This window comes from Culex pipiens, chromosome 1 (assembly GCF_016801865.2).
Source record: "Culex pipiens pallens isolate TS chromosome 1, TS_CPP_V2, whole genome shotgun sequence".
Lineage (NCBI taxonomy): Eukaryota > Metazoa > Arthropoda > Insecta > Diptera > Culicidae > Culex > Culex pipiens.
The window spans coordinates 114,985,145-116,138,577 of NC_068937.1; the positions used below are offsets into that span (position 1 = coordinate 114,985,145).

General features: G+C 38.3%; 43 protein-coding genes, 5 long non-coding RNA genes, 26 other non-coding genes and 1 pseudogene across 98 annotated transcripts; 29 read left to right on the top strand and 46 right to left on the bottom strand.

The window, feature by feature from the left end:
- Positions 1–1,254: 1,254 nt before the first annotated feature.
- On the bottom strand, positions 1,255–46,371 carry LOC120416533 (uncharacterized). The gene is made up of 4 exons (XM_052709929.1): positions 46,284–46,371; positions 18,991–19,110; positions 13,569–13,757; positions 1,255–1,681 (listed from the first exon to the last, which is right to left on the bottom strand). Exons 2-4 carry the CDS (start codon positions 19,100–19,102, stop codon positions 1,467–1,469), a joined length of 516 nt encoding a protein of 171 aa, XP_052565889.1. The 5' UTR covers positions 19,103–19,110; positions 46,284–46,371; the 3' UTR covers positions 1,255–1,466.
- On the top strand, positions 43,906–46,145 carry LOC120415941 (uncharacterized). The gene is made up of 3 exons (XR_008212437.1): positions 43,906–44,045; positions 44,111–44,197; positions 44,282–46,145. It is a non-coding gene; the product is annotated as an uncharacterized LOC120415941 (long non-coding RNA).
- An 8,156-nt stretch (positions 46,372–54,527) lies between the features above and the next one.
- LOC120416595 (uncharacterized) lies at positions 54,528–57,768 on the top strand. 2 transcript variants are annotated; one of them, XM_039578353.2, is made up of 3 exons: positions 54,528–54,809; positions 54,901–55,079; positions 57,116–57,768. In XM_039578353.2, exons 2-3 carry the CDS (start codon positions 54,956–54,958, stop codon positions 57,424–57,426), a joined length of 435 nt encoding a protein of 144 aa, XP_039434287.1. In that variant the 5' UTR covers positions 54,528–54,809; positions 54,901–54,955; the 3' UTR covers positions 57,427–57,768. The 2 variants fall into 2 exon arrangements, with proteins under 2 accessions (XP_039434287.1, XP_039434298.1); XM_039578364.2 differs by having other exon boundaries at positions 54,534–55,079.
- A 410-nt stretch (positions 57,769–58,178) lies between these two features.
- Positions 58,179–60,105, bottom strand: LOC120416966 (uncharacterized). The gene is made up of 3 exons (XM_039578888.2): positions 59,595–60,105; positions 59,274–59,513; positions 58,179–59,208 (listed from the first exon to the last, which is right to left on the bottom strand). Exons 2-3 carry the CDS (start codon positions 59,466–59,468, stop codon positions 58,957–58,959), a joined length of 447 nt encoding a protein of 148 aa, XP_039434822.1. The 5' UTR covers positions 59,469–59,513; positions 59,595–60,105; the 3' UTR covers positions 58,179–58,956.
- A 5,696-nt stretch (positions 60,106–65,801) lies between these two features.
- LOC120416961 (sodium-independent sulfate anion transporter-like) lies at positions 65,802–68,364 on the top strand. The gene is made up of 3 exons (XM_039578876.2): positions 65,802–66,044; positions 66,115–66,767; positions 66,824–68,364. The coding sequence occupies exons 1-3, from the start codon at positions 65,990–65,992 to the stop codon at positions 67,925–67,927; spliced, it is 1,812 nt and encodes a 603-aa protein (XP_039434810.1). The 5' UTR covers positions 65,802–65,989; the 3' UTR covers positions 67,928–68,364.
- Positions 68,365–69,474: 1,110 nt separating this feature from the next.
- Positions 69,475–70,942, top strand: LOC120416438 (zinc finger protein 8-like). The gene is made up of 2 exons (XM_039578195.2): positions 69,475–69,694; positions 69,817–70,942. The coding sequence occupies exons 1-2, from the start codon at positions 69,630–69,632 to the stop codon at positions 70,880–70,882; spliced, it is 1,131 nt and encodes a 376-aa protein (XP_039434129.1). The 5' UTR covers positions 69,475–69,629; the 3' UTR covers positions 70,883–70,942.
- Positions 70,943–71,107: 165 nt separating this feature from the next.
- LOC120416419 (uncharacterized) lies at positions 71,108–73,781 on the bottom strand. The gene is made up of 7 exons (XM_039578173.1): positions 73,625–73,781; positions 73,348–73,571; positions 73,135–73,290; positions 72,990–73,080; positions 72,801–72,891; positions 72,531–72,743; positions 71,108–72,374 (listed from the first exon to the last, which is right to left on the bottom strand). The coding sequence occupies exons 1-7, from the start codon at positions 73,639–73,641 to the stop codon at positions 71,196–71,198; spliced, it is 1,971 nt and encodes a 656-aa protein (XP_039434107.1). The 5' UTR covers positions 73,642–73,781; the 3' UTR covers positions 71,108–71,195.
- On the bottom strand, positions 73,712–77,090 carry LOC120415930 (uncharacterized). Its single transcript, XM_039577579.1, has 3 exons — positions 76,770–77,090; positions 73,840–74,172; positions 73,712–73,723 (listed from the first exon to the last, which is right to left on the bottom strand). The coding sequence occupies exons 1-3, from the start codon at positions 77,088–77,090 to the stop codon at positions 73,712–73,714; spliced, it is 666 nt and encodes a 221-aa protein (XP_039433513.1).
- Positions 77,091–77,094: 4 nt separating this feature from the next.
- Positions 77,095–88,963, top strand: LOC120415919 (uncharacterized). The gene is made up of 5 exons (XM_039577568.2): positions 77,095–77,555; positions 77,627–78,474; positions 86,016–86,057; positions 86,113–87,152; positions 87,817–88,963. Exons 1-5 carry the CDS (start codon positions 77,349–77,351, stop codon positions 88,044–88,046), a joined length of 2,367 nt encoding a protein of 788 aa, XP_039433502.1. The 5' UTR covers positions 77,095–77,348; the 3' UTR covers positions 88,047–88,963.
- LOC120416407 (titin-like) lies at positions 78,818–82,157 on the bottom strand. Its single transcript, XM_039578162.2, has 3 exons — positions 81,772–82,157; positions 81,129–81,620; positions 78,818–81,070 (listed from the first exon to the last, which is right to left on the bottom strand). The coding sequence occupies exons 1-3, from the start codon at positions 82,054–82,056 to the stop codon at positions 78,938–78,940; spliced, it is 2,910 nt and encodes a 969-aa protein (XP_039434096.1). The 5' UTR covers positions 82,057–82,157; the 3' UTR covers positions 78,818–78,937.
- LOC120416428 (transcriptional regulator ovo-like) lies at positions 88,773–96,482 on the top strand. Its single transcript, XM_039578185.2, has 3 exons — positions 88,773–89,113; positions 89,332–90,300; positions 95,488–96,482. The coding sequence occupies exons 1-3, from the start codon at positions 88,976–88,978 to the stop codon at positions 96,193–96,195; spliced, it is 1,815 nt and encodes a 604-aa protein (XP_039434119.1). The 5' UTR covers positions 88,773–88,975; the 3' UTR covers positions 96,196–96,482.
- Positions 96,483–98,818: 2,336 nt separating this feature from the next.
- On the bottom strand, positions 98,819–99,375 carry LOC120416292 (uncharacterized). The gene is made up of 2 exons (XR_005605321.2): positions 99,121–99,375; positions 98,819–99,065 (listed from the first exon to the last, which is right to left on the bottom strand). It is a non-coding gene; the product is annotated as an uncharacterized LOC120416292 (long non-coding RNA).
- Positions 99,376–104,369: 4,994 nt separating this feature from the next.
- LOC120416285 (zinc finger and BTB domain-containing protein 42-like) lies at positions 104,370–106,248 on the top strand. The gene is made up of 2 exons (XM_039578001.2): positions 104,370–104,596; positions 104,657–106,248. Exons 1-2 carry the CDS (start codon positions 104,580–104,582, stop codon positions 105,741–105,743), a joined length of 1,104 nt encoding a protein of 367 aa, XP_039433935.1. The 5' UTR covers positions 104,370–104,579; the 3' UTR covers positions 105,744–106,248.
- Positions 106,249–108,979: 2,731 nt separating this feature from the next.
- LOC120415909 (piggyBac transposable element-derived protein 3-like) lies at positions 108,980–110,904 on the top strand. The gene is made up of 3 exons (XM_039577558.1): positions 108,980–109,092; positions 109,150–109,721; positions 109,913–110,904. The coding sequence occupies exons 1-3, from the start codon at positions 108,980–108,982 to the stop codon at positions 110,902–110,904; spliced, it is 1,677 nt and encodes a 558-aa protein (XP_039433492.1).
- A 665-nt stretch (positions 110,905–111,569) lies between these two features.
- On the bottom strand, positions 111,570–113,619 carry LOC120416271 (ovochymase-1-like). Its single transcript, XM_039577977.2, has 2 exons — positions 113,279–113,619; positions 111,570–113,210 (listed from the first exon to the last, which is right to left on the bottom strand). The coding sequence occupies exons 1-2, from the start codon at positions 113,520–113,522 to the stop codon at positions 111,715–111,717; spliced, it is 1,740 nt and encodes a 579-aa protein (XP_039433911.1). The 5' UTR covers positions 113,523–113,619; the 3' UTR covers positions 111,570–111,714.
- Positions 113,620–126,296: 12,677 nt separating this feature from the next.
- Positions 126,297–127,161, top strand: LOC120416297 (uncharacterized). Its single transcript, XR_005605322.2, has 2 exons — positions 126,297–127,003; positions 127,071–127,161. It is a non-coding gene; the product is annotated as an uncharacterized LOC120416297 (long non-coding RNA).
- A 5,234-nt stretch (positions 127,162–132,395) lies between these two features.
- Positions 132,396–133,785, top strand: LOC120416276 (odorant receptor 49b-like). Its single transcript, XM_039577992.2, has one exon. The coding sequence runs from the start codon at positions 132,477–132,479 to the stop codon at positions 133,695–133,697; it is 1,221 nt and encodes a 406-aa protein (XP_039433926.1). The 5' UTR covers positions 132,396–132,476; the 3' UTR covers positions 133,698–133,785.
- Positions 133,786–142,721: 8,936 nt separating this feature from the next.
- Trnaq-cug (transfer RNA glutamine (anticodon CUG)) lies at positions 142,722–142,793 on the top strand. Its single transcript has one exon. It is a non-coding gene; the product is annotated as a tRNA-Gln (tRNA).
- Positions 142,794–143,089: 296 nt separating this feature from the next.
- Trnag-ucc (transfer RNA glycine (anticodon UCC)) lies at positions 143,090–143,161 on the bottom strand. Its single transcript has one exon. It is a non-coding gene; the product is annotated as a tRNA-Gly (tRNA).
- Positions 143,162–151,048: 7,887 nt separating this feature from the next.
- Positions 151,049–151,151, bottom strand: Trnay-gua (transfer RNA tyrosine (anticodon GUA)). The gene is made up of 2 exons: positions 151,115–151,151; positions 151,049–151,084 (listed from the first exon to the last, which is right to left on the bottom strand). It is a non-coding gene; the product is annotated as a tRNA-Tyr (tRNA).
- A 10,438-nt stretch (positions 151,152–161,589) lies between these two features.
- On the bottom strand, positions 161,590–161,661 carry Trnaw-cca (transfer RNA tryptophan (anticodon CCA)). The gene has a single exon. It is a non-coding gene; the product is annotated as a tRNA-Trp (tRNA).
- A 7,084-nt stretch (positions 161,662–168,745) lies between these two features.
- Trnay-gua (transfer RNA tyrosine (anticodon GUA)) lies at positions 168,746–168,842 on the top strand. The gene is made up of 2 exons: positions 168,746–168,782; positions 168,807–168,842. It is a non-coding gene; the product is annotated as a tRNA-Tyr (tRNA).
- A 718-nt stretch (positions 168,843–169,560) lies between these two features.
- Trnaw-cca (transfer RNA tryptophan (anticodon CCA)) lies at positions 169,561–169,632 on the bottom strand. The gene has a single exon. It is a non-coding gene; the product is annotated as a tRNA-Trp (tRNA).
- Positions 169,633–169,729: 97 nt separating this feature from the next.
- On the top strand, positions 169,730–169,803 carry Trnai-aau (transfer RNA isoleucine (anticodon AAU)). The gene has a single exon. It is a non-coding gene; the product is annotated as a tRNA-Ile (tRNA).
- A 142-nt stretch (positions 169,804–169,945) lies between these two features.
- On the bottom strand, positions 169,946–170,017 carry Trnaw-cca (transfer RNA tryptophan (anticodon CCA)). The gene has a single exon. It is a non-coding gene; the product is annotated as a tRNA-Trp (tRNA).
- Positions 170,018–170,124: 107 nt separating this feature from the next.
- Positions 170,125–170,198, top strand: Trnai-aau (transfer RNA isoleucine (anticodon AAU)). The gene has a single exon. It is a non-coding gene; the product is annotated as a tRNA-Ile (tRNA).
- Positions 170,199–172,296: 2,098 nt separating this feature from the next.
- On the bottom strand, positions 172,297–172,370 carry Trnai-aau (transfer RNA isoleucine (anticodon AAU)). The gene has a single exon. It is a non-coding gene; the product is annotated as a tRNA-Ile (tRNA).
- A 145-nt stretch (positions 172,371–172,515) lies between these two features.
- On the top strand, positions 172,516–172,587 carry Trnaw-cca (transfer RNA tryptophan (anticodon CCA)). The gene has a single exon. It is a non-coding gene; the product is annotated as a tRNA-Trp (tRNA).
- A 2,390-nt stretch (positions 172,588–174,977) lies between these two features.
- Trnai-aau (transfer RNA isoleucine (anticodon AAU)) lies at positions 174,978–175,051 on the bottom strand. Its single transcript has one exon. It is a non-coding gene; the product is annotated as a tRNA-Ile (tRNA).
- Positions 175,052–201,757: 26,706 nt separating this feature from the next.
- On the top strand, positions 201,758–201,829 carry Trnaq-cug (transfer RNA glutamine (anticodon CUG)). Its single transcript has one exon. It is a non-coding gene; the product is annotated as a tRNA-Gln (tRNA).
- Positions 201,830–213,031: 11,202 nt separating this feature from the next.
- Positions 213,032–213,103, bottom strand: Trnaq-cug (transfer RNA glutamine (anticodon CUG)). Its single transcript has one exon. It is a non-coding gene; the product is annotated as a tRNA-Gln (tRNA).
- Positions 213,104–221,641: 8,538 nt separating this feature from the next.
- Trnag-ucc (transfer RNA glycine (anticodon UCC)) lies at positions 221,642–221,713 on the bottom strand. Its single transcript has one exon. It is a non-coding gene; the product is annotated as a tRNA-Gly (tRNA).
- A 6,746-nt stretch (positions 221,714–228,459) lies between these two features.
- Trnag-ucc (transfer RNA glycine (anticodon UCC)) lies at positions 228,460–228,531 on the top strand. Its single transcript has one exon. It is a non-coding gene; the product is annotated as a tRNA-Gly (tRNA).
- A 143-nt stretch (positions 228,532–228,674) lies between these two features.
- Trnaw-cca (transfer RNA tryptophan (anticodon CCA)) lies at positions 228,675–228,746 on the bottom strand. The gene has a single exon. It is a non-coding gene; the product is annotated as a tRNA-Trp (tRNA).
- A 711-nt stretch (positions 228,747–229,457) lies between these two features.
- Positions 229,458–229,531, bottom strand: Trnai-aau (transfer RNA isoleucine (anticodon AAU)). The gene has a single exon. It is a non-coding gene; the product is annotated as a tRNA-Ile (tRNA).
- Positions 229,532–230,248: 717 nt separating this feature from the next.
- Positions 230,249–230,376, top strand: Trnal-caa (transfer RNA leucine (anticodon CAA)). Its single transcript has 2 exons — positions 230,249–230,286; positions 230,332–230,376. It is a non-coding gene; the product is annotated as a tRNA-Leu (tRNA).
- An 88-nt stretch (positions 230,377–230,464) lies between these two features.
- On the bottom strand, positions 230,465–230,537 carry Trnak-uuu (transfer RNA lysine (anticodon UUU)). The gene has a single exon. It is a non-coding gene; the product is annotated as a tRNA-Lys (tRNA).
- Positions 230,538–261,698: 31,161 nt separating this feature from the next.
- On the bottom strand, positions 261,699–322,375 carry LOC128092359 (uncharacterized; annotated as a pseudogene).
- On the bottom strand, positions 263,868–263,941 carry Trnai-aau (transfer RNA isoleucine (anticodon AAU)). The gene has a single exon. It is a non-coding gene; the product is annotated as a tRNA-Ile (tRNA).
- Positions 264,850–264,923, bottom strand: Trnai-aau (transfer RNA isoleucine (anticodon AAU)). The gene has a single exon. It is a non-coding gene; the product is annotated as a tRNA-Ile (tRNA).
- LOC128092307 (uncharacterized) lies at positions 266,259–435,949 on the top strand. Its single transcript, XM_052706208.1, has 6 exons — positions 266,259–266,886; positions 289,905–290,625; positions 330,336–330,512; positions 351,112–351,207; positions 389,458–389,478; positions 432,713–435,949. Exons 3-6 carry the CDS (start codon positions 330,483–330,485, stop codon positions 432,872–432,874), a joined length of 309 nt encoding a protein of 102 aa, XP_052562168.1. The 5' UTR covers positions 266,259–266,886; positions 289,905–290,625; positions 330,336–330,482; the 3' UTR covers positions 432,875–435,949.
- On the top strand, positions 418,727–743,730 carry LOC120416206 (polypyrimidine tract-binding protein 2). Of its 7 annotated transcripts, none has more exons than XM_052706202.1 (12): positions 418,727–422,172; positions 516,626–516,682; positions 573,521–573,647; positions 584,203–584,474; positions 584,542–584,805; positions 585,061–585,346; positions 585,427–585,656; positions 589,889–589,922; positions 605,824–605,916; positions 611,491–611,707; positions 617,626–617,703; positions 621,034–622,548. In XM_052706202.1, the coding sequence occupies exons 1-12, from the start codon at positions 422,170–422,172 to the stop codon at positions 621,164–621,166; spliced, it is 1,794 nt and encodes a 597-aa protein (XP_052562162.1). In that variant the 5' UTR covers positions 418,727–422,169; the 3' UTR covers positions 621,167–622,548. The 7 variants fall into 7 exon arrangements, 6 of the variants coding, with proteins under 6 accessions (XP_052562162.1, XP_039433901.1, XP_039433834.1 ...); XR_008211763.1 differs by lacking the exon at positions 418,727–422,172 and adding an exon at positions 743,718–743,730 and having other exon boundaries at positions 516,647–516,682; positions 621,034–621,281; XM_039577967.2 differs by lacking the exon at positions 516,626–516,682.
- LOC128092429 (uncharacterized) lies at positions 486,039–489,034 on the bottom strand. Its single transcript, XR_008211766.1, has 2 exons — positions 488,756–489,034; positions 486,039–488,655 (listed from the first exon to the last, which is right to left on the bottom strand). It is a non-coding gene; the product is annotated as an uncharacterized LOC128092429 (long non-coding RNA).
- On the bottom strand, positions 643,884–740,573 carry LOC120416050 (rho GTPase-activating protein 100F). 5 transcript variants are annotated; one of them, XM_039577723.2, is made up of 14 exons: positions 740,052–740,571; positions 734,141–734,774; positions 664,806–665,099; positions 662,785–662,907; positions 662,547–662,684; positions 655,978–657,643; positions 655,578–655,921; positions 655,242–655,516; positions 655,018–655,172; positions 654,877–654,956; positions 654,573–654,810; positions 651,544–651,920; positions 651,078–651,189; positions 643,884–650,935 (listed from the first exon to the last, which is right to left on the bottom strand). In XM_039577723.2, exons 2-14 carry the CDS (start codon positions 734,225–734,227, stop codon positions 649,284–649,286), a joined length of 5,541 nt encoding a protein of 1,846 aa, XP_039433657.1. In that variant the 5' UTR covers positions 734,228–734,774; positions 740,052–740,571; the 3' UTR covers positions 643,884–649,283. The 5 variants fall into 5 exon arrangements, with proteins under 5 accessions (XP_039433657.1, XP_039433648.1, XP_039433662.1 ...); XM_039577714.2 differs by having other exon boundaries at positions 655,015–655,172; XM_052706198.1 differs by having other exon boundaries at positions 650,824–650,935; positions 651,544–651,924; positions 740,052–740,573.
- Positions 743,731–753,501: 9,771 nt separating the features above from the next.
- On the bottom strand, positions 753,502–755,699 carry LOC120416658 (DNA-dependent metalloprotease SPRTN). Its single transcript, XM_039578470.2, has 2 exons — positions 755,192–755,699; positions 753,502–755,132 (listed from the first exon to the last, which is right to left on the bottom strand). Exons 1-2 carry the CDS (start codon positions 755,591–755,593, stop codon positions 753,606–753,608), a joined length of 1,929 nt encoding a protein of 642 aa, XP_039434404.1. The 5' UTR covers positions 755,594–755,699; the 3' UTR covers positions 753,502–753,605.
- A 677-nt stretch (positions 755,700–756,376) lies between these two features.
- On the bottom strand, positions 756,377–765,751 carry LOC120416876 (uncharacterized). 2 transcript variants are annotated; one of them, XR_008211764.1, is made up of 8 exons: positions 765,357–765,751; positions 759,732–760,015; positions 758,982–759,666; positions 758,571–758,916; positions 757,862–758,207; positions 757,451–757,796; positions 756,814–757,385; positions 756,377–756,748 (listed from the first exon to the last, which is right to left on the bottom strand). It is a non-coding gene; the product is annotated as an uncharacterized LOC120416876 (long non-coding RNA). The 2 variants fall into 2 exon arrangements; XR_008211765.1 differs by lacking the exon at positions 765,357–765,751 and adding an exon at positions 760,143–760,274 and having other exon boundaries at positions 759,732–760,077.
- A 5,725-nt stretch (positions 765,752–771,476) lies between these two features.
- On the top strand, positions 771,477–887,623 carry LOC120415538 (SKI family transcriptional corepressor 2-like). 5 transcript variants are annotated; one of them, XM_039577107.2, is made up of 4 exons: positions 869,889–870,246; positions 870,639–871,802; positions 880,729–880,837; positions 887,454–887,623. In XM_039577107.2, the coding sequence occupies exons 1-4, from the start codon at positions 870,193–870,195 to the stop codon at positions 887,621–887,623; spliced, it is 1,497 nt and encodes a 498-aa protein (XP_039433041.1). In that variant the 5' UTR covers positions 869,889–870,192. The 5 variants fall into 5 exon arrangements, with proteins under 5 accessions (XP_052562166.1, XP_052562165.1, XP_052562164.1 ...); XM_052706206.1 differs by lacking the exons at positions 869,889–870,246; positions 880,729–880,837; positions 887,454–887,623 and adding exons at positions 771,477–771,728; positions 773,936–774,214 and having other exon boundaries at positions 870,639–872,021; XM_052706205.1 differs by lacking the exons at positions 869,889–870,246; positions 880,729–880,837; positions 887,454–887,623 and adding exons at positions 771,484–771,901; positions 773,936–774,214 and having other exon boundaries at positions 870,639–872,021.
- On the bottom strand, positions 887,249–887,320 carry Trnaq-cug (transfer RNA glutamine (anticodon CUG)). The gene has a single exon. It is a non-coding gene; the product is annotated as a tRNA-Gln (tRNA).
- Positions 887,624–892,939: 5,316 nt separating the features above from the next.
- Positions 892,940–893,011, bottom strand: Trnag-ucc (transfer RNA glycine (anticodon UCC)). Its single transcript has one exon. It is a non-coding gene; the product is annotated as a tRNA-Gly (tRNA).
- A 2,612-nt stretch (positions 893,012–895,623) lies between these two features.
- Trnan-guu (transfer RNA asparagine (anticodon GUU)) lies at positions 895,624–895,697 on the top strand. The gene has a single exon. It is a non-coding gene; the product is annotated as a tRNA-Asn (tRNA).
- A 2,229-nt stretch (positions 895,698–897,926) lies between these two features.
- On the top strand, positions 897,927–899,520 carry LOC120416953 (UPF0415 protein C7orf25 homolog). Its single transcript, XM_039578862.2, has 2 exons — positions 897,927–898,192; positions 898,271–899,520. The coding sequence occupies exons 1-2, from the start codon at positions 898,040–898,042 to the stop codon at positions 899,228–899,230; spliced, it is 1,113 nt and encodes a 370-aa protein (XP_039434796.1). The 5' UTR covers positions 897,927–898,039; the 3' UTR covers positions 899,231–899,520.
- A 12,898-nt stretch (positions 899,521–912,418) lies between these two features.
- Positions 912,419–933,858, top strand: LOC120415639 (exportin-7). Of its 4 annotated transcripts, none has more exons than XM_039577248.2 (11): positions 912,419–912,874; positions 912,941–914,884; positions 923,662–923,945; positions 924,013–924,203; positions 924,264–924,475; positions 924,532–924,670; positions 924,729–924,806; positions 927,141–927,363; positions 927,431–927,550; positions 927,617–927,710; positions 933,158–933,858. In XM_039577248.2, the coding sequence occupies exons 1-11, from the start codon at positions 912,872–912,874 to the stop codon at positions 933,164–933,166; spliced, it is 3,297 nt and encodes a 1,098-aa protein (XP_039433182.1). In that variant the 5' UTR covers positions 912,419–912,871; the 3' UTR covers positions 933,167–933,858. The 4 variants fall into 4 exon arrangements, with proteins under 4 accessions (XP_039433182.1, XP_039433175.1, XP_039433176.1 ...); XM_039577241.2 differs by having other exon boundaries at positions 933,397–933,858; XM_039577242.2 differs by lacking the exon at positions 933,158–933,858 and adding an exon at positions 928,064–928,356.
- Positions 924,954–925,025, bottom strand: Trnaq-cug (transfer RNA glutamine (anticodon CUG)). Its single transcript has one exon. It is a non-coding gene; the product is annotated as a tRNA-Gln (tRNA).
- Positions 933,859–943,947: 10,089 nt separating the features above from the next.
- LOC120416911 (cathepsin B-like cysteine proteinase 3) lies at positions 943,948–945,049 on the bottom strand. Its single transcript, XM_039578813.2, is given in 2 exon segments — positions 943,948–944,909; positions 944,912–945,049. Coding segments are annotated over 2 exon segments (1,002 nt in total). The 5' UTR covers positions 944,979–945,049; the 3' UTR covers positions 943,948–943,974.
- A 122-nt stretch (positions 945,050–945,171) lies between these two features.
- LOC120416563 (luciferin sulfotransferase-like) lies at positions 945,172–952,710 on the bottom strand. The gene is made up of 6 exons (XM_039578299.2): positions 952,481–952,710; positions 952,311–952,423; positions 952,133–952,254; positions 951,882–952,077; positions 951,691–951,817; positions 945,172–945,639 (listed from the first exon to the last, which is right to left on the bottom strand). Exons 1-6 carry the CDS (start codon positions 952,575–952,577, stop codon positions 945,248–945,250), a joined length of 1,047 nt encoding a protein of 348 aa, XP_039434233.1. The 5' UTR covers positions 952,578–952,710; the 3' UTR covers positions 945,172–945,247.
- Positions 952,711–957,277: 4,567 nt separating this feature from the next.
- LOC128092297 (cathepsin B-like) lies at positions 957,278–958,284 on the bottom strand. Its single transcript, XM_039578098.2, has one exon. It carries the CDS (start codon positions 958,282–958,284, stop codon positions 957,283–957,285), a length of 1,002 nt encoding a protein of 333 aa, XP_039434032.2. The 3' UTR covers positions 957,278–957,282.
- A 2,141-nt stretch (positions 958,285–960,425) lies between these two features.
- LOC120416356 (cathepsin B) lies at positions 960,426–961,639 on the bottom strand. Its single transcript, XM_039578093.2, has one exon. The coding sequence runs from the start codon at positions 961,595–961,597 to the stop codon at positions 960,593–960,595; it is 1,005 nt and encodes a 334-aa protein (XP_039434027.1). The 5' UTR covers positions 961,598–961,639; the 3' UTR covers positions 960,426–960,592.
- A 6,926-nt stretch (positions 961,640–968,565) lies between these two features.
- Positions 968,566–969,676, top strand: LOC120415891 (very-long-chain 3-oxoacyl-CoA reductase-like). Its single transcript, XM_039577535.2, has 4 exons — positions 968,566–968,710; positions 968,772–968,824; positions 968,893–968,968; positions 969,027–969,676. The coding sequence occupies exons 1-4, from the start codon at positions 968,566–968,568 to the stop codon at positions 969,674–969,676; spliced, it is 924 nt and encodes a 307-aa protein (XP_039433469.2).
- Positions 969,677–974,091: 4,415 nt separating this feature from the next.
- Positions 974,092–987,652, bottom strand: LOC120416109 (very-long-chain 3-oxoacyl-CoA reductase). 2 transcript variants are annotated; one of them, XM_039577798.2, is made up of 4 exons: positions 987,494–987,652; positions 985,979–986,173; positions 980,135–980,181; positions 974,092–975,125 (listed from the first exon to the last, which is right to left on the bottom strand). In XM_039577798.2, exons 2-4 carry the CDS (start codon positions 986,130–986,132, stop codon positions 974,367–974,369), a joined length of 960 nt encoding a protein of 319 aa, XP_039433732.1. In that variant the 5' UTR covers positions 986,133–986,173; positions 987,494–987,652; the 3' UTR covers positions 974,092–974,366. The 2 variants fall into 2 exon arrangements, with proteins under 2 accessions (XP_039433732.1, XP_039433729.1); XM_039577795.2 differs by lacking the exon at positions 987,494–987,652 and having other exon boundaries at positions 985,979–986,629.
- A 6,256-nt stretch (positions 987,653–993,908) lies between these two features.
- On the bottom strand, positions 993,909–995,028 carry LOC120416309 (uncharacterized). Its single transcript, XM_039578034.2, has 2 exons — positions 994,869–995,028; positions 993,909–994,813 (listed from the first exon to the last, which is right to left on the bottom strand). Exons 1-2 carry the CDS (start codon positions 994,929–994,931, stop codon positions 993,965–993,967), a joined length of 912 nt encoding a protein of 303 aa, XP_039433968.1. The 5' UTR covers positions 994,932–995,028; the 3' UTR covers positions 993,909–993,964.
- Positions 995,029–995,246: 218 nt separating this feature from the next.
- Positions 995,247–1,051,948, bottom strand: LOC120416132 (leucine zipper putative tumor suppressor 2 homolog). 5 transcript variants are annotated; one of them, XM_039577820.2, is made up of 9 exons: positions 1,051,424–1,051,948; positions 1,040,379–1,040,412; positions 1,007,698–1,007,787; positions 999,116–999,689; positions 998,596–999,038; positions 998,353–998,524; positions 997,705–998,064; positions 997,546–997,638; positions 995,247–996,319 (listed from the first exon to the last, which is right to left on the bottom strand). In XM_039577820.2, exons 4-9 carry the CDS (start codon positions 999,677–999,679, stop codon positions 995,450–995,452), a joined length of 2,502 nt encoding a protein of 833 aa, XP_039433754.1. In that variant the 5' UTR covers positions 999,680–999,689; positions 1,007,698–1,007,787; positions 1,040,379–1,040,412; positions 1,051,424–1,051,948; the 3' UTR covers positions 995,247–995,449. The 5 variants fall into 5 exon arrangements, with proteins under 5 accessions (XP_039433754.1, XP_039433738.1, XP_039433761.1 ...); XM_039577804.2 differs by having other exon boundaries at positions 998,353–998,527; positions 1,051,424–1,051,946; XM_039577827.2 differs by having other exon boundaries at positions 998,374–998,527; positions 1,051,424–1,051,945.
- LOC120416172 (cathepsin B-like) lies at positions 999,701–1,000,791 on the bottom strand. The gene has a single exon (XM_039577860.2). The coding sequence runs from the start codon at positions 1,000,664–1,000,666 to the stop codon at positions 999,794–999,796; it is 873 nt and encodes a 290-aa protein (XP_039433794.1). The 5' UTR covers positions 1,000,667–1,000,791; the 3' UTR covers positions 999,701–999,793.
- On the top strand, positions 1,000,839–1,002,156 carry LOC120416165 (cathepsin B-like). The gene has a single exon (XM_039577850.2). The coding sequence runs from the start codon at positions 1,001,130–1,001,132 to the stop codon at positions 1,002,012–1,002,014; it is 885 nt and encodes a 294-aa protein (XP_039433784.1). The 5' UTR covers positions 1,000,839–1,001,129; the 3' UTR covers positions 1,002,015–1,002,156.
- LOC120416156 (cathepsin B-like) lies at positions 1,002,670–1,003,845 on the bottom strand. The gene has a single exon (XM_039577838.2). It carries the CDS (start codon positions 1,003,641–1,003,643, stop codon positions 1,002,729–1,002,731), a length of 915 nt encoding a protein of 304 aa, XP_039433772.1. The 5' UTR covers positions 1,003,644–1,003,845; the 3' UTR covers positions 1,002,670–1,002,728.
- Positions 1,004,747–1,005,878, top strand: LOC120416183 (cathepsin B-like). Its single transcript, XM_039577869.2, has one exon. It carries the CDS (start codon positions 1,004,931–1,004,933, stop codon positions 1,005,708–1,005,710), a length of 780 nt encoding a protein of 259 aa, XP_039433803.1. The 5' UTR covers positions 1,004,747–1,004,930; the 3' UTR covers positions 1,005,711–1,005,878.
- A 2,258-nt stretch (positions 1,051,949–1,054,206) lies between the features above and the next one.
- Positions 1,054,207–1,055,014, bottom strand: LOC120415882 (cathepsin B-like). Its single transcript, XM_039577523.2, has one exon. The coding sequence runs from the start codon at positions 1,054,985–1,054,987 to the stop codon at positions 1,054,217–1,054,219; it is 771 nt and encodes a 256-aa protein (XP_039433457.1). The 5' UTR covers positions 1,054,988–1,055,014; the 3' UTR covers positions 1,054,207–1,054,216.
- A 16,122-nt stretch (positions 1,055,015–1,071,136) lies between these two features.
- Positions 1,071,137–1,072,073, bottom strand: LOC120416666 (uncharacterized). The gene is made up of 2 exons (XM_039578483.2): positions 1,071,349–1,072,073; positions 1,071,137–1,071,293 (listed from the first exon to the last, which is right to left on the bottom strand). The coding sequence occupies exons 1-2, from the start codon at positions 1,071,975–1,071,977 to the stop codon at positions 1,071,203–1,071,205; spliced, it is 720 nt and encodes a 239-aa protein (XP_039434417.1). The 5' UTR covers positions 1,071,978–1,072,073; the 3' UTR covers positions 1,071,137–1,071,202.
- A 118-nt stretch (positions 1,072,074–1,072,191) lies between these two features.
- Positions 1,072,192–1,073,156, bottom strand: LOC120416077 (uncharacterized). Its single transcript, XM_039577751.2, has 3 exons — positions 1,072,739–1,073,156; positions 1,072,401–1,072,678; positions 1,072,192–1,072,345 (listed from the first exon to the last, which is right to left on the bottom strand). The coding sequence occupies exons 1-3, from the start codon at positions 1,073,084–1,073,086 to the stop codon at positions 1,072,255–1,072,257; spliced, it is 717 nt and encodes a 238-aa protein (XP_039433685.1). The 5' UTR covers positions 1,073,087–1,073,156; the 3' UTR covers positions 1,072,192–1,072,254.
- A 76-nt stretch (positions 1,073,157–1,073,232) lies between these two features.
- LOC120416082 (uncharacterized) lies at positions 1,073,233–1,074,211 on the bottom strand. The gene is made up of 3 exons (XM_039577765.2): positions 1,073,761–1,074,211; positions 1,073,428–1,073,705; positions 1,073,233–1,073,368 (listed from the first exon to the last, which is right to left on the bottom strand). Exons 1-3 carry the CDS (start codon positions 1,074,103–1,074,105, stop codon positions 1,073,278–1,073,280), a joined length of 714 nt encoding a protein of 237 aa, XP_039433699.1. The 5' UTR covers positions 1,074,106–1,074,211; the 3' UTR covers positions 1,073,233–1,073,277.
- A 123-nt stretch (positions 1,074,212–1,074,334) lies between these two features.
- LOC120415872 (uncharacterized) lies at positions 1,074,335–1,085,096 on the bottom strand. Its single transcript, XM_052706027.1, has 6 exons — positions 1,084,241–1,085,096; positions 1,082,714–1,082,904; positions 1,076,154–1,076,314; positions 1,075,757–1,076,064; positions 1,074,768–1,075,182; positions 1,074,335–1,074,706 (listed from the first exon to the last, which is right to left on the bottom strand). The coding sequence occupies exons 1-6, from the start codon at positions 1,084,960–1,084,962 to the stop codon at positions 1,074,338–1,074,340; spliced, it is 2,166 nt and encodes a 721-aa protein (XP_052561987.1). The 5' UTR covers positions 1,084,963–1,085,096; the 3' UTR covers positions 1,074,335–1,074,337.
- Positions 1,075,428–1,083,125, bottom strand: LOC120416068 (uncharacterized). The gene is made up of 3 exons (XM_039577739.2): positions 1,082,714–1,083,125; positions 1,076,154–1,076,314; positions 1,075,428–1,076,064 (listed from the first exon to the last, which is right to left on the bottom strand). The coding sequence occupies exons 1-3, from the start codon at positions 1,082,898–1,082,900 to the stop codon at positions 1,075,696–1,075,698; spliced, it is 717 nt and encodes a 238-aa protein (XP_039433673.1). The 5' UTR covers positions 1,082,901–1,083,125; the 3' UTR covers positions 1,075,428–1,075,695.
- Positions 1,085,097–1,091,881: 6,785 nt separating the features above from the next.
- LOC120417073 (uncharacterized) lies at positions 1,091,882–1,092,764 on the top strand. Its single transcript, XM_039579042.2, has 2 exons — positions 1,091,882–1,092,325; positions 1,092,402–1,092,764. The coding sequence occupies exons 1-2, from the start codon at positions 1,091,975–1,091,977 to the stop codon at positions 1,092,762–1,092,764; spliced, it is 714 nt and encodes a 237-aa protein (XP_039434976.1). The 5' UTR covers positions 1,091,882–1,091,974.
- A 35-nt stretch (positions 1,092,765–1,092,799) lies between these two features.
- On the bottom strand, positions 1,092,800–1,093,765 carry LOC120417068 (N-acylneuraminate cytidylyltransferase A). The gene is made up of 2 exons (XM_039579029.2): positions 1,093,571–1,093,765; positions 1,092,800–1,093,511 (listed from the first exon to the last, which is right to left on the bottom strand). The coding sequence occupies exons 1-2, from the start codon at positions 1,093,639–1,093,641 to the stop codon at positions 1,092,800–1,092,802; spliced, it is 783 nt and encodes a 260-aa protein (XP_039434963.1). The 5' UTR covers positions 1,093,642–1,093,765.
- Positions 1,093,766–1,093,856: 91 nt separating this feature from the next.
- LOC120416938 (delta-latroinsectotoxin-Lt1a) lies at positions 1,093,857–1,095,372 on the bottom strand. Its single transcript, XM_039578858.2, has 2 exons — positions 1,094,362–1,095,372; positions 1,093,857–1,094,302 (listed from the first exon to the last, which is right to left on the bottom strand). Exons 1-2 carry the CDS (start codon positions 1,095,064–1,095,066, stop codon positions 1,093,940–1,093,942), a joined length of 1,068 nt encoding a protein of 355 aa, XP_039434792.1. The 5' UTR covers positions 1,095,067–1,095,372; the 3' UTR covers positions 1,093,857–1,093,939.
- A 47,114-nt stretch (positions 1,095,373–1,142,486) lies between these two features.
- Positions 1,142,487–1,144,532, top strand: LOC120415863 (uncharacterized). Its single transcript, XM_039577501.1, has one exon. The coding sequence runs from the start codon at positions 1,142,487–1,142,489 to the stop codon at positions 1,144,530–1,144,532; it is 2,046 nt and encodes a 681-aa protein (XP_039433435.1).
- The last annotated feature ends 8,901 nt before the right edge of the window (positions 1,144,533–1,153,433 follow it).

Consider the following 1,153,433-nt stretch of genomic DNA (forward strand, 5'->3'; position numbering starts at 1 on the left):
AGACACCCGAGGAACAGATTGATGTGATCGCACACTTGTTGACACATGGCGCGGGAAAATGATCATCTTCTTCAGTAACGTTTTTTTTTTTTTTTATTATTATTTTTGTACCATTGACCCTCGGTCCTAACCTGGTCACAGCACCTAAAAGGACCTAATAAAAATAAGTTACGAAAAAAAATACTTGGCCACTCCGGAACCTGATAAGCATTTGGCGAACAGTTATATCGTTCCATGAATTGTTGTACAATTGTTTGGATTATTGGGACTTAAGAGTTTTTCGCTGAACTTCAAGTTGGAAATACTACGTCGGCTATGGTACCCTTATGTTTTAACAATAGCTGTTCCGAAAAATCCTTACCATATGGCGAAAAGTTATACTTCTCCATGAATTGTTGAACAACTGTTTGAATCATTTGGAACTTAAGAAATTTTTCGCTAAAATTCATTTGTGGCTCAATCATACAAAAACTGTTCGAAATAATACCAAACATATGAGGAATAATTATATCGTACCGTATTACGAATAGATACCGTTCCTAGTACCGTTCATTAAATTGTAGGAAAAAAAATCAACCATTCGAATATGTCGCGTTAAGTGTAACTATTCGGTAAATACCATTTTAATTTTGTTATACGGTCGTGAAACTTAAACAAATAATTTGTACATATTTTTTTTTTTGTCACAAATAACCAACAAACACTAAGACTATGTCCTGCATGATAATAAAGATGTCCTGAATGATAAAACACAAAATAAACAATAACAACAATAGGCAATCAAACGTCAAAATTACCCCCCACTAGAGGGCGCTGAAACTTGGGGTGATGTTTTCATTAAAACCTACAGCGAGTAAATTGGTTTGAAATTTGAAATTGTTTTATTTGATCATAAAATCGACATTAATAGCCAATTATACCATTTTCAGGTAAGAAATAAGTAGCTTAATTGATATAAACACAAATATTTTTGTGATGGCCGATTTAACCTGTTCATTATCTGATTCAAAATATAGGAATGTTTCAATCAACCAAAACCTAACTAATCAATTGAGAATGTAGATTATTCAAGCGGACAAATATTTTTTAAAGTCACTTCTACCATAGAAGCAAAGCTCTGCTTGAAAAATGGTAATTGGAATGATTTTCAAAATTAGCAATCTAACCTCATTCTCGAGTTTTCAATCCGGATCTCAGAATTTTCAATGAAAATGGCAACTTAGAAAAAAAAATCAAAAAGTCAATCGATAGAACTTTTAATTTCTTACCTCCTGTTAACTTTATTATATTCGAAAAGATCAATTTTCTTTTAAAAAACCTTAAAATTGTTTTCACTTCCCTTTGCACTAATCACGCAAAAACGTAAACGTAACCTTGCACCATAGTTCTCCTACTCGAATGTAGGTGGCGAATCGAGTTTTTAGCTTTGGTTTTGGGGGCCTATAAATTCACGCTACACCGACAATCTACCGCAATTGCATTTTCGCCCGCAGCAACGCTTCCAACAGGTCCAAAAACATCTCGATCGAATTCCGCAACGGTGTCCGCGTCGACAACATCCCCCGCAACTCCTTCTGTTCTTCCAACATACTCCACACCTCATGTGGAGTTGCTACTTGTCTTTCCACGATTTTCTGCATGTTGGCCCTCAGTCGCCGTAACGCTGACATCAAAGCAATATCTGAAGAAGAAAGAAAAAAAGAAATCAATATAAAAAAAACATACACATTTTCCGTTCTACGCATAATGACCCCATGTACGTTGATATTATTTTTTATGCAGTACAACATTTTATTTAAAAAATCAAAGATGTATTATTTATTAGTGTGTGGAGTGATAAACCCTGTTGCGGTGTTAGTGAACGCACTCCATTGAATCTAGTCCAATAGAGTTATCTACGTGCGCATGTATTGCGTGTACGTACACGAAAAAAAGTGAGGTTAAATTTTGTACCAGCCAGCAAAACAAATGGTGTGCTAGTGTGTGTGAGATCGGGCTTAGATAGCTCTATAGGCCCCTCGTACGCAGGGCTTGACGCAGCCATGCGCTGACAACGCATGGACGCAGCCACACACACGGGTCAGTGACAACTGGCAAAGCAGGTCCAGCTGTCAGCCTCTTTCCTCGTGTGACGTTCGGCCGGTTCGGATGCAAGTCCGCACTGGCCATCCTAGGCAGACGATTTCCTAGACGGAATCGGATTCCACACAATTAGGTAACTAGAAAGTTATATATGCATAGGAAGAACTTAATATTAGAAACAACTCAATTTTTTTACATTAGGTAAACAATTTTACAACTGAGAGAGGCAGGTGCGTTTAACAAATATGAATGAATGAATAAAGAAAGAATAATTCTCATACCCGCCGGCGGCTTGAAGGCAGGTGCGTTTAACAAATATGTTTAAAAAAACAAACAAAGGTTTTATATAGAAGGGATCAAAACCACATGATTTAATTGCAGAATGTTTGAAAGATTATTCATAATAACATAAATAAATTATGACTGGATGTCACATGAAAGAACAACGGTGAGGCAGCAAAATTGACAAATTAAAAAAAAATAATCATTTTTTTTAAACACTTAAATTCAGAAATCTGTATATTAAATAAAAAGTCCATAATTTAAAATATACAAAAAAACTAATATTTTCAAATTGAGAAACTTTCAAAAAACATAAATCAGATATTTGAGAAATTTAAAAATTCAAATAATTATATCAAAAAATAAAAACAAAATAAAAATCACAACTTCAAAGCTTTAAATTCAAATTATTTAGAAACTAAATATCTCAAAATGTTTAACATTTCAAAAGAATCTTAATTTCAAAATTCAAAATAAAAAAATAAAGGTTGAAAAAAATCGAAATAAAAAAACCAATGTTTAAATATTTATGAGTTCAGAACACCAACAATTCAAAAGCTACAGTTGAAAATAATAAGATAGAAAATTAAAGAAATTATAATTCCAAAATTAAGTAAAAATAAAAAATTCTGTAAATCAAAAATTTAAAAACTCAAACATAAATAAAATAGAAACAGCCCTAATTTCCAATCTCTAGATCCTCTGAATTTATGTTTCTAACCTAAAATATGACTCCAAAATGTGTGTTTTTATGATTCAAGATGGCGAAGAATTAAACAATTTGAGAATTTAGGAACTTACAGGTTTGTTACGGGAAAGTCGAAAAAAATCCGCGCCAAATCCGCGCCGACCTAGTGCGTCCATCCCGGGAATTCCCGGGGCAAAAATCCCGGGATTTTTCCAAAACCGTGATTTCCCGAATCCCGGGATTTTTAATAATTTGTCCCGGGAATTCCCGCAATAGAAAAAAAAAAACGATTTTTTTATTCTGGAAATTCAGACTTGGTTGTGGAAACAGATAACAAGTTCAGGGTTGTTACGGAAAAGTTGAAAAAAAATCCGCGCCAGATCCGCGCCGAAGCAAAACCCAATCCGCGCGAAATTCGCGCCATATAAAAAAAGAAATTCGCGACAAACATAGAAGAGAGTAAAATAATGACTATTTTTTTAAAACAAAAAAGAATAACTTAGAAAGCATTTGGATCAGTGCCGTTGATCAGTTGTGGATTCAAATCCCACCTGCGCCAACCTTTTTCGCCATTTCTGAAAGATTACTAGCAGTTGATGTAACAATTTAAATATCATTGCTTTGAAAACAAATTCAAGAGAAAAGTAAAATTTTAAATTCAAAAACTAAAGACCAATAAAATATAAAAACCGCAAAATTTAAAAATCTAATGATGTTGTACTCGATAATTCTCGCCAAAATTTTACTACGGAAAATCGAAAAACGAAATTACTATTATTTTCTTTTCTAAAATTTTCTGACTAAAATATGACTCCGAAAATGATCCAAACTAAGAAGATGGCAAAAATGGTGGTATTTAATAATTTAATGATTTAATAATTTAATAATTTAATAATTTAATAATTTAATAATTTAATAATTTAATAATTTAATAATTTAATAATTTAATAATTTAATAATTTAATAATTTAATAATTTAATAATTTAATAATTTAATAATTTAATAATTTAATAATTTAATAATTTAATAATTTAATAATTTAATAATTTAATAATTTAATAATTTAATAATTTAATAATTTAATAATTTAATAATTTAATAATTTAATAATTTAATAATTTAATAATTTAATAATTTAATAATTTAATAATTTAATAATTTAATAATTTAATAATTTAATAATTTAATAATTTAATAATTTAATAATTTAAGAATTTAATAATTTAATAATTTAATAATTTAATAATTTAATAATTTAATAATTTAATAATTTAATAATTTAATAATTTAATAATTTAATAATTTAATAATTTAATAATTTAATAATTTAATAATTAAATAATTTAATAATTTAATAATTTAATAATTGAATAATTGAATAATTTAATAATTTAATAATTTAATAATTTAATAATTTAATAATTTAATAATTTAATAATTTAATAATTTAATAATTTAATAATTTAATAATTTAATAATTTAATAATTTAATAATTTAATAATTTAATAATTTAATAATTTAATAATTTAATAATTTAATAATTTAATAATTTAATAATTTAATAATTTAATAATTTAATAATTTAATAATTTAATAATTTAATAATTTAATAATTTAATAATTTAATAATTTAATAATTTAATAATTTAATAATTTAATAATTTAATAATTTAATAATTTAATAATTTAATAATTTAATAATTTAATAATTTAATAATTTAATAATTTAATAATTTAATAATTTAATAATTTAATAATTTAATAATTTAATAATTTAATAATTTAATAATTTAATAATTGAATAATTGAATAATTTAATAATTTAATAATTTAATAATTTAATAATTTAATAATTTAATAATTTAATAATTTAATAATTTAATAATTTAATAATTTAATAATTTAATAATTTAATAATTTAATAATTTAATAATTTAATAATTTAATAATTTAATAATTTAATAATTTAATAATTTAATAATTTAATAATTTAATAATTTAATAATTTAATAATTTAATAATTTAATAATTTAATAATTTAATAATTTAATAATTTAATAATTTAATAATTTAATAATTTAATAATTTAATAATATAATAATTTAATAATTTAATAATTTAATAATTTAATAATTTAATAATTTAATAATTTAATAATTTAATAATTAAATAATTTAATAATTTAATAATTTAATAATATAATAATTTAATAATTTAATAATTTAATAATTTAATAATTTAATAATTTAATAATTTAATAATTTAAATATTTAATAATTTAATAATTTAATAATTTAATAATTAAATAATTAAATAATTCAATAATTTAATAATTTAATAATTTAATAATTTAATAATTTAATAATTTAATAATTTAATAATTTAATAATTTAATAATTTAATAATTTAATAATTTAATAATTTAATAATTTAATAATTTAATAATTTAATAATTTAATAATTTAATAATTTAATAATTTAATAATTTAATAATTTAATAATTTAATAATTTAAAAATTTAATAATTTAATAATTTAATAATTTAATAATTTAATAATTTAATAATTTAATAATTTCATAATTTCATAATTTCATAATTTAATAATTTAATAATTTAATAATTTAATAATTTAATAATTTAATAATTTAATAATTTAATAATTTAATAATTTAATAATTTAATAATTTAATAATTTAATAATTTAATAATTTAATAATTTAATAATTTAATAATTTAATAATTTAATAATTTAATAATTTAATAATTTAATAATTTAATAATTTAATAATTTAATAATTTAATAATTTAATAATTTAATAATTTAATAATTTAATAATTTAATAATTTAATAATTTAATAATTTAATAATTTAATAATTTAATAATTTAATAATTTAATAATTTAATAATTTAATAATTTAATAATTTAATAATTTAATAATTTAATAATTTAATAATTTAATAATTTAATAATTTAATAATTTAATAATTTAATAATTTAATAATTTAATAATTAAATAATTAAATAATTTAATAATTTAATAATTTAATAATATAATAATTTAATAATTTAATAATTTAATAATTTAATAATTTAATAATTTAATAATTTAATAATTTAATAATTTAATAATTTAATAATTTAATAATTTAATAATTAAATAATTAAATAATTCAATAATTTAATAATTTAATAATTTAATAATTTAATAATTTAATAATTTAATAATTTAATAATTTAATAATTTAATAATTTAATAATTTAAAAATTTAATAATTTAATAATTTAATAATTTAATAATTTAATAATTTAATAATTTAATAATTTAATAATTTAATAATTTAATAATTTAATAATTTAATAATTTAATAATTTAATAATTTAATAATTTAATAATTTAATAATTTAATAATTTAATAATTTAATAATTTAATAATTTAATAATTTAATAATTTAATAATTTAATAATTTAATAATTTAATAATTAAATAATTTAATAATTAAATAATTAAATAATTTAATAATTTAATAATTTAATAATTTAATAATTTAATAATTTAATAATTTAATAATTTAATAATTTAATAATTTAATAATTTAATAATTTAAAAATTTAATAATTTAATAATTTAATAATTTAATAATTAAATAATTTAATAATTCAATAATTTAATAATTTAATAATTTAATAATTTAATAATTTAATAATTTAATAATTTAATAATTTAATAATTTAATAATTTAATAATTTAATAATTTAATAATTTAATAATTTAATAATTTAATAATTTAATAATTTAATAATTTAATAATTTAATAATTTAATAATTTAATAATTTAATAATTTAATAATTTAATAATTTAATAATTTAATAATTTAATAATTTAATAATTTAATAATTTAATAATTTAATAATTTAATAATTTAATAATTTAATAATTTAATAATTAAATAATTTAATAATTAAATAATTAAATAATTTAATAATTTAATAATTTAATAATATAATAATTTAATAATTTAATAATTTAATAATTTAATAATTTAATAATTTAATAATTTAATAATTTAATAATTTAATAATTTAATAATTTAATAATTTAATAATTTAATAATTAAATAATTCAATAATTTAATAATTTAATAATTTAATAATTTAATAATTTAATAATTTAATAATTTAATAATTTAATAATTTAATAATTTAATAATTTAATAATTTAATAATTTAATAATTTAATAATTTAATAATTTAATAATTTAATAATTTAATAATTTAATAATTTAATAATTTAATAATTTAATAATTTAATAATTTAATAATTTAATAATTTAATAATTTAATAATTTAATAATTTAATAATTTAATAATTTAATAATTTAATAATTTAATAATTTAATAATTTAATAATTTAATAATTTAATAATTTAATAATTTAATAATTTAATAATTTAATAATTTAATAATTTAATAATTTAATAATTTAATAATTTAATAATTTAATAATTTAATAATTTAATAATTTAATAATTTAATAATTTAATAATTTAATAATTTAATAATTTAAAAGTTTAATAATTTAATAATTCAATAATTTAATAATTACAGAATTTAGGTACATTCTTAAAAAATTAAGGATTTAAAGAATTAAAAAAATATTGCTTCCAATGTTTTTTTTTTCGTAATTTTTCAATAAGCTAGTTCGTCTTTCTTTTTGCGTTTTTGAGTCTGTAAGTTTTGGCCATTTCTAATTATGAATTCTATTCTTTGTATATTTGAATATGTAAATTCTGAAATTTTCAAATTGTTGAACTTCAGATTTCTATTTTTTTAATTTTAAAATTATGTTTCGCTTTTAGACGGAAATATAAATTTTAGATTAAAAAAAATTAAAAAAAACTAAAAAGTTTCATAGCTTAAAATTTTTCAAATGCTGTAATTTTGGAATTTTGTAATTTTGATTTTAATAAACTGGTTATTTATATGATCTCTCAATATTTATTGTTTGTTATATTTAAAAAAATGCATTGGAACCTTTGGCAGCCTGTACTGAGCTTAAAAAAAAAATTCTAAGTGTTAAATCCGATCCGGAACATACCTTAACAATCATTTATGTTCATCCTTACGTTTATATTTTTGAAAAAAGTTTAAAATATGATTATGAAGATAAAAAATTGAATGTATCCTGTGAATAATAATATAAAAATATTTAAACCACGTAAGCAAATGTTTAAAAAATAATGTAAAATTTATATAAGATATTACGATACATTGCACAGTGGGAGAAATGGAACCCAAAATCGGACTTAATTGAACGCGGCTGGTTCCCTGTTATGAATAATAGTGTTTCTTATGTAAAAAAATCCGGGGAATCGATTGGTGATGGTTTCATCCACCGCACGAAACGGCAAAGGGTCCATTTTGCCCCAATTCCCAATTTTTTAACATTTTTTCTTGAAAATCGGTCTGTATTTAGAGCGGAGGCTTTATGCGGCCTTCCAAAATGCACTTAACTTATGTGAAAATGTCCCAGGAATCCAGTAAAAATAACCACTTGCACCGCAAAAATCATCTAGGGTCCATTTAACCCCAATTCCGCTATAAAAGCATTTTTGGCCGTTTTCAAATGTTAGGTCAGATTTTAAAAATCTGAAAATATTTTTATCGTAAAGATCAGACAATTTTACATAAGAATGACGATTTGCACTTGATAGTTTGACACATTTATGTTGATCAAAATAAAAATTATGTAAAAGGCAGTTTATGCTGCGTTTGAGAAAATTGGCCCAAAACTAATTCTTCAATCTTTTTATTTAGTTTAATTTCTATATCAACATAAATGTGTCAAACTATCAAGTGCAAATCGTCATTCTTATGTAAAATTGTCTGATCTTTACGATAAAAATATTTTCAGATTTTTAAAATCTGACCTAACATTTGAAAACGGCCAAAAATGCTTTTATAGCGGAATTGGGGTTAAATGGACCCTAGATGATTTTTGCGGTGCAAGTGGTTATTTTTACTGGATTCCTGGGACATTTTCACATAAGTTAAGTGCATTTTGGAAGGCCGCATAAAGCCTCCGCTCTAAATACAGACCGATTTTCAAGAAAAAATGTTAAAAAATGGGGAATTGGGGCAAAATGGACCCTTTGCCGTTTCGTGCGGTGGATGAAACCATCACCAATCGATTCCCCGGATTTTTTTACATAAGAAACACTATTTTTCATAACAGGGAACCAGCCGCGTTCAATTAAGTCCGATTTTGGGTTCCATTTCGCCCACTGTGCATTGTTTTAAAAATAAACGCGCCTTGAAGATTATTTCGAAGTTTCGTATTTTGTATTTTTACAATCAATAATTTTCAGAAGAAAATTTACTTCATTACTTCTTAGAAATTGATGTTTTTGCACTCAACGAAAAAGATTCAATTTATTGAATTGGTAATAATATTTTTTATAACTTGAAAGAAATTATATCGTTCTCAATTATTTTATTTATTAAAATTGCTATCCGCGCGAAATCCGCGCCTGAACAAAATTTGCCAGCAAATTCGCGCCAGATCCGGGCGATACGCGCCATCCGCGCCATCCGCGCGATCCGCGCCGTCCGTAACAACCCTGCAAGTTTATTACTTAGTAATCGATAAGAATTTTAAAGCATTAAAATTTTTACTCTGCATATATCAGCATTCATTTGGCTTATTAGGGAAAATTGTTAAAATTTTGAATATTTTCTATTTAATTCTATTTTATTCACGTATTTAACGTATATTTATGATTTTGAATTTGAAAAAAAAATATAACAATATTTTTCATCGAATTAAGGAAGCTGTTGATGCATTTTTTTCCATAATGTTTTGATTGACTTCATTAAAACAGGAACAGAACAATCAGTACACCGATTTCCAAATTTATTTCTTTAAAATGTCCTGTAACTATTCTGAGTTTAGTGTCGATTTTCCCCAGCTGGCAGAAGTAACTCAAAGATATCTTTTTAAATACATTTGAAATAAAACATGAAATTTAATCTAAAATTTGCATTAACCGGTATTATTTTATTTGTTTCTGCTTCTAGTTTTTTTTTTATTAAATTTTCAAAGAATTTTTTCTGGCTTTTCTAGTCATTTCATATATTTTCTTTTTACAAATCTATTTCTTTTATTTATTTTTGTATATCTACAAAAATAAATAAAAGAAATAGATTTACAAAAAGAAATTCAAATTCAATTTGATTCACAATGTACCGTCATCAGGGGTGACATTAGGTCTAGGGGTGAGATTGGGTCATACAAAATAGCTGAAGTTTGTATGACCCCATCTCACCCCCCAAACCCAATGTCACACCTAATGACGGTATTTAAAATTGTGGTTATTTTATAATCCATAATGTTATGTACATAAAAAAAATTAAAATTCCTTTTAAACTATCTAATAATTGCTGTCCTTGTTTCGATTGAAGTGTTAATTATCATCAATTATTATTATTGAGCTTATTCTATAATTTTAAGCTTGAGAACATAATCAATATAATGAAAACATAGATTTTATGACTGTTTCAAACATTTCCCGGGATCCCGGGAATTCCCGGGATTTAAAAAATATTTTTCCCGTTTCCCGGGAAATTCAAAACCCGGGAAAATTGGACGCCCTACGCCGACCCAAAACTCAATATGCGCGAAATCCGAGCCATATAAAAAAAATCGCGACCAACATTCAAGAAATATTGTTTCTAAAAAAAATAATTGGGGAGAGTGGGGAGACTTGATCCCCGGGGACACTTGATCCCAAGCCTGTATCTCGTCAGCATGTGGGTAACATAATTAGCTTTGTTCTAGCACCAACCAAAAAAGAAAACCAATTGAGGAGCACAAGAACAAAAAGGCCGAAATTCATACATAATTTGATACATCTCATGTTTCTGATGTTTATTACTTTTATGTCAATTGGGTCCTAAAATAAAGCTTAGATTGCTGATATTATTGTTTATAGCGATAAAGCTTATTTTTCTGAGTAAAATGACCCTTTGTACGACCACAAAGAGTTTAAAATGGATTTTTAAATCAATTTCGAAAAATTAACCTCGCGGTACTTCTTGACAGAAAAGCTCCTACTTGACAGCTCGTTCCAAGGGGACCATAGTTGATCCATCGAAAAAATGTTGTCTTGTCAAAAAAAAAATTGCATTAAAATGAAAAAAAGTGATCAGAAATGGTTTTTAATCGTGTTTTTTACCGTTGTACATAAAAATTTACATAGGGCTTTAGTACCCAATTGTTTGAACGAATCATTTATCAATAGTTAATTATAATAATAATAATTTTGTATTCAACGCATAATTGCGGGAGCAAGTATCGAGCGTAGCAAGAGAAAAAAATGAGAGAGCGCGCAAGCCATAGTATTACTAATCTGTCTTGCGCGCTCTCTCGTTTCTCTTCTCTCGCTATGCTCGTTACCTGCACTCGTTGCAGGCAGGCGCAGCCGCACAGGCAAAAACAGTCTGAAGTGAAACGTTTGTGTGGCTGGTCGTTGTTTAAGTTTTGTGCGCAGGTATAATTCTAAAACAAATCATTTGATTTACCGGATACTTTGTTTACATTTTTCTTGTTGATCATTTCAGCGCCGTGGAGAACTTGAAACAACGGAACAGCTGGTGCTGGAGGATTCGATCGCAATCAAACGAGATCTTGGCGGCAACCGACCGACAAAACAAAATCGAAGCGAACGCACGATTGGCATTAATCAAGGAAATTATTCGAATCATCAGATAAGTACATGATATTTGAATGTTACATTCTACTAGATACTTTGTGATTTTTTTTCTTTTTTTTCAGGTTTGGACAAATTGATTGTAGCCGTATGAATGTCCTATGTCACAAAAGTTTTTGCATAAACATTGGACAGTTATACAAAAACGGACAGGGCAAAAAAAACCGAAAAGCTACGATATCTTACATATTGTAGGAAACATCGGTAGACAAGCTACTACAAAATGAGTATATGTCGAGCCACAAAATATATGCGCCAGCATTCTCGCGCCAGTATTCGAAGCTCAACTTGACAACTTGGCGACAAAGCGTCGAAAATCGATGCAGTGTGATGTTTTTTTGCGATTTTTCCGATTAAAATTCATGCTGAATCGACATATTTACGAAGATGGAAATGACGTCCAGCCTTAAAGTAAAACCTATACCTTTCTTTAGTAAGAAAGGCAAAACGTAAATCGTTCTAAAAATTGATGTCAAATTTATTTCAGATGCTCACTCATGGTCTGTACTATGAATGTAGAAAGAAATTTCGAATAAAATCGGAAACGAAAAATGTTGGCGAAGGTCACCAGGTGGGCTTTTACCTTTTTTTAGGGATTTTTTTTTGTTTATGGTAGGTTAATCAAACGGCTCCAACTCGAGAACCAAATTATGAATCGGGATGAAAATTTGGGAGGTTGTAGAGCTCGAAAAATGCAATTTTTGAGATAAATAAAAGATATGAAAATGAAAAAAGTTGACCATACTTTCATTTGAAAACTGTGTATTTAGTTGAAAAGTCTGGCCACATCCGAAAACAGATGGATATTTCGAAATCTGCGCGGCAACTCGCCCAGCATTTAGAAGAATCGAAATCGGATATATGGGAGCTGAGAACGGCGCCACACAAAATTTTGCAAAATTTTACCACATACGAACATCACTCGACTTCCACGGAATTTATTTTCTCAAAATTCGAGGGTTGGAGATAGGCGAGTTCTGTCAAGGTGAATCGATAGAGCGTCACAAATCGATGCAGTGTGATTTTTTGACGATTTTTCCGATGAACATTCATGCTGAATCGTAATATTGTCGAAGATGAAAATGACGTCCAGCCATAAAGTAAAACCTATACCTTTCTTTAGTAAGAAAGGCAAAAAGTAGTACATTTGTATGATAAACTTTAATTTACCATCTGAAAACTATTTCTGAATTAGTAAAACTGGGAAAAAATGTAGGATAAACCTTAAATAACCATATGAAAACTATTTCCAAAATAGTAGCGCTAGGTAAAAATTGCAAGAAAAACCCTAAAAAACCATTTACAAACCATTTCTAAAAAAGTAGACTCAAGGTTAAAAATTATAAGAAAAACCTTAAAGTACTATTTCAAAACCATTTCTCAAACATTAAAAACAGGGTCGCTTTTTCGCGAAAATTGACTTTATTTTTACCATTACACAAATGGTAATTTGACGAAACGTTGTTCGAGGATTTTTAAGGTTACCGTTGCTAACCACCCTCATCTCAGATGGTCGAACTTTATGAAAACTGGTAGGGTACCATTTCCGAAATGGTATTTTAAAGGTTTTCCTACCATTTTTCAAATAGTGGTTACGATCTCTGAAATGGTGAGTAAACCATTTAACAAAAAGTTTTTTTAAGGTTCTCGTTTATGCGGGCCATTGCATATGCAATCAAAGACAAGAGTTCAGGAGTTATGGAAGACCACTGCATTATAAGTGATTTTGCTTAGGACACTTACCCGGATTGCTTTGTGCATCTACCGACGGCTCGGCGGGTACATCAGCGCCGGGTTGCCTCCCATGTGCGCCTCCGGCCCGAGGTTGGTATTGAAGCGGTTTCCTGATTTTCTTAGCAGGAGTCGCCGCCTTACCCGACAACTTTTCCATCGTCGCCATTCCAGCGGACAAACGCTCTTTTAGCGTAGCACCTACAAACGTAATAGAAAGCACAATATGTTATCGAGTTATTTTCCACAATTTAAAACTCGCATATAAAAAACAGTTCGCACTCTACTATCAATAAACCCCGTCAAAATTTCCAATCACCAAATCCTCTAGATTAGAGTGAAAAAAGTGGTTGATTTTTTGCCGATTTTCAAGTGCTTTTTGGCCAATCGCAATTTTTCTCATAGTTTTTCGATTTTTGTATGTCATTCCATCTGAAGTGGAACAGCATTTGAAAATTACCCTCTCCGATCCTGCTCAAATTTGGCAGAGCTGTTGATACTATCAAAACATGCAAGAATCCCGAATTTCATCCAAATCGGACCACCCCCTCCATTTTTGTACCTCCCCAAAAAATCGACTTTTTGACGATTTTTGACCAAACCTCCTAGTTTGAAACGACGATAACTCAGGAACCACAAATCTTAGAGGGTCGGTCTTAGACTCAATTTTGAAGGAAATTGGACGTAGAATCCATTTCCGTGATCAAAATTTAGATTAATTTATTTTTCTACCTGTATTGCGCAATTGAAAACTTTAAACGGCCGTATCTCAAAACACCTCAACTTATTTTTTTGATTTGACCTCACCATCGTGTTCCCCGGCCAATTTTACATAAGAATCACTTATCGACAGAAATAAATATGTTTTGTTCCAGAGATATCGAATTTTAAAGTTTTGTGTTTTCGAGATTACCTACATTAGCTTCATTCGCCGCATCTGCTAGAAGCACACAGGCAGGCTGATCAATAACTGCTACCTGGTCATTTATTGAAATAATATTTCATCATAAATAATCTTTATCAAATTGGGCAAAAATTAACTGTATAACACTGTAGGAAACTGGAGTTTAATCGCGAATGTTTATCTGTTAAAAACAATGAATGAAGTGAATTTCTGTGCTAACCCACAGGACAGAGCAATAACGACACACAGTAAAGGGCAGAATTGGATTCCGATGCAAAATGCAATTAATCTTGTTAGTAACACTGAACAATAAGTGCACGATACATTATTGAGTTAAAAATATGAATTAAAATGAATAAAATTTATTGATTTGTTGTACTCTTGTGAAGGACGATCACAAGGAGTAGGAAAAGGATTTCTGTAAAGTATAAAACTGAAAAAATGTAAGAAAATCACAAAGTTTGATCTGCTGCAAAGCGGCTAATTCCCCAAATTTTGTTGCGATGATTTCGACATCGTCCGAACAACAGTGTTTTTTTCTTCTGTCATTCTTGGATTCTTGGAACACAATACGGCTGCTGTCCTCACGTATAAAGGATTTTTTTTAAATAAAATGTACCTTGACCAAAATCATCTTTTAATCAAATGGAGCTGGCTCACAATATAAAAATTGATTTAATATGATCAATCTTTTAACCCATAAATGAGATTTGCCAAATTATGGTAAAGTGTCAATAATAAACTATAATAATAATAATAATAAAGCAGGTTTTGGGGTTTTTGCTGAATGGTACTATTTTGCTACCGCCCATGATAAAGGCCCTAGTCATGGCCTCGGAGGTTCTCTAAAACGGTTAGCAACACGTAAATAAACGGTGCATTCAAAATAACCCAATAAATATTTTTTTCACAAAAATATATTGATCAAGGTAGGGGAACAGCATCTAATTCCAGCGTTCTTATAATGTTGCCATATCAGCGCTTTGGCATTCAATTACAGCTGATTAAAAGCGTTTTCAACTGAAATCGAGTGATAAATAGCTCAATAAGAAAGAAGTGAACAAGCAAGTTTCTATCAAAAGTTTTGCAAAATTTGTTGTTTAAATAGTGAAAATCTCGGGTGAGTTTTCAAAAAGCCGTAAGAGCCACCGTGACCTCCGACACTAATATTTGTTTTTCTCCCAATTGTAACAAAATTTCATTTTTTTCAGTTTGGGGCACTTGAGAGACGAGTTGATGAACAATCTTAAGCATTTTTGAAATTTGTTTTTTCGTAAGTAGGTCGGATACCGATGCAAAATAGGCTTTGTTTACCATTGGCAATTACGGCTTTTTGACTTAACCTGCCAAACATACTAGAATTTCCCCTATTAGCCATTTGAATGAATATTTGCGTAAAATTATAAAAAGATAAATTAAATTAACTATCTCCCAGAACACCAGGTAGCAGTTATTGATCAGCCCGCCTGTGTGCTTCTAGCAGATGCGGCGAATGAAGCTAATGTAGGTAATCTCGAAAACACAAAACTTTAAAATTCGATATCTCTGGAACAAAACATATTCATTTCTGTCGATAAGTGATTCTTATGTAAAATTGGCCGGGGAACACGATGGTGAGGTCAAATAAAAAAAATAAGTTGAGGTGTTTTGAGATACGGCCGTTTAAAGTTTTCAATTGCGCAATACAGGTAGAAAAATAAATTAATCTAAATTTTGATCACGGAAATGGATTCTACGTCCAATTTCCTTCAAAATTGAGTCTAAGACCGACCCTCTAAGATTTGTGGTTCCTGAGCTATCGCCGTTTGAAACTAGGAGGTTTGGTCAAAAATCGCCAAAAAGTCGATTTTTTGGGGAGGTACAAAAATGGAGGGGGTGGTCCGATTTGGATGAAATTCGGGATTCTTGCATGTTTTGATAGTATCAACAGCTCTGCCAAATTTGAGCAGGATCGGAGAGGGTAATTTTCAAATTTGCACTTTTTCGTGCACAGTTGAGATGGAATGACCCATAAGAAACATTTTACAACGTTTGTTTTTTGCCCTGTATGCTAATATAGTTTCACTATTTGGTTAAGATTTTGTCATATTCAGAATCCTCGGAAAATTTCCATTATGTTAAAAGTATTGGAGTTGTAAAAAGATGTTAAGGTTTTACAAAAATCCATCTTTAACAGTAAACCAATCCCTGGATGTCTATGGCACATTTTAAGGTGCTTTAAAAGACCTTTCGAATGCATCTCAGAGAATTGGAATTGATGAAGTTTTACGGAAATGCGAGCAATTTTAAGATTTTTCATGTTTTTTGGACCTCAAACTTCAAAGCCCGTTTTACCCCACTTCCCTTTGTCGTAGAGGGCTCATATTTGGCATGAGTTCATCTCATGTATAGACAAACAAACGCTGAAAGTTTCATCCAATTCGGAGCACTCATAGGTGAAAAGCTCACTCTTAACGGAATAACAACAACCAAGGCCGTGACCGACGTTTTACTTCCCCATCCGGTGTAAGGTTGGAGCAGATGTGAATCGAACCCATGATCATCCGCTCGCAAAGCGGACAGCGTAACCATTCGGCTAAGCATAATGCACGTATGAGTTAATTGTAACTGAGTTCATTGAAACGAAATTTATTACTTTTCATTAGCTACTACTGGCATAGTACAAAAAAAATCCCGGACGCCTAGAAAGGAGCAGAAACTTGCAACGGACACCACAAAAGACCCGGGGGTCGTTAATGTGGATTGCTTCGCTTTTTCCCGCATAATCAAAAACCATCGGGGGAGCAGTCCAAACTATATCACTTTTAACAGAGAGATCCCGGCCCGGATAAACGAAAACTATATGAATTCTAGTGAGGACCTTAAAACAACCTTATGAGTTATGGTCACCATTTGTAATAATGTTATTTGGCGGACCTTGATAACTATTTGTCAAATGGTTACCATTAGTAATAGAGTTATTTGAATGTGTGTAATGGTCAACTATTTGAGGATGTTTACTCAAATGGTTACCCTAAATCATAAGGTGGTTTTTATGTTCAAATGGTTCATATTGATTCACGATTACCATATAGAAACACTAAATACCCATTTGAAAAATAGTTAGAATTTGCAAAAAGCGTTTACCAAATTTGACTAAGTTTTGTTTTCAAATGAAAGAATCAAACTTTTTTGTCTGTAGCTTCATAAGGGGTTGGGTTTGTGCTGGAGTCGGATTTGGGCAACTTCCGGAACAAGATTTTGTCTGACTAAGTTGCCGGAAAAGTGTACGATCTACTCAACGATGGTGGGGCTGATAAAAGCGAAGAATTACAACTTTGGCAGAGAGTTTGTGAACCATACGGTAAAGGCATCAAGTTAGGTGGACATCGTTTGGCTTACTTGGCCCTGGATTTTACCCACATTTGAGCTGCCAAAGAAAGCCAATCCGAAGTTTACCAATTTCAATTGACAGAAACTATATCAAACAAAAAAGAAAACCAATTGAGGAGCACAAGAACAAAAAGGCTCGAAAATGTCGGTTTCTTTTGATGCGATCTCTGAAGTGGTGAGTAAACCGTTTAACAAAAAGTTTTTTTAAGGTTCTCGTTTATGCGGGAAATCAACCAAAACTATTTGAAGGATGGAATTAATGGTTTTATATATTGAACATATATTAGGGTGGGTACGTTTTTCAAAAAGTTCTCGGATCAAGTTTTAGTATGGTTCCCCTTGTAGGGCATGCCCATAGGGACTTTCATGCATGTTTTTTGTACAAACGCTCCTACAGCTCTGAGAAAATCACGCGCCAACTTCTGGTATGGTCAGGCCTATGGGGAACGGTCCGGAGAACACTTTTCCCGAAGAGAGCATATGGATTCGTTGTCCCTAGACCTGGCGCATCGGCAAACAATACGATGTCTCCGGAATCAACGGTTTTCCCTGAAAAAGCATCAAATTTTCCCTAGCATGCTATGAAAGCTTGATGGACACCGCGACGCCATACGTCAGGCAGCTACCACGTGGGTGAGAAACGCCTGGTATATTTAATTGCAAACCTTCTTTTAACTAGAAAATGATCATTTCGAATAATCGTGATGTTATTTAGTCGAATTCAACATCTTTGCATAGCGAATTTGTATTTTTTTTGCAAATATTTCAACCACGTGGTAGCTGCCTGACGTATGGCGTCGCGGTGTCCATCAAGCTTTCATAGCATGCTAGGGAAAATTTGATGCTTTTTCAGGGAAAACCGTTGATTTCGGAGACATCGTATTGTTTGCCGATGCGCCAGGTCTAGGGACAACGAATCCAGGCCTGACCATACCAGAAGTTGGCGCGTGATTTTCTCAGACCTGTAGGAGCGTTTGTACAAAAACATGCGTGAAAGTCCCTATGGGCATGCCCTACAAGGGGAACCATACTAAAACTTGATCCGAGAACTTTTTGAAAAACGTACCCACCCTAACATATATAGTTGAATGAATTCAACTCTCGATTTCCGTGAAATTGAAAATGTTTAGAATCGTCACCCTCCGAATGACAACTTACCGCTGCTGGGTGCTGGTATTTTCACGTTCAGTGGAACGTCTTCCTGCGAATATGGAGCTAGCAACGTTTCCTCATCTCGCGGCGTGTTCTCTGGCGCGTAGCGGCGTTTCATGTTAACACCTACATGGGGAAAATGATGGAGCATTTTCAATTAGGTACTATTCATAATGGGGTCGTGCATAAACACGTGGCCTCCTTTAGGGGGGGGGAGGGGGTCCGAAATCCGACCGAAAAAAAAACATGAATAGCCATGGGGGGGGGAAGCGGGAAGGGAGGGGGGGGGGTTTACGGCTGACCACATGGCCTTTTAAAAAATATTTCCTATAAAAAACATAACAAATGCTTATTAAGTTTACTTATATGGATACATTATTTTGTTAAACTTTAAAACCATACAATTATTGTGTTCAGAGTTATCACTTATATTTCAATGTCACCACATTTTCCATTTCACTATTTAATTTGATCTTTCTGGTCCTCGTCCCGTTCGTACACACCTTTTTTTTCGCGAAAAAATGCCGGCTTCCACGGTTTGTCTCTGCACGGGCACCACACAATGCGGTTGTCGTCGTCGTCACGGTGTGTTGGTCCTTCCTGCCTCGTGTGGTCACTTGTTCCGTTTCCGGAGTGCGTCTTCTGTAATCGCACACACACACACTCACACTTTCACGCGCGTATTACCAAACGAAATGGAAAAATAGGAAAACTTTTCTTGGCGTAATGTGTTTTTTTACAAAGCACTGTTAGTAGATAGCACTAAATGAATTTCTTCCGCTCAAGGTAGGCTTCGTCAAGATTCCGGCCGACTCGTCCAAGTGACTGTGAAGAACTGACCGATGCTTCAAAACCGACGTAGGTGAGAGAAAGATCTGAAAACTTTGGCTGTGTTGGTGAGAGAGATGAAAGAAACACTAGAGAGGAAAACAGGCACACATGCTTACTTTCCACACACGCACGCGACGCGAAAGGGACTTCCGGGGGGAACGTTAAATGACGTAGTGAATAAATTCTTTGTGGTTTGCGATTTTTAAAAAAAATATTATTTGTCTGCAGGGTCCACGGCGCCCTTGGCGAAGCATCAATTTGGCGCCCCTCCAAATTTTTCATCATTTTGATATGTTTACTTAAATTTTCAGCGATTGCTTCAAAGAGTTTTAATAATATAATGGTAATTAATTGAATAAATATAACAGCTAAAAAATCCAACCACAATTTAATTCTTTGAAGAATATTCAAATTAATGTTTTATTATTTTTAAACCATTTCAATCGATTTATATCTTTCCAATACAGATAGGTTGTAACGAAAAGGTGCTTTAGGATTAATGTTGACTGAAAATAGCAGAGTGTTGTTTTGTCGTTTTAAATAGAATTTGATCTGAATTTCATTGTATCAGCATTTTCCTGCATTCCTGAAAAAAATAGTTTAACTGATTAGAAAATGGACTCCTTTTCAAACTTGTTTTTTCCTTTTGAAACTATTTTTTTTTTCAATTTATTTTTGAAAACAATATTTCTCTTCTCTGTGAATGTGTTTTTTGATTGATATAAAATTCCTAAAATTTGTTTTTTGAAAATTCATAGCTTCAAACAAAGGCAATTAGTTTTTACCTTTTTAACACATTGAAATTTTTTGTGTTTATTTTTCGACATCTAAAGTTTCTTAAAATTTTGTATAAAAACCATTACACTCAAATAGAGGGTGACGAGCGTGAATTCCCGGGAAATCGACCATTTTTGGACCTCTCGATTCCCGGGAAATTTGTTCGAAGCAAAATTATATAAACAAATAAAAAAAATTGAAATTATGTAGCGTTTGTAAAAATAATGTTGTGATTCGATTAAATAACTCCCATAAAAATATGTTAAACCGTTTAAGAGTTAAGAAGCTTACCCAAAAATAAGTTCCCTTCCCCAAACCAAACCTCACCCTCGCGAGCAAATTCGTCTCACCAATACATCGGCGTTATTTCCGGTCCACCGGAGAGCTTGGGAGAGGAGTGCTCGCGAAAGTGAAGAGGAGGGAGAGAGCGCATCTGAGAAAGAGAGAGAGCACGGGTTGACGGACGGTCAAACGGAGTTGCTCGGGAAGTCGTGTTTGGACAGCAGCGAGAACAAGTCGCGTTTTTTGGTTTCTCGCACCGGCAAAAAAGTTCACGGTCGACGTCGAAAGAACGCGAACGGGAAGAAGTGGTCTTCGGCAAGCGCGAAACTTCTTGGAGGGTCTTCAGGAATCGGTGCCTGTTTTTGGCCAGCAAATCTCGGCGGCGGCGTCCGACGCGCGGAATCGCCTTCTTCCGCTGAACCGGCACAACCGCTTCGAACCCGGAGCACCACGTGCGGCGGGAGGCCGCGGAAAGCAAGGCCGCGAGGCGGCGCGAAGGAGATCTGCGGTGCAAGGGAACCGGCGGACACGCCGAACGATTCGCCAGGTTCCGGGAAGCAGGATGCGGTGTCTTTTCGGTCGCGGAGTGGCCAAGAACGAGGCCGTGGAGCGGTGGGGAACAAGCAAGAAGGAGAAGAGGGTGAGGAGAAGAAGGGCCAGGGTGATGAAGAGGAAGTAGGCCTTGAGAAAGGAACGATTTGTGAGCGGTGGAAAAAATAAAGTGTCAAAACTCATTTCTTAGTGTTTGGTCTGATTTTGCCTTGAGAGAACTTTTTTTTCTTCTACAATTACTATAATTGGGAAAACTTAAAATAATGTGGACCCCAAAATTAACCTTAAAGCATACTTAGCAGTTAGCCACAAGAAGAAAGTCTATTTTTTTATATTTTTAAAATATATCTTTTATATTTTTAAATTATATCTTAGAAAAAAAAAAACTCTGGAAATCTTTGTAAAGTCCGCCAAATGTGAACATTCGGGTTTTCCGGATCACTATTAAAATATTAAAATTGTTGTTTTGAGTCGCTATTTATTATATTGTAAAAATCCCGATACTGGGAAATTATATATTAGCTATTTTGTTATTTCACAAAAATCTAATAACAAGTTCAATAATTAACAAGTTGTATTGCAGATTCAGAAAAAAATCAAGAAGTAGATCATAGTTCCCAAAAATAATGAGGCTACTAATTAGCGTTTCATTAAATAAGCATGAATAAATCGTAACTGAATTCATTGAAAAGAAACACATTTATAACTTTTCTTTATACATTACTGGCACTATTGGCATAGTTATAAACACTACCAGGTCCCGGGAATTCTCAGGAAATTTCCAAATTCAACTCTCGATTCCCGGGAAATTGAAAATCTCGAGAATAGTCACCCTCTACACACAAAGCTTTTAGAACCGTTTGTGTAAATGTGAAAATTTAGGCGAAATTACACTGGATAGCCCAACACATGGAATCCATGAAATAAAAAAAAAGTATGTGAACGATAAGCAACTTTATCCATTCCATTAAAACATAACAAAACAAAAATTTTCAAGGAAAATGTTACTAACATTCTTCAAATTATTAACCCTAGAAGCAAAATTAAGTGGAACTTTGTGTTTTCCCAAAAAATATTGCTGTTTTTGGAGTTGGAATTTTGCTTTGGTTTAAATTCTAATGGGTCCGCGATAATGGTGTTTCTGCAAATCAAAATTATACAAGAAATTGTATAATATTTTACTTTTACGACTAAAAAGTTGGTGGACATGCCAATCTATGCAAATTTGTCGAAGACACTCAAATTTTACTTTTTCACTCTTGCTACAAGCAATTGAATACAAGCAGCAGAATATAATATATTTAGAGCAATTTATGTGCTCTTAAAAACCAACATTTTTATGTTGAAAAAAAAAATATTTTGCTAGAAATTTAACAAAAGTCAAAGCATTTTTTGTGTTAGAAATATTCAATTTAAACACTTCAGTATTTCGAAAACGTAGGCCAATCTCAACGCACAAGTTTGCATTTAAAACGATAAAAATATCTCAAATGCCATTTTCTTTAAACTTGAAATATCTTATTCTTTTTATTTCAGATTTTCAATAGAAATGTGTAAATTTCAATTAAATAGCTGATTATATAAAAAAAATACTTCAAAACATAAAAAAGCTTGATGGTTCCTGATGCTGGAAAAATGGTGAAATTTAAATTGAATTTTATATACTGTAGTTGGAATATAAAATCTCTAGCTATTTCAAAGAATTGTTATAAAACCCTGAAATTTTTGCCACTTGAGCGCCCCCTTTGATAAATGAATTGAGAGAATTTAATTTTAAATTTAATTCTGGTACAATTATTGAAATAGTTGATTTTGGCGCCCCAAGTGTTATAAGTAATATTTGTAATATTCCGACCAAGATTATCGAGTTATTTTGTAGTCCTACTTTAAAATTTAGCGCCCCTTTTGTTCTGAATACCTTTCTAGGATTTTATAATAACATGACAAATTTGTACAATCATCGTTTTCGGCGCCCCTCAAGGGCTGCGCCAACCCCTAGGTACGGCGCTGTTTGTCTGTAATTTTAGGATTTCGATAGAAAGAGAGCTCCATGGACGTAACAATTAATTTTCAAAGTTTGTGTCGTTAAAGTCTGTTTAAAAGAGAAATCCTTGAGGGAAAACCAAGGGTGGCCAGTTCAGGTTTCGGGTGCGGTTCTGGCCCAGCCAGCCATGCCAGATATACAGATAAATCTGTATTTTACAGATTTTTCGATCCCAAAAATCGGTATATTCAGATTTTATAAAATGATTATAATAAAAAATTACAACAGTTTAGTAATTGAATTATACTTTAATTTGATTACAAAGCTTAAACCCGCTGTTAAAAAAATAGAAATGTCTTCTATGCTAGCATAGAGCTTTTAAATAAGGACCTCGTCTTCTCCCAAAAAGAGCATGTCACAACAATTAATGGTACGATATAATTATTCCTCATATGTTTGGTATTATTTGAAACAGTTTTTGTATGATTGAGCCAAAAATGAATTTTGGCGAAAATTTCCTTAAGTCCCAATGATTCAAACAATTGTTCAACAATTCATGGAACGATATAACTTTTCGCCATATGATAAGGATTTTTCGGAACAGCTATTGTTAAAACATAAGGGTGCCATAGCCGACGTAGTATTTCCAACTTGAAGTTCAGCGAAAAACTCTTAAGTCCCAATAATCCAAACAATTGTACAACAATTCATGGAACGATATAACTGTTCGCCAAATGGTTAGGTTATTTGAAACAGGTATTGTATGATTGAGCCAAATGAACTACAGCAAAAAAAAATCTTAAGTCCGAATAATTCAAATAATATTTCAACAATTCATGGAGCGATATACCTGAATTATGGCGAAAAATTTCCTAATTCTCAACAATTCAAACCATTGTTCAACAATTCATGGAACGATATACCTGAACTTGAGGGGAAATTTTCCTAAGTCCCAACAATTCAAACCATTGTTCAACAATTCATGGAACGATATATCTATATGCCATATAGTTTGTATGTAAAGCTAATTTGTTTTCGTGATAATTTTAATAAGTCCAAATAATTTAAACAATTGACTGCCCATTATCAGAACGATAACTGTTCACCATGTGATTGGTCTATGATTTTTTTGTATGGTTCTACCATACATATTACGATATATTTACGATAAATTTTGAGGTCACATTTCATAATAACATGCATTTTAAACCGCCAAACGTAATGTAACTGAGATAGCTCAATTAGATAAGGCGGCAGCACCACGGAAGAATCAACAGGAGACATCATCATCAAGCGGTAACAAATCCCGGACATAACAAAAAAAACGCTAACCATTAATATTCATATACTTACCATTCCCGTTAAATCCACAGTTCCCAGAACATTTGTAAAATTTATTGTTTTGCTCCTCCCTTTTCAATTGGTGTCGGTAAGTGTCGGTAAAGAAGTTCACCATTTAAAATCATATATATTTCCCTCTTGGCAAATTTCCCCTCTTTTTGGTGCACGCTGGTTGGTTGAACAAACGTTTCCCAATCAGTCAATATAGAGACGTGAGATTGATGTATCTAAAATCACCCCCACTCTACCTCATAATTTTCGGATCGTCGACGCGGCAAAAAACGAATAAGAGGAGAATGGGTGCAAAAAGGCGGGGCATACGTCCCCGATCTAAATTAACAAAACGCGGCTCGGTCGGTCCCGAAAATTCATTCTGTTGCTGGCCGTCGACGAGAACACATCAGGAGCAGATGGCCTGGTGGCCCGTTTGTAGACGGCCTGGAGGCCCGGGAGCAGATAGCCTGGAGGCATGGACACGCCAAGACATGCCAGCCGGCATGAGCGGGAATTGGAATTGGCCACCACTTGGAGTGGCCGGAGTCCCCGGCGGGTGTTCCGATAGGGTGACTTATCCCGAACCATAAGAGTTGGGGCAATATGGGTATCAAACTTAAGGGTTTTTGATACTGGACATGAAATTTGACATTTCGGCAGTAGTGGCCACCACCTTGAGTGGCCGGAGGCCCCGCGGATGTTCCGATGGAGGGACATTTGCCGAACCGTAAAAGTTGGGGCAATATAGGTATTAAATCTCTGAAATCTGTTTCTTTACAAATCAAACAGCCTGTTTCAGAGACACGAAATAGTCCACAAAAGAGTTGTCTTGTGTAATTATAAGAAAATCATGAGGAAATTTGGACCGGACGTTCTAATCGAAAATTTAAACAATCATCTAGCAAAGTTCTTTGTCATACTGGTCATGTGTAATATAACCACCTGCACCTTTTTTATACACTCAACAAACCTTTCACCACATAGTTGCATGAAATTTCCGGTAGCAGCCAATTTTTGGTCCCAAACATCATTTCACATGAGTCATGCAACTATCACAATGCATTCACGTCAATCTTACTTGCTTCCAACGCAGCCTACACTAACACAACTAAATTTTACGTGAAAATCTTGCCTGAAAATTGGAGGCGTGGCTTGCATGTCAGCTGATTTTGGTTTGCATGAAATTCATGCCACATTCGCAAGCAAAGTAATATGGAAAATATCCACTTACCATTTCATGCAACATTGTGGTGAAAAGTGACGACGACGACCAGAGATCGAAGGCTGCATGATTTTCCTGCAGGACATTCAGACATGTCTGAAAATTTTGAGCCAGCCTGCAAGTCTGAGGACAATTAGTCTGCTGGTGATTCTCAACAGCTGAACATGGTTTCAGTTTTTCGTCTGTCTCGGTGGATTATCGACACCGAAAAAATCTGCATTCTTTCTCCATTTCTGGAGTTAGATTTATGCGAGCAACTATAAGTATTTTTCTCATCATTTTAGCCAATTTTTGAATTAATGTATTATGTTCTTATTGTCTAGGCCATGGAACCAGAAATTTGCGCAAAAGGTTTGCAAGGAGGTGCGCAAGGTTTAACATCGTCAAGGGAGCAAAACAGGCTGCGAAGAAGGCGCTGGCCGCGAAAAAAAGAAGGAAAAGCAGCCAATCTGTCCCACAAGCCGCAAGTGAAGAGCCGGAAACGCAGACCAGTCGCGTGTGTGAAAAAAACTTGCTGATATTGGACAATTTAAAGCAAATGAAAATATTATGTATATTGTGCCAAGAGTGTAAAAGTGTGTTGTGACTTAATTAACAATGTGTAATGTGTGTTAGTATCAGTGAAAATAGTCAAATTATGAAAATAAAATGTGAAAATAACAAGCCCTTTTTTTAAATTCTTCAGAAATCCCAGACAACAAAAAAAGCAAAAAAAAAACCATCCCCCCAGCGCCCCGTACTTTTAAGTCCACTAGAAAATCATGAGATGGTAACATTCCCAGAACGTAGAACCTGCGTGAATTTGTTGCAACTTTGACGTGAAATTCTTGTGATGGGGCATATGGTTGTATTGGTTCGCTTGGAAATTGATGGAGCTTAGTCACCTGAGTTTCACGAAGATTTGACATGAACATACAGATGGAAAAAAATCACCTATATTTTCATGCAACACTGTGGTGAACAATATTTTGAGTGTAATGGAGCACTTCCATTCGAGCAGTTTTTGCTTTTTTCTATAATGTATTGTACCAATTGTATTACCATTCGAGCAGCTTTTGCTTTATTCTATAATGTATTGTACCAATTGTATTACCATTCGAGCAGCTTTTGCTTTATTCTATCATGTATAGAGTTATCTACGTACGCATGTATTGCGTGTACGTACAGGAAAAAGATTGAGGTTAAATTTTGTACCGGCCAGCAAAACAAATGGCGTGCTAGTGTGCGTGAGATCGGGCTTAGATAACTCTATTGTACCAATTGTATTACCATTGGTATGTGTGTGCTCCTTTCCCTTTCGCAAACCGACAACCGAGTGCGCAACGTGGCTGGATCGCGGGCAGCTTCAGGTTTTTTTTTCTCTGCGTACAGCTTACCGGAACGGATCCGGTTCACAAAAATGGACAAAACCGCGAAACGCCATCGGGTGCCTCCGGATTCAACGAGGTGAGTTTCATTTTAGTGGCTTTTTTCTAGGGAAAACCCAAATATATGTTTTTCCATGTAATTTTGCCCGCTGAATCTGAATCTGCCCTCACGATTGGCCCAAACTGTCGAAAAATGAAAAAGATTTTTGGTCGTATTTTGGGTTTCCATGTCAAATTATCATTATCTTTCCTGAAGACACAAAAGCTCCAAAACTTCATCATTTTACGGAAAATCAATTTTCTACTTAATTTTGCGATCTGCACCACTGTGCACTGTATTTAAGCATCCTCGTGGCGCAGTGGTTAGCGGCTTCGACTGCTATGGGGCGCGAGTTAAATTCCCGCCTTATACTCCTGGCCTTCTATCGGATGGGGAAGTAAAACGTTGGTCCATTTGCGTAAAAGAGGTTTTGGGTGACTCACCACACATTAACCTTCGGACGCCTAGAAATGAGCAGAAACTTGCAACACCCGTGGGTCGTTAATGTGGATTGCTTTGCTTTTTTTGTATTCAAGCAAATGTTTATCTTAAAATCATACAATCAATTTTATTGCATATTTTTTTCCAATTTAGAGTATACATAAAGCTGTTTCCATGTTTAAAGTACCAAAAATGCTGAAGCCGTAACAATTTATAATTAATCAAAACTTTAGTCAATTGTACTTAACAGAAGCATCATAAATGCAGTTTGAAATGATATTTTACACTCAAAAAAATGAGTTCGCGTAAACGTGAACAGCGTTCATGCCAACGGGAACCAGGAAGGAAATTGTTCACTTTCATGGTGCAATGCACTATAAAAGTTGAACAGTTTTCTTCCTGGTTCCCGGTGGCATGAACGCTGTTCACGTTTACGCGACTGTAAACAAATGTATTGTTTTGTTTCAGTCAACTACTTCTGTAATTAGGTTCTATCCTATTCCCCAGAAACTCATTCCCCAGAATGACCCAGTTTCCAGAAAAGTTTTATTTTAATTATGAATGTTAGGGTGGGTACGTTTTTCAAAAAGTTCTCGGATCAAGTTTTAGTATGGTTCCCCTTGTAGGGCATGCCCATAGGGACTTTCATGTCAAATATCAGATCATTTGGTTGTAAACTGGCTGCGCGCATCAGGGTTAAAGTTTATATGGGAATTACTATGGGAAATTGGAACTTTTTGTTCAAACGCTCCTACAGGTCTGGGAAAATCGCGCGCCAACTTCTGGTATGGTCAGGCCTATGGGGAATGGTCTGGAGAACACTTTTCCCGAAGAGAGCATATGGATTCGTTGTCCCTAGACCTGGCGCATCGGCAAACAATCCGATGTCTCCGGAATCAACGGTTTTCCCTCAAAAAGCATCAAATTTTTCTTAGCATGCTATGAAAACTCGACGAACACCGCGACGCCATACGTCAGGCAGCTACCACGTGGTTGAAATATTTGCAAAAAAATACAATTTTACCATGCAAAGATTCTGAATTCGACTAAATAATATCAGGATTACTCGAAATGATCATTTTCTACCTAAAAGAAGGTTTGCAATTAAATATTCCAGCCGTTTCTCACCCACGTGGTAGCTGTCTGACATATGGCGTCGCGGTGTTCATCAAGCTTTCATAGCATGCTAAGAAAAATTTGATGCTTTTTGAGGGAAAACCGTTGATTCCGGAGACATCGGATTGTTTGCCGATGCGCCAGGTCTAGGGACAACGAATCCATATGCTCTCTTCGGGAAAAGTGTTCTCCAGACCATTCCCCATAGGCCTGACCATACCAGAAGTTGGCGCGCGATTTTCCCAGACCTGTAGGAGCGTTTGAACAAAAAGTTCCAATTTCCCATAGTAATTCCCATGTAAACTTTAACCCTGATGCGCGCAGCCAGTTTACAACCAAATGAGCTGATATTTGGCATGAAAGTCCCTATGGGCATGCCCTACAAGGGGAACCATACTAAAACTTGATCCGAGAACTTTTTGAAAAACGTACCCACCCTAATGAATGTACTTCATTTCAAAAAGTGAACAGTTTAAAAGTGTGAAGTGTTCGGATTTCGCCTTGATTGTGAAAACTGCTAACAAAAGTTGGATGTTTCCTTCTTCAAAGAAAGGATATACACAGCAAAAAATCCGATGGTAAAATCGCATGCAACATCAATCCGGCGAGAGTCATATCAAGATTACCAAGTCCGCGCCCCAACCCACTCGCCTATTTCGCCGCTATGACAATAGTCGGATCAATGCCAATATAACAGTAGGTTTTCCTGGGGAACCTACAGCTACATCGGTGAAGATCCAACTATTTTCTTAGCGACGAGATAGGCGAGTGGGTTGGGGCGCGGACTTGGTAATCTTAATATGACTCTCGCCGGATTGATGTTATTTTTGGGGTGAGCAGACCTGATTTTTTTTCTTCGGTACATGCTTTTTGTGTACACGTTTTCTCATTCAATATTACATGCTTTTTCTCACAAAGGTGATGTGCATGCTTTTGCATGCGATTTTACCATCGGATTTTTTGCTGTCTACTCTCTTGACTTGTGATAATTGCTGACAAATGTTGAATATTCCCTTTAAAGTTGATTTTTTTTTTCCTTTAAAGAAGGGAAATCTCACTTGTCTGTGAGTAGGGTAGGGTATCGATCGATCCGATCTCTACAGTCAGAGCTATCCAACTGTCAAATTGTAGACGCACTTGGCAGGAACAATGAGACAGGTGGGGAACAATGAGACACTCTACGAAAATCAATACTTTTCTTGTAAAACATCATGTTTTGGTATTGTTCCATTGCAGGTGACTTGCCTTGAACATTTTGAAGCAATTTTGCCAACTTGAAACTTCAAGTAACAAAAGTTTTAGTAAAAAGTATTTAAATTTAGTATAATCCATTTATTTATGCCAAATAACTTTATATTTTTGGCTAAATGAAGTCAAAACTCAATAAATATGCCAAAAATCACTTCCAATTCATGTTTCGAAGAATTTCCCTAGATTTTGAAAATTCTAATGAAGAAAAATCAAAGTGTCTCATTGTAACCCATGGACTGAAAAGAGTGGAGAACAATGAGACAGCCCTAGATTCTGGGTATATTCTTAATTGTGGTCAAATCTAATGAAAGGTCATTGTAGCCAACTCATGCCCTATGAAATGAAGAAAGAAATTTGGAGCAATATTATTTTTTGTTGTATTGGCAGCCTATGAGCGAAAATGTAATTTTCAGTCATAATTTACTTTTACACCCCAGAATCAAACATTTATGAATAACTTTGCAAGGGAGCGTCCATAACCAACTATTATGGCAGACGTGTATCTAGTAGACACACCTTTCCTCCAAATATGAGCCTGATTGGTTGAAACTACGTCTTGTGAGAGCCATTTTATCATTGTTCCCCGTGTCTCATTGATGACTACTCTACCCTACTGCTGAAAAAAGTTTTAACTTCTTTAAAGAAGGGAGAACTCTCCGGTATGGCAGTACTGTTGCCAAAGGTTAAATTCTCCTTTGAAGTAGAATTTACCCTTCTTTACAGAAGGGAAAACTCTCTTGACAGTCTTGCTGCGGGCAAAAGTTGATATTTCCCTTAAAAGTTGAATTTAGCCTTCTTTGAAGAAGGGAAAACTATCTTAACTGTCATAACTGCGGACAAAAGTTGAAATTTCCCTTTAAAATTTAATTTCGCCTTCTTTAAAGAAGGAACAACTCCCTTGACTTGCGATAACTGCAGCATGCTGACACAAGTGGAATTTTCCTTTAGGAGTTATCCCTAGTAAAGAGAGCTTTTTCTTTTTAAAAAAATGAAAAAAAAAAACAATTAGTGTCAGCAGTTATCACAAGTCACGATGTCTTCGCGATTCTAATATTGAATTAATGTTGAAAAATTAATATCATTATGCCAATTGACCATCATGCATCATTATGCCCATAATGCCAAACGGCGTTAAGCTCAATGGCATTATACCATGTTGCGTACGCAATTAGGATATTCACCCTAGATTTAGTTCTGCACACGATCCCAAAGCTAGCTGATCTTCAAGGCTATTTCTAATCCCCATTTCTGTGCACGCGGCACCAACAATTGGTCTTTTGTTGATCCTCATGGTAGTTCGTAGCCCCTATTGTATTAGATCTTTAGTTTGACCTTGCCACCGCCTATAAAAAGGCTCCCGGAACTGTAATCCCCAACGGAGTCTTACAGTCCACTCCCTGTCCTGCTGAGGACAATCCCGGCTGTCGAGGAGGTGTCTTGGCGCAGACACCAAATATGAAAAAAAAAACATGTTATGCAAGTTCCTAAATACTTCTGGGGAATGGGTCAAAAGTAATACTTTTCAACATTATTTTGATTTAAATGGTGGATTCATTAAACACCTGTACATTTTACTTACAATTCCGTTCAAAGAGTGTTTTTCGGAACTGCAAAAAATATTGGGTGGAACTTGTTGCAAAACGTGTTTTTTTGCCAAATTTTTCTTTAAGCCACTTGTTGCATAAACTGCAATTTTAATAATGTTTATGTTAACAGCAGTCAGAGCCGTACCTAGGGTCCACGGCGCCCTTGGCGAAGCATCAATTTGGCGCCCCTCCAAATTTTTCATCATTTTGATATGTTTACTTAAATTTTCAGCGATTGCTTCAAAGAGTTTTAATAATATAATGGTAATTAATTGAATAAATATAACAGCTAAAAAATCCAACCACAATTTAATTCTTTGAAGAATATTCAAATTAATGTTTTATTATTTTTAAACCATTTCAATCGATTTATATCTTTCCAATACAGATAGGTTGTAACGAAAAGGTGCTTTAGGATTAATGTTGACTGAAAATAGCAGAGTGTTGTTTTGTCGTTTTAAATAGAATTTGATCTGACCTAGCTTAAATTTCATTGTATCAGCATTTTCCTGCATTCCTGAAAAAATAGTTGAAATGATTAGAAAATGGACTCCTTTTCAAACTTTTTTTTGTATGGATTCCTTTTGAAACTATTTTTTTTTTTTCAATTTATTTTTGAAAACAATATTTCTCTTCTCTGTGACTGTGTTTTTTGATTGATATAAAATTCCTAAAATTTGTTTTTTGAAAATTCATAGCTTCAAACAAAGGCAATTAGTTTTTACCTTTTTAACACATTGAAATTTTTTGTGTTTATTTTTCGACATCTAAAGTTTCTTAAAATTTTGTATAAAAACCATTACACTCAAATAGAGGGTGACGAACGGGAATTCCCGGGAAATCGACCATTTTTGGACCTCTCGATTCCCGGGAAATTTAGTCGAAGCAAAATTATATAAACAAATAAAAAAAAATTGAAAATTCGAAATTGTTCAGAACATTGGGTGTTCAATGTAAGATGTTCAAGTTCGAATGAACCAATGCTTCTCTTATCTTCTAATTCAGAAAGTGTAAATTTTAACTTATTAAAAATTCCAATAACTATAATAGGAAAACTTAAAATAAAGTGGACCCCAAAATTAACCTTAAAGCATACTTAGCAGTTAGCCACAAGAAGAAAGTCTATTTTTTTTATATTTTTGTTTATTATTTCTAAGAGTATAATTTTCATATCCTCTTTCAAGCAAAGCAATTCTTATAATCCATTTTTTTATTCTTATTATTTTAATTTCGCTGTATCAAGGTAATTTCCTTTTTTGATGTCATGGAGTAGTTTTGTGTTTCGCTTAAACCTCAATATTAAATTATATCTTAGAAAAAAAACTCTGAAAATCTTTGTAAAGTCCGCCAAATGTGAACATTCGGGTTTTCCGGATCACTATTTCTTCAATGCATATTTACAGTTTTAAAAAAGAAAAAAAAAATATTAAAATTGTTGTTTTGAGTCGCTATTTATTATATTGTAAAAATCCCGATACTGGGAAATTATATATTAGCCATTTTGTTATTTCACAAAAATCTAATAACCAGTTCATACAACAAGTTGTATTGCAGATTCAGAAAATAATCAAGAGGTAGATCATAGTTCCCAAAAATAATGAGGCTACTAATTAACGTTTCATTAAATAAGCATGAATAAATCGTAACTGAATTCATTGAAAAGAAACACATTAATAACTTTTCTTTATACATTACTGGCACTATTGGCATAGTTATAAACACTACCAGGTCCCGGGAATTCCCGGGAAATTTCCAAATTCAACTCTCAATTCCCGGGAAATTGAAAATCTCGAGAATAGTCACCCTCTACACACAAAGCTTTTAGAACCGTTTGTGTAAATGTGAAAATTTAGGCGAAATTACACTGGATAGCCCAACACATGGAATCCATGAAATAAAAAAAAATGTATGTGAAAGATAAGCAACTTTATCCATTCCATTAAAACATAACAAAACAAAAATTTTCAAGGAAAATGTTACTAACATTCTTCAAATTATTGACCCTAGAAGCAAAATTAAGTGGAACTTTGTGTTTTCCCAAAAAAATATTGCTGTTTTTTGAGTTGGAATTTTGCTTTGGTTTAAATTCTAATGGGTCCGCGATAATGGTGTTTCTGCAAATCAAAATTATAAAAGAAATTGTATAATATTTTACTTTTACGACTAAAAAGTTGGTGGACATGCCAATCTATGCAACTTTGTCGAAGACACCCAAATTTTACTTTTTCACTCTTGCTACAAGCAATTGAATACAAGCAGCAGAATATAATATATTTAGAGCAATTTATGTGCTCTTAAAAAACCAACATTTTTATGTTGAAAAAAAAAATATTTTGCTAGAAATTTAACAAAAGTCAAAGCATTTTTTGTGTTAGAAATATTCCATTTAAACACTTCAGTATTTCGAAAACGTAGGACAATCTCAACGCACAAGTTTGCATTTAAAACGATAAAAATATCTCAAATGCCATTTTCTTTAAACTTGAAATATCTTATTCTTTTTATTTCAGATTTTCAATAGAAATGTGTTTATTTCAATTAAATAGTTGGTTATATAAAAAAATACTTCATAACATAAAAAAGCTTGATGGTTCCTGATGCTGGAAAAAATGGTGAAATTTAAATTGAATTTTATATACTGTAGTTGAAATATAAAATCTCTAGCTATTTAAAAGAATTGTTATAAAACCCTGAAATTTTTGCCACTTGAGCGCCCCCTTTGATAAATGAATTGAGAGAATTTAATTTTAAATTTAATTCTGGTACAATTATTGAAATAGTTGATTTTGGCTCCCCAAGTGTTATAAGTAATATTTGTAATATTCCGACCAAGATTATCGAGTTATTTTGTAGTCCTATTTAAAATTTGGCGCCCCTTTTGTTCTGAATACCTTTCTAGGATTTTATAATAACATGACAAATTTATACAATCATCGTTTTCGGCGCCCCCCAAGGGCTGGCGCCCTTGGCGGTCGCCAACTGCGCCAACCCCTAGGTACGGCGCTGACAGCAGTTTTTGATAAGTTTTCTCTAAATATTTCCGGTAATAAATGTGTGTACATGTTTGTTAGGGTTTTGTTGTTGTTTTAAGCCAAAATTGAATAACAAAACATATGTGTTATTTAATGATAAGTGAGCGAAATCAATCTTTTATTGCAGGCCAAGGATTGATACCTAAGAGCATGTAATGGCACTGACCTTGTTGCGTGCTCTTCGGTTGACGTCCACGTAAGGAACATCCTGGAAGGAGCGTAACTAACTACATCCGTAGTTCTGTTAGATCATCCGAATTATCTTGATCAGAACAGTATAGCTCTGGTTCCTTGCGAGTGTCCTATTTTCTTACCTCCACGTTGGCTTGGTTTTCATGATGACCTAGCTGGTGGCCTGTGGAAACGGATCGTAAACCTTTGACCACCGCGGGTCAGAGTCGAGACGGCTAGAAGAAAGGGGCGCGCCAATGTGGGACAGGGAAGTAATTTGTGATTGTAGACGGTATTGTTTTGATTCGCAGTATGTTGAGTCAACTGCTGTGGATGTAGCTGAAACATCGCACAACGGGGTTTCTCTTCTCTTCATTCTCAGCTACCACCTATCTTCTGTTTATTTTGTTTCACTGATTTTCTAACGCGGCTTCTGTTTACTATCCTCCATTTGATTTCGATTTTACTCATTTGATTCTCTTATTTCTCAATGCTTTTCCACTCTATTTTATCAATTGATGCTGCTGTAACAAACTGTCTGCATTCCCTTAATTTGGCAGCGATGTCAATTTTGTTTATCATGTGCCTTTTCTTTATTTATCTATTTGAATAATTTCTCATCTTCCCTGTAAATGGCCCTCAATATAATCTAAGCTTGTTTGTTTCCTCTATTTATTAATTATTGTTAATTTCTTTATCTACTTCATAAATTACAATCTTTCTTTTACTATTGATTCTTTACATAGTATATTTCCTTCACTGTCCATTGTTTTGAAACTTCACCTTTTTCTTAAGCAAGTGAGGTTCGAGCCCTTACTCAATTTATGGAACGGTTAAAGGATTAACACAAATATTACTATTGTATTTTTGGTAAACTTTTATAACATGCTTAGGTCCAAAAATTGTAACAAAACACCGCGACAAAAGAAATAGCAACATATAAACACGACTCAACACTAGGAAATACTTTAGGAGAAAACAATACACAGTAAAATAACAATTAGTTTTTGAATTCAAACTAAAAATAAAACAGTTTTTGCTTTAATGAAAGTTGATAGGCACACTATAAACGGTTAGGCGCTTATACTTACATCAAACCCTACTTAATGTACCACCCCCGGCCGAGTTAAAATGCGTAACCGGAAAAGAAGGTGAGCATGCCTGGCACGAACACTCAAAGCGTGTTCTAGCGTGCTGCTCGTACTGACTCAGAGCAAGGGTGAGATGTAGGTGTAAGGGCAGTGCGTGTTCATCGGGAACCTAGTGCATAAGATCGGTCAAGGCCCGTTCTTACACTGAAAATTGCGAATTGCGAATTGCGAAGTGAGCGAAATCAATCTTTTATTAATTCTATCTCTCAATAGGTCTATTGACACCATGCATAAACCCATCAAATTTCGGTTAAAATTTGGTGTAAAAATAACAGTTTTCTTATAGTGGAACCCGGTACACAATCGGATTATTTTTTTTCTTCAATTTTTCAAAAGACTTGAGATTTCACTACGGATCTGATCTCCTTCACATTGACTTTCTCAGTTTTTCTAACCAACTACTCAATAACTTGCGCCAGCTCTGAACCAAGCAAACTTAATTATTCACACACGTCTGCCCTGGGCAAGCTGCCAGACTGTTTTGTGAAATGTGTATTATACTATAATAGTGATTTTAATCAACAGTTCATGTCGTTCTAAACACATCATTCTTCTTTTTTTTTTTCAGCTCGCAGCAATGCATTGAACAACCCAATTTGTAAGTTTACCAATAACACGGATGCACTGACGTGCCACCAGGGGAATGCTAAAAGCATCACTCTTGGGGTTTGATATCGATACCGACGGCAAACTACGCACAGTAAAACACGTTCGACAGCCTAGCTCGGATCTTGCACACGCTACCAGGAAGTGATCAGATCGATGTTCGGTCCTCTGTACGACGTCCTCTGGACGTCCATCACGTCCGAGGAGTGTCGACCATCCACAAAACGTGATCGATTTGTGTGCACGATTCGCCATTCGGGTGGCGCCAGGTGTGCTTCCGAATCTTCACGTCGTGTCTTGGGCACTCTCCATAGGTCTTGTCGAGACGCTCGTAGAAAGCGTCTTTATCGTCATCGGTTGTCGTTCGTCGGCGTGTAGATGTTGATCTAGAAATTGATTGATTCTCAACACGCAGATCCGGTCATTCACCATTCCACTTGATGACTCGGTTCTTTTGATCCCCAATCACTACACAGCAAAAATTACGATGGTAAAATCGCATGCAAAAGCATGTACATCACCTCCGTCAAAAAAGACACTTAATATTACACGCTGCATGTACAATTTTTCTTAGATCTAGGGTTTTTTCTCAAAAAATATTTTCCCTTAAAGAACACCCAGTTAGCAAAATCTAAACGTAGAAATATGTATCCTCCCTGCAAAGGCTTATGAATTGATTTCAGTTGAAAGGTTCTCCAAATCTCTGAATTGCAAATGTAACATCCTGGAGCAGAACTGTTAAATTCTAATAAAAACACAATTGAAATTGAAATGTACAGATTTTGCAAACACAACAAAAAAGTTGCAACCGACGGGACTCAAACCCAGCACCTACAGCAAGGACTGGCGCCTTAGCCCGCTCGGCCATCAGACCGATGAAAATCTGAAAGGATAAACGCATATATGAGCTTGACATTTTGGTCAAGTAGGTTTCCCATACTAATGGGCTACACATTTCAGGGTGTAACATCACATAAAAATGCATAAAATAATGCAATATTTATTTTACACCCAGGCCTTTTACACGCAGCTGAATTACTACTTTTTTAGCTATGTACGAACCCGACTCCGTGCATCGCCTTTTCGCCGCCACTGTAGTAGATGTGGTACTTGAAAGAGGTGTTGACGATGCACTATGGTACATTGGGTGGCCAAGTTTCAAAAAAGTTACCTTCTCCAAATATTTTTTGGTATTTTTTTCTCGAATGTAAACATTCTAACTAAGAAAAATCCAAATTTTCAAAGCTCTAAGTTTGTTTATTACGGAGATACGCAAGCTGAAAGTCAAAAAATTGAGTAAAAAACTAGCGTTTGTCGTAAAAAAGGCTGATTGTTTAATTTTAACATAAATCAGCCATTTCAAATATTTTATTAGGACAATTATACATCGTTGGAAAGGTAATGAGATAAGCTTTGAAACTATTAATAGATAAAATGTTGTTTCCAAACCAAAAACTGAAGTTTTCATCGAATAACTGAAGCATTTTTTGACAAAACTTATTTTCTTGTGTTTGTTAATCGAGTCCTTTTTTTGCTAACCGATGCTAAACATGAAACTAAGATCACTTGAAAGATTGGATCATAATCTAACATTGCTGAAATTTCCAGCCTGCGATTTTTTGCGTTTTCGGAGATATGCCATTTTGAACATTTACGTTTTATCAAAATTTGATGCAATCTACATATGCGCCCGTTTATTTCACTTGCTTTGCTACCTACTTCGTGGGCATCGTCGCTTCAAAAATCAATACCTGGTTTCAAGAAGTTCGAAATGACTTTATTGGAATTTTCTGTTGCCTACATTTAAAATTGAGTACCTTAGGCAAAATAAAGTATTCGTACCGAAGTTTCTCAAGTGAAACAGGAGAATCTCAGTTTGATACCGAAAAAAGTATTCAGCAAAATATTGACTTAGCATGATGAATTTCTGTGATCAATCTATGAAACTGATCCACATCTAAGTTCTATGTTGGTTAGTACAAAACATCATAAAAAGTACCTACCTTAACATATCCTGAAGAGTTTCTGACATCAAATGAATTTTCATGAACAAGAACATTAGGATTAGTTAGTAATTTTGAATAAAATTAATTTTTCTGTTATTTGATTTTAACAATTAAAATTTTCGCAATTTTTGCCCATAAGGGTGGAGGAAGGGGGGGGGGGGGGGGTCTCAAGTTATATGACATGGACTCACAAAAAGAAACACACAGCAGTAAATAATAAATATTTGACTTAAAATGAATTTATTACGCTTAACAAAATTTTGTTAGAGGGGAGGAGGGGAGGGGGGGGGGGGTGAAAGAAATAGGAGGGAGGGGTTGTGTCCTTAAAGTGGGGATGTATTAGCTTATCCATAATTTAATAATATAAACTTGCAATACAATATATACGCAATTCTGTTGCATTTGCAAATGTATGAAAAGACTATTTATTATAAACAATCAACTATTGAAAGACATGAAAAGTCATAAAACTGGACGTATATCGTTTCAATACCATACAATTACCCAAATTTTTATGAAAAAACATTTAAAAAGCAAAAAAATAATTTGGCCGCCTGTTTGTATGGAGATGGCCCATAGTGCGATGGGGTCCACCGCCGTGAATTCTCGCTCTCTAGGGCCGGGCCATCGAACTTCCTGGATGGCGGCCACATACACGTTCAGCTTGTGCAGCTCCCGGGCAAGAAGGCCAGCACGTGCAGGATCTTGGAGAGTTCGAACGTTCCAAGTACCGAGTTTCCAATCGTTGTCCTTTTTACATCGCCTGGTCTGATGCCGATTAATCCGTCATGAATTTCTTGTACTGTTTCTGTACTACCAAAGTTTCCACCGGGAGTTGGTTACCGACCTCTGCAATGGTATCCCGGCCAGCCACGCGGGGAGGCCAGGGTATCGGAGTTACAGGACAAGAGGCTAAAGGACCACTTGGTGGGTCTATTTTATACCTACGGTACAGGATGTACCTACGGTACGCGGACATTTATCCGGCTAAAATCAAATTGTTTCCCATGTGCTCCTAACAGTTGCGTATTTCAACGGTATAACACACTATTCCTTTGTTTTCTTTTTTTCTAACAGAAGCATTAACGACCTTGTGGAGGTGACGAAACAGTCGACGGGCGTAGCGGAAGGGGCGGTGGAGATGATCCACAAAATCACAGCCACCGTCATAAAAGTCCGCATCGGGGGAGACTTGGTAGCTGTACCGCCATCTAACTTGGCATTGTACCATGCGACCAAGTCCCTCCTGATGCACGGGACCTCTACCCGCTACCCGGGCTACAGGGAATGCGAGCGGTGCCGCTGCGTGCTCGAGAACCCCAGGTTATACACAAACCACATACGCAAGTACAACCTCCTGGACTGCGCCCTGCTGCCACTGTGCGCAGGGTGCCTCAAAGAGCAGACGGGAAACTCAAGTCATGGGAATTTCTGCGACAACATCGGGTTTAGCAGGCTAAACCGGGTTTGTTTTTTGTGTAACAAAAAGCTAACAGAAAGGACAAACCTACACCGGCATACCGGCACACGACATCGAGCGTAACACGCTCCGATACAAAGCCTTTATTGCTGTGGATCGTGGTGTGGCGTCGGTTCTCCAATACCTGGACTCGTACCCAAATAAAGGTTAGTGTAGGGGGGGGGGGGGAGGAGAGATTGAATCAAAGTGATTTTTAAGGATTTTACAATTTCTCAGGTTCAGGTTTGCAAATCTCCACTTCAAACATTGTAGCATGTCAATACGATTCCCTCGAACAAGAAACACTATGGGATGACTTGTTTTTACCATATCGTTCTATTTGAGCATCATTTTAATTTCATTTGACCCAATGACACCCCATTTTTTAAGGGTACTCGGAGTATGTTTTCACCTGATTAGGCGGTGTTCAAAAAAAAATCAGCCAAAAATTAAAACATTGAAATCGTTTATTTATTAAATAAAAATTGCATTTTCCGAGCCTAAAGAAATGTATAGGGTTTGGTTTTGGCTCCGACTCCAAATCAAGCTTCGTAATACAATCATTTCTCTAGAAATATTCATTCGAAAATCTGCCAAAAATCATGGACTATTGATTTTTTAACGATTTGGAGCAAGACACAATTTTTTGTTCTCGTTAATGATGAGCTAATTCTCTGCCTCGCAAATAATTTGGTTTATGATTTAAAAAATCGAAAATGCTTGTGTGCGAGTACAGCTTACACTCGGACATGGCGAGTTGGGCAAAAAACAGCGCTTTTCAGTTATATAAATAAATCAGGCTTGTTTTTGAATTGATTCATTAATGTACCAATCTTTATTTAGCTGTTTTTTTTTTTTTTAAAAAACATTCAACTGCCGTTTTCTTCCTTGCGTATTCCCGATTTTTTTAGATTCTCTTCTCTCTGAACGTATTCGTTTGTGACTCGGGTCGACGGACAGAGCACGCTAAGAAATTCACGAATTATTTGTGTCGCTGGTAGAAGCGATTGAGCAAATCGCTGGTAGCGCTGGTGTCGTGTTCGCTCGCGAATGGTTGCGAGCTCCAGTCGGCAAAGATTCGCTCGGCGATAGTGAGTGATTTCTGATCTTTGAACCGACAATCAGGACCCTTGAAATAAAATATCATTTCAACTTTGCCTTACTCTACAACTTCAAACATTTCTTTTACTTATTTTCAGATCTATACGAGATGCTGGACATCAAAAACCAATGTGGAGACGTGGAAGCAATCCCCGGACGTGTGTATACCAAAATACAGGAGCACTTCCGTGCAAGATTTCCGGCAGAGCTCCGCCCACGAACCAGAACAGCGCTGATGAAGGTAACATACATGCATTTCCCCTACCCTTTCAACAAGTCTAAACCTAAAACAGAACCAAAAATTGATGCGCCTGACCATGAATGTCAGGCTCCAATTTTTAGATGCTTAAGGGGTTACATACATGTAGAAAATCACAAAATTTCATATTAGGCCGATGCAAATATTTAAAAAAGTTTTTGTCCCTCGGCCCTGGCCGAATAAAAATTTAAATAACAAGACATATTTTTCACATTTAAATGAAAAAAAGTGTTTTAAAATGCATTTCACACTAGTTCAATTGCTTTTCAATCAGTAGTTTTCAAAAAATCTAAGATCTGACAAAAACAAAAATTGTATCGAAAAAAAGATTTTGCATCGAGCAATTCCAGCCCAAAACAGGAATTTTTTAGATACTTTTTTCTTGACCCTCTCCGATTTCAATGAAACTTTTTAGACATGTTATCCTAGGCATATATAAGCCATTTTGTGTATATGGAGCCAGTTACACTCGATAATGACATTTGAGAAGGGCGTAAGTGTTTTAAATATTTTTGTATTTCGTAATTTAATTATTTCTGTATCTCGAAGGCGTTGCATCGTATAAAAATGTGGTCAAAGACAAACTTGTAGGAAATTTGACGGGCTTTCCGAAAAAAATACACTGAAAGAAAAATACACGCCACTTTTATGAGATTTTTTGATTTTCATGTTTAAAAGTCAAATTTGAAGGTGAGCCCACGATTTTTTTTTCGTTCAAAATTTTTGTGAAAATAGCCTAAGATGTTACAAAAAGACTCACGAAAAATGCAGGATGGAGCAGCTCACCTAAAAATATACAAAAATCATTTACTGAAACTGTTTTTTTGAAAAGTGCTCTAAACATCAAAATTTTCAAAAACCGAACATGAGAGTCGATTCTCCAGACAATTTTATATAAAAGTCTCCATATTGACCATTGTCCTAAGTCGAATCCTTGTGAAGTTACAGCGATTTTAAAAATAAAAATGTTGAAAAAATAGGTTTTTTGATGGTTTTTGGCAATTTCTATACGACAGACTTGATTTTTCAGTCACGAAAGTATTTTTACCGGAAAGCTCATCCAATTTCCCATAAGTTTGTCTTTGACCACATTTGAAATGGATGAATGGGCTTACAGATATAAGCTAATTAACTATCCAGGTTACTATACTACACTGAAAAAATATTATGTTTTCAGTTATGAGCAATGTAATCCACTTTCTTCTTCTTGAGTGGCTCTTGCAACTTGTCAAAATCTTTGACAGAGAAGCAGGTCACCTTGGTTCCAAATCGGGTTAGTTTGTAAATCGGTTTGAAACCTAATTTACAACTTTCCACTATCGCCACGAGCTTGTAAAAATCCGTGGTGTTCTTCACCACCAAAGGTGGTTGCTTTTGTTTACCTGCCGACTGGCCGGGTGGTGGAACCGCCGGGGCGTCCCCTCCTCCTGCTGGGCTGGCATTGTTGTTGTTTTTGTTATCCGCTAGCGGGCTGAACTTGTTGTTGCTGAGCAGGGTCTTCTCAACTTTTTCTCCTTCGATGCCGATTCCAGTGACCTCGCTGGACTTCTTCCGCTTCCGATCCCCGCGGACGGGACGAAAATCTTCCTCCTCGGAGGATTCCTCCACCTCCATTTGTCAAAAACTTCCAAGCACGCGAGATGACAACACGAGCAAAACACGTCTTAACTTGTCGCTGGCTGGCGACTGAGTGTTCTTTTGAGAGTTCGGAAGAGATATTCTTCGTCGCGCCTTAGTTTCATCGTGAAGTAATAGAACCAGGAAGGTGCTGTGTCCTATCCCGCGCCTAGACCAGACCAAAATCCATGATAAAGCTGGAGTTGTTGTGTTTTGCGCGGATCAAAAGTGCTAACGGCTAACGGACAGTCCACTTGTCCGGCATTCGGAAAATGTTTGCGACGAGCTAATTCGTTTTTTTTTTTCTCAATTATTTCTTCTCGTTACTCTCCACAGCGACTACAACTGCAGCAACGAGCAGCAACATGCCTCCGGCAGCTTCCAGAGAAGGACGCGGCCGGCCGAGCACGACCACGCCGCGCGGAATTCCGCTTGTACCGGACCCGCCCCTTGCGGACCCTCCGGGTAAGAGAAGATTATTTTTTAGAATGTTTTTTAGGATGGATTTTTAAAAAAGGATTCTTAATTATTTATTGATTTGATGTTTCATTATTCAAACAAGTTGCAATATCAGTGCTGTATACGAATAATAGTAATATTAATTTTTTTTTTTTCAGCATCTGCCTTGCGCTGTCGCTATTGCGGCAAAACTTTAGCCACAATGTCCAGCTTCACAAAGCATGTAAAAACCCAACACCTACAGCCGCCGTCTCTGGAAGTATGCAGCATATGCGCTGCAACATTTCCGGACAAGAAAAAGTTGCGCGACCATGTAACGCAGGACCATCCGACAGTTAACAAGTGCCGATACTGCGGCTTCGTGTACCGTTACTGTGGCAATCTGACCAGGCACGAAGCTAGCTGCAGCATGCGTGGTGAGTTTGTCATTTATTTTTTAATTTATTTAAGTACATTTCTTAACTTCATAATATTACCTAAGGGAATTACAGGACACCAAGAACTTCGGATCGAACTGGAATCCTCGTGATTAATTGATGGAGATAATAACCACTAGGCCACCCCAAAAGTAAAAAGTTGATTGACATACCTCAATCAAAACACAAAAACTTCACATTTTTAATATATATTATTTTCTCTTTTTCTTGTACAGATCTCGAGATGGACGACCAGCAAGCTTAGCCTAAGAATCTTAGGTCATTATTCCTATATTTTTTTTCGCTAATACAAACCAATTATTGCTAATATTTGAATTAACATGGATCGACTTTTTCGGTAATTCGGTAATTTTGGAATACACCCTTCCGGCAGCAGCTGAAGATTCATGCAGTCCCACGTCGCATGTTCGGGTGTAGACCTACGGAAGACCTTGCCGCGAGGATAGGTGAGTAAGACTATACGAGCCATCTACGGCATAATTCCTCGGGCTCCCCAGGTCAACCATAAGCTACCCCAGGTTCTCCGTGCAGGACACATTGGGGGTAGAAAGCGGATAGAATAAGCAAAAGATCAAAGCAGGCCGCGAGGCATACTTTTGAAGTGGTTTGTATCTGCAAAGGAATTTGTATTAACAAAAGGATCAAACATAAAAAGGCGATACTAATTAATACTTCCCTGCGACCTTGGAGGTCTCTCGGTTGGATATCTAGCCGTGGACACCAAACTTAGTAGCAATCCTCGTCAGCCGGTGTGGTATTGATCACTGCTGGTGTTTTTTTGCCCCTCTATCGTCTGTTGTATCCTGCGGCTGCGTAGCAAGTCAGATGCTCGCTCATTCAGTTTGAAACGAAAAGAACAAAAGAGAACACAAGAAAACATTAGATTCTGACAGTGAGTTTCCACTCAGATGTAAAGTGTAATATTTTATTAAATATAAATAATTAAAATAATATTTTCACTTCATGATTCTTTATAGACACTTTATTTTGCTTTCACTATCACTTTCACTATTTCTTCGGGTCGTCTAATTTTCGTCGTGTTCCCGTACTTGGATAATTCCGCATAACTAATCACTGCTGGTTTGTAGTGTCATGTCGAACATGTTACAAGCTAACACAACAGTGAAACAGAAACAGAACTTCACAAGCACGGGAATTTCCGCACGACCTCCCAGTGAATTAATACCGAGCTTTAACTATTTTCATACTACTATTACCTAAAATGTCCAAAGCAGCTCGGTAAAACTCACTGGGAGCGTTCCACAATTTAGCCCCATCCGGGGGAAGCTTATCCCTTTGTACCCTCGTGTTTGTTTCCTTTGATCAGTAGTCTAGGTAGTCCAACAATGTTCAGCACAAGTTTGAATCGAAAGCAATTGCTTCAACAGCTGAACGGATCAAACTATTGCTTCCCTTGCTGAACTAACTATTCTCCTGTTACTAAGGAAACAAAAGGATAATACATCATGATTTGATGTTCTAACAGGTACGTTCAACTAGCCAGCTGCGAGACCCATCAGCCCGGCCGGGAACCAGTCCATATCTGTCGAGTACAGCATACGGTGTGGTTCACAAAATATCAAATACAGTGAACACAACACTAAGGCTATACATATGAACTAGCGGGATGGAAGCACGTGGACACCTCCCCCCAACATGGATCGACTTTTTAGTTCAATAATGAGGAGCGGCCATGGCTTACTGGTCACGGTGTTCGCTTTGAAGTTCTAAATAACGTTTGAACCCGATTGGTGCAAACGTTCTTCAGGGCGAGGCTTGTCGATAAAGCTGAAGTACCTCGCGCTCGGCTAGCCAGCGTAGAAATGGGTTACCGAAGCTCGGCAGAGCTAACACCTTCCAAATGCCTATGCGAGTTATTTGCATGTATAGAATGTAGATCTAAAAATACATGGAAACAACTCAATTTGTAAGAAGCGACCGCGTGGCCCCGTTTGGTTGGTTGCACACACACACACACACATCGACTTTTTACTTCAATAATTTCACATTAAGGGGAAAGTCACATTTACGGGAAAGTGCGACACCAGGGAAATTGTCCCTAGCAAAAAGTTTGTCAGAAATATTCCCAAGAAATATTCTTAAAAACATATTCTTAAGAAACTGTTCCCCAGAAACTGTTCCCAAGAAACTATTCCCCAGAAACTGTTCCCCATAAATTTTCCTTCTTCTCACATGGGAGCACACACGGGTCACTACCGTTCGCGAAACTTTCCTCGAACGCGGAACACACGTGGCTTTTGACCACACTCGTGCACGTTGGTGCGCGGACATGCACTTGCTTAGGCTGATCGCAGCAGACTCAATGCTCTCGCCGACTTCCCGTTTGCTCTTGCGGTCGCGCAGTTTTCTCTCACGCTTTTGCTTGGGTTGTGGTGAGTTTCTTGGTGAGCGCCAACTGACAGCGGCCGAGGGGTGATGCGGGGAATTTCGCGCAGACTTTTCACAGTTTCGGTACAAACTAGGACTAATAATTACATTTTCGCTACCAATTAAGTCTAATCGTAATAAATTATCTAAAATTAGCCAACTAAGTTTTAATTAAAGTTGAGTTTATGTAAATTTAGTATAATTTAGGTAAATTAAGTTAAATTTATGCAAGCTTGTTCAAAACAAGAACAAAATGTTATTTTTGCCTTTCTTACAAAAGAAAGGTTTAAGGTTTTCTTTTGGAAAAACGCTTTTCTCAGAAATCTTAAAAAATTCGTGCACGGCGAGGATTCGTCCCAGGAAAAAATCCTATTACTAAATGTAAGGTTAGGATGCGCTCTTTCGATTGAATTTTGTCCCGAAACCCGGAACTCAAAGTCTGATTTTTGAGAGCTCTTTTTCTGAAATACATGAGCGATGTCTGTATCCGCTCTTAAAAATTTGTGTCTTCCATCACTGGAAAACCGCTCGTAAAACCCACAATTTTTATAGGCAATCAAACGTCATAATTAGGGTAGAGTAGTCATCAATGAGACACGGGGAACAATGATAAAATGGCTTTCACAAATCGTAGTTTCATCCAATCAGGCTCATATTTGGGGGAAAGGTGTATCTACTGGATACACGTCTGCCATAATAGTGGCTTTGGTTATGGACGCTCCCTTACAAAGTTATTCATAAATGTTTGATTCTAGGGTGTTAAAGTAAATTTTGGACAAAAAATACTTTTTCGCTCGTATGCTGCCATTTACACCAAAACTAATATTTCTTCAAATTTCTTTCGACGTTCCATAGGGATTGAGTTGGGCTATAATTTCCTTTCATTAATTTTGGCCAAAATTAAGAATATACCCAGAATCCAGGGCTGTCTCATTGTTCGCCACTCATTTCAGCCCATGGGTAACAATTAGACACTTCGATTTTTCTTCATAAACCTTTTCAAAATCTATGGAAATCTTCCAAAACATGAATTGAAAGTGATTTTTGGCATATTTATAGAGTTTTAACCTCATTTAACCAAAAATACAAAGTTGTTTGGTATAAATATATGGATTTTACAAAATCTAAATACTATTTAATATAACTTTTGTTAATTAAAGTTTCATGTTGGGGGGGGGGGGGGGCAAAAAAATAAATAACATTTAAATGAAAAAAAAGTGTTTTAAAATGCATTTCACACTAGTTCAATTGCTTTTCAATCAGTAGTTTTCAAAAAAATCTAAGATCTGACAAAAACAAAAATTGTATCGAAAAAAAGATTTTGCATCGAGCAATTCCAGCCCAAAACAGGAATTTTTTAGATACTTTTTTCTTGACCCTCTCCGATTTCAATGAAACTTTTTAGACATGTTATCCTAGGCATATATAAGCCATTTTTGTTTATATGGAGCCAGTTACACTCGATAATGACATTTGAGAAGGGCGTACGTGTTTTAAATATTTTTGTATTTCGTAATTTAAATATTTCTGTATCTCGAAGGCGTTGCATCGTATAAAAATGTGGTCAAAGACAAACTTGTAGGAAATTTGACGGGCTTTCCGAAAAAAATACACAGAAAGAAAAATACACGCCACTTTTATGAGATTTTTTGATTTTCATGTTTAAAAGTCAAATTTGAAGGTGAGCCCACGATTTTTTTTCGTTCAAAATTTTTGTGAAAATAGCCTAAGATGTTACAAAAAGACTCACGAAAAATGCAGGATGGAGCAGCTCACCTAAAAAAATACAAAAATCATTTACTGAAACTGTTTTTTTGAAAAGTGCTCTAAACATCAAAATTTTCAAAAACCGAACATGAAAGTCGATTCTCCAGACAATTTTATATAAAAGTCTCCATATTGACCATTGTCCTAAGTCGAATCCTTGTGAAGTTACAGCGATTTTAAAAATAAAAATGTTGAAAAAATAGGTTTTTTGATGGTTTTTGGCAATTTCTATACGACAGACTTGATTTTTCAGTCACGAAAGTATTTTTACCGGAAAGCTCATCCAATTTCCCATAAGTTTGTCTTTGACCACATTTGAAATGGATGAATGGGCTTACAGATATAAGCTAATTAACTATCCAGGTTACTATACTACACTGAAAAAATATTATGTTTTCAGTTATGAGCAATGTAATCCACTTTCTTCTTCTTGAGTGGCTCTTGCAACTTGTCAAAATCTTTGACAGAGAAGCAGGTCACCTTGGTTCCAAATCGGGTTAGTTTGTAAATCGGTTTGAAACCTAATTTACAACTTTCCACTATCGCCACGAGCTTGTAAAAATCCGTGGTGTTCTTCACCACCAAAGGTGGTTGCTTTTGTTTACCTGCCGACTGGCCGGGTGGTGGAACCGCCGGGGCGTCCCCTCCTCCTGCTGGGCTGGCATTGTTGTTGTTTTTGTTATCCGCTAGCGGGCTGAACTTGTTGTTGCTGAGCAGGGTCTTCTCAACTTTTTCTCCTTCGATGCCGATTCCAGTGACCTCGCTGGACTTCTTCCGCTTCCGATCCTCGCGGACGGGACGAAAATCTTCCTCCTCGGAGGATTCCTCCACCTCCATTTGTCAAAAACTTCCAAGCACGCGAGATGACAACACGAGCAAAACACGTCTTAACTTGTCGCTGGCTGGCGACTGAGTGTTCTTTTGAGAGTTCGGAAGAGATATTCTTCGTCGCGCCTTAGTTTCATCGTGAAGTAATAGAACCAGGAAGGTGCTGTGTCCTATCCCGCGCCTAGACCAGACCAAAATCCATGATAAAGCTGGAGTTGTTGTGTTTTGCGCGGATCAAAAGTGCTAACGGCTAACGGACAGTCCACTTGTCCGGCATTCGGAAAATGTTTCCGACGAGCTAATTCGTTTTTTTTTTTTATTTTTTTTTCTCAATTATTTCTTCTCGTTACTCTCCACAGCTACAACTGCAGCAACGAGCAGCAACATGCCTCCGGCAGCTTCCAGAGAAGGACGCGGCCGGCCGAGCACGACCACGCCGCGCGGAATTCCGCTTGTACCGGACCCGCCCCTTGCGGACCATCCGGGTAAGAGAAGATTATTTTTTAGAATGTTTTTTAGGATGGATTTAAAAAAAAGGATTCTTAATTATTTATTGATTTGATGTTTCATTATTCAAACAAGTTACAATATCAGTGCTGTATACGAATAATAGTAATATTAATTTTTTTTTCAGCATCTGCCTTGCCCTGTCGCTATTGCGGCAAAACTTTAGCCACAATGTCCAGCTTCACAAAGCATGTAAAAACCCAACACCTACAGCCGCCGTCTCTGGAAGTATGCAGCATATGCGCTGCAACATTTCCGGACAAGAAAAAGTTGCGCGACCATGTAACGCAGGACCATCCGACAGTTAACAAGTGCCGATACTGCGGCTTCGTGTACCGTTACTGTGGCAATCTGACCAGGCACGAAGCTAGCTGCAGCATGCGTGGTGAGTTTGTCATTTATTTTTTAATTTATTTAAGTACATTTCTTAACTTCATAATATTACCTTAGGGAATTACAGGACACCAAGAACTTCGGATCGAACTGGAATCCTCGTGATTAATTGATGGAGATAATAACCACTAGGCCACCCCAAAAGTAAAAAGTTGATTGACATACCTCAATCAAAACACAAAAACTTCACATTTTTAATATATATTATTTTCTCTTTTTCTTGTACAGATCTCGAGATGGACGACCAGCAAGCTTAGCCTAAGAATCTTAGGTCATTATTCCTATATTTTTTTTCGCTAATACAAACCAATTATTGCTAATATTTGAATTAACATGGATCGACTTTTTCGGTAATTCGGTAATTTTGGAATACACCCTTCCGGCAGCAGCTGAAGATTCATGCAGTCCCACGTCGCATGTTCGGGTGTAGACCTACGGAAGACCTTGCCGCGAGGATAGGTGAGTAAGACTATACGAGCCATCTACGGCATAATTCCTCGGGCTCCCCAGGTCAACCATAAGCTACCCCAGGTTCTCCGTGCAGGACACATTGGGGGTAGAAAGCGGATAGAATAAGCAAAAGATCAAAGCAGGCCGCGAGGCATACTTTTGAAGTGGTTTGTATCTGCAAAGGAATTTGTATTAACAAAAGGATCAAACATAAAAAGGCGATACTAATTAATACTTCCCTGCGACCTTGGAGGTCTCTCGGTTGGATATCTAGCCGTGGACACCAAGCTTGGTAGCAATCCTCGTCAGTCGGTGTGGTATTGATCACTGCTGGTGTTTTTTTGCCCCTCTATCGTCTGTTGTATCCTGCGGCTGCGTAGCAAGTCAGATGCTCGCTCATTCAGTTTGAAACGAAAAGAACAAAAGAGAACACAAGAAAACATTAGATTCTGACAGTGAGTTTCCACTCAGATGTAAAGTGTAATATAATATTAAATATAAATAATTAAAATAATATTTTCACTTCATGATTCTTTATAGACACTTTATTTATTTTGCTTTCACTATCACTTTCACTATTTCTTCGGGTCGTCTAATTTTCGTCGTGTTCCCGTACTTGGAGAATTCCGCATAACTAATCACTGCTGGTTTGTAGTGTCATGTCGAACATGTTACAAGCTAACACAACAGTGACACAGAAACAGAACTTCACAAGCACGGGAATTTCCGCACGACCTCCCAGTGAATTAATACCGAGCTTTAACTATTTTCATACTACTATTACCTAAAATGTCCAAAGCAGCTCGGTAAAACTCACTGGGAGCGTTCCACAATTTAGCCCCATCCGGGGGGAGCTTATCCCTTTGTACCCTCGTGTTTGTTTCCTTTGATCAGTAGTCTAGGTAGTCCAACAATGTTCAGCACAAGTTTGAATCGAAAGCAATTGCTTCAACAGCTGAACGGATCAAACTATTGCTTCCCTTGCTGAACTAACTATTCTCCTGTTACTAAGGAAACAAAAGGATAACACATCATGATTTGATGTTCTAACAGGTACGTTCAACTAGCCAGCTGCGAGACCCATCAGCCCGGCCGGGAACCAGTCCATATCTGTCGAGTACAGCATACGGTGTGGTTCACAAAATATCAAATACAGTGAACACAACACTAAGGCTATACATATGAACTGGCGATCGACATTTTAGTTCAATAATGAGGAGCGGCCATGGCTTACTGGTCACGGTGTTCGCTTTGTAAGCGAATGGTCCTGGGTTCGATTCCCATCTGCTCCCAACGAGAAAAGTATAGGAAATATAAATCTTGAAACTCTGAACATGAACGAAAAATCAAAGTCGCTCGAGTTGGGGTTCGATCCCCCGTCCTTTGGATTGGTAAGCAAAAATGCTAACCACTAGGCCATCGCGACTTGGTGAGCTATAACTGGAATTAGGAATACTGTTGCTATCAACTATATACGCGCTGGGTCCTTGTCCATTTGATAAGGGTTCGGAAGTTCTAAATAACGTTTGAACCCGATTGGTGCAAACGTTCTTCAGGGCGAGGCTTGTCGATAAAGCTGAAGTACCTCGCGCTCGGCTAGCCAGCGTAGAAATGGGTTACCGAAGCTCGGCAGAGCTAACACCTTCCAAATGCCTATGCGAGTTATTTGCATGTATAGAATGTAGATCTAAAAATACATGGAAACAACTCAATTTGTAAGAAGCGACCGCGTGGTCCCGTTTGGTTGGTTGCACACACACACACACACATCGACTTTTTACTTCAATAATTTCACATTAAGGGGAAAGTCACATTTACGGGAAAGTGCGACACCAGGGAAATTGTCCCTAGCAAAAAGTTTGTCAGAAATATTCTTAAAAACATATTCTTAAGAAACTGTTCCCCAGAAACTGTTCCCAAGAAACTATTCGCAAGAAATATTCCCCAGAAACTGTTCCCCATAAATTTTCCTCAGAAATATTCCCCAGAAATTTTCCTCAGAAATATTCCCAAGAAATATTCTTAAAACATATTCCCCAGAAACTATTCCCCAGAAACTATTCCCCAGAAACTGTTCCCCAGAAATTTTCCCCATAAATTTTCCTCAGAAATATTCCCCATAAATTTTCCTCAGAAATATTCCCAAGAAATATTCTTAAAACATATTCCCCAGAAACTATTCCCCAGAAACTGTTCCCCAGAAACTATAATAGCATAGCATTGGTGTCTACCCGTAGCTGCTGCCCATGCACTCGTACAGCGACTCAAAAGAGACGGAAAATAACACGAAAAAACAGGACTGAGCGTCCACACAGGCACAGGCACTACTGATGCCATTATTTAATTATAATGACCAATCACTAGGCTTAGTGATTTTTCACGCTCGAAAATAGCAAATTTCACGGGGACCTCAATTTCAAAACACCCAATTTCACGCAAATTTCGCGGAACGTGAAAAATGTTAAAATAAATCTGAAAATCTTATGTTTAAATCACAGAAACTACTTTTTATGCTTTACTATATATTATTCTTCAATAAACTGACGTGAACGTGACAAAAAAAGTCTCCTAATTATATAAAAAAAACTAAATGTAAGGCATGCGTATTCTCATTTATTGGATTGCATTTTTAATATCCAACTACAAAAGGTTTGAAAGATTTCGCTGATTTGCTTCTGTTTTATCAGTTTAAATTTTATTGAATTTCATATCAAAGCAAGATTCAACAATCTTGACCATCCAAAATATGTAAAATATTTTAAATTTTCTTCAACATTTAGACAATTCAAAATAATTTTTAAGGTTTTCATCTCTCTTTTTAAAAAACTAAATTTAAAATCCATAGGCAGAAATATTATAAATTGTTACGAAATCGAAATTTTTATTATATTATATTTTAAGGGTGCACAGCATCCAAGGAAGCTGTTGTCTTCTTATTCCAAATTTGTCAAACTTACGGACCCAATCCTGCAAGAATCTGACTGTAAAAATAGTCAAACCTTGTTGTAAATAACTACGAAGACAGTAATTCAGGGGATGAATAAAAAAATATATCAATAGTTCCCGTAGTTTTGAAGATACTAAAATGTCTGTAACAGAAATCTGGGTGCAAAAGCTATGGTTGATGTGTACCGTTAAGAACAGAAAACAAAAAAAATGTATTTTTTAACTTTCAAGGGAATTATTCACACAAATAATAAAATATTTTTGTAATAAAACAGGACTCAGAAGAAAATCTGAAATGTTTTAAAAAGGGGATTTCAAAGATTAAAAATACTCTTCATTTTATTTTAAATAAAACAAAGCTTGATTTTTTTAATTTCTTTTGAAATCATACATTTTAAATAAAATAGCAGTAAAATTTGTACTACAGCGAATTAAAATATTAGTAAATTTAGTTAGTTTCTATAGAAACTGAAAATTTTAATAATTCTTTAAATGGTTCATATCAAGCTTATCAAACGAAGACTAATAAAATTTACTTAAATAGTCTTTATGGTTGAAATATTTATTATGAAGTCATTTGGCAAAAAAGTGATTTGAGAAAATTAATAAATTTCAAGAATCCGGAATCGCGGAATCGTCAAAATTCACTAACCCTATATATATAATATAGTGATTGAACATAAAATTTCACGGGATTTTGCGGAAAAAGCCAAATTTCGCGAATTTCACGCTGTCCGCGAAATCGTGAAATTTCACTAACTCTACCAATCACCCCATGCACTCGTACAGCGACTCAAAAGAGACGGAAAATAACACCAAAAAACAGGACTGAGCGTCCACACAGGCACCGCACTACTCTAGAGAGAGGTCCCTACACTACTCAAACTGTTCCCCAGAAACTGTTCCCCAGAAATTTTTCTCAGAAATTTTCCTCAGAAATATTCCCACGAAATATTCTTAAAACATATTCCCCAGAAACTGTTCCCCATAAATTTTCCTTCTTCTCACATGGGAGCACACACGGGTCACTACCGTTCGCGAAACTTTCCTCGGACGCGGAACACACGTGGCTTTTGACCACACTCGTGCACGTTGGTGCGCGGACATGCACTTGCTTAGGCTGATCGCAGCAGACTCGATGCTCTCGCCGACTTCCCGTTTGCTCTTGCGGTCGCCCAGTTTCCCTGTTTGAAAAATGTCGCACGTCGTACGAGTTGTCGCACGGTTTTGATTTTACCGTTTCGATATCGATTAGTCGAAAGGACGACAAACGTGCGACAAACATTCGACATGCTCGACATTGTTTTTTTTTTCCATCGATTTACCTTCAATTCGACGTCGATTATCGTCGACGCAAACAGTTTGACAGTTCTCTTCAGTTGATCTTGTTCGGACTTGATTGCAACCGAGTCGAACCAGTTGTTGTTAATTTTAGGCTTTGGGAGGATTTTGGACAGTTTAAAGGTAAGTTGTGTTCTAGGTTGAATTACTTTTTCTGCCGGAAAGTTCCGGCCGGAGTGGGCAAGCGACCGAATCAAAGTGTTTTGTATTCCAGATTCCGGTCTTTGTGGCGGTATAGGAGGAAGAGGAGGAGGAGGAGGACGGGAAATATGGTATACTCGGCGGGCATTCCGGAAGACGGGACAAGAAGGAACCAGTTTGCGATCGAGGAACTGGTTGGTGTTTGTTGTTTTACTTTCCGCGGGAGGATGCGATGCATATCTAATGAAACTGGTGAGTCATGTTTATGAAACGATGGAGAAGGTGTGCTGGAATTGCGATTTTACGGTTGAAATTAAAAATAGGATGAATGGAACACCACAAATTCTTAACTTTTCAATCCAATCATTCCAAACTGAAAAATAAAAAAAAATCTAAAATACTAAAGCTTAAAAAAACATCAACGCTGATTTGATTTGATACCGAGCTCCTCGCAAAGATGGAGCTCTGGGTCCCGCCGTGTTATTTGTATTTTGTTACTCATGTATTTATGTTTTGGATTATATGTTAACAAAAAGAAGTCGATTTTTGGTGCCACTGCTTTGGTGGCTTTTCCTGCCTCAAAAAATTAAAAATAAATTCAATTGTAAAATTAAATTATAAAGTTTTTCATTCTTACTTCAAAATTCTAGCATTCCAGAACATAAGAATGAAAGAATTTAAAATTCTCAAAGTCTTCCAATATTTTTTTTTAAATTTTGAAATTTCGAAATATGAAAAAAACGGAATCGACGTAACACCTTATAATGTGGCCCTCTTAAACCTTGCGGTTTCGTCAACGGATCCACAGGCGTGTATCGTTCTTTTTGCGACAAGACTCCGCCTCCCGGGTCTCCTAAGTGTGAAGGTATGGGCACGGGGAGAGGGCACCGAATACCTATATTTACACTTAGAATTTTTTGCGTCCGCCCCGGGATTCGAACCAGCGTCCTCTGGATTGTGAGTCCAGTGCGCGGTCCGATTGATCCACACAGGCAGACTCAAATATTAAAATTTTGAAATTGACAAACATTTAAATACTAAAATTCCCTAATTCTTAAATACTAAAATTCTTCAATTCATTATTACTAAAAGTCTAACATTATAAAGTTCTTAAATTCCCGAAAACGTTAGTCGCACGAGTTGGAATTTGGAATTCTAAAATTCTAAAAATTATAAGTTTTTAAATTCCAGAATTATAAATTCTAAAAATCTAAATATAAATTCAAATAATTTATATTTTTAAATAAAAAATCAAAAATTCATTTTTTTAATCCCTACGTATTTTAAAAATTAATAAGTTTCTTAAAATTCTAAACATTAAAAAATATCTCAATTTTTATTTTTTTTGCAGATTTTAAACTTTAAAATTTTAAATAAAATTCAAATTTTGAAAAATCTAAAAATTGAAAAAAAATACAAAAAAATATACAAAATTAAAAATATTTTTTTTTCTTTTAAATAATTAATATTTAAAAAAAATCTAAAAATTCATAAATTTTAAAATTTTAAATTGGAAAAAAATCTTAAATCTATTAGATAACTTTGAAAAAATTTCAAGGATTTTACAATGTAAAATCTACAAAAAAATGGTCTAAATAAAAATAAATTTTCGAATTTTAGAATTTTAAAATTTTAGAATTTTAGAATTTTAGAATTTTAGAATTTTAGAATTTTAGAATTTTAGAATTTTAGAATTTTAGAATTTTAGTATTTTAGAATTTTAGAATTTTAGAATTTTAGAATTTTTATTACATTTTTAATGTTTTGATATTTGTTAACTTTAAGAGTTTTTGAATATTTTGAAAATTCGTAATATTTGATATTTTCTAAAATTTTAACATTCTGTAATCCTTAAAAATTAAAGTTTTATAGTTCCATTGGGTGTGGGGTGTGAGATTGGGTCATACAAATTTCAGCATTTTTGTGCGACCCAATCTCACCCCTGATGACAGAATGTCACCTCTGATGACGGTTCATAAAATATTTCAAAGAATTTTGAATTTCAAAAAAATTAAAATCTTGAAATTCAAGCATAAGAACATTAATTTTATTAGCATTTTTAAATTTCTTCAAATTTTTAAACACGTTTTATGCATTTTAAAATTATAAGATTCATTCATTTTCATTTTTTTTTATAGATGTTTAAACTTTTTAAAAGTCATGGAATTTTTATTTTTTAAGGATTTTTTTGAAATTTAGTATCTTGAAATTTTCATGTTATTATTATTCAAATCTGAAAATTATTTTTAAAATGCTTGCCAATTTATGATTGACGCATCTTTTTTCAGGCAACAAACGTATTCCAATCAGATCCTGCCGTCCACGTGTGGTCCCGCGTTGCATCCGTAGAACCCACGGAAGCAGCCACGTTGTTTCGTACGCATACTCCACAAACCCACATTGTCTCGTACTCCGGTGGCCATCAATCCGTCGGAGATCCAAGATTGGCTTCGCATCCCTGTACAACTTTGATCAGCTCGTCGGGGATCAAAAGTCCAGCATGACCAAAATGCTGCCAGGAGAACACCAATCCAAGCCCGAAGCTGCGGTCAAGGAAAATCATGGAATTTTGAGAAGAATCTGCGATCCGAAAGTTTAATTGAGTAAAAAGGCTAATATTATTGTGAAATTTTGTGCGTCTGAATAAAAAAAATAAATAAAAACAAAACCACATGTTTTTAACTGCAACATAACCTAAAAATTAGAATTGACAGCACACGACAATGGCACGACATCCTAAATAACAAAACCGTGCGACGTCGGTCGAATGTCGTACGACAATGTCGTACAATTTCGATTATCGATCGCACGACAAATACGACATTTTGGTGCAAAAACGTATGACATTTGCGCGACAGTCGCACGACATTGTCGTGCGACGTCGTACGAATGCACGGACGACAAACGACGGACGTCCGACGGACTTTTCAGTCAGGGTTTCTCTCACGCTTTTGCTTGGGTTGTGGTGAGTTTCTTGGTGAGCGCCAACTGACAGCGGCCGAGGGGTGATGCGGGGAATTTCACGCAGACTTTTCACAGTTTCGGTACAAACTAGGACTAATACCCTGACTGAAAAGTCCGTCGGACGTCCGTCGTTTGTCGTCCGTGCAATCGTACGACGTCGCACGACAATGTCGCGCGACTATCGCACGAATGTCATACGTTTTTGCACCAAAATGTCGTATTTGTCGTGCGATCGATAATCGAAATTGTAAGACATTGTCGTACGACATTCGACCGATGTCGCACGGTTTTGTTATTTAGAATGTCGTGCCTTTGTCGTGTGCTGTCATTTGTTATTTTTAGGCTTTTTTTTTAAAGAAAAACTCAAGTTTTTTATTATTATATAGGATTGTTATTATTTTTTGTAATTTAACATGATACTGGAATAACCTTCCGAACATTTTCAATATCACTGCACTTAATTTCACTGTTTTCAAAATAACTGAGATAGATCCTGGTTCTGAGGCCATTGGCCATCCCATAGATTCTGGTTCTGATGCCGTTGGCCATCCCACGACGACCGAGTTCGATTCCGTGGGTCGTTCGTCCACCCCCATCGTCTTCTCCCGGATGTCTTTGAGCATCTGGGACCTGCGATACACATCCGGAACCATGCTGGGATTGTTTGTTTGACTGTGATCCGAACTGGCCGCTGTTGCCCTGCTAAGACGGTCGTTTTGGAATGTATCGTTGTCTCATATGGCTCATGTTGCCATCGACTCCTCTTCCTCCGCCACCAGTAGCAGGCCTGGCAGCAGCATCTCGGAAATAATTTTGCAATCTTTGATGAACGGTGGCAGAAGCATCTCGGAGATGCTCGTTCATGCCCTTTTCGTTTGGACCACGCACGAGTAGTTCTCCAAGACGTTCTCCAATCTGTTGTGCAGATTCGCGTTTTTTTGTTTTGCATGCCGTTGCCGTATTCTTGAGCTGCATCAGCTGATCGCGCGAGTATTTCTGCTTTCTGGATGGATTGTCCGGAACCCACTGTTCCGCGTCGTTCTCGATGAGGTTAAGCTAGCACGACTTTTTGGCAGGAATCATCGATGCGGTGGCGGCCTTCGCTGGCCTGTCGGTGGCGTAAATTCCGTCGATTCTTGCGTTTGAACCGCTCCGGCACTTCCGCTTATATTGGGTGACTTCTTGCTTCATTTCCGCGGGGCTCGGATGGTGCGGGAGATGCTGCTGGGTGTTGAAATGATAAGAGAACATAGAGGTTCTCTAGTCCGCAGCGGTGATCGTGCGGGGACATTTGCATCTGTGGCATCTGCGGCGGTCCGTGTTGGTGAACGTGTGGCGGCGGATGGCGGAGATGTGTTGGTGGTTTATGATGCATCGGTCCCATGCCGGCGGGAGGTCCGCTCAGTTCAGGAGTAGCCTGGTGAGGATGATGTGAGGTGTTTATTATTGTCTGGTTCAACGGCTGGGTACAGTGGAACTTACATTACATTCGGAGGAGTTGTGTTGTAGGTCGGAGTTGACGGCAGGTTGAGGCTGTTGTGTGAAGCCTGCTGTTGTTGTTGTTGAGCTCCGGATCCGGCTGTAGATGTCAAAGAGGAGGTAGGAAAAGCCAAATCGTTGCATGTACGTCCTCATGTATTTTAGGATTGATGATGGAAATGGCTCGCCACGCTTCATTATGGTTTGGGGGGGTAGCGAATTGGGCAACGGAAACTACTGCATCTGCGGAGTAGGATCAAGTGGATTAGTGGCACTGTTCGTAAGAGAGGCGACAGGATGATGAAAGAATTTGGTGGTATTTACATTGAAGAGACCGCCTTTACCACCAGCCGGATGGTGTTGGCCTTGGGCCAGGATCGGTGCTGACTGTGGGGAGGCCAATGCCATGCCCGGCTTCGAACCATATTTCCACGGGTGGCTCGGTATCCGGCTGTACTGCATCTGAATACACGAGGTAAAGAACGGTTCCCAATAAATATTCACAGAAATAGAAAGTAACTAACTACCTCTAACTACTTAAACCAACTTACCAACCAACTTTTTGCTCCGATTTGGTTTTGCACACTACATTTTCAACCTCAATTTTTAGCTTTTGTTCAATCCAGTCTGAACAAGTTTTTGCTTGATGTAAACTGTCAAAGTTTTTTCGCCGACGCCGCCGAAACGTCAATCTGTCAGAAAATCGATGCAAAAAACGATGTCATGCATGTCGATTGTTTGTCGTCCATTTGTCGTCCTTTCGACCAATCGATATCGAAACGGTAAAATCAAATCCGTGCGACATCTCGTACGACGTGCGACATTTTTCAAACAGGGTAATTACATTTTCGCTACCAATTAAGTCTAATCGTTATAAATTATCCAAAATTAGCCAACTTAGTTTTAATTAAAGTTGAGTTTATGTAAATTTAGTATAATTTAGGTAAATTAAGTTAAATTTATGCAAGCTTGTTCAAAACAAGAACAAAATGTTATTTTTGCCTTTCTTACAAAAGAAAGGTTTAAGGTTTTCTTTTAGAAAAACGCTTTTCTCAGAAATCTTAAAAAATTCGTGCACGGCGAGGATTCGTCCCAGGAAAAAATCCTATTACTAAATGTAAGGTTAGGATGCGCTCTTTCGATTGAATTTTGTCCCGAAACCCGGAACTCAAGCTCTGCTTGAAAAATGGTAATTGGAATGATTTTCAAAATTTGAAATCTAACCTCATTCTCGCGTTTTCAATCCGGATCTCAGAATTTTCAATGAAAAAGGCAACTTAGCAAAAAAATCAAAAAGTCAACCGATAGAACTTTTTATTTCTTACCACCTGTTAACTTTATTTTATTCCAAAAGAACAATTTTCTTTTAAAAAACATTAAAATAGTTTTCACTCGCCTTTGCACTTATCGCGCAAAAACGTAAACGTAGGGTAGAGTAGTCATCAATGAGACACGGGGAACAATGATAAAATGGCTCTCACAAGTCGTAGTTTCAACCAATCAGGCTCATATTTGGGGGAAAGGTGTGTCTACTGGATACACGTCTGCCATTATAGTGGCTTTGGTTATGGAAGCTCCCTTGAAAAGTTATTCATAAATGTTTGATTCTGGGGTGTAAAAGTAAATTATGGACAAAAATTACTTTTTCGCTCGTAGGCTGCCATTAACACCAAAACTAATATTTCTTCAAATTTCTTTCGACGTTCCATAGGAATTGAGTTGGGCTACAAAGTCCTTTCATTAGGTTTGGCCAAAATTTAGAATATACCCAGTATCCAGGACTGTCTCATTGTTCCCCACTCATTTCAGCCCATGGGTAACAATGAGACACTTTGATTTTTTTTCATTAAACTTTTCAAAATCTATGAAATTCTTTGAAAACATGAATTAAAAGTGATTTTTGGCATATTTATAGAGTTTTAACTTCATTTAACCAAAAATACAAAGTTATTTGGTATAAATATACGAATTTTACAAAATTTAAATACTTTTTAGTATAACTTTTGTTAGTTAAAGTTTCATGATGGCAAAATTGCTCTAAAATGTTCAAGGTAAGTTACCTCCAATGGAACAATACAAAAACATGATGTTTTACTAGAAAAATCTTGATTTTCGTAGTGTGTCTCATTGTTCCCCAGCTGTCTCATTGTTCCTGCCAAGTGCGTCTACAATGAGACAGTTAAATAACTCTGGCTGTAGATGTCGGATCGATCTCATATTTTGGTCAATGTTAGAACACATTAAAAGAAAGAAAATGCAACAAAAAGCTCATTAAAACATGCTGATGAAAAAATTAGAAAAATCTTTGAAAGTTGAAAACCAAAAGTGTCTCATTGATGACTACCCTACCCTAACCTTGAACTAAAGTTCTCCTACTCGGATGTAGGTGGCGAATCGAGTTTTTAGCTTTGGTTTTGGGGGCCTATATTTCAGATCTGGAGCCGTGGGGTCGGAGACGAACATTTTATTTTTCGATTCACAATTTTCGACCAGTAAATGTGATCAAAGCCATTTTTAGAGGTATTTTTTGGACTATTTAACAGATACATGGTGTCGATCCAAATCCCAAAATAAAATTCCCTGACTTTTCCCTGACCTCTCCAGACCACCAATTATTTTTTATTTTCAATTTTTTACTAATATATTGTTTGGAGCGTTTTTATGGTTTCATGCATTTTCCTTTTTGAATATTAGAAATTTAAGATATTGAAAAAAATCAATGACTTTTTTATTTTATTATTTTAATGGTGGATTCTGCAAAAACTTAAATACTTTTTTTATTTTGATAATCTTTTTTTTTCTAATCGAACATCCAAAATGAGCAACCATAAAATTGTCCTATGTTTTTTTATATGATGATGCCATTTTAAATGTTGCCTTTTACCAAAAAATCTAGAGTTTTTTTAATGGGTCCTATAAACATATGAAACACAATAGAGGAAAAAGCAAAAACAAACATTTTGGTAAAAAAATAAAAAATGTCAACATTTAGAAATTCAGATCTAAAAACTGAATGAAATCTTAATAAAAAAAATAATAAAATTTAAAAATTATAATAAATTGTCGATCTTGAGATTTTAAATTTAAGATACAGTTCATACTCGATGATCTTACCAAAGCGTCACTTAGAAAAATCGAAGCAAATTTTCCTACATCTTCTTCTCAAAATTTCTCTAACCGAAAAAAAACTCAAAAAATACTTCAAATTTTATCAGGTCTTCTATAATCTAAGATGGTAACAAAAACGGCAGCAATCAAGAACCTAGGAATTTAAGAATTTAAGAATTTAAGAATTTAAGAATTTAAGAATTTAAAAATTTAAGAATTTAAGAATTTCAGAATTTAAGAATTTAAAAATTTAAGAATTTAAGAATTTGAAAATAATATTCTTTTTGTTCTCTTGATTGTTAATTTTAATTTTTTTTAATTTTTTATTTTAATTAATTTTTAATTTTTTATTTTTGAAAATTGATATCTTTGATTTTTGTTTTCGGATTTTTTTAATTTTTGATTTAAAAAATTTGGATCTTTTAATTTCTTTTTTAATATGAATTTTTTTTGGGTTTTCAAAGGCGGAGAAGCTTCTGTTACGTCCAATCATGCTTATATTTGGGATAAAAGCACAGTACACCCACTGGAACATGTCCAATAATAATTTTTGTGACATCCAAATGTCTGTATCTTCAGGAAAAGTTTGAAATATGATTAAGATTCACAATAATAAAATTCAATGTATCCAGTATAAAAGAACAATAAATAAGGATAAAAAACATTACTCAAAAATTTAAAGAAATTAACTATTCAGAGTCAGTATGTTTAAAAATGAGTTGAGTGTAGTCCGTAACAACCTGTTTATTCCATAAATTTTTGGTTTTATTTCTTTAATTCTTGAATTCAATTCTTTAATTTTGAATTCCATTTCACCATCACTATTTTGCTAACATTTTGAGAAAAATAAAAATTTAGATAACGAATACTTAAGTAAAATTTTGGAAAATTTTCTAACCTTGCATTTTTTTTAGAATTTTAGAATAAGAATTTAAAAAATTGAAAAATCAACAATTCCAAAATATCAGAAATTCAAAATTTAAAAAAAATTTAATCTTTATGCTTAAGAATTTTAGATTTTTTTTAATTTTTGATTGATTCGATTGATCGAAATTTTAACTTTTGATTTTTTAAATCATTCAATTTTTCTGACAAAATGTATGATTTTCTCTATGGTCCCTATATGCTAAGCAAACGACCAATTTTAGAACAAATCTCTGAGGATGGTGGGGCAACTGCCTCATATTGTCCCACCCTGTGTGCGCTAGTAATTTGTAATTTTCAGTTGAACGGAAATCCAAATCAAATCCAAATTATTTGATTTTTAAACCTAAACATATTGCAAACAAGCTAGGCGCTTTTCATCGTGACCCTTTTTTAAGCATTTTTTATATGGAGTTCTGCGTTCCTTCCGGACTGACCAATATAAAAAATAAATATTATCAATGTTGCAAAGTTTGGCCTGGAAGACATTCAAATACATCATCAAGGGCGAATTTTCAAAAAGAAATGAAATTTTGTAGTAATATTTTTAAGATCATCGAAATTCCCTGACCCAGCTTAAAATTCCCTGACTTTCCCTGACTTTTCCAGGTCAAATAAAATTCCCTGACAATTCCAGGTTTTCCCTGACTTTTCCAGAAATCGACACCATGAGATAACACTATCAAATTAAAAGAATTCAGTTTCAAACAAAAAGCCATTCGAAAACATGCGCCATAAACTGCTTGGGCCCAAAATTTGAAGATTTTCCAAAATGAATTTCCACAGATATAGCCATTTTAGTGTTTTTCGTCTTATTTTTACCCTATTTTTTCCTATAATTTTTTTGGATTTATACAAAATCATATACTGAACATCAAATTCAAAGTCCCAGCCCATTCTCGATCGAAAGCATTTGGTATGAATTGTATTCGAGTAAATTTTGGCTTTGATCGGACTGTTGGTTCAAAAGTTAGAGCTGTATGATTTTTCTTTATATACAGAGTAAATTTCTCAAAAAAGGTAAGAAGTTATTCGGAATCATTCTCCCCAATCACTCAAATTTATCTTTCTAACTGAGTGTTCACGACTCGATCAAACTTCTCAACAAATTTTACATTGATTGGATTCCACACTTTTAATAAAAAAAAAAATAGTTAACATTCCAACGCCCAAGGCTCCAAAAATGTTGGAACGGTAATTTCAACTCAATGGTTCTCGGGCATAACTCAACCAATCAAGATGGTTCTTCTTTCAAGTGATTTGTTAGGATGTCTAGATGATTTTAGAACTTTGTAAATAGAACTTAATTTGATCAAACCTGTAATTTTTGCGACCAAAAACATCGTTCCAACATTTTTTTTTTTCTCGTGTAAAAAATAATTCGCCAAAAATTCCGCGGGGGCAGTCGTTTTAAAAAAGGTGGAACGATGTTTTCGGTCGCAGAAATTACAGATTTGTTCAAATCAAGTTCTGCAAAATTTAGGATCATCTAGACATTCTTACAAATCACTGGAAACAAGAATCGTCCTGATTGGTTGAGTTATGCCCTAGAACCAGCGAGTTGAAGTTACCGTTCCACCTTTTTTGGGAGGCTTGGGCGTCCGCGTACGTTGGACATGCGTTGAGCGTTCCAGTGTTAAATTTAGTTCAATTTGCAAAGCCTCCCAAAAAAGGTGGAACGAGGGGGGGGGGGAGTTGGATTTCCAAAAAGTGTCCACGTGGTTTATGAATGGTCCCTAAAATCTAGTCAAAATTATTAAAATTTATTAAATCAAGTTGAATTTCATTAAAATTTGTTTAAAGTATTGCTTTATTTGAGTTAAATTTGGTTAAGATTAGCTACAAATAAATTAATAAATTAGATTGGTTGAAAATAGTTAACATCAGTAAAATTCAGTTCAAATTTGGTCATATAAGTTCAATTTGGTTTAACTCAGTTTAAATTTTCAAAAATTGGTTTAAATTTCACAATTTTTTTCATTTAGCAATTAGCGAATTTGGAATCGCTCATTCGACTGCAGTTCCATTTTAACTAGCGAATCCGCTCTGTTATAAAACGTTTAATCAGTCGATCAATGTTATGCGTTGATTTGTAAAAGGTTTGTTATCCTCCTTATCACATAAAAAAACAGCTTAATGGCCCACCTATTAACCATCTGGCTTCTATTTCAAACACCCAATTGCCTAAAATTGACAGTGACAGTGCGATAAATGCATAAATTTTAATGAATCATAAGCTCGGCCGTTTAGGTGTTAACAGAATTGATAAGCAGCTATTAAGTTCTTGTTAAGTTGTTATCTACGCTATCACACTCCAATTACGATAAAGCTCAGCTTTCTTACAAACGCTCAAACTACTCTAAAAACCACACCACGTGGATGAACTCTACCGTGTTTACCACTCTCTTTCTCTCTAATTTCAACTTCTCTCGTCGTTATTGACAATGAATGCATGCTTATCTCTTGGTCTGGTGACGCGATCAATCAGTCTCAGTCAGCCGGCAGCAACGGTCACGTCCCGTTTAGAGCCCTTCAAAAGTGCAGTATCATATCATAACCAGCCACAACTTTGTCTACCGTGGCGACGACGTTTTTTTTTTTTTTTTTTGTTTTCGTGCACTTATCAGCAATTTGTTTGTCCATAAAACAAGTCAAGTCAAAACAGTGCGCGCTCGTTTTTGGTTGCAATGATAATCCGAAACGGCGGTGCAGATCGCCTACCGAGCGAGAATCCCAGCAGTGGTACGTACATTATCCAGCGATCGCGCTACTAGCGTTAACGAGATGATTGATGCTGAACTTTCTCTGGCAGATGATCGCGACGACCTTGACTACCGGGAACGGCTGCCGCGGGTGCGGGTCGTGCCAAGGATACGATCGCTGTGCAGTTTGGGCACGGTTCGTCGCCGGGTGCACGTGCTCCAGTGGTTGCCCAAATATCGCGTTCAGTATCTGTTGTCGGACGTGATCGCTGGAGTTACGGTCACGCTGACTGCCATTCCGCAGAGCATTGCGTACGGAATTTTGGCGAATTTGGAGCCTCAGGATGGGATTTACTCCAACCTGGTCGGTTGCTTCATGTATTTTCTGTTTGGAAGTGTCAAAGACGTGACCGTTGCGCCGACATCGATCATGGCGATCATGGTTCAGGGAGTGGTGCTAAGGCTGGGACCTGGAGCTGCCCTGCTGACCTTGCTGGCCGGTGCCGTCACGTTCCTGTTTGGAGTGCTCAACTTGGGCTTCCTGGTGAGGTTTATCTCGATGCCGGTCATTACGGGGTTTACAACGGCTGCGTGCTTGACCATTGGCAGTGCCCAGCTGCGATCGCTGTTCGGGATTAGTAGTAAGGGCAAGGGCAGTGACTTTATCGACGCGTGGGAAAACGTTATTCACAACATTGGCCAGACGCGACTTTGGGACACGCTGCTGGGCTTCAGCTCGATCGCGTTTTTGGTGATCTTCCGGGTAGGGTGTGATCACTTTGAAATTTACTTCTTAATTTAACGTAACTTCTTTTGTAGCTCACCAAAGATTGCGGTCGAGGCAAATGGAAGGTCTTCTTCAAGTATCTGTCGCTACTTCGCAACGCGCTGGTCGTGATCATTGGAGCGTCACTGGCCTACGCATTCTCGCTCGAAGGGATTGAACCCTTCAAGCTAACCGGCCACGTCGAACCGGGCGTTCCACCATTCCACGTCCCACCCTTCTCCATCACCAACAACGGGACGCACTACGCGTTCGGCGACATGATCTCAGTAATGGGAACGTCGATCATCACGATCCCACTGGTTTCGATCCTGGAGATCATCTCCATCGGTAAAGCCTTCTCCAAAGAGAAAATCGTCGACGCCACCCAAGAGATGATCGCGCTGGGCATGTGCAACATGGCGGTAGCCTTCACTTCCCCACTTCCGGTAGCCGGATCGTTCACCCGAACCGCCATCAACAACAGCAGCGGCGTCCGGACCTCACTAGGTTGCGCGGTCACCTCGAGCATGCTACTCCTCGCGTTAGCCCTTCTCACCGACGCCTTCTACTTCATCCCCAAAGCCACCCTAGCGTCCGTAGTGATCTCCGCCATGATCTTCATGGTCGACTACCGAGGAATCGCCGAAATCTGGCGCGTCAAAAAGCTGGACGTGATCCCATTGGTCGGAACCGTGATCGCCTGCCTTCTTCTAGGCCTGGACTACGGCATCCTCATCGGAACGGCCATCAACTGCTGCTTCCTGCTCTACCTCATCTCCGCCCCAACCATCACGATGGAAACAATCCTCCTGGACAGTAGCTGCCACACCCTGCTCGTCCGGCCCGCATCCGATCTGACCTTTTCGTCGGCGGAATACCTGCGCGATCGGATCACCCGGGTCGTGGCGGAGGCTTACGAAGCCCCCATAGACGTGGTGGTGCTCGACGGCGCCGGGGTCAACTTTGTGGACACGACGGTCGCGAAGAATTTGCTCTGCGTCGAGACGGATCTACGGGCGAAGGAGGTCGGGCTGGTGCTGTGGCGATGGAGCCGCGCTACGGCGGGGGCTTTGGTGCGGCTGGATAGGAACTTTTTGCCCCTTTTAAGGGATGACAAAGAGCTTGGGGAGGTCGTGAGAGGTTGGAGGGAGGTTTGAAGGTTTTCTGCCAGCTCATTTTTAAGTTAAGAATAGATGAGGAAATGCTGACACATGGTGATTTGTTAACGATTAATTTTGGTACGTAATTTTGTTTTGACTGCAAATCATCAAGTCTGGAGCTTTTTTTTTGAAAAGGTCCAATAAACCAAATTTCTTGTCTTTGCCTTTTGGGTGTTTTTGAAACCGCCTTTAGTCAAGAGTATAAAAATTTGGCTTATTGGACCGTTAAAAAAACTCCAGAAGTGTAGTTTCAAGGCCAAAGTAAATTTTTAGTTCTCCGGAGCGTTATTCCCGAGGTTATTTCAATTGATCGTGTAATTCTATATCGATTAGATATTATGTAACTATAGGTTATAAGCTAGTAAAATTCGTCATGAAAAAAAACTTTAAGCAATGTCTATAATAATATGAATAAAAATAAACTGCTGGTTTATCTCAGTCTTGTTTTGTTATGAAAATAAATCAAATTATTCGCTCTAAAGCATTGCCTTGGCGTTCTCGATTGCGAGATTCCTACTCAAAACTAGGTGTCCAAAGACTTGATTGTTGAGACAATTGCAAACCTCTTTTTAACACCTAATCTTCCATCCTTTGGATTACGAGTCCAACTACCTACAAGCGACTCCATCGAGGCAGGACCCAGGGAGACGACTCCTACACCTGGATTGAGCTAACGACCCTAACCTCTATGTTAGACAGGTGCCAACATTTACTTCCCCGTCCGACGGAAGGCGTGATCAGACAAATCTCGAAAAATGCCGATCATTGGTTCACTCACAGAAGTCTCCATACAATTTTGTCAGCTGTTCATACAAAAATGGTATTCGAAAATTTGTAACGTTAGAAGGATCGATTTGGTGTCTTCAACAATGTTGTAGGACTATTCAGAAGTTTAAAGAAAAGAAGATTTTTTTCAAACGTGCATTAGAGACATTAAAGACTGGATTCTTGGTTGCTGAAATACAGTGAATAAAAGAAACATTTTCTTATGCCTATCTCAGCAACTAGTGGTCTAATTTTCAATGTTGAAAATTAAGACATTGTTAAATTTTACGATTTTTTCGAAAAAAGAAAAATATTTTGAGAATTGGGTCCTAAAATGAAGCTTAGATTGCTGATATTATTGTTTACAGCGATAAAGCTTATTTTTCTGAGTACAATGACCCTTTGTACGACCACAAAGAGTTTAAAATGGATTTTTAAATCAATTTTGAAAAATTAACCTCGCGGTCCTTCTTGACAGAAAAGTTCCTACTTGACAGCTCGTTCCAAGGGGACCATAGTTGATCCATCGAAAAAATGTTGTCTTGTCAAAAAAAAAATTTGCATTAAAATGAAAAAAAGTGATCAGAAATTGTTTTTAATCGTGTTTTTTATCGTTGTACATAAAAATTGACATAGGGCTTTAGTACCCAATTTTGGAATCAAGACATCCAATATCACGCCCGCTGATACGATTTAATTATCAAACTCACCACACAACAAACAACCATGTTCACCACGCAGCTGTCAGTTCTGACGGTTCTGACAGTGCGCCACCCGTTGACAGCTCGCGCGGGGTAAATAAACGCGCATTGGGTGTAAACAAAGCTCCGTGTCTGCGCGCGGGGAGTTGCTTAAAAAAAGTTTAGTTTTCAGCGTAATTTGAGTGAAAATTGTCTACTTTCTGCGGAAAAATTTCAACCCGCACAACCTTGCGATGGACGTGGACGCGACCCTGCAGGACTCGGCCAGCGGCGGAGGGCCGGATTTTCGGGACGACGTGTAAGTCCGCGCGCGAGAGTGTCCTCCTCCCCGCTGAACGGGGAGAGGTGATTTGTTTTGGTTTTGGTGAAAAGTGAAAATTTTCTCTTGTTTGTTTTTTTTTCTTCCTTCTCTTGCCGCAGTCCAAACGACAATCCCGAGACGTACTGTCGGCTGTGTTTTTCGGAGCAGGGTGTGAATTCGCTGTTTCCGCCGGACGGGGGCTACATCCGGGAGCTGACGGAGAAGATTCGGCACTGCGCGGGCGTGCGGATTTCGTTGCGGGACGACTACCCGGCGGGGATCTGCAGTGCGTGTGTGTCCTTTCTGGACGAGGTGCACCAGTTTCAGAAGCGCAGCAAACACTGCGACGAGGTGATTCGGACGAAGCGGAGCTTGCTGGAGTCGATCCAGGTGAAGGTTGAGCTGAGGGAGGAGGAGCGGCCGGCGGGCGGTTCGGCGACGGCGATGGCGGCCGCCGCGCAGGATGGGGAAGGGGATGAGTACGGGGCGGATGATTGTCTGACCGAGAGCAGTATTATTGCGGATGCCATTACTAGCTTAAACGGGATCGGGGAGTTGATGGGGACGTTCCAGGGTGCGGCCGGGGGTGAGAACCATGTGTTTCCGCGGATGGAACCGTCGGTGGCCGCCAGCGCCAACAAGGAGCATCGTTGTATGGTATGCGCCAAGATGTTCCCGGATCGGGAGTCCTGGATGGTGCATTTGGGTGATCACGCGGAGGAACGTCCGTACCAGTGTTTGGAGTGCTTTGCCCAGTTCCGTGAGAAGCGATCTCTAGCGCGGCACTTGAAGGCCGTCCACGAGGAGGTTCGGGACCGGAAGTGTCCGTACTGTCCGAAATCGTTCAAGTACAGCCACCATCTGCGCTATCACATACGAACGCACACGGGGGAGCGGCCGTACGTGTGTGAAATCTGCCAGGACAGCTTTTCGCAGCACATCCAGTGGAAGCGGCACCAGGCCAAGCACCAGCAGCGGCCGGATCAGATCCACGTGTCACGACAGGTCGTCGGCGGCGTCGTGTCCAGCGAGGACTCCACCATCAAGTGCGAGTTCTGCCCGAGGGTGTTCTCGCGGCTGCAGGACTACCGGCGGCACGCGCCCAGTCACAACGCGGACAATCTGAACTTGGACCGGTTGGCCGAGCATCAGATCGCCACGCTGCACACGCTACACCAGCGTTAGGTGCGCCGGCCGGCTAGTTCTCTTTTGGAATCTTAAATAAATTTGGACCGTTTTTCTTTACGAGCGTTGTTTTACTCTCTTAGTGTGCCCCAGTCACGTTGTCCTTGCAGGTTCCAGTCTAGCGCTTCTCGGCAGATCTCATAACGTGCTCTTCCTCACAGTACCAGCGTGAATAGTAATCGATCTATCTTTAAACTTCCAATCCCACCAAGAAAAACAATAGAATTGCGTTCACTTGTCAATCTATTATCAGGACTGTGATATACTTACACGGCCAACAAAACCCCGCCTACTTACTCATTTCCACATCTGTTTATTCGATCTCCACCACCTCCACGCTTCCGTCGTCCATCCGGGGTCGCTTGGCCGGCACCACCATTACCTTCCTCCCAGGTCCACTGACCGCTCGCTTCGCCATCATCTCCAGCATGTTCGTGTTCAGCTCGTCCAGCTCCAACCGGTCACGAATGCTGGCCACACCCTCCTGGTGGGCCTGCAGCAGATGCTTCGCACACTCAAACTTGAACGGGAAGTTCTGCTCGCAGTACCAACACTTCCAGCTTTCATCCTCGACGGCGTTGGAAACCACCGCCGGTTCCGCCGGGTGACTTTCGACGCGCATTTTGAGCGTTGACGGCGGCGGCGGAGGTGCCGTCTGCTTGAGCGGTTTTGGCATGACGAGGGCGTTTCCGGAATCGCCGACACCTTCGAGCGGGTCGTCGAACTCGGTTTTGATCTCGTCCGGAAGATCCATGGCGGTTTCGTCGATGGGACGGGTTTGTGGGGGAGGAACGCCGATGGAGACGGCTCCGGGTTTGGCGTAGACGATTCGTTTCACGATGACCGGAGCGTTCGGGGCTCGTGTTAGCGTTGGGAGTCTCGGCGTTCCGACGTTCTGGAGCGGTTGTGGAGTCCTGACCGGAGTGGTGGCTCGTGCATTCATGAAAGCTGCTTTGCTTACTGGTGTGAGAATGATTTTCTTGGGAGCGGGTCCCCGGACGACGTGGGACTGGGAGAGAACGCTGGACACGGTCGTTCCCACCAGCGGTGGCATTGATTCGCAGGAGGCGAATTCCGGAGGGTTCTGGCCTTTCAGCTGCTCGAGCAGCGCCCGATTGTTGCTGCAAATCTGTTGGCGGAACGTGCTGAAGTTGTTGATCAAAGCGGCACATGGAACGCAGACGTAGACGGACTCTTTGGGGCGGGCAATAATCAACACCCCGGTGCAGACGTAGATCTTCTCGAGTAACTCGTCGCGGACAACGATCACGCCGGAACAGAGCGGCTCCAGCTGCTGGTTGGTGAAGCAAAGCCTGCAGTAATCTGGAGAACCGGGCGGTGGAACCGGTCTTGCTGTCGGTTGCAAACCCGGATTGCCCGACTGGATCGCCTTGCAGGTGCGGTTCGCGATCGATACTGGCCGCTTCGGAATGGGCTGAGACGCCATCTGAGCCGCGCGAGACGGTCGCGGCCGATTTTCCGATCCTTTACCCTGAAAAGCAATAGAAAAAAAGCTTTGTTATTAGACCGCCATCTATATTTTAAAGCAAACATCTCCAAACTTGAACGCAAGATTGTATGCAATTTAATCAAAACATATACAGAGTTTCGCCTCCAGAACCCAATCTCCGTATATTTTCACACTAACCCACAGTATCTTTTCACCGGTGATGTAGCGATCGTCCACATCGACGCTCGATGCATGCAACTCCGCAGGATCCAGCTCCTCCTCCTCCTGTTCGACGGAATCACTCAGCGGTGGAGTCTTCAAGCGCGTCATCGCATCGTGCATTTTGCTGTAGTGCACCCACTCTTCCGCCGGATAGTAGTCCAGCTTCGGGTCCCGTGGACCCGTGATGCGCTACCAGGAAAAAAACGGTCATTTAGCGTACTGAAAAACCTACAAAAATTCTCAAACCTGATAGAGCCGCAACAGTTTGGTCCACTTGAGCTCCATATGCTCAACGGTGAAGCAGTTGAGCACTGGCGAGCAGCTGCGCTGAACCGATCTGGGAAAATGACAAAAAGTAAGTTCTGAAACACGCCACCAGGAGCGCTGCAATCTTGACGGAGAAAAACTGCCAACAGAACAAAGCCAATCACTTACTTCCAAGCGTTTTCTCGATTGGCCGTGTAACGAAACATGTGCCGGTACTTTACGCGGCCCTCGATGAGGGCGTAAACTTCGTAGTTGGTCACTGAAATTAATGGGAGGTTAGGTTAAGCCATAGATTGAAATATAAACGACTAACTTCTTCTATTGGTTTGCTTTGTTGGCATCTCTTCAACTGGTTTCCTGGCAGGATGAGGTAGTTCCGTACGTTTCGGCTGATTTTCCTCCGAAGGTTCCAAATTGAGCGACGGCACCCAATCCGGATCACTGGAGTCTGTGATGCGCGCCTTTTTTCCTGCGAAATCGATCAAACTGGCATCACTGCTTGTTTTGTGTCAAGTGCCGCACTAACCTTTGATAAAGTGCCGGCTGCAAATCCACAGATTTTTGACGCTCATGTCCACCACCTTTCCGAGGGCCGTTTCCCACAGGGCTCGCTGGCGGGCCTTCAAATTCGCCAGCAGATCCACGGTACCGGTTTTGCCGGCATCAAGCTTGGGGACTTGCGAGAACGTAACTCCGTCATCCACTTTAGCCCCACAGTGCTGCACGGCGCAACGGTTGTTGTAGCTTGATCTTGAAAACAAACATTTGTACAAAAATCTAAATAAGTTATAAACTTTACTTACTTTTTCTCAGTTTCCATTTTTTTATAAAACACCAAACAACGCAAACGGCAACCACACTTTTCCAATCCCGTCAAAGTAATGACAGTACTACCGCGAAAACTGACAGCGGAACCAACATAAACAACCTGCTCAACTGTCACTATCGGTACCGTGGTGAATATGAAACGCACAAAAACAACACCACGGTGACATCCCCGTGTCGAATATAAAATTACCTTTCGGATGACCGCCGTAGTTCGCGCGCCCGTATCAAACGGCAGCGGGGCCTCCAGCTTGAACACACACGGAACGGCGTCCCGCTCGAGAAGCCGCGGGCCACCATCCCGCCCCGTGTACTGTTCCGGCAGGAAGTGGGCCGAGCAAATCCGGGCCGACGAATTGCTTAGCATTCGCCGGTCAAACTCGTGGCCACAGGTTTGCAGGCCCGCCATAATGGCCCGGATCCAGCGTGACCGACGCGGCTCATTCTTGGGAATCCGGTGGCCCGATAGGGCGTTTGACGGATGGTCCAACAGGCTCAGAACGTTGCTGCAAAATTTGAGCGCACACTTCATCGCGATTGGAGGGAAAGAAACATTCACAACACTGAATAATTTTGTTTATGTTTTGAAAATAGGGGGAGTTGGCCATCATTTTGCATTGCTCTTTTTGGATCCGAAACACAGTAAAAAATCTATTCTACTGTAAAAAAAAATAATAACAAGACAACATTTTATGATGGATCATGATTCAGTCAAGGAAAACCACGAAGTTTTTTTTTTTAATTGGTATAAAAATCAATTTTAAATCCTTTGCGGATGTACAAAAGAACATTGGTACACATGATCATAAGCTTAAAGCGGTATACGCACTTCGGAAGAAACCGGTCAAGAAAAAATCAAATGGGCAGCAGCAGCAGCGCAAGCGAGTCAGAGAGGGTGAAGAAAAGCCCCAAGAAATTGCTCCCTCTCCTTTGTTCTGCTATTCGTAAAGCTGTTTCTTGACCCCTTTCCTTCCGATCTGCATACTAGCCTTAAACGTTGTAAACAATAATATCGCAAATTTAAGCTTAATTTTAGGACTCAATTATCCTGATTGAAATTTTGGCGAGGGCACATAGTCGAGACAACGAACTGCATTCAAATTACTCAAGTCGCTAGATATTTAAATTTGCGAATTTTTAAGATTTTAGTTAAATACTTAATACACTCAACCCCCGGTGGTTGGTCACTTTTTCGTTTGACACTTTTTTAGTTTGTACCCCGTTGGTTGGTCAAAGTCAAACTAAAAAGTGACGAACTGTCACTTTTTACACGGCGCTCACGCACATTATCAAAACAAACGTTTGGTAGTGTGTGCGAACTCCGTGTAGAAGGGGTGTCAAACTAAAAAGTGACCCCGTTCGTTTGACAACAGTTGGTGTCAAACCATCGGGGTTTGAGTGTATAGTCGAGACTAAGCCTCAATTATCCAAATTCGAATAATTTTCCGAAGGTTTGTATTTCGTATAGGACTTCAGATTTACGAGCAGATATCTTTCGATAATTCTATTCCAGTGCTTGAGGGTATCCTTAAATCTTACTCGACTTCCGACCCTTCGTTGCTGAGATATTGCCATGCAATGGTTTAAAAACAGGAAAATTGCAAGGGGTTGGAAACTCTTAGAGCTATAATTATTATGTTAACCAGTATATCAAAATATATGTTAGTATACTTATTATTTCCTTTACATATCGCCAGTATACTTACCAATATACTGAGAGTATCTTAATATACTAACATTTTATTTCTTTTCGGTTAGTATACTAACAAGAATACTGGAATATCGTTAGTATACTTAGTATTCCTAAGTAATATTAGAGTTTCCAGCCCCTTGGAAAATTGATATTTTTTAAGTCCCACCCAAACAACACACCATTTTCTAATGTCGATATCTCAGCAACTAATGGTCCGATTTTCAATGTTAAACTATGAAACATTCGTGAAATTTTCCGATCTTTTCGAAAAAACTATTTTCAAATATTTTTAACCAAGACTAACATTTTAAAAGGGCGTAATATTGAATGTTTGAAATTTCACAAATGTTTCATAGTTTAACATTGAAAATCGGACCATTAGTTGCTGAGATATCGACATTAGAAAATAGTGTTTGGGTGGGACTTAGAAAACATAAATTTTCCTGTTTTTATACCTTTGCATGGCAATATCTCAGCAACTAAGGGTCGTATCAACAATGTTCAAAAGTGCAAAATATAGAGAATATAGAGAAGCTTTTCAAAAATATTGTTTTCAAAAGTGGGCAAACATGTGCACTAATTTAAAAAAAAATAAAAACTTCGACTATTTTCAAAAAAGTCACCTAAAAATGGATGTAACTTGAAAACGGTGCACTTTATCAAAATTTAACTGAAGTACTTTTTGATTGCAAATTTGATTTTACATCGAAAAATGAAGTTGAAAATTTTTGGCGACAAATTTTCCGATTTGTTGAAAAAATCAGTATTGATTCAAAAATTCATAGCTCGCTCAAAGATTTTTTGCACAACCTGGAAATTTCTGAAAAGTTGGCATTCAATTTTGGTGTCCTCTAAAACATCAAAAAATTAAAAAAAAATTAAAAATAGTGTATTTTTTGCAAATCAAGTTTTAGTGAAAAAAAGTTAAATAAAAATCACCAAATTTTTTTTACCGTGTATCATTTTTTTTCCAGTGTAGTCCATATCCATACCTACAACTATGCCGAAGACACCAAAACAATCAAAAAATTCCTTCAAAAGATACAGATTTTAGAATTTGTATACATCATTTTTGTCAGGTCAGCTGCTAAATTTGTATGGAAAATTATATGGACAAACTAATAATGCAAAATGGCTTCTTTGGGTATACCGAAGGCACCAAAAAAGTTTCAGTCGGATTAAAAAATACAAAAAAAAATCGAATGACCGAAATCTGAGAGAACTGCTCAATTTGCTTTAAACATTATTTTCAAACTAAAAGAGACTGATTTTGAGAAAAAAATAATTAAAGTGCTAAAATTTTGCAAATAAAAAACATCACAAAAACTGGACAAAGTCCCCTAACATGTCTGTTTACCAACAAAGCATAATCGTATGCTGTGGTGAATATGCTGCAATTGTGGTGAGTAAGCATGGTCCGTTCGGCGTACCTTGTTGGTCTTCGGCAACGGCGGTGCCACATCCGGCGGGAAGATAATCGGATAGGCATCCTTTTTCAACCATCGATTCTCGTTCTCAACGTTGTACTGTTCCGGTAGAAAGTGGGCCGAACAGATGCGGGGATCTTTAACGCGCAGATGTTCCTGCACGCGGTCCACGTCGTACTGGAGTCCTCCGCTGCGGCGGACACCCTCGATGACGGCGTCGATCCACTGCTGCCGACGAGGTTCCTTTTTCGGTATACGGTGTACCACCAGGTCGGAATCTTCCGCCCGGATGTCCTGCTCGCAGGTCGACACAATGCATCGCATTTTGGCACCGGGGTAATTTACCAATTACGAACAGAATCACTATTTTTAAACTGTCAATCGAAAGGAAGGCACAAAATCAACAAAACTACGCTAATGTCACTCGAAAGAATGCAAGAACTGTCAAAGCTTGATGACGCGCGTCAAACAAAACGTCAAAACTGTCACAAACGTCAGAACAGTTGACAGAGCTGTCATCATAGGTAAATAAAAGCGCAAACAAGCTCTCGAAATCACTTTTAAACTGAAAAATCAATAACCATGGCGGACCAACGGAACCTGCCCGCGGCAAACATGGTGAAGCAGTGCAGCGCCTGTGGCCACAACTCGACCTCGTACAAGGGAAGCTTCATCCGGGTGCCCCGCGAGGAAGACAAACGCCGGATGTGGCTAGTCAGGCTGGGGATCGTCGAAGATGATGAACCACTTCCGATCCGGACGTTTTTCGTGTGCCAGGACCACTTTGACGTAAGTTTCTTTTGGTGGAATGGACCATTTCCGGTTTGAGATTTAAACGGCATTTTGTAATTTTGTTTTAGATGAAGAGGGATTTCAAACCTGTTGGCGGCGGAATACGGCTCCGTTCAGGGACACTACCGTGGCGCAATTTGGCCAACGGAGAGCACTCCTACCACGGGTTGGATGCCCAACCATCGGCAGGAAAGAGCAGTGCGGAATGTGTTTGCCGGTGCTGTCTCAAGCGGAAGATTCGATCGTTCATGGGTCCTGAAAGTCGGCCAGCGTTCAGCCAAACCAACGACTTTGACCTGTGTTCGGCGCCAACCATCCGGAAGTTACCTGTCGGTGCGTTCCTGTGCTGGTTTTGTCGGGGAACCAGCGGGCTGAAGGCGCTCTTTTCCGGTGGCAGTGCACTGTTTCCTGTTTTGCTGGACCAAATCTACACCGTGACGGGAATTCTGCTAAATTCCGCCAAAAATGAGGACGCGCTCATCTGCAAGGGATGTCAGCTGCAGGTCGAGCAGAGCTGGGCCTTCCGGTTGCGTGCCAGGGCTTGCTTCGGACCGGACGGAATGTTTATTAGTTCGAAGAAGGACCACACTAAACGGGAAACTGCGCAGCCAGCTCGGGTGGTGCCAGAAACGGTCGCGAATGTGTCAAATCCGATACCAATGAGGAACGTTTCGAAACGGGTTGCGCTGCCAAAGGCAGTTCTTACGGCAAAGGTAGTCCAGAAAGCAGTTCGCAGTGTTCCCAAGCCGGTACGAACTGTCTCAAAGCAATTGGCTGTCCAAGAACCGGAACACTTTCTCTTCGAGGTGGAACCGCTGGACGAACCGGAAGTTAAGCGCATCAAGCTGGAACCACCGAGTGAGGAGTACGAACCCTTGCATTTCAAAACGGAACCCGTGCTTGTCAAGATCGAAAAATGAGCAAACATGCTGACGCAGTACATAACCTAGAATCCAACACCAAAGCATGTTTTGTTTTTGAAGGAAAGAAACGTCCCTGCCCTTTGCGAGTGACATCGCAGTAGACTGAACGGCGTGGCATGCAAATGTCATTTCGTGCAGATTAGCTGGTCGGGTAAGTTTAATTCGTTCGATTCTCTAACCAACTGAGCTATGGAGCAAAATCATAAAACTAAAATTCGGTGGAAGAGCTTCGTCCCGCGCGATTCTCTAACCAACTGAGCTATGGAGCAATAACGAATGCAGCCGCGCAGAACGATTCCGGGGTTATTTCGGATTGAAGACAACAGTCCGCCAGGGTTCGAGTGGTCAAGCTTAAACCGATAGTGCATTTATTTAAAGTTCAAAGAAGAAACAGCTTATAAACCTCAAGTTAAAATATAGTACAAAAACAACAATAAGTCTTCCGGAACCTTCCGCTCACCAGTTTCCGCCGTAGATCGCTAACCGCTGTCTCACCGTTGCATAGTCCATGCCGTGCCTCTTCCGCAGGTGCTTGACCAGCGCTTTCTTCTCGTCGAACGTTCGATTCGAGCAGAAAGGACAGGCGGAGGCTCGTGGCGCCGGAGTCGCTACGGGTGCAGCAGGTGAAGTTTTCGCCGGTGCGCTTTGTCGGGAACCATTCGGTTTGGAAACTTTCGGTGGCGCCGTTTCCAAGCTAGCGCGCTTCGTCCGTGGTGATTCCTTCGCGTCAGGAATGGATTTCCGCTTGGTTGAACGTGTCGGAGGCTCTTCCGGCGGTGCCTCCTTCGATGGACGCCCCCGCATGACTTTTTCTTTGACGGCGATCTGTACCTTTGAAGATTTCTTCTCGACTTCCTTGGGTTTTGACGGTGGGACCGGCGCCGACTTCGCAACGCTTTTCACGGGTTCCTTGGACTTTAAAACCGGAGTAACCGTCTTTTTCTCCACTTCCTTCACCTTGACGGCTTGAACTTTTTTCTCAGGTTCCTTCGTTATCACCGGCGTTTGCGTCTTCCCAGCGGAAAGGCGCGTTTTTGGAATGGCCTCGGCAGGCTTACCCGCGGAATGCCGTGCTCTGGCATCCTGGACGCGCACTCGTAGTTCCGGCAGCTCGGATGCGGATTTAACCTCCGGAAGTTTCGCTCGCGGCGTCTCATCGTCCTTTGATGGGGTATCCGGATCTGGCTTGATCACAATTATGGGCATCGGAAAGCCGACCGTGTCCTGGAATTTGGCGGGAATTTTGCGTGCTCGAGCCGAACGGGGCGAAGCTACTTCCGGTACGGTGGAGGTTTCGGATTGTGGACTTTCCAGAATGTCGTTCTCCTTCTGCTTAGGTTTCGGTCGGGTTGGTTCATTCTCTTTCTGCTTCGGTTTCGTCGATGAAAGCAACTTCGGTTTCGGTCGGATTGGCGCTTTCGGAGATTCCTCTGGAACTTTAACCTCTTTGAGAACCTGCGCTGTTGGTGTCGGAGCTTTCGGCTTGGGTTGCGGTGCAGGTTTCTGCTTCTCTGGAACTGACGATTCCGGCTTGGGACTTTCAACGGGTTTCGGGCTGACTACAGCTTTGAATTTTGTCAGTTCCGGACTGGCAGTGCTTTTCAGTGACTTTGCCGGTTTCCGAACTCCGGAAAACAGCGTAGTAAGCGTGCCCGGAAACTTGACGGCTCGTACGACTTTGGGAACGGTACTGAACTTGGGCGTGTCCTTAACCTTCGAAAGGGTGGAAACCGGGCTTAACCGTTTCGTTGGGACAGGCGCCTTTCGCAGGAAAATCTTGGGAGCGTTTCGCTGCTTGACCACTTCCTGCGCAACAGCTGATGGAATCAGCTCAACCGCTTGCAGAACTTCCGGTTCCGTCTCGGTTGCAGATTTGCGGGCATTTTCCAGTAGCTGTTCGAGCGGTTTCGGTTGCAGGAAGTTTCGTCGAGAGTTGTCCTCTGCAGGTTGCGTCTGTTCAGGTTCATTTGGGACTTCAACGACTTCGTCGTCCTCCTCTTCTTCCTCTTCCCGTTCCGGTTGAACCCGGATCAGTGTAACAGGCACCACGCGATCGGCCATTTGAACACCTTCCTGCTGGTTGTCCCATCCTGCGACGGAACTTTCTTCAACGTTTGCGAACGGATCAATGTCAGCAGCATTCCCGGAAGTGTCTTTAGATTGATCCAATGGCAGCTTCCGGATTATCGTACGCTGCGGTGCGTACACTCGAGGACGCTGTGATGCCGGCTGTTGCTGAACGGTCTGTGACTTTGGCAGGCTCCAGGGTGCCAACGGGACGATTCCGGGACACTGCGGAGAAGCCAACGAGGCGCGAACCGGTGCGGAAGCTGTTGGAACTGGTCGCATCGGTGTCACTTTGCCAATGGTTTTGGTTCGAGCCGGCACGGCTGTGACCGCGGCGGGTGAAGAACTAGTCGGTGCCGGAAGTGGTGGACATGGGGCCGGCTTAAATGTTCCGATGGTGGCCGCTGTCGATCGGAGCGATTGATCGTTCTTCTGAACGGACCGGCGGAACGTGATGAAGTGTTGTACGTTCTGGTAGCAGTTGGTGCAGATCGAGGACGGAAAGTCATTTTCTATGGTGATCTGGAATTGAAGGACTTTTATAAAACCTGGTCATAAAAAAACAGTGCTGCCAACATACCAAAATTTGCGTGCATCCGTAAATTTTATCAATCAAATCGGGCTCAATGAGCGTCTGATCACCGGTGAATATCGGTTCCAAATCCTGCCGTTGAAGGCACAATCTGCAATACTGCAAACTAGCTTGCATCTTGCGTTGTCCGCTCGAGAAGACCGTTTCCGTCTGAACGGCCTTTACGGCACGCTTAACCGGACTGGCCTGTGGATTAGTGCAAGCCACTGATCTGTTGTTACTAGCGACCGACGTTTCGGCCGGACCCTGAAGATGACCCCCGCCAAACATCTCGGAAACCCTTGCCTGTCGAATTTGATCCGTTTCCGTCATCCCGACCGGCAGGGTCAACTGCCAATGGTCGTTCAACGGCGGCAGACCGGGAATATTTAATGGGGGCATGTTGAAGTGGGGCACGACACCCCTCTTCACCATAAGCTGACGCTTGTAACCAGGCGGAGCCGTAATGAACTCGTGAAAGTCCTTAAAGTCTTCTGGTACCTAAAAAAGGTAAAAGAAAATCCCGATCAAAACCTCAGCCCGACGTCTGCTCGACATTGGTGCGACTTTTACAATAAATGACCCCGATGGCGGCCATCTTGAATTGTCGAAAAAAAAAATCCCAATCTGTCAACTGCTAGGGTAAACGTACCGCAAAGTGGCGCGAGCAGACGTAGCTCCGCTTCTTGTCCCGAATGGCCTGCATCAGCGTAAGCCACACGAACCGCCGCTCCGGTGCATTTTGTCCCGGAACGGCCACAAACAGCAGCTCCGGATTGCGCAAACTGTTCGAGTTGCACCCGCGTACGTCGCAGTTCTTTGATCGAATACGCCCCGCCGAGGGGCCTGCCGATGAAGCTAGTGGTGGTGGCGGTGCCGACGGTTGCGACGGCATCACCTCGAGCAGATCCGCATCCTCCTCGGGTTTCGGGTCCATTTCCGCGACGCACTAAATCCACTAATTACCGACGAACCCGTTATCGACACATCCGCTGTGGAAAAATGCTACTCCAACACTGCGACGGTGGCTTGCTTTGTAGGAAAAATGTCGCAAATGACAGCTTGGGTACGAGTGGGGAATATAACTGTCACGGTGTGCGTGCGAGTGGTGAATATCGCGGGGTGACAGATTTGGCGAGTGATCCAAAGAAAGGCGTATCGGTACGGTTTGATAATTTGTATGGAACATGAGATGTTTTATTGCTCTTCATAGGTTGGGGTTAATAAGGACAATTGCTAGCTGCTCCAGCTCTGTAAGAACTCTGCTAGATTCCTGCTAGAACGTCGTGACTGGGTCTAGTCGAAATTTAAGTATTTTGTCGACATTTTTCGAAGAAATCTCAGTTTTTGTTATGTTTTAGAGTTAGAAAATTAAATTTTGATAAATATGAATATAAACTTCTCAAGTTTTTTATTCGTATTCCTTTGTTTTGTGTTTAAATATCGAAAAACTATCGAAAATCTACTTTTTATAGAAACAGCTTTATCGACTATTCAAAACTAACTCAAAAAAACTTGTTCCCAAAAAAAGCTGTTAAAACCTGTATCATACGAGGTATCATATTACTTCTGAAGTTCTTCAACGAGTTACAGTCCAGACGACGTCGGTCCAGACTCGATTATCCGAAGCATCGATTATCCGAAGGTTTGTATGGGACTTCGGATAATCAAATCATGAACAAAAAAAAACTTTTTTCGTATTTTTCTTTTTTCTTACTTTTAATTTGAATTTGACTTCTGCGACCCCGTTTTAGTCAAATTTGTATTGTTGAAATTAAAAATTCCAAATGCATTTTTCAATATTTCATCACCGTCATCTTGGCCGTCTTGGATTTAAATTATCTAAACCTTTTTAGAGTAGTTTAGGGATCATACTTAAGGTGAAGCCGTTGATCATTTTCGAAGAAAATTGATGATCACTATAAAATATTCTCTATTAAATTCAATTTAATGAATTTCAGCACCAAAAGGAATCAGCATGTGCCGGTTGTTGCCTTCTTGAAGCCACTGAAGGAATTTTTGATCTAAATCAAATGTGTTTCAAAATTTATATAATTTTGTGGTACAATCATTGACGTCCTAGTTGGCAATCATTGATTAATGACGATTTCCATAACATTACAAGGAATGGGATAATCGTTACCAAAAGGAATCAGCATGTGTAGGGCACTATTCTAAACAACTTGTTGAAGGAATTTTGTCAAAATATTGAAAGTGACGCAAAATTTATATGTTTGAACGAAAAATCACGACAATGATGGAAGTCTTCACGTTAAGCTCGACAATAAAAAAATAAGACATAAAAAGTCGTGATTCGATTATCCGAAGTGATTTTTTTTCCGAGGCCTTCCGATAATTGGGTCCTAAAATGAAGCTTAGGTTGCTGATATTATTGTTTACAGCGATAAAGCTTATTTTTCTGAGTACAATGACCCTTTGTACGACCACAAAGAGTTTAAAATGGATTTTTAAATCAATTTTGAAAAATTATCCTCGCGGTCCTTCTTGACAGAAAAGTTCCTACTTGACAGCTCGTTCCAAGGGGACCATAGTTGATCCATCGAAAAAATGTTGTCTAGTCAAAAAAAAAAAATTGCATTAAAATGAAAAAAAGTGATCAGAAATTGTTTTTAATCGTGTTATTTACCGTTGTACATAAAAATTGACAAAGGGCTTTAGCTGGGTGTTGAATAGTGGTTCGCAAAACGGCCTCAATTTTGAACTGTCAAAGTGGAACCAATTTACTGTTCGCCAAAAGTATAGAGTATTGTTATCGATCATTAAAATTGTTTTTTTTTTTTTTGCTGGAATAAAAAATGTGTGTCTTTTTAGGACCTGGAGTTAAAGTCAAGAAATCTTAAGAAAGTTGAAGACGAGGTCGTAATTTTTTTAATAATTATGAATGGAAGTTGTTTATGGAGTCGCTGTAGTTGTATCCATCGAGAAACTGTCTTTATTGTTTGATTCCGTTTGAATTCGGTTTAGTGAAAAGCTTCTCTATTTGTTGGATCAGCTTCGCTAGAATTAGCGAAATTTTTTCGCTGGATCAGGAAGAGTTGCTAGATTCCAAAATATTACAGAATGACACTCTCGCCGCAGTTTTCAATCACCCATAAAAAAGAAAGAAAAAACCTGTTCAAACCGATCAAAACTTGAAAACACACACAATTTTCCAGCAAAAAATAACAAGACAATATAAAACACATAATTCTGATTATAAAACAGCTCATTTACCAGTAAGAAAAAAGTCATGCTTGTGCTTGAACAGCCTTCTACTTTGTAGATGTAAACAATGTGGGATCATTCGAAAATCACGTTACGCATTCTCTCTATTCATCACCCAGGGCTTTAGTACCCAATTGAGTCAGACAGATTTTAGTCCCGATTCGACCTTGTTGACGATTTTGATCAAGTGTTTTTATTTGTTTTTATTTAAATTGTCGCTTTTGACGTTTTTACATTTTCTGAGCTGATTTGTTCGATTTTCATCTTAGATTTTTTAAATCAATAAATAATAAAACTTAAATATGAGAATGAATTTAACTGAGTACGTAACCCAACAACATTTATCTCACGTGTATACAATACACAGACGCGAATCTATACATATAAAGAGAACTTGTTTCAGCTACTGCATTATACTCACCAATAGCATTCTACGTACTCACTCTGTACCTTGCTCTGTACAGTACAGTGAGCTCGAAGGAATCAATTTTCTTACACTAACGTTTGCTAGCCATTCGTTTCCGACATCAAGCGCACTCATACCAATGCCGATATCTTGGCTGGGAACGAAATTGTATCTGTTGTCCTATATCCAAACAATTTTCACTGCTTGATGAGTTTTCATTGATAAGTTTGAAATCTCAATAATTTTTGAAGAACGTTATGCAATTTCTGATGATTATTTTTAAATTAGTTGAACTTTCTTAGAAATGACAAGTTTATTGTTTTAATACTGGTTTAAAAGAATTTCTCAATATTTTTTTTACGACCTGAAAAAAAAACAGAAGGTAGAATATTATATGTAAAAGTTCATGATTTGTTCTATATTTTAAAATCAGCTCATATAAACAAATACGAGAGGTTCGTCAATAATTGGTGCATCCCACCTTGTGATAAATATTTTATGACGTCCGTTTTAATGAGATTTGTCTTGTTTTAGTGCATTTAATAAAAGTTTAGATGGTTAAAATCGGGTTTTGTTGATGGCCCAATGGTGCTCATTGACATTTGGTTAATCATAAATGACTCGATTAACGATCGAAAACATGCTCGAAATAGGCATTGTCTTCAAATAACACTGGTAAATGTTAAAAAAGTACGGTTGTATTGCTTATTGCGAGATAAAATCACGTTTCTCCATCGCTGTGAGTGACAAGAGATTATTGCCGCCTAACTACCGCAGTGTAAAAATCAGCAAGTTGAACTGAAATTCTGCGTTGATTTGGCTGTCTACTTGGTTTGTTTTGAATATTTCCCAAAAAGACAGCTGAAAACCCAAGGCAACCTTTGACAACAGCGAAAAATTTGTTCTGCGGTTGTCATGCGACCATTATCTTGAACTCTAATTATTAACACCCGCAGTAATATTAAAGTTAACCAAAATAAACGTTAATCTAGCTAATGTTTGCATGTTTTTTGTGCAATAAAAAATCAATTAAATTTTTTCAATAATATTTTCACCTCACGCGAACGATGACCATTCCCATTCGTGGTGAGATTCTAACGTCCAATCCCCCTCGGTTGAAGCGATGACGTTTCCACCATGGTGAATTTCTACCTATCTGTTTTACTTTTATTTTAACTGTCAAAAATTAGCATCGAAGTTGTTTATTTATGTTTGAGTTTGATTCGAAATCCGGATTTTTAACTGATTTTGATTTGCCGGCCCAGTTTCCGACATCCGCGCACGATGACCGAGATTGAGGAACTAACGTAAGTTGCAACTGGTCTTAAAATTCCTTCAATTTTCATCAATTTCCTCCCGCAGCCGGTGCCGGTTGTGCTTCTCGCCGAACAACCTGACGGACGCGGTATTTCCCGCCACGGGCGATCCCAACGAGGAGCTGATGGGGATGATTTACGCGTGCACCTCGGTCCGGATCAGCTTCGAGCGGGACTTTCCGTGCGCCGTGTGCAGCAGCTGCGTCCGCATCGTGAACCAGTTTTACGCGTTCCGGCGCAAGTGCCGCAGCAACGACCGGGAGCTGAAACGGACGCGCGGGGAGAAGGGTTTCGACGAGGGGAGTGAGGAGGAGGATGACGAGGGGAACGATCCTTTGGGGAGCGGAAGGATGAAGTGGGAAGCTGGAGGAGATGATCGGTTCTATGGGAAGATGAAGCAACAGATTCAGAGTTATCTGAAGAAGCAGGTTGCCGAGCTTGAGAAGAGGGCGTTGGCCATGGTTCGAGAGGGACTAAAGAATACGAATGGAGGAGACGTTTCCGGAGTTCAAGCCAGCGCATTACAAATGACTGTTGAGGGTGCTTTTGGAGGAAATGACATGATGGAACAGAACGATTCTACCGGATACGATGCATTCCAAGACTACGATGGAGATGATGAACCACTAGAAGACGATAAACCTAAAGATGACAGCAAAAACAGTCTGTTGACCGACGGAACGGACTGGAAGACGAAATACGAGACACTGCAGAAGAATAATGACCTGCTTCAGAAAGCATTCCGGGATCAGCGCAGCAAACTGAAGGACACCGAGCAGCTGCTGAAAACTGTCAAACGGCAGAAATCTTCCGGAAATTTCACGGATACGTCCAACGCTCCCGAGGGCGTTGGTTTCAAGACACATCCGGCCATTCCGGAAGTATCGCTGCAGTTCCTGCAGGACCTGAACTACAAATCTGGCCCCGGGGAAAAGGGTGATCGATGCTTTATCAGCAAGCTTGCGGTGGCCGTGTTTGGGGTTGACACGCTGGTGAACTCCAGCGTTACTGGACGGCCGTCGAACGCACACCGGGACCTGCCACCGAAGCCATCGCTGTGTCCGCAGAAAATGGCCGCCATTGGACGTAAGTATCGATTCTCTGACCAACTGAGCTATGGAGCAAATACTGACTAGCATACATGAACTAGAATCAAGACTTGAACAAACTCTAACAAACTGAGCTATGGAGTAAATACTGACTAGAACTCTAGAACCAGAATCAAGACTAGACCGTTGAACGATCCTCTAACGAACTGAGCTATGGAGCAAATACCGACTAGAATTCTAGAACTAGAATCAAGACTTGACCGTTGAACCTCTAACCAACTGAGGTATGGAGCAAATACTGACTAGAATAACAGAACTACAATCAAGATCGTTGAGCGATCATCTAACCAATTGAGCTATGGAGCAAATACCGACTAGAACTCTAGAACCAGAATCAAGACTAGACCGTTGAACGATCCTCTAACGAACTGAGCTATGGAGCAAATACCGACTAGAATTCTAGAACTAGAATCAAGACTTGACCGTTGAACCTCTAACCAACTGAGGTATGGAGCAAATACTGACTAGAATAACAGAACTACAATCAAGATCGTTGAGCGATCCTCTAACCAAATAAGCTATGGAGCAAATACTGACTAGAACTCTAAAACTAGAATCAAGACTCAACCGTTGAACGATCCTCTAACCAACTGAGCTACCGAGTTCCCGATTGACGCCAAACGTGTGTGTGTCATTTGCAGTGAAGCTCTTCGAGCGTGTCCAGCTGGAGGTGGGCGTCGCAAACCAGGAGGAGCTGCTGGCCCGAACGACGGACCGGCTCGTGCGGCTGACCGTGTGCCAAAAGTCGATGAATCTGCGCAAGCAGTTTTTCAAGCACAACGGCAGTAGCAGCGCCGACGGAACGGGCACCGGGATGGACGAGGAGTATCTGGAGGAGCAAGTGCCTGCGACGAAGAAGCGTCGGCGTTAGCAGTTAAACATGCGTATTGGGCGAATGTAAAGTTTTTTTTTTTGTTGAGAAGAGAGAAAATCCCTTTTTGCATTCGGTTTCACGTGCACATCAACTGATTCAATATCATGACGTCAATCTACTAAGCGTGCTCGATTCGAGCAGTGCAGTCTCAATCCTCTGTCAACGGTTTCCACTAGCAGCAAGCGCCGCGAGAAGAGAAAGCAAAACCTCATGCGGTGCGCGCTCGGCGAGAGGTCGTCGACCTACCCGGGACGTGCATCTCGCTCTGCCTGCCGCGGTGGCCTTCAGCGTCGCGCTCTCGCCTACTGCTGTTGGAGGCCATGTTTGTGCTGTGCGGGTAGCCGAGCGGCGGCCTACTAATCGAGAAGAGTGTGTTGTGCGAAATGTGCAGCTGATTCATGCATACAGACGCGTGCCGTCTCGTTCGCGCACTCGCACAGCAGCGGCAACCTTCAAGCGCGGTGACGGCTGTTTGCGGGTACCTCCCCATGCGCCTACCATACAGTCGCGTACCCCGCCCCGCGTAGCTGAACGGCGAGGGACAACCCAGTGGCACCGAACGCTGCCATGGTGAATAAATTTGACATTTATTTGTTATTGACCTCGCGCTTAGCTTGGGTGGAGTGAGCGAGACGGGTGCCGTGTGCGAGGGAACGGCCAGTGAGCGATTCGATAGGTATCTGTCTTCGTGGAAGCAATTTCAAGCAGCAGCTTCAACGGGAGTGTGAAGGAAAAAGAAAAGTACAAGCAGAAAAATATAGTGGCTGGCGAAAAAAGTGCACTTCTGGTCGCAAATTGGCCATTTTTTGGGCCTTGCTGTCCGCTGGGTGTAGTGGAGTGCGCACCGGAAGTCGGTAGGCTTCAGGAAGATCACATAGTCACGTAAGGGGATGGTATGGTGACGAGTTGGAAGGGTTCGCAACAAAATGGAACAGTCAGCAGCGGTCGAAAGTCGCTGTCGTCTATGCTTCTCCGCGGACGACCTTACCTGCCCTCTCTTCCACTCCGAAGGCGACCCGAGTCGCGAGATGATCGACATCATTCTGGAGTGTACCTCGATACAGGTAAGTCTCGGCACCATGCTGCTGGGCCCATGGCCATAGCTGACCGTGTCCTCGGCGCCGATGATGGTCACTTATGGCGCATTAACTTATGTCTACGACGTCGTAGCTTGTTTTTGTTTTGCCTCACGCCGTGTCTCTCTCTCTCTCCTTGCATGTGTCTATCTCTCGTCTTACCGTCAACCTCGATTCAACTTTCCGCGGGGCGCGCGCGCTCGCAGATAACCTTGGAGGATGACTACCCGTCGAGGGTTTGCGAAAAATGCGTCGAAACGCTGGACAAGTTCCATCACTACCGCCGGCGCTGCCTGGAGAACGACCGAATACTGAAATCTCAGCGCTCGAACTCGTCCCGCGTTCGCGTGAAACAGGAGCCAGAGCAGCTGGACGATGAACCCGGCAGTCCACCAACCGAACAACGGCACGACCAACCGGCTCAGCAGGTCAAACAGGAAGACTCCGGAGGTTCCTCCATCCTGCGAAGCATTCTGCTCCAGGTTCGTGAAGCTGGACGAGCGGCTTCCACCGCGTCCGCCGAGCTGGAACCCGAGCAGGACGTCCCGGAAACCCCCGAACCCAAACAGGAAGAACCCCCGGTCGACGAAGTCGACGCCGCCGTCGCTCCGTCATCCCTTCTCCAGCAAATGCTGCTCCAGCAACAGACCTTCTCCCGCGAACTGAACCAATCGCCAGCTCAAGCCGGCCCCAGCCATCCGGGCCCGTCCCCCTCGCTCCTAAAGCGTATGCTCCTCGAGGGGGGCGGCGCCCCCTCCCCCCTGGAAGGCCCCAGCCACCGTCATGACGATCAAAACCAGGCGACACAGTCGCCGCAGCAACCTCCACCAACCAATCACCACCACCAGCAGCACGACGAGAACCACAACGAAGAACATTCCGAGACGCCGCTGGCCTCGCAACTGCGAGCGATCCTGCTCCAGCATCGGGCGGCGGCGGCTGCAGCTGCGGCCGGCAGTGCGGCGTCCGCCTCGACCGGGGCGGCCACCCCAGGTGAAAAGCCGGAGGTGTCCTACCTGCGGAGTCTGTTCCTGCGGAACGACTCCGATGGGAACGAGGACAGCGATAGCGAGTCGGCCGTTGCGGCGGCGACGGCGGCGGCTGCAGCTGCGGCCGACGAGCCGAGCCGGGAGCTGTTGTTCAGCATGTTCCAGGAACTGCGGGCCAGGAATGAGGTAAAGGCACTTGTCCGTAGAAAATTTACATGATTTTAGCTTGTAGGGCCGACGATACATTAAATAAGCTCGATGGAATGTTTGTAACTGGGAGATTTTTTTTTGCGCTGTGAGAAGCTTAATGTTAAGCACTCGCTTAACTTATTTTGTTAAACTTTTGATAGAAACTTGCTTGCTTACTTCCTATTTAGCTATTTATCACTCGACTTCAGCTGAAAACGCTTTTTATAAGCTTTAATTTTAAAAACGTCAAAGTGCTGATATGCAAAAATACGATGCTGTTCCCCGCCTGTATAATTTTTTAAACAATTATTTCAACATCAGTCTAACAACCACCACAACCAAAAATCAAAAACTAACTTAATCCACCTATGTGATTGATGCCTTCCTCACTTTTTACCAAAAATGGGTATATGAGTGGTTTCATCATTTTTTTAGATCCAGAAAAAAAGAACACAATGTATAACTTATGTGATCATAACTCGAGACAGGGTTGCCAGATCTTCAATGTTTTGGACTCTTTGGAAAGGCCTTTCAATTACCTAACCAAGGATGGGTCGGATGATGGATCCGGACATCGTTTACATACATTTAAGTGAGATCCGGCTTCAAAAAAGTACATAAATATCACTTAAGTGGTCATAACTCGAGACAGGGTTGCCAGATCTTCAATATTTTGTACTCATTGGAAAGGCCTTTCAATTACCTAACCAACGATGGGTCGGATGATGGATCCGGACATAGTTTGCATACATTTAAGTGAGATCCAGCTTCAAAAAAGTACATAAATATCACTTAAGTGGTCATAACTCGAGACAGGGTTGCCAGATCTTCAATGTTTTGTACTCATTGGAAAGGCCTTTTAATTACATAACCAACGATGGGTCGGATGATGGATTCGGACATAGTTTACATACATTTAAGTGAGATCCGGCTTCAAAAATGTACATAAATATCACTTAAGTGGTCATAACTCGAGACAGGGTTGCCAGATCTTCAATGTTTTGTACTCGTTGGAAAGGCCTTTCAATTACCTTACCAACGATGGGTCGGATGATGGATCCGGACATAGTTTGCATACATTTAAGTGAGATCCAGCTTCAAAAAAGTACATAAATATCACTTAAGTGGTCATAACTCGAGACAGGGTTGCCAGATCTTCAATGTTTTGTACTCATTGGAAAGGCCTTTTAATTACATAACCAACGATGGGTCGGATGATGGATTCGGACATAGTTTACATACATTTAAGTGAGATCCGGCTTCAAAAATGTACATAAATATCACTTAAGTGGTCATAACTCGAGACAGGGTTGCCAGATCTTCAATGTTTTGTACTCGTTGGAAAGGCCTTTCAATTACCTAACCAACGATGGGTCGGATGATGGATCCGGACATAGTTTGCATACATTTAAGTGAGATCCAGCTTCAAAAAAGTACATAAATATCACTTAAGTGGTCATAACTCGAGACAGGGTTGCCAGATCTTCAATGTTTTGTACTCATTGGAAAGGCCTTTTAATTACATAACCAACGATGGGTCGGATGATGGATTCGGACATAGTTTACATACATTTAAGTGAGATCCGGCTTCAAAAAAGTACATAAATATCACTTAAGTGATCATAACTCGAGACAGGGTTGCCAGATCTTCAATGTCTCATTGGAAAGGCCTTTCAATTACCTAATCAACGATGGGTCGGATGATGGATCCGGACATCGTTTACATGCATATAATTGAGATCCGGGTATTTGTGAAAACACATTTTTATACATAACTTTTGAACTACTTATCGAAACTTCAAACAATTCAATAGCGATGTATGGGACCCTAAACCAAGTCGAATGCAACTGGTTCGATCAAAATCGGTTCAGCCAGTGCTGAGAAAACTCAGTGAGAATTTTGGTCACATACATACATACACACACACATACACATACACAGACATTTGTTCAGTTTTCGATTCTGAGTTGATATGTATACATGAAGGTGGGTCTAGGAGCTTTTAATAGAAAGTTCATTTTTAGAGCAGGATTATAGCCTTATCTCAGTGAGGAAGGCAAAATCAAATTATTCGCTCTACAGCTTTGCCTTGGCGTTCTCGATTGCGAGATTCCTACTCAAAACTAGGTGTCCGAAGGCTTGATTGTTGAGGCAATTGCAAACCTCTTTTTACACCTTAGCTTCCATCCACCCCGGGATTCTAACTAACGACCTTTGGATTGTGAGTCCAACTGCCTACCAGCGAATCCACCGAGGCAGGACCCAGGGAGACGACTCCTACACCTGGACTGAGCTAACGACCTAACACCTCTAGGTTAGACCGGGGCCAACATTTACTTCCCCATCCGACGGAAGGCGTGATCAGACAAATCTCGTCTCAAAATTTGCCACCGAGACCTTCTGGGATCGAACCCAGGCCGACTGGGTGAGAGGCAACCACGCTTAACCCTACACCACGGTCCCGGCTACCACAACCATAAATTTGATTTTAAAAACTAAAAAAATAGAGGTAGATTTGTGTTTTTTGAGCAAGAAACCGACTTGACTTTATTTGTCAATGGATAAAAACAAGGCACTCATGGTATCAAGGTAGGCTTGAACATTTGCACCAGAGCAGAGGTTCAACACTGGGACGGGACGGCTGGATAAGGTCTTCTTTTTGAGTGTTTACGTTTGTGTTCTTCTTCTGTTTTTTTGCAAGAAAATTCGTGTTTGAATAAAAATATCAAGCAATCTGTGATTCAGATAGCTTGACAATTCAAATTTTCTTGATGATGTTTTTCAACTCAGTGCTCAAGCATGTGGATGACTTTTTCTTTGGTTGAAATTTTGTTTAGATTTTGCCCGCAGATTTTTTGAATTGGGCTGTTAAAATTTGCAGTTGGACGTGAGAGGAGAATCCTGAGTTTATGTTCCATCGTTTTACGGCGGATCCGTTCATAAGGAGCTGCCGGATACAAATCACTAAAATTATTGGCAAATCAAAAAATGACTCAAGGTCACGCTCGAAGTAAATGATATGTTAATAATGATCAGTTTTTTTTCAATGAAAATGCTGATAAGTCAACATTCGGTGTACGATAAAAATAAATGCCTCTCAATTTTTTTTTTTAAATCAATCTATTGATGCAATTTACAATTATTTGTGGAATTGATTAAAAAAAATATATTTTTTTTTCAACTCAAATAACAATACTTTCCATTTTCTCCTCATAAGAAAGGACTGGTTTAGGTTGACAGAAGCGGCCATGTTAAAAGTGGTTTAGTTTGACAATAGGTTTTTTTTCTCTTTGTTTATTCCATCCCAGGTTCAACATGGTTCAACTGTCATTTTCCAGTTTTATTTTGGTAGTTTTTCGAGAAATTTTCATGAAATGATATTAAAGGATGTTAGCTTCAAGTTAAGTTAATTTGAACGACATCACTTGTAATCAAATTCTGAGCAAAATTTACAAAATTAAATTTGACATGAAGACTGTGCTTGTGTGCATTGGCCTTTTTAAATTCTTGTTGTCTGATACTTATGGTACGTTCGTTTGATGGCTAGTTCGGCACTGAGTGCCGCACTCAGAGCTGTAAGAGTTTTTTTTTTTGAAGAAACTCGCGCTAGTTCCGTACGAGTTTCGCCGCCATCTTGGAACTGAAACTCTTGCATGCCAAGGATTGATACCTAAGAGCATGCAATGGCACTGACCTTGTTGCGTGCTCTTCGGTTGACGTCCACGTAAGGAACATCCTGGAAGGAGCGTAACTAACTACATCTGTAGTCCTGTTAGATCATCCGAATTATCTTGATCAGAACAGTATAGCACTGGTTCCTTGCGAGTGTCTTATTTTCTTACCTCCACGTTGGCTTGGTTTTCATGATGACCTAGCTGGTGGCCTGTGGAAACGGATCGTAATCCTTTGACCACCGCGGGTCAGAGTCGAGACGGCTAAAAGAAAGGGGCGCGACAATGTGGGAAAGGGAAGTAATTTGTGATTGTAGACGGTATTGTTTTGATTCGCAGTATGTTGAGTCAACTGCTGTGAATGTACCTGAAACATCGCACAACGGGGTTTCTCTTCTCTTCATTCTCAGCTTCCACCTATCTCCTATTTTTATTTTGCTCTTCCGATTCCCAATTCTTCACTGATTCTTCTATTTAATATCCAACATTTGATTTTAATTTTACTAACTTTTGATTCTCTTATCTCTCAAAGCTTTTTCACTCTTTTCTATCAATTGATACTGCTTTAACAAACTTTGTTTTAACAATATACTTTTCCTTAATGTACTATTTATCATTCGCCTAATCTTTTTTGATTTTATTGCGAATTTATTTATTTGAATAATTCTTTATCTGTCCTATAAATTATCATTACTATAATCTAAGCTTGTTTTGTATCTCTATTTATTAACTATTGTCTAATTTTACATCTAATACATCTAGCTTCTCATTTTTACTCTTCAAAATACGCTCATCATTCTCTTACTATTGATACTTGATTTTTATAAAATAAATTCTCTTTTACTGTCTATTGTTTTCAATTTTCACCTTTTTTTTCAAACAAGTGAGGTTTGAGCCCTTACTCAATTTATGGAATGGTTAAAGGATTAACACAAATATTATTGTGAAGGCAGACAAAAATCAAAATACGAGCGCAACCTGTCAAAGCCTGTTGCGCCACGGGCTGATGTACACGCTTACGACAAACCACCCAATTTTTGTATGGCGCAACAGATTTTTTGCGCAACAGAAGAGATGCGCACTTCGGTTTGGTGGTGCGCGGATAATACTATTGTATTTTTGGTAAACTTTTAAAACATGCTTAGGACCAAAAATTGTAACAAAACACCGCGACAAAATAAATCGAATAAATCAAAACTGGCACCGACTCAGTGCCGCACTTGCTGTTCAAACGAACGTACCATTAGTCAGTTGAATTGAATTCGAATTCTTTACGGAATTCAATTCAAATCGTATACGAATTCCGTTTCAAACTCAACAACCGATTCGAACACGGAACCAGTTGTTGCGTTAGAAACGGAATTCGTGTACGATTTGAATCGAATTCCGTTTTAGAATTCGAATTGATCAGACTAGGTGACGGCCAGGCCTACAGTGTAATGTTTACCGAAGCGAAATTCGTTTGAAATAAACAAACATCAAATCTCTTCACCCTCTCTTCTCTTTCGTCAGCTCAACTCCGACGATACGGATGACTCGGCGGAGGACCGTGCCTTTGACTATCGTATTCCGGCGGTACGGCGGCGCAGCTCGGAATCGACGACGACGACGAACGCAGAGTCTCGCAAGCGCCGCCGGCTCGATTTTACGTGTTTGCTGTGCGGCCGGCCGTTCCTGAACCGGTCCAAGCTGGTGCTCCACATGCGGACCCACATCGCTCCGCCCTCGGAGTCGGTGGCTGGTGCTAGTGGAAGTGGCAGTAGCGGGTCGGTCACTGCTGCAGCAGCCGTAATGGCCGCAGCGGCTGCAGCCGCCGCGGGTGAGCGGCAGGCCGAAAACAACGAGGACGACGAGGAGAGCCGCCAGATTGAGCTGCTCGAGCGGCGCTCGTACGCGTGCTACATTTGCGGTGCCGACCAGAACAATCTGCAGCAGCTGAAGGAACACCTGTTACTCGCCCATCAGGACCGGATCCGGTCGCGGGGTCGCGCAAAGGAGCGCCCGAAGCCACTGATCAGTTGCAACTTTTGCAGCCGCCAGTTCCGGAGCCAGTTCGCGTACGGCGAGCACCTTCGAACCCACACCGGCGAGCGGCCCTTTCCGTGCGATCAGTGTGATAAGCGGTTCCCGCGGCGCTTCCAGTTGCTCGGCCATCTGTACAACGTCCACAAGCAGTCCTGGGTCGCGGACGAGTCCAAGGCGAAGTTCGTGAAGAAGTAGGATTGATGATAACACTAAACACCCCTTTGATGATGACAAGTGGATGAAGAAGTAGAAGACGATGATGATGACACAGGAAATGCTGCCTTCTCGGGATGACCACGGTGCCAGGGAACGGAACGGAAAACCAGGTGGTCCAATCAACTACGGAGAGACGACCGGGAAGACTGCGCAGTTTGTTGAAAAATCTTCCGTTTTAATTTTTTATTTTTGATACATTTATAACAAAATGGAAATTATACCTTTTATTATCTGTTGAGAAGTATAGCATACAATTTTATACCGAATTTTGTCTTGTATTTTTGTTTTGTTTTTGTCTAAAACGCCGAAATATCCTTTTGAAAGCTTTTGACTTATTACAATTACAAATACTTGAAATTTACCGCATTTTTGTGGTTGGAAGATCACGAAACGGGGTTTGTCACAATTGGGTCCTAAAATGAAGCTTTTTTTTCCGAGTACAATGACCCTTTGTACGACCGCAAAGATTTTGAAATGGATTTTCAAATCAATTTTAAAAAAATAGCATCGCGGACCTTCTTGACAGAAAAAACTCTATTAATAGACAGCTATAAATTTGACAGCTCATTTCGAGGGGACCATAGCTGATCCATTAAAAAAATGTTTATAATAGAATTTAATAATTTTTTTTTTGCATCAAAATGAAAAAAAAAAGATCGGAAATGGTTTTTAATCGGAGTTTTTTTTTACCGTTGTACATAAAAATTTACATTACTATTTCCATTCGACTGGATTCAGGAGCGTTCTTTTATAACGTACCTCGACAAATGAATGCTAGGACCCCCTTTCCTCCTCCTCGTAACATAATTTCCATACAAATTATAAAAAAATTGTATGAAACGTAACAGGCACAGAGTAGTTACTCTGTGTAACAGGCGTGTTAAGACGGTCTTCGACCTCCCTTCCCCCTAAACTTCGTTACGTAATAAAAGAACGCTCCCTTTGTTTCCGTCCAGAAAAAAAAACCTTTCTGTGATGTGAGTAAAATTTTCAGTGTGTGGTGAATACAGTCTGAAAAAGTGGTGAACTTTAAAAACGCGTTTCAAAATTTCGATCGCGTCGCGGCGGACTGTCGTGTTTTTCGCATTGTTAAAAAGATCGGTGAAAAAATAATTTTTCGTGCTTCAGTGAAAAATCGTGATGGAATAACGAAAGAAAATTTGTTCGATTATTTGGCCGGTAGATTGATGTGCGACTATCGTTGAAATCTAACATATCGTGAGTGAAAAAACAAGCCGGGTGAAAAAAGCGTTCTTCATTTGAAAGTGAAAGTTAAGTTTCTTAAAAGCAGATTTAGTGGTGCAAAATCCGACAAGAGATGAATTTCCCAGGTTCGATTAACACAGGCTTGATGAAATCTTCCGGCAAACGCAACCGGAAGAGTCATCCGTACCAACTCATCGACAGCAACAGGTTAGCACAGACTTATCAGACGTATTGATGCTGAGTGGGTCTCTATAGAGGAAAGTGGGGCAAGTGTAACAAGCTAAGGAAATGCTCGTTATAACCCATTAAAAAGTTGAAAAAATCTGTCGGATTTTATTATAATCATATTTTTCTAGATCTTGACTAAGACTTTAACAGAACAAAAAAAAAAAATGATTTTAAAATTTTTGATTTTCCGTGCGTTCTACTCAACTAGTGGGGCAAGACGAACAACCTATTCTTCATGTAAACTAATGTCAAAAACATAAACAATGACTTTTAAATCCCGCCGTTTGGCAGGCATGATTTTTAAAACCCGCCAAACAAATCGCAGCAAACTCTGGGTTGCGAAGCGAAAACTTTGTAATTTCAATTTTGTTTTTGACGGAAGTGGTGGAGTATTTTTCGGAGAATTTGTTTTTGGGCAAATGGGAACATGATCGGGTTCTGGAGTGGATTCTGCGGCCTGGAGGCCAGTGTCGTAGCGTTAAAGTTAGGTGAGAGAGTTTTTAGATTTTTATATTTTTAACAACTTGCTCATTTTGTCCACAGGCCGGCAAAAATCCGATACGCAGAATAACCTGGTGCTAAATTTTAAAATGCAGTGCTTAAATATGATTAGTTTTGGCTGTCCAGATGGGAGACCATTTGCATTCGAAAAATGTTAACCGGATACCGGATAATTTATATAAAATATAAAACAAAAATTCTACATACTATTAAAATTGTTGTTTTAATGAAGATCTGCTGTGTAAAAGCGTCGGCGTCTTTGAATCGCAAAAAAAAAACTTAAATCTTAAATCCCGTAGAAAACCCTGAGAAGAATCGCTTTCGAGTTTTCAGAAAATCGCCCGTATGTATTTTTGATTTGAAGCCTGATTTGACTGATTGACATCAGTTTTTAAGAAGCCTGAATTATTTTCCATTTATTTGATACAAATTACCAAATATCTGCACCAAAATCAATCATTTTGTGTTACAATAATTGATTAAAGACAATTTGTATAACGTTTTCGTCACGTTCCTTTTTTGTGTGGCCGCAGCCCAATAGAGTTATCTACGTGCGCATGTATTGCGTGTACGTACACGAAAAAGATTGAGGTTAAATTTTGTACCGGCCAGCAAAACAAATGGCGTGCTAGTGTGCGTGAGATCGGCCTTAGATAACTCTATAAAAGACATTGAACAGTATTTTTTTTTATTTTTCGAGCATTTGCAACAAAGTTTTAAAATTCTTGTACACAAGTCAGTAAGTAAGAAAAATCACTGTTCAGCAACACAGCCATTTTGCATCGCGAGCGAAATTCATTCATGGCATGTGAAAAGATCCTGCGCCTCTTAGCCCCGAACCAATCATCTTGTGGGACAAACCTTCATTTTACAATTTAGCACCAGGTTATTCTGCGTATCGGATTTTTGCCGGCCTGTGGTCAAAATGAGCAAGTTGTTAAAAATATAAAAATCTAAAAACTCTCTCACCTAACTTTAACGCTACGACACTGGCCTCCAGGCCGCAGAATCCACTCCAGAACCCGATCATGTTTCCATTTGCCCAAAAACAAATTCTCCGAAAAATACTCCACCACTTCCGTCAAAAACAAAATTGAAATTACAAAGTTTTCGCTTCGCAACCCAGAGTTTGCTGCGATTTGTTTGGCGGGTTTTAAAAATCATGCCTGCCAAACGGCGGGATTTAAAAGTCATTGTTTATGTTTTTGACATTAGTTTACATGAAGAATTGGGGCAAGAGGAACAATGCATGAAAAAACATGTTAATTTGCTAACAATTGCACTGTTATCACCGAGGCTATCACTTAGATACATCAAATTAGAATGTATTTGAAAGGTTTCTTTCATTTTTAGATTAAATAATAATATCTTACTTAAATCTTACTTTTCCTTTTACGAAAAAAATATTACTAAGATGATTAATAGTAATTTTTCATAATATCTCTGTATTTTGTATGGACAATTTTTTTATTGCTTTATAAATTTTTAAGTACTTTCATGTATTTATTTCCCAATAAAATATGTTGTTGCAGCAATTCGTATTTTTTTACATACTAAAAATCCATATGGTACACTTGCCCCACCTGAACAGTCAAGATTTTTTAAAAGCAAAAATAACCAAAAGTTAAATCATACTTTTTAATAGGTAGAAACGAACCCTAAGCCTTATTTTGTAGTTTACAAATATTATAAGAAAACAAAGGTTTTGAAAAAAACTTCAATAAATCTTATGCCCGTGGCGTTTACGTCGTTTTGGCGGTTATGTGGTAGTAGAATCCGCTAATTGCAATGCTAGCAACAATTCCTCATACTGGAAATAATCAAAATTGTAAAAATTACGGCCGTACGAGCGATTGTTCCTCTTGTCCCATATGGTCGTCTTGCCCCACCTTCCCCTACACACTCAGATCAGGAGTTTTTGATTTATTGAACATATTCAAAAAAAAAAAAAAAAAAAACTCCAGAGATGTTTTTTTCCGAAATCTCAACAGCCGATTGCTCGGTAATCAGCTCAGTAAAATCTGTTGTAATCGCGGGCTCAGTAAACGAAAATTAAATAAAAAAAAACACATATTTAGTCTAAAAAAAACTAAAAAAATCAGCAAATTGGACGGAGTAAGAAGAGAGTGTTAAACCAGCCAAACATACGAGAATTTCCCTTAGACAAAAATAACACTGAAACGCTCGGGTAGTCATTTGACCCCTATTTTTTCTTATAAATCTCATAACTTTTGGTAGAATTGACGAATTTGGATGCTTCCGATTGCAAAAGATTCAGATACGTCTATATTTTTAACTGTCAGATGGGGTACAAACACAGAGTAATCCAGAGGGAGCAGTGGCATTTGATTTATGGTTGCGTTACGCGGTACATCGTGGTACATCCCCCCTTCAGCAAAAACATTGCTTTTCGTTAGGTCTCGGGGCAAACTGACGTTTGAGGCGTTACTTATTTATCACAGCAACCAGGTGCATTTTTCATGTTGTCAATTTTTCCCATTTTCTGTGTACATTCTGGTAGCTTTACTTTCAAATGTAAAGAATGCCCGTGAAGATTATAGAAAATTGAGATTTCTCTTCAATAAAAGTGTGCGTTTTTGTGAATGTACGTTGCAGTTTTGGTTTACCGGCCTATTGAAGTCGGAACTAACCATTTACATGTGTGACCGGACCAGTGTTGAAAATCTGACGACTATGATTAATTTTGCGATTAATCGCTGTCTTTAACACCTCACGAATAAGACTGCTGAGAATAATTTTAACTCTCAAATTGCCACGACTAGCTGTCATTCGTCGAGTGTACCACCGCTGATTATAACAACCCATGACTGCTGGTGTTAAATGGGGAAAATTATAATCAGATCGCAGCAAGTTGACGACTAAACCCAATCATTCAAATTTTTATTCGTCTCTGCCACAGCCAGCGATCAAGTGCTAGTCGGAAAAGAAGTGATCAAAGCATACTCAGAGGGCCTTTCTTCAGGCAATCGTTATTCGCTCGAAGTGATTTTTTTTCAACCTTGGACAGCAAGTTAATTAGTTCAACAGCTAAAATTGACCTTTGCCTGCTGATCAATGAAAAACAGAACATCGACAGCATATGCACACCACTAGACGAGCAAATGAAGCATCTTGTCTCCATTGCGGGGAACTAGCTGAAACGTTTTTAATTTAGTACATGTCCTAGCGTTGCAACCGTGTGAATTCAGCAATGATGTTCTGAAATCAGATCTACACAACATAGGACCATCAAGGAGGAGGAAATTTCTTAAGTTGATCAATGGCTACGTCATTTAAACAGTTAATGAAAAAATTGATGTGAACGCCGATGTTAATGCTCTTGATTTTCACTCAAATTGCGAAGTTTGAATAATTATGTAGATAATTATTTAAACTACAAAACAATAAAATTATAATTCTCACAAAAAATCGCTTCAGCAATGACATAACTTGTCAAAACAAACAAATCTAAAAAAAAATCCTGAGTTTACTTTGATGAAATTTGATCTCGTAACGCTTCAAACATAACGCCTGAAGGCACTGCAATTCCAAAGGGTATAATAGTAACGGAGCCACAAAATTCGATGACTTTTGTTTGGACTGCGTCCTCTGGATTACTCTGTGGTACAAATATTGTCCATTTTTACCGGAGATATTCCGAATTCCGTGGGGGTACCTCGGCTCTTCTATATGGGTTTTGCATAATTCCTTGAAGTTTTGCATAATTCTCGGCATTGTTCTGTGAAATAGTTTTTGTTATTTTGACCGAAAACCCATATGCAGGCCAAGGGCGAATGATGCTGATGATACCTCTTCAGTTGACGCTTAGGCGAGGAACATCCTGGAAGGAGCGTCACTGACTACGTCCGTAGTCCTGTTAGATCATTTTTGATCAAGACAGTTCCTTGCAAGTGTCCTATTTTCTTACCTCCACGTTGGCTTGGTTTTCATGATGACCTAGCTGGTGGCCTGTGGAAACGGATCGTAAACCTTTGACCACCGCGGGTCAAAGTCGAGACGGCTAAAAGAAAGGGGCGCGACAATGTGGGAAAGGGAAGTAATTTGTGATTGTAGACGGTATTGTTTTGATTTGCAGTATGTTGAGTCAACTGCTGTGGATGTACCTGAAACATCGCACAACGGGGTTTCCCTTCTTTCCATTTCAGCTACCACCTATCTTCTGTTTATTTTGTTTCACTGATTTTTTAACGCGGCTTCTGTTTACTATCCTCTATTTGATTTCGATTTTACTCATTTGATTCACTTATTTCTCAACGTTTTTCCACTCTATTTTATCAATTGATGCTGCTGCAACAAACTGTCTGTTTTCCCTTAATTTGGCAGCGATGTCAATTTTGTTTATCTTTATTTATCTATTTGAATATTTTTTCATCTGCCCTATAAATTGCACTTAATACAATCTAAGCTTGTTTGTTACCTCTATTTATTAACTATTGTAAATTTCTTTATCTACTTCATAAATTACTATCTTTCTTTCACTATTGATTCTTCAAATAGTATATTTCTTTCACTGTCCATTGTTTTCAATCTTCACCCTTTTCTTCAAACAAATGAGGTTCCAGCCCTTACTCAATTTTGGGAAAGATCAAAGAATTAACACAAATATTACTATTGTACTTTTGAAAAACTTTTATAAAATGCTTAGGACCAAAAATTGTAACAAAACACCGCGACAAAAGAAATAGCAACATATAAACACGACTCAACACTAGGAAAGCTTTCAGTAGAAAACAAAACACAGTAAATAACAATTAGTTTTTGAATTCAAACTAAAAATAAAACAGTTTTTGCTTTAATGAAATTTGTTAGGCATACTTTAAATGGTTAGGCGCTTATACTTACATCAAACCCTACGTAATGTACCACCCCCGGCCGAGTTAAAATGCGTAACCGGAAAAGAAGGTGTGCATGCCTGGCACGAACACTCAAAGCGTGTTCTAGCGTGTTGCTCGTACTGACTCAGAGCAAGGGTGAGATGTAGGTGTAAGGGCAGTGCGTGTTCGTCGGGAACCTAGTGCATAAGATTGGTCAAGGCCCGTTCTTACACTGAAAATTGCGAATTGCGAATTGACCGAAAACCCATATAGAAGAGCCGAGGTACCCCAACGGAATCCGAAATATCTCCGGTAAAAATGGACAATATTTGTGACAGTTAAAAATATAGACAAATCTGGATCTTTTACAACCAGAAGCATCCAAATTGATCAATTCTACCAAAAGTTATGAGATTTTTAAGAAAAAATAGGGGTCAAATGACCACCAGAGCGTTTGAGTGTTATTTGTTCCTAGGAGAAATTCTGAAATGTTTCTGTTTATAAACCGAAAACCCATATAGGAGGGCCGAGGTACCCTAACGGAATCCGGAATATCTCCGGTAAAAATAGACCATATTTGTCCCCCATCTGACAGTTCAAAATATAGACGTATCTGGATCTTTTGCAACCGGAAGCATCCAAATTGATCAACTCTACCGAAATTTATGAGATTTTTAAGAAAAAATAGGGTCAAATTAATACCCGAGCGTTTGAGTGATAATATAACCTGAAAACGGTACATTCTTCCAAAATAATGATAATAATGGTAAGATACTTGTCTATTGCAAATTGTGTCCTAATATCAAGCTTAAATTTGTGGTATTATTGTTCACAACGATAAAGCTTACTTGTCTGCGTACAATGAATCTTTGCACGACCACAAAGGGTTTAAAGTCCTTGGTCAAATTTCACTATAGATAATTATTCGAATCAATTCTTATTTTGGGTTGTTGAGCTCAATCAAATGAGGAGTCTCAACGACTCAAATTTCGCTGAACTTGATTTTGATTATAGAAATAAAACAATAGAAACAACATTTTTGTGGTTCGATTATCAGAAGTTTCTTTAAAAACATAAAAACTCAAACAGAAGATTTGTTCACAGCTTCCAAAAACGACTTTGGCGAAAAACGTAGCGCAAACAAAATCGCGAATCAAATGCGCCAACTGTGGAGGTAATCTTAGTACATAGTAGCGTGGTCAGACTCATCTAGAATGAGATGGTGGTAAATTACTAGTAATTTGAATTAAATATACAAAATTGTCACCATCGGCCTTTCAGTGCTTTCTCACCACAATCCTTAACTTCACCACTAACATTACAAAAACAACAACATCGCGACGCGAAAAAAGTCACCCTCTCCGCCAGCTGTCAAAACAACGTTCAGCTTGTAAACAGCCAACCCCAACAACAACAACGACCACCAGTGCAAAGGTTGCCTTTCTTCTCTGCTTTGGAGAGGGGGATGCGTTGGTGTCATCTTCTCGTCCCGTCATAGCAGCATCCGCGGAGACAAAAAAAAAGGACGAAGAAAAATTTCGTGTTTTGTGTGGTAAAGTTTGAAAAGTGGACCCGTCGGGATCACCGTGAACCATGGAGCAGGACGAGTTGTGAGTTGCGATTGGAGTTTGTTTTGTGGTGGGTTTTGTACGGATTACTTTGTCTTGCAGCACACTGGAGTACTTTTGCAGATTGTGCGCGGCGGAGGCCGCCCTCGGGGTCATGTTGCACCCGTTGTTTCCGCCGGGGGACGATGACCCGAAGGACGAGCTGGTTCGGATGATCGATGTGTTGACGTCGGTGACGCTGAACCGCACGCAGGACTCGGCGGCGGTCATCTGCGACAAGTGTCTGCAGATGTTGGATTTGTTCTGTCAGTTTCGGGAGGAGTGCTTACGGCAGGACGTGATGATTCGGACGAGGCGAGAGTTGGACAAGGAAAGACGACAGGAGGAAGCGGCTGCTGCGGCTGCGGCTTCGGCTGTGTGCGTTGAAATCAAGGAGGAACCCGAGCAGGACGAGCCACCGACGATAGTGATAGACGACTGCAAGGATGAACCACCGGGGGAGGAAGAGGAAGATGACGACGAGGACGATGAGGACCGGGGGGTGCAACCGTGCGCAAACCAGATGGCACAACAGCTGCTGGCATCTAGTCTCGTAACCAACAACAGTAGCAATAACAGTAGTAGTAGCTTCATGACCCCGGCGGAGATTTCTCTCTACTCTCAAACTAGTAGTCTGTCGATTTCGGTGCAGGTCAACCAGATTTCCCTCGACAACATGGGCACGGCCGCCCTGGTGGCCGTTCCAGTGATTGCACCAATCTCAGATCAAAATCAACTCCTACCGGAACAACCCCCACCGACCACAACAGGTTCATCAACCTCCTCCTCCACCACATTCCGCAAGGGCAAGCTCGACCCCAACAAACCCCCACCGGACTGCGAACTGTGCCAGGAGAGTTTCTCCACCCACTACGACTACGAGCAGCACCTGGACCAGGTGCACGCCTGGGACCGCGGAACGCGCTGTTCCCTCGCGTGTGACCCCTGCCAGATGCGGTTCACCAAGTCGTACAACCTGAAGCGGCACATGTACGAGGTGCACGGTGAACTCGCGCCCGGCCTCACGGTGACGGCGTGCGAGTACTGCGGCCTCAAGTTCCTCCGGGGGTACACGCTGAACCGGCACGTGGCCAAGATGCACAGCAAGCGGGCCAAGGCCAAGAAGATGATGATCCTGAAGAGCAAATGAGGACGAAAGACGGCGGCGGCGGGAAAGTTTGTCCGGAACGGAGTGGCCATACATCGCAAGTAGTTCCAGTTAAGATGAGAGATAGGAAGGTGGTAAGTGTTTTTTTTTTGAAAGAAGGAAGTTCTGGAAATTGTAAAGTATTATCTACCGAACTGACCATTGTATCCCTACTTGCATTTATAAGCCATTCAGATTTCAACCAAACAGAAATTCCTTCTTAAAAGTCAAACAAGCACTTACATGCCGTCCAAATCCTCTACAGTACGCATTTTATTTGAGACAAAACAAATTGGTTCCACAACAAACTACTTTAATCTTCGTAACGCAGTGGTATATTTATTTCTTAATCAGTATTAAGTTTTACTACCCTCTAATGTATTCTGTCGCGCTGTAGCTATTGGTATGAATATACTTATTAAATATATTTTAGTGCTTAGTGGATATGAAAATAAGGAATAATGGTCCTTGAAACAAATAAAGCAAAACATATGAAAAACACAACAAATTCCAATTTTTACTCGTTTTAGGCCTTGCTGCGAGGTCCTTTTTTTGAAAATACCGTGGAGATTTTCCCTTTTCCTTTTTAAAAAAGTGGAGCATCAACATTTCCCGTCCTCCATATCCCTTTCCTTGTTGTTGGTGCCCGGTGGAGCTGGTTTTATTCCCAATAGAGTTATCTAAGCTCGATCTCACGCACACTAGCTTACCATTTGTTTTGCTGGCGACCACAAATTTTAACCTAAAAATCCAACGTGTACGTACGCACAATACATGCGCACGTAGATAGCTCTATTATCTTTTCCTAGGCAACCTGTTTTGGAAAACCATCATACATACATAGCGAAATCCAGTCTGCAATCCGCTAAAATCACCGTCTCCAAGCGAACAGAATTAAAGCTGCTCGATTAAAGCTCCAAAATAACTGTTCAGGCAATAAGCTAACCAGCAATAGTTCCGCCTCGAGTAAGCACATAAATTTATGCCATGTACCTATTGGCCAACAAGATCAAATTTAGAGCACTTTTGATCCAAATCCAACTATCGACAATCAAGTCTCTTGCACATACTTTACCTATTCACGTAAAAAATTCCCTGAGTCACTTGACGTTTTACCTATTTTCGTCGAAGACTGTCGAAAACCGAACGAAAAGCGAAGGCAAATAAAGAACAAAGCTGGAGTTTTTTTTTTGAAAGGTCCAATAAACCAAATTTTCAGTTTTTGCTTTTTGGGTGTTTTTCAATACCCCTGACTCAAGGCAGTTTCAAAAACACCCAAAAAGCAAAAACTGGAAATTTGGTTTGTTGGACCTTTTCAAAAAAAAAAAAAAACTCCAGAAAGGAGCTAGGCTATACCCTTTCTCAGCCTATTTCTATTATCGGGCTATCAGCAATTTGATCATGAATTAAAGCGTAAATAAAGTGTTTTTGACTGTTCCAAAGTAATAAATAGCTCAAATCAAAGTGAGCAAGCAACTCTCCCAACTCTCCATTGTTGATACATCTGAAAATGTTGATTTAATAGCGGAAAACGGCAAAAGTGATGAGAATTGGTCGAACGGCTTAGTGTGATTAAACTGGGTATATTTCTCCTACTTTTTGATAGTTTAACCTAAATGTTTGTTTCATATAACAACAGGATATCTATGTCAGACGAGAATCCAGGTTTTTAAGCAAAGATGGCGTTCGAATATGGTGAACGTCCGAAATGTCAAAATCGCGCAGTAGTACCAACATTAGAAAAAAAATGTGGTGGTCATGCCATGGCACACTTTTTTCGCAATGTTGGTACCACTGTGCGATTATGACATTTCGGGCGTTCACCATTCGAACGCCATCTTCGCTTAAAAACCTGGATAGGGATTGGTTTTGGTAAGGGCCGGTATGCTCTTCAAAAGAAAGGGGGTCAAGAAACAGCTTTACGAACCGAAGAACAAAAGAGAGGGAACGTTTTTTTTGGGGCTTTTCTTCACCCTCTCTGGTTTGCTTTCGCAATCGCTGCTTCCCATTTGAATTTAACAAATTAACCCGTAAAGACCCAGGACGTTTTGTGTTTAGTAAAATCGATGTATCTCAGTCCGTTTTCGACCGATTTGAATAATTCAAGTTGCAAAATTAAGGGGATTAGTTGCGCTATCAAATGTCATGAGACCCACCCCCTTGGCCCCTCCCCCCTTTCAGGGGAGGAAAAATTAGCTGTCTTTTTTGTCAAATATGTAAAAAAATTACCACAAAAAAGACAAAAACGCATAAAAAATAGTCTTTTTGAAAAATAGGTATCTTCTGACCCCGCCAGATAAACTTCCGGTCACATGGAACCTTTTTCGGATGTTCCGGATACCGGTTCCAGATCCGGAGGTGTTTTGTTCCTAGATCCATCTAAAATGGTCAAGCGACATACCAAACATCGTGGATTCAGTGAGATATTTACTGCAGAATCTCTTTCATGCAACCACCAAAGAAATTGGACCAGATATGGCCATTCCGGATGTTCCGGGTACCGGTTCCCGAAGGGTCATTTTCAAAAAATATCTAAATTGTTCATGCAACGTTCCAAACAACTCGGAATCAGTCAGATATTTACCGTAGAATCATTTTCATGTAACCAACACAGAAATTGGACCAGATATGGCCATTCCGGATGTTCCGGGTACCGGTTCCCGAAGGGTCATTTTCAAAAAATATCTAAATTGTTCATGCAACGCTCCAAACAACTCGGAATCAGTCAGATATTTACCGTAGAATCATTTTTATGCAACCAACAAAGAAATTGGGCCTGATATGGCCGTTCCGGATGTTCCGGGTACCGGTTCCCGAAGGGTCATTTTCAAAAAATATCTAAAGTGTTCATGCAACGTACCAAACAACTCGGAATCAGTCAGATATTTACCGTAGAATCATTTTCATGCAACCACCAAAGAAATTGGACCAGATATGGCCATTGCGGATGTTCCGGTTACCGGTTCCAGATCCGGAGGTGTTTTTTCCTAGATCCATCTAAAATGGTCAAGCGACATACCAAACATACCAAACGCAATGAGTAGTGCAGTAGTGTGAGTGAATGAAACGTAATGATGCTCTTTTAGTGTGCGTTTTAGCATTCATTCAAAGCGTGATAATGATGATGATTATTTGTCAAAAGCTGTTCAACCATCAGACAGGTGCGATCACGAGTGACTTGAGCGACCGGTTGTGTGTTTTTTAAAGTTTTTTTTTACATTTTGTCGATCAGTTCAAACATGAAAGTGGGTGATTTGGAGTTTGAGTTCAGCGACGAAGAAGACGACAACGTGTCGGATGGAACCGTCTCCGATATCGAGAGCGAAAGCGACTCGGACGACGATTTTGCAAGGTTGAAGTTGATTTTGAAAAAAAAGTGTTCGCAAATTGATACAAAATATTTTTATAGCTCGGAAGCGTTCGTTGGAAAGAACGGCAAACGATGGAGCACGAAGCCACCAGCTGATGTCGACATGGCTCCACCGATAAAAGATTTCGATGCTAGCAATGTTGGCCCAGCTCCACATTGCCGGAAGTTTCGAACTGCTAAGGAGGCATTCCTCGCCTTTTTGTCGTCAGACATCATCGACGAGATCGTCGAATGCACACATTTGTACGGGCGTCGCAAGCGAGAATCAAGCTGGAAGGATGTGACCAAGAATGAAGTTCTTAGCTTCATTGCGGTTTTGATCGCTGCCGGTCGGAATCACCAAAACCATGTGCATATCAACGAGATGTGGACAGCGAACAAGACCTGGCGAATTGATTTTTACCGCTTCGCTCTGGGCAAAAACCGGTTTAAAGAATTGTTTGTGTGTCTACGAACCGACAACGTGCTCGACCGTAACGATCGGTACATGAAGTCGCACGATAAACTGGAACCCATCCGAAAAATTTTGGACATCTTCGTCAGTAACTGCCAGCGGAATTACGTCCCACCGAAGGTTTTGACCTTGGACGAGCGGCTGTGCCTTTTCAGAGGTGAGTGTGACAACTAATTTCTAATTGTGAATATGAAAAAGGTTCAGAGATCATGCGCATGTATAGCAGTTACGTAATCGTAATCGTATATCTCTATAAGATCATTACTAAAATATAAACACAACCACTGGCGGTTTTAGGCCAGGTCATAGAGGGGAACTGAAAATAATTAACAATTTTATAACAAACAGGTCGTGTTTCCTTCCGGGTTTATATCAAGAGCAAACCCGGAAAGTACGGTATCAAAATCTGGGTGTGCGCCACGGAGACCGGCTACGTTGTGGTGTTGCAGATTTATACCGGAAAAGGAAAGGACGGACCGGAAAAGGGCCAAGGAATGCGGGTGGTCAAAGACCTCGTTGCGCCCTTCTTGAACGAAGGGAGAGAGGTAACCGCTGACAATCTTTTTACCAGTGTGGAGTTGGTGCAGTTTCTTCGTACCATGGAAACGGCTTACACGGGAACGATGCGGGCCAACAAGGCCGATATTCCGCCGGCATTTCTGGAGAAGAAGAATCGTCTGCCTGGCTCTTTCCTGGAAGGGTTCGACCGGACAATGACCCTTACGTCCTACTTCGAACGGAAGGGAAAGAAGCCGGTTGTGATGCTTTCGTCCAAACAGTTCGAGGCCGCTCCGGCAGGAAGTAAGCCTTCTGTAGTGGAGTTCTATAACAAGACCAAGGGTTTCGTCGATATGGGCGATCAGCAGACGCGGCACACGACCGTTTTTCGCCGGAGCTGCCAGTGGCCGAAGAAGGTGCTTTTTGAGCTGATCGACATCGCTACGCTGAACTCCCATATCATCCATAAGGAGCTCCACCCAGAATTCAAGGGAAGCCGAAGCGACTTTCTCCAAGATCTTTCTAAAGAGCTGGCGATCGATCACATGAGGGATCGGCTACGTGGAGGACATCTGCCGGAGGAGTTGACCAGTGCTTTGACGGAGTTTGTGGCCGAGTTCGACAGGAAGTTGATGTGTGCTGATTGTGTGCGGAAGGCGAAGACTGCTTGCTCAGCCTGCAACAGGCCATTGTGTGAATCGCACGGTGAGGAATCGGAGATTGTTGTTTGCAAGCCTTGCAACCAGGTGAACAAGATTTCAGCGAAGCACTGTGAGCTGATAAAAAGTAAACAATGCACTAAGTGCTCGAACGATGCACTAAGTGCTCGAAACGGCGACTAAACACCTCAAAATTACAAAAAAATGATTCCGAGTTGTTTGTTGCGTCCCATGAACACTTTAGATATTTTTTGAAAATGATTCTACGGTAAATATTTGACTGATTCCAAGTTGTTTGGCGCATTGCATGAACACTTTAGATAATTCTTGGAAATGACCCTTCGGGAACCGGTACCCGGAACATCCGGAATGGCCATATCTGGTCCAATTTCTTTGGTGGTTGCATGAAAGAGATTCTGCAGTAAATATCTCACTGAATCCACGATGTTTGGTATGTCGCTTGACCATTTTAGATGGATCTAGGAACAAAACACCTCCGGATCTGGAACCGGTACCCGGAACATCCGAAAAAGGTTCCATGTGACCGGAAGTTTATCTGGCGGGGTCAGAAGATACCTATTTGTCAAAAGACTATTTTTTATGCGTTTTTGTCTTTTTTGTGGTAATTTTTTTACATATTTGACAAAAAAGACAGCTAATTTTTCCTCCCCTGAAAGGGGGGAGGGGCCAAGGGGGGTGGGTCTCATGACATTTGATAGCGCAACTAATCCCCTTGATTTTGCAACTTGAATTATTCAAATCGGTCGAAAACTGACTGAGATACATCGATTTTACTAAACACAAAACGTCCTGGGTCTTTACGGGTTAAACTGAAATGGTCATAAAAATGTGCTCTACTGATTTTAATAAATTTCAAGGAACACCCTGGATTATCGAGCATCATTCAGACACAATCGTTGGACAATCAGCGCTAAAATACGTTGTTGTAATTTGTTTAAAAACAAAATCGCAATTTTGTGACATTCTGCGCATTCAATCCTGCACGTTATCCAGTATCCACGGCAGGTACGTCCCCACGTTGGTGTACACGTCCGGGTAGTTCAAGCTGCACTTGTTCGGCCCAAACGAGAGCAGTCCGTGTAGCACGTACCGTGGACTTCCGTCTACCGTTTGTACGGCCTGGAGTGGCGCCGCCGAAACGTCAAAAATGCACTTTCCTCCGGCCACGGTCGCCCCGTCCCGTTCGACGCAAATCTGGCGGAAGGTTTTCTCCAGCGGGATGCGATGTTCGGTGTAGAGTCGCTGGCACTGGACCGACTCCATGACGGTCGCCTCCGAGCGCTGGATCCGGGTTTGACTGTTGCTGTACTTCCAGCCGGATCGGGTAAAGTGGGACGGTTTGAAGGATCGGAGGGTTTTGGTGAACGGTAGACAGATGGGCTTGACGTTGTCCTCGGAGATGTCCACTGACTGACGGACTCTGATCAAAGCGATGTCGTTGGCGAAGCGGGGTTTGTTGTACTGCTGGTGGATCACGATGGTTTCGATGTTCAGGGTTTGGGTTGGGGGCGAGCAGACCTGTTGGCCGTCCAGCTGATCGCAGTCTTGGGAAGTGGAGGTGTCGTAATCTCCGAGGCGGATGGCCGTTGGACGAAGGTTCTTGGTGTTGTAGACACACTGGGCAGCTGTTACGAGGTAGCGCGAGCTGATGAGGATCGCGTGGCAGAGGGTCTTCTTCTCGCGGACTCCATCCTGGGAGTACTCGATGAGTCCTACCCACGGATACGTTAAAAACACCGGCTTGTCTTGCTCTTTGTCGAATGGGTACGGATTGGCTCCGCAAATGTCTTGGCTTAGCAGCCGTAATTTGGGATGTACGTCAACGGGAGGAACCGGTTCCACGAACGTCGAGTTCAACTGCTGAGCAATCCAGCTGATGTAACGAGCCACGTCTGTGAACACCACGTACTCCAGAGGATCACAGCGTCCCGTACCTTCTAAGGTCGGTGAGAAGGAAACGATACCTCGGACGTACCAACGATCTCCGGACAGAAAGAAAAGTCCTCCTCCGCTGTCTCCGTTGCATGCGTTCACACCGTCTCTTCGTCCAGCGCAAAACATATTACTGGTCAGCGTTTGCCCAAGCACTTCTCGTTTGCTGTCGATGCAAACCTGGTTGTCTACCACCGGGAGCCGAGCTTCGTTCAGAACCTCCGAAAACCCAGCACTCGCTGTCGCTCCGAATCCCACGATGGTCCCCTCCTGATCGCGAATCAACAGCCGATCATCACCCTTGTCCCACAAGCAAACCGGTTGGACATAGTCCGTAAAACGAAGGTCCGTTGCCAGCTTGATCAGCGCGATATCGTGCTGCACACTGTCCGTCCGAAAGTCCTTATGTACCAATATCCGGTCCGCTTCATGCTCCTGGGCGCGATCATCCGCTACCCTTAGCCTATTTCGTCCAACCTGCACCGACAGTCGCTCACTCGCGATGATCCCGTTCGACAGACGAACGCAATGGGCAGCTTTAAAACATAAAAAAAAACAAGTTTAAACCACATCAACATTCCATTAAACTCACCCAACTCCTTACCCGTTAGGATCGTGTTCTTGTCCAGGATCGTTCCGCCGCACTTGTACTCAAAAGTACCACCCTCGCGGTGAAAGATGGCCGTGTGCCAGGGCCAATTCCCAACCCGTGCCGCCTGTCCGCCAATGATCAGCTGGGTGATCTTCAGCTTTCGCTGGCCACAGTCAGCGGGAAAACCCGCGTGGATCACACCGATGGCGATCGCAAGAAGCAAGAATATCGCCCCGAACACTGCAGGTCGGGTCATCTTCTTCGCGGTATTGATAAGGAACCACCGGACGATAGTTACGATTACGGAACGCAAGCTCTACCGACTCGCGCGAAGGTCTAGGACAGACTGAAACGACGATCGCAGAAAACTGGTCGAACGCGAACAGTGAGTCATGGGATGGGAGAGGGAGAAATAAAAGTGGGTAATTCCCGGCGTTCATGTTTTGATACTGTTTCGGATTGGTGGTGATCGGAGAGGGAGAGAATTGAATCAAACATAAAACAATATTGTTATGGACTCGATGCTCTCGTTAATTGTTGCTATTTGGAAATTTTGATCCTGATCCTGATCAGGATGTTTCAACGAAAATGTTGAATGATTTAGAAAATTTGTTAAACTTTCGACCACCTTTTGTTCCTATGTATGTATGTATGTACGATCTCCATATCCGCAGGCAACTTGGTTCTGGAATCGAATGTGAGCGCTTGTAATCTGTACGCCCACGTGCATATCTGGAGTTTTTTTTGAAAAGGTCCAATTAACCAAATTTCCAGTTTTTGCTTTTTGGGTGTTTTTAGAACCGCCTTGAGTCAGAAGTATTGAAAAACACCCAAAAAGCAAAAACTGAAAATTTGGTTTGTTGGTCCTTTTTTTTTAAAAAAAAAACTCCAGATATGTTTTTTTGCACGAATTTTAGTGCTACAAATACCGGTGCCAAGAATAAAAATAATCCCCTCTCCTCAGGAAATTTGTATTGGGTGTAGAGACACTTTGTATAGACGCCCTTGCTCCCATCACGTCACTAAAGGTATGGAGCGACGAGAAATTAATAAGCATGCCTCCCCAGCCGAACCTTCAGAAGAGAAGAAGGTTATCCACAACTCACAGCAGCGACTGAGGGAACACCCTACCACGTATATTATAAGGTTGGCGTAGTTGTCTTCATTGAATGTTGAATTTGTGTGTGTAAATGTAAGTGTTCTTTTGAAAAAGAATGCTCTCACCAAATGACAAATTCTTGATGGGCATCTCTATCTTGAAGTTAAGTTTTTTTTTTCAATTCCATCTTTGAAAATCAATGAAAAATCATTGACCGGCTTCATTCTTGAGGTTCCTCTGTTTCTCGATCTTCTGTTCCTGGCACTGTTTCCACCGTTTTTCACAGGCGTAATTTTGCATGTTTGACAGCTTCCGTTGGGTTTTCTTATAGATCTGGACGTTCAATCTTCACGCGGCGGACACCAACACTCATCCGATTGATGATCTTTTCACGAACACGTACGACTCAATGGCCGGAGGTTTGAACATCTCCTCTCCCGTTGTGGATGAATCAATTTTCTTCAATTTCACCAGGCGAACAACAAGTTCTGGAACATTCACATACCATCAGAATTACTTTGTCTACTGCCCAAATTTTGTTTTTGATTTCTTTTTATTTTTTCGTGTTCAGGTGGTCATTTTTAGTAAAATTTACTTCTCTTGTTTAATGTTTTTCTTGTTTAATTTTTAGTATTTTAATTTGCATTTATCTTGTTTAGTTTATGTTTGTTTTTGGTAGTATTTGGCCTATTCTACCACCTCCAATCATTGCATTTTGCCTATCTCAGTTTTTCAGGTATTTACAGTATTTTTTAAATTTTTTGCTTGTTTTTCACATTTTTTGGCACCATTATCATTTGATTTGTAAAAAAATGCGTAGAGGAATAATCTGAGACACTAGCCCTACATTTCAAAAGGGCACATAACTTTTGTAAACAATAGTGTATCCCTTTCACACATATCGACGTCGTCGTGCTATCTTGTCGCACCCGCCATTTCGACGTTCCGAGAAAAACGCGTTTTAATGTTTGACCTTGAATATACAAAAACGAGAGCACGCAATGTAAACAATAATAAACACGTTTTGTTTGGCTGACCATTCTGTGCATTGTCCCAAAGTTCGGTTGAAGTTGGTTGCTGGAGTCCCAAGTTATAATTACAAAAAATGTTTACGGTAGTCTAGCTTGTACGTGCGACAAACGCATCCTGACTTTCCTGGCCTGAAATCCCTTTGGCCTTTTGTCGCACTTACATCAATTTTCATGGAGTGACAAGATAGCACGACAAGATTGAAACTACTTTCATATATAAAGTGACAAAAATGCACGGAGTTTTTTTCGGTTTTTGTTGAATATCTCAGGATTGAAATCGAATTTTGGGGATCTGTGACGGTCAAAAGGTGAGGCATTGTGAGTTGCACAAAATGGCGTTCTTAACTCAATTTGGCCCAAAATGCACGTACGACAAGTTAGCACGATGGCGACGATATGACAGTTTACATAAGGTGTGAAAGGGACACACTCTTGGTTAAAAAGTTATGTGCCCTAATGAAATGGCAAGCACGATTTTTAAAAACATTGGCAAAGTCACATAAAACAAGTTAAACTTCCAAAAATAAAATTTTCTAAAATTTTAAGAGTTCTTCTTTCCAATGCTTTTTAAAGATTTATTGGTTGAAAAATGTTTGTTGGCGATTTTTAAATCAAAGCCCGTCTAAAGGCGGGGTTGGGTTGAAGAGGGTTAACTCAACACACAAAAAATACTTCCGAATGTTACATCATTTATGATGTAACACTTTTGCACGTCATTAAACATTCAAAGTTAAATGCAATTTGATGCCAATTTGCAACAAATTATACGTAAAAACATGATTTTGCGTGTGATTCAACCGTTTACGTCGAATCTCAAGTTTACATCAACTGAGTTTACATGTGATTCATTTTTTCCGTGTCGAGTAAATTCACATATATTTTTCTGTGAAACACAAAAAAGGTTGGAAAACTCCAGAAAAATTACAAAAGCAGACTAATTTGCGTCCGACCTGCCTCGCAACCTACTTCGATCCATCAACTTTCGATCACGTTCCTCTGCAAAAAAAAAAATATAATAATTCCACATTGCTTAAAAAAAAAAACCATTTCAATAATTGTTATTGTTATTTTTACACACAAATAAATACTTCCAAATGTTATATCATTTATGATGTAATACTTTTGCACGTCATTAAACATTTGAATTTAAATGCAATTTGATGTACATTTGCAACAAATTATACGTAAAAACATGATTTTTCGTCAAGTTCACATCAACTGCGTTTACATGTGATTAATTTTTTCCGTGTCGAGTAAATTCACATTTTTTTTCTGTGTATCATTACATTTTGTCTATCTATTTTTCATGTTTTTACAGTCACTTTTTAATTTTTCGCTTGTTTTTCACATTTTCTGCTATAAATGGCACCATTATCATTTAAACTGTTTAAAAATTCGTAAAGGCATAGTCTGGGACACTAGAAAAATTAATGCATTCTTCTTTTCACTTATAATATAGGAAATGTTAGTAAAACACAGCCAAAGTTGACCCCTTAACCCTCTACAACCCAACCCCGCCTTTAGACGGGCTTCGATTTAAAAAATCGCCAAAATTCAATTTTTCAACCAATTTTTGATCTTTAAAAAACATTGGAAAGAAGAACTTATAAAATTTTAGAAAATTGAAAGGTTGGAAGTTTTACTTGTTTTTATGTGACTTTGCCAATGTTTTCAAAAATGTCATTTTTTTAGGTGTCATCTTTGGCTGTATTTTTACTAACTTTTCCTATATTTGAAATAAAAAGAAGTAAGCATTAATTTTTCTAGTGTCTTAGACTATGCCTCTACGCATTTGTGTACAATTTAAATGATAATGGCGCCATTTTACAGCAGAAAATGTGAAAAACAAGCAAAAAATTGAAAAAGTGGCAATAAAACATGAAAAAATAGATAGGCAAAATGTAATGATAGTAGGTGGTAGAATAGGCCAAATACTACCCAAAACAAACATAAACTAAACAAGATAAATGCAAATTAAAATATTAAAAATGAAACAAGAAAAACATAAAACAAGAGAAGTAATGTTTTTCGTAGAACAAAAGTTGCTCAAAATGACCTCCTGAACACGGGAAAAATAAAAATTTTCGAAAAAAAAATTTGGGCAGTAGAGGGTTAAAATGGACATTTTTAAAAGCAAAGTCACAAAAAAAAACAATTGAAACTTCCAACCTAAATTTTCTAAAATTGTAAGAGTTGTTCTTTCCAATGCTTTTTAAAGGTCAAAAATTGCTTGAAAATTTTTTTTGGCGATTTTTTTAAATCAAAGCCCGTCTAAAGGCGGGTTTGGGTTGTAGAGGGTTGAATAAAATGTTTTTGACTGTTCCAAAGTAACAAATAGCTCAAATAAAAGTGAACAAGCTTCATTGTTGATACATCTGAAAATGTTGATTTAATAGCGGAAAACGGCAAAAGTGATGAGAATTGGTGTGATTAAAATGGGTATATTTCCCCTATGAAAAACTCATAGCAACAATTTATTATCTTTATTTTTGCGTTTAAATATTTTTGCCTTTTAATATCACTGAAATTTAAATGTTTTGCCTTCCTCACCTCACTGAGGAAAGGCTATAAAATCACTCGAAAACTGAACTTCTTAAATAGGCCTCGTAGACCCACCTTCACGTATACCTATCGACTCAGAATCAAATTCTGAGCAAATGTCTGTGTGTGTGGATGGACGTAGATTTTTTTTTCTCACTCACTTTTCTCGAAACTGGCTTGACCGATTTTGTCCGGATCTGTGTTTTTAGATCCGTCTACAGGTCCCATAGGTCATATTTTCATACCATTATGTTTAGTAAAGTACTTCAAAAGTTATGCTAAAAAACGATTTTGACTAAAGTTCGCAAGATTGTAAAAAGGGTGGTTTTTGTAAGAAAGGCCGTAATGCTATACATTTTTAGAAAGGTATTTGAAAGACCTTTCTAACGAGTCCAAAACACTAAAGATCTGATAACCCTATAAAAAGTTATTAGCACTTAAGTGTTATTTATGCACTTTTTGGAGGTGGGATCTCAGATATATTGATGAAAACGAAAAACACCGCCCTTTTGTGTCTATTTTGGTTAGCACCCTTTAAATTTGAGGAAGGCACCATCCACCTAAGGGTGGATTAAGTAATGTTTTTATGTTTTAGAAATATGTTGTTGACTTTGAACTGTGAATGAGGAAAATAGCCTGTTTTCAATGACAGGATGGATAAAAAATCTTCATGTAATTATCTTATCGCAACGAATTTATTTTACATTTCGTCGTTTGTGTGCTACCTTCTGACACGTCTGCTGTAAAAAGGTAGGACGTGTCACAAGATAGCCCACAACGACGATTTTCAAACCATAACCTTGAATTTGAAACCTTTTCGTTTATGGACACTGGACAGTCAACATTAGAACATAAATAGAAAAGAATGATTTTGTTAGTGTGGGTTATACAAAAAAAATAAAGATGAAAAATCTAGATTGCAGAAAGCAACATAAAAAATAGACACAAACCAAAAGGGACGTGAAATATTACAAAGGAAAAGCAAGCAAAATGTGTGACTTTCCAAGTGGAATTTACATGCATTCTCCTGTGGTTTAGTGCATGCCGGAAAAGCAAACCAGAAGTATGCACAATGAAATATGAATTCACAATGACTTTGACAAAGAAAGCGAGACAAAACTTTGTACGCGTGTGTGGTGACGACGACGAAGCCAACCGACATGTTCTGTCGCCCGGAATTGCATATTAATCTGATTTTAATTTGATGTGCACTTGGGAGGTGCACTACGGGTGTCGCACACGTGCCCAACTGACTTCCGTGAGCGGGTGAGATCTTCAAGGGGAAAGCTTTATTTTTAATTTGTTTTTAATGGGATCTTATTAAATGAGGATTTTAGTTGAAACCGGACTTTCACTAATTGTTGACTAATGAAAAGTGAGGCTTTTTTTCTTTTCTTTTAAAAGTGCCATCTAGTAGCATTAGCATGCCATTTAAATGACAATAAAACTCCCACTTGAACCCATTGTTAAGCGTAGTAGGTTCGGATGCTCTTATCCACAGGGTGCCGGAAAAGTGAGCAGTTGCCCCTTTCAAAGTAAGTTTGTCCCATATGGGACTCGAGGACAAGTTTCCGGCAAGAAGTGAACCACCAAAGTGGGAGGTGGGATTTGAAGCTTTTGTCCTGTCATCCGGGCCCTCCGGAAGGGACTCGACGTTTGTCGAAATTCGTTTGTTGGGCTGGCAAAGGTCTCCCTCCGGCAAGGGAGGATTTCCACAAGAAAGGGAAACGGGTTGAGGTTTAGAATACATTGGAATGGAATGTGGGCTATTCGTTGAATGAATTGTTTTTATTTTATTAGTTTTCCATTAGTCTTAAACCAACATGTAAATAATTGTAGATACTAAATCTTTGCGTGATACATACTTCTTTCATCAGTTTTTAAGGTACGAGGTTTGCACATCTGATTTGTTTTCTCTACAATTTTAACTTTTCAAACCACTCCTTAAAACCATTACCTTCCAACCGGAAAATCAGCTTAATTTTTTTTCCAACGGCAATCAGTCAAATCAAGCGTGACTTCCTCAAGTCGCATCACCGAACGTTCCAAGTTTCAATAGTTGATCTCCCCTTCTCTTCCTTCCTTTGCCAACTGTTGAAACTAGACAGTTTTCAGGTGTCGGCGCCTGCAAGGTAGGCAACCCGCATCGAAGTGTGAGAGTGCCTTGTGTGACCACAAAGCTGAACTAATAGCCAAACTTGTCCCCTCTTGAAATATAGAGGTGGAACAGGGGTAAAACGGGACACGCGGTGCCGCAATCAAAAACCGCGAACCATTTGTGTAGCGAAGTGTGTGTGTGCGTTCAGGCTCACTGATGGGAGATGGATATGGTTCGATTCGCTCGAAAGTCTCGATTTTCCTGACGACAGGAAACCGCAAATGCGTCAGGGCAGATGATGGCGTCGTCGTCTGTCAAAAAGGAAATCCATTAGAGGTGGATCGGGATCAGCTCCCACCCGGAACACGCGGAACGGCAGGATATGGGACTACACGGCAGATCGCGATACGTTGAGAGCCAGCGCTAAAGATTGGTTTGTTTAATGCGAGCAAAGGGGTTACTCGCTACACTTGGTTGCAAATGTTGTAAGAACATAGAACTTTAAAAAAATTATTGCAAGAATAAAAAAGCAGAACGTTTCACCAAATGTTGTCTTATTTTCATAATTTGCATGTTACAATCACACAAAAAAATATTTCCGAATGTTACATCATTTATGATGTAAAACTTTTGCACGTCATTAAACATTTAAATTTAAATGCAATTTGATGTAAATTAGCAACAAACCATACGTAAAAACATGATTTTACGTGTGATTCAACCGTTTACATCGAATCTCAATTTTACATCAACTGAGTTTACATGTGATTCATCTTTTCCGTGTCGAGGAAATTCACATTTTGTTTCTGTGTAGAGTTAAGCACTCTAAAATTATCTGATCACAAATAACTCAAAAGTTAATTCAGACAAATTTGTATCTAAAATTCGTTTTAGAAAAAGCTCTTTTTACAAATCAGTTTTTGAACAGTTATATTTCTGCAGAGTGTAATGCTTCAGGTTTAACCGTGACGAGAGGTGTGACGAATTGGCTTACATCGCTTAAAATGTACAAATATTTAGAATAGGTGTGAATGTTTTGCTGTTCTTCCGCCATCCGTTTGTCACCGGTTTTGAGTGAATGCCTAAAAGGAATGCTAATCGCAGTTTCAAAAAGCCGTTTTACTACAGTGCTATTTCGTTTTTGTGTATTTTAATGAAAGAACTACTTTAAATTTGTGTGGGAACATCCATAAACAACGTAAACCCTTCAGAATGATGGGGTAGTTTTAAGTGACCAGTCATAAATTACACAATATACGAAATAGATTACATTTTAATCAGCTATTCTCCACCAAAATCGGAAATGGATTTTATTTATATTTTTTGTTTTGTTTCAAACTTTGCGGGGTCCTTCCCGAGCAGACGGAAATAACTTGGAAAGGTCAGTTTTTGATATTGTGAGAAGATCGAAATATGTTATTGGGATGATCGGATTAGTTGTTAAAATAACAAAAATCAATAACAAGGATTTGTTCGAAGAATAACTTAAACTGTTATTATGTTGTTATTGCAATAACAAACCAATAAAACACAGAAGGAATCATGAAGGAATAACAAGATTTGTTATTTTGTGCGGAGAGGTGGAGCAGCATAATAACAAAAAATGTTATTGAACTGGTATGTCTCCATAACAAAACAAGTTATTGTTTTGGTTTATTTGTAATTTGCAAATAAACCTGCATTTGCCATAACTCCTCCGTACTAGTCAGGGCTGCAGAGTCGGGTACCTCCAAGCGACTTTGAATCCATACTTTGAAGACAACTCCGACTCTGGATGCAGGATATGACGTCAACGACGACTTCAGCTCTCCAAAAATACCCGACTTCACAGATTCCGACTCCAAGTCAAAGTTGCTGAAAATTTGCTGAATCCGATGCAGTCTCCGAGGTCTCACTCCAGCTCGAACTTCAACGTCAGCTTCGACTTCCTGGCTCTGTGAAAATAATAACAGTTTTTGTTATTCACACTTCAAAAATTCTCAATAAATAAATCAATTCCTTTAGGGAATATGACAAATTTAAAAAAAATGAACTCTAAAAAGTTAATTTTATCGGAATAATTTTAGCTTGAAACCCCATTTCATGGTGAGATAAATGACCCCGATGAAATTGGTCAAAATTATTTCTAGTCAATTTTAGTAAAATCCCTTAGGGGGTAAATCAAATAATTAAAAAAATCAACTTTAAAAATTTCAACTTTTTAGAATAATTTTAGCTTACAAGGCTCCATACAATTTAATATTCGAAAATCTGTAACTTTTTAAGGAAATTTCTGATCGATTGGTTGTCCTCGGCAAAGTTGTAGGTATTGATGAGCACTAAACAGAATAAAATAGGTACACGGAAATTGCAGATTTTTAAATTATTACTTTTTTGCACAAAAAATCAACTTCCCAAAATCCATATTTTTATATTTTTGAAATATTTTGTTATAATAAGTATGGATAACAGTTTTGCCGCCAAATTATAGTTAAAAAAAATAGTTTTGGAAAAATTGAAACATTTGTGAAATTTTATAAACTTTTCGAAAAAATATTTTGAGAATTTTGGAATCACGGCTGACATTTCAAAGGATAATTTTCAGTATTACACCAATTTAAGTGTTTTAATGAATACAACGAAAAATGGCTTTAAAATTCACAGTTAAAAAAGTAAAACATACAACAAGTTGAAAATTGTAAAGTGTGCAAGATATAAAAATTTAATTTTTTAGAAAATTGAAATTACAGGCCACGGTCTTAACATCTGTTTTGCAATCATAACTTTCCAAAATTTCTAAGATATAAACTTTGAAAAATATTGGCAAGGGTCTTATTTTAGAAAAATGAAGTAGGTACCTTCATGTTTCCAACTCGTCGTATTTTTTTTAACTGTGCACAGTGGTTCACAAGGCTGTTTTGGCGAACTTAATTGATTAGAGCTAAAAGTAAAAGCCTGCTGTGTATGAGCATTTTGAAAAACAAATTTCACTGAAAATACTCCAAGACAACTCTGAACAAAGTTGTAGAACATGTCAAAGCAAGAAAATGCTTACTTTTAGCTCTTATCAATTAAGTTCCCCGAGCAGACGGAAATAACTTGAGAAGGTCAGTTTTTGATATTGTGAGAAGATCAAAATCCGTTATTGGGATGATCGGATTAGTTGTTAAAATAACAAATTTCCATAACAAAGATTTGTTCGAAAAATAACTCAAATTGTTATTGCTCTGTTATTGCAATAACGTACTAATAACATAGAAACCAGAACAATAGAATAACGAGGTTAGTTATTCTGAGCGATGATGGGGAGCACCCAAATAACAAAAACTGTTATTTATATGGATTGATTGCATAACAAAAAGTGTTATTATTTTTGATAAACTAAAACCCCCATTCCTGGTCCTTTTTGAAGGGTGCGTGGGAAGGGGAGGGGGGGGGGGTTTAGCATATACTGGGATTAATCGTTCAATGGAGAAGCGTTATTTGGGAGTTTTAGCGTAAATCGGGAGGTGAAAGACGGAGGACCGTATACAGTAGTTGTTCGTCTGTCGTCTGTCTGCTTTTTAACTGGGATACGGCCCAGTTATCGAGCGCCCAGTTAAAAAGCAGCCCAGTTAAACAACGCCCAGTTACCGAACAACTACTGTACTAAGAGAGCATAAACGGGTTTTTTAGTGAACTTCTTTTGACAGCCCAAACTGATAAGACTTACCGGACATTTTGAATGAATTAATCTTAACTTTGGAGTTAACCTCAAACATCTTACTTTTATTCCAATTAGAACTGCTCTTTTCGTTGTTGTTGATCGTAGTTGAGTTTCTACCTAAAATGTAAAAAAATATCACAAAGTGTCTAATACTTTTAAGGATAAAAAATCAAACACTTATCTGAGGCTGATCGTGCAGGTGATATTTATCTCCACAGTAAAAATTACTGATGATAAATGGAACTTGGTGTAGACAATCCTCTTGATGATCACCTTTCTGAAAAAATAAATAGAACATTTGAATTTTCATAAATATTTTTTTAGCAAGCCAGTTATATACAAATAGTTTAAAAAACAAATAGCAATACCATGTAATTCATAGAATTTTTGGTCATGGTCTGTGAAAAGATAAAATATTTAACAGCTATCGAAGTTAACTATAAATTCGATCAATTCTAGAGCAAACATTTTGACAAATTGATTTATTTTTCTAATTGTCATGTTTTAGGTAACTTTTTTTTATTATCAAAAACATATTGTTAAAAAATTCCTACCATTCAACATCGAGATATTAGTTAACTTTCGGGAAGTCGCGTGTTTTCGCCTTTCTTACAAGTGCCCTTACAAACTGTGTACAAAGTACACGTACGCGACCTCCGGTGGGTTAAATAGTAGATTTTTGTCTCGGAATGTCAGCTGTCACAATATCCCGCTTTTGTAGTGTTGGTCAAGAATGTGCAATTATATTCAAATTAAAAAATACCTGCATATTCCCATTTCAACAAGTTGAAAAAAACTTTATTACTCGATTAATAAAATAAGTAATAATCTATAGAAAAAAGTGATAATTTCACTAAAATTTTTATTTATTCTGGAATACTTTGGCAATCAATAATCATCGCAAAATTCAACTAACATGTTCACAGTTGTGTTACGGTACTTAAAGTCAGGTGATTCATCTTAAAAGAAAAAATAATGTTGAAAATAATAGTTGAATATGTTAAGTAAATGGGGAAGGAACGTTCAACTTAAATGTCTGTCGCTCATTTTAAATGATAAAAATGATGAAGAAAATATGGGTGACGAGAAGAAGGAAGAGGAAAAGAAGAAGAAGAAAAAAGTAAGATAAGGAGAATTAGGAAAAGGAGAAACCCAGTAGGAAGTGGTGGAGGAGCTCATCATCTTCAAACCGCATCCAAAGCATTTTTAAATATTAATGTATGGTGGCTAAACCCTCCCCTTACGCTTAAATTTACAAAAAAAAAAAAACTTATCTAATTGACCTCACCTGCTGTTGCTGAAGCCCTCCTTGCAAAGCAACATCAATTTTCCTACGGTTGTCCCCTTCCTGGCCATGTGAAACAAGTTCATAGTAGACGACGGCCTCGGGATAAGGAAGCGCACATCTTGACCTTCATGAGGATCCGCAGTTAGTACTTGTAGACTGCTGCCGTCCATCGTGTCCCGATATCCCCGATTTCCTTACAGAAACCGAGAGATTTCACCAGATCTGAAAAAAAGATTCCCGTTAAGGCGGGTTTGTTTACAAGGACAATAACATCAACTGGCATACCTTTTCGATCCACGTTTCGATCACATCTCGTCGCAAATTGTCTCCAGTTCGTTCCCCTTTCGCTGCACGGAGCGTCAGCTGGGAATCTGCAAAGCCCAGGCAGGTTAATCCTCGTCAATCCTTCTAGATTCTCCGCACTTTTTGCTCGCTCCATAAAAACTTTTCCACAAATAGCACCGACCTCTCCGAAACACACAATCACCAACTCTCAAAAAGCCGCACCGCTTTTTACTGTGTCCGGGGAATAGTTTTCGATGGGACATCCCCGAAACTCATCGTAATCCGAGGATTCACTCGCGAACCGGTCCAGAAAAACAAACGCGATTGGCAGCGCGCAGCACAAAACAATAAACAAACGCAAAGCTCAGCCTGCATTGACGTTTCTCGCGCACTGTTGGAGAGGGGCGTTCACAAACAACGTTCGAACAAAATTTGCAGTAAAGTTTTAATATTTTGAAATTGATTAATTATTTAACTCGATTGATTAATAGTAATCATGACATTTGACGCAGTAAAAAAATAAAAATAAAAAACAAAACAAACAATGTGCAATATGTTAGGCAAAACAATGAAAAAGGGCTAATGCCAATGTGTAACCAAACTATCTTGCTCGTTAGTAATGTAAACACAAACTGAAGTGAACAGCTTGTTTACAGGTCAAAATTGACAATGTTTTGCTAGATTTTAAAATAAAGTTATTTACGTGTATTGTGTACGTACGTTTCTCAATATATAATTTTTAATAATTAATTATTATCCTTATGTTTACGCAAAAGTGGGTAAACTAGTAACTGTTTTTTTCTTCTAAATCTAGCAGACTGTAATTCCAGAGTTTTTTTTTGAAAAGGACCAATAAACTATTGTCTTTCATATGTTTATAGGACCTTATCAAAAAAAAAACTCTAGAATTGATCTGTATACCTAATCCTAAAATATCTTTAAGAAAGTTTCAACTCATCCCTTTTGCCGGCCCTGTTTTGAAAATAAATATCTGTCAAATTTTGAAAACAGTTAAGCCGACGACGCTGACCTGGGAAAACGGGGAAAAATTAACTTTTTGCGGCTTTCGGCCTGCACCGGGCCACGTCCGGCCGGGAATCGTTCGTGTGGTCAAGGCCGCCCGCCCGTCCTTTTACCGGTGGCCAACCTACGTCAGCGGTGAGCCACTGGTCATCTCGACGGCAGACACCATCACGGTAAATAAATTGCCGCGTTGTGAAATAGCTGAAGTTCTTCGCCTCCCGAGGCGGAACGAGTGTGTGATAGGCATCGGAAGATTATCTACGGCGGAGAGGCCGCCGGGTTTCCGTGATTGGCCATTATAGAGAACGAGAACTTTGGGGACGCCGAAGATAGTACGGCCCCGCATCTGGGACATGTCGGAAAATACGACGAAACCGATCCAGCTGGTTCTGCTGCATTTGATCCAGAAGGGTGCGACTGAGGAACCGCGACGGAACACTGCTGGCCACCGGATCATATGACAGAGGCAAGCACCCTTGGCCAGCTCAAGGGACCGATTTTTGCACCCAAGTGCAACAAATGGGGCAACTACATTCTGTTCACGGGTGTGGACAAAACGAACTTCTCTGCAACGCGGTCACCGGCCACGCAGTAGTTTAGCTCCCATTCGGCGCCGGGTTTACCAGCTGCAGCACAGATCAGTGCATTCACAAGGACACGCCGATCAAGTCGTTCCAGGGACACACGGTTTGTGCCAAGAGTGGAACATGCCCGAGTGCCAAACCAACACTTAATTTTGATTTAACTTTTTTAGATCGAAGTCAACGCCATCTAGTAGGATCGGCATCAAAATCGTGGTTGCGTGCAAACATCCGGCGTGGGGGCAACTGAACGGCTGCAGCAGTTTCCCAAATCAAAAGCTGTACCTTCCGGTGGGCTCGCCGGTGTAGCTTGCTGCGAAGGGATCAAACGAGGGAGAAACTGCCGTAGCTCAGGAAAAAATCTGGCAGAGTGGCAGCAGTAGAACCCGAGATGAAGAGTCCAACGGAGCCAAAGGCAGTACAAGAAAGAGGAAGAAGAAGCAAATAGAGTAGTAAAGAAAATTAACAAGATTTCTAGAGATTTGTTTAAACTCAAACTATGGGTTTTCTAAGACACACACATTGAATTGATATTATACATTGTAATATCAAACAAATGGGCTTTTAATTTGTGCTTGAAGAAGAACTAGAGTCTTTTTTTTGTAAAATTACATAAATAAATCACATTCATTCAAAAACCATTCCATCTTTATTGCATTTGGCCGTATTCCAATGAAATACGAGAGTCGTGATCTCTTTTCAGTCCACTTGCACTGTGCAGTAGTTAACATTTACATTTGAAAACCAAAAAAACATGACTGAGCCGTTTCTAGGAAAAGATTTCTGGTTGTGGGACAGCAATTATTGTAAAAATAAAGGTTCGCAAGAGTGGAAAAGTCAAAACAATTCGGCCGTTGCAAACATTTTTCAAAGTTTATGTCGCCTCCTTCAAAATCGGCTTGATAAATTAGGGGGGCGAAAGATTTTAGTGGAAAATAGTGCAGTTTACTGAACACGGTTTCAAAATTTCCTACGTTGATAATCATATTTTGCATGTTAAACTTGTTTAAAAAATAATTAGATTTTTTGTAAAATCCCCATGTACCTACTACAGGACTGCAAAATAAATTATTGGCGAAAAACATTTCATTAATACTAAGATTTTTTTTAAACTAATAATTGCAAAAACACTGGACTAATAGAAAATGTTTTTGAAACAGTTTTTGCATTAAAATGTACAAACCATGGTTTCTAATTTTATTTTTTATATGTTTTGCCCTTCCCTTGATTTTGGTGAGAGTCGAGTGACTTGAACTTAAAAAAATATTTGCAGCTGCCTAAGGAAATAAAATGGCATTTAAAAAAAATCGACTAAGTTCATGAACATCATAAAAATTACGAAATATGATTTTGATTAAAACTAACAACTGAAGAATATATTTTGATACTTCCCAAATTTTATATTCTCAATTTAACAGATTATGTAATTATTTTGAAACAAAAAACTAAATGTTTTATTTTTTTTTGTTACGGTTCTGTTACGACCTTCTGCTCGGGCGGGTTTGAAAAACATAACTTAAAATCTTATTTTCGTCTTATTCATCATTCCCAATAGAATATCAAACCAATAACAGTTCCTGTTATTATACAATAAAATGGAAAAACATAACTTAAACTGTTATTATCATCTTATTTCACATTTCGAATGGAATATCAAACCAATAACGATTCATGTTATTATACAATGAAATGGAAAAACATAACTTAAACTGTTATTATTATCTTATTCCACATTTTCAATTTAATATCATTCCAATAACATTGTTTGTTAAAATAACAGAAATTGTTATTATTATTTCTTCAAAAATTTATTTGCAAGAATATTCAATAACAGTTTACGTTATTTTAACAAAATCTGTTATTGAAAAGACATGAATTTTGTTATTACCGTCTGCCCGGGTCTCCAAAAAAGCCTTTTGAACTAGCTGTGCTGTGGAAGTAATAGTACAGATTTTTTACATCTGAAGGTTGGCAGCCCTAACCTTTCTCGATCAGTAGGGTGGTCCAAATCTGGGCTTACTCGGTGCTAATAACTTCATGGGGAAAATCTTAAAAATATGGTGATGGGGAGCAGTCGTGGCTGAATTGTTACGATGTTTACTTTATAAGCGAATGGTCCTGGGTTCAATGCTCCCAACAAGAATGTTCTGGACTTATCAAAATTTGGAATTAATAAAAAATATGGCTCATGGATGGACAAGAATACAAATTGAATACAAGATGGATTTCAGAACTAAACAAGATTGCAGGCGCTTGAAATTTAATCTAAATAACCTCAGTTAAAAATAGCCTGGGGGACTTCATCCAATAAGGATGAGAAGAATTGAAAGCTTTCCCATTAAAAATGAGAACACACGAAGATTTCCAAACAACAATGAAAACAGTCGTTCTCACTCACCTAGGATGGCTCCTTACACCATTCACCTTCCTAAAAACCGTCCAACTCAAAGCGAAACTTACTTGAGGATACCGTGGAGATTTTCCCTTAGTACTCTGGAAAAAGTGGAGCATCAACACTTCCCTTCTTCCGAATCCCTTTCCTTGGCCCTGGTGCGCAGAGAAGATGGGAGCGGTCGGCAATGGACAGCTGCCATGATGGTGAGAATCTGGTTCAGGTGGAATTGGTTCTATTCCCAATCTTCGATCCTATATATAGACAACTTGGGCTTAGACAATCATCACATCACATGGCGAAATCCAGTCTGCAATCCTCTAAAATCACCGTCTTAGAAAACTACCGTCTCCACAGGAAAAAAACTAAAAAAACTCTGAAACCAAAATTAACGTGGAAAATGATGTTTTCCACGATAATGTGTCAACAAAATAGTGTCCTTATATTTGCATAATCAATTAATAATATTCAGATGATGATTCAGAGAAACTATTTGACTGATTTTCAATATCAAAGATTGATTTTTTTTTACAAAAATAATTCGGTCAATTTTGACAACATCTTCGACTCAGCATTTCCTTATTAGTTTCTATTCAAGTTCAATTTTTCGTCATTGAGCAATTCTCTACGGAATCGGTATTTTTTCTTCAATTTTAATTTTTGTATTTTTTAATCCGACTGAAACTTTTTTGGTGCCTTCGGTATGCCCAAAGAAGCCATTTTGCATCATTAATTTGTCCATATAATTTTCCATACAATTTTGGCGGCTGTCCATACAAAAATGATGTATGAAAATTTAAAAATCTGTATCTTTTGAAGGAATTTTTTGATCGATTTGGTGTCTTCGGCAAAGTTGTAGGTATGGATACGGACTACACTGGAAAAAAATAATACACGGTAAAAAAAATTGGTGATTTTTTTATTTAACTTTTTATCACTAAAACTTTATTTGCAAAAAAACACTATTTTTATCTTTTTTTATTTTTTTTATATGTTTTAGAGGACATAAAATGCCAACTTTTCAGAAATTTCCAGGTTGTGCAAAAAAACATTGACCGAGTTATGAATTTATTAATCAATACTGTTTTTTTCAAAAAATCGAAATTTTAATCGCAAAACTTTTTCAACTTCATTTTCGATGTAAAATCAAATTTGCAATCAAAAAGTACTTTATTGAAATTTTGATAAAGTGCACCGTTTTCAAGTTAAATCCATATTTAGGTGCCTTTTTGGAAAATAGTCGCAGTTTTTCATTTTTTTAAATTAGTGCACATGTTTGCCCACTTTTGTCAAAAATATTTTTGAAAAGTTGAGAAAATTCTCTATATTTTGCTTATTCGGACTTTGTTGATACGACCTTTAATTGCTGAGATATTGCAATGCAAAGGTTTAAAAACAGGAAAATTGTTGTTTTCTAAGTCTCACCCTAACAGCCCACCATTTTTCAATGTCGATATCTCAGCAACTAATGGTCCGATTTTCAATGTTAAAATATGAAATATTTGTGACATTTTCCGATCTTTTCGAAAACAATATTTTCAAAATTTTCAAATCAAAACTAACATTTTAAAAGGGCGTAATATTGAATGTTTGGCCCTTTTGAAATGTTAGTCTTGATTTGAAAATTTTAAAAATATTGTTTTCGAAAAGATCGGAAAATTTCACAAATATTTCATATTTTAACATTGAAAATCGGACCATTAGTTGCTGAGATATCGACATTGAGAAATGGTGAGCTGTTTGGGTGAGACTTAGAAAACATCATTTTTCTGTTTTTATTAAATCTTTGCATTGCAATATCTCAGCAATTAAAGCTCATATCAACAAAGTCCGAATAAGCAAAATATAGAGAATTTTCTCGGCTTTTCAAAAAAAAATTTTTTTTCAAGAGTGGGCAAACATGTGCATAAATTTAAAAAAAATGAAAAACTTTGACTATTTTCTAAAAAGTCAGCTAAATATGCCCATTGAGAATTTTGGCTCGAGCTTCGAGTCGATCTGGCTCGAGATCGAGTCTGAATCGAGTCGAGGCTCGAGCCAAAATTCTCAGTGGGTGGATTTAACTTAAAAACGGTGCACTTTATCAAAATTTCAGTAAAGTACTTTTTGATTGCAAATTTGATTTTACATCGAAAAATGAAGTTGAAAAAGTTTTGCGACCAAAATTTCGATTTTTTGAAAAAATCAGTATTGATTAAAAAAATCATAACTCGGTCAATGATTTTTTGCACAACCTGAAAATTTCTGAAAAGTTGGCATTTTATGTCCTCTAAAACATATCAAAAAAAAAATAATTAAAAATAGTGTTTTTTTGCAAATCAAGTTTTAGTGATAAAAAGTTACATTCACGGCACGCTCACTTCAACTGTTCGAGACTAATATTTGAACCTGGCGTATCTCTAAACAAGTTTTTTAATAAAACTACTTAGTTTGTCGTTTCAAACCGAAACATGGAAAAAACTATATTTATTCAAACAATTAGCCATTTTCAAAAGTTTGGCTAGATAATATCGAAGGCCGCCATCTTAGGCCCACTGGGCCCACAAAAAGAGGTACGCTCAGTTTGTATGGAAGCTGTCAAAATGTTCCCGGGCTGGGGAGAACTGCTCCATTGCAAGTAGAGAAAAAAACGTATTTACCAAGTATTTACGCTGTATTGATTGAACTTTATTGCAACTTCTTTTTTCCTTCTGTAAACAAATTACCGCTCAACTTTTGCAACCTTGGGCACGCCGCGTGCTATTTTTCACAAGATATAATTAAAATAATGGATCGTTTTGCTTAAACTAGGAAATTATTTCATCGAAAAAAAAATCGACATTTTTTTTTATAATTGAACGTTTGGTCCTGTCGATCCAAGGCCCATCTACACAATCTATTGTTTTACTTGTGTGGTAAATTATCGGAAACCCTTTGCACATGTTTGTTCTGAGCACGATTGTTTTTTTTTTGGAATCAGCATTTTAAATTCACTGGGTAAATTTCAATTCTCATGCTGTAAATCTGAAAAAAGACTAGGCTTAAAGTGTAGCATGTTATTAATTTTTCATTCCCTTAAAAAACTAGACGTCCTCGGTAAACGGTACACGTGGACGAATTTTTGGGGGATACTTCATTCTACAAGTTCGCTAAACCGATTTCGGACGCTTTTTGGTGAGTTGTGATATCCGTCGACAGTGTCAAAACGATGGCGTTTCGCGAGCAGCAGTACCTCGACCGAAACTTTGACTATATCTGTCGAATGCTCGATCTGCTCGGGCAAAACGTTCTCGAACCCAACTATCGTCCCAACTGGCGAACCGCGTACATCACTTCGATCGTCGTGATCGTCATGAGTGAGTTGGTGTATCTGCTGTGGACGGAACGATCGGATCTGTTTGCGTTTCTGCAGGTTCTACCGACGCTTCTATTTTCATGCATAGGCGTACAGAACGTTCTTGTTTGCGCCTTACGGTCTGAAAAGGTTCTTGCCCTGCGGACCAAACTGACCGAGATTCTGAAAATCATGGCTGAAACGGAAGGGAACGGTCCGATTCTCTGTAAAGGTCTGCAGCTATCTCGACTGTTGCAAAAGTGTTTGATGGTTCTTTATGCGTTAGCGGCAGTCGCCGGTATAATTGTGCCACTTATTATATGGGCAGCGTGGGGCAAAAAGATTCTTTTGTTTACGCCTTTTGTCCCAAAGGCTGACCCAAGTACTGCCGTGGGATTCGTAGAAACCTTAGTGTTCCAGGGCTACATACTGTTGGGAGCTGGTACAATGTACACGGCCCACGAATGTATGTTTATTGCATTCATCATGCCTTACGCAGCATACGTAAACGCATTCTGCAACGAGATCAAAGAGCTGAACTCGATGTTGGTGGCCCTTCCGGAAAGTGACGATTCCACGATCCAAAACCAACTACATCGGATCGAAAAGCTGCACCAACTGTTGATCGAGTACGTATCCATGCTGCAAGATCTGTACAACTCCTATATGCTAAGCAAAGTAGCTTTAATTTATCTGGGAGTAATCAGTGCGATCCTCGTGATATTGACATTTGCCGATCCAATGTCCTGCATTTTTCTGGCACTTTTATTCGAAAAACTAACCAAAAGCTGTCTGATGGGAACGATCATCACGGTAAAGGTAGGCCTGTTTCCCTGGATCTTGATCTCTAACCTCAACATCAATGTGAATTGCGTCTTGTTCCAGAACGAACAAATCATGGACCACATCTACGACATCAACTGGTTCCGGCTGTCCGCGGATCAGGCAAAGCAGGTCGGCTTTATGCTGCACATGTCGCAGAATCCCACCAGCATCACCATCGGCAACTTGGCACCGCTCAACGTCGAAAGCTACATGAGTTTGGTCAAGTCGATCTATTCGTACGTGATGGTTTTGATTACCTTTTTGGAGTAAATCCGGTTTAGGTAAAAATAAGTAACTGTGCAAATTTTGAACCAAATCGCTTTTTATCGTTGAAGTTTGTATGGGAAAACAGCAACAATGTACATTAGGGTGGGTACGTTTTTCAAAAAGTTCTCAGATCAAGTTTTAGTATGGTTCCCCTTGTAGGGCATGCCCATAGGGACTTTCATGCCAAATATCAGCTCATTTGGTTGTAAACTGCCCGAGCAGGGGTAAATAACACGGGAATACCAAATTTTGGTATTACTTGGGCAAATAACAGCGACCAAAATGTGCCCTTGGTTGCCCAGTAATAGATGGTAAAATACCATGAAATCATACCAAAAGCTTGTATGTGGAAGGGCACAACAATACCATACCATGTTATTCCAAAGGTAAAATAATACCACAAAATAAAATCATTTCAATACCAAGTTGAGGTCTTCTGGATTTTTGAACATTGCTTGAATACCAAAACTTGGTATTGTCATGGTTTAAATTTTAGGTATTCCCGCGCCCTTGGAAAATCATATTTTGGTATTCCTGTGGTCTTCCACAAACATGATATTGGTTTGATTTCATGGTATTTTACCATCTATTACTGGGCAACCAAGAGCACATTTTGGTCGCTGGTATTTGCAGAAGAAATACCTAAATTTGGTATTTTCATACCATTTTTAGTGCAGCAGTTGCAGTTAGAGAAAAAAAACGTAAATGATCCTTATGCAACAACCAAATCTACTCACCTGATGATTCCATGTTGTATTTAGTGATATTCTTCACCACACCGAATGATTTGTCATTGATGAACGGCTGTACTTGAAGTTCTTGAAGCTTCTGAAAAATAACAAGATTGAAAAATAAGTATTATTAAAATGAAACTGGATTGAAATTCACCAAAATTCAATAATCTGTTGATTGACTCGTTTTTCAAAGTATTTGGTTATCCCGACTTAGAAAAATTTCAACGTTTTTGAAAAAAATATTAGTGGGTATATCACAAAAAAAATTTAAATCAGCTTTAACATTTTTGGGTTTCAAGTCATTTTAGCGCAAAATTAATTATCACGTCAAAAGTTTAAAAAAAATCCATAGTTTCAGAGAAAATTGATGAAACCTTTCAATACCAAAATAATACCAAAATAGTCCATCCTGACTTAGAAAATTTTCCACAATTTCAAGTCATTTCTGTAGGGGGTATATCAAAAATGTTTAAAATCAAGTTTGAAATTTCCGGTTTTCAATGAAAGCATTCGCTTTGAGACCTCGTTTTAGCGCAAAATTAATTATTTTGTCAAAATTGGTCAAAATTTGCCCATAGTTTCAGAGGAATTTGATAAAACACTTTAATACCAAAATAATAACAAAATGTGCCATCCTGACTTAGATAATTTTCCACAATTTCAAGTCATTTCTGTAGGGGGTATATCAAAAATGTTTAAAATCAAGTTTGAAATTTCCGGTTTTCAATGAAAGCATTCGCTTTGAGACCTCGTTTTAGCGCAAAATTAATTATTTTGTCAAAATTGGTCAAAATTTGCCCATAGTTTCAGAGGAATTTGATAAAACACTTTAATACCAAAATAATAACAAAATGTGCCATCCTGACTTAGATAATTTTCCACAATTTCAAGTCATTTCTGTAGGGGGTATATCAAAAATGTTTAAAATCAAGTTTGAAATTTCCGGTTTTCAATGAAAGCATTCGCTTTGAGACCTCGTTTTAGCGCAAAATTAATTATTTTGTCAAAATTGGTCAAAATTTTCCCATAGTTTCAGAGGAATTTGATAAAACACTTTAATACCAAAATAATACCAAAATGTGCCATCCTGACTTAGAAAATTTTCCACAATTTTAAGTCATTTCTGTAGGGGGTATATCAAAAATGTTTAAAATCAAGTTTGAAATTTCCGGTTTTCAATGAAAGCATTCGCTTTGAGACATCATTTTAGCGCAAAATTAATTATTTTGTCAAAATTGGTCAAAATTTTCCCATAGTTTCAGAGGAATTTGGTAAAACACTTTAATACCAAAATAATACTAAAATGTGGTGTTCGACCATTGACAAATTCTGCAATTTTGCAATATCAAAACAATACCTTAAATTGGTATGATACCACATTTTGCTCTTGCATAATCCTTAAGACAAATTTTTAAGGGTCCAGGAATACCAAAATTTGGTATTGATACCAGAGAAAGGTATTATTACGCATTTCCCTTGTTATTTACCCATGCTCGGGTGGCTGCGCGCATCAGGGTTAAAGTTTACATGGGAATTCCTATGGGAAATTGAAACTTTTTGTTCAAACGCTCCTACAGGTCTGGGAAAATCACGCGCCAACTTCTGGTATGGTCAGGCCTATGGGGAACGGTCTGTAGAACACTTTTCCCGAAGAGAGCATATGGATTCGTTGTCCCTAGACCTGGCGCATCGGCAAACAATCTGATGTCTCCGGAATCAACGGTTTTCGCTCAAAAAGCATCAAATTTTCCTTAGCATGCTATGAAAGCTTCATGAACACCGCGACGCCATACGTCAGACAGCTACCACGTGGGTGAGAAATGGCTGGAATATTTAATTGCAAACCTTCTTTTAACTATACAGTTAACATTTCGAGTAATCCTGATATTATTTAGTCGAATTCAAAATCTTTGCATAGCAAATTTGTATTTTTTTGAAAATATTTCAACCACGTGGTAGCTGTCTGACATATGGCGTCGCGGTGTTCATCAAGCTTTCATAGCATGCTAAGGAAAATTTGATGCTTTTTGAGCGAAAACCGTTGATTCCGGAGACATCAGATTGTTTGCCGATGCGCCAGGTCTAGGGACAACGAATCCATATGCTCTCTTCGGGAAAAGTGTTCTCCAGACCATTCCCCATAGGCCTGACCATACCAGAAGTTGGCGCGTGATTTTCCCAGACCTGTAGGAGCGTTCGAACAAAAAGTTCCAATTTCCCATAGTAATTCCCATGTAAACTTTAACCCTGATGCGCGCAGCCAGTTTACAACCAAATGAGCTGATATTTGGCATGGAAGTCCCTATGGGCATGCCCTACAAGGGGAACCATACTAAAACTTGACCTGAGAACTTTTTAAAAAACGTACCCACCCTAATGTACATGGGTCATCATTCCAGGTCAACTGAGTACACTTTTGGACTCGACCTTCACCGATTTGGACCAAACTTGGAGGGAACGTTCATCTATCGATAGTTATCATAAATCCCAAGTTGGGAGCTGATTGGACCATCCGTTTATTTTTGGCTCCAGCCTCTTTTTTAAGATTTTCTATTTTTTTTTTAATTTTAATCATAACTTTGCAACTATTTGAGCAAAAGACTTTCTACAGGTTGCATTTTAAAGAAAATTGTCCAAGGAATTCGATAAAAATAAAACTTGAATCCTTAAATGCCCCCTTACATTATATTTTACGTTTGCGCAAAATCGAACTTTTTTCAGTAAAATCGCTGTTTCTCGACTATAGTTCATTTTAGTTTGAGGTTTACATTGATTATTATGTAAAATTTTCCGGGGAACACAATGGTAATAAAATTTAAAAAAAATAAAATATAAGGAATTGGCCAAGAGTGAATTTTTAAACATAAAACGTTAAAATATAATATTGGGGGGCATTTAAGGGTTTAAATTTTATTTTTATCGAATTTCTTGGACAATTTTCTATAAAATGCAACCTGTAGAAAGTCTTTTGCTCAAATAGTTGCAAAGTTCTGATTATTTTTTAGAAAATCTTCAAAAAAGAGGGTGGTGCCAAAAATAGAGGGATGGTCCAATCAGCTCCTAACTTGGGATTTCTGATAACTATCGATAGATGGACGTTCCCTCCAAGTTTGGTCCAAATCGGTGAAGGTCGAGTCCAAAAGTGTACTCAGTTTACCTGGAATGACCCATTAGGGTGGAATCTAGTTATATGAGAAAATTGAAAATGATGAAAATCAAAACAGCAACACATTTTTTGGATCCCTTTTAGGGTCCCAAACAACCTCCCAAAATTTGAGAGCGATTGGTTAACCCCACGATTGGCGCAAAGCGAATTAAATTTGTATGGAAATTACTATGGGGAATCTTGCATTTTCACATTTTTTTAATTTACAAAATTCATGTTTAGTTATTTTATGAAACTAAATGTATAGCCCTGGATGTCCTGAACAACTCTCCCGAAGGCACTATGGTGCTGAAGTGCGTAAAAAAAAGATACAGAGTTTTCAAAAGTTGTGTATTGAAACTATCAGTGAAACTAACATTTTCTGCCAACATTGCCAAAGGAACCATGAAAAACAAAACAAACATAATTGTTCTTATATTATGATGAACCTTGCGTAAAATCGTTATGAAACAATGTTCAGAATACTTTATTTAGTTAAATTACACCACAATTCCTCAAATATATTCTAGTTAGCGAAAGTTTCCGCTTGACTTGGCAGTGTTGGCAAAAAGTATAATTTTTACCGAGTATTTCGAAATGTCTCTCTTAAACGCTCTGTAACTTTCGTTAAAAGCAATTTAGCACCATACTGCCTTTGGGAGAGTTGTTCAGGACATCCAGGGCTATACTTTTACCGTGTTAGTTTCATAAAATAATTAAACATGAATTTTGTAAATAAAAAAATGTGAAAATGCAAGATTCCCCATATTAATTTTCATACAAATTTTATTCGCTTTGCGCCAATCGTGGGCTTAACCAATCGCTCCCAAATTTTGGGAGGTTGTTTGGGATCCTAAAAGGGACCCAAAAAATGTGTTGCTGAAAAAAATCAATTTTCGATTCCTCTCATTCTATAGAAGCAAAATTACCTACTCATCATTACAAAAATTAATGTTGTATGGAACTCGTTGTAAAACTCGATATATTCAGAACTCATCATGTTTGTCCAACTCAGAAAAGCCTCGTTCTCTACTAATCGTTCTAGAAAATCTTTGCAACGAGTTGATTACAAAATATTATGTATTTCGGAGATTTTTTTTGAATGTTAAACTTTTCAAGACATAATCTTGCTGTAAATAACTTTTCAAAACTGTTATTTTTGGTGATCACCATTCCGTCACTATAGAATGATAAGAAAAGTATGTGTTTTCAATACTAGTTGCAAAAATACATGTTAACACAGCCTTTACGCTTTAAAAAATAAATTAGCAAATTCCTCAATTTTATATCGTTAACCCTTTTTAACTGCAAATTATCATTAGGCATACAATGTTTTTTAATGTTTAAAAGGATCTAGTTTTACAGCAAGTAGTAAATTAGTTGATCAAATTTTATACTCATTAAAAATACGAACACATTTGATAGCAATTGTTTAGTAAGTAGAACAATTATATAAAATAGAATAATGAAGTTTGTTAAAATTTTCGATGGTGATAGAATTTTTATTAGTCATGACAACTTCAAAAATAAAGCTAGAAATTTACCTGTTCGTTGTTTTACTATGATACATTGTTTCAATACGTTAAACACTTTATTAAAAATTCAGCAATTTTAGAAGGAATGCTACAAGTTGTACACCATTTCAACTGTTTACTTTTTTTTTTTTAATCAATCTGAATAAAGCAACCAAATTTGTCGCATCGTTAATTTTTTTTATTTAGTTTTAATAATCCTTGACTAAAAAAGGGTTAATTTAGGTATCTTTATTGCCGAAATTATATTATAAATTGTTTTTTTTTCGAAAGCCATCGAATCTTCATAATCTGACAAGGGTTTTGCTGCATAAATGCCTTCAAAAAGATTAGGCAACTTTAGTTTTCCACGTGCCCGGCCAAAAAGAGCAATTTTCATATTGGAGCAGTTCTCTACGAAATCGGTTTTTTTCTTAAATTTTAATTTTTGTAATTTTTAATTCGACTGAAACTTTTTTGGTGCCTTTGGTATGCCCAAAGAAGCCATTTTGCATCATTAGTTTGTTCATATAATTTTCCATACAAATTTGGCAGTTGGCCATACAAAAATGATGTATAAAAATTCAAAAATCTGTATCTTTTGAAGTAATTTTTGATCGATTTGGTGTCTTCGGCAAAGTTGTAGGTATGGATATGGACTATACTGAAAAAAAAAAATGATACATGGTAAAATTTATTTTGGCGATTTTTTATTTAATTTTTTGTCACTAAAACTTGATTTGCAAAAAAACACTATTTTTATTTTTTTTATTTTTTGATATGTTTTAGAGAACATCAAATGCCAACTTTTCAGAAATTTCCAGGTTGTGCAAAAAATCCTTGAGCGAGTTAGGAATTTTTGAATCAATACTGATTTTTTCGAAAAATTGAAAAATTGGTCGCAAACATTTTTTGACTTCATTTTTCGATGTAAAATGAAATTTGCAATCAAAAAGTACTTTAGTGAAATTTTGATAAAGTGCACCGTTTTCAAGTTAAATCCATTTTTAGGTGACTTTTTTGAAAAAAGTCGAAGTATTTAATTTTTTTAAATTAGTGCACATGTTTGCTCACTTTTGAAAAAAAAGCTGAGAAAATTCTCAATATTTTGCACTTTTGTACTTTGTTGATACGACCCTAAGTTGCTGAAATATTGCCATGCAAAGGTTTAAAAACAGGAAAATTGATGTTTTCTAAGTCCCACCCAAACAACACACCATTTTCTAATGTCGATATCTCAGCAACTAATGGTCCGATTTTCAATGTTAAACTATGAAACATTCGTGAAATTTTACGATCTTTCGAAAAAAATATTTAAAAAAATTTTAAACCAAGACTAATATTTTAAAAGGGTGATATATTGGATGTTTGGCCCTTTTGAAATGTTAGTCTTGGTTTAAAAAAAATTGAAAATTATTTTTTCGAAAAGATCGAAAAATTTCACGAATGTTTCATATTTTAAGGTTGAAAATCGGACCATTTGTTGCTGAGATATCGACATTAGAAAATGGTGTGTTGTTTGGGTGGGACTTAGAAAACATCAATTTTCCTGTTTTTAAACCTTTGCATGGCAATATTTCATCAACTAAGGGTCGTATCAACAAAGTACAAAAGTGCAAAATATTGAGAATTTTCTCAGCTTTTTTTTTCAAAAGTGAGCAAACATGTGCACTAATTTTAAAAAATTAAATACTTCGACTTTTTTCAAAAAAGTCACCTAAAAATGGATTTAACTTGAAAACGGTGCACTTTATCAAAATTTCACTAAAGTACTTTTTGATAGCAAATTGGATTTTACATCGAAAAATGAAGTTGAAAAATTTTTGCGACCAATTTTTCGATTTTTTGGAAAAATCAGTATTGATTCAAAAATTCATAACTCGCTCAAAGATTTTTTGCACAACCTGGAAATTTCTGAAAAGTTGGCATTTGATGTCCTCTAAAACATATAAAAAAATAGTGTTTTTTTGCAAATCAAGTTTTAGTGACAAAAAGTTAAATAAAAAATCACCAATTTTTTTTTACCGTGTATCATTTGTTTCAGTGTAGTCCATATCCATACCTACAACTTTGCCGAAGACACCAAATCGATCAAAAAATTCCTTCAAAAGATACAGATTTTTGAATTTTCATAAATCATTTTTGTATGGCCAGCTGCCAAATTTGTATGGAAAATTATATGGACAAATTAATGATGCAAAATGGCTTCTTTGGGCATATCGAAGGCACCAAAAAAGTTTCAGTCGGATTAAAAAATACAAAAAAAAAAAATCGAATCACCGAAATCGGAGAGATCTGCTCATTGTCATTATTAAACTATACAAACAAGCTCTGTGTATCGACTTTGTCATCATCATTTTTCATAGCAATTGTTTCTTGGCATGCTCAAGACCCGGCCCAAGAGGTGGCATCCATTTTACTTCCATCAAACGCAGCAGAAAAGCGCATGAATAAACTTTCTCGACGAAAACGGTGTATGAACAATGGATGACGATGACATTATCGTTTTCGGCTCAACCCTGGTGCTAATCGCTTAATTTTTATTTTTTAATTTAAATGATTTTTTTTTCAAAGTCAGTTATTTATATTCCAAATTAAAGCGTTTTGAATTCCAATCAATATTTAAGCATAATACGTTTTTAGTACTTCGCGTGAATATATAATAACGTAACGTCGATTGCACTCTCATTCTAGCGTTTGAGGTGATAAAAGAGCATTTTCCACCCCCTTTCGAAGGCGATGACGAAGGGTACCGATGCTGAAAATTGCCCACGATTCTTCTGGATGACAAACGACCCTATTTTCATAAATCACAATGTTCTCTCACCTCTGGTGATTATGATAGTGTTCTATTTTTTTGCAAGTGAATCCCACTTGTTATAAGGCCTACAAATACTATTACGAGTTGGCGGGAACTTTTTCGGAGCTTTGAAATTTTCAGGTAATGGATGCGCCAAAGTTGCAAGGTTGTCACAACGAGGTTCATTTGCTGCTTTTTGGATTGTTTGTAAAACGATTTACAGTGCAGTGTTCATATGTTGAGACAGATTTTATATTATTAAATTCAAAGTGTTAAGAAGTTTAAAAATGCCATTAGCTCAAAATGATGTTAAACTACTAAAATAAAAGAAGGTTCTATTCAACCTTGATGTGTCCAAATATGTTGATTTAGTCCTTTGAAACAACGAGTTTGAAAAAAAAAAATCCAAACGAGAAGCATAAAATTTAGAGACAAACTCTGAGCTTCCTCCCGAAAACAAAAACCAAACAAATATGAGTTGTTTATTTTGTGCAGGATATTTCTACCTTTTTGCCTCATTTATGCCCAGCTGTGCCACGACCGGTGCCGGGATTGTTTTGCAAGGGAGTTTTCCATCTGTGGCCGAGGGAAAAGTTTTCGAGTTATGAACCTCCTCATTGAGCACAATTAAGTGAAGTGGGTGTGTGAGAGCGAAATATATTTGGTTTGTTAGTTATGGGACCTTCTTTACACTGCCGTAATCTGATGTGTAAATTGAAGCTTGTTCGTATTTGTTTGAAAACATCTGCTTTGTTTTATTTATGTTGAAAGTTAATTTTTATGTTTAATTTATTCAATCTTGGTGAAAATTAGCAAACTAATTTTCCGTTTTCATATGGTTCTATGGTGTAATGGTTAGCACTTTGGACTCTGAATCCAACGATCCGAGTTCAAATCTCGGTAGAACCTAATGGGAATAATTTTTGTAGGTTGGTTACATTTTTGCGAAAATCTAAATTGCTCTCACCGGATTTACATAAATTTTTGCACTGTCTTCTGGAAACACTAAATTTACACATACATTTTCACTATCCATCGAAATCTGCGTTGTAGTCTTGAAGGCAAACTTACAGGAACAATCTGTTTTTGCTTTTTATTATTTGTTATTTTTAGGTAACTTTGCTTTCAGTTCAACGAATCAATGACCATCGATTGTATCTGTCCTGCCAAAATCGTGGTATAATAGTAAACAAAAAAAAGTATCCTGCGTCGGCCGGGAATCGAACCCGGATCAACTGCTTGGAAGGCAACTATGCTGACCATTACACCACCGACGCTGTTGATGGAACGAGTGCTCTTTAGTCACAAGCTCACACTAACCAGCTCATGTTAGTACTATGGAGTGTAATTAATAAACCCTCTGTTTGAATTTGAGGCCAAGTTAAGTCATTGCCAGCTGTCTCCGCTTTAAAAGGGGCAAAACTTTTCGAATGAAATTAATTTGGTGTGGAAAATTGATATGGGTAACTAAACGCTTTTAACTGCAAACTTTTCCTGGAAAGTTATTTCATGCTAGGTGAAATTAGGTATGTCAGAGCAGTCCATGTGTGTGCGTGCTTGTGTTTTTATCAGTTATTAGCTCGCCTGAATCTATGCGCAATACAATTACACCCCTACATACACAAAAGTGAGTTTAAATTAACTCCTCAAGCAAGGGTTCATCGCAGAGAACAGCACATCAAACAGCTCCGGGCGAGGAAAAGTCCCCACAACCTGTGGATGAATTCCAGCAAACGGGAACCGTGTGCGCGTGAAAACTTTTTCTACATACACACATACACGCACGGGGTAGGACTTGGTCAAAACACCGCAGGGCGTCGTGTGCGGAAAAGTGAGCGATTTTCCGGAGAAAACTGCGAACGGAAAAGTTTCATAATTAAATTAAAACGAATTCAATTTGATCTAGTTTTCAATGTTTGCATTGTGGCGGGAACGAGTGGTGGTTATGGGTGGTGTATTGTTGAAGAAGTGTGTGAGTGATCCTATTGAGGACTAATTTTGTTGTTATTTAGGTGGTATATTTCCCTTTTTTTAATTGCTTTAAAAAAATACCTGGGATCCCAATATTATTACCAAACTTAGAAATAAGGAATTAACAACAACAACACTAAATTTGTACAATTTCTATTTAATTTTATTACATTTCATTGAAAAAAGATATTCTGTGTAATGAGTTTTAAACCGCCCTCTCCTTTCTGGACAATTGTCCACTAGTACGGCTCGAGATGGTCGTTTTTTTTGTATGGGAACTAGTAAGGAAAAACTCTCTTTTTAACATTTTGATTTTTATCATTTTTATTTTCCACTAAATTTGTCAAACCAACACAATAGCGTAAAAATTGAGAAAATTCTCTAAAACATTCCCGAAGAAAGTATTGTGCTATTTTGCTCCTGTCAAAAGATACAGCGTGCTCAAAACTGGTCTAAAACGTGATTTCCGAGCAAAACACACGTTTTAGACCAGTTTGGAGAACGCTGTATCTTTTGATAGGAGAAAGATAGCACAATACTTTCTTCGGGAAAGTTTTAGAGAATTTTCTCAATTTTTACGCTATTGTGTTGGTTTGACAAATTTATTGGAAAAAATGATAAAAATCAAAATGTAAAAAAGAGGGTTTTTTCATACTAAATCCCATACAAAGTTGAAATGCAATGCGCAAAGTGTGGACGCAACCAATCGCTCCCAAATTTTAGGGGGTTATTTTGAGAAATAAAATTTGAATTGATGTTTTTTTTTAATTTTCCATATAACGACGAGCCAGTCTATTGTCCACATTCCAACGTAGAGTTCATCGAATTTCTCTCGCCTCGACTCTGGCCAAAGTTAAGGGGAACAAAAAAATAACAAATTCTAAAATTTTAATTTTACGCTACGATATTTCGTCGCTTGTGTGCTATTTTGTGACACAATTGCTGTAAAAAGATGGGACTTGTCACAAGATAGCACACAAGCGACGATTTGAAAAAAATGAGATTGTTTTTTGAACTTTTAAAAAACATTTAATTTAGGATTAGGTCGACATTATTTTAAAATTAAAAATATACTTTTTTTTTTATCTGATGTTTACCCTAAAACAGCTATTTAATATTTTTCTAAATTCTGAAGTGCTTTTTTTCAATATGCATGAATCCAGACTAACATTTCAAAAAAGCGTTATATTGAATATTTGGCCCTAATGAACGGTTAGTCTTGATAGAAAAATGTTCAATTTGTTTTCGAAGACATCACAAAATTTCTCAAATGTTTTATTAGGACCATTAACTAATGAGCAAGGGTCCTGATTGCTCAAAATCAACCACTCCATTCGCGAGCAAAAATAGCAGGCGACGCGATACTGCCCTGATGAATTCCTACCGTTTGTCACTTTCACACCATTCGCTCCCGAACACTCTCTCTTCTACTCTCCTTCTCTTTCTGATCGGCTCAGTCTCCGAATGGCTCAGGCAGGCCGATCGTCACTGATCACTCTGAACTGAAAACATTTTTTCTCTGATGCGTTGCGTTATACTAATTGATTTGGGTTGCCTAAAATCATTGTTATCAATTAAATTGTACATTTATTTTGATTTCATAACATGCACCATTCACCATTCAAAGAAACTTCCACCAAGAAAAAATCAAATTGATGGAAAACTGAGGGCGTGAAGACAAAAAAACTGCCGCATTGGCATTTTGTGAGAATGGCTCATCGCTGAGCATGTTAGTGTATGAGTGTCGTCGAGCGACGGAGTAGGCAAATATTTTCATGATGTATTTGTTTGCTCGGTGAACAGTTCGGGGCCACTCGCTGGCTGCTTGCGAGTCTCATTCGCTCATGATGGCTAGCGGGCAAGGGTCCTGATTGCTCAAAATCAACCACTCCATTCGCGAGCACAAATAGCAGGCGACGCGATACTGCCCTGATGAATTCCTACCGTTTGTCACTTTCACACCATTCGCTCCCGAACACTCTCTTTTCTACTCTCCGTCTCTCTCTGATCGGCTCAGTCTCCGAACGGCTCCGGCAGGCCGATCGTCTCCGATCACTCTTAACTGAAAACATTTTTTCTCTGATGTATAACACTCATTGATTTGGGTTGCTTAAAATCAATGTTATCAATTAAATTTTGTATTTATTTTGATTTTATAACATTATAGACACCATTCAAAGAAATTTACATCAAGAAAAAATCAATTGATGACAAACTGAGGGCGTGAAGTCAAAAAGACTGCCACTATGGAATTTTGTGAGAATGGCTCTTCGCTGAGCATGGTAGTGTGTGAGTGTCGTCGAGCGACGGAGTAGGCAAATATTTTCACGATGTATTTGTTCGCTGAGTGAACAGTTCGGGCCACTCGCTGGCTGCTTGTGAGTATCATTCGCTCATGAATGCTAGCGGGTTGGAATAGGCGACGAATGGATAGGCGATGAGTGAGTGGTTTCTGTTCATTGAACCGAAAATCAGGACCCTTGCTAATGAGATATTGGCATCTTGAGTACCTAGGGGAAATTCTTGTATGTTTGGCAGGTTAAGCACTCGCTCCTAACTCCATCTTATTTGCTGATTTTAACTATTTAAACAGCTAATTTGGCAAACTTTTGATAGACACTTGCTTGCTCACTTCTTATTGAGCTATTTATCGCTCGATTTCCGTTGAAAACGCTTTTAATGAGCTGTAATTGAATGTCAAAGTGCTGATATGGCAACATGAGAGGCACGCTGAAATTAGAGGCTGATCCCCTTTATCTCGGACGCTGCATTTATTTACTGATTTTTGCTTCATTTTTTCATTTTTTGTCACAAACCCCAACCCACCCACCGCACTCCCTCCCCCTATCCATGAACGTAATTTTTGAACGAACCCTTAGGGTGAAAAGAAAAAAAATACAAAATGTTAAGAGATACCCCCTGATTTGATTCTTGCATTTTTTTTTGCCAGATCGGTTAAGGTATAAGGGTCGCTTTTTATCGTTGAAGTTTTCATGGAAAATAAAACCCTTCGCTTACAATTTTCACTGTTACTTTTTTGCCTATTTTTTGGGTAACTCTATTGCATATCAACATACGGTTGTATGGAAAAAATAAAGTAGTCCAAATTTAGTGAGCACAACAACTTTTCAGTTCCTTTTAGGGTCCTAAACATCTTCCTAAAGTTTGAAACCTGTCTCGTAATTTAAATTACCTATTTTATTACTTAAATTAGACATTATTAGAGGTATCAAGTGCTTTTTTGCTGAATTGTGCGAGAATTTATTTATCAAGATTACTCTAATGTTACCTTCTACCTTGACACCTTTCCAGGTGGTTTGTCGCTAAGGTCGCGCTCCAGAGATGAAAGTGAATATTAAATACACCGCCTCATAAAATCCCAATGAATAAAAAGCCATCTCCTGAAGCTGAGGGACGTCACGCGAGTGACGCAATCAAAAGTACCTCTCGCAAGTAGCACTTATTTGCATAATGTTAATGCTGTGACAGCGTTCGCACTTTCGGGTCCTCTCCGGGGTGCTAATTACATTGCAAACAAATCGGGGCTCTCAAGCCCTCTCCTTAAATCACCCACCCAGCATCCTCTTTTCCTCGCGCGTGGGACTTCTAGATTTTCCGGTTGGAAGGAAAAACGGAAGGATTTGTCCGTTGCTCCCCGTTTTCGCTCTAGATGTGGCTAATTAATCATTCATGGGTGAGAGCTTCTTCGGTTTCTTTGAAGATTTGCCAAATGAATCTCCGGGATCAGAGCTGGGTGAGTTTATGGGGGTGGTGACTCTGATTAACTCCAATCCGTTTTTAAGTAGATTTTCAGCAGTTGGGGTTCATTAGTTTTCTCTATGTACACTATTTTTACAGCTTTTCTTTAAATTATTTAACCAAGCATCAACAAAGCACAACTTATTAGATCTTCAATTAACAAGTAACTCAATTTTTTTTGCCGAAAAAAAACACCCGCTGGCAAGTTGTTACCTTTCTGGTAAATAATTGTTATTAATCTTTCAGCGCCCCCCCAGAAGCAGCATTTGAGTCAACATTTGGGCGGTGGATGTGAATGTTCTTTTCATTTTCGGAGTTGTTTATTTGTGGTGGTACCACCCACATGTTACCCAAACGCACGACGCACGTAGCAAGGATCAGGCTAGGAAAAAGTTGTTTTAATCTTTCTTGTTTTTCCCCTCCGAGCCGCAAAATTGCCCACAGCAGGAAGGATGTGAGTTTAAGGCAGCGTCGCAATATGGTGCTCATTTTGTTTTTGAGAATCGCTTCCACAAAGTTTTCTTTAGCACTTAACAATCTTTTGAAGAAATGAGCTGTTGTCCTTTCCTAATTGAAATTGTATTAGGCAAGCAGTACGATGGGAAAAATGAAAAAAAGGAAAAAATAAACTTTTTCCACTAAAACTGCGATACCTCTAAAATTTCAGTGATGACCTATTCTTTGCTGGGTATTAACATTTCCGCAATTAAAGGCCAACAAATCGCCTTTCGTTTGCGTCCAATAGAGCTCAAATCGACGAAAATAGAATTTTTGCAATTCCGTCGTGAAACTACTTACTTTTCCTGTCATTCTTGAACGACGAAATAGCCTACTTTTCTGTACCAAAAATAACAGAATCGAATAGCAACACTTTTCAAAATAAATGCTGAAAAGTTCTACTTTTCAGCACTCAAATGGGTGCTGAAAAGTTGAACTTTTCAGCACTTGTTTCGAAAAGTAACACTTTTCAACTTTTTTTTTGATTTAAACGATTTATTGACAAAATACATAAAAATTTGACATAAAATTTCACTCAGTGTGTGTTTTATGGAATTGCAAAAAATGTTGTATGGAACTCGTTGCAAAACTTGATTTTTTCAGCACTCTTCGTATTTATCCAACTCGGTAAACCTCGTTGGATAAATGTACGACTCGTGCTGAAAAAATCCTCTTTTTGCAACTTGTTGCATAAACTACTATTTTAAACCACCCTAACAGGTTTATTAGGTGACACTTGGTGAAACTCATTTTCTTCGAATCGATTTTTGTGTGAGGAAAAATCAGAAATTAACAACTCGATTTTCAAAGTTCCAGAGAGAAAATTGTTGGGAATGTTCGCTCCTTTTCTTTTCATTTGATGATTTTTTTGTAAACTTAATATACCTTTTAAAAAATCGAGAATGTATACCTAAAAAAAGCTACAACTTGAAAACGGTACATTGTTTAAAAAAAGTAAGGTACTTATGGATTATTGGATTTTGCTTTAAAAAGATTTTCAATATGTTTTCAGTTTTTCGATATTGCAAAAGAAAACCCCCAAACAGTTTTAGTATCATCACGCATTATGGATGAAAAGATGTACTTTGTTGTTGCCCTATAACAAATAGGACAAAACATAACATTTTAAAAATACTTATTTTGTGAATTGAACTTCTAGTAATAAAAAGAAGAAATGTGTTTTTCATGTACCTATTTTCTCCGAAAAGTCTTAATCAGAACAAGAAACTTTGTTGAAGACACCAAATCGATTAGAAAATCCCTTCTCAAAATTCAGGATTTCAGACATTTATAAACCCATTTTGTATGTCCAGTCCCTAAAATTGTATGGCGAGTGCCAAGGAAAATTAATGATGCAAATAACCCGAGCAGACGGAAATAACTTGGAAATAACATTTTTTGATATTTGAAAATACTAGGCCAATTACATTTTATGTTATTTATAAAGAGATTTGTTATTCGTCGTTATGATTTTTTTGTTATTGGATCGTTATTGTGATAACAGACTAATAACATTTTTAGTTATTCTTCGAACAAATCTTTGTTATTATTTTTTGTTATTTTAACAACTAATCCGATCATCCCAATAACAGTTGGAGTTATTCTTCTAGAACAAAAAATGTAATTCCAAAGTTGTTTTGGCTCTCATCCAATATCAGACCAATAACAAATTTTGTTATGATAACATAAACTGTTATTAAACTCTTATGCAAAAATAGAGATTGCAGGAAAATTCCATAACACTTTTTGTTATTTTAACAGCATTTGTTATTGAAATGGCATGAATTTTGTTATTACCGTCTGCCCGGGAAATTCTTTCGACATAGGGCAAAAAGTTTCATCCAAATAAAAAAATATAAATTAAAAATCGTAAAAATGCAAATTTGTAGAAAACTACTTAGTATTAAAATAAATTTGAAATATTTATTGGGTTTGATAAATTAAATCACCACAAAGGCTCACTGATTTCAGTTTCTTGTTTTGTCAGCATTTAAAAAATTCTTGAGAATTGCCTACATGCGCAAAAATGTGTCTCACTAAAATTTAAGAATGTACAAAAGTGCATAATGTTTTAAATTAAAAAAACATAAATAAATAATTAAAATAAAATAATTAAAAGAAATCAAAATTTAGATAGTTTACTTTTTCGATCAAACCTTTTTAAAGTCCTCTTTTAAAAGTTTAAGAGAGATGTGAAACACATTTAAAAAAATCCATGTTATGCTTCAGAGCAAACATATTTATATTTGATAATCCTTTGATATTGGTGGGAAAAGATTTAAAGGATTTAATTTAAATTTTTCATTTTTGAGTAGCTTTTACGCAGAAGAGCAGAAAAATCAAAAAAATAAAATCAATTGCTTTAGTTTTTCGAAGATACCAACATGTTATTTATTTAGTTTAATTTGAATATTTATTATTTATATATATATAATTTATTCAAATTAGATAAAAAAAAACTCACGCCCTTATACATGATTCGCTCCCTTCGCTTTCTAATTTCAAATTAATTTATGTTTAAGTAAAAAGCTTTCCCAAAAACCGTCCCAGCTCTCTCGTCATCATCATCATCATTACCATTATCCTCGTCAGAAGTTACAGTAGCAGATCTCGGGCATCATGAATTATTTTCCATCAAATGCAAGCATAAATTTCCACATCGTGTCCTGCTCCCCTCCCCTTTTATCCCCTCACCACTCAAATAATAACGGAATACTGCGTGTTTTGTTATACGCTTTCCGAAGGATGTTATGCTTTCCCGGGAACGGCACCACCCACTCACACTCTGACGGGGAAAGGTTGTGACACCCGAGGGTCTAAATTGAATCAAATTAATTTGCCTTTCTCATTCAGAGTGGCGAACCCTAGGGGATTGAAATGGGAATTTTGAAGCACCTTCGTGAAGCTGAAGGTATCACACGCAAACAAAAAATCTATCCTTCGAGCCGGATTTGAACCAGCGACCTATGGATTACTACTCTGGTGTGACTCACACTCAAACTCTACAGTCCACCGCTCTACCAACTGAGCTATCGAAGGTTGGCGAGAGAGGACACTGAGAGTCACACGAAAGTTTACCCCGAGCTAATCAGTGCAAATTTGAATAGCGCGTCGTTCCGGTCCGGTAATGGCATTTTGAACCGAGCTAATCGGTCGACCTTATGGGAGCTCAGGGGTCATCCATAGATAAGGCTACAACACGTGGTCATGGAAAATGTGGACGGTGTCTTATTCGCGATGGTTATTGCACTGGCCAATTTCTTCGATTGTCAGTCACATTGACAGTCAGCGAGTGAGCGAGGCGAGTAAATGAGTGAATGCATGTGTGAGTGAGTGAGTCGGTGATTGAGTAGGTGAGTGAGTGAGTAGGTTAATGAATGAGTTACTCATGAATGAGTAGGTAGGTCAGTGAGTGAGGGACTAATGGATGAATGAGTGAGTGAGTAATGAATTAGTGAGTGAGTCAATAATGAATTAGTGAGTGAGTAAGTGAGTAATAAGTGATTAAGTTTTCATCTGAACCAATTTCGTGCTTAAAAATCACGGAATTTCAAAATGACCCCTCCAAGAGGCAGCTTCAGTTGATGAAGACTCATTTAAATTCACAACACATTCCGCGTCGATTTTGTGGCAAGAAAGCCACTTTGTGCAGAGTGTGACTCTCTCGCTCTAAATGCAATGCCCACTTCACAAATCCTGTGCAGTGAGGTCCTGGCAGCACAGAATTTCATTTAGTCACACTCAGTTTGGCCTTGCTGGCCTGCAATTGTGCCACAAAGCTGGCATGATTCAATTCATTAAAAGTAATTGAACAATTCCAGGCTTAAGCTGTCTCTCTATCTCTCGGTTGAGTTTGGGGTTTGATGGCAACGATTATCTACCCTGGCTCAGATCCGACCGGGTCGACTGTGTCAACATCCCAGCAAGCTGAATGTGAGGTTAGGAACTGAACTGGTTACCGATTTTCTGGAAGCTGTCATCGTTGCCAGATGATGATGGTAACATAATATTGTTATGTTTAAATGAATTTATTCTCTTCATCGGGTCTGGACTAGAAGTGTGTGCACTGATGATTCTATTCTCTTGGTACTGGAGAACAACTTCCAAGTGCCAAATTGCCTGTGGGAAACGGGTCCTCGGGGTGTCGTACTCCGACGGTCCAACACACTCTTGATTTATTCTGTACGATTTATGCCAAATGCATTGCACCTGCCTTGGGTTCTAAGGAATCAGCATAATTTCAATTGATTTGTGTTACCAAAAGTCATTTACTGTCTTTTTATTTTGGTTTTGTTCCGAATTAATGTTTGTGCATTAACCGTTTTTCGGACAGCTTAGTTGGTGTTTGTTTATTGATGTTGTTTTGTGCAATGCATTCAAAATCCCTCGAATTTAATTTATTAATGAACTCTTTCGTCGAAAAAAGCGAAATATTAAACTTCAGTTTGAAATATCAACATTCGATTGTGGGCTCTTTTCCAAACAACACAGGATTAAAATTTAAACTGTAAAAATATTTCCACATTGTTGCGATGCGTAAGCAGCTAAAGTGAAAACCCATTGCGATTATAAAAAATCGCTTTCAGCAACCAAAAAAATTACCTGACAGCTTCATGGTTATTTAAAAAAAAAGTATTGCGGCCTCCCCGCGGTCGGTGGTGTTTGTTATAATAACTTTGTCATTTAAATAATTAAAAGCCCAACATTATTCGCGTTCCCCAGACCGGCAGCCTCCACATTCCCGCCAGTGCTGCCAGCGCGGTTGCATCCTTTGTTTAACGGTAGCCAATGGTAAGCTGATTAAAAATAATTACCGGGCAATTCGAGCATTTTTTTTTGCTGCTTCAATTTCTTGCTATTGTTGTTGTTAAAATATAAACACACTCGCTGTTACAGATTGGATCGTTCACCTAGCAAACAAATTTGTGCGCTTTCATCGTAATGGAGGCAATAATGATGAAAATGATTGTCGGCAGTGTTTGGAGGGAAAATCGCATCAACAATTTACGGGAGAGATTTTTTTTTGCTGGAAAATAATTTCCCTTGTTATTTCGATGGATGCCATATGTTGAATAAATTGTGTTCGAACGATTATTTTCAAACAGCTAGTACACACAAAAAGCTTGAATAATTTACACCTGCTGAAATTTGCGGTCAAAATTGAGCTATAAAACTAATCCAAACAAATCACCAAGATTCGTCCCTCGTCTCCTTTGACTAAGAGAAAGCTGTCAGGTTCTGTTGAAAAGCTAATCCCCACCCGGAATATACAAGTTCTGTCCACTCTTACCCCCTTTGCACCGTGGGATTTTGCATTTCAGAAACAAAATTCAAGATTGGTTTTGATGACCAAAAATATTATTTTTTTCAGTTGATGACTTTTTCGAAAACATCGAAAATATAAATTAATAAATAATGTTTCAATTCATGTTGAGATGTAAATTATAAATCGAATCGTTTGGTACGGTATGTCCCCGCATCCTTTCTTCTCTGTAGATTCTGTGAATGTGATCCGTTCTTATAATCTTCTCTGCGTAAACGCAATGCAGTGAGGCTGGCCTTATTTTTTGCAGTATGCTTTTATCGAACAGGATGCGTTCAAATTCATATTTTGATAAGGAATAGATTTTTCAATCATAAAAACATACTTTTTTCGAAAGATCGTCAAGTTTCTTAAAAACGGAATTCAACATTCCAGAAATGCAAATTTTAAAGGTAATCCCGAGCAGGGGTTAATAACACGGGAATACCAAATTTTGGTATTACTTGGGCAAATAACAGGGACCAAAATGTGCCCTTGGTTGCCCAGTAATAGATGGTAAAATACCATGAAATCAAACCAAAGTCTTGTATGTGGAAGGGCACAACAATACCAAACCATGTTATTCCAAGGGTAAAATAATACCTCAAAATAAAACCATTTCAATACCAAGTTGAGGTCTTCTGGATTTTTGAACATTGCTTGAATACCAACACTTGGTATTGCCATGGTTTTATTTTGAGGTATTCCCGCGCCCTTGGAAAATCAGATTTTGGTATTCCTGTGGTCTTCTACATACATGATTTTGGTATGATTTCATGGTATTTCTCGAGCAGACGGAAATAACTTGGGAAGGTCAGTTTTTGATATTGTGAGAAGATCGAAATATGTTATTGGGATGATCGGATTAGTTGTTAAAATAACAAAAATCAATAACAAATATTTGTTCGAAAAATAACTTAAACTGTTATTATGTTGTTATTGCAATAACAAACCAATAACACAGAAGGAATCATGAAGGAATAACAAGATTTGTTATTTTGTGCGGAGAGGTGGAGCAGCATAATAACAAAAAATGTTATTGAACTGGTATGTCTCCATAACAAAAAAAGTTATTGTTTTGGTTTATTTGTAATTTGCAAATAAACCTGCAGTTGCCATAACTCATCTGTACTAGTCAGGGCTGCAGAGTCGGGTACCTCCAAGCGACTTTGAATCCATACTTTGAAGACAACTCCGACTCTGGATGCAGGATATGACGTTCAGCTCTCCAAAAATACCCGACTTGACCGATTCCGACTCCAAGTAAAATTTGATTAAAATTTGATGAATCCGATGCAGTCTCCGAGGTCTCACTCCAGCTCGAACTTCAACGTCAGCTCCGACTTCCTGGCTCTGTGAAAATAATAACAGTTTTTGTTATTCACACTTCAAAAATTCTCTATAAATAAATCAATTCCTTTAGGGAATATAACAAAATAAAAAAAAAATGAACTCTCAAAAGTTAATTTTATCGGATTAATTTTAGCTTGAAACCCCATTTTATGGTGAAATAAATGACCCCGATGAAATTGGTCAAATTTTTTTCATAGTTTTAGCCAATTTTAGTAAAATCCCTTAGGGGGTATATCAAATAATTAAAAGAATCAACTTTGAAAATTTCAACTTTTTAGAATAATTTTAGCTTAAGGACCCCATTTCATGGCCAAAATAATGACCCCGACGAAATTGGTCAAAATTATCCCATAGTTCTAGCCAATTTTAGCAATGTCCCTTACGGGGTATATCAAATAAATAAAAAAAATCAACTTCCAAAATTTCAACTTTTTAGAATAATTTTAGCTTAAGGACCCCATTTCATGGCCAAAATAATGACCCTGAAGAAGTTGGTCAAAATTATCCCATATTTCTAGCCAATTTTAGCAAAGTCCCTTAGGGGGTATATCAAATAATTAAAAGAATCAACTTTGAAAATTTCAACTTTTTAGAATAATTTTAGCTTAAGGACTCCATTTCATGGCCAAAATAATGACCCCGACGAAATTGGTCAAAATTATCCCATAGTTCTAGCCAATTTTAGCAATGTCCCTTACGGGGTATATCAAATAAATAAAAAAAATCAACTTCCAAAATTTCAACTTTTTAGAATAATTTTAGCTTAAGGACCCCATTTCATGGCCAAAATAATGACCCCGACGAAATTGTTCAAAATTATCCCATAGTTCTAGCCAATTTTAGCTAAGTCCCTTACGGGGTATATCAAATAAATAAAAAAAATCAACTTCCAAAATTTCAACTTTTTAGAATAATTTTAGCTTAAGGACCCCATTTCATGGCCAAAATAATGACCCTGAAGAAGTTGGTCAAAATTATCCCATATTTCTAGCCAATTTTAGCAAAGTCCCTTAGGGGGTATATCAAATAATTAAAAAAATCAACTTCCAAAATTTCAACTTTTTAGAATAATTTTAGCTTAAGGACCCCATTTCATGGCCAAAATAATGACCCTGATGAAATTGGTCAAAATTATCCCATAGTTCTAACCATTTTAAACAAAGTCCTTTAGGGGGTATATCAAATAATTAAAAAAAATCAACTTTCAAAATTTTAACTTTTCAGAATAATTTGAGCTTAAGGACCCCATTTCGTGGCCAAAATAATGACCCTGACGAAATTGGTCAAAATTATCCCATAGTTCTAACCATTTTAAACAAATCCCTTTAGGGGGTATATCAAATAATTAAAAAAATAAACTTTCAAAATTTTAACTTTTCAGAATAATTTTAGCTTAAGGACCCCATTTCATGGCCAAAATAATGACCCTGAAGAAATTGGTCAAAATTATCCCATATTTCTAGCCAATTTTAGCAAAGTCCCTTAGGGGGTATATCAAATAATTAAGAAAATCAACTTCCAAAATTTCAACTTTTTAGAATAATTTTAGCTTAAGGACCCCATTTCATGGCCAAAATAATGGCCCCGATGAAATTAGACAAAATTATCCCAAAGATCTTAACATATTTAACAAAAGAAAAAATAATAACAGATTGTGTTATGGACACTTAGAATTTTTTCCATTTGTGCGATTTATGGTAATTTTAGTTCTAAGTCAGTATACCGAACGAATAACAAATTTTGTTATAAGGCGAGATTTTGAAATGTATAACATTTCCTCTTATTAGCGTGTTATTAAACATTTTCAATATAATATCACTTCAATACCAAATTTTGTTATTTTATCAGAAACTGTTATTATTTTTTCTTCTTGAAGTTGAACTTTAGGATAAAATAATAACACTTTTTGTTATTTTAACAGGATTTGTTATTGAAATATTATTAATTTTGTTATTACCGTCTGCCCGGGTTCACCATCTTTTACTGGGCAACCAAGAGTACATTTTGGTCGCTGGTATTTGCACAAGTAATACCAAAATTTGGCATTTCCATACCATTTTTGAGTGCAGCAGTTGCAGTTAGTGAAAAAAAACGGAAATGATCCATATGCAACAGCCAAATCTACTCACCTGATGATTTCATGTTGATTTTAGTGATATTCTTCACCACATCGAATGCATTTGTCATTGATGAACGGCCGGTGCTTGAAGTTCTTGAAGCTTCTGAAAAATAACAAGATTGAAAAATAAGTGTTATTGAAATGAAACTGGATTGAAATTCACCAAAATTCAATAATCTGTCGATTAACTCGATTTTCAAAGTATTTGGTTATCCCAACTTAGAGAAATTTCAACGTTTAAAAAAAAATCTTAGTGCGTATATAAAAAAAATTGAAAATCAGCTTAAACATTTTTGGGTTTCAGGTCATTTTAGCGCAAAATTAATTATTTTGTCAAAATTGGTCAAAATTTTCCCATAGTTACAGAGGAATTTGATAAAACACCTTATTACTAAAATAATACCAAAATGTGCCATCCTGACATAGAAAATTTTCCACAATTTCAAGTCATTTCTTTAGGGGGTATATCAAAAATGTTTAACATCAAGTTTGAAATTTCCGGTTTTCAATAATAGCATTCGCTTCGAGACATCATTTTAGCGCAAAATCAATTATGTTGTCAAAATTGGTCAACATTTTCCCATAGTTTCAGAGGAATTTGATAAAACGCTTCAATAAGAAAATAATACCAAAATGTGCCATCCTGACTTAGAAAATTTTCCACAATTTTAAATCATTTCATTAGGGGGTATATCAAAAATGTTTAAAATCAAGTTTGAAATTTCCGATTTTCAATGAAAGCATTCGCTTTAAGACATCATTATACCGCAAAATTAATTATTTTGTCAAAATTGGTCAAAATTTTCCCATAGTTTCAGAGGAATTTGATAAAATACTTTAATACCAAAAGAATACCAAATTGTGGTGTTCGACCATTGACAAATTCTGCAATTTTGCAATATCAAAACAATACCTTAAATTGGTATGATAGCACATTTTGCTCTTGCATAATCCTTAAGAGAAATTTTAAAGGGTCCAGGAATACCAAAATTTGGTATTGATACCAGAGAAAGGTATTATTACGCATTTCCCTTGTTATTTACCTCGGGATAAGTCATTAGGTGTTTTGCATTGGCACCAATATAAACCAATATTATTCTAATCTAATCTAATCTAACCCTATCGCAGCCAACCTTTCGGAAGCAAACTGGAGAATGTCGGGGTGCTTACTTCCAACATCCTTCTTTTCTAAACGGTCAGGCCAACTGCGTAAAATTAACCGCAAAGATGATTCGTTGAAGTGGAATCTACATCTGAGTTCTAGCTTGAAAAAGTGCATAAAAAACACTTAATTACTCAAAATTTTTGATAGGGTTACCAGTTCTTCGATGTTTTGGGTGTTCTTGGAAAGGTCTTTCAAATACCTTGGGGTCCCACAAGACGAATCGAGTGAGACCGGTGCACAGATCCACATCCAAATACACATACACAAAGACATTTGTTCAGTTTTTGATTCTGAGTCGATATGGATACGTGAAGGTGAAGGTTGAGCTCGTATTATGAAGTCCATTTTTCGAGTGATTTTATAGCCCAGTGATGGAATTCGAGCGAGAAGATGGAAAGCATTTCTCGCTCGCGAACGAGGGAGAGAACTTGTAGTACTTTTCTCGTCTCGCTCGCGCTCGCATTTTCGTTCGCGTTCTCGCTCTCGCCGCGAGCGCTCGCGAGTGCCTAGTGCTAGCCGTTCGTCCCAAGCTAGCAATTTGTTTATCAGGCTTATTAATGCGAACCAGGCGATGGTATAGAGGTACAACTTCAATCGCTATGTTGGTTTTTTGTTCGTTTCTAACACGTTCAACTTCTCGCGAACGGGCAATTCTGGCTCGCGAGAAAGCTCGTTCGCGAGCGGAGGAGAGCACGGGCAATCGGTGAGTTTCTCTCGGCAGCTCGAGACTCGTGGCGAGAACTCGAGAGAGAGGAATTTTTCTCGCGATAGCGCGAAAACCCAAGTAACCACAAGCACTTAATTGAAGTATTAATTCAGTACTAAATCAGCACTGGAATGTTTTGAAGTAGTAAATAAGCTTTGCGAATGCCTCAAAGTACCAAGACTTTGCAGTATTACAACTGGCATTAAATCACCATTTACGACCTTGAAAATGTGCTTCAAAGCATTTGATGTTTATCATCAAAGTAACCCATCGATACGGGAAACATTTCAGCCTGGCACGGTTTTATTGACTTTTATCCATCCCCTGTCATACCGTTCCAGTAAGCGTGCGGGCTAAGGCGCAATTCCCCCAGAGTGCATCAGTTTTATTTTTGAGTGAACTGGGTTCAATTCCCGCTGATTGAAGTGTTTTTTTTTTTGTGGAAAACTGCAGCCTGTAATGAAGCTATTTTTTTCAAAACATATGCCCATAGTATAAAGGACATTATCAAAAGTTCTCTGGTAAATTGAATGACTTTTCTCGCAAGTAAAAAGCGGCTTTCCTGAATTCTGATACACTTTGCGAAATTTTGCCAACCGTGGACCAAGCACTCCTCGGAAAAAAAGTTCCAGTTAGCTGTTAGCCAGTACTTGTCCCTAATAACCTCAAGCTTTCCGTAATTGATTGCACTGCATTTACTGGCTGGCCGCAATTTGAGTGACTCGTAAATAATTTCCGTTCAACGAAATGACAACGGGTTTTTGAACCAGAACCATGAACCAGAATCCCTCAACAGCAGAAAGAAAGTCTTCATTAATGTTCGATGCATCAACCACATCGATTAAAAAATTCTAAACAAACACTCATTTCAGAATACATCAGTTGGCTGGCGCGCATCCTGGAGATCAACGAGAAAAATGCAAGAATAACATCAAAGTGTCACACTCACACATGAAACGCAACAGGAGAAAGAAAAAAAAACAAAGGAGGCCCACCACGAAGTGTGTGGAGCAGCTGTTCTTTTTTTCCCCAGCCTTGACGTCGATAAAGCAGTTTATTTTTGTTCGAGCTTTCGTTGAAGTACTAAATCAGCATCACTGTGCGCCACTTGAAATATTTCTCAAGGGAAAAGTGCTGATTAAATGTTTTGAAGCATTATTTGCTGGTATTAAATGCCAATATAATGCTGATTTAATGCCGCTATTTAGTGCTTCGCGGTTACTTGGGAATACCAACACTGCTTTCCTCAGTAAGGTGAGGAAGGCCAATCGGTATCAATATTTGGAATCATTCAATCTCGGCCGACAAATAGCGTAAAAAAGCCTTTTCTACTTTGGTCGAAAAAAAAAACATTTGTCTCTGTGTCAATAAATAAACGTTGTATTTGGTATTGTAAACATACGAGAAAATCACTCTCGAAAACTTTCTAAAACCAATTTGAATCAAATTCATCGAGGCTAGTGCAAAACAAGCACCCAATTTGCGAAGCTTACGAGGCATTACCAATTGAAAAAGTTTTCGTCTGAAAAGCGGCCCGCTGCGTAGATTTTTTTGTCGGTCGAAATCTCCACCCAGCTTGTCGGGCGACGAACCAGTTGTGTACTTCTCGTACACGCTAAATGCAAACTGCATACATAAATAAATAAACAAATACAAGCGAAACCCTTCAACACCGAGGCCCACGTTCGATGCAACAAACACCAACAAACCTCGGCTGGTTTGCCGTCGTGGACACACACCGTGTTCGCAAATCCTCTTAGCAGAGTGTGAATTAATTTGCCATTGTTTTCTACCAGTTAGTTGGGTGTTTTAGTTACTGCGTTCGCCGTGTGGCGGCGCAACAACTGTCAAAATTGTCCCGAATGTTGAATTTGTATATTTTACCGCCAGCTTATGGGGGGAGGGTTAAACTAGGCATCTGGTTGAATATTAATTACCAAAAGATTTGCAAACGGTTTATGAAACTTTATTATGCATTAAGGGTGACATCTGGTTGTCAGACGAGGTATGGGGCGGGGGAGTCCCCAGTTGCGAAAAACAATGGCCTCGCCGCTTAATGGGAAAAGTTTGCCGTTGCTCGGAATCTGCTGACCGAGAGGTTTCCCCTTAATCTTTTGATTAACGAAGAAAAAACTATTATTTTTCAATATTTACCAATTAAAATTATCCTCTCCGTAAGAGGCAGTGCTTGCTGGAGGGTCTATTATTTCCCGATTTGTGGTGGTTTAAGCAGTGTTGCCAACTAAACAGGGAAAGGGGAAAAAACTTATGTCTTAATCTGTTTTGCAAAAGGAGGACAGGGAGGGAAAGGCGTTGTAAAAAGGACGAGTTAATTAAAATTTAGCGGATCTGTGGAAGTAGGAGGAGGAACAATTCGCGGACGTTAATTAGAACCTGGCGGTGGATCTTTGGCTCGGCTAAGATTATTTCCACTTGAGTGATGTGTTGGAGAGGGGTAAAACCTCGAAAGCTAGCGATCAAAGTGTGCCAGGATAAAAGGGGACCGATTGCGGTAAGAGTAGCTGGAGGACACTGGGTCAAACATATATACCAATACCTATTGATTTTTTATTATTTTTGTTGTTTTCAATTTAAAAATTAGCATTTTTTTTATGTTATTATGGTTCACAAATTAAACAATCATATCAGAAATCAATTAAAATCGTCTTGGTCTGTTTTTTCATTGTTTCAGAACCTTTAAATAAAAACACTAAAACGCTGGATTTATTTATATTTCAAAATTCTGCCAATCTTCGCTTGTGTACTATCTTGTGATACGTCCTATCTTTTTCAGCAAACGTGTCACAATGCTAAATAAAAAACTACCAAAGATGACCCCGACGTGATTTGAACACGCAACCTTCTGATCTGGAGTCAGACGCGCTACCGTTGCGCCACGGAGTCACATGTTTTGTATTGAAACATTGTAAAAAATTTGAACGTAATTTATAAAAAAAAAATAGAAATGAAACGTCACTGTGCTTAAAATATTGTGGCAGACATTATGTAGCCAAATTGATTAAAAAATAATATTTTTCTAGCAATTGAACAATTCGCTATGTTTTTTTTCAGCCTCATACAAATATTCCTAAAATTTGTGCTATCCATGGAAATGTGCTTAAGGAGTCTATGACAATCAGTGTACTCTTTCGTGGTTTGTGATTTTCAGATTAATTTACGTCCTCGGCAAAGTTGTATGAGTTATTTGATTTTTTTTTGCATAAATTACATATGAAAAATGCATATTTTCAGAAAATTTTATGGAAAACATATTGTTGTTAGCAAAATTGGATATTTTAGCTGTAATTTTTAATGTAATTTGAAAATGGTCTTTAAGCCCATCCATTTAACATATTTTTTCTTCTGTTGAATTTCAAAAGTATTTATTTCAACATTACGCCCTTTCGAAATGCCATGATTCCAAAATTTTAGTTAAAATCCAACAGGCAAATTACATTTTTGCATTAAAACCTGTAATTAAAATTTGTTTTGGGAAAGATTTAAATTTTCCCAAAGCACAAACTTCCCAAAACATATAACTTGGCGTCATTTTTTTCCCGTACTTCGGTATGGGACCATCCACGTGAACACTTTTTTGGGAATTTGTTACCTCCCTCCCCCCCCGTCTTGGACAATTGTCCATACAAAAAAAAACTTTTTTGTATGGATCGTGGACAATTGCCCACGTGGTTTATGAATGGTCCCTTTGTCTCAAAAGTCGCGGAATTGTGTCCCCTAAAACAATAAAAAAAAATCAAATTATTTATTGGAACTGAAATTTTTGCAAGGCCTTCGGATAATCGAGTCTTAAAAAAATAGGTACACGGAAAAATTGCGCCTTTTTAATTTATTATTAAAATCCCAAAATCCGTTTTTTGTTATTTTTTATATTATTATGCTATATTAACAACCCGTAAGTGATTAAGATATTTAAAATCCAAGATGGTGGCCAAAATTGTGCTGATGAAACATTGAAAATTTGCATTTGGTAACTAAATAGGCAAACAACCACTCAGTTCTGACTAAAATAAGATCAAAAATCTCGAATTTGTTATTAAAAGCAGGAAAAAAAAGACACAAAAACGCTTGAACGATCAACGTGATTTTTTAGTACAGAGCAGTTCTCTCAGATTTCGGTCATTCGTTTTTTTTGTATTTTTTAATCCGACTGAAACTTTTTTGGTGCCTACGGTATGCCCAAAGAAGCCATTTGGCATCATTAGTTTGTCCATATAATTTTCCATACAAATTTGGCAGCTGTCCATACAAAAACGATGTATGAAAATTAAAAAATCTGTATCTTTTGAAGGAATTTTTTGATCGATTTTGTGTCTTCGGCAAAGTTGTAGGTATGGATATGGACTACACTGAAAAAAAATGATACACGGTAAATTTTTTTTTGCAATTCCGTCGTGAAACTATTTACTTTTCCTGTCATTCTTGAACGACGAAATAGTCTCACAAAATATCAATTTGAATACTATCGGGTGGAATTTCGGATCCACTACAGTCCAGGCTCGATTTTCCGAAGTTCTCGCAAAAATATCTCTCGATTCGATTTTTTAAATCTTCGGATACACTGCTGGAGTAACATTTGAATTGAATTGGCGCATAAGAATTTTGAGGAAGAGGTGTGTGAGCGTTTGCCGCGTTTGGTTCGTTGCTCTCCGCGTCAGTTTGGTTTTGATTTCTAAAGTGTTTTTTCGGAGTATACGGTCCATATTTTGGTTTATTCGGCCCGGGTTTTTCCAGGGAACCAGGAGATCTGTTGGTCTTGAGTGTTCTCTAACGTGTTTCCGTAAAAAATCCGGATTTTCGATACCGGTTGTGCTCCGTCGGTTGTTTGCACTGGTATTTGTGTTGAGGGCGGCCTCTCTCTCTTAATGTGTGTGCGTTGTATCGTCGTGTTTTTTCGTTCTATGCGAGCAGTGTTGGGGTGATGACTGGTCGAGTGCGCTGGCGGGTGGATCATCAAATGAAGAAATGGCTGCGCTAGGCTCCTGAGAATTGACCGTGGTGAGGCGGCATTGCACCAGGCCATGCTGGGCCGTTTTTTCGCCATGCTTCCGATGGCGCGCGGACCAGAGGAGCTGCAGGAAGCCCATTCGGAACTGACATATTTGGTGAGCCCGTTCTGATTGCGTGCGTGTGTGGTAGTGTGTGTGTGTTGTACTGTGGCAGAGAATGAATCATGTATGCGTGTGCGTTTTAAAAATTGACAGTTTGGATCAGGGTGGGTCTGCTGTTTCAAGGTAGGCTTACTTAACCCTCTAATGTCCATGGTTGCTAATATTAACAGATATTAACTGAGCGTTGTTTGTTACAACTTTGCGATTTTCTCTCTTTCTGTGGAATGCTTTAATTTAGAAAGTCGACGGCACAGGATCACTTTAAACTGCCTATGATATCAGAAATCATACAACTTTTCGTTTATTAAATTTTGATCAATTAGCAAACTGTTATGTATATTTTAAATGATTTTAACTATGGCCACAATCATCTATTTTAATAAATATTTTTTAGTATGTCATAAAATATCTCATGTTTCTATGATCTGATGTTTGATTAACTATTTTTAAAGTATATAAGTTTACTGGTATAATAAGTTGTGTGTAAGAGTTGGTATGAATGAGCTTGATATATATTAATCAATTTATTTCCAGGTTTTTCAGATTAACTTCATAATTAGTGATAAAAATACGCGAACAAATTCTTCGTAATTGTGTTTTTTTTTAAATCAGTTGCGTCTTTCATGTATTAAGATTACATTAATTGTTTTGTGATTTTAAAAGCCCTTCCTACATCATCGTTGATCAGAAGGTACGGCGTCGGGTAAATTGTGCAATTATTTTTCAAACAATGTGTTAAATTTTCACGGTAAAAAAAACTCATTTCTATAGAATCGTTATCGAAAGACACGCTAACATTTATGATAGACAATTAGCGCGCGTTTTTGAATTTTTTGATTCGATTGTGAGTAGCGGGACCTCGCGGTTACACGGCAACGTGTTTTTCGGAGCCTTTTATACAACGTGTATTTGATACACAGCACAGCCGGGTATCTTTGTTCTATGATTTGCAATTGTTTCACGGGAAGATTCGTTTTAAATTGCGTTAGCAAAATATAAATTATCATGCAATTCGACCATTCGTTTCCCGCGAATCGTGGCGACAAATATTGTTTCAACGCGATTGTTTAAGTCCTTCAGATAACATCATAACTCATCAGTCATTAATTGGTCGCTCATCTTATAATAATTTAAAAGTATAAATAGTCTCAGGTCAACTCTACGTAAATATGTAACGCTGAGTTTAATATTTCACCTTTTAAACACACATAATTTTGATTCTATCTTTCCACAGCCGGCTGTCTAAGATTGAATCATTTATGCTAAACTCAACACCAAATAACCGGGAATGGTCTCATCCGCATCATCCGATTGTTTGCCTTGAGAATACATAATACACCCTATTCAACAAAATTATTGATTATTGGGCCACATCATCATCCTCTATGATGAATCCTGGCCATTACCCTTCCCCACTAACAAAATCCCAAGTAGAAGTAGTTTTCCGGCACACGCGGGGGTGTGGATATCGTATAGAACCCACCCTTGGTAGCAGCCTGTGCTAACTAACATTCCCGTCCCAATCCCCCGAGATCTACAAACTGACATGGCGGGCGCCGTTGGTGGCCAACGACTGTTTCCTATTCGCATCGGCTCTAGTTTTGATGATCGTGATGTTTTATCTTTTCAGCGCATTCATGCATGCTGTTGATAAGGGAAACATCATTTGATCGTTGAAGCGTGTGACCGGTTGTGCTGATGGGATATTACGGTCCTGTTCAGCAAAGGAGAAGGACAACCATGGGTGGTCTCTCATGCTCATGCTCATGCTCATGCTCATTCTTGAACGACGAAATAGCCTACTTTTCTGTACCAAAAATAAAGAATCGAATAGCAACACTTTTCAAAATAAATGCTGAAAAGTTATACTTTTCAGCACTCAAATGGGTGCTGAAAAGTTGAACTTTTCAGCACTTGTTTCGAAAAGTACCACTTTTCAACATTTTTTTGATTTAAACGATTTATTGACAAAATACATGAAAATTTGACAAAAAATTTCACTCAGTGTGTGTATTTTGGAATTGCAAAAAATGTTGTATGGAACTCGTTGCAAAACTTGATTTTTCAGCACTCTTCGTATTTATCCAACTCGGTGAACCTCGTTGGATAAATGTACGACTCGTGCTGAAAAAATCCTCTTTTTGCAACTTGTTGCATAAAATACTATTTTGGTGATTTTGCCTTCCTCACTGAGGTAAGGCTATAATCCTGCTCTAAAAATGAACTTCGTATAAAAACGTCGTAGACCCACCTTCATGTATACATATCGACTCAGAATCGAAAACTGAACAAATGTCTGTGTGTATGTGTGTGTGTATGTGTGTGTGTATGTGTGTGTGTGTGTATGTGTGTGTTTATGTATGTATGTGACCAACAAACTAGCTCATGTTTCTCGGCACTGGCTGAACCGATTTGATCCGAACTTGTTGCATTCGACTTGGTTTAGGGTCCCATAGATCGAGTTTTATACAGATTGAAGTTTCGATAAGTAGTTCAAAAGTTATGTATAAAAATGTGTTTTCACATATATTTGGATCTCACTTAACTGTATGTAAACTATGTCCGGGTCCATCATCCGACCCATCGTTGGTTAGGTTATCAAAAGACCTTTCCAACGAGTCTAAAACATTGAAGATCTGGCAACCCTGTCTCGAGATATGGCCACTTAAGTGATATTGATGTACTTTTTTGAAGCCGGATCTCACTTAAATGTATGTAAACTATGTCCGGGTCCATCATCCGACCCATCGTTGGTTGGGTTATCAAAAGACCTTTCCAACGAGTCCAAAACATTGAAGATCTGGCAACCCTGTCTCGAGATATGGTCACTTAAGTGATATTGATATACTTTTTTGAAGCCGGATCTCACTTAAATGTATGTAAACTATGTCCGGCTCCACTATCCGACCCGACGTTGGTTAGGTTATCAAAATACCTTTCCAACGAGTCTAAAACATTGAAAATCTGGCAACCCTGTCTCGAGATATGGCCACTTAAGTGATATTGATGTACTTTTTTGAAGCCGGATCTCACTTAAATGTATGTAAACTATGTCCGGATCCACCATCCGACCCATTGTTGGTTAGGTTATCAAAAGACCTTTCCAACGAGTGCAAAACATTGAATATCTGGCAACCCTGTCTCGAGATATGGCCACTTAAGTGAAATTGATGTACTTTTTTGAAGCCGGATCTCACTTAAATGTATGTAAACTATGTCCGGAACCACCATCCGACCCATTGTTGGTTAGGTTATCAAAAGACCTTTCCAACGAGTGCAAAACATTGAAGATCTGGCAACCCTGTCTCGAGATATGGCCACTTAAGTGAAATTGATGTACTTTTTGGATGCCGGATCTCACTTAGATGTATGTAAACTATGTCCGGATCCACCATCCAACCCATTGTTGGTTAGGTTATCAAAAGACCTTTCCAACGAGTGCAAAACATTGAAGATCTGGCAACCCTGTCTCGAGATATGGCCACTTAAGTGATATCGATGTACTTTTTGGAAGCCGGATCTAAAAAATAGATGAAACTTGTGTACAGCCATTGTTGTGAGGAAGGCTCCAACCACATAGGTGGATTAAGTTAGTTTTTTATTTAACTTTTTGTCACTAAAACTTGATTTACAAAAAAACACTATTTTATTTTTTTTAATTTTTTTTATGTTTTAAAGGACATAAAATGCCAAATTTTCAGAAATTTCCTGGTTGTGCAAAAAAAAATTTTTTTTTTTAATCAATACTGATTTTTTCAAAAAATCGAAATATCGGTCGCAAAAATTTTTCAACTTCATTTTTCGATGTAAAATTTGCAATCAAAAAGTACATTAGTGAAATTTTGATAAAGTGCACCGTTTTCAAGTTAAAGCCATTTTTAAGTAACTTTTTTGAAATAGTTGCAGTTTTTCATTATTTTAAATTAGTGCACATATTTGCCCACTTTTGAAAAAAAATATTTTTGAAAAGCTGAGAAAATTCTCTATATTTTGCGATTTTGAAATTTGCTGATACGACCCTTAGTTGCTGAGATATTGCCATGCAAAGGTTTAAAAACATGTAAATTGATGTTTTCTAAGTCTCACCCAAGCAACCCACCGTTTTCCGTTTTTTTAATTTCAAAATTTTTAAACCAAAACTAACATTTTAAAAGAGCGTAATATTAAATATTTGGCCCTTTTGAAATGTTAGTCTTGATTTAAAAAAAATGAATTCTAAAAAAATACCGATTTCGTAGAGAATTGCTCTACAGGTTAAAAAAATAATGCAATTTGTTTATGAATTTAACTCGAATCAAATATTTTGTATAGCAAACTCTAAATATTTAGTTGCGGTCATTTGGCAGTTCAAATAATATTTTTTTCGTTTAATACTAAATTTATTGATGACTTTGAAAGTATGATATTTCTCTCCTATTTCTGTATGTTGTGCCCAGTGTTTTTCTTGCGCAGTTCCAACGACATCGCCAGGGTTCAGATGACAAGGGCAAAATCAACAGCAAACCAGATCGACCAGTACAATCGTTGTTTTCGCTTAATTTAGTCGGTGGTTTACCATTCACTTCAACTTTCGAGCCAACGTCTTTTGTTGGATTTTAACCACAGTCTTCCGCTGTATTGTCAAGTTGTCCAATTTTCTTCATATTTACTTCTTGAGTCTGTTTCTGCATCCTAACAGATAAGAGAATCACAAAATGCCACTACCAAATACAATTAACAAACACTTGAAGGACGATAAAAAGAGGGCTGAAAATGTGAAAGGATATGTGCTCTAATAAGATTATAATAATGCATGGTTAAAATTACTTTTCATCAAAAGTGGGTCATCTTTGTTATAAGAAAAACGCTTATTGTATCAACCTTCGATAGCTCAGTTGGTAGAGCGGTGGACTGTAGAGGTGACGCTGTCAGCAAATAGTAATCCATAGGTCGCTGGTTCAAATCCGGCTCGAAGGAAGTTGTAAATGTTTTTTTTTCGCTCAGAAAATTATTCAATTGAAAGCTCATTTTCGCGCCAAAAGCTCATCGAGCTTAACTGTCATCATCAGCATTTTTAATCAAATTACCAGCTCACTCACGGTAGATTAAGCTCTCCTCGTCGGTACTGACGTACCGGCGCCCGTTGCAAGTCGCACCGAATTAACGCTTAATTTTTCATTTTCCTTTAATCCGGGTGGGGGTTTTAAATTTTTCATTACCGCCCGGGCGAAAAACGGAACTGATTAATTTCCCATTAATGTGCGCGTCACTCTTTTTTTTCTGTTGCTCTCTGCACTGCACTTGACGAGTTAAGGGGAGTAGTTTAAATTAAGGATTGTGGAAAATGCTGTTTGAAAAAAAAACTTTGTGGTCCCAGCTCAGTAGGATACGGCCGCAAATCCCGCAGGGATGGGATTAGGTTAAACTTTTGCCTGTTGTTTTTTTTGTCTACACGCTTCACCATTTTGTCAGGTAACTCTCGCTCCAAAAACATGTCCCTTTTTGTGACATCTTTATTCTTCAAACAGCAAAAGTTGACCATCATCAAGCAGTCATGGTTTGGAGCTACCTTTTTTTCGTCAGAATTCTGTATTTGTTGTTGCTGCGGGGAATGTCGATTCTGTAAAAATTGTGAGAATATATTTTTACTTGACATCAATTGGAATGTTTTGGACCAAAAAAGAGGTTAGTATATTGACCCCGACGTGATTTGAACACGCAACCTTCTGATCTGGAGTCAGACGCGCTACCGTTGCGCCACGGAGTCTATACGAAAAAATGAGCTAATTTGCGGTTTTAATATCATATTATTCGTTAATAACTCTTTGGTTGCCGTGGGTAAAAAATCGAGGGAATTTGCCGCTGGCCCCATAGCTCAGTTGGTTAGAGCGTCGTGCTAATAACGCGAAGGTCGTGAGTTCGATCCTCTCTGGAGCCAAGTTTTTTTTTTTAAATTCGGTTTAGAGATGGATGTGTGACACTTCATTAAAATTATTTTTCTGTTTAAGGATCAAATATCAAAACAACAAATTCTGTTGCTTTTCGGTAAAGTAGACGTCGTTTAAAAAAAAACTTAAGGTTGACCCCGACGTGATTTGAACACGCAACCTTCTGATCTGGAGTCAGACGCGCTACCGTTGCGCCACGGAGTCTGTTGTTGTTTTCGCCGGAAATTTTCGTCTCAAATATTTTTTTTCCAATAAAAGTCTACACTTTTGAAAAACCCAAATTTGTATCACCTAAATTGTTTTAGACGGATGGCCCCATAGCTCAGCTGGTTAGAGCGTCGTGCTAATAACGCGAAGGTCGTGAGTTCGATCCTCTCTGGAGCCATATATGTTTTTTTTTAAAGATTTGAGTGCAGCAAGCTGCATTGGTGGTGCACCCATCGGTTGTTGGTTGCTGCATCCGCCTGCAGGTCTACCACGAATTTTAATTAAAAGTGCAACAAAATTTAATCAAACGTTGTTATGTGTGGTTGTGCTCGCAAGAGACCCCTGATCAGTTGATTTTTGCCTGTAAGCCCCCGGTGGTACAGTTTTACGCCAATAACAACTTTTGTGAGGATAAACTGAAGGAACATGCGAGTAGCAGCAGTGAACGGGGCCCACTCTCACGTTCAAGGGGAAACTTTTAATTGAATTTTCTTCATTGTAAATTTTGCATTTTTTATTGTTGCCCTTGCTCATCTCTCTTCACTTTATTGGAAGCTGGGTCCGACTTAAAACGTACTCTTGGCTGTTAACTAACTGTGGCACTACTAATTAAAAATAGACGAAAATCCGGAGCTTGCTGGATTCATTTTTGTCGAATGATGATGTCTCGATGGAGAATTTCAAGAAGTTTCTTTCAAAAATGTTAGAATCTCGTTCCTTTCGAATGACTTCCGATGCTGGAAAGCTGAAGAGGTGGAACCGGATGCAGCTAAGCGCGTAAAATTTCCGATCGGCAGTCGTTGAATTATTCAGGTGCTTTCTCCGTTTCCTTCGGAACGTGTAACATACTTGCCGTCAGTCAGGGGCCGTTGGAAAATTCTAACCATTGGTCTTGGGGAGCGTCGGAAGTAGACATTATTTGCGCCTGTTTGCACACTAATCGCTTACACGCTACGTGGAGGCATCATCGTCAGCTCAAGGGGCAGCAGCAGCAGCAATTAATAATTCAAAATCATAATTTCCGCTTCAGTGTTCATGGGAGATGAACGAATGAGGAGGTTGGATGCGAAGAGAGCTTCCAGTTGGATGACTTTGATACGGCATACGAGAGATCAACACATGTTCTGGAACGGTTTAAAAATCGCTAAGCCTTACTTTGGCAATGTGATGTTGACTTATCAAAATGAGAGCTCATTTCGCGGTTAATGCCTCTGTGTATTTTTCTTGATATGAATATTGAATGACAATTGATGGACAATGATAAATTTGTTGCAGATTCACCACTTAACGGCTGTGGTCATATATAGGATAGATCAAATTCTCATCAATACAAACATGAACGTTGCATCAAGTAAAACTGTGAATCAATTCTCATGGAATCGCGACACCGAAGGTCAGCCAAAAATCACCAATTCAACCGTAATTACTCCCTAGTCCATTCATCGCGCCATCTTTTGTTCAATTTGGCAGCAAAGCTGCAGCAATTTAGGCGTAATAATCCTTCCCAGCCAAAAACCCAACCATCTCGCACACCGTTTATGAATACGAGTTTAGTTCTCCGAACTTCTCTTCCTGGAGTGCCCAGGCAGGGGGAGGAAAATCAATTTTGGAAATTACACACTTCTTGCCACTGTGATCCGTAGCGGCAAGGTGCAAAGAAGTGGCCAACCGATCCCTAATCGCTTCGCCATTCAGAGCGGACACGGTTTTAATCCGCATCGAGGCTGGAGTGCATCACAAGAGAAAAAAAAAGTCCTGAAAGATCCACTGTGACCATTGACAGATGTGCCAATTGGACCCCAATAGAGTGGCTTTTCCCAACTTTTTTTTTTCTCCTCTGTAAGTGTGGGATGAAGGATGTGTTTTGTTTCTTTCCCGGGATCCTGCTGGAGGCTTCGAGAAGACACACAGATATAGACAGGGGAGGGAGTTTACGATGTTTAATTAACTTTGAACAAAGAGAGCAGGCTCTTTCGTTGATTGCCCCCGTACGAGGCGTCGCCGTTAGCGTGATGTTTCCATTTGCGTCATAAGGCGAAAAAATAATAGCTCCAACGGGGGAGGGGGGAGGGGAGACGATTAGCGAAATGTGCGACAGTGTTTGTCCATTTGCATTTGAAGAAAGAAGCAACGAGCGAATAATTATGACTTCTTAATACTTATTTGGTTTCCATGTTTTGTTGAACGTAAATAGGTGGAAAAGAAGCTTATCTCGTAATGGAAAACCGCTGAAATTAATGAGTGCTGCCCTAAGTGTTTTGGGTGTTGTAAAAAAGTGGCTCCAGAGAGGATCGAACTCACGACCTTCGCGTTATTAGCACGACGTTCTAACCAACTGAGCTATGGGGCCAGCTGTTTCAACATTGTTGTTTCAATTCAGTGATTGTACAACATTTTCAACGATGCAACATGCACACGGAGATATTTGGCAAGTTTTTTTGTGCATTGATAAACTTATTTTAACTCTAAATCGTGAAAAATCTTCTTTTTAACAAGACTCCGTGGCGCAACGGTAGCGCGTGTGACTCCAGATCAGAAGGTTGCGTGTTCAAATCACGTCGGGGTCACAGACCTTAAACTGTTTTTTGCTGTAATTATACCGACATATAAAATAACAATTTCTACGCAGGCTCAGCTCTAATTCAGGGCAGTTCGTCGTTGTTGCATAGAAGCAAAAATTGCATACAAACAACTTTGGAGAAAAACCATTCGGCGGTTTTGAAACATTTTTGAAAAAATCAAAATGCACGTGTTTCTGGGGACCTCAAACTTCATGCTTCCCTTTGAGTTGTGCCTGCGCAGTCAGTTTTGTCAATTTTCGTAGGTCAGTGTTATCATTTTGATTAATCGTTAAATTGAAAAAAATGTGCTGCTCGATAATATTATTTTTGGAACTGAGCAATTCTCCACGAAATCGGTCTTTTTTCTTCAATTTTAATTTTTGTATTTTTTAATCCGACTGATACTGTTTTGGTGCCTTCGGTATGCCCAAAGAAGCCATTTTGCATCATTATTTTGTCCATATAATTTTCCATACAAATTTCGCAGCTGTCCATACAAAAATGATGTATGAAAATTAAAAAATCTGTATTTTTTGAAGGAATTTTTTGATCGATTTGGTGTCTTCGGCAAAGTTGTGGGTATGGATACGGACTACACTGAAAAAAAATGATACACGGTAAAAAAAAATTGGTGATTTTTTTATTTAACTTTTTATCACTAAAACTTGATTTGCAAAAAAAAACACTATTTTTATTTTTTTTTTTTTATGTTTTAGAGGACATAAAATGGCAACTTTTCAGAAATTTCCAGGTTGTGCAAAAAATCATTGACCGAGTTATGAATTTTTGAATCAATACTGATTTGAATTTATGAATTTTTGAATCAATACTGATTTAAAAAAAAAAATCGAAATATTGGTCGCAAAATTTTTTCAACTTAATTTTTCGATGTAAAATCAAATTTGCAATCAAAAAGTACTTCAGTAAAATTTTGATAAAGTGCACCGTTTTTAAGTTAAATCCATATTTAGGTGACTTTTTTGAAAATAGTCGCAGTTTTTCATTTTTTTATTAGTGCACATGTTTGCACACTTTTGGAAAAAATATTTTTGAAAAGCTGAGAAAATCCTCTATATTTTGCTTTTTCGGACTTTGTTGATACGACGATTGACGAGTTGATACGATGGTCCGATTTTCAATGTTAATATATGAAACATTTGTGAAATTTTCCGATCTTTTCGAAAACATTATTTTCAAAATTTTCAAATCAAGACTAACATTTTAAAAGGGCGTAATATTGAATGTTTGGCTCTTTTGAAATGTTAGTCTTGATTTGAAAATTTTGAAAATAATGTTTTCGAAAAGATCGGAAAATTTCACAAATGTTTCATATATTAACATTGAAAATCGGACCATTAGTTGCTGAGATATCGACATTAAAAAATGGTGGGCTGTTTGGGTGAGACTTAGAAAACATCAATTTTCCTGTTTTTAAACCTTTGCATTGCAATATCTCAGCAACTAAAGGTCGTATCAACAAAGTCCGAAGAAGCAAAATATAGAGAATTTTCTCAGCTTTTCAAAAATATGTTTTCCAAAAGTGTGCAAACATGTGCACTAATAAAAAAATGAAAAACTGCGACTATTTTCAAAAAAGTCACCTAAATATGGATTAAACTTGAAAACGGTGCACTTTATCAAAATTTTACTAAAGTACTTTTTGATTGCAAATTTGATTTTACATTGAAAAATAAAGTTGAAAAAATTTTGCGACCAATATTTCGATTTTTTGAAAAAAATAGTATTGATTAAAAAATTCATATCTCGGTCAATGATTTTTTGCACAACCTGGAAATTTCTGAAAAGTTGCTATTTAATGTCCTCTAAAACATATCAAAAAATAAAAAAAATAAAAATAGTGTTTTTTTGCAAATCAAGTTTTAGTGATAAAAAGTTAAATAAAAAAATCACCAATTTTTTTTTACCGTGTATCATTTTTTCCAGTGTAGTCCGTATCCATACCTACAACTTTGCCGAAGATACCAAATCGATCAAAAAATTCCTTCAAAAGATACAGATTTTTGAATTTTCATACATCATTTTTGTATGGAAAGCTGCGAAATTTGTATGGAAAATTATATGGACAAAAGAATGATGCAAAATGGCTTCTTTGGGCATACCGAAGGCACCAAAAAAGTTTCAGTCTTATTAAAAAATACAAAATAATCGAATGACCGAAATCCTAGAGAACTGCTCAACTATAGAATGCACACTTCCCCGTTCGAGCATTTTTCTACTTTGTATTGCTGTAATTTGTACGACTCGAAGTGGGTACTTCATTTGATTTAATTTTTCAAGTAAATAACGCGTTTTTCATTCGTAAAATCCACCAATATTTGCATTGCACCTTCCCTCTCATAATTTGCATACGTTGTTTAACCGTTGAATAAAAACTGTGGCTCCAGAGAGGATCGAACTCACGGCCTTCGCGTTATTAGCACGACGCTCTAACCAACTGAGCTATGGGGCCATTTGTATGGCTGGTGTTCAGCGATGCATGCAGTGATTATTGATGAATCTCAAACTTCAAATTTAATATGGTTCTATTAAAATAAATGTTTGTTGTCTTTTTTATCGGTTCATTTTTCACATCGTAATAATTTATAGTAAAAAAACAATCTCATTAAACATCAGAAATATTAGATTAGATTAGATTAATTAAAAATCAGAAATAGATTATGAGATGTTAACAATAAATACAAGACTATTACTAATTATTACGCACCATGCGTCTCCTCTGTCTTGCTCTTTCATTCGAGCAAACCTTTTTACGCTTCTCCTACTTTCCACCAGGAGCGCTGTTATCAACATAAGATATATCAACCCGTGAGAGAGTTCTCCCAACAAAACGAAACAAAAAGTGAGAGCGCACCACGTGCTCATTTTCCAGCCGAGACACCTCTTTCGAGCAGTAGCTGCTCGAACGGAGGAGGGTTGCTTTTCCACCGCGGCTGACGTCACACGACACTAACACAGTTTTCGATTTTCCCGTATTCGTGCAGGGAACGTGATCAAAACAACAACACTTCTTGCTCGACTGCGAGTTAGTGTGCGTGTGTGCAAACAAATTCCTCCAACGGGGGTTGTTTGTAGAGGGTGTATGCGTGTCACACAGTAGGATTTAGTGAGGGTGCAAGGAACGCGAGTTTCCTGTCAAAAAGTTCCCAAAGTGTCGAATACTAGGCTTTTTGTGTAGTTTGTGAGGTAGTAACCTGCGGTAGACGACGTTTCTAGCGGTCGGTTAAGGTGGAACAGGAAAGGTTTGAGGATATCGCTGAACCGGAAGCTGGTTCCGGACTAGCCAAGTAGGCTTCGAGGGGTTGTGACGAGCCTTGCCTGGTTGGTTGACATTGAAAGTTGTCTAAACGCTTTCTAATCTTCATTGGCGACTGATTCCATGCGGAAAGGAGTGTATAAAGTTTGCAATTGTTTGGAAATCTGTTTAAAAACATTGTAGATTAGACGTCGAGGGTGGAAAATCAACCCCCACCGCATCCTTACGGCCAGTGTGTTTTTCTTTTTGTGAGTCTGAATAGTTTCTGCAGCTGTGTTAGTGCCATCCGCCTAATTAGACACGTCTGTAGTTGTGTGCGTGACTTTCCATCGTAGCAGTCCTGTGAGCTGTCAATCAACAGGATAGTGAAGAGCAGTTTTTCCAGGAGATCCCAGCTAGCCGTGTTTTTTTGTTATCCATAAGGCTACCGTCACCATATTGTCGGTTGTAAACAAAAACAATTCTCCGGTGGTTCAAACGCGCTTTGTGACGTCATTGTGTTCATAGTAGAACAATTCAAACAAAAGAGAGAGTGCGCGCATACGAGTGTTGGTAAGACTCATTAATCGGATCGGCCCCCAAAAATCAATCAGCCACTTGTTGGGTTGAATTTTTTTTGCAGCCCCGTTTTTCCTCCTCATTCCAACGATTTTTTTCCCTCTGTGTGCAAAAGGGAAAGCCAAAGAAAACTGCGAGCCAGTTGACAGCCTATCACTCACCTGTCACGCTCACATTGAAACGGAGGAAAAAACAACAAATAAAAAAAAAGACACTATCCTTGCAAGAAAAGCCTGCTGGGATCATCGTAGTGTGCGCTGGTATTGGTGCATTTGAGGAGGCCTGCCGTTTTTGACACAAGCAACAAGCGGCGACTATTTTCCAGCGCCTACTAACACCACCCCCGCGCATTTCTTCCCGTTTCACCCGTTCGAGGAAAATTGCCCTACAGAAAGTGTGTGTTTCCAAGTCCGTGGTCCAGTGTGACAGTTGTTTAGCAGTTAGATCAAAGTAGACGTACACCTAAAGGCCACTCTAAGGCTACTAAGCCAAAAAGAAGTGAAGACAGATCGAAAATCTCCGAGATATCCCCGCAATCCTGCAAATAAAACCTTTTTGCAAAACTTGCTGTAATTTCCCGCGTGTCTGTGTTGGTGCGAAAGTGAATTGTTTTCCTTCCGGTGTGTGTAAGTGTGACGCTGCCGAAGCAACAAGAAGTGAAAGCGTGTCGCGCGAACAGAGACGCAACAATTTTCTTCCTTTTTTCCTCGGTGGTGTGTGGAAATTGTTCGAAACAAAAGGACTCGCAACAAAGGAGAGGAGGCAGCTTTTCGCGATAATCAACCGCGTGCTTGCGTTTGTGTTGGTGAGTTTAAAGGGTTATTAATTTTGCATGCGAAATTCCGGCAAGCCAGGTGAAAATTTCCCATCAATAATAGACGAGAGGAGCCCTCGAATGACAGTTCCGCAGAGTTCCGAAAAACGATCAGACAAAACCTGGAACCGCGCGTGTCTGTGTTGGTGTGGAAACAATTTTCCTTTTCATCGCCAGCATCACGATGCGCGTGTGTATTGGTGATGATTCACGTTTTTTGTTGTTGTTGCAAATGTTCACGAGATAAAATCGACAAACTAGGAAGGGGTTGCTGTTTCCCTTTTCCTGACGACCGTCCTGGCTCGACCCCCGTCGAGGCTCCGATGTGGTATTGGTGGACTTTTTGTGTTGTGACTCTCTGATCTCTGACGGGGGTGGCTTAGCACTTTGTTGGTGTTGTGTTTTTGTTTGCACAAAGCTTTCACTTGCTGGCTGGCTGGCTGACTAGCCTGGGCTGTCAGGCGCCAAGAATTTGCTAGGGATACGCTGGGTTATTATAGGTTAGATTAAAGGAAAATCTAAATTGGAAGCTGCAATTTTTTTTTTAAGTAAATCGTCCAGTGATTGATTAGCATCTGCCTAACATATTTTCCTTGATTGTCAAAAGTTGTCTTAAGATTTTAGATGAACCAACCAAACGGAACTACGCAGTCTCTTCTTACAAATTGAGTTGTTACCATGTCTTTTAGATTAATATTCTATACATGCAAATTACTCGCATAGGCATTTGAAGGGTGATAGCTCTGTCGAGCTTCGGTGACCCATTTCTACGTAGGCTAGCCGTATGCGAGGTACCTCAGCTTGAACCGACAAGCCCCGCCCTAAAGAACGTTTGCATCAATCGGATTCAAACGTTCTTTAGAACTTCCGATTTTTTATCCGTGGACAAGAAATCAACGCGTATTTAGTGAGCAGTTTTTTTTAAATTTATTTGTTTGTTTTGGAAGGTTCTCACCAAATTCCAGCTAAAATCCTGATGATCATAGTGACAGACCCAACGACCTGCTGGCGTGTTGTCTCGCTCGCTGTTGTGTCACTAGATCACTGTCGTATGCAACTGCACTAAAACAGTTGACCTTCAACAGTTTGCGTCAAAGCATACGTTTTGAAAGCTTTCCCAATAGAATAATGTTGCACTCCAAAACTGCAACTTTTTAAATCTTCTTGTCCCAACTTTCTTCGACTCTTCACACACTTATATTAGCACTAGATCTGCATCTCTCAAAGGTAAATTTATCATAAAATTAAATTTCACTACTATTGCTCTTGAATGTGTACCGTTTTCATATAACGGAACTTTTAATCAAATTGCCATTTCCACACAGGTTCGTTCAGCTATTTCTCTCCGATTTTATGTATTTTCGGGTAATCTGATAAAATATACTTTTAGACATACTCTGTAACCAAGATACAATCGAAACTGCTTTTATCTGAAAAACAGCTCTAATGAGCTCGGGGGAGGATCGCAGCAACCGTGCGCGAAGTCGGAAGCGAAAATTTTTAGCTGTCGTTTTTTCACCCATTTTTTTGTGAAAAAAAGTATTTTAACATTATGAAGATCAACGCAAAATTTCTGATGATGCACAGAAAAAAATCAATTCTCGTAATCGTGAATTGAGTTCACGAATGTGAGAACCACGAACAGGGCCGTAGCCAGGATTTTTGTTCGGGGGGGGCTTGGGTTCAAAAATTCAAAGGATATGGAAATCAGCAAATCAGAAATACCATTTGTTTAAATTCACCTGATGAACGGTATAATTATTGAGACGAATTATAAAACTGTAAAATAATGTATGCAAAAAAGATTTAAAAAAGCTTCATCCATGTTTAAAAAAATTAAATTGAAGAAAATGCTTCATCAAAAATCCAGAAGAGAAGAAAGTGATTTTCTTACGTTTTCTTGGATTGTTGAAATTTCAACGAATTTCAAGAAAAACTGTCCGCTAGCAAGTAATCGTTAAATTTTAAATATACCCTGAATAAATTATTAATAAAAAATGCCCAATGAATGTTAAATTATCTCACTTATGTATAATTTCGTTTTTCTACAAATCTGGATGAAAAACTTATGATCAAATTGGTAAATTTATACTATCTTATTTCAAACCGTCTAGATTTAAATTTTTAGCTGTGTGTATATTTTGATGACAAATTTTATAAATAAAGACTTTGAATTTAAAAAAAAAAGTAGCACGATTTTTAAACAAAATAAAACTCATAACTTAACTTTTCTTGAAATTTTCTTTAAAAAACATAAACACTGTTTTATTTAAATTGATTTAAGGCTATTGAGGCTTTTAATTATTTTGTTAAGCTAATGCAACCTCTCCCAACCAAAAAAGTTTAATTATTGGTTGAATTAAATGTATAAAGAGATATAAAGAAATGCTAAAAAAAATATAAACGTCACAATATTTACTGAAAAAAAATGTATTTATTGAAAGCAAGCTTAAATCATAGTTTGATTTTCTCGATTAAATCAAACAAAAGAATTGCTGAAAAATTGCTCCAGAATTTTGAGCATTGATGAAATTTTGCAAATTGTTAAAAAAATATAAATCAGATCCTTTCTAAAAGTTTTTTTATAGCAAACAAGCCTTACCCGACAAACTTCGTCTTGTAATTTTTTCGCTTCTTGACGTTTTTAGCTTGTTTGCTTATTCAGCCTCCTGTGATCAAAATTTGATTTTACACAACTTTTCCCATACAATCTGCAAATCTTCCGGAATCGGTTCCGGAGTGGCCAAAGTTGTCACTCTTTAGCGTAAGAACCTTCCTTGGGCTTATACGAGGTATGCTAGAGTATATATTTGTAATAATCTATGAATTCATAAAAAAAAATTATTTAGAAAAAATACGTCTTTTCCGATTTTCGACAAAAAATCCTAAATTCACAGTAATCTTTAAAGAGCACTATTTCATTAAAAAAGCTAAAATAAACACTATCCAATGTATTGAAAATAGTGTACAAACAATTACGCAAAGTTCTCAAATGAGAATTTGATTTAAAGATTTGTCTACTCGTTCCTGAGACACAGCTTCTTGAATTTTAAAATAAAATTGTACGATGAAAAATATAAATAAATATAATTACGATTAACACATTGAAATCTTCAATTACTTTTATTGCTCTCCGAACTGTTTTTTAATCTGAAATGAGTTTTGATAGAAAATATGATTTTACATGAAAATAGGAGAAATATGAATGTTTTACTAAACTGTTGGTAAACATGGCTGTGTTGGTTCTAGGAACGGCTAATGCTCTCCTCTTAATCTTTTTTAGCAAAATAAAAAAAATACATATCATAATATTTTTTTCATTTCCCTCATTTAACTAATAAAAATGATGTAAAATTATATAATATCGTGACTCTGGAAACGAAATCCTACAATTTTTAAGATTTAGAAATTGTTTATTTACGAAATCTAATTCAATGAAAAGTCAAGAAAACTTGACATAAGAATGTTTAAAACAATGAGATATTTCCTGTAAATCTAATCTACGTCTGACATTTTGCTACTAGAACCATATTTAACATTCAAAAGGAAATAAACAAAAAAAGTTGCCCTATCATGCTAGTACGAAACACGGAAATAACGTAAAATTGCATATAAAAAACGCTCAAGCAATGGACAACGAAAGGGTCACGAAAATATTTTTGTCAGGCGGTAAGCAGCTGAAAGGGAACATAATCAAAACGTGGCATTTGACGATTCTTCGCGCGCTAATTGTGTGCAATATTTTTTGATGAAAAAAATCAAATAACTTGAGTTTGTTTATTTGAATGCGACTGAAAATTAGAAACGTTTGAAAAATGTTGTATATGTTAAAAAAAAAACTATGAAAAATACATAATTTCCTAAAAACGCAGGGTCGAACATTTAAAGGATAGAGTTTGATTTTTACTGAGAGTGAAGTTAAAAATTAGGGAAAGCCATTACAATAATCATTTAATTTTCGGGAAAAAACTAAAAAACTCAACAATTTATAAATTGTAGAATAAAATAATAAAAATATAGTCAATTTAAAATATTTAGGAATGCAAAATTTTTAGAATTAGGAAATTTTAAAACCAAAAACAATAAAAAACGCAAAATTTTAAAAAAATAGAAAATTTAAAATGTAATTTAAGAACAAGGTAAAAACACTTTGAAATAAATAAAATGAATTCTAAAATTATTTAAATCGGGAAATTTTCAAATTTAAAATAAGACCGCTGCGAATAGTTTTGATTAAATTTATATCTCTCGATTCTGGCCAAGGTGGGGGGGGGGGTCGGGGCAAAAGCATTTTTCGGACGAGTTGGAGGAGCGACAGCAATATGAAATAAAAAAATATATTTAGAATTGAAAACAGAAAAGTATAAAAAAAATATTTATCAGAAATTAAATAATGAGAAAATTCAAAAAATCACTTAAAAAACTCTCCAAATATAAACTTTATAATAAATTCAAGAATTTAAAAAAATATTCAACATAATAGAAACAATATTTTGGGAATTTTTAGTTTGAATTTAATATTTTTTTCCATTTTGAATATTTTAATCATTTAATTTTTTTTTCCCTCAAGCTGATACGTATTTCGTTGTTATTAACACGGACAGAAATCCTGCAAGCTAATCCGGAACTCTAAGTTGTTGAATTTGTCAACATTGAAATGTTTTTGATTTTGAATAACAATCTTGTCAGTATTGAAAAAATTTACAGCGAAATCGAAAAAATGATGTAGATTTTGGAAAAATGTCAATGTTGGCAAAATCAGCAATTTAGAATAACAGGATTTCTTTCTGTGAAGGCTTCACTTAAAAAAATGTGACCAAAAGACCGCTTTTTGGTTTCAGAAATACTCTTTCACAAGAAGGTAAACATTAAAAAATACACAGACATCTCTCAAGCATTTCACTCGAAGGCCTTAGATATAAAACTCACCAAAAATTAAAAAAAAACTTTAAACATGAAAATTGGGACGGTATTTCTGATTATAGTCTAAATTTAATAAAATGTTCCTCATATCAAATGCTCAAGATTTCCAACATTTTGATTTGAATATTAGATCCGAATATTTGTGAAAAATAAGGTATATTTTGAAAAATGTAGCAAACAAACCTTTTGAAAATATACTGAAGGTCCCCAAAAGAAGTCTCGATTATCGATTCTAGATAATCGAATCATGAAAAAATAAAAATGGTATTTTTATTTACTTGATGTCAAAATCAAATTCGGCTTCTGCCACCTCATTTCAGTCAAATTCAATATTTCATCGCCGCCATTATGACCGCTTTCTCAAAATCACTTTAGAAAAGTGCCGTACTTAAGCTCGAAAATCAAAAATAACACACATTTTTTTTCGTGTTTCGATTTTTCGAAGTTAAATTATTGCAAGTTCTGCGGGAAATCGAGTCTGGGCTGAACATTATTTGACCTAGGCGCTCTTTTAGACACTTGTTCTTCTTTCTTCTTTGAAAGAAAGCCCAGCGTCTCAGTGTAGGATAGATTTTGCACCAAAGTTAAACGATGTTCAAATATGCAGCTCAATTGTTAAATATTGGATCTATATTCCACACAGTTTTTGCCCGGCAATGGACGCAAAATTTACATAGTTTGATCAATGTATTCTAGATTCTCTATCTAAAAATCTATATCTGAGAGAATGAAAGAGAACACAAAATCATCGATTTTAGATTATTTGTTTTCGATAGTACATAATAAAAAAAATATGGGAAAAATTTCGGGGGGGGCTGCAGCCCGGTAGCCCCCCCCCTGGCTACGGGCCTGACCACGAAGGAATTTATTCATGAGCATGGTGCATTTGCACCATAAACGTGAATATATTCCTTCGTGGTTCTCGCATTCGTGAATTTAATTCACGATTTCGAGAATTGGGTTTTTTCAGTGTGACCAGTAAAAGTTTTGGAAGCGGAGCTTTCGCGATTATCTGGACCAGCTCAATTCCTCAAGTGTCGTCGTCGGATGAAATGGCAGTTTTGGCCAGATGAGGTCTGCGGTCCGGGCCCCCCTAGCTGCAGCCGTTGTTGGAGTGGAGATATTCGGAGTTAAGGAACACTTCCACTTCATTCGATCGGCCTGTTTTTTTCATCAAGAATTTGGGATCTGACGATCGAGACCCCACCCACCTGGCTGTGTCTTTTGAAGATTTGCTGTTCCTTGGTGAGAGCTTTCCATCATTATTTGCTATTTGACTATATTCCCCTTTATTATAATATAATATTATAAATTCAATAACCCTCCCTATCCCTTTCTCACTTTCCCATTCCCCAATCCCAATTTCCCCAACCCCAATTTTCCCATTTCCACTTCCCCCCTTAAAATATAAATAATTGCCAATTTACACTTACACACCACATCCAACTTATTCGGAGCGTTTGGTACGGTATGTCCACGCATCCTTCCTCCCCTGATGATTCTGTGAAATGTGGTCCGTTCACAGAATCTGTCTCTGATGTTAATGCAACGCAGTAGGCCTGGCCGCTTTAATTTTTGCAATACATTTTCGGGGTAACTAGGATGTACTGCAATTATTACTATTGACAAGAAAGAACTTGGGGCGTAATCTAACCACAAGTTCTTCCAGGATGCTTTCTTCGGACTGGCTGCGCTTGTGTTCGATTAGATTAGATTAGATTAGATTAGAAAACAGCTCTAATGAGCTCGACTTAGCTAAATTTGTGCAAATATCAGGAATTAGATTTCACCTGGAGAAAACATTGTTTTGTTTTCTTTACAAGTGTTCAAATAGTTGAGAAAAAAAGGCATCGATCTAAACTTTTACCAAAAATCTATTTTTCATCCAATGTTTGTAATGTAATTTTTTTCGTAATTCTTTGATAAAAATAAGAATTGTGAACTGGAGTGACATTGATAGATATTATATATCACAAGTTTGATCATGAAGTGTTTTTGACTATTGACAAAGTAAATAGCTCAAATAAAAGTTATCAAGCCACTTTAGGACGTTTAATGCGGCTCGTGTGTTGCTTAAAATTAGGGGTTTTTTTTTCTAAAATACAGAAATAAACCATGCTCACATGCTCATGCTCATGCTTTGTTCAAACCAGATTTTGCGGTTCTTACAAAAATATAGTTTTTATTTAAAAAAAACACACACACACACTCGCATCCTAGCAATTTACGAGCCACAACAACCGTTCAAAGGGTAATTGTTATGCAAAATTTGCTGAACTTTCCGAAAAAAATACTTTCAAAATTCTGATAACACGAGAAGAATAAATGGAATATCACACGTAATTTTGAAATGATTTTTTTTTGTTTTGAGTGAAAACAAAATAAATAAATAATGTTCTGTTTGGTATATTGCAGATTTGAAAAAATCATCAAATTGACCTATAAAATTACATGTCTCTCAATTTTGAAAGTTGAGTACCGAGAAATGGCAGTGATTTTAAAACTATTTTTAACTTTTTTTTAATGTTTTGAAAAAAAAAATGATGTTTATCTCTTAGTTGGTTTTTAATAAAGTAAAAATCATGTTAAATTGGACGTGGAAAAGCTGTGTTTTTATATGAAGAAATATTTTTAAAGTCACCCCTGATAACACGAGAAGAATAAATGGAATATCACACGTAATTTTGAAATGATTTTTTTTGTTTTGAGTGAAAACAAAATAAATAAATAATGTTCTGTTTGGTATATTGCAGATTTGAAAAAATCATCAAATTGACCTATAAAATTACATGTCTCTCAATTTTGAAAGTTGAGTACCGAGAAATGGCAGTGATTTTAAAACTATTTTTAACTTTTTTTTAATGTTTTGAAAAAAAAATGATGTTTATCTTTTAGTTGGTTTTTAATAAAGTAAAAATCATGTTAAATTGGACGTGGAAAAGCTGTGTTTTTATATGAAGAAATATTTTTAAAGTCACCCAGCAATAAATGACTAAACTCCTATTATAATACATATTCGTCCCTCTCTTTTACTTCAAAACCCTTATTTTGCAAAAAAAAAAAACAAATTCCACTCAAAATCAATGTTCACCAAACTTGTTTCTCTTCCGTTTGACTCGAAAGAGGATGTTGCTTTCTTTCGCTTGAACCCAACGAAGTACGCATCCTGCCCTCCTTCAAACTTTCGACATGATGCATAATTAATGCAATCTTGCTTGGAAGTCGCTTCCCTTTCATTTTTACGCAAGACCACCCTAACCAAACTCCATCATTTTTAACGGAGAACAAGAGCATGCAAACGCGCAGTTACACGTGGTACACATCACCTCTGCTCTGCTGCCAAAGCGAGATTTATTAAGGTGAAATTGTAGGACCGGCTTTTTTTTTGTCGGTTTGAGCAAACCAAGCAAGAAAAATAAGAAAATTTGCTGGAATTTTGAAAAAATAATGAGCGCTGCAAAGTTTGTCGAGACTTGCTTCAAATTTGTTGAAAGCTTGAACACTAACGCACATGTTCGCTCCAGAGGGAGGGAGTTCCTTACCGCGTCCAAATGTGTGCACGTGCGATATCTAGCCTTATAACTAGTGCGCGCGCGAAATCGTCTCTAGTTAAAACAAGCTAACAAGCTAAGGGTAATTTTTTAAATGCCGAGTGGAACAAAAACACGAAAAAGATAAACAAGCTGACAGGCACGTTCGTGGCCGGCTTATAAGAGTGAGCTCACTTGCGCCACCGTGCGGTGAATTTGTGTGTCTTTAAATTGGCAATTGTTTGTGACCAATTGTACAAGATAGTTTTTTGATGCGAGTAATTTGGCGTAAAACCGAGCGCGTTGACATCGGTTGACATTTCAGCACGCATCGTGTCAACTCTTGCTACTGAAGGGTTAGCTCCAAATTGATTTCTTATCACAATTTCAGTGACAACCGCACTTCAGGAACCTAGAAAACTCCAACCCTATCAGTTTTATTGATTAGATTTCGGTGTCAAAGTGACACTTGCCTTACCTCACCCTGCATAATTCATCGATCCATTTTTTGCATCCACATAACACGTGGACATCTTTTTTCACCACCCTCGTTGAGGACAAATTTTCATACAAACGCCTTTCCCTTTTTACTCCTGAATTGTTACCGTGGTTTGGGAATGGCCCCGAGAGATTTAAGGTATTAACTAACACAGGAAAAAAAATGTGAATCTTTTTCAAGAAATTGTTTACAACATTGTGCAAAATGTATCTTTCTAAAACAAAAAAAATAAAACACAGAGAACGTCTTACATTTTTGCAAAAAACAGGAAAGGTTTTGTTTTGTTTGAAAAATATTGTATAGCCCATGAATAATTTTGTAATATCTTGTCAAATTTTCAAGTCAGTTGTGCTCAATTCTTTTTGATCACTTAACTTAACAGGTTCTATTTTATTCTATTTGGGAATGAAAAGACTATTTAAGCAATTACAAATCCTTATATCCCGTAGGAATCTCTATAACTTTTTTATGAAAATTGACAAAATACGTAGATAAAAATAGATTTCTATTGAAGTAAAAAATAAATAAAAATATCAAAGCAGGTTTCGTTTAAATTTTGCATTTGTTTTTTTTTTTTCAATTTCGAAAAATAATGAAATTGTTAAACTGACAAAGTAATTTCAAGAAATCTTGAATTAATGTTTCTAAAAAGCTGCTCTACTGGTTGTTGTACTTCATGGAAAACTCCAGATTATCCAGCATCATTCAAACACGACCGCTTATTAGGCTTCGAATGGGTACATTTCTCCTAATTCATATTTTCTAACCTTTTTCTCAAAATGAGATTCTTTTGAAACTGTTATTTCGTTAAAAAAGAAATAAATAAAAAAGGGCATGAACGATTTGTCTGTTGAAAATCCACAATAATAAACGCTTCGATATTATACATTTTTTTAGAAAAGAATTGTTTTTTTTTTTTTAAATAAATGGAACCCTTTAGACGAGCACATACAATATTAAAAAAAAATTATATCAAGATTAAATTTAAAAACGGCGTAATATTGAATGTTTAGGCCTTTTGAAATGTCAGTCTTGACATAATTTTTTTAAATATTTTTTTCGAAAAGATCGAAACACATGTTTCATATTTTAACATTGAAAATCGGACCATTAGTTGCTGAGATATCGACATTAGAAAAAGGTGGGTTGTTTGGGTGAGTTAGAAAACATCAATTTTCTTGTTTTTAAGCACTTGCATGCCAATATCTCAGCAACTATGGGTCATATCAACAAAGTTATAGAGAATTTTCTCAGCTTTTCAAAAATATTTATTTTTTGTAGTTGGGCAAACATGTGCACTAATTAAAAAAAAAATGAAAAACTTCGAATATTTTCAAAAAAGTTACCTAAAAGTTTCACTGAAGTACTTTCTGATAGCAAATTTGATTTTGCATCGAAAAATGAAGTTGAAAAATTTTAGAGATCAATATTTCGATTTTTTGAAAAAATCAGTATTGATTTAAAAATTCATAACTTGGTCAAAGATTTTTTGCACAACCTGGAAATTTCTGAAAAGTTGGCATTTTATGTCCTTTAAAACACTGCAAAAAATAAAAAAAATAAGCGTTTTTTTTGCAATTTTTTTACCGTGTATAATTTTTTTTCAGTGTATAAAAAAAAGTTCAAAATTGAAATTACAGTCCAAGGTTTCAACATTTTAATGAATAAATTGTTTTAAAATGTATTATACACCTGTCCAGTTGTTTTGCAATCATATGTATCCAAAATTTCAAAGCATTAACGAAAATTTTATTTTTGCGAGAAAAAAAAAATTGTGGTGCTGAACATTGTAATTTCAAAAAAGTTCTTTTTTTTTCAAAACAAGCCCAAATAAGTTAAATAATGGCGTTTTAGATTGTTTTGAGTTGATTAGACTTCTATTTCCTTTAAAATTTTTCAGTTTTATAAAAACAAATATTTTTTTGCCTGATTTTTCAAACCAATTTTGGAACATAAACATTGCAAAATATATACAACGGCCTTACCCAGAAATCAAAAATACCTCTGAGGACAGTTTCAAGTTCAGCGAGCAAAATGGCATAAAAAACGTATAGTTGGACAATTTTCGAATTTTGTTATGTTGATCCCATAGACTTTTCTCTAGAAAATTCGACATATTCAAAGATAAATTTCTCGAGTCTAACGAAAAATAATTCTGATTTTTTTTATCAGCGTATACTATAATAGTGCTACTTCTCCCTTTTCGAAGATATTTGAGCTTTAAAATTGCATCTTCTTGACATTAAAATGGCTGTAGGGGGTTCCACAGAGGACAATTCAATATTTTTAGACAGACAGACAGCCTCTGATGTGTATTTTAGTTTTTGTAACGGTTAATTGATGTCCGTTACAAAAACTAAAATACACATCAGAGGCTGTAAATTTCCACATTGTACTTCAAGGCTACGCCCTTACAAATCCAATTTTTAAAGGGTGTGGGTGATACTTACCAAACACATCCAAGCTTTAGTAGTAGCTGTTAGTTATATTACTTTTCTCACATTTTAAGCCTGACCTAAAAAAATCCAAAAAGTTTGCAACCTTTTTTTTGTGTGTGTCTATAAGTCAGTGTGAATAAAACATACAACCAGGTTAAAAAGCATCCCTGATCCCTAACCATCATCAAACAAAGGATGCACCACAAACAAGTTTAGTCGTCCCTCGTCCTTTGCCATTGAATCTGCCCGATGTCCCCGCCGGTCTGACCGGTGATCCTCGGTGATGAGTGGATATCGATTCGATTAGCAGCAGGTTTGACCGCTCAAGCCAGAATCCCTATTTTGGTCATGCTTTTTTGCCGTCAACCAGCATCTCCCCCCATGGATTGTGTGTCATCGTGCAACGAGGTGTAAAATATCGGACCGGGGGTTTTCATCAACATAAAAAGGGGAAAATCAACAGCAAAGTTTGTGCCCAGGACGAAAGTGGGACGATGGTTTGACACGAGCTTGACGACATGTGTGACATTTGGCTTAGTTTTTAGATGTGATGGGTCGGAATTTGAATGGAATTCATCGCAAATTAAAGTTGTTTTTATACTGCAAATGACATTTCAGTTGGTTAGAAGTTAACTTATAAAAAAATAAATAATTTTAAGAATTACAAAAAAAAAGTCACACTACAGTTCAGTGTGAATGCGCTCCTAGTTCTACCTTTCATTCTTATTTCTCTTCCAGGTAAGCATCTGGCGGTATTTAATCAGTGCAGTGATTGCTCATCTTCCAAATGTATGTTTGTGTTATCCGCGGCGAAACATTCCCCGCAAACACACGGACGTGCTGATTTTTTTCCTGCCCTCAGGTGAAATCACAAAGAAAAAGGAAATCACATTCCCCGAAAAGCACACATCAACAGTAAGAAAATTAGATCAAGCCCCCGCGGAAAAGCGGAAAATGTATTACTTTCATCACTCGAAACGCTGCCCCACCACATTCTGGGTATGGCCGTTGTGGGGGGAGGCAAAAAATAATACAAGACCAAAGCTGGTAAACCGAAACTCTCAGCTTGTTTTTGCCTCTCCTATTCTCAGTGTTGTGTTCTTAACATACCTCTGAAATTACACAAAGAGATTGTGCTTTTCTTACCGCCACTACCACACTGTGTTGCTGCATGCATCGCTAGCCTTTTTTCTGTGTGTGTGTGTGTGGTGGGAGCTTTTTTGCCGCTTCAAACAGTCGGAAAATAAACTTATCAAATGCTTCTGAGGGGTGGTTGGGGAGAAAAAACAAAACTCGAAATGAATGAAACAATGACGAAAAGGTATGGTTTTACTTTCAGCTCCTTTGCTGTTGTGTTTTATTTTTGTTACTCGGTACCAATTGCTAGATGGGTGCATACGTGATGATGTGATGAAGATTCATTTCATAGCTTTTGCCGGTTTTCCACTCTTTTTTTGCCCCCCTTAGGAATTCTATCATGTTCAGTATTTTGTTGAGGGAGAAAAAACTACAAATTGAAATATCAGTTGATTTGGTTTTGGTAGAAAGACACCTGCTGTATCTGAGCAATTTTCCGAAGAATGAGTAAATTTGTTTGATTTTTTTTTATTTTTTTTCCATGATCAAAGAAAACCCTTTCTGACTATCAGTTCTTCCAAACAAGTATCATTTTACATTTTTTACAGCTGTCCATACGAGAAAACCATTAAAATATTCACAAGATCTGTACCTTAAGAACGAGTTTTCTAATCGATTTAAAGTCTTCGACAAAGTTGTATGAATTGTTGCGATACAGATTTTGTAGGCTTGTATGAATGAACTAGTGTTGCAAAAAGGAAACATTTTGCATCATTAGTAATAGCAAAAAGTACAAAAAAAGTTGAAAGGTGAACAGTTGGCTTTTCAAAGAAAAATAGTTAGATTACTAAAAAATCCATTCTAACAATTGAATAGTTTGAACATTATTTTCTAACTTTTGAAATTTTATGTAATATTATGTACACTTTTCAAATTCAAAAAGTTTGTCAGAAACCTAGTACTACTTGTTTGTTCGGAAACTATTATTGTCGTTAGAGGTTTCGTCAAAAAAAAGTGCGAGCCGCTCAAAGAGCCGGTTCACTGAAAAGAGCGAAAGAACCGTGGCTCACAAAAAAAGAACCGCGGTTCTTTTTTAAACATCGGTCTTTGAAAGAATCGGCTGTAGACGGCATAATTTTGTTACAAATATAATTTATCGAATTTCCAAAAAAATGTAGGATTAATTTTTTTTTGAAAATTGAAAATACAATTTCAAATATTTGAATGCTTATGAAAATTAATCCCAAAAGTAAATGATTTTTTTAAACAACATCAACAATACATTTCACTTTACAACTGATTGAGCATGAGCATGAGCATGAGCATGGTTGACTGCCAATGAGCTGCTACTCCGTTATTGACAGATCAGCTGAAGTTAAACAATGAATCAAAAATGATCAGTGGGAGCCAACCATCCGTTCACTGTTTAACCTCTGAAGATCTCTACTTTATTAGTCAATACCGGCGCCCTCCCAAGAAGCCTGCAGTTCAACAAAAGGGAGGAATGTTAGTCCGATAGTTGAAGTTGCAGACTCGCTTGAGACCGTTGAATCCACAGCATCTCCTTCAAGCATCACGTGATTAATATTTTTTTTTGGGTTAGTAGGATAAGGTATTGGCTTTTCGATGCCTCCCGAGCTACGACGCTATGGGGAGGACTTTCATAACAGACCCGTCGGCGAGCCTTCCGAGCAACGATGGGAAGGTCTTTCTGGTTAACACACAAACTCACTCACACACAGTTATTTTGCTCCACTTTTAACTCAACGATCCAAATTGTCAGTGCGTCTTTCGTTCATTATATAGAAATGGCTTTTTCACCGCAAAAAAATAAAACCTTATTCGAAAAATTTAAACACAATCCACCCGACGCCGTGCCTTCCGATCAACGATGATATAGGAAGGGCTTTGAAAATCACAAAAGAAATCACTTTTCACTCCGAATATTTTTTACGACCACGCGCTCCCTTTGCCAATTATGCACCAATGACGCTGCAATTTCAGAGGGCAATCCTCTCCTCGCAGCACACAATACACGACAAAAATGTGAAACAAAAGACACACACAAAAAAAAATCACTTTTCACTCCGAATATTTTTTACGACCACGCGCTCCCTTTGTCAATTATGCACTAATGACACTGCATTCTCAGAGAGCAATCTTCTCCTCGCAGCACACAATACACGACAAAAATGTGAAACAAAAGACACACACACACATTTCACTTTACAACTGGTTGTACACCTAGAACTGAGCATCGGCATACGAGAGAATAAAGAGCACGATTCGGTAGTAAAATGGTACTGTGTGCGGACGGAGAGGATAAATCCTGAAATTACCGAGAGTACTTTACTCATGGTTCATTTTCCAAAAAAGTTCATCTTTAAAAAAAAAGTACCGGTACCGAGACTCGAACCCAAGACCTTCGGCATATTGAACCGTGCCTTTGCCGTATGGGCCACCATGGTTCGGTGACTAAGTGGCGGTCGTTTGTCCATGTAAGCCACTCATAGGATGAACTGTCCCAATGAACGAATGAACACGCGAGAGGACTATACTCTCGCAATATAGCACTTTCCTCACGTTTCTTTTCGTGAGGACTATCCCCTCGTTCTTTAACTTTGGGTGTACATTAAAGTATTACCGGAATACAAATTTGAGCATTTCGAATAGCATAATTTGTAAAATATTACCAAAAATCTACTGAATATAGGTATCTTGGAAAAAAATCCTTTTGTCCGATAAAACTTTAGCGTTTATAGACTTAATCGATTAAATCATAATGTAGAAAAGAGTTCACAGAATGTTTTCTCCAATTAAAATATCAGAACTAATTCAATTCTCGCCGAAATAAACGCAATTTTAAAATCAATAGAATTTTTTTCAGCATCCTAGATTTAAGTTTGGTTGCCATTCAATTACTCGAATGTTTAGGGTCGAGTAGAAATCTTTTTGTAGGAACCGCCAAGACCTATGGTTTTCAAGGGCATCTTCTCGTTTTCAGTTTCAATTTTTTATCAAATAATTTGTAAAAGTCCAATGTGTAATAACTTGTAAAATCACACGATTCTTAAAAAAAACCTTTTCATCCTAATTTTGAAAAAGAGCGAAAGAGCCTCTCTCTCTTTTAAATGAGCGAACGAAAATGAGCGGCTCCTAAAAAAGAGCGGTTTTGCCCACCTCTACTTGTCGTGAATTTGAAAATAGGATTTGAGTCGCCTTGGGGCGTACTGAGCCCAAATCCCAAATATGAGCATGATTTTGCGTAACAGGAGCTGGCGCTTTGCATTTGGATTTTAAATTGGATTTAACCCGTAAAAAGACATTTCTTTAAAAAAAATAATGAAAAATGTTTGAAGTACTTCGGCCACTAATACGTTTACTTTCAACATCGCAAGCCCCTGAATGCACAGAAAAAATAACTCTGAATGTTACATCATTAATGATGTAACACTTTTGCACGTGATAAATCATTTGAATTTGAATACGATAAGGTGTAAATTTGCTACAAATCATATCAAAATATCATTAGATTATCTCTGCACCGAAAACATCTGAGAGTATAGTGACCGTCACTATAGCTTGTGAGATTTCTTCTTGTGTCTCGTGATGGCAATTCACTCCTCTCCTTTCTCTCGACTATGCGCTGTCACCGCTGAGTCTCTCAATCTCTGGCGATTGGGAGCCGACCACGCATGATGTCCCGTTAAACTGCGCTTGCAAAATTCGTTTTGTGGCGGCTTATGTGGTTGAACGCTGTTGCGGTTGGATGATCGTGAAAGCGGGAATGAGAGAGAAAAGAAAAATGCGAGTGTGTAAACACAAAAACGTGTTCGGCTTTTTTCCGCACAAAGGATATCAATACGGAGAGAAGAGCAGTTGTATTTGGGGCATGGGTATTCAGGATTGAGCATTGTAGTTGCTCAGAGCTGATAAATTGATATTTTAACAACACTGCGTGAGATACAGACAATTAGATCGAATCTTAAGTTTACATCAACCGAGTTTACATGTGATTCATAATTTCCGTGTCGGGTAAATTTACACTTTTTTTCTGTGTAGTGGAAAATGCTCACTTATTTCATTCAAATGTTGAAACTATAGCTTGTTATTTCAATGTTTATATGCTTAGTAAAATTTAAAATATTGACAGTTTAACCAACTGCAAAGTTATGAAATTGTAGGAAATGATATAATAATGCGATTTAATTACAATATTTATGATAAACCACCAGAAAAAGCCACGCCAGATATATGTGGGGTTTATTTTCTTTCCGGAAGCAGTCCAGAAGAGATATCCTTTGAAAAGGAATTTTCAACCGGTCCCAGTTGGTCGGTCCATTCCATTAGTTTGACAAGCAAAATAGATGTTTTTTTCACTGGACTTCTTCTGCTTGTTCCCGAACCGTCCGAATGCACGTGCTGGAATCGGTTTTCCCGGTTTTAACCAGCCATCAATTGAAGAGTCCCCCTCCCCTCCTAGACAGAGCGTGTGCAAAAACAGAAGAGGGAAATTACTGTAGATTTATCTTCCTTAGCTTCATCTTGGATATCATTTTTTCTCGTTTTATTGCCCTGGAGACTCCGAACCGGGTCTGGCCGGAAGCCGAAACGGGTGAACTTTTGCCGGAACATGCCCAGCTCACACAAGAACCACCTGATGAAGGTGATATTTTATGGTAAATTACCGTTATTTTCGTCGTCACGACACGGGCGATGCCAGGAACACGACCGACGGACGGCGGTCCCTGGAGAGAGGACCTCGCCTCGAAAGGTGCCGGCCGCCACTGACACGCGATAATTTCGCTATTTTTTAACCATCATCTATTGAGGTGTCGTTCCGGGGGCTCACTCTTCTTTCTCTCTTTTTGTTATAGGGGAGCTCAGTGATGGGGAATTCACGATACAAATGAAACTGTTTTACTTATTGTTTACGTTAAAAATATTTCACAGTAAAAATGATGCTATTATTATATCCTGGAATGCCGGGGATCTGTAAGAACAGATTACGTGTTTCAAAAATGTGTAAATTTACATTTACTAGGTGTAATTTTACATCATAGGACGTGCGATTTCAGATTACCAGATTCTAAAATAGATGATTGGCTCTAAAGTTAGCTTTTTGATTCAACAAAAAGTGTGTGTTTTAAATTTGGCTGAAAATTAAGTATTTTTCCATAACTGTCACACGCACCTCCACAGAAAACACAGTTTTGGCCTGTCGCAGGACCTCCAGCGAAACACATTCATGTGCAAAAGGTGGCATAATTTTCTTCCTGTTTCCGCCATGCACTTGTACCTCTTCCAGGGCTGCCGGGCCGTCGTCCACCCCCGTTGACCAGAACCACCCTTTTGTACGTGACTTGGTCGTCGAAAAAGTTCTCCGGATAAATTTTGCTTTGCAAAATACCGTTACGAGGCTGAGCGGCGGAGGGAGGGGACTAAATGCCAGAAAATCAATCAGCGAAATATTTTGCATACATGACCTCCGAGCGCGACATCAGCCGTGGTCACTTTTTCACGGGAAAAGGGTCAACTGTCATAATCTGTGTGCGTCCCGCGAGCAGTGTCGATTGCATCGTGAGATATTCGGAGAGTTCCGGAACTATGGAGTAACGATAAGAATTTCAATTAAGCTAAGCCATTTTTTATTGCAATTTTCTATCAACAGTATGCGCTTTATGCAAAAGTGTGTCCCTAAAAATTAACAATCAGTGCTTTTTGTACGACTTTAAATGCATTCTCGTCTCTTTTTTTGGTGGAAAGTTCAACACAGCGTAGATTGTGCAACATAACTCTGACTTAAATTCCAAGAATACGTCCTTCAATCGCAAACTATGTAGCTAGTACACCAGCTTCAAGTCCGAACACATTCAACCGGTCAACATCGGTCCAGGATAATCCCGAGTCGTGTTGTGCATTATCCGTCGTCCAGTCACTCCGGGTGTTTACCGTGAATCGCCATCCTGTCCGGGCCACTGAATTCCAGCTATTCTCCCGGAAAAGCATATCACAATTCAACGCTCTACAATGGAACTGAATTACCATTTCTAACGTTCCGGTGTGCCCTTCTTCGAGGGCCAAATGGAGGAAGAAAAATATTGAAAATAGATGAAATATTTATGAATTGTATATGTACACTGTACAGTACACACAGCACTCACGGTACATGGGCGTTGCGCATTTTGTATTCTTTTTGGTGTTTTGAAAGGAGCTCCACTCCAGTCGCACTTTTTATTCATTTATTTATGAAGAGAAGGATATGTGTGTGCCGGTGGCAGATCCAGCCGGCAACAGCAGCAGCCCCAGAAACGAAATGGTTTTATTTTTCTAACAATAACACAGAATCCAAGATGAGTTAGCCATGCTCCGTTGAGGACTCTCAGACACAACACGCGTGGCAGTTAATATTCAAAGTGGGAAAAAAAGGTCGACACGCCGAACAGTGTTGGGCAAATACACGCACACACAGAGTTGACTGGCTGGCTTGGACACGTGTCTCAGAAAAAAACTAACTTAATCCATCTATGTGGTTGAGGCCTTCCTCTTTCATTACCAGCAATGGCTGTGCACAAATTTCATCCATTTTTTAGATCCAGAATAAAAAAGTACATAAATATCCTTTAGGTGGCCATATCTCGAGACAGGGTTGCCAGATCTTTTATGTTTTAGACTCGTTGGAAAGGTCTTTTGATAACCTAACCAATGATGGGTCGGATATTGGATCTGGACATAGTTTACCTACATTTAATTGAGATTCGGCTTCCAAAAAGTACGTCAATGTCACTTAAGGGGCCATATCTCGAGACAGGGTTTCCATATTTTTTTATGTTTTAGACTCGTTGGAAAGGTCTTTTAATAAACTAACCAACGATGGGTCGGATGATGGACCCGGGCAAAACCAATTTCATGCCAAATTTCCTAAATAATAATGCACATAAAGTGTTCATCGTGTTCATAGTTTTTCACACATCGATTTCTCTTTGCCAAAAGAAACCATTTTGCTCCATTCGTTTTTCCAGACAATTTTGCGGGCTGGTCATAAGGCTTTGTACGCCCGATGAAAAAAATATAATTTAACCCAAAAATTACGAATTCCTCGTCACAGTTTCCTGATGCAAACAATGATCGAGGTCGAGCTGTCACAGCCCTACGAAATATGTTGGCTGAAAAATCGGGCGGTCAGTCGAAAAACCTAGCTAGAAATCGCCTGACAAATAACTTTTGCTAGAAAGAAACAGGAGATCTGATGCAAACAATCTCCCAGCAGCCTTGTAAACATACTTCGAATGTGTTGGTAAATTTCTGCCTAGAAAGCTTTATACAAAATACGCATGTCATTCAAAAATGCAGAGTGATTTGGTGTCTTCGACATAGCTGTGGATCATGATTATTGAGAATTGAAAGAAGTAAAATAAAGTTACCGTCAGTGGGGGTGACATTGGGTCTGGGGGGTGAGATTGGGCCAAAGTGATTTTTTACGGATTTTACTATTTCTCGGGTTCTTCTCATTGAAACTGAATTCTGTTAAAAGGGTTGTGTAGGGGACATCTTAAGATGACTTCGCTGAAAAAATCTCGTTCCTAGAACAAATCCTGTTATTTTGGCAGCTGTCTAAAGTTGAGGTACGTTTTTGGCCAAAAATGACCTCTCGAAAAATCATTTTTCTAATACTTTTGTTAGAATTGCTCGAAAACTACCCAAATGTTTGAAATTCTCCACTTCAAACATTGTAGCATGTCAATACGATTCCCTCGAACAAGAAACACTGTTGGATGACTTGTTTTTACCATATCGTTGTATTTGAGCATCATTTTAGTTTCATTTGACCTAATGTCACCCCCTCTAAGGGGTGAGATTGGGTCAATTTTCAAACTATTGGCATTCAAGGTAGTGTTCTTCAAAATCCACCATATTTTGGGAAAATGTCAGTAAACTATCTAACAACAAATCTACGTTGAAAGATTTTCGATGTTGTTTAAATTGTTTTTGTTATCAAGAAATTACGAGATGTGTATTGTTTTTTGACCCATAGTCACCCCCACTGACGGTACCTTGCACATTTCCACTGCATCATCTCTTCAACATGTCAATAAATACTGGAAAATTCCCACAAACATGGAAAAAGTCTTTTTTGGTGCCTATTTTCAAGTCAGGCCCAAAATCAGACATACGTAATTATCGCGGAATTGCCCTTTTGTCTTGCATTCCAAAACTTTTCGAATCTATTATCAATGAAAAAATCTTTCAGCAAGTAAAAAACCGCATCACATGTAAACAGAATGGCTTTTTTAAAGGCCGCTCTACTAGCACCAACTTTTTAGAATTTGTAAATTTTACACTGAAAGCAATGCATAATCGCAATTTCGTAGAAGCAATTTACACAGACTTTAGTAAGGCATTTGAGCAACTCTCTACGAAATCGGCCGATTTCGACCATTTTTATTCTTTGTATTTTTTGATTTGACTTAAACTTTGTAGGGGCCTTCCCTATGATTAAATAATCTATTTTGCGTCATTGGTTCACCCATACAAGTCTCCATACAATTATGGCTGCTGTCCATACAAAAATGGTATGTAAATATTCAAACAGCTGTAACTTTTGAGTTAATATTCTGATCAATTTGGTGTCTTCGGCAAAGTTGTAGGTATTGTTGAGGACTTTTGAGAAAAAAAATAGGTACACGGAAAAAAAATTGCAGATTTTTTTTTATCAATTTTCTTTTTCACTAAAACTCAATTTCCCAAAATATGTATTTTTTGATTTTCGAGATTTTTTGATATGTTTTAGGGGACAAAAATCCGCAACTTTTGAGCCATAACCAGTAATTTTTGGAAAAAATCAAAGTTTCATGCAAAAACAAGTTAGACATTATTTTTAAATGCAAAATTGAATTTGCAATCGAAAAGTATTCTACAGATTTTTTGATAAAGGGCTCCGATTTCAAGATATAGCCACCGAAAGTTTGATTTTAGTGAAATATTTGCAGTGACCATAAGTGACAATTTCTAAAAATATTTTTTTTGAGAAGTTTAGAAAATTTGCTATAAAATTGTCAAAGAGACATTGAAGATTGGACCTCGGGTTGCTGAGATAGAACCGCTTTAAGAAAAAGAAACACGAAAATTGAAGTTTTCATAACCTCACCAAAATAACCCACCATTTTCTAATGACGATATCTCAGCAACTAATGGTCCAATTATCAATGTTAATACATAAAACATTCGTGAAATTTTCCGATCTTTTCGAAAAAAATTAGAAACGGTCACTCATGGTCACTATTTTTAAAAATTGAAAAACTGCAAATATTTCGGTAAAATCAAACTTTCGGTGGCTATATCTTGAAAACGGAGCCCTTTATCAAAAAATCTGTAGAGTACTTTTCGATTGCAAATTCAATTTTGCATTGAAATATAATGTCAAACTTGTTTTTGCATGAAACTTCGACTTTTTCCAAAAATCACAATTTTTTCAAAAAATTCATAACTCGGCAGCAGATTTTTTGACCATGTTTCTCTATAGCTCAAAAGTTGCGGATTTTTGTCCCCTAACACTTATCAAAAAATCTCGAAAATCAAAAGATACGTATTTTGGGAAATTGAGTTTTAATGAAAAAAAAGTTGATAAAAAATCTGCAAATTTTTTTTCCGTGTACCTATTTTTTTCTCAAAAATCCTCAACAATACCTACAACTTTGCCGAAGACACCAAATTGATCAGACAATTCACTCAAAAGTTACAGCTGTTTGAATATTTACATACCATTTTTGTATGGACAGCAGCCAGACTTATATGGATGAACCAATCACACAAAATAGTTTATTTGGTCATAGGGAAGGCCCCCACAAAGTTTGAGCCAAATCAAAAAATACAAATAAAATCCATTTCCGGTTTTGGTAGAGAATTGCTCATTTGACAGAATCGATATACCATTATTAATCTCCAAACTGCAGAAAATTGGAATTCAACCGAACCTTTTGGAATGGCTTAAGTCATATTTGACTTAACAAATTGTTCGCTTCCAAAATGTACTGTCGGAATCAATTCACGTCACCTTAGAAACTTTTTACTTTGGATAATCTAGTCTTCGGATTCGAATCACAAAAAAAATAATTTTTTTTTCGCTGTCTTATTTTTGATTGTTGAGCTGAAGTAAACAACGCCAACGTGATTTAGAATTTTTAAATCCAAAATGGGGGCCAAAATGGCGGCGATAACATTTTGAGAAGATGTATTTTGCAATTTAATAGGAAATCAACAATTCAGATTTGGTTGAATTGGGTCGCATAACTTGAATCTGTTGTTAAAAGAAAAAAAAATCAAACAAAAATTTGTTTTCTGATTCGATTATCCAAAGTGTCTCATACAAACCTTCGGATAATCAAACTTCGGAAAATCGAGTCTGTTTTCAATCAACTCATATTTGTGAAATTGGCTCATATCCTAAATCAAGTACTTCGAGAAAATCCCGTTTCACAAATAGAAAATGATTTTTCTTTATTTGATCCCTTTCGGACCACACTGAACCGACACGGAAATCCATACGAGGACATACGCCAGTAGATCTTCAGGAGCATTCAGTATGCAGCCCAGACCCAGAACAAAAACCGCAAATTAACAACAATTATACCGACGGAATAATTTGTAATCAACCGTGGCAGCACCACCGGCACCAGTTCGATGTGGTCCAATCCTCGCTATAGGTCGAAACCATCCATTTCCACCAGGGGAGTAAAGCCTATCGAACCAGCGAGCAATTGGTCGCGAATAAATATAAATCTGAATAAAATTAACCTCCGAAAGCATCGGTACGAGGAGTCCAACACGTGAACGATCAACGTTTATGCGTACAAAAAGTGCCGGTCGTCGTCGTCGTAGTCGCTGTCGTTTCCGGGACATTCCGGGAAGGCTAGGGCTTCCGGGGTGGGTAATCGAATTAAATGACAAATAATTACCCTGGCGATAGGTGAGGTGCGCTCGAGCAGAGTGGGGAAGAGGGGCAGGTTGGGGCGTAAATCGTTATTTAGAGGTGGACGGAATCGATTCTGGCGGAACGTCGTGTGTGTGTGTGTCGGTTTTTGAAGAAGCGGAAAAGTATTGTGTTTGTTTTATCAAGTCAAGTTTAAACTCAAATTAAAATAACGAAACGTGAATATAACGTGTTAATTTATCAGTCACTTGATTTTCTCCAAAAAACCACAACAATAACAATAATTTGTCTTGCATTTCAACGATATCTCGCGAAAGAGAGAAGACTTGTTTTCATTCGATCAGATAGAGCAACTACAACTGAAACTAACACAATGTTTATCTTTCCGTGTTTCGTCCAGCTAGTTGAATCACTCTCGTAGTTCCGCCCCGCTAAACTAGGATCAACAGGTTCGATTCGCCTAGGCCAGCGATAGGTTGGAACTTCACCGACGGTAGCGCACCCAACGCAGCGTAACGATTCTTCCACGCGATAAGCTCAAGTCCCCGCTGGGTCCCTCCTCCCCACCCAAAAACCCACTTCCAACAGTGTCGTAGATCTTTATCAGCGCTATTTCGTCCCCGACTTCTGGACCTGGTTGACTCTGTAATTCCGTTTTCCTGGCTCCCTCCTCCGCCCAACTACCGTTAAATTTATAGTCCCTTTGAAGGAAATGTGTAATTGTCGTTAAGGGGGTGTGCGTGTATGTGTGTAGTTGTGCACATCTACTAGAATTATTGATGAGGCTGTTTCGTCGTTGGCGAGGTAGAATTCCGAGATATTTACCTTTTGACAGGCCACCAACACTGACCGTCTACTGTTCAGTTCTACAGAACGCTGAGCTGAGTCGAGTTCAACTCTCCGAACTGGGCCAAGCATGCGACGAAAGATTAATGAGACTATAATTGATTCTGCCGTCTTGAGACGACGACGACGACCGGCCAAAGGGGAAAATCGCTATGTGACCGACCTGCTCGAGGCCGGGCCCGAGTTTCCCGAGATGGATTTGTTATTTATACCCGGCGGGAAAAGCTTGTTTTGCTAGAGACAGGGTGGAAATTTTTGAAAAGGAAAGAAAAGTAACGTCGTCAAGCGGTTCTATGGTGTAATGGTTAGCACTTTGGACTCTGAATCCAACGATCCGAGTTCAAATCTCGGTAGAACCTGATGGGAATCTTTTTTTTTAATGGTAAAATGATTCCGTCAAAATTAACTAAAATTTTAGTCTAACAAGGATTGTGCTAGTTCTGACTGTTATGAACAAATAGAGATATTTTAATCATTTAACTTCAAAGGGCATTCCTGATTTTAAAATTTGAAATTATTTTTATTGAAAAGATCAGATTTTTTTTTCAAAGGGTTCATTTTCTTCTGAATCGAACCGGTAGTTTCCGAGATATCGTAAGTTGAAAAATACAAGCTAGTTTGATGACACTAAAAAATAGTTTTCATTGATTCGAATCTCTGATTCTAATTATCCAATAAGTTTATTCTGACAGAGAAAATTGTAGGAAATTTTCTCAGCTCTTCGAAAACATTTTTTCGAAGAAAACTTTTTTCATAAAGTATTTAAAAAATAAAAAAAAATATTTTTTTTGAAAATTATTACCTAAAAGTGACTTATACTTCAAAACGGTGTACTTTATCATAAGCTCAGTGTGAAGTGCTTTTCGATAGCAAACTTGATCTAGTTTTGACCACATTTTCGATATTTTTCTATTTTTTTTCTTCAAAACTTCATTTTTTCTGGAACCAGATTTTGCCCAACTCACATAGTGCACTATGCATTATGACTCAAAAGATGTCTTTTCCAATTTCAAATGTTATCTGAAGTTTGTTTGAAAGGTTCAATAAACAAAATTCTTTCTTTTTTGCTTTTTGGGTGAATGAAACATTTTGTAAGATCTAAAAAAAAAAAATCTGTTGAATCCGAAATTTCGAAAATTGGAAATACTAATTTTTGGTATCCAGCTTTCAGTGAAATTAAGTAATGGATTATTAATTAGTTTGTATAACTTTTTCTGAATAGCCCTGAGTATAATCATTAAAATAATTTTCATAAAAGGGTACACGTGATTTATTGGTCGTTCCCAGTTCAAATTACACAATTTTAGATTTTCAACAGAAAAAAAATTGCATTTCTGCAAAAACAAGAAAACTTCAATCAGAAATTGAAAATAACTTTTGGATTTTTTTTTAATGAAAATAGAGGCAAATCAACTTAAAACAATCTAAAACGCATTTTTCTGCATTTATAATCATATTTAGCATGTTTGGGCTGGATTCAAAGTATTTTGAATTTTTGATGAAATTCTAATGTACAGCACCGCAAAAACTTTTTTTTTGCAAAAAAAAATCATTTATACTTAGGTATTTTGGAAACTAATGAACAACTGGGCAGGTGTAAAATGCATTTTTAAACACCTAGTTCATTCAAATGTGGAAACCATGGCTCGTAAATTCAATGTTTAAACATTTTTATTTTTTTATGGAATTAACTCTGGCGACAATTTTTTTTTATACTAGTTTTTAGAAAAAAATTCTTAAAAATTTCACGCCAGTTCAAACTTTAACATGAAAACTTCCTGGATCATTTTGAATGTTTTAGAACAAAATAAGATATTTTCCATGAAAATAGACAATTTTTAAGTGAATCGCAAATCGCGTGTTCAAAATAGTTTCTCTGAATTTTTAGTTGAAATTCAGGTGAGCCCAAATGATCCAAAAACGCCGTGTCTGGGTAGTATTCATCCTAGTTCTAAATAAAAGAAAGAAAGTAGTCATTGGTACTAGATATAGTAAACTTTGTTTTCGTTATTCCTAGTCCAGCCTTGAAACAATATCTTCTCTGTTCTTTTTTAAATTGTGATATGGCTTCCCTAATAATGAAAATGAGAGTGGGGGGGGGGGGGGGGGGGGAAAACACTGGCACCCAATAAGTTCTCATTTTTCAATTGACGCTATCTTGGAACAAACGATCCGTTTTCATCGTAAAAAAATTATTTGAATTTTTTTAATTCTTTTGAAAAAATAATTTTAGAATGTTAAAAAAACGATTATCATTCGAAAAGGGCCCAAATCGCAGAATTTAGTTCAGTTTGACTTTTTCATATCAAAATATTGTTTGAAATGAATTTTCTAGATTTTAGTATTTTTTTTCGTCGCTTATTACATTGTTAATTTTTACTGTTTAAATTACAGTTGAAATTAACAATATCATAAACGACGAAAAAAAAAATACTAAAATCCTGAAATAAATTTCAGGCATTATTATAACATAAAAAAGTCTATTTCCGAAGCTAACTGTACGTAGCGTCTTGTCTCAAATTTCAATATCGAACAACTTCCATTGAGTCCGTATTTGCTTTAGACCCAAACTTTGTCATAATTGATCCAGATCGTGTTCGTAGTGCTATCTCCACCCCTTCCACAAATGATGAAATGTTTGGCACGTGTCCAATTATAGCCTCATCCCCAGTTTAGCGGTGAACAAAGTTTTGCTCATTTTTCCTCGGGCTTTCACTCTTTTCATGCTTTATATTGTATAAATTCTATTTTTGCTGCCTTTTTTTTATCCCTTTTCCCAAAAAAAGCAACAAGTTCCATTGTTATTTCATTTGTTCCAATTTTGCAAAAGTTCTTCTACCCTGTTGCCTCAGCACCAATGAACGTCAGAAATCAGAAACAAAACTTTAGCACGTTTCTATTTTTTCAGCACACACACACACATTCAAAACTTCACCTTCCCCAGTTCCTCCCGGAAACCCCGGTTAGAATGTTTGATTTTCAAGCTCTATTTGGCTTTGGATCAACTTTTTCCCCCGGTGTAAAGTCGACCGAAAGCAACAACCCCTTTTTGTGCGGCAGTAGACCGGTTGGGGGGTGGGAAAAGTGGCCAAACTTGCTCATCTCTCAAACCTTGTATGTGTGTGTGTGTTTGTTTGTCTAACCGTAGGCTTAAATTCAATCAAACTTCAAGACTCATCAATACCCCCGAGGTGGTGAACCTTTGTTCCAAAGGATAAACCATGGCGGTTTCACCAGAAACCAGAACAACCTCCGCAACAAACAACGGTAAAAGCCTGGAAAACAACGCTGGAAAGAGCCTCTTTGATCCTAGAGTCCAGTGCGAAGCCAAATTTGCCAATAAACCACACGGTTCATCTCAGGGGAAGTGGAGGGTTGGTGGGTTGGTTGGCCCAAAAACACCCTTTCCAACCGTGATGGACACGTGTGTGTGTGTGTGTCGGCAAGTGTGTTTTTGTTTGATGTGGGAAGGCTTTATTAATAATTATACAAAGTTTGAAATTTAACCACCATTGAACAATTCTTCTTGTGAGTAGTATGTGTTAAAATAAATTTCTGGAGTTTTACTTAGCATTTATAAAAAATGGAGAAATTTTCATCTTTTCTGTGTAACTTCACATTTTTATTTACTATTTTAGGTAGAATTACTTAAAACGGTAGATATATTCCTTCGGATTGTTAACTAGCAGTTTTCCAACATTTTATACTGCATCGGTGGAAAACTCGTCATAGCATAATTAGCATTGTTTTTCAACAAATTTTAAAAGGAACTTTAAGATAGTTAGCAATTCAAATCAAAAAACGAACAGCAACCAGATTTTCCCCAAAGTGCATGTACACTAAGTTGTAAAATGAGGCACTTGCAAGTGTAGTAGTGATAAAGACTAGTATTTTTGATGTTTTAAGCTAATTTACTATCCAGGTTACTACCATCCACTGAACTACAATGAAAAAAAAAAAATTCTGTTTTCAGTTGTGAGCAATGAAATAAGCTTATACATATCCCAATACCTATACATAAACCCATACTTCCAATTGAAATGTGGTCAACGACAATCTTATGGGAAATTGGACGAGCTTTCCGGTAATTTTTTTACGAGACTGAAAATTCAAGTCTGTCTTATAGAAATTGTCAAAAACCATCAAAAACCCAATTTTTTCATCATTTTTACCTTCCTCACCTCAATGAGGAAAGACTATAAAATCACTCGAAAAATTGACTTCTTTATTTGACCTCGTAGACCCACCTTCACGTATACCTATCGACTCAGAATCAAATTCTGAACGAATGTCTGTGCGTGTGTATGTCTGTAAGTCCGTGCACCGAAAAATATGCACACGATTATCTCCGGACCGGCTGAACCGATTTGGACCGTTTTGGTCTTATTCGATCCATCTTGAGGTCCCACAGGACCCTAGTTAATATTATGAAGTTTAGGAAAGTACTTCATAAGTTATGCTAAAAAAACGATTTGGCTAGAGTTTGAAATATTGTAAAAAAGTGTGGTTTTTGTAAGAAAACCCGTTATGCTATATATTGTTAGAAAGGTATTTGAAAGACCTTTCCAACGCGTTCAAAAGATTCAAGATCTGACAACCCCATCAAAAGTTATGAGCACTTAACTGCCGTTTTACGGCGATATGATGTTTACGCCATTGAGGTGATTTTGCTGTAGACACGATTTTCTGTATTTGTTCATTTTTTCTATTTAAAATGACTAATTTAAGGTCTGCTCTGTAGAAACTGTTAAAAAGTACAATAAAAATGTGGCCCCTACAAAATTTCTTGTTTTTTCCTATTCTCTACGATTTTAAACCACAAACATCATTTGGCCGAAAAAATAGCAATAAAAAATCACTACTTTTCCTGCCCAATGATGTATGTATACATTGCTCGATCAAAGCTGGCTTTATTATTTGTGCCAGTTATTTTGATAGCTGTGCGGATCCCGTAATGCATTGTCCACGTGGATACTTTAAGGGGGGGAGGGTATTAGGGAGCGTTCTTTTATTACGTAACGCAGTTGAGGAGGGGGGGTTCGGAGGCCGTGTTACGCTCCATACAAAATTTTTAAAATTTGTTTGGAAATTTTGTTACGAGGGGGGGGGGGGGTCTAAAATCCGATTTTTTGCGTTACGTAATAAAAGAACGTTCCCTTAGCGATTGTCTACGCTCCATAAACACATTTTTTGCATGAACAATTGTCCGCAAGAGAGGTGGGTGGGTCTAGAATTTTCAAAAAAGTGTCTACGTGGATGTGGATAAGGTGTCATCCATTAAGTACGTCACATTAAAATCAGCCAAAATTTACTCCACCCCCTTTGTCACGATTTCCCTATGCTTTTAACACACAACGTCACGCTTGCTCAAAACCCCCCTCTTCCCCAGGCTTGCCACAAATACAGATTTTTTTGGCACATACCAAACACTCAATCGAGTATAACTTTAAAGAATAATATTCTTACCAAAAACTGAACATGCCAAAAGATGCTAACAATGTTTATCTTTTTGGCCAATTTAACAAAAACTGCTCAAATTTATTCGGACTGTAAAAAAAAATTCGTTTGTGTTTCGGGCCTGTGCTGAAAAATCTGTATTTGTGGCAAGCCTGCTCTTCCCTCAGAACGTGACGTACTTTATGGATGACGCCTAATGGACGTCCCCTTAAGAATCAAATCGAAATAATGTAATAAAATATTGCCCAGTCTTGATTTGGTCCCAAAACCTCAAATCAACATTCAAACAGTATTGAATTTGACTTCTATCAATTCTCAATGTATACATAGGGGAGATGGGGGTAAGACGGCCACCCTAAGGGAGAAGTCTCATAAAATTAACACTACAGATTATTTTGATCTCAAATCAGGTACATATTGTTCTACTAATAGTCCATTATAGAAATGACATAAATTAGTTGGTCTAAAAACCAATTTTCAATACTTTTCAGCAATTTTAAAAAAAATAATTGAAAACGGATATATATGAAACACGCGGGGTAAGACGGCCACCCATGTGGGGTAAGACGGTCAGTGCTATAAATTAACTTGATAACTTTGCTAAATCCACCCAAATACCTACATGATTGGTTGAACAGACTTCTCTGAAAATCATGACTACTTTGGTTGAAAAAAACAAGTTTCAATTGTGAAGAAAAATGTTATTCAACAAATTTGATATTTTAACAAATTTTATATTTACTTTTATTAAAAGTTTGAATGGATTTTAACTATTCGATGAATTTTGCTATATCACAGTAAGGAATATTGACGAACCGGCAGTTAACAGCATTTTGATAAAAAATTGATAGTTTTATCGAAAGTATGTCAAATATGTCTTAAATATGCCTTAACAGTCAAAAATCCTTCAAAAATGCAACCTTTATCAAACCAAATTTACAAATAACGGGTGGCCGTCTTACCCCCCGTGGAGGTGGCCGTCTTGCCCCCAAATTATTTATTTAAAAAAATATTTTTTGCAAATCCCTCAACGCATTTTTTAAACTTTTTCGAGGGACATAATCTAGGGAAAACTTCAATTTAACATGAAATAGTAGTTTATGCAACAAGTTGCAAAAAGAGGATTTTTTCAGCACGAGTCGTACATTTAACCAACGAGGTTCACCGAGTTGGATAAATACGAAGAGTGCTGAAAAAATCAAGTTTTGCAACGAGTTCCATACAACATTTTTTGCAATTCCAAAAAACACACACTGTGTGAAATTTTATTTCAAATTTTCATGTATTTTGTCAATAAATCGTTTAAATCAAAAAAAATGTTGAAACGTGTTACTTTTCGAAACAAGTGCTGAAAAGTTCAGCTTTTCAGTACCCATTTGAGTGCTGAAAAGTTGAACTTTTCAGCATTTATTTTGAAAAGTGTTGCTATTCAATTCTGTTATTTTTGGTACAGAAAAGTAGGCTATTTCGTCGTTCAAGAATACCAGGAAAAGTAAGTAGTTTCACGACGGAATTGCAAAAAAATATTTAAAGAAAGTATTGCATATTGTTACCTAATCAAAATGCCTAAGTTGTAAATCATAAAAATTACATCCAGTTTCAAGTAGAAAAAATATTTGTTTATTTTGAGCTATTTTTATACTATTTCAAACAATAGGTTTGGCAAAGGTGACTCCATATGCATTATTTAGCATGAGGAACAGTATTGCTTAACATTTTAGTAATATACTTTAGTATACTTAGTATACTTAGTAAAACAGTGGGGTGGCCGTCTTACCCCGCCTGGCCGTCTTACCCCCAGCTCCCCTACATCATGACGAGTAAAATTGGCGTATACATCATAGTTTGTTTGCTTAATAAAATGGGCCCCAGAGCAATTTTTTGAAAAAATCTTTCGTCAGGAGGTAGCTTTTAAGATTCTTTATCAGACTGTGCAATAAAATTGAAAATGTCCAAAATGGCGTATACATCATATCGCCGTAAAACGGCAGATTAAGTGGTACGTATACACTTTTTTGATGCCGGATCTCAAATATTTTGATGAAAAAGTTGTCCGGATCTATCATGCAACCCATCGTAAGATAGGTAATCAAAAGACCTTTCCAACAAGCCCAAAAGATTGAAGTTGAAAAACAAAAATATTTAAAACACTTGCGCCCTTCCCAAATGTCACTATCGAGTAAAATTGGCTCCATATACACAAATATGGCTTACATAAGCGTATTATAACATGTCTACAAAGTTTCATTGAAATCGGAGTGGGTCCGGTACAATCGATTCTCTATTTGACATGGAATTGCTCTCCATGAATGCGGCCAAAATGCCGGTGATGATATATTGAGAAAATGCTTTTGGAATTATAGTATAGGGTCGCAGAACTCGAAAAAGAGGTAATACAGAAAAAATTCGTTTTACGCGGTGGCGTTACGCTTTTTATTTCGTTGATTTCTCTTAAACCATACAATATTTTTGCATGCCCCAAAAAGCGTTTTGTAGGTCTGAACAAATGCTACAAACTGCTTTTAGAAGATTGCAAAAATGTTGCGTCATTCTAGAGAAATCGACAAATTAGAAAAACGTAATGCATCGCGTAAAAAGAGGTTTCACTGTATTCAACCATCAGTTTTTCAACCTTCCAAAATCCACCTTTTTTTCACTGTGAGGACTTTGATGCAAACCCGCTATATCGGAGATTCTGCAGTCCATTTTTATTCACCTTATCCTCCAACAGCTAGAACAATTTCACCGGTTCATTAATTTGATTTTGGCAGTTTTTCCATTACCACCCCCGCAGGAAATGTGGTCATTCCGAACCTGAGTGTGTACCACTCAATTGAAATCGTTCCATTGCTGCTGCTGTCGTTACGAATTGGCCCACAACTATAACTCCTGCCAGAAGCACTAAGCACAAGTGGTTATAGTTTCTTGGGGTTGTTTTTTTCTGTTGCTCTCTGTGTAACGATACAATCCTTACAAATACAAACGTGTAGCAACGCACCCACACAGACCCCAAACAGAGAGAGCGTGGGTAAAACATTTATATTCCCATGAATTTCTAATCGTGTTCTGCGGATATTCCCTTAAAGCGATAAATTATTAACCGGTTCATTTCTCAAACCAAACGCCGGTTCCGTGCTGTTAGTTGCTTCTCGGACTTTCGGAGGGATTATTCCGGCGGCAGCATCTTGGCCCCTGACCACTTCTTGCGGTCCAAACGGAGCGCTGCGGTTTTGCTGCGAAATCGAAAACGAAAACAGTCCTACTGAAGAGGGAAACAATGTAACTCTGTGTGGGTGAGTGGTGTGTTTGTGTGTGTGTGTGTAATGGCTTTCATTACGCTGATAAAAAATGCACGAACGACAAAAACCCATTGGCTTTGGGAAGGATAAAGTGAGTTCGAGCACAGGGTGACTACTCATCATAAACTTTAAAGCAAAAAAACCATTTCGGCTTAGTTTCTTGTTTCTTGTTTCTTGTTTCTTGTTTCTTGTTTCTTGTTTCTTGTTTCTTGTTTCTTGTTTCTTGTTTCTTGTTTCTTGTTTCTTGTTTCTTGTTTCTTGTTTCTTGTTTCTTGTTTCTTGTTTCTTGTTTCTTGTTTCTTGTTTCTTGTTTCTTGTTTCTTGTTTCTTGTTTCTTGTTTCTTGTTTCTTGTTTCTTGTTTCTTGTTTCTTGTTTCTTGTTTCTTGTTTCTTGTTTCTTGTTCCTTGTTTCTTGTTTCTTGTTTCTTGTTTCTTGTTTCTTGTTTCTTGTTTCTTGTTTCTTGTTTCTTGTTTCTTGTTTCTTGTTTCTTGTTTCTTGTTTCTTGTTTCTTGTTTCTTGTTTCTTGTTTCTTGTTTCTTGTTTCTTGTTTCTTGTTTCTTGTTTCTTGTTTCTTGTTTCTTGTTTCTTGTTTCTTGTTTCTTGTTTCTTGTTTCTTGTTTCTTGTTTCTTGTCTCATGTTCATAGTCTCAAATAGTCCTGAAAAAAAAATGGAAATCCCACATTCGATTTTATTTTCTTCTGAGTCGCCACCACCACCCTCGAAAAGGTGTAAATCTTAAGTCCATCTTCAGCAGCACCATCTTGCCGAATGAGGTTTCTCCCACCTTCTTCGAGTTTCCGTTTGAAGTAGTTTTAAATCCTTTCGCCGCCACCGTTGTGGTGTGGAAATTCAAAGTGACTTTTCGTGTTTGTGTGTGCCATACAGGTAAGAAAAACCTTGACCGCAGCCCAGCAAAGTGAAAATCCCGCTTTGAAATAGGTAAATTCTTTCGACTTTTGCTGTTCTAATATTTTTTCGTTTGTGGTCAGCCACTTTCTCCCAAGTTGGAAATGAATTTTTCAAGCATTGTTCCGAACTGTGTTCCGGGGAAAGCAATTATGCTTAAAAGGTGGCTTACTCTGGCCATTTTGACGCTCTCGGACAGTAGCAGCCGGTGACTGAAGAGGGTCCGAGTTAATTTTGGTGCCTCGTTAATCCGGAATGGAGTGAGCGCAAGTGGGTACTTGGCTCGGGAGTGAAAAGATTAAAAGTGGACCCACTTCAAACAAGATTGAATTAAGTTTGTGTCCTGCGGTTCAAAAGGGCTTTCGTTTTGGAGTTTGGAGTTTGTAGTTCGTTTTTTAGTTTTTTTAGTTGTTTTGATGTCCTCTTGTTCAAACTTCCACACGTTTTTTCCAAATTAAGCTGTAACAGATATGAACGAGTCATTTATTTGGAAAACAGCCTACCACAAGAAGACAACATCGAACCGATCCACCCCTTAACTAGATTTGCGGCATCCGTAAAATTTTACAATCACAACGCCAAAATGAGTCCTCATTTGAAATCCCCTTTCCCCGGATCCCTTGTAAAAATAGTTTCAAATGTACGACGAACGTGGCATGTCATCACATCATCATCGCCGTCGTCTCCGGGAAAAGCCGACAAACGATGCTGATGGAAAAGCTGTGGGAAAACTGTGCTCCCCAGTGCGGAGCACACCCCATCGCCGATTTGCACGACGACTGTTGTAAAACTCCAGCCCACAACAACATGGGCGGCGACGACGACGACGACGACGAGATCGTTGAGCAGGGGATAATGTAATCACTATACCAGTAGTGTGTAACACACCATTGTTATGCTCATTATCCTTATCAAAAAGCTGTGGAGAATCATCCTGCTCGTCGGCAGCCGAAAAACTGGTCCCCCGTTTGGGGATTTGCTGATGGGGCACTGTTTGAGCCGGTTGTTTGGGAACTTTGTTGTCAGGAGGGGAGCCAAATGTAGCAGGGATGAAATTCGGAGCTAACTTCTGCGATTTAAATTTTTGTTTCGTGAAAATCGTTGCTTTGATTTCTCCGGCACAAATGATGAAGTTTGACACGTCGCACGGCCAATTTCGACGTTGGAACCCGTGTTCACCGGTGGCCGTTCCGTGACCGGGAACCACAATCCGGAACAACCGGGGTTCAACAAAAAAAACCAAAACTTGTCCTGCGACGTGTTAAACTTCGTGAAATTTTGACCCCATTATAGAGCCACACCTTGGAACCGGTCATTACGGAACGGTTCCGGAGCGACATTACTACCAACGTGTTGAGTCAAACCCCCCTTTACCAACCAACGGCCCGTAACGATATGATAATTTTCAAACAAACCCTGCCCCGTGGCACGACCTATGGCGCCCGATTCCTCGTCACAGCGCCCGAGAGGAGGAACCGAAACATGTGTTCCACGTCAACCGTCCTTGTTCTATTGGGTAGAGAAGGAGGCAAAGATCAGCGATTTTCACCAATCATCATGGCGTAACGGCGGCGGGGTAAGGACTCTATTTGCATACATCGTCGCAACGGCGAAGGCACGTTTGCGCGCCAAAAAGGTGGCCCCTTCCCAAAATAGAGCACCCGGGACTTTTGTCTATAACAATAACAATAATAGTGATTCTAGTCGATGTTGTTTGGTGTGGTGGTCGTTTGTGCTTCGAAAAGCTGAACGAGATGAACTCTACACAATGAAGTGATTTTGTTGAACGAGTTTGATAAAGTAATTAATTAATTATAATTAGGATTTTCAATTATTCATGGCTGGAGGTTCTCTGAACGAGGTCATGCTCGGTACTGCATAAAAAAATCTACCTTGCAGGTTCTACCGAGATTTGAACTCGGATCGTTGGATTCAGAGTCCAAAGTGCTAACCATTACACCATAGAACCAGGTTGTTGACAGTTCAATCTAATTTGTCAGCTGTTTCATTTCATTTTGCTTATCCCAATAGGACAAATGGAAAGATTAGCAAAAATCTAATCTGAAATCAAGATATTGAAACAACCTTCCTCAGTTGTAGATGACCACTCAAGATCTGTAATCACCTTGAGGTGAGCCCCAACTTCCAACCGAATCTGATTGACAGAATTACAATCGCATAACCGTCGACCATAATTCGATTTCATACTGTGAGCGGTCATCCCCCAACTCGACTCGTACATTTCGCCGAACTGAATGGATCCTGTGGATGATGAGCAGGGATTCACGGCAGGGATTTTTGGCTGGGGCCTGTGGACGAATTAATTTCGCGTTGTTGCTTGTTGTAACGGTCTACGTGGGCATGTTTCGAATTTACCTGGGAGCGATTCGGGCACTAATTGGAACCCAACAAGGTGGACTGGTCCAATTGGAACGTAAATTACCGCTATCCAGTTGGATGGACAAAAATAGAGCAATGGAAAGCTGTTTGTTCGGTTAGTTAGCAGGAATTATCGTTATTTCTACATATTAGATTTGAAATAGCAATAGCATAAAGCCAAAAATAGAAAGCAATAAACTTTGCTGTTGTATTAACTCTAGTTCTATAAATGAATTATTATTTGAAATCATTTGTATTCATTGAAGCATGAGATTTGAGTTGTCACCCTGGACTTCTGTTAGGTAGTGCTCAAACTCAATCCTACCGAATCATCCACGCGGTTAACTTCACGCAGTAGGCCTGACCATTTTAAAGCAGAATGCTTGAGAAAGATCGTTTAAATTTTGTATGAAAATCAAATTTAAAAAAAAACAACTAATCACAACCATCGTTTTTCCTTTCGTTCCAGTTCATCCTACCAGTTTTCCAGCGGTCGAGCTGAGGTAAGTAAGCTTAACGTTACTTCACTCAGACCACTCTGCCAAATCAGACCAAATCTTCACATCGCAAACTTTTCAACTTGTTTTTTACAACTTTAAACCATCTTTCGCAAATCTCTTGATGTGTGTGTGTGTGTGTGTTTGCCTATCCTAAAAGTGCCTTGGAAGTCCATCTATCTATATCTAGTGCATACTAAACTACGAACTACACACACCCCAACCTATCGAAGATGATCTAAACACCCACTCTAGCAGATTAGTTTTGGCTTGATTCATGCATCGCACGTTATTTGTCATTATCAGCAGTTCTGTAGCCTGGTGAATGCCGGGGGGTTTGGTGTGCTGAAAGCTGCACTGACTTGGAAAATTTCGATTCTCATCAATCTTGTATCTAATAACTAGGGTTAGTGAATTTTCACGATTTCACGGACAGCGTGAAATTCGTGAAATTTGAAGATTTCCGTGAAATCCCGTGAAATTTATCAATTTTTCTCAGACCAATTCTTTAAAATAATAATATAATCAAAATTTCATTCATAAAAGACTTAAATTTTATTGGATTTCAATTGAAAAATGTGACATGAAAAAATAATAATATAATCAAAATTTCATTCATAAAAGACTTAAATTTTATTGGTTTTCAATTGAAAAATGTGACATGAAAAAATAATAATATAATCAAAATTTCATTCATAAAAGACTTAAATTTTATTAGTTTTCAATTGAAATATGTGATATGAACCATTTAAAAAAATGTTAGCAAAACCAAAATTAACATGAAATTGATACAACATTTACTAAGAAGTGAATGCTGCGAAAACTTAAACGATGTTAACAAAAATCAGTCAAAGAAAAAAAATATTCACGTATTTTTTACAAACTCTGTCTTTTTCAACCGAAACATGTTAAATTCGATTAAACAAGTGAATTGTGATATTTTTTTTAAAGATTGCACAGTTTTTTCTTTAAATTTTATTGATTTTTTTGAAATCAATTAAAAGCAAACAATTTATTTTAAAGTAGCATTCAGTGAAAGAAGTCGTCTTTCCCTTTTCCTCCGGTCAATGAGTATACGGAGGAGCAAAAAAAAACAGATAGAAAAATTCTAATTCATCAGAGCAAAGAAACATATTTAGAAAATAGATTGCTCTTTATTTGATGCTCTAAAAAATATTTCATAAATTTTACTTAGGAAACTTAATTAATTTAGCAATATTTTCATTAATTTTGAAAGATGTTAAAAGATTCATGCTAGGTTATTCAACATTAAATAAATATTTATTAGTTGTTTTTTTTCTCTATTCGGTTTTTTTTATCTTTAAAGTCACCTTTAAGAAAATTTCACCTGTTTAATTTTCACGATATTTAAATACTTCGGTGGATGGCTCCCGTGGAAATTTAAAAAAAATGTTTGTTTTCTGTTCGGATTTTGAAGATTTCGTTACAGATTAAATTACTTTTGCCTATCGATTTTAAATTTAGTTTTTGAAAAGTGATGAAAACTCTAAAAATATGTTCAACTGGGCAAAATGCCATAAAAAAAAGTTAAAGTTGTTTTGTTGAATTTGGCTTTGATATGAATTTCAATAAAATGTAAAGGATAAAAAAGTAGCAAATCAGCGAAAACTGTTTAGCTATATTAGTCGAACATTAAAAAAGCAGCTCAATTAATGATAATTTGCATGCCCTACATTTTAGTTTCAAAGTAGATAGAGAGCCCAACCATAAACCAAGTGGATTTTTTTAAATTACTAAAAGTTTTTTTTTAGTGCCACGTTGAACGTTAGGAACTTTTATTTTTATTGAAAACAATGTATAATTAAGCAAAAAATGTAGTTTCTGTATGTTTAACATAAGATTTTGATAGTTATTTTAACATTTTTCACGTTCCGCGAAATTTCCGTGAAATTTGGTGTTTTAAAATTAAGGTCCCCGTGAAATTTGCAATTTTTTAGCGTGAAAAATCACTAAGCCTACTAATAACCCTCTCTACTCGACTTCATACGGAGCTACTTCCCGGACTTTTTTTGCACTCTAAGGTTTCCTTCCTGTACACTAGATTTGACTCTTTTTTTCTGTTCTCGCAACACCCTTTTCTTGCCAGCTCACCTAGTGCCTGATTCTAAATTTTAATTTTCTTGAAAGCTTACTCTCCTTAGACGGCCGTTGATCCGCACTATTTAGAGGGGATTTGAACGTATTTCGGTTCTATTTTCAATCAATTGATCTGTAAAAATTGTATGATTTTGCAATAAATTTCACATGCAAGTTTTTAAACTCTATCAACAATAGGACACCGTACCCTACAAATTTCCTGGTGATGGCGTAGAAAAGGCGCGGGTGATGAAAATGAGAACATGAAAATTCAATCTCTCATCAGGGCGAAATTGAGAATGAGAAAATGCATGCACTCTTGCCTGCTTCTGACGAAAACTGCAATAAGCTGCTGAACATTATTAGTGGAAAATCAGGACTCGTCAGCCTGCTCTTTGTTCTCGGCCACCACCTGAGGAATGCATGTCATGAACACATTTTCTTTTTTTTTTTCGGTGAGTGGGAAAACCGCTGGTTAAGGAGGTGGGCTGAACTAGACACGGAAGGCTTCTGAATTTCCATTTAAAACTCAAAATTAGGGTTTTCTATAGTACTTTTTTGAGTCATTCGTTTTATGTTTATTTTTTTTTAAATAGTTTTCAGAGAGGAATTTGTAATATTTTTTTAAATATGATTTTTGAAATTCCGTCGTGAAACTATTTACTTTTCCTGTAATTCTTGAACGACGAAATGGCCTACTTTTCTGTTTCAAAAATAACGAATAGCAACACTTTTCAAAATAAATGTTAAAAAATTCTAGTTTTCAGCACTGAAATGGGTGCTGGAAAGTTGAACTTTTTAGTATTTTTTTTTATCGAAAAGTAATACTTTTTAACCCTCTACTGCCCAAATTTTTTTTGAATTTTTTTTATTTTTCCCGTGTTCAGGAGGTCATTTTGAGCAACTTTTGTTCTACGAAAAACTTTACTTCTCTTGTTTTATATTTTTCTTGTATCATTTTTAGTATTTTAATTTGCATTTATCTTGTTTAGTTTACATTTTGCCTATCTAATTTTTTCATGTTTTCATTTTTTTGCATGTTTTTCACATTTTCTGCTATGAAGTGGAACCATTATCATTTAAATTGTAAATAAATGCGTAGAGGCATAGTCTGGGGCACTAGAAAAATTACTGCATACTTCTTTTTACTTAAAATATAGGAAATGTTAGTAAAAAACACAGCCAAAGTTGACCCCTAAAAAAATTCATTTTTAAAAACATTGGCAAAGTCACATAAAACAAGTCAAACTTCCAACCCCAAAATTTTCCAAAAATTTTAAAGTTCTTCTTTCCAATGCTTTTTGAAGATCAAAATTTGGTTGAAAAATTGATTTTTGGCGATTTTTTAAATCGAAGCCCGTCTAGAAGCGGGGTTGGGTTGTAGAGGGTTAATATTTTTTTGATTTGAACGATTTATTGACAAAATACATGAACATTTGACTTATAATTTCACTTTTCGGAGTTGCAAAAAATGTTGTATGGAACTAGCTGCAGAACTTGTTTTTTTTTAGCACTCGCAAAACTTGATTTTTTCAGCACTCGTCGTATTTATCCAACTCGGTGAACCTCGTTGGATAAATGTACATCTCGTGCTAAAAAAATCATCTTTTTGCAACTTTTTGTATAAACTACTATTTTAAACTCCAATATGTTGGCAAATTGACAGCTTCTTGGATTATTTTAAATACATAACAATATTGGTGGGACCCTATTATTAAAAACGAAATAAGGAGTAATTTGATCTCATTTTTTTTGGCAAAATAAGAAATTGTCGATGCCGTGCTAACTTGCCGTACGTGCATTTTGGGTCAAATTGAGTTAAGAACGCCATTTTGTGCAGCTCACAATGCCTCACCGTTAGACCTTCACAGATCCTCAAAATTCAATTTCAATCCTGAGATATTCAATAAAAAAAACTCTGTGCATTGATGTCGCTCCTCATATGCAAAAAGTTTCAATCTTGTCATGCTAACTTGACACACCCTGAAAATTGATGTAGGTGCGACAACTGGCCAAAGGGATTTCAGATCAGAACGCGTTTGACACACGTACAAGCTTGACTGCCGTAAACAATTGTAATTATAACTCGAGACCTAGGCAATCAAAATAAACCAAACTTTGGGGAAAAAGCACGTAATGGTCAACCAAACAAAACGTGTTTGTTATTGTTATTGTGAGGGTCAACAATTAAAACGCGTTTTTCTCGAAACGTCTAAAAGCGACAAACGACAAGATAGCACGATAGCGACCATATGTTCTGTAAAAACAGGCCGTTTTTCAGTTTATTGCAAATTGCGAGATATGAACGATTTTTTTTTTCAGAATTTTTCGTTGCTTGAAAACATTGTTTCAGAGGGTTCTCGCAGTATCGCGTTTTTTGGGACATCCTTGTCAGCCATTTTTTTTATCATAATGTTTTATAATTACAGTTCAGACTCGATTATCCGAAGCCTCGATTATCTGAAGTTTCGATTTTCCGAAGATTTGTATGGGACATCGGATAATCGAATGATCAAAAAAAAAAAAAAAACAAAACAAAAAAAAGTGTTTTCTTTCTTTAAACATCAAATACGCGTTCTGCGACCCCATTTTAATCAAATTTGAATAGTTTAGTGCCCATTTAAAAATATAATAAAAATATTTTTTTCAATATTTTATCACCATCATTTTGGCCGCCATCATGAATTTCAAAATTTGAGATCACTTTAGAGTAGTTCAATCTAAAATAAGACAACGATTTTTTTTGTGATTCCACCATCCGAAGTGCAATTTTGGTAAGACCTTTGGATAATCAAGTCGGGACTGTACTCAAAATATATGCAATATTATGATCTTAAATGTGTCAAAGTGTAAATGCTTCAATTAAAAAAAAATAAATATCCAAAGCCTCGATTATCCGAAGTTTCGATTTTCCGAAGGTTTGTATGGGTAATCGGATAATCGAATGATCAAAAAAAAAAAAAAAACAAAAAAAGTGTTTTCTTGCTTTAATCATCAAATTCGAGTTCTGCGACCCCATTTTAGTCAAATTTGAATAGTTTATTGCCCATTAAAAATTAAAAAAAACGTTTTTTTTTAAATTTTATCATCATCATTTTGGCCGCCATCATGAATTTCAAAATTTGAGATCACTTTAGAGTAGTTAAATCAAAAAATAAGACAATGATTTTTTTTTGTGATTCCACCATCCGAAGTGAAATTTTGGTAAGGCCTTTGGATAATCGAGTCTGGACTGTACTCAAAATATATGCAATATTATCATCCTAAATGTGTCAAAGTGTATATGCTTCAATTAAAAAAATACCAATTTATGGTCTTAAAGAATGCCTGGTATATGAACAAACAAAATTTCAAGTAAATTAACCCTTTCAGGCCTGATGGGTCTTTAGGGTGTAATATCAAAATCGATTTTTCAGCACAGCATTATTTCAGTTCCTTTTGGTGTCCTAAACAACTCCCCAAAGTTTGAGAATGATTGGTTTAGTCCTCACTTTGCGTAAAGCGATTAAATTTTCTATACAAATTTGTATGGGAAAAATCATTTTTATGAATTTTGATATTAAAAAAAAACAATTTTCACGCTATACTAAAACCGGATTCATATTTGGTTGCTCGAAGAGAGTATGGTGCTAACTTGCTCCTGAAAGAAGATACAGCGTCCTCAAAACTCGTCTAAAACGTGACGTTTTAGACGAGTTTTGAACACGCTGTATCTTTTTATAGGAGCAAGTTAGCACCATACTCTCTTCGGGAAAGTTGTAGAGCACATTCCAGAGCATCTGAATACGAATCCGGTTTTGATATAGCGTGAAACGTGGATTTTTTAAATATCAAAATTCAAAAAAATGATTTTTCCCATACAAATTTGTATGGGAAATTGAATCGCTTTGTGCAAAGTGGGGACTTAACCAATCGTTATCAAACTTTGGGGAGTTGTTAAGGACCCTATAAGGAACCAAAAAGTTGCTGTGCTAGCTAAATTTGGACAACTTTATTTTTTTCCATACAATCATATTACACCCTAATGGGTCATATATGACCCAAAAATGAAAATTTTCAAAATTACCCTATAATATTCATATGGTCATAACAATCATTTTCCCATAATTAACTCAAAAAATATTTTTGTCAAAATTCAGGCTTAAAAGGGTTAAACAAAACAAAGCAAAATACAATTAACAAGTACAGCTCAGGTCGATATCTTGCAAATCAATAAATTTAATAAAAATAACTGATAGTTGGTTTATAAAAATGTTATTCTTGTTTTAAAAATACAATTATTATTAATGTTTTTATGATATTTAGAGGATTTATTCCTATTCTTAATATACGATCTTTTTCAAATACTTTTGTAATTTTGCAGTGTTATTAATTAATATTAGTTGTTAATTAATTTTTGAAACAGCCTTAAAAGACGCCTTTTGAGAGCTGTAATTTAATGCAAAAGTGCTGATAGGCTGAAAATTAAATGGGAATAAATAGATATATTCCAATAAGCTAAATGTTGCTCTAGTATGAATAAAAAAGAACCCGAAAAAAGTTTTGAAATAATTCAATATTGAAATTATTAGTTTAAAAAAAGTCAATTAAAAATATTTTTTTTAGGAAAAAAAGCTTTCCGTGTACTGTTAAAGCTTTAAAAAAATCATTTCAAGCGGCCTATCCAAGAATCTCAAGTAGTGGTATTAGTTGCGGTGAAATCTTTTATAGTTTTCTCCCCCCCCAGGCGGGGTGGCGAACGGTTGAAAACAGCATTCCCGTCCAGAAAGCGTAAAAAGGCCAGCCAGCACATCCGCATTCTAATACACTTTCGGGTTGGATTTCCTGGAGGGCTTGCTAGCGGGGTAAGGAAGGTAGAGGGGGGAGAGGGATAGGAAAACCACTTTATCCTGTCCAGGTGAGAGAACGGCACCACGGCGGAAAGTTAATTAAGCGATGAGGGTGTTTTTTTTTCTGCGCTTCTTTCGGTAATGAATTTTCTTTTTCGGAGAGGGGTTGAAAAATCTTGTGCTAATAAATTCGTTTGATGCTGGAAAATCTTCGCGCTGCCGTCATTGCCACTTAACCGGGAACATTCTTTTTCCTATTTCTGTTTGGGAAAGTTAGTTTTGGCTGGCGTTGGAAAGGAATCTAATGAGATCGTTTAACTAGAATCTTTTTTTTACCCTGTTGCTTCAGTATAAATTTTCCAACAGGATTTGTTTTAAATGGTATTTGTCAAAATATCCAATGAAATCTCTGAAATACACAGCAAAAAAAGTTCAGTTTTGGAATGTTGAAAATATGGTAGATTGAATATTAACTCTTTTTTGGGTAATATTACCGAAAAAATGTGATGAAAATGATGAAAATTCAACATTTTCTGGTGTAAGATTACACCTTTTTTGACACAAAATATGTCACCATTTCCTGATGAATATTACCATCATTTTTTTCTGTGTACCTATTATTTTAAGTTTCGATCAAATTTCTTTTTTCAATGTGAGAATATCTTCTCAGTTGGAAACTTTTGCCTCCTTCATCCAAAAATATCCTGCGTCGGCCGGGAATCGAACCCGGATCAACTGCTTGGAAGGCAACTATGCTGACCATTACACCACCGACGCCATATATTTCTGCATTTTGCTGAAGAATTGTTTCCAGCAGTACGACGCCAAACAGCGTCTGCCAACTCCAAACGTTCTCCATGTTCAGAATTGGCGCGCCACAATCGGTCCACCTCGGCGCCCGCTCTCTCACGGAATTAAAATCAAATAAAACCAATTCCGGTGTGGTTGGCTTTTGCTGTGCTGCCGCGGCACGTTCCCGGAGGGATCGGTTCCTTGTTCAAACTCACCAGCTCTACCACCGAAATGAAAAAAAATCTCGTGCTTTTTCCCCGGTACAAGTTTGAAGCCCGTAAAACAATGAGTAAAAGTAAATACTCCAAGCAAATTTTGCAAAGTTGCGGTGCGCGTGGGAGAAAAAAAAAGAAACATTCAAACATTAGGTAATAAAGCATTGGATGTGATGTGTGGGAGTATGTGAGTGACTGGAGAACATTGGCTATAGAATGTAATCCGTTTCAATCAGAACCTGAAAAATTAGGTACTTTCATACTTGAAACAATTGAACCAAACCAGAAATTTAAAGAAGAAGAACCATAAAGAATATTTGTGAATATGAAATTTGACCAAATTTACATAGAATTTACTGTAGCAAACTGTCCAGTATCGATCATTAAAAGTTTCAATTATCCGAAGTTCGATTACTTTGTTGCATCTTCTATTAAACTGAAAAAAAAAATGATTTCTGTTAAATAACGCTTAAAACTTGTAACCTAGAAGATATTCAATTTAAGCTATTATCAATACAGTCCGTTTTTTCGAACTCATTTTCATTGAGAAAAATATGACGCTTTGAGAAGAGTATTTAGAGTGTTCGTTAGATAACTTTTGAAATTTTTCAAAATGTGTTAAAATCTACTTCTTGAGGTACTTTGATAATTTCTGTACCATGCTCAGTATGATTCCATATTATTCCGTTTGAATTTAATTCGCATTTTCATTTTGCAAAAAACATCTTCAAACTAGTAAAAAAAAAACAATAAATAAAGAGACGTTTTCCAATTCATGACTATTGAAAAATATCGAACATAAACTCGAAACAGTTGATAACCTATTTAAATTTACTCACGTAAACACGACTGGATTTGAAAATCTAGCAGCACTTTTATATAGGAAAACTATGTTTGCAATCATTTTTGCCTTCCTCACCTTACTGAAGAGAGGCTATAATATCACTCGAAAATGAACTTTTTAATACGAGCTTCTAGACCAACCTTCACGTCTACATATCGACGCAGAATCAAAAACTGAACAAAAGTCTGTGTGTGTGTTTGGATGTGGATGTGTGCACCGAAATATTCTCACTCAATTATCTCAGCACTGGCTGAACCGATTTTGAAAATGATTAAGTTTAGTAATTTACTTAACCCTTTCAGGCCTGAATTTTTCTGAGCTGTGTTCATCTACAATTTTGGTACCAGTAGTTCATTTTTTCCATGAGTAAACAGAAACAGGCAAAAAAAAAGTTACATTTCATTATTGGACGTTCTGGGTCCTCCAAAGTGTCCTGGAATATAGATCTTGGAGTCTACCACCGTAACAACACGATTCTACCAAGATTCCGATTATGGTTCATATTCAGTGATGTCCCTGGGACCCGTTGGCAACAATATGAGCTATGTGGATCACTTTTGGGATGTTCTGGGTCCTCCAAAGTGTCCTAGAATACAGATCTTGGAGTCTACCGCCGTAACAACACGATTCTACCAAGTTTCCGATTATGGTTCGTATTCAGTGATGTCCCTGGAACCCTTTGGCAACACTATGAGCTATGTGGATCACTTTTGGGATGATCTGGGTCCTCCAAAGTGTCCTGGAATACAGATCTTGGAGTTTACCGCCGTAACAACACGATTCTACCAAGTTTCCAATTATGGTTCATATTCAGTGATGTCCCTGGGACCTATTGGAAACACTATGAGCTATGTGGATCACTTTTGGGATGATCTGGGTCCTCCAAAGTGTCCTGGAATACAGTTCTTGGAGTCTAGTAATGCTAAAGGGTGCCAGCTCCTGGCGGGTTTCGCTTTGTAAGCGAAAGGATGGCTTGAATCCCATGTGTTGAGGCAAAAGGGGTAGGTGGCGGTCTAGGGAGGATTTTGACTGCAGCGTTAGTTGAATTTGTTCAAGTCATAAACCTCCCAAAACCCAACACATTCAATCTCTCGAACGATCTGTGGGCGGCTGAATCTGAGCATTGAAAAACTCTGTAGCAATACACGGAGAAATGCCTCAACTGCAACTTTCTTCTCGCTTACATAGTCTCAGGCAAAATTCGAGCTGAAAATTGGGCTATATGATCGGTATCAAACTATAACGTCATGATTCGAAATCCGGACACTTAGTAGCATATCATTTTTGTTATAGCTGGCAAAAAATCATGAAATAAGATGGAAATGTAGAAATATCATCAGGATGTAGTATAAACAGTCAGTTTCAAGAAAATGCATGCAAAATATGTCTTTTCAAACAATTTTTCATCAGAATTTCAAAATTAAGATGACTTGTTGTGCTTCGAATCCCGGACACTGATAAAAGCTGATTCGAAATCCGGACACTTTTGCTTCGAATTCCGGACACTCGATTTTACTTATGAATCGCACAAATTTGTACTGAAATGTTAATGAATGGCATTCTTTAGGTCTCAAATAAGCTGATAACATCAAAACAATCGATAGTTTATATAAACATTTGCTAGAATTTAAGGAAATCGTAACCATAAATTTCTGCTTTGCCTTCCCGGTGCTTCGAACGCCTATGAAATATTTCAAGTGAAATGTTTCGCATTTTTGGTAAACTTATAATTTTATTGTATTTAATTGTTTTGGCATTAACTACAGCGTTCAAACAAACTTTAAATGAAAGTTGATGTTGGAGTTCATCAAATAACACAGTTTTGGCATTCATAATGCGTACTTATATTCAAATAATTGATAAAACAAAATGAAGTGTCCGGGTTTCGAAGCGTCCGGGAATTCGAATCATGACGTTATATGGGTCAAAAATATACGAGGTTTCCCCTCAATCTCACTTATCTCCACGTCCGCGGATTGGTTTCTCGTGTTCGTCAAAGGGTCTCAGGGACATCACTGAATATGAACCATAATCGGAAACTTGGTAGAATCATGTTGTTACGGTGAAAAAATCCAAGATCTGTATTCCAGGACACTTTGGAGGACCCAGAACATCCCAAAAGTGATCCACATAGCTCCGAGTGTTGCCAAAGGGTCCCAGGGACATCTCTGAATACGAACCATAATCGGAAACTTGGTAGAATCGTGTTGTTACGGCGGTAGACTCCAAGATCTGTATTCCAGGACACTTTGGAGGACTCAGAACATCCCAAAAGTGATCCACATAGCTCATAGTGTTGCCAAAGGGTCCCAGGGACATCACTGAATATGAACCATAATCGGAAACTTGGTAGAATCGTGTTGTTACGGCGGTAGACTCCAAGATCTGTATTTCAGGACACTTTGGAGGACCCAGATCATCCCAAAAGTGACCCACATAGCTCAGAGGGTTGCCAAAGGGTCCCAGGGACATCACTGAATATGAACCATAATCGGAAACTTGGTAGAATCGTGTTGTTACGGCGGTAGACTCCAAGATCTGTATTCCAGGACACTTTGGAGGACCCAGAACATCCCAAAAGTGATCCAAATAGCTCCGAGTGTTGCCAAAGGGTCACAGGGACATCACTGAATACGAACCATAATCGGAAACTTGGTAGAATCGTGTTGTTACGGCGGTAGACTCCAAGATCTGTATTCCAGGACACTTTGGAGGACCCAGAACATCCCAAAAGTGATCCACATAGCTCATAGTGTTGCCAAAGGGTCACAGGGACATCACTGAATACGAACCATAATCGGAAACTTGGTAGAATCGTGTTGTTACGGCGGTAGACTCCAAGATCTGTATTCCAGGACACTTTGGAGGACCCAGAACATCCCAAAAGTGATTCACATAGCTCATAGTGTTGCCAAAGGGTCCCAGGGACATCACTGAATATGAACCATAATCGGAAACTTGGTAGAATCCTGTTGTTACGGCGGTAGACTCCAAGATCTGTATTTCAGGACACTTTGGAGGACCCAGATCATCCCAAAAGTGACCCACATAGCTCATAGTGTTGCCAAAGGGTCCCAGGGACATCACTGAATATGAACCATAATCGGAAACTTGGTAGAATCGTGTTGTTACGGCGGTAGACTCCAAGATCTGTATTCCAGGACACTTTGGAGGACCTAGATCATCCCAAAAGAGATCCAAAGGGATCGAAGTGGTCCCAAATGGTCGTGAGGATGTGACTGGTAATAACTAAACTTCATTTGCCTTGAAAAATCGTTGTAAACCTGAATTATCTTCAACATTTTCTGAAGTTTCCAAATTTCAGGTTTTCAGGATGTTCTAGGTCGTCAAAAAGGCCATTAACAACCACTCAAACATTTTTTCCTAGGTAGAGAAACTCATAAATTACAACTTTGCTGAACAATGTTATATGTTTTGAGCACTGTGTGATTTTATACAACCGAATTTTGGTATGGGTCATATATGACCCATCAGGCCTGAAAGGGTTAAAAAGTAATGATAAAAATTTTTTTTTGAAGAATGTCCGGAAGATCGTAAAAAGGTTGGGTTTTGTTAGAAAACCCGTCATTTTTAGAAAGGTATTTAAGACCTTTCCAACGAGCCAAAAAAAAACATCGAAGATCTGATTACCCTATCAAAAGTTTTTAGCACTTAAGTGTTATTTCTGGAGCAACATTTGAAAGGGGCGGTACGAAATTGCTCTTACGGCCTTTCGTCCCATTTAAACGCGTGTAAGAGCAATGTCGTACCGCCCCTTTCAAATGTTGCTCTGGATTTATACACCTTTTTTAGGCCGAATCTCAGATATTTTCATGAAAATCTTGTCCGTTGGATAGGTAATCAAAAGACCTTTCCAACGAGTCTAAAATATCGATTATCTGATAACCTTATCAAAAGTTATGAGCACTTAAGTGTTATTCATTCACATTTTACACTTTTTTAAATGAATTTTCAAAAATTTTAAAAATATTATTCATGATTGTGTAATTTTACCTGAATTAATTTGTAAAAAGTTAAACGATGAATATTTCACCGGTTTCTGGTATACAATTTAATATAATTTTCCAAATTTTATGGAGTGGATCGATCTCTTGAACATATTTGTAAAAGCAGATTTGTTGAGAAATTTCTCACCTTAAAAATCTGCTGAATGTTTCAAAATACGTTTTGATTGTCAAAAGCTAGTCCACACCGCGCAGCCCAAGGTATTCAAAGCATGCTGTAATAGTAGTTTATGCAACATGTTGCAAAAAGAGGATTTTTTCAGCACGAGTCGTACATTTATCCAACGAGGTTCACCGAGTTGGATAAACACGACGAGTGCAGAAAAAATCAAGTTTTGCAACGAGTTCCATACAACATTTTTTGCAATTCCGGAAAACACCCATTGAGTGAAATTTTAAGTCAAATTTTCATGTATTTTGTCAATAAATCGTTTAAATCAAAATAATTTTGAAAAGTGTTACTTTTCAAAACAAGTGCTGAAAAGTTCAACTTTTCAGCACTTATTTCAGTGCTGAAAAGTAGAACTTTTCAGCATTTATTTTGAAAAGTATTGGTATTCGATTCTTTTATTTTTGGTACAGAAAAGTAGGCTATTTCGTCGTTCAAGAATGACAGGAAAAGTGAGTAGTTTCACGACGGAATTGCAAAATAGTAGTTTATGTAACAAGTTGCAATAAGAGGATTTTTTCAGCACGAGTCGTACATTTATCCAACGAGGTTCACCGAGTTGGATAAATACGACGAGTGCTGAAAAAATCAAGTTTTGCAACGAGTTCCATACAACATTTTTTGCAATTCCGAAAAACACCTATTGAGTCAAATTTTCATGTATTATAGACAAAATACAAAAACGTTTAAATCAAAAAAATGTTGAAAAGTGTTACTTTTCGAAACAAGTGCTGAAAAGTTCAACTTTTCAGCACTCATTTCAGTGCTGAAAAGTAGAACTTTTCAGCATTTATTTTGAAAAGTGTTGCTATTCGATTCTGTTATTTTTGGTACAGAAAAGTAGGCTATTTCGTCGTTCAAGAATGACAGGAAAAGTAAGTAGTTTCACGACGGAATTGCAAAAATGATTTTTATTGAATGCAAATATGTCTTGCTTTTGTCAGTAATTTCGACGTTCTCATCCTTGTTTTCAGCCCAATATCAAAAGGTTTTACTGAAACTGAAAGTGGGAGTGAGAAAAAAAACCTCCGTTTTCTGACAAATATTTACCTCCAAAAAACAGCTTTCATCCTTCCAGTGACTCGTGGGTGAGCGTGTGGTGTGCACGTGGTTTGCTGCTGACATATGTGTGTTTATGTGTGCTTGTATGTTATGGAAAAATGAAGGATTTTTAATTCAATTTTACCTGTCGAGAAAATAAATACATCACAACAACGTTGGACGCGTCGCTCTGGGGTAATTCGACGGTTTTTTTTGCGGCGTTCGGGGAGACTTGGCAAACAATGTTGTTATTCAGATTGGTTCGCGAGTTTGTGCCGGGTTTACTTGTTTTCATTCTTTTATTTACCAAGTATGAATCCCTTTCTCTGAAGAGTGTGTAATTGAATCTAAACAGATGTATTATTTGAACTGATAACAACCATAATCGGAGAGGGAAAAATGGTTCAGCTGGAACGGGTATAATTTCTCCAGCAGGGGCGTCGGTGGTGTAATGGTCAGCATAGTTGCCTTCCAAGCAGTTGATCCGGGTTCGATTCCCGGCCGACGCAGGATTCTTTTTTTGTCTTTCACGTCGGTTATATTTCTTCGTAGAACCTTACCATTTGAACTTTTAGCTAAAATATAATAAGAGATGTGACAACACTGGCTAAAGATTGTGTAAATCACATAAAAAAAAAGATTTCCTTTCAATTGACCCCGACGTGATTTGAACACGCAACCTTCTGATCTGGAGTCAGACGCGCTACCGTTGCGCCACGGAGTCAGGTGGTGTTTGTTGAATACACGTTTCCAAACGCACTCTCTGCTTTACGTTTTGAAATAAACTTCTAATCTAATCACTAGCGAAGAAAGCAAACACTAACAAGCTCTGATAAAAAGTACTCGAGCTCACACCACACACTAATAACCACTCAACCGACACACACACAAGTGGGTTGTACTGGTGGTTATTTAGCTTTATTGGTAGCTCGACTAACGTTTGAAAGTGATGTAACTGTTAGTTTGAAGCTTTTTACGTTTTAATGTTGTTTCCAGTGTTTGTTTTTTATCGAATAAAAAAAAAACACTATCAGAGTCAATCAATCAATTTCGATTCTCACATCATCCAGCTGCATTCATGTATCAGAGCAAGAGTATGATGTTGGTGTCACCACCACCACCACCACTACTTCAATGATGGGGATGGTCATTGTTGTTGTCATCGACAAAACGGGGTTGAAAGCAGAGCAAATGTTTACCAAGAACTCAAAATTGGTTGTCGTTTTGGGCAGTCGAGACTGCTACAACTCTCTGGTATCAGAGAAAACTCTGACCACAGGGTAAATTTTTGCCCTTGTAGCTGATGATGATGGTGATATTCATGCTGCCATGAACAGAAAAGTGATAGTTGTGGCATTTTGGGTGGTTCATCAGCTACAGAATAGAACACTTTTCAAAGTGATGAAAAATCCACTAGCTGCACAAAAAAGTGCATTGGCTCCAGAGAGGATCGAACTCACGACCTTCGCGTTATTAGCACGACGCTCTAACCAGCTGAGCTATGGGGCCGCTTGTTTCGATTTGTTTCATAAAACAAACAAAGCTCCGTCAATCGAATCGTTGATTACTGCTAAAACTGTCACTTTCAATTTCCATCGCTTATGCTCCACGGGCCATGCTTCACTAATTAAGGTTTCCTTAGCAGACGCGAAACCTTTAAACATAATGACGAAAATTGACTTCGATAATACCTTCGCCAAAGTCAGCCCGTTGATGTAGGTAAACCGGTCAAGGTGAACATGTCGGCTACTTGCTGCCTGCCTGCACGACATCTGCGACGGAATCTTCTTCCATTCCGGCTCAAGTTGGCCTTTGACACCTCATTACCACATCCATTCATTCTCTCGCTCGCCAGCTCGCCGCCAAGTCTACTGCGCATGTCATTTTTGCTTTATTATTATCAGAGCGTCCCCACTTGTACCGCATTATACGGTCGCTCTATCGCTAGAATAGGGGGATGGCGTCGCTATTTTTAGACCACGTTTTCCACTTTTTCTCATCGAAACCGACTACTTTATCGACTTAATTTTGCTGGGCGAGATAGGACGCCGTCTATTTTTAGACGATGACTCAGCACTTTTCCACTCTTGCGCTTAAAAAAACCAGGTGGCAGCACGATGTAACGCCATGTCCCTATAAGTGACTCATTCAAGTGGCTCGTTGAAATACACACACTCAGTAAGCAGAGTTAACTTTCGCCACTGTGACCGACCGACATTCACACATGTCAGGATGGCCGAGCGGTCTAAGGCGCCAGACTCAAGAGTAAAATCTTGCCGGGGTTCTACCCTCCGGTTCGACAGTGAGCGTTCTGGTCCTCTCTGAGGGCGTGGGTTCGAATCCCACTTCTGACAGATTTTTTTTGCTCGCTCTACGTTACCATCAAGCAGCTATTTTGATTACTTAAACAAACTACTTGATGACTCCACAAAAAAAATCACCCGCCCGAATAGGGACTTGAACCCTAGACCGTTGGATTAAAAGTCCAACGCTCTACCGACTGAGCTACCCGGGCTTGACGACGGTGGGCGCGCTCACAGTGCTACCGCTTTGAAAGGGGTGCCGTTCTAGAGAGATCGTTAGAACGCGATCCATTACCGGAGGCAAAGCAGGAAAGCAAAATTGAACACGTCGTGACGTGTTTTGCAGTTATACCGTCTCGTCGTCGTCGTCGTCGGATGGTTGCTGTGTGGGGAGAACGAAACGAAATAAACTTGTGCTCGCTGTGCTGTGTTTTGAGTTGAGAATATCGTGAGGAAGCTACTCTGAGAAAGGAATGGGAGAGCAAGTGGGGAGGAAGCTTCCTTGCATGGATGAATAAGGAGGTGCTTGCGATAAGTTTAGAAAAAGTCGAAAACCATTCGAAATTGTAAAAATAATATCTTTAATCAAGCTAAAGCATTTCAAGCATTATACTTTTAAAATTTATGTTTCGAAAATAAGGCTTGTTAAGGTCGTAGATGGTGTCTTTCACTTTTGGGGCAATGACTGTCAATGATGGTTCTGAATTTAGGATTCAGAAATAGTACATTGAATTGCCTTAACATTTAGATGTTTTTGCCCTCCTTCAATATCGACCAGAGCAGAGAGACAAACACTTTTAATACAATTTGCAAAAGCCCACTGCCTAATGCCTTCCAAACATCAATCTTCTCATATCTGGAGCAATATTTGAAAAGGGTGCAAAAACATTTTGACAGCTGCAACTATTTTGCAATTTCCCAGGCAATAGGCAAATATTTTACAAAACCTATTGTGTTAAACGGAAGCTGGGAAGGCCATCTTTTGTTTCAAACTTTGAATTTTGAAAAAAAAAAAATCACCTGAGGCTTGAGAAATAGCAAAATAGTTCAAACTGTCAAAATGCTTATCCTCCCTTTTCTCGTGTTGCTCCAGATATGTAATAAAGTCTCAAAAAATGTTTAGTTTTCAAATCTTAGTTGTTTTAGACAATCAATTTTTACAATTTTCAATATCGATTGTGTCACGTTCCCCAGAAAACCATTCCCCCAGAATGTACCATTTCCCAGAAAACTATTCCCCAGAAAAGTTTCTTTCTCGAAAAATCAAAGTAGTTTCAAATATTAGTTTGTTTGAAATTTCTTAGAAAATATAAAAATTGGACAAGGTTATTTTATCGATGCCAAGAAATTTTTCTTTTTTTTGACAGCAATTCTTGAGAAAATAACAGAAAATGTTAATTCGGCTTATGACTCGTTCTATTATTCTAAGAAATTTTCCCTTCTTTTTCATTCTTGTTAAATTTGTTTTACAAATGCCGAATAAATTGCATTTTCTTTTTATTTCTTGTTTTCCGTGAATGCTATTTTTATTTTGCAAAGAAGAAAAATGTTTGTTAAAATTAAAATATGATTATGGGTGTCATTTTTATAATTCCATTTGACATATTGGACCTTTGGCATATTGCTCATTTTGCATGATTATTTAAATTTTCTAAATTTGATTTAAAGTGACAAAATTTAATTAATCATTTTTGGAAGAAGAAAACTCTCTTGACTTACAATAACTGATTAATTTTTCTTTCTTTTAAGGTCTCCTCACACAAGTTTAATTTCACCTTCTTTAAAGTTGAATTTTCGCTTTAAAGGATTTTTTTTTCTTGTATTCTTTCTTGTTTCCATAAGGAAAAACTCTCTTGACTAGTGATAACAAATTTAAAAAGTTGTGTAAGTGGTCAAGTATTTTTTCTTTTACTTAAAAAAGGAAAAATTAAACCCGTGTCGCAGTTATAATAACAAGGCTATACATTTTTCCCCTCCTTACAGAAGGGAAAACTCTCCTCCTCCCTTTTAAATGTAAAATTCAACTTGTATCAGTCAGTTAAGTTTTCCTTTCTTTAAAGACGGGAAACCTTTCTAGCCTTATAATAACTGCTGACACAAGTTAACGTGGTGATTATTGCACTCGAGCGTAATATTTCAATCTTTATTTCTCGCATCACGATCGAGATTTTTCGATCTAAATATTACGATCATAATTTGTTAATGGTAAGTCAAAAAAAACCAAAGCTTCGAAAATGTCATAAATTAAAAACATTTTCAAAATTCTCCAAAAAATCAAAAAGTTTAAAATTCAAAAATCAGAATTAAATAGAAAAAAAAAATTAAAATATAAAAAAAATCAAATATTATGACTTTTTTTAGTTTTTTGAAAATTTGAAATTAGGGAAATTTTGATTTTTTTTAAATTTTTGAAATTTTGAAAATTATGGAAATTTTGGAAATTTTGAAAATTTTGGAAATTTTAGAAATTTTGAAAATTTTGGAAATTTTGGAAATTTTGGAAATTTTGGAAATTTTGTAAATTTTGTAAATTTTGTAAATTTTGTAAATTTTGTAAATTTTGTAAATTTTGTAAATTTTGTAAATTTTGTAAATTTTGTAAATTTTGTAAATTTTGTAAATTTTGTAAATTTTGTAAATTTTGTAAATTTTGTAAATTTTGTAAATTTTGTAAATTTTGTAAATTTTGTAAATTTTGTAAATTTTGTAAATTTTGTAAATTTCAGAAAATTTGAAAATTTTGGAAATTTTGGAAATTTTGGAAATTTTGGAAATTTTGGAAATTTTGGAAATTTTGGAAATTTTGGAAATTTTGGAAATTTTGGAAATTTTGGAAATTTCGGGAATTTTGGAAATTTTGAAAATTTTGAAAATTTTGGAAATTTTGGAAATTTTGGAAATTTTGGAAATTTTGGAAATTTTGGAAATTTTGGAAATTTTGGAAATTTTGGAAATTTTGGAAAATTTGGAAAATTTGGAAAATTTGGAAAATTTGAAAAATTTTGAAAACATTCAGAAATTTTGGAAATTTGGAAAATTTGAAAAATTTTGAAAACATTCAGAAATTTTGAAAATTTTGGATTTTTTTCTGAAATTTTGGAAATAATTATAATCACCACGATAAATATTTCTGGGGAACGGTACATTCTGGGGAATGGTTTTCTGGGGAACGGTTCATTCTGGGGAATGGATTTCTGGGGAATGGATTTCTGGGGAATGGTTTTCTGGGGAACGTGACACAATCTCAATATCTTGCCAAATTTTTAGCACATATTCAAACCGTTAATGTGAGCCATTGTCTACGAAATCTATTTTTTTATTTTATTTTTTGTATTTTTTAATCCAGCTGAAACTTTTTGGTGCATACACAAATGGCATGTAAAAATTGAAAAATCTGTATCTTTTGAGGGCTTTTTTATTGATTTGGTGGCTTCGGTAAAGTTGAGAAGTACACTGCAAAAAAATTAAACATGGAATTTGTTTTTGCTGCTTTTTGGTCATTTAAAGTTGGTTTTGAAGAGACAAATAAGATTTTCAAAACGGTGCAATATTTAATATTGATCATGATTTCTAAATTTTCAAGAGAATTTTTTCGAAAGGATCAACTGAGTTTTGGATAATTTCACAAATAATTAATTATTTAAAGTTGAAAATCGGACCAATCGGTCTTTTTGCGTTTCCCTTTGTTTCGTAGTCCGTGTTTTTCGCGGGTGATGATTAACGGCCATGATCGACGACGACCAAGTTTTTCAAAACTTTTTTCTCGCAAAACTTTTTTTTTCGTAATGGTACCAAAACAAACGTTTAGTAGTGTGTGTGAACTACGTGTAAAAGGGGTGTCAAACTAAAAAGTGACCCCGTTCGTTTGACAATAGATGGTGTCGAACCATCGGGGTTTGAGTGTATATCAAATTTTTTAAAATTGTCTAACCTACAACTTTGTAGAATACTGTTACACTCTAAAAAATAACCCTGCAATGTTAGAAAAACACGACATTTTAAAATGAAAAATTTTGTTCTGAATGAAAAAATACCCTTCTGGGTCAATGAAATAATGAATAATGGCAGAATTTTAAAAACTTTTTTAGTGTTTGTTCGATGAAAAATAAGTTTTTTTTTTCCGAAATTTTGAGTACGCCATCAATTTGGGCATCCAATTTTACATATTAGTCACTTTGACACCAAATTTCCATCATTACCATTTCAGGCTGCAAATTATTGAAAAACATGTCTTTTTTTCATGTTCAAAAATGGAAGGGGTCGTACCGCTCCTCCGTCACGAAACAGTAAAAAGTTTGAAGATCTAGCAACTCTGCCAAGATATTGTCACTTAAGTGAAATTGTTGTATTTTTATGGTCGAATATTAATTGAACTAAGTTGATTTCATTTCAATATCCGAGTCTGTTGCGCACTTGTTTTGCATAGAGTTTATAATTTTGATGATTTTTTTTACGGATCTTTTGAGGGACCCAATTTTTAAATTATTTAAATATGCAACAACCAAATCCAACAAAAAATGGCACCACCATATCGGTCATGTAATAGCACTTGTTCACAAAAAATAAGGACTTGCTTTATTGCGTTTTGTTTACTATCACCACTGGCTCAGTCAGCCGGGGGCTTCCACCGAAAAACCATGAACCGCGCTCGTACGGCGTTGTTGCAACAAGCCAAAATCAGTGGCTTGTTATTTTGGAGCTAGCTTGCGGGGGGAGGCCAACAAAGCAACGAGGTGGGAAAGGGGAAAATCAAATTTAAGTAATTAATTGGTTCGTCCATCGTCAACGGTTATCACCACGAGCACTCCTCTAGGCTAGAGTGTGACCCTTAGCGGACAAAAGTTTTTGTTTTGTTTATTGTTTGTTGCAATGTTAATTTTTTTTTTGAAATTGCTTTCGATGTGTTTTGCTATCTTCATTTTAGTTACAAAAAATTGTTCATTTGGTATTTTGTATTTATTTAACTATTCAACCGAATAAACTCAAAAACCTTAACACTAGAATCACAAAGAGTCACAGGCAGCACCGTGACACACGATCGTTGACTTTCGCACTCATATTTCGAGGGGGCAATTTTGGTCTTGTTTTAACCCCTCCCCTCCCTCCATCCCTCCCTCATCCGAACCCACAACTCAATGTGGAACCAACAACACAACAAAAAATAAATAGGTAAACCTGGAGGTTGATTTTCCCATCAACCTTGTGTTGTCGCTCTGTTTGTTCGCTCGTGGTGCATGTCGATGGTTGATGAATTTTCCACCGGAAGGGGAACAACCACCAAAACCCCCCTTGAAAGTTGGGGGGATGGAAATTCGCGCGCTCGGGAACGTCCCCGTGATTGAAAATAAACATAATCAAATTACGTACGCTAATGTGAGTCGGCGGGGTGGGGGGTGGGAGGGAGGTGGGGAAACCCCGCTAAACGCACCCTTGCGCGAACAATTTTGGGCGCATCAATTTGTGTGGTCTTTCTCTGGCCTAATAGGATGGATGGAATGTTGTTTGTTTGCGGTGAACGCAAACTACACTGGAACTGGTTGTGTGTAAATTTGGCTAACCTGGCAAAAACGGGTTTCCCGTCATTTTTGGAGGTTGGTAGCTATTTTGGCATAAGGGTTTGGTTTGGAGTGTAATTGTTTATTTTTTGTCTCGCCATTACTATTTGGTATAAATTGTTTGATAGCAAGCCTTAAATGATGAAATATTTGCGAAATTTTATATTTTTTCTGATTTGCTGGTTTTGAAATTTATTTTATTTTTGGATTATTCTTTTTGGATTTGCATGATTCGAGCTGAATAATATTTCTTTCTGTAGCTTGTTGCATAAACTACTATTTTAAAAATCAATTTATATCTCATGAGTCATGACCATTAAGGACAAGAAATATTTAAAAAAATGTTTCGGTGAAAATCAAGAAAAATATAAATTGTCGTTACGAGCTGTCGAAAAAGAACTTCGGATTCGATATCACGGAACAAATTTAAAAAAAATATAAATAAACTAGATTTCAGCGATTTTCCACATTTTCAAACGAACAATAGGGGAAATATACCCATTTCCATCACACTAAGCTTTTCGACATAATATCGTAACTTTTGCAGTTTGTCGCTAATCAAACAGCATTTAGGATAGATACATCAACAATATAGAGCTGTTTGCTAACTTTTCTTTGAGCTATGATCATACATAATTTATGTAATTCTCCGACGATCCCTCTTCGATTTCCTTGAAACAGTGCTCTCAGAGGTAATTTTGGTCCCATGATCACGAATCCGAGGTCATTTTTCTATATGTCGTGACGGAGGGGTGGTACAACCCTTTGCGTTTTTCTGGATTTTTACGTTTTTCAATGATTAGTAACTCGAAACTTCGAAGGAATAGAAGTTTGAAGTCAAAGAGACTGTGAAATCGGACGCCTGATTTGATGGCGTACTCATATTATCGATTCGAATACCAATTCGTGATCAAAGTTGTGATAAGCCGACTCGATTATCCGAAGTTTCAATTAATCGAATTAAGGACATTTTTTATTCTATTTTCCTTTTTCTTGTTTTTAACATCAAATTCGAGTTCTGCGACCATAAAAAAAAAATCATATCAAATTATTCGCTCTACAACATTGCCTTGGCGTTCTCGATTGCGAGATTCCTACTCGAAACAAGGTGTCCGAAGGCTTGATTGTTGAGGCAATTGCAAACCTCCACCCCGGGATTCGAACTGACGAAAAATTGGCCCCAGCAAAATCAAATGGCGTCTCGGGTGTTGCGAGGTGCGACGCATATCTTTTTTGCTCGGGACGATTTTTCGAAAAATGCCAAACTTTGATGGCCTTTACCGAGTTCTAGGATGCTCAAAACTTCAAAGTTGTATATACACCAAAAGATGCGCAAGGATCTTACCTACACGCATTGGTGACCAAAGTTCCTCAAAAATAGACATTTTTCATTTTTTTTTTCAAAATTGAAGCTCATATTTGGGATTTGGGTTCAGTAAGCCCACCGAAACCAGCCCCTGAATGCCCACCAAAAAGTCATTTCTGTTACATCGTATTGCCTGTTAAATAAATGCATTTTTTTTTTCAATATTTCGAAACCGCCATATTGGCCGCCATCTTGAATTTAAAAATTCTTAATACTTCAGCGTAGTTTTGGGGGATTTTTTTTCGTGTTTTGAGTATCCGAAGTTTTGATTATCCGTTGTGAAATTTTTCTTAGGCTTTCGGATAATCGAGTCTGGACTGTAATAGAAGTAGGCCGAGAAATTGTATACTTTTCGTACAGCAAAATGCATAATATTTTTTTTAACAGGTGACCGGCCCGTGGCTTAACATTCCAAAGCCCAAGGCTCCAAAAAAGTTGGAACGGTAACTTCAACTCAATGGTTCTCGGACCTAACTCAACCAATCAAGATGATTCTTCTTTCCAGTGATTTGCTAGGATGTCGAGATGATTCTAGAACTTTGCAGAACTTAATTTGATCAAATCTGTAATTTTTGCGATCAAAAACATCGTTCCAACTTTTTTTTTCGCGTGTAAAAAAAATCAGAGTAGATTCCGCGGAGGCGGACAACAATCCCTTTCCCAACGATTCCCCTACACACACCACACACCATATTCTATAAATAACTCGAAGTGGTTGGTACGGTATGTCCCCACTTCTTCTTCTTCCCCTGATGATTCCATGAAATTCGGGTTCCGTTCATAGAATCTGTCTTTTGCGGTTAATGCAACGCAGTACACAGCAAAAAATCCGATGGTAAAATCGCATGCAAAAGCATGCACATCACCTTCGTCAAAATAAACACTTAATATTACACACTGCATGTACATTTTTTGCAAACACAAAAAAAAGTTGCAACCGATGGGATTCAAACCCAGCACCAACAGTAAGGACTGGCGCCTTAGCCCGGTCGGCCATCAGACCGATGAAAATCTGTAAGGATAAACGCATATATGAGCTTGACATTTCGGTCAAGTAGGTTTCCCATACAGATGAGCTACATATTTCAGGGTGTAAAATCACATAAAATTGCATAAAATAATGCAACATTTATTTTACACCCGTGCCTTTTACACGCAGCTGGATTACTACTTTATTTGCTGTGTAGGCCGGGCCGCAAATTTGCAGTACTTTAAAGTATTTTTTTGCGATAAATTTATTTAAAAAGGGTTTAAAATTTAATACTAAGCTACTTTAAATTTTAGTCTTGGTTTAAAAACTTTCCTTGGTTTCGGAGATAACGGCATTTGAAAATTCGCTGTTTGGTGCACTAAGAATATTTCAATTTCATTGTTTCTTTCTATTTGAGTGGTGTATTTGTTTCTTTATATTTGAGTGGTGTATTTACCACACCTAACTGATTCGGAGCGTTTGTTACGGTATGTCCACGCATCCTTCCTCCCCTATAGATTCTGTGAAATGTGATCCGTTCACAGAATCCTCTCTGCAGTAAACACAACGCAGTAGGGCTGGCCGCTTTAATTTTTGTATTAATTTTCGGGTATTCTTGGATGTACTGCAATTATTAATATTGACAAGAAAAGTGCTTGGGGCGTAATCTAATCACAAGACTTTCCAGCATGCTTTCATCGGTCTGGCTGCGTTTGTGTTAGATTAGATTGGATTAGATTAGATTTGAATGGTGTATTTACGAACATATAAACCTATCTGTATTGCTTATTAGACGAAAGTAAAGAACATTTTCTCACCTTCTTAAATAACATATTTGCAGAGTTGGGCACTTAGGCTGGTACAAATATTTTTAAAAGTTTTTGTCACCCCCCCCTTCAAAATTGGCCCGAAAAATCAGGGGGCAAAAAAAAATATTTTTACAATAAACTTCAAAATTTCAATGAAAATTCAAGTGCAACCAGCTGAAATCAAATTAAAATACATTCTCCTGCGTTTAAAATTATATTTAGCATGTTTGGGTTTATTAAAAAATCTTATGATTTTTTGAAAATTTTCGATGCAAAATCTTTTTTTTCGATACAATTTTTGTTTTTGTCAGATCTTAGATTTTTTGAAAACTAATGATTGCAAAACAACTGAACTAGTGTAAAATGCATTTTAAAACACTTTTTTCATTGAAATGTGAAGACTATGGCTTGTTATTTAAATTTTTATTTTTTTTTATTTTTTGCCCCCCCCCACCATTTTTAAAAAATTGAGAAATTATTGATTTTTTTTTCTCAAAATTTAACTTAAGGTGGCTATAATTCGAAAAAAATGCACTTGTTTGAAAAATGGAGAATGTAGGGGATTTTCTCATATGTTCTATTATTCCATCAAAATTGCCGATTTTCACTAAAAAAAACATGTTATGTGACAGAATTTTTGAGAGAAACCTTCTAGCTCACTTCCCATTAGGTGATAAAGACAGGAAGGTGCTGTGTCCTATTCCTCGCCTAGAACAGATCAAAATCCATGATAAAGCTGTCAGACCAAATCTGTCAGACCAAGACTGTCAGACCAAAGAGCAAAAAGTAAGCAATCTTGGTCTTCGACGTAAGTGCACACAAATCAAGAAAAGAAAATTTGAAAAAGAATTTTATTTTTCCAATTTAATGACTGGTTTTGGACTGAAAATTGAATGCCCTGTACATCGACAATTAAATGAGCAGTTAAAAGCCTTATTATTCCACTTTAATTTTTGATCGCGTTTTCGGTTTACACCTGAACAATCTTGGAATTATTTATGCGGATTTGTGATTCCTCTCGTCCCATCATTCCCTTGGATAAAGAGCTTTAATTGAACGTCTAAGTGTTGAAATGCCAACTCCCCTACTTTTCGATTTGAAATGAAAATTAATTTAAAAATATTTTTAAATTTGTTCATATTTTTCTATGACTCAAACTTTTTTTTAAAACTTTTTCTAAAATGATTTAGGGGAAAATCATTTTAGAAAAAGTTTAAAAAAAAAAAGTTTTTTTTTGCGGAATTAAGCTTTCAAAGTCAAAATATATTTCGAATAATCACGAGATTCAGATTTTTGAGTATTTTCGTACCATTTTTGTATGGGCAACCAATGATGCAACATAACATCTTTAGTCATATGGAAGCCCTCGAAAATGTTTTAGTCAAATTAAAAAAAATACTTATGAAATTTCGAATTTGACGGAGAATTGCTCACCCACATCTAAGAAATCATCAAGCGTTGATTGTAATGGGAAATTTACATTAGTTTTCATGGACCTATCTAAAACTTCTCCGGCCGACGCCATCCTTCCCCCTCTCTCTCTAGGGATGGCACTGCGTAGGTGTCAAAACAAATGAAACTTGTCAAAGTGGCCATCACACGTTATTCACGCGCTCCCCCTCGGGGGAGTTCACTAAACACACACACACACTCACGAAAAAGAAGAAACGTGACTCAAGAAGAAGAGACAAAATTTAGTAAATGATGATTTGACAGGTCGGCCCGGACCAAATTCTACATGATGGATGGCGCACTTTTCCCGGAGGCCGTCCACGAATGCCGTGACGGAGTGTTGTTTGCATAGTGATGAAAATGGGTCGTTTTCGACGGATTGTTGTCGTTGCGAGAGGGTTATAACTTTCAATGTCATAAATTTGGGTGACGAGTGAGACACGTCTCTGGTGATCCCAAGTTTCTGTGAAATAGATCGGGTTTTGTTGCCGTTTGACGACGATGCAGTGTGTCAGGGCGAGAGGAAATTGGTTTGTTGCAGAAAGTGAGAAGTATGGGAGAAAAAAAAACGCTTTTGGGTAACCGAATATGCGCCAAATGAATTAGATGAATGGGACTATTTTAAGAGGAGCATCCTAGAGCGAGCGAGCAAATGTTAAATTGGGTGTAATTGAGCAGCTGTCGGTCGTGTTTTGGGAAGGAGAGTGCTTTATGGAGGGGCCTCTCAAAGTCAATGGCTTTGAAGTGGTGATTGTAATAAATGTTTCGAAAAATAAAGTCGCTCGGACTTGATTGAGTGGGTGTAAAAAATAAAAATTAGGGAGCAATTATAGCGTTACTTGGGAATTAATCGTGAATAATTAATTTCAGCTAAGGAAGAAACTGCAACCAAAATAGGCCATTTTATCATTCAGTAGGATTTTTTATTTTGCTTTTTAAAATTATTTCGATTAAATGTTGCTGTCTTTCCGCTTCTTAACGTCTCTGACATGAGAAAACTGTGTCAGGGACGTGAAGAAGTGCAAAAACTGCACAAGTTTCATCAAAATTGTCCATCAAAAGAGCAGCTGTCCCGGCACTCATCAGGTTGTTCCCGAGCAATGAGCGGGGAGGGTGCCAAAAACAACACTGAACCAATTTAGAGCGACACAAACGAGCAACGACAAAAAGTGAATTTTCTCGTCCAACTGGCAGACGACTCTATTTTCCTTCCCCACCCTCTTCCCGACCCCACCACCATCAGCATGCACCTTCTGACGGGGAAGATTATTATATCAGGAATAATATTTTCAAATTATGTTCTTCGAAGGTGTGTTTTCTTTGCTTTCGCGGGTTCCGCGAACAATTCTCATGTTTGTAGGAAGAAGAAGAGAAAAATTTTGCCGGACTGAAAATAATACGACACGCCGGCAAATGTTTGGCCGCGGCGGCGTGGGAAGAAAAATGGATCTATTTTTGCGGTTCCTGGCCTGGCCAGCAGCAGGCGCCCTCCTGTAATGCTAGAGTCGCACCCGGCACGAGATGTGTGAACAGAAACGTTTGTGACTTTTCTTTTTAAGAATATTTACGGCCAGCGAGTTCGAGGTAGGATAGTGGAACAGGTTGGTTCTGATTTATTGAGAGAAAATTGTTTGTGAAAATTGCTGCTGGATTTTAGGCGATTTTTGTTGGTTGTTTGATTTTCCGACTTTTTTGTTTTTTTTTTTTTTCTCATGATGAAAACGTTTATGTATTTATAATTTCCAAAACTTTTTTTTTAATTGTTTTCAATAAATATGGGATCGTTTCAAAGTGCTACAGCCCTCTGTCACTGCCGCCATGTTTATGAAACCAAAATATTCGATGACGAACACCAAGAAAACAAAGAGGAAAACGAAGGTGTCTTTTGACAGATTTTGAAAAATAAACAAAGTGGGTCGATCCTCGGTCCCCGATTTTCCCGGTCGATTCGGATTTTCCTTTAATATGTTTTATCCTCCATTGCTATCGTTGAAGGTTCTTTACTTACTCCACGATTCAGAGCAGCTTTCGCTCGGATTCTTGCTCCGAAAAAAACAGGAACCCGGCCGGTACCGGTTTTCAGAAGAGGTAAAATTTTACTCTGCTTCTCCAGCTGCAGCCAACCAGCCGGCCGATTCAAGAGCTCCTTGGTTTCCGGCCTCATACTCACACGATAAACGTCCGGAAATATGCCCAAGATACACATGACCACTCGCGTGACCACTTTAATCTAATTTTGTAATAATTTTATCACAAAATTATTATCTTTGATTAAGCGCGCCATTTCCCTATTTTTAGGTAAACAATCAGAAGACACCAATACTACTTCATCCAAAGCTTTGTTTATGGTGAGCTCTTCACATATACTGATGCTCAAACTCTATCCAATGCATTGTTTATGGTGGGCTCTTAACACATACTAATGCGTGGGCTCTTTGAGGTTTTGGTAACTGTCAAACGTTCTAGGCATTTACAGTGGTGCCAGGGGGCTGAAGTGCTACGAACATTTTTTGTGTGGCTTGACATTAGTATTGTCAATATGACCTACAATTTATAAAATTTAAACCAAAAGAGTTCGTTTGTGATAGCTAAGCAATTATTCCAGAAATCAGTATTTTCTTGAATTCCGTGTTGGTAAGCTTTGTTGATATTTCCCCATCAACAAACCTTATCTAGGTTTAATTTGAAGCTGGCATAAAATAAAACCTGGAAAAACAAACCAAAGTCAAACCATTTGAATGAAAAAAAATGCTTTAACCCTTTCAAGCCTGAATTTTGAAAAAAAAAAAAATTTGAGTTAATTATGGGAAAATGATTGTTATGACCATACGAAAATTATAGGCTACTTTTAAAAATTTTCATTTTTGGGTCATATATGACCAATCAGGCCTGAAAGGGTAAAAATGCATTTTACAGTAGTTCAGTTGTTTGGCAATAATAAGTTAAAAAAAAAAGATTTGATGAAAACTTAAATTTAAGCGAAAAAATGTTCTTTACGGTACTATATAGGTAATTATCAAAGATTCAATAGATTTTTGAATAAACCCAAACATGCTAAAATTGATTCTAAAAGCAGGGGAATGCTTTTTAAATTGATTTTTTAAAACAAAACTATCACATTATAAGTTGTATATTTAAACAGTCGTGCCACTTTAATTTTTTTTTCAAGATAACAATTAATTTATGATAATATTATTTTTCCTAAAATTTTGCGTCTATTGTTGGTGTGTGGTCCCAAAATTCAAAATTTGTTATTTGTAATTTTGAGTTATTGTTGCAGTTTAAAATAGTGTGCTCTTTCAGAAATAAAAAATCACAATATCTAGTACATTATGCTAGGAATCTAGAGAAAATGCTGTTTTTCGTGACCTAACACGTAACTTTATGTGTGGGGCCAACTTGCCTTACGTTTTTCTGAGATTGCTGTTTTTTTGCATATCGTCGCTTGTGTGCTATTTTGTGACCCGTGTGCTGTAAAAAGATAGGACGTGTCCCAAGAGAGCAACTCTCTACGAAATCGGCCGATTTCGACCATTTTTATTTTTTGTATTTTTTTATTTGACTTAAACTTTGTGGGGGCCTTCCCTATGACCAAATAAGCTATTTTGCGTCATTGGTTCACCCATACACGTCTCCATACAATTTTGGCTGCTGTCCATACAAAAATTGTATGTAAATATTCAAACAGCTGTAATTTTTGATAGAATTTTCTGATCAATTTGGTGTCTTTGGCAATGTTGTAGGTATTCTTGAGGACTTTTGAGAAAAAATAGGTACACGGAAAATTTTTTTGCAGATTCTTTTATCAACTTTTATTTTACTAAAACTCAATTTCCCAAAATACATATTTTTTGATTTTCGAGATTTTTTGATATGTTTTAGGGGACAAAAATCCGCAACTTTTGTGCCATAGAGAAACATGGTCAAAACATCTGCCGCCGAGTTATGAATTTTTGAAAAAATAGTGATTTTTAGACAAAATCGAAGTTTCATGCAAAAACAAGTTTGACATTATTTTCTAATGCAAAATTGAATTTTCAATCGAAAAGTACTTTACAGATTTTTTGATAAAGGGCTCCGTTTTCAAGATATAGCCACCGAAAGTTTGATTTTAGCGAAATATTTGCAGTTTTTCAATTTTTAAAAAAGATGACCATTTCTAAAAATATTTTTTTTGAAAAGATCAGAAAATTTGCTATAAAATTGTCTAAGAGACATTGAAGATTGGACCTCGGGTTTCTGAGATAGACCCGCTTAAAAAAAAAGAAACACGAAAATAGAAGTTTTCTTAATCTTACCAAAATAGCCCACCATTTTCTAATGACGATATCTCAGCAACTAATGGTCCAATTATCAATGTTAATACATGACACATTCGTGAAATTTTCCTATCTTTTCGAAAAAAATATTTTGAATTTTTTTAAATCAAGACAAGCATTTTAAATGGGCGTAATATTCAATGTTTAGCCCTTTTAAAATGTTAGTTTTGATTTAAAAAATTTCAAAGTATTTTTTCGAAAAGATCGGAAAATTTCACGAATGTTTCTTGTATTTACATTGATAATCGGACCATTAGTTGCTGAGATATCGTCATTAGAAAATGGTGGGTTATTTTGGTAAGATTAAGAAAACTTCAATTTTCGTGTTTCTTTTTTTTTAAAGCGGCTCTATCTTAGAATCCCGAGGTCCAATCTTCAATGTCTCTTAGACAATTTTATAGCAAATTTAAAAAAAAAAATATTTTTAGAAATGGTCACTTATGGTCACTTTTTTAAAAAATTGAAAAACTGCAAATATTTCGCTAAAATCAAACTTTCGGTGGCTATATCTTGAAAACGGAGCCCTTTATCAAAAAATCTGGAAAGTACTTTTGGATTGCAAATTCAATTTTGCATTAAAAAATAATGGCAAACTTGTTTTTGCATGAAACTTCGATTTTTTTTTCCAAAAATCACTATTTTTTTCAAAAATTCATAACTCGGCGGCAGATTTTTTGACCATGTTTCTCTATGGCTCAAAAGTTGCGGATTTCTGTCCCCTAAAACATATCAAAAAATCTCGAAAATCAAAAAATACGTATTTTGGGAAATTGAGTTTTAATGAAAACAAAGTTGATAAAAAAATCTGCAATTTTTTTTCCGTGTACCTATTTTTTTCTCAAAAGTCCTCAACAATACCTACAACTTTGCCGAAGACACCTAATTGATCAGAAAATTAGCATAAGCATAGCATAAGCATAGGTGCCCACCCGCAGTTGCTACTCCGTTATTGACCAGGACCTCCAGAAGTTACATCCACGAGCCGTGGAAGATAAGTGGGTGCTATCTTTCCTCGCTTCGCAACTTCTCAAAGGCCCCTATCATGCTGATCAATACCGGCGCCGGCCACGACCAGTGGTAGGGTCACGGGGAAGTGGATGGGAATGTTAGTCCGATACTTGAGTGATAGAGACCGCCCAATCGACTGCTTCTCCGACAAAGTATCACATGAGTTTTGAGGGGGTTAGTAGATGGGTATGAGGTCAGGATTCACGAGTGGCAGTGATGTGACCATGAGCATTTTGTTTATCGGTTGAAATTTTAAATCTTAGGCAGCCGGCTGCGGAAAGATAAATAATTGATTATTTAAAAAGTTTGTTTTAATCGAACGCGTGCCAACCGAGCGGTAGTGCTATGGGCTGGACTTATCAGTATATTTTTACTGTTGGTACAATTAAGATAACGCGAGCAAATGTCAAAAATAGTAGATGAGTTAATACTAAAGCTGCCAGTTGGAATAAATTATTACGATCAACGAATATAAACGAAAAGAAAACAGGACACCACGTAACCGATTGTAATGAAATTAAAACAATAACTTAAACGAACTTAACCGGCGGCGTGCCTTCCTATCAACGATGATAAAAGAAGGACTTATAAATTTAAAATATAAAAAGACTCCAAAAAATACGTTGCATAGTAACCGCGAAGTCCCGCTACTCACAATCGAATCCGATAGCTATCTAGAATTTTAAATATAGTATTAATTCGACCGCGATCCTCCAGAAATTCTTCGTCGGCGTGCCTTCCGATCAACGGTGATGTAAGAAGGGCTTTATTCATTAAAATGATTTTATATCATAAGCCTTAAAACATATTCGTCGGCGTGCCTTCCGATCATCGATGATATAGAAAGGACTTAATCCAGCAATACGACTTGCTTGTCTCGAAAAAAAAAAAGAATTCGGATCGTTTCTATCGAAAACTATGTAAAGAGAACAAAAATAAACTCATTGGCCAACGAACGCGCGAACTAAAAATAAAGAAAAAAGAAGAAGAAGAAGAAGAAGAAGACCAATCACCCCATGCACACAAACAACGACACAAAAGAGATGAAAACAACATGAATCAGAAGAAATCCAATCACCCCATGTACACAAATAGCGACACAAAAAAGATGGAAAATAACACGAAAAAACAGGACTGCGCGTCCACACAGGCACCGCACTACTGATGCCATTATTTAATTATAATGACCAATCACCCCATGCACTCGAACAGCGACATAAAAGAGACGGAAAATAACACGAAAAAACAGGACTGCGCGTCCACACAGGCACCGCACTACTGATGCCATTATTTAATTATAATGACCAATCACCCCATGCACTCGAACAGCGACACAAAAGAGACGGAAAATAACACGAAAAAACAGGACTGAGCGTCCACACAGGCACCGCACTACTGAACACCTAATTGATCAGAAAATTCACTCAAAAGTTACAGCTGTTTGAATATTTACATACCATTTTTGTATGGACAGCAGCCGAAATTGTATGGAGACTTGTATGGGTGAACCAATGACGCAAAATAGCTTATTTGGTCATAGGGAAGGCCCCCACAAAGTTTGAGCCAAATTAAAAAATACAAATAAAATCCATTTCCGGTTTTGGTAGAAAATTGCTCAAGATAGCACACAAGCGACGATATGGAACATCTATGTGAGCATAAGCAGTAAATTGGTTTTAATTATTTTTAGACGACAGACAAACAGGAAGAGTTTTAATACTTATTGGAATATCAAATTTAAAACAATTTAAACACGTAAATGTACGAATTCCCATATCAATTCTAACACAAATCAACGGAAAGCCAAGACATTTCGGCACACAATTTGATGCTTTTTATGAGGTATTTTTGACACTTTTGTTCTGTATGTCGTTTATCATAATATGGATAGAAAACAGATTTACAAAAAGTGTTTAAACAATTTGTACTTTTCAGATTAATTTTATTTTCATAAATATATAATCGCATGAATTTATTTACTGAACATTTTTTCAAATTACAATTTAATTAATAATTAAGTTGCATTAACAAGGAAGCACGTTGGTTTCAAAATTCATTCTTCAAGCATAAATCTCCAACTCCAATTTTCATTAATAAAGCGACCAAAACATCACAAAAATAACTGCCCACACCAAACCTTGAGCAATCGTTTTCTCCAACAATGATTTAATGTGCCAACCGTGGAGAGCAGAGCCCTTCGTTTTGTGTGTCTATGTCTAGGAAACTATTCCACCCACGCGCGAAATCACGAAATGCGAGGTAAACAATAATCCCGCGGTGCGGTTCCACATCGTAAAACATTTTCGTGAAAAGCCCGTGACGAAACGTGTAAATCATGCCGGAGGAAATATTTACACGTGAAAACTAAACAGCACATTTCCAGACCAGCTAGAGACATTTGGCACGAGAACAAAGCCAGCGGACATTAAAATTGGGAAATGCTTTGGTGTAGTTACTATCTCAAGATGATGTGGGAGTTTTACGTCAAGCTTGTCAGTTTTGAAGGCTGCGTTGAATTTATTTTTTGTAATTATTATAACCTTCCTAAAAAACCCTGTTGTTTCTCATTCGACAAAATTGTGTGAAAAGTATAAATCTCCACATCTTAAGCGTCAAAAATTCGCAACACTTCTCCTTCACGTCTCAATTCACTCCCCATAACCCATCGTTGATAACAACGGCAATTTATTTCTCAAGAAAACGTCACACTGAAACGAAAAATCTTGTATTTCTCTGTGCTGTCTGATGTCGGATTAGGCAACTGCTGGTCCTCGCACTCTCTCGCAAAGTCCTGTCTAATCCGGCCCACCACCACCACCTACAACACTTAATCCTTCTCAAAGTCGCGAGACATTTTGAAACATTTTTAATGGCGAACATTACGCAGAACAAGGCGGGCGAAAGGGGGTTGGAGCTGAACAAACGTGACATGACCCATAAACCCCATCCATCCGCATCGGTTCTGTGGCCGTTGAGGGGTACGGGTTATTCCGCGGGACAAACCGCGGACGGTCCGTTTGGATGGGCAGTTGAGCTGGGGACGCACTCCGGTAATTGGTGCGAATTAACCCTTTGCGGACTTATTCGACAAAAAAAAACATCAATTTTGCACTTATCAAAAAAAAAAAAATCTTTAAAATTCTGTTACTGACCCACTTTTTTTTTTTTTTTTTTTTAATTTATATTTATTCAAATTTTTTTTTTTCCATGTACATTCATTCAGTTAAAATATTATTGAGTGTCCAATCACAAACGATGACTTTTCACCTCAATTTTAAATACTAGCAACTTTCATTTATTCATGAAATATTGTAGCTTTCGCAATTCAGTGATTTCAAATGTAGGAGGTCCTACATGTACAAAAGGGAAAAGGGATACCTTAAAACTAACTTATAAACTATATAAAGAGCGGATCAATGCAGCTGAAGACTGCAATGATTTTTGTCGAAATGCATCAATTATCTTATTGGACATAACGTCCAAAGTGTCAACTTCGGCTAATTGATGAAGTTCACTGGTGCTGAACCAGGGAGGAAGTTTCAGAATCATTTTCAGAATTTTGTTCTGAATCCTCTGAAGTTTTTTCTTCCTGGTTAAGCAACAGCTTGTCCAGATCGGCACAGCATAAAGCATGGCAGGTCTGAAAATTTGTTTATAAATTAACAGTTTATTCTTGAGACAAAGTCTAGAATTCCTGTTTATTAGTTGATACAAACATTTAATATATTTGTTACATTTAACCTGGATACTTTCAATGTGATCCTTGTAGGTAAGGTTTTTGTCAAAACCAAGTCCAAGATATTTCACTTGATCCTCCCACTTTAAATTTACCTCATTCATCTTTATAATGTGATGACTTTTTGGTTTAAGAAAATCAGCCCTTGGTTTGTGAGGGAAAATAATAAGTTGAGTTTTTGCAGCATTTGGAGTAATTTTCCATTCTTTCAAATAAGAATTGAAAATATCCAAGCTTTTTTGTAATCTTCTTGTGATGACACGAAGGCTTCTGCCTTTGGCGGAGATGCTTGTGTCATCAGCAAAAAGTGATTTCTGACATCCTGGGGGCAAATCAGGCAAGTCAGAAGTAAAAATATTGTATAAAATTGGACCCAAAATGCTTCCTTGAGGGACGCCAGCACGTACAGGTAGTTGATCAGATTTGCTATTCTGATAACATACCTGCAGAGTACGATCCGTCAAATAATTTTGAATAATTTTCACGATATAAATCGGAAAATTAAACCTTTTCAATTTCGCAATCAAACCTTTATGCCAAACACTGTCAAATGCTTTTTCTATGTCTAGAAGAGCAGCGCCAGTAGAATAGCCCTCAGATTTGTTGCTTCGAATTAAATTTGAAACTCTCAACAACTGATGAGTAGTTGAATGCCCAAGGTGAAATCCAAACTGCTCATCAGCGAAAATTGAATTTTCATTAATGTGCGTCATCATTCTATTAAGAATTATTCTTTCGAATAATTTACTAATAGATGAAAGCAAACTAATGGGCCGATAGCTTGAGGCTTCAGCAGGATTTTTATCCGGTTTCAAAATCGGAATTACTTTGGCATTTTTCCAACTACTGGGAAAATATGCCAAATCAAAACATTTGTTGAAAATTTTGACCAAGCAACTTAAAGTTGCTTCTGGTAATTTTTTAATTAAAATGTAAAAAATGCCATCCTCACCAGGGGCTTTCATATTTTTAAATTTTTTGATAATAGATTTTATTTCATTCAGATCCGTATTAAAAACTTCATCTGATGAAAATTCTTGTTCAACAATATTCTGAAATTCTATTGAAATTTGATTTTCAATAGGACTCAAAACATTAAAGTTGAAATTATGAGCACTCTCAAACTGCTGAGCAAGTTTTTGAGCTTTTTCCCCATTAGTTAATAGAATATTATCACCATCTTTTAAAGAAGGGATGGGTTTTTGAGGTTTATTAAGAACCTTTGAAAGTTTCCAAAAAGGTTTGGAATAAGGTTTAATTTGTTCGACATCTCTTGCGAACTTTTCATTTCGCAGGAGAGTGAATCTGTGGTCAATAACCTTTTGCAAATCTTTTTGAATTCGCTTCAGTGCAGGATCACGAGAACGTTGATACTGTCTTCGGCGAACATTTTTCAGACGAATCAGAAGCTGAAGATCGTCATCAATAATGGGAGAATCAAATTTGACTTGGACTTTTGGAATAGCAATATTCCTAGCATTCAAAATTGCATTAGTTAAAGATTCCAAGGCTGAATCAATATCAGCTTTGGTTTCTAAAACAAAATCATGATTTAAATTATTCTCAATATGATGCTGATACCTGTCCCAATTAGCTTTGTGGTAATTAAACACAGAACTATTGGGTCTGGTAACTGCTTCATGAGAAAGTGAAAAAGTTACTGGAAGATGATCAGAATCAAAATCAGCATGAGTCACTAAAGGACCACAATACTGACTTTGATTTGTCAAAACCAAATCAATTGTTGATGGATTTCTAACAGAAGAGAAGCAAGTTGGCCCATTCGGGTATAAAACCGAATAAAGACCAGAAGTGCAATCTCTGAACAGAATTTTACCATTGGAATTTACTTTTGAATTATTCCAAGATTTGTGTTTGGCATTAAAATCACCGATGATCAAAAATCGAGATCTATGCCGAGTAAGTTTATTCAAATCCCCTTTGAAATAATTTTTATTTTCCCCAGTGCATTGGAATGGCAAATATGCAGCTGCAATCATAATTTTCCCAAAGGAAGTTTCAAGTTCAATGCCCAAACTTTCAATAACTTTTAACTTAAAGTCACGTAACGTGCTATAAGTCATACTACGGTGGATAACTATTGCAACTCCACCGCCATTTCGATTCATTCGGTTATTAGTTATAACTTTATAATCTGGATCACTTTTCAAATAAGTGCCAGTTTTTAAAAATGTTTCGGTTATAACAGCAACATGCACGTTATGAACTCGTAAAAAGTTGAAAAATTCATTTTCTTTCGCTTTTAAAGAGCGAGCATTAAAATTCATAATATTGATGGAATTACTTAGATCCATGATTAAACTTCAGGGTAAGAACAACATCATTCGCAAATTTTAATCCAATCTGGATTGCTTCCATCATGGATGTAGCATTACTCATTGTTTGAATCAAACCAAACAGTGAGTTTTGCAAAAAAGTCATTTTTTCAAACGTAACATCGCCGAGATCAGAAGATCCCAAAGCGTTGCCAGCAGAAAAATTTTCAAATGAAATTTGAGGTACCTGGCCAATTTCAGGAAGAATTGCAGAGGATTTGAAATTTTTGGATGTACCTGAAACAGCGGCAGCATAGGAAATACCGTTGCCTGTTTCAATGGTAGAAGTATTTTTTCTAGCTCTCTCATTAGAGGGAGATAGCAAAAACGTTTGGTTTAAAGTTTCAGGTACAACCTGACTTTGAGAAAATTTCGGTTTGGATTTCGGCTGATGCTTAGCACGAGAATCCAAAACCTTTTTTCTGATGGGGCAATCCCAAAAATTTGATTTGTGATTTCCACCACAATTTGCACATTTAAATTGGGTGACTTCTTTCACGGGACAATTGTCCTTGTCGTGAGAAGAATCCCCGCAAACCATGCATTTTGGAACCATGGCGCAATGATCAGTACCGTGACCGAATGCCTGGCAACGCCGGCACTGGGTCAGATTCTGGCCATTACCGCCATGTTTCTTAAAATGCTCCCACTTTACCCGTACATGGAACAAAAACTGAACTTTGTCCAAAAGTTTCAAATTGTTGATTTCATTTCTGTTGAAATGAATCAGATAAAATTGTGAAGTCAAACCAAAGCTAGAAATATTCCCGTTTGATTTTTTCTTCATCGGTATTACTTGGGATGGGGCAAAGCCAAGCAACACCTTAAGTTCGTTTTTGATCTCATCCACCGACAAGTCGTTGGAGAGACCTTTCAAGACCGCCTTGAATGGCCGAGCATTCTTGGTCTCATACGTGTAGAAATTGTGTTTGTGGTTTTTCAAATAACCAACAAAAGTTTGGTGATCTTGTAAAGATTCCGTCAACAAGCGACATTCTCCTCTTCGACCAAGCTGGAACGAAACTTTCAAATTGCAAGTTTCCTTGCAATTCTTCAGTTGCGTTCGAAAGCTGGCCAAATCGGAGACGGAAGTCACTACAATTGGCGGAGCCTTTACTCGTTTCTCGACGGCAGAAGGCTCAGTACGAGGAGAAGGTTCCTTGTCATCAGTTTCGGATAAAACACCGAAACTGTTTGTCAATGGAATTGGAGGATTGACCTCACATTCAGAATCAGAATCAGACCTCAGAAGAGGCTGTTTTCTTTTTCTGCTTCCGTTAGCCGGTTTAGCGTTCAAACGCTTCACCGACGTAACGACCAAATCTTCAGAAGATTTGCGTTTACCTTTGTTTTGACGCATTTTGCAAGCAAAGTTCTCTTAAAAAGATGGCTTCGTTTGTAAAATACAACAAAATTTCAGGCGGGGTTAGTCTTGAAAAGACTGTTTAGAATTTTGGAAAATAACTCAGGTAGTCTTTAAAAAGACTGTGAATTTTGTTTTGAAATAACTCTGAGCTTAGGTAGTAAAAAATACCGCAGCTCTAGTGTCCGTTCACCACGAAGGTTCGCAAGACACTGGAGTTACTGACCCACTCTAAAACAGTTCTGGACGAGGAACTTTTCGATACAAGTGCTGAAAAATTGAACTTTTCAGCACTCAAATGGATGCTAAACAGTACTTTTTGGTGGTGCAATTTTTGTGAGTAGTTTAACAACGGAATTGAAAAAAAAATCAACAGGTTTGTAATTAATGAAAAGTTTTCCAAATAGTTACGATGAGCATACAAAAATGCCCCCAAAAATCAAGCCAACAGAGGGTTAATTTATGTTTAATGCCGATGATCTAAATTGAACATTTGGTGCCGGCCGTTCTGCCTAGGTTATGCACAAACAGTAGTTTGAAATGAGGAATGTTTACATTTTTATTACCTTTCTTCTGTTTTAGTGTCGGCAAGTGTCACCCGTTGCTATGCCAAGTATTTACGGCCAAGACTAATTGAACTCGAAAGTGTTTTTTGTTGCTGTTGTCTTGCCGGTCGTCGGTCCGGCTAATCTCTACTAAGATGAGGGAGATGACAACGGTTGATGATTTTACAGCCGCTCTGATTTTGTTTTATGACCGGCCATTTCTCTCCCAGCAGATGATCGATTTGATCCACTGTTTTATAAACATCGCCAAACTGTCAAACAATGCCGGGCTGGGTTTGTTCTGTGCTGCTTGCAGCAGACAGGCGACATCATTCGAAACTCAAAGGTTTTAATTTTGAGCGCAGCGTGAGGCAGGCCCCAGAGAACTTAATTAAATCAGTCGGTACTTTCCATACATAAGTGCCAGTCTTTGGTGTGGAGTTCCGGAACCGGGTCTAGGGACGATCCCAGTTTTCCAATAAATTTCAGCTCATTTCCCGCACAGTTTCCCCGCTGTTGTTGAATGGGGCCGGACGCACACACATACAATGCACACGCACACGTGCATGTTGGGTGATACTGGGGAAAATTCTGTGTGTCATTTGTTGAATAGGTGTACTTTGCACACCTGCGTCTTCTGTGTGGAGTCTGGGTTTGAAAATCTGTTCAACAGGATGAAATTCAGAATGCAGATTTCAAGCTTGTCTTTCTCATTTACATTTTGCACTTTTTTCAAAGATGCTGAAAACAAATTTCGTGTACAATTGATGATTTCTGTTATCTTTTCTACAAAAATACTTGCATTTTGGATTTTCCTTAGGGGAATGAGGATGCAATAAAAATCATTTTTTTTTAATTTTGAATAAAATAATATTATCAATTTTTTTTTATTTAATCAATTTATTTTTACCAATTATTGTTTCTTTTTGTTAAAAAGCGATTTTTGCCTTCCTCACATTACTGAGGAAAGACTGTTAAATCACTTGAAAAATGAACTTCCTTATTTGATCTCCTCCCCCCTTCATGTAAACATCGTTGAATGGGTAATCAAAAGACCTTTTGAAATTTGTTCAACTTAATTATGTTTTCCTATCTGGAGAAAGTCATAGAATCATTCGACGAATGAATAGCTTTATTAGACTCACCTTTCAAGTATACATAATTTGGAGTGTAAAAAATCACTAAACTTCCAAAGCTCAGCAGCAAGCGTTTTCACAATTATGCACAGAACACAAAACAAATTATGGTAATATTCATCGGGAAATGGTGCTGCTTTGCGTAAAAAAAAAAACAACATTTTTTAGGAAAAAATACTAATAAAAGAGGTAAAATTTAATCAAGCAAATGTCCAATATCAGAAATTGCTACTTTTTTTCTCTGTGTTTAAATCGCTCCGTATTTTACGACAAACCATAAAAAAAGTTTTGTTAAAAATCGATAAAAATCTCGCTGAACATTTTTGCTTTTTGTTAATTTAGCTTTCGCCATACCAGGTCTAAGACAGGCATTTTACTAAAATATAAATCTTCATGAAGCCCCATTTTTATCACAGCATCTCTAAATAAAAACACGTAAGAATATTGCTCTCATGATTCGGTTTTTGGGTTCTATGCACAGTACAAAAAATCATAGTTATGTTAGTTTTACTTTTTTTCTTTTATGTCAGAAAGTGTGTAATTTGCCATCTAAAAATATGTAAATTTACCACTTTTCTGATATAATGCCACTTTTCCAGTCTTAATTGAGGTAATATTACATCATAACTAAGGTAATATTAATCCTTCCAGTTATACACCTTGAGCATGAGCATGAGCAATTATACACCTTACAAATTTACAGTTTTTTTATAAACTGTATGGACAACTACAGAATTTGTAAACATTGTGTAATAATCTACAGAATTTGTAAACATTGTATAATAATCGAGAACATCTTTTTGTTCCGTTTTCGAGAAAAAAGCTTGCCATATTTAGGGGAGAGTGGGGAGACTTGATCCCCGGGGACACTTGATCCCAAGCCTGTACCTCGTCAGCATGTCAGAAATTTAGTAAAACTCATTGTAGAAAACAAAGAAAAAAATATAAAATGTTTAGATTGAGTTCCACTAGTTTTTTTTTCTAAAAAGTGCTGCAAAAAACTTCCAAGAGATCTTTTTTCTTTGTATTAATAAGTATAGAAAACACTGAAAAATTATTCAAAAAAATATTTTTTATACCTGAATTGTTTGATAAACATATCAACTCCAAAATCCTTAGGGCATTTGACGTTAAATTTATCGTCATACTATTTTTACAATCAATTGTTTAAAAAAGTGCGTTTAGGGAGACTTGATCCCTGCATTTTTACAGACACTGGAATCAGCCTCAAGATTAAATATAATTGGGCTGGGTTTTCGTACATAGTTTCCTTTAGTATAGTTATTGAAGGAGCGCTAGGCCCGGCTCCAGGAGGGCTTGATGATTGTCCAACCTTTCCACTGTGTTGCAGGGAATTCCGTGGCACAACACAGCTTCAAGGCGACAATCGGCGAGTGGACTGTATTCACAACCTTTTCCTTCAGTGGACTCCTTTGGCCAGGATGCAAGAAAACAGCTTGTTTCACGATCTTTACTGCTATATTTACAAGCTTAAACTGACTTACGGACTAACAAATTCATTTAGTTTTAAAGCATACATTTTCGGCCAAATTTGCCGAATCTTCTTCTTGCAACAAAATTATTCTTCTTCTTTAATCTCCTCTCGGGTGCGCAATCCTTTTTCCCTAAACCATGTACACGCGACTTCTTCTTTCCATTCATTTACTTCGTTCATCCCTACTCCCTGTTCTCCTATTGGTCTGTTTGCGCAAGCTGCCTGTTCAGACGCGCGCTGCGCGTCCGTGAGCCTATTGTGTGCTGTGAAATACATGAATGAAACATGTGTGAAAGGGAAAGGACACGAATGGTGAGTTGGTCTGCGGTTATTTACATGCTATTGTTTCTTTTCTTCTTCAATGTGTGGCGTGTATGTGCGGGTACATTTGTGTTGTGCTATGTGTTTGAAACAATGGAAGGATTAACTGACACTGTGGAAATGGATGGATTATTCTTGCAAATTTACTATACCTGACACTGTTAAAAAATCATATCGGTTGGAAACTATATCTTCTGAGCTGAAAATTGGGCAAATTAAATCTACTTTGGCGTTGGCGCCAACATACTCCCGCCGGGCAGAGATGGAATCTCTGTGACCTTAACCAAATTTGCATTATCAATGATTGGCAGAACAGCAATCTTATGGATCGCCCGCTTGTAAACTAATGTACCGATCTGTACTTCGACCGTACGCACCAAATCATCTTTCTCGGGGAAGGTTTTGTGATTTTTCCCAACTTCCAAACCTGCACGGGCGCATCTTTTTCTTCTAGCAAGACAATCATACCTGGTTTGATGTTGGTGGACTTGACTCGATTCTTACCGCGGGGTTGAAGGGTTTGCAAATAATCGCGATGCCACTTTCTCCAAAACTCATCGCGCAATCGCTGCATGAACGGCAGAGCTTGGTTGACACGATATGCAGGAAGATTTCCCATCAACTGACTAGCGACCTTCGGGCGAGCCTGAAAACACGTGACGCAACGATGAGTGATTCTGCGAACTGACGACCTTCCATCGATTAGCCAAAATCTTGTCCTCAAAGCAGCGATCAGACTCTTGGGACCAACATGCAAATTTTCTTCATGATAAGCGCGAATCAAAAGGTCAACTACAGGGTGTTTCGGCAAAATGTAGGGATGTTTGGAGTGAAACAACAGCGAGGATTGCTGAAGCCGACCTCCAACTCTCAAGACACCGTCCTGGTAGAACGGGTGCAAACCTGCAATCTTCTAGCACGGTTCGTCATTCTGAACACGGTGGATTTCGTCACTGAGTGCTTCGTGCTGAATAATCTTTACGATCAGTTCCAGCGAAGCGCGCAACTCAGGGATCGTTGGGTGAATCATGAACACTCGACAAGACGGATCTTTCTGACGACAATTTTGGATGAAACGCTGCACGTATGCCATCACACGCTGCAGCTTTCTGAACGAACTGAACCTTGTAAACACCGGAAGCTGGTCTTCATTGAACACTGGGGTTGCAATGATCGGACCAAGCTTCAACTCGGGGAGTTCATCATCTGGAATTTCTGGGGGGATTTCCTCATCATACACTTCGATTCTCAGGAAGAATGGGCCTTCCCAGAACTCGGACTTCGACATTAGAGCCTCAGGAAGCATGCCTCTGGAAACAATATCAGCGGGGTTGTCCTTTGACCTGACATATTTCCAAATAAATCCTGCGGTGAGCTCAAGAATCTTGGCAACTCTGTTTCGGACGAACACATCGAGCTTCGCCAAGGACTTCTTAAGCCACGCGAGGACAACCTGACTGTCAGTCCAAAGTACGACTTGGCTTACCTTAAACTTGACAGTCTCGAGAACTCTAACCATCATGCGAGCCAACAGTTCACACGCCATCAACTCTTTGCGGTGAATGTTGAGATCTTTCTTGGGCGAACAAACTCTTGATTTGCTGCAGAGGAGGCGAAGTTGAGCTCTGCCGTCGGACAAGATGCATCGGACGTAAATGTTTGCACCGTAAGCAACAACGGAAGCGTCTGAAAATCCATGAAGCTCAATCGCGACAGTCGACGGGCTGATAACATAGCGTGGAATCCGAATTTCACTAACCTTGGGGAGGGCTCTACGAAAACACAACCACGTCGCTAGAAGATCTCCTTCGACCTTAGCGTCCCATGCCAACTCAATCAACCACAACTTCTGCATGTAAAGCTTCGCAACAACAATCACGGGGGATAGAAATCCGATGGGATCAAACAACCTGCCGATTTCAGAGAAAATACTTCGCTTGGTGAATTCGGTGACATCTTTTGGAAGACGCACCACGAACATAAATTCGTCAGACTGGGGACACCATGTCAGACCCAGTGCCTTGACGACCTCGTTTCCTTGATCGAGACACACAAGTTTCTCGCGATCAGATTCGGGAACACTACTCAACACTTCCTGGCAATTCGAGCTCCATTTGTGGACACGAAAACCTCCAGACTCAAGCATCTTTCGAATCTGCCGCTGGACGACTACAGCTTCGTCAGCGGAACTAGCACCGGAAAGGATATCATCGACATAACAATCATCACGAACCACCTCGGCTGCTAGCGGAAACTTCTCTCTTTCATCTTGACACAACTGAACTAGACATCTGGTCGAGAGGAACGGCGCAGCTGCTGTACCGTAAGTTACCGTCTGTAACTCCAGCACGCGAATCGGCTTTGAAGAGTCACTCCTCCACAGAATTCTCTGGAACCTCGTCTGAGACGAGTCGATAAGCACTTGCCGATACATTTTTTCAATATCGGCAGTGAATGCAATGGGGTTTTTACGAAATCTGAGGAGGATACTGAACAAATCACTTTGGACCGGCTTTCCAACGTGGAGAACCTCGTTGAGCGACTTCGCCGTAGAACCTTGCTTGGCCGACGCGTCGAACACTACTCGCAGTTTCGTGGTCGAGCTCGTCGGCCTCAGGACGGCGTGGTGGGGCATGTAGTACCGATGCTGGTCTACATCCTGGGACTCATCAACCTCACGACAATGACCAAGGGTTTCATACTCATCAATGAACTTAGCATACTGCTGCTTCAGACTTGGTTCTCTGTTGAGACGGCGCTCCAACAGCAGGAACCGACGAAGAGCGAGCGAACGGTTGTCTGGCAACCCTGAAACATCTTCACGAAAAGGTAATCTAACAACAAATCGACCTGACGGCAAACGACTATGCGTTTCCACGAACAACGTCTCACATTCATCAACATCAGAGGGTGGGGGCGTTGGATCGGCAAGATCCTCGACCTCCCAAAACTTAGAAATCGTTTGATTCAGCACATCCAACGAAGCGTTGTTCGCGATGTGTGAATGGTTCACAGAATTCTCGATTTCACCGGAAAATACCCAGCCGAAATGAGTTTCGCGCAACTCTGGCAGACCGTCTACCAGGTGCAGCTGTCCTGACTTAAGCAGGCTGAAAAACATGGAGGCACCAATCAACATATCAATTCTCTCGGGGACATTGAACTCTGGATCCGCAAGTTGGATTCCCACTGGGATCGGCCAGGAGGAAACATCAATCTTCGATCCGGGGATGATTCCAGTCACCTTTGGAACCACCAGACATGCGATACTGGCGGCGAAGGCCGAGTATCTCGAACGAACGGTAACCCTGACTTTCTCCCTAGCATACATCTTTGACCCACCTACACCAGCGATCGGAACGTACAGCGACTCACGAGGGGCCTTCAACTTGTCGGCAATCCGCTCGGAGAGAAAGTTCACTTGCGAACCACTATCAAGAAGCGCACGGCAAGGAACGGGATCTCCATCATTCTCGATCAGGACAAGAGCCGTCAGCAACATCACAGTTTTCAAACTCTGGGAATGGTTGGATGAACATGAAGAGTTGAGAGGGGTTTGCTGCTGCAGGTTCTGACTCAGTGTAGTGGACGTGGGAAGGTTGGGAGATTCAGACTGAGGTGTTGTAGGGTTCGTTACTTGGAGGCTTGGGGTTGGTCTTACGCTTTGAGCTTTGGAGAAAGAGTCGTTATGGAGCAAGGTGTGGTGTTTCTTGTGGCAAGTCTGACATTTCAGGTTGCTGGAGCAACTAGAAAGTCGATGACCAGCTCGGAGGCAGTTAAAACATAACTTCAACTCACTAACTTTGGCATTGCGCTCCGGAACTGTCATCGCCAGCAACTTCGAACATTCAAAGTGACGATGATCCGCCCCACAAACCAGACATGATTTGGCGACCTTTGCAGATGTGGCAGTATGGGATTTTGGGGTTGGTTTGGGGCAAGATGGCTTGGTATTGCTTTGCTCCTTTGCTGAGCTCAAGACGCGCGAATTTTGGGAACGTTCAAGGACTTGGCACTCGGTTTTCAAAAATTGCAATGTTTGGTTAAAGTCTGGCAACTCACCTTGTTTCTGCGTCCTTTCCCACTGCTGTCTAGTACTATCATCTAAGCACCCTACCACTAGCTTGTTAATGATAAGTCCTGACAGCTTGTCGACGACGAGTCCTTGGTACTGCAATCCGGCGACGTGGCGATCACAGGCTTTGGTAAGCGCCTGCAAGTCCTTGTAGCTTCCCTTGGTGATTGGCTTGAGCTGCAACAATCCATCGATGTGCGTATCCACGATGACACGTTGGTTCTCGAACTGCTCGCTGATCTCCTTCCAAACTTGCTCGTAGTTGTTGTCTTGAATCATCTTCGCGGTGATCAACCCAGCTGCATCACCGACCAGGGCTTTGTCGAGGTGATGCAGCTTCATGGCGTCGGAATCGCGGGTGCGACCGACGAGGTCTTCGAACATGGCCTTGAACTTTGGCCAATTCTCTGTCTGCCCGTCGAAGCTCGGTATCGGTGCTCGAAGAGGTTGCTGTTGCACGATCACTTGAGGCGCCACTCCGTTGGCACCGACTTGAAAGGGGCCAGCGACCGGCTGGTTGAACATCTCCATCAGCTCTTCGACCAGCACCAGCGTTTCGGTGTGAAGCTGGTCAAACACGTCGAGCACATCATCTTGTTCCTCCTTCTTGTCAACTGCTTCGATCACTTCACGATGGCGCAACACGTACTCCTGGTAGTGCGCTTCCAGCTTCTTCTCGTACACTTTCAGCGTCGCCTTGGTTATCCTCTGCGGGTTCTTCTTTGCTTCGTCAAGGGCACTCTTAATTCTCGTCACTTTTCCCTTGACCTGTCCCCGCTGATGAATCAGCGACTTCACTTCATCTGGATTCACGGGCTGCTTCATTGGCGTGTGCAACACCATTTTGGCGCTCTCACTTCACTTCACTTGTGTCTCAAAGTTTGAGTTCACTTTGCAACCTTTTGCTTGTTGCACTTTTTGTCCACGGCGTGGACGCACTTTGCCAACTTCTTGGCACACGAGTTTTTGGTTCGCAAAACACTTAGGCTGTGCTTCACTTTGGTCTCTTTAGACCCACTTGTCAGTTCTTCCTCGCATCCGCTAGAGGCCACTTTCACATGTCCGGGTTGACGGATCACTTTTACTTCCGGTTGGCGACTCTCATTGAACGTTCACAGAATAACGGGTTGAAGGACCACGAAGATCCGCACTTTTCGCACAATTCCGGTCTGAAGGTCCGAACACTTCACACAAATCCGGTTTGAAGGACCATGTAGGAGCGCTAGGCCCGGCTCCAGGAGGGCTTTTTGATTGTCCAACCTTTCCACTGTGTTGCAGGGAATTCCGTGGCACAACACAGCTTCAAGGCGACAATCGGCGAGTGGACTGTATTCACAACTTTTTCCTTCAGTGGACTCCTTTGGCCAGGATGCAAGAAAACAGCTTGTTTCACGATCTTTACTGCTATATTTACAAGCTTAAACTGACTTACGGACTAACAAATTCATTTAGTTTTAAAGCATACATTTTCGGCCAAATTTGCCGAATCTTCTTCTTGCAACAAAATTATTCTTCTTCTTTAATCTCCTCTCGGGTGCGCAATCCTTTTTCCCTAAACCATGTACACGCGACTTCTTCTTTCCATTCATTTACTTCGTTCATCCCTACTCCCTGTTCTCCTATTGGTCTGTTTGCGCAAGCTGCCTGTTCAGACGCGCGCTGCGCGTCCGTGAGCCTATTGTGTGCTGTGAAATACATGAATGAAACATGTGTGAAAGGGAAAGGACACGAATGGTGAGTTGGTCTGCGGTTATTTACATGCTATTGTTTCTTTTCTTCTTCAATGTGTGGCGTGTATGTGCGGGTACATTTGTGTTGTGCTATGTGTTTGAAACAATGGAAGGATTAACTGACACTGTGGAAATGGATGGATTATTCTTGCAAATTTACTATACCTGACACTGTTAAAAAATCATATCGGTTGGAAACTATATCTTCTGAGCTGAAAATTGGGCAAATTAAATCTACTTTGGCGTTGGCGCCAACAGTTATACATAACTTACTGCAGTTTGAACCATTTTTCAAAAGTTTTGTAAACAAAAATTACCAGCTTTTGTAAACATGCCCATTTTTTGTCTAAAAAAGAAAATTTTAAGTTTTTAAATATTTTGCATGCTAAACTTGTTATATTTTGAACACAAACGTACATGTTTAATGTGAAATTGCTGTAACTTAAAGAAAATTAAAAGTTTGGATGAATAAGAAAAATTTTGCTTAAGATTTCTTCAAAATATTGAAAGGGGGATCAAATTACCCTCAACATTTTGAAAATGCCGGTTCATTTTTTTTAAACGCTTGGCATGATTCGAAGAGTTTTTCTGATGAAATACCCTTATCAGCCAAACATAGTTGAATGTCTAAACTTTCAATTCATGCAAAAAGTTCATAGTTCTGTGAGAAATTGACAGAGTTATGTGCGATAAAAAAAAGAGGATCAAGTCTCCCCATTCTCCCCTAATAGTATTAAAAACGTGAATTTTTAAAACAGAGACTTGATTTCAAACCACCTACGAACGCGTGCCTCCACAGGACACCAATCGTCGTCCACCCACCAAGGGGTTAAATTATTTTAAACTATTTTCCCTGCACACTAACTTTTATTCGTCGATTAATTTTTATAGCTCCACCGGCAATGGGAGGGAGGAGAAAGTATTAGCTATCGAACACTGTTTCCCACCGTGGGAGGGTTCTAAATTCCATCGTTTTCTAAACATTCATTGACTCTACGCTCCACCGGTTGAATGGCGAATTGCCTGGGGGGATTTAACGACCGGACACGTGGCGCTTTGGTGACGATTAATGACGATGACAGCTGCTCCCGATTCGAGCCGTAAACGGTGATAAGTATCGGCACTTTGATGTTGTGTCCCGAAGCAAGCGGAATTGAGATCAATCAATCGGCACTGAGCGTAATTTATGAAAGCTTGCTTTAACGACCCGTTGAGATAAGCCCTTATGACAGGAGCTCAATTCGAGCGGACGTAATGGACTTATTTCAATTGATGTTTACAACGTTTGAGTTAATTGAAAAGCAGAAAGGATCAAAGCAAAAAGAGTGGCTCCAGAGAGGATCGAACTCACGACCTTCGCGTTATTAGCACGACGCTCTAACCAACTGAGCTATGGGGCCTCACATCTTTATCTGAAAAAGCATTTAATTTTAAATTCTAGCAGTAGAAAGAAAATAAATCCACTTTAATTATAAACTACTTGAATTGCATCATACTTACTTATTTCTATAAAATAAACAAATTTCTTGTTCTGACAAATGCATTAATTTATATTTCTCAAGTATTTTTAATGTGCTTTTCACGGTATGTAGTTTTTTCAAATAAGATTTTCCGTCATTCTAAATCCAACACTGACGTCATTCTAAAGAGAACCTTTTGAATAAAATTCTAACGAGAAAGAGAGAGGTTCATAGCATCTTCTCTCGTGTCGATCATCCCTGTATTCCCCACAGTTGTGGAAGTATGCGATCAACAGACGAAAATAGATATCCAGCTACTGCCCCCTTCCTCAGCTGGCAACACTTCTCTCTCGCCAACACGAGGTCAAGTTGCACCGCATGGATGAGTTTTGCTTGCTTTTTTTTACCACCACCACTACAACAGAGTACAGGTGTTTTGTATGGCTTAGTGACACTGCTGGTGATCGTGGAAAAGAAAACAAAAAATGCAAATTCTGATGGATTTCGCGCAACGACCTGAAGCAACACACTTCCTCTACGGCTTTGTTCGATTGGATTCGCGCACTAAACTCACACTTTTAAAAAGTGGGGTTCTGCGCATGTTTGAATTGCTTATCCGCAGAATTTCTACCACTGGATAGGGTTATGTAGTTTTGAGTTTGGGTTTTTGATGCGGATAAAACAAATCACGCAAGTGGCGTATGTTTAAAAAATTATCTTCGAAAAATTGATTTTCTTTTATAAAAGTTACGTCTACAGCATTAAAAAGGAAAATTTGGCCTTCCAAAATTAATTTATAAATATCAAACTAGATTTTTTCATCATTGTAAGCACTAAAATAAAATGTATGGCTCCAGAGAGGATCGAACTCACGACCTTCGCGTTATTAGCACGACGCTCTAACCAACTGAGCTATGGGGCCAGTTGATAAAATAATTGCCACAATAAAAGCTTGAAATCTGACCATTCTATCGAATGTCATAAGCAACCAAGTAATATTTATACACATTTAAACTGAATAATTTTGATTGAAATAAAATAAATATTGAGCCATACAGTTTCAGAAATTGACAACGAACCGCTTCGCCCTTGTGGACAATTGCCAATATTTTGTTTTGTTGGACCGTGAACAATCTAGTCCAGTTTGTTTACCAAACTTTATTGTTATGATCAGCGATGGAAGAATCTTCATCAAAAGATATTCTTTGGATACTCACTAAGAGATTCATTTGAAAGAGAACCTGTCTCAAGTCTCTCACAAAATATCAATTTGAATACTATCGGGTGGAATTTCGGATCCGCTACAGTCCAGGCTCGATTTTCTGAAGTTCTCGCAAAAATATCTCTCGATTCGATTTTTTAAATCTTCGGATACACTGCTGGAGTAACATTTGAAAATGGCGCATAAGAATTTTGACAACTGAGACGATTTTGCAAATTCCGGCACTACGGTTACTATTTTACCAATCCCGCAGTGCTTAAATTTAGCTATTGTTTAACAATTCTAATTTTATGTTACACATGACCACTATGACAAAGAACTTTGCTAAAAGATCTTAAAGTTAATTCCGTTCAATATGTATTTCTGGAGTTTTTTTTAAAAGGTCCAATAAACCAAATTTTCAAGTTAAGCTTTTTGGGTGTTTTGAAACCGCCTTGAGTCAGGTGTATTAAAAACACCCAAAAAGCAAAAATTGAAAATTTGTTTTATTGGACCTTTTCAAAAAAAAAACTCCAGATTTGAATTTTGTACACCCAACCATTCGGGCCTCTCTCTCTCTCTTCATCCACGCCGATATATCCAATCCACCGGAGTGTTCGCGCAGCACTCACACACACTCGCGGCGCACGCACACACCTGTGATCGTCACGCCGCCGTCGCCGCTCACACATCCTCAGCTGACTCAAGCTGCATCTTCACACACCGCGTCCGCCCGTCGATATACCTGCCTTCCACGAGGGATAAAAGATGCGCAACGACTCACACCAATACACACATACACTGAGCTTGCTTTGATGACTCGAACGCATGGGGCGTTTTAGGGGTGTTGTGCAAGCGCGCGCGCGTGTGTATATGCGTCAATGTTTACTGCGATCGACCGCGCGCTCGCGGCATTCTTTGATTGTGTCGCCGCCGATATTATAGATATCGAAGTGTGTGTGTTTTTGTCTCCTGAACGGCGTGAGAGTAAGAGTGCTGGGTTGGTTTTTTTTGTTGTTGTTTTCGGCAACAACACTTTTTCATGTGTGCGACCGACGACGGTGACGGACGACTGCGACGACGACTTACCAGCCGACCGTCCGAAGTCAGTCAGCTAGCAGAAGCCCCCGAGAACGACGATTTGTGTATACCCGCGTTAGTTTCGGAAGTAAGCAAACGTTTTCGGATTTTTTGAGCAACTCACGCGCGCGATCGTCGCCCGAGAATTCTAAACAATAGGAGAGCGAATCAAAGGAGCCCTTTGTTCTCCAAGCGCGCCTGCGAGTGAGTGAGAATTTTTTGAGTCGATTCGAAGAATTTTGGGTGAGAGAATCTCGAGCAAGTGGCTTATGAAAATTGATTTCCGGAGATCCGGTTCCGGTTGAGTGGGTGTGCGCAATTAGTTGGCAAAGAATTGTGCAAAGAGGAAAATAATAGCGCACCAGGTGAAGTTCTGTGTGCAATTTGTGTAAGAGGGTGTGCGATAGTGAGTGTGTGTACACTCGAAAGAATCTTCAAGTGAGAGAGAAAGAGAGTTTTGTGATAAAAACGAAACAAAAGAATATACCGGCAGAAAGATAATTAATTAGTGTGTCCCCGGCAGGTTCCAGGCGGAGCGAAAGAGAGAGGGTCCAGAACAAAAAGAACAGATAAAAGTTCTAGAAACAAACCTGAACAATTTTGTGTAAGTTTTTATATCCCATCTTTTTTCCAGCGTGACAACTTCCACTCGCGCTCACAAACTAGTTATTTTTGCTCATTTATCATTGGGAAAACTTTGCCCATTTTAGAATTAAGTCACTCTTTCTCTATTTGCGCTTCGCGCCACTTCTCACATAATTATTTCTCATTTTTCAAATTTCAATTTAAAAATCATTTCCCTGTTGTCCACTTGCAACTCCCCCTTAACTATGCTTTTTCTCTTTTGTTATTAATGCTTATGAAGCAACTTTTCATCAACAAGCAAAAAGTCTGACTCAAAACTTGTTGAGGTTGGATTACCTGTTTCCAGAACCCTTTTAATCCTCGTTCTAAAAAATGAAATAAAAAACAAAACCTTCCCCCTTATGTCGCATCGTAGTGTGCGTGCGATCGCTCAGGATTTTATAATGCAATTTCCTTTCAATTTTTTTGTGTGTTCTGGCTGCACAAACCAGCAACAACAACAAAAAACCATTCCCAAAGAACCTTAACCCCTCGGCGCGTCAGAATATAAACACTCCGTCATCCCACGCACACATACACACACGCGCGTAAACGAGTAGCGCGCACACCTCGATCAAAGTAGGCGCACTTCACAAATACACAAGCGAACTCGATATCCCCCTTTTGTTTTTATTCGCAAACGTACCAACACATGCGTGTTGGGTTTTCCTCGTGCGTGTGAGCATGTGTGCGTGTATCTTCTTCCTTTATGACACCACACAACTCGGCCGGGCTATCCAGCGCGAGGAAAACTCGTTACCACGTGGAGTGAAGCGTCTCGCTCGCGCACACTCTACTCGCTCGCTCGCTCTCTTTCACTATTGCTCTCCAACGCGGATAATTTTCATCAATGACATAAGGAAAGACGACTGAAAGGTTGTGAGAGGGGGGATGACGTGGGGGTGGTAGTACCAACAGGTGGCGCTGGCTGGTTTTTTTCACTTTTCCTTTCTTTTGTGGTGTAGAGGAATGTTTTTGAATGTTTTTTTTTTTCTCATTTGACGAGATATTTTTGAGATTTTGAGGAAATGATGTTCATGATCATTACACCTCATGTTAATGTGTTTTGGAGTGATCGTCAAATTTTAACATTTGGCGCATTCAAAGTAATAAAATACACAGATTTGAGTTTTGCCTTTCTCCCTGAGGAAAGTCATAAAATCACTCGAAAAATTTACTTTTTAATAAAAAAGATATGAAACCAAATAGTTTGTAGGACTTTTCAACAAATCTAATCTAATCCCCCAATTATTAAAAACTCTGGATTTATAAATACAGAAGTAGAATAAAATTCTGAGCAAATTTATGTGAATATCAACAATTAAACTGAATTTTCTCGGCTATGACTGAACGATTTTTCCCAGATTTGTTCCGAAATACCTTCCAAACGATTCCAAAAGTTTTAAGATCTAGCAACAATATCTTAAGTTATGGCCACTCAAGTTGTACAAGCTGGATCTCGATTATTTGTATGAAAACTATGTCCGGATTAATTCGAAAAACCTTCCTAACGAATCAAAAAATTTTAGATCTTGCAACCCTGTCCCAAGTTAATACTACTGAAGTGGTATTTGTGTACTTCTTTGAAGCAGGGGGGATAGTATACAATCGTTGGATGGGTAATCGAAAGACCTTTCCAGATATTCTAAGAAACTGAAGATATTTGAGGATTAATACGGAGTGAGTAAGGCATCAACAGTGTGGCCAGTCAAGTCGGGAAACTAGGAAAGTCGGGAATTCGCTAAAATTGAACTTAATAAATTTGATCTTTGCAAATATTGTTTTCATTTTTTTTTTAAATTATGGTTTAAATAATGCAGATATAGGTTGATTGCGTTTTTATGCCTCTCTTACAAACGGCGGCGATTGCCGAAAGGTTAACTGTCTAATCAAATCCAAACGTGATTCATGCCAAATGGAGTTTTTTTACATTTTACTTTTCAAAAGTATGAAAAAATATGAACAAAAAACTGCAAAATTTACAAAATTGATTCAAATGTTTTGTATCTTCGAAAATTACAGTCATCCCACATATTCGGAACACCCACAAATTCGGAACACTTTTGTGATAATTTGTCAATAACATGCCAAAAGTAGCTTTTCTGTCAACCTTACTATTTTTAGAACCTTCATTTGGACATTATCTTGCTATTTCACTAGTAAAAGTAGTACTTTTTGAACAAAAAACTTCATTCCAAGACTATTTTGTGCAGAGCAGCAAAACACTGCCTCCAAATGGATTGTTTCATAATTGTGGGATGTTATTGTGCCTCCCACAATTGTGGAACACCTGAATTTAACTGATATTTTCACAAAAAAAAGTTATCATACCATGTATAAAACATCACTAAGCTTGAGTTTTATTGGTTTCAGTGTGTGAAGTCATTATTTGGTAATAAATATGTACTCCTGGAGAGATCCAAAGTTTTTTTACATTCGTAAGAAAAAAGTGTTCCGAATTTGTGGATTTCAAGGGTCAAAGTAATTCTTCAAAAACTTCATACAAAAGTTAAAATTTGCAGATGTTAGATACAGCATTCGAAAGATCGCAAGAAAAGCTTTCAAATGAAGGTAAAAGCGAATCATTAAGTTCAATTATCGATATGCTATGATTTTCTGAACATTGGCCGATCTGGAAACCGTTCCGAATATGTGGGATGACTGTACGCCTTAAATGAGAGATGTTCTGGATTTTTCATTGAAATAAAGTTGAAAACATTTAAATAGTAACAACTTGACAAATCAACATTAAATTTTAGAATAATTGATAGTTTTCACAAAAATTAAAGGAAACTTGAAAAAGGATTTTATATCGTATGAGTTAGATAATTTGAATGTGATTTGAAAGAAAAAGCGTTCATATAAATTGAAAATGTTTTTTTGCTTTTTCCAACAAAAACTCATGTTATGTTTGACTTTTTTTATATAGTATGATTATTTTTAACTTAATTTTATTGGTTTTATTATTTTTTTCTCTGAATCAAAATTGAGTGCTTCAATTTTTCACGTATTTTGCATTACTTAAATTTCCAATAGTTTGACAGTTTTCGATTTGCATTCATTTTTCTGCTAAGAAATTTCTAGAGATTCTAGAAAAAATCGGGGAAAACTCGGGAACTCCTTAATGGATTGTGAGGTGGATTAATCTAGTATTATGTTTTAGATTATTTTTGAATGGCTTAGCATATTTAATACATTTTTTCTGATATGAAATGTTTAGCATGAAAGTTTTATTGTTATCCCCAATATTCTCGTATGTTGTTGTTTCATTGTTAAATCGATTCACGATCCAATAAAATAATTTAAAAATCGTGCAATTTCGTCAATTAGAGAAAGCGAAAAAACTAAACTTGGTTTACGTAATTTTCGCATGTTCTCCGCCTTGTTTACAACACTTTATCCGAACCTTTCCCAACTGACCTGCACCAAACCCAAATCAACCGTAACGGGGCATCAATAAACTTTCCCGCCATTACCGGACGATTCGGCACAATGTGCCAAAAGCCCCCACAGCAGATCTGTGGCATAAAAACAAGCAAACAAATCGAATGTGGCAATAAGGTGCAATTGAGTCTCAATTTGTCCACTTCCCAGAGTTGGCAAGCAGCAAGAAACGCCGTGCCGTTGCCATTGTGTTGCGAAACGTCTCCGAACCGTTCGACAAATCAAAGTCGTCTCGAACCGGTTGGGACGGTAATCGAGTCCGACACGCGCTCCGACGATAATTGCTTTGGAAGAACCTGTCGCAGAGAGTTCAAAACGCGGCCGGAGAACGGACGGAGAATTTTCTAAAATTAAAACTCTTTCAACCGATTCGAACAATTAATAAATTTTCCGCTGCCGCCCACACCGCGCGCTCAGCACACCAAACTGTCAAAGTGGTGTGCCTCCATGTGTTCGGCAGATCTCGAGACACCGGGCCAGCATGTGACAGTTTGGCGCGGTGCAGCATGCGCGCGCGCTCGATATTAATAGAACCTGAAGTTTCGACGATGCAGAACCGCCCCGGAACGGGGCTCCAATCGGCGGGAAAATAGCTGCAAGTGAGTCGTCGCAGCCGGCTGATGAGGCGTTGGGAGCAGAAATTCGGCATAACCGGTTCAGAACCGGTTCGACCGGTTGAACCGGTTATGGGCGCAAATCGAACCCTGGCCCAGCTGGAGCTCTGGGCGCACTCAAAAGTCAAACGATCTTGGCCCGGTGCCAACCGGGATCGCGGTTTTTGGCGAAATTTTCATTCATCACGCGTGAAAATCACACAAAGTTGTCGGTGTCGCCGCGGCGGCTGAAATTTTCGATATTTACGCTTCTTTTTTCATGATGGGCAATTGCATGTGTCGTCTTGGTTGGTTTTGGCCGCGAGGCGATTATGATTATTGCATCAAAGTTACTTGAAGGTAGTGTGTGCGTGAACGCCAGTTTGAGGTGGTAAGAAGAAGATAATCAAACATTTATATAGACGCAGCTCGTCGGTTGACGAAATTTGTGGCCCATTCATTATCGGGCACGTCACTTGCATGACTAATTTTCGGTTTGACTTTGGGGTGTGAAGAGGGAGCGTTTGAAGTGTTGTTACTCGAAATTGGTGGCCGCCTTTATTGACTGACACTGCAAAGATGGAATTGGGGAAGACACTTCCCGGTTTAATGAAGATGTGGAAGGTAATTTTTGAAATTCTGATTCACCCCAAAAGATATTTCTTTATGTCTTTAAACGATAGTTAGTAGAATATAGAAGAAGTTTAAAAAGTTCAATTTTCCCAATATTAAGCTATTTTTGATGTTTGTTGCTCGAGCAATAAGCTGTACAGTTTCCTTCGCAGTTGAAACACTTTATGTGTGGTTTTTGCGGATCAACCGCATTCCGGGACACATATTCCCGTAAACATCATTTCGCATTACGGTACTTCCTTTGACCCGGTGTCAAAACAAACAGAAATTTTCCATTTCCAACCGGAGAACCTGGCCCTAGAACGTCACAAAACGAGGTCATAGTCGTCTCTAATTGGTGGCGGCATCGGCTCAGTTTACATCAATTTAATAACACAAACATCGCACAATTTCTAGAACAATTCCGCGTCAATTTCCCGCCCGAAAAACTCCACAGCCCCGGGGGTAATTATAACTTTAATTTCCTCTACAGACCAGAGGGTGAGTGTTGACGGGACTGGCGGATGGAAGGCGCGACGCCGCACAGGTTCCATTTGGGAACAAAAACAGACGCACAGGTTGCCGCGCTGCGAGATTTGTTTGGCGTCCCGCGAGCTGACTCTAATGTAAACTCCTGTCCCGTGCGCGTGAGTTGAAACATTTCCTCGGCGGATGGTTCCACAGGAGAACTCCGATGGTTTGACAGTACCTAGACTGCTTGCGACAGTGTTGTTATGTTCAATTTTGATCTATTTCCCCAACTTGAAAGTTCGATTTGTTTTTGTTTCTGATAGTTTGCTGCGCAGCTTCCCTTGCAGTTGGCACACTTCGTGTGCGACATTGCCAAACAAGATTCTCAAAGTATCGGCGTTCCACTGTACGATATGATGTAATGCCAGTTGAATCTTTTGGCAAACGCCGTCTTCTTTTCTCTCTGGTCCAACTTCTAAGATGTGTCAGCCCCAGGTGTTTGCGCGTGGAATGTCCATAAAGCAGCATCGCCAGAACAACAGAAGGTACGGAATACCGATTTTTTTTTTTCGTTGTAAATAAATGTGTTTTAACGTCGTCGGATACCGTCATCGAGCCACAGAGTCAGTGGCGGCATTCTCTCTAAATATTTACTTTAATCAGCGATATTTTTATTTATTGACAAACGGCGAAGGCAGTCGCGCCGAAGGCGGCAGTGTTGCCATCTTCCCGCCAGTTATATATCGGTATTGGGTGACTGCATCGAGTCGGTGGTGGTTTGTTTGCAGTTTGCTTGCAATATTTGATATCTGCTGACATTCGCAGCCAGCAGTGTCACATTGCACTGTAAACACATGCCGACCAGCAATTGCGATGCAGCCGAGAGACAGAGAGGGGGGCGAGTTCTTGGAATTTGATGGAAGACTCAAGGAATTGTGGGGCCAGAGGTCAACGAAGAATTTTAACCGTTGTCGAAAGATGGATGATTGTTGGCAGGTGCCATTCTCTTTTTTTTCGGGTTATGTTTTGCGTGCTGGCGATGATGACACCATTCGGTTGCGATATGTGTTTGTTTTTGAATACCTTTGTCATACACAACCAGACGTTAATCTTTATGAAATTCCAACGATCGATAATTTGACGGTCTATTTGAATGATCAGAAACACCACAGCTACTTTGAATTCACCACTGACAGCTCTTTTAAAGTGAAACGGAACGCTAATTCTTGGAAAACTTCTGTTCAACCTAAATCTATTGAGTTTTCTAGAACATTGTTGTTCACGTGATTTATGGATGGTCCCGTTGTTTAAACATCTACCTAAGTAATATCTCGTTAGAAACATAAAATGATTCCAACTTTTATTGTTTCTTTAATGCAGTCAAGTTTTACTTTTTTTTATTGCACTTTACCCAATCAATGCAACAAACATACAGAAAATCTGCTGAAAATAATTGAACAAAACATACTATCTCTTTCAAACGGCTTATCTTAAACGCCTATTTTTGAAATTACGACGGTTTATCATCCATTTCGATAGCCGCCATTCAGTAGACAGCAGCTTCATTCAGTAAAACCCCGCGATTAAGAAATTATCTACCTCCCCCTTCCTTTCACCTCACCGAAGAAAACAATAATCGACGACACACACCCATTTAATTTTACGACATGATCCCCCTCAAACAAGCCGTGGCCGAAACTTATCAATATTCCTAACTCTACGCTGTCTTCTGATTTTCGGTTTGGGTGTTGCTGTTGTTGTGTGTCACAGATAAAAATAAAACACTACAACCGAAGCAATTGTACGATGACACTGGCAAATGTTGTTTAGCGAGAAAAAAGGAGAAAGAAGTGATCAAAATAGAGAATAAATGTGTCTTTTTTTATGAACGGTAAGGAATAAATGACCCGCTGATGACGACTGTGTCAAACTTTTTCAGCAGTCGGTGGTTGACGTGGGACTATGCTTTCGATACATTCATTACATTAAATGTGAAAAATTTCGGTGAAATGGCTCTACAAACGAAGGATAACGCCAAACAACTGATAATGCGATTGCTCTCATCAAATGTAATTTCGGTGAAATGGTTTTTCAATTCATCAAAGAACTAAAAATTAGACATGAGCAATTCTCTACGAAATCGGTCTTTTTTCTTCAATTTTAATTTTTGTATTTTTTTATCCGACTGAAACTTTTTTGGTGCCTTCGGTATGCCCAAAGAAGCCATTTTGCATCACAAATTTGGCAGCTGTCAATACAAAAATGATGTATGAAAATTCAAAAATCAGTATCTTTTGAAGGAATTTTTTGATCGATTTGGTGTCTTCGGCAAAGTTGTAGGTATGGATACGGACTACACTAGAAAAAAATGATACACGGTAAAAAAAATTTGGTGATTTTTTTATTTAACTTTTTATTACTAAAACTTGATTTGCAAAAAAAACTATTTCTTAATTTTTTTTTATTTTTTGATATGTTTTAGAAGACATAAAATGCCAACTTTTCAGAAATTTCCAGGTTGTGCAAAAAACCATTGACCGAGTTATGAATTTTTTAATCAATACTGATTTTTGGGTAATTCTCTACCAACTCACACGAAATCGGGAAAAGTTGCCCCGACCCCTCTTCGATTTGCGTGAAACTTTGTCCTAAGGGGTAACTTTTGTCCCTGATCACGAATCCGAGGTCCGTTTTTTGATATCTCGTGACGGAGGGGCGGTACGACCCCTTCCATTTTTGAACATGCGAAAAAAGAGGTGTTTTTCAATAATTTGGAGCCTGAAACGGTGATGAGATAGAAATTTGGTGTCAAAGGGACTTTTATGTAAAATTAGACGCCCGATTTGATGGCGTACTCAGAATTCCGAAAAAACGTATTTTTCATCGAAAAAAACACTAAAAAAGTTTTAAAAATTCTCCCATTTTCCGTTACTCGACTGTAAAAAATTTTGGAACATGTCATTTTATGGGAAATTTAATGTACTTTTCGAATCTACATTGTCCCAGAAGGGTCATTTTTTCATTTAGAACAAAATTTTTTATTTTAAAATTTCGTGTTTTTTCTAACTTTGCAGGGTTGTTTTTTAGAGTGTAACAATGTTGTACAAAGTTGTAGAGCAGACAATTACAAAAATTTTGATATATAGACATAAGGGTTTTGCTTATAAACATCACAAGTTATCGCGATTTTACGAAAAAAAGTTTTGAAAAAGTTACTTTTTGCGTTTCTCTTTGTTTCGTCGTCCGTGTCTGTCGCGGGTGACCATGAACGGCCATGATCGATGACGACCAACTTTTTTAAAACTTTTTTTCGTAAAATCGTGATAACTTGTGATGTTTATAAGCAAACCCCTTATGTATATATATCAAAAATTTTGTAATTGTCTGCTCTACAACTTTGTAGAACATTGTTACACTCTAAAAAATAACCCTACAAAGTTAGAAAAAACACGAAATTTTAAAATGAAAAATTTTGTTCTAAATGAAAAAATGACCCTTCTGGGACAATGTAGATTCGAAAAGTACATTAAATTTCCCATAAAATGACATGTTCCAAAATTTTTTACAGTCGAGTAACGGAAAATGGGAGAATTTTTAAAACTTTTTTAGTGTTTTTTTCGATGAAAAATACGTTTTTTCGGAATTCTGAGTACGCCATCAAATCGGGCGTCTAATTTTACATAAAAGTCCCTTTGACACCAAATTTCTATCTCATCACCGTTTCAGGCTGCAAATTATTGAAAAACACCTCTTTTTTCGCATGTTCAAAAATGGAAGGGGTCGTACCGCCCCTCCGTCACGAGATATCAAAAAACGGACCTCGGATTCGTGATCAGGGACAAAAGTTACCCCTTAGGACAAAGTTTCACGCAAATCGAAGTGGGGTCGGGGCAACTGCTGTGTGAGTTGGCGGAGAATTACCCTTTTTCAAAACATCAAAATTTTGGTCGCAAAAATCGTCGCAGTTTTTCATTTTTTTTAAATAAGTGCACATGTTTGTCCACTTTTGAAAAAAATATTTTTGAAAAGCTGAGAAAATTCTCTATATTTTGCTTCTTCGGACTTTGTTGATACTACCTTTAGTTACTGAGATATTGCAATGCAAAGGTTTAAAAACAGGAAAATTGAAGTTTTCTAAGTCTCACCCAAACAGCCCACCATTTTTCAATGTCGATATCTCAGCAACTAATGGTCCGATTTTCAATGTTAAAAAATGAAACAGTTGTGAAATTTTCCGATCTTTTCGAAAATAATATTTTCAAAATTTTTAAATCAAGACTATTTTTAGAAAATAACTCGAATGTTTCGGTGAAATGACCATAACTGCATAGTCCCCACGTCAAACCTTTCGGGGTGGCGCCGTCCTGCTCGTTGCGGGCCACCCATCCGTCCCACCTTTTTTTTACGGTGTCATTTCCCAGTCGAACATGTCTGCAGAAGTAGCAGCGACCGTTTTGACAACCGACCGTCGATCGTGAAGAGCTAGCTAATTGTTTGTTTGGCTTGTAAATTAGCGCGCGATTCTCGGCGCCCAATAAACGTTCTCCGCGTGACAGCTATTGACGGGTTTAGAATGTTTCAAGCTCTCGAAATTCTTGTTCTTTTTTGAAGATTTCAAAATTTAAAGTTGGTATTTCATTCTTAACTTTTAAACTTCCATATCAGCGAGCTTTGAAGAATCAAAATTTGATCGGGGTCATAACTCTTCTCTATCGTTTTGAGTTTGAGCTTTTTTTCGCAGAATATTTGCCAATTCTGATCACGTTAACCCTTAACTCAACAAAAAATATGTAAATGCCGGACTTCTAGTAAGTTTGTTTGGTTCACATAAAGCTCTCTTTTAGAAATCACATTCAATTCACAATTTAAAAAAAAAAAACAAAAGTTTCAATAATTTCGACATTCAAGGGTTAGTCCGCACGCGTGTGCAAACATTAAAATGCGCGAAAGTGCCAATGAACTTAGGCTCCCCAAAATGCGATCGCCACTCAGCAAACAGAACACACGACGAAGTGGTGGTATTTTGTATCGGGCAAACCCCTGGCTAAACCCAGCCTGACTGGTTGTTTGGTTGGTTGAGTTGAGTTGGTTCTGGTCAGGGAATGGTGCCTTTGAACCGTGGAATCGGTAGCCCGCAAGAACGCAAAAAGAACCAACAAAGTGGAAACCGGCCGCGAAACTTTTCGATCAATCATTGATGGGGTGATGATGATTCGCGGTTTGTGCAAATTGGTGGGCAAAGGGTTGCCAATTTTCTAAAAAGAATCATCATGTTTTTATCACTAATTTAAAAAATCTTTGTTATTATTTTGTTAACTAACACCGCATTTTTTTTTGAATTTTTTTGGAATGTTGACAGATAATGATTTCGGACTGTACAAATCTTCTTCTTTTTATATGTTATTTCACATATTTCCTCAAGTTGAGGTAAATTTACAACAGAAATAAAGTAATTTTCTTGGTGAAGACTTCGACTTTTGGTTTAATCAAGAGATATCAAAATTCCCTCTTTTTAATCTTTTTTTTTAGATCACAAATCGCAAAAAAAAATACTTGAGAAAAATGTTTATTTGGTGTCATACATTCACTGATATTTTGCAATTTTAAAGAGAAGTATAACTAAAATAGTGATTCAAACATTTAGCTCTGAAATTTTTCAGAGCAGGGCTTAACATTTGAAAAATGAACAGAATTTTATACAACTCAGTGCGTTAAGAGTAGGAGGTACTGAGCATGAGCATGAGCATGAGCATGAGAGACCACCCATGGTTGTCCTTCTCCGTTGCTGAACAGAACCGTAATATCCTTTCAGCACTACTGATCATAGGCTTCGACTATCAAGTGGTATTTCCCTTATCAACAGCATATATGAATGCGCTGAAAAGATAAAACACCATGATTTCCAGAACAAGATCAGTAACAGTCATTGGCCACCAACGGCGCCCGCCATGTCAGTTTGTAGATCTCGATTTTAAGGGACGGGAATGTTAGTTAGCGCAGGTTGCTACTAGGGCAGCTGATTTACTCTGTGCTTACACCCCACAAGCGCCAGGAACCTGAAAATTGGTTAGTAGGATAGGGTGTTTGGTCAGGATTCATCATAGAAGATGATGATGCGACCCAAAGTCATAGTGTTTGTTGAAAGGTATTATATTTTATTCTCAAGGCAAACAATCGGTTGCTGCGGATGAGACATTTCCCGTTTAACTGTTGTTAAATTTTTAATGAAAAGCTGCAATGATAGCGTAGTCTGATTTTTAATTATATAATCATTTAGTTCATGAATTTGTTACGGAATAGACGCGACGAACTCAATCATCAAGTGCCTTCGGATCTTCTTTCTGTTAGCTAGATAAGGTATTGATTTTCGTTGCCTCTCGAGCTACGATGCTATGGAGAGGGCTTAACACACAAACAACCGACGTCGAGCCCTCCGAGCTACGGAGCTATGGGAAGGTCTTTTCAACACAAAAAAAAACTCGCGCACCACACGACGTTCTTGATGAATCAAAATAATTTTGTTACGCGATAAACCTGACGAACTCGGATCACTTTTAACGAAAACTATATCACAATTCACGACAAAATGCGAAACAAAACGCACACACAAAAAAAATCACTTTTCACTCAGAATATTTTTTTCCGACCACGCGCTCCCTTTGCCAATTATGCACTGATGACGCTGCATTGTCAAAGGGTAATCTTTTCCTCGCAGCGCACAATTCGCGACAAAAATGCGAAACAAAAGGCACACACAAAAACAAATCACTTTTCACTCAGAATATTTTTTTTACGACCACGCGCTCCCTTTGCCAATTATGCACTCTCAGTGCGCTAAGAGTAGGAGGTACTGAATTATCAAAATTAAGCCTTATTTAAAAACCCGATTTAATCCCACCAGGGGTGAGATAGAGCCTTTATTACTAAAGAATATAACTTCTTTCAATTCATAACATCGACTTGATACAAAAAATCTTATGATGTAAGCAAAGTATTATTAATGATGTGTTTTCCAAAAGAAATTGAAAACGCAATTTTCACCAGTAGAATATTTTTAACCGTACAAATTCTTAATCAAACAAGCGTTTATGACAAACGCAAGCATGGCAAGCTTCACATGCGCCAGTGACGACGCACACCGCGGTTTTGGTTTTCTAGTTTTGGTACGAGCCCAAAAACCGAACAAAGCAAGCGCAAAGCAAAACCGAGTTAACCGCACAGTGGTAAGCTTGCCATTCAGCATCTAGAGGAACTATATCCTTTTTCAGCCTATTTCTATTATCAGCCTATCAGCACTTTGATCATGTATTCCAGCTTTCATAAAGTTTTTTTTGACTGTTCCAAAATAATGAATAGCTCAAATAAAAGTGAGCAAGCAACTCTCCATTGTTGATATATCTGAAAATATTGATTAAATAGCGGAAAACGGCGAAAGTGATGAGAATTGGTCGAACGGCTTAGAGTGATTAAAATGGGTATATTTCCCCTACGGAAGTGAGAGAGTCAGAGATAGCTATTTTTACAACCGCATCACTACACACTCAATCGCAGTACCTTAGGTAGATAGCCATTGGCGTCGCGAAAACTTTGAAAATGGGTAATTCTCTACCAACTCACACGAAATCGGGAAAAGTTGCCCCGACCCCTCTTCGATTTGCGTGAAACTTTGTCCTAAGGGGTAACTTTTGTCCCTGATCACGAATCCGAGGTCCGTTTTTTGATATCTCGTGACGGAGGGGCGGTACGACCCCTTCCATTTTTGAACATGCGAAAAAAGAGGTGTTTTTCAACAATTTGCAGCCTGAAACGGTGATGAGATAGAAATTTGGTGTCAAAGGGACTTTTATGTAAAATTAGACGCCCGATTTGATGGCGTACTCAGAATTCCGAATAAACGTATTTTTCATCGAAAAAAACACTTAAAAAGTTTTAAAAATTCTCCCATTTTCCGTTACTTGACTGTAAAAAATTTTGGAACATGTCATTTTATGGGAAATTTAATGTACTTTTCGAATCTACATTGTCCCAGAAGGGTCATTTTTTCATTTAGAACAAAATTTTTCATTTTAAAATTTCGTGTTTTTTCTAACTTTGCAGGGTTATTTTTTAGAGTGTAACAATGTTGTACAAAGTTGTAGAGCAGACAATTACAAAAATTTTGATATATAGACAAAAGGGGTTTGCTTATAAACATCACGAGTTATCGCGATTTTACGAAAAAAAGTTTTGAAAAAGTTACTTTTTGCGTTTCTCTTTGTTTCGTCGTCCGTGTCTGTCGCGAGTGACCATGAATGGCCATGATCGATGACGACCAACTTTTTCAAAACCTTTTTTTCGTAAAATCGCGATAACTCGTGATGTTTACAAGCAAACCCCTTATGTCTATATATCAAAATTTTTGTAATTGTCTGCTCTACAACTTTGTAGAACATTGTTACACTCTAAAAAATAACCCTGCAAAGTTAGAAAAAACACGAAATTTTAAAATGAAAAATTTTGTTCTAAATGAAAAAATGACCCTTCTGGGACAATGTAGATTCGAAAAGTACATTAAATTTCCCATAAAATGACATGTTCCAAAATTTTTTACAGTCGAGTAACGGAAAATGGGAGAATTTTTAAAACTTTTTTAGTGTTTTTTTCGATGAAAAATACGTTTATTCGGAATTCTGAGTACGCCATCAAATCGGGCGTCTAATTTTACACAATAGTCCCTTCGACACCAAATTTCTATCTCATCACCGTTTCAGGCTGCAAATTATTGAAAAACACCTCTTTTTTCACATGTTCAAAAATGGAAGGGGTCGTACCGCCCCTCCGTCACGAGATATCAAAAAACGGGCCTCGGATTCGTGATCAGGGACAAAAGTTACCCCTTAGGACAAAGTTTCACGCAAATCGAAGAGGGGTCGGGGCAACTGCTGTGTGAGTTGGCGGAGAATTACCCAAATGATATAAAGCTTAGAAGCATCGGAAGCTCCTATTGGAATCCAATGAACTCTGTTAAATAAACTTACGAAATCACGACAAAATGAAGCCTACCTAAAGGTGATTTTAGGAGCACACGGGAAACAAATTGTTTGTACCCGGATGAATGTCCTATGTCACAAAAGTTTTTGCATAAACATTGGACAGTTATGCAAAAACGGACAGAGCAAAAGAAACCGAAAAGCTACGATATCTTACATGTTGAAGGAAACATCGGTAGACAAGCTACTACAAACGAGTATAAGTCGAGCCAAAACATATATGCGCCAGCATTCTCGCGCCAGTATTCGAAGCTCAACTTGACAACTTGGCGACGAAGCGTCGAAAATCAATGCAGTGTGATTTTTTGGCGATTTTTCCGATTAATATTCATGCTGTATCGTCTTATTTACGAAGATGAAAATGACGTCCAGCCATAAAGTAAAACCTATACCTTTCTTTAGTAAGAAAGGCAAAAACGTAGTTACCATTCAAAAAAGTTTATAATCTTTGCGAACTTGAAGTGAAAAGCATGATATATTGAGACAAGTCCTTTAAAACTGTCAACCCTGGGCTTTGTCATAATGAGTATCATAGGTTTGATGCTTATTTGGCAAGGAGTATGATTTGATCCGATGTGGAATTAAAATCGAAGTTTTTAGTATATTGCTGAGGCTTCCATTTTTACACATGGACACCACTTCATGCTACGAGAACCCACTTTGACGCAGTCTCAGGGCTTAATCGATGACCGGTAAGCTGTCATCGAGACAAGGAGGTTCTCCGATAGTGGAAATATCACATTTGTACAATGAACCGCTACATATGTGATTTTTCCCTATCTTAATGTGGGTGTCAGGTTAGGATACAGGTTTTTAAAAAATCAGTTTTTGTAGAATTTAGGATTTTAACTATAAATATCAACTGTTTATACTTTGTATTTAGTTATTTAGGGACAAAAATAGTAATAGTGAATTTAATAATTCTATCAGAATCGGTGATTTTCATTCAAGTTGCATAAAAACCATTCTGATTTGTCAAAATTTCCATAGAGTCTCGATCAATCAATAGTGAAATGATATCGGACTAAATTCGTTGATCTGTTGAACTAACGACTGTCGGATTATGATTGTATCGACCATTGTTGCGAATCAAGGATCTACTGGAATTCTGACGATCAAATGGTCGTCTCTTTTTCAATTCACGACTTGAAATGTTAATCTATTTTTTTTAAGAAGCCAGACAGGTTTTAAAAGAAACGTTCTAGATTTTTTTGGCTATTAATTAAAATGTCGGGGATTTGAGATAAGAGTAGCTTTCGGATATGTTACTTAAAATCTCAATTTTATTCAATTCAAGTTAGGTAGTTATCCGCAAATGAATATTTGGACTTATATGAATAATTGAACATTTTGGACTTATGAATAACACACAACTGTGCATTTATTCTAGAGTCAGATCCATACAGCGTCAGTGTTTATTTGGTCGAAGTGTACTAATTCATTGGCAGATCTGGTTCTAGTTGTAATGTACGACAAGACTACTGACGGACGTGACAGGACGAGGGCCCAGTTTAGAGGTTTCAACATCAACGATGTGCGGCTGGATCACCCTCCCAAAAAAAAAAGTCCTTTAAAACTGTCAACCCTTTCGATGGGCAAGCCATCAACCACATTTCGAATCTATCTCGCTGTTTACACAAAGAACTTCCAACGCCGTCCAGGTTCACGCAGAAAAATATTTTGTAGAATCAGCCTGTACGAGGTTTGATTCAACAAAATTTTTGTTGAATATAATCAACGCCAATTTTGCGTTGAAACAAACCATGATTTTCTTAATTCCACAAAAATCTTTTGTTGTTTTGAAAAAGTTGCTTTGACGTTTAGCGTTGATTCAACAAAAATCTTGATTTTCAAATCAACAAAACGTTTTGTTGGTTCAAATATGCCTTATTTTTCTGCGTGTTGCTTCTACATCGACAGTTTGTCGTACGTGTGATACACGTCGCTAAATAAATATTGAACATATTTTGATATGTGTGCTCAAAACCGCGAAATCCGACGACTCCACCACCACCATCAGCCCACTCTCGCCGCCGTCCTTAACCCTTCCGGAACAAATTTCGACAAAGTCGTCGTCACTTCACGGCGCGGATTGCCACAATCCTCGACATTCGGCCTCGAGGCTGCTCGATTCCGTCGTCGCTCAGCCAAAAAAGTGGGCCAACCAAATGGCTAATTTGACAGAATTTTGGCTGGAGAAGTGTGAGCGCGCGGGGACGAGGTGGAATTGTTAATCGTTTTCGGTATTGTTCCTAGCCCAGGCAACGCCACCACAACTACAAACCACCACACAATAAGTTATTAGCTTGTGACGAGGGGGCGGTTCGGTAACAGCGCCGAGACGCGCGACGGCGAAGACAAACATCACACATTCGGCTGGCTGACTGGGTGGAAATTGGATGTTCAGCGGACCGAGCGAGTGACACCGCACCGCCAGTGTTGCCGGAAAAAAAGAACTCGAACAAACAAAATTACTCTTTTTGAGGATTTTAAAAACGATCTCTGGAATTAGTTTCTTATCAATTTTATTACACTCAGAGAAATCAAAATTATTTGGGGACACTGTGGAGATTTTCCCTTGTCTCCTTAAAAAAGGGGAGCTTCAACACTTCTCGTCTTCTGAATCCTTTTCCTGGTGCATGGTGGAGATGGGAACGGCAATGTACGACATTCTTGGTGTTGAGGATCCGAACTTTGAGAGGATTTCAATAAAAATCATCCAGGTGGATTGCAACCAGTCAGCATTTTTTAATCTTAAAAATTTCATATTGTGCCAAAAAGCATCACTACAATGTATGAGTGTTTGGAGAAAAAATACTACTGAAACACCCATCGACTCGCAGTTCACACTCTCGCATTTCATACGGAACCAACCTCAATCCCGGGATATAGAGAGCACCACCACGGGAAACGGGAGGCTAGTTTATTTAAAACATTTTGATAATAATCTGCTGAACTTGTCAAAACTCGTCTGTGGTTTGGCGAGAGGAGGTTAGGAGCGTAAAACCGACGTTATGAATTATTCAGCAAATTATTATTTTATTATTTGAACGTGTTTCCTTCCTTCAACCTCAACGATCCACCCCCATTCAACCCTACGACCCTTCAACACATAATTCGTCAAAAAAGTGAGACGAGTTTAGTGTGATGACTGTTCTGAGCACACACACACACACATACTCGTCTGTATCAGGAAGCACCAAATGCCGTAACATCACGTGTGTGTTGGTTTGAATGTGTTTCATCGCGCTTGAATAATGGCAGGCAGCAGAACTAATGTCAATAAAAGTTTTTCCAGGACTAAACAAACTAGTCGAGCAGTGTGTGTGTGTGTGTTGCCACTTGCACGCACGCACGCACGCTCCCCCACATGCACATATGCTTAATTAGCTCTACATTTGAGAACAGTTGTGGTGGAGAAATCGATAACATTATGGTTTGCTCGTTCTAGTTCCAGGAAACGACAATGTTTAGTCTGCTGTGGGATTAAAATGTTTTAAATTTATTTTAAGAGATTTTAAAGTTGTTTGCAAAAAGTACGTGAAGTTACGTGATTGTTATTTACCAAACTTTTTTCCAGTAGATTCACAAAATTACCTTTATCTAAAAATATCTTGTTTTGTCATTATTGCGTTTTCACAAAACAAAAGAAAAACTAATTTATTAAAATCTGCCATTTGAAGAAATGGCTATTAGGGGAACAACATCTAATTCCAACGTGCCTCTAATGTTGGCAGGTCAGAACTTTGACATTCAGTTGAAGCTAATTGAAAGCGTTTTCAACTGAAATCGAGTGATAAATGGCTCAATAAGAAGTGAGCAAGCAAGTTTCTATCAAAAGTTTTGCAAAATTAGTTGTTTTTAGGGGGAGAGGGGGTAATATGCACCCCCTAAGGGAAAACTCAACCATTACAGCATTACTGTGGAAGAATTTTGTTCGATGTTCTAAACCAACTATTATTCTTCGTCATCTCCCGAGCAGGGGTAAATAACACGGGAATACCAAATTTTGGTATTACTTGAGTTAATAACAGGGACCAAAATGTGCCCTTGGTTGCCCAGTAATAGATGGTAAAATACCATGAAATCATACCAAAGTCTTGTATGTGGAAGGGCACAACAATACCAAACCATGTTATTCCAAGGGTAAAATAATGAAATTTGCTTTAGACGAAAAAGTGAATTTGAATCGAAAATTACTAAACATTTAAAAAGTATTTGAAAGTAGACATTACAGACAACTTCCGCTGAAAATTTCAAAAGATTTTATTGAAACTCGAACGAATGTCAGCTAATTAAATTTTGAGTAAGGTAGAAGGAATCGTCCAATGCGATAAACTTTAAAGCTGTACTGTTAGTCTAAAAACTGAAAAATCTGATTTTTAATTTTTTTTACCGTGTACCATGTTCCGCATTCACCGGTTCCAGGTGGCTAAAGTTTACGGATGGCCTCGGACACTCTATTGAATGGTAGCAATTACCTTCCCAGAGCCAGTAAATGTATTTTGACATATAATTACACATAAGATTTATTTTTCACTGTGGACCATATTTCAAAGTATACGGATTGCTTTGGACAGTCTTTTGAGTAATCAACACAACACATTTCTTCTTTTTATTACTAGAAGTTTAATTCGCAAACTTGACCGAGCCACATAGCCCAGTGGTAACGCTTCCGCCTCGTAAGCGGTAGATCGGGGTTCAAATCCCGGCTCGGACCTACACAACTGGATTCGATTACTTAGTAAACACAGCTAAAAAAGTAGTAATCCAGCTGCGTGTAAAAGACCTGGGTGTAAAATAAATATTGCATTATTTTATGCAATTTTATGTGATTTTACATCCTGAAATATGTAGCCCATCAGTATAGGAAACCTACTTGACCGAAATGTCAAGCTTATATATGCGTTTATCCATGCACCTTTACATCGGTCTGATGGCCGAGTGGGCTAAGGCGCCAGTCCTTACTGTTGGTGCTGGGTTTGAATCCCGTCGGTTGCAACATTTTTTTGTGTGTTGCAAAAATTGTACATGCAGTGTGTAATAATAAGTGTTTATTTTGACGAAGGTGATGTGCATGCTTTTGCATGCGATTTTACCATCGGATTTTTTGCTGTGAAGGGAAGGTAGTGTATCGTCACAAACTGGACCTTACCACGACACCTTAGGAAGACAACCTATGGAATTGTTAACATTAACCTTAACATGGTAACATTAAGTTGATTAGTAAACTGTCACTGAATCCGCTTTGTAAATGCCGGCCCCGATACTCTTCACGGGTGTTCCCCTCAGGAACAGGGAAAGATTTACTTTACTTTTACGCTTTTACGATAGAACTACGAAACCGCCTCCGGAGGTCCCTGTGCCATCTTCAGGGGACGTTATGTGTGGTAAAGGCAAAGGAGAATTGATTTATACATATATTTTTTTTAATTTTACGCTTAAACTTAATACTGTTGTAGTAAAATATTGAGTAACCATAAAGTGACCCCACTGGACAAAACAAAGATACTCCAAGGGATTCTACGAATCCGGAATCCGGGCCCAACTAGACAAAACTAGACAAGTGGACCTCTTTTAAAAAGTTGTATTTCCGTATTTTTTTATTCTAAACATGCAAGAATGAAGCTGTTAAAAAAGTGGATCATGTTGTACAAATCAGTATTACCTACAAATTTCAAAACAAAAACACGGTTTCCAAAGGAGAATGGGCAAATTTGGTCCAAGGATGTACACGAACGGGACCAACTTTTTTCGAAAGATCTCACCGAGACATGAAAAAAAGTCTTTTGGACCAACTCTCTAAACCCCGGGGTTCAAAAGTTACAAGTTGTTGAAGTTTGAGAATTTTGGGTTAAAATGTACAAAAAATCGTATTTTTGCTATTTCTAAAATCATTTATAAAATCTCTGTTTCATTATGGATTTTGATTTTCTTGACTTCATTCGACGCGTATCAGTAAAAACTATGAGTTCTGATATTTCTTAGCATGATTGAAACATGATTTCTCTTTTTTTTATCCGTTCGAACCGTTTGTGCAAGAGGCATCCCATTGAAACAAGTCGAAACTTCAAGGTTTTGAAACCGGATCCGACCCAGACTGCTTCAGTGAGTATGGAAGGCTTCAGTGCAATGTTGTAACAACTTATTGGGATGGTCTGAGTCATCCGAGAACTCCTTGGAGTTGAGACCGGTGAGTCTACCGCCGTAACAAGCAAGATGTCGGCGGTTTTTGACAATGGATCATACCCGCATGGCTTCAGTGAGTATGGTAGACTACTATGCTGATGTGTTGGAGTGTCCTGGGTTCTCCTATGACTCCCTGAAGTTAAGATCTGTGGGTCTACTACCGTAATAATCCAAATGTCGACCGGTTTTGACAACGGAACATACCCGCATAGCTTCAGTGAGTGTGGTAGACTACTTTGCTTATCTGTTAGGATGTCTTGGGTCATCCAAGGACTTCCTGGAGTTATGATCTGTAGGTCTACGGCTGTTAAAGGACTCCCTGGAATGGTCCAGAACACCCCAACCTAACAGCAATACAGTCTGCCATACTCACTGAATCTTTGCGGTTATGATGCGCGGTTAAAAATCATCGACCTTTTTCTTGTTACAGTGACCCAAATATCTAAACTCCAGGGAGTCCTAGGATGACCAAAGACATCCCAACACATCAAAAAAGCAGTCTACCATACTGTCTGAAGCTATGCGTGTATATTCCGGGGTCAAAAATCGTCGACCTCTTGCTTGTTACGGCTGTAGCTCCACAGATCATAACTCCAGGGAGTCCTTGATGACCCAAGACATCCTAACAGATAAGCAAAGTAGTCTACCACACTCACTGAAGCTATGCGGGTATGTTCCGTTGTCAAAACCGGTCGACATTTGGATTGTTACGGTAGTAGACCCACAGATCTTAACTTCAGGGAGTCCTAGGAGAACCCAGGACACTCCAACACATCAGCATAGTAGTCTACCATACTCACTAAAGCCATGCGGGTATGATCCGTTGTCAAAAACCGCCGACATCTTGCTTGTTACGGCGGTAGACTCACCGGTCTCAACTCCAAGGAGTTCTCGGATGACTCAGACCATCCCAATAAGTTGTTACAACATTGCACTGAAGCCTTCCATACTCACTGAAGCAGTCTGGGTCGGATCCGGTTTCAAAACCTTGAAATTTTGACTTGTTTCAATGGGATGCCTCTTGCACAAACGGTTCAAACGGATAAAAACAAGAGAAATCATGTTTCAATCATGCTAAGACATATCAGAACTCATAGTTTTTGCTGATACGCGTCGAATGAAGTCAAGAAAATTAAAATCCATAATGAAACAGAGATTTTATAAATGATTTTAGAAATAGCAAAAATACGATTTTTGTACATTTTAACCCAAAATGCTCAAACTTCAACAACTTGTAACTTTTGAACCCCGGGGTTTAGAGAGTTGGTCCAGAAGACTTTTTTTCATGTCTCGGCGAGATCTTTCGAAAAAAGTTGGTCCCGTTCGTGTACATCCTTGGACCAGCTCCCATACAAATTTGCCCATTCTCCTTTAATCTTTGATGGATTTAGTTTAGCCATTTTACTAGAGCAATTTCATTTCATTTCATCTATTTGGTGGTTTTGACAAAAAGCATCAGTGCAGTAATTAACCTAAGCTGAGATATGGGGTACCTTTCAATAGCTTACTAATAACCATCGAAATAGATTTGTTAGAGTGGTACTTTATCAATATCGATTGACAAATTTCATTTGCTTATTCTCATCATAACTACCTTAAAATAGGGTTGATCTATTTGAAACAACTCTGTTAGCACCTGTACGACGTAATGATTACCTCTTTATTTTTGTTTTGTGGCTTTGAGCAACGCTTTTTGTATTGTTTTCCCATTCTGTCTTAATCCCAACCGTAAATACAAGTGCCATTACAGTAAGTATTAGACCTAAGCACATTGATTTCTTTCTCCTTTCTATGCTTTTAAACAAACCAGTACAGATTCTTAGGCACTTTTGCCATTTCTTCTTACCTGTTTATTATACAATCTATGAACGTATCTAAATGTTTACACACACACGTTTTTTGCATCTCTCTCTTAAAACCTCTCTCTTTCTCTACTTCTCTTTTCCGCTCTTTACAAAACTTATTCCCTTTTCTCTCACACACAATCTCTACCTGTCCGCCTGTCTCTCTGCGTGCGTCTCTCTTTTTAGCCTCCCTATGTGTCTGTCTGTCTCTCTACCCCGTTGTGCAAAAGAAATCGAACCGCTTCTTTAACCTTGACTTATCTTCTCTCTACCTCTCCTCTTCTTTTACCACACCAACTATAATCGCTCCATCATCCTCAAGTGTTTCTTCTTCTTCCGTTTCGCTTCCTCGCAAAGTCGTCCTCACCTGAGCCGTCTGCGCAAAAAAAAGATTGGAAAAGAAAACGAACAATAATAATCGAAAAGTGCTGACCTCCACTTTACCCTGGCTTTGTGTATGTGTTTCCTTCTCTTCTGCTAATTCCTTCTCTCTCTCACACTCAAATACTCTACACCCTTCGGGGTTGCACTTCCTTCCTTCGTTCTTGCTCTTGTTCTGTCTGTTCTTCTCGCGTTTCTCTTTCCTGCAACTTCTCTCTTCTGTGCTGCAACAACAACAATCAACTCAGTTCTTCTCGGCGCTTCCTTCCTTCTTCTTTCTCAGCCTCAAAGCAAGCAAAAAAAAGCAATTCCACTTCCATCTTCACCACCACCACTACCGAAAAAAATAACAAAAAAAGAGAATAAAAAATCGGCTGCAGTTTCGTTTGATGATGTTTCTCCAATGTTGTCCAATTTTTTCTCTTCTACTTCCAGCAGCCAGTTCTAAGTGTGCCTTCGGAAAAGCGAGTTCACCCCCCGAAAAAAACTGTCAGCGGGAGCGAAACTGGTCGCATTCGTATTTTTGTTTGTTGTTTTGTCTCCTCGTGTCCCTTGTTGTCCTCGGCTAAGGAAAAGTGTGCACGTGGTTTTTCCTCCTCCACAGCGAAGGAAAGTGCAAGTCCGTGACGTCACAAGAACGCGTAATCGTGGGGAAAACACAGCCAAAGAAGTAAAGAGAAAGAGAGCGGTGGTTGAAACAAAAGAAACGTGAGAGAGAAAAGAGAGAAAGAGATAAACGTGTGGCGTGACAACCGATTTTTGTGCAATTGTTACGTTTGAGAAAGGAAAACTGAAAGTTTTCCGTTAAGTTTAAATCAATAAAAAAGCGATTAAATCAATCAAATGAAATAAAAGTGTGATAATCTGCGAAATAGTTCAAATATTTCTGTAGTGTGATTTCAAATCAAAGTAGCCAGAGCTTCTACACTAGCGAAAGAAAAGGAGAAAGAAAACAAGTGTGTGTAGTTCATCAAACTCTCTCTCGAGTTGCTCAAGAGGGAAAACAACTGCCAGCACAACAACAACAACAACTAGCGCGAGATTCTTCTTTCGACACAGCTCCTCTTAATAGACAATCTTTGGATTTCATCTGAAATAGGCGAATAGTATTGCTTCTGCGATCGGCACATATATGTGCAATTTTTCATAACTTTGGGTAAGCTTCAATGTACTAAAAAGTTCTATTCAAGACTAAACTGACGCTTGACAGACTGTTTCAAAGTTAGGATATCACAATTTGTAGCACGAGTGCGTATCACATTTTTGGAGTCTCTTGTTTCGATTTGTTTAGTTGATTCGGATTTGAAATATCACCATTTTAAACCAAACAATGTCAATGCGCAAAAAATGCAACGCAACGAGAACGTGCATCCTGCTCACGTCAAAATGCACTGCCTGCCACTGCCATTTCGTATTTCGTTTTTATGGGTAGCAAACTTCAACAAATTTCGTCAGAATTTTCGGGAATGTTCTTTGACTTTTTGGTCATGTCAATAACATAACCGCTTATATCATTTTAGTTGAGTTTTTTTTTTGCAAAATGGCAGAAAAAATGTAATAAACAGGTATCAATTTAAGGCTTGATTCTGCTCCTGCTCCTCCTTCATGTACCCGACTCAACATCGAATACTGTTTCGATAAGTAGTTCAAAAGTTATGTATATAAATATGTATTCGCACAAATCCGAATGTTAAATAAACGGTCGGAAATGTGTCAAAAACCATCATGTTGTATATCGTTTGATAGGTAATCGCGACCTTTCAAATGAGTTAAAAATTTTGAAGATCTGGCCACTCTGCCTCAAATTATGACCACCTAAGTGGTATTTATGCCCTCTTTTAAAGCCGGACAAACTATTTGTACTTCATCCCGTAGATGTGCCAAATGATCAAACAATTGGTAATTTCGTTTCACTTGTCGTGCAGTCATCATTGTCACAATTGATTGTTGTCCCTCTCGGTTGAAATGTAAACAAAGGGTCATAGCCTGAGACCATCAAACTGACTGTTGCTGGGACTCACCAGGAAAAGTGTCCTGTAGATTTGATCAACACAGCAGAAGGCTCTGCTAAGCTTTGAAGAGCGCTAGGGCCATGCTGAATCTGATGCATTTGACGGACTTTGCAGTAATCATGTTGACGTTCAGAGTTGCTCACAAGAACAATGACAACTGTGATTGTTGAATATGTAGGGCTACTTGTATGCTTTAAAAATGTTTAAAACTTCGACTCAAACAATGATTTTGTGTGAGTTTTGAAGAAGATCCTACTGAGTCCCTATTTTCGTTTTGGGTCGAAATTTTTGTCACATCTTGTCGAAAATTGTACCACCCTTTTGTCAAAACAGGATCCCGAAGCCGTATTCCAAATTCATCAACATTGGGCCCCAGCATCAATAGAGTACGTTTGCTCAAGCTTTATTGAAGAGCCCCGGAGTGCTGACTGTTCGTTTCGAAGGTTTCGCTCGCCGCGCAAGGTTCTTGGAAACTTGACATTGTTGGACTCTCGAAACGGGCCGACGTCGCCGTCGTTGACCGTAACTTATTTATTGTTCAATTGACTCTAATAAACTGTGACGAGCGAGAGTCGACTCCTCCTGCCGTGATGGCCGAACCCGAGAGGGAGAGTGAGTTCGCTTGTTTGTTGTTATTACTGCTTTAGGAGAGGTGGACCTATTTTCGTCCTATTGTAATCTATTTTCGTCCTTCTGCAGTTCAAAAGATATTTATCACTTAAAAATTGTTGTTACAACTTCCTGCAACGAAAATACGTTAAAAATCATTAGGTCGAACTCAGGTACAGATGGGTCGAAATTGGATACATTCACCCTGAAAACTGCAGCTCTGGCTGCTGGTTGGCACTGTCGACCTCTACGGTGGAGAGCATCCCAGTTTGAACTGCCCTGTGTAGTCTTTGGTGACAATCGGGTCCCCTCCTGCTGGTAGTGGTAGTGTTTATGAACCTCTACCACCACCACCATACGGGTGAGACTGTATGTTAATTAAGGCAATTGATTGTGATCGCTTGCCAAGTTTGTCGGAGCCGGCCCTCGCTACAGATTCTAACATTTGGCAGCAGCAGCGCCAGAATCTGAAACTAGATGATGAATATTGAACGCGAATGGTAATTTGTAGACCATGGTTTGACGGATGGATGTTCGGGAGACACAGGAAGATGACCTGTGGGATGGTCAAGGAGAGGTGCATATCCAAGTTATGTAGATATTTTTGAGATTTTTGGGAATATTCAACAGAATCGGTTTGACCTGATGAGGTCAGAATATTAAGACTTCTCTCATCTCAAATGGGATCTCACCGTGTTTCCTTCACCGGAAATCGTTCCGTCATCCGTACCGCGACGCCAACTTCCTGCGGCCGATTTTCAATGCAGTTTTTGTTCAATCCATCAACCGCCCGGCGCGGAAACGCAGCTTCCCTACTTTTGAAACCACGCAGAACCTGAGCGACTAATGCGTGACAAAATTCCGGCGGGGCCAAAATTGAAATTTTATTAGCCGTTCCGTCAAAAAGCCCCGCCGTCAACATTTGGTACGAATTATGGACGTCGTCGTGGTCGGGGACAGTTGAGCGATTGGCCCCTGGCCAAGTGCACTTCCACACTGGGCGAGGTTCTGACCGGTGCACCTTCTTCATCATCATCATAAAACAGCACTTTTTCATAAAGTGCAACACTGCAGCCTCTCCCTCTCGAAGGTGGTAGTTATATTGCCATTTAAATTTTTGCAGCTCGCGTGTCGAAAAGTCAATTAGAGTCTGCGGTCCATTTTGGTTTCGCGGAGGGGAACTCTTGGCATTCGATTCAACGACACGGGCCACATTTTGGTAAACTTACGACCTGGCGGTCGTTAACTGTAAAATAATTCTAAGTGAATGAAAAGTGTTGTCCTAAAATTGTGATTTTTGGGAGAAATTTTGTAAGCTTTTGTGACTAAAGTCACATGACTTTAACCTAAACGGTCATTTGGTTCCATGGTGTAATGGTTAGCCTTCTGGACTCTGAATCCTACGATCCGAGTTCAAATCTTAAGAGTAGGTTTTCCGAGACATTTTGATTCCTTGTAGGATCTTTCTTGAATATAATTTACTATTTTTGAATAATAATAAAATGCTTTTGATAAAATCAGAAATATTTCTTAAATATTATTTCCGTGTTTAAATGCAAATAATTGCTTTACAAAGTTCTAATTTTCTAAATTTTAAAGAGCAAAAAAGTTAAGAAAGAAAATTAGATTTAAATTTAAAAAAAATAAGATTGTTAAGATAAGAAAAAAAAATCAAAGTGCTGCAGTCGGGAAAAGTTGGGAATTTAAGATTTTTTGACACAAAAAATGGGAAGAGTCGGAAATCCCATGCATACTCGCTTGAAAAATATGGTGAATATTCGCTCCACAACCCAATGGTCTTGACGGTCTCTATTTTAAAATAATATGTTCCAACCAGCCATGCCAGATATACAGATAAATCTGTATTATACAGATTTTTCGATCCCAAAAATCACAAAAATCAGCGATACAGATTTTTTTTAAATCATTTTATTTAAAATTTCAACAAGTCAGTAATTGAATTATGCTTTAATAAGATTGAAAAGCTTCAATCTGTTGTTAAAAGTCTTAAAAAATCTTCTATGGCTTCGAATTTGACAAAATACAGATTTTTTTAAAGCAAATACAGATCTCCTATAAAATAATCTGGCATCGTTGGTTCCAACTCTTAAATATTTTGATTTTTTTAAAATAATAACCGTCATCAGTTTAAATTGCCAATGGACAAAAAATAAAATTAATAACATAATTAAAAAAATTATTTTTTTTATTTTTTTTCAATTTTCTATTTTTGCTAAAACTGTCAATTTGTGTCATAAACAGCTTTTAATATTTTTTTGAAAATGGAAATCCTTATTTGAAGTTATGTTAAAGTCGGGAATTCGAAAATGGAATTTGATTGGTCACTCTGCTGTCAGTGATATTTTTTCTGATCAAAAAAATTGATTTAAATGTTATGTTTTATTAATATTCAAATGCTGATAACACTAAAAAAAAACAAAATAACACTTAAAATCTCTTTTTTGCAATTCCGTCGTGAAACTACTTACTTTTCCTGTCATTCTTGAACGACGAAATAGCCTACTTTTCTGTACCAAAAATAACAGAATCGAATAGCAACACTTTTCAAAATAAATGCTGAAAAGTTCTACTTTTCAGCACTCAAATGGGTGCTGAAAAGTTGAACTTTTCAGCACTTGTTTCGAAAAGTAACACTTTTCAACATTTTTTTTTGATTTAAACGATTTATTGACAAAATACATGAAAATTTGACATAGAATTTCACTCAGTGTGTGTTTTTTGGAATTGCAAAAAATGTTGAATGGAACTCGTTGCAAAACTTGATTTTTTCAGAACTCTTCGTATTTTTATTTTTATTTTTACCTCGTTGGATAAATGTACGACTCGTGCTGAAAAAATCCTCTTTTTGCAATTTGTTGCATAAACTACTATTTTAGCCGAACAAAAATTTCAAGAAAATGATAAGATCGACTCATATTTAAATGCAATAAAAATTTCAGTTCACTTTACTATTTTTAGAAATACTTATAAATTAGAGTCTTAATCAAATGATGACATACAATCTTTTTTTGATTTCTTTTTTAAAATCTTTTCTTAATTACAAAATTTGATCAGTATTTTTTAAAAAGCAAACATTATGAAAAAGTAGTATTCTGAAAAAAATAAAACTGCTTTCTTTTCTAAGCATTTTGTATGTTTTGTGAACATCTTCAAATCGCTTGAAGGCTTGCAGTTGATACAAAAACAAAGTTCAAAATAAGGTCATTCACCGTTGTTTTATTCTGTTGTAAAAACATTCGAACCGTATAAAGAGGATAATCACTATAATGGTTAAAATGCCTGAAATAAAATAAAATAGGATGAAACAATAATGTTTCAGAAGAATGCAAAGAACAAATTTTGACTAAGAAACGCTTCACAAGTTGTCGAAAATATAAAAAGAATGAGCAATTCCAGCTCAAATCAGGAAATTTTCTGATACTTTTGTACCCGACCCTCTCCGATTTCAATGAAACTTTGTAGACATGTTATCCTAGGCCTATATAAGCCACTTTTGTGCACATGGAGCAAATAGTACTCGAGAATAACATATTTTTGTATTCTGTAATTTAAAAATTACTGTATCTCGAAGCCGTTGCGTCGTATCAAAAAGTGGTCAAAGACAAACTTCTAGGAAATTGGACGGGCTTTCTAAAAAAAATACACTGAAACAAAAATACACGCCACATCTATGAGATTTTTTGATTTTTAAGTTTAAAACTTAAACTTGAAGGTGATGTCACGATATTTTTCGTTCAAAATTTTTGAGGAAGTAGCCTAAAATGTTACTAAAAGACACAAAAATCATTTACTAAAACTGTTTATTTGAAAAGTGGTCTAAACGTCAAAATTTTTGAAAACCGGTAGTGGGAATCGATTTACAGACAATTTTACATAAAAGTCTCCGTATTGACCATTGTCCTATGTCCAATCCTTGGGAAGATACAGCGGTTTTAAAAATAAAAATGTTGAAAAAACGGGATTTTTGGTGGTTTTTGACAATTTCTGTATGACAGACTTGGTTTTTCAGTCTCGTAAATATTTTTAACGGAAAGCTCGTCCAATTTCCCATAAGTTTGCCTTTTTATTTCACAACCTTCTAAAATCCTACCCCTCCTTCCTTCCTTGTAGAAAGGACTTTGTTCGAAAAAAAGGGCCAAAAATCAATTGTAGAATAAACCTTCGAATTACAAAAAGTATGGGAAGAAGTTTTCTTATGCTTGTTTGGTGTTTTTATTTGTTTATGAGATTTTTTTGAAAAATGTCATTTGTCAGGGTTTAACTTTGGCCGTCTTTATGACAATTCCTTATATTTTTAATCAGAATAAGCTTGCAGTCATTTTTTTGATATCTCAGACTATGTGTTGACTTTGGTAAGATTAAAAGCTAAATCGATTAAAAGTTTCTAAAAATAATCACTTTTAATCAAATTTTGTATTCTCAACCTTCTACAATCCAAGCCCGCTTCTGGACGGACTATAATTAGATAAATGCCAAAAATTAATAGTTTTCGAAAGAAAAACTCTTGCATTTGTAGACAATTGAAGATTTTCCAAAACATTTTGCCAATGTTTTGAAAACACAATCCTCAAATTTGGGCAGTTGAGGGTTTAAGGCATTAAATTTCAACGGTCGGCGGAAAAATGCCACTAAAATCGAGCTAGTTTTGTCGTCGGTTTCAATAACAAAGAAGAGGAAGTCGACTTCCTTACCGTCTCTCAAAAATCATCATAAAATTGTGGCACTTTGAAATCCACCACCATTGACTAACCCAATTCTTGGACGGTTAACCTTGGCAAAAAAAGAATTTGATGTCAGTTAGCCACACGAAATGGGTTTTAATTACGGTCTCTAACCTTCCTCACGGGGCTGCGGGTGTAATCGTCGTGGTACACAAACGGACGGGTAACCTTAAATAATTTGGCGAAACAAGATCTTAACAAACGAAATAGCAAATAAGCAACAACAAAAAGTGTTAATATTGGTCCCCATGGAATCGTCTTCGCCAGCGAGGTTTATTATTGTTTACCGTCTGGAGGTTTTTGTGGTTCCACTTCTTCGGATGTCATAATGGACAACAGAACGGAGTTTGAGGTGGGACTACTTCATTCGAAACAAAAATAGCTTAAATTTTAAACAATTTTATTTTTTCTAACATGTAATTTACACTTTTCATGGAATTAAATTTTACTAAAATTTTAAGTCATTTTCGCTAACCGTGTTGGTCAACAAATTTCAAATTCCAATTGTTAGCCCCGTCAAGGTCAGTGGGGCTTTTTCATGGTTCCCAGCCCATAATTGCCCCCTCCCCTCACCAAATTTGTGTCGTCGCAAACGTTTTTTATTACCTCACCCAGCTAAGCTGCCGGCACAGCTAATGGCTGGAAATTTGACCAATTTGCTCACAGCATGCTGGTGGGGCCCGTTGAGTTCCTACTTCAAAAACAAAAAAAAAACGAGAAACGTGTTGATCACGAAATGACATCACTTTAATTTTGATGGCCCTGTTGATGCAGTATAAAAAAGAGGGATGGTGTGAAGACTTCAAACGAAAACCAAGCAGAATGTTAGACGATTTTGACGGGGAATCGAAATTCAAACGAATCTATGAAAGTTTAAAAGTATTTTGGTGTTCGGTTACATGTTTTCAAATTTAATATTTTTATGAATAGATTTTTTTTCTATTTAGGCCGTTGCAAATATTTTTCGAAGTTTATGGGGGCAAAAAATCCATAAAACTGGAAAATTGCAATGGAAATAGAAAACAATCTAAAACGCCTTTTTCTGCATTGATAATCATTTTTAGCTTATTTGTTAGCTGAAAATTGAAATATCATAGAAGATTCAATGAGTATGATTTTTGAAACCATTATTTTTTACTTAGTTAAACAGGTATTTGCTTCTAATGGTTTTGCATTCAGCAAAACTGGCAACCCTGACAGAATTAAAATTTTAGAAAAAATTCCTTGTAAATGTCAGAAAAACCTTCATGTTATTTAAAGTTGACAGTTGTGGAGAAAAAGATGATATAAATTGTGGGCTGAAAACAGAATACTGAAACCTTTTGTTACACAACCAAAGAAATTGTATCGATATCTCTCGTTGTTTTGAAGATCTGGTTGATGTGCGCCCTTAAAATTGAAATTTGAAACAATTCTAGAGTTTTTTTTTGAAAAAGTTCTATAAGCTATTGTGTTTGATATGTTTATAGGACCTATTTAAAAAAAAAAACGTTAGAATTTTTGATTGTAAGAAAAAGTTAACTGTGCAACTTTAAGATCTTCAGTGTAAAGTTTCAACGAAAACCGTTCCTTCCTCGAAGTCACGTCTGGGCCGAGTGCCTTCTACGTACACCAAACGGGCTGACCTTGTCCAAAGACTTCTCCACACTTCTCATCCGACTCTGCAAAGTCAGCCAGCCGCGCGAGGGTGAGTGTCAAGTTCAAGGGGGCCACTCTGGTGGCCAACTCCAGCGAGCTTTCTATAAGGACTCACCGTTGGTAGTCGTTGACTCATTTGTCTGAAAATTTCTGCGCGATGCGGCAACTGCGGAGCCAAGTTATGCGTGAAGTACCGAACCACGGCGGCTTGACGAAGTCTCGCCGACGACGAGGAAGAAGAAGCCGACTTTCAAGGTTAACCACTTCTTCGCCAGCCACGAAGATCGTGGCGGTGTTGGTGTCCGTGTGCACAGCTTAACACGCACACAACGTGCGCGATCGATTACGATCGCGAAGCTCGCGAGTCCCGAAAGTTAGCCAATACTCGCGGTCGGATCTTGATCGCGTACTGTGCACACTCGTGGCCGGTAATTGCGTCCGAGACGACGAAGTCAGGGTTCCTTGAGCTCGCAGAAAGGTCGGCCGTGTCCGCGAGCCATGTGAACGTTGGTGATCTGTCGCAGCTGACGACGCAGACGCACTCCTAATCGGGTAGACCTTCGAAGATCGTCAAGAAAGGGTGAAACGTCCGTATGCCACATGGGGTAATGTTGCAATTTTTTTTGTTTCAAAAACAATTCAAATGCTGTATAAGTAGCACCAACTTACTCAAGAATAAGCACCCACAAGCTATTCTTGCAGTACACTTGTTACTATAATCTTCTGTGTATAATGTTAGCTGTGGGTAACACCCACCAGTTCTGGAGCGTTGTACCCACAAGTATATTCAGCAATATTTTGGCTAGATTTTGGGTAGACCTGTTTGAATAGTTTAAGTTTCAACTTTCAAGCACTAGCAAAGCCAGTGGGTTCTACCCACTGCTGCTCAAATCGCTAATGATCACCTCACCCAACCGAAAGTGTCACTAATGCGACGATTAAGTCGTTCAGCTAGTCCCATTAGACTGACAGTACAGCTGCTGCTCGGTGCTCCCCTCAGTCAGTCAGACAGCAAAAACCGCAACAATTGCAAACAATCGTCGCACACACCAGATCAAAGTTTGTCCTGGTGGGGACAGATTGACGAACTGCCGTCGTCGTCTGCGGCGTCGTCCTATGTCAGCGCAACAAGGCCGGGACAGAATGAACGTAGAGAGTGCACAGGGAGCGCAAATAATAATTCAATTTAGATACAATTTGCTTTCATTACGGTGACGAAACGACACTTTGCGCGATGTGAAACGGTGTTTTTTGCCTTCGTTTGTTTGTTTGGGGTTTTGATTCTCCTTTTTTTTTGGTGGCAGTTTGTGGTTGTGTTTTAGCTGAAGGGAGTTCGATGTTGGCTGTGATGAATAGGGCAACACTAAAGGAAAATATTTATGGGGAATTTTGAAAAGTAAGATTTTTTATATCATACGCCGTTTTAAAATGTAAGTCGTTATTTTGAAATTCTGGAATTATGTTGTTTAATAAATATGAAATAATATCAATTTGGTTTAATTTTTTGACATTGAGAAGCATTGTTTAACCCTTTCACGACTGAATTTTTACAAAAAATAGGTAATGATGACAAAATTATAACCAATAATAACAGAATCGAATAGCAACACTTTTCAAAATAAATGCTGAAAAGTTCTACTTTTCAGCACTGAAATGGGTGCTGAAAAGTTGAACTTTTCAGCACTTGTTTCGAAAAGTAACACTTTTCAACATTTTTTTGATTTAAACGTTTTATAGACAAAACACATGAAAATTTGACTTAAAATATCACTCAATAGGTGTTTTTCGGAATTGCAAAAAATGTTGTATGGAACTCGTTGCAAAACTTGATTTTTTCAGCACTCGTCGTATTTATCCAACTCGGTGAACCTCGTTGGATAAATGTACGACTCGTGCTGAAAAAATCCTCTTTTTACAACTTGTTGCCTAAACTACTATTTTGCAATTCCGTCGTGAAACTATTTACTTTTGCTGTCATGTTCGAGTGACAAAACGGCCTACTTTTCTATACTAAAAATAACAGAAAGGAAAGTTGATACCTTTCAATACCAGTGCTGTAATGTTCTACTTTTCGGGATCGAAATGGGTGCTGTAAAGTTGATCTTTTCAGCACTTGTTTCGAAATATTAGTTTATGCAACAAGTTGCAAAAAGAGGATTCAGCACGAGCCGTACATTTATCCAACGAGGTTCACCGAAAGTTCAACTTTTCAGCATTTATTTTGAAAAGTGTTGCTATTCGATTCTGTTATTTTTGGTACAGAAAAGTAGACTATTTCGTCGTTCAAGAATGACTGGAAAAGTGAGTAGTTTCACGACGGAATTGCAAAAAGTAACATTTTTTAATATTTTTTGTTTTGAACGGTGTATTTATTCAACACATGGATATTTGACACAAAATTCCATTCAAAAGCGTTTTACGGAATTGCAAAAAAAAAATGTTGTAAGCAACTCGTTTCAAAACTTTATTTTTTCAGCACTCATCGTATTTGTCCAACTCGGTAAACTTGGTTGGATAAATTTACAACTCGTGCTGAAAAAAATCTTCTTTTTGTAACTTGTTGCATAAACTACTTCTTATGCAAAAAACAATTTCCCTGTCATTCTCGAATGATAAATCGGCCTACTTTTTTCTTCATGAAAAATTACAGAAGCGAAAAGAAATTTCGATACAAGGTCTACTTTACAGCAGTGCTTTTCAGCACTTGTATGAAAAAGTAATGCTTTTTCCAATTAGTTTTGACTGACTGAACAAATTCGCAATTTTTCATGTAATTTTGTTTTTAATGAAGATTTTATGTTCGTTTTTTATGTTCGATTTTTTTTATATATGGATAATTCTCTACCAACTCACATGAAATCGGGAAAAGTTGCCCCGACCCCTCTTCGATTTGCGTGAACATTTGTCCCAAGGGGTAACTTTTGTCCCTGATCATGAATCCGAGGTCCGTTTTTTGATATCTCGTGACGGAGGGGCGGTACGACCCCTTTCATTTTCGCACATGTGAAAAAAGAGGTGTTTTTCAATAATTTTCAATGAGATAGAAATTTAGTATCAAAAGGGACTTTTAGGCGTCATCCATAAAGTATGTCACGCTAAAATCGGCCAAAATTAACCCCCCCTCCCCCCTATGTCACACTTTGTCACGCTGGCTCCAACCCCCCTTCGAAAAGTACGTCACATTCTGTTGAACCCCCTCCCCCCTTCATATTGATTTTTGAATAATTGTTACATGATTTATAAATATGATTATTTATAAATTCGGAGTTCAATCGAGAAAGTTTTTAATTTTTACAGGTTGTGTTTAATTTTTTTTTTGTTGAATGTTGTAGTGATAGAAATCACCATCAACAGTTTTTTTTTTGAAAATCTAATAATTTAAGCATATTAAATCTATCATCGGAAACTCAGTTTCTTAAAGCCTTGTGTCGTGTTTGATTTATGAGTAAATTTTATCTAAAAAAAACTTTTTTTAGATATATTCTTTGACTGAATTTTCAGTATTCAGGAAATATTCTAGCGTGACGTCACGGTATCACGGACCCCCCCTCTCCCCCTTGTCACACTTTGTCACACTTGCGACAACCCCCCCTCCCCCCCTAGAGCGTGACGTACTTTATGGATGATGCCTTATGTAAAATTAGAAACGTACTCAAAATTAAAAAAAAAACGTATTTTTTCATAAAAAAAAAATTACTCAAAAAAATTTAAAAACTGTGCCATTTTCCATTACTCGACTGTAAATTTTTTTCAAACATGTCATTTAAGGGAAATTTAATGTACTTTTCGAATCTTCATTGACTCAGAAGGGTCATTTTTTCATCTAGAACAAAAATTTTCATTTTAAAATTTCGTGTTTTTTTCTAACTTTGCAGGGTTATTTTTTTTGAGTGTAACAATGTTCTACAAAGATATAGAGCAGACTATTACAAAAATTTTGATATATGAACATAAGGGGTTTGCTTATAAACATCACGAGTTATCGCGATTTTACGAAAAAAAAGTTTTGGAAAAGTTACATTTTGCTTGTGATGTTTATAAGCAAACCCCTCATGTTTATATATCAATTTTTTTGTAATAGTCTGCTCTAAAGCTTTGTAGATAATTGTCACACTCTAAAAACTAACCCTGCAAAGTTAGAAAAAAAGATGAAATTTTAAAATGAAAATTTTTGTTTTAGATGAAAAAATGACCCTTCTAGGTCAATGTAGATTCGAAAAGTATATTAAATTTCCCATAATCAGTCTCAATTTACAGTTGAGTAACGGAAAATTGCAGAGTTTTTTTTTCGATAAAAAATATGTTTTTCGGAATTCTGAGTACGCTATCAAATCGGGCGTCCAATTTTACTTAAAAGTCCCTTTAACATAAAATTTCTATTTCATCACCGTTTCAGACTGCAAATTATTGATCAAAAAAACGGACCTCGAATTCGTGATCAGGGACAAAAGCTACCCCTAAGGACAAAGTTTCACGCAAATCGAAGAGGGGTCGGGGCAACTGCTGTGTGAGTTGGCGGAGAATTACCCATATGTTTTAGGAGGCTTAAAAATACAGTTTTTGAACCATAGTGTGTGATGGTGCAAAATAACCAGATAGATCCAAAAACCACTTTAAAATATGCTGAAAATATAGGAAATTTTCTCAGTTAACATTTGTTTCAGGGATGCTTTTCTTCGAAAAAAAGTTTTTTGGACTCAAAGACCATAAAGTACTCAAAACATCATACATGAAAGTAGCTATAAGATCAAAACGGAACATTTTAGGCCGATGCAAATATTTTTCAAAGTTTTTGTGCCTCGGGTCAAAAACATGATAAAATCAATAACAAGCAATAAGTTATTTTTTATTGCATTGTTGTTTGAGTTTCGTATGTTACTTTTTAGTTTTCAAATAACTATTTCTCTCAGTGCTGTTCCTTGCTATTTTCCCTTCAAACTTTGAAACAAGCAAAAAAAAAAACACACACACAAAATACCCATCCAACCTCGCTGTCTGCACCGCAATCTGGCCTGACGCATCACATTATATTGCCAAAAACTGTGTCGGGTGTCTGTTAGTGACACACACACATACACTCATCCAAACATGTCCGTGTACGTGTGCACGTATGTATGTGTGCAGCTCCAACCAATGCAAATTGCGGCTGCTGCCTACTTCTGTTGGTGACCGTGAGGCCGTGGAGTCGACCTACCTCCTCCTTGTCCCCCTCCCTGGTTGAACACCATAAAACACTTGTTGAACGCCAATTTGGTCACAGTCGGTGGAGTTTGCCACAGAGTCGTTCAACGTCCAGCGGAGGGCGGGCTGGTGATGGAAGGGAGCGTTTCTCTCTATTTCGGGGTCTGTTTCACTTTTTTTTTCGGTTGAACTTTTTGGGTTGATACTTTGGAGGAGTTGGGTATTGAGTTTGTATATTTCGAAAAAAAATCAGCTGTTGTCTAGATAGACTTTGAGAATAACATGAAGACAGAATTTCAAATAACTAAGTCTTATCTTTTTAAAACATGAAAAATAACTTCAAATACAAATGGACATAGTTGTTGACAATAGACAACTCAGCTTCAAAATTTCTAGGTGGATTAACTTCTTTTTATTCTAGTGTTGGTATCCGATTTGGCCACCGTTTGACCCAGACCAAATGTTGACAGCCGACCGCGTGTGTTGGCTGTGGTGTCAGTTGTGCGGTATAATAAACTTCACCAGCCCCAGCACCGATTCTGGCTGAGGCCTGGCAGGGGCCAGTGCACAGATTTTTCTCCGGTGCCACAATCGGCGTTTGTTTTACGATTTTTTATTTGTATTTTTGCACATTTTTATCCGGATGCTTTTCGCATTGCCCGTGAAATAATGGGTTATTTTTATGAAAAGAATCTTTATTGAAATTCATTGCAATTTTGTGCTTGTGTGTGGTTGTATGTTTGTGCGGAGTGGACGTTCTGGGTTTCTCACAATCTGTGGCCTTTGGCCATCCGGGTATTCTGTTTCTGGAGTATCATGTTTTGTGCCAATGCTCAGAAGTTTGTCGTTCAACAAGTGTTTTTTTAGCAGAGCAATTCTCTACGAAATCGGTCTTTTTTCTTCAATTTTAATTTTTATATTTTTTAATCTTGCTGAAACTTTTTTGGTGCCTTCGGTATGCCCAAAGAAGCCATTTTGCATCATTAGTTTGTCCATAAAATTTTCCATACAAAGTTGGCAGCTGTCCATACAAAAATGATGCATGAAAATTCAAAAATCTGTATCTTCTGAAGGAATTTTTTGATCGATTTGGTGTCTCGGCAAAGTTGTAGGTATGGATTTTGACTACACTGAAAAAAAAAATGATACATTGTAAAAAAATTTGGTGATTTTTTTATTTAACTTTTTATCACTAAAACTTGATTTGCAAAAAAAAAAAACACTATTTTTAATTTTTTTTTATTTTTTGATATGTTTTAGAGGACATCAAATGCCAACTTTTCAGAAATTTCCAGGTTGAGCAAAAAATCTTTGACCGAGCTATGATTTTTTTAATAAATAAAGATTTTTTTCAAAAAATCGAAATATTGGTCGCAAAAATTTTTCAACTTCATTTTTCGATGTAAAATCAAATTTGCAATCAAAAAGTACTCAAGTGAAATTTTGATAAAGTGCACCGTTTTCAAGTTAATTCCATATTTAGGTGACTTTTTTGAAATTAGTCGCAATTTTTCATTTTTTTAAATTAGTGCACATGTTTGCAATTTTTTGAAAAAGATATTTTTGAAAAGCTGAGAAAATTCTCTATATTTTGCTTCTTGGGACTTTGTTGATACGACCTTTAGTTGCTGAGATATTGCAATGCAATGGTTTAAAAACAGGAAAATTGATGTTTTCTAAGTCTCACCCAAACAACCCACCATTTTTCAATGTCGATATCTCAGCAAGTAATGGTCCGATTTTCAATGTTGAAAGATGAAACAGATATGAAATTTTCTGATCTTTTCGAAAACAATATTTTCAAAATTTTCAAATCAAGACTAACATTTCAAAAGGGCCAAACATTCAATATTACGCCCTTTTAAAATGTTAGTCTTGGTTTAAAATTTTTGAAAGTATTGTTTTCGAAATGATCGGAAAATATCACAAATGTTTCATATATTAACATTGAAAATCGGACCAATACTTGCTGAGATATCGACAATTAAAAATGGTGGGCTGTTTGGGTGAGACTTAGAAAACATCAATTTTCCTGTTTTTAAACCTTTGCATTTCAATATCTCAGCAGTCGTATCAACTAAGTCCCAAGAAGCAAAATATAGAGAATTTTCTCAGCTTTTCAAAAATATTTTTTCTAAAAGTGGGCAAACATGTGCACTAATTTAAAAAAATGAAAAACTGCGACTATTTTGAAAAAAGTCACCTAAATATGGATTTAACTTGAAAACGGTGCACTTTATCAAAATTTCACTTGAGTACTTTTTGATCGCAAATTTGATTTTACATCGAAAAACGAAGTTGAAAAATTTTTGCAACCAATATTTCGATTTTTTGAAAAAAACAGTATTAATTCAAAAATTCATAACTCGCTCAAAGATTTTTTTGCAAAACCTGGAAATTTCTGAAAAGTAGGCTTTTTATGTCCGGGTAATTCTCTACCAACTCACACGAAATCGGGAAAAGTTGCCCCGACCCCTCTTCGATTTGCGTGAAACTTTGTCCTAAGGGGTAACTTTTGTCCCTGATCACGAATCCGAGGTCCGTTTTTTGATATCTCGTGACGGAGGGGCGGTACGACCCCTTCCATTTTTGAACATGCGAAAAAAGAGGTGTTTTTCAATAATTTGCAGCCTGAAACGGTGATGAGATAGAAATTTGGTGTCAAAGGGACTTTTATGTAAAATTAGACGCCCGATTTGATGGCGTACTCAGAATTCCGAAAAAACGTATTTTTCATCGAAAAAAACATTAAAAAAGTTTTAAAAATTCTCCCATTTTCCGTTACTCGACTGTAAAAAATTTTGGAACATGTCATTTTATGGGAAATTTAATGTACTTTTCGAATCTACATTGTCCCAGAAGGGTCATTTTTTCATTTAGAACAAAATTTTTCATTTTAAAATTTCGTGTTTTTTCTAACTTTGCAGGGTTATTTTTTAGAGTGTAACAATGTTCAACAAAGTTGTAGAGCAGACAATTACAAAAATTTTAATATATATACATAAGGGGTTTGCTTATAAACATCACAAGTTATCGCGATTTTACGAAAAAAAGTTTTGAAAAAGTTACTTTTTGCGTTTTTCTTTGTTTCGTCGTCCGTGTCTGTCGCGGGTGACCATGAACGGCCATGATCGATGACGACCAACTTTTTTAAAACTTTTTTTCGTAAAATCGTGATAACTTGTGATGTTTATAAGCAAAACCCTTATGTATATATATTAAAATTTTTGTAATTGTCTGCTCTACAACTTTGTAGAACATTGTTACACTCTAAAGAATAACCCTGCAAAGTTAGAAAAAACACGAAATTTTAAAATGAAAAATTTTGTTCTAAATGAAAAATTGACCCTTCTGGGACAATGTAGATTCGAAAAGTACATTAAATTTCCCATAAAATGACATGTTCCAAAATTTTTTACAGTCGAGTAACGGAAAATGGGAGAATTTTTAAAACTTTTTTAGTGTTTTTTTCGATGAAAAATACGTTTTTTCGGAATTCTGAGTACGCCATCAAATCGGGCGTCTAATTTTACATAAAAGTCCCTTTGACACCAAATTTCTATCTCATCACCGTTTCAGGCTGCAAATTATTGAAAAACACCTCTTTTTTCGCATGTTCAAAAATGGAAGGGGTCGTACCGCCCCTCCGTCACGAGATATCAAAAAACGGACCTCGGATTCGTGATCAGGGACAAAAGTTACCCCTTAGGACAAAGTTTCACGCAAATCGAAGAGGGGTCGGGGCAACTGCTGTGTGAGTTGGCGGAGAATTACCCGTCCTCTAAAACATATAAAAAAAATAAATAAAAATAGTGTTTTTTTTGTAAATCGAGTTTTAGTGATAAAAAGTTAAATAAAAAAATCACCAAATTTTTTTACCGTGTATCATTTTTTTCAGTGTAGTCTATATCCATACTTACAACTTTGCCGAAGACACCAACTCGATCAAAAAATTCCTCCAAAAGATACAGATTTTTGAATTTTCACATATCATTTTTGTATGAACAGCTGCCAAATTTGTATGGAAAATTTTATGGACAAACTAATGATGCAAAATGGCTTCTTTGGGCATACCGAAGGCACCAAAAAAATTTCAGCCGGATTAAAAAATACAAAAAAAATCGAATGACCGAAATCCTAGAGAACTGCTCAGCAGCTAATGCATGCTTAAAATAATGACATAACTCATTGTAGTGATTTTTTTTTAAATAAAGCTTGTAAATTTGAACTCCTTGTATAAAACCATAAAATTTAGAAAAAAATCTGTCAAAGATTGACCTTCAACCTATTGATGTAGTATTGTTCAAATAGCTAAACCAAATATTCCAAAATTTAAAAAAAGTTTGTTAATAATAATATTTTTGCTTTAAAACGAAAAAAAAATCTGAGAACTACGCAACTATATGGAAATTTTATTCTCAAAATTCAAGGGTTGAAGATAGACGAGTTCTGTCTTTATAAATCAATAGAGCGTCAAATATCGATTTAATGTGATTTTTTTTTGCGATTTTTTAAAAAGAAATTTCAAGATGAAATGTAAACTTACAAAGAAAGAAATGATGTCCAGCAATAAAGTTAATTCTTTACCCATTTAAAAAAAATGCAAAACGACTGAAATTTTAATATAAAGAATCTGATATGCCAAATTTTGATTGATTCTTCTCCAGTTGCACAACAAAACTAATTGTCCAGCCATGTGATCATCCTGGCTATAACTTTTCCTCCACCTCTGACGCCGCTTCATCTTCTTAGCTCAAAAAAATCCTCCCACATTTCAACCCGTCGTCCTGGCAGAGAAGGTCCTCGCTCTGGTACTTGTTCAACCGACGACGACGACGAATGCAACCATCTGTCCAAACTGCAGCCCATAAGTCTTCGTTTTCAACAAGTAGAAGGCGTTCGCCATCTCAACCCCCTCCATCTTCAACTCCCTCCAGTAGTAGAACACAAAAGGCTCCTCCTTGGTCAGTCCGAGGAAATTGAAAATGAGCAAACGGAACCAACCCGTGGCCATTCCCCGGGGGTGTTTAAATAAATTTCCTTTTTAGCGCCACTTCCCCTAGCTCTCACCATCCCCACCCTCAACTGGCTTTTCTTTTGCCAACAATTGACCAAAGAAGAATTGACTTTCTTGCGGGAGGTTTGCTGAAGAAAGGAAAGAACCGTTCGGAGGAGGTCGGGGGGTGGTCAAGATAAATTACGTTTCTAGAATTGAAACTTCTTGACTGAGGGCGAACCCGACAAAGAAGTCGGCGAAAAACGCCCACCCACAAGAAGTTGGTGTGTCCTCCGGGGCAGGTCGGTTTCAACAGGTCCTACCGGATGTGTGGTCCCGTGGAAAGAACACCGAGAGGGGTCCTTCAAGCGGGTCGTTTTTTGTTGTGATAAGATGGACTGTCAAGCCTTTTCAGGTTTCTTTTGTGCAATCGCCAGATTGGATGCACTTTCCGCTACCTTTGGGGGGGAAGCCAATTTTTCTCATCAATTTCAATCATCGCGTGACCCCTCGGCTTTCGGGCCAGCAATCTGTTGACGGTGAAGAGTTGTTCTCTATCAAATTGGCATCGGCAGATTATGCCTATGCTAATTTTGGTAAATATCAAAAATATCATGAGTTTTATTTGCGGACTAAAAGATGATCGAATTGTTCACCTAGCTCTCAAATTCGATTCCAGGACCAAGTTGCTTGTGGGTATCGAGATCATACAGTACTGAAAAGTTCAACCGTTGAGCACCCATTTCAGTTTCAGTCGTTTCGTCGTTCAAGAGTGACAGGAAAAGTAGGGGAAATATACCCTTTGTAATCAAACACCTATCTTCGTCATATGGAGAGTATGATGCTCGATTACAGCTCCAAAAATACTATTTAGGCTATAAACTTACCAGCAACAGCACCGCCTTGAGTAAGCACGCAAATTTAGACCATTTCTCATCATTTTGGTGGCACACACATCCACACGCAAAATCAGAGGTTAACTGCTTAACGAAAGTCGCCATCAGTAGCTTTTCACTTGCGCTAACGATTTCAAAGCGCTTAAGATATAAAATTGCTTCCAACTACCGGCAACATGTTCTTTTGCACATTAGTTAGTCACTCAGTTGAAAAATAATCCCGAAACATGTAAATAAATAGCAAGCGCCATCCAAAAAACAAACGCGCCAAGTCTTTTGACGTTTGACTACCCATTCCAATCAAAAGCTGAAGAAAACCGAGCGGGAAGCGAAGGCAATCAAAGAACAAAGGGTGGCCACCAACACCACCAACATGCTGGTGCAGCGCCTGTTGGAGTGAGCAAGTGCTGCCAGGAAACTTTCGCTATAAATGCTACTTTTCGTGAGTGTTCACTTAAAATTTCATCAATTTTGGTAGCACTAAGCAGCCCCAAAAGAGCGCTGGAAGAAAAAAAGAACTAAGCTGAAAATAGAAAATGGGCGTGGCCCAATGCTCTCGACTGATTAGAATGCATTTTTGAAATATTTTTTTTAAATGCTTGTAAAAGGCATAGCATAACTTTTAATAATAGTGAAAATAAACAGAATTGTTTTCACAAAAAGTTGCTCTACTCGTTAGTGTACTTGGTTTTAGTGAATTTCAAGGAACAATCCAGATTATCCAGCATCATTCAAACACGACCGCTTATTAGGCTTAAAATGGGCATATTTCCCCTTTTGCAAAAAGAACTTTAAAATTCAATGATAACTAAGCATTTGTAGTTATCTTTGACTGTGATGTTGACTAACATTTTCATTTGGGACCATCCATAAACCACGTCGACACTTTTTTGTAATCTCAGACACGAGAATTTTTCGCAAAATGAAGATTAGAAATTAAATAAGTACGGAATGGTATAAAATCATACCGACCGTGGTAGAGAAGTGTTCAAAGTACTATTAGAAGAAGTTTTCATAAAGTTTCGAAAAGTTTAATAAGTTAAATAATAAAGAAAATGTTGATAAATAGCATCATTTTAATATTCTCAAAGTGTCATGATTTTCACAATAAACATGAATTCAAATCGGAAAACGGAATGCATTTTTGGATTCTCTGGACAATTTTACACTAGGAGAAGGTGAAATAAGTTTAATTTTGTATGCATTATCAGTAGAACAAATTTCATATAAAATGTGAAAACTTTTGATTCGTGCTTTGAATTCAGTTTGAAATGCAATAGAGCAATTCCAGCTCAAATCAGGAATTTTTCTGGTACTTTTGTACCCGACCCTCTCCGATTTCAATGAAAGTTTTTAGACATGTTATCCTAGGCCTATATAAGCCATTTTTGTGTATATGGAGCCAATAGTACTCGAAAATAACATTTGAGAAGGGCGTAAGGTATTTAAATATTTTTGTATTTTGCAATTTAAAAATTACTGTGTCTCGAAGCCATTGCGTCGTATCAAAAAGTGGTCCAAGACAAACTTGTAGGAAATTGGATGGGCTTTCTGAAAAAAATACACTGAAACAAAAATACACGCCACTTCTATGAGATTTTTTGATTTTTAAGTCTAAAACTTAAATTTAAAGGTGTTGTCACGATTTTTTTTCGTTCAAAATTTTTGAGGAAATAGCCTAAGATGTTACCAAAAGACTGACGAAAAATGCAGGATGGTATGTCTCTCCTAAAAAAATACAAAAATCATTTACTAAAACTGTTTTTTTGAAAAGTGGTCTAAACGTCAAAATTTAAAAAAAAAACCCATAGTGGGAATCGGTTCCCCAGACAATTTTACATAAAAGTCTCCATATTGACCATTGTCCTATGTCCAATCCTTGGGAAGATACAGCGGTTTTAAAAATAAAAATGATGAAAAAATGGGTTTTTTGGTGGTTTTTGGCAATTTCTATATGACAGACTTGGTTTTTCAGTCTCGTAAATATTTTTACCGGAAAGCTCGTCCAATTTCCCATAAGTTTGCCTTTGACAGCATTTCAATTGGATGTAAGGGCTTACAGTTATAAGCTTAATTACATTGTTAATAACTGAAAAGAGAATATTTTTTTCAGTGTGGTAGAAACCTGGATAATAAATTAGCTTACGTAAATATCAAAACGAGTCAAATCAAAAAGCTGTCAAAGGCAAACTTATGGGAAATTGGACGAGCTTTCCGGTAAAAATATTTACGAGACTGAAAAACCAAGTCTGTCATATAGAAATTGCCAAAAACCACCAAAAAACCCATTTTTTCATCATTTTTATTTTTAAAACCGCTGTATCTTCCCAAGGATTGGACATAGGACAATGGTCAATATGGAGACTTTTATGTAAAATTGTCTGGGGAACCGATTCCCACTATGGGTTTTTTTTTAAATTTTGACGTTTAGACCACTTTTCAAAAAAACAGTTTTAGTAAATGATTTTTGTATTTTTTTAGGAGAGACATACCATCCTGCATTTTTCGTCAGTCTTTTGGTAACATCTTAGGCTATTTCCTCAAAAATTTTGAACGAAAAAAAATCAAAAAATCTCATAGAAGTGGCGTGTATTTTTGTTTCAGTGTATTTTTTTCAGAAAGCCCATCCAATTTCCTACAAGTTTGTCTTGGACCACTTTTTGATACGACGCAATGGCTTCGAGACACAGTAATTTTTAAATTGCAAAATACAAAAATATTTAAATACCTTACGCCCTTCTCAAATGTTATTTTCGAGTACTATTGGCTCCATATACACAAAAATGGCTTATATAGTCCTAGGATAACATGTCTAAAAACTTTCATTGAAATCGGAGAGGGTCGGGTACAAAAGTACCAGAAAAATTCCTGATTTGAGCTGGAATTGCTAAATATAATATGATATTTGTATAAACAAAACTAGTTTCAACGAATTTCAGGAATAATTACGACTTTTTAATCATTTTACCTTAAATTTAAATGTATTTTGTTGAAAAGCTTATAAATTAAGTTAACTAAACATAAACATCGATTTATTTTCTTAAAAACTATATCAGCATATTTTTGATTGCACATTTCAGGTAAACATAAAATTTGAACACTTTATAACTTATTTTAATAAGAAAAATTATGACTATCAAAGTCACCCCAGAATTCAAAATAAGAATTTTTCATTTTCATATTGCATGGACCTTGTGTGGCCTAGCCCAGCGCATGTTTTAAAAATAATAGTCTTGAGGAAAATCTTTCCAGTAGGAAAATATTCTTAAAATAAATTCAAATCTTTCAATGTCATCCCGGTTTGGAACAGCCAAAAACACTTTATGAAAGCTGTAATTCATGATCAAAGTGCTGATAGGCCGATAATAGAAATAAGCTGAAAAAGGGTATAGTTCCCTTATTTCATATTTTCTGTTAATTGTTTCCAAAAAACTATCTCAAATAGGATAATAACACAGAAAAAAAACAATGATGGTAAGGGTCCATCCATAAACCACGTGGACACTTTTTTTTAAATCTCAGATCCCCCCTCTCCCTTGTGGACAATTTAATACAAAACAAATCTTTTTTGTATGGAGCGTAGACAATCTCGCGTGATAGGTAAATTCTGCAACTGCAAGCTTAAAAAATCGTTATCTCAATAGATTTCAATTCACCTAACATTTGAAAAATTGATTCTTATGTAAAATCTGCTGGGGAATTTAAAATCAAAATTTAACCGCATGTACATTGAATACCATTGAATATTCGACATTTTCCTGATTAATATATAACTCCCAAGTTTTTTTTACGGTTTTCACAGGTTTTTATTCCGAGGCGACCAACCTTAATAAGAAAAAAAATGCAATTCCTACCACACTTTTTTATATTTATTTTAAATTTAATTAATATTGAAAAAAATTACATTAAATTTGTTTTTAATTCCAAATTTATATTTTTGTGTTTAAAAAACTGTGTAATGTGTATTATGACATCACATTTTTTTTAAAATACTATTTTTTTCCAAGAGAATCCCCGCAGTAATCCTTTAAACTGTGGCAATTCACAAAGGAAGTTTCGTTCGTGTCTTGGGTGCCGGGCGGACACACCACCGTGTACTTCCTATCAGTTTTGCGACGTGCTCTTCCGGGCCGCCGCGTGCTGCTCCAAACGACTAACGAGCGTTTCTTTGGAACGCCTGTTGCCTACTTTGCGGCGGTCCCCTTTTTTTCTCCTGTTGCTTTCAACGATGCAACTCCGGTGGAGAGGGGGTCGCTCTATTATATTAGCACTGTGGAAAGCCTGTTGCTGCTTTTGTTCCACTGTGTGTGTGTGTGTGTGTGTGTACAGATTGTATGTGTGATACACGGCAAGTGGCAGCAAAATGAAACGTTTATCATCGGCCGCAGTGGCGGGTCTTTTTTTCCTGTCTTTCTCCTTCGGTATACCTGCCCCCAAATGTAGGCTCGATTGAGCACGGGGGAGGCCGCATATGTGGCGTGGAAAAACTATTGTTAAGGTGTGAGGGTGTGTGTTTGTGTGCTCGATTGCAACTAGTCGAGGGATTGTGGGAAATTGTACCGTGCAGTGATGCCAGATTGAGTCAGTTTTTGTAAAGTGAAAAAAATGTAATAAATAATATTCAAGTATTTTCAGCTTAAATTTTCAATCCCCCCAATCCACGGTTCTTCTCCACTCATAAAACATCCAACAAGTGGGGGGACATAATCAGCCTTGCCTTGCCTTGTGTAACTATCCTCGTTGGAGAGTTTCCCATTTTCCAGTGCCGGGAACCGGCGCTGCCAACCCTCAAACACACAAAACCACTCCGTGGAGACACGGCGCAGAAGGAAATTGCAATCATAATGTCTCCGTTTTCGCCCGCTTTGGTGCCTTTTTGCCAAACCGTCCTCCCCTTCCCCCTCTTTTTTTTCCTTTCCAGCTTTAGTACCCTGGAGTAGCATAAAATTACATTCAACAGCTAAAATGAGGTTTTTGTCTCCATGGGAGGAGGGAAAATGGAATCTGGCTGGAGCTGGAGCTGGGAAAACGCTTATGAATTTATCTAAGAAAATGAGGTACAATTTATTTTTTTGCCCATTACTATAGTTATGATTATTATTGTTGCGCTTTGGTTTGTTTGGTTTTTGCCGAGCTCATTTTTGCTTTCTTCTGCGGCGATATGAAGGAGGAGAGGAAGCACCTGCCCCAAACCAATTTCGACTTGAAATGCGCCTCCTCTTCTGGCCGAGCTGTCTGCCACCATTTTTTTGTCGCAGTGCAAAATAAAGGTACTCAGCATGGCCAAGCTGACAGGCAATAAATGAGTGCTACACTGTTAAGTTGAAGTTTGTTGTAAATAAAATGTAAAAAAAAAACAAATGTTTTCGATCGAACAATAATTTTGCATTTAAAAACTAATTAAAAATTTATTAGCGATTTAATATTCGATCTTAAGCTTTTACCAAGTTAAACAAACGTAACGTGAAAATATGTGAAGTTTAAAAATAGTAAAACAAAATTATTTGTTAAATTTATAAATGAATTTCTAAGTTCAACATGAAAAGAAACAAAAAAGCAATTTACTGAAAACAAAAATGGAAAAGATCAAAAAATAATCAAATACATCGATAAACAGTTAAATTAAATAAACTCAAAACATGTTTATAAACTCTTAGTTGGTCATGCTCTATACATTTGTTGTTCAAAAAATTGTCCTCAAAGAGGAGGAGGACCTCAAGGAAAGAAGGGGGTTTATTGGGTTTTGAATTTAAAATAGTTTATGCAACAAGTTGCAAAAAGAGGATTTTTTCAGCACGAGTCGTACATTTATCCAACGAGGTTCACCGAGTTCGATGAATACGAAGAGTGCTGAAAAAATCAAGTTTTGCAACGAGTTCCATACAACATTTTTTGCAATTCCGAAAACACCCATTAAGTACAATTTTAAGTAAAATTTTCATGTATTTCGTCAATAAATCGTTTAAATCAAAAAAATGCTGAAAAGTGTTACTTTTCGAAACAAGTGCTGAAAAGTTCAACTTTTCAGCACCCATTTGAGTGCTGAAAAGTAGAACTTTTCAGCATTTATTTTGAAAAGTGTTGCTATTCGATTTTGTTATTTTTGGTACAGAAAAGTAGGCTATTTCGTCGTTCAAGAATGACAGGAAAAGTAAGTAGTTTAACGACGGAATTGCAAAAAAAAATATAAAGCATCTTTTATTCAATAAAATTTAGACTATGCCTTGTCGTTTTTTTCTATTTTTTTTTTTTCGTTAGAAAACATAAACTTTAATATTTAGCTAATATTTGAAATTTTGTAACAAAATGTTCGCCAAGATTTCGCAAATCAACTTTTCTTTGTGTTTTTATAATTGGATGAACTTAGTCCATACATTATCCTATGTCAATCTTTAGAAAGGACTTTCTGATCGATTTGGTGTCTTCGGCAAAGTTGTAGGACTTTTTAGGAAAAAAATTTTAGGTACACGGAAAAAATCCCATTTTGTTAACTTTGGAAAATATCGAAAATCTGGATAAAAATGATGAAAAAAGCAAAGAGCAATTCTCTACGAAATCGGTCTTTTTTCTCAAATTTTGATTATTGTATTTTTTAATCCGACTGAAACTTTTTTGGTGCCTTCGGTATGCCCAAAGAAGCCATTTTGCATCATTAGTTTGTCCATATAATTTTCCATACAAATTTGGCAACTGGCCATACAAAAATGATGTATGAAAATTCAAAAACCTGTATCTTTTGAAGGAATTTTTTGATCGATTTGGTGTCTTCGGCAAAGTTGTAGGTATGGATATGGACTATACTGAAAGAAATTTATACACGGTAAAAAAATTTGGCGATTTTTATTTTAACTTTTTGTCCCAAAAGCTTGATTTGCAAAAAAAAAACTATTTTTATTTTTTTTATTTTTTGATATGTTTTAGAGGACATCAAATGCCAACTTTTCAGAAATTTCCAGGTTGTGCAAAAAATCTTTGTGCGAGTTATGAATTTTTGAATCAAAACTGAATTTAAAAAAATCGAAAAGTTGGTTGCAAAAATGTTTCAACTTCATTATTCGATGTAAAATAAAATTTGCAATCAAAAAGTACTTCGTTGATTTTTTGATAAAGTACACCGTTTTCAAGTTAATTCTATTTTTAGGTGACTTTTTTGAAAATAGTCGCAGTTTTTCATTTTTTTTAATTAGTGCACATGTTTGCTCACCTTTGAAAAAAATCTTTTTGAAAAGCTGAGGAAATTCTCTATATTTTGCATTTTTGAACTTTGTTGATACGACCCTTAGTTGCTGAGATATTGCCATGCAAAGGTTTTAAAACCGGAAAATTGTTGTTTTCTAAGTCCCACCAAAACAACACACAATTTTGTAATGTCGATATCTCAGCAACTTATGGTCCGATTTTCAATGTTAAAATATGAAACATTCGTGAAATTTTCCGATCTTTTCGAAAAAAATATTTTCAAAATTTTTAACCGAGACTAACATTTTAAAAGGGCGTACTTTTTTTGTGACCAATTTTTCGATTTTTTGAAAAAATCAGTATTGATTCAAAAATTTATAACTCTCTCAAAGATTTTTTGCACAACCTGGATATTTCTGAAAAGTTGGCATTTGATGTCCTCTAAAACATATGAAAAAAAATAGTGTTTTTTTGCAAATCAAGTTTTAGTGACAAAAAATTAAATAAAAAATCACCAAATTTTTTTTTACCGTGTATCATTTTTTACCAGTGTAGTCCATATCCATACCTACAACTTTGCCGAAGACACCAAATCGATCAAAAAATTCCTTCAAAAGATACAGATTTAGAATTTTCATACATCATTTTTGTATGGCCAGCTGCCAAATTTGTATGGAAAATTATATGGACAAACTAATGATGCAAAATGGCTTCTTTGGGCATACCGAAGGCACCAAAAAAGTTTCAGTCGGATTAAAAAATACAAAAAAAAATATCGAATGTCCGAAATCTGAGAGAACTGCTCCATAGCAAATCGAATTTGCTATCGAAAAGCACTTGATTTTTTTTAAATAAAGTGCTACTTTCAGGTAAAAATTTTCAATTTTCTATATTTTTAAAGTTTAAAAGTTAATTCCAGAAAGAAAAGCACCCCTAAAAAATATTTTGAAAACCATCCAAAATTTCTTATAATTTTCTCTCTGGAGTTTTGAAAATCGGACAATTCTCAGATTTTTTTCACAGAGAATTTGAATCGATGAAAATGAAGTGTTGCCTACATAATTAGATTGCAATTTTCAACTGACGATATTTCGGAAACTATTAAGGGAGCAGATTTCTTCGAGATTTCCAAAAAAGTGTCCACGTGGTTTATGGATGGTCCCTAACCGAATTTTAACATCAAAATTTAATCTTCTGTGAAATTTTCTGCTCTTTACAATAACGTTTTCTTAAAGGAAATTTATGATTTAGAACCTGATTTCGGAGACATACTGAATACATAAATATTATGGAATATTTATGTTCCATTTGGCCTTAGACAATTTATTTTTATTTTCATGCTAGAGTTATAGCAAGCACTAAAAAGTTAGCTTAAATTTACATTTTTAAATCTTAAACTAACGAAACAAGTGAAGTGAATTAGCTATCTTATCAATAAAAATAAGTGACCAATTCGACTTCACGGTGCACCTATCCTCTTTTAGGTGGTAATCTGAACACGATTTTCATTACGTTGAGATAACAGATTTGCAGTGCTTTTAACTTTTTCTTTTCGTTTTCCTTCTCTTGCTTCGAGTTCTGACTTTGAGTTCATCGCAGCAACACCGACGGCAAACAATAATTGGACACTATTTTTCACTTTAGAATCTGCGTTGTCTGTTCTTCTTTTTCGCTTCTTTAGCAAACTTCTAATTGTTTTTCATTTTCTCTTTTTCTCCGTTTTCTTTCCGAACCAACTTTCAATTTTCCTCACACCCCAGAACATGTCCCACATGTATTAAGCTGTCAGCTTTTGCGGGGTTTTCCGTTTTGCTGGTACAATTTCCACACACCCACACGAACACACGTAGCGATAATTTTTCTTTAATTTAGCCGAGGGGTGGAAAACTACGGGGGAGGTATTGTGGAGGGAAAAAATGTAAACAAACCACGAGAGGCTGATGGTGGGAGGGGAGACCGCCCACGCTTGTTTGGGAAATTTTTGGGTGTGATTTGACACAATGCGACTCGCGCCAGAATTGTGGGGGAATTCACGCTAGACAATTATTTATTTTTGTCCGCGTACGTGGAGACTAAATTTGGAATTTTGGTTTTGTGTAAGTTAATTTTTCTCAAATAGATATCAAGCCTGAATGCTTTCAATTACCACAAAAAATAGTACAAAGAAACATTTTTTTGCCTTTTAATTTTTCAATTTAAACTTCCAACAAACCACTATCGTGGATTCAATTTACCCCCAATTTGCGTAAATAAACTTCGATACTCACCAATTTTCGTTCACCTCCTCCGTCACATCCTTCATATTCCTGCCACGGCCGCTAAAACAATACTAATAAATTCCAATTAATTACCCGCACCGATTAATCGAGTGGAAAGCGTAAATTCACTTAGCTAATTAATTTATTCTCCCGCGCAAAAGTTTTCCTCTCTCTCTGAGATTTCGTCGTCTTTGGTTACGAATTTCCCTTCCCCACAAGTCATTTTCCAGACGTAGAGAACATTTGGAGGGAAAAGGAATATTAGATAAGTTTGAAGTCAGCTGTTGCCAGAGAATTTTTCTTCTTCAAACTGTTACTTTATGTGGAGAAATTTGATGGCATGATATTACTTGTTTTTTTAAATATCACTTGAAAGAATTCAAAACTGAACTGAACAAAAAAGCACGAAACCTGTTTGCTGAATCCAAACGTCAATACTCGTTGCAAATTCATAACAAAACATAACCATTTCGCCGCCCTCCCCCGTTCTATTAGTGTTAGGGATTTTGCAATTGAAAATAACAAACAAAAATACACGCACCGTAATGATCATCAAGCTTTACGATAATAGGGACGGTTTATTTTTATGAGATGCTGTCGATTTTTTTTTCTTTTACCTTTTTTCGTTATCCTGGAAATCGATTTTTTATCCAGGTCAACAAAGAGGTAGAATATGCCTAAAAAAAAGAACGATTTAAGGTGGGAAAAGGGGAAATTTATTTAGAAAAATTCAAAAAAAATAAATAAATAAAAGTAAAGTAAAATATAAGTTGAGGCCACTTACTTACAGATCATCAAACTTTATGATTACACAGAAAAAAAAGTTGAATTTTGGAATGTTGAAAATTTGGTAGGTTTTTATATTACCTCTTTTTTTGAGTAATATTACATAAAAAATGTGTAAAAATATGAACCTGATGAATATTCATCAAAAACTGATGAAAATTCATCATTTTCTGGGGTAAAATTTATCATTCTTTTTGCCACAAAATCTGTCACCATTTCCTGATGAATATTACCATCATTTTTTTTTCATTTTTTTATCTGTGAATCTGATTGTAAAAATATACAAATTTTATTGTAAATCACTTAGAAGATCGTATTTTAGGGGATGAATAAAAAATCATATAGATAGTTCCCGTAGTTTTGAAGATAATAAAATACCTGTAACAAAAATCTTGGTGCAAAAGCTCTGGTTGATGTGCACCGTTAAACATGTTTTGTTTTTCAAACATATTTTTTCTGGATGGCCGTACACAGAAAAAAAATGATGGTAATATTTATCAGGAAATGGTGAATTTTTAGCGTCAAAAAAATGATTAATTTTACCCCAGAAAATTATGAATTTTTATCAGTTTTTGATGAATATTCATCAGGATTGCATTTTTACACATTTTTTATGTAATATTACTCAAAAAAGAAGTAATATTAAACCTACCAAATTTTCAACATTCCAAAATTAAACTTTTTTTCTGTGTATGCTCAAATAAGTGTCAAGTCAAGTGCATCATCACTTTGTCCATATTTTTCTACACAAAATTGCCAGCTATCCATGCAAAAATGGTTTTTTAAATTCATAAATACCGTCAGTGGGGGTGACATTGGGTCTGGTGGGTGAGATTGGGTCAAAGTATTTTTTTACGGATTTTACCATTTCTCAGGTACTTCTCAATGAAACTGAATTCTGTTAAAAGGGTTGTGCAAGGGACTCCTTAAGATGACCTTGCTGAAAAAATTTCGTTCCTAGAACAAATCCTGTCATTTTAGCAGCTGTCTAAAGTTCAGGTACGTTTTTGGCCAAAAATGGCCTCTCGAAAAAACAACTTTTTAATTTTTTGTTGGGATTGATCAAAAGTACCCAGATGTTTGAAAAGCTCTACTTCAAACATTTTAGCATTTCAATACGATTCCATCGAATAAGAATCACTGTTGGAAGACTTGTTTTTACCATATCTTTGTATTTGAGCATCATTTGAGAATAGTGATGGCTCGATAGTTCTCACATTCCAACTTGTCCCCCTTCTTGTAGATCGGGCATATTACTCCCTCTTTCCACTCCTCCGGAAGCTGTTCTGTGTCCCAGAGCTTGGCTATCAGCCGGTGTAGACAGGCCGCCAGCTTGTCCGGGCCCATCTTGATGAGTTCAGCATCGATACCATCCTTACCCGCTGCTTTGTTGTTCTTCAGCTTCTTGATGGCATCCTTAACCTCCCTCATCGTGGGTGCTGGCTCGTCATCGCCGTTCACAATACCGCTGACGTTGTTTCCCCCGTCGCCCTGGTACTCCGCCTCTGGGCCGTTCAGGTGCTCGTCGAAGTGCTGCTTCCACCTTTCGATCACCTCACGCTCGTCCGTCAAGATGCCTCCGTCCTTATCCCGGCACATTTCGGCTCGCGGCATGAAGCCGGTCCGGGATTGACTGAGTTTCTTGTAGAACTTACGCGTTTCGTTGGAGCGATACAGCTGTTCCATGTCCTGGCACTCCAACTCTTCCAGGCGGCGCTTCTTGTCCCGAAAGAGATGGGTTTGCTGTCTTCGCAACTGTTTGTACGACTCCTTGTTCCCTCGGGTGTTGTGCAGCAGCCACTTGTCCCGCGCTGCTTTCTTCTCGTCCCAAATCGCCTGACATTCCTCGTCGAACCAGCCGTTCCGTCGAACTCGGTCCACGTACCCGATGGCGCTCGATGCCGCTGCGTTGATGGCTGCTTCCATGTGGCTCCAGCAGGCCTCCAGAGGGGCTTCGGCAAGCTCACCCTCGTCAGGCAACGCAGCTTCGAGTTCCCGCGCGTACTGGGTAGCGACCTCATGGTCCTTGAGCCGCTCCAGATTATACCGCTGCGGGCGACGGTACCGGATCTTGTTGACCTCAGACAGGCGTTGGCGCAGCTTAGCCACCACCAGGTAGTGGTCCGAGTCGATGTCCGCGCCACGGTAGGTTCTGACGTCGATAATGTCCGAGAAGTGCCGACCATCAATGAGAACATGGTCGATTTGCGTCTCCGTGTCGTTTGGTGATCTCCAGGTGTACTTGAATAGGGAGGTGTGCTGGAAGAAGGTACTACGTATGGCCATGTTTCGGGAGGTAGCGAAATCGATGAGTCGTAGGCCGTTCTCGTTCGTCTGCTGGTGGGCGCTGAACCTCCCAATAACCGGTTTAAACTCCTCCTCCTGGCCAACTTGAGCGTTCAAGTCGCCGATGACAATCTTGACGTCGTGTTTGGACACTTCCTGTACTGGCGGTCAAGAAGCTCGTAGAAAGCGTCCTTGTCATCGGCGTCGCTTCCCATGTGTGGGCTGTGCACGTTGATGATGCTCAGGTTGAAGAATCGGCCCTTGATTCTCAACCGGCACATTCTGTCGTTGACTGGCCACCACCCAATCACGCGCTTCGCCATTTCACCCAGCACGATGAAAGCTGTCCCCAGCTCGTGTGTATCGCCGCCGCTCCAATACATAGTATACCCACCGAGCTCTCGGTGGTCCTTCCCCGTCCAGCACAACTCCTGCAGCGCCACGACTTCGAGACCGCGGACCCGAAATTCGTTGTGAAGAATGCGGTCGCTCCCATCGAAGTTGAGAGACCTGCAGTTCCACGTCCCGAGTTTCCAATCCCTGGATAATTGGGTCCTAAAATGAAGCTTAGATTGCTGATATTATTGTTTACAGCGATATAGCTTATTTTTCTGAGTACAATGACCCTTTGTACGACCACAAAGTGTTTAAAATGGATTTTTAAATCAATTTTGGAAAATTAACCTCGCGGTCCTTCTTGACAGAAAAGCTCCTACTTGACAGCTCGTTCCAAGGGGACCGTAGTTGATCCATCGAAAAAATGTTGTCCTGTCAAAAAAAAATTTTGCATTAAAATGAAAAAAAGTGACGAGAAATGGTTTTTAATCGTGTTTTTTACCGTTGTACTTAAAAATTGACATAGGGCTTTAGTACCCAATTACCTATCCTGAAAGATATGAAAAACATTATTTCGGCTGTCAATTTAATTCAAATTACAAGTTATAAGTGGGTCTCGTGGCGCAGGGGTAGCGGCTTCGGCTGCCGATCCCGATGATGCTATGAGACGCGGGTTCGATTCCCGCCTTATCCACTGAGCTTCTATCGGATGGTGAAGTAAAACGTCGGTCCCGGTTTCTCCTGTCTCGTCAGAGGCGCTGGAGCAGAAATCCCACGTTAGAGGAAGGCCATGCCCCGGGGGGCGTAGTGCCAATAGTTTCGTTTTTAAGTAAACTTCAAGTGTTCTATAGATTTAACACAAGTGCTCAAAATTTCAAGCATTCGGAATGCCAAATCACTAATTATACCTTGACAATGATTTACATAACAACAGTTGGCATTCTAATTCATGACATTTGACTTTGCCATTTTCTGTAAACTTCACTTGAGTACCCATAACTTTTAACAGTGTTGCTAGATTTTCAAAGAGAACGTTTAATCGTAAATCAAATCTAACACAGGCGCAGCCAGTCCGATGGAAGCGTGCCGCAAGTCTTGGGGTCAGATTACGCCCAAAAGCACTTTTGTTGTAAATATGACTTAAATCTAGCGAAAATGCATGACAAAAATTAAAGCGGTCAGCCCTACCGTGTTTTGTTTAGCGCAGAGAGAATTCTGAGAGCTAATGTTTCAAAAAATCCTGAAGGGTGAAAGGATGCGTGGAAAAACGCTCCGAGTTATGATTGTTGGGTAAGTGTTGTAAGAAAGTAATTGGAAGTTGACTTTGATTAATTGAAAATTTGCCTTCACAATTACTGCACTTAAAATGCCATGACTAGCTTAAAATGCAAAAATCTAATATAACAAGCATGTAACACAAACTGAAACGGACTTGACTGTTAAAAACCTGATTTTTGCAAGGTCTGACAGTGACAAAATTTGAGTGACATGACTTGACTACAACAAGAGTTGACTGCGACAAGCCTGACAGTTTCAAGACTTGAGTGTGACAAAACTTTTATAAGTTGAAATAAATTTGTTGTAGCTCGTAAGGTTGGATTACGATTTCCTGATTAGAAAATATTTAAAAACGATTTGTTTCCCAAAATGTATCATTAATTTGCCCATTAAATCTCGCATTCCTCCCCCTTGCCACCCCGCCCAAGTTCAAATGATTTACCGCCGGCCAGATCTAGTTCGATGTCGAGTTCAGCTTGCTGGAGAAGCACATTCGCTGCTCCTCGATCTTTAATGATGATCACTTGATCACGATCGGCTCTTTCGTGCTGGCGCACGGGGAGAGCCGGAGGTTCGAGGTGATGATGACACGCGATGTGCCGGGTGGTGGGGGGTTGGGGCTAGAAAAGCAAATTGGTGTTAATTTGATTTACGGTGGCGAATCGCGGTTGGAGTGATCCGCTGGAAGCGCTATTTATTTTTCATGTTTCTGGAGAATTAAGTTGTGTGAGTTAATTAGTTTTTATTTGGGTGTCACGGGCACACACACACGAATTCCTGTCAATCAGGAGGGACCATTTTCCGACTTGGGAGGAAGGAGTGGGGTGATGGCGCATCTATTTGAGACATTGACGCCCGCCGCCGACGGCGGCTGCTGTCTTTTCTTGGCCGGTGACAGACATGTTCACCTTTGGGCGGCAAACGTAGCGTCGATGTCGGTGACAGTTGGGTTCTAAATATGGATTTGTGTAATTGGCCCCGCGGCGCTGTTGTCGTTGGTGGGTGGCGTGGGAGTGTGGAAATTTATCACCTTTCACGTGGTAATCGGAGTCAGTTTTTAAGGATTCTAATTATTTTTCAAGTCTATAGATTACCTTTACCATCAAAGGAACAAAAACCCAACAATCGTAACGAAAACGTTTACCTAACTTCTCCACAAACTCCACTCTCAGACACACTTTCAATCCATTTCAAGTGCCACTCTGTTTGCGTCTCTTTCGAGGTTTGATGCCAAGCAGCATCCAGATCACAAGTGGACACTCGTGTAGAAAGGACATACATTCCGGGCAATCCGGTAACCATCTCACGTACGCCGTCGTCGTCGCGCAAACTATCAGAGCGCAAAAAGAAAACTTCAACCCCTCCGTACTTCAACCCTCTCCACAGAACGGCAAAGGTAACTTTCCGTCGACGACGTGACCATCATCGATTTCAGGGTCGGGGAGAAAGAATTCCGGCACGTCCCGGCGCCTTAATCGAATAGCGATTTAATCCCCCGTGGAACGCTAGGCAAACAAAACAAACCAACGACGCCACCTCCAAAGAAGGTGCAGATATTAAATTTAAGAACGCCATTCTCGTGTGACGAACGAACTCCGCCAGCAACAAGTCCCAGTAGAAGTCGTCACCAGAACAAGCTTGCTCGAACTGCAAAACTACAAACAGCTGTTGGTGCTGGCAGATCGTCAAGAAATGCTCTCGGACTGATTAATGGTCCGAGCATGTGTGACGACGACGACGACGACGATGAGTTTCGGACTTGGTGGCGGTGGTGACTCAGTGGCCAAGTTAAGGTACCCGGTTGATGACAGCGTGTAATCAACGCGGTCAAAGTGCATGCATGGGAGAGTGAAAGGTAAAGGTAAAATTAGCCGGGCCGGATTAGATTTTGAGTCACGGAGCGAAAGGGGGATTACTTAGTGCTACAAGTTTAAGTTGGGGTGATTGACGAATGTTGGCAGGTGAATGCGATTTAATGTCAGATATAAACATTTGGATGAAGTCAAAAAACTGATGTAAATTCTGTTGGCATGATTTTTAGCCATTTAAAAAGGTTCAAATGCAAATTAAAATTGAGGGATTTTTTTTTCTATAAAAAAAAACACGGAATAACAAAGCGATTACCCTCTCCCAATTTTTTTTCGTAAAATGCATTTTATGAGTTTGCGTTAAAGCATCTATTCAGCAGAAAACTGTTTAAAAATTTGTCTTAAAATATATTTCAAACTTCAGGCACAGTTTAAGGATCTGTTTCTTTCTGAAACATCTGATCTGAATCATTTCTTTTAAAAAAACATCAAATTTTTTTTATGAAAATAGAAGTCTTATCAGCTACAACCTTACCCCGCCTTTAGATGGGCTTCGATCTAAAAAATCGCCAAAAATCAATTTTCCAACCGATTTTGATCTTTACAAAGCATTAGAAAGAAGAACTTTTAAAATTTTAGAAAATTTCAGGGTTGTTTAACTTGTTTTATGTGACTTTGCCAATGTTTTTAAAAATGTAATTTTTTAGGGGTCAACTTTGGCTGTGTTTTTTACCAACACTAACTATATTTTCAGTAAAATGAAGTATTCAGTAATTTTTGTAGTGTCCCAGACTAGGCCTCTACGCATTTTTTGCAATTTAAATGATGATGAAAAAGTGCCTTAAAACGTGAAAAAATTAGATAGGCAAAATGTAATTATATTAAGTGGTAGAATAGGCCAAATACTATCAAAAACCAACATAAATTAAACAAGATAAATGTAAATTAAAATACTTCAAAATAAAACAAGAAAAACATAAAACAAGAGAAGTAAAGTTTTTCGTAGAACAAAAGTTGCTCAAAATGACCTCCTGAACACGGGAAAAATGAATATTTTCGAAAAAAACAATTTGGGCAGTAGAGGGTTAAATCAAATTTCCTCCAGTGAATCATCCGATTTTAATGTGTTCAGGCTCGTTAAAAAATATTTTAAATTGCAAAATAACTGAAACAACAAACAGAACTTTTTTTTCTGACATTTGAAATGGACGTCATATTAAATTTTTGATCCTTTTGAAATGTTAGCCTTGAATCCAAAATTTTCAAAATATTTTTTCCAAGCCCCGCACAAAGTTTCAGCAAAATCAAACAATACGTTGTTTATGGATGGTCCACAAAGAACAAAAAAATAAAAAACAGAAGCCAAAATATTCTAGCAATGATAGAATTTGTCTAAGTAAGCAACGTTAGTAAGTTTCTAATGCATCGGAACAATTTGAAACATTTTTGGAGTTGGTATGTAATTCGAAAATTGAAAGAGAATCGATTGAAAAACGGCGTTGTTTATAAAGCGGAATCGATAATGCGATGTTCGATTACAGATCATAAACGTTACTTAATCCACCTTAAGGTGGTTGGTGCCTCTTCTCATTCATGTTGTATTTTAGGTTGTATTTTCAAATTAATTTAAGAGTTATTTTAATTCTTTTTATTTCTTTTTCATAATTATTGTTTTTACCAGAACAGCAATTTTCAATTCTTTTTTAACCAAAACTCCAAAATAAAGGAGACAGGGGGGGGGGGGACTGTAATTGAATTTAAAAGTGCTGATATGCCAACATTAGGTGCACGATGGAATTGCATGCTGTCCCCCTAGTCTTAGTAAACAATGTCTTATGAGTTGTAAATTTCAGTAAAAAGTTCGTGTGAATCTTTGTCGAGACAAAATCATGTATTCAGCAACATAATTAATACAGACCTTTTCCATAAGAGACGCAGACACTGCTTAAACAATATGGCAACAATATGGCCGACTTTGAGGTTAGACAAAAATCACCCGGTTTTAGTAGCTTCAAACAATTTTTTTCATGGCATAACATTAAGAGTACTTCACTAAACAGAATAAAATTTGATAGGGTCTTAGGGGACCCCAAAAGGAACAGAATAAGGCGGATCCGTCCAAAATCGGTTTAGTCAGTTCTGAGATATTAGTGTGGAAAAAAATCATTTCTACACACATCCCCACAGACATTTGTTCAGAATTTGATTTTGAGTCGATAGGTATACGTGAAGGTATATCTGAGAGGTGTATTTAAGAAGTTCATTTTTCGAGTGATTTTATAACCTTGCCTCAGTAAGGTGAGGAAGGCAAAAAGCGTTTTCAACTGAAATTAGCTCAATAGGATAAATAGCTCAATAGGAAGTGAGCAATCAAGTTTCTTTGAACAGTTTTACAAAATAAGTTGATTGAATAGTGAAAATCAGCAAATTGGATGGAGTTAGGAGCGAGTTCTTAACCTGCCAAACATACGAGAAATTCCCCTTCTATATCCCATTTTTTATGAAAATCATTTCGGCATAGGAATGTAAATTTTTAAAACGAACTAGAGATGGGCTTATTTGAGCGAACCGTTCTTATGAACCGGCTCAAGCTAAAGAACGAATGAGCGACCGCTCAGAAAAAATGAGCGGCGGTTCATTTTGTGAACCGGTTCTTTTCAAAGAACCGTCAAATCAAAGAGCGAGTCGAAGAACGAACCGAACGAGAGCTAATGAGCGAGAGCGAATGAACGGAAAGAACGAACGGAACGCTTGATTAGCGTCGCTCGCGCCGTCGTCGACGTCGTCGAACGGCGTCGTTTTCGTTCACTCTTTCGTTATTTCGCTCTCGCTCATTCGTTCTCACTCATTCGCTCTCGTTCGGTTCGTTCTTCCACGTGCTGGCTGTGACGGTGCTGTGGAGAAAAGAGGGGGAACTAGGTTCTCACCGGTCGCCTCATGTCCCAACATTATGGCGCACTTTATGCTTGTTGCTAGCCCGTGTCGGGGCGCCTGTGATTTTGAATCAGCTGACTGTCGCCCGATGTTGCATGATCTCATTATGAAAATATCGATACATTTCTCAAATGTTATGTACATGAAGTTGTTACACGCATTCGAACATAGTTCGTATGCTAGTTTGCGGTTTTAATCCATGTATTGGACCGTTTATGATTTAAAATGTAATTTACCACAGCACATCACACAAACTTGGTACTCTTTTGTGGTAACTGTTCAATAGTTTTCTTAATACATTTTTTTCTGATATCCTTTTTTAACGCTTGTTTTGATCCTTCATTTGCTGTCATTAATAAAAGTTGTTCTTATTAAACAAAAAACTGCATTTCAAGACTATTTTATCAAGTGCAGCAAAAGGCTACCTCAAATATGCCTGTTACTGAACACCAACTTAAATCTATTGTTTCACAAAATAATGGAAAGATAATTATCAAAACGATAATTCAGCTTACTTTTCATAACTTTTAACGATTGAAAGCAATAATTTGGTTGAAAATATTCACTTTTGAAGAAAACTCAAGTTTGTTAAACAAACAAACTTTGTTTACCTCTCTATGAAAAAAGTTTTCGATATTTGTGGATTTCAGAGATCAATGTTTTTCTTGTTGTTGTCATATAAAACGTTTATATTTGAAATGCTTTCCAAAAAAGGATAAATCAAATCGACGATTTACTATGTTTTATGGCGTTCTCCAATCTGTTCAGAATAAGTGCGATGAAAACATATATTTTTTTAATTATCAATCAACAAAAATCATACGAAGCGTGACACTCATGGACACTCCATTGGTCATTTCAGTCTACTTTCTGACTTTGAGCGAAATGAGCGGATGAGCCGTTCAAAAGAGCCGCTCATTTAAATGAGCGAACGAAAATGAGCGGCTCACAGAAATGAGCGGTTTTGCCCACCACTAAAACGAACCCACTAGAACTAAACGCTCTCATAGTGTAAGTATTAAACCGATCATTCAGTGTTCATTAAATCGCATTGTCACTTTCTGCAACACATCTGTTGCAGCTGGAATTTTAAACTTTAATCTTCCTGACACCATCTTCCCTGCCTTCACCCCACATGCAACTTGACTGTCTGTCAAAAGCAGAAAGCTGCCCGGCAAAAAGAAAATTGTAAAATTTCGCCCAACATAACTATTGAACTGTAATGTACCCACCGGAGCAGACACGTTCATCCGTCGGGAAAAGCAACAAGCAGCAGCAGGTTTTCCCTGAATTTTTCTTCATTTCCACCTCACTCTGCACGCTGAGAGTGGTGCTTCTTAATCCTGGGACTGCAGCGCACTTCGCTTGACTTGAGCCATTTCTTCCCGGCTGCACATCAATCTCCCTCCTCCGGGGCGGGTCATGCTCACCGTTTGGAAATAATATAAATGTTACCGTTCTCACTGATTTGAATATTTTAAAACCTTCAGCTCGACTCTGACAAGCTTTTGCCCTGCAGTTTTTTTTCCTTTTGCCCCAACATTGCTGCAACCGGATGGATCGCATATCCGCCCCCTTCCCCCGCTCCGCCATTCCTTTATATGTACATTTATTATCCATAATTTATACCATTTGCATAACATATACTTGCATTTTTGATGCTCCTCCGGGTCCAATAAACTGCACTTTTGCGCTCCATTTGTAATACTTTGCCTCCTTCGGCCACCCACGATTTCCCAGCAAAGGAAGCTGATTTATTTCGAGCGCGACTTCCTGGTAGCCGCTGCTTTTCCGACGACTTCCGACCAAAACCGTACGAAAATTGGAAGACATTTGTACGGTTTCCCCGTTCGGGGTGACGCGCTAGCGATGGATAAGCTTCAATTTCTAACCTTTTTTTTCTCTCTCTCTCTCTTTCTCGTTTCAGGTAAGAATTGCTTGTGATCTATCTTGCGTGGTAGTGTGTTCCATTTATTTTTTGTTGCGCTGGGGGCTCGATGAAAAAGAGGCTGCCCAAGGAAACGGATAACCCGCTGTAATTGAATAGTGTTTTTCTTTCTTTGGGATATCCAGCATGAAGACCGAGTACGGCACGATGACGGATGTAAGTACCAGGAAAGAGACCATCACAGTCTCAATGCTGAATTGGTGGAGGACATTTTCAAGAATTTTGTCAATCTGAGTTATAACTAGTTTAGCTAGTCGTTCGAAGATGTCGCTAGTGAATAAATAATAACTTGCTTGCAAGTCGTTTGACCTCAGATCGGGTCCAACTAGAGAGCCTGGATCTTATTAGAGAACGGACATCTCAAACCAAAAGTACCAATCGAAGCACGAGAACTGTCAAACGGAGGTACCAATCGAGCAAAATCCTTTGTGTTATGCTCGATTGGTACCTCCGTTTGACAGTTCTCGTGCTTCGATTGGTACTTTTGGTTTGAGATGTCCGTTCTCTAATAAGATCCAGGCTCTCTAGGTCCAACGCACAACAGATTTGCACACAAGTTTAGTTGAATTGATGAAAAGTTACTTGCATGCAAGTAGCTGACTTTCATTAAGCACCATCTATCACCGACTAGCGAAGTTGAAATCGTTGCGTTGACTTCCACAGCCCAGTGGATGCCGTAATCATCCTGCAAATAAGCGATTCATTCATTCTGCCTGTTTGCCGATGTTTACACTCACCTCAACCGGAATCAATGACCGGTTGTCACCTGTCACAGCCGGGTCGTCATCGTTTATTCTAAGCTTATTTGCATTTCCACGGATGCATCGCCCGTTCAATTACTTGTTGGGTGAAATCGCATTTGATTGGCAGTGAAAAATTCAAATCTTCTGCATTGAACACTGAAGTAATGTAAATTCATGCAAAATTTTACATGTAGTTTTGTGTAAGAATCATTTTTAATGTCCAATTAGAACTATTGTGAAAATAAATATATTTTTTTAACAGTACACATCCAAATGAGCTTCCGAATGCCGGTCACGAGTCACGATCGGAATCTCATTCATTCGCTGCTGCTTCAGTAGTATCATCTACCGGGAAGTGAATACCTTTTAGAGATGTTTACATGTATTTTTAAACCCCGGCACACAATGACTTGAGGACTCACTCCAGCGCTGAGGTCAGAGGATGGCTTACAACCTTGAGAGAGAGAGAGCTGGTCCTTAAAAGATTACTTTCTCGTTAAAATGGTAATCGGACCAAGAGCCAAACCAACAATCGAGCTGTCTTTGCCGGAAGGGGTATTTCGGTGAATTTAATTAAAAATTGATTTCCACTCAAGAATCGGCGACGTCGACGAAACAATTAAATTGAACAATCTCCAGCACGCGCTCCCAGCAAAGGGTTAAACTAGTGGCCACACGGGTTTGTCTCGCCCTGGTCTGATTGTAATTATGCATAATTTGATTAAACCGGGATTTCGAAGGGGAGAACGCGAGGAGGAATGTCGTAATAGTTCAGCTACGAAAACTTTTGCTTGGATGCTGGAAGTTCTGATTGAGTTCACTCGCGGCTACGCGGATTGGCGAAAAGGGTTTTTAGCATTTTAAATTGACTTTTGGACTGCGAGCAATCAGCGGGACCTGCTTTGCATCGATGAAAGGGATGAAATGTTGAGGGTCTTGGAAAACTAAAAACTACACAAACAATTAAGACAATAGGACACTAAGAACAGCAAAACAAAAAGAATACAAAATTTCAAGACAGGCTTGTTGCCAACATGAACAAGGCAACACAACAAGACAACAAGACAACAAGACAACAAGACAACAAGACAACAAGACAACAAGAAAACAAGACAACAAGACAACAAGACAACAAGACAACAAGACAACAAGACAACAAGACAACAAGACAACAAGACAACAAGACAACAAGACAACAAGACAACAAGACAACAAGACAACAAGACAACAAGACAACAAGACAACAAGACAACAAGACATCAAGGCACTAGACAGTAAGACAACAAGACAGTAAGACGGTAAGACAACAAGACGGTAAGACAACAAGACAGTAAGACAACAAGACAGTAAGACAACAAGACAGTAAGACAACAAGACAGTAAGACAACAAGACAGTAAGACAATAAGACAACAAGACAGTAAGACAACAAGACAGTAAGACAACAAGACAGTAAGACAACAAGACAGTCAGACAACACGACAGTAAGACAACAAGACAGTAAGACAACACGATAGTAAGACAACAAGACAGTAAGACATAAATACAACAAGATCACAAGACAACAGGACAACAAGACAGTTTAATCCAGTGAAATAAAAGATCCTTCCAAAGTGGTAATTTCATGCACAAATCCTCAAAAAGACCGTCTTTAATCCACACCGAAAAAAACCGTTTAAGGCTCGACACGCCAAAAATCGCCGCCGGAGCGCCGGCTACCCGCCGGGCCCACCAACAAGCACGATGCCGTGGCAGAAAATTGATTTAAATTTTCTAAATTTATTATTCCAATTATTGTTATTACTTTTCGTGTGCCACCGCCTTTGGGAGGGCTTCCGTCCTTTCCGCTGGGCTTTTTTCGAAAACGAAAAAAGGACACAAAACTTGGGCTATTTATTCTTTAATTTCTCTCTCTCATACTTTGGAATAAATTTGCTGCCGCAGCCGGAGGCTGCCTTTAAACATTCACTCCCGAAGCAGCAGCTAAAAGTTTCCTATTAATTTCCATTTGTTTTTCGGGTGTGCCTATTTTCGGCCCCCTTCCCCACCTTGAAAATCCTAGAAGTGTATGTGACAAAATATTACAAAAATTGCCGAAAAGTAAATTTACACAAGATAACTCATGCACTTGGCGTGGGACCGTCGGGGGTGGAAAAACAAACTTTTCCGACCAATTTTTCGCGCCACTTTTCTAGCTTTTCGCGAGTTGGCCAAGAAGCTGCTCAAAATCTCATTTACATAATTTAATATAACTGGTCGCCCCCCCTTCATCTTGACTATTTTTTTTTTCGTCGGTATCCTTCCTCATTCAACTAAGAAAAGGTGCCATAAACCTTTCCCGATGGTCAGGACTTGTGCGACACAAAATATGATGTTTTCAGCTCGAAGTTTGAGGAGAGAAAAAAAAGGTACGTGGATAAATTTTCATTAAGTCTTTGGCCAAATATTTGCTGGATCCGAAAGGGGATGTAGCGAAATTCTCGGTACAACATTTTTGATAACCGTCGTCCTGTCCTGTGCTGTGTGTTTCGTAAAAAGGGAAAACTTTTTCTTGGAGGATCGAAAAAATAACAACAGAAGGTATCGTTCACAAGTCGGAAAAACAAAAAGGTAACACGGCAAAAGTGAACTTGTGTTGGCGACTCGTGTCGATTTTTCGGGGAGGTTTTGAGGAATTTTGGGATTCGACAGGGTAGAAAGGTACACAACATGGATCCCATGTTGGTTGATATATTGTTGTAAGGTACACGACATTTGTGGGTTGACATTGTTGAGCTTAATGATTGTGGAAGTTAAGAGAATGTTAATTAATGAAAAAATAAGTTGCTTCGATATTTAAAAAAAATCCATAATGTAAATTAAACTTGAGTTTTGCTTTGTGTCCTCCTTTATTTTTTTACTAACCTCGAACCAATAAATCACTACATTGAGAAAACAATTTCTCAACAGTTTTTTAATCTCTCTTTGACTTTTTTTAAGCAGTAGTGTTCAATGTGTTTTTTGTTCATAAAAACAATATATATTTTGTTTATATAAAAAAACTAAATAACGTTTATAGACAGAAAAAAATAAATCGAATACTGAAATCAAGAGAGCAATTCTCTACCAAAACCGGAAATGGATTTTATTTGTATTTTTTGATTTGGCTCAAACTTAGTGGGGGCCTTCCCTATGACCAAAGAAGCTATTTTGTATCATTGGTTCATCCATACAAGTCTCCATACAATGATGGCTGCTGTCCATACAAAAATGGTATGTAAATATTCATACAGCTGTAACTTTTGAGTGAATTTTCTGATCAATTTGGTGTCTTCGGCAAAGTTGTAGGTATTGTTGAGGACTTTTGAGAAAAAATAGGTACACGGAAAAAAAATGCACATTTTTAATCGACTTTTTTTCACTAAAACTCAATTTCCCAAAATATGTATTTTTTTATTTTCGAGATTTTTTGATATGTTTTAGGGGACAAAAATCCACATTATCCTTAGAGAAACATGGTCAAAAAATCTGCCGCAGAGTTATGAATTTTTGAAAAAAAAGTGATTTTTGGAAAAATAGAAGTTTCATGCAAAAACAAGTTTGACATTATTTTTTAATGCAAAATTGAATTTGCAATCGAAAAGTACTTTACAGATTTTTTGATAAAGGGCTCCGTTTTCAAGATATAGCTACCGAAAGTTTGATTTTTGCGAAATATTTGCAATTTTTCAATTTTATAAAATAGTGATCATGAGTGACCATTTCTAAATATATTTTTTTGAAAAGTTCAGAAAATTTGCTATAAAATTGTCTAAGAGACATTGAAGATTGGACCTCGGGTTGCTGAGATAGAGCCGCTTTAAGAAAAAGAAACACGAAAATTGAAGTTTTCTTAATCTCACCAAAACAACCCACCATTTTCTAATGACCATATCTCAGCAAATAATGGTCCGATTTTCAATGTTAATACATGAAAAATTCGTGAAATTTTCCGATCTTTTCGAAAAAAATATTTTGAAAATTTTAAATCAAGACTAGCATTTTAAATGGGCGTAATATTCAATGTTTGGCCCTTTTAAAATGTTAGTCTTGATTTAAAAAAATAATAATAATAATAAAAATAAAAAAAGTATGCAAATTTTAATAACGAGACTGTTTTCAACTTTTTAATAAAAAGAAGCTGCTTGATATGATGACGTTTTCAGTTGATTGAGTTTCTTTTTTGGTCCACTCACTTTTTGGATTAATGTTTAAGGGTGGGGAGCCAACACCAACTTTGAATATTTGCTACGGTTGACCCTTTCAGGCCTGATGGGTCATATAAGTCCCAAAACGTGTCCCTCGGTTCTGGCCGCGGTGTACCAGCCTAATAAAAAAACAAATTAAATTAATTTAAGGCTGTTTTTTTAATGTATCAAGGCATCGTTCAGAAAGTACGTCACGTAAAATCATCCAAGTTTTACCCCCTCTTCCCCCTCTCCCTTTCTCATGCTTTTCCAATACTTTAAACATGTTATGTCACGCTTGCTCAGACCTCTTTCACTGCTCAGTGTTGTTTCATCAAATACTTTTAAAAAATCTATTTATTCCATATTTAAAATATTATTGAAAAGCGGAAGTTTCAAACAAATTCCATTTTTTCAAACCCCGTGCCCATGTAATCTCCGGACATGACTATCAACAAAACGACAAAAACGTCACACTTTTGTTCTCATGTTACTGCTTGCACAATACGCAGTCAGCGTACAACTCAGTTCATTATTAGTTTTTCCCCCGCCCGCCAGAGCAGCTCTTATTTGCATTTCCTGCTGCTGCCGTCATCGCGGCTGCAACTCCAGTGTTGTGCTTCATCGACCTATTTTAATCGACGAATATAAATTTTATTTCGAAAAAAAGCGAGCTCCAATCTCCGCAGGCTTTCAATAGGCCGCCACCCCCGGAAGGTAGGCAACCTGTCAAATTAAAATCGCAAAGGCAGCCGGGAAAAGCGAAGAATTGGTCCCCACGGGGAGTGCCAATTTCGCGCGATATTCTTATTGAGCTCTGAATAGACTCAGTTTGCGTTATTATCAGCTGCTTTGTGATCGTAAGGTGAGAAGGAAGTGAGATATTCGCCATTTTTCATATTTGCTTCATCAAATTGAGCTCAGTGGGATTTCTTTGTGCAAATTGATTGAAAAGAAGCAATTGAATGTGCAAAATTAAGTGAACATTTCAGCTTTCATAGTGAGCCATAGACAAACGGCTACTAGATTGAATAAATCATTTCCCTCCGTGCTCCGGCGGCTTAAACTTGATCTTGAAACAACTCGCCAGCTATCGGATCATCTCGGCCATAACTAGTTTCTCTCATTCCAAAGTCTCTCTCTCTCGCTAGCTCTCGGCTAAACCAGCTGATCAATGGCGATGATGACAAGTTCACGTAATGCAATAGTGTGTGTGGCTTAGCCGGAGCGGAAAACCTAACCTCACCGCGCACGTTTGTACCCCTATTATCTAACACCTGACGATCGCTACCCGACTGAAACATGATGACATCATTCCAATTACAAGCTGAACCGTAGAGTTCAGCTGGGTTAAGGTTGGGGAAAGGTTTCTTGTTTTTTCGTAAACTTCTGTGTCATGTTCAACTTGTAGCTCTTTCGGAACTCGCGGGCTTGGTTAATTAAAAAATATCAAACTCTCCACGTGCACGAGCGTTCGCTCGAAGGTTGATGGAAGAAAAATAATCATCAATTTGTGAAAGCCCGCTGGAAAAAGTTACCCGGGAGAATTTCCCAGGAACAACTCCGAAGCAGAACAAGCGAGTTCTCAACTAGGGTGACTGCAGGCATGTTGGTTCTGAGTTCAAAATTCGAGAAACGAGAAACGAGTTACGACTTGGCGATTCTGACAGTGAGCAAAACAGTAAATCTCTCTTCTCTGATTAACGCTCGTGGAAACGGGAGAACAAATTTTGTTGCTCTTTGTCTTCCGGCGAGAGCTAAGAGGGTTGAGCAGCTGTCACTTTTTAATACTGAGTAGGTCTACCTTTGCTTCATCTGCTTTAGCAGAACTTCTCCAGCTACAAGTGTGTAATTCGCAATTTTTTCCTCATTTCTCGACGACGTTAAAACAACAACAAGAGATCCAGAGAGAGAGCGAGAACTCGAGCAACTGTCACTCTGTGTGCACGCTTCGCGTGGAGGAAAATTTCGAAACAAACTACGCGAGGGGTCCATCGCCGGTAGTCGCCTGGAGCAAGTGTCATGCCTTCTTCTGCTCTCTGTTGCTGTTCAGTTTCATTCCGGAATGTCACAGCTGCGGAAGGGTAGTCAGAGCTGTTGAAAAAAAAAAGCAATGAAGCAAAATCACAACTTGGGTTGAGCTGAGCTGCAACTGACAAGAGTAACAACAACCGTCACGGCTCTGTTGTGACGAGGGGAGTTCTCCTGTTGCAGAATGATAAGTTTGGATGACATTTTTTCAATTTTGAGCTCGGTGTAATTTTTGTACCGCGGAAAATTTGCGGTACCTTGAGGGCATGGTGTGGAATTGTTGTTTTTTAAACGGTGCTGTCCCATTTTATATGAGATGTTCTTGTTTTGGAAATTGAGAGTGTTATTTGCTTGTTTGGACGTGATGGACAACGATTTAATTTAACGGCCAGTTCGAATGATTGCGCAGTTATCAAGGAAATTTTTTGAACTGCGGTTTCTTTAACAAATTCATCCTAAATCCAAGTCATATTTTGACGCGATTTCCTTTCCCGTCAAAATTCATCGTCACCCAAAATCTTCCGTTCTTCTCAAAGACACACACACATTCGTCTCACCGGATAGCTGCTAGCATGATTCTTCCAAATCATCGTGCAACGATTCGCTTCCGCTCGAGAAACTCATTAAATTGACCTCCTGTCCGTCGGCGGCGGCGGCCGGCGATCACACAAGAGTTGGCCTCGGTCACTCTAGCAAAGAAACCAAAAGAGAAAAAATAGAAGACAATAATTTACGAGCCATAAAACTATTTGCTCGAGCTGATCGACGACGCCGACTACCGCACAAGAACCAGACCCAGTACGTTGACCTAGACCATCACCACCACCAACACTACCGGTTCTACCGGCAACTAGCTCCATCTATCGGAATCGAACGCCCAGTCCGATAGTCTCGCTCGAGCCGATCAATTAGTGATCGCCACTTGTGCGAATTGCTCCGCCAGAAGAGAAACTCTACAAATGTCTTGCGGCGGCATGTTAACCTTGAAAACCGACCACCGCACACCCGGAATACACTTAACCCGAAAGCCGAAGTCCAGGCCGGCTCATCGTTCGGCTTAAGACGACCGCGAGAGAGCGCGAGAATGAGAGATTGAGTGAGTGAGTCACTCATCACTCCGCGCTCACTAAGCGCGCAACGCCGTCGGCTACCTTTTGTTGATTGTTGTGGCTTTTTTTTTGCGCGTGTTCGGATCAAACAAAGCTTGAGTGAGTGTGAGTGTGTATTAAGTCATCGGAGCGTGGCGATTCGCGAGCGATGATGGATGGCACGAAACGCACCAACACCTGCAAAGAGAGAGTCAAGTATCTGGTCGGACGTGCTGCCGGCGCACATCAAGTGGTTCTTTGGGCCGGTATTACGTGGACCGTGGATCTGCGATCGGGAGACAGGGACGCGTTCCCCGCGTTCGTGGTGTATGTGTGGTGAATAATATTCCGGTCAATGGCAAAACAGTTTTAGCGAATTGACTGACCAGCAAGCTGGTATAAGAAGAGGGGATAAAAAGATAGGAGATAGGATTGGGCAGGAGAGAGAGGAGTTGAAAAGTACAGGTTGTGGCAGGGTTTTACTGTAGTATTTTTTAAATAAACTAAAATCAAATAATAATTTAAAGCCAAGTGTTTCAATGTTTTGAGACAGACTGTAACGATTTTTGCAGTTTCTCAGATTATTACAGCGTATCCTGAACCTTATACCATCCAAAGCCAAGCGAGGCTTATGTGGGGATACCGTGGAGATTTTCCTTCAACACCTTGAAAAAGTGGATTACATACAAAAATCACTTCCAACATGGAATCAAACAGTGCACTTCAGTGGAAAGAAAAAAAGACTTTTGAAAATTGTTCTTACATTTTTCGTCGAATATAACAAATTTCACCAGTGAAAGCTTGCAATAATTGATGAATGTATACAAATATAAATATAAGGCCATTGCAAATTTTTTTTTCGGTAATGAGACAACTGCAATTATTTTTCAAGATTATGCCTTTCGACTCTGACCAAAGTCTCTGTTATTTGAAAAAAAATATTTAAATTTGAATTAACCAACGCAAAGTAAAAATATATATTTTGTGTAACACCTTAAGTATTTTTAATGTTAAATATAACTACTTTTACTAAAAATGTGAGCTTATACAGAAAGTGATTAAAATTATTGATGTCAAATTAGACATTTTTTACGGAAAATCTATGTTTATGAAACACTTTAATTTAGGTTAAAAAGAAGTTACCGGTTGTGATATTTGCAAATCGGTTCATAATTTAATTTTTTAATTTAACTTTTTTTAAAACATTTCTTAAGTTACAGTGATAAGCACGGAAATAGTTATAGTATGGTCTCTTTTTTAATCGTTTTTGCACAATACTATTTTTTATACATGCATTTAGTTTTGTATACAGTCCAGACTCGATCATCCGAAGTTTCGATTATCCGAAGTTCGATTATCCGAAGGTTTGAATGGGACTTCGTATAATCCAATCATGAGCAAAACCCTTTATGTTTATATATCATTTTTGTAATTGTCTGCTCTACAACTTTTGTAGAATATTGTTATACTCTAAAAAATAACCCTGCAAAGTTAGAAAAACACGAAATTTTAAAATGAAAAAAATTGTTCTAAATGAAAAAATACCCTTCTGGGTCAATGTAGATTCGAAAAGATCATTAAATTACCCTTAAAGTTTAGAAAAGTTTTAAAGAGAGTTTAAAAAAAATCAGTGATTTTTTCGATGAAAAATACGTTTTTTTCGAAATTTTGAGTAAGCCATCAAATTGGGCGTCCAATTTTACAAAAAGTCCCTTTGACAACGAATTTCTATTTCATCACCATTGCAGGCTGCAAATTATTGAAAAACACTTCTTTTTTTGCATGTTCAAAAATTAAAAGATTCGTGACAAAATTTACCTATTAGGACTAAGTTTCACACAAATCGAAGAGGGGTCGGGGCAACTTTTCCCGATTTTGTGTGAGTTGGTAGAGAATTACCCAATTATAAAAAAAGCATAGTATCTCATGGAAAAAATGCAAAAAAAAGAAATTCTTATCCTGTCACCACACCCAGTCGCTACAATTCGCAGGAATTTCAACAATTTTAATGAACATACACAGCTCATAAAAATCGGGCTTTTCCTCCTGATTCCTCCTCCACAACCACCCTCTTCCCTTCCACCAAAAAAAGTTGTATCCCGGAATGATGATGAAACCCAAAGAATCATGTCCCGTTTCGGGGTGGACAACACACAGTCACACATGCACACATTTACCACACGCGAAAGACAGGGACCACACATCCATTCAAATATTGGCGAAAGCAAATAAAAATTCCTGATCGCTCGCTGTTTTTTTTTTGTACTGCTGCCTCGCCAGCGAAAAGAACTCAATCCGAGGAAAATTGCATAACCTCAAAACGTGCGGAAAAAGGTGGGTGTGGCACTGACACCGACACAAACCGAAAGCACACATTTAAATTAATTAATTCATTCGAAAGTGAACCATAATTTGAGTTTTTTTTTTGTTTTTTCCTCGTACGGATTTACTACAGCGGAGTAAAAGCAAATAAAAACAAATAAATCATGATTAATGTTCGCAAATTGGTGGAAAACTTTCTCAAACAGAAGCAACAAAAAAATTCAAATTAAATTTCCATTAAAACTGTCACAACAATTGAGCTGTGAACGATTAATGGAGCACGTTCGCAGAGACGTTGACGGTCACCGGCGGGCTTCAAGGAACATCGGCAGGAAAGGGGATCGCCCAGAAACGAGGTGTGGTCTTCCTCTCTTTCCAATAGCTTCCCACAACTTTCCGCCACAACCCACCGTGAGGTGAGTAAAATTATTTAATGTTGCAAAACCGGTTTGCTTCTTTTAGCACTTTTGCGCAGACTTTCTGCCTCTTGCTTAACTCTTCTCTTTTCTTCGCTTCTCTCTGTGTCAGTGTCAGGAGTTCTTTCATCTTCTTTTTTCGCATGTTGATCTTTTGTTTTCTTTTTTTCTTTTTTCCGCCAAGCTCAAGTGTTTCGCTCTTTTTTTTGTGTGCAATTTGTTTGTATGTTTTTTTTTTTACTTTGCTTGATTTTTGGTTGTTCATTTTCTGCGTTGAATCCAGTCTGTGAGGAATTTGCCGATTTGGTTGGATTCTTTGCGGTGGCGTGCATTGTTGTTCTTTTCGTGTTATTTTTTGTGTTTACTTTTTCTTCCTCTTTTCATTGCCAACTCGGAACTCATCACAGCGAAGGCTATTGTGTAAGTGTTTGCGTTAATGCGTTTCCATGAATTCATGATTGAACACTTTCCATAAAGCTCGGGACATCTTGTTGAGTAAGGGTTAGACTAGGAAACCATGTTTTTGATAGATTTACTGGTTTGTCCTTGCTATAAAGACAAACAATACATCAAACCAAGCTCTGGTGGAATCGCTGGTGACGGTTGGACTCGCAATCTCAAAGGTCGTCTGTTCGAACCTTGGGGTGGAAGTTTCCTTGGAGTAGAAAGAGGTTTGGGTGCTCTCCCCAATTAAGCTTTCGTAGTTCGTGCAGAAACTTGCAATAGTGACCACAAAAGACCTGGGGGTCGTTAATGTTGATGATTTGATTTTTTGTCTTCCTCACCTTACTGAGAAAAGGCTATAAAATCACTCGAAAAAACGAAATTCTTTATTTGACCTCCTAGACCCACCTTCATGCATACATATCGACTCAGAATCAAATTCTGAGCAAATGTCTGTGTGTGTGGTGGGATGTTGATGAAAACAATTTGCATTGGATTATCTCGGCACTGGCTGAACCGATTTGGACCGTTTTGGTCTCATTCGATCCGTCTTGGGGTCCCATAAGTCGCTATTGAAATTTATAAAGTTTAGTTAAGTACTTCAAAAGTTATGCTAAAAAACAATTTTATTAAAAGCCCGGAAGATTTAAAAAGGGTGGTTTTTGCAAGAAACTCTGTCATATTATACATTTTAAGAAAGGTATTGAAAATACCTTTCCAACAAAAAGATTGAAGATCTGACGACCCTATCAAAAGTTATAAGCACCTAAGTGTTATTTATGAACTTTTTAGAGGCCGGATCTCAGTTATTTTGATGAAAATGTTTTCCGGATCTATCATGCGACCTGTCGTTGGATAGGTGATCAAAATACCTTTGCAACGAGTTCAAAAGATTGAAGATCTGATAATTCTATCAAAAGTTATACGCACTTGAGTGTAATTGATGCACTTTTTAAGTTATTTTTATGAAAACGTTATCCGGATGGTATGAATAATAAATCAAGTTGATAGAACACTGAAAGGTCCGCTCTTTTGTATCTATTTTGGATAGCATTACCCTCTAAATGTGAGGAAGGCACCAACCACCTAAGGGTGGATTAAGTAACGTTTTTTATTATTTTCAATTATAACCGTAAATCGCCTCTAGACGGGCTTTGATTGAAAAATTAGTCATATATCCATTTTTTGAATCTTTTCAATTAAAAAAAGGTAGAACTCTTTAATTTTAAGTTTTTCTGGGGTTCAAGTTTAACCGTTTTCCAAACTAATATTTCCTATTTTTTCAAAATCGTTTGTATGGAATATTTTTTGCAATATAATGTTTTGTTCGTATTCAGTTTTAGTACACTTTGTTGCGACTTAAAAACTAATTGATTAAATTTATATAAAATTAAAAAAAATTAAACAAAATTTAAAAGTAAAAAGAACAACTGCAAAGTAAGGCGTCTAATTTTCCCGGGTTTTGAATTTCCCGGGAAACAGTATTTAAATCTATGTTTTCATTATATTTGCATGTTTTTTAAGCTTTAAATCATAGAATTAGCTCAATACTATTCATTGGTGGTAATCTACACTTCAATCTAAACAAGGATAGCAGTTTTAGATAGCTTGAAAGCATTTTTTGTTCTTTGTTGAGCTTTGGTATTTTATCTTGTATCTTATCCAATGTGATTCAAATTAAATAAGTATCTTATAAAAACATATTTTTTATTTGTCATGACTAGAAAAGCTTCTTTTTAAATGTCTAAAATAAAAAATAAAAAGACAACAAACAAAATTATACCAGCTAAATTTTGGATAAGTTAAGTCGTATATAAAAAATATTATTCAAGTTTTCTTAAGGTCATTACCGTCAACTAGGGAAAATCGGGACTACAGTCTAATTAGCTACAGGAGATTTTAGAGCAGTTCATTTGGAGATCGGTGTATTAATTGTTTTGCTCTGTTCTTGTTTTAACTGAAATCAATCAAAATAATTAAAACAAAATGATATTATTTTTTAAATTTAAAATCATAAATATACGTAGTCTTTCAAAAAATATATAACATTTGATGAAATATTTTTAGAGCGCTAGGCAATTTACGGATCGGTGTTTTTTTACAAGTTTGCTCCAAATTAATGCTGATACCTAGTTTGAATAGGTCCTATAAACTTATGAAAACACAAAAGCTTGTAGGACCTTTTTAAAAAAAAAAACCTGGATATATGCTTAATATTTCATTTTTTCATCGTTGTTCATCTATTTCAACAACAAAACCTAAATTTCCAGACAAAAATTTTATATTTTTCCAATTTCGGGAATTCCTGGGACAAAATACAAAAAAATCCCGGAATTCAGGAATTCCCGGTTTTGGAAAAATCCCGGGAATTTCCAGGATGGACGCACTACTGCAAAGGAAGGTTTTTAGAAAATTAATTACCAATTGAAAACAAAGATTAAAAGAGATGAATCGATGTTTAAATTACCAAAAAAAAAAATAAAGAAAAACATAAAAGAATTTCTAGAAAAAATTAAAAAAAAAAAATGAAGAAATACATTAAACAAGCGAAGTAAAGTTTTTCGTAGACCATAAATGATTAGGTACTGAACAAGGAAACAAAGTTGAAATAATAATTTGCACAGCTGATTAACGGCCTAAGATAAAACAAGTACCAAACAATGCATAAATTGAAAATGCACAATATTTTAGTAAGGTACACAGCAGTATTTAAATTTGAACAATCGATTTAAACTGCACAATTTTTCGGCACATGCTTAATATCTTTATTGTGGCTTTGGTTATTAAACATTAATTAATTTGAATTGGATTGATAATTCACCAGCATTTTTTGAGTGCATGTTTGATATTGTTATTTTTTCACTTAAACCGTTCTTCAATTTCCATTCATAATAATCCAAATTCAAGATTTTTTATTCTTTTTTTCAACTGCTTCAAGTTGTAAATCATTGGAGTATTTTTGCATTTGAATTTAGCTTCAAATCGGTCCTTTTCCTGCAAATACATTCTTCATGAATTAGTCATTTTACGAGCTGATGTCGTTGTCGCTCTACCTCCTCACCAAATAAGTAACAAATGAGCAGCCATTAACCAATCCCCAAAACAAATGTCTGAGAGCCGCTTTCGTCTCCCCCCGGCCATTTGCGACCCACAAAATTGCAAATTTATTCATCGAAATGACTCCATTCTACCCAGAGCAGTGTCAGGTGCACCTGTTCAAATCACAGTATTTCTTCTTCTTCTTCTTGTTCTTCGTCTTTCACAGCACCCTTTCAGATAATAGCAACCAAAGACCACTTATCCTGTTCACATACGGCTACATGCCCTCTCACCTACTACCCTTAAAGCCTAATCTAAATACCCCACCCTACGGCGGTCTTCTTCTCTTCCGGTCCATTTGCGTCTACCACACTTGTTTTCCCTCTGACTAAGAAAAGCCTGGAAATTGGGTGAAAAAGGAAAAGCCACAAGACCCATCATCCCCCCTTCTTCACTGGATCTTGTTACGGATTTTGGGAACTTGGGCGAACTTGGGCCACTTTTCTTGAGGATGACCAGACCACTCAGCAACCGACCGACGACCCTCCTGCTAAGTGAGGTCGTAATTCTTGACGTTTTGCATTTAGGTGATTTCGGTGAGTGGAGCGAGTTGAACCGGGGGTTGCGCGGGGTGAAGTTTCTATTTAGGGGGAAAGTGTTTCTTTCCGGTAGACTAATGTGATATTTCCGGGGAGGTTTCCCGGGGAACAGCAAGTGGCTTAAAGGTGATTCGATTTTTAAATTATGTAGTCAGAACTGTTTTTATGGTTTCCGCGAATTTCAGTCATTTTTAAATGGATTGTGCTGGATTTTTTTTACCTTGAAAATCTGCATCTGAAATTATTTTTGAAATCCAGCAGAACCATGCGTTGACACAAATGTTTCCCGCCCGAGCTAATTGAGTCGTCCCTTGAGTTCACCCACACAGCACCCGGGGATATCCACAATGTATGTGTAACAATTAATTAACATGTCATCGAAAGGAACCCGCTCTCGGCTCCCGCCCGGCACACACTTCTGTGAAGTTCTTTTGATGTCCCTCAAAGGGATGATTGGTGGTCTTGCTATAGTTCCTTTGCTGGAAGCAACAGTTTCCGAACCAGGAGGACATTCACAAAGGACGTCCTCAACAGGTCGGAGTTTGCTACCTCAAGCTTGTGGGGACGTCGCTTAAGGCTAGCCCCGCCAGCTCCCTGTCAATTGATTAAGTGGACGTGAAATTCCACCACCACCCTGGGTGAAGCCACCGTCATCCTACAGCAAGCTATAAGAACCGTGCGATAATGATTAATAGGCTATTGATTAAGGGTGAGCACCGGCCCGGTATCAAACACAAAAGACCGTATCCTCTTGAGCTTTGGAGAGCACTCTCAGCCTCCCTCCTTCTCCAAAATGGCTTCCACCGAGGACGAAACTTTTGAAGTTGTTGTCAAGAGCGTGGAAAAGCGCCCGTTTTAGTCAGGTCCTTGTGATCCCCGAACGGTGTGGCCGTGCTCTTGAGTTAATTAGTCATTGTTGGTTTTATGGGTGGCCGCTGTTCAGCTTGAGTGTTGCTCTAGAAGAGGTGGTTCTTTTAGTTGCTTCAGGAAGGTTGATAAATGTCGTGGATAATGAGATTAGCAGGTACTTAATTTGGGAGAACCCTGGAATTGACCTTTAATTATGTCATGCAAGATTCTCCCTATCATCTTAAATAGAAAGATTATCAAAATCTGACCTTTCACATCCGCATGATGCACCCTGTCGTTGAAAGTTCTACCCGCAGGGGCTTCTTCGAAGCACTTTGATTCGGTTCGCGCCCGTTTAAATTATCAAGTTTGTGTGCACCGTGTTGAGAACGTCAGCCGAAACAGGATATCCAATTAATGCATCTGAGCACATATTTCGTCCTCACCTTAACTTTGAGCAACGTTTGCTGCACGTGGCCTCGCGAGAGCTCCACCACCACCGTCATCATCATCGCCAAGTGTGCGATATGTTAATAACTTGCAGATAATTGTTGTTCGTAATTTTCCCTGGTTGCTCGCTGTTGATGGGCGATTCTCTGGAAGGTCGAAGTATATATATGTTTCAAAAAGGTTTTTTTTATACTTAAGAACAAGCTGTAGTAAAAAAAGTTCCAGGCGCAATTCAGATTTAACGAAATAAGGGCAATATTATCCGAAGCGTACGGTATGTCCACGTATCCATCCTTCCCTGTAGATTTTGTGAAATGTGATCCGGTCACAGAATCCAGTCTACGGTTAATGCAACGCTGTAGGCCTGGCCGCTTCAACGTGTGTAACTGGACCATCCATAAATCACGTGTTTTTTTTTGGAAATCACAATCTCTTTTGTATGGAGCGTAGACTATCGTAAAATATGTACTGCCACCTTGAAAAAATGACTATACCCGAGCATGGGTAAATAACAAGGGAAATGCGTAATAATACCTTTCTCTGGTATCAATACCAAATTTTGGTATTCCTGGACCCTTTAAAATTTGTCTTAAGGATTATGCAAGAGCAAAATGTGCTATCATACCAATTTAAGGTATTGTTTTGATATTGCAAAATTGCAGAATTTGTCAATGATCGAACACCACATTTTGGTATTCTTTTGGTATTACAGTATTTTATCAAATTCCTCTGCAACTATGGGAAAATTTAGACCAATTTTGACAAAATAATTAATTTTGCGCTAAAATGATGTCTCAAAGCGAATGCTTTCATTCAAAACCGGAAATTTCAAACTTTATTTTAAACATTTTTGATATACCCCCTATAGAAATGACTTGAAATTGTGGAAAATTTTCTAAGTCAGGATGGCACATTTTGGTATTATTTTGGTATTTAAGTGTTTTATCAAATTCCTCTGAAACTATGGGAAAACTTAGACCAATTTTGACAAAATAATTAATTTTGCGCTAAAATGATGCCTCAAAGCGAATGCTTTTATTCAAAACCGGAAATTTCAAACTTGATTTTAAACATTTTTGATATACTACAGAATGACTTGAAATGACTTGAAATTGTGGAAAATTTTCTAAGTCAGGATGGCACATTTTGGTATTATTTGAATATTGAAAGGTTTCATCAATTTGCTCTGAAACTAAGGGAAATTTGTTAAAAAAAATTTACGAGTTAATTAATTTTGCGCTAAAATGACTTGAAACCCAAAAATGTTAAAGATGATTTTAAAAATTAGTGTGATATACCCACTAATATTTTTTTCAAAAACGTTGAAATATCTCTAAGTCGGGATAACCAAATACTTTGAAAAACGAGTCAATCGACAGATTAATGAATTTTGGTGAATTTCAATTCAGTTTCATTTTAATAATACTTATTTTTCAATCTTGTTATTTTTCAGAAGCTTCAAGAACTTCAAGCACAGGCCGTTCATCAATGACAAATGCATTCGGTGTGGTGAAGAATATCACTAATAACAACATGGAATCATCAGGTGAGTAGATTTTTGCTGTTGCATATGAATAATTTCCGTGTTTTCACTAACTGCAACTGCTGCACTAAAAATGGTATGAAAATACCAAATTTTGGCATTACTTGTTCAAATACCAGCGACCATAATGTGCTCTTGGTTGCCCAGTAATAGATGGTAAAATACCATGAAATCATACCAAAATGATGTATGTGAAAGACCACAGAAATACCAAAATATGATTTTCCAAGGGCGCGGGAATATCTAAAAATAAAACCATGGCAATACCTAGTTTTGGTATTCAAGCAATGTTCAAAAATCCAGAAGACCTCAACTTGGTATTGAAATGGTTTTATTTTGAGGTATTATTTTACCCTTGGAATAACATGGTTTGGTATTGTTGTGCCCTTCCACATACTAGACTTTGGTATGATTTCATGGTATTTTACCATCTATTACTGGGCAACCAAGGGTACATTTTGGTCGCTGTTATTTGCCCAAGTAATACCAAAATTTGGTATTCCCGTGTTATTTACCCCTGCTCGGGTAGAGCAATTCCAGCTCAAATAAGGAATTTTTCTGGTACTTTTGTGCCCGACCCTCTCCGATTTCAATGAAACTTTGTAGACATGTTATCCTAGGCCTTTATAAGCCATTTTTGTGTATATGGAGCCAATAGTACTCGAAAATAACATTTGAGAAGGGCGTAAGGTATTTAAATATTTTTGTAATTTGTAATTTAAAAATTACTGTATCTCGAAGCCGTTGCGTCGTATCAAAAAGTGGTCAAAGACAAACTTGTAGGAAATTGGACGGGCTTTCTGAAAAAAATACACTGAAACAAAAATACAAGCCACATCTATGAGATTTTTTGACTTTTAAGTCTAAAACTTAAATTTAAGGGTGATGTCACGATTTTTTTTCGTTCAAAATTTTGAGGAAATAGCCTAAAATATATCCAAAAGACTGACGAAAAATGCAGGATGGTATGTCTCTTCTAAAAAAATACAAAAATCATTTTCCAAAACTGTTTTTTTGAAAAGTGGTTCAAACGTCAAAATTTTTGAAAACCGGTAGTGACCTCTTTCTACTCCAAGGAACCTTCCACCCCAGTGTTTGAACTGACGACCTTCGGACTGCGAGTCCAACCGCCGCCAGCGATTCCACCGGAGTAGGCTTGGTTTGGTGTGTTGTTTGTACTAATGGCATGGAGACGACTGCTACACCTAAACGGCCTAACAACCAAGGCCGGGACCGACATTTTACTTCCTCATCCGATGGAAGGTTGCAGCAGATGGGAATCGAACCCAGAATCATCCGCTTACAAAGCGGACAGCGTAACCATTCGGCCACGCACTGCCACTTTTGATTTATGTCGTATTTATATTTACGTAATCAAATTTAGTATCCTGGTTTCTACCACACTGAAAAAAATATTCTACACAGAAAAAATATGTGAATTTACTCGACACGGAAAAAATGAATCACATGTAAACTCAGTTGATGTAAACTTGAGATTCGACGTAAACGGTTGAATCACACGTAAAATCACGTTTTTACGTATAATTTGTTGCAAATTTACATCAAATTGCATTTAAATTTAAATGTTTAATGACGTGCAAAAGTGGTACATCATAAATGATGTAACATTCGGAAATATTTTTTTGTGTGTATTTTCAGTTATAAGCAATGTAATTAAGCTTATATCTGTAAGCCCTTACATCCAATTGAAATGCTGTCAAAGGCAAACTTATGGGAAATTAGACGATCTTTTCGGTAAAAATATTTACGAGACTGAAAAACCAAGTCTGTCATATAGAAATTGCCAAAAACCACAAAAAAACCGTTTTTTTTACATTTTTATTTTTAAAACCGCTGTATCTTCCCAAGAATTGGACAAAGGACGATGGTCAATATGGAGACTTTTATGTAAAATTGTCTGGAGAATCGATTCCCACTACCGATTTTCAAAAATTTTGACGTTTAGACCACTTTTCAAAAAAAAAAAACAGTTTTAGTAAATGATTTTTGAATTTTTTAAAAGAGACATACCATCCTGCATTTTTCGTCAGTCTTTTGGTTATATTTTAGGCAATTTTCTCAAAAATTTTGAACGAAAAAAAATCGTTACATCACCCTTAAATTTAAGTTTTAGACTTAAAAATCAAAAAATCTCATATGTGTGGCGTGTGTCTTTGTTTCAGTGTCATTTTTTCAGAAAGCCCGTCCAATTTCATAAAAGTTTGTCTTTGACCACTTTTTGATACGACGTAACGGCTTCGAGATACAGTTATTTTTAAATTACAAAGTACAAAAATATTTAAATACCTTACGCCCTTCTCAAATGTTATTTTCGAGTACTAATGGCTCCATATACACAAAAATGGCTTATATAGGCCTAGGATAACATGTCTACAAAGTTTCATTGAAATCGGAGAGAGTCGGGTACAAAAGTACCAGAAAAATTCCTGATTTGAGCTGGAATTGCTCTAAAGAGATGCATGAAATTAAATTTGTTTTATGTTTTTCACTAAAATTACAAATTTTGTTTCACCAATTTTTGTTCCTATAACTAAATAAAAACTTAAAGTTTTAAATTCGATGGTAGGTAACAAATTGCAATTTGATCAATTTCTTAAAGAACTGAAGTCGTAGTTGCAACTCCCGGCGGGAACATCACTCACCACCTAACATCGCAGCAGCAGCCCCACCTTGGCTGGCAAAATGGGACTTAAATTTTCGGTTCAGCATGATGAAGTTTTGCAGGAGCTAGGGATAGGGAGACCAGAGAGCCGTAACATAAGAAGCTCCTGTCCGGATTATGTTCCGCCGGCCAACCAACCGAACCAACAACAGTGCGGCGCAACAACTAGTTGCGCGCAAGGTTGGATGCTTTTTGGTGCATCGACCCACGCCAACCAAACCCCCGCTCATAATTACGCGGCGGGACGACTAAGCTACAGCTGCTGCAGCTCTTATCAATATTTACTTGATATACCAAGTTCTAACCCTCTTCTTCTTGTTTTCTTCTTCTTCTTCCTCCTTACAGGTAGCGGCCATGATGTCCTGCCCCCTTCCGTTACCATTACCACTACTTCCACCAGCGTTGCACGCAGATTTCCCTCCGGTCCACATCGGAGTTAAGGTGAGTGTATATCTGAACGCTGATTAACCGAAGCTGAATGACTGATACTGGATGGGTTTTGCAGCAGTCGTTGATTGATTGATATGTTTGGGGATTAACTGTGGGCAATGGATGATGGGCTTTGTTCGAATGGATTATCATGGCAAAAAGTTTGAAGCGTGTTGTCGTGTTGAGTATTAAGACCGATTAGATGCGACGCATAAATTTTCAAAATTAAGATTTTTACTTTAATAGTACTTTATGCAACAAGTTGCAAAAATAGGGTTTTTTCAGCACGAGTCGTACATTTATCCAACGAGGTTCACCGAGTTGGATGAATATGACGAGTGCTGAAAAAATCAAGTTTTGCAACGAGTTCCATACAACATTTTTTGCAATTCCGAAAAACACCCATTGAGTGAAATTTTAAGTCAAATTTTCATGTATTTAGTCAATAAATCGTTTAAATAAAAAAAAAAGAAAAATGTTACTTTTCGAAACAAGTGCTGAAAAGTTCAATTTTTCAGCACCCATTTCAGTGCTGAAAAGTAGAACTTTTCAGCATTTATTTTGAAAAGTGTTGCTATTCGATTCTGTTATTTTTGGTACAGAAAAGTAGGCTATTTCGTCGTTCAAGAATGACAGGAATAGTAAGTAGTTTCACAACGGGCGGAAAAGCCTGAACTACCTCGATTAATAAAAATAGGTCCAAAATAGGTACTAGGTCCAAAATAGGGTCATATACCCTATATGCCTAAAAACACAACCGAACGATGGTTTAAAGCAACCGAAAATTTAGCAATTTGCAACTGCATCTCAGTTGATTTAGCAGAAATTCAGTTGTGATAAAGCCGAACGAGGCAAACACGATTCACTGTGTAATTATTCAACAGGAAACCCACAAAAGATGCATAATAGTAGTTTATGCAACAAGTTGCAAAAAGAGGATTTTTTCAGCACGATTCGTACATTTATCCAACGAGGTTCACCGAGTTGCTGAGTGCTGAAAAAATCAAGTTTTGCAACGAGTTCCATACAACATTTTTTGCAATTCCAAAGAACACACACTGAGTGAAATTTTATGTCAAGTTTTCATGTATTTTGTCAATAAACCGTTTAAATCAAAAAAATGTTGAAAAGTGTTACTTTTCAAAATAAATGCTGAAAAGTTCAACTTTTCAGCACCCATTTGAGTGCTGAAAAGTAGAACTTTTCAGCATTTTGAAAAGTGTTGCTATTCGATTCTGTTATTTTTGATACAGAAAAGTAGGCTATTTCGTCGTTCAAGAATGACAGGAATAGTAAGTAGTTTCACAACGGAATTTTTGCTTTTTTGCAATTCCGTCGTGAAACTACTTACTATTCCTGTCATTCTTGAACGACGAAATAGCCTACTTTTCTGTATCAAAAATAACAGAATCGAATAGCAACACTTTTCAAAATGCTGAAAAGTTCTACTTTTCAGCACTCAAATGGGTGCTGAAAAGTTGAACTTTTCAGCATTTATTTTGAAAAGTAACACTTTTCAACATTTTTTTGATTTAAACGGTTTATTGACAAAATACATGAAAACTTGACATAAAATTTCACTCAGTGTGTGTTCTTTGGAATTGCAAAAAATGTTGTATGGAACTCGTTGCAAAACTTGATTTTTTCAGCACTCAGCAACTCGGTGAACCTCGTTGGATAAATGTACGAATCGTGCTGAAAAAATCCTCTTTTTGCAACTTGTTGCATAAACTACTATTATGCATCTTTTGTGGGTTTCCTGTTGAATAATTACACAGTGAATCGTGTTTGCCTCGTTCGGCTTTATCACAACTGAATTTCTGCTAAATCAACTGAGATGCAGTTGCAAATTGCTAAATTTTCGGTTGCTTTAAACCATCGTTCGGTTGTGTTTTTAGGCATATAGGGTATATGACCCTATTTTGGACCTAGTACCTATTTTGGACCTATTTTTATTAATCGAGGTAGTTCAGGCTTTTAAAGTACGAATTCACTGAATCCAACCAACAGAAAGTGTAAGCAGGATCGTTTTGTAGCTTACCTCTTCCAAAAATGTTAACATTTTTGATTATTTCCGCTTTTTCAGCCACTTTTTCCAATGCCATTCGTATTTCCTACCATTTTCCTAGCACATAGATTAGGTCCAAAAATTCCAGCCTCGTTGCTTATCAGATTTGGCTCGCGACACCTTGATGATTTTTTCTGTTTTGCACTGACACAAAGCTATTTCGTCCGGTTTCCGAGCCATGTAACTGTTATTTATTCAATTCTTTTATGTTTTTCATCACTAAACCATTGAAATAATTATTCTATTATCGAAAAAAACTCAATTCAAAATATTTTTTCAAATCAGTCGCGTTGGATCAGTTTTTGGACCTACTTTGCCGTCAATTCAAGGCTATCACCAACACATGTATAACAAGGTGTTGCCAGTTTAGTTTATCAATTTATTTCGATATTTCATTGAAATTAATTGATAATTTTTAATTTAATATTTTGAATTGAATTTCTTTACTGTAATTATTTGAAAGAAATCTAAGTTTTAAAAAGCAAATGATTAACAGCAACAACGAAAATATGTTTTTTAAACGATAAAATTGCAAATTGATGATAGAGATTTAGATGATTGTTAGGACCGATTGCAAAATATCTCAAAATTTAAACTGATGTTGATTTATTTTTGTCTTAACATCATTATCACCAATTTAGCTGCCTATATTTTTAATTGTTGCTTCAAAAAATGCTACCCTGTTGGAATTGAAGGGGAAACGATTGGAAAACCTAAAGGGTCTAGTTCATTTAATCGTCAGCTGTCACCGTGACAGGAGCTGTCAACATTGCTTACGAGTGGTTTTTGAAAAAGTCGTATGAATTAAATTTAAAAAATCTTGAGTTAGTTTTGAAAAGATCCTAAGCGCTAGTTATAAACAAATCAATTTTTCGATCAGTTCTCGATCAATTTACGAATTATAAATAAAAAATGCTTTGAATTGTCATCTGCACGTCTTTTAAATGCTCTTTACTGGAAAACAAACAAAATTTGGTTTGATTCAGAGAAAAAAAATCAAATATGTGTCGGAGATCGTGATGGCTGTTACGATGTATTGCAAACTAATCAAAAAAATATTCATATGGAAAAAAAATTACCGTGTCAATCATGTTAGATACACAATTAAACCAACTAGAAAAATAAAAATCATCGAAAAAAAATTGCAAAAGAGGTGCGATGTTAACTTAATGAATTTAGTTAGTTAACTATAATTAATAAAATATTGATAAATAGCATTATTTTAATCTTCTCAAATTGTCATGATTTTCTCAATGAACATAATTTTGAATCATAAAACGGAATGCATTTTCGTATACTTCAGACAATCTTCTACTAGGAAAAGGTAAAATAAGTTTGTGAATAATAAGTCTTATTAAATATTATTTGTTTTTGAAACATAATTTAAAAAAGTCTCCTAATTCAAAGTCATTTTCAATAAAACAAATTTCATATAAAATGTGAAGACTTTTGATTCGTTCTTTGAATTCAGTTAAATATGTAATATAAATCTATAATTTAATAAACAAAACTCGTTTCAACGAATTTCAGGCAAAGTTCTGAATTTTCAACAATTTTACCTTAAACTTAGCTAAAACTTAGTTAACTAATTATTGACATAAACGATTTTCTTAAAAATTATATCAGCAATCTAAGTGATGGTAAGTTCGAAGTAAAAATAATATTTGAACACCTCAAATCTGCTTTCAACAAAACAAACTATGAATATCAAAGGCACCCTGGTATTCAAACTAAGATTTTTTTTCAAATATTACATTGTTTTTAAAAGTGCAACATGTAGTTAAACTTTTTGTCAAGCAACTGTAAAGTTTAACATGACAGATGAGAAAGTTTCACACCAAGTTACAAGCTATTATCTCCCTTTAAAATTTCTTGATTGTTTAATAATATTTGAACTTAAGCTCTGTGTAAAATTTAGAACCTTTTTTCATTGTACCTTGTTATGTATTGTGAATGTATCTCTGTCATTCTTTTAATTTTAAGTCAAGGTGTTTTTATTTCGACTTATAACGGGTTGTCTTTTATGTTCTAATGCTTGAACAATTAGGTCGTAAGAATACGCAAATTGTAAATAGGACAGAGACCTGCTAAAGATGCGCGAGTTTCCATTCAATATAATTAAAACACGTTTTCAAATTCAAATCCATTGTTTTATCATAATTATTTAATTTTTGAAGTAAATATTTTCCAATTTATAATCGTGGATAGGCCCTTTGGTTTATCAAACCGAGTTTCTGTAAGTGTGTGTGTTGCCGCCGCACGCCGCAATTCGAGTTGTCCAAATTTCAACCAATCAGAGTGTAGGTCCAAAATAGGTTCAGCGATGTCTCCAAAATACATTCAATAAGTCCAAAAAGCATCCAAAAAATGTTTTACTTGAAATGCTTATTACAATGAAATGGTTAAATTATTTCCAAATTTCAATAGTACACTTTGTTAAGCATAAATTAAGGCACAAAACAATCCTGAAACGAGCCAAATTAGTTAGACTGTTCCTGAGAACAATGCGAAATATGTTGACGCTTTGCATAGTAGGTCCAAAATAGGGCCATATACCCTACAATGAAATACACTGATACAAGTATTGAAAATAGCTACTTTCTGCCAAATCGATCAGAAAATTCCATCTCAAGGTATTGATTCTCGAACTTTTTTGTATAGACAGCTCCCACGTTTAAATTGAGCCTTGTTTGGACGTTTGAAATCGATAAGCAAATCCAATTCCTCCAAATCAAATACAAGATTTAAAATCGGAATAAAAGTCAGAGAAATTCTCATCTACTCAATATTTCACTTTTTTGATGTTTGTTGATTTATTTCATTCATTAATCTGATTTGTTTGCCTAGTTTTTGAGACGCAAATCTTAGTAGTTAAAAATAATATTTACTGATTTAGGAATGTTTTGTTTATAACAAACATAACATAAAACATATAACATAAGTAACACTTTAAGTTCAAACCCGTTGAAGGGACTCCTCGTGCCGTGTCGTGTTCCACCATTTCAATAATTCTTCACCTTTCGGTTCATAAATCGTGTGACTCTCGGCCAGCGCTTCGCGTGCTCCCGTTGAAATATTTATGAGATTGCTCGACCTGGTCACGGGTGTCTATTTTCTGCAAAGAAATGTGCGTGATGTGAACGAGTGAGTGAGTGGGGGAAGATGTTCGTGCAAATTGTGTGCGCTGCCCCCCTTGGGATGAGACACACTTTACGAAAAGTGGGGTTTAAACTTTTATTTATTTTGTTAATATTATCATTCTGAAAAAAAAACAAGTTTCTCCCCAAATCATTTGTCTGGTTGTCTGTGACTTCAAGAAAAACTTAGAGAAGTGCAAAATCGGGGGACATTTTTCACATTTCATCGCTTTTCCAGCACACTTTAGAGGACGCATGGTAGAGATCCTATCGTGCAAGAATTCGTTCGTGGCTGCCGTGTGAATGAGTTCTGGTCGCGGTAATTGTGGTATTTTTATTGCTCTCCGGACTTCACACTGGTGACGGAGGGCTGGACACAAAGTCTCCAAAATAGCGTGAAATTAAATCAACTTGGCACACACAATGTGGCCCCGGGAGGTTCGTGATATTTGAAGAGGTTGTGAGGTGTGCTATTGTTGAAAAATTAATTTCAGCTTCGAGGAGGGATCGTAAATCTGTGACACCTTTTGAAACTATGCGAAAGATTGAGGCTGACACAATCTCTGGACTCGAGAAGGTTCAACAATTGCTACTAATTACTACAAGGGTGCCAAGTGTCCCTGATTCCGGTCAACTCCGCAGTCGGAATCTCTAAAAGGACGAATTAAATTAATTTAATAGCTCCCTTTGGGTGCTGGACCGTCCGGGTTGAAATGGAATGGTTGGGTTTCCAACTCTCCTCAGTACTAATCGTCGTAATGAGAGGTTTTATATTCAACCAGTGCGCGCACCGTGGCATGTCCTGCACAAAACCTACACTAATTAGGCGTAATTTTTTCCCCTCATCTAAGTTGTGACCAACTACCTGCTAATGAGTCCATTTAATGCTCTAAAGATCCGAGATCTGGCGGTCGTCAGGCTTCAATAGTTTCAATTATCCAACACGACATCTCCCACATCCCACGGAGGGTTGTTGGCTTTCCCAACACCACATCGCGTTACGGCCCATTGAAGAAGATGAAATTTTCACCACAAGCATTGACACATCTCGCTCATACAGACGGAGAAACGGATCAATTTTACGCTTCCCGGCAGATTATAATTGCGATATCATCGCCAGCTCGCTCGCAGCTCAAGGATGAAGATCTTTGACAGCTCACCCGTCGATGATTTTACGCCGGGGAGGGTTGTTCACGGATTGGTGGGCACGACGTGAGGAAACCAGGACGAGATATTATTGGTTTGTTTGAGTTGAATATTGGAAAATTTAAGAACGATGGCGATTGGGGCTAGGAGTTTAAATTGGGGAAATTACAGGAATTTTGCGCCAGAAACTGAAACTACGAGAACAATCAATACAATGTTTGATTCATTTTCTGAAGTACACAGTAAAAAAATGTGTAAATTTCGAAGCAGTAATTTTGGAAGTTTGAATATTACCTCTGTTATGATGTAATTTTACCTCAATTTAGACTGAAAAAGCGTCATTACACCAGAATAGTGGTAAAATTGCACATTTTCAGAGGTAAAACTACACATTTTTCTGACATAAAAGATGTACCCCTTCCCATTTGTAATATTACCATGATTTTTTTTCTGTGTATTGTGTAAAAAATACAATCAAATTGGTTCTGGCTTTGATGCGACAATTTTGGAAAAAGAAGGCAACCCTCTGTGTCCCCCTAACTCAGATTTTATTTGATCTAATCTAATCTAATCTAATCAGACCCTAGCGCAGCCAATCTTTCGAAGGGATCCTGGAGAGTGCCTTAGGTTAGATGACGCCTAGAACTCTTCTTGTCATTTATTAACATTTGTAGTGCGCCATTGCATCGGAATGCATTGAAACATCACAAGCTTTAAAGCGGCCAGGCCTACTGCGTAAAGCCGTATCGCAGAGATGACTCGTAATTGGGTTGAGTTTGAGCACTGAGTGTTCGAACAAAAACACAATTCTGAATCGACAGGGGAGGAAGAAGCGTGGGGACACACCACCATACGCTGGTTGTATTCGTTGGGAGCACCATGCTAAGACGGTTTGGTACTCCGGGACCCTCTGGGATGGGACATTGTATTTCCACGAATGCCCTGGACACTATTTGCCGTGGTTATAGCGCCACAACTCGCTCTCTGTAACAGTATTCCTAATTCCAGTCCACGCTCACCAAGTCGTCATGGCCTAGTGGTTAGCATTTTTGCTTACTAATCCAAAGGACGGGGGATCGAACCCTGCCTCGAGCGACTTTGATTTTTCGTTCATATTCATCGTTTCAAATTTATGTGTTCTTAACTTTCTCGTTGGGAGCAGATGGGCATCGAACCCAGAACCATTCGCTTACAAAGCGAACACCGTAACCAGTCAGCCACGGCCGCTCCCTAACCCCTAACTCAGATTTTATTTGAGATATTTTATTATCCTTTAATTATTGTGTAATTATTTCGCAAAATTTATAACTTGGTATTTATTCTGGTTTATTTGTAATAAGTTAATTTGAATATCGGAGATCAAAAATAAAACATCAATTGACATGTTCTTTGAGTTTTCCCTCAAGTTCCCAGTGACTAACCCTCCACTTTGCCTACATCCGAACCCACTTCGAATCACTTTCCAACAAACATATTCAAGCATCGAGGAGGGTCGTAAATCTCAACTCCAAGGACCAATAGCGCGCAACCGACGACAAACGTCTCTCAAATAATCGTACGCGATCCATTATAAAATTTCCATCTTTTTACGGCCAATAAAAATTCACCTTTTACGACAGGCCCACTCTTTCTCGATTCTCGAGACCTTTGGATTTGTGGATCCACCAACGCAGTCGGATCGACTCTTCGTTCCGGAGAAAAAAAAACGCTAAGAAGCTGGAAAAATAGGATTTACAAACATGTCACGGGAAAAGTGTCACTGACAAACGCGATAAGACCGGCGGCTGCTTCGTGTTCTTCTTCGCCTAGTTCCGTTTCCGTCCCTTACGATTCGATTTTGCCTCACGGAAAGACAACAGCAAGTCAGTGCTCGAACGGGAGATTGTCAATCCAATTCATATTTAATTGATTGGAAGTAATTTCTGATGTATGGATTGATTGGATTACCTTTAATCGCTGCAGCCAGGTGGGGTCGTTTCTCAACTCCATTTTCCGTCAGTTTCCGGTAGGGTTGGCAGCGATTTGCGTGTTTGCTTAACGATTGAGTCAAATTCTAACAAAAGTATTGACGTGATTTGTAGATGGCCCCTAACCTGCGTTTGTTGTTTTTTGAAATTATTGCAATAATGGTGATAGATAAAAACAGCACAGTTCTTAAAAGTCGCGGGATGAAAAAACAGATATTTCCCAAAAAGCTACCACAACCTTAATTCATATTATATTTTTAGAGATATTTAAAAAAATTATAAATGTTTTAAGAAACCACTTATTAACTTTAAATCAAACCGCATGGATTTGTATTAGTAATATTCTTCAAGTTTTGCATGAGATTATTATTGTTTACAAGAACTTCTTGCAACGTTCTTTGTCATGACAGTCATGCTTGCAGCATAATTACCAGTTCTTGTATAAAAAAAAAGTTGATAATATTTCACAGCATTGAAAATGGATCTAAAGTTTCCAAGTTATCTTCGATAGCAAATGGGGTTAAGCAGTTTTTACTCCAAATTTGAATTCTTAATAATTAATTGTCAAAGTCAAAAAGAAAAAATCTCACTTACCCTATCCAAAGATCTTATCAGCATAGGAATCCATGGCGCATAGGACCTTTCTAAAAAAAACTGCAGAATTCTGGATAGGATTTGATCTTTTAGAATTTCTGAGATTCACGTAGATGAATATTTTGTTGTTAAATTTAAACTAAAAAGTGATGTTACTCGAAAACAGAGCATTTTATAAAAACAAACTACAAAGGGAGCGTTGTTTTATTACGTAACGCAAAAAAAAAAGATTTTTGAAGCCCTTCCCTCCCCCATTTCAAAATTTCCATACTAATTTTAAAAATTTTGTATGGAGCGTAACAAGGACTTCGGCCCCCTCCCCCTACTGCGTTACGTAATAAAAGAACGCTCCCCAAAATAATTATTCGATTGACATTTCACATCAAAACAACATCATTCCCAAGTAACATTTTAGGCTTTATCAAAGCTGTCACAACCGCTATAAAACCAAACAGCTAGAACCAACATTAAAACCACTAAGTCGTAACAGCCTCCTCAGAACCCCGATAAACCTGTGTTAAAACCCAAAAGGACCTCCGCAAAAGGTTGTCACGGTCTATTTATAAAACCTACATAGGAGTTCAAGGCTTTACAACTGAATCCTAACAACATTCTCAAAGCCTTGATAAAACCTTCGTTAAAACCTAGTCAGGAGTTAAGGAAAAATGACATTTCATACGTCTTCATACGTCTTATGCCAAAAAGGTTCTATTTTGGCAAAAAATAAGTCTTTGTCTTGCCACATGGTAAAATGGAGATGGTTTGCAAAAATGGCGATGATAAATAATAGATATTGGAGGTAATCAAAATAATTTGAAAGCTTATTTCTCACAATGGGTGGCTAAAATTCAGCTGCGGTTGAAATTTTATTGATAAATGTTTTTGTAATCATGGTTTTCAATGTTAAAAAATATTTTATTGCAATTCTTGGAATAAAAATGTTCAAATTATTTACAAACATTCATTGAACTTTTAATTATATCACAAATTCAGCATAAGTGAGTGTTTTCGTCAAATTTAAATCAAATTTCTCAGTTCTCTATTTTTCAACCAAAATGGCGGTCAATCACATTCAATCAGAACTCGCGTTTAGCGCCATATTTACGCACTGCTAATTAGCCGCGTTAAAAGCTTATTCAGGAGCTTTTAAATTTAAATAAGCTTTTTGCATGCCTAATGGTACTTGACAGCTAAAACACCCTTGGTTTTAAAGAAGCATGCGATAAAACCGTTTGGCATGACATTGCCATTGGCTCTTCAAGATTCTCTTAAAACTTTCATAAAACCTTATTTAAAGCCATATAGCTTTTATTGTCACAAGGTTTTACGTCCGAGGTATAAAACCCTGTTAAAACCTATTGATTAGCTCTCGCTTATTGGTTGCGGTGAATGCCCAAATTAAACTATTCAGCAATCAAGATGCTACCATAAAACCTTAATAAAACTAGGTGATGGCTAGTTGGTTTAAAAATATTACTTGGGTTGAATGATGTTTTAGAAAAAAATATGGGTATTTTTGCGTTTTTTTTTAAATTCTTAATTCTTTTTTAGAATGGCAATATATAGTGACAAAATGGCCTACTTATCATCACTGAAAAACGAAAACATCGTTATAGCACATACTTGAGTGTTGAAAATGTCAACTTTTGAGCACTTTTATCAAAATATTATACTTTTTGACATACACAGCAAAAAATCCGATGGTAAAATCGCATGCAAAAGCATGCACATCACCTTCGTCAAAATAAGCACTTAATATTACACACTGCATGTACAATTTTTGCCAACACAAAAAAAAGTTGCAACCGACAGGATTCAAACCCAGCACCAAAAGTAAGGACTGGCGCGTTAGCCCACTCGGCCATCAGACCGATGAAAAATGGAAAGGATAAACGCATATATGAGTTTGACATTTCGGTCAAGTAGGTTTCCCATACTGATGGGCTACATATTTCAGTGTGTAAAATCACATTAAATTGCATAAAATAATGCAATATTTATTGCAAGGACACCAATCTAAAGGGAATTGCATTGCTTCATTGAAAAATAATTATATTATAAAAAATATTCTAAAACATGTAAAAAATAAATTAAAATTAAACCACCTTTTGTGATTATGTCATTAGAGGACAGGCATCATCCATAAAGTATGTCACGCTACATTTTTAGAGTTATGATTTTCATACAATATTTGATATTTGAAATATTTGATAATTTTTGTATCAAGTAAATGAAACTCAAAATCTTTTATATTTCGAACCAAGTATCAGAAGAAAGTCCAACCCAAGACAATCAATACCGTTATTCAGATCCAATAGTTGCAAATCCGAACAACCCCTCAAGGCATCGTTTTAAAAATTCAAATCACCTTTCAATTTATCCCTCAACCTTCAATACCATACTGTTCGAAAGAACATCACCCCCTCCCAAGGAAGAACGTCCCAATCAACGGGGACCCATTATCGGGTTGTAAGCTCGTATGGTCACTCACACTCATTGTGCTTGCTGCTGGGTTGTCAAATTTTATTAGGGGGCTAACCTCACTCCGCTTACCCCCCGGTCCGGTCAACGGTCACCCTACGGGCATAAACTTCCGAGAGCTGTGTTCCGAATTTTGGTTCGTCCTTCCACGAAGGGGTGGGTAATAGCCCCAGGTCTCGTACGCCCTGTGTGTGACAAGTCTCGAGAAAAGGAGGAGAGTGAAAGGAGTAATGTTTTTATTTAATTTCATTTTTATGAGGAATCAAACTGTGAGGGTTCTGGTTCTTAGGACCATGTCAGGGCCTGGGACGACCGACCTCCCTTCTCCGCTTTGATATCCTTTGAAACAAGAAAACCATGTGCCATATAGTAGAGAAAAGACGAGCATCTCCGAGGGGTTGGGGTGGGGGCTGAGTGTGTGTCCTTGGAAATATCATGAAAAATTTACACCACATTTAGGTAGTTTTACCGGCGATGGATGGAAAAGTGTCCGAGAGAGTCTGGGGAAAATGGCTGTGAAACACAAGAACAGGAAACCATTTGAAGGAATGTACCACCGGCTTTGTGTCATAAACATTACATTTTGGGTGGAAAAATTGATAGCAGAATCAGAGCTGGAAAATGGGCAAAGGAGAGCAGGGTTGCCGGTGCCAATTTGTAATTGGACATAAAGAGATCTTCACAAAATGATACATCTTCGAAAAAGGCAAACTTTTCGAACAAATAGTTTGCAAAGTAAACAAATCTGGCAACACTTCCCAAACACATTTATAATCACAATCTGAACATACCTTTTGAGCAACCGTTGTCGTTTTGCCTTTTTCTTCCGGTTTCGTGAACACCTTGCTTTCCGTTCAACCCTTTCGAGAGCTTTCAAAAAGATGGCAAAAAAATGCTTCAGCCCTATTGCCAGCCAAGCTCTCCAAAATAAAACTTCCGCCGTGGTGCCAGTACGAAAACAGCTTACTCACTCTCTGGTGGGACCAGTACTTAGTAAATATGTTACACTAAAACCCCCGATTACGCTCAGGCGTTACGCTTTGTATTTCGTCGATTTCTCTGAAACGACGCAACATTTATGCAATCTTTTTAAAGCAATTTATACGTCTTGTGCAGATCTACAAATTGATTTCAAAAGATTGTAGAAACATTACACTGTTTTCGAGAAATCAACCTAACAAAAAGCGTAACGCCTGAGCGTAATCGGGGGTTTTAGTGTATGAGGACACACTCGCACACACACACACCCACATTGGCCCGAACAACAATGCTCGTTACGACTGTTGATACGATTTTTTTCTTGTGTCCCCGTCCGAGACCCCCGGCCACCTTCAGCACGACGTCGTCGTGCTATCTTGTCGCACCCGCCATTTTGACGTTTCGAGAAAAACGCGTTTTAATGTTTGACCTTGAATATTCAAAAACGAGAGCACGCAATGTAAACAATAACAAACACGTTTTGTTTGGCTCACCATTCTGTGCATTGTCCCAAAGTTTGGTTGAAGTTGGTTGCTGGAGTCTCGAGTTATAATTACAAATGTTTACGGTAGTCTAGCTTGTACGTGCGACAAACGCATCCTGACTTTCCTGGCCTGAAATCCCTTTGGCCTTTTGTCGCACTTACATCAATTTTCATGGAGTGACAAGATAGCACGACAAGATTGAAACTACTTTCATATGTAAAGTGACAAAAATGCACGGAGTTTTTTCGGTTTTTGTTGAATATCTCAGGATTGAAATCGAATTTTGGGGATCTGTGAAGGTCAAAAGGTGAGGCATTGTGAGCTGCACAAAATGGCGTTCTTAACTCAATTTGGCCCAAAATGCACGTACGACAAGTTAGCACGATGGCGACGAGCAGCTTTTAGTTACTTCATCCGGGAGTGTCTCTGGACGGGCACAGGACACCAGAACCAAAGCATCAACATTTTCAGCTTCCTTTCCGTCGCCGCCGCTGCCGGAATTTGAATCTTTTATTGGCGTGACATGTGTGGATGGGGCACGGAGGGAAAATTTTCAGTAATTTTGACTGATTTTTTTTTTTAATTGACTAATGGCTATGCTCGACTTACTTCGAATAGTGTGTAACAAATCAACCAAAAAATCAAAACCTCCATAGCAGCGTGCCTCGGATGGCACCGTCGCTGCTGAACAAGCTTGAATTTTTCCCCTCCGTGCACCTGCATCGAAACGAAGCGTATTTACATGGGCTCCTTCCTGGTCGTTCGACCTGTCTTCCTCCTCTCCCCCATACACACACACACACAGGTGAAACATGGTGTGTCCCATCGGAGGGCGAACCGGCACAGTCAGAATGCGCTCCGCTTCCGGACCACGTACCATGGCAAAAGTTGACACAGGAAGACAGCAGCAGGACCACACTTTTCAACGTATTTTATCTCTTCCCCTCGGTTGGAAGCTTTGTAAGCCAGCCCCACCACTTTCCTGTAGGGGTGGTGATTGTTGGTTCCTTCTTCTAGGGAGAGTAGTTGTGACCTTTTCTCTGGCCCGATTGAAATGGGTAATGATTTTATTTCCGGAACAATTGCCAAGCTAATTGGTGGTTTTGGGGCAGAAGGTATTCTGTGGCCGAGAGATATTCAAAAGGAACTGCGGTTGCAGGGATTAGTGATTAGGAGCAGTTCTTATGAGTCGTTGTTTTTGGACACTTAGCCACTTTTTTGTGTACAATTACATACATACATACATACCTAAAATTTTCATTACTACACCCAAACGGAGGTCGCATGATTGTGATGCATGGCGGCATGAAAGTATATCAAAATCTGCATGAAATCTGTCCTCATGCATTTTTTGCGATATAGGGGTATGACATTTTTTCCCGTTACCGACAATTATCGACATTACCGACGGCTGAATGATTGTAATGCAAAAAAATCCTAACAAAACGAGGATTGAACCATCAACTTCTTGGTTATTGATCCGACACGCTACCACCGCGCCATGGACGCTTGATGAATTGAGTGGGACCGAGCACCAACATATATTTCTCTCTGGAGTGTTGCTCGGAGACGCGCCAGCTTTATATGTGTTGGTGAGAACTGCAGATCACTGACATGCTTACGCGCGGGCAAAAATGAGCTTGCTGCAAAAACTGTTATAAAATGTCAGAGTCATAACCGAAAGAATAAGGACAGCTAGGGCCCTTCACCTAAGTGATCAACACCGCAGGACTCTATAATGCTCATCATTTTAACCTTAATGTCCAATTGATGGTCCAACATAGGAATCTTTACTCTTTTCCAACTATAGGGTTGTTTACACCAGGCTTTTACCAGTTCAACTCTAAGAGCCTTTTAACCCGATTATCCCAAAATGATGGGTCCTATTCCCATTAGCTACCTAAAACTCGATTGTGAAAAAGGCAAAAACTGTTTCAATCAAATTCTGAAAAAAAAATTGTTTGTAAAACTAACAAAACTACAAACCGTAAAATATTGCCTCCTGACATAAAAATTTCACTTCACTTCACCTTCAATGAAATTTTGTTTAAAAAATAAATTTACCAGCAAATTTTTCAGTAAAATCTTGCTACTTTTTAAATTATATTCCGATTAATAATATTCAAATATCAGAATAATAACCAAAAAGCATCTTTAACAACATAAATATTTCTAAAATAGCAATCTTGATTTTCAAAATTTAGAAGCTAAAAGTAAGTAATTATCACAAAATGCTTTGTTTGCTTTACTGTCGCAAAACTTAAAATAAAAAGTCTTGTTTTGATTGAAAAAGGAAATAAACAGAGTTTTCTACATATGCTGCATATTTTGCAATGCTTTTCATGGAAAATTCAGTTTTAGTAAGTATTTTTTGTGCTCTGTATTTTTGTGTAAATTTCAATCCGAATATAATCTATGAATCTTATTTATGCATTTAAAATCAGATTAAGGCTCTTTCTACAAATTATGAATTTTGAGACAGCAGAAAGTAGCATAATTGTAATGATGTACTTTTTGTGGAGGTGCGACAAAAGGTCGAAGGACATAAAGTCGAATGGATGAAAGGTCGAATTCTAAAAGGTTTATTCGATCGTTGCGTCTAAAAATTACAAAAATTTTGATATCCAAACATCTATACTGCCCATGTTCGCATAAATGTCCCATATGCAAAAACAGCAAGCTGAGAAAAACGCATTTGAAGTTTGTCCCATAAACAAGGCTACGTGTTAAGTTTTCGCGAAAAAACTGGATTTCCTTCTGAATGCTATGCAATGCTATGCTATGCTAAAAACTGGATTTCCTCCTGAATTCTAGAAAAAAGTACTGGATGTTATAGGCTCTTTCGTAAGAGCACACAATTTTGAACCAAACTGCATCAATAACTCGAAATCGATGAAAATGCATTTGGGACATTTATGCGATCAGGGGCAGTATAGGTCATCGCTGAAATTTTGAAGTTATCGCAGTTTTAGTGAAAAAAGTTGTTTTTTTGCCGATTTCGTCATTTTTCCGTTTTTGCGCGTGGCGCGTCGAAAAACTCAGTTTTTATTTTTAAAAAATCATATCTCCGCAACGTACGGTTCGACATCGCCAATTTTTTGATAAGTTATGTGAAATTTTCCGAGGAATCAGACATAGGTACTTTGGTCCAGACACGGTCAAAACGCCATTTTAAGTTTTCATGCGACTTTTTCAAATATTAAGCTTGATTTTTAAAACATCTTACTGTTTTCCCAAATAGCCAAACTCATCACCTTTCTTTTGAGTGTAAGACAGCTAAAATTGGATGAAATGGCGTGGAGATATGATTTTTTGAAAAAGAGGTTTTTGCGAAACATGACGAAAATTGCCATTTTTCGAACCACCCTAGCACGATGTAGGTTACCAAAAAATGACGAAAAATGACGAATAGGTTGCCATGTAGGGTTCCTTGGCCGAAATAATTAGACCCGTATTTTTTTTTGCATGGCCATTAGCGTGACCTACGCCGTGTTAAGGTGGTCCAAAAAATGTCAATTCTCGTCGTTTTTCTCTAGTTTTTTTTTTTTTTTTCAAGAAAACATATCTCTGCGCCATTTTATCCGATGTTAGCTGTCTTAGGCGAAAAAGAAAGGTGATTAGTTTGGCTATTTGGGAAAAATAGCAATGCTGTTTTGAAGGTCTCGGGACCAAAAAGCCTATGTCTGAAAATATTTTTTATCAGATTCCTCGGAAAGTTTTACATGACAAATCAAAAAATGGTGAAGTTATGTTTTCAATACTCTGAGATACGATTTTTAGAAAATAAAAACTGGGTTTTTCGACGCGCCACTCGCAGAAATGGAAAAATTATGAAAACAGGAAAAAATCGATTTTTTTCACAAAAACTGCGATAACTTCAAAATTTCAGCGATGACCTATACATGTTAGTGTACCAAAAGTTGCGTATTTCAATTACGAAAATTTTGGTACCCTAACATGTATTGAGGTTTTGCAGCGCGACTGTGTTTCAAATGTAGGTGGCGCCAAAACGAGGTTACTTGCTAAAAATCGTATTCCTTTCTGCTGGATTGAAGAACAAAATCGCTCGTTTCTCCTGATTCCCTGCATCAATCTTAATGAAACTGGTTGCAAAAGACGAGAAAAACTTTTTGCTTTAAAATTATGAACATCAATTGTTGGGCGCGCAAAAATTTGTGAACTTTTTCTTCAAAAACATGTTTTGGAACACGAAAAAATGAGTTTCCCCGTATATATCAATGAAATAAACAGTTATATAGTTGATAACAGATGTGTTTACGTATATTCAACAATTTTTATTGATTTTTGACAGACTTTCTTGGCAAATAGTCCAAATTACTATCTTTTTCTAAATTTACAGTTATCTCATAGAAAAATCAAACAAATATTGGAAAGTAGTACACCAAATTGTTGGAAATAATTTTTCTCATCCGAATCCGACATAAGTTTTATAAAAATGTTGATTTTGGAGGTAAAAACACATTTTTACAAAAAATCATAGGTTTCTTCACAAACTACAGGACTCCTTAACCTAATTACCAACACTATGTCCTTGCAATTTTTGTGTTCAATAGTAGAGCCCTTTACCATTTATGGTTGAATATTAGTCCTGTTCCTACGATTCATCACTAGAATTCTTTAAGCTTTTTGTGAATATTAAGGCGCTCTACCCTAAAGCACAACAACAGAGTAAATTACCCTAATCTAAAGTATTTGTCGTTCCTTAGTTGTGACGTGACAAACACAAATCAATCTTTTATTTTTGAAGAATTTATGTTGGCACATTTTTTTAACTTTCCGTTCAAAGTTTTAAGCTTTTACGCAATCTATCAACTCCCAGTCGTATTCACCTGTCAAAATGTTCTATTTCCACCCTGCGCTGATCCCAAATCCCGATATGGTGAAAGCCTATAAATCGCTGTGCTGATAGGACAGCGTCATCGTTTTTCTATCTCCCGCCGCTAAAGACTATCGATATCAATCAACTGGTGACGCTTTCATAACGATTTTCTCCCCCTCTGGAACCCCTCGTCCTCCCCGTCACAGGGTTTTGCTACTCAGTATTCATAGAAAAATGGCAAATCAAATTGCATCACTCATCTAGTTTTTTTTCCAAGTATCTCCCACAATGGAGTCGCTTTCGCGCGGGATTCAAAATCAATCACTTTACAAAACATCATTATTATGAAGGGGTGGTGTTATTTTTTTTTTCACCCTGTCCCTGGGAGGATGGTAGAAAAAATTGAATATGGAAATCGGTGGCGATGATGAAGCGGCCTGCGGAGTGTATCCTCTCCTTGGCTGGTGGGATCGTTACTTTTTTTAAAGAAAGATGTGGGTTTTAGGCGCTCTTTAGAACTAATGCATCGTTGGGTTCAAGATCGGGGGTTCTTACAGCAGGTCATAATTTGATTTAAATAAAAATGAAACTTTGAACAAAATATTAACAACAAATTTTTCAAAGTTTATGGCTCATAAAATTTTTAGATGATTTCATGCAACATTACGGATTTTCCGACGCTTTCTTCGTAATTTATCGAACCCCTGATCCCCCACATTCCGAGGACCACAAATCGCAGTCTAGTCACGCGCCCTGGGCCTAAAGCGAACAAAATCATCGCGTTGATGCCGCATCCCATGGTCCTGAGGCCGAGGTGCCGTCATCGATAAGAGCTTTCTTTCCGGCCGCGCGCCGAGTCATGAAAATCGATAAACCCCATCAACAACACCCGATGAAAAGCTGGCCGTGGCCAGTCAGAACAGAACCGTATACAGATTCGTTCGTTCAGCCGACCAGAACATTATGTTTGCGGAGGGGGAGCCTAACAGGTGTGTGCTCATAGTAGGGTAGGGTAGCTGGGAACGTTTTGGACCTGTCTCTTTTTGGAAAATTTTGTTATTTGCTTCGAGAAGGCAAACTCTGCGAAAGTTCGAATCAGATTCACGTACCTTAGATATTGAGATTGTGCAGAGCACCATTCTGACTGCTCAGGAAGAGAGATGATAATCTGTCGACGGTGAGGCAGTGAGGCAGAACACGTGGCTAAATCTTGCCTCGTATAAAGCCCATCGACATCGAACCGGAACCAACTGGGTGCACACACAAACTAGCATACCACATCGGGTAATAACGATAATGCTGGTAATACAAAGTAAGCTCTTTTTATGGCCTATCTGAGCGCAGTGTCGTCGTCGTCCTTCCAGGACCGACCTCGTCCTCGTCCAGAGATTCGAAGGAAAGTTTGAGCCCAGCCGTGTTGCGCTTCCGGTGGTACACACGTTCGGGACTTTTGTGTCCAGATCGGCGGACCCGTGTATTGGCCTCGGGGGCCCTAGAACTCCACTCTGGTTGTTCTGTCTGTCTGTGCGGCTTTGTCTTTTCTCGAAAAACTGATGGAGAGGGGGTTCTTTTTTTTGCGCTGATGTGAGCATATTTTTGTAGCAGATTCTCCCCGACTATGTTGTGGACGACAAGAAAGGTTCTGGTATTGATGAGCCCGCGGGTTACGGATTGATTAACGACAGGTGAGTTTCCTGTAAATCACAACGATGTGATGAACTTTGAGAACTGAGGCTTCGGCCTTCGCACAAAAAAAAACTTGTTTTTGGAAAACAACTTCCGTGCAAGCAAACCTAAAATTTGAAAATAAAAGTTCAAATTTTTGTTGCCGGGTCAAAATTTGAAAAAAAAATCTGGAAAAATCTCACAAACGAAAATCTAATAAATATGAGTGGAGAAGGGGAGAATGTTCATGAATTAATTCAAAAGTTTGTAAAATTCTAACGTTTGAATTGATTTTTGGCCTTAAAAAAGTTGAATTTAAATGTGCATTCATATTTACTAAAAATAATAATTTTTGATGGAACTTACCGAATTTCATATTTCTGCGATAATGATCATTTTTAGCATTTTGGGCTCATTTAAAAATATATTTTTTTCCAGAAATTTAAGTGTGCTTAGATTCTTTGAAAACTAATGATTGCGAAATCATGGTACTGGTGTGTTATTCATAACAAAAATTCATGCGGGCGCTTCTTTATTCATTTTTTTTTCTTTTGACCACTGGCCAGAGTCGAGGGACATAAATATTGAACAATATTAGCAACATTCAAAATGGGTATGATAATATGTTCAGACTATTGTAGTTTTTAAGTTGTTTTAAAAATAAATTAATTCTTTAATTAATCACAGAATTCTAAAAAAAGTGTTGTTGTTTATTCAAATTATCTATATTTTTTTATTATTTTCAGAATGACTTACTTACTTTACTTACTTTTATTGGCGCTACACCATTAGCTTGGCCTGCTGCACGATTCTCCGCCAACAAGCTCGGTCCATGGCTGCATTTCTCCAATTTCGCGGCGCACCCACACTTTCTAAATCGCTCTCCACTTGGTCCACCCACCTCGCACGTTGCACCCCCCTACGTCTTGTTCCTACCGGCTCCGACACAAACACCAACTTCGCAGGATTGATCTTCTGGTTCCGTTGGCTCAAGTGGTCGGCTCGTTCCGGCATCCTTGCAACATGACCCGCCCACTGCAACCGTCCAGCCTTCGCGACTTTCCGGATGCTTGGTTCGTTGTAGAGTTGTGCAAGTTCGTGGTTCATTCTCCGCCGCCATCCGTCGTTCTCATATACGCCGCCAAAGATGGTCCTTAGCACTCGACGTTCGAAAACGCTTAGCGCTCGTAAGTCCTCTTCGAGCATTGTCCACGTCTCGTGCCCGTAGAGGACGACCGGTCTTATCAGCGACTTGTAGATGGAACACTTCGTATGTAGGGAGAATTTCCGGGACCTTAGGCTCTTGTGAAGACCGAAATAGGCACGACTTCCAGCGATGATGCGCCTCCGAATTTCCCTGCTGCAGCTGTTGTCCGACGTTACCAACGATCGGAGGTATACAAACTCCTCCACTACCTCGAATTCGTCCCCGTCGATTGTAACGCTTGGTCCAATGCGAGCCCTAAGGGACTCGGTTCCTCCTGCCAGCAGGTACTTTGTCTTCGCCACATTCACCCTTAGCCCAACCTTCTCTGCTTCCCGCTTCAAGTCGGTGTACGCATCCGCAACCGCCTTGAACGTTCTGCCAACAATGTCCATGTCGTCGGCGAAGCAGATGAACTGGTTGGACTTGCTGAAGATCGTGCCCCGCATATTGAAGCCCGCTCGTCTCATAACACCTTCTAGCACGACATTGAAACAAAGACAAGAGATCCCATCGCCTTGCCGAAGCCCCCCAAGTGAAGTAAACGAGTCCGATTCCGCACCCGATATCTTCACACAACACCTAGCCCCATCCATCGTCATCTTGATCAGTCTGATCAGCTTCCCGGGAAAACCGTTCTCGTCCATAATTTTCCATAGCTCTTCGCGATCGACTGATTCGTACGCGGCTTTGAAGTCGATGAAAAGGTGGTGCGTGGGAACTTGGTACTCGCGACACTTTTGGAGGATTTGTCGCACAGTGAAGATTTGGTCGGTTGTTGATCTCCCCATGACGAATCCGGCTTGATAACTTCCAACAAAACCTTCCGCTATTGGCGATAGGCGGCTGAAGAGGATCTGGGAGAACACTTTGTAGGCCGCGTTGAGGATTGTGATGGCACGGTAGTTCTCACAATCTAACTTGTCCCCCTTCTTGTAGATCGGGCATATTACTCCCTCTTTCCACTCCTCCGGTAGCTGTTCTGACTCCCAGACCCTGACTATCAGTCGGTGCAGACAGGACGCCAGCTTCTCCGGGCCCATCTTGATGAGTTCAGCACCGATACCATCCTTACCCGCTGCTTTGTTGTTCTTCAGCTTCTTGATGGCATCCTTAACTTCCCTCATCGTGGGAACTGGCTCCTCTCCTTCTCCCGCTGTACCGATGAAGTCCTCTCTCCTGCCGCCTTGGACCCCTGCCTCTGCTTCTGCGCTATTCAGGTGTTCATCGAAGTGCTGCTTCCACCTGTCAGAATGACAAGTTCTTTTAAAATAATTCATAAAAAATGGGTCTGAATTCTTTTCGAACATGACCAGATCTTTGAAAATAAATTGCTCAAAAAAATTTGTGAATTAAACATTGCGTCACACATAAGCCAGGTTTTAAAAGTCATTTGTTTAAAACAAGTTTCTGTGTTTCTATGATTATTTTTGAAAATAATTTGGTTTTACATGGAAAGTGTTTTTTTTAACAACTAGTTTATTTTCGTGAAAAAAACCTGGAACATAAACAGTTTTGTGTATAACTATAATAAATGGTTTTATTTATGTATTTTTGAATGTTTCTGCACGACTTGTTTTTTTTTAAAGGCAACTTATACACATTTTTGCAATATTTCTTTTTTAGTTTTTTCATTCATAAAACACGGGCAGCTCTTGAAAAATATATTGACTCGATATTATTGAAAGATTTTTTATCTAAATATTCATGTTTTTGCATTGTTGTTAAAGTGTTTCTACATTATTTTCATCCATTAATTTTTATAATTTTCATTTATTTTCGTTGGTTTTATTTTGAATACTAAAGAGACTTTATGCAGTTTAAATAAGGCCGATGCAAATATTTAAAAAAGTTTTTGTCCCTCGGCCCTGGCCAAGGTCAAGGGGGGGGGAGGGGCAAAAAAATAAAAAAATATAAAAATTTAAATAACAAGCCATAGTCTTCACATTTCAATGAAAAAATTGTTTTAAAATGCATTTTACACTAGTTCAGTTGTTTTGCAATCATTAGTTTTCAAAAAATCTAAGATCTGACAAAAACAAAAATTGTATCGAAAAAAAAGATTTTGCATCGAAAATTTTCAAAAAATCTTAAGATTTTTTAACAAACCCAATCATGCTAAAAATGATTTTAAACGCAGGAGAATGTTTTTTAATTTGATTTCAGCTGGTTGCACTTGAATTTTCATTGAAATTTTGAAGTTTATTGTAAAAATATTTTTTTTGCCCCCTGATTTTTCGGGCCAATTTTGAAGGGGGGGGGGTGACAAAAACTTTTAAAAATATTTGTACCAGCCTAAGTAGCAAAAATAAAATGGTCATGAAGTTTCTGACAAAATTAAATACAGTGCAATGTTATACCAACGATTAAAAAAAACTAACTTAATCCACCCATGTGGTTGGGCTTTCCTCACTCATTACTAATAATGGCTGTACACAAATTTAATCTTTTTAGATCCAGAATAAAAAACTACTTAAATATCCCTTAAGTAACAATATCTCGATATAGAGTTGCCAGATCTTCAATGATTTGCACTCGTTGGAAAGGTCTTTTGATAACCTAACCAATGATGGGTCGGATAGCGGATCCAGACAAAGTTTACCTACATTTAAGTGAGATCCGGCGTCCAAAAAGTATATCAATATCACTTAAGTGGCCATATCTCGAGACAGGGTTGCCAGATCTTCAATGTTTTGGAGTCGTTGAAAAGGTCTTCTGATAACTTAACCAACAATGGGTCGGAACATTCGTAAAAAAGGCTTTTTTAATTTTATTTGGCAATTTTGTAATTCTTTCTCAATAAAAAATATCGTTATGCAGTCAAAAATGAGTTGTTAAGCCGGAAACGTATATTTGGTAAGGCTGTTTATACCAGAAAAAAAGTTATCATTCATATTTCCATGCCTTTTTTTTGGTACCATCACAATGTTTCGCCTTTGAAAAACATATTTTTTTAAATTTTAGAAAGAGATGCTTTTCAAAATATTTACGAAAAAGGCGAATAATATGATATATCACCAACGACAAATCGTAGAAGGTCAAAATACGCTCTAAAAAAAATCAAAATTTTATGCGATTGAAAAAAATATAACTGGGATGTATAGTTCTGCAATCATTATAGAACATAAACATTCAGCGAAAAGTCCCATTTGGTGAAACAAACATCGGCAATATGTACCAGATCCGATACTGAGACCAGGCTAGTTCATAGCTTCTGTTCCACGTGTCCTTAACGTGGCCCACTCCGGAGCTTGACTTCTTGTTTCTAACCTTTATCGCCACATCATTCCGATGCACTTTGCGTGCTGCCGAGGTTTTATGACTCGTCACACCACCACGTTCGAAAGTCAACGTGCCGTAAAATTGTTCTCCCCTTCGCCTCCGGAAGTACCACCTCCTAGACAAGTGCGTTTTTGAGCGATATCCTTCCAGAACTTCAGTGCCGAGAACGACTGCTTCCACTTTGATTTACATCGGCCTGTTTCATCACTCTGTGTTCTAGGAAGTTGATAAGAAGGAAGTGACCTCAAACGAGAGCAAGCTTCCGACTCCTTCACACAGGTTCCTCACTCTTCGTAATCCTTACAGGCATTTCCTGGAGGCCTTTGATCTGCCTTCGGCAACGCGGGCGCTGTACAGCTATTGAACAGGTTGACATCAACCGACTACGACAACGTGCATTATTGATGACAAGCTAAAAGGGGTTCGGTCTACGATGACGACGTTGACGACGGGGCAATAAAAATCCAAAGCTAGAGAGTTTAAGGATCAATCATAAAATTCCTTTTAATGCACGGCTTCGGCAATGGCTTCTGCGGGTACGACCTCGGGTTGAGACTTGAGACAATGCTGATGGAATTTCTATTTGGGCCTATGATAAATTTTGCAAAGATAAAAATGGGGTTTTTGCTTCTGTACAAAAGGGAGGAAAGCAACAATACCTAGCGAAAGGTGTAACTTTCCAAGAAGTACCCCGGTTTGATGGCATTTCGGGAGGATCAATCGGCCATTTGGGAATGGGACGGGGACATAAAAGAAAGGGATTCGCTTCAAGGCGTTTGCCATGAATTTTGGATAATTTTTTTTGTGGAATTTGTCCATAGAAGATATTTTGATAATTTTGCAAGGACTTTGATCCGTCTCAAAAATTTGCAAAAAACATCGTTGAATAGTTCTCCTGAGGTAGAATTTCTCATGGTTTATTCCGGGAACCCCTCGAATGCTCGAACATTTTTGCATAAAAATGACTCAATACCAGCGAGGCGCTCCAATCTTTGCTAATTTCCTGCCTGCGATTTGAATTAGTTACAACCCAAGTAGCACTCATAACTTGTCGTCTGTTGAATAATAGTTAGACAGCTGTTTTTGATCAACATACGAGAAATAATTTCAACGTTATTTAAATAACAGTTTGTTTCACTACTTGTATAACTGACTTATGTAACTCTTGAGATTTGTGTCACACAAGTGTTAAAACACAGTCAACTTCACTCTTTTCCAACTTTAACACACAACATAGGGAATATGCACTCGCTCCTAACGCCATGCAATTTGCTGATTTTCACTATTTAAACAATTTATTTTGAAACTCTTTTGATAGTAACTTGCTTGCTCACTTCCTATTGAGCTATTTATCACTTTATTTCACTTGAAAACACTTTTGAAGAGCTGTAATTGAACGTCAAAATGCTGATATGCCAAGATGCTGTTCCCTCATCTGCAATGTTTTATTCGACAGTTAGTTTGTTGAATAAAATACAATATTGCACTGATTGTTTCACTGCTTATCTAACATTGTCATGTGATGGCATCTTCTAAAAAATGGGCGTGGCCAACCATTCTATAAATAACCTTAGGTTTTCTCGCTTTGTTACACAAATGTTATCGGAGAATAGATTATATAACTGATGCTCAACATACATATTCAACTTGACATTGCGTGTAGTTAGGTGGTGTAAATTTGTACATGCGGGATTTAGAGTTTCAAAAATGTTTATTTATTGAAGATTGCAATAGTTTTGATTGTTGACCGATTAATTTGTAAAAAAAATCGCTGGTAAAAGCTACAAAAATTATCATCTTATGGAGTTTATGATAGAGAAAACAACAAATCAAAATCATACCGATTTCCAATATTACTCCGTGGTACGGTAATCGAAATGACAGTTGAAACGGTTTGTTATAACAAAGTTATATAGTGGAGTTATAAAAACTGATTTGAAACAAATTTGTATAACTTCAATTCCAATGACAGCCTTCGTTGGAGTTAAGTTCTTTAACTAACAAAACAGACAGCAGCCTTCTTATTGACGCTTGGGCCAGCTTGTTTACTATGAAGCCCCGTGGAGAGATGTGGAAGCGCGCCTGGACCTGCCGTGGAGATGACAACAAATCGTCGAAGTCATCGGATCGAATCTTGGGACAGAGGAAGTTCATCAAAAAAGGAAAATCTAAAAGTTCGCCATGCAGGGAATTTCACACGAATCACATGCGCGCCATGATTGTTTTCTTTTTTTTAATTTAATTTCTAATTAAATGAATCTTGCAGAAACAAGCGTTTTTTTATTTGCTTCGTCGTTGATTGAAATTCTAATAAGAAACGTTTGTTTACATGTAAGTTAGTCGACGGTTAGATAGCTGTTTTCAATCTAACTTTCCTTTCCAGTGTGCGCTTTGATTTGACAGCACAGCCGTAAACCACGCCCCCTTTTTTTCGTCGAATCTCTTGTTAGATAGCACAGTGTTGTCAAATACATTTGTACAACTTACTCTGATAACTTGCATCTTTTTTCTGGCAAGTAATACAACAAAAAAAAGTGCGCTTTTTCCAGTTCACAGGAGTTGTAGAACAAGTTGTGGTAACGAGGTGGATTGGTTATACAACCAGATGGGAAATACGTTTATCTGACAAAGTGTGTTGCTTGGGAACACCGCGGCACCGTTTTTGCTCATACCCCGATGGCCAAACCCGACCAGCTGGCCAGCTTCCCATCGTGGCCTGAAGCTCTGCACACGAATTTTTGGTCGCGGCGATGGTCGGAAATGGAAATTTTATTGCATATCCTGGCACAGTGATTTTCGCGGGGACATCGCACGTTCGCGGTGCATCCTGGTGACACCAGCTGGTGCTGGTAAGCATAGGTCGAATTGCATTTTTATGAGGTCCCTGGGGTCGATTTGGTGACGGTTCTGGGAATGGAGGTTGCTGTGGACTTGGAGCATTGTAGTCGAATGGTTTTTTTTAACTAAAATATCGGAAATTCGAGTCTTTCGGGGCAGTATCTTAGAGTCAGAGCAACCACTTGGAGTCCTATAAATCTTTTGGAATCTCAAGAATCTCACAAATTCACAAATTCAAATTCATTCAAAATCTATCCAAATCCCAGTGACATCATCTTTTGGAGTATTGTTAAAATTTATTAATTTTCTTGGATGCTTAGAATCTCCTTTGCGTAAATTCTTGTAGTTTTATGAATCTTTCCTTGGAATCCAGTAATTTATATAGGCTCGAAACCCCTAACGAAATTACTTTCATTTATTTTCTATTGAATCTCATGGATTCTTACACGGAGAAAAAAGTGTTCCCAAAATTGTGAACAAGCGTTCATGAAAATGGGAACCACAAACAAAGTGTTCAAATCCCACGGTACGTTTTTGGAAATCGTACCATGGGATTTGAACACTTTGTTCGTGGTTTCCTTTTTCATTAACGCTTGTTCACGATTTTGGGAACTCTTTTTTCTCCGTGTATGTACGGGTTCAACCCAGGAATGTCTTGGATTCCAAGTATTCTTTTGAATTCTAAGAACTCTAAAGAATCTCTTGGATTCTAATAAATCCCTTGAATTCTCAAAAATCTATGAATCCCTTGGAGTCATATGAAACTTTTGGATTCATAGAAATATCATGGATTCCAAAATTTTTCTCAGAGTTCTAAAAATCTCTTACGCAATTTCTTGGATTCAAAAAATCTTCATGGATTCCGAAATATCTCGTGGAGTCCAGAAATTTCGAACGCAACGGGTTGATTTAAGGAATCTAATGAAATCTTAGTAATCTCGTGATGTATCTTGTATCTACCAAAAATCTAATGCACTATTCTTCACCAATCACGCCACGTCCCAAGTGCCACGCGTGTCACGTACCCCTCATTAGAAAGTAGTACATAAATCCTCAATTTCCCAAACTCGCACTCACGTGCACCGCACTGGATTCCGGTACCACCCCGAAACCCTTTGGCCTAACCGACAACAACAACCACGCTGTTGGTGGCGTATGAATAAATGATACCATTTCGGTCCGGTTTTGCAGGTCCAAGTTCTGCCAAAAGCCCGGGGACACAAAACAAAGACAAAACTTTGGTAATAAGTTTAAAGAGGATTCCCTCGACTCGACTCGTACGTGGCGTTCGTTCCCCACGCTTCGCACGTGGTCTTGGAAATTGAAACAGGTTTTTCGCTCTAAACCCCCCAACCCGTTTCCTTTTTGAGTCTGTTTACTTATAAGCTTGCCGATGCTGAGGACTTCTTCTGGGTTCGACCCTCTGGGTGCAAGAGTGTAAAGTTTCTTCGCCGGGAAGAAGATGGTCTGGTCGTCCACACACATTCTTCACCCAAAGCTCTCCGTGTCCGAAAGAGTTGAGTGCCGTCGTCGTCGGAGCAAAAGCAACAAATGGATATAAATAACATTTATTTGAAGGTGACGCCGTACGACGACACACAGGGAACGAGAGTTGGGAAGAAATCTATTAAGCATATTTGCTTGTCCCTCCTCGAACAGCTTCGATAGTTGGCTTCTGGACAGGACTTGGGCGCGCAGGGGGGAAAAAAACTTTTGTTTCGGCGAACTTTGGTCAATATTGAATCTGTGTATCGGAAAAGTGATGCCACGTGGAGGAAGGTGTTCAAATATTGGATGAGAGCTAGATATGATAGTGGGTAAGGGTTCGAAGCCGATCGGATCTTCGATGGTGGAAATTGATGTTTGGGGAGGATCGAGGATTTGGGATTTGGACAAAGTTTCAGGTGTGTTTGCATTTGGCTGAAGTTGATCCGAACTACACTCAGAACTGCTTACAAATTCTGTTACAGTTGTATCATTTGAGTTATAACCTTAGAATACTTCGAATCTTGGAGTTGGAAGAATGTTAGAGTCCGTCGATAATAGTTGAATTTCTAAGAGTCCGTCTAATCTCCAACAGTCATTCGAACCTCTTAAATTTGTTAGATCATGCGGTGCGTTGATACTTGGAGTCCGTCCTATCTCCAAGAGCTTATTGAGTCAGTCCAACAAATCTAAGATTCAGTTGAATATAAAAAAAAGTTGTCGAATCTCCGTAAGTTTGCCGAAAACTGCCAGATTTTTTTGAATCTCGGAGGGTCCATTGTGCAATTGTAAGAATTCGTCGTTAGTCAGATTCCGTCGTATCTCCAAGAGTCTATCGAATCTCGAAGAGTCAATCGAAAATCTTTGATCAATCTGAATACATTTAAGGCCGTCAAATCTCTGTATGTTTGCCTAAAAATCTAAGATTTCGTTAAATCTTTGAAAGTCCGTTGTATCTTTAAGAGTTCATCTAATATCAAAAAGTTCGTCGGGTTATCGAATATCAAAGAGTCGAATCCGTCGAACCTTCAAGAGTCCGTCGTATCTCGAAAAGTCCATCGATTGTCTAATGGTCAGTTGAAAATTGAAGTTATAGCTGAATATCTATAATCTACAAGAGTTTTTTTTTAATCTTCAAGAGTCCGTTGAATCTATGAAAGAATCCGTTGAATCTGTAAAAGTCCGTCTGATCTCTGAGAGTTCGTCAAAAACGAAAAAAATCGTTAAATATCAAAGATATCAACCCGACAATTTCATTGAAGTCAAATAGTAGAGATTTCGTCAAAACTCAACTTCCAAGGAACGTCAAAATCGGTTAAACACTCAACCCATATCCAAGAGCCCAGGCATTTCTTGCAAAAATCTTTACATATAAACACACTACCAAACCGTTACAGAAATAGCCAGTGGTCAGGGATTATAACTTTTATCCCTAAAGTTCTGCAACGCAGTGTTTGTTCAAGATATTGCAACGCAGCAGCAGCACCGGGACGACGCGATTATATCTTGGACTGATTTGGACAAATACGACGAAGGGGACCGACACTCGGTCGGTTTGTTGTGGTGTGAAACTTTCCGACCTCCTCCGGTCGTCGTGATAAGAGGGACGGCGAAAGGATTACAAACTTTGACAGCAAGTTGGATCAATTTGAGCGCGGAACAGCAGCTTGCCGTCATGCAAATCGAGAGATAACGATTTGTGTGTACGGGTCGGAGGTGATTTGACAGGTTTTAGGGACAGATGGTGCCCCTTATCAGTGGGTTGCGTTACAGGCTGCTCCAAACTGCTTGCGAGTTGTTGATTCCACGTGAGTTCTACTCAAGCCGTTCACAGTCCGTAACGCTGCACACATAGCTCTCCGGTTCGCGTGCTCCGAAGGCATCTGGCGAGGCAATTCCTGTACGCCACGGACTTCATATTTCAAAGGAATCTCCCTTCCAGCGGTTCTGAACACAAATTAGAGCAGCCAGACTCAAATAGCCCGAGGCATCTCAAGGTATCAGCGCACAAACAAAAAAAAAGCACGCAGGTAGCACCTTCTACACAGGCTTTCCCAACAATGAACATCAGAAGCGCCTTCACGTACAGACACGCTCCTCTAGTCAAATATCTTCCCCGTGGCCGTTGTTGTTTTTGTTTGCTCTCTTCTGCCGAGTTTTCTTCCATTACTTTTTTTTCGTGTACGAAGAAGTGATCGGTGCGTGCGATATCCGAGTGCCTGTTCTCGTGTTCACCCGCTCACTCGAGTCCTTTCATGTGTGAAAATCCGACTCTGACTGACTTCCCTTGGCTAATTATTGCTGCCTACTCCTGCCCCTCCCAAACTCTACTTTTCAACGCAAATGCAAACACCAAAGCGAAACAAAAAAGGGAAAAAACGCAACAACACGACTAGGGCGTTCCACGTACTACCGGGGCAGCAAGAAAATGAGGGTGAGGGTTAATTAGACACGTGGAAGGATTGCAGGTTGATGGTGCGTCTTCTGTCTTGTTTTTGTTAGTCAGGCGCGTACTCCGACTGCGATTTTGCTCCCTTTGTTGGTCCCGTAAGGTGGAGGTGGGTCTAGGATAACATGGCTTTGCCGAAGTTGAGCTGAAGGCTTTAATTACGCGTCCCGGTAAGCGGAGATCTTACTTTGCTTTTTCTGAATTCGTTGTGCATTTTTTTCAGTTTTTTGTGAGCTTTGTAGCATATGAAACCTAAGATTCCTCCTCCAACATTTTTCAACCTCAATTGTTATCCAGGTTCAAAGCTTCTTTGATTTCTGAATTCTTCAAGCTCTATGATTTCTCGGCCTAAAGATTCCTCGGGTTGAACGAGTCTTCGATTTTAAGCTCAACGATTCTTCGGACTCAAAGCTGCTTTTAGTTGTAAGATTCCTAGAGCTCAGAACTCCTAGAATCTCCTAGAATCTTCAAACTCACGGAACTTAAACAAAACCGCACACACACAACACATCAAAACTGAAAAGGAGCATTTGGTACGGTATGTCCACGCATCCATCCTCCCCTGTTGATTCTGTGAAATGTGATCCGTTCACAGAATCCTCTCTGCGGGTAATGCAACGCAGTAGGCCTGGCCGGGGATGCTCGTGTGTACCACAATAATATTTACAAGTACAAAATAGGACGTAAACTAATCACATGCTCTTCCAGGATGATTTCTTCGAATTGGCAGCGATTTTGTTTAATTAGATAAAAAGATTTCTTTGAAACTTTGATTTCTGGTACTCTTAAAACTTGAAAACTTGAAAACTCGAACACGCCACCTATTTCTGATGAGATAACCTCGCCAAATTTACGACTTTACAATTGCTCTAAAATCAGTCTGCCAAATGTTCACCATTCGCAACCCATTACTCATGCCAATTTTTTCGCTTTCTTTTTTTTCTTGCAGGTATGTTGACGCTACACAGGTCACCGTTGAAGAACGAACGCGACTGCGATGTCGGCCACCTTCCTTCTCTCATTAAGTACACATTAATCAAATTTAAACTTTCAATTTTTCATTCGTAAATTTTCCTTTCCGTTGGCTGACTTTGTCACCACGTCTCTCTCTCTCTGTTCTGTCTGCTTACTCGAGTTTATTTTTCCTTACTCTTCTTCAAATTCTAACAAACTTTTTGCTCCTTTGTAGAAAGTGTAGCATTTTAAATGGTCGTGCGGGAAACGTTTCTTAATTAGATTGATTAATTGGTCAAATTTTGCACCTATAAACCCGCTACTATCTTATTACAAAAAAGTCCGGTCATTACGAAATCCTTAAATAAAGTAAAATTACGAATCCCCGAAAAAAAAGGTCAACAAATCCCCCTTTCGTGACGGCTTTGCATATTCTATTTCCATTGTTGGAATTCGAGCGAGAAGAAGGAAAGCATTTCTCGCTCGCGAACGAGGGAGAGAACTTGTAGATTCTTCTCTCTTCTCGCTCGCGCTCGCATTTTCGTTCGCGTTCTCGCTCTCGCCGCGAGCGCTCGCGAGCGCCTCGTGATAGCCGTTCGTCCCAAGCTAGCAATTTGTTTATCAGGCTTATGAATACGAACCAGGCGATGGTATAGAGGTGTAACTTCAATCGCTGTGTTGTTTTTTGTTCGTTTCTAACACGTTCAACTTCTCGCGAACGGGCAATTCTGGCTCGCGAGAAAGCCCGTTCGCGAGCGGAGGAGAGCACGGGCAATCGGTGAGTTTCTCTCGGCAGCTCGAGACTCGCGGCGAGAACTCGAGAGAGAGAAAATTTTCTCGCGAGAGCGCGATAATACCAACACTGTCTATTTCAAATGGCCATTATGATGGACTCGCAGAAAAAAAACGCCTGGAATCCAGCGTACAAAATCGCATCAGAAATAATGACTGTGTCCGAGGTAAAAAAAAAAAGCGAAGGCCCCGAAAATTATAATGACCTATTATTATCATCTCTCGTTCTAGAGCGGACGAGCGAAAAAAAATCGCATCAAATTTTAGAGCGCGAGATGACAAATTGGGATTCACAGTTAATTTCTGATTGCATGAAGCAAAAAAAATATCTCAATTTAAACAGTGACCCTCACTTTGCAGTGAAAACCAACCGTTGTTGAAAGGCAAATAATCATAACTCTATTTGATCCTAATCGGGGAGAGAGGCCAACAATTATTGCAAATGGGCGGAAAATTGGCTGCCCGTATCGCGCGGAAAATGGTGGATTTCTCTCCCTTGCAGATAAGGTCCCCTCCGATTTGTCCAATAGAGCGAGTTAAATGTGAATTTGAGTGGCTTCTGGTCAATCACTCGCCGACAGTGAGTCAAAGTAAACATTGTGGTGTTGAGAAAGTTTGTTTTAATTAATTTAGAGCCATTACTAAAAAAAAATCTAAGTTTTTGTCATTCTTATTGGCTCCAATATCGGCTCGAAAAAACAGTGAAATGAAATGAATTGTAAAACTTCATTTTTATCTGGTTTATCTGGAGCAATGTTTTTCCAAATTAATGCCTTTTAAACAAACTTGTAAGGCAATTTCTGATCATCTCGAAAACAAAATAGGAGGATTGTATACTGGTTCATTACTAAAATAAAAAAGTCACGTTTTTAACAAAAAGTTAATTTTAAGTGGTAATATTTTGAAATTTTTTATGTAAAGTTCTATTTGATTTTACATATAAAAATTAAGTCGAAAATGTTTGTAGACTTAAATATATTAAGGTAGGTATTTCGAGGAATTGGCAACACTTTCCAAAATATTTTATTAATTTTTTTATTTTGCATTTTTTTTTGAGCAAAAAGACAAATCGAAAAAAAAAACGATAAATTATTTTAAGATTATACTTTTTGTTCTGAGATGTCCTAAGCAATACCTACAATTTTTTCGAAAATAGAAAAGGTACAGACAAAGTTTCATCCAAATAACAAAAAAATAATTATTGTAAAATTTGGTGTAATCTGGCTCACTTTCAAGGTCCACTGGCATCCCATTAACATTTGGTATTACAATCGTTTTCTGTACATATTGAAAAAAGTTATTGAAAAATATTAAAAAAAGATGTTAACTTTTAATTTCTTTATCAAAATAATAAAAAATAGTATCTTCTTAGAATAAATGAAACAACGTTTAAGTTCAACTATTAATTACAACTATTAATTACAAAAAAAAAATAGTGGAAATAAATATTCAAACAGCTGTAACTGATCTGATCAATTTGGTTTTTTCGGCAAAGTTGTAGGTATTGTTGAGGACTGTTGAGAAACAATAGGTACACGGAAAAAATGCAGATTTTTTTATAAGCTTTTTTCACAAAAACTCAATTTCCCAAAATACGTATTTTTTTTGTTTTTCGAGAATTTTCGAGGAGACAAAAACCCGCAACTTTTGAGCCATAGAAAAACATGGTCAAAAAATCTGCCGCCGAGTTATAAATTTTTCAAAAGTGGTGATTTTTGGAAAAAGCGAAATTTCATGCAAAAACAAATTTGACGTAATTTTTTAATGTAAAATTGAATTTCAGCTCCCTCCGTGTACGCACGAGAGCATGCAGCTAGTGCTCAGTGCTCCATCGTTTTTTCGATTTTTTTCGCCGTAATTGATTGTGGTTACCCGCGAGTTTGCTTCTCCAGCATGCCAAAGGCCGGCCGTGGCCGTGGCAGTTCGAGTGCGGCCTCGAAAAACCCGCGAAGTTCGTCTACCGGCCGTGTGCAAAAAGGTAAACAAACCAACGCCGTGTCGGCCGCCATCGCGCAGGGGAGCGTCAGCGCAGATGGAATCGATAAAAAGTTACTACATCCCGGATATGTTCCGAGATCACCAGTGCGAACCCGTTCCGGTACTTCCGTTGCCACGACCAGTGGCACATCAACATCCGCCAACATCCCCATCAGGAACGAGTTCCAGATGCTGAGCGACGACGAAGAAAATAACAACTCTGACGGTAGCAGCACTACCGACGACGACGACGACGATGATGGTCGTGCACGGAAAAAAGTGCCGACGTCAAAAAAGAACAACACTCCAGCGGAACGTAGACCACCTCCAATTTTTGTTTTGGACACGTTAGCGGACGATGTTGACGAGTTGCTGGAAGGCCTCGGATATTGTCTGAAAATCGGTAAGTCGGCAGTGCAAGTGATCACACTGACCAAAAAGAATTTCGACCTGGTGTTTGAAGAATTGAAGCGTAGCAACTTCAACTTCTACACATTCAACCCCGAGAAGCCCCCTGTTAAGGTCGTCTTGCAGGGTTATCAAGACCGTCCGATCTCCGACCTGAAGGGTCACCTTTCGGACGCCGGAATAAAACCGCGGGAGATTAAAGTGCTCTCGCGAAAGACAACGGTAACAGGTACACACACACTGTACCTGTTGTACTTCGACCGCGGCACCGTCAAGATCCAAGACCTGCGGCGGACTAAAACGTTGGACGGTTTTTGGGTAAACTGGCGGTTTTACACCAAGAACCCGACGGACGTAGCGCAATGCCACCGTTGCCAGAAATTCGGCCACGGCTCGCGGAACTGCAACCTCCGGCCCCGCTGCGTGAAGTGCGGTGAGTCACACCTCTCGGAGGCGTGCGCACTGCCACGAAAGGCGGACTTGGGGGACAAGGCAGACCAAACCAAGCCGCGCGTAAAGTGCGCGAACTGTGACGGCAACCATACCGGCAATTACCGCGGATGCGTCGCGCGCAAGGCCTACCTCGAGGAGCAGGAAAAGAGGAAGAAAAAAGCAGCAGCGTCCCACCCTCCTCAGCGAAGTACGAGCGCAGCCGTTCCTGCAGCTGGACAGCGTACGGTTCCAGCAGAAAACTCAGCGTTCCCTCCTGGTTGGGGGCGTTCGTTCGCCAGCGTGGTCGCTGCCGGTAGCGGCAGTACGGCCCAGCAAGAAGTCACCGGGGAAGATCTCTTCACCCTGCCGGAGTTCTTTGCTCTCGCGGGGGAGATGATGACGCGGTTTCGGAGCTGCCGGAACAAGGCAGAACAATTCCTGGCCCTTGGGGAACTGATGATCAAACACATCTACAAAGGATAAAAAACCTGTGATCTAGATATAAGCTTTCTCTTCCTCTATCCCCTTTCCTTTGCAATTTCTGTAAGTTTTTTTATAGTTTTTTCTTACTCTTGCTAGTGCCTTAGTTAAAGAAATAATTGTTCCTAAATGGATTATGATGCAACACACAGCTGTAAGGAACTCCAAAACTCTGTTATGCACTTCAAAATAACTCATTGTATCTTGATTATTCACCAATAAAACCGAATTGAATTGAAAAATTGAATTTCCAATCGAAAAGTACTTCATAGATTTTTTGATAAAGGGCTCTGTTTGCAAGATATAGCCACCGAATGTTTGATTTTAGCTAAATATTTGCAGTTTTTCTATTTTTAAAAATAGTGACCATGAGTGACCATTTCTAAAAAATAGTATTTTTTTTTTGAGAAAAAAAACACTTTTTTAATGGGCAAAACATTGGATATTACGTCCATTTAAAATGCTAGTCTTGATTTAATTTTTATCAAAATATTTTTTCGAAAAGATCGGAAAATTTCACGGATGTTTCATGTTTTAACATTGAAAATCGGACCATTAGTTGCTGAGATATCGACATTAGAAAATGGTGAGTTGTTTAGGTGAAACTAAGAAAACTTCAATTTTCGTGTTTCTTTTACTTAAAGTGGCAACCGGAGGTCCTATCTTCAATGCCTCTTTTCTTTTCAAAAAAATATTTTCAAAAATGGTCACTCATGATCACTATTTTTTAAAATAGAAAAACTGCAAATATTTAGCTAAAATCAAACTTTCGGGGGCTATATCTTGAAAACAGAGCTCTTTATCAAAAAATCTGTAAAGTACTTTTCGATTGTAAATACAATTTTACACTTAAAAAAATGCGTCAAATTTGTTTTTGCATGAAATTTAGATTTTTCCAAAAATCACTATTTTTTCAAAAATGTATAACTCATCGGCAGATGTTTTGACCATGTTTCTCTATGGCTCAAAAATTGCGGGTTTTTGTCCTCTAAAACATATCCAAAAATCTCGAAAATCAAAAAATACATATTTTGGGAAATTGATTTTTTGTAAAAAAAAGTTTATAAAAAAATCCGAAAATTTTATTTTCCGTGTATCTATTTTTTCTCAATGGTCCTCAACAATACCTACAACTTTGCCAAAGTCACCAAATTGATCAGAAAATTCACTCAAAAGTTACAGCTGTTTGAATATGTACGTTCCATTTTTGTATGGACAGCTACCAAAATTGTATGGAGACTTGTATGGTTGAACCAATGACACAAAATAGCTTCTTTGGTCATATGGAAGCTTCTCACAAAGTTTGAGCCAAATCAAAAAATACAAAAAATAAAAATGGTCGAAATCGGCCGATTTTGTAGAGTGTTACTCAGGAATCTTATTAAGTAAATAAAAATGTAATAATATTATTCAAGTTACAAGAAATCGTTGAATTCAATAAGTAAAATTGGATTGAAATGAAAACCATCGTAAATTGTGGTTATTTTATCCAATGTGTTGCGACTATCAGAAACGAGAAGCAGATCAATTTCCCGTTGAATGCACCTTGTCATAGGTACACACACAATTACACAAATACAACCGCTCACCATCAGGACATATGCACACAAAAGAATGAAATGTTGTATTGCATCAAATCAAAATCAGTTTTGTCATCATGATCATCAACCTCGTGGACCTCGTCATCATCTGTGTCCCCTGTCCTGTTTCCAGCTATCCCAGACAAACCTAGGTAGAGAGAGATTCGGGACACGGTCACAACATTTGTACATCGATGTCATGGTTCTGCCGGTACAAAAGCTAACCCGCGGCGATATGGGTTGCGGACACGGAAAAAAATGTTTTCTGAATTTTTTTGTAATTTGTATGTGTTTTTTCTGATTCTCTGAAATAATGAAACATACTGTAATTTTGATTTACATGATTGAGGGTTTTTAGTTTTGTTTTTCTTCTTGTTTATTTCCGTCCCTCCAATACCGATTTTTGCCCGTCCCCGTGTGACGTTTTGCGGACGGTAATTTTAGCATCAGATTACAGAGACGGAACCCCGTGGTCTGTCACTGGCAACGCAAATCTCGGCCTCGGTTTTGCTGAATCACCCACATTTGATGGGAGGACTGTGCGCGGCCCTGAATGCATGCTACCGGAGTCCTAGGATCTAGCCTAATGACGACCAGATTCACTCCAGAAACGATGACGACAATTGGACGGTTAGGGGAGGGGGGGAATCCTCATTAAATTGACCCCCTGCTGAAGTTGGTCGACACTGTTCCGGCCGACTAATGGTTGCCGCAGATGAATTGGCTGGAAAATTTGGTGGGATTTGCTGATGTATTGCGACGTTTTTCAAACTATTACAACCAGTAGACTAGCTAACCTCTCTATCTATCTTTCAGTAGCCACTAAACAATGCTTCCTAGCTCTTTCCTTAAAACTTCCTCAAAGTCTTTCTACTCCAAACTGTCGGACACACTCGTCTTCTTCTTCTTCTGCAAAACCTTCCGCGGATTGTGAAAAGCAAGTTGAGAAAAAGTTTGAATAATGCAAAGAGCCAACTAAGCCAACCATACCGTATTTTTTTTCTCTCCGTTTCGTTCCAGCGAGGACTCAGTTTTTTCGAGGTAAGCTGGCGGCACTGTTACGGTGCAGTTTTTAATGATTTTTGCTTTAAAAAGAAGTTTTTAACGTGAAAATTGTAATGATGACGTAAATCATGCTGAACAACAGTATGACAAAACATAAAAGCGTTTTAAGGCATATTTCCATACATAGCCATTTAACCAAAAAAAAAAAAACCGGCTTCGTGGCTTAATGGTTAAGGCTTCTGTCTCACAAGCAGAAGGTTCAGGGATCAAATCCCGGTCGGTACCTTTGATTTGGAATCAGGAATTTGAACTTTAAATATGAACAAAACGAAATTGAATTAGGTGGGATTCGAACTCACACCTCTGGATTGGTGGTCTGGGACAGTCGGCCATCAGAAGGTTTACACTCTAGTAGTGAATTGATCCGTAGCGTTGCAACAAGTTATCTTCTTATATTAAATACGCGTTGATCCCAGATTTGCCTGAGGGGATTGGAAGTCTCAATAAAGATCGAGTTTCCTTCAGATGCTTGCTTCTATGTTTAGGCGGGGCCAAACAATGCCCAGCGACCTTGGAATTGGACCGCAAGGAGCTCTGTCATTCTGAAACGGGCAGCGCGAGAGCTATCACCACCTAATACCCGGGACTGAGATAAGCTGTATCAGCATTCGGCATATACAAAATCTGATACAAATTATACTTTCCCATAATATCGCTACCGGTTAGCGGGTAATGGATTGGACCACACACACAAAAAAAAACGCAGAATTTTTTCTCAAGTATTGTAAGATCAGTTCATAACTGGTCTTGATCGTTGAAAACGACCGTCGGCTCTACGACCGACGAAATAGGGACGTGGCGTTACACCGTGCTGCCATCTGTTTTTTTAGTGCAAGAGTGGAAAAGTGCTGAGTCATCGTCTAAAAATAGACGGCGTCCTTTCTCGCCCATCAAAATGGAGTCGATAAAGTAGTCGGTTTATAAAGGCGGCGGGCCAGATGCGGGCATAAAAATGTCAAAACCACTCCCCCCTCACTTCGTCTCACCATCCAGCTGCAGTTTGTTGACAAACAAACGGAGCACGCGATCGCATGATTGCGGCATCGAGCCAGAATTAGGGGTGGCCATGTGGTTAATAATGAAACTGTTTTTCAAGAAAATAATATTTTTTCGACTGAATAAAAAAATGCGACCATGTTCAAACAATTATTCCTGATGTCAGAGAAGCGGTTAAAAATTAAAATTTTATTCCGTAATTTTTCTATAAATTGAACTTTTTAACACCAATTGGGAATCCCTATCCACGACCGTTTCCAATGACCGTGAGAAGATGTCAGAAAATCCAGCTTCCAGCTAAATCCACAATAGTATTTACATTTAAATCATTAAATATTTTTGGTATATGTTATAAATCCAAAAAATCAAAATACAAGTGCAATAAAAAATAATGTTTTGTTAAGGAAAATTATCTATTTTTAGATCAACATTTTAAAATTTTAAATTAATTTTTATTTTGCAAAAGTCTAAATTGTTAACATTGAAAATCGGAACAATAGTTTCCGGATAACGTCGGTTAAAATGCAGGCTAATTAGGTGACACTTAGATAAATTCATTTTCATCGATTCGATTTTTTTCTGAGACTACATCTCAGGAATTAATTGTCCGATTTTTAAATTTTCAGAGAAAAAATTGTATTAAATTTTCACAGCCTTAAAAAAAATATTTCAGAGCTGCTCAAGAACTTATTTTAGTAGCAATAACTCAAAATGGGACATTTTATCAAAATTAATATGAAGTTCTTTTTTTAATAAGAAATCAATTTCAATCAATCAATCATCACGCACGGTCACGGTCAAAAGTTTCCTTTTTAGTCTCCTGAAACATATAAAAAAAAATCGAAAATAGTATTTTGGGAAAAATAGTCATAAAAAGTTAAATAATCTGAAAGTTTTTTCCAGATATTTTTTTCTTAAAAGTCCATATCATAACTTACAACCTTTTCCAAGACGCCAAATTGATCAGGAAATCCCGTCTCAAGAATTTCATACATTTACGTACACATTTTGTATGACTCCCAGAATTGTGTGGAGATTTTTATGAAACAAAACTAATGAGGTAAAATGACTTCTTTTGACACCGGAAAAGAATGGACAAAGTTTCATTAAAATAAAGCAACACTAAAATAAGTCGATTTGCGAAATCGTAGAGAATCAATAATCTTACCAAAATGTCACTATAAATTTTTCGATTGTTCACGTTTATTTAATGTCAAGATTGTTTCGAAAAGTTGGCAACACTGCCAAATTTATTTTGGCATTTTTTTGTCATTTAAAACATTAAAAGCTAGATTTTTTAAAAAATGTTATTTTGCGCATTTTTTTCGTATAACTTTGCCCAAGATACTCAATCGATCAGAAAATCCGTTGCATCAATATTTTAATAGCCTTTTTATATGGAAAGTTGCCAAAATTGTATGAATACTTGTGTGGGCGAACAGATGATGCACAAGGATTTCTTTGGTCATAGAAAAAGTGCGCACAATGTTTCGTTCAAATCAAGAGTTACAGTCATCCCTCATATTCGGAACAGTTTACAGATCGGCCAATGTTCAACAAATCATATAAAATCGATAATTGAACATAATGATTTGCTTTTACCTTCATTTGAAAGCTTTTCTTGCGATCTTTCGATTGATGTATAGACCGGCTGTACATTTTTACGTTTTATATCAAGTTTTCAAAGAAAAACATTGACCCTTGAAATCCACAAATTCGGAACACTTTTTTCTTACGATGTAAACAAACTTTTTTTTCTCTCCAGGAGTACATTTTTTTTACAAAATAATGACTTTGCACTCTGAAACCAATAAAACTCATGCTTAGTAATGTTTTATGAATGGTCTACTAACTTTTTTGTGAAAATATCAGTTGAATTCAGGTGTTCCACAATTGTGGGAGACACAATAACATCCCACAATCATGGAACAGGCAATTTGGAGGCAGTGTTTTGGTGCTCTAGATAAAATAGTCTGGAAATGCAGTTTTTGTTTAAAAAGTATTACTTTTACTGGTGAAATAGCAAGAGAGTGTCCAAATAAAGGCCCTAAAAATAGCAGGGTCGGCAGGAAAGTTGCATTTTGCATTCTATTGACAAATTACGACAAAAGTGTTCCGAATTTGTGGGTGTTCCGAATATGTGGGATGACTGTAATAAATTAATTTTAAAAAAGATCATTTTGGAAGAATTGATCATATGAAAATATTTTCAAACATATTATGAAATTATATTTTAGGCAAACATTTAAATTATGAAATTTGGAATAAAAAGTTCTTATTTCTAAATTTGATTACATTTCTTCGAATTTTCATGAAAATCAAGACAATTGATTCCACTGTAAATCTTCTTGCATTCAAGCCAATAGCCCTTCTTCCAAGGCCCTTCAATCGCACACAGTCGCTCCACCCAAAACTGCCATCACTAAACCGATACAAACAATCAATTTGACACGATTTAGATCAACTTTGACGATTGCTCAAAATGGGCCCATTTCCAATCAATTTCACTTCCCTTTCCTGCACAAATTGAGGGTAGTTGGAGCGACCGGATCACGTGTGGTATCAGTCAAAACAAACAGGAATTCCCCTTCCATGTGTGCGAGAAAGCACGAGTGTAAAAAAAGCATTTCCACGTCGATTTGTGTTGGAACAAAAAGTGACATCGCTACCGCGTGTGTGTGTGCATGTGACACGTGGGTTATGGGCGTCTTGGGAAAAAGTGAAAAGTGAGTGAGAGAGGGGGTGGGCGGGAAATGACGACACGCGAGCAATAAAATAAAATTAACACTTTTATTCGTTTTTTTTTTTGGTTGTGTTAGCGGCGATACAAATCGCTATCATGAGATTTTGCGAGCGGTGAAATTCACACTTTCAGGTTTGACAGGAATGGCGAGGGGGATTTCTCGTCAAGCTTGAATTTCAAACAGATAGGCTGAAAAGAGTAAATTTGCATCAGGGTGCGTTCTTTAACTCTGTTTTTGCATTCTCTTTTGTGTCGTCATTCGTAACGGATGAACGTGTCTCTTGGTTTGATTTTCTCATTTTGATAAGACAATGTAAAAAGGAGAGTGAGAGAAGAGAGCTTTGAGTTCAAACGAAGAGAGGAGATCGAGGAAATGAAAGAGAGCAAAATAACTGGTTGAAATAGGGTGATGTTACAAATATTTTCTGTCAGAATTAAATTACAAAAATCCATTGATTTCACACAGCGATAAAAAAACTCACTCTGCGATTACGTTAAATTATGCATTCCAAATTTCCACGATATTTCCACTACCTTTCATAAATTCATTTTTTTATTCCACCGGCTCTCCAGATTTGCTCAGACGCAGATTAAAAAAATACGACTTGGTAGTCTCGCGAAGGAAACAAGTGCGTAACTTTTTGTTTTTTTCTGTTTCACTTTCCGAGTGTTTGAGCGCGAGTACCAAATCAAATTTGATGAATAAATAATCCATAATCCAAGGTGCGTCGGGCTGGAACGCGTAGTTCTAAATTTTCCAGCAGGTTCAAAGGTTGGGGCGAAGTTCTTCAAACCATTTGAACCGTATGCTTCTTATGGTTTCATTTAGTATTTTCTACTCCAACCTCTAACCCTCACTCAGATCAAGAATGTTTTTGGGCGTGAAAACAAGCAGCAGGTAAAATATATTGGCAATCTGATTTAAATATTCGACGGGTTTCGCCACCCCAACCCCCAGCAAGTAGAATTTATTGGAAGCTGTCTCGCACAACTTGCTGTCGAAGTTGTACGCAACGCGTCCATTTGAGACATGAAAGTTTGGTCGTAATGTGATAGGTTTGGCCCTGGGTGTAAGCGCGCCTCCAAAAGAGTCGCAAATCAGCCTGGCAGCTTGACTTGATGAACTGGGGCGAAGTTTTCCCGCCTCCCTTGAACAGGTGGTACCAACAGGAAAGATATTCGGAAAACCGCAGCGAAAAGTGATAAATACTCACTTTGTTAGCTGGCAGGCCGGGTTGCCAGCTGGTGTGGTGAGGTTCATCTACTTGAGATTGTTCGAAACATTTGTGGAAATCGGTGAGTTTATTTAACTATTCAAAAGGTTTTAATAAAAGCAGCTTGTGGTTTTCTTCGAATTGAAAAAAAAATTCCGATCACGAATACGAGCTTCTTTTGCTGATATCTCGTGACGGAGAGGCGGTACGACTCCTGTCATTTGAAACATTCGAAAAAATGACTTGCTAACAATTATTTCCTGCTTCAAAAATCTTGTTTTATAGGACAAAAAAAACAACTTTTGAGCCATAGATAAACATGGACAAAAATTTGGCCGCCAAGTTATGATCTTTAGAAAAAATGCGTTTGCTGTAAAAAATAGTAAAAAAATATACTTCTGCTTTTAATATAAATCATTCAAAGTACTTTGCAGCATTTTTGATAAAGTACATCGTTTTTAAGATAAAGCCCCTCAATGTTTAATTTTAATTCGAAAAATCCCGTTTTTTCGATTTTTTTTATTTCTAAATATATATTTTTTGGTAAGTTCCCACATTTTCTAATGCCAATATCTCAGCAACTAATTTGTCAAATTTCCAATGTTGGTAATAAAATTAAGCTCAAATGTTCTGGTTTGTTGTCTCCAGGGTGGCCACTCAAGTCGGGAAATCGGGAAAAAGTCGGGAATTCACCAAAATCCGCCAAAAATCGGGAAAAAGTCGGGAATTTATGATTTTTTGTCAAAAAGTCGGGAAAAGTCGGGAATTATAAGCATGCTTGATTGAAAATTATTTTTGTAACTCTTGAATATTTTTTTAATATTTTGTACAATTCTCAAATTGAATTCACTCAATTCTGCTTTAATAACTTACTTTAAATTAAAAGGTTCTTTCTACTATTTCAATATATTTGAGTATGGAAAAGCTGTTTAGGACATTCAAAATCTTAATTAATATTGGAGTCTTTGACACAGATTTTCATAATATTTTTCATGAATCATATGCTCTCTATAAATTTTTGTTTATCATACAAGAGGTAAAGTTAATGAAAAACTTATATAAAAATAGAGCCTAATGGCCAGCTTAGAGTTATGATTCTATTTCATTTTGTCACATAGATTGAATATTTGAAAACAGATTCCAACTTGAGTTTGGCAATGGTTTTTTGGTAAATATTTTTAATTGTTTAACTAAATTCTTTAAGTAGTTAAAATATGTTTTTTTAATGTTGCCGTTAAACTTTTTTTGTGAGTATGGTTAAATTACTACTATACATAAAGCTTGATTTTCAGTTTTCGGAAAACTTACATATCGAATAAAATCCAAAATTTAAAAACTTTTTTACGTTTTGAAAACATAAAGAAAATTTTGAAATTGCAAAAAAATAATCCAATAAATTTGGAGTTATTGCAAAACTGTTTAAAAAATTGTCTCTTCAAACATGTTGCTTAAAATAAGTGGTAAAACATAAAATCATATCTAACTGAATGTTCATTGAAAAAAAAAAAAACAGTTAAATACTGACCACTAGATAAATTAACATTGATTTAAAAGAAATATCAAAAATTACAAAATAACAGGCACATTTTTTATGAATTTCTTGACATTTTTTGAATCCTTTGAATGAATAATTTCAGCAATTATGTTTTAATCATTTTTTTTCATAAAATTATTTTTATTAGGTCCTTTTCGGTACTGGGACCTGGTTAGGACCGAGTCGGCTTTTGTAATTACATTTGACTTAATAATTACAGAGGATCTTGTGTGTAAATGTTAGTGGGAGTGTTTTAATCATTCTTTGATTTAAAATGATGATAAAGTTTTAAAAAAAATAGGAACGAAATTTTAAGTTCAGTTATCTTTAACTTTTTGTCATTTCCAGTTGAAACGAAGTATCAAAAACTATACTTTTGTCAATTTAAAAAATAACATGAAGACTAATTGTTTGTGTTTCTACTCTTAATCATTATAATGAAGTTCCATTTGTGAAGTTTTTTTTTTCAATTGTTGTTTAGTTTCTGTATTTACAAAAAATGCCTATATTTGGATTATTTTTAAATTCATTTAATTTTTTTTCGGTGGTTAATATTGACTTTTGTTATAGAAAGTTTTTTATTTGAAATCATTCTTTAGATAAGAAATGCGTATTATTTGAGCATTCTGGAAAAGTCTGGAAAAAGTCGGGAAAAAGTCGGAAATTTGAAAATGGGATTTGAGTGGTCACCCTGTGTCTCCTAAAACACATCAAAATATTTATAAAGATGAATGAGGTAAATTTAAAGTGGGAGGATCAAGTGAAATATCTTGGACTTGGTTTTGACAAAAACCTTACTTACAAGGATCACATTGAAAGTATCCAAGTTAAATGTAACAAATATATTAAATGTTTGTATCCACTTATAAACAGGAATTCTAGACTTTGTCTCAAGAATAAACTGTTAATTTATAAACAAATTTTCAGACCTGCCATGCTTTATGCTGTGCCGATCTGGACAAGCTGTTGCTTAACCAGGAAGAAAAAACTTCAGAGGATTCAGAACAAAATTCTGAAAATGATTCTGAAACTTCCTCCCTGGTTCAGCACCAGTGAACTTCATCGATTAGCCGAAGTTGACACTTTGGATGTTATGTCCAATAAGATAATTGATGCATTTCGACAAAAATCATTGCAGTCTTCAGCTGCATTGATCCGCTCTTTATATAGTTTATAAGTTAGTTTTAAGGTATCCCTTTTCCCTTTTGTACATGTAGGACCTCCTACATTTGAAATCACTGAATAGCGAAAGCTACAATATTTCATGAATAAATGAAAGTTGCTAGTATTTAAAATTGAGGTGAAAAGTCATCGTTTGTGATTGGACACTCAATAATATTTTAACTGAATGAATGTACATGGAAAAGAAATTAGAAAAAAAAATAAAAAAAAACATCAAAATATTTCAAAACAAAAAAAATGGATTGTTAAAAATTAATTTAAATTTTATTATTAAAATCAAATGAACAAAATGGCTTCTTTGGTCATAGGGAAAGACTCCACAAAAAAAATCGCTCTACAGCATTGCCTAACCCTAACCCTCTAGGTTAGATCGGGGCCAACATTTATTTCCCAGTCCGACGGAATCGTGATCACACAAATCTCGTCTCAAAATTTGCCAACTGGACCTGCTGAGATCGCTGCAGCAAAAAAAAAAAAAATCGGCCACACCACGCCTAACTGATTCGGAGCGTATGGTACGGTATGTCCACGCTTCCTTCCTCCCTTGATGATTCTGTGAAATTTGATCCGTTCACAGAATCTCTCTCTGCGGTTAATGCAACGCAGTAGGCCTGGCCGCTTTAATTTTTGCCATGCACTATCGGGGCAACTCGGATGTACTGCTGTTATTAATATTGACAAAAAAGGACTTGGGTCGTAATCTAACCGAAAGTTCTTCCAGGATGCTTTCTTCGGACTGGCTGCGCTGGTGTTCGATTAGATTAGATTAGATTAGATTTACAAAAAAAAGTCGGCCGATTTTGTAGAGAATTGCTCATGGTGATGATTTGAAAATTTGGTGTCAAAGTTTTTTTTAAGTTTTAAAACCTCTAACATTTTTCATTACTCAACTGTAGACAAACTGTGTTTTTCGAATCTGTAATACGTAACTCAGAGAGAGTAGTTTTTCATTTAGAATTATAAAATCAGTTTTTAGACCTTTGGTGGACTCTGAAGCGTCATTGAAAATGGAAAGGAAGAATTTTTGGCTTGATTGGAAATAAGATTTTTTTTCTCTTCTAGCAAGGTGATCAGAATTTAGTTTATATTTTATCTTTAAATTGTCATCAATTTTACTCGATTTTCTTGAGCACCGATTAATAACCAAACAAGAAAGTGCTACGGACAGAACTCAGCTGCATCTGGAGTCGATGCAAAACGCACAAACTCAACATTTCATTAAGACGAAGAAACTGAAAGAATAGTTGTAATTTCTCTTCTCTGACCGGCAGCAACACCGGCAGTACCAGCTGTCATTCTGCGGTGCGAACCCCCCGGCGGGGAGGACTCCATTGTTGGACAACTAGTGTCCCTCCCCCCCAGAGTTGCCTTTCCTTATCAATTAAAATGAGAAATTATTCTCCTCTGTCAAATCAAACCGCGCGCTGGCTGTCGCTGTCGTGGTGGCCTTCACCGGCCGCGGGGCGGCGCTTGCAAGCGTTTGAGGGTGAATCCAAGATGGCGGCGGGATTGCTTCAAGTTGCATTGTTCTATCCGAAGGAGTATGATTAAGGTCGATGATTGATTGAACGGATTTGCTTTCGAGAGTGCTGTGCTCGAAAGGAAAATGCTTCGTTTTGAAGTATTCGACCAATGTTTGGCAAAAAGGCCTGTAAAATTAAATTCACTCGAAAGCTCACTTCTCTGCCCTGCTTGTTGTGCCGATTGAAACGAAATCCTCTTACACATATTAACCCTGTTATGTTGTTGGCTTAAGCATTCGAGCCAGGAACTTTCAATAAAATAAAAATAGAAGAGGTGCTATTGTTTGTTTGCTGTGTGATATGGTGCTTCGGGTAAGGATTCGGTGAAGATTTGATCGAATTTTAGCCTTCTCGAGACGTCGTCGTCGTCTTTCTGGCCAGAAACAGAACCCGGTAAACAGAGCTTCAGAATAAAAGGAAACTGGGACTTTGGACTGGGAGACCAAATCGACTTAAATATTCAAATTTTTCTGCCTTTTTGGTAGGGAAACGAGAAGTCTTCTGCACTGAAGTCGGTACAAGTAAGACGTATTCAACCGTACGGGTTTTATCGGGATGCTGGAACTGGAAGAATTCATGGGGGTGAACGTAAATGTATGTTAAAATAATCGAAGCATAAGTATAATACAGAGATATAAATGTGTTGTTTGCATAGAAATAGATCTCCTGTTCTACACTTTCTTCTGGTTCGACTTCGTTGACTTTGCAAAAGTGGGACGATGCGGGACACTCTGTGTGCGTCCCGAGTAGACAGACATTTTCAAATAAGTTTGAAATAATTTTATTTAAAAAAAAGTTATAACTGAATACGTGAGTTTTTTCACTACAATTTTGCTTGGTTCTTAAGGATTTGCAGGATTTATTATATGTTATGTTCCGCTATTTCCTCACTCTCGGGAAGCGATTTTTCGTTGCTCTTTCACCAAATACGACAAGGCAACCGGTTAAGGAGGATTTCGTCCTGTCGGTACAAAAATTAGGCACCACACCGATGTGCACAGCCGCCTAGCTCAGAACTTCCGCCAAGCCGTTTTCCGCTATGCGCCCACAAGTAGGCAAAACTCCTTCTCCAACGACGACGACGAGAAAAGCAATATCACAATTCAAACATTTGTTTGATGGAAAAGTTATGTGAGTGTGTGTATGCATACTTTTACCCCCACTCCGCTTTTCCTTCTCTTCACCTTGAAGGAAAGTTGATCCTACGAATGCTGCTGGTCCCCCCTGCTCTTCTTTTCTTGGACTTGCAGGTAAATCGGGGCATTACACAGCTATGGGTTGGTTCCATAGAACTGGAGCACCGAGCTATCGAATTCCCCTTAAACAAACGCTTTCTTTTGTGGACTTGAACTAGAACTAGGGTTTAAACTAGAAAAAAACACCCAGGAATAGCTAAGAAATCTATGCAAATGAATTGCTATAATTTGAATTAAATCCGATCATAAATCTATAATCAGCGGCAGTAATTGACCCAATCAACCGAGAAGAAGAGAAGAAAAATGAAATCAGTCCTAATCGGTCAAGCGATCCCGATGCAATGAAGTCTGAAAATAGAAAAAAGGCAAAAAATATGGATTTCCATAACCGCAAGGCTTCCGCTTTCCGGTTCCGGTGCGGTTACCGCTAATTGCACTCGGTTGTGGTTACGGATCGATTTTCTCTTGAGAGAAGGGGGTGTGATATTTTATCTTGCGTTTTGCACGTGATTATGGTTGGACTTGAGTAAAGTTACGGTATCAGACTAGTTTTACTACTAGATGTCGCTAGCTTGTGGTAGGTAGCTTGCATGCAAGATTTTCTTGTTTTCATGTTCTATTGCACATTGCATGCAAGCTGTTTGAATCTTTACATAGAAAGAATGTAATTTGGTGGTCCATAACGTAAGGTTGGACTACAAACTAACCTCCATCATTGCATGAAAATTTAATCAACTGCGATAATTCCACCAAACTCCAAAACCTAACCTCATTTCATCTCTCTCGGTCATCATTCCGCTCGCTCAAACTTTGCACTTCATTGTTTTATTTCCCGGGCTCGTTTCGGTCGGACACCAAAAGTCAGTAATACCCTACCTTTTGTGTAACGGCTAACTGTGTGTGGACGGCGTCCTCATATGAAGTGAAAATATTTTTCCACCCAACCCCCTAATTCTCACACCCCTTTTTCCAGCACACAGACTCGCAGTCGACGACTCTGTGAAATTGGAAAGCAAATAAAAGCTGAAAGAAAATGACGTCTGAGAGGAGCGAACTCCTGCCTTTTTTCTACCCCGTTTTTGTAACGCCATCATTTCACCAAAGGATAATAAAAATGTTTCTCCATTACGTGAAGGGGGGAGAAGGTCCTGGACACAGGACATGTGGAATCCTCGTCTCTGTTCCCGATTTTTTTTCTCTCTTTTCTGTTTGTTTCCGACTACAAAGAGCTCAGGATTTAACGTGTCACTCCGAATTTGTATGTCCGAATCCTTCAAAAGCCCCCAGCCCCCTACTCCCTCTTTCAGTTCTGTTTTGGCTCCGCTCTGATGGTGATCTGAAAAGTGGAACTGAGGCACGGAGGAAAATTTGGGTTTATGAAAAATAAATTGGTTGAGATGAATTGAAGGATTACGGCGGTGTGACATCGGCACAATTGGGACCTCTGACCGGCTTTCTCGCAAAAAATGATCCAATTTTCCCACTGTGCAACGCAATTTTACAGCAAATTCGACCGAAACATCTCGCCCTCCATCTTTCGTAGATTCTCGTTTCAGACGATGCGCTGCCTACCTTTGGGCGTTAACAGCCCGTCATCCTTACAAAAAGATAGGTTTCGTCATTGTTTAAGGTGGTAACTCGTCACCTTTTGTCGGGATGTGCGGTGGCGATGTTTGTTCTACAAACGAGTTCTAGCAGAGACGCTGATAACTGCAAGTTCGTCTGTTTGGGCACAAATAAAGGGACTCGCACATCTTCACCCTCATGTTGGACAGCGAGTGAACTGTGTAACAAGGCGATTCGGGTTGTGAAATGTGTAAGTCCTGCAGCGATGATAAAACTGCAATGCTGGTTGAGAGGGCAAAAAACCGCCGGACAGGACTAATACGGAAGGTTTTTGGATGGTCTTTGCTCCCGAAATTAGGCACACGGTGGATAGAAGAGAAAAGAAGCGTAAGAGTATACAGAAGAGGAAATGTGATGGCTGTGATTTGGAAAGTAAAACTTCCTGGAAGCAGGCTTGAATTTAAAATTTTATAAATATTTATTCTGATAAGAATATCACGAATAAATATTATTGTCATAGTCATATGTTAGGTAGTTAATCTTAAATTTGATCCTTTACATGCTGTTAATTGGTCTGAGAATATGTAATCCAAGATTGTGGGGTCAATATGGTGAATAAAAAATATAGAAAATATTCATTTGGTCATGTAACATGCAACTATCCACTCAAATCTGACTAAATTAGCTATTGGCTGACTAAATAAAACTAACAATTCAAATGTGCGTAATATTGAATGTTTGACCCTTTTGAAATGATCATAAAATTTCACAAATGTATAATTTTGTAACATTAAACATTGAAAATTTCGATTTTCTTGTTCCTTTTTTCAACCAGAAGTCTAATCTTCATTGTCACTTAGGCTATTTTATTGGAAATTTTTTGATGTTTCCGAAAAAAATATTTGATAAACAATCGGGAATTTTTCGGATCAAATGAAACTTTATGTGGCTGTACCTTAATTACTTTTCGACCGAAAATTTGATTTTACTTTAAAAAGTCAAAAAATGTGTTTTACAAAAATTTCTATTTTTCCCATTATACATCACAAACACACATTACAAAAAATTTTTGGTCCGTACTTCTCTGTGCCTCAAGAGTTGTGGTTTTTGTACCCTTCAAAAATAAAAAAAATGATTTTGATAAATTTATTTCAAGTTTTTTAGTTAATTTAAAAATCGGCAAAAATATTTTTTCCTTGTTCATGTTTTTCTGAATAGTCCTCATCAATGCCAACAATTCCCGAAGACAATGCTTTGAAAAGATACAGATTTAGAAAATTTACGTAGCATTTTTATATTAACAGCTGAGCAATTCTCTGAGATTTCGGTCAATCGATTTTTTTTTGTATTTTTTAATCCGGCTGAAACTTTTTTGGTGCCTTCGGTATGCCCAAAGAAGCCATTTTCCATCATTAGTTTGTCCATATAAATTTTCATACAAATTTGGCAGCTGTCCATACAAAAATGATGTATGAAAATTCAAAAATCTGTATCTTTTGAAGGAATTTTTGATCGATTTGGTGTCTTCGGCAAAGTTGTAGGTATGGATACGGACTACACTGAAAAAAAATGATACACGGTAAAAAAATGGTGATTTTTATTTTAACTTTTTGTCACTAAAACTTGATTTGTAAAAAAAAAACACTATTTTTATTTTTTTATTTTTGATATGTTTTAGGGGATATAAAATGTCAAATTATCAGAAATTTCCAGGTTGTGCATAAAATCTTTTCAAATCAAGACGAACATTTCAAAAGGGCCAAACATTCAGTATTACGCCTTTTTGAAATGTTAGTCTTGATTTAAAAAAAATGAAAAAAAAAATCGTACAGATCGGAAAATTTCACGAATTTTTCATATTTTAACATTGAAAATCGGGCCATTAATTGCTGAGATATCGACGTTAGAAAATGGTGGGTGTTTGGGTGAGACTTAGAAAACATCAATTTTAGAGTAGTGCGGTGCTTGTGGGACGCGCAGTCCTGTTTTTTCGTGTTATTTTCCGTCTCTTTTGTGTCGCTGTTCGAGTGCAGAGTGCATAATTGGCAAAGGGAGCGCGTGGTCGTAAAACATATTCGGAGTGAAAAGTGATTTTTTTTTGTGTGCCTTTTGTTTCGCATTTTTATCGTGTATTGTGTGCTGCGAGGAGAAGATTACCTTCGGAAAATGCAGCGTCATCAGTGCATAATTGACAAAGGGAACGCGTGGTCGTAAAAAATATTCGGAGTGAAAAGTGTTTTTTTTGTGTGTGCCTTTTGTTTGTGTGCTGCGAGGAGAAGATTACCCTCTGAAAATGCAGCGTCATCAGTGCATAATTGGCAAAGGGAGCGCGTGGTTGTAAAAAATATGCGTAGTGAAAAGTGATTTCTTTTGCGGTTTTCAAAGCCCTTCCTATATCATCGTTGATCGGAAGGCACGGCGTCGGGTGGATTGTGTTTAAATTTTTAGAATAAGGTTAATTTTTTTTTTGCAGTGAAAAAGCCAATTCTATATAATGAACGCAAGACGCACTGACAATTTGGATCGTTGAGTTAATAGTGGATTAACTGTGTGTGAGTGATTTTGTGTGTTAACCAGAAAGACCTTCCCATAGCATCGTTGCTCGGAAGGCTCGCCGACGGGTCTGTTATGAAAGTCCTCCCCATAGCGTCGTAGCTCGGGAGGCATCGCAAAGCCAATACCTTATCCCACTAACCCAAAAAAAATTAATCACGTGATGCTTGAAGGAGATGCTGTGGATTCAACGGTCTCAAGCGGTATCAACAAGTATATAGCGAAAAACTATGTGCTTGATGAGTCTGCAACTTCAACTATCGGACTAACATTCCTCCCTTTCGTTGAACTGCAGGCTTCTTGGGAGGGCGCCGGTATTGACTAATAAAGACTTAGAAAACATCAATTTTACTGCTTTTTAAACCTTTGCATGGCAATATCTCAGCAACTAAAGGTCGTATCAACAAAGTTCAAAAAAGCAGAACATAGAGAATTTTCTCAACCTTTCAAAAATATTTTTTCAGAGGTGGGCAAACATGTGCACTAATTTAAAAAAATGGAAAACTTAAATTTAAAAAAAAAGTTAAATTAAAAATCACCAAATTTTTTTTTACCTTGTATCATTTTTTTCAGTGTAGTCCTTATCCATACCTACAACTTTGCCGTTGGTGTCTTCGATCGATCAAAAAATGTCTTCAAAAGATACAGATTTTTGAATTTTAATATGTCATTTTTGTATGGACAGCTGCCAAATTTGTATGGAAATTTATACACAGCAAAAAATCCGATGGTAAAATCGCATGCAAAAGCATGTACATCACCTTCGTCAAAAAGACACTTAGTATTGCACGAGGCATGTACAATTTTTGTAAACACAAAAAATGCAAACGACGGGACTCAAACCCAGCACCTACAGTAAGGACTGGCGCCTTAGCCCGCTTGGCCATCAGACCGATGAAAAATGGAAAGGATAAACGTATATGAGAGCTTGACATTTCGGTCAAGTAGGTTTCCCATACTGATGGGCTACATATTTCAGGGTGTAATATTACATAGAATTTCATAAAATAATGCAAAATCTATTTTACACACAGGCCTTTTACATGTAGCTGGATTACTACTTTATTTGCTGTGTATGGACAAACTAGTGATGCAAAATGGCTTCTTTGGGAACCGCAAAAGCCCCTTTTAGTCATCATCTCGGCTTGATTCGACTCGAGCTGCTCCCGAGGAAAAGTTTCAGCCTGATAAAAAATACAAAAATTAAAATTAAAAAAAAGATCGATTTCGTAGAGAACTGCTCATATTCATCAAATCACCACATTTCGTTGAATTTCATAGTCTGTTGCCCGATCTCACATTTGAGGATGGTTTCTGTGAATGCAAAAGTTTCATTGTGTTCGTGTCATGTGGAACGAAAGGTTATCCGCGTCTTTTCATCAAAATAAAAAAAAAACACCAAATCGAGTTCGTCTCCATCATTTTCCACCGAAACTACCTCCTATTTGGTAATGGAGTCCGGTTTGTGCTGTCATCGAGTGCGGGTCGTTGTGCTTCGCGTGTGCGGTTTTTTGTGTTTTTAGGCTGTTTTGGGAAGTGTTTGTTCCAAATTTTGTGTGATTCGGCCCATGTTTGTGCTGGGATTGGTTTTGCGGTCGAGTTTTTGATGGTTTTGTGTTTGATTCCCGTTAAATTCAATTTTTCTCTTAGATTTTTCAATCCATATTGATGGTTTGCGCGGCGTCGGTTCGATGCGTGCTTGTGTATTAGTGTCGTCGAAAAGAAAAAGGAACGAATTTGGTTGTCTGTATGCGTGCGTTGTTCAGCGATGACACGAGGTTACAGCGGGTTACAGCGTATGTTGTAGCGCGGGTTGCGTTGGTGTAAGTGAGCTGTAATGTGAATGCGGTAACAGAACTCTGGACGAAAGGAAAAGGGCGAAGGAGACATGCAGCAAACATGAATTTGAGAGAGCAGAGCGGCAGCCGAGCCAAGGTTTTGTGACAAATTCTTTGGTCGTGCCTTGGGTCTGGTGTTGAGTTTTCGGCGGGAACAGCCGTAGAAACTGGTGAGGAAATTCCAATAGGAACCTAGAGCGAGAGAGTGCCAAAGCATGTATGCGTGCGTGCATGTGATTGTTCAGATCAGGGTTGCCGGATTGTCTATTTTTTATTGTTACAACCAATTTTTTTAACGATTAATTAAAAGATGAACCTATTCACGTTTCTTTTATTTTGCTATTCTCTGGCGCTAAAATGCATCAAAAGATAAAATGAATTGATGTTCAAGGATATGTCTGCGTCTGGTTCAATGGGTTAGTTTTTTATTTCTTTTGTGTCTCTATTTGTGTGCCTCAAACAGTAATTTAAATTAATAAGTTTTTGTGTGATTGGCTGGTTGAATGAATGAATGAAAGAGTATGGAAATTACTAATGAAAGATTTGGTTTCAGGGAAAGCTTACTGCTGATATAAAAACGAACGGGTAGCGTTTTTCGGTAGTCGTGTGATCGATTCTAATATAATGTTCAAGAAATAAATAAACAAATTTAGTTCGATAGTTAAGTCGGAGCAACGCGTCGGGTCAGTTTTGTTTTGCACGTTCGTCGCCGTGTTTGATAAATGATATTGCAGTTTTTCCTTGTATTATTTCTACGACTTAAAAATATGTGTTTTGTAGGTGCGCTGCGAGGTAGAAATTTAAAATTCGAAAAGACGTTTCCCGTACAACGCGTGAAATAAAACTCTCAGCATTATAGCCCGAAGAGCACGATAACGAGTATTTCTCCTACGCGATTGCCAAGCCCTTCTTGTATCTTCGTAACTCATCAGTTATCGGTCGCTATTCTTATAACTATTCAAAAGTTGAAATCGTCTATGATCCACTCGAACTAAACACTTTACGTAGAGTTTAATATCTTACCTGTTATATACATTCTTTGTGGTTTTATCTTTCCACAGCCGGCTGTCTAAGATAATCCACCTAAACCTAAATAAATCACAAATAAACGGGAAAAGTCTCAACAGCAGCATCCGATTGCTTGCCTTGGGAATAATAGATCACCCCATTAAACAAAACTTTTCGATTATTTGGGTCACATCATCATCTTCAATGATGAATCCTGACCATTACCTTCCCTACTAACAAAATCCCAAGTAGAAGTAGTTTTCCGGCACACGCGGGGGTGTGGATATCGTATAGAACCCACCCTTGGTAGCAGCCTGTGCTAACTAACATTCCCGTCCCAATCCCTCGAGATCTACAAACTGACATGGCGGGCGCCGTTGGTGGCCAACGACTGTTACCTATCTGCAGCAGTTCTAGTTTTTATGATCTTGATGTTTTATCTTTTCTACGCATTCATGCATGCTGTTGATAAGAGAAACATCACCAGATCGTTGAAGCGTATGATCAGTTGTGCTGATAGGTTATTACGGTCCTGTTCAGCAACGGAGAAGGACAACCATGGGTGGTCTCTCATGCTCATGCTCATGCTCAAACTACCTCCTATTTGGTAAAATGAAATTCGAAACCATGATCATATTTTTAGTCTACTTTAGGGCGAAGCTTGCACAGAAAAAGATAATGTAAATTTGGAAGCTTTAATTTTGGAAGATTGAATATTACCTCTTTTTTGATGTAATTTTACCTCAATTTAGACTGAAAAAGTGACATTACACCTGAAAAGTGGTAAAATTACACATTTCCAGAGGTAAAATTACACCTTTTTTCTGACATAAAAGATGTACCCCTTCCCAGATGTAATATTACCATGATTTTTTTTTCTGTGTGGTTCTAACTTTACACTTTGCCCATCTAGTTGGTATTACGTTCAAAATTTTCTAAATCTGATCTGAAACTGCCCGGGATGATTCGTGTGATTTTTGCCTTTTCGAGCACACCTCACCGCAAAAGCCCCTTTTAGTCATCATCTCGGCTTGGTTCGACTCGAGCTGCTCCCGAGGAAAAGGCTAATGGACAGCTTCTCCACCGAGAATCGGGGCCCCGGCTTTTTGTGTAGGTTTGAATTTCCACTTTGGCCCCGGGACTTAAGGAAAGAGGGGGTAAGCTCTTACCCATGTTTTTTACCCAGGTCCAGCGTGACGGATGGATCATCCCTGCTTAGGTTGGATTCATCTGACTTTTTCTTAGGTGTTGTGGATAGAATTATGATTTAAAAATTTGTTTAAAATATTATCAGCTTTGAAAATTTTGAAAAATTGCAGGTCAGGTCCTTAAAAAGTAAAAGTAAAAACAAAAATTACAAAAATGCAAAAGACCATGGATATTCCCCCGCGAAAGTGGCTTCCTTTCAAGAGGAAATGAGCTGCGAATCTGTACTGTATCCCTCATGCAAAAGTTACACATACATCGTGTGTGGCTTGGATTGCGTTGGTTGCCTACTTCAAGGAACAAGGGTTAACATTTAACATTAATATGATGGAGATTTGTGCTTTTTATGGCGTTGCGATCACGAATTATATTTCGTCTGGGGGTAAACTGAATGGAAACTGACAACTTTGTTGTAGTTAAGTAGATAAAGATGTTTGAATAGATAAAAAGTTTGAAAAAAAGTTAAAAAAAAACTATTTTGTCAATAATCCCAATATTTCTATTAAGCTCTCGAGCTGAAAATTTGCAGGTGTAAATTAGTTTTTTTTTAATTACATGCACAGCAAAAAGTTGTCTAAATTTCGAAGGTGTTAAATTCGATGGTTTAAAATTGCCTCTTTTATATCGTAAAATTACATCAATTTGGGTTAACCCTCTACAACTCAACCCCGCCTCTAGGCGGGCTTCGATCCAAAATTTTACTTAAAAATCAATTTTGCAACCAATTTTCTGAAAAAAGCCTAGTTTTAGGTCTTTAGTCTTTTTTAACTTTGGCTGTATTTTTCACTAACATTTCCTATATTTTATGTGATAACGAGTAGTTTTCGTTATGTCCCAGACTATGCCTCAACGCATTTTGAATGACAATCGTATCGATCTAAAGCAGCACATGTGAAAAAAAGCAAAAAAAAAAAAATAATGAAAAAGTGGCTGTAAAACCTTGAAAATACCAATAAGTAGGGTTAGTGAAATTTCACGATTGCGCGGACAGCGTGAAATCCGTGAAGTTTGGCTTTTTCCGCGAAATCCCGTGAAATTTTATGTTTGTTTGAAACTGTAACGATTTTTCTCAAAATGATTTACTAAGCTCAAATAGAAATAAACATAATCTTATGAACTTCTGTAGAATTAAGCGGATGAATACCCTTGTTTAATGACGCGGATGCGTTGTTTAGTATTAGTGATTTTTGACGATTTTGTGGACGGTGTGAAATTCGTGAAATTTATCATTTTTTTCTTTTTTTTTCAACAGACTATTTGAGTAAATTTTATTATTTTTTAATTGAAAAGCTTGATATGAACCATTTCTAATCTAATCTAATCTAATCAGACCCTAGCGCAGCCAATCTTTCGAAGGGATCCTGGAGAGTGCCTTAGGTTAGATGACGCCTAGCACTCTTCTTGTCATTTATTAACATTTGTAGTGCGCCATTGCATCGGAATGCATTGAAACAACACAAGCGTTAAAGCGGCCAGGCCTACTGCGTAAAGCCGTATCGCAGAGATGACTCGTAATTGGGTTGAGTTTGAGCACTGAGTGTTCGAACAACAACACAATTCTGAATCGACAGGGGAGGAAGAAGCGTGGGGACACACCACCATACGCTCCGAGATTTTGGTTGTATTCGTTGGGAGCACCATGCTAAGAAGGTTTGGTACTCCGGGACCCTCTGGGATGGGACATTGTATTTCCACAAATGCCCTGGACACTATTTGCCGTGGTTATAGCGCCACAACTCGCTCTCTGTAACAGTATTCCTAATTCCAGTCCACACTCATCAAGTCCTCATGGCTTAGTGGTCAGCATTTTTGCTTACCAATCCAAAGGACGGGGGATCGAACCCCGCCTCGAGCGACTTTGATTTTTCGTTCATATTCATCATTTCAAATTTATGTGTTCTTAACTTTCACGTTGGGAGCAGATGGGAATCGAACCCAGAACCATTCGCTTACAAAGCGAACACCGTAACCAGTCAGCCACGGCCGCTCCCATAAAAGCTTGATATGAACCATTTGAAGAATTTTTCAGATTTTTCCTTGAATTTTTCAGTTTTTCTAGATATTAAGTTAAGCAATATTATCATTCGATGTTATAAAAAATTTACAGCTATTTTATTTGAAAGGTATAGTTTCAAAAGAAATTAAAAAAATCAAACTTTGTTTTATTCAAAATAAAATGAAAGCTTTGAAATTAACTTTTACAAACATTACAGATTTTTTCTCAGTCCTGTTTAGTTTTAAGAGATTTTTAATTTATTTGGGTGGACGATTCCCGTGAAAGATAAAATACAACTTTTTGTTTTGTTTTTATCTTGAGTTAAAATGTCGATTTCGTTACAAATTATATTATTTTTGCCTTTTAATTTAAATTTTACATTTTGTAAAGGGATATAAAAACCTTTAAAAAATATTAACGTGTCAAATGTCGCAAAAAATTCAAATCATTTCACTCATTTTTTGCTGGACAAGATTGTTAAATCTTGCTTTGATATGAAATTAAATAAAATAAAGCAAAGCAGCGAAAACGCTATTTTAAATTTTATTAGTTAAATATTTCAAAAAGCAGTTCAATAAATAAAAATATGCATGCCCTGCATTTTATTAAAAATATTTATAGAGCCCTTCCATAAACTAGGTGGAATCTCTTTTGAAAATTAGGAGATTTTTTTTTGTGTCACGTTCAAATTTATTAAAGTTTTTTTTAGTTTATTGAAGAATAATATATAATGAAGCATAAAAAGTAGTTTCTGTGATTTGAACGTAAGATTTTCAGAGTAATTTTAACATTTTTATCGTTCCGCGTAATTTACGTGAAATTTGGTGTTTTGAAATTTAGGTCCCCGTGAAATTTACAATATTCGAGCGTGAAAAATCACGAAGCCTTCCAATAAGGTAACGGGAGTGAATTACCCATAGGGTTAAAGTTCCTCAATAAAATCAACAGCAACAACAACCAATAAAGTAAATGATAATAATATTAGATGGTAGGAATCTCTTCACAAAAAATTGTGCATTAGAGGGCTAAAAAAGTGAAATTACAATGAAACAGAAGTAAACTTACGTATTTTAGATTTAAATTACACAATTTTTTGACATAAAAGGTTTTCCCATTCCCACATGCAATTCTACCATATTTTTTTGCTGTGTAGAAAAGTATGAACCATTTCTCCAGTTTCTAATGCAAAATAACACAAAATGGTTAAAAACTTTATCAAATACTGAGTTAAGATACGTTGGAAAGGTGATTTTTTTGATATCATTTATTTAGCAGGTGCAAACATATAAGTTGCGCTCAAACATTGCTATATATATCAACATATCAAAACGACATAATTTGACCCTTTACAGAAATTTTGATCCTAGTTTCAGGTTCATTAAAATGCCGGGAATGCGAAAACGACGAAGTTGACTTTATAGCTGTCGGCCACCATTGCTAGTACCAACCACTAGTGTCTTCCTTTTATCTACTAGGACTTCGCCGTCCTGGGCTCCTAAGTGTATGAAAGTATGGCACGGAGCGACGGCGCCGAATACCCATATTTACACAAAGAATTTTAGAGCGCCCGCAGCGGGATTCGAACCAGCGACCTCTGGAGTGTGAGTCCAGCGCGCGGTCCGATTGATCCACACGGGCGGGACTGCCGGGAATGCATATCTTGGAAAATTTTACAGATATTTACTTTTTTGCGATAAAATCGATTGATTTACTTGGAATTTTCATTTAAAATAATTAATCATAATTTTATAAACTACCTTGCGTTTCCATCATCTTATCATCGCATCAACTGCACCTGTTTCGGTCACTTCTACCCCCGAAAGTTTCCCCAAATCTCCACAAACCTGTTGCCATCCCATTCACTCGGTGGGTAGCTTTTCCCCTCCATGCGAACAAAAAGTGAAAGCTTGCGCCACCGAGGGGATCCTCAACAGGTCCTTTTACAGCGACCTGTTGGCAAAGCTCACCGTTACGTCGTCCATGACCGAACCCCCGAACGTGAGGAGGGGTGTTTGGAGGGAAGGTAAGGCCATCCGGTCGTCTCTTTCGCCCCCACGTGGGGGCCATTGTTTTCCCGAGGGGAGGAAATGCTATGTACTGCAGGACCTCTTTCTCCTCTTTGGAGTGGTGGAGAAATTTGGGTGGGGAGAAGGACTCTCACCAAGCAGGATCGGAGCTTTTCCCGCGTTGGAGGGGAAACAGGTGATGATGTAATAGTTGATGGAAAAATTCCGACAAGTGGCTGTTACGGAAAGCTTTTTCGTGTGGGAAAAAATTTCCCCTGCGAGGAAGCTTGGAAAGCTTTCGTATGGAGAGATGGGGATGCTGGTGAATTTGCCAGGGGAATTTTGTGGAGAAGTCGGATGTTCCCCTTTTTTGAGATAAAAATTTCGCTCTGCGACTTTTGCTGGAGAGAAGGAGTGACCGAGTCTTACATAATTTAGTTTTATGACGCACATATAAATTTTGCTGCGAGTGACATCAATTTGATGCAAGTTAATTCAATTGTTTAAATAATAGGACTTCTAAGCTTATTTAAGTATTTGTCATTGTAAATTAACTTTTTTAGGATCTTCAAAATACATTGACTCATTAGTTCTCAAATATTCAAAATAATGTACAAAAAAAAAAAAAATGAAAAAATACAATATTATCATATTTTCATCTTTTATCTGTACATTAGAAAATAAGCGTTGTTTCAAATTTTCCCGCCAAAACCGAAAAGCCGAAAACCTAACCTAAAATTTGTGATCCGGTTGATAGGAAACACTCGGTAAAAAAAGTTAAACCGTAACTTTTTCTATCAAAAGGTCATCCATATCAGTTGAAGAAGAAAAAAGTGGTTGTGATTCAGCATCTTTGCTGAATTTTGATAATTCAGTTCGAAGTATTAAAATTCCAAAAAGTTAAAATCATTACGCAATAATACGTTATGTTTCATCGAAGGAACTTGAAAAGTCAAAAGTTCAAAAACTCGTTCTAGTTTCCCAACTCGTGGCTCCAAATTTTAACGACCAGGAAATTGCACCCAATTCAACTTCTTCAATCTTGATTCAAGGGGCTCGGCCATGCCATCAGCCGCACACGAGCGAGGGAGGGGAGCAAACCTTTTCGCAACTTTCTTCTACATCTTCTAAATATCCCGTTTTTCGAAAACTAGAATTTCGCGTGCCAACGACGACGTGGCCCCAAGAATTTGCCCACCGTCAAGTTCGCAATAACTGCGGAGCTGTCATCGTCACCACCGAAAGAAGGAAATTAAACCCGTCTCTCTTGTTTTCAACTTTTGCGTGCGTATGTGTGCATGCGTGTTTGTGTGTATGTGCGTCTCACTAATAGCTGCCACAGCAGCTTGATGGCTTAATGATGCGTGGAATTCTTGACACATTTCTCACGCAGACGACTGCGCGCCCGTGTAGACAGCGCCGGAGAGTCAACCGAGAATCCAAGTCACGTCCGAGACACCCAAACAGGTCCCCACAGGGAAACTGAAATTGGTGTAACTCCACTCCTCCCGTGCTCGTCAAACGTGTTTTGCGACGTCTTGCGATGGTGGGGCCAAGATTTGGAACCGCACCCCAGACGGAAGTTTGGTCTTGGTTGGATTACTATCAGAAAATGAGACACTCATTTGGAAATAAGTTTGGTGTAACTTTTGCTCCATCAGGAGATGTTCTTCTAAAGTTATTTTTTTTTAGAAGTTCTCTAGTGTTTTTAATACACTTCTTAAAAGCTGAATCTCGATTATTTTGATGAAATTTATCTCCGGAAGTTCCATGTGAATATAAAAATATTTGTTTTGTATGAAAATTTTCCTGAGATTTCAACAAGGTCACCACGTGGTTTATGGATGGTTCCTATTAATAGGGTTAGTGAATTTTCCCAAATTTTGGATTTCGCGTGAAATACGTGAAATTTGATATTTTTTTGAAGTAAATGCTTAAATATCACAAGATGTAAAAAAAATCATGAATATTCTTCAATTTTCTTTTTAACTCAAATGCTTAAAATAAACTGTTCAATAATAATTGAAAAAAAAACAATTAATAAAAAAACAACACCCAGAACTGGGCATCGGCATACGAGAGGATAAAGAGCACGATTCGGTAGTAAAATGGTACTGTGTGCGGACGGAGAGGATAAATCCCGAAATTACCGAGAGTGCTTTACTCATGGTTCATTTTCCAAAAAAGTTCATCTATCAAAAAAAAAAGTACCGGTACCGAGACTCGAACCCAAGACCTTCGGCATATTGAACCGTGCCTTTGCCGTATGGGCCACCATGGTTCGGTGACTAAGTGGCGGTCGTTTGTCCATATAAACCACTCATAGGATGAACTGTTCCAATGAACGAATGAACACACGAGAGGATTATACTCTCGCAATATAGCACTTTCCTCACGTTTCTTTTCGTGAGGACTATCCCCTCGTTCTTTAACTTTGGGTGAATAGTTATACCAAAAATTCAAAAAAACAAATCATTCGCTCTACAGCATTGCCCTGGCGTTCTCGATTGCGAGATTCCTACTCGGAACTAGGTGTCCGAAAGGCTTGATTGTTGAGGCAATTGCAAACCTCTTTTTACACCTTAGCTTCCATCCACCCCGGGATTCATACTGACGACCTTTGGAGTGTCAGTCCAACTGTCTACCAGCGACTCCACCGGGACAGGACCCAATGAGACGATTCCTACACCTGGACTGAGCTATCGACCTAACCTCTAGGTTAGACCGGAATAACATTTACTTCCCCGTCCGACGGAAGGCGTGATCAGATAAATCTCGTCTCGAAAAATGCCACCTTCTGGGATCGAACCCAGCCCGACTGGATGAGAGGCAATCACGCTTACCTCTACACCACGGGCCCCGAATAGTTATATCATTAACTTTTATATAATACCTAAGTAATGTTTTAAATTATCATTCAAATCTGGAAACAAAAATTAATTTGAATTTTCTGATTATTATTATCAGTAATTCTTTTTCCAATGATAATTAAATTTTTTAAGAGTTTTGCTTTTTGTTGTGGACCCTTTGTTATTCTTTGTGTATATATAGATACACATGAATTTTCAATGATCAAATTAAAGCTCACTTTTGTTTGACTTTTCAGATCATCGACAGTAAACTATCGATTGTCTTCGAAAACTTGGACAATGAAATCATACTTTCATTTTATGAAATAATAATTTGACTATCATTTTATTTAAAAGGTGAGATTCTGAGATAAATTCTAATATTCTATGTAAATAAGTAATAGTTTGATCTAAAAGGCCTTTTCAGCGATTTTTTTTTCTGAGTTCCGTGAAATTTTTCCAATGATGGTCTCCGCGAAATCGGATTTAAAAAAAAAATTAAGCCTTATTATTATGTTATGTTTCTGCCAAAATTAAGCAAAACTTCTTTTTCTTCTTAAATTTATTTTAGTTTTCTGAGTTGAGTGAATAACATTTGAGCAGTTCTCTACGGAATCGGTCTTTTTTCTTTAATTTTAATTTTTGTATTTTTTAATCCGGCTGAAAATTTTTTGGTGCTTTCGGTATGCCCAAAAAAGCCATTTTGCATCATTAGTTTGTCTATATAATTTTCCATACAAATTTGGCAGCTGTCCATACAAAAATGATGTATGAAAATTCAAAAATCTGTATCTTTTGATGGATTTTTTTGATCGATTTGGTGTCTTCGGCAAAGTTGTAGGTATGAATGAGGACTACACTGAAAAAAAATGATACACGGTAAAAAAAATTGATAATTTTTTATTTAATTTTTTATCACTAAAACTTGATTTGCGAAAAAACACTATTTTTATTTTTTTTTTATTTTTTTATATGTTTTAAAGGACATAAAATGCCAACTTTTCAGAAATTTCCAGGTTGTGCAAAAAATCGTTGACCGAGTTATTAATTTTTTAATCAATACTGATTTTTTCAAAAAATCGAAATTTTGGTCACAAAAATTTTTCAACTTTATTTTTCGATGTAAAATCAAATTTGCAATCAAAAAGTACTTTAGTGACATTTTGATAAACTGCCCCGTTTTCAAGTTAAATCCATATTTAAGTGACCTTTTTGAAAATAGTCGTAGTTTTTCATTTTTTAAAATTAGTGCACATGTTTGTCCACTTTTGAAAAAAATATTTTTGAAAAGCTGAGAAAAGCTTTAAAGGGCGTTATATTGAATGTTTGGCCCTTTTGAAATGTTAGTCTTGATTTAAAAATTTTGAAAATATTGTTTTCGAAAAGATCGGAAAATTTCACAAATGTTTCATATTTTAGCATTGAAAATCGGACCATTAGTTGCTGAGACTTAGAAAACATCAATTTTCCTGTTTTTAAACCTTTGCATTGCAATACCTCAGCAACTAAAGGTCGTATCAACAAAGTCCGAAGAAGCAAAATATAGAGAATTTCTCAGCTTTTCAAAAATATTTTTTTCTAAAAGTGGGCAAACATGTGCACTAATTTTAAAAAATGAAAAACTGCGACTTTTATTAAAAAATCACTTAAATATGGATTTACCTTGAAAACGGTGCATTTTATCAAAATTTCACTAAAGTACTTTTTGATTGCAAATTTAATTTTACATCGAAAAATGAAGTTGAAAAATTTTTGTGACCAAAATTTCGATTTTTTTGAAAAAATCAGTATTGATTAAAAAATTCATAACTCGGTCAATGATTTTTTGCACAACCTGGAAATTTCTCAAAAGTTTGCATTTTATGTCCTCTAAAACATATCAAAAAATAAAAAAAATCAAAAATAGTGTTTTTTGCAATTCCGTCGTGAAATTACTTACTTTTCCTGTCATTCTTGAACGACGAAATGGCCTACTTTTCTGTACCAAAAATAACAGAATCGAAGTGTTGCACTTTTCAAAATAAATGCTGAAAAGTTCTACTTTTCAGCACTGAAATGGGTGCTGAAAAGTTGAACTTTTCAGCACTTGTTTCGAAAAGTAACACTTTTCAACATTTTTTTGATTTAAACGATTTATTGACAAAATACATGAAAATTTGACTTAAAATTTCACTCAATGGGTATTTTTCGGAATTGCAAAAAATGTTGTATGGAACTTGTTGCAAAACTTGATTTTTTCAGCACTCTTCGTATTTATCCAACTCGGTGAACCTCGTTGGATAAATGTACGACTCGTGCTGAAAAAATCCTCTTTTTGCAACTTGTTGCATAAACTACTATTTTTGTAAATCAAGTTTTAGTGGTAAAAAGTTAAATAAAAAATCACCAAATTTTTTTAAACGTGTATCATTTTTTCCAGTGTAGTCCGTATCCATACCTACAACTTTGCCGAAGACACCAAATCGATCAAAAAATTCCTTCAAAAGATACAGATTTTTGAATTTTCGTACATCATTTTTGTATGGACAGCTGCAAAATTTGTATGGAAAATTATATGGACAAACTAATGATGTAAAATGGCTTCTTTGGGCATACCGAAGGCACCAAAAATGTTTCAGTTGGATTAGAAAATACAAAAAAAAAATCGAATGACCAAAATCCAAGAGAACTGCTCATTTTGTAAATTTGTTGAAGTTTAAAATGCTTAAAATATTGATTTATGTATTTTTTATTGTTCTAAATTTATTATTTTAAATTTAATTGTTAAAATTACCATTTTCAATTATTATGGAATATGTTACTGTTTAATAACTAAAATCCAAAGCTTACGGAAAAGTCGTAAATCCTATTCTAATTTTTACCTTTTTCGCCAGCTTGAGAGTTCAGGTGTAAATATGATTTACATTCAACATTTGTTGGGTGAAATCATCACATCACTTCTCCTCATTCCATAAAAACCACCGAAACCCAAACAACTTAAGCCTCGATTAGCAATCAATTCGCACAAGTTGACCACCATTAACCGCCGGTCGCTTACATTAACAATTCTTCCTCACACAAACACACGAAGGCACTCACACGCACGCACCTTTACCACCGCTCACTCACCTACATATCTCTCCCTCCCTCTTTGAGCAGCAGCAAAGAATAGCTCACCTGAATCAATAAAATTAGCTCGATTCTTGAACCTGCTTCTTCTTTCCGACACCAGTTCCACAGAACTCTCATTCTCGCACTCACCCCGCGCGGAGTCACGAAGGGTCACTCACGCGCGCTCCAGTGCGCGCAACCAGTGGTGTAATTAACTTTCATTTCCGTTTTCGTCGTCGTGTCGAGCCGAAGAACCCACGAAGAGCAGCAGAAGAATGGGGTTCGCACCTGTGCGCGCGTCGCAGCATGCCACGCAACACGAAGTGAAGACGAGTGGTGTGTGAGTGCCCGCGAGAGAGTGAGTGCGGAGGAGAAGAAGCTGCGCAGAGACAATACATAGAAGGGATAAGAAGCGACGGGACAGACAATGGAGAGAAGGAGTGAGCGAGAATGTGGCCGGGGGTTCGGAGTGCGCAAGACAAGTGTACGAGCGCGGTCCTGCTCGCGCTAGCGTCGGTTCTTGGGAGCTTCTTCGTGGGAGTCTTGGTCTTTTTGAATGGTAGAAGAAGCACCTTTATACATGTTGTATGGTACGGTTGCGGCGCAGGTTTATGTATGTGGGAGCGCGCTGTTGGGTCTCCCGGGTTGCGTTCCGCCACACGGAGAGTGCCCGCTGCAGCAAAGCGCGCCCTCTGAGCGACCGGTGGCCACCGTCAGCAGTTTTGTTGTAACCCGTGTCGGAGGAACCAGCCGTGTCGCGCGTTCTCGGAGCGTTTTTTTCTCCAGCAGTCTGTGCTATCCGTCTTCAAGTCTTGCTTTGCTTTGCGACCTACTACGCCCCTAGTTCTGTTTTCTACCTGTACCCACTGTGTGCACGTTTCCGGTTTCCACCGTACTGAGGCGGTCGTTAGTGTTCCCTTTATCTGTTCTGGAAGTGATCGATCGAGGTTCCTGTAATTGAAAATTAGTGAACCAAAGTGTACGGTCTCTGCAAAAGGTTCCCAGGAAGAGCTTGTCGTGTAAGCCGAAGTCACCGGTCACTCACCTGGCATACCTTTCCCGAAGTTCCGAGCGCTATCGTGTGAGTTCCGAGCGGTGTGGGTGCCCCCGATTGCGCTCGCTGGTGTGAGTGAGAGCGGCCGATTCGGCAGGTCGGTGCGAACAAACGAGCGCGGACGATCCTGGACGGCGAATCCGAAGTTACGCCATCCGATTGTGTGCACGTATTGTGTGTATCCGAAGAGTGTGCTCCCGCAAGAGTTCAGAATCTTCTGCAGAGCAGGACGTCGTCCGCATCGTCGCTGGTACGCTCGGTTCAGTCGATAACGCGATTTTCCCGCAAAACGTTCTCTCTGTACGCCGTCTGCGCTCGCCGATTATCAATTCAATCAATTCAATATTCATCATATCCCACATACATCAACCACCATATATCCGTTTTTTCCTCTGTGAAAGTACCGCCGCGCCGTGAACGTCAAAAGTTCCGACAACTAAGGTTCTCACACACGTTTCCATTCTCCAAACCGCGCGCGTCAATCCGGCCGAATTTCATCTGGAAAAAACACCTCGAAGAGAGAACCAGCACGAAACACACATCCATCAATCAATCGCGCGTATCGTACCTAGAGTGTTTGCAAGAAGAGTAAGAAGACCGTGTGTGTGTGCAAGCGTTTGTCAACAACGAGTTCGATCGCCAGCGATAAGTGAGTGAGTTCAGCGTCGCAACCTGCACCAGATCTTCAGGAAGAGCAGGAAGAGTGTGTGGTGGTTCTGCGAACGCGCCCCGCGCCCAGCAGTTGGCAAGAAGTAGTAGAAGAGTGATCCCCGACCAGTTCCTCCGCCTCCTACCGAGAGAATATCCCTGCCCCCCTGAGGAAGGCACGCGCGAAGCGAACCGAAACGTCGGGAGACAAGCTGCGAAGAGGCTAAGCGCGCTAGATTGTTGTGCAATTTTTGTTGAGAGGTCGCGTAAGTTTTAAGATCGCGGGCAAAGAAGTATACCTGAGCATATTTTGTTGAGATTTGTTTTTGTTTTTAAGTTTTTGTCTTGTAAGGAGATTTGAGATTATCGTAAGCGCTTCGCGCAGTTGCTCAACAGTTGACGAATAAGAGAGAGAGATTACGTATTAAGCTGAACCGGGAAAATATTTTGAGAGAGCGTTTTAACCAAAGATTTTTCCACAACTCTTGTACTCGGTGTTTTTGTGCAATATTGAGCGAGGAGAACCCAACATTACCCAGTAGTACTTAGTGACACGCACGCAGAGTAAGAGAGAGACAATCAACATATCAATCGAACGGTTCACGGCATCATAAAAGAAACGAGTTTAGCCCCCCCGGTTTTCTTCTTCAAAACCCCAAAGTCTCGACCAGGTCGCCCAAAAGTCGAAGCGAGTTCGAAAATAATAACACAAGAGATTTGTGCAAGATCAGGGAGAGATAGAACGAGCGAGAGGTAGCCAGCAGAAGTCAGAGGAAACCTAGCAGAACAAGTCCAAGCAGAAGAAGCAATTGTTTACACCACATCATTGAGGCTTGAGCGAAGAGTTCACCGACGACGACGACGACGACGAGTCGGCTCAGATCAGGTTTTTCTCCGATTCCTTTTCTTTCTCGAAATTCTTACCTCGTCCAGAGACCCGTTTCTCCGCGGCCAAGGGAAGAATCCTCCTCAAAACGTCCGGGAGAAGGAAGGGAAGCGAGCAAAACCGGTTATATATAATCAAAAATAATTACAATAAATATATTTCTCGATCCAGCTCGAGTCTGCGTGTGTCGTGGTTTTGAACTCTTGCGTTCCACGGGGAAGAGCGTAGAGGAACCTTAAAACTCTAGGTACTTATTAGACGAACCTGCTGGAGAAGAAGAACAGGCTACGGAGAGATAGTACAGAAAGCGGGGTACGTTCAGGCAGTTTGGAAGAAGTCAAAGTCAATATACAACAAACACACACACAGTCTTATACAAACCGAGCGATTGTGTGTGGATAAAGAAAAGAAAAGACGGTGGTATTTTTAGAAGCTAGATTTCCAAACAATCCAGCAAATTCGAGCGATCGAGCGCGAGGTTCAACACACACAAAAAAAAAAACAGAACAGAGGAAATAATTAAAATTAAGTGAGTTTTTGCGCGAGCGGACGAGTGAGTAAGCGTGTGTGCGTCTGTGCAGGGTTAAAGTTTACTAGAATTTTTTACGTGTTAGTGTGCGCAAGCAACAGAATCGGTAGGGTTAAGACAATCTTAGCATAGTAAGGAGAAAGCGTTTTGACAATCAATTCAATCGCTATATCAGACCAATCAGGTGTACTAATCGCACCGAATCGTGTCGTGTTTCCAAACCTTGACAATCTATCAGAAAACAATCAAATTTACACTTACACATATCTCTGTGTCTAGAGGCCGCATCTGCATTAGGTGGATCGTAGTAGAATCTTTGAGACAATCTCTTACACGAAACTTCTAGGACAATCCTTTTCTATACATTTCCGCCACACTTTAAAGGCAAAAATTAGCGAATAACGATAGCAAGTAAGGATCTAGACGTTTAAGGGTGTTATAGCAAAGAGTTCAATTATCAAGACAAATCAAACTAGTTAAAGAAAATACTTAGGTGATCAAAGCGAGCAAAAGCGAATCTCACCGTCAACGCTCGTACCGCATCTTAAAATTCACGTCACCACGTATTTCCGACCGGGTCCGATCTTTTGTCCCCCCTTTATACCGCCGCCGTTGCCTCCGCAGCAACAGCAGCAGCACCAGCTCCCGCAGTCTCCCGTAGTAGGTCCTCAGCCGATCGGTTCGAGTCCGCCACCTCCGCAGTCCATCCCCGTCTATCCGACACCTTCCCAGTATCCTCCGGCCTGCACCCTGTACCCGAGTTCCCTCGTGTCCTCTCCGTCGTCGTACACCACTCCGGCTACGGCAGCAGCAGCAGCAGTCACCTCCACCATCAACGGGTGTAACGCCGCCCAGCAGCTGTGCTACTGCGGCCACTGTAACTACCACCACCAACCGACCTACTACGCACCGACACCCACGACGGCCGCGCTCCTCAGCCGGTACACCGCCGAGATCAACCTGAACGGCCAACACAACTCCCTGAGCGGTAGCGACCCTAGCCTCGCGTCCACCACCTCATCCGGCATCATTCCTACCGGCAAAGAGACAATGGTAAGATTAACAAGCGACATTCTACCATCCTCGTTACACGCCCATCACCACAACCAAGTCCACCTCCAATATCCGATGTACGCCACCGCGCCGCTACTTCCCGCTAGCTACGGATTCTACCCGGCAACGCCGGACTTCTTCAGCGCGCCGCCGCCCGCGCTGCCCTTCTCGGACTGTACCGTCTCGTCGACGTCTTCGTCCTCTTCGCCGCCCACCCCGAACCATCCTCACTCCCCGCCTCACTTCAACAAACAGTCACTTTCACCTACTACTGCTAACGCTAACGCTACCACAACACCACTGCGGTATCCGGCACACCACGCCGCTGGTGCCTTCTACTACGCCTCTACCACTTCTACTACTGCTCTTTCCAATATTACTACTACTGTTTCCACTACTAGCACTTCTTGTAAAAACAAGGTACTAATTGTGTGTGCGTGTGTGTTTGCGTGTTTTGTGTTGTAGCTAGTAACCTTATTCTTAAGTTTCTATTTATTCTAGCGTTCCACCACAAAACAATTAGTTACTTAACATATTAACTTGACAGATTGACAGCGTTAATTTAAAAAGTTCAAAAAGGACTTACCAAATTCATTTTCCGTCAGGAACGTATAATACTTACTCAGTTCAGACTCGAACAAGACTAGCTCTTCAACCACGTTGAAGAGTTACTCCCTCAACTTTGAAGTCCGTTTTCGAGATGCGCGTCAAATCTCCGCAAGACTTGTCGATAATCGTCATGTACTGTGAGTTTTGCGGAAAATTGGAATTTCAATTTTAAAAAGATTTCAAACCGGCTTGTTCATGAGCTAATAAGGTTCGCTTAACTTTTTGTTTTCCAACAATTCAAATTTGAGTTACTCTTTGTGCTCGCAATTACCAGTTCATATTATCCAAACATTGTACCTAGTCAGCAACAGCCGCTGGGATGTTCCGGCCCGTGTATAAACACCAAAACGCAAACTGATCTTTTAATTGTTGGTTTACTTTGTTCGCGAGCCATAATTACATGCGCGCCTGCAGCTCTGCATTGTCCGCGCCCCCCAATTCACCCAACAAACCACACTAACCAGCTATTTTATAGTGGGCCCACAGGTAGGTTTGCATTAATAAGCTAAGCCAAACAGGGCTGGACCACAATTGGCTGGCTGAGGAAAAACCAATTATGCACATCCCCGGCCATATCCGGGGACTCATCCCGAAATTGGCCCCCCTCGTCCAGCTTTCAAAAAAGGTGATCGGCGATCAATTTTAATTAAAATAAACTGGACTTTTAAACGCACATATGCGTAACCGAAAAATATTTATTACTGATTTGGGCTGGAATGTGGGCACTGAATAAAATTTTAGTATAATTTATGTTAGTTTTGAGAAATTTACAGAACTTTGACAGATTGACAGAGTTAGTTTAAGAACGAACGAAGCACTAAATACTTACTCAGAAAAATGTCACTCTTACATAGTTTCCAAAAGGGACTCCCTTGACTTTGAAATCCGTAATCGAACACAAAATTTACACCAGTGCACTTTTCGCACTCGCACGTTTACAGGTGAAAATTATATTCCGCCCATCCGTTTTTCCTTTGACCACACCTCCGGGCACCAATATTGAATTAATCAAACTAATTTACACAAAGGGCACCAACCCGCTGGGGACGAAAAAACAGAGTTTTCCACGGGGTCGGCTTCCGGGTAGAGGCCAAAATTCCCAACTGAGATTACACGCCACCATTTTTGTTTTGTTTATTAAATTGTTTTTCAATTAAACACCGGACGGAAGTGCATGCCCCAGAGGCCATCCGGTACGTTTAAGCAGATTTATCCATGAAAAATTCTTTACTTGCTTCAATTGGCATCGATGTAATTTACATTATTTTCTCCAATTTTTGGAAACTCGAACCGTGAATTACTTCCAGTTGATTCGCCGTTCGGCGACGGGACCTAATTAAAACGGATTTTCCTCGATTCGTTGGTCACTCATCTGGGAACGCAACCAGCTGTGTCAAAGTTGACCAGGCTGCAGTTCTCTCAGTCTTTTTCCACCAATGTTGCGCTCGACAAGCCGAGGAAATGTGCCATGAATTTTAACATGCTGAAAAATTTGGAAAATTATTCCGTAATCGATGCGCTTCCATTCGATTGGCTCACAGTTTGTGAGAGTTTCCAGTCTGTTGTAACTAATTGGACAAGTTCCCTAAACTTGTGTACCAATTAGCCTTACCTTCGGAGTGCACAAGTCCTTCCAGTAATTGAAAGACTTGTAGCGAAGATAAAAAAAAACCACACACTTCTTGCAATAAACAACAAACTTGCAAGAAGATTAGGTTTCTTTTCAGATTGCAAGACATCGGCAAGGGAAGGCTGAATGTCGCGCGAAAGAGAAGAGAAGAGAGAGATCAGTGTGTAACTGAAACAGCTTAACCAATTATCCTTAATTAAGAGGAGCTGCTGCACGCTGCAAGGATTGCATTCAGGACGACCATTCACGTGACCACATAGAAGCGAACTGTGGTGCACAAGTTAATGTCGGTTCGGTCGGATAACCCTGAGCTGGATTGGGCGCAATCTAGTTGGATATCATGTTGCAGGCGCTCTGCACTGATAGTCTTTTGAGGGTTGCAAGGCTGAAGAGTATCAGATTTGCAGTCGATTAGTTCGGTACTTCTGGTTACTCACTAATAAAGGGTCAAGCGTAAACCAGGGAGCGAACACACATACTAGCGCAAATTACTCCCGTGATTGGTAAATAATTAATTGAAATTGATTAGTGATGCATGAGTAGGTTGTACGTGTGGGAGCTACGCATACCGACATGTACGAATCCTTGTTTAATTAAGAGCCTATGTTTCCAGTGCTAGTTAGTTTTGACATATTGACTGAATTGTGACAGTTTGACAAAGGGTTAGTTAGAATATTCAAAATGTACTTACCAAACGCCAAACTGCACTCGGGATCCACTAAATACTTACTCAGTTAATACCAAACTTACCCCATTAAATGCGCGAACTCTCTAGACTAGACATTTTCGAAATAGTATCGAAATACTATCTCTTTCAGATACCCCCTTGGCGTTCACGTCCGTGATTGGGAACTCCCTCGTATCGTCCCCAGGTCATTTGCACGCCGCCCCGCCTATTTGCACCGGAAATTGTAGCAAACTTCCCAACATGTCCACCCACACCAAGTCAACCCATGTGTGCGTTTTGTGTAACACTTTGTTGTCGAGGTGTAACGCTCATCACGCCCGATTCCGGTCAGAGATTGAAAAATTAATGTCCCAATTTCCCGTTGGTTCACACCGTGCCCGGGTTTTCTGGGTCGTTCCGGTCGCTTTTAAAGTTGAAATTTTAATCCTATTTCGGGCCCTGTATTTGTGGGGACACAAACGAATGTATGTGAGTCTATGCAAATATGTGGACTTCCCGGAGCCTAGGTCACACATAATGAAATTTAGTAATGCCTCCACGTAAACACCCCTTTTCTAACCCCCCCGGACCAACTCTTCATGTTCCAGGTTATTAGCTCATAATGGGTCGCAGCTCCTAAATTGCGAGTGAGCCCCCCTAGTTCGGCTTCGAAAATGAATTTAATTAACTCTATGAAAGATTAAAATTTCATTTAATTAATTATTTGTGTTAGGTTTTGGCGCCCCGAAGTGATGGAATTCCGCCAGCTTTTGAGGGATGGAGAGTCCCTCGGGAAATTCAACTCTTACATGGCCACATATGAGCCAAAACTTTGTGGATTGGTGGAAATAGTTTTCCCAGGGGGGTGGCGGAAGGATTAAAAGCACATCATCCGCTGGTCGTGTTACCGTGGTCAGCAGTGTTCATAATTATTTTGAAAATTTTAATAATATAGTGGTGGAGTTGCAAAAAGTTGGCCGAGAAATTCCTAGGTAGAGTGTTGCGCGTGTATGAAGAGTTGGAAAGTTGAATTTAAAACAAAAATGTTATTTTATTGACAGTTTGACTGATTTGCAAACTAACATAGGTGCATTAGCGATGTCTAATCCTGGTGAACGTTACAAATGTTCCTCATTTTAAGGAGATTCAAACTTGACCACTTGACTAGAATCTAAATTTAAAGCTGCCAAAATCCTTAAACGCCTTACTTCCAACCACTTTCATCGTCCAATTAAAAAAAGCATCCCTTCTTGGTTTCCTCAAAACACTCTAACCTTTCCAGGGGGATAGCGAGGTCACGGAAACGCGTCTAATCGCTCTCATCTCGACACAGATGTTGATTCTCCCCGGCAGACAGCAGTGTCCTGCCCTCTTGCCCCTTGGATGCTGGACACGGAGGGATGAAAAGTCACATTCTCGTTAACGAGAAATGGCCGTCGCCGAAACGGGGACACCCTAATTACCTTTCATGTACTTTTTTTTTCTCTGCCTCTTGTTCCGACTTCTGAGTGGGAGGGTCGTCCTCCCCCGGAGAGATAATTTGTCGGTAATGTTTGTTTAAAGTAGCCCCGGCACGGTGTCACTAGCCGGGCCGTGTTCGTGTCCTGGCGGAGGTTGACATTCTTCTTCAGGAGGTTCGTTTGTTCAGAAGAGAAAGGTCATGAATTACTGTACATTTGTTCAGGTCACGGTACGGTAGCGATACCGAACTCTGATAAACATTGCAAATGTTTTCTTAAGCCTTTTCGTTCTGTATAACCTCAAGAAAGAGCGATGCTTCAATCAACTGAATTAATTCATTTGAACACCACAAGCTTAATAGTTGAGATGAGTTTTATTTAACAAAATGAACAATTCTTATCAATCACTAACAAAACATGAAGTACCCTGATAAAAAAGCCTTTTTACTTTCCGCTAGGTAGATAGCTCTCCTTCCTTGAAAAGCCACAAAAACGAAACTTTCTTCTCCCCTAAGCTCCCCCCCTTAAGTGGATCCTTAAGCAGCCTCCTCCAGAGCACCTGCTTTCCCTGCCAAGAAACCCACAGCCGTGGAAGAAAAACGGAAATTTATGACGTGTGTACCCATGACGACTAGTCCGGGAGCCGCTCCGGAACGTGCTCAGGGCCGGAATGGCCCGCGGCTAACCTGGAGAGAGCCCGGGCGCCGCAGATTTGAGGTCTCGTTAATTATTACACGGGGGACTACTGGCGCCAGGTAGTTCATGACTTCCGAAGCTCTCTCCTCGTCGGGTTGAGCTTCCGGAGCTCGTGGTGGTTTTCCGGCGGAGCGGATCCCGTTGGGATTGCTGAAGTGGGGAGAGCAATGGGGGGAGGCGAGATAGAAAGGTAGTTTGCCAGTAAAATTTATGTTTAACACTCGTAAAATAGACGACGCTCGGTTACGTGATGTATAGTTGCTGATGGTGAGAGGATGTGGCCTCTTAGGCTTTGCCGGTAGAACATTATAAATGTTGGTTGGAACAGAGTGGGTCTTTTAACCAACCTAAGGGTAAAGGTTACGACTAGACGCTTGATATTACTAAAGGATTGTGATTTGTACAGAGTGTGATCGTGTAGGAGTCGTCTCCCTAGGCCTACCTCGGTGGAGTCGCTGGTAGGCAGTTGGACTAACAATCCAAAGGTCGTCAGTTCGAATCCCTTCGGACACTTAGTTTCAAGAAGAAATCTCGCAATCCAGAACGCCAAGGCAATGCTGTAGAGCGAATAACTCATAAACTCTAATCTTCCAAAATGTTAATCTAAGTAGTTACTAGAAGATGCTCCAGCTTTTGACTTTCAAGTCAGTTATAATTGACAGGTTGACAGAGTTAGCTTAAATGTAAAATGTACATACCAAATCTCGCATCTACAACATGGATCAACTGATCACTTACCTTGAATATGTCAACTACTCACTGAATATCGTAGGAATTCTCTCAACTTGGAAGTCCGTATTTGAGAAGCATTTTTTGAACTCCCTAGATGAAGATGTCATGCTGATGCATGCTCCAAGCTCATTGATATTGATCGTGTTCAATATCCAACTTTCAGCTGTCTTCAGCTGCAACGTTCCTAGCACGATAAGACGCGCACAACTCGATGCACCTTTCGCAACGAGGTCCGACCCTTTTCACCTTGACGGGCTCGCAAATAAGGTGCAATCATAATGTATGAGATCGCCACTTGGAGTAGCCGCGAAGGAGCAGGGTGCGGTGCAAGAAGGGTCCATTAATTTGCACGAAGCTTGACCATGCCATTTCCGGTTCTAGACTGTTGCACAACCTAACCTGGATGAGAGAGTGAGATGCAACGATTAATTGAAGTTGCGCGCGGAAAAGGGAGCTGAGCCTTAACTCATAAATGTGGATCACCTGGGGGATGGGGAAGGAGCAGTTATGTTGGGAGTTTTTCGGTTCGCTGGTGCCCGACGCCTTTTTCTTGAGCTCATTTTGTGCAGAAATTCTCCATTATGGGCTTCGTGCTAAAGTGGCAATTACTGCAATCATGGCTCGGCAATTATGGTTTATAGGTGTGAGGGGCGAGAGTCTACTTTGAAGGTTGGGATCGCCCCCCCCCCGAAGATTGGCCTTGCAGAGAACTAGCGCGATGGTTAAGCCGTTAAGATTTGCGTCGTTACTCTGAACTCGATCAATATCGCGAACGATTACGGTGAGAACAATAGATATGCTTTCAGAACCTTTATGGAGGTTTCTTGACATTTCTAATACAAAGTTACATTCACTACCGTCATCAGCGGTCTACTTTGGGGACCAATTACTGCACTGCCCACCATTGAAAAAAACGGCTAATATCCACTTTTGGCAAAAACGAGATATTAGCACCAGGTGGTAGAGGACGTTCCAACGCATCTTCTGGAACTTGAATTTTACTGAAATAGTGTCTAGACTTGGCTGCCGATACGAAAAACCAAACGGCTAATATGCCACTCTTATGGGAAATTGCCTTGACGGAGATTTTGTGTCAAACACTAAAACGCGTTTTTCTCGGAATACTTGATTTGGCATAATAGCCGAATTTTCAATTATGGGCAGTGCATTAAGACCCACAAAGTCTACTACACAAGCAGGTACCGGAAAAATCGATGTCCCAAACATGTCATACAACTGCCTGAAGATCCTAGAAAATCCGTCCAAAACACATACTCAACCTTCTCTGTTATTGATCGAGTTCAAAATTGTAATCCTACATATCTCGCAACCAAACATCCCTCCAGCCTCAACTGGAGCATAAAGCACGGTTTTCCCCCCACTTTCTGCATCGCAGATTTTCCTGGCATGCACCGGATTCTCAAACAACTTGTCGAAAGGTGCTGTTTGTTTACGCTTGCCTGAACCGCTGCTGCTGATGCGCTGCTCTACACACACTTCTAGGCACTGACTGCGGTTACTTCGCGAGTCAGTCTGTCTGCCCGTCAGTCAGTCAATCGAGTCATCCTCGACGAAAGTCTTGTTTTTCTTGGCCCGTGCCCGGGCGCGTACTTTTCCGCGCCAACATCTGAACATCAGACTTTGCCAACTAATTACATTTTGGACTGGGACTTGACGTGGGACAACGCGCGGAGCGCGCGCATTTTCCCGTTCAACTCGAAGCGTAGTCCCACGTCGAAGCGAACGTGCTCAAATTATGTTTCGCTATTAATTTATTTATCTTTGGTAGTTTTCCCGTGAAGAATCCATTTCTTGGCGCGGGACTTGAAGTCTTTGCGCTCCGGATGCAGTTGGATGCGTTTTGGGGGGAACGAACATTGCGCGAAAGGTTTGCGTGTCGGCGGATTGCACTTGAGTGAGTCCTGTTTTTTTTTTCGTTGCGGTTTGCTTTTCCAGAAACGATAAAGTAATTAGGAAAGTGGAAGCTTTGAAAACTATTAAAACACGATTTGCGGTGCTACGTGGTAAGAATCGTTACAACTTATTATTATTTCAACTTTTTTGTCACTAGCTTTAAATATGCATTTTGTTACTTTAAACTATAACTATAAAGAATAAGATTGATGAGAAAGTTTTCCTTGCGATATTATATTATATTTATTATATTTTTGCATCTTATCACCATTTATATTTTGCATGTGAATTTATCTTTATAATATACATATTCAATAACACCAATTGAAAATATACAATTTGATATTTTTATTTTTAATTCCTAATTTTGAATTCTGTTAAGACAAAAAAATAGAGTAAACTTCTACTGCTCAAATTATTATTTTTGGATAATTGGAGAGCGACGATATTCGAAAGAAACAAGGACTGTTGGTAACGTCATGATTCGAATTCCCGGACGCTTCGAAACCCGGACACTTCAACTTGTTTTATCAATTATTTGGATATAAGTTCGCATTATGAATGTCAAAACTGTGTTATTTGATGAATTCTAACATCAACTTTCATTTAATGTTTGTTTGAACGCTGTAGTTAATGCCAAAACAATTAAATAAAATAAAATTATAAGTTTACCAAAAATGCGAAACATTTCAACGGAAATATTTCATAGGCGTCCGAAGCACCGGGAAGGCAAAGCAGAAATTTATGTTTTTGATTTCCTTAAATTCTAGCAAATTTTTATATAAACTATCGATTGTTTTGATGTTAACAGCTTATTTGTGACCTAAAGAATGCCATTCACTAACATTTCAGTCCAAATTTGTGAGATTCATAAACAAAATCGAGTGTCCGGAATTCGAAGCAAAAGTGTCCGGATTTCGAATCAGCTTTTAACAGTGTCCGGGATTCGAAGCACAACAAGTCATTTTAATTTTCAAATTCTGATGAAAAATTGTTAGAAAATACATATTTTGCATGAATTCTCTTAAAACTGACTGTTTATACTAAATCCTGATGATGTTTCTACATTTCCAACTCATTACATAATTTTTTGGCAGCTATAACAAAAATATTATGGTACTAAGTGTCCGGATTTCGAATCATGACGTTATCCAAATGATCCACGAGGCAAAAAAATCTCCGGGCTCCAGGCGGGTCTTGAACCCGCAACCTCCTCATTGTTACTGAGACGCACTGCCAATTTTACCACTGAGGCCCTGATGTCTCAAGCCATCATAGTGCTTAGTGCCTGTTTTTTTATTCTAAATATTTCATAACATACAACTTTTCACTGCTTTTCTGAAATAATTGGATCGTATAAAATATCAAAGTAGCGTTGCTTGAATGATTTTTTTTTCTTATGGGACACTTTTTCTTAAAAATTTTGAAAATATAAAAAAAAAACAGAAAAACATACCATTTTTTGATTGAGAGTGAATATTGCTAATTATTATTTATGAAAAAAACATGTAACCGAATTGATTCTTTGGGATTCAAACACAATATTGCGATGAAAGTATTTGTCTGCAAAAAAAAACAAGAATCTAGCAAATGAGCAACTCTCTACGAAATCGGCCGATTTCGACCACTTTTATTTTTTGTATTTTTTGATTTGACTTAAACTTTGTGGGGGCTTTCCTTATGACCAAATAAGCTATTTTTAAAAATTGAAAAACTGCAAATATTTCGCTAAAATCAAACTTTCGGTGGCTATATCTTGAAAAAGGAGCCCTTTATCAAAAAATCTGTAAAGTACTTCTATATTGCAAATTCAATTTTGCATTAAAAAATAATGTTAAACTTCATGAAACTTCGATTTTTTCCAAAAATCCCTATTTTTCAAAAATTCATAACTCGGCAGCAGATTTTTTGACCATGTTTCTCTATGGCTCAAAAGTTGCGGATTTTCGTCCCGTAAAACATATCAAAAAATCTCGAAAATCAAAAGATACGTATTTTGGGAAATTGAGTTTTTGTGAAAAAAAAGTTGATAAAAAAATCTTAATTTTTTTTCCGTGTACCTATTTTTTTCTCAAAAGTCCTCAACAATACTTACAACTTTGCCGAAGACATTTTTGTATGGACAGCAGCCAAAATTGTATGGAGACTTGTATGGATGAACTAATCACACAAAATAGTTTATTTGGTCATAGGGAAGGCCCCCACAAAGTTTGCGCAACATTCGAGAACACCCAAAAATGCATTTAAAAAAATGGCCAGCCCTACTGCGCTGTGTTTACCGCAGAGAGGATTCTGAGAACGAATCACATTTTACAGAGTCTACAGGGGAGGAAGGATGCGTGGACATACCGTACTCAACGCTTACAGAAAATGGAGGAATTTGTATAGTTGAAATTTTATGAATTGGCTGTAATTTTATAATTTTGACATACAACTTTGATAATAATCTTTAAAAACTAATTTATAAATAATCTTTGCACTCCGAAATTGCTTTTCACTTTACAAGAATGAAATAAAAACTTTTAAATGCATGCATGCATCAAGAAAAACTTTTAAGTTAAGTATGCCGAGTTCTGGAGAACTATGAAATCAAATGAAGCAAAACAATGTTAATTGCTTCAGCATTACACTAGAAAACCATATAATTTATTATTCATGGCGTGAATCTGATTTCTTCTTCAAACATATTTTATAAATAATAAAATTTAGTTTTTTCCTGCATAATTAAGTGTAGTAGAGTAAACCTACTTAGTTTCTCCTTTTTGTTTTCCCGTCAAACCCTCCTCCAACATGTACTAATCCAATTTTTTTCTTCTTTCTTTCTCCTTGCAGGTAAGCCTCTCACCTTGGAACCCACTTTCCCGCAACCCATATTCACGTGGATTTTCGTCGGTAATTATAACCCTGGATGCCTGGCCATGGCCACACACATCCGGGGGAACTGTATTTTTATTTTCTGTTCCGCCTGTTTGCTTGCTACCTTATTCAGTCTAGTTCCCTCCAAAGAGTACCGAGAACCGCGTACCTACATGCAAAAGTATGTAGTAACATACAACAGTCGAACGCCCGCAAACACCGACGTGGAGGTTTGCTCCGTAGTGCGCACGAGCCTCATCAACAATTCATGATCCTGCCTGACTGCCTGCTTTTGTCTGTGCGGGATCCTGGCCCAGAAACTAAAAAAAAAAAATGGTTGTGCAAAAAGAGCTCCCCACAAGTTACACGGGGACTTCTTGCAGACCATTTTGCACTGCTCTCGCAAGGTGAACCGGTTATCCACCTCCGTGTTCGGTAGGTAATCTGTTTTTGTGCTCAACCGGAATGGTCCGGCGGTCTGATAGCAGCAGCAAGAACAGTCATGCAACATTGGCCAAGGTTTAGCCTAGGCAAGCAGAAATTATAAAAATTTATTAAAATCATAATTTATGCTTCCATGTTTATTTATTCATGGAGCAGAAAAGCAACAGGAAGAGCCGGGCAAAAAAAAGCGTCAGTAAAGCAGTTGAGGAGCTCGTGTTGAACGCCCCAGAACTCCGTGCGGGTTCAGCAGGGAACAATAATGTTCGGATTCAGCGGTTAGCTTAATGATTGCCGTTCAGGGGCGTACAGGATGAAATGTTTCGCGCTCCTCTCTCCCTCACTTGTAGGTAAATATTTAATTGAATTAATTACCGGTCGCGACCCCCAGATCCTTCGGAGAGTTGAGCGCGGTTTGACGGCCGCAGACCGGAACTACGGGAAGAGCACCCACCGTTCAGGAGTAAGGGTTGAAAGCTGCTCGTTACGGATCTGTTTCGATTTTTTTCCGTTTTACAGTCGAGGCCAAACACTCCCGATTTGGATTGAGAGGAGTTCCTCTCAAGCAAAGAGGAAATCGCTCTAGAGTTATCAATCCACGTGTCAATCACAAACCCAATCTTACGATATCTCAATCAATTTATACATACTGCTTGTCATATCGTGGCGTTCAACTGGGTTCAATTGGGAGGAAAGCGCACCTGATTTGGGAGCAATTTACTCTTATCTGATAGTGACTTTTCATGACCGGGGTTCAACCAAACTATATTCAGCTTGAGAGGAAAACGCTCTCGATGAGCAAATTCCTCTCAAATTTGATCGTGCTGCTTTTAAGTTGCCATGTACTTTTTAAACATTGCTCCATTTGTAAAATAAGACGATTCAAGGTAACTGTTGCTTTCAGTCAACACTTCTCTGGAAATCGATATTTACTTTCCAACATGGTTCCAACTGCAGGGCCGGAAGCTGCCCGTGTGATAACGAGCATCCAACAGACGTCGTTGGCCCCCTTTACAGGGAGAAAGCAAGCACAAGTCTATTGTTATTTAGCAGTTAACCATTATGAAGTCCTTCGTAATGCCCGGGCACCACCACGGTGAAGTGGTCTCCCCAACCAGCGAACGGAAGTGAAATGAGCTCGGAATAAATCCGTGCGCCTGGCCGCCGGGTAATGGGACATCTAATGGGACTACCAGCTACCGGTTAAGTACTCAATTATCGCGGGCGGAGTGCCATTTCCCCCCGGTACCTCTTTTCTAGCTTTTACTTTTTATTTGCTGCGAGAAAAGGCGAATCTCGGGCGCAACATTGTCTCTTTAAATGTAGTGCGGGTGGCTTGAACTAGGGAGTCCCTTAGAATGGCCAAGGTGGAATGTCACAAAGTAGGAGCAGGTTGAAGGGAAAATTTCAGATGATCAGGCTGGTGAAACTTGATGATTCAGGCTTTACGTGCTGGAAGAGCTTCAACTTGAGCTTGATTATTTAAAGCTGCTTAGGTTATAATATTGTAATATAGAGCAATTCCAGCTCAAATCAGGATTTTTCTGGTACTTTTGTACCTAGAGGGTGACGAGCGGGAATTCCCGGGAAATCGACCATTTTTGGACTTCTCGATTCCCGGGAATTTCGGTCGAGACTCCTGGGAAATTTCAAACTTATAAACATCGAAGCAAAATTATATAACCTAATCAGAAAAAAAACATTTGAAAAACTCAAAATTGTTTAGAACATTGAATGTTCAATGTTTGATGTTCAAGTTCGAATAAACCAATGCTTCTCTTACCTTCTTATTCAGAAAGTGTAAATTTTAATTTGTCAAAAATTCCAATAACTTTTATTGAGAGAAGCCAAAAAAAAGGGAGCCCAAAATTTACCTTAAAAATATTAAGCGGTTGCACCCAGAAATGATATCAAATATTTTATTTTCAAATATAATTTTTTAAAGTTTTTTCTAAGAGGGACAAGCTTTTTCAAGTTAACTTCGATTTCCATATCATCTCTCGAGAATATCAATCCTCATAATCTATTTTTTGTGAATATTTGGGTTTTCCTGATAACTGAAATATTTCTTCAATGAATATTTCGGTTACCCTTAAAAATTACAAAAAAAAACAGTTTAATTTGTTGTTTTGAGTCGCTGTTATCATATTGCTGAATTCCCGGTACTAGGAAATGAAATGTAAGCTGTATAAGTTGTATTAGTTATTTTTTTTTTACAAAAATCTAATAACGAGTTTGTGCAAATTTTGAAAAATCATTAGTTCGAATTAAGATTCGTAAATATTTTAAACTACAATTTCGAGCCTTAAAATGCTCAAGAAACGATTTTTTATTTGCAGATTCAGAAAAAAATCAAAAGGTTTTATAAAGTTCCTCAAAATAATGATGCTACTTAAATTAACGTTTTATAGAATTAGTATGAATTAATTGTAATTGAATTCATTGAAAACAAACAAATTTATTACTTTTCATTTTGAATTTTTGGCACTATTGGCATAGTCAAAAAAAACTCCCGGGTCCCGGGAATTCCCGGGAAATGTCCAAACTCTACTCTCGATTCCCGGGAAATTGAAATCTCGAGAATCGTCACCCTCAATTTGTACCCGACCCTCTCCGATTTCAATGAAACATTGTAGACATGTTATCCTAGGCCTATATAAGACATTTTTGTGTATATGAAGCCAATAGTACTCGAAAATAACATTTGAGAAGGGCGTAATGTATTTAAATATTTTTGTATTTTGCAATTTAAAAATTACGGTATCTCGAAGCCGTTGCATCGTATAAAAAAGTGGTCAAAGACAAACTTGTAGGAAATTCGACGGGCTTTCTGAAAAAAAAACACTGAAAAATACACGCTACTTCTATGAGATTTTCAGATTTTTTAGTCTAAAACTAAAATTTAAAGGTGATGTAACGATTTTTATTCGTTCAAAATTTTTAAGGAAATAGCCTAAGATGTTACAAAAAGAATAAAGAAAAATGCAGGATGGTATGTCTCTCCTTAAAAAATACAAAAATCATTTACTAAAATTGTTTTTTTGAAAAGTGGTCTAAACGTCAAAATTTTTAAAAGCCGGTAGTGGGAATCGATTCCCCAGACAATTTTACATAAAAGTCTCCATATTGACCATTGTCCTATGTCCAATCCTTGGGAAGATACAGCGGTTTTAAAAATAAAAATGTTGAAAAAATGGGTTTTTTGGTGGTTTTTAGCAATTTCTATATGACAGTCTTGGGTTTTCAGTCTCGTATATATTTTTACCGGAAAGCTCGTCCAATTTCCCATGATTTTGTCTTTGAGAGCATTTCAATTGGATGTAAGGGCTTACAGAAATCAAAACGAGTCAAATTGAAAAGCTGTCATAGGCAAACTCATGGGAAATTGGACGAGCTTTCCGGTAAAAATATTTACGAGAAACCAAGTCTGTCATATAAAAATTGCTAAAAACCACCAAAAAACCCATTTTTTTTTAATTTTTATTTTTAATACCGCTGTATCTTCCCAAGGATTGGACATAGGACAATCGTCAATATGGAAACTGGGGAATCGATTCCTACTACCGGCTTTTAAAAATTTTGGCGTTTAGTAAATGATTTTTGTATTTTTTTTAGGAGAGACATACCATCCTGCATTTTTCGTTAATCTTTTTGTAACATCTTAGGCTATTTCCTCAAAAATTTTGGACGAAAAAAAAGTGACATCACTTTGTAATTTCAGTTTTAGACTTAAAAATCAGAAAATCTCATAGAAGTGGCGTGTATTTTTGTTTCAGTGTATTTTTTTTCAGAAAGTCCGTACAATTTCCTACAAGTTTGTCTTTGACCACTTTTTGATACGACGCAACGGCTTCGAGATACAGTAATTTTGAAATTGCAAAATAAAAAAAATATTTTAATACCTTACGCCCTTTTCAAATGTTATTTTCGAGTACTAGTATCAATATTTTTTTCGAAAAGATCGGGAAATTTCACGAATGTTTTATATTTTAACATTGTATATCGGACCATTAGTTGCTGAGATATCGACATTAGATACTGGTGGGTTGTTTGGGTGAGACTTAGAAAACATCAATTTTCTTGTTTTTAAACCTTTGCATGGCAATATCTCAGCAACTAAGCGTCGTATCGACAAAGTCCGAAAAAGCAAAATATAGAGAATTTTCTCAGCTTTTCAAAAATGATTTTTTCAAAAGTGGGCAAAAAGGGGCACTATTTTTAAAAAATCAATAACTGCGACTATTTTGAAAAAAAGTGACATAAAAATGGCTATAACTTGAAAACGGTGCCTTTTATCAAAATTTCACTAAGGTGCTTTTTGATTGCAAATTCAATTTTACATCCAAAAAATGAAATTTAAAAATTTTTGCGACCAATTTTTCGATTTTTTGAAATGAAATTTGATGTCCTCTAAAACATATCAAAAAATAAAAGAAATTAAAAATAGTGTTTTTTTGCAAATCAAGTTTTAGTGACAAACAGTTAAATAAAAAATCACCATTTTTTTTACCGTGTATCATTTTTTTCAGTGTAGTACATATCCATACCTACAACTTTGCCCAAGACACCAAATCGATCAAAAAATTACTTCAAAAGATACAGATTTTTGAATTTTCACATATCATTTTTATATGGACAGCTGCCAAATTTGTATGGAAAATTATATGGACAAACTAATGATGCAAAATGGCTTCTTTGAGCACACCGAAGGCACCAAAAAGGTTTCAGCCGGATTAAAAAATACAGACAAAATCGAATGACCGAAATCTCAGAGAATTGCTCCATAGAAAAAGCTGTTTTCTATGAAGCGTAATCAACCGGCAAACCTCTTTCCCTTTCTCTAAAGTAGTATTAATCTTTTGACCATTTTCGTAAATTTTCTGATTTATCGAGTTATTTTTTAAATTTAAAAATATACCTTTCAAAAGATCAATTTATAAATTGACAATTACAGATAGTATAAATCCGAACTTAAACAAATTGCAAAATTCTTGGATGTTTTTAATCACTTGCCTTTAAGATCAACATCAAGATAACAAAAATGTTCGTAAAATTCTGCTTTGTACAAAACCATTTTGTGTTAAATTCGACTATTTATATGAAAGCTGTATTCTGTAGCATGTCTGAGAAAAATACAATTGCTGTGTCTTGTAAAAATCTGAAAGAGTTTGTCTCAGTTTTCTTGCTCTTTTAATGCTAGAGAAAAGTTAACTGAGTTTTCCTGGATTTTTGATCAAAAGACAAAAGAAAAATCCTTTAAAAATTTGGAGCAAATAAAGTTTTTAGCAATCAAACATTTTCCCAAGATCGCCGTAAAACCAAATTTTCGATTTTTGATTAATCACCGAAATCCCTTGCGTATCCAAATTTCTCCTCCAAACAACAAACAATTAACAACCAGGGTGGCCACGTGCCGCCACCCACACTGTGGGGGGAGGGGCCACCAACTTTTATTTCCCACACAAACCCACAGTTTCGGTTCGGTGCAAATTATTCGGTTAATTTTCGGTAGGCCAAAACTTTGGCACTCCTTTCGGCAAATTTTTCACCAAAAACAGGAAGGAGGGTCGAAAATCTTTCAAGCTATGTTAGCCACGCCACCCTACCCCTCCTCAAAAACAAACAGAAATGTTTTCGCCCCGTTTCGACCGCCGAAGGAATTTATTGCGCGTGGAAAAAGGATTCGATCCCCGGTTGAGGGAAAAACTTTCGCAAATGATGTTTTTCTTTCGAGCGGCTTTTCCGAAATTTTTGGGAGGTTGGAACAAAATAAACGTAAAATCTCACCGTTTCAGCCAAAAATGTAAACATGGCATGATTTATTCACTCCGGCTTTTACCGGTGTGTGTGTTTGTGTGCTGATGGGAGGGCGAAAAAACTTTTAATCAGAAATCCGTTTAAGTTACCGACTCGCTTGGGCAATTCTGAACCTGGCGGCGCCAGGAGCTATCTTTTAACCACATTTTGCCCTGGCCTTCGGGAAAGTAGCGTGAAAAACGTTGAAATTTTCCCTAGATGGGGTGGAGTAGTTCATCTGCTGATGGGCAGCGATGCACGGCCCTTTGAGGTTAAACTAAACATAAAATTTTAATGATTGTAACTCGTGCACGTGCTTTGAACTTGTTTTTTTTTACTCGCTTCTGCTGCAAACATGCACGCATGCTGGATTTTCTGAGTGAGGAAGTTTTGGAAAAGTGCAAGTAGGAAGAGAGAAATGTCAGAGTGAACTACTTTTTCGCTGAGAACTAGTTTTCGTTTCATCCGTAGATGGGTTGAGAGGAAAATTTAACATTTCTTTTCAAGTTTCCTATGCTTATTTGTTTTTAGTCCTGGATATAGGTTCATCTAATATGTAACTAGACTTTTTTTTCAATTGTCAAACCCCTCAAATTTGTTCTGAATGAAAATCCCTGCCCACGCCACACATCGTCAAACTAATTTTCCCCAACATTTCAACAATCGTGTGGGCACTCCACACACTTTCACAGCCAAGCAACCAGCCAGAGTCACTCTGTTGGAAAAGTAATGCACTTTTAAATTGTCTTCCCCGCTCACGTTAACCCCTGCAGTTCTGCAACACCCTCTATTGCCTCCGGCAGCTGGGGGCCAAAATTGCAGTTCAAGTGTTTGCGCCCGTCGTCTGGTCCAAGTCCAAGTTTTTCCCCGAAATTACGACTTGTTGAAGGCAGTAACAGCACAGGAATTCAGATTTGCGGTTTTGTGGTCCACTCGCACACAGACGGACTGGTCCAGCTGATGTGGGGCCACCAGTTGGAATCTATTTTCGGCACCAGCGACAACAACCACGACGACGACTCTCAGTGTTCCGTCGGAGATTTTTCATGGATTTTTGCGTGGAAAATTGTTTTCCCCTATTCTTTTGTTTGCGTTTTTTGTCGGCAAAGGGGGAGGTGAAAATTTAATGCATGTGTGCTGTTATTTTCCACCCAAATATGTGTGCGTTTTTCTTTTTCGTCTTCTCTGGTCTGGTTTTCCCTCGTGTGGTGGTTGGGTGGAAAATCTTGTGTGTCCAGGGAGGAGGGCAGGTTCGTTACGGACTGAATAAAACATGTGTCCGAATTTTGGTGAGTGTATGTTTACACATTTTAACACCTTCGGAGTTCAACCACGACGACGACGACGATGTCGAAGGTTGGCGCTGGAACTTGGGGCATGAATATTTCAGAACGTTATCTGAAACTAATTTCTTGGGTTTGTCGGGGGACGACCACGAAACTGGAAATAAAATCGTAAGGTTTAGATTCAGAGTAGTCGGCGCTCTGTAATAAAAAGTGCCTTGCCTGTATTTAAATCTATCGTTGGATGCCATGGGGAATTGACACATTAAGATCGGGATAAAATGGCTTGAACTTATGTTTAGGAAGAAGGTTGAGCGACTTCGACTTTGTATTTAAAATAAATAATAATACTTTTTTTCGATTCGACATACATTTTTGAAGATTTTGCAGCCCTATCTTAAGATGTGAGTACAGTCCAGACACGATTATTTAAAAAATTGGAAGACATCTGTATTTTAATCACAGAAAACATGTTTTATGCTTCATACATAATGAAGCGTAAAAATAAACTAAAAAATCTTCACCAGGTGGAAACTTTTTTGAAAATTGAGAGATTTTTTTGTGTCACGTTCAAACACAATTTTCAAAAAAGTTTCCACCTGGTTGTTGGATGGGCTCTATCTATATCACAGATCAACAAAAAATCAAATGTTTCTTGTCTCTGAGACGAGAATATGTGTTCCTAGTAGATTTTTGCCTGCTGAATCCGAATCCGGGTCCAGAATTGCTCCAAATGGTCCCAATTTTGAGATTCACCCGTTTGAATTGTTAGTTTAGGCAAAAATTAGCTACTTTGTTGACTATTTTACAAAACCAAACAAATAAACAAATAAACCAATACATGTATCTTAAAGTTCACGTTCTCTTCTTTCTGAAACACCCCTGGTTTTTAAATTTTGATTGTTTCTACGCATATTTATAGCCATTTTAAAATTAGAATTTGACTTGCATGCAAGTTGGAAAAACTTGAATGAGAACCAACTGAAAATATAATTTTAAAATGGCTATAAATATGCGTAGAAACAATCAAATTTAAAAAAACCAGGGGTGTTTCAAAAAGGGGAAAACTTTAAGATACATGTATTGGTTTATTTGTTTATTCAATAGTTCTTTTGTAAAATAGTCAACAAAGTAGCTATTTTTGGCCTTAACTAACATTTCAAACGGGTGTATCTCAAAATTTGGACCATTTGGAGCAATTCTGGACCCAGATTCGGATTCAGCAGGCAAAATTCTACTAGGAACACATATACTCGTCTCAGAGACAAAATCTTGTTGGACTGTGTATTTTGAAACAAAATGTAGGGCATGCGTATTCTCATTTAATGAACTGCTTTTTTAATATTCGACTAATAAAGCTTAAAAGTTTTCCCTAACTTGCTTCTGTTTTACCAGTTTTAATTTTATTGAATAAAACAAAGCTTGATTCTTTTAATTTCTTTTGAAATTATACCTTTCAAATAAAAAAGTAATAAATGTTTTATAACAGCGAATGAAAATATTATTAAATTTAGTTACTTTCTAAAAAAAACTGAAAAATCTCATTGTTATCCGAGCATTCGTTGGTGAAGGTTGTCTGAATCAACATGACTCGTCGCGTCCCGGCGCAAAACGCCGGCAATATTGCCCTACCTGCGGCTCAAGCAGGCAAAAAAGTGGGAATTTCCAAAAGGAAGGTTGAGGCCTCAACTGATGGCCAAAAACCGGGAATTTCCAAAAGGAAGGTGCTTTTGGAAGTGACATCGAACAGCAAAAAGACGAAAAAGAGCGACGGTACTGTACCGATGGATGAGGAGGAGGAGAACTCTTCATCGCACGAGGAGCAGCTATTGAAGAACAACAAGTTTGCTGGACTGCCTGACGAGGACCAGGTAGCGGAAGCAAAGGAGAATGAAGTGAAACAGCGAAAGGAGAAACTGCCTCCTTTTTATGTGCGGCAATCAGCAGCAACGATCGACTTTCGAGCGGGGCTGGTTGAACTCATCAAGTCTGGGAAAGTCCAAGGCAACATTCGTCTGTGTCAAGACGGATTTAAGGTGCTGGTGCAATCCAGGCAGCACTATCAACTGGTCAAGGATTACTTGACCGAAAACGAGGCGGAGTACTTTACCCATGATGTCGTCATGGATAAGCCGTACAAAATCGTCGTCAGAGGTCTGTACGACATGCCAGTGGAGGAATTAGCTGCCGAGCTAAAAGTTTTGAAACTGGATGTGTTGGCCGTGCACAAAATGAGCCGACGCAACAAAGACATCAAGTACCGTGACCAGCTCTACCTGCTGCATTTGGCTAAGGGATCGACGACGCTTCCTGAGCTGAAGGCAATTCGAGCGGTTTTCAACATCATCGTGTCGTGGGAGCGATACCGACCAGTGCATCGTGACGTCACACAATGCTTCAACTGCCTGGGTTTCGGGCACGGAGGTAAGAACTGCCACCTGAAGCGTCGTTGCGCCAAATGTGGTACCGATGCGCACATCACATCCCAGTGCATCCAAGATTCGCTGGTGAAGTGCCTCAACTGCAACGGTGAGCACTCGTCAACCGACCGAAAGTGCCCCAAGAGAGCTGAGTTCGTGAAAATTCGGCAGCAAGCATCGACGAAGAATCAGCCTCAGCGTCGTAGAACTCCTCCAGCCCTGGTGGAGCAAAATTTTCCACCTCTTCAACCGCGACGCCAGGTCCCGAACTTGGCACCGTTGCCGTTGGATCCCAGGAAGAGAGCTGAGATGAATCATCCCCGGCCGGGTTCCAGCCAGGAGCCGAGACCGCCACCACCGGGCTTCAGCCAGGAGCCAAGACCAACCCAAGAACCAGCAGTTGAGGAAAATGGTAATGATCTTTACACCTCAACCGAACTCCTCAATATTTTCAAACAGATGTCCGCTGCACTGCGTGGATGCAAAACCAAGACCCAGCAGATTGAAGTGCTGACCTCGTTCGTCATCCAGTATGGATCGTAGGTCCCTCAAGCTGCTGAATTGGAACGCTTGCTCCATTAGGAGGAAGAACTTAGAGCTGGTGGATTTTCTTCGCGAGAAGGAGATCGACGTAGCTGCCATCACGGAAACTCATCTGAAGCCCGGTGAAAAAGTTTATCTGCAAAACTACAAGATTGCGACGCAGCTCGACAGGACCACGTCTGGAGGAGGAGGTGTGCTTGTCGCTGTTCATCGTGATCTCAAGCCACGCCGGCTGCCACACTTTAAGCTGGACATCATCGAGGCCGTTGGAGTGGAAATTTCCACTTCGGTTGGCCCAGTACTCTTCATTGCTGCATACTGCCCACGTCAGGTGAATGCCAGAGATGGTTCAGCAGCAAAACTGAAGAGCGATATCCAGAAGCTGACACGGCGGAGCGCAAAGTACATCATCGCTGGTGACCTCAACGCGAAGCATGAAGTTTGGGGCAACAGCAGGAGGAATCGGAACGGAGTGATTCTGCACAACGATCTGCAAAACGGATACTACAACGTTGTGAGTCCGGATCGTCCAACGAGGGTGGCTCGGTCTGGGAATCACTCAATCATCGACTTCTTCATTACCAATATGGCTGAGAACGTGGCTCATCCTGAGGTGTTTGAAGAGTTGAGTTCTGATCACTATCCGGTGGTTGTGGAGGTTGGAGCTTCCGTTACTCCGCAGCGGCAACCAACCCGGAAAGATTACCACAACGTTGACTGGCAGCAGTTTCAGCAAGTGGTCGACAGCAACATCGACTATGATCAACACCCGGAAACTTCTGCTGATATTGATTGTTCGCTGGAAATGATCCAGCAGGCTATCAACCAAGCAGAGGCTGCCAACGTTCGGGAGGTTCCTGTTAATATTAAGGTAACTGATATTGACGTAGATACTAAACACTTAATTAGACTTAGGAATGTTTATAGGAGACAATATCAACGGACTGGGGACTATGACAAAAAGATTTCAGTTAACAATTTAAACAAAATCATACAAGACCGACTTGACAATATCAGAAATCAAGAATTTTCAAAACATGTAAGCCAGCTTGGGAATTATTCAAAACCATTTTGGAAACTTTCAAAAGTTCTAAAAAACAAACCAAAGCCTATTCCTCCTCTTATTATTGAGGATTCTCCTTTGATTACATCCGAGGAAAAGGCAAATGCACTTGGGCTTCATTTTGTTAGTTCACATAATCTTGGCGCTTCCATGACCAGTCGTAAAGAAACATCAGTTGCCAATAGTATTTCAACAATCAATGACTCTACCTTTGAATTTCCTGCAGATTCCCATGTTTCTGGTGAGGAAGTCAAAGTTGCAGTAAAACAAATGAAAAATATGAAAGCTCCTGGCTTTGATAACATTTTTAATCTGGTGTTGAAAAAACAGAGTGATCAGTTCTTTCAACATCTAGCCAATATTTTCAATAAATGTTTGCAACTTGGTTACTTCCCCACCAATTGGAAGCTGGGCAAAGTCATACCAATTTTGAAGCCTCAAAAAGATCCAACATCGCCAACAAGTTATCGTCCCATTAGTCTTTTGAGTAGTCTGTCCAAACTCTTTGAGAAGGTCATCTATTCAAGGCTTTTGGATTTTACCAACGATAATAATATAATTTTGAATGAACAGTTTTGCTTCCGAAAGGGACATAATACTGCTCATCAGCTTACGAGAGTAACTAAAATCATCAAGCAGAACAAGCTTGAGTCTAAATCAACTGCTATGGCTTTGTTGGATGTTGAGAAGGCTTTTGACAATGTTTGGCATGATGGTTTGATACATAAACTGTATTTATACGGTTTTCCAATGTATCTTATCAAAATTATCCAGCACTATCTTTCGGAGAGATCGTTCAGGGTTTTTCTGAATGGGATTGCTTCTGGATTATTCAACATTGATGCTGGGGTTCCCCAAGGAAGTATTCTTGGCCCACTTCTGTACAATATTTTTACATCTGATTTGCCTACTCTTCCTGGTAATGGTGTGTTGTCACTTTTTGCTGATGACACTGCCGTTATTTATAAGGGTAAAATAACCAGATATTTAGTTGGCCGTCTTCAGAAGGGTCTTGACGTTCTTTCCGAATACTTTGGCGACTGGAAAATTCGCATAAATGCAGCCAAAACTCAAACCATCATTTTCCCACTTTCCAAATCGGCCAGATTTGCCCCAAAGGATGATGTTTTGATTAAAATGAATGATGTTTCAATACCCTGGTCAAAGGAAGTTGTCTATTTAGGTCTCATACTTGACTCGAAACTATTGTTTCGGCAGCATGTAGATAAAATATTGAACAAGTGCAGCATTCTCATCAGGTGTTTGTATCCTTTAATTAACAGAAAATCAAAACTATCTTTGAAAAATAAGCTAGCAGTTTACAAACAAATAATTTACCCCGTTATTGAGTATGCAGTACCTGTTTGGGAGTGTTGCGCTAGAACTCATAAATTGAAGCTCCAGCGTGTCCAAAACAAGGTACTCAAAATGGTTTTGAATGTTCCTGGCTGGACAAGATCAAGTGAGGTTCATGAATTAGCAGAAGTAAAAATGTTGGATCAGAAGATTCAAGAAAAATGTTTGAAATTCAGGGAAAAATGTGCTATTTCTGAATACCCCTTGATTCAAGGATTGGTTTAGTTTATTGTAAGTTAAAGTTAGTTTTAGGTTAGGTTATGTTTTCTTAACATTTTTTTTCCTCATTGTACCTAGTGTTACAAAAATGATAAATCATATACTTTTAAAGTTAAGAAAATGAACAGTGTTTAAATCACGAAAAGCAAACTAAAGCTGAAGAGCCACAGCTGACCACTTATTATGTAAACCAAATGTAATTATTATAAGAAAGATTCAATAAAGTATATTTAATTCAAAAAAAAAAATACTGAAAAATCTGAACAATTCTTCAAATGGTTCAAATCAAGCTTTTCAATTGAATACTAATGAAATTTACTTAAAAAGTCTTTATGGATGAGAGGTTAAGAGAAAATTTGTAAATTTCAAGCTTTTCATGAAATCGTCAAAATTTACTAACCCTATATTAGTAATATAGGGTTCACTCGCTTAATTCTACAGTAGTTCTTAAGATTATTTTTATCCCTATTCAAATTTGATAAAAAATTTTGAGAATAATCATTACAGTTTCACTCAAACATAAAATTTCACGGGATTTCGCGGAAAAAGCCAAATTTCGCGGATTTCACGCTGTCCGCGAAATCGTGAAATTTCACTTACACTAACAATAACCTATAGGACCTTTAAAAAAACTCTAGAATTGATCCTTGGTATAATTACATGTTGTTTTCAAGTTCTTAAGCCCAAATATGCCCCCAACTAGTCCAAAGTGATAGGACTTTGCCAACTACTGCACAAAAACAACAAAAACTACTGCATTCTTATTTAAAAATAAAATAGAGCAATTCCAGCTCAAATCAGGATTTTTTCTGGTACTTTTGTACCCGACCCTCTCCGATTTCAATGAAACTTTTTAGACATGTTATCCTAGGCCTATATAAGCCAATAGTACTCGAAAATAACATTTGAGAAGGGCGTAAGGTATTTAAATATTTTTGTATTTTGTAATTCAAAAATTACTGTATCTCGAAGCCGTTGCGTCGCATCAAAAAGTGGTCAAAGACAAACTTGTAGGAAATTGAACGGGCCTTCTGAAAAAAATACACTGAAACAAAAATACACGCCACATCTATGAGATTTTTTGATTATTAAGTCTAAAACTTAAATTTAAAGGTGATGTCACGATTTTTTTTTGTTCAAAATTTTTGAGGAAATAGCCTAAAATATAACCAAAAGACTGACGAAACATGCAGGATGGTATGTGTCTCCTAAAAAAATACAAAAATCATTTACTAAAACTATTTTTTTGAAACGTGGTCTAAGGGAGCGTTCTTTTATTACGTAACGCGAAAAATCGGACTTTTAGACCCCCTCCCCCCCCCCCTCGTAATAAAATTTCCATACAAATTTTAAAAATTTTGTATGGAGCGTAACACGGCCTCCGACCCCCCTCCCCTCCCCCCCTACTGCGTTACGTAATAAAAGAACGCTCTCTAAACGTCCAAATTTTTGAAAACCGGTAGTAGGAATCAATTCTCCAGACAATTTTACATAAAAGTCTGCATATTGACCATTGTCCTATGTCTAATCCTTGGGAAGATACAGCAGCTTTAAAAATAAAAATGCTGAAAAAACGGGTTTTTTGGTAGTTTTTGGCAATTTCTATATGACAGACTTGGTGTTTCAGTCTCGTAAATATTTTTACCGGAAAGCTCGTCCAATTTCCCTTAAGTTTGCCTTTGACAGCTTTTTGATTTATATCGTTTTTATATTTACGTAATCAAATTTACTATCCTGGTTTCTACCACACTGAAAAAAATATTCTATTTTCAGTTATAAGCAATGTAATTAACACTCAAACGCTCGGGTAGTCATTTGACCCCTATTTTTTTTCTTAGAAATCCAATAACTTTTGATAGAATTGACCAATTTGGATGCTTTCGGTTGCAAAAGATCCAGATTTGTCTATATTTTGAACTGCCAGATGGGGGACAAATGTGGTCCATTTTTACCGGAGATATTTCGGATTCTGTTGGGGTACCTCGGCCATCCTATATGGGTATTTGGCCAATATAATAAAAACTTTTCAACAGAAAAATTTCGGAAATCATGCAAAACTACAAGGCATCATCCTAATACATCATCCTGCAAAAATAATTGACATGGTTAAGTCCTACGGGGCAGCGGAGCCGGTTCCAGTTGGGCAACAATTGACATCAGCTCAGTGAACCGTTTCCGGATAGAACCTATTCCGGTGCCCGAAGGTCTTCAGCATGTCATGTATCTATGCAGGATGATGTATTAGGATGATTCCTTGAAGTTTTGCATCATTTCCGATTTTATTCTGTTGAAAAGTTTTTATTATATTGGCCAAATATCCATTTAGGAGGGCCGAGGTACCCCAACAGAATCCGGAATATCTCCGGTAAAAATGGACCACATTTGTCCTCCGTCTGACAGTTGAAAATATAGACAAATCTGGATCTTTTGCACCCGGAAGCATCCAAATTGGTCAATTCTATCAAAAGTTATGAGATTTTTAAGAAAAAAAATAGGGGTCAAATGACTACCCGAGCGTTTGAGTGTTAAGCTTATATCTGTAAGCCCTATTCATCCAATTGAAATGCTGTCAAAGGCAAACTTATGGGAAATTAGACGAGCTTTTCGGTAAAAATATTTACGAGACTGGAAAACTAAGTCTGTCATATAGAAATCGCCAAAAACCACCAAAAAAACCCGTTTTTCATTTTTAAATCCGCTGTATCTTCCCAAGGATTGGACAAAAAACAATGGTCAATATGTTATTTTCGAGTACTATTGGCTCCATATACACAAAAATGGCTTATATAGGCCTGGGATAACATGTCTACAAAGTTTCATTGAAATCGGAGAGGATCGGGTACAAAAGTACCAGAAAAATTCCTGATTTGAGCTGGAATTGCTCAATATAAAAAAATGTTAGTTTAAACACAGCCAAAGTTGACCCAGAAAAAATACATTTTTAAAGCATAAACAAGAAAAACTTTCAAGCCTATTTTTTTAAAGAAAAAAAAACTGATTAAAACAAGGTTCGAGATTGCTCGAACTTGATGTTGAAAATAAGAAAACATTTAATTATAGTCCAGATTCGATTATCCAAAGGTTTGGATTATCGAAACACGGATATTTATAAAATTAGAGCCATTTTTGGTAAAAAAATGTCATTTTATCCAAAGTTTCATTTCCAAACTTAGTGCAATTTTGAAGACATATTTAGGCTAAAAGACCCAAAAAGCAACAAAAATGCTTTTTTTGTGATACGAATATCCGAGGTGAATGTTTTGTAAGAATTTAGGACAATCGGAGCTCAGAGAGGATTCTGTGAATGGAACCCATTTAAAAACAAAAAAATCTACTGGGGAGCAAGGACGCGTGCACATACCGTACCAAACCAAGTTGTTGGACGAATGTTTTCGATTATGATTTGCTATTAATCAGAACCTAAATACATGCTAGATTGAACTGATTTCAAAATGCTCTGCAATATCAGAAATGCCTTTGACTTACGTTCACCGAAGTGTACCATCGTGAGACGCTTATTCCCCTCGATTAGTCCCCCGTCTGGTTGACAACATTTACCAACCTCTATCTCTCCTCGCCGTAAATGCCATAAACGAGCCAAATTGAAATCAATGATACTCTGGTCGTAGTTCGAGCATTTACATTGTAGTCCAATCCCCACAGCTTAAATCTTCTCGGTAAACAAATTATCCTAACAGAGAGATAGATACAAATCTGCACAGCATTCCAGCAGGTCGTTCCGTAACCTCAAAGCTGTTCCAGGACGAAGTATCAGAAAGTAATAATTTGATTGAATTTTGATTATGTCAGCTTTTGTGCTTGCTTGCCGGAGAGTGAAACTCCCTGGTGCCTTCGAGATTCCGGCAAATCGGACCGAAATTATCACCATCAAACAAAGTTGGGTTGTGAAGGGCGAGGGGGTCAGATCCGGATTAAAAGGGACGTAATATTTGCCTTTATGCTTATGACCACCTCCTTGTGTCCTTGCTGCATGACTTCCCTCGCCCTCCTCCTAGCAATCCTTTCATTAACTGCTGCTTGCCCAGCAGACTCGACGTTTCGAGTTTGTTTGGGAGGATGTTTTATTTACTTAGTTATTTATTCATTTTATCATCACAACTATCCGGTACGGGGACAGTTGTCTTCCGGAATGGGCCTCACGGAAGAAACACATTTACACATCCCCCTTCCCAGCTGTCATCAACGAACGTCTCCGGCAACCACAACCCGGTGCCATTCAGGGGGGAGCAAATTTCCGAAAAAGCTCCTGCCCCTGCCCACAGAAACTTGCCCGGTTATGAATAATGTCAGTTGGTAATCAAAAGCTGGTTACGAATTTACGACAAAGAACCGGAGAAATTACTTCTTGAACCGGTTTTTCCGGGACCAGGGTTTGGGGACGGTATGAGAAGGTAGCCCAAGGAAATGGTGCATTTAATATCCTTTTCTCCGTAGATACAAAAAAGAAGCAGCAGGATGACGTCGGCGATGGACAGATGAAAGACACCGAACTCCGGACGTCCATCGTGAATAGTACAGGGTGAGAGAGAAGGAAAAACAACCTGCCCCGAAGGAACTTACGGATTTTTAAACAGCTAGAGTGAAAGGACTTAATCCAGGGCGCTTTTGGTTCTTAATTACGGAATCCCTTGTACAATTCGACCTTTTCGTGTTGTTTGTTGACAGTGTGAAAGGTATTACACTTGGTGAGATTTAGACTTTCAACTGTAGGATTTGTTTAAATTTTGTCCTCGCCTAATAATATTCACTCGATTTTCACGACCAATTTTGTCCGATTTTGTTCAGATCAGTGTCATTCGATTCGTCTTAAGATTGCATAGGAGCAACTCTCTACGAAATCGGCCGATTTCGACCATTTTTATTTTTTGTATTTTTTTTATTTGACTCAAACTTTGTGGGGGCCTTCCCTACGACCAAATAAGCTATTTTGCGTCATTGGTTCACCCATACAAGTCTCCATGGCTGCTGTCCATACAAAAATGGTATGTAAATATTCAAACAGCTGTAACTTTTTAGTGCATTTTCTGATCAATTTGGTGTCTTCGGCAAAGTTGTAGGTATTGTTGAGGACTTTTGAGAAAAATAGATACACGGAAAAAAAAATTGCAGATTTTTTTATCAACATTTTTTTACTAAAACTCAATTTCCCAAAATACGTATTTTTTGATTTTCGAGATTTTTTGATAAGTTTTAGGGGACAAAAATCCGCAACTTTTGAGCCATAGAGAAACATGGTCAAACAATCTGCCGCTGAGTTATGAATTTTTGAAAAAATAGTGATTTTTGGAAAAAAATTAAGTTTCATGCAAAAACAAGTTTGACATTACTTTTAAATGCAAAATTTAATTTGCAATCGAAAAGTACTTTACAGATTTTTGATAAAGGGCTCCGTTTTCAAGATATAGCCACCGAAAGTTTGATTTTAGCGAAATATTTGCAGTTTTTCAATTTTTAAAAATAGTGACTATGAGTGACCATTTCTAAAAATATTTTTTTTGAAAAGTTCAGAAAATTTGCTATAAAATTGTCTAAGATACATTGAAGATTGGACCTCGGGTTGCTGAGATAGAGCCGCTTTAAGAAAAAGAAACACGAAAATTGAAGTTTTCTTAATCTCACCATAACAACCCACCTTTTTCTAATGACGATATCTCAGCAATTAATGGTCCGATTTTCAATGTTAACACATGAAACATTCGTGAAATTTTTCGATCTTTTCGAAAAAAATATTTTGAAAATTTTTAAATCAAGACTCACATTTTAAAATGGCCAAATATTGAATATTACGCCCATTTAAAATGCTAGTCTTAATTAAAAAAAAAAACTAACTTAATCCACCTATGTGGTTGGTGCCTTCCTCACCCTTTTCCAACAATGGGTGATATGTGATATGATGGGTTTGGACACAATTTTCGTCTGATTTCGTTAAGTTCCGGAATACAAAAAACACACATGTCACTCAAGGGCTCATAAGTCGCATCTTAAGTGGTCATAGCATGAGACAGGGTTGCCAGATCTTCAATGTTTTAGACTCGTTGGAAGGGTCTTTCGATTACTTAACCAACGATGGGTCGGATGATGGATCCGGACATTGTTTACATACATTTAAGTGAGATCCGGCTACAAAAAAAGTACATAAATATCACTTAAGTGGTCAGAACTCGAGACAGGGTTGCCAGATCTGCAATGTTTTAGACTCGTTGGAAAGGTCTTTCGATTACCTAACTAACGATGGGTCAGATGGTGGATCCGGACATTGTTTATATGTATTTAAGTGAGTTCCGGCTACAAAAAAGTACATAAATATCACTTAAGTGGTTATAACTCGAGACAGGGTTGCCAGATCTTCAATGTTTTAGACTCGTTGGAAAGGTCTTTTGATTACCTAACTAACGATGGGTCGGATGATGGATCCGGACATTGTTTACATGCATTTAAGTGAGATCCGGCTACAAAAAAGTACATAAATATCACTTAAGTGGGTATAACTCGAGACAGGGTTGCCAGATTATCAATGTTTTGGACTCGTTGGAAAGGTCTTTCGATTACCTAACCAACGATGGGTCAGATGGTGGATCCAGACATTGTTTACATGCATTTAAGTGAGTTCCGGCTACAAAAAAAGTACATAAATATCACTTAAGTGGTTATAACTCGAGACAGGGTTGCCAGATCTTCAATGTTTTGGACTCGTTGGAAAGGTCTTTCAATTACCTAACTAACGATGTATAACATGATGATGTTTGGTTCAGTTTACTGCCATTTATTCAACTTCCGAAAATATGCGAAAACTCATTTTTATACATAACTTTTGAACTACTTATCGAAACTTCAAACAATTCAATAGCACCGTATGGGACCCTAAACCAAGTCGAATGCGACTGGTTTGGTCAAAATCGGTTCAGCCAGTGCTGAGAAAACTGCGTGACATTATTGGTCACATACACACACACATACACACACACATACACACAGACATTTGTTCAGTTTTCGATTCTGAGTCGATATGTATACATCAAGGTGGGTTTTCGAGCTTTAAATAAAAAGTTCAATTTTAGAGCAGGATTATAGCCTTACCTCAGTGAGGAAGGCAAAAATCGAAAAGATCGGAAAATTTCACGAATGTTTTATATATTAACATTGAAAATAGGAGCATTAATTGCTGAGATATCGTCATTAGAAAAAGGTGGGTTGTTTTGGTGAGATTTAGAAAACTTCAATTTTCGTGTTTCTTTTTCTTAAAGCGGCTCTATCTCAGCAACCCGAGGTTCAATCTTCAATGTATCTTAGACAATTTTATAGCAAATTTTCTGAACTTTTCAAAAACAAAAAATTTTAGAAATGGTCACTCATGGTCACTATTTTTAAAAATTGAAAAACTGCAAATATTTCGCTAAAATCAAACTTTCGGTGGCTATATCTTGAAAACGGAGCCCTTTATCAAAAAATCAGTAAAGTACTTTTCGATTGCAAATTCAATTTAGCATTAAAAAGTAATGTCAAACTTGTTTTTTCATAAAACTTCGATTTTTTCCAAAAATCACTATTTTTTCAAAAATTCATAACTCGGCGGCAGATTTTTTGACCATGTTTCTCTATGGCTCAAAAGTTGCGGATTTTTGTCCCCTAAAACATATCAATAAATCTCGAAAATCAAAAACTACGTATTTTGGGAAATTGAGTCTTAGTAAAAAAAAAGTTGATAAAAAAATATGCAAAATTTTTTTCAGTGTACCTATTTTTTCTCAAAAGTCCTCAACAATACCTACAACTTTGCCCAAGACACCTAATTGATCAGAAAATTCACTCAAAAGTTACAACTGTTTGAATATTTACATACCATTTTTGTATGGACAGCAGCCAAAATTGTATGGAGACTTGTATGGGTGAACCAATGACGCAAAATAGCTTATTTGGTCATAGGGAAGGCCCCCACAAAGTTTGAGCCAAATCAAAAAATACAAATAAAATCCATTTCCGGTTTTGGTAGACAATTGCTCATAGGTCTTATTAGAAAACCATTAAGTTTGATGAAGTTCTTCAATAGCAACGTTAACAAACAAGTTAAGTGAATGCAAACGGGGTTCATATTCCAATTTGACGATTTTATGTTTGGAAAAAAACTTATATTGCAAAACTTTTAATTTAGGAGCCCCCACTCCTTTGAATACTTTTCTCTCAATTTCAAAATATGTCTGTATTGAAAATTGCTGTAAACTCGTTTAATATGAAAATTCAAAATGCCAACCCACTAGTTGAATTAGTCCTCGTCACTTAAAAAACGGTCCTCATTGCTGTCCTTCTTCCCTGGACCTCAAGGTGCAACAAACCCCAGCAAAATCTTCATTATCCGCAAAATTTTCCACAGTTTCAAGTCTCATTTGGAGGAGCCCCACGCTTCATGTCGATTTTCCCGAGCTGCGCGGGAGTTTCCCGGAAAAAAACAACAACAACCCAATGACGACGACGTAGCAAATAATCCTATTATCCGTACTTTACCAACAATCTTGCGAGCTCTGTGTTCGAAGAACGTCGCAGGAGGGCGCCACAAAACTAACCTTTTCCGAGGGCGTCTTTTTCCTTTAATTTTCCACCCGGCTTTTTCGAGCAACGGGAAGGGTTGCGGTGCGGTCGGGTCAAACAAATGAAAAGGATTTGTGGTCGATTTTGTTTCGTTTTTCCCCACTTTTCTACCAAGAATTCTCGACATTCAACTAGTGTGTGAGAGAGCGTCGTTTGTATGAATGAAAGTGATACCCAACTGCTTCGCAGGAGGTGGAAAAGCAGGGGGGAAAAACTTTCTAAATTTAATTAGCACTTTCCGGCGGCACAGGGTTTGGCCTTTCTTCAACCGAGCGCGCTTGTTGCTTGCTTGCTCGAAGTGAGGTCTGGGAAAGTTTGCTTGCGATTGTGACTCGCTTTCTCGGTTGATTTTCCGGAAAAGTTTATCCCTTTTTCCCTTTTTTTTTGGGTGTGTTGAAACACAAAGTGGTGTGGAACGTGCCCCCCTTTTACGTCTGCTAGCCGGGGATCAACATGTGAGTTGAAAGTTCGTTGTTTGACGAGCTACGAACTATAGTTTAGTGAGACGTTGGAATTTTAAAGTTGGTCGGTGGGGATGTGATGAGAACAAGTATTTTCAAATTAGCTCAGAACGAGGGTGTGTTTATCAATGAGTGATAAATGGAATAATTTCAAGTTTCAGATAAATTTAAATAACTATTTTAAATGTTTTTTGTTACTATTTATATTGAAGATTTGAAAACTTTTTTGAATTTTCTCTGTATTACGTGCTAGAGATGCGGGTTCGGATATCCGGATAATTTTTCGATTGATTATAACAACAGAAATATAGGATTCAAAATAAACAAAATAGCAGGGTATACTTAGCAATGCTAAACTGCCACAATCGTCAATTAAATATTCTAAGACAATTTGAGTGTTGTCCGGTATAATCAAAAATATTTGCGAAAGTACATTTCCACATTGTGCTTCAAGGCTACGCCCGGAACTATGGGGTTTTAGAGGCGATTGCTCGATATAAATATTCCTTATTGTGAGAAAACAAACTTCAGCAGCATGATAATAGTTTCAGAAAACAAAAAGTAATAAATCCAGGTAAATACTAGCTAAAGTCCTGGAATTCCCACCTTCTTCGTGCCACAGCTAAAGCTGTCAGGCCCAATCTTAACTTCTAACCAACCTAACCATCCGGTGACACAAGTCACAGAGCAGCCAATCACACAGACCAAACAAGACCAAGACAACAACAATACATTTCAAACCTAACCTGCAGCTTCCGCAACTAAACAGAACCTGCAACTCTTTCCTTCGGGGCTTGTCCTCTCCGCACACACACACACACTTACAAACAGTCGCACGCGTCAGGTGCAAGGTGGTTACCCCTCCGCTACCCCCAGAACTCTTACCAGTGTGTAAGCTTGTGTAAGCCTAGTCTCTAATATCATTGGGATTTCTTTCATTTTTATTCCTTTAGCACAGAACGACACCATTTTCACTTTAACTCCAAAATATGTATTCTTAGATTTTTCTTAATCTTATTTTAACATTTTTCACTATGCCCCGTGGCATTTTGGTTGAATCTGTGCATCGTAGCACTTACACCGAATAATCAACTCCAACTCCCAACTGCAACTCTCAACTCCCACTCTTAACTCTTTTCCTAATTTCAACTACCCTGATTCTAAATCTAACTTAGGCTTTTATACTCTGAAGCGTTTTTAGTCAAGACGCATGCGCAATATTCATCTCTACGGGAGTAGCTCAGCCACGTGCGTTTTGACTACACCGCGTTGATCTTGAAATCTTTCTGCTCGAAAATTCTCAGCAGGGATCCTGGCAGAGTTCATGACCCTTCTGTTTTCGCTTTGTGCTTTTCCTTCCATCCTCCTACTGTGTTTATTTATATCTTAACCTACGTGCTCCTAGAAATATGACACTTGACTCGTGTCAACATGTGTTAATGTGTGCATCTGAAGATCTTGCACTTCGACTAATTGTAAAGACCAATGTACTTCTGACAAATTCTTCCCTGTTGGTCGAACTAAAAATCTAAAATTATATTCTGATTAACTGAGGGTCGCTACATACCCTTACACTACCCAGCTAGATGTTTGTCTGCTAAGATAATCATCTACTGTAAGCCTAACGCTGGTTCTTGATAAGCGTTGATTTTGAAAAATATGTTTTTGTATATCTGAGTACTAAATATAATTGTTGTTCACGTTCTGTTGTCTCCTCTGCGTTGATATAATTGATAAAATAGCTGGCTTGATAATTCGTCGATGTTGTTCTCCACTTGACTTTTGGTTTGAAACTTGAAAACATTCAATAAACCACATAGATTGAGACATTTGACTTTGTTGATTTGACTATAGTGGATCAATTCTGCCAAACATTATTTGATACATTTTCCTTCTTGTCCTTTCCTTGATGCTTTTTTCTTATTGCATAGAGATCTGCGTTAGTCCTTCTTTGTGTTCTGCAGTCGATAAAATTTTCGTGGACCTCAATCGAAACTTTTCATTCCATTCCATAAGATCTGAGTGTAGTGTACAGATCATGTTTCATCATTTTGCCATACTTTTTCCTTTCCATTAGATCCGAGAATTGTATTTGGATCTCTTGCCTTAATTGTCAGTCTCTGATATATTTTTCCGGTTGAGAAGTTTCTGCTTCTGACTGAACAAACAAAAACTATTCCATGTAATATAATTTAGCATCATCATCATTCTTTGTATTGTATCATATATTTCACTCCATCAATGTTATGTTCCACAATTTTTTTTATACAACTCATCTCCTGTCTCAATTTTCTGCAATTTATGAATGCATAACTGTTCCAATAATTTGTTGATGCCAAATGTGCTGTTCTTAATGTTCTGGTTGATGTTGCTGCTGACGCTGTATCCGAATGTTAACGTTTGATGATATGTGTTCGTGTAGGTGAGATTTTACATATTTGTGTAGTGTCGTGTTACAGATTTGTTTTTTTGAATAATTTCCTAAGTGCCTATCAATTTAACAATTCTTTGTTTAAAGTTAATATTAATTATTGTAGCAAAGTATATTATAATCATAATTTCCTAAGCCTATCCTGCATCTTCTGCTCATTGTTTTTTTTTTTAGTTTAAAATTTATTTGGATGCTTTTTTTTTACTCTAATAATATTAAATCTACTTTGGCATTGGCTAAAAAGTTTTTCAAAATATTAGATACTTACTCCACTTTCTCAATTGAAAATCTTCAACTTCATTTTTCGATAAAATTTGTCTTTTTGTAAACTTTTATTTCACATTTCCATGAATCTTTTTTTTTTTCAATCGATAGGGTGCGTAGTGAATAAATTTCGTCTGCGAAATTACCTTCCCCTTTCCTTTCCCAGGTAAAAATAGGTTGGTTGCCGCTGGTCCTAAAATTCTAAAAGTAGAAAACTTGACACAACTGTTAGAGAATTCCATCAAACATTACATTTATCTCGACCCATACACATATCACACTCTCATACATTGCGGGTAATTACTCCTCATCCCATCATTAATTTTCAATATTTTGTTTTAAAGTTTAATAATTGTTTAACATTTGTATGTCGTTATCTTAAAACATATTTCATTTTGAAAAGTTGTCGACGTCACTAAAAATTTATTTTAAATTTTGATATTTGTTTTTTTCTGTATACCGAATCTACTAAATTTACCAATTATGATATTCCTCATTCTTCTTCTTCTTTTTCTTACTCTTCTTCCTCTCTTAATACCAAACATTGATTCATCGTCCCTTTGTCTTGCATTATGTCTTCTACACAAAAATTTAATTTACCAGCAAGCAAATATAAAAAATGCAAAATGTGACACATTATGCACACAAACTCCCCCCTATCGTTGCACCATCTAAGATATTTAAAAGTTTTCCATTTAGATAATTGTCTTCTGCTTGAATGATTTGTTTTAAATCTGAAACCTTGATAATTTGGTTGATTACATTTTTAAACCTTATGTTATATTGTTGACGCTACTCTCATATCTTCTTGTTCATTAACCATATTTCTCATTTTAGAAATAATATCTATTCCATAAACTCCATTGTTAATTTAATTTGGTAGCGATATACAATTACAATTTGTGAAAAGGACAAACTTAATTTGTTTGGTTCCGATATTTGATAAACATGATTTTTCCAACCAACTTCAGATTCCTGACACTGCCTCGATAAAATCCGATTTTGTTCCATGAATATTAAAGCAACTTTGATCAGTGAGTAAATGATTTGTTCAAGAGTTATAAGTCTCTTAGGTAAATTTCACTATTTTTTTTATAAGTTTCTTTTGTAATTTTCACTAAACAATGAATAATTGTCCAGTTTGTTCTTCGTATTTTACGCCTCTAACGATTTTTCCCATCTTTTCCTTGATAATGCTTTTACGATTTGTATTTAGTTTGCTTATGCTTATTTAAAAAATCCATTTTGTTTTGTTATTTCTTCTTCAGCTCTCGAGACGTTTTTTAGTGATAATTAATAATTTTCTCTGAAAGCTACAAATTGTTAATAAAGTTGCAATAATAAATACACTGTCGACTCAAATTTATTTGTTGCATACGAAAAAATCAACAATATAAAATAACCCACTTTAAGAATGAGATTCCATATTCATAAAAGGAATTACAGTTATAAAAACACACGAAAATTATACTTCTTTTCTCCTTCTTCATTATTTGTTTTTGTGACTCTTTTTGGTGCACTTTTTATTCATGAGCTTTCTCAGCATTTCATATAATTTGGTATATTCACCATTTCTTCGATATAGATTCCCTTTGATCGTGCTTAAAGTGCTAGTAACTTTTTAGTTATTTTCACACCATCCCTATATTATAATTTTCATCGACAGTTCTTCACTATCAAAACTTTAAATTTCAATTGTCATTTCAGCTCGTTTTCCAAAGAGTGGAACGAAAAATTAATCAATTTTGGTTGCTAATACACATGTTTATATTAAAAGTCATAAAAACAATGCAAAAAGTATATCATTTACTCATGTTGCGATTAATTATTATTTCTATTGAATGAATACAGAATAGTTCATTCTAAATGTGATCAATAATTCAAGTTTGTGAATGCTCCTCGTGGGGGTGCAAATCTTATCGATCTTTTTCTGATTTTAAATTTGTTTGATTATTTATAGAAAAATACTGGATAAATCGAGTTGTGTCATTCAAATTTAAAAACAAAGCCTGCATTTTGTGTACTTCTCTAACTTGAATTGTCAGATTAACGATGGATTGGATTGTTAGTTCAGTTCTGGACTCCTGAATTTATTTTTCTTCATCAATGGATATCAATAAATCGTACTTAAGTTCAAAATATTAGATATTTTTTAATTACTTGTCTGACAAAAAGTCGTCAAATTTAAATAACGCTTACTGCCAGTTTCATTCTCTTACCTTGAAAATCATATTAATTTTTTTAAAGTAAATGTTATTCAGTTTTTTTTTTCATTTATTTTAATGTTTTTATATGGCGTGTTAGCTTTCTGGGTTCAAACAAGAATTCCTTATTATGAAATTTTCATAGCAAAATCACACCTTTTCCTCCTTTTTAACAACATTCTGCCTGGCGTTTTCATGATACATTGGCTAAATATGTCAAATATTTTCATTTTTGAATCTTTTAATAATCGCAAGATTTATTTATTTTATAAAACTAAAAAATCAATGATTTTTTTTTAAATTGATAGTTTTGACAAAAACGCAAATAAAATCATGACGTATTTATGAAAAAATATTTAATTTTCCAAAGTTGAAATTGATGCACGACTGTTTTTATTTTTTTCAAAGTTAAAAAAAATTATTGGATTTAAGAATATGATGTCTTACATACAACTGCACTAATTCACTCAAAAGAATAAAATTTAATTGAACTTACCACAATATTTCCATGATCGTAACTGTCATGTTCTCGCATTACAATTAGTTTCCAGAACCCATATCTCTTGGCTGGCTTTTTGGCTGGGATGTTCTCCATTGCTGTGGCTGGCGTTTCGACACATTTTTTTTTTTTCAATAATCATGGCTTTGGCCTGTTAACTTCACTCTTCACAAAATGTACCCATTTCCTTGGCTGGCGGTTCGATAATTTTTTTTCGATGATCGTTATTTTTAAGCTTCACAAAACTTCAGTTGCTTTCCATGGTTTTGGCTGGCGGTTTGACACATTTTTTGAATCATCATGGCTGGCGTTTGAACTGCCATCTTCACTCGTCACTAAAAGTTTCCTTTGGCATTGGCTAGCGGTTCGACACTGGTTTTTTCACTTGTCCGAAAATAACGTTCCTGTTTCAATTGAAACTTTTACGCTGTCACCACATGTGTAAGCTTGTGTAAGCCTAGTCTCTACTATCATTGGGATTTCTTTCATTTTTATTCCTTTAGCACAGAACGACACCATTTTCACTTTAACTCCAAAATATGTATTCTTAGATTTTTCTTAATCTTATTTTAACATTTTTCACTATGCCCCGTGGCATTTTGGTTGAATCTGTGCATCGTAGCACTTACACCGAATAATCAACTCCAACTCCCAACTGCAACTCTCAACTCCCACTCTTAACTCTTTTCCTAATTTCAACTACCCTGATTCTAAATCTAACTTAGGCTTTTATACTCTGAAGCGTTTTTAGTCAAGACGCATGCGCAATATTCATCTCTACGGGAGTAGCTCAGCCACGTGCGTTTTGACTACACCGCGTTGATCTTGAAATCTTTCTGCTCGAAAATTCTCAGCAGGGATCCTGGCAGAGTTCATGACCCTTCTGTTTTCGCTTTGTGCTTTTCCTTCCATCCTCCTACTGTGTTTATTTATATCTTAACCTACGTGCTCCTAGAAATATGACACTTGACTCGTGTCAACATGTGTTAATGTGTGCATCTGAAGATCTTGCACTTCGACTAATTGTAAAGACCAATGTACTTCTGACAAATTCTTCCCTGTTGGTCGAACTAAAAATCTAAAATTATATTCTGATTAACTGAGGGTCGCTACACCAGGAAGACTATTTATTAAGTTGGCAAAATGAAACACACGTACACACCGGGAAGGACATTCTCGAATGCGACATTCGAGCTAGAATACTCGAGTATTGAATCGAACCTTGGATTGTGCGAGGAGGACGGGACACATGTCCAGGAAGATCCGGTTATCAAAAGGAAAATGTTGGTGTATTGTCTTTTGCTGCACATAGATATGTGAGAGCGAGTGTGTTCGTAACGAAATCAATGGAGGCCAGGCCTGTTCAGGGCCTTATTCCACCCCCGCTGTGATGGCTCCATTGTTTCCGATTTGTGAATGCATCCGAATTCCGGCAGTGACAAGCGGGTGACACACCGGCATGGAATTTCAAGCTTTTCAATTTTAAAGCTTTTCTGGGAATCAGATCAAAGGCTTTCTGCGTGGTTGAATGGTAATTTGTATAAACAGAGGCTTTCCAATGTTGCCTGTACGACGGCATTTTGAGAGAGATGTTAAGATATTAGGTGCGAGGGTGGGGAATTGAACGAACGCCTGAAGCGAGATAATTCACTTATAGCTACCGTCAGCTGGTGGCAAAGGAATCAATTTCCCAAGATTATAACTCTAATTGCAAGGTAGGAGGTGTATTGGCAAACCTTCAAGCTTGAGATCTAACCGGGTTCTACATCCGACTCAACTAAAAATCTTCTCTATAAACGATATAATGAAGTTCTTGCTATCCTAGAATTGGTTGCAGATCACTGAACCTTTACGGGTATTATCGATTCATTAGTTGGATTAATTTGTGCAATACGATAGTGATCAGGATAAAACCATTTATACTAATTCCAGGTAAGCATCTGTTCTTCAAATTCCAGTAAACAAATTTTCGTAAGTTTTTGAAAGGTAGAGATTTTTGTTGATGTTGGTGATTTAGTGAAAAAAATATACTACGTGACGTGTATTCAAAAAAAAAACATTTTCAATAATCAATTAGTTTATACATTTAAAGCATTACCATAAATTTTACACGAAAAGGTTTTTGGATCTTCAACATAAAATGTCATTTTATAATCATTTTCGTGCTATGTAAAACTTTGAATAGGGTAGAGGACCCAGAAATCGCCCACTTTATAGTGGCAATCTAGGAAATTTGATGAGAATTTGATGACAATTTATGGTTTTTGGTTCTATTTGTTGTAGTTGTTTTCCCTCATTTACATTATTACCCGCTGTAGTCTAAATTGACAAAAATATGGCGGCTGCAGTAAGGCTTTTTTGAAAAGCTTATAAAAACTTAATAAACAATAGAAATTCATTAGGAAAGTTTCAATTAGTACTAGAAATGAATGAATATGTAAACCTGCATAATAAATTCAACCAAAAAACGGTATGAGTTTGCTAAATACAGATTAAATCCAGTAGGTGGGCGAACTGGAGCAGGGCGAAAACTGGGTCCTCTACCCTATTTTCTTTTATATGTTTACAGCACCTATTAAAAAAACTCTAGATTTGTATTGAGAAAAGTGCACCGTTTTTTTTTTTTATTCATTGTTATGTTTCTTGAAAACAGTTAATCTTGTTTTCGATTCATAAGTATGTTTATCGTTTTAAATATTTTTATACTTATCACATTTTAAAAGTATGCACGGCGTGTTTTCTGGGCAACCTTAAGGAGAAAAAATAGTCATCGCTACTGTCAAATGTGTCTTATAGGAAATTTTCTCAGCTTTCAATGCTTCTAAGAGCGAAATGTTTCATCGGGAAATTTCTAAGATATCTAATTTTTAAGTTTTTTGTTCTTAATCCCTTTATTTTTTATTGGAAACTTTATAATGACTATTCTGGAAACTTGTCAAATTATGTTTTTCATGTGTCATTTACTCATCAAAATGTGCAAAATAAGGCAAAAAACAACTTTGGAGAAGGTTGCAAATCGCTAAACATTTTTAAAATTAAGTTTAACCGAGTTTTTTTAATATACGGGATTTATTAAAAAATGAAAATCATAAAACCGTCTTAAAAATATTATTTACAAGGATTAAAAGATAATTACACAATTTTTGTGTACAAATATCACGCGTCTGCTCTTATTGAGCTGATACAATCGATTTTTTGCAGGCTTGAGATTGTTAAGTTTATTAATGGAATTTCAAGAATAAATATGATACTTCTTAAAGCATACATGAACCGGGAACATGGATCCAAAAGATGATTTAAAATTGAAAATGTAGTACCAATTACTGTTGCAAGGTTCAAAAGTCATATTCTCATGTGTATGAAATAACGAGAAAAAAAAATTACTGATGAAAATGCATTTAAATGTTGGAGTAAAATTTGTGTGTTTAACTCTGAAGGTTGAAAACACTGCCACATACATTTTTTGGTTTAAACAAAAATAAAATATTATTTAACAGAAAAAATCAAACAAAATAAAATAATAAAAAATAAAGGAATTTAGAACATAAAACTTTCAAACTATTTAAACAAAAATCAAAGTATTTTTAAAACGTTTTAAAAAGATAAGATAAGACTTCTATAATATTGCTGATTCCTTGATTATTTCATACAAAATAAAAATTATAATAGTAGTTTATGCAACAAGTTACAAAAAGAGGATTTTTTCAGCACGAGTCGTACATTTATCCAACGAGGTTCACCGAGTTGGATAAATACGAAGAGTGCTGAAAAAATCAAGTTTTGCAACGAGTTCCATACAACATTTTTTGCAATTCCAAAAGACACATACTGAGTGAAATTTTATGTCAAATTTTCATGTATTTTGTCAATAAATCGTTTAAATCAAAAAAATGTTGAAAAGTGTAGTAAACAAACAAGTGCTGAAAAGTTCAACTTTTCAGCACCCATTTGAGTGCTGAAAAGTAGAACTTTTCAGCATTTATTTTGAAAAGTGTTGCTATTCGATTCTGTTATTTTTGGTACAGAAAAGTAGGCTATTTCGTCATTCAAGAATGACAGGAAAAGTGAATAGTTTCACGACGGAATTGCAAAAAAATCATTTCATACTCATGAAAAGTTTTTCTCCTGAAGCTCGCCACAGTAATTTATAGTTCAATTATGAGTATATAACATATTTTGTATCCATGCAATTGATTAATGTTTGGTTAAGGAAATATGATTTTTTTCATAAAAATCTAGTGATATCCTAACTAATCTCAAACTTGCAACAAAAAATCGGTTTTATCAGCTTAATTCAAGCTAAATCCGAGCATAAACGTGATATTCGTAAACAAAAATTATGTTATTATCTTTTAATTATTGCAAAAAAATATTTTTATACGGTTTTATGATTTTCATTTCTGAATAAATTTCATTCATGTATTCAAAAACTCGGTTAAACTTAATTTTAAAAATATTTAGTGATTTGCAACCTTCTACAAAGTTGTTTCTTGCCTTATTTTGCACATTTTGATGAGTAAATGACACATGAAAAACATCATTTCACAAGTTTCCAGAATAGGTATAACAAAGTTTAAAATAAATAATACAGGAATTTAAAACAAAAAACTTAAAAAATAGATATCTCAGAAATTTCCCGATGAAACATTTCGCTCTCAGAAGCATTGGAAAGCTGAGAAAATTTCCTATAAGACACATTTGACAGTAATGATGACTATTTTCTCTTGAAATGCTTGTTCTAGAAAACACGCCGTGTATGGCTTGTTTTCGTTTACTATTATAACACATACTCTTAATAATTGACCTTTAAATGACTTTGAACAACTTCAGTTGGGAAGATAACAAAATTGTGAGTTTCCTCCTGAGTTTCATCATTTTAAGTACTGCCAAACATGTTTAGGTTGAAAAAAAATGAAAAAAAAAATCGATATCGCCACAATCTATTTTACAATAGCTGTCCAAATAAATTAAAATTGCCTTATCACAATCCCAAAAAAAAGATCAATTATTAAGAGTATGTGTTATAATAGTAAACGAAAACAAGCCAAAGCTAAAGTCACTCACCCTCTTGTAATGACATTCTCGCTCACCAAAATCCAAAGTTTAATGAACGACTAACTAACGCACCGCCGTCGTCGCGGAGTCCGGAAAAACTGCCGGCAGCATCCTTCCTTCTTCTTCGGACGTGATAAACAGTGCCTCTTTTCCAACGGTTTTCCTCTGGCCACCTTATGGTTTCGCTCCGCTCAGCTAGTGAAACCTATTAAATTATTCAAACAACTCATTTAAAATTTATTTCCGTGTTTCGTTTACTCCACCACCGCCTTCTTCACCTCCCCCAGAAAATGGCAGCCAGTCGGGTGAATATTAAAGTAAATAATAAAGTTTCACGTGCGAGCCCCGCCAAGTCGCCCTTTATTAATGGGTGATCATTTTTTTTTTGTCCGCGTCTCAGACTCTCTGGTTGGACGTACCAACACCCCCGTCCGTCGGAGGTCCTTCCCTCCGTAGAAAGATGCCGAGGGGCGCTTCACTCTGCTTGATTTGAAGCTTCAGACGAGACCGAGTCGTGCTGGAGATTTGTGTTTACTTTTAGAAGTTCTTTTTTTTCATTTTTCGCAAAACGGTTCTTGAATGGACAAAACAAATGTGAAATTGAGAATGGAGCGGGTGGTGGTGGTCTGACGGTGGAGAAATTGCATTTCTTCGTCACACGAAGTTGCCAACGGTGACGGGCGAGCACAGATTATATTGCATCTGCACACACACACAGTAGTTTAAACTCGGCTGCACCTGAGCGCCACGGCGATATCAATCTTGTCCGGGCGAAAGTTCATTTAAGAAGTCCAGATTGATGCAACTGACTCCGTGAGACGAGGGGGGAGGGGAGGGGGTCAGTTGAAGGTTGAAACTGATTTAGAACGATCGGTATCAACCTTGGAAAGTTGATTTGGAGAAGAAAAACTGCGCTAGTCTACCTCTTTGGAATTCTTTTACAAAGTTAGCTGAGCAGTTCTCTAGGATTTCGGTCATTCGATTTTTTTTGTATTTTTTAATCCGACTGAAACTTTTTTGGTGCCTTCGGTATGCCCAAAGAAGCCATTTTGCATCATTAGTTTGTCCATATAATTTTCCATACAAATTCGGCAGCTGTCCATACAAAAATGATGTATGAAAATTCAAAAATCTGTATCTTTTGAAGGAATTTTTTGATCGATTTGGTGTCTTCGGCAAAGTTGTAGGTATGGATACGGACTACACTGGAAAAAAATAATACACGGTAAAAAAAATTTGGTGATTTTTTTATTTAACTTTTTATCACTAAAACTTGATTTACAAAAAAACACTATTTTTAATTTTTTTTATTTTTTGATATGTTTTAGAAGGCATAAAATGCCAACTTTTCAGAAATTTCCAGGTTGTGCAAAAAATCACTGACCGAGTTATGAATTTTTTAATCAATACTGATTTTTTCAAAAAATCGAAATTTTGGTCGTAAAAATTTTTCAACTTCATTTTTCGATGTAAAATCAAATTTGCAATCAAAAAGTACTTTACTGAAATTTTGATAAAGTGCACCGTTTTCAAGTTATAGCCATATTTAAGTGACTTTTTTGAAAATAGTCGCAGTTTTTCATTTTTTTAAATTAGTGCACATGTTTGCCCAGTTTTGAAAAAAATATTTTTGAAAAGCTGAGAAAATTCTCTATATTTTGCTTATTTGGACTTTGTTGATACGACCTTTAGTTGCTGAGATATTGCAATGCAAAGGTTTAAAAACAGGAAAATTGATGTTTTCTAGGTTTCACCCAAACAACCCACCATTTTCTATCGTCAATATCTCAGCAACTAATGGTCCGATTTTCAATGTTAATATATGAAACATTTGTGAAATTTTCCGATCTCTTCGAAAAAAATATTTTTGGAATTTTCAAATCAAGACTAACATTTCACAAAGGCCAAACATTCAATATTACGCCCTTTTAAAATGTTTGTCTTGATTTGAAAATTCCAAAAATATTTTTTTCGAAAAGATCGGAAAATTTCACAATTGTTTCATATATTAACATTGAAAATCGGACCATTAGTTGCTGAGATATTGACGATAGAAAATGGTGGGTTGTTTGGGTGAAACTTAGAAAACATCAATTTTCCTGTTTTTAAACCTTTGCATTGCAATATCTCAGCAACTAAAGGTCGTATCAACATAGTCCGAATAAGCAAAATATAGAGAATTTTCTCAGCTTTTCAAAAATATTTTTTTCAAAACTGGGCAAACATGTGCACTAATTTAAAAAAATGAAAAACTGCGACTATTTTCAAAAAAGTCACTTAAATATGGCTATAACTTGAAAACGGTGCACTTTATCAAAATTTTAGTAAAGTACTTTTTGATTGCAAATTTGATTTTACATCGAAAAATGAAGTTGAAAAATTTTTACGACCAAAATTTCGATTTTTTGAAAAAATCAGTATTGATTAAAAAATTCATAACTCGGTCAGTGATTTTTTGCACAACCTGGAAATTTCTGAAAAGTTGGCATTTTATGTCTTCTAAAACATATCAAAAAATAAAAAAAATTAAAAATAGTGTTTTTTTGTAAATCAAGTTTTAGTGATAAAAAGTTAAATAAAAAAATCACCAAATTTTTTTTTACCGTGTATTATTTTTTCCAGTGTAGTCCGTATCCATACCTACAACTTTGCCGAAGACACCAAATCGATCAAAAAATTCCTTCAAAAGATACAGATTTTTGAATTTTCATACATCATTTTTGTATGGACAGCTGCCGAATTTGTATGGAAAATTATATGGACAAACTAATGATGCAAAATGGCTTCTTTGGGCATACCGAAGGCACCAAAAAAGTTTCAGCCGGATTAAAAAATACAAAAATTAAAATTGAAGAAAAAAGACCGATTTCGTAGAGAATTGCTCAGCTTAACTCATAAATTTCTGATAAATGTTGTTCAAATACTTTATATTTTAAAAATAATGACATCAAAATGTACATCTAGTCAAACTCTATCAACTGGAATGACTTAAGTAATACTTTCAATCAAATCTCTTCTTTTAAAATACAAAAAGAAATAAGCGCATTCTTATGGTGAAATTTAAACAAATTAAATGTTTCAAATATTAAACTGAATACTACAAAAATGTTTACTGAAAATCGAAGCATTCGTATCTACATAAAACAGAAGTTTTTGATGATTAGATAATGTCGTAAATTTATGGTAAATATAATTACGTTAAATTATATTTGCAAAATGTTCATGCCTTCTCTTGTACATTATCAATCTCCTTGAGCTGAAATAACTTAAGTAATAAACTTCATCCATTCTACTCCCAACAAACAGTTTATCCGTTTACTCGGGGGATAATGCATGCTTCACCCGAGCTATCATACAAAGCAATTAAGAGTTAGTCTAACAAGCTCAAATCGCTCAATTCACCCAAATTAGATCTGTTGCGGCTTCGTACCCAAAACCAATTTCAACTCAAATTAAGCGAAAAAGACACCGCCACCACCAACGGTGGGTACCTCGCACGACAAGAGAAATGAGTATCATTTAATTTTACCTTCAACCTAGCTTAAAACACAAAACTTTGTGAAAACTCTGCCTTCATATAAGTGTGTGTGTGTGTGTGTGTGTGTGTGTGCGAGGGAGTATGTATTCAACGCGCAACAGATAGGGAAAGCGGATGTCACTTTTCACTTCCGTTTCGCACACACAGAAATACTGACACCAAACTCACTCCCGCTGTGATTAATAATAAAAGTGCAGCACCCCCTGGTGCCGCGCACTGTCTATGTATTTGTTCAAAAGAGTCGAGGCGGTTGGAATTTTCTCCTCATTTTCACGGCACACGGTGTGTGTGTGTTTGTGTTTTGTTTTTGATATATTTCATTTGCCTACCCCTCCACGTTAGCCGGGCCCAGTTTTCAGGCGACATTGTTTGAAATTTGCAGTGCACTGTCGGAATTTATTTTTGAAGGGAATTGTAAATTTACATGAAACTGAAGTAAATTTAAAAGTATCAATTATTTTTTACTTGAAAACAGTATAATAGGTTACATAAAGTAAATATTTATCGTCTAAAACGTCTGTATTTAAGTTTAGGTGAAAAATATGTAAATTTACATCAAATTGAAGCAAAAATTTACGTGCATGAAATAACATGTAAAGTTGAAAATCTACGCAATTGTAGCTTTTATTGCAAATTCTTACAGTGCATTCTTTGTCACACGGAAAAAGGGCACCAAGGACAGCTCCCCGTGCTTCTTTTCGCTGAAATTTTACTCCTTCCTTCGAAAATGAAGTGAGTGAAAGTATAAAGTTTAAAACTCACTTATCTTAACGTCGCGTATCCTTCCTGGGCCCGGCGTCTGACTCGACAGGATAGTCGACGACGCCAGCAAGCTGCAGGGATCAAGTTTTTCACGCCGTACCTACCGTGAAAAGACTGCTCACGTGGCATCTGTTTTGTTTTATTTTCACTACTCTGAGTCGGGTTTAAGTATATAGTTATAAAAGTTTGACGCTTGTTTATTTGCATTTAATTGGGTGCTGCTCGGCGCGAATATAGCGTGTTGATGAAATTGCTTTATTTTAGTGGTAGCTTGAGGTACGAAATCGGTTTTTGACAAGTTTGAGATTTTTTGGTTCGGGTTGGAAGTTTGAAGCATGTTTTACTAAACCATTTTGTTGTGGATTTAAAAAAAATGAAGATCAAACAAGAGTAGTTTAATTTTTCAAATCTAAAAAAAAACAATCGAATTAAGAAACAAAAATTGAGTGAGTTACTCTTAAAAATGGAAAATCATTTTACTCATATAAAAAAATCCTAGCAATTAAGACTAACTTTCGAACCATTTTTTTATCATAAAATTATGAGAAAGTTTTTAAAGTGAATTTCCGAGTATTTTGACAAAACCTGTCATAATTTTCAAAACATCAATCCTCTTTTCGCCTTGCCATCATTTCAAACAGTTGGAAGACTATTTTCAAGTTTGAACGAGTTACCCTTACTCGTAAATTTATGTTAAATGTGCTCAAATTACATTATATTTTAACAATTATCCAGTCAAGTTGTACTTCTCAGTTTACTTTACCTAATGATATGACTTAAGTAGTACTTTTGACCAACTTCAGTCGCAAAAAAATGATCAAACATTTTGAAAGCATATTTCTGGAGACTTTAATCAAATACAAACTTACCAGAAAGTCCACTAAACCGCTTCGGCTTTTGAAACATTGTTGGCACTTCGTCAAATAAGAGGTTGAATACTTTTTTGAAGTATGGGTGAGTTACCCTTACTCATAAATTTATGATAAATGTGCTCAAATCACATTATATTAAAACAAATCTTCAGTCAAATTGTAAAAATCGATTTTCTATACCTGTTAACATGACTTAAGTAGTACTTCTGACCAACTTTACATGCAAAAAAGAGATCATACGTTTTTTAACTTTTTTCGAAACATTCATCGATTGCAATCCTACAGGAAAGCCCACTACACTGTTCCGGCATTCCAAACATAATTGCCACTTCGCTAAACATGAGATTGTATACTTTTTGGAAGTATGAACGAGTTACCCTTACAGGTAAATTTATGATAAATATGCTAAAATTACATGATATTTTGACAATAACCAAATTAATTTGTACGTCACATTCAATTCTACCGAATGGCATGACTTAAGTATTACCTCCAACCATCGCTAGACGCAGAAAACTGCACAAAAACTTTAAAGGCTCGTATTTTTCAAGTCTTTCATCAGCTGCAACCTTCCCGACAGGTCCACCCAACCGTTGCGGCATACTTTACATAATCGCCACCTCGTAGAAAAAGGAGACCAGAACCCCCAGAACTAGAACAGAAGCCAACCAACCAACAATGAGTGCAACGACATACACTGCTTCGCCCCGCGTTGGAATCTGCTCCCATTGTCAACGCCGTCGTCGTCGTCATTGTCACTCACACAAAGTTGCAGCAGCTTTTCGTTGTGCAATGTTGCCATTTTTATGCAACCGTATTCTTGCGGTTTTTCATGGGGGGCGCTTCAGGGTTGGTCTTTTTTTTGTTTGAGGGGGTGGGAAAAGCGCACAAAAATAGCACACAACTCGGGAGATGCTTCCCTTTCGGGTTGTCATGCTCCACGTGAGCCTTGCCAGGTTGTTGTGACTGCGTTGTGGTTTTGTGAACACCAACGGCGACGTCATCATCGGTGTAATAATAATCTAGCCTGGGGGGGTGCCGAGGAGGGGCAGGGTGAGTTGTGAGGGGCGCTACTGGAGCAATATTTGAATATGAATTGCTCTCACCGGGGAAGGTTTTATTTGGGTATTTTCGAAGGACAGATGCTCTGAAGTGTGTGACCGATTTTGGATAGTTGTGCACGACGGAGCTCACGTTTGGGGCGGTTGATTGGAATCGATGAGTGGTTCAATATGTGTGGAGTTACGCAATATCGGAAGTATTTTGGCGATACTATGTTGAAGAGGTGGGTTTGAGTTCAAAATAAACATAGAGAATTGGGTGGGCCATTGGATATTTAATATAAAATTGTAAATTGACCTTGTTTCTACTGTTTGAGCCAAAGCGTTCCCTAATAGCGGCTTTTACTTTCGCTCAACTAATTTAATTTCAAAAAATCAAATTTCATTAAAACATGGTTCAAATTTGGATGCTTAAACCAAACCCAAGAAGCCATCGAAGCAACGATGCCAGATTATTTTATTATAGATCTGTATTTTCTTAAGAATAAATCTGTATTTTATCTGTATCATGTCGAGTTCAAAGCCATAGAAGACATGTTTAAATTTTTAACAGTAGATTTAAGCATTTTGAACATATTCAAGCAAAATGAAATCACTAAATTGCTGAAATTTTTAAGTATAATCATTTTAAAAAAATCTGTATTTACAGATTTTTGTGATTTTTAGGATCGAAAAATCTGTCAAATACAGATTTATCTGTATATCTGGAATGGCTGCCTCGAAGTATTCCAACTGGTGCCTACGAAAATGACTTTCGTTAAAGCATTTTTTAATTTTAATCCAAGCGTCCTTTAGCACATTTTCATATGTTTTCGTATGACTCCTCTGAAATAATATTAAAAAATTCTTACCGACGCCCGAGAAATAATAACTCAGTGTGCCCTCAAAATGAACACAACGCTCCCAAAAAAAAAGTGGATTTTTGACTACCTACAAATGAAATAAAAAGTTTTCATTTATTTTTTGTCAAGTTTTGTTAATTTCAGTAACACTATACAGTACGAAGCGCATTGATTAATTCTCATTCTAATAATGCCCTCTAATTAGAAAGTGGAATTTACAGTAAACCTAACCCTAAATTGCCCGCCCGTGTGGTTCAATCGGACCGCGCACTGGACTCACAATCCAGAGGTTGCTGGTTCGAATCCCGTGAAAATTCTTTGTTTAAATATGGGTTTTCGGCGCCGTCGCTCCGTGCCTTACTCAAACACTTAGAAGCCAAGGGCGGCGAAGTCCTTGTCAATTTTTTTTTTGCAATAGTGACTGACAGCTATAAAATCAACTTCGTTTTTTTTAACCCAAAATTGCCCAATTTTTTATTCAAATACTTTGAGATGTGCATCCTTGGCGCATTTTAGTCCGCTTTAAATTCTAGTATTTGTAAAAGTTTCACCAGATGCGCCCTCTAAAAAGCTCAAACCCCTCCATGAACTTCTCAAAGCCACCAAATCATCAAGGGAAATCACCCTCGCAAGTCTGAAAACCTACAAAAGCCACGTTAAAGCTTCCACTTTTCGCGAACATGACCACAAAGCGCGCCCTCTTGGCCGTGGACTCTGATTGACTGCATTCTTCTACTTTGCTTTTTTTTGTTGGGCTGGTGGGCGGACGCCCCGTGAAAGGCAAAGTAAATTTTTATTAAAAAAGTTCTAAACAAGAGTTTACTTTTATTTCACACCCGTCCCTCCCGCGCCATTCATCTTTGTCTGGGTGCTGCTGTTATTGTAGAGTAAAATGGTGGTCAGAAAAGCGAGGAATATTGAATTTTAAGTAAGCGACTTTTAGCGACGTCATAAAACGACATTTATGATTATTGATTCAATGTTGGAGGGGAGTCTTCCCTCATTTCCTTTTCTTTTCTGGCGAAACAGGAAACAGGAAGTACCATTCTGTGCAATTTGGCAATTAAGTGACCAGCTTGCGGGCACAATGAAAACTGAGGGGGAGGTGGAAATCGGAAATTATCGCCTTTTTTGCGCACCTCGTTAAAAGCTAGCTCTTAGTTTTGATGTCCTGGAGGTGAGCATAAGGAAAAATGTTTTTTTTTTCTGTTTTGAACTCAATTTTTGCTGGAAAATCTCAGGGTTAGCTTACAAAAAAAAAATGCTAGCCATACTGCGGTCTACGCAGAGAGAATTCTGAGAAAAGATTGCATTTCACAGAATGTGCAGGGTAGGAAGGATACGTGGACATACCGTACCAAACGCTTCAGTTTTTGTTCTATCATTTTTAGATTTGAATTAGATTCTTGAAAAATCCTGAAGATTTCTCAGCTTTATTTAAATTCTGGATTTTGTCATGCGCATAGTTTTAATTGTTTTAAATTAGTTTTTCATTGTTTTTATTATTTTGGTTTTCCCTTTTTCTATAAAAAATATGTTCATTTTGTATTAAGTTGTTTCAGTAATTTCTAATGTTGCTCTTTACATATTTTTTTATTTTTTTTTTATTCGTAATTTTAAACTTTCAGATTTTCTGTTAAGTAGTTAAATTTTATTTGCAAATTATTTTGTTTTTCACTTTAAGTTAGTAGTAAACACTTTTAGCTGATTGATTCAAATAAAACCTTACTCAGTACTGTTCTTTCATTCTCCATCCCGGATTATCTGAACCACTAGAGCAACCCGACAACGACGATCCAGAGGAAAAATTAAAAATTACTGCTATTACCAGCCGCGCCCCCCAAAGAAGGGCCGATGATTAGGAAAAACGATGAAACCTCAAATTTTCCCCGCGACGTCCTTGCTGTTTTCCCTCCAGGGTGGCAATTTTCTTTTCCGATTCGTTTTTCCCTGCCAAAAAAAAAATGGCCAAAATAGGTAGGGCGCTAGGAATGTTTTTCTTTTTTCCTGTGTCATAAAAGATTGTGGTTTGCGGGAAATTGAAATCAACAGGACGTTTTGGAGGTGCAAAGTGGCGGCGCGCCTCCCCCGGCAGTGGAATAATTATGAATAAGAACGGTGGGAAATGATGAAAAATGAAAATCACTAGATTTGCTAGGTGAAAGGGCGTCACGTGGGGATTGTTGGAGCAGGAGGTACTAAATGTCTATTTTGGTGTTTTTTTTCGGTTGGAAGAAATCATGATTTGGGGATTGCTAAAAGCATGGTTTGTGAGGATTTGGGGACTTATCCCTTCTCGGATCATAATTTGGACTGGAAATTGTAGGTTATGTACCTGTAAAACCCAGAATGTTTATTAAATTTGATGACCTCGTTTGGAATTTGAAAGAAATGTCGTTTTGTAATTTTTTTTGTTGAGATATTCGAAGAAATTCTTGAAGTTTTAAATGCTACCACTACCCCGACTCAACCTGGTTCAACGTCTCCTAATGGTGGACTAGCCTCTAATCTGCTCTCCTTCACACCATGAACACCACCTTTAATCACCACTTCTCGCACTTGCGCCATCTTAATACTAATTGAAGTCCTGAAAAGGGGGCGGGCGACATCGAGCGCTCAGTAGCGTTAAGAGCATTATTACCTTCCGTCCAAGAATCCCAAAGCCGCTCCGCTTGGTACAAGAGAACGACCAAGGGATCAGAAGTGTTCGCCACCGGAACATATTAGCCAAACCTAACCTCAAAGTTTGGCACAGCAGCAAGAAAGTGCGGCAAATTTACGGCTGCCCCAAAATTTGCTTCTTTCGAGAAGAAGCACACGAGCGAGGCTTCAATCTCCGGGTCCGGCAAGTGGAAGCCCCGAAAGCGTTTCCCAGGCTATGGCTTTAATCTTGAAGACGTCAGAAGTGTGTGTGTACGGACGTACCCCGTGTCTAATGCCGTACCGTTGAACCTGCTTTAAGAGAAAACTCCGGCTACAATACCCTGAACACACCAACACTCTCGCACAGATGTGGCCGGAGTGCATCCAGGTAGGATGAGGGAGAGTGCGAAGAAGAAGAAGTGTGGTTATAATCCTAGCTACTTGGAAATGGCAACAAGCGACTGTGTGTATGTTTGGTGCAGATGTGAGGGGGTAAAAATCCTTTCTGGTAACATTTTCCAACCAACACCACTCCCAGGAAGGAGGGACAGGGAGTGAAGTCCTGGCGGAAAAGAATGGAAACTGCACAAGGACCTTGGCTTCGTGCTGCGAAGGGAGCACCTAGACCGAGAGAGCAGTACACAATGCTTGCAATTAGTAGGATTTTAAGTAGATTCATGTACACTTGCTGACTTTTAAAAAGGGAACTTAACTTGGGGGAGGAGGGAAGATTCGAGAAGAAACGGACCGGAATGACGCAGGAGGTACTCAGGTGAAAATGAAAATTGAGCGCTGCAGACGCTGTAAAATGGATGCGATAGGGAGAGGTGACAGGAGAAGTTGACCGATGTTGAAGGAAACCGGCTTTGAACACGTTCAATATCGGCGATTATTGCCCCTTGGGTGATTGGTAGATTCTGAGGACATTACTGGGGCTCTCAAACCAATCAATGTCAAATCGATACTGAAAGCACCAAAAACTCGCATAACCTCGCCCAGTTCAACCAACGCAACCTTCTCCGGTATTGATCCTTTCGAAGACAGCACCCCCTCTTGCAAAAACCAACGCTTTCTGGTCGACCTACATGGCTCCCCACGCTGCAAATGTAAACCAAAGTTCTTTGTCATTGTGTGGCGGAGGGGGGGGGGGGGGTCTCCAAAAAATGTTCCCCCGAAGCCCAGCCCATTACGAAACACGGTGGGTAAGAAAGGGATTATTATGCAACTTGCATGCACCTCGGAAATTCCTTCTGGAGGTTGTTGGGGGGACTATTCTGAGTCAGAAAAATCAATTCCCAAAATATTCTGTCGGTGAAAACTGGTTTTATCTCGACTTGAAGTTAAAAAACCTAATATATCACCTAAAACCTCAAAAATACGTCTAAAATCACGGTCTAACTCTGGACAAAGATGCACATTTTTATCAAGATATCAATTCTTAGTTCCCAAAATATATTCCTGACATAGTACACCTCAAATCGATCCATTACTTGAGTCCCAGCGTCATCAGGAGGTGTAAAATAGTGATATTTCTAAAACAATATTTTCAATTTGCTCTGGTAAATAAACTGTCATGTCTGAATTCAAAAATTAATGTTGTAGCATTGTTGCAAACAAAATGAAGAACAATTTTGCAGAAAAAAGAATGAAATTTTATCCATTTTCAGTTAAGTTATGTCTATTTTAGTGGGAAAATTGCTGCCAATTTTCAAAATTCTCGATATTTAACTCATTTCTGTTATTAACAGCTACTGCGATCATACTCAGTAGGATGTAACAGAAATTACATTTTGGCGGACATTCTGGGGCTTGTTACGGAGGGCATACTGAACTGAAATCCCAAATATGAGCTTGATTGAACTCTACAGGAGCATGCTTTTTGCACTTGAATTTTTAATAAGATTCAACCCGTAAATTTCTTGTTTTATCAAAAATGTAGATTTTTTAGTCATTCTGGTCACTGAAGCGTTTATTTTCAACATCATTGGCGTGTAGGACAGATCCTTGCGCATGTTTTGGTATAGATAATATTGAATTGAAGTACTCTGAAGCTCTGTACAGGTGTTCAGAGTTTTGAAATTTTTCTAAAAAAAAACGTTCCAGCAGAAAAGATAGGCGTTGCGAAATTTCTTTTTGCTCAAAACTTCAATGTTATATATACCAAAACATGCGCAAGGATCTGTCCTACACGCCAATGATGTTGAAAATAAACGCTTCAGTGACCAGAATGACTAAAAAATCTACATTTTTGATAAAACAAGAAATTTACGGGATGAATCTTATTAAAAATTCAAGCGCAAAAAGCATGCTCCTGTTGAGTTCAATCAAGCACATATTTGGGATTTCAGCTCAGTATGCCCTCCGTAACAAGCCCCAGAATGACCGCCAAAATGTAATTTTTGTTACATCCTACTGAGTATGATCGCAGTAGCTGTCAATAACAGAAATGAGTTAAATATCGAGAATTTTGAAAATTGGCAGCAATTTTCCCACTAAAATAGACATAACTTAACTGAAAATGGATAAAATTTCATTCTTTTTTCTGCAAAATTGTTCTTCATTTTGTTTGCAACAATGCTACAACATTAATTTTTGAATTCAGACATGACAGTTTATTTACCAGAGCAAATTGAAAATATTGTTTTAGAAATATCACTATTTTACACCTCCTGATGACGCTGGGACTCAAGTAATGGATCGATTTGAGGTGTACTATGTCAGGAATATATTTTGGGAACTAAGAATTGATATCTTGATAAAAATGTGCATCTTTGTCCAGAGTTAGACCGTGATTTTAGACGTATTTTTGAGGTTTTAGGTGATATATTAGGTTTTTTAACTTCAAGTCGAGATAAAACCAGTTTTCACCGACAGAATATTTTGGGAATTGATTTTTCTGACTCAGAATAGTCCCCCCAACAACCTCCAGAAGGAATTTCCGAGGTGCATGCAAGTTGCATAATAATCCCCTTCTTACCCACCGTGCGAAATCCTCCGTCAGCCGTGAAAACCGCCCTCACCACCCCCGGGGCTTCAGACCGGCCTCGGCGCTTTGTTTTCGCATCCAACGTTTGTTTTTGTTTACATTTCAACGCTGCTGTGTGACTGCAGTAAAGTCTGGTCGAGTTTTTACTCTTAAAAACCTGACGTAAAAAGATGGGGGGTGGGGAGGAGTTGTTACGCCATTATTACACGAGGCGCGCATCCTTCTGAGTTGATGGGTTTTTGTTCCGAGGAGAAATCCTTACCGCTCGGCTCATGGCTGAACAATGACTTTTCACACTTGCCGAGTACGTCATTGTCGTTATTGTTTAGAGGGGAGGAGGGGGACTTGGGAAAGGGTTTCCGTTAAAAGGGAGGGAGGTCTAATCGATTGTTGATTGCGACGAATACCTTCAGTGAGGTGTTTTGAAGGGTGGAGTGTTGAAATTATTGGAAAACTTTGCATTTGGAACAAGTTGGACAGGCCTGTTGCTCAGATATTCAAGGTTTTCAAGTCTTCAAATCTCCTAAAGTCGCTTCTAATTATTAAATTGATGGCTTACAAACTTCAGTATAATCTTCCTTCTTGATTGATGCCCGAGCGACAACCCTTCAATATCTTGAACCCAGAAGGTCCGGTGTCCGTCAACCGCAACAATTTTCGCCTGTTGATGGCACCCATTAGCCTCAGCGTCCCTCTTGGCGCTTCCTGCAACTGTAGGAATCGAAAACCATTCCATTCCGCCCGACTTGAACAGTCTTGCTGCAACCCCTCAAATAAGCGACTTCCGTTGGCGTTCAAATGAAGCAATTGCCTCAAATTGCTGTCATACACCACACACACGCCACCACGTTGGCACACGATTTTTCTTTCCTCTTTCGTGGGAAATATGTTCCTTCTGGGAGGGTGAACCCCCAACCGAGCGCGCGCGGTCCTTTTTTCATCGAAATGTTGAACTGGAGTGACTGTTGTTGTGATTGGAAGGACCGACTGGCGGTGAAAAGACATTTCGCAATGGTGACGTTCAGTCGATAAAAGTGTCACTCATTGTGGTTAAGGGGTGCGAACTTTAGCTCCTGCCAACAGGTCGACGGCCCGCCCCAGGTAGCTCCATTACAATCAATCTTGCGACCCTCTGGGGGCGAGAATTGAAGCAATCGGGGATGGCTTGAAGGTGAGAACGCTGGACGATTGTGGGGTGAAGACTTGAAACCGGAAAATGAAGACTGATGTTTGGAGAATTGAAGACTGAAGACGGAAGACTGAAGACTGAAGACTGAAGACTGAAGACTGAAGACTGAAGACTGAAGACTGAAGACTCAAGACTCAAGACTCAAGACTGAAGACTGATGACTGAAGACTGATGACTGAAGACTGAATACTGAAGACTGAATACTGAAGACTGAAGACTGAAGACTGAAGACTGAAGACTGAAGACTGAAGACTGAAGACTGAAGACTGAAGACTGAAGACTGAAGACTGAAGACTGAAGACTGAAGACTGAAGACTGAAGACTGATGACTGAAGACTGATGACTGAAGACTGAATACTGAAGACTGAATACTGAAGACTGAAGACTGAAGACTGAAGACTGATGACTGAAGACTGATGACTGAAGACTGAATACTGAAGACTGAATACTGAAGACTGAAGATTGAAGACTGAAGACTGAAGACTGAAGACTGAAGACTGAAGACTGAAGACTGAAGACTGAATACTGAATACTGAAGACTGAAGACTGAAGACTGAAGACGGAAGACGGAAGACGGAAGACGGAAGACGGAAGACGGAAGACGGAAGACTGAAGACTGAAGACTGAAGATTGAAGAGTGAAGAGTGAAGACTGATGACTGAAAACTGAAGACTGAAGACGGAAGACGGAAGACTGAAGACTGAATACGGAAGACGGAAGACGGAAGACTGAAGACTGAAGACTGAGGACTCAAGATTGGAGACCGGAGGCTGAAAAATTCAAATTGAAGACTGAAGATGGCTGAATTTGATACAATGCATGGAGCTCGTAACCTTCTTCCCAACCAATCTCCGCTTGATTTACCGTATTAATTTATCTCAAATCAATTTCTCGTCAAACACCGTGGCGTCACGTCATCTCTAATAGAGTCGTTATTACGAGCTTCTTCGCGCTCCGCCGAGACCATAAACGGAAAATCTATTTAGTGAAAACACGAGAATTCACTCCCGAGTTTTCCCCGGCGGCCTCGATCTTCTCGGCAGTCTTTACGACGTAGTTCGCGCTCGACGAGCCTTCGCTGCCAGCCCTGGCCTTCAATAATTCATTGCATTTTATTACCTTCGGTGAACCTCCGGACATTCACGCACCTGCCCCCTCCTCCCCTTCTACCTTTAATCAAAGCACATGATTTATGACTCGGGCCGACTTTCACCTGATTCTTGCTTGCTGCTCTTTTTTCCTCCGTCCGGAAGCTGACCGACCTGCTCCTCCCACCACCCGCATAAATCCCGCATCCTTACGTGTCCACCGGGGCCTTCTGTGCGGGATCGATTTACGGCCGTGCGGGCGGATGTCCTCGCCGAGGGCAAAGAAATCCCCGGCATCAGACATTTATGGCCGCCGGACGAAATCGACCGGCAAATCAAGCCCATTCGACGACTCTGGAGGGGTGGACGCCGAGTGCGGAATGTTTATGGCTTATCAATCCCATATCAATTTGTTTCCTGAAGTCCCGGAGGGGGTGGTAGCTCGGAACTTGTTGCTCGGATTTCGAGACCCCTCGAGGGGGATGCACGGTTATCGATAGTCGCTCGGAGACTGGAGGCCAACAGATTGGGGCTGACACTTTGTGGCACAGCCTGGAGGGCAGTGGGAATTTCCCGATTGAATAACATCGTCAGACAACCGGGCGCACGGCGGTTGTGTGAATCAAAGGACTTCATTGTCGTCGAGGGGGAAAAGGTTGACACAGGATTGCGACAGGAAGCGTATCGTTGACGTTTGATTTCTATAGAGCTGAACTTTAAACTGAAAGGAGACATTGTACATTGAAGCGTTTATAGACTTGGGCTTCAAAGGTTTGGCATCAGGCCCAAGCAAGCTTTAAAATTCAGCAGACAAAATCAATATCTACCCAAATGCAAAAAAAAACCAGCGATGACTTGGTCAAACTTCCATTCACCTTATCTTTCAATTAAAAAAAAAATGAAGAGCATTGAAACAAGCTCAAAAGAAACCTCATTAATTGATCCCGTCTGCTGTCCCTCCGTCTGTGGAAAACAGAAGGACCAGACAAGCGCTTCAAATTACAACGGAAATCTCTGAAACGCAGGGAAGTGAAGAAAAAAAAAGCTGCCATCTCATTTTCCTCTTGTTTCAATTGAAAGGTGGAAAATCCCCCCCTCCACAAACCCCACCACCCCATTTAGTCAAGGGTGCGATAATTCCCGACCCATAATTGAACCCAAAAAAACATCTCTTTTAATTTTTGTTTTGGTATTTAATTTTCGCCCCGCCGATTTCCGCGTCCGAAATCGACCGATTCTTGACCTCTTCCCCCTTCAGCTTGTGGAATGCCATGTGGCGAAGGTTGCCTACGTTCTGGCGCCCATGAATAAGCAGAAAATGAAATTAAAAATTGAACAACAACCTAGCCTTTGGCCAGGGCAGAAAAAAAAACAGGCAAGCAAGCGGGGAAGAGTTCTAACGGTGCGAATCTCTGAATACCTGTAATCAGGATCCTTTTTTACACTGCCACACTGGATCCAGGTGCAGCCCCAGTTGCAAAAAGGCTACCATTATGAGTGCCCGGGAGACTGGGAGGGGAAAAAAACACACAACCGTGTTTATAATGATCCCCTTCAGGGCGCACCTCGGTTCCCGTAACCCGACCTTTCTTTTTGTTCGGGAGCAGCAGCAGCAGCCCCCTCGGGGAAGGAAAAAAAACTGAAAATAGATAAAGGATTATTCAATTAAACAGCTAAACCCATTGAGGCAGGTGGAAAGGTCACCGGGAGCGGCAGCGCACTGACTGTTATGGTATTTTTTTTACAAGCTGGAAAATCCTGAATAGCGGCGACTCCACCACCGGCTTTCCTTTGTGCGGGGAAACTGAGATTTTCCTTTGACTTTTTACACGTCTAAACAGCGAGCGATGAGGTCGCACCATTGAGTGAACGCTGAACGAATGTCTAGTAACTGTGCTTAAAGAGACGCAACACCGTAAAACACAAGCCGCGCGTCAAGTGTGCAAATTGCGAGGGAAGCTGCACAGCTAACTAGGGGAGCACAAACAGTTTTTTTTGAAAGAAGGGTGACTTCAAACCGGATACTTGAGTTTTGATACTTTAGGTTGGAGACTGTTCGGAGATTTTTGGTTGTAGACTAGTGTTTGGAAACTTCAAGTTGCAGACTTAGTGTATGAAGCTCGATTTTGGAGACTTAAGCCTCGAGCCCTAAGTTTAAGACCTGTATTTTGAGACTTGAGGCTGGAGATATTTTTCCGTAATTCAGGCTTCAATTGAGCAACAGTCGTTCAAAGTCTCGCCGCTTACCAACTCTTGAGCAACTGCTCCATTACAAATGTCTTTTCCGGTTGCCAGGACCCAAACGCCCCTTCAACTTTGTCCTGTTGCAAGCTTTCAGCGGGTCCGTTCTAATTGCAGTTTGATTGATTTAATGCTATGCCTTTCAGCGCGGAGTTTATCCTGGGCGTCAATCGAAGGAATCAATCCGTCAATTATCCAGGTCCGACCGCGCCATCATCATCATTCCGCTCGGTGTTGATGGGCCCATCCGAAGGGTGCCATTATATTCAAATTACAATTCCGATGTCCCGACTCCTTGCCGCAGTAAATAATCCCTCCTTCCCTTCTCGCACAAGGAACTGCCCTTTTCCGACCTCCCTTGCGACCAAATTGCCATCAATTTGACGGAAATCAATTATTTAGAAACGTTCGTGTGCATTCCGTTCGATGTCCTGCCGCAAACACCCACCCCCAGGTGGCACGCGCAACAGTTTGGAGAGGGGGAAAAATTGCATCATTGCCTACCTTCGGGCGTTAAAAGTTGATTTCTTTTTTTCTGTGCTATTGTTGACCAACCAAATGCGTCGATATTAAAGTGTGTGATTGCCATCGCTCGGGCCGGCTGCATATGTCGTCCAAATGTCAACAGATCGATCCGATTTCCGCTCGCGGTGAGGACACAGGGTGATAAGATTGAGTGAGCTTTTAACGGAATGACAGCTTGCATCATCATCATCATCATCAGTTGGTGGCAGCGATAGGGCCAACGGGCGCCGTGTCATAACGGCTCCGGAGGGCGATTTCAAACATGATGAATTGTGTGCTGATGACAAGTTCAGTCAAATCGTGACCGACTGTTTGACTAGAAGGAGGGCGGTGGCGGGGCAGGTTGGAGGCAAATTGTGTAAAGGTGTCATGATTTGCTACTGGCAAATAGTAATAAGATAATGGTTTACATTGTTATCCGAGCATTCGTTGGTGAAGGTTGTCTGAATCAACATGACTCGTCGCGTCCCGGCGCAAAACGCCGGCAATATTGCCCTACCTGCGGCTCAAGCAGGCAAAAAAGTGGGAATTTCCAAAAGGAAGGTTGAGGCCTCAACTGATGGCCAAAAACCGGGGATTTCCAAAAGGAAGGTGCTTTTGGAAGTGACATCGAACAGCAAAAAGACGAAAAAGAGCGACGGTACTGTACCGATGGATGAGGAGGAGGAGAACTCTTCGTCGCACGAGGAGCAGCTATTGAAGAACAACAAGTTCGCTGGACTGCCTGACGAGGACCAGGTAGCAGAAGCAAAGGAGAATGAAGTGAAACAGCGAAAGGAGAAACTGCCTCCTTTTTATGTGAGGCAATCAGCAGCAACGATCGACTTTCGAGCGGGGCTGGTTGAACTCATCAAGTCTGGGAAAGTCCTAGGCAACATTCGTCTGTGTCAGGACGGATTTAAGGTGCTGGTGCAATCCAGGCAGCACTATCAACTGGTCAAGGATTACTTGACCGAAAACGAGGCGGAGTACTTTACCCATGATGTCGTCATGGATAAGCCGTACAAAATCGTCGTCAGAGGTCTGTACGACATGCCAGTGGAGGAATTAGCTGCCGAGCTAAAAGTTTTGAAACTGGATGTGTTGGCCGTGCACAAAATGAGCCGACGCAACAAAGACATCAAGTACCGTGACCAGCTCTACCTGCTGCATTTGGCTAAGGGATCGACGACGCTTCCTGAGCTGAAGGCAATCCGAGCGGTTTTCAACATTATCGTGTCGTGGGAGCGATACCGACCAGTGCATCGTGACGTCACACAATGCTTCAACTGCCTGGGCTTCGGGCACGGAGGTAAGAACTGCCACCTGAAGCGTCGTTTCGCCAAATGTGGTACCGATGCGCACATCACATCCCAGTGCATCCAAGATTCGCTGGTGAAGTGCCTCAACTGCAACGGTGAGCATTCGTCAACCGACCGAAAGTGCCCCAAGAGAGCTGAGTTCGTGAAAATTCGGCAGCAAGCATCGACGAAGAATCAGCCTCAGCGTCGTAGAACTCCTCCAGCCCTGGTGGAGCAAAATTTCCCACCTCTTCAACCGCGACGCCAGGTCCCGAACTTGGCACCGTTGCCGTTGGATCCCAGGAAGAGAGCTGAGATGAATCATCCACGGCCGGGTTCCAGCCAGGAGCCGAGACCGCCACCACCGGGCTTCAGCCAGGAGCCAAGACCAACCCAAGAACCAGCAGTTGAGGAAAATGGTAATGATCTTTACACCTCAACCGAACTCCTCAATATTTTCAAACAGATGTCCGCTGCACTGCGTGGATGCAAAACCAAGACCCAGCAGATTGAAGTGCTGACCTCGTTCGTCATCCAGTATGGATCGTAGGTCCCTCAAGCTGCTGAATTGGAACGCTTGCTCCATTAGGAGGAAGAATTTAGAGCTGGTGGATTTTCTTCGCGAGAAGGAGATCGACGTAGCTGCCATCACGGAAACTCATCTGAAGCCCGGTGAAAAAGTTTATCTGCAAAACTACAAGATCGCGACGCAGCTCGACAGGACCACCTCTGGAGGAGGAGGTGTGCTTGTCGCTGTTCATCGTGATCTCAAGCCACGCCGGCTGCCACACTTTAAGCTGGACATCATCGAGGCCGTTGGGGTAGAAATTCCCACTTCGGTTGGCCCAGTACTCTTCATTGCTGCATACTGCCCACGTCAGGTGAATGCCAGAGATGGTTCAGCAGCAAAACTGAAGAGCGATATCCAGAAGCTGACACGGCGGAGCGCAAAGTACATCATCGCTGGTGACCTCAACGCGAAGCATGAAGTTTGGGGCAACAGCAGGAGGAATCGGAACGGAGTGATTCTGCACAACGATCTGCAAAACGGATACTACAACGTTGTGAGTCCGGATCGTCCAACGAGGGTGGCTCGGTCTGGGAATCACTCAATCATCGACTTCTTCATTACCAATATGGCTGAGAACGTGGCTCATCCTGAGGTGTTTGAAGAGTTGAGTTCTGATCACTATCCGGTGGTTGTGGAGGTTGGAGCTTCCGTTACTCCGCAGCGGCAACCAACCCGGAAAGATTACCACAACGTTGACTGGCAGCAGTTTCAGCAAGTGGTAGACGGCAACATCGACTATGATCAACACCCGGAAACTTCTGCCGATATTGATCGTTCGCTGGAGGTGATCCAGCAGGCTATCAACCAAGCAGAGGCTGCCAACGTTCGGGAGGTTCCTGTTAATTTTAAGGTAACTGATATTGACGTAGATACTAAACACTTGATTAGACTTAGGAATGTTTATAGGAGACAATATCAACGGACTGGGGACTATGACAAAAAGATTTCTGTGAACAATTTGAACAAAATCATACAAGACCGACTTGACACTATCAGAAATCAAGAATTTTCAAAACATGTAAGCCAGCTTGGGAATTATTCAAAACCATTTTGGAAACTTTCAAAAGTTCTTAAAAACAAACCAAAGCCTATTCCTCCTCTTATTGTTGAGGATTCTCCTTTGATTACATCTGAGGAAAAGGCAAATGCACTTGGGCTTCATTTTGTTAGTTCTCATAATCTTGGCGCTTCCATGACCAGCCGTAAAGAAACATCAGTTGCCAATAGTATTTCAACAATTAATAACTCTACCTTTGAATTTCCAGCAGATTCCCATGTTTCTGGTGAGGAAGTCAAAGTTGCAGTAAAACAAATGCAAAATATGAAAGCTCCTGGCTTTGATAACATTTTTAATCTGGTGTTGAAAAAACAGAGTGATCAGTTCTTTCAACATCTAGCCAATATTTTCAATAAATGTTTGCAACTTGGTTACTTCCCTACCAATTGGAAGCTGGGCAAAGTCATACCAATTTTGAAGCCTCAAAAAGATCCAACGTCGCCAACAAGTTATCGTCCCATTAGTCTTTTGAGTAGTCTTTCCAAACTCTTTGAGAAGGTCATCTATTCAAGGCTTTTGGATTTTACCAACGATAATAATATAATTTTGAATGAGCAGTTTGGCTTCCGCAAGGGACATAATACTGCTCATCAGCTTACGAGAGTAACTAAAATAATCAAGCAGAACAAGCTTGAGTCTAAATCAACTGCTATGGCTTTGTTGGATGTTGAGAAGGCTTTTGACAATGTCTGGCATGATGGTTTGATACATAAACTGTATTTATACGGTTTTCCAATGTATCTTATCAAAATTATCCAGCACTATCTTTCGGAGAGATCGTTCAGGGTTTTTCTGAATGGGATTGCTTCTGGATTATTCAACATTGATGCGGGGGTTCCCCAAGGAAGTATTCTTGGACCACTTCTGTACAATATTTTTACATCTGATTTGCCTACTCTTCCTGGTAATGGTGTGTTGTCACTTTTTGCTGATGACACTGCCGTTATTTATAAGGGTAAAATAACCAGATATTTAGTTGGCCGTCTTCAGAAGGGTCTTGACGTTCTTTCCGAATACTTTGGCGACTGGAAAATTCGCATAAATGCAGCCAAAACTCAAACCATCATTTTTCCACTTTCCAAATCAGCCAGATTTGTCCCAAAGGATGATGTTTTGATTAAAATGAATGATGTTTCGATACCCTGGTCAAAGGAAGTTGTCTATTTAGGTCTCATACTTGACTCGAAACTTTTGTTTCGGCAGCATGTAGATAAAATATTGAACAAGTGCAGCATTCTCATCAGGTGTTTGTATCCTTTAATTAACAGAAAATCAAAGCTATCTTTGAAAAATAAGTTAGCAGTTTACAAACAAATAATTTACCCCGTTATTGAGTATGCAGTACCTGTTTGGGAGTGTTGCGCTAGAACTCATAAATTGAAGCTCCAGCGTGTCCAAAATAAGGTACTCAAAATGGTTTTGAATGTTCCTGGCTGGACAAGATCAAGTGAGGTTCATGAATTAGCAGAAGTTAAAATGTTGGATCAGAAGATTCAAGAAAAATGTTTGAAATTCAGGGAAAAATGTGCTATATCTGAATACCCCTTGATTCAAGGATTGGTTTAGTTTATGGTAAGATTATGTTAGTTTTAGGTTAGGTTATGTTTTCTTGACATTTTTTTTTCCTCATTGTACCTAGTGTTACAAAAATGATAAATCATATACTTTTAAAGTTATGAAAATAAACAGTGTTTAAATCACGAAAAGCAAACTAAAGCTGAAGAGCCACAGCTGACCACTTATTATGTAAACCAAATGTAATTATTATAAGAAAGATTCAATAAAGTATATTTAATTAAAAAAAAAAAAAAAAAAAGATAATGGTTTGATGGATTTTCCGGGAAATTTGAAGGGAATTACAACATTGATTTGTGTTGAAATTGTGAAGATCCTGGGTTTGAGCTCCTGGACTCATTGAGTTTTGAAATGAATTAAAAACATGAAGCTCACAGCGGAGTTCATTCCCTGTCCTTTGGAGGACATAATCTGGTATACACGCAAACCAGACTTCGGTCAAATCTACCGAAATTCTCCGTTTATTTATCAGAAATTCTCTGATAGAGCGTCTCTATCAGAGAATTCTCCGTCAAATCTTTATCAGAAATCTCCGTCAAAATCAGTCAAATTCATTCGACCCAGTTTTGACGTTTCTCTCTATGTATTGTGCACTCCCGTTCGCCGTGTTTCTTGATTGTGTTAGTGTACGTGCAGAATGAACTTTAGTTCCAAATCCCACCGCTTGGACAGCGCTGTCGTCGGCTCTTTTGCATTCGTACCGGCTTGCACGGTCATTTCAAATAATTTGTTCAAACCAACACGCACATTTCAAAAATCAAAACAGCAACATTTAATTTGTTTTAAAAATCAAAACAACACTAAATTCACAATTTAAAATAATGACAGCAAACGGCCATCGTCCAAGCTTGCTTTTTCGATCCATGCCCATCCAGAATAAACGAGTTCCCGCGAGAACAGTTGTGATCCGGCGCTATCACTATTTGGATTTGGACCTGCTTGCTTTTCTCCAACAGTCCTCCTGATTCCTGAGATGGTTGTTCGTCTTTCGCCGCCTTTCCGGAAAACTGGAACATCTAGGGCTGGGGAGGGTCATCGTCCGGCCATAACCTACGGAAGAAGAAAAAAGAACATTCACAAATCATCCTTTAAATGGTTTGTTTTCGAAACATGGGCATAAGCTTTCAATATTTTTTTTTTTGTTACTTACCTGTTCATAGAAATTTTTGTATCCTATTTTGGTCAAATAATGCACGAAAACCTAATTGAAATCCATTTTTGTCATAATTATCTACGAAACCACACCATCACAAACGATCTTCTAAGGCCGATGACAGTTTCTAGCTAGGGGCCGTACACATATGACGGACATATGTTATCAAGGATTGGGTCAATCATATACAACGCGCCCATAAATGTTTTTTTTAAATAAAACTAATCCGAGAAATGTCAAAATGTCAAAATGTCAAAATGTCAAAATGTCAAAATGTCAAAATGTCAAAATGTCAAAATGTCAAAATGTCAAAATGTCAAAATGTCAAAATGTCAAAATGTCAAAATGTCAAAATGTCAAAATGTCAAAATGTCAAAATGTCAAAATGTCAAAATGTCAAAATGTCAAAATGTCAAAATGTCAAAATGTCAAAATGTCAAAATGTCAAAATGTCAAAATGTCAAAATGTCAAAATGTCAAAATGTCAAAATGTCAAAATGTCAAAATGTCAAAATGTCAAAATGTCAAAATGTCAAAATGTCAAAATGTCAAAATGTCAAAATGTCAAAATGTCAAAATGTCAAAATGTCAAAATGTCAAAATGTCAAAATGACTAAATGTCAAAATGTCAAAATGTCAAAATGTCAAAATGTCAAAATGTCAAAATGTCAAAATGTCAAAATGACTAAATGTCAAAATGTCAAAATGTCAAAATGTCAAAATGTCAAAATGTCAAAATGTCAAAATGTCAAAATGTCAAAATGTCAAAATGTCAAAATGTCAAAATGACTAAATGTCAAAATGTCAAAATGTCAAAATGTCAAAATGTCAAAATGTCAAAATGTCAAAATGTCAAAATGTCAAAATGTCAAAATGTCAAAATGTCAAAATGTCAAAATGTCAAAATGTCAAAATTAAATTTTCAAAAAGTCCTACCTGCATAGGAATGTCAATTTGACAATTTGACAATTTTACAATTTGACAAATAAGCAACTATTTGACTACTAAGAAAATAAACTATTTTAAAACAATTAGACTATTTTAAAACAATTAAACTACTTTTAAACTACTTTAAAACAATTTTTCGAAATTTATCGAAATTTATTAATTGGGTAGCGTAGTTTTTGTATGCCCCATTTCACATAATCGCTGAATGCTCCCCGTCTGAGATGACGGCTTATGCCGATAACCGCCACTTGGGGCGCAACGATCTTTGGATGAATTAGGAGTGAATTCTCGTGTACGATACAATGTTGTGCTCATGTGTGCGTTAAAGTTGTTTACTTGGATGAACTCAATCCAAAAAGTTTATCAGAGAATCTCTGATAGACGATTATCAGAGATCTGTCTGATAAGCGCCAGGTTTGCGTGTAGTTGAATGCGAACTGTCGTTATCACTAGATCATTCAACTTCCCAAAAACCGTCTAACTCCAAGCGTAACTTACTTGAGGATGCAGTGGAAATTTTCCCTCATCCTGTTGAAAAAGTCGACCATCAAAAAATACCGTATTCCAAATCCCCTACCCTTGGTCTGCGGTTGAGATGCGAGAGGCCGGAATGGACGGTTGCCATGGTGTTGAGAATCTGGTTCAAGTGGAGTTCTATTCCCCAATTATCAATTCCTAGGCAATTTGAACCTGGATAACCAACACCAAACCTAGTCTGCAAACCGCTGAAATCACCGTCTCCACGTGAAGTACAACTATTCTAAACTAATCACTCAGCTTATACAGTATTTTTTAAATGTTTCAAATGACTGTACAGATAACACCTTATTTCCGTACCCTTGATGATGCAAAGTCTCTCTCCGTTTTCAGTCTTGCCAGCACTAATCATGAGAATGTCCCAACTGTGAAAGACTCTATGTACCTCTTTCCTCCCAACTATCCAGGCAGCTCCAACTGTCCTTCAACACTGTCACTGCACTGTATCATTTTCCGGCCGCTCCCGCTGATCCCCGTGGGACTTTAATTTCCGACTCCAACCCTCTCCCCATGTGTGTGTGTTTGTGTTTGCAGCACTCAACATCGCGTCACCGATACCGATCGAAATGACATTGTTGCAATGTGAGTAAAGAGAGCGAAATACATGTATGTCGAGGAAAAAAAAGCTAGAAAATATACGTTACAAACAAATACACGGGTATAGAGATATCAATCCCGCGGGTGTCGCGAACCGGGGGGGGGCACCGGCACAGGGTGTCATCGTAAATTTCAGCCCATAAATATGTAAATTAGTACGTTTGGCGATGAATAAATAATGATTGATTTATTGATTCGATAGAAAACGCACCGCACCGGTTGCAACTATTAGCGCGGAGACTAGTGTGACAGTTGCAAAATGTGTCACCAACAGCTGGTGTGTGTTCCCCAGGTTCTCTCCGGGGAGACAGGTTGCCAGGAATTTCCGATAAGCCGCGTTGGGTTGGTGAACTTCAAAGGGTGCGGTAGGTTCTCGGGAACTGGGAAACGTTCGATGGGTTCCAGAAAGTGTGCAGTTTGAACTGCTGGTACAGTGTAGATCGTGGAAAGGGTTCAATGAGCTGGTAGCTTTGTCGCTTTCCAACTACATTTTTTTTCTTTCTTTTGTTTGATTTCCAGACACGTAGGATAGAACCGTCAAACCGTGGGGAATTTCCCTTGTCCTCTCAAAAAGAAGACAAGAGAAATTCTCCAACGCATCACCAAATAAGTTTGTACCTAAAACAGTACTATCATTACGTTTGTAGATTGACATTGCAGATTGATGGTATGGTTAGTTTAAAATTGATTTGGTGTGATGTTTTGGTTGACGGGTGTTACGGTTCGTTTAAATTTGATTCAGTTTCGTGAATTGCCGGTACAGTTGGTTAAAAGCGATATTTCATAATTAAACATTCCAAATTCCACATCCATCAACTTAGACTACTTAGGTTACGCCAATCAAGCATAACGATGTAACGCAAACATTCCACGCTTCTAATTCATAACCGGGCTAAAACCCGGTGAAAAATTTCACTTTTGACAGTCGGAAAAATTCCATAACTTTACAACTGCGCACGGGCCCATGTCGCATGTTCGCGCCAAATTAAATTCATCACATTACTGTCGTGTTGCGTTCTGTCAAATATCAAAACGATACTCTGCAAAGCACCCCTTTACAAGTTAGTTTGAACAAATTCCTGCCCTCCTTCCCCGCTTCAAAACGTGGAGTTATTATTTTGATAGACATGCTTTAACGCAAAATTAATGTTCGCGGATCGCGGATGGAAAAAGTATTCCAAACCTGCCCCATCTTCTGTGCACCGTACACAGACAGAACTTACTCCCGAAGTCAACATTTTCCACCGCCAAGACAAATATATACAACCAGCAGCACATGTACGCCCGAGATGTGATTGCGCGCCGTTGTCTCCCTGGCTTGCGCGAAAAGTATTTTAATATTTCAAAAATACAATTTCAAATTAAATTTTCCTGGGAGGCGGCGGCAAAACTTTCTCATCTCGGCGTGTTTGTTTCAGGGGGGGAAGATTATGTGGAAAACAATTTTCACCAAGAGCACCAAGTCTTCTAATCGGCAAAAATCTAGACTGGCTGGCACGCGGCGTTCGGGGGGTGTGCACCCTCGGAAAAATAAAAGTCCATATCTCAAAGGAAGAAAAAAAAGTGTGCCAAAAAAAAGCAACAACCCCTCTTGTAAATTATTATTAACGCGTTTTTTTCCTTTCTTTGCAGGTAAGCGAGCTTGAAAGAGTGTCCTCCTTTATTCCGGTAAGAAGGGAGAAAAAAAACATCAACAAAGCCATGAGGCTGGTAACTTTATCAAAGAAAGAAGACGTTTTGAGGGGGTGGGGACAAGATATTGAAATTTAAAAGGGGCGCTAGCACGTTGTGAGTACTTAATAAATTTTGTTTAGACGGTATCCGTGCGGACGATTTTAATGGATTAAGAAATCGCCTGTCTGGGAAGGAATCTCAGCCAGCAATAGAGAATAGAGTAGAAAATAAATCCATCACGATTACTACTGCACAATTCGTGCTTGCCATTTCATTAGGGCACATAACTTTTTTAAGCAAGAGTGTGTCCCTTTAGGGTGTAATATCAAAATCGATTTTCCAGCACAGCATTATTTTAGTTCCTTTTGGGGTTCTAAACAACTCCCCAAAGTTTGGGAACGATTGGTTTAGTCCTCACTTTGCGCAAAGCGATTTAATTTTCCATACAAATTTGCATGGAAATTTTTTTTTGAATTTTGATGTTTAAAAAATGCAAGTTTCACGCTATACTAAAACCGGTTTTGATATAGCGCAAACCGTGGATTTTTTAAATATCTTAACTCAAAAACAAGATTTTTCCCATACAAATTTGTATGGAAAATTGAATCGCTTTGCGCAAAGTGGGGACTTAACCAATCGTTACCAATCTTTGAGGAGTTGTTAAGGACCCTATAAGGAACCAAAAAGTTGCTGTGCTAGCTAAATTTGGACAACTTTATTTTTTTTCTTATTTTATTTATTTTTTTTTGAAAGGGATACACTATCGTTCACAAAAGTTATGTGCCCTTTTGAAATGTTAGGCTCGAATTGTAAATGTAAAGCGGTGCAGTTAAAAATTAACTTAGTTTTTACCTACCTTTTCGAAAAAAAACATCATCATTGGGTCGTCCTTACAAGTCTCTAATTTAAATTTACAAAAATTTGTATCTTGAGAATGGATGACTCTTCAGCCAAGTTGTAGGTATTTCTTAGAAAATTTTAAAAAAATATTTACAATCTAAAAAACACTTAAAAAATTAAGTGTTACTTTTCACAAACAAAATTGAATTGCAGAGAAAGTAAGCAAAGCAACCATTTTTAAAATATGTTATATATTTTTGCAATGATGCCAATATTTCGAAATAAAACGTGGGTTTTGCAAACGTCTAAAAATTTCGAAATTTAATTTGACTTTATGTTTAGATTGAATAGCAAATTTACAAACAAAAAGTTCTTTTCAAAAATTGTTTTTTTTTATATTGTAGTTGCATTGCTAATTTGATTTTGGTTAGCTGCGGTAAATTTTCTTGAAATGTTTTGAACTAAATCGACATTTCGACGCCAACGAATTATTCCAAGAAAATTTACCACGGTTAACCAAAATCAAATTAATAATGCAACTCGAGACTTTTTTACCAAGCTTGGCCATCTTCCAATTTTTTTTTCATTTATTGGACCATTTCTAATGTAAGAGCTGGATTTGCAAAGATTAAAAGTATTTTAAAAATTCGAGAGATTGGAAAATACAATACAATTTTGTTAGGATGCAAAATGACTTCTTTAGTCATAGAAAAAGTAAACACAAAATTTCATCCAAAATAAAAAAAAATGCCAAAAATAGCTGTTGTTCAAAGTCACAGAGAATTGTTCTCCTACCCTGTTGGGAAAGTGAAATAATTCCATGAAATTGTTTTCCTGTTTCAATGCGTGATTCACTGACAATTTGAAGGTTTACATTTAAATCATGTAATTTTACATAAATTATTGTGTAAAAATTAAATGAACTGAAAAGAAATTCTAATTTTGCAACCCATTTCAGACAAATTTGAACAATTGATTGCCTGTTAAATTACAAAATGCGTTTTTTTTTAATATTTTATCGTCACCATTTTGGACTTTAAAAATTCTCAATCTTTTTAGCGTAGTTTAAAGGTCATACTTATGCTCGAAAATCATAAATAAGCCAACGAAAAAAAAAATATGGTTCCATTATCTGAAGTGAAATCCAAAGCCTTCGGATGATCAAAAAAGATAATAAGATTAAATCTTCAGAAGTTTCTGATTAAATATTGCAATTTTGATGACAAAAAAACCTGTCCAAAATGTGCGATTTTACATGAGAAACTAGGAAAAAATTCATCAGCGAGACGATATTTTTGGTCTAATTTATGTGATTTTTTTAACATATTAATTCAGGTAAAACTATATGAAAAAGATCGAAATTTACAACTTAAAATTTTAAGCATGTTGTGTGTTTTTACTTTGGTAATAATGTGTTGCACTTTAAAAAAATAAATTATTTGAAAATTAACTTTTTTTTTGTGCAAAAAGGTACATTTTTTTTGGTATAGAATCTAAGTGATACTTCCATTACAGAACATCCTAGAAGATCCGCTCTTTATATAGTTTATCAGTTAGTTTGAAGGTATCCCTTTCCCCTTTTTTATGATTCGACGGAAAATAACACGGTGAAATGTAATCTTTTGGATTTGTGATAAAAACTATCCAAGAAAAGTATTCTTTTTAGAATGTCGTGCAGTTAAAGTTCAAGAAATCTGTTGTCTGGGTATAAACCACAATCAAGAACACAGAACAAAATGAGAGTACGAATCACTTCAACTACGATTGTTTCCTTGCAGCATGGAACTGTTTAAGAATATGCGTTTCTCTAAATCACGAGGTTTAGAAATTATTAACTTCTGGGAAAGTATTTGTTAAACCATTGTAACAACCATGTAATATAAGGCACGTGCCTTTTATTTCATTACATTGTGGCGGGACTTCACTTAGTAAAGGAGTAATTCAATTTCACCTAACTTAATTTTCTCAAATTTACTACACATTTTCTCAAATGTATCACTGATTCGGGTTGTTGAGTTCGGCCAGAAGTTTGCGCTTGAAACAAGGTATAAACATACTTGTTTTGAAATTTGAAGGTAAAAGATTCCAGGTTGAAATGCCTCTAACAAATAATGATTGACTATAATATTATTGAATTATAAACATGGAATTGTACCAAAAAGTGACAAAATCCCAATTATACTGCATTACATCTTTAAAACTTTTACGCAGTTAATTTCGAGAGCATCATCGTTTCAGCATTGATATCCTAACCTCAAAATTGAGTTATAAAATAACACGTTCAAAAATCAAAATTCCCATCACGCTGGGCTATCAATCTAGATTATTTCCCACAGCAAATTAATGATTCAAAAGGGCTCATAATTGGTTTTACAACTTGCTCACATAAATACACACACACATATTAGAGCCCGTATCCTAATTAGATGTCTCCAAGTTTCAGGTCTTTATCTCACCCTGTCGCTTCACCTCGAAGAAAAGATGCCGACTTTGGCTTAATTTTTAATCGTTCCATCTTCCTGCCGAAAAAGGGTTCGTCCTTAACCCGAGAAACTCTCGTGTCTTGACAGGCCATGCTCACATGTGGGGAGTCGTAAAAAAAGTTTTACTATGGCAACCCTCGTTTTGGGGCTACGCCAAATTTCACCTGTGTGTGTGTGTGTGTGTCTGGTGCGATGCGGACAGCCTACCTCGCAGGCGGAGAGTGAATTATTGAATTTAACGACCCCGGGCGGTTTGACACTCGATCGCACAGCCGAATAAAAGGTAGCCTGTTCTGGGTTTTATGAAAAGCGATTTTTAAAAGCCTATAAAAAGTGAGGTTAGAAACGAAGTGTGTGGCCACAATAACACACTTGAAGGAAGGTTTTTTTTCTCTTCAGGCAATGCATTTTAAAGTGACAGCCTTGTGGGTTTCTTTGTTGGGTTGTGGGCAAGGGGGAGGGAGGCGCACACGCGATAATCACAAACATAATTTTAAATTTAATTATTTATACGCGGGTGGGAGCGAACGTCATAAACAAGGTAAACATCGTAATCTCTCTGGTAGCAGCGCGCTTATACACAGGGATGATGTTGCTCTGGGAAGAAGCTTTTTAAGTAGTGTGCCACAGCTGTGGATGATGCTGTGGATGCAGCTGGTCGTCCGAAAGGGTTTTGCTGAACCAACGGACTACATTGTAGGTTTGAGGGTACTAAAACTGGAACGATAAAACGTCTCGTGTTGGAGGTTAAACAAGCTGCTTTTTGCCATGGTAAGCACTTGTAAAGTGCCGGGGTCGGTTTTGTTGAGGTTGGCAAGAATTAGGGTTAAATTTGTTGTGACCAGACGTCATTTGAAACTTGGTGCCCAAATGGTGTCTTATCGCTGGATCAAGTGGTACAGTTGGGCAGAGTAATCGGAGCTGTGGTACAGTTACAACTTTTGACAGCTGACATTGTATAAAATTTTGAATAGTACAATTTGGCAAGTCTCAAAAGTATGTATCTAAAATTCTAGTGGTATGCAATTCAATTCAACTTAGAACAAACCCCTATTTTTCCAAGAATATCCTTCTAAAACCAGCATTTTCTCGAATCCACATCGTGTCCCACTAATTAAACCACACCGCAAAAGCCTCGTAGTACAACCGTGCCGCCTCTACCACCATGTAGTTACAAATTAAATTGAATCCCGCTCCCAAAGTGCTCAACATACCTTCAGGCGCGTAGAACCACACAAAAAAAACTCGTCGTCGGGACCATTTCTTGCGCGCGCCTTTAATGACAACTACAACCCCTTTCGGCGCGACGCCACCATCCTGGGTTATAATGTCGTGATTAAATGTAATTAGCACCAAACAGCACACTTGCACACGCGCACACATACAGCAGCGCGCCCCCATAATGGCTGGGGGCCTTTTTGGTAAAAAACTGGGAAACAGGGAGAGCAGCGCGCTTTTGAAGTTTAATTTCGTAACGCTAACTAGATTTAATTTAAAATGTAAACCGAGAAGTGTTTTTGTTGTGTTTCTGGGTTGTGTAACAAAATGTAGTGGAACGCGTGACGCTTTAAGATCGTCGAGACGTTGTTTGCCCTTGTTTACGGTGACTGGAGTGGTATTGATCAAGCCTAAAATCGCGGTATTGCGGAAGCAAAACATTCCTGGTTAAGAATATGTTCGATTCAAAATGTTCTATCGGTGAAAATTGCGTTTTTCAGATTTTGCCTTTCTTACAAAAGAAAGGTTTAAGGTTTGCTTTTGGAAAAACGCTTTTCTCAGAAATCTTTAAAAAATCGTAGACGGCGAGGATTCGTCCCAGGAAAAAATCCAATTACTAAATTGAAGGTTTAGATGCGCTCTTTCGCCCGAAACCCGGAACTCAAAGTCTGATTTTTGAGAGCTCTTTTACTGAAATACATGAGCGATGTCTGTATCCGCTCTTAAACATTTGATCTGTAGCCGTGGGGTCGGAGACGAACATTTAATTTTTCGATTCACAATTTTCGACCAGTAAATGTGGTCAAAGCCATTTTTAGAGGTATTTTTTTTGACTATTTTACAGATAACACTGTCAAATTAAAAGAATTCAGTTTCAAACAAAAAGACATTCGAAAACATGCGCCATAAACTGCTTGGGCCCAAAATTTGAAGCTTTTCCAAAATGTATTTCCAGAGATATAGCCATATTAGTTTTTTTCGTCTTACTTTTACCCTGGGTGATGAATAGAGAGAATGCGTAACGTGATTTTCGAATGATCCCACTTTGTTTACATCTACAAAGTAGCAGGCTGTTCAAGCACAAGCATGACTTTTTTCTGATTTTTTAAATGAGCTGTTTTAAAATCAGCAGTAAGTGTTTTATTTTGTCTAGTTTTTGACATTTTTTGCTGGAAAATTGTGTGTGTTTTCAAGTTTCGATCGGTTTTAAGGACATTTTCTTTTTTACGGGTGACGAAAAACTGCGGCAAGTGTGTCATTCTGTGATGTTGCAGATAAATTCCCTGGCTGATTTTGGAATCTTGCAGCTCTTCTAGCGCTAATCTAGCGAAGCTGATCCAAGAAACAGAGAAGATTTTCACTAAACCATTAGATTTTCAAACGGAATCGAACAATAAAGACAGCTTCTGGATGGATACAACCGCTTCGACTTCATAATCAACTTCCATTCATAATTATAAAAAAATGACGATCTAGCTTTCAACTTTCTTAAGGTTTCTTGACTTAAACTCCAGTTTCCAAAAGCCACACATTTTCATTTTTTAATGATCGACAACAATACTCTCTACTTTTGGCGAACAAGAAATTGGTTCCACTTTGACAGTTCAAAATTGAGGCCGTTTTGCAAACCACTATTCAGCACCCAGCTTTTACCCTATTTTTTGCCATTAAATTTTTGGTTTTATACAGAATCATATACTGAACATCAAATTCGAAGTCCCGGCCCATTCTCGCTCGAAAGACCGACAAGTCGTCAAGTCGAAGCATAAACGCCAGCACATTTACGCTAACGCGTGAAAATGTTCTTTCTGGCTTCTCATAATTGGTCGACAAAGTGCAATAGCGATACATATTTTTTAAGTTAACCATAGACTAAAATTTAAGACTGAGTACCCTTTATTTTTTTCTAATAAGGCTGGTACAAATATTTTTAAAAGTTTTTGTCACCCCCCCCTTCAAAATTGGCCCGAAAAATCAGGGGGCAAAAAAAATATTTTTACAATAAACTTCAAAATTTCAATGAAAATTCAAGTGCAACCAGCTGAAATCAAATTAAAATACATTCTTCTGCGTTTAAAATCATTTTTAGCATGTTTGGGTTTATTAAAAAATCTTAAGATTTTTTGAAAATTTTCGATGCAAAATCTTTTTTTTCGATACAATTTTTGTTTTTGTCAGATCTTAGATTTTTTGAAAACTAATGATTGCAAAACAACTGAACTAGTGTAAAATGCCTTTTAAAACACTTTTTTCATTTAAATGTGAAGACTATGGCTTGTTATTTAAATTTTTATATTTTTTTATTTTTTTGCCCCCCCCCTTGACCTCGGCCAGGGCCGAGGGACAAAAACTTTTTTAAATATTTGCATCGGCCTAATGTCAATCCAATATGTTTTTCTTAATTAAATTTAAATATCTTGTGATCCATAATGTACCTCTGAAATTAAAAAAAAATGGAATTTGAGGTTTAGCCTAAAAATATTTGAAGCTTTAGGTCAAATTCTCACTGGGTGGTATCATTTTGTTTCTGAAAAAAATAATTGCACCAATATATTTGTCGGAGTTTCATCATTTTGTAAGAAAGGCTGTATTTCACCTCTGGTGATATAAAATCGTTTTATTTTTCGTGATAATGGAAACGCCTGATACTATTTTTTTAAGATGATTAAAAAATACTTTTTTCGAAAGTTTATTCTAAACAAAGGTAAAATAAATGTAAAACATTTTGAAACAGGACTTATTTACATATTATTAGAATTTACTTGTGCCACCATGGGGCCCATGGTACTTTATATGAGAAAACACTTTTTTTTTTCTTAAAAACGCAATCCACCGGATGAATATTTTGAATTGATCATATTTTTTAATGAAATGAAATAAAATTATCTTTTCCCGATTAAATAATCGGATTTGAAAATATAAATAGAACTGGACTTTACTGAACTCGTTGGATTGACTAGACATGACAGGGTACAAATTTTAACCTAAAAACCCTTCGTCTACGTACACGCAATACATGCGCACCAAGATAACTCTATTGTCTTAACTGGATTATAATGGAATTGACTATCATAGACTGGACTGGACTTGACCAGGATTTGACTGTACTAGAATTGTACTGGACTACACTGAATTGACTAGACTTGGATTTGACTTTGATTTGACTGGACTTGACTAGGATTTGACTGAACTGACAGACTGACTGGACTTGAATTTGATTTGGATGTGGAGAGGACTTGACTGGACTTTACTGAATTTACTTGAATTATCTTGACATGACTGGACTGAATTAAAGCGGAATTTACTGCCCTTGTTCGCATAACTGTCCCATATGCAAGCTGAGAAAACCGCATTTGAAGTTTGTCCCGTACATAAGGCTTCGTGTAAAGTTTTCCCGAAAAAACTGGATTTCTTCCTGATTTCTAGAACAAAGTACTGGATGTTGTAGGCTCTTTTGAAAGAGCACATGATTTCGAACATTTATGCGATCAGGGGCAGTTTACAAGAGATAAATGTACTGGAATTTACTAGACATGATAGGACTGGCTTGACTTAACCTGACTTGACTGGACAGAACTTGACTGGACTTAACTGAACTTGACTTGAATTTGTCTAGATTTGACAAAACTTGAGTTGAATTTGACTGCACTTCACTGAATTGACTTATCTCAACTGGTCTTGACTGGGCTTGACTTGGCTTGACTTGGCTGGACTTGACCTGTATTTGATTGGACTTGACTAGGATTTGACTGAACTTAACAGAAGTTGATTTTGGATCTAACTAAACATTACTGGATCTAAAAAATTAATTAGAGTCATCCAAACCGCTGTAATTACTCTCTTCACTCGATCCCAATATCTCGCCATTTGTCTCTGGCAAAAAGGTAGCAAGTCCTAAAAGCTGATGTTATGGTTGAAAGGGTGTGCTATAGGAGGAAATAAGGGGAGAGGCCAAATCCAAAAATCCGAAAACTGATACGGCTAGCTATGGGTTCTTCCCGGAATAGTTGAGTTGATTGAAAAAAAAAAATGTTTCAGCTTCACAGCTTATTCAGAAAGTTGGTATTAAATTAAATCATTATTCTGAAATATTTTTTACCGTTTGAAAATTGTAGTTTATGCAACAAGTTGCAAAAAGAAGACTTTTGTCAGAACGAGTCGTACACTTATCCAACAAGGTTCACCGAGTTAGCTTAACACGAGGCGTGTGGAAAAAATCATGTTTTGCAACGATTTCCATACAACATTTGTTTTGCAATTGAAAAAACCTTTAAATGGAATTATAAGTGAAATGTCCATGTCCACAATCCACCGTTTAAATTGAAACAATTTTGGAAAGTATTGCTTTTCAAAATAAGTGCTGAAAAGTTCAACTTTTCAGGATCCATTCATAATGGAATCCATTAAACATTTGTTTGTAAAGATTTCTTGTTGACAATATTTTACGCGGTTTGTAAAACCTCAATTTAATGTACCAACAAAAAACAGTTACTTCAAGGAAGGAACCATCCTTGAAAAACAGCTTGAAATCGATACTTGCCTTTGGTTGCTGATAATATCGATATTTTACCACAAACCCCGCAAGACAACCTTTTCGACCTACCTGATCGAAATAAAATATTTAAGAAACTGACCCTTTCCGCCTTTCCACAAGCACTGGAAGCTACTTCCCACCAGCGATGGTGGGTTTGAATTGCCTCAAAATTGACTTTAATGAAACCGAACCACCCCCGCCCAGAATCGAAGAATCGACGACGACGCGCCGTCCTGACCTATCAAGGAGCTTTTTCTGCCAGGGGAAAAAAGGATCAAACTCTCAAACATTTACCTTCGAGCAAAGTCTCTCCGCGTGGAAACTCGACGAATAAAAAAAAGGATCCAATTTCTAATTGCATTATTTCATTACTCTAATTAAATTTCCCACCATCAAAAGCGCGCGCGGAAAGTTTTTTTTTTTTCACAGCTCGATTGGTTTGTTTGGCTTGGTGGCCAATTAAAACGGAAGTGCACCTTTCAGAAACTCGTTCTCGAGGCGGAAAAAATGCCACGTTTTAATTGGAACCATTTTTTCTAGGTCGCGAAACGCACTTTTTGTGTTGTTTTGTTAAGCTCTGATATTCCAACTAAAAGTTAATCAGCTGCAAATAACAATCCTAATTTTGCGGGTGGCAACCGTTGGCAATTGACCTGGTTTGGCCTGGGAGTGGCATCGAGCCTTCCGCGAAAAGCAGGTGTTGATTGAGTTTTATGAAGGGTGAAATTTCCGGATATTCTTGTAAGGAATTGCGTTGATTTTGTAGACTTTTCACACAGATATTTTGTCCAATTACGCGATCGAGTCCCTTTCGTAACGTTGTCGCTTGGGAGGCACATCGAAGGACTCGTGAGGGTTTTCAGAAGTTCATGTTGAGTTCTAGACATTATCGAAAAGGCGCGATCGAAACAGTTCGTTTCATAGCATTGCTGCTCGGAAGGCACGTCGACGGTTGCGCCTGTATACCTTCTGAGCTGCAGTGTTGAAAAGAACATACATTCGAAAATTGTATTTTCATAAAACTGCAGCTTGGAAGGCACGTCGTCAGGTATTCTGTCAAACCATGTTGCGTGCATTCCAAGCTCAAATGCTTAACGTCCTCTAAGTCTCAACCAACTTTTTGGCATGTGACTATTCAAGAATTCTGTAATTAAATTGCTCACCCGGTTATGACACCTCACCAAAATCGATGCCACAACCGTGCTCACGCCAATTTGCGCACACATTCTTCGCAGCCATCAATTTAATTGCAATCAAAGCTCGTTTACTCGTCAAATTAGGCACTAATTGCCAATCAGGGTACCGCCCCGCCCTCCTCCTCCCAAGATTTCCTCCACTCAATTGTGTCGCAGCAAATCCCACTTTCTTCTCCAAGAATCGTGCAAGGTGTGAGCTGCTTAAATTCAAAATACTTGTAACTTTTACCGCGCAATTGCCTCGAGAGGGTGGTGGAAGAAAGCCGGAAAAGCACTTTGTCAAAATGTAAATTGCAATTAAATTTCACTCAGATTAGCACTTGCTCAACCCAGTCCCCGCCCTCCGCCCTCATCATCTTCACGTGAAAAGATTTGATCCTCTCTGGTTCGAAACTTTTCGAGCAGCTCTTGCCAGCAGACGAGAAGAACAAGTCGCTTCTCTTATCGTCCTGACTGACTGACGAAAGTGAGCTGATTTCCCCCACCCCATCCGCGCTCGTGTCAGCCTTGTTTGTACCACAAACCCCGAAAAGCACCCGCAACCGACGATAATGATAGGATAAATTGAAAATTTGACACAACCGCACTCGGGGAAGGGGCGCTTTGGGGGGCGAATCGGGGCGGGATGAAGAAACAGCCGGAGAAAGCGTAAACATTTCACATTACACATTCATGATTTTTCGCACCTCCCCGGCAGTGGTCCCTCTCGCCCTCACCCCCCTTCTTAAGTCAAGCGCCCCCCAAAGTTCGGGCAAAGGCGTAAAAAATTCTTGGTGAGGCGCTACTGCCGCAACGGAACTTGATTTGAATGTGTAAATATTTCCGCCCCCTCCCAACCTTCCTCCGATTTTCGGAGAGCAAATAAAGGATTGCCTTAAGGTGGGAGAAGACCGGGTAGGGGTTTGCGACCGACGAAACGCATACATTTGCAGTTGCGAAAATGGGGGCGCTTAAAGGGGGCGGGTGTCAGTGTGAATTTTTCACGGGGTTTTTTTTTCGGGGGGTTTCCTCCGAAAGAAACGAGGAGTGTATGCATTATTCATAAATCAATTTAAAGGTTTCGACGCAGCCCTGGAGGGGCGGCATGTGTGGAAAAATTCGCACTCGTTTCCCAAGAAGTGGCGTGCCAGAAGTTGTGGAAAACAATCAAACTGGCGAATAAATAAAATATTAGCGTGTTAAGGTGCGAACAGTTTTGAGGACTTTTCGGGATGTTAAATTGAGTTTTTGTTTTGTTTTGTTTTTAGGAATGTCTTTTGTGTTGAAAAAAATCGTTTTAAAAACTTAAACTTAAACGATTGAAAAGGTCGCTGTTTATTGTAATTTGATTTTTCTGCTTCGATTTTTCTCCTGTAGATTTTTAGGTTTTTTAAAGCGTTTAACGTTTTGCAAATCTGGTGTGAGAAATTAGTTTTAGAAGTACAATTGATTCGAAATTTTAACTGATGCGCCCTTTCTTGGGACTGATTGGTTAAAATAAGCAAACGCGAAAAAAAAATTAAAACTATTTATGAATCGCCCTTCAAAGGGCGGTTCCCACATTGTTTTTGTTACGTCGGAAAAGGGCGTAGTTTTTTAATGTCGATCTCGATAATTTCAGTCGATTGAACGGTAGTTGACATATCAAGTTCAAGAACTTTTTTGATTTTTTTTGTAGTTTGAATGATTGATTAATTATTTTGGAAGGAAATTGTTTGTGTCCTTTGAAATGTTCTCAAAGGGGCTTATTAAATCGTTGAAGAAAATTCCAAAAGTAAAATTTTATGGTTTGTCGACCCTCATAATACTGTTTTTTTTTCGAATTGAGAATGGTTTTTTTTAAAATAATCATTATCGTAAATAGTATTTGAAAATATTTATGAAACGCCCTTCTAAGGGCGTTTTCCCAATATGTTTACGTTGTTCCCAAAATTTTACTCGATTCAATTGGAGTTGAAAACAGCTTCAACTTTGACTGTGTTGAATACAAAAACTAAATTTCATGCGCCCTTTTTCTTTAATATCAGAAACGTTGAAAAAAGCTTTTCTTTAGTTTGATAGAGTTGAATTGATAAATTATTTTGGAAAGAAATTATTTAACGAATTCATAAATTTCTGCTTGTTTTCTTTAAACGCCCATAAAAGGGCATTTTGAACCATTGAGGCATATGCCAAAACTAGTATTTTATGCTTTATACGCCCCTCATTGCCAAAAAGCGGAGCACAGTATTTGAAACTATTGTTGAAACGTCACTCAAAGGGCGTTTCCCAATATGGTTTTGTTGTTTTCGATAAAGTTGTAATGTTTTTATGTCAAAACCGATATTTTTATTCAATTGAATGACATATCAGTTAACATATCAGCTTCAACTTTAGCTGTGTAAAATAAAACAAAGATCAGATGCGCCCTTTTAAGTATTAAAATCTTTCAAAAAACTTTTCGATTTTTTTTGTTTTGAAACTCCCTTAAAAGGGCTATTGGTTTATTAAGACAAATTCAAAAAGCAGTATTTTATTAGAAATTTTCAAATTGGGACTGATTGTTTAAAATGAACATAATAGTTGACAGTATTTGAAACTATTTATGAAACGTCCTTCCAAGGGCGTTTCCGAATATGTTTATGTTGTTTCCAAAAAAGTTGTATTTTTTAAATGACAATTTGATAATTTTGATAATCACATTTTTTTGTTATCTAGCACACTAAAATAAAAAATGGAGGTTAGACCAGATGCGCCCTTTTTGTTCTTTTAGTATCAGAATCATTGAAAAACATTTTTGCACTTTTTTAGTTTGAGAAGGTTAAATTGATGATTTAATTTTAAAAGGAAACTGTAAATAAATTTTTGTTGCATTTTTTTAACACTCTCATAAGGATTTTTAAGATTTTTTAAGTAGTTTCTAATGAAATATTTTTGTATTTGAAATTCTGAGAACTAGATTTTCTTTAAATTATGCAATGGCTTTGAAGAATGTCTGGACAAATTCTCATTGTATCGACTTCTTCAAAAACGTTTAATCAGCTTTCGTGACAAATCCCAATAAATCGCTCCATATCTCAAGCCAAGTAACTCACAGCAATAGCAAACCCATTAAAACTAGTGTTGCTTCTAATCGTGTGCATTCTTGACAACTCGTCGCAAAAAGTGTTACTTCGTCAGGTTGAGGAAAAACGTCTCACCCAAACTGGTCAACAACATTTAAATTGCAGCATGTTTTCCCGATAAACTGTCGAGTCGGGTTTTTATTTTCCGGACTCACGACCACGTCCAGTTTCCATGTTGTTTAATCGTGTACCCCCCCGAAAAAAAGATCCGCCCTCGTAATTTTTGCGTTTCGTGTCGGGACTCCATTGAAGAAGCCGTCCGAACATGTGAGAAAAGTTAGTTTCCAGTAGTTTTCCCGGCGACGATGCAGTTTTGGGGGTGACGATGCACGCGCCAGGGCTTCTTTTTAGTTTTTCCCTTTTCTCCTTTGAGGTCTCGAGATGTTTACGATAATAGGAAAATAACGTCGGGCTATTAAAGTGACGAGTAAACCGTTGGTGTAATAAATAGTAGCATATTTTTCGAGAATTTTCCCGGACACGTGCGCGCGCGGGAGATGAACGGTTGAAAAACATGTTTTATTTTGTGGAAAACTTTGTTTTTTCAAGCGAACTGGTGTACATGAGAGAATTGCAGAGAATAATAAGTTTGCTCTTTAGCAAATTTCAGTTGCAATATAGCTAGTAAATCGACCGTTCATGACGTCGTGAAAATCCTTCTTCTGCTGCGCTTTAATTGAATTAAAATCATGACGAGCTGGAATTGTAGCAATTAGGGGGCATTGTTTGCAAGAAAGCTGTGAGGACATTGAAATTTTTAGATGAGAAACGATCTTAAAGCTGCGATTTATTCTACTCACCACAAGGTGTCGCTACTAAATTGGAAGCAACTTGCATGCAATTGTTGCATCCAATTAGATCGTTGAAATCGATTTACGTTAAAAATTCATTGTCGTTTCTACTTTATCAACTACAAATTTCACAAAATCCATCTCATAACTTCAAGCTACACCTCTTTCATCGTCTTTTTTCCCAAAAAAAACACATTCTACGACCCCCCGGAGAGCTGAATTTATCTGCTCGTGTAGCAACAGCTTTTCCCTTACAGAAGCCAAAAGGAAAAGTTGGATATCTTCAGCCTCACAGAAAAAAACCCTAATGCATACGTTATGAGAAGGAAAAGTGGTGGAAACCCCCGTATGTTAGTGTAATATTCGAAAAGTTAAGCGCGCGCGCGCTGCTCTCAAGGAGTGAGATCGATGGCTTTAAAAACAGAACCAGCGCGGAACGTCCTTCGGGATATTACTGCAAACAGACAGCCTGGATGTGGACCGACTGGACGGATATTGATTCTGCGGTGAGGCGAAAAACAGCCTCGACAGCCGGCGCCGCGCCCAGGGTCGATTTGCGTACGTACCCTCCTTTGCTGGCAATCTCCGAATGAAGATGTGAAGGATTTGGATGGGGTTTTTATGTTGTTGGTTTTTGGATCTTTTTTTCTGCACTCTTTTTTTTTGGGAAATAAGTTTTACAGGTTTATCGAAGCGAGCCGGGATAATATGGGAAATGGTTTGTTTTTCCCTGGGTTGTGGGCGAAAGAAGGTTATTGATTTTAATGGATTTGCTGCACGCGGGGTTGAGAGGAAAAATATTTGGTTAGGGCTTTAAGCTGTTGTTAAGTGATGATGTTTGACTTTTATTCTGGGTGGGAAATTTGAATGTTTGTACAGGTGCTTTGTATCAAAATTAACATAATTCAAACTTATGAAAATAAATAAAAAATGATTACGTTCGAGAGTATTTTTTTTCCTGTTCAACGATAGATGTCGCTTGGAATTGGTATCTGGATTGCATGCAAGTTTTAGTTTGAATGATCAATTGAGGTTTTGCAGCGCGCCTGTGTTTCAAATGTAGGTGGCGCCAAAATGAGGTTACTTGCCAAAAATCGTATTCCTTTCTGCTGGATTGAAGAACAAAATCGCTTATTTCTCATGATTCCCTGCATCAATCTTAATGAAACTGGTTGCAAAAGACGAGACATATTTTTTGCTTTAGAATAATGAACATCAATTTTTGGGCGCGCAAAAATTTGTGAACTTTTTTTTTTTAAACATGTTTCAGAACACGAAAAAATTAGTTTCCTCATATACATCAATAAAATAAACAGTGATATAGTTGATAACAGATGTGTTAACGAATATTCAACATTTTTTTTTTATTTTTGACAGACTTTGTTGCCAAAAAGTTCGAATTACTGTCTTATACTAAATTTACAATTTTCTTATAGAAAAATCAAACGAATATTGGAAAGTTGCACACCAAATTGTTGGAAATAATTTTTCTCATCCGAATCCGGCATAAGTTTAATAAAAATGTTGATTTTGAAGAAAAAAAAACACATTTTTTCGAAAAATCATAGGTTTACGCTATTTGTTCATAGGTGGCGATAAGTGTCTTTTAGCTTTGCTGCAAATTCTCTATACATTCTTGCTACTCATAAAAAAATGTCGCTCAAACTGCGAAAAGCCAAACATCACCCAAAACCAATTGAAACTGCCAATTTTCATCATCCCCCCCGACAAACTTTAAATTTCCACCAATTTTCCTCTCCAGTTTCCCGAAGCGCACAAAACTGCACTTTCCAATATGTTTGTCGGAAAAGTGCCGTGAAAGTGGAAACGGTGCAGAATAAAAATCCGAAACTCCTCACTTGGTCGTCGAGCGTCTGGCACAATAGTTTTGCAAACAACAACTTTATCGACGAGGGAGGGACGGGAATGAGGTGCAAGCCATAGTTTTTCCACTCAAATCACTGTAGAAAAGCAGAGAGTTAAATAGAAGAAACAAAAAAACGAAGTAATACCCACTGGGTGAAAGTTTTCCTTCTGCTTCGCCGGACCGGGTTCGGTAAGTCATTCTGCAGTAATTTTTTCAACTGTTGAACAGGGGGGAGGGTGTTTGAGGGGTCCACCCTCGAGAATTCCTTTAACCACTTTAAATAAATATTGAATGGAGTCAGTTTTCTTCGCAATCAAATGTTTCAAACGAGTCAGCGTTGGAAATTGGCGGTTGGTGGGTAAAAGTTATGATCGGTAGGGTGGGTGCAAGTGTCACTGAACGCTGGGAAACAATGGAAGGGGGGTGGGTGTCCCTGAATGTGGGAAAAACTTTTCTTTGAGTGACAACAAAGAACGGCGTCGAAGGAGATTATCAATTGTTGTACCTGTCTATGTGGGAGAGTGAGTGGGTTGTACTTCACGTGAGTGGGTGGGTACAACTTTGCCATGTGTCGCATTGTAAGTGTCGTTGCATATTTAATGGGTCCCCGCACCCGTTCCGTCGTCGCGACTTTTCCGTGCAAATTTCCACATGAAGAAATGCACGAAAAGTCGCGAGAATTTTGCCTTTTGTTTAAAAAATGGAGCGAAGCGATGCGGTGGGTAGAAGACGGTGGGTAATGGAAGGGTTTCTGCCTTTCAGCGATAAAGTAACTTTTACTGTTGTGTCATTATCGATCTGTCAGAACGCTCTGTGGAGGGTTTTGTGTCGGCAAAGTTTTCTGAAGCTGGTGGTTTTTGAAAGTTATGATTTTGGTGGGAGTGATTGATACAGAATTTCCCAGTGGGGAAATTAAACGTCAAGATTGATGCTATTCTTTTTGGTTTAACCATCAAATCAGGTTACCTTGGACTTATGTTACTCATTATCTATAGAGTGGCCTAGTTCAATCAATTCGTGCATCTTGATCTACTATTTCATTGAAAGATCCTTCTTAAAATTCTTAAAATCATCCGACGACTTTCCTGCTAATTTGCCATGATTGAAAAAAAAAACTATATGTGACTCAATAACGTTGCTGAATTGTTTAAATTGTTTAGAATCGCTCAGAATTACTGAGAATTGTATAGAATTATTGTTAAGAGTTGCTTAGAATTGCTTAAAGTGGTTTAGAACCGTTGAGGTAGTCAAGCCAGTTTTCGGTGTGAGCAAACCTGCTGACAGGACACTACCCACTAGCCTATTTTATGACCCGGGACGCTTCAACGAGGCCAGCGCGGTCAAAGGGTACAGCATGCCGCTCAAACCTGTGTTGTGCAAACATAAATACCCATTTATGTATGAATCTGATCCCTATGCACCCCCTCCTAAAACCACAGTTCCGGGTGGGGGCACTTCTAAGCAAATAAAATACCAGAGGACCGCGGCCGTGCGTTGTGAAACGTGAGTCGACTGGAAAAATAGCGATAAAAGCGCTTGGGCCGCTTTTCCGCGCCGGACTGCTCGTCGGTTTTTCACGCGAACGCTTTGTTTGCTGCCCCGAAAATAAAAAAAAAGAGCAGAAGTTGGAGGCCAAGGGACTCCACGTAATTTAATACCGGCGGTCCATCGTGTGGCCTATTGTTTGGTCAATTTGGCAGGTCAAATTTGTCGGCGGTATCAAATTTGACGGCAGCAAATTGAGGTTCTGCGCTGCCTACCCCCCGGAACAGGGAGCAGTTTTGTGGTGAAATTGAACTTAATTGCGTCATCCGATATGATAAGCAATCGGCGTTCTATTGTTGGCAGGTGGATGTTCTGGTTTGAGCTGATTCAGGGTGAAAACTGCTTGGAATGCAAACGTTACTTAATCCACCCTAAGGGTGTTGGTGCCTTTCTCACATTTAAAGGGTAATGCTATCCAAAATAGACACAACAGGGAGTTCTTCAGTTGACTGTACATGATTGCTTAAAACTGTTTAGAAATGTTTAGAATTACTTAGAATTTGTAGGGGAGAGTGGGGAGACTTGATCCCCCGGGACACTTGATCCCAAGCCTGTATCTTGTCAGCATGAGGGTAAAACAATCAGCTTTGTTCTAGAAAGTTGTGCGAAATTGAGTAAAACTCATTGTAGAAAACGAAGAAAAAAAATTAAAAAAAATGTTTAGATTGAGTAACACACATTTTTCTTAAAAGAGCTGCAAGAAACTTCCAAGAGATCTTTTTTCTTTGTTTTGATAAGTACAGAAAACACTCAAAAATTATTCAAAAAATAATTTTTATACATGAATTGTTTTATAAACATATCAACTCCAAAACCCTTACGCATTTGACGTTAAATTTATCATCATACTATTTTTACAATCAATTGTTAAAAAAGGGCGTTTAGGGAGACTTGATCCCTGCATTTTTACAGTCACTGGAATCAGCCTCAAGATTAAATAATTGGGCTGGGTTTTCGTACATAGTTTCATTTAGTATAGTTGTACAAAACTTACTGCATTTTGAACTATTTTTCAAAAGTTTTGTTAACAAAAATTACCAGCTTTTGTAAACATGCCCAATTTTCCTCTAAAAAAGAAAATTTTAAGTTTTTAAATATTTTGCATGCTAAACTTGTTATATTTTGAACACAAACGTACACGTTTAATGTGAAATTGCTGTAACTTATGGAAAAAAAAAGTTTGGATGGATAAGAAACATTTTGCATGAGATTTCTTCAAAATGTTGCAAGGGGGATCAAATTGCCCCCAACATTTTGAAAATGCTGGTTTAAAAAATTTTTAAACCGCTTGGCATGATTCGAAGAGTTTTTCTGATGAAATACCCTTATCAGCCAAACATAGTAGAATGTTTAAGCTTTCAATTCATGCAAAAAGTTCATAGTTTTGTGAGAAATTGACAGAGTTATGTGCGATAAAAGTCTCCCCACTCTCCCCTAAAGGGTTACCAGGTTCAGCTCAGTTTTGAACAGATGCAGGATAATACTAATTCAAATGCAACGATTTTAATGATACTTTTTGGAAGTATCATGGTGTAAAATTGATTAATTTGTACAATTTTAGATTTTTTAATGACCAGAATTGCTAAGAATTGTTTAGAAATGTTTTAAATTATTTAGAATTTTTTAGAACTGTTGTATCATGTTCTGATTGGAAGATTTAATTTTTTTTTAGTTAGTGATGTATTGAAGGACCTTCTCAGCATGACAAAAGGCCATCCCAGAATTGCTTCCAGCCAAGATATCAAACTGAATTTTCGAAAAGCCCTACCACAAAGACTTCCAGGAGCCAGCAAATAAATTTCGCAATAATCCCGTCCCGTCGTCGCCTGGTTTTTGGGTTCATCCTTCCAAAAAATTAAGGATTAATCCACCGCCCGTGTTCGGAACTCTGGCAGCCATGATGGCACAGGGATTAAAAACCCAGCTTTAGTCGATGTAACGTACAAACAACTCTCACAAGCGACCAGGTCGACCAGGCTAGGAGTTTGGGTAGTTTCCCGCATCATGCAATCCTGGCCATGGCCCAGGATCAAAGCTGCCAAAAATATTCCCAGCACTCTGTCTTTCATACACTACCTAGTCGGCGCTGGTACCAGTTAGTAGTTTTTTTTTTCGCTGTAAACCTTTCCGGAAAAAAACCTTCCTATGATGTGGGCTCTGGTTTCCCTACACTCATACTCAAACACACCCAGGTTGGTGCGAGGTTTTCCACCTGAGGGGCGGCTGGCTGGTGGTTTGAACGAAATTTAATTAAATTTTTAGCAGAAAAGTACTCCCAGCTGGTTGCAATCTTCGACGGCGACGACGTCCGGAAACTGTTTGTATAACTAACTACCCCAATGGGGGAGAAGGGCGAACCTAGACAAACTTCCCGGTTAACTCCTGTAACGTGGTGGGGACGCCCGGTGATTTGTTAATTAAATTTATGAGGCGCCAACGACGGGGGGTTAGTTGGAGGAACGTTTTGTACACTTTATTAAATTTGAATAGAAGAAGAATTGGAGCTAAATTCAGTGCGCTTCAAGCGCCCTCAATTATCGTAACAAACTATGGCAATTCACGCGTCAAAATGGCGCACAAAACTCAAAAGATGATTGAATTACATTATTTTCCACCCCATTGCACGTGGCGCCCTCCTTCCACCTAACCCCTCATATGTACCCACACGTACGCACCCGATCGACTGGGGCATGTCGCGCGGAAAACCGGGACTAATTACCAGAATCTAAATTAAACTCAGCAGAGCCCCAGTTGTTAGCCGGCGACGTAACGCAGGTGCAGGTTCCAGGTTGGTCCCTTAAGGGGGGGGAGCGCCCTGGAAAAGGAGGGGGTGTGACGCCCTCCCACGCGTTATTATGCATAAATTTAGGAGGTTGTCGAATGACGTGAGACTTGCGGGTGTGAGGAGTGCTTGTTTTTATTTTTCAGGGGTGACACTGTAAAAAAAATATTTTAAATAGTAAGAAATAAGATATTTGCTAATGAGAGCATGAATCCCTCAAGCCCTCAGCAAAAATTAATTGTTTGGGGGCGTTTTAAAAAAAATAGAAAAAAGGAAACTTTATCTGATAAAAAACTGAACCAGGCCGTTAACAAAGAAATGGGCGCTAGTTAAAAAAAGGGTGCTAAAAAAGAAAAGGGCGTTGTAAAAAAGGCGCTAGCTAGAAAAGGGCGCATGCAAATAAAGGGAGTTACCTATGAAAAAGGTACTAAAAAGGGAAAGGGCGTTATAAAAAGATTTTGCCTAAAAATAACTTTAAAAATAATATTATATAAGGGCACTTTTTTTGTATTTTTTTTTTTGTATAAGGGCACTAGCTATGAAAAGGGCGCTTGCTATGTGCCTAGATCTATGTGCCTAAAAAGAAAAAAAAAAACAAAAAATGCGCTTGTTATAAAAGAACGCCAAGAACTTGCTTTAACCCTTTCAGGTCACTTAAAAAAAGGGAACCAGCAAGAAAAGGGCATTTGCAAAGAAAACGAATCTAGCTGAGCAAAAGGACCTTAACGAAAAAAAGGGTGCTTCAAAAAATGTTATTGCTGAAAAAGGACGCTACAAAAAAGCGCCAGGCACTTGCTTTAAAAGGGCGCTAGCACAGAAAAGGCCATTTACCAAAAAGGGCGCTAGCAAAGAAAGGGGATTTAGCTTAGAAAAGGGTACTTAAAAATGAAAAGGGCGCTTCAAAAAAACTCTTATTTTCAAATGGACGCTAGCAAACAAAAAATAGTGCACTAGCCAGGGTTGTTAAAATATCAAAATATCAGCTCTCAGCAACTACAATTATCCCGCCTGAATATTCATGCCTCAAATACAACTGTTCTTCTCTCCTTATTGAAACTCTCAGCGCCGAACATAGCCGAACACGTTTTCGTGTTTACACACTCGCGATTGACATTTTCCTTTTCTCTCTAATTCCCGCTTGCACGATCATCCTACCGCAACAGCGTTTAACCAAAAAAGCCGCCGCAAAACCAATTTCGCGAACGCAGTTTAACGGGACGTCATGCGTGGTCGGCTCCTAATCGCCATCTCACGTTCTCTCATTGCAGTTTTCAGAGAGATTGAAAGACTCAGCGGTGAGAGCGCATAGTCGAGGAAAAGGGGAGGAATGATAGAGAGAGAAAGACATCGCTTAGAATCACGAGACACAAGAAGAGATCTCACAAGCTATAGTCACGGCCGCTATACTCTCGGATGATTTTGGTGCGGAGATAATCATTTGATAGTTTTTTTATCACTCATTTGCAACACTGGCACTAGCTAAGAAAAAGGCTTGCTTAAAAAGGGCACTAGCTCAGGAAAAGGCATTTTCAAAAAAGGGCGCTAGCTACGAAAAAGGGGCAATAGCAAGCAAAGGGCGCTTTAAAGGAAAAAATATCTACTTAAAAAAGAAAAGAGCACTTCTGCAGTTTTATTTTCGTTTTTTGAAAAGGTCCAACAAACCAAATTTTGAGTTTTTTCTTTTTTGGGTCTTTTTTAACATCCCTAACTTAAAACGGTTTCAAAAACACCCAAAAACCAAAAAACTGCAAATTTTGTTTATTGGACCTTTTCAAAAGAAACTCCAGACTTGCAATAAAAACAAGTCTAACATACCAAAGGAAAAGGGTGGGTGCGCTTTGAAGAAAGGGCGTTTGCGAATTCAGTTTGAGGGCGCATTTTGAAAATGGCTTTTGTTTTGATAGGACAATATCAGAACCAAGGGCGTTAGAAAACCTTTAATAAATAAACTAAAATTAAGAAAAGGGCTCTGTTAATAAAAATGACACCAGTCAGTCCAGTTGCTGTTTTCTAATAATCAGATTAAGCCTAAAACAACACTTTTTTTTTTCTCTGTGCGTCCTTCGACAGCCCGCCAGCGGAAATCGTGTGGAAGTAATTCATTTACAACTGTGAACAAAGCTAGTTTTTGGAACCGTAGACACACAAATCAGTTAGCCGAGTTAGGGGCTTCCCGGCACACGGCGAAGAAACGCACTGATACCACAGACAAACAGACATGAAAGTTAGAACAAATTTTTGTTCAGAAAGTGGGACCAGTTTAAATTTGAATTTGGTTTGCTCACTAACGACATCTATCTACGATTCCTAGAATCACTCTCTCCCAAATGACAGCTGAACATGTGTATCTATGTATGAGTAATCATGACAGATAACCAAAAGCGTGCATCAAAGGCAATCACAACAAAACGTTGAAAAGGCATTGTAAAGAAAAATTGTTTGCTTTCAATACAAGAGAGACGACGTTCCGTTTCGACGGAAATTCCACATGTCACTGTTCAGACGACCAAAGGAAAATTGAGGCTGAAAGGACAGTTTATTTCTCCCGGCCAAGTAAAGTCTCACAATGCCAGCGATTGCCGTGCAGCTGACCAACAAAACGGTCGCCAAAACATCTTCTTCTGCCGGTTGAAAAGGAGGAGTAGAAGAATTAGTCAATAATCGGTTCCTAGCTAAAAAACGATGGGTCGGAGTAGATTGGCGGTGGAAGGCTCCACCCAGCTCGAAGTCATGATTTGGAGCCGGACATTTTTTCAAAGCGTTGGCCATTCTATTCACCGATAGACGAGTTTGGTCTTCCACCAAGTCAACACAAACTTGGCAACAAACGCGCCGAAAAGATAGTGGCTGTGCATGTTCCGCTTTTAAAGCGATTTTTAACTGCATCGATGTAACCATCTGCCCAGGCAAACCAGCACTCCGCATAAAAAATCGCAGCTTAATCCACCGGAGCAACAGGTTCTGAAAGTGGCCGGACGGAACCACCTCCGAGTTCTGTTCATTCGGCGGAATCAAGTCTCCGTAATAATCGACCCTACTCCAAAACACGACTTAGAGCCACGTGTTGTCGGTAACCAAAACAAAATAAAAATGAAAGCTCAAAGCTGTCATTTGAAAAAAACTGTTGCTGAGCACAAGGGCGCCTCTGGCGGTGAATCCGAGAGGTATTGACCATGCTTTTAGATTTTTGAAAAATGACCGTTACATTTTTGGGACAAGTTAGTGACCTCGACTTTCATGTCTGTTTGTCTGTGCTGATACTAGAGTCCTGTGGACTGAGCTACGTGGTGGAAGAGACCACGCAGTCCTATAATTATCGAATAATTTGTCGGATTCCAACTCAGACTAATTGAAGGGTTAATTTCAGATTCAGGGTGGGTGCAGTTGCTCGTGGGAGGGCGGACTTCGTCCCACTTCTTCACCATCCCAACCAGCATCAACAAGTGCACGACACGCGAGCAACAGATTTGAATTTATTGCCTGCGCTCGTAAAATGCCGCAACAGTCGGAGGTGCATTCGCGGGAAAATGGGGGTGAAGTTTTTCCCGTTTTTTTGCTGCTCAACTGCCACTTGTTGTTGCCAAGCACATGTGTTACATTTAGTAGTTCTGGTGAATTCTTGATGTTATTGGATTTTATTGCTAGCTTGAAATGTGTAGCTGTTATGATGCAATCAAATCAAGAGTGTTGTTGTGAAGGCTATTTCTAATATTTGATTAATTTCAATTTTAACAAACTTTATCTAATTTGATTTATTTCTCTTTCATTCCAGGTGAGTCCATCGAACGAAGTACAGAACATTCCCGAGGCGGCACTCCCACAGTCCTCGGTAAGACAACTAGAACTCATATTTCTTTCGGATTTGCATACTTTCAATGTCCCAGACGTCACATAACCTCAAATTACTCATCCCCCCACCTCGAGTCACCGGACAACTATCGGAATAGTGTGAAGGACGATCCGCCCCCTCGAGGGAATCATAAATTCCCCTCACTTGGGGGAAAAGTTTTTGAAATATGGTCGATCCAGCAGCAGCAATGTTTCACAATCAGAAAAGTTCAATCGTACGTCAAATTAGTTCAGCGGCTTCGGGGCGGACACGAAAAATGAATCTGCCTCGAAGAGATGTTTCTTTTTTTTGTTGCGATGCAATCGGTTCTCGGGGTGACACGTCAATCCTTTCAAAGGTGACCGGTTCTGGGAAATCTCGCAAACAGGGTTGAATTTATTTATTTTTTTTTGTAATTTTTAGTTGCACTACAACTTTTAAAGTTTTTTTCAGTTAGAGCTCCTTTCAAATGGAGCCTTTCTCGAGTAGAGCCTTTTCGATTAGTGCCCCATTTTGAATAGAACACTTCTCAAATAGAGCCCTTTTCGATTAGTGCCCCTTGCAAGTAGACCCTCTTTTCGATTAGTGCCCCATGTAAAATTCGTTTCGAATAGAACTCGTATCAAGTAGAGCTCTTTTCAATAGAGCTCTTCTCAAGTAATGCCTTTTTCGAATTGAGCACTTTTCAATTTGAGCCCTTCTGAAGTAGAACTCTTTAAAAAAGTGAAAAACATTAAAAAATAATATTTTCAAGAAGTGCCCTTTTCAAGAAAAAATAATTTTAATTATTTTTTGAGTCTTAAACTAAGCATTTCAATTAAATGAAATCCGTAATTCTTGGACACACTTGACCACGTTTACAACTCAAATTAAGTGTCCCGTTTTCGATTTTATTGATTTTGACGCGCCCCTGGACGTTGGGACTCATCCTCTAGTCGCTCCCAACTGTTTACTTTCCATAGAGTGGAATGTGTACCACTCCCGTCTGCTGCATCCGAATGCAAATTTCAACGTCACTCGATTTAAAGGCAACAGCCCGGACCAAATTTGCGGTGGCCAACGTCCCTTCCTCCCTCCCTGTTGGTGTGACGGGCTTCACCCGAAAAGATAATACAATAACAGACAGCATTTTGTGGTCCGTTCTGCGGTTTGTTTGGTTTACTTTGTGAGCACCCGAAGCCTGCTCTCTACTCATCGGACAAATCGAAAGTCAATGCAGTGCAGGCTTTTGCGCCGACTTCACGCCTTCATCGGATTGACACGATGAACGTAACAGGTTGGTTCCACCCCATCCTCCCCCAAAACGCCCCAAATTCAATTGAAGTGTTTGATTTTGAACGACTGACGCGTCTTCCCTTTCTCTCATCGTGTCTATCTTGTGGTCGTCGCTTGGCTTCAGATTATCGGTCCGGATTGTCAGCTGCAGCCTTGCCGGCCGTCCTGCCTGCAGGTCTAGAGGGTTTCGATCTAATTAGTGTCATCGGCTTAATCTCTGGCTTGGGCGCCCCTCTTTTCGTCAGAGCGCCCCCTCCCCCAACTCTTCAAACGTCTATTGTGGCAATTTCCCACAAAACCCACAAATCCCTCGCACACACACACTGACATTCCCGGACCGTGGCCGTTTCCCGTGTCGTCCAGATTTCGGATCTGTCTGACCGCCCTCGGACTCCACCTCCGTGTAACCATTCAATTGGAACGCTATTGTCACTTGCATGAAGGGTCCCCGCCCTCCTCACCTCTCTGGGCTGGGGGCGCTACTGTCAGTTAACCTCTGGTCTGCTGGACGCAGGAGAGGCAGGTGAACCGACGACGGGAGATTAGCACGACGACGCCCTTTACAAGCGGGCAGTGTCGTGCTGTGCGGACGCTCGTCGAGTTGATCTGCAAACCGCAGGTTCAATCCCGTCCTAGCTGGAAGGTGGACGGCACAGGGATGGGCACAATTCATTGGCGCCCCCTTTTGTGGGCCGTTTCGTCGAAAGGATTCGTTAAGGTGTTGGCGTAGTCTTTTGCTAAAAGTAATGAAGGTATCGTTGAAACATGGGCCATTTCATCGAAAACGCATTCGGTTGCAATTTGGACTTTAACTATCGGATAGCTTGTAGAAGTTAGTCGTTTGGAAATATTTAATTAGTACACCGTACCATCTAAATTCAACTGTGAAAAATGATGAGTCATTTCACCGAAAACGCCTTAAATAAAAAACAGACTAATTTGGACACCACTTCATTTTTTCATTTATACATTTTTATAGGCCACTTCACCGAAAAGGTCGTTTGGTCGAAATTTTATTTAGCGAATTTTGCTCAAGAATTGTTTCAGTGCAAAAAAATTGCTCATTTCATCAAATGTGTCGTTTTACCGAAAGTTTTAGAAATTAGTCATTTCACGAAAAAAACTTATTTTTCATGAAATGAATCATTACAGCGGAACCCAATGAAGCTGAATTTAATAGGCCATTACACCGAAAATTCATTTCATCGAATGAGTCGTTTCACCAAAGATTCCATAAATTAGCCATTTCACCGAAAATCACTCTAAATTGATAGAACTAGCAAACGTGACCCGTCACTGCGCCTGTACCCTCGTCGCTCAGTGACAGTAAAGTTGCAAACCTCGCCCTTAACGTCCGGAGAAGGTGCACCAACCCCGAAGTGGGTGCATTTACATTTTATGCTAATCTGTTAATGGATTTTACTTTAATTTCAATATACGTTACGGCGCCACGCCACCGCCCTCTGTTTCACGCAGACACACACAAACAAAACCACTTCAATCTAATACCGACTCTGGTTCTGATGACTGACGAAGAGGGTGGAGGGACTCCAGGTGATCCCTTTAATTCAGTGTGTATCCGTCCATCGGAGCGGGGCGGGGATACAAGTTTGTTGTTTTTGATAACGCTTTTCGGAGCGACGATGAAACCACTTGTTTTGGATGGAAATTGGTGGGGGAGGGGGCGAGGGGCACTTTTCATTCTGAAAGTTTTGTAAAAAGTTGGGAAAAGGGGCGGGGTTATATTGTGGCCATACCGGGTAGTGGTGTGTTATCTTCATAATATCCATTAGCTGTTTTTATTGAATACAAGCAAAAGTTTGCCGTCAGGATTTTGTGCAGCAGCTGGTGGTGGTAAGGTTGGTCAGGAAGAGGGGGTATATGAAATGCATACCACTTTAAAGTTTGTCCCTTTGTGTGTATAATTAGGAAATTTTAATATTTTTTTACTTGACTTTTCGGTGAAATGACCTACTTATCATAATTATTTTTTTTTAATTTGTTCAATTTCATCCAGTTTATTATCGTGCCTTTAATTTGCATAACATCAATTTTAGAGAAAGCAGAATCAAGTTTTTCTCTTAATTAGCTCATCACTATGACTTTTCGGTGAAATGGCCCACTAAACATTATTTGAAATATCAAATTTGTGGAATTTGTCTATTAGTTAGTTATATAATGACAATATTCTGTTTTTGCTCCTCATTTAAACGAATAACAGAAGGGATATTCACAAATATTTCTTCTTCTAGCCCATCGGCAAGACTTTTCGGTGAAATGACCAATTGATAACTATAAGATTTTTACCTTTGTCTTACATTCTAGGAATGACTCTTTTTGCTTTTCTTGTTTGACATTTTAATCGAGACTCAGGCAATTTTTGTTTTCTATGTTTTCTATGGCCTATGCAATTGACTTTTCGGTGAAATGACCAATTTGATTTTATTGCAGAATTTTGATTTTATCCTGCAATGACTTCGCCACATTTTGCTCCATAGTTTAAAGAAATCAGAAACAAGTTATTGCTTCAACAAGATCATCAATACAACTTTTCGGTGAAATGGCCCACTAAAATTATTAGACTTTTCAAAATTATAGAACTTTCTCCCGGTTATAGAATGACATCTTACTGATTCGTGCTCCTCATTCTTACGAAAATCGTAAGTGATACTAACAGATAATTCCTCTTTGAGCCCATGAGCATGACTTTCGGTGAAAAGACCTACTCAACGAATGCGTTAAAACATTACACAGCAGTCGATAAGTTAACTTTTCAACTCCCATCATCATTACTTTGATCTAAGTCGATTTGCGTCAGAAAAGCACTTCTCACTTCACGTGCGTGTCAAAGCCATCAAAAACTGCCTTCAAGTATCAATTTTAACGACCCTTAAAAATTGTGCAACACCCGCCTCAATTTGCCTGGCTGTTGCTTCTGCCTTCGCGCAAGTAATTGCATATTGCTTCCTGCAAGCTGCTCCACGATGCTCTCTAGGAGTCGCGCGCGTGACTCCCATCATAATCACCGTAAATCAGCCTAGTTGGGGCCTGATGCTGGTGAAGAGCCCTCTCAAATATTAACCCTAATGGCACCGGGAAACGACACGGAGCTGGGCCCATAACAATTCGAAAGCCTCATTTCGATTATAAATCCTGATCCTTTCGGGGGAAAGAGAGTGGAGTGCTCGCTCCGAAAAGGATATTAAACTAATATCCTTTTTAGTCTTGTGTTTCTACACTTTTTTTTTTTTGCTGCTCCACAGAGGTAACAGATATCTCCTCCGGGAGTTGTTCGTCCTCGTCGTTTCGCTAGGTTGTCCTGAGGAGGTAAAATGGAGCATACAAGATAATAATCGTATGTTTTTTGCGAGACAAGACGGCGAGCCCGTAACTACTACAAGAAGAGAGCTTTTCTGTGCCAAAAGCGGGCGTTAAGCAGAGGGGCGGGGGGCGAGGAGTAAAAAACATCTCCAGAACGTTCAACCTCGACGCTCTTCAGGACGAGATGAGATGAAAATAGGGTGGACCTTGAAGTCTGGCTCAGATTCATTTGAAGCATTTTAACGCTTCAAAAAAAACGGAATCGACGTAACACCTTATAATGTGGCCCTCTTAAACCTTGCGGTTTCGTCAACGGATCCACAGGCGTGTATCGTTCTTTTTGCGACAAGACTCCGCCTCCCGGGTCTCCTAAGTGTGAAGGTATGGGCACGGGGAGAGGGCACCGAATACCTATATTTACACTTAGAATTTTTTGCGTCCGCCCCGGGATTCGAACCGGCGACCTCTGGATTGTGAGTCCAGTGCGCGGTCCGATTGATCCACACAGGCAGATAACGCTTCAAAGGGGCGCTTTGACTAGTGTAATCTATGACCTATGAGAAATTTTCTCATCTATTTATTAGAGAATTTTTTTTCGGGCGTTTCAGACGAGTTTCTCCGGATGCGCCCCTGATTTATTAACTAGAAATTAAATTTTTGGTGTTACTTGATTTTTTTTGGGTAAATCTTAAAACATGTACACATTTTGTTCAATAAACTAATAGCACGTCAAAGGGATGCCTTGACCTCATGCGCCCTTTTTTATAACTTCCATCAAAAATCGAAAGTTTGGTTCCTTCACGTTACTACGGCCTTTCTGAAATTAACGCACCTTTTCATCATAATATGCCAATGAAAATTCTTGTTTGTGTGCGCCCCTGAAATAATAGGATATCAAAAATTTAAGCTGCGTTACTTCACTGACCTACATTTAACTTGTTTAAATACATTCAAATCCAAATTTAAACATTTTTAAAGCGCATTAAAAACTAAAATATGATAAGCGCCCCTTCAGTATCTTTCAATATTGAGGCGCTATTGAAACTATGTTGGCAGGAGTTTTCATTTGGAAAATTTGTGCTTCAAATTGTAATTCAGTAAAACCTGTTGTCACCCACCCTAATGTCACCCCACGAAAGCAAGTACAAAGAAGCGCACCAGTGCCGCCCAAAAGGACTTACGTGTTCGTGTTTCCCACCGCCCCCGTTTACGAACACACCCTCAAAACCTTAAGCTACCACCACTAGTGTTACGTGATGTGTACCGTGAGACCGTGTTGTGTAAATATTTATATTCAATTTAGACTCATCTGCCTGGCTGGTCCGCCCTCTTGGTGACAGTCGGTAGGGGCGTCTCGTCGGGGTAGAACCGCTGAGTTGGTTGGGACCAAAATTTGACCAAAAATCGGCTTGATAATAAGGTTCAACAGTGTCATCCTCAGCACACGGGGGTGTCCCATCATTAGTGGACACCCAACTCCGAATGCTGGACAAGTTAGTTATCACATTTTTCCCAAGCGCCCCTTTGCTAAACTCTCCGGAACGAGGTCAACTCCGAGAATAGACTAGCCGGTCCCAGCACGGTGCCAATTTTCTTGTCGTCAGCCGGAAATATGCTGAAAATCGTTTCCTTCCGGTCATCGACGAGCAGACACACATCTCACACGTGGTGGGGCTCCGGGATGACTTGGCGGAAAAAAGGGCCATGTTCGGTGTGAAAAAGGATGTTTTCGTGTCCCTCCGGCCGACCTCAACGTGGAGACTCCGGGCTGGTAGGTGTCCAAAATTCGCCCAGAAAAGGGAATTGTAACATTTGAATAAACAAATAGCCCAAAAGTCCGGACGGAGACCGACAAACTAGTGTCACCCGTTCAGGAGGATGGTGATGATGATGACGATTGTGTGCACCCCCTTTCTCTCGGGTAGCGCCTCTTCATTTTCCATCATGACAGGGCGCAAACCCGGAGATTCCGGAAAAACCTGCTTTTTACCTCTTCTCGCCCTTGTGTGTGACGAGCGAGCGCTCTCCGGCACAGACACAGAAGGTGGAAGTTTATTTAAATTATACGTCGTCGCCCGAAGTTGTGCCCCGCTTTTCCTTTTTTTTTTTGTTAGGTTAGGATTGTTTGTGTCCGGGAGTCACTAAAAATAGTCCGTTTTGCCGAGGTCGTTTGGACGAGAGCTGCAGAGTGTTCCCTGAGGGTCAACCTCGTGCACGGTTTGGTTTAAAGTTGGCTACAAATTGCGACATTACCAAGGTGTTCTGCACGGTTCTTGTTTTTCAAGGGCTGGCTGGAACGACGACGACGGCAACAATGTTGATTGGAATGACTTCCGGGGTAAAGGGCGCATCTGGCGAATTTACTCCGTTTACGCCCCTATACTTGGCGTGAGTTAGAGTGAGGGCGAATCAAGAGAAGAGTGACTTTGAATGACCTTTTGATGTGATGTTTGTTTTCTTCAATCCGCCCTGATAGGGGCGTTTCCAATTGATTGAATAATTTTTTAATTTGCCTCTTCTGTTTGATGTTAAATAATCAGAGTTCGTTCAACGTGATGTCGATGGTACGTGTTTAGTTCAATTCGACTTGCTTTTGTAAGCGCCCTCACAATATTGTTTTTAAGCCGTTTGAAACAGAGGGCGCTTATCGCAAAACACTGAATTTGAGTAGCTTATCACTTCAGAGAGCGCTTATTACTTTTTTTAAACATGTTTGTGATTATTTTCTATTTTGTTTTCCACTAAAATTAAGTCAACATCTACTCATGGTCGGAATGAGCATTTACAGCCCTCTTAACATTTTTTTTTGTCATAGCCTTAGAATTCGTGTCAAGCCACTTGTCGGGGCGTTTTTGAATGCGTTTAGATTTTTTTTTGTTCTAGAAAAAAACAAGTTTTGTTTGACACTATATGAATAATTGTTTTTAAATCATTAACTGTTCATTAAGGGCGTTCAAATTGCTCTTTTTATTGTTCTCAACACACTGCAACAATTCGAAACTGTCTCCAAATTCTAAGTTGATTCGTGCTACTCATGGAAGTCTGGAAATCGGCATCAAATGAAGCGTTTCTAGCCTTATTCAGATTGTGCCTAAAAAAATAATTTTGGAAAAGTCCTCAGAGGAAGTTCCAACAAATTAATCTAATAACGTAATGCGTTTTGAAATTGAAAAAAAAAATGTTTTGATATTAGATCGCACTTCAAAGGCCTTTTTGATGAACTCTTATCCAGAAATCTTTTGCAGCTTTGCAAAGTTTGTGGCTTTGCACATGCAGCGCTTTGTTTAGTGTGCAAAACCACTAATCCTTTCAACTATTCATCACAAAACCATCAGTAAATTTGACTCGATTCGCGAGTAGCTGCAGCGCCCGCATTCCATTCACTTTGTGGTGTGCCCCTCCACTAGCGTGGTTCACGTTTCTATGAAAAAGACAAAAGTTGTTATTTTGTCTTGCATCAACCGGAATTTCGTTCTTTTATGTCCCCAGAAGCACTCCTGAAAATTTGAGCCCATTTGGTAAGGTCTAGGAGCTCCAGTTTTAATTTGAAATTTATATGGGATTTTGATTTATTTTCCATGGGAAACTATCTTTTTTTACATGGTATTAGGATTTTTTTTTAATAAATCGATGAAATGACTTGATTCTTATAGTAGGAGATAGGTTTTGAACTGGGGAACAACTTTGTAGAACATACCAACATGCTAGGAAGTGACCCTTTAAAGATACAGATACTTTTAGATGGTGGCTGGCCCCTTCAAAAGCCACCATCTAAAAGTATCTGTATCTTTAAAGGGTCACTTTCTAGCATGTTGGTATGTTCTACAAAGTTGTTCCCCAGTTCAAAACCTATCTCCTACTATAAGAATCAAGTCATTTCATCGATTTATAAAAAAAAATCCTAATACCATGTAAAAAAAGATAGTTTCCCATGGAAAATAAATCAAAATCCCATATAAATTTCAAATTAAAACTGGAGCTCCTAGACCTTACCAAATGGGCTCAAATTTTCAGGAGTGCTTCTGGGGACATAAAAGAACGAAATTCCGGTTGATGCAAGACAAAATAACAACTTTTGTCTTTTTCATAGAAACGTGAACCACGCTACCCCCCCCCCCCCCCCCCCCCCCCCCCTCGTGGGCATCACATTCCCACGCCAAACCAAAAATTTGAGTGTAACCATTAATACTAATTAGTTTCCCTGGGAAATGGCAAAACTTTGCCCTGGTGCTGGAGCACCAGATTTACGTACACAGATCGAAAGTGGAAATTCACACGTTACGTGGAATCGCACGTAAAGTTACAGTGTTGCTTCCTACTGTGTGTGTGTGTATGTACGCCGAACTAAATCGACGTTCCATGTCGCACTCCAAAACACTACTCCAAACATTCAACAGAGTCTGGTTGGCTTCTGGGAAAAGCTGGAATCAACAGGGCGGGGAGCGCACGGATGAGTTGAGCACCCCTTTTATCCTTAAATCCGGAAATAGACGGATCCAATTCCGACCCATTCCGCTTCTTTGAACCACAAATACTGGGGTTGGGATTCGGGTTGGGGCCGAGGATGATGAATATATAAATCAAAATTCATAATGGCAAAAAGTTTTACATGCATTAAAAGTCAACCAGGATTTGGCAGCTGGACGAACTGGACGGAACCCCTATTTCGACATGGAACGAACTGAATGACACAGATTCGACGTTTGCGAAGCCACTTGTTCCGGCCCGTTTCGGGGTCGGATGATTACGATTTCGGGAATGGTAATGATGATTATTCAAAATTTTATTAAAGCCCCAGTTCGGACTGACGATGTCAGCAAAAGAGTGGACTAACTTTTGGACGATTGGGAGTTTTAATCTCCATACGAGGGGAGTAATGGGAGCGTTTGGACAGGATTGCCTTTGAAGCGCCCCTCAGTTGAAACGGTAATGAAAGCTTTAGGTCAGCACTGAGCGTGTTTTTCACTTAACGACCTGAGAGAAGCGAACTTTATGAGGCGGTAGAAAAAGTTCTCAGACTGACAATGTTGACTAAAGTTGAATGTTGAAACCCCATCTGCTAAAATATGAGTTCAGGTATAATTCCTCTAAAACTATACAAACAAAATATTTGCAGAAAAAAACATGGTTATTGTTTGGATCTCCTATTCCCAGCAGCTCGTTTTGATGAAATTTAATCAAGAGTCAGCCATCAAAAACCGAAATCATGCGACTTTGTACACATTAACTCTCAATATTTCTTCCTTGCAAGGGAGCTGATTTTCAGTTCAAAGATCAGAAATCACTCACTCATCACCGAACGAACCATCACCGACTGGAGCGCGCAACCATTCGCGAGCGAACACGACACGCTTGCTGCCAGCGGTTTGCTCAGTATTTGTTTCACTCAGCGAAACAAATACTTCGTGACTTTCTTTTCCTTCTCCGTCCGTCAACCCGAATCACACACGAATTTGCTCAGAGAGGAGAGAGCCTAAAAAAATACTAACGTGTCGCTCACTTGGCCTGCGCTACAATACACAAACGGTTGGAGCGAGAGGGAGAGCAAAGAGAGAGAGTTTTCAGTAGCGATTGGTGTGGAAGTGACGAACGGTAGGAATACATCAGAGCAGTTTTTCGTTGCGCTAGATTTGTACTTACGAGTGATTGAGTCTTTTTGGAGCAATCAGGACCCTTGCTTGCTTGCAATTGTATTTCCAAGATATTCCAGGTAGCTTTTGAAATCACAACAGTATACGTATATAACAGTATACAGTGTGCCTTTTTTTCAACCATATCGTGCTCTTTGTTTTGTTATGGTTGTTCTATACTGATTACTTACTAAATTATTTGGAAGTTCTATCAGATGTGATTCTCATGAATCCCCCCCCCCCATGTCCGGTCCAACTATTAGAATCATAAAGGGTACGTAATCGTTTGAGATCCATTCAAAACCTGACCTACTCTGTCACACAAATATTTTTAAGGTCAATTGAATCTTGAAAAAAAAAACATGTCAGGATCTGAAGTAAACTAGTTCCTGACTGATATTCTGAGCAAACAAATAATAACAAATAATCAGGATCGTTAAGAGATTATTCTTTGATGTCATGTCATCAAAATCCCGATCAATCCTGAATAGAGACTAAAACTATTTGAAAGACCCACTCACAAACGCCCCTCTTCCTGTGCGTGTGAGTGTGTTAGCAAAGTTATGACGTTAATGAAAAAGAATTAATTTCAATGCAACCCCTGTTCATTGAACCGCAGCGCAAGCGTCCCTTTCGAAGACGATGCGGGGGACGGCAGTGCCGCCACTCTATTCCTCTGCCCATAATTCATTAATTACAGTCAATTTCGCGCATCGAACCAAAAACGGTCACCGTGGGACTCCGAACCAGTCGCAGCAGCAACAGCTCTTCCAACCGCCCCTGGAACCGGAAATGTGGAAAACTCGAACCCAGATAGTAAACTTTTCCCCGGCCAAGTAATGATTCATGGCTGGCTGGAGGTACACCAGAGCAAACCGACCGGCTTAACGGTAGACAAATGGTGCGCTCCATCCTATGCCCGTTTCGCTTCTTCCAAAAATTGCCAGCCTTCGATATTGGGTCCGGGAAGGAGAGATTTATCTACCCCCGGAGTTGTATCGAGTACACGTACGAGAACCAGTTATTCCCCGAACGACGACCACACAATACACGCCGCCGCCGACATTCGGTTATTATTATGTCTACCGATATCCGCTTATTGGGAAGAACAACTGGTTCGACGATCCGTACAATATGGCGCACAGCGCCACCCGTTTCCGCACTCCCGCGGGAGACCGTTACGCCCTGACTGCAAGTTCGCACGGCATCGTGTGTCCTAAATCAAACCGGAATGGATGATGATTCTCGGAACTGCTTCATCTGCTTCTTGTTCATCCGTCAGCCGGAAGGGACTTGAAGTTGTATCCCTTATTTGGGATCCAAACTACCCGGAATTGTACGGTTCTCCGGAAGAGATTTGGATAGCTTAGCAATTCGAGCTGCTGGAATTGGTTGATCAATCCGGCGCCGATTTCTTCTAGAATCTATCACCGAAAACACTATTTGTTTTCTCCGGGAGCTGCAGGTAATGCACCCGTAATCTCTACCCGGTTCGCACTCAATTGTCAACGAAACCACGAAAACAAAATCCGTCTTCGTCAGCTGGGTGAAGCACACAACAACAGTTCAGTTCGGCGCTGTACCTTTGGAGAACGTCTTCGCTCGTCATCAATAATGTAGTAGACCGTCCCGGGCGAAGCATCCATCAACTGCAAGGAGCAACCACCAGAATGCACACACAAACAATTTTTCACCTCCGAGAATCCGAATGGGATTGAGCTGAGGTATGTGACGCAAGGGTGTAGAAGTTTGCAGAACCTGGTTTGGAAAATTTGAAAATTCAATTTTGAGATTTTTTACAAAATCATCGATTTTTTCAGCACTTTCCGTATTTATCCAACTCGGTAGAGCCTCTTTGGATAAATACGAGTGTGCTAACAGTAGTTTATGCAACAAGTTGCAAAAAGAGGATTTTTTTCAGCACGAGTCGTACATTTATCCAACGAGGTTCACCGAGTTGGATAAATACGAAGAGTGCTGAAAAAATCAAGTTTTGCAACGAGTTCCATACAACATTTTTTGCAATTCCAAAAAACACACACGGAGTTAAATTTTATGTCAAATTTTCATGTATTTTGTCAATAAATCGTTTAAATCAAAAAAATGTTGAAAAGTGTTACTTTTCGAAACAAGTGCTGAAAAGTTCAACTTTTCAGCACCCATTTGAGTGCTGAAAAGTAAAACTTTTCAGCATTTATTTTGAAAAGTGTTGCTATTCGATTCTGTTATTTTTGGTACAGAAAAGTAGGCTATTTCGTCGTTCGAGAATGACAGGAAAAGTGAGTAGTTTCACGACGGAATTGCATAAAGTTCAATTTTACCAAAAAGGTACCTTCTACGCCCATGACCCTCACGTTGGCAGCTGCGTACGCTCGTCGTCTGAATTCTAGGGGGTCGTTCCTCACATTCCCGTCCAACTCTCGCCGAGCACAACAAAATCGCATGCACAAGTGGTTACAGTTTCAACGTACGTACCGTGCCTGCAGCCAAGAGTGCTACTCCTACTTCTCTGGCTACTGACGCTGCTGGTTCTGCTTGCAAATGGAATTCAAAAAACTCTCACTCTCTCTCTCTTCCTCGGAACGACTCCCGGAATGGAGTCCCACTTCAGAAAGGTACAACGGCGGAAAAACAGACCGTCAAGGAAAAGGACCTCTCTCACACTCTTCAGACATTCCATTTATTTTAGTCCCGCGCGCGCGATACAACCTTTGCCCACCCAGGTTCTCTTTTCCCGTTGAATAGAGTTATTTACTGCAACCTTTGCGTCAAGTTGCTGCCGCAGCTACTACACAGCGACCTGAAGGACGACTGCCGAGGTCTGACCTTTTTTTTTGTCATGCCGAAGATCAAATGCAGCTTGCTTTCTTGAGAGATTTTCCCTTTCTGAAAAGGGAGTGAGAAGACACCGGAGAAATCACTGTGACCAGGTTTGTTTCTGTAGATTTTTTTGAAATGGGGGATCTTGGACTTTTAAAGTTTATAGCTTGATGCATTTTTGCTACCAAACATCTTAAATTAAAGTTGCAAACATTCCAACTTGATAGAAATGGTTTGCGTTGGTTTTGCTTACATTTGAGATAGTTGAGACACATGAGTCAGGATAGCTAAAGAATGGTCGATTTTGACAATTAAGACATTTTTGGGACGATTGAGACACTTGAGCAACTCGAATTGAGTTGGTTCAGAGAATTGGTACAATTAAGACCAATTGGACATTCGAGACAATTGGACCACTTGAGAATCTAGAGTCGGTTGAGTTTGTTCAAAAAGTTGAGACAATTGAGACCATTCGGACATTTAGGACATTCGGGACACGGTTGAGACAGTAGTACTACAAATGGGACAGTTATGACAGTATGAGACATTAGAAACACTAAGGAAAGCTGAGACAGTCAAAAGAATATAAAACTGCAACCAGAGAAGAATCATTTAAAGATTCGAAGAACACCCAAGTAACCGCGAGGCACTAAATAGCGGCATTAAATCAGCATTATATTGGCATTTAATACCAGCAAATAATGCTTCAAAACATTAAATCAGCACTTTTCCCTTGAGAAATATTTCAAGTGGCGCACAGTGATGCCGATTTAATGCCTCACCGAAAGCTCGAACAAAAAAAACTGCTTTATCGACGTCAAGGCTGGGGGAAAAAAAGGACAGCTAGCTGCTCCACACACTTGGTGGTGGGCCTCCTTTGTTTTTTTTCACCTGTTGCGTTTCATGTGTGAGTGTGACACTTTGATGTTATTCTTGCATTTTTCTCGTCGATCTCCAGGATGTGCGCCAGCCAACTGATGTATTCTGAAATGAGTGTTTGTTTTGAAAGTTTTAATCGATGTGGTTGATGCATCGAACATTAAGGAAGACTTTCTTTCTGCCGTTTCGAGTTTCTGGTTCATGAGAAAAACCTGTTGTCATTTTGTTGGACGAAAATTATTGACGAGTCACTCAGCAAATTGCGGCCATCCAGTCAAGTACAGTACAATCAATTACGGAAGGCTTGGGGTTAATAGGGACAAGTAATGGCTAACGGCTAACCTAAACTGTTTTTCCGAGGAGTGCTTGGTCCACGGTTGGCAAAATTTCACAAAGTGTATCAGACTTCCGGAAAGCAGCTTTTTGCTTGCGAGAAAAGTCATTCAATTTACCAGAGAACTTTTGATAATGTCCTTTGTGCATGGGCATATGTTTTGAAAAATTTGGCTTAATTACAGGCTGCAGTTTTCTACAAAAAAAATAAACAAAAAAACACTTCAGTCTGCGGGAATTGAACCCAGTTCACGCAAAAATAAAACTGTTGCACATTGGGGGAAATGCGCCTTAGCCCGCACGCTTATTGGAACAGTATAACGGGAGAAGGATAAAAGTCAATAAGAGCGTGACTGGCTGAAATGTTTCCCGTATGGATGGGTTACTTTGTTGATAAACATCAAATGCTTTGAAGCACATTTTCAAGGTCGTAAATGGTGATTTAATGCCAGTTGTAATGCTGCAAAGTTTTGGTACTTTGAGGCATTCGCAAAGCTTATTTACTACTTCAAAGCATTCGAGTGCTGATTTAGTACTGAATAAATACTTCAATTAAGTGCTTGTGGTTACTTGGGCAGTCCCTATTCTGTTTGCCTTCTGCAATACCTTAAATTTACCGACACCTCGCCTGAACGCCTTCATTTTCCATCCGTTAAAGCCCCCCAAAATCCCTCTCAAACACCTGCTGTAATCAAAGACACTCCACCAGCCACACGTGTTCCCGCAATCAACCACGTGCGCGCTCCCAGGTGGGACAACCTGCACCCTTATAAGAGATTCCATTTCCGCTTCCGCAATCAAGCGTGCTCTTCCTTTTGTCGTCTTCCGAAGAGGCCTTCCCCCTAACTTCTGAAGAGCCGATCGATTTACTGAACCAACTAACCAAAACCAATCGAAAACTGGAGACATCCCCTCGACTTGGGTGGGTGGTGTCCCACTAGACCTCCAACCTGTCTCGAATTTGACGGCGGTGCTGTTTCGAAATAATCCGCCAGAGTGCGCGCGTCGCGCAACGCAACCGATATGTCTCGTATGACGGGTTCCGCTGCGGGCTTTTGAAGTTTTTGGGGATTTTTAAAGTACCCTTAAACATGGGTGAGTTGGCAGGGTGGGACGGACGGCTGGTAGAAAAAAAAGTGATGGGAAGCCGAATCCGATTGATGGGGATTCGTTGCGGTTCGGTTGGCGGAATGTGGTTTGGAACGATTCGCTTTTTCGCGAGTGAATTCGTTTGAACTAAGATAAATGGTAACGGTGAATTTTGAGCCATTTTATACTACACAGAAAAAAATATGTAAATTTACACAGCACGTAATTACTGCTTCTTATGTAAACTCACTCAATGTAATGTTGAAATATGATGTAAAGAGTAAAAAGTCATGGAAATTACTTCAATGTAAATCTAAATCTAATGTAAATCATGAATCTAATGGAAACGTTGAGCATGGAAACTCAAATCTGCTGAATTTCTACCCGTGTTCGGCTTCCTGTAAATTCCTACTTAATGTAAATCATATATCCAATGTATTTCTGCCAAACGTTGACTTCAAAACTACCCGAACTAAAAATAGTAATATTTGGTTCTCTTTCTATCGCTCTCATACTTCGCTGGCCCACTGCCTGAGACTCGCCCTGAACAAGTTGATGCTTTAGCCGCTCGTTTATAAAATGCGAAGATAGCTCAGTCGGCAGCGAGTAGCAGCAGTAACACCGAACATATTCTACCCGTCGTCCGTTCGATTCCAGTCCAGCGTTATTCCACTTGGCCGTCGACGAGAAAGCGTCCCCTACCTGTGAAACAACTTTTTAAAATCATAATTTCCTTTTGCTGCCCGCTTCACTCATTTTAAAATAGAACATAGGCCACACCCTTTTCCTACTGCAATCCAAGTCGAGCTTCTCATTCCCATTGGCCAATCAGAATTTGTTGATTTGAACTAATGTAAATTTCAAAACTAATGTAAATTCCAAAACTAATGTAAATTTTCAAAACTAATGTAAATTTCCAATGAATCAAATGTAAATTTCCAATAAACCAAATGTTAATATACATCATTTATCATGATACCTTTTGGTACATGATAAATAATGTAAATTTACAGAAATATTTTTTTCTGTGTAGTTGAGACACTTTTTTTTACAATAGAAAATATAAAGACAGCTGGGACAGAAGTGAGCTGATTTAATCGTAAGTTGTTGAGGCAATTGAGACCACTAAGATAGTTGGGATATCAGACGTCTCATGAACATATTGAGTTTGCGACTATAATAGCCAATATTGGCCGTTGTACGAAGTGGTTTGTTTACCTTTTTTTGGTCTCTCCGCAAACGTCAAACCATACAAAATTGCTGCCGGATCTTTTCCAGGAAAGATCCGCAAAAATCCGACAGCAATTTGTATTGATTTGACGTTTGCTGAGGGTGCGGAAAAGTTAGGTTATGTTCTGCTTGCAAAAGACAATACATATTCGAGATAAATGAGATAGTTGAGACAGAGACATTCGAGACAGATGAGACAATCAAGACAGATGTGACAGATAATGATAATTCAAATAGTAATAATAGTTGAGAAGGTTTTAGACATATGAGACATTTAAGACCACTGATACAGTTGTCTCAAAACTTGACAAAAATTCCCACAAATCCTCAATTGACTCCACATTAAATCGTTCACATACAGTCAGCTTTTCCAACAAGAAAGGACAATGATGAATGGTCCTTTCTTGTTTTCTCTCTCACCCCAAAAACGAGCCTAACGTAAAGCCTAAAAATACACACATTCTAACGACGTTCAACAATTTACCAAGTCAATTATTTCCGCTCGTTTATAAGTGTGTTTTTTCTCCGTCGTCGCCGCCGCCACCGCCTAAAATTCCGGAATTTCCACCGCCTCCCCATCGGAATTCTGTCTCAGAAAAAAGTACACACGACAAAAATTCCCACAAAAAAATGTTTTCTCCTCCGAGCAAAGACGAGGTTTTTCCAAGACGCGCCTAAAGGCCCGGAAAAGCCCAACCTCGCGTAGCGTAAGGAGGGGGTGGTCTCTTCGCCAAATTTTCCCTTTTGAGTCTTTTGGATGGAAGTTGCTTCTTGTTTCGCTTCCTGAGTTTTTCTGGGGGACCCAGGACGCGAGAAATGCGAACGGAAAACATTTTAATGTATTTACTTAAAATTGTGTTATTCGATAATTGCGTTTTTGTTTCGGCGACGCTGTCGCGACGACTTTTCGGACGGGACTAAAACATCAAATGAAGTAGCTGGGGGAGGGCTGTAGGAGTTTTGGTAGTGGCAACGACTTGTAACCTTAATTACAGGTAAATTTGTCAGATTTGAAGAGCTTTTTTGACATTTCTGAGAAAATATTAAATTTTAAACGTTTCATAATAATTTAAAAGTCTAATTTTTCAACAAAATAATGTTTCCAAAAACGATCTACTCAACTTTACTTTATTTTAATCTTCCAGCATATACACAGCAAAAAAATCCGATGGTAAAATCGCATGCAAAATCATGCACATCATCTTTGTGAGAAAAAGCATGTAATATTGTATGAGAAAACATGTACACAAAAAGCATGTAACGAAGAAAAAAATCAGGGCTGCTCTCCCCAAAAATAACATCAATGCGGTGAGGGTCATATTCAGATTAACAAATCCGCGCCCTAACCCTCTCGGCTATCTCGCCGCTTTGAAAATGATCAAAGCGGCGGTTATGATCTTCACCGATGTAGCTGTGGGCAGGGTTGCGAATGAGCGAGCGCTCACGGAAAGCGTGCTCGCTCCAGCTGGAGCGTGAGTTTTTATCAGGTAGCTCGTGCTCGCTCACGCTCACCGGAGCGTTTTGCGCTCACGTGAGCTGGTGAGCCAAAGTAGGTAGTTGTTTTTCCCTGTTGAAGCATCTGCCTGTTTGAAACGAAGTTTCTAGAACTATCTCAGCACAGGCAGCAAAAACAAACAAGAAAGTGGTCAAACAAACAAAAGTAAGCAATAAAATGGATGTAGTCGGCGAACCCAAATATACGTTCTATTTAAATTCAGAATTAGCCACGGGGTAGAATGATTTACTCTTGAGTGTGCTAACAAAGAGCTAACTCATTCTTAATGTGAAAAATCATTGACGTGAAGAGATGCACTGATATGTATAAAAAATTGAATTAATTGACAAATGTTTATTTTAAGTTGTTAGAATCCGGAGTTTTGACTCAAGGTGGTTTTAAAAACACCAAAAAAATAAAATTTGTTTTATTGAACCTTTATAAAAAACAGCAGTGAGCTTTATAAAAGTTATAATCATCCCTCATATTCGGATCATTTTAGAGAATGTCCACATTCAAAAAATCATTAATTGAATCTGTAATTGAATATTTTCAGAGGCTTGGTAGCGGAAGTGTTAGATATAATTTACTTGACGGAAGAGGAACCACCCTTTATGTGCTAAAACGTAACAATGACAATTTATATTATTTCATTCAAATGGGTTATTTCAAACACTAGCAATTTGGAGGCTTTTTGTAAAAAGATAAATGTTTCAACAATTTTACCCTATTTTCTAGAATGAGAAAGATTAACTTAATAAAAATGATCATCCGATTCCAATCACTGAACGATTTATTAAATGGAATGACTTTTGTTTAATGGTTGCTCATTCTGATCCGCACGCTGGAATGGTAGCCAACAAACTGTTTAGGTACATAAAACAGTTTAATTTTATATTTTAATCAACCAAGCATATAACATAGAATCGAACTTACCCCAGCATAAATCTTCTTGAATTATTTCATTGTTTTTTAAGTTTTTCTAAGGATTACAGTCCTTTTTGTTCACGCGCTCATACCCTTCCTTGGTTTCCACTGACATGCTGCGCCTTAAGTACAAAATCTAACTTAGATTGAAAAACAAAAAAACTGTCTCAAAAAGTAAAACGATTCGCGATACTTCCAAAGTGAGCGCTCCGTGAGCGAAAAATGAGCGCGAGCGTGGGGCAAACGCGAGCTGAAAAAATCGGAGCAAACGTGAGCGCGGGCAAACGTGAGCTAGCTCGCGCAGCGCTCCTCCTCACGAATGAGCGAAAGGTGAGCGCTCACGAGCGCGTGAGCGCGTGAGGAACGCAACACTGGCTGTGGGTTCCCCATACATCGTATGCAGTTAACACAGTATACGACGTACGGAAAATGTACTATTACATTGGCATTAATCCGTCTATTCTCATAGCGGCGAGATAGCCGAGTGGGTTGGGGCGCGGACTTGTTAATCTGAATATGACTCTCACCGCATTGATGTTATTTTTGGGGTAAGCAGCCCTGATTTTTTTCTTCGTTACATCCCAAGTAACATTTTTTTCCAGGAGTTCTACAAGAGCTCTTCAAGATAGCTACAGCATAGCAGTTTGGACCGCGGTAGGATAAAATTCTCTTCAAAACTAATTCAGGAGTTTGGAAGAGTACTTGAAGAGAGTTTTATCCTATTGCGGTCCAAACTGCTATGCTGTAGCTATCTTGAAGAGCTCTTGTAGTACTCCTGGAAAAAAATGTTACTTGGGATGCTTTTTGTGTACATGTTTTCTCATACAATATTACATGCTTTTTCTCACAAAGGTGATGTGCATGCTTTTGCATGCAATTTTACACAGAATTTTTTTGCTGTGTATCCTTTTCCAGCAGCACTTGAATCATTGTTTTAAAAATATCGAAGAATTACGACAAGCAGCCCCGTTCATTTTTGAGCAATATTGATTCAAATGGTCGTATCGGTTGCTCAGAGCGAATCCTAGTTTTTCCTAAATTTATATCCTAATAAACTTGTAACAACTGTTTTGCAAAAAAGATGACTTATATTTTTAGCAAGTTTTTGGTTTTCCCATAAAAAGCCACTTCAAATTCCGTCCTTCCTGAAAGACATCCCAAACCATTCCCGCCACTAACTTCCCCTAATCAATATTCCAGGATAATCGCCAGCACAGATTGGCCCATTACCGATTACCTGCAAATCGAGTCTGCAATTGATGCTTGTCGATGTTTACCTTGTACGACCATCTTGTTCCTCCTTGCTCCAGCTTGGTATGATGTTTCCAATCTGTGCCAATTGGCAAACAATCTTGTGCTTTTTTTCTGCCTTCTGCCTTCTTTCTGCTGCTTAGCCTCATCCACTTTGGTTCAGCTCGTCCTGCTGAACACGAAACTGTTATCGAGACAGCACCCTCTCCACTGGAGTCCTGGAGCAGCAAGGAGAGCAAATCAATTCAATTTTCCTAATGAACTAGATGCAATAAAATTCTCTCGCTCGCTTCGTTTCAGTTGTGTTCGGTTCTTCGATTCTCGCAAGTTTTCATAGAGCCGCCTTCCGGCCAGACGATGAACCACACCACAATCATTTTCTAATAAATATCAATTTAACGTCTCTGTACTCACACAGCACGGCCCCCACCTTCTGTGTTGGAAGTACCGGGGGCTAGGCAGCAAGTGTCTATGGGAAAAGCCAACAAGCGACCCCACTTGAGAGGCCCTGCTCGATTCCCCTGTTGCGCGCGAGGTTTTCCCTTGTCCTGGTGGGGCACGGAAAAAGCGTTGAACTTGAGCGGTGGAAATTTTATGACGAAACAAACGGTCACAACGCTTGCTTAAAGCGTATCCTAGACCTTCCCGAAAACCGTCTAACTCCAAGCGAAACAAATTTGGAGATACCGTGGAGATTTTCCCTTATCCCCTTAAAAAGTGATTGATGCTCGCCCTTTTAAGGGGACAAGGGAAAGTCTTCAGAGTCGGCTGGCAATGGTCGGTTATCATGGTGCTAAGAATCTGGTTCAGGTGAAATAGGTTTTATTTTCGATAGGCAACCTGTTTGAAAAATCATGTATACATGGCGAAATCTAGTCTGCAAGCTTCACATTTTTTAATACAAAGATTAAAGGCTGAAAAAAATGTTAAGAATAATATTTAAAATTTTATATTACTCTTAAAACAATGATCGGTGGCATCGCTTGCTAAGGGTGAATCCGAAAACACTTTCCATTTTTTTAAATGAACTAAAATCCAACACAGTTCAAACTTTTCCGTGCATCCCAACCCGACAACAACAGGTCCGTTCGAGTTGTTGTTTGTGTCCCTTCCATGCCCTTTTTTGCCGGGCCTACTCCAGGAGTGCTCTCGATATTATCGCTTTTTTGTTGTTGCTGCCGCTGGTTCTGTTGGCGTTGGAGGGGGCGTGAAAGATTGATGGTGTGCCGCCGAGGGGAGGGGGAAAAATCAAGAGGGAGCTTTTCCTTCTTGGCTTTTCACGTCGTCGTCGACGGCGTTGTTGGTTGAGGTCAGTGGTTGCTGAAGGAGGGGAGGGTTCTGGGTAAACACAGTTGAAGCAGAGATTACGATGTTCTGAACGACGGAGAGGGGGGTGGTTGGTTTTGTTTTTTGATCGATCGGTAATAAATCACTCAAAAGGTTTATTTGAAAAGTACGGCATTTGTGGATATCAGCTGAGTTCGACCCATGGTTTTAATTTTGTTTAAATTTAAATTTTGTTAAGAATAGATTTTGCCGGTAGCTCCATTTTAATCACATTTAGACACTTTGCCGACATCAGCTGATGTTTTCAACCTTACGATGATTGATCCCCTTTCAGAGAAATAGTTTCAGTCCTCATCGTTGACAGCCCTCTCAACGAAACAATCTGCCTGAAAGGCCTGGGTTACAAAAATTCCCAGACAGTCAATATAGTGTGCTGCTCCACACACGTGGGAGAGCCCGTCTCGATGGTAGATTCGATGGTTTCGCAAACATCTGCTCCCGCCAAATTCTGCCAACTTGATGATGATATGTTCTGAGGCGCTCACTTTTGACGTCGAAAGTCCCTCTCCACCAGGATGGCAGGTTGAACGCCGAACCACTTCTACACATCACCGAGATACGCATCCATCCATCGTAGCTCTGGGAGCAGCACCTGATGTTGTACCTGATGTACATTTTAATAAAGCTGTTGCTCATTGATTCTGCATACTTGGGCGCCGAAGAGGCATCCCATCATCATCAGCAACTCGACAAGGTCGAGATGTGGGAAAAGTCGAACGACTTTGAGAAGGAAACGGGTTGAAGCAGTACGTATCTTTTCCATCAATCGACGTTCTGTCGATCTCTCGAACCACCCCCAAACCACACGAATAGCTTCACTTTGATACATGTAGCAAATTGTTATAGATACCGGAGTGACGACGAGGGACGAGTCGGGAGTACAACAGGTCCCGTATTCTTGTTCTTCTGCTCGGCACAAATGGATAGATGGATGGGTAGACCGAACTTCGTCTAGGATGTTGTTTGCGGCGAGAAAAGTGATTCCCTCAGATCAGGCCTCAGATTCTTGTAGGGAGGGAGGAGATTGAACGCGTGTTCAGCAGATTATCGAGTGGGAGAAGATTTTCCGACTCATCTCGTTTGCGAGGGCTGTTGAGGGTGGCAGAGGATTTCTGTTCTGGCTTCTTTTGTAAGCCGAAGCGTAAGGATTTTAATGACTATGCGCTTGGGGAGAAATGCAATAAAACGAAAACTGCAAGTCTCGGTTGTTGGAAGTTATGCAAATAGTGTTCGATTGTTCGATGCAGTAGTTATTTTTGAACATTCTTCAGTTATGAATTGCACAGCTCTTCAAATTGAAAGTCAATTTTGAGAACGTCTCGTTTTTGAATTCCGGTGGTCCATAGATGACCCAGGACATCCCAACATACCAACAAGGTAGTCTACCATACTCAGTGAAGATATTCCAGTGTGATCGGAGGTCAACACCCGATGAATTCATGCTCGATACGGCAATAGATCATCTAGAACACCAAAACAGAAAAAAATGAGGCTACCGTAATTACTGAAGTTATGCGAGCATGATTGATGATCATAATCCGACAACTTTTAGCTTTTTACTGCGGAAAACTCACAGGTCTTAAGTCCATGGAGTCCTTGGATGATCCAAGACATCCTAACAAACCAACAAAGTAGTCTACCATATTTACTGATACTAATCCATATCTAGAGTCGACAGTCTTTTGCTGGTTACATAGATAGACAGAAAAGACTCTACCTAGTAGAGTTTTTGAAAAATCTAAGACAGCTCAATATGATAACATAAAATTTAAAATAGTGGTTCTATGAAACACAACAAAGGTAATCAATAGGTGTTCATACAATTTAAGCTAATTCTTTGAGATTATTCCCGTTTCGTTCCGACCCAGTTTAGCATTCCACAACAATAGTGTTCTCCAATCCGGATCCAACCATCCTTGTCCGGTATTTTTCGCCCCACAAAAGTATGCTCCACATATTGATTCACTCGCCAACAAGTATATTCATAAACTGCCGCAACTCAATATCGGTATGCCGGGTTGTTCCGTACCGGTAAGCCAAGCTCTAAAAATCCTTTAACCCTTCGTTCATTCCCCCATCAGTTGCGCCCTACATGCAACAGTTATTCCATCGCACCCACTAATACGCGCCCGCTCTGACTGAGGAAATTGAAATTCCTGTACGCCAGGACGACGACGACCGGGGCTCTGCTGGAATCGTTTCGATGATGATTATCATTCGAACTGCCAGCAGCCGCTACATTATTGAACAGTTGTTGTTACCTCTTCATAACCCGGAGGCCGCTGCGTAGGGAGAAAATTTTCCATTAGCATCACAGTCTGCCGACCCAGGGATTCCGTAATCCTACACTCCGTCCCGCGCGCGTTGCCTACCTTCTGGAGAGGCACTTTGTAACGCGCAACTATGTTGTGCAGAATGCGAATGAACCCCTCAGCCCACCCGTTGAGGTTCGGTGGCGGATCGGAAACTATTTCCTGTACCTGACTTGCGAGAATCGGTCGAGAATCGAATCGAGAATACCGATGGTAGTTATCGACTTGTTCCGCCCCCTGGATTCTCGAGGGCCGGAAAAATGCCTCACTAATGAAATTTCTGTAGGGCTTCAAGCCAATCGATGCACGGAATGTAGGCTCGCCCGCGTGGCGAAGATTGTGGTAGACGGGGTGGACGGTACATTAGATGCGCCCTTTGAGGCTAATCTTGAACACTTTTTGTATACAAAGAGCCCTCTGAAATGTCAGTATTCGTTAATTCCTGAAATATTTGCTAGAGTCGCCCATTGTGAACACTACGCCCCCTAAATATGGTAAACGCCCCTTAAATATGGAATGCGCCCCATAAATATTGAAAAACTCCTCTGAAAAACGAGAAGATCCCATAGAAACTGTGTGTCCTCTGAAGTTTTTGAAACGCCCTTTGAAGTATGTAGTTTTTAATATTCTAAAAAGTTTAACAGAATTATGGAAGCACCCCTGCAGTTTAACTGATAGCACTCATAAAATATGCACTATTTCATATGAAGCATTTATCTTATGTGATGTATTTAAAATATTCTTTTGTAAGTAGCCACCCTGCTTCTCGGATCACGATATCATCTTTCACTAGCTAAACTTCCGGAAGTGGCCCACAGCTCGTTAAAGAGTTCACCAAGAGTTCGCTAATGGGATGCGCTACAACCCTCAACCCAAGCCAACGGGAGTCCATTAGTGCAAGGGCCTCACCTCCGCCCTCGAGGACCTTTGTTCGAAAGAACAAAGACCCGGACTCCAAATGTCCGGAAAATCGTCCGGAAGAAGAATGAAAAATTACGCGCGAGAATGTCACGATGCGGAGGACAAAAAAGCTTGGCGGGGACATTATGTAAACATTATAATCTGCACATGCGGAGTTCGGCGTTGAGTTGTGCCGGGGTTGTTGAAAAACGATTACCCAGCTCGCCGCTGCGAGCCGGCTACGACCAGACCGAACTCTGACGGAAGGACTTTTCCGGTATTAGTGCGATGATGGCGTGTTGCTGATGAGGAGGATGCTCTTGACCAAACTGACCAAGAGCGAAAGCGAAAGATCCTCTGCACACAACCGCATGTCAGCATCGTCCTCCGGTCAGCAGTCCAGCCCAGTCAACGGTGTGAAATGTGAGAATATGCTTAAAAGTGAGATAAACACGTGAGGGTGTGTGTTTGTGTGGGAGGGGGAAGCTGTCCAACGCCAGACCAGAGGACCTCCTGTGGAGCGCCCCCTTGCATAATTGTGCCAGAACCAGCGGGAAAAACTCTTCCATTGTTGTTATTGTTGACACAGGTGTCCCGGCACCGTCCAGCCAGGGATGAAAGGGAATTTTATGAGCTTTCACACCTAACGTGTGAGGTGGAATTCTTCTTCTTTTTTTTTTTCTTCAGGGCTCCCATTGTCACAACCTTGGCTACCGGAAAAACGACACGAGGGCTGGAGTGGTTCTTTTGTGTTCGGCTTTCGGAAGACTTTGTTGCAATTAACTTGTCCCCCGCGCGTTGGACGTACCGTAAGCGGAATCAGGTGTGGACATCAACCTCTCGGAGCTATTTTTGCAGGTCAGACATGTATGTTTGTGTGACGGGCTCTGTGGACAGAAGTGTGACATTGATGATAAGCTGTGAAGTGCCATGTGGAGGGCACTCTACAAGTCCTGCATTGTATGTTGTTTCAACCCCACACAAAAGTAACTTCGAATATGCTCAATTTATCTCAAATGTGTATGTTAAAAATGACTTAAACTGTCTTTGAATTCATAAAATGTCTTCTAAAGTTTTGATTGACCTACAATGTCGTCAAATGTATTTAAAAGTCCTGATATGTCTTCTAATGTCCTCCATTCCCCAAACTGTCTTCAAACGCCATTGAATGTTGTAATGACCTCAAAGATATTTGAGCCTACAACTGTCTTCAAATGTCCTCGACTATCTTGAATGCCCTCAAATGTCTTCAGCTGTCTTAAAACACCTTTCAATGTATTTTTACCCAAGCATATTCCACTCAAAGCCTTCAATGTTCAAAATGTTCGGACCAAACATTCAATATTACGCCCATTTGAAATGTTAGTCTCGATTTAAATTTTTTGAAAATAGTTTTTTCGAAAAGACCGGCAAATTTCACGAATGTTTCATGTTTTAACATTGTAAATCGGACCTATAGTTGCTGAGATATCGACATTAGAAAATGGTGGGTTGGTTGGGTGAGACCAGGGGGTAGCGAAGAAGACGCCATCTTGGAAGTTCAGAAAACAAACACTGTCAATCAGTCTTATACATATGACTATGGTTACACGAAGTGTGTTATCCTGGTTGAACTCAAAAGTCCCATGCAAATGTGTAAAAGCAAACTGGAAAATGAGTAATGCCAATTCTGAGTGTACGGGCGCACTGTTTTGTCGACCAAAAGAAAAAAAGCAAAAAAAGGTAAACAGAAAAATCACTTTTTTCGATATGAATTTTCAGCCAATATTGGGATGGAATCTACAAGAATATGACAAAATTTGTCATCAGCAACACAATTCACGTGTTTTTTCTGGAATTTATCGTTTAAATTGTAAAAAAAATTAAAATCAAAAACCCAAACAATAATTTGTTATGGGCTACCATTTGACAGCTAGTGCTTCTGTTGTGGGCTCTCATTTGACAACCGTGCTAATATCGACTGTTGTCAGTTTGCTTTGGTCGGAATAGGGTTGCCATCCCCCCGGGTGAGACTTAGAAAACATCAATTTTCCTGTTTTTTAACCTTTGCATGGCAATATCTCAGCAACTAAGGGTCGTATCAACAAAGTCCGAAAAAGCAAAATATAGAGAATTTTCTCAGCTTTTCATAAATATTTTTTCAATAGTGGGCAAACATGGGCACTATTTTAAAAAAATGAAAAACTGCGACTTTTTTCAAAAAAGTTACCTAAAAATGGTTATAACTTGGAAACGGTGCACTTTATCAAAAATTTACTTAAGTACTTTTTGATTGCAAATTCGATTTTACATCTAAAAATGCAGTTGAAAAATTTTTGCGACCAATACTTCGATTTTTTGAAAAACTCTGTATTGATTCAAAAAGTCATAACTCGGTCAAAGATTTTTTGCCCATTCTGGAAATTTCTGAAAAGTTGGCATTTTATGTCCTCTAAAACATATCAAAAAATAAAAAAAAATAAAAATAGTGTTTTTTTGCAAATCAAGTTTTAGTGACAAAAAGATAAATTAAAAATCACCAATTTTTTTTACCGTGTATCATTTTTTTCAGTGTAGTCCATATCCATACCTACAACTTTGCCAAAGACACCAAATCGATCAAACAATTCCTTCAAAAGATACCGATTTTTGAATTTTCACATATCATTTTTGTATGGACAGCTGCCAAATTTGTATGGAAAATTATATGGACAAACTAATGATGCAAAATGGCTTCTTTGGGCATACCGAAGGCACCAAAAAAGTTTCAGCCGGATTAAAAAATACAAAAAAAATCGAATGACCGAAATCTCAGAGAATTGCTTAACTCTAAAAGATTGTAAATCATAGAAAGTAATGCTCTTTAAAAAAAATCGGTTCGTTTCAAAACTCTTTCCCCGACTGAATCCCCAAACTGTTTCATCCCGCTCCAATCCAATCATGCCAGCGCCGAAAATGTAATTCAAATTCAAAGACAATATTTACTTATCTCGTTTTCCATTTGCTTCTCTCTTTTTGCAGGTAAGCATCCACCAGAAGGACCAAGAATCGGCCAGGTCAGGTCACAAGCGCTACAGGTATCGCAAGGCAAATTGACTTTTGCGGTCATCACCGTTGAGCTTCGCGGTTTGTCCTCCATCGACGACCGATGAAGAGCGGACAAATGTTTACCTTGCCCCCCTACCAAAAGATGCGGTTTGTTTTGATTGGGTTTTACGGGGACAAGCTTTTGGTTTTTCTGTGTGGGAATTTTTGGAAAGAGAGTCAATTAACTATGATTATTTTCTTTGGAGAAAGTGAAAAGTGGAAAATACTTTCACTCAAAGTTAAATTTTCCACAAAATTCACCAGAATCCAGCACATTCTTCAAATTTTCCATCCGTCTGACTACCGGACCAAGTGGAATAATGATGTGTCTACGATGGCAAAAAAGCAACTCCGCTTTTCCACTCGAATCTACCGCGCCTATTCAGAGCGCTGGTGGTCCATGTGCGAGAAACGAACGCGCCCTAACTAGGCCCTTCCTCGACCCTTGAAGGCCGGGTTGCCATCCTGCCCTCATTTAATCTGCAATTCAAAGGGACGGAACCATTGCAACGCGCGCGAGTGCATCCTCTGCTGTTGGAGCTTCCGCCGACGGGATTATGTGACGGACACGGAAAAAGTTAGTTTTGTTAGATTCCAAAAAATCGTGTTTACTTTTTGGAATGTCTTTTTTTTATTTTAGCTTGAAATGGTTTGTCTGTCTAGCACGACAGCCAATTGCGAACTCCGGTTGTATTTTTTTTTTGAATTTGTTTTTCGTTTCCAGTGCCAGCTCACCTAAGTCCCTCATCGTGTCGAGGGGTTGAAACACACACGAGTATAATGAGCGATTGTGTAGTTCGCTCAATGTAACAACTCTCGAGTGTCAAACCTAGCAGAAGCGTTAATTTTATTCTGGGGTAGAAACTTTTCAAAAGGCCGGAAAAACATCTTGACTCTTGCTCGCTTTCAATAGCGTCTTGAAGTGTTGCCAGGTCGTTAGGAGCTTCGAGGCCTTGAAGTTGGCATTTTCGCTCGGGATTATCACTAGCAGTACGAATCGTCCCGGGATTAAGGAGTAACTAAAGTTAACCTTTAACCTAAGTTGGTGCGATGACCTGCAGCTTAAGCGCTCACGTACTGTCCAGAAATATCACTTCTTGGCCGTAATCACTCGAGGTAAACACACTTTCTTGGCCAGTCACCGGTAACGAGACTGGGCTGCGGAAAAGTTAAACGAGTTTTCCACCTCGTCTCAGCCTTCTTGGCGCGCGCGCGACAACAAGTTGACCAAGATCTTCTAATGAAAACGTTGCGTCTTCTTCATCATCCTTATCATCGATGGTGAAGGGAAAAGTTTTCCCCCTACCCCGAACTCCCCCTTCCAGCTCTAATTCTGGACGAACTGCCTCTCGTCCACCGTCGAATGATAAAAACAGTACCGAGAGTTCTGTCTGCGCCGACCAAGGACACGGTTGACTCCCACGCGCCCTGGCGCCGAGTAGCGGCGAGAGTAGTGATTGGAAAGTTTTTTACTCACCCCGCTCGAAGTCGTCGGAAGTTCTGCGAGGGGGAAAAGTTTCTGCCGCCGCACTCCTCCTTGGAGACTAATTAAGATATTTCGCGCAAAAGTTGGACGACGGCGACGAGTCCTCTTCATTTGATGAGTTTGTGTTTGACTTTTGGTGGTGGTGGGCGACAAGTTTGGGGGTAAATATTTGAAGTTTGTCGCGGTTTAGTGACTTAGATAGTGGAGCGCTGGGAGGGAGTTCAGGGTGGGTTTTGGTGGAGGAATATGAGCATTTAGGTATTTAAATTGCTTGGGAAATGCGGTTGAGTTGGAGTATGGTTTGAAGTGAGCCGGAAAAGTGACGTAAAGCTGTTAATACAATCGATATGAAATATGGTTGAGAAGAATTTGTACCATCAACAGAATAAAATCTTACCTTTTAAGATGTAATGCCAATTGTCGTAACGCTTGCTTAGGGCGTATCCCAGACCTAACACCTTTCCAAAAACTGTCCAACTCCAAACGAAACTTACTTCGGGATACCGTGGAGATTTTCCCTTATCCCCTTTAAAAAAGTGGAGCATCAACATTCCTCGTTTTCCAAATGTCCTGCTGCTCGGTGGAGATGGTTTTGGAATTTTCCCAATCGTCTATTTCTAGGCAACTTGGGCTTAGACAATCATTACATTACATGGTGAAATCCAGTCTGCAATCCACTAAAATCATCGTCTCCACGATCTTGTTTTAGGTGTAAGGCATATTCACATTAAAATATTCCTCCGGCCTCCTGGATAGCTTGCCCCATGATTCAACCTTGGTCGTGTGAGCAACTTTTTTTTGGTTTTCAATGATAAAAAGAAGATTTAAATACTATAACATGCAAGCCATTTTTGCAAATTCCATTTACTTTGCCCGTCTGAAGAAGACTCGTTTCGCACCAGTTCTAATGGAAAGCACTTGCGACTCAACTTTATTAGGCTCCCCACCGTCGCATAATTCATATCTGTGCACAAAGCCCGCGCACTCTTGCAAATAATGATCCGCCGTTTTTCTCCATAATTTGTACCACATGTGCCCTCCCCCATTAAAACCGGTACAGGGAAAGCGTTCTCCAAGAGGATGATTAAAGGACTTGTCCCATCCCAAAATGACAATTTGTCAAACTTCAGTGCCTATTTAAGGACCCCCAAAATTTGGCATATGCCACTTACGCTGGCTGCGATTTTATTACACAAACCGTACCTTCTCGCATCCCCCTCCCCGAAAACCTCTCATCAACGCTCACAGCCAGCGCGAGTCCTCATTATCCTGGAGGAAAAATAACATCCCCGAAAAAAAAAGTGTATAAAAACGCGCGCCCCTCTTAAGACGCCACCCAACTCTTGGAAAGTCTTTTCGGCAGAAGAGCAGCCAGTAGAAATTAAACAGGCATTAAGGTAATTGAATCCGGGTAGGGTGGTGGGACGGCCGGGGGCCCGACCCCTCTTGAGTAATGACAATGTCATTGAGCTTATTTTTCATTCCGTGCGCTCGGTGCGATTTTTCCGCCGAGGGGTGAATCCAAGATTCGGATCAGCGATAATGATGTCGAATTAAATGTTGCCGAAAATAATGGTGCCGGCAGATTTAGGAAGATGGGACGGGGTAGAGGAAGGGTGAAAGGGATTTGTCGTGTTGGTGGGACAGGATTAATTTGAGTCAGCTTCTGAGGGGAAAGGATAAATCTTGTTTTGTCAGTTTTTGATACTGTTAAGCTTTGATTTGATACTATAAAACAAGTTGTCCAGATAACAATCTTGTCCCATGTTTAACCAGCCTTATGAAACATCTAAACTGACAAATTTGTGCCAAAAATTACCCAAGTGGCTCAGCCTCAGCTGTCCCACTTGTTACAATAGCCAAGCGATAAAATTGTTCCGCAATTCAAGTAACATTTGGATAACTTGGCCCACTTGTTATTATATTTAAGAAATGGAATTGTCCCACCATTCGAGTATTGCTTTGTTCCTTTCTCCATGACAATTTGGTTACCTTGTCTCACTATTCATTTATGACGATTTAAAGAACTTGTCCCACTTATTTTTTATGGTCAAGCGAAGAAATTTTTTGTTCGGAACAGTTTGGTTAACTTGTCTCACTATTCATTCATGACCATTTAAAGAACTTGTCTCACTCGTTTTTTGGGTCAGGTCAAAGAATTGTCCCACAGTTCGAGTATTGTCATGTTTTTTGTCCATTACAATTTGGTCAACTTGTCTCACTACTCTTTTATGCCATGAAAAGAATTTGTCCCACTTGTTTTGATGATCAAGTGAAGAAATTGTTCCATAACTCAAATATTGTTGTTGTTGCTTTGTCCATGGCAGTTTGGTGGACTTGTCTCACTCCTCGTTAATGACCATTCAAAGAACTTGTCCCACTTGTTTTATGGTCAAGTAAGGAAATTGTCCCTCAGTTCGAGTATTGCTTTGATACTATGCCCAGTTGCCAGAAATAATGAAATAACAAAACAAGATGACAGTTTGGTTAACTTGTCTCACTTCTTATTCATGACCATTTATCCCACTTGTCATGAATTTGTCCCACTTGTTTTTTTATTGTAAAACGAAGGAATTGTCTCACAGTTTGAGTATTCCTTTTTACCTTTGTGCATGACAGTTTGATTATCTTGTCTCACTTCTGATTCATGATCATTGATTGAACTTTTCCACTTGTTTTTTTTTTGTGTGGTAAAGTGGAGAAGTTGTCCCACAATTTGAGTATTGCTTTCAAATACATTTGTCTTTCTTTATCCATTTGAAGAACTTTTCCCACCAATCACTTGCAGTCAACTGTAGAGTTCAATGAACAAATCTGACCAAAAATCTTTTGCAGCCTTCTAAAGAGGTTGTCCCACCTTTCATTCACAGTTTGCAACACTCCACCCAATCGAGTGGTCCCATAAATTTCACTAGCATTTTAATTGCACTTAATCACAGTGCCGTTGAGCTCCTGGAAGCCAGCTTCAATTTCACTTTCGCCTTCGCCGCCGTCGGTAGGACGTCTGGTCTTGACTTTTCTCCCTCTGGACACCATGCCCCGAGGCCATTTGCCTCTCACAACGACAAGCGGGCAGTCCAAGAGAGGCGACAAGGCGAAATGTATCCATCAACAATCGTATTAATAATTAAAACCAATTATAAACTTTGTTCATTATGAGGGAGAGTGGGTGGCGGGCGAGACTAGTTTCTGGAACTAGTTGCACCGTAGAGACTCCGAGATTTCACGCTTCAGCGAGTGCTCCCAGGGCAGCTCTTTAAGCGTGACAGTCGTTGCGATAATGAGCACGTCCCGGAATCGATAACGATTTTGTCACCCTCCCGGAACTCATCCTCTTAGCGGGGTGTTCCCTTTGAAGCCGTCGCATCCTCTTCTGTGACGGATCAATCACACCCCAGCGATTGAGCGTCGTTCAAGAATCGTCTTGCTCGGAAATCTTTTCTTCCGTTCTTCGCTGTTCGTGCCGCGGGACCGGGAACGCTTTTTAGCGCTAATTGCGCCTATTTTCGCCAGATTTGGCCCGGAAAGATGGTGACGGCGCAGCGTTAATTCCGACTGATTGGGCATCAAGTGGAGGGCAATAATTTGATGGGGATTTGTGTCTTCTCGGGAAGACAACTTTTGTGCCCTGTGTCGCCAACTTCAAGAAGGCAGTTCTACATTTTCCTAGGAATTCAATGGAAAACACTGTTGTTCCTGTCATTCTAACGTGACTTAAGGCCTCCCCCAAAGGGGACTTCAACAGGTATCGAGCACCTGTTTACCTTTAACCGAAGTTCTAACGCCGTCATCATCGCCGTGTGTGTTCCCAGGGGTAACATAGCTTCTAATTATGCTTCTCATGGTACCACCGTTTGCACTCACTTGCGTGTATTTGTGCTTCCGTCACACGTGTGCCAATAGTGTGTCCGGCGCGCGTGGGTTTTTGCAATCGATACCCGTCACGCAAGCCGGGACTGTACCGGCGGGACAGCACGCTCCGAATTGGTGATGACCAACAATAACTAGTGGTCTGAACTAGTACTGAGTACAAAGGTACAGAAACACACGCAGACAGATGTATACACTTCATCAACATGTGATTTATCGCCGGCAAGCCAAACGAACAGCTTGAACAACGGTTGCCCTTTTGTCGGGGGCGGCGCAGCTGGACACAGGAGTAGTGCGTGTTGCCCACCTCGCAGGCGGTGGTGACACAGTGGGGTTAGAGATTAAAGTTTTGCCCTTAAACCGTCTTTCGGGTTTGATTGTCCATTAAATCATGAACAAAAATTGAAAAAAAAGGAATAATAAAAATATAAAATCGATTGAGGAAAAGACTGCAGATCTGGCAACCCTGGTAAAAGTTATGACCATTTTTTCAAGGCTAATACCTGAATTTTTCGTAACAATGCGTTTAGGATTTCATTTAAAAACAACAAAAAGAAGGCATATATTGAAGATCTGACCCTCTCTAAGGTCATGCTAATTTCACTGAATTTTTATCATAAGGAGAATATTGAAAAACAGGATTTTTGTGTAGAAACATGGATAAAAACTAACTTAATCCACCTATGTGGTTGGTGCCTTCCTCACTCTTTTCCAACAATGGGTGATATGTGATATGATGGGTTTGGACACAAATTTCGTCTAATTTCGTTAAGTTCCGGAATACAAAAAACACACATATCACTCGAGGCCTCAAAAGTGGTCAAAGCTTGAGACAGGGTTGCCAGATCTTCAATGTTTTAGATTCGTTGGAAAGGTCTTCCGATAACCTTACCAACGATGGGTCGGATGATGGATCTGGACATTGTTAACATACATTTAAGTGAGATCCGGCTACAAAAAATTACATAAATATCACTTTAGTGGTTATAACTTGAGACAGGGTTGCCAAATTATCAATGTTTTAAACTCGTTGGAAAGGTCTTTCAATTACCTAACTAACGATGTATAACATGATGATGTTTGGTTCAGTTTACTGCCATTTATTCAACTTGCGAAAATATGCGAAAACACATTTTTATACAGAACTTTTGAACTACTTATCGAAACTTCAAACAATTCAATAGCACCGTATGTGACCCTAAACCAAGTCGAATGGGACTGGTTTGGTCAAAATCGGTTCAGTCAGCATACTGAATGACATTATTGGTCAAATACACACACACATACACACACATACACACAGCCATTTGTTCAGTTTTCGATTCTGAGTCGATATGTATACATCAAGGTGGGTTTTCGAGCTTTAAATAAAAAGTTCATTTTTAGAGCAGGATTATAGCTTTACCTCAGTGAGCAAGGCAAAAGTTACCTTCAGCATCCATTTTAACAAAAAAAAAAAAAAAAAAATAACATTGGAATGCTGGCAACCGTGCCTTAGGTTATCAATACTAAAGTTATTGTTTTTATTAATTTCTCATGGCTACCGTAGTTGGGCAGTAATGACCTCAGGGATCCGCATCAAATACATTGAAGTAGAGGAAAAATTAGGATCATTAAAAAATGTTAATATTTTTAAAGGATTTTTCTGACAAATCAAAAAGAAATCTTTGAAGATCTGGCAACTCTTGTTAAAGTTATGACCACTTCAGTAATTTGTAATCGTTCAAGACTTACAACTATTTTTTTGGTAATAATGAAGTCGGGATTAAGGTTCCGCATCTCATACATAAAAATAGATGGAAAAATTCTGAGGATCTGGCTACCTTGTCTTAAGCTAAGGATTTTTGTCATTATTAATAATTGCAATACTTCCGAAGACAACCGAAAATGAATTACTAAATTTAAAGCGGCCAGCCCTACTGCTTTGTGTTACCGCAAAGAAGATTCTGTGAATGGATCACATTTCCCATAATCTACTGGGGAGGTGGGATGCGTGGACATACCTTATCAAACTTCTTGAAATTAGTGTAAAAAAAAACAATAAATGGCAAATGTGAAGAAGAAAAAAATTTCAACCTCACCTTTCAGCCGATTCTCCGCGAGTGCAACCAGGTTTTGTTTGCAAACCCAAAGCATTGTCCAGTCTGTGCTTTTTTGTTCCTCCCAATGAATTGTATTTCATCACGCTGTTAGTGTGTGGTCACCACGCGCGATTGAGAGTCCTCTTCAGACCAAACCATGGAAACCAGCCACGTGTTCAAGGGTGTTTCTGTTTGTGTGCACTTTCACAGGTTATTGGAACTGGTTTGCAGTTTTAGTATTGTTTTTTTATGATTTTTCATCAACCCTGTCTAGCCTAGGTTGTAAGCACAAAAAGTTAGACTTTACATTGGAAAAGTGATGTAATTTTCCGAGCCCCCGGACCATTGCGGAAAGCTTCTGGTCTTTGTTCATTTTTTGGATTCGCTTTTTCTCTGTTTGTTTATTTGTGTATTCCTGCACGTGTTTTTCCATCGCTTGGCTCTCAATGAATTATTGATTCAACAGGGGCACGATAAATTTGCTATGAATAAAAACATCCGCACGAGCCGCCGCGCGGCCATTTCGGCACATGGTCAATGTCCCAGCCTCCCTGGTGGGTAAAAATGTGGAATCGTTTAAAATTGCATGATGGTGACGTTCCCCGCTAGGTTAACAAAAAAAGGCTTCTTGAAATTTGGAGTTTCCTCTCAATTTCACACGATGACCGCAGGGGGGTAGAGTTATACACGGTAAAAAACACATGATTTGTTGAAACCCCTAACAATTTTTAGTTTTATTAAGATTTTACTTGAAATTACTTGTAAATTTTCATGTATTCAAAATACATGTAAAAATTGCATGTAGTTGCACGCAAATCCATGCCAAAATTGCATGTGGTTTTACTGTTATTTTTAACTTTTTTTAAACAAATATTTAAAATTCAACCAAAAATTACCTTTTGAGTTATTTGCATAATCTTCCATGTAAATTTTCGTACCGTGCAAAAATTTACCGTCGCTGACGTTGCACCCAATGTATGCGTGATGGAAATAATAATCAATTTGTGCTCTCGATTGGTTCGATCAAAGCGAATAAAAACAAAACAAAAGGGTTTATTGAAAAGTGTGTGTGTGTCGGTGGTTTTCCGATCAAAAGGTTAAATAGCTGACGCTTTTGTCAAGTCGCGGGTGGAAAAACGCAACTTTATTGACTTAATTAAGAGTGAAAATGCAATTCCAATAACAGGCACCGAACAATAATATTTGTTGATTAATTAGTTCGCACTCACACCCCTCTCACCTAGGTAGTGTGTGAAATGTGTCAAGCGAGGTGATGATGTTCAAGGGGTCATCCAAGTGTTGAACAAACGTTATCACTTGAAATTTTCATGGGAAAACAATAACACCACACACACGTTTTACGCATAAAAACACAGGGAGGGGGTGAAACGAAATTGGCTTCCGATATTTAAATAATTAAAGCTGAATGGAAGCAGAGTGCCGATATTATCGCAATTGACACTGATTTAACTTGATCGCTTTCGTTTTCTGCCAGTGAAAGTTACTAAAATAATTGATATATAAATTTATTTACAAAATTACAAAATTATTTCAAATAATGTATTTATGATCAATCCAACAAATTGAACAAATTGAACAAATTTAACAAATTGAACAAATTGAACAAATTGAACAAATTGAACAAATTGAGCAAATTGAACAAATTGAACAAATTGAACAAATTAAACAAATTGAACAAAATGAACAAAATGAACAAATTGAACAAATTGAACAAATTGAACAAATCGAACAAATTGAACAAATTGAACAAATTGAACAAATTGAACAAATTGAACAAATTGAACAAATTGAACAAATTGTGCAAATTGAACAAATTGAACAAATTGAACAAATTGAACAAATTGAACAAATTCAACAAACTGAACAAATTGAAAAAAAATAACAAATCGAACAAATTGAACAAATCGAACAAATTGAACAAATCGAACAAATTGAAAAAATTGAGCAAATTGAACAAATTGAACAAATGGAACAAATGTAACAAATTGAACAAATTGAAAAATTTAACAAATTGAACAAATCGAACAAATTTAACAAATTGAACAAATTTAACAAATTTAACAAATTTAACAAATTGAAAAATTTCACAAATTGAACAAATCGAACAAATTTAACAAATTTAACAAATTTAACAAATTTAACAAATTGAACTAGTTGAACAAATTGAACTAGTTGAACAAATTGAACTAGTTGAACAAGTTGAACAAATTGAACAAATTGAACAAATTGAACAAATTGAACAAATTGAACAAATTGAACAAATTGAACAAATTGAACAAATTGAACAAATTGAACAAATTTAACAAATTGAAAAATTTTACAAATTGAACAAATCGAACAAATTTAACAAATTTAACAAATTGAACTAGTTGAACAAATTGAACTAGTTGAACTAGTTGAACAAATTGAACAAATTGAACAAATTGAACAAATTGAACAAATTGAACAAATTGAACAAATTGAACAAATTGAACAAATTGAACAAATTGAACAAATTGAACAAATTGAACAAATTGAACAAATTGAACAAATTGAACAAATTGAACAAATTGAACAAATTGAACAAATTGAACAAATTGAACAAATTGAACAAATTGAACAAATTGAACAAATTGAACAAATTGAACAAACTGAACAAACTGAACAAATTGTACAAATTGAACAAATTGAACAAATTGAACTTATTAAATATATTAAACTACTTAAACAAATTGAGCAAATTAAAAAAAAAAACAAATAAAAGAAAATTACAAGTTGAACAAATTTAACAAACTGGACAAAAAGAAAAAACAAAAAAGTAGAAAAAATAGTAAAATATAGAGCAAAAAGGTTACAAATAGAACAAATATAACATACAGAAAACACAAAAATATGAGTAAAGCAAAGAGAACAAATCGAAAAAAATTAAAATTTAAATTGCGTAAACAAGGTTAAAAAAAAGTAACAAACTTTGAAACATAATCGATCTGCCTTTCTAACAGCTTGTTTCAAAGACAGGTAGTCACATTAGTCATAATAAGCATAATAAAATCTTCAAAAGCACTTCCAAAATGCTTCCATTAAATTTTGCATAAATCCAAGCTACAATTGAATGCTCTCATTCCAAATTTTAGAGCTCAAAATTACAACCATTTCTCCCGTAAGCGCCCTTCAATCTGCTCTTCGACGACCGTCAAAAGAGTCCCCCTTCTGCTTCCTCCTCGTGACACGACTCAAATCACGACGGAGCTCATCATCCTTACACACCTCCCTGGCAGGCAGACGACGACTACGACGACGACGACAGGATAAGGATAATGTTTTCGTTCTCACTCTTGTCGTCGCAGGAGCTCCGTCGACTTCATTTCTCATCAGCATAATTCCGCATCATTCCGTTCCATCATGCTCGTGCTTAGTAGACGCACGAACTCGGGAATTCCAGGACTCCAGGTCCTGGCCGGGAAGCCAAGTTGCAGGCGCGCGCGAGCGCGGTGAAGGGATTAAATAATATTTATTATTATTGTTTGTCGTTTTACTGCCTCGGTTGTCTTCTTGTGTTGCTCTGCCGCCACGTGGCTGGAGATTCCTGATCCCTGCCGCACGCACGTGGAGGAATGTCTCGCCTAGTTCATCTTCCAGGGCGGTCCATGATTGATGTGTCGAATCCGGAGCTTATTTCACGCAAGACTCCGGTTTGGCTCCCCCTCGATTGGTGCTGCGGAAAGCCCGGAATTGCTTGGCTATTAATTTCCATTTGGGTTATTGTGTGGTGGATGGAAGGATACATCCCGGAATCGATTTCCAGCTTGTTGGCTTCGCAGTTGGCAAGTGGGTTTAGAACAGGTTGAGGCTGACTTTAAAGTCTTTTGAACAACTCTTAAAACCGCAGTTAGGTTTTGCCACTTGACGATGTGCCATCCAAGCTACGATGCCATAGGATGGACTCGATACAGTTTAAACCATTTGGCAGGGCTTGATACACTTAAACACATATTTTCAAATAATTTGGAGTCTAACCAAAGCACTTTTGTTAAACCAGAATTTTTATGTGGAATTGCTGTTTTTTTCCTTCTCGACGTTGTGCCATCCGAGCTAAAATGCTATTGAAGGGGCTTTATATAAGTTTTAGCTGCCGTTTTTCCACTGCACATAAAAAGATTATAAACCATGCTTAAATAAAATCCAGTTTTGCCAACCGACGACGTGCCTTCCGAGCTAAGATGCTAGGAAAAGAGTAAAAGATTCCCTCTTTCCACAAAATTGCTCATAATTTCAACGCGTTCCCTTAAATTCTCTGCCAGATTTGACAAGCCAGCTTTATCGCACGTATTTCACCTCAGCCAACCTGGTTCAATTTTTCAACCGCGCGTCCAGAAAGACTGTGCTGCGAATCCATTTTTCCGTCCCTAAATTGTTCTCATTTTTCTTGCTGGCAGCAAAAATACCATCCCCTCCCATTCCCTTCCGAAAATCGTTTGTGGAAAAAAAGTCCGGTGGAAAATTCCTCCGCGCCGATTCGCCGGCCCAAATGTTGGAGCAAAACAATGCGCGTTGTTATTTTCGGGGTCTCGAAAAGTGATGAAAAATGAAAATATTTAATCTAGATGGTTTAAATATTTATGATTGTGCTGGCTTGTTGGGGTGCCAACGTCCCGACGATTTGACATTTGAGGACTTAATTTCGTCAAGATTTTCCTTTTGGTAATTTGCATTCAAGAGCTGCTGGCGGAAAGTAGCTTCTACTTTAAGCAAATTTAGCCACCTGAGAACCGGCCACGTATTGATTACATGCTGCATTATTAATAGTGTTATCTTATCTGGGCCCAAACTTTGCCTTGGTGGCAAACTTTTTACACACACATTGTGTGGCCGGCATCAGCTTTTCTCTTTCTATCTCTGAAACCGAAAACGAGCCCTTTAATGGTCTAAGCTACGGGGAGAGTTTGGTTTACTTTAATGTTCACCCTGGGCTCCCCTAAAGGGGGGCTTCGATTTGGTAAGCTGGGCTTAGCCCGGACTAGTGTAAATATTGGATGAGAGATAAGTAGATGTGGGTTCCCTCCGAGCAGTGTGAGCTTTTTGTTCTCGGCAGCTAGTTGACAATCTTGCCACAGCAAAAAGAACATTGTAAACATATTTTTGCTACAGATTGTGGTGTAGATTTTGTGTAGCAGATTTTGTAGATCTTATCAATTTCCATTTGTTAATTTATGTCTTTTCCTCAGTTGTTTAATTTGGTCAACTTGTTGCTTTAATTATTCAATTTGAGTTATTTTTATTATATTTTAAAGTTTTTCTGTTAATTTCACTGAGTCTTAGTCACAATGATTGCAATCTTTCAATAAAACTTTCCCAAATTTTCTTTCCCAGAAAGTCATCCCCGATCATAAAACATAACCTCACTCGAAAGAAAAGCCGACCTCGCCGCGGTGGCCCCCCATTAAATCTCCATTAAAGATTAGTGCGGCTACTGCTGTTCCTCGGAACTCATACTTTTTGCGCTCCGTTCAACAATTCCCATCAAGATGACTGTGTTGTCCTTCCACGGAAAAATGCCCCAAACGAACCCTCGTCATTAGAGTGGCGGCGGTGGCACGCATGTTGTCCTTCCAAATAAAAGTCATTTGTTTAAGCCCACCGAAAAAAAAACAGAAAATAATTGTCCAAAACTGGCAATTTCCCTCTTGTCGAGAGTGCGCCACCCTTAAGTTTTTCTTGTTTTTTTTTTTGTGTCAACCTCCCTGACAAGGCAGGGAAAACAACAAAATAATAAAGCCTTAAAACATGAAGACGGCGAACAACGCCGAAGAAAAAAAGAACAACCGCTTAAAGTGAAGATAATACCGCGGTAAGCTGGAGGATTTTTCTTTATTTTCCCTCATTTTCCGACAAGCAGAGGGGAGGGCGGGAAGCCCTCTCGAAACGACGCGGAAAATTTTAAAGCCTGTTGCCGCTCGGAAAAGCTTCCGTTTCTTTTATTTTGGGAGGAAGCCAAAAGCGTTGAGCTTTTTTTCTGGCGAGACTCGAAGTGTTCAAAATGTTGAACGAGAGGGATTAGAAGTTTGTTTGTTTTTTTCGACAATTGTTTGGAAGTTTTTCGAGGTAGAGACTTAAACGAGCGAAAATGATTCCAATTGGGAAAAAAGAGCAATGTCATAGACAAAGTAGCAAGACATTCTTCAAAGTTTTACTCAGTACAAATGATCAACAATGTCCAAAAATCTCCACTTCCCATTGCTCAAACCCGTAAAACCAACCAAACCAACCACTTCTCATTCATCACCTGCCAGCAAACCCGTCCGTTTAAAGAGCTCGCCGACAAAACCAGGTACTCGAGACTCCAAAATTCCGCGCGCGCGCTCCCCCCAACCATGAATGACAAATGAAGTTGGAAGTGTATCACCACCAGAACCACCGCCGACGGCACTCTATGCTAATGCTCTTTTCAACCCCCCCCCACCCCCATGCTAACCCCTTTTTAAAGGGGTGGTGGTGGTGGAAAACACATGTCTCCACACAATTCTTGTAAAACAAGACACGGGATGCTGTTTTCCGGGGCGAGATCCCCAGTCTTTGTCGACAACGAGACGAATCATGCAAAGTGCTGAAGTAGCGAGCTTCCATTTCAGCGGGTTTCGTCTTTCTTGTGAGGGGTTTGAAACCGTTCGTTTGAAGCGTTTGAAAAGTGTTGTAACTGTGGTGAAGTCGAAACGGATATCAAAAACTTTAAAAGATGCAATTTTCAACGAAATCGCCCAATTTCAAGCATTTTTATCGATATTATTTTTTGATTTAGTATTCTTTTTAATTTTGTGTCGTTGGTTACCCAAGTTTCCAAATTGTTTTGGCAGATTGTCAAATTTTGTCAAAATATGACAACCTTCCAAATGTTATGCTTGATTCAAAAAACATTTAATTATTTTTATTGAAAAGATCAAAAAATTTCGCACGGCTAGGGTTAGTTTAGACAGATCAGAAAACTTCGCAAAAGTTACGATTATTTACATTGAAAATCGGACAATTGGATTCCGAGATATCGTCAGTTCTAAGTTGTCGTGTTATTTTGTCGCAAGCGTTTTTGACGTTCCATGAAATGTAAACAATAACAAAAACGTTTTTTTTTTGGCTGACCGTTCGGTGCCACGGAGTTTGGTTGAATTTGAGTTCGAGAATTACTAATGTTTACATTAAGGTGAAGCCGTTGATCATTTTCGAAGAAAATTGATCATCACTCTAAAATTCTCTGTATTGAATTCAGTTTAACGAATTTCGCCACCAAAATGAATCAGCATGTGCCGGTTGTTGCCTTCTTGAAGCCACTGAAAAAAAATTTGGTCTAAATCAGGGGTGACCAAAGTATGGCCCGAGGGCCAAATGTGGCCCGCGAGGTGATTTTTTGTGACCCGCGAACCCATTTTGAGTGATCGTGTAAAATGGCCCTTTGGGCAACCTGTAAAGTGATTTTATAATTCTTAAAAGTAAGGTTTAGTGAACATTTATAGTTCTGTTACTACAAACTCTATACTTTGATCCTGAATATGGGTAATTCTCTACCAACTCACACGAAATCGGGAAAAGTTGCCCCGACCCCTCTTCGATTTGCGTGAAACTTTGTCCTAAGGGGTAACTTTTGTCCCTGATCACGAATCCGAGGTCCGTTTTTTGATATCTCGTGACGGAGGGGCGGTACGACCCCTTCCATTTTTGAACATGCGAAAAAGGAGGTGTTTTTCAATAATTTGCAGCCTGAAACGGTGATGAGATAGAAATTTGGTGTCAAAGGGACTTTTATGTAAAATTAGACGCCCGATTTGATGGCGTACTCAGAATTCCGAAAAAACGTATTTTTCATCGAAAAAAAACACTAAAAAAGTTTTAAAAATTCTCCCATTTTCCGTTACTCGACTGTAAAAAATTTTGGAACATGTCATTTTATGGGAAATTTAATGTACTTTTCGAATCTACATTGTCCCAGAAGGGTCATTTTTTCATTTAGAACAAAATTTTTCATTTTAAAATTTCGTGTTTTTTCTAACTTTGCAGGGTTATTTTTTAGAGTGTAACAATGTTCTACAAAGTTGTAGAGCAGACAATTACAAAAATTTTGATATATAGACATAAGGGGTTTGCTTATAAACATCACGAGTTATCGCGATTTTACGAAAAAAAGTTTTGAAAAAGTTACTTTTTGCGTTTCTCTTTGTTTCGTCGTCCGTGTCTGTCGCGGGTGACCATGAACGGCCATGATCGATGACGACCAACTTTTTCAAAACTTTTTTTCGTAAAATCGCGATAACTCGTGATGTTTATCAGCAAACCCCTTATGTCTATATATCAAAATTTTTGTAATTGTCTGGTCTACAACTTTGTAGAACATTGTTACACTCTAAAAAATAACCCTGCAAAGTTAGAAAAAACACGAAATTTTAAAATGAAAAATTTTGTTCTAAATGAAAAAATGACCCTTCTGGGACAATGTAGATTCGAAAAGTACATTAAATTTCCCATAAAATGACATGTTCCAAAATTTTTTACAGTCGAGTAACGGAAAATGGGAGAATTTTTAAAACTTTTTTAGTGTTTTTTTCGATGAAAAATACGTTTTTTCGGAATTCTGAGTACGCCATCAAATCGGGCGTCTAATTTTACATAAAAGCCCCTTTGACACCAAATTTCTATCTCATCACCGTTTCAGGCTGCAAATTATTGAAAAACACCTCTTTTTTCGCATGTTCAAAAATGGAAGGGGTCGTACCGCCCCTCCGTCACGAGATATCAAAAAACGGACCTCGGATTCGTGATCAGGGACAAAAGTTACCCCTTAGGACAAAGTTTCACGCAAATCGAAGAGGGGTCGGGGCAACTGCTGTGTGAGTTGGCGGAGAATTACCCATATACCAAAGAGATATTTTGTTTTAATGTCTATTTTATTGAAACAATTGAATTATTTATTTAAATTATGTCGAAAACATCATCAAACATTTTTGAAAATGTTACAACAATTGTAAAGACAGCAAAAAATTAGGTATATCATATTAATTGAAGAGTCATGATGCAAAATCATAAACTTCCCTCCTCAGGATTCGAACCCATGACATTTGGGTTACAAATTGAATACGTAACATCTGATTGAGGTTGATCAAAATCAATTGAAATGTTATTGAAACTGAAGGAATGATAGGAATATCTTTGCAACGATTTGTTATTTAAGCCGTTGCAAATATTTTCAAAGTTTATGTCACCCCCTCCCCCCCTCTTTAAAATTAGTTCTAGAATTAAAGCGCCAAAAAAAATTTTTTTTTTTTCATAACTCTGAAATTTTTTACTAAAAACAGAAGTCTAATCAACTCAAAACAATCTAAAATGCATTTTTCTGCATTGATAATCATATTTAGCATGTTTGGGCCCGTTTAAAATATCTTGAACTTTTTTTATGAAATTACTATATTCAGCACCGAAAAATCTTTTTTTTTCACAATGATATAATTTTCGTCAGTACTTTGAAATTTTGGAAACATATAGTTGCAATACAACTAGACAGGTGTATACTGCATTTTAAACAATTATCCACCAACCTAGACCAGACCGTGTAATATATTTTATTTACAAAATTGTTATATAATGTGATATGTTGGTTAAGGCATAAAATTGCAATATTTTGTTTTTTTTCAGTTTTTTTTTTAATTTAAGATAAAATAACCAATTGAATAAAACTGTTGGAAAAAATGTTTGATCTCTAATATTTAAATTAATGACTGAAATGTCTAAAAAAATCAGTTTCAAAAAACTGCAGCTGGTGGATGAATTTTGTAATTTTACAGTTTTAAACCATTTTTTTACATAGCCTTTTTCCACATTTGGCCCTCAAGCTGATGTGAGCTTCAAAATTTGGCCCGGAATTCAAAAACTTTGAGCACCCCTGGTCTAAATCAAATGTGTTTCAAATTTTATATAATTTTGTGGTACAACCATTGGCAATCATTTATTAATGACGATTTGAATAACTTAGCAAGGAATGAGACAATCGTTACCAAAAGGAATCAGCATGTGTAGGGCACTATTCTAAACACCTTGTAGAAGGAATTTTGTCAAAATATTGATAGCGACGCAAAAATTATATCTTTGAACGAAAAATCATGGCAATGATGGAAGTCTTCACGTTAACCGGGCATGTACGAGTGTCAAACGCGTTCATGGCCGTTCGTGGTCACCCGCGACAGACAAGGACGACGAAACAAAGAGAAACGCAAAAAGTAACTTTTTCAAAACTTTTTTTTCGTAAAATCGCGATAACTCGTGATATTTATCAGCAAACCCCTTATGTCTATATATCAACATTTTTGTAATTGTCTGCTCACAACTTTATAGAACATTGTTACACTCTAAAAAATAACCCTGCAAAGTTAGAAAAAACACGAAATTTTAAAATGAAAATTTTTGTTCTAAATGAAAAAATGACCCTTCTGGGTCAATGTAGATTCAAAAAGTACATTAAATTTCCCATAAAATGACATGTTCCAAAAAATTTTACAGTCAAGTAACGGAGAATGGGAGAATTTTTAAAAGTTTTTTAGTGTTTTTTTCGATGAAAAATACGTTTTTTTCGGAATTCTGAGTACGCCATCAAATCGGGCGTCTAATTTTACATAAAAGTCTCTTTGACAACAAAATTTCTATCTCATCACCGTTTCAGGCTGCAAATTATTGAAAAACACCTCTTTTTTCGCATGTTCATAAATGGAAGGGGTCGTACCGCCCCTCCGTCACGAGATATCAAAAAACGGACCTCGGATTCGTGATCAGGAACAAAAGTTACCCCTTAGGACAAAGTTTCACGCAAATCGAAGAGGGGTTGGGGCAACTTTTCCCGATTTCGTGTGAGTTGGTAGAGAATTACCCATTGAATACTGAATACTTGATACAAGGGACTGCAGATTTGTCAAAATATTATATTCTGGATATCTGGATTAAATATGAAAGATTGAAACTGAACACTGAACAAACTCAACATCAAAAACTGAAGGGCTCAAACTGAACAATATCGAATAGGTGGATTAAACCCTGCTTTTTTATCCCATCCTAAGAAGCAAAAGGATCAGCCCCCTCGCCCTCCGCCCCCACATAACCAGCAAGAATGTAATATTTCTGTCAGAAAGAAGTGTGCCAAAGTGAGCGCACAAATGTGTTTCGTCCTCCACGAGTCGTCATCACAACCCCCGACATACTGACTGACTGACTGAGCACGATTTGCGATGACTAGGCTCCATTCGTTCCGTTTTTATTCGGCAGCAGCTGTCGTCCTCTGCTCCCGGCGAACGGTTCTCATTCGGTGAGTTACACCGCGGTCACCCATTTGCCTTCACTGATGGGAGGGGAGCTTGTATGAGGACATACGGCGCTGTCTGACGAGCGCGCGCGATGAAAATCGATACGCAAAACGACCAAGTGCTGCTGTAAAGTGACAGCTGGACAGCTTGATATCGTCGCGGTTACGGTGGTCAGATGGTTGGGGCTTTTGATTGAAATTCGGGTTGAACATCTCGCAAAACTTCTTTAAAGGTGATCAACTCGCCGGAGCAACCCCGTACTTTGCTGATCCGACCAAGCCCAAGAATTCCAATTCCGCAAGCTCCTGACGGCTGGTGGTGTCTGGTGCGGTTAGAGGCTTCATTTGCCACAAGACAGCACCCCTGGGAACCGCGCTGACTTGCTGCTGCTCGCCAGGATCAGTGTTAATGAATAGTAAAAGAAGACCAGGTCGTCGCCAGAAGCTCCTCTCTGCCAGTCAGAGGCATTACTGTCGGAAAACGGTTTCGTGCAGTATCACGCAGGTGGGAATTTCATCCTGCTGCTTGGGGTGGGAGATGCGGAGCGAACATTAAAAGGCTTGTTTGGAAACGATGGTACAACTAGCTGCGAGCTACCGGAACTACCTGATGTGGGGCCGCAATGGAGACGCACGGTAGAGCTCAGCTGCAACATCTGCCTTGTCTAAACAAGATTCGAAATTGGTTCGGGGAATTTGGCTGCATTTGGAGCTTAGATTGCTTTGTGGAAGTCGGTTAGAAATTGAAGAGAACTCTAATGGAGAAATTAAAGGCATTGCATTAAAAGTTGTAGACGTTAGACGTTAGACATTTGACGTTTCGACGGACTAAATAATATTTCTCACAATTTATTGTTATTTTTGCGAATTTCACAATGCCAGCTTACATTCACAGACGAATTTTCACCGTAGCATTCATTGTTATCGTAGAAAAAGCCTTGAAAACATCTTTTGTGAGAGACACTCTTCTAAGAACGAAACAAAATTTCCACCATTCAAAGAGGCTTAGTTTTAGGAAAAAACGTCCGCATGTTCCAAATCTGCCGAATGTTTTCCACCCAGTTTTCCGAAAAACCGGAGGCCCTCACAAATCCCACTCGTCATCACATTTTCCCTCTCGTCAGTTTTCCCAGCCCAAAATTTCACGGCGCACCCTTTTCTCATCAGTCAATCCTTTCAGCAGCCCTGTTGTGTTCAGCTTATTTCGCTCGCAGGCACTTTCCACTGTGTATGCTGCTTTGTAATGTTTCATCCCTGAATGGCAGAACCACCCTGCCTCCCTCTCCTCCAACACCACCCACCACAATCAGGTACACATTCAGGTTCTATTTTAAGCCTGCGCCAGCAACTCCACCCCAATCTCCCAACAATGAAATGTATTTACCTTTATGTTATTACCATTATCATGTAAAAGCAGCAAACTTTTAATCTTTTGTTGTGTGTGCGTATTCTCGTGTAAGTTGCCGAAAAAAGCCAAACAAAGACGAGGTGAGGACGACTCCGCACTTCATCACGTTCCTCTCGTCTACGAGCTGCAAAGACAATAGAAGCAGGACTCCCTGCTGACAAACTGAACGGAATTCATCATTGGAAATCTCAAGAATTGCACGCTGGCAAACATTTACGACATTCCATAACTCTGGGCGCTTGCATAACGAAATTCCGGAATCGGAAAGTTGCATCGTACTGTTATGAGCACGCTGGAAAATTCATGTGCAATTTTGCCGTGCAGTGGAAGACTCCAAAATTAAGTGTGATTCCTGAAGTCTCAAAACTGAACTCTAATTCTTCAAACTGAAGTCTTAAGACTTAATTTGTAGTCTCCCTTGAGTTATCCCATTTAGAACTCGGAAGGGAATTCCACAGCCAAGTCTCCCAACTGAAATGTGTACTCTCAAGTCTCCAAACTTTTCCTAATTACCATAGTTGGAGTTCATTTTTAAGTCTTTCAACTGGTGTGTATGATCTCAAATCTGCAACTAAATAATCATATTAAAGATGGCAAACTTTTTAATCACTTTCTTAAGTCTCCACTCATGAATCAAGTTTTCAAATAAAGTCTTAGAGGCTGAGGCAAAACTGCAGTCTCTTATATAATTATTCAAGCTGTCCCGAAGACTGCAGTAATACTTCAAAACTATGGTCTCTACTTTTACGTATGCAATTTGTTATCTCCACGCTTAGGAATTCTATTATCAAGTCTTCAAACTACTCTCAAATCTTCATCCAACCGACCAATCCAACGCTTCAAAGTCTTCATACACAGAAAAAAATCATGGTAATATTGCATCTGGGAAGAAGTACCATTTTTAAGTCAGAAAAATGTGTAATTTTACCTCTGAAAATGTGTAATTTTACCACTTTTCTGTTGTTATGTCGCTTTTTCAGTCTAAATTGAGGTAAAATTACATCATAAAAGAGGTAATACACAACTTTTACTGTGTACTCAAGTCACATATTTCATCACACTTAAGATTCCTTTCGTTACACAGAAAAAAATGTGAATTTACTCGACACGTAAAAATTGAATGACATGTAAACTCAGTTGATGTAAACTTGAGTTTCGTTGTAAACGGTTGTATCACACGTAAAATCATGTTTTTACGTATAATTTGTTGCAAATTTACATCAAATTGCATTTAAATTTAAATGTTTAATGACGTTCAAAAGTGTTACATCATAAATGATGTAACATTAGGAAATATTTTTGTGTGTGTACTGTTAGAGTTTCTGTTCGCTTTCGAATTTCAGAACAACAGTTGCCACTCGCATATCTCCAAACTAGAAACTCTACACAGCAAAAAATCCGATGGTAAAATCGCATGCAAAAGCATGCACATCACCTTTGTGAGCAAAAGCATGTAATATTGTATGAGAAAACGTGTACATAAAAAGCATGTACCGAAGAAAAAAAAAATCAGATCTGCTCAACCCAAAAATAACATCAATCCGGCGAGAGTAATACTCAGATTACCAAGTCTGCGCCCCAACCCGCTCGGCTATCTCGCCGCTGTAAAAATGATTGGATCTTCACCGATGTAGCTGTTGGTTCCCCATAAATCGTATGCAGTCAACACAGTATACGACGTACGGAAAACCTACTCTTACGTTGGCATTGATACAACCGTTTGCACAGCGGCGAGATAGCTGAGCGGGTTGGGGCGTGGACTTGGTAATCTGGAAATGTCTCTCACCGGATTGATGTTATTTTTAGGGTGAGCAGACCTGATTTTTCTTCTTCGCTACATGCTTTTTGTGTACACGTTTTCTCATACAATATTACATGCTTTTGCTCACAAAGGTGATGTGCATGCTTTTGCATGCGATTTTACACAGAATTTTTTTACTGTGTACTTACTGTCAAGTCTCCACCCATAAGTCTCCAAACTGAAATCAATCAGCTTTTCAGCGTCTAAAAGTGAGTCTCTGGTGTTAAATCTCTAAACTCGAACTCACCAACCGGTCTCCACACTAAACTCTCCAAACCAAAGAGTTCTTATTTTCACTGTGCCTGGGATAGTTGCATTCCTGGATATACGTAAGTTATTCATAACTTGCACACACACGAGCTTGCGCTAATGAATATGTCTGCACTGAATACATAACTAGAGGCAGCATATTTGCCCTGAACACTAGAACCACTTCTGCTCTTCGATACTAGTACTAGTGGCGGCGGCGACGGCTGTTGGTCTGGAACACATGAATAATTGTCGCTAAACTGTCTGTTGACATTACTGGCAAGGGTGAGGGGTAAAGGGGAGCAAGTGGTTAAGCTGACGATTTAATTATTACAGAACATGGGAAGAACCGCCACCACCATCTCGGGCAATATTTGAATTGTAGATTCTTCAAAGTAGGGCGAAATTTGTTTGAGTTTGGAACACACAGTTTGCGGGAAAATTCAGTTTATTACGGAGATTCTGCGTCAATTTCGCACAGCATTATCAATCTGCTAAGGGTGTTAACCTTTTTGGACGACCTAAACTCGACCAGCAATCTCTCCTTCCATAATATTTAAGTCTCGTTTCTCAAGCCAAAAATTTGCATTGTTCACATTGTCAGGGGTGGAAATTCCTGAAAATTGAATCCTGACCGTCCTTTTCCCTTCCCTCGCAAAAAAAAACTCGTTTCTTTTCCAAAACTTGAAACTTTCCCAGGCACGTCTTTGTTTTGCCACATAGTCAAAAAATTACAAATATTACAGACCCTCCCCGCACCGGATACCAACCAAACCTAGAAGAAGGAACAGGTGAAAGTGAAAAACGCCCACCTTTCAATGAATGGTTTCACGTCTTCCACATAATGGCGCTGCTTCTCAAAGCCCCATGAATTGGGCGAGGAATCCCGCATTGATCCAACTAGCGATTTATCGGATTTTCTTACCCCCAACAATTGACTTCGACCATTTTGAGAATTAGCAGCAGTGTGATTGGAGATTTTCCCTTATCCTCTTAAAAAAAAGTGGAACATCAACACTTGCCGTCTTCCAAATCCCTTTCCTTATCCAAGGTGCGCGGTAGAGATGGAGTTGAGAACTTGGTGTCTCCAAATTTAAGTTTGTAGAGTTGAGACAAGATACATTATTATGACACGCGAAGGTTTGGAAGATTCACGGTGGAGATTTCTGTTTGGAGACATTTTAGTAGAGACTTAAAGTGACAGCTTGTTTGTAGATATTACAGCATGGAGACTTGTTAATCGTTCTATAGTGTATTTTTTAGATTTAAACCAGAACGCATCACTTTTCCTCCCGGAAAATTTACAAAAAAAAACAATCTCAAACCATTCAGCGGTGTCGAGTTGAGAAGCAAGAAAAATTGAAAATCCTTATCTCGATCCGTTCGGGGGAAAACCTTTTCCCACCCGCACACACACACACATACACTCATACGCTTACGTGAATCCTAGGGATATATCGAATCCGGGAAACCTCATCATGTAGCGCACGTTTTTTCCCCTTCTGGATTTTCCGAAGATTCAAAAGGGGTTTCTCCGGTCCGGTTCGGTAGTAAAAAATTGATGCTCGGTCAATTTCTTTATAGTTTAAGGATAATTTTTTTTCTTGCCTTGGGGGCAGGGGAAAAGTATCTGAAAAGGCCTTAAACGGTCAGGTAAAAGCAATCGAAAAAGGGACGAAAAGGGATAGTGTTCGGACAGGATTTACTCACTTGAACCCCAAATTAATCAAAACAACCACATTAAGATTGACAGGGTTCTGTTTAGGTGGGGAGTGATTTTTGGTTTTTTGAAAAAAGGGATATTAGCTGAAATTTTTTACTCAACGCAACTCTTAAACATTGTAGTTTTGCGAAAATTAGGAAAAATGTTAACAAGCAGCTTTCAATTGGGTCCTAAAATGAAGCTTAGATTACTGATATTATCATTTACAGCAATAAAGCTTATTTTTCTGAGTACAATGACCCTTTGTACGACCACAAAAAGTTTAAAATGGATTTTTAAATCAATTTTGAAAAATTAACCCCGCGGTCCTTCTTGACAGAAAAGCTCCTACTTGACAGCTCGTTCCAAGGGGACCATAGTTGATCCATCGAAAAAATGTTGTCTTGTCTAGAAAAAAAATTGCATTAAAATGAAAAAAAGTGATCAGAAATGGTTTTTAATCGTGTTTTTTACCGTTGTACATAAAAATTGACATAGGGCTTTAGTACCCAATTCTGATAGCATGTTTTTCAGCAAGTAAATTAGTAAAATTTACTAATATTTCAGTTAGATTTATTAGTTTTTGAACTTGATTACAACTGTCAAATCCAAGAAATCTGAGCTAGGAAATGTTTACCAAAATGGTTACCAAATTTAAAGTGCTCTTAAAACTGAAAATTCTCAGCTGTTGCCCGTCTAATTGAAGTACTTTTAATTCATTTAGATCAGCAAAACTCAATCAACCCAAAAAAAAGCCTTTTTCATCAGCTTTCACACAAAGCTCGCTCTTCAAAAACACCCCAAACAATCCTTTACTGAGAACGCAATGAAATCCCGTGCAGTTTCCGTGGCCAAATATGATTCAATTTGTGGAGTGCACTTTTCATTAAATTCCGTTTAACCGGTTCGGTGTTTTTATACTTTGATTCAGTTTTGAGTGCGCAAAAACTAAAGCTTCCCGCGCTACACTTCTAGCCTCAAATCTACCTGAATGGCAACAAGTTCGCTATCCCCACACCCGCTCGTGACTCTTTTTAGTTGGTTAGTTTTCCGGGTGTGTGCGAATTTAGTCACTCGCACTAGCTTGGTCGCAAAACGGTCCTACGCGTTTCTGGCAACAAATTTCCCGATGGGACAAACTTGCGATCATGGACAGCAGGACACGTGCAGCTCTGCTGGATTTTTTTTCCGTTTTCCAAATCGACATTAAATGAGACTGACCCGTATTTTCCGGCGTGGCCGCCGCTGCTGCTGGTGGCACTGTGGTAGTGGTGGTTACCCTCCCCGTGGAATCCCTGTTCGCGTGTGTGTCAGGTGATGACGGTTGTGTCATTTCCCCGTGACCACGTGTGGCGGAATTAAAACATGGTGAGTGCGACTCACTTCCGGCGGCGGTGGAACATTCACAGTATGAGACTTTTCCTCAAATTTAAAGTGTCGGAAAAAAGATGGAAAAAGGCTTTTTTCCAAAAATTCAATTTCCATATCGAGTCGATAACTTTTCAATTTTCCACCCAAATGACTTTTTCCAAAGGAGCTACCCCCTCACAGTTTTCAACCCTTCCTCGCGGTAAACAAAGAAAAAGGCACGTTCCAAACCACGCACAGCCCAAATATTTTCAGCGTTTTTTGTTGTTTCTCTCTCTCTCGAAAGCTCACGCCAAAGTCAACAGATGATGGCGAACCATAAAATTATCGCTTTCCCACACGGTGGGAAAAACCTTGCGGCTTGCGGAAAAGTGGGACAGGACGGCACGGACGGGCAGCAGCAGCAGCAGCAGGGTATCTGCATGACAGCCAGAAGTGACGCAGAGCGTCATGCTCACGCAACCCTTAAGAGACACACGTGTGGGGGATTTGGGTGAGCGAGGTGGAAAATTTAATGTCGATTTAAAGTTGTGGTGTGTTGATTTGGCTCACAAGCTGAATTTGTTTGACAATTTTATTAATTGTATATTTGTCCCAAAATTTAGTCCAATCTGAAAAAAAATCGTCTCATGGTGTTTTTTGTTTATGTCCAAAGGATAAATGTGTCCCACAGAGATTTTACCATTTTTTATTTTTCTGTCTATCTCATGATATCATAAAATTGATGAGCAACCTGAAAGCAACTTAAAAAGTTCATCATAACATTTTTTTTGTGTCCATTTGGTAAAACTGGTCCCATTATTTTTCACAGAGGCTATATGTCCCTATTTTGGACCTATTATGCAAAGCATCAACATATTTCGCATTGTTCTCAGGAACGGTCTAACTAATTTGGCTCGTTTCAGGATTGTTTTGTGCCTTAATTTATGCTTAACAAAGTGTGCTATTGAAAATTGAAAATAATTCAACCATTTCATTGTAATAATTTTTTTTTTGTATTTATTTAGGACCTTTTAACTATGAGTCTTTCGGGTCCTCATTATAATAAGCATTTCAAGTAAAACATTTTTTGGATGCCTTTTGGACTTATTTAATGTATTTTGGACCCACACTTTGATTGGTTGAAATTTTGACAACTCGAATTGCGGCGGGCGGCGACAACACGCATACTTACAAAAACTCGGTTTGATAAACCAAAGGGCCTATCCACGGTTATAATTTAGAAAATATTTATTCCTGAAATTAAATAATTATGATAAAACAATGAATTTTAATTTGAAGACGTGTTTTATTTATATTGAATGGAAGCTCATGCATCTTTAGCAGGTCTCTGTCTCGCTTGACAAAAAGTTTAACTACATGTTGCACTTTTAAAAACAATGCCTTTTTCAAATGAAATTGCTGTATGTATACAGCCATTCCCCACGAAAACAGCATGGTTCGAAAAAAAAGTTCTCTGATCGGGCTCAAAATTTTTCTGGAGGTTCCTTGGCCGAAATAATTAGATAACGTATTTCAATTACGAAAATTTTGGTACCCTAACATGTATAGGTCATCGCTGAATTTTTTAAGTTATCGCCGTTTTAGTGAAAAAAGTCGATTTTTTCCCGTTTTTGGTCCCGAGACCTTCAAACAGCATATTAAGTTTTCATACGACCTTTTCAAATGTTAAGCTAGATTTTTGAAACTTCTTACTATTTTTCCTTAATAGTTGAACTAATCACCTTTCTTCTTCAGCTAAAATCGGATGAAATGGCGCAGAGATGTAATTTTTTAAAAAAAGTGGTTTTTGCGAAAATCGACGAAAATGGCCATTTTTCGAACCACCCTAACATGGCATAGGTCACCCTAATGGCTAAACAAAAAATACGGGTCCAATTATATCGGCCAAGGAACCCCCAGAAAAATTTTGAGCCCGATCGGAGAACTTTTTTTTCGAACCATGCTGTTTTCGTGAAGAATTGCTGTATATAGGGGAAATTCTCGTATGTTTGGCAGGTTAAGCTCTCGCTCCTAACTCCATCCAATTTGCTGATTTTCACTATTTAAACAACTAATTTTGCAAAACTTTTTATAGAAACTTGCTTGCTCACTTCTTATTGAGCTGTTTATCACTCGATTTCAGTTGAAAACGCTTTTAATTAGCTTTAATTGAATGTCAAAGTTCTGACCTGCCAACATTAGAGGCACGCTGGAATTAGATGCTGTTCCCCTAGATATGCAAAAATCTGTTTAAACTTACAAAAAATATAGTTTTCAAATGTTTACTCCTCTGATTAGTTAGCAATACGTCGTAACAGCCATCACGATCTCCTACATCTATTAGAATTTTTTTCTCTGAAATAAACCAAATTTTCTTTGTTTTCCAGTAAAGAGCTTTTAAAAGACGTGCAGATGACAATTCAAAACATTTTTAGTTTTATAATTCGTAAATTGATCGAAAGCTGATCGAAAAATTGATTTGTTAATAACTAGCGCTTAGGATCTTTTTTAAATTTAACCCGAGATTTTTTTAATTAAATTCATACGACCTTTTCGAAAACCACTCGTAAGCAATGTTGATAGCGCCTGTTACGGTGACAGTTGACGATTTATTGAATTAGGCCCTTTAGGCTTTTCAATCGTTTCCACTTCAATTCCAACAGGGTAGCCAGTTTGCAATTTATTAAACAAAAATTAAAAATATATGCAACTAAGTTAGTTATAATGATGTTAGGACAAAAATAAATCAACATCAGTTTAAATTTTGGGATATTTTACAATCGGTCCTGAAAATCATCCAAAACTCTGTCATCAATTTGCATTTTTATCGTTTAAAAACATATTTTCATTGTTTCTGTTTACCTTTTGCTTTTTAAAGCTTAGATTTATTTCAAATATGTACAGTAAGAAATGCAATCCAAAATATTAAAATAAAAAATTTCATTTAATTTCAATTAAATATCGAAATAACTTGATAAACAAAACTGGCAACAACTTGTTATACATGTGTTGGTGACATCCTTGAACCGACTGCAAAGTAGCTCCAAAAACTGATCCAACGCGTCTGATTTGGAAAAAAGTATTATGAATTTAGTTTTTTTAACATAATTAAAATAATAATAAATAATAGAATAGTTATTTCAATGGTTTAGTAACGAAAAACATAAAAGAATTAAATAAACAACATTTACATTGCTCGGAATCCGGACGAAATTGCTTGGTGGCAGTGCAAAACAGATAAAATATTCAAGGTTTCGCGAGCCAAATCTGATAAGCAACGAGGCCAGAATTTTTGGACCTAATTGATCTTCATCTTTAAAAGCCTGAACTATCTCGATTAATGAAAATGTCCAACATAGGTACTAGATCCAAAATAGGGTCATATACCCTATCATTGATGCTAAAAAAATCATGGTCATGTATTCTTGGTAGCAACGCTTGCATAGAGCGTATCCTAGAACTTATACCTTCCCAAAAAAGGTTCAACTCCAAGCGAAACCATCTTTGGGAAACCGTAGAGATTTTCCCTTATCCCCTTGAAAAAGTGGAGTATCATTTTTTTCCCACAATCACATCAAAAGGCGCTTCACCTGACCTGCTGCAAGTTGATTGAAAGTTGCCGATAAGTTTTCCCGCAAAAAAAAGTTGGCTTATCACTAACCTCCCCTTTTTCCTCCTTTTTTTCCCCAGCGCGGAAGCGACGAACTCCTCAGCCAGGCAGCAGTCATGGCACCGGCATCGGACAACAACAACCAGGACCTGGCGACCAAGAAGGCCAAGCTGGAAACCAACTCAGTGATTGGCGTGGGCGGCATCAGTAAGTTGAAATTTTGCGATATCTTTTAAATCAAAAACCGCACACGCGCCCGGCTCAAATTTCGGCCATAATCTGTTGACGTTGTTGTTATGACAGAATCGGACTTCTCGGGACGCGAGAGATCAAACGGCTAATCGAGAAGGTGCCCGGAGGGTTCCCCCGGCAGGACGGACCCGGAGATGGCACCGGTGCGATTAGGGCAGCTGTGTTTTGCCAGTTACTGGTGTGGAAAATGAGACAAATTTTAAGACAAACCATCCGGCCGGGAAGAATAAGTTTCTTAAGGGGTTGGAGTCCTTTGAACTCGGTATTGTTGAGGAAATTGCCTGGCTGATGATAGATAAACAGTCCGTTGATAAAGAGGCGCGGCGACCGATGCTCGCTTCTTCGAATTGTGTTTTAGTACAAGTTTAGTACATTTCAGTACTTTTTTTAGTACAACATTAAAATTAAAATTTTTGGAGGGAAATCTAAAAAATGATGAAATTTAGCACAATTGCGTTTAGAATCACCGTTCTCCGACCGATTAACACAGATAAGTGCCCAAGTCGGGCCAAACAATCGGACAAGTTTTGTGCCGACGGATTGAGATACCATCAACCTTGCTGAGTGGCGGGAGGGCTGTTATCATTTAATTTCCAATTCGTAAAGGTTTCGGTTCCCTACTGCTGCTGCTCGATTCAATTGTGCTCGTTAACAGATTTGTTCGGTCGGAAGGGAATCAAAAACTTTTTCTTTTCCTGCGGAAAAAGTCAGCTGAGCGAGCCAAGGGGGCGGAAAATCCAGCTCTCGAAGATCAATCGATGTTTTATTCATTCTTGGCCTGGCTGCACGAATGGATTGAGAAGAATGGCCGTTTTATTGTTTTGTTTTCCTGCCTGGTTCGGTATGCTCTGGGGAAAGGAAAAAGGACAATGGGAAAGTTTCCAAGGGGTGGCAGGGGTCACGGGTGGTTTGATGGAGATCGTAAAATTCCGAACGTTTTGGTTTATGTTGTGCTAATTTGACGAGCATTAATATTTATTTGGTGGGACAGCTGGCTCGAATTTGTTGATGGGAGTTGAATTTATGGACTGTGACCATATTTGGTCTATAATTTGCAGTAATTAGTGGACAATTATGCTGAAAATTTTATTTGTTCGGTTTTTTTCCTACCCACCGCTAGGTGTCGTTAAAATTAGTGATGAGTATTGAGGTTTTGCAGCGCGACTGTGTTTCAAATGTAGGTGGCGCCAAAATGAGGTTACTTGCCAAAAATCGCATTCCTTTCTGCTGGATTGAAGAACAAAATCGCTTATTTCTCATGATTTCCTGCATCAATCATAATGAAACTAGTTGCAAAAGACGAGAAAAATTTTTTGCTTTAAAATAATGAACATCAATTTTTGGGCGCGCAAAAATTTGTGACCTTTTTCTTTTAAAAAACATGTTTTGGAACAAGAAAAAATTAGTTTCCCCGTATATATCAATGAAATATACAGTTTTATAGTTGATAACAGATGTGTTTACGTATATTCAACAATCTTCATTGATTTTTGGCAGACTTTCTTGCCTAATAATCCAAATTACTATCTTTTTATAAATTTACAGTTTTCTCATAGAAAAATCAAACAAATTTTGGAAAGTTGTACACCAAATTGTTGGAAATATTTTTTCTCGTCCGAATCCGGCATAAGTTTTGTAAAAATGTTGATTATGGAGGAAAAAACACATTTTTTCAAAAAAACATAGGTTTAAGCTATTTGTCCATAGGCGGCGACATGTGTCTTTTAGCTTTGCTGCAAATCCTCTATTGCATGCAAGTTTAACTAGTGTTAGTTCATTTATATAAAAGTTTCAGTTTTCCAATTAAAGTCACTAACCATGAGATCATAAGATCAATTTTCGGGTAATTCTATCCAACTACACAGATCCTTAGGCGAAGAGCAACTTCTTAGTAGGGCTAATCCTGCTTTGTCAGATTTTTTCCATGTTTATTCGGAAAAACAAAACCTTTCAACATATTATCACATGTCCCGCTCGAAGGCATCTTCTTAGCCAGCAGATTTAGGCTTCGGCTTTTATCCTAAATCGACATTAAGTTGCACACGTGTAATTCCCCACACTGGCCCGTTCCCATTTTTTTCCACTCCCCTGTGGCAATATTTTATCACAGCTTCGCCCACATACGTCACACGTGCTTTCCGGTGCCTACTTTTAGGAGCCGTATCATGTGGTCGCCACGGGAGATCATTAGGCGAAAGCGCCTGCAGGTAGGCAACCAATATGCTTTATTTTTCCCTGTGTCGTCTTCCAAAGATGACGACAACGCGGTTGTAGCCCAAAGCTATGCTTTCCGGATTTCTTATTTGGATTCCATTATGGAGCGGACAAGGGTTGGTGGTTGCCAACGGAAGTCAACAGGTTTTTCCCCAGAGGGGGGACAGAGTGTCCAGAAAATGTAACAACAACAACAAGTGGACGAGATTTAATCTCCAAATTCATAAATATTAAGCACGCCCTCTTAATAGAACATAAATCTGAATTCGCTCTCACTTCTCGGTAAACCGGGTTACGGACGGAGTCAACCCTTCGTTATCCTTTTTTTTCGCTTCTCAAGGATAGACCAACACAAAAAAAAACGAAATCTTCCAGTGATTATTATAAATCTAATTTAGGACACCGTGCCGTGTCCTGTCGTCGGGGTCGATCCTTAACTCAACCCCCGTGCCCCTTAACCACCGTGAATTCGCTATAATATTTATTTACTTTCTTGTAACAAAAAATAAAAGAGGGGGACTTCTCCGAAAAGGTGACCAACCCCTCGCCAACCGTCTTCCAAACTCGGTGAACCGTGAGTGACCACAAAGTTTTTCTTTCTGTCGTCGGTCGACCCTTTCAGCGCGCTGAGATTTTCCTCTCTTTTCGAGTGTGCGTTGGCGGCGGCGAGCTTTGATTTATGGTCATGTTTTTCTTTGTGTGGCTGAATTTTCGCCAGGACGCGGTGAAAAACAATGTTTACTTTTCAGGGGTGTGTTTTCCAAAAAACATGGTCGGGCTCTCTAGAATGGGGTGGCTTGGCAACGGTGCGGTGGGATTTATGAAGAGGACATTTTTCGGATTTTGGAGGAAGGGGAGAAGTGGCTTTTCTTTTGGATGAACTTTGCTAAACATGTCGCAGAGTCATTAGTCATTTTTTTGGGTCTATCGCAAGAAAATTTGAAAAGTTTTCACCTTTATAACACCAATTTCTATTTAAACTTGACTAGACACTGACATTTTCCAGATTCTGGAATGACCTTGAAATTAATCTTAATGTTTATTTTTTAGTTCAGCTTTTCAGCACCTGTTTCAGTGCTGAAAAGTATAACTTTTCAGCCCTTGTATCAAAAAGTATTACATTTCGATTCTGATTTCTGATTCTGATTCTGAAGTAGGCCTTTTCGTCGTTCGAGAAAGACAGGAAAAGTCGAAAATTAAGAAGTTTCGCGACGGAATTGCAAATAAAATGTGTTCGTGATTCAATCATCTGATGTGAAATATTCTGAGGACAATTCAAAAAGAAAAACAAGAGATATATTTTTTGTTTAAAAATAAAATAAAATACTAAATCAGTTTCTCATTAATATTTTCACTTAATAAAATCATGACTAAAATAAACTTACAATTTCTACAGAAACGTTACGTTTTAGATAACCTTAAAACCTTCAGCGTTGAATCCATTATTCCTTCACTAGGATAACCTCTCATTCACCAGTGTCCATTAAATCCACCTGTCAGCAATGAAAATTCAAGCTCTTTTCAAGTTTTTCACCACTGCTGCTGCAACTGGGGTTTAAAACAGCTTTCAATTAACCAAATCTGACGCCGTCAACAAATTAATGATAATAATCAATTATCGCACCACCCGCTGACTGCTACTACCCGAGAATCATCCCGTCCCCAAACCACTTTCGGGGTCCATCCTAGGTGCGGGGAAGGCTGTTAATTAAAATTTACTCCCGAATCGAACCACGCTTTATAATAATCCAGCGGATCAGCCCACCAGATGGCGTTCGGGCTCAGGCTTCATTTGTTCGCGATTAAAAGCAAACTCTCTGTTTTAAAATGTTAGGAATTTTCGCTTCCACTCGTCCCCAAAAATTCCAACCTCCTCCTCTTCCTCTCGAACGGATAATGATGATAAATTTTAATAAATTATATTAATTAAACCATAATAAATTGCTTCGACAGAGAATATCGCTTCGAAACCCATTTTCGACGAACGCGCTTCGCTTCATCTAGTCCTGCTGCCATCTGGTGGTTCAAATCTGGTGGAAAATCACGACGGTTGCATACTTTTGGGGGGTGCAAAACAGGAAACTTCTCAAGGAAACCGCAGAATCCTGGCGCGACGCGCCTTAAAGTAGACTTAAAAACACATTAAAATAATGAAAATGGAAAACTCTCCAGCCGAAGACGTCCTCGTTGAGGGCAACAAGTGAGAGTGGAAATGCTTGTTTTGCCTCCCCCGGAAAATTTTCCAACTTGTGGCTTCTCTCGTTGACGGAATGAATGAAGGTGGAAGAAGAGGAAAAAATATCTCGTGGAAAAGTTTCAAGCGCCATCAGGACACCAAACAAGGAATAAGTTAATGTTTATTATAAATCATTCAATGATTGGACTGAACGAGAGAAGAGAGTACGTAACAAATCTGAGGTAAAAAAAAGAATCGAACCAAACTGATGCTTTCGTGTGATCTCACAGAACGAGAGTGAGCAGCAATAAAAAACGAGGAAGGAAGCTGAAAAGTTTCGCGCGAGCGTTTCGTTTTTCTAGTTTCCATGGCTAGACGACCTGGTTGGGGAGGGGGAGGGGACGAACCGGGAAGGACATTTATCTTCATTTGGCTGACGTCCATTCAGTCGGAGTTGATGTCGGGTAAAATGTTGGGAGTTACTTACATTTACAGATGAATGTACGCTGCACAAAGTTACGATTGATGAAATATATTTTCCATCAACATTAAAAATCAAAATGAAATAAAGCATGATTTTAAACAGTTACACGACATTAAAAGCTAAACAAACTGGGGATTTTCTGGTTTTATACCAGTTATACCAGTTTTTGTTAGCCGTTGGAAAAAGTTTCCTTTCACGAGTTGAGCCTTTATGCAACAGTCTGTGTAATGACCAACTATACTAGAACTAAAAAAAAATACTGGAAATATAAATCTAATTGAGGTTTTGCAGCGCGACTGCGTTTCAAATGTAGGTGGCGCCAAATTGAGGTTACTTGCCTAAAGTCGTATGCCTTTCTGTCGATTAAAGAACAAAATCGCTTATTTCTCATGATTCCCTGCATCAATCTTCATGAAACTGGTTGCAAAAGACGAGAAAAATTTTTTGCTTTAAAATAATGAACATCAACTTTTGGGCGCGCAAAAATTGGTGACCTTTTTCTTTAAAAAACATGTTTTGGAACACGAAAAAATGAGTTTCCCCGTATATATCAATGAAATAAACAGTTATATAGTTGATAACAGATGTGTTAACGTATATTCAACAATTTGTATTGATTTTTGACAGACTTTCTTGCCAAATAGTCCAAATTACTATCTTTTTCTAAATCTACAGTTTTCTCATAGAAAAGTCAAACAAATATTGGAAAGTTATACACCAAATTATTGGAAATAATTTTTCTCATCCGAATCCGGCATAAGTTTTATAAAAATGTTGATTAGGAAGGAAAAAACACATTTTTTCTAAAAATCATAGGTTTACGCTATTTGTTCATAGGTGGCGACACGCGTCTTTTAGCTTTGCTGCAAATTCTCTATTGAGGTTTTGCAGCGCGACTGTGTTTCAAATGTAGGTGGCGCCAAAATGAGGTTACTTGCCTAAAATCGTATTGAGGTTTTGCAGCGTGACTGTGTTTCAAATGTAGGTTACTTGCCAAAAATCGTATTCCTTTCTGCTGGATTGAAGAACAAAATCGCTTATTTCTCATGATTCCCTGCATCAATCTTAATGAAACTGGTTGCAAAAGACGAGAAAAATTTTTTGCTTTAGAATAATGAACATCAATTTTTGGGCGCGCAAAAATTTGTGACCTTTTTCTTTAAAAAACATGTTTTGGAACACGAAAAAATGAGTTTCCCCGTATATACCAATGAAATAAACAGTTATATAGTTGATAACAGATGTGTTAACGTATATTCAACAATTTGTATTGATTTTTGACAGACTTTCTTGCCAAATAGTCCAAATTACTATCTTTTTCTAAATCTACAGTTTTCTCATAGAAAAATCAAACAAATATTGGAAAGTTATACACCAAATTTTTGGAAATAATTTTTCTCATCCGAATCCGGCATAAGTTTTATAAAAATGTTGGTTAGGAAGGAAAAAACACATTTTTTCTAAAAATCATAGGTTTACGCTATTTGTTCATAGGTGGCGACACGCGTCATTTAGTTTTGCTGCAAATTCTCTATTCCTTTCTGCTGGATTGAAGAACAAAATCGCTTATTTCTCATGATTCCCTTCATCAATCTTAATGAAACTCGTTGCAAAAGACGAGAAAATTTGTTTGCTTTAAAAAAATTAACATCAATTTTTGGGCGCGCAAAAATTTGTGACCTTTTTCTTTGAAAACTTGATTTGGGACACGAAAAATTAGTTTCCCCGTTAATATCAATGAAATAAATAGTTATATAGTTGATAACAGATGTGTTAACGTATATTCAACAATTTTTATTGATTTTTGACAGACTTTCTTGCCAAATAGTCCAAATTACTATCTTTTTCTAAATATACAGTTTTCTCATAAAAAAAAATCAAACAAATATTGGAAAGTTGTACACCAAATTGTTGGAAATAATTTTTCTCATCTGAATCCGGCATAAGTTTTGTAAAAATGTTGTTTATGAAGGAAAAAACACATTTTTTTAAAAAAATCATAGGTTTGCGCTATTTGTTCATAGGTGGCGACATGTGTCTTTCAGCTTTGCTGCAAATTCTCTAAAATCGTATAGAGGATTTGCAGCAAAGCTAAAAGACACATGTCGCCACCTATGAACAAATAGCTTAAACCTATGTTTTTTTGAAAAAAATGTGTTTTTTCCTCCATAATCAACATTTTTACAAAACTTATGCCGGATTCGGACGAGAAAAATTATTTCCAACAATTTGGTGTACAACTTTCCAAAATTTGTTTGATTTTTCTATGAGAAAACTGTAAATTCAGAAAAAGATAGTAATTTGGATTATTAGGCAAGAAAGTCTGTCAAAAATCAATAAAGATTGTTGAATATACGTAATCAACTATTTAAACTGAATATTTCATTGATATATACGAGGAAACTAATTTTTTCTTGTTCCAAAACATGTTTTTTAAAGAAAAAGGTCACAAATTTTTGCGCGCCCAAAAATTGATGTTTATTATTTTAAAGCAAAAATTTTTTCTCGTCTTTTGCAACCAGTTTCATTATGATTGATGCAGGAAATCATGAGAAATAAGCGATTTTGTTCTTCAATCCAGCAGAAAGGAATGCGATTTTTGGCAAGTAACCTCATTTTGGCGCCACCTACATTTGAAACACAGTCGCGCTGCAAAACCTCAATAGAGAATTTGCAGCAAAGCTAAAAGACACATGTCGCCACCTATGAACAAATAGCGTAAACCTATGATTTTTTGAAAAAATGTGATTTTTCCTTCACAATCAAAATTTTTATAAAACTTATGCCGGATTCGAATGAGAAAAATTATTTCCAACAATTTGGTGTACAACTTTCCAATATTTGTTTGATTTTTCTATGAGAAAACTGTAAATTTAGAAAAAGATAGTAATTAGACTATTTGGCAAGAAAGTCTGTCAAAAATCAATAAAAATTGTTGAATATACGTTAACACATCTGTTATCAACTATATAACTGTTAATTTCATTTATATAAACGGGGAAACTCATTTTTTCGTGTTCCAAAACATGTTTTTTTAAAGAAAAAGGTCACAAATTTTTGCGCGCCCAAAAAATGATGTTCATTATTTTAAAGCAAAACATTTTTCTCGTCTTTTGCAACCAGTTTCATTAAAATTGATGCAGGGAATCATGAGAAATAAGCGATTTTGTTCTTCAATCCAGCAGAAAGAAATGCGATTTTTGGCAAGTAACCTCATTTTGGCGCCACCTACATTTGAAACACAGTCGCGCTGCAAAACCTCAATTCCTTTCTACTGGATTGAAGAACAAAATCGCTTATTTCTCATGATTCCCTGCATCAATCTTAATGAAACTAGTTGCAAAAGACGAGATTTTTTTGCTTTAAAATAATGAACATTAATTTTTGGGCGCGCAAAAGTTTTTTGAACTTTTTCTTCAAAAAACATGTTTTGGAACACGAAAAAATGAGTTTCCCCGTATATTTCAAAGAAATAAACAGTTATATAGTTGACAACAGATGTGTTAACGTATATTCAACCATTTTCATTGAATTTGACAGACTTTCTTGCCAAATAGTCCAAATTAATATCTTTTTCTAAATTTCCAGTTTTCTCACAGAAAAATCAAACAAATATTGGAAAGTTATACACCAAATTGTTGGAAATAATTTTTCTCATCCGAATCCGGCATAAGTTTTATAAAAATGTTAATTATGAAGGAAAAAACACATTTTTTCAAAAAATCATAGGTTTACGCTATTTGTTCATAGGTGGCGACATGTGTCTTTTAGCTTTGCTGCAAATCCTCTATTGGCATTACTTATATTTTCATGAAAATTGGTTGATAAAAACTGAATAACTTGACTTGTTAGACCTTTGCACATGTATCTGTATCCATTATAAGTGTTATCAAAACATTGACGAGAAATTGATTTTTCAGTTTTCACAAGTTTTTTCAAGAAAAAGTATTCAAAGGTTTTGAATTTCGAAATGTACTTTTGTCCAAATTGAAGGAAATGCTTTTTCTCAACTTTTGCAACTAAATTTGTTAACTTTTGTGAACGTAATCATTGATCATTGATTTAGTGCTTTGAAGCATCAAAATTACACGCACGACCAAGCATCGATCATCGTTTACACCCCCTACATTTGAAGCGCTTTGATTGATAACATTACTTTTCCAATATAATCCTGTTGTTGCCTGGAAGGTATACAATTCACTTTGTTAAGTGAGTACTCTTTCGACACCTTCATCAAAATCGAAGTTCTGTAATTGCCGATATTAGTGGCTATCATTACGCAAACACAAACGGCCCGATGAGAGAATCCAACGCACCGCAAAAAGGACAAAGAAATGTCCATCCTCTCGGGGGTAAATGGAACCTACCATTATCAATCGAACTCCTAATAACAGAGTGGCGCGTAATAGATTTAATGATGATTGCCGCCTGCATCAGGTGTCGCAACTACCCGTTTGTCCGTTTTGCCGGAGGCGTTTGGAAACGGAAATTGATTTGACCTGTACACGTGTGAGGAGGCGTCGTGATTCAACTTTGTCAAAGTGTACGACAATGGCGCATTTCGAAATCGATGTTATTTTATCGAAGAGCTGCTATTAATTCGATGTTGAGGCGATCTAGATACGAGCTGGACATTGGGGGTAATTTAAACGACATTATACCAGTTTATACCACTTTGTCAAAACTGGTATAAAATGCAGAGTTTGATTCCCTAATGGCTCTGCATTCAATTGAATTAATTGCCACATTCGAGTTCCATTTTCCGAAAATTCAGGACTCCAGGAGCATTTAAACATCAAAGAGTCCTTCAATTCTCGATTATCCTTTCATAACTTCAATCCAATCGAACTCGACAACTTGAATTTTTAATGCTGCAACAAACTTTCGCGCTGTGCGCGGGAGCGCAAACCGACCAATTAAAACAATTAAGTACAATCAAAAATTGATCATTTATAATTTCTCCTCCGTCGACTCTTTTTACGATCAGTCATGAAATTAAATGTGTTGCGCGCGCCCGTTTCAAGCGTACACATTTATAATTTGTTGCGAAAACAAAAATAAAATAATTCCTCTCGGACTGCCCGGTCCCTGCCAGGACGGTGTCGTCCACGCCGGAAAGGGATGCTATGTGGGGCGGAAACCCGATACTGCATTTTTTTAATTTTAAATAAAAGATTGTGTTCATTGAAAATCGGACGTAGGGAAAAAAAAACTTAGACTCAAATCAAATAAGCACCAGCACTTTAGAATCTATGCTGAGTGAATAATCAATCTAGTTTTACAAGTTTTAACCAAACAGGTATAAATTGCAATATTTATTAACTCAAATCAGCACGATTAATAACTTTTGGTACGATTTTAACTCCACCAAACCTTGTTTCAATCGCATAGTGCTGCTGCGCGAGAATAATCGCTCGAAAGCGGTCCGATTTTTGCCCTCCATTCATTATGCCGTTTGATTCTCGCCATCGCCCCCGGACTCCATCATTGGATTACCGGAGCACGTGCATTTCCCACTCGAGTTGGCATTTACTTGGCTAAATTTGTAACGCAGCAGCCAGCAGTGGGATGAAAATGAAACCGATTGAATAATTCACGCATTTTAATCAATTTCCCGTGCCTCTCTCCACTTGTAGCAAAGCCGTCCCGCGTGGTCCACATCCGGAACATCCCGAACGAGTCCAGCGAGGTTGACGTGATGCACCTCGGGGTGCCGTTCGGACGGGTCACCAACGTGCTGGTGCTCAAGGGCAAGAACCAGGCCTTCCTGGAGATGGCCGACGAGAGCGCCGCGACCAGCATGGTCACCATGTTCACCGCCACGCCCCCGATCGTCCGCGGCCGGACCGTGTACGTGCAGTTCAGCAACCACCGAGAGCTCAAGACCGACCAGAACCACACGGCGACGGTAAGTGCCCGGCCTTTCCCTCTTCCGCTTGCAGCCCTTTTTTCGCTAACGCACAGTTTCTCTAAAGAATGTCACCCTACAAACCCAGGATCTGACCCAGTCGCCGACAGGTTCGCCACTGCCGCTGGCGCTGGACCACGCCAACACCAACTCCACCACGGCCGGAACAGGAGCGAACGTTGGTGGTAACGCCGGCGGACCCAACACCGTGCTGCGGGTCATCGTCGAGTCGCTGCTGTACCCGGTGTCGTTGGACATTCTGTACCAGATATTCCAGCGGTTCGGCAAGGTGCTCAAGATTGTCACCTTCACCAAGAACAACTCGTTCCAGGTAGGTGCAAAGACTGAAAATTACTTGTTTTGGTTGGGTATGAATCCTGACACCGCACTGATTACGCTGGGGTTTTTTTCGGGAGAGTATAACAGTTTCGCAAAACTGTTATACACCGAGAAAAAATCACCAATTCCTGTTTTGTGACCTTCCTGAGTTATCTGGAACTTTTCCAGGCAATTTTATTGAGTTTAACAGTTTTAGGGAACTGTTATACACATCGAAAAATGTGTCCTGATAATGTTTACGTTCCAGGCCCTCATCCAGTACCCAGACGCGACGACAGCCCAGCACGCCAAGCAGACGCTGGACGGTCAGAACATCTACAACGGGTGCTGCACGCTGCGCATCGACAACAGCAAGCTGACCTCGCTGAACGTCAAGTACAACAATGACAAATCGCGGGACTACACGAACCCCACGCTGCCGTCGGGCGAACCGGGCAGCGACGTGATCGCGAGCGCCGGCGGACTGGTGTCCGCGGGAGATCTCCTGCTGCTGGCGGCCGGCCAGCGGCCCCAGCTGACACGGGATCGACTAGGTGAGTTTTGCTGTTCCCAGCTAGCCGTACTCGATGTTGTACCTCTGTTGTCGATGGCCGGGGCAATTACCGTGTAATAGTCAAATTAGACAAATCTCCATATTTTCTAGTGAATGGCTTAGCGACCCCCGGTGTGATCCCACCCTTCGGTCTAGGTCTCGGAAATCCAGCGCTGGCGAGTGCGTACGGCGGTGCCCTGCCGAACCTGGGAGCCTTTGCGCTCGCCTCCAACGGTGGCCTCGGAACGCCAAACCCTGCCGTCCTGCGCGGCCTCTCCAACGTGCTGCTCGTCTCCAATCTCAACGAGGAGGTAACTATACACTGTTCCTACCACACGCATTGATCACTCTCTCTATCTCTTGCTCTTTCTAAAACTTTTGCCAACTACTGCTATCTAACTATCCCTTTTGAGTCTCTCTCTTTCTCTCTTTCCTACAGATAACTCTCACTGTCTACTATTGATCTCGTTACACGACAGTTTCAGTTTGTTAACATGCATCGAGATTTGTTTTTGTTTTCGTTTACTTTCAGTTGTTTTAAGCGATTTATTCCTCCTGTTCCTGTACCGAGCATCCTCGAAGTTCTACCCACCTCCATCCCTAGTTTGCTTTTCTAACATGCTCTGCTCTGTTGCTCTCTGATTAATCCATTTGTTTTTACTCTCCCTCTGATCAAATTCGTTGACCACTCGAGTTCGTCGTTTTGTTCCAGGTTGTTTTCGTTCTGTGTATGTTCTATCTCTACCGCTCTGACGTCAAACTGAACCATCTCTTTTCGTGTTACATGTCCCCAAAACTCTGTCTCAACTTGTGCCTGCTCGCTCTGTGCCTTCTATTGCTTTGAACTCTGCTGCAATATTCGATGACATCTTCTTTGAGACCGCCAGCGTGACCCGTCCAACTCCGATTCTGCTTTTACTTTCGTTTAGACTCGACCTTCCCCAGATTGAACCCACTTTATCTCGCTGGACCACAGCAATACACTCTACTTTTATGACCACTCAACGGGGCCTCCCTCCAATATTTTTTTCCTTGAATAACCAGAGAAACTTTTTCCTTTCGCGCGTACATTTAATTTTCCTCCCTCCCCCAAAGACACTGGGAAAAATGAAATTGCGAAAAATACTTTGTGCATAATAATAATCAAAATGATTGCGTTTCGCATTCTGGAACTAACCGCCCACCCACAACGTCTTACATTTCTCAATTTCTTTTTATTATTTCGTAATATTTTCTTGCGCCCTGCGCGCCGTGGCCCTTCTTCAAAAGTTTTGCAATTCTCCAACCCCCACCTAGTCCGGCTGCTTGGGAAAAAACTTTTCCAAATCCGCCCCTCTCCACCAACACCAATTCTGTCCGACCCGCCACGGGAAATCGTTTATGTAAATCGTGGACTCCACACTCGAAGTACAGCGCACACAAAAAAAAAAGTAGTCGCAAAAATAAGTGAAAGATAATTTATACCGCAATAACCCAGGGTTCTGGGGGTGTGCGGAACATGCGGATGCGGTCGGTTGGCTATCGCTGGCCAAGATGTGGTCGGGAAGATAAACTTACTCCGTGCGAAGGATGAGCGTTTTCTTTGGGATTGAAAAAAAAAGTTGCAGGGCGGGCGATAATTTTTAAGCTGTTTGAAGGGTTTTTCTCGAGTTAATGTTGAGGAAAATGAGAGTTGGATGGATTTTGAGCATGTCTGTGGTCGATCATTTGTTTTGATGTGATTAAACAAGTTCATGCTAGTGTCGGGAGCTGTTTTTGTGCTTTTATACCACTTTATACCAGATTTTTAAAACTGGTATAAAACGTTGAATTTTACTGGATGTGGCTTAAATTAAAGAAAAACGAAGCTTTTTCCACCTAAACTCAATTTTCCATCGCTCAACCCCTCGTTAGAACACAATCAAAAGACAAGACAGCTGGCAATCTGTTGCACGCTCGCCCAACCAGAACTAAACTTTGTCCTTTTAGCCTCTTCTCTGCGGTAGCCGAAGGGGGCTGTGATGTGCTTAAAATTCACACACTTGTCGAGTGATTTATCCCGCCATTTTTCGGTCGACAATCAACCGACCTCCTTCTGCGACAACAATCCGGTCGGAAGTTCCGGGGTGGAGGCGGGAAAGTTTTTCCATTCAGGGCTCCATTCTTTCTCGGGAAGAAGCGCTTTCTTTTCTTCGGGAAGAGCCTGGCGGCAGCTTCTCCAACGTCGCCTGCCGTGCATTCCGTCTCCGATAGTTATAAGGAGAAAAGTGAGAAAATTGCAACAACTCGTTATTTGCTCTTCGTTATCGAAGCGTTCCCGACTTTGGGCGTCACTTGTTGCCGCGGCAAGGCAGGCAGGAAGCGTACGAGGACGACGGAGGATAAACTTGTTTGTAAAGTGATTTAAATTCGGTTTCGGGCGATGTTTGTTCCTGGCGGTGCCGCTCGAGTCCTTTATCCTGAGCGATGGCACCAGACAAAGTGTTGGTTCTGGCGAGTAAAATGGCGTGAAATTGATTGGATTGATTTCTGGCGGACGTGACACTCTTGACGAAGAACGAGCATCAAAGCTACTGGAAATTTGTACCTATTTTCGGTATTTTGGAACTGTTTGTAGATAAAAGAATTTGACTGATAACGCTCTTTCTGGAAGAAAAACAGGGCTCAGAGACGAACTCCCGGAGAAAGACTTGAAGAAAAGTAATTTAAATTACATCAAAGGCACTCCGGCGGCGCTGGAGACTATCTAGATCGTGCTGCCATGTTTTCCATCCTGACAGAGGGAGAGAGATATTCTCAATCTTCGTCCTGCCCGACCTGCACTTTGTTTATCATTCTCATTACGAGTGAGCGAGCGTTTTTTTTTCTTCTATTTTGCCTCACCCTACCGAGAAGGGAACCTACGGAATGGCGAAGGACGACCGCTGCCGGCTATTCACCGTTGTGGAATGATAATTTTCATTATCCAAATTAAATTGCAGTAACACAATGAACGAAGCTATTACAAGCTTTGCGATGGACTGGCACGTACTTTCGTGCGCCATTTGTGGCCAGAAATCGCTCGTTTGAGGTGAAAATTGAAAAACAGTGGCCGGGTGGTTTTTCTGGAACTGTATAACAGTTTGGTGCGAACTGTTATACTGTCTAAAATAATATTGTGCTTCTACTTCTAAAGTTTAAAATCAGCCGATCAGCATCAGCATTCTAGGGCTGTTTCGAGTGCGTATAACAGTTTCATCCAAACTGTTATACAGTGTCTAAAGTGGTAGATTTTCACACCAATTTACCGCATTTGTTAAAAAAAGCTCAATCCTTCATCTGCCACCACGAATGGCCCAATTCCGCGTTATCTCACTATCACCACTCGCGTTCAAATGTCGCGATTTTCATCCACATCGCGTCCCATTACCAAGGTCGTTCGTCGGTGGATGATAATGGCGCGCGCCGTCAAAAATCTGCTTACAGTCACGCTCTCACAATTGCTCAAATTGTTCAAATCCTTTCCCCCCAGCATCTCCGCCACCTTACGCCACCGGAAAATTCATCGTCATTTCTAGGACGACGACGACACTGGCGAGGATGACGCGATGTTGCCTCGGGCAGCCAAAAGCAAAACTCATTCGCTTCATCTCATTATCATTTATTTTTATTATTTTTGAAACCCTTTCATCCCAAGTGCCCGGCTCCGACTTTGTGCAGAAGCGGTCCCAGCGCGGAGTTTATTTTCTCTCACTTAAAAATTCATTAAATTTATACGAGTGTACTTTTCCTTTCGTGCTTTTTTCGTACCCCTTTGCAATTTATCCCTTTTTAGTGATATAAAATCTATTACCCCCCCGTCTTCCGCGCCCCCTTACTCACTATTGTTATGATTACTGCAAATTTTCCTTGGTCGGTTGGTTCTCGCTGGAAATTCTACCTCCTCCTTCCCTTTCGTTTTGGTGCGCCATAATCCAGTTTTATCGCGGGAAAGAAAAGAAACGATAGAAGGGGTTGACCACCACGCTGGGAAACCACTTCATCATGGCCATTTCTTGGCTGGCGCGCGAGAAGCAAGATGGGTCCGCCCGGAAAACCTAATTAAAATCGGTCATTTGTCTTGTTTGCGTTCGTCGGCGGGCGCGGGAGCAACTGCAGGCGAGGTTGTAGTTTATTAGGCCAGTTTATACCAGTTGGATGGAGTTGGCTTTTATTTTTTTTTATCGATGAAGGTTGAGCGGTACAAGGCAAACTGTTATACTGTCTATCTTTCGCCGAAATCAGCATGTTCTTCAACGTATCCGATGGTCGCGATCTTCCCAAGTTTTGAAGACCAAACTGTGCTTGTTAACTCTACAATCTTTCCTCCATGAAGCCTGTTTTTTGCTATCTTGTAGTGTCTGATAACCCTTTTTTATTTTTTTTTCTCTATCTATCTTTCCTAAACTATTCCATTGAAAGTTAAAGCCCTTCAATTAGGGAAATAATCCCCCTTCGAAACCAGTCAAAAAAAAATCACACGCGAAAAAACCGAGTTTTTCTCATCTGCTAACTGATTTTTCTCTATTTTTCTTCTCTTCTGTAGATGGTCACGCCTGATGCTCTATTTACCCTCTTTGGTATGTCCGCACACACATATGTTATTATGATTTTCCGGTTGTGTTTTTTTAACTCTTATTTTAACTGTGTCTGGATAGCGTTTTTTTAGTTTTCAATTTGTTTCTACAAACTCTACACTTTTTCGAACGATTTCCACACTGTTGTTTGATTTTTTAGTTTTCCATTAAAATTTTCCGATTTTCCACAAACCTTCCCCACCTTCTTTCGTTGTGTGCGTGTGTGCTACCACGAAAGACCGCAAAACCGAAACGGGTGCAGTTTGTGTACTTTGTTGTATTCTCAAAACTTTACAAATTTCATTTTCATACGCGTGTGTGTGTGTGTTTGTGAGTGTTTTGATTTCATTTTCACCTCAAGAAATTTTTCCGATTTTCCGAGCGACCACCTCAAAATCAGCCATTTGCTGAGCGCTTTACTTTTTCCGATTTCGGTTTTGTTTTACGTTTTCATCTCTAAAAAATCAAATAACGTGCATTTGTTTGATCTTTTTATCGTTTGTGTTTTAATTTTCTACCAACAAATATATTTATCCAACTCTTTAACTGTTAAGATCTTCCGTTTCCGAACCAAACAAGCTTCAACCTCAAGAAAACCGTTCTGACTATCCACTTTTACGTATAAATACACAAACACACATCTTCCGCCATGGCATACACATAAGGAGTCCGAAACGTGAACTTTTACAACCACCAACACCTGTATGTGTGTAAGGGGGCGAGCTGACAGCTGTCAGCTCGGAAAAGCCCCCCGCGTAACGCCGAAACCTCCCTCGAGATCAACCCAAAGATGGTCACATTCTTTATTTGTTTTTTAAATTGTGTGCGACTTGACACGCGCCGAAAAAAATATAAACGCGTGGCCCGTCAGTCAGATGTCAAATTTTCCGCGGTAGGCCAAAGTTTGGTGGCCGTTCCCCCCCAAGGACGGAAACTTTCTTCAGTCCCATTTGAATGACGAATCGTCCACCGCCGAAACCACGATGACAGGGGCGGGACTGATGGGCAGCGTCATTCCCCAAGGGCCAAAGTGTTGTTTTCTTGCGGTGACTTTTGATTGAACAAGATGAGAGAAAGAAAAACAGTTTGCTCCTCGTGTGGTTTGTTGACAGATTTTGGAGCATTTGGTACGGCATGTCCACGCATCCTTCCTCCCCCGTAGGTTCTGTGGAATGTGACCCGTTCACAGAATCCTCTCTGCGGTAAACACAACGCCGTAGGGCAGGCCGTTTTAATTTTTGCAATACATTTTCGGGTGTCCTCGGATGTACTGCAATTATTTATAATGACAAAAAAGTGCTTGGGGCGTAATCTAATCACAAGACTTTCCAGCATGCTTTTATTGGACTGGCTGCGTTTGTGTTAGACTAGATTAGATTAGTGAGGTTTGTTGACAGATTTTGACAGAATACTTACCGGATAGTTTGTTGAGCAGGAACGACACTTGAATTCACTTCACTTCAAAATATATATTTTACCTTATTAATTGTCTGTAATTGCAGTGTTATCCAAAAAAGATTTTTTTTAGGTTTGATATTACATAAAGCTTTTTGCTTAGATTAAACTTGTTTTACAATCAACGTTTTGTTGTTACGTCTGTAATTGGAGTGCATCTGATGACTGTGTTTACGTAGCATACTTTAAGGCCTTTCCATGGTTTGACTTGCTTTAGACATAGTTTACAAACTCTTTTTTGTCATAGTAGATATTTAAAAAACATCATTTAAAGTTTGACGGACCACTTAACAGTTAAAGCATCAGTTCTCAGAATTCCACACTGCACTTTCAACTAATTTCAAATTCTTGGAAAGCTCCCTAAACCTTTACGTCCGTAATCGAAGTGCAGCTCTCGTAGAAACTTTTTCTCTGTTGTTGCCTACCTTCAGGCTATTCCTAGCAAAAAAGTGCAACCAAGCTGCCCAGAGAAAGGCGTGACATTTCGCGTCCCGTACAAATCCATCAAATCCATTACCGGGGAACGCACCGTTTTTCAAAAAGCTCTCAATATCTTATTCAACGAACTTCCAGATCTTAATCGCCTTTGGCGCAAGAGCTTTTCCTCCCCCCCCGAAGTTGGTCGATTTGGCTGAGAGGTGTGAGACGGGGTGTAATCCTAATAGAAAATCTTTTCCCCAGAACCGTTTGCCTGGTGGGCCTCTTTTATCATCACGATCAACATTTTTGCCGCAGAAATGTTCCAGATGGGGCTCAGCCACACTTACTTCGGGGAAAGAATTATGTTTTCCAGCTCGGGACGGCTTCCCGCCCACAATTTTGCCCAGGTGCTTCTCAAGAGGAAGTAGTGTAAAGGTGTAAGTGCAATTTTTCCTTACATGAACGTATGAAAGACGAACCCATATTGGGTGCACTTCTCGGAAACGTCTTTGGCCTAGAGGGTTGAATGCGAGAAAGGAAGGTAGATTGAAAATTAAATTTCGAAAAAAGTGTTTACTTTTTATAGCCTCTGGTTGTTGGAGTGTTCCACAGGTTAAATGCAACTGGTTACTTTCATCTCTGTTGGTTGTGCGATTTAAGAGCTTGCTCTTGAAAATTCTCTTTGACTATTTTTAACTAGTTTAAATAAATACTCAAATTTCAATCTTTCCCAAAGCTAATCGATTTTTCCGTTACAAATCTGCCCTCCCTAATCTGCACCCGTTATGGGAAAAGCTCAACACTGTTGCACATTTGCATTTTAATAACTCCGACAAAAAAAAAACGCTGCATCTGCCATGAATCTAATCGCGAAAATTCCATCACAATCAACCGACTTGGGAGAGGGGGGCAAAAATCACGCAACCACGAACCCGCGAAAGTCAGGACACATCCTGGTGGCGGCGGTCTCGTATAAGGCAACAAAAATTAAACCAATAAATTCCACAATCTAGATCGAAACAATTTATATGAATTTTCACCACGCCTTCGTGGATGGTTTGAGGTCCTAGCTTGATTCACCTGACATTGTTGCATTTCTTAGGAGAAAAAAATGAATTTGTATTGTTGTAACTGACAGCACTTTTCTAACAATTTCATGCAACTTGAATGGATGTTGTATGCAAGTTGCATCATATATTTTTTTAATTTAATTCAAATGAAGCATAAACAAAATAGTTTTGTTAAAAACTCGCCACAGACATCAAAAATAAAAATATTAATCGAATTTATTGACGTTAGGAGGATTAGCCAAGCCATTTTTTTTTCTCCAATTGTGGTGTGTGCCCCCACGTGGAGAGCCACACGAACGAAAACTTTTCACCCTGCCGACGACGAAAAAGTCGAACCATATGCCAACCCGGACGGCTGCTGCTGCCAGACTTCATCATCGACCTGCGCGCCTGAATGCAGGCAGCCGCAGTAACAACGGAGCAGCAGCAAAACCCGTTGGACTGTGGAGCAGCGGTTTCAGGTTGACTGCTTGTGAAGAGATTATGGAAATTGTAAGGAAATGGGAACGAATATGGGCAACCACGTGTGTGTGTGTGTGTGCTATCTCGTGTTTCACAAAAGCTCTGAAAGGGGTGAGAGTCGAGGACTAACTGGGAGCGACCTCCGCTCACGCCACGATGAATGCAGGCGAGGGGATTTAAGTAAGTGAAACGAACTCACCGGGAGACTCGTTTTTTCGACAATTTTTCGATTGAGAAGAAACTCACCAAGATCGAATGGTACAAATTTAAATATTATACAGTGCGGATCCTTTTCTAAAACCCGACTATAAACGCATGTGAGGACAAATGGGAGCATTTTTGCTCCGGAAACGGGATCGAATTTGTTTGACTTTTTAGATCAAATTTAGTGCACTTTTGATCATAATTTCTGTTCTGCGAGACCATTTCTCATCATTTTGGTGACACACACATCCACACGCAAGATCAGAAGTTAACTGCTTAACGAAAGTCGCCATCAATATCTTTTCACTTGCGCTAACGATTTCAAAGCGCTTAAGATATAAAATTGCTTCCAACTACCGGCAACATGGTCTTTTGACCATTACTTAATCACTCACTTGAAAAATAATCCCGAAAAATGTAAATAATTAGCAAGCACCATAAAAAAAACAAACGCGCTAAGTCTTTTGACGTTTGACTTTTGACTACCCATTCCAATCAAAAGCTGAAGAAAACCGAGCGAGAAGCGAAGGCAAATAAGGAACAAAGAGTGGCCACCAACACCACCAACATGCTGGTGCAGCGCCTGTTGGAGTGAGCAAGTGCTGCCAGGAAACTTTCGCTATAAATGCTACTTTTCGTGAATGTTCGCTTAAAATTTCATCAATTTTGGCAGCACTAAGCAAACCCAAAAGAGCGCTGGAAGAAAAAAAGAACTAAGCTGAAAATAGAAAAATGGGCGTGGCCCAATGCACTCGACTGATTAGAATGCATTTTTGAAATATTTTTTTAAAATGCTTGTAAAAGGAATAGCATAACTTTTAATAATAGTGAAAATCAACAGAAATGTTCACAAAAAGTTGCTTTACTCGTTGGTGTACTTGTTTTTAGTTAAAATTTTAAGGAACAATCCAGATTATCCAGCATCATTCAAACACGACCGCTTATTAGGCTTAAAATGGGCATATTTCCCCTACCAGAATGTTTCAACCTGTTGTTTCCAAAATGTAATCATAAACTAATTATTCATTTAAGCTTAAATTTCCTCTTCCAATTCGAGAAAAAGAAAGGGTGCAAATCAAGACATCCCTCAAGGCTTGTCTTAGATTCGTAATCCTAAGGCTTTCCTTGCAAGCCATAATAATTTCTCCGAAACAAAGACATACCTAATTTGCGATTTCTGCGCTGGTTGCGATGTCCTTTCCCACCGGGATTCGATTCCCTTCGCGGGAGGTTGGGGAAGAAGCCAAACACCCTAATGAAAGTAGGATTAATTCCTTACCTTTGGGCTCTAATGGGTGGCGCGATGTTGATGGTATAGGCTGGCTAGAAATTAATTTACTTCTGCCGCCGCTGCGTAGAACGATGATGGAGTACTGATGAAAGGGGTTTGTTCTAAGAACGGCCAGACACAAAAGATGGATTATTTTTCGCGAGGGATGATTGATTAGCTGTTTTGCATGACTTGCGCTCGTTCAAAGTAGAAGATTTTGACGAGAGTTATCTCAGACGAGGTACCTTGAAGTTGGGAAAACATAGCACAAACCTTAAGCTCTACTGCCAAATTGAACTCTTAACTGAGCCAACTAAGCCGGGGGGATTACTGGCAACTCCTCTCAACAAAACTAATGCAAAACTACAACCCTTCAAGATAATGGTTTTCACAAGAGAACCACAAAGTAACAAACAGTAGGGCATACGAAAACTCCGTCCTTGGTTTGGTCAATTTTGCCAGTACATCTTAACATTCATTTCGATAATGGAATGGAATCAAGTGGCAACTGCCACTTAGACCTCGTCCCTTTTAGGGATTTTCAAAAGGAGTTGATGTCATATCGAAGCTATGAAGTTTTTATTTGGAATAAAAAGTTGAATTCATCTCTTTTTTTTTAAAAAAAAAGGTCATAGATGTTGTACCATCTTAGCAATAAATCTTTTGACCAACCCGAACGTATCTTGATTAGACCGCTTCACACTCACTTAAGCCATCCCGCTCTGACGGAATGCAGATGAGTGCCCTGCCCTACACACACAAGTTTATCCACTAAACCGAGAAAGCAAATATTATCCAACCGCACCCAGCACCACTGGTGTTGACATTCTCACACATGCTCGTACTTTTGTCCCCACCGACCGTCGACAGTGTCCAAAGGATCAACGCCAAGTGGCCAAAGACAAACATTGTCTCCGGCCAGAGCTCTCATCGTCGGACGAATGTCCCACGTACGTGTTCGAAAGATTATTGGAAAACCCTCTTTTGCTCTCGCCCTCATCTGTTGGACAACATTGTGGAGGAGTTCTTGGCTCTTCTTTTTTTTTTAAACCATTTTGGGATGTCCGATGTCCTTCTAGAGTCGTTCAAACTTTGTCGAAAAACTGTGATGAGATCGTTATCGACTAGTGAAGGACCAGGGACTCTTCCGTCTGTTTCGAGTGCAAGTTTGCTTTGGGGACGACTGTGTTTATCTTTATCAGCAACTTTGGGAAATGCTCTGTGTGAGCTCTCATCGTGAGACTTGTCAGGATTCAGAAGTTGTGCACAGTAAAAATTATTTGGAGAAATAACAGGAGATAGATTCTACTGGTTTATATCTTAACTTAAATGTGATGCCGAATTGGTATCAATAATAGCTTACAATAGTTAAAATGGGCAGTTCGGTTTGCTCTAAAAGCCTTTTTCTATATAAGTCAAAAGGTCGTAAAAATATGTTTCTGTTTTTACTTAAGATTGATCACCAAAAAGGCAGTAAATTTTAAATAGATGTCGAAATGGTAACCATTTTTAAGTTACTTATATTTTTCGGTAGAATTACATGTTTTTTAAATGACTTTCTTACGTATTATATTTTGCCCTAGATATCGAATTGGCAAAAATCTTCTTTGATTATAATTCAGAAACCCGATTTAATCCCACCAGGGGTGAGATAGAGCCTTTCTTACTAAAGAATATAACTTCTTTCAATGCATAACATCGACTTGATACAAAAAATCTTATGATGAAAGCAAGGTATTATTAATGATGTGTTTTCTAAAAGAAATTGAAAACGCAATTTTCACCAATAGAACATTTATAATCGTAAAAAAAACTTAATCAAACAAGTGTTTATGACAAACGCAAGCATGGCAAGCTTCCCATGCGCCAGTGACGACGCACACCGCGGTTTTGGTTTTCTAGTTTTGGTACGAGCCCAAAAATCGAACAAAGCAGGCGCAAAGCAAAACCGAGTTATTTTTACAACCGCACCACTACACACTCAATCGCAATACCAAAACTTTGAAAACGATATAAAGCTTAGAAGCTTCGAAAGCTCCTATTGAAATCACGACAAAATGAAGCCTACTTAAAGGTGATTTTAGGAGCACACGGGAAACAAATTGTTTGTACCCGGATGAATGCCCTATGTTAAACAAGTTTTTGCATAAACATTGGACAGTTATGCAAAAATGGACAGAGCAAAAAAACGAAAAGCTACGATATCTTACATGTTGAAGGAAACATCGGTAGACAAGCTACTACAAACGATTATAAGTTGAGCCAAAACATATATGCGCCAGCATTCTCGCGCCAGTATTCGAAGCTCAACTTGACAACTTGTCGACTTGGCGACGAAGCGTCGAAAATCGATGCAGGGTGATTTTTTGGCGATTTTTCCGATTAATATTCATGCTGAATCGTCATATTTACAAACATGAACATGACGTCTAGCCATAAAGTAAAACCTATACCTTTCTTTAATAAGAAAGGCAAAAAGCAAATCGTTCTAAAAATTGATCGGGATTGCCGATCGATGTTAAATTTGTTTCAGAATGCTCAGAAACGAAAAATGTTGACGAAGGTCACCAGATGGGCTTTTACCTGGGATTTTTTTTCTTATGGTAGGTAAATCAAACGGCTCTAACTCCAGAACCATATTATGAATCTGGATGAAAATTTGGGAGGTTGTAGAGCTCGAAAAATTGAATTTTTGAGATAAATAAAAGATATGAAAATGAAAAATTTTGACCATATTTTCATTTAAAAACTGTGTATTTAGTTGAAAAGTCTGGCCACATCCGAAAACAGATGGATATTTCGAAATTTGAGGTTCTAGCTTTCATCTGCATTCAGAAGAATCAAAATCGGATTCAGGGGAGCTGAGTACGACGCGACATAAAATTTGGCAACATTTTACCACACACGAACATCATCATCTCCACGGAATTTATTTTCTCAAAATTTGGAGGTTGGAGATAGACGAGTTCTGTCAAGATGAATCAATAGAGCGTCGAAAATCAATGCAATGTGATTTTTTGGCGTTTTTCCGATTAATATTCATGCTGTATCGTCTTATTTACGAAGATTAAAATGACGTCCAGCCATAAAGTAAAACCTATACCTTTCTTTAGTAAGAAAGGAAAAAAAGGTGCAATCAGTAAAAAAAATATGTTTTACTGCCTATCTCACTGTATCAAATGTATTTTTAAAAGGAAATTCGTTATCATTGTCAAAAAATAATGTAGATGTCGAATTGGTCACCCTTAATGACTTTCTTACTTATTTTATTTTGAAATAGATATAGAATTGATTACTCTTGCAAGAATCTCATTTCTTCTTGATTTGGAAAAGGTATTTGAAATCATTAAAAAACAATATTTTAAAATTTGTTCTATTGCATCAAATGTAATTGTTCAAGGAAAATTTGTAATCAATACCAAAATAAATTTAGATATTGAATTGATAACCTTTTTCAGTCATTTCATGATTTTCGACCGAATTACATGTTTTTTTAAATGTCTTTCTTATGTATTATATTTTGAAATAGATATCGAATTGGTTGTTCTTACTAAAAACCATATTGATTATGATTTAGAAAAGGTTTGTGCAATCGATAAAAAGAGCGATTTTAACATCTGTTTTACAGTATGAAATTTGTTTTTTTTTTTTGAAAGAATTTCGTAATCATTGCCTTTTTTTAGATCAATTTAGAGATTTTTTACTTTAAATTACTCAATTCACCTTTAGGTGGTTGGTGCCATCCTAACATTCATTCATCCAAATATTTGAGATTTAGCCAACACTTAATTGTTTATAAATTTTAATAGGGTGGTCGGATCTTCGAACCCTTGGACTCGTTGGAAAGGTCTTCCAATCGGTTGCATGATAGATCCGGACATCACTTCCATCAAAATATTCAATGGGGGTTGTCAGATCTTCAACCTTTTGAACGCATTGGAAAGGTCTTTTTAATACCTTTCTAAAAATGTACAACATAAAGGGTTTTCTTCCAAAAACCACCCTTTACAATCTTTTGGACTTTGTTTCTTTACTAAACATCATAAATTTCAATAGTGACTTATGGGACTCCAAGACGAATCAAAGTCCAATACAGATAAAATCGGTTCTGTCAGTGCCGAGATATTCGAGTGACAATTTCTTGATCAACATCCCACCACACACAGACAGACATTCAGATTTTGATTCTGAGTTGATATGTACACGTGAAGCTGGGTCTACGAGGTCAAATTACGAAGTTCAATTTTCGAGTGAATTTATCGGTGATTTTTTCCAAAAATATTGCTTTAGCAATCAAAAAGTTGATGATTAACTGCAAATTAATTGCTATCTGAAAGAAGTGTTGAATTGGTCACTGAAATTTGAACTTTTTTCTTATTTGTTTTAATAAAAAAAATAAATCTTTTTCAATTGGAGTATTTATTGTCAATAAAAGGAACTTGAAAAAACACGACATCTCGCTAAAAAAAAATGCACATCTTTCTTTAACATACAAATGCCTTGACTAGTTTACAAATAAGGTGTGTGTTTGCAGATATCGAATTGGTTGCACTCGTTTAACTTTGTTGTAAATCCTTTTTCAGGAATACTTTAGGGAATGAAAACCCAGTTGTAACGATTATGTCATGTTTTTCCAATATACTTCAATGTTTGTAACTGAAGTGCATTAAAATTGTTTGGCATGTTTTTGGTCTTTGAAATGTTAGAAAAATTACTTGTTTTGATTAGTTTTGATAGATGTCGAATTGTTCATAACAAAACATGTTTTATTTAGAAGTCAAATAATTAATTTTGCTTTCATTATTTTCCTTAGAGCAAAAGTGATGATTTGAACAATATTTCCAACAGTGCACCTCCAACCTTGTTGAGTAACTCCCTCGACAAGTACCACACAGAGAGTGAACACAGTGATTATAAACCACTCGACGGCGAGGAGGTGTCCTTTTTGGGGGGAAAAGTGGTGTGGTGATGATTAAATAGAATTAGGACCATGAAATGCGAGTGTCTTTCGGACGGTCGCGAGTAACAGTCCCCTAGATGCTGTCGATGATGAGAGGATGTGTCCCGTGGTGGTTTCGAACTTTTGGGATTTGCGGTTTTTTTTCTGGGAAGGGGTTTTAGGGAATGAGGAAACGATTAGGTGTTTAAGTAGTTTAAGAGTGTTTGGGGTGGGAAATCCTTGGAGCAGGTGTTTGATATAAAAAGGGTGACGTCTCAAAATTAATTAAATTGTTATGTTTAATAACACTGAAGTTTGAAAAATATCTAATAAGATCTTAATCCTGCATCGTACCATGTCGTGCAAAGTCGCCCATACATCCTGTTATTAACCTCTCGAGGCGGGTTCACCGAAGTAAGCATCCCATCCATGGCCAAACTTCACTGCACACAACCAAAGGGGCGCTCCGGAAGCTACCTGTTAGCACTTTAAATCCTTCCGTTTTGCTTTTGCCGTCATCCTTTTTTGCAAAAGACGCGCAAGGGAAGGGGGTTTCCATTCCCGAAGCAACAGCAAAAAAGAGTAAAACTTGCACAATAGAACAGAATAGAGCATTCAGAGCATATGTGCGGCGACGACGTCGACGACAGCGAGATCTGCGGGAAGAAAAAGCCAAAAGTAAAGCAACGAAGGTGAAAGCATAATTCTCTTCCGTCTTCCGGCTTTAGTGCTTCGCCGGGATGTGTGCTACCTCGTACGAAGGTTGAGCGCAATGTTTGCTCTTGCTTCTCCATCCCATAAAGTTGTAAAAATTGACGAGTTGGGCACGGAAAAGCAAGGGAGATTTTGGTTGATAAACTGTTTTAGAAGCAAACCAGCTAAAACATCGACTTCAATAAAACAACAATAATGCAAACAATTAAAACAATTAAACTATCAAATATCCAACCAAAAATATAGTAGAACAGTTGTTTAAAAACTGTTATACGAAACTTCAATTTGATTTTTTTTTTAACCAATATTCAATGAAGATTTACACCTATATAATTGGATAGATATCGAACTGCACACTCTTTTTGCTAACTTTTTGATAGAAACTTCTTCAAATAAATTTCAAAGACGTTTCTTTCCGTGCATTCCCCTTCCTCAAAATTTCCAACAGGTCGCACCACAGACACACGGACCGGTGGCGGTTTTTTATGACTATTGCCATATTACATTTATTATTTTTGTCCCGTGAATGGTGTCGTCCCACCCCGTTCGAATCAACAATAATTCCGAACGACGACGGGGGTTGAAGATGTGCTTCCGGGCGAGTTTGTCCTTTCCAAATGGCATCGTCATCGCCGCCGCCACCGTCGCCGTCGCGCGATGATAAAAGGATTGGGAATCAATAATTTACAAGAAATGGTAAAAAATGGTGCAAAAAATATTGGAGGGAAAACTGCTCTTTGGTGGTGGCAGAGGAAGCATCTTCGTGCTATTTTCGGTTTTGCTTGCGATTTCTGCGAGCTAGAAATTGCTGGGCTTCAATATCGAACGGGTTTTTGGGGAAAGGATTTCTGCGTTTGAGTTCGTTTTGGGGGCCACGGGAAAAGGACGATTTTAATAAGATTAAAAGTTTGCTTGGGGCAGAGTTTTCTGAAAAGATGTTCACGAAGATTGAATAAAGCTCTTGGCAAACGTTTGAAGAAGGACTTTAAATTGTTTGCGTCAATTTGTGATCACTTACAGCTGTTCAATAATTTTATTTATTTTTAAATGGTGCCGAATTGTTTACCAATTTGACAGTAAACTAGATTGTAGTTTTCCTCACCCAATTTAGCAAGCTCAAAAACCAAATTTTGACTATGTTTGGCATTTTATTGATACATCTACTAACGTCGTGACTGGATTTGCTTAATGTGGGTAGATGTCGAATTGTAATCTTTTTCAGCAAAATCGTTCAGAATATTAAATTTCAACTTTTTTGGAATTAATTTCAAGTGCACTTGATATTTCTTAAACAATTTTAAAATAACACTTTTTTCTGGTCGTTACCTGTTGTGACAAACCAGGGTTAGATATCGAACTGTCAGTTCAAATCATAACTTCCGGAAAAAGAAATCTCTTCGTCGTTCGTCGAGTTCAACTACTCCCACCCTCACCTCAGATATTTTATGTCCTTTTGCGAAGTTGAATAAAAAAGAGTCGAAACCATAAAGGACGAAGGCGCGATGACAAATAGGGTTTATTTTTATTTATGATGTTCAATACGTACAGTGTCATCGTCGAACTTCCGCAGCGGCAGCAGCAGGTCAAGGAGGCGAAAGATCGAAAGAATTTTCCCAGTTTTTCTTCGAAGTTATAGTCGGGGTAAGGGGAAGTCAATGTTTACCGCACAAAGAGTCCTGGAAATCCTCAAGGAGGGGGGAGATGTGAAAAAGTAAAAAATATTACAAAGGATTACACGGACGGTTATTTGCTCGGTGGATTATTTACGATTTGGAAGGAATCTGGCGACGCCATTTCCGGTGTGAGCAGCTTTTAACGTCAGCGTGTCAGGAGAAATTTTGCCCGGAAAGGGGGAAAATAAATTTAATTTGATGGCTTCCTTGCGGAAAAGTAAAGTGCTTAATTAGTGCAAACATTGCGAAAAGTTTCGCCTGGGGAAATAGACTCTTCACAAGTGCACTATTTATAGTTCAAAAGCGAGCGGGAAAAGTTTCAAATCTGCTTAGAAATGTATCTGCCTCGGAGTTGGATGCACCACGCAGGAAGCTTTTGGCCCGGAAAACTTTGCCGAAGAGTGCGTTCGTTTTGCATCGTTGGATCGTTTGGCACACAGTTAAGTTGGGAAACTTTTCCATAAAGTTATTTTTTTTAATATAATGACGTTGCTGAACGATGCCAAATGTTTCAGCCAGTCAGCTTTAAAAATAAAATCAAGACGATTTTCGGAAATTTATGCTTGATGTTTTTAATGTTACAGCAACCAATTCGATATCTGTATCGAGAATATCAAAGATTTTGGCTAAAAACATGCCAAACAGTCCTTTATCTATCTTATGTATAACAAAGTAAATACTAACTATTTTAAACCCGGTCCTTTAACATTCACTTGAGAAAAACTGCCACTTTGTCACACGACCCAAATTATCCCACGAAACCACTGTCACACATACACTGATTCACCCATACATTCCTCAACTCTCACCGTGCCGAGGCAAGTAGAAAAGCACAAAAGGCGCAAAACCACAACAATTTTGTGTCGTTGGACTCACAAAACGCCCCCCACACTCATACACTCTGTGTGAAACAGCGCGTTTCGCGATGAGCGCCTAAAAGGTAGGCAAACCGCAGCGCGCACACACACACACAGGATGACGTCCGCGTCATCGTCGTCATGCTGGTGTGAGCCTCATTGTTGCCAGAAATCCCCAAACCCCGCTGGTGCTGGTTTTAGTGGTTTCTGGTGAAACGCGGTGTGTGTGTTTTTCAAAAGGAGAAGCGTTGTAACAAAATCCTTGAAAGTGGTTTTGTGCTTTTGGCATACGTGGAAAAAAGTGACGCAAAAAGTGGCGAAAAAGTTTGATAAGCGCGCACAGAGAGCTCGCGGGTTTGAGTTCAGACTATTAATAATTTAAAAAGAAGGACAAGTTTTATCCGCGAGGGATTGCAGCAAAAAAATGGGGGAGTTTTGTTCCGCTAGATCCCATAACTAGTTTTATTATCTTTTTAGTGGTATTATCGTTTAATGACATTTGCGCTGCATGAAACGATATGGATTGCTACTTAAAATAACTTAATATACGACGAAATAACAAATCGTGAGATGGTTACCAATTCGATATCTAGTTGTGGTTTTGTCAATCTTCTGAAAAATGATATTTGATGTGTAGAAGTTGTTAAGAGCGAGTTTTTCACCGATGTGAAACAGGTCGTATCGAGGTGCTCCGATTTGGATGAAACTTTCAGGGTTTGTTTGTCTATACATGAGATGAACTCATGCCAAATATGAGCCCTCTACGACAAAGGGAAGTGGGGTAAAACGGTCATTGAAGTTTGAGGTCCAAAATACATGAAAAATCTTAAAATTGCTCGCATTTCCGTAAAACTTCATCAATTCGAACTCTCTTAGATGCATTCGAATGGTCTTTTGAAGCCCTTCAAAATGTGCTATAGACATCCAGGATTGGTTTGACTTTTTCTCATAGCTTTTGCAAATTACTGTTAAAAATAGATTTTTTTAAAACCTTAATAACTTTTCCCAACAGCCTCCAACACCCATACTCCTATAGGTCAAAAGTTAGGGAATTTCATGGACTATAAGCCTATGGTATTAACTTTTTGGCCAATCGCAGTTTTTCTCATAGTTTGACGATTTTTCTAGAACAAACATTTTACAACGTTAGTTTTTGCCCTGTAGGCCGCCATAGCGGCATTTTTTGGTCTCAATTTTGTCATATTCGGAATCCTCGGACAATTTCACGTAAGTTAGAAGTATTGGAGTTGTAAATTTGATAGGAAAAATTGCCGTTTAGAATGAATTAAAATATTTTTTAACAATTTGTTGGATTGGGGGTAAAACAGGTTTTCGCCTACTTGATACAGCATTTGACGTATTGGTCATAGGGTTAATAAGATCTTTTTCTTTTTTCAAATTTTTTTTATTTAATTATTTTTTAAAGAAATATTACAACTCCAATACTTCTAACTTACGTGAAATTGTCCGAGAATTTCGAATATGACAAAATTGAGACCAAAAAGTGCCGTCTTCTTGGTCTACAGGGCAAAAACTAACGTTGTAAAATGTTTGTTCTAGAAAAACCGTAAAACTATGAGAAAAACTGCGATTGGCCAAAAGTTAGTACCGTAGGCTTATAGTCCATGAAATTCCCTAACTTTTGACCTTTGGGAGTATGGGTGTTGGAGGCTGTTGGAAAAAGTTATTAAGATTTTAAAAAAATCCATTTTTAACAGTAATTTGCAAAAGCTATGAGAAAAAGTAAAACCAATCCTGGATGTCTATAGCACATTTTGAAGGGCTTCAAAAGACCATTCGAATGCATCTAAGAGAGTTGGAATTGATGAAGTTTTACGGAAATGCGAGCAATTTTAAGATTTTTTATGTTTTTTGGACCTCAAACTTCAATGCCCGTTTTACCCCACTTCCCTTTGTCGTAGAGAGCTCATATTTGGCATGAGTTCATCTCATGTATAGACAAACAAACCCTGAAAGTTTCATCCAAATCGGAGCACCTCGATACGACCTCTAGAACAAACCGAGCAGAATCTACAAATACTGCCTCTTAATTCAATTATTCTAAACTAAGAGTATACAAAACCTGTTAAAAATTCTCGAGGAACAATTCGATACCTAGCATGATTTCATAGTGTCTTCACTTGTATTAATGAGATTAGATCCGAAAAATAAAACAACTTTGGTTTTTTAAATAACAGAATAGGTTTCGAAATGCTTCCCATTAAACCTAATTTAGCGTAACCAATTCGATACCTTTGTCCTGATCGAGTTACGGGAAGTCAACCCATCACCGCTTCTTGCCATCTTCTTAAGTCAGGTGCAGAATTGGTCACCGCTTAAAAAGAATACCTGCTAGGTGACTCTTTTGCACCACTTGGCGACAAAGTTGCCTCCTCGGCGGGAGCGGTGTCCTAAGAGGATCACCGGCTGCTACTAGCTTCAAGTTGGTTGGGTTGGTTGTAAAAGTTCATGCCGCGACTTGCTAGACTACCGGTTACACACACTGTAGGGAATACCGCGTGGAGTTGGGATTGTGTGCGAAGGGACTTTTTTTGTTCGTTTTGGTGTTGGTGAGCGAGCGTGAGTTTAAGCCTGGTTGTCGAGCACAAAGGACTTAACTTTTGTTTATCACGGTTTTTGCGAAATATTCTTGAGAGATCTGGTGGAAATTGTCGGTCTTTACGTTTTTTTTTTTCGGTGGGGTTTTTATTTTGTTTTGAGTGCGAGTGTTACTTTAGTTTAAGTACTTTTGAAACAATTTCAGAAAATAATACTAATTGAGTTTTGTTTCTTTTTTTTATCGCGCGCTACCCTTTTTCCTCCTCACAAACAATCTCTAGGGGTGTATGGTGATGTACAACGTGTAAAGATACTCTACAACAAGAAGGATTCGGCGCTGATCCAGATGGCTGAACCCCACCAAGCGTATTTGGGTGAGTAAACTTTTGACTAGCTTAGTTGTAGCAATTTTCTAACAGTTACCAATTCGATATCTAGCATGTAAAACAGATAATTAGCACTTTGAAATATTTTGTTGATCAAAACCATTGCGATATCTATTTACGAAATTTTCTTTTCTTTGCATGCACGCTCAAAATCGCGGATTTTTCGTCAAAACCGAACCTACTCAGAAATTAATAAATAGAGCTTCTGTCAGATTTTAGTAAAATTCACTCAGATCTAGGTGAATTTCACTCAATTTTTGTTGAATTCTGTTTTTTTACTCAATTCTGACAGATGCCCCATTCACTCATTTCTGGGAAGTTCGGTTTTAACGAAAACAGAGTAATTTTGAACGTGCGTGTAAAAAGAAAAAATAGATATCGAATTGGTGCCTGTTGAAGAGTTTCGTGGTGTAGAAACTGCTTTCTAATATTCAAAATTGGATAAAAAAATTCTATTGCACCACAAAAAAAACTTGAATTGAATAAAAGAAAACCGACTGCTCTCTGCTTATTTAGCTATACTTTGGCAGTTTTGAATGGTGAATAGTGGATTGGCTTTCGTTCAACGACGGTTTTTTACACAATGTAAGAAAATAACTACCAACATAATGGAGGCTTCCCCTAAGAGCTCAACATTACTTTTTGTGTATTTTTTTTTTTCGTTTGAAAATTTTCGGCGGTTTGGCAGCGGTGAATGAATTCGAGCGAGCAAAAAAAAAACTACCAGTTTTGTGAGCTTTTCTGCCACGGTTGAAAAGGCAGCGAAAGGCCCTCGGGGGAGGCTGTTATTTCATTTCGCACACACAATAAATTTCACCATAAATAAGTAATCAGTTGACTGTGCATAAAAGCAGGGGGGGCTCGCTTTTAAGTATAGAATTACTGGAAAAGGAGGAAAAGTTTGGCTGAAATGAGAAACTCGTATTTTACTCAATATTTTTTTAGAATTCGATATCTAATCAACGTCTAAATGATGTGAATCTTAATCATTCAATGTTACCATCTGATACGGTATCGAATTGTGGCACGCAAATTTTAATTCGGAGAGTCACCAATTCGATATCTGCCGATTCATCCAATGAAGAAAATAACAATATGTTTTCGAAAATTTTTTATGGTTAACCATCTAATTAAATTGCAAAAAAACAATCACTTTTTCCGTGTCAAACTCGAAACAAATTTCACGTTAGCTCAACTCTGACGCGGGTAGATCGCCCCCAGGATTCCAACTTTTTCGCTTACATATCAAATAATAATTGGCAAAAATGTTTACATCCCCATGCCGGTTGCTTTCGGCGATTGCTCGCAGCAGTTGTGGTCAGTACAACTCGGAAACATCCCAAACTCGATTGTGTATTACACAAACAATCCCTGGAACAAATGAAACAGTCAAAAATACAGCTCCTCTGTATCCCGACTGCGATATTTTAATGCTGCCGGAAAAAAAACCTGCAAAAAAGGATACACGTTGGCACGCGCCCAGAAAAAATATAAAATTCCTCCCAAAAAGAAGCGAGCACAATTTTTAATCCACTTGAAAACGAAAGCTTACACGGCTGCGCCGCCGGTGGCGACCGACTGCTATTTTGATGAACATAATAAAAACTCGGAAAGGATAAATGAATAAAATAACCGAACAAAAAATTGAATGGAAGCCGCAAACCCGCCAGAAATCCGCCAACGGAACTCTGGGCGGTGAGAGATATCTGAAGCAGGAAAATGAGCCAAGAATAAACCACAAAATCAGTGCATTTTGCTGCGCCACTTTTTTTTTTTGGTTGGTGGAATTGGTTAATGTTTTGTAACGCAGGCAATTTCCTGCCGAATTGTGCAAAAAGGTTGGAATGAATAAATTGGGTATAACACATTTTATATTTTAAAACATCTTCAAACAATATAAAACAAATCTAGCTTATTGAGCAAAATTACGGATTTTTAAATTGGAGTCAATACATCAGATCAATTTTATTTGTTCAAGGTGAAACGGGACGCCGGTTCCGGGCAACTTCTGTTTCGAAGGAAGGCAAACATTTACTGAAAAAAAATCGCGGTGGTCTAACTATGAAATTGTAAATTGTTGAGGCACTTTGGCCACCGAAGCGTTTATTTTCAACATCACTGGAGTGTAGGCCAAATCCTTGCGCAAGTTTATGTAAATATAACATTGAAGTTTCAAGCTACACAGAAAAAAATCAATTCTCGTAATCGTGAATTAAGTTCACGAATGTGAGAACCACGAAGGAATTTATTCATGAGTATGTTGCATTTGCACCATAAACATGCTTATATTCCTTCTTGGTTCTCGAGTCCGTGAATTTAATTCACGATTTCGAGAATTGATTTTTTTTTTGTGTATTTGGAGCTCGTTAAAGACCTCCAAAGTTTGGCTTTTTAAAATCGGCTCCAGCAAATCAAATGGCGTCTCGGATGTCGCGAGGTGTTTAGCATTTCATTTCTGCTCACGGAGAAAATAGAGTTCCCAAAATAGTGAACAAGTGTTCATGAAAATGAGAACCTCAAACAAAGTGTTCAAATCCCATGGTACGATTTTGAAAAACGTACCATGAAATTTGAACACTTTGTTCGTGGTTCCCATTTTCATGAACGCTTGTTCACGATTTTGGGAACTCTTTTTTCTCCGTGCAGGGGCCAATTTTTCAAAAAAAAAAACCCAAACTTTTAAGGCTCCAGAGTACTCAAAACTTCAAATATTATGGATACCATAACTGACCTACAAACCAATGATGTTGAAAATAAACGCCAAAGCGTTTATGATGTTGAAATTAAGCGCCAAATGACATTTTTGAAATAATCAGTAAACAGCCTCGTTTTTTTATCTCTCTACGCATATTTGCAATCACTTAAATATCATTAAGAATCTTTTCAAATTTGTATTTTTGTCACACAAACTTTGGCGAAATTCACATGTACCTCGAGTAAAATTTATCCAAACTTGAGTTTATTATAGGGCGTCCAATTTGCCCGGGGTTTGAATTTCCCGGGAAACGGTAAAAATATTTTTTGAATCCCAGGAATTCCCGGGATCCCGGGAAAATTTTACAGTAGTGTCTAAACTACACCCAAAACTGGCAGCGCTAGTCCGAGAGAATGATGGTCTCGAGTCGAGAGAATAGTGGTACCATTCACGGACGCAGAGAACACAGCTCGAGATGGGCGATAGAACTATTCTCTCGAGGTTCATTTGCAAAAAAAGTTCATCCGTCAAACAAAAAACCAAAAGTGTCGACAACGAGAATCGAACCAGAGACCTTTGACAAACCAATCCAATGACTTAGCTGCCTCGGCCACCACAGCTTGGTGACCATGGAGAAGTCAGAAGTCGATGTATGACACTTGTTGGAGATTTATTGATTCAACTAACGAATGAATTCATTTGTTATGATGGTGTGAGTTGGTACCATTATTCTATCGATTTTGGCACTGAGCCCTCAATAAATTTTGAGAGAACGATTATCTCGATTCTGAATTTTAGGTGTAACAAGAAATAAAATTATACCAGACGAGATGTCACACTTTGGATAAGTTTAGAATTTTATATTTTATATTTAAAAACATAATTTGAAAATTATCTTTAAGTCACTACCAACCAACTACCAACTGGGGATAATCGGGACTGCAGTCTGAATAGGTACAGGAGGTTTTAGAGCAATACATTTGAAAATCGGTGTACTAATTGTTTTGACCTGCGCTGTTGTAACCGAAATCAATCAAAACAATCAGAACATTATTCAAAAACAAATAAGCTTAAAAAGCTGTCTTAATTCGTTACTTTTATCCTGATTTGCTCCAGATGCCGGTTAATGATGAAAAGTTAAATATTTTTTAAAATATTATGTTTTTTTCAAGTTTAAAGTCATAAATATACTTGAATATAATAATAAGTCTTTTTTTAAATAAATAAGATTTAGTAGAAAATATCTAAGGCGCAAAGAATTTTGGGGATCTGTAAACAAAAATTTGAACAATTTTCCCTGCCAAATTAATGCTGTTATATGCCGAATACAAATTTTAATGCTTTAAAATGCTTATCGATTACTAATTTCCACAACCAAATCTGAATTTCTAGACCAAAATTTGATATGTTTTCAATTTTGGGAATTCCCGGGACAAAATACGATAATCCCGGGATTGGGGAATTCCCGGTTTTGGAAAAATCCCGGGATTTTTGTCCCGGGAATTCCCGGGATGGACGAACTAGTTTATTAATTTGCGACCAGATTCGTGAAATATTTTTAATAAGAATAATTTAAAATGCAACTTGTGAGAACTTTGAAATAGACCCATTTGAATAATCGATCAGTGACAAAAACATTGTAAGGCTAGGTATAGAATTGTTTACCATAAAATAGGTTTGTATTGTAAAACAGTTTCGTCTAAGTATTTTTTTTATTTATTTATTTATTTATTTATTTTTTGATAAAATGTGGTAAGGCCGTTGCAAATATTTTTCGAAGTTTATGTATTTTTGTAATTGAAATACGCAACTTTTGGTACCCTAACATGTATAGGTCATCGCTGAAAATTTGAAGTTATCGCAGTTTTAGTGAAAAAAGTTGATTTTTTCCCGTTTTCGTCATTTTCCAATTTTTGCGCGTGGTGCGTTGAAAACCCCAGTTTTTATTTTCAAAAAATCGTATCTCAGAGTATTGAAAACATAACTTCACCATTTTTTGATATGCCATGTAAAACTTTCCGAGGAATCTGATAAAAATATTTTCAGACATAGGCTCTTTGGTCCTGAGACCATCAAAACAGCATTTTAAGTTTTCATACGACCTTTTCAAATTTTAAGCTAGATTTTTGGAACTTTTAACTATTTTTCACAAATAGCCAAACTAATCAATTTACTTTTGCGCCTAAGACAGCTAAAATCGGAGGAAATGGCGCGGAGATATGATTTTTCGAAAAAAGTGGTTTTTACGAAAATCGACGAAAATCATTTTTCGGACCACCCTAGCGCGGCGTAGGTCACCCTAATGGCCAAACAAAAAAAATACGGGTTGAATTATTTCGTCCAAGGAACCCCTAGAAAAATTTTTAGCCCGTGCTTAAAATCATGCTGTTTTCGTGGGGAATTGCTGAATTCAATAACTTAGCTTTTGATCAAAATAAATTCTTTTAATAATTAGTGTTGTTGTTTATTTTATCTATGTGACTTTAAATAATTAACGAATTGTTCAAAAAATTAGTTTAGAAATGAAAAACACTCGTATACAATTTGCTCATTTTTAATGCTTGTTTAGGATAGTTCTGGAATTGGTAACCATTTGAATACTTAATGTCATTTTATTGAATTCCCTTCTAGAAATTCTGCATTGAATTTATTGCTAGTTGCATATGAATTGTAAATATGTTCTTTACTGGCCAATCTTCTTTATTCGATACATCGATGCGAACAAAATAGGAATTATGGGCATCAAATGAGGCCTTCTTATACGTTGGAAATTTTAATTTCTTGATTCTGTCGTTTTTAAAGCTATTATTTTATTAACTGTTAATTCAATTTTTAATTAATTCCATTTCGATTCCCCCTTTCCGCAGCCATGACCCATCTGGATAAGCTCCGCATCTGGAACAAGACGATCCGTGTAATGGCCAGCAAGCATCAGGCGGTGCAGTTGCCGAAGGAGGGCCAGCCGGACGCCGGCCTGACCCGGGACTACGCACAGAATCCCCTGCACCGGTTCAAGAAGCCGGGCAGCAAAAACTACCAGAACATCTATCCGCCGTCTGCCACACTGCATTTAAGCAACATTCCGTACGTACCTATCCGATACTGCCAGCGTCCTACCAGTTGGTATATTTTCTTTTAATTTAATACTTTAATCTAAAGCGGGTCTTTTCCCCACCCTACTCCTGCTGCGGCGAAGTTTGCATAAACCGTAATCCACGATTCCTTCCACCCCTCGTGTTAAAGCTGAGCAAACAAACCCTTTTTTTAGTCTCACCACCCACGGGAAGGGGACAATTGTCCTCTTTGGTTGATCGCATAGTGGTCAGGAGTGGACGTTGGAGGACGGGGGACAAACTTTTAATTATCTTTCATCATCATCCAGTACCACCAGCACCACCAGGTTGGTCCTTTCGCTGACCGTAACCATTGGTGACCTCTCTTCTAGCTCATTTCATAGAGGGCGCGATTTTTCCTTGTTTGTTTTTTTTTTGCCCCGCAGTAATCCTTTTGTTTGCCATTTTGTGGCGGTCGGTTGGCCATAAAAATTAATAGTTCTGGTCTTCTCTCTCTAGTACCGCTGTGTCCCCGTATGTTGACACACTAGTAAAAGATAATTGTAATTAAATAAGCGGATTTAGTGGCTTCCAACTCTATAGAGTAAGGGACAATCGCCAGAGTGCTTGGGAAGCGTGGTGTGCGGAGACTTGGTGTTTGTCTAGTCGGTGTAGTGGAGAGTCAAAAAGGGCGCCACTTAGTTGCACTGTTTATGGGTGGTTTTATTTGGGCAAACACGGGTACAGGACGCGCAGCTGGGGCATTGGAAATTCGTTTAAGTTTTAATTTTCCGCTGAGAAAGCAGTCTGCACGGAGTCTTTGTCGTGGAACCAATTCGAGTGCTTAGTTTTTGATGAACATTTATTGTACTCAAAAATTATGCTGTATCTTTTCGAGATCAATAGGAATAAGAAATAGATAAGTTTTCATGGCCAACGAAAACTGGTTCAAAGTAAAATTGCAAAGCATAGTAATCTTGGAACTGATGATTTTTCATGATTTCAGAAATCGCCCACCTTAATTTATTGAAAACACCATTGTTAAACTTTTAAAACAAGTCAATCATTAGTTTTTCTTCAAATTCAGACATGCAGTGAAGCACTGAATGATTAATTTACATTTTGTGTCATGTGTCGCTGTAGTCGAGGTTGTCAAAAATATGTTGGCTGTAAAGAGGCTATTTTTAAAGTGCTAATAAAAACTTGTTAAACCGCAGAAAGCCTTATGTAAAGTTTCAATTAGTGTTAAATTGAATAAATATTTATGCCTGCATGATCAATTCACCCAAAAAATGGGCGAAAACTGGAGCAGAAAAAAACTGGATCCTATACCCTATCAAAACATTTTTTTTTTAAATGGTGAAAATTACCCAATTTTACGAAATAAGGACCGAGTCCTTAACCTGCCAAATATTCCAGAATTTCCCAAATCGCAAGTTAAAAAATGGGGGCTTATTAGATGACACTGAGAAAAACACAGAAACACAAAATTTAAACATTAAGGGATTACATGTAAATCGACAAAAAAGTGACATGTGACATGAGTGACATGAGCACACAATTAATTTTATTTAAAATCTGTTTTCAGGGCATTAAAATATACATTTTTATCTATCATCAAAACAAATTTGAAGACATTTGGTTATATCATTGCCGAGATATAGCTATTTGAAGTCAGCAGATTAAAAAAAAACGGGTGCCACGATACCTTAACACTGCCTTGACCAAATCGGCTCAAAATTTTGGTGAAGACTCGTTAAACCGGTCCTGTGTGCATGACGAAGCCCGATTTTCAAAAAACTTTTTTTTAGGATAAAAATATTTTTGTATTTTCATATAAAAAATTGTTAGTTTTTGATTTTTGTATAATTTTGTATAAACAAAGTAAAAAAAAAAATTTCCGAAAATTTTCTCAGTTTTTTAAAAACATTTTTTTGCAGCGGTGCTTTTTCCATGAAGTATTTTTAAACTTTACAACTGAACATTTTTGAAAAAAATTCTCCAGAAATGCCAATAACTTGATAACTGTGCACTTCATCCAAAAATGTCAAAAATGTCATAAAGTGTAAAGTCATTTACAAAAGTGATTTAACATTTAAACATTTAAAAAAAAATCTTGGATTCATAACTCCGGTATAAACTTTTAGAAGAACTCTTGTAAGAAATGTAAAATTTTAAGTCTTCTAAAAAAATGCATAATTTGGGAATCATAGTTTAACAATCAAAAGTAAAATAAAAATGTCGGGAATTTTTCCGTGTACCTTTTTTTTCTCAAAAGTCATAATCAAAATCTACAATTTTGCCGAAGACACCAAATCGGTCAGAAAATTTCTTTTCAAGATACAGATTTCCACAAAATCATTACCTCAAATTTTTGTTAAAAAAATCTTAATATTTCGCTAATGGTTTGACATTTGGAAACATGTTTTCAAAACTTTGGCCTCTATTTTGATAAAAAAAAATGGTCACGTATCAGGAATCTTCATGCTATAATTTATTTATTTCCCTTAAGGCAAATGCAAATTTTGTTAAAATTTGTTGTCTCCAACTCACTTTCAGAATCTTTGAAAAAAAATCAAAGAGCAAAACAAATAACTGAAAAATTAAATTTACATCAAAAATCCTGATAACTATTTGGAATATATTTTTTGTTTATCTTTGTTGCATTTTTTAATTAAATTGTGCACTTTTGGACTTATTAATTATAACTTTTTTTCAAATTAGAGACCGCTGATAAAAAAGTCGTAATTCTGAGAAAAAAATAATGAATTTGTTATGAGCAATTCTCTACAAAATCGGTCTTTTTTCTTGAATTTTAATTTTTGTGTTTTTTAATCCGACTGAAACTTTTTTGGTGCCTTCAGTATGCCCAAAGAAGCCATTTTGCATCATTAGTTTGTCCATATAATTTTCCATACAAATTTGGCAGCTGGTCATGAAAATGAATGCATGAAAATTGAAAAATCTGTATCTTTTGAAGGAATTTTTTGATCGATTTGGTGTCTTCGGCAAAGTTGTAGGTATGGATGCGGACTACGCTGGAAAAAATGATACACGGTGAAAAAAATTGGGGATTTTTATTTTAACTTTTTGTCTCCAAAACATGATTTGCAAAAAAACACTATTTTGATTTTTTTTTTATATGTTTTAGAGGACATCAAATGCCAACTTTTCAGAAATTTCCAGGTTGTGCAAAAAATCTTTGAGCGAGTTATGAATTTTTGAATCAATACTGATTTTTTTCAAAAAATTGAAAAATTGGTCGCAAAAATTTCTCGAGTTCATTTTTCGATGTAAAATCAAATTTGCAATCAAAAAGTACTCTAGTGAAATTTTGATAAATTGCACCGTTTTCAAGTTAAGTCCATTTTTAGGTGACTTTTTTGAAAATAGCCGAAGTTTTTTATTTTTTTTTTTATTAGTGCACATGTTTGCCCACTTTTGAAAAAAATATTTTTGAAAAGCTGAGAAAGTTCTTTAAATTTTGCTTTTTTGAACTTTGTTGATACGACCCTTAGTTGCTGAGATATTGCCATGCAAAGGTTAAAAAACAGGAAAATTGATGTTTTCTAAGTCTCACCCAAACAATACACCATTTTCTAATGTCGATATCTCAGCAACCGATTTACAATGTTGAAATATGAAACATTCGTGAAATTTTCCGATCTTTTCGAAAAAAATATTTTCAAAATTTTTAAACCAATACTAACATTTCAAAAGGGCGAAACATTCAATGTTACGCCCTTTTAAAATGTTAGTCTTGGTTTAAAAATTTTGAAAATATTTTTTTCGGAGAGATCGAAAAATTTCACGAATGTTTCATATTTTAACATTGAAAATCGGACCATTAGTTGCTGAGATATCGACGTTAGAAAATGGTGGGTTGTTTGGGTGAGACTTAAAAAACATCAATTTTCCTGTTTTTAAACCTTTGCATGGCAATATCTCAGCAACTAAAGGTCGTATGAACAAAGTTCGAGAAAGCAAAATATAGAGAATTTTCTCAGCTTTTCAAAAATATTTTTTTCAAAAGTGGGCAAACATGTGCACTGTGGATTTAACTTGAAAACGGTGCACTTTATCAAAATTTCACTAAAGTACTTTTTGATTGCAAATTTGATTTTACATCGAAAAAAGAAGTCGAAAATTTTTGCGATCAATTTTTCGATTTTTTGAAAAAAATAGTATTGATTCAAAAATTTATAACTTGCTCAAAGATTTTTTGCACAACCTGGAAATTACTGAAAAGTTGGCATTTGATGTCCTCTAAAACATATCAAAAAATAAAAAAAATAAAAATAGTGTTTTTTTGCAAATCAAGATTTAGTGACAAAAAGTTAAATAAAAAATCACCAAATTTTTTACCGTGTATCATTTTTTCCAGTATAGTCCGTATCCATACCTACAACTTTGCCGAAGACACCAAATCGATCAAAAAATGCCTTCAAAAGATACAGATTTTTGAATTTTCATACATCATTTTTGTATGACCAGCTGCCAAATTTGTATGGAAAATTATATGGACAAACTAATGATGCAAAATGGCTTCTTTGGGCATACCGAAGGCACCAAAAAAGTTTCAGTCGAACTCCAAAACTCTATAAGATTATAAGAAATACAAAATTGTGAATTAACTATTTACTAATAGAATCAATTGAATTGAATTTAGCCATCTTAAAGTAACAATCTTGGAAACAATACGTTATTAGAAAAAAAATCGCAATATTTTTTATATTGCTGAAATCTATTTGTTAACACGGTTAAAAAAAATATTGCATGCAATATTTTTTACTACAAAATTGTGTACAAAGTCTTTTTTTAACGGATGGTCACAAACCGTCCTACCTAAAAGGATACATAAATTTGTAGATGGCGCCTAATAAAGAACAGTTCAATACTTGTACAATTGTAAACTTCAAAGTTTGTTATTCTTTTTTTTACTATTATTTCCCATAACTAAGATAATTATGGATAAAATATTCCTTAGCCCTGAATAATTTTACACCATACTTGATTTTAAACAGATCCAACTCGACTTCCGTTTAGCTTTATTTTCAACGGACCACAGACGTTTTATTTGAGTTTACTGCTGCGAGTACAAACTTTACTAACTCAACAACTAATTAGTTGCGCTCAAAGTGCAGTTACTGGCCTGGTACATCCTTTGAATAGGTGGAATTCCTACCGATTCAAGTATTTTCAGTTTTTCACGTACTTGCTCCCCGAATCCCCCGCTGCTCTTGGAAATCACTCTTGGAAATTACTAAAAAAAAAACGGCGTTTGACGGAACCCTTCAATACAAAAGGAGAGGAACGAGTGCGAAAAAGAGTTAACCCCATTCAACCCTCTGTGTTTGGCCTAGATGTAGGCCATCCAGCAAAAAAGAGACTTCATGCCCCCCAACCTGCGCCAGAATGGGGTTTCATTAAATTTTGTTTGCATTAAAAACACCATGATAAATGAGTTTTCCCGTTTGTTTTCCGCGGCGGCGTTAATTTCTATGCATTACGCGATGATGCGGCGTCGTCCCGCGCAAATGATGATGGTGGTCATTTTGAATCTCGAAAAATATGCTCTAATTAGTACACCCAACTCTTGAAATGGCATCTAGATTGAATTTTTTTTTAAACGCCTGGCGGCTAGGTGTCGAATTGTTCAACTTAACATCTTTTTTTTAAATTCTACTGAAACTTAAACAACGTGAAAAGCTGATTTCAAACAATGGCGGAATGCTCCTGAGCCCGTTACAAATGTGTGTAAATTTAAGCGCCCGGGCTTACGGTTTTCACAATGGCAAAGAACAGCTGAGGCTTTTCCCACGTGGAGGAGGGGATTTCCGTTTTTGTTTTGTTTTTTACTTACTTCTCTTTCCAGCAGCATATCATGTTAATTTTCAGTTTCGAGCATTCACTGACGTGTGCACTGTGTTTGTTTTTTAATCTTTACAGAGCTACCGTAACCGAGGAAGAGATTAAAGAAGCCTTCACCAAAAATGGCTTCGAAGTCAAAGCTTTCAAGTTTTTCCCGTAAGTATTGTAGTTTAAACAGAATGTGTGTAACTTTATGAGCGCGATCGTATGTGAGTTTAATTTTAAATATTTTAAAACATCACAAAAATATTGATAATATGCCAAATTAAGTGTTCCGACTTCTTATAAATTGTAGTTTGTCAATCGACTCTGGTTAAGGTTTATGGAAACCAAATTTTGATGTCGAAAATACTACACAGATGTCATACTGCAAACATTTGGGAAAAAAACAACAACAATTTTCCGTACTTAGGAGGTCATTTTAAAGAACTTTTACTCTATGAAAAACTTGACTTTTTAAGCATTTGTTAATTTCTTTTTTTTTATTTGTCTTAGTTGTTCGGCAACCTCCAATCTTCCAATTTAAGTCACTTTGTTAAGATTCAATATTGATCAAAACACTGATTTTCGGTGAATTTTGTAACCGATTTTTTATGAGTTTCAAAAAATATATAATGTTTTTAAACTCAATATCTAACTTTTAAAACATGTTTTTTATACAACCAGACTCGATTAACTGAAGCCTCTATTTTTTTGGTGGTTGTGGTTATCCAAAGTTCAGAAAATCGAATCAAACACATTTTATTTTCGTATGTTAAATCAAATTTTATTTCTGCGACCCCATTCATTTAATTCAAATTTTAATGGTTGAATGTTAACATTCTCAATAGAGGAGAAAAGCAACTCGCGACAACATTTTGAGGCTAGGAATTTTGACAGGTATGATTTTCATAAAGTATTCTCCTCCTTTTTTCTCCCACAGAAAACCTGGGAACGAGGTAGCTGTCAAACTAGGCCAAAATGTTAAAGTCACTCACAAAATGAACTTTGAGTGATTTGAGTTCATTTCTGACGTCACGATTTTCTTCTCTATAGAGGAGAAAAGCAACTCGCGTCGAAATTTTGAGGCTAGGAATTTTGACAGGTATGATTTTCATGAAGTATTCGCCTCCTTTTCTCTCCCACAGAAAACTGGGGTCAAAGTAGTTGTCAAACAAGGCCAAACTGTTAAAGTCACTCACAAAATGAACTTTGAGTGATTTGAGTTCATTTCTGACATCACGATTTTCTCCTCTATATTTCATCTCCGTCATAGAGGAGAAAACCGTGACGTCAGAAATGAACTCAAATCACTCAAAGTTCATTTTGTGAATGACTTTAACATTTTGGCCTAGTTTGACAGCTACCTCGTTCCCAGGTTTTCAGTGGGAGAGAAAAGGAGGCGAATACTTTATGAAAATCATACCTGTCAAAATTCCTAGCCTCAAAATTTTGAGGCGAGTTGCTTTTCTCCTCTATAGGCAAGAAAACCGTGACGTAGCAAATGAACTCAAAGAACTCAGTATTCATTTTGTGAGTGCCATTTGAGTGGTTTGACAGGTGTCAAATTGGGACTTAGCATTTTTTGAATTTGAATTTGCTTCTGATTGCGGGAAACGTCATAATATGAGTTTTTTTTCCGTATTAGTGCCCGTGTGCTTGTCCGTGCTTCTGGCCGTGTTCGTGTACGTGCACCTGACCACGTAGTTGCCTGTTCCTGGTCGTTCCCGTGGCCGTGCTCTAGGCCGTGTCCTTTTCCGGACTCCTGCCCGTGCTTCTGGCGGTTTTCGTGTGACTTGCCGTGTAGGTGCCTGTTCCTGGCCATTCCCGTGGCCGTGTCCTTGCCGTGTTCCTGGTCGTGTTTGTGTCCATGCGAAACGGAACAACCGGAACAAAATTATAACTTTAAATGCTAAGTCCCGGAACTGACACCTGCAAAAAAGTTCATTCGGTTGTTTACCTTTGAGGTTAAGTTCCACGCTTTTCTCCTTTATTGTGACCTTGGATGAAATTGGATCAAAATTTGAAATTTAGAATAGTTTTCAATCAGACTAAAGCTCATCAATCAATAATAAGACAACGAAAAAAAATCTGTTTGTGGTTCAATTATTCGAAGATCGGATTACTCGCAGTGAAACTTTTCCAATGGATGAATCAAGTCTGACCTGTATTTGATTAAACTTTTGCATTAGTTTAAAGAACAAACAATACAACTTTGAACTAATTTATGATTCAAAATGGCTCAATTGGTATTTGAGAAAGTGCCCAGGTAATCAACGAATTTTATGAAATGAGTTATAAACATGTAAATGAAGGTTCCAGAATATTGGGCCAGAAATCTAGTATTTGTTATTTATTTATTAATTTTTTGTTTTTAATAAAACGCTTAGCATCTTTAGCGTTAACATATTTAAAGAAATTAAATGAACACTTTCTTAGTAGAATCCCAAAATAAAAATCTTTTTTTTTTATTTTAAAAGACATATTTTGAGCTATAGAGCATGATAGTGAAAAATCTGATTCCACAGATAATTTTTTTTAGAAAAATGTAACTTTTGAAAAATTTACAATAAAAAATATTAATTATTTTTTTTATCGAAATTAAATTTACAATCGAAAAGTACTGTGCCAAATTTTTGATAAAAAGCCATTTTGGAGTTATACTCACTCTTAGGTAACAATTGTCGGAAATTTTAACACTTTTCGTTGTTTTGAAATACTTCATGAAGGAAAAGCACCCCCGATTTTTGTTTTGAAAAGCTTAGAAAATTTCCTACAATATCTTCTCTATGACTTTGAAAATTGGACTATTAGTTACTGAGATACAGCCTCACAAAGAATCGCCTGTAATTTTCAACTGACGATAACTCAGAAACTATTGATTCGATTTTCAATGTTAAAAGATGAAACTTCTTTTTTAATTTTGCGATCTCTTAGTAAAAATAATTTTAGCATTTGGTCTAAAATATGAAATGATGAAAATTATCGATTTGTAGACCGTTTCAAATGTAATAAATATTTTCTTTGTCCATATTTCCGATATTTTTCAAAAATTACATAAAACAAATATTTCTCTTGAAACAGATTTTCAACTTCCACCAGATTCTATACTGATTTTTATAAAGTTACGTACCCATTTTGTATGACCAGCTAGCGAAATTGTATGGAGGTTTGTATGGAAACACCAATTATGCATAAAAAAAAAAAATAAATAAATTTAAATTTTTACATAAAAAAGAATAGTTGATTTGCGAAATCGTACAGAACTATTCTCTTGCTGGAAATATTCCCATAATGGAATACCACCTTTAGTTGTTTTTGTTTGCTGACTAGATATCGAACATGGAACCCCCTTGTTTATTGCTAATGGATATTTTTAATTAAATGATTAATTGTTAAAGTTGTTTAAAGGAGTGAATGACGTTGCCTAAGTTAAGATTACTACGTTTCATCGGCTAGATATCGAATTGCCATCCTAAAAACCCCCTTCCCTACGTTTTCCCACAGGAAAGACCACAAGATGGCCCTCATACAGCTGAGCTCGATCGAGGAGGCCGTGTGCGCACTGATCAAGATGCACAACTACCAGCTGTCCGAGTCGAACCATCTGCGCGTCAGTTTTTCCAAGTCCAACATCTAAGCACACACACAAATCACTCGCGTCTACTATTACTAATACACACTAGCCCCCCTAGCCTACTGCGCGCGATGATGATGATGATGATGTGTGTATGTGTTGCGAAACACCTGATATTCCTGCGGTTTTTTTTTCTTCAACCTTCTGCGCTTTTCCTCGACCACCCCACTGCGAAAGGAAGTACCAGAACGCACTCCTCCGTAACTGATTACGCGCCGCCTACTGCGTTGCTGCGCCATTGCTCTGAACAAAAGAGACAAACACAAAGAGAAAAGAAGTACTAGATTTGAATCAATCAAAATATCGGTAGGATAAAAACAAGAGAATCAAACAAGTGTGGACGCCGCACCCCCTTCATCGTTTGCACTCCCACACGTACACAAACACACACAAACACATCTAGAGAAGAGACGTAGCGCAAGTTAGTAAACAAGCGAGAAGCGGAGCGGTCAACACACGTGTAAATTGAACTTAAAAAATCTTTTTACTAGAAGAAGATAAGATAACAAGCGTTAAATGGGAACAAATTATACCTAAACAAAAAAACACAAACAAAAGAGACATTTTAAGGGCGACGCGCAGCGAAAGAAAGAAATCAAAACACAGCTGTCCGAGGCAGGAGGAGGAGTTTAGGAGAGGAAAAAGGGGCGGAGCTAGTAGATGCAACACGCAAGAAAAGAGAAAAGATTCTATTTAAGCTGTAGCAATCATACACTCACACACAAACTACACACACACACACACTCGTATATCTAAATGTACTAGAACAAATCAAAGCAGATTAAACCTAGCGAGAGAGATAGAGAGAGAGAGGAAGAAAGCTCAGCTCAGTAGGGAGAGAAGAGAATTGAATTTTGAAGGTAAAAAGGGATCTGAATTTCGCCGATTTTTACGAACACACGCTAAATCTATACGCTACGATTACACGTTTATTTTTTTACAGCAATTGGTGTTTTTATTTTATTTTTTATTTACTCATTACTCTTACAAAATGGTGGCTGGTAAACAAAACTAAATAAAACAAACAAAATCGAAGCTTACTTAGGTTATACTATCTCCTGTACTTTCCCACCCGTTTCCCCCTTAGTTACACAGAAAACACACACACTCTAGCAACCAACATTAAATGTTATCGTGACAATGTTTATTATCTCATGCATTCTTTAACAACAAAAAACTTGACAGTTTGGCTAGATGTCGAACTGGGTGTGAAAAGAGAGAGTGCGAGCGAGCGCGCGCGAATGAGAGTGAGCGAACGGGAATTCGAGTGAAATTCGAAGGAAAACAATTACTGTATTATTAATTGATAGTTAGCCTAGGTTACGCTATTTTATTACACTTATTTACTTATTTAAAACGCGCAGAGTTTATCGGAAGGGGAAAACGTGGAAAACAAAAGAAAAAAGAAGAAAGATAATTTCCAGTATTGTTTAAAGATAATTGTTAGTGTTGGGAGGGAACAAAAGGGCGTGCAAACCAAGCGAGACACGCCAAAAAAACAGAGAAACAAAAACTGCTCTTATACCGAATGTTACTTGTTTAAGTTGTAGGTTATTTATTAAGAAAAGGCAAGATTGTGCAAGACTACAAGACACGATAATTATTAACGTTATTATTATTTTCTCATAAGTTGCAATAGCCGCAGTTCAGGCGCGCCGCGATGCTTCGAATCTCAGGTCGAAAGGCGTTTTCAACGCCCACTTGGATTGCGAAAACTGGGCACCTCAGTAAGGTGTCGAGTTGGTATCGCGCCATCGTTTGAAACGTTAAAAAGAGCGTGGGCGCGCAAGCGAGCCGGGAAATGTGATTTGTTTTGTGATCAACAACATCCCCCACTTTGAGAAAACAAGAAACTAGCTTTTGTCTCTTTACCAATCGCGTTTTTCTTTCCTTTCTGTTTACTTCTTTTCACATGCGCTAAACAATTGAACTCATTTGAGTAAGAGGGAAGGATCAGATCAGAGAGGGAAAAGAAAAAGTGTCAAATCAAACAGGTAAAAACGAATAGAAAACAACTCTAGAGATGAAAAAACAGCTGAATCAATCATTTTGTAAAACACGAAAAAGTACAGAGAATAATAAGGTGAAAAAACAAACCAAACCACTGCTGAAAACAATCATTGTGAGCGAGAGAAACAAAAAATGAACACATAAACGAGAGCGAGAGAGCGTGACAATTCATCAATGTGAAACACACACAACACAAGCACACCTGCGGAAGAAAGAAATTGAAAACAAAAGGATCCTACACAGAAATTCACATACACTAATAGGGAAAAGAAAAATAAATCAAACAAAAAACAAATATGAGCAAAAATAGGCGTTGCATTTTTGAGCTTATCGAAGAAACCCAGAAAAAATACAGAAGTGAAAAATGAGAGAATTAAAAACACTTATTAAAGTAATTATATATAACAGAAGAAGAAGCAGACGCAAACAGTGGAGAATCATAGAAAAAATAAACTATTAAAGGTGGTGATTAAATCATTAAACAGTTTTTTATGATTATTATGATAAAAAAGGTATATTAAAACTATATATTTAGAGTATTAATCTACATTAAAGAAAAAAAAGGTGGTAACGAAGACGCGCGAGAGCGAAAAAGCAGAAGGCGATGAATCCGGAAATCATACAAAAAAACAATGGGTAAAGAAACAAAGTTAGGAAAAATTAATATTTACACAAACACAGAGAGACAGGTCAGACAGGAGAAAGAAAGAGAGGTCGGTAGCGGAAGGTAACGCGTGTGAAAAAGATGACGTCGAATGAGCAAGTTGAACATGGACCCGAACTGGAGAGAAAGTGAGAGGCGGTGTGGACCGCCATTTGTGGCTGTAAAAAGCAAAATGGCGGCGGCGCCGCGCTCTCCGACCGCACATTCGAATAAGAATATGAGAAATCTCGACAATCAGATGATGTTATATTTTAGCGATAAATCTTTAATCTTCAAACTCTATTATTATATACTTGTAAACACAGAGACACTCACACACACACGGCGACAGAAAAAAAGTAATCTTCTAATTATAAACTGAAACGAAAAAAAACACGGAAATCCCACTTGCACGAAGAAAAATCATTAGGCAAATCTATCAATTTGAGTTGATGAAATTTCATCAGTCAATTTTGATAGATTTCTTAAAAGATTTCTCCCCGTGCCCAACCAAACTGACAGCTGCTAACACGAACAAACACACCTACACACAAGTAAATGGATATCACAACTACTACAACTATATCTTAGCTCTTAGTAAAATGCAATCAAGCAAACAAAACAAAACCTTACTCGTAAACACACACAATTCCTTAGACGGAACAAAAACGTATCTAAAGTAATAATTTTTGTTTTTTGAGGAGTCGTCTAGTTTCCGCTTAATTTAAAACCCCTTTTAGGCGCGATCGGTTTTAGGCTAGCCAAATCTCAGCACTTTTCTTCGCCGATACTAGTTGGAGGACCCGCAAATCCACTCACCCTCACACACAAGAAAAAAGCAGACTCACGCGATCCGATCTCCGAGATCGGAAAACAAAGAGATTTCAGCAAATTAAAACGAAGAGCTGCAGAAAAAAAAAATAGAAAAAGAAAAAGCAAGGAACTCGTTATCGCTGCTAGCCAAAAGTCGTTAGATGATTTAGTTATTGGTTGGGTTAGGAAAAAGAGAGAGAAACGGGGAAAAATCGTAAGTTTAAGGTAAACGAGGAAGAGGCGTTTGTTTTGCTTATACCTTTTTGTTCTGTTGAAATTAAGCGTTAAATCAAGTGCAAGAAAGAGAGAAAGAGAGGAAGCAGTGGTAAGATAAAGTAAGGTAAGAAAAAGCTCTCAAGGAGATGATAAAACGTGTAGGAAATAAGTTGGACCCGGAAAATCTCTTTCGCTTTAACCAGCAATCCTTTTCGAGCGTAGAAATCTCTTTTATAAGTTTATTTTTCTCTAGGTTAATTTTTCTCTTATTACAATTACTTTTAGCTGTAGAAGCAAAAATATCAATATTCTATCCCTATATCCTATCAAACAAGTGAAACAAAAGTGGAAAAAATGTTAGAATCTATCTATTGTATGACAAAACCAACAAAAAAAAACACGTGAAAATAATTAAAATATCAAAAAATATATCAATGTATTTGAAATTTAATCAAGTAAGAAAGCTGTTCGTACTACGTTGAAAACACAAATCTACACAAATCTAGAGAGGGCGCGAAAGGAGAACAAGAACTACACACCCACACACGCATTTTGCATTTTTTCTGCGACTCACTCTCACAACACACAGATTCACACGCTACGGTACTATTGTTTCTGAGAGAAATGCAACCTAGCTGCTGAAAAAGAAACAAACTGGCAACTTTTATCGCAAATATATTTATCGCAATTGGTTTATTTTTAATTGCAATATTCTTATTAATTACGGTCGAAATGCAGTATTCATTTATATTTTTTCGCTAACATAATTATTCGTTTAACCTGTAAACATTTACGCACCTCCCCCCTCCTTTACTATATTCACACACTGCAACTACCCACGTACGGGGAAAGAGATGGACGCGGACGAACAAAAACTACAAACACACACAACACTCACTGTGAAGGAAAGTGATAGTAATAGGAAGCGCGTGAACGCAGCAGACAAGCATGTGAAATATGTGTCAAATTTATACCCTTAAAAATGGCGAAACAAACAAATGTTCATACTAGATATTACCCTAGACCCAGAGAAAATACACACACACACATGGAAACACTAGACAAGTACTAACGAACACACACATACACAAATAACTGTACTGTTTACTTGAGACGTTTTCCCGCGTCGTTGCGCGCCTAGTTCTTGCATGCAAAATGCTGAATTTTTTTTTTTTGTTTGGGTGGAATCGTGAATTCATTTGCGAGCATTTCACGAGCAAATCGCTTTCAGTGTAAGGGGTAACCGATTCAGCACCTAACCGCCTCCGGTTTGACAGCTGAGTGCACGGAGGTGCGGGGTCACTCAGTTTTAAGTAGATTTTACTCAGATTTCGTTAAACCTTCTCAGAAATGTTCAAACGTGAATGGTTTTATAAAATCTTAATTTTATTGTTAATTGTCTTTTAACATAACCAATCTCTTCGGCACCACCAGCAAACGTTAAATCAGAGCAAATTGCTGCCGGATCTTTCCTGGAAAAGATCCGGCAGCAATTTCGTAACGTTTGACGTTTGCTGAGGGTGCCAAAAAAGGTAAACAAATCACTTCGTGCATCAGCCAACTGTGAGATAAAATCACGTTTCTTCTTTGCTTCGACTGACAGGAGGTTAAAGCCGCCGAACTGCCGCGGTAGAAAATCAGCATGTTGAAGTCAAATTCAGCGTTGATTTGGCTGTCAACGTGGCTTGTTATGAATGTTTTCTAAAAAGTCAGCTGAAAACTCAAGGCCGCCTTTGACAACAGCCAATAATTTGTGTTGCGGCTGTCATGCGGTCATTCTTCTGTGGTCATATGAATGCCCGTGAACTCTCATTTTTGACGCCCACGAGAATATTTCTTAAGCGATTGATTGGTATTTTCTTCACGTTACTCCGTAGAGAAAGATTTTTCTCAACACTGAAAAACATTTCTTGTTTAAATCTACTCAAAATGCGTTCCACCCAAATCAACTACCATCGTCTGTCTTCAAAAACACAAAAGTTCTTTACAATCCTGCTACCTTGCAACGACTTCAACTTGTAGCTGCACTTTCCAAAGTGGACAAACTGCAAACGGTAGATTTTCCATCTTCTTCTACAACTTTCCTCACATTTTCTTCTAAAGAAAAACAAACGACACTCGAACCTTAGAACAAAATGTTGCGTAGTAAAAAACACACTAGCCGAATGGAATCGTAAAACAAAACAATTTGACCAGTAGTGAAAAAAAAAGCAGACAAAGCCCAAACGTAACAAGTAGATCGAGCAAAAGGGTTGCTAACTAGCACGCAAAATGTGTCTCCAAGATAGCCAAAAAACAAAACGTGAGGTTTAAAAATAGTGTATACAAAGGTAAAAAATACTAGCGAAGAAGCAGCGCAAAAAAAAACCAAGATGTCGTTTTAGTGCAAGAAAAACATGTGTAAAACAAAACAAGTCAATTGAAAGTACTACTACCACACCCGAACAAACACAAACACACACGTACCCGTTCGGACGAGATCCGCCGCGCTCAAGTATTGTTTTACTCCTCCAAACCACACACGCGCACGATGACGTCACGCAAAACGTGTTTGTTGATGTATATTTTTCTAAAAAACTATTTGTTAAACCGACAAACTATTGTGTGGTGTTGTGTGCGCGTGCAAAAACTAGAACAATTTGTTTGGTGAGCTTGCGGTAAAACCTTGACGAAACGCATTGTTAATTGTGATTTTTAATTGTTAAAACATTAGGGCCAAGCGGACAGGTGTGAAAGAGTGAGACAGAGAAAGTGGGAAAAGAGCGGGAACGAGAGAGATGGCTGAGCGTTCCGAAATTAGGTTCGTACTTTTGGTCTGGTAACGATACTTCAAGTGTTTATGTAATTGTTGTTAAGTTAGAGTTAAATTATTTAGGAGTAAACGTTAACCATGTGCAATATTTAAAAATGAACGCAGCGGATTTATTTTGTTAGCTACTTTCCTTCCCTTTTTTCTAAACTTTTCCCTTTGCAAAAATTTCAAAAGTCTCAAAACTCTCTCTTTATGTTTTGCTCTTTTCCACTTTTGCGACTGTCTTTCCTATGCAACCTGACAAAATTTGTGTTTTCATTTCGCTTGTTTGGATTTTTTTAACGCGCGATCCTGAACTATTTGAACAAGTTTGAATCCGGGGGAATGACTCATATCAACATGCAAAAAATATCGTGTAATACCACTTAGGACTAATGCTAGCTTAAACGTTGAAAAAAAAACCTTGAAAGTGAACCGGTTGGAGGTTCCAGCTGGAATTCTGACAGATTTCCAGCCGAAACATGCGACTGGGTAGCTGCACGTACGATTTGACACTTACGGCTAGATATCGAGTTGGTGCCCCTTCCCAAACTAGGGAGTCACGAAAGGACGCAAAGGGCCTATGATAAACAAACGAATCAACACAGCAAACCCCAGTTGTATAAACAAAGAAAAGAAAAAAAATCATATAAATATTTACCGCTCAGACACAGATTTGACACTTTTACGGCTCGCAGACTTACAACAATAAAATTAAAATGAACAGAAAACAATATTGATGAATTTCTATGAATCAACTTACAAACAATAGATAAAGAAGCTCCACAACAAAACCACATACAAACCGACACAAACACACACACGTACTATATAATTGTGAAACTTTTGAAGCTAAACTTTTACAGAAACAAACTAGCGTATTATCAACAAAAACAAAGAGAAATCATAGACAAACAGAGCAAAACAACTGTAAATCTTACATCAAAATCATCTACTCGAGTGTCTGTTTGTATGTGATGAAAAAAAACTGACGGCTGTCACGTTGCGAACGCGACAGCAAAACAACAGTGAGACAAACTAAACAACTCCTCACACCCACACAAACACAGAGATATATCAACAACAAACCTAGCGCTGAAATAGATTCTCCTCTTATCTTTCTTCCTTTTCTGTGCCTATTGTTCTGTACCACTCGCTGAAAAAAAACAAAGCAAACACAACCTCAACAACTCAATCTCTAACGGTTTCCAAACGAGTTTCACAATTTCTTCCTCCTTCTTTGCAACAACAACATTAGCGATGAAAAGCGAAAACATAAATAATACACAAACACATATCAAAACTTAACCAATTTTCTCTAGCTCTTCTTGTGTGCTCTGTGCTTGAAAACAAAAACAAAAAAAAAACTATCAAAACAAAATCCCTTCAACACGCTATTGTTTTCGTTTTCCACCACAAAAAAAAAACTACTACCACTCTCCAGTGTATGTACCAAGAACTGAGAACCAACACTCGAAAACAAAACAAAAAAAAAGAAACAGAGTCAAACATATTAAAGAAAGAGCTTTAAAGGCAACCAAAAGGAGAAGACAGCAGAAGAAGAAGAACAAAAAGACACATTGCGAATCGCAAGCGAGCAAGTAAACACTAGAGATAGCTTTTGAGTGAAAGAGAAACAATTAAAAATAATAACAATCTTCAAAGAAGACGTAGGGAAAGTGTGCAAATTTTACTGTTAGGTGGACAAACATAACAAAAGAAGTAGAGGAAGTGTTTAAAAAAAGATCCAAAACCGTTAGTGAATTGATGCAGCAACAGCAAAAACAACAACAAATAGTGAACAAAGGTGTGTAGCGTTAAACCGATACGCAGATGAAAGGAAGAAAGGTAGAGAGAAGTAACAGGTTCAAAACATAAAAAAAACACTGCAGTTAGGTAACAGTTAGAGAGAGAGCGAGGCAAACAAAAGTGAAAAAAAAACAAAGGAATCTTGCGTTTTTTAGTTGCGTTACGAGGTACTAATTATAGCGAATAATTGTAAAACAAAAGAATCAATCAAAGAGAGGAAAACAAATTGAAACAAAGTAAAACGATGCGATAAGAAAAAAAACATACAAAAAGTATTTTTATGTTATTTTTATTGATTGACGAGGGCGTGCGAACATGTGCAGAAAAGCACACACAAAAACACACACACATACACACGGAAAGCAAAGAGATTGAAAGTAAGATATTGTGACAGGTGACAACCAACTCTGTTTAAGTGTATAGAAGAAATTAGACAAAAGAAGAAAACTAAAATAAAAACAACAAATCAAATCGTTTGTGGGTGAAACTAAGAGAAAAACAAAAAAGAGAAAACGTAAGCCAACATGAGAGCACGATGAAGCAAAACGGTCGCATTTAAAAGCTGAACGGGAAAAAGTAGAAAACAGAAGAAAAATAAACACTGGACTCAAACTCACAAAGACAACACAAAACAACAGACCGAAAACAGTTGCAAATTGACACACGAGAACAAGAAAAAAAACAAACCAACACACAGCAGCGTAGCAAAGGAGATAAACAAGGTAGAACGAATAAAAAAAAAACAGTGAAAAAGAAAACAAGCGAAAATGCAAGGTGTTAAAAACTGGAAACTGGAAGTAAAGTAAAAAATTGATTGTAAGGAGAATATATATTATATATTAATGATTAAAAGTAAAAAGTATGGCTACGATTTTGTCGTTTTATAATAAAAAAAAAACATTTAAATAAAATTTAAAAAACAAGTACATTATACACATAAAAATGAATAAAAATTGTAAAAAAAACACTGCGAGTTTTCCTTTCTTTCGTGAAACATATTCGAAAAGAACCACTTACCCTTACTGCGATCTCGTTTTAAAGTTTCAAGACCCTACAAACCTCGTGGCTCGTTCACAGCAAAAAATCCGTTGGTAAAATCACATGCCTTTGTGAAATGTCAATTTTGGAATAAGGAGACAACAATTTTCTTGGTTGCTGTGCACCCTTAATATTACATTTTTTGTAAAGTTGCAACCGACGTGATTCATACCCAGCACCAACACTACGGACTGGCGCTTTAGCCGTACCGGCTATCTGAACGATGAAGAAGCGAACTGATAAATATGTCCATTTGTTTCAAAGGTACACTGAATTGCCGCGTGTCTTTTTTGGGAGTACATACTCGAAATATATGAGCTTGACATTTCGGTCAAGTAGGTTTTCCATACCGTAGGGCTACATATGTATTTCAGGGGGTATTATTTCAAGTTTAGAGCTTTCCATAACTTGCACGATAGCCTAAAAATCGCTACAATCTGCAATTAAATATGAAAACGATGAAAACACATCACTTGGTTTCTAGCAATCTTAAACTGCAAACTGCCAATTCGAGCAATTTCTCCTTTTTTTGTCAAAGTATGTCGTCCGAACAGTTATTTCTACTATTCGAATCTGTTACTTCATTGTTTAGTTCTTTTATAGCAGATTTAACAAAATAAAATCATTCTAAGAAACCAAGCGCCTCCATGTAATCACTCTGTTTTAGAACAAATCATTGGAGACGCCCTGATTCTTAGGATGAACCATAGCATTTTGGCCCAGAATTCCTGTCTGCAAATTTCAAACGTAAGTCTGGGACCCCGTAGACACTTTTATGGGAATATGGGACCCCCCCCCCCCCCTCGTGGACCATTGTCCTTATAAAAAATAACTTTTTTGTATGGAGCGTGGACAATCGCCATTTTGGATGGAGAACTAAGTTTAACACCCCTCGAAAAAAACATGAAGTTTGATATGTTGCAAGAGTGGTTTCAGGAGTTTTCCAGATATGACCGTCGAATGTGGCCACCGATACTCTCCAACTCTCCATCCAACATCAAGAAGTTTGATACGTTGCATGGCTAGTTTACGCTGTTGCATAATGAGGTTCCGGATGTGGCCACCGGAGATCGGTGGAACCGGTTCCAATGGGTCCCATAGTATTTAAGAGGCAGTATTTGTAAAAATTGCTCGGTTTGTTCTAGAGGTCGTATCGAGGTGCTCCGATTTGGATGAAACTTTCAGCGTTTGTTTGTCTATGCAGGAGATGAACTCATGCCAAATTTGAGCCCTCTACGACAAAGGGAAGTGGGGTGAAACGGGCTTTGAAATTTGAGGTCAAAAAAACATAAAAAATCTCAAAATTGCTCGCATTTCCGTAAAACTTCATCAATTCCAACTTTCGTAGATGCATTCGAATGGTCTTTTGAAGCCCTTTAAAATGTGCTATAGACATCCAGGATTGGTTTGACTTTTTCTCTTAGCTTTTGCAAATTACTGTCAAAAATGGATTTTTTTTAAAACCTTAATTGTAATTTTGATTTAAAAAATAATTAAATAAAACATTTTTGTAAAAAGAAATAGATCTTATTTACCCTATGATCAATATATTATAGTATATACGTCAAATGCTGTATCAAGTAGGCGAAAACCTGTTTTACCCCTAATCCAACAAATTGTTAAAAAATATTTTAATTCATTCTAAATGGCAATTTTTCCAATCAAATTTACAACTCCAATACTTCTAATTTACGTGAAATTGTCCGAGGATTCCGAATAAGACAAAATTGAGACCAAAAAGTACCGCTATGGAAGCCTACAGGGCAAAAACTAACGTTGTAAATTGTTTGTTCTAGAAAAATTGAAAAACTGCGATTGGCCAAAAAGTTAATACCATAAGCTTATAGTCCATGAAATTGCCTATCTTTTGACCTATGGGAGTATGGGTGTTGGAGGCTGTTGGAAAAAGATATTAAGGTTTTAAAAAATCCATTTTTGACAGTAATTTGCAAAAGCTAAGAGAAAAAGCCAAACCAATCCTGGATGTCTATAGCACATTTTGAAGGGCTTCAAAAGACCATTCGAATGCATCTACGAAAGTTGGAATTGATGAAGTTTTACGGAAATGCGAGCAATTTTGAGATTTTTTATGTTTTTTTGACCTCAAATTTCAAAGCCCGTTTCACCCCACTTCCCTTTGTCGTAGAGGGCTCATATTTGGCATGAGTTCATCTCATGCATAGACAAACAAACGCTGAAAGTTTCATCCAAATCGGAGCACCTCGATACGACCTGTTACACATTGGTGAAAAACTCGCTCTTAATATTATTCTAGGACGGTTTTGCATGACTTTTCATGGTAGAATAATGCAAATCAGTTCATAATTGGATAAATCTGATTCTAATTCCAAAAATCCGAATCTTCGGGTGGCCTGTACTCCGGCCACTGGTCCTTGCAGTGCGATATTTAATTAGATTATTGTTCCTGGTGCAAAAACGAAGTCTTTGATGTATAGCAATTGATAATTTGCGCGAGACCATGTTGCGGTATTTTAATTTTTTGCTATTTTTTCCCACTGTGCATAGTTTCAGCATGTGCGTAGGAAAAGTGTTTTAAAATGCATTTTGCACTAGTTTAGTTGTTTTGCAATCAATAATTTTCAAAAAATGAAAGATTTGACGAAAACAAAAATTTTAGCGAAAAAAAACTTAAACATCGAACATTTTTCAAAATTCAAAAGATTTTTAAATCAACACAAACATGCTAAAAGTGATTCTAAACGCAGGGAAACGCATTTTAAATTGATTTCAGCTAATTGTACTTAAATTTCCATTGAAATTTTGAAGTTCCTTGAAAAAAAAATTTTACTCCCTGATATTTCGGGACAACTTTGACAAAAACTTTAAGAGCGAGTCCACGAACAGGGCATACCCCTTTGTATGGGACGTCGTTTGGACCTCACCAATCTGCCTGAAATTTTCAGGGGTTGTTTGTACATATAAAACTAGCATCTGGCCAAAATATGAGCACTCTAGGTCAACGGGAAGTGGGGCAAATCGGGACACAAAGTTTGAAGGTTCAAAAACGTCAAAAATCGTAAAAAGGCTGTAACTTGGAACATTCAATTAAATTTCACAATGCATCTGAAAGGGCTTAAAAAATGCTACAAAATGCAGGGTAGAGCATCCCAATTGGTTGAATCTAAAGGGAGTTATTGGCATTTTAGTGAAAAAATAGCACAATTTTCAAACTCAAATAAAAAAGTGTTCCATCCAGATATCATCTCGGTTCGACCTGCAGCTTGTAGGGGACATCTGGGACTACCATCTGAGACTGAGAACGCTTTGGGTAAGGCAGTTTAACATATTAAATGGACACTTTTACTTTTAGTGAATTTTTTGGTTGGAAATTGGGACCCCTTAGATCCCATTTTCTGATAGTAATTTTATCATATTCGTGTTCCTGAGACAATTTCACAATAGAAACATGCATAAAAATGTTTATTTTCATCCATTTTAACCCTTTAAAAAATGAAAGTTAAAAAAAATGAGATGCTGCTTTTTTTCTGGTGTCATCTAGTATCCTTGGAAACGAACTTGAATTTCAATAAATGTGAATCGGCGATTTCCACACTCGCCGCACTTTTTCTCTCCGCCTTTTTCTGTCAAGCTTAATAGCCTCAGCGCTTGCGTGATGCCGTTGGATTTTTTGAATGATGATGTTGATCATTTCTGCAGGTAAAAATAGTGCATTTTTTATTTTGTTTTTAATTAAATAAACAAAAAAGATGGTTCATCCACCGACATAAATTTTCGTCAATCAAAATATGGAGGCATTTTAACGAATAGCCTTTTTGATTACCTTTTCAATGTTGTTTGCAATTCGTCGCTGTCGTGTTGAGTTAAGAACGCAATATTGTGCAGCCTTTTGACCTCCACAGATCCGCAAATTTCAAATTGAATCCTGAGATATTCAATAAAGACAAAAAAAAACTCCGTGCGTTTTGTCACTTTTCATATAAAAGAAGTTTCAATCTTGTCGTGCTATCTTGGCACAGTCTGATGTAATTGCGACAAATGGCCAAAAGGATTTCAGGTCAGAACGTGTTTGACACAAGTAAACATTTGTAATTATAACTCGGGACTCCAGCAACCAAAACTAGCCATACTTCAGGATAAAGCATAAAATGGTCAACCAAACATAACGTGTTTGATATTGTTTAAATTGCAGGCAGTAGTTTTTATTTATTCAAGGTCAAACATTAAAACGCGTTTTTCTCGGAAAGTCAAAAGCGACGTGCGACAAAATAGCATGCATCGAATTGGATCCTAAAATGAAGCTTAGATTGCTGATATTATTGTTTACAGCGATAAAGCTTATTTTTCTGAGTACAATGACCCTTTTTACGACCACAAAGAGTTTAAAATGGATTTTTAAATCAATTTTGAAAAATTAACCTCGCGGTCCTTCTTGACAGAAAAGCTCCTACTTGACAGCTCGTTCCAAGGGAACCATAGTTGATCCATAGAAAAAATGTTGTCCTGTCAAAAAAAAATTTTGCATTAAAATGAAAAAAAGTGATCAGAAATGGTTTTTAATCGTGTTTTTTACCGTTGTACATAAAAAATTACATAGGGCTTTAGTACCCAATTGTGTACGACTTAAACATAATTTTATCGCTTTAAAATTTTTTTTTTGTTTTTTTTTTCTGGGTATGGTATCGAATGAGAGTGATTTCATATTTACATAGTCATTTTTGGAAAAAGAATTATATCCCAATTAAAAATGCATACTGTAAGGTTTTCGTCCTTCAAAAAAATGTAAACAATTTTAATATATTGACCGGGTAATGATAACCTGAAACAGACGATTCCTTACTGAAGCGTGTTCTTGGTTTTGACAGTGCATGAAAAGAGGCGCGTGTGTATGTTTACGCTGTGGACAGTTGAGAGTGAACGTTTGGAGCGGAAGTGTTAGTGTGATTGAATTGTGCTGGAATTGGTTGGCGGAATCCTGAGCAGGACACGACGGAAGCGGAAATGAGGTCAGTGGGTGGTTGGTAGGTTAATGATCGGCAGCGATGGTGCTGCGTCCGGAACGTCGTGTCTCAAGGAGTCTCGGTTGCGACTCTACACATACAAAATCCATTTTGAAATCGTTGAGCGTATGGAATGTCATCATTTTTTTACAAAACATCGAAACATCTCTAATATTTATCATGTATATATTCATATATATATTCATAACATATCATTATTCATATTTTTAATATTTTATCCATTATTTATAATAATTATTAGTAAATTTACTTCCATTTTACTTTCCTCTCCACTCATCGTGGTAAACCCTCTTTTTTCTTCGATTTATGTTTGTTCTTTTTTTCTGCTTGTGTGTGACGTTCTTATGTCAGATCTTCTAGTTTTTTTCCGTTCATTCGTGTTTTTTCTTCTGTAATACCGTTTTGGGATCTGTTTTCTGTTTCTTTTTCTCTCCACTATGATTGCATCAACTCTCGCCCTCGAGTGTGTCTAATGCTGAGCGCAGATTCTTTGTTCCTGTTTTGTTTTCTGTGTGTGTTTTTGTTGTATGTGTGTTGTGATTCGTTTCCTTTTCCTTTGCTCTTGTACTGTACACCTACTTCGTTTGCGTATCCCGAAAAAGTGAGAGTTTTCTGCATTCTTTCTGCGTTTTTTTTATGTTTGTTTGATGGAGATGTTCTCTTTAGCCAGCAGTCCTCGCTTTCCCCTTATTAATTGTGGCAGTGGTGGAATCAGAGTATTTCTTTTTTTTCTCTTTTTCGTCATTTTTTCTTCTATGTTTGTTTACTCTGTTTACGATTAATTGTAATTTATTCACCTAACCAGTTGATTTGCTTGAATGACTCACTGTGACCGTGACTGTGTTGTTTGTTTGTTTGTTTGTTTGTTTGCTGTTTGTTAATGCTATTCTTTCTTACACTGTTTGATATCTATTAACACTTAGCTGCTGGTTGCGTTTTCTTTTATTTTGTTTTGTTTTTAATTTCACCTGTTTGTTAGTCTGCTGGGTAATGTTTAATCAGTGTTTGCAGTAGTTCCGCGTGAGAGTGTGTCTTTTTGAGGGTGTCGATTAACGGTATGTGAGTGTATGACGATGATGATGGTGTTTGCACGTTTAACGGAATGTTTCGTTATACTGAGACAATCAGACAAAGAGAATTATAGAGAGATCGAGAGTAAAGGTGGCAAATAGGGTGAGTGAGTGGGGGTTTTGTTATGATGTGTTTGTTTTGTAGTTTTTTTTTCTTCTTTTGTTTGGGACAGAGGGAAATGGTGCGAAAAAGTGTGTCTTTTACCTTACTTCTGATCACTGTCGTTATTCGCTCACGTGGTATTTTTTATTTTTTTTTCTGACTTCAGTTTGCTATTTCTTCGGTTATTTTTTGGTTTTACCTATTATTAATGAACGATGATGAAATTCGATTTGGTTTCTTCTGCTTCTTATTTCTCGCTACGAATGCTTGTTTACAAATAGAGAGATGCAAGGGTTTCTGTTTTATTTTAGCTAGAGGGTTTAAAAAGTAGGGAAGGTTGTTTGATTTTCGTTTGATTTCTTTTTTTGGATAAATAATCAACAATTTATTTTAGGTAAATATTTTCTCATCATAGAAACAAAACAATCACGGAGATAAGGGAATAAGATTTTTCTCGCTTAATTTTCCTTGGGGTTTCGATAAAGAATAGAAGAGGGTCAACAATTAGTTATAATTTGTGTTTTCTGCTTCGGTATTTTATTAAGACTAGACAAATGTTTCTTGGATGATTATAAATTCTGCCACATTTTATTTTCTGATGGTAAATCGCAGATTTCAATTTGCAGGGCTGTTGTCTTCTGTTTTCAAATAATTAGCTTAGGATTTTTTTGTCTTGATGTTTGTTCAATGATGTTTCAATTGTTTATTCTAGTTTTTTTTTGGTAATTTTTAGTTATAAAGTTTGTTTGCTATTTAGTTGGTTTTATATTGCAGTTACAAGTTTAATTTATTTTTAATTCCATTAGTAATTCATGAACTTTTCGTTCCATTTTGCGAAAAACCGAAAACCACGTTCGCGTGGACCGAAACGTCAAAAGCTTGCTTGTCGCAACAACGGAAACCAGATGGCGCGCAGCAGGCGGTGTGTGTGCGAAAAGTGGCAGGAAACGAAACGCAAAAATTCGCGAGCTCTGCGTTTTGTTTACCCTGTGACAAAGAAACAAACAACGCTTGCGTCGTACGATTGTATGTGTGGGTGTGTTTTTTTAAACGTGTTTTTACATGGCCATCTGCGACTAAAACATGCGTAAACGAAAGTTTCCAAAGGCTTCTAGATGGAAAGTTCATGAATTCTTTCCGTTATTCTTTGATGTTTACTAGTGTGTTTGAGTTTGCATGTATGCGTGAGCTGATCGTATGCTACAATATCAAAAGCTAGTGGTTTAGTTTTGGTTTTTGTGTGTGTGTTTTCCAATAACTTTGCTTTTTGAACGAAAAACTTTCAAACAAAATCGAAACGAAAAGTATGTACACTAAAACGTGTGTTTGTGTTCAAGTGAGTGTAACTCTAAATTATGTTCGCTAAATGGTTCATTTTCCTACGTAAAAAAACTTACTCGAACATTAGTTTTGTTTATATTTTACTTTGTTTTAAAATTAACTAATCATACAAGCTACACTGCATTGTTCTCTTCTGCTTCGAGGTTCCTCCGCTTTACACTTTTGCTTTTTTTTTTATAAAACTTTCCGTTGTTTACCAAGTATTCAATACAGCTACTCGGTTCAGTTTAGTCATTAGAATTAATACTTGTGTGTGTATGTAACTTTTGTTCTTCTCTCTGGTTCGGCTCCTACACATACCGCTTTTTGTTTAATCTTTGTTCATATCATATTAGTTTGTTTGCTCCAATACTGTCTTGGCGCAGTGTCTCTCGTCCAAATTTTCTGATTCTCGAATATTTTAGACGTCTCTTTTTTGAAAATAAAAAAAGTAAAACAAAAACAAACATTAGGATTCCTTAAAAAAATAAATGCAGACGGCGGTTTCGGTTAAGTTTTACCCGAGGTTTTTCTGTTAAGCTTAATTTAGTTTTACTTGTTTAACCTTTCGAAAAATCGTTTTACTGAGTTTCGCTTAACGGTGTAAAAATTACGTGCAATAAAAGCTTCGTAGCTGTCTAATCCTCTTCTTCTTCTTCTTGTTCGCTCTCACCGCGCTTTGGTTCGATTGTTTCTCTGGGTTTGGTTCGCGTTTTGTTTTTTTGTTTGTTTGTTTTGTTGGCATGCTGTCGTAAAATTCGCTAAACTCAACGTATTTATCAAACAATGAAGGTAAATGATTGAAGCTTTAAGCTTTTCTCGCTTACGAGCTGTGTGTGTGTGTGCCTTTGTATAAGAAGAGGACAGATGAAGAGAGGAAGAGGGAGAGAGAGAGAGAGAGATAGTTTAGCATTTCTAATTGGTTGGTTTGATTACCATTTTTTAAAGTTGGTTGTCTTTTAAAGATTGTAAATTTATATCAAAAAATATTTGTTTACATTTTTGGTTGTGTTTAACTTCCTTTTTGTTTGCGACGCTGCTTCATACTCATATTAAATCGCGCATTTTTTTGTTTTGTTTAAAGTGAGAGTCTGTGTATGTGTGTAAGAGTCACCGTATGTGTGTATGTATGTGTATGCTAATTGGGCGTTGCTTTCACATAGGTTCCGTATTAGTTTCACTTAGTTTCTCATAAATGTCCATCGTATGATATGCTTTATGTTGTCCATTTCTTCGCCATTTCCTCGATTATTTTTCTTAACTGTATGTATTCTTGTTAAGAACAAAAGTTTTGCAAACAACTAAAACAAAAAAGAATAACGATTTTTTATCAAAGCTGATCATGATTGCAGAAGTTTATTTGCATTGATTGAACTCAACGCTTGTTCTCAGAATGTCAGAAAATAACACGCTAAATTACATTTAATGCATCTTAGAATCGCCCACAAAAAAAAAAAATTACTCATTAAAAGTTAATTTTTAAATCTGTCTGTTTTTCAGTGTAACCACACGCTAATCCTAAACAACTCATGATTATGTTATTTTGAGTCGCTTTTTTTTAAACTGAAACAACTCGGAAATGTGTTTTATGTCGGTCCAGCTGCTAATGTTGTTGTTGTCAATTCTTTATTTCTGCCAGCTTCAACCTGTGTGGCAATTCGCTGCCGCCAGCCACTAATGGAACCACTCTAGAGTTTTACTGACCATTTCCTAGTAATCTGGAACCGGTTCCCGGATACCCGATGAACGGCCAACTTTACCCTGACCCATTGTGGCCATTCTGGAACCAGTTACCAGTCAAACCCAGCTCAAATCAAATCCCGGTTCGGACCAACACAACTGTTGATGGTTTCCCTTCTGGATTCGATTGCTCTGCAAAAGGGAAGGTAGTGCACCACCACAAGCTGGACCGAATCACGACACTATAGAGGAGAAAAGCAACTCGCGACAAAATTTTGAGGCTAGGAATTTTGACAGGTATGAATTTCATAAAGTATTCGCCTCCTTTTCTCTCCCACAGAAAACCTGGGAACGAGGTAGCTGTCAAACTAGGCCAAAATGTTAGTCACTCACAAAATGAACTTTGAGTGATTTGAGTTCATTTCTGACGTCACGATTTTCTCCTCTATATAGAGAGGCGACCAGACCCGTGATACTGACGTAGCTTGCTGAAGCCGCCACCAAATGTTTGGTGGCGCTGTTTCGGGAATAACATTTCAGAGGGTCACAAATCAAAATATAATAAATCTCATTTATTTTTTTTTTTGAAAAAAATCCTGTGACTGCTCAGAATGATTCTTTTCATTAAAATAAATCAAAAATGCCGCCAACAACAATATATGTTCAGCATCAGGTCTCAGGCAAAGCTTCTCAGCAGGTGTCTTTTTCAAATCCTCTGAAATGTCTTCCGCAAATTCTTATTTGGCCAATGAACTTACAGATCATCATAATGTTAATTTAAATATACATTTTGAGGCGGTTAAACCAATATGTGAGCTCAACCATGTTGTTGGGAAACCTTAAGAGCGAGTCCACGAATAGGGCATAGCCCGAGATAGCCCATTGTTAGGGACGTTGTGGAGCTCACCAATCTGCCTGAAATTCAGGGGTTTTTTGGAATTATATAACTAACATCTGGGCTAAATATGAGCACTCTAGCTCAATTGAAAGTGGAACAAATCTGGACACAACTTTTGAACTTTTAAATACCTAAAAAAAAATGAAAATATTTGCAGCTAAGGCAAATTTCAATTGAGTTGAGACTCAATTGAAATTTGCCTTAGTTCTTAAACAAGGGTTAAAAATGCTACAAAATGAAGGGGTAAGCATCCCAATTGTTCAAATCTAATGAAACTAATTTTGTTGTTTTGTGCCTATTCTAACTGAAACCAATAAAAAATATTCAAATATTGTGCAAAAACATTGCTAAAATCACTTCCCAATTCACCCCATGTGTCCCGATTTGCCCCGGATAATGGTAAACATTTAATTTCATTTTAACTAACGAAACAAAAATAAAGAAAACAAATATTTTCATCCTTTCGATTTTGCGCCCATTCGTCATGTTACTCCCCATAATTTTGACACTAGACACCAAAACTTTTGGTACGTTCGTTTGAACAGCCAGTGCGGCACTTAGTGCCGCACTCGTCGGTGTCAGTTTTAGTTCAATCGAACGTCCCCTGTCAGTGTGCTTGGAACTCGCATGAAACTGAAAAAATATCGAGTGCGGCAGTTCCAAGATGGCGGCGAAACTCGTGCGGAACTAGCGCGAGTTTCTTCAAAGAAACACTTTGACAGCTCAGAGTGCGGGACTCAGTTCGGAACTAGCCATCAAACGAACGTACCAATTGTATGCAGAAGACAGCCGTAGCATCCCCGTGGAGGCGACCTTTGGAATGTTTATCATGTTAACATTAACACTGGTAAACAGCATTACACTTTTTTCAGTTCACTTTTACACACTTGTATGGGATTTTTCAGTTCAAGTATGATTACACACTTTCGTGTAATCATACTTGAACTGAAAAATCCCATACAAGTGTGTAAAAGTGAACTGAACAGTGTGTAATGTTGATTATCAGTGAAGGCTCTGGAAGGCATCATCCCCAATCGGCCATTTGGCGGCCATGTTTGTATTAGAAAAATATTCAAATCTTGATTCAGAATGTTTCAATCAAAAAATGGTTTACTTTGTGTTGTTTGTAGAAGCATTCACATATAGTGATTAGTTTTTCATTTCAGTTTACTATTTCTGGGCCCTGAATCCAAAACCATCATTGACAGTCATTGCCTCAAAAGTGAAGGACACCATCTACCACCTTAAGTTGAGAAATAAATTGCTGCTGAATCCGCTTGCTGACCGCGGCCCCGATAATCTTTATGGGTCATGGGAAAAAAATTACTCACTGAGAGGAACTGAACAAAAATGTGACCTTCAATCAGTGCAAACAATCTAGAACAAACAAACTGATCAGCTCAATTTCCCTCCTTTCATTGACATACTTGGGATAATCTTCCGACTGACATCAATTCCGCAAGCTTTCATCCTTGCTTTAACCCTGCCGATCGAAATTAATCATTAGCTTTAAATTTAATGGTAACTTTTTTTAAACATTCTTCGATCGGTTCATGTTGGTTGCTGGTCTACAGACACTAATTTGGGTATTTCGCTTTTTAACATCATTGGGGAGGCCGACAAAACATTCAAACACTATTTCAACTTGTTCACGCGTACGTTGGTTGTTCTTTAGTCTGTTCTGTTGTGGGGGGTGGGGTGATGAGATGTATTTTTATTTCGCTTTTTTTTTATTTTTGGTTGGTTGAAGGAATTACGATAAGTTTTGGGCGTTATTTTTTCGATTACACGATTTTTCCCTCGATTTCGGTATTACGGCGCGTACAATGTGGGTGTCTTATTGTTGGTAGTTTTTATTTCTTTTTGTTTTTTAACGTTTTCCTAAAAGTAACGTGGGGTTTCTGATAGTCTTTTCTGTCGAAGAGACCTGGCTTTTCTTCATCTAAATTTAACAGTAATTGGTGGTGTCTAGTAATGATTTTACAGAGCTTCTGACAGTTCTCGTGGGGGGATGGAGGGTGGGGGGGGGGGGGCTTTGTGTTCAAACGTGTGAATGAGACAGGAGTTGGGCTAAAGTGAACTTATTAAAAAATATGGCCTATCTACAATCACTTTATGTACTTAGAAAATTTTACTTAGTTTAGGATTTTCAATCAATTGAAATGAATCTGATCTTTTACAACGAAAAAGTAAGAAAATTAGCAATTTGACGTATGGTTTGGAAGATTTCAAAACCTACGTTAAGTTGACGTTTCCATATAAACATATAACAGCAAGTTGTTGATTGTAGATGACGACCGCAAGTTTAACACTCAATTTGAGTGAAATTCATCAAAATTTGAGTGAAAAGCATTCCCACACTATATGAAATTATTAATTTTAAAAACACCATTCAAATCAATCATCAAATCTGCGATGTTCACCCGTATCCAAAATCACTCAGTTTCCATCAAACCCAAACCTACTCAGGAAAAAAGTGGTGTGGTCAGACATCAGAGTTGGTTGGACTTCACACATATCGGGGTGAATTTCACTCATTTTTGATTGAAATTATGCATGAAACCAGCTCCAAGCAAACGACAGGACAAAACATTCTATTCTGAGTATAAGATCGATTCTGATGAAACTGGGTGATTTCGGATGTGCGTGTAAAATAACTCCGACATTTGTTGTTGCGAATAAGCGTGTACAGCGGTGCGTTATTTTCACCCAGATTTTGCCCGAAGTCCGAATTCGGTTTTTGAGTAAATTTCACCCAAAGTTATGAGAATTTTGCGCCTTTTTGAGTAAAACTAACTGAACCGAACAAAAACAATCATAGTGCACAAAACTCAGTCGCTTTGGATGAACGTGCAGCGTGCTAGTGGTTATTCAGGCGGAGATAAACGTCATTCGAAACGGCTGTCAAATTTCTATTTTTTTTTTCTTTTTTCGCTTATCATCGATTTTTTGCTAAATTTTTGGGACTTGGTAGGTTAGAATGTTGTTGCTGCTTTTGCATTTGTTTATGTCTCTATCTTTACTTGTGTGGGCTTTTAAAAGATTGTTTAAGGTATTCGATTTGTTGTAAATACTTTCAAATATTGATGATTACTTTAAATATGTGTTTTGTGTATAGCGGATTTTCGTTTCTTAATAATTTTTTGGTTGCTGTTTAATATAAATTTTGATATAAATATATGCACTTTTTTCCATTCTGATTCTCAATAAAGATTTTCCTCGCATGATTCGGTTTCAAAGTGTTCGGTATGAATGAGTTTCGAGAGTACAAAAGGGGACAATAAATCAGTAAAAGCTAGTTTACTACTCTTCCAACGACTAGACGAATCGTTCGTGTGTCGATAAAACTCTGAATGGTTAAGTATGAGTTGATTATTTTTTTGTTTGTTTTCTGGTATGTAGTTCTGTATGTATTGGCTACGATATGAAACAGTGATATAATGACAAGCCCAGGGAAAGATGTAACGGTACGACGAACGGTTTTGCGGTGATCAGCAGTATGAGTAACGTACATTAACGCTTCCATACACACATACAGGAATGTTATTGTTTTTTATTCTAATTTTCTTTAAAAAATCTTACCAAGAGAGACACTGCGAGACGACACGGCTCCGGCTTCCATCGATGTTTGCGTTCGAAGTTTGAATTTGCTTCTTGAGACGACGAGGTTTACGGTTCGATTACGATTTTCTTTCTTACTTTCAAGAGTGAGTTTTATTTTTTCAGTTGTATGCGTTGTCTTTACACACACACACACACGAGTGCAGCATTCGACTACGACGAAAAACAATGGAAGCAGCACTTCCAACTGAAAGCGTTACACAACCAGCTTAACACTTGACAGGAAAAAAATACAAACAAGTGTTACGTGTGAGGCGCAACGCTACGCTAACGGTTCGCTGACGATTCTATTTACACGAAGTTTCGATCTCAAACGAAACTTGATGGAATGATACCTAATTTGAGTGGTTTTTCATTTAAAACGAGCCTTAATTACAACAAATCCATCCTTTTACTTTTAGTTAGCGCTAAAAAATCCCTACAATATCTGTTCCAATGCGTGTACATTATGCAATTGCCTAAATATATTAGTTTATATTAATTTAACACGAGTTGGGTGACTTTTATACATGATTTCCTATCAACGAATAACGATTTTGAGTTATTTACAGGATGTCACTGTTTACACATGACGATTCGTTCACTGGGTCGGTAACCGAGAGAACAATAGTGAAGGTTTAAAAGTTCGCCTAATGATGTGAACAGAATTATTTTTGCACTCAATCTTTTTAGTTCAAACTGACCTAAAAAGTATACTTTTGATTTTTCGGTTTTTTTTTAATAGAAATCAAACAGCACCATTTTAAAATTGGGGACGAGGGCAAACAGTGAACGAAACTAACCTAAACAGAGTACATTTGTTTGTCAACAATCAACTTTCGGCTAGTTTAGCTATGCTTTCTGATGCGCCGCGAATGAGTAGTGTAGTTAAATGCAAATTGGAACGACTTGTGGAATAGTGGCTACCCTAGTTGTCTTACCTTGCTAGAACGAATGCGGGAAACAAAATCAACGTTTTGAGACCTGTTTCACGTGGAGTGTGATTTTTTTTAATGCTCTTCGTTACACAGTGAATTGACATGACTTTCTAATGCTGTCTTAATTTGTTTTTTTTTTTCGCAAATATATCTTTTGGAAAAAAATAGCGGCAACTTTTGCTCACGTAAAAAAAAGAATGCATCAAAACAAGAAAAACTGAATTCACTCAATAACGAGCGAAACATACCCAAAATTAAGTGCGAATGAAAACTTCCATCCTGAGTAGGATTGGCTTTGGAAATGAGTGGTTTTGGATGAGCGTGAATTACACCCACATTTAAGATCACTTATTTTTCATTGGAAACAATCCTACTCTGAAATAAGTGTTGACGTTGAGTTTTATACACGCAAAATCCACATAACACAGATCTGTGTAAAAAAATTACACAGATTGTTGAACATGTTCTAGCTGTCAAAACTGTGTAGTTTTATAACACAGATCTGTGTAAAAAGTTACACAGATTTTCGATTAGCTTTCGTTTCAAATCTGGGTAAAACCGGAAAAGTTAAGATGGCGACTTTTATGCAGCTGCAAGAACTTGGTAAGTTTTTTCTCGTGTTTTTTTCAATGAAGTAACGTTAAATTGTCTTTCTCTATAGGATTTTTCACATTCCGGCCATTCATTTTAGCCCTGTGTTGGATTTTTAACTCATCAGGTAATGCATCTCCTGAAACTGAGCTTATCTTTATTCTAACCTCTTAAAAATATTATTCCAGATGCACCCGTTAGCTTTTTCTTCGATGTCCTCCTAAGTGAGCTGCAGGAGCGCCAATCTCTCCCGCTGCGAAACCAATTGCACCAGCTATCCAGAGGAAGAGTTCCGGAGACAACACTCCATATGCCTCATCGAGTAAAAAAAGTGGCAGAAGTTGGGCAGATGAGCCAAATAACATAGTTTTACGAATTTATTTTGTATAAAACCTCATACTTGAGCTAATAAATAACGCCTTATTTACTGAATAATTAAAAGTATATCCAAAAGCAATTCAAAACAAATGTAAATTTTCTACCCGGTTTCTGTGTTAAATTTTTACACAGAATCTGTGTAATATTTTACCCAGATGGCTAAACAAAAATTACACAGATTTGACAGACAACGGCTGTACACAGATCTGTGTACAAGGCTTTTACACAGATTCTGTGTATTCCAGGTTTTGGGCAATCTGTGTCAAATTTTACACAGATCTGTGTTATATGAATTTTGCGTGTAACATTTCTCTCAGATGAAATTCACTCAGTTTTTCGTTAAATTTTTATCAAACTGAGTGATTTCGGATAACAGTGAATCAGGAAGCTTTAAAGCTTTGACGATTTTTATGGGAAATGACAACTTTTAAAACGTCAGAGCAAAAATTGTTGCCGGCTTCGAAAAATAAAAACAAATCAAATAGTTTGCCACAATACACGTTCGTTGGCTTTTCATGATTTCTCCAATTTATCTACAGTTTGAAAAATATTTAAGTAAACTCCACTAAACAAGTGGACCGATTCCAATCGTTAAGGCGTTTTCCATGTCTTGTCTAACTCTTTCCATTGTTCCAAATCTTTTTGCGAAGGGTTTCAAATGTGCTAGCTTTTAGTTCCGAAATAGATAGAATTCAACCTTAACGGGGACTGGCAACACTGTGATAGGGGAGTGAGTGAGGGCTAGATACCGAGCTAAGTTGATGGCTGGTCTGACTTTGTTCCAATTTGTAACCTTTCTAAGCTAACATAATTCTAATTTCGACGATGTTCAGTTCTGCTCTTAGTGGATTGTGATGTTTGTATACGTGACCGTTGTGTATGTTTAGTGTCTTTGTTGCTGTGTAATGATCAAGGTTGGCTGAACGTGTGTTTCACTTTGTTGAATTTGTCTTTTTTTCTGATTTAATTACCATTAAAGTGTAATGTATAAGTAAGTCTTGTTCTTTCGTCTTATTGTATCCGGTTGTTTTCTTGTTTTATGTTTTAACTTCACTCTCTAAATTTACCTCATAGAATCGTTTGTTTGTGTTTACTGTACTAACTTTTGTGTGCCTTCGTTTTTGTTTTCGGTTTTTGTGTGAGTTTGTTTCTGGATGATTCTGGAAAAAGTAATTTTCGCTCAAAGCTATTTTTTTTGTCTTTTGTATGTTATTCGAATGACAAGTAAAGCGTATCAAATGCACGGTCAATAGTTTTGCCTAACAATCGTTCGTTTACTAATTCCCCTGTCACATTAAATGCGTATTAGTTAGTTTTTATTTATTACAATATTTTCACTGCGCAAAATTTGTATTCTTGTATGAATTTGTATATATGTACTGGATTTCGTTTACGGAATGAGATCAACAAACTAGCACAAGGATATGCGAGAGAGAATTTATGTGGGTGTGTGCACGTGAAAACACGCGCAAAATTTTCCTCTAACAGTGTAATTGTGTAATAGTAAGTAAAACAATACTGTCTCAAAAATTGTCGGCCTGAAAACAATAAGTGTAAGGAGTTGCATATTTTGATTGTTTTCACTATGTTGCTTTCTTTTTGTAGGTTGTTGTATAGTTTTATTACAAAAGTTAAGCTGGGTAAGATTCGTGTTATCGTTTCTCAGTATTTTGACTGCTTTTGCCGATCTTGATTGAGCTCTAATTCAAATGTCCATGTAGTTTGAATGCAAGTTATTTCTAAAAAATATCAAAAGGTGTTTTCTTAATTTCACATAAATACCAAAGTCCGATAACCACAATTGATTTTTGCAAGCAGCACATAACCAAACTTTTCGACTACCCCAGGATGTCTTACGGAAACGATTCGGCAGGGGAAGTCGGAAAATTATTGTTCACAACGACGAAGCTTATTTTTCTGAGTACAATGACCCTTTGTAAGACCGCAAAGGATTTAAAATGGATTTTTAAATCAATAAAAAAAAACTTCGCGGCCCTTCTCGACAGAAAAGGTCCTACTTGACAGCTCATTCCAAGGGGACTATATTTGATTCATCAAAACAACCTTGTCATGTCAATTTATTTGTTTGCATCAAAATTAAAAAAAAAAAGTGATCAGAAATGGTTTCTATTAGTGTTTTTTTACAAAGGGCTTTTTTTTAACCAAATCTGCCATATTTTTTTTTCAAGAAGATTTCAGACGGCTGGCAATTTCAGCAAACGCAAGCTGAGCAAAAAAATGTGACATTTTCCTATCTTATTTTTTGTTAGGTAAGTCCGTTTTTGACGAAATCTAAGTGATTTTAGATGTGCGTGCAAAGAGCTAATTTGACAGATGGGTGGTTTCAAGCATCAAGTTCAAGTATTTATTATTGACACAAATGTTGTTGTTGTCATTATGGTAATTTGGAGAATAAACGTGAGATGGTAACCATCACCGAGAATCAGCATTACACTTTTTTAGTTCACTTTTACACACTTGTATGGGATTTTTCAGTTCAAGTATGAATACACGAAAGTGCGTAATCATAGTTAAACTGAAAAATCCTATCCAGGTTTTTAAGCGAAAATGGCGTTCGAAAGGTGAACGCCCGAAATGTCAAAATCACGCAGTGACACCAACATTACGAAAAAAGTGTACCATGGCATGACAGCCACATTTTTTTCTAATGTTGGTGCTACTGCGCGATTTTGACAATTCGGACGTTCACCATTCGAACGCCACCTTCGCTTAAAAACCTCGATACAAGTGTGTAAAAGTGAACTGGACTGTGTGTAATGTTGATTCTCGGTGTAGACAACCTCCACAATGAGTGTGTAAATGTCAGGGACGAAAAACGTGCTTCGCGTAATATACAAACACAATAATCAATTGGTCGCCAAATTGTTTGTGCGCGAGTGATTTCGTTAGAACCGACTGTCGGAGTCCCAATGTAAGTCAGAGTGATTGGTTGGAAAGCTGACAATCGACAGCAATGGTGCTGCACGCCTAAATATCCTTAAACAACGAGAGCAACGTACGAGGTAAGCAGTGAATATACTGAGATGTCGGTAACCATAACCTCATTTTGGAATATCCGGTATTTCTGTAAAAGTTTGAACGCCTACTCTATAGAGATAAATAACTAAAGAAAACCTGATTGAATATGTGTTTTGGTTTGTATCAACTCGTTAGTTGCACTATTAATACTGTTTCTGTTCTGTAACTGGAATTGGTTTCCGCTTACTTCATGTCAAAAGAATCGTCTTCGTCGGAGGACTTGAGTCCACCGTTGCGACCGTTAGCCCCGCCCAAGCTGCTGACACCGTTATCGCTGGGTGGATTGTAGCTGGGCAAGAAAGGATTCGTTGACGAATACTGCACTCGGTACGTTGGCGGACCAGCATTATCAGAACCGTTACTGGTCATCGTTCCGAACGGGCTGTTTCCACTTCCGGTGCTAAAGTAAGACGACGAAAGGCCCGAAGTGGCCGACGTGGTCATCGAAGCCGAAGTCGAAGACGTGCCGCCGTAAGAGGACGAGGTCAGTCCAGCGGACGAGGAAAATCCGGAGGACTCGTAGTCGTACCCGCTGGCGCCTAGATCGGCACCAGCGCTGTCCGCACCGGATCCTCCGGATGCCGTCAGGCTGGATCCCAACCCGCTGGAACTGTCCCCGGCGCTGCCACCGCTGGTTAGTGCCCTGAACCGATCACTGATACCGTACGAGCTTGACGTTCCCGAAAGCAAACTCGAGGCTGCTCCACTATACGAGTAGATCGAGGAATTTTTCGGAAGCGTTCCGTAGATACTCATACTACTGACGGCCGCGGCCGTGGTCACGGCTTGGCCGCTACCCCCCTCTCCCAGTAAGCTACTTCCTGGGCTTGTATAATTGAGAGAAGCACTCGTTGGTTTACCACTACTGCTGCTGCTGCTACTAACGGAATAGCTCGCGTCCTGCTGCTGATAAAGTGAACTACCGGTGCCACCTTGTCTGCCCAACGAGAGCGGCAACGTGCCCGTGTTGCTGGTGATGGTCCGCGACAGTGAAGCTCCCAGCTTGCGAAGCAACGATGAAGTGCTACCATCGTCTCCCGATCCGGCCGAGTCCGCGCTCAGCTGGCCGGGCAGCTTGACCAGGTTGCTCGATGGGAACTGGTAGCTACCAAGCGTTTGACTGCGCAATGATGACATAAAACTGCTACTGCTGCTGCTGCCGCCGCCAGCGGCCGTCGTGGTTGCCGTACTGTCCGACCGATCAATCGGTTCCTGCCGCTTGAGCGAGGGCGAAGGTTGCGGAGATCGTTCCCGCAGTGACGAGTTGGACGAGTGGTGCGAAGACTCCGACGCGGACGAGGGCGATGGCGATACCACCAGGTTGTTCTTATCGTCCAAGCTGAACGTTGCCACGTCCAGTGAGGACACCGGTCCCGTTAGGGCCGTAAAGGACAGCTTCCGTTCCGTTGTTGTCGCGGTTGACGACGTCGACGTTGCTGCCGCCGCCGATGAGGACAGGTAGTCCGAAGAGAAAAGAACACTTCTGGATGGAAGTTGTATATCGGATGATGAGGAAATGTTTGGTCCATTATTGGTGCTGCTACTGCCGTTGCCATCCCGTTGCTTGCGTAGGCTGCCACCGTTTCCGGTCGCACCGTTGCCGGAGAGAAGAAGCGAGGTCGACGCCGAAACCGAGGCGGGATAGTGAAGTGGCGAGCCGGAAGTTACCGCTGGTGACGGATGATCGCCACCGTTGCCGTTTGTGCCGTACTTTTTGACGAGGCTGCTGCTGCTGCTCAGGATGCGGCTCGTGTCGGACTTGAGGGAATAGCTGCTGCTGGATTCTTTAAACTTAACCGAGGCGGGTGAAGCTCCACGTTTGATGGTATCAGTACCTGTTGGGGATTGGAAAAGGCGAATGTCGTTTAATGCATTTTTACACAGTTGACATCTAACTGTCAAAGCAATTCAATGTCAATCAACATAGAGGTAACGAAATGTCAAACGTAGCCGAAAAAGGGCGACGCAACTACTCACCGGATCCCGACCCGGACGCCGACGAGGTGGAACTAGAGCTTGGGGAGGGTGTGGCGTGATGTGGCGATTGGACGGGCTCCGCCGAGACCGCTGAGCCCTCCGATGGATGGTGCTGTTTGGGTGGGACCGGAGGGGAAAAAGATCGATTAGTCAAACTGGTGTCACTTTGCTCGCAAGATGTCAAACTAGAATTGCTAGAATTTTGCCTAAGAAATTGTGTTTTCAAAAGGAAGAAAAAGGACAGAGATAGAGTACAACGATTGTGCAAAACGAGAGAGATAGAGATGTTCCAAGTGCACGATCGTGTGTTTGTGGCTGTTTTGCAACAGATGATGAATAGAACATAACCTAGCAAAGGAAAGGTTTGTGTCTTGGGAAAGGAGTTATTGTTTGGTATGTTTGTCTGCGTTAGTGTTAGTGTGTGTGTTAGAGTGTTTGCCTGACTGAGTTCGGTTGGCATTATTACCTGTTGGCCCACTTGTTGCGAGGCTCGATGGGATTGAGCTAACTGAGCCACTACTGATTGATACTGTAGACTGCTGGGAGTGGCTGAGAGCGGACGCGGACCGAGTTGTAAGGAGGTTGTTGATGGACTGCTGGTTACCGAACGGGAGATAGGCCCCGCCCCCGATGACGCCGTCCCCACTAACAGGGAGGATGATGCCGGACGGTCCAGCGGATGTAGATGTTGCTGCTGCTGCTGTTGCAGATGCTGGTGCAGGTTGCTGGCCGACGGGAGGGATGGGAGAGGCGCTTGCGCTGCCAAAGCCCCCGCCCCCGGCTTGGCCACTTGCAACGCACTGGCTTTGTTTCCACGCGGCTCTACTGGCTCGCCGCGACGACCTGTCTACATAGGACTCTGAATTAACCACGAGATATTGCGAACGCTTTATGAGAGTGAATGATTTGGTTTCTTTCATCTTTTTTTTTCTTTGAGGTTGATACGTTTTGGTTACGAACGGGCACACCGACATTCGAGAGGGAAATGTGGCAGAGCAACAGGAGATAGAAGGAAGGTTCACATAGAAGTTTACGGTACATCCACTATAGATTCCAGAGGAGCAAATCAGTAGAGATTACCAAGGATTTAGGCATTTAAAGAAATAGCAAACAAATTACACATACTTGATACGTTATAATGTTATATTTAAATTTGAGCGTTTCCAACATTCCTTCCCACCTCCTTTAAGATCTGCATTCTAGCATGGCGGGCGCCGTTGATGGCCAAAATTACGGCCCTGTAATGCAACGACGGTGAATCCGTAGGGGATATGTCATGCTTAAATTTAATTTACGATTTTTTTTTAACAAACAAAAATATGTTAACCGAAGAGGGGCAAACGGAGTAGCCTTGGTTGTATTAGAAAACTTTATACGTTTCATTGTTATTTATTTTAATTGGCTGATTTCAGAAAGTGAAACTTAAATAAATATCGTTACGTTAAACGTAACGTTATTTAAATTTTTTATACAATTAACCTAATTTGCAAATAAAAATGTCATATATGTATGTTGAAATTAATTGAATTTATGAGCAATGGGATTTTAAGCGAAAAATCCTAACATTAAAATAAGCATCTTTGTGCTAGAATAAAACCATGTAAAACCAAGACTAATATTTAATTTTGTGAAATACTTTTCACAAAATCCATAAATTCTATTGAAATATAGACGAATTCCATAACAACCTAATGAATTTTACTGTTATTTGTATTCTATAATTATGCATGTTTCTTAAGTTTCATCTGAAATATTCTTTTGTGAACGTTCATAATGTTTTCGACTTTTTATAAAATTAGTAACACTTACCGAGGGTAATTCAGTCCGCGATTTAGTTTTTTTTTTAAATAAAATCAAGGATTGTTCAAAGAAAAATATTTCTTGTGTTAGAATTTTTCGAATTGTTCTTTAAGTTTTCATATCGAAAAATAATTTAAAAACCTTTGAACAAGTTGGGGAAAAAATCACAAAGGAATCAAAACATTCTAAATTTCTATAATAAAAATCAATCGAAAATATTTTTTTAACTTTGATGGGAATAAATCGGCATTGGCAAACACCATTCAATTGAACCAACACTTTATCATCAACGTTGCGATAATCCTCTACACAAGTTGTAGATTGAACGAAAGTTACATTCATCATTAAAATTTTAGTTTAATGAATGTATAATTTTTAAAGTACTCAAATGTACATTTTAGATATGACTTGTGCTGATATATTTCGGAAGTATGCCTGGGGAAATATAAACGAACACGTTTCAATTGAAATGTAAATGTGCCTCTAGTTATTTTTCTAAATAATTTATTAAAGTCTTTGAAGACGTAGACAAATGACTATAAAACATTACGACGCCGACAACACAGTTGGAAATATAACAGCCGTCGTCGAATAAGAAATAACAAAGAACCTAAAATCTCTACAACAACAAAACTATTTTTTATGAAGGAGTACGGCAACAACACTAAAACGCATTTTGTTGGATTCGTTGTCGTCCATTTTCACGCTATTTATCGTAAGGGAAACACCATAACATAAACGTCAAGAATACAACCAAAGAAAGTGATAGAGGAGAAGAGAAAAGAGGGGAGGTTTAGCAGCAGGAATCGCCCACTCCTTTCTATTGTTTTCATCTAGCGACACTTGGTAAGGTTTTGACAGCTCCTAGCATTACACACACACATACGACGCTCTTGTACTAACACGCAATGAACATATCAAGTACTGGCCAGCTAGTGTTGGGTTATTTGTTTACATACGCACACAACAGTGGGACGCCAACCGGTTCTATTGTTTTCAAATTGAGAGTGTAAATACTCGGAAAGTGTGTGTTTGTTTTTAGTGTGTGTTTGTCATTTAAGGAAGGATTGTGTGACTTTTCATAACTATTTACACTGAAAGAGGAAAGTAAACAAGCCGATCGTTGACTTTATGCAGTGTGTATCATCAATTTCTAGGTGTTGTTGCCAATTGAGATTTGAACTACTAAAGATATTTTTGGTTGAACCTAAGTTTAAAAGAACTCAGCGGGATGTACATGAAGGTAGGTGGAACTAAAAATTGTTGTAACACGCAGTGACAGCTGTATGTGTGTGGCTGCGTCTCTGAGTGAAGGGATGAGTGTGTGATGAGTGACATGAGCGGGGCAGATGCAGGTTGCTGCGTTTCAAAAACAAATGAAGAGCGGGCGAAGTGAGTGAGGTTAGGAGTGACGATTCCTGCTAAAGAAAATGAAACTGTTCTGGTAATCAAAACATTTCTAATGAATGAAGGAAGGAAACGCAATCCTAAGGCTGCATTCATTAAATACTGAGGACACTCAAAGTAAAGAAAACAAACAGAGGGAAGGAAAACTTCGTGCAACAAATGGCTGCGTTCACTAGAGTAAGAGAGCAATTATTGATATTCGATGGAATGAGAACATAAAAATGAAAGTTTACAACGTCTAAACTTGCACGTGGAGACTTGCTAGCAGGAGATCAGAGATTACGTTACCTGAAGTTCCCCCGTGGCCGCTGCCCGTGGAGTGCTGGGGCTGTGGCCAGATCTGTAGCAAATACTTGAGCACCGCAATCGGTTGTGCGTGATCGATTTCTTCGTTCGGGCCGGCACTGGACGAGTGCAACATCAGTGGCGGACCCATCACGGTGGCCAGGGCCTGGGCGGACATTTTGTTCCGTTCCGCGGCGGAAACTACCAGCGACAGGTGATCCAGCAGGAAGACCAGAGTCGCCTACAAAAAATTGAAGGTTACGGTCAACCGTTGAGGGCAAAGATAGAGGTAACCTTAACAACTTACCCTGTTCGCCCGTGGCAGGCAGTCTAGAATACTGAGCATTAACTTGGCATTTCCTTCCGGATCGTCTGGTAGACAAACGCCTGTATGGAGAGAAAGCGGTCAGATTAGGTTGGAGGTTCCTACCCTACGTGACAGCACTACCTAGGGCATCCACCGTCATTTGGAACAGACACTTGGTAAACAGTGGTTCCGGCAGTTCGCGCAGATAATCCTTCAAGACGCCCGTTATCACGTTGATATCCGGAACGTGCTCCGGGGTCAGCTCCACTGCTCGACTGTTCCGCTCGAAAGCTTCCCTGTTATCACCGAGAAACGAGCGTTAGCATCAACTGTATTCCTGGCTTACCTTCCGTGGTGCAACCTACCTGAGCAGACGCTTCTTGGTGGCCGATCCACACAGCCGATACAAACCAATGATGTCCAGACCTCGCCGTTCGACCTCTTCGACGCAGCGCCGTAAAATTATAGGAACTGGAGCGCTACCCGGAGCGCCCTTAGATTCGCGCGTCACCACAGTCTCCAGGTCGGCTCCGAACAATGCCGGAACGTTGCCTCGCAGACTGGGCAGACCCCGCCGTCGATACAGCTGGAAGGGGTCCGTGTGTCTCAACCGCAGGTAGATCGTTCCGCGAGGTTCGACCTGGAATCAATGTCGTGAGTTACAGTTTTAAAATGTTGTATGACTGCCTCGCGAAACCTACCTTCAGTGCCAACTGATGGATCGGTGATTGTCTGAGCAAGGTGGTGAGCGAGAGGGCCCCCCGGTAGCACAGCTTGTGCCGATGCTGCGGGTCCCACGAGTAAACCAGCACGTCCAGCTGCTTGTTGCAAACCAGATCCAGCTCGAACGACTCGTCCCAATCGAACTGCAGGTCTCCCGAGCGAACCACGGTACGCGCCTTGTGAATCCGGTCGCACTCCAGCACGCAGTACAGGTCACGGATCATGGGCTGTTGGGCTTGAGTCGTTTCCGACATGGCTCGCAGACCACGTCCGGCGAGCAGATGGATCCACAGCATTCCGGACATGCCGATGGCGTCGACCACTGCAGAAAGGGAAGCGAGTTGAAAGGACATCAAACTTAAAGTTGGTCAATCTTACCTGGTTTATCCAGCTTGTACTTGGTATACTCGGCCGGGTTGATGTCAATTTGGCGATGGGCCCGTGGAAGTGTTGTGCTTGGAGTCGGCGCCGGGCTTTGGTGACCGGTTAGGGCGGCTACAGCCGAACCAGGGACACCACCAGGGGCACCTCCTTGGGTCAGTTCGAGCAGTTGACGCATTCGGCGCACGCTCGGTGACCGAATCGACGAGGGACCAATGTGCTGCGAAGACATGGATCGTACCGGTAGGGAGGACATCCGAGGTCCACCGGTTGTCAGGCTGTTCCGGTCTAGAGTACCTCCGGTAAAGCCAGTTCGGCTGCTGTAGATGTTTTCGGTATTTTTGAGAACGTCATGGATGTTCTCGGCCGAGCAGGAGAACCGATGTGCTCGCTGCTGGTTGAGAATATCCCGTGAGGCTCGCATCTGTTCGCAAATCGCGGAACTGCTGGGAGCTCGTCGTAACCACGCTCGGTATTCATCCGACGTGAAGATTGACGGGCTGGCGGTGATGCGTTGGCGCAGATCACGTGGATCTCGCGGATCTCTCCGGATGGGCAGTGAGTATTCGGGGGCCGACAGGTTTCCATCGTTTTCGTCCTGGATTCGTTCACCGATGCGACTTCGGAGACCCATTCGGGAACTGGGACGATCACGTGGTAACGAGTTGAACTTGGCGTATTCTGGTCCTCCACCGAGGGCCTGTGTGCTTCCGCGTCCTATCGTGTTCGTGTTCATGGCCGGGTGGTTGTAGTAGTAATAGCTAGGCCGTGGTCCGATCGTAGCTTCCGTATCGCTCGAGTAGTCCAGTGCTGGACGGGATCGTCGCTGGAGGGAGCCAGTTCCGGCACCCAGTGGCGAAGGCCCGTATTTCGGTGTGCGTTGTTGCGGTGGAGGTTCGTAGCGTCCGTACCGACCAAGGGTACCGCCGGCGATGGGAGCTGCCTGGACAAGATCCGTCTTCAGGCTGGACCGGAGTAGCGCGTGACGTCCTAGGGACGCATAGTCGGCGTACTCGACCCGTGGCAGATGCTGGTCGGAACCACTGCGCGGAAACCGTTGGTGGGATTGCGACATGCTGACTCCGGTTCCTGCCGACATTCGACGGTTGGCACCCGGATAAAACGAGTGTACCTTTTCGGCCAGACTTTCCAGGGTTCCGGCATTCTGGTAGTACGAGTGTGACGTCTGGAAACCGTGCGCTCCCTTTGGTTGTTCAGTAATGACCGATGGCGGTGGTGGAGGCTTGTAACCCCAGCTTGGTGTCTCCGCCGGCTGAACTCCCGGTCCTCTTCCATAGTACATGTCCAGCTGCTCGCTTTGGGGGCTGTAATTGTTTAGGCCTAGTCCCAACCGGGAGCGCGATTCCGTCATCTCGCGACCATCTCCGGTCCGTCGTTCGCGGGACGATCGGGACGATCGTGGTGCCCGGTCCGAATCGTCCAGATCGTCATCCCGTAGGTCTCGCTTGATGACCACCACTGGCGGTGGTTTCTGTTCCGGCCTCGACATCTGAGGTGGACCCGGCGAGTTTGCCCCGCGGGAACCCCGCCGTTGCCGGATGGCCAGCACAAGGCGTCGAGGTATAGACATGATGATGACCACATCGTCCAGCGACATTCGCGTCACGTCCACCAGGTTAACGGCCAGAATTTCATCTCCTACCTTTACGTTTAGAGGGGTGGGTGGAAAGATCATAACAAGATTTTGATAATAACACGGCAATTAGTAGTATAAGGAAACGATGCCATTTTCTCATTTCGGATATCAGGCCGCAACCTTTTAAATTGCAATATAGCTAATGAAAGTGGTCTGAAGGTACCTGAAGGTTAATTTTTTTTCTCAGTCTAGCCTCTGAAAATAGGTCACAAATATCCAAAAAGACAATATAGCAAAGCAGTAATTCAAGAGAACCATGAACAAACTTTAAAAGACACAACGAAAACTACAGAAAAGACCATCGAAGGATGCTGCAAACACCCGAGTCAATGCCATCCAAGGAAGCACAGGGAACCAACCAAGGTTTACTAGGTGATGGTGCGAGTTTTTTTTTTTTTGGCAGGAAGAGAATGCGCAGGAAGGGATAAGAATATGGTGTTTGCGTGTGACAGGAATACATTTGAAATTGATAACAATGTTGCAGGAGAATGGATGCTGGCGAAGAAGCGTTTTCAGTTTTCTTTCTTGTTCCTGAGCGAAACCGGATGATATCGCAACCACGTTTGGTTTGGTTGTGCAAGAAAGGAATCGAAATGTTGTGGGTGAGGGAGAAAAAAGTGTCAGTTTAGAGATAAACTTTGGCGAAATTTTTCGCCTTCCTAGCCGTCCACGATATTGGATTTGGGTTGGAGTTGGAATCGTTTCGTTGGGTTTTATTTTGTAAGAAGGGAACATTTACCTCGCTCTAAAAACGTGATTGTTCAGAGAAGCCAAGAAACTTTGAAATGCATTCACTGAAAATTCACTCATTCAACAATGCATTACGAGCAGTAATCAGGGGCATATTTCAGAGAATATGAAATCCTTATTCAACAAGCGCGTCAATTCGTCTCATCTTGGAGGTACTCCAATGCCGACATCATTATCTTCTCTAATTAAATTTTCCCAGGAATCTGCTGTCCGGCTCTACGAGGATCCGTCCTTACAGATTTTCCTCATCAAACAGCAATCAGGCACTCCGTTGCTGCTGTATTGTGTCAAGGCCTACCACAATGAGACAACCAATATGCCGGGAGTCCGAGAGAAGAAAAGAAAGCAGCCTGCTGTGCTATTGCAAGAACATTTGATTCCGCACCGGAAGTGAGCGGAATAACAATTACCACCAAAAGCGGATGCTTCAAGGTTGGTTATCTGGTTTTCGTCGTGCAAGTTTGGGTAAGGGTGGAGACTTCCTGTACATATAAATAATACAGTTGAGCCTTTTCCGTTTAGGCACTCTAGCAATCGTAGCAGGGGGATGAGGTTTTGGTAGTTTCTCATCTCTCGGATTGTGGGCTGCGAATACGATGTCTGTCCAACAAGGGACAGAGAGCAAAACACGCATGCTGGAAAGGAGGGAAAAGCAGAGTTGGAATTTATGGTATTCGTTCTGTGTTAACTTGAACTGCCAGCAATATGTTGACGTGGTTGAGAGTTTTCAGAGTGAAGTTTAACCCAAATGTGTGAGCCTGTTGAAGCTATAAACTTTAAGAGCGAGTCCACGAGCAAAGCATACCCATCTTGCATCGACCTCACCAATCTGCCTGAAATTTTCAGGGGTTGTTTGTACATATAAAACTAGCATCTGGCCAAAATATGAGCACTCTAGGTCAACGGGAAGTGGGACAAATCGGAACACAAAGTTTGAAGGTTCAAAACCGTCAAAAATCTTAGGCAAAATTCAATTTATTTTCAAAATTCAAAATGCATCTGAAAAAAATGTTAAATATATTGAATACGTCGCCACTGGCTCAATATCAACAAATTATTCTGGAAAATACTTTAAAATAATGTGTACATTGTCAATTTTACCTTGCGCATTGTAAACACAGATTACTGCGCAAGGTAAGAAAACAATCAAAGACCAGCTGTCAAAATCAACGTTTGCAACCATAGAACGTGATCTGTTCGACAAAGTCTAATGCAGTTTAACCAACAGTTTGACTGTATTTCCCATTTCTGGGGTTGACCCAAAAACAACAATGAAATATAGTCCAAATTGACCGAGGCACAAACAAACGTATGGTTCGCTTGCAACAGTGTTGGCAACCATCCATGTAATTGACACAGATAACGTCAGATCTAGGGGCAAACCGAAGGGCAGTCCTTTTCTGAGACCGTAGCAGCCCGTGTCCCGGTGATTAATCTTCCTGGACAACAATTCACGCGCTTTATCAAGCCTCTTTTCTGTAATTGTTGAGTTTCGTAATACAATTTTGTTCTCCGGATGCCCAATAACAACACTTGTGAACCTTTTTTCTTTTTGTTCAACCTAGAGGAAAGCCGCAGCGTGACACGAGCAAGAAGTGACAGCATCAGCAAGGCCGTCACCGTGGCGACGGCAATGAGTTCATTTTTGTGACAAATCAAGCTCGTAGATGACGCCATTTTTTTTTTGTATTCCTACAAGTCACGCCGGTTGGGCTGCAGGAAATGAATTGTCTTTCGAATTCCGCACGTTTCTTTTCGTGGTGTCCAATTTGTCCACGGCTAATTGGGATCACTTCCGGCGGAGCGATTTCCGAATGATTGATGGGGTGTCAACAATCTTTTGTGGAACTGGCGGCACTGTACGAGTTTTCACAAACAGAGTAGGCACATGGTGAGAGTCGTGTAAAAAGTGAAAGTTGGACTTTGACAAATCAACGGGACACAAACTAAAAAGTGTCAAACGACTGGGGTTTAAGTGTAGAGCGCTTTTTCATAACACAACGTTTTTTCAACCTATTTGACGCACAACGTAAATTAGGTTTTCTACAGATGTTTGCCGCAATTAACGGTTCGTTAAAGCAGAGTTGTCACAACGACTTTCTCAATAGCATTCTTTTGCCTCGGCAACAGTAGGCATTTCCGTCAGAAGCACAAAAGAGCGCTTCCTGTTCCCATCGAAAGCTTCACACATTTTCGCTCTCGACGTCATTCTTGTTCTTTTTTTTCTGTGGGGAAACTTTTAATTGAATTATTTCCCTCCCCCCTTCAAGGACGACCCCGGCCAATCTGTCCCACTTTTGGTGTGCTTTTGTCTGCCGTGGCCACAGGCAGGGCCATACCAGCTTCCGTAGAGTCTGTTCGTTTCAAGGAATCTGGTGGAGAAATCTTCAAAGCAGTAGCCACAGACACAAAGACAGACAACTAACGCAATCTTTTGACTCGAACTTATTGCTGTACAAATATGAACTTGACATTACACAAAAAAAATCAATTATCGTAATCGTGAATTAAATTCACGAATGTGAGAACCACGAAGGAATTTATTCATAAGTATGTTGCATTTGCACTATAAACGTGAATATATTCCTTCGTGGTTATCGCATTCGTGAATTTGATTCACGATTTTGAGAATTGATTTTTTTTCCATGTACCGTTAATGTATGCGATGAGATTAAGCGAGTCTCGCATCTGTTTGTCTGAGATGGTAACAGATGTAAATTATATTTTGCTAACTCTTTGTTAGTTTGATTATATAAGCACATCTATAAACAGATGATTTGTGTGCCAGAGATGGCAACACTGAAACTGAACAAATGTCAAAAGCATCATAACGTCTTTTCGTCTGTGAGAGAAAACTTCAAGAACTAAGATGCCGTCACGCCCACAAGTGAGAGTCTTCGTCACACTTTTAAAGTGCAATAACCAACTCTTCTCATCGTAGGACCCCTCGTCCTCGATCACAGTTGGCGAAAAAAAAAACTTGTTTAAAGCTCCGGGCGAGAGTGCGCGCAAGTTTCACCATTGTTGAAGAAGCAGCAAAAAAGAAGGTAATAACAATTATCAAAGAGCAATAAAATGTGTCTTGAGCGTTGCTCGCTCTTCGTTGCCCATTGTTCTGCCGCCTCCCGGCAGCTGAAAACTTTGTTCCATCGCTAATTTTGACCGGGCATCATCGTAGACGTCATAACAGTTAGCGGCCATACTGGCCTTTAGCTTGGCAAAAGCCAAGTTTCAACACCCGTTAAAGGGCAAAACTTTTTGGTCATAAAATATAAGCCCGACTCTTCACAGTACGTAGCGGAAAATGTTCATTTTTTGAGTGAAATTTTGAAACAGACTACCGACGGGAAACTTGAATGCCAAAATTAACGGTAACTTCAGTCATAAATTTAAACAAACGCCTTAAGGAGGTATCTGACTGTGACAGACAGACAAACTGACAAAACTATCAAACACGAAAATGCGAGGTTGTTTGTTTGTTTGTCTTAGTCTAATATCTCCTTTAGGTGCACACAAATTTTCATTCAATCAAATGTAAGTTAACAATGTCTGTGCCTGTTGCTCGTTCCCTCGAATTCCAGCTGAACGTTCTGAACTTTTCGGTATTTTTCAAAGAATAATTTCTACTTGTTGCTGAGATGGAAATATCTAAAAATTCGTTTGTGCAGCACATTTTACAGCATCAAAAGACATGGTATCTTTCTATATTCTATGAAAATAAGTGATCCGTGAAAATCTTTTCCAATCAAAATAATGTAATTTCTTATCAACTGAGTTTTATGTTTACAAAATTACGAAACTTTAAGTTTTATTCACATGGAAAAGTGTACTTTTAACCAAAGCTTTGATTTAGAATTACTATTCTTAAAAAATACTTGTAAACACAATTTTCCAATTGAGTAAACCATTCCAGCGCAACAAGTCGGAAAAGCTGCAACACAAAGGTTGTGTCCCTTCGATTCAGAGCATCTCGTCAAATTGCACATCACCGATCCACCAAGGGGCACCCCAATGGAGTTTATTCTCGGCAGAACTTCGGAGGGCAGAAAAAAATAAATCAATTTCACGCCTCCGAGGGCAGTGGTGCTGAGCGGTCAATTAAAATTTTAATGAGAAAATGACAACTCTGTCAAGAGAGTGGCGGACCCTGGGCACTTACCCTCAAGCAGCCACTGTTGTAGACGGCCGACTCGAGCGCTATCCGGGAGATGAACACCCCGTCGGACCGGTCCGCCCCGTTGCCCTCGCGGATGTACAGCCCCAGGGTTTGGCCGGGCCGCTTCACGATCTCCACCAGCTGATGGTCGAGGAAGAAGAAGAAGAAAAATTGAAGACGATTAAATTTTGAGTAGGCCATGCTACTGACAGCAGCAATCAAAGATGGCGCCCTGGCTTACCTGTACCGTGTGGCGTGCGTCGGCCTTGTTGAGAAACTTTTGGCCTGCCTCGACGGCCTGCCGGCTGCCCATGCAGCGAGGCTCCAGGATGCGAACTATCATTTCACCGCGACGTTCCACTGCCTGGAAGGAAAACACCAAGGGAAGAAATATTATTAAAGTAGTCCCTCGTTGTGGGTCGAAAAAAAAGGACAGCGAAACTCAATTAGGGCGCTGTTGTAGCTGGTCTGATGGAAAACGGGCTGGACCTTATTCTGGCTGGGGAAGGAAACTTTGCAACTGGACTCGAAGCTGGAGTTTTTGCGGCTGAGGAAAGTTTATGACTTTTGAGCAAAGTTGTAGTGGTTGAAAGTTCCAAGTGGTCTGGGTTAAGGTTTTTTTGTTTTTGGTGTGGTTGCAAAATAAAATTCTTTCCTCACAAGAAACTTAAAAGTCGTGAAGTATTATGCGTCTCCATGGTTTTCATCTACAAGATTTTTTCTCATGGTGACGCATGGTTGTTTTGAAAGTAAATTCAGTTATGCATTTGCGCAGGTTCAACTCGGGGGGAAGCTTAAGGTTGAGATCTCCAGAAACACTTGAATGTTTCAAAAATATTTAGTCTAGGCCGAATGGTTTTTCTCCAAAGTTTGTCTACTCCCATATATTTCATGCCATTTTTGGGTTGTATGCAACAGCGACGAACCACCTTAACTCTCCATACAAACTTTTGTCAATATTAATTACTGAAAATTCACTGATTATTCGTTTCAATTACAAACATTTCAATCAGTCTCAATTTCGAATTATAAATAATTTTCCAGTATTGAAGGAATATTGCCAAATCGATGCATCTTGTACTAAGCTTGCTGGTTTTCTTATCTAGCATAAGAGGCATCGAAATGTCAATTCACACCACGAAAGCCCTCTCGACATTTTCTCTGTCAACAGCTGTTTTCAAGCCTTTACCTCTCAGTGAAAACCACGGAAAACAACTTGGCACCGTGAATCAAACAAACAGAGTCGAAAAGGTCAGTTCAGCGGCCTGCAGGTTGCAAAAAAAATAACGTGTACAAATGAAACCAAAAAATGCAGAATGGTTACACGCCAAATGAAATATGAATAAATACATATTTTTCATCGCAAATTCTGGGAAAATCCCCACAGTTGCAATGTGACCATCTGACGCCAGGGGTTGACTGCACCGAAGCGAAATTCGTCCATACGTAACAGAACATTTTGAAGCGCCAAACAGAGAAGTAAATCGTCTGGAAAACTCTGACTACACGGCATACCTCCCCTTAAAAAAGGGGTTGATTTGCCTCGAGCGTAGCGTAGCTCCCAAATTTATGCAACCGTCAGTTTGGTTAGATTTTGCATGCAGATTTGATTGCTTGTGAACGGGGGAGGCCATGGAGTTCAATGTTGCATTGGACGGTCGAGGTCGGTCGACCGCGGACAATTTGCTAGATTTGTGAGTTCAACAAGTAGGTCACGCTAGCGATGCATCATGGTTCAACTGGTGCTGCTGGTTTGAGTCTCCGGTAGACGTTGTTCGAGTTTCATTAGTCTTTTTCTCGGCGCGATGAAAAGAGCCTTTTAGATGCAATCATAGCGTCGCCTGGGAGGTAGGCAAACAGCTTGGCAGTCTACCATGAAGGCGTTTTGCTTGAATCACGGTGAAAATTTAATTAATTCCATCCGGCTCAAAGCGAACCTTTGTTGAAATGTGTTTTCTTCTCGATGTTGCACAATCTCTGGAGTCGTTGCCAGGAGATTTTAGTTTCGTCTTCTGTGGAAAGATCGATCCTTCCGCGAAGATAGAAGTCGAATAGCGTTGTGCCTAGGGTAGGATAGAAATGAACATAAAATCGGATGTTTGCATCACAAAAAGTAAGAGTTCCTTCGTGGAAGTGCCCATTTCTTTTTTGAAGGTACTTCTTGCATGATTTACTCTTTAGCAAACAAAAGTTTAAAAATGCTACTGCCCATCTTTTAACAAATCGTCCAACTGGCAACCCTGCCTTTTCCCCATCACTCACCTCCAGTGCTGCCGCCGTGCTCGGATCGTGGTCGTTTTCCACCGCCTCGATCTGGCGGAAGATCTCCGAGCTGATGCCGGACACCTTCCGGAAGTCACCCTGTAGTAATACTGGATCCTTGTTGGCCCCGCCTCCCATCCCACTACCGCCGCCGCCACGTTGGCCACCCTGTTGCATGTGGCCACCCTGCTGGTGGTGCTGCTGCTGCTGTTGCATGCCCTGGTGCGAGGGCATCGGCCCGGGCGGCGCACGGCCCGGGCTTGCAGTGAGGTCAGGCACTGATCTTCCATTTTCCTGGCAAGTTGAGAGAATAAAAAAACAGTGTAAATTTTTTGTTGTTGATTTTATCGATACTAATAATACACTCCCCAAAAACTGATTGGGCGTATCTAAGAATGTTACTTTCCAACTGTGCTCTAACAGTGTGAAAAGTTACATTCTTAGATAGTTTCAACAATCAAATTTTCTAAGAATTTTGAATTGACCACTGTTGTGAAGACCCATAATGCTTTGCTGTGCTATGCTATGCTATGCTAACACGTTTGTCCCACTTAGGTTCATCTTTGCAGTTAAGATGTCAAATTTATCGAGAAATTAATAGCGAGAATGTGTGCGTGCAACATGGAGTTAACCTATTTGAAATTCCTTGGTAAGCTTCACAGCAACTGCAGAGAAAGTTTAACTCCATGTTGCGATTTGACAGCTCGATACGTTAATCAAGATTATAAAACCACGCACTTTTATAACTTACATTTCGTCGCCATCGTGCTAACTTGTCGTACGTGCATTTTGGGCCAAATTGAGTTAAGAACGCCATTTTGTACAGCTCACAATGCCTCACCTTTTGACCTTCACAGATCCCCAAAATTCGATTTCAATCCTGAGATATTCAACAAAAACCGAAAAAACTCCGTGCATTTTTGTCACTTTACATATGAAAGTAGTTTCAATCTTGTCGTGCTATCTTGTCACTCCATGAAAATTGATGTAAGTGCGACAAAAGGCCAAAGGGATTTCAGGCCAGGAAAGTCAGGATGCGTTTGTCGCACGTACAAGCTAGACTACCGTAAACATTTGTAATTATAACTCAGGACTCCAGCAACCAACTTCAACCAAACTTTGGAACAAAGCACATAATGATCAGCCAAACAAAACGTGTTTGTTATTGTTTACATTGCGTGCTCTCGTTTTTGAATATTCAAGGTCAAACATTAAAACGCGTTTTTCTCGGAACGTCAAAATGGCGGGTGCGACAAGATAGCACGACGACGTCGATTTGAAGGTTATCGTTTGAATATAATTCAATTAGAGAAACTTTTGACAGTTCAACAAGTTACGCTGACGTTCAAGGGGCACTACTCATCCAAGTGTGAATATTTAATGAAAATTTTGCGTCTCGTTCTATAAAAAGCTCCCAGTAATGACGTTCCATTCGGTTGACAGTTTTTTTTTCGATTAATTTTTAAACTCCAATTTCCACATGTTTGATCCAATCACATTCAACGTGTACTTGTTTTATTCCAATCGCTGCGCGTTGAAATGGCTGTCCGGGGAATTACGAGGCAGGCTGGATTCTAAAAAAACGCGTGTGGGGGTCGAGCAAAAGGTTATCAAAACTCGGTCCCAAAAGCTGTGGGATCCGAAGGTGGGCGTACCACGTGCGGTGCGATGTGCTACATCAGGGGCAATTCAATCTGGTCGGTGGTGGAGGCTGTGCTGATTTTTGTTTTGGGTAGAGTATTTGTCCCTATTTCGGGCCTAGTACCTATTTTGGGTCTACCAAACTTAATTCAACGAAATTGAGCATTTCACCAAATGCCATTTGATAATGATACATGCAGTCATTATCTTCATTTTGGTGGGCAATAATAATTTACTTTTTCCTTTTAAATTAGAAATAAAGCAATAAAATTAGCACTCTTCACTTTTTTCTTGGCATATTGCTAGTTGCCCATTAGGTCAAAAAATTTCACCACTTTTGCTCACCGCTTGTTGACACTCAGCGTCACGGCTTTCATCGCTCAGCACACGAATGAGATCCGTCCCCCGAATAACCAATCACCGGCAATATGTTTTTTTGGTGGGTTGCACAATCCCGTTGCAAAAACAATCACTAAACTGCCACCAAATCAATAAAATAACTGATTAAAGTTACTTCGTCCATTTTGGAGAGAATGGCTCTATATTCAGTCCATTTGACACTTCTACAAATTGTGACAGTGTGTGTGCGCTTTTCACAAGTTACAGTCTTTCTCGTATATTACGGGCTTGTTGTTTGGCTACGCAACAAATGTTTAATTATGTTTAAAACTCGTAAAGAATGATATAAATCATGTCCAAGTTAATTATGCACGTAATGCAAGTGGAATCAATCGTTCTTATGTTAATTTGTGGCTGAAAACATCACAATGATTGAGCATGTTTGTCAACCGAATTTGGGCGGCTGTGCTGTACGAGCTGGGGCTGAACCTTACACTCTAAATAATCCACACGTTGATGCTATCTGAAAAATCACGTAACCCCGATTTTCCCCTCGCTAGGCTCGTTTTACGTGACACACGTAAAAATAATGTGAAAGTGTACTGGCAAAAAAATCTGTTCACGTTGATGTTACGTGAAAAGCCTTACGATATTTTTCCACTAGGGTTTTTCATGTAGTTCTTATGTGTTTTGAAATGTAACTTCAACGTAACTCGAGTGCGCCATTCGGCGAAATTTCTACGTGATTGTTTTAGTATGAAAATTGCTGGCGTTCGGTGAAGAATTGCTGCCGGACTTGTGGTCGCAAAATTTTATTGAAAATGTAACAGATGGTAAGTTTGAGTTTAAACAGTTTTTTTTTAAATAATTAATGATTTTTGCTTCTTGTTTCAGATGTCTAGAAGAAGCACATTCTGACCGGTGATATCACAAGCGGTGGCCTAAAGGACCCCTCGAAGGCGATCCCAGGCGCAATCTCGGTCATCATCCTTACGTCGCTTTCGTCCGTCGGAACGGCAATTGTGGCCGATGTTACTGTGGTGCCACCGGAAATGTTTCGGACTTGGCCAACGGGTCATGGACAAGGTCGTGGACCTATGCCGATTGTGCCCCGGAGAAGTACGAGTACGGATTACACAACTCGTTCCAGGTCATGGAGTTGGTGTCTGGTCCGATCATCTACGCCGAGTACGCCGAAAAAGGGTTTCTCCCCGGACAGCAGAATCGGCAAACTATGACCACAGATCTCCGACGAAGAGACCATTTTCATGCATATCGCCAAAACAGCGCAGTCATCCGTTTATTTCCAGCAAGAGGCACGGCATTACAAAGTGGGGACAGTGAAATCGTTTCAAAAAAGTTTAAAAAGTGTAAATAAACAAGTTTCTGCTAATTAAACTTAATTCTTCTTATTTCCATCCGAAAAATAGAAACTAAAGTCAGAAACTACTACTATAAAGTTCATATAACGTTTACTACAACATACATGTAGAAATCATCGATTGATTCATTTAGCTTTTATGTGTGAAACACGTAGAATCAACGTGAAGGGATCTGGCCAAAGAAATTTCGTTTCTACTAGGTTCACCTGGTAGAAGTTACGTGAAAACCCTAGTGGAAAAATACCACATAGCTTTTCACGTAACTTCAACGTGAATATTATTTTGAGTGATACGTCAAAAAAGTTTCCCACGTGCTTCGAAATTTCAACCAATCAGAAGGTAGGCCGAAAATATGCACAAAGAAGGTCGTATGCTAGAAGCAATATCCCCAAAATAGGGACAAACAATGTTTCAGTTTCTCGGGCTTATACAGAAATGTAAAGTATTTTCGTCAAAAATATGATTTAGTAAGAGCATTAGCATTAAAAAACCAACTTATTCATGTAATACAAGCAAGGCTGCCTATAGCAGCCTTTGAGAATACATCAAATAAAAAGTGCGCTCGGCTTTGTAGGCCCAAAATAGGGACAAATACCCTATTTTTGATCATAATCTGCCAACTGGGAAGTTATGTGAGTTTTGCGCGATAAAATATTGAACATGTTTGTTTAAAGGTGGTGGGTTTTGTGGAAACTCTTTCTGCCTTCGCATGATGTAAATGTATGACGAAATGTTCTAAACATTTCAATTTATTTGATAAATTTTCCAATACTTGATGAAACCCCTAGAACGGAGTATCGGCATACGAGAGTATTAAGAGGTAGGTACTGTGAACGGACGGAGAGGATAAATCCCGAAATTATCGAGAGCACACTCAACCCCCGGTGGTTGGTCACTTTTTCGTTTGACACTTTTTTAGTTTGTACCCCGTTGGTTGGTCAAAGTCAAACTAAAAAGTGACGAACTGTCAATTTTTACACGGCGCTCACGCACACTATCAAAACAAACGTTTGGAAGTATGTGTGAATTCCGTGTAAAAGGGGTGTCAAACTAAAAAGTGACCCCGTTCGTTTGACAACAGTTGGTGTCAAACCAACGGGGTTTGAGTGTAGTTTACTCGTGGGTTAATTTTCCAAAAAAAGTTCACCCTGCAAAAATGTGTCAATATCAAGACTCGAACCCAACACCTTTGGCATATCGAACCAAGCTTTTGCCATTTCGGCCACCATAGTTTGGTGAATAAGTGGCGGTTATTAGTCCGTATAAGCCACTCAATGGAATGAACTGTTTAAATGAACGAATGAACAAGCTTTGTTGTTGTTGTAAGCGCGAGAGGTCTATACTCTCACCAAATAGTACTTTCCTCACGTTTCTTTTCCAAATGACTATCCGCTTGGTCTTTAACTTTGGGTGCAATAATCCGCCTCTTAATTTGTTTATTCACCATCCACAACACTTGATTAGCATTCTCCAAACCACCTAGATTCTCCTGCAAAACAGCTCGAAAGTCACGCCTGGAAAATCACCATTGTCGAAAGAAGTTCGCGCGCAACAAAAACGCAAATCCTGATTATTGCCCTAGACGTTTGGCGATAATTGAGAGTGTTGGTGTATGATAATAATGTGCAAATTAGAAATGGGCGACCGCGGAGATCGATTAAACTGCCAAAGAGACCGCCAAATTAGCAATTCAGATCTCGATTACGGCCGCCTGAAGGTGGGCAACAATTTCACGGTGTTGTCTTTGATGTCGTCCTAGTCGGCCTACTCTTAGCAGGCGTTTCGTGGCAATTTGACAGCTAATCGCTCTCACCTTTGTTTTGGCAATCGTGGGAAAAGATTTTGCACTTCGGAATGGCTTTTGAATGGGTAGGGGAACAGTATCTAATTCCAGCATGCCTCTAATGTTGCTATTTCAGAACTTTTACATTCAATTACAGCTCATTGAAAGCGTTTTTAACTGAAATCGAATGATAAATAGCTCAATAAGAGTGAGTAAGCAAGTTTCTTTCAAAAGTTAGGAGCGAGTTACCTGCCAAACATACGAGAACTTCCCCTATATTTTATTTATAAAAACAAATTTAAAACGCACAACTGGCAGCACTGCTGTCAAACTGACAGCTGTCGAAGCGCTTTGTTGATGCACGGCATGGTAGCCAAGAAACAAGAAACGGTTGCTAATTTCTCGATAAAAAATATCAAGGGGCAATTTAGTTCCAACTAATATAACCTGAGTTTGAAATCTTCTACGACTGTACGACTCCCCCAGTCCTCGTCCCGCGGCCGCCATGATTTACGGCATTTCAACAGTCGTTCGGCAGCCTAACGATTGCTTTCCTTTCCGCAAAGTGCCTCGAATGTATACCTCCACGGTACGAAGCATATAATTTTTCCAGCCTCGTTACCCAAAAACTCACACAAAGCCTGCAACAAACGTAGAAATCCGAGGTTCACTTCGTCCTTTGGTACCATAATTTTCAATTACCGGAAGAGAGAAATTAAATGTTTACTCTCCCAGTTCGGCCCTGGTCTGTTGGTGCGGAGCGCGATGGTCGTCCAGGAGTGGTGGCCGGAAATGTTCATGCTTAAATATCGATGAGCGACTTCCACTTTTCGATTCTTTCTTTTCTTTGAAGTGAGGTTTCCCCATTGGTTTGATTTTAGGGGGAAATTTCCAGTCTGTCTTTTTCAAGAAAATTTGAACGGAAATCGTTCGAGTGGTAGGGACATCATAGTCAGGAAAACTTCGATTTAAAACTCAAAAAGCACGCAACAGAAGTTGATATTAATTATGCAAATAGGGCTAAATTAAAGCGAGATCAACTTTAAAGGCATAAAAAGGCGAAAATTGAAAAATCTTTGAATTCATGGTGAAATTTCAAATTATTAAAGCAAAATGTTTGGAAAAATCTAAGAAAAAAAAAAGATATTTCCAGCCTGTGGTCACAGACAAACAAACGTATCACTGTCAAAATCCACCAATCTACAATTGGTAAAAAAATGATTTATCGCCTTCCGTTAAAGGCCATGTGGTATATCTCGATCAACACGAAAAAGGGCGTATAAGCATTTTGACAGCTGGAACTATTTTGCAAATTACGAATTAACAGGTAAATTTTCACAAAACTCGAAATTTTAAACAATAGCTGTCATTTCCAGCTAACTTTTAACACTGTAACCTGTATGCTTGAAATTTGCAAAATAGTTCTGGCTGTCAAAATGGTTATGCGCCCTTTTTCAAATGTTTCTTAAGCTTTATAAAATTGATGTTTTACAGCTAGATGGCTCTAGTGAAAAGTGATTGTTTTGATAATGTTTTGATAAATTTGTTCAATGATATTTCGTATACATTTCGATTGATTTGTGAGTTCGCAACTAGATGATTGATGTAGGTAGAGGGTGACGAATCATCACTGACGATTCTCGAGATTTTCAATTTCCCGGGAATCGAGAGTTGAATTTGACCATTTCCCGGGAATTCCCGGGACCCACGAGTTTTTGTTTACACCAAAAATTCAGAATCGAGATAATCGTTCTCTCAAAATTTATTGAGGGCTCAGTGCCAAAATCGATAGAATAATGGTACCAACTCACACCATCATGACGAATGAGTTCATTCGTTAGTTGAATCAATAAATCTCCAACAAGTGTCATACATTTTTCATTTCATTTATTTATTATTAATGTAGAGTAAGGAAATATCCTTTTAAATTACTACACTTTGTTGAGAACCGGAAAAGCATTTTATCTAAAATATTAATTAAATTCTAAACTCCTGATCAGTGTAAACTAATGTCAATTTAATTAATTTATCCTCTAAACCAAGTGATGCATTCTTTGCGGAAACCTGCAATGGTTTGAATGAACATCGACTTCTGACTTCTCCATGGTCACCAAGCTGTGGTGGCCGAGGCAGCTAAGTCATTGGATTGGTTTGTCAAAGGTCTCTGGTTCGATTCCCGTTTTCGACACTTTTGGTTTTTTGTTTGACGGATGAACTTTTTTGCAAATGAACCTCGAGAGAATAGTTCTATCGCCCATCTCGAGCTGTGTTCTCTGCGTCCGTGAATGGTATCACTATTCTCTCGACTCGAGACCATCATTCTCTCGGACTAGCGCTGCCAGTTTTGGGTGTACTATGCCAATAGTGGCAATCGCTTCGCTTCGCTAGGAGACGGTGATTTTAGCGGATTGCAGACTGGATTTTCGCCATGTGATGTGATGATTGTCTAAGCCCGAGTTGCCTAGGAATCGATAATTGGGAATAGAACCAATTCCACCTGAACCAGATTCTCACCACCATGGCAGCCGTCCATTGCCGGCCGCTCCCATCTCCACCGCGCACCAGGGACAAGGAAAGGGATTTGGAAGACGGGAAATGTTGATGCTCCACTTTTTTCAGAGTATTAAGGGAAAATCTCCACGGTATCCTCAAGTAAGTTTCGCTTGGAGTTGGACGGTTTTTGGAAAGGTGAATGGTCTGAGGAGCCACCCTAGGCGAGTGGTAACGACCGTTTGCATTGTTGTTCGAATTCTTCGTGTGTTCTCATTTCTAATGGGAAATTTCAATTCTTCTCATCTCTTATTGGATGAATTCTATCAGTCGCCCAGGCTATTTTTAGATTCAATTTCAACTGCGCTTGCAATCTTGCATGCAATCTTGTTTGAATTCTGATGTTCAGCTTGCATTCAATTCTTTGTCCGATTCTTGGATTCAACTATACCAGTCTAATTCCTCCTCAAGCTACCAATGCTTCACGGTTAAGTCACAGACAACAGACGTTTTGGCTCGATCACCACCTTGTGTAAAAGCTTGCAACGGTTTTATTAAGAATGGCAAGCCGTTTGTGGCGCTGCCGTCGCATAGGAGATTTGACATCTCTCCCGCGCTGCTCTCAAGTTTAAACAACAACATTGAAAAGCACGTGGTTGGGCGCATTGTCATTCTCATCAAAATGTTCATGCCTCTTTTTCGTCGAGAAAATTGGTGTGTAGACTAAAAATAGTTTTCGGTTGTTGACTTCATTCTCGAAGCAATGCCAAACTGGGGTATATCGCATCCTCAGTCAGTGGCGGTCACCCTAAATGGTGACTTGTCACCCTGAAAATATGCGACAGTAATTAGGGGTACACTACAATAGATCAACTAAATGGTCGCAGTAGTCTTAAATCCCACAAAAAAAAATAGTTTTGAAATGTCGAAGGTAATTATTTTGATAATCGCTTCAGACAAAATTCAGAGCAAAAAGTCAATTTATAAAAAAAAACTTAGCATCATAAAAATCATGTTGGTGAGAATCAGAATGCGACTCCTGCATAGGCTTCGGTGCACTGCAGTCTACATTCAGGCTTATTCTTGCAAGTGGCAATAGACTACGAGATGGCGTTAGTTTATCATCCGCCATGTTTTTACACACGATATTTAAATTATTTTGTTCTAGCTGCTACGTCTGTTGTCTGTGGTTTTTTTTTTCTTTTTCCACTGCGACCAATTATAGGAATATTGTGGTGTGACCCTTTTTTATAGCAGATAAGTTCACCCAGCACCATTTAGCGTGAAGAGCGTTACTTAAAAGCTGCATTCGTCCCAGTTAGGATCGACTCGTTTGATAAAGTCGATTACCCTACTAGGACTCGCTTCCCAAATATCTTTGGGTAGCAAAAATCCTTTTCCTAAAAATAAAATTCTTCTTTGAATAAGAGCACTGCATTCACACAGCAGGTGCTCTGATGTTTCATTTTCGATGTTGCAAAAACGACATCTTGAATCCTGTAATTTGTTCATTTTAACTAAATGATACCTACAAGGGCAATGACCAGTTAATAAACCAATTATGATCCTGAGATTTCTTTTATCCAGTTTTAGTAAAACTCGAGATGATTTTTCACAAGGATAAATAAACCTTTTTGATTGTCTACAAGCTATAGCCGCATTCCAATTAGACATTACCATAGATGTTTCCCAACGTTTTAATTCCATTTTCAAGGAACAGTCTGGTATTCCAAAGAAGGGTTCCGGTCCAATCAGGTTTGTTCCAGATCCTTCCCTGGCTAGACAGTCTGCCGCTTCATTACCATCTATTCCGCAATGTCCAGGAACCCAATATAGATTAACAGTGTTTTTTAAAGATAATTGTTTCAAAAGCATAATTGCTTCCCAAACTAGTTTTGACTGACAGGTATACCCTTTGAGTGCATTTAGAGCAGCCAGACTGTCTGAGAAGATACAAATATTAGAATATCTATAGTTACGATTTAAACAAATATGAATACATTCAATAATTGCGAAAATTTCAGCTTGGAAGACTGTTGGATATAGACCCATCGATATAAATTTCTTAATCCCAGGGCCAAAAACTCCAGCTCCTGTCATATTATGCATTTTTGAGCCATCCGTGTAAAAGACAATAGAGCCTGAACCTTGTTCCCATATGTAGCGACTTGTTGCGACCACATTAAAGGGAACATCGTAGTTGGCCCTAGTCGGCATCCAGTCTACTATTGAGTTCAACGTAGGATTCAGATTAAAGGTTTTGAGGAGCTCTAAATGACCCGTCATATCTTTTTCCTGAATCTTTACGGACCGGTTCATCAATAATGCACTTTTAACAGCTTGTAATTCAATGAACTGATTAAGAGGAAGTAAATTCAACAGAGCATTCAGCGCCTCCGTAGGAGTGCTATTCATAGCTCCGGTGATTGAAATACATGCCAATCTTTGAAGTTTGCTTAATTTTTTCTGAACAGCTGTTTGTTTAGTCTTTTGCCACCAGACTGCGGCGGCGTAAATAATCCTTGGTCTGTGGTTAAGTGGAAAGCATTTTTGCTTGACAATCCTAAGGACAGGGGATCGAACCCCGCCGTGAGCTTCATGTTTTTTCATTAATTCCAAATTCAATGAGTCCAGAACTTTCTCATTGGGAGCAGATGGGTCTCGAACCCAGAACCATTCGCTTATAAAGCGAACATCGTAACCATTCAGCCACGACCGCTCCTTTACTATGCCAATAGTGGCAATATTTAAAAAGAATAGTAATAAATTTGTTTCTTTTCTTATTCTATGCTATGAAACGTATATTTTTTTTATTTTGAGGAACTATAGTCGTTTAAAAAGACTCAAAACACAATTAAAAATTGTTTTATCTTTTAAGGTCAACTGTAGATATTCATTTAAGAAATATTTACCGTGTCAGGAAAACCTCTATTTTGGCGGACCTTAACTTTACAAAGATTGCCACTGCCAGAGTTTTTTTTTTTTTCAAAATATAATTTAAAATTGAAGTTGACATTGACGTCAAACACAAAATCACGCATTGACTTCAAAAAAATAAATTACCTTGATACAGCGAAATTAACTTAGGTACTAAGAATTAAAAAATATGAGGATTACGAGAGAGGATATGGATTACTTATTTTGAAAAAGCTTTTTCGTCATAGAAATAATAAATAAAAATTATATTAAAAACCTTTAGATTTCATTTCTGGGGTGTAACTACTAAATATGCTATAAGGTAAATTTTGTGTCCAGTTTTTTGGCTTCGCTAAATTATTGTTATTGGAATTTTTGACAAGTTAAATTTTTCTGTTTCTGAATAGGAAGATTAGAGAAGTATTGGTTTATTTGAACTTGAGCATCGAACATTGAACATGCAATGTTCCAAACAATTTTGAATTTTTCAAGTAATTTTCTGATTATGATTTTGCTTCAACACTTACAAGTTTAAAATTTCCCGGGAGTCTCGACCGAATTTCCCGGGAATCGAGAAGTCCAAAAATGGTCGATTTCCCGGGAATTCCCGCTCGTCACCCTCTAGTTGTAGGTATCAAAGTTCCACCACATACAAATAAACGTAAATCTCTTTCGAAATGAAATTCAACAATCAGGTCAATATGGTCCTAAAGCCCTATGTAATTTTTTGTGTACAACGGAAAAAAAGGTTGAAAACGATTGCTGATCACTTTTTTTCATTTTAATGCAAAACAGTAAATTTACAAGACAACATTTTTTCGATGGATCAACTATGGTCCCCTATTTTGTTAAGGTTGATTTAAAAGTCCTTTTAAAAGTCCTTTTCGGTCTTACGAAAGGCCATTGTACTCAGAAATTTAAGCTAAAGTTTAGGACCCAATTTAAATGATCGCAACTGACCACGGTAATTTAGAATTGACCACAGCTCATGATTCTAAGACTCTTACGGTAAGTTTATGATCGTTCAAATGGCCGTTGAATTATTGATACAAACTTGAAAAACTTTTTTAGAATTTAAAAGGAGTTAAAATTGTTTTTGTAAATCCATTCAAAAACGAGGATTTTTTTTGTCATGTTCTTCAGTTTCTACTGCCAAACGAGTGTAGAAGGAATGAAGTGTATTAAAAATTGTCGAAGTAAGATTTAGACCGTTCAAATTGACCGTTAAAAAGTAGTTTATGGATTTTTAAAGAAATTAACGTATTTAATCTTAACAGGTGGTTAAGGTTAAATAATATCAGAAAACTTTGTATTTTTCTTAAAATAGTTGTTCGCAGGATTATACTTATCAAGCCTGAAAATGGCACGCATAGTACAAAGAATGCCCACGCTCGAGCAAACATTGTTCACTCTCCAACATCGAAAACATTCACAAATTTTCCTCGAAAGAAATTTTTCCTTGATGTGGTTCACCGCAACCTCCGCAATCACCACTACAGCAACAAACTCTCGTACCTCCTCTCATGCAAAGCTGGCAAGCAGCCGAGGGCTACTCCAACGTGAATGAAAATATTGGAAAACCATTTGCTAACGAGCCTAAACAAATATGTTCCCAAGCGGTGGCGGTGGCCGTCAAAAGGCCCCTGCCAGCCAGGGCAACGGCCCCGGCCAACAAAAATTATTGGTCCATTTCTGGTGCAAGCAGGGCCGACGGGACGGCGAAAAATTTGCGAGAAAACTTTTCAAACCGAACCAGTGCGGCCTTCTTGGATTAGGGGAAAAAAGCAGGAGGGGGTTGGGGAAGCCGGGATGCCAAATGAATTTTTCGGACAGTTTTTCAACGTTGGGGAAAAGCGATAAAACGTTTTTTTCTCTTTTGGGGATTTTCACTTTTTCTTTTACTTATTTTTTACGGCCAAAGCAATCTTTCGGGATGTGATTCTAGAATTTATACGTATATTGTGGTTTCGGAAATAAATCGAATTTTCGCGGCGACTTATCTGACACTACGCTCCGCAAACTGATCAACTCTAATTTTGAGTGCAACGAGATGTTGTGTTGAACGCGAGGTTAAACGTCATTGAAAAACATTTTGTCGCTCTGGCACCAAACCGAAACGAGCGATTTCCACTCTCGCCGAACTTTTTCTCTCCGCATTTTTTGTCCAACTAAATAGAATCAGTGCTTGCGTGTTGTTGTCGTAGGTTTTGGATGATGATGTTGGCCATTTATGCAAGTAAAAAAAGTACATATTTCCTTTCGTTTTAAATTAAATCAGCTAAAATCCATCGACATAAGTTTTCGCCAATCAAAACAAGATGGAGGAATCACAACAAACTTGGCTTACACACTGATCGAGTAATACCGAATTAGGCTAGACGGGCTAGACAGAAAAAGGCGGAGAGAAAAAGCGCGGCGAGAGTGGAAATCGCTCAGTTCGATTTAGTGCCAGAGCGACAATAGCTTTTGTGTGTGTTTATTTCCTTTTTTATACTTTTTTCGTTGTCTTGTAGCTGTGAAATGATCAAGTAGGCCTAACAAATTCCGAAGTTTAAGGTAGCCAGCTATGACGAATTGAGAAACATTCTTAGGTTTGATTTAAGCAGTTTAGGCGAAGTTCATTAGGATTTTAGTTTAATTTGTTTTGACATCTGCAAGCTAGATTGTTCACTAATTACGTAACGTTGATCTTATCAGCACGGTTTTTAGTGAAGTGAAAAGTACTTCAAAGTACTGTCAGCCTAAACCGAACACTCATTTTACTTTATTTGTGTCATTATCATCAAGGTACGCTCTCTATAGTTTGAAACAAGAATAACATAATCTCACCCTGCCGACCGTCATCCGTGGGAAACAATACTCTGGCTTTTTTTTCTCCAGTTTAGTCACGTGAGAAAACGACTGCCCCTTCATTTTCTTCTTGTTGTCCCATTTTTCCCAACAGCGAGAAAGAGAACCCGAGACATTTAGAGTATAGGGCTGTCATGTTGTCCTGAACATTCGTTTTCCTCTCCACTGCCTTCTCCTCCTTCCCACCACTTCTTACGACGAGGGGTCCACGAGGTGACAAATAAAATATGACACTACAACAACGGCAAAGTGACAAGTGGTGCACTTTGTCGCCAGACTTTTCCGTGTGTCACGCGCTCGGGCTAAATTTATGTTGTGTTATTTACAACAATGCACACACAGCTAGGTATGTACCGGAGAGGCAGTGTCAGGAAAGATGACTGGTAGATGACGCGATGATGGGTTGAACTTTGTCGCTTTTGGCGGGACGCCATTGCAGCTGGAGCATGCTGACAGTTGCCAAAAGTTTTCAGTTTTTTTTTTTTGTAAAAGAAAATAACATTACAGGGTAATGTACTGCCGTTCATGGCGATACTAGTTAAATTATAGTGATCTAGAATATTTTTGCATTCCTTACTAAGGACAGGCTATAAAATCACGCTAAAAGCAAACTTTTCACTTTCATGTATACACAAGCGAAAAACAGTTTTTTTGGGTAATTTTAAGCATCTGTGCAAATTTTGAGCGAAATTGGTTGAGATTAACCCATTGATACCCTAGCCTAAAGTTGGTGAAAAAAATGTTTTTCATGCAAAACTGACTTTTTGAAATCGCTAATAACTTTCCAGGGTCGAGTTTTACAGCTTTGGTATGTTGTACAAAGTTGTAGAGCACTAAATTTCCAATAAGAATCCCACTTTTGAGAATCTTTTGATGGACGAAGCGCACTGTACAGGCCAAATCGTGAGAAAATTGGGTTTCCCATAAACCTTCGAGCATCAATGGGTAAATGGTGACCGATTTTGCTCATATTTGACTCAGAGTCCTAAACAGCTCAAGGAACAATATTCAGCTTGTGGAGCGAAGTTTTGAGAAAAAGTCCCATATTCTGGGCACCCTAATGTACACTTATCGACTCAACATCTGAGCAATTCTGAGCAAACGTGTGTGGGGATGTTGATCGAGAATATGCACTTGATTTTCTCGGTTTTGGTTGAACGAATTCTGTCCGGATGTGTTCTACTCGATCCAGTTCCGGGTCCGACAGCTTGGTATTGAAAATTGTAATGTTTCATTAAGTTGTTTAAAAATAAGGTTAAAAAAACAATTCAGACGACTACAAAAAGGGTAGCTTTCAACATAACCTCAAAAGGCCGTCATGATATACCTGAGCAGTTCTCTCAGATTTCGGTCATTTGATTTTTTTTTTGTATTTTTTAATCCGACTGAAACTTTTTTGGTGCCTTTGGTATGCCCATTTTGAAGCCATTTTGCATCATTGGTTTGTCTGTATAATTTTCCATACAAATTTGGCAGCTGTTCATATAAAAATGATGTATGAAAATTCAAAAATCTGTATCTTTTGAAGGAATTTTTTGATCGATTTGGTGTCTTCGGCAAAGTTGTGGGTATGGATATGGACTACACTGAAAAAAATGATACACGGCAAAAAAAATTGCTGATTTTTTATTTAACTTTTTGTCACTAAAACTTGATTTGCAAAAAACACTTTTTTTATTTTTTTCATTTTTTGATATGTTTTAGAGGACATCAAATGCCAACTTTTCAGAAATTTCCAGGTTGTGCAAAAAATCTTTGACCAAGTTATGAATTTTTTAATCAATACTGATTTTTTTCAAAAAATCGAAATATCGCTCGCAAAAAAATTTCAACTTCATTTTTCGATGTAAAATCAAATTTGCAATCAAAAAGTACTGTAGTGAAATTTTGATAAAGTGCACCGTATTCAAGTGAAAGCCATTGTTAGGTAACTTTTTTGAAAATAGTCGCAGTTTTTCATTTATTTAAATAAGTGCACTTGTTTGCCCACCTTTGAAAAAAGTATTTTTGATAAGCTGAGAAAATTTTCTATATTTTGATTTTTTTTTTTACTTTGTTGATACGACCCTCAGTTGCTGAGATATTGCCATGCAAAGGTTTAAAAACATGAAAATTGATGTTTTCTAAGTCTCACCCAAACAACCCACCATTTTCTAACGTTGATATCTCAGCAACTAATGGTCCGATTTTCAATGTTAAAATATCCGATTTTTTCGAAAACAATATCTTTAAAATTAAAATGTGAAATTGTCCAAAAAACTGATAATGTAGCCCATGTTTCTATGAAGTGCCCTAATTAAACAACTAAAATATGTTAAAAATTTCTTCTTGAGATAATTTAAACCCTTATCTACAAATATTGAGCTTGACCCTTCAAATCTACAAATTCCGAACACATTTTTCTTAAAGATGTAAACAAACATGGCATTTGACCCAGTTTTTGCAAACATAATTGATTATGGTTTTCTGAATTCCCTGATATTTTTTGTGAAATTATCACTTCAGAACTGGTTTTTGATAACCGTATGAAGTACAATAACATCCCACAATTATTGATAAAAAGAGCAACTTTTTATAGTGAAATAGCAAAAGAATGCCCAAAACAAGCCTCTTAAAATAGACAGATCAACAGAGAAGTTGTCTTGTGAACAGCCCAAAACAGTTAAAAAAATGTGTAGGGGAGAGTGGGGAGACTCGATCCCCGGGGACACTTGATCCCAAGCCTGTATCTCGTCAGCATGTGGGTAAAACAATTAGCTTTGTTCTAGAAAGTTGTGCGAAATTGACTAAAACTAATTGTAGAAAACAAAAAAAAATTAAAAAAGTTTAGATTGAGTTACACACATTTTTCTAAACAGTGCTGCAAAAAACTTTCAAGAGATCTTTTTCTTTGTTTTTATAAGTGTAGAAAACACTCAAAAATTACTAAAAAAAAAATTTTTATACATGAATTCTAGGGTTTCCTATGTACATACGACCTTTTGAAAAATAAGCAAGAATTGTTTGATAAACATATCAACTCCAAAACCTTTACGCATTTGACGTTAAATTTATCGTCATATTATTTTTACAATCAATTGTTTAAAAAAGTGCGCTTAGGGAGACTTGATCCCTGCATTTTTAGTCACTGGAATCAGCCTCAAGATTAAATAGTTGGGCTTGGTTTTCGTACATAGTTTCTTTGAGTATAGTTGTACATAACTTACTGCAGTTTGAACCATTTTTCAAAAGTTTTGTTAACAAAAAATAACCAGCTTTTGTAAACATGCTCAATTTTGGACTAAAAAAGAAAATTTTAAGTTTTTAAATATTTTGCATGCTAAACTTGTTATATTTTGAACACAAACGTACAGGTTTAATGTGAAATTGCTGTAACTTATAGAAAATTAAAAGTTTAGGTTAATAAGAAACATTGTGCTTAAGATTTTTTCAAAATGTTGAAAGGGGGATCAAATTACCCCTAACATTTTGAAAATGCCGGTTTAAAATATTTTTTAAGCGCTTGGCTTGATTCGAAGAGTTTTTCTGATGAATACCCTTATCAGCAACCGGACCCTAAGATGACAGATTTCGTGAGTGCGCGTATTCACCAACAGATGGCCTGTGGGCCTCGTCCGCCCATTAAATACGCCACTCAAAATTTGCATGGGAAACGTTTTTTTCGTGACGGCATTCGCGGCACGCTCACTTCAACTGTTCTTGTCTAATATTTGAACGTGGCGTATCTCTAAACAGGTTTTTTAAGAAAATGATTCCAGACTACTTATTTTGTCGTTTTAAACCGAAACAAGGAAAAAACTATATGTATTTAAACAATTCGCCATTTTCAAAAACTTGGCTAGACATTATCGAAGGCCGCCATCTTAGGCCCACTGGGCCCAGAAAAGAGGTACGCTCAGTTTGTATGGGAGCTGTCAACATGCTCCTGGGCTGCTTATCAGTCAAACATAGTTGAATGTTTAAGCTTTCAATTCATGCAAAAAGTTCATAGTTTTGTGAGAAATTGACAGAGTCATGTGCGATACAATAAAGGGGATCAAGTCTACCCACTCTCCCCTACAATAGAAATTTCAAATTTGTTGAACAAAAACTTCTAAAACTCTCTCTACACTGAAAAAAAACAATTCTCGAAATCGTGAATTAAAGTCACGAATGCGAGAACCACGAAGGAATATATTCACGTTTATGGTGCAAATGCACCATACTCATGAATAAATTCCTTCGTGTTTCTCACATTCGTGAACTTAATTCACGATTACGAGAATTGATTTTTTTTTCTGTGTAGAAAAAGTTAGGTTACGTTTATGAGAATTCTTAAGGAATAAAAATAAGTTGTTAAAAAAGCAAGAAATATTTTTCTTAAATTTCATGTTTGTGTTTGAGGGAGTGGTTCAACATGCTTAAGATTTTATCAAAAGCAAAAATATTAAACTTCAAAGAGATGATTATAAGCAGTTCATCAATGGTTTGAAAAACCTTGTACAAATAATAATTCAGTTTTGGATAATTATTTGAACAAACTTATGAGGGGCTATACATTATGCTGTTATTCAATATAATAAAATGTCACAGAAAGGTTCCAACAAAGTTTCTACCAGCTGCAGGAGGATTTAATCCAAAAGATTTCCCTGCCAGTTAAGCATCAAATAATAATTCAGTTTTGGATAATTATTTGAACAAACTTATGAGGGGCTATACATTATGCTGTTATTCAATATAATAAAATGTCACAGAAAGGTTCCAAGAAAGTTTCTACCAGCTGCAGGAGGATTTAATCCAAAAGATTTCCCTGCCAGTTAAGCATCAAATAGAAATGTAAACAAAAAGATTTAACCTTATCAACTAACTCATCAAATGCGTTCATCGGAAACCATTTAAATATCCCTTATTTATACAACCATTATAGTTTGCAAGGGGCACAAACAAACCCCTTCCCCTCTCCAGAGATGGCAGAAGCAAAAGTTTCATTCTCATCAAATTCTTCCGAATGAGTGGAGGACCTCCACTCCAACCCGAAAGAGCGGTGGGGCAAACCACTCGAGGAGTGGCAGCAATTATCCATTGAAATTCCATTACGCAAACACACTTGGAGTGGCAATCATATTCCATTCTGGAACCCTCAACCCTCCCCCAGTCACTCAGCCAGCAGACCAGATGGCAAACCACCGCCGGCAAAATAAAATCGCTGCACCACGCTCATCGAACTTTTAGGGTGGTGAGTTACACTGGGAAATTGGCTTTCGTTTGAGGACTCGCGGAAGCTTTTCTTGGGGATGCGAAAGGGGGAGAAATTGGGAGGTGAATTGACGAGTAATCGAACCCTTTTCAGAATCGAAATGGACGCACTTGGAAATCGGAAAATCGTTTAATAGCGGGTGGTAACAGTTGGAGTGCCTCTGCGTTTATTGGCTGAAAAGGTTTTATTTTATTTTTTGAGCTAAAACTATTCATTCAGTAATACAGATTGGTTGAAAAAAAAACCTAACGTGGAAATTCTCAGTAACGTGGGTACAGTCATCGCACATATTCGGAACACTTTTGTGATAATTTGCCAATAGCATGTCAAATGCATCTTTTCTGTCAACCCTACACCCAAAGTTAAAGAACGAGGGGATAGTCCTCACGAAAAGAAACGTGAGGAAAGTGCTATATTGCGAGAGTATAGTCCTCTCGCGTGTTCATTCGTTCATTGGAACAGTTCATCCTATGAGTGGCTTATATGGACAAACGACCGCCACTTAATCACCGAACCATGGTGGCCCATACGGCAGAGGCACGGTTCTATATGCCGAAGGTCTTGGGTTTGAGTCTCGGTACCGGTACACCCAGAACTGGGCATCGGCATACGAGAGGATAAAGAGCACGATTCGGTAGTAAAATGGTACTGTGTGCGGACTGAGAGGATAAATCCCGAAATTACCGAGAGTACTTTACTCATGGTTCATTTTCCAAAAAAGTTCATCTATCAAAAAAAAAGTACCGGTACCGAGACTCGAACCCAAGACCTTCGGCATATTGAACCGTGCCTTTGCCGTATGGGCCACCATGGTTCGGTGACTTAGTGGCGGTCGTTTGTCCATATAAGCCACTCATAGGATGAACTGTTCCAATGAACGAATGAACACGCGAGAGGACTATACTCTCGCAATATAGCACTTTCCTCACGTTTCTTTTCGTGAGGACTATCCCCTCGTTCTTTAACTTTGGGTGTAGAGAATTACCCACATAAAAATAAAACTAAGGCAAGCAGCAAATCCATGTACGTAGTATCATCTACATTTTTTGCTGTTTGGAAGGGCTTGCCCTACTTGTATTTTATCAGCTTTTCTCCAGCTCACAATCAAACTGTCCAAGTACTTGAACCACAATCAACCTAAGTTGGATAATTCGATGAAAAACTTCAGCCTGTATGTCACTCTCCAGGTTGCAACTCTCCCCTCCCCCCTACACTATCGGAACATAAACCGAGTCATCACACAGAGGGGAGTGAATGGAAAAACTGCTGACCGTGAAACCCGCTACACCACCCACTCCCCCTTCCTCTTTTTGCATGACCATTCCCAACAGCCCACCGGAGCAGTTCACAATCATCGATTCAATCAGACCGCGGCTTCCTTCCTTCCATCCCTCTTGTTCCAACCACCAGTCCAGTGGTCCCAGCCTGCCATGACCTGACGTGCGCCGGGCCTACTATTGCTTACTTCCTAGCCCGTCACTGCTGCCTGTCCTGTGTGCAGGTGAGCCGTCATCGTCGTCGTGTTTTTCACCTGGCACACACACTGACAAACTTCCGAACACGCAATCGTCGTCGTAGTAGGCCGAAACGCTCTTGAATGAAAACTTTTCGCTTGTGCTCTGTGGTGGTGAGTAGTGAGCAGCAGCCTTTGCCTTGTGTGCGTGTGTGAGTTGGAGAGAGAAACATCCCGCCCCCCTACAACTCACTCACACCGCCAAACAAAGAGAGTGGAGAGAGGGGTGAGTTTTCCCTTCTGATTGCTGTCACGTGTGTTTCAAGTGCAATACATGCTCAAACGTGAGTGTGTGTTTGTGTGTATTGGTGTGCGTTACTACTGACACAGTTCTCAGCAGCGGAGGGGTCGCCTGGTTATAGCAGTTGGATTGGGCCCAGAACGGCGGCGAACGACGGGTCTCTCTCTCTCCGATGGGAAAAATGTATTAATAATACAGAAGGATGTCGATGGGCAGGAAAAAGGACCGAGGGAGCAGCCCTTCCCCCCCTACAGTAAGTATGAGTCAGTTGGTGCTGGATGGAAGTGGTGCCAGCAATCGATATTTTAATCTGGAGTTATTGCCTTCCTCACCTCAATGAGAAAAGGCTATAAAATCACTCAAAAAATGAACTTCTTTACTCGACCTCGTAGACCCACCTTCACGTATACCTATCGACTTAGAATCAAATTCTGAACAAATGTCTGTGCGTGTGTCTGGATGTGAGTCCGTGCACCGAAAAATATGCACACGATTATCTCCGGACTGGCTGAACCGATTTGGACCGTTTTGGTCTCATTCGATTCGTCTTGGGGTCCCACAAGACCCTAGTTAATATTATGAAGTTTAGAGAAGTACTTCAAAAGTTATGCTAAAAAAACAATTTAAGCTAAACTTCCGAAGATTGCAAAAAGGGTGGTTTTTGTAAGAAAATCCACCATGCTTTTTAGAAAGGTATTTAAAAGACCTTTCCAACGCTTTAAAAAGATTAACGATTTGACAACCCCATCAATAGTTATGAGCACTTAAGTGTTATTTATACACTTTTTTGAGGCTGGATCTCAGATATTATGTTGAAAAAGTTGTCCGGATCTATCATGCGACCCATCGTTGGATAGGTAATCAAAAGACCTTTCCAACAAGCCCAAAGGATTGAAGATCTGACAACCCTATCAAAAGTTATAAGTACTTTAATGTTTTAATAAACTTTATTTGAGGCCGTATCTCAGATATTTTGATAAAAAAATGCGAGGAAGGCACCAACCACCTAAAGGTTGATCAAGTAAAGTTTTTTGAAAAGGTCCAATAAACCAAATTTTCAGTTTTGAGCAGTTCTCTAGGATTTCGGTCATTCGATTTTTTTTTGTATTTTTTAATCCGACTGAAACTTTTTTGGTGCCTTCGGTATGCCCAAAGAAGCCATTTTGCATCATTAGTTTGTCCATATAATTTTCCATACAAATTCGGCAGCTGTCCATACAAAAATGATGTATGAAAATTCAAAAATCTGTATCTTTTGAAGGAATTTTTTGATCGATTTGGTGTCTTCGGCAAAGTTGTAGGTATGGATACGGACTACACTGGAAAAAAATAATACACGGTAAAAAAAATTTGGTGATTTTTTTTATTTAACTTTTTATCACTAAAACTTGATTTACAAAAAAACACTATTTTTAATTTTTTTTATTTTTTGATATGTTTTCAAAGGCATAAAATGCCAACTTTTCAGAAATTTCCAGGTTGTGCAAAAAATCACTGACCGAGTTATGAATTTTTTAATCAATACTGATTTTTTCAAAAAATCGAAATTTTGGTAGTAAAAATTTTTCAACTTCATTTTTCGATGTAAAATCAAATTTGCAATCAAAAAGTACTTTACTGAAATTTTGATAAAGTGCACCGTTTTCAAGTTATAGCCATATTTAAGTGACTTTTTTGAAAATAGTCGCAGTTTTTCATTTTTTTAAATTAGTGCACATGTTTGCCCAGTTTTGAAAAAAATATTTTTGAAAAGCTGAGAAAATTCTCTATATTTTGCTTATTTGGACTTTGTTGATACGACCTTTAGTTGCTGAGATATTGCAATGCAAAGGTTTAAAAACAGGAAAATTGATGTTTTCTAAGTTTCACCCAAACAACCCACCATTTTCTATCGTCAATATCTCAGCAACTAATGGTCCGATTTTCAATGTTAATATATGAAACATTTGTGAAATTTTCCGATCTCTTCGAAAAAAATATTTTTGGAATTTTCAAATCAATACTAACATTTCACAAAGGCCAAACATTCAATATTACGCCCTTTTAAAATGTTTGTCTTGATTTGAAAATTCCAAAAATATTTTTTTCGAAAAGATCGGAAAATTTCACAATTGTTTCATATATTAACATTGAAAATCGGACCATTAGTTGCTGAGATATTGACGATAGAAAATGGTGGGTTGTTTGGGTGAAACTTAGAAAACATCAATTTTCCTGTTTTTAAACCTTTGCATTGCAATATCTCAGCAACTAAAGGTCGTATCAACATAGTCCGAATAAGCAAAATATAGAGAATTTTCTCAGCTTTTCAAAAATATTTTTTTCAAAACTGGGCAAACATGTGCACTAATTTAAAAAAATGAAAAACTGCGACTATTTTCAAAAAAGTCACTTAAATATGGCTATAACTTGAAAACGGTGCACTTTATCAAAATTTCAGTAAAGTACTTTTTGATTGCAAATTTGATTTTACATCGAAAAATGAAGTTGAAAAATTTTTACGACCAAAATTTCGATTTTTTGAAAAAATCAGTATTGATTAAAAAATTCATAACTCGGTCAGTGATTTTTTGCACAACCTGGAAATTTCTGAAAAGTTGGCATTTTATGTCTTCTAAAACATATCAAAAAATAAAAAAAATTAAAAATAGTGTTTTTTTGTAAATCAAGTTTTAGTGATAAAAAGTTAAATAAAAAATCACCAAATTTTTTTTTACCGTGTATTATTTTTTCCAGTGTAGTCCGTATCCATACCTACAACTTTGCCGAAGACACCAAATCGATCAAAAAATTCCTTCAAAAGATACAGATTTTTGAATTTTCATACATCATTTTTGTATGGACAGCTGCCGAATTTGTATGGAAAATTATATGGACAAACTAATGATGCAAAATGGCTTCTTTGGGCATACCGAAGGCACCAAAAAAGTTTCAGCCGGATTAAAAAATACAAAAATTAAAATTGAAGAAAAAAGACGGATTTCGTAGAGAATTGCTCTTTTTGCTTTTTGGATGTTTTTTGTCTGTTTTTGTCTGTTGTCTTTTAACTTTTTTTAAAGAAGCATATATTTGGATAAAAACTAAATTAGAGGTAACACATCTTATTCCTAAAAATTTATTAATACTTTTGGACACTGTTTTGGTTTTTGAGAATTCAAATGGAACTGCCTTAGAATCAGCGAATCCGAATTCGCTAATTGGAAAGACTGGCCTGTCAAAAGCATGAAATCAAAAAGTAAGGGAGCGTTATTTTATTACGTAACGCAGTTAGGGGGGGGGGCGGGTGTCGGCATCTGTTATCAAAAGGGGATGGGGGAGGGGTGTGATGAAAAATTATGTTTCGTAACGCAAATAACGCACTTATGAAAATTTGCAAATAGACTTTGTGTTACGCGTTACAGGGGGAGTAGGGGGGGATCGCTTATCTATTACGATTTGTTACGAGGGGGGAGGGTGGTGGGATCAAAAATCCCAAATTTTGCGATACGTAATAAAAGAACGCTCCCTAAATTATATTTTTGAGCGAACATTCGGAGTTGTGAAATTCGTATAAACGAATCCGCTCTACTGGTTGATGCATGAAGTGATTTGTTTACCTTTTTTCGGCACCCTCATTAAGCGTCAAACCATACAAAATCCGGATATCTTCCGGAAAAGATCCGGCAGAAGTTTGTATCTATTTGACGTTTGCTGAGGGTGCAAAAAAGTGTGGGTTATGTTAATGCTTGCAAAAGACAAAATGCAATACAAACGGACACCAAATAAAAAAGTTTTATCAAGACCTTGCAAAAAAGTAAAATTAGATAAATGTACAACTGAAGTTAAAACAATCATCATTTTGCAAATTGTTACATTAACTCCTAACTTCTACACTTTAAAAAGCAATGTTTTCTATTGTGATTTTTAATAGCTCACATCTTAAAAGACTACAAACACTACAAAAATCGCTTTTCATTTATTATTATAGTGTAAAGGACCCAGTTTCACTCCAGTTTTCAACCAATTAATGGAGTTGTTGTTTAATCAACTTAAACCATTTTATGATTGATAAAATTACGTAGTGATTAAAATTCATTGAAGCTGGTACACATATTTTTAAAAGTTTTTGTCATCCCGTCCCCCCCCTCCCCCTTCCAAATCGGCCAGAAAAATCAGGGGGCAACAAAAAATATTTTTTCAAAGAACTATGAAATTTCAATGAAAATTGAAGTGCAATCAGCTGAAATCAGTTTTAAAACGTTTTCCCTTGTGTTTAGAATCATTTATAGCATGTTTGGGTTTTTTAGTGCTTTGAATTTTAAAAAATGTTCTGTGTACAGCATCGCAAAAACTTATTTTTTTGCAACATTTTTTGTTTTCGTCAAAGAGAAATTCTCTCAGATTTTGGTCATTCGATTTTTTTTTGTATTTTTAATCAAAACGAAACTTTTATGGTGCCTTCGGTTTGCCCAAAGAAGCCATTTTCCATCATTAGTTTGTCCATATAAATTTCCATACAAATTTTTCAGCTGTCCATACAAAAATGATGTATGAAAATTCAAAAATCTGTATCTTTTGAAGGAATTTTTTGATCGATTTTTTGTCTTCGGCAAAGTTGTAGGTATGGATACACGGTAAAAAATTGTGATTTTGAATTTAACTTTTTGTCACTAAACCTTGATTTGCAAAAAACATTTTTTTTATTTTTTTTATGTGTTTTAGGGAACATCAAATGCAAACTCTTCAAAAATTTTCAGAATGGGCAAAAAATCTTAGAATAAGTTATGAATTTTTGAATCAATACTGATTTTTTTCAAAAAATCGAAATATTGGTCGCCAAAATTTTTTAACTTAATTTTTCGATGTAAAATCAAATTTGCAATCAAAAAGTTTGCCCACTTTTGAAATAAAAATATTTTTTAAATGTTGAAAACATTTTCTATATATTGCTTTTTCGAACTTTGTTGATACGACCTTCAGTTGCTGAGATATTGCCGTGCAAAGGTTTAAAAACAGGAAAATTTATGTTTGCTAAGTCTCACCCAAACAACTCACCATTTTCTAACGTCGATATCTCAGCAACTAATGGTCCGATTAAAATATGAAACATTCGTAAAATTTTCCGAACTTTTCGAAAACAATATTCTAAAAGTTTTCAAATCAATACTAACATTTCAAAAGGGCGTAATATTGAATGTTTGGCCCTTTTGAAATGTTAGACTTGATTCGAAAATTTTAAAAATATAATATGAATAAAAGCTTTTCAAATTTATTTTTTTAAAGTGGGCAAACATGTGCATTAATTTATCACTTAAGAAGTTTTTGATTGCAAATTTGATATTACATCGAAAATGAAGTTAAAAAATTTTGGCGACCAATATTTAAATTTTTTGAAAAAATCAGATTTGATTCAAAAATTTATAACATGTTCAAATATTTTTCGTACAACCTGGAAATTTCTGAAAAGTTGGCATTTGATGTTCCCTGAAACATATAAAAAAGAATGTTTTTTTTTTGCAAATTAAGTTTTAGTGACAAAAAGTTAAATTAAAAATCACCTAATCTTTTTTACCGTGTATTTTTTTTTAGTGTGGTCCTACAACTTTGCCGAAGACACCAAACCGATCAAAAAATACCTTCAAAAGATACAGATTTTTGAATTTTCATACATCAATTTTATATGGACAGCTGCAAAATTTGCATGGAAAATTATATGGACAAACTAATGATGTAAAAGTTTCAGCCGTATTAAAAATACAAAAATTAAAACTAAAAAAAAGATCGATTTCGTAGAGAACTGCTCCAAAACTTACATTTTATGAAATTAACGATTGCAAAACAACTGAACAAGTGTAAAATGCAGCATAAATCTTTTTTTTTCATGTAGATTCTTAAAATTAAGTTTCACTGTTTTCATCATTTTCAATAAATTTTTAATTCTTATTAAGCTTAGAGATTTAAAACGTTTGAAACATTTTTTTTTTAATTTAACATGAGCACAACAAAAACTGCCGAAAATCTGGCATCATTGTCACCAAAAAAACGCAACTGCTCGCAGAAACGGACTGACGGTGGTTGGCTGTGGCTCTGGTTTCAAAGAGGGTGGCTGGCGGGTGGGAAGGTTAATGGAGCACGTTCACCAGTGGAAAACTTGGCGATGGAAACCCGTGACGGGAGGATGGGTATGAAGAAAGGCAGGGAGCAGCGGAAGCAAGAAAAAAAATCTCATATATGGCTCACTGGAGAGATCCTTAACCATTGCCTTTTCTGGAATTGTTCAACAATTGAATTGATTTTTCACTCCGAAAATAAATTCAAATCGTATAAAATCCCTTCTCACCTTGTTACTACTCCTGATAAAAAAGCACCCTGAATTTGTGCTGTCACACATTTGAGCAATGATTGACGCTGCTGAACTTTCGCTGGAACAATCACTGGTGGTGTTGTGCACATTTGATATGTTTCAGATTATCACAAAAAGGAGGCTGCCCTTTGCTTTGCTACAGAAAAATTACATTCTTCCTTTTAAAATGTCACATTTCAGCACGCTACAATCTCGTAGCAATGATTGATTTCTTATCATTCACACTTTCATCACTGAATTTTTCACACTTTTTTTTCTCAGAACGATTTGGCACTCCTCTCACGCACGGCAGTAGGCTGTTCAACCTCCAGGATCGGTTGAAGGAACTCTCGTGGTCGGTAATCCAGTAGGCAAGTTGATCGCGGAAAAGCTCCGTCCCAAAATTCTGAAATTTCCCAAAACTCGACGAACTTGACGGGTGTCCTTGTGCGCGAGGACGATCGGACACAAATATGGCGCTTCCTCCAGCGAAAGGACGACCGAGCGAAGGACTCCGAGCAGAAGCGACCGTTCCGTGAGAGCCACCGAGCACAAGTTCTGCTGGCTGGCCGTTCTGCCCAAGTTCATCGTCGTCGAGGAGCAAAATCCCTCTCACCGTTCTTCTTATCACAAATCACGCTTCACTGACTCACTGCGTTCTGGTACTGCACGCGAGCGGTGAGTTGGTGAGCACTCGCGACTCACACATCTCACTTGCATCTGTTTCTGCCATGGGCTACTGCACGTGAAAACGTCACACTCTAGTACCACCCCCATCTAGTAACCATCTGAGGCTCCGACTCACGACTCACTGCGTGAGTTAGTGAGCCCCCCTCTCACTCACTGTTGGTGTTGATGCGTGGTGCGCAGACTCCACACCTCTGGCGGACGCTACAACTCTGCTGCTGATTTTGAGCGCCGCCGTTCATGAAAATCTACAACGACACTAACACCCGCAGCGGTGGGCTGGTAGTGGTGGGAGGCTACAATCAGCGAACGGTCCGCCTGCTGAGATGTTCGTGTGAGTGTGGGCCTGCTATGTACTGCTGGGAAGAAGCTTTATTTTTTCGGGAATGTCTTGCAACAGTGTTCGACGAAGAAGAACAAGACGTGGTTGGGGGGACGGTGGAAGTACTAACTAGTTGAGTGCACTTATTTTCAGGGTGTTTGACGACGACGACGACGACCCGAATGAATTGAGGAGGAAAAGGTTGGTCGGGAAGGGTGGCGATGACTGGGTGACTGTGGTAATGGAAATTACCCTGTTTGGGAAGGTTATGGATAATTGGTGACACGGGTTTGATAAATGGGGAAAGATAAGCCGTGCTGGAACACGTGGAATATCTTCCACCATGTTTGTATGTTTTGATTTTTTTTTTCTGGGAGATTTTATCGAAGTTTATGCAAAAGGTTGTCCCTCAACACTTATTTAGTTTCATTTAAATTTAAATTAGTTATTTGGGTAATTCTCCGCAAACTCACTCAGCAGTTGCTCCGACCCTTTCGAACTTTGTCCTAAGCGGTATCCTTTGTCACTGATCACGAATACGAGATCCGTTTTTAAATATCTCGTGACGGTGGTTCGGTAGTACCCAGGGGCGCCGACTCTGGGGGGGCACGGTACTTTTTGCCCCCCCTAAAATTTGGCTGAGGGGGCAGCGCATACATTGTGCCCCCCCAGAAATTTTGGAAGAAAAATATTTTTATTTCAAATGTAAAAAAACACAGAAATAATTGAAAATAGTATCTTAAACTTAAATGGAACATTGTTTGTACACACGGATAGAATTCTTGTAAGCGAATCCGTAAAATAGCTCAAAAACATTTGTTGTTTTCGAAATCGCTGAAATTTTTCGAACAAAATCGTTTACAATTTTCTGGATTTAGATGCATTTTTTTTCTAAATCGATAACGTTTTATCTATACCACTGTGCTCTCTAGGAAAATCAGTTATCTAGTACAAGAGCACAGAGGCATCGGTATATGATTTGAGAGATGTCGTCAACATAAATTTTACGGATTTGCTCATAAGATTTGTATCTGTGCATGTTGTTTCAAAAACAAAACCAATGTACTTTTTCCATAGCACCTTATCTACAATCACCAAGTTTTCAAACGCAACATTCTGCGATTTGCCATTGTAGATCAGGATTTAGCGAATATAAACTGAAACACTTTTCAAAATGGTCATTTGATGACTGCTTTACATTTACAAAAATGCTGAGGAATTCAATATTTTTTTTAGTAATTTTAGAAAGGATTTAAAAAGATTTCAAATACATTTGTTAACCGTTCTATACCAATTTTAGCTGAAAAATACAATTGTTTCAAAAAGTAAATTTTTGGAAACTAGAACACCGATTTACTGAGAAGCTGACAAATTAAAACATAATCTGAGACAATTCCACATTATAATCATAAAACACAAGTGTATTGCTTTCTGCAATTCATGATCGATTTAAAAAAATAAAAAGGCTATAGAAATTTTAACTGCATCCTCAAAAAATATATCAAAAAATCAGGGAGTAGAAAATAATACTTAAAAATGGAATATTAAATTCTTAAATTCCTAAATCCCTAAATTCTTAAATCTTTATATTCTTAAATTATTAAATCCTTAAATTCTTAAATTCTTAAATTCTTAAATTCTTAAATTCTTAAATTCTTAAATTCTTAAATTCTTAAATTCTTAAATTCTTAAATTCTTAAATTCTTAAATTCTTAAATTCTTAAATTCTTAAATTCTTAAATTCTTAAATTCTTAAATTCTTAAATTCTTAAATTCTTAAATTCTTAAATTCTTAAATTCTTAAATGCTTAAATTCTTCAATTCTTAAATTCTTAAATTCTTAAATTTTTTAATTCATAAATTCTCTTCTTTTGAAATTTTCGATTTTTTTTAAACATTGAATTTTATTGTTATTTCTAAATTTCTGATTGTTTAAATTTCTGCTTTTGATTTCTTAACATTTTCAAGTCATGAGTTTTTGTAACCCTAGATTTTTTTTTTCTTTATTTTTTTTTTCTCTTTTTATGCGATGCGTTACGTTTTTTTTAATTTGTAAATTTCTCTGGAACGACGCAACATTTTTGCAATCTTTTAAAAGCAATTTGTAGGTTGAAGGTTCAGATCTAAAAAACGCCTTTGAAGCTTTCAAAAATAAAGAGAGGTTTCTCTGTATTTTTTTTTTAATTTTGGAATATTGAATTTGGTGTATCTGTTTTTTTCTAAATTGCAGATTTGAAAAATGGATATTTTTTTAAATGTGTATTTGTATTCTCAAATTTCTGAAGTTCTAAATTTTTGCATTTAACTTTTTTTTTTATTTTTAGAATATTTGTATTGTTGAATTTCTAAATATCTGATTATTTTTATTATTGACTGTTACTTCTAGAAAATAACTACGAATATGACAATGAGAATGAATTCGCCTTCCAAACATATGAAAAATTCCCTCCAATTAACATTCTCAATCACGTTTTAATAAATTATATATTTCTTAAAAAATGGATTCCGGATGAAAAAAATCCGTATCACATCGTAATATTTTTTTTTTAATTCGTGATATACAAGAAACATAAACATCTAATCGCCACTCTTACCTATTGATTTCGGAAAACAACCGTGCCCCCCCAACATTTTGGACTAGTCGGCGCCCCTGGTAGTACCACTTCAATCTTTGAACATGCGAAAAAGGCATGTTTTTCAATAAAACAATCAGCCTGAAATGGTGATAAGATGGAAATGTTAAATTTGACGCCCGATTTGATGGCATAGTCGAAATTCCATAAAAACGTATTTTCCATAAAAAAAAACACTAAAAAAGTTTAAGAATCTACCATTTTTCGTTACTTAACTGCTTTTTTTTTGGAACATGTCATTTTAAGGGAAATTTAATGTACTTTTCAAATCTACATTGACCTAGAAGGGTATTTTTTTCGCTAAGAACAAAAAAAAATTAGAATTTCGTGTTTTTTCTAACTTTGCAAGGTTGTTTTTTAGAATGTAACATTATGTAATGTTATGTAAACTTAAGGGGTTTAGTTGTAATCATCAAGAGTTATCGCGATTTTACGAAAAAAAAGAATAACCATTAGGAAAAAGTTTCACGAAAATCAAAGAGGGTCGGGCAACTTTACCCGATTTCGTTTGAGAATTACCCTTTTTAATTTTGTCAAGTTGATTTTATTTGATATGTTATTTATTTGAAATTTTATTAATTTCCAAAACATTTTTTTTCGAAAAGTCAGGAAACTCCCTATAAATTTGCTTTAAATTGATATAAGCTTTGAAAGAAAAGCAAACAAGAAAAAAGAAAAGGTTTTCAAAATTTTCAACTCAACCCTAACTTGTGATATGGTCATATGGCCAAACAAAAGTGTTTTTGGGCTTTACAGTCATCTAACAAACTAAAAAAAATACATTTTTTAATAATAGACATTTTTCGCAAATCCTTTTTGTGTGTTGCAACGTCTTTTATTTTGTAACAATGGAAAAATACAGATTTGCTTTGCCGGCCAAGAATGCCAAAACAATTATATGGGCCAGTGTCCAAAAGCATATCCTGCTCAGGTCAGTTGATGTTTACATTAGGAACGAGCCGGATAGACTCTTTGTTTACACATTGATATTGACCCAATTACATTATTTTGCTATAATAAACTCATTTCTCTTAAATTCCGCCCAACCCTCTCTTGATTCAATGCCACATTTCATCCCTTCGGGAAACGGAAGTGGTATGAGATAATTGAAATAATTTTCAATATCAGAAATAAATAAACGAATTAATCTCCTCACTTTTACAACTAGCCTTCATTGGTATGGCTATTGCCTACCCTCTGGCATAACTGTTTGCGAAAGAAAATTTACCCAAGGGGTATGACACTCAGCTCTTTTAATCATCTCTCGTTCGAAAATAATAACACTAGCAATAAAAAAAGCTCTAAAAGGCAAGATAAGAAGAAAACCAGCCTCACAACTACAGCCATAATTCTGAATATGTGCTCATTAAACCAGAACCAGATGGAAAATAACTCTTCCCTTCTCCTCCGCACATCCGGATTAGCACCTTTGAATCCCTTACCCACTTCGACGAGGGCAAATGAGTATTGGTTTCGAATCCCAGCGTACGCGTCGATGGAAACATTTATAATCATAACGGAGGCAAAATTTAGCTGAAATCATCACTGACATCATCATCATCATCGCACATTATAATCATCCTTTGCCAAAGCCAACGTCAAAACGATGACGACGACAAAAGTCATTAAAAATGTTGGGCACCCCACCCTCCCGAACGAAAAAAAAAGATTAAGTGGCTAATAACGATTTCCGGAGTGGGCCGCGGGGCAAGATTTATGGTCGATACTTTAGTCAATTATGTGCGAGTATCTCGGGCCATTTACTGCGGCCGAACGGGCTTCCCAAAATGTGACGTTTTGGCTCGTGTGAAAAGAATTCCGAGGGTGGCGTTCCCCCCATCGTTAATCGCGCCGCGCGTCTGACAGTTGTTTGACACATAGCTGTTTCGGGTTAAAGAGGCTTTACACTTTAGACTTGGAATGGGAATTAAAATTCCATAATCAAGCTGATTTTAAAAGTTTAACCTCAGAGGAGTCTGACGGAAACCACAAGTGGACATCAAAGCAAAGGAAAACAAACAACAAACAAGTGGGGGAGAGCTTATTAAGACCGACATGGGGAACACAAAGCGGGATGACTGGGACAGAGAGAAAGGGACCTGAGGCAACCGCAAGTGTGTCCTTTTATCGTGGCCCACAAGCTAATCGGAGTAAGTCGGTGTCTGTGTGGCGGCACCAGTTGACAAGGGTTATTTTTTCGAAAGAATACAAACATGACACAGTGTCGTACCCCTTGTTGAAAGTTTGTCGGGAGACAACAATTGCTAGATTTTGATGGCAGTAAATTAAAATTATATCCACCAGGAATTATAGAGGTATTGGAAGGAAACCTATTTTTTTTTTTTCAATGTTCATGTTGATGTTATAATTCTTTGATTATTGTGTCGATCATGTAAAATTAAAAACAAAAACTGATAATTAACATATATTTTAACTTGCCTATGAAGCTTATCCAAATATTTAAAATGAAAACAATACAATTAAAAGTTGTAATTTTTATTTGCAATATCCTTTGACTCTCATTCTTTTATAGCAATAATCTTGAATTGCATACCAAAATTGTATGCAATTTCAAAACGTACTTTTAAATTAAATAAAATTTGAAAAAAATAAGTAAAAATATTACTTTTTGATACGAGTGCTACAAATGAATGCTTGAATGAACTTCTCGGCATTGTTATTTTTTATGATTATAAGTAGGCCTTTTTGTAATTACAGAATGACAAGAAAAAATAGTATTTTGTCTAGGAAATCTGCAGAAAAAAATATATTTATATCTATTTACCGAGTAAATATAGGTATGTGTTGTCGTTACCAGCGTTGATATCCCATTTCTTTTAATGCAACTTACTGCAGTGTCTCCAAATATCTCTTACCTGAAATGAAAGAAAAGCATAAAACGAACATGATTAGATTTTTGTTTTCGTTTCGTTTCTTTTCATATCATAAAACAAGGTTATCTTTCAACAGAAAATCATTTTTCGGTAAATTCCTAAGTCAACATTGATTCACTGCCAACCGCTGATCGGAACGAGTACAGAAATAACATCCATCAGGTCTCTCGTCAGGCAAAGAACCTTTCGGTAGGTTAATCGATATTCTGGTCATTTTCCACCGCACGTCGTTCCTCGCCCTGCCATAAAATTTCATAGCCTACTCGTAGGTTTCGAAGGCAGCAACAGAACTTGAACAGAACGACACAATTTTGTTGCGTATTACTGCCGCTGAGAGGCCATGGCCAACTCTTGGATGGCATTCAGGGCTGCCAGTAATGACACTTCTGGGGTGGAGTTTGCCTCACTTGTTGCTATTTTGGACCTATCTTGCATTGATTTGTCATATTTGACAAGTAACTTGTTTGGTTTTGTCGAAAATGCCCGCCAACTAGGTCGAATAAAGGGACAACAATTCCACAATTTCTGTCTGCTGCGTGACCCACATCCCCCTTCTTCCCTGTTCTATTTGTCGTCCGTTCTGGGGAAAAACTTTTAAGGTTAGGACAATTTCCTGGCTCTACCTGCTCGTGGTGTGTGTTATTTTTTTTTTCATCAGGACAATATTGATTACGCGACGGGCTGCGGAAGTCAATGTGGTTCAAGAGTAAGGGTGGTTTGCGTTCTGGTTTATTTTTTGGGTTTTGGAAAACCACACAGGAAACTACAAGCGGCCAACGGGGTAAAAGCGAGTTTTCATTAAGCTGCGTTTTCCCGAATGTAATGCGAAAGACAAAGTCGTTTCCTTCTCGGGCAAGATTATACCAACACAGCACACACAAGTCATTTCAGGGACAGGAACAGGGAAACAGGGCGGGAAAAGGGTAAAGGTAGGCCATGACTTTTGGGAGCTTTGTTCGACAGCGCACCGGATTATGCGAGACTACACTTAATTCTGTTTGTATTCGTGATGTCAGTTGGTGTTGTTGTTATTTGGGAGCTTTCGGGAGAAGGTTGTGATTGCTATTGTTATCGTTTGGGGGAAGGAGAGGTTTTGGAAATTTATTCATGCTTTTGCTGTTGCGTCGTCGTCGAAAACACAAATTTTGAGAACATTTTCGTTGCCACCTACAGTCATCCCACATATTCGGAACGGTTTCCAGATCGGCCAATGTTCAAAAAATCATAGCAAATCGATAATTGAACTTAATGATTCGCTTTTACCTTCATTTGAAAGCTTTTCTTGCGATCTTTCGAATGCTGTATCGAACAACTGCAAATTTTAACTTTTATATCAAGTTTTTGAAGAAATACTTTGACCCTTGAAATCCACAAATTCGGAACACTTTTTTCTTACAGATGTAAACAAACTTTGGATCCCTCCAGGAGTACAGATTTGTAACAAAATAATGACTTCACACACTGCAACTAGTGAAACTCATGCTTAGTAATGTTTTATGAATGGTCTGAAAACTTTTTTTGTGAAAATATCAATTAAATTCAGGTGTTCCACAATTGTGGGAGGCACAATAACATCCCACAATTATGAAACAGACCATTTGGAGGCAGTGTTTTGCTGCTATGGACAAAATAGTCTTAGAATGAAGTTTTTTGTTCAAAAAGTACTACTTTTACTAGTGAAATAGCAAGATAATGTCCAAATGAAGGTTCTAAAAATAGTAAGGTCGACAGAAAAGCTACTTTTGGCATGCTATTGACAAATTATCATAAAAGTGTTCCGAATTTGTGGGTGTTCCGAATATGTGGGATGACTGTATGTGTTATGCCGATTTGTCATTGTAAACTTGTCTTAAACAGTAAACTTATACATGAAAAAATCTGTAGGTGCAACAACTGGCCAACATCCCGGTCAGAACGCATTTGAAACAAGTAGATGCAAGAGTACCATAAACAATTCTAGAGTTTTTTTTTTATTTGTAATTATAACTTGGGATTTCGGCAACCAAATTCAACCAAACTTCGAGACAATACACAGAATGGTCAGCCAAATTAAACGTGTTTGTTATTGTTTACAAAAAGCAAAGCAATCCACTTTAACGACCCCCGGGTCTTTTGTGGGCTCTGTTGCAAGTTTCTGCTCATTTCTAGGCGTCCGAAGGTTATGTGTGGTGAGTCACCCAAAACCTCTTTTACGCAAATGGACCGAAGTTTTACTTCCCCATCCGATAGAAGACCAGGAGGATAAGGCGGGAATCGAACCCGCGCCCCATAGCAACTTAGGGATCGGCAGCCGAAGCCGCTAACCACCGCGCCACGAGGCCCTGTGTCTACATTGCGTGCTATATTTTTAGTTTACTAAAGGTCAAACATCAAGTGCGACAAGATAGCACGACAGCGTCGATTCGTAGTGTATGAATCGATGCATCTGTGCTCTCTTGTACCAATCTTGCTGGGATTCCTACACGCAGAAAAAAGTTTTGTAGAATCAGCCTGTACGAGGTTTGAATCAACAAAATTTTTGTTGAATATAATCAACGCCGATTTTGCGTTGAAACAAACCTTGATTTTGTCGATTCCACAAAAGTCTTTTGTTGTTTTGAAAATGCTGCTTTGACGTTTAGCGTTGATTCAACAAAAAAATTGATTTTCAAATCAACAAAACGTTTTGTTGATTCAAATATGCCTTATTTTTCTGCGTGTATCTAGTTAGCAAAAGAGACCAAAGAGACATCACTAAGAAGAATCAAAAATAAATAGCTCGTATCGTTCAAGGCACCAAGAATTATGATAAACTTGTTAACCTTTTCTAACTTTGGATTTATATGTAACGTGAACACTTCGTAAATTTAAAAATGTCTGCAATTTGTTTTTCATACCAACAGGGTGTACAATAAAAGCATTAGAAAAACATCACAGGAATTGCCTTCAGGACGAACGTAGAGTGGAGTATCAACATTACAGGAATTGACCTGCTCAATTCTTGTAAATTTCTGCCCCAAAAAATAGGAACAAAGCGCTTCCCCTTCTTCTGCTGTGAGAACCACCAGAAATTCCATTGCATCATCATCATCATGGCTGTAATTGCAGTCATATTGCTCATCCTTTTTTGGAGGATATCTTCAGGGGACGTGCAGCGGGCAAGGGCAGAACCATTTCAAATTCCAATAATCCTTGAAATTTTACTGCTACCGTCCCGGAAACTGGAAAACCTCCCCCCTCTTGCTGGACCGGGAAATTGTCCCGTAGTAGTACTACACAATCCACACCGGAATGAGAGTTGGCAGCAGTCGTAGTAGTAGTAGTAGTAGCCATCGTAGTACGAGCTCTGCTCTAGTAGAGTACTACTACAAACATCCGCCCACCCGCGGAGACTCGCAGTCCGGGTGTCCTAGTGTGTGCATTTGCAGGACAACGCGAAGCACAAAAAAAAGGACCGACCCCCCTTTTTCAGTGTGTGCATTCAGTTGCATTCGCCCAGCATGTGCATGTGTGAAATGGCACCAACACTCTTGAAACCACTTTAACGTGTACGTATTTGTCACATAAATCTCAAATACACACACACACAAACCAGGTGAGTTCTACACCGGACATCATCATTATGGTCATTCTGACCACCGCCACCACCACCCTCATAAAGTCCACCAAATTTTGCCTGGCCAGGAGGAAAATCTATCGATTGTTTGTGTCGTTCGTGCCGAGATCTGGGGGCCTGGAGCAGGTGAAATTACACGCGCGCGGTACAAATTGATTGGAAAGGGAAGGGGAATAGTTTCGCACCAGAGAGAAAGAGAGCGAGTAGGAATGAGATATCGGACCTGATTGCCAAAAATAGATTCTGGCAAGTGATTGCACATGTAGAGTGTAATATCAAAAATTGTCATTTATTGACTCATATGGAACTTCACGATAGAATACTTGACTATTTCAAAGGAATACTTCTGGAGTTTTTTTAAAGCCCCAACTGACTATGCTTTATATTTTGCATTTTGAGTGTGTTTGTATAACTCTCGTTTAAGGCGGTTTTAAAATCATAAAAGAATAAACAAAAAGGTTGACAGTCCCCACTGCATTATCCGAAGTTCTCGAAAAAAAAATCATTTCAAATCACCATTTTTTTGTTTTGTTATGGGTCACTGTGCTAAAATATTTTCTAACGTTATGTGGAAATTTCAAACCTAAGATGGCGGACTAAATGGCTGTGATAAGTTCGTCAAACCGGGAATTCCCAAATCCCAGCAATTTTTATATTTTGTTCCGGGAATAAAAAAAATAGTTTTGAAATTCAGATTGGATTGTGAAAATAGATGAACAGTTCAATATTTAGTAATCGATTAGAATTTTAAAGCATTCAAATTTGTATTAAGCATATATAAAGCTTATTGGGAAAATGTGAAAATTTTAAGTTTATAGATCCACAAAATGTCTAGCGCTTTCAATATTCTCTATTTAATTTTATATATTTTTGTAAAACTCTCGTATGTTTGGCAATTAGCTGATATTTAATATTTAAGGCTCTGGAAGGCATCATCCCCAATCGGCCATTTGGCGGCCATATTTGTTTCAGAAAAAAACATTCAAATCTTGATTCATAATATTTCAATCAAAAAAAGGTTTCCTTTGTGTTGTTTGTAGAAACATTGAACATTAGTAAGTTATTATATTTTCATTTCAATTTACTATTTCTGGACCCTGAATTCAGAACCATCATTGACAGTCGTTGCCCCAATATAGAAGGGCACCACCTACCACCTTAAACAACTTTTTTTTGTAAAACTGTTGATAGAAACTTAGGGGAGAGTGGGGAGACTTGATCCCTTTTTTTGTATCGCACATAACTCTGTCAATTTCTCATAAAACTATGAACTTTTAGCATGAATTGAAAGCTTAAACATTCAACTATGTTTTGCTGATAAGGATATTTCATCAGATGAACTCTTCGCATCATGCCAAGAGTTTAAAAAAATATATTTTAAACCGGTATTTTCAAAACGTTAGGGGTAACTTGATCCCCCTTTCAACATTTTTAAGAAACTTTAAGCAAAATGTTTCTTATTCATCCAAACTTTTAATTTTCTATAAGTAACAGCTATTTCATGTAAAACCAATACGTTTGTGTTCAAAATATAACATGTTTAGTATTTAAATGTTTAAAAACTTAAAATATTCTTTTTTAGATCAAAATTGAACATGTTTATAAAAGCTGGTAATTTTTGTTTACAAAACTTTTGAAAAATTGTTCAAACTGCAGTAAGTTATGTACAACTATACTAAAGGAAACTATGTACGAAAACCCAACCCAATTAAATAATCTTGAGGCTGATTCCAGTGACTGTAAAAATGCAGGGATCAAGTCTCCCTAAACGCACTTTTTTGAATAATTGATTTTAAAAATAGTATGACAATAAATTTAACGTTAAATGCGTAAGGGCTTCCCAGTTGATAAGTTTATCAAACAATTCATGTATAAAAAAATTGAATAAATGTTTAGTGTATTATATTCATACACCCAAAGGAAAAATATATCTCAAAATCTGCAACATTGGATTTGCTGCAGAAAATGTCATATTTTATAACATTTTTTGCAGCAAGCCCGTAGATCATTTTTGCCCGCGTGTAAAAATTTCAGCGATCTGCAGTTCTCACCAACACATATAAAGCTGGCCCGTCTCCGAGCAACACTCCAAAGAGAAGCATATGTTGGTGCTCTTTCACTCACTTTTCATCAAGCGTCCATGGCGCGGTGGTAGCGTGTCGGATCAATAACCAAGAAGTTGGTGGTTCAATCCTCGTTCTACTAAGTGTTTTTTTTTTGTGAAATACATCCAAAAAGCCGTCAGTAATGTCGATAATTGTCGGTAACGGGCAAAAATGTCATACTCCTATATCGCAAAAAATGCATGAGGACAGATTTCATGCAGATTCTGATATACTTTCATGCCGCCATGCATCACAATCATGCGACTGCCAGTTGGGTGTATTAAAAGAAAGAAAAATGATATCTTGGAGGTTTTTTTGCAGCACTTTTTAGAAAATGTGTGTAACTCAATCTAAACATTTTTTAAATTTTTTTCTCTGTTTTCTACAATGAGTTTAAGTCAATTTCGCACAACTTTCTAGAACCAAGCTAATTGTTTTACCCACATGCTGACGAGATACAGGCTTGGGATCAAGTGTCCCCGGGGATCAAGTCTCCCCACTCTCCCCTACTTGCTCACGTCATATTCATCTATTTGTCAATTGTCACTCGATTTCAGTAAAAAAAAAACTCTTGTTATGAGCCATAATTGAACGTCATTGTGCTGATATGGCAACATTAGAGATACGATGGAGTTAGATGCTAATCTCCTAGGTATTATATTTACGTACGTCTATGATTTTTAATTAAAAAAAACAGGTCTATACAAGCCAGATGACACATGTCGCCATTTTGAATTTTCTTTGTGCTAAAATTTAGTGCTCATTTAGTGCTATTTAGTGCCCTATACCCCACATTTAGTGCCCTTATAGTTTCCATACAAATTGCCATACAAAATTTGAAATACAAGCCAGATGACACATGTCGCCATTTTGAATTTTCTTTGTGCTAAAATTTAGTGCTCATTTAGTGCTATTTAGTGCCCTATACCCCATATTTAGTGCCCTCATAGTTTCCATACAAATCGCCATACAAAAATTTGAAATACAAGCCAGATGACACATGTCGCCATTTTGAATTTTCTTTGTGCTAAAATTTAGTGCTCATTTAGTGCTATTTAGTGCCCTTTACCCCACATTTAGTGCCCTTATAGTTTCCATACAAATTGCCATACAAAATTTGAAATACAAGCCAGATGACACATGTCGCCATTTTGAATTTTCTTTGTGCTAAAATTTAGTGCTCATTTAGTGCTATTTAGTGCCCTATACCCCATATTTAGTGCCCTCATAGTTTCCATACAAATCGCCATACAAAATTTGAAATACAAGCCAGATGACACATGTCGCCATTTTGAATTTTTTTTGTGCTAAAATTTAGTGCTCATTTAGTGCTATTTAGTGCCCTATACCCCACATTTAGTGCCCTCATAGTTTCCATACAAATCGCCATACAAAGTTCAAAAGTCAAATTTCAGATGTCGCCATTTTGAATGTTTTTCAGTGCTAAAATTTAGTGCTCAGTTAGTGCTATTTAGTGCCCTATACCCCACATTTAGTGCCCTCATAGTTTCCATACAAATCGCCATACAAAGTTCAAAAGTCAAATTTCAGATGTCGCCATTTTGAATGTTTTTTCGTGCTAAAATTTAGTGCTCAGTTAGTGCTATTTAGTGCCCTATACCCCACATTTAGTGCCCTCATAGTTTCCATACAAATCGCCATACAAAGTTCAAAAGTCAAATTTCAGATGTCGCCATTTTGAATGTTTTTTCGTGCTAAAATTTAGTGCTCATTTAGTGCTATTTAGTGCCCTATACCCCACATTTAGTGCCCTCATAGTTTCCATACAAATCGCCATACAAAGTTCAAAAGTCAAATTTCAGATGTCGCCATTTTGAATGTTTTTCAGTGCTACAATTTAGTGCTTATTAAGTGCTATTTAGTGCCCTATACCCCACATTTAGTGCCCTCATAGTTTCCATACAAATTGCCATACAATGTTCAAAAGTCAAATTTCAGATGTCGCCATTTTGAATGTTTTTCAGTGCTAAAATTATGTGCTTATTTAGTGCTATTTAGTGCCCTATAACCCACATTTAGTGCCCTCTTGGTTTCCATACAAATCGCCATACAAAGTTCAAAAGTCAAATTTCAGATGTCGCCATTTTGAATGTTTTTTCGTGCTAAAATTAAGTGCTCATTTAGTGCTATTTAGTGCCCTATACCCCATATTTAGTGCCCTCATAGTTTCCATACAAATCGCCATACAAAAATTTGAAATACAAGCCAGATGGCACATGTCGCCATTTTGAATTTTCTTTGTGCTAAAATTTAGTGCTCATTTAGTGCTATTTAGTGCCCTATACCCCATATTTAGTGCCCTCATAGTTTCCATACAAATCGCCATACAAAGTTCAAAAGTCAAATTTCAGATGTCGCCATTTTGAATGTTTTTCAGTGCTACAATTAAGTGCTTATTTAGTGCTATTTAGTGCCCTATACCCCACATTTAGTGCCCTCATAGTTTCCATACAAATCGCCATACAAAGTTCAAAAGTCAAATTTCAAATGTTGCCATTTTGAATGTTTTTCAGTGCTAAAATTTAGTGCTTATTTAGTGCTATTTAGTGCCCTATACCCCACATTTAGTGCCCTCATAGTTTCCATACAAATCGCCATACAAAGTTCAATAGTCAAATTTCAGATGTCGCCATTTTGAATGTTTTTTCGTGCTAAAATTTAGTGCTCATTTAGTGCTATTTAGTGCCCTATACCCCATATTTAGTGCCCTCATAGTTTCCATACAAATCGCCATACAATGTTCAAAAGTCAAATTTCAGATGTCGCCATTTTGAATTTTCTTTGTGCTAGAATTTAGTGCTCATTTAGTGATATTTAGTGCCCTATACCCCATATTTAGTGCCCTCATAGTTTCCATACAAATCGCCATACAAAGTTCAAAAGTCAAATTTCAGATGTCGCCATTTTGAATGTTTTTTCGTGCTAAAATTTAGTGCTCATTTAGTGCTATTTAGTGCCCTATACCCCATATTTAGTGCCCTCATAGTTTCCATACAAATCGCCATACAAAGTTCAAAAGTCAAATTTCAGATGTCGCCATTTTGAATGTTTTTCAGTGCTACAATTTAGTGCTCAGTTAGTGCTATTTAGTGCCCTATACCCCACATTTAGTGCCCTCATAGTTTCCATACAAATCGCCATACAAAGTTCAAAAGTCAAATTTCAAATGTCGCCATTTTGAATGTTTTTCAGTGCTAAAATTTAGTGCTTATTAAGTGCTATTTAGTGCCCTATACCCCACATTTAGTGCCCTCATAGTTTCCATACAAATTGCCATACAATGTTCAAAAGTCAAATTTCAGATGTCGCCATTTTGAATGTTTTTCAGTGCTTAAATTATGTCCTTATTTAGTGCTATTTAGTGCCCTATAACCCACATTTAGTGCCCTCATAGTTTCCATACAAATTGCCATACAAAGTTCAAAAGTCAAATTTCAGATGTCGCCATTTTGAATGTTTTTCAGTGCTAAAATTTAGTGCTCATTTAGTGCTATTTAGTGCCCTATACCCCACATTTAGTGCCTTCATGGTTTCCATACAAATCGCCATACAAAAATTTGAAATACAAGCCAGATGACACATGTCGCCATTTTGAATTTTCTTTGTGCTAAAATTTAGTGCTCATTTAGTGCTATTTAGTGCCCTACACCCCATATTTAGTGCCCTCATAGTTTCCATACAAATCGCCATACAAAGTTCAAAAGTCAAATTTCAGATGTCGCCATTTTGAATGTTTTTTCGTGCTAAAATTTAGTGCTTATTAAGTGCTATTTAGTGCCCTATACCCCACATTTAGTGCCCTCATAGTTTCCATACAAATCGCCATACAAAGTTCAAAAGTCAAATTTCAGATGTCGCAATTTTGAATGTTTTTTCGTGCTAAAACTTAGTGCTCAGTTAGTGCTATTTAGTGCCCTATACCCCACATTTAGTGCCCTCATGGTTTCCATACAAATCGCCATACAAAAATTTGAAATACAAGCCAGATGACACATGTTGCCATTTTGAATGTTTTTCAGTGCTACAATTTAGTGCTTATTTAGTGCTATTTAGTGCCCTATACCCCACATTTAGTGCCCTCATAGTTTCCATACAAATCGCCATACAAAGTTCAAAAGTCAAATTTCAGATGTCGCCATTTTGAATGTTTTTCAGTGCTAAAATTTAGTGCTTATTTAGTGCTATTTAGTGCCCTATACCCCACATTTAGTGCCCTCATAGTTTCCATACAAATCGCCATACAAAGTTCAAAAGTCAAATTTCAGATGTCACCATTTTGAATGTTTTTCAGTGCTAAAATTATGTGCTCACTTAGTGCTATTTAGTGTCCTATACCCCGCATTTAGCGCCCTCATTGTTTTCATGCAAATCGTCATATAAAGCCTTCGGCTAAGTGCAAGTATGGGGCTAAAAATGATTTTTAGTTAGAGTTTATACTTGATTTAACATATTTTCACACTGGAATGATTTAGTGCAAGCAAGTATCGGACTAAAAATGATATTTTCCTAAAATTCAAACTTGATTTAACATATTTCCACACTGGAACGATTTAGTGCCTTCGACTTAATGCAAGTATTGGGCAAAAAATGATATTTTCTTAAAATTCAAACATGAATCAACATATTTTCACACTGGAACGATTTAGTGCCTTCGACTTAGTGCAAGTATCGGACTGAAAATGATTTTTTCTAAAAATTCAAACTTGATTGAACATATTTTCACACTAGAATGATTTAGTGCCTTCGACAAAGTGCAAGTATCGGACTGAAAATGATGTTTTCTTAAAATTTAAACTTGCTTAAACATATTTCCACACCGGAACGATTTAGTGCCTTCGACTAAATGCAAGTATCGGGCAAAAAATGATATTTTATTAAAATTTAAACTTGATTTAACATTTTTTCACACTAGAATGATTTAGTGCCTTCGACTAAATGCAAGTGTTGGGCAAAAAATGATGTTTTCTTAAAATTTAAACTTGATTGAACATATTTTCACACTAGAATGATTTAGTGCCTTCGACTAAGTGCAAGTATCGGACTGAAAATGATATTTTCTTAAAATTCAAACTTGATTAAACATATTTTCTTACTGGAATAATTTAGTGCCTTAGACTAAGTGCAAGTATCGGACGGAAAATTATATTTTCTAAAAATTCAAACTTGATTCAACATATTTTCACCTTGGAATGATTTAGTGCCTTCGACTAAGTGCAAGTATCGGTCAAAAAATGATATTTTCTTAAAATTCAAACTAGATTAAACATATTTTCACACTGGAATGATTTAGTGCCTTCGACTAAGTGCAAGTATCGGACTGAAAATGATATCTTCTTAAAATTCAAACTTGATTAAACATATTTCCACACTGGAACGATTAAGTGCCTTGGAATAAATGCAAGTATTGGGCAAAAAATGATATTTTCTTAAAATTCAAACATAAATCAACACATTTTCACACTGGAATGGTTTAGTGCCTTCGACTAAGTGCAAGTATCGGACGGAAATCTATATTTTCTGAAAATTCAAACTTGATAAAACATATTTTCTTACTGGAATAATTTAGTGCCTTAGACTAAGTGCAAGTATCGAACGGAAAATGATATTTTCTTAAAATTCAAAAAAAAAATTCTTAAGTTCTTAAGTATCGGACGGAAATAGTGATTTATGCAACAAGTTGCAAAATAGTAGTTTATGCAACAAGTTGCAAAAAGATGATTTTTTCAGCACGAGTCGTACATTTATCCAACGAGGTTCACCGAGTTGGATAAATACGACGAGTGCTGAAAAAATCAAGTTTTGCAACGAGTTCCATACAACATTTTTTGCAATTTCGAAAAACACCCGTTGAGTGAAATTTTAAGTCGAATTTTCATGTATTTTGTCAATAAATCGTTAAAATCAAAAAAATGTTGAAAAATTTTACTTTTCGAAACAAGTGCTGAAAAGTTCAACTTTGTACGACTCGTGCTGAAAAAATCTTTTTGCAACTTGTTGCATAAACTACTATTTTGCAACTTGTTGCATAAACTACTATTTCCGTCCGATACTTGCACTAAGTCGAAGGCACTAAATCATTGCAGTGTGAAAATATGTTGAATCAAGTTTGAATTTTTGGAAAATAAAATTTTCCGTTCGATACTTGCACTCACTCTAAGGCACTAAATTATTCCAGTAAGAAAATATGTTTAATCAAGTTTGAATTTTCAGAAAATATCATTTTCCGTCCGATACTTGCACTTAGTAGAAGGCACTAAATCATTCCAGTGTGGAAATACGTTTAATTATGTTTGAATTTTAAGAAAATATCATTTTCAGTCCGATACTTGCACTTAGTCGAAGGCACTAAATCATTCTAGTGTGAAAAAATGTTAAATCAAGTTTAAATTTTAATAAAATATCATTTTTTGCCCGATACTTGCATTTAGTCGAAGGCACTAAATCGTTCCGGTGTGGAAATATGTTTAAGCAAGTTTAAATTTTAAGAAAACATCATTTTCAGTCCGATACTTGCACTTTGTCGAAGGCACTAAATCATTCTAGTGTGAAAATATGTTCAATCAAGTTTGAATTTTAAGAAAAAATCATTTTCAGTCCGATACTTGCACTAAGTCGAAGGCACTAAATCGTTCCAGTGTGAAAATATGTTGATTCATGTTTGAATTTTAAGAAAATATCATTTTTTGCCCAATACTTGCATTAAGTCGAAGGCACTAAATCGTTCCAGTGTGGAAATATGTTAAATCAAGTTTGAATTTTAGGAAAATATCATTTTTAGTCCGATACTTGCTTGCACTAAATCATTCCAGTGTGAAAATATGTTAAATCAAGTATAAATTCTAACTGAAAAACATTTTTAGCCCCATACTTGCACTTAGCCGAAGGCTTTATATGACGATTTGCATGAAAACAATGAGGGCGCTAAATGCGGGGTATAGGACACTAAATAGCACTAAATGATCACATAATTTTAGCACTGAAAAACATTCAAAATGGTGACATCTGAAATTTGACTTTTGAACTTTGTATGGCGATTTGTATGGAAACTATGAGGGCACTAAATGTGGGGTATAGGGCACTAAATAGCACTTAATAAGCACTAAATTTTAGCACTGAAAAACATTCAAAATGGCGACATCTGAAATTTGACTTTTGAACTTTGTATGGCGATTTGTATGGAAACTATGAGGGCACTAAATGTGGGGTATAGGGCACTAAATAGCACTAACTGAGCACTAAATTTTAGCACGAAAAAACATTCAAAATGGCGACATCTGAAATTTGACTTTTGAACATTGTATGGCGATTTGTATGGAAACTATGAGGGCACTAAATGTGGGGTATAGGGCACTAAATAGCACTAACTGAGCACTAAATTTTAGCACGAAAAAACATTCAAAATGGCGACATCTGAAATTTGACTTTTGAACTTTGTATGGCGATTTGTATGGAAACTATGAGGGCACTAAATGTGGGGTATAGGGCACTAAATAGCACTAACTGAGCACTAAATTTTAGCACGAAAAAACATTCAAAATGGCGACATCTGAAATTTGACTTTTGAACTTTGTATGGCGATTTGTATGGAAACTATGAGGGCACTAAATATGGGGTGTAGGGCACTAAATAGCACTAAATGAGCACTAAATTTTAGCACAAAGAAAATTCAAAATGGCGACATGTGTCATCTGGCTTGTATTTCAAATTTTTGTATGGCGATTTATATGGAAACCATGAGGGCACTAAATGTGGGGTATAGGGCACTAAATAGCACTAAATGAGCACTAAATTTAAGCACTGAAAAACATTCAAAATGGTGACATCTGAAATTTGACTTTTGAACTTTGTATGGCAATTTGTATGGAAACTATGAGGGCACTAAATGTGGGGTATAGGGCACTAAATAGCACTTAATAAGCACTAAATTTTAGCACGAAAAAACATTCAAAATGGCGACATCTGAAATTTGACTTTTGAACTTTGTATGGCGATTTGTATGGAAACTATGAGGGCACTAAATATGGGGTGTAGGGCACTAAATAGCACTAAATGAGCACTAAATTTTAGCACAAAGAAAATTCAAAATGGCGACATGTGTCATCTGGCTTGTATTTCAAATTTTTGTATGGCGATTTGTATGGAAACCATGAAGGCACTAAATGTGGGGTATAGGGCACTAAATAGCACTAAATGAGCACTAAATTGTAGCACTGAAAAACATTCAAAATGGTGACATCTGAAATTTGACTTTTGAACTTTGTATGGCGATTTGTATGGAAACTATGAGGGCACTAAATGTGGGGTATAGGGCACTAAATAGCACTAAATAAGCACTAAATTGTAGCACTGAAAAACATTCAAAATGGTGACATCTGAAATTTGACTTTTGAACTTTGTATGGCGATTTGTATGGAAACTATGAGGGCACTAAATATGGGGTATAGGGCACTAAATAGCACTAAATGAGCACTAAATTTTAGCACAAAGAAAATTCTAAATGGCGACATGTGCCATCTGGCTTGTATTTCAAATTTTTGTATGGCGATTTGTATGGAAACTATGAGGGCACTAAATATGGGGTATAGGGCACTAAATAGCACTAAATGAGCACTAAATTTTAGCACTGAAAAACATTCAAAATGGTGACATCTGAAATTTGACTTTTGAACTTTGTATGGCGATTTGTATGGAAACCACGAGGGCACTAAATGTGGGGTATAGGGCACTAAATAGCACTAAATGAGCACTAAACTTAAGCACGAAAAAACATCCAAAATGGCGACATCTGAAATTTGACTTTTGAACTTTGTATGGCGATTTGTATGGAAACTATGAGGGCACTAAATGTGGGGTATAGGGCACTAAATAGCACTAACTGAGCACTAAATTTTAGCACGAAAAAACATTCAAAATGGCGACATCTGAAATTTGACTTTTGAACATTGTATGGCGATTTGTATGGAAACTATGAGGGCACTAAATGTGGGGTATAGGGCACTAAATAGCACTAAATGAGCACTAAATTTTAGCACAAAAAAAATTCAAAATGGCGACATGTGTCATCTGGCTTGTATTTCAAATTTTGTATGGCGATTTGTATGGAAACTATGAGGGCACTAAATATGGGGTATAGGGCACTAAATAGCACTAAATGAGCACTAAATTTTAGCACAAAGAAAATTCAAAATGGCGACATGTGTCATCTGGCTTGTATTTCAAATTTTGTATGGCAATTTGTATGGAAACTATAAGGGCACTAAATGTGGGGTATAGGGCACTAAATAGCACTAAATGAGCACTAAATTTTAGCACAAAGAAAATTCAAAATGGCGACATGTGTCATCTGGCTTGTATAGACCAAAAAAACATGCATATATTTTTGATAATCAAAAAAAAATGTAACAAACTAAATCTGCTGTTTATGCAAAACAATGCATGATGTTTTGATTTCTTGGATTGATAATTTCAGTTAAAACAGAAACAAAACAATAAGCACACCAATTCCAAATTCTGAAATGCCTATCCTGTACCTATTCAGACTGTAGTCCTGATATCCCCCAGATTTTCCCGATGACTTTTAAAATAATTTTAAAATATGTTTCATGTAAAACATAAAATTCTACAGAGCAATTCTAGCTCAAATCAGGAATTTTTCTGGTACTTTTGAACCCGACCCTCTCCGATTTTAATGAAACTTTGTAGACATGTTACCCTAGGCTTATTTAAACCATTTTTGTGTATATGGAGCCAGTTGCACTCAAGAATTATATTTGAGAAGCGCGTAAGTTATTTAAATATTTTTGTATTTCGTAAGTTAAAAATCACTGTATTTCAAATCCGTTTCATCATACCAAAAAGTGATCAAAGACAAACTTGTAGGAAATTGGACGGGCTTCTGAAAAAATACACTGAAAGAACAATACACGCCACTTCTAGGAGATTTTTAATTTTTTAAGTTTAAAAGTTAAATTTTAAGGTGATGTCATGATTTTTTTTCCGTTCAAAATTTTTAAGGAATTTGCATTAAATGTTACAAAAAGACACATGAAAAATGCAGGATGGTATGTCTCTCCTAAGAAATACAAAAATCATTGACTTTAACTGTTTTTTTTTTTTTTGAAAGGTGGTCTTAACGTCAAAATTTTTAAAAGCCGACAGTAGGAATCGATTCTCCAGACAACTTTACATAAAAGTCTTCATATTGACCATTGTCCTGTGTCCAATCCTTGTGAAGATACAGCGGTTTTATAAATAAAAAGGTTGAAAAAATACGTTTTTTGGTGGTTTTGGCAGTTTCCACTTGATTTTTCAGTCTCGAAATTGTTTTTATCGGAAAGCTCGTCCGATTTCCATAAGTTTGGCAAATATGGGTCTAGGAAAACATATCTAAAAGGTTTCATTGAAATCGGAAAGGGTCGGGTACAAAAGTAGCATTAGCATTAGCATTAGCAATAAAGGTCGCACAATTCCGGATGGCTGCACAACGCTTATCTTGCTGTTTAACTGTAATTAAACGTATGATAGCACTAGACTCTCATCCGGTTACAATATTCCAACACGGGAGATACCATGTTTTCCTCTTTAGATGAGCGTGTAATACTTTCCAGTAAGATAAGGGGCTCCTGGCCGGTACCTTGCTAACCTCGGGGATTGGAAGGTATGTTAGTAAACATCTATCTAGAATGCGCAGAGATCTCTACGTCACCTAGTGGTATAGATGTTTGTAGGGAGGTTTTGGACTCAATGTTAGTAAATTGAACGTTTGTTTTTTTTAACACCGCCACCACCACCACCACCAAAACCATACCATCACCACAAAAAGTCATGCTAGATTTAAATACAAATACATTACAAAACGAACACAACAATAAAACCATCTTCCTGGCCCTGCTGCCCACACGATACTAACGCGCAATAATATTAATAACCACAATGACCCCCCACTGCATGCATGACTTGAACATGAACACGAACATAGCACAAAGAGAACACCACAAAAATCCACCTTCCCATCACCACTGCTTGCACGATACTGACGCGTAATAATACCAATTACCACAATGACCCCCCACTGCATGCATGACTCGAACATGAACACGAACATAGCACAAAGAGAACACCACAAAAATCCACCTTCCCATCACCACTGCTTGCACGATACTGACGCGCAATAATATCAATTACCACAATGACCCCCCACTGCATGCATGACTCGAACATGAACACGAACATAGCACAAAGAGAACACCACAAAAATCCACCTTCCCATCACCACTGCTCGCACGATACTCGGTCGGGTACAAAAGTACCAGAAAAATTCCTGATTTGAGCTGGAATTGTTCTAGATTTATCTAAAACAAGCCTTACCCGACAGACTTCGTTCTGCCTTTTTTCGTTTGTTGACGTTTTTTACTTGTTGTTTATTAAGCCTCCTGTGATCAAAATTTGATTTTACGCAACTTTTTCCATACAATTTGCCGATGTTCCGGAATCGGTTCCTGAGTGGCCAAAGTGTCAATTTATTAGTGTTAAAAAGTTTCCTTGGGCTTATACGAACCCAACGCAACAAAGAGCGCTCCGATCCGACTTTCCGTTATAAACTGATTCGCGTTCGAACAAAACCGTCGAAATTTTTTATATACATATTACAGAAGATATTACATTGACTCGTATTATTTTATTTGTTGTCGCTTTTAGTTTTTAAGGCATTTTCCCGTTTCCCGGAAAATTCCAAGCCCGGAAAAATTGGACGCCCTAGTTGTGATGAAAAATTTAAAAAAATGCATGAAGTAAAGTTGATTTGGGTTAAAATAGGGCTCCAAAACTCAAATTTGATGTTTAAAATCAGAAAAAATAATTTGTCTGTCATTTTTTTAAGTTAAATATGTCTTTATTGAATTTCTTATAAAAATTACATTTCTTTTGTCTGTCATATGATTATCCGTAGTTCGTATAAAACCTCTCCAAAAAAAATGCATTCAAAATGTAACCATTTCCGAAAATCTACTTTCAAAGACTCAAATTAAGTTGATAGAAATACTTCAATTTTCACGACTCACATAAGAAAAGCGTTAAAATGGGTTGATAATATCATTCAAAATAAAACTTTTATTTCTTACGTACAAGCCACAAAAATAAGCAAACAAAATTTTGTTAAAAAAATATGTCTGAGGTTTAGGTACTTGATACAATCCTCAAGCACTCAAGCATGCGTCTCCATAAAAGTATTGTTGTGCCATTACAATTCCAGGAGACGCATGGTGCTTTTCAGTCGACACTAATTCCTGTGAATCACTGACAACAATCACAAATTGAACAAAAAGCAAACGTTACGGTTGTAACATTCATACCACAAAATAATAGTTGTCTTACAATTTTAAATTAGGGAAAACAAATATCTGTTAAAGAAAGTGAAAATTAGGCATTTTTTTTATTTGGCTTGATTGCACACCCCTTTTTAATATTAATAAAGATATTTGATGAAATATTGAAATCAAAAAGCTGTAAGGGACACCTAATCGGAAAAATTTATGACTATCTTTTGAAAAGAAAAAAACACTGTAATAAAAATATTCACTATTTTTGCCGAATTTTGTTTTTTATTTTAGGACGTCAAGTTTTTTTTGTCAAAATTGTTTGCCGATTCTAAGAGTTTAAATTGAATTGTAGAGGGTTGAAAAAGCCCTCGTAATTCCTGTAAGCTAAAACAGTCCTCAAATTCGTGGAATGCGTTGAGTTACATACTTGTTCTCTCTCTCTCTATCTTGGTACAAGGGTACATTGCAACGTATACTTATATGCAGTTTGACCTGGCAAACCTCGTAGCTGCCGGAGACACTCTGGCTGGCTGGTTGATGTCCGGAAGGTTTCGAAATAAATAGGTCATAGAGAGGATGAATAATGCATATTTTAATCGGGTATGTCCTCTTTTTCAAACATCGTGTAGGGGAAAGTCCTTTACATACATAAATGCTTCGATGAGTGGCTTTAGAGTTGAAGCTTTTGCTGTCCTCGTGTGTGAGGCGGTGGCGATGAATTGGAAAATGCAAAAAAAAGTCTGATAAATCGAGCACGATCTGGACAAAAAAAAAACACAAGAATGTCGCGCTTACATATGTTGAAATCCTCAGCAAACTTTATAAAATCCAAAACTTTATCATACCAGCCAGTGTTGCCAGCAGCTCACCTTGGCGCTCAACCAACCCGAAGAATGTTTTACCATATTGCCCCTTCGAAAAACCGAAGAGTCACGTTTTCGTGATTTGCGTGCCACTTTCGCCCGGTAATTGCTTTCGAATCCTTTCGAGCGCGCACAACCATCAGGCTCGCAACCTCCCAGACATAGCCTGCTCTCCGTTCACAGTGTGGAAACTTGATGTAACGCGCTGCCCATCATACAGGAGCATACTGACTTTGGATCCCCCTGACTTAGCTAGCCATCAACGTTTCTGCCACCGTCAAAGTCTGGTTGGTTGCGACGTGAATAGTTGGTTTAAATGGAAAAAATAGGGCAAAATTTTCTGTACCGTTTTGAATTTTTAGACTTTCGTAATTTTATTAGATTTATTTGTACGTAACCACGTTCAAAGAATTTTTAAAAACAAATTTAAAAAATTTCTCAATGCAAAGAATTTTTTTTATGATGTTACAACATTCATGAAAGAAAAACTCAAGTTCCACTTTATTTTGATATTATGATCACTGTGCACTCTGACTTTGAAAGACCCCCAACCAAAATCGATCGCACCCGACCCAATCCCGTACACTTGGTTCGATTTCTCACGCGTGTTTGATCCTTTTTGTTCCGACCCGCACTCAGCCCAGGACTATCGTTGCTCTCGTCCTTGCGTGGGTCTGGTCCTCACCGTCTCGGGGCAGCAGCATCCTTTCCTTGGTCCTTTTTTGGTTCCGTTTTTGCCTCGGATCTTTGGAGTCGTTCGGAATTGATGGAGATTTTATGGTAATCAGGGCCGGGGTATTTAATCAAATGATGACATAACACACTTTTACACTTTGGAGCGGGTCTCCATTTCTGGCTCTTCCAAGTGAGTGAGAAAATGTGTTTAGTTTTCTTACTATTGCTGTATGCAGTTTTCCCTTGCGAGGGAGGAAAAGCAAAGCTCAAACATTGATTGCGGAGCGCTCTGTTGAGAGGATTTGTACACGATCCGGAATGCTGCAATAATGAAAGTTTTTACGATGATGTTCGAGGCTGAGAATCCGAGGACTTTGGGAAAAACATAGGATGGGGGTGGAATAAATACGGATTCGTGGAAATATAAAGCTAAATTGTTGTGCTTCCGACAAACGCATCACGATGGTGATGTTGAGTGACGATGTTTTTGCTTAAATCGTCGACTCAGCTGCAATGGAGATGGAAATATCTGTCTGGCTGTGGATGGGCAGATGGCGATGACTGAAATTTTTAAGGTTGTAGCTTATAGCAATGCATCCAAAATCCAACTCTTACAACTTTGTTCAGATCCAACATCCAACTTTGTATTTCAACTTCAACTTGAACACCAAATTTCCCTTTGACACCAAATTTCAATCATTACACAGTTTCGAGATACAGCCATTGAAAAGCAAATCTAAGTTAAAATCTAGAAAAACTTTTTCTGATTCCATGAGAGGTGGCGGAGAATGACCCTTAAATGATATTGATCAAATTCTTTGAGCATTGAATTTTTGTATTTTTATATGAATAAAGCTATGTATGTATGTTTTCTATGACCAAAGAAGCAATTTTGCATCATTAGTTCGTTCATGCAAGTCTTCATACAATTTTGGCAACCGCCCATACAAAAGGCGTTTAAAATACTTTAATCGATTCTGATCGATTCGATGCCTTCGGTAAAGTTGTAGTAACTATTGCTTAGAACGTAAAAAAATAATACACTAAAAATAATAAAATTGGAAATATCATAAAAAGGTCGGGTTCGGTGGTGTAGTGGTAAGCGGGGTTGCCTATCACCCTGGTTGGTCTGGGTTCGGTCCAAGTTTCACACCTTCCGTCGGATGGAAAAGTAAATGTTGGTCCCGGACCGAGATAAGCCCAACGATTTTTATTTTTTCCTGCATAACGGTTTTGTTAGTTTTTTTTTTCTTCAAGAAAAAGTTAAAGCACAATGAACTTTTTTGCAGTCTGCCGAAAATTGCACAACAGAACTCTCGTCAACCAAATCAAACGAAAACATAGATTTTTCTGCTAAATCACAAATAATTTTGTGATGTTTCTTTAATTTCGACAACCGAATTAATCGGTTATACTAAAATTAGTCGAGCATATACCTAGCAACTCAATGTAGATACTTAGGATACTAAAAATTAAACATTATCTAGCGTTTTTTTTAATTGTCCTATGAGCTATTGTCTTTCATATGTTTATAGGACCTTTTCAAAAAAAACTCTAGTTTTCAAAATTCATGCTTGAAACATATAAAAGAAAAAGAGCCATTCTCTACCTAAACCGGAAATGGATTTTATTTGTATTTTTTGATTTGGCTCAAATTTTGTGGGGGCCTTCCCTATGACCGAAGAAGCTATTTTGTGTCATTGGTTCACCCATACAAGTCTCCATACAATTTAGGCTGTTATCCATACAAAAATGGTACGTAAATATTCAAACAGCTGTAACTTTTGAGTGAATTTTCTGATCAATTTGGTGTCTTCGGCAAAGTTGTAGGTATTCTTGAGGACTATTGAGAAAAAAATAGGTACACGGAAAAAAAATTGCAGATTTTTTAATCAACTTTTTTCTCACAAAAACTCAATTTCCCAAAATATGTATTTTTTTATTTTCGAGTTTTTTATATGTTTTAGGGGACACAAAATCCGCAACTTTTGAGCTATAGAGAAACATGTTAAAAAAATCTGCCGTCGAGTTATATTTTTTTGAAAAATAGTGATTTTTGGAAAAAATCGAAATATCACGCAAAAAAAATTAAAGAAATTTTTAAATATAAAATTGAATTTCCAATCGAAAAGTACTTTGCAGATTTTCTGTATCTTAAAAACAGAGCCTTTTATTTCAAGATATAGCCACCGAAAGTTTGATTTTAGCGAAATATTTGCAATTTTTTGATTTTTAAAAATAGTGACCATGAGTGACCATTTCTAATTTTTTTTAAAGTTCAGCAAAACTACTATAAAATTGTCTAAGAGACATTGAAAATCTGTAAAGTACTTTTGGATTGCAAATTCAATTTTACATAAAAAACGATACTTAATCCACCTTTAGGTGGTTGGTGCCTTCCTCACATTAATAAAGTCAATACATTCAGTAAAAATAGCAACATTCCCTTAACATGTTTAACAAATCAATTTTATTACTGATTTCTTTTGATAGGGTTCGAAGACCTTCAATTTTTCTGGCTCATCGGCAAGGTCTGATGAAAAAAATCTATCCAACGAAAGTTCACATGGAAGATTCAGACAATATTTTTATCACAATATCTAAGATCCGGCCTCCAAAAAGTGTATAAATAACACTTAAGTGCTAATAACTTTTGATAGGATTGTCAGATCCTTGATGTTTTAGGCTCATTTGAAAGGTCTTTCAATTATCTAACTAAAGATGGGTCGCATGATGGACCCGGACATCATTTTTACTGAAATATCTGAGATCCGGCCTCCAAAAAGTGTATAAATAACACTTTGATAGGGTAGTCAGATCTTTAATGTTTTGAGCTCATTTGAAAGGACTTTTTAATACCTTTCTGAAAATGTATAACATGATAGGGTTTCTGGCAAAAACCACCCTTTTATATTCTTCCGGACATACGCCAAAATCGTTTTTTTAGCATAACTTTTGAAGTACTTAACTAAACTTGCTGATTTTAAATAGAGACCTATGGGACCCCAAGACGGATCGAATGAGACTAATACGGTCAAAATCCGTTCATCCAGTCCGGAGATAATCGAGTGACAATTTTTTTGTCCACCCACCTACACACATCCACACAGACATTTGCTCAGAACATGATTCTGAGCCGATAGGTATACGTGAAGATGGGTCTACGAGGTCGAATTAAGAAGTTCATTTTTCGAGTGATTTTATAGCCTTTCCTCAGTAAGGTGAGGAAGGCAAAAATGAGGTCAATTTTGTTTTGGATAAAATTTCGATTTTTTTTTCCAAATATCACTATTTTTCAAAAATTTATAACTCGGCGGGAATTTTTTTAACCATGTTTCTCTATAGCTCAAAAGTTGCGGATTTTTGTCCCCTAAAACATGTCAAAAAATCTCAAAAATCAAAAAATACGTATTTCGGGAAAATGAGTTTTTGTAAGAAAAAAGTTGATTAAAAAATCTGCAAAGTTTTTTTTCATGTACTTATTTTATCTAGTAGTCCTCAAGAATACCTACAACTTTGCCGAAGACACCAAATTAGAGCGTCCAATTTTCCGTCCCGGGAAAAAAATTCCCGGGAATTCCCGGGATTTCCCGGAAAAAAATATTTCCCGTTTCCCGGGAAATTTGTAAATTTCCCGGGAATTCCCGAAATACAAGCAGAAGTATACATTTTCCTGCTTTTTTGGCACCAATGTTTTGAAATAATACAAAAAATAATAATTGGAGATTTGATTTTTTTATTTCCATTTACTGTTCATATTAACTAATCAGCTTGTCTGCAAATTTCATGCCAAGGTTTAATTCAGATAATATTTATTTCTGAAGCATTCACCACTAGGAATATTGTTTGCTTATATGTTGAACAACAAAACTTAAGCTGTAATGGAATGAATATAAACTATTTTATTTTTGACAACCTTTTTCAATGTTTTTTGTAATATCATTTGAAAATAAGATATTTACATCTTCCGGCCAAGATCAACATTGAGATTTGTTTGACTTTTTTTTACCTTGAACATGTTGGATGGAAATTGAACTGATATAATTAAATTTTTAAAAAAGGTTTGTGTAAGAAGAATTTATTTCTAAGTATTCGAGAAATTACAGATTGAAGTTATAAATTTATAAGCACGTGAGCTACCAAGGGCGTAAGAGGGTCATATATGAAAAAATATTGTTGAATTTCAACCACTTTTAAATGCTCAAAACTATTTTAATCTAATTGATTTATTAGGCTGAATACCATATAACTAAAGTGTTTCAAGTTAAAAAGCGCTAGAAATTAGATTTTTAAGGTAAATTCAATGATTAGATTGAGTCAAATTTAAAAGCAATTTTATGGTTGTGGAGCATAGATTTTCACTGTCCAAACACTTTGATTTAAAAAAATCCTTCTCATCAAAAATACTAATAATATTTTCTTTCACTTGGGACGATTTCAAAATTAGAAAGTTTATATATTTTCTCAAAGTTGCATGATTTTTTACAAGCAGTCAAGCCACTAATTCATCCTCACACTCATTTTGACCATTAAAGTTGCTGTTCTATACAATTTCGTTGCAAAAGATTCATCAGAAACAAGATTAGAATAATTTTCACTAAATTTCAAATTTCCCGGGAATTCCCGGGATTTCCCGGGAAATATGTAAAAAATTTCCCGTTTCCCGGGAATTTTGTAACCCCACACACTTCGAAAAAATCGTGTAATTTTCTGTCTAATTGATGCACATAACTGGAGCGTCAAATAAGACTTAAAATTACATCTGTTTTGGATATTACATGACCCAAACCATGAATCGATATGGTCGTGTAAAATTACACTAAACGTAATTTTGGTGGGAACCATTCCTATAAGAATTATCTGTTTCTTATTAGAAAGAAAAAACGCCACTTTAATACTGGAATAAATCATTTTATTTGCACTTAATCAACTTTTTTTTCATACGCGACACTTGACATGGTTCTCTCTCGCTTTCCGGTTCCGGATTCTTTGAACTAACCTGCCAGATGGCTTGGGAAGCAGAAACAGCTAGACTTCTTTCAGCAACCGGAGTAAAGTAATTTGGCCCGTGCAGCTTCTGGTCCACAGTATTTAGTCGGTCCTGAAGCTTAGCGAGGTTATAACTTCCGTGTAGACCGTACAATCTGCTATATATTATTTTTCTTTTTTTCTGTCTCAGTACACATGACTATTTTTTTTAATTTAGACCAAAGATTTGCCCAAATTATACACTTTTCCAAAAAATAAAAAAAAATCCAATAATATTATTTTTTATCAAAAATATCCATTGACGCTGAAACAAACTTTATGACCTCTGTGGTATTTAAAGTACCCTGCCGTTTCAGTGATATTCAAAAAGAAGGTACCTTAAGTAATTTTCAATATAAATAACTAAATTTGACCTTGGTAAGTTATGTAAGTTGCACCGATGCCAGTATAACATAGATAAGATTTTTTTGATAATGTTTCTAGTAAACCTTCAATCGTGCAGTGCAATACCAAACTGTTGAAAACATATATATTAAAGCTATCTCCCCCTCACACTTAAGGCGCAAATGTGCTCGAAAGTCATTGTCGCGGAAAATATTGCAAAAATGCCACCTCAGGACAAAAAAAAATGACAGCACATTTTATGCAGATGCCTCTTGGCCGTGTCGTCGAGAGGACATTCCAGCAGCAGTAATTTACACTGAACACTCTGGTCCCCACAAGTCCCCTTTGGAGTCGTAAACATGGCTAGCAACACTGCCGCTGATTCTCCGGATGAAGTGTAAAACGCTTGAAACATGGGTTTCGGTAGGATGCTTGGCAACACTGTTCTGAGAGGGTCACTTTTGCCATGTACGCTTGTTCAAAATTACGCAATTTCGATTGATTTCACTCTGTTTTGGCTGACTGATGCTGGTTGACAATAGCTCAGCGATGTGATTTAAGCTTTTAATTGCAAATTTTGCGAAGTTCAAGATTGATTTGATTCCATGCAGTAGTATTATTGCAATTGAAACATGGAAAGTACATACACCGTTGGAGTTCACCAGCGTTGGAAGGCACTTTTTTCTGAAAACATCCAGCTCGATGGTGTCACCTTACATACAGGAACCATCGCCGGGTGCCCACCGCATGATGCAGATCACTGCAGATCAATTAGTCACGGAACGTAATGGCCGCCGGTCAGGGGCCCCGGGCAGTTCAGAAATTCTAGAAGACACACGTTAATACACCAGGCCCGCCGACGTGGTTGGCTTGGGCCCAAGAACTCCTAATGAGTGCCATCGGTATGCATAGTGCCGCCATACACGAAAAGTAAGAGGGTTAATTTATTCCGAAGCCCGGTAGAATCGTTACAGACCATTTCACCGGCCGTCTGGGGAGGGTTGTTTTGCTTCAAGAGCAAACAAAATTAGTGTTAATTGCTATGAATTCCGGTACAAAACTGAACAAAAACAAAGTCGAGCTCAAAAATTACAAAAAAAATACATTCTCAATTAAACGTGTAGTATTTTGACAGATCTTGCCAACAATTGATTACACACGTTTATATGAGAATGGGTATCACTTAACCACTATTCTCAAATCCCCAAAAGTTGAAATTTCCCCCTCCAGTCCATTTTGAACAAAAAATAACATGTGTGAAAAATTGCACTTATCTTTCGTTTGTGCACTCTCACACATACACACATTCAAAAAGGTGCGAATTTCCACCTGCACGATTTCCGACAATAAAAGTGCCATCGTCACTATTCATCACCGCTCGGAAGAACATTTTCCAAGGTTCGAAAAAGAAAACAGCTCTTCATTCTAGCGTAAGGAAAAAATCCTCCTTTTTTTTCGCTGAGTTGTTATCCTTTCGGTTGTCTGAACCCACGGTGTTGGCAAGCAGACTCTATTCACAGATTAAGGTGTGTCTGGCTCTATTTGCCTCTTCTGTGAAACAACCACCGACCGCCACCAGCAACGGTTGGATGGTGACGTGATGGAAGAAAAAGGCCCGTGGCCCTACTTTTTGGGGAGAGAGGTGTCGAAAGCGCCATCTGCATTTTTTTTCTAGTTTGCTTGCGTTTGTGATAAAATTAAATAAATGAGAAGTACTCATGGAAAAAAGGGGGTTTTTGGTATTTCTTCACTATAAATACGCTATAACATCTCATGAGAACTTAAATGAACGTGTTAAAATGTTTCAGTTTTCAGTTACTTTATGTTTTTATTATAAACTCAAAGTGCATAACGAAAAAGGAGTGACATTTACTCAAAAGAAAATGTCTTAACAAATTTGATTTTACATTTTTAGTAAAAATAGCAGGGTTGTTACGAAAAAGTCGAAAAAAATCCGCGCCAGATCCGCGCCGACCCCAAAACCCAATCCGCGCCATATAAAAAAATTCGTGACAAACATAGAAGAGAGTAATATAATTAATGAAATTTCAAACGAAAAAAGAATAATACAGAAAGCATTTGGATCAGTACCGTTGATCAGATGTGCAGGTGGGGCACCAAGTTGAACCTTTTTTGGCATTTCTGAAACAATATTAGCATTTTTGTAGCATTTAAAATATCGTTGCCTTGAAAACAAATTCAAGAAAAAAAAATTCAAAAATTTAAAACGATAAGATAAATCACCAAATTATAAAATCTAGCAATTTTGTACTTGATAATTCTCGCCAAAATTTTAATCTGGAAAAATGAAACACAAAATTACTATTATTTTCTTCTCTAAATTTCTCCAAACTAAAATATGACTCTGAAAATAATCCGAACTAAGAAAATGGCAAAAAATAAAATTCAATAATTTTATAATTGATTAAATTTATAATTTAATAATTTAACAATTTAATAATTAAATAATGTAATAATTTATTTAATAAAAAAATGATTAAATAATTAAATAATTAAATAATTTAATAATTAAATAATTAAATAATTAAATAATTAAATAATTAAATCATTAAATCATTAATTCATTAAATAATTAAATAATTAAATAATTAAATAATTAAATAATTAAATCATTAAATAATTAAATCATTAAATCATTAAATAATTAAATCATTAAATCATTAAATCATTAAATAATTAAATAATTAAATAATTTAATAATTTAAAAATTTAATAATTTAAAGACAATCACACCGTCTTTGCAGACTGAACACTAATATTAAACGAGACAAACATTGAACGAAAAGCTCCAGAAGGATAAGGCGGGAATCGAACCCGCAGCCCCAAAGCAACTTAGGGATCGGCAGCCGAAGCCGCTAACCACCGCGCTACGAGGCCCTCCATTTTCGTAATTTTGCAATTTAATAATTCGTACTTTTTAAGTTTTTTTCAAATTATGAATTCTATTTTTTTTATTATTTGAATTTGTAAATTCTAAAATTTCAAATTGTTGAATTCCAGATTTCTTTTTTTTTATGTTGACGTTACATTCCGCTTTTTGACGGAGATTTTATCAGATTGCTAAGTGAATTTCGTCATGTTGTGATAATTGGGAGTAGAATAAATTCTACCTGAATCAGGGTGGCAACAGAATTTTTCATTTTTTCAATAAACCAAAAATTTAAAATTTTCAATTTTTTTTCAGTTTTTTCAATATAAAACTTAGAAAATCTAAAAAGTTTCATAGCTTCAAATTTTTGAAATTCTGTATTTTTCGAATTTTGTTATTTTGATTTTAATAAAATTGTTATTAATATGAATTGTTCAGCAGATGTTTTAAAAATAATGAGTTGTAATGTTATGTTAAATTTATAAAACAAATCTCAATACATTTAAAAAAATCGCTCCTTGAAGATTATTTCGATGTTTCGTATTAACAAATAAAATCAATAATTTTCAGAAGAAAATTTTCTTCATTAAAAACTTTTTAGAAATTGATGTTTTTGCACACAACGAAAAAGATTGAAATTATTTAATTCCTTATAATATTTTCCTTTGTGAATTGGAAGAAATTCTATCGTTCGCAATTATTTTGTTTAGCAAAACTGCTATCCGCGCGAAATCCGCGCCTGAGCAAAATTAGCCAGCAAATCCGCGCCAGATCCGCGCGATTCGCGCCATCCACGCCGTCCGTAACAACCCTGAAATAGCTCTGAAATGAGTAGCTTCAGATCAAAGAGTGCAATTTACAAACGTCTTTTAATGCAAATCTAGGGTTTTTTAGGTCTAAAACAAATTTTCATTTTTAGCTTTTTGGGATTTTTTGGATACCCCTGATGGCCTATCTACAATCACTTAACTTAGAAAATTTCACTTAGCTTAGGAGTTTGAATCAATGGAAATGAATCTGATCTTCTACAATGAAAAGGAATAAAATTAGAAACTTGACGTATGGTTTGGAAAATTTCAAAATCTACGGTAAGTTGACGTTTCCATATCAAAGGTAAACAAACAACTGCATAGCAACGTATATCAGCCCAGCAAATTTTCTAAGTTGATTGTGGATGACGGCCGTAAGTTGTGTACATTTTCTAAGTTTTACTTTACTTAACTATTCTAAGCTAAGTGATTGTAGATAGGCCATTACTCACGGCGGTTTAAAAAAACTCCCTAAAAACAAAATATAAAAATTCCAGAAATGCGCTTGAGCTACGATCACGTCATAAACAAATCTTCTCACGCGCACGCACGCTCAAAATCACACAGTTTTCATTAAAAGCGAACCTACTAATAAATGAGTAAAGGGATCATCTGTAAGACTTGAGTGAATTTCACTCAGATTTGGGTGAACATCGCTCAGTTTTCATTGAATTCTCAGCGAAATTCACCTAAATCTGATAGAAACTCCAACACACTAAAAAACTCATTACCGGATTACGATGAAAAATGATGCCTCGGATTGTGAGTATAATCCGAGGTATAATCTCATTATTGTTACACATTTTGTGTGCAGGTTAGTCTTGTAGAAAATAATCTAAAACTTTCATAAATGTTCATTATTTGAGATTGCATCAATTTCAATTATCAAACTTCAGTAATGTCATTTCTACACGATTACATTGAACGCTTTAATATGCGTTCCAAAGAAAAACGAAAGTTTACAAAAATCTCCTATTCGTGGCATAAATCAACGAAAGCAGCTACGCGCTGCAATCGATGGACCACAATTTTCCAAACTCCCTGCGGTGATGTTTTCTCATTTCCCCTCGATTTTTTCACACCTGACTGTGCGAATTTCCTTCCCCACTTGGAGAAGGCAGCAAAAATATGGACCTCGTTAAATTGGTTGTTTATCCATATAAATTATATTCTTCCCCCATGGTGCCATTTTTTTCTCTCGTGCTCGAGATTGCGCCCAAAATGCCCCGTGTTTGATTTGTGCAAATTTATCATGGTGACTGACAACGACGACGACAACAGTGACATGAAAAGTCACATCCTTCCTCTAGAGGGGGCTATGTTAGTCATTGTTTTATCAAGATTGCTGTTTGCGTTTACGTTCAGGAGTGATGAGGTGAACACGGAATCTAATTTAAAATTAAGCAGCTTTTCGTGGGTGGGACGCGATCGTCGTGTACTTTTGACAGTTCGCTGAGCAGGGGTGGAATTGAGTTCCTAGTTGGGTCTACAGATTCCTTGGAATATTTATTTTGAGATGATTTAATTTGAGCTTCTAAAAATAAGAAATTTTTCCGCCGTTTAAAAAGGTTTATTAAAAATAGTTCCCTTAACAGCCTGGCGTGAAGGCTCTGCTCCAAGCTGATTATTTACACGTCTCCGAACGCAAATGGCCCTTTTATCATCCCATTCCACAGTAGAGCAGGTAAGCGTCTGACAGAACCACAGTTCTATTTATAAACTCATTATTAAATTTCTCATTCCACCTTCATGTATGGGAAAAGAAAACAAAAACAACGCAAAGAGTGCGTACGTCGCCTGATATGACACCGAGTTTCGACGTAACGTAGGAGGCCATGCCGAGTTGTCACACTAGCTTGTTTACGTCATCCAGGACACCCACGCAAACTAAAAACACTGTCATTGTCAAGTAGACGTCACTCATAGAAGCTTGTAATTAAAACTCAAACCATCAATTACCTCAATTAAACTTGAAACTTGGTATACGCTCATAGAACACACATCATTTCTGAGTCATTTTCACTAAAATTTACACAGATTCCGTAAATCAACCTACCCAATAGAGCTTTATGACGTTTCGCGTACACACACTAGCGCACCATTTGATTTTGCTGGCCGGACAAAATTTAACCTCACTTTTTTTCGTGTATGTATACGCAATACATGCGCACGTAAATAACTCTATACAAACAATAATCATTTCTGGTCGGATTCTACTCAAATTAGAGTTACTCAGCAGGCACGCGGAAATACACCGAAATTGGGACAATATCTCCCAGAACTACAACAAAACACTGGAAAAAGTGTCCGCTAATGATAAAATATGTGACGCACTTTTCCCTAGTCTGAGAAGTGGCAGGATAAAAACAAATCCCTGAGTGGAAAACTTTATTTCAAGTACCATCATTCTCGGAAAGAAAGAGGTTAGTTCATAGAGCAGATGAGTATGCTTTTAGCAGCGTGGGTGTCTGGGTGGGATCTCACGAGTGGGTTCTATGACTGAGATTGGCATGGAATTAATTTAACCTTTTGCAGCGTTTGGCATCAGCGTAGGTGTTGGGTTAAAGCAACACGAGAAAAGGGGCGCATAAGCATTTTGACAGCTGGAGCTATTTTTCAAATTCTGAAACCACAGGAAACTGTTTCACACATTTCAAGGTGTAAAACGATAGCTGAACTTTCCAGCTACCTTTTGTTAATGCGCCCTTTTCACATGTTGCCCCAGATATTATGTGTTTAGTTTTTTTTTTTGTAGAATAAAGCTGAACAATGTGTAATGCTGATTCTCAGTGTAACAAGCTGTCAACGTACACGCTTAACAAGGAATACCCAATAAAGGTGCTATTTCTTCTTTTTTCTCGCCACCCAAATATTTTTCCATTGGCTGCAAGAAAAGAGTTTCATTTCGCTCAACCGTATTCAGTCAATGGAAAAGTATCAGTGTTTTCATTGACCCGCGGAAAACTGATCCAGAAAAGCAAACAAAAAAATGAAGACTTATCGGAGTCAGAAGCACGCTTTTTATGTCACGTGGGTGAATTGGTAAGAACGTTGCTTTGCAGCGAATCCCACGTTGATTTCTGACAAATGAACTATCCCCTTAGAAGGATTTGAGGTTATTTTCATAGGACAATGTTAAAGAAGACGGTATTGATTTTTTTTTAATAATTGTCATTTTGTGAGCAGCAATAACTTTTATTAGAATTAAAGATAACGTGCGGTTATGTACCTGTCAAACACAGGGTTGTCGTCACTTACACGCACAAGTGTACTGTCTCTAGCCACAGTCTATGCTAGCACGTCGTGTCGCGTGTGCCGTTGAACTTATCGGGACGAAAATGTGGGAGTATTACGATTGAGTTTAATGAAGCGTCACAAATGCCACTTTGTCGTTGGCGGTAAACACCGCACACCGGAGGAGACAATAAAAGCCGCAGACAGGATGAGAGTGAGCGCTTCTAAAACCCACGCGCTTTTGGGGTAATGACAGCTTTTGCGGGGTACCGCTAAACGTACCATAACGCACCACAGAAGATTGATATGTTGGAAAGGTTAGAAGATCTCTCGGGTTAGTTTTCAAAAGGACCTGTGACCTCTGACGGTTCTATACCTTCTGTTTTCGAGTTTAATTGATTTTACATTATTGTTAAGATTATTATAATAATAATTTGGTTGCAACCCTTAATATCCAATACCTTGTAACGTTTGTAACATTATTTCAAGGCTGACACAAACTGTCTGACTGTTTTTCGTTTTGATTTTAAAGGGGTGGATTTATCCCTTCCGAATAACGCCCCTTACGGCTGGTACGTGATGACGTGTTTTTTTTCCATATTCCACGATAAAGTTGCACATTGAAGTGACACCCCAGACATAGACGGGGAGCCCGTGACCGGTTGTCGACCGGAAATTGAGTCAAGTTCAACAACTGTTCGCCGTCGATGGCCTCAACCCGGGTGTCTGTTTATCGTGACGGCGGTGGTGGTGACGTGTTGTGTAGTAAAATTTATCACGCATTGCAAAAACCCCGACACGGCGTGGGACACGACGCCGCCCTCGACAACGGGCCCGGATTTGTTTATTTTGGTGTTCCGGCGGCGACTTTCCTGTTGCATTAGGCGCCAACAGGCGGCATGTTTCCGGTTCCTATTTTTGGGGGAAATTCAATTTAGACGAAGGATTGTTCTTTGTCGTTGGCCTCAAACAAAATTTATTTTATTATTTGGCGATAAGCGTGTAGAATTGACAGTTAACAATCTTTAACTGCCAAGCAATATTTAAATCAGAAGTATATAAAACATAGGTTTTGTTTTGAAAGATTCAAGGATTCGTTACGTAACACTCCAGCAAAACTTTCAAGTAGCACAATAGCCAATCACTATCTGCCGCTGTCAATACATAATAAGACAGCGAATCATGACCCAATTTTGCCTTCTTCTACTTTAAACTGATTGCTAGGATTTGCGGCGGAGACAACCCCTCAAACCCCACCCCTGTGGCACGATAATCCTTCATGTTTACCACACTCTTGAAACCCACTTCAAGCTCATTATACAACGCGATCTCCACCTCCTTTGGGAAGTCAAGTAACTCGTGGTGGGTAATTGATTCCCATGAACACGGGAGGCCCTTTCAAATTGAAGGAAGAACAGAAAAAAAGGTATCAACTACAACAGCCCTGCTGCAACCAAGCCCACCCCTGCGCGATTATCGCACGTCAGTCAGTTTGAAGTCGCGTGACATAATCCACACACACACACACATACTGCGACAAACTCGCGTAATGTGACCACAAGTCACAGCATATATATTTACACAAAATGACACAGTTTTTTTTCTTTCTCCCTGTTTTGGTTTTACATTGTTGTTTATGCAGCCATGTGCGAAGGGATTTGCAAACATGGTGTAAACATGATTTGAAATTGACGAAAAACAACTTTTCAATAGGGCGAAACCCTCAGATGTAAACAAACTGAGTTTTTGTCAGAATCATATAAAGCGAACAAAACTGATTCTAAAACACCCTCCATCATCACAAAATTCCGAAAATACGTAGTTTTACAAGCAAAAAACAAAAGGGCTAATCAACAACATCAATCAAAATAAACCAAATTGAGTTTCCGCCCTTGTGTTTTCATCCAATCACGAGGGGCGAATGTAGTGTTTTCTGCAAGTTTCGACGTATATTTAGAAACACTAAATTTTCGTTATAATTTAGTGAATTTTAACCTGACAATCCTCAAAATGGATCAAAATGTATGTTTTTGATGTCTCTGACCACAATTCCACAACAAACACATATTTGTATGATCCTAAATACATAACTTTTTAATTTCAATTATTGTAGTATCGGATCTGGTATGGATTCACAATCTAGATATGAAGGTCCATAATTTACCGGTTCTTGGGACATCCGGGAATTCTGGGTCGAGCAGTTGCAGGACAAAAAGTTAGTGTAGGGAGGTTTAGGAGGAATGCCGTACAAAATCATCGCCTCCGTAACCATCGAAGCTATGCAAAGATTGAGAAGGCAGGATGGTGTCGCGGGGTGTCATGTCTCCCACTTCCGGCGGGGACACCCCAAGGAACGTCACTTCAATATAGACCACATCGTCAAACCAACTTGCTATTTACGGTGTATCCTAGCTCAACGAGTCTTGGCCTGAATCGGACTCCTTATGAAGGCTTTCTAGACCAATTTTTTATCACTGAGGTTGCAAATATCACTGTATTATCACTGACTGTAACGTTTCACAGTGATAAAATAGTTGTTTCAACAGTTTTTTCTTTAAAAACCCGAAAAATGAACAAAAAACAAAAGGGCGAATCTGTTGTTTACTTTTGCTTTGTGGCGTAACCTGACGGGCTAAACCGTTGTTTTGGTTGAGTGGGTGGCGAATACGGTGGGGCGAAAATGGAGGCACGCTCTTCAAAAAGGCGTAATTTGTTTTTCTCAATTTTTAATAGCAAAAACACCTTAATTAATTTCAAATTGCTCTCTATGATGAAATTATTGCTATTTTCTATTACGTTTTGAAAAAAATGATGGTTTTCATGCTTTTTTGTGGAAATAGGAATTGATCGGAATTGCAAAATTTTGAATGTTGATTTTCCCAAAACGGCAGGATCGTAGGTTTCGCCCTTTTGAAATGTTGTTACTCAATGTTACTGTTCAAAGCTCACTGGAAAAAGTATGCTGGAAATTGTGTAAGGCCTTGAAATGTGTAATGTCATGTTAGAGTGTATCGATGTAACCAAATAGCTGTCACAATCGGAAACGCTCATTGAAATAACAAAGCAAAATGTTGATGGGTTATCTACAACCACTTAGCTTAGAACATCTAGGTAAAGTAAAACCTATAATTTGCTTAGGAAAGTACGTAATTTACGGCCGTCATCTACAATCAACTTGGAATATTTGCTGGGTTGATTTACGTTGCTATGCAGTTGTTTGTTTACCTTTGATATGGAAACGTCAACTTACCGTAGATTTTGAAATTTCCCAATCCATACGTCAAGTTTCCAATTTGATTACTTTTCCATTGTAGAAGATCAGATTCATTTACATTGATTCAAATTCTTAAGCTATGTACAATTCTAGATGATTTTTTCTATAATGTCCTACAAACATATGGAACACAACAGCATTAAAAAAAACTCAAGAATTTTCTAAGCTAAGTGGTTGTAGATAGCCCATGAAGTCTTTTATGCAACAGAATTTATACAAATAAGCTAATCAATGCTGTTCAATCACTTTTGAGTTTGACAACCCTGCTAAAATTCATATCCTGTCCGTTTTTATCTGATTGAATTTCAAAAAGCATAAGCCGCCTAGAAATGAGCAAAAACTTGCAACAGAGACCACAAACGACAGGGGTCGTTAAAGTGGATTGCTTTGCTTACGTTCGTTTCAGTTAATATTTATTGAAAAATGCAGTTCTGAAATTTTCAGTTAATTTCTCGCAGAACTTCAGTTAAAATTTGTATGGAGCTGCCAAAGTTTGCTAAAATTTCAGCAAGTTTTCATTTACCGAAAATTCCAGTAGTGCAGATTTAAGTAAATTTTACTGAATTCAGTCATGAGAAATTGGTGTGTAGTTAACGCATGTCAATGTCACAAGATTACACTCTAGACAGCTCTTAATCGTTTTTCCTTGCTTTTCAACGCGGGTTTCAACACTTGTTTCAGTTTAAAAAACATCAAAAGGCGTCATCCATAAAGTATGCCACGCTCTAGCGGGGTGGGGGGGAGTCTGAGCAAGTGTGACATTGCATGTTATAAGTATAGGAAAAGCGTGGGGAGAGGGGGGTTAATTTTGCGTGACGTACTTAATAGATGAAGTCAAAGAGAATGGCACCTAATAACATCCAATGTACACGTCGATTCGAATCTAGTCATTACTTTCGATGTTAACAGGAAAAAGATCCCTCCACCTACCTTTCTGCGGCCACAGCAAAGCATTCTCCGCGTACGCGAATGTCCAGTAGCAGTCGTTTTCAGCCGTGCGAACTTCCGCCACTGCATGAGTCTACGTCGGGCGCGGGTGACAACCACTAGCTTCGGACTGTTCCCGCTAGCAGTCGAGAATCGGCCGTGCTATGACGCCGCCACCTGGAGGCCACCGTGCTGCTGCTGCTGTCCCGCGTTGACCCCGACTCCCGTTCGCCGTCGCCGTAAAAAGTTCGCCGGTGCTGTCCCAAACGAAACCACCACCGATCGGCAACACTGCCGTACTTTCGAGTGCTTCTGCCGCTGCTGCTGCTCCTCCACGTCCAACGACAACTCTTCAACACAATAGATATTCATTGACAGCCAACGACCTGACCTTTGCCGACCGACAACAAATGACGCTTGAGGGTGCTACTGTTGTGTCCATTGGCGGCGTAACTGTCAAATTGACACATTGTTGCTGTTGCTGCGCTCGATTTCCGTCGTCCGTTCCCGCATCCGGGTCCATTTCAAACATTTTCTTCCACTGAATCGTCTTCACTTTTTGTCTTCTTCACCAGTCACACTTTTTCAGTGCTTCTCTCTTCACTGTCATTTTCCTCTGAGGACCTAGTTAGGAACACTAAATGGGTAGGTTTCGTTTAGAGTGTGATTGAGTTGACATCTTGCACAACTGTCAAACGAGTTTTGTCAACTTTGCCATCGAAGATTGTTGCCACCCTGTTATGTTGTATACAATAAACCTCAATAAACGATGTAAATGTTATACAGCTCCAAATATCTTTATTCTGCCATCTTTAATAAGTACAAAATATTCATGCAAATTCAACATACTACCAAAATATGCCACTAAATAGCCAATATTTTACGTAAAACTCAATGAATCATGTTCAAATTTGGGACACTTTGGGATGTTGTCCACATATGTTAAATACGGTTTTTTGAAATACATCTTAGAATTCTAGATATAAATATTTTCCCAAAAAATTTGGATTTGCTGCCCGATAGCCTTAAAGGATGGCCTTCAGCAGGGCAGATTAGCCGAAGAAACAGAGTGGAATGCGTTCTGCCTGCCGGTGACAGTCCATTATGTTTAGCGCCACCAGCAAAAGTCCATGCCCGTTTGAAGTTGGTTTCAAGAAAGCCTACACACAAAAAAATATTTCGGAATGTTACATCATTTATGATGTAACACTTTTGCACGTCATTAAACATTTAAATTTAAATGCAATTTGATGTAAATTTCCAACAAATTATACGTAAAAACATGATTTTACGTGTGATTCAACCGTTTACGTCGAATCTCACGTTTACATTAATTGAGTTTACATGTAATTCATTTTTTCCGTGTCGAGTAAATTCACATATTTTTTTCTGTGTAGGCAAACGGTACGGAACAAATTTTTAAAAACAAAGCGGCTTAGCTGTCAAATGAAAACGTCAAATGGACGCCAGAAAGGCTTAAGAAGGGCGCATGATTTTTTTTAATTTCTTGTTTATCTTAAACTTTGTATCCAAAATACTTTGATTTTTTTATTTCTGAGAATGATAATTTTTCATTTTTGAATATATGTATCGTTGTTCAAACCTGCTCTATAACTAAGAAGACATAATTGTATAATTTTAAATCGAAGGTTATTGATAAGAAATAAATTACAAACTTCAAACAATTTTCAATTAGATTTTTTTAAGATTTTTTTTCAATCCTTGAACTTTTCACTCCGAATTTATCAGAACACGTCATGGTTTTGTTCAATCTTTGAACTTTTTACTCCAAATTTATCAGAACATTGTCAACACATGCAACACATAATATTTTTTTGTTTAAACTACAAAATATTTATCATGTCAAAACATGCACACAACTCCATCAGTAAATTATAAATTGAGAAATGTCAGATTTGAGCAAATTTTACACATGTCTTGGTAAATTCATTTAAATTTTCCTTAAGGGGTTATATACATGTATATCGGCAAAAAAGTCAGAGGTTAGTATGAGCACACACATCAACTTATTTTTAATTCTTTTTTCATGGCATTAAAATATACATTTTCGCCTACTTTCAAAACAAATTTGAAGATATTTGGTTGCATCGTTGGCGAGATATAGCAATTTCAAGTGAGCAGTTTCAAAAAACGGGTGCCACGATATCTCAACATTGTCTTGACCAAATCGGCTCAAAATTTTGGTGAAGACTCGTTAAACCGACTCCGTGTGCATGACGAAGCCCGATTTTCAAAAAGTTTATTTTAAAAAAAGATAAAAATATTTTTGTGTTTTTCATATAAAAAACCGTTAGTTTTTGATTTTTGTATTTTTTTAAAAAGCTAATTTTAAAAATTGGGCTTCGTCATGCACACGGGATACATCTTGAGAGTCTTCACCTCAAATTTCAGCCAATTTGGTCCATCCCATCTCGAGATATCGTGGCACCCGTAAATCAACTCGGGGTTTAGAGAAAAACGCCAACAAAGTTTGACAGCCCGCTTTGCGCATGGCAAAATTTTGAACTTAAATCGTCTTTTACTCTGTTTAATCATGACATATCTTCATAAAACTTTCAGGAATGATTAATAATCATCTTCTGAGTTGATTTAACAAATATTCTGTAATATAAAATTTTGTGATTTTCTACATGTATGTAACCCCTTAAATTCTGAATCAAATCTACGCAAATCTGACATTTACTCTAGATTTGTTTTATGACAACGTGTATTTAGTTTAAGAGATCAACCATTTATAATTTAATGATATGTCTGTGGTGACGCATTTCGACATTTAAAATTTACAAAATAAAAAGAATATATTTTTTGTTGATTTTATCCAATTTCAATTCGGTGTGGGTATATTGGTTAAAACAGAGGAATAGTCAACCGCCATTTTCCCCCCTAAAATAAATACTCAAGATCAGTTTCGGAAGCCAAAGTAATCCTGAAATTAGTTGTTTTCATAAGCTTGTATTGCTGCGGTCGTCAATAAATTAACTTTATTCAGTTACATAAAAAATAAGTTTAGATAAATATCTCCTAATTCGACGGTAACATTTCAAAAGGCATCATGTACATTTTGACACTTTCTGGGTTATTGTATGTTCTGAAAGTACTTCTAATAAGCTACCTCTCCACCAAAAATGAGCAAAAGTTACTTCAGTAAAGTCTGTTTAATCATGATTTTAAATAAAGTAACATAAACAAAATCTCTGCCATCAGCAGTACCTGTTTATATAGCCCTGTCAACCTGTCAAACAAAAGGCTACATAAACCTCGTGACGAAAAAAAAGCAACATGAAAAAAGCGCCATGTACATTCGGCGAAGAAAAACGAATCATAACAAAGCGCCCCCCTCAGTGACAGCAGGGTGATATCGACGTTGGTGATTTCAAAAGAAGTTATGTTTGTTTTTCTCAAATAAAATTACGGAAATAATGTTTTATTGAATATAGATGATCAAGTATCAACAAAAGCAACGTTTTTCATCGTTTGTTATCATTAGAACATCTTATTTTGCTTTTATATAAAAATGGTAATTGAAAATGGATGCTCAACATTCAAATGCGTTTTTCTCAAAACGCATGGTTTGTACATGATGCTTTTTGAAATGTTGGCTTCGAATTGTTCACCAAGAAAAGGTAAATAGTAGGGTGTAACAAAGCGGGTCAATATGAGCTTGATTGGTTGCGACAGGACCTGGCGCTTTAACTTTGAATTTTAAATGGGATATAACCCGTAAAATCGGTGCATTTTGAGGCCCTTAACGATTTTTACATTTTTCAAAAACTTCATGAGCTCATAGTCCGTGTTTCTAGAGAACAACATTTCCGAATAGTACGAAAAGATTCGTCTACTATTTAAAATGTTACAGAATTTATAACACCTGCTGGAAACATCACCCGCTGGAAACATCAACTTTTTCTCCCCTCTCTCCTGGCAGCTCCATCAGCTTGCTTGGTTGCATGAGCGTCGCGACGCCAGCCTCAATCTATTCTGCAGGAGCTGCTGCTGCCAGAAGAGAATGAAGAAAAAGTTCTGGGGGTTTTTTTTTGAAAAGGTACAATAAACCAAATTTCCAGTTTTTGCTTTTTGGGTGTTTTTGAAACCGCCTTGGGTCAGGGGTATTAAAAAACACCCAAAAAGCAAAAACTGGAAATTTGGTTTATTGGACCTTTTAAAAAAAAACTCCAGAGTTGATGAATTCAGCGGGGGTATTATGAATTCTGTAACTTTTAAATAGTGGACGAATCTTTTCGCGCTCTTCGGCAAAGTTGTTCCCTAGAAACACGGACTATGAGCTCGTGAGGTTTTAGAAAAATGCAGACATCGTTAAGGGCCTCAAAACGCACCGATTTTACGGGTTATATCCCATTCAAAATTCAAAGTCAAAGCGCCAGGTCCTGTCGCAACCAATCAAGCTCATATTTGGGATTCGGGCTCAGTACACCTAGCGGAGCCCTGAAATATCCGCAAAATTGACCCGTTTTGTTACATCCTGGTAAAAATGTTTGTCATTTTCATGAATTTCAGCGAGCAACAATCTACACCGCAGCCTTCTTCGATGGCTACTGTAGCGTACAAAACCAAAGTTGAAGTAGAAAAATTCCAAGAATTTCTCATTCCATTCCGTGTCTTAAGTGCAAGTCCCACACGCAAGGTGGCGCAACTGCACTGCTGCTGCTGCACTATTTTCTCCGCGGAAAAAAAGTGCATCTTGCCCTCTTTTTTGGGAGGAGGAACGGGGAGTTTAATGAGCTCCCACACACGCCATTATTGCAATTGACGTCTCTCTCACCCACACACACAAGCTCGCTCTTCCATTCTCTCTCGTCGCGCACCCACCACACGTGACTTTGTCGTCCTCGCGCGTTCTTATCAAAGAGAGCAAAGTTTTCCCCCCGATTTTAGCGTGTGTATGTATGTATGTGTGTCACACCAGAGAACTTTTACGCGCTCCAGTTTGCGTGCGATAAATCGTACACACCAACACAAGCGGAGCTTTTCGCGTAATATATTTCTCGTGTGGTGAGTTTTTCACCGAAACTCATCACTCGCGCCTTTTCCCACCCCCTGAGCAGGTGTAAGTGTGGGAGTGAAGTTTTTCCTGCGTGCGCGCGTATGTGTCACATGTGCCTGTCTGCGTGAGTGTGTAACACCTTCCGTCATCGACCTCTCTCTCTCTCAGTTATGTACCTACACACGACGGAACTCAAAAGTGGTGAGTTGGTGAGTCTGTGTCGGTTGCGACTTCCTTCCTCCCTGTTTCCGCGCTCACACAAACACACACACACAATTGAGAGTGCATACACACAGTTACACACAGTGAAAAGTGGGAAAAGCGATCGATATTCAGTTTGTCAGAGATTACTGGAGCTGTCTAAGAAAATTTGTCAAAAATGGGACACCTTTGGCGTGGCAAACTAGATTGTGATGCACTTTTTATATGAAAACTGATATTTGGCACCGTTTAATTTCAGCACAGGGTAGCAACAAACCGGGCAAACACAAGATCAAAATCTTTTTCGCTCCAAATTCATTCACTGTTTAGCACTGAATCTTCACCGTTAGAGACTTATTTCTGAACTCCGTCCCGCAAACTATCCACCACACGTCCCCATCTTTTGGCTGGAAGTGCATACGTTTCAGAGCATCGCCCAGTTCCGGGGCAGTCGGATCTTCCTCTAAAACGGTCACTAAAATTGATGATCTGAAATCGGTCACCCACTAAAATCGAAACTATCTCGCGCTCATCTCACACAGCACTGTGACCAGACTCTGCTGCTACTCCCCATCGTAGTCGGCGACGGCTCTCGGCTCTGCTCTGGAATCCTTCAGGACCCTCTTCCCTACGTGTCCCCCCTGGATCCCCACCTCTCAGGTCAGTGTTCTTTTCGTAAGAGAAAATTACCTAAATGTAGGCTACACACTAAACTTTCCATCAAAATAACTCACAAGTTCACTTAAAACTTTCATCTCAGCCAGAATATCCCATCAATCCTGATCATTTCCGGCCCCAAAAAAGTGGTCTCCTCTCGACCGTCAGGATCCAGCCAAAAATACTACAAACCACCACCAGGGGAGCGACTATGCACGTCCAGATCGGCGAACGACGGCACATGAAATATTGATGTGTAGCAATTTTCACACTCAACCGAGCGGGTGAGCTTTTACGTCGAGAAAGCTCCACCATCATCAATGAGTTTGGGTGGTATGAGCGCAACAGAGATGGATGAGAAAGAGAGAGAGAGAGAGAGAGAGAGAGCTTTCGAAACAACCAAGATGGCTGCGCGCAAGCTGAGTGGTAAAGGTGGGGGTGGATTGGGAGATTGAACACCCAAAACAACCCTCCCTCGGATGCAGGACGAAAGCTTTTGAACAGTGCACAGTGGTCTAATTTGGCAAATAAAATGGTTACAAGGGTGATTTCTAGGGGTAAATATATATGAGTGTTTGACTGAAAAATCTCCAATATGACCAAAAATCAACAATAAGGGTTGATTCGGATTCAGCTAAAAACAACTTAGAAGCTTAACCCTCTAACACCCAACGCTGTTTGCTTATCGTAAAAATATTACATGGTTAAATTTTGGTACAATAATGCAGGGAATACTTTACTTTGACCCACAAACATCAAATTGGTGCAAAAAAAGTCATCAGGAAGATGAGCAACTTTTTTTCAAATCACAAAAACTCGTTTTCTTTAAATCTATTGGTTAAGTTGTTTGAAAATGCTTCTAAAAGTGTTGAAAACTACATATTCTTTGCTGTAAGAACAAATTTCTGAAGTATGAAATAAAAATTTTATAATCTCTGCATTTTTAGATTTTTTTGATTGGCTCATTCAAAACCCACAAACACTCAATTTCATTAAAAATAAGGAACATCATAAAACCACCGGCTGAAAACAATGTTTTTTCTTGTTTTTGAAAAGTTATAACGTTTTTAAACTTTTGTTTTGATTAAAATAAGATATTTCTGTAATTTTGAAAAAAAGTGCTCCTGAATATTTAGTTACTCATACGCCGTCACCTTCATGTATACTTATCGACTCAGAATCATATTCTGAGCAAATGTCTGTGTGTAGGGTGGGATGTTGATCAAAAAAATTTGCATTGGATTATCTCGGCACTGGCTCAACCGATTTGGACCGTATTGGTCTCATTCGATCCGTCTTGCGGTCCTATAAGTATTGAAAATTATAAAGTTTAGTAGAGTACTTCAAAAAATATGCCAAAAAACGATTCTAACAAAAGTCCGGAAGATTGTAAAAAGGGTGATTTTTTTAAGAAACCCATGTTCATGTTATACATTTTTAGAAAGGTATTCAAAAAACCTTTCCAACGAGTTCAAAAGTTTGAAGATCTGACAACCCTATCAAAAGTTATGCGCACTTCAGTGTTATTTATGAACTTTTTAGAGGCCGGATCTCATATATTTCGATGAAAGCGTTGTCCGGATCTATCTTGCGACCTGTCGATGGATAGGTGATCAAAAGACTTTTCTAACGAGTTCAAAAGATTGAAGATCTGACGATCCTATCAAAAGTTATAAGCACCTATGTGATATTTATGAACTTTTTAAAGGCCCGATCTCATATATTTCGATGAAAACGATATCCGGATCTATCATGCGACCTGTCGATGGATAAGTGATCAAAAGACCCTTCCAACGAGTTCAAAAGATTGAAGATCTGACGACCCTATCAAAAGTTATAAGCACCTATGTAATACTTATGAACTTTTTAAAGGCCCGATCACATATATTTCGATGAAAACGATATCCGGATCTATCATGCGACCTGTCGTTGGATAGGTAATCAAAAGACCTTTCCAACGAGTTTAGTACATTGCAGATCTGACAACCCTATCAAAAGTTATACGCACGTAAGTGCCCTGAATTATGAAGATCTGACTACCCAATCTGATGGTATGAATAATGAATCAAGTTGATAGAACACTGAATGGTCCACCCTTATGTATTTATTTTGGATAGCATTACCCTCTAAATGTGAGGAAGGCAACAACCACCTAAGGGTGGATTAAGTAACGTTTTTTGTTTACATTTCGCACTTTAACTTTGCATATGCTTATTTTTTACATATATTTTTTGTTGATTTAATACTTTTGTAGAAAATAGCCAGATTTTTTTTTGAACAATATTATGTTAACCACTTTAATGTTGGGAAAACATTGAAAATTTATAAAATACATTTTTTGCAAATCCGTCGTGAAACTACTTACTTTTCATGTCATTCTTGAACGACGAAATAGCCTACTTTTCTGTACCAAAAATAACAGAATCAAATAGCAACACTTTTCAAAATAAATGCTGAAAAGTTCTACTTTTCAGCACTCAAATGGGTGCTGAAAAGTTGAACATTTCAGCACTTGTTTCGAAAAGTAACACTTTTCAACATTTTTTTTATTTAAGCGATTTATTGACAAAATACATGAAAATTTGACATAAAATTTCACTCGGTGAACCTCGTTGGATAAATGTACGACTCGTGCTGAAAAAATCCTCTTTTTGCAACTTGTTGCATAAACTACTATTTTTGATCGATGTATGAAGTGATTTTACAAGGTTCAGTTTAAACCTGAAAAGTTTTAAGATTATATTCCTGAGTCGCACATGAATTTTGAATAAGATTAACATTTTTTTAATCGTATTTAAGATTCGTGTGTGACTCAAATTTCAATTATATTTGTAACTAAATTGAGGGATATGAACTTTTTAGAAGCAAATTTGCACCGAACTAACCTATTTTTCATGAAAAGTGCAAAAAAATGCTTTTAATTATAATTGGCGTTTCTTTGGATTCGTTGTTTTAAATAAATTTTATGTTGATAATTCGTTTTTAGGTAACTCAGCAGAAGCCCATTTCAAAAGCAGACAAGCGCCAAAAACAATAACAAAACGAAACGGAAATTGAAGCAAATTTGAGAGGTGAGCTTTTCAAACAAATTAAATAACATTTATTTTTATATTCAATAGCAAAATATCATGCGTTGGTGGTCCCTCGTAAATTTCCATCCAGCACAGTTAACGAGTAGCATTCGGTAACTGGGCTATCTTCTCAGCCCATTTATGGAACAATTGCTGTAATTAATTGAATAGTTGTTTTTTTTGCGTGTAAAAAAATCGCCAAAAATTCCACGGAGGCAGTCTTTTAAAAAAAAGTTGGAACGATGTTTTTGATCGCAAAAATTACAGATTTGATCAAATTGAATTCTGCAAAGTTCTAGGATCTTTTAGACTTTCTTACAAATCACTGGAAAAAAGAATCGTTCCGATTGATTGGGTTATGTCTGATAACCAGCGAGTTGAAGCTACCGTTTCAACTTTTTTTAAAGGCTTGGGCGTCCGAGAAAGTTTGACGAACGTTGGGCGTTCCAGTGTAGAGGGCCAATATTGGACAACGAAAATCCTAACTTTTCCAAAAGTTAAAAATCAAATCAAATTATTCGCTCTACAGCATTTCCTTGGCGTTCTCGATTGCGAGATTTCTACTCGAAAGTAGGTGTCCGAAGGCTTGATTGTTGAGGCAATTGCAAACCTCTTTTTACACCTAAGCTTCCATCCACCCCGGGATTCGAACTGACGACCTTTGGATTGTGAGTCCAACTGCCTACCAGCGACTCCACCGAGGCAGGACCCAGGGAGACGACTCCTACACCTGGACTGAGCTATCGACCTAACCCTTTAGGTTAGACCGGGGCAAACATTTACTTCCCCGTCCAACCGAAGGCGTGGCCAGACAAATCTCGTCTCGAAAAATGGCACCGTCTGGGATCGAACCCAAGCCGACTGGGTGAGAGGCAACCACGCTTACCCCTACACCACGGTCCACGGATTTAAGCAAAAAAATTAAACATACAATAAATGCTTGTTGTAATCAACCTTATTAAATATTTTTCAAATATGAGTATAAATGAAGCTGTTAAAAGTACCAAAAATGCTGAAACTGTAAGGATTTATAATAAATCAAAACTGTAAACAAACGTTTTTTTTTCTTTTTCGGAAATAAATGTGTTTTAAAGTCTGTTAGGTTTTTATGTTATTTCAAGCCATATCTGTTTACAAAATTTATTAGTGTGCAATGAAAAGTTAGCAAATGCCCTCATTTATTCTTTATACCTATCATTACACCCACACCAGGTATCAACACATCAAATATCGGGTAAATTTGATATAAAAATAACAGTTTTCCTATAGTGGACCCGGGTCCACTATAGGAAAAGGGGGTCCATAACTGGCAAAAAAAAGAACACTTTTTTCAAATGGCTATTTTTCTGCACAAAAGCAAATAATTGATGAAACAAATAGTCAGAATTGTTCAAAAGACTTCAGATTTCATTGTTTTATGCAAAGGATTAAAAACCAGACATGCATCGGCACTAAGAGCTCTTGTAAACGGCACTCAGTTTGCTCTAGATGGCATTTTCGTTTTAAGTAATGTTATGCTTGTTGCCAAGTGTAATCCTCTTTTTTTTGCATTAATGATGTGTAGAAATCATTGGTTAATTGAAAAAAAAAACGATTTTAGCGATATTTCAAGGTGAAGTCCTTCTAGGCTCTTGAATAGAACTTCTAAAAAGCTCTTTGAGTGTGCTTAAAGGTTCTTACGCAATATCTCACTTGGTTTTCAATATAACTTCTCAGGGTCTTCAAAAGCTTTAAATATTAGCGTAATTAGTGTACTCTTATCACTAGCACAATCTTCTGGGTATCATCTACGCGGAATGCCAAACAAGTTCTTCTAAAAAAGGAGTTAGAACGGATGCATGTCTGTTAAAAACATTGAAAAATTGTGAACAAGGCTTGTCTACTCTAGCCAGAATGAAAATATAGTTCTAGCTGTCCTCTATAAAAGTCTTCGTTCTAAGAGCTTTTCCGAAAAACCAAACAGTTTAGTATTTGTTTAAATGGGATAGAAGTTTGCCGGAAATTAAAAAAAAATAACTTAATCCACCTCTGCGGTTGGTGCCTTCCTCGCTGTTTATAAACAGTGAGTAACATGATGGGACACACACATTTGAACATAAATTTCATCTATTTTTTTAGAACCGGAATAAAAAAGTATACAAATATTACTGAAGTCGTCATAGCTTGAGACAGGGTTGCCAGATCATCAATGGTTTGGACTCGTTGGAAAGGTCTTTCAATTACCTAACCAACGATGGGTCGGATGATAGAACCGGACATAGTTCATTTACATTTAAGTGAGATCCGGCTTCAAAATGGTACATTAATATCACTTAAGTGGTCATAACTCCCAACAAATTGTTGTGAAACGTGATTTTATTGTTGGGTTTAAAATGTTTTCATATCTCTTTCGTATCTTTGAAAAAAAAATCTTTGGAAACAGCATGTAATTCAAAAGGGCATCTACATACATTATTACGTCAGCAATTAAGGTTCAATTACAATTTTGTTTATTTTTGTTGAGTATATTCTTAATTAATCGTCAAATTTACCTAAAAATTACCCACTGTCTGATGCAACGGTCGAGAGCGCATGGTGAATATGCAACCATTATGGCTGTGCTCTCTCCTCGAAAAAAATAAGCATTCTCAATCGTTCACCAAAAGCTCTCTTCTCTCCGAAAGCTCTCACTCTCTTTCTCAGTCCTCCCTCGCGGAAGAAAGATTGATGCAAAAGGATGTTTCCTCCATAAAAATGATGTTTCTCACAATTTTTCGCACCAACCCCCCATCCCTCTCTCCCTCTTGACCACAATTTTCCCATCTTCTTATGTAGCTCTCAGATGTCCTCAATTTCTCCACCCTCGATCCCATGTTCTTCCTCTCCCTTTCTTCCACTGCTCCCCTTTCCTCGTCCACGTGTGTTTTTCAAAAGAATGCGCAAAGGCAGAGGAAAAATCTAATAAAAACACCCTTCAAGACTGAAAAAAGAAGTAAGCCAAGTGAGATGAAAAGCTCCTTCTTTTGCCTGCTGCCGCTTGATTCTTGTGTGATCCCACTTAATTTCTTTTGAAAGTAAACACAACTCTCTCTCTCGCTCTTCCCTTAGTTTGGTTTCCTTTGGGTAAACCGGGTGAAGTTTCTTCTTCTTGGAGGTTTCCAACTCTTCTTGTTTGTCTTGTTCGATTTTTTCCTCTACCACCTGAATTTTCAAAGTGCGGAAATCCCACTTTTCTCTATGAAAATATCAACTTTTCCGCACTTTTCAACAAGTTTCACAAAAAAGCTACCGATTTTCACCTCTTTTCACTGAAAATTGCACCAAATTCCGTCACATTTTCCAAAAATTCAGTTCACTTCCCAGAAGCTCCGATGTCTGGAAAACTCATTCCCAGTCAGTGTGTCTGGGGGGAAGAAACCGGAACGGCAGAAGGTGCACGCAGCAAACGACCACCGGAAAACACGTCCGACTGCGGCCGCGAACACGCAACGAATGAAAAGCGACCGTCGGCCGTCGGGTCGGAAAATGGTGAATTTTCCGAGCGCAACTTACGGCGTGCAGGAAAAAGAGACGCTTTTCACGGGTTGTTATGGAATGCGTGTTAGAAGAGAACAGCAAACGGAGGCGAGTTTTTGTTTTGAAATTTTGAGAGGCATGTGTGCTTGTCTGTGGTATCAGCATTCAAACCCAACGCCATTTTCAACGAAAAATCACAGACAACAATTTGTGGTAAAAATCATGGGAGTGGGATTTTGAAAAAAGATAATTAATTGCATGATTCGCGCTTAATTTTCTTTTTAAAAAAAGTTTAATGTTGTGCTAAAGTTTAAGACATAATTATAGATATTGCTTAATGACCGAAGTGCTAATTATTTAATGCTTTTCATTACCGTAAAGTTTACGTACGGCGTAAACCGTATCTTTTTGTCTTCCTTACCTTACTGAGGCTATAAAATCACTCGAAAAACGAAATTCTTAATTTGACCTCCTAGACCCACCTTCATGTATACTTATCGACTCAGAATCACATTCTGAGCAAATGTCTGTGTGTGTGGTGGGATGTTGATAAAAAAATTGCACTGGATTATCTCGGCACTGGCTGAACCGATTTGGACCGTATTGGTCTCATTCGATCCGTCTTGGGGTCCCATAAGTCGCTATTGAAAATTATAAAGTTTAGTAAAGTACTTCAAAAGTTATGCTAAAAAAACGATTCTAACAAAAGTCCGGAAGATTGTAAAAAGGGTGGTTTTTGTAAGAAACCCCGTCATGTTATACATTTTTAGAAAGGTATTTGAAAGACCTTTCCAACGAGTTCAAAAGTTTGAACATTTGACAACCCTATCAAAAGTTATGCGCACTTAAGTGTTATTTATGCACTTTTTAGAGGCCGGATCTCATATATTTCGATGAAAACGTTGTCCGGATCTATCATGCGACCTGTCGATGGATAGGTGATCAAAAGACCTTTCCAACGAGTTCAGTAGATTGCAGATCTGACAACCCTATCAAAAGTTATAAGCACATAAGTGCCCTGAATTATGAAGATCTGACTACCCAATCTGATGGTATGAATAATGAATCAAGTTGATAGAACACTGAAAGGTCCGCCCTTGTGTATATATTTTGGATAGCATTACCCTCTAAATGTGAGGAAGGCAACAACCACCTAAGGATGGATTAAATATCGTTTTTTTTAAATAAAACTCAACTGGTTTGGCTTGATTTGAGTTTTTTTATTTATATCATGTACTAGGATGTTGTTGATTTCATTTGGAAAAATCCCGTAAAACTGAAAAATATAGCACAATGTCCAATGCCCATTCAAATGTTTTTCAGCAGTTCTTTAAAAAAAATACGAATTAACCATAAGTACAGCTACGAGCAATGTTTCATTTGAACAAAAGTGCCCAAACAATCTAAAAGTGCAGTCTGTTTTCCGATTCGAACTCAATTTCAATTAGAAAACTATGTTGAGAAAGTTAAAACTCAATTTATCAAAAATTGCGTGCCCTCATAATGATCGGATATAAGAATAACCTATACAAAACAAAAAAAGGTTATTGATCAATAATAAAAAAACAAAATTTAAAAAAAAGAGTTGAAAACCTCAATAACATAGTTTAAAATTTACAAAATTTAAAATAATTTTAAAATTTCTAATAAAGTTAAAAAAGAGAGTGCATTTTTAAGGTAAATAAATAACTCTTCCATACAACAAAACTTCATGAAAAAATCATTTATTTTTTACTGTAAAAATGCGGTTGTCTATACGCTTCATACAAAAAAAGTTTGTTTTGTTTGAACAGTTGTCCACGAGGGGTAAGCTGCCCCTGATCGCATAAATGTCCCATATGCTCCAAGTAACCATCCAGCACTAAAAGAAATCATTGATAGGCTGTAAACCAGCATTCAACAGCTAATCTGCTGTAAAACAGCTAATGTGAGAGCAAATCAGCTCTAAATCAACTGCTCTAGCATTAGCTGAAATGCAGCTGATTTCGTGCAGGTACTAGCAACACTGCTCCATTTATTCCCGTTTTACTAGCAACACAGTTGAGAAGTGAAAGAGAAAGATTGATGAAAACCAAAACAAAATATTTCTAGCTCGCTCATCTCTCACTAAAACAGCTGAGAAAAAAAAAATGAACGGATTTCGATCGCAGATACGATTTGATATTTTACCTGATAGAAAAATCTGTTTATGCTGTTGCTGTAACTGAAAAATATAAAAGAAAGAACAATCCTTGGAAGAACTACTTCTGCAGGACAGATTTTCTCGAAGAATGGAGGTTGGCATTCTTTGAGCCAGTCTGGTATCCAACGCAAACGACAATTGCCGACGTTCACTTATGGATTCCCCCGTGGATAAAACCAACAATTTTGTTACGGTTCTTCATTGCGAAATGAGCATGCTGTTGCGAGGTTGTAAACACATTTAAATAGGTCTAGGCCGGAGTAACCGATCACTTTTGATGAATCTGTCCAAGACGGTCTGGGCAAGACCAGTTTGGCTTATAAATTAATGATTAATTAGCTCGAGCAAAAAATGAGATGCACATTCCAGCAAGAAATGCAACTTTTAAATACTGCTGAAACTGCGCCCGGATGCCACCACATATTTAGGCGTGACGGCAAAGGTGCATGATTCGACCAAAGAAAACATCAACAACCCGTTCCTGGCATCAAGTCTCCAACACCAAGCATTTCATCAAAAAAGTTGTTCCTCCTCCCAGCGGATTCCTCCCATCAGCTGTGTCGGTAAAGAAGACGTAAACAAACCAAAAATAGAACTGTGGTAAGAGGAGGAGGAGAGAGAGAAATAGATAGCAACATTTTTGCATCTCATATTTTTTGACGTTTTGCAGGGCCGGATCAACAACAGTAGGGGCCCAGCTGTAAAACAGAAATATAAAGTCCAAATTCAGCTGCAAATCAGCTGTAAAAGCGCATTTCCAGCAATATCCAAAACAATTCAGCTGTTATTCACTGCAGGTAAAGCGCTGTAAGTGCTAGACAATTACTACTGTTAGTGCTGATTGGTTACTTGGGGCATTTTCATCACTTTTGAGTTAATGATGCAGTTTGGTTCAAAATCGTGTGCTCTTTCAGAAAAGCCTACAACATCCAGTACTTTGTTCTAGAAATCAGGAGGAAATCCAGTATTTTCGCGAAAACATAACACGTAGTCTTATGTGTGGGACAAACTTCGAATGCATTTTTCTTAGCTTGCTGTTTTTGCATATGGGACATTTATGTGAACATGGGCTTTTCAAAAAAGTGTCCACGTGGTTTATGGACGATTCCTTATAAGTTTTTTTTTGTTTCTTGCACTCACACAAATATCAAAAAAATAATCTGGATACGTTGTTATGCAGTTGTATGTTTACCTTTGATATGAAACCGTCAACTTACCGTATAGCTTTTGAAATTTTCCAAGCCATACGTCAATTCACTAATTTGATTACTTCGAGCCAGACATTTCATTAGGGCACAAAACCAAAAACCGCGATTCGAGAAAATCGCTTGCAAAAAGTGGACAACTTGTTTCAATTCCTATTTAAAAACTAACTTAATCCACCTATGTAGTTGACCCCTTCCTCACTTTTTACCAACAATGGGTAATATGAGTGGTTTGGACACATATTTCAGCTATTTTTTTTAGATCCAGAAAAATAAGTACACAGATATAACTTAAGTGGTCATAACTCGAGACAGGGTTGCCAGATCTTCAATGTTGTGGACTCGTTGGAAAGGTCTCTCGATTACCTAACCAACGATGGGTCGGATGATGGATCCGGACATCGTTTACATGCATATAAATGAGATCCGGATATATGTGAAAACACATTTTTATACATAACTTTTGAACTAGTTATCGAAATTTCAAACAATTCAATAGCGATGTATGGGACCCTATATCAAGTCGATTGCAACAGGTTTGGTCAAAATCGGTTTAGCCAGTGCTGAGAAAACTCAGTGAGAATTTTGGTCACATACATACATACACACGCACATACACACACACTGGCATTTGTTCAGTTTTCGATTCTGAGTCGATATGTATACATGAAGGTGAGTCTTCGAGCTTTTAATAAAAAGTTCATTTTAGAGCAGGATTATAGCCTTACCTCAGTGAGGAAGGCACAAAGAAGCTTGACTGATGGTATTTTTACTGATGATACGATAAAACACATCATTATCCTCAACTCTGCTTAAGGTGAAACCGTTGATCATTTTCGAAGAAAATTGATCATCACTATAAAATATTCTGTATTAAATTCAATTCAACGAATTTCAGCACCAAAAGGAATCAGCATGTGCCGGTTGTTGCCTTCTTGAAGCCACTGAAGGAATTTTTGATCTAAATCAATTGTGCTTCAAAATTTATATAATTTTGTGGCACAGTCATTGACGTCCTAGTTGACAATCATTGATTAATGACGATTTCCATAACTTTACAAGGAATGGGATAATCGTTAACAAAAGGAATCAGCATGTGTAGGGCATTATTCTAAACAACTTGTTGAAGGAATTTTGTAAAAATATTGAAAGCGACGCAAAATTTATATCTTTGAACGAAAAATCATGAAAGTGATGGAAGTCTTATCGTTAAATGCTTCTTAATTTTTGTTGATTTTCGCAATAAAACTCATAATTAAAAAAAATCGTTATTGGGCCCTTTTAACTTTCCAACTGTTGTTCATAATGGGCCCTTTCTAAATGCAATTTCGAAGAGAGCTGAAAGGGCACTAAAGCGCTGTCACCGGATTGTTGTTTTGAATGATGTTTACGGGCCCTTTTGTTTAGTTAGTAATAATGAGAAATTCAGTAGAAATTTTGATTATTGGTGAAGTTTTGTGATTGAATAGTGTAGATAAGATATGTGAAACATAAAAAATCTTCGAAAGTGTACTGAACAGCAGCCGTATTAAATATTGTTTTTTGACGAAGTTTTTCTCTGCAGAAATCCTTGGTGAAAAGTAAACCAAACTTTTTTTTTTGAAGTGAATTAGTGTTAAGAATGTATGAAAAGTCACTATATAACACTAAAAATTCCTCAAATACGAGAACCTGACGAAAAATAAAAGGGCACATTTGTCTTTTTTTTTTTTGGTTTGCAGTGAACATGGTTATGTGCCCTTTTGTGTTTTTGATTCTTTCAATAGGAATTGTTTGTTATCAATCTGATTCTTGGAGGGCATGTCGGGAGTGTACTAATGAATGGAATAGTGAAATAATCCCGAATGTTTACGTTTTGATTTTGTGCCCTAATGAAATGTTTGGCTCGACTTCTTTTCCATTGTGCATTCAACCACCAACTGTTGTCAAACGAACGGGGTCACTTTTTAGTTTGACACCCTTTTAACACGGAGTTAACACACACTACCAAACGTGTGTTTTGATAGTGTGCGTGAGCGCCGTGTAAAAAGTGACAGTTCGTCACTTTTTAGTTTGAGTGTCAAACGAAAAAAGCGACCAACCATCGAGGGTTGAGTGTAGAAGATCATATTTATTTCCATTGTTTCTAATTCTTAAGCTATGTGCAGTTTTTTAAGTAATGTTATTTTAAATTGATCATAACAGGCTATCGTAACCAATAAATCAACAAAACAACAATAAAGACCATCAAACCGAATAACATTTATAAGGGTACAAAAGCTATTTTGTGAATTCCGAGAAAACGGTTAACTATTTCACAAAACCCGCAGTGTTAGAAGGCAGCATGGGGTGCCAGCTGTTGGTTTTGAAGCGTCTCCGACTTCAGGTTTAAAAAAAAGACATGACTCCACCGCCTCCGACTCCAACAGCAACTCACATAAAATGTTGATAAAAATTAGCCGATTCCGACGCTGTATTAAAAACAACAAAATCTGGAATCTTAAAAAAAATTGACTCCGCCGACTTGTTTTAACGTTGTTTATTATTGGAAAAAGCAAGGATTAACATTAAGAAAAGTCGTTTTTTTTTATTACCAGACGAAACATACACTAGATTTACCTTCGAGTTTTTTCAATCATTTCAATCAATTTTACCTTTGTTTGGGTGATTTTTACTAGAATATTGAACACCAAAAAAATCACTCGAACGCAAAACTTTTAGAGAATTTCGAGAATGACCACAATTGTTTAAATGGTCTTAGACTGTCTGCAGCGCGAAGTTTTATAATTGTTTTAAATTGCGAGCAGTTTTAAATTTTTAGAACTGGCGGAAATGAAACTAGAACACGGTGCTCGCAACGCGCTGATCTAAATGTTGTTTCAAAAAAATGCTTTTAATTGTGTGCGTATGATTATCAACACAGCATCATAGTGTGTGTGTAAGAATACGTGGATATCTCTATATATCTGATTTTTTTTTGAAACTGAGTTCTATTCCAGTTCCAAATCGTCTCACCTTTGAAACAAACTCGTCGAGCAGTTTTATTCCGGTTTCAAAATACTGCTCGAAAAATAAAACTGCAACTCCGCGTTGCGGGTGGTCTGTTTCAGTTCTATTTGAAAAATGAAACAGCTAGAACAAAGTAGAGCCGCGTTGCGATCAGTCTTAGACGTCAGTTGACCTCGCAAATGAAAAAAATCCGAGTGAAAATAACTCAGAAATGAGTTGTTTCAACTGTTCGTGTGATTCACGAAATAGTGTTTTCCCCTGGTGGCCAGCACTGGAACTTTGCCATAATCTGTTGCAGATTCGCAGCCATAAAGCTTGAATAAGAGCAAAATGTAGGCTGAGGGGGGAGTCTCTACTAAAAACTAGATGAAATATGTTGAGCTTGTTGCATACCGATCGGGCGCATTCAGTTGAACAACCTTGCACCCACCCACTTGGTAGAATAAAATCGGACTGATGAGGGCCGACCGGGGCGTTAAATTTCTCAGTGGGAAGTTTTATTTTTCTTTACTTTTGCATTGAAAATCCCAGATTTTAACAAAATATGAGATTTATTGTCAAAACACAACTGATCACGCATTTCACGAGGTAACGAACCATTAAACAAATAAATATCCTCCTTCCTGCGACAGAATCCACTCTCTCGTCACACTCCCAAGCACCGATCCAGATGGCGATTGATCTCCTCCAGTGGCATCATCCGATCGCACACCGGACACGCGCACTCTTCAGCGGCCATCGTCAGATCAATCTCGTCCCCATCGTTCAGCATTCGCTTCTCAACTGACGACGACGTCTGCTGCTGGTTCTCCTCAGTATCCTCCATCTGTTCGAGCGCCGTCACAATGTCCTCCTCGCTGTATCCACACTCGAGCAGGATTTTGCGATGTTCCTCCCGCTGGGACAGCTTGGCGTTGTCGGGTTTTGGTTGAGTTTCTTTCGACTTTTGAGGGGGCTTTGTGGTTGAGCTCGTGCCCGCCCTCGAAGTGGACGGTTGGTTTGGGTCGAATGCTGCTGGCGTTGGGACCGGGGCTGGATCGTCGTCCTCACCCAGGAACGCAGTGTAACAGCGGTCTAGATGGGCGGCCATTTCGGACCGTTTGATTTTCTTGAGGCAGACCACACACGAAACCAGTTCGTCCTCTTCCCGTTCGACTTTGATCTTGGTGTTGGTTTTGTTGAACTCTTCCATCAGGATGTCGCTATCGCTGAACAGTTCATCGATTACGGACGTGTCCGTTAGGGAATCTTCCAGGTTGGTAATTTCGTCCCCCTGTTCGTCGTCGTAGTCGTCATCGATAAGGATAATTTCATCATCGTCACCATCCGCCAGCGAATCCCGAATGTCCTGCTTGATAGCGTCCTGTCGTTCCCGTTTGATCTTGTCCATGTCGATCGCCTCGAAGATGTAATCCGTGTCGTCCGACAAGTCGACCGTTTCCTGGGGCATCGGCTTTGGCAGTTGATCGATGCGTGGTTTCTTCTCTTTCGGTGAAAATTGCGCCAACAGTCGACTGTTGCGGGCGTTGCCCGGTTGACCCGCATACGACTTTCCAGCACCACCCAGCGTGTGGCCACTTCCGGTAAACAGCGGAACGTTGGGCTTCTTCGCCGGACTCCCGTCCGAATCGCTGTCCAAGTCTTTGAACTGCTTCACGTTTTTGAGATTACTTCCTGGAGGCACCACCGGAGCCGGTTTCTTCACCGGAGCTTCATTCGGAACCGGTTTCGGTGTTGTGGCGGTGGTCGGTGGTTTACGCACAACGACAGTTCGACCACCCGGATTTGCTACAGCCGTCCCCGTGTACGGCTTCTTGAACGGACCGGGAGATTTCCCAACCGACCCAGGCTGGCTGAAATAGTCTGAAATATTTCCTCCCGCGGGCCACTTCCTCGGCGTTCGCGTCGTATCCGCCTTCTTCTTCCCACCCGCTTTCTGCGGATCGTTCTCCTTGTTTGCCTTCTTGCGCTTCGGGGACGGTTCCTTGACCTTGACAAACTCGCCGCCGCAGTCCTGCTGGTGCTGAGTCCACCAACGGTCGTACGGGCCAGGCTTCCGGTTAGACGATCGCTTGACTGTACCAAAGTGCGGTGGCCGATTCCGGCAGACACCGTTACACTTCCACCAGTGCGTTTTATACAGATTCACCTCGTCGTGGAAGCTGTGGTAAACCTGTGTAAACCAAACAAGTTCAAACAAATACCTCTCCTCCAAGACCCCAACTAACTCACCGAAATGTTAGTCCCGGCAATCTTGTTGATCCCGTTCATAATCTTCTTAAAGTGCGGCCCGTGTCCTCCGTTTCCCTCCCGGATCCCCAGCACGAAGCAGTACGCGTGAATCATCTCGTGCAGCAGCGTCTCGACCAAGTCCTTTCGCGGCCGCAACTTCAGCAGCGGTTCGCTCAGCCGGATAATGCAGCTCATCCCGAACCGGTTCCGCTTCTGGTAGCAAATCCCGGCGCAGCTGTACATCCGCTTGCTCCACTCGAGCTGCACGCACGTCAGCTTGCCCTGGAAGAACTTTTTGTCGAACCGCGGGAACAGAACGTGGATGTTGGGCGTCGGTTCCACGATTTCCCACTCCGGGTGGACCAGGTTCTGGGTGCTGTTCAGGTAGTCCGAAGAACCCATGGCCGAGCTAGTTTCATGCGAAATTTCCTTCTTCGACCGTGTAAATGCAGCAAAAAATAAATCAACAAATGAAATTCGACCTCCTCCTAAACACACAAGTTTATTTACGTCTTTCCCGCGTTTGACGTTTTGCGACAAAACCGCCGCTGCTGCCGACGAATGACAGGTCTACGAGGGGTGATTCTACGAAATATGCACGTTATCCCAGTCAACTCAATCGTAATACTGAAACGGAATTCAGTTCGTATCGTTTTCGTATTCCATTTCAAACGCAAAAACCGGTATTATACGCGCACCACCAAACCGAAGTGCGCACCCTTCTGTTGCGCGAAAAAATCTGTTGCGCCGTACAAAAATTGAGTGATTTGTCGTAAGCGTGTACATCAGCCTGTGGCACAACAGCCCAGACGGAAACGGGGGGCGCCTGGCGGGCGTTTTGTCTTGGGCGCTGCGCAAGACGTCTGGCAGATTTTCCCCCCGACTGGCCCAAGATTTTCGCCAGAATTCTGGCGAATATGCAACAAACCGGTCGTGCACGATTGAGGCGAACGAACCGTTTCAACCGATTCAATCGGTTATGCGTTTTGACAGATGGATTTTGCCAGACACACGCCAGATTTTGCGCCAGATTTTCGCACGACTGCGGGCAATAGAGCAGCACAAATCTGGCAAAAAATCGGACGTATTTCGTGGAGTGGTTTTCTTCTTGGTTTTCTTCTTTTTATACTGTTTTTTGCTGTTTTCTGTAATAAACAAGTTTCTACAAAATAAAACAAATTTAGATACACTCAGCGTAACAATTAAAGTTTATTAATGTAAAAATATCACGTAAAAAATAGGGTTAATGAATAAGCAGCGCACCGTCTTTGAATTTGCTTTTTCCGGCGGATTCAGTAACCACAACCGAAAGTGGTCAACCGTCTCCGGAAAAGTCTCAAGTCTGTCAATCCCGGCTGTGCAAACCGTCCTTCTCCTCGCCTCTTTCGGCAGGTTCAGCAGCAGCCCCAGGTGCTCGTCCGTCTCCGATCGACTCTCCAGCTGCTCTTGAACTCGTCCAACGTCCCGGATGTGTCGACCGTCCTCCTCTTCGCCTCTTCCGGCAGGTTCAACAGCAGCCCGAGGTGGTCTCGGATGGGGTGGAATCGGATTTAGAATCTGTGAAAAAGGAACGGGAAGAAAACTTTTAGTTCAATAACTTTGAAATGAGGCATCATACTCACCGGTTCTTGAACATGGCCACGGTTCCGGCTGTGTTGACCGTCCTCCTCCTCCTCGCCTCTCCCGGCAGGTTCAGCAGCAGCCCGAGGTGGTCATCCGTCTCCGATGGACTTTCCAGCTGCTCTTGAACTCGGCCAACGTCCCGGCTGTGTTGACCGTCCTCCTCTTCGCATCTTCCGGCAGGTTCAGCAGCAGCCCGAGGTGGTCATCCGTCTCCGATGGACTCTCCAGCTTTTCATGAACTCGGCCAACGTCCCGGATGTTCAGACCGTCCTCCTCCTCACCTCTTCCGGCATGTTCAACAGCAGCCCGAGCTGGTCGTCCGTCTCCGATGGATTCTCCAGCTGTTCTTGAACTCGTCCAACGTCCCGGCTGTGTTGACCGTCCTCCTCTTCGCATCTTCCGGCAGGTTCAGCAGCAGCCCGAGGTGGTCATCCGTCGCCGATGGACTCTCCAGCTTTTCTTGAACTCGGCCAACGTCCCGGATGTGTCGACCGTCCTCCTCTTCGCCTCTTCCGGCAGGTTCAACAGCAGCCCGAGGTGGTCTCGGATGGGGTGGAATCGGATTTAGAATCTGTGAAAAAGGAACGGGAAGAAAACTTTTAGTTCAATAACTTTGAAATGAGGCATCATACTCACAGGTTCTTGAACTTGGCCACGGTTCCGGCTGTGTTGACCGTCCTCCTCCTCCTCGCCTCTCCCGGCAGGTTCAGCAGCAGCCCGAGGTGGTCGTCCGTCTCCGATGGATTCTCCAGCTGTTCTTGAACTCGGCCAACGTCCCGGAAGTTCGGACCGTCCTCCTCCTCGCCTCTTCCGGCAGGTTCAACAGCAGCCCGAGGTGGTCGTCCGTCTCCGATGGATTCTCCAGCTGTTCTTGAACTCGGCCAACGTCCCGGATGTTCGGACCGTCCTCCTCCTCGCCTCTTCCAGCAGGTTCAGCTTTTCGAGGGGGCCAAGGAGATGTTCTTGGAATCGGATTTAGAATCTGTGAAAAAGGAACGGGAAGAAAACTTTTAGTTCAATAACTTTGAAATGAGGCATCATACTCACAGGTTCTTGAACTTGGCCACGGTTCCGGCTGTGTTGACCGTCCTCCTCCTCCTCGCCTCTCCCGGCAGGTTCAGCAGCAGCCCGAGGTGGTCGTCCGTCTCCGATGGATTCTCCAGCTGTTCTTGAACTCGGCCAACGTCCCGGAAGTTCGGACCGTCCTCCTCCTCGCCTCTTCCGGCAGGTTCAACAGCAGCCCGAGGTGGTCGTCCGTCTCCGATGGATTCTCCAGCTGTTCTTGAACTCGGCCAACGTCCCGGATGTTCGGACCGTCCTCCTCCTCGCCTCTTCCAGCAGGTTCAGCTTTTCGAGGGGGCCAAGGAGATGTTCTTGGAATCGGATTTAGAATCTGTGAAAAAGGAACGGGAAGAAAACTTTTAGTTCAATAACTTTGAAATGAGGCATCATACTCACAGGTTCTTGAACTTGGCCACGGTTCCGGCTGTGTTGACCGTCCTCCTCCTCCTCGCCTCTCCCGGCAGGTTCAGCAGCAGCCCGAGGTGGTCATCCGTCTCCGATGGACTTTCCAGCTGCTCTTGAACTCGGCCAACGTCCCGGATGTGTCGACCGTCCTCCTCTTCGCCTCTTCCGGCAGGTTCAACAGCAGCCCGAGGTGGTCTCGGATGGGGTGGAATCGGATTTAGAATCTGTGAAAAAGGAACGGGAAGAAAACTTTTAGTTCAATAACTTTGAAATGAGGCATCATACTCACAGGTTCTTGAACTTGGCCACGGTTCCGGCTGTGTTGACCGTCCTCCTCCTCCTCGCCTCTCCCGGCAGGTTCAGCAGCAGCCCGAGGTGGTCGTCCGTCTCCGATGGATTCTCCAGCTGTTCTTGAACTCGGCCAACGTCCCGGAAGTTCGGACCGTCCTCCTCCTCGCCTCTTCCGGCAGGTTCAACAGCAGCCCGAGGTGGTCGTCCGTCTCCGATGGATTCTCCAGCTGTTCTTGAACTCGGCCAACGTCCCGGATGTTCGGACCGTCCTCCTCCTCGCCTCTTCCAGCAGGTTCAGCTTTTCGAGGGGGCCAAGGAGATGTTCTTGGAATCGGATTTAGAATCTGTGAAAAAGGAACGGGAAGAAAACTTTTAGTTCAATAACTTTGAAATGAGGCATCATACTCACAGGTTCTTGAACTTGGCCACGGTTCCGGCTGTGTTGACCGTCCTCCTCCTCCTCGCCTCTCCCGGCAGGTTCAGCAGCAGCCCGAGGTGGTCATCCGTCTCCGATGGACTTTCCAGCTGCTCTTGAACTCGGCCAACGTCCCGGCTGTGTTGACCGTCCTCCTCCTCGCCTCTTCCGGCAGGTTCAACAGCAGCCCGAGGTGGTCGTCCGTCGCCGATGGACTCTCCAGCTTTTCTTGAACTCGGCCAACGTCCCGGAAGTTCGGACCGTCCTCCTCCTCGCCTCTTCCGGCAGGTTCAACAGCAGCCCGAGGTGGTCATCCGTCTCCGATGGACTTTCCAGCTGCTCTTGAACTCGGCCAACGTCCCGGCTGTGTTGACCGTCCTCCTCCTCGCCTCTTCCGGCAGGTTCAACAGCAGCCCGAGGTGGTCGTCCGTCGCCGATGGACTCTCCAGCTTTTCTTGAACTCGGCCAACGTCCCGGAAGTTCGGACCGTCCTCCTCCTCGCCTCTTCCGGCAGGTTCAACAGCAGCCCGAGGTGGTTGTCCGTCTCCGATGGATTATCCAGCTGTTCTTGAACTCGGCCAACGTCCCGGATGTTCGGACCGTCCTCCTCCTCGCCTCTTCCAGCAGGTTCAGCTTTTCGAGGGGGCCAAGGAGATGTTCTTGGAATCGGATTTAGAATCTGTGAAAAAGGAACGGGAAGAAAACTTTTAGTTCAATAACTTTGAAATGAGGCATCATACTCACAAGTTCTTGAACTTGGCCACGGTTCCGGCTGTGTTGACCGTCCTCCTCCTCCTCGCCTCTCCCGGCAGGTTCAGCAGCAGCCCGAGGTGGTCGTCCGTCTCCGATGGATTCTCCAGCTGTTCTTGAACTCGGCCAACGTCCCGGAAGTTCGGACCGTCCTCCTCCTCGCCTCTTCCGGCAGGTTCAACAGCAGCCCGAGGTGGTCGTCCGTCTCCGATGGATTCTCCAGCTGTTCTTGAACTCGGCCAACGTCCCGGATGTTCGGACCGTCCTCCTCCTCGCCTCTTCCGGCAGGTTCAGCTTTTCGAGGGGGCCAAGGAGATGTTCTTGGAATCGGATTTAGAATCTGTGAAAAAAGAACGGGAAGAAAACTTTTAGTTCAATAACTTTGAAATGAGGCATCATACTCACAGGTTCTTGAACTTGGCCACGGTTCCGGCTGTGTTGACCGTCCTCCTCCTCCTCGCCTCTCCCGGCAGGTTCAGCAGCAGCCCGAGGTGGTCATCCGTCTCCGATGGACTTTCCAGCTGCTCTTGAACTCGGTCTTTGAAAATATTTGATTGCTTTTAAATTTTTTAAAATTTTAGAAATTTTAGAAATTTTAGAAATTTTAGAAATTTTAAAAATTTTAGAAATTTTAGAAATTTCAAAATTTTTAGAAATTTTAGAAATTTTAGAAATTTTTAAATTTTTTGAAATTTTTGAAATATTTGAAATTTTTGAAATTTTTGAAATTTTTGAAAATTTTGATATTTTTGAAATTTTTGAAATTTTTGAAATTTTTAAATTTTTGAAATTTTTAAATTTTTGAAATTTTTGAAATTTTTGAAATTTTTGAAATTTCTGAAATTTTTGAAATTTTTGAAATTTTTGAAATTTTTGAAATTTTTGAAATTTTTGAAATTTTTGAAATTTTTAAAATTTTTGAAATTTTTGAAATTTTTTAAATTTTTGAAATTTTTTGAATTTTTGAAATTTTTGAAATTTTTGAAATTTTTGAAATTTTTGAAATTTTTGAAATTTTTAAAACTTTTGAAATTATTGAAATTTTTGAAATTTTTGAAATTTTTGAAATTTTTGAAATTTTTGAAATTTTTGAAATTTTTGAAATTTTTGAAATTTTTGAAATTTTTGAAATTTTTGAAATTTTTGAAATTTTTGAAATTTTTGAAATTTTTGAAATTTTTGAAATTTTTATAATTTTTGAAATTTTTGAAATTTTTGAAATTTATGAAATTTATGAAATTTTTGAAATTTTTGAAATTTTTGAAATTTTTGAAATTTTTGAAATTTTTAAAGTTTTTGAAATTTTTGAAATTTTTGAAATTTTTGAAATTTTTGAAATTTTTGAATTTTTGAAATTTTTTAAATTTTTTGATTTTTTTGAATTTTTTTAATTTTTTGAATTTTTTGAATTTTTTGAATTTTTTGAATTTTTTGAATTTTTTGAAATTTTTGATTTTTGTGAATTTTTGTGAATTTTTTGATTTTTTTTAAATTTTAGATCTTTTTTTAAATTTTTAAATTTTTTAAAATTTTTGAATTTTTTTAAATCTTTTGAATTTTTTTGAAATTTTTGAATTTTTTGAAATTTAATGCTCAACGTGATCATTAACGTAGGGAAATGTTTTTTAAATATAGTTTTCAGTTGACCGCACGTGTAATTTCATTAAAAATTTGAAGTTTTTTGAAAAAATATTGTTTTTGGCGACATAAACTTTGAAAAATTTTGAAATTTTATAAATTTTAAATGTTAAAAATGTTAGAAATATAAGAAGTTTTAGACATTAAAAAAAATTTCAATACCTTCAAAATTCTTGATTTTTTTGAAACTTTTGAAATTTTTGAAATTTTTGAAATTTTTGAAATTTTTAAAATTTTTGAAATTTTTAAAATTTTTGAAATTTTTGAAATTTTTGAAATTTTTGAAATTTTTGAAATTTTTGAAATTTTTGAAATTTTTGAAATTTTTGAAATTTTTGAAATTTTTGAAATTCTTGAAATTTTTGAAATTTTTGAAATTTTTGAAATTTTTGAAATTTTTGAAATTTTTGAATTTTTGAAATTTTTTAAATTTTCTGATTTTTTTGAATTTTTTTAATTTTTTGAATTTTTTTAATTTTTTGATTTTTGTGAATTTTTGTGAATTTTTTGATTTTTTTTAAATTTTAGATTTTTTTTAAATTTTAAAATTTTTTAAAATTTTTGAATTTTTTGAAATCTTTTGAATTTTTTTGAAATTTTTGAATTTTTTGAAATTTAATGCTCAACGTGATCATTAACGTAGGGAAATGTTTTTTAAATATAGTTTTCAGTTGACCGCACGTGTAATTTCATTGAAATTTTGAAGTTTTTTGAAAAAATATTGTTTTTGGCGACATAAACTTTGGAATTTTCGGAATTTAAATTATTTTTACATTTTTTAAATTCAAAAAACTTCAAAAATGTAAAAAAGATTTTTTTTTATTTTTAAAACATTGAAATCATAAAAAAAAATAAATTTTTAAAAATGATGACAGTTTCCAAAATATCTAAGCATTGTAAAACAAAAATTTTGTTCAAACAAGCCCAAACATGCGAAATATGATTATCAATGCAGAAAAAATGCATTTCTATTTTCATGGAAATTTATAAATTCTTTAGAATTTTTTTTTTGCCCCCTGATTTTTCATACCAATTTTGAAGAGAGGGGGGGGGGAGGGGGTGGCGACATAAACTTTGGAAAATATTTGCAACGGCCTTATCAAATTTTAAAAATTTAAGAAATCTTTTTTTTTAATTTTCAAGTCTTTGATATTTTTGAAATTTTTGAGATTTAAAAAAAAATATATTTTTTTGAATTTTTTGATTTTTTTTAATTTTTTGAATTTTTTAAATGTATTGATTTTTTTGAATTTTTTAAAATGAAAAAAAAAATTGAAAAATGTTTGAATTTTTTGAAATTTTTAATTTTTTGGAAATTTTTGAATTGTTTGTTTTTTTTTAGATTGTTTGGTTTGTTTTTTTTTGGATTGGAATTTTTGGAAATGTTTTTTAAATATAGTTGTCAGTTGACCGCACGTGTAATTTCATTAAAATTTTGAAGTTTTTTGAAAAAATATTGTTTTTGGCGACATAAACTTTGAAAAATATTTGCAACGGCCTTATCAAATTTTAGAAATTTAAGAAATCTTAATTTTTTTTGAATTTTCAGGTATTTGAAATTTTGAAAATTGTTTACATTTTATTTTAATTTTGAAATTACTGAAACTTTTGAAATTTTTGAAATTTAATTATTGAAATTTTTGCAATTATTGAAATTTTTGAAATTATTGAAAGTTTTGAAAGTTTTGAAATTTTATAAATTTTAAATGTTAAAAATGTTAGAAATTTAAGAAATTTTAGACATAAAAAAAATTTCAATTACTTCAAAATTCTTGATTTTTTTGAATTTTTTTTTTGAAACTTTTGAAATTTTTGAAATTTTTGAAATTTTTTGAATTTTAAAAATTTTTAAATTTTTTGAAATTTTTGAAATTTTTAAAATTTTTGATATTTTTGAAATTTTTGAAATTTTTTAAATTTTTTAAATTTTTTAAATTTTTTAAATTTTTTAAATTTTTTAAATTTTTTAAATTTTTTAAATTTTTTAAATTTTTTAAATTTTTTTTTATTTTTTTAAATTTTTTAAATTTTTTAAATTTTTTAAATTTTTTAAATTTTTTAAATTTTTTAAATTTTTTAATTTTTTGAAATTTTTGGAATTTTAGAAATTTTTGAAATTTTTGAAATTTTTGAAATTTTTGAAATTTTTAAAATTTTTAAAATTTTTAAAATTTTTAAAATTTTGGAAATTTTTAAAAATTTTAAAATTTTTAAAATTTTTGAAATTTTTAAAATTTTTAAAATTTTTAAAATTTTTAAAATTTTTAAAATGTTTAAAATTTTTAAAATTTTTAAAATTTTTAAAATTTTTAAAATTTTTGAAATTTTTGAAATTTTTAAAATTTTTGAAATTTTTGAATTATTTGAATTTTTTGAAGTTTTTTGAAATTTTTGAAATTTTTGAAATTTTTGAAATTTTTGAAATTTTTGAAATTTTTGAAATTTTTGAAATTTAATTTAATTTAATTTAATTTTTTAAGATATTTGAATTTTTTAAAATTTTTGGAATTTTTTTAATCTTAAAAATATAATTTTTTTTTAAGTTTTTGAAATTTTTAAGATTTTTGATATGTTAGGAATGTTAAAATTTTTAGAAGTTTAAAAAATTAGAGAAATTTTAAAAATAAGATAAATTTAAGAAATAAGAAAATTTTTAGAAATCATTGAAATTTTTTAAATTTTGTGAAATTTAAATTTAATTAAAAAATTATTGAAATTTTAGAAATTATTGAAATTTTTAAAAATTTAGAGATTTTAGAAATTTTAGCAATCTTAGAAATCTTAAAAAAATTAGAAATTGTCAAATTTTTGATTTTTATAAATTTTTTAAAAATGTTGAATTTTTTAAAATCTTTGAAATTTTTGAAATTAAAAAAAAGTTGTTTTTTTTAAGTGTTTCAATTATGCTCAAAGTGATTATTAACGCAGGAAATGCTTTGTGAATAGTTTTCAGTTGATTGCACGTGTAATTTTATTGAAATTTTGAAGTTTTTTGAAAAATATTGTTTTTGCCCCTAGAATTTTTGAGCCCAATTATTGAAGGTGGACGGTAAACTTTGAAAAATCTTAGATTTTTTTTTAAAACTTTTGAAATTTTTGGAAAGTTTTGAAATTTTTAAGATTTTTTTTTAATTTTTAAATTTTTGGAAATTTTGAAAAAAAATATTCTTTTTTTAATTTTTGAAATGTTTGAAATTTTTGAAGTTTCTAAAGTTTTTGAAATTTTATAAATTTTTAAAAGCTTTGAAATTTCTGATTTAAAAAAAAAATAATTCTTTTATCACAATTCATGCTAGTATAGTACCAATTTGCATTTTCCGCATCACAATCCATGCCAATCGTATGGTTCTTAAAATGTCCCCCAAACGATCACCCCGAAGGGAACCGGCCATGCCGGGTTGTGGCCATTTTCCCAGAGCGGCCAATTAGCATTTTCCGTATCACAATCCCTGCTAGTATGATTCTTCAAATGTCCCCCAAAGGAACCGACCATGCCGGGTTGTCCCCCAAACGATCACCCACAAAGGAACCGGCCATGTTGGGTTGTGGCCATTTTCCCAGAGCGGCCAATTAGCACTTTCCGCATCACAATCCATGCTCGTATGGTTCTTCAAATGTCTCCCAAAGGAACCGACCATGCCGGGTTGTCCCCCAAACGATCACCCCCAAAGGAACTGGCCATGCCGGGTTGTGGCCATTTTCCCCGAGCGTGCAATTTTCATTTTTCGTATCACAATCCCTGCTAGTATGATTCTTCAAATGTCCCCCAAAGGAACCGACCATGCCGGGTTGTCCCCCAAACGATCACCCACAAAGGAACCGGCCATGCCGGGTTGTGGCCATTTTCCCAGAGCGGCCAATTAGCAATTTCCGCATCACAATCCATGCTCGTATGGTTCTTAAAGTGTCCCCCAAACGATAACTTCTAAGGGAACCGGCCATGCGGAATTTCAACTATAAAAGTGAATAAAAAAAACTTACCTTTTTCCCCGAACGAGACCACCAAAATTATCGCGAGAGTTCACTCCTAGACACTTCACCACTTCACTCGAAACACATAAACGGACACTCCGAACACGGAACACGGACACGGACACGGTAACGGTAACGGCACTCGGAACAAGCAACACAAAAAAAAAGATAATTCCCGGGCGGATGCGGACGCGGAACGAGCACGACGTGCACGCGGTTTTTCTCAAGCAGCAATAATTTTGACAATGGCCGATTTTGACAGATGCCAAAACGCATGAGTGTGTGTGAGGCGAATTTTCGCCGAAGTGAAAACCGCAAAAACACATCCAGGTCCCAAACCAACCAAGGACACGAACCCAACATAAATAAATAGTGTCTTGAATTACCCCCGACAAACGTCCGCCGCCGCCAGACGCAAGATGTTCTGCCGTGTGGGAGGCTTTGACAGGTTGCGCTCGTATTTTGATTTTTGTCTGCCTTGACAATACGTAAACGGAATCGGTTGTTGCGTTTGAAATGGAATACGTCAACGATTCGATTCCGTTTCAGAATTCCGATTGAGTTGACTGGGATTTCGCGTATTACATACACTGATAATCAACATTACACACTGTTCAGTTCACTTTTACACACTTGTATGGGATTTTTCAGTTCAAGTATGATTACACGAAAGTGTGTAATCATACTTGAACTGAAAAATCCCATACAAGTGTGTAAAAGTGAACTGAAAAAAGTGTAATGCTGTTTACCAGTGTATGTACTACCTAGAGAGCCTGGATCTTATTAGAGAACGGACATCTCAAACCAAAAGTACCAATCGAAGCACGAGAACTGTCAAACGGAGGTACCAATCGAGCAAAATCCTTTGTCTTATGCTCGATTGGTACCTCCGTTAGACAGTTCTCGTGCTTCGATTGATACTTTTGGTTTGAGATGTCCGAGGGCTTTTGTTAATTTGATTTGGTTAACCGCGGTGGATTTTCTTGAAATAATTCGAACTGTCAAAAATCCACCAAAGCATCTACCGGTGGATACTTTTCTACCACAGATTTTTGTACGATCAATGTGGTAGATGCTTTGGTGGATTTTTGACAATTCGAATTATTTCAAGAAAATCCACCGCGGTTAACCAAATCAAATTAACAAAAGCCCTCCGTTCTCTAATAAGATCCAGGCTCTCTAGTACTACCCACTCAGAAAATAATCTGGTAAATTTGAGTGTCTGGCGCTGGCGGACGTTTGTCGTACAGTCTGAACTTCAGACACACTTGGCACACCTATCCTAGACAAGTTTTGCGTAACGCCAGATGAATCTGGCGAAAATCGGGCGAAAGTTCTGCCAGCTGTCTGGCACAAAAATCAACCGGTTCAATCGGTTGAACCGTGCACGACCGGTTTATGTCATATTCGCCAGAAATCATGGCAGAAATCTTGGGTAAATCTGGGGGAAATTCTGCCAGATGGCTGACGCAAGCCCCCAGACGAACGCCAGAAATCCTTCCGCCATTTCCGACTGGGTACCCACTCGGAAAATAATCTGGTAAATTTGAGTGTCTGGCGCAGGCGGACGTTTGTCGTGCAGTTCAGACACACTTGGCACACTTATTCTAGCCAAGTTATGCGTAATGCCAGACGAATCTGGTGAAAATCGGGCAAAATTTCAGCCGTGCCCGACCGGTTTGAGTCATATTCGCCAGAAATCATGGCGGAAATCTGGGGCAAATCTGGGAGAAATTCTGCCAGATGGCTGGCGCAAGCCCTCAGACGAACGCCAGAAATGCGTCTGCCATTTCCGACCGGGCCGGTTGGTTGGTCAAAGTCAAACTAAAAAGTGACGAGCTGTCACTTTTTACACGGCGCTCACGCACACTATCAAAACAAACGTTTGGTACACTGAAAATACGCCACACTTTTTATTCAAGTGCCCAAACACATGAATGATTGAATAAAGCCACATCATAGATCTAAATGGTTTGTGTTTCCACATCAATCCAGATCACAATCAAATGCATTATTGTTTGGGCGATTGACTTTTTGGTATTTTTTGACCCGTTATTTTCATTCAGGTGGCTCAAGCTTTTCAAGTGTTTTGCTCATGAATTTGTTCCCACTGTCTTGAAATATTCAAAGTGATGAGGAAAACACTTGAAATTGATTTTAAAATTTACACAAAACAAGCACTATTCAAAGTCAACGTGATTTTCCTCTTGAATTTAATGTGTTTCACTGATTGATTTTAGCGCAAGTTTTATCGATGGCTAGAAGGAGTACCGTAAACTGGGGTCAATCGGGACACATGGGGCGAATTGGGACAGCAGTTTTAACCATGTTGGAGCACAATATTTTGATTTTTCTGGTTGGTTTCGGTTAGAACAGACTCAGGCCAACAAAATGTGTACATCAATTTCCAAATTTAAAAGCTTTGAGTGCTCTAAAAACTGCTGTCCCTATTCAGACTGTAGTCCCGATTCACCCCAGATTACGGTAGCACAAAAACTCTCCCGTTTTCAACTGGCCGGCCGGCGCAGTGGTAGCGTGCACGACTAGCACCCAGTTAACTCAATCGGAATTCTGAAACGGAATTCAATTCGAATCGTTAACGTATTTGTTGTGAATAAGGCTTTCTAGGCCCAGTGACGGTTGAAAATGCGCGTTCCGACGCGGGTGTTTGAGCGAGAGAGAGTGTGCGCTTGGCAAACAATAAGCGTCTTTGGCCGGAAGATGAACTTGGACGAGCCGAAGAGGAGTCGAGTTGTGGATCGGTAAAGGGCGCCTTATGTTGGGGAGAGCAAGAATGGCTCTCAGTCCTGGCGGTGAAAAATTTTATCGGGTGAGTGCGTTCCTTGATGGAATAGGGCGAAACGGCGAGACCTTTGTCGAGAGGTGTCATTTTAGAAACCTCTCTTTCTCCATGAATTGTGACAGATGTAACGTCTGGCATCTGTCGTCTGATAATGTCAGACAGATTTAAGTCAGTGTTGCTAAATACCGAGCAAAACTAGAAAGTCTGCAGGATTGCAGACTTATGATAAACTTTTTTTTTCTTTTAGCCAAAATAATGGTACTTTGTAAATCTGATGCGCTGGACAGGAGGAACCTAAAGAGCATTAGTTTTAAAATTATTTATATTTTTTATAGCTTCCTGGAATCATCTTAAAATTAACTGCTAATATGTATTTATATATTCACTTTATGATTTAATTATATTATACTATTACTTGTCCTATGCCTAATCCTTAATCATACCATTTCCCCATTTTATTTATATTCTATTTGCATAAACTAACGATACTTTAAGAGACAGCCATGGATCCATCTGGAGCATTTGTTTTTAAATTATTGCTATTTTTTACAGCTTCCTGGAATTACAAATTTACTGTCGATATGTTTATTTATCTATTCACAATAAGATTTATTTAAATGTTCTATTCATTCCTTATCTTACTCCTTTTCATTAATCTTACAATTTCTTCATAACATATACACTCAACCCCCGGTGGTTGATCACCTTTTCGTTTGACACTTTTTTAGTTTGTACAAGGGAACCATCTGGAGCATTTGTATTTGAAATTATTGCTATTTGTTTTCAGCTTCTTGGAACCATATTGATTATATTTATTATATTTATTTGATTCATTATATTTATTATATTTCTTATATTTATTATTTATTATAATTACAAAACTATATGCTTACTAGATAATACACTACAGACTCAAACTTACACGTACAAACTTCCAAAACAATTATACATTACGCATTCAACCATTTTCATCGGCCCGATGAAATTCCCCTAACCCCCATTCCAAACCTCCCAAAAATATTCCGTTCACTTTTAAAAGTCGCATGGGTTCCCTGCACTTTTGCCACTAGTGAACAACAAAAACATCTCCTCCCAAATCCCCACGGGACTGTATGGGCGTAGCCTTGGAGCACAGTGTGGAAATTTACGTTCTTAGATATTTTTGGTTGTACCGGGCAGCAATCAAATTGTCTAAAAATATTGAATTGACCATTGTGGCACCCCCTACAGCGTGGTGCAGACCCGTTATGCTATGCTATGCTATGCTATGCTAATAAGGCTTTCTAGGCCCAGTGAAAAAAAAATGTAATTTAACTCAAAAATGACGAACTCCTCGTCACAGTGTCCTGATGCAAACAATGATCGAGCTGTAGCTGTCACAGCCCTGCGAAGTATGTTGGCTGACATATCGGGCAGTCAGTCAAAAAAAAAACAGCTAGAAGTCGCCTGACAAAAAATTTTTGCTAGAAAGAGATAGGAAACCTGATGCAAACAAACGTCCAGCTGTCATGTAAACATACTTTGAATGTGTTGGTAAATTTCTGACTAGAAAGCCTTATGCGGTTGGGAGGAGAACATGCGGGACCCAGAGAGAAGGAACACGGCACAATTCACTTAACTAAACTCTTTATTCCACTAGTTAATATGTAGCACGAACACTTGGCACGATGTTGATCCTTCTGATGTTGGTGGTGGAATGACGGATGTTGTTGTTGGTTGCGCGGCAGTTCAGCTGTCAGCGCGCACGACCAGGGTGGTGCAGAACAGGTAGCGCCAATCCTGGCGCGTAGTGTTGCCAAGATATGACAGTATTCCGTTTCCAACGCAACAACCGATTCCGTGTACGTACCGGTTGTTGCGTTTGAAACGGAATACGTAAGCGATTCGAATTGAATTTCCGTTTTCGAGAACCTGTTTATCGCTTGTATGTACTACTATTTTTCAACACCATTTAAAATTCAAGTGTTTGGCTATTGTAATTATTTCATGGCCAATCACTGCAATTTCAAGTGTTTTGAGATTGATATTTGAGTGCTCTGTACTGTAGGGTCAGATCATGTGCGAAACACTTAATGCGCTGTGGGAGTTTTGCTCAGTGTAGTGTGCGTGAACTCCGTGTAAAAGGGGTGTCATACTAAAAAGCGACCCCGTTCGTTTGACAACAGTTGGTGTCAAACCATCGGGGTTTGAGTGTACCACAGAGTACTCTGTGGTTCAACCGATTGAACCGGTTGATTTGTTTGCCAGACAGCTGGCAAAAATTTCGGCCGATTTTTGCCAGATACGTCTGGCGTTGCGCAAAACTTGGCAAGAATAAGTGTGCCAAGTGTGTCTGAACTGCACGACATTCGTACGCCTGCGCCAGACACTCAAATTTACCGGATGGGACGACTGAAAATGGTATTTTTTAATGGAGTACCCGACGCGATTTGTAGTGAGCAATGTATTTCTTATGGAGCGAACTGTCAAACTACCACTCGAATCGGGTATTCCATTAAAAATACCAAATAGTTGTGAATATAAAGAGACGAGTTGTTGGAACAACTCGTCTCTTTGTATTCACAGTAATGCATTCTGCTAAAACGCTCAACCAAACCACAAACCAAATAGTTTGCTTCTGTATGGTAAATTAATGTTTATTTTGTTGAAATGAGCAGTGTTCACCTTCTTTACACCACCTTGGTGCGCCGATATTGCGCCAACCTTGTTTGTCAAGCCTTGGTGGTTGAGACAGCTCATTCCCGCCAAACCTGTCGACGCGTGCGGTCGCAAGTATTGTTTTGCTCGCTAAATAAAAGTTCGTTTGTTGGAAGTAAAACGCGTGTTCTTTCTTTCCTCGATTCCGGTCCGATTCGCGGTAATTCGCTGTGCGGCAAAGTCCGTCATATTTTATTCGCCAAAATTATTTTTGTTTCCTTCTATCAATGTCGAATCAAGGTTTGCAAATGTACACTCTCACGATTTTCGTTAATCTATTGATCAGTATGGGCGACTACGGAGTTCGGAAGGAAAGGGGTCAAGAAACAGCTTTACGAACAGCAGAACAAAGGAGAGGGAGCGATTTCTTGGGGCGTTTCTTAACCCTCACTGGCTTGTTCTCACCGCCGCTGCTGCCCATTTGATTTTTTTCTTGACCAGTTCCTTCCGAAGTGCATATACAGCTTATATCACTAACAATGTCATTATGTTAACGAACGTTTATTATTCAGATTTATTATTATTTATTATTATTATTTATCATTATTATTACAGCCCTTTTCATATACTCGTTGATGCAATTTACTTTACAAATTGGGCATCTCTACACTAAAGCTATTTTCCAATGTATTGGTGTGTTTTAATTTCTCAATCAAGTGTAACTCAGCGAAAAATAAGTGCTTTCCTCTCTCACGCTCTCGCAACTCTCTCCCTCTCCCCTGGTATTTGCATGTATTTGTGGTGGTTTCCTCGGTCCATCTTTCTTGCACTGCTGACTCTGGGCAGCTCCTTCAGCAGCAGCACCAGCTCGCACCAGTAGTTGGTGCTGAGCCGTCGAGCAAAGAGGTCGTTCGTCGGTGGACCCTGTCGTCGTCGTCGTCGTGGGTTTACTCTAGAGATTGTGGTGGTGGTGTTCGTAGGGGGTGTATCATCGTTTTCGCTTCCTTCTGCGCTCCGTGTGACGATGGAGCAAGAGTGAGACAGCTGAAAAACAATAGCGAAATCAGTACACGACCTGGTAGTCGTAGTGAGCTGTGGGGGTAAAAAATTTGACGTAAGGAAAATCGCGACGAAAAAATCCGTAAATTTTTTGGGTTCCATCTTGGTTTGGAGTTACTGGACCCCTTGGAGGCAGCAGCGAGAGTTGGCCACTTCTTTCTGCCTCTCACTCTCTCAGAGATTTCTCGCGCTCTTGTGCGCGCGCACGCACACACTCACGCAGTGTTGTTTTTGATCTCCGTGCAGTAGTGTTTGTAGCGGCACCCTTTTTTCCCAGCTTCCTTTCCACAACACGCTACACAAGAAACCAGCGAGAAAGAGTCCAAAGAGGACCAGCGGAGAAAACGAAAGCAGAGGAAGAGAAGAAGAAAAAAGTCACTTGTCAAAGAAGAGAAAGTTGCACAAGCTACACTGGATCATAGCAGGCTCTGTGCAGTTTGTTATTGAGTGAGTGTGTTCCAAGGAAAATCCAGTTTTTCTACAAATCACAGCCTGCTGTGTGTAACACACCTACCAGACAACACTGCTGAAGGAAGAATAAGCAGAAGAAGAAGTAGCTGCTTTCAGTTGGATTCATTGAAGCGACTTGGAGTATACTGCGGAGAGTGGGAGGTTGGGCAGCAGCAAATAGAATTCTTTCGTACGGTGAGAAAGAGCATTTTTCTTAGCATTCGGTGCGTGTGTGTGAGTTAGAGTAAGAGAACGAAAAGGCGTGAGGAAAACACCAGCTAATTATGGTGACAGTGTTGTTATTTAGTGAGGAAGTTAGGAAACTAGACGCAAAGTTGTTGGGAAAGACTAGTAGTTTTAATCAATAGGTTTTCCCAACAGAATTTCTGCTAACGTTGCGTCATAGTTGAGCAAAGACTGTGTTGGAGCTAAGCTAGTGTAGGTAATTTGAGCAATTGGATAGAAATCAACACAAACAGGATTGATTACATTCGCGATGCAATTGTGACAGATTGACAAATTTGACAGATGTACTTACCACGACTGCGGCTGACAGCTTCACTTACACACCGTACTTACCTTGTTGAAAAAACATCGGCTGCCTCTACCAGGTACCTTGATTCTTACGTCCGTAATAGAGAAAGGTGTGCCGATAAAATTTGGAAACCCCGGAAACATACCTAAAGCAAGTGGCCAGTAAAAGATACACGGAGTACACAACTTTACGACCTGGGTGAAGCTCTTGCGCAGTGTTTGTGTTTCTAGGAGGAGCGTGTGAGTGTCTGTTTGTGTGTGTACGCGAGATGTTTACATCACGTTCTATGGTACAATGTGGATAAAGTGGAATACAAGCCAGAGTGTAGGTTCTCGCTTGCGTATTTTCGTTTTAATTGGACCCATTAATCATGGGTATAATGTCTTTTTTAGCGAAAATAAGTTTGCTCGAGGCTTGTCCAGAAAGCTTGCGTAGCGTGCTATTTTTAACGTCTCTGCAAAAGGTGACAAATTGTGTCTCTGTTGAATCTAATTGACAGAAAATGACAAAGTTGACAGATGTACTTACCGGTTTTCGATCCTAACACACATTCTACTTACCCTGACAAATAGGGAAATGCATCTCTCGATCGTAGTTTTGCCATCAAATTGATTTTTCTTCTTTATTTGCTTTTCAGCTGCCACATTTTGCATTCCATCTGTGTCGCGAACCTCCTCGTCCCCGTCTCGGACACGTCCCCTAGCGCTGCCAAGAACTCCTCCAGCTGTGAAGAATTCAAGTGAATTTGCTCCGTGTGTGCCAGAATGTTGTGCTGAGCTTGTTTTCAAACAAAACCTGTGTCGCGCTCTCTCTGTGTTTAGTGCGCACACCCTCGGGTTGCTGGTGAGTGCGTGCACACTAACACAACCGCACAAACGGGGAGGCTTGCGCGTGTCCTGTTTTGTATTGTTCTCGAAGAAAGTGTGCGTTGTGACCGTCGTCGTCAGTGAAAACAGAGAGAGAAGAAAGCAAACCTGCGAATATCTAAACAAATCCTTTCCTTTTGGGAATGACGAGTTGTCGGTGCTAGGCTGTCAGTGTCAGTTTTGACAGCTGTCAACAAAGTGTGAGTGAGGGGTGTGACAGTGCTTGTTTTCTGAAAAGGGGGTGTAATTCAGGTGTCGCACACAAAGGGATTACATCAATCAATATCGTGCTGCTGCTGGTGCAATTTGCATTGCACACACACATACACGGGCACACACCAATACTGACGCGCAGCAGCAGCAGTTCGTCAACATCACGGGAGAAATTGTAGAACGAGAGTGAGACGGAGAGGGAGAGCTCGGTGCAGAAGGAGAGAACGTGACAGCGAACCAGTTTTGGGAATCTTTTCCTGCAGGCTGGGGAAAGATGTCGTCCAAAAACATACCTGCTGATAAGGTGAGTGTTACATGTTTTGACAGTTGTCAATTTAAGTTTTGTTAGTTTACTTGTTATATTTTCCTCTTTATCGAACTTGTATTGATGATTTTATTTATTAACGAAAAAACATCAAGCATATGAAATCTCTTAAAGCAAAAGCAGACCCTTGAAATTCGAACTACTTTTAAGTCTTACACATCCCAAAGTCCAACAATGACAATCTGGGTGGACATTTTTTTGTCTTCTTGCGCTCACAAACCTTCCCAAGAGGATAGACAACGCCCCCGCACGTGTGTGCTGCCGGAAGATTTGCGGAAGTGGTCTGTCCCTTGAGGGGAAGGAACACGGTGAACATAAAAAAATCCAACCGAAAGCATGCCTCGTTGACAAACAAATAACATTTTTGCACAATTACCTTTCCGTTTGATTGTTTGTACTCGTCTTTTCAAAACAAAGAAGATTCAACCTTTCTGTCTATCAAGCAGCGGTCCTCTGAAATTTTGAAATCAATCCTAAATTTGCATGAGGGCCTGAGAAGCCTAAATATAGATCGAGGATCTTTCCAGGTGCTTGCTCCTATGTTTAGGCGGGGCCAGATAATGTCCAAAAACCTCGGAATTTGGCATTTTGGTTCTCTTCATTCTGGAATGGGTCGTTGAAAGCAGCATTATCCAAGTCTGACACAAATCATACTTTCCCATAATTTCGCTGCCGGCCAGCACTAAACAACTGAATTTATGTTTAAAAGTGGCCTTTGGACTCCTAGGTTCGAGCAGAAACTTGCAATAGAGACCACAAAAGATCCGGGGGTCGTTAAAGTGGATGGTTTGATTTTGGTTTTTTCACTTGCGTGTGTTCAATGTCTTAGACAGAGAGCTTAAATTTGTGGAATGTTTGTTTGTCTGTATGTGTGAAAGAAGAGTCCCAAAAAAGCAAATTCTATGCTCTCTACGAACAAGCAAAAAAAAGGTCCAAAGCCAAATTACCATTCATCGGAGGCATCGACAGTTCGTCATGTATATTTTCGGTTCATTTATTTTTTCTTTCAATGCTTGTTCTTTCCTTCGCCATAAATCAAAGCCAATAAAGTCCAGTGACTTGGCAGAATGGCATTTCTCCCGTCGGACTTTGTGACTTCGATAATGGAGAGGTGGAAGACAAGATTTCACAACCCTCGGGGTTGCAATTGCTGACTGTTTTTTTTTTTCGGTTGCTTTCGAAAACGAAAGAATGCAATTCGACTTGCCGCGCTAGGAAGCAATAAATGATTCCGGATATTCATTTTTTAGTTTTTCGGCAGCGGAAGTGATAACCTTGAACAAGTTTACGACTGAGCAAATTGGGTTGTAGACCATTTTGCACCGTAACGGCATTCACCTGTCGATTTGGAGAACTGCTTGCTTTCTTTGAGCTTAAAAATAAAGTGCACCAAGTTATTTGCCGATTTAAAAAAATCCTTGAATGCATCAATTCTAAATACTTCATATATTCAGTACAACTGCCATATTCTTGTAGACTGGAATGTTGGATCAGCTGGATGTCATGCAAAGTTCCTGATTTCCGATTATAAATCAGATATCACTCAATCGATGCCGTTGAAATCGTTTGAATCGTTAGTGCGCAATCAATCGTGAGCTAGCACGATTCGCAAGCAGCCAGCGATTTGACAGCAAACGATTCTGAATCAGCATGGAGCGACAACGCGCAATCGGTCTGTCTGAACGGATCTGAGAAAGAGGGAGAGCAAAAAAGAAAAGTGTTCAGTAGTGATTGATGTGGTAAGGACAAACGTTAGGAATTCATTAGAGCAGATTTGCGTCGCAACTGATTTTATTTAAATCGCCTAAACTGCCTAACTGCCTAAAATTGGTATTTCCTGTACAAATTTTCGCAGGTCGCAGAAAAACCTCGGCTAGTAAAAAAACGTTTTCAATCTATTGTGAGAGTCAGCATAAAAAATCGGCAACCTTAGTATTCCATTAGTCCAAAGAGTCCACACGGCGGCATCGGCGGTGGTAGTGCAATGATTTCCCCATTAAAATGCCCATTTATTTTATCATTGCGCGGCCACGAGTTCCCACTGTGGCTGTGGTGGTGGTGCCCCCATCGCCGCCATTCCCATTAAAAGATAAATCTTTGTCCCGGCTATAAATGGCTCCTGGTGCGGTTATGTCCAGCCATGCCCCCTCCCCTACCCCTCACTTCTGTCCCTATTTCTAAAAGAGAACAACCTTGCAGTTTCCAAAAACTATTTTGCAAATTTACATACCACATTTGTTCCGTGGCATTTTCAGCAGTAGCAAAAAAAAAAAAAAGGTGGAAAGCTCCAAGAGTTCCAAGTCCTGAAAAGTTGGTCAGTCAGACAGGAAAAGGAAAGGAGCTGGAGGAGTCTTTCCCCCAACAGACCATTACAATTTGCACAAAATCCCCGTTGGTGGAATACAGCAAGCAAAATGGCTCCCATAGTCGAAGTGTGTGTATCGTAAACTATCTCCGACGCCAGTTTTGCACTCACAACAGTTTATGATTTATGCTCCGCCCCTCGTTTCCTTCCCTGGGAGAGAAGGGATCTTCTTCCGACGTTGCGAGACTTGTTCCAGAAGACGGAAATCCTCTAGGATTGTTAAAAGTTGAGGGGTTGTCCCTAGAAAAAGGTAGGCAAAAGTTTGCAAATGTCTGAAACTTATGTGATCACGTAGTTTATGGAAGAAACCTAGCTTCCAGTAAATGACAGTTTTTTTTCTGTATAATGTCGAAAAATACGCAGTTTATGGACGAACTGATCACACATTCTAATGCTCAATACTTTCTTGCTGCCTTTTTTGTGCTACGGAGGGAAAGATTCGCTAACTTTATTGTTGAATTATCAGTAGTGCCTGTGTGGATCAATCGGACCGCGCGCTGGACTCACAATCCAGATGTCGCTGGTTCGAATCCCGAGGCGGACGCAAAAAATTCTAAGTGTAAATATAGGTATTCGGTGCCCTCTCCCCGTGCCATACCTTCACACTTAGGAGACCCGGGAGGCGGAGTCTTGTCGCAAAAAGAACGATACACACCTGTGGATCCATAAATAGCTAGCAACTCTCCATTGTTGATTCATCTGAAAATGTTGATTTAATAGCGGAAAACGGCAAAAGTGATGACAATTGGTCGAACGGCTTAGAGTGATTAAAATGGGCATATTTCCCCTACGTCGATTCCGTTCCGTCTGTTTGAAACATTTACTTACGATAAAAAATTTAAACGCTGGGAGCTATAATGCCGTTTTTGAACCACTTTTCGATTTTCAAAAAGCATTTTCTCTCAATTACCGTAAACTGGGGTGACTTTGATAGCCCGGGGTGGTATTGATAGAAATTTAATTTGGCCACTAATGTTGATACATCAAATGTAACAGTCACATTTTTGCATACATTTTCGATAATAAGCTATCCATTAATGCATACATACTCAAAATTCTCAAAAATGTTTAGATATTAATTTGACGGGCATTTAAAAAAAACTATCAAATTTACAGTTCTGGAGTTTTTTTTAAAAAGGTCCAATAAAACAAATTTCCAGTTTTTGCTTTTTGGGTGTTTTTGAAACCGCCTTGAGTCAGGGGTATTAAAAAACACCCAAAAAGCAAAAATTGAAAATTTGGTTTATTGGACCTTTTAAAAAAAACTCAAGAGTTTGTCTAGGAAACAGTTTGGCCAATGTTTGACAGATCCAAACGCGGTGGACACCAACCACCCTTTACGCCCAGCAAAACTGGCAGTGTTGCAAGCGTAAAACATACGTTGCCAGTGCCTATTTATTTTGCATCGGCCAGTCTGTTTCCCCTGGACAGTCTGTAATCAAAGTCACCCCAGTTTACGGTACCTCTTTCAAACAGCAGCTCTCTTAAAAAAATTATGGGTTTTATGTTTTTGTTTTGTGATTAAAATCATTTTCAGCATTCATTGATGTTTTTTGAGAATTTTATACTTTAAGAAAATATTTTTTTCAGGAATTTCGCGCCTTCTAACGTTCTGTTGCCCCAAAATTCGGTATTCTTTGTTTGCCTGAGTACTTCACTGCCGCTCTAATCGTGTCCGTCCCATATGCAAAAACAGCAAGCCGAGAAAAACACGTGTCAAAGTTGTCCCGCCCATAAGGCTACGTGTTAGAATTTCACGAAAAAGTGGATTTTCTCCGGCTTTCTAGAACAAAGCACTACATTTTATTGATTTTTCTGATAGTTTACATGATTTTGAATCAAACTGAATCATTACCTCAAAATTCACGAAATTACATATGGGACGGACTAGCTTCGAGCGACAGTTCAGTATGACCCTTAAACTACTCTGAAGTGTTTAAGAATTTTTAAATCCAAGATGGCGACCAAAATGACAATGATGAATGTAGAAAAAATGCATTTTAAAATTTGATAGGCATTGAACCTGGGTGCTGAAAAGACAGAATGCGTAACGTGATTTCCGAATGATCCCCACTGCTTCTCACTAATACAACTGCACTACAGTAGAACAAAGTAGAAGGCTTTATTCAAGCTCTAGCGCAGTGTTTCTCAACCTTCTTCGTTCCATTCCCCCCTTGACTAATTTTCATAAACTCCATTCCACCCAGTGTTGCGTTCCTCACGCGCTCACGCGCTCGTGAGCGCTCACTTTTCGCTCATTCGTGAGGAGGAGCGCTGCGCGAGCTAGCTCACGTTTGCCCGCGCTCACGTTTGCTCCGATTTTTTTAGCTCGCGTTTGCCCCACGCTCGCGCTCGCGCTCATTTTTCGCTCACGGAGCGCTCACTTTGGAAGTATCGCGAATCGTTTTACTTTTGAGACAGTTTTTTGTTTTTCAATCTTAGTTAGATTTTGTACTTAAGGCGCAGCATGTCAGTGGAAACAAAGGAAGGGTATGAGCGCGTGAACAAAAAGGAATGTAATCCTTAGAAAAACTTAAAAAACAATGAAATAATTCAAGAAGATTTATGCTGGGGTAAGTTCGATTCTATGTTATATGCTTGGTTGATTAAAATATAAAATTAAACTGTTTTATGTACCTAAACAGTTTGTTGGCTATTCCAGCGTGCGGATCAGAATGAGCAACCATTAAACAAAAGTCATTCCATTTAATAAATCGTTCAGTGCTTGGAAACGGATGATCATTTTTATTAAGTTAATCTTTCTCATTCTAGAAAATAGGGTAAAATTGTTGAAACATTTATCTTTTTACAAAAAGCCTCCAAATTGCTAGTGTTTGAAATAATCCATTTGAATGAAATAATATAAATTGTCATTGTTACGTTTTAGCACATAAAGGGTGGTTCCTCTTCCGTCAAGTAAATTATATCATCATCATCACTTCCGCTACCAAGCCTCTGAAAATATTCAATTACAGATTCAATTAATGATTTTTTGAATGTGGACATTCTCTAAAATGATCCGAATATGAGGGATGATTATAACTTTTATAAAGCTCACTGCTGTTTTTTATAAAGGTTCAATAAAACAAATTTTATTTTTTTGGTGTTTTTAAAACCACCTTGAGTCAAAACTCCGGATTCTAACAACTTAAAATAAACATTTGTCAATTAATTCAATTTTTTATACATATCAGTGCATCTCTTCACGTCAATGATTTTTCACATTAAGAATGAGTTAGCTCTTTGTTAGCACACTCAAGAGTAAATCATTCTGCCCCTTGGCTAATTCTGAATTTAAATAGAACGTATATTTGGGTTCGCCGACTACATCCATTTTATTGCTTACTTTTGTTTGTTTGACCACTTTCTTGTTTGTTTTTGCTGCCTGTGCTGAGCTGCTGAGATAGTTCTAGAAACTTCGTTTCAAACAGGCAGATGCTTCAACAGGGAAAAACAACTACCTACTTTGGCTCACCAGCTCACGTGAGCGCAAAACGCTCCGGTGAGCGTGAGCGAGCACGAGCTGCCTGATAAAAACTCACGCTCCAGCTGGAGCGAGCACGCTTTCCGTGAGCGCTCGCTCATTCGCAACCCTGAATTCCACCCTTGAATTTTGAATACATTTTAAACAAATTTCATAATTTACCATTTATCATAAGACTGAAGTTTCAATAAAAAAAAAAACACAAAAATCATGCAAAACATAAAAATATGTAGTTTGTGAAATAAACTACCATTGGTAGTCCAAAATTAATTGAATTCTCTTCCAGAGATATTTTTTGAGATATAGTTAAATAAATTTGGCTGTGAAAAAAACGTTAAAAAAGTAAAAAAAAATTATTTGAGCAAACTGGAATTAACTTATAAGCGATATTTTCACAATTGTATTTTTTATAAGCTAACTGTTCCTGATTGAATTAATGCAAATGTTTCCTTGAAAAAAAATCTTATAATCTTTTCGTGTAAAATAAAATTGGCGATAATCAAAATACTTGAAAAGAGATGAGAAAATTCACAAAAAAAAAAATCTGCTGCTAAAATCAATGCAAAAAATTCCAGATCTTTTTAAGTTCAATTTAGTTTTTCATAGAACTCATAAATTTTAGAAGAGTTTATCAATCTTAAAAATAGAGCAAAAACTCATAAAAATGTATTAAAAACACATTCCTTTTTTAAAGGACTTTTATTTTTATAGTTGAAATATTTTTAACAATTCGATAGTTTCAAAGAAAGTTTCAGACATGGATTATTTTTACAAGCTTGTTTACTTTTCTATTGACCCTGGGCCTTGTCATGTCAAGGGGCATGATTTGATCCTAGTGGATTAGTTAAAATTTGGGTATAAATTCTTTTTTATAAACACTATGGACACCACTTCATGCTACGAGAACTCGCTTTGCCGCAGCCCCAGGGCTTAAGCGTTGACCGATAAGCTGTCTTCGTGAACTAGGTAGTTCTCCGATAGTGAAAATATCACAATTGCACAAGACACCGCTGCTTCTGTGACTTTTTCACTATCACAATGTGGGATTTAGGTCGGGACTTCAGGATAGTACAATTGATTTGTTGCTTAGCATTAGCATTTAAAATAGATCTGTATCCTTTCCAAATCTTTTTGATGTTAAATTTAGTTGCAATTATTAAGTTAGAGTAATGCTGTCAATAAACTTTGATTGATGTAGAATACTAGGCATTCTTTTATGTCAAATTGTCCATAGAGTCTCGATCAATCAATAATGTAATGATATCGGACAAAATTCGTTGATCTGTTGAACTAACGGTTTTCGGATTATGGTTGTATCGACCATTGTTGCGAATCGAGGAACTACAGATCTTTTGACGTAAATGGTCATTTCTTTTTCAAATCGTGATTCTGTCCTATTTGTATATCAGTTCATAAATTTTTATTGTTTTTGATAAAAGTAGTACTACAACAGTTAAAGGAACGTTTACTTTTGAACATTAAGTTTAGAGGATTTTAGATTAAAGTTTAGATTTTCAATTTAAAACAGTTAGCAAATGAATATTTGGACTTAAATGAATAATTGAACATTTTGGACTTATGAATAACACTCAACTGTGCATTTATTCTAGAGTCAGATCCATACAGCGTCAGTGTTTATTTGGTCGAAGTGTACTAATTCATTGGCAGATCTGATTCTAGTTGTAATGTACGACAAGACTACTGACGGACGTGACAGGACGCGGGCCCAGTTTAGAGGTTTCAACATCAACGATGTGCGGCTGGACCACCCTCCAAAAAAAAAAAAAAAGCTTGTTTACTTTTCTATTGCATCCTCATTCCCCCCCAAGAATAGCCAAATTCCCCCCCCAGGGGGGAATTCCTCACCGGTTGAGAAACACTGCTCTAGCGTGACATATTTTTTGCTGCTGAAGTGACTCGTTTTGAAACATTTTGGATCTGATGATATTAAAGTTTAAGCTGAAAAATAAGTTCTTCGTGCTTTTTTTTTGTTCGTAGACTAAGCAATAGAGGATTTGCAGCAAAGCTAAAAGACACATGTCGCCACCTATGAACAAGTAGCGTAAACCTATGATTTTTTGAAAAAATGTGTTTTTTCCTTCATAATCAACATTTTAAAAAACTTATGCCGGATTCGGACGAGAAAAATTATTTCCAACAATTTGGTGTACAACTTTATAATATTTGTTTGATTTTTCTATGAGAAAACTGTAAATTCAGAAAAAGATAGTAATTTGGACTATTTGGCAAGAAAGTCTGTCAAAAATCAATAAAAATTGTTGAATATACGTTAATACATCTGTTATCAACTATATAACTGTTTATTTTATTGATATATACAAGGAAACTAATTTTTTCGTGCTCCAAAACATGTTTTTTGAAGAAAAAGTTCACAAATTTTTGCGCGCCCAAAAATTGATGTTCATTATTTTAAAGCAAAATTTTTTTCTCGTCTTTTGCAACCAGTTTCATTAAGATTGATGCAGGGAATCATGAGAAATAAGCGCTTTGTTCTTCAATCCAGCAGAAAGGAATACGATTTTTGGCAGGTAACCTCATTTTGGCGCCACCTACATATGAAACACAGTCGCGCTGCAAAACCTCAATGGGTGACCAAAAGAGTCCTTCTTTGTTTTCAACGTGAAAATCGAAGAATCGAACAAAATCATGACAAAAAAAATTGGTCCATTTTAGGGAGTTCAAAAACATGTTAAAAGCAAGAAATGAAAAATTTATTTGAAGTTTCGTAAAGTACTTCAAAAGTTAGGCCGTTGCAAATATTTCTCAAAGTTTATGTCGCCCCCCCCCCCTTGAAAATTGGTCTTAAAAATCAGGGGGCACACAATTTTTTTTCCTAAGAAATTCAAAATTTTCCTGAAAATAGAAGTCTAATCAACTGAAAACAACCTTAAATGCATTTTTCCGCATTGATAATCATATTTAGCATTTGGGCTTGTTTAAAAATGTTTTGAGTTTTTATGAAATTCCAATGTACAGCACCGCAAAAATTTTATTTTTCGCAAAAAATAAAATTTTCGTCAATACTTAGATATTTACAAAAAAAAAATAACAAAAATTCAACCGATTTTTCAATAAACACAAACGTTTTAAAAATGATTCTAAACGCAGGGTAATAAATTACAAATTGATTTTTGATTATTGCACTTGATTTTTTGAAGTTTTTTTTTTGAAAAAAATACCGATTTAAAAGGGGCTGAGGGCGGTTATCAGCTTTATAAAAAAATATTTTAAAATTAATTCAATGACTTATACTAAAAATTAATGCATGGAAATGCATTTTATATCGTGTTCAGTCTATTTCCGTTGAAATTCAGAAGGTTCATAAATTTATGAATTGTGCCCTAATTCTTGAGCCAATAATGTAAAAACACACAGTTTGTAAAATATTTGCAGTATCGTTATCGAAGTATTAAAAAATTGAAATGCTATGCACTTCCCATAAAAAAAATACTATGAAAAGCAAAACATTTAGCTTTTTCCAACGGATTATAATTTTAATGAAATTCATCTTTTAGTTTCTTAAATCCCAATAGGGACATTTTTGAAGGTATATGTTCACCTTCAAAAAAAATTAAAACAAAAATCAATTTGAACCGGATTAATATAATTAATTCGCTTTCATAAACTCAATGTCAAATTTTATTAACTTTGGAATTTTACCAATTTCCAAAACGAAATCGTCAAATATCATCAAAATTCGCCATTTTGCGTCCGAAAAAATCCCACCACGATTCAAGTAGTGTTAAACATCCTTTCACCTCTCTGTCAGTCCACTACAGCAGAGTGTAACTTTCAGTGAGGGAGGGAAGGTGGTGCAACCGGGAACAGGACACGGTTCACTGGTCACCGTAATGAACCTTCAAACCTTTTCCCTTTCCATCCTCCATTTTTGGCCAATGAAATGTGAAATTTGCTCGCTCCATTGGCGCACGCTGATGGTGGTGCATACAAAGTGTGTGTGTGTGTGGTCTTGTTTGATTGTTTGTGTTCCATTGTTTATTTTGCATTTAAAAAATCAATAATTCACGGAGATTTTTTTTTTTCAAAAAGACAGTTTGAAACTTTTAACTCAAGGTTTAAGGCTTCCGCCAGCTTAAATTTCCACTCTGACGAGGAAACCTCTTGTATCGATTCCGGCACACTGGCTGGCAAGTCATCGCGTCGCGTGTGTTGAACCCCGGTTCCGGCGTGCACGTGCCCCGTGCCAGGGTCACCCGGTGCAGGGTTGTGCGCAGGTCGAACTCTTCACAATTCCGGTGCGATAATTGTGACATTCACCCCTTAGCAGCAACGCGCAACGACGGTGATGTGCACATATTTGCATCACTTTTTTTCTTTGTTTATTTGTTTGCCTTTTCGCGATGATCGTCATCGCGTTCGCGGCTGATTATGTTTCATTCTTGTCAAATATTTATCCTTTTGTTCATTAAAAAGCTGGATAAATTGGCAAGTTTGGCTTATTGCTTTTTTTGTCGTTCTTTCGCTTTGATTTATTTGGCGATTGTGCAACTCGCAGAATTAATAATTGAAAAAACAGAAAAAAAGAAAAGAAAAAATCGCTCTACAGCATTGCCTTGACGTTCTCGACTGCGAGATTCCTACTCGAAACTAGGTGTCCGAAGGCTTGATGTTAAGGCAATTTCAGACCTAAGCTTACATCCACCCCGGGATTCGAACTGACGACCTTTGGATTGCAGGTCCAACTGCCTACCAGCGACTCCACCGAGCCAGAACCCAGGGAGACGACTTAGGTTAGGCCGGGTCTCACATTTTCTTCCTTGTTCGACGGAAGGCGTGATCAGACAAATCTCGTCTCGAAAAATGTCACCGGGGCCTTCTGGGATCGAACCCAGGCCGACTGGGTGAGAGGCTATGACTTGATTTTATTTTAACGTGTGTTGCATAATTTCAAAAAAGCTTTTGGCGAATTTATAAAAATATTTAAAATATGACGAATATAATAATTTGAACAAATATTCATTAAATTAAAAATACGGTTCGATTTCATCTGTACACATAAAAATTAATGTCCGGAACATTCAATTATTTGGAATTATAAATAAAGTTAACACAGCATTATTACACGTTTACAGCTTTTTACCCACTTTTTGAGCTAAAAGTGTTTCTGCTGCATGGGCTCGAAATGGTTCAAGTTCTCGAATCCAACACCTTTCCTCGCTTCGAAGTGACAAAAACAATTTATTACAAGTGATACGCGGCTAGAACTGGCGGAACAAGTGGCTGATTGCGAAGAAAGAGTCCCCCCTCAGACCCGGAGATCATCACACGGGTGACAGTCAAAGCAAGGTGGAGAAATTCCTCCATTTTTTTTTTTGCTTATTTTTATTCTCGGTTGACTGACAGCGCGCGGTAGTCACTTGGCGTGTGAAAAAAAAGAGAAAAAAATGCTCTCTCAATGTATGCGTAGCGAATACACGCTGAATTTCTTTCCGTCAAGCAGCACTTTACGAACGAACGAAAGTCATTAAGGACCTGTCGTCCCGGTCGTCGATGGGTTCAAGTGGGGGTGGGATTCGCTGAGCGGCATATTGAATGAGACGGGGAAGTCGTCCTTGGTGATAAACTCCGAACTCTGCTGGAATGGAGTTCTTTTCGCCTGCTTCTTCTTTTTCTCCAAGGAGTGAAAAAGGGTCATGTTTCTTTTGCGAACAAAAAAAAATGAGGTCAACAGCTTTCCAGCTGGTTCTCGAGCCCCGTCGTTATCCTCTCCCCAGGTTTTTTCTCGATAGATGGAGTGAAAACTGGGGGCGAGGTTGAGAATGGGTAACTTTAACCTTTTCCTCTGTGAAACTCGATTCTGGGGAGCCTCTCCTATTGTAATCTGATGAATTACCCCTGCAGCAGCTGCCAGTACCGAGTTACAGTTTCCTATCAAGTTGATGGTTGAAAGGTCTGGAAACTTTGAAAACTTTTCATCATTTTTATGGGGTTGGCCCATCGTTGGTTAATAACTTTGCCCCCACTACTGCCGCACTGGAAGACTATCGGAGATAAAACCATCCAATCCATCTGTTACAAAACTGGTTGCGAAGGCAACACTGGCTTACAAAAAAAATGCTCAATCAGTCAAAAACTTCAAAACTTGTAGAACATCTTTTGTACTGCCCATGTTCCCATGTGATTTTTAGAACAAAGTAGGCTCTTTTGAAAGAGCAAACAATTTTGGACCTAACTGCAACCTATAACTCAAAAGCGATGAAAATGCATATGGGACATTTATGCGATCAGGGGCAGTGTGCAACATTAGACTGATTCTGTCAAACCCGCACCGCCTCGAAAATGAGTTTTTAGTCGTCTTACAGATTTGGTTAAAATTTACTAAAACTGAAAAAAAAGACTGAGTAGGTTTGTGTATTCTGATCATGACTTGTGAATGACTTGTGAAGTTTGTATTATTTTTGTGTACATATAAAAATTTACTTATAATTTGTAGGCATGAATCACCTTTCTTATATTTAAATAATTGTGAACCAACATTTAACGAAAAAAACTAACTTAATCCACCTATGCGGTTGATGCCTTCCTCACTTTTTACCAACAATGGGTAATATGCGTGGTTTGGACAAATATTTCAGCTATTTTTTTAGATCTAGAAAAATACTGGACTCGTTGGAAAGGTCTCTCAATTACCTAACCAACGATGGGTCGGATGTTGGATCCAGACATCGTTTACATACATTTAAGTGAGATCCGGCTTCAAAAAAGTACATAAATATCACTTAAGTGGTCATAACTCAAGACAGGGTTGCCAGATCTTCAATGTTGTGGACTCGTTGGAAAGGTCTTTCAATTACCGATGGGTTGGATGTTGGATCCAGACATCGTGTACATACATTTAAGTGAGATCCGGCTTCAAAAAAGTACATAAATATCACTTAAGTGGTCATAACTCGAGACAGTGTTGCCAGATCTTCAATGTTGTGGACTCGTTGGAAAGGTCTTTCAATTACCTAACCAACGATGGGTCGGATGATGGATCCGGACATCGTTTACATACATTTAAATGAGATCCGGCTTCAAAAAAGTACATAAATATCACTTAAGTGGTCATAACTCAAGACAGGGTTGCCAGATCTTCAATGTTGTGGACTCTTTGGAAAGGTCTTTCAATTACCTAATCAACGATGGGTTGGATGTTGGATCCAGACATCGTGTACATCCGGCTTCAAAAAAATACATAAATATCTCTTAGGTGGTCATAACTCGAGACAGGGTTGCCAGATCTTCAATGTTGTGGACTCGTTGGAAAGGTCTTTCAATTACCTAACCAACGATGGGTTGGATGATGGATCCGGACATCGTTTACATACATTTAAGTGAGATCCAGCTTCAAAAAAGTACATAAATATCACTTAAGTGGTCATAACTCGAGACAGGGTTGCCAGATCTTCAATGTTGTGGACTCTTTGGAAAGGTCTTTCAATTTCCTAACCAACGATGGGTTGGATGATGGATCCGGACATCGTTTACATACATTTAAGTGAGATCCGGCTTCAAAAAAGTACATAAATATCACTTAAGTGGTCATAACTCAAGACAGGGTTGCCAGATCTTCAATGTTGTGGACTCTTTGGAAAGGTCTTTCAATTACCTAATCAACGATGGGTTGGATGTTGGATCCAGACATCGTGTACATCCGGCTTCAAAAAAATACATAAATATCTCTTAGGTGGTCATAACTCGAGACAGGGTTGCCAGATCTTCAATGTTGTGGACTCGTTGGAAAGGTCTTTCAATTACCTAACCAACGATGGGTTGGATGATGGATCCGGACATCGTTTACATACATTTAAGTGAGATCCAGCTTCAAAAAAGTACATAAATATCACTTAAGTGGTCATAACTCGAGACAGGGTTGCCAGATCTTCAATGTTGTGGACTCTTTGGAAAGACCTTTCAATTACCTAACCAACGATGGGTTGGAATATGGATCCGGACATCGTTTACATACATTTAAGTGAGATCCGGCTTCAAAAAAGTACATAAATATCACTTAAGTGGTCATAACTCGAGACAGGGTTGTCAGATCTTCAATGTTGTGGACTCTTTGGAAAGGTCTTTCAATTGCCTAACCAACGATGGGTCGGATGATGGATCCGGACATCGTTTACATGCATTTAAGTGAGATCCGGCTTCAAAAAAGTACATAAATATCACTTAAGTGGTCATAACTCGAGACAGGGTTGCCAGATCTTCAATGTTGTGGACTCGTTGGATAGGTCTTTCAATTACCTAACCAACGATGGGTCGGATCTCGGGGCAAGACAGTGAAAAAAACAGAGCAAACGAGAGTTGCTCTGGGAGCAAACGGGAGGAAACGAGAGAAATTCAGAGAAACGAGAGAAACGCCATTCTGGCTGTTCAGAAATGTCACTTTTGACATTGTTGACGTTTCTCTCCAATCGCATCTGATGTCCTGTTTTTTTGTCGTTTTGATTGTGCCTTTTGAAAGTGCACAACTTTTTTATTTGTGTGAATAAATAAAACATTTTTGAAAAAGTTAAATGGTGCTGCTTTTTCAATTAATTTGTAGGAAAGTCTTGCTCGACATCCCGCTGCATGTAAGCATCAAGTTCTGGTAAGTATTAAGGAAGAATTTTCAACCGGACTGGGGAACATTCCCACGGTTTTACTCGAGCATTGCACATCTAATTTTTGTATCTCCCTCCTATGCCAGATCATGCTTGGGAATCTGGTTCCTTGCGGGAAACTTTCTTCGTACGAGGTCATGGAACGAGGCGTATCATTTGCAGGAGCTACTGACTCCCTTGGACACCTGGAAAGAACTGACATGACCGTACTAACCGATGTACTGACCAAGGACAAGGACAAGTGCACCGTTGGTCGGGGATGAGTGAACAGAAGGCGGAAAAGGTTACCAAGACATCGTGATTCCGTGGTAATATGCTGACCGATTATGTTGTATACGAATGTAATTATCTGTGTGTATGTTGGTTAATAAAATCGGTTTTTCGAGGGGTGGGGGTGGGGTGTTTGTTGAATCGAAACCAGCTACGTCGGGATTATGATCGGCCTTCAGCAGTACGGAGTGTTGTCCAGTTCGACAAGCGGATTTTTGAGCTTATTTTGCTTAGCTTTCTTTTTAATGGCGATCGTGGTTCTCGGGAACCAGCAATAGGCGGTGCGCCGTCATGAAGGTCGGTTTCTCAACATCGGTCAGAGTTTTGCATCAGCATGGGCCGAACCCTTTCTTGATAGATTCGTGCCGGCCTGGGCCGTGCCCTTGCTAGTAAAAACTCGAACTGCTCAAAGGAATTTGTACAAGAGCACAGCGTCCTTTAACTGGGAGAACTTCCGATTCACTAGCTCTGTTCCGAGACGACAAGAATGGCCGTTTGCTTGAGGGAATAGTCGCGGTAAAGCAACGATCTTGTGGTAGAAACTCATGGTTCGAAAAGGAGCGTGGATCGAGTACGCAGGAAACGAGCGTAACTTTAGGGACCAGATGCACGCCGACCTCGACATAGCCCACGACAGGTGTCCTACTAAATGGCACACCGCGCCCCAAATACAGCAGCGGAATCTCCGCTAATTCGATGTGTAGCATTTCGAACATCACCACCAGAACGTGGTAGCTCGATGCTGAGGAATTCGCCAGGGTGCCTCACACAACGCCTCAGGTTGACCAGAGCTAACGTGGTCTGGCGGTTGGAATCCAGCACGTTTTTCCTTGTCCATTTCGTTATTGAAACTTTCTTCTCGTTCAAATCCCCGCTGCTATTGCCGAACAGTTTCCGGATCGGTATTTTCGACCGGTAACTGGACACCGATAAGCCTCTCGAGGACATTTTATTTGCTCCCCAACCCGACAACCAACAACAACTGACCACGAACGACTTTGTAGCCGTCGTTGCCACCGACGGATTGCCTTTCGTCGTTGCCGATTGAGGTACACATCCGTACGCCGGGAGTTAAAAGTACCGAAGATGCGACAGATTCTTTACGGAGGCTTCATCGATGCTATATCCGCCGTCAGTCTACGCGGGACACTTCCAGTACAATATGGCCAATCTTGCCAGGTAACCTGACCAGGGGCTAAAAGAACACATCAAGACAGATAGGGACAGAAAATATTTGACAAATTTCTTTGAGCGACTCAATCTGATAATGTGTAAATAAACAACGAAATGTCATTTTGTTGTTTTGCTCTTCTCTCATATTTTGCTCTCTTTAGAGAAATTTCTCTCCAAGCAACCAGAGCAACCGAGAGCAAATGGGAGCAATCGGGAGGAATCGGGAGGAATGTAGAGCAACCGAGAAGAATGAGATGGGAAACTGTCAAAAGTCAAATTTCTGAGCAACGGGAGCAAAGTAGAGGAAACGGGAGGAACTTAGAGTAATAAGAGTGACTCCCTTGCTCACTGTCTTGCCCCGAGGGTCGGATGATGGATCCGGACATCGTTTACATGCATTAAAATGAGATCCGAATATATGTGAAAACACATTTTTATACATAACTTTTGAACTAGTTATCGAAACTTCAAACAATTCAATAGCGATGTATGGGACCCTAAACCAAGTCGATTGCAACTGGTTTGATCAAAATCGGTTCAGCCAGTGCTGAGAAAACTCAGTGAGAATTTTAGTCACATACATACATACACACACATACACACACACATACACACACACAGACATTTGTTCAGTTTTCGATTCTGAGTCGATATGTATACATGAAGGTGGGTCTTTGAGCTTTTAATAAAAAGTTCAATTTTAGAGCAGGATTATAGCCTTACCTCAGTGAGGAAGGCAAAAACAACTCCAATCTTATCGTCCAGTTTAGCCTGACAGACATTTTTTTTAATTTAATCTGCCAACTTCAAAACACCCTCAACGAGGAAGAGCTCGCAAACAACTTAATTATCATGGATCCCGGACAAGATCATCCCTCCCAGGTCTGAGGTTAATGTTACTTTGCCGGAGACAGATTTAGGGGTTTGGTGCCGAAAAAGTACCGCACAGCTTACCAACGGAAAGGAGCAAGAACGTCAGCCAGCATTTTGGCTACACGTTCATCTAATAATAATCATTTCTGGGGTTAAACCAGTCTATTTGGTTTAAATGAATTTCACTCAAATTTGGGTAATATTTAAAACTCAGTTTTGTGTTGACTTTGAGTTTTGTTCAACTTTGAAGGAATCAATATTTCTGTAGAAATTCATGTAGTTGGGATCAAATTCTTTTTTTTTTCAGTGAAATACTGTTAAATTTAATAATTTCTGCATTTCTAGGAAGAGTCGATTGTGACAACCATCATAACTCAAAAGTGAGTTGTTTTAATGGAACGTTTAGTTCTGGCGAGCAGATAAAATGAGCTTTCTTTCCTGTCTGTAAAATATATTTTTTCTTCTCTCGAGAAGCTCATCCTATAGAGCAGGGTGCTTTTGTAGTGTGATGCCGACAGAAGAAGGATGCAGTTTTTTTTTCGCAGCAGAAATTGAGCAAAAGATGAAGCTAGTTGGGTTGGGCTGAGAGCTGGAAGTAAATGACGTTTTCATAAAATGTAATAACAAATCGGATTTTGTTTTTTGCTAGCTTTTCTCATGCTTCCGAGGCTTCCGGTGTCTTTGCGTGAGATGAAATTTAGTATGAAAATATAGTTTCACAGAATGTCGCAAGCAGTTTGAGGAAAGAAGGAGAAAATGGGCTGAAATCGGAAAACGGTTTTGTGGGTTATTTTAAGCATCTGTGCAAATTTTTAAGCGACATTGGTTAAGATTACCCCTTGATACCCGAGCCTAAAGTTGGTGAAAAAAAATATGATTTCATACAAAAATGCCTTTATTAAATCGCTTATAACTTTTTTAGATCGAGTGTTACAGCTTTGGTATCCTCAACAACCTGAACCTGAACCTTTGACACTTATTCAATCTACAAAAAAAATACATCGAGACTAGATTCTATTTTGAATAATGAGATTTGAAGTTAAAATATAGATCGATAACCCATCTTGTTCTTCCTCTATCTAATCTAATCTAATCTAATCGAACACAAGCGCAGCTAGTCCGAAGAAAGCATCCTGGAAGAACTTGGGGTTAGAATACGCCCCAAGTTCTTTCTTGTCAATATTAATTATTGCAGTACACTTGAGTAACCCCGAAGATGTATTGCATAAATTAAAGCGGCCAGGCCTACTGCGTTGCATTAACCGCAGAGACAGATTCTGTGAACGGAGCACATTTCACAGAATCTACAGTAACCCATTTTGTTCTTCCTCTATGTTCAGAAAGGACCAAACACTGCCGAATGACCTCCCAATTGCTAAAGCTGAAATGGGTCATTCCTTATCAAAAATCATGATTTCTGAGCTCAATATCCCACTTTTCATACGATTTTTTGAGTTCAACCATAAAAATGGTTACATGGGTTGAACTGAAAAATATATTGAACTCAGAAAATCATGATTTATTGGTTAGGGCGAAAAACGAAACTATTGGCACTACGCCCCCCGGGGCATGGCCTTCCTCTAACGTGGGATTTCTGCTCCAGCGCCTCTGACGAGACAGGAGAAACCGGGACCGACGTTTTACTTCACCATCCGATAGAAGCTCAGTGGATAAGGCGGGAATCGAACCCGCGTCTCATAGCACCATCGGGATCGGCAGCCGAAGCCGCTACCCCTGCGCCACGAGACCCATTGGTTAGGGCTGGTTAGGGCGTTGCAAGCAAATGAGCATGAGCATGAGCATGGTTGACTGCCAATGAGCTGCTACTCCGTTATTGACAGATCAGCTGAAGTTAAACAATGAATCAAAAATGATCAGTGGGTGCCAACCATCCGTTCACTGTTTAATCTCTGAAGATCTCTACTTTATTAGTCAATACCGGCGCCCTCCCAAGAAGCCTGCAGTTCAACGAAAGGGAGGAATGTTAGTCCGATAGTTGAAGTTGCAGACTCATCAAGCACATAGTTTTTCGCTATATACTTGTTGATACCGCTTGAGACCGTTGAATCCACAGCATCTCCTTCAAGCATCACGTGATTAATTTTTTTTTTGGGTTAGTAGGATAAGGTATTGGATTTTCGATGCCTCCCGAGCTACGACGCTATGGGGAGGACTTTCATAACAGACCCGTCGGCGAGCCTTCCGAGCAACGATGCTATGGGAAGGTCTTTCTGGTTAACACACAAACTCACTCACACACAGTTATTTGCTCCACTATTAACTCAACGATCCACATTGTCAGTGCGTCTTTCGTTCATTATATAGAAATGGCTTTTTCACCGCAAAAAATAAAACCTTATTCGAAAAATTTAAACCCAATCCACCCGACGCTGTGCCTTCCGATCAACGATGATATAGGAAGGGCTTTGAAAATCACAAAAGAAATCACTTATCACTCCGAATATTTTTAACGACCACGCGCTCCCTTTGTCAATTATGTACTCTTGGTAAGGGCGTTGCAAGCAAATCTAGAAGAACGTAAATTTTCCCGGGATTACAAAATTCCCGGGAAACGGTAATTTTTCAACAAATTTCCCAGGAAATCACAACTCATAGTTTTCAAATATTTGGAGCGAGTTTTTTTTTTTCAAATATGTTTGCATTTTTTGGGCACCTTTGCATGCAACGATTTTTAATAATTTTATGTATGATATGGTTTTTGTTACATTCAGTCTAATAAATGGTATTCAGTCTAATAAATGACTTATGTTGAAAAATCATAGTGAAAAAAGTGGTTCTAAATTAAACGTTACATGTTTTTTTCATATTGAGCCCTTTTACGCCATTGGTAGCTTCAGTGTTTCAGCAATTTTAACTTAAAACTATAATTTTTCGATTATTATTAAACAATTTCTTCTTTCACGGTAAACAAGAAATATTATTTGAATATTCAGACGAGTTGAAATGAATGAATCAAATCGAACTAAATTCTCTCATAAATTAGACTAGTGTTTTTTTAAATATTAGTGCCAATTAGTTAGGAAAATATATACTTCCGCCTGAATTTCGGGAATTCCCTGGTAATTCACAAATTTCCCAGGAAACGGGGAATATTTTTTTGCGGGAAATCCCGGGAATTTCCGGGATTTTTTTCCCGGGACGGGAAATTGGACGCTCCAAAATCTAGGGACAACAACACCTAATGTCCGAGACTGTGATTAGCTATGTCAGCATAAACAAGTATGAGTCAAATAATACTTTCCTATAATTTTATAGCCGACCTATGGATATTGTCTTGAGCTAATTGGGATTTTGGTCTCCCTGTAGCTATTTTGCACATGGATGCCCTTTCTTCTTAATACACTTTTGATTGTCGTGGATGCTAATGGATCCATCATAATGAATAAATAAATTTCGAGACACTTTCCCGGAAAAAGCACTGAATCCAATCAGTAAGTGCACCCCAGGATATTATTAAATAACTGAAAATTGCATTGAAACAAAGTAAAGCGTAAATGGTTCCCGGAAGAACAGTTTGGTCATGTCGTTTTAAAAGCTTTTTTTCAAATTTCTGACGTTGACTGACTTTTTGTTTGTTTTCCATATAACGTGTACGAAATTAAATTTGAATTAATTTCAATCGCTTTCAAATACACCAGCTTGCTAACTTTTGAACGCATTCCAAATATAAAGCTCTCTACCCTTGTTCTGGCGGTGGTCCTACGCGCCCATTAAGCTCGAACAAAAAAAGCGACCCATTTATAAAAATGGAAAAGTTCACATCTGAAACACGATGGGAATTGTGATGCAATTAAAATTGCAATAAAAATTCCTATCTGTGACATGTCGCTCGGAATTACTGAAAAGACACGACCCCCTCCCCCTTGGTGGGAATTCCACCCTGGGTGGACTTGACAAACGTGATGCTTTATCATATCTGACTGGTTTGCTCGAAGAAAAATGGTGTCATTCAGTGAAGTTTAAAGAGGTTTTGTTTGGTATTGTTTTACAGCGCAACTTTTTTTTCTAAGCAATTTCCATTCTTAACAAGATTACCTTACATGCAAAAAAGGGGTATGAAAATAGAATACACTTCACTGTTCGCGCCCAAGGTCCTCTCGAACTCCTTACAGCGACGGCCATGTCAAGGAAAAGCAAAGTAAATAAGGTTTTCCAAAGTTTTAGATTGTGGGAAGCGAAACTAACAAGTTTACGTTCGTTATGAATGATCCTTAAATGTAAAAAATGCAGATAATTCGATCCGAAATTAATTCGATTTCGAAGAAATTGTAAACAATGTGTAAACTTGCATGCAATGTGTGGATGCGATCGCTTCGTTTCGCACTAGCGCCATCTGTTGGCGAGCACTCGCACCTCTCAAGATGAGTTGGCCACACAGATAACCCAAGGATGATCGAAATTTCCGCCGCTCAAGTGTTTCTTGTGTGCGCGCACACCCCGTACAATGACGCTGCACTTGGTGCTAATGGTTGACGGTTTGACGTCATTCCTTCCTTATGGGCGGCTGCCTGCTTCTTGAGGTTGGGTTAGAAGAGTTGTCGGCTCAAGTGGCCCTTTTGGTTAGAGGAGCTTCGAGTTTAGCATAGAAATTAAACTAATTGAAGAGACCTCACTCGTACGTTGAAATCGAGGGGGCTGCCTTCGTGGAAGTATTGTGCGACATTTAACGCTCTATATCGACACGTCATTAGCATTTACCATCGACAAAATTAGCACTGTATGGTAGGGTATACGAGGACTGACAGTAACGAATATTGATTGATTCTTAGGGCTGAAGATTTCTCGACTTTGCTGTATACAGCTTTGTGACAATGAACGAAGGTCAATATCGATCGGAGGGCAAATCCTCGGGACAGTTCACGAGGAGTTACTATAATTAGAGCAAATTAATGACAATGTCAGCGTGGTTGATTGTTGGAAGTATCAAGAGCGATAGTAGAGCGCAATGCAATGTTGTTAAATTTCAGGTTAAATACCGTGGAAAATTGCAAATTATGTGCCTTTTTTGTTGATTTTTTTTTAATTATGGAAATTGTTTTCATTGTAACGGTGAACTTTGAAATAACTTATAAAAGTTATTGCTCCAAAAATCAAGTATTGGACCAACATTCTTTTTTTTTTGTTGAACTGCAGGCTTTTTGGGAGGGCGCCGGTATTGACTGATGATGAAGGTATCTTCAGGAGTTAAACAGTGGCTTCCTCTGACATTTTTTTGGATCTATTGTTGATCTGTTTACTTTAAACTCTTGTGAAACCATCATTTCTAGGGTCCATACATTGTCATACTTGTACGTTTACATTCTGTCATCCTTCCAACATCTGAAATCTCTTCCAACAAAAATCACTCCACCTTCATCCGGCACTTATCCCGCCAAACACGTCCCGACCAAACGGAACAAGTTGCAACTTGTTTAATCAGCCGGCAACAACAAGAGGGAGACAGAGCGAGCGAGAGAAGGAACTCAACAATGCATGCAGCAGCATACTCAACAGCTCGTTCCAACGCTGATCCGATGCACTCGAAACGCGTAGTTGGATGCGACAGCAGCTGCACTGCATCGATCCGGGCCTTTCCGTGAATCTGCTGCAGCAAAACACATGTGCTCTACTGCACTCTGCACCGATGATGGCCGAGAATGGTTCGCTGGAGGAATATCAGTGTGAAGATCCGCTGGCATTCATTTTTCGATTTCTGCTTTCGGGTTGTTATTTTTGCCACCACCACCAACCCGTCAAACAACCGAAACGAAACTCTATCCGGAATTACATGCACTGATTCGAGCAGTGTTGCCAGCTTTACCGGGAGACCATGCAGCAGAAGTTGCGGTTTGAACTTAATGTTTAGTGCAACTTCTATCAACGTGTTGTGAATCAAGCGTTTCTAGAATTACCGCGCAAAATCTGGCAGCACTGCTGTCAACTCGACCACAACACGTGTGCATCAAAACACATAAACACATGCGCGGCGAAAAATATCAAGTTCAAATATTTAGAGAGACGGATTCACGGAAGAATCCGATACTTTCACCCCCTCCGTACATATTGGTTCGGTTTCTGTGAAGCCTTCAACGCGTCGCAACTTGGAGAACTTATCGGATTGGGGGTTTGTCAGTCTTAGAAATAGGGTAAGGCACACCACCTTCTTCGAGAATATGCATCAAAAACACACACACCAGAAACGCTACATAATAAATACTTGATGGATAGGTTATGGTACCCAGCAGAGGTCGTTCCAAGCTTCAGGTTTATCTTTTTACCTGAAGGGGAACGATACGGAAAGATGGAGAAATTAAGGTTGACCAGTGTCGGGTTTCGTTTGGAAAATGGGATTTGCGTCGTAGTGTTCTCGTATGACTTTTCTATCATAGTGGTGATTTTGACAGGGGTGTCGATTTGAACTGTTTGTAGATTGATTTTATCTGATAAAGTGTTTCTTGAAGTTCTATGTTGTCTTTTAATCCAAAAGTAACTCATTTCAGTTAGCTAGGGCATCAAGTTTATCGGAATGATCGAATACCTATTTAAATTTATACGCAAGAGGTGGCTTCAGAAACTATTTTCCACGTAATTAAAAATACAACTCAAACAAAATTCATTATGATTTATTTCGAAAAAATTGGCAACACTGCCAAATAAGGTTTGACCAACTTCCCAGTTAGAATTTTGGCACGAGGCTCGAGTAGATTTAGACGCGAACTCGGACCAGATCGAATCGATGCTCGAGACAAAATTCTCACTGGGTTGTGCCATAGCTCAAAAGATGCAACAAAAAATCCAAAAATGACATCAAAAACAATATTTGGCGCATTTCATTTTAGGTTTATTTGTATATTTGACGCATTAAATTTAGGTTTTTTTCTGAGAAGTCCTAGGCAATATCAACAACTATGCCGAAGACATCAAATTGATCAGGAAATCCGTTCTCAAAATACAGATTTTTGAATACTTTAATAACCTTTTTGTTTGGATAGCTGCCAAAAATGTAAGGAGACATGTATGGACGAACAAAATTTCATCAAAATAAGAAAAAAAAATTATAATCGTTGTCCAAAATCTCAGAGAATCGCTTAGAGTCAATCAAAAAAAATCAAACCATCCACATTAACGACCCCCGGGTCTTTTGTGGTCTCTATTGCAAGTTTCTGCTCGAACTAGGAGTCCGAAGGCTTGAATGGGGAGAGCACCCAAACCTCTTTCTACTCCAAGGAACCTTCCATCCCAGTGTTTGAACTGACGACCTTTTGGATTGCGAGTCCAACCGCCGCCAGCGATTCCACCAGAGTAGGCTTGGTTTGGTGTGTTGTTTGTACTTATGGCATGGAGACGACTCCTACACCTGGAATGACTTAACGGCCTAACAACCAAGGCCTAGAGATCAATGCTGTTAATCGTTGAAATCAACGGCGTTTATATCATCGATGTCGATGATCGTTGATTTAAATCGTAATCGCAGCCATCGTTGATTTAATCGTCAACGTCAACGGACTCGTTGATTTAAACGGCGTTGATCAACGCGTTGATTATCGATAATCAACGAGTTGATCAACGGCGTTCTTTTATAGTTTTGTAGAGTTTTATGAGGAAAGAACGATTTTTTCATAAATTTTTTGATTGAGAAACATTCTCAAATTGATGTGGCATGGTTATTCGGGTATCCGGGTGTATCCGACAATATCTTGGTTCCCCATTGTCCGTTCTCGGTGTCATTTACATAAGAAAATCCTGGTTGGACTTGGGAACCAAAGTGGAGATGGAAGTGACCAGCAATTAGCTAGGGCTTAAATTACGTTTAAAACCCGGTCACTTCGGTCCTCTTGGTACACCCGGATACCCGAACAACCATGCCACATCAATTTGAGAATGTTTCTCAATCAAAACATTTATGAAAAAATCGTTCTTTCCTCATAAAACTCTACAAAACTATAAAAGAACGCCGTTGATCAACTCGTTGATTATCGATAATCAACGCGTTGATCAACGCCGTTTAAATCAACGAGTCCGTTGACGTTGACGATTAAATCAACGATGGCTGCGATTACGATTACGTTCACTAGCGTGCCCAGGGTGGGGCAACATGGGGCAGTTGCCCCACCATCCTCGGAAATTTGTTCTAAAATTGGGCAGGGGGTGTCCATAAACGACGAAATTTTCAAAACTCTAATATTTTTGCCCCACCTTCCTTGAGGACCTGGGCACGCTAGTGATTACGTTTAAATCAACGATCATCGACATCGATGACGTTGATTCAACGATTAACAGCATTGCTAGAGATCCTTAATAGGGAGACTGGTCGAAGTGAATTTGACGTACCCAAACAGACACGAGTTTGATCATATCAGTGTTGCCAAGCTCAAAACATACGCTGCCAGATCGGTTTAGCCAGCTTAGACCAGTCCCCTATTTAGGGTCTCTACCAAGGCCGGGACCGACATTTTACTTCCTCATTCGATGGAAGGTTGCAGCAGATGGGAATCGAACCCAGAATCATCCGCTTACAAAGCGGACAGCGTAACCATTCGGCCACGCACTGCCACACGCTTAGAGTCAAGAAATTCTATTTAATTCTTGATATTTCATGACAGTGTTACCAGATTGTTAAATTAAATGGTTGAATGTTGCCAGATTACTGAATCGAAGGGTTCATAAAAAGGTATATCTAATACCAATTTAATTATTTTTAAAATAAATGTGTGTCAGATCTTCGCTATAAATCCAAATTTGAATGGTTTTTTGGATGCAAAATTTGTAATATTTGAACAGATTTGCTCCAGTCACATTTTGTTTTGCGCTCGTTTGAAATATTGATATCCATTATATTAATTAATAATTGTAGTCAGTTTTCTAACCATCCCAAAAAAAATGTCAGAAATAGAGACATATACAATATCTATCTTTTCTATCCTTTTTTCTAGCTCAAAAGTTAAAATTCCATCTTACTTTTTCAATGATATTTTATCTGTTTTTTATCATTGCATTCCTCCCACCAAATATTTTGCCCTCAAATCCTCGGTCATACAATATTTTATCTTCTAATGATTACCTAAAAGCTAATCCATACCATAACCCTTTTTCATGCTAAACATTCCCCCAGAGGATCTTCTTCTGGCATCATTGGAGCAGATCATAAATCTATTAGAGATTACGGGGATCTCTGACTGGAAGCATAATTTTCGATATGATCATTCCGTTTTCCGCTTTCGTATCTTCTGGGTTTGCTTCAGACTCCAGCTATGGAGGCACAGAAAAGGTGTTTCTTTGAATGCGTCATAAATTATGACACGGCTTTTTTTGCCTTGGCTGACCCGGAACGATTCCCGACCTGATAAGACACAGGGGAGGCTCCACCCACAAATAACCCGCTCTGAACTCGAGAAGTGCCTAATCGGTAAATAATTGTGAAGAATTTACATTTTTTTATCCACCGAGATTCGTTCAAAAACAAGTTCAACTTGGTTGTTTGGAGCAACCCGAAGAATTTTTCCCCAGTTGGAATTGTTTGCTGCTCGACTTCGTGGAAGTCGTGGAAAGGGAAAACCCCTTTTTCTAGTGAATACCCAGATATGTAGCCTTCTGCGTAATGGACCTTTTGCAACCGTTCGTTGCAAAAGTACACAAATTTGCCCCCGTCGAAATTGTTTCACCGTAAAGTACACCTTCACCTTAATTGCGAGAGATGGTGATGGTGACCGAATGCGCGGGCTTGGTTGCTAATAATTTTGCAGACGTAGGCCGCCAATTGAACTGTTGAAACTATGCAATCGAAATTGATTCGGGGACTTTGTCAATTTTGTGGTTCGTAGTTTTGAAATGAATTGTTCATTTGCTTCTTAAAGAAATGATGAAGTTCTTTGAAATGCCTAGCTGCCTTTTTTACAATTGTACAGAATATTGCGTGCAAGTTTCTAAAGAAGATTTGACGAATTTGACAGTTCTTTGTTATGTGTAGTAAGATTAGAATATGGGAGAAAATCTATTCAGGAAAAAGTTTTGGAGGTTTGGTTAGGTTGTCAAAAGGGTCTTAAAACTGAAATTTGTTGAAATAAATCAAAAATCAACACGTCCCTAGTTGAGCCCGACCATGAACGCGATAGTAAACTCGATCATGCGTCATTATCTTCATCAGCATCGTCAATGGGCCGATGGCCATTTATTGGTCTGTGCCGCAACCACGAGCAATGACATTGCTACAGATTCGAAACCGAGCAGTTACGAAACCAGTCAATGTCCGAACTGGAAACACATAAAATTGGCTCGTTTGTCTCGTGAGAGCACTCGAAATGGCGCCCAAAGTGTGGTCGCCGGTGGTCAGTGTGTCACTGGAGCAATCAGAGATGGCGTTGTTTTGATTTAGGATTTGTTTTTGTTTTAGTTTCTGGACTTGTACTCGGAGATTTGGGCTTGAAGTTTATGACTTGGAAACTTGGAAATTGAGACAAAGAACGTTATAGAGATTGGATTTGCAGAAATGAAGGCTTGAAAATTAGAGGAATTTAAGACTAGTATGTTAATACAAAGACTTAGAGACTTGTAGTTGATGAGCATGAAAATGTATAACATGAAACCTTCAAGCTTGAAGACTTGGACATGGAGATAATTACTATGACTAGCATATGAAAATTAGGATTTTCCACGAAGATACTGAACTCAAAGGAATCGGGAGGACTTGGACTTGGATTTGAAGATATAGACATGGAGATTATGACTTGGACTTGCAGGCTGAAATACTTGAACCTTTGGGCCTTTGGTGAGTTTTTGACTGGTTCTCTCCGCTGGAGACTTATCCCTTCCCATCAAGTACTTTAATCGCAATCCAACATCAACAATGATCTCCGCGCCCCGTTAAACGCCCCGTTAACCAGTCATTTCCCAGTTTGCAATTACTTCACGTTCTGTGACCTTTTCCGGGCCTCCACCCCCTTTTACTGGACGATCCCTCCATCATCAAGTGCCCCTGGAACAATTTGCGCTGTCTAACCCGACGGACCGACCGCCCTCGAGGGAGGGCAATCATTCGAAACTGGACTCGGATGCGGTATCTCTCCGTCTCGTAACAATCAAGTGCGCTAAATTGCCGCGTGAATAAATACTTTTACAATATTAATTAACCAAGCGGTGGTCGTTGGCGCGTGTGATTGTACAAGTGCGTGTAAATTGTATGTGAGTGTTATCTCTTAGCTCCGATCGTAAAAAGTTCTGTCGCGGTACTTAATTTTCAAACGAGCCTAAATTCTCCGTTGTGGTTTTTTATAGGACCCCTTTTTTTGTTCAATATTAATTCGATAGCAAATTCTAGGCTTCTGACATTGCTTCACACGCCGAAGGTTCCGGGATCGAATCCAGGTCAATTGGAATTGAACTTTGAATATGAATAAAAAAACGAATGATTTCAGGTGGGACCTGACCTCACACCTTTGGATTGGTAGTCTGAGACTCTCATCATTTGGCCGCCAAGGGGAGATTGTCAACGTAGTGATGAAATAATGTCACATGGTCGATTATTATATAACTATTCCTTACCCATCAATCTCGGAGCGTTTGGTACGGTATGTCCACGCATCCTACCTTGCTCTGTTGACTTATGAAATGTGAATACAATATTGAATACAGCTTTTTAACCCTTAATTAAATTCTCTTTGACTAAAATTTGCTCTTTCTTCTTTTCTTCCAGGTAAAAATCCCTTTTTCATCAAGCAACGTTACGGTAACCCAAACTCAATTCTGCCCATTTTCGCTTTTTTAAGGACTCTACCCTTAAAATTACTCGAAACGGCCCAAAATCCCGACCCGACTAATTGACACCATTTCGTCATCCCGTTGCGTTATTCAGTTGAGTTTTTCGAAAAGACGAGCTGGAAGGGAAAGGTCCACTCTGTCCTCGGTCGTCACGTCACGGATTGTGACGCGAGCGCGAGCTTTTTCGACGACTCGTTTCCATTAATTCACGATGACGGTTTGAAAGGTTGGTTCTTCTACTCGAATTTTTTTTTCGCTTGGGTCCAGGGGAGGAAGTCACCCGCCAACGGGGTCAGGAGCCCGTCGTCGTCGTGGTGGAACCAGCTTGGACAGCTAAATCATTCCGTTTTGATGTGTGTAACGGGATGGAATTTGGTAGAAGGAGTGGGGGGATGATGGGAGTTGGGACCATCAAACATTGAGCGCAGAGTGAGCGCTGAAATGGAGATGAATTTTTAATGGACGAATAATTGTCTCAGATGGTGACTTCGTGGACAGGACGGTTAGAAAAGTCATGCTGGAAAGGGTTTTTTTTCGTAAAAGTAGTGGAACGAGATTTCAATTTAATTGACGGAATTTTAGAATGAAGGAAGTTTTCTTTATTTGACTTACTACTATTTTTCAATTGTTTTGTTACTTTAATATTTTTTTCGACTTATTTGACATATGGAAATCCTGTCGAGAAATTTCGGATCTGGTACGTTTCGCCGACGATCATTTCGCCGAATGTCGTTTCGCCGAATGGTACGTTTCGCCGAATGTCATTTCGCCGAATGGACGTTTTGCAGAATTGAATAAAAATTAACTTTTTTGTATAATTTATGCTATTTGTTCGCTGCAGTGCCATCTTGTAATTCACTCATGCAAACTTGAGAAGGAGTGGCAAGATAATAATATAATAATTTAAAAAGTAAAGAGCGTCTCATGTTGTAAAGAATGCAAAAACTCACAGAAATAATACAAATAATTTGCTTAAAAAATGAAGAATGCAAAAACTATCAGAAATTTTTATAAATGCTATGCTAAAAATAAAAAAAAACTGCTCATGTTTGAAAGATTGCAAAACCTAACAAAAATTATAGGAATAATATGCTTAAAAAACTAATAATTCATAAACTCACCGAAATAATTGAAAGTATGCCAAAAATATAGAATGTAAAAACTAACTGCAATTTTGCAAAATGTTGTGCTGAAAAACAAAAGAACTGCTCATGTTTGAAAAAATGCAAAACCTCCCCAAAATTATAGAAATAGTATGCTTAAAAAACTAATAATGCATAAACTCATCGAAATATTTGAAAAGTATGCCAAAAATATAGAATGCATAAACTAACAGCAATTTTGCAAAATGTTGTGCTGAAAACCAAAAGAACTGCTCATGTTTGAAAGAATGCGAAAACTCCCAAAAGTTATATAAATAATTTGCCTGAAAAACAAAGAACGCAAAAACAAACAGAAATAATTTAAATTATAAGCAGCCAATTAAAAGAACTGCTCATGTTTGAAAGAATGCAAAAACTCACAGAAATAGTTAAAAAAATATGCTTAAATTCAAAGAATGCAAAAACTAACAAAAAAATTCCAAAATGTTATGAAAAAAATCAAAAGAACTGCTCATGTTTGAAAGAATGCAAAAACTCACAAAAATTATACAAATAATTTGCATAAAAAACAAAGAATGTAAAAACAAACAGAAATAATCAAAATTATACGCAGAAAATAAAAAAAAACTGTTCATGTTTGAAAGAATGCAAAAACCAGGGCTGTGGAGTCGGAGTCGGAGTCGGAGCCGGAGTCGGTGGAGTCGGGTCTCTTTGGGGAACTGGAGTCGGAGTCGGAGTCGGAGTCGTCAAAACTCGAACAGCTGGAGTCGGAGTCGGAGCCGGAGTCGGCTAAATTTTAAGAGCTGGAGTCGGAGTCGGAGTCGGAGCCAAAGATTTCTGATAACCCGGAGTCGGAGTCGGAGTCGGAGCCGGAGTTATCTTAAATTCAACAAAAAATATGTTTTTTTACTGTTCAGTATTTCCTATAGAACAGCTCAATTTAAAAAAATATGTTATATTTTTAATTGATTCAACAGATGCCATTATGTTTTTGAAGCTTTTTATTGTGATTGAAAAGCTCTAATTGTGTTATTACACTATAATCACACCCAAAGGAAAATATATCTCAAAATCTGCAACAGTGGATTTGCTGCAGAAAATGTCACATTTTATAACATTTTTTGCAGCAAGCCCGTAGATCATTTTGCCCACGTGTAAACATTTCAGCGATCTGCAGTTCTCACCAACACATATAATGCTGGCCCATCCCCGAGCAACACTCCAAAGAGAAGCATATGTTGGTGCTCTTCCACTCATTTTTCATTTAGCGTCCATGGCACTGTGGTAGAGTATCGGATCAATAACTAAGAAGTGGGTGGTTCAATCCTCGTTCTGATAAAGCCGTCGGTAATGTCGATAATTGTCGGTAACGGCCAAAAATGTCATACCCCTACATCGTAAAAAATGCATGAGGACAGTTTTCATGCAGATTCTGATATACTTTCATGCCGCCATGAATCAAAATCATGCGACCGCCGTTTGGGTGTGAGTACAAGAAAATCAAAGTGTTGCATTTAAAATAATTGAAACTATCAAAAAATATCAAAAGAAGTTGCAACAAATTTTGAAATAATCATTGATTGTTGATGTTGATTTTAGGTAAACTATTTTGATATCGTTGCAAATTATCGTTGAACAAATCTCAAGAATTCAGTACAAAAATAAACTAATAAAAAAATGTTTAGAACAAAATAAAGGATTTTAATTTATTTTTCAAATATTATAAAAAAACAAAATTAATATATTATTAACTGGTACGAATTTTCTCATACTGTATGTCCCACGCCAATATGACGGAAGGTGATAATCATTGCATATCAATGTACCTTTAAAAAATGAAATATTTGTGACCTAGAAAATATTTTACTTGTGGATATTTGTTTTTTATTATATTTTAAGTTTTTTCATATATTATAATGGAGGCGCAAGATCATTCATAAAGCTTCGTTTTAGGTTTCACGAAGTATCGTGAACCTCCTTTTTAAAGTATGCAAAATTTTAAAATTGAATTAAAAATAAAAAAAATGTTTCGTTTAAAATTGTCATTTGAAAAACAAGGTACCTGTCACTGTGCTTCTTACAAATGTTAGCCTGAAAGTGAGCAAATTGAATTTTATTGTTCAATAGATCATTAAGGCTTCTTTTAGTTATTCATTCAAAAATAACAATTTAATATTTAAATTTATTAGCTTTGAAAAAAATATTTTCAAATTTGAGGTTAAGCTAATAAATCCAAATTTACTTACAAAACTGTTCTTCTCAAAATGCCTCTAAAACTGAAGATATTTTTTTGATTTCTGTTTCCATAACGTATAAAATTTGTAACCTAGAAACTTTTTTTTCCGTTTATTTACTTTCTTTACTTTTACTTAACTTATTTTTCTTTTCTATGTGGAGTCGGAGTCGGAGTCGGAGCCAACCAGTTATTGAAAGCTGGAGTCGGAGTCGGCTAGAGTTGGTAGGCCGGAGTCGGAGTCGGAGCCGGAGCCAACCATTTATTGAAAGCCGGAGCCGGAGTCGGAGTCGGAGTTGGCTAATCTGAGAAAGCCGGAGTCGGAGTTGGAGTCGGAGTCGTTTGAAATATGACCCGACTCCACAGCCCTGGCAAAAACTCACAGAAATAATTCAAATGATATATTAAAACAAGAATGCCAAAACTCACAGAAATGATTTAAAATTGTTTGCTGTAATTAAATAACTGCTTATATTTGAAAGAATGCAAAAACTCGCACAAATTTTTTCAACTAGATTATTTTTTAAGCGATTGTTTATGCATGTTATAATGCATAAAATTATGAAAATAACATACTAAGAAACAAAAATTATTTTTTTTAAAAGATTGCAAAATTGGCTTTTAGGGACATTATACTTTTTCAAAATATTTTAATACAATTTGTGTCCATTTTATATATTTATTTTACGATTATTTGTAGGTTCGGCCAAACGTCCTATTCGGCGAAACGTCCCATGCGGCGAAACGACATTCGGCGAAATGACCTTCGGAGAAATGACCTTCGGCGAAATGACCGTCGGTGAAACGACATTCGGCGAAATGTCCCACACCCGATATTTCAATTTATTTTCGTATGAAAATACAATGGTAAAATGATAGAGTCAGCCCAAGTAACATTTTTTTCCAGGAGTTCTACAAGAGCTCTTCAAGATAGCTACAGCACAGCAGTTTGGACCGCGGTAGGATAAAATTCTCTTCAAAACTTCTTCAGGAGTTTGGAAGAGTACTTGAAGAGAGTTTTATCCTACCGCGGTCCAAACTGCTATGCTGTAGCTATCTTGAAGAGCTCTTGTAGAACTCCTGGAAAAAAATGTTACTTGGGAGAGCCACAACAACATAAGAGAATATGATTTTGTTTTTACCTGACTGATCAAAATTGCATTTGGTTTCCTTTTTCATTATACAATATTTTTTACTAAAGCCAATCCAGAGTTTAAGTCATAATATGACTTATATTATAAGCTATGGGATTCCCTATGTTTTAAGGGGCCTTTTTAAATAAAAATCTTTGAAAAGGAAAAGTTTCTTTAAACCAGACAAAATTTGTTCTTTGATGTATAATTGTATACAAACTCATAAATTCTTTTTAAATATCAAAACTATAACTTTATTTGAATGCAATAAGCGACCTAAACTACTTTATTTTGATACTTGAAGATTTTTACATCAAAATCTGATTTTCCAAATAGGTTTCAGAACAATTATTTCCTAATTCCATAATATTGCATATGGGACAGTAAGGCGTTTGCGGATAGCGTAGGTCGTTGCAAATATTTATAGAACCTTTTTGAAATGCTTTAAAAAATAGGGAACACATGGGGGAGAAGCCTATCTCGCCAAATATAAAAAAAATATTAAATTTGATTAAAAAATGGGAAATTACAATTAAATTTCAGTACCAAAACTAATATACTATATTAGGATTTGGGAAGAATTAATCAAACGTTAAAAAAAGTTGAATAAATAAAAACGTTACTTAATCCAACTTTTAGTGGTTGGTGCCTTCCTCACATTCATAGGGGAAAGTGGGGCAAGTGTAACAAGCTAAGGAAATGCTCGTTATAACCCATTAAAAAGTTAAAAAATCTGTCGGATTTTATTATAATCATCTTATTCTAGGTCTTGACTAAGACTTTTTTAAAACAAGTTTTCAAAAAATCCTGTTTTTTAATGTGAAAAATTGATTTTAAAATTTTCAATTTTCCGTACGTTCTACTCAACTAGTGGGGCAAGACGAACAACCCGTTGGGGCAAGAGGAACAATGCATGAAAAAACATGTTAATTTGCTAACAATTGAACTGTTATCACTTAGATACATCAGATTAGAATGTATTTGAATGGTTTCTTCATTTTTAGATTAAATAATAATATTTTACTAAAAATTTTATCGTTTTTACGAAAAAAAAATACTACTTCGATGATAAATAGTAAATTTTCATAATATCACTATACTTTGTATGAACAATTTTTTTTAACGATTGTTTATCAGTTTTTAAGTACTTTCATGTATTTATTTCCCAATAAAATATGTTCTTGCAGCAATTCGTAATTTTTTCCATACTAAAAATCCACATGGTACACTTGCCCCACCTGAACAAGATTTTTTAAAAGCTCTCAACAAAAATAACCAAAAGTTAAATCATGCTTTGTAATAGGTGCATGTCATTTGTAGGGACACTACTGATCTAGGAAAAATAGCATTTTGATAAAATGAGCCTTAAAACGAACCCTAAGCCTTATTTTGTACTTTCCCAATATTATAAGAAAACAAAGGTTTCTAAAAAAACTTCATTAAATCTTATGCCCCGTGGCGTTTACGTCATTTTGGCGGTTATGTGGTAGTAGAATCAGCTAATTGCATTGCTAGCAACAATTCCTCATACTGGAAATAATCAAAATTGTAAAAATTACGGCCGTAGGAGCGATTGTTCCTCTTGCCCCATATGGTCGTCTTGCCCCACCTTCCCCTATAGTGAATACATTAAGTCAGAATTACACCATTTGCCCTAAACAAACGAAAAAAACGAAGTTGACTTTATAGCTGTCGGCCACCATTGCTAGTACCAACCACTAGTGTCTTCCTTTTATCTACAAGGACTTCGCCGCCCTGGGCTCCTAAGTGTATGAAAGAATGGTACGGAGCGACGGCGCCGAATACCCATATTTACACAAAGAATTTTAGAGCGCCCGCCGCGGGATTCGAACCGGCGACCTCTGGATTGTGAGTCCAGTGTGCGGTCCGATTGATCCACACGGGCGGGACTTAACACGTTTAACCAATTATTACTAAACCCAAAGGTCTATAAATATCACATAAGTGCTTATACATTTTGTTAAGGTTATCCGATCTTTTTGAACTCGTTAGAAAGATCAAAAAGCTGTCAAAGACAAACTTATGGGAAATTGGACGAGCTTTTCGGTAAAAATATTTACGAGACTGAAAAACCAAATCTGTCATATAGAAATTGCCAAAAACCACCAAAAAACCCGTTTTTTCAACATTTTTATTTTTAAAACCGCTGTATCTTCCCAAGGATTGGACATAGGACAATGGTCAATATGGAGACTTAAAGGAAAATTTTCTGGAAAATCGATCCCCACTACTAGGGCGTCCAATTTTCCCGGGTTTTGAATTTCCCGGGAAACGGGAAAAATATTTTTGGAATCCCGGGATTTCCCGGGATCCCGGGAAATTTTTGAATCAGTAATAAAATCTATGTTTCATTATATTTGTTATGTTTTCATCATTGAATTAGCTTAATAATATCAAATGGTTATAATCCTCACTTCAATCTAAACAAAGACGACAGTTTTAAAATAGCCTAAAAGAATTTTTTTTGTCTTTGTGGTGTTTAGGATTTTATATCAACTACTATTTTTAATTCCAGTATGATTAATCATTTTTTTATTTGCGAATCAAATTACATAATTCTTTTTTTTTTTAAAAGGTCCAATAAGCTTTTGTTTTCCATATGTTTATAGGACCTATTCAAAAAAAACTTTGGAATCCTTTCATATTTTTTTTCTTTTATATATATTTTATATGACATGACTAAAACAGCTAGAAAACAAACAACGACAATAAATAAAATGATACCAGTCAATGTAAAATTTTAGATAAGTTTTGAATTCATTGTTTTATATAAAACATATTTTACAAATTATCTTCAAGTTACTATCGCCAACCGAGGGAAAATCAGAACTACAGTCTAAATAGGTACAGGAGATTTTAGAGCAATACATTTAGAAGTACAAATTGTTTTGATCTGTTACTGTTTCAACCGAAGTAATCCAAAACGTAATGCAAATATTTTTTGCTTTAATAACTGTATTTATTCGTTACATTTGTACGTATTTGCCCTAGATGCCGGTGTTTGATTATAAATAATTTGATATGAGATTGTTTTTTTAAATTTAAAATCGAAAATATACGTAAATATATCCAGTTTTTCAAAAAAATAAAATAATAGAGAAAAAAATGTAAAGCACTAGGCATTTTGCGGACCTGGTAATTCAAATTATAATATTTTTTCCTTAAATGCCAATTTAATGCTGAGATTTGCTGAATACAAATTTTAATTCATTTTATTGTTCTACTATTTTCACAACCAAATCTGAATTTCCAGACCAAAATATGATTTTTTTTTCAATTTCGGGAATTCCCGGGACAAATTATAGAAAATCCCGGGATTCGGGAATTCCCGGTTTAGGAAAAATCCCGGGATTTTTGTCCCGGGAATTCCCGGGATGGACGCACTACCCACTACAGGTTTAAAAATGTTGACGTTTAGACCACTTTTCAAAAAAACAGTTTTAGTAAATGATTTTTGTATTTTTTTAGGAGAGACATACCATCCTGCATTTTTCGTCAGTCTTTTGGTAACATTTTAGGCTATTTCCTCAAAAATTTTGAACAAAAAAAAAATCGTGACATCACTTTTAAATTTAAGTTTTAGACTTAAAAATAAAAAAATCTCATTGATGTGGCGTGTATTTTTGTTTCAGTGTATTTTTTTCAGAAAGCCCGTCCAATTTCCTACAAGTTTGTCTTTGACCACTTTTTGATACGACGCAACGGCTTCGAGATACAGTAATTTTTAAATTACAAAATACAAAAATATTTAAATACCTTACGTCCTTCTCAAATGTTATTTTCGAGTACTATTGGCTCCATATACACAAAAATGGCTTATATAGGCCCAGGATAACATGTCTACAAAGTTTCATTGAAATCGGAGAGGGTCGGGTACAAAAGTATAAGAAAAATTCCTGATTTGAGCTGGAATTGTTCATATATAACACTTAAGTGCTTATAACTTTTGATTGGGTAGTCAATTCTTCAATTTTTTGGGGCTGTCTTTGAAATACCTTTCTAAAAATTTATAACTTGACGGGTTTTCTTACAAAAAACACCCTTTTACAATCTTCCGGACTTAAATATCATTTGAAGTACTTTAGGGTAGAGTAGTCATCAATGACGGGGAACAATGATAAAATGGCTCTCACAAGTCGTAGTTTCATCCAATCAGGCTCATATTTGGAAGAAAGGTGTGTCTACTGGATACACGTCTGCCATAATAGTGGCTTTGGTTATGGACGCTCCCTTGAAAAGTAATTCATAAATGTCTCATTGTTCCCCACTCATTTCAGCCCATGGGTAACAATGAGACACTTTGATTTTTCTTCATTAAACTTTTCAAAATCGATGGAAATCTTTTTAAACATGAATTAAAAGTGATTTTTGGCATATTTATAGAGTTTAATCTTCATTTTACCAAAAATCCAAAGTTATTTGGTATTAATATATGGATTTAAAAAATTCTAGTGAAACTTTTATTAATAAAAGTTTCATGTTGGCAAAATTACTCTAAAATGTTCAAGGCAAGTCACCTGCTATGGAACAATACAAAAACATTATGCTTTACTAGAAAAATGTTGATTTTCGTAGATTGTCTCATTGTTCCCCAGCTGTCTCATTGTTCCTGCCAAGTGCGTCTACAATGAGACAGTTGAATAACTCTGGCTGTAGATGTCGGATCGATATCATATTTTGGTCAATGTTAGAACACATTAAAAAAAAAAATGCAACAATAAGCTCATTAAAACATGGTGATGAAAAAATTAGAAAAATCGTTGAAAGTTGAAAACCAAAAGTGTCTCATTGCTGACTACTCTACCCTACTTAACTCCATAATTTTCAATAGGGGAATCGGTTCAGCCAGCGCTGAGATAATTGAGTGAGAATATTTTGGTGCGCAAATCCACATCCAAACACACACACATTGACATACGTTCAGAATTTAATTCTGAGTCGATATGTATACGTGAAGGATGGTCTAGGTGGTTAAATTAAGAAGGTAATTTTTGTAAGTATCGAATTGCTTGAAAATATATTTTTGAGAAGTAAATGTTATTCGAAGATAATTCCTTAAGACAATTAAATTCATTTGCATTTGAAAATCAATAGTCTACTTTCAAACAATTTAAATTTTACATTTCGTTCTATTCTTTTTCAATTCAATCATTTTTATTCTTATTTTACATGTGGCCCGGGATACTACGGCAAATTGAATTCAAACAACACTTTGGAAATGAATTTATTGAAAATTGTTATCCAAATGTTTCCTTTTCGCGCGGAGTAAATAAAAAATACACGACCAAAATAAATCAAATTTGCTTTTTCCAAATCAGATCAGATACTCGATAGCCTTGGCAAAAAGTTCAAATATTATATATTACCGCTTTTACAAACATTCCATTACCGTTTGACCTACTTCACCAGCGATTAACATCTCACTTTTGTGTAGAGTCCACGCCACACGTATAATTCCCGCGAAAAGTACACGCCACGTCGTTGTCGTCGGCAGTTTCCAAACTGCTCTTTTTGATTTATCGCAGTTTACAGTTCGTGATAGATTTATTGACTCTCGGACGAGCAAATTTCCGTTCAGAGTAAATAATGCTTCGGCGATGGTACTAGTACTATTTTCTGCACACGCACTGATCTGGATCCACCGCGCTCACTTTTCAAAAGGGCGTATCATTCGCTGTAATCGGTTTATTTCCATTTTCTGATGATTCGCCCTTTTTGGATTATGAGTACAGGGCTCATCACTAATCGGCCGGAACATAATGATGTCATCTCTCTCGCTAAATGGTCAAAGAGCTTGTTGAATGGGGTGGTAGCTCATCATTGACTTCCTGTTTGAAACGAGCCGGCGATGCTAATCGTTGAACGGGTTGGTTTTGGGTCGTAAAATATCAGTCGGTCATCCATCCATTGGAAAATCGGCGCGTATTTGAACAACAGCTGCTCTGGAAATTGCTCTGTCAGTTCGATGCTAATTGTTCAGCCGATGAGATGGGCTCTTCTGCTAAGGGGAACTCTCATCAACTCATCGTGAATTGTTGATTTATGGTTGAGGAACAAAAACCATCGGGGAATTACAATGCTCTGTTCGTAGAAAGTTCCGTAAAAGTAAAGTAAAAGTGCGGTGAACAAACAAAAAAAACACAATAAAACCAGCTCAGCGCCACCTGGTGGGGTGATCTTCACTTCAATTCCCGGAGATTACTTCTTCTCATCAAACACAAAACAAAAACTTTCCCTTACACCTAGAGTAGAGACAATCGCGAACCAAACCAAATCTGCATACCCTCACTCAGCTCACACACACCTGCTTCTTACCCGCAATCCACTCGCGATGTCCGCGATTTCTCCATGGTTAACCCTTACAGTCCGAACGTCTGATGCGAGATACCGAAAAAACATTAAAAATGCTGTATCTTTGGCATCTTTTGACCAAATAAGTTCGTTCACCTCTCAAAAGAACCGGACAAATCTCTATTTTCAGAATCTACAAAGAAATCCGGAATCGGTGACTTGGCCACGGAGATATTCCGGAACCTAGTGGGGTAGGTTTTTGTCCGGGTATGCAACCCAATCTACAAATCATGATTATTATCATAAATTCTTCAAAAAAAACCATCCCAATTTGCTCCAAGACCTGTTCTGGACATATAAGGCATATTCCTTTGATCCCGGACCATCGGATATGAATTGGCCACCCTTCCGGAACCGACTACACAGGAACGGATGTCGAATTCTACATCAAGTCTAATATGGCTTCCGACATGTCAAACGGCACTAAATTTGGCTCAGGAAATCAAATTTGACATCCTCAGTACTTTCTGGTGCCATTTGGCCACCCTTCCACCAACCCGGAATATCCGTAACATGGTTCCGGTGGACCAATTTCGGTAATTTCACGAGCACACTTTCCGACATGTCATACAACACTGATTTTGGCTCAGGAACTCAAATTTGACATCCTCATTACGATCTGGTGCCATTTGGCCAGCCTGCCATCAACCCGGAATATCCGTAACATGGTTCCGGTGGACCAATTTCGGTAATTTCACAAGTACACTTTCCGACATGTCAAACAACACTGATTTTTGCTCAGGAACTCAAATTTGACATCCTCATTACGATTTGGTGCCATTTGGCCACTCTGCCACCAAACCGGAATATCCGTAACATGGTTCCGGTGGACCAATTTCGGTAATTTCACAAGTACATTTTCCGACATGTCAAACAACACTGATTTTTGCTCAGGAACTCAAATTTGACATCCTCATTACGATTTGGTGCCATTTGGCCACTCTGCCACCAAACCGGAATATCCGTAACATGGTTCCGGTGGACCAATTTCGGTAATTTCACGAGCACACTTTCCGACATGTCAAACAACACTGATTTTTGCTCAGGAACTCAAATTTGACATCCTCATTACGATCTGGTGCCATTTGGCCACCCTGCCACCAACCCGGAATATCCGTAACATGGTTCTGATGGACCAATTTCGGTAATTTCACGAGCACACTTTTCGACTTGTCAAACGGCACTGATTTTTGCTCAAGAACTCAAATTTGACATCCTCATTACGATCTGGTGCCATTTGACCACCCTGCCATCAACCCGGAATATCCGTAACATGGTTCCGGTGGACCAATTTCGGTAATTTCACAAGGGTACTTTCCGATATGTCAAACAACACTGATTTTTGCTCAGGAACTCAAATTTGACATCCTCATTACGATCTGGTGCCATTTGGCCACCCTGCCATCAACCCGGAATATCCGTAACATGGTTCCGGTGGACCAATTTCGGTAATTTCACGAGCACACTTTCCGACATGTCAAACAACACTGATTTTTGCTCAGGAACTCAAATTTGACATCCTCATTACGATCTGGTGCCATTTGGCCACCCTGCCACCAACCCGGAATATCCGTAACATGGTTCTGATGGACCAATTTCGGTAATTTCACGAGCACACTTTCCGACATGTCAAACAACACTGATTTTGGCTCAGGAACTCAAATTTGACATCCTCATTACGATCTGGTGCCATTTGGCCACCCTGCCACCAACCCGGAATATCCGTAACATGGTTCTGATGGACCAATTTCGGTAATTTCACGAGCACACTTTTCGACTTGTCAAACGGCACTGATTTTTGCTCAAGAACTCAAATTTGACATCCTCATTACGATCTGGTGCCATTTGACCACCCTGCCATCAACCCGGAATATCCGTAACATGGTTCCGGTGGACCAATTTCGGTAATTTCACAAGGGTACTTTCCGATATGTCAAACAACACTGATTTTTGCTCAGGAACTCAAATTTGACATCCTCATTACGATCTGGTGCCATTTGGCCACCCTGCCATCAACCCGGAATATCCGTAACATGGTTCCGGTGGACCAATTTCGGTAATTTCACAAGGGTACTTTCCGACATGTCAAACAACACTGATTTTTGCTCAGGAACTCAAATTTGACATCCTCATTACGATTTGGTGCCATTTGGCCACTCTGCCACCAAACCGGAATATCCGTAACATGGTTCCGGTGGACCAATTTCGGTAATTTCACGAGCACACTTTCCGACATGTCAAACAACACTGATTTTGGCTCAGGAACTCAAATTTGACATCCTCATTACGATCTGGTGCCATTTGGCCACCCTGCCACCAACCCGGAATATCCGTAACATGGTTCTGATGGACCAATTTCGGTAATTTCACGAGCACACTTTTCGACTTGTCAAACGGCACTGATTTTTGCTCAAGAACTCAAATTTGACATCCTCATTACGATCTGGTGCCATTTGACCACCCTGCCATCAACCCGGAATATCCGTAACATGGTTCCGGTGGACCAATTTCGGTAATTTCACAAGGGTACTTTCCGATATGTCAAACAACACTGATTTTGGCTCAGGAACTCAAATTTGACATCCTCATTACGATCTGGTGCCATTTGGCCACCCTGCCATCAACCCGGAATATCCGGAAAAAATGGTTCCGGTGGACCAATTTCGGTAATTGACAAATCGGAAAGTATCCGTAAATTGGTCCATTAGAACCTTGTTACGGACAATCCGGGTTGGTGGCAGGGTGGCCAAATGGCACCAGAACGTACTGAGGATGTCAAATTTGAGTTCCTGAGCCAAATTCAGTGTTGTTTGACAAGTCGGAAAGTGTGCTCGTGAAATTACCGAAATTGGTCCACCGGAACCATGTTACGGATATTCCGGGTTGGTGGCAGAGTGGCCAAATGGCACCAGATCGTAATGAGGATGTCAAATTTGAGTTCCTGAGCAAATATCAATGTTGTTTGACATGTCGGAAAGTGTACTTGTAAAATTACCGAAATTGGTCCATCGGAACCATGTTACGGATATTCCGGGTTGGTGGCAGGGTGGCCAAATGGCACCAGATCGTAATGAGGATGTCAAATTTGAGTTCCTGAGCAAATATCAGTGTTGTTTGACATACTGAGGATGTCAAATTTGAGTTTCTGGGCAAAAATCAGTGTTGTTTGACATATCGGAAGATACACTTGTGAAATTACCGCAATTGGTCCATCGGAACCATGTTACGGATATTCCGGGTTGGTGGCATGGTAGCCAAAATGGCACCAGATCGTAATGAGGATGTCAAATTTGAGTTCCTGAGCCAAAATCAGTGTTGTTTGACATGTCGGAAAGTGTGCTCGTGAAATTACCGAAATTGGTGCACCGGAACCATGTTACGGATATTCCGGGTTGGTGGCAGGGTGGCCAAATGGCACCAGATCGTAATGAGGATGTCAAATTTGAGTTCCTGAGCAAAAATCAGTGTTGTTTGACATGTCGGAAAGTGTACTTGTGAAATTACCGAAATTGGTCCACCGGAACCATGTTACGGATATTCCGGGTTGATGGCAGAGTGGCCAAATGGCACCAGATCGTAATGAGGATGTCAAATTTGAGTTCCTGAGCAAAAATCAGTGTTGTTTGACATGTCGGAAAGTGTGCTCGTGAAATTACCGAAATTGGTCCACCGGAACCATATTACGGATATTCCGGGTTGGTGGCAGGGTGGCCAAATGGCACCAGATCGTAATGAGGATGTCAAATTTGAGTTCCTGAGCAAAAATCAGTGTTGTTTGACATGTCGGAAAGTGTGCTCGTGAAATTACCGAAATTGGTCCACCGGAACCATGTTACGGATATTCCGGGTTGGTGGCAGGGTGGCCAAATGGCACCAGATCGTAATGAGGATGTCAAATTTGAGTTCCTGAGCAAATATCAGTGTTGTTTGACAAGTCGGAAAGTGTACTTGTAAAATTACCGAAATTGGTCCATCGGAACCATGTTACGGATATTCCGGGTTGATGGCAGGGTGGCCAAATGGCACCAGATCGTAATGAGGATGTCAAATTTGAGTTCCTGAGCAAAAATCAGTGTTGTTTGACATGTCGGAAAGTGTGCTCGTGAAATTACCGAAATTGGTCCACCGGAACCATGTTACGGATATTCCGGGTTGATGGCAGAGTGGCCAAATGGCACCAGATCGTAATGAGGATGTCAAATTTGAGTTCCTGAGCAAATATCAGTGTTGTTTGACAAGTCGGAAAGTGTACTTGTAAAATTACCGAAATTGGTCCATCGGAACCATGTTACGGATATTCCGGGTTGATGGCAGGGTGGCCAAATGGCACCAGATCGTAATGAGGATGTCAAATTTGAGTTCCTGAGCAAAAATCAGTGTTGTTTGACATGTCGGAAAGTGTGCTCGTGAAATTACCGAAATTGGTCCACCGGAACCATGTTATGGATATTCCGGGTTGGTGGCAGGGTGGCCAAATGGCACCAGATCGTAATGAGGATGTCAAATTTGAGTTCCTGAGCCAAAATCAGTGTTGTTTGACATGTCGGAAAGTGTGCTCGTGAAATTACCGAAATTGGTCCACCGGAACCATGTTACGGATATTCCGGTTTGGTGACAGGGTGGCCAAATGGCACCAGATCGTAATGAGGATGTCAAATTTGAGTTCCTGAGCCAAAATCAGTGTTGTTTGACATGTCGGAAAGTGTGCTCGTGAAATTACCGAAATTGGTCCACCGGAACCATATTACGGATATTCCGGGTTGGTGGCAGAGTGGCCAAATGGCACCAGATCGTAATGAGGATGTCAAATTTGAGTTCCTGAGCAAATATCAGTGTTGTTTGACAAGTCGGAAAGTGTAGGGGAGAGTGGGGAGACTTGATCCCCGGGGAGACTTGATCCCAAGCCTGTATCTCGTCAGCATGTGGGTAAAATAATTAGCTTTGTTCTAGAAAATTGTGCGAAATTGACTAAAACTTATTAAAGAAAACAAAGAAAAAAATTAAAAAATGTCTAGATTGAGTTACACACATTTTTCTAAGAAGTGCTGCAAAAAACTTCCAAGAGATCTTTTTTCTTTGTTTTAATAAGTATAGAAAACACTAAAAAAATATTCAAAAAAATATTTTTTATACATGAATTGATTGATAAACATATCAACTCCAAAACCCTTACGCATTTGACGTTAAATTTATCGTCATACTATTTTAACAATCAGTTGCTTAAAAAAGTGCGTTTAGGGAGACTTGATCCCTGCATTTTTACAGTCACTGGAATCAGCCTCAAGATTAATTAATTGAGCTGGGTTTTCATACATAGTTTCCTTTAGTATAGTTGTACATAACTTACTGCAGTTTGAACCATTTTTCAAAAGTTTTGTAAACAAAAATTACCAGCTTTTGTAAACATGCTCAATTTTGGTCTAAAAAAGAAAATTTTAAGTTTTTAATTATTTTGCATGCATAACTTGTTATATTTTGAACAAAAACGTACAGGTTTAATGTGAAATTGCTGTAACTTATAGAAAATTAAAAGTTTGGATGAATAAGAAACATTTTGCTTAAGATTTCTTAAAAATGTTGAAAGGGGGATCAAATTACCCCCAACATTTTGAAAATGCCGGTTTAAAATATTTTTTTAAAACGCTTGGCATGATTCGAAGAGTTTATCTGGTGAAATACCCTTATCAGCCAAACATAGTTGAATGTTTAAGCTTTCAATTCATGCAAAAAGTTTATAGTTTTGTGAGAAATTGACAGAGTTATGTGCGATACAAAAAAAGGGGATCAAGTCTCCCCACTCTCCCCTACTTGTAAAATTACCGAAATTGGTCCATCGGAACCATGTTACGGATATTCCGGGTTGATGGCAGGGTGGCCAAATGGCACCAGATCGTAATGAGGATGTCAAATTTGAGTTCCTGAGCAAAAATCAGTGTTGTTTGACATGTCGGAAAGTGTGCTCGTGAAATTACCGAAATTGGTCCACCGGAACCATGTTATGGATATTCCGGGTTGGTGGCAGGGTGGCCAAATGGCACCAGATCGTAATGAGGATGTCAAATTTGAGTTCCTGAGCCAAAATCAGTGTTGTTTGACATGTCGGAAAGTGTGCTCGTGAAATTACCGAAATTGGTCCACCGGAACCATGTTACGGATATTCCGGTTTGGTGACAGGGTGGCCAAATGGCACCAGAACGTACTGAGGATGTCAAATTTGTGTTCCTGAGCCAAATTTAGTGCCGTTTGACATGTCGGAAGCCATATTAGACTTGATGTAGAATTCGACATCCGTTCCTGTGTAGTCGGTTCCGGAAGGGTGGCCAATTCATATCCGATGGTCCGGGATCAAAGGAATATGCCTTATATGTCCAGAACAGGTCTTGGAGCAAATTGGGATGGTTTTTTTTTTGAAGAATTTTTGATAATAATCATGATTTGTAGATTGGGTTGCATACCCGGACAAAAACCTACCCCACTAGGTTCCGGAATATCTCCGTGGCCAAGTCACCGATTCCGGATTTCTTTGTAGATTCTGAAAATAGAGATTTGTCCGGTTCTTTTGAGGGGTGAACGAACTTATTTGGTCAAAAGAGGCCAAAGATACAGCATTTTTAAGGTTTTTTCGGTATCTCGCATCAGACGTTCGGACTGTAAGGGTTAAGGTGTCTCGGTCTCGCTCTCTAGGTCACCGTCCGCGACGACCTGGCTGGCTTAAATCTCGTCCAACGGTCACGAAACCGCGCGGCCAACGAAAGATCAAGTGCGGTTCAAGTTTGTTTTTTTTTTCTGTTTTGGGGGTTTTGCTTTTTGGATTGCTCCAAATTACTTCGCCAGGTTTAATTTTTGTGAAGACTCTCAGTCATGGCCAGAAACAAACGATAAAATGACTTTGGTTTGGAAAAGATCCACGCCAAGTGATGAATTGGCTATGATTCGAATAAAAAAAAATAAAAGGAATTACAAAATTCTTAAAACATGATAGACATCATAGACAAACAGACGTTTTGCCTTCCTCACTGAGGTAAGGCTATAATCCTGCTCTAAAAATGAACTTTGAATCAAAACGTCGTACACCCACCTTCATGTATACATATCGACTCAGAATCGAAAACTGAACAAATGTCTGTGTGTATGTGTGTGTGTATGTGTGTGTGTATGTATGTATGTGACCAACAAACTAGCTCATGTTTCTCGGCACTGGCTGAACCGATTTGACTCGAACCTGTTGCATTCGACTTGGTTTAGGGTCCCATAGATCGAGTTTTATACAGATTGAAGTTTTGATAAGTAGTTCAAAAGTTATGTTTAAAAATGTGTTTTCACATATATCCGGATCTCACTTAAATGTATGTAAACTATGTCCGGGTCCATCATCCGACCCATCGTTAGTTAGGTTATCGAAAGACCTTTCCAACGAGTCTAAAACATTGAAGATCTGGCAACCCTGTCTCGAGATATGGCCCCTTAAGTGATATTGATGTACTTTTTTGAAGCCGAATCTCACTTAAATGTATGTTAACTATGTCCGGATCCACCATCCGACCTATTGTTGGTTAACTTATCAAAAGACCTTTCCAATGAGTCCAAAACATTGAAGATCTGGCAACCCTGTCTCGAGATATGGCCACTTAAGTGATATTGATGTACTTTTTTAAAGCCGGATCTCACTTAAATGTATGTAAACTATGTCCGGATCCACCATCCGACCCATTGTTAGTTAGGTTATCAAAATATCTTTCTAACGAGTCTAAAACATTGAACATCTGGCAACCCTGTCTCGAGATATGGCCACTTAAGTGATATTGATGTACTTTTTTGAAGCCGGATCTCACTTAAATGTATGTAAACTATGTCCGGCTCCACTATCCGACCCGACGTTGGTTAGGTTATCAAAATACCTTTCCAACGGGTTCAAAACATTGAAGATCTGGCAACCCTGTCTCGAGATATGGCCTCTTAAGTGATATTGATGTACTTTTTTGAAGCCGGATCTCACTTAAATGTATGTAAACTATATCCGGATCCACCATCCGACCTATTGTTGGTTAGGTCATCAAAATACCTTTCCAACGAGTCCAAAACATTGAAGATCTGGCAACCCTGTCTCGAGATATGGCCCCTTAAGTGATATTGATGTACTTTTTTGAAGCCGGATCTCACTTAAATGTATGTAAACTATGTCCGGATCCACTATCCGACCTATTGTTGGTTAGGTTATCAAAAGACCTTTCCAACGAGTGCAAAACATTGAAGATCTGGCAACCCTGTCTCGAGATATGGCCACTTAAGTGATATTGATATACTTTTTTGAAGCCGGATCTCACTTAAATGTATGTAAACTATGTCCAGGTCCATCATCCGACCCAACGTTGGTTAGGTTATCAAAAGACCTTTCTAACGAGTGCAAAACATTGAAGATCTGGCAACCCTGTCTTGAGATATGGCCACTTAAGTGACATTTATGGGTTTCTCTGAAGCCGGATCTCACTTAAATGTATGTAAGCTATGTCCAGGTCCATCATCCGACCCATCGTTGGTTAGGTTACCAAAAAACCTTTCCAACGAGCCCAAAACATTGAAGATCTGGCAACCTTGTCTTTCGGCCACTTAAGTGATATCGATGTACTTTTTGGAAGCCGGATCTAATATGAAACTTGTGTACAGCCATTGTTGTGAGGAAGGCTTCAACCACATAGGTGGATTAAGTTAGTTTTTTAAGAACTTGATGAATGATCAACTTAACGGCCAATTCGAATGATCAGAAACTCACCACGGCATTTTTTAACTCACCACTTCTTGTTTACCCGCGTTTGACAGTTTTTTGAACTGTACTGTTTAATTTTTATGCAAAAAATCGACCTTTCGACAGTAACAAATCACTTGGAACAAGCTCTCAAAAAAGAGACTTTCTGTCTATGAGCGGGATGATTTTTTGTTATTTTCATATGTTGCGCTTTTTTAAATAGTCTTTAAAATAATAAAGCTCGGAACTACGTAGTATGTGCTTTCGAATCGTTGAACACTAGTTAAAATGTAAACATCAACTTGACAACTGATTGTTGACGTTTGATGCAAACATTCAAACTGTTGATATTCTGATCTAATCTAATTTAATCTAGCCCTATCGCAGTCAATCTTATGCGAGAAATCTGGAGAATGCTGGGTCAGTCAGGCCAGTCACTGTCTAATGGCCAGACCTACTATGTGAAGTTATCCGCAAAGATGATTCTTTGAATTGGTCTAATTTTGAACTTTAATATGCAAACAAAAATAGAGCTGTGCCGGAGAGGAAGCAACGTGGTGTCAATTCTTTACAGAACTAACATATTTTGAATAGCTTGAAACGCATAACTTAAAAATAGTTCAATTCATTGTAATTCGTTCGTTTATAAATTCCCCTATTTTTGCCATTTGTGTTGGCATCAAGATATCATTAAAAAAAATCAAAATTCATCCAAACAAAAACACGCTCTGACATGGTCCGACACGCTTGGAGCTCCGGCCAACGGATGGACCGTGAAACCCAGGTCTCGCGGATTATTTATTTGTGTGTGTTTTTTTGCTGCTCTTCACACTCCGACGTACAAAGAGTCACTCCAAGACGGTGGTGTGGTGTCTTATTATTCTTCTTCGTTTTTTTCTTCTTTTAATTCTTTTTGCAGTTGTTGTTGTTGTGGTGGATTCGCCTTGCCTCGAGTTTGTTTATTTATGAGCTTTCGAGTATCAAGGTTGAGTGCTGGCCGTCGGACGACTGGCCATTGAAAATAGTTGTTCATATAGATATATTGTGTGTACCATCACTCACCTCACTGTAACTTGGCTGTGCTGGTACAAGATCAATATAATTGTAAGGTTGGGGCAGTTTAGTTTTAGTTGGCTTTGTGGGCGTGTGCTTCATTTGGTTTTAGGATAAATGTAAGCATAAACAAACTTCTTGCGGGATTAAAAAAAACATTTGAATAACAATTTTTCATGTTTTAATATCTTGGACTACGTTTTTGTTTCATTGGTATCGTACATTACATTGCTGGCCAGCGGTAGTGGCCGGTGTCCGGTCAAGAAAGAGGACCATTACTAGCTGGCAGGTCACAACCACCATCATCACTGGGTGCCATCACTTTGGCACTAGCGCAGCAACAGCAACAACTAAGCACAACGACCTAGATGTGTGAAATTTACAGCAATGCAGCAGGTCTTGAATGACCTAGTGAGCATGAAGGAGAGGGGGGCCTCGGGGTAAACTGGACAGTGGAAAAATCATGACAATATGATGAACTGTCGCTTTATTTCTATCAAAACTGACACATGAAAATACAAGTTTTGCTGTATAACGGAATTTGTTGAACGCAGACGTCCACATTGCCCGACATAACCTCTAAAACTTATGGCCCGAGGGGCCCAACCTCGCGGTGACTGCGGGTTGTTTTCGATAACGAATGGACTCCCCATGAGGAGACTCGCGATTTATAGTTCCACGTGACCACACGTAACTAGCCGCGAGGCAACCTCTCATCTTTCTTGGGCCAAGGTCACCGAAAGGTAGAGTTTTGACAGCTCGTTTTGACCAAGATGTTTCTATACGAGGTGGGAAGCTATTAATGTTTGTTTACATGTAGAGTTGGGAAATCATCGTTCTCGGGACAAGGTCATCGAAAAGGCAGAATTTTGATAGCTCGTTTTCACCAAGATCTTTGAATGAAAGGTAGGACTCTTGTAGTGTCTTTGATGAAGTCATATTCAAAACCTGTTTTAAAACAATAACAACAAATGCCGGTTTCTTCGCAAACCAGTCTAGAGGTCTTCACTACGACGGCCAGCGGTGATGATAAGGCAGTCTTATCTTTCCCGAGTCCAACGATGCGTCAAACAAGCGACCAATTAATCACCCCTCGTCGAACGTCGATTCACGGTCATTAAGTTGAGAAAAAAGTAAAAGACAACGACGACTACGCCGACCAGAACGACATGTGTGAGTGTGTGCTAAAAAAAATGTAAACAATTTCGAGCCCTGTTGGTTTAGTCTAGTTTGCGCTATCAGTTTGTCGAGTTTGTTTACATTGCAGTTGAGCACGCGAACGTGTAACAATCAATAACAGGGGCGTGACAGCTCGCTCAAGCTTTTTTTAACAGGTCACGTTTTTTTTCGGCAACAACTTTCTCGACCTGGACAGCGCTTTTCCGAAAACAATTTTTCCAGCAGTTTTTTGACATTTTCAGTCACTTCGTGACACAGTTTCCCACCTCTTTAAAGAAAGTGAGACCATGGTTTATTCATTCCCCCTTCGTCGTCGTCGTCGTTCCGCATTTGACAGTTGCTTTTATGGAAGCCGACTGATGTCGACAAAGTTTCACTCTCGTTTTCGGCGTTGTTGATTACGACGACGACGCATCGCCAAATGTGCGATGAGATCGCGGAAGAGAGCAACGGCGGTTTCGATAATGTATTCATAAAAGTATGAATATTTAGCAGTTCATAGCCGTAACCGGAGAGCGTCAACGGAACACGCGGCACTGCCGCGCCTCCCGATATGTCCTTGCAGGAGACACTGTAAAAAATGTGTTTTTTTACGATTTTTGTCGGGGTTTGAACTCACGTCGGCAGATTGCTGCTGCGCGAGCGAGCCTGTTTGGCAATTAACGTCAAGATCGATGCCACCTCACAGAATTCACTGTAATTTTCACCGTGTAACATGTCGCATTGTTGAGTTATGAAAATGAAGAGATTCTTTTGCAAAGTTGGTGCCATCGCTGGTTGATAACTCTTTTGAGGGTGTTAACGAGACAGTTTGCCCACACATACACACGCGCAACGGTTTTGGGAGGTTGACAGAGGCTAACGCTATCATCGCTGAGGTTATGTATCATTTTTACGATCCCAGATATCGTTTTACGCGTGTCGCGAGTCTTGAGTGGATGTGCAAAACGGCAGTGTTTGTGTTTGCCGGGTTTTATTAGATAATAATGAAAACGCTGGGGTAAACAAGATGTCACTTTTCATCTAGAGAGGTAAAATATGCGAAATTGTGTTGAAGTTAACGTCGGTTGAAGATGGTTTCTTAATAAATTAAATATTAAGAGAAGCAAAGAGTCAATTTCGGAATATTGAACGATTTGAGCAAGGGCGTCTATGTGAAGTGTCCCTAGGCCCGCTACAATTTGCCAGCGCATAAGGAGGGGAGATGGAACAAATTTTGTTATATACAGTGAAACCTCTTTTTACGCGGTGCGTTACGTTTTTCTGATTTGTCGATTTCTCTTGAACGACGCAACATTTTTGCAATCTTTGAAAAGCAGATTTGTAGATTTTGTTCAGATCTACAAATCGCTTTTTGAAGCTTGCAAAAATATTGTATGATTTTAGAGAAATCGATGAAATAAAAAACGTAACGCCACCCCGTAAAAAGAAGTTTCACTGTACGATGGTATTTGTAACATTAAAATTCGAGCAAAAAAACTTATCTTTCATTTTAAAATTGGTTCAAAAATTCAAACTGAAATAATCAACTAACTCAATTTACGAATAACCTCTGCATAATCTCTCACATCGTTCATCACCTTTAAATGCTTCCCCAAAAAACAAAATCATCGCCATTCATCATCCTTCATGTACCCTTTTCCCGGGCTTGCTCTCCCCAGCGTCAGATTGCATAATATGTCATTCACACCATACAGCTCAAAGCCCGCTCTGTCACCGTACCCATCGGCGTGTCCCAACTGTATAGTTTATGTTATTCCTGCCACGATTCATATTTTCACGATGCACGTCAAGTGTGATTCACCTCATCACCGTTTGCCGAATCTGCTGCCGGCAGTATTTTGCATAACCGAATGCCAGGAAAAATAAAATTTCTGGCAGTCTTGCATCTGCGCTGACGTGTGTCACTTTTTGAGGAAGGAGGCACTTAAAAGTACCAAATTTTTGAAAATTTAATTTGAGAAGTTTTGATAGATGTTCATCCCTAGTAACATTTTAGGTTTTAAGTAGGCCATAAAAGCCTATTTAGGCCGTATCAGGGTTTTCAGAACCATGATAAAACCTGTAAGTTTAAAAATGTTACTAGGGATGGCATCTTTGCTCGGATGGCACGTCGACAAATTCTATTAAAAAATATAACTTGTCTGTCAGTGAGATTATTGTGATTGTTCATGTAATCGCACTGACAGGGTGTTCCCTTTTTTTTTGTTAATTCGTCGCCGTGCCATCTAAGCTACGATGTCATGGAGGTGACTTGATAGAAAAATTAAATTTATCATCCAAAGCTTTTCAGGCTAGTGGAATTTTTGAAACGATCACTGAAAGTGGAAAACAAATTCTTTGAAATTCGTCGCTGTGCCATCCAAGCTACGATGCCATTGACTTGATATAAAAAGCAAACTTACCATACAACGCTTGTCAGGCCGGTGATAGGATTGTGGAAACAATTTTGTACACTGAATAGCTGATATTTTTTTATGTTTGTCGACGTGCCATCCAAGCTTAAACGACTACATGTGAATTCGAGTCGAGTTCAAACGGTACCGCTGTTATAATGATTTTAAATGGCTTTCAGTTCCAAGAATTTTGGACGCTCAATTGAGCTCAACATTTATGATTGCAGCACGTCACCAGCTGATATTTTGCCCTTGAAAAGTGTCTCCGAGGACGTCGACCGTTAATGTTTGGACACTTTTCAACACTTTATTTTTTGTTTTGTTTTATTCAGAACGGGTCGATACGCGAGAGCGACATTAGTTTTTCCACACCAGCGTGAGAAAATTTCCTCCCTTTGGCACGTGTCACCGGTTTTGGTGAAGAGAAACTAGATGGGAAATTTTTTGTCCCCAAACCCGCAGGGGAAAATCTCAACAGGGAAACCCCATTTTTCTTCCATATTGATGAATTGCTCTTTTAGTCTACACACACACACACATCGATTGTACGGTGTGGGTTGTGTGTTTGTGTTTGCGATGAGATTTGTGATTGAAATCTAGAAATAAAGGTTCGATTTTCGGGGGGAGAGCTTGAATCTTTGATTCTAGTCACGCACGAAAGCGGTTTCATTTTCCTTCCTCTCCCCCCTTTTGCGTGTCGAAGGGATTTGTTTGTGTTTTTCGTGTTTTCAGGGCAAAAGCCCCAAAAGATTTAACACTGATGGACAGATCGAAATTGCTTGGTCAATTGGCTTAAGGAAAGTGGTGGTTCCAAGAAAGGTTTGCTTTAAATTAGCCTTAAGGGATCGCTACCAAATCTGTTTTAAAGTACCTTTTACAGCAAAAAATCCGAAGGTAAAATCGCATGCAAAAGCATGCACATCACCTTCGTCAAAATAAACACTTAATATTACACACTGCATGTATTTTTTTTTTGCAAACACAAAAAAAAGTTGCAACTGACGGGATTCGAACCCAGCACCAACAGTAAGGACTGGCGCCTTTGCCCACTCGACCATCAGACCGATGTAAAGCTGTAAGGATAAACGCATATGAGCTTGACATTTCGGTCAAGTAGCTTTTCCATACTGATGAGCTACATATTTCAGGGTGTAAAATCACATAAAATTGCATAAAATAATGCAATATTTATTTTACACCAAGGCCTTTTACACGCAGCTGGATTACTACTTTTTTAGCTGTATTTTTTAGCACTTCAACTTTAAAACTTAAAACAAAATTTAAAAGAGTGAATCAACTTAACATAATAGTTTTTAATTGACAATAACTTGTATAAGACTTGATTAAAAAAATCTTTAAATATCTTTTGAAGATTTATACGATGTTTTACAACTAAAGGGTTTCAATGCATTCAATTCTGACAGCGTCCTTGGGACACGAAATGCCAAAAGAAGCCTCTCTTTCTCACCTGTCAATCGCCTGTCACTGTTGTCAAATTAATCAACCGTATCCTTAACTTCTTGGCGGGCGCGCTTTCAAGCTCGCCCTTTTTTCTGCGCTAACCCTCTTCGCCTGCCCAACTTGCCCTACTTTTCATTCAACTTAATTCGGTCTTTTCATTTCCTGGCCCGTTCCTGGGCTGAACGAGGTAAAAGTGGGGCATTATTTATTTACCAACGACCTCAAGCCTTTCCTCCCTTGATATCACGTAGTAGTAGAAGGAGGCCTTTTACCTTCGTGGAAGAATCCCATTTCTTGTGTGTGTGTGTGTGCGTTTGTGTGTGTTTTACACACCCTCACAAACATATAAGAGAACGAAATATTTGCTTTTCATTTTCCAGCCCCCCACTCTCACTTTGAAGGTGGAAAAGCTTTTACCCCTTAGGCTCGGAACTTGTTGGAGAAGGGGCCTTTACGCACTTTTCCCGTTTTTTCCAGACCGACTGTTGCCCGAGCCTGTTTCAACAAATTCGTTTATTTAACTTGTTGGCGAAGGGAAAAACTTTATACACCTTTTTACTAAATCGTAAGAAAGTTAAATTTTACGGCAACACCTCTTCACTAAGACAGCAGCGATATAGTAGGCGTATAAAATTTAATTCAATCGTGCCTCTAATGTTGCCATATCAGCAGTTTGACGTTCAACAGCGCTCAAAAAGCGTTTTCAAATGAAATCGGGTGATAAACAGTTCCATTGGAAGTGGGCAAACAATACGAGAATTTCCCCTACACACCATACTTTTTTCCTGAATTTTAATCAGGTCAATAGGGTGAATTCTCGTCTGTTTGACAGGTTAAGCTCTCGCTCCTAACTCCATCCAATTTGCTGATTTTCACTATTTAAACAACTAATTTTACAAAACTTTTATAGAAACTTGCTTGCTCACTTCTTATTGAGCATTTTATCACTCGATTTCAGTTGAAAACGCTTTTAATTAGCTTTAATTGAATGTCAAAGTTCTGACCTGCCAACATTAGAGGCACGCTGGAATTAGATGCTGTTCCCCTATTTGCCACATTGACGGATGTTTCACTGAAATTTAAGTATTGCGGTTGTCTTAACAACTGAAATTTCATCAACACAAATATCAAATAACACAAATGTCACAAATGCTGAAAATTCATTGTTTTTTTTTCTATCAGTTTGACAGATCATTTGCTGAAAATTCAGAAATCGTTGCTGATATTTTCAGTTATCAAAGATTTGTAGCCATTAAAAATACTTCTAATGCTGTTTAATATATATTTATTTCTCAAATCGCATTTGAAGCTAAACTATAACTTAAAAATCTAAGTTTTAGCAGTTATTTTTCCGATCCTGGTTGCCGTAATTATACATTTTCGCTTGGAAAAAGTTACTGATTTGAGCAATCCTCCAAACCTTCATGGGAGCGTTCTTTTAGTACGTAACGCAGTTGAGAGGGGAAGGGGGGGGGGGGTCAATGGTCGTGTTACGCTCCATACATTTTTTTTTTAATTTGTATGGAAATTTTGTTACGAGTGGAAGAGCGGATCCAAAAATTCTATTTTTTGCATTACGTATTAAAGGAACGCTTCCTTTAAAAGCATTTGTTTTTCACTGAAAATCGCCAATTTTTTTTTAAATCAAACAACACATTTGAAAGTGGATTATCATGACATACCGTTGCACAGTGGTCCGAAACCGAAATCTAGCGCGAGAAAATTGATAGCGGCCACACGTTAAGATTTAGAGCTTTGGTGTTTTCGGGACAAATGATCAGGTTTAATAGGGGCATCTTTTGATATGGTGGACATTAGAGTGGTCCAAATTTTAGGGTGGTTTAGATTTTTTTGGCGGAATGACGAGATAGCGCTTCGGTATCTTCAAAAAAGTTGTAGGGAACATCATTTTGAGCCACTTTGCAGAAGGGCACAAAGCTCTATCTTCAAACGGGAAGTTTCTAGAGCCATTTTTGTAATTTAGGTTGAGTTGTTTATGAAAAAATGAGTTTTTTGAATTTAACTACTCAGGCTTATGTCGTAGCGAGTTGGTGTCTTCTAGACATTTATACTCACTAAAAATTATGGAATATTACATTTGATGTAATCGTTCATCAAACCTATTATTTAATCGTGTAATCGTATTTTTGATGTAATATTATGATTGTTCTAACGTAATCAACGAAATTCGCATTGATGCAGCTGTATATCATGGGAGATCTAACATTACATCATAGATGACCTAATTGTACGTTTAATTTAATGCACATATTTGGAGCATAAGATTTGATGTAATTTTACATCAAATTAAACCCGATTGTACACATTTTGACCGTTACACAATTGCCAGTTTGCTAGAGTGATGAAACGTCAAAACGAACGCCATGTTCGACGCCAGCCACGATGAGCGAAGAAAAGCTGTTCCGGCGGCCGCTGTAGCGCTGAAACTGGCCGAACTCTTCCTGGATCTGTTTGCGGAGAAGATAGTAACGACTTAGTGAACCAGTGTGTGTGTGCAAGAAGTATGTCTCCTCCAGCTTGACCAGGTTGACACCGTCTCCAACGGGTTGACTAAAACCGAACAATAAGAAGTGTTTTCAAGAGTCGTCGTGTTACAAAAGATCCGGAGGAAAATCGTTGCAATGTGAAAGTTTGACGTGATGTGGAGCGGTCGTGGCTGAATGGTTACGATGTTCGCTTTATAAGCGAATGGTTCTGGGTTCGATACCCATCTGCTCCCAACGAGAAAGTTCTGGACTAATTGAATTTGGAATTAATGAAAAAAACTTCAAAAGCTCACGGGCGGGGTTCGATCCCCTGTCCTTAGGAATGGCAAGCAAAATGCTTTCCACTTAACCGTGGAGCCATTGGTAGCTTAAGGAGGAATTAGACTGGTATAGTTGAATCCAAGAATCGGACAAAGAGTCAAATTGAATGCAAGTTGAACATCAGAACTCAAACAAGATTGCATGCAAGATTGCAAGCGCAGTTGAAATTGAATCTAAAAATACCTCGCTATAAATAGCCTGGGCGACTGATAGAATTCATCCAAAAAGAGATGAGAAGAATTGAAAGCATTCCCATTAGAAATGAGAACACACGAAGAATTCGAACAACAATGCCAAAGGTCGTTACCACTCGCCTAGGGTGGCTCCTCAGACCATTTAGAACAACAATGCCAAAGGTCGTTACCACTCGCCTAGGGTGGCTCCTCAGACCATTCACCTTCCCAAAAACCGTCCAACTCCAAGCGAAACTTACTTGAGGATACCGTGGAGATTTTCCCTTAATACTCTTGAAAAAGTGGAGCATCAACACTTCCCGTCTTCCAATTCCCTTTCCTTGTCCCTGGTGCGCGGTGGAGATGGGAGCGGCCGGCAATGGACGGCTGCCATGGTGGTGAGAATCTGGTTCAGGTGGAATTGGTTCTATTCCCAATTATCGATTCCTAGGCAACTTGGGCTTAGACAATCATCACATCACATGGCGAAAATCCAGTCTGCAATCCGCTAAAATCACCGTCTCCTAGCGAAGCGAAGCAATGTGAAAGTTTGACGTGATACAATAAAACGTATTAATTTTAAAACCTCCACCTCTTTTCTTCCATCCAATAAGAATTTTTATAGTCCAATCGGAATAGTTCCTCATCAAAATTTCGTTTAATGTAATTTTACACGACATCGGATGATTATTGGAGTCGTGTATTATTACGTCTAATTTGACACAATTTCACGTCCAATATGATGCTCCATTTATGTGCCTCTAATTTGACCGAATATTACACTTTTTTTTCGTAGTGTGTACAGCTTATCAAAACACACATTTATCTTCCAAGAAAGCGAAAATCGGACATTTTAAACGAATGTTAAAGCCAAAAAACGACGAAAAAGACGCCATTTTGAAATGTGAGAAGGTGTTGGAGATGGACCACGCTCTTACATTTGATGAAAATATCCCGAACGTCTGGACTAGATTATCCTAAGTTTCGATTATCCAAAGTTCGATTATTCGAAGGTTTCTTAAGAACTTCGGATAATTGAATCATGGAGCAAAACTGGAATAATGTATAAATATGTGTTGAAAAGTAATACTTTTCGACACAGTTTTGGGTTTTCATGTGACCAAACACACAGACGGCTATCTAATGTGACGGCTATCAAATGTGTTTTTTTTTTTTGAATTTTATAACATGTTTGTATATAACTTAGTTTTTTTCCTTAACGGAGCATATCAACCAAAGCTTTTGCACCTAGATTTTTGTTACAGACATTTTAGTCTCTTCAAAACTACGTGAACTATCTAAGTATTTTTTTATTCATCCCCTACTATCACAATCAGTTCGTTGCAGGACTGGCTTCGTCAGTTTGACAATTTTAGAATAAAAAGACAACAACTTCCTTGGTTGCTGTGCACCCTAAATTGTTTATATTTTTTTTATCCTGTTTTGTTTAATATTTTTTGACATTTTTTATTCTCTTATCATTCTTTTCTCTTGCATTTGAAAGTACGTCTCCTATGTTCTCAAGTAAACTACATAAATGTCTTTCTTTACTGTTTCCAACTAGAGACTCAATCGACCTGCTTGTAAAACAAAAACCATCTCGTTCAGTTCGATCACACTTTTAATCACGTTACGACGACCGGGCGCGCGTTGTCCAACAATTCCCAGAACTTTCCCCGCTGCTGCAAAACTGGGTGTGGATCGATACCGACAGACATGTGAAGGAAAAGTTTAATTAATGTGGTGAGGACAAGGGAAAATTATTCTCATACGACGCCGGTGATGATGGGACCCCAGCGATGGTATGGTACGCAAAACGCAAAGTTTGATGACGACAACGACTTCAGGGAAAAGTTTTCCAATATCGACGATTTGTTTGGTGGGGGTTTCAGGAGAGGAACAGGGAGTTGAGGGCAACCCACAGGGAAAAGGGATTATTAGTTTTTCGATTGGGGCAAACCGACAATTCTGCGCTAGTTGCTGAATTGTGTTTGTGCGTTGGGTGTTTTTCGGGGGGTGAAAATTAGTTTTTCATGCATGAGAGGGACTGCAAATAGGTTTACGGGTCAAGGGGTATGGTGTGTGATTAGCGAAAGTTTTGAGGTTTAATTTGCTGTTAATTAGGAAAGGTCATATCATTGGATGTTGGGAAATATCAGCATTATCGTAGGACTAATTGGGAACTGATAACTGTAGCACTTTTCTATCTTTCGCAATGAATGTCAACTAAAAACTTGTGACATTTCCTCTTTATATAAAACACCTTTTGACCTACAGAGCAAAACCACGTTGAATGCCAAAAGGGCTATTTCTTCACCTTTCAGAGATATGGCGACAAATGTCTACATTTCTGCACATTTTGTATGGTGCAAAGCTCATCAGAATTTACACCCACTCACTCGATTTTCAAAACAACCTCTTCAAAGATAGTTGACTGGAAAAAGTCTTTGCAAAAACGATTAGCTAATCACATAAAACCCAAGAAAATTGTTACGAGAACTAGTTTAAAATATAAATTTAGCTAGAGCTGTGACAAAAAAGATCAATTGTAAAAAAAATACATTTTTAAAGAAAGCAACCTTTAAAAATAAACTAAATTTATATATAAAAAAAATTCACGTAGAATCACTCAACCAGTGAATCACACACTTTGCATATCCACAAGCCGATTACTCGGGAGGCTCGCTGAATGTCTTCGCTCTCTCAGAAATGCAATTCTCATTAATAAATAAAAACCCCTTTTCTGCGCGCCCGACTCGAGCCTCTCATCCGAGGCCATACCTATCATTCAACGCTCAAAGAGGAGGAGATGCCTTCACGGCTCGTCTCTCTTCAGCAGCATCCTTTACCAGGCCTGCGTTGGTCTTCTGGTACTTCAACGGTCCATGGTTGGTCTATTCGACGACGTCGTAGTTTGTGTCAGTGGGTTCCCGTCATTCAAGCCAATTTTGTCTCCACTTTATCCCTTAAATGACTTTTTGTGAACAATATGTATTAACAAATTTATATAAAAACATTCAATGGGATTTTCGTCATTCGTTTATAGCTTTCTCAGCTAGTTTTATGTAAAATCGTCAGTTACAGTTTCCAATCTGCTCTTTGAAAGCATTTCTTAGATGTTATGTTCGAAAATAAAGTTTATCTTAATTTTGAAATACTTTTATCTACTTTTAAAAAGTTTAGTACAAATTTGCTTTGTTATTTTTATCAAATGTTTTTTTAATAGTTGAACTGAACTTATCTTAACTTTATTTAAATAATAATATGAAACTCAACGATGTTGTCATCATAGACAGAAATCAAAAGCCTAAAAAGTTATATTAAATTACTGAAATTATTATTTTAAAGCAATTTTCACCTTCACGGTGAATTGAAAAAAAAGAGTTAATGTAAATTCAATCAATATTGGAGCAAAAATCCATTTCAGTGATCATTATTATAATCACAACTTGGCAAAATTCTCAGTATATTGAAATTTCCATGATTTTGCAATCTATTCAAAGTTTAAAACAATATTTCAAATAAACTACCACTTTGATCCGTTAAGGGTTAAGCCACGGTAGGCTCAATGAATGGAACCGGTTGATGGTCTGCGAGCACGTATTGAGTTCCTCCGCTGCTGGTTAGTACACGGCGTGTAGCTGCCATACGTGAGAAACTAGGTCACAACTGAAGTAATACTGTGGCGTGCATTTTTCTTGTCTTGTCTTGGGGGTCCTGCGGTGGAGGCTGGTGCTGCTGCTCGAGCTTCAACCGCGTGAATTTATTGCCCATGCATAGACCACGACCGACGACGAAGACCACTTATCTCCAAGACCTATAGGCAACGTTCTACGAACGAACTGGTTTCTTGGATCGGGTAGACAGCTCGGCGAGGCCTGCGCTCGAAGCCAGCATCCACGCGAGCTATAAAAGGAGCTATAGGTGCAAGTTGTGTGATGTTTCGAGACTAAGAAAACCTCCAGATAAAAACAGGAAGCTCTCTCCTTAGCCGCTGCTCCCGGAGGTGGTGGGAAGAAATTGCCCCAGCAGCGTCACGCATCACTGAAGACCTCTCAAGAAGCTTGACAATTTGAGCGTTACTCGGTGGGAACGAACCTGCCTTCGGTGCGGTAATTTATTGCCGAACGGAGCAGCACTTGCACTGACGGCTCAACTGGAACTGAAAGTGATTCATTACGGGCATAGCGTCCACCGAGCAGGACGGTTAATGGTGTCAGCAGTTTCTAGGTTAGCGCTGAGGGACTCCCTGGTCCGATAGTTCGTTCAATGATGTCTCATCTAGTCGGGTTCTTGTTAAATTGACGTTTCTGAACGTCAATCTGTTCTTAGGGACCAGTTCTGGCAGTCAACGTTTGAATATAAAGTTTATTCACTTTTTAAAACACTTTTATATACTTTTTTAAAGTTGAGTATAACTCTGTAAACTTTATGAAATTGAACATTTTATTTTCTATTTCCTACTGAAACTGATACCATCGATTCCCATGTACCAAAATTCAGATTCAACTCATTTTTTGCCTTCATTTTGAAAAAAAGAGGTTTGAATAGTTATACTAAACTTTTGAAAAGTATATAAATCATCTTTTGTCTAAATTTAAACATTATATTCAAACAGAAATTTATTCTTTTAAATGTTTTCATCCAATCGACAAAACATCAGGTGACTTCGAAGCATAGTTTCTTCGATTATATCGGAATAATGAAATCGAAGCCATCAGGTCATCGAATGTCCCAACTCGGGTCAAGTTTCTGCTTGGAAACCAAAACCTCAAGCATGGCCCCACTTCTTAACCAGACCGCAACTAATCTTTTTATCTCCCATGCTTCAGTCCTCACGTTGATTAACATATAATCAGATTGTTGTTGCTGCTAGCGGCTAAGCTTACTCTCCCAGACCAACTGAGTCCAGTGCACCAGGAACCAACCCTGGCCGGCTCCCCACGTTTCTGCAATTCCTCTTCCGGAATGACCCGTTCATAACAATTCGCCTTTGTTTTTTTATTATTCCTCTGTGATGGACTTAATCCGCCCTGATTCGGATCGCTCTTGTCTCAATGACATCAGACTGTTTCGTCGATTTAAAGCGGCCATTAAACCGTTTGGACTAATTAGACCTTTCCTTTTGTCTCTGTTTACTTTCAGGTAAGACCCAGCACCATCCAGCTGGAGTTGGACTTGCGCCGGCAGCCGCAGCCGCAGCAGCTGTGGTAATAAAAACAAGTCTTGTCGCGCATTTTGCGGCGAAACCGCATGTCTACGTAAAACTTTCTCCGCGCTGTTTCTTCCTCGAAGCGCCGAACGGTTTGCTAACCGGTTACGAAAAACGCCTTTTTTGCATGGTTTGGTGGAACAGTGCGACAAGTTATGTGCGATTAGGCGACTGTTCTACGTAAACCGAACATAATTTGTTATCTCATTGGAGTCTAGAACAAAATTTGTATAAAAAAACTGAATATTTTCTAACAATTGTTGTTTACGTAAAGCCGATTTGACGTCCTCAAGTTGGGTTGTTACAGTTTAAAATAATGTGTGTTTTTATTTACATCTTTCTAATAATTAAAACACAATTTGAGGTGAGTTTTATCATGAGAACAACTATTGTTAATTTCTGGTTGGCAATCAAAAAATATCCATGAGTTTATTTAACTTGATAATTTGATAATTATAATCATGTTGGTATCTCATTCTGAAAAAAAGTGTAAAAATTGAACAACAATACATGTTCGTTTTCAGATCTTGATTTAGATTTTCTTAATTCAAGTCGAATTTTGTGTTCCTTTTCTCCGCAAACCAAATCGATTTGAACTTCCTTTCTGTTCATAGGAACAAAACAAACAAAGAAAGACCATGTTAATCGAATCGATATTAATCGGTTTCGATTCCACGTTTTGTCTCGACGTCGTCGGTTCCGGCAACACAATCGTCATGCAAGCAGGCAAACTCAACCGATTTCCTGTTCGACATCGTCGCCCGATAGTCTTCTTTGTCGGTGTGATTGAAATTCAATTAGAAAGTAATCTCAAAGTCTCGAAGTGATTGTGTGTACCCCGCGCGGCGGGGAAACGCGGAAGGAGTGAGGGGGAATTTGTGCGATAAAATATATATGGAATAGATTGAGGCAAATTGGTTCGAGATTTGCGCTACTGCACAGTCTTCTGCGTCATCGCAGGATACGAGAAAGTCACTGTTGGAAATAGTGAAGGAACCTGATGGGAGGAAGATACGCGACTGTATCGACGAAAAGTTGATTGCTTGTTAATCGATTCTTTTGTAGAACGGGAAGCTTCTTATTAAATTACTATTTGTAGTGATTAGACTGTTCTTTGGAAGTGCCTTCAGCACTTGGCGTTGGAATATAAAGTTTATCTCTTAATTGCAACACATTTATCTACTTTTGAAAAGTTTAGTGTAACTTTTTGAACATTCTAAAAGACGGAATATTTTTTTTCTATTTTGACAATAAGCCAACATTAATCTCACTTTACAGTTGATTTTTAAAAACCATTATAAGCTAACATTTCTTTGAATTTCTAGTATTGAAAGTTATACTAAACTTTTTGAAAAGTGTTTAAAACGGTTTTTCCTTTGATTTATGCTTTATATGTTTGATTCATTGCATTCCTTGCGACATTTCTGACCACACTTTGCTAACCTTGGCCAACTTTTTCGCTTCACTTCCTCGTGGCAGCGTTCGGCGCGTTGTTTCGCTCCAATCTATCTTCGGTTTGTTTACCCTGGCGCTCTTAATTATTATACGGCTCACTTTCCTAATCACGCAACTTTGCTCTGCGCGATGAGCCGTGACGACCGACATGCAATTAGTTGCCCATTTTGGGTGGTACCGGATTATCGGTTGTTAAGGAGGAACAATAATCGCTGCCAATCGAATCAAAGGGTTGTCCGCTATTGGTTTTGTTGTATCTCAGATAAATTAAAGAACTTAACGCGATGACCTAGTTTGAGTTAAGCCGATTAGGTGTCAAGATGATTGTAACCAGAAGGAATCGGCGACGTGACATGACTGTGACAAGACTTGATTCCAGTGTGACATGACTGCAACAAATATGACGGCACTGCGACATGACTGTGACGAACTGAACCAAGTACTCTAAAGCTACAACCGGCTATTTAAAGCCGATCTAATCAGCTTTAGCGGGAAGCCGCTTATGCAAGCCTGACCTTTGTTACGATTTCCAATTTGCTCTGCGGTCCGATTAGCAAACTTTCCGATCCGGCACCGCAAACATGTATGAATGTAAAAGGTAAACAAACCCAGAACGGATATGATTTGATTACAAAACATCCCCCGCCCTGCCGTCTCACCTCATAATTCGCGTCTGTTTTTGTATTCACGGCGCGCGGGCGAGGGTGGTTACAGCTGAATGAAGTTTCGCCTCAACACAAACATAACCTTAGAGAGGGTTACACCACATACCTCACCTTCCTGTACCTACAACTACATTGGACGGTGGTGATTGTTGTTGCCTTAGTAACACTATTCCACGCTTGGCCTGCTATTGTTATGCATTTGTGGACCTGTTCTGCTTCTTCTTCTTCTTCGTTTTCTGCAACAGCTTTTTTTGCGGTGATTTTGTTTACTTTTTTGCTACAGCCGCCACCGACTGACTGACAGATAGTTAAGGGGAAACTAAACCATGGTCTAGTATAGTTTATGTCTGCGGTCGCGTTTAGTATGAGGGTGTGTTTGTGTGCGTGTATGATGTGATGCAATTCAGTTATGCTAATTTATGCTCGTTATGTGCACCAGATACACACGATGGTTGTGGGGGTGGCCGGCAGGCGGGACAAGGTATTGTTATTGTTGTGTTTTGCTGTCATAATAAACTCTCGCTAGGCGACACCGGCTGGCGCTAGTGTGCTTGTTCAGTTAGATCAACTGTTTTTGGTTGCATGTTTTTGACTCCTCTCTGGTTTAAGACCAGAACAAGACATTATAATTATTTTTGTGGAACCGTCGATGTACCACCCAAGCTACGATGCTAAAGGAGGGGCTAAAAACGTATCTCGTTATTATAATGTTGATTGAAGAACAAGTCTTTGCCAGCGATTGTGTTTACATTTACGCTTTCCCACTACACTCAAACCCCGTTGATTTGACACCAACTGTTGTCAAACGAACGGGGTCACTTTTTAGTTTGACACCCTTCTTACACGGAGTTCACACACACTACTAAACTTTTGTTTTGATAGTGTGCGTGAGCGCCGTGTAAAAAGTGACAGTTCGTCACTTTTTAGTTTGACTTTGACCAACCAACGGGGTACAAACTAAAAAAATGTCAAACGAAAAAGTGACCAACCACCGGGGGTTGAGTGTACTATCCCGTAATTGCAAAGTTTCATCAAATAACAACAGAGAATATCCAATCCATAAAACCCAAAACCCCAAGCCACATGATTTTGTTCATAAAAAGAAATTGCCAATAAATCTTTATTTAGCCATGTGTCCATCAGAAGCCAAAATGTCCATTTACTTCCTTCCCGCTGCTCCTCTTCCCTCTTACCAAGGAAAGGTCCGTTGGCAAGGAATAAAAACCCATCTTGATCTTTGCCCTTCCGACAACAATATTTTTACGCTCGTTCATTTATAAGCGTTTCCAGCGCGCCCCCTCCGGTCGCTTTCCCGACAGCCCCTGGAAAAAAAACCCGGGGAAGGAAATCTACGACACTCTCAATATGGGCTGCCAACATAAATTGGATATTAGGTGTTTGATGCAGCAGCATCTTCTCGTTTCGCGAAAGGACAGTGTGCAAATATTTTTGTAACGAAAAGCGACATCTGAAAGGGAATATTCCTTCAACTTGAATACAAGATTGACTTCGAAAACTACTGCCATCTAGTGGCAAAATAGAAAATTTCATTGAAAACGTAAATTTTGACCATTTTTTTGAGCGAAACCCACTGTGCCATGACCGGTCCGTAATTTAGACTCTTTATGAACCCTAAGAGAGTTCAGAGCGAAGTCCTTCTCGCAGCTGTAACGAAAAGCGACATCTGAAAGGGAATATTCCTTCAACTTGAATACAAGATTGACTTCGAAAACTACTGCCATCTAGTGGCAAAATAGAAAATTTCATTGAAAACGTAAATTTTGACCAATTTTTCAAGCGAAACCCACCGTGCCATGACCGGTCCGTAATTTAGACTCTTTATGAACCCTAAGAGAGTTCAGAGCGAAGTCCTTCTCGCAGCTGGGGGATGCAATAATCAAAGAGGGGACAAAGGCAGCCCCTACAACAGTGTTGCCAGCCAATCAAGTCAGAACTCAAATTAGAACGTTCCCCCCTAAGGGCGTGCGGCTATCCTTTTCCATAAAATTAACACCCCAAATCTGGGTGATTTAGATAGCAATCTCAATGTTACTGTGGCGCCCGGAAAAGGGTCATTCATCATGCCGGCGGAATTCTCCGGGTGTTCCGGAACTTTTGCGTGCTCCGGGGGCAAAGGATTCTGCGAGCTAGATAAAACGGGTAGATTAAAAATTTCCATTACGCGAACCCCCCGAGTTCATGTATCGCAGTCGCCAAGCTACAAATCTGTCTCCTAGCAGTCGGATGATAAATCTGCAGCAATCAGCTTCAAGTTAAACCGCCTGACCTCGCTGCCGCACAGCTTTGTACAACGTGAAATGTACTTTTCAAAAGTCCCATCCATCGCTGTCATCGTGAACGTCGTCGTTGTTCACTTGGTTGGACCCTTAACCCTAAGGTGAAATCCTGCGCGCTGTTACTTTGCCACGGGATTGAGACGTACGGCGCAATGGAGGCAATGTGTCCGGGTTCGTGTGCCCGCGACCAGTTGCGCTGCGGTGAAGTGAAAGTTTCAACTCGTGACATGAGAGTAATGTGGACATTTCTGGTGCATGCCCGTGCGGAATCGGTTCTGGTGGGCAGGGAAGGGTGGTTTGGGCGTTTAGAAACGGTTGACTTGATTATATAATGTTTATGATGTCGTTTGAGCAGTTTTAATTGGTTTACGAAAGTTTAGCACAACTATTGAAACTTTTCAAAGTGATTTTGTTGTCACGAGTGGCTGCCGTTATTTCGTGCATATCCAGATTTGGTGAAAAACTGTTTAAAATGCATCAATGAAAGCACAAAAATCAATCGTACCGAAGTTTGAAAAGTTATACTAAACTTTCAAAAAGTAGATAAAACATACTTAAGTTTACTTAATACTTTATATGTTTGGTGCAAAATGTTCCCCCTCAAAAATACAATCATACAATCAAGCAGCCTTCAATTGACCTTCCCAGATTATCGTACCGCGCTCGTTTCCTCAAAAGTTGATAACCAACATCACTCGATAAGCACGAACCAATGGCAGATAATACATTATAGTGCCTAACAATCTACGCAAACATAACCTTCTTCTGCCAGCTCACATCTACACCACCATCGCCATCGGACACGGTATCGATTAGCAATTGAACGATTATGGGCTCCTCTCTACACAGCATGGCGATGGTGGTGGCGAAGAAGCCGACGCGTGACAGCTTCCGGAACGACACGTGATAAAACTAGATAAGATGTGGTTTCGGAGCGGCTGCGTGTATTTCACACACGTGCACGTGCACCAGATAAATAAGTTTCCATTTCCGAGGGGATGGCTCGATCGCATTTTCTCATTAACCTGAGTGATTTTCTATCAAATTACGGATGTGCGGTATTGAAGATTTATGGCGAAGGTAATATTAGTATGTTCAAACAATTATAATCCTTGATTTGTTCAGTTTAAGTAAGGAATATTTTCAGGTTAATTTAAGATAAAGTTTATTTGACAAGTTTGCAAAGTTATTCTAAACTTTTTTAAATGTTGATAAGAGTATTGTAAAGCCTAGATAATCTTTAAAGAAATCTTTGTTACGTTGAAAAGCAATGCGATTTGCTCGTTCTCAAGATATTAAGTTAATAAAAGCTTCCGTTTGAATAAGTTTTTTTTAAGCCAGCTATAAATATTTGATTACTGCTAATGTAGCAAATCAGCTATATAATCGATGATCACTGTTAGAGAAGCATATTTGCTTTCGATTAGCAGGTATCTTAGTAAAAGGAACACAAAATCTGTCAATCCTATTCTGTTCAAGCAAACCTCATTGGCAAATTTCATCTCCATCCAAAATACATCCTTTGCTATAAATCTACCGATATTGGCACACATGTGTCTCTCCCAGAGTCGACCGACAGACAGATTAATGTCCAATTATGCAGATTCTAAGCACATTCCAGCGCCATCGCAGACTGCCAATCTTGCCCGGAATGTTCCCTTCTTTAATCCGTCCTCTTCCCAAAGACACTCACACTCGAGAGGATTCCCCGAGCATCCTTTCCTTATGTTCGGGGTTTCCCGGGACTTGCGTCCTTGTGATACTCTGTCTGATGGAACGAAAATCCGACAACATTTTCAAGTGGAAGATAAATATTATCCCAGTCGTCGGTCGGGGGTTCAGACGTCGTCGTCTTTCGAAATCGCATACTTTTTTCCAGGGTCTTCTCTTGATCCTTCTCAGTTTTGCTCTTCTCAATAAGAGCAAAGAATTTACGCAATTTTCCACTTCGAAACACGTCACATCGATCTCGGGAACGAAACGTGCAATGTCACAAGTCTGCTAAAAATAAGCTCCAAAAAATCTTAATCAAATTTTTGTAACTACCAAAGGTCGGGTCCCGAGCCCTCGAGGCTCTACGCGTGCACAAATCACCTTTCTAAAAATTAGCTTTTTCCGTCCCCATCAATTGGATTGACCTTTGAGACCCACTTCAACTCAAATAACAAAAAAAAACCCCGACCGAAAACGCTACACGCGAAAGAAACCGAATTGAGTGATTTGTGACGCTAAACAAACCCTTGAAAGAAGTTGAGGAAGGTGGTGGTGGTTGAAACCTTCCCTTTCTCGCCCTTTCAGTCCCATCTGTTCCGTCCCCGGGCGGCGGAGGAGGGCAATTAGCCAGCGCGAAACTATTACTTTAATTATATTAATTTGGAGAATTTTTCGACTTTGACCGCCTTGAACGAATGGGCGCTAGGCGCACAAATAAAGTTTGCATGCGAACGACTGATTTGTCATCCCGGAAGGTGCTGTTTACGGAGGAATTTTAATCGTGGCGCAATTTTATCGCTTATGGTGGAACTTTCGGGCTTAAGTGGGTGGTTGTTTGACAGCTGGCAACCTTGGGGACAAGATGGATCTGTTATATAAAGTTTTTGTTGAAGTTAAGTTGGTTTTATCTACTTTTTTAAAGTTTAGAGCAACTATTGATACTTTGGATAAACTGTAATTTTGCAGTTGAATCAAATATATATTGAAGTGGTTTACTGTAAAAACGAAAACAGATGTATTTTTATTACCAATGGCACTGATTTCTATGATTTTCTGAAGTTTCAAGAGTTATACTAAACTTTGAAAAAGTAAATAAAACTGTTTCAATCCAACGATTTGCATCGTATAACCATTTCAAACCAACCAGCTGGACCTGACCAGTTCAACTGAACCATCAACAAGCGGTTAGGTTCGGCGGATGTGACAAAATTAGCAAAGCCACATGAGAGTCATGGTGGGCTGCTGCCGCGCCAGGGTGATTCCGCACGTCAAAGGTGCACACCAGCTTTCTAGGTCACCGAGCTTGCGCGTCCCTCCTTTCGCCGGCTGAGGAGATCTCGCCACAAGAGCGCCGCGAACTTGTATCCATTGCAACATGCTGCAAACAACCTCGCAAGTCGGCAATCTATCTCCGGCTCGACGCCGAATGATGATGGTGCTGCGGTCACGAAGCAGACTCCAACTCGCGAAACTTGTCAAACCGCGCGTGGTTCTTCGTGAAGCTTCGCGCGCGATTATTAGCTGCGAACGCCGCAATCATCAACCTCTCATCAGCATTGCCATTTGGAGAAGACATCAGTGCAACGGGTTGATTTATGGAAGTTCTAGCGAGATTTATCACCTCTCGTCATTGGGACTGGGTTTTGGAAGGGGTGTGAAAATGGAGCAGTTTGAGTTAGCCGTGGCTTTGCACTCGGTTGGTAGTTCTCATCACCAGTAATCGGGTAATTTCCAGCGTCGATAAATCGCTCCAAGTTGGGACACTTTAAAAGCTTCATGTGAGGCACTATAACTCAATTAAATTCTGCTCTCAATACTTTGCAGTTAGAGTTGAGTATGCAGGCGTTTATTTACGAAAATAAAAAAAAATGCATTTCTCGTAGCTTGTATCACCATTTAAAAGTTTGTATTAATTCAAATGGCTTGCATAAAATGTATTAATCATGATTGATAATTATATTAAGTTTAAACCAACATTGAAGTACTTTTATATACTTTTCAATAGTTTAGTATAACTTTGCAAACTACTCTAAACAGTCATATATAGTATAAATTAAAATAAATATGTTTACAAGTTCTTAAAACATTCTTTACTACAAAAAGTACTGATAAATTTGCAAGTTTCGACAGTTAGAAAACTTATCTAAAACTCTTAAAAAGTACTTAAAAGTTGTTTAATGGATATCTAAACATTATATGACCAACTGAAACGATATAAAATACAAAACACAAGCAAAAATATCAAACATAACTCTCGAGCCAGCTGTGCAAGGTGCTGACAGCACCTTTTATTGACCCACAGTACGAATCAACAAATGATAACTTCTCGGAAAAACAACAACCGATTCCGATGTCACAGCAAATCGCATGTCCACGACACCGAAAAGGTAAACGACCTAACCCAACACTAACTGCACCGCACTCTCTTTGTCCGCGACATCCATCGGAGGGAGGTGCATTGCAATTTACACTGTGCACGCGTACACGCTGATAGTAATCGGAGCCGTTTGACAAACACACAAACTGGAATGACTAACTGTTTTGCTTCTCGCTCCGCTCCTGCACACCTGAACCAACTTGAGCGTTTTTTCGTTGTCTCGACACGCTAATCGAATGATAAGCAAGTTTCGAGCTTTGGAATCCACTCAACGTCAATTTAGCGTGTACGGACCCCGCTGAGTGACGGTTCCTTTCGTCAACTGTCACACGGCACCAAACCAACCAAACCATTTCAAACGTAATTATGAACTTTTCCTCACTCTGCGTTGTGTCCATTGGTGGTTCCTCAGCTACAAAGAACGACACAGTTGCGTTCTTGTACAGCGGGGTGGGGACAAAAAGAAGTTAGTGTGTGTGTCTGTTTTTATTGCCTTTTACACCGACTTAGTCATGCTAATAGCTACACGACACAGACGGAGACATGGTTACGACGACACCGACTAAGCAATTTAATGAGAGACACGAACGGTTCGGTTTGGTTCCGTCTGTCTGCGACTGGGTTTGATAGCACCCTGGCGGGATGGAGCGAAGGAGAAAGGTTGATGAACCTTTTTTTTGGAAAGTTGGACAGACACTTTTCTGGTGGTTTGACATTTGTTCGGTTCTGAAAAGGTTGCTAGTAATCGGAATGGATGGTCAATACAACGGAAATCATTCCATACCTGAATGTCAAAAAACTTATTTTTGAGTTTATTGGTTCAACAACATGTTTGAAATTATTTCCCAGTGAATATATAATGTTTATATAATGCTTTAAGAACATTTATCTGCTTTCATAATGTTTAGTATAACTGTTGAAACTTTTCAAACCATCGTTGAATTAAGATAAACGTCGAGAAAATCACGCTCACGTTTCCATTAGCTTTTCGGATTTTTACAATTATGTCATTGACTGAGTTTTGCTGATTGAAACAGTTTGAATAGTTATACTAAACTTTTCAAAAGTAGTTAAAAGTGCATTTAGTTTAAGATAAACATTATATATTTGACAACTGTGTTAAGCAATGTGTAAGCAATTTTTTTGAAGTTAAGTGAAGCTCGTAAATCGATTCATTTCTCCTGAAACTGCTTGATTTTGTTCATCAAGCATGGTTCTGGTCCCATAACCAGACATTCGTTTTGTTTGCTCTACTTTTGACTCAACCAAGCGCGTGCTCGAGATGTGCTAATTTGTCGTAGATTAATTATCTCCGTTGTGCAAACAGCGTTTATCTCTAGTGTGTGTTTATTTTACCTTGAAAAGCTTGCCAAAATTTATTACTTCCCGACATGAGCGGTGATAACAAGTCACTAATTGATGGCTTCAGTTAATCTTAACAAGAAACGAAAACTACCCCTCTGATCGATGCCAACCAAAACTTGACGGTTTGTCAGTTCGCGAAATCATAAAATTTTAATAATTTCGTTAAGAAGAAGCTGTTTTGCGTCCCCCTCCATCCCTTCAAACAGTCCAAATTGTGCCAAAATTTATTCAAATTTATTTCCTCCTTGACCCTTGCTGCTTGCGCCTCACTGTTTGTAAAGGACCCCGGACCGTCGAACAAATTGCAAAGTGGCGCTCGTGGAATAATAATTGTTTAATTCCGAGATACTTTACGCGGGAAAAACACGGCGGCATCTGCCACGAGGAAAAAGAAGGGCATCTTTGAAGGCGGTGGAAGGCCCCACTAATTCACTAATTCTATTTACGTGCGCCGTAGTGGATTTCCGCCGTGGGAGGGGGAGCTGGCACGGTGGAAAAAAAATTGCTGATTTTTTTTCAAAAAAAAAAATCGAGGTATTTTTTTAATATGTGAATTGCTTAGCATAATAAACATAATCTAAAAAAAAAATCCATGGATTTTTTTAGTTGCGCTTTCTCACCTTAAAGAATGTTTTTACCCTCGAAAGAACAACGAAATGATAATAAATTTGTGCATATTTTTAGCATCATGGCTTCTGCCGTTGCTTTTGTTCGTCGTCCTGTGTTGTGTATCCTTTTTTTTCTTCCTTTTCCGCATGATGTGCTCTCCCTGGATGACTATTTGCATAATGGATGAAAAATGTAATTAGAATAAGTTTGCTTGGGAGTTTTTTCTTGACGCCTTTGCTAACTGAAACTTATGTTTTGCCCTTTCAAGATGTTTCTATAGGTTCAATGATTCTTGAATAAGAGGACCACTATAAGAATGGTTTGTCAGACATTTCTCACCGAATATATAAAGTTTTTAAGCATATGGTAGCAGTTTTATCTTCTTTTTAAACACTTTAGTATAACTTTTGATACTTTTCTAATTGATATAATTAAATTAAAAAAAAAAACATTACGTTAAGTGGTAAAATATGTCAAGTCATGTAGAAAATCAAGCCTTAGTTTTTGTTCAACATGAATTGTGTCGATGAAAAAAGTTTACATAGTTATACTAAACTTTTCAAATGTAGTTAAATGTGTTTCAAAAATTAAAAAAAACATTGTATATTTGAATAACAAGTAAGTTTATCTTGAAAATAAACGAACATCGTAATTTTTAAGCCGTTTGGAGAAGTAAAATGTCTCTAAAAACTGATTTAAATATTTTCGGGAGATACAAGTCGGCCGTTCAACTGTTTCTTTTTTATATCGTATGACTTGTGTTGAACAAGCCCGTAAGTCACCTTCTGCCTTGGCTCAAGAATGTTCCAATCCAATTTAAAACAAACAAACACATTCACGCACACGCTAACTTCAAGACATTTTCCAAAACATTTGACGGCGACAGCAACGCGCGCCTTCTCGTGCGTAAAATTCGTCTGCCTATTTTTTTCCTTTTTTTCTTTTTGGCGTCCCCCTCTTAAAGTGAACCCCCCTGTCTTGCTGTCAACGTGGATGAGGGGTCCCCAAAAAAAGAACGGCGACTGTGACTTATGGGATGCAGCAGAAATAAAGAGCCAAATGAAAATGAATGAAAAAAGTGAGGAACAAAACAAAACAACACGAGACAACTGGGTACCGTGAAATGTAACACATAAGCGTCTTGGGAGCGTTAAATCTGGATGAAAGTGAGTGTAATTTCTATCTAACCTGCAGATTAGAAATATCTACAATGAAATTGAAAAATTCTGGAGTTTTTTTTAAGGTAAAAAAAATCTAAATGCAATTTTGTCTTTGCAAAAAACACTCCACAGTTCGCCACTTAGCTAAGCTGTCAAATTACTTCTATTAGGCAATAAATTAGTTTAATATTTGGGTCCTAAAGCCCTATGTCAATTTTCATGTACAACGGTGAAAAACACGATTAAAAACCATTTCTGATCACTTTTATTCATTTTAATGCAAGCAAAAAAATCAAGCATGTTTGAATCAAAAAATTTTTTTGTTGTTTTGACTTGACGATTTTTTGTTGAAATAAGACTCAAAACCAATTGAATCAACTCAAAATTTTGAGTTGAATTAACTTGGTGTATTTTGTCAAACCCTTTTGGAAATAACAACAAAATTATTGCGTTGATTCTACACAGAACCGCGTTGAATCAACAATATAGTGTTTTCTGGTTTAAATCAAAATAATTGTTATTAACACGTGCCCGTAATCTGTCAAATTGTTCAGTTTTCTGAAAAACGGCTAGTGAACAAGCTTCGAAGTACTTTTTTTTGTTAAAGGCGGTGATTTCGTTTGTGTATTATTTCCGTGGCCTGTCCGCTTGCTGAGCCCAAATACTCGTGAGATAGTACGCGTTCAGGGCGATTCCATCAGCAACCGGAACCAGGGCGGCTCAACACCAACAATTGAAATATGGATTATGACACCGCCACAAGTTCCATTGCGTGTTGTTTACAGGGCGGAAAAACAACCCAAATTTGCAAATTCAATGAAACCCCCCAACTCTCGATGGTACTTTCATGGTAAGCTACTACTTATGCCCATTTTAATTATTTTCTCTCACTTGTAGAAAATAACCTGGACGTCAGTTTTAACATGGCCCATGGCCCATACCCGTGCTGTGACATCTCAAAGAATTCGTCATTAATCTTTAATCGGGAGGCGGCGGTGGAAGCAACACCAGATTAATTATTCAAGACATCAAAACTGCACACATGCCGAACGTGATGTAACATATAATTTTTTGTTTTTTGTTGTAATTAAAACAAAAATCTGATTTAAACGCGCTTTCTGTCAAATTTTGATCAACAAAAATGAGGGTACATTCAACAAAAAAATAGCTTTGAAACAACAAAATATCCCGATTTGAAACAACAAAATGCGAGAGTTGATTCAATACAAAATTTTTGTTGATTATATTCAACAAAATATTTTGTTGAATCAAACCTCGTACAGGCTGATTCTACAAAACATTTTTCTGCGTGTGCAAAAAAATAAATTGACAAGGCAACATTTTTTCGATGGATCAACTATGGTCCCCTTGGAACGAACTGTCACACGCAGAAAAATGTTTTATAGAATAAGCCTGTACGAGGTTTGTTTCAACAAAAATGTTGTTGAATATAATCAACTCCGATTTTGCGTTGAAACAAACCTTGATTTTCTCAATTCCACAAATTTTTTTTGTTGTTTTGAAAAAGTTGCTTTGACGTTTAGCGTTGATTCAACAAAAATCTTGATTTTCAAATAAACAAAATGTTTTGTTGATTCAAATATGCATTATTTTTCTGCGTGCAAGTAGGACCTTTTCTGTCAAGAAGAGCCGGAATGTTAATTTTGAAAAATTGAATTAACAATCAATTTCAAATCCTTTGCGGTCGTACAACGGGACATTTAAGAATGCCCCCTCAACCGAAAGGTCGAAAACCAAAACAACCCCCTCGATTACCGCTCTCCGAGCCGGGTTGTGAACCGATGCCGGGGTTCCACTTGCCATGTTCCCCCATCTCAAGCCTGTCGTTCCAAGTGACAACCCAGCCCAGAAAATATGACTCACCGGTTGAGTCGCAAAGGAGAGAATGCCAAACTGAGAATGAAAAAAACAAACAAACAACAGAATTGGGCAAAATACGGCGGCAAGTGTTCTAAATTTAGCCCTAAAGACGTGGAGGAGGACTTTTCGTGAATAAAAAACAACTATTTATCGCATTCTATACCGTTGCTGGTAAGAACCTCGATACTGACAAGTGTGTGATTTGTTTGGAGAACGGTTTCAATCTTAAATTTTGAAAAATGAGTTAAAACTATATTTATTCAAAATAAATAAATAGAGAATAATCTAGCAGTAAACATTCTTGTCAAACAGATATTGCGTTGTTGTTTGTTGTTTTATACATTAAAGTTGCATACAACTCGCTTACAAAGTTTAGTACAATTTTGGGAGTTGAATGCATTGCCATCTGTTGTTGAACTCCCAAATTAACAGTTATCGAGCTGAAATTAAACTGAAGACCTGATCGAACGAAGTTCCAGCATGGTTAAAAATGATAACAAAGAAACGATAACCAACAGTGTCTTTGTGTGGGTGAGGTCAGGGTCGTAAAATTCAAGATCTGTTCCTTCCTATCCGCGTTCTGTATTAATTTCACCCAGAATACATTAAAAGGACGCGACGTTATCGAAGGCAACGAGGATGACAATAAACTAGAGCTTTCTTGCTCTTCTTGATAGTGAAGGAACGAACCCAAAGAAAAATATCGAGCGATTTGACCTTCAGGGTTATGGAGGGAAAATGCATTTTTCTGTGTTTTGAGCGTTTTTGCCTTCCTCACTTTACTGAGGAAAGGCTATAAAATCACTCGAAAAACGAACTGTTTAATTAGACCTCCTAGACCTACCTTCATTTGTACATATCGACTCAGAATCACCAGCTGAGCAAATGTCTGTGTGTTTGGCTGTATGTAGACATGTGTATCAAATCAATGTCACTGGAATATCTTGTCACAGGCTCAACCGATTTTGGCCGGAATGGTTTTAATCGATCCGTCTTAACGTCCCCTAAGTTGCTATTTAAATTCATGCAGTTTTATCATGTATTTAAAAAGTTATGTTAAAAAAACTGTTTCATATTAAATTAAAATGATGGTAAAAAGGATGGTTTTTTTCATGCCGAGCTCCTGTGGTCTAATGGTTACAGGTTTCGCTTTACGAGCGGAAGATCGTGGTTTCAAACCCACATGGCTCGGCACATCCTTTCCCCTGTACTCTTCACATGTATAAGGACCAACTGTTCTCTGTATAATTGCCCTACAGAGCTCCACGGCCCGATCGCAAAAAGTGCTTTGAAGGGACGAGTTTTCCAGAAACCAGAACTTAAGGGCTAGCTGGGTATAAGTAAACGTGAAATGTGCACTTCGGTTCTAGCGATACATTTGGACAGTACAGAGTGGAAAAAGCAGAGCCAAAGAGGATTGAAAAAAAAAATTCAAACCTCTTCGGCGGTGAAGTTACGGCAGTGGATCGCTCGACACACTCACTCAACAATAGCGTGTGTGCGTGTCCCATCTGCCTAATAACAGAAGAAGCCTTTGTGATTCTATAAATAGAATTGCAAGTCCGCAATAGATCTAATTCCTGGTCGCAGTGGATAGTGGCATCAAACAAAAAACTAACTTAATCCACCTATGTGGTTGGTGCCTTCCTCACTCTTTTCCAACAATGGGTGATATGTGATATGATGGGTTTGGACACAAATTTCGTCTAATTTCGTTAAGTTCCGGAATACAAAAAAAAACACACATATCACTCAAGGGCTCATAAGTTGCATCATAAGTGGTCAGAACTCGAGATAGGGTTGCCAGATCATCAATGTTTTAGACTCGGCCTTTCAATTATCTTACCAACGATGGGTCGGATGATGGATCCGGACATTGTTTACATACATTTAAGTGAGATCCGGCTACAAAAAAGTGCATAAATCTCACTTATGTGGTCAGAACTCGAGACAAGGTTGCCAGATCTTCAATATTTTAGACTCCTTAAAAAGGTCTTTCGATTACCCAACCAACGATGGGTCAGATGATGGATCCGGACATTGTTTACATACATTTAAGTGAGATCCGGCTACAAAAAAAGTGCATAAATATCACTTAAGTGGTCAGAACTCGAGACAGGGTTGCCAGATTATCAATGTTTTATACTCGTTGGAAAGGTCTTTTGATTACCTAACCAACGATGGGTCAGATGATGGATCCGGACATTGTTTACATACATTTAAGTGAGTTCCAGCTACAAAAAAGTACATAAATATCACTTAAGTGGTCAGAACTCGAGACAGGGTTGCCAGATCTTCAATGTTTTATACTCGTTGGAAAGGTCTTTTGATTACCTAACCAACGATGGGTTGGATGATGGATCTGGACATTGTTTACATACATTTAAGTGAGTTCCAGCTACAAAAAAGTACATAAATATCACTTAAGTGGTCAGAACTCGAGACAGGGTTGCCAGATCTTCAATGTTTTGGACTCGTTGGAAAGGTCTTTCAATTACCTAACTAACGATGTATAGCATGATGATGTTTGGTTCAGTTTACTGCCATTTATTCAACTTCTGAAAATATGCGAAAACACATTTTTATACATAACTTTTGAACTACTTATCGAAACTTCAAACAATTCAATAGCACCGTATGGGACCCTAAACCAAGTCGAATGCGACTGGTTTGGTCAAAATCGGTTCAGCCAGTGCTGAGAAAACTGCGTGACATTATTGGTCACATACACACACACATACACACACACATACACACAGACATTTGTTCAGTTTTCAATTCTGAGTCGATATGTATACATCAAGGTGGGTTTTCGAGCTTAAAACAAAAAGTTCAATTTTGTAGCAGGATTATAGCCTTACCTCAGTGAGGAAGGCAAAAAAATGGTTTTTTCATGAAACCCTCACATGTTATATATTTTTAGAAAGCATATGAGAAGACCTTTCTTGTGGATTAATAATTTTCAAGATCTGACTTACCTATCTAAAATTACAAGCAGTTTAAAAAATGGTCTGAATTTACATAACCTCAAATGTTCCCGTCTGATCGCCACGTAAAAAGCCTTGTAGAGGGATGCCATTTTCCTGAAAGGCGGTGTCTGTATAATCTTGACAAAAATTCTGTAGGAAGTCTATTTTTTTACTCGTCGCTTATTTTTATTTGGACCTCTTAGGTGCTGCGATCACGTTAGGGGAGATCCATAAACCATGTGGACACTTTAGGGGATTGTAATCACTCTATAAATGAGAGGAAAACTAACGTTTTTTTTTGTAGCATCATATCGAGAAAAAATTATCCGAATCTATGTTTAAAGGCTTAAACAATTGTAATCGAAAATCCTGCGAAACCTTTCAGTTTAGCAGTTTAATTTTGCTTACAAGGATCATTTAGCTTCAGTTCAGGCCCAATGGGTGGTTCGTACACCCAAAACTTGACATCAATAAACCGACATGCACCAAATTTCCAACCTATAACTTGCATGCAATTCCTCCAGTGCGCCACACTGCCATCTTTTGGCAAGCATTTCCAACACACGTTCGTGTCGGCCTAAAAGTACACAAATTGTGCAGAATTATCGCAGCTGCCAAGTTTTGCGTGCACCTACATTTATGCAACCCGCTTCATATTTTAATTAAATGCCTGCCGCCGCCACAAACTGACAGCCAGTGCACCCCATTACTGTCCATTACCCCCTCTCTTTCACTCTGGTGGAAAATTGTTTTCCCCCTTGATGTTGAAGGGATATAGCGCTAGACAAAAGAACTGGGATTAAATTCGCTGACATAGATATGCACTGCATATGCTGCGGGAAATTTCTGGAAACCAGTGGCCGGTATGATTTATTAACCCCTTTTGCCTTTGTCCATTTTCCGAATAAAGTTTTTTTTCCGTAACATAATTTACATTCTACATTACCCCCACTTTAGGGTTTACAAATAATGAATTACTTTGAATATTTAAGCACCTGTTTCATGAAAATTTTATTGAAACTTGCACGCAATTTTTAACACAATTCCACCAGTCTGGCAGAGCGCCATCTGTTGTCGAGCACTTGCAGCAAAACAAAAATACAATTCAATTCAATTCAATTCAATTTATTTTGTCAGTAAATAATCAATTTACAATTCCGTATTTCTTATAACCTAATAGAGTTTTGGAGTTCCTTTCAACTATGGTTTACACTATAATTCATTTTGATGTAATTGGATATTCTAACAATGGATTTGGCAAGAGAAGGAAAAAAAAAAAAACCTTCTAGATTTGCTAAGGAAAAGGATAGAAATAGAAAAGCTTAAAACTAAATCACAGTATGTTTTGTCTATTGACGTCGAAAAACTTCGCTGCACAAGGCAGCTTATCCGTTGTAGATGTACTTCATCATCAGCTCACTGAGAGCTTGGAATTGTTCTGCCTTGTTTCGACAGGCACGAAAGCGCGTGAGCATCTCTCCAGCAAGGGCGAAAAACTCAGGAAGCGTGAAGAGATCATCACCGGTAACATCAGCTTGTCCCGGGGGAGAACCGCCCCCAGAAGCGGCTACTCTAGCGTACGAACCTCCCCAACCGGGAAGGAACGCTGGGTTGGTCGATGGAGCCGCTCCGCCGCCAGCTGCTGCAGCGGTCGAGCTCGAAGTCTTCGGAGGTTGGCGGGACGCTGGTGCTTTCTTCTTCTTGTCCTGCTCCTCGATGTACTTTTTCCGCGCGGCACAGCCACGGAAATTCGCCGTGTGGTTTCCACCACAATTGGCGCACTTGACACGTGCTTTGTGCTGCTGGGCGTTTTCCCCCAGTTGGTCTTTCCGCGGAAGACTGCACCTTTCGGTGAAGTGGGTCTCACCGCACTTTACACACCGGGGTGGGAGATTGCAGTTTCTTGAGCCGTGTCCGAATTTCTGACAGCGGTGGCATTGGGCTGCGTCGGCCGGATTCTTCGTGTAGAATCGCCACGTCACAAAGAAGCCGTCCAGTGCTTTGATCCGCCGTAGGTCCTGGATTTTGACGGACCCGCGATCGAAGTACAGGAGGTACAAGGTGTACGTACCTGTCACCGTAGTCGATTTTGAGAGCACCTTTATCTCTCGAGGCTTAACCTTGACGCCCGTCAGGTGTTCTTCCAGGTCGGAGATCGGGCGGTCCGGATATCCCTGAAGGACGATCTTCACTGGGACCTTCTCTGCAGGATCAAATGTGAAGAATTTGAAGTTTCGCAACTTCAACTTCTTCACCACCAAGTCGAAATGCAGCTTTTTGTGGGTAATCACTTGCACAGAAGTTTTGCTAATTTTGAGACAATATTGGAGTCCCTCAAGCAACTCGTCAACATCGTCAGCCAACGTATCCAAAACAAAAATTGGAGGTGGTCGTCGTTCCTTCGGAGAGTTACCATTTTTCTGCTTTCCTTGCTTGCGCGCAAGTTCATCATCGTCATCGTCGTCGCCAGCACTGCTGCTGTCACTGTCGGTGTTGTTTTCATCTCCACTCAGCATCTCAAATTCGTTGCTGGTGGGAACGTTGGAAGTGGTTTTCGTCGTAGTGCTGGTGGACTGCTGCTGCTGCTGCTGCTGGCCGGAAGTGCTTCCGGATGCCCGGGTCGATTGTCTCGTCCGTACCGGGGACTCACGTGGACGGTATGACACGTGTAAAAATGAAGGATCGGTGACGTCACCGGGCACGCTCCCGTGCGCGATGGAAGTCGATGCGGCATTGTTGTGTTTACCTTTCTGCACTCTGCCGGTAGATGAACTTCGCGGGTTTTTCGAGGCCGCACTCGAACTGCCTCGGCCACGGCTGGCCCTTGGCATGCTGGAGGAGCAAACTCGCGGGTAATCACGGTAAATTACGGCGAAAAAATCGAAAAGTCTGAAGAGCTCCGAACACTTGACTGTTGCTGGCTGGTGTTGCCAGTCCCGATGAAAAAAAAAAAAAAAAAAAAAAAAATACAATTTCCGTCTGATTTTCATCAAAAACAAAAAAAGGGGACATCTCTGCTAGAAGCATACCAATTCGCCTTCTACAACGAAAGCCCCATACCAACCACAAATTCGGCCCAACTAACACTCTGCGGTTGGTCTGACATTCGTGTGGTGGTGCGTCCCTTGTTGGCTTGGGGGAGGGATTCCGAAAACATGAATTATTAATGATAATTAGGATTTGTTCTGGGTCTGATTTACTGCAACTCCTGCACGTACACGAAGGCAGGTTCAGCTGCAGCTTGTACCCATAAATTTATAGGGAGTCGTCGACTTATTTTTTTTTGGGCCTGTGCCGGTTGACTGTGAAACGAACAATAAAAATTATCACCAAAAGGCACTCAAATTTGCTGCTCGCCGTCTAAAAAGTGCAAGACTCACACAAATTTTCCTCCTCGTTGAATTTCCGCACCTCACGCACTCACATTTCACACGTTATTATGGGACAGAAAAGTGTTTTCTTTGTGGAAAAAAACAGCAACAAAAACACCGCCAGAACAAAGAAGTCTATTGTGTGTGCTGTTTTACCCATTCAAACTTTTTTTTCCTTTTTTGACTGAAAGGTAAAAGAACGAGTAACAACACATATACACTTACAAGGAAACGACGTAATTTTCCGTCACTTTGCGACTCGCTACCTACATGTAGGCGTTTCCAGCGTTACAGCGCACCCTGTCATCCGAAAGGGGGGAAAACCCGCACCCGCAAATTGAAATCTTTTACTTTCGGGATGCCATTTTGGACGACGACGACGATGATGACTGTTTTGGGGATGGATACCGAAAAAAATAATGTAATTTTGAAGGTCTGATTCCTGCGGTGCGGTTTGAGTTTCTGGAATGCCTCGGTTCAAAATAATAAGCACCTTTTTCGGTAGGAAAAATCCTTCGCATTCCACGTCGTGTTTTGCGGTTCCGAGAGTTTGTTGAAGTTCGATTTTTTTCATTTTTTACCAGCTTGGTAAGACGTCCTGGTTGTGAAATCGCTGGAGGCATTTTTGCTTTCAATGCTAGAAGAATTAGGAGGAAATTTCTCCCTTGTTCTGAAAGCCCAAAACAGGAATTTTTAAGGTACTTTTTTCTCGACCTTCTCCGATTTCAATGAAACTTTGTAGACATGTTGATTCTCCAGACAATTTTACATAAAAGTCTCCATATTGACCACTGTCCTAAGTCCAATCCTTGTAAAGTTACAGTGGTCTTAAAAATAAAAATGTTGAAAAAATAGGTTTTTTTGATGGTTTTTAGCAATTTCTATATGACAGACTTGATTTTTCAGTCTCCAAAAAATTTTTATCGGAAAGCTCGTCTAATTTCCCATAAGTTTGCCTTTGACCATATTTCATTCATTCATTCATTTTATTCGTTTTTATTTTTAAAATCACTGTAACTTTACAAGGATTGGACTTAGAACAGTGGTCAATATGGAGACTTTTATGTAAAATTGTCTGGAAAATCGACACTCGTGTTCGGATTTTGAAAATTTTGATGTTTAGAGCACTTTTGAAAAAAAACAGTTTCAGTTCAGTTTTTTGTATTTTTTTAGGTGCGTTGCTCCATCCTGCATTTTTCATGAGTCTTTTTGTAACATCTTAGGGTATTTTCACAAAAATTTTGAACGAAATAAAATCGTGGGCTCACCCTCAAATTTGACTTTTAAACTTAAAAATAAAAAAATCTCATAAAAGTGGAGTGTTTTTTTTCTTTCAGTGTATTTTTTTCGGAAAACCCGTCAAATTTCCTACAAGTTTGTCTTTGATCACCCTTCTCAAATGTCATTATCGAGTGTAACTGGCTCCATATACACAAAAATGGCTTTTATAAGCGTAGGATAACATGTCTACAAAGTTTCATTGCAATCGTAGAGGGTCGGGTACAACCGATTCCCTATTTGACATGGAATTGCTCAAAGACAAAATGCTCGCCGATAAATGCAATTTTAAAATTTGTTTTTTTTTTTCAAATGTTTCTAGTTTAAATTTACTTTACTGCTCGTTACTAATAATTCCTTTTTCTCTTTTTTTCTTTCAGGTTAGTTTTTCGAAATCCTTCCTGTAGCGAAAATCCACCGGAAGCTGCACGCCAACGGAAGCTTCTTCCGGTATTTTCCAGAAAAAAACCTGATTGTTCTATACCTCGATAAACTTTTTTTTGCACCATCAATCATAAACAGCGCCATCATCCACCCACCACCATCGACCTCATTAATCATCATATATCTACACCCATCTCACATTATTCCATCTACATACAATCTAATGAGACACCTTGAACTCCGAAACCCCGCCGTAATTTTGCTCGCAGCCTGTGTGTGTGTGTGGAGTCAAGAATTTTGACTACGCCGCGTTCTGAATTCCGGACGAAACTTCAAAGGTTGGAAGTTGGCCGCTCGTTAACCGGCGCTGTAATTTTCCTTGCCTGCAGGGCAAGCGAAATGTTGTGCGGAAATTTTCCAGGTTGCTTTCAAATTGGTTGAATTCTGCCTTCAAATCGTTATTTAGTTAAAGCTGTATCAAATTTGTTGCTTTCTATTGGCAGTCAGTGCTCGTTCATAGGTGGCAGCACGGCTTGGACGCATATTTGTGTCAAACATTGCATGCAAGTTTTTTTTAACGAGACAACAACTCATTTTGCAATTGCATGACCGACTTCGGTGGTCACCATCGACAAACCTTGTGAGCTAATGACCTTTTGTACACACAGAGGCAAAGCGCCACCAACACCTTCAGCCGGGTGGTTCTTCTTCTGTTTTGGCACCATCTTTGACCGCGCGCTCCGTACCGGCCAACAATAACAACCATTTGTGGCCTGCAGCGGGAGGACAATGGCCGCAACCATCAGAATAATTATCGACCAAGAATCATCATCAGCAGCACTCTCCATTGAGAGTGTTTCATCTTTGAAGCTCTAATGGAGTCAGTGGTGGAAAATGGTACTCGGTGAATTTCTCATCAGGGAGGGTTCAAAAATCAAATCAAAATCAAATTATTCGCTCATCAACATTGCCTTGGCGTTCTTGATTGCGAGATTCCTACTCGAAACTAGGTGTCCAAAGGCTTGATTGTTGAGGCCATTGCAAACATCTTTTTACATCTTAGCTTCCATCCACCTCGGGATTCGAACTGACGACCTTTGGATTGTTAGTCCAACTGCCTACAAGCGACTCCACCGAAACAGAACCCAGGGAGACGACTCCTACACCTGGACTGAACTAACGACCTAACTTTTTTAGGTTAGTCCGGGGCCAACATTTACTTCCCTTCCGACGAAAGGCGTGATCAGACAAATCTCGTCTCGAAAAATGCCACAGGGACCGTCTGGGATCGAACCCAGGCTGACTGGAGGGTTCACTTGGTTAATATATCAGCAACATCAGTGACGAAATTTTGACAGCTGAAATTTCAATCGATGTTGAGTTGTGAGTAGGAAAAAAACGATGACATTTTTTTACATTCGCGGTTTTACTCACGATTGAGAATTTTACCACCTCTGCCTATGAATAGCTCGATTGGAAGCAACACCAAGTTTCAGAAACCAACCAAAGATGGGGCACCCGAGAAGAAGACACTTTGGCCCCGGAAGGACCGGCCACGTTGGCCAGAGCGAGACAACAGATAGCTGCTATTCAGAAATGGTGGTGGTAGAATAGCTAGTGTAATTATTACCAATCTAACCATCAATTTGCTACATTACGATGAACTCATGTCGGGTCGAGTCTCGGTGTTTGGTTTGATGGCCAGCCAGACCAGAACGCACGGTGGAGGAGACCCGGGGGCAATGCAGAATCTCCGACACAGAAGCTGTGTGGAATCGGAATTGAAAAACAGCCGAATCAAGTCAAAGCAAGTCTCTTGAGTGTCGTGAGGGAAGGTGAGGTTCAGGCCGCCGTCCTCCCCCGCGCCAGGGGTCATGGTGCTACTGAACCTTCTTGCGGACGGTCGGTAGCGGTAAAAATTGGTGAAACTGATCCAACACGTAGCATCGGTGGAGAATTGCTAGACTTAGAGAGGTGAATTTTCTTAATTTGCCGAGATGATTGCTAATTTCTATTTCACTCATTTCGCGATGACTCTCAGATTTCTCTGAAACTATGGCAAATCTAAAGTTATTTTTTTAAATACATATGAACTACTGCGCAAAACAATTCAAAAATAATGTTTACAATCTTATCTAATTTAACGCAATATCAATGCTTGCAGTACGCCCGAGAAACATCCGAAAATTGATAAAAAAAATTAAACCGGCCAGCCCTACCGCGCTGTGTTAATCGCAAAGAGGATTCTGAGAACGGATCATATTTCACAGAATCTACAGGGAGGAAACTTCGATTCAATTTATAAATATTTACTAACAACCAAGACGTCTTGAAAGCAAAATTTCTCGAAGAAAGCCAGAATATTCAATTGCAATCCTATTTAGGCCATAAAGTACTATCTGTGGCCTCCGCGCGCCATCCATTCCGATAATTCTTTCCCGTGAACGCCCCATTAAACCCCTCTGTTGTAGCGTAATCAGGGGGGCAGAGCGGGGTTAAAATATCTATCTATCATTGCATATTTAGCACATAAATGTCCCCCGCAGAGTCCAGTTATCAGTCGCGTTGTAACCCTGCAGGATTTACACCTCATTTAATAAATTGCCCTCACGGACGATTAGGTCCGAGTAACGACGACGAGAAGAAAGCGGCTTAGACGTGTCTACCCGCGGTGCAAGCTTGAAGGGGGTTGAAATCGGTCAGAAAGTGAGTCCCACCTTAGTGGGACCAAGATTTATTCTGTTCCTTGGCAACGCATGAAAATAATGAATTAAACCGGACCACGAAGCTGGTTTGGGTGGAGTTTGAAATGAGTTCTGAGCGGGCCTAGTGTAACTTCACCTTAAAGTGAAGTATGCAGCTTAACATAAAATCGAATAAATTAAAATAATATGAATTAAAATTTAGCTTTTGAGTTAATTTTCTCTTAGCATTTTTTTAAGGTTGGTAATCGCAAAATTTTATATTTTTTGGGACACATTTGATCAAGAAGTATATTTCCTGTAAACATTCGTGAATGTGACTCTACACCTTCGTACAGAAAAAAAAACCTCTGCGTGTCGCCATACCTTCTTAAGGTGAATCAATGAATGGCGCCTAACAAGAACACGTTTTCCAAACCACACGAACACGGTGCTGCGCCGTAAAAACAAAACGTGAAACCATTTCTCGTATTTTTTTTATTGTTGGAGGAAACCTGTTTTGGATTGTTTTTTTTTTTCGCTCTCCCTGGCGTATTACTCTCAGTTTACTATTGGAGGGTGAAAAGAGGAGATGATATGGGCATACAATGAAATTAATTTTGATTAGTTCTGACTTTAATCTGAACAGTGAAAATGGGAGAAAAAAATCTGATTTTTAATTGTGTGTGTGTGTTTTTTTTTTTCATAAAATCTAAAGCAAGTGCACATTTTTTAAAAGCTCGTTTTTTTTTATTTTGACAGGTTCAAATAGTTTTTAAAGTTAGATGCTCAGCTCAACTTTTCAAAAACCTCACGAGCTCATAGTTCGTGTTCCAGGGAACAACTTTGTCGAGGAGTGCAAAAATAATCATCAAATATTAAGAATGTCACAGAATTAATATCACCCCGCTGAAAATTTCAACTTTTTTTTTCAAGCTCTTCTGGCAACCATCAGCTTACTTGCTTGCATGAGCGTCGTCACGGCTACCCTGAATCTTTTCTGCCGTAGCAGGAAGTGCTGCCAGAAGAGAGTGAAGAAAAATTTTTCAGCGACGAATCTTTTCACACTCTTCGGCAAAGTTGTTCCCTGGAACACGGACTATGAGCTCATGAGGTTTTTGAAACATGAGCAATTCTCTAAGAAATCGGTATTTTGTTAGAATTTTAATTTTTGTATTTTTTATCCGACTGAAACTTTTTTGGTGCCTTCGATATGTCAAAAGAAGCCATTTTGCATCATTAGTCTGTCCATATAATTTTCCATACAAATTTGGCAGCTGTCCATACAAAAACGATTCATGAAAATTCAAAAATCTGTATCTTTTGAAGGAATTTTTTGATTGATTTGGTGTCTTCGGAAAAGTTTTAGGTATGGAAAAAATACATGATGCATGATACACGCCAGAAAAATTTATGGTGATTTTTTATTTAACTTTTTGTCACTAAAACTTGATTTGCAAAAAAACACTATTTTTTATTTTTTTAATATGTTTTAGAGACATAAAATGCCAACTTTTCAGAAATTTCCAGGTTGTGCAAAAAATCTTTGACCGAGTTATGCATTTTTGAACCAATACTGATATTTTCAAAAAATCGAAATATTGGTCGCAAAAATTTTTCAACATCATTTTTCGATGTAAAATCAAATTTGCAATCAAAAAGTACTTTAGTGAAATTTTCATAAAGTGCACCATTTTCAAGTTAAGGCCATTTTTATGTAACTTTTTTAAAAATAGTCGCACTTATTCATTTTTTTTAAATTAGTGCACATGTTGCCCACTTTTGAAAAAATATTTTCCAAAAGCTGAAAAAATTCTCTATATTTTGCTTTTTCGAACTTTGAACTTTGAGATATGGCCATGCAAATGTTTAAAAACATGAAAATTGATGTTTCCAAGTCTCACCCAAACAACCCACCATTTTCTAACGTATTCAATATTACGTCCTTTAAAAAAAATCGAAAAGATCGGAAAATTTCACGAATGTTTCAAATTTTAACATTGTAAATCGGACCATTAGTTGCTGAGATATCGACGTTAGAAAATGGTGGGTTGTTTTGGTGAGAATTAGAAAACATCAATTTTCATGTTTTTGAACATTTGCATGGCAATATCTCTGCAACTAAGGGTCGTATCAACAAAGTTCATCGAAAAATGAAGTTGAAAAATTTTTGTGACCAATATTTCGATTTTTTGAAAAAATCAGTATTGATTCAAAAAATTATAACTCGGTTAAAGATTTTTTGCACAACCTGGAAATTTCTAAAATTTGGCATTTGATGTCCTCTAAAACATATCAAAAAAATGAAGAAATTAAAAATAGTGTTTTTTTGCAAATCAAGTTTTAGTGACAAAAAGTTAAATAAAAAATCACCAAAAAAAGATACAGGTTTGGCATGTTTGGCATTACCGGAAACGTAAAAAAATATCTGCTAGATTTTCATGACTAGATTTTGATTGATGTTTATCGATAGAAATATTGAAAAAGGCATGGATCAAAATTGTTAACTTTTGGAGCGAAAACACGGATTAAAAGAAAGTCAAATAAAACTTTCAAAAACTTTCATGAAAGTAATATTGTACAAAATATGATAATTGGCTTCTCAAATATTGTTAAGATTAACGCCATGTCAGCTAAGCGCCACTTCTGTCAAATCACGAGCACATTACGATAACGAAATCAGCACAATTTGTGAACAATTCCCGCAAAATGCTTAGACAATAATGATGTTGCAGCTGCGCGAAATAATTAATAATTTTTTAAAAAATATATGAAACGCATAAAAGATTAACCAATCTCAAGCAGCCGCCGCCACAGCACAAGTTGAGCATACACGGAGAAAAAAGAGCTCAGAAAATCGTGAACAAGCGTTCATGAAAATGGGAACCACGAACAAAGTGTTCAAATTTCATGATACGTTTTTCAAAAATTTGAATTTTGAACACTTTGTTCGTGGTTCCCATTTTCATGAACACTTGTTCACGATTTTGGGAACTCTTTTTTCTCCGTGTAGGAGTGAAATCTGCTCGGAATTGTGAACTTTCCAAAAATTTGCGGCAAAAGCTCCCCAAAATTAGTTTGCGCACAGATTGTGACCGCTGGCAACACTGCTGCTGGCTAGGGGTACGTTCGGCACTTGAAGCAACTGCTTGTCTTAGAGTGGGGTTTTTGTTTTATTTCTTTCTTATGTTTCAGTTTTAACTACCGCCCCATTAACGCCTTGCGGTCTCAAAACTTTCGAGCAGTGATTTTCCCACTGAACTATTTGTTGAGATTTTTTTTTTATCTTGAAGAGGGTACACTGTTAAAATGTATGATTTAAATCAAAAACCATTTGCAGTGAGATTTTTCCATCTAAAATTTCTCTCACAGTGCTCCCAAATTACCCCATTACGGTCGTCTTGTTTTTGCTTTATGCTCCCCTAAATAGCACAAAATAGTTTTTATTAGCTCTATTCGGTGCCCACCGTCAAGTGGGAGAGCAAGATTCACCATAGAAGAAAAAACGCCAACCAACCAACGCCCGCTAGTGGCTCTCTGTGGTTAATCCATTTTCCAATTTTCCCCTCCCACTGAGATCTGAGCCATGCACTCAAGATTTCCTTCCCAACATAAATCGAGTGAAATTATGTGGTCACACGATCGTAAAACAACATGTTTCGCGTCGGCTTCTGGTCTAGCTATATGGAAGTGCATGGTGATGATGATTATGATTGGAAAAACGAGAACGAAGCGCGGACCCCAATTTGGGCACCCGAAATCGCCGAAAAGTAATAAAATTAGTGGCCCAGACTGACTGTGGGTGGGGGAAAACGACGCCGTGGAAATTGTTTTACGATGCTTTGAGGAAATTGTGTCATGAGAGTAGGCTGGAAAAACATGGAAAACATATCGTAAATGATTAAATGAAGGTTTACTATACAGAAATTTTAATTGCAACAACCAAAAATTTGTCCGCACATCGTCGCCGTCGTGCTAATTTGTCGTACGTGCATTTTGGGCCAAATTGAGTTAAGAACGCCATTTTGTGCAGCTCACAATACCTCACCGTTTGACCTTCACAGATCCCCAAAATTCGATTTCAATCCTGAGATATTCAACGAAATCCGAAAAAACTCCGTGCATTTTTGTCACTTGAAAGTAGTTTCAATCTTGTCGTGCTATCTTGTCACTCCCTGAAAATTTATGTAAGTGCGACAACTGGCCAAAGCGATTTCAGGTCAGAACGCGTTTGACGCACGTACAAGTTAGACTACCGTAAACATTTGTAATTATAACTCGGGACTTCAACCAAACTTCGGAACAACGCACATAATGGTCAGCCAAAGAAAACGTGTTTGTTATTGTTTATATTGCATGCTTTCGTTATTTTTTATTCAATGTCAAACATTTAAACGCATTTTTCGCGGAACGTCGACAAGATAGTTAGCACGATGACGACGACATGCTCATTTCATGGGGATGCACAAACTTGGAGGTCGCCAGGATCACGAGCATTTTGATTGTTCCCAAAAAAAAAAACAAATTAATAATTTGCATCATTAAAAGTTTAATATCTCGTGAACATTGAACACAATGTTAAATTTCCTCAGGAACAGGATGGAATACCACAAACCATGTGGACACTTTTTTTTTGGAAATCTCTGGAGTGGTATCTGGTCACCCTAATGGTAGAGAAACCATTTCTGAAAAATAAATATTTCCTGAAAAAAAGAAAAAACTTTCCTACATTCTCACATATTTCAAATATTTCCTGAACAAAGTTTAAATAACTAACGCCCTTCTGAAATTTCATTCTTACAGGAACTAGTCCCATATACACAGAAATTGCTCATATAAGCCTAGGATAACATGTCTACAAATGTTCAAGGAAATAGGAAAAGGGTTGACTAAAAAAGTACAAGAAAAATTCCTGTTTTTGGCTGTGTAAAATGCTTTAATAAAAGATTTAATAATTAATACTTTTTTTAATTTGAAATGTTGCGGCAATTATTTTAAACAATTCATTCAAGTTTAACTACATTTTTTTAGGATGAAGTTTCGACCAAGAACGTCTGTTAATAATACTTCATGCAACAAGTTGCAAAAAGAATATTTTTTCAGCACGAGTCGTACATTTATAAGGCCGATGCAAATATTTAAAAAAGTTTTTGTCCCTCGGCCCTGGCCGAGGTCAAGGGGGGGGCAAAAAAATAAAAAAAATATAATAATTTAAATAACAAGCCATAGTCTTCACATTTAAATGAAAAAAGTGTTTTAAAATGCATTTTACACTAGTTCAGTTGTTTTGCAATCATTAGTTTTCAAAAAATCTATGATCTGACAAAAGCAAAAATTGTATCGAAAAAAAAGATTTTGCATCGAAAATTTTCAAAAAACCTTAAGATTTTTTAAGAAACCCAAACATGCTAAAAATGATTTTAAACGCAGGAGAATGTATTTTAATTTGATTTCAGTTGGTTGCACTTGAATTTTCATTGAAATTTTGAAGTTTATTGTAAAAATATTTTTTTTGCCCCCTGATTTTTCGGGCCAATTTTGATGGGGGGGGGGGGGTGACAAAAACTTTTAAAAATATTTGTACCAGCCTAAAACGAGGTTCATTAAGTTGGGTAATTAAGACGGGTACTTAAAAACACAAGTTTACATGACTTTTTTTTGCAATTCCGGTAAACAATTTTAAGTAAATGTCCATGTGTTTACTCAATCCACCGTTCAAATCAAACCAATATTCAAAAGAATTACTTCCATCCAGTCATCCCACACATTCGGAACACTTTTGTGGTGATTTGTGAATAGGATGCAAAATTCAACTTTTCTGTCGACCCTACTATTGAACATTCCAGAGCAAAAAACACTGCCTCCAAATTGCCTGTTCCATGATTGTGGGATATTATTGTGCCTCCCACAATTGTGGAACACCTGAATTTAACTGATATTTTCACAAAAAGTTATCAGTATTCATCAAACATTTCTAGGCACGAGTTTTGTTTGTTTTTGAAGTAATTATTTTGTAAAATATATGTACTCCTGGAGAGAAAAAAAAGTTTGGTTACATCGTAAGAAAAAAGTGTTTCGAATTTGTGGATTTAAAGGGTAAATGTTTCTCTTTAAAAACTTGATATAAAACGTAAAAGACCGGTCTATACATCAATCGAAAGATCACAAGAAAAGCTTTCACATGGAGGTTTAAGCAAATCATCATGTTCAATTATCGATTTTCTATGATTTTTTGAAAATTGGCCGATCTGTAAACTGTTCCGAATATGTGGGATGACTGTACAAGTGCTGAAAAGTTCAACTTATCAACATCCATTTCAGTGCTGAATAGTATAACTTATCAGGGTGACCACTCAAATCCCATTTTGAAACTTCCGACTTTTCCTGAATCTCAATTAATAGCCATTTCTTATCTAAACAATGATTTCAAGCAAACAACTCTTTATAAAAAGTAAATATAAACCACACAAAAAACTAAACGAATTTAAAGAAAATAAAACTTTTGACAATTTTAGTTAAAACAGAAAGCCAGCAACAAATTCCTAAAAAAAAACCTTTAAATACTGAAGCACTCATTATTTTGATTCCGATTAGAAACATAAACAATTAGTCTTTAGAAAATAATCGCTTAAGCTCAATAATATTTGTAATTTCAATGATTATTTTTAAAATTGGCAAAAGTTTTTTCTTAATTTTGAAATATGATTGCTATTAACATTCTTTCATATCATTTGAAAAATATCTGGGAATTCGTAAAAAAATGTTTTTACTAAGTTTCCTTTCGAATTTTGTAACTAGATAAATCAACAAAAATTCAAAAATTGAATAACAAATTATACAAAATTCAAAAATATTTTTTACGAATTCTCAGATATTTTTGGTAAGATTTTAGGTTTTACCACTTATGTTATGTGAAATGTTTGAAAGAAAAAAAAACTTTAAACATATTTGAAATAACTCAAACATAAATTTGCTGGATAATTTGTTTAACAAATTCAATATTTTTTCATGTTTTCAAAACGATGTTCGTTCTGAATAGAATAACTGAAATACTTTTTTTCATTCAGAACGAACATAGAATGGATTTTTTCGATATTTAAGTTTCCCGTAACTGAAAATCAAGCTTTATCTATAGTTATTTGCCCATACTCAAAAAAATCAAAGGGATCATTCGGGAAAAAATGAAATGACTAAATGAATTAAGTTCAACGATTAAAAATATTTACCACAAAAAAACATTGCCAAACTCAAGCTGGAATATTTTATCAAATATTCAATCAATGTTATAAAATGAAACAGAATCATACGTATGCGCTAGCCATTATTTTTTTAAATTTAGCTCAATTTTTATATTATTTTTTCATTGACTTTGTTGTTGTTGTAAGAACAAGAGGTAATGTTTGATAAACAAAAATAAATTTAAAAAATGATTCATAAAAAAATCTATAAAATTCTGTGTCAAATACATTTAGCGTTTGTTAGTATTGTTAATGTCTTAAAAATCTTTTAATTCTTAAATACACACAAAAAAATATTTCCGAATGTTACATCATTTATGATGCAACACTTTGCACGTCATTAAACATTTAAATTCAAATGCAATATGATGTAAATTTGCAACAAATTATACGTAAAAACATGATTTTACGTGTGATTCAACCGTTTACGTCGAATCTCATGTTTACATCAACTGAGTTTGCATGTGATTGATTTTTTCCGTGTCGAGTAAATTCACATATTTTTTTCTGTGTAGATTAAAATAGTGGAAGAAACCTTAAAAATTTAAGGTAAAGTACTAAAGAACATTTGAGTGAATTTATTAGAAAATCGTTCAAAATATTACAAAATTATTCAAGAATTAGAAAAAAAACAAGCAGGTATGCTTACACAGAAAAAAATATGTAAATTTACACAGCACGTAATTACTGTTTCTTATGTAAACTCATTCAATGTAATGTTGAAATATGATGTAAAGAGTAAAAAGTCATAGAAATGACTCCAATGTAAATCTAAATCTAATGTAAATCATGAAACCAATGGAAACGTTGAGCACGGAAACTCAAATCTGATGAATTTCTACCCGTGTTCGGCTTCCTGTAAATTCCTATTTAATGTAAATCATATATCCAATGTATTTCTGCCAAATTTTGACTTCAAAACTACCCGAACTAAAAATAGTTATATTTGGTTCTCTTTCTATCACTCTCATGCTTCGCTGGCCGACTGCCTGAGCCTCGACCTGAACAAGTTGATGCTTTAGCCGCTCATTTATAAAATGCGAAGATGGCTCAGTCGGCACCGGGTAGCAGCAGTAACATCGAACTTACTACCCGTCGTGCGTTCGATTCCAGTCCAGCGTTATTCCACTTGGCCGTCGACGAGAAAGCGTCCCCTACCAGTGAAACAACTTTTTAAAATCCGAATTTCCTTTTGCTGCCCGCTTCAATCATTTTAAAATAGAACATAGGCCACACCCTTTTCCTACAGCAATCGAAGTCGAGCTTCTCATTCCCATTGGCCAATCAGAATTAGTTGATTTGAACCAATTTAAATTCCAAAACTAATGTAAATTTCAAAACTAATGTAAATTTTCAAAACTAATGTAAATTTCCAATGAATCTAATGTAAATGTCCAATGAACCTAATGTAAATCTACATCATTTATCATGATACCTTTTGGTACATGATAAATAATGTAAATTTACAGGAATATTTTTTTCTGTGTAGGATTCCCGATTTTTAACGGATTTTGGAGAATTCCCAACTATTTCCCGACTTTCCCGATTTCCCGACTTGAGTGGCCACTCTGTATACTGTATAACTTTTCAGCCCTGGTATCGAAAAGTATAGCTTTTCGATTCTGTTATTTTTGGTACAGAAAAGTTAGCTGTAAGTAGACGTTATCCACAATGAGATCTCATTGTGGAAATATCTATAACAGTAACACAGCAATAATCATTACAAAACAGAAGACGCTTGGAAAGCCATTTAGGCGAACACCGGAGGGAATCCCACCAAGTGCGTCAGTACAACTTACATTGTGTATGTATATGTTTACAACACTCTTACGTGCGACAACGATTCTAAAAATGAATCAGCTTGAAGTTGCACCTCCACCTCCACACCCATCATAACTTGCGCGGGGGTGTAAGCAAATCATGTGTGTGTGTGTGTGTATGAGTCGTAAAATTGGATGAATGAGACTAAGCGAAGAAGAAAACAAAAATACAAGCACTTAAACAGGTTTCTCAACAAGAAAAAAATTGTCGATAATCGGTTGCAAAACGAATAAAGAACCTCCTGGCGAAGGTTCGATGGTGGTGGTGCTGGTGGATGACGGAACAGGTATTACGAAACTCATGTGTCACGTAAACGGGTTTTGAGAAGGTGGTAATTGCTCCTGTCATTTGGTGATGATTTTCTTGTTTTGGTTCACGTAATCCAGCACTCCCGTATTATTTACCTGTCGGACCGATTACGCTCCCATGAGAAGGGTAATCAGAGCCGAGTTGTTTACCGGGTTTTGTGTGAGGGGGTTTGTGTTTTGTTTTCCTGCGGGAATTACGCGCTCTCTACAAGGTCGATTAGCGGTTCGTTGATTGACTCATTAACGGTTCTTTTTTTGTTCTTTTAATTCGAGCGCTTAAAGTATATTGAGTAATCTGAGTTCTTTTGGTACATCCAAAGGGCTCTGCCCCCCAGAGAGTTGCATGCAAGCTGACAAGCGACTAACACCAGTTCCCCTACTAACACTCTGTAGATCCGCACCGTGTACATCTACGGGCAGCCGATCATCTCGCTGTACGTGGAACAGCAGGAACGGCTCTGTCTGGCGCAGATCTCCAGCACTCTGCTGAAGGACTTTAGCTACAATGAGATCCACAACCGCCGGGTTGCTCTCGGGATCACCTGCATCCAGTGTACTCCGGTACAGCTGGAGATCCTGCGCCGGGCCGGTGCCATGCCCGCTTCATCGCGTCGTTGCGGGATGATAACTCGACGCGAGGCAGAACGCCTCTGCAAGTCCTTCTTCGGCGAGTGTTCCCAGCCGGCCTTGCCGGAGGGATTCCTGTTCAACGTGTTTCACGAGTGCGCCTGGGGATGCACCGGAGCGTTTTCACCGGCTCGATACAACAGTTCCCGGGCCAAGTGCATCAAGTGTTGCTATTGCAACCTGTTCTTCTCGCCGAACAAGTTCATCTTTCACTCGCATCGACTAACCCCGCACGACAAGTACGTCCAACCGGATGCTGCAAACTTTAATTCATGGCGCCGACATCTGAAGCTCCAGGGATCACCACCGGACAAGATCGTGTACGCCTGGGAGGATGTCAAAGCCATGTTTAACGGAGGAACCCGCAAGCGGTACATTCTGTCAACGGCTCGCAAGTTCAACGCTGCAGCTGCAGCCAGTGGAGGTTCCGTATCTACCGTTGACAAGTCGTCCAACTCGGTTATCGACGTGGGCCGTGAACCGGTTACTTCGTCTACCGTCTGCGACCTGTCGAGCACTTCATCCGTGGTCACCAAGAAGGAAGCGACCGAACCGATGGACGCCAGCTACAACAGCGACAGCTGCAGCAGCAGCACCAGCCCCTTTGCCCACATTCCGCACCTGCTCTCGCAGCCAACGCCCGTCACCGGAACCTCCATCGGACTACCACCGACCGCAGCGCCACCATCCCCGGCCGCGGTCGTCGCCGCAAACTCTGCCGCCGCTGCGGCCAACTTTGGCTTCAAGCTGTCCTGTCTGCAGCCGTTCTCGTTCAACGGAATCGGACACTTCCCGGGCATGGTGTCCAGCTCTGGCTACCTGGTTCCGCTGCTGCGTCCGACCAACCCGAAGAGCATCTCCGCGGCAGCCATGTCCGCGTTTAAGCCGGTGGTGAAGGTCAAGAAGAGGTACGCCGTGGGACACTTGCTGGTAGCGTCACGCGGATCACGAACGTCACGTCAACTCGTTGCATACTTGGTCTTGGTCACTTGAAGGTTCACGATTACTTGGAAAATACACAATATCTGAACACTGCTTCGCTCGTTGCAGCGCATCTGGTGGTCAAATTGCCAAATTAAAAGTTGCTTATTCTGACCACCAGGAGCGCTGACACCAGTTGGAAGATGTTTTCGGACTTCGTCTTGACTAAAACAACAATCATATTATTTTTTTAAATACCGTCATCAGTCATTTGGTCAGGGGGAGTAAGATTAGGTACATACACATTTCTGCATTTTTGTATGACCCAATATCACCCCCACACAGGAAAAAAATGATGGTAATATTCATCAGGAAATGGTGACAGATATTGTGGCAAAAAAATGATAAATTTTACCTCAGAAAATGATGAATTTTCATCAGAAAATGATGAAATTTACCTCAAATAATGGTGAAATTTACCTAAAAAATGATGAAATTTACCGCAAAAATGTTGAATTTTACGAAAGAATGTGTATTATTGCATTAAAAAATGTGTAATTTGTGGCTCAGAAAGTGGAAGGATACGTATTGAAATGTCATCCATTTCAGAGAACGTAAATAAAACATTTGATTCAAACGAATATTTTTTCCATGACTTTCAGGGTACTTTGTGCTTGATCACTCTAAGAACTCGGGTTGGTTTTTTAGCAAATATTACTTTAAAGTTAGACGGAACGCCAGTTCTTGGACAACTTTTGTACAACTTAAATAAATGTCTGAACAACACCCAGACTATTCTTCCAAAACAGTCCGGAAGAAGCACTAACACAAACTCACCAAAACAAACCACGACGGTGACACGAAATCTGCGACGATTCCTGGACGTAAACACCCGGCACCTTCCTCCAAACCGATCCGGAAGAAGCACCAACACAAACTCATCAAAAAAACGACGACGACGGCACAGAATCTGCGACGATTCCTGGACGTAAACACCCGGACACACTGGCACCTTCCTCCAGACCGATCCGGAAGAAGCACCAACACAAACTTACCAAAACACACAACGACGACGGCACAGAATCTGCAACGATTGTTTGACGCACGAGCGACCAAAACTCCCGGACACGCGACGATTGAATCACGATCCGACAGGCTTCTGCCAACCACTTTTCAAAACGTTGCGTTTGACAGTTGTCAATGTCCCTGGGTCAAAAGATGATTGAATATTGTACCTAAATTAGATGAATATTACTCAAGTATACGAGTAGCAAAAATAATGTTGAATATTCATCAAAAATTAAGTAATATTACACATTTTTTGTGTAAAACCTGTTTGACAAAAAAAAATTCGTCATTCAACAATTATAGAGGTGAAATTCATCATTCTATTTTTCAACATTCTGTTTCAAACCATCCATTTTTACATTATTTTTTGCTGTGCAGACCCAATGTCACCCCTGATGACGGTATCATTTTTTCCCTTTCTGGTCCGTATAAAATGGTGAGCTCCCGCTCCAAAATCACCGGACTTAATTGAATTGTTTGCACTTTTCGGAAGCACTTCCTGTGAAACTGTGTTTTCCGCTGGTATCCCGAAGGGATTAGGGAAACGAATCGTGAGAATCCAATGCACAACTTGACTCAACAAAAAAAAAGTTCATTGTCATAATCAAAAACGTGCGATTTCCGCACTTTTTGGATCCCTTTCTCTGTGTCGTGGAATTTAGGGATTCAGCGGGGAATATTTCTGAGCTGCTTAATGACAAAAAATATTTTTCTGGTTTTGGGTTTCACTACTAGTGACTCACTGAGATTAAAGGACCCAAATTAAAGTAAATCAAAATAATTTACTGAGAAATTATTGTTCGAAATTTTAACAAAATTCTTAAGCCTTCCATCCGTCATAAATGGATTGAACGCAAATTTCCATGAGTCAATATGAGAGAACAGAACCCCGATTGGTAGGGCATCATCACATTTCCTGGCACGTTAAAAATCCTCGATTCTATTCTCATAGGAGCGAGTTGAAGTTTGCTTTATTGAAAAGGGAAACAAATATGTTTTTTTACTTCTGGTATTTTAGCACGGACGAACGGACATGACACGGAGTTTCAAAAAGTGAAGCATGATTTCTTTTACTTCTTCTTGACGAAAACCTGCGCAATTGCGTGATCGCTTATGTCAAAGTTTCCGCGCCACGTGTTTTAAAACGTAAACAAAGCCAGCTGATGATGAAAATTCATGGGCACTTTTAAAAATGGTCGTATGAATTTATATTAAAAATACCATTTCTATCAGTTTTTCGTCCATGATAAATTACATACAACCATAACGACAAACTTAATGCCAAAAAACTGTTTCTAGCACCATACTAATGCTAAATGTTTTAATAAATTATTGCAGAAGACATTTTGAGAAATCATGCGTAATCGCGCGATGCTACTTTGACAACTTGAATGTAGATGGCGCAAGTGATAGTTTGCTTCAGAAATTTGAAGAAAATTTGTTCCTGGTGTCATGTCCGTTCGTCCGTGATTTTAGATACTTTGATTCATGAAAATATACAAAATTTCAAATTCGTTTTTGCTTAGTTTTCCGTGCCTCAAATCATCCCACGTGCGAAACTGTTGAACGAGTTAGTAATCGATACGATAGGACGCCTCGATTGGGGTGAGGATTCAGGGAAAATATTTTGCAGTTCTCCGGCACCCTCCGGCTGCAGTTTTCCCCCTTTCCTGCTATTTTCTGATGGAAAACCACTCCACACACGCCCTCTCATAGCGTACTCGTCGCCGTTATTTGCGTAATCGGTTTCTATCCGTTTGAGTTTTGAATATGAAATATTGGAATTTCGAGCGTTCCACCGTGTGAGGGTGAGAGTGTTAGGGGCGACAAAAAAGGTTGATAGGGTTTCTCTTTACAACAAAGAGTAGAGCACAGACAAGCGTCAAATCTTTTGCCAATAAATTACTCATGCATCTGAAGCTACGAAGATTTTTTTTTGTTTTTGGCTTCAGAATGTTTGGCAACTGTCAACACGCACATCCGAAATCACTCAGCTTTAGTCTCCCAGCAAGTGAGAGAAAATAATCATTATTCATCACTCCTTTTTGATTGAATTATGAGTCACAATCACCCAAATCTGACGTTTGTCCCACCTAATCATTCCTGAGTTATATGTTTATACGAAATTTAATGTGATTTTGATAAGCGTTTCCCATAAGAAATTTCAGGATTAAGAAGATTGCTTGCCAGTTTGCTTTGGTCAAAATTTGAGTAATAATAAGTCTAAAGTAAGTTAGTTTTAATAAGCGTTCATGGGTTTGACAGCTGTTTGTTTTCTTTTTGGAAGCATGCACAAGGAGACTTATTTCCGATTCATGACTGGTATACGCTCAAAAACAACTGCAAATTTCAGTCACTAAAACTCTTTCAATTTCCACGTCGCCTTGTCTGTGGCCAGAACTTTGCGGTTACAAAAAACGCTTAACCGGCGCAGGGACTGGGAGGATTATGCGAACTCCATTCGGGCTTAGATTTAAACGCCGTGATAATCGTGGCTCGTGGAGGGGGTCGTACACGCCACGTTCTATTTTCTAGATTTTTCCAACTTTTTCAACCTGGATTACATGGCGGCGAGCCGTTTCCGAAGGGTTTGATGGTGAATTTCATATCGATGTCGGCAATCAATGCGGCGCGGCGGTAGAGCAGTTGTTTGGTGGCAGGAAAGAAAATCAATTTGGAACGATAGGAAATTTGAAAGTGGAGCCTTTGTTGACAATATCGTTACATGGGTGTGATAAAAAGATTGAGCAAAATTGTGCCACAGACAAACAGTTGTAAACTTCTTTTAAAATTTATGAATCAATAATCAAAGTGTCAATTTGAATGAACAGATACTCTCCATTGCAAATTTGATTTCTCAAGAGCTCGTTTATCCACATTTGACAGTTGACAGTTTGTCTGTGGATGTCCCTGAAAAATTATAGAACTTTCTGGTTAAAACTATTACAGAACCGAAAAATGTCAAAAGTTTTGAAGCAATTTTTAAAACTCCCCAAACACCTGTTTTCAACGCTAAAAGCGCACTGATGTCATAGAAAATTGTCGATCACGATTAAACCATAACCGTTAGGTACATTTACAATTCCCACACGAACTGTGCATGCAGCTGTACGTCACGATTTTTTCGTAACGCACATTACATGTACTCATCATTAATAATGAATTTCTTCTTTTTCCATTCGAACCGCAATTCCACGTAAGCGTCCTTGTACTTTGTTTTTGAATATCCATAATGATACCCACTTCAAATATCTCTGTACACAACTTGGTCTTAAAAAAAATTAAATGAGAAGCGAATCGTTGTTGTTCTTGTAAAAAAAGGGTTTCATTATAAAAGTCTCGTCGCCCTCTAGCTGTGCTGCCGCGTGCTTTCTGATTAATGTTTACTAACTTTTTTTTAAATAACTGTAAGATGCATTCTTACTTGGCAAAAGAAGTTAGATTTCATTACAAGCAGCACTCAGGCAGCTAGAGGAAAACGATCACGTAATAATTATGAGTGAAATGAAGGTAAGTTGACGTTTTAAAATGTGTGATAATTATTTAACAACTTTTTATCCGAAAACTCAACTGGTTTCAACGTGTTTTTGACAGCTGTCATTTACACGCCTATTTAGATCTCTCACGCACGCCACGCACGCACGCAAAACCACTCAGTTTTCGTCAATAACGAACGTACTCAGAATTGAGTAAATGGATCATCTATCAGATTTGATTCAATTTCACTCAGACTTCAACATAAATGCAGTGAAATTTACTCAAATCTGAAAGATGCCTCATTTACTCATATCTGCGTAGGTTTGGTTTTGAACGAAAACTGAGTGATTTTAAAATGAGCGTGCAAAGACAGCATAACATTCTGAAATTCTGAATAATACACGTTAAAGGTAAACTTCTCAAACCAACCTACAGTATCAAATTTCAATGTCACATAAAGTCACAAAGTCCCTCTCTCGACCAAACTGACTAGAGACGTCGTCGTCGTCGTCGCCGCAGCCTGGTTGGCGCCAATCGGTTTTCCCGGCACAGCATTTTCCCACTCTGCCTCGCCATACTTTGTGTGATGACGGCCCCTGCCCCATTGTTTGAGGGAAATTGGCTAAAGTGCTGTCATAAATAAAGCTGCAGCGCGGGCTTCAAATTCCAGATTGTTCCTTTGCGCACACACGACGTGTGGAAAGCTTCTGTCGGGGAAAAATCCAAACAGCAGGATAGATTTCGCTGCCAAGGTTGAGCGCTCTAAAATTAGATGGCAACGAGACAAGCTTGGAAAGGCTTAAAATGCAATGTCATTTACGAGCTCAAAAACTGTGAATTTGCAATAAATTATGATTTATTGTTGAATGCTTAAACGCATAAATGAGGTTGCTAAATTAAGCGTGCAAAATGACAACACAACTGTCAGATTTTACACGCTAAAACATTCATCAAAATTAAAATTAATCAACTTTACTGAGTATGATTGTCAAACCGTTCTCCGATCTCTGTTTCTAAAGCCCATAAAAACTAACCTCATTCCGCTACGAAGCCACTAACTAGCGGTCAAAGCCTGGGACGACTATGTCCTCTTCGATTCATTCAGTTTTATTTGCGGTTCAGTTTCTCTGCTCTCCCCTTCCTCGAACCCGCCTCACCTGCCAAGGGCAAGGATTAGTTCAGTGCAGCACTGAAAATCGATAATTGAAAACTTGTTTTAGTGGATTTTCCATTCCATTTTGCTGCTCGTAAAAAAGTTTGCCGTTTTGTTCAGCGCATATGCAACGGGTTGGCAACACTTGAATGGGCCAACATTTTGGCCGGTTTCCTTCAAGGCCAAACTGCTTACAATTTAATCATTTCAAATAAACGAGAACAGTGTTGCCGGAACGAGTTTCAATGGAATCTCGCAGTATGGCGCCAAAACCACAAGCTCACTCGACTTCATGGAGCAACTTTGAGGTTAGAATTCATTTCTCGAGTTTACACCGGGCGTCGAAAAGTTGGCCTTGTCGGAGCTAATCCCACAGGATCTCGGCAACAAATGGCAACGTTTTCAAATTGAATGCCGTCTGCTGTCGAATTTGGCAGAACTCGAAACAGCATCAACCCAAAAGTTCCGACAAAAGTGCACTTGCAAGTCGTACCGAGGGAACATCAATTTGCACGTAGCCATCGTTAAAAGACGGGAAGAAGACAAACGGCAAACGGCAACACTGCAATCAAATAATGTGTAAACATAATTTTACCCAATATTGGGTAAGACGGTTACACGCCTACCAAAAAAAAACAACGAATCTTATGTCCAAATTTCATTTGCCCCATGGTTTCGTCAATGTTAATTTCGTCATTCTAAGAACTGCGTGTTTCTTAACCTCCCCAACCGACTGACATTGAGCAGAGGCGTGCCTTTGGCACTCAAAAAATGCTTCATTTTCGCAATCATCATAATCGATCCGAAAGCAACAACAACAAAAACCGAGTGGCGTGGAGTCTGTTTGTTTAAAATACCCGCCTTTTGTTTTGTTTGCTTTATTCCGCCGAGCCAAGCTCGTTTGTCGAAAGCAAATCGCACACCACCAAAGAATCACACCAATACCGAAACAATTCTGACAGCTGTTTTTACTATCGCAGTCGCCACCTTCGACGCCATTAACCCCGCACCGCACCTAGAGCAAAATTTAATGGAATTGAACTTACGCAAAAAAGAGCTCAATCGTACACATTTTTGTGTGTGAAGTCGTCGGCTCTGCTTCGATCATGCTTAGAAGAATAGACGGATTGAAAGAGGAGCGAGAGACCTCGAAGCGCGATTTCGAAACTCGAAAACCGACGTCTGGTTTTGATTGGTTTGTTTACATTGTGATTTTCCCCGAAAATTATGCAATACGCTAGACGTTGCTGCCATGGGGGATTCTAGTGTGAAGCAAGATTTCTACACTAACGCAGAGTGCCATGAAGGCGGACGCTATAAAACTGTCAGTTTGGTGTGAGCCCATGAAGCAAAAATTTTAGCAATAAACACAAAATTTCAGCATATTTCCGTAAGCGTGTTAACTTATTGCAATGGGTTTTGACAATATCACACTTTTTGGGAACGATTTAATGGCAATCGCAATTATGGCGCACGTGACACAGTTGCGTACTGTCACTTTCGTCCGTTGGCTCCAGATGGAAACCGCCAGTTCCGTCCGGCTGTTACTCCGTACAAGGAATACCGTCCGAAATCGCTGTCCGGCGGGCAGGTAACTCCAAATAAACCTCCAACTTTACCTCGAGCACGCTTCTTCCACTTGTGTGTATGTGTAGAACATTGTTCAATCGCAAGAAATGAACACACACACGTACCGGCAATCGAGCTTGATTTATTGCCGGAACACCTTCCGTTCGGATTGGTCGTGATTCAACCCTCGTTCCGGCGTAATCGTCGTCGTCGTCGTCGATAACCTCAAAATTTCCTAATTTCCCACACTCACACCACCGGCCATCAGCCATTCGGATTGATGAGACGTCGGTCGGTGCGAGGGTTTGTTTATCTTTCCTGTTACTTATTTATGAGTCAATACTGCACGACTGCGCCCCTCTTCCACGGATTTCGCTCCAATATTCATTGAATATTTATGACTGGACGCGTTTCCGTGAATTAATGGAACTAAAAATCAAAATCTATGATAAAATTATAAAACCCATGCTGCAAAAAAAAACGAATAGATCGATCACTAATTTTTAAAAGAAGCGTGGGTTTGTCTGTTTCCGAAAACAACAACAGTGCTGTCAAAAAAATGTGAACTTCATTTTACCCAATATTGGGTAGTTGGCTACGATTGTCTAACTTACTCATTCCTGAGTAAGTTCTTTTTTGACGTTACATGAAGACACCGTTTAAAATGTCAAATTTACATTTTAGATCGTAATCATAAACGTAAACAAATCAAGCAAAACAATGTAAATGGGCCAATTAATTTTGTAAACAAATAGTGTATCCCACTCACTCCTAATGTAAACAACCACTGACGTGAGCACTACACTCGATTTGGTGGTTAGAATGGCGTGTATTGTTTACATGACGAGAGCTGTCAAATGACGTCACGGCGTACACCCTAATCAAAAATCATGATTTTCTGAGTTTAATATCCCACTTTTCATACGATTTTCAGTTTTCAGTTCAACCCATATAACCATTTTTATTATTATAGTACCTGAACACAAAAAATCGTATGAAAAGTGGGGTATTGAACTCAGAAAATCATGATTTTTGGTAAGGGTGCATAACGTTATTGCAAATTGACAGATGACATATGACATATAGATTTAATACTATGAGAATGTTTATTTGTTTTGTAGTTTTTCCTCGTAATTATCTATTACACGTTCAAACAGAACAATGCTACTTGATTCGCAATATTTATTTATCATCAAATAAAACTATAAATGTAGAATTTTGCAAGTCTTACATCTGTTGGCGAGTGCAGTGTCAATGTTGCAAATTAATGCAAACATCGACAAGCCATCTCGCTTTCAACCGAGCGTAAATCAATAAGTATTCTCGAATGCTTACCCAGATGACGACATTCTTGTTCCAATCGAAACAACGGTGTGGTATGCGAATAATGTTTTATTTACCACATCTCGTTGACGTTTCTCTCCCATTAATAGCCAGTACAAACGCTTCACCTTTGTTTACATATTTACTCGCCACCGCGCGACAATCGGCGGCAGTGATGCCAAACCGCGAGAAACTGTCATTCGCACAGTCCCCGTTGTGCGTGTATCGCGAGCAAATACTAACTGTTTGTTTATGTTTTTTCTTTCTTTCTTTTTTCTTCTTGTTTTCCCCCTTCCATTCGTTTTCATCACGCCGAAATGACAACAACAACAACAACGCCAACAGATAAACCTGCGACTGATACTCGTCAGCGGCAAGACGAAAGAGTTTCTCTTCAGCCCGTCCGACTCCGCGGGGGACATCGCACTGACAGTGTTCGAGAACTGGCCCGACGGTAAGTTTGTTTACACTTATTTTCCTGTTTTCTTCCTCAGTCGTTTTATGAATGCGAATCGCAATACAGTAGTTGTTCGGTAACTGGGCGTTGTTTAACTGGGCTGCTTTTTAACTGGGCGCTCGATAACTGGGCCGTAGCCCAGTTAAAAAGCAGACAAACGTCAAAAAACCAAAACAAACCAAAAAGACCGAGGGGTTAATGGATGCAAAAGCATGTTCAATAAATAATAAAAACTTTTTTCCATCTTTTATTTCATTTCAAGTCACAATTAAAGAAATATGAAAAGTAAACATCGTAAATAAATTTGATTAACTTTTATTTTTATATTTCATCAGGAAAATATTATGCATCGGTGTTCCCCTCGTTATTTTTCGTTCAGCCCAGTTAGCGAGCAGCATTCGGTGACTGGGCTACGTTCTCAGCCCAGTTACCGAACAAATACTGTATAATTGGGTAGTGCAAATGCGACATGAATGAAACTGACAGCTAACGTGTCGGCCAGACAAGAAGCAGTTTTGTAGAGTTCGAAATTGAGCTAATCGTCAACATTTTCTTTGGATCAATTTTAGAGCAACTGCATGAACTGTCATTATGTTGCCATAATGGGCGTAGAAAAATGCCAAAATGCTGAACATTACTGATAAAACCAGGCAAATCGATACTTTTGAACTTCTCATACCAATTGAGGACCGTTTATAACCCTTTCCACTCGGCTTTAATTTTAGACAGTTTTATTAATTTTGTCGAGCAATAAAACGCGTCTCGACGTTGGCTAGCCGTCGTCGTCATTGGTCACCGTTAACCAAATTGTTTTGAAACCCCCTGCGTGACACGTGACTAAAACGATGACGACAACACTGGGGCCTGGCAGTGCTGACAGAAAATACTCCAGCGAGACAGAGAGCGAGGGAAACGGGTGCACGATGTCATCGCTGATGTCAGCTTATAATGGGAAACAATTGAAATTTTTAGTTCAATTGCAAATAGGGGAGAAGTTTCCCTCTTTGGGGCTGACAAAGAGCACAGAAAGGTACTAGTGGCACCTCCCATTGCCTGTACTGACTCTAGCTGTCATTATATGGCTCTTTGCCAAGGTATGTAGATTAGATAAGGTAAGGCGAGTTTTTTGTCTAGCTGTCAAAATAGTTAGCACGAAACCCGGATTTTATATGCAGTTCTGCAGTGAAAATTTGATTTTCCGGCCAAATTACACCGGATTTTTTTCTGTAAGGTTGTTAAACAAATACGCTTAAAAAAATACGCTTTTAAAACAAACATATTTTTCAAACAAATAAATTCAGCTAAATACGTATTTCGGTTCAGTTTGGCATGCTTTACAAACTAACAGAAAAAAATCCGGTGAAACTATTTTGACAGCTGGAAAACCCACCTTACCTTAGTAATCTACATACGTTGGCTCCTAGCGATCATCTTTTTGAAAATTTTATGTTCAAATTAAATAAAAATAAACATAGATTGATAATAGCCTTCCTCCCACCTTCATAATCCTTCAGTTTTAGTCAAAATCGGTCTTACTCAAAATTGAGTCCTCGAGGAAAATGTCACAATTGAATTTGCTTAATTTTTTTTAGAAATTGAGGGATTTTTGATGTGCGTGTAATTGCCAAACATTACTACACGCACGTTCAAAATCATTCAGAAATAAGGCATCTGTCAGATTTAAGTGAATTTCACTCAGAATTCAACGCAAATTGAGTTGAATTCACCCAGATCTAAGTAAAATTCACTCAAATCTGTCAGATTCGCCATTTACTTAGTTCTGAGTAGGTTCAAATTTGATGAAAACTGAGTGATTATGGAATCGTAGAATTCTGCAATAAATAAGATTTTGGTATCGTTAAGTGTCCAACACTAGTAGTTTCTGCAACATCTTTCCAAACAATGCCACCGTCGACATGGTTGACAGTTTTGGGCTAGACTGAGCGTCTCGACATGTCTGTTTTTGTCTGTTAACGGCGCAGAGCAGTACCTTCTGCCACCTCCTAAAACTTGGCGCGCCCTAAGTGACACTCACACAATGTCTGAACGTTTTTCTGATTATAATGTGTTTTGATGGGTTCCAAAAAAACAAAACAAATCGTCTCCAAGACCGGTTTCACCCTAGAGAAAGAGAGGTTGTTAGGTCACTGGCGGCATCATCAGCATCATCCACAGCAGACAGTCTGCGAAACGGAATATATTGAATAATTATGTAAAACTGAAGTAATGGGAGGTGCCACTTCATTTTGGAGGGGTCCATCAATAAGGTGCCGAGGGGAGATCTCATACATATTCAAGACGAAATTACGTTAACGCTGTTTAAAGTGGAGCCCGGGCGTTAATCAATGCATTGTCGTAAATTTGGCGGAATATGAATTCTTGGTGGGTGTTATCTAACTTAAATTCGAAAAAATATATAAAAAACCCATGCAGCAACTCCTCATCTTTAACTCAAAGGTTGATTAGTTTGATTCTACGTGTAACTGTCAAAATCGTGCACGCTCCCAAGTAAACATTCGACTTACAGATTTTTAACCATTTGAAGCAAACGCTTTCGCCTCAAGGGGCTGGAAACTCTAATATTTTTTTAAAATACTGAGTATATTAACGATATTCCAGTATACTTGTTAGTATACTAACCGAAAAGCAATAAACTGTTAGTATATTAAGATACTCTCAGTATATTGGTAAGTATACTGGCGATATGTAAAGGAAATAATAAGTATACTAACATATATTTTGATATACTGGTTGACATAATAATTATAGCTCTAAGAGTTTCCAACCCCTTGTTTCGCCTGATTGACAAAAACAATTACATGGCGCCCTCATGTCTACTCTTCGGATGGAAATGTTTTCCCTAATTTCAACAATACAGAGAAACCCGTCCAAAAGTAGTAGTTTATTAGGGAAAAATGCCCCACGCCACAAAGAAAGATGTATGCTGCGGTGTTGTAATTTGTCTTCATTAGCTGCCATTCTGCGTAAGCCGCCGTCGGATGGTTGCTAATATATTAAGAACCATAAATTTTAGCCCACTCCGGAAATAGCTCCCGGAGCTGGTTGGTTTCGGGACGAGGAACCAAACCGAAAATTAGTCACGGCCATTCCCGGCCCATCGGTCACGCGGCGATCGATCTCCAGAGAGGTTGAAGAAAGAGCGTAAATGGGCGAAACGTGATGTCTCACGTGTGGATTGTTTGTTTGTTTGTTTAATTTAGCGTGTATCAATCAGACTTTTGTGGGAGAGATTAATTTCGAGGGACTTATTCGGCAGAACGATTGTTGATTGAATTCAACATGGCCTATTCTCAATAAATGAAAATTCTACCCAAAAACATTAATGCAAATACAAGCCTGCATAAGGCTTTCTAGTCAGAAAATTACCAACACGTTCAAAGTATGTTTACATGACAGCTGGACGTTTGTTTGCATCAGGTTTCCTATCTCTTTCTAGCATTCTTTTTTTGCCAGGCGACTTCTAGCTGGTTTTTTTGACTGACCGCCCGATATGTCAGCCAACATACTTCGCAGGGCTGTGACAGCTCGAGCTCGATGTACAATAAGGCTTTCTAGGCCCAGTGAAAAAAATATAATTTAGCCCAAAAATGACGAACTTCTCGTCACAGTGTCCTAATGAAAACAATGATCGGGCTCGAGCTGTCACAGTCCTGCGAAATATGTTGGCTGACATATCGTGCGGTCAATAATAAAACAACTAGAAGTTGCCTGACAAAAATCTTTTGTTGGAAAAAGAGCTGCCATGTGAACATACTTTGAATGTGTTGGTTAATTTCTGACTAGAAAGCCTTATTTCTGAAGCTTTCACGTTGAAATTCGTAGAAATTAGAGAGCACACATGGAAAATTAATGTTTATGTTTATCAATGTTACTCTCAGAGTTCCAATCGAGCTGCCAACTAAGGGTTCCTGTCAGGCGACAAGACCTTAAAAGAAAAGGTTGGAACCCTTTAAAATACCTAGCTTTGAACAACAACATTCAAAGTACTATTGTTGTTTTTAATAAAAAAAACTTTAATTAATCCACCTTTAGGTGGTTGGTGCCTTCCTCGCATATTTTTATCAAAATATCTGAGATCCGGCCTCAAAAAATTTTTATTAAAAACATTAAAGTACTTATAACTTTAGATAGGGTTGTCAGATCTTCAATCTTTTGGGCTTGTTGAAAAGGTCTTTTGATTACTTCAAAATATTTGGGATCCAGCCTCAAAAAAGTGTACAAATAACACTTAAGTGCTCATAACTTTTGATGGGGTTGTCAGATCCTCAATCTTTTGAACGCGTTGGAAAGGTCTTTTAAAGGCCTTTCTAAAAACGTATAGTATGGTGGGTTTTCTCACAAAAACCACCCTTTTTACAATCTTCGGAAGTTTAGCTAAAATCGTTTTTTAAGCATAACTTTTGAAGTACTTTTCTAAACTTCATAATATCAACTAGGGTCTTGTGGGACCCCAAGACGGATCGAATGAGACCAAAACGGTCCAAATCGGCTCAGCCAGTCCGGAGATAATCGTGTGCATATTTTTCGGTGCATGGACTCACATCCAGACACACGCACAGACATTTGTTCAGAATTTGATTCTGAGTCGATAGGTATACGTGAAGGTGGGTCTACGAGGTCGAATAAAGAAGTTCATTTTTCGAGTGATTTTATAGCCTTTTCTCATAGAGGGTTTCACTTAAAAATTTCCATACAAAATGAAAATGAAATGCGCAAACGCTACTTTAAATTTAAATTAAGTATTTATAAATTTCAAGTTATAAACCCCATTTTAAAGCATACATGAATAAAAAAAAAACAAAAACTGTTTTACTGAAAGAATATGTAAATTTAAAGATATTTAATACATTCTATCAAAAAGGCACAAAGTAAAGAAAATCATGGTAATATTACATCTGGGAATGTGTACATCTTTTATGTCAGAAAAAAATGTGTAATTTTAACATTGAGAAGGTTCAAATTTACTTCTTTTAGGATACTATTTTATTATCACTAAAGAAGATCAGGAATGTTTTGCAATACCTATAAGTCAGCTTTACATATTTCACTCAAAATCTTTACTTTAGTTCTTTTCGGTAGATAATGTCCTGTTGAGAACAATCTTACGTGACTAATTTGACAGATGCCCCCTTACTCATTTCTGAGAAGTTTCGGTTTTGATGAAAACTGAATGATTTTTCAAGGGCATTCAAAAAAAATCACGTTCCGTGAAATTTTCGTGCAAAGTGGTGTTTTAAAAATATGGTTCCAGTCGTTTCAATTCAAGTACAATGTTTTTGCGAAAAAGTTTCCTCTATTTAGCCATAGTTCAGGCAATAAGGGTGGTCCAGCTTGGATGAAAGTGGTCAACAAAATGGTGTTTTAATGTTTTTTTTTTTTGTTGGCAAGAATCGATTTCAAAAAAATCTTGTATTTGTTTCTCTGCCAACGGATCGTGTAGGAACCACGTGACTTTCACCTAATGGTGCAAAGCCAATGTTAAACCTAAAATATTATTTATCCACGTAACACGTGACCAGGCCAAATTCACCTATTTGCATCTAGCTAGATTTTTCATAATTTCTAATGTGACCAAAATAGGTATATAATCGATATTGCGAGCATGGCAATAAATTTTGCGTGCCCTGCTCTCAAACTTACGTTTGTGCGTGCGTAACGTATTATTTATATTGTGCAAAACACACGTTAGGCACGTAAATTTCGACTTCAAACAAACTTTAAAAGTACCTCCATTAAAACAGCACTCTTTGTTGTGACGCAGGGTGCCATAATGGCGACGTCAACCGCCATAAAACAAACTACGCCCCCATTACTCTAGCGTAATTTTAATAAAAAGATCATTGTGATAAGAGTTTGTTGTGCGCGCCTGCAAGGTATGCTACCCGGCTGACGTGTGACGTGACGTCCTACGTGTGCGATATTTTTGCGCGCGCTCTTTCATGAATTATTCCGCTGCGGCATCACTACTACCTTGCGGGGTCTAATTTTAGGTCAGTTTTTTTATAATGTTCGTTGCCGCTGCGAGACCACCTGATGACGGATGTACGGGACTTGGCCAGGTCATTCCCAGTATACACCGTTTAAAAAAACTCCGGGAAATGTGGAGAGAATTTGCGCAAAAAGAATGTGTTATATCAAAGCTGTGTAAATTTACATAGTATTATGACACTGTCAATTTTTGTCACCTTCCAAAATCGAACTTTTTTACTGTGTACCTGAATCCGCATCAGTGTACGTATGATGCAAAATGAAATATTTTTTATTCTACCCCCGCGAAACTGTTTAAAATATTTAATTTGACTCTGTTTCTTCTTGAACAAAATTTGAGACGAAGACTGATTAAAGTTAAATTTTAAATGAAATTTTAGTGTAAAAAATACTCATTTCAGGTTCTACCGAGATTTGAACTCGGATCGTTGGATTCAGAGTCCAAAGTGCTAACCATTACACCATAGAACCGGTTGGTGAAAGGGGCTGCCAAATACCAGTTTTCTTCTGCTCTCCTCAACTCAACCTGCTCTCAGACTCGAAACCTTTAATGCACTGGCACAAATTACAACACTAAATTAACAATACACCTCTTGCCTTGCAGACTGGGAATCGGAAGCGGTGGCGAAGGCGGAGATCCTAAGACTTATCTACCAGGGCCGGTTCCTGCACTGCAACGTGACGCTGGGCGCGCTGGGGCTGCCGCTGGGCAAAACGACCGTGATGCACCTGGTACCACGTGATAATCTACCCGAGCCAAACTCGCAAGGTTAGTATTTTGGTTGGCGATGCGCCGCCGGTGAGCAATTCTCTGAGGGAAAGTTTATTTGGGTTTTATTGCGTCCTGATTGTGTCTTCTTGCCTAATAATTTTGACATGATGTTTTATCTGGTTTTTGGTCGACGATATTAGTATCAATTCAATAGTAATTTATTGCATTTTTATTTTTAAAAATATTTTTAAACAAAAATTAAATTCATTAACAATATAAAAAAAATATATGTTTTATGAAAGATGATGTTTATGCATAGCGTCTTTGAATTGATCCTAAAATCTTTTAATTTTGTTTATTTTGTTACAGGGCAATTCTCTACGAAATCGGTCTTTTTTCTTCAATTTTAATTTTTGTATTTTTTAATCCGACTGAAAGTTTTTTGGTGCTTTCGGTATGCCCAAAGAAGCCATTTTGCATCATTAGTTTGTCCATATAATTTTCCATACAAATTTGGCAGCTGTCCATACAAAAATGATGTATGAAAATTCAAAAATCTGTATCTTTTGAAGGAATTTTTTGATCGATTTGGTGTCTTCGGCAAAGTTGTAGGTATGGATACGGACTACACTGGAAAAAAATGATACACGGTAAAAAAATTTGGTGATTTTTTTATTTAACTTTTTATCACTAAAATTTGATTTGCAAAAAAACACTATTTTTATTTTTTTTATTTTTTGATATGTTTTAGAGGACATAAAATGCCAACTTTTCAGAAATTTCCAGGTTGTGCAAAAAATCATTGACCGAGTTATGAATTTTTTAATCAATACTGATTTTTTTCAAAAAATCGAAATATTGGTCGCAAATTTTTTTCAACTTCATTTTTCGATGTAAAATCAAATTTGCAATCAAAAAGTACTTTACTGAAATTTTGATAAAGTGCACCGTTTTCAAGTTAAATCCATATTTAGGTGACTTTTTTGAAAATAGTCGCAGTTTTTCATTTTTTAAATTAGTGCACATGTTTGCACACTTTTGGAAAAAATATTTTTAAAAAGCTGAGAAAATTCTCTATATTTTGCTTCTTTGGACTTTGTTGATACGACCTTCAGTTGCTGAGATATTGCAATGCAAAGGTTTAAAAACAGGAAAATTGATGTTTCCTAAGTCTCACCCAAACAACCCACCATTTTTTAATGTCGATATCTCAGCAACTAATGGTCCGATTTTCAATGTTAATATATGAAACATTTGTGAAATTTTCCGATCTTTTCGAAAACATTATTTTCAAAATTTTCAAATCAAGACTAACATTTCAAAAGGGCCAAACATTCAATATTACGCCCTTTTAAAATGTTAGTCTAGATTTGAAAATTTTAAAAATAATGTTTTCGAAAAGATCGGAAAATTTCACAAATGTTTCATATATTAACATTGAAAATCGGACCATTAGTTGCTGAGATATCGACATTAAAAAATGGTGGGTTGTTTGGGTGAGACTTAGAAAACATCAATTTTCCTGTTTTTAAACCTTTGCATTGAAATATCTCAGCAACTAAAGGTCGTATCAACAAAGTCCGAAGAAGCAAAATATAGAGAATTTTCTCAGCTTTTTAAAAATATTTTTTCCAAAAGTGTGCAAACATGTGCACTAATTTAAAAAAAATGAAAAACTGCGACTATTTTCAAGAAAGTCACCTAAACATGGATTTAACTTGAAAACGGTGCACTTTATCAAAATTTCAGTAAAGTACTTTTTGATTGCAAATTTGATTTTACATCGAAAAATGAAGTTGAAAAAATTTTGCGACCAACATTTCAATTTTTTGAAAAAATAAGTATTGATTAAAAAATTCATAACTCGGTCAATGATTTTTTGCACAACCTGGAAATTTCTGAAAAGTTGGCATTTTATGTCTTCTAAAACATATCAAAAAATAAAAAAAATTAAAAATAGTGTTTTTTTGCAAATCAAGTTTTAGTGATAAAAAGTTAAATAAAAAAATCACCAAATTTTTTTTACCGTGTATCATTTTTTTCCAGTGTAGTCCGTATCCATACCTACAACTTTGCCGAAGACACCAAATCGATCAAAATATTCCTTCAAAAGATACAGATTTTTGAATTTTCATACATCATTTTTATATGGACTGCTGCGAAATTTGTATGGAAAATTATATGGACAAACTTATGATGCAAAATGGCTTCTTTGGGCATACCGAAGGCATCAAAAAAGTTTCAGTCGGATTAAAAAATACAAAAAAATCGAATGACCGAAATCGGAGAGAACTGCTCTACATCGGAAATTGCATTATTGCAACACATGAGAAAATCCAGTGAAAATAAAATCTGATATTTTAAGTGATTCGGCATATCTATTATAGCATTGGCGCAAATTTTTATGTCATATTCAATAGTTTTTGTAGATTTTAGCAAAATTCACACTGAAAACTATTTTTGATTTCACTGCGTCAATCGATTCTATACGTCAAATTTTCTTCAAAATGTGTCCTGGATCAATCTACCGGATTTGTGGTTCCAGAGATATCCTAGTTTCAAAATTAAGATCGATAAAAATCGGTTTTCTTGCATTTTTTGTTGGAATCAACATCCCCTCCAAATTTGAACTTGAAGACTGTTCAAAAATATAGGTAAACGAAGCATCTAGTGTTTATATGTCTTAGTCGACCAAGGAAGCAATGAGTTGCAGCTTTAAACACAATTAAAAAAGTTTATCTGACCTTAAACTTGGGTTTTAGATTCATATAATGTTAACAGTCTGTGCTTTCTTGTGACAACGACCATTTTGATCGAAAATGAGTTGAATGGTCGTTGTCACAAGATAGCACAGAAGTGACGAGTTGTAGAAAAATACATTTTTTTTAACTCCGTTGCAAGTCATTTATGTGGCATATTAAAAGCGTTTTGTGATACATTGAATGCTTGTGCCGAATCTGAAAATATATTAAAATTTTAAAATAATTTTAATATCACGCGATTTTTTTAAACTCATGAATTTTGTAAAGTAGGAAAGCCGAAATAAGTCTAATGCCAAAGATTTTAAATGGTTTCGTATATATTGTGGTTCAACTTTTTAAGTCACTTTCATGTATTCAAAATTTTGTTTTTCATAATATTGTATTTCAATGTAATATGGAAAACGAACAATTTTTTAAGTTATTTTTGCGAAATATTGCTAAGCATATCAAGACAATCAAGTTATTTTGAGCTTGAGAGACCACCCATGGTTGCCCCTCCGTTGGTGAACTAAACCGTAATTTATATAATTGGTCACCAACGGCGCCTGCCATGGGACAGAAATGTTAGTACCGCTTTTTGTAACTTTCTCAGAGAGTTGCTCTTTTCTCCTACAAGGTCAATCATATCTAATAAAATTTCCGTTTTCCATTTTAGATCAGCGGCAAAAGAGTAAAGGCGGCTCCAGTAGATGTTGTTCCACTAGTTGTTGTATATTGTAACCAATTTTTACCGAGTACTACTAACACCACTACTATTACATTTACCGTGCTGCTCCGAATACTACCCATTAACGACGCTACGCAACATCCACACACCGCATCCTGAGCTGAGCAACAATAGGCAGAGCTGTTGTTTCGTTGTTACGATTTCGTTCGAGAGAGTATTTACGGAGCCGGTACTTTTAAGTTGTTTGTTTTTCGTTTCGTTTGTTTTCAATTACGCGCTCCTCGTTTCGCAAGCGCGCCGATCAAGCAAAGTATGATAAATTTAAAGTTTAATTAGTTTTCTAAGGGCGAGATTTGCGCGTGGGCGCAAGATAGAGAGAGAGAGAGTGCAAGCAAACGCAAACGTGGTAAATATTTTTAGCGAAAATTCTATACATATACAAACAAACAGACAGACACACAGACTCACAACGCAACGGAAGGTAAAAGTGTAGTAATTATTGAAACATATGACAAAATTTAGGAATCAAATTACTAGCTCTATTTCGGCCGTTTTGTTGATCGGTTTCGCGCGCCAATTTAGTTTTTCCCCCATTTGGTTTTCAAAGAGTATGTTCTGTTCGGCATTCGTTGGGATTGATCGCAGGATTGTGGAGCAAGAGATTATTTTGTGAAGCTCGATTGTGGGACTAAAAATAGCAACTAGTTTACCGTTGCAATTGCGCGCACCGGTGGTGATGACCTAAACACATCGAAGCTTTTGTTGAGACAAACATCCCTACAAAGGTGGCATTTAGATCCAACATAAAAGCTCACAAAATGCATAACCAGTTGCGGTTAACGGTCGGATTTTTTTGCGATCTGACTTTTCGAAGATTAGAAATATCAAGTAAACCAATTGTTATCGTGTTCATTTAGTTTTCTTCTTTGTTTACGGTGAGATTGTACAAAAAATCTTCTTCTGTTCGATGGTACCGTAAGATGATGACGAGTTGGCTTGCAGAATCAACTTGCGTCGCGTGTATAGTTTTATATGGTCTTTGTAGGAAGATGTACGGAAAGAAAGAGAGGATAAAGTTTTCTAATCGATTGTATGTGTTCAGAACGTAAGAAACTGTGAATGTACCCCGAACTATGACTACTAATCACACACACACGCATCCAAAAAAAAAACAACAAATTCTGATAAATAGCCACTCTAACGTTCGCTATAGGTTCAATCAAAAGCCACTCATTGTAATCCAAAAGGTATAGATAGTTGTTCTTGAAGTCCCTTTCCCCTTAAAATCAAACTAAACCTCCCACGTACATATATATGCAAAGCCTTCCTTTATCAGAAAATGTCACACACACACATACATACACACTCGTTCTACTCTATTGTTGTTAATCTATTGTACTATCGAAACCAGAGCTATTTATACTTTACCTTGAAGACGAACAAGTATCCTTCTAATCGATACAGCGGACTGTAGTGACTAGTCTACCATGTATAAAATCGCATACAACCATCACTCAAACACACACAAACACACACAAACACATACAGACACATTTCCCCCCAACTGTCAAGTCTTTATCGCATTCTCATCGTTATCGTCGTCGTAGTCGTCGCTGTCATAATTATCTCAACACACTCACAGACACAGATACAAACACAAACACACACACAAACACGAAACATAACCATGTTCGATAACCGTTTGCCGATGTAAACAAACTAGAGTGCAATACAATAGTTAAGTAAACAAACCCGCAAAAACAAGCTTCAAATCAAATGCATCACATTAACAAAAAGAGGCACAACCTCAGTCGCAACATTTGCCCTATTTTGCTAAAATTCAAACGACTTATCAACCGAACATTTACCATGAATTGCAAGTGCTGATTTGCTTCAGTGTAGCTCCGATTCTACCAACCTCATCAACATCGATCATAAAAAAAGTATCCTGCGTCGGCCGGGAATCGAACCCGGATCAACTGCTTGGAAGGCAACTATGCTGACCATTACACCACCGACGCTTGTGATGGGCGGGGCTGGGCGCACACCATTGCAATCAACTCGTTTTGACACACTTGGTGGAAAATTTGATTTCAACTTGGATGAATTTGTGTTCATCCTTTGTCTTGATGGCATTTCAAACTTTGTTCAAATTTTTGGGGTAAATTTTGAATCATTGACAGGTTGATGATTTGATTCTACTTCTTTTCATTTGGTTGATTTTTACGAAATAAACAAATTATTTTGCAAAACTTTTAATATAACATTTCCTGCTCACTTCCAGTTGAGCTATTCACTACTCACCAGAATTCCGGATAAAAGTTCTCAAACCTCGATAAAAGTTTACCCAAAATTCATAAACTTCTTTCAATTTATGATTGAATTGTTTGTTCTAAAGAGGATTTTTTGGAATATTTGGTGCGTATTGTTGTAACAATCGAAGAAGTTTGACTTTTTCGTGCAATTTAAAGTTTTTTTTCCGTTTTGAAGAAATTTAAAATATTATCGCATTTAGAGAAAAAAAACTACAAAAATAACACATCCGTTCGAACATCAAAGTACACAACAAAGCAAATTCTCCAATAAAATTGCTTAAATATTTATTTAGCTGGCGTAAATTACTTGCACCACAGATATCATCATATTTTCATCGATAACGCAATTCATAGAACAACAAAAAACTGATCACAAAACGTAATTACTAAAATGAGCGAAAAACCAATACCAAAACAAGATAGATGAGACAGAAGAAAAATAAAGATTATATATTCATATTTGCTTTTTTTTTTAAACAAAGAACAAACAAAAAAACAATTTAATCAAAACTGAGTTCACGTTTGCTTCAATGCATAAAAATGTAACAAACTAAACAAATAGACAGCAAAAGCAAAACAATAGGCTGAGAGGTTGTTGCCAGCGGACTCGCTGCTGATCGATATACGGTTAAAACATAAACAAATAATAGAGAAAAAAACAAAAAAGAATAATCTTACAGCAAGATAAAAAAAAACTAGCGAAATGTCGAACAATTTAAACAGACAAAAACACACAGAAACATACACGCTCACTCACACTAACACAACCACACACGCGCATACAGAAAGAGGAAATATTTTTATATTTTTACGAAGAAAGAAAGAAAAAAACCACAAAGGTAAACTAAACTTAACTCCTAACCAAGTAGTTGCGCGCGCACGTAACTGTGTGTGAGGGCGAAGGGACAGAAGCGCACGTGGCTAGGCGAACGTGTTTTAAAACAAAAATCCACTAAAACTAGCAACACTGTAAATATTGTAATTAAACGAGAAGAGGAAACAAAGAAACAAAAAAAAACCGGCAACACTGTGTATAAAGGCAAAGACAAGTCGAGAGAAAGGGCAGAAATGTTTGGATCACTGGCTCCTCCGCAGAAAATACTAAATCAAAATAGTGAATAAAACGCTCCTCGATTGAAACAACAAAACACTGGCAACTCCATTTTCCCATGGCTTGGTACACAGCCGCACTTCATCATGCGACGAAACGCGGGGCGAGAAATTTTCTAGTAAAACAAAAAGAAAAAGAAGCAGAAGAAATCATAACTCAAGTGTTGCATTTTTCTCTTGAATACGCAAGCGTGGAATGAAATTTAAGGTTAAATAAATTCACAAAACTGGTGCTTACAAGGACACACACGCGTTCTGTTTTATAGTTTTTAAACCCTCAGAGAAAACGTCGTTGTACTCTTATTTTTTTCGTTTTTAAGTTTATCTAGAACAAATAAAACGGGGGAGAAAACGCGCATGAAAGGAAAAACTATATACAAGTGGAACACACGAGTGGAAAATCTTCTGACGAAAGCGTTTGGAAGTGAAGATTGGTTACGAATGAAGCAAAAAAAAATCGGTAAAATTAGGTATTCGATAACTATATTATAGCTATTACGTATTTTAAAGAGAGGAAAACTAGATGGGAAAAATACAAAAGAAAACTGCGTATATTGTAAGAAATTGAACTAAAACAAGTATAGTGACAAATTAATTTAAATAAACTGAAATGATGAAAAAAATGGTTAAAAGTGAATGAAAGAAGTATTGTGTTTGATTCTAACATCTCCGAAAAAATCCCTGCTCTAGTGTCTTTCAAAATTTGATTTTTATTTAATATTTCATTGAATTTTTACTTAAGCACATAAAACGGTGAAGATAGATTTACGAATTCCATTGCAAATCATTAAAAATAAACAGCGCTTTCCTAATTTTGATACTTTTTCGAACTTTTGATGTAAACAAAATTCAGAATGAATGACATTAAAGAACACATTCAACAAATTCTGAATTATATCTGTATATTTAAAAAAAAAAATGTTAAAATTTGTATAGAAACTTTGTTACGGGGGAGGGAGAGGGGGTCTAAAAATCCGATTTTTAAGTTACGTAATAAAAGAACGCTCCCTAAATGTTTCATGCTAGTCAAACATGATGAACTCCACACTGTCCTCTATTTATGGGACCACTGTTCGATTCATTGGATGAATCTGACCAAACTGTAAAATTTGAATCTTCTATCTTGTACACACCTACACTGAGATAGTGTCTCACGCCCACACTGAAACGCCCGATTCTGTTTCTAACTATCAACGCACTCATACATGGCCTTCGTGGCGCAATCGGTTAGCGCGTTCGGCTGTTAACCGAAAGGTTGGTGGTTCGAGTCCACCCGGGGGCGGAATTCTTTTTTGTGGTGTAGTAATTTTACAGTCTGGACTCGATATGCCGATAGATTATCCGGAGGCATGGCTTTCTACCTAAGGTACTCGCGATTGAGTGTGTAGTAGTGCGGTTGTCAAAATCGTTATCTCTGACTCTCTCACTCCACTGACACTGACATTGTTTATGTTTTGGTTTTCCTGGCACGGTCCATTGTTCGTTTGTTATTGTTTTGGTTTTAGTGGCACGGAGCCATGCACTCACACTAATGCAAAGGAAGATCGCGAGTACCTATGATATACAGCCTTGATCCGGAGGTATTAGACTTTGACAAACAAACTCGCACTTGTCAGCTTTGTTTGTTTACCGAAACGTCAGCCTGCATACATTTTGCATTGTTTGCGAGTTTGACAAACTGTCAAACACGAAAAAGTGCAAATTTTCGGGCTTATTATAGTCTAATGCCTTCTGTTCTTTTAGCATCAAATTTGAGTTCTACGACCCCATTTTAGTTGAATTTAAATTGTTGATTGCATATTGCATTTCTACAACGTAAACAAAATATTTTGCAGTAATGAAAACATATTATTTCGGGGTAATATTAATTTCTGATCGCTTTTTTTTTTTATTTTAACGCAAACAAAAGAAATTGACAAGACAACATTTATTCGATGGATCAACTAGGAGACCACGAACGAACGAACTGTCAAGTAGGACCTTTTCTGCAGCCCTCTGTCACGACGGCCATGTTTATGAAACCTAAATGTTCGACGCGAACATGAAGACAACAAAGAAGATGAAAAACGCATTTGCTGTCAAAATTTTAAAATAAACAAACCGCGTGATAAAAAAGGCATAATTTCATAATGTTGAAATGATTTCCATGAAAAAATAACGACACGGGACGGATTTCCAAACACAAGTTCCCGAAGGACCCTATCCGCCAGAGACCGCCATATATGGATAAATGCCCCGCGAAATTGCGATAAAGACGGTTTTGCAAGTCTAGCAAAACATTGTAATAGAGCCGAAGCCAAAGTGTAAACAAATAATCTATCCTGCTTTTTCCTAATATAAACATCAACTGACGTGAGCAGGACAGACTCTTTGTTTACACTTCGACTTCGGCCGTTTTACATTGTTTTGCTTGAAGTTAGAAGTTCAGATTTCTTCGAACCACTTCGCGATGAACTTCTTGTGATTCCACAAAAGGTCGGATTCTACACAAGCACGCGATTCCTTCGATTCCCTGTGCGAGTCGACAGCGGGAGTGGGCCAGTCCGCGTAGAAGGTTATCGAAAGATGCTCGGAAAGACCAGCTCCGCCACAATCACCGGAATCACGGATGTTTCTGCACTTGGTCGGTTTCTCCCTGAATTGTGAAACATTACAGTCAGTGTGACTGTAATGTTTCATAATGATAAAATAGTTTTTTAACCACTTTTTTTTCCTTCAATTCCGAAAAATGAACCCAACACAAAAGGGCGATACTGTTGTTTACATTTGCTTTGTGGTGTAACCTGGCGGGTGATACCTTTGTTTTGGTTGGGTTGGGTGCACCCTTACCAAAAATCATGATTTTTTGAGTTCCAAATCCCACTTTTCATACGAATTTTTCAGTTCAACCCATATAATCATTTTTATGGTTGTAGTACCTGAACTCAAAAAATCGTATGAAAAGTGGGATTTGGAACTCAAAAAATCATGATTTTTGGTAAGGGTGTGGGTGACGAATACGGTGGGGCGAAAATGTAGGCACGCTCTTTTAAATTTCTTTTTGTCAATTTTCAATAGCAAAAATACCTTAATTAATTTCAAATCGCTCTGTTTAATAAAGTTATTGCTATTTTTTGATACTTTTTGACAAAATTGATTGTTTTAATGCATTTTTGAATTGATAGAAATTGCAAAATATTGAATGTTGATTTTTCCAATGGGCAGGTTGAAGATTTTGCCCTTTTGAAATGTTTTTTCTGAGTTTTTTGTAGAACAAAATTAAACTCCAGAACACAGGAAAAAATAAATGAAAGGAAAATTAAATAAAACACGTCAAAACTATATTTGAGACTTAATCTTAAAAAAAATATTTTCATAAATATATATATTTTTTAAACGATGTTCAGCGGTTGAGCACCTCTGGCACGTGTTTTAAAGCACATCGATAAAGAAGTTACATCAAAACGTCCCAAAAATAACATCTCTCTCTCTGTTTTCGGTTGGCAGTCCTCTCTTGCCCACCCTGTTTGTGTTTGGGTCTCTCGCAACCTGCTGTCAAACATCAAAACAAAATCACTTCCGCACTCAACGCGAACAAAACAGCTCCAAAAACCCTTCCAGTTGTAATCCCTGAACGCGACTACGATGGAGTACTCGACGGAAGAACTGGACGCGCTGGCCCTGGAGAAGATCGAGACGGGTCAAAAGTTACTGGCGGATCTAGCCCAGCTGGACGGCGTCGACGGAGTGCGCAAAATTGGCAAGAAAATCTCCCAGGAACTCAAGTTCCTGAACAAGGTGAGTCCCTTTCACCAGCAATCTCTGGGAGACCTTGAACCTGAAGGATTAAAAGCCGTTGAACCTTCTTTCTCACAGGTGAAGAACGCGAAGAGTGTCACGATAAATCACATTTTGTGCTCGAATCTGACCCATTTCGCGTGTTTGGTGCAGTGTCTGATGAGCTGCACGGACGTGACTCACGTGGACTTTCCACTGCCGCTGGAGGATCGTGGTTCGAAGCTGCGTGTGGACATTGTTGCGGATGGGGGAGCGACCTGGATCAAGGTCATCGCCAGGAATCCCAAATCGCTGGCCGACGGAGTTCACGGGCGAACGAGTTACGGCTCCAAGAGTATTCTGGAACAGGCGGAAGAGTACGTGGAGGCGGCCGAGGCTAACCCGCACATGTTCAAACCTCCGCGAGTCGTTTTTCGCTTTCTCAGCAAAATCGACGACGAACTGATCGAGGAACTGCAGCAGGTCGGCATCACCGTACTGGTTCAGCAAACTTCCCAACCCGTGCCGCGCACGGAACCGACCGCCGTTCGGAAGCTCAATCTGGACATCACGACGCTGATTGCGTACGTCAGCGCCATGACCAACGGATCGTCCCACTGGGAGTACTCGGAACCGCTGCTCACCGAACAGGCCCGCTGGGAACGCGAAAAGCCCATCAAACCCCTTCTGGACGATCTCTTCCACGGGAAAGACCTCATCTGCTGCGAAACGGCTGTATCGTCCTTCCAGGAGATTCTCTCCATCCTGGGCGGACCAAAAGAAAAATCTCGCGCCGAACAGCTCTTCGAGCGCGTTCAAATGCTGCCCGATGTTCCGCTGCCACCGGAAATGCAAAACATTCGCGTCGGGGGCAAAATCAAACCTAGGAGTTTGCAAATCTTTGCCTTCGGAATGCAACACGAAGCGGTCACGGTGACGAGCAACGAGGGTTTCGTGCGGGCCGCCAGGATGCAAGGGCTGGAGGTACCGGTTGTGGTGCACGACGCACGAGCCCTAACCGAGGAGAAGGAAAAGAGCGCCCGGCTGCTCGAGGAGTGACGGAAAAGTGTGATTTGCGTGGGGAAACGAGGGGAGAAAAGTGTAACACAAAAATTGTGTATGCTGTGTTCATTTAAAATTTGGCGTAGGATTAACGAGAAAATACCAAAATTTACTAATTTATTAAACAGTACATATTTTGATTTGTGTGTTGAATTCTCGGTTGAAACTGTCATGTTTCCCTAAAATGAATGATAAAAGTGCACTCAAGAAAAAACATGTTTTTGGCTATTTTTGTTCCAAATTGATTTGGTTTAGGCATTGTAAATAAAACAGTTATGTTTAATACATTTGATCTGCTCTTCTCCTATCGAAGCCGAACCATTATCTTTAAAAATTCTTTTCAAATAACTTTGTTGCAGTCTCGTTTAAAAAAAAAAACTACGTAAATTTTTGCACAATAATGCCTCAACTGCTTTAATTTAGGCAAAATATTGCTTAAAATTGAGTAATAATTAAACAGCAAGAACAACAGTGATAAAATTACCTAAAACATACCTTTTATGATTAATTCCAGATGACCGTTTAAACACGAGGTTTTACTCTTACCCCTGGTGGCCAGCACTGAAGCTTATATTTTCATGCAAAAATAGTTTTAGTACAACCAAGTTAGCTTTCATGCTATAAAGCTCTAGCGAAAGCTAACACAACCTGTTGACATTGCACAAGAGCATTCTAGCTGTAATTTTGCAAGAGCAGCGTTTTGCATACCGTCCGGGCGCAAAATTGTTTATCACAACGTAAGGGACTTTTTTCACAGCTTTTTTCTCAACTCTGGAGTTTTTTTTTCAAAAAGGTCCAATAAACCAAATTGCAGTTTTAGCTTTTTGGGTGTTTTTTAATACCCCTGACTCAAGGCAGTTTCAAAAACACCCAAAAAGCAAAAACTGGAAATTTGGTTTATCGGACCTTCAAAAAAAAAAAAAAAAAAAACTCCAGATGTATTCGTACATATAAGGCTTTCTAGTCAGAAATTTACCAACACATTCAAAGTATGTTTACATGACAGCTGGACGTTTGTTTGCATCAGGTTTCCCTGGGATGGGATAAACAGAGAGAAAAAAACCTATTGTCAAACTAAACCACTTTCAACATGGCCGCTTCTGTCAACCTAAACCAGTCCTTTCTTATTAGGAGAAAATGAGAAGTATTGTAATTGGAGTTGAGAAAAATTAAAAAAAAATTAAATCAATTTCACAAATAATTGTAAATTGCATTAATAGATTGTTTAAAATATTTTCAATTGAAAGGCATTTATTTCTATCATACACCAAATGTTGACTTATCAGCATTTTCATTTTAAAAAATAATACATTTCATGAACTGACTATTCTTTTGCCCATTTAAAACTATTGTTATTTTTTTCGCGTTACATAGAAATGTCATCTAGATTGAACAATATTAAACCTGTGATTCCCATGAAAATAAAATGTGGCGTGAAGAAACAACATCGTACTGGATTTAAAAAGCAAACAAAAATAATGGCCACAGTTTAGCCTATTTGATTTTTTTTCGCACTTTTTTATTTCAACTCATTGCCACAAATTGAAAAACAAACTTTTTTGCTCTTTGAAGTGAATGAATTGGTACAAATTTGAATTCTTGCCAGCCATTTCTTTCGATTCTGACACCTTAGGGCGTGCGACCTATGGAATGTTAACTTTCTTCAAAGTTGAGTAAAAATTGCCGTTGAATTGGACGTGCTCCTCTTTGAGGAACTGGGAAAGATTAAAAAAAAAAATCTCCCCTCCCATTTAATGACTTGCAGGCTCGCTTGTAGGCTTTTTAGGATTTTTTTAGATTGAAGTAAGAAAACGCATTTAAATCGTATTGCATTTTTCACATCCAAATGAAAATTAAAAAACTTACTTATAAAAAACACATAAAAAATGAAGAAGTGAACATTTTTTGACTCATCTTTGATTTGCCAACCATTTCAAGTGATTTGTATCCGGCAGCTCCTTATGAACGGATCCACCGTAAAACGATGGAACATAAACTCAGGATTCTCCACCCACGTCCAACCGCAAATTTTAACAGCCAAATTCAAAAAAAATCTGCGAGGGAAAACTAAACAACATTTCAACCAAAGAAAAAGTCATCCGCATGCTTGAGCACTGAGTTGAAAAACATCATCAAGAAAATTTGAATTGTCAAGCTATCTGAATCACAGATTGCTTGATATTTGTTTTCGAACACAAATTTTCTTGCAAAAAACAGAAGAAGAATACAAACGTAAACACTCAAAAAGAAGACTCTATCCAGCCGTCCCGTCCCAGGTTTTTTTGACTGACTGCCCGATATGTCAGCCAACATACTTCGCAGAGCTGTGACAGCTACAGCTGAGCAATTCTCTACGAAATCGGTCTTTTTTCTTCAATTTTAATTTTTGTATTTTTTAATCCGGCTGAAACTTTTTTGGTGCCTTCGGTATGCCCAAAGAAGCCATTTTGCATCATTAGTTTGTCCATATAATTTTCCATACAAATTCGGCAGCTGTCCATACAAAAATGATGTATGAAAATTCAAAAATCTGTATCTTTTGAAGGAATTTTTTGATCGATTTGGTGTCTTCGGCAAAGTTGTAGGTATGGATACGGACTACACTGGAAAAAATAATACACGGTAAAAAAAAAATTGGTGATTTTTTTATTTAACTTTTTATCACTAAAACTTGATTTACAAAAAAACACTATTTTTAATTTTTTTTATTTTTTGATATGTTTTAGAAGACATAAAATGCCAACTTTTCAGAAATTTCCAGGTTGTGCAAAAAATCACTGACCGAGTTATGAATTTTTTAATCAATACTGATTTTTTCAAAAAATCGAAATTTTGGTCGTAAAAAAAAAATTAAATTTTTCAACTTCATTTTTCGATGTAAAATCAAATTTGCAATCAAAAAGTACTTTACTAAAATTTTGATAAAGTGCACCGTTTTCAAGTTATAGCCATATTTAAGTGACTTTTTTGAAAATAGTCGCAGTTTTTCATTTTTTTAAATTAGTGCACATGTTTGCCCAGTTTTGAAAAAAATATTTTTGAAAAGCTGAGAAAATTCTCTATATTTTGCTTATTCGGACTATGTTGATACGACCTTTAGTTGCTGAGATATTGCAATGCAAAGGTTTAAAAACAGGAAAATTGATGTTTTCTAAGTTTCACCCAAACAACCCACCATTTTCTATCGTCAATATCTCAGCAACTAATGGTCCGATTTTCAATGTTAATATATGAAACAATTGTGAAATTTTCCGATCTTTTCGAAAAAAATATTTTTGGAATTTTCAAATCAAGACAAACATTTTAAAAGGGCGTAATATTGAATGTTTGGCCTTTGTGAAATGTTAGTCTTGATTTGAAAATTCCAAAAATATTTTTTTCGAAGAGATCGGAAAATTTCACAAATGTTTCATATATTAACATTGAAAATCGGACCATTAGTTGCTGAGATATTGACGATAGAAAATGGTGGGTTGTTTGGGTGAAACTTAGAAAACATCAATTTTCCTGTTTTTAAACCTTTGCATTGCAATATCTCAGCAACTAAAGGTCGTATCAACATAGTCCGAATAAGCAAAATATAGAGAATTTTCTCAGCTTTTCAAAAATATTTTTTTCAAAACTGGGCAAACATGTGCACTAATTTAAAAAAATGAAAAACTGCGACTATTTTCAAAAAAGTCACTTAAATATGGCTATAACTTGAAAACGGTGCACTTTATCAAAATTTTAGTAAAGTACTTTTTGATTGCAAATTTGATTTTACATCGAAAAATGAAGTTGAAAAATTTTTACGACCAAAATTTCGATTTTTTGAAAAAATCAGTATTGATTAAAAAATTCATAACTCGGTCAGTGATTTTTTGCACAACCTGGAAATTTCTGAAAAGTTGGCATTTTATGCCTTCTAAAACATATCAAAAAATAAAAAAAATTAAAAATAGTGTTTTTTTGTAAATCAAGTTTTAGTGATAAAAAGTTAAATAAAAAAATCACCAAATTTTTTTTACCGTGTATTATTTTTTTCCAGTGTAGTCCGTATCCATACCTACAACTTTGCCGAAGACACCAAATCGATCAAAAAATTCCTTCAAAAGATACAGATTTTTGAATTTTCATACATCATTTTTGTATGGACAGCTGCCGAATTTGTATGGAAAATTATATGGACAAACTAATGATGCAAAATGGCTTCTTTGGGCATACCGAAGGCACCAAAAAAGTTTCAGTCGGATTAAAAAATACAAAAAAAATCGAATGACCGAAATCCTAGAGAACTGCTCAGCTAGATCATTGTTTGCATCAAGACACTGTGACAAGGAGTTCGTCATTTTTGAGTTAAATTATATTTTTTTCACTGGGCCTAGAAAGCCTTATTGAGGGAATAAAAATAATTATCAAGTCATTATCAATAAAATCTACAGTTGTCACACAGTTTTGAAAGCCATGGGATTCCTTTTTTTTCTTGGTAAAATTTAAGATTTATTTTTTGTGCTATTTCTAAAATTTTAAAGTTTTAATTTGAGATCTCTGTCAAACCACCTTCACACCCCTCGGCACTCTCTCCAGCGCAACACCTACCCGTCTTCAACACGCCGTATGCCGAGCAGCAAACATGCAAAACATGCATTACAGACTTTTCAACATAAAATCCGAATATTTTATATCTCTTGAAAAGATTATTTTATTTTTTTCATTTTTTTTATTATATTTGTTTTTATTGTTCATGGGATTCTTTAAAGGCAGTGAATCTCAACAGAGATTACAGCCTACTTGAATCTCACTGCAAGGTGTACAGAATGAATTTGGAGTTATTTTCCTGCCACGTGGTGGCTGATTGCCATGTGGCGTCCTCTGATCGATGCAGCCTTCTTAGTGTGCTTTGATTTTTCCCTATCGAGAAATTAAAAGTGCAACATGGAGTTAAACTTTCTGTCAAGCTTCTGTGAAGTTTACCATGACAGTTGCGAAACTTTAACTCCATGTTACCGGCTCACATCTCTCTTTTTAATTTCTCGATACATTTAGCTGGGACCATGAGAATTTCTGCGACGCCGGAATGAATCCGGTTCAAGGCAAGTCCAGGGGCCTCGGATCGTCTTGCACCCTTCGGAGGAATTGTTCCCCAGACCATCCCCTAGGACCCCATGGTATGCAAAAGTCGTCATTTGTTAACGGCTGTCTTTTACAGAGCAATTTATCTAAATGATCCAGTTTTACGGGTTAATTCCCATTTAAAACTTGTTCCTGCTCAAGGCAAGCCAGTTTCCTACCAAATGGGCTGAAATTTTGGCCTGAGCCTCCATTTTGAGTACTCTTTCGGGCAATCTCATATAATTTTTGATTTGAGCAACTTTAATTTTTTTGACCCGGGCTAGTAGACATATTATATTCTAATGTAGATTGTACATATATGCCCGCATAGAAAAAAACCGTTTGAAAATCATTTGTTAAATATTCAATCAACATTTTACCAAATTGTATAGCCACTATTTGGTAAATCATTTTTTTAATTCCTCACCGTCTCTCAAATAGTGAACTATTCCCCATATATGTTGTTAGCAATATTCACTATTTGATTTTTTCTTCTAGTGACACTTTGTCAAATGCTTTCTGAAAGTTCATTTTTGCGTATATATTTTAGATATTTCACCATTTCTCAAATGGTATTTTTATGGTTTTAAATAGTTATTTGAGTGATTTTTCATGACGCGATACATTTTGGGAAATAGTTGTAACAATTCGAATTAACATCAATTTTTTCAAGGATTTTCGGAATTTTGAGCAAAAAAACAGTGCAGTTTTACTTTGTCCAAATATTTTAATATATTTTGTCATTTTAGTAGTACAATGATCGAATTAGTCAGTGTCTAGAGGTTTGTCTTGTCCAAAAACAAAAAAAAATCTAAGCTCGACTCTAAGCTTTCTCAAGGAAATTTCCCTACAGCAGGAGGTTGATCAATGTCGTACGCCCCATCCAGCGCAACGGTTGCATTTTCGATGCCAGCTCCATCCTTGACTTGAAATCGCTTGCGATAGGAAACGGCACAGCTGTACCATGCCGGTTATTAGTAGTTCGGAAGCTCTGTCCCTGATGGTCTTGCACTTAACGAAATTCAGGTTCAGATCAAAGCAGGCTTCAGGTACAAACCTTGAAAAAACAAAAAAAAAATAAACCAAAATGTACTTATTTACAATAAAATATTCAAGTCCAATGGTGATATTCCACTCTACGTTGAATAAATTACATCCTTGATACAAAACCTGCAAATTAATCGAGTTTCACATTAGAATTTATTAGATTATTATTAGAAATGAGAGAATTTAGAGAACATAATTTGAAAGCGCAAATCAAACAGAGTACTTCTGATTTATCCGAATTATGTTTGATGGGCAAATAATGGGCTTGACATAAAAAAGCAAATGGAAATAAAAAATAAATCTCCTCGTCCCACCTTTGTAAGAACAATTAGGTTTCTTCTCCTACATAGAAACCTAGATTGATATCCGGATTTCAGTCCTGTGGAATAAAAAAAGAAATCACAAAGTATCAATTCCGAGAGGTAGATTTAACGACATGCTCTTAAGGCCTTAATTCCACTAAAACACATGAAATGAAAGGTCGAAAGAGTATTAACCCTTTCAAATGTTACTGAAGAGGAGGACGAGGAGGAGGAGGGAAGATAAGCTAAATATACCTGTCTAATTGACCGCGTCAAACTTTGCCCACGACCGTCCTCGACAGTGTCGACTAGAATGCACAAGATCAGGTCCACACAATTCGGGATTCACCGAGATAATCTGTCGCTAAAAACTCATCCTTGTTGGTGGCAGCCGGAATTGGAATCAAAAATCTGGAAAGGTACTTTTCGTCGAAATCTGAAACAACAAGTTTGCTTGCATTAAAATTGGTTTTCCGGTTGATTTGTTTTGGTTGATTCGAACGGCCAGTTCCGGGAAGTAAACAAAACTGCTGGAGTTTCACGTAGCACTCTAGAAGCAGATTCTTCTGAAAACAAACGATCCGGAAAACCACTCAATTGTCTTCTTGTGTTGTTTCCTTGTTTTCCTCCTCGGCAGCTTCGATCTTTTTTTTTCTAGCTGCTCACGGATGTAAACAAACGCAACCAATACTTGCTGAGAGGATGGAAAGCAATTCTTTTTACACTCACTTTTGATAAAACAACACACGAACCGGCGCTTGTGTGCTACCTTGTGACACGGCCTACCTGTTAACAGCAGACGTGTTACAAGATAGCACACTAGCGACGGAACGCAAAAATAATGAAGGTGGTGATAAACAACCGCGAACCGAGCCGATCATGACGAAACGCACCAAAACAAGAGGAGTTTTGACTTATCAACTTTCAGCGCAGACTTCTTTTGTTTGGCGCTGCGCGTGACGGGCGAAAACAGAAATATAATCACTGAGAGAGAGAGAGAGAGAGAGAGAGAGAGAGAGAGAGAGGAGAGAGAGAGGAGAGAGAGAGAGAGAGAGAGAGAGAGAGAGAGAGAGAGAGAGAAAGAGAGAGAGAGAGAGAGAGAGAGAGAGAGAGAGAGAGAGAGAGAGAGAGAGAGAGAGAGAGAGAGAGAGAGAGAGAGAGAGAGAGAGAGAGAGAGAGAGAGAGAGAGAGAGAGAGAGAGAGAGAGAGAGAGAGAGAGAGAGAGAGAGAGAGAGAGAGAGAGAGAGAGAGCTTTGTGGAATAGCCTTTCACAACATATATGTTTTTGGTGTAAAATACAAACTGTGAGTTTATCAAAAACAGAACGTTTTAAAAAAATTACTCACTCTCTCTCTTTGGGCAAGTCCAGCCTGACGTGACCCGAGTAAATGCTGCACCAAGTCCTTCCGCGTCAGCGCGTCGTACGGTTCGTTCCCACTGCACTGGAACTGCTCATTCTGCTGCATTCCACTTTCGGTTCCCTTGATCTCAAACAAGTAAGCCGAGGCGGCAGTTGAAACAGATCGTACAGCTACATGATATACCGGTTCCCCTTGTTGGCCCAGTCCTCCACCTCACCACCACCCGGTCCGCCTGCGGTAGTTCCGACTGAACCAGCTCATCCGAAACCTTCTTCGCGCGCAACAGGGTCGTACCCGACAGCTGGCCGGTTGGCCCGCATGGTTGATCGTGGAGTAGAATGTGTCAAAGTGGTCAAAGATGCCGAACGGGAACGAGCTGCTTTGAGCGCATCCGGAATCTCGCCCGAGTCCAGAACGTGCCCCACGCAATAGTTGTTCTTGTCCGAGCTGATCATCTAGCTGTTGACAGTTCCGGTTCCTGTTTGAGCAGTTCGACCTTGACCTCGACCTTTAGAAGGCCGGCGGCATTTGGTTTAATTTTGTAGACCACTGAAATCGATACAAATTATAAACTAAACAACATAAAAGAACCAACCACAAACTCTACTCACAGTTGTCCAGCTTGACCGGCATGTTGGCGTCGTACTTTTTCACTCCCTCCGAGGACAACAGTCCTTCCTCCTCATCCGGCTCACCAAACAAGTCGCAAATCCTTTTTCTTTCCTCCTCCGGGTCGACCTTGATCTCCGAGCGCAGCACCGGTCTCCGCATGGCTTCGCCCGGTTCCCGCGATGAATTGTTCATCTTTTCGTAGCGCGATCGCTTGGCCAACCCTTCCGAGAAGATGCCGGATGTTTGAATGAAGGCACTCTTGTCCCGGCCGGCACCCGCCTTGCCATCATTGTTACATTCCGGTTTGATCCGCTGCTTGGGACCGGTCGAGGCAGTCTTACCGTTTCTAATAAAATAAAAACCATTATTCTAGGAACATTTTCCTCCTCAAAGATTACTCACGTGTCCTTGTTCCGGTGGGGGGCAAATTGGTTTATTTTTGGGCCTGAATGCGCACTTAAAACGAGATTTCAATCGAAAAGCAAAATGTGGTTGAACTTTTGTGTATATAAAAACCAAAACATTCAAGTTTTGATCCGAGCAGAAACGTCAAACCTCATGCACGCTAACCAGGCGATCTCAATTTTGAGATGAATGTCGCAAACCGGCTAAAAGTGAAACCACTCAACGTTGAGATGACCAACTCGATCTCAAAATTGAGATGGGCAGCTCGATCTCAAAATTGAGATGCGCCTGGAGCAGGAAAAATCGCAGAAAATCGGCGATTCAAGGTACTACGAATAGACTGATTAAATCGGTTTTGGTATTGTTTACAAAGTGGACTTAGTGAAAATTTTGGTGGCAACTTGTTTTTATATTATTTCATTAAACAGCAGTTATTTTGGGTATGTTTAAAATAAAGTCGAACCAAGAGTCGAACATTTATTGCACTAGTTTTAGCAGTAAGTGGAATTTATAGTAATCTTGATAGATTGATGTTTATTTTAGAAATTAATATAATTTTGTAGGTGCTTCAATACAAAGCCAGGTTACAAAGGTCTTCCGGACATACGTAACTCTTGGATGATCCGGAAGATGGCCCATGCGGCTAAATAGCTTATGATGACCCACTTGTTTCTGCTACAGCTTCCCGAATTTCCGGAACATCAATCGTTATGTGAGGGAGCGAAGAGATTTGAGGTTATTTTTTTTTTAATTTGTGGCAATTACTTCCGGGGGGCTAAACATGGTGTAAATATGTGTTGGAAGAGCCTTGGCAGTAGGTCAATTCCGGTTGAGGAGGAGGAGGAGGAGGAGGAGGAGGAGGAGGAGGAGGAGGAGGAGGAGGAGGATTAGTTAATTTAGTCGAATAGTAAGTTAGACAATGACAACATGATTCAAAATAATAATATTTATTGCACCCGTAGGTACTATGATAACAACAACAACTACGACGATGACAGAAATGTTGTTGTGGCGGGACGTACCTAATTGGCGCCAGCGACGACCGTCATGATGGCAACGGCTCGAAAAATCCCGAGAATCTGGTCTGAATTATGGAGGACGTGAAAAATCCCGGAAACTATTATGAAACAATTATGAAACGGCTATCCGTAACGAGGCTACAAAAAATCCGAACAAACTTTTTTTTTTCCTACACCGGCTAAAAACAATGTAAATAAAAAAAAAAGTTTATTTCATTGCTTTCAATTTATACTATTTGGTTTATGCCGAAACCGCCCAAATGCACAAACATAAATACTATTTTCTTTTCAATTCACAATGTCGTTCCAAGTTATATTCTATTTTTTTAGTGTACAGCAAATACTTGTCGAGAAATTTAAGAAATATCTGTCAAATAATCCATTCATTATCAAGAATATGATCAAATTCTTGCAGTATTTAAAAATTAAATTTACAATTTTCCAAATACTAACTATTCGTGAAAACATCACCACCATATTTTTGAACCAACAATTTGACAAATCATTATTATTTCCCATAAAGTAATTTAATGTTTCTTTATGGTCACTAAATCATCCTCGTTCATCCGGGTGTTCATATATGTTCTAATGTAGATTGTTAGGACGGTCACCCGAATACCAGAATGATTTGGTGCAATGGGGTTGAGACCAAACTGGTAGGATATTGGCCACACCCGGAGTGGCCATGGCCCTGGAAAAGGTACTACTGGGGACATTTATCGATCCATACAAATTGTGGCAATATGGGTATCAAAATGCATGGTTTCTGGTAATGGTAAAGAAAATGGCCATTTTCACAGGATTGGCCACACCCGGAGTGGCAGTGCCTTGGGGAAGGTTCTCCCGGGAGGACATTTACGGAACCATACAAATTGAGGCAATATATATCAAAATTCATGGTTTTTGATACTTCCTCTCCGGGTGTGGCCAATAAAAAAAGTACGTTTGCTTAAGCTCTACCCGCATAGTCAACAACCATACAGTCACCATTTGTCGAATGATTTTTCCTAAATGATCTTGATAATACACCCAATAGGGTGCAACCGTACATTTTCCATTCCCCAAACAATCCTACAATTTATTAAATAGAGTTATCTACGTGCGCATGTATTGCGTGTACGTACACGAAAAAAAGTGAGGTTAAATTTTGTACCGACCAGCAAATCAAATGGTGTGCTAGTGTGCGTGAGAGTGAGCTTAGATAACTCTATAGGTCGTTAGGTTATGTTACAATACATTTTTACAAGGGATTTTTTTCGTGGATCATAGTCGTACACTACACTCAACCCCCGGTGGTTGGTCACTTTTTCGTTTGACACTTTTTTAGTTTGTACCCCGATGGTTGGTCAAAGTCAAACTAAAAAGTGACGAACTGTCACTTTTTACACGGCGCTCACGCACACTATCAAAACAAAGGTTAGGTAGTGTGTGTGAACTCCGTGTAAAAGGGGTGTCAAACTAAAAAGTGACCCCGTTTGTTTGACAACAGTTGGTGTCAAACCATCGGGGTTCGAGTGTACCCCAAACTGTTCAATTCTCATTTTATTTGAACCGTACCACAAATTAATAAAATATGATTTTAAATGGTGAACTGCTTTACCGACACTTACCGACACCATTTGAAAAGGGAGGAGCCAAAAAATAAACTTTACAAATGTTCTGGGAACTGTGTATTTAACGGGAATGGTAAGTATATGATTATTAATGGTGAGCGTTTTTTTTGTAATGTCCGGGATTTGTTACCGCTTGATGATGATGTCTCCTGTTGATTCTTCCGTGATGCTGCCGCCTTATCTAATTGAGCTATCTCAGTTACATTACGTTTGGCGGTTTAAAATGCATTTTATTATGAAATGTGGCCTCAAAATTTATCGTAAATATATCGTAACTTGTATGGTAAAACCATACAAATAAATTATAGACCAATCACATGGCGAACAGTTATCGTTCTGATAATGGTCAATGAATTGTTTAATTATTTGGACTTATAAAAATTATCACGAAAATAAATTAGCTTTACATACAAACTATATGGCAAACAGGTTTATCGTTCCATGAATTGTTGAACAATGGTTTGAATTGTTGGGACTTAGGAAAATTTTCGCTGAACCTCAGGTATATCATTCCATGAAATGTTGAACAATGGTTTGAATTGTTCGGACTTAGGAAAATTTTCGCCATAATTCAGGTATATCGTTCCATGAATTGTTAAAGTATTATTTGAATTATTCGGACTTAAGATTTTTTTTTGCTGTGGTTCTTTGGCTCAATCATACAATACCTGTTTCAAATAATCCTAAGCGTTTGGCGAACCGTTATATCGTTCCATGAATTGTTGAACAATTGTTTGAATCATTGGGACCTAAGAAAATTTTCGCTAAAATTCATTTTTGGCTCAATCAAACAAAAACTGTTTGAAATAATACCAAACATATGAGGAATAATTATATCGTACCATTAATTGTTGTGCAATTGTTTCAATTATTGGGACTTAGGAAATTTAGGAAATTTTCCGCTTAGGTTTCTTTGACTAAATCATACCGAGTATCATTACTTTTATCATACCGGCTACAGTACTTTTATGTTCTAACAATAGCTGTTTTGAACCATCCTAATCGTATGACAAATAGATACCGTTCATTAAATTGTAGGAAAAAAATCAACCATTCGAATATGTCAAGATAAGTGTAACAATTCGGGAAATAGTACCATTTTAATTTTGTTATATGGTCGTGACATTATATCAACAATATCACAAATGGTAACCATACCAGAAATAATGTTCTTATGATTTCGACAGTTTCACCTTTGGTATTTGATTATGCGGGCTCTCAATTGGGTACTAAAGCCCTATGTAAATTTTTATGTAAAAAATGCGGTATTTTACGGTAAAAAACACGATTAATAACCATTTTTAATCACTTTTTTTTTTCATTTTAACCAAAAAAAAAAATAGGACAATTTTTTTCGATGGATCAACTATGGTCCCCTTGGAACGAGCTGTCAAGTAGGAGCTTTTCTGTCAAGAAGGACCGCGAGGTTGATTTTTCAAAATTGATTTAAAAATCCATTTTAAACTCTTTGTGGTCGTACAAAGAGTCATTGTACTCAGAAAAATAAGCTTTATTGCTGTAAACAATAATATCAGCAATCTAAGCTTCATTTCAGGACCCAATTGAGAACAATCTCAGCAATTTATTTAAATTTTAAGTTTCCAACACAACAAAAAAAGTACCATCTACAGACTTTTCCCGAACAAATAGAGACCTCCCATAGAAAAAATATGGCAACACTGGTGCCGGGGTGGGCAAAATGATTTTTTTTTTGACAGCTTGCTGAACGTTTTCAGATCACATCGGCGGAACAATCAAGCCATCTCGTCAACGGGAAAGAATCGTCGACGCACGGAAGATTGTGTGGCCACCCCGGGTTAGATTGCGCGCACCCAGTGAGTAGAGTAGATTCCGGTTGAGGACCGTTGTTTTTTTTCCTTTCTGTTCGGGGGGAAAAGAAAGGACGAAAGTCGGGCGATTAAGTTTTTGGGCTTTGTCGAAAGAAGTGAAATCGCAGGCCCCCTTCTCCCAGTTTTCCCCTTGTCATTGGAGAAAGATAAAAAAAATAAATTAAAACACCGGAGAATAGTGTTCCGAGAAGGAGGACGAGGACGAGTGTGTGCCCATCGGCAACTTTCCGGTTGGTAATGCTTTAAGCTCCCAGCGCCGGTGCGTGTGACCGCGGACGAGCGTGAATTGACTGAAATCTTCTGGTTGGAGCTGGGAGTTCGAGAGGGCATTTAGGATGGTAAGTTTTGAGGGGATTTGGGTTCCGGCGGGACTGGTGAGGTAATTTGGGCTTATTTTCTCGTAGGATGTGCAACAGTTGGAGTTGCTGTGCAAGCAGTTCTACGAATCGCAGGACGGGCAAGCGCGGGCGGAAGCGGAAAAGGCCCTGTATCTGTTTCAGGAGGATCCGGATGCGTTGCCCAAGTGTCAGCAGCTGCTGGAGCGGAGCAACTCCGGCTACTCGCAGTTGCTGGCGGCGACGACGCTGACGAAGCTGGTGTCGAAGAACATCCAGGCGCTGAGCATGCAGCAACGGGTCGACATCCGGAACTACATCCTGAACTATTTGGCCACCCATCCAAACCTGCAGTCGTTTGTGATTCAGGCGCTAATTGCGCTGTTGGTCAAGATTACCAAGCTGTGCTGGGTTGATTTGTACGAGGATGAGTACGTCTTCAGGAACATCGTGTCGGACGTTAAGGAGTTTCTCGGTGGTTCCGTGGAGCATTGCATGATTGGAGTGCAGATTCTCTCCCAGCTGACGGTCGAGATGAACCAGCTGGCGGAAACGGCGTGTAATTTAACGTTCACCAAACATCGCAAGATTGCATGTCTGTACCGAGACTCGCAGCTGTACGACATCTTCATTCTGTCCTGCACGTTGCTCAGCCAGGCCAAGGACAACTGCTGCAAAACGGCCACCGCAAGCCAGTACATGGACGAGGCTCAGCACGGACTGTTTACGCATCTGCTGAACCTGGCCCGCAACTGTCTCAGCTTTGACTTTGTGGGCACCTCGGCGGACGAATCTGCCGACGACATGTCTACCGTGCACATCCCGACCAACTGGCGGCCGGCCTTTCTCGAGTCGGACTCTGTGAAGCTGTTTTTCGACCTGTACCACGTCCTACCGGCACGGCTTTCCTGCTTGGCCCTGTCCTGCCTGGTCCAAATTACCTCGATCCGGCGATCGATCTTCAACAACACCGAACGCATCAAGTTCCTGGCGAAGCTCGTCAAGGGAGCTACCGACATCCTGAAATCATCCCACGGTCTCAGCGATCCGGAAAATTACCACGAATTCTGCCGCCTGCTGGCCCGGCTCAAGTCCAACTTCCAGCTCGGGGAACTCGTCACCGTCGAAAACTATCCGGAAGCAATCCAACTAATCGCCAAGTTCACCGTTCAATCGCTACAGATGTGGCAATTCGCCCCGAACAGCATTCACTACCTTCTTTCGCTGTGGCAGCGCCTAATCGCCTCCCTGCCGTACGTGAAATCCTCCGAGCCGCACTTCCTGGACACGTACACGCCCGAGGTCACCAAGGCGTACGTCACGTCCAAGCTCGAATCCGTGCCGGTCATCCTGCGCGAAGGTCTCGAAGATCCACTGGACGACACCGGAATGGTTCAGCAGCAGCTCGAGCAGTTCTCGACGATCGGACGGTGCGAGTACGAAAAGACCTGCGCCTTGCTCATCCAACTGTTCGACCAAACCGCCGGTCGCTACCAGGAAATCCTCTCCTCACCTCCGACCTCCGCCACCCACCATCTGGACATCCAAACGTGCGAGGGACAGCTCACCTGGCTCGTGTACATCATCGGTGCCGCCATCAGCGGACGCATTTCCTACTCGCACGACGATCACGACCTCCTGGACGGCGACATGATCATCCGCGTGCTCCAGCTGATGACCCTGACCGATTCGCGCCTCCCCGCTTGCGGCTGCGAAAAGCTCGAATTCGCCATCATGTGCTTCCTCGAGCAGGTCCGCAAGGTGTACATCAACGAGCACCTGCAGAAGCTCAAGATGTTCAAGCGGCTGTCGGAGGTGCTGGGCGTGAACGACGAGACGACGCTGCTGACCGTCATCAGCAGGAAGATCATCACCAACCTCAAGTACTTTGGCCACTCGGAGCAGATCATCCGGAAGACGCTGACGCTGCTGAACGATCTGACGCTGACGTTCAGCTCGATCCGGCGCCTGATCAAGCTCGACGAGATACAGTTTATGCTGAACAATCACACGGTGAGTTTGGCAAAGTTTTTGAAAAAAAGTATCTTACTGTAAGGTTAACACTTTTGTTTGTTGCAATTACCTCTAGCAAGGTGACTTTTCAAGTCGGTATTTTGAAAATGTATAATCCAGGGTGGCCACCTCGGGAAAAAACCGGGAAAAACCCGGGAATTTATTCCACCGGGAGAAAACCGGGAAAAACTCGGGAATTCGACTAACAAACCGGGAAAATATTTTAAGTTTAGTTAAAATTCGACAAATTCCTCTTAAATGACTTCAACGTATATTTTTCTCTATTAGAATATTATTCTAGTTATTCTAAATGAAGAATTCGGGAAAATAATGTTTGAATTTGTGTAATAGACTCAAGCTACTAGGCTTTGGTTGTTTTTTTTTTTCTGTTGAGTATTCCATGATATATTTCTTTGACGAGAGGGGAGAAGCAACTACGATTACCACTACACCACCGGACCCGGTTAAAAAAAAACAAATGTTTGATAAGCTGCAATTTTTCCGATCAAGTTCGCGGTTCAATAGAAAATTTACTCAGCGCAATTATTTTTGAAGTCTTATTTCAATAAGTATTGAATTTCATAAGCACAATAAACAATTTATTTTTATTTTATTATGTATTTCAATATGCAGGCCAAGAGTGAATGATACTGATATGATGCCTCTTCAGTTGACGCTCAGGCGAGGAACATCCTGGAAGGAGCGTCACTGACTACGCCCGAAGTCCTGTTAGATCATTCTTGATCAGAACAGTATAGCTCTGGTTCCTTGCAAGTGTCCTATTTTCTTACCTCCACGTTGGCTTGGTTTTCATGATGACCTAGCTGGTGGCCTGTGGAAACGGATCGTAAACCTTTGACCAGCGAGGGTCAGAGTCGAGACGGCTAGAAGAAAGGGGCGCGTCAATGTGGGAAAGGGAAGTTATTTGTGATTGTAGACGGTATTGTTTTGATTCGCAGTATGTTGAGTCAACTGCTGTGGATGTACCTGAGCATCGCACAACGGGGTTTCTCTTCTTTCCATTTCAGCTAACAGCTATCTTCTGTTTATTTTGTTTCACTGATTTTCTAAAACGGCTTCTGTTTACTATCCTCCATTTGATTTCGATTTTACTTATTTGATTCTCTTATTTCTCAACGCTTTTCCACTCTATTTTAACAATTGATGCTGCTGTAACAAACTGTCTGCTTTCCCTTAATTTGGCAGCGATGTCAATTTTGTTTATCATGTGCCTTTTCTTTATTTATCTATTTGAATAATTTCTCATCTTCCCTGAAAATTGCCCTCAATACAATCTAAGCTTGTTTGTTACCTCTATTTATTAACTATTGTTAATTTCTTTATCTACTTCATAAATTACTATCTTTCTTTTACTATTGATTCTTTACATAGTATATTTCCTTCAATGTCCATTGTTTTGAAACTTCACCTTTTTCTTAAGCAAGTGAGGTTCGAGCCCTTACTCAATTTAGGATAGACACAAATATTACTATTGTACTTTTGAAAAACTTTTCTAAAATGCTTAGGACCAAAATATTGTAACAAAACACCGCGACAAAAGAAATAGCAACAAATAAACACGACTCAACATTAGGGAAGATTTCAAGAGAAAACAATACACAGTAAATAACAATTAGTGTTTGAATTCAAACTAAAATAAAACAGTTTTTGCTTTAAAGAAAGTTGATAGGCACACTATAAATGGCTAGGCGCTTATACTTACATCAAACCCTACGTAATGTACCACCCCCGGCCGAGTTAAAATGCGTAACCGGAAAAGAAGGTGTGCATGCCTGGCACGAACACTCAAAGCGTGTTCTAGCGTGCTGCTCGTACTGACTCAGAGCAAGGGTGAGATGTAGGTGTAAGGGCAGTGCGTGTTCGTCGGGAACCTAGTGCATAAGATCGGTCAAGGCCCGTTCTTACACTGAAAATTGCGAATTGCGAATTGCGAATTATGTATTTCAATATCATCTTGAGGGTGCACAGCAGCCAAGGAAGTTGTTGTCTTTTTATTCCAAAATTGTCATTCTTACGGATTTAACCCTTCAACAATATGATTGTAAAAAGAGTCAAAATCCTTTTTTTGTTTTTTTTTTTTGCAGACAGTAACTTCAGGGAATAAATAACCGATAGTTCCCATAATTTCGAAGATACTAAAATTTGCGTACCGAAAATCGTGGTGCAAAAAGCTTAGCTTGTGTGCGCCGTTAAAAATAAGAATACAGTTCAAACCCGATTTTCCGAAGGCCTCGGAAAAAAATAAATAAATATAAATATTGAAATAAAAAGCCACAGTTTCAACATTTGCATGGAGTATGCGTTTTAAAATGACGAAAATAAAAATTTTAACGAAAAAAAATAATGAAAATCGAAAATTTTCAAAAATTCAAATGATTTTTAAATCAACCCAAACATGCTAAAAATTATTCTGAACGCAGGTGAATGGATCTAAAATTGATTTCAGTTGATTCCACTTAAAATTTCATTATAATTTTGAAGTTTATTGAAAATAATGGTTTGCCCCCTGATTTTTCGGGCCAATTTTGAAGGGGGGAGACAAAAACTTTAAATAAAATTCGTACCAGCCTAAACTATTTTAAAACGATTTAGAATTATGCAATCCAAGATGGCGGTCAAAATGGCTGAAATGAAATATTGAAAAAATGCATTTTTAAATTTAATAGGCAATCAACCACTCAACAGTGACTAAAATTAAGTCGCTGAACTTGAATTTGATGTTAAAAGTAAGAAAATAAAAAAAATACGAATTGTTTTTTATTGTTCAAACCTTTGGATAATCAAGACGGACTGTTTACAATTTTTACTGTAAAACATTTGGTGGAATTTCAAAAATCTGTTTTCAGTAGTATTTTATAAGATGATTTTTGGCTTTCTCAGTTAAACAAATTATTAAGGACAAATTGCTATGAAACTTTGTGCTTGTGTTTTTAAATCAGATTTGAGTACTTTTGTATAATTTTAAAATGTCGGAAATATTTGGTATTTAAGATATTTTTATATAGTTATTTGGGAATCTTTCAACAGTTAAATGCCTATCAAATTATCTTCAAATTCAGAACATTTGAAAAAATATCTTTATTTTAAAATTTATTTTAAAATTATAATTTAAATTTTAAATAAATTTGTCAGATGTTCTAAAATTACAATATTTTCAGAGTTCAACTGCATAGTAGTCATTTCAATACAAGCAGTCCCTTTTTCTTTTATTCAAACACAAAAATGAGTTTTTGTTGGGTTTTATTTAATTCTCATCTGAAAATTCCGTAAAAAAAAGATTAACTGAATTTTGACTGTTGTGTTGTTCAGAAAATCGCAGCACGGCAATTGATTTTTTACCATTCTGTGTTACTCAAAAATTTAAAAACATCCAAACATGTTTATTTTTTCTTTTTTTCAATAAATTTGGCACGGCTCACACAAAGGATGTATCGAGAATTATGTTTATGTTAGCGCGATCTGCGAGTCGCGATAGAGTACAGGCCAACTCAGAGGGGTTTTTTTGACAGTTATATTTTTTCTAGAAATCATCTCATCGATACCTAAATCCTTGCCGAAGATACTAAATCGATCAGCAAAAAATGTTTTAAGTAATCGATTGTTTAAACATATGGCACTTTTTCTTTTGAAGAATCATTCTTTTTAAATTTACTAAAGTTTTTTCAAAGAAAACTGAAGAGTATTTGCATTAATGTTGTTTTCTTTTGCAAATCTTTTCTACCCATACTCATACTCAGGGATGCCACATGATTTTTTAAAATGTCTGTGAAAAAGTCTGTGTATGTCTGTGTCTTTGTCTAAAATTCAAATAAATCAGTTTACAGTCATAGAAATCTATCAAAAAATGTGTTTTTAAGCATTTGTAGACTAACGAAATAAGTTTCGATTGATATGTTAACAAAATAACAATTTAATGAAGTTTTTCAAAAGTCTGTGTACCTCAAAAAATGTCTGGCACGAGCTCAAATGTCTGTGAAACACAGACAAATCTGTGTATCTGGCATCTCTGCTCATACTAAACATTGTGAATGTTATTTCCTGCTTTCCAGTAATAATTTACGTTATTCATAAATTTAATACAAAACGATTTTTTATTGATTTTAAGTTAAGAAAAATTGCGGAGCATGGAGATGAAAAATCACAAGCATTATGGAAATTAAGGATTTGGACTGAAAACTGTTAAAAACGGTTTCTTACTTTTTGTACTCAAAGCTTTCAAAGCTTTCTTGAGAAATAAAATTATTGAACCAAATGTATGCGTTCAAAAAGTATTTTGATACTAACGTCTGTCTATAAAAAAAAACAATGTAATTTGATTTAAAACTACATATATGGAAAAATTCCTTCTGGCCTCGGGAGAAAACCGGGAAAAAACCGGGAAATTGAAAATCCAAATCTGGTGGCCACCCTGGTATAATCGGAAATTTTGTTAAAATTCGTCTGGATTTTTTGGTTTTTCAACCAACATCCAAGTCGGAAATCCCAAACAGACTTTATTGAAAATTATCATCTAATTCTCGAACATTTTATATAATTTTCAAATTGTCTTTAAGGTGAACTCAATGAGCATCCTTTGAGCTTCTTCTTCTTCTTCGTGTTTTTCTTCATAGTAGTCATTAAAATCATTCTTGCCGGCCACAAGTTGCAGCTTCATAATGATTTGCAGGGTTGTTACGGGAGAGTCAAAAAAATCCGCGCCAAATCCGCGCCGACCTTAAATCCGAAACCGCGCGAAATCCACGCCATTTAAAAAATATCGCGACCAACATTTAAGAAATTTTATTTTTTAATGAAAAAAAAACTACATAATTCAGAAAGTATTTGATTAAAAAACTCGTTTTATGTTTAAAGGCTCCAAAAGAATGAAAGCAATAAATCCATTTAAAAAAAAATCCTCAAGAGACGGTCAAGGCAAGGGTCATGAAAAAAAAATCTTCAAAATAGAAAATACAATATTTAAAAACCTAAAAATTTAACTTCAAAAATATAACCTCAAAATTAAATCAAAATCTAAAATTATAATATGATAAAATTTTAATTATTAAAAGTCTGAATATTAAAATTTAAGAATTTTACAGTCTGTAATCCAAAAATCCTCGCTAAAATTTCACTCCGAAAGAAATTTAATTTCCGATATTTAAAATAGGACTTCAAAAATTGTGAAATTCCAGAATTTAAGAACTAAGAATTTAAAAGAGTTTAAGCGTTTAAGAGTTTAAGAATTTAAGAATTTAAGAATTTAAGAATTTAAGAATTTAAGAATTTAAGAATTTAAGAATTTAAGAATTTAAGAATTTAAGAATTTAAGAATTTAAGAATTTAAGAATTTAAGAATTTAAGAATTTAAGAATTTAAGAATTTAAGAATTTAAGAATTTAAGAATTTAAGAATTTAAGAATTTAAGAATTTAAGAATTTAAGAATTTAAGAATTTAAGAATTTAAGAATTTAAGAATTTAAGAATTTAAGAATTTAAGAATTTAAGAATTTAAGAATTTAAGAATTTAAGAATTTAAGAATTTAAGAATTTAAGAATTTAAGAATTAAAGAATTAAAGAATTTAAGAATTTAAGAATTTAAGAATTTAAGAATTTAAGAATTTAAGAATTTAAGAATTTAAGAATTTAAGAATTTAAGAATTTAAGAATTTAAGAATTTAAGAATTTAAGAATTTAAGAATTTAAGAATTTAAGAATTTAAGAATTTAAGAATTTAAGAATTTAAGAATTTAAGAATTTAAGAATTTAAGAATTTAAGAATTTAAGAATTTAAGAATTTAAGAATTTAAGAATTTAAGAATTTAAGAATTTAAGAATTTCAGAATTTCAGAATTTAAGAATTTAAGAATTTAAGAATTTAAGAATTTAAGAATTTAAGAATTTAAGAATTTAAGAATTTAAGAATTTAAGAATTTAAGAATTTAAGAATTTAAGAATTTAAGAATTTAAGAATTTAAAAATTTAAAAATTTAAAAATTTAAAAATTTAAAAATTTAAGAATTTTAGAATTTAAGAATTTAAGAATTTTAGAATTTTAGAATGTATAAGCTTAAGAATACTCAAATTATTTTAGATCTGAGATTTTTTTGTATATTGTTTTGAATTTGATAATTTTGACTTTTTAATTTTGATTTTTTTAAATCTTCAAATTTTGGATTACCCAAACTTTTGGTATTCTGAATTTCAGATTGCTAAAATTTTGAATTTCGAAATTTCAGATTTTTTAAATTACGATTTGAGAAATTTGGAAAAAATGAGTATGTATTTTGATTTTTGTTTTATAATAAAAACTATTAAAACATTTTTTTTCGAATTTTTGAATTTCTGAAGCTTTGAATTTGGAATGTTCTGATCTTTTTATTTTCGCCGAGAATGTTTAAATTTAGAAAAAAAAAAATATTTCTACCGATTGAATTTCAAAATTCGAAAGTGGAGGCCAGCTTCTGTTACATCCAATCAAGCTCATATTTGGCGCCCACCAGAACAAACCCCAATAATAGTTTTTGTTACCCATTCTAATGTCTAAATCTTCGGGAAAAGTTTGTAATATTTGATTTACAAAATTAAAAATTGAATAAATCCAGTATAAAATTAATAAGGTTAATAAATAAGGTTAAAAATCATTACTCAAAACTCAAAAGAAATTAAATATTCAGAGCCGGAGATGTTAAGAAATGACAAAAAACATATAAAAAATAATTTCTACATAATCTTCATCTTAATTTTTCGACGTTTCGTACTAAGAAAATACAAACAAACATTTTCAGAAGAAAATTCAATTAAAAAAAAATAAAATTCTTGCACTCGAAGGAAAAAACAAATTATAGTAATTCCTGATAATATTTTTCTTAATTACTTGAAAGTAATTCTATCTCTCTCAATTAATGTATTTATCAAAATTGCCATCCGTGCGAAATCCGCGCCTGAGCAAAATTATCCGGCTTAATCAAGAACTTCCGGCAGGCCTCGACCAGCTTTTCGGTGGAATCACCACCGGGAGGACCGGGTGGACGTATTTGACACAGAGCAACCAGGACACGAACGCGAATCTCCTCGTTGTTGTACGCGATCATTTTCAAGACAAATTTCCTTGCCAGATTGCGCAAATTTCATTAGCCAATGACATTACGGGACATTTAACATCCTCATACCTTCAGCTCCACCAGCACGTCGAACAGCACCTACGCCAGGATCATCCGCAAAATGACCTCCTTGGACATCGCGTTGCCGACTTCCAGCAGCGGGTCAAACAACAGTCATCGCCACCAAAAATCGCACCTTTTGGCTTGTGTTCCTACTTCAGCATCTGGTCCTTGGCTGCACAGCTCTCGGAACCGCCTTTTTGTTGATCCGGGCTATACTAACTCGGTCCAGGGTGGCAAAATCCTCAAAAGTTTCTTCCTTTCACGAATCCAGGGATTGTTTACTTGCAAATTCTTTTTTGTTTGCTTCGCTTGCTGCGATTTGGCCCGAAAACATGACAGATGAAAATAAGCGACAGCAGTGATGCCAAACCATGAGTTAGCAAATTAAATCAAATTGTATTATTCGGAAATTTGTGATTTTTATTGCTTGTAGTAAGCTTGTAGTAATCTGTTGAACTAACGGTTTCCGGATTATGATTATATCGAGGATCTATTCTAGTTTTTGACGATCAAATGGAGCCAAACATTTCAAAGGGACACACGGGTTTTGTGAACAGGAGTTTATCTCTTTCACTCAAATGGGATGCGCGCTTGTTTGCAAGGCTTGTGTGCCCTAATGAAATGGAAGGCACGAAATAGTCTTCTGAACGACGAGTGATCAACTTGTAAAGTATGAACTGTTAATTTTTGTTCAATGGTTTTGGAAGCGGGAAGTCAGGTTTAAAAACAAAGTAAAGGAATGTTTGCCTTGCGATTGGGTACTTAAGCCCTATGTAAATTTTTATGTACTACGGTAAAAAACACGATTAAAACCCATTTCTGATCACTTTTTTTCATTTAAATGCCAAATTTTTTTTTGACAATACAGCATTTTTTCGATGGATCAACTATTGTCCCCTTGGAACAAGCTGTCAAGTAGGAGCTTTTCTGTCAAGAAGGACCGCGAGGTTAATTTTTCAAAATTGATTTAAAAATCCATTTTAAACTCTTTGTGGTCGTACAAAGGGATATTGTACTCAGAAAAATAAGCTTTATAGCTGTAAACAATAATATCAGCAATCTTTTAGATATCCTTCATTCAGTGTTAAACTTAGATTAACGTAACTGCTCAAGTCATCCAAGTTCTTACTACTCACACTTACACTAATTTTCTTTCACCTTCTCCCTCCCGATCCCCTTTATATTCCGGTGGTGTTCACTTTGTATGCAATATTAGTTCGGCCACAACTTTTTTTCCACAAGAAACCGAACTTGGACTGACTTGAGGCCGTGTCCCCCACCTTGCTCCGTAAAACGAAAACTAATAACTTTTCGAACTACAATCTGGCAACACTATCACAAGTAGTGTTAAAAATTTCAATTGATTTTTTCGCTAATTTTGCTAAGAACCACTTAATTTGTTTCGTTTCGTTTACAAACATTGATCTTCTAAGAAAAATTAAAAGCGACCTGCACGTTAAGTGTTGAAGTCTAAAACACAAAACATATTTTGAATGTGCAAAAAATGTTCTTTTATACCCCTAAACAAAGGTTATAAAATGAAATCGTAACAGACAGGTAAAACCGACAGATTATTAATAAAATCACCGTCCCCTTTCCCCCCCCCCCACCAGCGCGAGCACTTTTCCTTCCTCGGAACGGGCGCCGTCAGTGCGTCCCGCTGCCGCAGCATGTTCTACACCTGTCTGGGCCGGCTGCTGATGGTGGACCTGTCCGAGGACGTCGAGCGGTTCAACACGTTCATGATGCCGCTGACGAACACGATCGAGAACATGGTCATGATGAGCTTCCCGAGCGAGGAAGCCCGCAAGGAGCTGATCGGGCTGTCGCGCGATCTGCGCGGGTTGACGCACGCGTTCAACGCGAAGAACCCGTACATGATGCTGTTCGATTGGTTGTGAGTACAATCTTTAATGGTTCTGGAGGCAATGGACCGTTGATATGGATTTGATTGTTTCGTTCAGCTATCCCGACTATTCGCCCCTGTTGATTCGTGCCATCGAGCTGTGGGCACACGATCCGGCCGTCACTACGCCGGTGTTGAAGCTGTTTGCTGAGCTGGTGTACAACCGATCGCAGCGGTTGCAGTTTGACGTGTCTAGCCCGAACGGAATTCTCTTATTCCGGGAGACGTCTAAGCTGATTTGCTGCTACGGTGAGATTTGAGAGATGTCTTTTTTGAAAAAAACATTCGTTAATGGCTCGATCTCAACAGGTGAGCGAATCCTGTCGCTGGAGGTGCCCAAAGAGCAGATCTACCCGATGAAGCTGAAGGGGTACGCAGTGTGCTTCCAGATGCTGAAGGCGATTCTCAGCGGCAACTACGTGAACTTTGGGGTGTTCAAACTGTACGGGGACGACGCGCTGGACAACGTGCTGAACATGACCGCCAAGCTGATCCTGTCGATCGCGCACGACGACATTCTGGTAAGTCAAACTTCAACCTGATTCAAATAAAGCGACTTATCGCATTCTCTCTGCAGGTTTACCCCAAACTGTCCCAGGCGTACTACATTCTGATCGAGTGCCTCGCTCAGGACCACATCACCTACCTGTCCACGCTGGAACCGCCCGTGTTTCTGTACATCCTCGAGAGTATATCCAAGGGATTGAATGCGTTAGGTAAGTCGTTTCCACAGGTTGGCTTCGAATTGAAATCCTAATTTTAATTTTCTTCCAGACGTACTCGTCGGTTCCGGTTGCTGCGCAACGTTGGACTACATCGTGACGTACATTTTCAAGCAGTTGCAGCTAAAAGGTACGTACAATGTCGACCCTGAGTGATGAGTAGTCAGTAAAAACGGCACTAGAAATGAGCCTGAAAATTGAAAATTTTCTCGAACCTCCAAGACTCAATCAAAATTAATCTTCAAAAAATTCCCCAATAAAAAAAAACTTTCACGTCAGGTTCTACCGAGATTTGAACTCGGATCGTTGGATTCAGAGTCCAAAGTGCTAACCATTACACCATAGAACCGGTTGAAGGTCGGAGCGCTTGGATGCGAACGATAGCGCCCAGCTGGGGCCGTGTTTGAAGGGGTGTGTGAAGCCAGAAGGGTGCGCGACGAAGCGCATGAGCGAAAAGCACAGAGAAAGAGAGAGAGAGGGAGAGGGAGACAATGTGTGCTATTTATAGACTTACGCCTACCCGGGTCAGAGCTGAATGAATTGAGGTGTTTGTTTTGGTTTTTCTTTTACACGCTAAGAAGGACTTGTCGAATTCTATAATTGTCATTTTTGTGGGAGGGTTTTGGCTTTTTGAGGACTAGTTTGGCCTGATTGATTTTTGTCTTCTGATTGGTTCTCAACGATTTCGCAAATGATGAAACTTTTTTTCATGCATTTCCTATGTCAAAAGAAGTCATTTGGCAAAATTAGTTTTCCCATTCAAGTTTCCATTCAATTTGCGGCTGGTCATTGACATTTTCATCGACATTACATTGAGGAGGATTTCCTGATCGATTTGATGTCTTCGACAGTGTTTTAGGTTATGATTTGGACTTTTCGGTGTAAAGTACTTTTCGATTGCAAGTTTGCACCTTCCAAGAAAAGAGCTTAACAAACAATGGCTTTACGAACAACAGAACAAAGAAAAGGGAACGATTTCTTGGGTCCTTTCTTCACCCTTTCTGGCTTTCTTTCGCTGCCGCTGTTGTCCATTTGAATTTTTCTTGGCCGGTTCCTTCCGAAGTGCTGAAACTTGTGAAATTTTCTGCTCTTTTCTATACCAATAATTTCGAAATTTTGGAATCAATTTTGGTCACTCTCAAATGTTTTTTTTTTAATTTGTGAGTATTATTTTAAATTTTGCAGAAGTCTTTTTTGCATTGAAAGTCGAACCAACATATCGTACTAAATACTAAAATATCGTCAGTTGAAAAATGAGGGCTTATTAGATGACACTGAGAAAACCTTTTTTTACAAAATTTAAGCTTTTGGGCTGTATCTTAACAAACAGTAGTCGACAATGTCTAAAAGGAATGTTGTATGAAATTTTCTCAGCTTTTCGAATTATGTTTGTGGGGGTGCTTTTACTTCGAGAAGTTTTTTTAAATTGCAAAAAAATAATCATTATTCTTAAAATTTCACCTGAAAGTACCTAAAATTTTAAAATGATGATGCTCTTTATAAAAAAGGGTTGAAATAATTTTCGTGGGTGACATTGGGCCTGGGCGTGAGATTGGGTCAAACAAATTTCAGCATTTTTGTATCCCAGACCCAATGTCACCCCTGTTGACGGTATCAAATTTGAATAAAAAAAAATCAAAGGTTTTCAAAACACGTTTTTGGCTATTTCAAACTAAATGTATGATATATGATTGTGTAGGTCGCACCCTAACCGTAGGTTTTCTAAGATTACAAGAATTAAGAATTATTTTACACCCTAAATAACGTCATGATTCGAAATCCGGACACTTAGTAGCTTATCATTTTTGTTATAGCTGACAAAAAAATCATGTAATAAGTTGGAAATGAAGAAATATCATCAGGATGTAGTATTAACAGTCAGTTTTAAGAGAATGCATGCAAAATATGTCTTTTCTAACAATTTTTCATCAGAATTTGAAAATTAAAATGACTTGTTGTGCTTCGAACCCCGGACACTGATAAAAGCTGATTCGAAATCCGGACACTTTTGCTTCGATTTCCGGACACTCGTTTTTTGCAAATGAATCGCACAAATTTGGACTGAAATGTTAGTGAATGGCATTATTTAGGTCTCAACTAAGCTGTTAACATCAAAACAATCGATATTTTATATAAAAATTTGCTAAAATTTAAAGAAATCAAAACCATAAATTTCTGTTTTGCCTTCCCGGTGCTTCGAACGCCTATGAAATATTTCAGTGAAATGTTTCGCATTTTTGGTAAACTTTTAATATTATTTTATTTTTTTGTTTTGGCATTAACTACAGCGTTCAAACAAACTTTAAATGAAAGTTGATGTTAGAATTAATCGAATAACACAGTTTGACATTCATTATATGAACTTATATCCAAATAATTAATAAAACAAGATGAAGTGTCCGGGTTTCGAAGCGTCCGGGAATTCGAATCATGACGTTGAAATTTCCAAACCTTGTTTCCACAGAAAAGCACATGCTGCTGGTGACGACATTCCCGAACAAAAAGGTGCGCCAGAGCGTCCTGCCGGAGAACAACGTGTTCCTGAAGGTGATGGAGCTGCACCCGGAGATCCTGCAGAACCTGCTGTCGACGCTGCTCAACATCGTCATGTACGACGACTGCAAGAACCAGTGGTCGATGTCGCGGCCGCTGCTGGTGCTGCTCCTGCTGTACGAGGACTACTTTAGGTGGAATGATTCTTGCACATTTATTTTAATTTAGACGTCTTTAACAATTTGAATAATTTTGCTTCAGACAACTCCGCGAAAACATCATCCACTCGCAGTCGCTCGAGAAGCAGCAGTCGATGGCCTGCCTGTTTGACGCGCTCATGGACGGCATCGAGCGGAATCTGCACATTCGAAATCGGGACAGGTACTTTCAAGATTGGCTTTGTGTTCCTGGGAAACCTAAATTTAACGTAACTTTCCTCTCAAACAGATTCACCCAGAACCTGTCGGCGTTCCGGCGCGATCTCAACGATTCCCTCAAGTCGGCAAACAACCTGGCCAACAGTTCGTCGGTGAACGAAATGGTAGTTTCCTAGTAACTTTAGAGAGCGAATGAGTGTGTGTGTGAGTGGGACTTGGGCAAGTGTGACGACGAGTGAGTGTGTGCGATTGATGCTAGAATTAACAACCAGTCAGCGTGCGGAAAGTTGCAAAAAAGACGCTTTCATTGACTTTTTGTCAGTTTCCATCCAACCCATTAATGCACATATATTTTTCACGTTCCTTTCGAGTTGTTTTGCATCTCACAAAAATAAAACAAAATATCTCTGACAAAAGTGCTCACTTTACACCACTCTTTTGCGTGTTTTTTTGTTTTGAACAAATTTAATTTTTTTTAAACATCTTTCACTGTACCTTTTTGTTTTTTCTTCGACAGCTCACTGTTTACTATTGAGTTTTTGGCATCACTGGCACAACAATTGGAACCGTTTGAATAGAAAAATAGTTAAAAAAAAACATAAACAATAGTAACCTGCTAAGCTGTTACTGTGGATGTTCCCTGCTTTACCGTATTTATATGTATGTGGTTGTGTGCTTCCCGTTACACTTCAAGAGTGTGAGTCAACTTTATGCTTTTGCTACTTTTATCGTTATTTTCAACCATCCTTAAAGCCTCTCTTGCACAAACCATAAAGTTTTTTTTTTCTCTCAAATTTTAATTATTTTACAACCTTTTTTTTTAACTTGGCCCTTCTCGTCCTCTTCGGATCTATTTTCCCATACAAAATCTTATAATGTTATGTGGATTGTAACACACCCTCAGCCGCTGAAATAGTACGTCATTTTTGGATGACGCCTTACGAAAAGCGGATGCAAAAATAGCCAAAAACCAATCATCATTGCTTTCTCCCTACAAGTTTCGATACAAATTGGTGGTGGCCGTCCATACAAAGCTGCCATGAAAATATTCGAATTTTATAATCGTGATTTGCAATCGTAAATTCTGCAGTTCTACGCATAATTGTCCCATGTTTAAAAAAGTGCAACTGTGGAAAACGTGATTGAAATTTTTCGACCGATTTCTGTGGTTCGCCAAATCGCCTTATATGTCCCTAATCACCCCAGTTAGCAGCTTACCGCTCTTATTTGTGATCCTCTTCGTAAAAACGTTACTGAATCCACCTTTAGGTGGTTGGTGCCTTCCTCACATTCATAAAGTAAAGACACTACACATCCTCAAAAAAGTGTGTAAATAACACTTATTTTTTATCAAATTATCGTGTATCAAAAACACTAAAGTACTTATAACTTTTGATAGGATTGTCAGATCTTCAATCTTTTGGGCTTGTTGGAAAGGAAAGGTTGGTTGATTACCTATCCAACGATTGGTCGCATGATAGATCCGGACAATTTTTACATCAAAATATATGAGATCCGGCTTCAAAAAAGTCTTTAAATAACACTTAAGTGCTCATAACTTTTGATGGGGTTGTCAGATTTTCAATTTTTTTAACGCGTTGGAAAGGTCTTTCAAATACCTTTCTAATAGTATATAGCATGAGGGACATTTACATTTACAATTTTCCGAAGTTTAGCTAAAATCGTTTTTTTTTAGCATAACTTTTGAAGTACTTTTCTTAACTTCATAATATTAACTAGGGTCTTGTGGGACCCCAAGACGGATCGAATGAGACCAAAACGGTCCAAATCGGTTCAGCCAGTCCGGAGATAATCGAGTGCATATTTTTCGGTGCACGGACTCACATCCAGACACACGCACAGACATTTGTTCAGAATTTGATTCTGAGTCGATAGGTATACGTGAAGGTGGGTCTACGAGGTCAAATATAGAAGTTCATTTTTCTAGTGATTTTATAGCCTTTCCTCATTGAGGTGAGGAAGGCAAAAAGAAAGAAAAAACTTGGTAGGACAATTATGCGGGTAATTCTCCACCAACTCACACGAAATCGGAAAAAGTTGCCCCGACCCCTCTTCGATTTGCGTAAAACTTTGCTCTAAGGGGTAATTTTGGTCTCTGATGACGAATCCGAGGTCCATTTTTCGATATCTCGTGACGGTGGGGTGGTACGACCCCTTTCATTTTTCTGGTTTTTACTAAGACACGTTTTTCAGTGATTTGTAGCTCGCAACCGTGAAGAGATAGGACTTTTGTGTAAAACCAGACGCCCGATTTGATGGCGTACTCAAAATTCCGAAAAAAACGTATTTTTCATCAAAAAAAGTTTAAAAAAAGTTTTTAAATTGCTGCCATTTCCTGTTAATCAACTGTCAAAAAAATTTAATGTACTTTTCCAATCTGAAATAACCCAGAAGGGTAATTTTTTCATTTAGAACAAAAAAAATCATTTCAAAATTACGTGTTTTTTCTAACTTAGGGGTAACATTTTAGAGTGTAACAATGTTCTACAAAATTGTAGAGCAGACAAAAACAAAAATTTTGATAGAGACAAAAACAAAAATTTTGATATATATAGACATAAGGGGTTTGCAAGTATTCTTCACGATTCGTGATTAGTAACCAAAATAACCCCTTAGAGCAAAGTTTTACGCAAATCGAACAGGGGTCGGGCAACTTTTTCCGATTTCGTGTGAGTTGGCGGAGAATGACCCATGCATAGAAGTGTTACGATGGAACATACAGACATGGTGTTGTTTTTACAGTTTGTCCTTACAAAGAACCAGATTTTATGATTTTTTTAAAGCAAAGTAAAATGTTAAAATGTGAAAATCGCCAAAAAATATATGGGACAATGATGCGTAAAACGGCAGTCAATGACTCTAAACATTTCGACGGTAACATTTTAAAAGGCATCATGTACATTTTGACACTTTCTGGGTTATTGCATATTCTGAAAGTACTCCTAATAAGCTACCTCTCCACCAAAAATGAGCAAAAGTTACTTCAGTAAAGTCTGTTTAATCATGATTTTAAATAAAGTAACATAAACAAAATCTCTGCCAGCAATCCCTGTTTATATAGCCCTGTCAACCTGTCAAACAAAAGACTACATGAACCTCGTGATGAAAAAAAAAGCATCATGAACAAAGCGCCATGTACATTCGGCGAAGAAAAACGAATCATAACAAAGCGCCCCCCTCAATGACAGCAGGGTGATATCGACGTTGGTGATTTCAAAAGGAGTTATGTTTGTTTTTCTCAAATAAAATTACGGAAATTATGTTTTATTGAATTTGGATGATCAAGTATCAATAAAAGCAACGTTTTTCATCGTTTGTTATCATTAGAACATCTCATTTTGCTTTTATATTAAAATGGGAGTTGAAAACAGATGCTCAACAATCAAATGCGGTTTTCTCAAAACGCATGGTTTGTACATGATGCTTTTTGAAATGTTGGCGTCGATTTGTTGAAAAAAAAAAAATATAAAAATTGAAATCGCAAGCCTAGGTTTCAACATTTGGGTGAAAAAAGTGTTTTTAAATGTATTTTATGGGCGCGTGTAAAATACATTTAAAAACACTTTTTCACCCAATAATTTCCAATCATTTGTTGAAAAAAAAAAATAAACCGATGTGTGGACGGAATTTTTTTTCTCGAAAAAAAAAAAAAAGTGGGACTGAACATTAGTATTTCATGTAAATTTTAAATGTCTTCAAATATGATGATAAACGCAAGAAAATGCATTTTAAGGGTGCACAGCAACCAAGGAAGTTGTTTTCTTCTTATTACAAAATTAATAATAATAATTTTTTTTAATAGTCAAACTTTGTTGTAAATAACCGGGGGGATGGCAACCCTATTCCGACCAAAGCAAACTGACAACAGTCGCATTAGCACGGTTGTCAAATGAGAGCCCACAACAAAAGCACTAGCTGTCAAATGGTAGCCCATAACAAATCATTGTTTGGGTTTTTGATTTTCAAATTTCCCGCAATTCAAACGATAAATACCTGAAAAAACACGTGAATTGTGTTGCTGATGCCAAATTCTATCATATCCTTGGAGATTCTATCCCAATATTGGCTGAAAATTCATATCGAAAGAAGTGATTTTTCTGTTTACCTTTTTTTGCTTTTTTTCTTTTGGTCGGTCAAACAGTGCGCCTGTACACTGTGAATCGGCATTACAAATTTTTCAGTTTGGTTTTACACATTTGCATGGGACTTTTGAGTTTAACAAGGATAACACACTTCGTGTTACCAAAGTAATATGAATAATACTGATTCTGAGTGTTTGTTATCTGAACTTCCAAGATGGCGGCTTCTTCGCTACCCCCTGTAAATAACGATGAAGACAGTAAGGGAGCGTTCTTTTATAACGTAACGCGAAAAATCGGACTTTTAGACCCCCTCTTCCCCCTCGTAACAAAATTTCCATGCAAATTTTAAAAATTTTGTATGGAGCGTAACACGGCCTCCGACCCCCCCTCCCCCCCTACTGCGTTACGTAATAAAAGAACGCTCCCTAATTTAGGGGATGAATGAAAAATTATATCGATAGTTCCCGTAGTTTTGAAGAAACTAAAATGTCTGTAACAGAAATCTGGGTGCAAAAGCTATGGTTGATGTGTACTGTTAACTGGTTTTCGGTTGATTAAACTTAAATTGTCATTAAAATTTTGAAGCTTTTCGAAAAAATATGTTTTGCCCTTCCTGATTATTCAGCCCGGCTTTGAAGGGGTGACATAAACTTTGAAAAATATTTGCAACGGCCTTATTTTATTTTTTTTTTCAAATCCAGCCCAACATTTGTAAACGTTCAAAATAAGTGTTTCAATAGTTTTCGAGGTATCGCGAAATGAAAAATTGTGGCTCATTAGATCACACTGAGAAAAACTTATATTTTACAAAATTTAAACTTTAAGATGCTCTCGACAACCAAGAGTCCGATCAACTAATTTAAAAAAATGTAGGAAATTTTCCCAGTTGTTCGAAAATATTTTCTTGATATCATAGATGAAATCGGTTGTCTTGTGAAAATTTAGCCAAAACGATTGGGCAGGCCTGCACTTTTTCGAAACATTTCTTCTGAAAATGCCTCTAAGTTGAAATCGGTGTATCAAAAAATGTGTTAAGTCATTTACGAATGCAAGTTTGGTTTTGCATCTAAACATGGTTTTTGAAACTTCATCCCCCCCCCCTTTATGGATGGTCCCAAACCAAGCTGTAGGACCTGGAAGTGAACCGAGTGGACCACATCCGGTCAAAATTCGTTCAGCCAAAGCCAAGAAAATCAAGTGCATATTTTTGAGCAACATCCCCACACACGCACAGGCATTTGTTCAGAATTTTAATCTGAGTCGATAAGTGTAAGTGAAGGTGGGTCACCGCCATATTGGATTGCAAGTTCCCACATCATGTTAGAACATGTTTGAGATTTGGGGAAATAAAAAAATGTAATTTGGTTATCCGGATTTGGTTATCGAGTCTGTATGCCTGTAATGTCTACTTTATAAACCATTTGTTCATTATTGTTGAATTCATATTTCGTTACTTTAATTTTTTTGTTTTTCCGTCACTATTTTTTCCTTTTTTCTTCTCCTTTCAGCTTGACTAAAAAATGTTTTCTGTTCCTTCTCTGGGTGTTAAAAATCAAGCATTTTTTTTGTTGATATAAAGAGTTTAACTTCAAAAATCTTGCAAACATTCTGGTTGTAGCCGTACTTGTTAAAAATGATACATATTTATCCTTAAAAATTAATAGTTTTTTATAATCTCTTCTCTCTAATTGTCTCGTTTCTCAAATTGGTTATTTCTTCTTCTTTCCCCCTTTTGTCTACCCCGCAGATGCCAGAATATTTTTCAGTTTAGACTTTGTAATTTTGCGTACAAAAACATGCGTAAAAGAGAGAGAGAGAGAGATAGATGGCACGAGCGCGTTTGAGCGGATGTTTGGATGGTAATTGAAATGTTTTTTTTGTTGGTGTAACAGATAAGTAAACACACTCTTACATACACTCACACGCTAGTAAAAGTAGTGCATTTTTTCGTTGCTTGCGCCAATTTGTTTGCTAAACTAGTAGAAAAAGCACTTGACAGCAAAAGTTGCGTGTGCGCGCGTGTGTATGTGTGTGCGTGACTTTGTTATTGTAGGAGGAGAAAAACAAATAAAAGAAAAGAAGTTTATAGAACAAAACAAAACCATGCGAAAGCAGAAAGTCCGTGAAATTAGTAATTAAGGATAACATTAGTAAAGCACTTTGTTGGTGTGGCTTTCGCAGGCTTTCGCCATCCGAAACAATTAAAGAAGGAAAAATTAAACTGGGAAGCGAGGAAACTAGTGTAAACGCATTTTCAGAGACCTAAGGAACAGAATGTAAGTTTTAAGAAAATACTGTTGTAAAGCCGCGTGTTCTTAAAAAGTAAGAAAAACATGCTAGAAGAAGAAAAATAGAAGGAATCATTTGAAAATCAAGCAAACACGTAGCAGTGGAAGAAAGTGGTGAAATAAAGCAAAAAAGTCGATATTAGATTTTGTATACTGGCTGTTGTTTGTTATCCGAAAGCAATAAAACGCGTTGATTTGATTTCTCTACTGTACTGTCTATTACGCTCCACGAAAACCGGAAATGATTTTCATTTGTATTTCAATTTGCCCCAAACTTTGTGGGGGCCTTCCCTATGACCAAAAAAGCTTTTTGGTGTCATTGTTTCACCCATACAAGTCTCCAAACAATGTTGGCTGCTGTCCATACAAAAATGGTACGTAAATATTCAAACAGCTGTAACTTTTGATTTGAATTATCTGATTATTGTGAGAAAAAATAGGTAATAAAAAATTACCGATTTTATTATTTATTTATTTTTACAATAACTCAATTTCCCAAAATACGTATTTTTTTATTTTCGTGTTTTTTACATGTTTTAGGGGACAAAACCCCGCAACTTTTGAGTTATAGAGAAGTATGGTCAAAAAATCTGCCTCCGAGTTATATTTTTTTGAAAAATAGTGATTTTTGGAAAAAAAATCTAAATTTCATGCAAAAAAAAAATGACTTATTTTTTTTACGTAGAATTGAATTTGCAATCGAAAAGTATTTTATAGATTTTTTGAAAGTTCTCAAGATATAGCCACCGAAACTTTGATTTTAACGAAATATTTTAAGTTTTTCGATTTTTTATTTAGGTGACCATGAGTGATTATTTCTGAAATTATTTTTTTTGAAAAGTTTAGAAAATTTGCTTAAAATTGATTAAGAGACATTGAAGAAAAAAAAACGACGACGACGTTTGGTTGCTCAGCTACAGCGGCTTTTGTCCCCTAAAACATATTTTTAAATCCTTGGATGGCCCACCTCTTACCCATACACATCTTTGTAGCATGGAAGGATTACGAGCAGATATCTTTCGATAATTCAATTGTCCGTATTTGAGAGTGTCCTAAATCTAACTCTACTTCGGTGTATGCCCATCCGTCTCTCTCATTTGTCATCTCAAGGCGCTCATACTTTCAAGAGTCTTTTTCATTTCACCAGATTGCTTACATCCATTTTGGGTACTGGAATCATTTCCTGTTCCACACACATATGAGCACATAGGGGTTTACCGCGCCCAGAATCGCGTTTCTTTGGACTGTTTCATATGCGGCCCAGTGACATCCTCATTAGGACTAGAGACCCTAAATAGGGAGACTGGTCTAAGCTTGCTAAATCGATCTGGCAACGTATGTTTTGAGCTTGGCAACACTGATAAGTTTTGCTGGGCGTAAAGGCAAATGCTCGTTTGGATACGTCAAACTCGCGTTTGTTTGGGTACGTCAAATTCACTTCGTCCAGTCTCCCTATTTAGGATCTCTAATTAGGACGTGAACCGATATACACTGAAAGAAAGGCGCATAGTAATGTCACATGTTTTACACATGAATCTGCCCCATTCGACTTCGCATGTGAATGTCATGTGTAAATCACATAGAAATTTTTCATTGCGGTACCGGCAAATTCAAGTGAAATTCTCATCAAAATGAAATGAAAAACACGTGAGATTCACATGTAATCACACATGATTATCACATGAAATTCTTTTGAAAATCGAATGGATAGCACGTCAAAATGCGTTTTTTTCAGTAGGTTAAAATATTTAATCAAAACAGCAATCTTTTTCAAAATTAGTATTTTATTTATCATATTGTATTGTATTTTTAATAACTATAACACAACAAAATCACATCTCGGCAATGCCGGCCGGATCGCACAAACATAAAAAAAAAATCAACAGGAATTCCCTTGCTTTACCGCATCGCCTCTTGCTGTTTCTCCGTCACTGGTCAATGGCCACAGGATATTCCTCCGAGCCCTTTTTGGACACTGTTTGCACTCGAAACTTTATCAAAATTCGATCCACTGCGGTCTTGATACTCCAGAACTCGATTTCCTGAAAACATGAAGAAAAACTTTTTAGCTAAGCATTTTTTTTATAACAATGAAAATGCTTACCGTGTTAAAAACGATTCCTCTTGAATTTTGTTTGTACAATATTAATTTTAACAAATTAAAACTTTTTGGCCTGAGGACGAGCTCCGCAAGTGCCTTTTTCTTTCTCGCCATCTTGCCTAATGAATTTCCGAGAAAAACTGCCCACTTGACTTTCAAATTCAAAACATACAGTTTTAACGTGGTTTCCACTTCACTATCATGGGAAAAGACTGATAGGGCCAATCCAAGAGAAATTCACTAGAATCCAACGTGAATACCATGCGATAAAAGAATGAAAAGGTTTTGGCTAGCAATCAGCTGGTTTCAAATGATTATCACGTCCATGTGGCATGTAAATCATGTTAGGGTCAAAGGAAAAGCATGCTGAATTACCGTGTTTATATTTCGAGCATCTCACGTGAAAAAACATTTGAATTTGCTATGTCAGTTTCTTTCAGTGTAGAGAAGCCGACCGTCATGACATGCTCTCCTTCACAGCCACACCTATGGGATGCCACTTCATTCCAAAGGTCTCTGCCTTACAAAAGGTTTACACAGTTTCTTGAACTCACGAAGATTAGTTGTCGCTCTCGTTGACTCCGGTAGCATGTTGAACAAGTTGTATCCTATGTAGAATAGCGAGTTCTGTGTGCACGATTTCTTAAAATTCAGCAATCTGATATCTCCTGCTTGCCTAGTAAAATGTCGATGAACGTCTCTTCCACACTGTACAGTTTTTGTCAAGTGTTGTGGTGCCAATCCGTTAACAACTTTAAAAATAAACACTAATGTACTATACTCCACACGTTGCCTAATCGACATCCACTGCAGAGAGTCAAGCATCAAAATTCTTGGTGTCAATCTGTCACATCTAAGTATCATCCTCATAGCTTTACTCTGTACGATCTGCATCCTCTTCCGTTGCTGGTTCGTGGCAAGAAACAGAATTGAAGCGCAGTAGTCAAAATGTGGTGCAATCAGCGTTTTGTAGACCATAATTTTGTTGTCAAACGATAGGTAGCGATTGATTCTGCAGAGGACACCCAACTTCCGAGCAGCTTTCCGAATAGTGTAGTCCACGTGTTCCGCAAAAGAGAGCTTTTCGTCCAACATTACACCAAGGTACTTGATGGCATTAACCCGCTCGACCAATTCACCGTCGACAGATATTGTACAGTTACTTTCACTCCTCCTTGTTGTCACTACCATGTATTTTGTTTTGCTGACGTTCAGTTTCAGCTTTTTCCATTTCAGCCAATCCGCGAACACTGCTAGCTCGTTATTCATGATCTCGTAGCACTCGTCTAGTTTGTCTCCAGCAACATATATCACGGTGTCGTCAGCAAACAGGTTAACACATGCCCGCCTAAGTGCTTTCGTCAGGTCGTTTATGTATAGGATAAACAGTAGTGGTCCCAGCACGCTCCCTTGTGGAACACCCAACTCTACTGCTTCTGCTTCTGATACTGAGTTGTTATACCGTGTAATTTGGGTTCTGTACTCCAGATAGCTTTAAAACCACCTCCAAACGTCCCCTTTAATCCTGTTTCGCCGCAACACTTCCAACAACTTCCGCCGATCAATAGTTTCAAAAGCACGTTTCAAGTCAACAAACACCGTTAGGATAAACTTATTGTTCTCGATAGACTGCTTCCACTTCAGCATCAACAGGTTAAGGGCTGATTCACACGAGTGCTGCTTTCTGAATCCTGATTGTTCCTCGATAAGTAATCCGGCCCGATCAACGTACTCCACCAGCTGCTCCCTTACAACCGTCTCCAAAACCTTCTCGTAGATTGGCAGCATGTTTATTGGTCTCCGGTCTTCTGCACGCGTCGAGTTCGGTACCTTCGGAATCGGCACCACCACAGATTTCTTCCATTCTTGAGGGAAAACACCCAGGTTCAATGAACTGTTGATAATATCGAGCAGCTTATCTCCTACAACATCCATAGCGTCCTCCAACACACGTTTCGAGATGTTCTCGACTCCTGCACAGTTTTTCATCGCTGCTACAATCTTTCGAAGCTTTTCCATAGAAATGGGTTGGAACTGGCTGAATTCCGAGATGTCCAGCGTACGCACAGTGGGTAACGGGTCTTGCTGAGGTTGATTCACAGTCGGGATGGAATCGTGTATCTCCTTCACACTCTTGATGAAGTAATGGTTCAGTCTGTTCGCCGTCTCTTCATCGCTGCACGGCTCAGTTTTGTCGTCGAAGATAATTTCCTTTTCGGGCGTTCCTCCAGGTTTTATCAAATCTTTTAAACATCTCCATAACTTCTTTGAATCTCCACTGCAGCTCTGAATCTCTTGCTGAACCGAACTATTTTTCGCTTTTTGCAGCTCTCGCACGTACTCATTCCGGAATTGTTTGTACCGTTCCCAGTGTTCCGCGCAGTTCGTTGTCTTGAAAATTTTGTATGCTTCGTCTCGCTTTAGTTTCACCGCTTGTAAGTGTGGAGTAAACCACCGTTTGGTGTCTGCTGAGCGTCGCATACGTGTTTCCGTAAGTTGTCCTACTGCTGTTGCTAGAGCTCTGCTAAACTGCTGTGCTTTTTCATCCACCGGCAAATTGTTTCTCCACAGGGTCTCATCACACAATAAAGTGTTTTGCAGCCGTCCCTTAGAATACTTTCTCCAGCATGTGTACTCCGTTTTCTTCTCCGGCATGTTTATTTTACAAACTCCTTCCACGTTGATTCCCAATGTCTCGTGATCTGTAATTCTCCAATCTGCTAGTACTTTTACAGTACAGTCTTCAACGTTTGCAAACACCAAGTCAATAGTAGTGCGGCTTCTGACACTGATCCGAGTGTGTTTCAATACTTTTTGCTCTAGTCCAACTGCATCCGCAATGTTTTTCAGGTCCCTTGAGTAGCCTTCGTTATTCCAGCAGATATTGAAATCACCACTTATCACATTCGTTTTGTCATCCGCCATAACTTGTTGAAGCCAGTTTTCAAAGCTGTCCAAGAAATCCCTGTCGCTGCTGCTAGGTGAATGATACACTCCTCCAAAAATACCGTTGAATTGTTGATGGTGAATCTCTATCGCCAGCATCCAATTATCCCCCGCAGTCTGGTTCGAAACAGTTGTCGCTCGTAGGCGATCGCCAACAAACATTGTCACTCCTCCAGTGTGAGATGATCGCGAGAGACAGTTTATCATGTTGTACTTCCGAATGTTGTAGTTCTCCAGATGGTGCGATGCTGTCAGGTGCGTTTCCGTCAGGATAACAACCTTTGGCTCTAGTTTCTCTACAAGATGCACCAGCTCATCAAAGTGCGACGATATTCCAGCAATGTTCATACTGATGACTTCCGGTTTCTCTGGTTGCTACAGCGTGAAATCGACTTATTTTTCTCGTCGTTTTTTGAACCTCAAGTAAACAGGACAGTCGACACTCCAGGCAGCATGGTCAACGGCAATATCCAGCTTCTGTTCTACACGGAACTTTTCACAGTTGATACATTTTTCTTGGGTCGCTTTACACTCCTTCACGCGATGATTTTCGCTGCAAATCGGGCATATCTCACTTTCCACTTTGCAATCAGCACCTTTATGATTGAATCCACAGCACTTGAAACAACGCAGAACGTCCACACCGTCGAAAAAACGGCAACGGTCCCATCCAACGTTGAGTTTTTCCAGCTCCATCACCTTAAAGAATGTCGCAGCGTCCAGTTCCACAATCGCAGAGTACTGGGTTGCCTTGGGTTGCTCAGGAACTTCCGCAGTTTGAAGTGCTTGAGACCTTGAAAGACGTCATTCTGGCTGACCAGCGTTTCCTGTAGTTCCTCTTCCTCATACTCCTCATTCATTCCAACTATTTTGATTGTAGGTTTAATGCTTTCTCGTACAGACACGTCAAATTTATCTCCCATTGCCTTCTTGACACTCTCCTTCAGCTGTTTCGACGATCCTTCATCCTTCAAAACTACCATTACCGCTCCATCTTTGCCTTGAATCACGCGACTGACGTTCAAATTTTTCGGGTTCACTTTCTTTTTCAGCTCTTCCCTTGTGCTTCCGGCTTCCGTACCCTGCTTAGGCTTGATAACGATAACCGGCTCCGGTTTCTTGTACTGCTTTGGGGCTGTCGGCTCTGCTTCATCTGGTGGTTTCGCTGCTTTTTGCTTTCCGCGCCCATTTTTGGTCACTTCCGCAAACGACAACGTTGATTTGGGTGTCTCCTCAACGTTTGCAACATTAGACACTGGCGTTTCCGGTTTATTTTTCTTGGTTTCTGATCGAAGAACTCGTCCATTTTGCTCCTTATTATCTTTTTGCACTGTCACATTAGAGTTATTTTTCACTAATTCACTTTTAACAATTTTTCGCACTTTTTGTTCAAAGTTTTTTACCAATTCGACGACACACGCGAGATCATTTAATTTGTTGACAATTTCATCTAATGTTTTATTACAGTGTCCAGCATCGTACTCATACCCGTGCAATGCATAACACGCATCACACACAAAGACTGCGTTGTGGATCTTTCTCAGCTGATCGATCTCCACCGCGGTAGCACCGGGCAAGCAGTTTGTGTGTATTTCGAGTCTACAGTGACCGAAACATTCTAACGTCTCGTCTTCTTCTGTGATGGCCTATCTACAATCACTTAGCTTAGAAAATTTCACTTAGCTTAGGAATTTGAATCAATGGAAATGAATCTGAGTTTCTACAATGGAAAAGTAATCAAATTAGAAACTGACGTTTGGTTTGGAAAATTTCAAAATCTACGGTAAGTTGACGTTTCCATATCAAAGGTAAACAAACAACTGCATAGCAACGTATATCAGCCCAGCAAGTTTTCTAAGTTGATTGTGGATGACGAACGTAAGTTGCAGACTTTCCTAAGTAACTACTTTACTTAGATGTTCTAAGCTAAGTGATTGTAGATAGGCCATGATCGGTTTCGCACACTGCGCGCAAGGCTGCATGTGTGTATCACCGTCTTTGACCATTTCTACTAGAGACCCTAAATAGGGAGACTGGTCTAAGCTTGCTAAATCGATCTGGCAACGTATGTTTTGAGCTTGGCAACACTGATAAGTTTTGCTGGGCGTAAAGGCAAATGCTCGTTTGGATACGTCAAACTCGCGTTTGTTTGGGTACGTCAAATTCACTTCGTCCAGTCTCCCTATTTAGGATCTCTAATTTCTACTGGTCTGGGCACTTGCCCGTGTAGAACAAACAAAAAACAAATGCAACAAGGGTACTTAGCTTCGAAACAGAGGCAGGATTAAAACTCGACGAAAAAATCAGTCTTCTGTTGCAAATCAGGACTGCACTCCAATGTTAGCTCACTGCACAGATCTTTCCTCGTCAACACAAAAATTTTGATGGAAAAACACTAGTTTTAACACCCTTTAAATTTAATTTTCCAGCCCGCTCATTTGAGACACAAACAACGGACACTCCGGCTACGTAACTAAATGTATATAAAAAATCTCGAAAATAAAATAAATACGTATTTTGGGAAATTGAGTTTTTGTGAAAAAAATATTGATAAAAAATCTGCATGTTTTTTCCGCTTGCATTTGAAAAAGTCTTATTAATACTTCAATTTTCGTTTAGACCGTGTTTTAATTAAAGAACCTTAGTCTGAGAATATTTTTATCGGAATCCTCGGGAAATTTCACGTAACATACTCATAATATAAAAAAAAATGTATAAAAATAGAAATAACAGGGCATGGTCTAAACATTTGAATGAAAGAAGAGTTTTAAAGTGTATTTTACACCTGCCCAGTTGTTTTGCAATCTTTAGTTTTCAAAAACTTTTGTGGTGCTGTACATTGGAATTCCACAAAAATTGAAAATATTTTTTATCGATTCCAGACATGCTAAATATGTTGTTAAACGCAGGAAAATGCACTTCTATTGTTTTCAATTTGTTAGTCTTCTATTTGAGCAGTTCTCTTCGAAATCGATCTTTTTTTTAATATTAATTTTTGTATTTTTTAATCCGGCTGAAACTTTTTTGGTGCCTTCGGTATGCCCAAAGAAGCCATTTTGCATCATTAGTTTGTCCATATAATTTTCCATGCAAATTTGGCAGCTGTCCATACAAAAATGATATATGAAAATTCAAAAATCTGTATCTATTGATGGAATTTTTTGATCGATTTGATGTCTTCGGGAAAGTTGTAGGTATGGATAAGGACTACACTGAAAAAAATGATACACGATAAAATAAAATTTGGTAATTTTTATTTAATTTTTTGTCACTAAAACTTGATTTGCAAAAAAAACAACACTATTTTTATTTTTATTATATTTTTTGATATGTTTTAGGGGACATAAAATGCCAACTTTTCAGAAATTTCCAGGTTGAGCAAAAAATCTTTGACCGAGTTCTAATCTAATCTAATCTAATCGAACACAGGCGCAGCCAGTCCGAAGAAAAAAACCGGGAAGAACTTATGGTTAGATTAAGCCTCAAGTTCCTTCTTGTCATTATTAATGATTGCAGTACTTTCGAGAACCCCCGAAGTGTATTACACTCATTAAAGCGGCCCGGCCTACTGCGTTAACCGCATGAGACAGATTCTATGAACGGATCCCACATTTCATAGAACCATCAGGGGAAGAAGAAGAAGCCGGGGACATACCGTACCAACCGGTTCGAGTTATTTATAGATTATAATGGTGTGTGGTGTGTAGGGGAATCGTTGGGGAAGGGATTTTTGTATTATATATTAGATGACCTTGTGACATTATTTCACCACTACGGATTAATTCACTCAAGGGGTATTAATCCCTTGATGGCCAAATGGCTAGAGCATCCGACTTCCAATCCAAAGGTGTGAGTTCGAATCTCACCCTGATTCTATGCGTTTTTGTTCATATTCAAAGTTCATTTACAGTCGAATAATTTCAAGGAGACCGGTCGGGAATCGAACTCTGAACCTTCCACTTATGAGGCAGAAGCCGTAGCCATTAATCCACGGGCAGGTCTGCAAAAAATCTTTGACCGAGTTATGAATATTCGAATCAACACTATTTTTTTTTAAATCGAAATATTGGTCGCAAAAATTTTTCAACTTCATTTTTCGATGTATAATCAAATTTGCAATCAAAAAGTACTTTGGTGAAATTTTCATAAAGTGCACCGTTTTCAAGTTATAGCCATTTTTAGGTAACTTTTTTGAAAATAGTCGCAGTTTTCCATTTTTTTTAAATTAGTGCACATGTTTGTCCACTTTTGAAAAAATATTTTTGAAAAGCTGAGAAAATTCTCTATATTTTGCTTTTTTGAACTTTGTTGATACGACCTATAGTTGCTGAGATATTGCCATGCAAAGGCTTAAAAAGCAGAAAAATTGATGTTTTCAAAGTAAACAAAAATTTAGATTTTTACTAAAACTGCGATTTTTCTTTAACTTTTATATGGCACTACAAAATAATTATGAATTTATGAAAATCCATGCGAAACAAATTGCAAATTTTTTTTATGAAGCATTATCAGATTTTTGTATTTTCAACTTTTAAATTGTCTGGAATATTTTGAATATTCAAATTAGATGGATACCTACATAAAAAAACAATATTGAATTCTTGCTGGTTACAATTTCATTCTCATTTGAAAACTGAATAAAAGAAACATTGACTTTATATCTGACGCTTTCGGAAAAATACAAGCCAAGCCAAAACTAGTTTCAATATCGTTGGCAGCTTCGTTTCACGTGTTGCTTATCTCGTTATCTTAATTGTAGGTCCACTCGAACCTGTTGGCGTTGTTCCAAAACGTACGATTTGAAGAAAGAATCCACAAAACTTGACGCTGCTGATAGTGAAGCCAGCTGATCGTACACTGTAGATTAGGGTTCATTGCACTCGATTTGCTTGTAGAGACTAATCTAAACCGACCAACAAATGATCATTCGAATGGACTTGTGAGAACGTAATGAATTGTGTGATTTTAGAAAACAACTATTTATTGCACTTTAAAGCTGTGGCAACCCAGCGATCACGGTCGATTCGATGCCCAAATGGTTCGACCCGCGCAGCATCTTGAAGAAGCCCTTGTCGCCCCACGTGTCACCGTACGAGTTGGCGATCAGCCAGTACGGGGTGCCGTTCTCCGTTCCCCATCCTACGATTCGGATGGCGTGCATTCCGACCTTTTTGCCGACCACGTGTTTGTAAACTCCACTGTGGTAGAAATAGAAATCTTCGAACACTTCGAAACCGGTGGCAACCGGTCCGTTGGTCATGATCTCCAGCTGGATCATCCGGGCGTTATTTGGAATTTTGTAAGCGGTTGCACCGAAGAACTTGTCCTTGCGGTACTTGCGATCGTACCCATTGATGCAATGGTGGAGACACTTCGGGTTCTTCTTCTCGTGATGACAACCCACGAACGGGTACGAGCAAGGTTCAAACGGGTACGGCTTGCAACCCTCGGACGAGTTGTACGGTGCTCCGCTAACCAACCCCGCGTCGACCCAGTACTGGAAGGCCGTTCCGTCCAGGAAGCCACCATTACACCCATTGCCACAGTCCTTGCAGCAACCCATCAAATCTTCCGTGGCCAGTTCCAGGTTGACCTCACCATCCGAGTGGATGCACAACCGATCGGACATAACACTCACGGTGGCCACTGCCCAGCACGATCCACACGTGCCCTGGTTCCGGACCGAGTGGATCGACTGACAGAACGGCCACTTTTCTCGCGCATCAAACCGGTCTGGAATCACTACCTCGTCCAGACTGCTCGCGTGCAGCCGTTTCGACGGAAGGGTAAAGTCCAGCGGACTCTCGTAGATGCCCTTGATCGAGCGGAACTCCCCGAAGCGGATTCCACCCCGGAACGCGGTGTCCGGGGTCCAGGTTTTGGCCCGGGCCAGCACCTGCTCCAGGAAGCTGTCGTTGAACGGCGGTCGTCCAGGCGGGAACTTAACGTAACGGTAACGCAGATGACCAAACAGGACCAGGTTGTCCAGGCCATGATCGCAGGAATTAAAGTGTGATCGCGGGCAGGTTGAAATCTAGACTGAGGATTGCGATCGAATGATTCGAATAGCGGCAGGTTGATAACGAAATTAGCGAAGATCAGCACATTTCGGTAAGAGGTAAGTGCACCATGAAGACTGATAAGAAGACAAGGAATGAAACTGGGACGAAAGCAAAAGCAATTTCTCTCGTTCAAACACATTTATTTATTAACAAAAACAATCAACAACATTTTACTAAGAGTACCACAACGATCAACCACCTTCAAACCTCCGGAAATCTCATATCCGTCTTGGCCAAATGTCGCTCCGACCAAACCCGAATCCGTTCCTTAATCTCGTCCGTCAGTTCGCTCCCGGATCCGTTGACCTGGCCCTTGCGGATAAAGTCCTGCGCCTTGGAGTTTAAAATTCCGGCCGCCTTCAGTTCTTCTCCGTTTACGGAGGTGTTATTTTTGAAGTTTCGAATGCTCAAGTGATCGACCAGCGTGGCCACCTGCTCGTCGGAGAGGTCGGGTTTGCCCAGGAAGGCGCCCACCTTGCGGATCGTGGCCGGTAAGTCCTTGTTCATGTCCTCGTAGAACATAAAAAGCACGTTCGGAAGTGAGCGTGCCTGCCAGCCTTCGCGCAGGTGGGACCAGTACGGTGACCAGGGAGCTGGGGGAAGAGAGCACAAGTTATAAAGTGGTAAAAGTTTTAAATGGAGGTTAAAAATACCATGCGTCTCCATCAATCTTTCAGTAATAAATATAACGTTTCATGGAGACGCAGGGTGTTTTGAAGCTTTTTAAAGACATCACCTGAAAGACAATACAATCTCAACAATCAATATTTTTTGTTTTAGTGTGTTCAATTTATTGATAATAGTTTTTTTTCTGTTTATCATTCAGATCCAAGAACAAGATAACCAAGTAATTTTAGAATTAAAAAGTGCTGTACTTCAAACTCTAATCAAATGGTGTACTAGCAGCAAAACTTGATTTTTTCAGCACTCGTCGTATTTATTCTACTCGGTTAACCCACGGTTACGACACGACTGTCATCCACATACAAAGCGAGTGAAGTCAAAATCGAACCAAGATCGAATCAAGTTTTAAGCGCGTGGCATTTGAAAAGGTCGTATGCGGACATAAATTACATAAGTAAAAACTTTTTTCAGTTTTTGTTTTGCTTTAGAAAGATTTATATTAAATCTCAAATTTGAACTAGGGGAACAGCATATAATTCCATCGAGAACCTAATGTTGGCATATCAGCACTTTGGTGTTCAGTTACAGCTAGTTTAAAGCATTTTCGACAGAAATTTAGTTAGTATTTTGAAGGCGTAATTCATTTTAATACAAAAAAAGCTATCCACTTAACGACCCCAGGGTCTTTTGTGTGCTCTGTTGTAAGTGTCTGCGCATTTCTAGGCGTCCGAAGGTTATGTGTGGTAAGTCACCCAAAACTTATTTTACGCAAATGGATCGACGTTTTACTTCCCCATCCGATAGACGGCCAGGAGGATAAGGCGGGAATCGAACCCGCGCCCCATAGCAACTTAGGGATCATTTTAATACAACGGACAGGAAATATCAAACAAATTTTATTTTGTTTCTCTCGAACGGCCAAGTAGAACTTTGTTTTATTGTTTTAATAAATTTTAAATGTGAAAAAAACGTAATGCTTGTAATTATCTCGCATATATATGCAAAAAAAAGTAAAAACCGAGGTAGAAACTAACACAAAAACATAACTTGGATAAAAAATATGTATTTATTTCATACGACCATTTCAAAAAACATACGTAAACAATATTGACAGCGCCTCTGGTGGGGACTTCAGGAAACTGAATGCATGTCAGATCCCAGGGTTAACCTCGTTGAATCAGGGGGAGAGGGGGTAATATGCACCCCCTAAGGGAAAACTGTGTTTTCTCAACCATTATAGCATTACTGTGGAAGAATTTTTTTCGATGTTCTTAAACAACTCAAGGGGTTGGAAACTCTTAGAGCTATAATTATTATGTTACCCAGTATATCAAAATATATGTTAGTATACTTATTATTTCCTTTACATATTTCCAGTATACTTACCAATATACTGAGAGTATCTTAATATACTAACCGTTTATTGCTTTTCGGTTAGTATACTAACAAGTATACTGGAATATCGTTAGTATACTCAGTATTCCTAAGTAATATTAGAGTTCCCAGCCCCTTGAAACAACTATTATTCTTCGTCATCCATGTGAAAAAAGTCTTAAAACATCTCAAAACTGTTCAAAAATATTCAATTTCTAAAAAAAATGATTCATTTCAAACAACCATGCGGGGCAAAATGCACCACAACATTGGGGCAAAATGCACCGGGTAAGAGCAGTTTTCACTAGTCACCACTAGATGACACCGCTGTTTTTACAAAGGAGCTTCACAGTGATGCATTTTGCCCCGACCACGCTTTTTGCAGAAAATTTAATTCGCGATTAAAAGCTCAAAAATTCCGACAGATGGCGCAAAGCGTCGAAGAATGACGATTCAAATTTTCGCTTTTCGGTTACATAGGAATGCAAATTTAAAATTGAATTTACAGCTCTTAGAACAACTTTTGAGAAAAAATTCAAGTAGTACGAATGTAAACTTTTTGCCCTCTATAAATTAACGCAATAAAAAAAATTTTGAAAAAAAATAATTTTTAAAAAATAATATTGTTTAAAATGATAGAGCAACAAAAGTTAACAATGTATCAGCTCGAATTTTTGCTCAAATGTTGTTTTGAACGCTGGAATTTAACAAAACAGAATTTGCATATATAACCTCAAAGGGCGGAAATTTCAATCGACATTCTTCGCTCTGTTCTGCTACTCAACACTAGGTGTCGCATGGCGTTTGGCTCTTGAACGGCAATTGAGAGATTCGACAGAAACGTGCACGCATCCTGGTGGCGAGTAGAAGCACTACGCAACGATGTTCGGAATGACAGCGTGCTTGGAAATATTTTTTTTTTGCAGTTTTTGATTTTTATTTCCTTCAAATATTTTTTAACGTCGATGAAAGTTATTGTAAAGTGTGGCAATCGCATAAACGAATCGAATGATGTATAAATCATAGGGGCTGAGTTAATTTTTCATGTTTTTTCCTCAAATTTACCAAAAAGATCTTTTGAAAAATTGATTTAAATATGATTTATTTAATTGATAATGCTCCTTATGTGTGTATTATTGATAGAACAAACTATTAGAGTCATATTACAGCATAATTACAATCATTTTCTCAAAAAATTGCCAGTTATTCGAATTTTTCCAAAAAATTCCAAAAAATCACCAAAATGCATTTTTAAGGTCAATATTTTGGTCAAAGGGGAAGAAAAGTAAAGTTTAAACACTTTTTCATAACATTTCATCATTACTTTTAACTTTTGCAACATTTAACTCAAGTTATCCAAAATATCGATCATCTTTTTAGAAAAATCGTTTAAACAAAATACCAGTCACAATTAATCACTACAAATCACCACGCATTATGATCGTTAGCGAAATTGCCACACTTTGCAATACCCCACTTTTCTGAAAATGCTTGATTTTTCATCATAAACGCGATTTTTTCCTAAAAACTGCTCAAACTGTATGGGGCCTGTCATTCCGAACACCGCTGAAACAACAGCGAACCTAGCGGAAAAAACGTCGTCGAATTCTTCAATTAAAGATGCATTTTTTGATGTTTTTGGACTCATCTATTTACAGAATAACGAAGATTATGGCAAAAAATATATACCTCAACACTTACAATAACAATGAATCCTTTTTTAATCGTCCAAAAATCATAGTGAAAATTCAATAAAAATTAGATGAAAACACAACATTTTAAAATTTTGCAAATAACTTAAGCTGTTTTTATACCATGATTTTTCCAGCATTGTTTAGCAGTGTTAAGCTTCCAATTTATATGATTTTTTACTCGAAAAATTCTTCCAAATACCGTTAAAAACAGGGGGTGCATTTTGCCCCGGGGGTGCATATAACCCCCTCTCCCCCTATTTTCGAAATATATCAAAAAATCTCAACCATTTGATACCCATATTGCAAAAAACTGAAATTTTCAGTATTTTTTAACGAAAATACGTAATTTTGTGAAAATTTTGAGTATTTTTTTATTATAACTTTCGAAATGTTTGAAAAAGTCCTGATCATTTCATATACAGTACTTGTTCGGTAACTGGGCTGAGAACGTAGCCCAGTCACCGAATGCTACTCGCTAACTGGGCTGAACCAAAAATAACGAGGGGACCACCGATGCATAATATTTTCCTGATGAAATATAAAAAAATAAGTTAATCAAATTTATTTGCAATGCTTACTTTTCATTTTTTTTTTCAATAGTAAATTGAAATTAAATAAAGGTTTGAAAAGTATTATTGCATCCATTTACCCCTCGGTCATTTCGGTTTGTTTTGACGTTTGTCTGCTTTTTTACTGGGCTACGGCCCAGTTATCGAGCGCCCAGTTAAAAAGCGGCCCAGTTAAACATCCCCCAGTTACCGAACAAGTACTGTTAACTGCCCCTGATCGCATAAATGTCCCATATGCATTTTCATCGTTTTTGAGTTAATGATGCAGTTTGGTTCAAAATCGTGTGCCCTTTCAGAAAAGCCTATAACATCCAGTACTTTGTTCTAGAATTCAGGAGGAAATCCAGTTTTTTTCGCGAAAACTTAACACGTAGCCTTATGTGTGGGACAAACTTCAAGTGCGTTTTTCTCAGCTTGATGTTTTTGCATATGGGACATTTATGCGAACATGGGCAGTGTATTGCTATAACAATAATTTTGAGTATTTTTCTAAAAACATTGCATTTTAAAAATACAGGAAAAAACGTATTTTTATGAAAAAAATCATGTAAATTGAAATGGATAGCTGATATCCCGATTCCGAATCCCTATAACTTTATAAAGTTTGGACGATTTTTCATAGTATTATAGTCAATGTCTCTCATAAAGCCCAAATCCCATAAGCTTTGTGCTTCAATTAAGCACTGGGGCGATCTTAACTGAGGCTGCTGAACGAATCAAAACCGGGGCATGACTGTATGTATTTTTCCGATCTGTGGTTCCAAAATTCAAAATATACAAAAAATTGTTAGTGATCTATTTGATTCAAAATACAAACATAAATGATGTTTAAATAGTTTACAATCAATTGAGTGAGTTTTGCAATGTATGTTTTAATTTTCAGCGCGCTTTTTTGTTCCCTAAAACATACCAGAAAATTAAAAAAAAATGAATCTTGGGTGAGATTTCTTTTCCAAAAAACACATATGCTATTTATTAGATATTTTTAGTTTCTCCTCATCCTCATAAAACAGTGTTCCAAGGAGTCCGTTTGTCTGTGTAAGGAAGAAGTTCGTCGTTCGGTCGCTCTTCGATAATAATCATTTTCGACGTGTTTTCAGTAGATTTATAAGTTTTCGTTGAAACGAAACGATTAAAACAGACATAAAGAAGAGAAATTTAATGAAATCTAGTGCAAATTGCAGAGAATTTTTAAGATTTTCTGCATTTTAAAGCAATATTTTCTTCTTCCTATTTATGTTGTTATTGTGCTTCTTGCAGCGCAATGCTTTCCTTGTCACATTGTGTTCAAACGTCAGTTTTGCTGCGTGGGCATGTCTCTTCTCTCACGCTGTCACCTCTCGGAAATATGAGTGCTTGTTTTGATTGTGGTACAGTAAAGCTAGAATTTTGCCAACGGTTTTCTGGGAACTGCAAAGGTTCTTCTAGACTATTTTTTCCCTTGTTTTGACAAGATTTGGATTATCATCCGCATTGTGTTCGGGAGTTTTCGGTAACTGCGCTTCTTAGCAACAGTGAACATGTTTCGGTCGTTTCACGTGAATTCGCCGTCGTCGTTTGAGCTGTTTCGTTGTATGATGGCATATTGTGAACTTGCGTCGCGTACGGAAAGTTTCGCTATCGGGCATTACATCTGGGCGAGGAAACGGCGCTGGATATGCAACATTTTTTAAACTGGACCTGGAAATCATCACCATTTAAGAAAGACAGCAGTTGCTTCGGAAATTTGGTGAGATCAGTCCATATCGGACTTTTTGATAACTGATATATTCTTGCTTGCTACTTACTAAATACACGCCAGTCCCAGTTTCGCCTGACGTTTAAAGTTTAAGCGGGGCCGGGCAATGCCCAGTGACCTCGGAATTGGACCGCAAGGAGCTCTGTAATTCTGAAATGGGTCACTGGAAGCAGCGCAAGGGCTGACACCACCTAATGCCCGGGACTGAGATAAGCTGAATCAGCATAACCAAGTCTGATACAAACTATGCTTTCCCATAATTTCGCTGCCGGCCAGCGGTTATTGGATTGGACCACACACACACATCCTTATAAAAAAGTGTTCCAATTTTGAGGATTTTGCACAAACCCTCAACTGTTCCAAATTTGAGGAAGTTTTTTTAAACAAGATATAAAAATAAAATTTAAAAAAAAGGTTGGGGTTTGGCTACAGTTTTTTTAACATTGAATGAAACAATTTATATCAAAAATCCCATAATATTTATCATGTTCGGTTGACTAGGAAAGCTAAAATGTTACACGGAGAAAATTGTTCTCAAAATCGTGAACATGCGTTCATGAAATTTGGAACCACGAACGTAGTGTTGACATTCCATGCCACGTTTTTTTAAAAATGATCTAACTCAATAACACAAGTCAAACTTACTCAGATCCTTTTCAAAGTAGTTGTAGAACGTTTCAAAATCGCCGACGTATCCTTGCGTGCGGTACAATTTGTTCAGATGATAGTAAGACACAACCACATCGGACGGATTTCTAGCAACGTAAATGACCTAAAATTATTCAATTCAATGAGCAAAATTTAGAAGCTTGTAAATGTTGCGATTAGTTTGATACTTTAGCTTGGACGTGAAAAATGCTCGGTGGCAGCAGTGAAATGGGGAAATGTGTCTTGATGAATCGCTGGCCGGTCAACGAGTTCAGATAGTCGTACGCTGGTTTGGAGGCTGCCTCGATGATCTCACGGTGCTCGGGACACGTGGCTTCCGCTAGAAATTGCTTCTTCACCTCATCGTGCATGTAGATGTGGAATCTGTAAATTTTATTATTTTTATTATTAAGTTTAATTAATTGCAATTCTGTCTTACTCAAAAAATGGGAATCGTTTCGTCAGTTTTTCCTTGCCAGCAGCCTCAAAGTCCAGGTCGTTGCAAATCAGCCAAAGCATCTCTTGAGTCCAAGTTGTACCCGATCGGGGGTACGTGCAAATCTATATTTTTTTGTAATTGTTTTATTGATCCAGATAGGAAATATCAGTCAACTCACCCAAACATCATCGGGTCTGGCTTGAAAGTTGTAGAAATTTTCGGCACAATTTAAAAACTTGCTGGGAAAGAACCATTTCTCATCGCCAGCTTGCACGAAGCCAGTTTTCTCACCTTAAACAATTATTTATACTAAATTTCTCGTCTAGTTATAAACACACACAATTTTACCATGAAAGTGCTCCAAAAGTTGCGAATTGAGCGGTTCCTCCACGAACTTTACACTAAAGGGAAACTTTTCCTCGCCTTTGTTATTGTTGAACTCCATCGTCCCCGCGAGAGGAATGTGCAAAGTCAGGCCTGTGCAGAGTCACTGTTCAAACCGTGTGTGTTCACGACGACCGTGCTGATCGACGGTTAAGCCAACATTGGTCCACCCAAGCCTCTCATTATTATGTGAATTCGGTGGTGTTGTTGATCGGCGTCGTCGTCGTCGTCGTTGTCCCACTTTACGCGCGTCCACGTGAAGAGTTGCGGGGTAAAGCATCCGAAATCGATCATTTAAAATTATTAAATCGTCATTTATTTTTTAAGGATTCTTAGGTAAATTAGAAAAAGCTATTTGTTTGGTAAATAAAAACCCAAGTTAAGATGAAATCCTAAGCTGATGAAAACAGCAAACAATTTACAATAATATTATTCTTATTTTTAAAAACAATTTGTCCAACAACTGCCCTTTGCCCCACACCCGAAAACAGAGCCAGATAAGCGTACGGGCCGAAAACTCACGCAACGCGAAAGGAGAGAGTTTTGGTAAAAGTCGAGTCAAGTTGCCGTCTCGGGCCCATCATTTTTCGGCACTCGATCCACGCGCCTTTTCGCGTCTGGTTGAAGCTAGTGACTGGTTCAAGTGGTAGATTACGGACTCATGAACACTAGAATACCCACCAATTTGATGTTTTGAATGGTGAAACCGGAACTAAAAATGGTTGAATATTCGGAGTGAAGCGGATTTTCATTAATTTATTTTAAATCATAGCTGAGTAATAATTTTGAAGCAACCTCAAAATTCATTTGTTTTTATTTGGCCGAAAATGATTGAGGCAAAGCAATGTTCCTAAAACCAGTTTTCACCAACTAAAATTTAGATCTCTTTCTCCGGTCTTGAAAACTGAATCATATTTTTGATGTTTAAATTTAAGCATAACAAAAACAATTCGTTGAATTTTTCATAACCGAAGTAAAATTCTTGAATGCTTCAAGCCAACTTGAAACAGACAAGCACTACTGAGTATTCACTAACAGAGAATATTGCTAATAACTCGTATCGTAGATTTCCAGGTATGAATAAGTCTAATGCATTTTTATTTGAAGTTTATGTCCCTCGACTCTCAATCAAGGATGAATGTAAAGTTAGCAAAGGAATTGGGTACTAAAGCCCTATGTAAATTTTTATGTACAACGGTAAAAAACACGATCAAAAACCATTTCTGATCACTTTTTTTCATTTTAATGCAAAAAAATAATAATGACAAGACAACATTTTTTCGATGGATCAACTATGGTCCCCTTGAAACGAGCTGTCAAGTAGGAGCTTTTCTGCCAAGAAGGACCGCGAGGTTAATTTTTCAAAATTGATTTAAAAATCCATTTTAAACTCTTTGTGGTCGTACAAACGGTCATTGTACTCAGAAAAATAAGCTTTATCACTGTAAACAATAATATTAGAAATCTAAGCTTCATTTTAGGACCCAATTCAATTGAACTTTCAGACCTTGATCCCAACAGGGTCGAATTATTTTTCCCCAAATTTTGATAGATAATCAGTGGGTTGACGCCTTTCTCACATTTAAAGGGTGCTATCCAAAATGCAAAAAGTGCGTAAATAACACTTAAGTGCTTACAACTTTTGATAGAGTTGTCAGATCTTTAATGTTTTGGACGCGTTGGAAAACTCTTTTGAATACCTATCCAGAGATCCGGATCCGGACAACGTTTTCATCAACATATTTGAGATCCGGCCTCCAAAAAGCGTATAAATAACACTTAAGTGCTTATAACTTTTGATAAATTTATCAGATCTTCAATGTCTTGGACACGTTGGAAAGGTCTTTTCTTACAAAAACCACCCTTTTTACAATCTTCCGGACTTTTGTTAAAATCGTTTTCTTAGCACAACTTTTGATGTACTTAACTAAACTGCATTATTTTAAATAGCGACTTATGGGACCCCAAGACGGATCGAATGACGCCAAAACGGACAAAATCGGTTCAGCCAATGTCGAGATAATCGAGTGACATTTTTTGATCAACATCCCACCACACACACAGACATTTGCTCAGAATTTGATTCTGAGTCGATAGGTATACATGAAGGTGGGTCTAAGAGGTCTAATTGAGAAGTTCATTTTTCGTGTGATTTTATAGCCTTTCCTCAGTAACGTGAGAAAGGCAAAAAAATGCGTTGAAATAATTCCTGATTTTCTCAATTCCTCAAATGTTTTTTTTGTGGTTTTGAACAAGCTGCTTTGACGTTTAGCATTGATTCAACAAAAATCATGATTTTCAAATCAACAAAACGTTTTGTTGATTCAAATATGCCATATTTTTCTGCGTTTATAAACTTTGGAGAAGATGTTTTTTTTTTAATAATTGGACCATGTGCAGGCATTTTTGTTAGCTAGTGTTATCAGTTAATGAATTCCACGCCAAATTGACCGAATAATTACAATTCTGAGCTAGATTGTTTTGTTCAAAAAACCTATTTTTTGTTATTTTTCTATAAATATTGAGCTACAGTCCAGACTCGATTATCCGAAGCCTCAATTATACACCCAAACGAAAAATATATCTCAAAATCTGCAACAGTGAATTTGCTGCAGAAAATGTTATATTTTATTACATTTTTTGCAGCAAGCCCATAGATCATTTTTGCCCGCGCGTAAACACGTCAGCGATCTGCAGTTCTCACCAACACATAGAATGCTGGCGCGTCCCCGAGCAACAATCTAGAGAGAACATTATGTTCGCGCTCTGTCCCTCACCAATCATCCAGCGTCCATGGGGCGGTGGTAGCGTGTCGGATCAGCAACCTAGAAGTTGATGGTTCAATCCTCGTTCTGTTAGGGTGTTTTTTTCTGCAATACAATCAATCTGCCGTCGGTAATGTCGATAATTGTAGGTAACGGGCAAAAATGTCATACCCCTATATCGCAAAAAATGCATGAGGACAGTTTTCATGCAGATTCTGATATACTTTCATGCTGCCATGCATCAAAATCATGCGACCGCCGGTTGGGTGTATGAAGTTTTGATTATCCGAAGTTCGATTATCCGAAGGTTTGTATGGGACTTCGGATAATCGAATCATGAACCATTTTTTTCAGTTTTTTTCTTTTTCTTGTTTTAATCTTCAAATTCGAGTTGTGCGACCCAATTTTAGTCGAAATTGAATAGTTGATTGCCTTTTCAATATTAAAATGCGTTTTTTTATTACTCAGTCACCGCCATATCGGCCACCAACTTGGATTACACAATTTTAAATCACTTTAGAGTAGTCAAAAACTACACTACACAGAAAAAAAAATAATAATACTACAATATTACAATATTACATCTGGGAAGGAGTACATCTTTTATGTCAGAAAAATGTGTAATTTTACCTCTGGAAATGTGTAATTTTACCACTTTTCTGGTGTAATGTCACTTTTTCAGTCTAAATTGAAGTAAAATTACATCATAAAAGAGGTAATATTCAACCTTCCAAAATTACAGCTTCCAAATTTACATTATTTTTTTCTGTGTACGATGTTTTTTCTTGATTCGATTATCCTAAGTGAAATTTTTCCGAGGCCTTCGGATATTCGCGTCTGGATTTTATTTAATTTCACTCCAATTCGACTTGAATTTTCCGCTCTGGCTGGGAGGGCGGCCTATCTCGCCTAGGGAAAAGGTCAAAATTTTGGGGGCATTGAACCACTCTGGGCAATGGACCATTTTTGATTTTTATTATACACCCAACTGGCAGTCGCATGATTGTGATGCATGGCGGCATGAAAGTATATCAGAATCTGCATGAAATCTGTCCTCATGCATTTTTTGCGATATAGGAGTATGACATTTTTGCCCGTTACCGACAATTATCGACATTACCGACGGCTTTTTGTTTGTATTTCACAAAAAAACACTTATCAGAACGAGGATTGAACCACCAACTTCTTGGTTAATGATCCGACGCGCTACCACCGCGCCATGGACGCTTGATGAAAAGTGAGTGAAAGAGCACCAACATATGCTTCTCTGTGGAGTGTTGCTCGGGGACGGGCCAGCTTTATATGTGTTGGTGAGAACTGCAGATCGCTGAAATTTTTACACGCGGCAAAAATGATCTACGGGCTTGCTGCAAAAAATGTTATAAAATATGACATTTTCTGCAGCAAATCCAATGTTGCAGATTTTGAGATATATTTTTCCTTTGGGTGTACAGTCATGAAAACTGCAAGCAAAGCTTACTTTGGGTAAATCTTTTATGTTATAAAAAATCTGTAATTTTAACTCTAAAAATGGTAATTTTATCCACTTTTCTGGGGTAATGTCACTTTTTCAGTCTAAATTGAGGTAAAATTACATCAAAAAAGAGGTAATATTCAATATTCCAAATTGACACAATTTTATACATGTAGAATGGTGGAGGGTTCTGCTTGAACGCCTTTAATATAAAGAGGGAGTCCTCCTAGTGCATTGCAGTGACAAATTTGGCTTAAGTTTTAGTTTGTGAATGTTAAAAACCCAATGTTTTATTTTTGCAATACGTTTTAATTTTTGTTGGAATGATTTTTTTATCAATTTGATTATTTTTAATTCATATGGGAGCATAGTAAACCTATGATATCTACATCTACATTTCAAATAGCGCAAAATCTATTTACAAAGCGCTATTCGAAAAGTTAAGTGGATCAACAGATCATTTGCTTTTATTTTGCTTAAATTTAAAAAAAAGCTTTTCCTAACAATTACACTACATTTCATTCTCATCAAACTTTCGGCAACCCAGCAACAATCGCACTTTCAATATCCACATGGTTACTTCCGCGCAAAATCTTAAAGTATCCGTTATCTCCCCAGTCGCTGTTCCACGAGTTGGCCGCCAGCCAGTACTTGGTCCCGTTCTCGACGCCCCAACCCAAAATCCGAACGGCGTGTTCACCGGCCAGATTTCCACTTGTGTGCTGATAGATACCGTGCTTGTAGCTTGCAAAGTCATCAAACACCGTGAAGGTGGCCTCAACTGGTCCGTTGGTGAAGATCTCCTTCCGTATTTGCCGCTCGTCATTGGCGATCGAATAGGTAGACTTGCCAAACGATTTGTCCTTTGCGTACGGCACGTTGTAGCTTGGTAGGCACTTCTTGATACATTTTGGGGTTATAGAATCCTTGCACGGACTTCGGGCTCCATTTTCGACGTGGACGCAAGGTTCAATTGTGTACGGTCGGCAACCCTGATCCGATCCAAACGGACCTCCGCTGACCAGTCCCTTTTCGATCCAGTACCTCCAGCCGGCTCCGGGAGCACCTCCGTCACACCCGTGGCCACAATTGGTACAGCATGTTAACAGATCTTCGGCGGACACTCGAAAGTGAACCTTTCCTTCGGAGTGGATGCAGACACGATCGGACATGGCCTCGACGGCACCGAACGCCCAGCACGAACCACACGAGCCCTGGTCACGGATTTCCCGGATCGTGGGACAGTTTGGCCACTGCTCGCGCGCGTCAAAGTTCTCTGGCAGATCATCACCCTCATCCAGATCGTGCAGCATGACCGGAGGCATAAACTTGTCCGCATCCTTGTGGACTCCCATCAGACCTCGGATGTAGGACATTGGCGTATCCGGGTGGAAGTTCCGTCCCGCGCGCCATGTGGTCGCCTTGGCGTTGATCTGGTCGATAAACTTCTCCGACAGGGGGTTGATTGGGACTCGATACATGGCCCACAAGACAACGATAACCGTTGCTGTCAGCAATAGAAGTTTCATTTTGTAAAGTTTCCAGAAACTATTAAAAAAGAAAAGAAATATTTGTTCAACTATTAGAGGATTCATCTTTGAATAACTGAGAGCCAACTTTTTGTCAGTTGATCTTACCCCACGCACCACCGGATGACTAATGGTGCCATCAATAGCAGATTGATTTGGCTATTGGACGCCTCTCAAGCCACTGAATACACGTTATACTTAGTCAGAATTTCTTTGTAGGCATACGTACTGGTTTGTGGACATAAGTATTGCCTCAGGAGTTTAAGATTAGAACAGCATAAATGAATCTATCTCATGGTTTTGGGACAAAGGTATTTCAATTTCTCGGGTTATTAAATGGAATAACTTGAGAAAATTTGTGTAGGAATCTTTTATGATTAAATTCTTCATCTAATAAATATTCTATCAAATATTCATCTGTTTAATCGCATATTGTTGCAAATTTTATTCGAAATCATACCGTCATCAATTGTCAATGGGGTCACAGTTTTTTTTTAATCTGGAGTTTTTTTTGGAAAGGTCCAATTAACCAAAATTTCAGTTTTTGCTTTTTGGGTGTTTTTAATACCCCTGACTCAAGGCGGTTTCAAAAAACACCCAAAACGCAAAAACTGGAAATTTGGTTTATTGGACCTTTTCAAAAAAAACTCCAGAAATAATCTTCAGTTTTGTGGTTTTCAATCGGTGTTCAAGTAGGCTGATTGATTTTTCCAAAAAACTCACCATTTTGTTCTACAAAATCGCCATATATTGAACCTTACATTAGGCTGAAGGGTTCCCACGCATACATTTGGTTCACATTTTGACCGTCACAAAAATTAGTGTTAAGATCGATCCAACTTTTTTCAAAACTGTTCACGCTAATGAAACATTCTGCCAGACAAGACACAAACCAAACTTGCGTTCAACATTTGGCGGGAGATTCAACACAGCCTTACAAAAATCACACTTTGTTTTAATCGAAATACTAGTTTGCTTTAATTCTTCAATGTTTATTGCTGAAAATTTAAAATAGTTCAATTGGGTTGAGAACTAATTTGCGCTGTAAAATGTAGTGCAAGCAAAACTTGTTACACAAATTAAAAACGTAAATCTAAAATATAGTGGAATCAAACGTGAATATCCAGCCATGTTGCATGCACTTATCTCTTGAGTCTGCAAGGTAAACTTCACATAAACATAAACTGAAAAGTACATACATCCATGAAATTTTAAAAATTCTAACCCGTTTCGTTACGCCGATATGTCGCATCAATGATTCATCCTACGTCAACGGTCGCGTCACAGGCCCCTCCGTAACAAACCCTTCCCTTCCGGCCCCTCCGTAACACACTGATAAGATATCGTCTTGTTTACACTGCAGATATTCGTACCTTAATTCTCTGCACATGCAGCAAATCGATATGCAGCAGGATTGAGGACTTTTGGCGTGATTTGAAAACGTGATTCAGATTGAGGTTGGAAATACTGATTCAAATACTTTATAATTTCATTTTATTATTTGATTTCATGCATGATACTTTTATAACAAATAATTTATGCTGAAATTGTTCAATTTTGTTTAATTTTTTGTATAAACTTTAGTCGTATTAATTTGTAAGCTCTAAGTTTCCTTAAATTTATTTTGTACCCGTTTCGAAATTTAAGCAAATCTTGAAAAAAATAGTGTTTGTAGGAACATTTTAAAAAAGAAATTTTTTACCCTCTGAAATCCTTATTTTCGTAGAAATAGTTATACCAAACGCAGAATCAATGTTATAAATGTCCTTAAATAGTGAAATTGAACGGTCCAATGTTGTTGTCGTATAAAATAAGGATTCAAAATGCAGTATTTTGTGAAATGATTTTTATCAGTCGAATAACAAAATAGCTATCTAAACGTACCTCCAAACAAAATGAAATTTACATAAAAATAACATGTAATGTGAGGCAAATTTAACACCTGCTATTTATTTTGCATGATTCATAAAGGAAACTTAACAAACCCCAAAAATAGCAATAAGTATATGTTTTTTGTTCAAATTCTGCGATGGGTTTTCGATCTTGTTGTTGCTTCTCGATACTCTTTATTAATTTGGGCAACTCGGCGTTCTAATTCATTTGAGGCAATTTGTGTCATCAAAAGCAAAAACACACGAAAATAGTTTCTCTAATTTTTATTGCTCCAATAATCTTTCGCCTTAATACAGGTTAAACTGAGCTATGTTTAATATCTTTTGAGCGTAGAACGCTTCCTACTGATTAAAATATTCGCTAATCGGAATGATACGACAGTTTCAAGTCTTTTGATTCACTACTTCTTCCCTCTTTAAACCTTTGGCAAACCGGCAGCAATCGAACTCTCGATACCCAGATGATCGCTTCCGCGCAGAATCTTAAAGTAGCCGTTATCTCCCCAGTCGCTGTTCCACGAGTTGGCAATCAGCCAGAACTTTGTGTCGTTCTCGACGCCCCAACCCAGGATACGGATTGCGTGTCCTCCGAGCATTTTTCCGGCGGTGTGCTGGTATACGCCTTCCTTGTAGTTGAGCAGATCCTCGTACACCGTGAATGCACCTTCGACCGGACCATTGGTGAAGAGTTCCTTCTGAATCTGCTGCTCGTGGCTTGCGATCGAGTAGGAGGACTTGCCGAAGAACTTGTCCTTGGCGTACGGAACGTTGTAGCTGGCCTGGCATTTCTTGACGCATTTGGGGGTCTTGCCTTCGCCATTGCACGGACCGCGGGTTCCGTTCACGTGATGTTCACAAGGCGAGATCGCGTAAGGTTGGCAACCCTGATCGGATCCGTACGGACCTCCGCTGACCAGTCCTTTGCGAACCCAGTAGCTCCAGGCAGCACCCGGGAACCCTCCGTTACATCCAAAGCCACAAGTGTGGCAGCACGACACCAGATCTTCAGCCGACACGCGGAAGTGCACCTTACCCTTCGAATGGATGCAGATACGATCGGACATGGCCTCGACGGCACCGAACGCCCAGCACGAACCACACGAGCCCTGGTCACGGATTTCCCGGATCGTGGGACAGTTTGGCCACTGCTCGCGCGCGTCAAAGTTCTCTGGCAGATCATCGCCCTCATCCAGATCGTGCAGCATGACCGGAGGCATAAACTTGTCCGCATCCTTGTGGACTCCCATCAGACCTCGGATGTAGGACATTGGCGTATCCGGGTGGAAGTTCCGTCCCGCGCGCCATGTGGTCGCCTTGGCGTTGATCTGGTCGATAAACTTGCCGGACAATGGACTGATGCGAACGCCCTTGGCCGCCACTGAGGCTACGGCCAACGCTGCTACCAGCAGCAGATATCTCATTTTGTTTTATTTTCTGTAAAAAAGGAAAAAGGAGCAAACGTCAGTAAAGTAGGTCAGGTCAGGCCAGATTGTGGTGCAATGGTTCGCTCGAAGGCCTCTCGATGCTTTTCTGTATTTTCATCCAAACAAGGAAAGTTATTTTCAAAGTTGTTGATCATTGAGCGCTACATAAATGGAACAAATAGCTTCTCGTTCTTCCCAGATTAGACCAGTTTGAGTAATGATTTACAGCCACCAATGATGACGGCAATCTAGACTAGAACATTCCCTTATCCGTTGAGGGTAAGTAATTTTATGGACTTTCGCTGACAAACGAAAGTAGCGAGTAAAATTTTGAATGATGATATCCTATTTGAAATAAATATTATTCTAATGATAAAGCATAACACTTTAATAAGTCAATATTGAAATTGCAAACAAAATTATTCTACAGTACAACTTTTCCTCGCTCAAGGAATAATTCTCTGGGATTCGGTGAATAGAGCATATTCGTTATTTGGTATTTGGCTTAAAATTTCATACACGTTTGATATACCCAAAGAATCAACTTTTCGTAATTCAAAAAGGCTAACAAATGTTTAGAAATCCGTATCTTAAATGAAATGCTCTGACGGCTTAGTGTCTTTGACTAAATTTATTTGTTTACGATCAATTTTAAACCCTTTTCTTTCAACATATTCCAATGAAAATGTAGTTTGAAATTTTAAATACAGATATTTTAATTCTATTTTGTCCTCCGACAAACTTGAACTTCACAAGAATCAGGGAAAATCGTTTAAAAAATCTGGAAACATCTTATCTTGTACGAGAATGTTGAAATTAGCTAAAAATGTAAAATTTTAAGAACACAATCAACAAAAAGTTGCTTTTCCCATTAAAATTCCCATTTCCCCCTTTTGATTGGGCCAAAAAATCAGGGGGCAAATTTTTTTTTCAGAAAACATCAAAATTTTAATCAAAATAGAAGTCTAGTCAACTGAAAATAACCTAAAATGCCTGTTTGGGGTGGTTTGAAAATATTTTGAATTTTTATGAAATACCGATGCACAGCACCACCAAATCTTTTTTTTCCCTAAAAATGGTTTCGCCAATATTCAATCATTTTGGAAACCAATGATTGCAAAACAACTGTGTACAACGCATTTTATAACGCTTCAAATGTTGAAACCATGGCTCGTAATTTAATTTTTTATACTTTTTTTTTATTTTTTTGCCCACCTCGACTTTGGTCAGAGTCGAGGGACATAAACTTTGAAAAATATTTACAACGGCCTTATAAAAGAAAATAAAAAAAAAATGTTCAAAAATTATATATTTTCCGACTAAGGTTTACAAATGAAAAAAATCTTGGTTAATAAGTTTAAAACACTGATGAGTGTTTACAGGTTACATTTCCAAGCTTTATTTTAAATTTATAGGATCGCATTCGTTCAAATCAAATTTTAAGCACTTGTGACGCGTAAATTCCATTGATTGTGGGTCAACGCTCGGTTTCCCCTGGATCGAAATTGGGCCACACAACACTTTCGTCATATTTTCACACTCAGCTGTGTGCTAATCGGACATCGAAAATAAAGAAAGCGAAAAGTTTCCCACCATCACCACCACCACCGACAACAACGAACTGATAACTAAAGGTCAACTAGTGACTTGTTATTGCAGTTTGTAATGTAAACATGCCATCTTTTCTTAGGTGCTTCCAAGTCGGTGCATCTCTCCGCAGTTATTTAATATTAACTGATTTGTTTGTAAAACTTTGCTTCCAGTAAATTCCACTGCACCAGGGAAGCTATAATTACATTATCTGTGATGGTGAATCATTCTACGCAGCACTTTTGGTGCACTTTAAACCTGTGAGTTGTAACAATTTGATAACTATTTTTTTATAAGGAAAGCATTGCACTGCTAGAAGAAAGAGGCTTGGAAACAAAATATTGCAGTGCTCAAGATTTCAAAATGGACAACTTAAAACGATGTTATTACGGACAACAAAGCAAAGTGGACTTACCTCGAGCACTACCGTATGAATAATGATGGCCGAGTGTTATTGATTCGACAAATGTAGGCTTCTGCCTGCTGGGTTGAGCTGATCTTACCAACACCAGTTCCACCAGCGGCATTCTTTGTTTTGAAAGCTACAGCACTGTGAAAATTTGTGGGCCAGTGTTTGTGAAGTCCCGGTTTGAAGAGAGACAGGACAGAGAGCTTGTTTAAATACATTAATCTGTATGTGGTTCATTCATCAAACTGAATTCATTCTTGTTGTGCAGCGTGGACACCAACCTTTGTTGCGTGCAATGTGAATGTTGTATGCTGAACACGTGATTTTGGAATTCGTTTCAAAGCATAATATTTTTAAAAAATTTCAAAAAAGCATCTAAGCTAAACATTACTTAATCTAGACTGGATTATTCGAAGGCCTTGGAAATAATTAAGTTAGGATGATCGAATAAAAAATAGTATTCGATGACTTTTTATGATTTGAGCTTAAGCTGAAGTGATAAGGATTTTTTAAACCCAATATGGCTGTTTAAAATGGAGGAATATAAACAATGTTGTGGAATTGACTCAGGAACACAAATCGAGCCAAACATTTCATTAGGGCACAAAACCAAAACGTAAACATTCGGGATTATTCCACTATTCCCTTCATTATTACACTCCCTACATGCCCTCCAAGAATCAGATTGATAACAAACAATTTCCTATTGAAAAAATCAAAAACTCAAAAGGGCCCATAACAATATTCACTCCGAACCAGAAAAAAGTTCAATTGTGCCCTTTTCTTTTTCGTTAGTTTTTCGTAGTTGAGGAACTTTCTATGTTATAAAGTGAACTTTTCATACATTTTTAACACTAATTCACTTCAAAACAACGTTTGGTTTACGTTTCACCAAAGATTTCTGCAGAAAAAAAACTTCGTCGAAACACAATATTTAATACGGTCCTGCGGATGCTGTTCAGTACACCTTTGAAGAATTTTTATGTTTCACATGCCTTATTCTCAACATTCGATCACAAAACTTCACCAATTAACATAATGTTTGCTGAATTCCTCATTATTTCTAACTGAACAAAAGGTCCCATAAACATCATTCAAAACAACAATCGGATGACAGCGCTTTAGTGCCCTATCAATTCTCTTCGAAATTGCATCTAGAAAGGGCCCATTATGAACAACAGTTGGAAAGTTAAAAGGGCCTAATAACGAGATTTTTTTAAATTATGAGTTTTATTGCGAAAATCAACATAAATTAAGAATCATTCAAGCAGAGTTGAGGATAATGATGTGTTTTATCGTATCATAAGTAAAAATACCATCAGTCAAGCTTCTTTTTTAAATAGGAATTGAAACAAGTTGTGCACTTTTTGCAAGCGATTTTCTCGAATCGCGGTTTTTGGTTTTGTGCCCTAATGAAATGTTTGGCTCGAAATATGGTAAAATTATCACCCGAAAATGAGATTTAAGGGGTCTCCCGGGGAAAAAATTACAGCTAAAAAATTCACTTAAAGGTACTCTCGAACCCAAAGCGATGCACTATGGGCCAACTCCATACAAACAGGCGGCCAAATTATTTTTTTGCTTTTTAAATGTTTTTTCATACAAATTTGGGTAATTGTATGGTATTGAAATGATATACGTCGATTTTTATGACTTTTCATGTTTTTCAATAGTTGATTGTTTATAATAAATAGTCTTTTCATACATTTGCAAGTGCAACAGAATTGCGTATATATTGTATTGCAAGTTTATATTATTGAATTATGGATAAGCATCCCCACTTTAAGGACACAACCCCTCCCTCCTCTTTCTTTCACCCCCCCCCCCTCCCCTCTTCCTTTCCAACAAAATTTTGTTAAGTGTAATAAATTCATTTTAAGTCAAACATTTATTATTTATTTGTGTGTTTCTTTTTGTGAGTCCATGCCATATAACTTGAGACCCCCCCCCACCCTTACGGGCATAAACTGCGAAAATTTTAATTGTTAAATCAAATAACAGAAAAATTAATTTTGTTCAAAATATTAATTATGAAGTAAAACGATAAAATACAAACCACATTCTTAAAATTCATTTGATTATAGAGTTTGTGACAGCTTCAGGATATGTTAAAGGTACTTTTTATGATGTTTTGTACTAACCAACATAGAACTTAAATGTGCATCAGTTTCATGGATTGATCGCAGAAATTCATAATGCTAAGTCAACATTTTGCTGAATACTTTTTCCGGTATCAAACTGAGATTCTCCAGTTTCGCTTGAGAAACTTCGGTACGAATACCTTATTTTGACTAAGTTACTCAATTTTAAATGTAGGCAACAGAAAATTCCAATAAAGTCATTTCGAACTTCTTGAAACCAGGTATTGATTTTTGAAGCGACGATGCCCACGAAGTAGGTAGCAAAGCAAGTGAAATAAAAGGGCGCATATGTAGATTGCAGCAAATTTTGATAAAACGTAAATGTTCAAAATGGCATATCTCCGAAAACGCAAAAAATCGCAGGCTGGAAATTTCAGCAATGTTAGATTATGATCCAATCTTTCAAGTGATCTTAGTTACATGTTTAGCATCGGTTAGCAAAAAAAGTACTCGATTAACAAACACAAAAAAATAAGTTTTGTCAAAAAAATGCTTCAGTTATTCGATAAAAACTTCAGTTTTTGGCTTGGAAACAACATTTTATCTATTAATAGTTTCAAAGCTTATCTCATTACCTTTCCAACGATGTATGGTTGTCCTAATAAAACATTTTAAATGGCTGAGCTATGTTAAAATTAAACAATCAGCCTTTTTTACGAAAAACGCTAGTTGTTTACTCCATTTTTTGACTTTCAGCTTGCGTATCTCCGTAATGAACAAACTTAGAGCTTTGAAAATTTGGATTTTTCTTAGTTAGAATTTTTACTTTCTCGATGGAACACTTTTTTCTTTGAGTTTGAAAATTGTACATTTTTTCCACTAAAACTCTAATAACTCCTTTCAGATATTACCGATTGGGTTGCCTCACCTCGCATTTTGTTGCATTTTTTAGGTTCTTTCAATTGCATTTTGAATTTTGAAATTTAATAGAATTTTCCTTAAGTTACAGCTTTTTAAATATTTTTGGCGTTTTTGAACCATAAAACTTTGTGTACCGATTCGTCCCACTTCCCGTTGACCTAGAGTGCTCATATTTTGGCCAGATCGTAGTTTTTTGTGTACAAACAACCCCTGAAAATTTCAGGCAGATTGGCTAGGTCAATGCGAGATGGGTATGCTTTGCTCGTGGACTCGCCCTTAACCGGCCAAATATATGAGAGCTTCCCCTAGATGATACGGAGAAACCTCTTTTTATTTTGACGATTTCTTTGAAACTACGCAACATTTTTGGAATCTTTTGAATGCAATAATAAGGTTTGATTCGTATCTTAGAGCAATTCCAGCTCAAATCGGGAATTTTTCTGGTACTTTTATACCCGACTTTCTCCGATTTCAATGAAACTTTGTAGACATGTTATCCTAGGCCTATATAAGCCATTTTTGAGTGTATGGAGCCAATTATACTCGAAAATAACATTTGAGAAAGGCGTAAGTTATTTAAATATTTTTGTATTTTGTAATTTAAAGATTACTGTATCTCGAAGCCATTGCATCGTATCAAAAAGTGGTCAAAGAAAAACTTGTAGGAAATTAAAAATTTCGCTTTCCTAAAAAAATACACTGAAATAAAAATACACGCTACTTCTATTAGATTTGTCAATTTTTGAGTTTAAAAGTTAAATTTAAAGGTGATGTCAATATTTATTTTCGTTCAAACTTTTTTAGGAAGAAGCCTAAGATGTTTCAAAAAGACTTACAAAAAATGCAGGATGGTAGTCTCTTCTAAAAAATACAAAAATTATTTATTAAAACTGTTTTTTTTTTAAAGTGGTCTAAACGCCAAAATTTTTGAAAACCTATAATGGGAATCAATTCCCCAGACAATTTTACATAAAAGTCTCCATATCACCTACAATAAAGTAGATCCAAAACAGATGCGTGTACCCTAAGTTACAATGAAAAAGTCATTTCCAACTTTTTTTTTCCAAGGGTTCAAAGAGCCGGTGAAGTTGCATTACTAACTTTTTTGACCCCGTTGGGGCTACAAGTCGTCAGTTGTGTGCTATCTTGTGACAACGACCATTTAGTACTTTTCGAGAAAATCGATTTTTAAAGTTTGTTAGTAAATAATTTCAAAACTATGAATGATAGAGCCAAACTTTTTTAAGCAATCGGTTCGTATACTATCGCTTAACAAACGCTCCAAGTTTCAACTAATTTGGTTACACCTGTTAAAAGATACAGTAAATTATGTAATCAAAAATCTGAAAAGCACGTGTCACAAGTGTATTTCGAATGTAAAATTGTACTACGTGTCACAAGTGTGCACAGAATTCCCATACAAACTAAAATTAGCTCAAATCAATGGTCTAATCGACTTAATCAGTATATTTTTATAAACAAAAGGTTGCATTGCCTTTAGAAAGTATGTGTGGACATAAATATGTGAAAAACAAGAAAAATTTTCCACATTTTCCAACAACATGTATGACGTGTCACAAGTGTGCACAATCATTTCGATGATAAATTGGTCTATTTCACAAGTGTGTATTGCGATATCCGGGAAACGGAAGCGAATTTCCAAAATCGGGTTAAAGCATCTTGTGGTGTTTGTTAAGTATATCAAAACGTCATCATTAACTCATTTTCGACCAAAATGGTCTATGTCACAAGATAGCACACAGCTGACGACATATTATTGTTCATGATTCTTCTGTCTAAACAGGTCTAAACCAAGATCACCCATCCGTTACATCTCCGGGGAAAGTCACGCGTCATGGTTGAGAAAAATAAGCGCGTTGTTTTTTTTGGGAGACCCACAAACGATAGTCTAACTTTGCAGCCTTCGGATCGAGCGTTTTGGAAGAAACTCCGCGTGAACCAACATGTACGAATTTGTTAGTGGCATTTGCACCCTGGCCGTGGCCTTTCTGCTGCTCTGGCAGGTGGTTCCGTGGTTGTACCTGAATTTGCTAGGGCCGAAGCTGTTTGGACCGAAAATTCGGCTAAAGGAGATGGGCCAGTGGGCCTGTGAGTGTCACGTGTCACACAAGTTAGGGAGGTTTTGAGTAATGAAATCGTGTTTAATATTTTTTAGTGGTCACGGGAGCAACCGATGGAATTGGGAAGGCCTTCGTCAAAGCCGTAAGTAAACCTTAGATTTTATTTAAAGTGTTCTGATTGTGAAATTTATGTTGAATGTTTATTCACAGTTAGCCAAGAAGGGCATAAACTTGATTCTCGTGAGTCGATCTCTCGCCAAGCTAAAAGATGTTTCCAAAGATATTCGTGAGTTGAACATCCACCACAAACTGATTTCAAATTAAAAAAAATCTTCTTGTTGTAGAAAATGAATTCAACGTTCAAACCAAAATCATCGCTGTCGACTTCACATCCGGTCCGGAGATCTACGACGTCATCGAGAAGCAAACGGCCGACCTCGAGGTTGGCGTTCTGGTCAACAACGTGGGCATGAGCTACGCCAACCCAGAGTACTTCTCGGCCCTCCCAGACCGACTAAAGTTCTTCGACCGCATGATGGCGTGTAACGTGACATCGGTTCTTCGGATGTGCGGCCTGTTTCTCCCAGGGATGGTCAAACGGCGCAAGGGAGTGGTCATCAACGTAGCGTCAATCTACGTGTACCTGCCAGGCCCGTTAATTTCCGTGTACGCAGCGTCAAAAGCGTTCGTGGCCAAGTTCAGTGATGCTTTGGCCACCGAGTACGCTGGGCACGGCATCACCGTCCAATCGCTCGAGCCAGGCTTCGTGGCAACGAAATTGTCGAAATTTTCTCGAACCAACATGGTTGTCTGTACGCCGGAAACGTACGTCACAAGTGCTCTGGCCACAGTCGGATTCTCTCGACACAGCACAGGTTACTTTCCCCATGCGGTGCTTCTTTTTTGTGTCAATTTACTGAATTTCCTATCCCCGTCCTTATGTCAATTTATATTTCTTAAGGCTGCCGCTGCTGCCGGACAAATACAAAAATAAATTAATAATTCAACCAAAACGATTGTTCAGTAGCCTTTCCTATTAGGAGGTCATGTAAAGGAAAAAAATATGTACCGTAAAACGGGGTGACTTTGATAGGTTTGAGATTTTTCCGCAAAATGAAGAGTACAATTAAGATACGTACGGAATTGTTTAGAATCATACTGACCGTGGTAGAAAAGTGTTCAAAGTACCTCAAAAAGAACTTATCATAAAAATTTGAAAAGTTTAAAAAGTTAGTTTACTATAGTTAAGAAAATGTCGATGAAAGTCATTATTTTTAACGTCTCAAAGTGTCATGATTTTTTCAATGAACACGATTTTGAATCGGAAAACAGAATGCATTTTCGGATTCTTTGGACAATTTTCTACTAGGAGAAGGTTAAATAAGTTTCAATCAAATTCAAATTATTCGCTCTACAGCATTGCCTTGGCGTTCTCGATTGCGAGATTCCTACTCGAAACTAGGTGTCCGAAGGCTTGATTGTTGAGGCAATTGCAAACCTCTTTTTACACCTTAGCTTCCATCCACCCCGGGATTCGAACTGACGACCTTTGGATTGTTAGTCCAACTGCCTACCAGCGACTCCACCGAGGCAGGACCCAGGGAGACGACTCCTACACCTGGACTGAGCTAACGACCTAACCTTTTTTTAGGCTAGTCCGGGACCAACATTTACTTCCCTTCCGACGGAAGGCGTGATCAGACAAATCTCGTTTCGAAAAATGCCACCGGGACCGTCTGGGATCGAACCCAGGCCGACTGGGTGAGAGGCAATCACGCTTACCCCTACACCACGGTCCCGGCTTAAATAAGTTTGTAAATAAATAAATAAATAAATAAATAATATGTGTTTTTGAAACACAATTTAAAAAAAAATCTCCAAATTTATAGGCAATTTTAGTTGAACAAATTTCATGTAAAATGTGAAAATTTGTGATTTGTACTTTGAATTCAGTTTTTAATGCAATATAAATCGATAATTTCATAAACAAAAATAGTTTCAACAAATTTCAGGCAAAATTCCAACATTTTAACAATTTTACCTAAAATTTGTTTGTATTTTGTTAAAAAGCTTATAATCTTAGTTAACTAAATACAAACATTGATTTTTTTTCTTAAAAACTTTATCAGCTACTTAAGTACTGGTACATTTAACGAACAAATAAAGTTTAAACATCTAAAATATGATTTTAACAAGAAACACTATGACTATCAAAGTCACCTCGGAATTTAATTTAAGAATTTTTAACGTAACTATTTTTCTAAACACTATTGAAAAAACTTTTTTTCCAAAAAAAGTGCATGGACTTTGTGTGGCCTACCCCAGTACATGTTTTAAAAATAATAATCTTGAGAAAAACCATAACTGTTGGAAAATATTCCAATAACAAATTGAAATCCTGTCAATGTCACCCCGGTTTACGTTACAAAAATTTTGCAGTCAAAAATTTATGAAATTTAACTTTTTTATAATTTTTTTAACGATAAAATTGGACAATTAGTTGTTGAGATTTTGGCATAAGAAAATGGAGGGCTGTCTTGAAAAACTAAATTTTTCTTGTTTCTTTTAGGCTGGTACAAATTTTATTGAAAGTTTTTGTCTCCCCGCTTCAAAATTAGCCTGAAAAATCAGGGGGCAAAACATTTTTTCTTTCAAATTTAACTAAAATTAGCTGAAATCAATTTAAAATGCGTTTCCTTGCGTTTAGAATCACTTTTAGCATGTCTGAGTTGATTTAACCCTCTAACGCCCAGAGCTGTTTGCTTATCGTAAAAATAGTAAATAGCTTAATTTTGGTACAATAATGCAGGAAATACTTTACTTTGACCCACAAACATCGAATTGGGGAAAAAAAGTATAATTTGAAGTGGTGCACCAGAACACCATCAGGAAGATGAGCAACTTTTTTTTTAAACCACAAAATCTCGTTTTCTTCAAATCTATTGGTTCATTTGTTTGAAAACACTTTGAAATGTGTTAAAAACTACTTATTCTTTGCTGTAAGACCATATTTCTTATGTATTAACTAAAAATTCTAAAATCTCTGCATTTTCAGGTTTCTTTGATTGGCTCATTCAAAATCCACAAACAACAATTTTCGTGAAAAATCAGGAAAATAATAAAACTATTGGTCTAATAACAAAGTTTTGTCTTGTTTATGAATAGTCAAAACGTTTATAAACTTTTGTTTTGATAAAAATAAGCTTTTTCTGTAATTTAGAAAAAAGTGCTCCTGAATATTTAGTTGCTCATATGCTAGGTGGTGCTCTGGTGCACCAAATGAAAAAGGTTGAAAAACACTTAAAACCGGTCCAAACTCACAATGTTATTCACATGGGTTCTTGTCCAAGGTTCAAATGATAGCAAAACATTTTTTGTTTCATAAAATTTTGTGTTTGGTAATTTTTACGGGCTTTCGAAAACAGGTCTTATTTATTTCCCTAAAATTGAACCATTTTTGTTTACATTTCACACTGTAACTTTGCTTGTGCTTAACCAAATTTGATGAAATTTGGGGAGATGTTAGTATACATTCTACATGAACACCTGCAACTTAAAGCACCATGAAAAGTTGTGTCAGTTCCGAGTTATTTGAGTTCAAAGTTTTGTTGCTCTGGAGTAACCATGGGCGGGAGAGGGTTAAAAAATTTTGAATTATTAAAATTTTTCGATAATTAGGTTTTTTTTCGCTATTTTTTTTTGTTTTCGTCAAATCTTTCATTTTTTTAAAATTAATGATTGCAAAAAAACTGAACTAGTGTAACATGCATGCCCCTTTTTCCATGCAAATGCTGAAAGTATGGCTTGTTACTAGTTGTTCAATATTTATATTTTTTTATTTGTTTTTTTTTTATTTGTTTTAAATTGTAAAAAATGCGTAAAAGCATAGTCTGGGACTCTACTAAAACTCCTGTAGACTTCCATTTACTAAATATTTAGCAAATGTTAGTAAAAAATACAGCCAATGTTGACCCATACTTTCTAAAAATTCAAAGAATTCTTTCAATGCTGCTTAAAAAACGAAAATTGGTTTAAAAATATCTGAGCAAAAAGTATGTTTGATCCACGAGAACAAAAATTACGAAAGTCCATACATTTTCGACAAGTTGCTCAAACGAAACCATAACAACGTTTTTAACTAGGTATTTAAAAACATGGGTTTTATAGAAAACCTAGATGTTTGGGTTGTCCAATTTTATGCACTGGGCCAAATATTCAATATAACGCTCTTTTAAATTGTTAGTCTTGGTTTAAAAAAAAATTCGATAGGATCCGAAAATTTCACGAATGTTTCATATTTTAACATTGTAAATCGGACCATTAGTTGCTGAGATATCGACATTAGAAAACGGCGGGTTGTTTGAGTGAGACTTAGAAAACATCAATTTTACTGTTTTTAAACACTTGCATGGCAATATCTCAGCAACTAGGGGTCGTATCAACAACGTTCTAAAAAGCTGAACATGGAGAATTTTTTCAGCTCTTCAAAAATATTTTTTTCAAAATTGGGCAAATGAGCACTAATTTAAAAAAATTAACAACTGCGACAATTTTCAAAACAGGTACCTAAAAATGGCTATAACTTGAAAACGGTGCACTTTATCAACATTTCACTAAAGTAATTTTTGATTGCAAATTTGATTTTACACCGAAAAATGGAGTTGAAAATTTGTCGCGACCAATAGGGGAAATTCTCGTATGTTTGGCAGGTTAAGCACTCGCTCCTAACTCCATCCAATTTGCTGATTTTCACTATTTAAACAACTAATTTTGCAAAACTTTTGGTAGAAACTTGCTTGCTCACTTTTTATTGAGCTATTTATCACTCGAGTTCAGTTGAAAACGCTTTTAATTAGCTTTAATTGAATGTCAAAGTTCTGACCTGCCAACATTAGAGGCACGCTGGAATTAGATGCTGTTCCCCTACTTAGATTTTTTGAAAAAAATCAGTATTGATTCAATAATTTATAACTCGCTCAAAGATTTTTTGCACAACCTGGAAGTTTCTGAAAAGTTGGCATTTGATGTCCTCTAAAACCTATCAAAAATAAATAAAATAAAAATTGTGTTTTTTTGCAAATCAATTTTTAGTGACAAAAAGTTACCGTAAACTGGGGACACATGGGGCGAATTGGGACAGCAGTTTAAACCATGTTGGAGCACAATATTTTGATTTTTCTGATTGGTTTCGGTTAGAACAGACTCAGACCAACAAAATGTGTACATCTATTTCCAAATTTAAAAGCTTTAAGTGCTCTAAAAACTGCTGCCCCTATTCAGACTGAAGTCCCGATTCGCCCCAGATTACGGTAAATAAAAAATCGGCTTAAAAATCACCATGTTACATACACATCATTGTATTCATCGTAACGTAGGAAAAATTTCGGATGATTTCAGAAAAACTAAACAATCTTTCGCTTTTCAAATTCTAATTGTTTACAACCATAAACTAAGGGGTTCATATCTTTGTATTAATGATTTGTTAAAATACTCCACTTATTACACTAAACCTCGATTCCTACTAAACTGTAACAAATGCCATTTGTTGGACTGTCTTCGCATATCCGCAAAGCAATTATCGCGGACGAGACTTGAAATGAATGAACTCTTTCGCAAATAAATTACGCGGTTGTCTGGAGATCACGCACACGTGTCTAAGAAAGCTAGGAAATGAAAAGCTAGAATTATTTGGTTTCCGCAGCCAGCTTGGCCGCCCTCTTGACTGCTCTGGCGCGAATGTTGTTCATCGTGTTCAGGGTGATCTTCTGACTGACGTAGGGCGAAAACAGGCCGATCATGTCGATGCCAAGCTGCAGCAGCGAGTGCGGATAGTAGCCGGTGGTATGGCGGGCAACACCAAGCGTGGCCAGGGCACTGGAGACGAACGTTTTGGGCGCACAGGACATCCACGTGGCTCGACGGATCTTGGACATGTTGGTCGCGACCGGACCCGGCAGAACCGACTGGACGGTGATACCGTGCCGGACGTACTCGGTTGCAAGGTCATCGCTAAACTTGTCGACGAACGCCTTCGAGGCGGCGTACACGGTCAGCATCGGTGCGGGGATGACCGCCGAGAGGGAGGAAATGTTGATGATCGCTCCCTTGCGCCGTTCGACCATGCCGGGCAGGAACAGGGTGCACATTCGCGTCACCGAGAAGATGTTGCATGTGACCACTTGGTTGATGAACTTTTCCTGGTCGGGCAGTGCCAGGAAGAACTCCGGGTTGGCGTAGCTCATGCCCACGTTGTTGACCAGCACGCCCACCTCGAGTTCGGCCGTTTGCGCCCGGATGTTGTCGTAGATCTCCGGACCGGATGTAAAGTCCGCGGTGATGATTTTGGTTAGGACCTTGGATTCCGCTTCAATCTCCTTCGCTACCTCTTCCAGCTTGGACTGGGTCCGGCTGATGAGCACCACGTTGAGGCCCTTCTTGGCGAGCTGTAAGAAAAAGGAGATGAAGAAGAAAGGGGGCCGGTCAATGAACGATCCATTGTGACACGTGACGTGAGATGGAATTAAGGGTGGCCTAATGGTGCTGTTGTGCACTTTCTCCGCGTGTTGCACATCAACCAATGCAATGACTTACAACTTTTGAAGCCATTTGGTCACGGTGACCTGCGGTCCGTACATAACTCTCTGCATCTCTTAACAAAGGTAAACATTGTGTGATGGTACATAAGCCTACGAAGCCACGGATGGTGTAACATTAATGCTTTCATAACGTGTTTCATTGAATCAATTTGAGAAATTTCAACGAAATTTAATAAATCGTTTGTAAACAAACTGGTGCCTACATTTCAGAATGGTTCCCGAATAGTTCTATACTATCTTAAAAAAAGCTTTTTATAGTCCTCTACACTGTAGAAATTTCCCAACCCATTAGTACTTTTTGTTCCTTTTCGCCTAAGTTAGCAATTTAACACCCCCTCTATATCAATATATTGATGTATATAAAAAAAAGTACGCGGTAAGAAGCATGGCTGCATTCCACCCTAGCTGGCCTGGGTTCAATCCTGACCGACTCTGGTTCCCGAGCAGACGGAAATAACCTGGGAATAACATTTTTTGACGTTTGAAAATATTAAGCCAATAACATTTTACGTTATTTATAACAAGATTTGTTATTCTTTGTTGACTTTTTTGGTTATTAGATTGTTATTGTAATAACAAACTAATAATACTTTTAGTTATTCTTCGAACAAATCTTTGTTGTTATATTTCGTTTTATATATAATACTTTTTGTAATTTTAACAGTACAGTTGACTCTCTGGCTGTCGATCTTCTCGATATCAATATTGCTCCATGTACCGATAAATTCTTCAGTCCCTTCAAACTGCATACATCGATTATCTTTATTCCTCGATATTTTCGCTTGCTTGAAAGATCTCTTCCTCGACGGTCCCTTGGATTCTTTTTGCTTCAAATATCTATTCCGGTTGTCAATAATTTCAGTTTCTCATGGCTTGCATAGACATTTTTCTTTGAGAAACGAAGCTTTGAAGGGTGTTTGACATTTCTTTGTTTTTGTTTGCTGGGCGTTGCCATGATTCTCTCCCATAGCTGGTTATAAAGAAAAAAATAATTTCAATCGAGTCTTCATTTTACATCGTTCTGTAAACTGATGCTTCTCTTCCTCGACGGTCCCTTGGATATTGACAACCAGAGAGTCGACTGTATTTGTTATTGTCTGCCCGGGTTGGCATTTATTGAGAAGATACATGTTTGATAGCCGGCTTGAGTGCTACGTTACACACAAAAAAATATTTCCGAATGTTACATCATTTGTGATGTAACACTTTTGCACGTCATTAAACATTCGAATTTAAATGCAATTTGATGTAAATTTGCAACAAATTATACGTAAAAACATGATTTTACGTGTGATTCAACCGTTTACGTCGAATCTCAAGTTTACATCAACTGAGTTTATATGTGATTGATTTTTTTCGTATCGAGTAAATTCACATATTTTTTTCTGTGTAGGCCATTCCGCCAAGATATGTGGGTTGTTGTGCGAATTGTTTGTTTTTGTCATATTAAAGTTAAATAATTTAGTTTTAGAGCAATTTTAGAAACTTTTCATGTATGTAATAAATTTTTCTGATGAATCGTAAACATTTTTTTTCATCACAAAATCTGTATTTTTGTGGATGCTGAATTTTTGATGTCAGTGACAACTTGATCTTGTTTGACAATCGAGGATCACTGCATCAGGACAACCAACAACTACCGACAGGTGGCCTATGCATTTTTTTAATTTAAAGCTTTCGTTCCTCTGATAACAAAATGAAAAAATGATCTGGCGATGGCCTCCAATAGGAGACTTGTACAAATCCCACTTGCGTAAACAACATTCTCAAAAAAAAAAAAAAAAAAGAAAACTGCTCTTTATAAACCTGCAAAAGAATGTGTCTGAGATAGAAAGATGTATGAGAGTGAGTAGTCATTTCTCATAAAACTTAATTCACCTATGTGATTGGTGCCTTCCTCACTCTTTACCAAAAATGGATCATACAAAAGATTAGGAATTTATACACGTCTTGAAATTAACATGGTTTTTCAAACGGAACTAACTAAAACCAAAAGATCCGGCTTCGTAAAAGTATATGAAAATCACTTAAGGATGCACAGCAACGAATTAAGTCTGTAAGAAGTGTCTTCTTATTCCAAAATTGACCCAATCCTGCAACAATGTGATTGTAAAAATAGTCCAACTTTGTTGTAAATTACTTTAGGGGAAAAAATATTTCGATAGTACCCGTAGTTTTGGAGATACTAAAATGTCTGTAACAAAAATGTGGGTGCAAAAGCTCTGTTTGATGTGCGCCGTTAAGTGATCATAACTTAACCAGGTCGGATGGTTGATCCGAACATTTTTTTTCATACAGATCCGGCTTCAAAGAAGAACATAAATATCACTTGAGTGGTCATATTTTAAGACAAGGTTGCCAGATCTTCAGAAGTATGGACTTGTTTGGAATGTCTTGCAATAACCTATCCTACGATAAATCGGATCCGGATATAGTTTTCATACAGATAAGTTAGACGTCAAAAAAGTATATAACTCTCACTTCAGTAGTCATAACTAGAGGCAGGGTTGCCAGATCTTGAACATTTAGAATCGTTGGAAAAGTCTTCCGATTACCTTACTAAAAATGCTGGGAATTGAGTTGATTTCTGGCCACTTTTGTAACATCCAAACATTTGCGAAAAAAAAACATGTTTAAACATAACTTTTTAACTTCTTTTCGAAACTTCAAAAAGTTTGATACTCGATGCATGGGACTCAAAACCAAGTCGAATGCAACCGGTTTGGCTTATATCGGTACAGCTAGTGCTGAGAAAACTTAGTGACAATTTTGATAACACATAGACACACAGACAAATAGACATAAGTTCAGTTTTCGATTCCGGATGCTGGCCAGGATTAGAACCTTACCTCAGTGAGGTGGGCAAACCGTTTAATTTTACAGAGTTGCTTAGATTGGCATGCTCAAAAAATGTTCAGAAGAGAAAACATCCCGAAAATATTGCTAAAAAGTTAGATTTTCTGAAACAATTAACCACCCAAATTTTCAACCAAGCCAAACGTTGCCCCTTTCCATTTGCAACAATTGTTCCCGAGACACCAAATTGCAATTTTTGTCAGAAGTTCATTTTTTACATACTTTTGGGTAATGGAGTATTATGCACTGAAGTAATGGATAGGTAATAGACAAGATTGTCAGATATAAGAAACATCATGATACATTAAACATCATTAAATATCACCCAATAACGGAAACATAAAAAATCTTAAAACTAGTAACATTGACTTTTGAATTATTTCCGCCACTTAAATGGTCTTTTGAAAACCTTATTTTTATATTGTTTTTTTCCTACATTTTTGAACCATAACTATTGAAATTGCTCATCAATATTTATGCTTTTCAATTGCGAGTAGTGCTTAAAGGAAGTGATTCCTATCGACTTTCAACCCCTTTACGTTCACCTTGTCGATCGAACGTTAGCCTTAGAATCGCTGGTAACGTTTCTTCATTACAGCGGCCAAAAGCGACGTTTTTTGTATTATTACCACACTCCATTCCACGCACCCGTCTGGAACGGTTCCCGTTTGCTCAAGTAGTTAGCACCATTCGACAAAAAAAAAAACCGTGTTCAAAACACCTCACCCAGCAAGTTCTAAAGTTTCCCGTCATTCCCGATTTGCGCGTACTTTTGAGCCTTTCCCTCCTTAACGCTAAATGCAAATCATCGGAACCGATTGAGGAATACTAAATCAACAATTTCGCCCAACGAGCACACAACAAAAAAATGTCGACAATTTTAATACGCTATTACGAAGCGCTTCTTGAAAAGGTCGTGAAGAAATGCCCAGCATTGTAGTTTTACGTCAAACGGTTAGGTTAGGTAAAAAATAACTATCTTCAAACAATTGACGATGTTATTGGGCACACTCTTGATGGTTAAATGATCATCACTTACGTCAGCACTTTTATTGTGTGGTCACTAGAATCGTTCTCCTGCGTGTTCGGGTTACAATGTAGTGAGACCTTGAACTTGGTTGATTGTGCAACACGTGCACCACTGGACGTTGTACTAAAATTACTGCTCTTAATAATTGGAATGCAAATCAGGTTGAATGCATATTGGCAGTAGTGTTCAAACAGGTCAGGTTCTTCTTTTATGGTACTGCACAATTTGTCGATTTATAACTTTTAAAAGGTTTTGACTTGAAAATAATAAAACTTGTACTAAATATTCGAATTTTCTGTTGTACTAAAGACTTCGATCATTAAAGAATAAAATTGAGAAATTTCTTTTAAAAACAATGTTTTTACTTGAATTACTTGCATATCAAGATAAATAAAAAAATATTGATGTACTAAAACCTGTACTAAAACAGCACCCCCTAATAAATACTGACTCACCAAGTCACAAAATTCACACGTGTAAATATGCAAATTAAACAGCACGTTGTCGCTAAGTAATGACGTGAAAATCAACGTGTCAACACAGATGCTGCCCCTTGGCGAAAAGGGAATTGAGAAGAAAAGTTCCGTCGGGGGCAAACAAACACACATTCCGGCTGATTTTGTTTACAAAGTCAGTACTGGAGAGCAGTGAGTGGCCGGACAGCGTGTCTGAGTGAACAGTGAATGCAGTGTAAACAGTTTACAGACGGACAACGATTGTTTGACTGAAAAACAAATTTCTTATTTTATTCGAGTTTAGTACAATATTTTTTTGAAGGTAAGTTTTCAAAGTTGAAATTGGTTCTAACAGCAATATTATAGTACAGTTTACAAACTATTGAGGGTTTGATTAAAATTTGTTTTTTTTATTTGAGTTTAGTACAATGTTGTACTAAATTACGTTTAAATTTAACCCAACAGAAGATTTCGAATAAATATTGATCTTGAAATTCTAGCATGATTATACTTACAGCTTTCGCGTATGCCTTGCCAATTCCATCGGTTGCTCCGGTTACCACTGGAGAAAAAAAAAGAGAAAATATCATTAGGATTTCTCCACGGACCTGTCAAACCTGGCAACGCAACGTGGCCCGCAGGTGACTAACGGACTTGCATTATTGATCAAGTGAATTAATTATACCCTGCACTCGCATGCTGAGCTCTGCGGAATCGTAGCAAATTATTGGGGAAGTGCCCCTTGCAAGGTAGGCAAGATCGCGACGACAAGTCGACTCTTCCTGGCAGTGAACTGTACAGTGTACAGTACTGTCACTGTTGTATCACAGACAAATAGATAAGAAAGGCAAGTTTTTTTTTTAAATTTTAGTACTTGAAATTACATCACATTGCATTACATTCATTGTTTCGTCTGATTGTCTGTGTAACTTTAAAAGTCGTTAAAACGCAAACCTTCCTAGAAGTTTTTGAAGAGAGTACTAACTTTACGACTGTTAGCTGATCGATTAGCAGATGCAGTGACGATCATCGGCGTCGTAATTTTGCTGATTTACGGTTGATGAGGGGTCAAATAATGGTTACGGGTGGCGTCAGTGTTGCACACCTTCGCAATTACTATTACCGTGATTGAGGGGGAAAAAGAAACTAGTGGAAGTTGGTGGAAGTGCCCATTTAGCGCTGTCCCACATCACCCCAGGTAACGGTACCAGGAAAAAAAGGGCGAGGTTACACGCCCTTGAACTTCAATTTGCAGTGTTGCTGGTTTTTGCGCGCGATGTACTAAAATGCGGCTCTGTCAACGTTTTGTACTAAAAAACACGTGTTGGGGTAGGCATTCTTCAAGCTGTAATTAGTGTAGCGTGCGCGACAATAATTGACACTGTTTTAGCAAACGACACATTTAAGTAGTTGTTCTTCAAAATAATTTTTTTTTATTTACTCAAAATAATGAAACAAATTGGAACTCAAAAAAGTTAGATTAAAATAGTCTAGATTTTGGCACGCTCACTTTGATTGTATTTTTTTACTTCATTTTGAAAAAGTGATATCAATTTAATAATCTTATAATTCAAATTCAGTTTTTTTGTTAATTCCAAAGCAGAGATGATCGGACATCTTTCACCTTTTTTCACAAATTATATTGTCTTCACAAGATTTTGTTTCCAAAATCATAAAGAAAAAATATTTGATGTTATAACAGCTTGTTGTTGACTATTTATCACAATTAAGTTTTGTTTGGATCCTCCAGTTTTTTAGGCTGATTTTTTATTGTAAAATGTTGCTTATTTTGAAGATGGATGAATTAATCATTTTTTATTCTGTTTGCCACTCGTACCATGCTGTCCTCGTTGCTGGACTTTTGATACTCCGTCGACTAAGAAAATCACACCTGCTGATATCGTGAAATCAAAAGATCGTTACTTAGAAACAGTCGTTAACCTTTTCTTAAAAAAACGCCGTCGAGCGCAAAACCTGTTTTGATAACCACAACGGAAGTTGAAGCCCTAAAGAACGCATTTGAATTTCGATGAAGGTTTTACCTTTTATTGCTAAACTTTTATTGCCAAAAACACATAAAACCAAAATCATTTTCTTCGCTGTATAGAAAAGGTTTCAAATTCAGCTCAATTTAATTTCCTGACAGTGTTTCAGATGGAAAAAGTTTGAAGTTTAAACAAAAATTAATGAAGAAAAAAATCGATGCACAACTGGTGAAATTTCAAAACCTAAGAAATCTGATTGAAACTACGGCACTTCTCATTTTATACCGCTCTTATTCAACACTTCTGATGCAATCTTGTGCGGCACTTATTTATGTCACAACGTAGCATTGCTACAGCGATCACCTTTTTCTCATCTCGAAATGACCAACTTGCGATCAGGGGGAAAAAAAGTCTCTCTCACTTGAGCAACTGCGACATCGGGAGGGAAAGTTAAAAAATCCCCCTCTGAACGTGTTTTTGTTTTTAAAGTCTGAAAACATAAATCGGGGAATACGCATTCCAGATTCGGGGACCGGTTTTTGGGACTTTCTGCAAGTCATTGCGAATTATTCCACTGGGGATTATTGATTTTGAAATTTTAGGCGTAATTTCCAAAATTGCATTGGAATAAGAGATTGCATTTGTATTTTGCTGGTTGAAAACAAATATGCCAAATAATCTGGATTAATTGATATGAAACTATAAATATTAAGGTTCATTGATCCTTAACCAGCATTGACGTCACAAAATTCAATAACTCTGATGTATCCCATATTTTTCCGAAGCAAAACAGAACGCCAAACCAGTTATCAACATCAAGCTGCAGCGCAACCCAATTCTACGCTGATCATAATGAGTTGCAGAAAAAAGCGGTGTAAATCTGCATATTTTAGCATCACATTAGGTGGCGCGTCAAAATAAAGTTAACCTTAACCCAAATATTGCCTTTTTACAAATTGGTAGGAATGTCAAGTTTGAAGAAAGAAAAAAAAAGAGTGATCACTGATCACTGATTATGATTTTTGAGCTAGTTTCCAAGAATGGAACCAACACATGGCTCTAAATATTTGACCGCTTGTTTGACCAAAACCAGTGCTGCTGAAGGACACGAGACCGTGTTTTAACCCTAAATTTGTCATAATTCGATAAGCCAATGATTGACAGGTAGGGAATCGGTTTAGGGTCTCATGCAAAGCAAAGCAATCCACTTTAACGACCCCCGGGTCTTTTGTGGGCTCTGTTGCAAGTTTCTGCTCATTTATAAACCCAAAACTGGCAGCGCTAGTCCGAGAAAATGATGGTCTCCAGTCGAGAGAATAGTGGTACCATTCACGGACGCAGAGAACACAGGTCGAGATGGGCGATAGAACTATTCTCTCGAGGTTCATTTGCAAAAAAAGTTCATCCGTCAAACAAAAAACCAAAAGTGTCGACAACGGGAATCAAACCAGAGACCTTTGACAAACCAATCCAATGACTTAGCTGCCTCGGCCACCACAGCTTGGTGACCAAGGAGAAGTCAGAAGTCGATGTATGACACTTGTTGGAGATTTATTGATTCAACTAACGAATGAACTCATTTGTTATGATGGTGTGAGTTGGTACCATTATTCTATCGATTCGACAATAAATTTTGAGAGAACGATTATCTCGACTCTGAATTTTGGGTGTAGGCGTCCGAAGATTATGTGTGGTGAGTCACCCAAAACCTCTTTTACGAAAATGGACCGATGATTTACTTCCCCATCCGATAGAAGGCCAGGAGGATAAGGCGGGATTCGAACCCGCGCCCCATAGCAACTTAGGGATCGGCAGCCGAAGCCGCTAACCACCGCGCCACGAGACCCTAATGCATCGCTATTAAATTATTAGCCGTCGCGATAAGTAGTTTAAATTTCGGTATACAATATGTGGATTAATCCGAATCGATTCACATGAACCATTCGTTGATCTTTAAAAGACTTTTCCAATGAGCCATAAGTAAGAAGGTTTGATTTTTGACACTTTCAACAAAATACTACTTATCGATACTGTTAGGATGATTTTGTTTGTAGCACAATTTTGAAACACTCAAATATAATAGATAGCTTAACAAAAAAAAAAATATGCTTCTACAGAGGCACCTCTTTTTACGCAGAGACGGTACGCTTTTTATTTCGTCGATTTCTTTTGAACTATAAAAAGCATTTTGTAGATCTGCGCAAAACGTACAACAAGCTTTTAAAAGATTGCAAAATGACAAAAAGAGGTTTCTCTGTACAGTTTATAAATTATAGCATGCCTACATCTATCTATAAGTTTGAAAGTGTAAGAAAAAAGTGAATCTAAATTTGTGATTTTGTGGGATGAAATTATTTTTAAATAAATTTTCATTTCCTCATTTGTAAGATTTGTGGCCAACAAACAAAAATGGATAGTGACTGAAATGCATAAAATACGCATCCTAGTCGCAATGTTTAAAATTTGCGTTTATCACACAGATAATTCAACTTCAAGTACCTAAACCCAAACTTATAATCCATGCGGATAGTCCTTTCAAAAATAAACGAGAGGAAAGACCTCTCGCGCTACAACAACAACATTGTGTTCATTCGTTCATTTAAACAGTTCATCCCATTGGGTGGCTTATATGGATAAATGACCCAAGTAACCGCGAAGCACTAAATAGCAGCATTAAAACATTTAATCAGCACTTTTCCCTTGAGAAATATTTCAAGTGGCGCACAGTGATGCCGGTTTAATGCTTAACCGAAAGCTCGAACAAAAACAAACTGCTTTATCGACGTCAAGGCTGGGGAAAAAAAGAACAGCTGCTCCACTCACAACTTGGTGGTGGGCCTCCTTTGTTTTTTTTCCTGTTCCATTTCATGTGTGAGTGTGACACTTTGATGTTATTCTTGCATTTTTCTCGTCGATCTCCAGGATGCGCGCCAGCCAACTGATGTATTCTGAAATGGATATTTGTTTTGAAAGTTTTAATCGATGTGGTTGATGCATCGAACATTAATTAAGACTTTCTTTCTGCTGTTTCGAGTTTCCGTTGTCATTTCGTTGGACGGAAATTATCGATTATCACTCAGCAAATTGCGGCCATCCAGTCAAGTGCAGTACAATTAATTACGGGTCAAAAGGGACAAGCACTGGCTAACGGCTAACGGGAACTGCTTTTCCGAGGAGTGCTAGGTCCACAGTTAGCAAAATTTCACAAAGTGTATCAGACTTCCGGAAAGCAGCTTTTTGCTTGTGAGAAAAGTCATTCAATTTATCAGAGAACTTTTGATAATGTCCTTTGTGCTATGGGAATATGTTTTGAAAAATTTGGCTTCATTACAGGCTGCAGTTTCCCACAAAAAAAACAAACAAAAGAACACTTCAATCAGCAGGAATTGAACCCAGTCCATGCAAAAATAAAACTGAAGCACACTTGGGGAACTGCGCCATAGCCTGCACGCTTATTGGAACGGTATGTCGGGAGAAGGATTAAAGTCAATAAGAGCGTGCCTGGTTGAAATGTTTCCCGTATCGATGGGTTACTTTGTTGATAAACATCAAATAGGGGGATGGCGTCGCTATTTTTAGACCACGTTTTCCACTTTTTCTCATCGAAACCGACTACTTTATCGACTTAATTTTGCTGGGCGAGATAGGACGCCGTCTATTTTTAGACGATGACTCAGCACTTTTCCACTCTTGCACCTCAAAAAACCAGGTGGCAGCACGATGTAACGCCACGTCCCTATGCTTTGAAGCACATTTTCAAGGTCGTAAATGGTGATTTAATACCAGTTTAATGCTGCAAAGTTTTGGTACTTTGAAGCATTCGCAAAGCTTATTTACTACTTCAAAACATTCCAGTGCTGATTTAGTACTGAATTAATACTTCAATTTAGTGCTTGTGGTTACTTGGGGACCGCCACTTAGTCACTTAGTTGAACCTGATTTTCAAATTTTGAAATCAGAAAATTACAATCACAATTTTTAGCATTGCAATTTTAACATTGAAAATCGTACCAATAGTTTTCAGCTGCAATATCGTCAGTTAAAAATTACAGGCTAATTAGGCGACCCTTAGAGCAATACATTTCGAATTCTTTGTAATGCTGTATGTCAGAAACTATTCACCACATTTTAAAGGTATGTATCAGAGAGAAAATTATAGAAAAAATTTCCATCTTTTTAAAAGTATAGAATTATTTTTTAAGCTCAAAAAAATCTTTATCAATCAAAAATTTAAAACGGAACATTTTATCAATAATATAAAAAGTATCGATAATCGATAATCGATCAGAAAATTCCTTCTCTAGATACAGAATTTCATACCTTTACATAAATCATTTATCTATTGTTCTGTTGCACCCAGTATGACACACTCACCTGCCCACGATCCCAGCTCCTTCAGCCGGATGCTGGACCCGAACAGCTTCGGCCCGAGCAGGTTCTCGTACAGCCATGGGAACACCTTCCGGAGCAGCTGGACGGACACGACGAAGACGCATACCCCGCCGAAAATGTCGTACGCGTTGGCCATCTTTTTCGGATTTTTCCTGAGGGACAGAATTTTGACCAACCCTGTTGAGCGGGGGGGTGAAGAAGGCAGGCTTTTAAGTTATATGGCACAGTCACAAACACTCGCGGTAGCCCTTAGGAGCCGGGGCAGTAGGCGACGCGATCCGATAACGACGAGCACCGATTGCCTACTGAAAGCTCAATACGGAATGACCTGCTGGACGGTCGCGAGTCGCGCGCGATCGAAGGAACCGCTGATTGGCGCGTATTTAGCACGGGAATATCACCGCAGTAGGCGGGTGTGAGTGTGGCGGGTAAGTGTTGGTATCTCTCCTACACAGTGTCGACAAATGATCCCGAAACGCACACCACGGAACGGAATGCTTTCTTTTCAACGAGAGCCGGCTTGCTTAGATTGCAGCTAAAATGTGTCGTTATCAGCGAGCAATCACGAACACCAAATAATGATACTGAATTTTAAACTCGTCACGCACACCTGACCTCTGGTAACTCTCGCTAGTAACTGGCTGACAACACGCGTTTCTCTCTGAGGCTGTGGTGCCCGCAGCGAAGCAAGGTCCAGATTTTACGTAAACAGTGGTTTACAATTTTTGGAAGTGGTTCCAACGCGATGACGACGCGGCGACGCAGACCGACGACGACGACGACCTAAAGAGCGCAATTCTCCGTGAAAACGCAAATCAATTTGATAACTTTCTGCTAGAAACTATTTTTTTAAGCATCGGCTGCTGTTCGCTGCTGTGATAGTTTTGTTTTAGTTTTTAAATATATATTTAATCTTAACAATCCTTGACCTGATGCACAGTTTATACTAACAGGCTATCGTAACCAATAAAACAACAAATTACTTAAACAAATTAAAGTGAAAAAATGTTCCAAACACACTGATTCAAAACCTTTAAAAAAATCTTGCTGAGTACTAGTTTGAAAAACATTGCAATCAATACAGACCCAAAACATCACAATTATCATTGGATAATAAAAGTGATGGTGATGAAATGTGCCTTCAAGTTTAAACCAAATTTTTTCGAAACCAATTTCAATTTGCATTTTTGCATAGAATTACCCTAAAGTTAACATGACCGACCGAAGGCAAACGCGAAGCCAAAAAAACACCGAAAATCAATTCAACTGCAGTCCGAGCAGGCCACGACGACGGCGAACGGGAGAAATTCGGTATGGATAATGACAGCAGCGCAGCGCCACGCACAATAACTTTACCAACACAAACACACACGCACGTAACCCTAAAGAGATTTACCCCCTAAAAACCACGCACTAAAATTCGCTTTTCTTGTGTATTTTACACGTAATGTTGAGAAAAACTCAAAAGAAGTGCAAAAACGGCGAAGATGCGCTCACCTGGCTATTGGCGCCCGTGTAAATGGAACACGGTGAAGAAACTCGATGCTTTTTTGGAGGTTATGTCACACTTTGGCAGCTCGGCACGACTCGTCACGACGCGGACCCTAAACTGCGCTGCTCTCGTACCTACTACAGGCTGCGACGGACGACGGCATCCGACGGTTCAGAGTGTGTAACGTGGAAGTGGCCACCACGACGATGACAGAAATTTCCCCTTTGCTTTCATTGACTGAGTGTGTGGTGATGAATAAGAGTACCATTTTAACTGTCGGTTTCATTGATAAGGTTGAATTCTTACAAAAGTGCAACTTCTCTTTTTATGTCCAATTTTCTGAAAAAACTTAAAATTACAGAAAATTGTTTACCAAATTGATCAATTTACTCCCAGTTTTGAAACAAAACAAAAACATTGACATTGAGCAAGTCACGCAAAGCTTGGGGCTCCCGGTATGGTTCCCGGTCGAGTATTGGCAAAAGGAGAAACACGCTGTTTTGCTGGATAGAAATGCGCATGCTCACCATTTTCGGTTCACATGGATTTGTGAAATTCTGTATTTTCACCCCACGTCGCGTCTGGGAGAACGTGTGTAGCACGGAATAGATTGTGAATGTGTTAGAAATTGCATGGAATTTTATTTTTTATCTAAGACTAAAAGGATCTAAAAGGATCGCATCCTGCCTTGTCCTTTTTAAATTTGTGTAGTGTTTTGTCTATTTTTTTTTGTTTATTACATCGTCGCCTGTGTGCGTAATTTTTATTATTGACTTGAGTGCTTATCTGTAGTGAAGATCTTTACCTTGAAATATTTCAGGTTGAATTTTCACTTTTATTTAAAAATGCATTGATTTGTAAAACTTGCAATTTTCGTGGATTTTTTGGAAACATTTCATCGCACAAATTTAATGGCACAAGTCAGGTTGACATTTGACGATGAAGTGTAAAACCCCGCCAAATTTTCCATCTACATAGCATGAGAAAACATACCGATGAAACGTTTAAAAAAATCTACCACAATTATCAGTATTTTAAAACTTCATCATCCCGGTCGAGAATAGAACTCACGACCTCTGGATTGGTAATCCATTACGTCACTAGTCGAAACCCATCCCCTTCTAGTCAGGACTCCCAGTGGGCAGATTTACTCTTTGAAGGGATCTGACTTTGCCGAGTCAGACAGGCATCGAACCCATCACCTTCCGCTTACAAGGCGAAATCCGTAACCTCACGGCCACGATAGCTAGGCCGGCTCGGTTTATCATTACAGCTCAAAGATTTTTCCTTATACAAAAAAAAAAGATTTTTGCGATTTTCTTTAATACTGAGTTTTTTTTAATTTTCAAGTCTCGTTTGATGGGTTCACATTTCGAACAGTTAATTTTTGAGTTTGTGATATTTTAGAAAAACAAAATTACCAGATATAGAAATTGGCATGCTTCTTATCCTCTTACCGTTGTTTATCATAAATATATAGAGCTTTAAGGCCCAATTGATAGGGTCACTTGCACAAAAGACTGTAAATATTGAGTCTCAAAACTGTATGCGCAATCCTTTCTCGCGTTCAACTTGATAACTTGCTACATTGGGTCCAAAAATTAAAATAGTCGTAAGTGATTTTTGAGGTTTTTCTTGATATTTTTTTTCGAAGCCAAAATCAAATCCTATAAAAATACAAGTAAAGAAAGGTAAAAAGTAAAATATCAAATTTAATTGATACATCAGATCAAGGCCAAATTTGTTGCAAATGCTCAATTTGGATGAAAATTTCGAAGGTTTTTTAGCTCATAAAATGCACACATTAGTAGGTATATAGAGCTTTATGGCGTTTCGCGTACACACACTAGCGCATCATTTGATTTTGCTGGCTGGACAAAATTTATCCTTAATCTTTTTCGTGTACATACACGCAATACATGCGCTCGTAGATTACTCAATTTACACGGTTTAAAAATATTAATTCTCGCGTACTTTTTGAAAAAGTTCTATTTACATAAGAAACCAATGGAGTTTTTTATGTTTCTTATGGTTATGGCATGGACTGTCCTGACAGTCAATTAAGCAATAATATGGTAATGTTCTTCACAGTACTGTGCTAAAAAATGTCAATTTGGTGTGTAGATATTTGACCTGTTTATTACCCACAACTATTGCCAAATTTGTTTTAGGATACAACCAAGGGTGTCTAACATGTCCTACCCTTAGCTGTAATGGATAAAAATTTGCTTAAAAATATCGTTAAAATACGTCATTAAAATATTTCCGGTTCAAATAGATTTTTTTTCGCTCTATCGCAACAAAGTTCTACATTGAGGCAACGAATAATTACTGCTGTACACACAATAATCAGCCACATTATCGCATCTTAATGTGCGAAACCCCTCCCATAACTTGAAAAATGGCTCATTCCAGGTGTGTAAATGACCACGTGTGTTTTCTTCCCCCACGCGATTCTCACATTTTAATTGTACGCACACGCGGATGCACCTTAAAAGTGCAAATTCATTCATCGTTTGAAAGAGAAAAAAAACCAAGATTGTGATTTCTATTTTCACCCCCCTCCCCCCTCCCCAACCATCTTATTTCGTAACCGCCCATATCTGTCAGTCATAACATTGTCCGTGTCTTGTGGTCTGCTTCGGGTGCCGTTAAGTTACACACGGTACCGTAATGGAAGAAACGCCATGAACTTGATCTTACTTGATTCGTACAAACCTGCGCCGCCGAATGAAGTGTCCAAAGCAAAAAGAAGATAATTCACTTTTATTTTCATTTGTGGTGATGACGGGGAAAGGGGGGGCGGGCGGGGGTTATGAATTGGTCACATACATTTGGGCGTATTCGAATGAGTTGAAATGTTGCAGTCTAGTTTATTTTCAATTTTCGCTTGAAATATTACGTGGGAAACGGCGAATGTTAAACCAATTTTTTGCAATTCCACTGTGAAACTGTCAACTTTTCCTGCCCTTCTGGAGAAACGAAACGGCCTACTTTTCCCTACCAAAAATAACAGAATGGAAAATTAATACCTTTCAATAACAGTTCTGAAAAGTTCTACTTTTCAGCACTGAAATGGGTGCTGAAAAGTTGAACTTTTCAGCACTAGTATCGAAAAGTAACATTTTTCAGTATTGTTCTGTTTTGAACGATGAATTTTCTAAACACATGAATGTTTGACATAAAATTACATTAAATAAGCGTTTTTCGGAATTGCAAAAAATGTTGTATGCAACTCGTTGCAAAACTTGTTTTTTTTCAGCACTCGTCGTATTTATCCAACTCGGTAAACCACTATTATCAAAAAGTAACATTTTTAAATTATTTTTTTGTTTTGAACGGTGAATTTACTAAACACATGAATGTTTGACATAAAATTCATTCATGAAGCGTTTTTTGGAATTGCAAAAAATGTTGTAAGCAACTCGTTGCAAAACTTGATTTATCAGCACTCGTCGTATTTATCCAACTCGGTAAACCTCGTTGGATAAATGTACGACTCGTGCTGAAAAAATCTTCTTTTTGCAACTTGTTGCATAAACTACTATTAATCTACCGAAGCAATCAGGCTTAGTGATTTTTCATGCTAGAAAACTTAAATTTTCACCGAGACCTAAATTCTAAAACACAAAATTTCAAGGTAATTTAACGCAACGTTAATACTGTTCAAATAACCTTGAAAATGTCATGTTGAAATTACAGAAGGTACTCTCTATAATTTATTTTATTCTATTTTTATAATTTATTTTATCTATTTCACATGTTATGTTTCTCCAAATCAGAACAAGGTTCAACAGTGTTGTCTAGCAAAAATGAATAAAAACCTTTTTTTAACAGATTTTTATTTGAAAAAATGACTCTGCTGAACAACTATTCGAGGGGTTTGAGAGAAATTGAGAGTTGATCGTTTTTATATTGTATTGAAAAGTTCAACTTCTCAGCACTTGTATCGAAAAGGAATATTTTTTAGTACCGTAAACCGGGGTGACTTTGAAAGGATTTCAATTTGTTTTTAGAATATTTTCAAACAAGGGTTTTCTCAAGATTATTATTTTTAAAACATGTACTGGGATAGGCCACACAATTTTGCACTATTTTGGAAAAAAAGTTTTTTCAACAGTGTTTAGAAAAATAGTTACGTTAAAAATTCTTAGTTTAAATTCCGGGGTGACTTTGATAGTCTTAGTTTTTTTTGTTTGAATCATATTTAAGATATTCAAGCTTTATTTGTACGTTAAATGTACCATCACTAAAGTAGCTGATACAGTTTTTAAGAAAATAAAAATCAATGTTTATGTTTAGTTAACACAGTTTATAAGCTTTTCAACAAAATACACATAAATTTCAGGTAAAATTGTTAAAATTTGTTAAAACTAGTTTTGTTTATGAAATTATTGATTATTGCATATTATAGGGGAGAGTGGGGAGACTTGATCCCCGGGGACACTTGATCCCAAGCCTGTATCTCGTCAGCATGTGGGTAAAACAATTAGTTTTGTTCTAGAAAGTTGTGCGAAATTGACTAAAACTCATTGTAGAAAACAAAGAAAAATTTAAAAAATGTTTAGATTGAGTTACACACAATTTTCTAAAATGTGCTGCAAAAAACTTCCAAGAGATCTTTTTTTCTTTGTTTTGATAAGTATAGAAAATATTCAAAAGTTATTCAAAAAAATTTGTTTTTATACATGAATTGTTTGATAAACATATCAACTCCAAAACCCTTACGCATTTTACATTAAATTTATCGTCATACTATTTTTACAATCAATTGTTTAAAAAATTGCGTTTAGGAAGACTTGATCCCTGCATTTTTACAGTCACTGGAATCAGCTGAGCTTGAGCTGGGTTTTCGTACATAGTTTCCTTTAGTATAGTTGTACATAACTTACTGCAGTTTGAACCATATTTCAAAAGTTTTGTAAACAAAAATTACCAGCTTTTGCAAACATGCTCAATTTTGGTCTTAAAAAGAAAATTTTATGTTTTTGAATATTTTGCATGCTAAACTTGTTATATTTTGAATACAAACGTACAGGTTTAATGTAAAATTGCTACTTATAGAAAATTAAAAGTTTGGATGAATAAGAAACATTTTGCTTAAGATTTCTTCAAAATGTTGAAAGGGGGATCAAATTACCCCCAACATTTTGAAAATGCCGGTTTAAAATATTTTTTTAAAACGCTTGGCATGATTCGAAGAGTTTATCTGATGAAATATCCTTATCAGGCAATCATACTATGTGTAAGCTTTCAATTCATGCAAAAAGTTCATAGTTTTGTGAGAAATTGACAGAGTTATGTGCGATACAAAAAAGGGGATCAAGTCTCCCCACTCTCCCCTACTGAATTCGAAGCACGAATCACAAGTTTCTATATTTTACAAGAAATTTGTTCAACTAAAATTGACTTTAAATTTGGAGATTTTTTAAATTGTTTTTCAAAAATACATATTATTTATTATTCACAAACTTATTTAACCTTCTCCTAGTGAAAAATTTTCCAAAGAATTCGTAAATGTATTCCGTTTTCCGATTCAAAATCGTGTTCATTGAAAAAATCTTGACACTTTGAGAAGTTTAAAATAATGACTTTTTGAACTTTTCCAATTTTTTTGAAAAGTTCTTTTTGAGGTACTTTGAACACTTCTCTACCAAAAAAAGCAAAGTAATCCACTTTAACGACCCCCGGGTCTTTTGTGGTCTCTGTTGCAAGTTTCTGCTCATTTCTAGGCGTCCGAAGATTGTGTGTGGTGAGTCACCAAAATCTCTTTTACGCAAATGGACCATCGTTTTACTTCCCCATCCGATAGAAGGCTTCTCTACCACGATCAGTATGATTCTAAACAATTCCGTACAATACGTCGAAGGCGTTCCGCTGCTGCTGTTTGGCTCACGAAGGTTTCCGCGTCCGAGTCCTGGCTGCTGCCGCGGTCGGCTTTGCTTTGCGTCCTAGACTCACCAGCACCACCGGACCCACCAAAGTGTTTATTTTCATTTGCGACTTAGGCGTACACGGTTACACGAGAACGTCAATATGAAAGATATTTTACAGTTGAATTAAAAGTAAAAACTTTGAAATCAGTGAGCAATGAGATTTTCAAAAACTGTAGCAGTAAAAGTTTTCATTTTCAAAACAAAAAAAAAACTTTTAATGTAGCAAATTTTAACAACTTTTTAATTCAAAAGTAAGTTACTTTTGTCATTACCGTAATATTTTTTTGTGTGCGGTAAGTCACCTTTCCAATATCATTAGTTTTAGTGCATTCAAGCAGCCAGGCCTACTGCGCAAAGTTTTATAGCAGGTGAGATTCGTTGAATTGGATTGAGTATGAGTTCGAATAGATCGAAACCCTACTCTGTGCTGTTATGAGATGTTTCTGGGAATAATAAAAAAAAAGAAAAACAAACAAACCAAACATAAAGTTAATATCAAACAAGTTTTTTTATTTCATAATTTAATAATTTACTTAGCACTTAAAAAATAGCCCGCCTCTCCAAAAATTCTTTGCGCCCTAGCAATGGCACCATCAGTTTCCTCAGAGGACCATCGTCAATCTGTTTCCGGCTCGGTTTTCCCACACAACTAAGCTTAAACTTGGTCACACTGCCAACCGCCTTTTTCGTGTCCTTCCTTAACGCGGTCGCGTAATCCTTCCCCGCGATCCGCCCTCCCTCAAAGTGCAACGATTTGCTGGACTTCCGGTTGCGGAGCTCCGTTCGGGACGTCAGCCGTTGCGTTTGGCCCGGTTCCAGCCGGTCCAGGAAGCTTGCGGGCAAATCCATACGCTGCCTTATTTCGTTGATTAGCTGCAGCGAGTCTCGGAGGTGGCCACCGGACTGGGCGCGTAGTTCCGCTCGGATGTTTTCGATTTTGCTGATGAGGGCGTGGAACTCGTTTTTGGGCTGGGAAATGTTCGCCAGCAGATTTGGCCATCGGTTGGATGGGGCGGGACGGGCTTCGTGACATATCTTGCAGGGTTTTATTGGGGGTTTGCCGCTTTGCTGGTGGGGCTTGTTGTTGACTTGCCGTTGCTGGGGCCGTTTGCGCAAGCTGGTTGTCGAGCTGGTGGGCACGGAGGGTGCCTTGCGGCGGGCATCCTCAGGGCGGTGGAGCGGTTTTGAGGGGACTCGCGTTGGCTTCAGCGGTCGCCCGCTGGTCGTTGGCCGACGGCGTGGTCCGGATGATCCATCATCGAGAAGTTTGTGCGCGTTGACGGCCCGGGAAAGGTTGGACGGACAAATGGGAGCCGTTTGCGGGCGGAACTTGTTCGACGGGATCCGCCGGGGTTTTTGCTGGAAGCTGCGTTGAACCACCGCGTAAGCCTGAGTTAAAGAATTTTGACATGAAAAGGCCACAATTGATAACATTTTCACCTACCGCTCGAGACGGGCTGTCACGGAGGAATTCCCGTACGAATCTGACTCCAGTGTTAGTGGCCATACTTGGAATAAATAATTTAATTTAAAATAGATAAATTTTAGCTCACGAACGAGACGAACTGCCAAAAGAGGAAATTTTTAAGTGAAGAAAAATCTAACTGCTGGAAACTAGGTTGCTGTGATTTTGAATTTTCGTTTTCGTTTTTCGTCCAACGTTTTAGGAAATATCCCAAAACCACGTGGAAACATTTCAGATCACTTCGATTTGAATGATATTTAAATTGAGAAGACTTTTGAACATATATTTTTCAGTTATAACCTACAACTAAAATGCTTTCGGATATGAATTAGTAAACTAAAATGACAATAGTTTGGCGATTTTTAAAGTTTGTAACGTTTATTCCATACAAAGTTGCAATAGCTTAGTCTATAAAATATAATTCGGTCTAAACGCACTGAAATAACACTTATAAACTCGGCGAATAAATTTATCTGTATCAAAAAAATGAAGAGGCAAGATTCATGCTTAACCTTACAGCGCAACTCTCACGTTGCTGAAACCTATCAAATCCGGTCATGTTAGACTTTTTCGAACTTTTTGAGCCTCTCCTCGAGGGCGGCCGTGCGCTTGCACATCTCGACGTAGTTTTGCTGCAGCTGCCGCTGGTACACCAGCACCTTCTCCTTCTCTTCGGCCCACTTTTGCCGTTCTTGCTCGAATCCGGTCCGCGCCTCCTGCAGTTCCTGCCGAAGCCGCCCGACCGTCCGATCCTTGTCCTGTGGAGGGTCTTTATCACAGTTTTTCACGGGTGCTCCGTCCTCATCTCCTTCTTCCTGCTCCCGCGTGGGCGTCATGGACTTGTAGTCGTCGTCGGACGAACTCTCCTTGTAGCTATCGTTCAGCGACGAGTCTTTGACCTCTTCGCCGGAAGTTGGCGTCGTCGTTGTCGTCGTCTTTCCGATCGTGCTCAGATCGAGCGTAATGTCCGGAAGCTTTTTGGCGTTGTACGTCTCGATGAAGCTGGACTTGTCCTCGTCCGAATAGTTGCAGATTTGGGTGTTGAGGAAGAGCTTTTTGTTCAGTTCCAGCTTGTTGTTGAAATAGTTGCGAATGATTTCGCTGCTGCTCAACTCACCCTCACCACCTTTTTTACTCTTTAAGGCATCCCCTTCGACACCCTCAGAAACACTTTTCGCAGTTTTACTGTTGTTGTTTCCATCGATCATGGTGGACTCTTCGAACTTTTGCGTCACATAGTCCAGCTTCTTCTTGTACCGGGAGTATCGGCCCGCTGGGACGCCCTCGTAGCCTCGCATGATCGAAATGTCGGACAGTTCCTTGCGTAACTTTTGAATTTCGTTGTTCATCACCACGATGATCTGGTCCTTGAAGATGATGATGCGGTTCAGCTGGGAGATCTCCAGGTCGAAGTCGAGCTCCTTTTTGATCTGAAAGGAAAGAAGCATGAGGTATTTTTTTCTGTATCTTGGTGTCCTGCAAAATCTTATACACTCAAACCCCGATGGTATGACACCAAATGAACGGGGTCACTTTTTAGTTAGACACCCCTTTTACACGGAGCTCACACAAACTACCAAACGTTTGTTTGATAGCGTGCGTAAGCCCCGTGTAAAAAGTGACAGTTCGTCACTTTGACTTTGTCAAACCACGTACAAATGTGAGCGTATTTAGTTGTTAAAAGCAGGTCGCATAACTAAATTGTGCTTTCCATTACAAAAGGGCACAACACATTTGTAAACAATAGTGTATTCCTCTCACACCTAATGTAAACTGTCATTGGAGTGAAAGGGATACACTCTTGTTTACAAAAGCGTTGTGCCCTTTGGAAACGTTAGGCTCCAAAGTAGTTCTAACGATGAGTTTCACGAAAGATCTTCGAATGATAGATTTTCATTGAAAAGCTCGGGAGTGATTTATTTTGCGTGTTTCGCCTCCTCTCTTTTTCGCCTGTGAAGAAAGTTTAAAGGCGAAAAAGATTCTTGGCGATTATTCCATCCCTGATGAACAGAAGGGTGGTTCTAAGTCAACTACCCCCGCGGTACTATCACTGAAAACTAAAATCCATGTTAAATCTTGATCTGACTACGGGAATCCCTCTAATGACTCCTAGAAGTTTGTGGGGCAAAAATCGTGCAAATGTTAACTTTTTAAATTTTTTTATGGTGTAATAATTTATCGATCCTTACGATTTATTTGTTGTGAAATATTCATAAAAAGAAATATTTCGAGTAGTCAAATCACAAGAAAAAATGTTTTTCTTGACTTATTTTTAATTTTTGAGCTCATGTTTGACCACTTAGCTACGCTTAAGTGATTTTAGAATTTTTAAATCCGAGATGGCGGCCGAAAGCGCGGTGATGAAATATAAATTTTATGTTACACTCAACCCCCGGTGGTTGGTCACTTTTTCGTTTGACACTTTTTGAGTTTGTACCCCGTTGGTTGGTCAAAGTCAAACTAAAAAGTGACGAACTGTCACTTTTTACACGGCGCTCACGAACACTATCAAAACAAATGTTTGGTAGTGTGTGTGAACTCCGTGTAAAAGGGGTGTCAAACTAAAAAGTGACCCCGTTCGTTTGACAACAGTTGGTGTCAAACCATCGGGGTTTGAGTGTATAAGAAAGTGAATGTGACTTAAAATTGCACTCACCTCAGACTTTTTCATGCTTATTTCGTCAATATTTTGCAGCTTGAGATCCGTTTTAAGCTGCAGTATTTCCTGATCCTTCGAAATCACGTCCGTCTACAAAATTAATTTGAAAATTAAAAAAAAACTCTGTTTTAACATCGCACCACCACTCCCACTCACCTGCGCCTCCTTGAGCTGGGTCTTCATGAGCGCCACCTCACCATTCCGCTGGCACAGGCTCCACTCGCTCTCCTCGAGTCGTTCCTTCAGATCGCTCACCACCCGGCGCAGCATCTGGATCTCCTCGGCGCAGTCCTTCTCGGCGAGCTTCAGGTGGCGCAGTTCGCTGTTCTGGGCCTCGAGCTGCTCCTTGCTGTGGAGGATGTCCTCCTGAAGGCGCTTTTTGTCCTGCCGCAGCTGGAAGGTCTGCATCATCAGCAGTTGCTCCAGCTTGTGGACCTTTTGGGCGCCAGCCCGCAGTCGACTCTCGTGGATCGCCTTGAGCCGGTTCAGCTCCTGCTCCCAGTGCTTTTCCTTGTCCTGTGGTTTTTTTGGTTCGGATTTGGGTTGGGAGTAGAAACAGTATGTGGTAGTATGCGGGAATGATTTTGAGGGATAGTAACTCATAGATATTGAAGAAACAGAGTGTGATAGATATGGTAAGAGTCAATGAGAGGCCGACAGATGAAAAGTAAGGAAAAGCCAAACACACACGCACTCGTTTAAAGAAAGGGATCACTAGCCGGGGTACATGCCGATAGTTTTTGTTTTGGAAAAAAACGAAGGAATAGACAAGTTAGTCTCAGCCGCTCATAAGGCGTTACCAACCTGATGAACTTTGAATATTACTTGCTCATTGTGCTCCATGGTTTGCCGGAGGTATGCCAGTTCGGAGTCGCGATCGCGCAGGGCCGCCTCCAGCTCGGAGATGCCCGAGTCGGATGGCGACGGGGCCATGTCCAGCAGGTGATCGTGGGGTGCGTACAGGCTTGCCGATTGGCTGCTGAAATGTAGACAATTGAGCGTTAGTGATCGTGTCCGAAATATCAACCACAGTTATACAACATTTACCTGGTGCTGGGATTTGGATAGGACGCGATCATGCTGTCCGGCAGCTTCAGAATCGACTCCAGACTGTCGTAAGTTTTGAACGGAATCGAGCTGGCGGTTTTCCTAAACAGTGATCCGTACCCGTGGTGGGGAAAGGACCCGTTCGGTGTCGCACTTCCTCCAGGCGTTCCAGCGCCACTTCCGACCGCTCCCAAGCTGTGAAGCGGGGTGTGGTGATGGTGGTGGTGGTGAAGGTCGGTCGTACTGCCGAACTTGTACTGAATGCTCATCGGAGGTCCCAGCGACGGCGTAGATCCGTAGCGATCGCCAAGATCGGTCAGACGGCCGCCATTGTTGGGAGTAGTAGAACTGCTGGTACTTCCGGTGCCGGTGGCGGCATAATTTGGTGTGTTACATTTGTAAGGAACTGGTTTGAAAGCGATCGGACGGATCACCTGCTTGCCCTGGATAAAAAAAACAAAAACAAAAACGCTCATGATCAAGATTAAGTTACAACTCATTTTGATATAAAGTATCTCACCTTGCCCAGTATTCCACTGCAGGATTGAATCTTGGGCGGTTTGTCGTCAACGGACAGCGAAGCCGTCATCGCCGTCGGCGTCGGTCCATCGTACCCGTTCACCGGGGTTGCGAAGCAACTGGCAGTGATCTTGGTGCTCGTATTCGCAGCCGCCGACGCTACCTTACTGCTGTTCTTGCTGTTGTTCTTCTCGAAGATCTCGCGGATGTTCTCAAAGTGTGCCTTCCGGATGCTGCTCTCGGTGGCGGCGCTTGTCGTCGTCGCCGACTGATGATGATGATCACGGGCGCCATTTTGCGAGCTGGCCGCAGACAGGCTCTGCTTGCTCAGGAAGTCCGATATCCGCTTCTGCTCGCGACGGGATTTGAGCGTTCCGGTGAAGTTGGTCTGCACGAGACTGAGCGTAGATTTCCCCCCGGCAAAGGGGTTGTTCTCGAGGGAAGACGATCGGTAGTGACCCTTTGGGCGGATCGACTGTTTGTAACTGGCCAACTGAGGCGTCGTTGAAGGGGTGGTGGCTATGATGAGAGACGACGGAGCCGCGCCGCTACTCAACGATTCCATGGCATTTGATCTGCAGGGGGAGAGAACAGAAAGGGTGTGATCATCAGCTCTGAAACTACTTACAATTAAACCAAGAAGTAAAAAAAGTTTGGGTGTGGAAATTATCAATTTTATTCAAAACTTCGGCAATCCTGCTATGACACTGGTCTCAACACCCAAATGATCGCTACCACTGGCGATCTTGAACGAACCATTATCACCCCACTTATCGCCGAAGCTATTGATCGCGATCCAATAGTCCTGGTCCAAGTCGTCGTCATGACCCCAACCAATCAACTTGATGTGTTGTTGACCCAGCAGCTCCCCAGTAGAGTGCTTATAAACGTTCGATCCGACGAATGCCACCAAGTCATCAAACATTTGAATCGTTGTTTGTACCGGTCCGTGCTCAAGGATTTCCTTCTGAATGTCAGCGACGTTCGACGACACCTTGTAAACGCGACCCCCCTTCACAATCGTATCGGCAACGGTCACGCTCATTCCAGGCTGACATTTCTCCGAACAACCCTGGACATTGCAGCTGCTCTCGAGCGTATAAGGCAAGCAATCTCCACGTGCAATCCCATCGACCACCCAAAACTCCCAAATCTTCAACGGATTACCCCCGGAACACGGTAGCGCCTCAGGGCTCGCACAGTTCGTGCAGCAACTCAGCGCATGGTACGCACTAAAGGTCGCATTCCGAGTACCATTCGAAGCAATGCACGAACGATCGGTCATGGCGGACGTCGGTGCGATCGCGTATCCACTGTGACAGCATCCCTCGTCCTGGACGTGTCCGATCGAGCGACACTGCGGCCAATGATCGCGAGCGTCGAAAGACGCCGGGAATAACGGGCTGGAACTGTACGATCCTCGCAGGGCTTCCGCTGTGGGAGAAACCTCCGAAGAATCTGTTGCTTTTGGAAGCTTGTTCTGGCGTAGATCGGCTGAGGTTCTGTTGATCTGAAGGATCACCAGTACCAAACAAGTGGCGAGCAGCTTCATGGTTAGTCAAAGACTGAGGCAATTTCGTATTGCTTTGTAAAACAATCTCGGTTCGGTGTCAATGATCTTCGTTATCAATCGAAGCAATCAATCAGGTCAGAAAAACTATTAAAAGTGAAAACAAAAATATTTATTTTCTGTTTATTATGTCTGATAAGACCTGCTTGCACGTTTGAGGTATCCCTAAAAAATCCTCGTTGAATATATAAGAGTCTAGCCTTATACAAGGTTAAACCGGGATTCAAAGTAGGAACGAAAACTCGGCGGAACAGTTTTGCACGTCATACAAATTGAAAGAATACGAATTGGGGGGAAACAGGACCGATCGGGATCACCAATTGCAAAGTAAACCCTTATCGCGGAGAGAAAATGTTGATCGTGTACCTTCTTATCAGGGAATCGATCACCACAGAGAGTATAAAATGATACGATCTTCACGATCGCCAACAGTTATTGGGTAGAGATGAATCCGTTAATCGTTGTTTTGTCCGGCCTGCTGTTGGCCTCGGCTGTGACCGCAGGTTCAACCAACACTCTGCGTCAACGTAATCCAAAGACGGGATCAAGTTCGTCGGAGGAGTACGATCGGTACTCCTCGAGATCCAGGCAGGGAAAGAACGTCCAAGCTGCTTATGGATTCGTCCCGATGACGTTCGATGCCCGCGACTACTGGGCTCAGTGCCCAAGCGTGGGACACGTTCCGAATCAGGGATGTTGCGATTCCAGCTATGCGTTGATTCCGACAGCTGTGATGACCGATCGTACCTGCATTGCGACCAACAGTTCGAACATGGTGTTCAGTGCGTTCGATGTGATCAGCTGTTGTGCGGATTGTGCCATTTACCAGAAGGACAAGTGCCGCGGAGGAGATCCTGTTGCGGTTTGGAAGTACTGGAATAAGGTTGGCATCGTGAACGAGGACTGTCTGCCGTATTCGTTCGCCAACACTTGCATTGGACAGGACTGTCCGATTCGTTGCGTTCCTGGTGCTTCCGGTACCGTTGCTGGCAACAAGAAGAAGGGTCTGGAGTACTATACGGTGATGGCTAACGTGCTGCAGATTCAGTCGGAAATTGTCCGTAACGGTCCTGTTGAAGCTAGCTTTGACATGTACTTGGACTTTGCGACCTTCAATGGCGACGGAGTGTACATGCACCGTAGTGGACCGTATCTGAACAAACACTCCGTCAAGATTATCGGCTGGGGAACTGAGAAAGGTACCCCGTACTGGCTGATTATCAACACCTTTGGCCGTGGCTGGGCAAATGAGGGAGTCGCAAAATTCCTGCGCGGCCAGAACCACTTGAACCTCGAGGCCAATGTACGCGCTGCTAAGCCCAACTACTAAGGCAAAGTACTTGCGATGTGATGCAAGTTGAATAAACAAGAAGCCATGTAATACTGATTTTATTATTTTGTTTAGAAACCCTAGATAATGAGACAGCTTCTAATGAGCTTGGATATCTCTTTGATAATTCTAAGAATACCAAATTACTTTTTTTTTCCGTTTTATTTTTTTCTGCATCGCGATGGTTTAACAATCGAGATATTCTATAAAAACCGAAAAAATACTCTATGCTATGTTGACACTCTTCATGCCCAATGTTTTTATTTCCTATCAGATATAAATTTTTTTCAAAGTCATTCCGGCAACATTTATATGGGAAATTAACTCAGAGGCCGTTTTGTCACACTTGCATGCCCTCCTACTGTTTATATTTTTGACTGTCACTCGGGACTCCGGCAACCAAATTTAATAAACTTTCAAGACAATGTATGGAGTGATTAGCTTTACAAAACGTTTGTTATTGATAGCATTGCGTACATTTCAAGCAAAACATTGTAATAGGGCCGAAGCCGAGACGTAAACTCGACGTTTGCTCAAGCTCGACTCAAGGTCATAGCAAGAGAAAAGAGAGACTCTGTATCCTTTAAATTTATTTATCTCTTCTTTCGTAAAGAATTCTTTCAACGCTGAATTTGAGTAAAACAATTGCTTTTTATTACTGCTTCACTTTTTTTTATTTCTACTCAAACAAACTCCCGTCGCAGGTGGGTCGTATTAGTAGTTGGGCATAGCAGCGCGTACACTGGTCTCAATGTTCAAATGGTTTTGGCCACGCAGAATCTTGGCGATTCCTTCATCACCCCAGCCATGGCCAAAGGTGTTCACGATCAGCCAGTACGGGGTCTCGTTATAAGTTCCCCAGCCAATGATCTTGACGGAGTGCTTGTTCAGGTACGGCCCATTTCGGTGGATGTACACCCCTTCGCCACTGAAGGTCGCAAAGTCCAAGAACATATCGATGCTTGCTTCAACAGGTCCATTTTTGAAAATTTCATTCTGGATTTGCTGTACGTTAGGCATCACTGTGTAGTATTCCAGTCCCTTCTTCTTGTTGAAAGCGACGGTACCGGAAGCACCAGGAACGCAACGAATCGGACAGTCCTGTCCGATGCAAGTGTTGGCGAACGAATACGGCAGACAGTCCTCGTTCACGATGCCAACCTTATTCCAGTACTTCCAAACCGCAACAGGATCCCCACCGCGGCACTTGTCCTTCTGATAGATGGCACAATCCGCACAACAGCTGATCACATCGAACGCACTGAACACCATGTTGGAGCTGTTGGTCGCAATGCAGGTACGATCGGTCATCACAGCTGTCGGCACCAACGCATAGCTGGAATCACAACATCCCTGATTCGGAACGCGTCCCACGCTGGGACACTGAGCCCAGTAGTCACGGGCATCGAACGTCGCCGGGAAGTTACCATAGACAGCTTGGTTTGCGTACTTTCCCTGTTGTTGCTGCTGCTGCTGCGGACGGTACATAGATCCCGAGTAACGGTTGTACTCCTCTGAGGAATCGGAACCCGATGAGTAGGGATTGCGACGACGCGCGGCGTTGTTAGACCCGGCGGCCACGGCCGAAGCCAACAGCAGACCGGACAGAACAACAGTTATCGGATTCATCTCCACGCGAAGACTGCTGGCGATCGATTGGTGGTCGTAAGATTTTATACTCTTTTCGGCGATCGCAGTCCTGATAAGAAATACAGTTCAAAACGCGATAAGGATTTCGCTTGTTTTCCTGGCTTGACCAACGACGTACGGTCATTCACTTCAACGGAACTCTCAGGGATTGCAACTGATGATCGCGCATTGTCCTATCATAGACAGCAGGTCTCGATCGAATGAAAGTATAAAATCTTGAAATCGACATTCATTCACCGGCAGTCTTTGTGCGGTGATGATTCTGCTAACTCTGGTGTTGTCTGGCTTGCTTTTGGCCTCGACCGTAACGACAGCATAGGAACCATTCCGGTTCAGGGATGTTGCGATTCCAGCTATTCGCTGATACCGGCGGCTGTGATGACAGATCATACCTGCATAGCGACCAACAGCTCTAAGATGGCTTGGAACCACTGCTGTGCTGTGAACATTGCTGGAACTTCTGGAAGGAAAATTGATTCGGTGGAGATTCGGCTGATGTTTGGAAGTATTGATCTACGATTGACATAACAAAACGATGAGTGTTTTCCATGTATTCGTACATAACCTTAAGATCATTGGTTGGCCTGACCTATGCATACTCTAGCGACTGTAGACACCAGACCTGTCCGAGTCGATGCGCTAGTTCAAGTTCTTCATTTGACGCACGCACCAAGTGGCCCCACTGTCCGGGCATTGCACGTGCTCTCGATCACGGAATGCTGTTATGGCAGCTACGCTCTGATTCCAACCTCGGTCATAAAGAGCGATAAACGCAAGGGCTTGATGTCCTATACACTGCACTCAGACGTACAGGAAATGACAATAGGTCCGGTTGAGGCCACTTTTCAAATGTACTTTGACTTTGCGACATTCGAAGGCAATGGAATCTATCGTCACGTCGAGGGACCACTTCTTGGAGTTTACCATGTCAAAATCGTTGGGTGGGGTACTCAGGGTGGTACTGATTACTGGCTCATCAGCAGTAGCTTTGGAAAAAAGGGGGGTAAAGGAGGCTTCGGAAAGTTCTTACGTGGTGAGAGCAACGTGCATGGTGGAGTACCTGAAGGGTTTTTAAAAATGATTGTTTCAGTGAACGTGAATAAATATCTTGCTTTGCCTCAATAACCACATATTTGTTTTACAAAATTACTCCCACACGCAACCGAACGTGACATTCCTCCCATAAGTAATGCTGATATGACCAGTTGTTCCTGGTTATAAAACCACCCCCGTTGATCCAGCACTCTTAGTCTCTCATGAGTCACAATGAAATTAATACTTATATTACTGTTCTGGATCGTTGCATCCGCCAGTGCCCAACTAATCCCAACCTCGTTCGACGCTCGGACGCGCTGGCCGAACTGTCCCTCGATCGCTCTGATCCCAAACCAGGGCTGTTGCAATAGTAGCGCCTTCCAGATCCCGGCCGCCGTCATAACCGATCGAGCCTGCATCCGTTCCAACGGAAGAAGCACCCGGACTTACAGTGCGTACGATGCGCTCGCTTGCTGCACGGATTGTCCGTTTTCCCAGCTGTTCAAGTGCGCTGGAGGGGATCCGTTGAAGGTGTGGAACTACTGGGCTACGACCGGACTGGTGTCGGACAGCTGCATGCCGTTCTCGCTGAGCCCGCTTTGTTTGGGGTTCAACTGTCCGCTGTTGTGTGCTCCAGGGTACGCGGGATCGATTGTCGGTGACAGAAGAAAGGGTTTGGAGGTGGTAACGGTAGCGCCTAACGTGACCGCTATCCAGTCTGAAATCATCCTGAACGGTCCAGTTGAAGCTAGCTTTGACCTGTACTTAGACTTTGTGAACTTGAATCAGAATCAGGTGTACAACTCGCGTAGCGGACCAAACCTGGGTAGACAATCCGTCAAGATCATCGGATGGGGAGTGGAAAACGGTACCGAATATTGGCTGATCACCAGTACCTTTGGCATTGGTTGGGGCAACCAGGGAACCGCCATGTTCTTGCGGGGTGTAAATCACCTCGGTATTGAATCGCATGTCCATTGTGGAACTCCCAATGTCGAATCAGTGCATTAAAAATGTGTTCAACAAATTTCGTGTTTGTGTATTTATTTACTGAGTTTACTCTCCAAAATGAGCGTGAATATTGTAATCACTGCCTCAGAGGGAGAGACCCTCATCTATAGTAAACCACGGCTAGTGTGACGAATCAGTCGCGCACATTACGCAACCAACCGTGGGTTCTCGACCCATGGCTTTCTACCTAAGGTACTCGCGATTGAGTGTGTAGTAGTGCGGTTGTCAAAATCGTTATCTCTGACTCTCTCACTCCACTGACACTGACATTGTTTATGTTTTGGTTTTCCTGGCACGGTCCATTGTTCGTTTGTTATTGTTTTGGTTTTAGTGGCACGGAGTCATGCACTCACACTAATGCAAAGCAAGATCGCGAGTACCTATGATATACAGCCTTGTTCTCGACCGTTACAGTTCTTCCATCTCCCCCCTATGGACGAGACGCGCAGGGGTCCTGTGTGCCGGAGGGAAGGGTCCGCTGAAGGTTCACCGGCTGACCATCCAACCAGCCCGGGCAGAGTTCTCACGGTCTCTAACGAATCAACCGCGAGAGGTCTCAGGAGGCTGTGCGCTGCGCTACCATGACGACCGAAGTTGGTGGGGTCCTCCTGAGAGAGAAGTGGCCGAGCAGGCAGAAATGCCCAGACGTAATTTATTTTATTGCCTGGCAGCTATATTTTGCTTTGTTGTTGTTTTGGAAGTGATGGTGGACGACACCACAACGTTCGCGCGGTCTGCTGATCCCTTGCGCACGTACATTCACACACACACAGACAGGGGAAACGAGCCTCTCATGAATGTATGTTGTTTACTGTTAATGTAGTAAAAATAACAACAAAGCAGGCTCTGGCGGGGACGAGTGACGGGCGAAATCCGCGCGAACCATTCGCATCGTCGGGGATATTCATTCATGCTGGGGTCATAGGGGAGGTTGACCAGTTTGATTACACCTAAATCCCGATTTTTTTTGACACTGACTATTGTCAAATGAATGGTTCCACTTTATGATTGACACCCCTTTCACATGGCACTCGAATGCACAACAAATAATTAGTTTTGTCTTCAGAGTTCTTCAAACTCGGAAATTGAACTCACGAACTTTGGATTGCGAGTTTTAATTTTCATGTCTTGAAATGACCACTCCCCCCTTATTCGGATCTTGCCCAGATCCGCATTAGCAGCACAACAAAATCGAAAACATTTGCATCGGCTCGGCAATTCAGAGGGATCGCCCCGAGGCATGCTGCAGTGAACTAAATCTCCAACGCAGTCGCCACCATCATCATCGTCGCCGCCGCCTCCTGAGACTCATAATGGTCTCACAGCTCGACTTTTTTTCAGGCAACCCCAAAACTTAATTATAGGATTTATGGAACGCATTCGACTTGGACAACGACTGCTTGGATCACCCTCTCAAGTGTAGATTGCGATCGCCATTCGTCGCCATAATGGCGACGATCCAGATTTTGACAGTTCTGGATAACTTCCTGCAGCGCAGAGCCCCGCTAAAAGGTTGTCGTCATTCTGCAATCATGTGCAAAGTATGTGCCATGGTGAACTACAATGGTGGTTGGCCTTGAACCGCGATCGATGGCAGCAAGCGAAACACGTGTGCGAACCCACGAAACCGTATGGTCAGTTGATTTCGTTAGTCTAAGTAACGGCTTAAGCGGATCATAGAGGCGCCAGCGGCGGTGGCATAATGAGTCAGCTGTTGACTTGGCAGCTGTGCCTACCACGACAAAGGTGACAACACAAGTCGCTGGAGGTAAAACAATCGTAAACTGTGAAGTGTGGTTCCCGCTAGTTGGAGTTTATAGCACAAAAATTAGAAGCTGCTTTCCCCGAGAGGTCGAATCAGGTTAACGAATCAGAAAGTCGGAATCATCAATTCACTGCTATTGGCACCTTCTACGGTGAGAAAATCAATCAACACCGCCATTATGGCGACATTGCCATAAAAAAGGCCTTCCCTTAAATCACTCACCTGACGTTTCAACCACGCCCGAGCACGTCCCCTTCACTCTCACTCTCACAGGATCGTTGACGTTTGCGGTTGCAACATGTACGCGGCGATCTGTAAACAAAGCGAAACAAATAGATAAACGTCAGATTAGTTCTGCACGGTGACTCGATGTGATGAAACAATATTGTACCATAGCACGTTGCTTGGTGTTGTGACAGCGGTACAGGCGCGCACTCCACTTGATGGATGTTATTTGTTTACTATTTACTACTTCTGGCTACTGGACTATCAAGCGCTACAACTCGTGAAAAAAGCAGAGTTGTTTTTCACTGAGCTCAACCATTGGAATATGTACCGAGTAGATCTTCATTTCGCTAGTTTGGCAACACTGGTTGTACCATAACAATTATTTTTGTGTTTTTTTTAAAGACTTCATCGCACAAATTTAATGGCACATGTTAGGTTGACATTTGGCGAAGAAGTATCAATCCCCGTCAATCTTTCCACCTTCATGGCATGAGAAAACTTACCAATGAAACGTTTCAAAAAAAGGTGCAGTGGTAATGATACAGGCATAACCATCATGACGAAGAACTTCGGACACAAAAGTTAATGATTTTTTTTTATAGTTTTATTATTTGCGTTTCTTGGCCACAAAATCAATCAAGAAACGGTTATTTCTTAAGATCTATTTATTTCTGCTTTAAGATCTTATGGTATTTCTGCTTTAAGATCTTATGGTATTTCTGCTCTAAGATCTTATGGTATTTTTACGTTGGATAACGTCTAAAGTTTTGAAACGCTTCACAGCTAATCGTAATGTCAAGATTTGCGTGCCAGTTGATTTGAAATCATTTCATCAATTAAACTTTTGGGATTGAACAATTTTTTAGAAATATTTTGAAATAATAAAAAGCCATTATCAGGACTCCAATTCATTACAGAGAGCCAGTCTGAACCATGTGTTAAAGATTTTCTTTGCGTCACAACAAATTTGAATCACATTAAACGATTTATTCCCACACATTACAAGACTTTTTTCTCGTTTTGACGTTTCTACGGCGTCCTCTCTGCCTTCCTACGGCATTCGCCACCTAGATTTCTTCGTTCCACGAAATCCCAAAACGAAAATCTATTTCATTTGCGTACTCAAATCATTCTCGACAGTCTACGAGGAAGGGACGACACAGCGGCAACAAAGATAGCTGAAGGCGGAGAAGCATCGCGGCGAAGGGGCAGACCGAACCTGGAAGGGTTCAATGTTGTTCGCGATGTGGAAATGTTTTGGCAAGGCTCTTGCCAGCCATCGGCGATAGCCAAGTAAATTTCAACAGCAAGCATTAAAAAGCCCTTTTTAGGGCTCAAATTGATTACGAAAGAGTTATTCTCAATTTCAATAATTTCGCAATTATCGATTTATTACCCCCAGCGATTTATTACTCATATTGCCAAAAAGTTCAAGATGGTATGTCAGAGACATAACCGAAAGACATAGGACCAAACATTTTGAATGAGTTTTTGGATTGCTAGTGAAATCTGGGATAAGATTATTGTATTTTGTTTCATAGATTTGTCGGCAAAATTGTCCTAAATGTTCCCCCAAGGTGAACTTTCCATGAGGGCACCGGCAACTCCAGGTTGTGGCCACTACTGTCGAAATGGCCATTTGCAGGTTCAATATCAAAACAATAAATTTTGATACCCATATTGCAACAACCCGTATGTTTCGGTTAATGTTACCCTGGGCCCAAGAGGAACCTGCTTTGAGGGCACCGGCCACTCCAGGTTGTGGCCACTACTGTCGAAATGTCAATTTTAGTTCAGTATCAAAAACCATGAATTTTGATACCCATATTGCCACAACTCGTATGGTTCTTTAAATGTCCCCCGGGCCCCGGGAGAACCTGCTTCGAGGGCACCAGCCAGTACAGGTTGTGGCCACTACTGCCGAAATGGCCATTTTCATGTTCAGTATCAAAAACCATGAATTTTGATACCCATATTGCCAAAACTCGTATGGTTCTTTAAAAGGCCCTCCGGGCCCCGGGGGAACCTTCTTTGAGGGCACCGGCCACTCCAGGTTTTAGCCACCACTGCCGAAATGGCCATTATCATGTTCAGTATCAAAAACCATGAATTTTGATACCCATATTGCCAAAACTCATATGGTTCTGTAAAAGGCCCTCCGGGCCCCGGGGGAACCTTCTTTGAGGGCACCGGCCACTCCAGGTTTTAGCCACCACTGCCGAAATGGCCATTTTTATGTTCAGTATCAAAAACCATGAATTTTGATACCCATATTGCCACAACTCATATGGTTCTGTAAATGTCCCCCCAGACCCCGGGGGAACCTGCTTTGAGATCACCGGCCACTCCAGGTTTTGGCCACCACTGTCGAAATGGCCATTTTCATGTTCAGTATCAAAAACCATAAATTTTCATACCCATATTGCCAAAACTCGTATGGTTCTGTAAAAGGCCCTCCGGGCCCCGGGGGAACCTTCTTTGAGGGCACCGGCCACTCCAGGTTTTGGCCACCACTGTCGCGAAATGGCCATTTTCATGTTCAGTATCAAAAACCATAAATTTTGATACCCATATTGCCAAAACTCGTATGGTTCTGTAAATGTCCCCCCAGGCCCCGGGGGAACCTTCTTTGAGGGCACCGGCCACTCCAGGTTTTGGCCACCACTGGCGTAAACAAAATCTTTGAACGAATTGGGGGAAGCTTCCTGGCTGACCCGGCTGTGCATCCCGGGGCCGTGACTAATTACACGAGCTCGTAGTAGATTCGTTGTACTAACCCATACAACAGGGCTACAACAATTTTCACACAGTCTACTAGGTTAAACGATTTTACTCCACTGCCTAAAAGTTGCCTCCGCTGGCGGTTTTGCTCTTCCCCGGGTGTATCTGTAGTTGGTCGCAGTCTTTGATGGCCTTTTCAGGTGACGAATTTAGATACATCAATCGAACATCCGTGGAAGGGAAACTCGACGCATCGAACCCAATCAGCGTGTACCATGAAACGGGAGTGTGTATGTATGGTGTGTCATTCTACGGCATTCGCACACAATTTGCCCTCTTCGGTGCTGCTCTCCGATTCTCTCTCTCTCTCTCTCTCTAGAAAATAAAGGTAATTTTTCAGAAGAAATCCTTCTCCGGTAGAGAGAATTTGGGGCTCTCTCTCTCCCTGCTGCTGCTGCTTCACCCGTCTGCGGCTCAGATATTATGAGCCGACAGCCGACCCGACTTGTTCAGCATCTCGGTGGCAACTAAGTGGAGTGGAAAGGGTAGAACGCATTTTTATACTTCTACTTCGCTATTACTTCCCCTCTTTTCACAAGCACGCAAGATTTTTTCCTCATTTTGCCGTTCCTACTGCATTCTCTCTGCCTTCCTACTGCATTCGCCACCAAGATTTGATCGTTCCGCGATATGCCAAAACAAAAATCTATAAATATAGGTCGATTTGTCATTTTCGCAATCATTTCACTCTCGACTTTCAACGAGGAAGGGACGACGCGTCAGCAAATGAGGAAAGGTGAAGGCGAGAAACAGACACGGTAGTCTCGAGCAGGGCCGCAGTTCCCGGTCGGACGAGTCAACCAAACCGGGAATACCTGACGGCGGAGATGCTTGAGCTGAGGATAAAGTTGAAGCGGTCAACGTCGTTTCGATGGGGCTTTTTCTGAGCCAGTGTTTTTTGAAGGCTGTTGCCAGCAATCGGCGACGGCTCCAAATTTTCGAAAAAGTTATTCTGACTTGTGCATTTTTGCAGCAGGCGATTTTTCCCTCTCCGTGCTCACACACACACACACACACACACACACACAAGCGCGTATGACATTCTACCACACAGAAACAGTGGTTTCATGCTAACTCTGTGGTGAAATGATATTTATTCGATCTTTTTTTAAATTTTTAGGGAACATTCTTAGAGGGAAATTTTGAAGGAACAACTCTTTCGTGAGATATTTGGTGGCCCTGAAAAGGGCCGTTTGTTTATCAAATCTTCCGCGAAGTGTAGTGCTTCATTCGAGCCGCTTCTCCGGTCAACGTTGAGGAAGATGTCCATGGCTTTGGTCTGGGTCAACCTGCATCAGCACCACGTTCCTAAGTGCTACTTGCGGCGGGGCTTTTGCTTCTTGTCCGTTACACTTGCGATGGTGGAGGAGCTGCTCTTCTTCTTTCCCGATGGTCTGCAGTGGCGATTCGTTCCGAAGTTCCGATCCTTCGGGGTGATGGCGGCCAGATTCGTTTCGTCAACCAGCGGACGGGCCGCGGGCTTGGCCGGTTTCCTCTCTCCTTCGGAACCTTGGCCTGTGGTTTGCTTCTCCTGCGGTGCAGCGGTTGTTCTTCGTTGTTTGTCCGTTGGGCTGCCTAGGGAAATTTTCGCCTTCTGCGCCCTCTTCTGCTGCAGCTGATGTGGCCTCGACGACGATCCAAAAATTATGAGCTGAAGTGGGGCGCAGCAGGCTGAGATTTTTGGACTGCACGCGCTTACATTCACACACACACATATGTAATCGCTCGTAAATTTCGAGGTGATTCTGATAGAGTTATCTAAGCCAGCTCTCACGCACACTAGCACGCCATTTGTTTTGCTGGACTGTACAAAATTTAACCTCAATCTTTTTCGTGTACGTACACGCAATACATACGCACGTAGATAACTCTATTCCGAGGCTGGATTTAATTTCATTTCCGTTTTGCGTAACCGTGCAGCAACATCACAGAGGAGCAGCTACATTTTGATACCTTTATTGCCCCAACTCTTATGGTTCCGCCAATTTCAAATTTCATGTCCAGTATCAAAAACCCTGAAGTTTGATACTTATATTGCCGCAACTCGTATGGTTCCACAAATGTCCCCCCATCGGAACACGCCCGAGGGATCCGGTCATTCCGGATTGTGGCCACTACTGCCGAAATGTCAAATTTCATGTCCAGTATCAAAAACCCTGAAGTTTGATACCCATATTGCCCCAACTCTTATGGTTCCGCAAATGTCCCCTCATCGGAACACCCCCGAGGGTCACTCCGGATTGCGGCCACTACAAATTTCATGTCCAGTATCAAAAACCCTGAAGTTTGATACCCATATTCCCCCAACTCTTATGGTTCCGCAAATGTCCCCTTATCGGAACATCCCCGGGGCCTACGGCCACTCCAGGTGGTGGCCACTACTGCCAAAATGTCATATTTCATGTCCAGTATCAAAAACCCTGAAGTTTGATACTTATATTGCCCCAACTTTTATGGTTCCGCAAATGTCCCCTTATCGGAACATCCCCGGGGCCTACGGCCACTCCAGGTGGTGGCCACTACTGCCAAAATGTCAAATTTCATGTCCAGTATCAAAAACCCTTAAGTTTGATACCCATATTGCCCCAACTCTTATGGTTCCGCAAATGTCCCCTTATCGGAACATCCCAGGGGCCTCCGGCCACTCCAGGTTATGGCCACTGCTGCCAAAATGTCAAATTTCATGTCACGTATCAAAATCCCTAAAGTTTGATACCCATATTCCCCCAACTTTTATGGATCTGCAAATTTCCCCCTATCGGAACACCCCCGGGGCCTCCGGCCACTCCAGGTGGTGGCCACTACTGCCGAAATGTCAAATTTCATGTCCAGTATCAAAAACCCTAAAGTTTGATACCCATATTGCCCCAACTCTTATGGTTCCCCAAATGTCCCCTTATCGGAACATTCCCGGGGCCTCCGGCCACTCCAGGTGGTGGCCACTACTGCCAAAATGTCAAATTTCATGTCCAGTATCAAAATCCCTTAAGTTTGATACCCATATTTCCCCAACTCTTATGGTTCCGCAAATGTCCCCTTATCGGAACATCCCCGGGGCCTCCGGCCACTCCAGGTGGTGGCCACTACTACCAAAATGTCAAATTTCATATCCAGTATCAAAATCTCTTTTGTTTGATACCTATATTGCCCCAACTCTTATGGTTCCGCAAATGTCCCCTTATCGGAACATCCCCGGGGCCTCCGGCCACTCTAGGTTGCGGCCATTACTGCCAAAATGTCAAATTTCATGTCCAGTATCAAAATCCCTAAAGTTTGATACCCATATTCCCCCAACTCTTATGGTTCCGCAAATGTCCCCCTATCGGAACACCCCCGGGGCCTCCGGCCACTCCAGGTGGTGGCCACTACTGCCAAAATGTCATATTTCATGTCCAGTATCAAAATCCCTTAATTTTGATACCCATATTGCCCCAACTCTTATGGTTCGGCAAATGTCCCCTTATCGGAACATCCCCGGGGCCTCCGGCCACTCTAGGTTGCGGCCATTACTGCCAAAATGTCAAATTTCATGTCCAGTATCAAAATCCCTGAAGTTTGATACCAATATTGCCCCCACACTTATGGTTCGGCAAATGTCCCCTTATCGGAACATCCCCGGGGCCTCCGGCCACTCTAGGTTGCGGCCATTACTGCCAAAATGTCAAATTTCATGTCCAGTATCAAAATCCCTGAAGTTTGATACCAATATTGCCCCCACACTTATGGTTCCGCAAATGTCCCCTTATCGGAACATCCCCGGGGCCTCCGGCCACTCTAGGTTGCGGCCATTACTGCCAAAATGTCAAATTTCATGTCCAGTATCAAAATCCCTAAAGTTTGATACCAATATTGCCCCCACACTTATGGTTCCGCAAATGTCCCCTTATCGGAACATTCCTGGGGCCTCCAGGTGGTGGCCACTACTGCCAAGCGCTTGCGAGAGGAGCTGAGCTCCTCTCGCTTCGGTGGTAGACCACCGACTGAAGCCAGCCTTCCGATTTCCCATGGTTTTGTAGGGAAGCGGGAAGGCTAGTTCCTGAAGACGCCACCTAGTGGCGCTTGCGAGAGGAGCTGAGCCTTCAAATTTCCCGTGGTTTTGTAGGAAAGAGAGAAGGCTGGCGCTCGCGAGAAGAGCTGAGCTCCTCTCGCTTCGGTGGTAGACCACCGACTAAACTAATGCTGTGGAGGGGGTGGCGTTTATATTTATATCAAAACCGTCGGCCGCGCTGCTTCTGTGATTTTCCCCTCTGCTTGGGGAAGGTGTTTCATTTTTCGGTTTCATTTCGCTTCGCGAAATTTTGGATTGCTACCCTGTATAGAGCCCTAAGACGAAGTTCTTCGTCAAAAATCCACAAAAATGTAAATGTAACAATACGGCTGCCAGTATCATTTTTGTTTTGTTTAGCCTAAGGTTTCTTTAACCAAAATTTGGCCATTCTGAAGCAGGACTGTGATTTGTTGAAAATTAATCGACTTCTGAGAATTTATCGACGAAAAGTTCCGACTCCAACTGTTCTTGAATCACTGCCAGTGTCCTCGACGGGGGTGACATTAATTAGAACGGACACCGCCGCTGGACCACTCCTTTTTCTACAGATTGACCTTTGCCAAGATCAACCAATCAGCAATCCAGGCAACATGTTGCAGTAGGCTCGTCAATGTCTACCAGATGTCTGCCCGGACTTTGCGGTGATCACAGCGGCAGGACTGCTCTCCCATGATCCGCAGTCAGATTTCGCCGAGGAAAAAAGCTTGATTGATTACATTGACGAGATGGAGCGGCGGCGCGTGAAAAGGTTGAACTCTCTTCCTCTCGGCGTCGGAACACACGAGGAGCGATATCGATCTACGCGAGTTCGAGGAGGTGTCCGTCGAACAACTCTCACACGAGTTCTCCGTTGTAGTAATGGATTTGAATGCATAATTAATCACCTTGCCTACAGGTCGAGGATTGCTACGGCATCGCCGGGACTCTTCGCGGACGCGCAGTTGTTATGGAGTAATGACTTGGTAATTACAAGATTGGGCTTGTTTGTTTGTCCGCTGGAACACCCCCCGCATGTAACGGGACTCCCGCAGGCTAAAGGCTCATCTATTTGGTAGGGGGATACGGTTAAACAACCGCCCATCAACCCAAATAGGTCATCAGTGGAACACGCGCGTGTCGAAATAACGCCTAATCTTGTAGGAGATAGGACGCGGAATTCTGCTACCTCATCGCACACACCGCAGGTTCTTCTACATCAGCTTGCAAAAATTAGAAAATTCCAAAATAGCTGTTTGACCCCCATGCAATCAAACAATTTCCTCTCAAACCTAACCTATTTCTTCGGCACGTTCGTTGTTCTGCGGTTGTATTGACGAGACCGCAATTACTTCGTTACCTCCTTCTTCTACCGAAGTCGGTAACGACCCCGGGTCTGCTCGGCAGCGGGTGAGCGAGAACTCCATTAATCTGCGACCTCCTGGTGCGAGCGAGCGCTCTCTTCGCGGTTGTGTGTCTAAGAACACGTTGCTGAACGACGTTCACTTCTCGCGAAGATAAAAAGCGGAGGTACTAGAACTCTGAAGTGGCTCGTTGCATAAATTCAGCGCATCTGTGAGGCAAGACCTGGTGAGTCATCGCACGGAAAGTTCAGAGCTGAAATGTTTTGGTGAATTTAGGTGAAAACGACGTTTCGACAGTCAACGATGGCTTCGCCAGGGGCTCTGCTCACCAGTGTTGCCAGAGAAACGTATTTCATAATTCAACTACGCCTATTACGCCATGGAGCATCCCTTCGACTGACAGCTTCTCCGCCGCAGGGGTGTACTCGCTCTTCGTAGCTGTCAAAGTGGGCTAAGGTCCCAACCGCTCGCGGGACCCACCAAAAGCCTGCAATTTAAGGTTCGTCCAGCTGCACAACTCAATCACAGTGCTCCTCGGAAATTGAAGGCGCAAATACCGGCTCGAAGAAATGTGTGTTCATTGGTCGTCTGCGAGGCGAGTTGTGTGCTCGCTCGCTCCAAAAGTTCGTGAAAGGTCAACTCTAATTTGACATTGATCGTCGCCGTACCGCTTCTTGCAATCCCCGACCGAGGTTGATTAAAAGTGAGTGTTCCGTCGTGGTCCGATCGTTGCTGCTGCAGCAGCTGACATCATTACGGCCACTCTGCGTACTCGGCCAAACTTCCTTTCAATTATCGCCTCGAGAGCGATCTTCTCTTTTGTTACTCCTTTGAAGTTTTTTTTTTCGTTGAGGTTGAGGTTATGTAGGTCTCCTTACACTTTCAGTTCGCGAACGCAGTTGGCATTGACAGATTGATCTGATCAGAGTGCGATGAGAACACAAGCGAAAGTGAGCGCGCACAGCCGCCGTCGTAGCCTACTGGGTGAAGCACGTCGCGACACGCTTAAACGGGTCTGATCCAACATGACGGTTGGTAAAGGGGCGGCGGGAAGCCTCCGTCATTACCGGTAGTAAATAAACCGCATAATTACACACGCGCGGGTACAGCAGCAGCGGGTGACAGCTGGACGGAGGTGCGGCTTGCCGCAGCACGGCACGAGGAAATTCAATTTCATTGAGATGATTTATCATTATCAAATCGCGCAGCTCGGTCAGTAATGACTTGATTGGCCGCGGGTTGCCTCCCTGCTGGCTGGTTGTGGTAGACCAGCATCCGTCTTCTTGTACGACGACGACGTCCGTGATCTGGAGCGATACGGAGCAGTCTGTCCGTCGTCTTGAGCTCCGTTTTGTTTTGTTTTTGTGATTAGCTACTGAGTGAGCAAGGTGAAGAAATCACGTGACTACTTGGAGGAAATAATTGCGACGGATGCACAAGTCGAGTTGAGCCTTTTCGTAGACTGATCTACTGTCACGTTTCAACTACGATTAAATTTTAATGCATTAAATGAACTGTTGTGCAATTAAATTCTCGTATTCTGCTGAAAATACTCGATTTATTATTGTAAATTTGATAATAACTCATATTTCTCCTCTGAATAATTTCTTTTCTAAAAAGATGCCACATTCAATAGAGAGGCAAAAGCTCTTGAGGTAGTATACAGTAAATTTTCTCCACCGGTTATCTTGATAAATCACAAAAGAGTGCTGAGAGAAAAAAAAGCTCAGCCGACAATAGAAATTTTGTGGGCTCCAGTGCATTCTCGTCAGACCAGAATACACTTGGGAAATATTTTTGTAAAATGCTTGTAGAAGGAATACGAAAAACTTTTAGTAAAAGTGCAATTACTCAGGAATGTTCACAAAAAGTTGCTCTACTGGTAGGTGTACTTGGTTTTAGTAAATTTCAAGAAACGCTTTAGATTATCCAGCAACATTCAGACACGTCCGCTTATTTAGATGGTGTTAGGCATATTTCCCCAAGGCATTTTTCTCTCAACATTCTACGAAAGCTGTCAGCTAACATTATACAACTCAATAATCTGTGATGTTCTAGCCTCTTCCGGACTGCCGAAACCCTTGACCGCAATACCCAAGGCCACCGGGCGCGGCCAACAAACGAGGCGACCCTCCGCGGTCGTACTAATAGGCCCGCGTAAACCGCTCATAAATCAGCACCGGGGCGCGATCTCGTTCACGCGCTAATTCCAGTGTTTTCGGGCTGGTTTCCAGTCCCGAATTTGTGCATAATTTTCCCATAAATTTTCGATCGATTTCGGGCGCGCTGGGTCGAAAATGTGTAATATGTTAATTAGCGACGCGGGGTGACGAGTAAATTAGAGTTGGTTGGCCCTCCCAGGTTTTGGAGGGGGCAGGGGGGCCAGAACCTACTCGTGGTCTGTCTCAGCAGGTGGGGGTATTCCCGTGGGGGGCTACCATTCATCAACCCGCGATAGATTCCAGCTAGGTGGTGGTCTGGAAGGTTTTTCGACGAAGGATTTGAGATACTTTAAAACAAGATGCAAAATATGAGAAATTTGGCCTGTATCCGGGAAACCATGAATCACATCAATTTCGATAGCTATGCTCAACCTCAATTCAACTGCAATACGGCATTGTAAAGTAAATCACAACGCCTGCTGCGGTGCATTCTCCCTTCCCAAGAATTGCGCGTTGACATTTGAGCCGACAGACGCGCTCGAAGATCGATGATCATGCCGCGACACTTATTTTTCCAAGATGGCCGCCACGACGCGTCTTGTCAGAATGGTTCCGAAGGTGAAAGTTGTTTGCGTCTCCAATTTCCAAACCGCAGTGATCACCTGGGGCAGGACCCTCGTTGACCCACTGAACCATTCTGCGTGATGATCGTGTGACTTGACCTTCTTGCGCGTTGATTGCGCTCGCGGGCTTTGTTGAACTGTCAAAAGTACATTAAGAGGCTGGCGCTGTTGAAAGCATGGCGCCAACAACGCGCGCGCGTCGCCTCTTTTGCGTATCGAAATAATGACCAGCGACGCAGAGTCTAGTTACCGCGATGCGAGATCTTGATGCGCGGTGACGCAAGGCCGACAGGGGCCAGCTCTGGCGTACACCATTTCCTCTGTTCGCACCAAACCATTACTTCGATGGCCGCGTAATTGATAAAAGGCCGATATTGATCCACTCCGGTCCGGTCTGGTGGGGAGGTTATCGAGAATCAAGAGCACCGGGTATTATGAACCGGCATACAATGCCATAAGGCCTGGTGATCGAGTGGTGAGCAGACTCGTTGTTGGCGTAACACATCGTGGAGTGCTGTGTTGTGTACGTTTGGAGTGAGTTTTAATGAGTGGGCTCGGTAATATAAATTACTAGTTCCTTGCGAAGCTTGAACGCGCAACACTGACGACATCGATCACCGGGATCGAGCGGGTGTCGTTGATCGATGTTCTGAAATTAGTTTGGATTAGGTGGATTTTTTACAGCTTCCCAAGTATGGTAACTCACGATGAGCAACCTTTTCCCAGAACACATCTTTTTCACCCAAATCAAACTCCGTTGATATTTATTAACGATCAAGCTTCGTTGTCATTCGTTGTCAGTTTGTCTGTAAACAAATTGCTAATTTTTCAGTACGGAAGTCTAATTAAATGGCAGAGCTCCGTTGTTGTAATGAAATTGTAGAAGGGCAAGTAGGGGAAATAAACCCATTTTAAGCCTAATAAGCGGTCTTGTTTGAATGATGCTGGATAATTTGGAGTGTTCCTTGAAATTCAGTAAAACCAAGTACACCAACGAGTAGTGCAACTTTTTGTGAACATTTCTGTTTATTTTCGCTTTTATTAAAAGTTATGCTATTCCTTTTACAAGCATTTTAAAAAAATATTTCAAAGACGCATTCTAATCAGTCGTGTGCATTGGGCCACGCCCATTTTTGTATTTTCAGCTTAGTTCTTTATTTGCCTTCGCTTCTCGCTCGGTTTTCTTCAGCCTTCGATTAGAATGGATGGTCAAAATTGAAACGTCAAAAGACTTAGCGCGTTTGTTTTTTTTATGGCGCTTGCTAATTCTTTACATGTTTCGGGATTTTTTCTCAAGTGAGTGACTAAGTAACGGTCAAAAGAACATGTTGCCGGTAGTTGGAAGCAATTTTATATCTTATGCGCTTTGAAATCGTTAGCGCAAGTGAAATGATATTGATGGCGACTTTCGTTAAGCAGTTAACCTCTGATCTTGCGTGTGGATGTGTGTGCCACCAAAATGATGAGAAATGGTCTCGCAAAATAGAAATTATGATCAAAAGTGCATTAAATTTGATCTTTTTGGTCAGTAAGTGGCATACATTTGCGTGCTTACTCCAGGCGGTGCTGTTGCTGGTAAGTTTACAGCCTAAATAGTATTTTTGGAGCTTTAATCGAGCATCAAACTCTCCATATGAAGAAGATAGGTGTTTGATTAGAAAGGGTATATTTCCCCTATCGAAAAATCGTTGACCTGAGTGCAATCAGGTTCCTTAATTAATTGAATTGATCACCCTAATGCGATCAATCATTTTCACTTGCTGTGTAAACCGCACATTAACGGTAGCGCCACCGCACGTGGTTACCGGTTGCCGGCAGAGGTGGTGTGACCGGTTGATTATCATCGCATCCTCCGGACAGGCACGCGTCCGGTTGATATCGATACATGAACGAGATTACCTACCGTTGACTTATATCGTTCAATGTGAGTTTACGAACCCTCTCGGTTTCACTCTAAAGCAAGATTCGTAAAACTGGCACCACTGTTGATAAAAAAAAACAGAGTTGCGGTTTTCCCTTTCAACCTAAACCTGCCATCGTAATTAATCATGCATGCGTTTACCTCGATCTCACACACTTTCGTCGCGCGCCAATCAGAAGCTTCCAGGATGTCTGCGCGCAGTGTCTTTCCCACCGCGGCAATGTTGCCATCCGCTACTATGTTGCAAACGATCTAACTTTATGGCAGCCGCACCACTCTAATTGCCGCCTGATTTATTTTTATGCGCTGGAAGCGTTTTTAATGGGTCTCCTCTCTCGGTTTATTATTTTTCCGAGTAGGTTGATCAAGTACACGCGGCGAGTGCGTATCGCATTACCCGGACCATCCGACGGACTCCGGTGGTGATTTACGGCCGCACTCTCCTTTCGCCGCCCGGGGGCGACCCCGAGCTATGCGAGGATCAGTTTGCTAGCAACGCTTGCATAATTGCTGTTCGACTGGCAGCACTGCAAGTTTTCTAATGAAAGACAATTTAGACCTCCATGCTAAAGTGTTGGCAACACTGCTTCTACAACATTGTTGCAACTATACCTTTCCCCACTGGAGTTCTATACCATCAACACTTCGCCGGACCGCCAAGGTGTTGTGAAAGTTGCCACCTCCTGGACCTTCCGGCGTCCGTCCAGAGTAGGCTTAGGCTAATCGCGATGGCGGCGGCGGCGGCTTCAGTCACAAAGTAGGCTTTGCGCGGATCATCATCATCATTATGATGGTGGTTTCTACAGATCCACGTGCGCACACCTCGTTTGTGGATCGCCGTCGTCACTGCAAAGTAGTAGCAGCGTTGGCATCGTTTTTGGGGGTGGGCGGGTGCGATGGCCTCCGTCATAAAGCAGATTTACATGTGGCGAGCGCGAGATTGGGACTCTTCCTCGATTGATGATGCCGACAGTATCTCAAGTCCTAAGTTTGGTACATTTGCACGATATAATGTGAATTGTGGTTCTCAAATTCATGTACACAAATTTGGGAATCGATTTTAACTCAAAACCCTAGTCTTTTTGAATTAATCTAATGATGAGAATGGATTCAGTAGATAAAATTACATTGAAAATGGTCAACTACATTGAAGAAGCAGACTTCTTGAACATTCTGCAAAGCATTTTTGACCAAACAGAAACATTATTTTTAGAATGTCAATAAATATGCGTAGGAACAAGCAAATTTCAGAAACCAGGAGTTTTTTAGAAAAGGGAAAATACATGAATTTTTAAAGACTGTGAAGTCACGCTCGTTTTTTTAATGCATGCTTTTTGTTCAGATTATTTCTATTTTTAATAAATGATGTTTTTTTTCTTTATTTTGATTAAATAATGGTTGTGAAATCAAATTTCGTTTAACATTCTTAATAATGTTTCTGTGTCTTTCATGTTAGTTGCGACTTAATATGTGTTAACCTTGTGTGTGAAATACATAACAAATTTCTCTAATAGTGTGGTTCAGAAACAATACAACTGATGGTTTGCTCAGAGTACAAAGATTTGAGAAACATAGTTTGCTAGAAAAATAACTGATTATATTACATGTTTCAGGTTGTCTATTCTTAAATCAGTCCAAAAACATATTTGTCCAATGTGCATTTTGCAATTTCGGCCGATTTCAGCGTGACGTACTATACTGATGACACCAATGAATATATTTTTTAAGAGAGGTCAAATCGCTTCAAACTCTTCGACAAAGTTGTTACCAGGAACTCTACCAGCTAATCAGAATTTAGAAAAAAATCTTTGAGAGATTCAAAAATTGCAAAACCAAAAAGTATTTTAATTTAACACTCAAACGCTCGGGTAGTCATTTGACCCCTATTTTTTTTCTTAGAAATCCCATAACTTTTGATAGAATTGACCAATTTGGATGCTTTCGATTGCAAAAGATACAGATTTGTCTATATTTTGAACTGCCAGATGGGGGACAAATGTGGTCCATTTTTACCGGAGATATTCCGGATTCTGTTGGGGTACCTCGGCCCTCCTATATGGGTATTTGGCCAATATAATAAAAACTTTTCAACAGAAAAATTTCGGAAATGATGCAAAACTACAAGCCATCATCCTAATACATCATCCTGCAAAAATAATTGACATGGTTAAGTCCTACGGGGCAGCGGAGCCGGTTCCAGTTGGGCAACAATTGACATCAGCTCAGTGAACCGTTTCTGGATAGAACCTGTTCCGGTGCCCGAAGGTCTTCAGCATGTCATGTATCTATGCAGGATGATGTTTTAGGATGATTTCTTGAAGTTTTGCATCATTTCCGATTTTATTCTGTTGAAAAGTTTTTATTATATTGGCCAAATATCCATTTAGGAGGGCCGAGGTACCCCAACAGAATCCGGAATATCTCCGGTAAAAATGGACCACATTTGTCCTCCGTCTGACAATTGAAAATATAGACAAATCTGGATCTTTTGCACCCGGAAGCATCCAAATTGGTCAATTCTATCAAAAGTTATGAGATTTTTAAGAAAAAAAAAAATAGGAGTCAAATGACTACCCGAGCGTTTGAGTGTTAAACTTCAAAATAGAAACGACAGCATTTTTCACGGTGTTGTTTTTGAGGAGTTGGAGTCGCTAAATATTCAGAAGCTTGGGATGGAATCGGATTTGAAAAAAAAGAACCCGATTCCGAAGTCCTGATCTTGAGTGTGGCCCGTGAACCACTTTCCAAGGTTTAAACACCAACAATTACGGTATTTACGACTTCCAGCGCGTCCTTTATCCTTCTTAACTACCATTTCTCGAAACCTTCAATGACACATTTTTCTTCGCGCGATCGCGGAACACTTTTCCGCGGCGAAAGCCAGCAGATCTGGCCACCCTCGAGCGATCAGGCGCCCCCATTTTTTGTTGCCTGCCAGAAGCTGGCTGCTGCCGTGACTGACGGAGTCGGTCGTCGGTTGGCCCTCCCGAAAAGGTTATTATTTTTAATGATAGCACCTCGGTTCAGCAAACAGCACCAGGACCAGCACTTTGTTTAAGTATAATTTACTCACACTCTCTTTCGCTGCAGAGAGTAGTAGCACACGGAGGGGGAAGAAAAGGAACCGTGCACGATCCGCGACCAAACCGCGGCGATCCCTCCCCTAGGCAGTGTCAGAGGTTTATGCCATCTGGGCTGGCCAGAGGAGGTTAAACTTTTCACGAATTTGCATGCCGAAAAAGACGAAATGGTCATTTTCCGTGCAATTTTACGAGGTCGCGATAATTGCGGGTTTATGCGCTGCGTTTATCTGGTGAGGCAGTTTTGCACTGTGTGATCATTGTTTTTTTTGGCAGAAGAATTTGCTTCAGGAAACACGAAAATTATGGACTGGACAAGTGGTAGTCTCTGCGTGTCATTTATTTGTGAGGTTGAAATTATTTAATAAAATTTAAGTGAAACGGCATTTACGGCTCGCACCCAGCATTTTCATTAATTACTGAAGCTGTTATTTCCAAAGTTCACAATAAATATGATTTGTTGTCTGAAATAATTTTTATTTCCGATCTGTATCATCTGCCACTACAAACAACGCTCTCACGACAAACTGATTCCGTTCTATTCCTTAACATTTGGATGCGCATCCCTTTCACAACTCATGTAATTGGATCGTTTTGTGGTGGGCTCCTCCAGTCGCATATACAACTGATCCATTTAGGCTACCAGCCTCCAACAGTTGTCACGTTTTGTGCTGCCACGAACGGTTTCTTGGCCATTATTCGGGGCAACATAGACAAAGCACATAAATAACCTCGAATGCCCATCACCAGGTTGAGATCGTGAAATTAAGATGCTCTCGTGTCGGTGGCTGCTGGCTGGAGTCGAAAGGTCTGGACTGCTCTATCGGGGCCCATTTCATCGGCCATTGAGCACAGATTTACCGGGGCATTTCGCGTGGAGCAACCAGTTTGCTGCCACCAGGGGATCGTTACACCCATATATGGACTGTCGAATACTATTGAGCAGTTCTCTCAGATTTCGGTCATTCGATTTTTTTTTGTATTTTTTAATCCAACTGAAACTTTTTTGGTGCCTTCGGTATGCCCAAAGAAGCCATTCTGCATCATTAGTTTGTCCATATAATTTTCCATACAAATTTGGTAGCTGTCCATACAAAAATGATGTATGAAAATTCCAAAATCTGTATCTTTTGAAGGAATTTTTTGATCGATTTGGTGTCTTCGGCAAAGTTGTAGGTATGGATACGAACTACACTGGAAAAAAATGGTACACGGTAAAAAAAATTTGGTGTTTTTTAATTAACTTTTTGTCACTAAAACTTGATTTGAAAAAAACTCTATTTTTATTTGTTTTTTTTTATATGTTTTATAGGACATCAAATGCCAAATTTTCAGAAATTTACAGGTTGTGCAAAAATTCTTTGAGCGAGTTACAGTATGTAAAAAAAGTATTTACACCCTTTGGGCACTATGCACATTTTGTGATGAAACATGTAAAAAATTTAAAGTTTGACAGGAACCTAGTACTACGTTTTGTTCAGAAACTCATGCCAAACATTTTGCTACAAAAAGCTCATGAAAAGATGTTTTCTAAAAAAAATTATAATAAATACTATTACGAAAATAAAAAAGGTGCAAAAAAAGTTTGTACACCTTTCGAAAAATTAACATAAATAATGTTATTTGTTGACAAATCACCATAAATCCAGTCTCCCAACTCCAAATAGGCATCCTTGACTGATTAAAAAAATAATTTGGATTGAATATAAAGTTTACTAACTCCAGGGTTGATTGATATGCACGGTGTCGTGCTTAAATCATAGGAGACGGGTATCAAGTCGTCACCAAGCACGCATGTTTTTCAGAGTCTATGGTGATGCACGTCACTTTTTTCTTTTCTGGTGCTTACTTTTCTGGTAAGCACGTCACTTGACAAGCACATAACTGCACGTGTGCTTATTTTCAAGCGGACTTTTTTAAAATTTCAATAAGAGGTTTGTAAAATAATATTTTTTAATTGTGGGATAACATTAAAAAGCTCTTTTATGTTTTAGATTGAGGATTAAACGCATAAAATAATGGAAAATTCGACGGCAAATCAAATCGACATTACAGTCTAGCCGACAGTGTTATTTGTCGATTCAGAGGCCTGATGTGAGTTGCGATAATCCTGTCTTAAGTTGCCGGATGCAGTTTCCATCGCTGAATTCCGCGGATGGCTTCGTTTATGGACTTCATGCCGGTTCCGAGTTTATGGATGACCAGCGGGCTTTGCTAGATCCAACAGTTAGGCGTCTTGGCTATTCGCCATCGCTCTGTGGCGGCCCCAGCACTTGCTTATGCGAGTGACCCTACTTTGAAGGTCAGCAGCTTGAGGGTAGTCGACCACTAGACTACGGATTGTAGTCCTTTTACTGATTCATGCAACCTAGTCCGACAAATCCGTGGCATGGTAGATGCTCTGTGATTGGCCTCTTGGTTCCAACGATGGCAAGGCGATAGCTATTTTGATAATCTGCGCTCTAAAAATTTATGTTTCATGTTTTTGAAGTACTCGGATTTTGGGAACCGTTTACTGATAAGGCCAATTTATCACACCAGTTTGAGCTTGGACCAACTCTCATCGAGTTCGTTGATTAAAAACGATGTGTCTGTGTTTAAAACTGTAATTTAAATATAGGCACGCGAAATCATAAGCACTGCGTGCTTTACATAAGCACGCGCACTGCTCAGCAATTTGTCATGTGCAGAGCCAAATCAAAGTACACTTAGAAAATTCGTGTGTGTCTATTCATCAACCCTGCTAACTACTCAGTATAAAAGTTTATATAACTCTGGAAATTCTATATAAAACTTATCTAAACTTAATTTTGCAAACTTTTAATTCAACTAAATGTCAATATATTACCATAGAATTGCTAAATGAACATTTTGGAGTGGGTATAACATCGTTTTGGGGGTATTTGTATCGATAGAATAGATTTTTCGTTGGAATTTCGTACCAACCCGGAATTACGTCGTAGGAAAATCCACCAGCATCCGAACCGGTCCACGATTCACAAGTCAACCTATGTGGAATCGGAAAGGGCATAACATTTCCGATCTTTTGATACCCATACATCTAGGTTTTCTTTAAAACCTACGTTTTTAAATACCTGGGCAAAAAGTAAGTTTGATCCACGAGAATAAAAATTACGAAATTCCATACATTTTTGGCAGGTTGCTCAAACGAAACCATAACAACGTTTTTGCTTAGGTATTAAAAAACGTGGGTTTTATAGTAAACCTGGATGTATGGGTATCAAAAGATCGGAAATTTTATGCCCTTTCTGATGCCACATGGTTGACTTGTGAATTGTGGACCGGTTCAGATGCCGGCGGATTTTCCTACGACGTAATTCCGGGATGGTACAAAATTCCAACGAAAAATCTATTCTATCGATACAAATACCCCCAAAACGATGTTATACCCACTCCAAAATGTTTATTTAGCAATTATATGGTAATATATTGACATTTAGTTGAATTAAAAGTTTGCAAAATTAAGTTTAGATAAGTTTTATATAGAATTTCCAGAGTTAGGACCATTAGTAAATGTGTAAATTTACATCTTTCTGATTGTAATTTCCCAAGTTCCTCATAAATTGAGGTAAAATTACATTGAAAATGAGGTTGTGTGTAAAACAAACTTTTAAGGTTCAACTTTTGGGTGCAGTGAAGCCACAGGTTACTGAATCCACTCTGGAGTGTCATCCGTAGGTCACGTTCCTTCTGAAAGTGGTTCACGAAGAAGAGCACCGGGGCAAAAATACTACGGCCAAAACGAAATTCGTGCCTAGGTAATAATAATTCAACAAACCTCCCTCTCCCAACTCATGGAGGAGGAGCACCACAGAAATGAATGAAAGGGATCGTGTGTTCTCATTTTCTAACGGCAACGCTAACGCCATGAACGTGGTCGTGCCAAAGTTACCCCATGCAATCTTTTGGTTACGATCTCTGGAGAATCCAAGCAATGGGCCGATTTTTCTTTAGCTTTTGGCAAATATCGGGAAGAACTTGTCGTCCAGCCAAAAAAGTTGTAACTCAGCTGCGTGGTAATGGCCTTTGCGAAAAAAAAGATGTTATGTGGGTAATTCTCTACCAACTCACACGAAATCGGGAAAAGTTGCCCCGACCCCTCTTCGATTTGCGTGAAACTTTGTCCTAAGGGGTAACTTTTGTCCCTGATCACGAATCCGAGGTTCGTTTTTTGATATCTCGTGACGGAGGGGCGGTACGACCCCTTCCATTTTTGAACATGCGAAAAAAGAGGTGTTTTTCAATAATTTGCAGCCTGAAACGGTGATGAGATAGAAATTTGGTGTCAAAGGGACTTTTATGTAAAATTAGACGCCCGATTTGATGGCGTACTCAGAATTCCGAAAAAACGTATTTTTCATCGAAAAAAACACTAAAAAAGTTTTAAAAATTCTCCCATTTTCCGTTACTCGACTGTAAAAAATTTTGAAACATGTCATTTTATGGGAAATTTAATGTACTTTTCGAATCTACATTGTCCCAGAAGGGTCATTTTTTCATTTAGAACAAAATTTTTCATTTTAAAATTTCGTGTTTTTTCTAACTTTGCAGGGTTATTTTTTAGAGTGTAACAATGTTCTACAAAGTTGTAGAGCAGACAATTACAAAAAATTTGATATATAGACATAAGGGGTTTGCTTATAAACATCACAAGTTATCGCGATTTTACGAAAAAAAGTTTTGAAAAAGTTACTTTTTGCGTTTCTCTTTGTTTCGTCGTCCGTGTCTGTCGCGGGTGACCATGAACGGCCATGATCGATGACGACCAACTTTTTTAAAACTTTTTTTCGTAAAATCGTGATAACTTGTGATGTTTATAAGCAAAACCCTTATGTATATATATTAAAATTTTTGTAATTGTCTGCTCTACAACTTTGTAGAACATTGTTACACTCTAAAAAATAACCCTGCAAAGTTAGAAAAAACACGAAATTTTAAAATGAAAAAATTTGTTCTAAATGAAAAAATGACCCTTCTGGGACAATGTAGATTCGAAAAGTACATTAAATTTCCCATAAAATGACATGTTCCAAAATTTTTTACAGTCGAGTAACGGAAAATGGGAGAATTTTTAAAACTTTTTTAGTGTTTTTTTCGATGAAAAATACGTTTTTTCGGAATTCTGAGTACGCCATCAAATCGGGCGTCTAATTTTACATAAAAGTCCCTTTGACACCAAATTTCTATCTCATCACCGTTTCAGGCTGCAAATTATTGAAAAACACCTCTTTTTTCGCATGTTCAAAAATGGAAGGGGTCGTACCGCCCCTCCGTCACGAGATATCAAAAAACGGACCTCGGATTCGTGATCAGGGACAAAAGTTACCCCTTAGGACAAAGTTTCACGCAAATCGAAGAGGGGTCGGGGCAACTGCTGTGTGAGTTGGCGGAGAATTACCCATGTAAAATTACATGCAGAAATATGTAGTCCATTAGTATGGAAAACCCTCTCGACCTCATTATTTGAATTCATTCTTCCCACTCTTATACGGTACTTTCCCTTTTTTTATTGTCCTTCGGAAAGAAAATATATTTATCCTTTACCTTAAAGGTTCAAATTCGAAACAATGATTTTCGCCAAATCTGACCAAACTGATAAGCAGAGGCCGCCTTGGCCGAGAGTGTCCAATCGAGAATCCCCCCAAAAAGAAAACCTGTTTTGCGATGCACCGCCGGCCTTACAAATGCAGCATCGCTCTTCTGTAGGGAGACCATTTGGCGGTCGTCGTCCCCGGGCCCGTTTTACTTTCTTGAAGTCGGTCGTGTCAATGTCTTGGCCGGTCGGTTGGCGCGGACTTTGGAAACTGGAAATCTCTTTCCGCGCGCTCGCAAAATGCCAACCTGACCGGTGTGCAACCGAAAGATGATGATGATGATGATGGCGAGAAATGCAAATGTGGGTACGACGAAAACTTTCCTCTTCATCATGTGTGTGCACTTTGAAACTACAAACGAGTAATAATTAAGTAACAAAAAGAGCGGATCGACGCCAGTTTGGCGAATTGACGTCGAAAATGGATGCAATATCGGTACATTGAACTGGATAGTTTTATTAATGGCAAATGTGCCTATATTGGGCCTATGCATTTTCGACCCAACCGTTAAACATCGATTAGAACAATAGATCCCCGAAATGAATGAAATTCTGCGTACAGCTCGAAAGTACAGTCGACTCTCTGGCTGTCGATCTTATCGATATCAATAATTCTCCATCTATCGATGAATTCTTCAGACCCTTCAATCTGCATACTTCAATTATCTTCATTCCTCGATATTTTCCCTTGCTTGAAGGATCTCTTCCTCGACGGTCCCTTGGATTTTGTTTGCTTTAAAAATCTCTTCCGGTTGTCAATAATTTTACATTCTCATGGCTTGCATAGACATTTTTCTTGGCGAAACGAAGCTTTGAAGGGTGTTTGACATTAGTTTACTTTTGTTGCCATGATTCTCTCCCATAGCTGGGCATCAAGAAAAAAAAATCAATCGAGTCTTCCTTTGCATCGTTCTGTAAACTGATGATTCTCTTCCTCGACGGTCCCTTGGATATTGACAACCAGAGAGTCGACTGTAGTAGTATTTTTGTAAAGGTACACAGAAAAAAAATGAATTCCCGTAATCGTGAATTGAGTTCACGATTGTGAGAACGACGAAGGAATTCATTCATGAGTATGGTGCATTTGCACTATAAACGTGAATATATTCCTTCCTGGTTTCCGCATTCGTGAATTGAATTCACGATTTCGAGAATTGATTTTTTCCCGTGTACTTGAGACACCAGTTCAACAACCCAAACTAATCGTTCAGCAGATCTTCGACCTCCACGCTGCAGACGATCTCCTAAGACCTTAACCACGGAAAGGTGGTGCGCACATCATCATTAAGTGATTATCGCACTCTTGCCGGGAAGTGGTAACTTCCGGTCCAGCGTCACACCTGTCTGTCACTCCAATTACCACGCTGGTGTGGTGACCTCGGAGTTGACAGGTGCCCAATTAAACGGTTCAACGGGTTGACATCGCGCAGCTATAAGCGCGCGATCCAAGTTGGCCGCCGCCGCCGCCTCAAAGCCTACTTTGTGAAATGTGTCGTACATTTCCGGTGGCGCGCGCCCGGGCAGGTTTCTTCTGTTCTGCCCCATAGAAGGCACCGCCAGCGACACACACACACACGGTGACTCAAGTGCCCCGCGGGAACCTGGCGAAGAAAGCTTGTTTTCTCTTTGCAAGATCGACGACTTTTTTCTGTGGCTGTGTCCGGCGCGCGTTCCCAGGCGAAAGCAACTCACGATCCGCGCGCGCAAGTGTGTCTCCACAGGTACCTCACCGAGAGGAGCTGGACATGGCCAACAAGATCCCGGGAGGTGAGACTACGACGAGAGGAAATAAATATTTGAATTTAATGTGCCGCGGCGCACATGATCAACCACGCGAGGAGAACTAGGTACCTCACCCAGGTGCGGTTACCTCCGCGGAGACCTCGCAGCTTTGTTGAACAAAACGACGACGACGACGACGACGACGACGACGACGACGACGGAGGTGCGGCCCTCCGTCCTGTGGAGAGACCCAGAGACCTAGAGAACAGCCGCCAGGGGGAAGTCCCCGGTCGCAACTTCGTGTATAGTCATGTCATGAGTATAGGAAAGGGAGATGTAGAAGATGTTGGCCTACATTTGGTATTATCTTCTCGGCGTACCCGGTGGTATGGGAGTTTGTTTTCTTTCTGCACAAGCTACGAACCCGCGGGCATACGTGATGTGGTCTCGGGTGCTCCCAACCAGGGCAGTACCTAGGTTCCAACATTGACACAAGACTGCAGACTACCACCCGCGCTCAGCAGGCACTCCAGGTGGAAACCGTGTCCAAACTTTGCCAGATCAATCAGTCACAACGGCGAAACCAGAACATCCAACCTCACCTCACGCTACCTGCTGTGGGACCCCCACCGTCCACAGGTGGGCGCCAATTGGGGAGGTTGCCCAAATTGTTGGCCCCACCAGCTTCCAGTAGTCGCCGAGGTAGCTCAAGTCCAAATTAATCAAAACCGCAGAACGCGGCGTCGTTCAATCAGCTGTGCGGTTCCAGTTTCCTAGCGGAGAACCTCCCAACCACTTATACAACTCTGAGAGATCTGGTTCAGGTACTCGACGTAACGTGTCTTTGCAGATTCTTGAAATTCAATTCTCCGGGGGTCCTCGCGGGGTGGTGCTGTCTTGTTCCCGTTTTCACCGACGAGAAGCTGTGTGTGTGTGTCAGCGGCTGGTGCTGGTTCTGCGCTGGCAGCATTGAAGTCTCCAGGCGTTGTGGTTGAGGGACTGTGGGAAAATTTTCTGCGCAATCGCCTGGCACCTCGCGAGTACGGTTTAGCGAACACGTCGTAGGTGGTACTTTGTTAGCAGCTGAATAAAAGGTGGCCGTAAAACGACAAATGGACATTACTGTGAAGAGGGTGAAGCTTCTTCAGAAGTGAGGTTTTGTTGAATGCTGCATTGTATCATGAATATCTTCAAGTTTTTATTGCTGATACCTCCGTTGATACTCATCGGTTTGTTAACTGATCTTTGGTTTCACCGTTAGCTATGGTTGAGATGACCTAGTAACAACATGCTCAAACATTTTTTCAACAAATGGCAATTGCGCAAAGAAAGCATGATTGCGACCCAGAAAAAAAAACAAACATTCTTCCACTAAATACTTATCAATTAACTTTGTCCCCCCCTCTCCTGAAAGGTGGTCAGAATGACACAGTCAGCTATGGAGGCATGTCAGTACCATTGAACCGTGCGAGCAGCGAATGAAAAAGAGAGTGACAGTTACGACAAAACAGCATTTTTACCAATTAAAACATTAAGGTGTGCCGCAACGTTGAACGCGCGCGCTCACCGTACGGACTGGAATCGTAAACAGCTGTTGGCTGGCTGCTGCGAGAGATCGACTTTCACTAGAGGAGAGACCCTCGGAGGAAATGCTCATTTGGGGACAATGGTGGGTGAAGAAAAGGGTACAAATGTATTTTTGATTTGAGAAAATGTGTAAAATGTTTGATTCTAACTATTTCCAGGATAATAACCTGACATATTATAGGAAGGATTCATTACCTACAAAAATAAATTAATCCAAGCCAACTCTTTTATGAGACAGTTTTTAAAATATTTGAGAAAATATAAAAACCGTATGCGTAATTTTGACACTTTTCTGTTGTAATGTCACTTTTTCAGTCTAAATTGAGGTAAAATTACATCATCAAAGAGGTAATATTCAACCTTCCAAAAGTCAAACCCCATCGGAGTAAAGGTAAGAACAAGATTGTCCGTCAGGACTGAACGCAAACGCAAAATTTTGCGCCTGTCATCATAGCCTGCCAGTCATCGACCATTGAAGAAAGCAACCCCTGCAGATTGTTCGACTGACAGTTGATAGAAAAATCGAACTGGCACAGCGTTCTGCGTTCACCACTGCGTCGAACGGACAATCTTGTTCTTAGCTTAAGCGGGATACACTCAATGTTTACATTTGTTTATCCAGGTTTTTAAGCGAAGATGGCGTTCGAATGGCAAACAGCCGAAATGTCAAAGTCGCGCAATAGCACCAACATTAGAAAACAAATGTGGCTGTCAGGCCATGGCACACTTTTTTCGGAATATTGGTACCACTGCGTGATTTTGACATTTCGGATGTTCACCATTCAAACGCCATCTTCGCTTAAAAACCTGGATAGGACCGTTGACTAATATATGTGTAATTAATAATCTAAAATAGGCCCTAATAATAAAGTCGAGGGTTGGACTTTCAAGGGAAACAAGTTTGGAATTTCAAAAATCTAGCCTAATATTTGGAAAAGTCATATGAAAATTTCAAAAAACATTTTGACGGTGTGATGATAATAATTTGATGATTTAACAAAATATGACGTAGTTCCTCAGATCTATAAATTGGACGCATTAGTTAGAGATATTTCAACAAAAATGTTATTTTTCAAAAACTTCTGCCAATTTTCTCGTATAGGTAATCATACGATACCATATTGTCAATATTGTTGAAAAATGTGTTATTTTACCTCTAAAAAAGTGTGATTTAACCACTTTTCTGGTGCAATGTCACTTTTTCAGTCTAAATTGAGGTAAAATTACATCATAATTATAGATGTAATATTCAACCTTACACAAATACATCTCCATGATTTGTTATCACCCAGTTATAAAATGCAAAATAGACTTGAAAACATGTCTAGTTCTCTTTTTAAAGATGCTTTAAGCTTTTGTGTTTCATATGTTTATAGGACCTTTTTAAGGGGTTACATTTATGTAAATCGGCAAAAATGTCAGAGGATGGTTTAAGCACACAAATAAACTTTTTTAAATCTAATTTCATGGCATTGGAATAAACATTTTCATTTATTAAGAATACAAATTTGAAGACATTTGGTTGCATCATTGCAGAGTTATAGTTATTTGAAGTTAGCAGTTTGGATATGGACTACACTGAAAAAAAATGATGCACGATAAAAAAAATTGGTGATTTTTTATTTAACTTATTGTCACTAAAACTTGATTTGCAAAAAAAACACTATTTTTAATTTTTTTATTTTTTGATATGTTTTAGAGGACATCAAATGCCAACTTTTCAGAAATTTCCAGGTTGTGCAAAAAAAATTTTGAGCGAGTTATGATTTTTTGAATCAATACTGATTTTTTCAAAAAATCGGAAAAATTGGTCGCAAACATTTTTCAACTTCATTTTTCGATGTAAAATCAAATTTGCAATCAAAAAGTACTTTAGTGAAATTTTGATAAAGTGCACCGTTTTCAAGTTAAATCCATTTTTAGGTGACTTTTTTGAAAATAGTCGCAGTTTTTCATTTTTTAAAATTAGTGCACATGTTTGCCCACTTTTGAAAAAAAAAAATAGTTTTGAAAAGCTGAGAAAATTCTCTATATTTTGCTTTATTGAACTTTGTTGATGCGACCCATAGTTGCTGAGATATTGCTATGCAAAGGCTAAAAAACAGGAAAATTGATGTTTTCTAAGTCTCACCCAAACAACCCAACATTTTCTAATGTCGATATCTCAGCAACTAATGGTCCGATTTTCAATGTTAAAATATGAAACATTCGTGAAATTTTCCGATCTTTTCGAAAAAAAAATATTTTCAAAATTTTTAAACCAAGACTAACATTTCAAAAGGGCTAAACATTCAATATTACCCTTTTAAAATGTTAGTCTTGGTTTAAAAATTTTGAAAATATTTTTTTCGAAAAGCTCGGAAAATTTCACGACTTTGAGTGGAACTTAGAAAACATAAATTTTCCTGTTTTTAAACCTTTGCATGGCAATATCTCAGCAACTAAGGGTCGTATCAACAAAGTTCAAAAATACGAAATAAAGAGAATTTTCTCAGCTTTTCAAAAATATTTTTTTCAAAGGTGGGCAAACATGTGCACTAATTTTAAAAAATGAAAAAATGCGACTATTTTCAAAAAAAGTCACCTAAAAATGGATTTAACTTGAAAACGGTGCACTTTATCAAAATTTTACTAGATTACTTTTTGATTGCAAATTTGATTTTACATCGAAAAATGAAGTTGAAAAATTTTTACGACCAATTTTTCGATTTTTTGAAAAAATCAGTATTGATTCAAAAATTCATAACTTGCTCAAAGATTTTTTGCACAACCTGGAAATTTCTGAAAAGTTGGCATTTAATGTCCTCTAAAACATATCAAAAAATAAAAAAATTAAAAATAGTGTTTTTTTTGCAAATCAAGTTTTAGTGACAAAAAGTTAAATAAAAAATCACCAAAATTTTTTTTACCGTTTATCATTTTTTTTTCAGTGTAGTCCATATCCATACCTACAACTTTGCCGAAGACACTAAATCGATCGAAAAATTCCTTCAAAAGATACAGATTTTTGAATTTTCATACATCATTTTTGTATGGCCAGCTGCCAAATTTGTATGGAAAATTATATGGACAAACTAATGATGCAAAATGCCTCTTCTATGGGCATACCGAAGGCACCAAAAAAGTTTCAGTCGGATTAAAAAATACAAAAATTAAAATTTAAGAAAAAAGACCGATTTTGTAGAGAATTGCTCGCATGGCAAAATTTTGAGCTGAAATCGTCCCTAAATCGGTTCAATCATGAAATATCTTCATGAAACTTTCAGAAGTGATTGTAAATCATCTTTTTAATGAATTCATTTTTTTTTGTAATATGAAGTTTTGTGATTTCTTACATGTATGTAACCCTTTAAACAAATTCTAGATTTGTGTGTTTTTCGTGTGTTTCTTTTTTCGTGAGTTTTGTTAAATGGCTCCATATGAATTGGTTTTGGTTTATCTTTTGACCAATACTGTTCAAACTTGAGCATAAAAAACTACCAAAATGATCATAAGAGCATAAAAAACACCCGACTACCAAATAAACCAGCAACACCCACCCGAAATTTCCTTTTCAAAACTTTCTCGTAGCAATCAGCAGAAATCACCGCCGTCAACAAAAACCTTTCGTCTTCATTAGTGAGTAGTGGGTTCGGGCCTGAGCTGCCCGCAAGGAAGCAACAACAACTCTAGATGATGAGCGCCTCCACATCAACCTTCGCGCCATCAGACGAATATCGGAGACCTTTCACCACCGCGAAAGTTCGCCCTCTAACAACGCACGCAAACGCAACCTCGAAAAGCGCAGCTACTAACGCTTGCGACTAATCTCCGGTCTTTTTTATTTCCATTTCATGCCGATTTGGAGCAAGAATTGAGATTTGGGACACGGGAGAAGGAGAGCAAAATTGGTGTGAGTGCAGAGTGGCTGTTCTAAACTAACGCTAGCATGGCATAGTAGGCAGGGACGCGCAAGACCACGTCAAGGAGCCTCTGTTCGAATCTTGTCAATGGAGCGTATGCAATTTTATTAAGGTGAATGCACCAAGCTCGGTCATCCACCACGCACGAGTATGAGAGATAAGAGATCATCACACGTGAAACGTGCGAGAGAGTTGTTGTGAAAGAGTGTAAAAGGTGGAGGAGGTCCGAAAATGACTTGCCATATGGGAAAGAAAGTTCGTCGTTGGCGAACATGTTCGTTAATCAGAAAAGACGAAAAAAGGCAAACGAACGAAACGAAAGTCTGCGGCCAATTGTATCGGGCTCCGACGACGGCGACGATTACAATTGATCGGACCTGTCCGATACGACCTGGCGGCGGCGGTGGTTGAGTCTGCGAAGTTGATTGGAGGCCCCTAACCTCAAACTTTGGCCACGAACTGGCCGACTGACTCTGGGTCACAATCCACAATACTTGTTTTGTTCAAGCTGGCCGTAACAAAGCTACTCGCTTCCTCATGTGTGAGCAGAGGTTCGTGGCGAGAGATCCCAAAGTGCTGATAGACGAAAACCTCGTCGGCAAGGCCGGGAACCGACGGCCGAAACCTGCACCAGAGTGGAGGGAATGGGGGGGAAGTTATGAATAATGGCCGAGGCCAATGTGGTCTGGAAAATAATTTTCAGCAATCGTCACGGGAACAAAAGGTTAACGAAGCGAATGATTGGAGAAAATTACCAGATCATATTTTTTAAGGTTTTGCTCACCTTACTCGTGCGCGGGAATAACACTGGGAACATTCAAAGTAGGCTATGGGAAAGACAATAAAAACAACAACGGGCAACTGTTGGACCAAGTTGAAGGAAAACCAAGTTGGCTTTCAGTGCTTACTTATATTAAAATGTAACACAGTCAGGCATGATTATCTAGGAGTACTGATCCATAATCCCAAATATGAGCTTGATTGAATGCAACAGAGGCGCTCGACTTTGAAATTTAAATGGAATTTAACCAGTCAAATCGGCAGCGAGGGAGGGAATAGGCGTGGAAATACCGTAGGAATCACTCCGTGTAATTGATCGTTTAAAAACTTATATTTGATTTTCATTACTACAAATTACCTCACTGCAAAAAAACTGTGAAGCCAAAACCTCACAAAGGGCGTATCTTCCACATTATTCCCCTTAAATTGGTTCCAGCAGCAAATCCGTTTCGATTACGCCAACCCTTAAAAAACCATTAATGAGCCTTCGAGCTACCGACATATCCGATTAGCATAAACAAGATCCAAGTAATCCCACTTTTTCGACGCTCTCGGTACATGCCATTACACGACTGTCTCTTACTAACAGCAGCCTGCGCGATGTGTACGACAAAAGATTCCAACGCCCGACACATCCCCAAGTAGGCGACGAACCCGAGCAGCGTGTCGCCAACTGCGATTGTCAACCTGCGCAATGCTGCTGCTGCTATTTCAGCACACCCGATTCTTCTTCCTCTTCTCTGGCGTTGCTATAAATGGAGCGGAACCAACCGCGCACCATCCGTTCGTCGCCGGGAAGGCGCTTCTTCTGCTTCTTCTTCCCCAGGTCTTTTCTCGTTTCAGCGCGAAGAATATGGACGAAACAGTAATTGTTTCAATTAAAAATTACATAACGCGTTCCTTTTTCTTGTGGCCCCAGGAAAAAGAAATATTTGCTCATTGTTTCGGAGGCTGGCTGGCACTGTTGTTGTTGTTGTTGTCATCGCACACCGGATCGCGTGTATTTTCTTGTTGTTGCCAACGAAACCGATCTCCACTCATAACATGCCGTTTACTCCACGTGCCCGGTGTGCTTTTGCACACGATCGCAGGCACAGACAAACAGACTGGAACGATGCTTCACACAGTGGCCATCTAGTGGTGAGTGTTTAAAATAGTGCGAAGAACTGTCAAAAACTTGTACGCCTCTTTCACATTGTTATTTCTCAAGGTAGCCGGCAAACACAGAGTAGGCCATAGGAAATATAAACAATACTCTGTGGTCAACTGATCAAACTTTGACAGAACTTCTGTCAACGGACGTCAGAAGATGACACTCTGACAATGAGGTCAATTTTGACTTCGGTCCTCTTGTCAATTCTGCTAAATTCGCAGTAGGTCATTGGAGAGTCGGTCAGTAGCTCTTTGCTCAGAATTCGCAACACGCCTTGCTGTCAAAATCCGGTGCTGAGTTCTAAGTCTCATTGTCTGTGCTGGAGGTTAGAAACAAAACAACACGGTGAAACGACGATGATAGCTGGCAGATGATAAGAGCAAAAGAGAAGGAGAATAGTGGAAGAAATCATGCCAAATTAAAATTCTTTCGCTGAGTTATACGGCCATTGATGTACTTTGCAGCGGACGGGCTGTTATCAGGAATTGGCCATCTCGCGCGCGCTCTCTCTCCCTCTGTGGGTGCATTCTTGAGTATTTTTGCACGCCAACTGATCAATAGATCCACGGAGCCCTTAGGTAGGTGCCATCCAATGGGAAGATTTTGTCACGCGTGCTGTATACAACGGAGATGGCAACACTGTCTCTTGATTTTGTTTTTTTTTTTAAATTATGTCAGACAGTTAAGACTGTCAAAATTAACAGAAATTGTTATTAAAATCTGTAAGCAAGGATTTTTTCAAAATTATTTTTTAAGTGACAGCTGACAATTTTCTTCGCCCAAAACATTGCGTGGTGTTTTCGTTATGGGTCCAATATTTAACTTCCATTCCCAGATTCACAAAAATGGCAATGTCCGGGAAAAGGAGAACCAACAGAAGCGGTGTGGTGTTGGCGTGTTTTGCATGGCCGACGAAATGAAAGGCCGAGGTAAAAAGTGCCTCGATTAGATTAAAATACAATGTTGCAACGAGCAGACAGGTTGCGACACCGACCGAGACCTTAACGGAATGTGGTGGAAGCACCCGTGTCATTGCAGCTACACTTGGTTGCAAATTTAAGAAAAGGCCTCTAAAAATGTTATTTAAAATCCGGCTTCTGAAAACTCACCGTCTCCGACTCGGCTCCAACAAAAACGACCAATACTACAATACAAAATATTGATAATAAAGTTATCTAAAGGAGGTATTAGACTATGATAAACAAACCAACAAACTCGTACTTTTTGAGAATTTTCTTGCCTTGTTTATTTGAAGAAACGTCAGCCTGCTTACCGCAACCAATTTTACGAGTTTGGCAAACTGGCAAACATGAGAAAGTGCAAGTTTGTTTGTTTGTCATAGTCTAATACCGCCTTATGCTTGATCTCACACACACTAGCACAAAATTTGTTTTGCTGGCCGGTACAAAATTTAACCTCAACCTTTTTCGAGTACGATCACGCAATGCAAGCGCACTTAGATAACTCTCATGGCCGATTCCGAAACCGGCTTTCAACATTTACAACCTTAACGACTCCTACTAAACAAAAATTTCTATAAACTGTTCTTGTGACTTTTTTCAGCAACCAAGTGTACGAATACGGAAAGAGAGTGGATAGGTCCTTAACCCTTTCGAGCCTGAATTTTGAAAAAAATATTTTTTGAGTTATTTTTGGGAAAATGATATCTATGACCATACGAAAATTATAGGCTACTTTTGAGAATTTTCATTTTTGGGTCATATATGACCCATCAAGCCTGAAAGGGTTAAACCAGATTTTTGCACCGCGCTTTTTGGACAACTTATTTTCTTTGAGTAATATGTTGCAGAAGTTTGGGGCCTAACCACGCCGGAAGATTAATGGTGAGTTGTTAACTTATGGAGATTGGGGTTTCACGGCACTTTTAAAAGCAGTGCCGGTTCGAAGATGAATTTAATTATGAAAATTCCGTTGGAAACATACTACGACTCATTGACTAACCTTTTATCTTTCGGCCATTGGATATAAATAAAATCTGGAAATAGAAAAAAAAATTCATTAATACACAGTAAAATAGACGTTCACCGATTTAAAAAAAGTCTAAAAGAGTTTAAGAGCGAGTCCACGAGCAAAGCATACCCATCTCGCATCGACCTCACCAATCTGCCGGAAATTTTCAGGGGTTGTTTGTACATATAAAACTAGCATCTGGCCAAAATATGAGCACTCTAGGTCAACGAAAAGTGGGGCAAATCGGGACACAAAGTTTGAAGGTTCAAAAACGTCAAAAATCTTAAAAAGGCTGTAACTTTGGCAAAACTCAATTTAATTTCAAAATTCAAAATGCATCTGAAAGAGCTTACAAAATGCAACAAAATGCAGGGAGAAGCATCCCAATTGGTTAAATCTAAAGGGAGTTATTGGCATTTTAGTGAAAAAATAGCATAATTTTCAAACTCAAATAAAAAAGTGTTCCATCCAGATATCAACTCGCTTTGACCTGCAGCTTGTAGGGGACATCTGGGACTACCATCCGAGACTGAGAACGCTTTGGGTAAGGCAGTTTAACATATTAAATAGACACTTTTACTTTTAGTGATGTTTTTGGTTGTAAATTTTTGCTCGGGGGACCCCTTAGATCCCATTTACTGGTGAAAATTTTATCATATTCGTGTTCCTGAGACAATTTCATAGAAGAAACATGCATAAAAATATTTATTTTCATCCATTTTAACCCTTTAAAAAATGAAAATTTAAAAAAATCTTCGATTCACATTTATTGAAAATCAAGTTCGTTTCCAAGGATACTAGATGACACCAGAAAAAAAACAGCTTCTTAATTTTTTTTATCTTTCATTTTTTAAAGGGTTAAAATTGGTGAAAATAAACATTTTTATGCATGTTTCTTCTGTGAAATTGTCTCAGGAACACGAATATGATAAAATTTTCACCAGTAAATGGGATCTAAGGGGTCCCCCGAGCAAAAATTTACAACTAAAAAAATCATTAAAAGTAAAAGTGTCTATTTAATATGTTAAACTGCCTTACCCAAAGCGTTCTCAGTCTCGGATGGTAGTCCCAGATGTTCCCTACAAGCTGCAGGTCAAACCGAGTTGATATCTGGATGGAACACTTTTTTATTTGAGTTCGAAAATCATGCTATTTTTCACTAAAATGCCAATAACTTCCTTTAGATTTAACCAATTGGGATGCTTCTCCCTGCATTTTGTTGCATTTTGTAAGCTCTTTCAGATGCATTTTGAATTTTGAAATTAAATTGAGTTTTGCCAAAGTTACAGCCTTTTTAAGATTTTTGACGTTTTTGAACCTTCAAACTTTGTGTCCCGATTTGCCCCACTTCCCGTTGACCTAGAGTGCTCATATTTTGGCCAGATGCTAGTTTTATATGTACAAACAACCCCTGAAAATTTCAGGCAAATTGGTGAGGTCCAAACGACGCCCCATACATAGGGGTATGCCCTGTTCGTGGACTCGCTCTTAAGCGTTTCAGCGCCCGCTGAATGACATTTGTTTGACATTTCAGATGAATTGAAAGGTTACAAGATAACTATTTAATGCCTCATTTGTGATTACAAGGTTGCCGGATTTATTTTCCATAAATCGCATACACAGGCAGACAGTAAATATTATCTCCAATTTCATTTATGGTCGAACCAATAATTGCACAATACCTTGTGACGCAACACAAAGGACGCGTCCTTTTGGCCAACTCACTTTCGCACTTTCAACGGGCCGTCACTCAGATCCATCAAAACAATTAATAACTTTATCCAAATTGAGCTCGGGTAATGTGCCTTTCGCGCTAACTGAAAATACACTAATATGGCGTCGATATGTGAAGGTCGGTGTCGACGGGCGATGCAAATGGCGTGACCAAATTGCACTGCCACTGATTTGTCACAGAGAGAAACGGACGCCTACCTTTGCATCAGTGGCCTTGCTAGTCTTTTTAAAGGTCAAGGCTGCCAACAAAAAGGTATGTTGGTTTTGAGTCAACTGTCAAACGCAGTGTTGGAATCAACACATTATGAAACAGATTATTATCTGTTTGTCTCTGGATTCCCTGACATTTCAGAGTGCAAAATGTACATAAAATTTAGTAGGTGGTGCCATGACAAATTAAGCTGGATTGCACTCCGACAGAAGGCTGAAAAATTGCTGATCGACAAACAATTAATGGTGTCCACATCAACTTGCTTCCAAATATGTCTTTAGACATTATTTCACCATGACATACATATACAGAGCGGATTCGCTAACTCGAATGGAACAGCTGTCAAATGCTTAAAACCACGCGCTCGGAAATCGTATCTCAACGGGGTTGAAATGTCAACTTCAGTTTGACAACTGGTTTTGACGTATGAGTCTTCTCTGATTCGAATACGTTCGAATTATTGGACATTCGAAGTATGTAGCGAGTTTCGAATCAACGAAACCGTACTGTAAGTACAACTTGAAATTACGCTTCGGATCTGTCACACCCTTGAGCTTTATTTATTAATTTCTGGTACGTTCGTTTGATGGCTAGTTCCACACTGAGTGCCGCACTCAGAGCTGTCAAAGTGTTTCTTTGAAGAAACTCGCACTAGTTCCGCACGAGTTTCACCGCCATCTTGGAACTGAAACTCTATTGCCGCACTCGATATTTTTTCAGTTTCATGCGAGTTCCAAGCACACTGACAGATGACGTTCGATTGAACCAAAACTGACACCGACGAGTGCGGCACTCAGTGCCGCACTGGCTGTTCAAACGAACGTACCATTCGATTGATTCCGAAACAAATATCTTGCATTCGAAATGGGGGTTACCTGTGGGCTCTTCGCTGACCTCCGCTGTCAGCGCCATCTTGGATCGAAGCGGACACTGCGCTCATCCGTGAAGGCCCCGAGCGCCCATAAATGGGCACGCGACATTGTTGTGGCCGTTTTTTGCGAGACCACAGGAAAACCAATTAGTTGCAAACAAAACCACGCGAAACGCGCGGTGGCCCGATGACCGTTGACAGATGTTGCAAAAGTATTTATTTTTTGTGTTGTGTGCAAAAATGTTTCGCGTCTTTTTGGCGTTGATGCAGACAAAAGTAAAGTGTGACCTTTTTTTCATGCCGTAAATGGGACTGTTATGAAATTACGATTGTTGTGACGATTTGAGGGGTTAAACGAGTTCCAGCGTTTTTTTTTTAACTTTGACCCCAGCTGTGCATTTGACAGGTACGGCACAATGCGAACAATGATGAAGGTAAGCTAAATGTCCAACAATAAGCACTTACGTCACAGGAGAGTGTTTATAAACAGCTTCAAGTCATATGAAATTGATACAGAAAGTAGTTTATTTGTTTACAAATTATTTGAAATTATCAACCGCTTGTAAACTGCTCCAGTGTCAACAGTAAACAATTCCTTCGTGACTGTTAACTGGGGGAAATGAACAACGAGGTATACTTTGTTGACTCCTCTTTTTCTTATTTTTTTTGTCGAAAAAACATCATCATTAAACAAGAAAATCTCCGCAGGCCTCCGGGTGTTAATTAATCGTTGGATGTGAAGAAAAATCCCATAAACAACGCGCAAACGATTCAGTCCGAATGTAAACAAACAAAACTCAACAATCGTGACACATAACCTCTTTTCGAGATGTCATCGACGGCGTCGAGTCGAGTGTGTAGTCACAGACCGGGTCTGCCAGGGAAAGGTTCAAGTTGATGTTGGCGAGGCCGTGATGGGAAAGTTTGGCCTCGCGGGGTGAATAAACGAAAGTTGTTTATGTACGCTCAATATTCATCAAAACAATAAAATTTTATTGAAACGACCGCATCCGATGGCGAGATCTCGCTCGTCCGTTGCTCTTTTCGTGTATGGATCTGATTGGGGATCAATCTGTACACAAGTGGCTTGGAGGTGTTAAAAATGTCGGTTTTAACCTACATACTTATAGCGTATGTTGAATTTATATTGAAAACATAAAACACATATTTCCCTTCGTGCTGCCAGTTCGGCAATCTATGCGAAAACATTGTTGCCAGTTACCGTGGATCTTTTCACGCATTTTTGGCCTACAATTTAGCACTTTCCTTTATGACCATCGCAGCCACAACCAGGGCCTTCTGGTGCCCCCGGGAAAGAGCACTTTGACAGATGGATGGATGGACGCAGCAGGCGAAACCATAATCCCACGGGAATCCGTCTCGAGTGTCTCGAGACTTTGGTCGGCCTACTCCGATCGTGTTTTCCTGCTCACACGATGCGAAACAGCGACACGATGAAAGTATAAACGTCAGTTTAAGCGTTTAACAAATAAATTATTGTAATCTGTTGAGTGGTAAAAGTGTCCGTTTGCCGGACGCCGCAGCAGCCGCCGCCGGCAGGTCGTTGGCAAGAACGGCTTAAGACTCTCTTAAATTAAGTCGATCGGGCGGCGCGCGGACGGATCCGCGAAAACGAAATTTAACCGCAGGTCATTTTGGACTCCCTCGTTCAGGTAAAATTTCGGTGAAGTTACTTAAGAAAAAATCCTCAAGAATGTTCGAAAAAGATTATACACAACAACAAATCCATGAATTGTTCCGGCAACTGGCAACACGGATGTCAACTGAGAAACGTGTTGCCAGATATCTTTCGAAAAGTTATTATCTCATAAAAACAAATTATTCGCTCTACAGCATTGCCTTGATTGCTAGATTCCTACTTGAAACTAGGTATTATTATTGTCTGGTAAAAAATATTACGCTTTCCTCTAAATCGTTCCCGACTATTCTGTCAAACTGACAGTTCCAACACCGATGTTGCCAGTGTGGGAAACCTTTGGCTTCATGTTCCGCTAATCTCTCTACTAATTTGCACATTCTTCAAAGAAAACCCCGCGCTCCGCTTGTTTGCCTATTTCGCCCATTTCTTAGCACATTTAGTGCCGCCACTTTGACAGCTGGGATGGTGACAAACGTGCGCCGTTTCCTGTCCGCAACAACCGCCTAATCGGCGTTGGCTGACGATATGGGCATGGATGTCAACACGGAATGATATCATTGTGAGATTGGATTCGGTGCGATTACCAGGTCACTCGATTGCTTACGTTTGATTTGGGTGAAGATTAGACATACAAACGAAGGTGGTTTTCAGCAATTTAGCTTATAAATTCACTACAGTGAGCAGGATGAACTGTGTTTTGTTTGGTACGGTATGTCCACGCATCGTTCCTCCTATGTTGACTCTGTGAAATGTGCTTCGTTTACATAATCTGTCTCTGCGGTTAATGTACTGCAATCAATAATATTGACAAGAAAGGGCTTGGGGCGTAATATAACCACAAGTTCTTGCGGGATGCTTTCTTCGGGCTGGCTTGTGTTCGATTAGATTAGATTAGATTAGATTTGACCAAAACATCGTTTTTCAAACATCAAATGAAAGTTAGACACCAGTGTTGCCAGTTTATGATTAACCTAAGTTCAACAATAAACTAAGATGATGTTACTCGAGAAAGCATAGGTCATAGTCTCGTCGAATTGTCAGGTTACGAAAGTCCCGAACCATTCAGCTGTCAATTGCTCCAAACTCATCATACAGCTGCATGAACTTTCCGAACTTTTGACAAACAATGGGCGCCTCTGAACTCTCTTTCCACGCTAATCCTTTGTCATTGTTGTCTAATAGCGGAAAAATACGAGGAGGTCAGAAAAGTCGTGATTATCCAAAAAGTTCAATAAATCTAATCAATAAATTGAGGCGTTCCAAAACCATTAGACACAAATCCCGCTGCCTTTCGCTTCCCCTTCATCTTCTTCGTCGATGCTTATCTTTTCTTGTCTTCTTAATGATGATTTTCGTTTTCGTTTGACGGGTGGTCCGAAAGTTGGCGCGGAATATCGACGACGACGACGACATCGACGAAAGTGAGTTCCCTGGGACTGGGAGGACAGGCCGGTTGACGTCGTCGATGGCGCATATTAATTTTAATGTTGTTTCGCGCAGATACAGTCAGAAGGGAACAGGAGGGAGGGTGAGCCAACTTGAAAAGCGAAATCAAGCAAAAGGAGAAAGGAATTGGAGGTGGATGGAGAAGAAAGAGCAGGAAAGACAGGCCAAGACCAGTCGAAAAAAAGCAACGGGATAGCCGTTGGAGGAGGCAGGCAGAAACGTCAGAAATCGAAATCGAAGAAATTCCGCACCCCTCCCTTGCGGGGCCAGCAATAACAACAAAAGCCGGCCTTATCACATGGCTCTGCACGGTCTGGGAAACCGGATGTCAAATTCAGGTCTATCCGTAAGCTGCCCGAGCTTATCATTTCTCGTGTGACCACTTCCCAGCAAACATAAACAACGGCGTCGTTTGCACAGCAAAGTAAACACCGGCAACACTGCTGTCAGCGTGACGTGCAGGTAAATCACAAACGACTTGATCATCCCGGGAATGCATCGTCTGCTGGGATCGCAACGTGTGAATATTGGCGCAACAAGATCCATCCCGCGCCCATGCTTTGATGATCACCCTTCAAAAAGCTTTGTCCGAGAACAACCGCACATCTGGAGGTGAAAGCGGCTGCCGTCCGCTTCATGGGAAAATTAATCAAGAACCTGACCGTTCAATTCCACGGTGGTTAGCTATTTGTTTAGCTTCGCATCTCAGCTGATCTGTGCACCCCGACGGAGAGGCGGAGGAAAAAGCGCTGACTGATGATGAGACGGTGGAACACGATACTTCAAAGCTGGTAAACTGGTCAACCGCGGGCGGTCCCCTGGGACAGACCCGCTGCGGTCTTGTCACGTGCAACTTTGTTGCTTGTTCGGTGCGCGACGCTGGATGCTGCTGGCAACATGGCCAATCAGCGCGATGACAGCTGTCAAACAATAAGGGTGGTGGTTGCCAGACTAGCGGAGTTTTTGCCACGCTAGCTCAATATCGCCAAGTTCAACGAACGGAGCCAGCACACAAAGAGCTCAGGTTGATTGTTTACTTTTTGTTCCTGTTTTGAGTCGTGCCGATTTCGCGTAAACTTTGCTAGCGGTCCCACGTTCGTCCCGAGGGAAGGGGGTTAGCCAAGTGTTGTTCCTCCGCCAACGAAAATCTCATTATGGTGTACTGTTAACTTGGACACGGCGCAGATCGGCGCTTCTCAGTCAGATCAGGTGGTTCGCTTCGTGACTTCGAAAGTCACTATCGGGGATCGCTGCTGCGGCGCTCCGTGGTCCCTGGAGGCGTTCCGGAACCATTGCTGAGATCCCGTGGAAGAATGTCGAAGACGTTTAAACGCGCGCTCGCGCAAACATTAGACGATGGGGGCGTTGTCGTCGAAGTAGGCGCCGCCGACATTGAAAAAAGTTGTCTAATGACGGAAACATGGCCAACTGGAGGGGAGCTTTCCCAGGCAGAAGTCGGGGAACAGGCTGCTCGGTGCAATATTAAAACTATTATTGTTATTAGCCTGGGACACTCAGGCGCGCGTTGTTCGTTGCCTTCGCTTGGGCCCGTTTCTCTGGGTCGCGCTGCGATGATTATATTGCCCTGTGAAACCAAACCTGCGAGCAGGCAGGTCCAAGTCGAGAGTGGTGCGATAAAAATCTAGGAAAGTAAGGTGAGACGAAAGGTCGAAAAGTCAATGTCTATTGCGTTTTTTTTTAAATATATTGAGTGCAATAAAGGTATTTGAGAGAGGCCTGCTTGGATGACAATCGACTATGTCGAAGGTTTCATCAAGCGGTAAAGCGTGAGAAATTTGTTCAGAAAAACATATTTGAACAAATTATTGACGGATTTACTTATTCAGTAAACAAAAAAAAAACAGATTTCGTCAGAATTTCTCAACAAACTTTTTTGCAGGAAATGAAAACACTGCTTAGGCTCCTTCAGAAAAAGGTTGAACAGTGACGTCACTTGATAACGATTTGATAAAAACGTCAGCAGGTTAAGTCAAACATCTGTCCCCTTACCGCGCTGTGTGATGACTACTGGAGTCGATGTCAGCTCCTCAGCGTTTGCCAACTGGTGAACCCAACACCGCCCTTGGTATCCATGTCAGCTTGGCGGAGATCTTTGGGATATAAACGCACACACGCACAAAATGGGTCACAGATAATTCTACAGGGTTACGGCGAAACTCGATATTTTATCCGCCCAGATCTTCAAACAAACTGATACGACTCACTTACTTCACGTCAGGGGTAAGCTATCTGGGGGAAGAAGACAATTTGCTCATTTCAGGAATTTAGAATTCCGAAGGTTTGCTTGAAGTCAAGCATTCAAAAAATGTGACAGGGTCTTTCACAAGTGACAGCTCTACACTCTGACGAGAAGTTTCTCATTTTGAGCTAGAATGTCTTCGACCATACTTTTCACAGTGGGCATGTAGGGCAACTTCTCTGTAACTATAAATTGGAATTACTTCTCAATTCTAGACGCTCAAGAAACCGCCAGTGATGCCAGCCGGCAACGTGCCTTATTGATTTATTCAACAACCCAGCAATTTAATCAATTATTTTGCTCAAAGTACTCCACCTCAGTGACGACGGTTATTGTTTCGAAACGGAACGGTCCCGCACTAGACACCGGTCGATTAGAGGAGCTGCTCCAACCCCTTGGCTGGTTGACTTGGCGCGGAAAGTGTTCTAGGCAAGGTTTTCCACTGCGGATAAATTGATTCCACTCTGTTTTACCCCCCTCTTAAACTGTGCGCAGTTGACTTATGCGCAAAGGGGTGCTCACTCGGGCGTGCAGCAGCTCAACGTTTTTGCGCTTCTCTCGCCACAAGACTTCCAGAGATCCAGCGGAATATAATTACAGTTTTTTTTGAAAGTTTCGTCGTTGGACCCGTGCTCCGGGCAAGTCTGCGTTGTGCACTGGGAAATCATAGTAATAACCGCATGTGAAAAATAAAAATTATAGAGATTTTAGGACGTGAAACACAAGACAGAGAGAACATCAGGGAAAGAACGCGATGCTCAAGGTGGAATTTGTTCCCATTCACTAAACGAAGAGAATCATCAAGTCAAAAGAGATAGAGAGGGGAGTGCGAAGAACCGCTGAAGAGGCAACAACAGCTGAACAAGCCCGCGCAAATTTGAAGCACTGAACAACAGCATCAACAACGGCGAGACTACGGCGGCGGCCTAACGAGATTCAAACAGGTGATGTACTCGAGATGATGGAGCAGAGAAGCAGAAGAGGACTGTGCGAAGCGGAGTATGCATTTAATGTACACTTATTATGGGATCGTTCAGTGTGTGAGACGAATCACTTGATCGTGGACAAAACGATGTTTCGGAGAACGTTAGCTATGGGGAGGGCAAGGTAGGCCAAATGTCAACTTTTATAGCATCTGCCATAATGGCGTCAAGATCGTGGTGTAAACATTTCCCCTCCTAACATCAACAACTTCTGACGTTTATATAAAGTTTCAGGGCTTCAGCAATATATTGTTGCCCTATTTTTAGCATCTGCCATAACGACTTCCATCAGCAAAGGTTTTCGTTGCTTTTGTTACCAGCTGGAAATCATGTTTTTCAACACGTTGCGTAACAACCCGGGGCCAAAAATCATACTCGGAACGAACACAATCGGCAAGTACGAAACCGCTTTGTGGAGCGTGCTTAATTTTTTTTTTCTCTGCCGAAAGTGAATTACTAACATAAACGGAAATAGCCGGTAGTCAGGAACGAAAATTTTCGATTGTGTTTTCCTTTCTCCGGCTGCTTCCTTGTTTTGTTTTTGCTCGGTGAGAATGTGTCCTATTTTTGACCTATTATTAAATTTTTCAGATTAAAAAAAAAAAGTTGTTTTACTGTAGTTACCAAAACGGTGCAAAAAGGGATTTTTAATATCTTCAAAGTGTATTGCAAATTCAAACCAGAAAATGGACTGACTTGTTGTTATTATTTGGACAATGTTTTACTTGGAGTTTTAAAAACTATTTCCTTGAGACCAACAATGTTTGTGCAATAAAAAGGCCGTTGCAAATACTTATGAAACAATTTGTCCCCCTCCCTTCAAAAACGGAGCGAATTGGGACAGCTGTTTAACCATGTTGGAGCATTATATTTTGACCAACAAAACGTGTACATCAATTTCTGAATTTAAAATCATTAAGTACTGAATTTAAAACCACTAAGTACTGAATTTAAAACCTTTTCAGTACTATAAAACTGCAGTCCTTATTCAGGCTGTAGTCCAGATTCGCCCCAGATGACAGTGGCGAAGAAAAAAATCATTAAAACTTCAAAATTTCAATGTAATGTTAAGTGCAAACAGCTCAAAGCAGTTAAAAGAGCATTCGCCTGCATTTATAATCATTTTTAACATTTTTGAGTTATTTCAAAAATATTTTGAGTTTTTAAAAAAATTTCGTTGTTAAGTACGCAAAAAGTGTTTTTTCGCAAATAAAAATAAACGCGTTTCAAATTGTTTGCGTGCTCTAATTTTTGTTTATTCAAGGTGAAACTTAAAAACGTCTGTCGATTGAAACATATTCGGGGAGCCTAAATCTATCATACCTAGACGAAACTAAAGTGTTTACTGACATCAACTTCAAAAATATCAAGTTGTGTTTTTAGGTTTCTGTATGCAAATTTTAATTATCTGAATTTTAATTTGTGTAATTTTAATCGGTCTGTGCTGTGCTGAATGTTTTGCATGGATGTAGTCAGCACCTTCTTAGTGTCCTTTTCCCCCTATACGTGCAAGTGCTCGCTCGCACCCCACCCAGCCCAGTGTGGGCAAAAAGGCGAAAAAAAAAGCAAAACGGACATTTCCAAAGTGCACCGGACCGAGACCAACGGCTTTTACATTGCCGTGGCAAGCGAAGACACTTGGTGTTTCAGTAGGTCTCGGACGAGGAACCTCCCTCTCGTTCACAGCAGATTTACCGAACCCTTTTTCGCAACAAAAAAAGGTTTACTGTTTTCGGTGTGCATTGTTGAGTTTTAAAAATGTTTTTGTTTGAATTGATTAAATTTAAACTACTGGATTACTATTATCACTGGAATGTTGCTTCATTGATTTGATAACGATCACTGTCAACCGATCGAGGTTCAAAACTTACCTAGCAGTTAGTTTGGGGTTCTCGAAGTAATCCTGATCCGAAATATCCAGATGATTGTGGTCCACAGATTTAACGCCGACAACTTCTGCAATCTTCAACGAATCACGATCCACTGAATAGAACCCGGATCTTGAGGGTACTGAACACTGCCAATACGGCACACTCCACGATGATCGTCAACGGTTTCTTCCTCTTTTCTTCCACAACCCAACAACAGGTCTCTGGACCAACTCAGGTGTGACACCCCACGTAGAGCTCCAAGAATTGGCAAATTGCTTCTCCACCTTCCTCTCGAAACTCCCCAACACCTAGACAACGGGCAACACACTGCAAAATTTCAAACTTCCCTTGCAAATGAAAAAAAAAAAACAACAACAAAAATCGAAAGTCCAACCAACTAACCACCCTCAAAAGAACGGAAACCCACGAAACGCGCGCTTGTGACCAATCCTGGCAAGAACTGCGGCAAGACTGCGGCTGTTTTGGACGGAACGTGAGTTGGGCAACGGCCACGGCGGATGGACACCAAGGCGCGCTGTGGGTGCGCGATCGAGCGTGCGCGCGTTTCTTGGTCGACGATCAGTTGACGAAAAAACAGGTTCTTTTTCGGGCTCAGGGAAAGAGCGGAGAGCGTGAGTGCCAAAGAGTAAACGAGTTGAGGTGAGCGCGAGAGGGAACTCTCTGAGATGGGAGAGAGAGTCTGGACCAAGGACCGTCGAAGAGGGTGAAAATGAACCATAAACATGGGGATTTGCGATATTTAACTCTACTAAAATACAAAAAACTTTCTTAATCCACCATTAAGTCGTTGGTGCCTTCCTTACTTTTACAAGGTAATTCAACTCCAAAGTTGTCCTAATCCAGATTTGCATTGTTTGTCCAAACCAGATTTCTAGCACCGAAAAGGATCTGATGAAAACAAGTTTATCTAATCTAATCTAATCTAATCTAATCAGACCCCAGCGCAGCCAATCTTTCGAAGGGATCCTGGAGAGTGCCTTAGGTTAGATGACGCCTAGCACTCTTCTTGTCATTTATTAACATTTGTAGTGCGCCATTGCATCGGAATGCATTGAAACATCACAAGCGTTAAAGTGGCCAGGCCTACTGCGTAAAGCCGTATCGCAGAGATGACTCGTAATTGGCTGATTGGTTGCGACAGGACCTGGCGCTTTGACTTTGAATTATTAATGGGATTTTACACGCAAAATCGGTATGTTTTGGTTTTTGCCAGTTTTTAGCCCCTTATGATTTTTGCATTTTTCAAAAACCTTATGAGCTCATAGTTCGTGTTCCAAAGAACAACTTTTTCCGAGAGTGCGAAAAGATTTGCCAAATATTAATAATAATACAGAATTTATAACACCACCGCTGAAAACATCAACTTTTTCTTCAAGCTCTTCCGGCAGCTCCATCAGCTAGCTTGGTTGCATGAGCGTCGCGATGCCTGCCTGCCTCAATCTTTTCTGAAGGAGCAGCAAGTGCTGCCAGAAGAGAGTGATGAAAAAATTGATGTTTTCTGCGGCGGTATGATAAATTCTGTAACTTTTAAAAAGTAGACGAATCTTTTCGCACTATTCGGTAAAGTTTTTCCCTGGAACACAGACTATGAGCTCATGAGGTTTTTGAAAAATGCAAAAATCGTTAAGGGGCTCAAAACTGGCAAAAACTAAAACCCACCGATTTTACGGGTTAAATCCCATTTAAAATTCAATGTCAAAGCGTCAAGTCCTGTCGTAACCAATCAAACTCATATTTGGGATTCGGGCGCAGTACACCGAGGGGATCATGCCCTGAAATGTCCTCAAAATTGACCCGTTTCAATACTTTTGAGTCATATTTCGTTTCGTTCAAAATCGTATTCTCTTTCAGAAAAATTAGAAATATCCAGCACTTTGTTATTTAAATCTGAATAAAATCCGTTTTTTCGCGAAAAATTAACACGAAGCCTTATATGTGGGACCTAGCGTTTTTCTCAGCTCAGTTTTTATGTTTTTGCATATAGCATATTTATGCGATCATGGTCAAGGAAGCTAATGTTAATATGCTATCAATATGGACCTCAGAAAAATGTGCACAATTTTAATGCCATGGGTTGAACTTTTTTAAATTAATACAATTATTCACAATACAAAAGAACTTCATTAATGCAAAGCAAACCTTAATCATAATTTTTCTTTTTTGAAAGTGTAATCTTCGAGATAGTTTAACTTTTATTATGATTATTTTATGAAGGTTTCGATCCATTTTTTCATTATTTTTTAGAAGTGCGTTTCCTTCAAGAAGTCTTTCTACAATCCATTTTTTAAAATTAATTTTTGCATCCTAAAATAAAATTCAGAGATGTTTAAGACACAATCTCCAACGAAAAAAACGAAAAAAAAGACACGTTTTGGCTGATAGGTTGACAATTAGGGCTTCATCAATAAAGTACGTCACGCTAAAATCAGCCAAAATTTACCCCCCTCCCCCCCTTTTTCACGCTTTCCCTATACTTATAACTCGCAATGTCACACTTTCTAAACCCCCCCCCCCCCTCACCCCCTAGAGCGTGACATACTTTATGGATGTCGCCTAGATATAAGGGGAACAATAAGATACTTTACGAAAAACAACCCTTATGCTATTTGTTTGATAGAATATAATTTTAATTTGTTTATTTAATCATGTGTAATTTGTTTTATTTAGGTAACTAATCAAATAACAACCCAACTACAAAAGTCAACTTATTTTCACGAATAATATTAAAGGATTTCATGGTGGTATGATTTCCAAAATTAAGAGTAGGTGGCCTTAGACAATTAGTTTTCCAGCACGAACATTGCTTTCAATTTGCAGAAAGTTCTGTCCTCGCAAAATCATGCCAACTCCGTTGTCACCCCATCCCAGGCCAAAGCTGCCGACAATCAGCCAGTATGGTGTATTGTTCTGAGTACCCCAGCCAATAATCTTGACCGAACGAAAGTCAATATAGTCCCCCACAATGCTGTCCACTACTGCACCAGTTGGAAGGGATAGAAAGTTCGTATAGACGTCCAACTGAGTTTCAACAGGGCCGTTTGCAAGAATTTCGGATTGAATACTTATCATATCCGACGGTACCTCTGTCATTGACAAACCCTTTTTCCGGTCATTTGTTATCGATAGCAAGGAACCCAGTTTACACAACAGCGGACAGATGGACCCCAGACAGAGCGGATTCAGAAGCGATAACGGCATGCAGCTCTCCGACGCTAGTCCGGTCGTAACCCAGTAGTTCCAAACCTTTACCGGATCTCCTCCGAGGCACTGTTGTAGCGGGAAAAACGAACAATCCGTGCAGCAGGCCAGCGCATCGTACCCACTGTAAATCCGGGTGTTGGTTCCGTTGGACTGGATACAGACGCGATCGGTTATCACGGCGGCCGGGATCAACGCATGGCTGGCCTTGCAGCAGCCCTGGTTCTGGATTCGACCGATCGAAGGGCAGTTAGGCCACCGCGTGCGAGCATCGAACGAGGCTGGGATTAGTTGGGCACTGGCGGATGCGGTGACCCAGGAGAGTAAGATAATTATGGGATTCATTAATATGTACTTCTACAAGACTGAGAGAGCTGCTTCAACGAGGGTGGTTTTATACCTAATAATATTAGGTCTATAATCAACATCAACAGCGTATTAATGTTAGTAAGGAATGTCACGTATGAATTTAAGTTCGTGTTAGTTTTTTTTGCAATGTCATGCAAGTTTCTCACACACTAACGAATGATATTTGAGCCAAAACTGTTACGGCATTCAGTACCGGTGTGGCTCTTCAATCGAACGTATTCATTAGGTAGAAAGCCTGACTGACCGCCCATTGTCAAACCACATCTTTCGTAGGGGCTGTAACAGCTCTTTGTTTTGCCTTCCTCACCTTACTGAGGAAAGGCTATAAAATCACTCGAAAAATGAACTTTTTAATTAGACCTCCTAGACCTACCGTCATTTACACATATCGACTCAGAATCACCAGCTGAGCAAATGTCTGTGTGTTTGGCTGTATGTAGACATGTGTGCCGAATCAATGTCAGTGGAATATCTCGTCACTGACTGAGCCGATTTTGACCGTATTGGCCTCATTCGATTCGTCTTGGGGTCCCATAAGTTCCTATTGAAATTTATAAGTTTTAGTAAAGTACATCAAAAGTTATGCTTAAAAAACTGCTGCATATAAATTTCACAATTTGCAAAAAGGGTGGTTTTTGCATGAAAACCTGCCATATTATATATTTTTAGATGACCTTTCTTGTGGTTTGAGAATTTTCTAGATCTGACTTACCTATCTAAAATTACTAGCAGTTTAAAAAATGGTCTGAATTTACATAACTTCAAATTATCGGGTCTGATCGCCACAAAAAAGCCGTGTAGAGGGATGCCATTTTCCTCAAAGGTCTGTATAATCTTGAGAAAAAGTCTGTAGGTAGCCTGTTTTTTTACTCGTCACTTATTTTTATTAGAACCCCTTACACCCTTACCAAAATCATGATTTTTTGAGTTCCAAATCACACTTTTCATACGAATTTTTCAGTTCAACCCATATAACCATTTTTATGGTTGTAGTACCTGAACTCAAAAAATCGTATGAAAAGTGGGATTTGGAACTCAAAACATCATGATTTTTGGTAAGGGTGTAGGTTTTGCGATCACGTTAGGGGAGATCCATAAACCATGTGGACATTTTAGGCGGGTTGGAATCACTCTATAAATGAGAGGAAGGCACCAACCACCTAAAGGTGGATTAAGTAATGTTTTTATCAGGAAACCACCAGCTGCTGTGGCGACACGAGGACGAGGAGTTCTTTATTTTTGAGTTAAATCTTATTTTTGTTACTGGACCCAGAAAGCCCTACATTGTTTTGCTGGCTGTTGCAAAATTTCACATAACTTTTTTTGTGTACATACATGGAACACAAAGTCAGCTTTCATTGAGTCAGTCTTTCTGGTAAAATTAGAGGATTCTGACCAAGATAACGCTAAATCAGCAAAACATCCCATCGGAACAGCTGAATGTTCTGCTGGAATATGACAATAATTGTGCTAACAGCTCTTTGGAACAAGCGGCTGATCCAGTGTAAAAATCCGTTAGACCAGCGCAGCAGGAATTGAATCTGGATGATTCTGAAATCTGAAAGCATTTCCTGATCCAACTAAATAGGCTAGATTCAGCACAACTAAAATTACATTCTTGATGTCTTATAACTGTTAGCATACAATGTGTTTTTTGTCCATTCCAACTTTTCGTAGAAACCCAACTTAAAGCCACCTTCACACTTGTTCGGCTTACAAAATCAGCGAGCTGGAACCGAGAAACGGGAGATCGCTTAGTGCAGATCTTGGCCTCCACTTAACCCTCACTAAACCCTAAACCTCCAGCGCGCCAACTGGTCACAGAAGACCCTTCGCGCGTCCCGTTTGGTTCCCTTTCAAGAGAGTAGGAGTAGGTCTCATTTGAGGTTATGTTTTTTGTTGTTGCTGTTGTTAAGAGCACATTCAGTTGGGAACCCGCGCCGAAAAAACGGCTAAGTCCTCCTTGCGCGAAACAAGTGGGAGAAGTGGAGCGAAAACATCAACAAAGAAAAAAAATAATTTTAGATCTGCCACTGCACACCTGTAAAACAATTTTTGAGTTTGATTCAAAGCTCCGTATTCGGTTGCTTTTATTTAATTTCTAAGAATAATGATGTCATTTATGATCCCCAGAACCGTTTTGGGCCAATATGACCACATTGGGACCGGTTCCAGGTACGACGGTGGATTCCGGATTACGGTCAATTTCGAAAATATTACAGGGTTATTTTTTACCAGGCAAAATAGGTGTCAACGTACATGGTTTTCCACATCAAGCTCTCTCATGGTCTACAGAACCATTTTTTGACCGAAATGGCCAATTTGGGACCGGTTCCAGGTACCGCGGTGGATGTTGGAGCACGGTCAATTTCATAAAAAAAAATGCTATATGCGTATCAAAGTATATGATTTTCCAAATAAAGCTCACTCATGATCCACAAAACCATTTTTTAGACCTAATTGGCCACGTTGGAACCGGTTCTAGGTGATTCGGTAAATTCCGGAGCAATTTCGTAAAACCAAAGTATTGATCAGTATTGATCAAACAATACGGGTATCGTAGTACATGATTTTCCAAATCGAGCTCATTCATGATCCCCGAAACATTTTTTTTTTTTGCCAATTGGCCACATTGGGCCAAGTTCCTGATACCGCGATGGATCCCGGAATACGGTCAATTTCGAAAATATTACAATTATTTTTATTACAGTTATTTTTGACCAGGCAATATAGGAGTCAAAGTACATGATTTTCCAAATCAAGTTCATTCTAGATCCTCAGAACCATTTTTGGATTAATCTTGCCGCTTTGGAACCGGCTTCAGGTACCTCGTAATTCCAAAGTATGGTAAATTTGTAAAAAAATACAAAAATATTTTTAAAACCAAACAAAATGTGTATCACAGTTTATTCATACAAATAAAGCTCAGTAACATTTTTGGACCGGTTTTACCACCTTAGAGTTTCCAAAATTAACCGTGAAAAAAATATAATTGATTGATGAATAATATAAAATTAAGTAAAAATAATCTCCCTGTTAAATTCCGTAAAATTTGGTGATTTTGAATCGGTCCCTGTGAAAATTGCAATTTTTGAAATAGAAAAATTAAATTTTTGAGCATGATTTTGAAAATCTTAAACTTTGACACCCATATTGCCATACTAGAAATTGCTCGTATATGGCCACCCTCTGACTGGTTCTTTCGGCTTTTGAAACCTACCAAACATACTTAGATCATTTCTAAATTTATTTAAAACGAAAAAAGTTTATTGAATTTTTTGAATGGTTGGAAAAAATAAAGTCAAAAGGCATGAAAAAGAAACGCACAGTTACAGTTATGATAATGTTAAAAATATTCAAAATATTTCAAAAGTGATAAAGCGTTTTTTATATAAACGTCATTATCTGATTGGTATTCACATTTTTTCTACAATAAGAAATGCACAGTTTATAATTTATTCTACTTATTTTAGAAAATTAAACATCATCTCAGTACTAGATTCAAACACACAAACAAAAATTGTTATTTTTTTCCCCTTAACAATATCTAGTTTTTGATCTTTTTTCTTCTTTTTTTCCTGCTTTGAAGATTTTTTAAAAGCGGAGGAAAAATTCAATTAAAATTTGTTTTGTCATAATATCAAACCATTGAACAATTTTATAAAAACTTTTTGTGTAACTATACAGAGATGATGCAAAATGCAATTTCGTAATTTCAACTACTGATTCGCTGAGATTTCGGTCATTCGATTTTTTTTGTATTTTTTAATCTTTTTTTGGTGCCTTTGGTATGCCTAAAAAAACAATCTAGAGTAAGTTTGTCCAAATAATTTTCCATACAAATTTGGCAGCTGTCCCTACAAAAATGATTTATTAAAATTCAAAAATCTCAATCAAAAAGTCATTCAAAAGATTGAAGGACTTTTTGATCGAGTTGGGTAAAAAAATTGGTGATATTCTATTTAACTTTATGTCACTAAAACTTGATTTGCACCAAAAAAAAAAAACACTTTTTTCATTTTTTTTATTTTCTGTTATGTTTTAGGGAACAGCAAATGCCAGCTTTTCAGAAATTTCCAGAATAGGCAAAAAAACTTTGACCGAAATATGAATTTTGGAATCATTAGTGATTTTTTTTTTCAAAAAATCGAAATATTGGTCGCAAAAATTTTTCAACTTCATTTTTCGTTGTAAAATCGAATTTGCAATCAAGTTATATCCAGTTTTAGGTGACTTTTTTTAAAATAGTCACAATTATTCATTTTTTTTTTTAAAAAGTGCACACTTAACATTTTTTTAAAGCTGTGAAAATTCTCTATATTCTACTTTATTGAACTTTGTTGATAGGACCTTTAGTTGCTGAGTAAAAGTAAAGTAAGTAAATCTTTGTTGTCATTGGTTCACCCGTACAAGTCTCCATAAAATTTTGGCAGCTATCCATACAAAAATTGTACGTAAATATTTGTAAACCTGAAGCTTTGAAGGAATTTTCTGAGCAATTTGGCAAAGTTATTGATATTGATGAGGACTATTCTGAAAAACTGGTACGCGGAAAAAAACTTTTTGCCGATGAGAATTTTGGATATACTTTAGGGGCCAAAAAACTATAACTTTTGAGCCATAGAGAAGTTTGCCAAACTTTTTGCCGTCCAATAATGATTTGTTGAAAAACTAGTGATATTTAGAAAAAAAATGAGATTGCATAAATATTTTTTTCACCTATTGACTCAAAAAAAATTTTTTGTTACAAAAAACATGTCAAAAAGTCTCGAAAATCAAGAATGCGGAATTGGGAAATTGAGTTTTGTAAAAGAATAGTAACTAATGTGAAAAGTTTTTTAGATACGTATTGCGTAAAGAATGAAAAGATTATGCTTTATTTTTTTAAATAATTTATTCCTCTTGTCGATCTTGACCAAGACCGAGATACAAATATTTAAAATATAAAAATGTGTGATAGTTTTTTCGGACAAAAATGGAAAACATCTGATTTTTTTCTTTAAATTATTATGTTAAATTGTCTCTGCTTTCATTTGGACTTGTTGGTTTTTAATAAAACAGTGCACTGGCCTTCGGATATGGCTTTTTTAACATTTGTTTTCGGCTGAATTTCAAACGACTCGTATTACATGAAATAAATTAATTCAAAAGCCTTTAAAATTTCCTTTCTAAAACTGCTCAAAACGTAATGGTTATGATAATGAATGAATGAATAATTAAAAAAATACAATTTTCAATAAAATCTGTTTGTTGGCGCTAAAGGTGTACTCTACATGAAGTCAGCAAGAACTAAAAATCGGATGCATTTACATATAATTTTCCAGCTTTGCTTCTTTTTATTTTGATAAGCTTGCTAAAAATACTCAAAATTCTCAAAAATATGAAGTCTAGGTCTGGATTTTGAACAAAAAAAAAAAAAAAAAGCAATAAGATTTAAAATTACAAGTAACAATCTCTAATTACAAGTGACATAAATCAACGCATTAACTGACTGTTGCTCTAAAACTCATGCCTAAAATATTTTTAATTTACTCAATTGCATGAAAACATAAAAATAACCTTTGAGAAAACAATTCTTCATTCCTCTTAAATAAAAAAAAAACTCAAGAAATTTTGATGAGGCTTATCAGGTATATTTCGCAAATTTTGTTATACATGAAAATTTTGCTGAGCTACATACTTTGTCATATTTTTCCAAATGTTCGAATATGTCAATGGGCATGTCATAACACTTGGAAACGGTTCTATAAATTCAAGAAAAATGTAAGTAGCTCAGTACTTAGTCATGAATTCATTGTTTTTTTTTTCTTCAATTTTTCAGTAGTAGCATAACTGCCATGATGTGAAAAGTTTTTTAGAAACGTATTGCGTAAAGAATCAAAACATTATGCTATATTTGTCTAAAAAACTTTTCACATTATGACAGTTATGCCACTACTGAAAAATTGTAATAAAAAAAATGAGTTCATGGAAAAATTTTGTGTCATTGGTTTACCATACAATTTTAGCAGTTGTCCTACAAAACGATAAAGACTATTCAGAAAAATTGGTACACAAAACAAACTTTTTGACGATTTTATTATTAACTATTCTTTTACAAAAACTCAATTTCCCAAAATCCGCATTCTTGATTTTCGAGACTTTTTGACATGTTTTTTGTAACAAAAAAAAAAAACGCAAATTTTGAGCCAATAGGTAAAAAAATATTTATGCAATCTCATTTTTTTCAAAATATCACGAGTTTTTCAAAAAATCATTATTGGACGGCAAAATGTTTGGCAAACTTCTCTATGGCTCAAAAGTTGTGGTTTTTTTCTCCCTAAAGTATATCCAAAATTCTCAAAAATAAAAAAATACGGATTTTGGGAAATTGAAATTCGGGAGAAAAAGATAATTAAAAAATCGGCAAAAAGTTTTTTTCCGCGTACCAGTTTTTCAGAATAGTCCTCATCAATATCAATAACTTTGCCAAATTGCTCAGAAAATTCCTTCAAAGCTTCAGGTTTACAAATATTTACGTACAATTTTTGTATGAATAGCTGCCAAAATTTTATGGAGACTTGTACGGGTGAACCAATGACAACAAAGATTTACTTACTTTACTTTTACTCAGCAACTAAAGGTCCTATCAACAAAGTTCAATAAAGTAGAATATAGAGAATTTTCTCAGCTTTAAAAAAATGTTAAGTGTGCACTTTTTTTTTAAAAAAATGAATAATTGTGACTATTTTCAAAAAAGTCACCTAAAACTGGCTATAACTTGATTGCAAATTCGATTTTACAACGAAAAATGAAGTTGAAAAATTTTTGCGACCAATATTTCGATTTTTTGAAAAAAAAAATCACTAATGATTCAAAAATTCATAACTCGGTCAAAGTTTTTTTGCCTATTCTGGAAATTTCTGAAAAGTTGGCATTTGCTGTTCCCTAAAACATAACAGAAAATAAAAAAAAATGAAAAAAGTGTTTTTTTTTTGAGGCAAATCAAGTTTTAGTGACATAAAGTTAAATAGAATATCACCAATTTTTTTACCCAACTCGATCAAAAAGTCCTTCAATCTTTTGAAGGACTTTTTGATTGAGATTTTTGAATTTTAATAAATCATTTTTGTAGGGACAGCTGCCAAATTTGTATGGAAAATTATTTGGACAAACTCACTCTAGATTGTTTTTTAGGCATACCAAAGGCACCAAAAAAAGATTAAAAAATACAAAAAAAAAATCGAATGACCGAAATCTCAGCGAATCAGTAGTTGAAATTACGAAATTGCATTTTGCATCATCTCTGTATAGTTACACAAAAAGTTTTTATAAAATTGTTCAATGGTTTGATATTATGACATAACAAATATTAATTGAATTTTTCCTCCGCTTTTAAAAAATCTTCAAAGCAGGAAAAAAAGAAGAAAAAAGATCAAAAACTAGATATTGTTAAGGAAAAAAAAATAACAATGGGGTTTGTTTGTGTGTTTGAATCTAGTACCGAGATGATGTTTAATTTTCTAAAATAAGTAGAATAAATTATAAACTGTGCATTTCTTATTGTAAAAAAAATGTGAATACCAATCAGATAATGACGTTTATATAAAAAACGCTTTATCACTTTTGAAATATTTTGAATATTTTTAACATTATCATAACTGTAACTGTGCGTTTCTTTTTCATGCCTTTTGACTTTATTTTTTCCAACCATTCAAAAAATTCAATAAACTTTTTTCGTTTTAAATAAATTTAGAAATGATCTAAGTATGTTTGGTAGGTTTCAAAAGCCGAAAGAACCAGTCAGAGGGTGGCCATATACGAGCAATTTCTAGTATGGCAATATGGGTGTCAAAGTTTAAGATTTTCAAAATCATGCTCAAAAATTTAATTTTTCTATTTCAAAAATTGCAATTTTCACAGGGACCGATTCAAAATCACCAAATTTTACGGAATTTAACAGGGAGATTATTTTTACTTAATTTTATATTATTCATCAATCAATTATATTTTTTTCACGGTTAATTTTGGAAACTCTAAGGTGGTAAAACCGGTCCAAAAATGTTACTGAGCTTTATTTGTATGAATAAACTGTGATACACATTTTGTTTGGTTTTAAAAATATTTTTGTATTTTTTTACAAAATTTACCATACTTTGGAATTTCGAGGTACCTGAAGCCGGTTCCAAAGTGGTAAGATTGATCCAAAAATGGTTCTGAGCATAATCTTTTAATTCTTTACGCAATACCAGTGTTGAAAATCTGACGACTATGATTAATTTTGCGATTAATCGCTGCCTGTAACACCTCACGAATAAGACTGCTGAGAATAATTTTTATTCTCAAATTGCCACGACTAGCTGTCATTCGTCGAGTGTACCACCGCTGATTATAACAACCCATGACTGCTGGTGTTAAATGGGGAAAATTATAATCAGATCGCAGCAAGTTGACGACTAACCCCAATCATTCAAATTTTTATTCGTTTTTGCCACAGCCAGCGATCAGGTGCTAGTCAGGAAAGAAGTGATCAAAGCATACTCAGAGGGCCTTTCTTCAGGCAATCGTTATTCGCTCGAAGTGATTTTTTTTCAACCTTGCGGCAATACGTATCTAAAAAACTTTTCACATTACTGTCATAATGTGAAAAGTTTCTTAGATACGTATTGCGTAAAGAATTAAAAGATTATGCTTTATTTTTTAATTTTTTTTTGCTACATATTTGAACATTTGGAAAAAATCCTCGACTGGGACCGGAATTCCGGATTCGCGTTTTGACATGCCTAGGGCGTCCAATTTTCCCGGGTTTTTGATTTCCCGGGAAACGGGAAAATATTTTCGAAATCCCGGGAATTTTAAAAAGTCATAAAATCTATGTTTTTATTATATTTGTTTTGTTTTCAAGCTTAAAATCATAGAATTAGCTCAATAATATTAATTGGTGATAATCTACAATTCAGTCTAAACAAGGACGACAGTTTTTAAATAGCTTAAAAGAAATTATAAATGGATTTTGATTGTTCTTTGTTGTGCTTTGAATTTAAAATGAACTACAATTTATAATTCCAGTGTTTTTCTAATTTAATAAGTCTTTTATAAATATATGGGTAATTCTCCGCCAACTCACACAGCAGTTGCCCCGACCCCTCTTCGATTTGCGTGAATCTTTGTCCTAAGGGGTAACTTTTGTCCCTGATCACGAATCCGAGGTCCGTTTTTTGATATCTCGTGACGGAGGGGCGGTACGACCCCTTCCATTTTTGCACATGCGAAAAAAGAGGTGTTTTTCAATAATTTGCAGCCTGAAACGGTGATGAGATAGAAATTTGGTGTCAAAGGGACTTTTATGTAAAATTAGACGCCCGATTTGATGGCGTAATCAGAATTCCGAAAAAACGTATTTTTCATCGAAAAAAACACTAAAAAAGTTTTAAAAATTCTCCCATTTTCCGTTACTCGACTGTAAAAAATTTTGGAACATGTCATTTTATGGGAAATTTAATGTACTTTTCGAATCTACATTGTCCCAGAAGGGTCATTTTTTCATTTAGAACAAAATTTTTCATTTTAAAATTTCGTGTTTTTTCTAACTTTGCAGGGTTATTTTTAAGAGTGTAACAATGTTCTACAAAGTTGTAGAGCAGACAATTACAAAAATTTTGATATATATACATAAGGGGTTTGCTTATAAACATCACAAGTTATCACGATTTTGCGAAAAAAAGTTTTAAAAAAGTTGGTCGTCATCGATCATGGCCGTTCATGGTCACCCGCGACAGACACGGACGACGAAACAAAGAGAAACGCAAAAAGTAACTTTTTCAAAACTTTTTTTCGTAAAATCGCGATAACTTGTGATGTTTTTAAGCAAACCCCTTATGTCTATATATCAAAATTTTTGTAATTGTCTGCTCTACAACTTTGTAGAACATTGTTACACTCTAAAAAATAACCCTGCAAAGTTAGAAAAAACACGAAATTTTTAAATGAAAAATTTTGTTCTAAATGAAAAAATGACCCTTCTGGGACAATGTAGATTCGAAAAGTACATTAAATTTCCCATAAAATGACATGTTCCAAAATTTTTTACAGTCGAGTAACGGAAAATGGGAGAATTTTTAAAACTTTTTTATTGTTTTTTTCGATGAAAAATACGTTTTTTCGGAATTCTGAGTACGCCATCAAATCGGGCGTCTAATTTTACATAAAAGTCCCTTTGATGCCAAATTTCTATCTCATCACCGTTTCAGGCTGCAAATTATTGAAAAACACCTCTTTTTTCGCATGTTCAAAAATGGAAGGGGTCGTACCGCCCCTCCGTCACGAGATATCAAAAAACGGACCTCGGATTCGTGATCAGGGACAAAAGTTACCCCTTAGGACAAAGTTTCACGCAAATCGAAGAGGGGTCGGGGCAACTTTTCCCGATTTCGTGTGAGTTGGTAGAGAATTACTCATATTTCTTTTATATATATATTTTTATATAACATGACTAGTCTAGATCTAAAAAAGTTAGAAAAATTCATTGAAAATGTCTAAAAAACAAAAAGCGACAACAGATAAAATCATACCAGTCAGTGTAAAATTTTAAATAAGTTTTAATTTCTTGTTTTATATGAAACATATTTTACAAATTGTGATTGATGAAAAATAATTTGAAATGTTTGAAATGTTAACCGGAATTCCGGATTCACCGGAGCTGGCCAAAGTGGCCAGATGACCAGCTACTAAGTTTCTGACATTTTAATTGAATTTATAAAACCATTTCCAAGCGTTTTGACATGCCGCCTGACATATATGAACATTTGGAAAAAATCCTCGGCTGGGACCGGAATTCCGGATTCACCGGAACTGGCCAAAGTGGCCAGATGACCAGCTACTGAGTTTCTGACATTTTTATTGAATTTATAAAACCATTTTCAAGCGTTTTGACATGCCGCTTGACATAAATGAACATTTAGAAAAATCCTTGGCTGGGATCGGAATTCCAGATTCACTGGAACCGGCCAAAGTGGCCAGATGACCGGCTACTGAGTTTCTGACATTTTCATTGAATTTATAAAACCATTTCCAAGCGTTTTGACATGCCGCTTGACATAAATGAACATTTGGAAAAAATCTTTGACTTGGACTGGAATTCCGGATTCACCGGAACTGGCCAATGTGGCCAGATGACCAGCTACTAAGTTTCTGACATTTTCATTGAATTTATAAAACCATTTCCAAGCTTTTTGACATATATGAACATTTGGAAAAAATCCTCGACTTGGACCGGAATTCAGGATTCACCGGAACTGGCCAAAGTGGCCAGATGACTAGCTACTAAGTTTCTGACATTTTCATTGTATTTATAAAACCATTTCCAAGCTTTTTGACATACCGCATGACATATTTGAACATTTGGAAAAAATCTTCGACTTGGACCGGAATTCCGATTCACCGGAACTGGCCAATGTGGCCAGATGACCAGCTGCTGAGTTTCTGACATTTTCATTGAATTTATAAAACCATTTCCAAGCGTTTTGACATGCCGCTTGACATATTTGACGATTGCACCCATGTACCAACATTGGGTCATCCGATGGCCACTTGGAATCGGTCCCAGGGTCCCCGGAGGCCTTGGCCATAAGTAATTGCATAAGTAATATAAGGCATGTTTTATACGAAAATGATAAAGTTAGGCGTTGTTTCATGTCAAAAATACGTACAATTACACATTAGTCTATATATTAGTCCTATGTCGATAAACCATTATTTATTTCTCTCAATTAGATGAACCCATATCGATAAAACATACCCGTGGTCGAAATAGTCACTAGGTCTACAAAACCTAATGTCATTTTTCGTCTTTATAAAACTCTTTATCAATATTGCTCGTTCATCTGCGAAAAAAAACATTGCTGGCTCATCTGCTTTATGGCATCACGACCGATTCAAAAATTGTCCTCATATCGAAAAACCCGAACCACATTCATCACCAAAATCAATCAAACAGACTATTTAGCGAAAACACCATCCGCTTGTTTGCCGCCTGCAAATTCACCTAATTCTCACACGTTATCAAGGCAATTCTGATTGAACGGAGTTTTACCAATTCTTGCACTTTCTCCTTCCTTTCGTGCATGCGATGGCTAGCAGAGATGCTTGGTGCTGCGTCGCGGCACGTGGAAACCAACGAAATTTTCAAAACTTTCAGCTTGTCTGAGGTCCAACTTTCAAAATTTACAAGAAAAGTATCAATGTTATTACATCATCGTTTTCCTCAGTATGTCAGCTACAAGCTAAATGTAATCTTACTAGGCTTTTATCGAAAAATAACGGAGATATGACGAGCGAAAGCAAAAAAAATAGATTTTCAGTTTTTCGGACTTTTTCACGGAAATTAGTCCAGTTTTCACAAAAAGGCACCAAATCACTCCAAATTTCACCACAACGTAGATTGGAATGTGCACAACAGCGTGAATGTATTTATTTTGACAAAATTTTTGTTCCTGATTTTTTGGCGACGCAAACGCAAAAAAAGAAATTTTCCCCATGGGGCTCCAACTGGGTGTGTCGTTAAGTCATTGCATTGTTCCAGAAGCACTGTGCCATACGATCCCCACTTGCTGAACTTTCTGGTCGATGACTTCTTTGTCGTGCTCACTTTGGCACACACTCAGGATAGGGGTTTGCACTTGTATCAATTTCAGAACCGTTCTTCCGGGAAGTTGTGCTCTCTGCATGAGGTGGGTGCACTTGGAGGTCGAGCATGGAATTCTTGTACGCCAAAATCGGGGTTAATGAAATGGGCTGCAGCAAGTTTAGAAGGTCCAAATCGACCCAAACTTGGACTCTTTCAAATGGGCTTAATTATACGAACATAAAGTTCAGCAACTAGCAACCTCTCAATACTGGTTCCGATTCATTAATCATGCTTGAAGCTCGTGGCGCGTGGTGGTTCGAGCGGTCATGACAGAGAACCGTGTTGTTCGACGGGCGGTGGAATGACCCAAAAGTGTTGGCTAGATTTTTGGACAATTCGCTCGTACGAGCGTCGCTGTCCACTTCTCGAAGGCTAGAGGAGGAAAGGAACGAAAAATAAAAACTAGTTGATCACGATTTTGTTGTGCATGATGTTTTGTGAATGATGGACTCTTCAAAGGAGAAGAGAAAATATCAACACTCGAAAACTTGCATTATTAGGCAACCATTTTTCAAAATTGTTGATGTGTTTGTTTGGATTTGCCGACACTTGAGAAACTACTCAGCTTGGCTAGCTGTCCGCATTAAAGTGGACCGTTAAAGAGGAATTAGTTCTTGATATAAAGTTATCTTCAATTTAAACGTTCATTAGAACTGCCCATTAACTTGCTAACAAGTTGCACATTTCTTTCAACAGCTATAGGCCCCCAAAACCAAAGCTAAAAACTCTATTCGCCACCTACATTCGAGTAGGAGAACTTTGGTGCAAGGTTACGTTTACGGTTTTGCGCGATAAGAGCAAAGGGGAGTGAAAACTATTCTAAGATTTTTTAAAAGAAAATTGATCTTTTGGAATAAAATAAAGTTAACAGGAGGTAAGAAATAAAAAGTTCTATCGACTGACCTTTTGATTTTTTTGCTAAGTTGCCTTTTTCATTGAAAATTCTGAGATCCGGATTGAAAACGCGAGAATGAGGTTAGATTGCTAATTTTGAAAATCAATCCAATTATCATTTTTCAAGCAGATCTTTGCTTTTATGGTAGAAGTGACATTAAAAAATGATTGTCAACTTGAATAATATACATTCTCAATTGATTAGTTATGTTTTGGTTGATTAAAACATTCCCTTATTTTGAATCAGATAATGAACAGGTTAAATCGACCATCACAAAAATATTTTCGTTTATATCAATTAAGCTATTTATTTCTTACCTGAAAATGGTATAATTTGCTATTAATGTCGATTTTATGATGAAATAAAACAATTTCAAATTTCAAACCAATTTACTTGCTGTAGGTTATAATGAAAACATCACCCCAAGTTTGAGCGCCCTCTAGTGGGGGGGTAATTTTGACGTTTGATTGCCTATTCTGCCCATGTATAACAACTTGAGGTTGCTGAGCTGTGCTTCCAGTATGGGTAGAGCCAGATACCGATGGGACTCTCCTTCAAAACCCAGGATCGGCATGACGCTCGAAGTTACGCTAGGCCAAGAAAACATTCACGATCAACTAAGGAAAAACTACCTTTATTTCACGCGGTTCATCGACAGTTTATTGGGCACTTCCTTCCTCACTCCTCGCTAGCACGTCTCCCTTCCCACTTCCTTACTTCCTAGATCCTACCTCACACGATCCTTCTTCCTTGTGCACCGATGATCTGCTGCGGGGCCCCGATCTGCACTGCGGTCGTCGTTGTTCCGTCCGGATGACCGTTGAGCTTCTCCTGCAGTACGCCAACGGGGGTGGCTTCTCGATCGTCGGATGGACCCTCCGACTTCTGCTGCTGCTTCTCGGACCTATCGCCAGCCGTCCGTGTCCTTCCTGAGCGTGTAACGGTGCTGCAGGCTTCGACGAGGCAGCGCCTCCGTCGGGATTGTCCGGGTTTGGGACACGGAGGTTACGTGGCGGCTTGGCGACGCACCGACCAACGGGTTGACGATTGGTGGTTTCAGGGTTGGTCTGCCGGGCCGGATATGGCAAGGCCAGGGCAGAAAGCAATGGGGTTTCACGGGAAAAACTTGGGGTAAACCCGAGAGGTCCTAGGGCAGAGGGATTTGAAGATGGCGTTAGCGCGATGGCGGTCGGGATCAAGGTTCACTAGGGGGGTTGTTGTGGGGGATATCATCCTACCTGGGATGTCCAAATCTCGAGCAGCTTCTGCTCTTCGCTGTCCGCGAAACGTAGCACGGTTCCGGGCACTTCCTGACACGGTCAGGTTCACTGCGGCCGCTGGTCCAACTCCGGGACACTGGCCTTCGGTTTCGGCTGCGCTTGACGACAGCCTCCTTCGTCGTTCAACACCGGACTTAATGATGGCGCAATCCTGGCCACTTCGTCCTGAACCCCCCCTGATCCGAGACCCGCCAACTTTCCTCTCTTTTCGCCCTCTTTCGCCACCCCCTGCTGATCTCTCGTGCGATGTTTTCCACGACGACATCTGGTGGTGGCTAGCGGCAACAACGCACTGCGTGGGACTGGTCGTTCTGGGAGACGTCCAGGTAGCTTTCCGTCGACAACCACGAACATCTCTTGGCACTACATTTACACAAATACGCGACGAGTCACACCGATATCGAACACTACAGACACACTGGTTACACATGTTCGCATAAATGTCCCATATGCAAAATTAGCAAGCTGAGAAAAACGCATTTGAAGTTTGTCCCACACATAAGGCTAAGTGTTAAGTTTTCGCGAAAAACCTGGATGTCCTCCAGATATCTTGGACAAAGTATTGGATGATATAGGCTTTTCTGAAGGAGCACACGATTTTGAAACGAACTGCATCAATAACTCAAAAACGATGAAAATGCATATGGGACATTTATGCGATCAGGGGCAGTATTGACCTGTTGAACCATAAAAAAGGTTTTCCTGTTACAGTTTTAATGTCTCGGTTGCCTTGTCTTGCTCATTTCGAATATGGGAAAAATGATTGAATATCAGAAATCATTCTCTTGAGAAAAGATTAAAAAATCGGTTAATTTATCTTTTGAAAACAAAAGGTTAAGGAAATGTCGAGTTCAGAGCAAGACCCTATATCATCAGCGATAACGATCTAATGCTAAGAAACATTCTTTCAGAATATGCCAGGGATTCCCTACTTGAAAGAGTGCCGAAGTTGGTGAAAGAGATGAGACAAGCTTGAATGAAAAACAAAGAAACAGAGGAAAAAAGACGGTTAATCCAATAACGCAAACCGATTTTGGCAAAACAGTAATTTTGCACTCAACTGGGAGATTGTTTCAAGAGGGAGAGAAAATCTAGAGAAGCGTAGGACTAGCTAGTTGAGAGAGTGAGTTACTAATGTAATCTCTGGATCTCTCACTCTCTCGATGGAGAAAATACATCACGAATGGAACAGCTGATTCGATTTATGAAAGCTAATGTGAGTCACTGCTTTGAATGAAACTTTTGCATGCAATGTTGTAAGCAATATTTAATTAAAACAAACTCAGTTTCAAGGTGTGGTTTTTATTATTTTTTTTATCAATCAAAAATGTTTACCAATTTTTTAACCACTCTCAATCAACCTTCATGCTCATAAGCTTTAAACTGTGTGACTTGATTCCAGGAAAGGAGTACTTTGGTCCCATTTTCGCAAATTGTTCGAATCTGTAATTATTATCAATCAAATAGGATTTTATAGCAAACATTATAGCACACTCACGTAACTTCCAGGTCCGTCTTGAAACCAGCTTTCGCAGCCGCTCGCTGCGATCCCGGAGCGGTAAAGTTTGTCGTTGTCAGTTTGATCCCGAATGCCTTGCACAGTTGAACTCGTGCCTTCAGGATCTCCGTAGCGATGCCTCGTCCTCGGTAGCGCCGATTGACGGAAAGTCCAAACGCTGCCAGATACTTGTCCACACCGTAGTGCCCAAACAGGTCGAAGTTGTCCGTCAAGTATTCGTTGGCAGCAAGGATGTCACCCTCTTTTTGGCTTTGCATTTTCAGCTGCCAGTCGTACTTTTCTGGGGTCTTCACTCCTAAAAGATTCGCTCCCACGATTTCGTCAGATCCCTCTTTATAGCACACGAGAGTCATGTTCTGGGTAAAACACCAGTGCCAGAACAGCTTCAAATCTCTCATTCCTTCGACACTGCTTGACACTTTACGGTTCTCACACAGCGGTTCATCGTCCACAAAGTTCTCCGTGAAGTGCTGTATCATGTCATCGTAGCGATCCTCGGTGAGATCTTCCACTCGATAGGTCACCAGCTGGTCACTGTCAGCGTCCTTCGCACGGAACGTGTAGTACACCCTAGGGATTGCAGGTTGCTCCGGACGTGACCAACCCATTTTTTAGCCTCGCGAACGTGTAAAAAGTACGACTTACTCGAAGTAAATGTGGCAGTCAGTATGTGTTATCTCACAGCAGAAGTGTCACGATAATTTCACAAGGCGTCATTCATTAGGTACGTATCGCTTAAATTTGCCATAAATTACTCCAACCCCTCACATTTGGCTACGTGTGTGTTCCACTTTCTAGGCTTGACGTATTTCATGGATGGTGCCTTGTCAAAAACAAAACATTTGCATGGAAGACTTGAAAGAAATTTATTGCACGAAAGATCTTTTACTCGATTTTCAAGCTCATCAACTTCAAACTCTTCGTTTGGATCCCCGGAAAAACATATTTCGGTCCCATCTTGGCGAAATCGTCATACCTGGAACATCAAAACGTTAACATAACGTTTATGACAAACTATAAAGCGTGCTTACATAATTTCAAAGTCCGTTTTGAACCCGGCTTTTGCAGCCGCTAGCTGCGACCCAACGGCCGTGAAGTTCGTCGCCGTCAGCTCAATCCCGAATGCCTTGCACATCGGAATCCTTGCCTTCAGCAATTCGGTAGCGATTCCTCGACCCCGATACCGACGATTCACAGCCAATCCGTACGCTGTCAGGTATCTGTCGACACCGAACCGCTCAAACACGTTGAACTGCTGACCCACGTAGATGTGCGCCTCGAAGGTGTTCCACAGATCTTCACTCTCGAGCTGCCGTTTGGGGATCAGATGTTTATACCGTGACCGCTGTGCACCAAGTGCGCTACTTACCTTCCACTGCTTATGCTTCCCAGGGGTGGCGACGTGCAGCAAGTTTACACCGACGATCTCGTCGGAACCTTCCTTGTAGCACACGACGGTCATCCGTTGCTCAAGGCACCAGCTCCAGAAGGCCACAATCTCAGCCATTGCAACCGCACTGCTGGAAATTTTGCGGCTTGCCGCGAGTGGCTCATCGTCTACAAAATTTTCCTTGTAGTGTTGAATGACATCGGCGTGACGATCTTCGGTGAAGTCCTGCACCCGGTACGTGACCAGCTGATCGCTGTCTACGTCCTTTGCGCGGAACGTGTGGTAAATGGTAGGAATTGGAGGTTGGTCGGGACGACTCCAAACCATTTCTGTTTTTCAGATGCTTCTTACTTTGCAAAAGACAAATGGCATACTAAACGATGAGAAGCTTAATAACAGTAGATGCTTCGTGTTATCGCTCTTAGATAAGGATGGTGTACTGCAAGGATTTCTCATTACGCAGATACTTAACCGCTGATACTATTTATTTCATTATTCAAATTAAACTAATGATATAGCTAATCAATCTTCAAGCTCATAAGTTTCAGACTCTTCGAATTAATTCCTGGAAATGCGTACTTTGGACCCATCTTGGCAAAATCGTCGTATCTAGAAAATACAGAACCATATACCAAACAATTTTATAGCACTTATTAAAGCACACTCACGCCACTTCAAAGTCCGTGATGAACCCGGCCTTCGCGGCCGCCTGCTGCGATCCCGGAGCTGTAAAGTTGGTCGCAGTAAGCTTGAGACCGAACGCTTTGCACATCGGAACCCTTGCCTTCAGCATCTCCGTAGCGATTCCGCGTCCACGGTACCGCCGATTGATGGCCAATCCGTACGCCGTGAGATACTTGTCAACGCCAAACTTCTCAAACAGGTTACAGTTGTCAGTCATGTACTCGTTTGTCGCCACAATGTCTGATATTTGTTTGCTGTGTAGCTGTTCAATGAATTTCATTGTATTAGAGGTTGGTTCATGATAACAGTGCACTTACTGGCCACTCTTCCTTCTCCGGCGTCTTGACATGAAGCAGGTTGGCTCCAACAATCTCGTCTGACCCTTCCTTGTAGCACACGATGGTCGTCTGCTGCGAGAAGCACCAGTACCAGAACATAACAATTTCTTCCAGCGCGTCTTCATGGCTGGAAACCTTCCGATTCTCGCAGAACGGTTCATCGTCCACAAAGTTCTCCTTGTAATGCTGTATCATGTCATCGTAGCGATCCTCGGTGAGATCTTCCACTCGATAGGTTACCAGCTGGTCACTGTCAGCGTCCTTCGCACGGAACGTGTAGTACACCGTCGGTATTGCTGGCTTATCCGGACGATTCCAACCCATTTTGAAGCACGACTAGCTTGTTACAAATCACTCTCGGGACTAATCACGGCTGCGTTTGATAACAACTTTTTTACAGTCATCGAGATTACAAACTAGAAGTGCTAACTAAACACAAGCGCAAACACACGAACGCATGGAAATGTATTTTTAAAAACGTACGCACATGCGCAACGCGTTCCGTTGGGACCGATTGGGACACAATCTTCTCGATACAAATAAAACCACCGCGTTTTCAGTCAACCTTCAAACTCATGTATTTGCATGGCTTCTGTTCGATTCCGGGAAACACGAACCGCTCGTCCACCGCCCGTAGCTCCCCGTAAGTGATGCTGAAGTCTTCCTGAAAACCAGCGCGTGCTGCGGCTTTCTGCGAACCAGCCCCGGTAAAACAGGTCGACGTTAGTCGGAGTCCCACCGCTCGGCATAGAGGCGCCCTGGCCTTCAGTATTTCCGTAGCGATTCCACGTCCCCGGAAGGTCGGATCCACCGAAAGGCCCATCGCGTTCAGGTAGCGATCGACGCCGTACCGCTGGAACACATTAGCCTGCTGCGATACGTACCCGATGGTGTCGAAGATCGTCTGGAAGATGGCGCTCGCGAACTGGAATCGAAACAGTACGTAAGCACGGAAAGCCGATATAGTTGCAGTATCCGGTCGTTACCTTTTCATCAACCCGATCCTCTTTCGAGGCCACTCCCAGCACGTTCAGCCCCACGATCTCCGGCGAACCCTCGCGGAAGCAAACCACCGACAGCTTCAGCTTGAGCATCTCACGCCACAGCTGAACGACGCCCGTCATCGCTACGGAATCGCTGGCCAGCCCCAGTACCTGATTCATCTGCTCGTCGCGCGGAAAGAAACGACTCATGAATGCTACGCCATCCTCGAACCGATCTTCGGGCAAGTCCTGTACCACGTACGTGACTTCGGCGTCGCTATCCGGGGCCTTCGCCTGGAAGCGGTGCCAAACTGAGGGGAACGGGATTGATTCGGGACGGGTACAGCTCATCTTGGGGGATGCGAGTAGATTTGTGGGTGGTTGGATTTGAACTGAAGAGGGCCGGACATTGTCCCATCAACCAGAACCTGCGGTTATCAATCAATTGGGGAATCATTGTTTGTGTTTGTGCGGGTTGAAACACTGCCGGACCAAATCTGGACGTTTTTTACTTCATTCATACGCTGATAACAAGACTGATTGTGGTGATAAGCATGGTGCGGTGGAAGTGGTCAAAGTCACGGTCTTTGCTTTGTTCTGTTATTTTGGACAATTTTCGAATTACGATGATTGTGAGGAAACTCCCATCTACAAGAAAATATGTTGGCAACATAAATGTGTTTCATTTATTTCCTCATGACTTTTATGGCAGCCTCCATTATGGCAAATTTTGACAGATCATTTTTGTTTACGTTCGGCGAACGCCGTTCGCTTCAAAAACTCCTTAAATGTTTTTAACACTCAAGTTGCATATGAAATAACAGGTTTTGAATCAATTTCGGTACAATTTGAGGTCCAACTTGGGTTCAAAAAAATATAATGTTCTGTTCAATATTTAATAATTTTTATCTTTGGTTCCGAACTTGTCAATTCACTCAATTTTCATGCTCATCATTTTGCAGTGCTTCGCCTGAACCCCGGGAAACACAAACCGTGGGTTCGCCCTGGCCAGCTCTTCGTACTCCATGGTAAAGGACTCCTCGAAGCCCACCTTGGCGGCCGGAATCTGCGACCCGGTGGCGGTAAACACCGTCGAGGTTAGCTTCAGGCCCGTGGCTCGACAGAGGGGAATTCGTGCGCGTAGAATTTCCGTCGCGATGCCACGACCGCGGTACTTGGGCGACACGGACAGACCCATCGCGGCCAGATACTCCGTGACCTGGTACTGGTCGTACACGTTGCCCTTTTCGCTAAAGTACACCACGGCGTCGAAAACCTCCTGCCAGAGGGAACCTTTGACCTGGAATAGAAGGAAATACATATTGTACGAACTGACAACGTTTCGACTCACTTTCAAAAAAATGCTTCATGATGGAACTTAAAACTTACAACGTAGTCCTCCTTGTCGTTCTTGCTCGAAACGTACGTCATGTTGAGGCCAACGATTTCGTCCGAACCCTCCTGGAAGCAGACCAGTGCCATCCGGTGCTGGACCAACTCGCGCCACATTTCGCGAATCCCTTCGACGCTTTCGGGTTGCTCGGCAAGTTCTGATAAATATAAATGTTTTTTTTTTTTTAAATATATTTTTTCCATTTATTCGTTCTTTAATCATTAGAAAATCCAAATCATCCCCCACGCAGACTACCTTATCTTATCATGCAAGGGGAAACATCAGACGACCATTGAGCAAAGTGTGCCAAATTCGGTGAATGAATATCAGCCGTAGGCAACAGTAGGGGGAGGTGTGTTGGTTAACTTAATTCAACCATCCACGGAAGTGACTTGGCATTGCAATTCTAGATAGCGACACCTCCTGTCGAGTGGCGTTATCTTGCTTGTAAATTGCCGTTTACTATCATAATTATTGGCTTGTTTTGGGGTCCGGAGGAGTGGGATGGTCGCAATATGGTTTTATTTGTTAATTATGACATATTAAAACACTAATGAGAAAGACATGCAAATTTACATGTAAATATTTCACATTTGATCCAACCAAAAGCCAACATTCTGACTCAGAATTAAACAAAAAATCAGCCATGAAACAATTTGAATTTTTAAATTGTAATTGCCACACATTTTCTGTTTTCGTTGGAATAATCATGAAGATGCAACTGGAAAATAATTGTTGAAGCCCTTAAGCATGCTTATTACGCAATTTATTTTATTTCTTCAAGAAATCAAACGAAGTCGATCAGTTTGATAAGTGAAGGGGCATTTATTCAATCGCATCCATTTCATATTGAATAAGTTAGTACAGCGATTCTCAACGGGGGTACCGGGCCTACTTGATTTACATGGCAGGGGGTACCGGCCTAGAAGAAGGTTGAGAATCGCTGAGTTAGTACATACTTGATAATGGCAAATACCCGGAAAGGGCTACGTGGTTTTCATGATAAAAAAATTACTTACATGCAGCAATCCCAGCTCAAAACAGGAACTTTTCAGGTACTTTACTCGACCCACTCAAATATCAAAGAAACTTTGTGACATGTTTAGAGGGTGGCGAGTGGGAATCTAGTCGAAACTCCCGGGGAATTTTAATTTTATAAATATCGAAGCAAAATTATATAAACTAATCAGAAAAACCTCTGAAAATTTGAAATTGTTTAGAATATTGGATGTTCAATGTAAGATGTTCAAGTTCGAATGAACCAATGCTTCTCTTATCTTCTTATTCAGAATGTTTAAATTTGAACTAATCAAAAATTGCGATATTTATAATTGAGAGAACTTGAAATAATGTGGACCCCAAAATTTATCTTAAAGCATACTTAGCAGTTACACCCCACAAATGAAGTCTAAAGTTTTTTTAAAATTTTTTTTATTTCTTTATTATTTTAAGAGGGAAAGCCTTTTTAAGATATGTTTAATTTCCATATCTTCTTTCAAGGATAGTTTTTCTAGTTTTTTTATTCTTATTAATTTGATTTCGCTGTATCAAGGTAATTTCCTTTTTTGATGTCAATAAGTCATTTTGTGTTTCGCTCAATATTAAATTATAGATTGGAAGAAAAAAACTAATGCTAAGGTCCGCCAAATGTGAACATTCCTGATTATTATTTCTTCAATGAATATTTACAGTTTAAAGATAGAAAAAAAAACAACTTTAAATTGTTGTTTTGAGTCGCTATTTATAATGTTGCAAAAATCCCGATACTAAGAAATTATATATTAACTATTTTTTTTTTACTTCGCAAAACAAGTTGACAAGTTGTGTTTGAAGTTTCAGAAAAAAAGTTACTTAATCCACCTATAGGTGGTTGGTGCCTTCCTTGCATTCAAAAAGTGAATATACCATACAGCCTCAAAAAATTGTATGAATAATACTTATTTTTATCAAAATATCTGATAACCGGCCTCAAAAAAAGTGAATTAAAAACACTAAAGTACTTATAACTTTTGATAGGCTTGTCAGATCTTCAATCTTTTGGGCTTGTTGGAAAGGTCTTTTGATTTGATTGATTCGAAAAATCGGCCCCGGCAAAATCAAATGGCGTCTAGGGCGTCGCGAGGCGCGACGCATATCTTTTTTGCCGGGACCGATTTTTCGAAAAAATGCCAAACTTTGAAGGCCTGTACTGAGCTCCAGGGTGCTCCAAATTTCAATGTTATATATACCAAAAGATGCGCAAGGATCTGGCCTACACGCCAATGATGTTGAAAATAAACGCTTCAGTGGCCAAAATTCCTCAAAAAGTGACATTTTTGAAAAATTCTTTTTTTACGGGTTAAATCCCATTTAAAATTGAAGAGCGGAGCGCCAGCTCCTGTTACGTCCAATCAAGCTCATATTTTGGATTTAGGCTTAGTATGCCTACCGGAACAAACCCTTGAATGCCCGCCAAAAAGTCATTTTTGTTACACTCTATTGTATAGCCTTTCCTCATTGAGGTGAGGAAGGCAAAAAACGAAAGGTATATCATTGTTCCTGGGAATTCCCGGGAAATGTCCAAATTCAATTCTCGATTTCCAGGAAATTGAAAACCTTGAGAATCATGTTTTACTTGGCTTATATAAGCCATTATTGCGTTTATGGAACAAGTTGCACTCGATATTGACATTTGAGAAGGCCGTAAGTTATTTAAATATTTTTGAATTTTGTTTTTTAAATATCATCTCGAAGTCGTTGTTTCGTGTCAAAATAATGTCAAAGACAAACTTGTGGCAAATTTAGAAGTGAGCTAACGATTTTCGTTTTGTCCACGTTCCATACAAAAAAGTTTTTTTTTAAATTGTACCGCGGCGTGTTTTCTAGAACAACCTTATCAGGAAAAAATAGTCATCGCTTCTTTCAAATGTGTCTTATAGGAAATTTTCTCAGCTTTCCAATGCTTTTAAGAGCGAAATGTTTCATCGAGAAATTTCTGAGATATCTTTATTTTATGTTTTTTGTTTAAAATCCTTCGTCACTTATTGAAAACTTTAGAAAAACAGTTCAGGAAATTAGTCAAATTATGTGTTCATGTGTCATTTACTCATCAAAATGCGCAAAATAAGACAAGAAACAAATTTGTAGAAAGGGCAAATCACTAAACATTTTGAAAATTATATTTTAACTGAGTTTGGAATTTGTTTGATTTATTCAGTAATTAAAATCATAAAACCGTATTTAAATGAAAATTTTACTAGAATTAATAGATTATTACATAATTTTTGTGGAAATATATCACTTGTCTGCTCTGATTTGGCTGATACAACCAAATTTTTTGAAGGTGTGAGATTGTTAAGGGTATTATTGCATTTTTATGAATAAATATGATATTTCCATAAACAAACATGAACCAGGAACAAATATACAAAACATGATTTAAAATCGAAAATGTACTACAAATTACTGTTGCATGCTTCAAAAGTCATATTTTAATGAGTATAAAGTAAATATATATTTTTTTAATGTTTTACTGTTGAAAATGCTTTTGAAAGTAGCAATAAAATTCGTGTGTTTCGACTGATAATGTTGAAAACACATTCACAAACATTTTTTTGATTGAACAAAAATAAAATATTAATTTCAACAAATAATCAAACTGAGGCCTTCATTACAATCTATTTCAACAACACTTAAGATACATACTTGTAAAACGTTTTAAAAACAGATAAGACTTTGATTACATTGCTGATTACTTGATCATTTCATACATAAAAAAATTAAAAAATAAACTTTACTACTCATGAAAAGTATTTTCCCTGAAACTCTGCACAGTAATTTGTAGTTCAATTACGAGTGATTAACATGTTTTGGTATCCATGCAACTGGTTAATGTTTGGTTAAGGAAATATGATGTTTATTCATAAAAATCTAATTACCCTTAACAATCTCAAACCTGCAAAAATTTTGGTTGTATCAGCTAAATCCAAGCTAAATCAGAGCAGACGGCTGATATTTGTACACAAAAATTATGTAATAATCTGTTTATTCTAGTAAACAAATTTTAATACGGTTTGCTGATTTTAATTTCGGAATGTATCCGGCATATTCAAAAACTCTGTTAAAACTTATTTTTTTTAATGTTTAGTGATTTGCAACCTTTTACAACGTTGTTTCTTGTCTAATTTTGCACATTTTGATGACCAAATGACATATAAAACACATCATTTGACAAGTTTCCTGAACTGTTAATAAAAAGTTTCCTATAAATGATGAAGGATTTTAAAACAAAAAACTTAAAATAAATATATCTCAGAAACTTCTCAATGAAACATTTCCCTCTTAGAAGCATTGGAAAGCTGAGAAAATTTCCTATAAAACACATTTGAAAGTAGCGATGACTATTTTTTCTCCTTAAGGTTGCCCAGAAAACACGCCGTGGTACACTATTGGGAAGGGGTTGAGATTTCCAAAAAAGTGTCTACGTGGTTTATGGATGGTCCTAAACTTTATCACTCCGTGTTTTTATTCTGCAACCAAGCTTGAATTATTTTGACCTGCAAAGCCATTATACACTTTCTTGTTAAATCAATTGTTATACTGTTCATGCAATCAATTGATAAGTTGGGGACACTTAATCTACATTCTACAGTCCCTGAAACGGCTGTGTTTTTCGTACATGGATTCCAAAAGCATAGTGGATTCTTTGGAGGGCACCGGTATTGACTAGTAAAGTTGGGGTCTTCAGAGGTTAAACAGTAAACGGATGGTTGCTCAGTAAAAAAATGTGTAAGTTTGGAAGATGTAATTTTGGAAAGTTGAATATTACCTCTTTTATGATGTAATTTTACTTCAATTCAGACTGAAAAAGCGACATTACAAAACAGATGTAATATTACCATGATTTTTATTTCTGTGTGGCTCCCACTGATCATTTTTGATTCATTGTTCAACTTCAGCTCATCTGTCAATAACGGAGTAGGGGAAATCTACCCATTTTAATCCTAATAAGCGGTCGTGTTTGAATGATGCTGGATAATCTAGAGTCTCCCTTGAATTTTACTAAAACCAAGTACACCAACGAGTAGAGCAAGTTTTTGTGAACATTTCTGTTTATTTTCACTTTCACTAAAAGTTATTCTATTTCTTTACCAAGCATTTAACAAAAAAAAATCCCAAGGGTATTCTAATCGAGGCGAATGCATTGGGCCACGCCCATTTTTCTAATATCGGCTTAGTTCTTTTTTCTTCCAACACTCTGTCGAGTGTTGCCATTTGCGCTGACAGTTCAAACGAACACTCACGAAAAGTGGCATTTATAGGGAAAGTTTCCTGGCATCGCTGGCTGTGCTGCTGGTGGTGTGGACGGCCAGCCTTTGTTCTTTTTTGCCTTCGTCTCTCGCTCGGTTTTCTTCAGCCTTCGAGTGGAATGCGAAGTGAAAATTGAAACGTCAAACGACTTGGCGCGTTTGTTTTTTTGATGGCGCTTGCTAATTTATTACATTTTTCGGGATTATTCTTCAATTGAGTGCCTTAATAATGATCAAAAGAACATGTTGCCGGTAGTTGGAAGCAATTTCATATCTTAAGCGCCGTGAAAAAGTAAGCGAAAGTGAAAAGTTAATTTTGGCGATATTCATTAAGCGTTTGAGGGATTCTCGTGTGTGTCACTGTGTGTGCCAACAAAATGATGAGAAGTGGTCTCGCAAAATACAAATTATGATCAAAAGTGCATTAAATGTGATCTTTTTGGCCAGTAAGTGGCATACATTTGCGTGCTTACTCGAGGCGGTGCTGTTGCTGGTAAGTTTATAGCCCAAATAGTATTTTTGGAGCTTTAATCGAGCATCAAACTCTCCATATGACGAAGATAGGTTTTTGATTGGAAAGGGTAGATTTCCCCTAGCAACTCATTGGCAGTCAACCATGCTCATGCTCATTCCTAAAGCATAGTTGAAAAGACTGTGCAGTTTGAAACATTTTTGAAAGGTTTTGTAAACAAAAATACTAATACTTTTGTAAACATGCTCAGTTTTGGTCTTATCATGAATATTAAAATTATGATCATATGAAACATGTGAAATTTTCAATAATCATTTGGATGAACAAGAAACATGTTGCTCAAGGTTTACCCCTAATAATTTGAATGTCCGGTTATAAACATATTGTTATAAACGCATGACTCAAAATATTATTTTGATGAAATCATCCAAATAAAAAGCCATGCAAAAAGTTCATAGTATTGTGATACAAAAAAGGGGATCCAGTCTCCTGATTCTTTTCTTCTTTGTATACAAAGTCAATTCCAAAACTGTCTCCATCGGTTGATTTAGTATCAAGTATCACGTATATGTGACGCCGTGGTGACAGCATCACGCGCGAAAATCTATTAACAAGTAGACATCTTCTGAAAGACAGTCTTCCCACATGGTGACCCATTCCCTACAATGTTGATTCCGTTTGAGTTTCTTTGTTTTTAATTGCACGAAACATCAACATTATCAAATAAAGGTTTACAAAAAGTTATTACGCGCGAATCAATTTCCCTTCAATTCCATGCAAGTTTACGTTGACTTACTTTTCGCTCTGCACATCGGTTCATCGTAGATAAACACTCCAATCAGATGCTCGATCGCCTCTTCGAATCGGTTCTCCGGTAAATCCTGAACCACGTAATTGACCAGCTCGTCACTGTCCGCGGCCTTGGCCTTGAACGTGTGCCAAACCGAGGGGTAGGGCACGTTTTGGGGGCGCGTCCAAACCATATTGCTCGCACAAAAAAAAAAAAAACAGATTTCCCTCCGTGCAACCTGACACTTAGTAGCACCAACTAGGGTGTGTGCTTCTCGGGTCGGGATGATAACGACTAGTGAATCGTTTGCTAAACTGAGACTGAGCGTCAAAATTTGCACACTTTTGTTAGACTGTATTGCTCGCCACCGACAATTTGTTGAGAATAATGTTTGCGCTTCTCGGGCGGTCCCGCGTGACGTTTTCATCACAAACACAGACAAACGAACGCGCGCGCACGTGGATGCAAACAGAGCACAGTTGCGCCCCATTGAAGTTTCAATGGGTGATTAGAGAGCAAATTGAGGAAGAATAAACGCAGAATGCCTGGTCAGTAGTGGTTGCTTGGGGTTGTCTGGGAGGAAAACACATGTTTGCGTAGTAGGCGAGTGTATGCGTGTGGCGCGCAAACGCTCAAACGCGCCATGTGGGGTGAAGGAATAAAGTGAGAGCGCTTTTCACTACAAGAGAGTTCAGAGCAAGGTTGGGAGCGAGATTCTGTTATCAGACTAATGTTATGGCTGGAGGTGTCTTTGAAAATGTCGTGTGATTTTTTTTGCAGAAAATTCAACAGTTGTCGTGATGCTATCTTGTCACAAGTCGATTTTGGACCAAATTCTATTAAATAAGTCATTTTGTGCAGCTATCAATGCCTCGCTTTTTGACCTTCATAGATTCCCAAAGTCCTGAGACATTCAACAAATAAGGAAAATTCCGTGCATTGTTGTCACTGTTTTATGTCAAAGAAGTTTCTTTCTGATCGTGCTATCTTGACACACCCTGAGAACTGCTACAAGTGCGACAAGTGGACTGTCAACATTACCACTTGGGACTCCGGCAAACAAAACTTGTGGACAATTAATGCCTCAGTCAAACATTAAAACGCGTTTTCTCGGAACGTCAAAAAGTGACGTGCGACAAGATATTACTAGGGGATAGCACGACTTGGAATTTGATATGCTTTGTATAGTAAGCAAACACATTAAAAAATATGTTAATTTGGAAGCTGTGATTAGGTTGAATTAGGTTGAACCCCATTTATGATGTAATTTTACCTCAATTTAGACTGAAAAATGACATTACACCATAAAAGTGGTAAAATTACACATTTTTCCGGACATAAAAGATGTACCCCTTCCCAGATGTAATATTACCATGATTTGTTTTACTGTGAGTGTAACATGTGAATGAACAATAATTTGTTTTACTGTGAGTGTAACTACGGCTAATATTCAGTAGTAATATTAACCAAAGCTAGAAAATTTTGTTAAAAGGTTTATTTATCAATTCTGAAAACAATACATAACTTCCCTACTCTAATTCAATGCTCAGTGTCATCAACTTATTAAACTCGACTGGAATCTGCCCCAGTTGAAAGCCCTTCTTGGTCAGCTCATCGAACCGCTCCACCACCCGATCCTTGAAGCCAACCTTGGCGGCCGGATGCTGCGATCCCGGATGGGAAAACACCGTAGCACTCAACCTTAGTCCAAACGCCTTACAAAGTGGCACTCGTGCTCGAAGAATTTCCGTTGCCAACCCTCGGCTCCGGTACGCCGGATGTACCGACAGTCCCCAAGCGGAAAGAAAATGGTCCACGCCAAAGTGCTCAAATAGCTGGCCCTTTTCGGTCATGTAGAGAGTACACTCAACGAAGGCCCTCACGGCAGGGCTCGCAAACTGCTGCTGCTGCTGTGCCTGATCCTCTCGAGACACCACGGTCAGCATGTTGAGGCCGACGATTTCGTCGCTGCCTTCCTGGAAGCAAACCACGGCACACCGCTGCTGGACGACCCGCCGCCAAACGTCGCAGATCTCGCGCATTCCAACTGGATCTTCCGCGAGCCGCAGACTGGCACAGATCGGTTCATCCCGGAGGAAGTACTTGCGCATGTGTTCCACGGCATCCTCGAAGCGGTCGGGTGGAAGATCCTGGACGCGGTACCGGACCAGGTTGTTAGTGTACGAGTCCAGCGACTGGAAGGTGTGCCAGACCTGGGGATAGGGCGTCGTGCCCGGTCGTTGCCACGGGGTCATCCCGGGTTGAGTGAAACAATCAAACTGGACGGTGCAGGTCGAAGTGCGATGTACGTTGATTCCCGGAGGGTAGAATTACTTGTACTATCGCAACGCTGCAGCGAGAGTAGTCGGTGTTATCGCGGCGGAATCGTAAATCAAACGTGTAAATATGGGTAAGAATACTTTGAACACGCGATCGTAAGTGCAAGTGGTTAGGGTTGTCGGTTGCATTTTAAACATGTAATCTAAAATGTTTTCAAAAAAAGATCTACCGTACAATTTAATTTAAAACCGTGTAAAACATAAAAATAATCTACAATGCTAATGTTGGTAACCTTGTTTGATTAGTCGTTGTCACTCGTTCGCTAAATTAAACTCAATTAAAGTCGTCGTACAGACTCAGAGTAATGTATCTGGACAAGGGTGCTGCTAACTGCCACCAGCCGCGTTGCTCGATTGACAAAGCTGAATTTGAACTAATTTTAAAATAAGCGTATGATCCTGGGGTGTTCAACCCATGAAAAAAAAAACAGTTTCATAAATATTAAAAACATGGTTAATTGTAGTCAAAATGTTTTTTTTCTTTCGGGCCTGCACAGCTAAAAAAATATTTACTACAGCTGCGTGTTAAAGGCCTGGGTGTAAAATAAATATTGCATTATTTTATGCAATTTTATGTGATTTTACACCCTGAAATATGTAGCCCATCAGTATGGAAAACCTACTTGACCGAAATGTCAAGCTCATAAATGCGGTTATCCCAACAGCTTTTCATCGGTCTGATGGCCGAGTGGGCTAAGGTGCCAGTCCTTGTTTATTGGTGCTGGGTTTGAATCCCGTTGGTTGCAACTTTTTTTTTGTGTTTGCAAAAATTGTACATGCAGTGTGTAATATTAAGTGTTTATTTTGACGAAGGTGACGTGCATGCTTTTGCATGCGATTTTACCATCGGATTTTTTGCTGTGTGCTGGTAGTGGGAGTAGGAAAATCGAAAAGCTAGGTCTCAAAGATACAAAAAAAAAAAAATCAAAAACTTAAACATTTACTTCAAGCTGTTCTGGCAACATTTGCTGTTCCTGAAGATTAGTTTTTTCACAGTCATTGACTGACTGACTAGAGGAAATAAACTCATATTAAGCCTAATAAGCGGTCGTGTTTGAATGAAGGTGGATAATCAGTAGTGTTCCTTGAAATTTACTAAAACCATGGTTGGTGTACTTACAAGTACACCAACGAGTAGAGCAACTTTTTGTGAACATTTCTGTATATTTTCACTTTTACAAAAAGTTTTTCTATTCCTTTTGCAAGCATTTGAAAAAAAATCTCAAATGTATTCTAATCAGACGAGAATGCATTGGGCCACGCCCATTTTTTTCTATTTTCAGCTTAGGTTTTTTTCTTCCAGCGCTCTTTTGGGTCTGCTTAGCGCTGCCAATTGTGATGAAATTTTAAGCGAACACTCACGAAAAGCATTTATAGAGAAAATTTCCTGGCATCTCTGGATCACACCAACAGGCGCTGCTGGTGGTTCAAACGTCAAAAGACTTGTCGCGTTTGTTTTTAAGATGGCGCTTGCTAATTATTTACATGTTTCGGGATTATTTTTCAAGTGAGTGACTAACTCTTGGACTAACTAATGTTTAAAAGAACCTGTTGCCAGTAGTTGGCAGCAATTTCATATCTTAAGCGCTTTGAAAACGTTGACGCAAGTGAAAAGATATTCATGGCGACTTTTGTTAAGCAGTTAAGCTAAGAGCAAGATTGTCCGTTCGACGCACTGGTGAACGCAGAACGCTGTGCCAGTTCGATTTTTCCATCAACTGTCAGTCGAACAATCTGCAGGGGTTGCTTTGTTCAATGGTCGATGACTGGCAGGCTATGATAACAGGCGCAAAATTTTGCGTTTGCGTTCAGTCCTGACGGACGATCTTGTTCTTACCTTTAAGCTCTCATCTTGGGTGTGGATGTGTGCGCCAACAAAATGATGAGAAATGATCTGGCAAAATAGAAATTGTGATCAAAATTGCATTGAATTTGATCTTTTTGGCCAGTAAATGGCATACATTTGCGTGCTTACGCGAGGTGATGCTGTTGCTGGTAAGTTTATTGCCTAAATAGTATTTTTGAAGCTTTAATCGAGCATCAAACTCAACTGAACTCAAAGATAGGTGTTAGATTAGAAAGGGTTTATTTCTCCTACATAAAATTAAAGCCGTGGATCTTCAATAGTATTTGATGCAAGTGATGACACTGGAAAACTCATTTGTAGTAAAATTTGCCACATTTAGTACTCCGTGCAATATGAAAAAATAAAGGTATTTTAAACATTTTTAACTTTTATCCAGCTGCGACTGATTATTTCTAGAGTTGTTTTTAACCAATTACAATTACAACTTTGTTAAAAAAACTCTAGATTTTCCATGTAAAAACGAATAAATATTTAAAATATGCGACCTATCATTCAAATTGTGTCGTTTTTGTGCCTGAGAAATAATTATTAAGCTGGCAAATTTTAAATGAAAAAGAATTGTTGGATATGTTTTGTTTTGATTGTATTATTTTACTTTACATTTTAATACTATTCTTATGAACAAACAAGATATTTTGCATCAATATTTTCTCTAGTATCTTCAAATAATGTAAGAAAATATTCAAAATCTTTAAGTTAGGGTATTTTAACCATTAGTGGGTCCCCTAGTAGAGCCAACGCGCATTTTTCACATTTTTTTAATATTTTAAGCACTTTTTCATAACCCTTTGTTCAAAACAATGAAATCTGAAGTCTTTTGAACAATTTTGACTATTTGTTTCATCAGTAATTTGTTTTTGAGCAGAAAAACAGCCATTTGAAAAAAAGTTTTTTTGTCTGTTATGGGCCCCCTTTTCCTATAGTGGACCTGGGTCCATAATCCGATTGTGGACCCGGGTCCACTATAGGAAAACTGTTATTTTATACCAAATTTGTTTTGATGCATGGTGGAGGTCTTATGATAGATATAATGAATAAACGATGGATTTTCCATCATAAACAAATATGTTTTGTTAACAAATTTGGCTTAAAACAACAAAAAACCTAACAGATATTTAAACACATTTATTTCCATAAAAGATCAAAGAAAACATTTCAAAAACAACTGTAAACATTAAAATGATTAAAAAAAGTAATTAAGATGCACATTTTCCATATTAATTACATAAATAGTTTACCGAAACAAAACAATAGATTTGTTTACAGTTGCTGATAAAACTACGCATGTTTATTTTCAAAAAATATTTCGTTGTTGATTTATACTTATAAAATATCAATTCAAACTTTAATTATGATGCTTCAGTTAAGTACAATTAACTAAAGTTTTTTATTAATTATGAATTCTGACGGCTTCAGCATGTTTGATATTTTCAACATGAAAACAGCTATATTTATACTCATAATTGAAAAAATATGCAAAAAGGTTGATTACAACAAGCATTTATTGTATGTTTAAGAAAAACTTTTTTTTAAATACGCAGTTTTTTTCATTTTTGAAGGTTAAATTAACAGGGGTCCACTTTGGAAAAGTTAGGATTTTCGTTGTCCTATATTGGACCCCATTATTTTTGCTTGAAAATGCGCTTTATTTTAGTAAAGTTCCTTAAACTTACATTATTTCGAATGGTGAAGTTAATTAACCAGTCAAACAATGATTGGATAGTTAATTCAATCATAAAATAGAAATGCTGTTTTGTTGTGAAAATGCTAGTGGCCATGTCTGATTTCAGATGTCGAACTTAAAACACTTTTTTTGGCAAAAAGGACAATTCAATGTCAGACAACATTGTTTTAAATGATGCTGAATATGCCAAATAAAAAATTTGCAGACAAAAACACGCTTGAAATCGGGATTTTATTGATTTTTTCATCAAAAACCCTTCAGAGGGTCCACTATAGGAAAGGGGTCCACTAATGGATAACGTACCCTATCTTCTGAATTGGTTCTCAAATTGATGTCTGTGGCAAAGTTCTATGCATAGTTTAGCGCACAGACAAGCAGACGAAAATCGATGAAAGTATTTAACAAAAATCAGTTATTTTCACAAGTGTCATCTAGTTGTGAATGTGCATATTTATGAAAGTTATCCATAAAGTATGATAAGCTCTAGGGGGATGAGGGGAGGGGGGGGGGGGTAGGTCTGAGCAAGCGTGACATTGAATGTTATTAGCTTGAAAAGGGCGGGGGGGGGGGGGTTGTTGCAATTTTTGCTGCGTTACGTACTGTATGGATGAAGCATTATGGTTGGCTGCATTATTGAACATTTGTTCCTCCATCAAATTATATAATTAAGATAATTATGTTGACAAATCGTCGTCTCAGATACGATCGATTCCACGGAAATTACCATCAAATTGCAACAAATTGCATTTTCATGATTGTTTGCTTACTTGCTGAACATTTGCATTGTTTAGTTATGCACATTTTTATAATCTGTTGCGGTTAGATTTCATTTGAATTAGTGTAATTTTTCATCATTAAAATCAGGGCTGTGGAGTCGGAGTCGGAGTCGGAGCCGGAGTCGGTGGAGTCGGGTCTTTTTGGGGACCTGGAGTCGGAGTCGTCAAAACTCAAGCAGCTGGAGTCGGAGTCGGAGCCGGAGTCGGCTAAATTTTAAGAGCTGGAGTCGGAGTCGGAGTCGGAGCCTAAGATTTTTGATAACCCGGAGTCGGAGTCGGAGCCGGAGTTATCTTAAATTCAACAAAAAATATGTTTTTTATATTGTTCAGTATTTCCTATAGAACAGCTTAATTTAAAAAATATCTTATAATTTTAATTGATTTATCAGATGCCATTATGTTTTTGAAGCTTTTTATTGTGATTGAAAAGCTTTAATTGTGATATTACACTATAATCACACCCAAAGGAAAAATATATCTCAAAATCTGCAACAGTGGATTTGCTGCAGAAAATGTCACATTTCATAACATTTTTTGCAGCAAGCCCGTAGATCATTTTTGCCTGTGTGTAAAGATTTCAGCGATCTGCAGTTCTCACCAACACATATAATGCTGGCCCATCCCCGAGCAACACTCCAAAGAGAAGCATATGTTGGTGCTCTTCCACTCACTTTTCATCTAGCGTCCATGGCGCTGTGGTAGTGTGTCGGATCAATAACCAAGAAGTTGGTGGTTCAATCCTCGTTCTGATAAGGTTTTTTTTTGTGAAATACAACCAAAAAACCGTCGGTAATGTCGATAATTGTCGGTAACGGGCAAAAATGTCAAACCCCTATTTCGCAAAAATGCATGAGGACAGTTTTCATGCAGATTCTGATATACTTTCATGCCGCCATGCATCAACATCATGCGACCGCCGTTTGGGTGTGAGTACAAGAAAAACAAAGTGTTAAAATAATTGAAACTATCAAAAAATATCAAAAGAAGTTGCAAAAAATTTTGAAATAATCATTGATTGTTGATGTTGATTTTAGGTAAACTGTTTTGATATCGTTGCAAATTACCATTGAACAAATCTCAAGAATTCAGTACAAAAATAAACTAATAAAAAAATTATAGAACAAAATATAGGATTTTAATTTATTTTTCAAATATTATAAAAAACAAAATCAATATATTATTAACTGGTACGAATTTTCTCATACTGTATGTCCCACGCCAATATGACGGTAGGTGATAATCATTGCATATCAATGTACCTTAAAAAAATGAAATATTTGTGACCTAGAAAATATTTTACTTGTGGATATTTGTTTTTTATTATATGTTAAGTTTTTTCATATATTTTGATGCAGGCGCAAGATCATTCATAAAGCTTCGTTTTAGGTTTCACGAAGTATCGTGAACCTACTTGTTAAAGCAAATAAAATTTTAAAATTAAAATAAATTAAAAAATTTCAGGGTAAAATATTTTCCATGTCACAGATATTTGAAAAGGACATCTTAAGCGTCCTTTCCACGAAGAAATTGTTCAGATACATTGATTTGCAATAATAATCTCCTTCAGCCATGGCGTAATGGCCATGTACGTCTTAAAAAAAAAAACAAAAAAAAAATGTTTCGTTTAAAATTGTCATTTAAAAAACAAGGTGCCTGTTACTGTGCTTCTTAAAAATGTCAGCCTGAAAGTGAGCAAATTGAATTTTATTGTTTAATAGATCATTAAGGCCAGGTTTCTTTTAGTTATTCATTCAAAAATAACAATTTAATACTTAAGTTTATTAGCTTTAAAAAAAAACAAATTTGAGGTTAACCAAATAAATCCAAATTTACTTACAAAACTGTTCTTCTCAAAATGCCTCTAAAACTGAAGATATTTTTTGATTTCTGTTTCTATAACGTATAAAATTTGTTTTTTTCTTTTTATTTACTTTACTTTACTTTTACTTAACTTATTTTTCTTGAGAAAAACATAACGCTTAGAGAGTATTTAAATAATCCTGTTTATCAATGTTTAAAAAATAATTAACTAATAATAGTTAACTAACATTTGAAACATTTAAAAATATGTGGAGTTGGAGTCGGAGTCGGAGCCAACCATTTGTTGAAAGCTGGAGTCGGAGTCGGAGTCGGAGTCGGCTAGAGTTGGTAGGCCGGAGTCGGAGTCGGAGTCGGAGCCAACCATTTGTTGAAAGCCGGAGTCGGAGTCGGAGTCGGAGTCGGCTAATATGAGAAAGCCGGAGTCGGAGTCGTTTGAAATATGACCCGACTCCGCAGCCCTGATTAAAATAAAGTTAACTTAACAATAACTCTACGTAACAATGTGTTCAGAAAGAATAAGTGTACAAGCAAATTATTTTTAGACGATATATTTAAATTCAAAGCTTTGGGATAGCAAAATTCCACAATCTGTTCTAAAACAAAAGTCTCCAGTTATCTATCCAGTAAGTCACGTGCCTCTCAACAAAAGTAAGCAATTATCTGAGAGTAGCGGATACTAACGCGATTCTAGAAACCAGTTAGTAACGATTCAATCGCCGAAGTGGCCGCTAGATATCGCATCACGTTCCGTGCTAGTAATTTTTAGCAAGTCATCCCAGAATGAGTTCTTGGCAGCGTCCCACCTCTGTGGAATATCCCCGCGTGTGGATTACTTTTCGGGCGCGGGACGTCGACAGCGACGAGCTGGTGGAGTACCGGGTCCAGGATCTGCCCGGGGATCGCATCGAGGATGCCATCGCACACATGAAGACCTTCTTTCTGCGCGATGAACCCATGTGCAGCAGCGTTGGGTTGTACCGGGATCCGGACGCGCTGGACGAGTTTGCCGAGATGTGGCGCACGGTGGCGGCCCAGAAGGTCGCCGTCGTTTGTTTCCGTGCCGGATCGGACGAGATTGTCGGTCTGAACATGCTGACCGTGGTGTCCCAGGCGAACGCCAAGGAGTACAAGGTGGGTTGGGAAGTGTTTGCGTAAGTTGCAAAAGTGTCTCGTGAGCTCACTGTTTTATTTTTATTTTGTGGAGCAGTTCAAAAGTGTCGGAATGCAGACCATGTACGACGCTTACGTCGGAATGCTGAAGCAAGCGAACCTGTTTGAAAAATACGCCGTCGAGGATTACCTGTCGGCTTGGGGACTTTCGGTTTCTCCGAGGTTCCGAGGCCGAGGAATAGCCACGGAGCTGCTTCGGGCTAGGATTCCGATCTGCCGAGCCGTGGGACTTCGCGTAACGGTAACGCTGTTCTCCCACCCGGGATCGCAGATTCCCGCGGCCAAGGTTGGCTTTTTTGACGAAATTGTGGCCAGTTACAAACAACTTGCCGAAGATGGTTACTTGTTCCCAGAAGTGACCCATGAGCTGTGCAAATTGATGACCATGGTTGTGGAGTAATGTTACAAATAAAACCACAAAGTATTAGAAAAATCTCATCGTTTATTCCTTAAATCGACCATCACTCCAGCCAATTCCAAATCTTCCACTGTATCGATCTCCAGCGCATCCCCGGGTTCGATCTCCACGACCTGACAGCGATCGTTCTGGAATCGTCCCGTCAACAGCAATTCCCGTCGTGCCACGTAAAACATTCCCGCTTCCAGCAACTCGCCGTCCCAGTCCTGTCGTCTAGGACGCCGTTCGGGATTGAAATTCACCGGAACAACCGCTCCTCTTCGTGAAGCGTCCCGTCTCCACCGAAGTTTGTAACTCCGCGTCACGCTGAACACGCAATCCGTTGAAGGTTCAAACTTTTCTAAAAGCTCCTCAAGGTAGCGAACCTTCAAAAACGGTGAAGTACACTGAATCAGCGCAACGTTGGTCGCTTCCGGATGCATCCGGATAAACTCCTGCGTTGACTCTATAGACGGGGTGGTGTCCAGTACGGGTGGTCTCAGGTGAATCCTGACCTGATCAGACGAAAAGCGATCCTCAACGGAAGATGCGATTCGATCGTCATCGGTTGATACCCAAATCGATGCGAAACGATCAAATTCGAGCAGAATTCGTAGCGAGCGAATGAGGAGTGGTTCTCCGTTGATTGGGACGAGATTTTTCAGAGGGATTCCCTTGGAACCACCGCGAGCTAGAATTAACGCGGTGACGCTGCTGGAGTTTTGGTGACCTGGAGCGATCGACGGGCATCTGTAGGAATAAACCCGTTTTTATTTCAAACTGTAACAAAATCAAACCCCAAAACTTACTCTAATTCTCGGATGCTGCCGAATACAGATGGGAAGAGGCAAATCAATGCGACCAGATGCTGGAGAGACATGATTTGAACAAACGTGAATCATGGTATCGTTCTAATCCGGAAGAGCATTGTTGAGCTTAATTTAGACACCGTTATCATCAAATTTTCGGAGATTCTCGAGAGAAAGATGCTCCGCACAAGTTGAATAAATTAGGTATGGTATGATGCACGTGAAAAGTTGTTTATATTCAAAGTGCGCATGCGTTAGATCAGGGGTGCTGGCAAACAATATGGAATTATCAGTACCATTTAGTTTTTATTTTTCTTACAAAAATGTTATTTTTAATGTTGTACGAATAAAAAAAAAGTTTCCCATCGCTTAAATCTTCAACCTCCTCCGGATCAACCGTATGACCTCTTCCTGTTGCGTCAACCGCGCGTAATCCAGCGGCATCAGCCGGTTTCGGTCGCGCACCTTCAGCCGACACTTGCGCTCCATCAGGTGCTTCACGATTTCGGTGCTCACGTGCATGTAGATCGCCCGGAAGATCAACGTCCAGCTGCAGCGGTCCCGCGCCTCCAGGCTTCCGCCGTGCCCGAGCACGTACTTGACCGTGTGCAGATCGTTGGTGTCGATCGCGTAGTGGCCGGCGGTCATCCCGACGCAGTTGGCCGCCCCCATGTCCGCGCCGTGCTCGATCAGGTGGCGCGCGATCTTGATGTTCTTGTTGTAGACCGCTAGCTGAATGGGGAAGTGTGACATTTTGAGTATTTTGTCAGCTATTACAGGTCTCAACTCACGTGAAGTGGCGTCTCCGCGTTGCACGGCATTCCAAGATTAACGTCAGCGCCAAACTCCAGCAACAGGTCGATGACCTCCAGGTTGCCGTTCCTCACTGCCTGATACAGTAGGGTTTCTCCATGAACTGGTACGTTGACTAAGGCTGGCTTGATGCTCAACAGCTTTCTGATCAGTGCCGGTTGACTCTTTCGGACCGCACGAAAGACGGACAACGTTGACGGAACATCGGGCAGCGTAAACGACTTGAACACTTCGGACTTTCTCAGGTACAGGAACCGTCCGTCCTCCTCGTTCTGCCGCAGCACGTTGATCCGAAACGAGTAGCACAGGTTCTGCTCGAGGCTGCGGACCACCACAGACCAGCCCGTTCCCCAGTGGACCACGTCCCACAGGTTGCGTTTGCAGCTGTAGCACTTTTCCACTTTGAACAGGTCGAACGGTTCCGCCAGCGGTTCCGCCAAGTCCCACCGGAAGCCGATGGTGGACGTGGTCTGCTTGGTGAGGTACACCCGGAAGTGGGCGTCCGCGTGGAGGAGTTTTTCCGACGTTAGACTGGTGGTCATTGCAGGGAGTAAGACTTGTTCAGAGATGATTTCAGAAGCATGGTTCGAAGCGAAGGGGCGCGTAGTTGTTTGATCGATTGGCAGTTGAAGCGCGTGCGCGCAGAGAATCGATGAAAAGTTTGGCGTGAACGAGTGGCGCATTCTGGTGGCATACGGATGAACTAGTGGGGAAAGCTTGTTGAAGTTCAAGCGATTGCCATTAGGTCGACCGACAAATCAACAGAGGGTTTTAGATTAAATTTGCAGACAGGACCTCTTGAAAATTCAATCTAGAATTCTAGTATTTAGTTTTTAGTTTTAAGTTTTAAGTTTTAAGTTTTAAGTTTTAAGTTTTAAGTTTTAAGTTTTAAGTTTTAAGTTTTAAGTTTTAAGTTTTAAGTTTTAAGTTTTAAGTTTTAAGTTTTAAGTTTTAAGTTTTAAGTTTTAAGTTTTAAGTTTTAAGTTTTAAGTTTTAAGTTTTAAGTTTTAAGTTTTAAGTTTTAAGTTTTAAGTTTTAAGTTTTAAGTTTTAAGTTTTAAGTTTTAAGTTTTAAGTTTTAAGTTTTAAGTTTTAAGTTTTAAGTTTTAAGTTTTAAGTTTTAAGTTTTAAGTTTTAAGTTTTAAGTTTTAAGTTTAAAGTTTTAAGTTTTAAGTTTTAAGTTTTAAGTTTTAAGTTTTAAGTTTTAAGTTTTAAGTTTTAAGTTTTAAGTTTTAAGTTTTAAGTTTTAAGTTTTAAGTTTTAAGTTTTAAGTTTTAAGTTTTAAGTTTTAAGTTTCAAGTTTTAAGTTTTAAGTTTTAAGTTTTAAGTTTTAAGTTTTAAGTTTTAAATTTTAAGTTTTAAGTTTTAAGTTTTAAGTTTTAAGTTTTAAGTTTAAAGTTTTAAGTTTAAAGTTTAAAGTTTAAAGTTTAAAGTTTAAAGTTTAAAGTTTAAAGTTTAAAGTTTTAAGTTTTAAGTTTTAAGTTTTAAGTTTTAAGTTTTAAGTTTTAAGTTTTAAGTTTTTAGTTTTTAGTTTTTAGTTTTTAGTTTTTAGTTTTTAGTTTTTAGTTTTTAGTTTTTAGTTTTTAGTTTTTAGTTTTTAGTTTTTAGTTTTTAGTTTTTAGTTTTTAGTTTTTAGTTTTTAGTTTTTAGTTTTTAGTTTTTAGTTTTTAGTTTTTAGTTTTTAGTTTTTAGTTTTTAGTTTTTAGTTTTTAGTTTTTAGTTTTTAGTTTTTAGTTTTTAGTTTTTAGTTTTTAGTTTTTAGTTTTTAGTTTTTAGTTTTTAGTTTTTAGTTTTTAGTTTTTAGTTTTTAGTTTTTAGTTTTTAGTTTTTAGTTTTTAGTTTTTTGTTTTTAGTTTTTAGTTTTTAGTTTTTAGTTTTTAGTTTTTAGTTTTTAGTTTTTAGTTTTTAGTTTTTAGTTTTAAGTTTTTAGTTTTTAGTTTTTAGTTTTTAGTTTTTAGTTTTTAGTTTTTAGTTTTTAGTTTTTAGTTTTTAGTTTTTAGTTTTTAGTTTTTAGTTTTTAGTTTTTAGTTTTTAGTTTTTAGTTTTTAGTTTTTAGTTTTTAGTTTTTAGTTTTTAGTTTTTAGTTTTTAGTTTTTAGTTTTTAGTTTTTAGTTTTTAGTTTTTAGTTTTTAGTTTTTAGTTTTTAGTTTTTAGTTTTTAGTTTTTAGTTTTTAGTTTTTAGTTTTTAGTTTTAGTTTTTAGTTTTTAGTTTTTAGTTTTTAGTTTTTAGTTTTTAGTTTTAGTTTTTAGTTTTTAGTTTTTAGTTTTTAGTTTTAGTTTTTAGTTTTTAGTTTTTAGTTTTTAGTTTTTAGTTTTTAGTTTTTAGTTTTTAGTTTTTAGTTTTTAGTTTTTAGTTTTTAGTTTTTAGTTTTTAGTTTTTAGTTTTTAGTTTTTAGTTTTTAGTTTTTAGTTTTTAGTTTTTAGTTTTTAGTTTTTAGTTTTTAGTTTTTAGTTTTTAGTTTTTAGTTTTTAGTTTTTAGTTTTTAGTTTTTAGTTTTTAGTTTTTAGTTTTTAGTTTTTAGTTTTTAGTTTTTAGTTTTTAGTTTTTAGTTTTTAGTTTTTAGTTTTTAGTTTTTAGTTTTTAGTTTTAGTTTTTAGTTTTTAGTTTTAGTTTTTAGTTTTTAGTTTTTAGTTTTTAGTTTTAGTTTTTAGTTTTTAGTTTTTAGTTTTTAGTTTTTAGTTTTTAGTTTTTAGTTTTTAGTTTTTAGTTTTTAGTTTTTAATTTTTAGTTTTTAGTTTTTAGTTTTTAGTTTTTAGTTTTTAGTTTTTAGTTTTTAGTTTTTAGTTTTGTTTTTAGTTTTTAGTTTTTAGTTTTTAGTTTTTAGTTTTTAGTTTTTATTTTTTAGTTTTTAGTTTTTAGTTTTTAGTTTTTAGTTTTTAGTTTTTAGTTTTTAGTTTTTAGTTTTTAGTTTTTAGTTTTTAGTTTTTAGTTTTTAGTTTTTAGTTTTTAGTTTTTAGTTTTTAGTTTTTAGTTTTTAGTTTTTAGTTTTTAGTTTTTAGTTTTTAGTTTTTAGTTTTTAGTTTTTAGTTTTTAGTTTTTAGTTTTTAGTTTTTAGTTTTTAGTTTTTAGTTTTTAGTTTTTAGTTTTTAGTTTTAGTTTTTAGTTTTTAGTTTTTAGTTTTTAGTTTTTAGTTTTTAGTTTTTAGTTTTTATTTTTTAGTTTTTAGTTTTTAGTTTTTAGTTTTTAGTTTTTAGTTTTTAGTTTTTAGTTTTTAGTTTTTAGTTTTTAGTTTTTAGTTTTAGTTTTTAGTTTTTAGTTTTTAGTTTTTAGTTTTTAGTTTTTAGTTTTTAGTTTTTAGTTTTTAGTTTTTAGTTTTTAGTTTTTAGTTTTTAGTTTTTAGTTTTTAGTTTTTAGTTTTTAGTTTTTAGTTTTTAGTTTTTAGTTTTTAGTTTTTAGTTTTTAGTTTTTAGTTTTTAGTTTTTAGTTTTTAGTTTTTAGTTTTTTAGTTTTTAGTTTTTAGTTTTTAGTTTTTAGTTTTTAGTTTTTAGTTTTTAGTTTTAGTTTTTAGTTATTAGTTTTTAGTTTTAGTTTTAGTTTTTAGTTTTTAGTTTTTAGTTTTTAGTTTTTAGTTTTTAGTTTTTAGTTTTTAGTTTTTAGTTTTTAGTTTTTAGTTTTTAGTTTTTAGTTTTTAGTTTTTAGTTTTTAGTTTTTAGTTTTTAGTTTTTAGTTTTTAGTTTTTAGTTTTTAGTTTTTAGTTTTTAGTTTTTAGTTTTTAGTTTTTAGTTTCTAGTTTTTAGTTTTTAGTTTTTAGTTTTTAGTTTTTAGTTTTTAGTGTTTAGTTTTTAGTTTTTAGTTTTAGTTTTTAGTTTTTAGTTTTTAGTTTTTAGTTTTTAGTTTTTAGTTTTTAGTTTTTAGTTTTTAGTTTTTAGTTTTTAGTTTTTAGTTTTTAGTTTTTAGTTTTTAGTTTTTAGTTTTTAGTTTTTAGTTTTTAGTTTTTAGTTTTTAGTTTTTAGTTTTTAGTTTTTAGTTTTTAGTTTTTAGTTTTTAGTTTTTAGTTTTTAGTTTTTAGTTTTTAGTTTTTAGTTTTTAGTTTTTAGTTTTTAGTTTTTAGTTTTTTAGTTTTTAGTTTTTAGTTTTTAGTTTTTAGTTTTTAGTTTTTAGTTTTTAGTTTTTAGTTTTTAGTTTTTAGTTTTTAGTTTTTAGTTTTTAGTTTTTAGTTTTTAGTTTTTAGTTTTTAGTTTTTAGTTTTTAGTTTTTAGTTTTTAGTTTTTAGTTTTTAGTTTTTAGTTTTTAGTTTTTAGTTTTTAGTTTTTAGTTTTTAGTTTCAAGCTAGCTGAGCAATTCTCTGAGATTTCGGTCATTCGATTTTTTCTGTATTTTTTAATCCGGCTGAAACTTTTTGGTGCCTTCGGTATGCCTATTTTCAAAAAAGTTAACTAAAAATGGTTATAACTTGAAAACGGTGCACTTTATCAAAAATTCACTAAAGCACTTTTTGATTGCAAATTCGCTTTACATCGAAAAATGAAGTTGAAAAATTTTTGCGACCAATATTTCGATTTATTGAAAAAATCTGTATTGATTCAAAAAATCATTACTCGGTCAAAGATTTTTTGCCCATTCTGGAAATTTCTGAAAAGTTGGCATTTGATGTCCTCTAAAACATATCAAAAAATAAAAAAAATTAAAAATAGTGTTTTTTTTTGCAAATCGACAAGTGACAAAAAGTTAAATAAATAATCATAAAAATTTTTTAAACATTGCTACATGAACACTGCAGAAAGTTGATTTTTAAAATTTCCCACCTGACTTCAAACCACCAGCCGGCATGTTTCCATTACATCGCATCACTCGCAGAACCACAAAATGACCAAATTCACTTTAATTTTCATATTAAAATGTCCTCTTCATTGTCGTCCTTGTCATGTCCTGTCCCGTCCGTTCCGTCCATCCACGGCGCCATCGAACAAGCCAGATCAAAATAGCTACCCCAGGTGCAACCCGGCGGGAAACAAATTAAATTCCTGCCCCACTCCAGGCGCTGCAGCTGATGTTGGGCGGGTTGCCGACCACACGGCGTCGGCACAGTGGTCTCCATCGCTGGCTCGTCCCAATCTCGTTGGAATTCATTTTTAATGAACCGATCTCGCTCACGAGTTTTTTTTGCGAACCACAAACCCAGCAGAAAGATGAGAAATGGCTCCTCCGTAATTCAAGAAGCTGCTGCCCGATGAAAAGGATTAAAAGAGTGGTGAGGGGACGATTGAACGGTCCACGGTTCGTAGAACATCAGGTGGCATCCCGTTGGATTGGGTGATGTGAGAAAATGGAAAATTATGGAAATTTTTGCCACGTTTTATCACCGGGTTGAGTGAAAGTGTTGATCGTTGAGGAATGTCGAGATGATGGAGAAGAATTTTCTTCTGTTGGGCGTAAATTATTGAAATAAATTGTTGTCCTCGATGAAAAGCATTCTTTGCCGATTGTGGGTGATTATGAAACATAATGGTAATTTCAAAGCAGAACTCCTCCTAAATGTACCTCAGATCAGGAATGACAAAACAACAAAACAACAAAACAACAAAACAACAAAACAACAAAACAACAAAACAACAAAACAACAAAACAACAAAACAACAAAACAACAAAACAACAAAACAACAAAACAACAAAACAACAAAACAACAAAACAACAAAACAACAAAACAACAAAACAACAAAACAACAAAACAACAAAACAACAAAACAACAAAACAACAAAACAACAAAACAACAAAACAACAAAACAACAAAACAACAAAACAACAAAACAACAAAACAACAAAACAACAAAACAACAAAACAACAAAACAACAAAACAACAAAACAACAAAACAACAAAACAACAAAACAACAAAACAACAAAACAACAAAACAACATAACAACAAAACAACAAAACAACAAAACAACAAAACAACAAAACAATAAAACAACAAAACAACAAAACAACAAAACAACAAAACAACAAAACAACAAAACAACAAAACAACAAAACAACAAAACAACAAAACAACAAAACAACAAAACAACAAAACAACAAAACAACAAAACAACAAAACAACAAAACAACAAAACAACAAAACAACAAAACAACAAAACAACAAAACAACAAAACAACAAAACAACAAAACAACAAAACAACAAAACAACAAAACAACAAAACAACAAAACAACAAAACAACAAAACAACAAAACAACAAAACAACAAAACAACAAAACAACAAAACAACAAAACAACAAAACAACAAAACAACAAAACAACAAAACAACAAAACATTGAAAGGTTGAAATTCTGGCTTGTTATTTCCAATATTTTTTTTTCTTGCTCCCCACAAAAAGGATTGTTTTATTATAGGGAATTCATTACAAAATTTTATACTAATAAAATTTACAATATTACAAATCATCAAAAATTTGTCAAATTCTAGAGAAATACTTTGCTCTGGATTATGAAAACATGAGATTGATCTTTGCATCCAATTTCCACGCATCAATAGAACTCTCTCACTCTCAAACATACCCCTGGGGTCGGTCAATAACTAATTAATTATCGAGCCTCACCTACCACGTTATCCCACAAAACTCGCAACCAGAGGATGACGAGACAGTGAGTCAGCTTGCCCTCCTTCTTGTGACAACACAGACTGTGATTAATTAGAGAGTCAATCTCCTCCGATCTTCCGAGGTCCGGTGGATAAAGGTCACAAGGTGGCACCCTCATCTTTCTGCCCGAGGAGGTGGTTTTGGGTTTGAGTTTTTGATTGATTTCCGATTTTCCCGCGGGGTGAGCATTCGATAAGAGGTGGAATTTCCCCAACGAGCAGTAAAAGGAGAGCGTGGGAGTTGAAACGAAAAGAAAAACACTCCTAATGATAAATCGATAAATCTACAATTTTCATCCACTTTTCCCGCTTCTTCGCTGATGATGGGAGGCGATATTTCCCGCTTATTTTGCGTCGTTTTTTTGAGACTCACTTTTCCTGCGATAAGCAAAACGGAACGGCTTTTCCCTCCCTGCTTAGTAGACCCTTCCAAAAAGGATAGAAATTCGTTCCCTATTATGTCATACTTTTTTTTTTGCTGGGTTTTAAGTGCTTTCCATTTTCGATACGTTTTCCTTTTTGGTTAAATGTGTGGAAAGGATTTCGTGATATGACAACTTTATCACGAACCAGTCCATTCGGATGGGAGCCATTTGCAGGACGCTGGAGAGGCTCTTGAGTTGGAGTTTGGGCGAGTCTGGGTGACAGATTGCCGTGTTAATGTGGGGGTTTGACAACTAAGAGAGAAGAAATTAGTGGTTGATTGATTGTTATTTGCACCGAGATTTACACAGTGAATTTCTTTGCAAATATTGTATTTTAATTATACTTTTTCTATTCACACATAATCAGTACTTCAGATTTTTTTTTTGCAAACCAGCAAAAACAGGCCTAAAATCATTCTATTTTTTAAGAAAATTATGATCATTTAAAAGCAAGCCAAATTTTAAATTTTTTGACCAGCATCAAGCCAAAATTGGTTCATTGTTGTTTTCGAAATAATTCTGAAAGTTTTTCGAAGCATCAAAACAACAATAAATATGATACCATTTGAATGTAAAATTTCACGATTTTTTAATCTGATGTTTGTCAGTAATAAAAATTTCCAAATATTTTGATTTAATTCAAGTATTTCAATTCTCTACATTTTTACAAGTCTGTTTTTCCATATGTTTTTTTTTTTTTAATTTCAATGTAAAAAGCAATTTTGCATCAGTAGTTTTTCCATACAAGAGCAGTTCTCTACGGAATCGGTCTTTTTTTTTTCTTTAATTTTTTTTTGTATTTTTAATCCGGCTGAAACTTTTTTGGTGCCTTTGGTATGCCCAAAGAAGCCATTTTGCATCATTAGTTTGTCCATATAATTTTCCATACAAATTTGGCAGCTATCCATACAAAAAAGATATGTGAAAATTTAAAAATCTGTATCATTGGAAGGAATTTTTAGATCGATTTGGTGTCTTCGGCAAAGTTGTAGGTATGGATATGGACTACACTGAAAAAAACTGATACACGGTAAAATTATTTTGGTGATTTTTAATTTGAATTTTTGCCACTAAAACTTGATTTTCAAAAAAAAAACACTATTTTTAATTTTTTATTATCTGATATGATTTAGAGGAAATCAAATGCCAACTTTTCAGTAATTTCCATAATATTTTTTTAGCATTTATAAAGGATGTAATATTGCCCTTTTGAAATGTAAGTCTTGATTTAAAATTTTTGAAAATGTTGTTTTCGAAAAGATCGGAAAATTTCACGAATGTTTCATATTTTGACATTGTAAATCAGACCAATAGTTGCAGGGACATCGACATTAGAAAATGGTGGATTGTTTGGGTGATACCATCTTAGAAAACATCAATTTTCCTGTTTTTAAACCTTTGCATGGCAATATCTCAGCAACTAAGGATCGTATCAACAAAGTTCAAAAAAGCAAAATGTAGAGAATTTTCTCAGCTTTTCAAAAATATTTTTTCCAAAGGTGGGCAAACATGGGCACTTATTTCAAAAAATGAATTATTGCGACTGTTTTGAAAAAAAGGTAACTTAACATGGCTATAACTTGAAAACGCTGCACTTTATCAAAATTTCACTTAAGTACTTTTTGATTGCAAATTCGATTTTACATCGAAAAATGAAGTTGAAAAATTTTTGCAACCAATATTTCGAGTTTTTAAAAAAATAAATCGGTCAAAGATTATTTGCTCATTCTGGAAATTTCTGGAAAGTTGGCATTTTATGTCATCTAAAATAAATCAGAAAAAAATAAAAATAGTGTTTTGCAAATTAAATTTTAGTGACAAAAAGTTGAATAAAAAATCACCAATTTTTTTACCGTGTATCATTTTTTCAGTGCAGCCCTTTTCCATACCTGCAACTTTGCCGAAGACACCAAATCGATCGAAAAAAACTTTCAAAAGATACAGATTTTTGAATTGAATTGCTCACAAGGCTTCATACAATTTTGCGGGCTAGTCATTAAAATAATAAAAAAATAGTGATTCACGTCAATTTTCAAAAATTTGTACTTTCAAAAGAGTTTTGTGTGATCGATTGTCTTCTGCAAAGTTATAGGTAATGATTACGACATGTCAGTAAAAAATGTTGCACTGACCAAAAAATTCTCGAGTTTTCATTTAACTTTCTATTACAAAAGTTGAATTCTCAAAATACAGATTTTCTCTCCTTAAATTTTTTTCCGATCTTTTTAAGAGGCATTTTTTGCGCTAGATTTTGGAATGGTGAACAATCTGGTTCTTGAGGTATACAGTTTTGAACTAACTATACTACTAAGCATCAAAATTATTGCTAAACAGAATTTTAATATCCAAAGTATCATATATTCAAAAAATGGGGGAATTAATAAAAAATTGTGTAAGGTCACTTTCGACTGCACATTTCATATGGCATCGTAACACAACGGCAGTCACATACGTGTACTTTGTACGCACTTTGTGAGGGCACTTGTATGAAATGCCAAAACCGCGACTTTCGAAAGGTTAAAATGGTGTTTGAACTATTATTTGACATATAATTCTATTTTTCCTTAAAATTAATTTTTATTCAATCAATTATAGCTACTTTGTGCCATGCATAACTATTGTGAAAATAATAGTCCCCTTAAAATATATCAAAAAATCGTAAATTATAAGTAGTTATACGTGTTGTGCGAAAATACCTCAGTAGAAACACAAAATTAGGTTTTTCTTTTATTTCATTGAATTATTTAATCGAAGGGGAGATATCCCTATTTTCATTTACTGAACTTTTTATTGAACTTTTTTGATAATGAATGAGGAAGGCACAAGACACAGGTGGATTAAGTTAGTTTTTTCGTAAGTTTGTTTGAATGAAAATAATGTCAAAACGTTTGGAATACAATATTTTTTTATACCAAGCAGTACTAATTCAAAATTTATGATTCAAAGCTTTAGTCATGGTCTATGGCTTGTTTTTTATGAATGGCAACATTTGTTCAAAATTTTAGAATTGCAGAAAAAAGCAGGAAGTTTTTTTTTATTTTACTCGAATATTTCTTGATTTCTTTACTACCATTACCACTATCTTCTTGAAAGCTCATAATTAAGGGCATAATGCTCGTCGACATTACAATTTCCCTCGGTTATGTTTAAACATCGAGGGAAATTTCCCAAAGTGCACTTCACCTATCATCCCTCCACAAACCTTCAGAAACCATCGACAAACCAGCCCCGCCGCAGCCTCCAATCCGTCATTGTCGTCACCATGGTTTCACTTAACCGCGTCTAAAATATCACTCCTTTGCACCGGCATCCTTTTATTATGGGCCAATAATCTCCCCGAAGGATGCTTCCGAAAGTCGAAGATTAATCACTCACTCTCAGATGCTCGACGACGTGGCCACCGGTTCCACAAAAGTTGTCCCCCGGGGGACACCTTCCGGAAGGGAAACCCTTTTTTTTAGCTCGAGACGGGTGAGAAAACAAAATGTTGAAAAAAAAATTGCAGTCGGAAAGATTACGCCGAATGGTTCTCGCGGTCTCTCTCTCGCTGTTGAGTTAAATCGAGCCCAAGTGACGAGTTTAGTGGACGGACCGGTAGCGTGAGGTGGGGTGACTTTGGTCCATTGTGGAATTGGTTGATGTTTGAAGAAATGCCTTATTCATTTAGGGGGAATAAATTGAGCTTTCAACGTGCATTTATTATTCTAATGATCAAAGATGTAATTGTGAAGGTACTTTCAGCTCAGCCAGAACTTGAGAAAAGATTACAAGGATACTTTTCCCGTCGTAACTTCGCGGTCCCCAGAAGATTTCCGTCGTTGAAATGGATCAAAAAGGGGATCCCTTCAGGGAGGACGAACTGACTCAGCTGGGACTCATTACTATTTAATCACTGACTGGTTGTGTCATCATCAGCATAAGCCGCAAGGAACAGGCAGATTCGCGCGCCATTTTCGTGCTTAGCGTCATTTCCGGTGCGTTTTTTTCCTGGTTCAAAGTTAATGCAGGCCTCGTCGCGTTGATGGGCTTTCAAATTTAAGCTGTCCTAAACTTTTATGGCCCTGTGTGCGCAGCTAGACTCGTTAAAAAGTGCGAACCAATCGCGATGTCATCGAATGAGGGTGAATTCAATTCAAGGGAGTGAAAGTATCCTTTAAAACTGAAATGCGATAAAGAGCAAAAAAATATAAATTTAATGTGAAATATTCTCTAAACGTCTACCGTGAATAAGTGCTTAAGGGGTTACATACATGTAGAAAATCAAAAATTTCATATTTCAGTAAATTTAATAAATCCACTAAAAAGATGATTATCAATCACTCCTGAAAGTTTCATGAAGATATTTCATGATAAAATTGAGTAAGAGACGATTTACGTCCAAAATTTTGCCATGCGCAAAGCGAACTGTCGAACTTTGTGAGCGTTTTTCTCTGAACACCGAGTTGTTTTACGGGTGCCACGATATCTCGTGATGGGATGGACCAAATTGGCTGAAATTTGGGGTGAAGACTCCCAAGACATATTCCGTGTGCATGACGAAGCCCGATTTTGAAATTTTGCTTTTTAAAAAAATACAAAAATCTAAAACTGGCGATTTTTTATATGAAAAACATAAAAATATTTTTATCTTTTTTTCAAACAAACTTTTTAAAAATCGGGCTTCGTCATGCACACAGGACCGGTTTAACGAGGCTTCACCAAAATTTTGAGACGATTTGGTCAAAGCAGTGTTGAGATATCGTGGCACCCGTTTTTTGAAACTGCTAACTTAAAATGGCTATATCTCGGCAATGATACAACCAAATATCTTCAAATTTATTTTGATAATAGTTGAAAATATGTATTTTAATGTTCTTAAAATATAATTCGAAAAAAGTTTAAGTGTGTGCCCAAACCAACCTCTTAGATTTTATTAGATTTACATGTATGTAACCCCTTAAGAAAATGAGAACAATAAACAAAGGGTTCAAATTCTATGGAACGTTGAGCATGAGCATGAGCATGGTTGACTGCCAATGAGCTGCTACTCCGTTATTGACAGATCAGCTGAAGTTAAACAATGAATCAAAAATGATCAGTGGGAACCAACCATCCGTTCACTGTTTAACCCCTGAAGACCCCGACTTTATTAGTCAATACCGGCGCCCTCCCAAGAAGCCTGCAGTTCAACGAAAGGGAGGAATGTTAGTCCGATATTTGAAGTTGCAGACTCATCAAGCACATAGTTTTTCGCTATATACTTGTTGATACCGCTTGAGACCGTTGAATCCACAGCATCTCCTTCAAGCATCACGTGATTATTTTTTTTTGGGTTAGTAGGATAAGGTATTGGCTTTTCGATGCCTCCCGAGCTACGACGCTATGGGGAGGACTTTCATAACAGACCCGTTGGCGAGCCTTCCGAGCAATGATGCTATGGGAAGGTCTTTCTGATTAACACACAAAGTCACTCACACACAGTTATTTTGCTCCACTATTAACTCAACGATCAAAATTGTCAGTGCGTCTTTCGTTCATTATATAGAAATGGCTTTTTCACCGCAAAAAAATAAAACCTTATTCGAAAAATTTAAACACAATCCACCCGACGCCGTGCCTTCCGATCAACGATGATATAGGAAGGGCTTTAAAAATCTCGAAAGAAATCACTTTTCACTCCGAATATTTTTTACGACCACGCGCTCCCTTTGTCAATTAAGCACTCTCAAATTCTATGGAACGTTTTTGAAAAACGTACTACGAAGTTTGAACACTCTATTCGTTATTTTAATTTCAAGAACGCATGTTCACATTTTTGTGCCACGTTTTTCTTCGTGAAAAAGTGATTGTAATTATACCGCTGTATAATGAAAACTAGTCTTTATTTTGGCGTTTCTATCAAAGTTATGATTTGACACCATTCATGATGGTGTTGGTCCACAGTCTGAATAAGGAAAAGCATTTGAAATAGGGTAGAGGATCCAGAAATCTTCCACATTATAGTGGAAATCAACGAATTTTTTGAGATTTTTGGTTGAGTTTAGATGTAGAATAATGGTAAACTATTCTGTCTTCAGTTTTCATATTGTTTCAACTATAAATATATGGATTTTGTTAAAATGTAGTAAAAGTTCGTCATGTATTCTTTATTAATTGACGTAGGCAGAAAATGCTTTTTGTTTACACTTTGACATAGGCTTATTTACATTGCTTTGCATAATTTGTAAACTTTATATGTTTTTTTGTGTTTTTTTTTTATAGAATTCAAGTTTATTTAAAAAAAGAGACATAATCAGCACAGGTTACTGAAACCATTTGATATACTTCCTACTGTAATTTACTGGAACAGAAATATGCCCTCAACTCACATGCTCAGTCACGTCCTGTTCTACACGGAATGACACCTCAAAAGTAAACACGTGGTGATCTAAGTAGGCCAAGCTCAATCCTTCTTCCGAAGCCCGCCTCTAACCGCACGCTTTACTCCTGCAGTCGAGCATTATTATTTATGTCACAGATACATTATCGCCATGATTAATCTTAATCTTTTTATTGAATTTTGACATACATTCCTCTTCTGCCCCAGCGCTCAGGATCGTTCAGTTGGGCACGTACTCTGGTCGCAGAAAGGAAACGAGTTATGTTCCGGCAACCCACGTACACGTGTGTGTGTGTAATGGCCTCGCCACCAAATCATGCCGCAGGCCTTAGAAGTGCGTGATGACGTCCTCGAGAGTGGACATAAATTATGCTATTTTCCCGTTGATGATGCAGGACTCGGCGGTCGAACAGGGTGGCCTCTTCAAGTTTTATTCTTTGATCTAAATTATTGGATATTATCAAAAAATCAAATTATTCGCATTGCCTTGGCGTTCTCGATCGTGAGATACCTACTCGAAACAAGGTATCCGCAGGCTTGATTGTTGAGGCAATTGCAATCCTCTTTTTGCACCTTAGCTTCCATTCACCCCGGGACTCAAACAGACAACCTTTGGATTGTTAGTCCAACTGCCTACCAGCGACTCCACCGAGACAGGACCCAGGGAGACGACTCCTACACCTGGACTGAGCTAACGACCTATCCTCTAGGTTAGACTGGGGCCAACATTTACTTCCCCGTCCGACGGAAGGCGTGATCAGACAAATCTCGTCTCGAAAAATGCCACCGGGACCATTTGGAATCGAACCCAAGCCGACTACGTGAGAGGTTTCACTCAAAATCTCGAATTTTCTTGTTTTCATACAAATTTTGAATTGAGTTGTTTCCCTGAAAGGCTACCGATGGAAAACCAACCTAAGCAGCTCTAAGCCGGCCAACAATTCACTCCATCACGTCCAGTCTCGGAACTCCAGAAAGGTTTCCAAGAGGACCACTGCACTAGAGGCCTATCGTATCCCCCCCCCCTCTGACTGTGGGGACGCTGACTGGTCCTGAACCTGGGTTTCAGTTCTCCCAGGACGATACGGATGGGGACGGTGTAGGCAGTGTGTGGACAAATCTGGAACATAAATATTGGTCCTGTTTTATCTGCCCCTCCGTCCTCCTTAAGCCAGGTTAGTATGTGGAGCTTCACAGTCCGGCACTCATTTATTCATGGTTGAGGGAGCGCTTGTGGGGTCACTGTAGGAAAAAAGGCTTGTCGAACTGAACAGTTTGCACTGGGCGATAAGCATGGTTAAGTTGAAAGTTTATGTGATATCTAGCTCGGGCAGAACAATTCCCGTGGGATGTCAGGTTGATTTTTTTTGTGGTACAAGATATACCTTCGACGGAATTTAGTTAGAGTCAAATTTGATTTTGTTTATGTTGAGAATTGGTCACAAATATCTAGCGAAGGGTTGAAAATAGTTTTCAAAACAACAATCCCTGGACAAATTGCCGTTATGTGTGTATTTTAACTCGAATTGTTGGTTTTGCAATTGATTTATCTAGGCATTTTTTCTAAAAATCATATTGAACTTCATGTTTAAGTAATTAAAATAAAAAATAAATAGTATCACAAACTGCTTTACCAACCTTCGAGAATTAAAAAAAATCAACAATCTGTGTCAGCTTATATTTATATTTTTTTGTTGATTGCTTTTAACGCTATCTTGCAAAATAATTTGGATTAAAAAAATATTTTTAAAAAGCTTAAAACTGCTTAGTAAAATTCATAACTTTTAATCAAATTGAAATTGGAAGCAGCATCATCTTGATTATTTATAATTTCTTAATTTTCTTTGGATCAGTAGCTCCATTTTTCAACATGATAATCAATATTCAAAATGCTTTTATTTCAATGTGGATTGACAAAAGTTGAAAATGTTTTCTAGAAATTGTATGCTAAAATTATCTATTTTTGGAAAAAATAAATAATCTCTCCTTTTGATTTTTTAAGAACATTTCATGGGATGGCGTTATTAATCATCGACTTACATTAAAAAAGATAAATGTCTGTTGTAATTTAAAAAAATCCAGCCAATGTTTTCTTTTTTACTTTTGTCAGCATTTTTAATCTAGTTTTTTTTATTTAAAATCTTTAAAAGCGCCAGCATTGCTTTCCAGCTAAAGCTTGCAGCAATTTTCTAGCTAGTATTTTTTTACATTTTAGTTTTGACAAAAACAGCAAGTTATCGTGAAATTTTAGTGTATTTATTTGATTTTAAATATTTTGCAATATATAAATCTATAATCTCTATATCATAAAAAAATTAATGATTTTAAAAAATACATTTATATTTTTGGAAAACCGAGACAAAATGGGAATTCTGTCTTAAGATTTCCAGGGATGAACGCACTAGTCTAAAGCATCCAATAAAATGCAAATTGAAAAATAAGTTGAAATTTACTAATAATTGTCTCCTAATTTCAGGTCTTTGACTATTTTTTTCAATTTTGTTTACAGGTCGGCAACACCAATCTTACTAAAACGTCGGCGTATCTTTAGCGGCGTAAAACATTTATTAATAAAAAAATTGGAGAAGTTTATCTGATTTCAAATAGTTTTCTATCATTCATAAAAAAATTCAGTTAAAAAACCGTGCAAATTTGAAAGAATTTGAAGACGTAATACTACTTTTTTGCAATTCCGTCCTGAAACTACTTACTTTTCCTGTCATTCTTGAACGACAAAATAGCCTACTTTTCTGTACCAAAAATAACAGAATCGAATAGCAACACTTTTCAAAATAAATGCTGAAAAGTTCTACTTTTCAGCACTCAAATGGGTGCTGAAAAGTTGAACTTTTCAGCACTTGTTTCGAAAAGTAACACTTTTCAACATTTTTTTGATTTAAACGATTTATTGACAAAATACATGAAAATTTGACATAAAATTTCACTAAGTGTGTGTTTTTTGGAATTGCAAAAAATGTTGTATGGAACTCGTTGCAAAACTTGATTTTTTCAGCACTCTTCGTATTTATCCAACTCGGTGAACCTCGTTGGTTAAATGTACGACTCGTGCTGAAAAAATCCTCTTTTTGCAACTTGTTGCATAAACTACTTTTTTATGATATAATATTATTTCAATTTGGACTAAACAAGTGGGAAAACACTGAAGTAGTGGTGAATTTACACATTTTTAGAGATAAAATTATACATTTTTACTAACATGAAAGATGTCACATTCCAATATCATGTGAATATTATCATGATTTTTTTTTAATTGTGTAGGTTTCCTTTGTACATAGGATCTTTGAAAAAGTAACCGAGACATTAAGTTTTTTTTTCACATTCGTTGTTTTTTTTAATCTTTTCAAAGATCAAGCCTGTCTGTAATTAAAAACTTTATTTATGATTTTTATATTTCAATATTCGAATAAAAAGAGAATTATTTATTAAGGTGTTTTTATTACATTTTTTTGGGTGATAATTTTTGCTATCAGAAGGTTGAAACACTATATTGACTGAGATTCAATGGCATACATCTAAAATCAGCACTTTCAATTAGCACATCTCAAAACCCAGTTCAAAGTAACAAAAACGCCAACACCGTCGTGTCAAGAGCGCACGTTCCGGATATGTAAATTCCACTGTTCGAATCCGGAGCACGTTCGTCGTCCCGTTTCCACCCATTCATCCATCTATCAGCGCCAGAAAACGGTGATCCACACACACTCACACACAGCCTGACAGTTTCCCAACCATCCAAAACTCATCATCACCTCCAAGCCAAGTCAAGTTAGATGACGAATGTCAGAGTGTGAGCTTTGTGATGAAAAGACAAAAACTTTCCCACTAACACAAGCTGGAGGTTTCCGTGCAGGAAGTTCCTGGCTCTTGGAGAGGAGAATTAATTGAAGTGGCGGTCGTTCACTATCCTTTGAGGTTCTTTCGACTTTTATATGGTTTCTGCAATATGGTGGAAACAAGGAGAGACTGTCTGAAACGTTATATTGATGGAGATTCTGCTGTGAACAGACTGTGGTTTAATTTGAATAACATCAGATTTTGGAGCAGTGTTGCCAATTTTTGCGGATAAAAGTTAGCAAGAAAGCTGAATTGTTGCAATCAAAATGGTAAATCTTCACTAATCTTATCAACAACCCAATTTCCGCCGATTGCTGGCCACACTGCCTAAGCTGATTACCATCAGTCTGATAAGTGGGGAATCGATTTCGAAAACGAGAGAAAACCACCCTCAGGAAAAGTGGTTTCAATTCAGTGACAGCCTTCCCTTCGACGGCTCGGTGTGGTCAGCAGGATAGTGTATATTTCAGCAATCGATGACCACATTTAGTCATTACTAAAACAGTGTGTTACTGCCAGCAGCCTGGCCGGTGGTCATTTATCAGGATTTTTCCCCCTTCCCGAGCGATGAGAGAAAATGAGCTTGAGCTGTTGAATTAAGCAAGAGCTAATAAATGTTTATTTAATGGAGGTGGTCAACTGATTCGCATTAGTTTTATACTCCCGCTCGAAGTCATTCCATTAGGTTAATCAAGCTGATGGGAAATGGTAAAACACACCGGAAGTGGTTTCCAGCCTCGGGATTCGAGATAAAACTTTGCTTGAAACATATTTGAGTTCGAAAGAAGTAACCTTTTAAATCAGGGGTGCTCAAAGTTTTTGGATGCCGGGCCAAATTTGAAGCTCAAATGAGCTTGCGGGCCATATGTACAAAATTTGTTTTTTATATGATGAAAAAAAAACGATTTATAAATTTAAAAGACTAAAAAATACATTTATTCTTAAAATTTCTCTTTTTTAACATTTTCGTAATTGAAAAATAATAGAAAACGGAAAATGACAGTTTTCCTTCAGTTTTGTTGATATTATTATTGTTTTCGGTTTTTGAAAAAAGATATTTAGTTGTATGTACTTGTGTTTTCATTGAAATTTAAAGTTTTTTTTTCTATATTTTAAAAATAAGAACATCAAATTGGAACAATTTATGTTAAGGCACAATTTTATCTTTAAATTGACTGTAACAAATGAAAAGTTGTTGGATTTTTTTTAACAATTAGGCCGATGCAAACATTTAAAAAAAGATTTTGTTCGTCAACTTTGGCCATGGTCGAGAAGAGGCAAAAAAATAAAAGAAATACATAAAATTGATTGATGTCAGGATATTCAATATTTCAATGAAAAAAAAATGATAATAAAACACATTTCGATTTGCAACCATAATTTTTAAAATATGTAAGATTCGACGAAAAAAAACATTTAACATTTTTTTGTTGTTCATGCAGAGTTCACTAAAATTCACAGCTTTTTTCAATAACCCTAAGAATGACCAAAATTATAAAAAAACGCAGAGGAATAAATTAATATGGAATGCTTATATTTTTGCTTTTATCACATTTTTATACCCTAGTCAAATTTGAAAGTTTCATAAACATTTCCAAAATGTTTGAGTATTTTGACAATATTTACTAGTTTCACTCACATTGAAACGTGTGAAAATGTTTCAATTAGAAAGATTTTTGAACAACATATTTGTATCGTAAAATAAGAACAAAAAAAAAGAATAAATTATTAGTTTTATATTAACAAAAACAAAAAAAAAGATTAGCATAAAATTTTTTTTAATAAAGTTTCATTTTGAAAAAAAAAAATAAAATCTTTTTACAAATGGTCAACGGGCCATTTAACTTGATCATTCAAAATGAGTCCGCGGGCCACAAAATATCACCTCGCGGGCCACGTTTGGCCCGCGGGCCATACTTTGGTCACCCCTGTTTTAAATTGTGTAGGTAAACTCAAAGTCTATGATTTCATCGACAATAAAAGTACAATGTATAAAGCTCTAACCACAAACGTAAAGCCAAAACAAATAAAAATCAACTGTAGAGCTGTCCACAAATGGTCGTCTCTGTGGTTGACATCAAAGTTACAATTTTCAAAACTTGTCACAACTGTTTACTTCCACTTCCGGCCAGCCGGACGTGGCGACGGTCGCTGTCTGCAAAAAATGTCGGTTTTCAATAAATCTCGACACTGCTAGCAGAAAGATGTAACAATATTTACGGGTAAATGGAGGAAGCACAAAAAAAATAGGACGGCGAAGGAGCTAACCATAAATGGCATCGACAAACAGAATTGAAAGCGGAAACTCTGCAAATAAAATTCGTCAGCATTTTACACTGTTTGGTTGGTCGCTGGTTTGAGTGTTTCTGGGAAATCGCTTCGCATTTGTTAAGGGCATTCGTAAGTTTACCATCTATTGTCGTATTCCAAACAATTTAAATAGACAAAAAGAACTTTATCGATTTTATTATTATTTTCTTCTTTTATTTCATAATCTTATTTTTGGTATATCTCAAGCGTCTAACGTGACTTGTCTCTTGTCTCAGCAGCAAGAACTTTCAAGTTCTACGAGAATTCTTTGAAATAAATATAGCATAGCCCAGAGGTGCTCAAAGTTTTTGGAGGCCGGGCCAAATTTAAAGCTCAAATGAGCTTGCGGGCCAAATATACAAAAAAGGCTGTAAAAAAAATAAATTACGTTATTTTAATGTAAAAGATTCCATTTCTGTTATTTAAAACAAAAATGTGTATTCAAAATAATAGTAACCACAAAATAACTGGTTTCTATCGGTATTGTTGATTTTGTTGTTTCTGGTATTTGAAAAACTAAAGTTTTTAGCTGTATGTACTTGTGTTTTCAAAAAAAAATAAATTTTGTTTTTATATTTCGAAAATGGTGGTGACATTACATGTTGAACAATTCATCTATAAGTTAAGTGTGGCTAATGAAAAATCGTTGAGATCCAGAATTTCAACATTCCAATGAAAAAAAAAAAACTTTTAGAAAATGATTAACGCTTCCGTATAGTTAACCTGCATTCATTATTTTCGAAAAAAAAGTGAAACAACATTTATTTATTTCATCAAAAATTTACTAAAATTCAAATTATTTTTAATAAACCCAAACATGCTAAAATGATTTTAAATGCAAAGGAATGCTTACTTAATTAATTTCAGCTAAATGCACTTAAATTTCATTTTTTTAAGTTTTTTGAAAATATATTTTTGCTCCTGGCTTTCGAGCCAATTTTTTAATAATGGTGGAGGGGTGGGTTGATCGACGAAAGCTTTGTTAAATATTTGCTGCAAACTTGATTCTCAGATTTCCACATTTTGTCTGCCTGAATCAGTTGATAGTCAATCAGATTCGCTATCTAACTGTATTGAGTTCGAATCTCTAAGAAAGTACAACGTTAGTTTGAGGGTCAGTTTATAAAAGGGTCAATATGACTTGCAAATTAATAAAGAAAACTTTTATTTTTGCAACTATTACAGAATTCTACCTAAGACAAACTTGAACGTTTTTTTGATATTTCTAAAAATGTTTGATAAAAGTTTTGGCGATATTTACTAGTTTCACTCACATTGAAACGTGTGAAATTGTTTTAATTACAAAATATTTGGAACAAATTATTTCTTTAATAATATAATTATAATCCTAAAGTGAGGATCAAAATATTGATAAATCATAAGGTATTTTTTATTAATACTTTGGGCACCCCTGGCATAGCCGTTTGGACTGCAGCAGTGTTAATTTCTCTTCAAACCTTCTTCTAGTATCTGGAGGAAGGTTTGGAGAGCCTCCAGTGGTTATTTTGTCGAGCTATATCAGTGATTTGAGATGTCTTATGGCTTATTTCTCATTACAAATACAGTCCAAGTTTCATGATATCGATACTAATAATCCCTGTTTGTTTTAAAATTGTGTCTTAGAACAATCTTGCCACCTTAATTTACAATTTGAGCAATTCTCTACCAAAATCGGAAATGGATTTTATTTGTATTATTTGGCTCAAACTTTATGGGGGCCTGCCCTATGACCAAATAAGCTATTTTGTGTCATTGGTTCACCCATACAAGTCTCCATACAATTTTGGCTGCTGTCCATACAAAAATGGTATGTAAATATTCAAACAGCTGTAACTTTTGAGTGAATTTTCTGATCAAGTCTTCGGCAAAGTTGTAGGTCAGGGGTGCCCAACCTTTTGGCCCTGCGGGCCAGATCTGATTTTTCTAAAGCAGAAGCGGGCCGGAACTAATGCTTTTTATACCGGAACTAATGTTGGTGAAAGTAAAAAATCAGTAAACATTTTTTTTCATAAAATTTATTTTAATAGGTTAATTCAAGTAAACAAATACATAAACAAGTGTTGCAAATAAGATTCAAAAAAAATGTTTTGAAGAAAGAAATACAAAGATTACTTTCAAAGATGTGTTTATTTGATTTAATTTTATTTTGTTTTGGACAAAACTGTATTGTAATTGTTTTTGTCGATTGAAATTGAATTCCCTGCCATCATTAACTTAAAAAAATATCAAAATTTCGTCGTTGCAAGTTTTTATTCAAGTTAGAAAAATCAACGAGACAAGATAAAATTTATCAAAACGAATTTTGGATTCAAATCTTCTCTAAGAAAAAACAATTTTTGCGTTGTTGTGCACCTGTATTTAAATATTTCACAAAACATTTCATTTTTTTAAAGACATGCAATTTAAAAAAAGAGTATACAAATATATATATCTGATTCGTCATTCTTCAAATTTTTTAGATTTATTGAAGATAATTAAAAAAATGCTATCTGGTTTCTGAACTTCTTTAGATTGTTTTTTAATTTTTTTAAATATTTGCAGCGATCTTTATTTTCAATATGATTAATTTGCCTTTTTTAAGCTTTTTCCCAGCAAAACTTCATCATTGAAAAGTTGCTCTGAAAAAAATAATTAATCAAAATCTTCAAAAAAGAAACAATTGAATTAGAAGTGTCTCTCAGTGTCTCTTGTAATCTTGTTGCGTACTTTTCAAGTTAAATAATTATTTCTGATAACATCAGTATTGAAATGATAAGAATCAAATTCAATCATAAAGAATGTTTGGATGTGAAATAAAATCATTTCAAAAAATACAAAGGCATAATCCTAACATACGTTGAATTAGCAACATTGTATGTCAAAAGCAAAATAAACAAATACATGTTTTGTTATAATATCTGAAAAATTGATCCCAAGGTATTTTTTATTTAGACACTCAATTTATTTATTGACTATTTTATGAAGGGCCGGTCATAGAACTATTTTAAAAAGCCGTTGCGGGCCGGATGAAAAAGATTCATGGGCTGGATCCGGCCCGCGGGCCGGACGTTGGGCAGGCCTGTTGTAGGTATTGTTGAGGACAATTGAGAAAAAAATAAGCACACGGAATTTTTTTTTGCAGATTTTTTGATCATTTTTTTCACTAATGCCCAATTTCCCAAAATATGTATTTTTTGGTTTTCGAGATTTTTTGATATGTTTTAGGGGACTAAAATCCGCAACTTTTGAGCCATAGAGAAACATGGTCAAAAAATCTGCCGCCGAGTTATGAATTTTTGAAATAGTAGTGATTTTTGGAAAAAAATCGAAATTTCATGCAAAAACAAATCTGGAATTATTATATAGTGCAGAATTAAATTTGCAATCGAAAACTACTTAACAATTTTTTGATAAGGGGCTCCGTTTTCAAGATATAGTCACCGAAAGTTTGATTTTAGCAAAATATTTGCAGTTTTTCGATTTTTAAAAATAGTTACCATGAAATACCTACCATTTCTAAAAAAATTTTTTTTTGAAAAGTTCAGAAAATTTGCTATAAAATTGTCTAAAAGACATTGAAGATTGGACCTCGGGTTGCTGAGATATAGCCGCTTTAAGAAAAAAGAAACACGAAAATTGAAGTTTTCTAAATCTCACCAAAACAACCCACCATTTTCTAATGTCGCTATCACAGCAACTACTGGTCCGATTTTCAATGTTAAAACATGAAACATTCGTGAAATTTCCCGATTTTTTCGAAAAAATAAATAAAGATTAACATTTTAAATGGGCGTAATATTCAATGTTTGGCCCTTTTAAAATGTTAGTCTTGATTTAAAAAATTTAAAAATATTTTTTTCGAAAAGATCTAAAAATTTCACGAATGTTTCACATTGAAAATCGGACCATTAGTTGCTGAGATATCGACTTTAGAAAATGGTGGGTTGTTTTGGTGAGACTTAGAAAACTTCAATTTTCGTGATTCTTTTTCTTAAAGCGGCTATATCTCAGCAACCCAAGGTCCAATCTTTAATGTCTCTTAGACAATTTTAAAGCAAATTTTCTGAACTTTTCAAAAAATATATTTTTAGAAATGGTATTTCATGGTCACTATTTTTAAAAATCGAAAAACTGCAAATATTTTGCTAAAATCAAACTTTCAGTGGCTATATCTTGAAAACGGAGCCCCTTATCAAAAAAAATGTATAGTAGTTTTCGATTGCAAATTCAATGTTTCATTATAAAATAATTTCAAATTTGTATTTGCATGAAATTTCAATTTTTTCCAAAAATCACTATTATTTAAAACATTTATAACTTGGCGGCAGATTTTTTGACCATGTTTCTCTATGGCTCAAAAGTAGCGGATTTTAGTCCCCTAAAACATATCAAAAAATCTCGAAAATCAAAAAAATACGTGTTTTGGGAAATTGAGTTTTAGTGAAAAAAAAGTTGATCAAAAAATCTGCATATTTTTCCGTGTACCTATTTTTTTCAATTGTCCTCAACAATACGTACAACTTTGCCGAAGACACCAAATTGATCAGAAAATTCACTCAAAAGTTACAGCTGTTTGAATATTTACATACCATTTTTGTATTGAAAGCAGCCAAAATTGTATGGAGACTTGTATGGGTGAACCAGTGACACAAAATAGCTTATTTGGTCATAGGGAAGGCCCCCACAAAGTTTGAGCCAAATCAAAAAATACAAAAAATAAAAATGGTCGAAATCGGCCGATTTCGTAGAGAGTTGCTCATTTACAACTTTTTACTTCAGCATATCCTTTCATCTTGTGCCTTCAGCACCAGGATATAAATTTCCAAAATCGGTAAATTAGATTAAATCCACTAAGAGCTGCTCATTCTCACTTCCATACTCCCCCTTCCCCTATAATCATCAATTACTGCTTTCGACGAGTCGCAAAAAGGCCAAAAGTTCAAAATCCTACCCCATGCCCACGCCACACTTCCCGTTCCTACAGTCGTTCCTAAAATGTAACGAAAGTAATGTTTATTAAATACAGAACGTAATCAGGCTCTTTGCCTTTTTCTGCAAAAGACTTCTAGCTGTCTTTGGGCTCTGGGGGTGGCACCGCCAGTCGGTGTGCGACTTGAAACTCGGAAGAAAAGGCAGATTCATTGCTAGAAACAATATCGGGCCTGATTTTGTGCCTTCGAAGATTTAGTGGGGGGAAAGGAGGTGGGGTTGAGCAACTCTCTCTCTCTCTCCTCCCTACCAGAACCCGCACGTGGTAGCTATGGCTTTTGCGATGGCAACATTTTACATTTGGGCTCACTTCCCCGACGAGGGAGGATGAGGGAGTGTATTATTAGAAAACGCACGACTGGCGGAGATCTTTAGCAGTTTTTTGTTGTTGTGATAAACGGAATGTTTGAAAGAGATATTGGATTGGATTGAACCAGAACATTTTTAAGAATGTGATTTTATAATTTTCTTTCAACTCAAGAAATATTAATTTGAATTCGTTTGGTTTGGTTTATGTCGAAGTTTAAATGATTAATTTGCCATGAACCCAAAATATGACCACAAATCGATATTTTGACACTTTGGCCAAATTCTTAGGGCAGTTTTAAATTACATGGAAAAACATAAAGCTGCACAATTTTCGAATTTCGTTTCGAATTTTCGGAAATTAGACATGTCTAAATTTATGTGATTTTTCCATCCTTTGTAGTGTTAGATCTCCTCTATCGAATGCAACCTGGCGCACAAATTTGTCTTGTGAATTATTTTACTTTTGACTTTGAGTCCAAAATGACTTTTTTTCAAAAAAAAAAAAACGAAAATTTTAGTTTTCAAATCATGAGTAAACCTAATCTTCAGTTTAGCCAAAAGTTGCCCATTTTCAATTGCAACAACTCTTCTCAAGACACCAAATCTTCAAAACTTCATAAATTTCCGGAAAATCATTTTTCATTACCGAAAGTCGTCGTAGCCTGGGTGTTGAATAGTGGTTCGCAAAACCGCCTCAATTTTGAACTGTCAAAGTGGAACCAATTTACTGTTCGCCAAAAGTAGAGAGTATTGTTATCGATCTTTAATGTTTTCGGAAGAATGAATAATTTGTGGTTTTGAGAATCTGAAGTTGAAGTCAAGAAATCTTAAAGTCTTATCCATCCAGAAGCTGTCTTAATTGTTTGATTCCGTTTGAAATCCTACTGGTTTAGTGATAATCTTGCCCCGTAAAACCGATCGAAACATGAAAACACACACTATTTCCAGTAAAAACTTGACAAAATAAAACTCATACCGCTGATTACAAAACAACTCATTTACCAGTAAGAAAAATGTCATGCTTGTGCTTGAACAGCCTCCTACTTTGAAGATGTAAACAAAATGGGACCATTCAAAAATCCCGTTACGTATTCTCTCTATTCATCACCCAGGTCGTAGCCATCTTTTCACTTGCGCTAACGTTTTCACAGCGCATAAAATCCCGAAACATGTAATTAATTAGCAAGCGCGATTGAAAAACAAACGCCTTGAGTCACTTGACGTTTTACCTATTCTCGTCGAAGGCTGACGAAACCGAGCGAGAAGCTCTGGAAACGATACTTTTTGTTAGTTGAATCCTTATTGTTTGTTTCAAATGACATATACTGGCAGTCACAAAAGTGCGTTGAAAGACAACAAAAATAGGTCAATAATAGAAATTACGTAGGCAACAGGGCATTCTCGTCAGACGGGAATAGACTTAGGAAATATTTTTGTAAAATGCTTGTAAAAGTAATAAAACAACCTTTTGATAAGAGTCAAATAAAACAAATATGTTCACAAAAATCTGCTTTACTGTTTGGTGTACTTGGTTTAGTAAAATTCAAGGAACACCCCGGATCATCGAGCATCACTCTGACAACACCGCTTAGAGTGATGGGAATGGGTATATTTCCCATAGTTTTGCGATCTGGACCACTGTGCATTGGTTCAATCTTTTAACTATTTAAATTTCTTTTCTGGGGAGTTCTTAGCCATACTTACAATTTTATCCAAGACAGCAAATCGACCAGAAACCCGTTCTCAAGATGCCGATTTTTGAAAATTTTCCTTTTTGTCATCTTCCCAGTCACGAAATATTCTAGCAGAACTGGTTCTGCCAGAATCCTGCTAGAACAGTGGAACATTTCTGCTAGAATGCTGTAAGAATATCCAGCTATGTGAGAACTCTGTAAGATCCTGATAGAACGTTGTTACTGGGTTAGTACATAGAAAAACAAATACATCCAAATAAAATCATAAATTTTTAATAAATTTATTTATTCTTGGGAAATTGCTCATATGAAATCTGTATTGAGAACGCAAAATTAACAAATTGTAGCTTAAATATTGATTGATTATTTTAAATTTAATTGAACAGATTTTTTCCTGAATGAAAAATTCTCATCCTGACCCACCGCGACCAGCGTGGATCCGCGCACTCGCCCTCCCAATAGAATACCAAATTGAATACATGAAAACAAATGTATACTTTGTTCCGGAAAAGGTTCCGCGGAAGGAAGAGCGAGTGCCATTTTTGCGCCCGGAAATCCCTCCGGTAAAGTCTGCGTGCGTTCTTGCTTTCCGGGTACGGCGATAAAGCACTAACTTGACGCTTCAACGTTTCGTCGCAAAACGTCCAATCCAAATTGGCGGCGATGATCTGCATAAGCTAGGGCGATAAAGTCGGTACAAATTGACGACGGCGACAATTTCAATAAAGGAGCGATACTTTTTTTGTATTAAGTCTAGTGTGATTGGATTCGGAGCGAACGGGTTGACTTTAATGAAATTGAATCGATTCCGCACGTATCGGATCCGTTTATTGTGACTAGCTGAACCGTAAATCCTGGTTTATACGCTCTCTTCCGGGGACTGCTCGAAAATGGCTGCCAATGAATAGAAAGTGGTCAATCGACAAATGGGGAATAATTTTCATTAATGGATGAACCGACTAATGCCTGCTCCAAAGTAATTGAGATTGATGGAAAACTACTCGTTTTGTGGGAGTTTATGTGCGCTTGAAGAGAGCCACCACTTTAGCTCAAACACTCTGAATGGGAGGGGGAGGGAATGTTTATCTGCACTCCCTTCTGCAGACATTTTATCCCTTCACGCTCCAATTAGCACTCACTTGATAATCCGGTCGGATGATGTCCCGTTTCAATCGGGGGGTTCAGGACGATCGGAGCGAACTGGGACGTTCCTACGGGCAGTCTTGATGTTTAGAAACAGCATCTCAAACCCCTATCCCGAGCATGGGTAAATAACAAGGGAAATGCGTAATAATACCTTTCTCTGGTATCAATACCAAATTTTGGTATTCTTGGACCCTTTAAAATTTGTCTTAAGGATTATGCAAGAGCAAAATGTGGTATCATACCAATTTAAGGTATTGTTTTGATATTGCAAAATTGCAGAATTTGTCAATGATCGAACACCACATTTTGGTATTCTTTTGATATTACAGTATTTTATCAAATTCCTCTGCAACTATGGGAAAATTTTGACCAATTTTGACAAAATAATTAATTTTGCGCTAAAATGATGTCTCAAAGCGAATGCTTTCATTCAAAACCGGAAATTTCAAACTTGATGTTAAACATTTTTGATATACCCCCTATAGAAATGACTTGAAATTGTGGAAAATTTTCTAAGTCAGGATGGCACATTTTGGTATTATTTTGGTATTAAAGTGTTTTATCAAATTCCTCTGAAACTATGGGAAAATTTTGACCAATTTTGACAAAATAATTAATTTTGCGCTAAAATGATGTCTCAAAGCGAATGCTTTCATTCAAAACCGGAAATTTCAAACTTGATTTTAAACATTTTTGATATACCCCCTACAGAAATGACTTGAAATTGTGGAAAATTTTCTAAGTCAGGATGGCACATTTTGGTATTATTTGAATATTGAAAGGTTTCGTCAATTTTCTCTGAAACTATGGGAAATCTGTTAAAAAAAAATTTTACGAGTTAATTAATTTTGCGCTTAAATGACTTGAAACCCAAAAATGTTAAAGATGATTTTAAAAATTAGTGTGATATATCCACTAATATTTTTTTCAAAAACGTTGAAATATCTCTAAGTCGGGATAACCAATTACTTTGAAAAACGAGTCAATCGACAGATTAATGAATTTTGGTGAATTTCAATTCAGTTTCATTTTAATAATACTTATTTTTCAATCTTGTTATTTTTCAGAAGCTTCAAGAACTTCAAGCACAGGCCGTTCATTAATGACAAATGCATTCGGTGTGGTGAAGAATATCACTAAGAACAACATAGAATCATCAGGTGAGTAGATTTGGCTGTTGCATATGAATAATTTCCGTTTTTTCACTAACTGCAACTGCTGCACTAAAAATGGTATGCAAATACCAAATTTTGGTATTACTTGTTCAAATACCAGCGACCATAATGTGCTCTTGGTTGCCCAGTAATAGATGGTAAAATACCATGAAATCATACCAAAATCATGTATGTGAAAGACCACAGAAATACCAAAATATGATTTTCCAAGGGCGCGGGAATACCTAAAAATAAAACCATGGCAATACCAAGTTTTGGTATTCAAGCAATGTTCAAAAATCCAGAAGACCTCAACTTGGTATTGAAATGGTTTTATTTTGAGGTATTATTTTACCCTTGGAATAACATGGTTTGGTATTGTTGTGCCCTAACACATACAAGATTTTGGTATGATTTCATGGTATTTTACCATCTATTACTGGGCAACCAAGGGCACATTTTGGTCGCTGTTATTTGCCCAAGTAATACCAAAATTTGGTATTCCCGTGTTATTTACCCCTGCTCGGGATGAGCAATTCTCTACAAAACCGGCCGATTTCGACCATTTTTATTTTTTGTATTTTTTGATTTGGCTCAAACTTTGTGGGGGCCTTCCCTATGACCAAAGAAGCCATTTTGCATCATTAGTTTGTCCATATAAATTTCCATACAAATTTGGCAGCTGTTCATACAAAAATGGTACCTAAATATTCGAAAATCTGTAACTTTTGAAGGAATTTTTTGATCAATTTGGTGTCTTCGGCAAAGTTGTAGGTATTGTTAAGGACTATTTAGAAAAAAATAGGTACACGGAAAAAAAAATTTCCCGATTTTTTTATTAACTTTTTTTTCACAAAAACTCAAATTCCCAAAAAACGTATTTTTTGATTTTCGAGATTTTTTGATATGTTTTAGGGGACAAAAATCCGCAACTTTTAAGCTATAGAGAAACATGGTCAAAAAATCTGCCGCCGAGTTATGATTTTTTGAAAAACTGGTGATTTTTGGAAAAAATCAAAATTTCATACATAAAATTTTTTTGACCTCATTTTTTTATGCAAAATTGAATTTGCAATCGAAAAATACTTTACAGATTTTATGATAAAGGGCCCCGTTTTCAAGATATAGCCACCGAAATATTGATTTCAGCGAAATATTTGCAGTTTTTCGATTTTTAAAAATAGTGACCATGAGTGATCACTTCCGAAAATACTTTTTTTGAAAAGTTCAGAAAATTTGCTATAAAATTGTCTAAGAGACATCGAAGATTGGACCTCTGGTTGCTGAGATACAACGGCTTAAAGAAAAAGAAACAAGAAAAATGAAATTTCCTAATTCTCACCCAAACAACCCTCCATTTTCTAATGTCAATATCACAGCAACTAATGGTCCGATTTTCAATGTTAGTACATGAAATATTCGTGAAATTTTGTCGAAAAAAAAATTTTGAAAATTTTTAAATCAATACTAGCATTTTAAATGGGCATAATTTTCAATGTTTGGCCCTTTTAAAATGTTAGTCTTGATTTAATTTTTTTCAAAATATTTTTTTCGAAAAGATCAGAAAATTTCACGAATGTTTCATGTATTAACATTGAAAATTGAATCATTAATTGCTGAGATATCGTCATTAGAAAATCGTGGGCTGTTTGGGTGAGACTTAGAAAACTTCAATTTTCGTGTTTCTTTTTCTTTAAGCCGCTGTATCTCAACAACCAGAGGTCCAATCTTCGATGTCTCTTAGACAATTTTATAGCAAATTTTCTGAACTTTTCAAAAAAATATTTTTAGAAATGGTCACTCATGGTCACTATTTTTAAAAATCGAAAAACTGCAAATATTTCGCTGAAATCAAACTTTCGGTGGCTATATCTTGAAAACGGGGCCCTTTATCAAAAAATCTGTAAAGTAATTTTCGATTGCAAATTCAATTTTGCATAAAAAAATTAGGTCAAAAAAATGTTATGTATGAAATTTCAATTTTTTCCAAAAATCATCAGTTTTTCAAAAAATTATAACTCGGCGGCAGATTTTTTGACCATGTTTCTCTATAGCTCAAAAGTTGCGGATTGTTGTCCCCTAAAACATATCAAAATATCTCGAAAATCAAAAAATAAGTTTTTTGGGAATTTGAGTTTTTGTGAAAAAACGTTACTTAATCCACCATTAGGTGGTTGGTGCCTTCCTCACATTAATAAAGTTAATACATTCAGTAAAAATAGCAACATTTCCCCTTAACATGTTTAACAAATCAACTATATTACTCATTTCTTTTCATAGGGTTCGCAGACCTTCAATATATCTGGCTCATCGGTAAGGTCTGATAAAAAACCTATTCAACGATAGTTTGCATGGAAGATTCAGACAATATTTCTATCACAATATCTGAAATCCGGCCTCCAAAAAGTGTATAAATAACACTTAAGTGCTAATAACTTTTGATAGGGTTGTCAGATCCTCGATGTTTTAGGCTCATTTGAAAGGTCTTTCAATTATCTTACTAACGACAGGTCGCATGATGGACCCGTACATCATTTTCATTGAAATATCTGAGATCCAGCCTCCAAAAAGTGTATAAATAGCACTAAAGTGCTAATAACTTTTGATAGGGTTGTCAGATCCTTGATGTTCTAGGCTCATTAGGAAGATCTTTCGATTATCTAACTAACGACAGGTCGCATGATGGACCCGGACATATTTTTTTTGGAAATATCTGAGATCCGGCCTCCAAAAAGTGTATAAATAACACTTAAGTGCTAATAACTTGTGATAGGGTTATCATATCTTCAATGTTTGAGGCTCATTGGAAAGGTCTTTTTAATACCTTTCTAAAAATGTATATCATGACAGGTTTTCTTGCAAAAACCACCCTTTTTACAATCTTCCGGACATACGCCAAAATCGTTTTTTTAGCAAAACTTTTGAAGTACTTAACTTAACTTGCTGATTTTAAATAGAGACCTATGGAACCTCAAGACGGATCGAATGAGACTAATACGGTCAAAATCCGTTCATTCAGTCCGGAGATAATCGAGTGACATTTTTTTTGTCCACCCACCTACACACATCCACACAGACATTTGCTCAGAACATGATTCTGAGTCGATATGTATACGTGAAGGTGGGTCTACGAGGTCAAATTAATAAGTTCATTTTTCGAGTGATTTTATAGCCTTTCCTCAGTAAGGTGAGGAAGGCAAAAAGTTAATAAAAAAATCGGGAAATTTTTTTTTCCGTGTACCTATTTTTTTCTAAATAGTCCTCAACAATACCTACAACTTTGCCGAAGACACCAAATTGATCAAAAAATTCCTTAAAAAGTTACAGATTTTCGAATATATACGTACCATTTTTGTATGAACAGCTGCCAAATTTGTATGGAAATTTATATGGACAAACTAATGATGCAAAATGGCTTCTTTGGTCATAGGGAAGGCCCCCACAAAGTTTGAGCCAAATAAAAAAATACAAATAAAATCCATTTCCGGTTTTGGTAGAGAATTGCTCCTATTTGAAGTTTGTGGGGATGCTTAGCAAGAGGGAGGTTTTCCATTTTCTAGTTAAGGGCAAGAAGCTATAAAATAAGGCAGTGTGGACTGTTATAAGCATGGTTTAAAAACTCGAATTATGTGTTATAAAAACATGGAAACAAATTGCCCTAATGCAAACTTGAGCATTACATATTATTTAACTTAAAGTATATCATTAAAAAACTATTTATTATAAAATAGATTCACAAAAGAAAAGAAAAAAACTAAAGCCCTCTGCCATATTACAGCATTACATATTAAAACATTTTGCCTTTCTCACTGAGGTAAGGATATTATCCTGCTCTTAAAATAAACTATCTAATCTAACCTAATTTAATCTAATCTAATCTAACACAAAAGCAGCCAGTCCGATGAAGGCATGCTGAACGCCCCAAGCACTTTTCTTGTCAATATTTATAATTGCAATACATCCGAGATCACCCGAAAATGTAATACAAAAATTAAAGCGGCCAGCCCTACTGCGTTGTGTTTACCGCAGAGAGGATTCTGTGAACGGGTCACATTCCACAGAATCTACAGGGGAGGAAGGATGCGTGGACATACCGTACCAAACGCTCCGGATCAGTTAGGTGTGGTGTGTTAGTGTAAATTTGGCAGATAATTATATTTTTAGGGGGAAGTGGAATTGGGCAAAATGGGATTAAGGAATGGAAAATGAGGAAGGGGTAGGAGGGCTATTGAATTTATAGTATAATAATATAAGGGAATATAATCATTTAGCAAATAATGATGGAAAGCTCTCACCAAGAATCAGCAAATCTTAAAATCTTCGAAAGACACAGCCAGATTGTGTCCCAACCTGCAGCTCCTAAGTTCTTAGGAGCCACCAATCCGGCCGCATCAAATCAGCCAAGATTTCCTCGTCATCTGCGCGATTGAGGCTCTATCCCAGGTCAGCGACGTCTTCCCGGACATGCAGCAACGCAACGCGAATCCCGGATATCTCCACCTTGTCCACTGCCACTCACAAGTTCGTCTAGAACTAGTCGATAAGAATTTGACGGAAATCCTCAGAAGACGAAAGAAACGTGGAGCGAAAAATCAAACAAACCGGACGCGACCATAGCTTACTGCGACTCAGAATCGAAAACTGAACAAATGTCTGTGTGTATGTGTGTGTGTATGTATGTATGTGACCAACAAACTAGCTCATGTTTCTCGGCTTTGGCTGAACCGATTTGACCCGATCTCACTTAAATGTATGTAGACTATGTCTGGATCCACCATCCCACCCATCGTTGGTTTGGTTATCAAAAGACCTTTCCAACGAGTTCAAAACATTGAAGATTTGGCAACCCTGTCTCGAGTTATGCCCACTTAAGTGATATTGATGTACTTTTTATTCCGGATCTAAAAATAGATGAAATTTTTGTACAATTCCATCATATCAGCAATTGTTGGTAATAAGTGAGGAAGGCCCCAACCACATTGGTGGATTAAGTTAGTTTTTAAATCAATATCATTGTAGAGAACAGTTTTCAGAACAAGTTTTCTTAAAAGTATCAGTTTTGTTCCAATATCAGCAGCAATATACTCAATTTCGTAAAATCAAAAGTGAACTTCTCCTAAATTTCTTATTTGGTCATAGGGAAGTTTCCCACAGTTGCCGGAACCGGTGGTGTAGTGGTAAACGTGGTTGTCTCTCACCCCAGTTGGACTGGGTTCGATCCCAGGCGGTCCCGGTGGCACATTCGAGACGAGATTTGTTTGACCACGCCCTCCGTCAGACGGGGAAGTAAATGTTGGCCCTTGTCTAACCTAGAGGTTATGTCGTTAGCTCAGTCCAGGCCGTCTCCCTCGGTCCTGCCTCGGTAGAGTCGCTGGTCGTCAGTTCGAACCTCGGGGTGGATGGAAGCTTAGGTGTGAAAAGAAGTTTGCAATTGCCTCAACAATCAATCCTTCGGACGCCTAGTTTCGAACGCCTTGGCAATTTTTCGTACCACTTTTAAAAGTGCGAAATTCAAATGCAGATCCAAAACTGCACCTTTTACCTTATGTTTAAAAATAACACCACACTAAAGTGGATATTGATTTAGGGTTCGGTAAATAATTTACACTCCATTTACTTTTGTCAGCGTGAGATTTGCCATTACACGGCGCAGCACGGGTTCACACGGGTAGGTGGGGGTTGAAATGCGCACGTGTTGTTGTGCTCGGATAAGGGTTGGGAACGTTGTTTGCACGGTCAAATGATTTTTCCACTGTAGTGGCTTGTTGAGTATCAAAACATTATTTGCTGGCTAAAATGAGATTTTTTCCGGTTGCAAACAGTTTTAAAAAGTCGTTTTTAAACAAAAATTTAGTCAAACTAGCTCGAATCCCAATAACTTAGAGTTAATCAAGGTCTCAATATGTTCCCACGATTGGAATGCGGCGCCAGCTGTGCCCTGTATTAAAAGCTTATTCTCAGAACCTTCCCACACATGGTTCCACTTCAGAAACTAACCATCCGCCATAGCAGTTCCACCGTTGTCCCTTTTTCCCCCACCCGAAATCGATGTTGTCACAGGTGCTTTATGTTGGGGGGTATTCTCAATGCCTCAATAGGTCCTGTTTATCGTAGAATTATTATGCTTAGCTGTCTGTCCTTCCAAAACAACCTTCTTTTCTCGACGGGTCCCTCCGTGGGAAGAACCGGTGTGACCCTTCCGGATATTTTGACATGGGCTCGAATGGATTTACTCCAAGTGGTGGACAATCGATGGAACCGATATTCCTTCGATTTTGAAGTATTTTATGCAAAAGGGACCAATTTGCATATGGTGTACACAAGAATAGGGGATGGATTCGATTTGTGGTATAAATTAAGATCGCTAGTTTACGATTTTGGACTTAGAATACTGTTGAAGTAGACATTTTCAATAAAATTAGGTTAATTTGATCGAGTGTTTTTGATCCCATCAAAATTTTCTTTACTGAACAGAATTTACCTTTTTTGCATGTAGACAAAAATTATAAAAAAAAAAACTGAAATTTTGGATAAACTTGGGGCCCATTCCTTTTTCCGATTCTCAAGGCAAAACTTAGTTTCAGTTCCAATCAGTTAAGGTTCAAGGGTCGCTGATAATTATCACCATTATCTCAGCAACTAATAGCCCTATTTTTAATGTTAAAAACTAACTTAATCCACCTATGTGGTTGGTGCCTTCCTCACTCTTTTCCAACAATGTGTGATATGTGATATGATGGATTTGGACACAAATTTCGTCTAATTTCGTTAAGTTCCGGAATACAAAAAACACACAAATCACTCAAGGGCTCATAAGTGGCATCATAAGTGGTCATAGCTTGAGACAGGGTTGCCAACTAACTAACGATGGGTCGGATGATGGATCAGGACATTGTTTACATACATTTAAGTGAGATCCGGCTTCAAAAAAGTGCATAACTATCACTTAAGTGGTAAGAACTCGAGACAGGGTTGCCAGATCTTTAATGTTTTAGACTCGTTGGAAAGGTTTTTCGATTACCTAACTAACAATGTATAGCTTGATGATATTTAGTTCAGTTTACTGCCATTTATTCAACTTCTGAAAATATGCGAAAACACATTTTTAAACATAACTTTTGAACTACTTATCGAAACTTCAAACAATTCAATAGCACCGTATGGGACACTAAACCAATGTTGAATGCGACTGGTTTGGTCAAAATCGGTTCAGCCAGTGCTGAGAAAACTGAGTGACATTATTGGTCACATACACACTCACATACACACACACACACACACACACACACACACACACACACACATACACGCATACATACACACAGACATTTGTTCAGTTTTCGATTCTGAGTCGATATGTATAGTACATTGTATACATCAAGGAGGGTTTTCGAGCTTAAAATAAAAAGTTCAATTTTGGAGCAGGATTAAAGCCTTACCTTAGTGAGGAAGGCAAAAATGTAACATTTTCTGATCTTTTTGTAGACAATATTTTCAAGATTTACAATTCAAAAAGGTCAAATATTCAATAACATTAACTTCGAATATACAACTATTTTAATATTTGAGTTACCATGATTTTTGGTATTTTATTAATTTCAACTGCCTGTTCATTTTATTACGTTATAATCTGGGTGTTGAATAGTGGTTCGCAAAACCGCCTCAATTTTGAACTGTCAAAGTGGAACCAATTTACTGTTCGCCAAAAGTAGAGAGAATTGTTATCGATCTTTAATGTTTTCGGAAGAATGAATAATTTGTGGTTTTGAGAATCTGAAGTTGAAGTCAAGAAATCTTAAAGTCTTATCCATCCAGAAGCTGTCTTATTTGTTTGATTCCGTTTGAAATCCTACTGGTTTAGTGAAAATTTTGCCCCGTAAAACCGATCGAAACATGAAAACACACACTATTTCCAGTAAAAACTTGACAAAATAAAACTCATGCCGCTGATTATAAAACAACTCATTTACCAGTAAGAAAAATGTCATGCTTGTGCTTGAACAGCCTCCTACTTTGTAGATGTAAACAAAATGGGACCATTCAAAAATCCCGTTACGTATTCTCTCTATTCATCACCCAGGTTATAATGTTATATTTTATGTTTTTTTAATACAATTTTATCATAAAGTTGTATTTATTTGCAATGTAACAAGCCTAGTTTTAACTTATTAAAATTTAGATTAAAAATTGAAAATTCTTTGAGAAGATAAAATATACGAGAAATGTTTCAAGGCAAAAAGCTAAAGTAATAAGCCATCATAAAAAATATCTCGCACCTCTCTCCCACATCTCGCTTCATTCCAGCACTGCTGCTGATGGAACCATTCAGTTGGAAAACGGAAAGAAGCATATTTAAATTCCTTAAGCACTCCGGCAAATACCCCATAAAACCCGTTGACATGATGGCACATCAGCCAACCATACACCGCCAACAACAGTTCAACGTCGCCGACAACGATCAACTTTTGTGGCACGACTTGGAACAAAGAGGATTCCAGTTTAGAATGGATAGGGGAGGGAGGATTGAAGATTTAAAGAAAAATAATCCGCTTAAGGAAAATAAAAGGAAAAATTGCACCGCACGCATGCCAAACTGAATAACTGTAAGAAAGGCACGTGGGCGTAGTCAGTGCGTTGGTGGTGTGCTAACTTGACGCATATTTTACTTGATGACTATTCAAGTTTTTTAAAGTAGCCGTTGTACAAATCAATTTGATATTTACAAAAATCAAGAAAATAAAAGGAAAGAAACCAAGATGAAGAAAGATACGTTTCTAGACAAGCGTGAAAAATGTGTCACGCTAAAACTACTTCTACGAGCCGCATGGAGCACAAAAGACTAGAGAAAAGGTTCAAGAGGAGCACAACTCCCGGCGATAACCACCTTATCTGGTAGATTTGCACCACCGCCAATGATGCCATCCTTCATCTTATTATCCAACCATTTTCTTTCCCAGCTTCATTTTTTGTGTGTGGTTTTGTGTGTACCGGTTGTTGTTGGATTCGATGGTGCTGATGGTCGCTGGAGTGAGACGAGGAAATCAATTTTCCGGAGCGTGATGACAGATTGTGGACGGTGGTGGAGGAAGGGGGGTGAGATGAATAGAAAAATTTCCACTCTCTCATGCACATCAATTTATCACCAACTTATAATCCAGTTAGGCTGTGAGTGTGTGTATGTGCGATACTGATGGGCATTTGGTCAGTGGTGGTCACATACATAATAGACGCAGTAACATTTTAGCTGTGAGGAACGATAATGTGATGGACTGGTTAGGATTGTATTGATTGGTTTACCAAGTTTGACATGAAATAGTGTTCGATTAGTACTATTTTTCAAAACAAGTGCTGAAAAGTAGAACTTTTCAGTGCTCAAATTGATTTTTGACTGTTATTTTTGGCGAAAAATAGGCCGACATGTTATTGAGTTTCAAAAAATACAAATTTAAGCTTTTTTTTTCATTTCAGCTCCTTGCAATCACCCCCGGAAATAGAACTAAAAGTGCCCCTCATTCACTTCCTTGTTCGGCTCGAAAGTTCGCATCGCTCATTTCTCGTCACATTCATTTCCTCCGCAACTTTCAAAGCACAAGCCACTCAACCGTAAAAAGGCCACCCCTCCTAAGCCGACGACCAAAGTGTTGAATACCAAGAAGCCACCGCCACTTTTCCGGCAAAGCTGTCCGGCGGATGTTCGTGCCCACCAGACCCAATCAGCTCTCCCAGAACTTTGCGCTCCCCGAGGAAGCCGCACGGGGAAGCGTCAAGTTCTGCTGCTGCCACTTCCGCCACTTTGAAGAAGTACTTGAGCACACAGCGAGAGTAGGGTGTGGAGGTCTCCATTTATTTGCGATTGTCTTCAAAGTTCCGGGGGCTTTTCTTGGGGCGCCTTTCATGCGGTTATAAATTTCCGTCTTACGTCGGTGGCAGTTGACCACCACCACCGCAACTAGAAGGACAATTGTCAGGCTCTTTGGTTTTACTTCCGGAGTCTTGGGTCTTCATATAGACGCTCCGAATTCAAGAATCTCATCCTATAGATTCCTATAGATAGATTCAAAACTCCCAATAATCAGTGAAATCCATTAAATGCTACACGGAGATGTACTAATAACCCCTGATTTTTTGTGGTTTAGTGAAGTCGATGCGAGATGGGTATACTTTGCTCGTGGCCGCGCTAATAAAATGTCTGCTACACGGAGAAAAAAGCGCTCCCAAAATCGTGAACAAGCATTCATGAAAATGGGAACCACGAACAAAGTGTTCAAATCCCATGTTACGATTTCCAAAAACGTACCATGAGATTTCAACACTTTGTTCGTGGTTCCCATTTTCATGAATGCTTGTTCACGATTTTGGGAGCTTTTTTTTCTCCGTGTAGCAGACATTTTAATAGCGAGGCCACGAGCAAGCATACCCATCTCGCATCGACTTCACTAAACCACAAAAAAATCAGGGGTTATTAGTACATATATAACTAGCATCTGGGTAATATGTGAGCAAATATTTTAAAAAGTCTGTGACTTAGGCAACATCTAATACAATTTCAATATTTAAAATGAATCTTAATTGGTCAAATCTGAAGTGAGTTATTGGCATTTTTGTGAAAAACGGCACAATTTCAAACTCAAATAAAAAAGTGTTCCAGCCAGATATCAACTCGATTCGACCTGGAGGAGACTTCTGAGACTGCCAACTGAGAATGAGTACGTTTTGGGTAAAGTAGTTTAACTTGATGACACTTTTTCTTTTAGTGATTTTTTTGTGCGTAAATTTTTGCTCGGGAGAACCCTTCGATTCCATTTTTTGTTGATTATTTCATTGCTAGGCCAATTTTGTAATAAGACACACACACTTAATTTTATTTTCAATCTGTTTTCATTGCATTAAAATATACATTTTCATCTATTATCAAAACAAATTTGGAGACATTTGGGTGTATCATTGCCGAGATATAGCTAGTTGAAGTTAGCAGTTTCAAAAAACGGGTGCCTCGATATCTCAACACTGCCTTGACCAAATCGGCTCAAAATGTTGGTGAAGACTCGTTAAACCGGTCCTGCGTGCATGACGAAGGCTGATTTTAAAAAGTACTTTAAAAAAAGACAAAAATAGTTTTATGTTTTTCATATAAAAAATCGTTAGTTTTTGATTTTTGTATTTTTTTTAAAGTAAAATTTCAGAATCGGGCTTCGTCATGCACACGGGATATGTCTGAAGAGTCTTCACCTCAAATTTCAGCCAATTTGGTCCATCGCATCTCGAGATATCGTGGCACCCGTAAATCAACTCGGTGTTTAGAGAAAAACGCAAACAAAGTTTGACAGTCCGCTTTGCGCATGGCAAAATTTTGAGTTAAAATCGCCTCTAACTCAGTTTATTCATGAAATATCTTCATGAAACTTTCAGGAGTGATTGAAAATCATCTTTTCAGAGGATTCAATAAATTTTCTGAATTATGAAATTTTATGATTTCTTACATGTATGTAACCCCTTAAAATTTCAAAAATCTCCGATTCGGACGGGAAGTAAATGTTGGCCCGGTCTAACCTAGAGGTTTAGTCGTTAGCTCACTCCAGTTGTTTTTTTTTTTAAATTTATATTTATTCAAATTTCTTTTCCATGTGCATTCATTCAGTTAAAATATTATTGAGTGTCCAATCACAAACGATGACTTTTCACCTCAATTTTAAATACTAGCAACTTTCATTTATTCATGAAATATTGTAGCTTTCGCTATTCAGTGATTTCAAATGTAGGAGGTCCTACATGTACAAAAGGGAAAGGGGATACCTTAAAACTAACTTATAAACTATATAAAGAGCGGATCAATGCAGCTGAAGACTGCAATGATTTTTGTCGAAATGCATCAATTATCTTATTGGACATAACATCCAAAGTGTCAACTTCGGCTAATTGATGAAGTTCACTGGTGCTGAACCAGGGAGGAAGTTTCAGAATCATTTTCAGAATTTTGTTCTGAATCCTCTGAAGTTTTTTCTTCCTGGTTAAGCAACAGCTTGTCCAGATCGGCACAGCATAAAGCATGGCAGGTCTGAAAATTTGTTTATAAAGCTCACTCCAGTTGTAGGAGTCGTCTCCATAGGACTTGCCTCGGTGGAATCGCTTGTAGGCAGTTGGACACACAATTCAAAGGTCGTCAGTTCGAATCCCGGAGTGGATGGAAGCTAAGGTGTTAAAAGAGGATTGCAATTGCCTCAACAATCAAGACTTCGGACACTTAGTTTCGAGTAGGAATCTCGCAATCGAGAACGCCAAAGCAATGCTGTAGAGTAGTGCGTCCCCCAAAATTCCCGGGATTTTTCGAAAACCGGGAATTCCCGAATCATGGGACTTTTTTAAAATTTATCTCGGGAAATCCCGAATTTAAAACAAATCAAATTTTGGCCTGGACATTCAGATTTAGCTGTGGAAATAGATGAACAATTTAATAATAATCGATAGTAATTTTAAAGCATTATAATTTGTATTCGGCATATATCAGCATTAATTTGGTTTATTAGGGAAAACTGTTAAAATTTTAGTTTACCATTGTTTTAAATGACATTGGTTTAAACAGGAACAGAACAAAACAATTTCACTGAACACAGATTTCCAAATTTATTGCTCTAAAATCTCCTTACCTATTCAGACTGTATTCCTGTTTTTTCCTATTTGGCGGTAGTAACTCAAAGATAATTTGTAAAATATGTTTCATGCAAAAGTTTTTTTTGTGAAAGTTGAACACTTGTTAAGCACTTGTATTAAAAAGTATTTTTTATATTTTTTTATTCTAGTAGTGACACATGGATGTTGTTCAAAAGTCGTTTATTCGGGATTGCAAAAAATGTTGTAAAACTCGTTTTTTCCAGCACTTTTCGTATTTCTAGATTTCTTTTTCAAAACAATTTTCAATTCAAAAGTTCATTTTAAATCCAAAGCACAACAAAGAACAAAAAATACCTATTTTAATTTTATTTTAGCTTTTTAAAAACTCTGGTCCTTGTTCAGATTGAAATGTAGATTATCATTAACTAATATGATTGAGCTTACACACAAGATCCTCTGTAATTACTCTTAGCTTTAAGAACAATGTAATTACAAAAGCCGACTTGATCCTAACCAGGTCCCGAAAAAGGACCTAATAAAAATAATTTTATGAAAAAATATGATTGAGCTAATTCTATGATTCTAAGCTTGAAAAACATAACAATTTTAATGAAAACATAAATTTTATGACTATTTCAAAAATTTCCCGGGATCCCGGGAATTCCTGGGATTTCAAAAATATTTTTCCCATTTCCCGGGAAATTTAGACGCCCTACTGTAGAGCATGTTTCTAAAAAAAGATATAGGGGGTAATGTTAAAGACATAACCAATATGACCAAAGCATGCTAGAAGGGTTTTAAAAGTGAGTCCACCAAAAAGTTATAAAGCCAAGTTTCTAGATTTTTTTAAAGGTCCTAGAATATTAAAGACAATAGCTTATAGGACTGTTTAAAAAAAACTCTAGATTTGTTCTAGGAACGTAATTTTTCAGCTAAGTTTTCTTAAAATGTTGGGAACCGTGGTGTAGGGGTAAGCGTGGTTGCCTCTCACCCAGTCGGCTTGGGTTTGATCCCAGACGGTCCCGGTGGTATTTTTCGAGGCGAGAGAGAGGGTTAGGTCGTTAGCTCAATCCAGGTGTAGGAGTCGTCTCCCTGGGTCCTGCCTCGGTGGAGTCGCTGGTTGGCAGTTGGACTAACAATCACGGTTTGTCTAAAGGTTATTTTTATAAAACTTGAATGAACCTCGGTCATTCTTTCTGGAGCTTGTTGAGGGGACTGTCCCGAGTCAGGGAAACTGTTTTTCAAAAAAAATCTATCGGTAAAAATTGATTTTATCTCATTTTGAAGTTTTTATATTGAATATTTAAGCTAAAATCATGAAAAAATATCAAAGAAATTGCTGAAATTTTGATGTTTTTTTCAATTCATTTCATCAAAACATCAGTTTTGAGTACCCTAAACATGTCTTCAATATCCTCCATCATGGAAAAATGTTTATCTTGGTCGTTAGTTTCGATAATAGCTGCAAAATAGGTTTTTTCCTCCTTGTTATTTATTTTTTCTGGAAACTTCAACTTTATTCGTGTTAATCAAAACTGCTTACTTGTTTTTTTAGCAAATAAAATCCAGAATAAATTTGTAGAATAAACAACAATTTAAGTGCAGAGAAAGCTGTTAATTTAAAAATTCTGTGATATTTATTCCCTTTTCTTCCTACTACTACTTCAAGTTATTTAAGGATGACAAATCAAAAGTCCTGAGTTGGATTTTAATATTAATTATAATTATTTTATTTGTAGAAAAAAAACACGTTGACAAATTTTTGAACATCTTACCAAATTCTGCTAAGCGACTTAAGTGTATTGTCGAATACGGTTTATGGTGTTCCAATACAACAATCTCTACGTAAACGGTATGGCCAAACCCGTGCTCGGATCGGCTTAAAATTTTCGAGATTCTCTACCCAAAATAGTTTTATTTTATTCCTTTTTTTTGTTGTGGTTCCTGCCGCGTTAAGGTGGGCCATAAAATGGTAATTTTGACGATTTTGCAAAAAAAAACTTGAAGTAGTAGTAGGAAGAAAAGGGAAAAAATTGCACAGTATTGATAAACACGAATAAAGTTGATGTTTCCAGAAGAATTAAATAATTATAATAAGAGGGAAAAAACCTATTTTGCAGCTATTATCGAAACTAACGACCAAGATATACATTTTTCCATGATATTAGGATATTGAAGAAATGTTTAGGGTACTCAAAACTGATGTTTTGATAAAATGAATTGAAAAAAACATCAAAATTTCAGCAATTTCTTTGATATTTTTTCATTATTTTAGCTTAAATATTCAATATAAAAACTTCAAAATGAGATAAAATCAATTTTTACCGATAGATTTTTTTGAAAAACAATTTCCCTGACTCAGGACAGTCTCCCCAACAAGCTCCAGAAAGAATTACCGAGGTTCATTCAAAATTTATAAAAATAACCTTTAGACAAGCCGTGACAATCCAAAGGTCGTCAGTTCGAATCCCGGGTGGATGGAAGCTAAGGTGTAAAAAGAAATTTGCAGTTGCTTCAACAACCATACCTTCGGACACCTAGTTTCGAGTAGGAATCTCGCAATCGAGAACTCCAAGGCAATGCTGTAGAGCGAATAATTTGATTTTTTTTCTTAAAATGTCCCTTTATACAGAATTTTGTTTCATTGAAAAGAACCTGAAAAATATAAAAAAAACCTTAAAAATATGTTTGACCCAATGTCATCCCCAAATGAATAAAAAAAACAAATAGAATTTTGTCTTTTTAATGATCTTTTATTCTTGATATGAACATGCAACTGATTTCACATTCTTAAATTGGATCCCAGCATGGTTTGCAATTTATAAAATGAATTCATTCCCGTCATTAGTCTATCCAATTTGCCCAACAACTCTCGATGCAATTTTCTCATAGGTACAGAACTCGTTACATGCAATCGACTCTGGACAACGGAACCCTTCAATATGCAAAAAAGATCAGGGAAAAAACAACTCTTATTCAAAGCAAGCCTCAATGGTCAGAAAGACTAGTCGAAAACCTATGTTGTGCGCAGCCAGAGGAAAAATCGGTCGAAAATCGAGAAAAACTTACCCACGGAATCAGATGGGAAAAATCAGCAACAAAAAAAAAAGGAAAAACTTTTCCACCGCACATGTACTGTATAACCATGCTGGAGGGCGTACAATCCGGGGATTGAATGTGATCAGCGGGCTGGAAGTAACCGGGATGTGAATGTCCAGCCAGTGCTGGACCAGATAAGAGCCTCGGCCCGGCGAAGAAAATCCACTCCTCTAATGAAATGGGGGCGCATCTGTCCTCGGCCGGAAACGGGGGCCACCATATTGTACGACAGCTAATTTTAAGGTCACGTGGGGCATTTTCTGGCCCTTTGCTGATAATGGGGCTTTATCCTGGAAGAAGGAAATCCTTTTCAGGATTTTTATATTATAAATTTTATGACAATCGACGTGAAAAAAGTCATCGGCGGGAAAAGTTAAACCGCACCCCGAAATAAAAACTGGGAATTTATGGCAGTCATTAGCTGGCCGTAAATCAGAGCCGCTTTTCTTCGGATCGGTGAACATTCCTTCATTTTCACACGAAATTGGGTTGGGTTGGAAGCTACTGGATTTGGGGTGAATTCAATTTAAGCCGGTGTGTTTTATCTATGCTTGATGACGCGGAAGCGATTTTGCGGTTAATCTGCCGAGCTCCTGTGGTGAATGATGCTTTTCATAATTAAAATGATTGAAGTTGAACGACTCAGAGACTGAACAAACAATTACATCAAACCGTTTAGTGACAATTGAAAATTGGGATTTGGAATTCCATTAATGTTTGTTTATTGGCACATTTAATTTCTGGTGAAATTTGTAAAGAGCACATACTTATCAAGAAAAAAAAATAACGATTCTTTTATTAATTATACTGATATCCACATTTTTGGAGTTGCACTACAGGGTTTCTTTTTGTTTGAACATGTATAGACTCATATGAGTTGATACATTGAATCAAATTCGGACCAGATTCGATTATCCAAAGGTTTGCAAGATACTCCATAGCAAAAAGTAAGTAAGCTCAAAAAGGTCTAAAAAATTTGATATCTTGAAAAAAACCTTGATAAAAACATAATATATTCAATATCGTCGTTGATATTTGAAGCAAAACAAAAATTCTAGCTAAGCACATTAATTTTCCAAATTTGTTTTTTTCTAAATAATGAATTTCTTGTCAAATCATTACATTACATTGCACTACAATACATTACAATTACATATCATTACAATCACAAACAACAATAAAATATAAAATTCGAATGGTTTCTGTTTGGAAATGGAGTTAGGTTTTACGTTGCTCCCTTTACCCTATATGTTAGATTAGTTTCGGAATGAATCGTGAGAGAGAGAATGAGTGATGAGAGAGTGCGTGAGAGAGTGAGAGAGACCGTACGGGAGTGCCCGACGGGTTCAGTTTGTTTATCTTTACAATAAAGTTTAAGTATTCAGCCAACAACCAACTGGCTCGGTTCACCTGAACCCCCCGCGTATTTTGTACTGCCCGATCGTCGCGAATAAAGTTCTGTGCGCGCTACAAGCCGTGTTTTTGCTTCGACCGTGTTTTGAGGAAGAGGTCATTGACCTCCCGAAAGTGTGTGTGCTCTGGTCGAGCTGAAGATTCCCTCAACCCCCAATACAGTCCACTGAAGTTGAAGGGCTCGATCCGGAACATTGGTCCTTTGAACCGGATTGAAGTGGCCGGCCCGAAGTGAAAGAACTTTTAGTTGTGCGCGCGTGTGAAGTGGCCTGTTCGCGGAACAGTGGCCATCGCGATCGGACTGTGCGAGTCCGCGGCAGTTGGCGCCATCGCGCAGTTATTTGCGGCTTTGTGCTGCGTTTTGCCTTCCTCACTGAGGTAAGGCTATAATCCTGCTCGAAAAATGAACTTTTGAAAAACAGCTCGTAGACCTATATTCATGTATACCTATCGACTCAGAATCGAAAACTGAACAAATGTCTGTGTGTGTGTGTGTATGTGTGTGCGTATTCACTTTTGTGCTCAAAATTCTTGCCAAGTTTTCTCGGCACTGGCTGATCCGATTTGAGTCAAACTAGTTGCATTCGATTTGTTTTGGTGCCCCATAGTGCACTATTGAATTTTTTGAAGATCCGATAAGTAGTTCAAAAGTTACGTATAAAAAAGTGTCAGAGTTGCGATTCAGGTGCTGTAATTTTGATGCCGGATCTCACTTATCTCTATGAAAACTTTGTCCGGATCTATCATCCGACCCATTGTTGGTTAGGTTATCAAAAGACCTTTCCAATGAGTTCAAAACATTGAAGATCTGGCAACCCTGTTTTGAGATATGACCACTTAAGTGATATTTATGTACTTTTTTGAAGCCGGATCTCACTTAAATGTATGTAAACTATGTCCGGATCCATCATCCGACCCATCGTTAGTTAGGTAATAAAAAGACCTTTCCAATGAGTCCAAAACATTGAAGATCTGGCAACCCTGTCTCAAGTAATGACCACTTAAGTGATATTTATGTACTTTGTTGAAGCCGGATCTCACTTAAATGTATGTAAACGATGTCCGGATCCATCATCCAACCCATCGTTGGTTAGGTAATCAAAAGACCTTTCCAACGAGTCCAAAACATTGAAGATCTGGCAGCCCTGTCTCAAGTTATGACCACTTAAGTGATATTTATGTACTTTTTTGAAGCCGGATCTCACTTAAATGTATGTAAACAATGTCCGGATCCATCATCCGACACATCGTTGGTTAGGTAATTGAAAGACCTTTCCAACGAATCTACAACATTGAAGATCTGGCAACCCTGTCTCGAGTTATAACCACTTAAGTGATATTTATGTACTTTTTTTGTAGCCGTATCTCATTTAAATGTATGTAAACAATGTCCGGATCCATCATCCGACCCATCGTTGGTTAGGTAATCGAAAGACCTTTCCAACGAGTCCAAAACATCAAAGATCTGGCAACCCTGTCTCGAGTTCTGACCACTTATAATGCCACTTATGAGCCCTTGAGTGATATGTGTGTTTTTTTGGATCAAATTTGTGTCCAAACCCATCATATTACATATCACCCATTGTTGGAAAAGAGTGAGGAAGGCACCAACCACATAGGTGGATTAAGTTAGTTTTTTATGCTGTTCTGCGCGTGGTGCTGACTGGAAGAAGCAGCTGGAGCGATCGTGGTCTGCTGGGAGCTGTTCTACGGCTGACGGAAGCTGCGCTGCTGTCGGCTGCTGTGAACGAGAGTGATTGTGTGTGTACTGGACGCTGCCCATCGACCGGAGGTTCCTGGAGGAGCTGCAGCGTACCAGGAAGTGTTTGGTTTGCATGTGGTGCATGAGGTGTGTGTGTGTGTCTGTGGTGAGGTGTGTGCGATTTGGGTTTGAGTGAATGGTTACATGTGTGTACCACTTCGAGCGTTTTTAATAAAGAAGTTTGGATTTTTACGCGTTTGCGTTTATTTCTGGGGTTGTGGTTTGGGTTATTCCTGCGCAAGCCCTGATTTTTTGGATTGTTCTGGTATCTGTCGGTCTGTCCACTGCTGGTTCTCCACCTTGGCTGTCTCTCCCCACTGTCAATCGGGTCGCGTAGAACGTGGAGTCGATCGTTTCGGTGTTCGCGGTTGCAGTGTTCCAGATTTTTGGCAGTCAACGGTGAGTGAAGGCAGTGAAGGATGGACGAGTTGAAGGATTTGCTGAAGCAGGAGCGGCAGTTAATCCTTTCGATCAACGGCGTAGGAGCATTTGTTGAGGCGTACAAGAAGGCTGAGCACGAGAACCAGATCTCGATTCGGCTGGACACCCTGGAGGAGGCCATGCGGAAGTTCTACAAGGTGCGCCGCAAGATCGAAGCCATGATCGACGACGAGGATGAAGATCAAGTTGTTGGAGAGTCAAAGGAGGCTCGGAAGAATCGGTTGGCTGATCTGGTGGTTCAGCGTGAGATGGAGTACAACAAGGCTCTTCGTGACGTCGAGGAGAGGTACTTCGTGGTAAAGGCGAAGCTGGTCGCGCTGCGTCCGATCAAGGTTGAGCCCACTCCTGGTGCTGACCTGAACGAAACCTGCTTCGATCGGTCGATTTCGCGCATTAAGTTGCCGGACATTAAGCTGCCCAACTTCAGCGGCGAGCTGAAGGACTGGATTCCGTTTCGCGATACGTACAAGAGCCTCATCCACTCCAACGTGCAGCTGCCGGACATCGACAAGTTCACCTACTTGAGGTCCGCTCTGCAAGGAGAAGCACAGCTGGAGATTCTGTCGGTAGATTTCTCTGCAGAAGGCTACGACGTTGCTTGGAAAGCACTGGAGAAAAAGTACGACAACCACAAGCTCATCGTGAAGGCGTACCTGGACGCGCTCTTCGACATCGAGCCGCTGCGGAAGGAGAGCTGTGACGGTCTGTCTCACTTGATCAGCGAGTTCGAGACGAACCTACAGATGCTGAAGAAGCTCGGTGAAGGAACGGAAGCCTGGTCAACAATCCTGGTCCACATGCTCTGCGCGCGTTTGGATCATGCCACGCTGCGACTGTGGGAATCGCACCACAACTCGAAAGCTGTGCCGAAGTACGACGTTCTGATCGAGTTTCTGCGTGGCCAGTGTACGGTGCTGCAATCGATCAAGGCCAACCGGCCCAGCGAAGGAGACGGACGACATAACCGCTCGAGAGTCTCGACCACTCACACGTCCTCGCAGTCACTACGACGCTGCCTGTTTTGTGAAGAGGCATTTCACATGCCGTTCAATTGCAGCAAGCTGAGGAACATGTCTGTGTCCCAACGAGTGGAAGAAGTTAATCGACGGCGACTGTGCCGAAACTGCTTGACTGCTGGTCACTACGCTGACGGATGTTCTCGTGGTTCCTGTTCCCGCTGCGGCGGAAGACATCACACGTTGCTGCACTACGACACGCCGGCCCCTGCTGGCGCTCGACAAGAAAGATCCTCCGTTCCTAATACGCAAGGAGTATCCCACGAAGCTGGACAACAACAACAACCCACGAGACAGCAAGACCAGACACAGAACATTTCCACCCAACCAACCACAAGTTTCTACTCCGTGATCCAATCCACTTCTCGAAACACTCACCCACCACCACCCACAGACTTTCGTAATACCAGCACCCTCAATGCGGCATCCCTCCCCGCACAAAATGCACCCACACTTTTCCGCCGAGTCCTCATGTCCACGGCTGTAGTTCGCGTCGAAGACCAGTTCGGAAACTTCTCGCTCGCTCGAACACTGTTAGACTCGTGTTCCGAGTTCTGCTACATGTCTAGCAACTTTTCGAAGAAGCTGAAGTTCCGGACATCACCAGATGTACTGAGGGTACAGGGCATCGGAAACGGCTCAGCGTTGTCGCTGGAGGCCGTACGCGCGAAGGTCCAGCCACGGCTGGCTACGATCTCGATGTTCGCGAAGGAAATGCGGTTCCACGTGTTGGAAAAGATCGCCAGTGATCTGCCCGTCACACCGGTTGACGTCAGCCAGATGATGCTCCCCTGTGACATCATTTTCGCTGATCCGCACTTTGGGAAACCTGGTCCCATTGACATGATCATCGGTGCTGAGTTCTTTTTCGATTTGCTGGCGGCTGGTCGTCATAAGATCGTCGAGGACGGTCCGACGCTGCAGGAGACTTTGTTTGGATGGATAGTATCGGGGAAAGTTCCAGTGCCATCACCCAACTGGCTCGGTTCGTGGAACCCCCCCGCGTGATTTGTACTCCCCCCGATCGTCGCGAAATAAAGTTCTGTGCGCGCTACAAATTGTTTCTTTTTCGGTCGTGTTTTGAAGAGAGGTCGTTGACCCGCGTGTGCTCTGGACGAGCAGAAGACACCCCCAACAGTCCACAATTTTCGAAGGGCTCGATCCGGAACAGTTTCAGTATAAATTGTAAATAAAATAGAAAGCCTTTTTGTCATTTGGACTGTAAATCTGTTGACAGTAAAAAAGAGGTGTGCCTATTTGAGAAGGGCCCATCGGTAGACGATCCACTCAAACGCGCTTTTCCCTCCAAACCAGGGATGGAATAATCGCAAAACAATCATTTTCGCTTGCGAACTTTTTTCACCCGCGAAAGAGAGAGGAGGCAAATCACGCAAAAGCAAATCGCTCCCGAATTTCTCTCAAAAAATCAATCTGCTGATGATTTTTTATGAATTTCCTTGTCAGCACCACTTAAAAATATTTTTTTCACTTTGTTTACATGCATTGCTCATCTACAAAATGTGACAGGTAAATTTTCGTCGTGTAACGTTACACTTGCAAGTTTAGTTGTGAAAAAGATGTTCCGCCGAATAATCAAGATGATGATTTTTTTAGATTCTTTTTACCGATCTTTCGTGCGCGAGAGAGAGGAGAGCATGCTCCCTATGGATTTTTTCTCTTGATGAACATCCAATGATTTTCTTTTGATGATGATTATTCCATCGCTGCTCCAAACAAAACAAATCTAAACAAAACAAAATTGGGCAACTCTCTACCAACTCACACGAAATCGGGAAAAGTTGCCCCGACCCCTCTTCGATTTACGTGAAACTTTGTTCAAAGGGGTAACTTTTGTCCCTGATCGCGAATCCGAGGTCGATTTTTTGATATCTCGTGACGAAGGGGCGGTACGGCACCTTTCATTTTTTAACATGCGTAAAAAGGTGGTGTTTTTCAATAATTTGCAGCCTGAAACAATGATGAGATAGAAATTTGGTGTCAAAGGGACTTGTATGTAAAACTAGACGCCCGATTTGATGGCGTACTTAGAATTCCGAAAAAACGTATTTTTCATCGAAAAAAACATCAATTTTTTTTTTAAATTCTCCCATTTTTCGTTACTCGGCTGTAAAAAAATTTGGAACATGTCATTTTATGGGAAATTTAATGTACTTTTCGAACCTACATTGACCAGAAGGGTCATTTTTCATTGAAAATAAAAATTTTCATTTTAAAATTTCGTTTTTTTTCTAACTTTGCAGGGTTATTTTTTAGAGTGTAATTATTAGGGTGTTTCAGCCGAACGAAAATTTCTCAGATTACGGCAAACAGATGTTTCTCTTGTAGAGGAAACCCATAGGGACTCTCATGCCAAATATCAGCCGATTTGGTTGAGAATTGGCCTGTCCCCAGCGAGTTGAAATTTACATGGAAATTCCTATGGAATTTTTGTGTTTTTTGTTCAATCGTTCCTACAGGTCTGGGGACAACATGGATTCACTCGGAATAAAGACAGGTGTGTAGGGGATGGTCCAATGAACACATTCCAGAAGGAATTAGCGTTGTCCATTCTGTCCCCAAGGTGCGCATTGGATCGACGTCCGGTGTCTCCAAAACCAACGATTTAACCTTCAAAAAGCATCGCATTTCCTTAGTATGCTATGACGGCTAGGTGAAAACAACGACGCCCCATATCAGACGGTGAACACGTGGAGAGGCATCGATTGCATTATTTTTACAAAATCATCATACTACGTTATTTAATAGAGTTGAAATCCTGACAGGAACATCATTAATTATAATTTTATTACTTTAAAGAATGTTTCTGAGAAAAAAACTTTAGTATATGCTCTGCCACGTGTTCACCGTCTGATATGGGGCGTCGTGGTTTTCACCTAGCCGTCATAGCATACTAAGGAAATGCGATGCTTTTTGAAGGTTGAATCGTTGGTTTTGGAGACACCGGACGTCGATCCAATGCGCACCTTGGGGACAGAATGGACAACGCTAATTCCTTCTGGAATGTGTTCATTGGACCATCCCCTACACACCTGTCTTTATTCCGAGTGAATCCATGTTGTCCCCAAATCTGTAGGAACGATTGAACGAAAAGCATAAAAATCCCATAGTAATTTACATGTAAACTTTGAACCGCTGGGGACAGGCCAATTCTCAACCAAATGGGCTGAAATTTTGCATGAGAGTCCCTATGGGTATCCTCTACTAGGGCAACCTCGGTTTGCCTGATTTTGAGAACTTTTTTGTTTGGATGAAACACCCTAGTAATTATGTTCCACAAAGTTGTAGAGCAGACAATTACAAAAAAATGATATAGAAACACGAGTTATCACAATGTTTTGAACAAAATACTTTTTGTGTTTCTCTTTGTTCCGTCGTCCGTGTCTGTCGCGGGTGACCATGAACGGCCACGATCAACGACGAACAACCTTTTCAAAACAAAACTCACATTGTAATAAATTTGAATACAAATGTTATGGAATCATGTCGAGCAAGTTTTAGAAGACATTTCATCATGCTGTATAAACCGTCAGCAGGAGTGGCATTGGATCAAGGGGTGGGCCATAAAAATGTATGCAGATTTTTATGGCTCAATCTTACCCCCACCCAAATCAATGTATCTCCGGCTGACGATATTGAGATAAGGATTCTACTTTTTTTCAAAAAGGATGAAAAACTGGTTATAATGGAATACGTGAATAGACAAAAACGTGAATGAATTTTCCAGAGTTCCTTTAGTTATTCTGAACACGGGAGAGGTAAAAAATGAGTCTCTCAATACATTCTCTTACTCCTTTCTAGAGTGACCAAATCCTATATTATGAGAATTGAACTTTACTGACAAAAATGAATGATTTTACTGTCCAATTCCCAAACGGCTTCACTATCCAAAATTGCACAATACTAAAGATCAACTCATTCTCTGATCCATTACCACCACTGGAACCACTTTTTATCATTAACCGCAATCAACACTGTAATGCGACCTTTTCAGTATTGTTATCTGCACAAAACGGACGGCTGCAAATGGTTGGCGGATTAAATAAGGCAGTGATTCAGTTTTTTTAAATTTTGAAATAATTAAACATCAAATAATTTTTTAATTAAGAAACCCTGCAGTCCCGATTATGTGGTACATTCATTGTATGAACTTTTGCACGCCGCTCAATTTGTGCATTGCATTACAGCAGTTCAATTTAATCACCATCTTTTTTCACCCGAAATTTTCGGCGAAACCATGCTCGAAAGTGAAAAATACACACTGTATTAAACAACCCACACATGTACACGTGGATTAACGAGTTCGGCTTACTGGGAATTATCCCCAGGATAACAGCGACAAAGATCAACTCGGAAATGTAATGTTGGTTTTTTATTCGGAACTTTCCATCGATTACCGACCGAATGCAATAAGTGCTCATCGAATTTAATTGCACTCGCAAAATTGTTTACACAAAATGAATGTAACTTTTCTCAATGCCGTTCAAAGTTCAACAGCCATCAGCACATAATCCTGAATCCTGAATTCCCTGATTCCCAGCCAGGATAAATTGCCTCAATTTATTATCAACCTCGCTCACGTGGTGATGCTAGCGTAAACGGTCCAGCGATCTAAATTTCAAATTTTCATCGCACCCCCGCCACATCGAACCGGGATAAATGGATTGGTTGGCTTCCGGGATGATCCGATGTTCGCACCGACACACTCCCCGCGCGCTCTCCCTCAGGAATTAATCTTCCATGATGCAATCGAAATTAGACAAGTGTGGGCCATAATGTATGCCAACACTGCCTTCACCTCCTCTTTCCTTCAGGTTGCTAGAGAAGGTCATAAAAATAGTACTATACAAGAAGAGCAAGATGATAAAATTTCTCCTTCCTTTTTCGCCACGTAGCAGATCCCGACTAGCGACCAGACGATGGATGGTCGTGGAATCTACATTTCATTAGACATAAGTTACGATAACGCACACACATACGGCGTGGAGGCTTTCAACTTTGAAGGGCTCCTGGAGGTGAGGTAGGGTGGTTTTGATATTATTTAGTAAAAAAAATGTTTTATGTACATCCACTCGTTCAAGAAAACGATTCCATTGATTTTTTAAACTTTTACTTATGTTATTCATTTCAACATTAATGAGAGCATCGACATTAATTAATAAACCATAGTACTGCCGAGCTACCGTGGCCAAGAGGTTAAGGGTTTCGCCTCGTAAAAAAAGTATTAAAATATGAAATTACCCGCCATTATTTCAACATTTGAATGTTAACAAGATTTTTAAAATGCTTTGTACACCTGTCCAGATGTTTTGCAATCATTAGTTTCCAAAATAACTGAATATTGGCAGAACTTTTTTCTTGCGAAAAAAAAAATGGTGGTGCTGCACATCGGAATATCATAAAAATCAAATTTTTTTTAAACCACTCAAAACATACTAAATATGATTGACAATGCAGAAAATGCATTTTAAATTGTTTTCTTTGAACTTTGAAAAATATTTGCAACGGCCTTATGATGATAAAAATTTACCTCATAAATGGTTGCATACAAACCTAATAAAATCCTCAAATTTTGTATTAATTGATTCGCATGAATAAAGATCTTGTTACTCCTTGATAAAGACGATTGAATATAAAAACAAAAAAAAATATTTTTTTAAGATTGGTGCATAACTAAAACATCCTTTAGAAGCACATATTTTGACAACAACCTTTATTTGCAGAATTATGTTTTGAAAACGTTTCTAACATACTTTCACTAATTGAGATACATTATTATAACTTGTAAAACCATCCGACACTTCAAATCTGCAAAACCAAATGCAGATCCAATGCAAACAACCGCTGCACTATGGGCTAGCAGGTGGCCAAAAATACAAAATGTTATATTTTTTTAATATTTTTTTCGCCGATGTTAGTTGATAGTGAACATTTCAACTAAGAAAAATTCCAAATTTCAAAGCTGTTGGAGAAATAATGCTCGTATGTTTGGCAGGTATACCGAACATCTCAGAAATTTGTTCAAATGTTTTGTTACCTCCAGTATTGCACTCTATCCTATTTTCTTTATGTTTGCATGCAAAATGTACGCCTTTCAGCTGGCAACAATGCATTGTAATGGTGCCCGCTCTCTCATTCTCCAACATTCTTTTGTTTGACGGCATCTAGTTTTGGCCTGCTGCGGTTAGGTTAGATGTGTCAAAGTCATTTTTTTAAAGTGTAGATGCTGCCCTTGCTAAACTGAAGCAATTCTTCATGTAAACTAATGTCAAAAACAAAAACAATGACTTTTGTATCCCGCCGTTTGACATGTGGACTGGGGTCATCCCGCCAAACAAATCGCAGCAAACTCTGGGTTGCGTAGGAAAAAAACAGTTTGTCAAAAAATGTCTGTTTTTGTTGGAGCTGGAAGTTTTTTCGGTGTTCGGGGTATTTTCATGGACCTACCAGTTAAAATTAGAAGGCCGGGGACTTCAGGGAAGTTTCAAGTTTCCAAATATTCTCAATTTTCATTAAGTTTATTTTGTTTTATAGGCAATTAACTGAAATGAGAAATGTCACTGGATTAACCTTTTCTCAGGATGCCAGGACAAGGCCTCACAGACAAATTCTGTGGCATCCTGAAGTAATTTGTCCACAATTTCCATCAAGATTCGATTTTTTTACAGAAGACAACAGAAAACAGAAGAAAACTGAACAAATAAAAGAATCATCCTGAATGGTTTATCTGGAACATGATCTGGATTATCTTGTTAAATTCAAAGAATAATAAATATTTCATACTGTTCGTCCAAGTGCCTTTTAAAATAACTTTCTCAACCATTTTCTCTCAATTTAATAGCGAACCTTCGGTGCAGAGACGTGCAAAGTAACTAATTGTAATATTTTGTAGTTTATTTTATTTCTTTACATATAACCATATTTGAAATATATTTAACTGATATTGAAGAGTTGCTTTCGATCAGCGATCAGGGTGTTTTCTGCTCGATTAGAATTGCATCTGAAGACTATCACCTCCATTTTTTTGTTCAGCAACATTTTTCTTCTCAGCTTGTTGTCTGAAAAACAAAATAAACTGGATGAAATTGAGAATATTAAAAAATTTCACCTCTTCCTTTAAGGTCCAAAATAGGCCAGAATCCCAAATTTTGTTCGGAAGTTCTATTTATTCCATGGAAATACTTCGAACTCCGAAAAAACTTCCAGCTCCAACAAAAACAGAAAACTTTTGACAAACTGTTTTTTTCCTACGCAACCCAGAGTTTGCTGCAATTTGTTTGGCGGGATGACCCCAGCCCACATGTCAAACGGCAGGATATAAAAGTCATTGTTTTTGTTTTTGACATATTAGTTTACATGAAGAATTGTGGAAGTGGAAGTGTGTGTCGAAAGCATTCAACCAAGTTGGACAATTGCATATTGCTGCTTTAAATTACAAGTATTTGCTCAGAAAATGGTTTAAATCAGTGTGCTTACTAAAGATGTTACACTTGGTGATAAGTTTTAAATCGAAAAAAACTTTTTTGGAGCTGTAATTGAACGTCAAAGTGCTGATATGGCAACATTAGAGGCACGCTGGAATTAGATTGTGTTAGCAAAGTCAATCAAGAGTTTAAAAAGGTTCATTTTTTCATAAAAAATACTGTAATTTTCAAATGGTCATATTAAATTCAATTTACCATGGATTTCAATTTTTTAGAGTTTTGGAAAGGTAATGAGATTAACTTTCAAAATTGATAATAATGTTCACAAATTTTTAGTTTTTTAATGTTGTTGTTTTTAGAGAAAACTACAATTATTTGTCAAAAAATACACATTTTAAACTTCTTTAATCCAGTACTTAAAAGTCTCGCACTGTCCTGTACTTTGAATTAGTTTGTTATAAAATTTGGAATCTCACGAACAAGGTCATCTTTACAAAAGTTGCGCAAAGTTGGGAAAACGGATTTTACTACATAGTAAAAAAAACGTGGTAAAATTTCATCTTAAAAGGAGTACATCTTTTATGTCAGCAAAAAAGGCTTTAATTTTACCTCTAATAATGTGTAAATTTACATCTGGCAGACGCTAGGAAAAAATATCTGTAATCCCAAAAAAATATCAAACCGGCGATAGTTATATCTAGCTTACTAAGTCCGCGCCCCAACCCGCACGGCCATCTCGCCGCTGTTAAAACTGAACTATCCAAGCCAATGTACCTCTACGTATCTCGCATATCGTATATGTACCCTATATGCAGTAAATACAGAACACAATGTACGGAACACATAGAGCAACATTGGCTTTGATCGTCCGCTTTTCACAGCGGCCAGATGGTCGTGCGGGTTGGGGCGCGGACTTTGTAAGCAAGATATAACTTTCGCCGGTTTGATTTTTTTTTTTGATTACAGATACTTTTTCCTAGCATCTGCCAGATGTAAATTTACACATTATTAGAGGTGAAATTAAGGCATTTTTCTGACATAAAAGATGTATTCCTTTTTAGATGAAATTTTACCATGATTTTTTTTACTGTTTACAGCAAGTTGAAGATAAAAGAATCATGCGAGATATTTCAAAATAACTAAGATTTCATATAACCTGAAACATATACACGACACGCTTAGTTGAGTGTCGCATTTACCTGCATATGTACATGGTTGTCTTACGTCGAGGAACTGTAGTATGTTACCTATATTTTTTTATGTCAAAAATTTAGTTTTTTGGACCGTTAATATCAAATAATATCTAGATTTGCTTAAACCGGGGATTTGATCAATGATAGTAAACTTGGTTTATTATGGTCTCGAAACAGCGTCATGCATATCTGTCCCACTCATAACGCTATTAAAAAATTAAGATTTTACAAAAATATTTTCTGTTGCTCAGAAGAAAATCATTTTCTTGAATAATGCTCAACTTCCACCCTATCCTAGTCCGTCCTCTTAGAAAACTGTATCATGGTTGTTCTAATCACAAACCGTACTCTCTTTCTTAGTAATATAGAAATGTCGGGCTTCCGTCTGGCATAACAGTGAGTAAGCTTAGTCCTGCATCGTCGAAGAACTGTGGTTAAGCTGCGGTGCGGTTGCAAACAATGACCTACAATATAAATAGGATGAAAAATTGCTCATGGAAATTGACGCCCGGGTTGGTGGGTGGTTGTTGCGGAAAGAACTGTTTTGCACAAATAGCCCCCACTCCCGAATCTTGTGGGGTCATTCGACTGAGCTCACTTTCAGGGAAGCATGGTTGAAAAGCTTCAACTTGCCCTAGTCGTATTTCCCGGTCCACTTCCAGGCTTGAAATAATACCGGATTAGGTTCATTATTCTTAGCAGCTCCTGGGTTTGACTCATTCATGAGCCTGCTGGACTACTGATGGATGCTAGGCTGAAGACTGGCTGCTAAGAAATTGATAAGGCAAAGAGCGGGCGAGTCTACTCCATCGGCTAGTCGAAATTATCTGTATGCAATTGGTGCTAATGGAGTCGATTCTGTCAGAGGTTGATGGGACTGAACTTGGTGTAATAAATTGCTCTGCTGCGTAATGCGACCGTTTATCAAGATTGGATATCAGAACTAGAAGTTGGGTTAGTATTGTATGATTGAAATTTGGTTTGAGTTTTACGTAATTTCACCAAAAATCCTGAATCATTGAAAAACTTCCCACAATGCAACTCTTAAACAAAGCCCCTCTTTAACGACGGTAATCGCATTACCCCAGTAGCATCAGGTACGACGTCCGGCAAAAATGTGCTCATTTAGGAGCACTTTTCATTCCGTAAACATCATGACACCCTTTTCCTCCTAATCCTTCCCACATGAGGGCACGTGGTCTGGTCCCTTAAAAGTTGCCTCGACAATGGGCAAGCCAAAAAAAGAAGGAACAGGTAGGTTTAATTAAACCAAA

Bases quoted from the DNA above. Each gene is read 5' to 3' on its own strand.
- LOC120416533 (XM_052709929.1), bottom strand. From the start codon at position 19,102: ATGAAACGCCGCTACGCGCCAGAGAACACGCCGCGAGATGAGGAAACG. The intron at 13,758-18,990 runs GTAAGTTGTCAT...TTACGTTTGTAG, and splicing joins AATACCAGCACCCAGCAGCG to GTGCTACGCTAAAAGAGCGT. The intron at 1,682-13,568 runs GTAAGTGTCCTA...TTTCTTCTTCAG, and splicing joins AGATGCACAAAGCAATCCGG to ATATTGCTTTGATGTCAGCG.
- LOC120416595 (XM_039578353.2), top strand. From the start codon at position 54,956: ATGGTATACTCGGCGGGCATTCCGGAAGACGGGACAAGAAGGAACCAG. The intron at 55,080-57,115 runs GTGAGTCATGTT...ATCTTTTTTCAG, and splicing joins ATGCATATCTAATGAAACTG to GCAACAAACGTATTCCAATC.
- LOC120416966 (XM_039578888.2), bottom strand. From the start codon at position 59,468: ATGAAGCGTGGCGAGCCATTTCCATCATCAATCCTAAAATACATGAGG. The intron at 59,209-59,273 runs GTAAGTTCCACT...CATCCTCACCAG, and splicing joins ACAACTCCTCCGAATGTAAT to GCTACTCCTGAACTGAGCGG.
- LOC120416961 (XM_039578876.2), top strand. From the start codon at position 65,990: ATGATAATCCGAAACGGCGGTGCAGATCGCCTACCGAGCGAGAATCCC. The intron at 66,045-66,114 runs GTACGTACATTA...TTTCTCTGGCAG, and splicing joins GAGCGAGAATCCCAGCAGTG to ATGATCGCGACGACCTTGAC. The intron at 66,768-66,823 runs GTAGGGTGTGAT...CTTCTTTTGTAG, and splicing joins CGTTTTTGGTGATCTTCCGG to CTCACCAAAGATTGCGGTCG.
- LOC120416438 (XM_039578195.2), top strand. From the start codon at position 69,630: ATGGACGTGGACGCGACCCTGCAGGACTCGGCCAGCGGCGGAGGGCCG. The intron at 69,695-69,816 runs GTAAGTCCGCGC...CTCTTGCCGCAG, and splicing joins CCGGATTTTCGGGACGACGT to TCCAAACGACAATCCCGAGA.
- LOC120416419 (XM_039578173.1), bottom strand. The intron at 73,291-73,347 runs GTTAGTGCGGCA...TCGATTTCGCAG, and splicing joins CAGCCGGCACTTTATCAAAG to GAAAAAAGGCGCGCATCACA. The intron at 72,744-72,800 runs GTTTGAGAATTT...TTTTCCTGGTAG, and splicing joins AACTGTTGCGGCTCTATCAG to CGCATCACGGGTCCACGGGA.
- LOC120415930 (XM_039577579.1), bottom strand. From the start codon at position 77,090: ATGCGATGCATTGTGTCGACCTGCGAGCAGGACATCCGGGCGGAAGAT. The intron at 74,173-76,769 runs GTACGCCGAACG...ATCGCGATGAAG, and splicing joins CGTTGCCGAAGACCAACAAG to TGTGCGCTCAAATTTTGCAG.
- LOC120415919 (XM_039577568.2), top strand. From the start codon at position 77,349: ATGGCGGACCAACGGAACCTGCCCGCGGCAAACATGGTGAAGCAGTGC. The intron at 77,556-77,626 runs GTAAGTTTCTTT...ATTTTGTTTTAG, and splicing joins TGTGCCAGGACCACTTTGAC to ATGAAGAGGGATTTCAAACC. The intron at 78,475-86,015 runs ATGAGCAAACAT...TTGCCGGCCCAG, and splicing joins GTGCTTGTCAAGATCGAAAA to TTTCCGACATCCGCGCACGA.
- LOC120416407 (XM_039578162.2), bottom strand. From the start codon at position 82,056: ATGGACCCGAAACCCGAGGAGGATGCGGATCTGCTCGAGGTGATGCCG. The intron at 81,621-81,771 runs GTACGTTTACCC...TACCTTTTTTAG, and splicing joins TCTGCTCGCGCCACTTTGCG to GTACCAGAAGACTTTAAGGA. The intron at 81,071-81,128 runs GTATGTTGGCAG...CTTCAATTCCAG, and splicing joins ACGGATGCACGCAAATTTTG to ATCACCATAGAAAATGACTT.
- LOC120416428 (XM_039578185.2), top strand. From the start codon at position 88,976: ATGGAACAGTCAGCAGCGGTCGAAAGTCGCTGTCGTCTATGCTTCTCC. The intron at 89,114-89,331 runs GTAAGTCTCGGC...GCGCGCTCGCAG, and splicing joins TGGAGTGTACCTCGATACAG to ATAACCTTGGAGGATGACTA. The intron at 90,301-95,487 runs GTAAAGGCACTT...CTCTTTCGTCAG, and splicing joins AACTGCGGGCCAGGAATGAG to CTCAACTCCGACGATACGGA.
- LOC120415909 (XM_039577558.1), top strand. From the start codon at position 108,980: ATGAAAGTGGGTGATTTGGAGTTTGAGTTCAGCGACGAAGAAGACGAC. The intron at 109,093-109,149 runs GTTGAAGTTGAT...ATATTTTTATAG, and splicing joins TCGGACGACGATTTTGCAAG to CTCGGAAGCGTTCGTTGGAA. The intron at 109,722-109,912 runs GTGAGTGTGACA...TATAACAAACAG, and splicing joins GCGGCTGTGCCTTTTCAGAG to GTCGTGTTTCCTTCCGGGTT.
- LOC120416271 (XM_039577977.2), bottom strand. From the start codon at position 113,522: ATGACCCGACCTGCAGTGTTCGGGGCGATATTCTTGCTTCTTGCGATC. The intron at 113,211-113,278 runs GTAAGGAGTTGG...TATGTTTTAAAG, and splicing joins CAAGAACACGATCCTAACGG to CTGCCCATTGCGTTCGTCTG.
- LOC120416276 (XM_039577992.2), top strand. From the start codon at position 132,477: ATGGCGTTTCGCGAGCAGCAGTACCTCGACCGAAACTTTGACTATATC.
- LOC128092307 (XM_052706208.1), top strand. From the start codon at position 330,483: ATGAAGACCGAGTACGGCACGATGACGGAT. The intron at 330,513-351,111 runs GTAAGTACCAGG...TCCTCCTTACAG, and splicing joins AGTACGGCACGATGACGGAT to GTAGCGGCCATGATGTCCTG. The intron at 351,208-389,457 runs GTGAGTGTATAT...GTTTCGTTCCAG, and splicing joins CGGTCCACATCGGAGTTAAG to CGAGGACTCAGTTTTTTCGA.
- LOC120416206 (XM_052706202.1), top strand. The intron at 573,648-584,202 runs GTAAGTTGAAAT...CTCCACTTGTAG, and splicing joins GATTGGCGTGGGCGGCATCA to CAAAGCCGTCCCGCGTGGTC. The intron at 589,923-605,823 runs GTATGTCCGCAC...AACAATCTCTAG, and splicing joins TGCTCTATTTACCCTCTTTG to GGGTGTATGGTGATGTACAA.
- LOC120416050 (XM_039577714.2), bottom strand. From the start codon at position 734,227: ATGCAGTGGCGGAAGTTCGCACGGCTGAAAACGACTGCTACTGGACAT. The intron at 651,921-654,572 runs GTAACGTAATCT...CTATGTAGACAG, and splicing joins CGGCCACGGGGGAACTTCAG to GTCGTCGCGGCGAGCCAGTA. The intron at 651,190-651,543 runs GTAATAATGCCA...CCACCCAAACAG, and splicing joins CGCAACAAGTGGGCCAACAG to CACCATCCATCGGAGGGCTC.
- LOC120416658 (XM_039578470.2), bottom strand. From the start codon at position 755,593: ATGGGTTCTTCGGACTACCTGAACAGCACCCAGAACCTGGTCCACCCG. The intron at 755,133-755,191 runs GTGAGTTAGTTG...TGGTTTACACAG, and splicing joins TTGCCGGGACTAACATTTCG to GTTTACCACAGCTTCCACGA.
- LOC120415538 (XM_039577107.2), top strand. From the start codon at position 870,193: ATGGTGGTGGTGCTGGTGGATGACGGAACAGGTATTACGAAACTCATG. The intron at 871,803-880,728 runs GTAGCGTCACGC...CAACGCCAACAG, and splicing joins ACGCCGTGGGACACTTGCTG to ATAAACCTGCGACTGATACT. The intron at 880,838-887,453 runs GTAAGTTTGTTT...CTTGCCTTGCAG, and splicing joins GTTCGAGAACTGGCCCGACG to ACTGGGAATCGGAAGCGGTG.
- LOC120416953 (XM_039578862.2), top strand. From the start codon at position 898,040: ATGGAGTACTCGACGGAAGAACTGGACGCGCTGGCCCTGGAGAAGATC. The intron at 898,193-898,270 runs GTGAGTCCCTTT...TCTTTCTCACAG, and splicing joins AACTCAAGTTCCTGAACAAG to GTGAAGAACGCGAAGAGTGT.
- LOC120415639 (XM_039577241.2), top strand. The intron at 924,476-924,531 runs GTAAGTCAAACT...TTCTCTCTGCAG, and splicing joins TCGCGCACGACGACATTCTG to GTTTACCCCAAACTGTCCCA. The intron at 927,364-927,430 runs GTGGAATGATTC...ATTTTGCTTCAG, and splicing joins CTGTACGAGGACTACTTTAG to ACAACTCCGCGAAAACATCA.
- LOC120416563 (XM_039578299.2), bottom strand. From the start codon at position 952,577: ATGGAGTTCAACAATAACAAAGGCGAGGAAAAGTTTCCCTTTAGTGTA. The intron at 952,078-952,132 runs GTAAGACAGAAT...TAAAATTTACAG, and splicing joins AAACGATTCCCATTTTTTGA to ATTCCACATCTACATGCACG. The intron at 945,640-951,690 runs GTAAGTTTGACT...CTCTTCCCCCAG, and splicing joins CTACTTTGAAAAGGATCTGA to CTCCCTGGTCACCGTACTGG.
- LOC128092297 (XM_039578098.2), bottom strand. From the start codon at position 958,284: ATGAAACTTCTATTGCTGACAGCAACGGTTATCGTTGTCTTGTGGGCC.
- LOC120416356 (XM_039578093.2), bottom strand. From the start codon at position 961,597: ATGAGATATCTGCTGCTGGTAGCAGCGTTGGCCGTAGCCTCAGTGGCG.
- LOC120415891 (XM_039577535.2), top strand. From the start codon at position 968,566: ATGTACGAATTTGTTAGTGGCATTTGCACCCTGGCCGTGGCCTTTCTG. The intron at 968,711-968,771 runs GTGAGTGTCACG...GTGTTTAATATT, and splicing joins GGAGATGGGCCAGTGGGCCT to TTTTAGTGGTCACGGGAGCA. The intron at 968,825-968,892 runs GTAAGTAAACCT...GTTTATTCACAG, and splicing joins GGAAGGCCTTCGTCAAAGCC to TTAGCCAAGAAGGGCATAAA.
- LOC120416109 (XM_039577798.2), bottom strand. From the start codon at position 986,132: ATGGCCAACGCGTACGACATTTTCGGCGGGGTATGCGTCTTCGTCGTG. The intron at 980,182-985,978 runs GTGAGTGTGTCA...TTTTTTCTCCAG, and splicing joins GGAGCTGGGATCGTGGGCAG to TGGTAACCGGAGCAACCGAT. The intron at 975,126-980,134 runs GTAAGTATAATC...TTTTTCTTACAG, and splicing joins GCAAGGCATACGCGAAAGCT to CTCGCCAAGAAGGGCCTCAA.
- LOC120416309 (XM_039578034.2), bottom strand. From the start codon at position 994,931: ATGGCCACTAACACTGGAGTCAGATTCGTACGGGAATTCCTCCGTGAC. The intron at 994,814-994,868 runs GTAGGTGAAAAT...TCTTTAACTCAG, and splicing joins GTGACAGCCCGTCTCGAGCG to GCTTACGCGGTGGTTCAACG.
- LOC120416132 (XM_039577804.2), bottom strand. From the start codon at position 999,679: ATGGAATCGTTGAGTAGCGGCGCGGCTCCGTCGTCTCTCATCATAGCC. The intron at 997,639-997,704 runs GTGAGTGGGAGT...TTAATTTTGTAG, and splicing joins CCCAGCTCAAGGAGGCGCAG to ACGGACGTGATTTCGAAGGA. The intron at 996,320-997,545 runs GTGAGTGCAATT...CTTTCCTTTCAG, and splicing joins TAAGCATGAAAAAGTCTGAG to ATCAAAAAGGAGCTCGACTT.
- LOC120416172 (XM_039577860.2), bottom strand. From the start codon at position 1,000,666: ATGAAGCTGCTCGCCACTTGTTTGGTACTGGTGATCCTTCAGATCAAC.
- LOC120416165 (XM_039577850.2), top strand. From the start codon at position 1,001,130: ATGAATCCGTTAATCGTTGTTTTGTCCGGCCTGCTGTTGGCCTCGGCT.
- LOC120416156 (XM_039577838.2), bottom strand. From the start codon at position 1,003,643: ATGAATCCGATAACTGTTGTTCTGTCCGGTCTGCTGTTGGCTTCGGCC.
- LOC120416183 (XM_039577869.2), top strand. From the start codon at position 1,004,931: ATGAAATTAATACTTATATTACTGTTCTGGATCGTTGCATCCGCCAGT.
- LOC120415882 (XM_039577523.2), bottom strand. From the start codon at position 1,054,987: ATGAATCCCATAATTATCTTACTCTCCTGGGTCACCGCATCCGCCAGT.
- LOC120416666 (XM_039578483.2), bottom strand. From the start codon at position 1,071,977: ATGGGTTGGTCACGTCCGGAGCAACCTGCAATCCCTAGGGTGTACTAC. The intron at 1,071,294-1,071,348 runs GTGAGTGTGCTA...TAATAATTACAG, and splicing joins AAGACGGACCTGGAAGTTAC to ATTCGAACAATTTGCGAAAA.
- LOC120416077 (XM_039577751.2), bottom strand. From the start codon at position 1,073,086: ATGGTTTGGAGTCGTCCCGACCAACCTCCAATTCCTACCATTTACCAC. The intron at 1,072,679-1,072,738 runs GTAAGTAGCGCA...CCCAAACGGCAG, and splicing joins GGAAGCATAAGCAGTGGAAG to CTCGAGAGTGAAGATCTGTG. The intron at 1,072,346-1,072,400 runs GTAAGCACGCTT...TTGATGTTCCAG, and splicing joins AAAACGGACTTTGAAATTAT to GTATGACGATTTCGCCAAGA.
- LOC120416082 (XM_039577765.2), bottom strand. From the start codon at position 1,074,105: ATGGGTTGGAATCGTCCGGATAAGCCAGCAATACCGACGGTGTACTAC. The intron at 1,073,706-1,073,760 runs GTAAGTGCACTG...TTCATTGAACAG, and splicing joins CGGAGAAGGAAGAGTGGCCA to CTACACAGCAAACAAATATC. The intron at 1,073,369-1,073,427 runs GTGAGTGTGCTT...TGTATTTTCTAG, and splicing joins ATCACGGACTTTGAAGTGGC to ATACGACGATTTTGCCAAGA.
- LOC120416068 (XM_039577739.2), bottom strand. From the start codon at position 1,082,900: ATGGTTTGGACGCGCCCCCAAAACGTGCCCTACCCCTCGGTTTGGCAC. The intron at 1,076,315-1,082,713 runs GTAAGTCAACGT...TATATTTATCAG, and splicing joins ACCGATGTGCAGAGCGAAAA to AACTTGCCGAGCAACCCGAA. The intron at 1,076,065-1,076,153 runs GTAAGTTTTAAG...CTTCTATTCCAG, and splicing joins ACGACAAGGAGGACTACGTT to GTCAAAGGTTCCCTCTGGCA.
- LOC120415872 (XM_052706027.1), bottom strand. From the start codon at position 1,084,962: ATGACCCCGTGGCAACGACCGGGCACGACGCCCTATCCCCAGGTCTGG. The intron at 1,076,315-1,082,713 runs GTAAGTCAACGT...TATATTTATCAG, and splicing joins ACCGATGTGCAGAGCGAAAA to AACTTGCCGAGCAACCCGAA. The intron at 1,075,183-1,075,756 runs GTTTGTGTTTCC...AGGTTCTGGTTG, and splicing joins CTGGCCAGGGCGAACCCACG to ATGGGACAATGTCCGGCCCT.
- LOC120417073 (XM_039579042.2), top strand. From the start codon at position 1,091,975: ATGAGTTCTTGGCAGCGTCCCACCTCTGTGGAATATCCCCGCGTGTGG. The intron at 1,092,326-1,092,401 runs GTGGGTTGGGAA...TTTGTGGAGCAG, and splicing joins CGAACGCCAAGGAGTACAAG to TTCAAAAGTGTCGGAATGCA.
- LOC120417068 (XM_039579029.2), bottom strand. From the start codon at position 1,093,641: ATGTCTCTCCAGCATCTGGTCGCATTGATTTGCCTCTTCCCATCTGTA. The intron at 1,093,512-1,093,570 runs GTAAGTTTTGGG...TTATTCCTACAG, and splicing joins GGCAGCATCCGAGAATTAGA to ATGCCCGTCGATCGCTCCAG.
- LOC120416938 (XM_039578858.2), bottom strand. From the start codon at position 1,095,066: ATGCGCCACTCGTTCACGCCAAACTTTTCATCGATTCTCTGCGCGCAC. The intron at 1,094,303-1,094,361 runs GTGAGTTGAGAC...TTCCCCATTCAG, and splicing joins ACGCGGAGACGCCACTTCAC to CTAGCGGTCTACAACAAGAA.
- LOC120415863 (XM_039577501.1), top strand. From the start codon at position 1,142,487: ATGGACGAGTTGAAGGATTTGCTGAAGCAGGAGCGGCAGTTAATCCTT.